This window comes from Ips typographus, linkage group LG1, assembly GCF_016097725.1.
Source record: "Ips typographus isolate SLU linkage group LG1, UJ_Ityp_2.0, whole genome shotgun sequence".
NCBI classification, from domain to species: Eukaryota; Metazoa; Arthropoda; class Insecta; order Coleoptera; family Curculionidae; genus Ips; species Ips typographus.
The window spans coordinates 7136620-8111414 of NC_138422.1; the positions used below are offsets into that span (position 1 = coordinate 7136620).

A 974795-nucleotide genomic window follows, 5' to 3' on the forward strand; every position below is an offset into this window, starting at 1 on the left:
ATACCACGAACTTAGGAAGACCTTCACAAAAGATGGATAGAGTCGTGGTCTTCAACATCTCAAGGAAACTGAAACTTGAAAAATACCGGCATAAGGCCTACAATGTGTGGAAGCTAAAGAATAATCTACTTAAACCATCTTTAAATAAAGAAGCAATTAAAATCAGCAATAAAAAATTTAGAAGTTAGGTTAGGGGCTTTCTTGATCGGCAGGTTTAGGTCAAAACTAATGTTTTAGTAGAGAAAGAACAACTTTCATCTTGCCTTTAGGACTGCGTTGGATTCTGTACACGACATCGTTTATCCTTTTTACCACGTTGTAGAGTCCCTTAAACCGCTATCAATTTGGGTGATTTGTCTTTCTTCCTCTGAAGATTAAACAACCAAACTTTATCATCCTTCTGGAACTCTCCCTAATTCGTCCTAAATCATCGTCACTAGCTACATTGAAACTTTCCCTGACGAGCTCATGTTTGGCCTGTTGGAGATCCAAACACAACATCACATGGAAGTTTTCGACCAAACAGAACTTTGGATAGTGACTGTCCTGTTGAGTTGGGGAGTGCTGCTCTATACGCCATGAAGAAGAGCGGAATATGCTGGTCCCAATCCTTCTGATATTGGTCGACAACTTTTGAGAGATGTTGCTTTATAGTCTTATGGAACCTTTCCAACTGAGGATGTAGTGGTGTTGTTCGGGGGTTTTTCTAATGTCTAGCAGGTCACAGAGCCTGTGAAAGAGCTTAAACTCAAAGTTTCGTCGCTGGTCAGAATGTAACTCCAACGGCACACCAAATCTACTGAAGACATTTTCGATGAGAACATCGAAAGTGCTGGCTTCTTGATTTGAAATAGCAAACACTTCAGACCATTTGCTAAAGTAGTCCATGGCAATAAGAAGGTATTTGTTGCCTCTGTTTGTCTCAAACCTGTATGGCAGTCCTACTTTGTACTGCTTATTGACTACCAAATGAGCACTAGTTTTTTGCATAATGCATTTCCTCAAGTACGAGGACAACCCTTTCTTTAGTCTATTTTCCATTAACACTTTCACATACTCTTCTTAGCAAGCCGTCTTCAAATGCAAGCTTGTCCCACTAAGCCTAAAGTGCCTTGAACGTCACGCCTTTGCTAGATATGTCTTTCCATGCTGGTCTTGGCTCGCTTTGTTCCTTCTTCAACAACAATGAGCCTATATAGCTGTCTATTAGTTGATCCTTTCTAATTTGATCGACATTCCACTTATAATCGGCTTTCAGCTAAACCATTCTGATGAAAACAACTTCTGCGCATTCTTTTCCTGGTAATGTTGCAAGGTCTTCTTGATAGAGCATATGCGTTATTATGCAGCTTTCCGGTTCGATGCTTGATGTTGAAATTATACTGCTGGAGTTCTTCAAACCATCTTGCTACTTGCCCTTCCGGTTGTTTCATTCCGAGAAGCCATTTGAATTCCTGTCCATATAAGTATTTGTGAAGGTGATTTTACTATTGCCAGTTATTTCTCGTTACACAGTAGTTCCATTCTGCTTTAGTAAGTTTCCTTCTGAAGTACTCAATGACATGTTCTTCTCCGTTTTGGATTTGACTGATTTCAGACTGATTTTGGTTGTGGATAACTGAAGATGGGACTCGAGCAAAGTGCTGCTTTTGACCTTCTGAAAGTTGTATCACATTGAGTATTCCAACAGAAGGGTGTTGGTTCTTTCCTCAGTAAGTTGATGTAACGAAGCTGCGATGTTCGCAAATTTTTCTACAAACCGTCGGTAAAATCTTAGAGAACTTCTTAGTTCGTGTTTATCCTTAGTATGGTACTGAGTATTCTCTGATTTCTTGGATTTTGTTGATCCGTTTTCAAGTGATTACTATAGCTAGTAGCTACTAAAAAACCCTTATACAATTTAACAATTCTGAATAGACCTGGCAACGCTGCATCTATAAAAATCTGTTTCAAATATACAAATATCATAGCCTGCTCTAGTTTGAAAAAAAAAATTAAAACGTTATACTTACTTGTTTTCTGGAACTTTTAGTAAAACACTTGACTGTACCTGTTCTTAGGTAAATCTAAAGATATTTCACAATAACTTTGGGATATCTGCTTTGCTCTGTCACGCTAAGTATGACAGAGATAAAACCATAACAATAATTGTTATTTATGATACACTTTATAAAGTTCCAAGTAACGAGACAGGCAACAGTTGCCATGCCGAATAACTGTTAAGCCTCATTAACTTGGACATCTACCCACATCACTTATCCTAAATTTACCAGAAAAATCTAAATTTCCAACAATATTTCTGCAAACGAATAAAATAGGTTAATATGTCCGTTTTAGTTGGTGGTTTATTGTCGGTCCCGTTAATAAACAATCATCAAATTTGCTAAATCCAGAATGGTCACCCACTCAAAAAATATTTTCTGATATTTCTCCGATATCGAATGTTACAGGAATATGTATAGAGTACTGCAGTTTTTACATTACGATAGACAAAATGTTTATTACAAACCAAAAAAATTGAAGAAATTGATTAAAGATTTTGCTATTTTAAGCAAAAAATTTCGTATAAACATAACACGACAGTGGATTGGATTTAATTCCCAAACAAAACATCGAACCATTATAAAAATGTGACTTTACAATTAAAGGAATCATTTTGATTTAAGTACTGGTAACTTTACCTTTATTTGCTTTGTTTGTGCTTTTAGTCAGACGATGTTAGCGGTCAGTGGTAGCAATTCCTTAACTTAAATATTTAAAGTAGCATGCACCATCTCCGTAAGTTTACTTGTACGGTCTAGAAAATCACCGTTTTGCAGTGTTTTGTTAATTAAATAAAAGTGAAAAGGACGACCAGGAATGCTCGCTTCGAGTAATATGAGTGTCAAAAAGAAAATTTAATCCGGATGCCAGACTTTCCTATTTTTAAAAATAGGTGAGGTGACTACAGAGTGAGCTTTGAGTGAACCGTGCAAACTGATATTATAATGAAACGCTCCTACACTCTAGTTTGTTTTAAAAGCAGTAATTATGCTGAGATATAAATAATGCTATGAAGACGAGAACATGCCTTCAGAGAAATTATTTTTAGCAAAAGCTTTGCATTATAGGTATAACGGAAAAAAGCGGTATAAAACGTGAAAAAAGTTGCGTAACTTTAAAGTGTCTAGTAAACAAATCGGGATTTGACAAAAACATCCATCAGAGAGAGTACGACGAACAATTCACAACAGTGACGACATAAGCCAGTTGAAAATGCAATTATTTTCAAAGGAAACAACATTGTGTTTGACAGTTCAGCATTGTACCTTTTTCTACATATTCTCATTTGTTGCGTTCAAGGTAAATTGAGATTGACATTATTGATTTACACAGCGTAAAAATACGACTGTCCTGATTAATTACTTTAATATTGTACCAGTGAACCAAATATAAATATTAATGTCAGGCACTATTCTTGGAAAGTTAAGTATTTGATTCAATTTCTCCAAAGTTGCAACAAGAAAAAAAACTAGCAATACAGTGAAGTATCAAATTTCATATTTTATTCCTGAGATTAGGATGGAACTGGATGTTCTCATATTGAGTTTCTTTATTTATTGCAACTGTTGGAGGTTTTATCAGCTTTCACACTGTTTTCCAATTCGCTAACAGCTATTGGAAAGACAGCACTCACGAATTAATTGAATTTCCGGGATAGAAAAAAACACTATTGTAACTTTGTACTTGAAAAAAAAACACTATTTGAACTATGTAATTGAAAATGTATTTTATTGCTTATCTTACATATTTACTTGCAGCATTTTGGAACCTCTCGTTGCGTATTACGTGGTATGCTGTTTTTCGACGTTTAATGATGTCTAGCAGTTCGCGGTGTTTATTGATTATTCTCAAGACCTCATCGTTGGTTCTTCTTGCAGTCCATGGAATCCTCAGTACATGCCTATAGACCCACATCTCGAATGCTTCCAGCTTGTTCATAGTGCTCACCTTCAGTGTCCATCCCTCCATGCCATAAAGCAACACTGTCAAGACATAGCATTTGACAAATCTAATTCTCAAGCCAAGATCAAAATCAGTATTGGTAAGCACTTTTTTGAATTTCATGAACGCACTACAGGCATTTTCAATCCGCCATCTGATTTCTGTGTCTGATTCCCAGTTTTCACACAACCACGTTCCTAGATATTTAAATTTATTTACTCGCTCTATTGGTTGATTCTCATATGTTAGGCTTGAGTTTTGAAATTCTGGTGGCTTTCGAGTAATTATAGTATCAATTTAGTCTTCTTGGTGTTGATATTGAGGCCCATGTTCTTACTGCATTCCCCGACAGTCCCAAGCATATCCCGCAAATCCTCCATGTTATCTGCAATTAGAACTGTGTCGTCCGCATAACGAATATTATTGACCCATACACCATTCAACTTAACGCCCACATTGCGTTCTTCTAGGGCTTTCTGAAAAATGGCTTCAGAATATAAATTGAAGAGAAATGGGGAGGGAACACACCCTTGTCTGACCCCTCTACAAATTGGTCTTGCTTCTGTGAAATCGTTACCAACTCTAACTTCAGCCATTTGGTTCCAGTATAAGCTTTGAATGCAACGGATGTCTTTTTGGTCTATGTCCAATCTATTTAGGATTTGGATGTTTATGATGTTGGATTCTGTCGAACGCCTTTTCATAATAGATGAAATACAGCATTATATCCTTTCTCTGATCGTTGCAGTTCTGAATCAGTACTTGAGTCGCAGCTAATGCTTCTCTCGTGCCTAAACCTCGTCTGAATCCAAATTATGTGGATTCGATGTTTCTTTCGCATTTTATTTTGATATTCTGTAGTGGATCATCTTAAGGAATATCTTCATTCATCTTAAGGAATTCGATGTTAACCATTTGGCGGTATATTCTCCTGTGTTATAGACTCGATTAAATATCGTCTGAAGAACTGTGATGCTTTTGTCGTCCAATACTTTAAGCAACTCTACAGGTATGCGGTCTGTGCCAATCGCCTTTCTACCTTTGAATGCATTGATCGCTCTTATAATTTCCTCTTTTGTGACGGGAGGTCCCAAGAGGTCTTTGTCGTCTACATTTTCAATAGCAGGTCTTTCATCGGCAAAAAGGTTGCTAATATAGTTTTCCCATATGATTTTACGCTGTTGATCATCGTGCGCTAATTCTCCCTGATCGTTTTCTACATTAGAGAATGGACTCTTCTTATATACTCCTGCCGTTTCTTTTATCTTTCTGCGTAGGTTGAAGTCATCGGGTATTCTTTGTAATTGTTCTAGTTCTTCACACTGTGGTTTCAGCCATTCTCATTCTTAGCGGCTCTTATCTTCGTTCTAATGACTTTCTGTTAGTGTCTTAAAATTAAAACCGCTTTTGATCCAATGGCAAGAAATGTTTCAGAGCCACTTTTTGTTAAATATACCTAATCTGCAATAACCATGGTTCGCACCCTGAATAAAATATAGAAATTTTTTAGACTATCTTTGTTTTTTAAGTAACTCTGTTATTTGACGATTAACGTTAAAAGCATGGTAACAGTTTTAACTTATCTGTGAAATAATTGTTAATAACCAATTTACATAAACTATAATTTATATTTTTTATATGTATTAGTTGCAACTTACTAGAAAGTTATTATTTCCACATATTGGAAAATCTACAATTACAAATAAGGATTTGTTTTTGTTTACGTCTAACTAACAATGGCGTCCAATCGAGCGGATATTCCGACTCTGATTCAATGCCGATGACGTCAATATTCTATTTGAAAACCAATGATGACGTAACAGACAAAGAAAAAAATGAACCTTACAAACAATTTGTTTTTCGTCACAAAATGTTTTGCACTCGACAGCTTGCCCTTATTCCGCTTTGCGTTGTTCAGGTTAACGAAAAGTAATACTTTTCCGCACGCGATTTTAGTCAGCAGTCGAGTATAGAAAAGATGCTGTCCACAAGTGTAAGGAACAAAACATTTTCCTACGATCGATTTTTATAATTATTATGGATTCTCTTCTAATGGATTTCTTATTATAAGAAATTCATTTTTATAGACTTCTATAGGAGCTTTCCTTGGTAAACCCAGAAATGACTTAATGATTTGTGATATACGAACCTAAACGAGAAATAGAAAAAATTAATGGGAAAACATCCCTGGAGATGCAGAAATAAATTTTGCGTAGCGTCGGCTATACTGTTGAAATTTGACTCAGAGTAAAACAGATTCAGCTTTCCAAAAAAACCGCCATAAACTATCAAACCGAGGATCGTACACTACAAATCATTACTTTTTGTATCTTTAACTGTTTTACTCTCATAACAAGAATAATACCTCAGAATTTATTTATTTAGTAGTAAAAGATGTGTAGAAGATACTCAACAACTTTTGTCTTAGCTTTATATTATAAAAACAAAAATTTTTTTGCAATTTTTATGCAAATATTAACTTTTTCTTAAAAAACCTGGTGTATCATATTCCTGAAGATTATGAAAAGCACTGTTGCTGCGCGTAGAGATAATGTTACAGTTTCTCGTCTCGATCTCCTAACGAGTAGTTTTATAGGTTCATTTCAACATTAAACTAGAATTTTAACTCAGAAATTAACATTGACATCATATGGTAATACTTCAGACTGACTCACTAATAACTACTTATAAAACACAACATAAACGGATTTCTCGAGAAAAAGTAAGAATAAAATAACTATGCACAAAATAAAAGAAAAATAGAATAACGCAACTATATAATAGACAGGTAGAGTGTGTTTTGAATGTGACGTTTGCTTCAGTTTTTCTTACTTTTCAAAACATTTACTATTCTATTGTTAGGTACGTCATCCTAATTTTGTTTGAAATTTCGCCTACATTCTTCCAAAACAACGAACGCAGGAAACAAAAATAAGCCTCTTGTTATAATAGGTTTTAATTTTTAAACTTTTGCAATTCTTACAGCTGGGTAGAATTTCTGAAGGTCCAAAAACCAATTTTTTTAATCAATTACAGAAGTTTGTATCCGAATGTCCGTATTATAGGCTCTTTATGGAACAGTTTTACAGCCATAAAGTTGAACATAATAAATTAGTACAATAAAACAGGTAAAATCATCTTTGTTGTAGGTTCAACGGATTTTATTAATTTTATGGTGGTCCCATGTCATTAATCTCATTTCAATCCACAGTGCTTTTTAAACCTGTACACATTGCCAAAACCATGATCATATTTTCTTCTATTTTTATTCTGATTAAAATTTGAAAAATTTTAATCTGACCCATATACATCAGATGGCTTTCAAGTAGATAGAGCTTTTTCAGATTGAAAATTCCCATTAATGGATACGATGTGTATGTGGTCTAAAATTCATTTTCGTAATACTTAAACCATATGCTATTATTACGAGGTCACAACACTGCTTTCTTAGAGATTAATTTATTTACGTATGAACTAGTAGCGTTATTTACCTAACAAGTGCGGGAAGTGGCACTTTTCCGTACGCTGATTGCAGTTCGGTCCGCTATCGAGTGCGGAAAAGACACTTCCGGCACGTATTAGGTACAATGTTTTTCCTACGATCCTGCAGAAAACTACAATGAGAACATTAGCATTTTACAATTAGTGTTTATGTCATGCTATTTGTACATGAAGGGGTTACAATAGAAAACCAGTCAATTAAATTTCTTGCAGGTGGGTTGTCAGTTGAGATTTTAGACGTTGTCAAAATATTTTTTTTAGGTTTACTACCATACCATACTACTCAGGCAAAACAGTTCATTTACATTGTAATACATAAACAAATAGTTATTAAATAGTCACTTAAACTGAACATGTAAAAAAATAACTAAATATAACGTATAATTAATCAAATTATCAATTCAATCAAAATCGTGCGGTAAAGTACTAAAGTGCTACTTCCGCCATGAAAAATCATGCGGCAAAGTACACTTTTCCGCACGATCGTAGGAAATCAAATTTACGCTTTGCATTTGCAAAAGAAAATCACTGCTGGCACGTGTATTCACTAGTGACTTTCCTAATCTAAATGATCCACACCTACACAAACAGTATCCGAATATTAATTTTAAAAACGTAGGTTAATCGCAAGTTAATTACTTTGTAATTCACCTGCCATTGATGATGGATTTGTGCGGATCATATTGGTGTGCAAATATTTCCCGGGAAATTAATGATAAAAGCGTGACCTCATAAACATTGGCTTAAAAGATTAATATTTTTTTTATTTATTAGTCATAAAAGCTATATTAAACGGTGTTGCCATTATTAGAATGGGGCTACATTGAAATAAAAATTACTCACTTTGGGCTTTTATAGCAATATATTATACGAAAAATGTACAATTTCCTGTCACTACCGACTGCTCGTGAATAATAAACAGAGCGGAACAAATTAAATTTAACGGTTAAAGGAAAAATACTACAAATCAATGATTTAAACAAAGATGGAAGAAAATGTTGCATGTGACATGATTCTGTCACATTGTTGGAGCAAAAGTGTAATAGTTCGCTTTTATTTAAATTTGTACTAAGCATTAGATTATGCCCTATTAGCCTGTTTTCTGGAAAAATACAATTTTATAGGATCTTATTTTAAATTGAAGCCACCGAGGAATGTAAAATGACTGATAATTCAATTTTCATTGCGGTCTATTTCTATTTTATCTTAAAATATGCAACCTAATTGTTTTTTTGAGCCAATTTTACAAATAATATCAGAAATGGATTTTTTTTTTGTTTAACAACAACAATAATTTTATCATAACATAAAGCTGATTCAGGGTAGAAATAAAGAAATTTCTTGAAGTTAAGATCTTATCTTCGCATATCTTGAAATATAAAAGCGAACAACAGTTACATATGACAACACAATATTCTTATACAATGTATGTAAATGCTATTTGAAATACACTGTATACAAAGTTTGTTGTTGGGAAACGAATGTGCAGACAGCTCTAATAATTGCAGAAAATTGCTGGGAGCTTTGTTCGAAAAATATTGTTAATTAAACTTCTTTTTCTTCAGCCAGGGACATAGGCTCTTCGTGTTTCTTCCAGTTTTCGGCCCTATACTTTTAGAAGCTTCATTGAATTAATGCAACATTTCTGTTAGTTCGCATAACTTGTTGGAAATGATGACGATGCCATCTGCAGAGCGTAGATTAGGAGAAGTGATCCATCAATCTTTTCGTTAAGTCGTGGGATGAGGAGGGTCTCATTCCACGACTTACCCAACATTTTTATTGAATCAAATGTCTTTTGGAAATCAAGAAATGCAAGGTATATGGGATTGTATTGTGTTGTTTTTTTTGTTAGGGTTATTATTATTAACCAGGCTTGCTCAGCGAACTTTGCTCAGCGAAACCAGGCTTGTTAAATTGTCTGGGCTTCTCCACGTCCATCTGCGTTGAGGTAACTTGTTGAAAAATGTGTGTAAGCAATAAGGGTTTTCATTGCTTAGGAAGTCCACAAACATATTTCCTCTGTCTCCCCTAGTCTATAACTCCCGACAAATGTGTCGTTTTGGTTTCTTTTCCCCACTTTTACATTTAAATCCCCGAAGTATGACTTTTCCATGTTTTTGCGGTAGATATACCTTCAAAGAATTCTTCTGTTTCTACAATCTTCTGAAGTACTTGTCGGGGCATATACATTTATTATTTGCATTGTATACCATTTGCTCAATTTGATTATCATTCATATGACTTCCTCGGAGATGGCATTACGTTTGTCCACCATATAAACTGACATAAATGTAGCAAAATATCCGTTTTTCAATTTTTAACTGCATTTCCGACAGTTTATTTCCACACAGATGTTTGTGGTTTCCACAATACGTGTGAAGCTTTGATGTCCCATTATTGACGGAAATTTCTTGGATATGTGTCTAATTGCCAATTAGCTTATTTGCGGTAGAAACGTAGTGAACTCTCCCAGTTATTATTTACGCCACTTGCCTTTCACCTAGCTGAAAGCACTTTCATCTATCGGCTGCTGCTGTACAATTTTATGTTCAACAACTTTAGATAAGACTGTGTAGTTTTACGTATTAGCATTACTTTTAGATATGTGATACACATTTTGTTTAAACTATCAAACGCGGAGTATTTTCAAAACATGCTTAACGAGTTACACGTGCATTTAGTGAAAATTTCCAGGCAACCCAAGATTCCATTACGATGTTGCATTTAGGAATGTCTGTTTCAGTCTTGCCAAAAATGTAAACAAACTAAATGTGTTTTGGCGTCATTTAAAATAAACTATTTTAAATGACGCCAAAACACGCATGTGTGTAAACATGACAAAATCAATTACAGTATTTTTTGTGAAAGTCATCCATTTCACATGTTTCATATGCGAGAAAGAAAGATGCTAAAAAATGACGTCATTTAACAAAGGTAAAATTTTAACTATTGTTAGTGCATTGTTTTCATATTTTAATTAGGGTCTATTTGAACACTATGAGTGTAAATTTGAGCAAATAATTATACAGGGTGTCCACTAAATTGGTCCAAAAATGGAAATTTTAAAAATGCCTAATAATTTTTTTTACTTTCAGGAATTTTTAAACTTATATCAGTTCAGGGAATCAGACTTTTAGGAAAAAAGAGCATTCCATTTTTTATTTATTTTGTGGTGATTGAAAATAAATGTAAATTTGTATAAAGATGTTTATAAAAAGGAGTGAAAATATTGCACCTTTCTTATATTATTACGTTTACTTAGTATGATTTGGCGATGGTAAAATTAGCCTTTAGTCCCAGATAAACTTACCCAGATTTTGGACCAACAAGATAAAAATTGGTGTGTTTCATTTGAAAAAAACTTAATTTTTTTATTTTATTTTTAAACCACTTTTTTGAACACTGTGTATTGGAATTTGCATGCTTCACTCTACTTAATACAAATTAATGATCCAACCAAGTAACAAATGATTTTTAATAGATGTTGATTACAAGTGTTTTTTGGTCTGCAAAGGCCAATTTAAACCTAAAATTATATAATATTACTTTTATATCGTTAAATACAGGGTGTCAAATTGGTGATGCATATGGGGATTTTGTTATATAGATTTTTTTTGCATATGCATGTTTAGATCTACAGAGTTTGTTAAATGGGGAAAGTTTTAGAGACAGTTTAACACTAAAACCTGGTTTCTAAATTGGATTATATCTTTTCCCGTTTCCTAAAAATGAGAAAATGTGCAACACCCATTTAAATTTTTTAGTTTCTAAAGCACGTTAACAGCAGTTTTGATATGCACAAATAAGGAACGTTTTCAGAAAGGAAGTAACGTAATTTGTTTTTCAGTCGGAAAGAGATCAAAATTTCATATAAACTCCTGAAGATGTGCCCAAAACGTGTTAAGCGTGTTCTCTGTAAATTGAGACTTAATAAACTTATTGTGGAGAAGGTTGTATGTTCCTCCCTCACCTACCACTTTTCTTGTTTGTCCTTATTCGATAATCAGTCAATCAGACTTTAATTTTGGTCACTATGTATATCATCCAGAAATAGTTATGTAACAATTCGTTTGCTATCTAATTAGTTTACATAAAAAATGTTGGTTTAGCAACAATACTCTGATATTAAGCAAAAGCGCAAACAAAAAAGCTGTACAATAAATTATAAGTATTCCAATAACTCTGTTGGAAACGGTAAAACATCCAACATATCTCCAGATTAATGTATTATCCGATGACTGAAACCAGTAATGGATCGGCCATATATCAATCAATGCAAAATCCGTTTTATCGGTGTAATAATCTTTAAATCCTGGTTGAAAAGTTTAAAAAAAACTTTCACGAAAGACATACAAGTATATCAAGCAAAGTTACACTTTAAACTTTCAAGTTTTAACTTTAAAGCAGAGTTAACTGACATCTTCCACGAAGTTGTCCATTAGTTTTGACCAACTCAAACGTCATTTAGGATGTACCTACGTCACATGAAAAGATAACATCAATTTTTTCAACCCACGACGACTTACCCAAAACAGCAGTCTTCTGATTGGCGTACGTCACGGAAAGCGTTCGTCTGATTGGCCGCTCTCGTTATAAAACGGAATCGGGAGTTTGATATGTCTCTATACTGTTGTGCTGTTACGGAAAGCAGCTGCCCAACTCTCCCCGCTTCAGAGAACAGGAAGTCGCTTTACAACTTGGCTGTTTGCGAAAGTTTCGTGCTGAGAAGTGTGCTACGTGCGTCGAAAAGCGGTTTACAGGTAAGTTGTTGATTTTCTTTTAAAACTCGAATTATCCAAAATAATTGTTCTATGCCACTTAAAAACAAACTTAAACAAAATTATTTTAATTTAGAAAATCAGCTTGTACAAGTTGTTTGGATATATCCACGATAACCAATTGAAAAAAACAACCTGTTTGATTAAATAAAACTGATTCCAATTTTTGATTGATGAAAAGTCCTGTAGAACCTTTTTCTAACTAACCTAAATTGGTAATATACTAATGTGCTATATTGGTTTATTCTCAGTTAAATCAAATTTATATCATAAAATTTCGTAGTGTGAATGTTACAGTTACTTAATTAAGAGTTATTTATACAGCAAGTGACTTAAAACATTTTTTATTCATGAAATAAACGAGTGAATAAATATGTCTAAATCACGTGTTTTATAAAATATTTTTTTAAATTTGGACGTCTTACATTAAAAACAAAGAAAATTACAGTCCTATTAATTTGCGCCCCGTATTTGTGACGTAACATTGATGGTTGTTTGTTTACATCTGTAAATAAGCATTTGTAATTCAGAGTGATTTAATAGTATATTACTTGACTAGTGCTGTAAGAAGCATTTTACGCACGATATGGAAAAAGTTAATTCCATGAGTGCGTAAAATGCCTTAGAGCACGTTTGACGTACTATACTTTACCTACGAAGTGTAAAGTCCTGGCTTTCGCAAGTCATATATCCTGGAAAAAATTTTCTTACATAAAAAATATATTTTCAACATATTAACATCATATTTGTACTAATCATAGGAATTATGCTGCTAAAGAAAAAATAATAATGTAATAAAAAACTTTTAAAAAACATATTATCTAATAGTTAGTGTTGTTTTTAAAATGATGATACGTTCTAAGTAATACTTTCGGTAGCATTACTTGATATGTTTGCTATTGCAGATGCTATTCTAGACGTACCAGAATTTAGACTTAAAACTTTAAAACTGTATATTCAATGCACTACGGGATGATTTCCATCTAATATACTTTGATAAAGCAAGAAATAAAAACGAAATCAATTTTCTCCATCATTAGAACAGTTAGTTTTTGGCCGATCTTAAAACTGTGCGCTTTTTTTACAGCTTTATAACATATGTATATCCAATAGCAAACAATAACTGTGCGTAAAGAGGGTACACTTGGTCGTAGGTAAAGTATAGTACTTCACACGTACTCTAAGGCATTTTACGCACTCATGAAATTACACACTTCGTGCTTAACTTTTTCCATATCGTGCGTAAAATGCTTCTTACAGCACTAGTTACGTCATATACTATTATCTACTACTAGCACGGTAACGATCCATTACATAGTTTCCTTTGAGTTACGTAATGATGAATTTTACTACAATTGTACTACCTAAGAGTGCAATAAAACAATTATTATCGCACTAGTGGCTGTAAAATCCCTCATTACGTAACTCAAAGTTAGAGTTAAAAAATTGCTAATTTATGTGTAAATCGTAGATTAAATATTATCACCACTCGTGATTATAAAAATGCTCATACCACACTAGTAATGTAAATAACTATTATAATGCTAACGATTTAATTTAAGAATAATTTCATTCATTATTTGATTGAAGAGTTCAGTGGTGTGGTGTTTTTATTTTCTCTGTCAGGTTTGATTTGCTTATAACTTTCTAGTATTTTTTTTGGTTCTTAAATTGTATCTTGATACTTTCTGTCAATTATTGTCATTCCATTTTTTACTTGGGTGTGAAGTTTTTCAAAATGGTTAGGATCATGGTCATTCTGGTTGCCCAAATTATCAGATTCACCAAGGCTCATAATAAAGTTTAGTGTTGTAGGATAAGTTACTTATTTGTTCAGGATTCATAAGGCGTAGTTTTATACTGCTTCGTAGGTTCAGTAAATACACTGCAGTATTTACCACTTCAGTATCAGTAGTTACTTTACTCCATAAAGTTTTTGGTAAATTGTTACAAATAATAACATACATAATAGTATAGTATGGTTGTCTCTTTGGCAGCGATCAATTTGATCTGGTGTATAAATCACTATGGTTTTCAAAACTGTCCCTTGTGTCCTCTCGTCCAATGTCGATACAAACCATTTGAACTTTGCTCCCAAATTTAGTGCTACATTTAAATGTCCAAGTTTTTCATGCCATTATTTCATGTTCTAGTCCCAGTAGAAACTACATTTACTTCACTAGTTGCATTCTAACACACTTAACTTGGAATTGTTGGTACTTTTTCTTCAAATTTTAATGTTACTCTTACTGTTCAGTCCCCTTTATCCTGGGCCCATAACCTGGTAGGATTTGTGGTTTTGTAACAGTAATATATGAAGATATTAGTAAATATTTTAATAAGGAAATTTAACTCTAAATTTAAATGACAAAAACCATCAAATCGATCAAACGTAGAAAAAAAAAAAGAAAAAATAACGTAACGCTTTTACTTAATGAAAATTAACAATTACAACAGACCATTTTACGTGTTCAATTAACTATAAATCAGAAATATTCAGCATAACATGGCTTTTTGGTAATTTTTGTTAACTTATTGATATAATTAAATCAGTAATTAATGCAGAAAAGTTTAACTAAGTAATATTGAAGAAACTGTTTTTTTAAGGAAACAAAATACCTGTCTATTTACTCTTGTACAATTTAACAAACTGTAACTAAAGTCAACAAAGAAGCGAACAAATTTGATTTTATCGGTATAATTGGGTTAATCAACTTTTGTTTGTATCCTTTACATAAAGTTAGAGACTTACAGAAAGTTGGTTTAAAATTTTGGAAGGTTCTATTGAGAATACTTACTAAGTTTTAAATTCCAAAATGCAATACATTTTGATGTTTTTCATTGATCAGCCAAATGAACAACTCTAAGAATTTTAGACAAATGTTGTTTCTATTCACTTATAGGGTTTTTTATATTTTATAATCTAAAACAAACTGATTTTGAAGCAAAAGGAGCTATGGCTTTTAATTTCTTTTTTTGGAACATGAATAGCTAGATAGATATTTGTTATTAACAGGTACCATTCTTACCACGAAGTCGACGACTACTTAAACTTAAACCATTTAAATTTTAAATTTACCTGTTTAGGTACTTTCAAAAAAAATTGTATGCCAAATTTTCCTAAATTTCTTCAAACCGAAAATGTAAAATTTGAATTCTATTCAGATTGATATGTAACAAATTGAACGCTCTATTTGTCACTCAATTTCCAACTCACTTAAAATTGATCAATCGATTAACAATAATAAATCGGCGCCTTTATATTGGACAATATTATCGAAAACGCTCAATAAAGTATTTAAAATATGTCATTCGCACTCTAATTGCTAATCACGATGATCATTTTAAATTAGAACTCACAATCAGGCTTTATCATCGATTTTCATGGTTTTAGCGACGTTTGTCAGGTACTTATTGAAAGTGCAGAATTATTTTAAATTGAAAATGTATTTCCTTTTCTAGATTCATTTATTTTTCCAGAAATATAATATATTAATGTTGAAATAAATGGATTTTTTTTATTATTTTTTTGGGTGTATAATATTTCCTAAAATTATTTCAAATCCAAGTGTTTATTCCGAAAAAGACTCGTAGATTTTCGTTTTTTTTATTTTGCATTTTTGGAGTCAAAATTTCATTAAATTTATTTAGAACTTTTTTCATTTTAGCTTGATTTCAAGTATGGTGGTTAAACATTTTGTTGCATTTTTATTAAGATGGCTAGAGGCTTTATAGAAACCCACGCACACATTATTCTAATTAATTCAACTCACCACCAGCAAACAAGCTTAAAACATCATTTGACTTCAAATTAGCTTACTTCTAAGCAGTATACAATTATTTGTGTTTACCTTTCAGCATAGAACTGTGGGTCCTTCGAGTGGAACTTAATCAATTCAGTTATTCGATTAAGTTTAATTAACAAGACGCAAACAGAACGAAACTAGAAGTTTGAATTGGCAATAATTTAAAACGTCAACAAACTGCGACAGTTTCGATTAAAAAGGGAGTCATTGAGAATGATTTGGAAACTTGTGGTAAATAGTTTCTGTTCCAGTTTTTATCCTGAATTTTTAGATAAAAGCTTCCATTACGGCCTTTAACCGTCTAACTTAATAGACGGTGAAAAGTTCCGCTTTTAAAGCGACTTCCGTTTATAGCGGATGTTACTAAATTGATGTATTAAAAATATGTTTATAGGGTTAAAAATAAGGAATAGCCTTGGTCGTCTTAAAATCGTCTAAGCCGACAAACGGTAATCAAAAAGTATCTCAGTTGTCTACTTTCTTATATAAAACTTCACCAGAACATGCAATAAGCAGGATTATTTAAATACAAAATAGACCTGTAGGAAAAATAAACTGAATGTCATCTAAAATGCAAATGCGAAAAGATATTTCATTTCATAAACTGAGTGCATTTTGTCAGTTGCATATGATGTCTTATTTGATCATAAATAAAGTAGTTTAAGAATAAGAAAAAATATAAAAAAAACAATAGTCAAAAATATGTATATTTATTTATGGTGTTGTTTCACTCTCAGGTCAATATCATATACTCACGCACACATACTAAGATGTTAATTATATGTCAATATTTTTACCTCAACAATACATTTTCCGATCAGTGTTTCTTGCTAAAAAACCAGGCATATTTATGTATCTGATACAATCAAAGAATAGGCTGACAACAATGTAGGTTGAAGGATGTTTTGAATGTGAAGTTTACTTCTTTAGTTGTCATATTTGGCACATTCAAAACTTTTATCTGTCTATCATACCTATACAAGTTAATATGTACTACAACTAACTGGCAAGCAAAGCTGTCAAAGTATCTTATAAAAAAATACAATTAAAAAATATCTAAATACTAGTATCTTAGATACTTTTTGAAAGTAACTTAGAAAAATAGTTTGTTTTAAAAAGTACCTAGAAACCAGCAAAACTATCTTAGATAATTTTAGTATAGTGAGTTAATTACTTTTGCTATCCTTTCAATTTGTTAACAAAAATTAGTGAGGTTTTCCTTGTGACATCGGAAGAAACGGAAAGTAGCAGTAAAGCTGTTGAGTCTTAAAACTACACAAGAAAAAATATAAAAATTTCAAAATTTGACATAGGAACTAAATGATAAGAAGAAAGAGTTATTGGAAATTAATGCGCCCAACGAAGATTTATAAAAACTTTGTACATGTCAGTGTGTCAAAGTTGATGTGACGCAGATTTGACAGTTGGTCACAATATATCAATCCCATTTCAGATAAAGTGGTCATGTTCTCCTATTTCTATGTACCTTTATATTGAATATACAGATTGTTTGATGATATGGTAGAGCATAAAAGAATAAATAAAACCTTCACATTCGATTAAATTTTCTCTCTTTCATCCATCCAGTTTCTTAGTTATGAAGTAGGAGATAAGTAATTAAGTTGTCTCATTTAAGCCTTCAAAACTACAGGTTGAACTCAGCTTTCTCAAGTTGGGTACAAAATCAATTATTGTCCTTCCTTCCCACCGTTTCGTTGTATGAAAAAATACCTATTTATGGTTTCAGAGGTCTTTGCATCTGAAGTAAGCTTCCAAATCAATATACATCTTTTTACTTTTTCCAATCTTTTCATTAGATATCTAAAGTGGCATATTCTTGGTCTTCAAGTTTTATTCCAGTTCAAAATTTTTGTCTACAAGTTTTATTGGTAATTTATTTTATTTTTACCCTCTACGTTATCTACCGTTTTCTTTTGATCTACTTCCTAATATCATGGCAATGCTGACAATATATAGTGTTACCAAGTTTTCTAAACTTTCCTATTTCGTTCGTCGTGGACATTCTGTTAGTCAGAAAATTGAACTACATATCACAAGAACCTGCAACACCTATACGGTAAACAGTTTGAATAAGAAAATTTCTCCAACTCACTCAAACTACTATGTAAAGTTTATTTTCGAATAACATCCTCTTTAAAGCCGTTGGAATGGATATTGGCTAATGTAAACCACAGGAAAGTGCCTACATTTCCGACCATATTAAACGCAAATTGCTAAGGAGAATGGCTTTGTTTTATGGTGTTTCGTATAGTTTTGCGGGTTAGTTTGTCGCGGATGCCTTAGTAATATATCTTTGAAGGCAGTAGGCTATCAAATTTAAGTTTAATAGTTTTTAATGGAGGAAAGAGTTATTTTTTAAAGACTTTGACTTCTTCAACTACTTTTGAAGTTATAAAACATAGTTCAGAACATATGCCAAAAATAATAAGTAAAGTAGTAGTAATCTTTCTCTGTATTTTTAAAACAAAATTTGCTTTTAAGAACTTCTGAAATGAACAATAAAATGGTTTCTGTAAGAACAACTAAAACTGAAAACAAGTAGTCATTTCTATGATATTGCAACAGGTAAATACAGATCTATGACAAAAATCAATGTAAACTAGGTTGGCGTAGCTCTTTAATAGGAAGGAAATTGTGATGATTGGTTGTTTTTTTAATTTGTCACAATCAAGACAAATGTCTCAAACCTCTCTTTTACATGGTTACTTCATCCCATTTTATTTTGATTCTCATCATATGTTTTAAAATTTAAAACTTTGTATCCGCATCTGAAAAAGGCTTGGCAACACTGTGAATTAATGAATCTTTCTAAGAGACCAGTAGTAGAACAGGTTATTTTGAAACTCTGTATAGATCGAAGTGTTTTTCGTACATTAACACAACTAGATGATAATGAGTTCCTGCGAGTCACAGAGGTCGCCACATTTCAACATTTGTGGTTGTCATATGTCATTTTAACCCCCCTGCTATCATGCACTTCGGCGGAATCTTTGAATTAAATTTTTCAAGATTTTATTTAAAGACTTTTTTAAATAACAAAACGATTTGTCCAAACTTCCTTCTATTCTTTCAATAGGGCATCAGACTGTAAAATCAAAATATTTTAAAAATAAAACTGAGGAAAATTTATATTTATTTTTGAGTTAAACAAAACTGGGGTCATCTCATCATTGATTTTATGTCTAAGCGTGGTTTTATGAAATTTCAAGAAAGCTTTCTGCAGCATTTTCTTTAAAAGCAAGAAAAGCTTTACATTACTTTTGATGAACTAAATTGATGATAAATCTATAGTAAAACACGAGAGAACTTGTCGAAACTTGTAAAACGAAATGTGTCCGAAGTATAATGCTTCATCCTTTATTTCAAAAAGTTTTCTTAGAGAGCTATGACCTATCTAGATTAAGGTAACTTTAATATTATATAAAACGATCATACAGGCAGTATACAAACTGACTCGTTGTCATTACTTACACCTATAAAAGGCATTAAATAAAATGTTTATGACTTGCGGTGAACTGTGAAGGACCTAAAGGTAGCTTTCCTAAGGGATATTAAGTTGCCCAACCCAAGGGAATAATCATCTAATAATGTCCGTGGAGCATACGAACTTTTTGTCCCATTATTGTTGAAACAATACCTTCTAGTTTAGAAATACTAATGGAGCTTCCATTATTTATAACTTTTACAACAAATTTATATACTAGTGGTCTACGTGTAAAAATCAAATACTGGTAAATGTTTTGAATGTAACAAATGTGACAAATAACGCAGCATATGACACATTTAAAACCACCTTTTACTAGAGGTATTACATTGTTGCGTCATCATATATACTCTGTCCTAGGAAAAGTGGCAGTGACGACATTAACTGTGACGTCGTATTGAAATTCACTTTTCTTTTGCCAAATATCATAACTGTCAAAATTCTTCTTATAAAGCTATAAAATACGTTTGGTACTCTATGTATGCATATACTGATTTTACTGGAAGACTATTTTGTGGTTTCATAGAATTATAAAGAGGATTTTGACTGTTGTCATATTTGAAAATAGACAAAATTAAGTTACTACACAACCAAATGTTATAAATGCCAAAAATGCACTGATGAAGGTTACACTTTATACCTGTATCAGTGCATTTTTGGATTTTATAACATTTGGTTCTGTGGTAACTGTATTCAACCTAAGTCAAAGTGATTTCGTTACTTTTCAAAATCGTTGTTGTGTTCATACTTAACTGATGGTAAATGTCATCTGTCAAAATATGACGTAATAATATAATAGGAAGCAAAATCAAAGTTTAGTAATAACACTATGGACTTCTACTTCTTTAATACTATTTTTTAATTTGACAAATAAAGAAGTAAATGTTTACAAATGTTCCACTCAAACCATTTATGTTTCTATTAGCTGTTACGTCACTCCATTTTACTTTGATTTTCGCTATGTATTAGTAATGACGTAATGATTACTCACGGGTAAGGGTGTTATTATCTATTCAAAACTAGTGAGTAATAAGTATATTATTAAACAGTCATAAAAAAATGAACTCCTTTATGTGAGGTAATTTTAATATGTGGTTCAATAATAGATAATGTAACCATCAAATACAATGGTTTGTCCTACATAACAAATCTAAATAATTCAATTAATCAATTATCTTCAAAATTCGCCCCTTATATCAATTTAATTCAACCCGGTTAAAACGTCTTTCTCGTACATTATAAATACTCATAAAACCTCAATTATACGTTTAAACGACACTCTCAGTTGTTCATTCCTTCCTGTAATTAACATCTTCTGATTAACCGTCGCTTTACGTAAGCCCATTACCATATTTCACTTTGATTAGCGGTTTACGAGGGTTGTCGGCAACTTTGCCAAAGTCGAAACTTAACTTACCGATGATAATCAGGTCGTCACAATTTTCAAGAAATCGTTGAACTAATAAAAAGTTTGCTCTCAGGAGAGATTATTAAATTATCTGGGGGGGTTTGCTTGGGAAATTCCCGTTTGCTGGTTTCCCTCCAGAGTTCCAGAACTGTTTGACGTCGGAGACCTGGAAGTTGATATGCAGGACGTTCTGCACGTCACAGTTTCCGCTAATTTCTGTATAAATTTAATTAGGATTTCGCTGAGCGTATTTCACCGTAAAAACGTGCTCTGTTAATATACACACAGTTAATGGTGTTCGTTTTTCAAGTCCCATCATGGAAATCTCGGTTATTTGATGGGAGAGATGCAAGTTAGGTTAAATTTGCACAATTTATAGCTTAATAAAATGACACATTAAAGTTGGAAATATTCCGGGTATTTTTGGTGGCAACTTTTTATTTTATTCTGATTTGCACTGTTTTGCACACTTTTTACAATTAAAAAAAAATATGTATAGTTTTAGTGAAACTAACAGGGACAAAGGCAAAACAAGAAAACTTAATTGAACATAAACTGATGATTTTTTTCTTAACGTAAGTGGCAATTATTATTTGCATGACAATCAACATTTTCAGACTTCTGTGATTTTCAAAGTTATTTTAGAAACCTCTGGGTACTTTTTGAAAAGTTTTTAGTAGTATTTACAGACTTCTGCCATTTCCAAAATAACTGTGGGCTTCTGGCAATTTTACAAAATCTTGGAAGGTTTAGGATATGTGTAGAGATTGTATCTTGGCAATCCAACTAAAATATTTTTAAGATGGTTACACTTACGGTTATAGCGGAAGTTGATCACTAACTTTCTTGTTTTAAATCGAACGGCTATATATTATTATAACTTTTGTTTATAATGTATAGGATATTATTAGACTATCTCTCTACTCTATGTTTTCCCAAAAAACGTCACTTTTATAGACTTATATCAGTTACAACGCCCAACAACTTTTTGTATACTGTCAGAATGGCAACTGATTTTAAAATAAAATTTTGGGTTTTGTATGCAAAAAATCAATGAACTGAAGATGAAATTTGCATGCACGGTCGTGAAACCAAATTATAAACTTGCCACTTAAGAAAATGAAAAATTGTGTAGTTTTTTAAGTAGAAACCCGTATTTTTATGATAATATCGTTCTGAACATTAGAAAAAATTGTATTCCTTGAAAATATTTTAATTGTGAAAGAGCAGTTTTAATTAAATATTTTGATATTCTTACAGTACCTAAAACCCAAAAATAACGACGGGTCACAGAATCGCTATGAAAAAAAAAATTAAAAATTTTCAAAATTTTGGATACAACTTCCAAAGAAAGAAAAAAGTCGAATATCTTGGAAACGGTTAGAGTTAGAACCCACTAGAACCGGATGGTCTAAAATTAAACTATTTTTCTTTCTGTTTCTTGAACACCCTATATATGTTTAATCCTGTTGCGGTTAGCACGAGATAAACCAACAGTTCAAGAGGAACATTTTAAGCTTTTCATAGTCGCATATCAAAAAGTAAAAAATATTTTTATTTTTGCTTTTTTAAACACCCTGTATTGTGGTTCAATCGTATTCCGGTTAGAACGAGGTGAAAGAGCAGTTCAAGACAATCATTTTCAGCATTTTACAGTCGCTGAAGCCCCAAGAATCAAAATTTTGACGCAATTTCCAAAAAAAAGTCGAATATCGTTAAAAATGTTAGAATTACGGAAATTTTGCAAGAGACCAAAACAGTTTAGAATGTTTTTCTTCACCCAATAGACTTGGTTAACAGCAAGGTTTACACCCACTTTCAACCGGATAAAAACGCGATTACAACTGCCAGAGTGTTAGTCTCAAAGTTAACAATTTTGTTTTTATTTTTTGAACACTCTGTACAAACCGGTTGCGGTTACAACAATTTTGAAAGAGCAGGTGAAGACAAACATTTTAAGTTTTTTACAGTCGTTGAAACTTCCAAAATGGTGAAGATGCTAAACTTTCAAAATTTTGATGGAATTTACAAAAAAAGTAAAAAAAGAGTGATGGTACTAAAAAATGGTAGTCTAGAAAAGTTTACGTTACAAAATTTTAATTTTCTATATTTTTTAAAAGAATTTTCCAGAAACAGGTCATTTCTTGAAAAGTATTTTTTTGACATTATTCACTCTGGCTCTTCAATCGATGTCTTTGGTCGTGGAACACCTTGTATACTAGTGCTTTATGTTCTTACCTTTATTCAATAATGAAATAGGTTGTATTTTAAGCGTTACCCTAAGTTACTATGACTTTCCGTATTATAGTCCAGACAAATTCTTTGGTACGAAGTAAACATCTAAAGAGTCTATTAAATTGTCTTTCAAGCGACTGTGAAAAGCTCTATACGCCCAAAAAAGAACCCGCACTAAACAGATATGTTTAAGTCCGGCAGCTTTAACCCTGAACGTAGAATTTTCTTTTTTACGATGGACCGAAACCTCTTTGCCCACCGTTAACGCGATTTCACGGCAAGTTAATTCCGGTGTCCCGGTTAATACGATATAAAGAAAATTAATGTCCACGAGACGAGGACGGATTATATCAAAAGGAAAGCGCAAACCGTAACCGTGAAAGTTTAAATTACCAACAGGATATAATTGTTTTAGTTGAGCTTCTCAAAACCTCCACCGCCGTATGAATAAATTACGGCCGTGCAAGAGCTAAGTTTTGCCTAATGGGATAAGTGACGGTTAATTGCTGTGTTAAGTGGCTGCTAGAAGTTCTGAAAAGTATTAGTTTATTGTTAGTTCGGGGAAAACAATTATTGCCTAACCGGAGACCGAGAAGTTAAATGTTTATTTCTGAATTCGACGATTCCGTCATTTTGAATTCAAATTATGCTTTTGCATAATAAACAATGCGATTAGTGGAATCCAACAGTGCCATTATTATTCCCTCTCGATGTTTGAGGAACAAATCAAAAGTCAACATATTTGAGTAAAAACACAAAGTTTGACACAAACAGGTCACCCAAAAACAAAAGTGCAAATGTACACTAACTTCAGTAATCGTCAATTACAAAATCTTAAGAACGAACATTACTACCGACTTAAAAACTTTTCATGAGTATGCCTTGGTGAGGCAAATAAAATCCATATATTCCCTTAAAGAGTATGGCTCCATATTACAGAATTATAAATGTAAGGATGTTTTAAAGCCATTTGAACCTGTTAATATTTTTAATGATAAAGGCAGCTTATTGTATAGAGTAAGACACGAGTAGGTATATAGTTTCTCTCACAAAGTCAAATGATTTTTAGGGTAACTCTGGTTATATAATTTGTTTCCAGAGTCAAAACCATGTGTTATTTTAAAACGGAAAAACTTTTCAGAATGCATCTTCAAAAAAAACAATACACTCATAAATGTATTCGATATTGTTTTTTTATTTATTATTCTTATTGCCAAATTCTGAATAATAAAGGCTTTATCCAGATTTGTCCCCAATGAATGTGAAAATTATACCATACCGGAAAGCACCGTTGTCTACCAATTTTGAGACATCCAAATGAAGATATTTTGTTATAATTCTCAGACTATAGCAGACATAGTGTTAAGCTTTCTACAGAGACCCTCAACATGAGCTACCCGTTTAAGCGATGAATCAGTGATCAAAGTTCAGAAGACACACTGATCTTATTTTGTAGAGTTCGGAAGAACACACACTGTGATTTTTCCCAATTTAAAATTAAGTCATTACTATCAAACCACCTCTTTATCAAGGTATATTGCTCTTCTACCCTCAATACCAACTTTAATAGGCTGTTTTCTTTTATGATGAAATTGGTATCATCTGCATAGTTTATTAAGCAGTTACTATTGTGAAGAGCTACTAAATAAACTAGATTAAAAAAAATAAAAATTTTTCTAATAGAAAGCTGAATAGCATAGTATCGTAAAATGGTCCCATATGGATAGGAAGGACCAAGAAAAAACTTAGCACGTAAGGTTTTCTTGTTACATTCAACAAACCAGAAGTGGTTTAAATCTGTATAGCGACTGTATCTAATTTATATTAAGTTGAAATCTGATAACAAAGCAAATATTAAAAAAAGATATTTGAAACACCCTATATGTTCTAGTTCTTTATGTGGGATGACTTTTTTCTCTCTTTAAAAACCAGCAAACGTCACCTATCATGGCTGGATTCCATTGCCCTTGTTACCTAGTTTCCATTACTCTGACGTGTAAACCACCCTTAACTTAAACTTGGCTTAAAATATGTCAGTGCGAATGGGGGTTTGTCATATTTGCTCTGCTCGCTCATGCAGGGCTTAAACTAACTCAAACATAGCTACAAGCCAATGTATAAAGGTCTAATGAACCTATTGAAAAAAGTGGACGTTCTGGAGCTCTATGGACATTTTTTCTATTACTAGAAAGGCATATTCACTGTAAAATGAATGGTCTGAATGGTGTTACTACAAAAATTGTGTCGGCCAGTGTTATTAATACAATAATCAGTCAAATATTTCTTACCTGGCAACAGGTTCTAAAATCCTTCACTTTTCATTTTTTTGTTCATTGTTTCATTGATTTTGTACAGTAATTCGGTCTAAAATCTAGTCTTTAAAGTCATATTTTTCATTACTTACTACTACTCCACCCAGTGCATTTGATAGTTGAGATAAGTTTAGGACATTCTTTCTTATGTCATTTCATGGACCTGGTTGATATCTCGGAACATGTTTAGGGATTTTTCCATTTCTGGTAAACAAAAGTCTCTTTTCTATATAAGAAATTTCAATATGGTTCCTTGTTAAGGATATGAAGAAAAAAACCATTTGGTTAATAAGTTCTTGACAATGACGATGGATAATGGACAGTTGTGAAATTTATCTATTTGTATATTTTTCTTCCTTTAAACTTTATACGATTGTGTTTTATAATAGTCTCTTTTCAGTTTATTCTTCTTATAAAGTATTTAAACTTGTAAAGATCTTCAGAATTGACGATATACTAATTATAATGAAAGTTTATCCATTTCCTAGTAATTCTGTGATTTTACTTCCCACTCTATTTTTGTATCTTCATTTAACCGATTAACCGGTTTACCAGTATTGTAATTTCTAGTTACTGGCAACAGAATTATAGTTTGAACTTCAAAGGTTTGATGCTGTAACACACTTATTAGCTCAGTTAAATTGAAATGGTTATTACCTTTTTGCCAAGCTTAATAGAACCAAAAAAATTTGTCAAACGATCATACTTTTGCTTGTGCTAGTTTTTAAACATGTTAATCTGGGTTATTACGCTCAAAACACTCCATTCGGAAATCAAACATTTCCACATACTCAAAAAGCCAGTTGTATAAATTCGAAACGCTACTGCCGGTTTCATTTCCGCAGGTTTACATCAAGGACAAAAACGCGGACGACATTCACTTTTAGAAAAATTAGCAAACATACGCGACCGGACTTTAATCCATTTTCAATTTGCGCAAATGGTGGCACAAAGTTCAGCAGTAAGCTTCGATTGCTATTTAATCTGAGTTGTTGTCGCATTAAACTGATGAGGTGCTTTTATCATTTTCTGTTTAATTGTTCCTTATAATAATAAAGTGCGTTGTGGCATACAAAAAGTCAACTTAAATTAAATTTGACGTTTTATGCAGCTCAGATAAGAGTTTATAAACATTAATCGGATTAAAATAAAGCCTATTTGCATTCAGTTTTGGTTATAGCCGAATAAATCGGTAGAGAGAAAATTTCAAATAACTTTTCTAGTAAAACTGTAATTATTTGAAGCCAATTTTACTAATCAGTAAATTGTGAACTTTAATGCTGTAAATTGATATTTGATTTGTAACAATATATTACATAACAGGTAAGTAAGAGTTACTTCAGATAGTTGTAACTGATTTACAACACAAATAAAAGTATGTACCGGGTGTTCCACTAACAGTGGTCGATGATGCCATATCTCGGAAAATATGAACGTTACAAGTTACAACCATAGCAACTATAACTTATTTAACTAAAGACGTTTTTGGTTGATACATATAAATCTAGTGCATGGCCATCCTTGTTCAACGATATTTGATAGAGCAAGATGGAATTACAGTAGTGTTGCCAATGGAAAACGCTATACTCTAAAAATCAACAAGCTTATGTCAATGTCGCGCAAACCCGTTGATCGTTTGTCAATGATATATTTGATATTTCGTTATTTAAGTTCTCAAAATTTTGAAACTTATCTTTCAGTATCGTAAGTTTGATTATAGAAAGCTTGACTTGTATTTCAGATTAGTCAGATGTATTTTAATTTTAGAATTTTTTATGTTTCTGTGTGGTTATTAGCCCATTTTTTTGATATTATCACATAAAACAAAAAACCAATTTTTATATAAAGTTTATAAGAAGCCAATTGTTCTATAATAAAGTGTTACAAAGCGTCAACAAGAATAACTTGGTGAGAAAGTTATTGATGAATACAAAATTTCTATCCCCTAGCATATATTCAATTGCTAAAAATTACCTTTTACTACAAATGTTTTAATATGAAAATTTCTGAAATACAGGTGATATTTCTGAAATCCAACTAACGCTTTCTAAACTACAATTTTATATGTCTAAATATAAACAAAACGATCAAAAGTAACCTTATTTTATACTGATTTACGAGTACTTACAAAAAGTAACTTTTTCTAAGAATATTAAATGTGATTACCTACTCTTTGATCAATAAACCCCTAAATGTTTATCTTACCTGGGACATTTCTTGATTAAACTGAATTCAATACAGGTTTATTCTGGCAAATACAGTGTTTTTTAGAAGGCTCTGTCATCCCAATATTTGAAAGGCTTTTGACCCAGAATTACCCTACTTTATATTGACTTAATTACGGGATTACCAAACGGTAACAAGATTTTTCTTTGTTAGTTAACAGGATTTGATAAAGAACGAAAGTAACCAGGACTATCAGAGTTGTTGCTGTAACTGTTGTTTTTCGTGATATTTCGATTTAGCAAAGAAACAGAACTTCATAAAAATTGGTTTAGAGAGCAATTTTCAGTCAGTCTAGTCAACTGGCTAAAAAGTTGAAGATTAATCAAATTTTATGAAAGTTTACTTAACCAACCGTTTTCAGTCGATCTAGTCTAGTTTTCAAAGTCAAAACGTTAAAAAAATAATTATTTTTAAAAAATTACACAAAATGTTAAAAAACAGTCAAATTTTATGACAATTGAGTATTTGCAATTCCTCTTGTCAATTTTCAAAGTCAAAACGTTAAAAATAATGAAATATATTGTGAACACTGATTTAACCCGCCTCCTTCCAGTCACTCTAGTCAATTTTCAAGATCAAAATATTGGGAAATACTAAAAATTTAAGAAAGTTAACTTACCGGACGATTTGCACTCATTTTAGACAATTTTCAACTGCTGACGTTCCTGGTCGGCGACAGTCGGTTGGTAAAGCATGGTTTAGCAACGCTGCCTAAAATCGAATGGTTCAACAGTAAAAAAATCAAAAGTATCATTTTGACGGTGAAACTGGCAAAAAATTATCAGAATTGCAGTAAAAGAAATGGATTGAGAACGACAAACGTGTCTAATTTAAAGAAATAAAAATTGATCTTCTGACTGAAAGCTAATTTCGTAATTGTCGTCTTTTTAACATTTTAATAAAGTTGTCAAACCGACGGAGCCAAAATTATTATTTTCTATCAATGAACCTGTCAGTTTTCACAAAAAAACAATAAAAAGCAGTGTTTCAGCAAGTTAGGAATATAGAGTGGAAAACAAAGTGACTAATGCAACCTAAAAAAAAAAATATTTAAAATAAAAAAAAAATATTCTATGATTGAGCAAATAATGCATTTAAAATAATCAAAACGTGTGTCAAGGATTTAATAAGTGATTGACATACGTCCATTTTAACGTATGATTCTGGCAATTCAGGAAAGTAAAGATTGCCTTTTAAGTTTAAAGTTTTTGATTGACATACCGTTTCACCAACCAAACAATTTTTATGGGCTGGCTCTAATAAAGGAGAGAATAGCAGTGACAACGCTGCATTTCTGAAAATTGGCATTCTACATTTTATAACCTGAAATTCACTTTAAAAAAAAACAACAAGGACCATCAAAACCATTGAACTTTTTGAGTCTGATTTACTTTGTGGTGTTCGGTTTTGTTGATTTTCAGTAAATCGAATTTTTTTCTTAAATAAAATTGCGAGTTGATCTCTAAAAAACGTTGTGTTGCTCATTTCTTCAATATAATTTGATCTGTCATATATCTGTGAAAGTTATTTTTAATCAAATCGAATACATTTAAATCGTCGTTGAAAAATTCCATAGATCAGTATGCTATTTTTAAGACTGTTCTGTTCGTAAGGGTAAGAACGTATTAAATTCTCGTGGTGCAACCGCCATTTAGCTTATTAACTGAGTTTAAAAATAACACTTAAAAACCACGACAGTCTAAAAAATTCTTAAAAATTTTGGGCTTATATTACTGTCTTTTATAATACAAAACAGTAATTCTTGACGTTCAAGTTTTCTTAACTGCGTTAGATCCCAAGGGCCTAATTCTTGAAATCAGGGAACAGAATTCTCAAGAGAAGTGTTGATAGAATGTGACAAAAGTAGCTGACAATTCTACACATTCTACAGGTCTTTCTCTTAATAGCTCCCTTCCCTCGTTTCAAGAATACGCACCCAGGTGTGTTTAATAACTCTCAAAATGTCCCGGGGCTAGCAACATCAAACAAAGCTCGTAGTGTATGTATCCTACGAAAAATTATAGCAGACTGAGTGATTCCTTTAACGAAACTAAACGTTCGATACAATAATCAAAAGGCAAAAGGAACACTCCCACACCCAGCAGGGTCTAAGTTTATTTCTCTGTAAATGGTTCATTGTTTTCTTTGCCTCATTTTCGGAACATAACCATAAAATCCAATCTAAAAGCAATACACTTTATTCTTTATGGGTAACGGAGCTCTTTGATATGGTAAAGCACCTCTGATATTGTTTAATCGATATCGAAAATTGAGACACAACTTTTGTAGGTGGAATGAAAACAGTAGTGAACTGTTAATATTATAAAATAGTAGTTGAAACTCGTTTTAAAAAAGTTAGAAAAATCCATTGATAGTCGGGGTTTGTTGACTTAATATAATTTTCACATTTTACCTAAAGAAATTGCATAGTGTGACTTTATACTAATATGTGTACAGGGTGAGTCAACGATACAGTTTATTATCTCATTTGTCTCGAAAAATACAAGAAAATGTTAAATACAAAAGTTACAAACGTAAATTTTAATAGTCTGGCGATTTTTTAACTTTTACTTTTGTTTTTTGTTATATTAACTAAACTAAAATCTGAACATTGTCTTTGACATATTAGTTGAGTAAGAATAAACATTTTAAATTGTTGTAACTCACGTGAAAAATAAAACATTTATAGTTTTTTCTAAAAGAAAAAATATGTCGATTTACTAGACTTCACTTTTATATACGCTTTTAGAAAAAAACAAAAATTAGTAATAATAATTTTTTAACTAACTTACTTACTTACTTTATTTTAAATGTCAAAGTTGTTGACATTGTTGAGTTGAAGCGTTTCATAAAAACTAATAAAAAAAAATAATGCACAGGGTGTTCCATTTAAAAAAATTGGCTTAAAGTATGTTTTAAAAAATTGAACGCCCTGTAGGATCTAACGCAAGTTTTTTTGGATAAATCTTTTTTGTCGTCCCTGTAGAACGTTTGCACCAAATATGAGTATTCTACCTTTAGAAACAATGGCGATACAGACAATTTTCCATCATAGTAATCACTAATATTTTGCTGAAAAATTGAAATATTAGAAAAACTATTAGGTTTATGACATTATTATCAAAAAAGTTTAAAAATTTCATAGAGAATCTAAAAATGTATTAAAAAATAGGAGGTTCCAATAAAAAAACTTCGAACTAATAAGATAATAAACTTTTCTCTATCATTACATACCATTGTTTCTGGAAAACTGTATATAAACAAACAATATTTTACTTTCTGTATTTCGCTTTTGGTAAAACCATTAAAAAACTAATTGACGATGATTGACAGTTTTTTAACCCGTAAGCTTTTGTGTGGTATTGATCAGTTTTATTGAAATATCCTCTAATAGCAATCAGAGTAGCTATTAATAACTTCAGTAGCGTTTGATGTCAAATACGTTGATTAAAATCGTGCTTGCACTCCAAATATTTAACTAAAATTCTTCGTTAATTATGTATAACCCCCTGAAATTTAATAATATTTGAGGTGAAAATAGAATCTAAAATTGAAGATTAACTGTATGAACGAAAATCATAAAAAACTTGAATGGAAGAAAAACTGTGTGGGCTGTGGAAATATCTGATGATGAAATTTTAAAAAGGTATAACCTGGACATTCAATTCACGCCAAGGTGAAAAATGAGCTTTTTATTAAAATTCATCCCACTTTGCTTGTATAAATAGTGCAACAACTAGCCGCTAAAGCAAAGATCGTTTGTCAAAACCTTTTGCAAACCTGAAAAGCAGACACTTTTATATGGAGGCATTTTCCTATTCAGGCGAAAGATATTTAGATAAAAAGTTGTATTTTTTGGCTTGGTAAATTCACATCTCTGCTAATTGAATGGGAGAGGGAATTGCAAGGCATAGTCCGGTCAAGGAGAATTTCAAAAGGGTTTCGAATTTGTCCTCCCACTGGAAATAATTAGAAAGGATGGGGTGTAACTTGATTCGTTTTGTTGAAATGGAGCGTTACCAGTCAAGGAGAGTCATTTGTTGGTAGTTAAGTTGAAAATTGAGAATTTTAATTTCAACATCTAGGGAGCTTTGAAGTAGGTAGTTAAAGTAAAACAATCTCTATATGGAGCGTTTGTAATGAGAGACATCCGAGAAGAAAAACTAAGCAACATCTCGAATGTTGCGCAAATTACGAAAGTAAGCTAATTAGAAGGTACTGACTGCTTTTTAATGAATCTTTATAATTTAAACATGAAGGGTATTGTCATTATATCATGTACCTAATAGAATTGTTAGGTAAAATTGGTCTGTTCATAGATTTCTTAAAAGGTCAGCTCATTTAAAAACCATTAGCAGTCTGTACTTTCAGTTAAAATGTATTAATAATGGTTCAAACTGGAACGTTCTAACGAACTTAATGCATAATGATATCGCTCGCTCACAGTATAATGACAGTCTTTTACAACGATAATGACATATCAGGAGCTAGTCACATAGTACGAAACCTCAAAGAGGGCTTATAATCGCAATTTTACGTTAGAGGGATCGATTGTCACGTATAGGGTAGTCAGTAGCATCATCTGCATAAATTGATTGAGATGAGTGATGTTGTTGACCCTTAGAAAATTAACACTAAATATTAAATTTCGTATTGATGCAGGTGCTAACGATGGCCAAATTTGGTCCATTTGTTCTATCTTGCCTTTCATTATAGTTTTGAAAAGGAAATACTTTTTGTCACACATCAGGGTGTCTATTCTTTAAAGAAGGGAATGTGACAGGAATCTGTCATTGTTAAGTCTTCTGTTACGTTCTATCACCACTTCTTGTGAAACCCGTTCCCTGCTTTCAAGAATTAGCACCCAGGTGTCCTAGATTCGCCACCTTCCTACGTTTCTCTACTATGATGTGCTCACGATTTGGTCGTACTATTCTTAAAACCTCGTCGTTGCTCATTCTTGCAGTCTAGGGAATTTTTAGAATCCGTCCACATCTCAAATGCTTCCAGGCGAGTCAACGTATTGGTCTTCAGGGTTCAGGATTCAACTCCATACATAATAATAGGCCATACGTAGCATTTAATCATCAATCATTGTCGGAGAGTCATGTTTAAGCTATTTAACAAAATAGTGGCTTCATCGCACAAAGTGTACTCTACACTGCTATTTCAATACAGGATCTGGGTTATCTGTTATAAGAGAGCCTATATATTTGAAATTTCTGACTCTTTCTATCTGTTCCACATTCAGCTCCGGTTAGGAGTTTGCATTTTATGTAGGTACGGATGATGACCATGTTTAGCCCCATTTCCCTGCTGGCGTTTGTAATGCTGTTTGTTGGAGCATCTCTATGCTTTCCGCCATAATAACCGTATCATCTGCATATCTCAACTTGTTTATAGGCAGTCCATTGATATTAATATCAATGTCAGTCTCCAATGCTTTCTTAAAAATAATATCCGAATTCAAATTGAATAAAAGTAGACAATATGCAGCACTGGCGTACCTCTCGACATATCTCCACATTGTTGCTCGGTTTTCCGTGGACTCGTATATTTGCTGTCCGATTCCAGTACAAGTTCCTTATGATTTGGAGATCTCTCTGATCAATTGTCGAGGGAGAAAAGTTTTTTTCTCCCTCGACGAGGGATCGAGTCGATTTTCAATAAGAGTCGCAGAAAATAAGTTATTTTCGCTACAAGGAAGAAAAGTGCAATTTTTGCTCCCGCGAACAATTTGAAGCCCGACGCCAAGAGGAGGATTTCAAAGTTTGAAGGTGATAAAGGTAGTTTACTCCAGAGTTTCCTCCAGTATTTTTATTCTCTAGAGAGTAAAAGTGATATTTTCATCCTTCAAATGATTCTTTCTCGGAATCATTTGAAGACAGTTTGAAATCTGGATTTACAAAAACTCAAGTGTGATCCTGATGTGGTGATGATGATGATGTGGTAAAATCATTGTCCAGACTTTTCAGAGCCATTGTGTTATAATTATAAAGCACATTTTTTACACCAAAATCATTTTTGCTGCTTAACAAATGCATATCAAGTTTCTAATGAACTTAAACCGTTTCATAAGTTTACGATCCTCTTTCCGGCAAGGTTATCATTCGTTCTGAAGAAGATCCTCCATTGCACCATCAGTGCAAGGTTCTGAAGTTAATAACTCACTTTATACTGCAACAGACGTTAAAGGTATAACGAGCGTATCCGGTGACTTTAAAGGCTAATAATGATTATAGTTTGCAGCCTTTATAAGCTGAAACCTACTCTGTAACGTGGAATTTCCTGACAGTAACGCAGCTCGTTATTTGTTGTTTCAGGTGAAAATGCAGTGCGAAATTTCACAATCCGTAGTCCGGCTGTTAGTTGTTGTTTTGGTGGTGTCTTTGGCTGCAGTCAGCGCCAAGCCGCCTCATTTCCAGGAAAATGCACAGGTTTGTACGTGTGTGGCATGTAAAAACATGTTTTAGTTTAATTCAATTTGGTCGAATTAAATGTTAATACCCCGTCCTCCAAAGTAAGTAATATGCAAAGTAGGGACTCACTTTTATGAGAATTTCTTATTATTATTAAAACAGTGTCCTGGACTGTTTTGCAATTTAAGTGGTTCAAGTAACGAGAAACCATCTGCAAACTTGTTTACTCGGGAAGTCCCATCAAAGTTTAAATTTAATGCGAAAAGTACTTATTGTCGTTTATTACAATTTTTGTTATTAACTCTTTTGATAGAAACGTTGTTTCAGCAAGTTTTATTGCTTAAAATGCTTCTGTATTTACTTTTAACTTTAGATATTAAAGTTTTAATTTATTTAAATAATTGATTTTTGTTTCCAACAGGGTTTGGTTTCGGATCAAGATCCAGCAATTAACAACTTCGACACAGGACTTAGGCCATGGCAACTGGAACTGATTGCTCAGCGAATGGCTGAATTAAATCAATTGAGGTAAATATTTGTCTTTAATATTTTTTCACAACCTGTTCTCTTGTCAGTGACCTTATTACCTTATTTAGCCAAATTAACTGCTCAATGGAACTTTTTACGTTTGAAATTCCTTCACTTTTTATGAATATGATAATCATTATGAATTATTATTGGTACAAACTTCTTTGAGAGACATTTCAGTATATAAATATTTATTCAAGCGAACGAAACATCAAAATACTCTTATCCAAGTAACTGTCTAAAAAGGCGAAACTTTGAGCTAATTAAAATTAAATATTTTTGCATATTTTATCTAAATTGTTTTGAAGCGTTACGTTTTTTTTTTACTTTGGTGTTGATAATTAGACTTTTTTATCAATTATTTAACATTGCTTGTACAAAAAAATATTGTATGTATTTCCAGTAAAATGTTGCTTTTTTCCTTTCGAGCAACGTCAATCTCAGAGCAGAAAAGCCCTGCTTTTTATTCTCAAATTCACAAATGACCACCAGTAAAGTGTAACACCACAAGTGTAAAGTAGCTCAAAACACAGTGTTAAACAATGTAATGCTCTCGTTATATGTTGCATTTACTTAAAAATTATTGAATATTTATACTGTGACTTTAAAGTATTATTATCTACATTGATTCATTTTTTGACAAGTTGAGAAGTGTGATACATCATTAGTTTCTATTGGATCCGTAGCTACTAAAAAAACAAAAAAAAAATCTTGAACCTTATTGGAAAAATTGATGATGGTATCCAAAAAACCGAACGTCGGAACTGAACACTAAATTTGTTTTTTGGCCTCCAGAAAGTGCCTTTGGTTTTCCAAAATTTTCAATAGTAAAATAGTAAAAAACACGAAATTTTACTTTTTCGTTTTTTTTTTTTCAGTCAAGTAGATTTAGTGGGTAATTTGTGATTGGACAAGAAAACCAGTTTTCAGCTTGTTCTTGACCAATCACAAACCACAAACGGGACAGCGTATTTAATGGCCACATAATTAGGTAAAGTATAGTCATTTACAACATTTTGCATTATTTTATGCTAATATAGTGTTTTTGTAACAAATATGGTAAAATATTAATTTTTATTACTCCCTTTTAGAGCATTAAAATTTTAACTTCAACTCACTAGCGCCTTTAAGTACAGTACAAGTATGATTACTATAGGGAGTGGTCCAATAATTGTTATAGGCCAGAATGGTAGAAGATACATTAAGTTTGATTAACTTATACACAAGTTGTAGAAACTCAACATCAGGATACTCTGGATGTTTTTAGCGACATCTTATACATATTTGTAAGTTGGTCCTTTAAGACTAACCATACATTTTATTTTGTGCTTATCTTAAAACTCTAATATAACAATGTTAAACCCGACCGAAGCTCAATGATCATAGTTGAATGAATTGCTGTTTTAAGTACCTACCAACACCAACCTACCAAATAGGTTGAAAGAACAATTTTGCATGAATTAATTATTTTACAATAACTAAGTTTATCAGTTTCTATTATCTTAAAATTTTTTTTCTCTTCTTTGTCGAAAATTGTTAGCATTATGTTTGTAGAAAACTGAGCCATCCCAAACTTTTAAAACCTTTTTTAAATCCCAAAATGTTTAAAAATTTTCAGAGAAAGCTTTTTTGGAAATAGGAAGTTCAAAAAGCGGCACTCAGAGCACTTTTAGGTTAGGTTAGGTTAAGTTTTGCATCTGCACTTTTAGGTGAAGAATGTGTGGAAAAAAGCTGAGGCTTAAAAACAAAATGACAGTATGGCTGTACAGAGTGGCCTAATTTGCTTGTTTGTATATGGAAACTGTCAGAACCTTTAAAAAATTTAAAAGTCAAAAAGGCGTTGTCGGGGTCTTTTTTCAAGGTGAATTTGATGCCGCACTCAGAATTTCACTATCGTCTTTCGTTTTATTGTAATTGTCAAATTTCAAATTTTCGACATTTTATCGCACATGACCCAGAAACATTATAGGAATCCAATAAATAGAATATCTGCCGAAGAAGAACAGTTTTTTCTATGAATTACCAAGAATAAAACTAATGGTAATGAGCAGAACACCAAACATCTGTACCAACATTCTTGAGCGTTATGATAAACTCATCCAACAGGTTTCCAAATTCAGATACCTGAGAAGCTGGATAATCGGGGATCTTAACCGGATATAAACGTTCTCACCAGTATAAAACAGGCAAAAACGACACTCTTTAATATGCGAAATCTAATAAGTAATCAAAGTCTCTGTTTGAATTTGGGGTATCGTTTTGAAAAAGGGTACGTCTTTCTGTGCTTTTATATGTTGTCAAAACATGGACACTTAAAGCAGACATCATAAGACAGGAACTTCCACAAATCCTTAAGGGCAGAGAATCCGCTTGGACATATATTTTGCAATGTCACCAATGTACCAATTTCTGAAGCTAATACTAGATGGCAAGATAGAGAGGAAAAGCGGTTTAGGCAGGAAAAAAACACTCATGGCTCAAAAAAATAGAGATTGGACTGGCCTAGATGCTCATACACTATTTCGAGCCGCTCAAGATCGGGATGAGTTTGCCAGGATTGTCGCCAACATATGTTACATTGAATGGATTTGCAGTTATGCTTAGGACTGCCCACGAGCATACCAAAGTATAACTTTAAACAAAACTCTACTCACATTCCAACTGCAGAGGACTGGAAGAATGGTCATCCATAGAGGTATACAAACTCAGGACAAGAAAAATAAAACTTGATTTTTATGGCCAAACTGACAACAACTTGTCCAAAACTAATAGTAAAACACGTTGAATATCAAAATCCTTAATTACACATTACAATTTAAAATAAGAACAAACACGGTTCTACAATGATTGGAACTACTTGGATTAACACATTGCAATTGCTACACGAATTCGTTTAGCACTTTAATTAGTTAGTCTTCTTCTTCTTTGTCTCACTAGGATTGCTCCTGTTTGTCTGCCTCTCATTCTGTTTCTGTTGTTGGTGTTGTCAGTAGGTTGTCCTTTCATCTTTTCTTTGGTCTTCCGGTTGGTCTTTTCCTGTAAGGTTTATTATTTTTGCAAATGTTAGCTAATCTGTCAGGTGCCATTCTATCAACATGATTATCCCAGTCTCTTTTCTTTGCTTTTACCCATTTGTTGATGCTCTGGATGTTAGATTGCTCCCGTAAGCACTTATTTGTTGGTTTGTCCCTTTAAGTGTTATACCCCTTATTGTTCTTAGAGTCTTCATTTCTACGTTACCCATTATCTGTGTTCTTCTTTTAATGAGTTACTAAAAATAATAACAATTTTTAGATGTTTTTGTTTCTACTTATCTTAATTCTTTGAAATCTGTATAACGGTGGTATTTTCATTAAAAAAAAAAACATTAAATATTAAGTTAATACTCTTTTTATACTTTGAAAAGTGTCACCATTTCCACACTTCTTGTCAAACCATATTATATTTCTAATGTTTTTTTTTCGTTTCAGTCAGCTGAGCAATCTTAATAACGGCCAAGAGTATGGGGGCTTCGACAGAGCTCTTCGGAGTGGTAACGAAATCAAACGTCAAAGTCGCTACCGACTTTGCTACTTCAACCCAGTCTCGTGCTTCAAGAAATAGACGTCAAACATATAACTATTCTTTGGATTTACTTTTTAAGGCTTTAGCTTTACTCGCATAATCCTGGCTGCTTTAAAAATAGGAAACACTTTTCAAAAAAACTATTTTTTTTTTGGTTCACACTAAAGTATTATTAACTAACACTAAGGTCTAGTTTTAAGGCGGCTCAGGACGTCCTAATTTGTTTAAGTGTAAGAAAAACGGCTATATCTAATTAATAAGCTATTTTGATGTCAGAATAAGAAACAAACATACCCTAAAAGTTTTTAAGTCAGGCTAGTCATGTTATTGAATAAGTGGTTCACTTGTAACTCTAAACCAAAGAATAAAGTAAATAAAAATAAATGTGTTATTTGATTGAGCAGCAAGAAGTCTAATTTTATCCGACAAATTTTTTTTCATATTGTGGAGTATTGAAAGAAATTTGTTCGATTTATTCGTTCAAATATAGATGTGGAACTTCATATACAACAAGTTATGATGTAGTAGTATAATAATAATGAAGAGATAATGTCGAGTTTTTGAGTGGGTAAATAAAGATCAGACATAGCGCCAGAAAATAAATGTTAATATCAAAATCTAGATATATGGCGTTTTATTAGATAATTTCGAATAGAAGTCAAAGTTTGATTTATCATGTTTAATTACAGCTTCAAATCAACGTCATATTAGATTTTTATGAACCTTTTTGATTAGGATCAAATTGCATGTGAATCATGATCCAATCAAGTTCAATTTCGTTATATTATGTGGTATATTCAAAGTTAATAAAACCTACACAACCATGAAAACTATCCAAACATTTCGGTTTTTTATAAAATATAATTAATAATTATAAAATCACACTACAACTAGATCTCTAAAATGACTGATTAGAAAGGTGTAGCATTAAACAAATTAATTAGTAGTTTTATTCCAATTTTAAAATTTTCAGTATTCATATACAAAAAAAAAGTTGTTAATGTAATGTAGAGAGAGTAAAATATGAGAATTTATTAAAAGTTACATTAGGTAGCGCCCTCTATACTCTGGAAACACAACTTTTCCATATATACAATAACATAGGTATTGATTAGGTTAATTCAATAGTAAGATTTCTGTACCTAAGTCGGTAAAATTGGGACAGTTTTAGAAAATTTTTTGAAAACTTATTCCTGGTTTTCAAATTGTATTATCTTTTGCTTTTTTTCTGGAAAATTAGTAAAATGACGGACTATGCATTTTAAAACTGTTTGGTTCTATGATGTGTGAGCTGTTTCTAGACTAGCGAACAAAATTTGTACATTGAGTTAAGTACAGATGTCACCAGATGTTGTACAAATTTTTAACATCTTTGTTTATAGCTTTTGAATTAAGTAAACGACACTTTTATGGTGTTTTTCTTTTATTTTTTAAAGAGATTTAAATTTTTGTTTTACATTGCACTCGTATCATATATGATATATCATCATAGTACATTGTTGACTTTTTTTGCAAACCACAAAGAAAGCCACCGGTTTGTTTTCCTTGACTTTTCATAACTAGCTATGTTAGTAACATGAAAATATTCAAAATTATGGTTTAAAGAGAGTTTTTGGAATTGGTGGAAACCTGGATCACTGTAACTAATTTGTCAGTTTTTATTTGTTTTAAAATTCTTTGAATTATTTTGTATCCATTTTGTCATTTCTTATTAGGTCAGTTCAGTTTTTAGTTTATTCCATTATAATCCAAAGCCAAGCGCTTCTTAATTCTCACTTCTATCTAAAACTCAACACTATTAGATGTGGCTTCTACAGACACTGTTCACTGTAGGAAAGACAGGTGTAGAAAGAGTGAGATGATCCAAGTCGAATCAATCGGATCAGCCTAATGTTTCCAATCTTATTTCGGATCATTTTTCAAACGATTGGATAGTGGATTAGATCGCGAATTTAGACAACCCCTAAAATATAGAACTTTTTGAAAAATAACCCATGCCCCTCTCCCTCAGTGAGACTGTTCACGTTAGGGAGAGAGGCAGAAAGTCATGTCAGCACAGAACAGGGATATTAAAATATTGTTTAATCTTATTGGACAACAGACAGACAGAAAAGAGTTATTTAAAAATGGAATCAGTTTTTATTTGTTTTAAGTGACAAAATATCTTCAATATCCACAATTTTGTTTTTTTTTACCACTAGTGCAAAAAATGTTGTATGCAACCCATGCAAAAAGTCCAATTTTTCATGCAAATGTCAATTTAAAAAAATAAATTAATATACCTCTTTTACAATGCTTAACGATGTAGGTCCTAAACAGAGTTCCAAATCTGAAAAAATTAGAAATAAAAAAGGAAATAAATTCAATAAAGTAAAATGTAATGTGTCATCAGTAAAATGAATTCAATATTATTATTTATTTATACTGTGTTATTTACCCCCGTCTTTACTGACAAAAGAAAATTATTGTTATCACTATTTTCGAAACCAAAACTACAGATTTACAAACATATAACAAATAATAAAAAATAATCAAATACAGTGAGAAATTTGGACATGTTACTGAATTGTTTTTGATCAAGTAATAATGATATTAACTGTCGACGTAGAAAATAGTATATTATATTACAATTTTCTATGAGTAGTGCAGAAAATCGTATGAGTAGGAATCGTAATTCGTAGGAAATAAAAATCAAAAATACTGTTAGGAAAGTAAAAACTTATTGACTATCTGATTGGAAAAATTTATGTTTTACCTATACGTTATAAATACATAATGCCTTGGAAACGGTGTAGGTTATAGTGTTCATAACAACTTGAGGGCATTATAAGCGGGTGTTATCATAACGCTTAGGTTTAAGACATTATGTTCCCTCTAACGCCCTTGGTACATAAATAGTTATTAATACAAGTTCAGAGTCGTTCTAGAAAATTACACGTAAGGTTTCATATATGTTTCAGTGTTGTACATTCGTGCCTCAACAACAAAATGTACTGAATCCGTAAAGTATGTCGGTTATTGGATTTCAGGTGCAGTCTAAAAAAATTCTTCGTCCCTTTCTATTTCAAAGGGAACGTATTCAAATATTGAAATTCAGTCCCCCAGCTTCGTAGAGCGTGTGCTGTTTCATATGTGCCTTTTTGAGGTGCTGAGGGCAATTGTAGGTAAATACGTATATGGTAAATTTAAATAAATTTTGCCCTCCGGGGATTTCTGCTGGCTAAAATATGTTTCCCGTCTGCGCATCACAAAAATTGTTGTACCATATGCACCTCGTTGTTTGTTTCCACCAATATTTCTGACTTGTACAAAGTGCTGAAATTTTAATATAAAATGTTCCGACAGCTTGTCATAAAGCCCTGAACCAACCGAATGGTAAAAATACACAGAAAAACGGCATAAAACCACTTCGAATAATCAATGCGCGTAATTTCCTGCAACTGAAAACGAGATAATTTCTGTCTACACTTCTCTCATTTCCTTTTTACATTTTAGGGACTCTTTTCCCTCAGATGATTTATGATGGGTTAATATGCCTTCTAAGTGTGACAGCAAAAACAACAAATATCTCCCAATGGAAAATCTAATAATACAGTTACATCCAGGGTACAATTTTTCTTCCTTTGGTGCTGTTTTAGCATGCAAAAGACGGCGACAGGTTGCAACACTTTAAAGTTTCAGCGTCTTCTCGATAAGTACATTTTTCACGTCTTTTCCATTTCAAAGCAATCACTTCAAATATTTAAGATCCGGTTTCGATGCACTTTTCTAGCTCCGTTGATGGTTTAGTAATATTACAGACGCTTGGCAAAATTCAAAAGATGGATTGCGAAGTGGATGTGATGAGTGCTTTATTTATTTATTCAGGTTCTGTGAACAAAGATAGCGGAAAATCCGCAAAAATTTTGAAACCATTTACCCATTTTGCTGATGAAAACCATTAGAGTAAATTTACCGAGAAAAGTACTAAATTTTAGTTCTAAAAATAAGTTTGTCATAGATTTTAATTGAATCGTTATATTATGAAAAGGGGTGATTTGCATTTCCGACTACATTCGACGCAAATTATAATCTGTTTTGATGTTCTTGAAATAGCATAATTAATTAGTCCTATAAAGGTTGTCTTGTTATTTGTATACGACCACACAACTGATATAATTGTACCTATCAATGTTCTAGTTGTTCTTTAGGTCCAATTCTATAATGTTTTAATAACTTTGATAACTTTTTGGTTTTTAAAGATATCGTAATAGCAAAAATCACATATTGCACAGTTGAACAGCAAGTTTTTCCGTATTTAAAGAAGAAATAAACAAGAGACCAATGGAGTCGTCTACCATAGTGGAATTTAAGTTCGAAACGCCTGAGAAGCTTTTTGGATTGGCAGACCCCACAGGAACAGGCAGGATTTGTTGACAAGAGAACAAATCTCTAATGCTCGACAAATTAGCGAAAAGGCATGAGAATTTTCATATCCATCATATCTCAAAGCGTTTGACTGTGTTAGCTGGCAAAAGCTCTGGACTAAGACAAGGGTGTATTTTATCTCCCTTGCTTTTCCACATTTATGGTGAACACATTATCAGGAAGGTTTTGGACGGTTGACAAGGTGACATAATCAGTATAGGTGGCAGAAGAATAAACAACCGTTGTTATGCCGATGACACCGCACTTATAACAACGGACAAACAGGAAATGGCTGACCTTATTGAAAAAGTGGAAGGAGTATGTCTGGAGTATGTGTTAAAATTAAATTGACAAAAAACTTAGTTAATGGTAGTAGATCGCACCAAGAGAATAAACATAGCGCCTACCATAAACGATATAGAAATGGTTATCTGGGTGCTAACATAAATAGAGACGGAAATTGATCTATCGAAATCAAAAGGACAATCGCTCTTGCCAAACATGACAAAACTGCATAAAATCTGGAAAGACAAACAAATAACAACTAAAACAAAACGCAAACTTGTCGAATTATATCGGGCAGAAACCTGGATCTTGAAGGCCACAGATATTACTACCCTGGACAGCTTTGAAATGTGAGTCTGGAGAAGCCTTTTAAGAATCCCTTGGACTTGAAATTAGAAGAACTTCAAATTAATATAAGTCTGTCAACCACCGTAAGATAAATTCTCAAGTTTTTTGGACATGTGAGCAGGAGAAAGAATGACAATTTAACATCCAGGGCAAGAACAGATGATATGATAAGCCAACTTTCTAAGAGAAATGCACGTGAAGAAGAAGAAACACATTTAATTTCAATAAATTGCTTTCTTCTTTAATTGACAATTACCACACACTTTTGTCCCCAAATCAACGATCATTTCCTCTGATAGTAATCAGCCAACCACCTAGATTACTTGCGTGTCCTGTAATGATTTCATTGGGATGATTAGTCCTGTTTTTTTCCACTTGGTTTTATCTACTAATGCCCTATCGGTCCCATATATTTATTTATTCAATAATTGGGTTTCCTACTAACTGATAAGAATCGGACAGATATTTTTGTGGTTAGTATTCCGAAAACGATATGGCCGCTCAATAGCATGGACAGTTTTCATGACTTTTTCATCAGAAGAAGAGGAAACTCTGAAACATCCATTTGATAACGAATTAACAACACAGAAAATAACAAATTACTAGAATTTTAAAAGTTAAGTGAAGGTCCGTGACCGTCTGTCATATCTGTTTAGGTTAGCCGTTCATACACGTGCGTCACTATTTGTGGATCAGATATCTGGTCGTTTTAGCTGAGATATCTTTTCCATAACTTATGAAAGCGAAAAATTGGTTCAGAAACTCAAGATCTATTCGTTTAGAAACCGGGCATAAATCCGATAAATTATAAAATGTGTTGGTGTACGTCACTGGTGACTTTTACATTTTAAACTTTAACGAGATTCGTTCTTTTGAAGCTTTAAATTTTAATTTGAACTTTGATTGATTTTAATGTCTAGACTAATTTAAAGTGACTGCTTGCTTTGGTTTATGTGTATTTGCTCTGTTACAATGTAGAGCTTCTTGTTCGAAACCTTTGCTTTTATAGGTCTGAAGGTGGCTTAAGCCAAAACCGGTCAACAAATAAATAAATATTATGGACAACGACTTTGAGTCTTCTGTTACCTTTGCTATGTATTTTAATTTAATACAGATTTTGATAATGATAATTATTAATAAAGTAATAAAACTTATTTTTCTGTTACTTTGTTGCTTACCTATTTAATGTGAGTTTGTGTATAACTTATGCGTTAGGTTTACCACTACTTAACTAAACTAAACTAAATTACCAACATGTTTATGTATGTAATAACTAACTAATAAAAACCCAATAATAAACTGGTCTGCCCCAAACATAACCGCGGACGGCCACATAACTGAACCCAAACATGACGTAAAATACTTAGGCGTAATACTGGACCAAAAACTAAAATTTACAAAACACTTAAAAAAAGCAAGAACTGAAACTATTAAACGGACAAAACACTTTAGATCACTGACATACAAAAACAAAGGTATTAACACGAAAACCGCCACACAAATATACAAATCCATCTGTAGACCAGTTCTAGACTACGGACACTTACTTAGAGCAAACGCTACTGACAAAACTAAAAGATATACTCAGACTACGGAACAGATTGCTCTAAGACTAATAACCAAAATAAGACACCCAGAAAACCCACTACACAACACATCCAACCAACTTCTCTACGGACGTACAAACATGACCAAAATAACAGACAGACTTATACAACTACAGAACAAATGGAAGAATAATCCAAACAACTGGACAATAATAAACCCACTGTGCATAACAAGACAAACCAGAGAATCCCGTTACCTCTTTCCCACTGCCACCCTACTAGAACACTTTAACTAAGTTTTTTTTTTTTTTTTGTAAATAAATTGTAAATAATTAGAAATAAGTTAACATGTATACTAAAACCATAAAAAATCCCACTGTAAACATAGGCAGAAAGACCAAGTGGTCGATAGCCTTTTTTCTATCGAAAATAAAGATTGTTTATATATATACAGGGTGTCCGGAAAATACGTGTACAACGTTTGACGACAGACTCCTGACGTCAAAATATGTCGATCTAAGCCGACTTAGTTATATCCAAAATTGTCTCGTTTAGCCGGTAGAGGGCGTCAAAAATTTGTAAAAATATTGGGTACAATTTCATTTCTTAAAGAGTATTGATAAGTGTATTCAGCAAGATGGCGGTCATTTTACACATTTGCTTAAGTAATGTTTTTGGTTTACTTAGTTTCTTACAATAAATAATTTCAACTTTATTATACCTACTTTGATGTATGCAGGTAATTGTAAATTTTTTTTTTCTGGCGAAACAGCTCATCCACCGGGAAATATTAAAGAGGTAAAATAGCTTCAAAATACTTCCGGTCACTCGACAAAAATATCTGGGTTGTCATAACGCCGTTCATATAAAAAATGAGGAGAACTGTTGACGTATTATATCACTCTTATAACACTTCCACTTATTTACAGCCGGTGACTATACTACTAGAAAACGTCATTTTATAGTATTAGTCTACATACTAAAATTCATTAAAATCCATTAGCAGGTTTTCACGTAATTTAGTAAAAAACCAATATTTTTACAAATTTTTGACGCCCTCTACCGGCTAAACGAGACAATTTTGGATATAACTAAGTCGGCTTAGATCGACATATTTTGACGTCAGGAGTCTGTCGTCAAACGTTGTACACGTATTTTCCGGACACCCTGTATATATAAACTGGTCTGATATAAATATTTAAATTGTTTAAAACATTATTATTAAGATGTTATTAATTACCTTACTTGCAGATGTTCTTGGATTTAGTCGGCAAGTTAATGTCAGGCTTTTCTTAAAGTTTAGAAATTGTTGTCTAAACTTTACCGATGCTGCAGCCCCTAATTTTCCCTGAAAACAAAAATATCTTACGTGTCTAACACAATTTTCGATGGAGTGTTTAACATGCCTGAGGCTTTTCTTTAGCCAGAATTTAATAGTCCTCTAATTTGCATTCTATTTCGCTTCCGTAATACCCCCGTCATTCTCGTTTAGGGAACGTTTTTAGGTAGAATTTTCTTAATAAATTTTATGGTTGCTGACTTGAGTATTTAAGTGATTAATTGTAAAAACATTATTTGAAAAAATTATTAGCTTACCGTGTGCGAAATTCAACTAAGTGAGTTTGAAGCAGTAAACTAGAATTTAAATGTCAAATATATTTTTTAATAATACAGTTTTAAAGCTTTTAAACATTCTTAAACATCAATTTGCTATTATTTCTCTATGGCTGTCAAATAATGTAGGTACTCATTTCAGGTGGTGTTTACATTGATTAATGGTATCAATTTTTCATACCCTAGTGGTTTTTAAATGGAAAATCACTGCTGTTGGCTAATCATATCATTTCCTTTCTTATTATGCAGTCTTTATTGTCATTCTGACAGTAATACTAACTGGACGGGGTATTGTTTATACGACAACAATCATGTAAATTTTATTTTTTTGCATGTTAGAGAAAATATGATACCGAGATTTTAATTATCATTTTTATAGTTTTTACTTTTGTTTGTTTCAAGTTTTTGGCTCATGGATGCATTCAGTTTCATCATTTTTTCCTGTTACATATTTCAATTTTTTTGTGTTTGCTTTATTTCTTCATTCTTCATCTTGCCAGCTTCTGCCCTAGTTTGTCAAGCTTTTTTCAAGTGTATCGTTTTCCAATTTTTGTTTTATGACTTTTCTTCTTTTTCTCAATGCTATATTTTTTAGTCTGTTTTGTTCTCTCTTATTTTGTTGTTTTTCTCTCTTTATCTTTAAGTCCTCCAGGCACCACCGTAAGAGCAGTCCGCAGTCTCAATATGAACAACATGACTAAAGTAAAGGCAGGAGACACTTATACGGAAAAGTTACCGACACCAGGAGGCATCAGACAAGGTGACAGCCTTAGACCATTTCTGTTCAATCTCTTAATGGACAGAATTATAGAGGAAGTATCATCACTAAATATGTGATACCGAATAGAACAGAATAAAAGAATCAGCATGGTATGCTACGCCGATGATACAGCTATTTTCGCTAACGGAGGATCTACAGAGACTACACAAATTCTGCCAGGTCAGCCAACCGATGAACATGACCATATCTATAGAAAAAAGCCCGTAAGATGTAAGCTGGTAGTTCAGGACAAAATCATCGAGCAAGTCTCACAATTCAAATATCTGGGTATGGATCTGTCGAGTTATCACGACCCAGTGAAGGACCTAAGAAGCCAGATCAACAAAGCGACTGCCATGTCGGGCTGCTTAAGGCAGATGATATGGGCGAACGAATACATGCGAAAGGATAGCAAGGTCAGGATCTATAAGACTTGTATCAGGGCAATCATGACATACGGAATAGAAACCAGAGAAGAAAGCAACAAAACGAAAAGAATGCTGCGAGTAGCCGAAATGACAACGGTCAGGACTATAATGGGAAAAACAAGAATAGACCGAATTGGGAACACTGACATTAGGGAACAATGTGGGGTGCAAGACATCGTAAGATGGGGGCGACAAAGAAAAAGATATTGGTACGCTCACGTGACAAGATTAGAAGAGGGAAGACTGCCACGCATCGCACTTGAAGGGAAACCAATAGGGAAAAGAGCACCCGGAAGACCACCTAAGAGATGGAAGGACCTGGCAGTCCAGGAACTAATCTAGAGGAACCTGCAAAACTAACAGATCGCGAGATCTTAAATATGATTAAGAAGAAGAAGAAGATCTTTAAATGCGTCGTTTGTGTTTTGGATCTTTTTTCTTCCATCTCTATATTTTTCTTTCCATAACTTGGTTGTCATTCATCAATTATCTTTCTCTGTCTTCTTTCCACTCATTCATCTAATTTTTTTACAATGGTATTTTTGTGGCGTTTGCTTCTTTATTTGTCACATTCAGCATCTTTTCTATTAAATGTTGACGCATTGCAACGATTTTTATCATTTAGTGAAAAAATATTTGTTACATGTAGGTGGTGAATTATTACAAAAGACACAAAAGAAAGCATTACAACAATTGGAAAAATAATTTTAATTTCTCAAAGTAGTCGAAAAGTCCAGACAGACGTCGAAAGTTCATCCTGAACTCGTAAATTTCACCGGTTCTTCCCGTAAATCACGTGTAGGAAAATTGGGGAAATATGAACGGTTCGTTCCGCGTTTATGAATTTTGCATAATGTGTGCCAAACAATATATTCGCGAGTCACGTGACTTGAAATATAGCGGTCCGATAAAAAATTGCGTAGACGAGGCTCGAAAGTCGAGGGCTGGATTTATAGCCGCTTATTGTTTTTCTTTCTCGCGCCCTCTTACCGGCTGATTTATATTCAAATTTATATGATAGTTTAAACGGTTTTATGTCGTTCCTTTTAATGGAATACAAATCTTTATGCTACGGTGTGCAAACGGTAAAAATCCGATAGAACAAAATCAGCGCTTGTTTTTCCAATTACACGTTTTCAGAGTGAGATCCAGTAAATGACGACATTAATTAATTTGTACAGGATGTCTCAAATTCGATGATCTTACAGGGTATCTCCAAAAGGAATAATATTAGTGACGCAGAAGAAATATAAATGATTTTCTATAGAAAATTTAACGTAGAATCCAAATATCTAATCCATTTTTGTCTGAATCCCATCGTTATTTAACACATAACCCAAATATACTTTTTTCAAACGTGTTTTTCTTTTTTAAATTAAATTGTCTTTTCTGAGTCTTGAAAGTATTACAAAAGGTTTTCAAACGGCTTTTGCAGATCAGAAACACCAAAATGGCATTAGTGGATTCTGATCCTTTAAAATGTCACCAGATGTTCGTCGGCTTTTGTAAATGGTAAATTTTGATCCTTGATTTTCTTTTTAATCGATTTTAAGATGTTTTGTTTCCCATCGGTTCCCGGTTCCTTTTCCCCTGCTCCAGACCCCGACTAACCCCGTAAAGCTCGTTATCGATGTCGTTTCTGATGTTGTTTTTGATCTTCAGGTCCCTAGAGATGCTTTCGATAGCCACGTCCATCTCCACCGCAAACAGTAGTTTTTGGGTTTGTTTTAACGTAAGGAAATGTTGGTTAGGTCAATATCTCGGGACGTTTTTGGCCGTTCCCCAACTAACATCCCGTGACTCAAGAAATATTGATTTATCCGAAAAAAACGACATTACAGTGCTCAAGCTCGAATTAAGTTATGGCAACAGTTTTTTATGTGTCATTTTAGGTGGGTGTAGATCCAATATTATCAAATAATTTTTAAAGCACCCTCATGACCAATAAGACCGTACAGGGTGGCGAGAGAAAATTAAAGTGTGACAAGAACGTGTGCAAAAAAATATTAAACTACAATCACTTTACTATATTATTAACCTTTTCCTTACATAGTGTGTTGTCTAGGGTATTACCTCGGGACGTTTTAAAGCGTTTCTTAATTCACGTCATGTGGCCGAAGAAATATCGATTTTTCTGGAAAATGGATATAACTCTGTTCAATCTTGAATTAAGCCATATTATCAGGTTTGTATCAACCATTCAAATGCCGTTGTATATTATCTGTCACATAATCTGAGTACTTTTCAGGACAAGCCCCATATTTGGTAAGACCTTACAGGGTGTCCAGCGACAGCGTGTACAAGTTGTTCTTCCACTTTAACTGTCTGTAAACACCCTAAAATTATGCAACAGATAATATGTTCACATGGCAGTTCAAAGCTACTGCCTTCAAAATTGAGCACTGCTATGTCGCATTTTTTAGATAAATCGATATTTCTTGAGTCACGGGATGTTAATTGGGGAACGGCCAAAAACGTCCCAAAATATTGCCCTAGGCAACATTTCCTTACGTTAAAACAAACCCAAAAAAATTTATTTATCAATTGGAGACGCTTCTCTTCCACCCTGTATAGTACAGTGGCTATGCCTTTAAATCAGATTTTTTTTCAATTGACCCAAAGCTAATAAACTGAGCTCAATGATAGTCCAAACCACATCAAAATCTGTCGTTTCGTTTATAAATGGCAAGGTATAAAATATTAATAAAAAAAAATCACTGTCCCTGTTGAGGTAGAAAAGAACATAGCGCTGCTTGTCAGTCACTTAAGTTCGGAAACTTAAGTTACGGGTTACTTTTTTCTACCGTTTTTCCTATAAAATGTCCTGTAAATACTACAACTTTACTCAATCATCGATAATAATCAAACGTGCCAAAATCCGGTAGATCAAAATCAGCAGTTTTGACTGGTCTGGGTTGGCAACACGGTGACGTATTTCTCATTTTCCAATCATAAATTTTCAGAGTCAGGTCCGGTAATTGGCAATTTATTCTGATATTGCAACAACGAGAAAAATGCATCAAAACAACAGAGGGAGGACGCGTGGCAATCTGTCTTGCCGCCTGTCGGTGCAAACGCTAAAGAAAAATTAAACAATTTGCTGTCCGTGTTGGAAAATGTATCAGATTTTATTCAACATTGTGGTTGGACAACAGGAAAGGCTAACTTTTCGTTTTTTGGAAAGGGTTTTTTTTTATTTGCGTATAAAACCGGTAGCTTTATTTCCTTTGAAGTTACGCTTTATAAATTAAAATCTATTTGAGCCCAGCTTGATTGACATGGATGTCGTCTATATGAAGCCCCCCGTCCATAATGAAATTTGGCTTAGGGTCCATACTAATTCCGATACGTACGCCTGTCACTCAACTTTTTCTGCTGCTTTTTAATTATTCCAAACCTGTTCGAACCCCGTCAATTTGCATCGTTAATTTGGCAACGAAATATGATTATTTATCACTGATGCCCGCCTAATGATGAAGAGTTCATTTGAATACTTTGTAATTATGCTAGGACAGAACTTTTAAAATCTAATTTAAAAATATATTTACATTATTACAGAGAAAAACAGTATGTATTCAAGGTGCCACAAATTCGTGTCTAAGTATGGAAATCTCGAAACCGGTAAGAGATAGAGAGCTGGTTAAATGGAGGCAAAGGTGCGGAATTTGGAGATCAATCTTAGGCGCTTTTTTTCGACCCATAATTTCTTATCCAAACGCGTTATGTTTCAAAAGTCACATGAAACCATGATTATAAAATCACATGGGACTTTTGAATCATAGCGCGTTTGGATCCGAAATCACAAAACGAAAGAAAACGTCTCATATGCCGTTTTAACATTTAAAAAAATCCGATTACTTCCGAATAAATGCGACATTTTGGAAAAAAACGTTTTTATTTTATTGTAAGCTTATTTGATGAGATAATTTAAATTTATTGACTTTATTATTTATTGACATTGCAACTTTTTTCCTCTAAAACTTGACAAAGTCACATTTGAAATGACAGTTTCGGTTTTTACAGATCTTGGACAACCAAAAACTTGAAACTTGTATGATTTTGTTAGGCTATTTAAGGCCAATGTATAGAAATTTGAACTTTTCAATGAAATAAACTCAATTTTTGTTGACAACGTTGTAAACGTGAGTTGATACTCGTACGTTTACACCCATTAGAGTAATATTAAAATAATACAGTTCAATATTACGATAAATCAAATGCCCTTTATTCAATAAAGTGAATTATAATTTGCTTCATAGGTATATTGAGTAGACTTTTTGTTCCTTTTTCAACTAATTTGTTTCGTTTTAATAAAATGCGATAGAAATCTAGTCACTCATATCTTAAAATTACGTCATCGATGACGTGACTGCAATTTTTGTTGGCGTTTCCTTTATCTCTCTTTTATTTAATGGATTTCTATGAATAATTTGGAAACAGTAAAAGATTAAGAGAAGACATTTTTTTACAATGAATTTGGAATACCCTGTATATTTTTGAAATCAGAAAGTATTATCTTTTTTAGAAATATAATAATATACAATGAATTGTTGTAAACATTTGTAACGTTATTTCCAATAAAAAGTAAAACAACCTTGGTAGAAAATTGATTAAACAGTAAAAAGGAAATTAATTATGATATTTAATTTGAAAATTCCTGGACAAACCCAACAAAACGATTCCGTTAATGAGCACTCTCGAAACTACAAAACAGGGCGACATTGTTTTCTTCGACCGAGGAACATCTCATCAAAACCACTTAAAACCGACCCTCTAAATTAATATTTGGCGAATTAATTTTCGTTCAACACTCGGTGACTGAACCTAAATTACGTTTTAGAGAGAGCCATCGTGGCTTCCTTCAATACTCTTCAATAACCCTTCAGTTTGATTTTAACTGTTTGACGACGAATTTTTAATTAAAAAGTTCGTCTGTTAAGCGCTTCTTGCCGAACTAAGGCGTGTTGAAGTTAGAAGAGTGAGGGTGGGTGTGTATAACGAGTAAATTGTGAGGGGGTTAAATATTTTGAATTTACTCATCGTTTTTGAAAACTTTTACCAAATAGTCTAATAAATTACTTCAAAATATTGAGTTTTAGAATTTAAAGGTTGCTGACCAAAAATAAATTACTTGTACATTCAGGTGATTGCAGGGGGATTCTGTTTCAAAGGTGTCTATAAAAACAACAGTTTTCTTTAGGCCTAAGTTTCGGTTTTATTTTAAGCCACCCTCAGGGCGCTACAATAATTAGGCACTTCAAGAAATCAGGTTTTTTGAGGTTACTTTGATTACGTAGGACATTTCATCATACATTTGCATTGTGTTTGCGCTGAAATAAAGTCATAATCCCAGTTTTTTAAGTAATAGGTTGAAATAAAACGTTTTTCTTGTGTTATTTATGTTTTTTGTAGTTTGTAGTGTGTAAAACAAAAACAAATAACCCTACATAGCGTTGTGAGTTCAACAACTTTAATGTTTTCAACTTCAAACTTTTTTATCGGATATAAGTAAACAGATTTTTTTAAATGTTAAAACGACATAAGATTGTTTTATTTATTATTACGTTATTTTAAGACAAAGTTTTAGTTACATTATACCTAATAAATCATTTTTAGATCAATAAAATTTATGTCCTGTATAAACACAGAAAAATCTAACCAAAATGTCCTACGTCGACAGTAATCAGCTGATGATGACCTGGCAACAAATTAACTGAAACTCTCGCTTAAAAAAATTCACGTTTTTACGAAGGCGTAGAAGGGCCACAAACATTTTATTTCTTAAATTCCGACTTTGAACTCGGAATTTACTTAAATTCTTACTTTGAACTCGGAATTTTGTTAAATTCCGACTTTGAACTCGGAATTTAGTTAAATTCCGACTTCAACTCGGAAATTAACTAAATTCCAACTTCAAACTCGGAATTTAGTTGCAATGTTGTCAAACTGACAAATTCTACTATTTTAGATCTACTAAGTAAGATCAAAGAGTGTTTGCAATGTTGCCAAACTGACTAATTTTACTAATTTGGTTTGAAGAGTATATGCAATGTTATCAAACTGACTAATTCTACAATTTTGGTTTGAAGAGTGTTTCCAATCTGTTCAAACTGACAGGTTCAACTAATTTCTTTGAAGTGTGTTTGCTTGCAATGTTGCCAAATTAACAAACTCTCCTAATTTAGATCGAAGACTGTTTGAAATGTTGCCTAACTGACAAAATTTGGTAATTTGGTTCAAAAGTATCCTTGCAATGTTATCAAACTAACAAATTCTACAATTTTGGTTCGAAGAGTGTTTGTAATGTAACCAAACTGACAAGTCCGACTAATTTCTTTGAAGTGTGTTAGCAATGTTGCCAAAGTTAACAAAATTTACTAATTTGCTTCGAAGAATGTTTGCAATGTTGCCAAACTGAAAAATTTTGTCTAATTTTGTTTGAAGAGCTTTTGCAATGTGACAATGTAAATTCTGAGTTCAAAGTCGGAATTTAGTTAATTTCCGAGTTTGAAGTCGGAATTTAGTTAAATTCCTAGTTTTGTCTGAATTGTAATTTTCCACAAGAAAATCTGATAAATAAGAAAAATATTTGGCAACGTAGTGTGTTAAACGTCAATGACGTGCATCGGCCAATATAGTGCCGAGAACTATATGTTACCTTATAGAATAATAATAATAATAATAATAATGTTTCTTTATTTCAAATAATGTTCGAGACATGAAATGAAATGACGTAGAAGTTGTGTTTTTGACTTCTAGCGAGGGAAACTTTAATTTTAGCAGTTCATTAAGCTCCCTTCCAAGCAACAAAAAGTGCTGACTAGTAAAGTTTTCAGGTTGTAAACTTGTCTTAAGCTATTATGATAGTCTAACTTTACATTCTTTGATATTATTGCACATACTTCATTTTTATTAACCAAATATGGAAATGTTGCAATTGTTTTCGGGTCTCTTTTTGTATTATTAAGTACTCCCTTGAGGTAGACTATAGAAAGTAATAACACCAACCCGCGATCTTTCCATTTTGATCCAATACCCTTGATGGGAGAAGTTTACCCTCGAAGCGCTCGTATATTTTCATTAACGCTAACGTAAATCTCAAAAAGATTGCGTGACACACCGATTAAATCCTCCACTATTTCATGTTCTTGCCGGGCCATTTTCTTCCAAACTTTCTCCTTTATAATATCTACTAAGGATAATGTGAGTTTCCCGCTTGAGGCCACCCGCCATTTTTATTCGAGTGCGTTGCCGTAAATCACGCCTTGAAAAATCGTAAACCGTAAACACCTGTTTAAAGTGCACTGATAAAACTAAAAACAAAGACGTAGCTAACGAATAGGACTTTTCTTTTGACCGCAATCTGTAAAAGTCCAAGTTTGGAATAATTTAAAAATGAAGTTTTCCGCGTTTTGTAAGGCGAGATTAGAGTTACAATTTTTGTTGTAAGCTTCGGTTGTTTAAAGTTTTATCAGTGCACGAAGTTTTCTATTGCTTTTGGTACTTTGAGGTAAAAAGTGTTTACACAGTTTTTGTCAAATTTCAGTTTTTTTTTTAATATAATTTTGGTCCTCTGTAGTTTCGTTAAGGTTGATATTTGGGAAAAGCGCCAAACTTTATTTTTTGCTAATGCGGAAATTGTGCTATCAAAACTTAACACCAAAAAACTCTACCGCATAAATGAGTATGAGAAGTTTCTATAAAACTTTTTCGAAAACCTAATAATGACGGATATACAAAATGTCAAAAATAAGAAATGTGAGTACAAGATTACCAGTATTATAATAGTATTTAATTGTGTATAGTCGTGATCCTGTTTTTTGGGTATATACGCAGTAAGTTAGTTGTATTAAATTATTAGAATTAGAACAGAACAAGGGCCTAAACATATGGGAAAACTATATTAGCAACCTTTTTGCCGATGAAAGACCTGCTGTTGAAAATGTAGACGACCTCTCGGGACCTCCCATCAAAAAAGAGGAAATTATAAGAGCGATCAATACATCCAAAGATAGAAAGGCGATTGGCCCAGACTGCATACCTGTAGAGCTGTTCAAACTATTGGACGACAAAAGCATCACAGTTCTTCAGACGATAATCTATAACACAGGCGAATATCCCGCCAAATGGTTAACATCAAATTTTATCCCCTTGCCGAAAAAGAACAATGCAACAAAATATGAGGACCACAGACTAATCAGCCTCATGAGTGAAAATCACACACTGAAAATATTGCTTAAGATTATCCACTACAGAATATCAATAAAGTGCGAAAGAAACATCGGATCTACACAATTTGGATTCAGACGAGGTTTAGGCACGAGAGAAGCATTAGTTGCGACTCAAGTACTGATTCAGAACTGCAACGATCAGAGAAAGGACATAATGCTGTGTTTCATCGATTATGAAAAGGCGTTCGACAGAGTCCAACATCATAAACTGATCCAAATCCTAAATAGATTGGACATATACCAAAAAGACATCCGCTGGAACCAAATGGCTGAAGTCAGAGTTGGTAACGATCTCACAGAAGCAAGACCAATTTGTAGAGGGGTCAGACAAGGGTGTGTTCTCTTCCCACTTCTCTTCAATTTATATTCTGAAGCTATCTTTCAGGAAGTTCTAGAAGAACGCAACGTGGGCGTTAAGGTGAATGATGTATGGGTCAACAATATTCGTTATGCGGACGACACAGTTCTAATTGCAGATAACAAGGAGGACTTGCGGGATATGCTTGGGACTGTCGGGGAATGCACTAAGAACATGGGCCTCAATATCAACACCAAGAAGACTAAATTCATGATAATTATTCGAAAGCCACAAGAATTTCAAAATATCTAGGAACGTGGTTGTGTGAAAACTGGGAATCAGACACAGAAATCAGGTGCCGGATTGAAAATGCCCGTAGTGCGTTCATAAAATGTCCATCAAAAAAGTGCTCACCAATACTGATTTCGATCTTGGCGTGAGAATTAGATTTGTCAAATGCTATGTCTGGATAGTGTTGCTTTATGGCATGGAGGGGTGGGCACTGAAGGTGAGCACTATGAACAACTGTTAGATACCATTAAACGTCGAAAAACAGCATACCTGGACCACGTAATACGCAACCAATTCCTTCCTACCAATTCCTGCAATTGATAATTGAGGGGAAGATTGAGGAAAAGAGTGGAATCGGCAGGAAAAAGATGTCATGGCTCCGCAACGTTAGGCAGTGGACAGGACTGAGGACAATGCAAGAACTCATGCATACCATACGTAATAAGGAATAGTGGCCAAATGTGATCGCAAACATCCATTAATGGACAAGCAGCAGAAGAAGAAGAAGGGACTAAATATATTTAAAAGACATAACACCCCTAGGAAAGAGATAACAAAAATAAAAGATGCAAAAAAACAACATAGTAGAAGACACAGACAACAGATACATACAGGGTGATTCACGGTGATGGTATATTAGAAGTATCTAGAAAACAACAATACTTTTCACTGAAGTTTGGAGTGTAGCCTAGACCGGGTTCCAAACTCTCTTTCCAAAATATTTTGGAATTAACGGTGTTGCCAGATCAGTCGGAATGAACACCAACTTTTGATTTTCAAATGGAACCCCCGGTTTTTAATCACATTTTTGAATTCTTCGCAAGAAGGCTAGTAATTAATGTTAATAATTATCTTGCACCGTATCTTAGATATTACCTATTCATGACAGTCAAGAAGGAATGGAGATTGATAAGAGGATTAGATTGGGCAGTCTACGGCAAATTAAAGAACATCTTCAGCATGAATATCTCAATGACTTTAAAAACAAACGTATGGTTGCGAGATGTGGGTAATAACCAGAAAGATCAAACATAAACTGAAAGTATATCAGAGAGCCTTAGAAAGACGAATTTTAAGAGTTTAAGTTCAGTACAATAAAAAGGACAGTAAAATACATTAACCTTGGCCAAATTATAACACCGGGCAAACAAAATCAAGAAGGAATGGAGATTGATAAGAGGATTAGACTGGGCGGTCTACGGCAAATTAAAGAACACAGCAAGTCTTACATACAAAACAAACATATTAAAAAGAATAGGTTTCCTAAAAATGGCAATGGGGAGTACACATGGCCAGACATACGGTAAAATGGAGAGGGTATATCACCAGATGGAGACCTTGGAAAAGTGTTGGAAGACCCAGCAAAAATGGTACGACGATATAAAGGAGGTCGCAGGTTTAGATTGGTATCGAGTTGCGCAAAACCGAAACCAATGGTTAAATTTGGAAGAGGCCTATATCCAAAAGAATATAAAACGGTTAAAATAGGGAAATAATTATTTGTAGAAAAAATATTGTATTCATTACGAGCAAAATACCACTTTTTTGCTACTCGAATTATTGCCGCAGTCCGTTTTGGGTAGGAAACTTCATTCTCGAAGCAAAACGACATACTTTTGTCCTATAAAAACTATTAAACTTAATTTGTAATTAAGCACTTTAGCATAAGTCACATGCAACGTTTATAAGCAAATACCTATAAACATAAATTCTGCTAAATAAAGTTTGCTAAATAAAATTGGGATAAACATAACTCGGCAAAGTCGAGGAGAGTTTCTTCTTCTCTATTTATATGGCGGGCGCAAGTTGGAGCGCTCAGTTTGATATTGCCACGTCTAGAGTGCAGAGGGTGCTCTCTTCGGGAACACGATATTTCGTTCGGACACGATCGGGAACTTTAAACACAATTTAAAAATTTTCAAATATCGGACATTTATACAGCATGGTTTGGTTTGGAACTATTACAGTTTAAAATGTTCAAAAACGTGTGGTGGCTGACATGTTTTAGTTTTTTTTTTATTGTGGTGGCCCGAAAGGAAGATTACAACCGAATAGGTACGATTTTCAGACCTATTATCTAACAACGTGATGTAGGACAGGAATTTTATAAATTACCCTTATACATGCAACCAATCAATTATTTTACTAGTCCTTGAGCCGTTGTAGATTACCGCTTAAGCAAAATGCCATCGTCAACTGGATTAGGCCGCCTTGTTTGTACACAAACCGGACCAACCAACTAGTCAGAAATAATTAGCCAGGCCACCCTTAATCGTGCTACTTGAAACTATTACCATGGAATTAGTTCTACGGCTTTAGTGAAGAGCTAAATCGGGTTAGCTAGTTGACGGATAGCGGGATTTAGTTTTTTTCTAAATCTACTTCCTCTTTGGTAGGATTAATTTAATCTCTTTAAAGTTATCATTAGAAGTTTTGCTTTCTTGTGGCTTACAATTTAATTCCATGAAATATGGAATCCGAATACCCCCTTGTAGTTACGATAGGAAAGATAAGAGGTTTTCTATTGTAGTCCAATACACAAGTAATTTTAATTATCTCCACTTTAGAAAGCCACAACGTAAACAGTCCAAATAGGAATAAGAGTTTATAACAAAGACTGCTTTGATGCTTGCTTTCCTTTGAGAAAATTTTCTCAGATATTTTTATATGCTTTGAAGATTTGTTTGATTGTTGGGTTTGTTAATAGTATACCCTTCAACGAGTGCATAATGATGGTTAATACTGTGTTTTGGAAGCATCTGAGTGAATAATACCCATTATACACGCAAAGGAGAATATTTTTTCTCTACGACGTAAAAATTAGCCATTTACACTATAGAGCAAGTTATAGTGCCATGATTTAAGAAGTGTTTCAAGTTTCAGCTAAACCATTTTACTTGATTTCATACTTTTCGATAACATTCAAGCATAAGCAAGCATGGTTCCACTTTGTTAATTAATAAATAACATTTTTAAGGTAAAACTTTTTCTTTAATAGAATTGTAATTTTAAACATTTTGACCACGAATGTTAAATCTTGCTCCGCTGTACAACGATCTAAAACCACTTTACTTCTATGCGAAAACCTGGGTGAAAATTACATTAAACATTACATGATATGGCATGTGTTTGGTCATTAAGCAATAAACTGGTCTTCTGAATGCTGGTACTATTGCCAGATTGGCTGTAAGGAATGCATAATGAACTAGAGATGATTTAATAAGCCAACAGCAGTGATTTCCAATTGAGAATTCACTGAGCTTTGTAATTGATATCATCAATCAATTTAAAAATTACCTGGAATGAGCAAATATTATTTGATAGTTGTAGAGAAAATAATTGTGCGGTTTTCAAAATTTTTAGATTCCCAAAGATTGGCATCATGTCAGGTACTTTTTAAATTCTAGGCTAATTAATACAGTATTACTAATATTAACTAATTACTCAACTATTATAGAATTACTTTCCGCCATCATGAAACACTTACAAAATTGTTAGTAATTTTGTAACAGAAGAGTGAGTTTCTTAACATTTTACAGCTCATTTTAATCAAGTCAAATCTTGTGTTTTTTTTATAGAACATATCTTCAAGCCTTATGCTTGTTCTGTATTTCAAAATTGAAAACAAATATTTATATAATCCACAGATTTCGTAAACTGTTTATTTTATTTTTTTAACATTTTTGTGTAAATGCAAAAACAAAATCATTCCAAAAGTTCTAAGACTAAACTCACCTTATTACAATAACAGAATAGATATGTATTACAGAGATTACTTTATAGAAAAAACGAGCAAATACTTATTAAGAAATAAAATACACTTGCATAGACATCATATATTTCTTTTCAGAAATGATAATAAAGCATTTTTAGGAATGACCTTTAATAAAACCAATTTTAGTTAATGATATAATTATTTGTGGCACTGTATACTGTATAGGTAAGAGATAAATTGTAATAAACAAAAACAAATTCAATTCAATACATTTGATAAATAAAAGATCGAAAAAATCCGTAAAAATAAATGGCAACAATTATGTCAATAATATCCAATAAACAACTGTAATAAAATGTTTCTAGTAAAATTTAATCTGTAGTACCTAACAAACTTCTTCTTTCAAAAAGTTTAAACACATTTCTATAATTGATAATATTTCTTCAATTAAAGAAAAAACACAAAATTTATCAAAAGAACAACATCAAGAATAATTGAGAATTACATTACCAAAGTCATAACTATCTTAATCACAAAATCACAATTTGGTATAAAAAAAAATTGTTGTTTTCTTGGTTGTTCGTTTTGATTGGAATTTTCAGAACTCGAATGGCAAATATGTATTGTAAGTCTGTTAATTGTGTGTTTCTGTTTTTAGGTGGAATTGGTTCAAATTTCAGGACAATTCTTGTGGATTATTACGATTTTTATTATTAAAAGGTTTGATTGGCGATGATAAGAACGTAAAACAATATTCAATACGTTGAAGTTATAAAACGAAAATAAACTGAAAGGTCACCCATTTTTATTGCTTAATAAAAGTGTAAATAAAATATAAATGTCAACTTTTCCTCCAAATTGCTAGTAAAATAGAAGTATTCAAATAAAAGAATGGAATAAATTTTGTATAGATCGATAACCTCCAGAGGGAAAGTTTTAGTGCGATTTTTACGAACAATAACTGTTAAATAAATCAAGCTATTTATTATAATTTATGCAATAAATAATCTTAAACAGTCACCACTGTTTGACATAATGTTTGCCAGAAATCAACTTTTAGTTTTAGTTTCGAGCTTATTATTTAAGAAATTTCCACGCATTTTTTGTTGATAAGGCAGCTGCGGATATTCCTACAAAAAAGTTATATAATTGGAAGATTAAACTAAATTAGAATGACGTCACAAATTTCAGAAGATCATGCCAACATAATTATCAACCAAAAAAAAACATTATTTAATTTAATTGAAATTAAGTTTTTTTGATGTTTTGTTGAGTTGGTAGCGATGAACGTGTCCTCTGGCTTTTGCTAAGTATTTCTAAAAGTTTCTTGGATCGTTTGAAGGATTTTAGAAACTTCTGGCAGATTTTAAAATGATTCTATGAAACTCAGGTATTTCTAAGAAATTATTAAGAGATTTACAAGCTTTTTAGAAGCAAATATTTTTGTCAATACTAAGCTTTTTTGGCAAGATTATAGATACGTTCTTAGCATTTCTAAATTGACTCTAGACTTTGAAACCTCTGGCAATTTTAAAAAATTCCTGGAATATTTAAGATACTAGATTGTTGCGGTACTTTTAGAAGGGTTTTGACAATTTTAGCAAATTATAGATTTAAGACAATTTTTCAGTCCTATTTAAAAGTCTGTCACATTTTGAAAATGATTCTAGAGGAATTTGGTAGTTTTAGAAAAACTGTGAGACACTTGCATAGTCATTTGATAAATCTTAAATTTTTGTAAATGTATCTGTTAGTGTTGGAGAGATTTTCGGTAGTATTTGAAGGTTTGAAAAGTTTTTTTGTAGTATTTAGAAGTACAAAATTAACATTTTTAAAATGAAGTAGAAGTCCATAATCTCTCAGTGGAGGTGTAAAAAATACAAACACAGTCTTCTTTCTCCACAACCAAATTTGGTTGTATTTTCAAAATATCTCTAGAGGCCTCTGGTAATTTCAGATAATTCTTTGAGGCTTTAAGACACTTGTAGAAACCCTTAACAATTTTTGTGATGTTTTCGGTAGTGGCCTTTGACACTTACAACAAAATAATTCTACAAATTTGTGACACTTTGAAAAATTTGTCGAAGCCTTAAGGCACTTGTCTTATAGTATTTGCCCATGGCACATTTAAAGCAATTATAATAACCTCTGGCAGTATTAAAAAAAAAATCAAAAAGTTAAACATTTTTAACATTAATCGACCTATAATATGTAGGATAAATCGTTTCTCCTAATGAGAAAGCTCATATGTTTTTTTTGTGCTTTTTCCCTTTACTTTATAAATTAATTCACAACCTAAAGAGCATGGGTCAAATTGTGGTCAAACTGATGACGTCATTAACTAAATGGACAGACCTACTTTAGTTAATCAGCATCAAAAAATTATTAAGCGAACAAAAAAAATTAATTATAGGTTAGAACAATTAACTAACAACCATTTTGAAACCACTGCAGTATAAACATAATTAGTACTTTTTGTATTACTTTTACTCATAGTTGATAAATTGCAGCATCATAGCAAATTGTTTAGCCTATACTCTGAAATACCTCCTTCTCAAATATAACAGGTTATTATATACTATATAAATAAATATAACATAACTATGGTGTATTTAATATCAAATAATATGCGATTTATATTTAGCTTTTATTGAGCACACATGACAATTACAAAATCAATACCTTCACTCTATAATGACTGTACCTACATAAAACGAACGTATTAAATACAATGTTGAAGCATTTCGATATGTTTGATTCAGTACCAATATTGGACGCTTTTCTATTAAAAGTCGTGCACTTTATTACATATTAGTCGAAGTTTTTAATTATTAAACGTGCTGTAGCCAATATTATCAATATTATTAACCAGATTCTCTCATTCTGAATAAAACATTTCGATAAAACATAAAACATTCATTTTAATTTTTTTATTTAGAAAACTTGACTTATTTTATATAATTCAACAATGAAAATATCTATATATTTTTTGTGAATTCTCTTCCAGCATCTAGCAATGCATCTTACAATTCTTTTCTGTGACCTGAATACCGATATTGCATAACTCTGTCTGCATTGGACTGCATAAAGTAAAATTCTTAAGTTAGGCAATATACTTTTTAGTTTAAAATGCATTTTAATTTTTGAAGAAAAAATGCGTACTTTTATTTTATTTTCTTTTATTTAATCATTGTAAATAGTTGAGCATCTGTTGCCCGAGTGTCGCAATGTTTGAGATTTGAGAGGGAATCGCTAATAAACGAGTTTCTTAACTTTTTCTTAAAGTGCACCTAAAATCGTAATCCATACTAAGCTGAACGGGGACACCTGTCTAATGACTAGTTGTCGATTTTAAAATTCAAGCATTTAAACCTAAACACCTGTTAGTAAGCTCAGAACCTAAGGGATCTAATTTTGTGAAGCCCTGTATCATCCGGAATCAAATGCACCCTGGATTTCTCTCAAAAAACATTTTGTAAGGCATCAATTAACCAACTTCTCAGCAAAAAACCGAATATGTTTTGGGTCTCTAGACAACTAAAACTCTAAAAATATAATTACAACGTTGGAAATAAGTTTATTTTATAGAAAAATAACGATTTGCCGTAATCCGTCTAACGTAGCTGCGAAAAACTTAATTAGAAAACACCAGGACAAGTTATCAGGGCTTCGCCATCTGCAGCTTTCACGACCCGTCAACCAGCTCTCCCGTATCTCCAAACTTTATCTATAAATTGCTATATTGTAAAACTTTCGCAGTAACCGCGTTTTCTTTTAATAATGGCAACCTAGAACTTATTTCCAACTAGCTGAAGTTCCGGCTCGTTTATTAATTTTTAATTTGTCTTGCTGCCGCGAAATTCTACGGTTTCTTGTCTTGTTTCGTTCGGATTTCCATTTTCCGACGAAGATTTATTAAGACTGTTTTTATTGTTAAGGAGGTACGCTCTCTTTTCTAACAGAGGGCATATTTTTGTTGTTTTTATCCTAAAGCGTAATAATAACTTAATTAATTTCAGGGTACTTCTGGCAAATTACGGACATCCATTTTGATCCCCCGTTTACGATCCATTCTGAACATAAACGAGGTAAGTTTAGTGAAATAAAAATCTTTCCAAAGAAGAGCATGTCCAATTAAGTTTGGACATGTTTTTTTTATTGGATTGTACGGCTACAATTTTATTAAGCATTTTTTTTTATTACAATCATATAAGTAGCAGCTTGTAACGTGATGTCACTATACTTATCAAACACCCGCACAGTGGATCAAAATAATTCCGATCAATACCATTTCCGGCAGATTAAAACAAGAAAAGTTAAAAGGACAGAAGAAAGGCTATTAAATTACAAAAAGACCACCAAATTGGATAAAGAAAAAATGAAATGAGAGAAAGAAAAAAGAAGTTCATGTCACCAGATTAAAAGGAAAAGAACTAGAGATATAGTAATAGAGTAGAAAAGAAGAAGCAAAGGGTTTTAGATTAAAAGAAAGCTATAAGAAAAGAAGCCCAAATTAAGAAAAATTGGAATAAATATGAATAAACTGTTATTACGTCAATTTTAGAAAACAATTTTTTTTTAACTGGAGTTGTTCATGGGACGTCAATACAGTGTGCCCCAAATTGGTTCTACATGTATTGGGATCTCGATAACCGTAAGAGCTACAGAGTCGGTTAAGTGGGGAAAGTTTTAGAGAATTTTATGTGAAACTTATTTCCGGTTTTCAAATTAAATTATCTCTCTCCGTTTTCCGGAAAATTGGGAAAACGTCAGAGGCTGCATTTTAAACAATTGCTTACAGCTCTTTAACAAAGCCAAAGAGAGTTTTGAAACTAAGACATTATTAAGGCACCTTTTTACATAGAACACGATGACGTAACTCCGAGATATGGACGACAAATTTGTAAATCCTTATTGTGGCATTTTTGGAAAGCGCTCAAAAAATCCTTTTTAATAATGTAGATGATGGTATTATTTAGTTCTTAAAGGACAGAAAAATGTTTTTTCAATTTTTGTTATAGTTGGTCTTGGCAAATGTCGCCGCCATTATGAAAACCAAATGATAATCAGTGTGCTTTGTGCTACTAATTTTTATAATAATAATAATAATAAACAATCTTTATTTCATTACGAAATGGGCTATCGACCGAAATGGTCTTTCTGCCCTTGTTTGTGTACATTTGTTGGTTTAGGCTTACTTTAAGTTAGTATAATATAATAATCTAAAATAAAGTATTGCAAACATTTATCTTAACCTAAAATTACATTTTGTAACATTTATTATTGTCTTAGTTGTGTTATGTTTGTAAGTGTTCGAGTACTAATTTTTATAATTTACAAAATCGGAAAAAAAAATTATATTTATTAACTCCATTACTTGATTTTTGTGTACAGAATAATGTAAAATTAGGCTGACATTATACAAAAAAAAACTGTGCTATTGCGTTTAGTTTTGACTTAAGTAAAAGTTTTGGCAAGTTTAACTCTATCAAAAGTATGTTATTGTATGCATGTTGTCATATTTTTTCTCTTTATTTAGATAATTTACAACCATTTTGATAGCAACTTCACAAAATCTTACTTAAATCAAAACTAAACGTAATTGCACAGTTTTTTACTTTTTATAATGCCAACCAAATTTTACATCATTCTGTACCAAATAAATTTCACATAAAATTCTCTAAAACTTTCCCCATTTTATCGACTCTGTAGCTCTTACAGTTTCCGAGATTCCAATACATGAAAAACCATTTTGGGACACACTGTGTATTAATTATTAAAATGCAGTAATTATTGACATTCGGACATAAATTAAAAATTAAGTAGACATGAAAATGAACAATGGTGATAGCCAATCTTGGACTCTATTTACTATTGCGCTTTGACAATTTAGTACTAAAAACTGTATATTTAAAAAAAAAACATTATTTGCTGCTAAAATTAACGGTTTTACTTACAAAATATGATGTCTGCAAGGTTAAAAATTACATGTAATGAACTCATCTACGGTGAGAACAAAAAGCTTGGAATAAATTCATTGAAAATTGATGATGTTTCAGAAAAGGGCTCTGACCTGTCAAATTTTGTTTTTGTTCACACACTTTCTTCACAATTCACACTTTGCAAACTGAACTTTTTATAAAAATTGGTTTTTATATTTTTATTTTTATATTTTATGTTACAATTATATGTAAAATTTGGAATATATTTTATATTGTACACTTTTTTAGTTGAGTCAAACTGTTCTATTTAGACTGCATTCAATATTCAAATCTGTACCCTTTGAAATCTCCTTTTGACCATCCTATATAGCACCTATTCTGCAGTTTACAGTTAATTGCGTTATTTGATAATTAAGATTGAATTTGCTAGTTTCCACTGTTATCCAATAATTCGATTAATTTGATAGTTACAGGGTGGTTGAGTTTGTCTATTTGAAGTACGTGAAATCCACTTTTTACCACCTTTTCTAGTGTTCATAGACTGTCAAATATGTATATGTTATTTTATACTTCAAACAGACTGATTTAACTGAATTGAAGTTTACAATTAATAGTTTCTTCTTGACAGTTGATATGGCGTTTTATTTGACAGTTTCAGTTTTTTGCTTTGGACCTCTTTGTTTGTCTATCTTTCTCGCTTTTCTTAATTTCCTCTTCTCTTTCTCGCGCCTAATTTTATTTTCACGTGCAAATTCTCTCTCTCTTTGTCTTGTATATTCTTCAGTATGCATCTTTCTCTTTCTATCTATTCATCTATATCCCTCAATTTTGCTGTTTCTTTCGTATTTTACTAGGTTTTTTCAGTTTTCCACTAGCTTCCTAATAAAGAGAAAGGGAAAAATAAACAAAAGAAACAATCAATAGAGAAAAGAGACAGAAAGATCAAATAAGAAAAAAAATTAAATATCGCAAACCAAATCACGTAACGAATGTCATTGTGCTTTAAATTTGCATGAAGTAAATGCCTGCCCTGTCAAAATCTATTGCCATAAAAACTGAAAGTCGAACAAAGCCAAAATGGACCATAAAACCAAATTAAATTTCCAAGTTTATTAGTTTTGAAATAGTTTAACTTAAATAGAGAACTGTTTTTAATGCATGAAATATGATCTAAATTTTGTTTACGACACGAAAAAAACATAAAAAATGTAGGTTTCATTTCTAAAAACTAACAGAGTTGTCAACATTTTATTTTGAACCATCCTGATCACTAAAGAGCTAGCTAGTACAGAAAACCGTAATCTGATAATGTATCTAAACACCTTTTATTCTACTAAAATTACTATTTTTTACTTACGAAATAGGATAGGCGGCATTAAGACCTATTTTATGCTATTTTTAGACTTTAATAACTTAATGGATTTTGCTGTTACTAGGACAGATTAGGGTCTTTACTTACATTTTTTTTGACAAGTTAGTGTCTTTCTTTATTAAATTGTTCATAAAACCAATTTTTTCTGTTTAAATTAAGGTTTCTTACTAACGAAATTGGTTATCTGTAAGGTTAGAAATGCCACCAAAAAAAATAACATCTTAATAAAATTTGTCGCTACAATTCAGATATATGGTAGTCAGATTTGATTTTTATTTACAAAAATTTGTGGAAAAGAGTTATTTTTAGTAATACCTAATAAAGGCAAGTAGAAACAATAATGTTCCCACTAAAGTGTCTAAATAAAGTGTCCCTTGTAACTTCGCCGCAACCTAAATAACCTGCTACTAGTAATAAACGATTTAATAACCAACTATTACCTCCGTTAATAGTGATACTAAAGGGTTATAATTGTGATTAAAATGATTCACCTCTTAAGACCTCCTCGATACAATCAGAGCTAAACACAGCCCTGCATTAACAACCATAGAGTCTGAGTATCTAGAAGTAGTAACGTTTAAGCTGCAGTATAAACTAGGATGAATGAAGCCGTCCAATAACAGAAAGCGCTAAATTTATTATGAACGATAACGATAAAGCGTTACCGGATGTCGGCTACATAAAATCCGGCAATAACCCCCCAGCGAAATGGTCTTAACTTAGAGTTTAGTACTGTTGTTTAATTACCAGAATATTAAATCCTATTGGGCGAAAGAGCTTAAATCCAATTTACCGAGGCGTCTCGATTAGAAATATCTACAATACCAGAAGTTAACAAACGGACCCTTTGATCATTTTCTCTACAGTGAATCCTTGTTAAACAACTCCGTGTTTACACCAGCTCACACTGAAACCGTTTCTCAAAATCAAAGCTTTGTAGAATTGCAATTACAAGTCAGCCATCTCTCGTGTGAGCACTCGTACCGATTTTAATTAAAACATTCTGACAGATCATAAAAATATTGATTGTACTTGTAGAAATTAGCTCATTAGCACTTATTAGCGAAAATTAAGATTTGAATGACGTCAGAGTCTGAAGTTAATTATCCTCCCTTCAAAAAGAGCTCCTTGAATTGATGGCGGTCTTAATGTGAAAAAATTAATTAAGTGTCGTATTTTTAGCATGCAAACAAAAATTATCGCAAGCATTCAACTTTAAATGGATGAATTCTAATTTGAACCATATTAAAAGCTCAAGTTAATTTAAAAAATGCTGCGAGATATTGCTATTACTGGGCGATTATTTTCCTGGGCATAGGTGAGAATAGGTGAATTTTCATTTTCTCTTACTACAAACCAGTAGAAAGCTAATCACACATTAGTAAGAGTTATACAGGGTGTCCCGCGAGGTAAGGGACAAATTTTTCTACCTGTTCTTTAGGTAAATTTCAGTCAAAAATGTCCTATAAACATGGGTCCGCAAATGCTTCCTTACCAAGATATGATTTTTTTTAATTAATAGTGTTATTGTGCCAAAAAGTACAATTCTATATTAATAATTATCTCTAGTATATTAAGAAGTATAAACTAATAATATCGCTGACGACCATAACCGTCACCGTGTTGGGAAATAATGGGGAAGGTATCAGCCACATCATTAAAAAGGTTAAACTACGCTTACAGTGTGAAGGTGGACATTTTGAACAATTATTGTAAACAGGTTTTTTTACAGTAGTAGTAATTTTTTTTTCAGACCATCACTGAGCCTCCATCATAGGAGACAGTGCGAGTAAAATTAAATTGTTCCTCTTGTTCTCCTCGGCGGCGATATAACCTTTCCCTGCCGTCGATGGAATTAACACAAAATTGACTCTCATCTGTGAACAAAACTTTGGCCCACTGATCATTTTTCTAATTTTCGTGCTCCCGATGGACGTCGATGGAGTAATGGAGCTTTCTTGGTTCTATAGGTCTTCAAACCAACTTCCTTAAGCCTTCTGCTAATGGTCCGAGCACTTATTCTTCTTCGACGTACTTCTTCCAGTTCGCTTCTTAGTTGCGGTACTGTTTTACGCCTATTCAATAATGTTTACAAGCCTATGAATTTGTCATCTCTAGCCGTGGTTGACCGTTTTCTTCCTTGACCTCGTCTCCTCATATACTCTCCCGTTTGTCTCCAACGTCTTACATACCAATTTCTATCAACGATACAGCCTTTGCCACACACAGTAGAAGCCATATCACCCATGTTGGATTTTTAAGAATCAAAATGAATGTTCTTGACTTTCGCTTGACAAGAACCAATGACGTATAGCAAATTTGATTAGGAAACCATGGGAATAGATTACCACTAAAACAGGTGTTGAAAAATAAGATCAATATCCACATTTTCCTCAAAACCTTGTATTTTCTTTAATAATTGAGATATCAGAGGGAATAAAAATAGGAAATGTTCAGAAAATAATGGGCTACGATTTGATGTTATAAACTGTTTTCAATTTTTAGTTGTTCTCTCCACAGGGTGTCTCAAAGAGCACAAAAAATTTCTTAGTTCTTTCTCGTCCCTGTATATGACATAAAGACAAACCATTTAAAAATCATAATAAGGCAGATGTATTCATGAAGAATCAAGCTACAATTCATAAAAAAGATGATCAAAATCGAGCGAAGGATTGAAAAGGAAATTGATAAACTAAGTCTAAATTTTGACCGTTCCTCTAATTTTGCCGGTGTAAGTATATGAAATCAGTTGAAAAAGGTTGATGTTAATGATTTATTACATCCTAATAAAGAAAAATTACGGTTTTCGCAGTTTGATAGATTAGTACCAAAGTATCAGAGTCAATATCAAACTTCACTCACTTCTCTTTCTTTTTTTCACTATCGTACTTAGATGCTGAAAACTGAGATCATGCCTTTTGATTACCATGCAATGTCACAAATGTTGAGTAATTAAGCCGAATTTAAGTTTAAGCTATTTCACAGTCCAAATTTGGCACTCGTATTAAATCGATTAAAATTAAAACTTAGAGGAACAATGTTGGAAATTTACATAGAATAACTATGTCAATCTGAACAATAAAAAAGTCAGTAGCTTTGTTCAGGTTCATGACTTTGAACCGATCAAGAACTGTGCTCGAACTGGTCATCTGCACAGATGATATAAGTATTGTTGTGTATTGATTTACACGACTATATACAAATTATTGTGCAAATGGTCTAAACCCATATTCGAAACAGTTTAGAAGCAATAACCCGAATAAAACTACTCACACCGATTATTATGCTTTTTACTCGACATTTTAGCTTTTTAAGTTCTTAGGTACTCTTTCCTTAATAACAGTCATAATTACTATTTTATCGAAACTGGATTATCGTTAACAAACTTTTTAGATCTCTGTCTGACCCAACATCGACCTATTTTCTAATCCTTTGCAATTTTTCATGTTCTACGTTAATGGACTGATAATTAAAGCTAACAGCTTTTCTCAAGCCGTTATGAGACTTTTAAGTATTTTGCAAGTTTATCAATTAAAAGTTCTTTGAAGTTAGTTATCTGAATGGAGTAACTGATTAACTGACCCCGGTTCATTCTCCAGTTACAAATCGAGATAAAAAAGAAACAAAATCGAATTCAAATTAAAGGGAGTGCAGCTATTTCGGTCCTTAGCAGAAAGAAGTGGACACTTTTTATCCCCCTAAGTGCTTTTAGGGCGAGCTAAGCCTTCTAATTGATTGATTAAACGAACTGTAAATCGAGCTTTAAAAAACCCTTTTATGCAGATAGTCGAATGGTCTTTTTTGTTCCGAGTTCCGGCCGGGAACTACAAGAAGCCGCCTTTACGAGACAAGTAATTCAATCTCTCGCATGCTTTGGGAACACAATGTATCGCCATTAGCTTCAGCCCAAATCCGGTTAAATGGGCCCAAAAGATCAGATAGACGTCCAAAAAGCCATTTTTAAGCAAGTAAATGAAGTAGACATTAGACGGGTAGCAGGTATTTTCGATTGCCTTTCCCCTTTTCACTTAATCTGGCCAAATTACTCTCGAGCGGTTCGGTCGATCGTTAACAACTCCATTTTAAGCTATTGCTCCACTTCAAAGACTAAATAGAGTTTTCTCTCAATTATCCGGGAAACGGGCAATCTGCGAAATACTGGTTTTAAAACCGCAATCTTTAAGAACTTAAATAAACTCATCTACAAACTATGTTTCAACGTTCAAATGGACAATAATGCTAAAATCGGCTGTTTCTACAGAACTATTCATTAGTAGTACGAGAAAAATATTAATAAACTGAAACATATAATATCACTCCTCCTCCCTCTCCCTGTGGTTTACTACGAATAATTTTGCTTCTAGCTTTTTTCTCTTCAACTAAAATCGTGAGAATATTGCAGACTTTGAAAAAAGTAGAATATCTCAAGAACGGCGTACCATAGACACTTTTTGGTAGCGCCATTTTAAAGAGTAATTTCCAACCTACAGAATAGCCTAGAAACAGTAATATTTTGATTTCGCTCTTGTCGGCAGATAATGTTTTTCCAAAATTCACGTTCTTTTCTTAAGTATCTCAAAAATATAAAAATCAAATACAATAGTGTGGTTGTACTTACTTACTTTTCGTGTCCGGGTCACCATTTTCAGATACTTCTAAAATCAACCACAAAGCTTTCTCATTTGCCTTAATGAGGTCTTCTCCTGTGCAAATTTCTCCTATGTTCGGACAGATTGTCAGGTGTTGGTGGTTTTAGGCCGTGTCACATTCACACATGTCATCTTCCCTCTAGCCCCATTTCTTTAGGATAGTATAGCATCTTGAGACGCCCGTTCTCAGTCTGTTTAGCGCCCTCCACATTGGGAATGGTAGATGGTGTCCAGGGCTTAGCTCTCCTTTCAAGTCATTCCTTGTGCGGTTGATGGACTCCTGCCACAAATTTGTTCAACGTATTTCAGGCTTGATTGTTAGAGAAGTTGTCATCCGTAAGAAACTTTTGCCGGACTTGAGTCTGCTTTGTGGCGGTTGATGGTTATAGCCTCCTGATTTTAGGTGTGGCGATACCGACTATTGAGTAGATTTCCTCAGTTGGGGTCGGTTTCAATCAGCCGGATGGAGCACGGGAGCATTTGGAAGGTTTTTGGACATTTGAAAGAGCATATTGAAGGTTGGAATGCTTTAGAGGCATTTGGCAGTTCTTAGACAGTTCTAAAAGCTTTTGGAAGCTTCTAGACTGTTTTGAAAGACTTCCGACTGCTTTAGAAGCATTTTGGAGTTTCTATAGTGTTTTGAAATCTTCTTAGACAACTTTAGGAGCATTGAAGGGTCTGGACTGCTTTTAAGACATTTGAAATCTTGTATACGGTTCTAAGAACTTTTGGAAGCTAAACTGCTTTAAATGCATAAGGAAACTTTTAAATTGTCTCGAAATATTTTAGAGTTTCTAGACTGCTCTAAAAGCTTTTGGAAAGCTTTCGACTGCTTTAGAACCGTTTTGGAGTTTTTATAGTGTTCTGAAATCTTCTTAGACTACTTTAGAAGCATTTTCAAGGATTCTGGAGAGTATAAAAAGCATTGAATCCTTCGGACTACTTTTGAAGCATTTGAAAACTTGAGAAACTTATAGAAGCTTTTAAATTGCTTTAGAAGCATACGGAAGCTTTTAGACTGTCTTGAAAGGTTTTGAGAGCTTCTAGACTAGGTGAGGATCATTTGGAAGGCTTTAGAGTGTTCTAAAAACTTTTTAAAGCTTCTAGACTGCTTTAGAAGCAGCATTTTGGAGTTTCTGTAGTGTTTTAAATCTTTTTAACTACTTTCGGAGCATTTGGAAGATGTTTGGACAGTTTAAAGAGCCTTGAAGGTTCTGCACTGTTTTTAAGGCATTTGAAACCTTGTAGATGGTTCTAGAAGCTTTTGGAAGCGACCCTAATATTAATAAACTATTTATTCCAATTTATTTAAAAAAATTGAAAAGCTTTTTTTGTCAAAAACTAGTAGCACAAAAAACTGAGATAAGCACAAAAAGATCAAAGAAGCAAAAAAGCAGCAGGGTTTTTTGCATAAATCGTTCACATTAAATGTTAAAAGTTGATTGCTTTTATTATTTACCAAAAGATAAATTTCTATAAATCCGGACTCTACTCATCACATAAAAATGCCAGTTTTCAGAACGACGATACTTCCAGATCTCCATAAACGTCTAAAGCTTCATCATCGACTTTTGGACACCCTGTATATGTATTATTCTTTAATAAAAAATTCTTATATACAAAATACACATTATCAATTATTATACAAGTGCAGAGTAATTAAAAAGAAGTATTATCTACATATAATTGGAATGTTTTTTCACTCAGTTTTGTAGTTCATATTCATATACGTTGTCGGTAGAATAACTTGAATACATATGCGAAAAAATCACATATGTCTACAGATGTTTTTGTGCTCATTTCCTACATGATTTATAAACCTTAATACTTATTAAGTACCACGCTGTATGGGCTTGGGGAAGGGAAACGTGCTAGCTTCAACTTTTTCCAATTTTGACCCGTTTCAAAATCACCTTAGTCAAAGCATGTCATCTGTCCCGAAACGCTACTGCGAATAATAGTTTCAAGAGTGCCAAACTGAACCAGGGTTTAATCCTTTTCAGGACTGAGGACCGTTATCCGGCCAATAATCGTTGCCTCCCAATTTCTGGCAGATTTCACCCTCCTGATTACCGGGATGAGATGGAGTTTAGATAAAAGTGGGATTAATAAAAGTAAATGGGGAATTGGATCTTGCCTTTTTCGAGTTAATTTCATCCGTGAGGTCTGGAAATCATCGTTATGACCTGCCGGTTTTAGAAAACGTTTTCTAATGTAACTCGGTTAACGTGTAAAAACCGCATTTTCCAGCCCAACAAATGGCAGTTTTATTACAAGGAAACGAAGTGGTTTGGAGGGTTGATGGCAATTATTGTCAACTTCATCGTTTTTGATAATTTTAATTTGAAATAATTTTTTAATTTAAAAGAGATCTACAAACACATACATTTTAATTAAGTTTATATGTTCGTAAAAAATAGAAAATGAGTAATTTGAGGAGTTAAAAAAAATAGTGTGAGTGTGCCTTTTTTGAGAGTACAACCAGGCCGTCAAGAAATAGAAAAGAAAATATTTTCAATTTTGTGAATGTCCTCAGTGCAAAAGAGCTTATTCCCTTAATTTCTAATACAATGATGATCTGAAAATAACTGTAAGTTTATTATCGTTACAGATGGTGCTTTTTACTTTAAAAATAATTTAATGCAATTTATAATTCTTATTAATATGACAATAAAAAGTACTCAATAATGCAACAGAATGCAAAAATTGCAAGTTTCTAACTTTCTTCCAGTTAGTTACAGAAAATGTTTTAAGTGATTTATCTCGGTCTGCTAGGAACCGAGCATGATATTATAACCTAATGTGTATTAGGCATGTTATTTGACACATGATGACAAAAAATTCTACTAGTAGTCTACTTTTGACAAAAACATATCAAATTAACGTTTAAGCGTTATGTGGAGGTTTTTTTTGGATTATGTATCATTACGCCTAAATATTCTGATGGACATGGTTGTTTCATTAAAACATGAAATATTTAAAAATAATTACTTAAAAACATGTTTATAGGAAATTTCATTAAGATCTATAAAAATAGCATTTTTTTCACATTGAAATTGTTTGGAAGTTTTTTGACTGTTCTAATAGCTTTTGCAAGCTTCTAGACTGAGAGGCATTTGTTGATTCTTAGACGGTTTTAGAAGAGATTTTAGACTGTTTTGAAAGCTTCTAGACTAGTTGAAGGGAATTTGGAAGCTTTTATACTGTCCCTCAAAGCTTTTTGAAGCTTCTAGACATTATTTTGGAAGCATTTAAAAAGTTATTGGACAGTTTAAAGAAGATATTAAAAGCTCTGTACTGCTTTAGATGCTCTTAAAAGAATCTAGAAATTGTTGGAAGCTTTTAAGCAGCTCTAGAAGCATACGGAAGCTTTTAGACTGTTTGGGACTTTTTAGGCTAGTTGAGGAGAATTTGGAATCATCAAAATCTGTTTAGACTTCGAGAGCATTTGGAAGATGTTGGGACAAGAGCATATTGAAGGTTCTGTACTGCTTTGTCTGAGATTTTAATAGACGAAATTAATTAAAGTCTTAATAATTGTCGTTCCTTGTCTATTAGTTGTGAACTAAGCGGGACGGAATTTTGACGTCATTAACGTATGTTCTTTAACCAATCGTTAAAATTCGGGTTTTGATGGTTTGACGTTTGTTAGCAGTTTCTTAGAACTTTTTCCGTTGCAACTTAAATTTATCGATTAGGTTAGTATTTTGTGTGAGTTGTATTTGTGTTTTTTATATTTTGATATTTTCGGTGACAGAAAATGCCTCTAACAAGTGAACAACCCTCAAAAGTGGGTTGGATCAGTCAATTTTATATGAACAATATACTCTGCTCAATCACCATTAAAACCCAACCCAACTTAAAAATTGTCTTGGAAACGAAAAATTGACTTAAGAAGTTTAAAAAATTTTATTGTAGCCAGTTTTCATAGTTTCCAAATAAACTGAAATACTTTAGTTTTGAAAATTGACTTAGAAAAGATAAAAATTTATTTCAGAAGCTTAAAAATTGTTTATAACCAGTTTTAATACAAATCGAGAGACTTTAATATTCAAAATTGACTTGTTTACATAAAAAACCACATTTAAACCTTAAAAATTGACTTGAACATCAAAAAGTGACATCAGAAACGTAAAATTTGCATTTGAAGTAAGTTTTCATAATTTGAAAACAAATTTCAATATTTTAGTCTTGAAAATAGTCTTAGATACAGGACATTGACATTAGATTCATAAAAATTGTCTTGAAAACTAACTTTTCGTATTTTTTACTTTGCCTTTAATTTTCTTAGAATTCTGGACTATTTTTAGTGCTTCAAAACTGCTTTCAGCTTGGAAAATCGAAGTTATTGACATAGCAAACTTAAAAAAACAATTTTTACATTCTCCTTAGACTTAAAATATCATTCTAAGCTTTTTTACTATTAAATCGACTTCTAGACACCTCAGTGCTAAAAATTCAAGTACTTCTTCTAAAGAGATGCTACATGTCAAATCAGCCATAAAGTTGTTCATTAGTGATTTTCAATCTACATTGACACACCTTGTAAATTATTTTTTTTAGTTTTTTGTTTTTTTTTTCGATTTTCTTATCTTACTTTTATTAGTGATATTTATTTATCTGACAAGCTCGAATTGTCTCACTTATTCAAAAGGAGGGATTTTTAGGGATTGATTTTGTGAACTTACCTTATTTCTATACGATGTTTGAATTTGGTCCTCTACCTAATCATTACCTAGTTGGTAAGGATTTCTATCTATAGTAACATACTCGTACATACCAGACATAATCGGAGATCTTTCTTTCCTCAGATGGTAAAATGGCTAGTCTGTTAGTTTCGTCCTTGTGCGATAAGGACATCTTATTCACCCTGTTATACAATATTCCATTTAATCTAAATTATAATAAACTTATTAATATAAACTTTTAAAATAGCCGCTAGTAATAATGTTGTATAATTATTGTTTTAATTGTCAGAATTTAACGTAACCCAAACTGTTTTTTCCAGAATGTTGGAAACACAGAAACAATGGTGGAACAACGTCTACCAGAAATGGAGCAAACGGAATAGAAGCAAATAAACATTTCGGCCAATACAACTGCGACTCAACTTGGGAACTAATAGATTCCGCCGCCAAGTTCATGGCAACATGTCGAAGCGATAATGTAGAGTTCGTTCTATGGACGGGGTAAGATCAACATGCTTTCCGTACTTTTATTAGAATCTCTAAAAGAGGCTTAGGATGCCCAAAACTCTGACGTTGCCAAACTTTAACATCGGGTTTAGGCGCTAACCCAAGCATTTTATTAAGGCCGGCTTATACAATACGCGCCGCCAGATAAAAGTGCAACGCCACCTAAAATACTTCCCATACACATCCAGTCGACGTCCCTTAAAGGTTATAAGGTCTGTCCCACGGGACCTCTTTGCTTTTACGCCGAGCTTCATTTTACGGTGTACGTATTACGGGACAAAAATACCTCGGAGAGGAACGAGACCAGATAAAACTAGAAAGGTAATTTTTCGACAGAGCTTGTAATTGGATGAAACTACCGACCGGATAAGGAGTTTTATTTAATACGATTTCATGTTTCTCTCTGTTTCATTTCTTTTTTGTAAACTTTTTATACTATTTGGCACAGTAAAGTGTTATTATTATCAGACACTTGATACAACCTAACTACACCCATTACAGGGCTACAATTTAATAGTATATTATTCAACAAGCATGTAATGATAGCTATTACTCACGAAGATGTATGCGACAAGAGCGGAAACAGCTAAATCCAAGATTATTTCAGCAACAAAAAACACAATCATGGATGGCTGTTCAAGTCTAAAACGATTGGAGCTACACGTCACACGTGACTCTTCAAATTCATTTTTATTGGTCGGACGTGCTGCCACCAAAAAATAATACGCAACTCTTTAAAATAGTTATTTATGCAACAAGTGCAAAAAATACACCTTGTTGCACCCAAGTGAAAGAAGGGACTTTTCTTACTAGGGTGTGGTAAAGTGCACTTGTTATGTGTAGAGCGAAAATATCCATTTGCACCAAGCTTTTTATGAGATCTTTAAGCAAAGAAAAAATGAGTGCGGAAAACTAACTTAACCGTACTAGTGTGGAAAAGTTACTTTTCCGCACTCATTTTATAAAAAAAAAATATATGTATAATTGATTGTGATGTGATCCGCTTTGCGTCGTTCGAGCAACTACAGTCTCGTGCGGGAAAGTACCACTTTCCGCACTTGTTAGGTAAATAACACTTTTGCATGGGTTGCATACAACATTTTTTATAAAATCAACTTCTTTGATGACAAAAGCTCAGCAAATATAGTCTAGTGCAAAAAAGAAGAACACTTTGCACTAAAAATCATTAAAAGATAAAAACATAGTGCAAATCAGTATATTATTAGCCTAAGGTTTAGACAGAAGCTTTTATTAACCGTATAAAGCTGTCTAAACCGTGGATAATTTAGCGTTTTTTCCACTATTAACCATATTTTGATGGTTCTTTAATTGAAAATTTAAAAACAACAACAAAACAACATGAAGAGACCACCTAATTTATCTGTCTCTGTCTCTGTCAAGTCAAGTATATTTATATATATATATTGTCATATGTCTTAATAGACATTGACATTATTATTTACCTAGGTCAGTAATATTTTCTTTTTTGTTGTGTTTGTCCCAGACTAGATCTAGAGATTAGACTCTATTAGTGACCTAGGTCAAAAAACCATTAAGGTAGAGAAAACTAATTTTTCAAGTTACTAATCGATCAATAATGACATGTTTATCATGTTAGTAGTATAAAATAGTATATTATTAACCAAGGTTTAGACAGAAGCTTTTATTGACCATATGTTAAGACATAAGGTTAATAAAAGCTGTCTAAACCGTGGATAATATAGCGTTTTTTCCACTATTAACAAAATTTAGGATAACAACAAAACAGCAAAATGAAGAAACAACCTAATTTATCTGTCTCCGTTAAGTATATTTCCTATGTCATATCTTAAGAGACATTGACATTATTATTTACCTAGGTCAATAAAATTTTATTTTTGAAGAAAACAATGACCATTAAGGTAGAGAAAACTAATTTCTCTCTCTAAAGTTACTAATTGGTCAATAATGGTATGTTTATTATGACTTTTCAAAAAAGACTTTTTCCACTACTAACATGATAAACATCTCGAATCCCCCCGATTTAAGACATAAGGCTCAACAAGGTTGTGTCTAAACCTTGGTTAATAATATACTATTATTCCACTAGTGCAAAAAAGAAAAACTTTGTGCACTAAAAATCATTAAAAAAGTGTACTTTTATGCACGATTTTATAAAAAAAGAATTTGAACGTTTGTTGGAGTGTAATCAGCACATAAAATCACTCACATCACTCTCTTATTATACTCGACGAGTATAATAACTAAATAACTTATAAATAAGAAAAGCAAAGCAAAAAATCGAAATACGAAACGAAATCATCGGTAAATTATTATATTTTCGTTTACAGAATTTTCTTTTTTGAGCTCAGGAATTAATGTCTAAGATAAACACTATTTACAGCAATTAATAACCTGAAGTTGACTAAACTTTTTAAAGAAGTATTGCTTTAATTAGACTGTTAAATTTTCAAAAAAAAATGATTCAGAGAAGGCTGGAGACGTCGAAAGCAATTCAAAACTTTTGATTATTTAAAAGTCGACCAAAAACTTTGGCAAACTTACAATTTTTTGATTTGTGTTTTATTCGAGAAAGCTGTTAATTTTTTAAGCCGTCTGTTAACTGATTAAGAAACTTTCTAGACTTCTATTAAAAAGAGATTTTTCTTTGGTTTTTTATTTATACTAAGTTATGAAATAAAAGTTAAAACAGGGTAAACAAAAATATACAGGGTATTTTAGGTTTAGTAGGCACGTTTAAGTAAAAAAGCCTTTTTAAATGTATACCAGTTAATTATTCACTCATTTAAACATAACAAATAATGCGTCGCTTACGATATACAAAATGTTTATGCTCAAACCAAATTATATGATGCACGTAATACTCTCATAAAGTAAAAAGAAGAAAACCACAGTAATGTGATACAAAGTAATCAAATTCACATTCTCATTAAACAATTTGACAACGCTTGTATCAAATCTGCCAATAATCCTATGCAATGCAATTGCTACAGATTATTTCGACAAAAGTTATTTTTCTTTTCTTTTGGGACACTTACCGGAAACAGGTCTTTCCAAACTATCATTTTTTCACGTAAATCACTCACTTCAGCAGAGCAAGCAAGCAAAATGTTTATCTTTTTTTAATTAACCTAATTATTCTTTTTAATCAATAATATCAACAATAATCAAAATAAACATTTTCTGGTTTGATATCTGAGGGATGGTTGACTATTGTGTAATTTTCAAAAGTTAAAATTAATTACCAATAGCAAATCTTTTTAGTAATGTTAATTATTGTAAACACTCAAATATTCTCTAATGTTTATTAAACTCAATAATTCAATAATCAAAGCAAATAAAGGATATCAATAGTTTATCAGACCCGAAAGTCGTAAAACACATTATTGTGGCGCGAAGATAAGATTCAATAACAAGGCGCACAGCGTCGAAGGAAATACCTTCGGGGAGTCGTAACAATTTCACTACCGTATACGACGTTCAATATGTTACACAATTTTCTAGACAACTTGTTTAAATGAAATTCCTAACAACTAGGAATAATAGTCTCTGCTCTGTTGTGTATATTCAATAAATATATTATTGTTTACTCTATGAGAGAGATGTTCTGGTTCAGCTAATTGCTTTTCTATTGTTACAACCAGGATGGAGGTTGTAACGCAGACGGACGGAAGTTATAGCAAGAGAGAGAAAGTCATTAAGTTAATTTGTCCTGAAGAGTCAGAATGAGCATTTAAATAAAACCAATACATATACATCTACAGGTATAGTAATGTTAAAATTATACATAGGAACTCAAAGAGAGAGTAATGTTGGAAATCAATGCTTTGGACACAGATGGAGCAAAACTGAAAATATGGAATGGGATGATTTTGTCAAAGCGGCCGTGACGTTATCCGACAGTTGGTAAGATGACAACTTTATCAGAAACTCTGAATGCTATCTTGTGACTAACTCTCAAGTTACACAGTAAATGATGCAAATTTTAAGTTTTTCTCTCTTCTTTGTCAGGAACACTTATTTTCAATGAGTTCCTATAATTAATTGTATAATTCTAAAATTTCTATAACAGAACACTACAAATTTATAATAGTTTACATAGGTTTTTACGAAGATTAATTTAAAGGATTAAATTAAAAAAACAAGATAATTATTTTTTGGAAAAGTGTTTACGCGGATGTAATGAGTTACAGAAAAGTGTTTATTGAACAATTCCTTATAATTTTCCTGTAACTCATTACATCCGCGTAAACACTCTTCCATGTTTTACACTTCCTTGGGTAGGATCACTCGCAACGGTTGGCTTTAGCGTCACCCGTGCAGAAGCGAGATGTTGTCCACGATATTATCTGTATGTCACTTGGTTTTTGAACCTCTTTTCATACAGATGGAGTTACATGCATGATGAAGCCAAAAAGCAGAAACACATGTTGCCGGGTTAGCATCCTTGTTCCTCGCTGCTTCACCTGGTGCCAACTAATCATAAGTCTGCTATCTCCAGGTTTCCTCCTCCAGGAGTCAACAAATAAACTCAATCTAGATGACAGAGTCCAGAAATACAATGGTGACTACCTACGAACAAACAAAACCAGGGAAACCAACAATATTCAAAACAATAATAACTTAAAAAAAGTAAAAATACTAAAGCATTTAATAAAACGGTTAAATCAAGGTGGCTTTATTTAAAAAGAGACTTTACTTTACTGTTTACAAAAAGTTGGATTATCTCCCAAGCTGTGCACCAAGTCAAAAGGCCTGCGTGGCTTAAATTGACCTCTCCGGTGCCTTTTCCAATATTGAAACTTGTGCTTTACCGTGCAAAGTCTCTTCCAGAACCAAAAGTTTACTCTAATTCAAAATATTCGATCAAAGACTGTTGGATTATTTGCTCATAAATCCTAACTTAAATAATATACAATTTACATAGTGTCAGCCCCCGATAAATATAGGTGCAGAAGCAACTGAAATAAACATCAGTGGACTTGCTTTGTCAAGACGTAATCTTCTTAAAAGTTTCAAATAGAAATACCATTAGAAATTTAGAAGATCGAAGTATAAAGGCAGCAGCATCAGTACGAGAAACAAACGTAGAAGACAGCTGACATCTTTAACAGGTCAATGCAATCGCAATACGTGATTAATTTTTACAGGAAACACAGTGATCCCCTTTAGCGAACGATTTTAATATATTATGAAAAAACCTGTAAAGCAAGATTCTTTTTAGACACTTTTGACTGTAAATAATGTCACGAATAGTAATTCGTGTTGTTTAAGATCTCGGTAAAGGCGTTTATTAAAGTAATAAACGCACGTCTCGTTTAACTTGTTGAACCAAAAGCGCTTTACAATGTAAACGTGACAATAAGAACTAAAGAACCCCACAGATTTTTAAAAGCTTTGAATAATTCTTGATTAATAAACATTTATTTCTTTACTCTTTCAAAAAAGTTTGAAACACACAACTAGAAATGTATATACGATACAATCTCATTCTCATCTAATAACTACTTGACTATTTTAATGAAAGAATAACGCAGTAAATGAGCTGCATGCATACAGAAAGTGCAATAAATATTTAAATTAAAATATACTCCGCATTGCTCATTGCACCCAAATCAAACATTCTGAATATTCCATTAGATATATCAAAGCTTTTCATGCTTTCATCATATTTTATTCATTTAATCATAATTAACTCGACCAAAGCTGCTACAAGCAGAACTGGAAATAAATTATCTATATTTGTTTTATGAGTAAACTGTATGATGTTGATAATAATCATTAAAAGCAGTTATACCGGATGTTTTATAAATTTGTGAGAATATTTTTTAGAAAGTTTGTAAGGAGATAAATTAACTAATGGAAAGTTATAGAATAATTATCGTAGGTTGTGAGACATAATTTTATTAATTAATTAATGGTTAATTATTTTGTCGGTTTTTGGAAGTTGAGTCTGTGCTACTGGAACTTCACAATTTCTCCTACGTTTCGTAAAATTTATTTTGGCATTATCAGGGCACTCTGTTTTTTTGATTCATTTTTTTTTTATTTCACTCTTAAGAACACCATGTGTGGAAGCCCAATAATATCAGTCGTCTGTTATTCAAAAATCAAAGTATAGGAAAAAATCCTCGAAATAAAATATGAATAAGAAGAAGAAGATATTTCAAAGCAAAATGTTTATAAAATTAAGCTGAATACCAGATGCTTTAACTTAAATTCAACCAAATCAGAAAATAACATCAGTTGCTAGGGTTGTTGTAGAAAACTCCGATGTTACCACTTATTTCATGTACATGCAGCAACTAAATTTCTAAATACTTGCAGCTGACGTCCTCTCGTTGATCACTCGGTATAACAAGAAAAAGTTATGCAAACAGTATTTTCTTAAGACAGGTACGCTCTTCCAACTGTTGAATCTACAACGCTGGATACAAGTTGGATATAGACACCTGGACATTACAAATGGATTCAATTTGTTTTAATTTAAACAAAATTTTTCTTAATTGGTGGCAACTTGAAAATGTTTTCCTTTTTATACAAACGTATTGATCACTAGTTGCAAAGCATTAAATATCACTCTAAAAATAAAATTGTAATAAAAGTTGTAACTGAGATAAGTCATATTCATTATTTTATTGAAAAACACAATATTGATTGGAATCTCGTTCTATTTAACGTATCTATGTAGGTCAATCTTCAAACCAATGAATAAAAATTGACTTTTTAAAAAGAGAGTTAATGATCATGAGACATAAAAGCTAGTGAGTTATTTCAAAATGCATGTGACAATTTAACTTAGAATATTGAAGACAAATGACACATAAAAATCCAAAATTTAGCTAAAAAATCTACAGTTCCATTAGGCATCATTTAATTACTCGTACTTCTTTTAGCAACTTTGTGTTTAAAAAGCTTCATTGTTTCGTACCAAAAAAGCGTACATATTTGCATGGCAATAGAATTAATGCGACTTTTTACAGTTGGGTTCAAGAATTATAAGAGAATGACAAAAAAAAAGTTTGCGTGTTAGTGAACTGCAAATTACCGCCATTAGAATCGGTTTCATAATATGAGGCACTTTTTATCGGTTTTCATTAAGCGCAGAAACAAAACCCGACCAACTTCCCGCTAGCGATACTCTCCAGTGGGACACATGAAATACAGTTAGCGCTAACTTTAGTTAATGAACGAGATGAGACCAGGAGTTGAAGCTAACCTATATTAATTACCCTTAAGCGTACAACGGCTACGGCCTCCTCGTTCTCTTTTGGGCAATAGTAAATTAGTTATGCATAATAAAGATCCGTTTATGGCCGGGAATGATTAATCTGTTTTGTTGAACGCGAGTTACATGCAGCCCAGAAACCCCCAAAGTCGGTTCTGGCGGAAGACAACTTTGGTTAACTCGACCCACAAATAACTCATTAATTTATTACTATAGACTGTGTGTAAAAAGTCCAGCAACCAAAAAACACCCTATTGACGGATTTGATACGTTTGCAAGTGGACAGACAAAATTGTTTTAAATTTTATTGAAATTTATTGCCGAAAAGAAATTTTGTGGGATTAAGGTGACAAGTAATTTTTTTAAAAGAGTAAAAAGTACTTAACGAAAGAGCATTACTTAAATGTCATTTTGCCCATTGAATTCAAAATCCGATTTTTCGATTGCTAATCGATTTGTGTGTTAATCGAATGAATGTTTGCGATCACATATCTCATCTATGTTCCGTCTCTGACCGTATGTATCATAGGCTTTTCACTGTTTGTAAGCCGGTCCAATGTCGCACAGATTGCCAACAATGAAAAACGTGTCATCCGCATAGCATATGTTATTGTTTTTTGTACCTTAATACCTATTTCAATATTCTCGAGCACAAAGCTCTGTGGGACTCTTCTGCAGATTTCAACTTTATTACTTTGTTCTCCCTTGATCTTTATGTGAACAGACTGATTCAGATAAAAGTTCTCTATCTGAATCAGTTTGCTATCTGTATCTGAGCGAATATCCCTACCGTTCATATACATTTGTCTAAGTATTGTTAGTACTCTGTTAAAAACCTTCTCAAAATCTATGTAGCACACGAATTCCTCATCACTCCTAATTGAATCACGTTTTGTTCACATTTTCTAAATTAAATCTAAATTATTTTGAGGAAAAGTTTGAAGGAGTGACTCATAAAACTATAATCTAAAGTCTGTGAGCTTCGCATTACCTTACGAGTAGTCCTCTTGAAGAACTGCTATGCCTTTTTCATCATGTAGTTTATCGGGGCGTTTTGCTGTTTTTCGATGTGCGGATGGCTCTTTCTGTTACTGTTTTTGCTATTAAAAGACCTATTATTAGTCATCCCTAGTATCTTGGTTAAGAATCGTTTCAGCCTAGAATAGGTTTCTAATATATTTTCAGACATTATCTTCCGTGAGTTGATGATGAATTTTCATTTCTCGGTGTATTCTTGCTGTTTCTTTCAGTCGGTATTATCTCTAGTTTTGTTCATTACGATATTTTGGGTATTTTTCCATATATTACATAGCTTAAATCTTCGTCTGTCTATATTTTTGCTATAACTGTTTCTCTCCTTCTATTCTTTTGTGTTTTGGCATTTTAATTTAAAGCCAAGCCAGACGAAAAACATGGTCCCTCTATAAGTACCCTTTACATCTGCTTCTGGTTATGTGCAGGCTCTGGTCATACAGTTTCCAAAACGTCTATTGATAAGGAGGATATAGCCTATCTGGGTACGCACTAGTTTGGACAGTTCCTTCCATATTCTCTTCTTGACAGAATTATAATAGTCGGTTCCCTCTTTTGATCTCCCAATCCAAAATGTCCTACCAGGTCCTGAGATCTGCCCTTCTCTATTTTGTAGGTAGGTAGGTTAGGATTCTATACTGAATTTATTTAGGTAAAGAAAAGTGACACTTTAAAAGCCCTGTTACGTACCTACTATTAGAGCTGTCAGCTCTAAATAATCTTTCTCTAATATTTGGAATGCATTTTTTAATGGTTTGTTTTTTTTTTCACTTACATTAAAATGAATGAATGATAAGATAAAAAAAATATTTTTATGTTTACAAAAGGATTCTTAACAATGTAATGAAAAGCTTGGGCGCAATTTTGAATACACCCTGTTCTTATTATGACAACAGTTTCATCAGTTTAAAATTTGGACAATTTTAACTCAATGTATATTAATACATCACATATAATTCATATACGCTGTCCCTAATAATAATTGGGTTAAACGAGCAAAAACACACCAAAAGTTTTTGTTCCGTCAACCTAAATAGACCACATCCGATACATCCCTCTGATACAAATTATACAATTTTACCAAACATCGACCCATCCGTAGCATAATCCGCGCCGCAGGCAACTTCGGTCGCACTTTTTGCTGCCTCAAACTCCTCGCCTCAATTTATTTCGAAAGTTGAGTCAATAAAATAGAGTTAAGCAAAAACTTTGGCACTGAAGGAAGAAATCGCTAACAAAAACCTCTGCTTTTATAAAGACCTAGATCCCTAATGTTTTATGTTGTTTAAAAGTTTTCTCGGTCAGACTTTTGCAACTACCTACCACAGTTTTTTTTCACCGGAAGAGGAGGGAGCAATAGCGTAACGAATTAAATATTTAAAACCCATCGAACCGAGGTCTGATCGGAAAATCGTTTTTAGTATTTTGACAGTGCACCGAATATAAATTCTCACACCTCTAAAGTTAAATATTTCAAGACGGTGGGTGCATCAGGGAAATGTTAATATTTGAACAGTAATGCACTATAGACGGTAGGAAAACATCCGGCATCTTAGGAAATTGATAAAATATAGATAAAATAATGGAGGCGGAATTTTTCAGTTTAAACTGGCGTGACTGCTTCCAGCCGATCTGAAAACCATAAAGATTTAACTTTATCGTTCTCACCGAAATTTGTTTCGGAATTTAAACATGTTGTTCGTATGCAGTCTATAAACTTACGGTATATTTTTATTGCTTAGCGCACATTTTGTTGGTCCTACGAACAACGAGATTTGTTTGCATATGTGTCTCTAAAATGTGCGGAAACAATCATACCACAAATTTTTAAGGGTTAATATAACGTTTAAACCCAACACTTAAAACTGTTTTTTCTACTCCTACATATTGGTTAATTCCTTAACAGTTTAGAGAACTGATAAGTAGGCAATTGCCACCGGCTGAACAAATATGGAATCCTAGACTTTCCGGAATTGAGCAATATAAAATAAACCAATCACAGACCAGCGTGAGATATAAAATAGACCAGTTACAGCTAATTTTGAACGTAAACAAAATAATTCTTTTGATTGTCATCCTCACTGACAGTTGGCATCAAAACATTGCATTTTGGATTATGTTTTGTGGCAATGAAAAGCTTTTTAAGTTTCAGTTTGTGTTCAATTAAAATATAAAAGCATCTACTTTATTAAATGAGAAAGAAAATTATGCAAACTTACAATTTACAATGGATCAAATCCATTCAACACCTCCTCCAGTTCCTCCTTTTCCAGGTTACACCTACCGCAGGGGTATCATCCTTGTTCCTTTCTACTTCACCTTTTTGGCCGAATTACCCAATAAACTATTTCCTGTTATTCATTACATCCGCGTCAAACATTCTTTCATGTACTCTGTATGCACATATTGAAAATAATTTTCCAATAAGCCTATATTCTAAAATAAAACATGTCGAATAACATGGATAACCCTGTAGTTTAAAGTAAACAAAATTTTCAATATCGAGCCGTTTTCCAGCTAATTTTTTATGCAATCTCTGTAGGTCAAAAGGTTTAATTAACCGAAAGTGCCAGGACTCCTTCTAGCGTTTGAAATTGCCAGCGGAGCGTTGGGCAAACCACGTGCAACTCCAGAATCGATACGCACATGTTTAAAGTGTGATCCAAATACATAACTTAAAAGCAAACCGACGGTTTTCCTAGTGCATTTTCTTTATATACAACGAACTCCGCCATCCGACATCATCAATTTTGATAAAAGCGTTCGGGTTTTGTCGCGCTGCCAGGACCGGAGTTTTCACTCAGCCGCCCGGAGTTTATGACGAAAAGTTTACGAATAAATCGAGGACCTGGGTCCTCCCAAAGGCCACATTCCATTACGGTGGCTTCCGGTTAATTTGCTAAAATAAAATGTATGTATTCCGGCTAGTCCTTTGAGAGGCATAAGTCATAAAAATATTCGGCGCCTTCGTTCGGGGGATTACTATTGATGAAACCGTCGCCAACTTTCCCGGACTAAATGAATTTTCAATCTTGCCAGTTTACAACGGTTTTGTTTTGTTACTTTTAAATAGACTAGAAAGTTTTCACTTATTATCTCAAGAATTTTTCACAAATCTAATTGGGAAATCTAATTTAGTTACGTAAAAGAATAATGTGGTAATTACATAATACAGTGGCTTAATAGTTTTGTTTTCTCTTAGATTCGGTCGTATAGAGTGTCAGTGTATGTCACTTTTCAAAAATTATTATTAATTTTTTTACATCTTTTAATTTTATCTCCTTCTTTGAGAAATGGTTAACAATGGCGGGTTTCTGTTCCATTCTCATCCCTTCATAGCAAAGAGGCTTTCTTCTTCTTCTGCTGCGAGTCCATTAATGGATGTTTGCGATCACATTTGTCCTCTCTTCCTTATTACGTATGGTATGCATTAGTTCTTGCATTGTCCTCAGTCCTGTCCACTGCTTAACGTTGCGGAGCTATGACATCTTTTTGCTGCCGATTCCACTCTTTCCCTCAATCTTCCCCTGAATTATCAATTGCAGGAATTGGTACTCCCGTTGCGTATTACGTGGCCCAAGTATGCGGTTTTTCGACGTTTAATGGTGTCTAACAGTTCGTGATCTTTATTGATTATTCTCAATACCTCATCGTTAGTTCTTCGTGCAGTCCATGGAATCGTCAGTACACGCCTATAGACCCACATCTCGAATGCTTCCAGCTTGTTCATAGTGCTCATCTTCAGTGTCCATCCCTCCATGCCATAAAGCAACACTGTCCAGACATAGCATTTGACAAATCTAATTCTCAAGCCAAAATCTAAATTAGTATGATTTGTATTACAGTTTTGAAGTCTGAAGTCCCAAGCATATCCCGGAAATCTTTCATATGTTATCTGCAATTAGAACTGTGTCGTCCGCATAACGATTATTGTTGACCCTTACACCATTCACCTTAACGCCCACGTTGCGTTCTTCTAGGGCTTCCTGAAAGATGGCTTCAGAATATAAATTGAAGAGAAGTGGGGAGAGAACACACCCTTGTCTGACCCCTCTACAAATAGGTCTTGCTTCTGTGGGACCGACTCCGACTTCATCCATTTGGTTCCAGTATAGAATTTGAATGCAGCGGATGTCTTTTTGGTCTATGTCCAATCTATTTAGGTTTATGATGTTGGACTCTGTCGAACGCCTTTTCATAATCGATGAAACACAGCATTATGTCCTTTCTCTTTGAAAAAAAATTGGGCGTTTATCAGCGAGTTTAGTCGGGGTTACGGTGCAAACAATCACTAACACTATACTCATACTTACTAACAGAGAATGAGCGTTTGGTATCAAAGACCAGCACCAAATGCTTTAAGCTCTGGTTTACTGTCAGATCGATACACAAAAATAATCAATCGGCCTAGATTCAGCAGTGTATACTATTAGACTTGTAATGACGATAATATGTTTCGTTTTGTTTCAATGAAAGTGCATACTCTTCTCTAACAGTGACAATTTTATTAATAATCGTCCATCGGTTTTCAGAATCTCAAGCTGGTCACCGTTGTATTATTTACCATTTCTTTGTACGTGAAAGTCTTAATTTTTGTCCAGAAATGTTTCTTGATCTGCGTCAATTTTCACAACTGTTATGAATAAAAAAATGTTATTATCACACTTTTCAACTGCTTTGTGATCTTAAAACTTAATATTTGTTTCAGAGATGCTTTGTCTCACTTCGCGATCAACCATTACTCAGAGAATCACAAGCTTGAGCTGATGCAAATCCTCACTGATCTTCTGGGAAAGACGTTTCCAGTGCAGTTTGTATTTCCTGCTTTAGGACACGACGACCTTAAAGAACATCTGAGCAGGATGTGGTCGAGGTGGTTACCTACTGACTCAATTAAAACATTTCAAACTGGTATGTAGTGCATGAATCAAATAATTTCAAACAAATCTTCAAAATTCAACACATTTTATGAAATGCAAATTTCCGGATACGTAAATATTTTAGATTTATTTAGTTATTAACAAAATAGGCCTGAATGATATATTTAGAATTATTGAGTCAAACAGCCCTATTTTGAGAGGCTAAATACTAAGAGTTATAATTATACTGTTTGCGTTGATACACGCAATTAATGAGACTGTGTAGGCTCCGTTATTTAAGCTGGAAAATATTTGTCCAAGTCAAATTCTGTCATTTATAAAAAATACTGTTAAACTAACAACGGTTAAAGTTCAAGTTACAGACAAATGCAAACAACACGATGTGCATTTTTGTATTTTAATCTGTAAAACTTTACGGTGGTAGTATTTTAAAAATGATTAACAAAACAAAAAATTACTTAAAACCTCATTTATGACGAGAATCAAAAGAGTTTAAAATATTGATCTGCTGTTATGTGCTACAAATCTAACACTCTATCAATCTATGTTTAATCTTTGGGCATATTTTTTTTATAAGCTAAAAACTGCTATACATTTAATAACAAACATGAAAACACTAACTAATCCTTAATTCATGATTTGGCTGGAAACACAATATGCAAAATTAGAGCGACGAAACTAATCAGTAAATTAATAATTGTATTAGAGCTTTAATTATGTTACCCCCAACAGGGAATATGCTCGCGTTTGAACAAAACAAACTAAACGATTCTTGCCAGTGTTGCAGAATTTATGAACCAACCGGATAATCCTGCATTTAATTTCAATATTTCCAGGAGGATATTATATAATAGAACGAAAACTTCGTCAACTGCAAATAGTCGTCTTAAATACCAATTTAATGAAGCGAGACGAGAAGGACGAAGACGCTCATAAACAATGGCGTTGGTTGGAACGTGTCCTGTACAAGTTTCAAAAAAACAAAGAAACTGTATACTTGGTGGGTCATGTGGCTCCGGGTCATGACGAAAGACAGATGGGATTCCTACAACCAGCTCATAAAGCTTATACCAACTACCACAATTTGAAGTACTTGGAAATTGTGAGGAACTATTCTTCTATCATCGTAGGACAATTTTTTGGACATTGGCATTCGGATAGTTTCAGGCTTATGTTCGATAAGGATCAGGGTAAGACAGTATTTATAAATATCTTAACAGATCTAGATGATCAATAATAGGGAAACCAATTTCCTGGGCTATGATTGCACCGTCTATTGCCCCAAAAGACCACTTTGGACCGAGAAACCCCGCCCTAAGGCTTTATAAATTCAACAGTGACACTGGACAGGTAATTTTTTTATTGGTGCTAATAATACTATTTAGACAGGGGATAGAGGAACAATTTATAATTTATAAATAATGGGAACAATAGAGTAGGGGATATGTAGTTCGTGCGGTGGATTTAAATTGTGGAGGCGTGTGATCGGAATCGCAAACTATGCAATTTGCAGTGCATGTAAAACATGCATATCAAATTGCTTCCCATTTTGACCTCTTGTTATTAGTAGTGCTTAAAGAGCACTGATAATTTATACTCTTTTAAGAGTTAAAACAACCTTTTGAGAAGTCGAGCAGAATCTCCTCCAATTAGTTGCACTAAACTACCAAATTTACCCAAAATGGGGAGGTATATGGCTAACAACTTTAATATTACAAACACCTGCCGATATCGACATAACTCGGTGACATCATACATCCCGATGACAATGGGTATTATGGCGTTGACATACAGTTATTTATGGTGGACGCGTTACTAATGATAATGACCATTCGATGAATTGCTTGTTAATGACTATAGCCCACGCTGTATGTCAATGCGTATTATTGTTTGATAGGCAAATGCGACATGTTTACTCTAAAGTCAATGTATGGTTAGATTAAACACATGAGAACTTATTACACTGGTACTAAAATTTGAAAACTATTTATTAATTTATTAATGTTATCGACAATAAGCTGTGTTGCCAAATGGATTTCGTTAATGTAGGAAAGGCACTCAAGATCAATGGTCTACAATCATACCATCTTAATACCTAGATCTCTATAACAATAAATTTATACAAATAAGTGTTTTTTTAAAGTTTAATCGTAAGATGATTCATTCTTAATCTACCTCAAATAGATATTTCATAAAAATGTATGTATTTATTTAGTCGGTTGATGAACATGTTTATTGGGCTCTCAATGAAACTAGGAAAACCCATGGGGGATGATACACCCCCACTCTGCAGGTCTCTATAAAGGTCAAAGACTCCATCATGGTTAATAGGACTTTGGAAAAATATGTGATTCAAGTCCTCGATTGCTCCGCATTCACAAAACGGAGAATCTGCCACTCCAATTCTAAATTGATGTTCCTTAGTCAGGCAATGTCCTGTTTGCATTCATAATGGTTGTGATAATTTTTCTTTTTTGAGCCAAGGCACTCGGTTTAAGGCATCCTTCTTTCCCACATAATGTATCCCACTTTGCATCTCATTCCTTTCACTATTCATCAATTCTTGCCTTGTGTAAGGCAAGATATGTGTTATGTCCAGGCCTAGTTGCTTAGGAACATTAAAGTTTCTCCCTAAATTTGCCAATTGATCCACTTTTTCATTCCCTTTTATTTTGGAATGGCTTGGTATCCAAGCCAAAGAAACTCAAATCCTGCATCTCTTGCTTCAATTAAAAGTCTTTTGGTTTTTAAAGTGATATGATCATTTTTAGCGTTTATGGTATTGTCATCCAATTTTTGTATGGCACTCTTGGAGTCGATGAGAATTAAGGCCTTCTGGATATTCTTCTTAAGTGCATAGTTAGCAGCCTCATTTATTGCCACTATCTCTGCTGAACATATATCCAGTTCATTTGGTAAGCGCGAGGTGTAGCTGTAGTTATTTGTGGGACAATATACTGCATATCCAGTGCGACAGTCTTTTTTTGAACCATCTGTGTATACAAAGATGTTGTCCTTCCACAGTTTTTCTGTTCTTTCTCTAAACATTATTAAAGTAATAACCCAACCTAACCTAACCTCAAATTCCTCAAATTAAAAAAAAATACATGGTTTGGTTTCATGTAATTATGCTGGCAATTCGTGGTCTTGCATTTCTTTCAGAACCATTTGTAACTGCTCTGTACAAAAAAAAATATTTTTTAGGTATCAATTATTTCTTCTTTGTTTAGGTTTATGACTATACTCAATACTACCTGGATCTATCCCAAGCAAATTCTCGTGGAGTAGCCGAATGGAAAGTGGAGTACAACTTCACCTCGTACTACGCAATAAACGAAATCAACCCAGAAACTTTGAATCACTTGACTCGAAAGTTCATCAACTCGCAAAGAAATACCACCACCCTGTTTGACAGGTGGGTCACTAACATAAGTCAGTCATCACACTTTTTGTCAACCGGACTGTATTTTAAGGTATCACCGTGCAAATTCAGCGAAAATGCCCACTCATCCTCGAGATATTTGCGACATCAACTGCGCCTACAACCATTATTGTGCCATCACGCAGATAGATCTGAACGAGTTTGATGAGTGCTTAAAACGAACTGCTCTTACATCAGAAGCAAGAAACTGTTACCAGTGCAGTACCAGTCGGTTGATTCTTTTAGTGATGAGCTTATTGTTTAGGGTTGTCTCAGATATTATGCGTCTGGGTACTTGAAGTACCAGAGATTCAATAGTTTGATTTAGTGTGAAATGACTGACCATTGACAGAGTTTTCTATTGTAAATAGTAGAGATACTGGTATGACGCTTCTTGTAAATGTATATATTTTTATTGTAAATAAAAGAAGTACGAGTGTATTTAGTTGTTTTAATTATTCAAATTGAGTAAAATACATCGACAGGAGAAGAAAAAATTTCCAAATAATAGAATTAAGATAACTCACTTGAGTTGATGTCAGAATCCTGCATTTCTGAGTGCAAGCAGAGCTATAATTTACTCTCGTTTTATTATGTACGAGAATAGGATAAAAAGTAACCGGCTTGTTAAAGAATACAATCGAACTATAAGGTCTATTTGCAGAGGCAATCCCTGACTGGTTTCCAACTCAGAAACAATAAATGTCAAGTTCATTGGTTGAATTCTCACGTAACCATGACGTTTACTGACTTGTGGTCAATGGATATATCCCTTTCTCTGATTACTAGTTAAACCAATGGCGATCTCAAGCTTTAATGCCATTTTTCTAGAAAAACCTTTCTTTTTATTATGATATGTCCAATTTTATCTTTCCGAAATTCATCTGGTGAACTGTTCTTAGCTGGTCTACCCAAGTGTGTTGTGGAAGCAGTTCTTGAAAATTCCTCTTCACATTCAGCATTCGCTGAGCATATTCGAAATCATGGTAACAATTGAGTTATCATTCCACCTGACCAGAGCTACTTCAGCCTTCGAATCAAAGACGAAGTCATACGATCCTCTATTTTTTTTACGAATAATGTTGCTAGCCTCCAGCTGACAATTGGCTAATCTGTTTTCTCTAATAGTACCGGTGGCATATATTCTTCTTTCTTTCAAAACTCTGAATAATTTATATAATGAAAAGAAGTTGTCAAAAAATAGTTTATGTCTGGAAGGGTTTTCAATAACACTCATTAGTTTCAGAACCATTACTGCACCTAGCCCTAAATCTGATTTTTCATTACTAGCTCCACCGTAAGGTATAAACTGGAATAGGTATCCATCAGAAGAGCAAAGACACCACAACTTGAAACCAAACCGCACTGGTTTACCCTTCATGAACATTTTTGCTGAGTGCCTTCTAAAGTACGGTACCATTTTTCATCAATTGATAAATTGTAAGCAAAAATACCAAACTGAATACATTTTTGATTCAATAAGTCGGAAAATGGAAGCAATTTTGCAAATTTGACCTTTTTATCCAGCAATGCGTTATCACTTAGGTGAATATATTTTTTACCTCTATATTCTCTTTATCCTATATACCTCTTTATCCTTGTCTTTGCTTCAGTACATACCTATTTGTAGTAATACATGATACCCTGTTAGAATAAATATCCCCAAAAATCTCTTCAATGATGCTTTTGTGAGAACAAAATCGTGACAATTATTGTCCTGAATGAGATTGTACACTTCGTCGTCAAAAAATAGTTGGAAATATTCATACGGAGTTTTTCCGGCTAGAGAACTCTCAATTTTCAAACCCATTTCAATTTGAGCAGTTCTCAGTGTCATACAAGAATTAGTTCAGAAACAATTCACAACTTTTGACATCACATTAAATAATAATTATCAATTAATGGGTTAATTATATTACAATATTCCATTAATATTTTTATTTGGATTAAAAGCTGGCGTTCTATTGCGGTTTTTGCATTTTAATTCAAGATGATTAAGCAATAACAAGCAATAAGGCCCGTAAAAGAGCGAGCGATTTTGCATGGTAACGAGAATTGCGCGGACTGAATTTAAAAATCCTCATTAAATTGGTTGAGATAAAACTTAATATTCCGCATGTTATTGTTTTTGATTTTGACGGCAAAGGCTTGCTTTGACGAGTTTCAGTTTTAACTTTACTAAAGCAATCTGAAGTGGCCACTCTGGGGAATTTTTATGAAACGAAATTATGTACAGCAAAAGCGGAAAATAAATAAAAAAAAACTTTTTAGCATACCAATTAACTGACGGGTGCCGGGAAAGTTTATCAAGAATATGATGGATACTTTTATTTACCTTATATAGAGTTAAAAAATGAATTCCTCCTCTTTCGTGTAGCTTTGAGTAAATATAATTTGAATATTTTGTGAAGAATTTGGAACTGATTGATTAAGTTTGCTTAAGGTGTGGTCTTTGAAATGAGTTAGTAAATAATAAGAAGTAGATTAAACTTAAAAGGAATTCTCGCAGTAATCTCCAGGAAAATGTCCACATTCAGATTTTATGGTAGAATGGTCAAAATGAATGGATAAAATCTTTTACCCGCTTGGTGTCGTTCAGAAAATTTCAATAGCATTATGAAAGCAGAAAAATATCACTTTTTGTACTTACTATACACTACTAAACTATATAACCAAATTTTCGCACATTTACATGTTCTAGTACAAACAATTTTCTCTAAGTGCTTGGTACATCCGTTTGCCGCAATTATTCCGTTTCGCATTTGCAGAAAGCTCATTTTATCAATGTTCCTTAAGAGTTTCCCCACGTAATGCTTATAATATTTCATTGGTTGGGTAGCTGGCTGGGTAAACTGTATAGAGGTGAATACTACCCATATAAGCGTTACGGCAAACACTCTATATAAATTCAGCGATCGTCCATACATCACCTTTCACTTTTCGGGTTCTGGGAATCGATATAAATAGCCCAAGTATTATCCAGGTTGGATGCGACGATCCCACGCAAACAACCGACCTTTCTGCCGAAAATCTGGCTTCGCTTTTCATATTTGGTTTTAGGTTGCTTTTATCTCAGAATGAATAAACGTGCAAAAAAAAATTCCTTTAAGATGATAGGCTCCTTCTAAGAAAATAATGGAAAAAAATTCCAGTATGAATAGACAAATTTTAGTATAAGGTCAGGCTTTGTTGTTTTTTTTAATAATAACAGTTCAGGAATTAAATTATTGTGGTTTTCGTTTATGAATATATGAAAATCAAAAATGCCAAATTCCCTATTAGCAAAAAATTTGGCAATTTTTCATTTAGTAGGCACTAATATATTTATTAAGTGAAATAACGACATTAAAATGTTTATTTTTTCAAAAAATCTAGATAATGAGGGGTTATTAGAGATTTTTTTAGCTACTTTTTGAGGTCCAATAACTCGGAAACGTGAGGAGCTGCAATATCCAAGAATACAAAGTGTTTACTTAACATGTTATGCGTAATACCAAAAATATTATAAAAAAACGCAATTAAGTTGATTTTTTATTTTCTTTATTTGAGAGAAAACTACGAAAACATCTTAAATCTTTAAAACAGTTTTTGTTTTGAGATTTCAGAATGACTACTATCAAAATTACTGACATTCTTACGATCTTCAGATTGAATTTAGCTGTGATTGTTTTGTACTGGATTTAAACAATTTTTATTTTAAATCAAACTTTTAAAGACACATAACTGTATTAAGTACGTTAGAAAACAACGTTTATAACAATGAAATCTAACGAAAATATGATATTACGCATTGCGTGACTGATATGTGAAAAGATTTCTCAAATTTGTATAACTACGAAGAAATAAGTGGGTAAGTTTGCCAATTTCGATGCTTTCCAAACTTTGTCGTTTAAAATAAAATATTTGGATGCTGAATCAAAAATTCAATAAGTTTTAATAGGAAAGAATAAGTTACCTAGCATAGAAAAGATCATCTAAAGCGAATTTAATTTGTTGGAGTTGCTAGCAAATCGGAGACAGATAGGTAAATATTTTTTTTTAGAATTGAAAGAATTTCAAAGGTTTGCTCTAGTTGATGCCTAGGAATAGAATAAAACCAGCAAAATCCCTCATCCACTAAAAAAAATATTATTACTAAAATTTACCCAAAAACATGAACTTGCTATAATGATTACATTCAAAAGTAATGATTCAAGTTTTCAAGGTATAAAGTGGATAGGTGGTCTTTGCAATAATTTTGTTAGTTTAGCAACACTGTAGAAATGGGATTTAGTTTGTTTTTACGAAATGGGCCTGTCCCACAATTTTTTTTTATTTCATAACTACAAAGACGGATTGAAAATATTATACCCGTATTTTTTTGTTTTCAAAAATATTAAGTCTAAATAGAAAAAAAATGATAATAAAAACTACATTAATCTCATGTTTAAAACGCCCGCCGCCGGTGACGTACTACACTATCAACCAATCAGCGACAAGAAGTGAAACAGATGGCGTGCAACAGCCAATAAAATCGCCCAGAATTACGTACGTCACATGCGCGCCAAAACAGATCTTTTAAATTTAATGGACAAATTCAAACTAATGTAGGAACATTTACGACCATAATTTTTTCTTCAAGAATATGAAAAATTAGTTTTTTGATCCTATTCTTTCGATTCCAGTCATTAAAACAAAAATTTATGATATGTGGGATAGGCCCATTGGTCGGTTTGGTAACCGTAAAAACGTATAAACGTATCGTAAAAACAAAACCAGTCAGAAACCAACACTTGTATATCAAATATCTTAAGATTAAAAGGTTGATTGGTTGATATTAACTATTTTTTTGCAACCAATAGTGTCGCTCCTTTTAAGCTGAGTTACTGTCAGTTTTATACAAAATGCATTGATTTCGTCAACTCTTCATAACATAAAGAACATATTTAAAAATAACTTTTAATCGTTGCAATTACTTTATATGTAGCTTAACCTAACTTTAAAAAACGAATTCTTACACAACAAAATGCTTTTTGGACTTACTAATAAAAGTTACTATAAATGTAATATTTACCCACAGCATGGAAAGATGTAGAACAAACCATAAACTTTGTTAGAAGTGGTTGAAAATTTAGCTAGTAAACATTTGTTTGTGGTCAATTTGCATGCTGCTCTAGTCGCTGAAATTAAAATGCAAAATAATAAGCGGTAGAGTTGCATGCAGTAATAACAGTGCAATTAGTTACCAAGACGAAGCTGAGTTAGGACGCTGAAAAGGCAAATAAATGGTCGAGTGGTCAAGCAGCGGAAATGAAGGTTAAAATTTATGAAAAGTTTGAACAAAGTGAGCCAATAATTGTGTTATTAAACTAACTTAATAAAATTAAACTTATCCTGATTTTTACATAATATTCATGTCAATACTTGTCAATACAATATTTTTTTACGACTCTAGGTTAGTCGACAAAAGTACAATATAGCGTATATTGCTGTGGAAAACTCACTTAGCAATATTACCTGATTCTGGCCAAGTCTGTTCTGAACAAAATGAATTTTGGGGAAAATGGGGCAGCAAAAATCGGACGGGAAAAACATTCCTTTGTCTTTATAGTGTTTAGAAAACCAAATCACTGTAGGGGAATATGTTCCATTTATTTGTTACATCTGCTGAATATAATCTAAATCCCTAGTTTTAGTACAAGTTCTATGATTCGGTAACGTTTTATTAAATATGGGTTATGAAACATGGCATATACTCAAAATCGCTGGAAGTATCTAAAAATATAATGAGAAACAGAGTGTTCCATTTAAAATAAACATATTAGTGTCTAATTCCCTTGTAACGGGAAATGTTATAACATTGACAATATCCCTCATCCATTGAAATTACAGTGCAATTTTTACTTGATTACAGCGACAATTGCACTAAGTGAAAATTGCATCCTTCTGGTGGTTAAAAAAGGTTATATTATAGAATTGACAGTATATTTTTATTCGGGATGTAGTTCACCAAATTCGTTTTGAGCATGTAAAATTTTAGAAAGTCTTGCATTCCGACATGTTGCCCTAAAGAAACAGCTTTCATGCATTTTATGGTTATTGCCCTTTCCCTTTGTCAAATAACCATAAAATTCGTTCATGCTGTTTTTAAGGCAACAACCTTTATGCATGATTTTCGACAATTTTACATGCACTTAACGCATTACTATTGAAAATATATTCGTTGCATTGGGCATGCTGACTTTGTTGCCAAGTTTTCTTCAATTTTAGACACTTAGCCTGCCATATCATTTTAACATTATTTATTTTAACATCATTTAACAAATTTCTGGGCAATTAGCCATCTCAATCATTTCTACACATGCTTCCGCTCTCCTTTTGAAAAAGACACTTATATCCAGCTCAATCATTTCATCATTTTTTTGCACTTTTTCTTGAAAATGTTTGGCAAATAGCCATCACAATTATTTCTACAAATTCTTCCGTACATTTTTAGAAAATTTTAAATACTTAGCCAGCTTAATCAATTTGACACATTATTCTACTCTTCTCTTGAATATTTTAGACAATTAGCCAGCACAATAATTTTATCACATTCTTTTGCTCTTCTGTTAAAAGTTTTGACCAATTAACCAAATTTTAGACATTTAGCCAGCTCAATCATTTCTATACCTCCTTATCTACTCTTATCTTTCCTTATCCTTCCTACTCTTATCTTCAACACAATCACACATTCAACACATTCTTCTATTCGTCTCTTAGTTATATAATAATTAGTCAGAGCACCACCTTTTTATCCCATTCCTTTACGTTTCTTTTGAAAATTTTGTAGGGTTTTTTTGATTATTTTTTGACCGATTCTGCCAATTTGATACGAAATATTTGGCAATGTTGTTACACTCACAAATAGTTCCGTGGTTTCTATTTGGTACAAATGTGTGGGCAATGTTGCGAACCTACCAATGTGATTTGGAACATGTTGGCAATGTTGCCACACTGACAAATTATACTAATTTGTTTCAAAATATGTTAGCCAAATTAACAAACCATTTCAATTTAGTTCGAAATGTGTTGACGATGTTGCCAACCTGACAAATTCTACTAACATTGGTGCATTGTGTCGGTCGAATATTTTGACAGATATGTCAAAAGCATACATCAAGTATTCAGAAATGGTACATACATGATTTTACAACTAGAGGACGCGGCTTTGCGCCGTAACTGTCCCATTTGTACGTAAAATGCTTCTTCCAACACTTGTTATGTAATCTAGTAATATAGGGGTATCCCACGACATAGTTTGGAAATGTATTGCTGGGGTGATATACAAGTCAAAAATGTTGAATAAATATACACCCAAAAACCTATCATTTTGAAGTTTTTATAGTCCAATGCAAGTATTAGGTTCAGCAGTTCCTTGTCCAGCAAAATCACTAGATTATTTGTTATGGGGAAGACTGAAAAGTTGCTGTTGAAAATGTTTAAAACAGAGAACAACTAGTAGCCAGAATTATGGATGCCTCAGAAACTATTCGTGCTGATCCTGAGCAGCACTACTACCGCAATTCTAAGAATAGCTAGACTATGTACACAGCAACTGGGTGGACCTTTTGAGCAACTAATTCATAAAGCTGTTTATTTTTAAATGGTTTTATGGAATTTTTACTACTACTTATTTAAAATTTCAAATCCTTCGTAACTCGGTTGCGATACCGTTTTGGGCATATGTTTATTAGACATTTTTGACAGCAACTCACACCCAAACCATGCTAGTCGTAGAACACTTTGTATACTTAGTACCCAAAGAGCATCATCGACTCCTTAATAATTAATTATAATTTTTTTGGCTTATATTCTATTTGAATTACTATAGGTTCTGGCTTTTAAGAGTAAAGAAAATAGAAAAGTCAAAACGTCTGTTTGAAACAATTAAGTCACATTTAGAGCAACCTTGTTTTTTATAAAAATGCTATAAAAACAATTTTTTCGAAATCTGTTCAGAATGTTCAGAAAGAAAATCACAACTTCAAACACTGGCTGAATCAAATTAAAAAGTTTAGCGTTTTGCGATAACAAACCGAAATACCCTTCGTATTTGAATTTAGCGGGCCTATCAACATTGTTAAAAGTTGCCAAACAATGATACCTATGTATAGGATGAATGCTTTGAGCAATACGGATAATTATTGGACGGGTAGTAGAGACAGCGCTGATTCGGAACCAATTAAACATCGATAATTAAGTGAAGTTCGAGTCCTGAAGCAGCCGTGCAGTCAACTGAGAAGTTGCTTAACAAAGGTCCGTTTCGGGATCATGATCGATTGTTCGTCATGTTCGGGGCTGATTTATAGAGCCGTGGTCAAGACAGTTTCTGAGACGGGTCAAAACGTTTCGTGGAAGACGACCCTACGCTTCGAAATTTATTGTTTTACCTGTTCCTCTGATTAATTATTTGCTAATATACCTTCGTTTTCTTGAGATGGGATTCAAAGGTTTCGGTATCGAAAACGAAATAAAAAAAACGACACGTTTTATCAGATTCTGGAGCGGCAAACCGAAAATTCAGATTGCGACACCCACGACACCGCGTACGGCCAATACGTTTTCGCTAGTGTTTTTTTATGTATATATTTTTCACCCGGCGCCCTAAACAAATGACGATCATCTGTTCCCTTCACTCTCCCCCGTATACCGCGGGCAATTTATGGCCGCCCCATTGTTTGTTATTATTTTATTTGGAGGTTTCACTTTGGGTTATAACAATGCATTTGTCAGTGTTTTCCTTCGAATGGCGCCGACGGGGATTGTTTTCGATTTCGAAACGCCGCGAATTCTTTTTCTACTTTTTAAACTTTTTTTAATTCACTAATTGTGCTCGTTTTTGTCTGAAATTGTTTGGTGTTTTAAAGAGTAACGATATTATAATTAAAAAATTCTTTTTCTTCATCAGCCTGGTACATAAGAGACATAAGCCTCTCCATAAAGTTTCCATAAGCTCTTGCTCTGTGCTAGTTAAAACCACTGTCTTCCAGTATGTTTTTTAATGTCATCTAACCAGCGTTGGTGGTCTACCAATTCTTCTCTTTGAATCTCCGAGACGCCAATCTACAATTCTCAACTGCACCTTGTCGTGCTATACAGGGTGTCCCACGACGAAAGACATCGATTGATATTGGAAAAAGTATAAATAGGAGAGTTTTGAAAATTAGGCAGGATACTGATGTGGGCATGTCCAATCTAACTAAAATATTTTCAAGATGGTTGCACTTCCGTTTATACCGGAAGTCGATGACAACTTTCTTATTTTAAATAGAACACCCTATATATTATTACATATTTGGATTCCTCACAAAATTCTGACCAACTTTTGTGTACAATGCCCTATGCCTATCTCTAGCCGTTTTCAAAATATTTGATGTTTTTCCAAAAAAGTGACAGTTGCAACGCTCAACATATTTTTGTACTCTGGCAAAACCGTATTTCATTTTGCAATGAAACTTTGGGTTATTGTAAATAAAGGATCGTTTTATTAAACTGAGGGTGCGTAATGACTCATTTGTATACAGGGTCGTCAAAAAAAAATCATAAAACTGTCACTAAAAAAAATGAAAAATTTCAAGTTTTTTAAATAGAAACCCACATTTTTTATGACGGAATCATTTTGAGCATTAAAAATTACTATACGTTTCAATTTACTTGCCTATACCTAAATCCAACCCATTTCGTTTTATTTGGGAATAAAATTTAAACCTTGCCTCGTGCATTTTATTATTTCGTCATTCGTCATTCGTCAAGTATTTTGGAAGTCAATGAATGCAAATTGCAATGATTTTTTAGAGAGATTAAATGAATACAACTTTCCACTGCAACTTTCCAAATCACGTTAATTGTCAGAAACCACTTCTTGTGAAATTGGGAGTATTTTATATTATTGGAAATGCTTTTCCAATAATATACATGTTTTGTAACCGTAAAAAGTTACATAATAAAGTGGAATATATAAGCAAATCTGACGTCCGCCAGTTTATCGCCTTTATAGTATTTTCTGACGGGTTTTTCGATCTCTTAGATACTACTGTATAGAATATAGATGCTACTGGTAAAACTGAAAAACCCCGTTTTCATTGCAAAACGTACTTTCTCGATAACATTTGGCTTATTCAAACTTTAACACACTGTGTATCCGCAACAAAATCACTTTGAACCTTAGTTTATATAACAAACTTGAGCTATTATCTGATGCACTCTCAAACCCTAAAATTTGACGCAGTTATCGTGAAACACCCTGTAGAAAAGTAAGATAGTAACATGCAAAGTGTTTTGTTCCAACATCAACCGTCGGTCTGCTCCAGCCTTCCAATGTTTGAAAAAATTTCCATTTTTAACGGTAATACCTATCTCAAAATCGATAAAATGTAGAGTAACCTTTTCCAATACAGAAATTGTGGAAATCAAGTAGCAGAATCAGAAAATTCTATCAGTTATCAGGGTTGTCGAACAAAAATCCGTTGTTGCCACTAATTTTATGTACATGTAGCAACGCTGGGATTACAAAAATATTTTAGAGATGACAGTTGCCTCTACAAAGGCCAACCTCTACAACGATTAGTTTTCCAAATATAGTACCTGTATGGGTACTATGTAACTTGATAGAGATAGAAACATGACATACAAGTCAAAGTGAGATACAGAAAGAATTTTTTTTTCTATTCTTTCACACAGTTCTACTGCTGGTATTCTTAGTTGGCCACCCGGTACAATTTGATCAAAATCTACGAAGTCTAATTGACTAAAAAATCTTTTGTTGATTGACACTGTAAAACTTTTACTTTATCGACTTTTATTTAGAACTTTTTAGTTTTTAACTTTTTTTTATCTTACCAGGACCACACTGTAACAGAGGATACGTTTGCTGAATAACCAAATTGTATAATTTCTAGCAAGTTTAGTTCATAAGTTTATTCATTCTTAAAATCGCTCCAAAAAGGCATAAAAAGTTGAATTTCAGTAGTTTTGAACTCATAATGCAACAAAGAAAGTTATTTTTTTAAATTTATAAAGCTCGAAAAATGAAACGTGCAGAACGACTAGATAATTAATTATTGTATTATTTTCGCGTTTGGCTGAACAAAATGCGACAGTTTTACGCTTTCTTTTCTAATCCATTTGACTATTTCGAAAGTCGTTTATCACAAAAAACAAAGATGTATGACACCACGTAATCTATTTCTCTGGCGTAGGGCCAAAACGCGCAATAAGGGACGCTCACGGAGCTTTTAAATTAAAATGTTACGTCACTCTTAAGGAGACGTTTATGGCATTGTAGACGGCGCACGCCGATTAGTCCGGGAAAAAGAAAAATGAACACTTTCTTTCTTCGAGTTTTAGGTGAAGGGAAATAAAGATGTTTTCATTATTTTTCGCGACTTAGCTTCTCTTTTGTCTCTTGATGAACAGTCCTGTTTAAAACTTTAAAGCAGGCACTGCATAGACTGAACAATTTAGAGAAAAAGTAACGAACTTTAAAATATTACTTTTGGTGGTAGTTTCGAATTTTTAGGAATTGGGTCTTCGTTACCTCCTGATACTTGTTCTTTTTTCTCATTGGTTATAACCATTCTACAACTAGTCAAAATTTTCAATTTCAATTTTCAATATAATCCGAAAAGAGTAAGAGTGTCACCTTTTGCATTCTCAATTAGGTCAACAGTTTTTAAAGGAAAAGAAAATCTTCTACTAGTTTTTTAGAAGATTTTCCCACATCTTTAGCTTTTTATTTTATTTAATCTTTCAGCTTATTCAAACCATTATTCCCTTTAGCATCTTTACAGCTTCAATTCTCGTTCATTTCTAATGGCTTCTACAACTTATTCTCCACAGTTAGGCTAACATACATCTTCAGGTAATTTTCTTCCTTTTTTGTGTTAAGTGATGAATTTCTTCAACACTATTAATTTTTTAAAGAAGCGTCACCAGCACTATAAAATTTGATACTAAAAAGAAGCACAATTAAATTCCCTTAAATTGGTTGGTCTTTTTTTCAAATACTTTTTGGTCTGTTGGCTATTTCTTCTGCTTGTCACCACTTTTTGCAAAACTAATCATCATCATGTGCTTCTACAGCTTCTTCAGTGACTTCTCCTCATCTTGCTCTAAAATGCTCAGCTGGCATCTTTCTAACAAAATTGTGGATCGATATCCTGAAAATCCAATTTTATAATCTGAATTATTTATTCCGTCGTCGTCTTAATTTTATTTTTAGTATATCACAGAATTAACATTCAATTGTTCTGACAGTCTAGAGAGTATTTGAAGTCAAAGTTTTGTTATTTCCAGATACAAGAAACACGTAATTTATAAAACAACTTACTTGAAAACAAGGCTAAAATACTCAAAGGAATGCTGATTGAACTTGACAGAACTAGTTAAATGGTCTCCGTTTTATAAAGTATACATTTTTCTTGTCCGTTTCCCTTTTCCCTTTACCGATTGGAAGACTCCAGTTATTAATTAAAAATTATTGCTAACATAAACCAATTTACCATTTTTTTTATTTGCGTAGCTTTCCGATCAATCGTGTAAATAACGCAATATGCGAGTCTAAACCAGTGTGTGCACTGGTTTCGGAAAATATGCAAACATTGGAAAAATGTGCGTCGATTTTCCAGCGTATATTGAACATACTAAATCTAACCAAGTTTGGGGGCACTTAACTGGCAAAATTACAGAAAAAAATATCTAATTTTCTACACAGACTAATTATTATTAACTAACCTTAATAAAAAATCAAAACCTTAAAAAAAAACTTGCAGACATTTGCGTAGGTAGGCCGGAGCTCTTTAAGAGCTCTTACAAGTTTGTACAGCTCAGTTATCTTTTAGGCAGCTAATAATTGATTTTCTTTAATAACTTCTGTCTAACAGACAGCTTTTTCTATAACTAACTTGAAAATGTCAGTCATCGTTTCATTGATTTTTTTCAGTGAAAGACGATTATCATTAGGACACTTTTTGTTAGGACACAAAATGAGCCATCTTTATAAACATGAACGATTGCTTGATGATTTAGCCTTTCAGGGTGTTTAAATATTCTCAAATCTATTTTCAAGTATAGCACATAAATGTATATAAACGGTTGATCACGTTGAATTGCTACAATCCATTGTAGATGAAGGGTAGAGATTTGAAAATTTAGTTACATACTACATAATCATTCTTTATTTTTCTTATAGTTGCTTTCAAAAATTTTAAAGCACTATAATTTGTTTCATTAAATATTGGAAATTGGAGTTATGGATCAATGGCAACATTGCCATGCGTTAGGTGTTAATTTCGCCTATTTGAGAGTTGAAATTGAATATTAGTATACTAGAATCAAGTAAAACAAGTTTGAACTTTTAGTTGGCACATGGTAGACACAAAATCATAATTTTTTCACTTAATTAAATTAGCAGATTTAATTACCTTAATATAGGTTTTGATTTCCAAAAATTTAGTTGAGAACGGAATTCGTTTTCACTAGTTTTGGGATTAAAGAAGACTAATGTGATCCTATAGTTTTGCATTGTAGAAAAAGCCTTCCAAGGGCTTATTGCTGGTTGTCCACTGCTACCTTATCTAATATGACTACTTTCTGACTGACTTTCTTTCTGGTTTCCTAGCTTTTTATAAGTCTAAAGCATACAGTGTGTCTCAAATTGGTTACATGTCTACATGTATTGAGATCGACGTAAACCATAAGAGCTACAGGGTTGGTTCAATGTGTAAAATTTTTGGAGGATTTTATGCGACATTTAATTGTGGTTGTCAAATTTTAGAGACTTTTTAGAACGCCATTTAGAATTTTTATATTTTTGTAAAAAATTATTTTCATTAGTGTACATGTTGATATCATTGTTTAGTTTTTAACGCGCAAATTTAGTAAGTTTTTGTCTTTAAAGTGGGCATAGAGCGTGTAGAGCAAATGTGACTTCATCTAATAGGTCATACAGGACCGTTTTATACTGAAGCTATTTCATCTGACTTGTCCTGTGTCCCATTTGCTCCGTTTCTATTCTCATTCTCATTCTTGGTTTATATTCATTTAAGATTTATGGCGCAAGATTTATCACGTAAGATTTATCATTTATGATTTTTAACTCCGTTTATATTCAACGTAAGAATGTACTACAGAAACACATGGTACCTACTACTTTTATGTTTTTGACACCTTTGACAGTTTTTCGCGTAAGATTCCTTACGTTCTTAAATCTTAAATAAAATATAACGAACTTTTAAGGTCACTCACTCACGTTTAACTTCTTACATCTTACCCGATAAATCTTACGTGATAAACCTTAAATGAATATAAATCCCGCATAACTTTTTACTCAAATTTTGTTATTTTTTCTGTTACGTCTTTTTACATTTTACACCACAGTTTAATGTCCAAAAAACCGATAAATACGTTTATAAAGAAGTTTTAAGAACAAATGTTATCCTTGTAAAAAAGATATATATTTTTAGAAAGTTACCTTCGATATCTCAGAAACAAATATGAGAGAATTTTTCTAAGTGCTTTACCGTATTCTACTTATAAAAGTGCACTAATCTAAAAAGATTAGATACTAAGGAGTATCTTAGTGCTACTTTTCTACTTATATCCTCTTTTAAGTCTTTAAACATTTTTTTGGTCTTCCACACAGAAAATTTGCTTGTGATTTAAGTCTTACTATAAAAAACTTTAAACACTCAGTATAGACCTGTCTGTAACTGTGTTTATGAACGTGGTTTATAATGTATGCATATCGTTTATGCACCGTTTAATGTTATGTACTCATTTCGAAATATTAACTCATACTGACATTCAATTTAATTTTATTTATATCAGCAAGTTAAGTCGACCGTTTAAATTGCAACTAAATTTTTGAATTTTTCGTCAAAATAGATTTCATTCGTTTTATTTTAATCTAAATGAACGTTTGATATAAATTGAATATTTCGAACTACATAAAAGATATTAAAAATTAATTTTCTTTTTTCAATATGATAAAAACCGCAGGGGCGGTCTTTTAAAAGGGTTATGAATAAAATCCAATCAAATATTTAACTAAAAACGACCGAACCCGAAAATGGAAATATCGAAAAGTCCGGTCAAACCGTAAGTTCTGGTGTGGTGTTTAGGAATGTAAAATACGCGCGTAAATCTCGATTTGTGCGGATTCCATCGGTCCTGCTGGGCGCAAATGAAAATGTACAACTCTCCAGAATTAAAGTGAAACATCGTTTTTGTCGTCCCATTTTCTGTCACACTACGTCAAAATGACGACATGTTTATTGGTCATAGTGTTAAAACTGCTATTCATGCAGCAAGATGAACAAAATGTACAAGGTTATTGGTTGAATTTAGACCATCCCAATACAAGGTTTATTTTCAGTTTTAAAAGAAATCTTTCCATACAAAAAAGTCTTAAAATTACGTGCCTAACCAAACTTACCTTTTTTTAAATGCGATGCATTATTCTTTATTGAAAATTGGGATTCTATGGTAAATTCTAGGCCTATTTGAGTAACATGTTCTGTATCGATATTTAATTGTTTTCTGTCTAATAAGCTGTACCTAGATTGAATTTAGACCACCCCAATACAAGTTTTATTTGTAGTTTTAGAAGAACAATTTCCATACGAACGTTATAGATACAAAAGTCTACTATATTTCTAGATAAATTTTATCTATACACAGTGTTTCAGAGTTAGGTAGCTAACCAAACTTACCTTTTTTTAAATGCGATGAAATTATCGGAAGATACGGCGAAGAAACTCTCAACAACAATGGACGCAGACTGATTGAAGTATGCCAACAACATGAATTAAAGATACTGAATGGTTTCTATAAACATAAAAACATTCACAGATATACTTAGCACCAAGATACAAGAGGACTCAGGTCAATTATTGATTATACATGTAATAATAAAACAAGCCGCGAAATGGAAAGTAACAGACACTAGAGCCTATAGAGGGATACAGTGTGGCTCTGACCATTATCTTTTAGCCTCAAAATTTCACATCCCATTTAACACGACCGCTACTACCGTACTAAATCCGGAATGTACTAATCAGCATAAACTGGTTGACAAGAAATATAACATTAATGAACTACACGAACCTAGTATTAGGGGACTTTACCAGAGCCAGTTAAACCAGAAGTTGGAGAACGACTATTTGACACTCGGAACTGAGGAATTTTACTCACATATAATCTGGAAATAAAGTTTTGAGTATGGACGGTACCTCTCCCTTTAAAAAACATGTTGACATAACCTGGAATAAAGAACTACAAAGCAAAAAGCATATCAGAAATGGCTAAACACGAAAGACCTAGATGATAGTACAACATACAAGAGAGAACAGACTAAATTTAAGAACATGATAAAGAAGAACAAAAACGACACCTGGGAAAGAAAATGTATTGAAGCGAACAGCTACCTAGGAGGAACAAGGTCATGGGAAGCCTGGAAATTAATCAGAAACCTAAAATTCAGATGAGCAAATGATACCGTACTGACAACAACTCAAAGAAGATAGAGTGCCATATCTTACAAACTTTTCAAAAGCGTATCAAGCACAGGGCCAACGAGTGGATGTTAGCGAAGCGTCGGTACGAAAAGCAATTGAATCGATGAAAAATAAAAAAGCAGACCAAAAGGAATACCAGCGGAATTACTCAAATTTTGAACAGCAAAACTCATAAAGCATATAAGGGAACTGTTTACCGGATATATTAACGGGGAAAGAATTCCCTCTACATGGGAAGAAGCATGGATTACCCCAATTCACAAAAAGGGAAACAAAGAAGATTGTTCTAACTATAGCTGTATATCTGTTAACAGTACAATGAGCCGTCTCTATGGGAAAGTTCTCAGAAACTTTATAGAGGAAGAGTACAGTCCTCTGGAAATTGAAGAACAAGCTGGTTTTCGAGCCGGTCGCTTTTGTCTGGACCATATATTTAGCCGTGTCCAACTAAATGAAAAAAAAGTCGCCAGAACCTTATACACCCTGCACTTTGCAGATGATCAGGTTGTTATCGCACAAGACAAAGAGGACTTAGAGTATACGACAAGAAAGCTATTAAAAGAGTACGAAGAATGGGGGCTGTCGGTAAACCGTTCCATAACCAAATACATATCTATGTATTGGAGACGACAGAGATGACCTTCATTCTTCTAACAATATACATACATTGGGACAAAAATTGATAACGGAGATCGTACAGAAAAAGAAATAGAAGACCGAATTATAAAAGGGAAAAAGGTGATAGGCTGCGTGAACTTGATCCTGTGGACCAAATGTATCTCTTGAGAAAAGAAACACCTCTTATACCACTCAATATTCAAAAGTATAGTGCTGTGCGGATGTGAAACCTGGCAATTAACAACAAATTTAGAATGCCGGCTACTATCTTTAGAAATGGACTTTTGGCATAGATCAACAGGAAGGTCGAGATTGGAAAAAATAACGAATGACAAAATTAGGGAAATTATGAAGGTAGAGACAACTGTAGTAGAAGAGATCTAACGTAGACGACTAATTGGTATGGAGATGCAGAGAGGATGGAGATACTAGAATGCCTAAGCAGATCCTCAAATGGACGCCGACAGAAAAGAGGAATACCCAAGGTGACATGGATCGGCGGAATAGAGAAAGCTATATCGGAACGAAACCTGCAACCAGGGGACTGAAAAGACAGAAGAGGCTGGAGGCTAGGAACCGGAAGGCGCAGGACGCTATGAAACCATTTATAAAATAATACCAACTTTGCAGGTTCAATTCAAATTATAACTAAATTTAATTAAATTATGCTTACTTGAAAAACAGCATTATTTTATAAAATTTTTATTTACGTCCGTCGACGGTGTGTAATAATATACTTTTTTTAAACGAGGTAAGTTTGGTTAGCCACGTTATTTGGAGACACCCTGTATAAATAAAATATATCTAGAAATATAGTAGACCTTTATATCTATCATTTTCGTATGGAAAGTTGAAAACTTGTATTGGGGGTGGTCTAATTTCAATCAATAACCCTGTACACGCAAGGGTTTGCAAGTTTCTAATAAATATTTATTAAATAAAAAATTACTGAAATTTTACAAAAAGGAGACAAATGTTACAGTAATGTCAGTTTTTAAAGTGTTCTTTTTGCAGAATTTTATAAAAATATGGTTAGAGTTTTTGGTATTTTGTTTCAAAACGAGGTGGCATCATTTAGGACGTAAAATAAAATGACGGAAAGGAAAAAGCGAAATATTCCTTGAAAACAGTTGCTTGTTCCCTTTGTAGTCAAAAGAACGTCATTTGTTTCTGAAGAACAAAAACCTTCCAAAGTGATCCCCGACTTGGCGATTCCGCAAAATTACTTTTTTGCAAAGACAAACGGCCTCACAACTAAACAGAGGAATAACTACCTGTTTTTCACTCGGAACCCCCAATTGAAGATAAGTCTTATTTGAATAGGCCCTTTTGGTCCTTGACGCTGAGATCTTGCTCGTTGTTTTTGATAGCCAGCATTGGCGGACTTAAAAATAATCATTTTAGTAGTAAAAAAAACCAATGACACAGTATAATATTTAGATACTGAAAACATAAAATAAATAAAAGACAAGTCAGGAAGGTGTGACTGATATTTAGCAATTCCTGCAACTTATAATCTAACACACACAAAAAAACTAGACTACGTTCATGATGATAATTTCCGAAAGTAATAAGAAGTGCTTTTGAAAACCTAAAAACAAAAGCTTCCATCTCAAGTTAGGTATTCATTAGAAGGAGGACTGCAAGTTTTTGAGTTGGCATTCGGGAGGATTTTAAAGCGTTTTATTGTTTAAACGCGAACAAGTCCCGATGCTCAAAAGAGGAAAAACAACTTTGTAAAGTATGAAGTAATTTGTTGCGCGCTTTTCAGATTGAAGGAAACTAGCGGATTTATAGGCGAACACAAAAAAGCAATTTCAAACTACCTTTGTGACTGACTTTCAGGTTCGAACTATTTAAAGAAGTTTCAAAATTAGTCGAACCGTTTCGCGAAAAACAGGGCAAAATTGTTTGTTTCAGGTTGATGCTGGAAATGAGTCTTTAAATTTATATTGCGCCAACTTTACTGAATTACCTTATGTCGCTTTTTAGGACCGGATAAAAAATTCATGATATTAAATTGCTTTTTTCGCGACAGCTCTAAAGTAATTGCATTTTGTTTTTACGTATCTACGGAGTGTCTTTTTCAAAATGATTGTCAGACAGTTTTACTCGTACAATTGCAAGCGATTTAATAATGAATTTAGAGTTTTCATGTCGTGACATACAATTTCAAATTTATTACTTAGAAATGCTGGATATACGTTTTAAAAGTTGATACCCAGTGACCTGTGACCCAGTGATATACGAAAATGCCACTTTTCATGTCAAAATAAATGAAGATTTAAAAACAGATAAAGTCAAAGTGAATAGGGGAGTACGACAGGGTGACACCATATCTCCGAAATTATTTACCCTGGCGCTAGAGAACATCTTCAAATCATTACAGTGGGAAACAAAAGGCATTAACATCGACGGGTCCTACCTAAATCATCTCCGATTTGCCGACGACATCGTCCTGATAAGTAATAACAGACATGAATTGAGTGACATGGTAAAACAACTGAATGATGCTTCAAAAAAGGTTGGCTTAAAAATGAACATCTCAAAAACCAAAATAATAAGTAACAACGAAGAACACATACTTATAGATGGGATAGAATTGGAAAACGTGGAAGAGTATATATATTTGGGACACACAATAAAAATAGGCAAAGAAAACCAGTCGGCGGAGATAAGACGAAGAATAAGACTAACTTGGGCAGCGTTCGGAAAAATGAAGCATATACTTAGAAATGGTACCATCCCTATTAACCTTAAAAGAAAAGTTTTCGACACCTGTATAATGCCGGTGGCGACCTATGGCCTCGAGACGATGGCAATGACCAAAAAAACCGCAAATCGGCTCAGAATAATGCAAAGAGCGATGGAGCGGGCGATGCTGGGTATTAGTCTCAGGGACAGAAAGAGAAACGAAGAAATCCGAGAAAGAACCAAGGTCGTAGATATAATAGAACGTATTGCAGAACTGAAATGGCAATGGGTGGGACATGTGGCCCGACAAGACCAAACTAAATGGTCAAATAGATTAACACACTGGCGACCAAGGGAAACAAAGCGCAGCACAGGAAGACCACAGACAAGATGGCTTGATGACATCAAAAAGCAAGCGGGAAATAGGTGGTTCCAGATGGCACAGGACAGGACGGCATGGAAAAACATGAAAGAGGCCTACGTCCAGGAGTGGACAGGAAGTGGCTGAAGAAGAAGAGAAGAAGAAGAAGACCCAGTGACCTAAAACTCAACGAAATCTTTAGAGTGCTATTAGAAAGGGCTTTGTTACTGACCAGAATATTATAATAATGATGTGAATGTAAAATGGTTAAATTTTAATTATGATGCGTTTTAGTGACATACTCCTGAACTAAATTCAACACAAAAAGACAGTTTCAGTATTTTCTGGGTGGCTTATTGAAACCAAACCAGGGAGAATTTTAAGAACCCTGTAGATTATTATGAAAAATCCCCGTATGTGTCAAGTTAATTTTTGAGGGAGACGCTTTTTTTAAAGTCATACAGGGTGTTATTACAGCAAAGTCAAGCTTTTCAGTTGGACATATATTTTTTAGGAATGTCTTTGAAATTGTAAGAATTTTCCATGTAACATGTTCTATCGAGAAAATAAGCTTAAAAAATCGATTACTCTTTATAGCATTTTGAAACGCAATCTACAGTGAACGACAATACTATGGAATAAATTCGTTTTTCCACTACTAACATGATATACATATCATTATTGACAGGTTAGTAACTTGAGAAATTAGTTTTCTCTACCTTAATGGTCATTGTTGACCTAGGTCAATAATCTCTAGTTCTAGTCTGGCACAAACACAACAAAAAATAAAATTTTATTGACCTAGGTAAATAATAACGTCTATTAAGATATGACATATGAAATAAACTTGACAGAGACAGATAAATTAGGTTGTCTCTTCATTTTGCTGTTTTGTTGTTACCCTAAATTTTGTTAATAGTGGAAAAAACGCTATATTATCCACGGTTTAGGCAGCTTTTATTGACCTTATGTCTTAAATCCCTCGTCGCTTCACTACTCGGGATTTAAACTTGACATATGGTCAATAAAAGCTTCTGTCTAAACCTTGGTTAATAATATACTATTTTCCACTACTAACATGATAAACATATCATTATTGACCGATTAGTAACTTGAGAAATTCGTTTTCTCTACTTTAATGGTCATTGTTAACCTAGGTCAAAAGTAGGTTAAAAAGCAACGGTTTTCGAGATATTACAATATGGACACAATGCAAATAATAAAGTAATAATTAATTGAACTGAATGTTCAAACTGATATTTAGGACAAAAAGCAAACCTGTATACTTAAACACATTCTTCTTGTACATATCTACAGGGTGATTGTTTATATTTTATTCAATATAGCTAACTCCGTTAATTATCTGTCTTCATAGTTTAAATTATCAAAGTTGCAGTGCTTTTTCTGAATTGCCAAATTCTTACTCATGTTTTGCTAATTTTAAATAAATTACCCTGTATTTTATTTGCTCAATCGACTTTTTTTTCTGATTTCGAATATCGAGATTATGTTATCAAAATTGTATTATCAAAGTCACGTGGTCTGTCTTTTACAATATGATTTTTAAACTGTCTAAATTTGATGAAAGTGTTTAGTGAAAAGATTATGCATTGTTTTATAAAATATGTTCGAAATTGTGCGAGAAAGAAAAAAGAATTGAAAAACTTTATAATTGTGGGGCATTCTATTTAAAAAAGTCATGTTTGATATGACAATTCTACGAAAAATTATAAATGACGTGTTCAAAATGTGAAAAAATTGTCCTTGATTTTTAAATAATTTTATTCCATAGTATTGCAGCTCACTGTATAGCAAACATGAGTTACTTTTTGATCCACTATCAAAGTTTGGAATATGACGCATTTTCGTAGAACACCCTATATATTAGTGACGTAACTGTATCTCAATCCAAAATATGAATGTTATTTCTATACTACATCGTTCTTTCTTCTACAAAGTTCCACTTTGCTGTCTACTTATCTTCTATTGTAACAAATTTGTGCAGATAGCCCTCAAATTTGCGATAAAAAACTATTGTTATTCTACTAACATACTATACACTTTTGAACGTTAATAATACTGTTGACATTACAGACAACTATTTCGTGAAATGTGAAAGAAAATGGAATTTTTCTTGCTTTGTTCGAAAAGTCGAGTTGTACATCGAATTATTCGCATCTATTATGATAATACGATCTTATTAAATTTCTTAACTTCTCAAATAGCTTTGCGGCTCAATAAATGCGTGAATAATTTTAACTGGAGTACTGGATCCGCATTTCCAATTTATCCCATTTATCGTCAGATGCATGTTTACGACATTTTTACGAGCGATTTTTATTTCGGTTTTCGCTTCCTCACGCTTTTATTATCTTTTTTACGCCTTTCGGTATCTACTTGAAAAACTATGCAGTTCCAAACGCTCTTATCTTTCGTTATTTTCGCGTCCCTGTTTTACATCAATTTCGGCTTCCCATCCATAATAAATAAGGCCATTTAGCTTACGGCCCCGATCCTATGACAGAACTTAATAAAAGGAAAAGGGCTGCTCAGTCGCTCCATCTTCAACGACACGACGCGGACGTTTAACAAATATCGAAATTCCAGGGCGTCCTGCTATTCTTACTACTATTCCTTCGCTGAGCACTTCTTGACCAGTACTCAATAAATCAGGCGAGACAATGATGAACTGTTTCCAGCTAGATCGATCACTATCTCACATTACCCGACACAGCTTGTGATTGACGTGCACGTCTTAAGTGGACGTGCAGGATTCTTCAAAGTTTACCTTAATTAATGGAATTTAATGGAATATGAGTTTCTACTTGAAGGGTCATACTTCTTCCATGAAAAATATAAAGCAGTAGTTTATTATTGTCATAGAGAAAATATTTTTAGAAACTTTTTTTAATGCCTTAAACATCAAACTTGGTAATTCACAAAAAACAATGTAATTTAAATGTAAAATGTAAATTAATTGGTTTCCTACTGTAATAGGTGCAAAACTTATGACCCACGCCCTGATTAATAAATTCGAAAATCCCGAAACACCTGAAGTTGGGATGTAATAACAGAAGGTTGCGATCCATTTATTTGTTGAACAGCTCTTAATAATAGGTAAATTAAGTACCGTTTGAAAAACACAGTAAACGTGCCATGAGATGTCTATAAATTTGCTTAGAAGTTAGAATTTCGCTTTTTTAAAGGCGATGTGATAGTCAAATCTGAACCAGTGATAATAATGACTTATTCTTCTTCTTCAGGTGCCGTCTCCGTTTCGAAGGTTGGCAATCATCAGGGCGATTCTTATTTTTGAGACCGCAGCTCTAAATAGTTCGTTGTTATTGCAACGAAACCATTCTCTAAGGTTCTTCAGCCATGAGTCTTCTCCCCACAGATCTCTTTCCTTCGATCTTTTCTTGCATAATAAGTTGCAATATTCGATACTTTTCCCCCCTCATGACATGTCCCATATATTGCAATTTTCTGGCCTTAATTGTCGTAATAACTTCTCTCTCCTTATTCATACGTCTCATCACTTCCACGTTGGTTATTCTGTCTACCCATGAAATCCTCAGTATTCTTCGGTATACCCACATCTCAAACGCTTCCAGGCTCCTCATTTCGGTTACCTTCAGCGTCCAGGCTTCCATCCCATAATACAGTACGGACAGCACATAGCATCTCATTAGTCGTATTTTCAGTTCCAGGTTTAGATCCCGACAGCAGAAAAGCCTTTTCATTTTTATAAATGTGCTTCTGGCCTGTTCGATTCTGATTCGTATTTCTTGTGAGCTGTCGTTGTTTTCATTAATGGTCGTGCCTAAGTATTTGTATTCTCTTACTCTCTCAATAGGTTGATTGTTTACGTATATCCTACGAATGTCCTGAGTTGTTTTTGTCATCAACATATATTTTGTTTTGTTTATGTTCAGTGATAGTCCATATTCTTCGCTTACCGTGACCATTCTATTAATTAGCGTCTGCAGATCTTCGTATGTTCCAGCCAGAATAACAGTATCGTCAGCATACCTCAGATTATTTATTGTCATGCCGTTGATCTTAATGCCTATGTTCTGATCATCAAGTGCCCTATTTATTATGTCCTCCGAGTACAGATTAAAGAGGATTGATGATAGTATACACCCTTGACGAACACCTACATAATAATGACTACCGACGGAGACAAAGTGAAACCAAATCTCAAAAGCGTCCCTCCTCAATGTAGTAAAAAAGGCGAGTTCAACCCCCCAACAGGAAAAACGGATTTTTAGCCCTCTGCTTCTCAGCTACAAGGATGCGTTTGCCTTATACGAAACAGATTTGGGAAGAACTTATTTGGTGACGGCGGCTATGACATCATTCTACAGTTGGTGACACAAAAATGAACCTGGTGAACACTTTCCCATCAACCAGAGTCCCAGACGAATCCCATTAGCTAATCAAACAGAAGTGAAGAATCTGATACCAGATATAACGAATCAAGGATTCATTTAGCCATCCACCAGCCATTCATGACACAGAAAGGTGGAATTACAAGATTCTGCGTGGCCTAGAGACAACTTTACTAAAAAAGATGACACCAGATGATACTATCGCTAATGCGAGAAGTGATTTTCCTTAGACTTAAAAAGTGGATATTGGCAAGTAGAGATGGAACAACGGGGAAAAAAATTCTTTTCTTGTCTTTTTAACTGAAAATGACTTGTGGCAGTTTAACGTCATGCCTTTTGAATATTGCAATGCCTTTGCAAACTTTGTGAAAGACTCATAGAGACTGTACTCCGAAACTTGATTTAAAAAACCTGTTCTCTTAGATGACATTATCATCATGGGGAAAACATTTGAATAGCATCGCAGAAATTGTCAAGAGATGTTCCGTAAGAAAATTGAATTGAAGTTAAACCCGAAGAAGTTCAGCATTTTCCAAAAAGACGTTTAGTGCCTACGACATGTCATCTTGACCGAAGGCGTGAAAAAAGACTCCTAAGAACAAGCAGGAACTAAGAAGCTTTATGAGATTTCTGATATACCTTTACATAAATTGACAGAGAATACCCAGCCCTTCGAATGAACCCCAACATGCCAGGAAGCCATAGAGAAACTGAAATAAGTTCTGTTTTCCGCCAATTTTGCCATACCCACGACCTGGTGAAAAATGTATTGAGGACGTAGATGGTAGCAACACTGGTGTGGGAGGATTGTTGTCTCAAAAACAAGATGGTAGAGTAATAGCCTATACTTCAGCAAAGCATTATCAAAACCAGAGAGAAATTATTGTGTAACTAGGAAGGAGCTGTGAATACTTTTATAAACACCTCTATGGACAACGGTTCAAGCTGTTATATCATGCTTCTCTGAAATGACTATTTCAAATCAAGATTCCGGAAAGTCTCCAAGAATATGACTTCCCGAGTGAGTTAAAAAAGATTTTAAAAAAGCAAGTTTTTTGCTGCTTTTACTTGATCCATCACAAACAAATAGTACCTACTGTGTAGCACCAATACTGCACATATGAACATCCATTATGATGCATAAAATCAGTTGTGCGCGAAAATTTTATAATGTGGAGTTCTAGCTTTTTACGAAACTCTTTCTTTAGCTTCAAAATAATATAACGTTGTTGGCAATTCCTTACCAAAAACTTCTGCTAAAAGTGTGTCTTAGGAAAATTGTACGAAATAACGTTTTGAATGAATGAAGTAAGGTTTTCACTAAATAATCTCATATAATACTACATTCAAACTCGTTTTAAGATTAGTAGATAAGTTAAATACGAATCCGTTCTGCTACGATAACTGCCCTTGTTTGTGGAGCTCCGGACTCCTAAAATAAATGGAGATCCTGCTCAAGAAAATGGTGTGGTAGAAGACGGTATACAGTGGCGGAGCACTCAAAGTCACGAATATTCCTTCGTAAATTGCTATTTAACGTCATGTAAAACATTTGATTAAAATCGTAAAAATCTGGCACAACGTGGCACACAACAATATTCCAGCAGACGACCTCAAAAGTTTGCGTGTCGCAGCTGCATTTTGAGTCGGTTTAGTGATAACGGTTCCCGTTAAAATTATTGGTATTTGCGCTTATTGCTGAAAATGCGCCTTAACGAAGGCGAATTATTTCGAATGGCTCGCTTTTACAAAAGCAAACTTTCCCGTTTACCGTTATTTATTATTACTGTTATGGGGCGCTAAACGCCAAAATAATGTGACACTTTCAGGCTAGATATTAAAGGAACGAGCGCTTTGCTTTTTTAATTACGAATTATTGCTCTGTAGATAGTACGGCGATTATAAAAATTTTAAAAAGAAAAGATGCGACTGACGTGTTTTATTTTACTATCGGACCTGCCCTGAAGCGTTACGAAGCTCCGGAGGATGCGAAAAAATGGGGTCGATTTATTCTTAAGCCAGGAAATAAGGAATGCCATAAAAAGTTCTAATTAGACAATTGGGAGAACGATACTGAGAGGAAAAAAGCCGGTTTCCTCGCTTTGCGAAGTGACACGAAAAGCCCGATCATTTATCCGCGGCAACGGCGAACCTTAATTCTCCAGATTTATTCACACCGGAAGATGCTCTATCAATGTTGTTTGCCAGGACTGGAATTTCACAGAGTTTCAATTTCAAGAGGTCTTTAAAAGTTTTAAGCACAATAAAAGTGACAATAAATTGTTTTAATTTGAAGACAAAAAAGTTTGTTTTCAAAATGTTCCGTAAAACATATTCCTACATGTATCAGGGAACAGATGAATAAATTGATGTTCTACGTATCGTTTTTCTAGGACCCAGAATCAGTATCCAGGAAGACCTTAAAAATACAGGGGTTCCAACTTCCTGCCCTATTATCCGCGGATCATCAAACCTTTTCTTAAAAATTTAGACAACACATTATATTATTTTGCCCAGAAAGGGCTGTTCCCAACTTGGTTTTCAAAATAAATGTTCAAAATGAAACCGAATAGTCTCAACAGATCGGCTTAAACCAGATTTCATCAACTGTTACACAAAAGAGCATCAAGATGATTCCAGCAAACCTCCTACTTCAACGGTACCAATACGTACCTACTCCCAGAAGAAGAAAATCCATTTCAGTAACCAAAAATGTAAACTGGACCAAGTCACTTGAGGGTGATTACCAAAAACTTGATATTAAAGATTTGTTTTAGCAGGTTACTAACTGACTCTTTAACCCTTTAAACGAATACTTCAAAATCCAGTAAAAGAGTTTTTGTAATGAGTGATCATCAGTCAATTAACGTTTACTAGTTTTCAGCACAAGTTTTTAGTTTATAAAACCAAGCGCTTTTTACTTTTCGAATCAGTTCTCTTTAAAATCTAACTTACTATGAATAAACTGATCTTCATCACTTAAGATTGTTTATGTTCGTTCCGACAACGACGAGGAAGAGGAAAATGTAGTTGAATTCAACTTAGAAACACTTCCTAGAGTTATAAGTTTTGCGTTATCTAACTGAAATTCCATAATTAAAACCGGAAGCAGAACAGAAGATTTCTAACAATTTCTGAATTGCTAGATAAAGGTAAGTTAAACAACGAATATTCTCATCAGCTGGCCACACTAAATCAACTGATCCACCTAAAAGGCGACATGTGTCAGTCTGCTGAAACTAATGTTTGAGGTAACAATCAGTTTGTCATTGGTGTACACTCAGAGTAATCGTGTATTCGATTTACTTACTTAAATGACCTTTACTCTTACTGTCTGACTAAAAGGTCAATATAGACTACCCTGTAGGTCTTTCCCACCTGCAGATGCGATTTTATATAAAATGTTTATATTCTTATCTTATTTTAAATTTAAAATTTATTTCCTTCCCATCTGCATGGAACACCATATATCTGTGACGTAGAAAGAGACATGTGCCCTATCTCTCTTCTGTTTATAGTGAGTTGAATGAGACGGAATGCATGGACGTATGTCTAATAAGAATTTTAACCAAATTGTAGGTTATCTTTTATGTTTATTTTATAATGATTTGCGTTTAGAAAGTTTTCTTGTGCTGAAAAAATGCCGTTTAAGCGTTGTGTTCAATCGTGTTCCAACAATAGTAGGAGCTGTCCCAATAAGATATTTTCACAAGAGAGGCCAAAACCTGTCGAATGAGTAATTCGCGTCCTGTCCGACTTTAGACTTCCACGTACGTTATAAAATTGAAATGTCTCTTAATACGTCACAGGGGATCGTGTCCGGCTCATTGTAACTTCCTTTTTAAGCTTTTCATAAAATTAGTAGCAATACAAAAATGTTTACCTGTTTTACAGTGTTATGTCATCCCATTTTTGTTTGATTTCCTCAATATCTAAAAACAGAAGGTCATTTCAAGCAAACTCTTGAGAACTTGATTATTGTTTAACCTAGTCGTTTCCTGACAAAACTACAATTTGTATTCAATATCTAAGAAACGGTGCGGGACAGATACCAATGGCAATAAATGAGAATCATAACAAAACAGTGGGTAAGACAGAAATGCCAACAACTTTTGAAAGTGACACATCAGTCTACCAAAGCGGATGTAACGTAATTGGAGAGAGTCACAAGATCTCAATCAGTCTATCTGATGAGAGTGGTTCAAACGTCACATTTTTTTGTATCACACATGTTTTCGCAGACTGACACATGTCACTTATGAAGTTTGTTTTCATCTTTTTCTCGCCCATGGATTGCTAATGATTTTTCTTATCACTGGGCTTTTATGTATAATTTTGAGATGTTCATAGCTAAATAAGGAAGGAAATATGATTCTAGATACAAAGGGTGATGATTTTGAAAATCCTGAGGTGGTATTTTTTTGATTTGGTCTAAATTACTAAACACCCGTTGGTTAAATAAATATTGTTAAGTTGTTTTGAACTTGAACTAATATAAAATACACAATTTTCCTAGTTTTAAAAATGCAACTCGCAAATAACGGTTAAAGTTACTAGTTTCTTCTTTTTCTAGTCTACACCATTTCCAGCTGAAATTCAGAAATAATCAAACTTTCTAAATGTGGAGTGTTAGTTAAGTGAATATACAGGGTGGACCACGACAATCCGGCGAGCTCTATTCTGGAAAAACCGATCCGAGGAGAACCATAATTTTGATAATTTGGTACAATGTATACCAAAGTCGAGGCAGTTAAAGTCGAGGCTAAAATAGTTACAAAAATTTCTTTTTGTTTTGACACTTTTGACCTGAAATTCAGTCTATCTCTGATGTATGTATGAGTACGAGGTATAAGTACCATGACATTTAAGTTGGTTTCAGAGGAGGTACCTACTTTTTCTTTTCTGTATGGTTTTGTAAACTAAGGTTCTATTAGCAACTGGAACCGATATGTGGTGTTGTTTGTAATTAATTTAGGATAATGGTTTTGTTCCTCAATTTTTTCCTCTAACCAGATAGTTTGTAATACTGAATAGGTTGAACTCACTTCAATCTGTCAATCAAAGAAATATAAAAAAACTATCTATCTCTTTCTCTAGTGTTCTCTAACTACAACCTGCATTTTACGAGTAGATGGTAATTTTAGAATACAGAATAACAAAAAGGAACTTTCCTAAAATATTTATTTTGCAGCCGAATGTAATTAAAATAAACCCAAACTACTTGCACAAACAAAAAACTGAAACCTGGTATGTACGGAAACAATTGAACATTTTCCGTGCGTTCGCAGAGTAATTTGGCCGGAAAATTCTTTGAACTTTGAAGCCTGGTCCAGTTTTGCAATTTAAAACCAATGAAAATTTAAAAACCAAAAATTAATTTCCGACGGCCGAAGCCTTTGCGGCGCCACATTTCTTTTGGTACGGGCGATGTTTGTTTTCCGCTAAATTAAAATTTTTGTGATGCTAGCAATTTATCGTTTTAGGAAATGGAAAAATGTAGTTAAATAAAGTAATTTAAATTTAAAAAGTGGGGCTTAAAGCAAGGAAACCGCGTCGAGGTTAAATTGAAATAGTGTCTACTTAAATTATTTTATACTTTTACCTTTCGCTTCTCTTGCTGTGTGTGCTTTTTAAAATGCAGAGTGGAATTTCGTTCCTAAAATTACGAATTATTGCAAGATTAAAATGTAACAAAATGAAAATTTATTATAAGTAGTAAGTACCTACTTCTGTTTGTTTACAGCTCATTATGAAGTAAGTTGATTAATTACGTTTATTAATGAATACCGGGTAGTCCAAATGTTACGGAACGGTCTACTTTTCTCATAAGGTGAAAGCTGCAAAGATGCTATTTTGAAGTATCATGTAAGGTTTAAGATCTATTTCTTGATCGAATTTTTAGAACCTAATAGGTCTCGAACCAGCGATATCCACTATACCTTTCTTTTAAATTATTTTTTATGTTCTTTCAAAATACTTACAATCAGCAGTTATTAAGGTTTAACAAAGTTATATCTAGCCAATATCGAAAAATCGGTGTTTAAACTTTGAGCAAATAACAACAGGTTTCATTGTTAACTAAAATAGCTGTTAATATCAAATTACGAGGTGGATTAGGTATGAGAAATGTATACGGTAATTGGAATTATGGATTCCCGATCAAAAAAATGTATTATTGAATATTCCTCGTTCTTAGAGACTTTACCTGTCATCATATCTGACTATCACGAGTAATGTTTTCTTTTGTTTAATTGAATCATTTCTATTCAACTTCCAATGCACCTTGAAAAAAATGAGTGCTACTAATCTCCATATATTTGAACTAATTTAACATTTTGGTTGCATTCAAGAAACAGAAAGGTTATTTAAAGTTATGTAAGCTTCACTTGCACCTAAACAGCCAATTTCCCATATAAAAAACTATATAAAATCAAACATTGGTTGCAAAAGTGCCAAACTGTAAATAGTTTTTACTGTTTTACTCCAAACAACAAAAATTGGAGATTGGCGGTTTTGCTATGAGACCACTCAAATACAATTTTACTATACCACATTTTTCTGCAATAACTTGTCCTATCATTTACAAAATGTCATTTGAATTGGATAAAAAATAACCCAGTGAGCGTTCGAGGAATTTCATATGAAAGACCCTGTAATGTTATACAATTTTGAATCTCTTATCCGCTTTCTAAAAACTTCATCAGGAAAATATAATAAAATTAGAGATTTTATTTGTTTAAAGAAAACTGTTTTCCAATGGCATTTTTAAGCAATATAGGAACATTTTTCATATGGTAAAACTCAAGGTAAAATAAAATTGTTGTAAATGTGTAAAAAGAGAAGAACTTTCTATTACATTGTTACGTTCATGTTATTTTGATTTCATTTTTAGTCAATCAGAAATTCACCAAGTCGTCCGGAATTCAATGTTTATTAAAGTTATATCTGCTTTAAGTATTATATTCTTCATTATGCCTTTGTTTATTCTAGACAGTTTAAATGGTGTACCTACAGGGTGTCCGAATAAGAGGGGTCGTGGGTTTTTTTGAACAAACGGTTTATCGTAGAGGTTCGGGAAATAAACTTTGCACTTTGCAGTACATCAAACATTCTCAAGGAAATATTTTCAGTTTTGTGAAATGTTTGCCTCTTATCAATGTAAACTCAAAAAGGTGCATATCTACTTAATTATGCATCTTCTCTATAGCAATTGATGCGGTTAAAATTTTAATTCAATATCTCAAGACGTTTTGAAGACATCAAATTTGTGCTGCTTTATATGAATATTTTTCTTAATATTGTAATTTCAATAATCAGAAGAGTATCTAGTAATTTATAATAAAACATCCTGTACAGACTGTTGGCTTGTTGCGATTGTAATTTTTTTTTGCACTACACTTACTACTACAAACTTGTCATGAAGAATAAATGTGGAACTTTAGTGTGGATGGAAAAGTTTTACTAGAATTTTTACAATTAATAGTTTTATCTTCTAGTGTTCGTTTCTCCCACACTTACTGTTTATTTTAAGGGCAACTTAAGCTAAGTTGATATTTTAATGTGACAGTCTAAACTACACTTATTTAATAACATTAAATACTCTTTACGTATAGTTGTCAAGAGATTCGGTAACGCTTTTAATATTTAATTTAATTTTAATTCTAAATCTATCGCCAAACTCCTACAATAAAATCTCATCTTGTTTTCAAATAATAAGCTATTTTTAATTATTTCCAACAAGAAAATAGCTAACTCTGTAAGCTGAGCAACGTAACTTCACCAACAAAATAAATTAGTTTAATGTTGTTCAAAATGTCAATCACCATTTTCAATGCATAATCTAGTTTTTCTGTCCATATTGATAGTTCCCACCCTGTATATGGCATTTTTTTATACATGAGTGGAATTGTAATTTAAAAAAACTGTCCTTATACCTAGTGTTCAATCTATTAAAAAAATATTATTTTAAATGAAATTTTGACACTTTGTATATTATAGAATTATAAAATAAAACGGACCTATTATGATTCATATTTTTAAATATGATAACCGTTAAAATCCTCTCCGTAAAGCTGCAAAACCACAAAACAGGTTTAAAATCCAGTAAAATCATTATAAACAGTCCCAAACGATTTTGAGTGGTATTTTGACAATTATGACATTTGGCCGTCAGTTACAGTTTTGTAACTGACGGGTAAACCTGGAAAGTGTCAAATTCGATCCCATGGAGGTAAAAAACAACGAAACATTCTTGAAAAGAAACAAAATCAGTTTGACTTCGGTTGAATGCCTTTTATATCTTCATCAGTGCATTTTTGGCATTTATAACATTTGGTTGTCTGTTTTTGACTCAATTTTAGTCTATTTTTAAATATGACAACCGTCCAAATCCTCTCCATAAAGCTGTAAAACCACAATACACTCTCAAAATCCAGAAAAATCAGTATATGAAAGCAGACAGCAGCACTACCTATTCCTATTTAAGAGAAACTCAGCATAGTGATTATAAGGTAACCAATTCCAATTTATAGCTATTGATAGTGGTTAGCAGAAGTACCTATATCAAGTAAATTGATTTGATTTTTATCACTACCAAGATGCACTTTTTAAATAGTTTCACATTGTAAAAACCTCGTTTAAAAAGTTTAACCCTTTGATAACCCACTGTTTAAGCTAACAATTCCATTTATGGATGCAAAGTACTAATGTATGTTACCTGTCGTATAGGCGATACATTTTTAGGTGAAACATTGTAAGCATTTTACATGTAAGTAGAACTCGTAACCTTTATGCCGCTGATAAGAGTTTAGAGATAAGCCGTGACCTGGACGAAAGATAACACCTAATGTAGAAACATAGGTAGAAGGTACAAAAGTCGATATTGTACCTTTGCGTAGATAAGTATACAATTAATCGGTTTTATACGGTAACATTACGTCTAGTCGTACTTTTTGGAGGTTTTGTGATAAGACTTATATAGTTTGTGGTATATAATATTTAAATTGATAGAGTTAATAGTGATAACCATGTGTTAGTTAAAACAGATTCCGCGAAACTGGCACTTCTGAAAATGAGCCGGCTATTTTGAATCCGAGACATTTTTAGATATGAAAAAGGTCGACGCAGGTCAAACGAGCCAACTTTAACCTATGTACCCGACGTTTGACTTTTTAGTCGTACGGTTTCGTTAGCCCAGTTTTAAGCCTTTTCGCATTCTGAATCTGTAAATATATTAGGTATCCAGTGATGGAAAGTGAAGTTAAAATGGAACAGATTAGTCTGGACGAACAAATTTTAACTAGTTTTAATAACAGTTCCGATGACAGTTGGTTCACCGCAAGTTTTGATGAAACCGATAATCCAGATAATCAGAGTGTCGTAAATAGACGGTCAGGATTATTTTCGATAACGCACATTTTAAAAAACAAAAACAAGAGTCCGGCCAAACCCGGTTTTGATACGAAAGGTAAGTTTCTGTTTGTTTATAACTTATAAATGGGCGAAATAAACGGTGGAATACTGTCCAATGTGACAAATTCGCTACATTTCCTGCAAGGTACTGTACGTCCGCCTTTACGAAGGTGCGAGACTGTAAACAAGGCCGATGAGAAATAGAATTAGCGTCCGAACAACTTCCTACATGGACACGGGCTTACCTGAATGATTGTCTTATTTTACTCGAAACTGGGCGATAGATAGAAATTTCCGTTAGGTTTTGATACTATCCCAAACATTCACTAGGGCATAATTTGTTTATATTTGCCTTTATTTATTTATTCATTTATTTAGGTACACTTTACAAACACCCTAGGGGGAACAGTTGAGCTAATGCAGTCGCTCATAAAATCACAATAGTATATTACATACTCAGGTGGAAAGTATTTGATTTCTGTCGAGAAATTAGGTAGTTAGAAATTAGGTAACTTTATCTCGAGACAGAAATTAAACTTTCTACCGTGGTTTGTATACTATTTTATTTTTAACCATTTATCAAAATCTCATCGATCTTTTAATAAATCATTCAGTTGAAATATTGATTGCTAATAGTCTCTAACAATAAGGTAGTATAGGTGTACGAGTAGTTATGACTTCAACCATAATAAACGACTGGTGATTTGTTTACAATCTTGACAACGTCATTATTGTGCTATTCTGTACTCACTTTCCACACGGTTGGAAAGTAAAAGCAGGTAATTTTCATCTTTCCATCTAGTTTACACATAAGAAATAACGTTATTACATACCTATAATATCAGTTAAGCTAACAAATAGAATATCTGGTCACATTAGTATAGATCAGCTCATTGCACGGTGAAGTCATATTGCTAAGGGGTGAAGCCCCGGACTATTATCAATATGGCTAGGGGATAAAATTCTTAAATTAACTTTACTTTTTTTTTTTTTTAATTCTTAAATTTGAAGTTTATATAGTTTATCAGATCACAGCCAGAATATTTAGTGTTATTTACAATGTGGTAGATGAAGAGAACAGCCTGAGTTTTCCTCCTAGCACCAAGAGCAGTCAAGTCAAAACTGCCAAGCATGAAATTGTACGACACTTTAGGGCTACACATTATTTTCTTTAGTAATCTCCAGTTACCAACATACGTTTCCTGCTGTATGTGACAATAAAACATGTTTTAATATTCAGTGTCATATTATTGTTATAAAACCATCTAGCAAAGTCATCCAAGTCACCCTGGAGAATATTACGATCAGCATATAAGCACCATTGCCTATCTGTCTAAACATCTTAAAGTCGTCAGCAAATAACAAACCGGTAGAGCCTTGCAGGCATTTCGGTAGGTCATTAATAAAAATCAAAAAAAGTAAAGGCCCCAGAATACCCACCTGGGGTACTCCAGAAGTTGCAACATAATAATCGAACAATGAGAAGCCGACTTTAACAGTCGTTTTTAACTCATGAGCCTCCACCAGAGAACCCAGCCTCCTCAAGCTTACGTAACAGTACACTGTGATCGACCTTATCAAAGGCTTTTGCACAATCTGTATAGATGACATCTAATTGCTGTTTATCACGCAAGGCATCTGCCACATGCTCAGAAAAAACGCACAGGTTGGTAATTGTTGATCTGTTAGGCAAAAAACCGTGTTGATACGTCGACATGTCACAGTACACATATGAATATATGAAATTATAGATAATCCTCTCAAATATCTTACTAAGAGTATTTAGTAAGCTGTTAGGTCTGTAATTGCTCACATCCTCTGTGATTCCATTCTTAAAAACTGGTACCACCACGCTTTCCTTAAGTCTACTTGGAAAAATGTTATACTTCAGTGATAGATTAAAGATAGGCTTCAAGGGAGCTAGTACAGCTTCTGCACATCCCTTATAAATGTATATAGGAATGTCATCTGTTCCAGTAGATTTTTTTTATTTCAATGCATTAATACTATTGATAACATCAAGGGAAGTATGAAAAATAAATCAAGATATTTTCTGACCTGTCTTTCGTCTGTTATATCTACAAAATAACTCAATAAAAAAATGTTTTTTTCAGTCTGCAAATAAAATGGTGTTGTAGTGTTTTCTTCTTTACTACGTTTTCAAGTTCAGAGTGGGCGTACTTTGGATTTTCAAATAGAAAGGCATACATAGTTACTTTTTTTAAAAAGCTCGATAAGAAGTAACTTTTATAAAATAAAACAAAATGAATAGACAGACAAGACACATAGTCTGCTCCACAACAAACGCGTTTTGCTTCTACTTCCAATTTTTATTGAAAACATTTTTTTATTTCTTGATAGATAGAGGCAATGGGGTAGGAACAACACCCTGTACAGGGTAGAATTCGTACTTTTCTTCAAAACTGTCTAGCGTTTTCAAGGTGCGTTATTTTTTATTTTTGAAAATACATTTCTACAGCAACATTTTGCGTAGAATCCAGTAGTGCAAATAGTTTTTTTCTATTGAACACGGTTTTTAAGCTACGCACATAAAAATTGTTTTTTTTTATTACATTAAGTTTTGCATCAAATTTCAGCTTTAGACACCGACATCAGTTTTTGCTTATAAGAGAATTTTCCATTTAAATACGTCCAATTTGGCCCACCCTGTACAGTATCAATCAGAGTGCGCTAAAAAAACTAGAGACATTAAATCCGGTGATCTAGTAAGCCTGACAACTGGTTCACTTCTTCCAAAGAAACCGTTTTGGTATTCCCGATTTAAGGATTACGAGCAACTCTTGAATAAATCACTTATGCTGGTTTCCCCGACACTTTAAAGTCGATTTGGAGTACGACTTAAGCTAAGTTGACGTTTGAATGTGACAAATTAGGTACAAAATAACACAGTTTAAACTATACTTATCTAAGCTCACCTTAAACCCAACTTAGCCAATGCTGAAAAAATGGACATAAATCGCTGCAGGTTTTAAGCAGGATTTGAGAACAATATACTATAACAGATTAGGACTTTTTGCAACAATGTTGACAAAGTAGGTACACAGTTATGATTTTATTTTGTGAAGCAAGTTGAGAAGTGTTTTGACGTTGATAGTTATCATTCTGATTATTATTGAGTACTTACCTAATGCTGCTTAATTGTTTTCGTTTAAAGCCAAATTTATGAAAAAAAAACATTAGCTTTAATTTTATGAGTAGTATCTAATCAATTTAGTTTTAGTCTTAAGAGTTAGTCTACAGTTTTGTGAAAACTAATCGAGTTTTTATGTTTTTTCAATTTTTGGGGCTTTTTGCAACATTACTGCATTTGAATTCATGGTAAAAGGATTTATTATTTATTTTTGCTTAAATCTTTTATGAAAAAAATACAATTTCAACCCTAACACAATGCTCAAACATTAAGATTCTCATTAAGTCTTAGCTGTAAGAAAACTTTCAATTATAATATGTTGGGTGTCAGTAGTTACAGCAAAGTTAAATTTTCTTCTATGAATACCATTTAAAATCACTAGGTCCAGCTCTATTTTTAATACTAAAACTAAAATTAAATGATAAAATTATATTTGGTTTTATAAACCAGGTTTAAAACTACTGCCTAATTGCACAATTAAACCAGTGATTTGTTAGTTAAATTTTAAAGTAGTATAAACGTTGTACCGGGTATTCAAGTAAGATAGGACATAGACCATAATCGAAAAAATAGTACAATTTTACTACGATTTCCTAGAAGTCGGACGTTTTCTGACTAATTATTGTAGTTTTAACCTGGTTATACACAGGGTGTCCCTTAATTGGTGTCACAAACTGTAGGAAGAGATACTACATCAAAAAATATTAGAGGAAGTTCCTATAAATAGGTATATCTTCTTAAATGCACTTTTTTTCTGAAAAAGTAATATATTTTATTGTAAATATCTCCGGAACCGTTTGTCACACTGAGAGCAAGTTTTGCAGGAATAGTCTCTTAAAAAAGAAAAGTTTTTTTAAAGTCGATTGATCTTGAATAAAGCAGATGCGGAGATTTTAGGTTAGGAAAAATTGGGTGCGTTTAAAACGTTTTTCTATGACTGTTGAATAATATGTTTATTATTCCCTAGTTTTGAATAGATAATAACACCTATTCTACTATATCTACTCCGTGAGTAATGAGTTATTACCATTACTCACGGTTTTAGTCCACCCGCGAGCATCATTGATATAATATAGGGTGCCTCTTTTACGAGTCTCACCATTTTCACTAATTTATATGATATGACAATTGAAAACAAAAGACACTTTATCATTGTCACTTTTGTTCATCTACAACGGTGCATTATCATTTTTGATATCCGACGTTTCATTTTTTAGTTACCATCATCAACTTTTCATTGAAGCAATTTTGATTGCAGGATTGCAGAAAAATATTATATTTTATAAAAGTTGATTTGCCTCTTAAAAAAAGTACAAAGCTGTATGAAAATATACAAATAGTTACCATTGAATTGTATCAAGCCGCTTTGATGTACTTCACTAAAAAAACTCAATTTTTTCTGAATAATAACTTCATTAAATTTATTTCATGTTCTGAACATTTTTAACGTCAATCGCTAATAGCGAAACCTTTAGTTCACCATAATGTTAAGGTATTACGAGTCGATGAAAACTAAAAATGGAGGACATTTCAACAAGTTTTTCTACAGTATTTTAACAGTATTAAAAACCCATCTTACTTAGAAATGTAATTGCGTTAATTTACTATTTCAATTAAAGTATACTTCCTAGTTATCTTTTATGTTATTTACGGTGGCTCTGCGACAATCATGTAAATTTTTTCTGACCAGGTAAATTTAGGCAGGTTGCAGATATGTGTTCATATACAGGATGTCCCTAAATTGGTCTCACAAACTGTAAGGAAAAATGTACGATAATCAAAAATATGAGAAAAAAGTCCTATAAAAAGACCCTCTTAAATGGTTTATTCCCTCTATATGGTATACTACCCCCTTTTCTTCGAGATACAAGATGCTCTCTCTTTCGTTGAACCAATATTTTGTTTTGTAAATATCTTCCGAACCGTATCACACTGAAAGAAACGTTTGCAAAAACAGGCTCCCAGAAAACGCTGTTTTTTAGTCGCTTAAAGCTGTGACGGAGATTTTAGGTTGACAATTTTTTGTTGTCCTTGCTAAGTTAATATAATATTTAACAAAGAGATCCACGGTTTACCGACGGGACGCAAATTTTTAATTTGGATGAAACTTTCTACTACGACTGTGCAAAAACCTCAAAAAGTTTTGACTCCCAAAGGTATAAGATTTCCAAAGTCACTAGTGGGGAGAAAGGAACTTTAGTTACTACATGTTGTATAATAAGTGCAAGTGGGCAAAGTCTACCGCCAGTTTTAGTATTTTCACGAGTGCATTTCAAAACGCACATGCTGAATGGAACTCCACCAGGCTCTTTAGGCTTGGCCACATCCAGTGGATGGAAGAATTCAGATCTTTTCAGTGAAGTGATGCTTCATTTTGTCAAACATAGTTCGTCTTGAAAAAACAATTCATCCATATTAATTATGATTATAAAACTGTCGATATTGCAAAAAAAATGTGTGTCAATATTTTAAAACTCCCATCCCATAAAACTCAACATTTAGAGGTTGGTATAATGAAACCATTTAAAGAATATTATAACGCTGGAATTGATGGTGGATGCTGAAAAATCCTGGGATTCCCGTGAGAATTTATGAACTGACATCTTTTATTGGAGTAGCTTATCAGAAAGCTATAACACCCTCTACGATATCTAAGGTATTTAAAAAGACTGGCATATTCCCGTTCGACCGAGACATTTTTTCACAAATTGACTTTCTTCCAACCTCTGTCACCGACAGATCTGACCCAGGGAATCAAAACTTATACATTCTAGAGCAAGATGTAGATAACGAAAATCGAGATGACAAAGATAGCAATCCTAATGACGAAAAGGACATTGAAGCAAATCTAAACTCTTCACAGCATGGTAAAAAATAACAAACATGTGCTAACGGCAAAGATATCGACAATAACTTCAATATTGACTCTCCTATTCCATCTACTTCGTTTCAACAAAATGAGTTAAGTTTTAAATCTTCCGAAAAATATGAGAAAAAAACGCAAAGCGGGGAGGAGCCTAACTGCAACTTGCAATTGCAACTGAGAAGGACCTATTGGAAATGGAACAGGAAGGTAAAATACGGACAGTTCCGAACAAGACAAAGAGAGTTTTAATGGAAAGTTCTTCATCAAACTCAGAAACGTTATTGATTTTGGACAGTGATAATGAGCTATCAGAAGATGAACCGTTGTCACCCATTAAGTTTGGTCTTCAGAGATCTCCACTTAAAGAAAAATGTTATCTATTATCTGACTAAGGTTTTAAGCGCAAATAATAATACTTTTTCTGTAACGTTTTTGCGTAAAAAACTCATTCGTAGTATGTTTCAAATTAATTAAAAATAAATTAAATTCCATTGTGTTCAAATGACGGTCAATTTACAATTATTGTAATCGTCTTTTATAGTTTTCCATAATATCTAATAAAGTTTGTTTGGAAATGGTATCAAACCCAATTAAGGTGCTCATATCATTTGATTTGATTATCTGCTATGATGTTTGCTTAATTCAAATTTCTAATTATGACTGACAGTAGTCGAAAGGACTATCATTGGAGATATCAGATACCTAGTACCAGGTAATAGAAACTTCCTATTATTCGAATATCAAGTTTTGGAAATTGTTGATTATTTCGAAAAATTATATTAAAATATTGCAAATTTGATGTTCTTTTTAAATATACGATAAAATATATAGTTAAAAAAACGTTATTTTACCTGGTGTCTCAATTATGAGTCACCCTGTATAAGAGTTTGGTGTTGCAACATACAGAACATATACACACCTAGAATTATTATTTGATTTTTTTTTCAATTTTTTTTCTTGTTTAGGAAATAACAAAGGGGTGTCGCTTCCCAGACTCACCCTGTATAACTTAATTTTTTGTAAAAACTTGTGTTTTTTTTTATTTTGTTTCCTTTTACCATTTGTTTTAATTTATTAAAAACATATACGAGTATAATTACAATTTTTATGATAACAATTTTCTTGATGTTTTTGTTTTTGGTTTACTGTGAACCATCGCGATGGTTCATTGTATGTTGGTACACTCTGAACCACAAAACCCATTTTTAAAAAAAGTTAAATACAAAATTACGTTTTAGTTTTGTTTGTTTTAGTGCTTGTACTTAGTATAGTCGGATTTTTACCTTTTGAGAATGACGTCATCTTTTTACATCTTTGTTTCTCGCATATCAAAATGTGAAATAAACAATTTTAACAAAAAAGGCACGTTATTAATTTTGTCATCCTGTCAAATTAAAAACGTTGACATTTACTGTCACTTTAATATAAACAAATATCAAAGGTATAAAAATGCTGCGCTACAATGAGCAAGCCCAAATGCTAATTCTAAATGAGCTGCTTTTTTTGGAGTACGAAAAGAAACAGTTTCCAGATGTCATCCCAATTGATTATTCCAATATGTATGATAGAGCATCACAGGCTTTAAAAGTGAGTACTGCTACCCTATGCCGAATGAAAAAGGCTGGCATTCCTGCTGACGACTCCTATTTCACCAACATTTCTAAGAACATGTCGGTCAGTGAAACCAAAATAACCGCTTTTTTGAAAAACAAAGAAGTTGGTGATGTTGGTATGTCAAATTACTATTCGCTTTATTGTGCACAGCACAATAACACAACACAAAATCAATGAACATTAATAATATATTATGTTATTAGGAGTAGAAGAGATCTTTAAGTGAGTGCAAGCACACCCATTCACTGAATGAATGATGATTAAACTGAAACTCTCATGATCATGTGATTTTCAAGGCACTTGATCATCAGTCACTTCTGAACGCACTAATTTTTCAAAGCATTTGTAGGTTAAAACTTGTGATCTAATTCCAGACATGCATGTTTTTTCACCTACTTGACGTCATTCTCAAAGGGTAAAAATTTGACTATACACCATACCTTAAAGTAATAAAAGTTTCATTTTACATGTTTTTAAATTAAAATCACTTGTCGGAAAATGAGTAAAAAAATAATGGTTCACTGTGGGACAGTTTACTGTATTTCTGGGTAACTTTCTGTATAAAGTGAATCAACTTTTTGGAGCTTTCCGCAAGCTACTTTTCTACCAGTCCGTAACTTTGGCTTTGCAAGAAAATCTGATATAATATCTGACACAATTCTAAAAATTATTATCAAAAATTGACATCTCTACCTTTACCTGAATTTTCCTGGCATCACTTTCTGGCAAAATGAATCTTAAAAAAAATAGATATTTTTAAGACAGTTGTACCTTATTGTTGATAAACTTGGATCGTCGTGTAAATTGCAACCAGCTCATTTAGTTGTAAACGTATCATTATTGCCAATATGCTTGCTAAATAATAAGTATTTACCAGCAATTAGTCAGCAGTTTGTATTCATTTTGGCACTCTATACTGTTAGCAGCAAAAAGAAACTAAAAAAAATCAAAATTCAATGAATTGATCTGCAAAACCGTATAATTGACATCATCGACATTCATAAAAGAAGCAGGTACGTCAATAATACAATCAATCCGTTGAGCAAGCGATAACGAGCTACTTTCATTAAACTCTCCACTCGATCAGTCGACGATAAATCACTAAGAAGAACCTTCGGTCATCAATGCAACCGCAAAGACGGGACACGGAGGCCACTTCTTTGCTGACCTCGGTGCATGCCACTAGATGTGCTACGTCACTTTTTCTAATTACTGTTTTCTTTAGAATCGACGCAAACAGAAAATACGCACGAGTGGACGCGAAGAGCGCCAATTAAGGTTGAAATCTTTTTAGCACGTTACGCCGTCATTTATTCGTTTTTCTAATAAAATGCATCCGTACCATTCACCGACGTTAAATAACAATAATAGTAATAACGAATGGAATTTACTGAGCTGGCGATGTTGAATGCTTCCAAGATGCTGTTTTCGTTCGCTTGGTAGGAATGTAAATGATATAAATTGTATGCTTTGGATTAGTAAATACGGCCACAACAAGGTGTAGCATCAATGAATATTAGAATTACAAATAGGGCAGAAGGCGATGCTGGCACGAGCGTGACCGTCATGCTTCATGCTTGACCTTTGCTCAGGTGCACGAGCCACACATCCGCCACTTATTATGTACCAGTTCTAAATGCATTTTTAATTGCTAATCTACTACACTTTACGCTTTATACCATGAACAGATGATCATTTTTCCATCACGACTGCAAAAACTAACTAACTAAATAATAAAACATCCTGTACTACCCAACGCAACTAAGAATCAACTTTTATTACCAAACCATCACATCAAACACAACTCCCCAAACATAACTGAACCCATAACTTAACCCAAACATGACGTGAAATATTAAATACTTAGGTGTAATATTGGACCAAAAACTAAAATTCACAAAACTGAAATTATTTTTTCTTTGTTTATTGGGCCTTCTGTCTCACACAAAAAGGTTTGTTAGGAAAAATACTTCCAGCAGACAAAGGTAACGCTACAGTCATAATGGACTCTATTACATACCACAACAAAGTCATGACTCTTTTAAATGAAAACAATTACACAAAACTAAATAAAAACCCAACAGAAAAAATTGAAAGGCAAATTTACACTACTTTAAAAAAACATCGAGATCAATTTTCTGATCTTGAGAGGCGTAATCTTACGCCACATAATAGCAAAACACCACATTTTTATGGTGTTCCTAAAATGTATAAAAATAACATGCCATTAAGGCCAATTGTGAGTAGTATAAATTCGCCTACTCACTCATTAGCTCGCTTCTTGCTAAACATTTTAAATCCTTTAGTAGGTAACACAGATTCTTACATAAAAAACTCTCTTCACTTTCTTGAAAAACTCAACATATCGACATTAATCCAAATCATATTCTGGTAAGTTTTGATGTTGTAAGTTTATTCACGAACGTCCCAGTTGACAAAACTCTTTCAATTCTTAGATCTAAATTGCAAAATGATTCAAGTCTTGGGGAACGTACAAGCTTAAGCGTAAAGACTATTTTAGAACTTTTAACAATTTGTGTTAAAACAACATTCTTCCAATATGGAGATGATTATTACCAACAAAATTCTGAAATGGCAATGGGTTCTTAATTGTCTCCAATATTAAGTAATATTTTTATGGAACATTTCGAAGAAAATAACATTAATAATTTTAATTATAAACCAACAATCTGGTGGAGATATATTGATGATGTTTTCTCAATACATCCATTCGGTAATGATCATCTCAAACAATTTCTAACTCACATAAACTCAATAGAACCCACAATCAAATTTACAACAGAAACTGAACAAAATAACGAACTTCCTTTCTTAGACATTCTAATCAAAAGAGACATAAACAAATTTGAAACAAAAGTATACAGAAAACCAACCCACACAAATAGATACTTAAACTACAAATCCAATCATCCAATAATGGTAAAAAAAGGTATTGTAAAAAGTTTATTTGATAGAGCCAAAATTATTTGCAATAATGAACAATTTAATAAAGAAAAATTATTCATTAAAAATGTTCTAAAAGAAAATGACTATCCTGAAACATTCATTAATAAATGTTTTAGGGATTTAGAACATCCAAAACAATCTGGAAATCAAAATCAAATTTTACCTTTTACTAACCTTTTTATTCCTTACATTCCAGGTATTTCTGACAAAATCAAACGAATAGCTAAAAAATATAACATATAACAATATTTAGAACTCAAAACACATTAAGATCACACTTAACTAAAACAAAACCTCACAATGAAAATGAATCTACAAGAAACGTGATATATAAAATTCCTTGCGAATGCAATAAATTTTATATTGGTGAAACCTCCAGACCTTTAAAAAAACGTACTAAAGAACACCAAAATTATTTAAGAACTGGAGACTTTCACAAATCTAATATATGCCAACACGCGTTTGATAATGATCATAGAGTCAAATGGAATGAATGTAGTATCATAGACAAAGAAACTTTTTCAAAAAGACGTAAAATAAAAGAAAGTGCATATATTAGATTAAACCATGACTCCTGTGTTGCTACATCCTCTATTAATATTGACCAAACTTGGTTAAATATTCTAGAGGAGGAGATAACACTTGGTCATATCAAATGAAACTGAAATTTCTTGTAATTTTGTTTTCAATATAAAACCCACCTTTCACTACAACAATAGATAACCTTTCCTATTGGAATGACTTAATTGGAATTTTTATTGACAAAACCCTTCTCAGAGTTCCAAATTGAACATTATCAGATTTAATATTTATTAAGTTGTTGTTTTCTGTGTTCTGCCGTTGTGTTCTTTCTTTTTTAGATTCTCTGAAGACGGTGGTAGATTTTCCACCGAAACGTCAGCGTTTTTAGGTAACAAGACCCAGCCTAAGTCAGTGGTCTTGTGTTGGGACGACTAGGTTAATGTTATTTTCAACTTAGTTGGAAATAGTGCGAAATTCCATTTTCCCAACAAACCTTTTTTGTGTGAGACAGAAGACCCAATAAACAAAGAAAAAATGAGTAACTCGTCTCAACAAACATATAGAACATATCTCCAACTGAAATTATTAAACGAACGAAGCACTTGACCATTGACATACAAAAACAAAGGTATCAGAATAAGAACCGCAACTAAAAAACACTACAAAATGTAGCATGTCGTGTGATGATCCAGCGATAGACGTCAATATGTCTTGGACAGACATTAAATAACGAACAAATCGTAATATTCCTATAGAAACAACTTTTAATTTTACTGACATTCAGAGAGCACGTGAAAGGAAAATAAACCAAAAGTAAAGTGCTAACAGCAAATTCAATCTTTTTGTTAGGATAACCGACTACCAGTTTCACATGCCTCCTGTTAGAAATCATTTCATCGAAGGAACCTTTTTCAGAAGAACCACACCATTCCTTTTTGAAGCTTAATTACGTCGATTTATTGTAAATTACTAGCAATTCATGGAGCCGTGTGGTATCTTTCGTGATATCTATTTAACTACCGAGTGCTAACGTTTCAAAAAATCAAGACTGATTAATGCACGATGATACACGGTAGATTATCCATAAAGAGAACGCCGGCCAGCAAAAGTCGGCAGTACTGAAGAGCAAACACAAAAGCGAGCCGGTATGGGTACCGCGGTCCGAACCAAAGGACATTATATGGTAATGGGTTCAATTATTTGTATATCTCTCGATTTTTAGCTTCTGTTTCATAATGGGGTTTATTGTGTTGCCGCCGCAGGATTTCACGCATGCAGACTCGCCGATGTGGAATAACTAGGCAAATTACCATCACGGCTAGTTCTCGGCCCACTGCGAATCAAACAATCTATCAGCTAAATGGAAAGTGCCGCCTTTTTACAGTAACACTCGGTACGTACCCTATCATGAAACGTTAGTGATTAAGGCTCCACCGTGAAAAAGCTTCCATTCTGCTCTATGCTCGGTACTAGATGCAATATCGATCTCTATTTGAGATAAGACCCGCTCCTAGTCGATTTTTGAAAAAGAGGCGTTTAATCATCGTTGTCAACAGTCCCGGTCCCACGTACAATTATGCCGAATGGGATCGGCCGATGCGGTCAACGGCGCGAGGCTGATCTAAAAAACCTTCTGCGAACTGGTTTTGCTCGAGATAGATAACACAGGGTCAGTTTCCTGCCAATGCTTTCTTTGGTCTATGCATCATTGACTGGTTACCAATCTGCTTTCTACTACCACAAATTTTATTATAGACAGTTTTTATTATTTGCTTAACTGCCATTAGAGTCACTGGACCATGTACAAATAAACAATATTTATCTAGAAACTGTAGATTAATAGTCTTTGCCTACTAATCTCCCTCTTCTGATGATTTACTTGTCCTTTTTCTTCAGAATGTTATCAATAAGGTCCAACACTTCTTGTAGCATCATCATCATCAGCCTAGACTGTCCACTGCTGGATAAAAGCCTTTCTCATATTTTGCCATTGCCTCCGGTCCTGTGCCATCAGCATCCAGTTTCCAGCAAATTTCACTATGTCATCACTCCATCGGACTATTGGGCGTCCTCTGTTTCTGTATGCTTCCACTCTTGGTCTCCATTGTACCATCGTCCATCGACCATCAGTTACGCTTCTGACCCGCCCAGTTCCACTTCATAATGGTTTCGACAACGTCTCTTACTTCTGTGTTGTGTCTGATGGTTCTATTTGGGATTCTATCCCAGAGGGTTGTTCCTAGTATTAATCTTTCCATCTTACGTTGCATGACTTGTATTTTCTGAATGTTGTTCTTGGTAATTCTTAATGTCTCTGAGTCGTATGTTAACTTCTTTTTCAAACACGCTTGGAAGACTGGATCGGAAAACTGTTCTTAATTTTCCATAAGCTGCTCATGGGCTCTATTTTTGACCATACGTAACATACGTAAATTAACGTATGATGTCAAAAATTGACCCCCAGGTTAAACCTATTCTAGGCTTTATTTCGTATGTTTGATTGTCTCTTCCAATCAAACAAAGACGCTTCTTGTAGAAAATGATCTAAAATTAAGTATTATGGGGTTCTTCAACTCCTGATCTATAAAAAAAATTTCTAAAATTGAAATATATGAACACTATTTTAATAAAGCTGTTAATTTAGCACTAAGCTGTTTGCTTGGCGAATTCTTGCTTCCTCTTTTCAAAAATTTTAATGATGTATTGCACATGTTCCTTCACTCCTCACACTAATAGAACTTTTCCAGTAAATTTGCTAAAAATTTAGTAAATTATGGCTTGTTTTGAAGGAGTATCTCTATCCTCATTCCAATAATATATGCAGTTTACTATTTATTCCAACGTCGACGGAGTCAATGTTTTTGCTGACGAGCAGCTGATGTAGTTGGTCATGTTTCACCTTGTCAAACGCCTTCTCGGTTAGAAGAACAGAAATGTGTTAGGGCACAAGGGCTACACATCTCCACAGAGTATTTATTGCTCCTACAAAGGCAGGCCACCATCAGGAGCTTAAACTACGATGTAAAAAAGAGGGAGATATTGAAACTCACTCACTGGGTAAATGAATTTGGCTACTATTTGTAACTTGCTTCATAACAAATTCAATATTCAAATAATTTCGCGCCAATATTCTTTGTCAGGGAACGCGGCCTCAGATAGATGGGTCAAGAAAGACTACTGCTTTTTACCCTCCCATCCCTGTAGACCAAAAGGATACGTCTGGAAGAGGAAGTCGCTACAAGTCTAGGAATTTGATGATGTTAAGCTTTCGGAAAGTTCCCAGAGTTGCATCGGCGTCCTCAGTCCTGGGAAAAGGATGCCCCCAAAATTCTCGTCACCCGGGGGGAAGGTCTGGGGGAAATTGTGGTCCTCTTCTTGGCTGGTTGGTCCTGATTTGTCGTCTATCTGAAACAGAAAGCAAAATCTATTAATAATTACCCTTTATCCAATAATTGGTATCGGAGGCGTTTGTGGGGTGCTTCTAGCTCCGGGTCGTAGTTCACTGCTTCTCGCAGTATCTGGTTTTCGCTGCTTTTCGTTTTTTGGAATATCTTCACTGCGCTCTGCTTGATCCTTTGCTTTGCGGTGGTGAACTTCAAATCTCGCTGGATGTCCATGTTTCTGACGTACCATTGGCCGTCCATGGCTGTCCAGAGCGCAATGTTTTCCACAGCTTGGAGTTTCTTCAGGCCGCGTACCCCAGGCTCATAATCTCATGAAAAGTTAATAAAAAATGATACAAATTTAAATATTCTATATGGAACTATAGTAATTAAAACAACTGAAACTAACTTAGGATAATAATATAATGCCTATATTCTTAGAATTGTATAGTATATTGTATGTACCTACAGGGTGAATAAGATGTCCTTATCACACAAGGGCGAAGTCGATATGAACAATTTGAAAAAAATAGTTAATTTAATTGGAATTTCAAACAAAATAGATAGTTTAACACAATTGGATTTCTTATCGGTTAAACTGCCTTTTGACCATTGATATAATTTTCTGTCAAAACAATAACCAAATTTCATAGAAACACATGTTCCAGTTTAGACAAGATAGTTTGAAGGTGAATGTTTATGTTGAATAATTTTAAATTTGAAAAAGTCTTTTATGAAACACGTTTTGCAAATGTCTTATTCTGTAACACATTTAAATTGCAGACCCTCGCTAGGCTCGTCCTGCAAACATTCAACTTGTTACACAAAATCGGACATTTTATAACTGTTTCTAATGGTTATAAATCTTGAAATGTAACATGTGTTTGTTTACTTTTGTGCTTAATTAACCACTTTACATGATTATAAATAAATTTGACATGCATCTTATAAGGACTGTAAAGGAGTAGGTATCAATGTTCAACTTAGTCAACTGTTTATTGTCATTCTGTTAACTTGATAAAAGAGATCAACTAACTCAGCGGAATTATTGGTTAACCGGTCGGTCAGAAAAGGTTCGAAATATTTATAGGTCGATGTTGAACGGACGTACATAAAGGGCCGTTTCGTATCGTTGGAGCGGTGCGAAACGCAAGACAGGACAAACGGATGAAGTATAGAGCGGCTACCACATAATGTACTACAAACTAGTTATTTTATTTATGCATGCCATTCACCGGGTAAAAGATAAAATATAGAAAATATTCCAGTTTCTCGTATAGCTCTAAGGGTTTAGCCGCTCTCCGCATTGTCGTTGCCGTAAATTATGTTCTCCGGTTCTTATAACCGTGATAATGCACGATGATTGCTTGAAATATGTGCTCCATTTTGCGCACTCGAATAATATATTGTCTTGCTTAATTTATCGTACCGGTCTGGGTTAAAGTTGCTGTAGCTATTAACAAGATTAAAAGGAGAATTTTGTCTTGGTATGACAACGTTCGTACCTTGTAACTCAACGGGAACAGGAAAAATAAATCTGCGCAAACTGGTGTGTGCTCATTCTGGATTGTTTGACCTCACTTTTATTTTACAGCTACTGGCTAGTTGTTTCATTAATTTTGTAGTTATTAGAGCTGAAAGAAGAAGATTACGCCCAAGGCTGATCTTTTAGTGGAAAAGTTGGAGAAACTAGTAATACTCGTTTTTACTTTACCCCCTCTTGTTAATGACGGCGGGCGTTTTTGTTTCTTTTCCGCCCGTTTGACACTAAATTATGTGGAACCGATGCCACATGGTAAAGTTCATGTGCTACTAAGAACTAACATCAGTTTCTCTTAAAATAGTAGCCAATATTACCTAATATCAGCTGTTTACAAAGTAGGACAAAACTCTCCTATAAAAAAGGTGATCCTAAAAAGCAATCTAACTTTACAACACTGCGAGTACGAACTACAGAACAATTAGTCTAATATTTAAACATTCATCTGTAGATTCCTGATCTGCCTCTTAAACTATACCAAGGTTCCCCAAGAATAATTTAGTTCAGGTTTTCCGTTTGCCAGAAATAAAACTGAGAAAGAAATTTGTGCCATAGTTCGTTTTGTGGAACGGAACATGGAACAAATCGTTTACTCGAGTGGTTTTGGATGGTACATGTAATGAAATCTCTGAGAGTAGATCAGGACTGTTAAGTAATGCCTTTACAATATTATAAAGTAGGTTAAATTGTGCTTAATTCTCCTGTTTGACAATGTTTCAATCCTCAGAACTGACTGAGAACGAGTGAAATCAAAGTAGTGGTAGTTACAATTGGTAGGGAAGTCAGTTGGTCCGCTGAGTTTAAACTTCAAATCAATGAATCTTAAAAATGTTAGTTAACCCGCTCAATATCTCTTACATGACAATAGTAAGTCGGACTCCAGACGCTTGAGCAATACTAATAAATGAGGTCTAACCAGCTAGAAAGTAAAGGAGCTTAACAGAATTTTAACAATTTTATTGTTTGTTATTTATCGGTCAATCTTAACGTATGTTTCGCTATATATTTTAGTACATAAACTAGATCACCATTGATATAGTTGTAAAGCATCTGGTGACATCTGTACTCAACTTGTATCACTTAGAATGTACGAGTAGGTACAGAGTTGTTATGTATTGCAGGATATCAGTTATTACAGTACAATATCAAACATACCTACTGGACATTTTAAAGCTTTTTCCAAAACAGAGAACAATCCTTTCTGTCTGAGAGGATCATTCGGAGCGCAGAAGTGACACTTTTAACAGCTGTTGCACCTTTAATTATGATTTAATACTTGTTCAATTTTTACTAAAATTTTGAGTTTAGCACTTAGATCGGCCAATTTCCACATGTAAAAGAAATTTAGGATTGGAAAGAATTGTTCATCATTTTCGTTGGTTCTTTTATACCAAAATTTTACATCATCTCATCTAATTTTCAAATCGGAATTTGTTTGTCAGGACCGACTTCTGTCCGGACACAGATCTTCAGGGAACGCAACCAATCCAGTGCAGGGGTGTCGCATTAATAATGTCTCTGAATGGTCCCAAGTACTTCCTTAAAGGGCATTTCTGGGCAATATGCTCTAAGGTTTGCTCATCAGCTCCAAAATCGCAGGGTGGGGAGTCTCGAAGTCCCCGCATTCTATTGACACTGCTCCAGGTGCTTCTGTTAAGAGCAAATCTTGTTTGAGCAAGTTTGGGGTCTGTTATGTCATGTTTGTGTTCCATTTATGTCCCCAGAGTTCTTTGATCAGGTCATTATGTTGCACTCAGGGGCCTACAGGATTTGAGGCGGTTTGGTGGAGGGTTGTCAGGATCTCGTGAATTGGGAGGTCCTGTGAATGGTTTGGATGCTGTTAGTTCTGGTGGCAGAATGTTACTGATAGTATGCAGCCAGAGAATGGGTGTAGATTTCAGGGTATCCGTGACGATTCTCATACATTCGTTTAAACAAACATCTATCTTCCTGGTATGGGCACACCGTTGCCACACATTTAGCAACGAAATACACCAAAGTTAGAGGAGCAGTGAGTAGGGTCGATGCGTCGGCTCCCCATGAGGTCCCAGCCAGTTTCCTAATGAGGGACTTAGGATAGAAATTGTGTCTTACACTTTTTTGGTAACAGCTGAGGTTAAGCTGTTGGTTAGCTAATCGGTTATTTAAGTGAAACGCGCATGCCTCTGTCTTAGTTGGATTCGGACTCCACTTTTTTAATATCGTTTTAGTGTTTCCAGGTCTCTAGAAAGGATAGCTTCTTCTTCTTCTTCCAGTGTTTTGGATTGATTAGCTATTGTTAAGTCATCCGCATTACAAAACTTCTTACTGGTTGTATTAGGTAGGTTTTCTGCCAGAAATTATTGTACATTATTAGAAACGGTCTGGCAAAGTTCTGAATCTGCAAAAAGAATTACATGGCTCCTCAAAGTCACTGTAGTCTTTAGACCTGTAGTACTTTAGCTGATACCCTAACGTAAACTGTTTGCTGGATAAAAATGATCAGAATTTTATTAAAAGAAATTCTACATATGTTCGATTCAACGTTTATGTGTTGGTACAAATGTAGCGTGGCAATTTTCAGTTAGCATTAGCAATAATGAGAATTATTAGAAATGTGAGTTCGAAAGCAAACCGGCAATTAGGCCGGTTGCTTAATTGGTGTAAAGGTCGGCGCACGAGCCACTGGATAATTAACGGTTACGATGCGCGATTGTTTTCTCTGATTTTTAATTAAACGCCTTATTCCTTCGGTTAAATGCGGTATAATTAAACCGGCGCGAGGCATAGATCGTAGATAATAAGAGGGAAGGGGGACGACCGGCTCCTTCTTTATTAAGCAAAGTTTAAAGAGACCATATATTTTAGGCAAAGCACGTATTGCGTTGCCACGTAACCGTAACAGTTTCAAATTCAAGACACGCGACCGGTCGTCGGTCATCCTCGACCGGAAGCCGGCGTATTCCTACCGGAACCGTGCACTATGCTCCATGAACATCAGTGGCCGTGACCACTTGGGCTTTTATTTTTTCAGGTAATTGCCCGGCTTTGACCGGATACGCTAATGACGACTTCTGTTTTCGTTATATTCTTGTCGTGCATTATTATTTCTTGACACACTTAATTTTATCTTGCAGGCAACGTATTCTTAAAACTTGATACAAGGGAAACTCGATTTTATGAGAAACGTTCACATATGCACAGAAACCTCCCATTTCTAACTGTTCTGTCATATTTTATAAGCACTTCTTTCAAAAATTTTGGGTTTTATGAACTCTCCAGGAGAACCAATATTGGAGTACTAACATAGTCAAATTGCTATGCTTGTTGTTGCTATTATCATCCTGAAGATGAGATTTACTCAAATCTCCCTCACCTCCTAGTTGCATGATAATATCATCATAACTGGCTTCAGATTCACCCTGACAATTCATTCTAATAATCTAGTAAATAAAGAAAATTTAAATAAATAAGCTTGAATAAAAATTCTATAATAGGGATGCCAAGTTATTTTTAAGGTAAATAACTAAACCTATCTAACTTACTTTCTACCTAAAAACCCTGCTTCTAAATATATCATTGAAACTACAAATGTCTTTAATACAAAAAATTACAAACTACTTACAACTAATACTCTTCGTCAAAGAGTCCAAATTGTCCAAAATAAACCGTCAGTTGACCAATCTTCTTCTTTTCCGTTGAGGTGGATTTTTAACTGCAAAGGCTGTACCTCGGTAACAGCCGGGAGGCCTCCTCGGTTATCGATTTAACCACTTCTGGAATAGGTCCTCTATCACAATCTGCTCCATGTCATAACGTGGACTAGACGGTACAATTGCTGGTAGCACTCGGTATTACACCCACTAACTTCCGTTTCGGAAGGAAAAAGCTTTCTAAGATCCCCTGATCTTCAATAGTCTGATTTTTTGCTCGAATTTCTCTTTTTTAAAAATTGACTTTTTCAGCTCCTTCAAAGTCTCTCTGACAATCAACCACCATAAAAACAAAAAAAACCTTTTTCCCACCTTCTACCTCCACGTACAACCTTTTTCACCTCCTTTGAAGTTCATCAAGTAATACTGTTAATTTTCTTAATAACTACATACAATCCTACTAAAACTAACTATAATGGTAAACACCCCTACAAAAATGTACCTTTTCTATAAATTAAATAAATAAATTTTCTTTATTTTCTTGAAAAAAAATCCTTATTTTCAAGACACTATGTTGTTGTTCTTGGTACTCACCAAAGCACATTTGTATACAGAGTGATCCAGAAACAATGGTTAATATTACTATGGATTCACAAATGTGAAGATGTTAAGCGTCAAGTGTAACGCCATTGACAAAAGTTTTAAACTTGAAATTGTTTATTTGGCTTGGCGTTGCAACAAAAATGTATTCCTAATGCCTGAAGTGTTATTTTGGGAGACACATGATCAACAAAAAATGATTGGGAAACAATTTAACTGCTATCAATTAATGTGGGATTAAATGGGAGAGTTTCAAAGGCAATTGGCAAATGCCACTTTGCTTAGTAAATTAGTGAACATTCATGATAAATAAAAAAAAAAAAAAAAAAAAAAAAATAATAATAAATTTTTATCCTCTCTTACTCTTACCCTTTCTTTGACACGAAATATCCATAAACACTACCATGGCACAATCTTACAAAGAAGTGCTCGGTAGAGAGGATTTATGGGGAATAACATTTAAAAAGGAGTTATAGGGAGAGATAATAAAATTAGGAAGTGAAATGCAACTCTCTTCAAAGTAGGTCTCCAAATCACTGCGATCTAGAAATAGAAATAGCATTGTTATGTAAACCACTCAAAATGAAAAATACTCAAAAACTCTCAAAAGTTAAACGGAATTAAACTCAACTTTGCTATTTAACTTGTATTTCTCTTCATATAAAGTGGGGGGGATGGTTTATAGTTTGCTTTAGAAGAAATGAAATGTCTCGAAAACGATTGATCTTCTATTTTAATCAGCATTTTTTGCCTTGAAATCAAATGCAATAATTGCTATACCCCTGTATAAAATGTTAATTTATGCAGAATTACGTCCATAACCTTAAAAAACAAACAAAAATGCTTCGAAACAAAACGAAGTTGTGTTTAATAATTACTGTCATTATAACCAGCCTATTTGAAATAGGTATAGGTATAGTAATCTCATTTAGTTAATAATAGTGTTTACAACTGTAAAACAGCATCCTTTAACAATTTTTCAAAGATATCTCATGTTACATAAGAGATAGATTATTGCAGTTTTCACACCACTATAGATAATCGGATTCTTTATGGAATAGGTAATAGAAAGCAATACCATTGAATTTGATTTTTTCGAGATATCTAGGATAAAATGAAAAACTTTGAAAAGACGTTCTCTACCGGAGAGACTGACAACTAAATTAAACATGTATTTCGAACGCTTTCCCTTGGTAAAGAAATGATTTTGTTTTATTTCATTCAAATCAAACTTTGGACCACTCTCCAAGTTTATATGAATAGATCGTAAGAAAAGATAAATAGCAAAATTGATAGTCGAGAATTTTCGTTCATCACTCCATTTAAAATTAACGAAACGCCAACTAGCGGTACATTTAGAAGTCTCAAATATATGGACTACTACTTCTTTCTCAAATATATTTCCAGCATTTTCTCGTAGCCACGCGTACCTACTACGTTTCTGATTGGGACATCCTGTACATTATGTTACTAGCAGAAGAAAGAGGCAGTTATTAGGTTAGGTCGTTTTTTATTTTTTCGGTTAGTGCAAAATTAGTGCTTGGCCTTCCTTCTCAGTGAAATTTCATAGAACACGATAGAAATACACTAGTTTTGCACTAAACTTCAACAAACATTCACCATTTGACAAAAGTTACATTATTGACATTATTTCTTTACTAGTACAATAATGAAACTCATTCTTGTACTAGTAAGAAAATGGAATTTTTTGTACGCCGGAAGTACAGGTCAAAAATAAGCTTATTTTATACCGCTTGAAAAAAAACACTTAGTTGGGTTAGGTTAGGTGGTTGTTCACAAAATGAGTTACAAATAAATGGCCTCTCTAACTTCACACGTTTCAGAAAAAAATATTGTTTGTGTTTATTTTAGCTAATATACTTCTCTTTGTAATACATGTAAACATGCTCTTTGCTGTATCATTAGAAAGATCATGAAAAATACTTACAAAATGAGTTAAAAATTGCCTTTGTTTAACGTCACGTTTTCGAGATATTCGATTTCAGAAAGCATTTAAGAATTATTATTTTAAATTGTTTGAATAAAAAGCAACAGTACTATTTAAAGAAAATTTTAAAAGATTAGTTTGTTTCTGATGTACATATTATCATTGTGACTGGTCAGGTAAATTCAACTCTGTTTTACAGACAACCAGCACAATGTGCTCAGCTGATCCTATATTTTCTATTAAACTTTTCCGTTCTTGCAAGGGTTATGTAGTGGTTTTCCAAACCAATAAAATCGTAAAACTCTCAGCAGAACGTTTTAAAATTATACAGGGTGTTCCAAAACATAGCTTCAGTCTTTTTAAATGATAAAATAGAATAATGAAAACCTGGTCGTTTTTCTATACAAACCTTGATTAAAGTATGTTCATAATTTGAGCATCCATTATTCTATTGCTTTGTCAAAGACAAATACAAATTGTATTTTTTTTAAAAAACACTCTGTATATAAATCATTATTTATTCGAAACCATTGTGTGAAAAATACCAAATCGGATTGGGATAAAGTAGTCGCAGTACGTCTTTTACGGTTCGCTTTGTCGGATTTTGGTTCCTGGTGCGGGAGCAGAAAGACGTGGCCTGGGGTACCGCCCACTCGTTTTTGATTTATGTACGAGAACAACCACCCAACAGCAAATTATGATTCGTAGTACCGGTTTATCGGGAGCAATTTTGTATTTTTTGGTCATGGTACGTTGATCTAATAACAGAAAAACAATTACAAGTATGGAAATATTACATATCTGACCTGAATCATTTACATAATAATGGAATTCATAGAAGTGTTACTTTATTTACTTATTTGAGTAGAACAATTTGTTTTATCCAGAACAGTGAAATGACATTACATATACTTTGAAGATATTACATTCAGTAACTATACATTTTTGAAATTATTTGTATAAAACACCGATTGTAAAGATGATTTGTGGTTCTTTCTAAAAAGCTAGTTAAACTGGTTGCTCAGAGCCTCAATACATACCACGTGGACAAAATAACTATAGGAAAGTCAATAATTGAGATTTTATAAAAATTGACATTGAATAACTATATCGCTTTGCGCTATAACTAGACAAAATGTCATTTAGTTTCTTATGTGACATACCTATCAAAACCGCATCTATAAGTTATTCTACGTAACTGTCTCAAAATACCTTTCTATGAAAGAAATTACACTTAGTTACTTATACGGTCTGCAGTAAATCAATAGATAATAATTTATAGGAGTCATTCTATAGTAATTAATAAAATAAATTAATTCTTAAATCGCCTGTAATACTGATCGATTCGGTAATTCGTTACTATTAATCTGGTAAACAGTTACCTGTAAGTACATATTTCAATTCAAACATTTTTATTCTCAGTGTCTTTGCCTTCGTTTATATTTATGAATGCTAGTAGTGGAAGATAAATGTACTCTTAAGAGTCTTAAGGCTCTTGGTTGCAATAATTTTACAACGGAGTAAATTTTAAAAAATCTGGCAAACACCACTTAAATACTTGAAAAAACAGCCGGGAAAGCTACTGAAATAAAGTCTGATACTTTCTGAGAAAAAGTAGTTAAACTACAAAGTAACTAGTTGGTTTTATCTACACCATTTACACATGTAGTTTAGAAAATATCACTTGGAAGTTGAATTTCAGAATCTATAACTTGTATTTCATTATCGTAAATTTGGTTTTAGAAAACCTAAGTTGTATTTCAGATTTGTCACTTGTATTTTAGAACGCGTTATTTCAATTTCAGATTTTTTTGTGTTTCTATGTGGTTATTAGTTCATTGTTTTTTTTTAATATCACTTTAAGCAAAAAAAGCCGCCCATTGGGAGTATTAATTTATATAAAATATACAGGGTGTCTCATAACTAAATGACAATCTCTCGGGGGCATGCAGGGGAGGTCAAAATAATACGATTTATTCATATAATTTTTTTTTTTAAGTCACTCTTAAGGGAAATATCGAGCCCCAAAGAACTGCCTTCCAATTAACGTTTTTGGCCGTAACTTTTGAAACACTTTGTATATTGTAATGATTATTGGGTTTAATGTTTTATCGAAAGAGACCTTCTATTTGACATGAAAACCAGGTATCTCGTCTTCAAAAGGCAGGAACTAACTGGACCTAAGACACAATTTGCTTAAACTTTGACAGCTGTCATTATTTTCTATAACTCTTGACATTTTTATCGAGAAATTGTACTCTTTCTTTATTTCGATAAAATAAACGGTTTTCGAGATAAATCGATTATTTATTGAACTGCTTAAACCACAATGTTATTAAAAATATTCCTTAAACTATTTACTTTTTTTTTATTTACGTTTTTTGCTCAACTTTAATTTTCCAAATTACAAATGACCATGTTTAAAATCCAACTGCTCTTTTCTATAATACAAGTGACTAATCTGAAATTGCAATTTCGAAAATCAAAGTTATTATTCTAAAATTGAAAGTACCTTTTCTGAAATACAAGTGATATTTTTTAAATCCATCTTATGGTTTCTAAAATTCAACTGAGGCTTTCTAAACTACATGTGTAAATGGTGTAGTGACTTGTTACAAATTATAATATAATACAGTGTGACCAGAGATGATCCATAACTATTCTTAGTCATTTTATAGACTTGCAAATTTCACCAACTACAGGGTCACCCTATATGTATAACCAAGTTTTAATGTACTTAATAGTTGTGTGAATTGCATCTTTAAAATCTTTATTATTGTGTTAAATTATACTACTGGAAATGTGGAAATATTGAGTATCGAGTCCACATTTAGATCTATCTTGTAATCTTAATGGAAGAGGATACCAATGCCAAAATGCAGAAACCTACAGCTCTGCCCGGTTCTGCTTAACTTTTATTTTTTAGTTGGTAATGATTTTTAAAATATTTAAGGAAAACAAAAATGTGGGTCCTAACTGAGGTTCCAGCTGTGCTTTATTGAAAATAACAAACTTACATGTCTTCTTCAATATTGATTATAACAATAATTGTTAACATCATACCTTGTGAGTACCTACGGTTTTTAACCAATCAAATAATCTACATATCAAGTGTAACAGTATTTATGAAAGTATTATGTCAAAATGCGTTTTAGTGATAATCGATAGTCAATTAACTTACAGGTTGCAAGCATAAAGGAACCAATATACAGTTAAATTAGCGGTGGTTCAAATGATACATATCTGGAGAACTACAAAGCGTTGCTCATACCCTGACCTTCTTGTCTTAAGAGTGCGAACAGAGAATGAGAAATAATGACCGCCAGTTTCTTTATCTGATACTTTTAATCAATGGGTAACAGTACCATTAAGCTTTTTTACCATATTATTGGAAGTCTGATGCCCTGATGGTAGTACTGTTAGCCATTGACCGCTTTGATGCGTTGATGACTGGTAATAATTAAGTGTACTGGAGTGAACCGAACGCCCACTTTGCCACATTTCTGCCGAGGCATTTCAATTACTCTTACATTGTTAAAACTAGTCACGTAAAACCTAATCCAGCCCGTCGTTATCACAAATTTCAATCAATGATCTGAAACCCATAAAGCTCTCGTACCCGGCGTATACATATAATAGCATTTTTGGGAGTATGCCCATAAAGTAAGATGTCCTGGTCTAGTTCGGCCCTAAGGGAACCGAATAAGCGACACGAAAATGTGGGCGATAAATTAAAAAGAACACAAAAACTTTGTTGGCAGTCACTTAAAAAATACTTTATCAGATTTAAGTCTGGTTTATGAAGGCGGTCGCGGTGTGGTACCCTACTCGAAAATATATGTGACGGATTAAAAGGACATAAGATGGTGTTGCTCGGCTTCCTTGTTGAGATAAATGGAACACGACTGTTATTTATACAGGACGATTCACAAGAAAGCCGAAAAATTGAAAAACATATTCCATATTATCAATCCGATATTTTATTTCAACTTAAAGAAGTGCTGCTACAATTTAGGGTGAGTTTTTTTACAGTGTTAAAGACGTTATCTGATGAGTCGTTTATTTTGCTAACTCCCAGAATGTATTTTTGTAAAAAATAGCTTTGAGAATTACATGAAAAACGTTGCAAAGTATCCAAAATAGTCTTAAACAATTTTTTTTTATAAATTCTGTTTGTCTAGCCATTAATATTTCATTCATCATTATTTCAATGAAACTGAAACAAAATATCGAATAGATTCAATTGATTCAATACACAAATATACAGGATGGTGAAAAAATTCTTGAGGCATTAATATGAAAACATAACCCAACTTACCTCAGTGCAAAAGTCGATAATTTCGGAGATACAAAGTGTCAAAAGTTCAACTTGGTTTTAGTTTTTCCGACAGTTTTTGTCTATCCGACGACAGATTTGAGTGCTGATGATAGCCTAAAGGGTCGAAACCGGTTCACAAAGGATCAATAAACATTTGCACGTAGCATACGCTTTTTATTGAACCACCCTGTGTTTAGTTTTTCCGACATATTTTTTTTAACCTTTAGTATACTGTAACAAAATTCGGCTAAATTTTTTGATTTTTAAACTCTTATAGTTTTTACTAAAACGCCATTAGAAAGAGGATAAAAAATACTACAAAATGAGCCAAAACTGGCCTCTCTAGCTCTTTATGTTACCGAGATATTGAATTTCAAAAAGTGGTAAAAAAATACCCCTGATACCCCCCCATTCTTTCAATTTTTGTGAAAAATTAAAAATTTTAATGTGGATTTTTTGTACTTATTTCACTTAATTTAAGGTCCTTTGGTATAAATATGTTTTTTGCTGTGCATTAGAACCCTCCTGGAGCAAAATAAAAAATTGCCAAAATTGCACTTTAAGCAAAAACGGCATTTTTTCAGTCTTGGAATAATTGTAACTTTTTTATTTAAACTCTTATAGTTTTTACTAAAACGCCATTAGAAAGAGGATAAAAAATACTACAAAATGAGCCAAAACTCGCCTCTCTAGCTCTTTATGTTACCGAGATATTGAATTTCAAAAAGCGGTTAAAAATACCCCTAATACCCCCCCCCCATTCTTTCAATTTTTGTGAAAAATGAAAAATTTTAAAGTGCTTTTTTTGTACTTATTTCACTTAATTTAAGGTCCTTTGGTATAAATATGTTTTTTGATGTGCATTAGAACCCTCCTGGAGCAAAATAAAAAATTGCCAAAATTGCACTTTTAGCAAAAACGGCATTTTTTCAGTTTTGGAATAATTGTAACTTTTTTATTTAAATGTCTTAATGGTTCTGGCAGTTTCCATATAAAAAGAAGCAAATTAGGCCACCTTGTACAAACATTATGTCTCCACTAAACTTCTAGAGTCAATTGAGTGTAGCCAACCCACGCTACCAACTCTCAACAGTTTATAGAATCATACACAAGCATTCTAAATGAAAAGTAAGGAACAATTCAGGAAGTATCAGAAAGTCCGGTTTTATGGACTGACACGGCACGCATCGACGACGACGCCTATCTCTAAACATATCTCTCGATTTATTTCCTTAGGTCGGTCGACCTCTTGTTTCTATATCTGTCATAAAACATGTAACACGTCTGCGGGGTCGCATAGTCATAGCTTGTGACTGTAATAGTACTTTATGGGCACTTTTATCAATGTCTCTACACGGTTCTCCGGTACAGCGCGTTTCGTATGGTTGAAGAAGGTATTATAACAAAAAGTGTTTGGATATCATTTAGCATACCCATTAAAGATAACAGTACGCTATGAAAACAAAATGCGTCTCCGGCCCAAAGATCACGATTTCTGACCTGTATTTATATCCGGATTTGAACCTTTTTAACCTTTTGCTTAAATATTGATAAGGAACAGAAAAGCTAATTAAAAAGTGTGCTGCGTTTCTTCTATTACGGTACTGAATCATTCATTTCCACTATCAACAACTGCAACAAAGAATACTAAAATATGTATAAACATAAATCCCCTCGGAGAGTGGCATCATCAGCGTTTCCCTTCACATCTGACCCGACCTCTACTTTTTTTTGAAGATGATACTCACGTTTTTCCTGGTAAAGGTCGAGGTGAATTTCGCCCGCAGGAAGCACGATATCTTTACGTAAGGTTGTTGCTTAAGTAATCGACGCAAGTACCAACCATAAGGCGGTCGAGAAGTTAAAACCAGTGGAATTTATCTTCACGATTCTTTTTGTCAAATGTTTTTGGTACTGTTTTATCCATTTGTAAATAATTGCTTAAACAAAGCACGAACATTTGTAGTCGTAAAACTAAGGTCAATTCTTGGCACTTGCACCCTATAACTTATTCCTTGACCCTCAGCCGCATCTCGAATTGAATTATTTACTATTTGCGCCAGCGATATTCGCGGTTTACGAGAAGATGAAGAACATGATAAGATGATGAAAATGTTTTGATTAAACGTAACTTTAGATTTTTTTTTTTTTGTAGTTTTGTATTTTATTTCGTTTTATCGTTGTATTTGCGTTGTCTCCTTCTTCTTGTTATTATTCATATTTAAGATCTCGCGATGTATTAGTTTTGCAGGTTCCTGGGAGGTGGACTGCCACCTGTCCTTCCATCTCTTAGGTGGTCTTCCGGGTGCTCTTTTCCCTATTGGTTTTCCTTCAAGTGCGATGCATGGCAGTCTTTTCTTTCCAATATCTTTTTCTTTGTCTCCCCCATCTTACGATGTCTTGCACCCCACATTGTTTCCTAATGTCTTCTTCTAATTCGGTCTATTCTTAGCGTTTTCATTTCGGCTACTGGAAGCATTCTTTTCGTTTTGTTGGTTTCTTCTCTGGTTTCTATTCCGTATGTCATGTTTGGCCTGATACAAGTCTTATAGATCCTAACCATGCTATCCTTTCGCATGTATTCGTTCGGTCATATTATCTGCCTTAAGCAGCCCAACATGGCAGACGCTTTGATTGATCTGGCTTCTTCCAGGTGGTCAATACTATAATATAAACACTTAACAGAACCAACAAGAATTTAAACTTTTTTCTTGAATTAAGCAATGAACACCAGTAGATGGTCGTAAATATAAATTTTCTATTAGAAAAACCGCGTTTTATTTTTTTTTATTTTTTAGAACTTTTTATCCTCACTTGCTTGAAATTATTACTAAGCAGCACAAAAAGCAACATTTTCAGAATAGGTTCTGAAACTGTAATGGAAAAACTGTACTGATGGTAGAAAAAACTTCTTCTTTGCCAAGTTGACCAAACGTTATTATTAGACACTAGAGCGAACGTACAGGGTGGGCCAAATTGAACACTTCTAATTCTAAACATATGGTTCATTTTTTTTCCCGTGGCGGTTACGTCATCAAGTGCTCCGCCATATTGAAATTTACGCACGTTGTTTATTACAAGCTAGGCTATCCATCTTTTTAATAATCTGTTTGGACGTTGCCGTATTGACAAATTCCTCCTTTAAACCTCACAATATGTATCTTTCATTAAGCAATTATAAATGAAAATGAGAAAACTATATTGTTCTGAAAAAAAACATTCTAAGAATCTCACATGTTTTGCATGCAATAAATGCTTTTTTTTTCGAAATCTGTATAATTCATCGGTCCGTTTATTACTGTAACAAACAATACACCAGGTTCACATCTGCTTGTGGAAGATGTGGCAACATAGGGCACAGTCCCAACTGACAGTCGGCTAAACATTCTAAACAACATTTTGAGGTTAGGAATTTTAAAAAGTTGAAAAACACCAAAAACTACAAACAGAAGAAATAAAAACTTAATTTAGGGTTGTTTAAGTTTATTAATTAGTGTTGTTATTGCGAGACCTTCGTAAAATTCAAGATTTTTTTCTTCACCAAACTGGAAAGTTCCAATCAAAGTTTGGCTTGGGAACAACAACCACATTCAATTTAAATTATCTGGAAAGAACATCACAGATAGGTGCATTCAAACGAGTCATTAACAGCCCAATACCAACGTTTCAAGAATTATTCCATAAAATTTGCAAGAAAGGAAAGGCAATGTGTGTATCCTGGGGACTATTAAATCCTAAAGCAGTGTTTTAACTTATAACAGAATTGTTGGTGTTTTTTAAGAATTTGCTTCTTGGTTTTGTGATATAGATTGCTTATTTATTTCCTTTTGTAAATTTACCCAGCATTAAATACATATCAATTTGGTTTTGTTTTGTGATTTATTTAATATGTTTCACCTCACCTCAGTTAAAAAAATTATCTAATTTTATGATTGTTTATGAAGAAAACTAGACTTCTTAGATAAAAAAGAAACTTGAGTGTACTTTTTAAAGATTTTATTTGTATATTTCATAATGTGTAAATAATACAATTAAAATAGTAATTTAACCTACTATCTGATGTAAAAGTGTTTAACAGTAGCACCATCTGTTTCTAGCCTTACAGTCAGAGAAGATATGGCAAAATTTATAAGGGCTAATTCTGCAAAATAATGGTATTTGATCAAATTTACATACTAAGTAACTTGTATCTTTCTAATATTACCTGAAACTTACTAGAAATTTGTTTTTTCAACACTCTGCATATGGATTTTGACAACACCATCATAACCATAGCTTCAAACACCTTTTGTTTAGAGTCTTTTAGAGCAATTGATAATGGGACTTTTTAAATTTGGACCCTTTCAAAGCATGATTAGCAAACTCCAGATTAGGCAAATAAAGGTACCTGAAACATAAGCTATTTAGTATTAGCAGCTCATTAATACCTCTACCAGAGTTGTTTTTATAGTATTAAGTAAGTCAGCTTCTGCTAAATACACTTTTACTCTATATCCATGTTTCTTCGGGAACCCCTGGCTTGAATAAACTTGGTTTTTGTAGAATTCTTGTAAAAACTCTTCTTGGGAGTAAGTAAATATATGGGCTGTTTCATTGTGACAGTGTTGTCTATTAGAAAAGGCATCTCTTTCTGTTCCACAAACTCTAGTTCCTTCAGAATGTTTCACTGGGCCCCTTGATAGTTGTAAAATGTATTAAGAAGGTGGCATTTTCAAAACTGACTACCGAAACACACACATTATCTAGTCTCACACGTAGTATCGCAGTTAAAAACAAGTTAAATGAAAATATTAAAAAAAAAAATATACCTTAAAATATTATAAAATTGACATCAAAAATAAAAATGTCTCTTTGTTTACTTTTTGTCAACAATGGCGGCCGATCTTCCGAGCCTTGTCGTCCTGATTCATTGCCGACGTGACTAAATGACGTCAAAATTCTATCGTGCTCTAGCTTTTTTGGCGTCCCAGTGACGTAGTTTGACAATCGGTCAAATTATGGTTTGCCAAATTTCGTCATCGTGACGTCAAAAACGCTCTGCTCGCTCCATGGAGCTTGAAAATGAATGCGACTATTATGAACGCAATTTAGACAAAACTCTCCAGTAACCGCCATGCCAAAAAATGCCTTTTAATAATTAGCTGATGCTCATTACTTTAGTACGGAAACAGTAAATTATATTTGGCAATAGATCAATGATTAATAGACATTAATATGCATGCTGTCATATAACTAAAAGCACAGAGCGTTCAGATATAATGTAATATATGGTGAGGGATTCCATTAAAAAATCATTCATTCATCATCATTCTAAAATAAGATGTCTATTTGCAGTCACATAAAATCTGGTACTCCCTGTATACTTTACACATTTTCACTAATTATTTAATTTTTTATCTGTTAGCAGAGTGTTCAAAACGAAAGTATCAAATGGCTACGTAATATCAATTATTAATTGCGTTTAATTATGCAACAACAAAGTATTGTGCAGCAAAAACAATCCTAACATGGTTTGAACAATAATACAATGGCTATAACAAATCGGTCTAAGCATTTAAAACAAAAGCGATAAACACAAAATCGTCTGTTTTAAAGGTTATCTAAGCGTGTACTAATTTCTGCCAGCTGTTGTTTGAAAATATAAAACAATATACTAAGGATACCACGTTTTTTCTAAAAATAGGCATATCGCTGGTGCAAATTTATCTTAACCTAAAACCCACGCTGAATAAGTAAAAGTGAGCGGTGTCGGCGGGGTCAAAATGTCAAAGGGGTCATCTGGGGGATAGGTCTCGACCCGGCCCTGACCTGGGGGGCCCTTCTTTGCAGACGTCCCACGTTGTTATTTGTTGCAGTTTGTTAAACAGTGTCGGACGAGCAGGACTGTTTTTTAGATGTGCCTAAAAAATATCCGCATTTGTTTTAGTTAGTGTAAGTAAATAAACAATTCGGAAAATGATGTTCGTGAATCAAGTGAAATTGGAAGTGATCGACGATGAACTCTACTTTAACTGCATTGAAGATACTGACGGTAAGATTAAAAAGAGAAATTTGAACCGATAACAAACGGTGCAGGTTATCGTCTATGGTTAATTAACATGTGTAGCTTGCAGTGGTTTTTCTTGTTTAATTGTTCGTTACAAGTACCACCGGTATTCGCAGTCGCATGGAAAATAAATGATTCCCATTGGTTTTGCTGATTCCAGCATGCGGGGACAATTATACACCGGTAGATGGTATCGTTTTGGTCGCCGTTTACTGTGTTGTCTGATGGCAGTAAAGTAGCTCGAGAACTAAATCCAACTGTAGCTTTTAACGCTAGATTAGCGACAGTAAGCAAAACCTCATTTAAACACGGTGCTAAAACGCACAGGAAAATCTTTTCATTCTTAGTGCAGAGGCGTAGCTGTGTAGACGTCTTTTTCTCTATACGATTTATATTCTTGCAGCCACGAATTACATGTATCCCATTTATTATAGAATCTAGTTGCCAAGTTTGAGCATTTACTTGATTATGACATTTTCAAGAAACAAACTGATAAATAAATTAGCTTCAATGTAACATGACATTAGGGTTGGTAGTTTTACATAAATTCTGTGATATTCAAACATTTCTTTGTTATAAATGACACTTTTGAGTGGCTTCACCATCTACGTCAGTTGAGACTACATTGGATGCTGAATGAACCTTTTTCAATATTAGCAATGGGATTATTATTATTATTCTTCTATGCCACAAAAACTACTTATTTCCTATCCTATAATAAACTTTTGTTAGCTTTTGCTGAATTTTTTTTTATATTTTCTAAAATTTCGTCCAGTTTTTTTAAACAACGCTTAAACGTAAGTCATAGAACCGACGGGTAGATCGCCGAAGTATTCTGGTGTACACACTCGAGGTAATTCGAGGTATTATGAGGCACTTGGTTACTATACTAAATATTTGTGTTTGTTAGAATTTGAAAAAACAGTCACCTGACCTTAGAAAATCAATTTTAAGCTTTCGGTACAAGGTCAAATCAAGTGTCAAAAATGTGGAAAAACCTTAACCTAACCTAACCTAAAAACTGTCACGTGACTTTAAAAAAAAGAATTTTAAGCTTTTAGTTCTTCAAAATTTGGAAAAGCAATCAGGTGATCTGATGAAGTAATTTTTTTTTGAATCATTAATCCTTATGACATTTTGACAAAGGTCAAAATCAAAATGGTGGAGATATTTGAAATTTTCAAAATTTTTATGCAATTTTCAAAAAAGTCAAATGTCTTGGAAACGGTTAGAGTTACGGGCATTTTGCAAGACACCACAAATGTTCAGAATTACAGCTGGTAAATTCGAGCGTTTAATGAAACTGTCTAAATTTTGTAGTCAAAAGACCCAAACGGAATTTCTTAGCGTGCCACAGACATAAAAAGGAAAGAAAGATAAAAGTCACTGGACAGTCATCATGCTAAAATCGGGCAACCCGTTTCTAACCTAACATTGTAAATAATATGACACTGTCCCTTCATATTTATGAAACCAGTCCTAAATTCCTAACCAAAATCAACGTAAACCACCGGAGAAATAACAGCTGGAATGCCCGAAACTTTTTTCAAATCTGATCACCAAAATGAGTATCTCTGTATTGATATAATAGTACTTCCGATTTTCAAAAAAAACCTATTTTGCTCTTAAAAAGGGTTCACATTATAAGGTTTTCATGTTCTCTTATATTTTATTTAAATGAAGTTTCTAGAATTGGGTTTTACAATTCAATTTGGTCTTTTCTTGGAAAGTACTTTTTGGGACATTAATTGTAATTTCCCTGGCTCTTAATTTGCCATTTTTTTGTGAATTATATCAAACATTTTAACCTGGTACAGACATAATAACTCGAAATTATTGAATAATTTGATACTTCACTGTTAGACTAATCTGCATTCAGCAACAGGACAATTCCTAGATGGTCTAACCAAAACTAGATGTAGTTATAAAATAATTGAACAAGTTTGAACAAAAAAAATTGTCTACTAACAGCCCGCTGTAGCTTTAAAAAAAACTACCCTTAACGGAAAAGACAACTTATTTGGAATACATAACATAGTAAAAGAATTCTAAAAAGAACAAAACAAAAATTCTGAACAGAAACAAATCACATAACCTTTAAAAACCAATGTCAATTGTCAAATTGGCACAAAAAGTACAAAACAGATAATAAGTCACGTAGAAATGAAGATGAGATGAGATGAGAGTATAACACTTAGGGACAGACAAACAAATAAGAGCACACGGGAGCAATGTAACATCTAGAGCATCAACAAGTGAATAGAAGAAAGGAAAAGAGACTGGGATAATCATGTTGATATAATGGCACCTGACACATTAGCTACCATCTACAAAAATAATAAACCTTGCAACAAAAGACCAACAGGAAGACCAAAGGAAAGATAGAAGGACGACTGAGAACAACAACAGACACAGACAGGAGCAATTCTAATCAGGCGAAAAAAAAAAAAAAAAATTGTTAAAATATTAACGTGGTTGGCAGAGTTTGAGCTGACTGTCAAATTTTTCATGTTGCAAGGCTATCCATCACAGTTTTATTATTGTTTCATCTCCCTGTACAATATTGCTTAAAGCCGTATTCTAATATCCGTATTTTCTATAATCCGTAATTTAACAAAGCAGTATTTTGAATTCTCAGTATCCGTCTTAATAATTAAATAATTTTTAAGGTTAATTATTAAGCGTTTTGTTCATCCTCGTGTTGACCTATACTTTTTTTCGTCAGAATGATTTCTAAAATCTGGTACACCTTAGAGTCAATATTTTCTACTGGGTTAGCTTAAAAGCAGACATCTCTGTATTTTTGACATATGTGTCATTTTCTAATTTAAACTACATGACCATCGTCATAAAATGTCTTAAAACATTTCTATATTTAATGGTTATTAAAAGAAATAAGAATATTTATCAGAAAATTTTGGTGCACGGCTTTAACGGAGAAAGAAGGTTGGGTTTCCCAATACTGGTTGTAAACGGTGTTTGTTGACCTTTACCTCTTCTTTTTGAAGCTGAAATGACCTTTAGCGATGCAAAAGTTAAATAAACATCATTGCCGTCTAAAAACAGGCAATGTGTATTCAGAGCTTTGACTAACAGGGAAATAATTTATAATGCACACTCACTCGTTTTAAAGTTTTTTTTTTCAATTCATGCATAATCTGCATTCGTGCAGTTGCAAAAAAAAATATTACGGTGATAATAATGACTGTTTGTTTTTACATTTGAGTACAATTTGATTAACATTAACATACCACACTCTCGTAATTGCGTAACGCTTACCAACACTAGACACCAAAAATAGTGGTATACGAGTATAATAATAGTTAAAATAAACACTACCTATCTTCTAATCACCCGATAACACCCTGAAGATTTATGTGAAAATACCTACTGTTGAATTGAATAATGTTAGTTTAGATATTTTTTTCTACAAAATAACTATAAATCAAATACATTTAAAATATAACAAGCTAATTTGTCACGTTTGTTCCCCACTAAATAACCATTTGTATTCCGACCATAAACAATACTACACAACAAAAAATTGTGTAGATTACCTAACTGCACAGTAAATGTCACAGTCAAAACAAGTGTTATTTTAACAAAATTAAACCTTTTTGCTAAATAGATTGTGATGATTAATTAATATATTTGTTCAGGTATAGCCTCAATAGACTCTAAAAGCTGATGCAGAAATCAAACTAATTTCCTTTTTAGCTGCAGTAACTGTAGAAATTTGCTTATCTGTAGGGTTTTTGGTATTTTCTACCTTGCCCTAGATTTTTGAAACGAGAGAAGGGAGTTATCAAGAGAAAGAGATGTCAATGAATGCAATGGAAACCTACCATTGTCAACCAGTTCTGTCACAATCTATCAGCGATTCTACTCCTTGCGTGGAAGAATAAGTTGATAGAATCCTCTCTTCTTTCACCCTAGTTTAAGCTACTGAAGATGGGTACTTCCAATTTCCAACAGTTTTTGATACACCGGAACTTTGTTTATTGACCTAAATTCGGAATATAAAACTATATTTGACTTTTGGTACCGGAACTATTGTTGTTATACAGTTTAAACATTCTTTCAAGCATTAAATTTCATAATAAGCAGCAAAGACTCCATCAAAAAAACATCTCACTACACTTTCATCAATATGTAGTGCCGCTGAGCTGAACTCAAAAGATGATTGCTATAATGATTGGCGTAACCACTGTTATTACAGCAGGACGGTGGTCAGCAGGAGTTCCTTCCTCTCGCTGCCGTCCTGCAGCAGTGACCGGTACCATAATACGCTTCTTCCGGTGACCTGCGAGTAAAGCCGGTGGTACCACCGAAGACGACGATGTCTTTGTTTTATTGCCTGGGAAGCGGAACCTTTACGTTTCTTTAGGTTTCACAGTTTTTGTTGTTATCGAATGTCTTTGGGCAGCTGGGAATCCTCGACGATAAGGAAGTCACTTGTCGTTATTAAAGGAAATTCTGATCAGAAAAACTGTCGTCGATTTGGTGCTAGTTTTGCTCTATTTACTGCGTTTGGTAATAACTACCATAACGCCTCACTTTTTGATGTCCGGTCAGAATAGTGGGAAACCCATTTATTTTCATTGGTTCTCACATAAATTTGCACGCCTAGGTACTTGAAACTTACTGAATTTGGCAATATTGCTTTTACCAGTTTCTATTAATCAGGTTAAAACGATGTTCAAGTTCAACTATTAAAAACCCTCTATATAAACTAGTCAAGAGCAATTAACATATCCCGGTCGCTTACCGCCATCTTGGCAATGGTTCCATGCACAAAAACAATCATTTGCACTTAAGATTCGACGTTATTCAATATAAAGCTTATTGTTATCTCTTGCCGCCATTCCACAAACAGTAATAACGTTTCCATATATGTGGTCGCTTTACAATAAATCTACTCGAGGCACTTGACGGTTGAAATTGCCCTCCAAGTACCGGAGTACTCGAAAGTACCATCCCCGATCACTACATTGTTGGGTTCGGTTAATTTACGGTCTTCGCAGGAGGCGAACGACAGCAGGTTCTCGGCTCCTGCGGACCTCTCGATGACCTTTTTGCTAATTACTGCATTCTTTGGTAGTGCTTGGCCGTACCGAGCAGTAAACGTTCCAATAGACGATTGTCTAGGGTTATTGTGACTCGTTCTGCCGGTGACATCAAATGCGGCAGAAAAAGTCATGCAATTATTTCCACCGTTTTAACTGTATATTGTAGGAAATGTTTGATAAAAACTTCAAACGTAATCAGCTTGATGCAGTGTTTCAATATTAAAATAACTTCAACAAAAGTTGTCCATCGCTTCCTTAGTGGTTTCAATCCAAAAAAGGTAATAATTCAATTTAGAATCCGAGTATAAGTTTTCTGTGCCTTAACCTACACCTAATTCTCTAACCCTAACATAACCATTTTTGTTATGGAATCTTATGATTATGGAACCAGTTTGGGATTCACGGTATGTTTTTGTTATATCCTTCCTCACCATTTAAAACAACACTGTTGCACTACAACCCTGGGTGGGTCTTGGCTGCTTAACCACCTTTCTCCATCGAGTGCAGTATAGGGCAACATTTTCTCGGTTATCAATTCCCATTATGTTGTGTCTGCTGGGTCCTATGCTTTATCTTTTTCCTGTTGGGACCAATCCATTTTAGTCGGTTAGATTTTATTTCTTGTACTATGTCTGGGAAGTCATATAGTTGAAAGCGTTTGTAATTGGTCTGTGTTCTATGTTCGCTGGTTTGCTGGTTATAACCGATCTAAGAGTTCTCTTCAATATTTTTCTCTCAAACCTTCTAAGCAACTGTGTATCGCAATTTGTTATTATTCATCTTTCGCATCCATACATGAAGGCAGGTCCTATTGCCGTCTTGTATATGTTGACATCTCCTACAACAGAGAAGAATCATTGATTTCTCTGGGTTATTCGGTGCTTTAATTCCTCAATCATATTATTGTCCGCTATTATCAGAGAGCCTAATCATTTGAAAGTCGGGACATCTCAAAATTCTTGTCGTTCATAGTCAAATTTTGATCCCCTCGGTCTCTAGTATCCTTTCGTGTTAAATGCATATATTTTGTCTTCGTCTCGTTTACTGTCAGACTCATATTTTCAGCTTCTTTCTCCATTTGTACAAACATTTTTTTTTACTTTAACTGTGCTCTTTCTTACAACATCGATGTCATCGGCATACGCTAGGATCAGCCAGGTCCATTGGGTCCAAATATTTGTGTGTTTGTTTGAGTTACTTTCACTACTTTCTCAACGCTCAGATCGAATAGAACTGCTTCTCCCTGTTTGGGTTCATTTTTTACAGGTAACATTTCGCTATTTTTCCCCTTCACTCTTACGCTATTTGTGACTCTTCCACGCACGTCTTCACCACGCATATTAACTTCTAGGTTTGAAATCCATACATAGATTGTGGAGATCTCCGTTGAATTCCGAGCACTTTTCAAGTATCGAGATCATTTGGTCGGTTAGGGAATCCACGTTGGTATTCGCACACAATTTCATTAGCATATGGTGTTGTTCGGCTCAGAAATATGTTTAACAGTACCATAAAGGCGCAATTGAGAAGGGTGATGTGATGGTAATTTCTACACATCATCTTATCGTTCTTTTTATAGCGATAATAATGTACAAAACAAGTCCAACATTTTTTTTTCCCCTCATTTTTTTATTCTTTTATTAATCTGGCTGAAATACCCTTTTTGACGCGAAAACTATATATTCACTATTTTTAGTAAATTTTCTTCTTCTTCTTCTTTCCTATAAATTCTACTTTATTTAGTATGAACAGTAATATAATTATGGTTCACAAATTATATGCTCTAAGTTATAGCATATCTAAGCATTTGCAGGTTAAGAGTAATGATTTAATTCAAGACATGCGTGTTTTTTCACCTGCTTGATGTTTTCTAATATAGGAAAAAAGGAAGGAAAATATCTTATCGTAGTGTCTGTCGACATATCTATGACTATTGTTACAGAATTTGTTTCTTTTTTATTAATTTTTGTACTTCCGACCCTAAAAGAACTTATACCCCCTAAAGTGTGAACCAAAACTCTAAAGCAGTTTTAGTTGATCAACAAAAGTTGCCTCGTAAGAACGCTTCTTAAGCAAAAATGTCGTGGTTATACCTTAAAGACCTAGAATCAAAATTTTAGGCATAGAATAGATTCAAAAACATGAACATATCGTAAAAGAACTTAAGTAAAGATTACAAATTACGTATTTCAATGAAAGTAGTAGAACTTATATTTTTAAGAATATTCTCGAATCACCAGTCTTTGACCGAAAACTCGATTCAGTTGAAGAAAAAAACAGAACCAAAAGACGTCGAGAACCCGACAATTAGAGAGACACGTCCCCGGGTCAGCAGACTGTGTTCGGTTCAAGGTATGAGCCAAGTGACCCCGCTGTTTTCGAATCTTGAAAATCGAGTTTTTTCTTAATTTACGACCGAAAATGGTCAAGACCAGAATGTGGCAGCGTTTTGGGGGACTTCTCGCCAAGACAGTTTTAGATATGGTTTATACGCGGTGGGCGTTATTTATTGACGTTTCAACTTTAACTACTTGGATAATATTTACACAATCATCAATTTAACTCAAAACGAATGATATTAAAACACGAACGTTAAAAGAAGACCGTATACAAAGTTTCTGTGGGAAAATTTGCTGTCCAGCTTCCTGATGCATAATCTCCCAATTAATTACTTATTTCGCAGTTGCATTGCGGAAGACGAAACTAATCTGGGATTAAGTTAAAATCAACATGTGAGTAGTGCAATTTGCATATTCACGGCTCACTGCTTTTGTCGACGTAATTAAGCGGTATAGCGAATAATATTCGATGTATGGACACTTACAACACTAAAACGACTATTTCCATTTAACGATTCACAGGAGGCAAAACCATTTCATTTTCAACCATGTATGTATGTAATAACGTTATTTTTTATGTGAAAACCATGTGCAAAGATCACTTCACACGGATGGAAAATGATAGCTATAGAGTGGCAAATTTTAATTTTCTTAAATTAAAACTAAAATTTTATTTGCAAAAAACAAAATTGCAGACAATATTATTTCAAACCAGAAACCGATACTACTGAAATTCTAGAGATTACAGATTCAGAGGAAACATTACTTTGATTACAACAATTAATAACGAATCGCAGCAGACAAACACACCACAATACAAACGATAATTTGACAAATTTGCTGATTATTTAGAACAAAAGCAAAAAAGAAGACACCAAAGATCAAAGAAATGAGATTTGTTTAGAAAAGAGTTACCTACCAGAAATAAATGTTTGAAGGCCCATATAGATAATGTATTAAAGTAATTTTTTGATACATAACTGCTAATCTGCAGAAATATTTCCAAATAAGAATCCAAATAAAACTTTTTAATTCGGTTATGGATGTCACCAATGCTCTCCTATTCAACTACAATACAACCCATACTGGAGGAGACAACATAGAGGAAGATCCTCGATGTTAATCAAACTAAAATTCCTCTATTTCATAAATTACAAAATACATTCCGAATATTCAATCTCTTCGTTCTCAGAAACAGAAGGTTTATTTGCAAATACCGAACTTTTCAATAGGAATTCAACAGATACAAATCAAGATCAACAGGACGTTAGAAGCTGTTTTAAATAGTCATAAAATGTACACTTGAAAATCTTTCAACTGGTTATTTTAATAAAAGTTTGCTAGGATTCTGATATGAGATTGAAAATAAAATAGTATACAACCCTTGGAGGAAAGTTTAATTTCTGCTTTGAGTTAAACTTTTTCATTTCTCGACAGAAATGAAACACTTTCCACCTGAGTATGTAATATACTATTAACAAAACTATTATTTAAGAAATTTTAATTTGAAATTTACAGAAAACAACTGGAAACAGGTAACACGTCAAGTGCACTAAACGGCACAAAATACTAATTATAGAACATCATAAATCTATTTTCTTAGCAAACGTTGATGCTAAAGATAATTGGACTAATAACACGTTGTCGAACTGTTAGAACGCCAAGAATCCTGCGCGAGACTCGCGAAATGCCGGTAATTTTGTTTTGCAAAGCAGGAAACGTTCCCGCCATTGAATATCTTGTAAATTATTAATAAGCTTAGTGCTCGAGTTAATGGAAGTACTGTCAAGAAAATAATTGCACAGTTTGCTACTGTACTGCCACTTGTCGAAAAGAGACGGGTGGGAAAAAGTTTGTGAAACCCGAACCAATCACCAGAGTACGTGATGACCAGATAGTTAGTTTATATCTTAAGGCTTCAACTCATATTATTTTATACACAGTGTGTAATTTAGAAAAACAGCAATATAGAGTGTCTCATTTTTGTTAATAGAAAACATTGTCCTGCTTTTGACTTGTCAAAAATGCCAAGAGTAGGACACCCTGGATAACAATTTCCGTTTTACAGGGGATAATTAAAATTAATCTCCGTATCTCAGATATCTTTAAACGTTTTGAAAAGGTTAAAGCAGATTCTTTTAGATATTTTTCTGCAATACTTATTAGTATAGTCAGTTTTTTGTAGCGGATGAGTCTGACTTTGATGTCGATTTTGAGGTTGTTGAGGTTGAAGGCGGCTCTTGCTTTCACATTTTTACACATAATCTTCTGTGTGTGATCCTAATTATCATTGATCATGGTTTCCAGATAGGTAAACTGTGCTACTCTGTCTTTAGGGGTGTTGTTGATCGTTAAGCCGTATTTTCCACCACTTTATCTTTGCGTATCCACATAGTCTCTATGCAGTATGACCGTTCTGACTTTAGCAATAGATTTTTGATCAAACTCCGCAGCACGCTGCTCAAAACGCAGGAAAAGATCAAGATTTTTCAAAACGTTACCGACTTAAGTTACTCCAAAATCATGTTCTTCAGCAAAGAGCTACTAAATTTTACTTGACAATGAAAAAGTTACTTAAACTTGTCAGATCGGAATCTATAGGGAGATATATGGTGTCCCAAATAAGTATAGTTTTCCTGAGGTTTTTTTTTCGCAAAAGAAAAAGGTGTCAAATATTTTTTTGGGTACTTCTAATTAGAGGCAAAAAAAATGTTTGGTAGACAACCCCATTGACAGTTTGGTATAATTAGTCATGCAGATCAGCGGTATACATGCAGAAAAGCAACGAACCCAACACGCTGCTTTGGGAAATTCCTTAAGGGTCATATTATTAATCGTTCCTTGAGAGTTCCTTGAAACTTAAGAGAGCCTCAAGGAGTAATACGATATTAATACTTACATAAGGAAGCCTTAAGCAATTCCTCACTTACAGTGTCCCTTCAACGGCGAATAGCAAAATGGAGTTTGATAATAATTGTCCTTTTGCGAATACCAAAAAATTATAATAGATTTTCAAAATTTCTTCAAAATTTACAGCAGCAGTAAATTTAAAAGAAAATTTTTGTTTTCCAAAATGACTGTAGGGAAATTTTATTACCTTGTTCAAGGATCACTGGAAACCAATAGCAATTACTCCCCAAAATTCCGTATTATCAATGGAGCACTTTTGCATAACAGAATCAATTTATTAATATATACCTGGTTGGTAATTACCAACTATGCTTTTAGTAATCCAACCTTTCTTGAAAAGAAAATAACATAAAAGTACCAAAAATACGAAAATACCTCTTGATGGAATTGGGAAAAGCCAACACTCTAGCTTAAAAAGAGGCTGCTGCTCCTTTTACTGGACCAGAACTCTTGGGTGGCTTGGGGGATCACACCTGTAAACACATGGAGGAATACAAAAGAGTCAAGCTCTGAGAGCAACTCACTAGTTTAGCTCACTCTAAAGAAACTTCTTGAAAGTTACAACCGGAGGTTACAAGGAGTAGAAAATTTGTAAATTTGAGCAAAAGAACTTATTCTCACTCACAAATTTCCTCTGAGGACACTGTCGTTTGAGAGTCCACCAGAAGCGGCTAGGCTGATGATTCTGTGGGGATGGGGAAGAGATCTGGTAGTTGTTACGTTGGTAACACTGAAGGTTATGGTCACCAGGTATTATTGTAGTTCATGTGTGAACGTCATGTTGATTTTGGTAGAAAATAGTAGACGTCATGAAAATCCACTTTATACAGTGTGTTCGTGTTTCCTGTCATAAATGTCGCCCCGAAAACTCTACTCTCTAGATTAATTAAGCTTTAATCATTCGTTTTTTTGATAACCGTGCACATTATTTTGTCTGTGACGTCGTTCAAATTTGATTTGACTTTCCATATACATGTATATGGATGCTGGTCGACCAGTTACACTTCGCTTGGCGTCACCAGCCTACTACAAACGTCACAATAAGTAATAGGAGACACAAAATTACAAATTGCCAGTGTCATTTCAATATCTATATTTGGCCGAGCCATATCCCGTTATCTGACAGTGAAGCGACTTTCGTCCGGACTTTTTCCACCGTTCGACGTTACACTTTCAACGCATCTCTGACCACCAGCGACCTGTGAACGGTACCGCCCCTGCCCCTCGTCATTAATATTATACTATCGCAACAACTTGGTTCTTTGATTGCTTTCGATACCCAGAGAGTCGCGTTTATAACTGTCAATCGATCAAAGGGGTACTTATTACTGGGCCACCTGGTAGCAGGTGCGAGATGTGTTTGCGATTGCTGTATTCTGGTTTTTATCGTGTTTTTTGGTTTTTATTTCTTTAATCGATCGGTTTTGTACTTGAGATTGAGTGTATTAAAAAAAGCAAAATGATTTAAATTTGGCTGTTGGAGTTCGTAAAATGTCTGAAAGCACGTGTTAATTAAGCGTAAAGTGTTTTTGCAACTCACGTAGTTTAAAGTATTTTTCTTTTCATGATAAAAGTATATTTTCGACGTATTGATATTATATTTTTACTAGTCATATGTATTAATTATTTTTACCACTGTGCGTAAAAAGGGTCTTTACGTAACTGAAAACTGTACTATGCGTAATTGGATATTTACGTAGCAACTCACGCAGCAGTAACTTGGTCTTGGACAAACTAGGTAGTCTTACAACTGTCAATGGAAGAATACTGGAGAGAATACATGGGAGTGCTGTTCGAAGAAGAGCAACAGGCAGAAACCATTATCCATGCTGATGCAGGCCCAGAAATAGCACTCGATGAAACAAAGCACGCAGTAACACGACTAAAAGATAACAAAGTAACCAGACCGGACAACGTTCAGGTGGAAACTTTTGGGAGACACCCAACTTAAACTACAGAAAGGATTACTCAATAAAATATATGAAACGGGAGAATTGCCTAGAGATTGGCTGATTTACACGTTCCTTCCTAAGAAAACAAATGCTACTAGCTGCTCTGACTACCGAATTATTAGCTTGATGAGTCATGCACTGAAAATCATACTTAAGGTCATCCACTCTCGTATATGTATAGAATGCTAGAAGAAGATATGAGCAAGATTCAGTTCGGATATTCAGAAGTGGAATAGGAACGCTAGAAGCTCTATTTTGAGAAGACATCTTATAAGGTGCAACACTACAAATGATTTCAAATATTAATGGCATCTGGTATCGATAACAAAAACTTGCGCCTCGATAACTAATTTGTATTTACACCAGAGAGCCACTGTGCGTATGCACTTTCCAAGAATTTACAGTAAATGCATACCATTTGTGATGAAACAGAAGAAGACTTTAAGATCAATAGAAATACCGTCAATAATTTAAGGTATGCTGACGATACAGTTCTCATAGTAGATGGTGCTGAGGGATGATTAGAGGAATTAATAGTGGAGGTATGTGACCTATATGATATGAGGCTTAACTGCAAGAAGACCAAAATTCTTATAAGTAGTAAAAACGATGAGGCGCAGTACCACGAGTTTCGCATGCTCTTACTTTGACGCACTCATATCCGGACAAAAAATTATCAAATTCTGCAAGTAGAAAAACATACTAAAATGTATATACACTACAATCCAATTACTTACTCCAAATATTTCTTTGAAAACGCATCTTAAGGGTAATAGAGATATTTTCACTTCTTTTTCCACCTGAAAATATTTTATAAACCCAAAAATGAGCTGCTATTTGCCTTTACTGTAGACACTTTCAATGACCCTGATCCAATATGAACCTTCACAAATTCAAGGATTCGTTAAGAACATACGTCAATGACGTCAAATTTTCGTCTCACTCACGTTACAAATAATAGAAAAGGAATGGTAATTGTTACGTTACTGCTACTACCTGGGACTGACAGTTAATTCAGTTGGCTACTATATGATTTTGCAGAGAGGAAAACTAAAGTGAAATGAAAACACTTGACGTCCCTACAGGAAAAAAATGAACCGTGACCGATGACCTCGACTAATCGGCCGGTCGTTTCTTCTTCAGTGGTTTTTTTCTGGTCTTAACGGGTCCCATCCGGTGGTCAACGGAGGCGGCCGAATTCCCCAAGAGATGACTTCCCGATAACGTCCGGAGATGCCGACTTGAACCTGAAGAAGGCCGAAAGCGAATTGGAGATGGTTCTCTGGTGATTGAAACTATGTTCATTGTTTCTTCTGAAAAACTTGCAGAATACACAATCTCCGACATTTACAGTAAACGAAAGCATTAATCCACCAGCCAATCGATCTCGTCCGGTGACCTTTCTTTGGATACTTCGATAGCACCGCTAAAGGACAAAAAAACGCTCAGTCAATTAGTCTAATTCGTTCGACAGGGACAGAGTGCCAACCGCGCCTGTCGGGTAAGAAAAGGATAGCAAATTAAAAGTGGATGACTTTAATAAAAGAGAATGGCAAAGGAAAAAACGCGACAGCGGCGTGGATTAACAGTAGCTTATTGGTAGAGCGGCAGTAAGAGGTAGACGGGTTCAAAGAAGAAAAGGTTGTGTCTTATAATTGGGAACAGGATCGGACTGGCTGTCATTCATTCAAATTTGCAATTTTTATCAATTATTTGTTTAATTTAAATATAACTAATACATATTACGTTATTCTTACAGAACTAAGGTTACCACAAAAGAAAATGCATAAATAATGTCTGTCTGAAAAAGGACATCTGTTTTTGCCATTATCATTTGAGTCGAGTCATTAAGAAGACCAAATACATGATTGTTACTAAAACTGAACTGCCAAATGAGGATCTGTATGTGATAGGCGAAAAGCTGGAAAGAGTCTGGACAAGTGTCAACTGTTCTGTGGATTATTGTTCAGAAATAAGGATTCGCATTGAGAAGGCCCGTGCATTCATGGGTATCAAGAAGCTGAACTAAAAAGTCGTATGCTCAAATGCTATGTACTTCCCGTCCTTCTGTATGGTGTGGAAGCTTGGACCCTGAACGTATATTGCGAGCGAAAATGGGAAGCCTTCGAAATGTGGACATACCGCAGGATGTTGAGAATACCATGGACATCCTAAGAAGAACGGAGAAGAAGAAACATGAAGTTAAAAATAGAAAACTGCAATATCTCGGACGCGTTATGAGAGGCCAAAGGCATGAGATTCTGCAACTCATAATCCAGGAAAAGATCATGGGAAAGAGGTCTGGTGGAAGAAGAGGAATATCCTGGCTTGAGAACTTATGGGGATGATTTGGCGTCACGTCCTCCAACCTATTCAAAGCCGCAGTTTCCAAAGTAAGGATAGCAATGATGATAGCCAACCTCAGACATGGAGATGGTACATGGAGAAGAAGATTTAAGTGATTTCCACCGTTAATACAACTTTTTCGAACAGTTTCAACTTTCTTTATTTCTTTAAACTTAACCTTTTTCTTCTAATTCATCATATAGCCCGTTTGAAGGTTGGTTACAGTCATTATTGCTATTTTGCTTTTAGGAAATATGAAATTAATTAGGTCAGATAACGTGACATTAAAGCCAAGATAGACTTTCTCTCCCAATGGAAATTCCCTTCACAATTTTACCCTGATGTGTTTTTATTGCATCTCTTTTCATATAGTTTCTTCTTTATTCTCTAAATTTTCATCAAATATAATCATGAGTTGCTCTGAAAAACAATTTAGTTCTCTTAACCTTATTGATAATGGGTCGGCAGGCTCTATTTAAATTAGTTTAATTTAAGTCTAGTTACATAAACAATACTAGTTTAGTTGTTGTGCAATATTTGGTGACTCATCTCTATGAGTTAGAATGTAAACTTATAGAGTTTTGTTTTTAAAAATACTATTCATACATATTCCCATGAGTGTTTTCAAATAACTTCTTCCAATTTAAACAATGCCTATACATAATATCAAGTGAAGCAACTCTCAACAAACAGCTAAATTTAAAATCAAATGTTCTATAATTAACATTTTGTTCATATTCTAAGTACATTGCTTACATAGATAATGAATACGTGACTTTTCTCTTCTTAGAAGCATTATATTATACTACAACGGAAAGGCAGGATGTTAGTGTGCTAAAGCAGTATGCGTACAGTGGTGGATGAACGCACAACCAACATTTCTGGACACTTTCTGTTTCATTCGATAAATAATAGTAATCGATATTGATAGAAATAATGATAAAGCAATTTATTTTTTATTAGGATTTTATATCAGCGATTAGAAACTAAAGATTATACATATAATTTTGACTAACATTATTTACTTGATTAATTTAAGGAAGAATCAATAGTTATCATACATCTGTACATAAGTATTGTATGATATTGAGGAAAATTGAGTCAGAACTAACCAAGAATTTACTAAATTAGTAGTTGTCAGAGATTACCAGATAGAACTAATTTAAACTTGGCCTAATATGCAAACACTAGATGTTTTCGCAAAAACTTTGTCACCTCTCTCAACTCTGAAAATATTTGTGTGTTTGGCACTACTAAATGTTTTATAATAATCTCCATTGCCCAATTGTAAAAGCATTAAGGTACTACCAATCAGAACAACAACTTTTCCTTTCTCTAAACATTCGTGCTGTTTCGAATTTTTTCAAAGAACTGTTGAGTTAAATCTTCTAGCTGTATCTGTAATTGGTGTTTTTCCTCATTCCGGACATTTAAAACTATTTAGATTTGTTAAATCTGGAAGCCAAACCATCACACAACGTTTTCTACAGTTTACCTCACAGAAAATTTTGATTTAGCTACCATGACAAGTGCAAATTCACCAAATATCATAAAGGTCATTTTTAATATAACATCTCCAAAGAGTTTTTTGAAATCCTTTAGATGACTGGATCCTCGACTGGATCGTTTCGTGACCAAAATTTCTAGTCATCCTTTACAGAATATTTTAGCATGGAAAAACTGAGTTCAATATGTTGATGAGTTCTAGGTTCTGTAAGAGGCAATCCATCAGAAAAAAAAATCAATTCCTCACTCCTATTGAGCATTGAGGCTTATGGTACCTGTTCTTGGTCCGTATTCTTGAAGTGATGGGAGAGAGAATTACCAAGAGAAAAGTATGCAGAATGTGACTGAAACCTGCCATTGTCAGTTTTTTCACTAACATTCTAACAAATTTTATCTTGACAGTCCTGCTCCTTGCTTTTAAGAATTAGGGCACCGATGATGATGATTAATAGGCATTTCCACTTGCTATTCATGTCAATCAGATCTGTTCTCTGTGAGGGATAGATATTGTTATTGAAAACTGGACAACTGTGTTACCAAATTGATTTCAACAAATTTGCTTCAACAACACTTTTTGTAAAATACACAACAGTTTCTTAGGACAAAATAATAAATAATTTTGTTCTCTACATACAATTCTTTCTACAAATCGTTGATTGAAAGAAAATGAGCGGAAGCAGCATTGGGCTGATGTTTTACAATCAGATAAATATTAAGTCATCTATCACAAATAGTTTGGTAACTTTAGTTGATAAAACTTTTTTTATTCCGGTCCTGTATGTACGTTCTACGCTAGCAAGATCCAAGAATGAACCATTGGTACCGTCCCACCCCGTCAGGTGACCCGTGGCATGGTACCGCCTGCCCCACCACCGAAATCAGAGCACACTGCGACCCCAGCGAGGCCTTGGCACCTCGCGCACCTGCCGCCTTTGATAAGTCGCTCAGTACAATTGCGGTACGTCGCGGACGAACAGTCGACGATCGCGATACGCGGACCAATCAGAGATAGGGAAGAAGTCGTACTTTCGTACCGGCCGATGCTCGATTGTTGTCAAAAGGGTGGATTGACTTTTGTTTTGGTGCGATACATTTTTTTTGCGTGCTTCGTGATTGGTTTTTGATTTGACTGGAGAATTTCAGTTTTTTTGATATCTACAAAAAACAACTTGTGAGTTTCAAAACTCTGTACATTCGCATAATAGGTGTTGATGAGTTTGATAGTGTTTTGTATGATTTGAAAGTTTATAATTTAAATTTTAAATGTCTCGAAATGTTGGGCATCGTTTACATTGTTTACCATGATATAACAACACCTGAGGTGCTATTATGTTTTTTTCCGAGAGGAGTAACATTGAAAATGTTTTTAAATGAATTTATAATTGGTATTAAGCAGATTTGAAATTTTTTCTTTCAGTTAATCTGTGTTTTTTCCAGATCACGCAAATCATAAATTAGTGTATTGATTGTGTTTCGCTAATACACCAAACTGGCATAAAGCGGTCGTGCATTTGACTTCCTTTCGATAAGATAACAAATAATCAACCAAAATGTTTAATTATTAAAATTGCATAATTAAATGCTAAACAAAACCGACTTGGTATAACCCCGCCCTGCATACTGTAAATAATAACTGTATTAGTATTTTCCGAAATTGTAATTATACCTTTGTCAAAATTACACTTTAGTGCTAACATTGACCTGTCGTGATTTTCCTCGAGTCTACCACCATAAGTTTGCATTTTGATTTACACACAATTAACAAAACAACGATAAATAAATTTATAAATAAAATTGTATTGAATTGTAAGACAGGCAATGACAATGGAAAATTTAGCAAATACATTAAAATTATCGAAAACTTTACTTTACCATACCAAGTGATGATGATTCTAAAACAGTTCATTTAAAATGTAATAAATGTAGTAATCCTGTGTATATGTTTGAAAGAAAGATTTTTATTTTATTAAATAGAGGATCAATAGCTGAACGTTAACCAACTACCTATACAAACTTTGACAAAGAAAAGATGAGGTAACTTAAAAAAGACATTTCCTATAAACAAATACCTATACAGTTCGAATTGCATAATTTTTTTTAATAAAATGCAGGATTTTACAGTTTCATATTTTTAAATTAGTCAAATGTAAACTAAAGGTAAAAAGCTCGCTCAGTTACTCAAAATGTCCTCTTTCTGTGGATATATGCATCACAACGACAAACTCAACAAATTCTGCGCCAAATTAAGAGAAAACTCTGAAGTCCTCTAATGCGTTAAGTAATTTAATTCAATCATTACTAATAATAAACCCATGAAAAAAAACTAGAATTACATAATTTTTTTTGTTCTTGAAGTAAAGACTAATTTATAAAAACAAATTCTATGCACATGTTCGGTTGATATAGTAAAATTAACAACAAAATACATATGTTTGATGTCTGAGAGCAATTATTAACCAAAAATATATTAGATAATTTCTAGTGATTTTTTACTTAACTGGAATAGAATTTTTCTAAAATTACAACAAGAACCTCAGAAATTTATTTGCTATAAAATTTCCTGTTAAATTTTAACGTTTCCTTACTTCATTTCCTCACTATTTTTGTTCTCGAAATATAGACTTTTCCGCCCTAGTGCGTAAAGAAATCATTTACCCGCGCTAGGATGGGAAAATTAAATTATGTTATTTTATGTATCATATTCAAAATTATTATTCCATATAATAATTGTTTTTTATTATGAATATTAGTAACAAGTAGATTCATCACATCAATAATCCATCTATAGTAATCAAGTTTGTAGGTTATAATCAGTTTTATTTTTGTACTTTTGCCGTTATACTTTAATTACATACATAATAAGAATATGTATGAACTTGTCATCAATTCATACAACTTTATGATTTTCTTTTGTTTCTCATCTTGTCAAAACAGATTTTTGACGTCATTCCAATTTAGTTTGATTTTCCATATGGAGGTATTTAGCCTGTCACATGCATTTTTTCAATTACTTATTTTTGCTTTTTTCAAAAGGTACTCATTTCTGAACGTTTTACTTTCTTAAAGATGTTACATTGTAAACCTGCTTTTATAGCGCCTTTTCTAATTAATTGCACTCAACATTGTCACATGGTTACTAATAATCATTAGGAGACAGGAAAACATACGAGCTGACATCTTAATCTACATAGATATGCACTAATACGTTGATCGAGAAAATATTAGGTACCATGTGTACCTGGTAGCTAGACTTCTGCAAAATACAAATTAAGCTTGAATTATGTACCTACTAGTACTTCTATGTACTTTACGTACCGTAAAGTTCTAGGCTTAAAATTGTCCAAACACTACTTATAGCTTTTCACCAGCATGAATAACTTTTTAATTTTTGAGAATAGCATGTTTAATCAAATTATTTAATGACTTATTCATACATTTTGTCTGTAAAAAAATTGAACAGTAAATAAACAAGTTTTGTGTAACAAACTTCATGCAGTCATTTTTGAAGTGTTTTAAACTAAAATTGATTTTACACAAATGGGGTTCTCCAAGTTTCTGAATTATAAGGCATTATTTGTATATTTCAAGACATCTTGTGGTATATTCTTTGGCATTTTGACAAAAGTAAAGCAATTTACAAGGTAATTTTTCGATACTTTTATGAATATTGTTAGAACTAATTTCCTTACCATAAACTGTTTTTAGATGTCCTTAAGATTGAATTATTTCATTGTAGAGGAAACATAAACTTCTTCATGCAAAATTACATGGATTTTACCATTTTTGTTCATCCCATAAGGTTTGAACTACTTTTTAGAGGAAGCGGATTTTTTATACAAGTTATTAGCATGTACATCACTAGAAAAATAATAGAAGTGATAATAAGCAATTTTGTACGAAAAAGGACTGCTTTATAGACAAAATCATAAAATATTGGTTGTTAGGTCAAGCAACAAATTTTTTATTAAATTTTTAAAACAATCCCTTCTACAATCTCTATATTGACATTTCTGGAAGAAACCAGATGTAATAACTGAAATCAAAAACGTCACAAAATTTGTATTTTTTATAAGAAATATCCATATCTTTTCTAAACTTTATAACATCAATTTAAGATAAGTAATTTCTATTACTCTCTTCAGATTATACCATTGCATTTTTGTACTGATTTTCAATACTGTTTTGTTAGGTTTATTTTTCAAATATTTAATTAGAGTATTTGCTTGGTTTTTGTGTGCATTTTAAAAATATGTACTGAAAAGTTTTCTGCTTTTCAGAAACCTTTTTGATAAACAAAGTAGCTTCCAATAATGACATGTTTTTATAATTGCCATGACAGGACATAATAAACAAGAGGCAGATTGTTGAACTAGTTGCAGCTGATATAATGAATTCATATTTTCAATGTATTTCACTTTATTATGTCAAAAAAATAATCTAATAAAGCAGATATATAACAATCTTTATTGTCTACACGAAAAAAGGCTATCGCGAAGCAAATACCGATATTTGCAAGAATAGCTTGATTAATCAATGTTTTGTGATTTTATTTTGCTGTGATAAGGTATTAAGACTATTATTTCAATTAAATATTTTTAAAAATAAAAAGATGCAAGAATTAAATTATACCTATGTATTTTGGTACATTTGGTGAATTTGAGGTTGTATTTAGACGCCTTATGACACCTTATCAATGCCTCAAATATGTGAAAAATTAAAGGCATGAGGTATTTTGATTTTATTTTGAGGTATTTTAAAGTAATTTGAAGCATTTTAGTCCAGTTTCAGGTATTTTTTGGGACTTTGAACAATAATATATAAAGGTATTATGAGATCTTAAAGTTGTTTAAAGGCATTTAAAGGTATTTTGACTTAAAACTTCTGTGGGTACCCCTGTAAGTGATATCTAACAATATTATCTTCTTCTGTTATTTACTGGTTGGTTCATTCTCATATAACACAAAGCTTAAGTTTACAAGTGAACATTAAATGTGACGTGTTCCTTCAGTAATTACCATACTAAAGGTGATAATAATACGAATCGAGAGCTTTCAAGTAACATGCAACAACATTATCCAGGTACAATAATTCGGATATGCCTATCCAATTAAACTTATAATATAACGTGACTCGACTTGATAAAACACCTTAAATCTTCGTCACGGCTACACGTCTAGCGAGCTATAATTTGGTTCAAATTAACCATAAAAACTTGGCAATTTGAACTCTAGTTCCCATCAAAAGGCAATTAGTACGACCAGAAAAATTAACCTTTAACAGGCCGGGGTCGTCTTTTTTCACGCATAACGATTAACCTTTATCAACAGGTTGTTGGAATTTTTTTAAACGTCGAGCTTGAAATACTAGAGAACATCAACAGCACCTTTTATGTGAATTTACTATTTGAATGTTGGCGTTATGCTGATTTTTGGTTCGTTTTATTTCAGATTTCAGCCGCAAAAGTGTTGTATTTAGGTTTAGTTGGAATGACCGAAAAACCTGAGCATTGTAAAGGACTTAGAGCTTTGTCACTGATGAGTGAATAAGTGTTTAAGAACTTTTGTCATCATCATGGACACCGAAAGCCCAGTTGTGTGGCCGGCTTGGTGCTACTCAGGTAAAATCTTCGATTTTGTTTTGGTTGTTCGGTGTTGGTGGTCGTGGAAATTACGCATGCAACAACAGTTTTAATACTTTATTCAGTGGGGGATCCAAAGAAATAAAAGCCGATATTCCAAAAACAGATAGAAATGTCAAGTTAAGCAATATGGTTAAATTCAAGTGTACAATTTGAGACCTAATTGATCTTCAAATCGATTTCCGGTGTGAAAAAGAACCTCATTGGAAAGCTCAACAAATTTTCTACAAAAGTCCACTAGTCGAAAAACTGAACATCTAATCATTTTTGAGCTATCAAAACAAATGTGTGCATTACGCAACCTGCATTCTACTGAATTCAAATAACCCAAATGGGGTGATTATGGCAATTTTGGAAAATACAGGTTGTCCTTCAGTCAGTGTTATTTTTTTACACAACATATTACTAGTTTTAGAATACTTTTAAAATACTAAACCATTACCAATGGGTACTACTTTACACAAAATTCTTACCATATAGTAATTTCAATCAGAGCAAGTGGAATCCGGTGTGAAAGTAATGCTACCACTTTTTCTGAAATGAAAAATATTGATTTTTACCATTTTCTTAGCAAAAAGCAATTTTTGGAGCGTAACTCCCTTATTAAAGTCAATATTGAATTTTGTTACAGTAGGACAAAATTGTACCATCAACCTAAAGGTATTTGAACAGTAAAGAACAAACTTAAAAATTAAAAAATTTCTCATCTTTCAATTTCAGTCATATAACATAATAATATAAAATTTCAGTTATTTTCACAGACACAGTAGATGTAGTTTTTAAGATTACGTCCCTAGAGGGCGTCAAACCTGGAAACACATTTTGGAGCTTTTTTCTGATATCTGGAAATCGGCTAAAGATATTATTTGCAATCTGTATGTTGAAATTTGTAAAGTATTCAGGATCATGTATCTATCTTAATTGTAATCGTATTCATGCTACCACGTTTGTGGAGTTGCTCTCCATAATTTGTCTCCATTCTTCCCTGTTATCTCTGCCATCTTGTATATGCAGGCTAGACTTTGTGTGATGTTAGTGATGAGGTCCTATGAGGATCTAGTGGGGGATCTCCCTCGACGCTGCCCTCAACGGTTAGGTTTCCTCGTACTACGTGACCAAATAATTTCGCGATGTTTTAGCTACTATCGTTCTTAGTCTCTTTTCTGGGGATTCATCTGAGGTATTGATTCATTGGTTCTTCTTTGTGACAACGAGATGTTGCTTTGAGTGACCAGCATTCTGACCCATAGAGAAAGATTGAGAAGACCAGACTCCTTACCAGTCTCATTTTTGTTGCCAAAGAGATTTCATGACTTGTTTGTTAGTTTAGACATAGCTTCCTTTGCTAAGGAGCTTCTCCTTTTGATCTCTTCACTCAAAACGAGAAGCTCCTTAGAAAAGGAATCTATGACTAAACTAAATTTTATTAATAAAATGATACAAGTCCTAGCAAATGCAGAAATGAACGTTTTTGCTACAAATCAAGGTTGCTATGACGGTCATTAAAGTGTCAATAATGAAATTAATGGTAGTAGATGGTATCTACAAGCCACCTGCAGACTATCAGTTGATAATCTATAGGTCAATAATTGCTCAATTTATAGTACATAGTATTTTACACTACCCTCTGCTATATGCGACATTCAATACAATTATGGCAAAATGCCAAAATTTCAAGTAACATTAGACGATGCAACAATTTAATGAAAAGGTAAATGTTTGAAATAATACCATTCTATTACATTGTCACGTCATTCTATTTGATTTTGATTTGCTGCGTCTGTGAGCATCTTATCATCTTACCATCATCGAACTTAACTTTTGAAGACTGATGTCGTCTGTTGTAAGTACTAAGCAGCACTGTAATTGAAATATCCATTAATTAAACCTTGAGGCCAACTAGTTTAGAAATTTTAAAATTATTCATAGAAAAAGTGGGGAAAAACTGTATGAAAGAAATATCTAGTTTGCTAAAACGAATGTGACGTCATTCGACCTCTTCATCAGAAAGTCTAATATTTCATTTCTTGTGACCAGCTGTCAAGTGACGTCAACTCCTATCATCTGTCTGTCACTTATAAAGCTGTTCTTCATCTGTGTCACAAACATTTGATTTATAATGGTTCTCCGTACCGTTAATTTCTTACTTTTGTTAAGTTTTATATCTGTATACAGTGTGTTTATTACGTACTTCTTTGACCAATTATAAGCACACCACATACAGGGTGTCAAAGTTTTATTTATTTGTCCAGTTTTTTCTATATTGCACCTACAGTTTTTGAGATATTTAGATCAAATTTTGGAGCATAACTACTCTTTAGCAACTACATCGTTAAGCATGATAACCTGTTGTTATTTTTTAATTTATTTTTTTCTGTAGCCGTGGTCTTTTTTGTTTTGCCTCTGATGTTTCATTCCACAAAATCCAAATGTCTTGTTAAATGTAAAATTCTATTTCTCGTTTACTATTTCTATGTCTGTTGTCGTTATTGAGTTATTTGCAAAAGATATGTATAGAAATAATAACGTCCCAATTTTGGCTTTACAGTCATTAACTACAGGCTGCCACAAATTCGTGTCTAAGTATGCGGATCTCGAAAAAGGGTAAGAGATACAGAGTTGGTTAAATGGAGGCAAAGTTGCGGAATTTGGAGTTCAATCTTATGCCGTTTTAACATTTAAAAAAATCCGATCACTTCCGGAAGTACCCGAAAAAGTACGAAATTTCGGAAAAACATTTTTATTTTAATGTAAACTTATTTGATGAGGTAATTTAAATTTATTGGCACTGGGTCATTGCAACTTTTTTCCCTCTCAACCCTGACATCGTCACATTTGAAATCTGACTTTTCGGTTTTTGCCAGCCATCATCAACTTAATTTTTTTAAAGCAGATTTTTTAAAGCAGATTTCAGACAGAAAAATGTTTTCACACTTGGCGCATCACAGAAAGTGCTAGGGGATAAAAGAAAAAATACGCACTGTATAGAAAGCAGTTACCATGTTTGTTTTTCAAATTAGAGCTAAATATCTCAGAAACTGTACAGACTGCTATCTCTGTTCCTTTTCTATTACATGTAAACTGAGCGAAAAGGAAATTTGCTGTCATTAACGTATGTTATTTACACATTTTTAAATTCGTGACTGGTCGTCTGGTTGCAATGTGTCATCAGATCAACTGAATATGTTGATAAACCGGTGTCACGTGACAAACTGTCAAATGGTTTAATAGAAAGGAAGCTTAACTAATCTTAACAGAAGAAAGATAACTAATCTTAAGACATAAGTAAATTTTAATATGACATCACATTTAATGTCGTCACTACCACTTCTTCTGGCAAAGAGAGTATTGAAAACTGTTGGATATACAACATGATTGTAGCAATAAGTGAGATTTTTCATGATTTTCCCTCAACATCAATGGAATGGTACCGAATTAACATTTTGACAGTTTTTTGTCGATGTCGAAGGTGTGAGGTTGCTTATAATCACTTCTTTTACGCTCTAACTTTTTCAAAACTATCAAAACTGTCTTGTGTTCATGTGTTCATCTTTCAAATTGCAGAACCTCGCGATGTTCCAACCAAAAATAAATTGTACACAAAATCGAACGCACAAATGGCTCTGTAATACTCGTATACCTCTAAGCTTTCATGGTAGAAATAAAGCTTTTTACAACCTGGAGCTTTGGATCAATTTGACGTAACGTCTTTCCTGTTCTGAACGCCTTCTCCCCAATATCGGTTATGAGCCACCATTATTTCGTTCAAACGCAAATTATCTGCTTAACATCGTAAATCTTTTGCTTGAAAAAAGTTGAAACAGGAAACGAAAACCTTTTCCAATCTGTCGTTTTTTTTATAGACGCAACGGTCCAGATTAGCTCCAAGCTAATAACAGTATTAGGTGCCTACTTTATGTTACCGGTTAGGAACTAGAACGTAATTACGGGTTTGATATTATTTATATACCAAACAAAGTGATAAAACCGAACTATTGATAATAAATGGCAAACGGATTGAAGCCTTGCAGGTACGAAGCTGTTTACTGCCAGTGTGCAGTCTGTGTGATTTAAATGGGCGCCCATTGCTTAAAGACTTTTCATTTTCAAGACAACGTTATTAATGATTGAGTTGTTTAGGATTAGTTGAATTTAACGTGAATCATGTTTATTCGATTACGCGGAAATGTTAATTTTTCTTACAATGCACCACTGGAGATTTGCTTTCAACAGCAAGAGATAATTCGGTCTTTAATATTCCTTCGTTGAGATGCGATCGTGAATTCCTGTTATCGAGGAAACAAACAACGTACCCCGTCCTATTATCGATCTCGCCTATCGACCGATACGTGTATCCCATGTCAAATCCAATTGGCTACTAAATATTCCGAACGAGACGTCGCTACTTGCAGGAATTTATTGTGAACCCTGTCGAACGCCAGTGTCACGTCAACGATTCTTCTTCGAATGGACAAAGGTTACGTCGATGGTTGTGGACAAACGGATGGGACGACTTTTATTTATGTATATACACTTTATTTTTAAATTTAATTCCAACCGATTATTCTTTCAATATGATTTTGTAGTTACTAAAAATTACTTACTTTTACGTTCATCCACTTTTACCACAAAACACGTGCCCATTTTGGATATTCTCAACGTATACATTTTTTGTGGGATACAAGATATTGGTGATATTGTCAGCCTATTTTGAGGAAAAGTCTGTTTTAATTCTTACAAAACTTACCTAATACCAATACTACTACCTAATACCAATAAGTTGGTTTTTCTGCAAGGCTTTTGAATCCAGAATCTACAGTTTTTCCTTAGTTGCAACAGAAGTGAAATAAGCAGTTTCTCAGATATTTCCAAATGATTCCAGCGAATTAAGTTGGGAGAACGAGTGTCTATCCTATCCGCTATCCGTTTCTCTACCAACCTTTGAAAATGTTATTGAAATGGTGTGTTATACCAAATCTTGTCCGAATCTGTCTTTTCAAATTTTATCCAAATTGGTAATGTACTAATGCAGAATAAAATGAATATAGAAAAAATTTGGTTGGTTTTAGATTAAATGGTCGGTGAAATGGGTACCGCTTTAGCTACGCTTCTCGCGAAGGCAGTTTACCCGTGCGTCATCAATGCTGACGTCAGTAGAACCATATAAATCAAATCAAAATTTTGTAAAAAAACTATTTGCCTTCATAATGGAAAACGGCCTGCAGAAACCAAACTGCGCACAGAGTCTACTACTCAGTATCAATAAATCTAGGGCTATGATAAAGCAATTTCTATTAAAGTAATTTAAGGAATCACAATAAGTCTGTTGAAAACTAAAAATGGGTAATCAGAGCCGAAATAGTAGACTCTCTCACTGTTCTAAAGAGGTTAGAAATTAAATTTGAATAATAGCGGATAGACAATAATAATAGTAATGCTAATATCATAGTATTTACTGATTGTCTGAATCTGAACCAACAGCACAAAATTAAAAAAATACATACAGTGTGACCCATTTAGAATGGAAACACCCCTATAAAATTTTAGGTTATTAACCGATTTCAATGATTTTTTTTTTTTGAAATAATTAGGAATGAAATGTCTATTACGGGAGAAAATTTTAAATATTTATTTCAGTTTTCAGGTCATATTACGATACTTTTTCTTGATAGAAAATGGAGAATTTTTATTAGCGATTTTTTTATTGAAAAAATTACTACGCCACTGGATCTGTAGTGCTTTCAAATAGCTGTGACCAATTTTTTATTTTTTTTAGAAATTAATCAATTAATAATTAATAATAAACAAGTAAATAGTAACACCATTTCTATGGCAACAGTTGATGCAGGGTGTTCTTTTGTGACCGTTAGCTTAGAGGATTTTTGAATTTTAATTTGTCATAACTTTGTTATTAATGAATGGATTTTCATGAAATTTTGGTCACAGCTATTTGAAAGCACTATAGATCCAGTGGCGTAGTATTTTTTTCAATAAAAAAATCGCTAATAAAAATTCTCCATTTTCTATCAAGAAAAAAAAGTATCGTAATATGACCTGAAAACTGAAATAAATATTTAAAATTTTCTCCCGTAATAGACATTTCATTCCTAATTATTTCAAAAAAAAAATCATTGAAATCGGTTAATAACCTAAAATTTTATAGGGGTGTTTCCATACTAAATGGGTCACACTGTATAAATATTTTGATAAAAAATAATCGAAATGATGATGATTACTTTTTGAAAAAGTGTTGTAAAATCGTTCATTGCCATGCTAGTCGTGAATAATAGCTCTTATATTTCACATTACTAGTGTGACTATCTCATCAGATAAATTAGCAAAAAATAAAAACTAATTTCGAAAATTTTGTGCTTGTTCGGATGTCTACAAAAGTACTCGGAATTTTTCATTTTTAAAAGCGGCATTTTATTGAACTCCAAATTGCGCAACTTTTCCCCAATGTAACTTTTCTTGTATCTTTTCAAATAACCGAAATCCCCATGGTAAGACTCGAAAAATGGACATACTGTATAATGAATTACGGTTCTAGTCGTAGATGAAACAATTTATGTGAATCCTTTAAGTGTCAAAACAATTATTTTATGATATACAGGATGTTGCATCACGGAAACCGACCATAGGAAATCCCATGTAGATTTTAATATCTTCTAATATTATTTACAGTAGGTTTACCTGCTAAATTGTATAGTATAATACTTTTATAAAATATAATAAAAGGGACGTACTTGCAAAATATGAAAACATTTATTTAACCCTCCCTTAAGATATTTTGAAATATCGTATAAGCACAGATTAAGTTGTGTGTGACTGTCTGTATAGTATAGGTATAGGTTGTGCTAATGCCAAGAAAGGTTAGGTTAGGTTTGTTTGAGAAAGAGGTTAGGTTATGTCAATGGGGATTAAGGAAATTAGGTTTTGGGGTTGAAAATGGATGGATTGTTAAAAGGAACACGTGTAACAGATTGGAAAAGTTAATTTAGTTAATAAAATTATGTTGCTCCTTTGAAAACTAAGTTTATGAGTTCTTTCAACTGTTTTTTAAAACGACAAATTTTTTAAAAGACTGTTGGAAATTAAAAACTAGTGAAGATATGTATGTATGTATACAAGTCCACTGTAATCACTCAGGGCAGGATTCCAAACTAACAGAAATTAGAAATCAATATTTAGAATTAAAAATTATCTTAGGGATTATAGAAATATTTTCAAATTCTGCGAACAATTTTTAGACCATCTTACAAGTATTATCAAAATTCACAGTCAAACTTACTGAGGAGTTAATATGAGAGAATATAAAAACTGATATGGAATTTTCTATGGAGGGGCCCGTGATACAACACCTTGTATAACACAGTTTGCAAGCAAAACAAGTTTGGCAACTTCAAAATTGTTGAGTTTAATAAATTCTGGTCATATTTTAGGACTAACTCTAATATCTAAGCATGTAGAACAAATTTTCGTTGATTGAGGATTATGTATACATTTTCCCAGACATTTCCATATTTGTTTTACTAATACTTCCATCAAAATGGAAAGAATTGCCAGATTACTTACTACCAGAACTTTAGAAAATAATGCGGACGACACAGGTTAAACTAGCATTTTTTCCGATTTTTTTCTAAATAAAGACACTTTTCCTTCTTTCTTATTGTGGTGCTCTATCTCTCCAACTTCTAATGGTATATTAGAAAAAAAATCAGATAACAATTCTACAAAGCAATTAAAGTTAGTAACGAGTGATAAAGAAAGTAATTTCGAAATTTTGGTACGATTTTACGGTACGTTTGAATACTGTTTTGAGACTGCTGATACTGTCTGCAATATCAATAAGCGTAAGTTATATTGTGAATCAATTGTTCAACGATACCGGAAAACATAATATAACCTCAAATAAAAAATAAAACCGTTATTTTTTGGAGTTTTTTTGTATTTCCGAGCAGTTCAATTCTTTCAACACCTTTCATAACAAAGGCCTCCTAGTAATTTACCGTAAGTTAAGGGCCTTAGGTCGTCTTATATTAGGGGGTAATGTGGTAATATCGAAGTTTTAAAGCTACCTGAGCAGACAGAATAGACGACACAGAATATTTAGGGGTTAAGCACAGCTTAAGATAAATATCCTGTTGAAAAATAATGGGCCCATTGTGAATAACCTAAAAGTTCAAGACAAGGCATCATAAAATTATTGCGATTTTTGACATGTTTTCAACAATTTTAGTAAACCTTGACAAATTTAAATAACGACGGCATAATTTGCTATGTTACGGCCACTCGGTTGTAAACCTTTTTAAAATTTCTATTTCAGCATTGCGTTGTTAACCCTTATTGTCAAAAATTTTAGTCAAATCTAAGGATACCGCGTTTATTACAACTCGTTTGAAAATTTGCAAGGTAACGTTAATTTAACTCAAGGACATGATGCAAATCTGGATGAAATACGAATACATAGTTTTCAGTATTTTTCAATATTAGTAAAATTAAATAAATTCACAATAGTAAAATGACGTTTTTTTATTGACTGGACAGTGTAACATAAATATGTATAAAAAAAGAAGTAGGATGTCGAAGAAAAATCGAAAAAAACGAATTTTTTATTAAATTTCGAGTCAAGCAGTTTTTAACAAAATAAAAAATTGTATGCATTTTACAGCAAATCACATAAAATGTCTCAAAATTAAAACTAATGATAAACTCTATTCAATATCTCCCCTTGCAAAATGGTAATCAGCATAATTGATACCAACAGTTGATTAACAATTAGAACGAACTAAGCCAAAGCAAGTATTTCAATGTATTATGATTCATCACGTTCTTGGAAACATTCCAAGTGGGATCTATATTTAAAATGTGACAACCCATTTACTTAGAAATTGCCGAAACCTGTCAAAAACTAATATTTTGCAAATTATGAGCAGGTAATACCCATTTTACCTTGTCGTCTCAATACTTTGCAAATGCGCTAAGTGGTTGTCCTTCAAGAATATGGGTAAAGTTTTGAAAAATGTGGTTTGTAAAAAAAAAACACTTAAATGTGACAAAATTGATTTTAAAATAATTTGTATTTTGTAATTCCAAGATTTTTTACTTTCTTTAAATATCATAATTAATATATATTTGAAGACTTTCACAATATTGCTATTTTTCATATTTGATTCATTATAAAGTGCTTTTCAGATGAAAAGTTTTTACAAACATATTCTAAACTGCTTAGTTTTCTAAATACAGATTTAAATAAACTTATTATGTTGTCAAAGGAGATTCATTCGAATGTAAAAACTTATTTTTTTACAAATTCAAAGCCAGATATAAGAAAAATATACAATTATCATTTCAAATTAATTAACATTTTAAATTAGAATATTGTGATTTATGAAAATAATCGAAACAGTATAATAATTTTTAGTCATTTTTAACACCCTGTATTTTTCAAAGAATTTTGCATTGCATTTAGCCTTACTTTGTTATAAAAATTACTTTTTGTACTCTGTGTGCTGTAAAGTGCATTCGATTCCGTTCATTCGAGTTCTGAAATGTGGTAAAATTACTTTTTCGCACTGCAAAATCAGTTTACAATAATGACATTAACCACATGCGAAATAGGCAACACTAAATTTATATTTTCTCAATATACAATAATATAGTAATAATACCAATAATTAATATATAAGAACCGTTTCACATATCTGTATATTGAATCTGCCAAATACCTTTAATTGCTACTGACCACCTTCTTAAAAGTCCCAGAGCTATACATATAACGTTATGTTTTACTAGGCATTCTAGTAAAGACTTACAATAATAATATAACCATAATGTAAAATCAACAGCGGAAATAATATTATCAAAATATACCATATAAATCTTAATTTAAGTTTAAAATCCTTTTTTGTTTATTAAATTCAATTAAGGCATTTCAGCGATACAGGGCGTTGAAAATTACCAAAAATATTACTGTTTCGATGTTTTAATTTAAAGAATCACTTATTTTGGTGCACAAATTTTTTATTGCTTTTCAAATTGAATTTAAATTCTACTAATAAATAAACAATACTTGAAATTGTATTGGTCGATCATATTAATATTTTTTTAGGTATTATTGAAATGTGGTAGTATTAAACATAACATTAAACGATTTGATTTATGGATGTAATTATCAAAAGCATTATATCCGCGTTATTTATTACTAACTATGTATTATGTATGTGTATCAAGTAAAAGTAGCATTGAGATAGACAGCTATTAATACTGTAGGTAATTGATCTTAAACTTTTCTTTTTAATATGATGATTACGTATACTCTCTCTCTAAGCTCCAGAATCTCAAGTATCAATTTATTAACATATTATAAAAACAAACAAACGTACTTTAATCGACAAATTGGCTCGTGAAAGCTGTAGAATTGACGCTTAAAAAAAAGCCAGGCTGCTACAGCATTATCGTTACGTAACTTGACTGAAGCAGGAACCCGCAAGAAATAGTACTATTTGAACAAAATCTTCAAAAGAACGGGTTGCCACCAGGTGGTTTCTATATAATAATTTCAGTTCAAATACGGCGTAATTATTTAACAGCTGCGAGACGTCGTAATTCAGTGTGTTTTCGAGGTTTTTTTGCCACTTGAACAAAAATGTGGGATTTTGAGAACGGCATTAGGTATTTGTTTCCGTTTTGAATGGAACCTGTCGTAATATCTCCGTGGTAAATAGATACTCTTTATAGTTAAAATGCTCACTTAACCTTTACCATATTGTGCGCTCTACACGACCTTTGTAATTTACCTCGTAAATCTGAATACATTAGTTTTGGTTAACATTTAACCAAATCTGTTTTACATGTAATGCCACTGGCATGACAAAATAACATTAGTCGAGGCATATTCGTTAATAATCTAGTCTTTTCGTGAGCAACTCAAACTAAATTTAGTTGTTTTTTGGTTGAACAAATTTGGTAAAATCTTTGTTGGAATTTGTTTTTGATTTATCAATTATCATTTTTTGGAATATTATTATATTATTACAGTTATTATTACAGTTTCTGTATTTTTTAATACAGTGGAAGGTCAGAGTATGAAACAAAATTAGTTCCAAAGTGAATTCCAAACTTCAACTGCTTATTCAATCCGATCGATTTGAATTGACTAGTCTATCCTAAATATTAACAGAATTGAAACACTGAATCCGATTAAAACGCCACTTTTGAAATCAGATATACGGGATTGAATAATCCAGCATTTGACAACTGACGTTAACAAAGACAAGTTAATGAAGTAATCAAGACAGTAGTCATTTGGTTTAAGTTTTAAATTCCTGTTCAACGTTTTGTTCTTTTATATGGCTTTTATGAAAAGTTTGTCTGTTTGTGTTTTAAACATTCTGCTTTGTAATTTAGTAAATAACTCTCATGAAGTCATCTCAAATAAAAGAAAAGGTGTTCTATTTTGTGTTTTTTTTATTTTGTTGTTGTCTTGCTTTGGTTCCATCGGCTTGTCTATATCGATTGACCAATCCAATCAAAGCTAAATACGAATAAAACGGGATTCAACTTATGATTGTTCTATCCGCTTTAGTAATCGGATTAAGGTCACACGATATAAGTTTGTCAACTTAGAGTCAATGGGGTTTAACTAAAATATTTTAAAATTAAATTCTAACTTAGCTTTTTATAAGCTATTTGGCGACGATTCAAAACAAAAAAAAAGGATTAGGATAGGTCAAGTTGGAAGTTGCAAGCTATTTTGCTCTAAATTCGATATATCAGGTAGGTCTCTTAAATATGACAAATTTAAATTGTCATTTTTTTGACAACCGGACATGCTTTATTTGTCATTTATTTGACAAAATTTGTTTATAGTAACTGAAAATAGATTACAAAAATGTAAAAATCTACTGTATGTCCAGGATACACTTGAAGATAGATGTCTAAAAAGTAAGCTAGGAACCGTTTTGCTCTATCTTTAACCGTTCGCCTGCTACATCCTTCCAAATATTGAAAATTTAAACTTCTATTTTTTCTTGAATTTTGTCCATCTTTTGCGATTTTCACCGACTGACAGGAATATCACAGTCACATCACTCAACATACCAGTAATGGTATACCTTACTTTTTCAACACCATAAACAGTAAATAATTGCTGAATTAGATGAAACATAAAACATTGTAGATATGCACCACATCCTTCCATCCGTTTTGGCCTCTTCGTGTCTTCCACTTCTGTCGGTCTTGTGCTATTCACAACCAGCTTTGACTTACTTACGCGCCATATTGAACTTTTGCATACTTGAATTAAGCCTCTTCTTCTGATTATGATGATGTACCATATGTTATGGTTCCGTAATAACAAACATTTAGTTTTTACGATGAGCGCCATAAAAATAACATCTCAACAATCTTTCGTTCAGTTAAATGATGCTGGACTTGGTGTTAAAGTTGTTTTTTAACTTTAACATATTTCGAAAACTGAAGATCCAACTGCTTAATTATGTTTACAGAATGTTTTCCTCCAATTTTTGCATTTCATACATGCACTTTAAGTTTGTAATACGTATTTTCTAGCACTCTGTATATTTGGAAATATTATTTGAAGAATATAAACTGCTCGTCAAAAAGGGAACAGCAAAATTTTTGGTCATTTTTGAGCAGCTGTTTCTTGAAATTGATTCACTCGATTTTAATAATTTTTTTGTGGATTAAAAGGTATTTTCTTCCTCTTTCTAATGACTTAAATAACCTTATTAAAAGTTTTCACGGATCCGAGTATACAGGGTGTGACTGAGGTCTAGTCAAAAAATAAAAAATTTGGTAAAACGCCATTTCTCGCAATTTTTATTTATTTTTTTATTTCATTTTCAAAAGATCCTTAATCGCGTCTTGTGGTCAATATCGCTAGAAGTTTTCGCCAGTTTGGTGATTAAGGGCCGTTTACAAATTAGTTCAAAAATTAGCTTATTTTTAGTTTCCTTGTTTTTAATTTAACCATCACTTTTTATCTCTTTATTCAAATTCAACAATTTCTTTACATTTTTTGCTGAAGAAATACGAGATAAGCAAAATTAAAACTACCCAATTTAATTGAAAAGAAGTAGTTCATATTCCCACAGTGGAGTAGTGAGTGTAAGTGAAAGTAAAAACACAATGTCGATCTCCACAAAATTTATTAAAAAACTGTTATCTGGTATCTGCCCTGAAAAATTCTACTGAAATTGTTTACTCAGACCCTTGAAAACTTTCAACAAGATTATTTAGGTCACCAAAAAGAAGAAGAATATACCTTTTAATCCTCAAAAAAAAATTATTAAAATCGAGTGACTAAATTTGAAGATTCAACCGCTGAAAAAAGACGGTTTTAGACGAACAAGTTTATTTGAAAAAATTTGTTAAAATATTTAACAAAAATAAAGCAAGCATTTCATAAAGCAACTGTCGCCGTTGTCTGATTTACACCACAATAAATAAGCGGCTAAAATGTCAATTGGCAATTTGAAAAAGGCAAAATCTCGCCATCTGGGGGCTCCAAAAGCGCTAGCTGGGGGTCATCTTCAAAGAGTCCTTTGTGCCTGCTTCCTCGAAACGAAAAAATAAGGTCAAAGTAATTCTACCTGTTGAAAACCCACAAGACAGAGATTAGCTATTGAGAAAGGATACAACCTGTGTTTTCAGAGAGGTCAGTTTTTCTTATCGACGTTGGAGGGTCAGGTAGCCAGTTGAATGATGGTTATCGAAGTTTGCAGTTCGAAGCTGTCGAAGTCGAATTTATTTAAGCAGTTTAGCCTTAACTTTATATTGCGGGTTTCTAACGATAACAGCTTGCAAAGCAAACTATTTTCATTGCCTTGATTACGTTTAATGTATCTAAACTTCTTCAACACGAAGTCGTACTGACATTTGCACCGTTTGTGAGTTAACCCAAAGGTACCTTATTTTGGACCTTTGGTGTTGTGTTTGTGTTTTATATTACCTGGTAAGTTTTAATCTTCGAAAATAATTACAGTAATAATAACTTACATCTGAACTCATCATAAATAACACCTTTGCCAAGTTAAAGACGTTTAAATTTAGCGCCATAAAATATAATGGCAATCATTTGTGATGTTGTATATTTGGTACTAAGGTTTGAAATTTAAAGCTTCGTCAGCTTTGTTTACTTCTGAAAGTCCATTATTAGAACTGGCATGTCATCATCGCAGGTATACACACTTATTCCTTTTTCTTTCGTATCTTCAGTTTATTCGGTTTACTAATTCATTTTAGTCATTATCAGGTGGTTTGCGAGTTGTCTGCACTTTCCGACCTTTAAGTTAGTTAGCTTAAATATTGAGAGCAATTTATGATAATATTTGAATTGCAACTTACTGGACAATGGAAAACTAAAAAAAGTCAAACAATACAAACAGAAAAATCTCGGGAAACAATAATGATTGACTGTAAAAAAAAACATCATTTTGTGTTAAATTTACTTTGATTAACTGTGTTTTTATATGATTGGATAGATTTTTACAAAATTCTGTTATTTCTTGTAAAATGTAAAATAAAAAACACATAGACGATACAGCTTATATCTTACAGTACGCGGACGACACGGCACTCGTTACACATGATAAAACTACTAAAAAAGCAGTAGAAAGACTCCAGACAATTGCGGATCGCACAATGACGTGGTTTTACAAATGGAGACTAACACCTAACGCTACTAAAAATCAACTCCTACTTTCCAACCATAAAATTACACCGGACTCACCAACTGTTTCAGCAGATGGTCAAAGAACTACCCCTAAAAATGACATTAAATATTTAGGAATGACTATAGACAACAAAATGAAATTTACTAAACATGTAAAAAATACAAGAACTGAACTCATTAAAAGAACAAAACATTTTAGATCACTAACTTACAAAAATAAAGGTATCAGTACCAAAACTGCAACACAAATTTACAAATCCATCTGTAGACCACTTATAGACTATGGAAACATGCTAATGGCAAACTCAACTCCGAAAACTAAACAACACATACAAACAACGGAACAGATTGCTCTAAGACTAATAACCAAAATAAGACACCCAGAAAACCCACTACACAACCCATCCAACCAACTTCTCTATGAACGTACAAACGTGACCAAAATAACTGACAGACTCGTACAACTCCAAAACAAATGGAAAAACAACCCACACAACTGGACTATAATTACTCCACTGTGCTTAACAAGACCAACTAGACAATCCCGTTACCTCTTTCCCGCATCCACCCTGTTGGAGCACTTCCAATAGAATTTTTTTTTTTTTTTTATCTATAATTGTAAATATTGATTAGAAATAAGATTGTAAATAACTAAAAATCTGTAAACATAGGCAGAAAGACCACGTGTGGTCGATAGCCTTTTTTTCGTATGAAAAAATAAAGATTGTGTATCTATCTGTAAATCCCATAAATCTGACCAAATAATAATTTTTTTTTTACAATTCATTCACAATTACTTCAAATGCGGAAAACTTATATGAAGAGTCATAACGATAAATGTCTAAAAAACTACTTCCGAGATATTCGACTTTTTTATATTTTTTTTGTAAATTGTACCAAAATGTTGAAAATTCCGTGTCTCCGACATTTTTGGGATTTGGGCGACAGTCTTGAACTGTGTACTTTTACCTTGTACTAACCGCAAAACGATTAAACATATACAGGGTGTTTAAAAAAATAATTAAATTTAAAACTAACTCTTTGCCAGTTGTGACCGCGTTTACCGTTTGAAGTGGATGGAAACCTAGTTCCCTAAGTGCAGAAAGTGATTTTTAATATGTTTGCTCTTTTTCAAAATTTTTGTAACCCAAAATCATTTCCGAGATATTTGACTCTTTTACTTTTCATGGAAATTGCATCAAAATTTAGAAAATTCAGCGACTGTAAAAAGGTCAAAGTGTTTTTTTGAACATATACAGGGTATTCAAAAAGCAATTAAATTTTAAACCAGCCCACGCTGCCAGATGTGACCGCGTTTACCAGGTTCTAAGTGGGTGTAAACCTAGTCCACTGATGGGTGTAGAAAGTAATTCTGAACATTTTTGGCCTCTTAAAAAATGTACCTAACTCTAATCGTTTTTGAGATATTCGAATTTTTTTCTGTTTTTGGAAATTGCATTAAAATTTAGAAAAATTTTGAATCTCCGCCATTTCAGGGGTTTTAGCGATCAAAGTGTTGAGCCACAACACAACTGAATATATACAGGGTATTCAAAAAACAATTATACCTGCCAGTTTTCACCGCGTGTACCCGGTTTTCAGTAGGTGTAAACCTAATTTACTCGGAACAGAAAATCATTGTAAATATTCCTTTCTCGTGGGAATACGAGAAAATTCCTTTCTAGAGAAGAAGAGAAAATTCCTTTCTCGTATTTGAAATAGTATCCAAAATTTTGAAAATGTACTTAAATTGTTAAATTGTTTGTCATGAAGTGCTCTTTCACCTCCCTTAATACACAACACGATTAAACACTTATAAAACAGAACTATACTTGATTACTTTGTTGTTTTCGTCTAGCAAGTTTAAACAAGTGAGATGTATTTGATAATATCTCTTTTAAAAGTTTCAGTTTTGATAAATTTTGGTATTTTCCGAATGTTTTTGAAAGTAGTTAGAATTATTCAATAAATATTAAATATAGTTTCAATTTAGTTTAAAGCAATAATTCGATTAGAAGCAAATAACACTTTATGGTCCATTCTATTTAGTTAAAAAAGCTTACTATGTAATTATTGAATTAGACCGGAATTTACAGTTCACAGTGTATAAATTATAGTCTATTTTTTACATAAATGAAATGAATTTAAAGTTTGAAAAAACCCACTTTAGCATAACTTTTGTAAGAAAATCACTTCTGGTAAATTCAGATAATTAGATTAATTAAAAACAGACAAATTGCCTGTGTATGATCATTATTTGAGGACCATCCACGAGATCGTTAAATATCATTTTTGAAAAGCACATTAGTGTTATTTTTTTTTAGTTCTGTGAATGATTAAAAGCACTGACTTGCAAATGATTTGTAAATTTTTGGTCTACACCTTTAAGTGTCTTTACCATTAATTGAATTTTTTTTATAATAATACTAATAAATTTCACGATTCACAATTCATGCACACAAATTTTATTTCTAAGGAACACAAATTCGTGTAGAATTTAATTAATGACTATCGAAAAAATTAGATTAATTGTTTCTCGCAAGTGTTGACCGCTTTAAAACCTTAACAGGTCAAGAACGTACAGTATCTTTCACTTGGCCGATGGTACTCGAACAGGTACTTTTACCATTCACTGGCTCATTTCAGAAAGAAGCCGTTTAATAAATTGGATCGGTTGTTTTCGAGTTTGGCGTTTAATCAACGGCCGTGGAACTTTTACTTTAAATACTCCACGACGTAAAAAGTTTTTCGTTCTCAGTCCGAAGATTGTATCTCGAGGAGCCCATCAGCAATCAAGGGTTTTTGTTGCTGGAATTACTGAAAGATGACGTTGCATTTTCCGTTGAAAGTACCACCTTCCGATGGAGATCTACCAACAAAAGCGGTACAGCATTGTTGCATCTTCAGCAGCTTAAGGAGACCGAAAGGGTCAATACGGATTACAGTGAAGGAGTTGATTTTTTAATCAATATTTAAACTTTTCAATCATACATTCTAAATACCAGTGTGGCAAAGTAACCGTATATTTTTTGCCAACACTAAAAAAAATCTACGCCACTGACTAGGTCTCATCAACCGAATGGTGTGAAATTATTATACTCAAGCTTGTTATTACGGTGTAAACTTGACCATATGTTTGTCATTTTAAAGAACGATTGCATCAACATTTTAAACGCACATAATTACTCACAATATTGGTTTCCACAAACCGACTCTGTTGCTAATAGTCTCGTTATGGGCAAAATTCATTTATTTTAGTAGATTTCTCCTAACAAAATGTCAAATCAAAGAACTAATAAGATTGCCATTAAAACGTTTATATGAAATTTATATCAAACGAAGTAATAAATTAATCGCGATTATAATTATATCCGGGATTAATGGCAGTTGGTCGATGATGGTTCAATGAAATGAAATGGACAGCGGTTTATTTTAGTTTATTGTGCATTTAACTTTCTTGCAATAACATTAATCAGTTACGTTTTTTGTGTCAAATTGAGTTCAAATTAAGCGGTTTAGGTAATCATGTGCTGTTTTATTGTAATTAATAATATCCATTGTAGTTTTTATAAATTCATTATTCTCTTTTTCGCACTTTACTTAGATTGAAATAGTTGTTTTAAACAGAATACTACTTTTGCATACTTTTTATTGTTCCATTTTAAAAATAGATAAAATTTGGCTTATTGAAAATAAATGGCTTCAGTCTTTCAGTAAACACTGATTTGACGGTTAGCAACATTATTCAAACATAATTTTAATTACGTAAAAGGAAATAATGTTTGGCATTTGTTCATAAATTGAAAACAAGGTAAAAATTTGGTTCCGCATTATTCGTTAGTTAGAGTACAGCTGAACATCAATTTAATTTTGCATACAAATGTAAATTTTTTAAATATGAAAATGCCAGTTTTGAAGTTGTAGACTAAAAATTTGCCAAATTATTTGCATGTCAGTACTTTTAATCATTTACAAAACTAAATAAAAAATCAACACTAATGTGCTTTTCAAAAATGTTATTTAAAATGGCCTCGTTGATAGTCATCAAGTAGTTATCCTTCACAGAAGATTTGTCAGTTCTAATTAATATAATGATCTGGTTTTACAAGTGACTTTCTTTTCATGAGACCAATTAATTAAACAAACTTTTGCTAAAGTGGGTTTTTTCAAACTTTACATTCATTTCGTCTAAGTAAAAAATAAACTATAATAATTTAGTGTAAACTGTAAATTACTAATGAAAGAATTAAGAATTCGATAATTACAGAGTGTTTTATTAAGAATGTTTTTTTTTTAAGGAATGGATAAAAAAGCAATATTTAGTTTTAATGGAATTATTGCTTTAATTTACTTATTTTAGCAATATTGGAGCCAATTATCTAAATTAAAACTAGTAGTAATTTTTATAGTATTTAATGTCCGACAGAGCTATTAATTCATCAATAATCACACCGATTAATTATCTAGAAATAATGCCCTGAGTTATTTTTATAATGCCCCCTGACAATTTTTTAAATAAAATCATTTAAATCTCAAATTTTTATTTTCAAAGAAAAAAAAAAGAATGAATGTCGGACATTAAACATTGAAGACATCACAAGCATTGGTATCTTAATTACTATTATAATGCAAATGTTAAGTCATTAAAGTCTATCTAACTGCATTTGGAAAGTGGGGATTTACAAAATATCTATAAAAATTAAAATACCTAACCAAAAAGTAGAAATACGACGTTTCGTTCATAAATATGAACCTGATGAAGACCAGAAATAAAATCGAAATTGTTTTCAAAAATTAATTAATCCCTTTTCCGCACTAAATTTAATTTGAAATTGTTGTTTTTCCAGAGTACTACTTTTTGTATACTTTTTATTCTTCAGTTTTAAAAGTACTAAAAAGTTAGGTTAATTTGAGTTACGGATAATTTTATTGGATTAATTTGAACTCATCTTACTATTTTACTCAGTTGTCACTTTAAGCTTATTTAAAATACCTGGTTTCAATCATTAAGTAAGGACTGATTTAACGTGTAGTAGCATTTTTCAAATTTCTTATTGTTTTTGTATTAGCGGAAATAGATTTTAGCATACGAGCACAACTCAAAAATTAGTATAATTATTAATTACAAATTTTGTTCCGCATTCTTGGTTTCGGTTGTTTCGAGTCCAGTTGAATGTGTGTATTTTATGCTTGCTTCAAAGAAAATCTTTGCTTATTTTTCTTTTTTTGACTTTAGTTTTCAAATAAATTACATTTAAAAATAAGGTTCATACTTCCTTCTAGATGTAGATTTTTCAATATAGTTTAGGGCCATAATTTGAAATCAAACGATAAAGACATCTGTAAAAACTGATATTCCCAATTAATCAAGTAGTTTATAACCTTTTTCAACTACTATTAACATCAGTTATTAGGAAAAGGTAGCATAAATCAAAACCCAAATTTTTTAAACCTTTTTTCTTCCACGTAAAAATGGATTTCATTCAAGTCAAATAAAATAGCGATTTGCCGCCTACTTAATCATTATGATGTGGAACACAACACTTTGGAACACCCTGTATAAAAAATATACTATATTTCAACCATTTTGATTTCACGAACTATTACTATGACTGAAAAATTGTCTGAATTCCAAAAAAATATATTCTTATACAACTTATAGCAAGTCGTGACCCTAATCGCTTTCTAAAATCACGCGTATCGTGGTTTAGTGTTTAAATGGATAAGAAAGTCAATAACTTCCGCATTTTTTTTGTCGTGCGTTTAATATACAGGGTAGTCAAGTTAATAACCAGCTTCTATATTGTTAATTTTTATGCATGTCAACAACCTGCAAACATATGCAAAGTGTTAAGTTAACTTGATGCCTGTTTACCGTTCCTAAACCATTTGCAAAACATTCAAAAAGATTTCACTGGGGATACTTTTTGTTCTTGTTTTTTGATAAATTGTACATAAAAAAAACAATTTAAACAAAAAAAAACTCAAAAAACCTTCTCAAGAGCATTTCCTCTCATTTACACTTCATTTAAGATAAAAATAGAATTTTTTTCTCGTTTTAAAGGTTTTACGGAAAAAGGCGATAGATATTAAAACGTTTTCACTAGAAATCAGATATTTCTTTTTACTAATTTCCAACTTTTGCTCGCTATTTAATAATAATAATAATTAATTTAATCGCTGTCTCCATGTTGTTTTACAACGTCACTGGACTCGTAGCCAGAAGCCTCTAAAACTTTTTAAACTCAAGAACTAATTAATATTGTCGGATGCTTCTAAAAACATTGTTGAAACTGTCGGAAATCTCTAAAAGTTTGGAAATTTTCGAGATTTTTTTGACTAGATGCCTCAAAAATCAATTTAGAAATAACATAGGGCTTTTTATAGAATAATGTTGCCAGAGATCCCTAAAATCATTTTCAAAGTTCCAGAGGCTTTTAAGTATCTTGCAAACATCTCATAAATTTGTTATACATGTCAAGTATCTTTCGAATGATTTCAAAATCAATACCAACAGCTTCTAAACTTCTTCAAATTATCCAAGAATATTTTAGTATTGCCAGATGCTTGTAGAATCACTTTGAAAATGTCACAATCATGTTGTGACTTTGATGTCACTCTAAAACTGACATCAAAGATAATTGACTAAATCAAAAAAGACAAAATCTGACAGAGGTTTCGACGCACTTCGCAGTCATCATAAGACATCAAAATTGGTGACCAAAAAACATTGTTTAACAAGCATGACAACTGCAAAAAAGAAGAGTTAAACGACAATGTCAGTTTTACCATTTTCAAGATAATAAATCAAGCATCAGTCGGACTTTTAGATTTTAGACAATCAGCAGTGGAACTATGTACGGGAATAGAAAAGAATTTTCTTTCCTTATCACACTTTGACTTGCCTTTAGAAGGTCCTCAATAGCATTTAGAGGTCTATGGAATTTTCAAAATGGTCTTAGAGGCTCTCCTCTGACAATTTAAAAGAAGTCTGGAAAGATTTAAGACACTTGGGGAAGCCTCTGGCAATTTTTAGATGGTTCTCAATAGCATGTGGAGGCCTGAGATTTTCCAAATGGTCCTAGAAGCTTCTGACAATTTAAAAGAACTCTGGGAAGGTTTATGACACTCGTAGGCGTTTCTGGCACTGTTTAGAAGTTTCTCAGTAGCATTTAAAGGTCTATAGAATTTTCAAAATAGTCTTAGAGGCCTCTGGTAATTGAAAATAGTTCTAGGAAACTTTAAGACAGTTGTAGAGAGCTCTGGAACTTTTCAGACAGTTTTCAGTAGCATTTAGAGGTAGTTGGAACATTCAAAACGGTCCTAGAGACTTTACCCTGACAATTCAAAAGAACTCTGGAAAGATTTAAGACACTTGTAGAAGCCTCTAGCACTTTTTAGATGGTTCTCAATAGCATTTAGAGGTCCTTGGCACATTCAAAACTTTAAGTCTGTCTTGTTTAAATCTGTATTTCTATCTCTATCAAGTTACATAGTACCCCTACTGTACACTACATTATTTGTATGTATAATATTAAGTTTTTCAATACATAAGATTTAAGTTAAGTAAGAAATATTGTCGTAACTTACACGTAATTAAGATACAACCAATAAAAAGTAAAAACCTAAACTCTCAAGTGCAATAGAACAAGATTAACAGTAATCTCGTGACTTTTGCGTTATTATTGCACATTAAAACGCACATAATTAAATGTCAGTAGTTTGATTTATTTTATTGCATCGCTTGCATCAATTATATTGTATTAGATTATTTTATAAAATTACGTTTCCGCTGTAAACGCTTATTAAAATTACAGAGACATCAACAGTCAAGTACGCAAGAAAACACGTTGGGCGTCATTTTATTAAGTTTAATCGTTTGGAAAACTATCAATACAAAATATTAGTATTCATATTATTATAATGGTTTTCCACCGGTCATTACATAACTAAAACTATTTTATTCCCAAAAGGACAAAGTTGACTTCTAAATAATTTTTATCACTGGTAACACTATTTAAATCTGGATTTAAAAACAAATTTAGCATAACTATTACATATTGACCTTAAGTTTGCACTAAATAGGTTTGCATTTTAAGTCACTAATTACCGTGTTCAAGACAAATTTGAATATGAAATTAGCTTTGGAAAAAATCTTTTAATAATCAAAGGTGAAGGTCAAATTAATCGGGAATAAATCTGTGCTAAAATAACTGGTTTTGTAAATTTAGTTTTCACTTTATTTCATAAAAAACCACTCCATTTGGCTTGGCGGTCGTAAATTAAAAAAAATTGCACGTTCTATTTAGTAACGTCCTGAAGTAAAAGGCTAAGACGTCGGAATCTCTTCGCCTTCTGTTTGAGGTAATCTGCAATCGCAAAATTTCACCGCAAATATGAAATATTATATTGCTGCTTTCTTTATAAAGTGCCGCGCCGTAATTCAACTGGGTAAAAGTAAATCTAAACCAATTTATGCAAATTCCGTATTTGAGCTCGTCACGCCCTTTCTGTAGAAAGCAGTTTAAATGCAATTTCACACTTTGCACTAGTAATCTAATGCTTTCAGATCTCACGTTTACAGGTTCGTACTCGAGACCAAAATAGCATTTAAACCTTAATTTGGACTTGGCAGCCGATGCTTGAGTCCAAGCATGGTATTTTTTTCCCACAATGTAAACTTAATGAATATTGACCGAGCATCTGTTGTCACATGCGTCTCACGTCCCACCGCGACTTTGTATGGCGTTCGTGACCTTTTCAGCAGCCTTCCGAGAATCCTCCAATAATAATTATCGAGTGTACACGCAGCACAGGTCAAACCAACACCCGGTATAATCCGCGAGGACTTTGGCTTAGAGATGTCGGGGGAACGTCGAGCGAAACAGTACGTCCAGTTTCGCAGACGCACAATGGCCTTAATTGAAACAGAAAAATTGCCTCGGGCGGTACCATTCGCGGTGAACAAAAGAGCAACAACCAAAAAAAAAAAACAAAAGAATCGCGAGTAGAGACAAAAGAGAATCGGTACCCGCGCACGGAAATGATAAAACGGGCGGCGGTAGCCAATCAGCATTCATCACGGCCGGGTCACAGGTGGTTCGGCTCGAGGCGTCCGATTCGATTTTGTTTTCTCTTGTCCTACGCCTACTGTTACGGTTTTTTTTAATAGCGCAATGGATACGTATATTAATGCATTTAGCCTAAATGTGTTAACAAATTTTTTAAAAAATATATTAAAAAAAAAAACGGTTGATTAGAACAGCGCTTCTTAAACTGTGTCCCATAAAACCCCAAGGTCCGCCAATATTCTTTGGCTGGGAATGCGGCCTCAGATAGATCTGATCTGAATCTGATAGTCTGGAAGAGGAAGCCGCTACAAGTCCAGGAGTTGCATCGGCGTACTCTGTCCTGGGAGAAGAATGCCCCCGCTGACGGAAGGGCTCTTCTGGCGCTCTTCTTGTCCTCCATTTCTTCTTTCTTCATCAGCTCGTCCACCTCTGGTGGTCCTGGCAAACTATAGGATGTCCAAACAGCCGGCTTTTGTCCGTCTGTTTTTACATCTTAAAGCCTTTTGAGGGTCTGGTGAGTGGGGGATGGATTTTACCTTTTTGCGTAGACAAAGCGAGGGAAAGTGCCAGGGGTGCAGTCAGAGCCCAGTTAGCAATGGGATAACTGCGGAAAGGTTCTACCCAGATTTCGAGAATAAAATTCTCGTCACCCGGAGGGAAGGTCTGTGGGAAATTGTGGTCCTCTTCTTGCCTGGTTGGTTTTGAATTGTCGTCTATCTGAAACAGAAAGAAAAACTTATTAATAATTGCCCGTTATCCAATAACTGATATCGGGGGCGTTTGTGGGGTGCTTCTAGCTCCGGGTCGTAGTTCACTGCTTCTCGCAGTAACTGATTTTCGCTGCTTTTTGGAATATATTCACGCTCTTCTTGATCCTTTCCGTTGCGGTGGTGAACTTCAAATCTCGCTGGATGTCAGGGGGTACAGTTTTGCTCTGGTCAACTTTCTGTCTAGCGTATTCTATGTGGCTCTGTTCTCCACGTGAGTTTCTTGTCCATCTTGACCCCAAGGTACGTCGCATCCATGTCCATATCTTTGAACCTGACTTGTTGCCTTCTATCCCCTTTTTAGTCTTCTTTTGAAGACGATGACCTGCGTTTTCTCCGCGTTTAGGTCGATCTTCCATTTGTTGCACCATTTCTCCAAAGCTGTGGTCTCCTCATGCAGGTATCGGGTCAGGAGTCGGCCGCTCCTGCTCCGGGACATGATCGCAGTGTCATCCGCGTAGAGTGCTAAACTGGTTCGATGAGTCCTAGGCGGATTTGAAACATAAATGTTATAGAGAAATGGTGACAGTACTGCACTTTGTGGCACTCCTGCTTCCATTTTCCTATAACTTTAGTAGACGCTGTCGATTTTGACTCGGACGAGCTGAAAAAAAATACATAATTAGTTTTACCAGGCCGACTGAAAAGCCGGCTTCTGATTAGAAGTCTTCTGTGCCAAACCCTATCGAAAGCCTTGGAGACGTCTAGCAGCACGACTCCTGTCGCTTCTTTCCTGTTGAACCCTTCCGTGATGTACTCGGTCATCCTCAGGACTTGGAGTTCCGTTGATAGTGTCCTCCGGAATCCAAATTGCTCGTCGGGGATGACGTGCAGGTCCTCTTTTTGTTCCTTTGGCGTCCTGAGGGTGCAAACTTCTGCCACTGGTTTCAAGGATGGCAGGAGCCTAATGGGGAAACAGCGGGTCCTTTTGGGGTTTTGGAAACAGGATAACATCAGCCCCTCTTCCAGTCAGCAGAAAGGTGCCTCAATCGAAGAATTGCATTAACAACATTCAACACGGCAGCTACCCCGCGTCTCGGAAGTTTTCTGAGCGCAATGTTTCCTATCTTGTCCCATCCTGGTGCCTTTCTGATGTTGAGGTGCCACAAGATCTCCTGTATCTCCTCTGATGTTGCGTGCCGGATTGGTTGGTCGTCCGACAGGGTGTTGATTCGTCTGGCACGTCTGTTTACAATGTTTTCCCAGGCGTCGGTATCATCTTCATCGATGTCGTTCTCTTGAAATTGTCTCTCTAATGTGTCGGCAAATGCTTCTACTTTGCCCCTCTTCTCGTAGACAATCCCGTTGTTGCCCTGAATGGCTGGAATCGGCTTCCTCTTTTGTCGCAGCGCTCTGCATGTTTTCCACATGCTTTTGTCCTCGGGATTTAGGCTTTCTAGGTGTTTCTGCCATTGGTTTGCTCTATAGTCGTCCAGTGCAGCCGATTAAGCTGGTTGAGCCTGTTCTTGTCTACAGGAGCTTCTGTCCTCATGGAAACCCCAAAGTTCCTGGAGGGTTCCGCTAAATTTCCATTTAAATAGGTGCATTTTTCACAACAATCAAGGCATAATATTCTGAAAGATAATTTGCTTTAATAAATAATTCTTAGCTATTTATTATATTACTTATCTATCTTCTTTTTTTTATATACATATTTTTCTTATCTGTCTTCACATCAAAGAGCACATTTTGTCATAATCAACTTTCGTTCATAATTTTTAATATTAAGTGTACAGTGTGTCCAAGATAAAAAGAGTCTGAAAACGGTTAGAGATACATAGTTCTGATGTATCTCTAACCTAACCTAACCTAACCTAACCACATAATGATTTATAAAAAGAAATATTTAGTTTAATCTTGTACATCAAGAAACATATTAAATCTCTTTAAATCCGTTTAAACCTCCTAAAAACCTTCATAATTCTCTTTCCTTTTAAATTGTCTTAAAATCTAATGCCTGTTTCCCCGGCACTCCAAATCGATTTTTAGTACTTAAACTTAAGCTTAAGCTTATCTAAGCAATCCTTAAACTCAACTTAGCCAATGTTGGGAAAACGGACATAAATCTTCTTCACTTTGTTCTAAATCTCCTTAAATCTCAATAAAAGTGAAAAGATTTGAATTCAGTGTACAGGGTGATTTGTTGAATTTTGACCACCCCCTAAGTAGCAGCATCTGTTGCCTATGTGATTAAGGGTTAATTTAGTTAATATTTATTATCATACTCGAAAAAAAGCAGGATATTTAGAATTAACATTTGGAATTGCTCGTTGTAGCGCGACATTTTTATAACTTTGATATTTGTTTAAATCAAAGTGACAGTAAATGACAACGTTTTTAGTTAGACAGGATGACAAAATCAACAACGTGCCTTTTTTGCTAAAATTGTTCATTTCGTATGTTTGATATGCGAGAAACAAAGATGACGTCATTTTCAAAAGGTAAAATTCCAACATAGATCCGCCTTACCAACCAATCCAACGTACAATCGACAATATTTCTACAAGCTAGTTTCTGGTTGATTTTCTACTGAACAGTAGAAACAAAAATTAGTTCAAACAGTGTAGAATTCACTTTTTCCAGTAGTTGAAAAAACAAGCCAAAACAAATAAATGGAAAAGCAAAAATGACAGTATGACACTTAGCAACTTTAAAAGCAGTTAAACTGCTGACATTAAACATAGAGTTCTACATAAAAGATCGTAAAGTGAATGTATAAACTTAAACGTATTGCGACAACTCTTCGATCAAATCCCATTGCTCATTCCCTAATGGCCGGTTAAAATAAATCAAGTTGTCCGCGGGCCACCGGTCGACAGAAGGTATGATTAACTCGGAGCAGCACCGTGGAGTAGCTACGGACCTTATAATGAACCGGTCGCCTCTGTTATTACTCTTATTTACGTAATTACCTCGGTTTACGCTCCACTTCGGGAGATCGTTCGCGTTTTCCCCGATTTTTAATTATCAAACGGCTACCAAGAGGTTAATCGAAAATCGTGATGTCAAAACGGATATATGTCCCGATCTACTGGTTTATAACTCTAATCGATCATGTGCGAAATATGTATGTCATTTAAATAAATTACCTTGTTTTTAAATTTATTTCCCTCAGCTGGGAATCTGATTGAAATATATTATCTAAATCGACCATCATTCTAGATTTGTTACAAAACAAATTGGATATTAAGAGCTACAAAGCCAAAAGGTGTAAACAACAAGGCAGTTTTTTTCTATTTTACTTCAACCGTAATTACTATTACCTTTTTCAAGTAGTAATACGCAAACAAATTTGACGTAGATAATTCATAACCCACATTTTTGAAGAGACTAACGTCACGAGATGCAACAAATTAAGTAAATCTTAAATGTAATCTCTTGACCTTCACTGCTTTACTGGACACTTAAATACAACATTAATTTTGGCTTGTACACTCAATTTTGCATTGCAAAACAATCCTTCAAGAAAATATTCACTTATGTTACACCTGTAAACGCTGATTGAAATTGAAAAGACATCAACGGGCAAGTAAGCAAGGAACTTGTTAGCATGTCATTATTATTATGTTTGATACGTCTATTTTAATTGCTAATTATTTTACATGCATTTCAAAGTGAAATAAATACAAAATAAATAAAATGTTAAAAAATACTTCACGGTTTTTAACTTTCAAACCTCACGTACACTACATTGCCTAACGAGCCACCATACAGAATACCAGCAAGAATCAATGTGAAAAAAATCGAGTGACGAAGTCTTCTACCATAGAGAATTTTTCTACCAATACGTTTTGGGAGACAACCAATCAAGTGTAGCAAAAATTAAGATTTATTTAGTGATAATAAAATAACTGACAATAGGAATAAAAGCTTGTAATAAATCCAATCAGGTATCATTTACTTATATTAATAAATAAAAAAAATAAAGCATTACGACCTATATGGAGCACAGAAGAAAGTCTGGAAGATGCTTAAGAACAGGAAAAAGCCAATAAATGAGTTTGTGCAAACAAAAGGAGTCACCAAAGATGTATGGGAAAAATACTTCAGGAAACTTTATACACCGAAGAAGCCATAAGCATCGAAAACTACGAGACAAACTATCAAATAACACTGAGCGAAGAAGAGGTAATGGCAAAAATCAAAAACTTAAAAAACAGAAAAGCTCCCGGGACAGACCTCATCCCAAACGAACTTCTGAAATATGCCGGACCTGGACTAGGAAAACATCTAAAAATCCTCTACAACAAAATTTTGGAAACATCGGAAATACCTACGGAATGGCACAAAAGTATAACTATCCCTATATTCAAGAAAGGACAGAAGACGCACCCAGACAACTACAGGGGCATAACGCTGCTGAACACAGCATGAAACTCTTTACCGGCATTTTGAAGGAAAGACTTGAAACACAAATAACAAACCGGGAAGAACAACAAGGCTTCAGACGAAACAGATCCCCGACCGACGCCATATTCATTATCAAACAACTAAAAGAAAAATTAATCGAGTTTAATACACCAGCATATGTCGGCTTCATCGATTTGACCAAGGCATATGATAGGATTCGCCTCTCCGACATCATAAATATACTGATAGCGAAAGAAACGCCAGACACCATCGTAAGAGCAGTCCGCAGTCTCAATATGAACAACATGACTAAAGTAGAGGCAGGAGACACTTATACGGAAGAGATACCGACACCAGGAGGCATCAGACAAGGTGATGCCCATTTCTGTTCAATCTCTTAATGGAAGGATTATAGAGGAAGTATCATCACTAAATATGGGATACCGAATGGGACAATAAAAGAATCAGCATGGTATGCTACGCCGATGATACAGCTATTTTCGCGGAAACGGAGGACGATCTACAGAGACAACTATACAAATTCTGGTCAGCCAAGCGATGAATATGACCATAGCTATGGAAAAACCAAAAAGCCTAACCTTTTGTAGTTCAGGACAAAATCGTCGAGCAAGTCTCACAATTCAAATATCTGGGCATGGATCTGTCGAGTTATCACGACCCAGTGAAGGACCTAAGAAGCCAGATCAACAAAGCGACTGCCATGTCGGTCTGCTTAAGGTAGATAATATTGGCGAATGAATACATGCAAAAAGATAGCAAGGTCAGGATCTATAAGACTTGTACCAGGCCAATCATGACATACGGAATAGAAACCAACAAAACGAAAAGAATGCTTCGAGTATCCGAAATGAAAACGCTCAGGACTATAATGGGAAAAACAAGAATAGACCGAATTAGGAACACTGAAATTAGGGAACAATGTGGGGTGCAAGACATCGTAAGATGGGGGAGACAAAGATAAAGATATTGGTGCGCTCACGTGAGAAGAATGGAAGAGGGAACACTGCCACGCATCGCACTTGAAGGGAAACCAATAGGGAAAAGAGCACCCGGAAGACCACCTAATAGATGGAAGGACAGCTGGCAGTCCACCTCCCAGGAACTGATCCAGAGGAACCTCCAAAACTAACAGATCACAAGATCTTAAATATGAATAAGAAGAAGAAGATAAATAAATTACTGAACTGAATGGAAATCTTCATAATAAATTGTTCTTTTTTATATGTTGTCTGTGAAGCACTTTGTCTTCCAACTTACTCTTTAAAAGTTAAAAAACTTTAACTCACAATCAAAAAATACTCTTTTTTTCTTACTGTAGTACTAAATTTAAAGCAAAATAATAACACCTTATAATAATTGAACAATGTGTTTTTGTTACAGCTGAAACGACAGCAGCATCTAATGAAGCTTTGGATAGTCCTTTATCATCCTCAAAAGCAATGCGAAGGAAACGTGTGGATAGAACGTCCAATAGCAATGGACTACTCACCTCAACAGTGGCAGATTACGCTTTACACAATAACAATAATAATGTTAAAAGCGAAAGGTTGGTTTTCTATTATATAAACAATTTTGTTTTAATTTTAATGTTTATTTGTCTGATTAATGCAGGCTTAGTCCGAATACTCCAGATACCTCATCCAGATCTCGCAGCGCTACTCCGAGTGGCACGGCTCTTCCCGAAGTCTCTTCCGCTGACAATCCGCTGTTAGCACCCATTACTGGAAGGAATTATAGTGATTTTATGAGGAGTTTGGCGGCAAAGTACAATCACGCAAACCCTAATGAGTAAGGAATTAGTCTATTAGTATCTTTATAGTGTGATTATTCCGTTCATTTTAATAGTATATTACGTAACTAGTGCTGTAAGAAGCATTTTACGCACGAAATTAAAAAAGTTAATGGTAAAATCTGTGATATTCTGGTCAAGCAAGAAATGGAAACAAACAAAACAAAACCGTCTGTAATTATTCACTATTCAGTTGGACTCGAACCAACGATTTCTACCGGAGATTACTCCGCAAAGGTAGAAGTTGTTGGTTCGAGTCCAGCTGAATGTGGAACAAAATTTTTGCCTAATTTTTAATTTATGTCCGATTGTTAACCATTATTTTCTTGCATTTAATACGTTTTAATAAAATGTTATTTAAGTGTTGTATATTAAACAAAAGAAAATCCTACGTACGAGGATGTCAAATTTGTCAAGTTTAAAGGAAATTAAAAGATAAAACATCTCTGAAACACGTATTAGAGTACTGAGGATGTATCATCAATCATTTTGCAAAACATCGTCTAATCTGTTAAGTTTGATTTCCAATTACGATCTTATCTCTCGCCGAGATAAGAAAAACTGAATTGCACTAAAACTTAAGATACAGCCGTATGATAGATATAAATTTAATACAGGGACATTATCGGGAACATCACAGAGGTGAGCAACACTTACAGGAATTAAAACTAATTGTGACCACAATATTAAACTTGGTCAGAGTATTAACCATTTTTTTTCTGTTTTTCTTATAGTTACTTTAACGCAGCCAGAAATGGTTTCCCACCTCCACTCGACCCCAGATTTAAAGCTTCTCCAACTCCCATGGCATTCCCCTCCACACTGTTGCCAGGTTTGGCGGCCACACCCACGACGAAAGAACCCGAACTGTCAACGAAGAAAGCCGATTTTGCCTCAGTGTTGGGTCCATTTGCCACTGCTGCCGGATCAATGTTTCCCCCTCTCATTGACATGTCAGCGACTCAAACTCTGTTAGCGATGGTGAAAACCGCCAAAGAGGCTGAATTACAGGTGAGACTAATTCTATGCACTACAATGCAAGTTAATTCTTCACTTTGATTGTAGGGGTTACTGAAGAACGTCAAACGTCAGGAAACGTCATCACCGCTGGATCTGTCATCGGGTGCAATACCAGCGAAGCGCGTGCGCATCAAGACTCCTTGTAGTGGCAGTCCGTGCAATACGAGCAGGGGAACTCCGCCCAGTTTACCGAAGAGGTCTGAAAGTGAGAGTCCGAAACTTAATGAAGATATTAGTGGTTGGACGGTGGACGACGTGACAAATTTCGTTAGTGGGATAGATATTTGCGCCGAATATGCCCAGGTAAGAATTTTTGTCTTTTGTTTGATATTCAAAAAAAAAGAAACCAAATCTTGGAAGCGCTTTTGTGCGCGGAAACACTAGCGCAACTAAATCCGCTCAATAATATGGTCAATTTAGTAGTATAGAGTATTTATTAGGTCATCCAGAGGTTCTCAGCTGATATACTACTCGTAAAATCATTAGTATACAGGTTGTTTCTAAATAAATATCGCAATGGAAACCTATAGATTTCTCATACAGGATGTCAAAAATTATTTTTTTTAGCCTATTGCCAATATCTCAGGATTTGAACTACAGAATTGAGCTTATACACTCTTTTAGAGAGAATTCGTTGGTCCTTTAAAAGTTGATGCCAAACTGCTAATTTTTCTTCACGTAAAAGGTGTCACTTCAGAAGGTGTCAATTTCTTCTTTGGTTTTGTTGGCTTCGGAGGCGTAGACGCTGAGAAGATGTATTTTGTCCTTGCCGATATCTAGAACAACTGAGTATTCTCTCATTGACGAATTGAATGTATCTTTTATATTCTGTGTAGATTTGTTACTAATTAGCAGGAATACACCAGCTGTGGCTCTTTTGTATTTCTCGCCTCTACAGTATTTGAGTATATGTGAGATCACCTTTCCCTCTGCGTTTAGCTTTGGCTAAATTTATTCTTAGGATAATTTCTGGAGAAAGGACAGGTGCGTGAATTTAACAATAACGCAACTGAAATCGTTTTCATATGTTTTCTACTTCGTTTTCTACGTAAAAAGGTACACTTTTTTCAAAATGTCATTTTATTAAGGTCGCAGTTACGCAACTTTTCCTGGACACATACGCTCCTGAATTAGATTCCTCTTTTGATATCTTTCATCAGCCAGGAATCACGTCACTGAGGAAATTTTTGCAACATTGTATAGTATACACTTTTAATCTGAAATCTACGAAGGCGTAGAAGGGCCACAGACGTTATTTTTCTTAAATTTCGACTTCAAACTCGGAATTTAGTTGCAATGTTGTCAAACTGACAAATTCTACTATTTTGGTTCGAAGAGTGTTTTTGCAATGTTGACAAATTAACAAATTCTACTAATTAAGATCAAAGAGTGTTTGCAATGTTGCCAAACTGACTAATTTTACTAATTTGGTTTGAAGAGTATATGCAATGTTATCAAACTGACAAATTCTACAATTTTGGTTTGAAGAGTGTTTCCAATCTGTCCAAACTGACAAGTTCAACTAATTTCTTTGAACAAACTCTCCTAATTTAGATCGAAGACTGTTTGCAATGTTGCCTAACTGACAAAATTTGGTAATTTGGTTCAAAAGTGTCCTTGCAATGTTATCAAACTAACAAATTCTACAATTTTGGTTCGAAGAGTGTTTGTAATGTAACCAAGCTGACAAGTCCGACTAATTTCTTTGAAGTGTGTTTGCAATGTTGCCAAAGTTAACAAATTTTACTAATTTGCTTTGAAGAATGTTTGCAGTGTTGCCAAACTGAAAAATTTTGTCTAATTTGGTTTGAAGAGCTTTTGCAATGTGACTATATAAATTCTGAGTTTGAAGTCGGAATTTAACTAAATTCCAAGTTTGAAGTCGGAATTTAACTAAATTCCGAGTACAAAGTCGAAATTTAACTAAATTCCGAGTTCAAAGTCGGAATTTAACTAAATTCCGAGTCTGAAGTCGGAATTGAACTAAATTCCGTGTACAAAGTCGAAATTTAACTAAATTCCGAGTTCAAAGTCGGAATTTAACTAAATTCTGAGTTCAAAGTCAGAATTTAACTAAATTCAGAGTTCGAAGTCGGAATTCACCTAAATTCCAAGGAATTTAAGAAAAAAAATCTTGTGGCCCTTCTACGCCTTCGTAGAAATCTATTTGTAAAAATCTACGCTGTTTGACATCAAAACGCCTTTTTTATGTTAATACCTCGACGGTATCGAAAAAAGCACGGTCGATTTTGGTACCGGTGGCGGTGGTACCGGACACTGAAAATACAGTAATTACGATCGAATCGAACACTTAATCGATAATCTCGGTAACCGGGCGGTATTTCGAACAATGTACCGACCGAGGGGCGACAAAAACGAGCGCATTATCTCGAAAACGGATCGGCTAACGTTTGACCGGAACGCCTTTGCGGTCGCGATATTCAATTGTTTCGGTCGCCGGTTCGCCTCCAGTAGACCATGACGGTTGCCCGATCGAAAACGATTATCGCTTTCTTCTGTTTTGGTAAAAAGGGAAGGAAGAAATTGTCAAAAACTCAACTGTCACATCTGTCAATTCAGTCTGTCATCTGTCAAAGAAAATCAATATTATTTTTTTGCTGTTTGACATTTATGCTTCGGAACGTCTCTAATAAGAATGTTGTAAATGCATTATTTATACAATTCAAATGGCGAGCACTCATTAACATAAAAAGTTGATACGTACACTAAATAATTTGCATTGTTAAGAAGCAGTAGGCAACTAGAAATCAAAATAAATACGAATACATTACTTAATAAAAAAAGTGGATTGGAATATAGTGTACGTTAATGGGTTTCGAGAAGCGATTAATCAAATCTGGGACAGGCCAAATCGGTCTGACCGATCTCGATTCTTGTGAATGCTCTCGCCTTTATTATATTGTCCGAATTAATTTAATAACATGGTTTCGCCGGTATTGTTCCTTTTTGGTGAATGTTGATTCTTCTTGCATGATCAATTTGAATTTTAATTTCATCAACTGTTATTCTAGTAGTAACGTCGGATATACCCAGCCAATAGACGCGATGAGATACGTCTTTTTTAAGATGACAATTTAATTTGTGTGATCAGTTTTTATTAAATACAGCGTGTCCTCTTTAAAATTACATCTAGAATGATGAGGTTAACTGTCAATACCGTCATTGATTGTTTTTTTTTTCTTTTTTTTTGCTCTGTTTAATGGCGTTACCAACTAGGGTATTCTGCCAGCTCGATACGAAAGAGGCTCAGATAGTCGGGCTTGTGCCCCTGAGCCCCAGATAGCTACTAAAAGTTCTAAAAAATCGCTTAAAGGCACGATCCGAGCAAAAGATGTAGTCCTTCCTCGTGGAAACTATAACCGTCACTGTCACATCCACGTGGTCTTCTCCTAGGTTTTCACCCTTTCCGCCTCCTGGAAGTGCACTGCACAAGACAATTCCCCGTAGACTTTTAGGAATCGACATTTCCACTTAGAGCTCCCACCATCTCCACTCGACCGGCTGCGGAGTTCGGTCGTCAACTTCAAATTTCTCTGAACACCGTTTCAAGAAACGAGAAGGCGAACTCCGTAACGATGTAGGAAATAGAAAACGCATAGAAATAGACAAGAAAGAAAATTTCTTTCTATTAACTGTTGGTACTCTCTAAGCTGTTTTCTATCACATTCGGCTGACACCGTCAACAGAAAACGGGAACTTATCGGTCCTAAAAACATTGACTAATTTCTAGTAATAAATCTAGGGCTTTTACTTGTTTCGTCGTCTTCAGGGTTAATGACAAGTATCAATGACAATAATTTGAATAATTCTACGTTTTTTACTTTCTTTTTCAGTAATTAATCATATATTTCAAAGTTTACATTCTAAAATAATCCGTTTTGTTGCCATTTTTGTTGTTGGTTTTATTTATTGTAGTTCTGTCTCTTCAGTTTCTTATTTTCTTGTAAGACCATTAATATTTTTCAGTTGCTTGTAAACATGCTACCAATTTTTATGCATTTTGTGAAGAAAGTAGGATGGGACTTTAGGATGTGTTGATGGAACCCATATAGCCATAACACAACCATTCCATCATGAACAGCTTACACCTCAAAAACAATAACTAATAGATGCATTAACACTTTAACTAAAAACTCAAAAACAAAGAAAGGGGGGTGCAAACACAATCAATTGGTCCCCAACACAACCTTATTGACACAATGTTGACACTGACTGGCATAAAGGTTAAACCAAACATTTGAATTTTAGAAGACGACGGAAAAGAAAGATTGACAAATACAAAATTTCATAGCCGCAAGAGAGATAAAATCATAGCAAGACCTCATTTGGTCTTTCTATTTTACACAACCCGAATAGCTACGTTGAGTGCCGATCTTCGCCAATTGAAACGTAGAGAGTACCATATATTACGATAGAGAAGGGTTTTCTATGATAGCAAAGAAATTTCCTTGCTATTCGTTAGAGAGTTCGCCTTGTGGTTTCTTAGCGACACAAAATGGCGCCCACGAAACAGACGTGCGATACGTTTCAAGTTGAAAACCGGACTGGTCATTGATTGTTGGTTTGGTTTTTTATATGAAGATGTCAATTGGCAGTTGGTCCCAGACCAAGTTTATCAGACAGACTGTTTGTGTTATGTTCAACTGTCAAATTACGTCACATCCGCTTGGCAGACTGACACATGACACTTAAGAAGTTTAAAAAAAAGTTTTATTACACCGCCCTCTGTACAAATGTCACTTTTAATGGCGGCGTTAGCGGTTTTCGTTTTGTACACAAACCTATGCAGATGCAGTAGAAAATATGTTTTTTTTAAATTTTTTCGTGTAGTTGATTAGAAGTTGTGAGTGAAAAATCAAAGAACGCTTTATTCCTGATCCAGATATGTATAGATATAGCTTTTTATACCCAATAAAGTCCAGCCAAAGCAAGTTTGGTTAGAACCCTTTGTCCTGGAAAGTACAACAAACTAATGTGAAAACTGCTCAATCAAAGAAAATTTGGAAATCCTTGAAGCTAGGTAAGCAAAACTGGTAAATGGGTTTTATATTATTACTAAGACCTTTCTTTTAAAATGTAAATGTGCCAATGGAACTTCTAAAAGCTGTCCTGTTTCTTCACAGTAAACCTTTGTTGCTCTCAAAATGCAGGCGGCCTCAAAATGTAACTCACATACCTATGTAAGAGGCAATAAGTTTACTGAATGAGAAAGCATATTGTACTTACCACTGAGTATTGTGTTGGAGTAAAATCATTCCAGTTCAAAGCTTTCAACCACTGTTGGGTTCGAGCAGGGTCTTTTGGAAAGTAAAAGACTGACACTTTTGGGTCTTTCACCAAATTGCTTTTACAATTATTTGGCAAACAACAAGTGGACGGCATATTGTAGAGGCAATAGAATTTAAGTTAAAAAACCAACAACAAATTATAGAACAATGAAGGAACAATAACAAGTGATAACACAATAAAATGAACACAAACTACACTTTCACTAGAACAATAAACATATAAACAACAATATAGAATAGCAAACAAAAATTACTTTGGCAAGTAATCCCAAGTCTTGACTTTAAACCTTAAAAATTAATTTAATCATCGAAAAACTCCTCCACAATACAAACAAATGCAAACTGTCAACCACTATTTCGGCCATATTGGAATTTTTGGCATGCACCTTCTTGGCTTTCTTGTACAGAGGGCGATGGACAGACTGATGTTGTGTTCAACTGTCAAATTACGTCACATCCGCTTGGCAGACTGACGCATGACACTTAAGAAGTCCCAAAAAAAAGTTTTTTTTTATCCTGGTCTAGCCAATGATTGTCTTTTCTTCCCATTGATTTCCGAGGAATATATTTTAAAATTTCTACACGTGTATAAGTAGGTTACGTGGGTTTTTTTCCCATACAAATTATGTACATCGTACATAAAACAAAGTAAGAGTTTTAATAATTTATTGAAAATATCAATATTAATGTAATCATTTTCTCACATTAAATGATCTATTATACCTTATTGTTATAGATAGAGGAATGACAAAAAAGCATCCGTCTTTCATTAGGTATATCCATAGAACAATTTTACGATTCATGGTCGATTATCAATTTATGTATCGGCAAAAAGTATATCAGATGTCCAGGAAAAGCCATCAGAGATTATTTTTATCAATTTTTACTAATGATGTTTTCAGTAAAGCTAGAGAACGTCACAAAAAAACATTTTCTGCCCTACATCATACAAATTTTATCGCAATAACTTTGATTTTGAGTTACAGGGTTTTTGAAATTTAGTGAGCATCATGATCTCGAAAACGGTTAAGGATGTCAAGTTGGCAGTGAAAGACTGGCTAACTCTTTTTACTAATTCCAACTTGGTAAATGTGATAACATGTAGACTTTGACGCCCTCTAACAGCCAAAGGGAAATCCTTGCAGAGTTGGTTATCTACCATTTTGATTTTTATAATTCATGACATTTTTTAAAGCTCAGCACTTAAAAAAAAAGTTTAACTTAAATGTGCAGTCAAAAGCACTCGTTTTTTTAGTGAAATTCTAAAAAATGATTTTTTGGAAAGTGCTCTTTGGAAGTTTTTTTATACGCACTTTTACGCCCCTCTAATTCGGTTCGTTTTACTACAGGATTGTTTGTTTTTGCGATTTTTACAAGTCTGTTGTCTTCCATTCTGTTTATTTCAGTATTTTCTTCTCTGTCTTACCCACCTTCCTATGTCTTGTATCTCGCTCCGTTGTCTAAGGTCTTCTGATTCTGTCATGTAGTATTTTTCAGTGTATACTTCTTATTATTTACATTTCAACCCTTCGCATCTTTTGTAATATGTTTTCGATATGTCTGGTCTTGTTTCGGCTGCACACGTTATGACAGGTCTGATTGTGGATTTATATACTCTTATTTTACTGCTTATGTTGAGGTATTTGTTTTTCCGTATGTCAAATTTAGTTTGAAAATATTGGAGAGAACGGAGATAAAATAAAAGAAATAAACACAAAGGAGAGGTTCTTTTTGGAATCAATGTCCTACTTCAAAAATGCAGAGATCAATGAATCATCGACTAACTTCATCGACTATGAAAACGGTCTTTGACAAGGAATGCTACTCAAAGCAGATGCAAATACCACGGTTCTAGTCTATACTAGTCTCAACGGGACAACAAGATATCAGAATTATAGAGAATATCTACTGGGGTCAGAGGGCCGAAGTTCGGAAGAAATCGCTAGGGATCTCTAGCGTGAAAATCCGAAGAGAAGCCGTCAGTCAGAATACTCAGATAAAATCTTTTTGGAAGCTTTTAGAAGACACAGAATATGGAGTGAAAGTCAACGGCGTCCTTCTGAGCTCATACGCAAATGATACATTGAGTTTCTGTGATAGCATGGAGTGTCCAGTTAATTAATAAAGTTAGTGCAGCTGAAGTGAAGCAGGGACTGAACATTAACGTCAACCAGACTAAATTAATGGTATTCACCCCAAAGGCACATCAACTTGACGTTGAGATTAAAGTACGTATAGAAGTGGCAAGAATGACGTTTGAAAGGATGACATCTCTATTCTGTAACAATGATCTCAATCTCAAGCTGCAACAACGTATGGTGAAGTGCTATATTTGGTCGGTTTTTTTCTATGGGATGGTGAGATGGAAGCTTGGACCTTAATGGCACCGGTATGCTTACCAACGTAGAAGTCTTGCAAAGAGCCAGAACATAACGACAGTTGCTAACAACAATAAATTGTTTAGATGGGCCACGTAAAGCGCACAGGAAAATACCATCTTCTACAACTTATTCAAAAAGGAAAAATAGAGGGAAAAAGAGGTGTTGGTGGGAGGCAGATGTTGTGACTGAGAAACATCAGGCACTGGACAGGGGTTCGTAAAGCTGGTGAGCTTTTCAGATTGGTAGAAGATACAAAAGCACTCTTCACAGTAATCGCCAACGTCCGGAGGACCGGGCAAGGCAAATGAAGAAAAAAAATAAAACATACGGCATCAAAGTTGTTGTGCCACATCTGTACTGAACTCTATGAGTTAGAAAGTACAAATGGCGTTCCCAAATCTATCACAAAGAACTAATTACAAATCTATCTCCAAGAACTTAGACCACTCGCTACGCTCGTGGGCCTAATTGTTCTTTTCGAGAATAAAATACGGTTTTAATCACTTGTGGTATAAAAAACTATAATAACACTGTACGTCTGGTTGCAATGAAATATCAAAGATTTCAGCTATAGGTATAAACTTGTCAATGGCGTACCAACTTGTAGTTTAATGTTGGCACAAACTGTTGTTATTTCTGACTTTAGTTTGATATTACGTTTCTAAACGTTTTGTTAAACTATTTATTAAATAAACTGCTAATATTGAGAGATAAAAATGGTAGTATTAACTATGACCTTTATGTCAGCTAATTAACATAAAACTTATTAAAACTCTCTCGGTTTCAGCTTGATTAAAACTAGGGCAGTCCGGCCAATTAAGACCTACTAAGCAGATTAAAATCTCCGCATGCTTAATTTTTCCAAACAATCTGTTCGACCTGAGCGGCTTACTGCATTAAACATTGTTATAAGAAATGGTACTGTGACCTTTATTTTTTTTTTCGACTTAATCGAGCTGTATTTCATAAACGTAACTAAATATCAACAGGTAGCATTCTAAGATAAGCGGGCTACCAGTCTTTTCTATATAAAACATAAAGGTCGAATCCATGTAATGGAATTGTTCTCACCGTTGACATTTTTCAAAGAATGAAAATTATAATTTACGAGCTGATATTATTATAATCGACGTACCAAACCACTCTAGATTGCGATCGTCACGTTACAAACTTGACGTTTAACGATTATTTATTGCAATACCATTTGCGGCTAGTTATTACGTTACGACACTATTAAATCTATAAAGGACAGAACATCCTGTAAGTTGTGTACAGAAAAAGGTGACAAAAACTTGACTTAGCGTAGAAGCCGTGAACCCAATCCCGTCTTGCGGTCACTTTTTCTAACATTCTGCGGTCAACTGCTGCTATCGAGCTTCGTGTGAACGCGGCGTCATTTTTCTATTCCACGGACATTTTCTATTAATTTGCTTTCGAATAGGTTTTCCCTTTTTTGTTTTTGATTTGCGCGAAACGGACGTTGAAGGTGTCTTTTTCTGTTTCGCGGTACGATGGTAAAAGTGCTATCGATCCATCATGGACTATGTTTTTTTACTGTACATTTTTCAGTTACTGACCACATCTTCAAAGTTTTTCTGCTTGCACACTAACTGCAAAGAGTAGGAAACTTTTATTAGCTATTCTTGATTTTATTTGCTCTTTTCAATGTGGTTTATTGATGATTATTTAACTTTAATATATGCGAAGTATTCAGAAAATCCGCAATGACTTAAAGAGATTTGTTTGTAAAACGCAAACATAAATTAATGAAGACATGTGTTTGATTTAAATTTGCCCAAACCGTCTTCCATGGATCTGAGTCATCATTTCCTTGCAACATCACATTTCTTGAACTCAGATCTTCACCGCAATCTCGTCCCGACTTGTCTTGATGATATTATTTTCCAAATCCAAATGAAGAACCATCAGTTATGTTGACCACAAGAACCCAATGATTGAAGTCATGCTCTTCAAACTTGATTTTAGCTTCATAGATTCCCCAAAGAGACAGTGATTTACCGCCGGCATTCTTCTATATAAACTTTCTTCCGGTAACTCTAATTCTGCAATGCTTCACAATGTCTGTCCTTCATATGGTGAAACAAGTGCAAAAGTCGACAACCATTTGACAATTTCTTCCGCAAACCTTGTCATTTACTATTAAGCTGGTGTTGTTCTGCTGAAGTCGAGCTATCTTAAGAACTGTGGGTGAAGCTTGATAGAAATTTTCGGTCAGATTTTGATAAACTGATGAACATTGGCTTAGTCTTTCTCTTCCCTGATTTACCACTCGTTCACCACCGCATTTTCAGTATTCCAAGAATCGTGTAGAGCGCTTTGTTTGGTAATTTTCATTGTTTTGCCTTCTCCTTTTCCACCGTTCCTGGTTATATTCTTCTGGGTTTAGGGCATTAAGGTTGAATATGCCCTTTCCCTTCACAGTTCCAGCATTCAAAAGAGCAAGAAAACGGCTTTGTTTGCTTACTAGGATTGTTTTGTCCCTACTGTACTAGACACTTGTGCATGTCTTTTTGGCAGTTGTCTTACCACCTTAAACTCCAAGGCGTAGGCAAGGGCATGTTTAGTCTTAAAGCTTGCTCAATGTCACGAACATGCATAGACTCAAAAGTGTCATTTGGGTACGCTAGAACAACACTGGAATCGACCTTTGTTCGGTTTTGACCTTAAACGAGCCTAATTCAGCTTCCCTTGTAGTCCCAAGGAACATAAATAATGTAAAGCCCTAAAAGCCTTCTTACAAACTCTTATGTCCTGGGATGCAGTTGGTAAGCTAGACAAACTAAACGGGCAATGCTTCATACTGCTGCAAAGTTTGCTCAATAGCTGAGCCTCGTACAACTTGCTCCAAATGTTTGTTTCCAAACCTCATTTCCAGATGTTCAACCAAATCCTCGTAATTCTTATAACTACTGCATTCAAGATCTGTAAAACCTCCAGGGTGTCCCTTGAAAGGAGGGAAGGGAATTATCAAGACAAAGGTGTGTAGAATGTGACAGGAACCCTCAATTGTCTGCAGCTTCTGTCACATTCTATCAACATTTCTCTTGAGCATTCCGTTGTCTGTTTTCAAGACCTAAGGCCCTGGGCTTCTTTTCTGAGTGTAGCGGTAGCCTCGAAAGGTTTTCTGTAAATTTCCCAGGAGGTTTTACCATCATAAACTGGAGGCTTAATATTTAAATCAGCATTTGAGCTAGCAAGTTTTGGTGGTTTCGGTAATTTTTCTTGCAGTTTGTCGACTTGCCTTTGTATGTTCTGAACAGCTTCTTACGACTATTCTGCCCGTAACAGTGGTATAGGTCATCTTTTCCTCTTGTTTTCCATTTCACCCTGCATTTCATTTATATCACACAATCTAACTGGTCTTTTTTTAAATTTTTGATTGGTACTTTTATGACCTCCAGCTACCGGATTGACTTGCCTGCATTTTCTTTAGTTATTGTTCTTGACTTAAATGGTTTGCTTTCATCTCCTTCATCTTACTGTCCTAAGTTGCCTTCATCTCTTCTAACTTGCAATTTTGATTAGCTTGCATCCACAATGCGGATGACAACCACTTTTAGACAGTCAAGATTAGGTTGGTCTATTCCATGTCTCATAGTTAGGAGAAGACTGAAAGAGAGAGACACAAAATGATCTACGACTATGTCGAATGATAATATAATTAGGTATTTAAAAACCCTGTAAAAAATAACAGAAAATTGAAAAATTGTTTTATTTTCAAAATATTTTCACTCAATTTTATTCGAAAAATTCTTACGGCACAAAATTCCTACCTAAATATGTTTTATTTTTAATTTTAAATTATGTAAGCTTAATTATTAAAACTATTATCTTTTAACACCTATTTAAATAGCGGGTTTTAATAGAAGTAGGTACTACAAGATTAACTGAAACGGAAAATAAACATCATCTGGTCGATAATGGGGTCCATTCTAACGGCTCCAAACCACTACACAAAATAAATAAATAAAATTAGTAGTGGAATCGAGTATAAATCTAATTAGTTAAGGTCGTCCGGGCCTAGTGAAGGCAACAGATCGTGTCCAATAAAATACGAATTGCATTTTGCACACATGTTGCGTAATCCCGTTCTGGTTTCAGTTTGATTTAATGACTTCTGCCTATTGAATTTACCATTTACGATGCCTGTTCATAAATATTTGGCCTTGACTGTAATGATGCAACTATGTGGTATTGTGATCACCTCGTTTTGTATACAATGTAATCTACCGTAATGATGGAACGGGAGAAAAGACTTGCGTGCAGGTTTTCTAAACGAATTTTTCGTAACATTTTCAGAAACTAAAATCCAACACTCCTTCCTATCTCTTTTTAACCTTGTAATCGTTTTTAATTGCCGTCTACGCATCGAAAGAACGACCCAATCAATTACTGTCGACAAAGACAAATATTTACGACTCCCATTTCCCTTATAGAGACCGATCTGGTTTTGTTACCAAAGTAGTACCGGTCGTACCACCTCTTGGCCTTTTGCCTGATAGCAAAGGTAAAAACGCTTTGGACGAACGAAAGGAGGAATGTCTAGTTTCCATTACTCTAGAGGAATGTACGTACGGGCAGTACCCCCATAATTACCTTACTATTGCATGAAGAATTGAAAAATTACATTCGCTACAATAATTTCGGATTGCTCTACTTTAGGAGACGCACGTATCATTTAATATGACCTAAGTATACCAGGTGGAGCATGAAAACAAGAATCACCAGCTGGGTCGGTGAAATATAAATTGAAGGTGAACGGTTTTTTTCATATTACTTGGTGTAGCAACGCAAAAGATGGATGGATCCGTTTACCGCACGTACAGTTAATTTAGGAGTAAATCGTGTTTTTGATCCAGTGCATTTAATTTTGGAGCGTAAAATTGCCACAATGTCATCCTCTGATTGCGCGGGCCAATTTCACGCGTGTACAACGATTAGAAGGCGGACAGGTTATGGTATCATAATTGCAATTTTTCAAAGATAATGATTTATTCTACTTGCAAAAATTACGTATACGATTATACTTGATATATTTAAAAAATTGCGTAGCGATTCAAATATGCTACCACAAATTCTGGAGGCTTAAATATGACGATATAACCCATAAACTTTTTTTCGGCTCAAAAGGGTTTTGTGGTGTGAAAAAATCAAATCTGCTCTCATTTCCCTTGTAAAATGTGTGTGCCACCTACGACACCTTGTATACATTTAAAACCAAATAACTTTTTTGAGTAACCCTGTATTTCAATTTTCAATTAGGATTTTCATTCTACAACGTTATTTACCTAAAAAAGGTATACGTGGTTAAGACTTCATGACGACCAGGTCGAAATTATTATTGAAAAAAAATTAACACAACACACTTACAGTAGTTTTGTCGAACTTTTTTTTCTGATGTATGTGATGTTCTATAAGATTTAGAGTCGGATAGGTCTAGGAAATCACAAAGACTGCAGATTTGGTTGGGATGATGATAAGCCTCAAAGCCGCAGTGCATTGTCACCCTGACAGCTACAAATCTACAAAAAATATCTAGATCCAGACATTCTGGGAGTTGGTAAAACATTTGAATGCCAACGTCGTTTCATGCAATAGAGAATGTTCGTGCTTTCACAGTTATTTACGTACTAAAGACCGAGAGAAGACAATTTTTCGGCCCATGATAGGGACACCATTTTACGTCCAAATAATCTCCCAAATGATCGAAAACTTTTGGTCGTAAAGTCATTGCTTCCGCCAGAAAGACGTAAGCAAACATTAGAGTCATTTGTGCGTAAAAGAAAATATTCTCTTATAAATGACATGTATAAAGATATTACACATTCGTTTATACAATATTTGTCAGGGTTAATAGAAGTGGTTTGTATAGGCACTATCATTCCTCCTTTATTTAAATTGCACTGAAATTGTATTGAGAGCATCATGGTGGTCCACATCAATAAAAGTACTATTCTGTCAGACTCTTGGACTGTAAGAAAAGAGCACTGGACAAGAACGACCTGTTTCTTATAAAAGATTGTGTATTTGGACCAGGTACCATTTGGTTATTGAACGTCTTGACAAATCAATCGATTTTCGTTCTTCTATGGCTAAGTCTGACAAAATGAATCCTGGAATGGAGACCCAGAGAAGACAGAAGAAGCAGAGGAAGACGCCATTGAAACGTGTGGCGGAAAACTAGATTAGCACCACGCAAAACAGAAAACATCTGGAGGAGGCGTACGTCCAGCAGTCATAGTGATGATGATGATGTGTTTCTGAATTTTTTCTTTTGGAAATTAGGACTTAGTTTTGCCACATTACACTGAAGATGCTTTGGAATGGCTGGACCATTGATATACTAGCAAATAAATTAGACAGAACAGTTTCAATATAGAATGACCATCGAGATACCCAGACTTGATGCCACAAGTTTTTTCTTTAAACAAAACTTGTACGGGAAAAAACAGTATTTAAGATTATTTTTCTTGAAATGAAAACCCGAACTTAAAATCACAACAGTGATGGTATAAACGGATATAAACTCCGTCGTTTACTAGCTTGAACCTATAAACTTTCCAACTTACTTCAGGCAGCTAGATATTGAGTAATTTCCAGCGTAAACTAAATGCAAAGCCGAGAGTAATTCTAAATTGAAAAGTTGAAGATAAGCGAGTCCCGGCACTTAAGCGGAACAAGATAAAACAACAATGCAAGAAAAGTTTTTCAGGTTTTATCTGTTTTGCTTTGGTGCGGTCCTGCAACCCCGACCAGTGACCAGCAGCCGTCGGGATATTATGCTATTAATCTGCGAATACCAGTTTCCTTCTGATGTTAAAAATGTCCCGCCTTCTGGCTACGGACCATAGATAGATAATAACAACTTAATAATAGTCGAGCTTACGCACATACCATTACGGCTGTTTGCATTTTGCTACCAGCGTTTGCCACGGGGGGCCTATAGATTCATGTTATTATCTGACAAGTTGCTCCAGTGTTTCGGTGTTGGACTTTCGTATTAGCTTCATTTGATTCTAGCATAAAGGGCGATTCAAATTATTCGCGTCAGTCATTTACAACCAAATATTTAATTCTATTGTTGTTATCGACAAGTGCCGGAAAGTGATATTTTCCCGCATATTCTTACTTTTTTGCCTACGCAAATTTTTTTTCTTCAAATCCGCTGAATGCGTAACAAAACTTATTTTTTTAACCGAAAGCCAAAAAATATTTTCCTTCTTTTAATAATAACGTGTTGATTAATAAAAACTTCTGTCAAAGTTAAAAAAACGTTTGTCTTTTATTTTCTATTTTCAAAGACACAAACACAAATACTCTATTTTTACACGTTAGAAACGTGATTTTATTCTGATGTTGCAAAGAAAAAGTGCTACTAAATGAAATAATTCTAACGCCTACTGTATGAACCTTATTTTTAAATTAACCATAAGTGCATACCACTTATTATAATGTTCTGAATAATAATTGGCTGTGCCCAGGTGTCACAAAAGGAATCAATTCAGGCTTTAATGTACGACCTCCACAAGGGCGTACCACGGTATGTAGGCGCAGAAATATTTTTCTTCCGCCAGTTTCCTTGTTGAATTTTATTCAAATCTGTGCTTTATAAATTATATTCGACGATAACTGTAAGCCCTAATCATGGCACCATTATCAAACTATCTCCTTCGTTCGTATAATTTAATGGCTCTTAATAACTACCTGGAATATCTAAAATAGAAAATCGCCAGTAACGGTAGGGAATTTACATAAAATTCCGCGATATGTAGAGCCTGCGATTGGCTTTGAGTTATGACAAACTAGATTGCCTATTAAATACGATTAAGCTTTAGAAATAAAAGAATGTTACGATTGAAGTACTTTAATTTTGTTTGCCTCCATGGACTGAAAGAGTAGCGTCTGTCAAAGTAACATCGTTAACGCCTGTTTCTCCCGTCATTCAATGTATCTGATTACACAGTATTTGCGTGGTACAGCTAAACCGTTATTATTATTTTTGTTTTCAATTAGTTATAGTATTAGTTCACATCTTTCAGCAGCACAACTTAAAATTATTTGAAATTTTACTAAGAAGTGTCCCAAAAAAAGTTTCATAACGGATTTAAATTCTAGGTGCATTTAACCTCATTCAAATCTATCTGTTAACATTTTTAATATTTGCAGTTTTATAAAAATGTTTGCGTCTCCTAAAAGAAGAAATTGGTTTACGTTTAGATACCTTTAGTGTCAGTTCTATATTGTACGAGCAGAAACTATCTGACAATTGTCAAAACCTATTTGTCAATGCCAGAAACTATCTCGCATTACCATATGGTATGTGGCATCAGTCAGCAGAAGGAAAAGTGGTAAAGGTGTCATTCTATGAGACCAAAAAAGGGTCGCCCTGTAAAACGTATATAAGTTGATAGTGATTCTACAGGGTGGTCCAGTTTTAAGTGTTAATATTTCACCAATCATAAGTTGACTTGCATTATGTAATTTTTCTGGAAAACGTTTCCTAAGGAAGATACAGTCCTCCAAATTTCAATTTAAAAAATCGTTTTATAGTGTAAAACTGAACATTCAAGACTTGTGAGAGTCCAAATTTGTACTGAATAGTCTAAAAACTTGCTGTTTACTACTAGGAATAGTCTGATAATTCGTTTTCTCAGACTGCCATCCTGGTCGAGTATCTGAAACTGGATTTCAAGAACTAAAAACAGTCCGGAAATCAAGACAATGATTGTATTGTGCATGAAACTCATTTTTTTACTACTAAACGTAATCTAAAAGTTGACTTTTAAGGCTAGAACTGACTTTACTAGGACTAAAGAGAGTCCAACAGTCTATTTTCAGGACTTTAGTTGGTGTACGCCTCAATTTTCTGGACTGGAACAAGCCTAGAAGTAAATTCATTTTTGGACTATTTCATTTCTAAAAATTAGTTCTCAACACTAATATCGTAGCATTTGGTACCAAAATTTTTTACTTTTATTACTGAAGAACCTTAACTTTTAGAAATAGTCTTTTTCAGTCTTAAAAAGCACTAAAAACAGTCTGAATTTCTTAGAGATGCTACAATTTATTGCACCTATGAGTGTAGAAGCCAATTTAATAGTGAAGAAGCTTGAAATGACATTTTCAAGACTATGGACAGTGTACAAACTGGCTTTTAGGCCTGATAAGTCATAAACTTTGTAAAGATAGTTTTGAAACTCGATTTGAGGCACTGAAAACAGCCTTAAAGCACTAAGAACAGACTAGATTTTTAAGAAATACTCGATTTAATAGTGACAAAGCTTGGAATGCCATTTTAAGTCTATGAAGAATGTAAAAATCGTTTTTTAAGTTTGCTATGTCAATAACTTGGTGAAGTCTTGAAACTCGATTTTCCAAGCTGAAAGCTTGAAGCACTAAAAATAGTCCAGAATTCTAAGAAAATTAAAAGCAAAGTAAAAAGGACTAAAAGTTAGTTTTCAAGACATCTTTCATGAATGTAATGTCAATATCCTGTATCTAAGACTATTTTTAAGACTAAAATATTGAAATTTGTCTTCAAATTATGAAAACTTACTTCAAATGCTTTACGCTTTTTAAGCTTCTGATGTCACTTTTCATTAGTTCAGAGTCAATTTTTGGTGTTCAAGTCAATTTTTAAGGTTTAAATGTTTGCATGAAAACTGGTTACAAACATAATTTTTAAGCTTCTGAAATCAATTTTTACCTTTTCTAAGTCAATTTTCAAAACTAACGTCTTTCAGATTGTCTGGAAACTATAAAAACTGGCTACAATAAACATTTTTAAGCTTTTTAAGTGAATTTTCCGTTTCCAAGACAATTTTTTTAAGTTGGGTTAGGTTAGTTTTGGGTCTTTGAACGTAATAACTGAATTATCTCGTAAACGAAGTTTCAAATCGGAATCCTATAAGAGAATTTCTTTTTCATCGTGAACAATGAAATTAAAAGAAACTGTAATTTTTGAAAAATATCTAGAGACGTAGAAAATAAGGCAAAAACATGAAAACCATCTTCCTGTATCTATACGCTACTGGAGAATTTTAGCAAAAGTCATTCATAATTAGTATTAATTTCTTCGGTCTGACCGTTCAGAAAAACCGATTTTTTAAACCGAAATTTGCTGCATTTTCTTTAGGAAGCATTGTTCAGGAAAATGACATAATGCATGTCAACTTATTTTTTGATTGGCTATGGATTGGTGAAATATTGACATTTAAAACTGGACCACCCTGTATATAGACCAAACGTAGAAATGGAAAACTATAAAAAGCTCTAAAAGTTTGATTTTTCTCTAGGTCCATTATAAACGTAACAATAAATCAAACCGTAAAATATGAAATATCGCAAAAACCAAAAAATCATATCTCCATACATACGTTCGTCTTTGTTATGCATTATGCACTTTTTCTTCCATTTAAGCAAATATGAATCTCTCAACGTCTTCAATCAATCAATCCAAAATTCAATAACTGGTGACTAAAACTAAACTATTACTAAAAATGGAGTAAAAAAATCGAAAAAACATGAATATGAACAAGTTCATCGAGATCCTTATTGTGGCCCTCCTTATGTTTGTCACAGTAAATTGTTGTCATACCTGAGTTGAGAGTTCTTGAACAAACATCTGGACAAAATTTAAATTTTTAATATAGTTCATCATCTCGGTGGTTGCCTAGAACTGACATTGATTGAAACTTCTTGAAAAATCACATTTTAAGATCTACAGATTCCGTTATCTTTTTTTTTATCAAAATGTATGTTCCAGATTTAGTAGCCTTTAGCAAAAAATAATTTGATTGCGTCTATGAATGAACAATAATCAGAATATTGTGTGTCGCTATTTATCAGTTAGCTTGCATTATTTGGTCCAAACTTTGATTGGTTCTAAGTTGCTCAATATGAGTTACGAATCTTCATAACTATTGTTACAAGCATGTATTTGCCTAACCCAAAAGATTACTGGTATGGTACTCCTTTAAACTCTATTCAAATAATCCTATTTTCCTTCCTAAAAGTCGATTAGCATAACAAACAATCATAATGAGCTTAGTAAAAAATCAACAAACCATGGTAGGTTGCCTTGGTATTTTCCAAGTGGGTAGAATAACCTTACGCGCCTGAAATTTACTTTGACCAGTTTTTGCTCTTTCCAATTAACCCTTCGCCGATTTGCGTCAAACCTTTTTCCAGTTTTAATATTAAGACACATGTAACTGGTCGTAGTTGTACCTCATCAAGTCTCGAGTAGGCAAGACAAGGTAGTAAATCCAATCAAACCCACGTTCGGCCTGGTACGATGGAATTCCAGCTCGCACTTGCTCTGGTTCGCGTCCGTGTAGTGACCCTGGGGGGGTCGAGGGGGGCTCAGAGGTCACCCGCCGGAAAGCCGCGCCCAAATGCTGTTCGACATGTGCCGGTCTCCCCCATTTGGGTACCAACCACACCTTGCGTTATAAATAATGAAATTGTGCGTTTATTGTTCATCGTCAACGTGTACGTGATAATTACTAATTTAGATACATTGTTTTTTTGTATCATATTACCGGACGTTTCCTTTACAAAATAATTGGAGAAAGTGCATGTTATTTTTCATAAATTGTCGTTTTTTTTTTGTCAAGGACAAACCTGATGGGAGAAGGGTGTTTGAATCTGGGGTGGGGCTATGCTATTAACTAGATTGACATGAAAATATTTGCAGAAAGATACACTTTGAACCTGATTTGTTTATCTAATTTGCAATTTGAAACTGTAACAGGTACAAGGCGACTGAATTTAGTAGGACGCCAAATCACAAGGTTTGTAATTTGAATATTCTTCTTATGTGACTTTCGCCAATTATGTAACTTCTACGTGGTGTGATTTTATATCCAACACTGTACCGGTCAATCAATTGAAAGAAAATGATGGCTGTATTTAGAAAACTAACAATGAGACAGGCTGAAAACAAAAATTGTATTAAACAATATGTATAGTCATATACAGAGTGTTGCACTTACGTAATTTTAACGGTGCATTCTACATCAAAAAATAATTATATTTTTCTATTCAACTATAGTTGAAAAATCCTTCTTTAGGGAAATACAAGATGTTGCTTTGGTTATTGTTTCAAAACGGATAAAGAAACATTGTAAACAAATATTTCTCAAAAAAATAACATTTTAAATTAAATCAGAAACACACAAAAAAAAGTTATAAAAATACCAAAAATGCTCTGATAAAGGTATAAAATGCATTCAACCAAAGTCAAACTAATTTTGTTACTTTTCAAGGATGTTTCGTTTCCATTTTGTACCTCAATGGGATGAATTTGACAGTTTTTAGGTTTAGAACAGAACAATCATCTGGCAAAATATGACATAATAATGTATTAGAAAGTAAAATCAAGGTTTACCCATTTTACTTTGATTTTCGCTATATATTGGTAGTGTCCGCGGGTGTATTGAACCAGTGATTACTAGCCATGAGTAATGACTCATTACTTACGAGTAGGTAATCGGTGTTACTATCTATCCAAAACTAGTGAGTAATAAGTATATTAAACAGTCATTGGAATATTTTTTTTTTATTCAAACTTTAATAACTTGTATTCGTCAATATCTCCAAAACCATTGCAGATAGATTAGGTTATCATACATGAAACATACTTGAAATCGTTAGCAGAATCTAAAAATATAATAATATACAAGGTGTTCCATTTAAAATAAGCAAATATTTTAGATGAACTGCCCCCGTCGACTTTGGTATATTACCAAATTGTCAGAATTATGCTCCTTACGGTTTTTCCACAATGGATCGCGGCGGTTCCTGGGTGACCACCCTGTATAAAATCACCAAAAAACCGATTTTTGGCAAAAAAATTAAATTTGCTTTACATGTTTCAATCTAATAACGAATATTTACTTTAACACTATTTCTATAAAATTGTCGACTTTTTAAAATGCAAGTTCTTTTTTTAACATTTTCTACAATGCATGCTACAATGAATCAAATAAGGAATACACGTTTCCTTATTACCTTATTTCCACTCTTATTTCTATGCATAATAGATCATAGCAATCGTCTACCTGAAAATATTTGAAATATTGAAAACGATTTGATTACCGTGACACAACTTTTTGAGATCCATTTAACCCAAATTGCACACACACACACACAACCCAAATCGCATCATTATACCAAGATACACTTTTGAAAATGAGTAGCTGTAGACTCGCACTCACCACCAAAATACTTAAATCAAAGACTTCTTCATCGATTCAACAGCATGACGCCGCCACTCTATAATTTACAACCATCTTTCGAAATAAATCCCGAGGGCATGATGCCGAACACCACCAATTTTGCAAATCGCCCTGCCTGCCCAAAAGGCGCATTCCAAGCGTGGGCAGCCGATGGTCCGAACTGCACGCGATGGTTGAGCAAAAGGGGGGGAAGAGGGACAGCGTGGGGTATAATTGGGGCCCCGGGGCGCGTGCCGGCTACCTGGGTCTTAGCCCTTGACCTTTCACCTACACCACGACTGCTAGACCAGAAAAAGCTGTTTAATTCCGAAAATGGTTCTAGAGCGATCCGTAACTGGTTGCCAGACGTATGATGGATCCGTCGATAAACACGTCGTGCAGAAACCCGGGTACCATATAATAAGTATAATAACACTATCATAAAGCTAAATGGCTGTAATTTACATCCAAATAGTGATTTTATCGTAATTGGATAGTGAGGTCTAGTTCTCTAGATTTCAGAAGATTGGAATCGTGCCTTTTGTACTGCTTGACGTTTGTTTTCTTTCAAGACAAGCATTACTGATGGAGTACTCTAGTTTGCATTAACCATTTAGAATTGCAACAATCATGCAAAACAGGAAATTGATTTTATTCAACTAACAAGCAGCATATCATGGGTTAAGTAATTATTTGCAGTAGAAAACAAATATTTTTCTGAAGCCACAAACCATTACCTGATGAGAGATGTTTCTTTAGAAACCTCATTTGCGATATTAGTGTCTAGTAATAAGAGTTAATAGACTAATCTACATGGGGTCTAAAGTTTACGGTGCACTGCTCCAACAACAAAAAAAAGGTATTCAAGTGAATATTGAATAATTAATTCTCTAAACTTCCTTACCGTCTTTGCCACTTATTAGTTGGATAATACTAGAATATTTAATTGAATTGTAAAATAGTCTCAAACTTACAAACATCTAAAGAAAACATTTGTTTTATTATACAACAAGTTAAGACTCTCCTTAAAATTGTTTTTATGACATATGTTACATGTGTTTTGTAATATAAGTATAGCATATTTTATAAAGAAAAATACTACGAGAAACTTTCAATTTACACAGTTTTCATATAAGTAGACATAATTTAGTCACTTTAGCGACTTTTGATCTTCAGTTAAACGTTCAAACAAGCGTAGTAGAGAATAAAGTATATGATTCCTAGTTTTTCTTGAAAATCGGAGAGGTGTATCATATTTGAACTGGTAGGAAAACACAATAGAGCCGAGTAACATTACGTGTAGATACTCTCTACTTTCGGTAGAAAGCTCTAAAACTCATTTTGGCAACCAAACGTCACCTTAGGGCGGTTAAAGCTTTCCAGGATTATACCAAAGCATATAACAACTTACAAAAGTGTCAAAAGTTTAAAAATTAGTCAAATTTTACTGAATTACTGCAAATGTGACTGACAAGCGTCAGTTTTAATCGCGATCAAGATGCTTCAGACGTACGGTGCATAGAAAAATTCAACTTTAGTTCTGATTATATTCGATAAAAAAAAATGCTTTAAACCTAAAATTAACGGCTTAACAACGTTGCCAAAAGCATTTTCAAAACTATTCTATCATATAAACATCTAATCTCTACTAAAATACTACATCATCCTAGGGCCTCGGTTATTACAGTAAAACTGTAGTTTAGTAAGACGATTTCTTTCTTATTAACCTTCTAGATTTTTACATGGTTAATTTTACCATTTAAGTATAGGATGCACAAAGCGACAACAGCTACATTCTTCTTGTCTGACAATGCAAACGTCATACTAGCATGCTTTCTTAAACATACCTATCTTTATAAAGAACAGACAGTAATGTATCGCAGACCCTTAAGTTATGCCTGAAGGCATTAAAAATACCTATAAAACTTTTAAAACCAATTTGCAATGACTACAGGGGTTACTTTTTTGAGTCTAGCTTCATAATTATTTGAGATATGATGATATTTTCGTTGGGCTTCTCCAGAAACTACTACATTGAGAGATGGCTTAAGGTTTGTGGAACCTGAACCCAAACAAAGCAACATAAAAGTTTTTACTATTTCTACTAAACCAATGTGGAGTATAATATACATATTCTTCAAAATATAATCAGATATTCCAGCAATTAAAATTCCAAATGTGGCGCAAAAACAGAAGCAGAAAAAATCCTTTGTCTCTACGACTCAATATACTTATCCGGTGTCGTTCCTCATAACCCGCCCACTAACCAATAAACTCAATCCAAAATCAATTAACCCTGAATAATGGTCGGGCAAGACGATAAAAGCCAGTCGAAAAAAACTGTTTCACTTTCCCATGGTCGTAAACCTATCAGCGGATGCTAACGAAGACGCACTTTTTGTCCGGTTGACATTTATACCCAGGTTAACCGGTTAACAAACTGATCATGAAAAACAGCTCTTCGTTCTGTTCTTCTTAAGGCCGCTTTGCGTCGTGTCACTCGGAAGATCGGATCATAAAAATCATTCTTTGTGGGTTGTAATATCTTTTTTTACAATGATGATATTTCATCTGTTATTGGCTCTGATTATATCAGACGCTTCGAGAACTGGTACAGTAACGTATAATAGCAATACTTAGTTATTTAACAATAAATTGTCTATTGTTAGAAAAAAGTCTATTTTAAGAAATATAATAAATGTTTTCAAGTTCTTCATTTTAAGAAAATTAATTTAGATTAAATCACATTTTTTTAATCTATTGTGGTTACAACAAACATAATAAGATTTAGTTTCTTCATTTTAATTGTGTCGCTCTAATAAAAGACTAAAATTTCAACTCAAATTCGACATGACTACAGAGTGCCAGCAAATTTACAGAAACGCTCCAGAACATCACAACAAACATTAATTTGTCTTCAAGAGCACTGTTTTTGAGTTATAGAATATTTCAATTTCTTTTCTTTCCATTCTTTAGTTTGGAATGCATCTGGGTGTCCCAGTCAAAACTGACCCATTTTATACAGTTTCATACTCTGCAATTAATTGCTGTTGAAAAAATCAAACTTTTGGCAGTTCACACTCATTTCTTGTCTTGCTTTGCAATTCAAGTTAAAAAATTCTTGGTGCTTTCGTCTTGCTTTAAAAAATAAATGCTAAGTTTTTGTGAAATAGTACTTTTAAATGCTCCTAACTTTTAAACAAAGTGTGCTAACCACAGATGTCAAAAGTCGCTGAAAAAACTTTACTTACCTACTTTTTCTATTGGCGTGAGGACAAGGCAATTTTTAGAACAAAAAAATAAGACTTGTAGTAGTTTTTTCAATAATAAATCTTTGTTTAGAGAAAGCTATTATAAACAGACATTTTGGTCTTTTTAAAATTTAAAAATCTTGTTCCGTTATCAAGAAAAAAGAATACCTAAACATATATTTTCTGTAAGTTCAGAGTTATTGTATATATTTTGCTATTTTTTTTAATTTTTACATTCTGTAACAGAAACGAAGAACTATTTCTATAAGACAAAAAAATTTTTTATACCCTTTAGCGCTTCTGGAAATTTGTCAGTATATTTATGAAACACCCTGTGTGTGTCTGCTAATGTTATATAAATTACAAACAAAAGTTTGTTGGCTTTTAAAGCACAGATTAGATTCAGATAAGATGGAGATACACCAAATTGTCCCAATAAACAGGCAGTTTGCTTTGTTTCAAAACATTTTTGAAATTACATTTATATAATTCGGGGTAAAATATCACCATACAGGACATATCTAAAACTTTTTCGTGATTCCAGGGTTGTTAACTACATAAAATCATGATAATGTAATGTAATGTCATTTTGACCATTAAATGTTGGAATTTTCACTATTTGAAAAGCTCTACAAGATAAACGGTTGAAGATAGAGCAAAACATTCTCAGCTTGATCTTGTTAATGTTATTTTAAATGACATACATTTTCTAAAAACTGAATGGTCAGTCATGTAATAATTTGTTTTAAAAGTGTTTTTGTTGTGAATTATTAAACAGATTTACATAAATTGAATGATCTGAAAGGTCTTCTTGTAGCACTGTCTTCAATGTTCAAGAAAATTCAGTTAAAAAAAGTGATTTTAGAGAAATATTCCTGTATTAACGTAAATAATTTATTGATATGAATAATTTATATTCAACAAGCATTTATGTTTGATTTAAAAAATTGGAAGCGTTATTTAGCAGTTAAAATAATGACTAATGAAAAATTGATTTAGCTTAGACATCATGTTACAGTACTGGAGCTACATCTCAACAATGTGATAATTATTACATTAATTTCAACTGTACGGTTTCCACACCATGTTTGTAATGAATTTTAAATTCACATGTGTGCATGTCACCACAAAGAAGCGTATTAATCACTACTAAAAGAACTACTTAAAGCAATCATTGTTTCTAGAAGGAAATCTATTCCAGTTGATTCAACTGTTTAAAATTCAACGAATTGAATATATTATGCAAAAAAATAGCGGCAACCTGATATTTCAGAATGCGGACGCGACCTTATCTGACCAATAATTAAGTGTGTGACCTTTAGCTTCTACTATGTAACGAAGCCGCCATTATGGGACCACGTCCGGTACGACCTTTGCCCATGCTCGACTTTTTACGGCTTCGAGCTCCATTGCTGCCGACCAGGACCGGTGACTCGCCCAGTATATTTGCTACAGTTTATTCCCTCAGATTTTCTCCTCACTGTAGTTAAATTATGAATGTTGTTGATCACAATGAATTGACCTGCTGAAAAAAGAACCAAAATGCAGCTTTCGTTTGTCTGTCTGGCTGCATGGATTAATTAGACTTTCAACTAAAAGAACAATTATCAACCACTGAAAAAAGTAAAAGTTTGCAGATAAAACCAGTTCTATCCATATGAAAATTCAACTTCCTACGGAATGGACTCTCGCACATATTGGTTAGCATTGAAAATGTCATAACCAATGAAAAATATGAGACTGCCGGCTGTCAGTGGCACCAACTGACCGTATAAGATAATTATGGGTGCCCCAGGCTCCCGGCTTATCTGCGAAACGAGTTCGATCGTAGATAGTTTCCGCAGAATAATAATAAGCCATCCTGGACTAGGAAACTGATAGGATCAGAACGACCGATGATGGAAAACCGTTGTACTTGTACAAAATTGATCGACTCAATCAACTCCAAGCTATTTCCTTGAACGGATCAATGAGCTTCCAGAAATCAATCGTACTTAGTGAATCTGATTAAAGCAGCAAAACTGACAAATTTACATATCTACATACGAATACGAGCACCGTTTATCAAAGTGAGATTGGAGCGTACATATACAAAACAGGAAATTTATGCGCATAGTGAACAGTCAATAATTAGCACTGCATAATTTGTATTTAATGATCATGAATACATAAAAATTAATTGGATTAATTATGAAAGTATTATAAAAAGAAGATTCTAAAGAAACAGAAGAGCATTCTAAAAGAAAATGAAACAGATTTTTGTTTGCCCACTTCAATAATTGATACCATTGTCCAATTCTGCTAATTGATCTCGATAATTTTTGTTCTAAAAAGTTTTTCTAAATTTTGTAATTTTTGAGATATATACCTTTAATTTTCACTATTTGAGAGGCCGTATCAAGCAAATCGTTACTGTTTTGTCCACATGTTTCATAGTAAATATCTCAAAACCGAAAAAATTTAGAGAGACTTTTCAGAACAAAAATGTGCCAACGCTGTAATCACAAACATATTTTAGTGTTTAGTTATGTGTTTGTCTTGGCTCTTTTAATTATACTCAGATGTCAGAAAGTCTTAACAGGAAATTTCACCATATTGCATGTCGGTGCATTCAAACCACCAAGAGTGTACTATTTTAATTGTGACACCCTGTATATGATTACGTCATTCAATTGATCTTTTGTGATGTAGTAGTTAACCCTGTCATCTGTCAACGTAAAAGGTCAATAGAAACTTGTTTTGTTTACTAAATGTTTACAAACAGCTGCTAACAGAAAAGTTCTTGTCTCTTGTAGCAAATTCACACTTTTGTCAGCATGTCCCAAAAAATTTAAAAAAAAACTTCTTGGAAAATTTCCCCAAGAAGTAGTCTGATTTTGATGAAAACTCAATCCTTAAATTCCTATTCCAGTACCATCAGTACTAGTATTAAGTTTATTCTGGACACTACAATGCTCTTTATGTTATATTGAAACAAAAACGCATCGTCTACAAAAGAAAAAGATCATACACAAATAGGTAATTATTAAAATCTTACTTTTAATTAAGTTTATTAAGGTTCTTACCTGTTTTTGAATGTTTAATTATTTCTGTCCCTTCATTTATTATAAAAACTTCGTCATTAACTAAAACTAAATACTTCTCCATTACGAATTTAATCTTAAATTATTATAAAATTTATCTTGACATTTGATAATAAGAACCAAACAACCAACTTAACAATCCTTAACTATGTGGTCAAACCATGCTCCAAGGCAGGTTAGGTAGTCTGGTTAAGTTTAACATCAGGGTTTAAACTATTAGGGGTTATTACACCGTCGTACTTAAACCAAGCTTATGTTGAACGTAGTTCAGATTGTTACTTTTTTCACTGCACATTCAAAACCAAACTCAGTTGAAACTCGGTTTATAATACAACGGTGCAAATGAGGGTAAGACAAGAAAAATGTTGAAAAAAACTAAGATAGTCATTTTTTAGCATTGTTCCAACAGCTCCAAAATCGCTTATTGTACTAAATACTCACCTAACTAAAGTCATAAGCCTAAAAGTTCTGAAAAACCGTACTAATAACTGGAAATATATCAAAAAGGCTAGAAAATTACTCAGAAACTTCATGACTGTAAGCCAAGTTGTTAACTGCTGGAACTGTTGAGAAGTATTGCAGAAATAGTTCGATCTTCCGGAGGTTGCAAGTTCCAATTGATGGATTTATTCAAACTACAAATATATTATTGTCCTGCCGTTAAATTTTTGTGAATAACGGATGAAGAAGATCCATTTTGCTAATTTTTGAATTGGTCATCTTTTCTCCAACGTAAGCAGCTGTTTTTCCTAGTTTGAGGGCGTTCTGTAACTTATAGAGAGAGAGGCAATTTTAAGGTGAAGTTGAGAATTGAAGGGGTCAAATGTAAGAATTTCACGATATATTACTTGGGTATTTGTAATCCGCCTTCTGTTAGTTCTGTTTGCTCCTTAGGAAGCTTTGTTTCAAAGAAGCTTTAATTATTCCCAGCTAATAAGACAATTGGGTACTAACCAAAACTGTATTTCTTTTACAAGCAATTATTATCCTTCTTTTACCACCTTAACGGATAATATTTCAGATTTTGTTTAAAGACCAACCGCTAAATGGATGTTTATCTAGATCAATAAATGTGCTTTGACCAACGGCTTCATACACATTTTCACTTAAATCAAAGAGAAACTTAAAGAAAGAAATTTGAGCCAAATTGGGGTGAAAAAGGAAATTGACACCTCTGTTTAAGAAAAAGTCGTTATTAATGCTTCATAATGGTCAAAGAAGTTGAAATGTTTGCATGCGTTATGAATTCTGGTTTGGTTATAAGTTATGGTAGGTGCAAGAATGTCAAAGTCCAAGAAGTAGGTACTTATGTTCTTCAAAGGTTTAGTGGAAATCAAAAAATTAAATTTCTCCAAGTCTAGAGTTTTAAAAATTGTTTTTCGTGTGACTAGTTTTCTTTATTGGTAATTTTTAGTTGCGCAAGAAAAAATGCAGCAACTTGAATAAGGTGGTTTGTGCTAATGCACATGCAAAATATTGCAGCACTTTTAATTTGTCGACAAGAAAAATAGTCAACTATAAAGCAAAAAGTTATGAAAGTCGTTATATCTTCTTGTTTTTGCGGATTAACTAAATGAACCACCGGATGGAACTACCGTGATATCTAGACATAAAGTCAATCCAAATCAATATAAGCGTTTCGTGTACAAGCGCCTTAACACTTTAAATTTAATGACCGGAATATATTAATATTACTATACTTTAACGGTTACACATCTATCAGACACTTTCTTCATTAGCAAAACGACACAGAGATCACGAAGAAGATATTATGTAGTCCATAATTTATAAGGTGTCTGGATTCAATTTTAGCCGGAACCTGACACTTTAGACTCACGAAATGATATTTGAGAATAGTGTCATATATTTTTTTACGACTAACGAATACGATAAAATAGAAATTAAGATACCAAGGGCATTATAACGACAATAATGCATGAGGTCTACTGCGACTGAGGGCATTATTTCCTATAATGTCTGTGGTGTGATCAATGTTTAATGTCCGACTTTCATTCTGTAGATATTTATTTAAAAAATGGTCAGAGGGCATTATAAAAAATAAAAAATTTACCTGAAATTGGAGATGTTAACCTGTGATTTTCAATTAAATCAATGAATCTTTTCAATGGCTCAAATAAAAATATATTTTCTTAAGATAAAGTTGTTCCAATCTTCATAGTGGCCCATGTTTTTTACTCAGGAAGAAGAATAAAAAAAAATTAAGTGGTTGCCACAAAATTTTTATTCTGGCTACCGGTTTCAGCTCTTAAGCCATTATCAGACCTTAAAAAGAGGTCAGGTCAGTCAACACAAAGACGAACATTGTATACATTACAAAACACACAGTCAAAACAGTGCTTTTACATTCAAACATAATAAAAATTAAAATAAAAACTGTAAAACTATTGTAATGTCGGCAAATAAAATTTTTTAAAAAACCCATCGGGATTTTGCCTTAAAACGACAATTCAATGTAGAGTGTGAGGCAATCTCAGATCTCACGGACATTACAATAGTTTTACAGTTTTCATCAAAATCTAAATTTTCATAAAATCTACAAAAAAAAATGTTGAAGTACAATATAGAAGTTATATTTAGCTAATTTCAATAAAAAATAACGAAATTAAGTTAAGGGTCGGTTTTACAAGTGTCAATTTAACCGTGGAATAGTTATCGGACGAGTAAATATAAACCTCTGTTAAAAATTTGGTTATAGCAAAAACGTGTTACGTGACACTGTATTGTTTGCAATTTTATTTAACAGACGTTGACCAAGGTTTTCTCAATCGAAATCTTCTGAAAAATTCTGTATTATCTATTAAATCAAAATAATTTATCTTAACACTGAATATGAGCCTTAAGAAGTGCCTCATAATACAAAAAAATATGTTTGTAAAATGAGCATGTGGTACTAAAGCTCGATTTACATTACCTTACAAGGCGTTCCGCTACATAAGTAGGACTGTGCAATATTCTGCATGCATTGCAGTGGCAAGCAGTATACGGTCTAAAAGGCAATCTAAGAGTGGGTCCCCATTAACAAAACCGGAAGCCTTTTATACAATGCGAATTGGCTCGCGTGCCTGGTCGAAACGCATCGTGTCCTAACTTATCCCCCGCGCACGCCAGACTCGAGCTTGTTTCGCTCCATTTACATGCATTTACATTATCTTTAGTTTTAACTCGACATTGTTTCAAATTTTATTATCCTGGATTACTGTTTTATGCTAAAGTTTGTATACGCAAATTATTCTAACAAATTCAATTTTTTTGTTTCAGTATTTTAGAGATCAACGAATAGACGGTGCCGGTTTACCTCTTCTTACCGAAGAGCATCTCACCCAAACGATAGGAATGAAACTAGGACCAGCCTTAAAACTGAGATCAGTGCTAGCAAAAAAATTGGGCAGTAGCAATCTTTGCTTACATTGTTCTCATTGTCACAACAGCGGGGGCAGTCCTGAGACTCCAACGAATAACGGAGGAAACACCTCAGATTCAGGAGGGGCTTCGTGATTTTTTGTGTTTTAAGTACAATATTTATTCTTTAGTTTTTGACCTGTTCAGAGTCGCTCAATTGAAGCAATGTTTAGTGTTCAAATGTTTTTATAACCGTTTTTCTATATAGATTGAAATGCTGTATTTTTGAATGTACTTAAGACTACTTACTTTAGTAGTAAGATTATTGCTCAACAATGTATATAGAAGGTTTTTTAGAAGACGAAACCAATAAGAAATCGAATAGTTCACGATTACCTATAGCCTTTTACCTTTAATCATTGCGTGACAGGCGAATAGATTCCTATCGCAGCAAAGTATACAGGGTGTTTCTTAATAATCAGCCGTAATTCATTGGTTTCTAAATACAGTGGGCCAAAGTTAGATAAAATTAGTTCAGAAGGTAGTTAATATAATATCCCTCTTGCCAAATTTGTTAAAATGTCATTCTGATGTTGATTGGATTAAGACAGTGAAATAAAACATGCTCATAATAACAAAACCCAGTGAAATACTCAATAGTAACAAAGTAACAAAACGTTTTTACTTCTTTTTGATAACTTTATTAATATAGTGTTACACGTTACGGGGTTACGGGGGTTCTTTTTTAAAAAGTGAGATTTGAATAAAATTAACAGACTTTATATTAAACAACACTAGAAATCACTTTTAAACCACTAAAATCACTTAGATCACATTTTACTACTTCGTTTCTTGCTTACTATTGCACCACTGTTTTCACTATTTGATGCTTCCAGAATGTCTAGAATCTTAATCTGGTTATGCGGCGTTTGTAACAATAGCAACCTAGAAAAATTGAATAATGATACGTGTAAAACCTTGTTTTGTCCATAACATTATTCAATATACATTTCAGCGAAAATTTAATGAGCTTCCAGCAAGGAAAACAATATCTTTTAAACATTTCGACATTTTGTAATTTAACATACATAAAATTAGTTTAAAAATGCATTCTTTCGTTTACGACCTATATCATTAAGAAACACCTTGCTATACAAATGCGTAAAACGAATGCAATATAGTTACATATTATTTAATGTTAAATTAATTTGTTTTAACTGAAACATATTGTTATTTTTGTAAAGTATTTGTCCAATAAAATCTCTACCAACTTACAGTTTTGTGTTCTGCTCTGTTATCCTAGTCGTTTTTATTGAAAAATTAATAAGAACTATTAAGAATGATATTGATAACTGGCAAATGTCCAAATAGTTAGTAAAATAATTTTAGTTTTTCCAATATCAACAATCGAAAGCTTAGCAGAAGTTCCCACAAATTTGCGCCATGTTCATCATCAAGAATTAAATTCACGTTCTCTTTACATATTTTGGTATAAGATTCTTATTTCAAGCCACACAGGTTTTTTGGCACTTTCTCAGTGCATTTTGTGTACTTTGTCTACACTCAAGTATATTTTGACAGTTTATTCATACAGTTTGTGAGGTTTTCAGTTTTATAGAATCTAAAGGTGGTAAATGAAATTTTTATCACTCATTATTATTATAATACTATTTTGATCTTGAAAGCGCTGTTAGAGTCTTCTCATATAACCTAATGGTTTTATAAGCACATGAGGGCAACTATCTGTATTACTTCAAACCACTGCAAAAAAAATAATGATGTAGCTTTAATAAATAGAACGATTTTATATACAGATTTATCAATATTGTATCTATTTATTTTGTTCCAATTGCGAAGGGACAAATCCTAATCAATTCTATTAGAAACGCCTGCGTGCGAGAAACTGAATTCGTCGCTTTTCTCCAGTAATCCAGACATTTTCTGTACAAAATACCGAAATGCTGACTCGGAAACTTTGCTGGCTGTTTCCAGAATATTGATTTTCCACGTTCAACCTACGCCACATAAATCCAGAACCTTTTCAGTGTTTTTGGCATCATCATATAACTTAATTCTTTAACAGTGTTTGTTTTTTTTTTAAAACAATGTGATTGGAGATTGTGGAATATCAGTAGTACTAACTAATCTTATCTCGTCTGATAACTGGATTAGCAAGGTAATCAAAACATTAAAAACCAAAACCTCCTAAAAGTTATTTTCTTGCTTAAAGTCCACCTGATCAAAAAACATGCAAGTTTTTCTGAAAATGTGCAATCAGAGACTAAAAGCGTTAATAAACAAATATTAACGCAACTAGTATTTACATTCTAGTGGCGAAACTGTTGTAAACGAGTAATTAACATAAAATTTATATCTCGGTCGTATTTTAGGCAAACAAAATAAATAAATAGTAACAAAGTTGGAACTGCCAGGTTTATTATTGCTGTTGAAGACATTATTCTGAATCATGCCACAAGCAGACACGTATCAAGATGAGAACCAGTTAGCTTTATCACTTTTGTGTATAACGGCTTTAATACTGTCAGCAGTTTACTACGCTAAAATTGTAACACTCAACCAGTACCTGGATAAAGATGCTGCCAAAAATGCTACCAACACAACGGAGGAAAATGCAATGGAGACGGAAAAACAGAAAGAACTAAATAAGGTAAGAATATTAGTTTGTATTCTCGCTATTTCTGGCGATAAAAGTGAAAAAAGACTTTTGCATTGTAACGATGCATTTGGAATTACAATCAAGACTATAACGAAACTACTTTAATTAAATGCTCATTAGTGTAATCCATCCATTGCATCTCAGTAGATCTCAATAATTGTAAACCTAAGGAGTAAGTGTTTAATCCCGTGGCAAAAGATTTGAAAATTGCAAGGGATTAAAAGTCACTTTAGTCACGTGGTTTATATACTATTTTATGCACTTTAGAATATGAGAAACTATAAATAAAAGTCACAAAACTAACAGTAGACTGATATGAAGTTAAATATACTTTAAGTATCTCTTCAATGGTACAATTTTTGTTATAAAGTAGTTGGGTTAAAACAGTTTAGGTTAGCTTAAGTTTAGGCATTTTTTCAAAAGTAACCAACAACTCAATTAAGTATGCATATTTGAATTGAGAGAAATGAAATCTGCCAATTGAGCAAAACATGTGTCAAAAAATTGACGAATGATCGACATATGTTAAATTTGACATCAGGCGATTCAGGAAAAATACTGCAACTTTGCTAGTTTAAACTATGCTGTCTTTTATAAAAATGAAAAACGAAGAAGAAGAATTTTAATATTTGCATTAAGAAAACGACTATTTTACTGTTGTTAATTTTTTTTGGGTTGCTATGGTTTCTACAATAAAGAATCCAATTTATCTCTCTTATATGTTATATGTTGTTAGAAAGAGCACATTTAACGCAAAAAAGGAAATACAGGAAAAGTACCGATAAAATGCAGACTTTTTAAAAACCCTCTGGATCTGCGAAAACAAGATGAGAGTCATCATGTTTGTCATGCCCAAGATTTAAGCTTGATATTTCAAAAATCTAGATTCCAAAATACAATAAAAACTTTTATTTTCTAAGCAAAACATATTTTGAATTCTTATAGTTGGTACAGAAAAGTTCACTTTTTTAAATGCAACACCCTGTATATAGTATTTTTAGATTCTCCTAACGGTTGCAAGTATGTTTCATTTATCATAATTTAGAGTATATCTAAATTCAACTGTTTTCAAGATATTGAAGTTTGAACAATGAAATTTTTACATTTTGGAGTGTCATAGTTTCTAACCAGAATGAGATAGAGCAAAACGGCTTGCATACTGCAAAGTTGACAGGTTTGACATTTTTTTTATTCTTATAAATTTTTGACAACTGTCAAAATTAAAAAATATTACTGGGTGATAGATTTCAAAAAGTTAAGATAGAAGCTTGCAAACGGTTTTGCATGTTCCTATCTTTATCTGACTAAAAGCTATGACAATGTTCAAATTTTGAAAATGTTATTTTTTAAACTTCAGTATCTCGAAAACAGTTGAATATAAATGGTCATACATGAAACATACTTGAAATCGTTAGAAGAATCAATTACTATAATAATATACAGGGTGGTACCGCGAAAACTGAAAATATTTTAGATGTGGAGACCCCAACGAAAACACGAACGAAGAACGAAATTTTCAAAAAGTTATTTTTTAGAGTTTTAGAAATATCGACTGTATTAACGCTGAAAATAACCTTATTTTTGCAAAGCTTTTTTGGAACCATCCTGTATAGTAAAAGATTTTTTTTAAGTGAGCCTAACTAATAATGACCTACTTGTTGTTTGATTATAAATTTCTTTTTCACTTTGACCTAACTTTTACAAATTTTAGGTCAACTTAACGGCAAAATTACCACCAAGTTGCCCTAAGCCGGACAAATCACAGGAACTGTCGCTATTATGTTCTGAATACTTATTTTGGAGACTCAGTTGCGTACCAGAAGACATAACCAACTTAGCCAAACATAAAATTCCAAGATTCTATTTCAAGAACAAAAAGTATTCGGCAAAAAACAACTCTAACGAAACTCAAAGTAAGTAGAAAAACATTCACTAAAATTAACTACACCAATATAAATACAGTGCGTTTTTTTTAACGCGCAACATAGGATTTTACGTGTTAAATTTTTAAGCCCATGTTAGACCATGTTATTTTGGAACTACAAGTATAAAACTTGACGGGTGTGTCTTTAGTACCCTGAAGCTTAAGTAAGTCTACCAATTTGGTCTAAAAAGTGATTTAAAACTGGAAAAAAATCATTTTTTTTCGAAAAGATTTTATCCTTTCATACTCCCTGTATGCATTGTTGTTCCTTGTTGTTTTTGATACTGGCAGGGCAGGTAGCAGGTAAAGTGACTTATTTTGACTGCATCACGACCCGACATCTTTTGAACGTCAAAAGGGCATTTTATGATTGTTTGGAATATACTGTTTGGCTTCAAACGGAGGTCAATTTGAACAATTCACCTATAAAAATACTTCTTTTGTTCTTAACTTTCTTGATATAAAGTTAATGATCACCCTGTTTTACTTTCTACGCCAAATTTTACCTGCTACCTGCCCTGCCAGTATCAAAAACAACAAAGAACAACAATGCATACAGGGAGTATGAAACGATAAAACCTTTTCGAAAAAAGATGATTTTTTGCAAGTTTTTTAACACTTTTTAGGCCGAATTGGTAAATTTACGTAAGCTTCAGGGTACGAAATAGCCACCCGTCAAGTTTTATACTTGTAGTTCCAAAATAACATGGTCTATCATGGGCTTAAAAATTTAACACGTGAAATCCTATGTTGCGCGTTAAAAAAAACGCACTGTATACAGGGTGTTTCACTATAAATACAAAACAAGTAACTATAGATATAGCAAAGTCAAGCACCCTGAATAATAATAATATTAATGATTCTAATTATTATATTTTCTTCAGCTACAATAGTCAACTGTATCATTGCGGCTCTTCTACTAACTTCTTTGGGAGCCGCCTTACTTGAGCTCTATCGAGCTAAAGTTGCGCCCACTACGAATAATGGAAAAAAGGGCACAAAAACACCACCGAACAGGAAATGTTCGCTAGCGGATCTGACTGTACTAAAACACCACCGGAAGGAGTTGGTAAGAAGAGAGAGTGTCCTAGAACAACACTGTGACGAGGAGGGCGAATTTAACCAGCATCATGGTAGGCGGAACTCTATCCGCCCACAATTGCGACTTGACTAAGGTAGTTAGGGACGCGGTTGATGGGTGATTCTGTGACATCTGTGATGTTTAAATGTGTGCGTGTGTATGGTTTTTTTGCAAAATAATGTTGATCTAGATTTTTGAGACCCACCACTTTAAATGAATGAGAAATTTTATATGAGTATATGAGATAGAAAAAAAGTTAAATAGCAAAATGGTTCGTTGAGAACAAGCAATTACATTCATCGCATTTTTACTATACCATTTTATTTAATTTTTTAAAGTTATAACATGAGAAACTTAAATTAGTTCTTGGTTTTGCTCTTAGATGTAGAGGGCGCTAATTAAAATTAATTTTAAACACCCTGTAGCTCGATAAGTAAGGCCTTGCGGACCCACGTCTATATGGACTTTTTACCTTTAAAACACCTGAGGAATCGCCCTGTGAAATGTCGGACACTTATTAAAAAGCAGAATATTAAAATGGGATAGAGGACTAGGTAGCATTATTCTCCTTATGAGAATGAATTACAAGTTTTTCTAAAATTTCTAACATTATTTTGAAAAAAGTCTATATGTGTGATATAGTGTGATACAGTCTAAAAGCCGCTATTTTCAAAAAAATAATGTATCTGATAGAACTTTTCTGATTTGTTCAGGTTCGAAACCGGCACCACTTCATCGTAGATGTTCGTTTCCTGCATCGCTACCATCATCATCAGGAGATGGAGCCGTAGCGGGCTATCAGAGTCGAAGGTTGTCACGAAAACTATCGATGGCTGGCGACTTGGGCAGAAGGGTGTCCCTTGTCAATGAGAGTCGAAGGTTGTCGATGGTGGTCGACGACGAAACGTGGTCGAGGAGAGGTAGTTTTGTTGGAGAAGACTCGTCTCCAGATCGTAGACATCATACTAGATTAGTGCATCGGCACTAAGTTACTTTCTTATTAATAATTTAATTTGTTCTTTCTAGAAAAGTGGATATTTCCAACTATACATAACAACTCTCGATATTTCTATTTTTCCTAGATATTATAGAAAATGTTTGACTTTTAATAGGACTATTCAAAAATGCAGTAACATACAAGCTGTTCCACTTAAAAAATCTAGTCCTTTTTACTTTAGTCCTTTGTGGAACACACTGTAAACTGAAAATTTTGAAAAATCTAAAGTTATAAGACACTGAACTCCTCTATTTAACTTCCTTTTAATCATTCGGTCTTAATTTGTTATACTTAAAACCTTTTCTGACACCTTAAATTAACATTTCGAATCCATCATGGTAATTCATTTGTATATTAATTAATCATAAACATATCAATATCAATTTTCTAGACTTACATAAAATGAAACAAATTATATTTATAACACAAACTGTTTTCATTTCTAAATAAATACATATATATACAGGGTGTTCGAGACAAGAAAACCCAATTTCCTGGCTAGATAGTATACTAGTTTTTTTTCTTATCTGGCCGGGAAATGGGGTTTTCCTGCCAAAACTAACCTGTATAATAATATTTTATCCACTTTTTGGGTATCTATCTACTTAGATTTATTTACTATGTAAATTTCCGGAAATATAAAGACGAGTCTTTCTTCCAACAACATTTTCACCTCTATTATACCTCTATGGTATAACTGGTTTATGAAAATCATCAACACTATTATAATAGAATAATATTAGAAGGTGAAATTACTGCTTGCTTTTATGTTTCAAATACGTGCAAATAAATCATACATTTAATGAGAAAATAAATGGATGTATACTGATCTTGATCTAACTTGTTTTAATATTTTTTACGAAAGCAGCATGGTTACCTCTGAATATTTCCTAAAATTTAAAGAAGAACTGCATCACTTGGTGACATTGCATTGGTGGTGGAGGGTGTACCAAGGTGACCTAAAGTAACTCTCCTATGACGTTATAACCCTCTAGGCACGGAAATAAGCAATATAACCTCAACTAAAAGTACATATGGAAAGTACCCCATATTACCGATATTTGAGAAACGTTTGCTGAACAACTTCCTAGAAGCTTACATAATTCAGGACCCTCACATACCTAAATGAAAAATTCAAATATTTATCATTACTCAATGGGATAGACGAGGATAAAAAATAGTTTTTCTATGTCTAGTATGGTTTATTTTTACTTTACCGCCCATTGCCAATAATTACGACGGGCTTTTTTCTAAGTTTACCGCCCGTTATTTTCAGAGGCGTACAATAAGCCGTAAAAGTGATCGAAAGCTCTAGGGTGTAAAGTTATTTTTTCCACCGGGGAAACATAATGTAAACAAACATTACAAAGCCATGTGCGTAAAATCCCCCTTTAATAACATAACGAAATGCCAACGTTAGAACTTTTCTGTTTTGATGATTAATAGAATAAGTCAATTTTCAGACAGATTTAGGCCATGAGTAGTAAAAAAAAAATTGATTAATGGTCCGAATGAAAATGACATTTTTTATTGGTACATTTGCAATTACAAAGAATTTATCTGGATTTATTTTAAACTTCTAGTATAAGTTAAATGATATTTAAATTTTAATGAACACCAAAACATAATTATCTTTATCTACTGTTTTTTCTAACTTCAACAATGGACATTATTACCATTTTGCATATTTTTCCTGACCGTTCCCCTAACAATAAATAACAATAAACACATTTATTTCGAAGAATAATTAAGAAAAGAAGAATCATTTTTAAATCTAATATATAATACAAATAATAATTATGTTAAACTATACTTAACTAAAATTCTGTTTGTCAACTTTTATCAACACAAATTACATCTGTTTCTTAACAGTATTTCACATTTACTTATCAATTAAAGTACCTCGAACTCTCTTAATTTCATTGGCTTTGTCCTGATCTTGCTTCCTTTTATGTATACCTTTTCGTTCTAGTTGTTTTTCAATAATTCTAGCATTATTTGCATAGCTGTCTGCAACCTCACGCTGAAAAACATTGACATTTATACATAACAGTCAACATACAAATAGTACACTCTGATTAGTTGTACCACTAGGTTTTAGCCAAATATTAAATATAACTTAACCAAACCACTTACTGCTTCAATTTCATCTTCTTCTTCATCAATAGTAGAAACTGTAACAGAACTGAACTTTCCCATGTTTTTTGTGTGTTTAGTAACCATAATTTTCTTTGGTTTTTCAATAGCCACTTGATTATAAATGTCTCCAATAGGACCTTCATTAGATGAAGTAATCACAGATCCTCTCACAATGAAATTAACAGCAGAATGGGGATCATGTTTGTAGTAAAGCAGCAGCCCACATTTCTTGCACTTCATTCTGTACTGCTTTTCTATTCCTTCAGCACGTTTGAGGAATATAATTTCATCACTGTCACAGGTGATTTTGTGAGCATGGTTAGTCCCATCCAAAACTCGAGCTCCATCTCTTTTGCGTAATGGTAGTTTTTCTATTGAACAATCTGCAATGGCATGTAAAAGGTTAAATCTAGTAGGATTAAGAATCTGAAATCTGTGCTTACCTAATATAAGAGTCATTTGGCCACAAAGGCAGTAATAAATATGTAAAGGCTTTTCATCTCCATATTCTTCCTGGTCTTTGGTGTCTGAACAAGCTATACTTCTTGATACCACTTTGGGCATAATTAAAACGAATATTATGTTGACTAACTTTTGATATAAAAGTGAGCTTTAGCCCAAGATCAAGTGAGTTTTTAACAAATTTGTAAAATAACAACAATAAACAATAATTAACCTGTCCTTTTTCTTTTAGGTTAGGTTTCCTTCTTCTTCTTCTTATTATTGGTTTAGCGGCTGTGTGTCTGTAGTGTCTGTCATTTCTGTCTTCTGTCAAGTCTCAGGGTTTTGTTTGTTTATGTTTACCTTATTCCATAACTATTGTTTATTATAAATAAACGTTTTTATATTTGTAAGGCTCATTGGTATAATGTTCAATCATGAACCTAACATTTAACTTTCTCTTGATAGATTTAGAAAAATATGAATATGCTCAAGTATATTCAACCAAAATGGAAGTATCTATCAGAAGTGTTCTATAAATCTAGAGGTAAGTCCTGATTTAAAACACTTTAAATACCTAAATATCATTTTTATTTAAGGAATAGAAATTAGTGGTCAGTTTCTTTGCACAATTTGTCAATGAACGTTATCATACTAACATATCAATGACCCTGCGCCTAGTATCCCAGAATCGAGCAGTGCATTGCTATTTACTTCTGATTATATGGATACTACTAGTCATTGCTGGCATATACAAACTGCTTGATAAAAAAGAAACTAATGCATCTTTTGTACCTGTTACCACTGAATTGTTTCATAATTTAGGATTAGCAAATGTTAAAACCAAAAGGCTATTTAAGCTGTGCAACTTTCCTGAAGAGATTTATCAAGGTGATGAAGGTGAGTATTTTGTTTATTATGTACTAGCAGTACAGAGGAAAGCACCATTATTTGTGTACCTAGTTTTTTTTTTTTTTCTTTACAAATTTCTAAAGATAAGTTGTAATAGGAAAGAAAACAGTGAAAACTGACAAAACCTGCTGTTAACAAATAAATAACATTCCAGTTTTATCTTTTGTGTTATTATTAAAGAACAGTTAGTTTTAGCTACTAAAACAAATCTTTAAATACTGACATTGACATTTAAATTAATAACAATTAAAATACTCTTAAACACTTATTATTACTTCTTTGGACTTGAAACTTTAATGCCATGGGTAATCATAAAAAAGTGTGGCACTCTTTGTACACTGCCTATGATGCTACAAATTTCAAAATAAAGTGGTACAAGCATCCTTTTTCTAAAGCAATTTAGAGTAGGCAATAGTTTGGACTCTTGTACACTATTAAGCTGGGGTATTTGGCATCTTACAGCAAAATCTGCTTTAGAAGGATTGGTATTACTGAAAAATGTCACTTTTTTCACTTTCACACTAGACAAACTCATAGACCAATTTATATACATTAGTTACCCATGTCTCAGGAATTTATGAACACAACTGTACCTATAATTAACTACTGCTGCATCTATTTTATGTGGACATGTTGCCAGAACAATTTCTATCTTTTAAATTTGGAAACAATGAATTCTTCAAACTATGTTTGGAAAATTATAAATTAGAATGGGGTTGGAAGTATGTGTATACAGGGTAGTCTTTTTAATTTGAAACAGCACAATATCTTGAGTAAAATTAAATTAGGTAAACAAATAATTTCTATGGGAATTTATAATATTTTTATTATCCCTGAAGGGTCTCATTTTAGAAAGGTATTTTTTATGTATGCAGGGTGGTCTGGAAAAGTGTGGTTGAATTATGTACTAGTTAAAGCACAAATACTGCTATTTTTTGGAAATTTTTTAAGGGCCTGTGTCTCCAAAAGGCCTCAACTTTTTTGTTTATTAAATTTGGCTAAAACATTTTGGAAATACAGACCATTAAAAATTGCCAAACAATTTGCTGTATCCATATTTTCTGCAAGCAGTTTAGTTCTTATTATTTGGTGAAGTAGGTGCAGATGAATTTAGCAAAACAAAATGTATGAACATTAAGTCTGGTGACCTATAGTCAAAACTTTATCCATCTAAAATGACGTCAAGCAGGTGAAAAATGAAAAAACACACATGTCTTAAATTAGATATTAGATCACAAATTTTAACCTGCAAATGCTTTGAAAAAATTGCGCGTTCAGAAATACCTAAACTTGAATAATCATTAATCAAAAAGTAGGTTCACTCACACTCAAAGTGGAAATTTTTTAAAGTCTCTGAATCTGGTTTTAAAACTAAAAAAAGTACATATCAACATAAATTACAGCTTGGTAATTAACAACATTTTAGCAAACTATTAGCGAAAAAGTAAAATTTCAACTATAGCAATCCACACATTGCAGGACACTTATTCTAAGCAAACATTGTCCAAAATGCAGGTGTTTTCTTTAAAAAATATTAAGTGGAAAGATACTAATTGTCTTTTAAGCTACTCTGTATATCAAGGGAGATGTTGAATTCAATGCCACCTCCTTATGTTACTCACAGAGAATAAAACAAAAATTGAGGTGCCCAGGTTTTTTTAAACTAACCTAGATTAAAGATTAATTTATTTCATACATGTTTTGTCATACTGTAAGTATAATAGATACTTGTGAAACATAATTTTACCAGCGTGTTCAACCTCCAAAACTGAAAATTATGTTTTCTATGCATCTGAAACTTTGAGCAGTTTTTTGAATTATTATTGTATTCCTGTTGTTTTTTTTATATTTCGAAATTTGCTTTAAAACACTTTTTTTCTAGTGGCGTTGACGTTGTGCAAAATATTCAGGCGGAATCGCAAAACTTTCCTACTAAATCTTGAAAGGAATTTTAAACGACTAAACATTTTTTGTATCTAAAAAAACTAAATAAAAAAACCAATATAAAAATTTACATTATTGGATTATTTTTTAGGAATTCTAGATAATAAAAAATGGATACTGAAAGGATTAATAATATTAATTCGGCATGGTGACAGAGGTCCTCTGCAACATGTTAAGAAGATCTCAAATATTAATTGCAATACCGAAGAAACTCCTATTTTAAGTTCTTACAAGGTAGGCCTCCTATAGACAGCTGAGTGTTCATAATATTTAGATTCTTCCATAATGTTTGGGCCCATTTTGTACATACAGTAACGATAATAATGGGGTCGTAAACCAATAAAATATGTTTGCGGAAATCAGAAGTAGTTACGTAGAGAAATACTTGACATCTATTTTTTCATTTTTAAAAACGTTAGTGAAAACCATAGTTATTTGGTACACCATATATCTGTGACGTAGAAAGGGACATGTACCCTATCTCTCTTCTGTTTCTAGTGAGTTGAGTGAGACGCAATGCCCTGGATGTATGTCTATAATAGTCTAATATCAATTTTAATGAAACGTCATCGGTCTAGGAGGACGAAACTGAATTTGTATATGTTTTATGTTTATTTTGTAGTGATTCTATAAAATAAATATAAAACAGAAGATGTTATAGCTCGTTTCAATGCATACATTTTCCAAAGCTTATATTTAAAATTAAAACCTTAAACTCCACTATGGTTTACGACCCTATTGTATACTCTCTTTTGAGAGAGTCAAGAAGACAGTGTTGCTTTGAGTGTTGTAAACTTGTACATAAAGAGTCTTTTATTCGTGATTAATATGGCAATCAGAGCTGAGGACTTAATCCTATTTGTAGCAGAGTGTAGCATCAACCACTTTACAAACTCTTTGATGTCATACATATTTTGTATTTCTTTCTTTCAGTCATATTTAAATAACTTAACCGTAACGGGTAAAATACAATGGACTGGTCCAGGTCCGTTTCACAGTTTTCCAGTATTACCTCGAAGTGCGGATCAATGCCAGCTAGGTCAATTAACAATGCAAGGCGTAAGTCAATTGCTCAATTTGGGAAAAACCTTAAAAGCGAGCTACGGGAACGTGTGGCCGAGTTTACAAACGCTCAAAGCCGAAGAAGTATTGGTCTACAGCACCAGATACAGAAGAACATTTCAGTCAGCGCTGTCGTTTTTATTTGGTCTCATTTCCAATGAAACTCTCGCCAAAGTGGTTATTCTCGAGAGTCAGTCAATGAGTTTTTGTTTTCAGGATTGCGAATGTCCGATAACTGAGAATTTAAGAAAGTACGTAAAGTTTGCTATGAAGTAGTTACGTGAATTTCACTGTTTTTTTGTAGATTTGTACAAAAAAGTGAAGCACATCAACTGAAGTTGCATCCAGCAATTGAAACACTTTCACGCAGCATTGGTCAGTTGTTATTATCTACTGATGCGGAACATAGTTCACTTATGAAAGATCCCAACGTTATTAAGGACTCCCTTTTCTCGTTTGTTTGTCACAGAAGTGTACTGCCTTGTGAAGGACTCGTTAATTGTGTTAGGTAATTTTATACATTGTGATACATTCGGTTAGGCATTTAAGGAAATAGTGTTTACAAATAAATTATTGTCTACGTAGTAGAAACTTCACAAAATTGTTTTGTTGTATAGGAAGCAAAATGTTGCTGGAATTATAGCATATACTGATTGGGTGCACTACCAAAAATGGAAAAACCCTCATTGGCGTCGATTGTGTTTGTTGAAGTCTTATGGTCAAATAAGACATATTGTGCAACAGATGCTTCATATGGTAAGAGTCCAATTGTGTTTTTTTAGTGATTTTTTAGTTAAACAAGTAATGTTCATTTGCACGTTGTTTTTGGGTATCCCTAATAAAAATGCTATCTTAAATTTAATATTGCAGGTTGGTTCCGATGGACCAAAATTAGTTCTGTACTCAGGTCACGATTTTACCCTTCTCCAACTGGCTACTGCTTTAGGTTTACTACACGATCCTCTCCTTTTACGATACGCGTCCCGATTAGTGTTTGAGGTATACCAGGACAATCGCCACCGACAAAACGACGATCGGGACGTTTATTTCAGACTGGTTTCCAATGGGAAAGATGTTACCAAAGAAATTAGTTTTTGTAGGCACTCTGTCACTTTAGACAAGAAGAATAGTGTATGTAAGATAGAAGATATAGTGAGATTTTTGCACGACGACTACTTTAGTACCTTGAATGTAACTAATTTTAAAGATGCTTGTCTTAAAGCTGTCGAAAATGATGCGATGGATGAGCTGTTTCAATTTCGATAATAAATTATTTCGTCGAATATTTTTATTGATGTTTTTTTTTACCTCCTAATTTCAATTCCTCCTCCTAAAGTGAGAGGGGAGGACAATTATTTCATATCTCACAGTTAGGATTGAGACTGTGATTCCATATCCGTTCAACCAGTGACAATTACCTATTTATTCGTCCTCCAAACTGTTAAGGAATTATCCAATATCCCTGGTAGGAGTAGAATAATACATTTTTTCATTTATGGGTTGGTTAGGACTGTTATTTTGGTGCTTACAAATAAGGAGGTATATTAAACGGCATTTTCTTACATTCATCAATGACAGGTTTGTAATCATTTATTTAAGTCAATCGGATTTCGATCGAAAACAGGAACACATTAAAGATATTCAGAATGGTCTGAGACAACTATAAACTCTCTAAATTTGGCAATGGAATCGTCTACAGAACGACACAACACGGTTAAATGGTTAAAACAAAAGTCTATACATCGTTCTATACGATCGACCGCAAATATTCTACCCCCTGCGCCAAAATAACAATCACGTACCAGAAGACTATTCTAAAAATATTTTGACCTAACTCACAATTTCTGCGGAAACCTTAATTCAACCATGTAGCTTTACCGACTGAAACCACGGTCTACATTGGTTGAGGAGGGAATATACTGACTCATGATATTTAGCAGGGTTTGTACACAAGGTGGCGACATAATTAGCGCAAACCTTAAAATTAAACTGGAAAGCACTGAAAATGGTGAACTAGGGAGTTCTAGTAGAAATTGAAATAGTTATTTACCTAACAAGTGCGGAAAATGGTACTTTCCCGCACGAGACTGCAGTTGCACAAACAGTTAAAGGGCGGGAAAGACGCTTTCCGCATGTGTTAGGTACAAATTTTTTCTTACGAGTATCAATTTTTAAATTGAACAAAAACGTATAGTAAAATTACTAAAATGAAAGCTTCTGTTTGCAAAGCTGATTAAAAATGTATTCTTAGTTGAGAAATCAGATAAACAGTTATGATTTTTTGATTTAAATGTCATTTTTTTTGAAATATAAAATAAGTGCGAAAAGTAACTTTTTCACACTAGTGCGGTAAAGTTACTTTTCCATTCAAGTCATTTCTACAGTAGTAAGAGTCATTTTTACATGTTAATTTAAGTGAAAAAGTTTTACATTCATAAGTTTTAGGTTTTTAAGAAATAACCGTTTTCAACTCCTAGAATGCATCCTTATTTTACCCTTTTCAGTGGTTTTATGTTTTTTTTTTCTTAAAGTTGAAACCTCTGGTTATAGTCTGTTTATATCATTTTTTCACAAAAAGCCTATCTTCACTTTTAAATATTCGAATAATTTCAATATTAGTTACATCACTAACTATTTGATATAATAAAATTATGAAAATGATTGCATCAATTCTAGCTCCCCTTCCCAATTAGCAACTCTTCCATATGCTCACAATTTACCAATTACCGAAACATTAACGATCCAGTAAAAAAGTTGGTAAAAAAAGAGATACCAATATCCAGTCCGGAACACGTCATCCCGATAACGTCCCGCGGATGCGTATTAGCCGGAACAAAACAGATGAAAATCGTCAACCTGGTTTCCAGATTTCCAGTTGTTTTCCACCCTTTGGCTGCGATGGAGTCGAAATGGAGTCTCTTATCACTGCTCAGCGCATATCTGATGGCAGTTTCACTAGCTCTGCCTTCCTCCCTGGTCGAGGAAATCAAGAAGAGCGAAACGAAAAGCAACAAGGGTGAGTACTATTAGCCTGTTTTTTATAATTTTTTTTGTTACCCTGGAAAATTAAACGCCACACCGATTTTGGCTCGCCTACTTCGAAGCAACAAGTTTTCCGCATCGTTTTGTGAATGGAAAGAAAGTGGGTGGTTGTGGTTTTGTTAGTTTCGATTTATGCAGGGAGATTGCGTAGGCGTAGGTCGTTGTAATTTTTTTGTGACAAAGGTATAATCTTGAGTGGGAAACGGCGAAAAAGGTCGTAAAAACGTATAGGGGCGTGTCAAAGGTTGAAGGCTTAAATCGTAAAGAAAGAATACGTGATTCTTAATGGTAAGCCTTAAATCCAAGGTGTGCTTCAAATCGAAAAAGGTTATATAAATATAGTACCAGTTTTTGAGATACAGGGTGTTGAAATAAAAGAACTGCTCGTAAAAGAGAATGGGACAGTAAAATGTTTGCTCTTTTTTCAGCAGTTGTTTTTTCAAATCGATTTAAACTTTTTTAACGATTAAAACATATTTTCTTACTCGTTCTGATTCTGAAGTGACATTTTGTTAATCCCACTTTGCTTCGTAAGAAAGAATCTTAAAAGAAGTAGTAATAGTTACTCCAATTTTGAAATTTTGCAAGAAATTTTACTGGCGAAAATGTGCGAAAAAAATGTGGATTGGATTATTAAATAAATAGGGTGCTCCTTTATCTAATACCATACTTTTCTAATTACTAAACATGCTCAGATTTATGATAAAACATATATTTTTGTTTTGTTTTTTGGATCATCCTGTATAACGCAGTTAATACGTTTTTACTTAAATGAGGTAATTTTCAGTGTTATCTTGTTGATGACTGAAAAGAGTCCGAAAGTCTATTTTCAAGACTTAATTGGTGTACAACTCAATTTTCTGGACTGAAACAAGTCTAGAATTCAATTACACATTGGAAACATCCAGATTAAATTTTCGGTCTAATTCTTGTTAAAAAATTATTTTTCAAGAGAAATAGCATATCATTTAGTGCAAAATTTTGTTACTTTCATTTATGAAGAATCTGAAACTTGACTTGGTTGAAGAGTTTTTAAGAAGGCTTCCAGGTAGCGCTTTTGACTATTGAAAGACAGAAAGAAGTCTTCTGGTTTTCACTTGACTACTGAAAGACAGTGAGAACTTTCCTGTTTTCAATCAAAAGCTTTCTAGCCACAATTTGACAATTTTACCCAGTCAAATGCTTACAGTGTTAATATTACAACTCAAGAATTTTTAAGAAGGCTTCCAAGCAGTGCTTTTGACTATTGAAAGACAGAAAGAAGTATTCTGTTTTTCACTTGACTACTGAAAGACAGTGAGAACTTTCCTGTCTTCAATTAAAAGCTTTCTAGCCACAATTTGACAATTTTACCCAGTCAAATGCTTACAGTGTTAATATTACAACTCAAGGGTTTTTAAGAAGGCTTCCAAGCAGTGCTTTTGACTATTGAAAGACAGAAAGAAGTCTTTTGGTTTTCACTTGACTACTGAAAGACAGTTAGAACCTTCCTGCTAGCCTTCCTGTCTTGAACCAAAAGCTTCCTAGCCACAATTTGATAGTTTTACCTATTCAAATGCTTACAGTGTTAATATTACAACTCAAGAGTCTTTAAGAAGGCTTCCAGGCAGCGCTTTTGACTATTGAAAGGCAGAAATAAGTCTTCTGGTTTTTACTTGACTACTGAAAGACAGTGAGAACCTTCCTGCTCGTCTTCCTGTCTTCAATCAAAAGCTTTCTAGCCACAATTTGACAATTTTACCTATTCAGATGCTTATACAGTGTTAGTATGACAACTCAAGAGGTTTTAAGAAGGTTTCGAGGCAGCGCTTTTGACTATTGAAAGACAGAAAGAAGTATTCTGTTTTTCACTTGACTACTGAAAGACAGTGAGAACTTTCCTGTCTTCAATTAAAAGCTTTCTAGCCACAATTTGACAATTTTACCTATTCATGCTTACAGTGTTAATATGACAACTCAAGAGTTTTAAGAAGGCTTCGAGGCAGCGTTTTTGACTATTGAAAGACAGTGAGAACCTTCCTGCTCGCCTTCCTGTCTTCAATCAGAAAATCTAGGACAAACTTATTTAGAGTGTTTTTAACCACATGAATACGACCTTTGACATGATTCAAAAACACAAGTTTGGGCGTTTTCAATTTATGTATGCATTTTTCCTGAAAAAAGTTGGTATATGGAAATTATGGAAATTGGTGTCGTAACACATTTTTATCTTCACCTTCTAAAATATTAGACTAGATTATATACCCCCCTAAATAAGTCAAATTATAGACAATCAATAAAATTAACAAAGAAATTGTTTAAAATCAATCAGAAAGAATGAACGTAAATTGAAAATTAAGTTAATAAAGGTGAAAACGTAGTAATATTAAATTATTAAACGTTAAGGTTGTTTACTACTGGATACATTATTATTTGTATCCTTATTGAAATATTAACATTTCAAATATCTAACTTTCGTTTCTCGTTCATTTATTTATAATTTTCTAAAGCTTTTTACTAACAAAATTTAGGCACAACTTATGCTTGCCCTTATTTGATCTAAACTTCAAACGGTTCTGGTAAAAATAGATTTAATGAAAGTGCTCGACAGATTTATGATCAGGATAGGTATTCATTGAAATATAACATTATTAGTAGGTTGCAAGTGTCTATTTGAAAGTCTTAAGTAACTATTTAGTTAACAAGTTTATTTCTGAAAGACTCTACAGTGTGTCTCAACGATGGAGTAAGAAGTATTTTTTTTTTTGCTCAAAAAAAAAAAATAGGAAAAAAATGTTAAAGACATTGAAATGCATGGTTTCAAAAATTATTTTTGAATATACAGGAGTTATACACAAAGTTTGAGAAATATAAATAAAAAGTTCTGTATTGTAATTGTTTAACAGAACATCCTTCTTTTTTATTATCTATTTTTATATTCTGTAACTTTTTGCTTAATCAATTTGGTAGAGAGAAAATAGTTATTTATGCAACAAGTGCAAAAAAGGACTTTTTGCATGGGTTGCATGCACTAAAAATCATTAAAAAATGAAAACATAGTACAAAAAAGTAAAACTTTTTGAACTAAAAATCATTTAAAAAAGTTTACTTTTTTCTTTGATAATTATACCTAACGAGTAAAACAGGCAATAATGCTTTTTGTTGACTCTTTTACTCCAGTTTTCTGCATATACGATTACAGGCAAAAGCTTTTATAAAAACATACTATTCTCTTATCTTCTGGGAATTAAAGGTTTACCTAGTAATACAGTTTATCAGTGCTCAGTTCCCGTAAAATAAAAAATGATTAGGGTAGATAGTAACAACAAGCTTTATAGAGCAAACAGCAAATTTATACAAAATTGTCTTTCTGTTCAGTACCGTGTCAAGAAAATCGATCTGTTCATTATTTAATAATATATGTATTATAAAACGAGTGTATAATGACAGGACTTCTCACGGGTCACTGTGAGATGAGAAGACACATGCACATTCTGGGTCTGTCACAGGATCCGGAATGTCGCTTGTTTCTGGAAGACGAGGAAATTCCGATACACGTTCTCACGCAGTGCCCGGCACTTGCAACGATCAGAAAAAAGCTTTGGGGTAAGAGTCAACCCCTTAAATATTCAAGGTACCTGGCCAAGGAGGCTTTGCCGCTTTGTCAGAGCCACGGTACTGGAGGGGTACTAGCTTGTGATGGGTCACAATGGGCCTTGCTAGCGGCCTAAGTGTCTTCTCCGAAAGGAGCCCATCTAACAATATCATCAATATCATGCAACCGAATTCTAATGTTAAAGTTTAATAGAGTGTTTACCGTGTCTATCTCATTTTAACTTATTCTGATAAAATACGCTTCTTGTTTTTCTTTTCATTAACATTATTTTGTTAATTTTTTTTCGTTATAACTGAAACCTTTCAAGGTGCGAGAGATTTATCTGTGCCATCGTCCGGGAAAATCCTACGAGGTTTAATAAAACTACCCTGGAGACAATACTTCAAATTAACTCTGGTCAGGCATTAAGCCGTTCAGGTTGTTTGGTCTCTTTATTGGAACTATAAACCTTATTGGGACTTACGAGTCTGGAATAGTTAAGATAAAGGGAACGTGAATTTAATATTTACACCTCAAAGTTTTTACGCCACGGTAAAATAAAAATACAATTTATCATTAAATTTATATTGTTTGTTACAGTGAAACGAGCTCAATCAGATTTGAACGCACCTGAAAATATCGGCAGAATGAGCTACTTTAACGATAAACCAACTTCGGCTATAAAAAGAGGTAAGTTATTAACAAATTAATCATACTGGAACAATCCATATTCAGCTAATTTCCTATCAAAAAATTCGTTGCTAACTGGGTTAAGATTTTGCCACAAATTCCACTTAACTACTTTAGTATGTCTCTTTCTTAATTTAATAGAACTCATATGTTTACTGAAATCTATAGACCTTTTTATCTTTCGTCCTATCCAACTTCGATAAGTTGGGACTTCCGAAATGGTTTCTAAATGAGTTTTTTTGGTATTAAAATTCTTGTTAGTGTAATAGCTAAGTAGTTCCTCGTCACTTAGTCTGTGATTGTTGCTTTGACTCGGTCTAGTCCTCAACCTGCTTTGCATTAAAATCTTATCTTTTGTAGAGTTTGGTGGAACTGCAGTATTGTCGCACTGATTTTCAGAGTTTTCATTATCATCCAAATCGTCTTCACTTAGAAATCCTGTATTAAGTGGAGCAGGAAATAAACCAGAAAGACGTCTTTGACTGCGTCTCTTTCTAACTAAATTAGAACAATCTACTTCAAATAATTTAGTTGAAGTGTCAGTGATCAGAAATGCAGTGTTTAATTGATTTTCCTCTATGACTTTCATGTGAACTGTTTTAGTTTTCTTCCTTCCTCTTCTACCTTTAGTGGGTTGAGTTGCAGCATTTTTACTACAAGAATCAATGTTAAGTGTGTCAAAACACTCTACAAAAGCCACATTTAAATCTTCACATGGTTTTTCATAGATTCTTTTTGTTGATCTTCCTCTAAAAATTTTGCTTTAATTTCCATTTTGTGGAAGTTAACGTACAAACCTTTTACTTGGCGTAGGCGACGTAGACATAACACTTCCCTCGTCACTTACTTTAAAAGAAGCACCGGTTGATTTACTAATTTTGTGTCCTTTGGGCATAATTTGTGATTATATGACAGACAGTTTATTGATAAATTCTGTCAAAAGTCAGTTAAGGTAGTTTAATTGAGATGGAGCAGAATAGTTTATATACCACCTCAAAAGTTGTTATTAGATTAGAAGTCACGTTCTAACACTTTATGCTTTTACGACCAAACTTATTTGTGGGGGTAATAGAAGTTTTAAATCAAAATTGCCGACAATTTGTATGCAGTTTTTTTAACAGTGAAGTTATCTTTAATGAATGTAATGAATGAAAGTCATTTGAAATTTTTGCATTTTCAAAAAGTCCTTAACAATGTACTTGTTAATACCACTATTTTGATTCTAATTTATGTTTCCAAATGAACGTAAACATAAACTTAAATTTCAGAAAAAATCTATTAAATCTTTGCATTAACGTAATAGTTCATTCATTCATCAAAAACCATTAGTAACAAAAGTAAGTTAAATCAAACCGATCATTAGGGACGAATTACAAAGAAGCCGATCTGGGAGACTGGACTGGGGATTTCAACATGGATAACCTTCAATCTGACCTTTTTAACTCGCCCAATCTCCCTCTGGACGACAAGACTATTGCCGACTATGAAAAGGGTTACCGCTACGGAATAAACAGAGATAAATTGAATGAGGATATGGAGAACGCTGTGCTGAAAGGCGATTATTATGCTGATCCCTACAATCAATACAGGTATGTTTAGGATTAGTTCTGTACTATAATGACCTGAGCGGGTTTCAGTTAATTTGGCGCAGTGCAATTTCAATATAATTGGCAAACTGATCGAACGTATTGTGACGCTCTTTTGTTGGGGATGCAAATGAAATACCCCTTTTGACACTAGTCTGATTGTAATTGCCTCGGGCGCCACCTGGTTTCAAATAACCGCGAAGCGTAAACCAGGAAAACGCTCCGTCTACCGGGGTAACTTTTAAGACAGTCGAAGAAGGAAAGCGGGCGCTAAGGTTTTGCAAGGCTGACAGGCCCAATGAAAGACAAAAATTAATTTACAAGCTCACCGGGTCGTGTTTTCAAACAAACTGAACAGAAATTAACACTCTGAAACACTTAACCAAAATTATGACTACGGACCTACGGTGGTTAACGAACAGAACCAATCGGAAAAACAAAAGTCGGAACCCTAACGGTATCTTAAATCTTGAACGGAAACAACAGCAAGTGTAAAAATGAGAGAGAGCGTGTAACTTTGTTTTAAGTGATCAATTTCAACCTAAAGCGTGTAAGTCGGGACGCGGGTGACAAAGCAGTTAAACGTACCAATAAAAACGGTCAAATAAAAGGTGTACACGTTAACGGTGCCCACGGCAGCTGTCCTGGCGGTCAAGAACAGGAGAAATGCGGGTGCTAACTACGGTATACTAATTACTGGGGAAAATCCGTCGGGTCAATACGAGTCCAAACGACGGCTAACTACGGTGTACTAACTACGGGGAAAAATCCGTCGGGTCAATACGAGTCCTAACGACGGCTAACTACGGTGTACTAATTACTGGGAAAATCCGTCGGGTCAATACGAGTCCTAACGACGGCTAACTACGGTGTACTAATTACTGGGGAAAATCCGTCGGGTCAATACGAGTCCTAACGACGGCTAACTACGGTGTACTAATTACTGGGGAAAATCCGTCGGGTCAATACGAGTCCTAACGACGGCTAACTACGGTGTACTAATTACTGGGGAAAATCCGTCGGGTCAATACGAGTCCTAACGACGGCTAACTACGGTGTACTAATTACTGGGAAAATCCGTCGGGTCAATACGAGTCCTAACGACGGCTAACTACGGTGTACTAATTACTGGGGAAAATCCGTCGGGTCAATACGAGTCCTAACGACGGCTAACTACGGTGTACTAATTACTGGGAAAATCCGTCGGGTCAATACGAGTCCTAACGACGGCTAACTACGGCGTACTAATTACTGGGAAAATCCGTCGGGTCAATACGAGTCCTAACGACGGCTAACTACGGTATACTAACTACGGGGAAAATCAAAAGGAACGGTCAGGTATTGCGGTATAGGCCCAGAACAGATGCCGTACCGGTACACGTGGTTGAATGGTACTTACTGCTGGTCGGGTCTCGTGTCGGAGCAGGCTGGCTGGTTCGGTCGCTGACCGCAGGTGGAAGAGGCCGTTTTCCACGTGCAGGCCAGTTTTATTTCCTGCAATCTCCCACTCACCTACGTACCATGTATGGGGGACCGGAACCGCGCGCACTGCCACACACTGGGTGCCGGCAGGACGCCTTTGCAGGTTAACTGCGGTACTATAGCCGCTGAACATTCGGCCGCGCAAAACTTATTAGCCACGTAATTATCAATTAGCGGTTTTCCGCGACACATCGCTATGACCCTAACGAAAAGTAACCGACGTCCCGAACCAAAACTGACAAGAACGGAGAAAATCCGACTGTTGGAACCTTAGCAATTAAAACGAGGATTCCGGTTGATCGATTCAATTAAGAAAACGGTAAAAACTTAGTAACTTCGTTACACACCCCCTCCTCGTACGGAAAAAAAAAAAACGTTTACTCCTTTTTTTTTTAAACAAAACTTTTCAAAACAGACGGCTCTACCTTAAAACTACCCGGCAACTCGAGAAAACAAAAACTTAACGGCTTAACTCTAACGCTACGGTTAACAATAGAATCACAAAAATAAATCACAGACTCGATACAATAAAAAAATAAAAATCACAGATCCTACAACAGTACAAAAATAAATTTTCAACCCGGAGCAAACAACTCCCCTTAACCTAACTTAACCTAAATCGCGGAACCCGCACACCTCTGCCCGCACACCGCATACCCCCCTCACTCACGGTCGGAATCCTCCTGAACGGCCCGCCTACCAACGCTGCCCCATCGATCAGGCGACGCCCGGTGAACTTGCCGGGAACTTCGGACCTGGCTTCTGGAGGTTCGGACTTGGCCCGAGAAACGGGAACGGAATGTTTCCCGACCCAAATCACACTGAACTCCGCGAGAAACCAGACGGTCGCGCTCCGGAACAATCCGCGGCGGCGGAAGCATCTGCCGATCTTCTTCGGTAAACCAGCACGGGCAGTTCTTTGACAATCGGTCTAAGCCTCCACATCGGGAGCAAAATAAAATTGGCGGATGTGTACAGGCATTCCTGTGGTGGCCCTCTCTGCCGCACCTCCAACAGAGTTTTCGAGACCGAACGGGTAAGAACAACGGACCATCCGCTGGATTTTCCGGCGGTACAAACGGTACTGGGATATACGGCCGAGTAACTTCGATCTCGGAATACGGCGCCAACAGATCCTCAAGGGACCTCGAACGACTTTCCATCCCAGGACTAGGAGGTCGTCGACCCGCGGGGGGTGCGGTTACGGCTGCAGGCGCACTCGCTGGCACGTCGATGTCACGCATGGCGTCAAGCAAGTCAACCTCGTCCGTTGCCATTAACTCCAGCACTGGAGAGTCGGTCATTCCTTGCGAAGGAACATTAAGTACCAAAAAAAAACTGCGGAGCGGGATTGTTAGTCGGTAGCGGGGCGCAAGCAGAAGGTGAGCGACGGGCGAATAAACAAACGGACAAAAAAAAAACAAAACCCGGTTAGCGGGGCAGGGTCACGTGTAAGCGACGGCCATCCCGAGTCACGAGATGCCGTCGACAACGGCGTCCGGCCGAGTAACCTGGAGGCCGCAACAGCCGAAGCCTCGCCATCAATGACTCCGACCAATCCCTTGCGTTCGGGGTAGCGGCCACTTCTTCCGCTATGGCCTCCAAGTCCAACAGGGGACTCGATCCAGCGGGATCGAACGGGCCGGCCTCCGGACACTCATCCATCCCCGGTGACGTCGGGCGATTAACCGGAGTAGTTACCCCAGCTGCGGTGACGGCGGACGGCGGTGACTGAGCAAGGTCGACGACCACGTCCTCAATCGGTGAGGTAGTCGGTGCCCCAGGCCCCAGCATCCCAACGGGTGACTCCGCCATAGATAGTGATACTGGCGGAGGGCGGCAGGGTATCGGGACGAGCATGGGCATTGCCCGGTAGGCACGGCGCGGAGGGTCTGGGAATAGCTCGTCAGCATGGGCCGCTGCCCACTCCAACCGAGCGAGGTTATCGCCCAGGTCAGGCCTATTATAATATCCCGTTCTGGCCGGCCTCAGGACTAGATCTGAGATCACGTGGATCCGTCCCCTCGGTCGGGATTCGGTAGCGAGTCTCTCCGCCGTCGGGTTTCGGTCCACGGGTCCCCGAAACGGCGCCCCAAGTGCCCGCGCTTCCTGCCGTATTTGCGACATTCTTTGCAGCGTGGAGCTTCTTTGCGCGTCGCAATGGGTGCGCACGCACACTGCCGCCGAGTCGGGAGGCGCCGCAAATGGAGGCTCTCCCGGCAAACGTTGCCGAGACTTCGGTATCCGTTTTCTTTCAGTCATCTAGAATAACGGCTACGGTCGGTACGGTAACAAGTACGGCTTTCGTTACGGTTGCTAACGGTTGTCACCCGCCCCAACTCACAGCGTGGTTTACACGCGGGCTTCATTAAATTCGGCCCCGTCATGCGCCGCTTTTAAGTCTTTAACATGAATACGGCGCAGAATTTTACCGGTGCAGCTTTTAATGTCATACACCACCGGAGAAAGAACCCTAACCACGGTGTAGGGCCCTGAAAACTTAGGCGCTAGCTTCGAGGCAAAACCTCGGACCGCTGAGGACAAGGGGTTTTCACGCCGATAAACCTGATCTCCCACATGACACCGCCACTCTCTTCTCCGCAAATTATAATGCCGGCTTTGAGTGGTGAACGCCCGACCCAGATTTAAACGGACCAGCTCATAAATATCATTGAGCTGTTTGAGCCGGTTGCTGTGCTCCCCAATATCGGCGTGCTGGGGTTCCCCTAACGGCTCGGCGCCGTCGGGTTCCGGTCTGACAGAACGGAATAAAGCTTTTGGTGGCTCTAACTCCCGACCAAAATTCAAGTAAGCCGGCGTGTATCCGGTAGAGTCATGTTGCGACGTGTTAACGGCGAACAGCAAATCGGGGAGCAGTACGTCCCACTTACGGTGATCCCCTTCGCAAAACTGGGCGATCATGGTTTTGAGGGTCTTATTAGCTCGCTCAACGGGGTTGGCCTGGGGCGTATACGGTGGAGTTAGCCGGTGAGCAATGCCCAACTCCGCAAGCAATTGTTTAAACGGTTGGCCGGTAAACTGCGTGCCATTATCGGACAAAACGGTTCGTGGGCACCCAAATCTCGTTATAACTTCGTCGTACAGAGCTTGGCTTACAGCTCTAGCCGTTGCTTTCCTAATTGCTCGACATTGTACCCACTTAGTAAATCGGTCTTGAAACACTACCAAGTAATTGTTCCCTTTTGCGGAACGGGGGTAACGGGCCAACTAAATCGGTACAGACGGTTTCCCAGGGGCGGTTATTTCGTGACGGTTGCATGTACCCAGGCGGTGCTTGTTGCGATACTTTATACCGCTGACAAGAAGGACAATTGCGGACGTAATTTGCAATATCCCGCATCATTCCCGGCCAATAATAGTGCTGAGCTATACGGACGGTGGTTTTTGCAATCCCAAAATGCCCGGCGGCCGGCTCATCGTGGTTTTGCCGAAGAATGGCCGCCCTAGCGGTCTTAGGGACGCAAAGTTTCCACGAACTGGCAGACTCTGCAGACGTGACTTCGTTTAAATCCCAAAAATGGCGGTAGAGACGGTTTTCTTTAATACAGTAGTCAGGGAAATTTTTGGGATTTGCTTCGACCGCCGCCATTTTAGCGCTATACCAGGAGCACGGTTCAAAATTTTCGATCAGCGCTATGGATTCGGGTGGATCGCCAACCGAGTTGGACGGCACGGGGTCCCGAGATAAAGCGTCAGCTACTTTATTCAGTATCCCCTTTCGGTACTTGATTTCGAAATCAAATTGTTGGAGATAGATACTCCAACGGGCTAATCGGCCAGATGGGCTTTTTAGAGAATGCAACCAACGTAAGGACTGGTGATCCGTCACCACGGTTAAAACGGTAGCCTTCAAGGTACGGTCTCATTTTTTCGACTCCCCATACTATTGCCAAGCATTCTTTCTCGGTCACCGAAAACTTTCGTTCAGTAGCTGTCAACGTTCTGCTAGCATAAGCGATAATGTGATCGCCATTGGAATCATGCTGTATTAATGCAGCACCTAGCCCATGATCCGACGCGTCTGTTTGTAGTACAAACGGCCGGGAAAAATCTGGACAGGCCAAAATGGGGGCTTCGGTTAGGCACTTTTTCAGCTGCTCAAATGCATGCTGCTCGTCCGCTGACCAAGACCACTTCACTCCCTTCTTTAAAAGTCGGTTTAGAGGAGAAGCAATTTTGGAAAAGTCCTTGACAAAACGGCGGTACCAGGACGCAACACCGAGAAAACGGCGAACGCCTCTCACGTTGGTCGGAGCCGGCAGTTCCTGAATAGCCGACACTTTTTCTGGATCGGTACGGATACCACTGGACGTAACCAGGTGGCCCAGGTAACGGAGGGATTTCCGACCAAATTGACATTTATCCGGATTCAGGCGCAAGTTCGCAGCTCGGAGACGACGGAAAACCTCGGACAGATTGTCGAGATGTTGTTCAAAGGTTTCCCCAAGAACAATAATGTCGTCCAGATACGCAAAACAGTACGGATCCATATCGGGGCCGATGACTCTATCCATTAATCGTTGAAACGTGGCGGGAGCTGAGTGTAAACCAAATGGCATGACTTTGAATTGAAACAAGCCCATGCCCGGCACCGTGAATGCGGTAATTGGTTTGCTAGCTTCATCAAGAGCTACTTGCCAGTAACCCTGTTTCAAGTCAATACTGGATATATAACGGGCACGGCGGAGTTTGTCCAAGATTGCATTAATAAAAGGTAACGGGTATGCATCTTTTCGAGTAACGTCATTGACTTTTTGGAAGTCAATACAGAAACGGTGTTTACCATCCTTTTTACGGACAATTACCACAGGGGAACTCCACGGACTGGTTGACGGCTCAATAATACCGTCTTGCAACATCTGCTTTACCTCGGTATTAATAATCTCCTGCATACGAGGATTGCGAGGGTGATAGCGTTGCTTAATCGGCTCGATTTGCTCCAAATGAATGGTATGTGTGGTTAGTGGAGTTACGCCTCTAATTCGGTCAAACTTTGGAAGTTCGGTGTTTAAAAACTGTTGCAGTCTGGCATTTTCGGTTTCGGTTAACGTTAGAGGCTCCGGCGGTTCAATGGTGTTGACTGGACTAATCTTTTTCGGTTTGCGGACTGGTCTGGGGCTAACTATTCGTACAGCCCTTGTCTGCAAATTTACTTGAAAAGGATGTTTTCCTAGTAAGTCCATACCAAGTACGATAAATACGGTTAACCCTGGTAAATAGTGCAACACCTCCGTTACAGTCGGGTAGCCCTCAAAATTCAGTTTGACCCTGAAAGCCTCGGTAATATCCACCTTACTGCCATTTGCAACTTTAGCGTTCTCAACAGTTGGACGGAGAGGTGGGCAATCGTGCCTAAGACATAACTGTCGTACCACGGCCCCTACGTATGAACGGGCGGCACCAGTGTCTACTAATGCCATAAATTCTGTGTCAAACATTTTGACAGAAATGTGGGGTCGATTGTCAGTGGTCAGGAAAGCATTCAGGGCGGTGACTGCTGGTATATCAGCAACAGATGGCACTGGGAAGGTCGGTACGGTAACGTTTGGTGTTGCGGTCGGAAGAACGTAGTCTTTGGTGCCAGAATCGTTAACCAACGTCTCAGTCGGTACAGGGTAACTGGTAGTAACGTTAGGTACTTTAGTAACTGGTGTAACGTCACGCTTATGTCTACTAACAGTCGGTACGGTACTACTAGGCACAGAAACGGTCGGTACGGTAATGTAAACTTTGTCGGCGGCATACTTGGGTACGGTATAACAGGTGACAGGAACAGGTGGTATGGTATAACAGGTGACAGGAACAGGTGGTACGGTATGACAGGTGACAGGAACAGGTGGTACGGTATGACCGGTGCCAGGAACAGGCAGTACGGTATGACAGGTGCCAGGAACAGGCAGTACGTTATGACAGGTGACAGGAACAGGTGGTACGGTATGACAGGTGACAGGAACAGGTGGTACGGTATGACCGGTGCTAGGAACAGGCAGTACGGTACGACAGGTGACAGGAACAGTTGGTACGGTATGACAGGTGACAGGAACAGGTGGTACGGTATGACAGGTGACAGGAACAGGTGGTACGGTATGACCGGTGCCAGGAACAGGCAGTACGGTAGGACAGGTGACAGAAACAGGTGGTACGGTATGACAGGTGACAGGAACAGGTGGTACGGTATGACAGGTAACAGGAACAGGTGGTGCGGGATGACAGGTGACAGGAACAGGTGGTACGGTAAAGTTAACTGGAGTAACGGTCGGTACTGGGTCTAACGGCTGAACGGTATTTACAAGGGACGGCTGACAGGCGGTAACGGTCAAAACAGGGTGGGTCGAGGCGGTCACGTCGGGCGGTTGTGCTTTCCTCGCATTATCACAACGCCCTTTTAGTTTTCCGGCCGTGCACAATCACAATGCCGAGACTGTACACCTGGTTTCCCACATCTGGAGCAGAACAGACGGGACGGACGCGTACATTCTGTACGGAAATGCCCGGTCTCTCCACATCGCCAACACATTCCTCCAGGATTGCCCACGGGAGCACCTTGACGGTTTTCAGTACGGGGTGAGTGTCGAGGTGACCTGTTGTGCGTTGTATTGAGGGACTGGTTGTTGTGAGTCGGTCGATTCCCCTCATTTGGTCGTGGGCGGCCCGGTACGGTAACCCGTGTCTCGGGTACTTGACGTGACTTTATGGTCGGTTCCTGATTACTATTCACTCTAGTAAACTCAGGTTGAGGGCGGTAACTACATGCCTCTGCCTGCCTTACCTCCTCTAAGAGGCGTTCGGTCTCACGGGCTTTCTGTGACAGAGTTAACACGTCGTAAAAGTCGGTCGGCCGCACCATCTGTCTTAATTGTGGTGTCATATTACGGTACAACCAACGTAACTCCTGTTCGGGTGTAATACTCCCATGCCGGCGGATCATAGTTTGTAAGTCTGTAAAGTACAGACTGACAGATTCCCCTTGTTTTTGCAATCTGCGGCTTATCTGCGCCTCAAGATCATCATAGTAATCCAGAGGGTAATAAAAAGTACGGAAATCAGCCTCAAATTGCTGCCACGTCGCCCAACGATGCCGGTTGTTTCGGAACCACAGTAGCGCATTACCACGCAACACCATAGGTAATTGCGGCACTAGTAAGTCTGGGTGGATTTGGTTGGCGGCGCAAATTTCCATTAATTGCTCCAGGAAAGCAACAGGATCATCCCGTTCATCAAAATAGACTTTCCAGTCTTGAGCGCGAAAATACATGGGTGTTTGCCGGTGCAGGGTCGGCGTGGGTTCCAGCAGCCAAGGAAGTGGCTTTGTTAACGCCTCATTGGCCGTGGTCATGGGCGGCACCCAGGGATAAGTTACCGGTAAAGTCAGCGATAAAGGGGGGGCTCGGGAACCGTGAATCGGTCGTGTGGGGTGAGCGGAAGTGAACGTTACGGCGGTATTGCAACTGGGGATTGGGCGTGTAGTACCCCACGTCGATGGTGTTGTAAAAATGGGGGCGGTCGTCGTAAGAGACTCGGTAACTTTAACTACTACGGTAGTCGGGGGTACCGTTACTGTGGTAGCGGTCGGTTCGGTATTTACTGCAGGAAAAGTAAACGGTGCAGTTCTGACTATCGGGGTTGATTCCCCACCCATTAAGCAGGCAATTAAGCGCTTCCTTAATACCTCCGTGGTGCCACTGGTGTCTAATCCAATCTTGGATAGTTCAACGATCAACGCGTCTTTCCTGAGCTGGCAAACGTACGCAATTTTGGAGTCCATCGGTTCGGTGCCGCCTGAGAAGGTGGCTGCACTGGTGGCGGCGGTGACGGTTAACGGTAAACTATCTTTTTGATCGGTATCCATGACAACCCAGGCCACACGGTATAGTTAAACTCGGGTAAAAAAAAAACAAAGCCGGACTGGTTAAAGACAAATTTTTTTTAGTGAATCGCAAAGCGGGGATGAAGCTCGGTTAGTACAGTTATCCTAAGCTATTAACCACAACAAAGTTACACGTTTATATTAACAGGGGAAAAAAAAAAAACAAAACGGTTAATTGAAACACTGTCAGTTCAAAACTCAAAACGTAGTCCCTGCTCGGGCGCCAAATTTGTGACGCTCTTTTGTTGGGGATGCAAATGAAATACCCCTTTTGACACTAGTCTGATTGTAATTGCCTCGGGCGCCACCTGGTTTCAAATAACCGCGAAGCGTAAACCAGGAAAACGCTCCGTCTACCGGGGTAACTTTTAAGACAGTCGAAGAAGGAAAGCGGGCGCTAAGGTTTTGCAAGGCTGACAGGCCCAATGAAAGACAAAAATTAATTTACAAGCTCACCGGGTCGTGTTTTCAAACAAACTGAACAGAAATTAACACTCTGAAACACTTAACCAAAATTATGACTACGGACCTACGGTGGTTAACGAACAGAACCAATCGGAAAAACAAAAGTCGGAACCCTAACGGTATCTTAAATCTTGAACGGAAACAACAGCAAGTGTAAAAATGAGAGAGAGCGTGTAACTTTGTTTTAAGTGATCAATTTCAACCTAAAGCGTGTAAGTCGGGACGCGGGTGACAAAGCAGTTAAACGTACCAATAAAAACGGTCAAATAAAAGGTGTACACGTTAACGGTGCCCACGGCAGCTGTCCTGGCGGTCAAGAACAGGAGAAATGCGGGTGCTAACTACGGTATACTAATTACTGGGGAAAATCCGTCGGGTCAATACGAGTCCAAACGACGGCTAACTACGGTGTACTAACTACGGGGAAAAATCCGTCGGGTCAATACGAGTCCTAACGACGGCTAACTACGGTGTACTAATTACTGGGAAAATCCGTCGGGTCAATACGAGTCCTAACGACGGCTAACTACGGTGTACTAATTACTGGGGAAAATCCGTCGGGTCAATACGAGTCCTAACGACGGCTAACTACGGTGTACTAATTACTGGGGAAAATCCGTCGGGTCAATACGAGTCCTAACGACGGCTAACTACGGTGTACTAATTACTGGGGAAAATCCGTCGGGTCAATACGAGTCCTAACGACGGCTAACTACGGTGTACTAATTACTGGGAAAATCCGTCGGGTCAATACGAGTCCTAACGACGGCTAACTACGGCGTACTAATTACTGGGAAAATCCGTCGGGTCAATACGAGTCCTAACGACGGCTAACTACGGTATACTAACTACGGGGAAAATCAAAAGGAACGGTCAGGTATTGCGGTATAGGCCCAGAACAGATGCCGTACCGGTACACGTGGTTGAATGGTACTTACTGCTGGTCGGGTCTCGTGTCGGAGCAGGCTGGCTGGTTCGGTCGCTGACCGCAGGTGGAAGAGGCCGTTTTCCACGTGCAGGCCAGTTTTATTTCCTGCAATCTCCCACTCACCTACGTACCATGTATGGGGGACCGGAACCGCGCGCACTGCCACACACTGGGTGCCGGCAGGACGCCTTTGCAGGTTAACTGCGGTACTATAGCCGCTGAACATTCGGCCGCGCAAAACTTATTAGCCACGTAATTATCAATTAGCGGTTTTCCGCGACACATCGCTATGACCCTAACGAAAAGTAACCGACGTCCCGAACCAAAACTGACAAGAACGGAGAAAATCCGACTGTTGGAACCTTAGCAATTAAAACGAGGATTCCGGTTGATCGATTCAATTAAGAAAACGGTAAAAACTTAGTAACTTCGTTACAGTATAGTTGGACTACCCACAAATTGAGCTTTTTAAGACATTTCAGTTGAGTGATGTTAAGCCTGGTTCTCATAAACTCTCGCCTCACACTGGAAAGAACTAAAAAATCTAAATTGCAAGTCGAATTTGACGCCCTCTAGCGGCCAACTGATTTACCCTATAAATCAAAGTTTGTCATACTGTTGGAAAGACCATTTTATTAGCTATCCATAGACGTATGCAAGTCTGTACAATGTGCTGCAAATAAGCGTGTTAATTAAGATTGAATGAAAGGGTGTACCAAAAATGTTCAAAATCCAAATTTGACGCCCTCTTGCGCCCGAACGGTTGCCCTACCTTTGGAAATTATTTATGTTTGAATAGTATAAGTTAAGCAAAAATGGATCTCAAACACTCAAACGTGTCATACTTTTGGAAAGCTCATTTCCTTAGCTATTCATAAAGCTATAAAAGTCTATACTTCTTCTTCTTTCAACAGCCTTTCATGATCTACTCCTGGACATAGGACTTCCCTTCCATGTCCCATGCTTTCTTGTTCTGCGCCATCTGATATTCTATCTAATATCATCAGCCAACGGTTTTGCGGTCTACCATCACTTTTTTACGTAGACGCTTTCTCCACCTGGACTTGCCTAGAGCGCTATATATGACCATCCCAGCTCCACTTCATTAGAACTATTCTTGCTATGACAAGACTTATTCCCACCATCATTCGTTCAATGGTGCCCATGTTTGATTTTCTTTACCCAAATTATTAGTGTCTCCCAAACAAACATATTCTTCACATTTTTCTATGACGTGATATTCAAGAAGTTTAGCAGCATTTTCAATTTTAGTCATATTTTTTCTCTTGCTCATGTTTACGGTTAATCTTATTTTGTTTTATTTCATCTTGAAAAATTCCATCATGTCCTGCAATTCTCCAACATTTTAACTTATGAGAACCACATTCTACTACCGTTCTACGAAATCAAACGATTTGTTATATCAACAAAAGCAAGGTGAAGTGGTTCGTTAAATTCATTGCATTCTTCTATCAATGATGAATTCAACAATGATTTATAAAAATAAATTTAGAAAATGTTTCAAATATTATACTATTCAACGAAATTTAAGTGTAAATACAGTTCAGGATCCTCTTGAGTATTTCTCGTTAAATTATTCTAATTCCAATATTTCCATTTTAGATACTATGGAGACCGCAGACGTCGCAGGGATGTTTCCGGGACCAAACCGAGGTAATAAATCCCCTTTATTAGTTACGGACCCCATGGGGTAAAATTATCTTCTGAAATCTTAAAAGCACATAATTTATATTGGCCCTTACAAAACCAATTAAGACCAATTAGCAAACCATGCAGCAAGGCTTTTAACTGCTCCGCAAGGGGCCGTTGGAATGTTTATCGATCACGCAGAAGACAAATTGAACCGGCAACAGGTCTGGAAAGATAAACAACTTTCAGTTCGAGGGTAGTTTTATCCTTTTATTGGACAGAAGTTTTATTACTGTTGAAAGGAGGTCCCAAATTTAAAGATTAATTAATATTTTTATTAAATTCCGAGATTAATTTTGATAATTTTTGTCTCAATACGATCGAGACAATAATGTCGAGGGATAAACTATTTTCTAGAGAGTAATAAAAATTTTAGAGTATATTATACAGTGTTTTTATAAATAAGTGTCACAAAAGATAACTAATGTAGATTTCTTAAGAAAAAATTAATTATTCTCTCTGCGCTTTAATTTTCTAGATACTTACAGGGTGTTCATTTTTTTCAACACTATTGAAAGCTACTTTTTTGCACTTATCTCGAATTTATTAGACGTTTCAGTGGTGAATATTTAAGGTATTATTTCTCCTCACTTTTATGCCACTGGCAAAATTCGCAATTTGGAAACAGAATTTGAACCAGCAATGAATTTTATCAGAAAATTGTACCCAAAAAGAGTCGAGAAGGTTCGAGGAAAATAGCTTGTTAAGAACAGAAACATGAATTTTGCTTACGTTTTGAACATCCTATTTGTACCTACTGCAAAAACTGGTTGAATTTTAACGAACGTTTTAGACACGATAGGATTTTTTGAATAAATGAGATCAGAGTAAAAGAATTATACTTTACTGAACACAAAAAATGCTGTCAAATATCAAAATACTTGTCTCCCTACCAAGAGCAAATCTGCTCATGTTTCAGCATCTTTTAACATAGGGTGCCAAAAACTCCCAACAAATGACTGATCAAAATAATATTAAGGTATTTTCCATCACTCCAGCAAGTATGAATAGAAATAACCCAATAGAAACACTGTAACAAAATGAAAGGACAGCTGGGAAAATAACTGTAACAGGAAAATTTATTTCAATTTCGTATAAAACTGCCAGAAATGTGGCAAATTTGTACACCCAAAAAATTGGCATATTTATTTCGGTAAAAAATACCGATATATATAATATATTATCTATTTAAATTAAAATTTTATTGTATATAAATTTCGTTTGTTCCAACATTCAAAAAAATATGTTTTTTTAGTATGAAAAGGTTGCTAATTATACAGTCTGTCCAAAATTCGATGCTCACCATTGGGATCTCAGTTATTATCGAAGGTACAAAAATGTTTAAATTAAAAAAGTTTTAAAGAATTACATGGCTAAATCAAATCTCTTTTGAAAAATCAAAAAGCATTTTTTGTTTTGGAGATATTTGAACAAAATTGAAAAATGATGATTTTTTCTTTGGCCATTATTGTGCAAATTGTTTAGTCGATAGCTGTCAAACTAAAATAAATATTTGTATACCATGCGATACATAAAAAAATAGTGATTTTTTGGCCTATTAGATGATAATAAAATCAGATATGGCTTCCATAAGTAAAACAAAAGTTAGTGTCCTAACCTCAAAAATAAATAACGATAGAGCATTTTTGGGAAAACCAAATTATTCTTTAGAACAATGTCGAAGTTTACCGGCTCTCCAATAAACAGTTTGTAAAATAATGGCCATGTAATAAATCATCACTGTTCAGTTTTTTCGAAATTGAAAACAAAAAATAATAGAATATTTTTCAAAAAGATTTGAATTAGCCATATAATTCTTTAAAACTTTTCTAATTTAAACATTTCTGTTACTTTAATAATAACTGAGATCCCAATGGTGAGCATCGAATTTGGGACAGACTGTATATTTATGTGATATAATAACTATGTACTTTTTTTTTCAAAATAGAACATTTTCTTTCTGGTACCTATTACTGGTTGTTCCAACATATAATTAGGCTCGTGTTAATAAATATGTATTTCTAGAAAATAATAACATTAGATACTATGACATAGAAAAATTGTGCAGTGAAGATTGTAATTCATCAAAAATTAATTACTCTTCAGATTTAAGCTTGTCAAAATGTTCATTTGATGAAAATCAATCTAAGTGGAAAGTAATCATTTTTCAGAATATTCGGTTCACTGCTTTGCCCTTGTTAAGTCACTCAAAACCAACAATTTATTATATAAGACAAAGACAGACAATTTAATTAGAAACACTTGATAGATTCTTTTGAAAATCAACTGATCGGGAAATTACTTCGAGTTATCAAGCTTCGCGTCAAACCGAATTTATTATAATTTTAATAGGAAAAATCTTTACTGGATTGTGATTACAAATTTGTTAGTTACTTTAATCTTCTACCCATTAAGTAAAAAGGAAATTGGTTTTCAATCTATCCGGCTCTACTGCTCTATACAGGGTCGTCTACTTATAACATAAAACCACGTCTTCTGAGTTGACAAATAAGCTTTATTTTCTATACAGGTGTGGTAAAAGAGAAACAATCATAACGAGTTACTGGCAGAGAAACATTGATAATTGCATGTGTGAGACAAAAACAGTAGTAGGGTTAGGCACGCAAACCGTTCATTAAAAGTTTATTAGGATTCAATATTAATAGAAATTTGAAATTTTGGAATTACAAGAAATTTGATGAGTGCTTTGTTTTAAAAATATTTCTATGTCACTTCCGGAAGTTGATGTCAACTAGCTTGTTTTAATTGGAATACCCTGTATATTAATGTATTTTTGAATAGTCTTATCGAACGGTTTTCGAGATATTGACGTTTGAAAAATGACTCAGGTTTTCAAGTGTCATAACTCTTAACCAGAATGAGATAGAGCAAAACGGCTTCCATTTTCTTATCTGAACTTTTTGAGATTTATCATTTGGTAATATGTTTAATTTTGACAGGTGTCAAAAATTTTATACCATTAAAAAAATTGACACTTTATAGAAAGAACATGCAAGTCGTTTTGCTCTATCTTATTCAGATTAGGATGTATGACACTTCAAAAACTAAATATGCCATTTTTCAAAAGTCAATATTTCAAAAACCGTTCCAGATAGCTATAGGTTATGATACATCAAAAACATTTGAAATCGATAGGACTATTCAAAAATACAATAATATACAGGGTGTTCCGTTAAAAATAAGCAAATTGACATCTACTTCCGGTTAAACCGGAAGTGACAGAAAGATGAACATATTTTTAAAATATAGCACGAATTTATCTTACATCCAAAATTTCATATTTCTAATTATTTCCATAAATGGGTTTTTACTGTTTGGTCTGTTTTCAGCATTTACATATTTTTATTAATAAGCTATTCCTGCTTTTTTTTGTAAGTAATAAATAACGTTGACGTTTATTTAGGAAAAAAGAAAAATATTTTCTAATTATCGTTGAATTAAATCCCAAGTCAATTTAGAAAGAGGGCCATCATTTTCCAGTAAACGTACTAGAGTGTTGGCGTCAGTAAATAAACTCAGTAATTAAATCATCCAGCTGGAAAAAAACATCCCTGTTTATCCTGTCTTTTACGCTGTTTTTAAGTTAAGTGATTAGACGAGCGGTGATTTCTCTGGAGACTTGGAATGGCTTTTTGAAGCTCGTATCGTTTTTCCATGTTTTATAAATAATATATTATTTACTCCTACAGGGATAATTTGTTTATTCATTAGCAGTTTTCAGAACCGATAAGTATAGACAGCTAACTGAACTGATCTAAAAGAGCAATTACAGCTTTGGTTGCACTAGTCAGAAAAGGCGTATTTATCATAAAACGGTTGAAAAGTAATAACAAAGAAAAAACGGACAATTTATTCAAAAATTGTTAGTCAAAACTCAGCAAACTTTATGAACGTCTGATTCCCAATGTCCAATTTTTTGGTCTGCATGCTTCTACTTCGATAAATCCGATGCTATGGAGGTTTTATCGGAAAAATTCTTGGAACAGTCTAACCAATTGATTTTGGTTGAACGTTACTGAAATGACAGTGCGACAGCCAAAAAGTAAAAAGCCTAGACCTGACAGCATGGCCAAAAGGCTTTTCCTTCAAGTCAAACCTGTGTTTCCACAACTTTTACAGGGTGTGCCTCGTTTATTTTGATAGGTATCAAAAGAAAATTCTTTTGCCAAATTGTAGCCCAGAATGTCTTCTTTAAAATGACCTTTAGCTGTTCTAGTAACATCATTAAACCTATTTTGTATCATTTCACCAAAAATCCACAACTAACTACCTTCGTTTGTCAATTCTTAAGTGTAGCATGTTCGTATAATTTAGTTTAGTTTAATTTTTTTAAATCAGGCATAAACATGGAAAAGTTTAATATATTATAATAATTACTATTAAACTTTTTAGTCGTAGTTTTAGATTGGCCAAATTTCGTTCTCAGACTATAAGAATTTCATAGCCATACTATACTATCAACTATCACAGGTCTAAGCGAAGCGTGGACTTAACACCTGACGAAGTTTTGGAACTGTTGAATTTATATGAAAAGAACCAGCGTGCCCTACAAAAGTTGGATGTCTACGACAATATTGATGAGAACGATGATGAGGCTTGGTACTAATACTTCCAACTTCCGGAAACCTCCAGGTTAATAGCTATTTTTTAAGGTTAAATGGTCCAGTGTATCCTTATGGTACCGTGGATCGAATTCCTGACAACTACATGTACAACCACTTTAACCGCCAACCGGATTTCAAACCTCGTTGGGGAAATTTCGACGTTGGATCATCCAAAAAGAAAAGGTTAATAAAATAGTTTAGTTTATGTTTTAAAATATTGTTGCAAATTTTGATGCCTAGATTTGAAGGAGCAAAGAAAAGGACCAGCGATCCAACCAGAATGATCAGGTACATTAATGGACCCAATCAGAACGATTTCAATACGTTGTCCAACATACTGAACAATCAGAAAGACCCTAATCCTTTGGATCTACCCGTTTACCGCCGGTTAGTGTTGTAATTAATCACGCATTCAAATTATGTTATAAAAAATCAGAAACTACAATTTATTCTAATCAAAATAGAAATATAAGTCAATACATGTGTAGTTTATATTAGTAGATTATTTAGTGTAAAGAATGGAGTGGACCTACCAGTCACCAAACCTTTTAAAAATCTCAAAGGTAAAGTTTCTCCAGTCGAAAATTTGCCTTTACTTCAAATTGGAGCAAACTAAAACAATTTTTTTTGCATTTTCTAAAGTCCATTCCACATCTCTATTCCAAACTAATCGTATAATACCCAAAACATCTTCTTTGTAAGGTGTTTTACGTAAAATTTATCAACTTATAAGTGTTTAGAGTACTACTTAATCATATCCGAAAATGATATAGTCCAGTTTAGTCAGTCAGTCAGTGTTTTTCTTTATGATATATTTACACAAGTATCATAATCAGATCTTTAAATATTCCTAGTGATACGTAATATTTGTGCTATTGTATAATATATCTTATTTAATGTTCTTTTTGTTTGATTTGTGGTTTTCATTTTTCAATCGTGTATTCACTCAATAGACTCTTGAATGTAACGTTTTTTGTATTTACATTTGTTTGACACATAAGAATTAAAAGAAATTGAAAGAAAAATAGTCGCGATTGCTATTTAATATAAAAGCTTCTCGAAAAAACTTCTTGTTCGTATATTTTTTAAACTCTATTGGCAGATGGTAATAAAAGAAATTGAAATTAAATGAAAGATCCTTGCCAATTACTGGATATTCAGATTTATAGAATTTATTCTCAACATGTCCGTCATATATTTTTTGGTAACGATTTGGTTCTGAATAGTAAACGGTGATATATCAAGTGTATTTACAAGAAAAAATATTAATTTTTGAAGCTGATTCCCATTCTTGGGAGTTAGATCTACGCCAGCATCAACAAAGGATCGTAAATCACACAATTTTTAAAATACCCTTATCAAAAACTTTTGAATTTTGCATAGAAATGCAATAAATATCACTACAGTGACACCACACAATAATGAGTAATCAAGGTTACTCATACGATTTTTTTGCTCGTAATCTTTATATCGATGCTTAATAAATTTGATAGCAAAATTTTGTCATTATCATTGCAATTTTTTCATTCTGAACATTTACACACCTGGTTATATACTTAAGAGATTTAACCCAGTCATTTAAGACTTTTTAAATTGGTGGAAACAGTACAATGACTATGAAATGCGTTACTATAGGAGATGGGTAAGTACCAAATCAGTTAATTTTAAATCAAAATTAAGTTTAGTCTTGTTTTAGTGTTACACTTTAGATTTGCGGGGGTGGTATCAGTAACAAAACATAAACGTTTTACTTGAGTCTGTGATTATCATTAAGGTGGTGTTATAATCAAAAAACCTATTTGACAATATTTCTGCCTATGCCATATCGACACAAAATCCACTCAAACCACATTTTGTAATGTTTATACATGTTAGAAATGTGTCCCCTTACAAAAATCTTATAGTTTTGCTGCTTTCATTGCAAAACTGGTTTGATCAATTTTTATAAATTTACTAAGGAAACGTCTCGCACAATACAATCACCTTAAATTACAGGGCATACATTTTTTCTTCACAGCATGGTTGGGAAAACCTGCATGTTAATCGCATACTCTCAGGGCTCCTTTCCAAGCGATTATGTACCAACAGTGTTCGACACTTACACAGCTACTGTAATGGTAGATAACACTATATTGGAATTGACATTATGGGACACAGCAGGACAAGAAGCATACGATAGACTAAGGCCGTTGTCTTATCCTGGAAGTAATGTTGTTCTAGTTTGTTTTTCAATAGCTAATCCGAATTCTTACCAGAATGTAAAAAATAAGGTAACTTTTGCAGTGTTTTGCGATTAATTCGATAATTTTTTTTTAACAAAACTGATAGATTTTTTTTTGTAACAGTGGATCCCTGAAATAGTACACCACTGTCCACACACCCCACTTTTAATAGTGGGGACAAAGTCCGACTTACGAGATGACCAGACCACTATCGAGCTTCTGAGACAAAAAGGGTTGACTCCAATAACTGATACCCAGGTAAATTCAATTTTAGTAGGTAGTTAGGTTTATAGGTTCTTCTATAGTATCTTCTTCTTCTTCTTGTGGCTTGTGTTTCGCCGCACGTTGACGATTGTCTGTACTCTTCATACAATGTGCAGAGCGCCGCTTTCAGTTCTTCGAAATATGGAGTCGCTAATGTTACACCAGTCCCGTTTGTTTCTTAGCCAGGAGTGTTGCTTTCTCCCGGGCCACGGCGTCCCTCTATTTTTCCTTGTAGAATCAATTTAGAAATATGATATTTGCCTCCTGTAAAGATATGGCCGAGGTAGGAAACTTTTCTTTCTTTAACGATGTTAAGTAGTTCTCGCTCGCAGCCTGCAGTTCTTAGAATTTCTTCATTCGTGGCATGTGCTGTCCATGGCATTCGCACGAGTCTCCAGAGAGTCCACATTTCGAACGGCTCGATACGGTTCAGGGTTCTAACTTTAAGAGACCACGTTTCTGCGCGGTATAACGAACCTCATGGGGATCATCAGCTGCAACGCTGAGAGCAACAGCCATCGGCTTTGTTTACTCAGTGGCGGAGTACTGTGCGCCGGTTTGGTTGCATTTGCATAGCTGCCATACACACTTAATAGATGTGCAATTAAATAACATGATGCGCATCATATCTGGTACAATATGAAATTCACCCCATCTTACTGGCTACCAGTGCTCAGCCACATACAAGGAATTTAGGATAATAACAGAGAACTCGCAACTCCCAATAAACGCTGACTGTGACGACTTAGAGGCAAGCAGACTCCACTCACGAAACCCTATCATGAAGACAGCCAGAGTGCTCCATGATGAAGATTTTAGCCTGACTGAATCTTGAACGCAATACTGGAGGGACAACTCACCCCTCAGAATCATGATATGCCCTGCATAACCGAAAAACTCCCAGGCTTTGGTCGACCATCAACAGAGTACGAACGAACCATGGCAGATGTGCGGACTCCCTCCACAGATGGGGCAAGATTTCCTAACCGGAATGCGATTGTGGGGCCGCCCGCCAGACTATTTCGCATATCACACAGGAATACCCGACTAGAGCATACCTTGGGGCCCCTGGAGACTTCCTGATGGCACAGACGCCGTAATTGACGTATTTAGCTTTGCTGAGTGTTTGTTTGTGATTACATGTCATTTTCGTCCTGATGTTATATATTCTGTGTTGTAATTGATCATATTATGTACTATGTAACTATGTTTGGAATGTTCGTGAAATTACTTTGTGTAGAAGAGCCATATACGATAAATATATCAGCCGTATAGTAAGATGGGCCATATGCATGGCACTTTATTACCCGTAGTCTAAGTGCTAGAGGGAGACTGCGAGCTAATAGAAGGTAAGTTTGAAAAATGTTGTTTTTGCATAATTTGTTCCTATCGTTCGTTGATCGTGGCACCCAGATATTTAAGCCGTGACACCCACTCTATAATTTTTCCATCGACCGTCAGTGCGGCATTGATTATAGGCTGGCGGCCTATTACCATGAGTTTGGTCTTGGTAACGTTGATTCCTCTAAAGTTGGTGCTAAAATTGCCGTGTCGTCTGCATATCTTATATTGTTAATTGGATATCCGTTAATCTTAATTCCTCTACTTTCTCTTTTCCACGTATATATTAAAAAGTATTGGTGACAATATCCAGCCCTGGCGGACTCCTTTGCATACATTGAAGGTATCGGTTGTTAGGTTTTTGTTAACTCTTATCTCCGCGATTTGGTTCCAATATAGTTCCTGTATGATTCTGATGTCCTTGGCGTCTATTCCTATCGAGCAGTCTATTTAGGAGGATATCGTGTTTAACGTTGTCGAAGGCTTTCTGATAATCTATATACAGTGTGACCCATTTAGAATGGAAACACCCCTATAACATTTTAGGTTATTAACCGATTTCAATGATTTTTTTTTTTGAAATAATTAGGAATGAAATGTCTATTACGGGAGAAAATTTTAAATATTTATTTCAGTTTTCAGGTCATATTACGATACTTTTTTTTGATAGAAAATGGAGAATTTTTATTAGCGATTTTTTTATTGAAAAAATTACTACGGATACTGGATCTATAGTGCTTTCAAATAGCTGTGACCAAAATTAAAAAAATAATTTTTAATTTTATTTTTTTTTTTAATTTTTTTTTTAATTAATTTTTTTTTTTTTTAATTTTTTTTTTATTAAATTAATCAATTAATAATTAATAATAAACAAGTAAATAATAACACCATTTCTATGGCAACAGTTGATGCAGGGTGTTCTTTTGTGACCGTTAGCTTAGAGGATTTTTGAATTTTAATTTGTCATAACTTTGTTATTTAAAATCTTTGTTTAAAAAATCGCTAATAAAAATTCTCCATTTTCTATCAAGAAAAAGTATCGTAATATGACCTGAAAACTGAAATAAATATTTAAAATTTTCTCCCGTAATAGACATTTCATTCCTAATTATTTAAAAAAAAAATCATTGAAATCGGTTAATAACCTAAAATTTTATAGGGGTGTTTCCATTCTAAATGGGTCACACTGTATAAACGTCTATGAGACGTCTTGGCGTTGTTTATAACACTTCTGAATCAATAGGTTGATTGAAAACAAAGCCTCTCTTGTACCCAACCTTTTGATGAAGCCAAACTGTGTTTCTCCGCTCTTTTCTTCACACCTCGTGTATATTTAGTGTATGACTCGAAAAAAAACTTTCAGAGCATGACTCATGAGACTTATAAGTCTGTAATCATTACAATCCTTTGGAGATGTCTTTTTGGGAACAGTTACAAAAGTTGATTTTAGCCAGTCGATTGGAACTTTACCTGAATCGTATATTCGGTTGAACAAATATGTGAGATGTTTTGGGTCAAATATTTTAAGAACTTCAGCATCTACGTTGTCATGACAGGGACTTGAGTGAAATGTGTCAGTCTGCCAAAACGAATGTAATCAAAACAATTAATCTCTTTTTCAGCAAGACTTGTGGATATTTTGTCTCCAACTGTCTGTATGTGTTTTATTTAGTGACTAGTTAACCTAGACTTACAAGATCAAACTAATAATGTAAAATTAAGTCGATATTTACATTTGACCGACTGATTACCAATTGATGTACCTATTTGTTGCAGGGTTTTGAATTAGCAACTAGAGTGAAAGCGGTTGGCTACTACGAATGTTCGGCACTTACCGGAAAAGGACTTAAACACGTGTTTGACGAAGCAATAAGAGCGGCACTTCGATCACAGCGATCAAATAGAAAAATTATTAAATGGTGTACTCTGATTTAACTCTAGGCCATTTTCAAACAAGCGTACTTTAACAAAAATAATAAGCCCAAAAACAATACTTAAAGCGGACAACTTAAAAAAATGCTCAAATTGAGTTGAATTTTGTTGGAGGTGACAAAATCGTTCAAAGCTGTAGTATCAAAGAGCTTAGAGCTTTAAAAATTAATGCAAAAAGTTTTTTTTTTTTAATTTTAACAAGATTTGCTTTTAAAAAATTTCAAGTGAGATATAAGTTAGACTGACTCTGGTCTGAAATTTTGAGTAATCCATTAAATTTTGACATTGGTATGCAGCATCTCTTAACATAAATTGTCAATATTTTGTATGCATAATCACACTATTTTTACCATTTTAAGCAATCATTTATTCACACCTTGTATAGTGCAGATTACAATCATTTTTTTACGCCCAGGATTATCGGTTATTGGGTCTATTTTACATTTTACAGTTAGGATTAGAGTTATTGATACCTTTGATATACTTACGTTCAGCCAATTGCAATTTTCTGTTTTAAGGAAATAGTAAATCCTTGTAAGAATAGACAAAAAAACTCATTTCACACCGTATCTTTTAAGTAACAATAGTAAATACAAATTTAACAAACCACACTAATGACGAGTTTCCATCACAAAAATTAAATACTTAAATCAATACCTGTACAACCCCTCTACTTAATAATTAATAATCACTTGTAAGTATTTTATAAAACACGCATATGTACCTACCAATCACTCATAAATTAATATATGTCGACAAAATACGTATGTATTTTATAACTCTGGTCTTTCACCTCCAGGCGTATATTTACTTTTTTTCTTATCCTTCCATCCAGGCTCGGGAGGACAGTAACAGGCCTCTTTCTGGGCGTCCATATACGATTTACAACCCAAAGTTAGGGTTCCAGTAAACAACACTTTGGCAGCTCCTTTACACGCTGAAAATATGCCAAATATGTATAGTCACTAGTCAGTAATTTCGAGTAAAAAGAACAAGTATCAGAAGGTAACAATATACCCCGTTTTGTGCATTAAGCGACCAAGACGGAAGTCGCAATCTTTGTCCCCCACATTCGCCTACTGCGCAATTGAATTTGAAACTTCCAAGTTAGTCGTAAAACAGTTTTGTTTATGTTTGGTGGTAAGTGAAGTTGGCTAAAAACCGCAAAGGTTTGTTGTTTTTGTTTGTTTTGCTTTTAGTTCCATTAAAGTTAAATTAGTTGAATTATTAATGACGAGTGGAGTCGTGAATAGTGGGCAACAGCAGATTGATTATCGCCACTGATTTTTTGACAGTTTACGGACGCCATACTAAACGATTTTTGTCTCCCACTTTGGATGCTATTGCTGTTTCCTGCTATTTTTTTTTATTCATTGGTCAGTACTATAACTATAACTGCAATAGTATATTTTCCAATAAGTGTGCAAAGTCTTGTTCTCACCATGACACGATGGATATGCACGAACGACGCGAAGAGGAGTTTGGACACCAGACAAGTGTGGACAAGACATTTTGCCAACAAGACAAGTTAGAAACAACATTTTTTTTACAAGTTTTATATCCTAGTTTATCACATGCACAGCTTTAGTGACATATTTAACCTTAGCGTCACTGTAACAAATTTTACGACTGGTGTTTCTCTTCATAAATTACAAACAGAACAAGCAAAACACCATCTTTGTAGGTATGCCCAAAATTCACTTTTGCATGCGCAAATTAGGTACCCTTGCTGTACTATTAGTGGTACTTTATCCACCGTATAGTAACAACTTTGAATAAATTGATGTTGGTTAATGAGCCAAAGATATCGCTACTGACCTTATTCTTTTTAGACTAAACACTTGAACAAAGAATAGCTATTTACCAAGAGACAGTTAAAAAGAAAAAGCGAATTAGAGATAGACTTTGCCTACCAAGTTAAGAGACAATCGGCTTTGATCGTTAATTATCAGGAGTTTCATTGGTTGGTCATTCAGGTTGTTATCAAGAACGTTGCCATATCTCAGACCACATCAAATATTGATTTTAAAACAGCAGTTTAAAGTTAATAATAGTTAATAAGAATTGATATCTTCCAATGATTAAGAGACGAACTTAAAACACTTTGACTCAAAAAAAGTAAATAATGATTATAAGAAATTAGTTTATATTTGATCCTGAAAATTGGATGCAATTTTTATTCCAAAATGAAATAAGATAAGAGACAACCGGCAACATGTTGCCTACCCAAGGCAAACCGAGGTCAGCCTAAAACAGCACCCCAACATTAAAGGAATTATGCCGGCTGTCTCTTCTTGTTAAATAGTTATTCTTTGACTTGAATATAGATTTTCAAGCAATTTACATTCTATGACATCCTTCTGTAATATAAAGTCAGCCACTGTACCTATCTGTAGTAAATCTATCCCTCCACTTTGTTGTAACATTATAGCATCTTTACTGAATGGAATACTAGTGATAGTTAAAGCGACTATAAGGGGTGAGCTGGAATTTAGTGGCATTAAAAAATCCACTTCAATCTCAAACATAATAAAAATTATCGAGAGGTACCGGAAGAGGACTTAGACCATTAGGTCATCGCCTTTGATAATGTCCACCGCAAATGTGGACGAAACCTCACCAAGGCTTATAAGTTCCCATAACTTTCATATTAAAAATCATACCCTTTGTGACTGCGGGTCCACCGACAGATCCGGTATATTCGTCGCATTGTTTATAAAGACATCGTTTGAAATCCAAATCGCACATGTCTTTGTCTTTGTTACATGTGTCGTAACAAATATCATGGGCCTTACAGCAACTTTCCATAGCACCAAATGGTAAGTATTCGCTGTTAATTTTTAATCCAAGGGAACCGCATCCATTGGAGCTAGGTACGTGATTTCTGTTTGGTTTCGGGGCTACACCTAAAATAAATATAAATACTCCAGTAAGTACTCCTCAAAGTCAATGGGGACAGTTCATCTAAAACATTTTCGAAATGGTAAACACTTCCGGTTATACCGGAAGTAGATACCAACTCGCTTATTTTAAATGAAACACCCTGTATATTGTTTCGTTTTTGGATTTTATGGCCAATCCTAGACATATTTTATGTACAATATAATAATACATATCTATTGTTTCTCAGATTTTATAAAAAATTTGACATTAGCAATACCTAAACCAATTGAATTTTTTTAAATAAATTTATTCCCCTAGAAGTAAAATAAAAATAAATATCTACTTAATTAATTAATGGGGTCCTCTACCCTAAGGGTGCCAAAGGTTTTTATGTTTTTTTTTCCTGGGACCCATCTCTAGTTCTTAAGAATGGGGCCTTTGTAACATGCGTTGTTGCCAAAGTTATTAACACTTAATAATAATGGTCGCATTTATAAGAGAGAGAAGACTGAAAAACAAACATTCTGTATTTTAAAGTGAATATGGCAACCTGGATGGCAACATGCCACCTGCAAATTCCCTATAAAAGAAGAGAGATGGGGCAACCTTTTTTGCCTTTTCTATTTCTATTTCACATGACTCACATGTAACTTTTTCCTATATGGTGTACCAAATAAGTGTGGTTTTTACTAAAGCTTTTTTGCAGTTAAATACATCTAGAGCAAAAAAAGAAAAAAACATGTGTCCTATATTTTTCCAAGTACTACTAATTACCACAAAAAAATGTTTTGGTAGAGGACCCCATTATATTTTTCAATTTTTTGCTGGTTTATCACACAACACACAGGAACCATGAACCATCATAAAGTTGTCATATTTCATTGTCACATCAATGATCTTCCAGGCTTTGACCTTGGATTTTTTGTATTATTTTGATTCATTCATCAATCCTTAGTTTGATTTTTTGTGATTTGATTATTTTCCTATTTCGTACTAATAACTCATAGCTAAATGCTCATAGTGACACTTACCTGTAGGGCATTTAAATACACAGTCTTCTTCGACGGCTGCATCAAAAACTTCATGAACGGATTTAAATTTTTGTGCTACTTTTATAACATTTTGGATTACGTCTCCGAAAACCGATTCCGCCGAAAGGATCGCATCTCGTAAATTACCCAATAGACCTGAACCGTAGCCCGAATATATGTAACCCAAAAATGTTAATGCATATATCGCAATTTTGCCGTAGGATATGTTCATTTTAAACAAAAAGTAATGCTCATAGATAAAGGATATTACACTGGACGGTAATGCTTATGTGGATTTCTGTATTTTTAGCATTAGTACATAATTTGCAATTTTGTATTTAAATTTTTTTAGGTTATGGTGATTTGTCGATTAGTCTTCAACTCTACAATACAACTTTCTTAAGGAGCATTATGAATTGGATTGTCATGTGCCATTAGTACCGTGCCTTCCTGATGAGTCATGTGTGTTGTCTGAAATTGTGTCTAACCAATCACAAAGTGAATCGATCAAACTGCTAAAGGTCACATTTACACCATTATGTTCTTTTCATTTTTAGTTTTTTTTGCTTTACCCGTTTTTTCAAGTTAGCTTAGCTAATATAATTACTACAATACTATCTATAATGCCATGATTCAAAATCAGAGGGAATGTTACTTCAGTCAGGATGACATAACCCAACCAACAATCAGTCATCCCTGTATTTTCCTATAAACCATTCCAAGATGACGTGATTTGACTGTATTCCCAACAGCAAACATGGTGGATATCTCTGTCAAAGTCAGGAGTTTTTTGTAGTGGTCTATTTTTTGAGAAATAATTTCTTTACTAATTAAAAACAATAATTAAAATGAACAACCTTTAATTCCTAAAACAAGAATATTTTGTTTACTTAACGTACAGTTTAGTTTGAGTAAAAAGACTATTATTTTTATTGAAAACTTAAAACATTACATGTTCTGTTGATAAAAAGATATAACAGCTAATGGATAAACAAACATTTGGCAATCTTGAAATGTAGGATTTCATATAAAATGCATGACTTGCGGAATTTTTCAGCTCCTACTTGACATCATAATTTTTACCTAGAAATTACCAGAGGTTATTCCAAATTAATACCTATACACAATAAATATAAAGTGGATTGTAGATTAGAGTTGAAATAAAGTGAAAATATCCCAGATTTTTTTTTGTAAGTAGACTGTTTTTGTTGTTGTAAGTGTATCATGTATATTTGGGTTGTATGAATTGAAAACAATCTATGCAGCAACCAGAGTTTGAAGCTCTCCTTTTTCGTATAATGCCTTCACATCAGAGCCACCACCTACACAACTACCTTTGATGAAAACCCTTGGCACCTAAAAAAATAATATATTTTCAGTCATAATTATGTTAGACTGAAGAAAGTCTAGCATTTTGCTTTAAGTTTTTGACTAGTAAAAATAACTTTAAAATTCTTACTGTCCTAGCGCCAGTGATCTCCCCAAGGATGTCCTGTATTTCATCACTGTCATTTCTTAAGTCAAGTTCAATGGCAGTGTAGGTTTCCTTGATCTTATCAAACACCTGCAAAGAAATAATATTCAAAAATGATGAAATGTACTTGGGTAAAGACAACTTGAAACTTAAGTATTACTGTGCTATTACTAATTTTTAAGCTCTGATAGGGCTAATAAATACAGGCCTTTGGGACCGTCTCCACACTTGATTTAAATTTGTCATATGAATACAAATAAGATTATTCTCACCTCTTTTGCCAATTTACAATAAGGACAGTAGGTTTTTGAGAAGATAACCACTTTATCACTGGCAATCAGCTCTTTCACTTCGGAGGCTTTTGTTGCAGACATATCTACTGGTTTAGACCTAAACGATTAAAACTTGCTGGTGAGAAACCCTATGACACTCATAAAACCCCAATGGATCCCATGAGTAAAATATTTCCCAGAATTATGTTTTATATTCAACTTTTGAGAAAAGGTGAGTGCGATGACTAAACAAGAAAAGAAGGACGTTTATTTACCGTGATTACGAAGTTATACTGGTTTATTTCAAGGCAAGACTGCTGACCACTACTAATTTAAAATCGACGGCAATTAACTTTATATTAAAATTATTACTTAAAAAACGTCAAAGTCAAAAATTACTAAAATTTGTCACTTTCATTTTTCACTTAATGACAACGACAACTTGACAAGGAAATGCAAAACCACGATATATGTGCAGTTAGTCACATGACACTGGAATACTATTCTTTAGTAATACCACGTGGCATGCAAGAAATATAACTGTAAATAGTACATACTTGTTAGTTATTTTATAAGTTTTAGAGTACGTTCACATTACAATATGCACTGACAACCTCCAGAATATAGAAAACAAGTTTGAGCTAAGTTTGGAGTTTGGAGGAGCGTAAGCAGAATAACTGGAACATTGTTTTGTTCCGAATAGAGTGAATCATACAGTCTTGTTCCAGTTCTTTGGTCTGTTTAGTTCATCGGGCAGCAGAGCGTGCAAAACGGAACGCGTCTATGGTTCGAGTTTTACCACCCCACTAGTTTCGTGACGTTCCACCAATCACGACCCTCTCCCACGCACTACGCCCTACGTCATTCACAATCAATCAGCTGTTGTGAAATACACAATATGGCCGTTTGACTTTTGTTTGGACATTTGTTTATATCCAATTGATTGTTGCAAAACATTGCAATCGTACAGTAACTGAAACAGTGAAGGTTGTTTAAAGAAAGTGTGTGATTTCGTTTGAGTTTTACTCATTCAGCGGACTTTTGCGCGTACCGTTTTAATATCAGGACTCATGAGTAGCTCAAGTTCAGCAGATACCAATGGGTCAAAACATTATTTTGTGAATTTTAACCAGGATACAACGTAAGTGAATTACGCGCGTTTTTATTATTGTTTATAAATATTGCGCAGTGCGGTCGTTTTGTTACAATGCTATTTCATATTTTCACTTCAGGTTCATTGTTTTCTAATAAAGTTTCACTAGCTCATTGTTTCAAAAAGTTCTTATCTCTAAATCACATTTGTTTTTGGCATTTTTTATCAAGTATTCTTAATATATATGTTTTTAATTTGTAGGTGTAAAAATGTATGTGGTTTGTCACAAATAAAGTGAATGGAAAATGTTTTTCAATGCCAATAGTCAAATAGTTTAACCTTCAGATGTGTAAATGTGGAAACTGATGACAAAAATTTTTGGCATCACTCTTGCATTATTTGCTAGGATTTTTGATTTGTCAATAATAATTACCTTGAAATTGTATGTGTGACAGTAATTCACAGATTAACACAATAGAGAACATAATAGAGCACAGCATATTTTAAACCAAGTTTAAGGGGGGTTCAGACTGTGACAATAGAGATGAACAAAAAAACAATCTGTCATCCATTATGTTTTGATGAGTGTTTTGTTGTTTATATCAACCACATGACATCTAAGATATTCTGGAGCAAAGATTAGTTTAGATTTTTTGGTTGCAGGGTTTTTGTTTTTATAGGATTGGCCACATATTTCTGCCTGCACATCATAAAGGATCATGAAGTCATAGTTAAACAAATTAGCAAAATTGCTCAACATAAGTGAGCTGAAAGATATTCTAGGTTATATGTCAAATAACAGCAGTTATGCTGGCTTAAGACATTTTATCACACATTTCTTTTATTAAGTATTAGCTCCTACATTTACCTTATTTTGCTATTATAACTTTTAAAAAATGTGGCGCATATTTGTTTCATACATTACTACAGATTATATCCTGAAGTACACTAATTATCCACTTGATTAGCATTAGCAATTGGTTTGGACTCTCCAAGTGTTTTTGATCCCAAGTTTGCTCCTCTGTCCTCCCCAAAAGTGTGCTGATAGTAGTAAACAAGTCCCAGACAAACTTTGAATTTTTTGAAAAACAACTGAGCAACTTTGAAAAACAAGAAATTTTGTGTTTGTTCACCATCACAGAGGGTAGTTTGTGATTGGTAAAAACCACCAAGGTAAAATCAATATACCTAAGTAGCTTTAAGCTTGCTGTTTTTTCTTGGCCAATCACATACTAAAAACAAGGCTGTGATCTATGCAAATACTGCACATGTGAACTTACCATTAGGCTGTTTTCATCAATGAACTTGAAATGAGATTTTTGTAGATGACACAAACTGTCAGTTTTAACCAATATAGCGAGCAATATAGAAACACACAGTCTTCTCCACAACAAATTTAGTAAGCCCTCAATCAACAAGGGATCTTGCAACAACATTTTTTGGACCTATAGGAGTGATGCAACACAAGTAATTCACAGAAGTTTCTGTAATTTTTCTGTTTAAATCATTTATGTAACTTTTGTAATATTTCTAAAATATATTTTTATTTCTATTTCTTTTTCTTCTTAAAAGGTATTTTAGCAATTTTATGGGCATTTGTAACAATATCTGTAGGTACTTATCTTATATTCTCTTAGATTCTGTGGTTTAGTAATAGGCAATTTTTCTGTAGCACCTTTTGGGTCACTGTTTAGTCCTAAGTATGCACAATCCAGTGGCCTAAAAATATACAGGGTGTCTCTTTTGAAATTCTTGATTTTTGGCACTTTGAAACTAGTTGTGTGACTTTTCTATAAATTTCTTCACAGAGCTACAGCTTACTTTCATCTCCAAAACAGGACACTTTTTCTGCTTTGTCGTCAATAATTTTCTTTTCAGAAGCATCTTATTTGATATTTCTAATTTGTTCTGCTATGAACTTCATTTGTTAGTTGTTTGGAAACATTTGGTCAATTTAGAAAACATTGGTAGGTCTGTAAATCTGAAAACTTGTTTAACATGTGTTGATTGGAGTCCTTTGTCTAAATATTTTCACTATGTCAGCATTTTTGATAATTTTGTTACCAGAGGAGAAAATCAAACAAAAATGTGTACACACAGGTAGTTTCTTTCTTTCAGTATCAAAAATACACAAAGAATATATTATTTTATTTTTAAAATTTTAAACCTACCTTACCACTCAACAGAGAAGGTGTGAGTAGAATAATAAGAGCAAACTTGTAGAACAATATTTAAAACAATTTTCAAGATAAAAACTCACTCTATACTGATTTTCTCAGTTTTTGTTATTTTTTTATTAAAGTCTTTATCTTTTGTTATGTAGGTTGCCCTAACTAGCTGTATTGGACAGCATAATTAATTATCAGTTGACCCAGTTAAAAATACAGGTAGTAGACCACATTCCACAACCATTTGACTGAGACTTTGAACAAAAGTGTATTTGGTTCTGTAAAGACTTATTGGAAAATGCAACTTATGGAAAGAGTTCATGGAAAGAAAAAAATGGGATTGAAAACTGGCTGACTAACCAAAGGGAAATTTTTACAATTGCTTGGTATACTGGGCAAAGACTAGAGGAATATTTCCTGTTGACTTTACAAAATTTTGAAGTCATGAGTTTACTGTCACTGTGGAAAATGTAGCTGAATATAATTTAAAATCATCAACTTGAGATAGTAATTCTCAAAGATTTGATGAACACTTAAGCTGAAGAATTGTTCAGACATTTGGGTGCCAGAGTATTCAGATTTGCCACAAAAACAGGATGTATCTACCACTAAATTAATATATTTAATTTAAAATCAAGTATCCCATCAACTTCAAAAAAAGGGTTTTTAAACACCTGAACAAAACGTTAGTCATACAAAGGATTCTACCAGTACACCAAAGAGTCATTTGAAGTTTATGGGGCAGTCTTAACGACAGCAGGCCTCTAAAAAGCGGTAAACAAAAAGCTGAAGAAAAAAACCCTAACCAACTTAAAATGAAAATTTCCTAAACTGAAGCTCAGAAAACAAAAATGAAACAAGGTCTTACTGGGTAAAGTGATGACAAAGAAATTTTTGAGTCAGAAAATAGCAAGAAATACTAGATAAATCGTCCTAATACTGCAGACTCGACTCCAGGGGACCAAGTGATTTTATACCTAATGGCACAATAAATAAAATAAATATGCAGAGTAACTGCATTTTTCCTTGACATACAAGAACAAGTGTACCAGTTGGGAAAATAGTAAACAAAGTAACAAAGTGTATTAATATGAATAAAGAGAATATCAGATTGATATAGATAAATTTAGAGTATGACCTAAAAACCAATATCACACTGAATAAATGTTTGAGCAATTTTTGTTGTTTTAAGTTTCTTTGTTTTAGTTGAAAATGTTATACCTATAAAGAGAAAAAAACAAAATGAACGCTAATTTATTAATTCACAACAATTCGTTTTTCTGGCATTGACTTCTCTATATTAATATTTCAATTTTCTCTTTCAGTTCATTAGCAGTTGGAGGCAAATTTGGCTACAAATTATTTTCACTGGGATCTGTTGATAACTTAGAGCAGATCTACAGTAATGCCAATGGCGATTCCCGAATCGTTGAACGACTGTTTAGCAGTAGTCTTGTGGCTATGGTGTCCTTGGCAGCCCCTCGGAAGTTGAAAGTATGCCACTTCAAGAAGGGAAGTGAAATTTGTCATTACTCATATTCCAACACAATTTTGGCTGTCAAACTGAACAGGTATGTTAGTGATTGTAATTAATGGTCATAAAAATACTTCATTTTTGTAAATACATTAATTTGGGGATGATTGAAGCATATAATTTGGTTAGTTATTCACAGCTTTTTGCATCAAATAACACTTTCTTGAACAGATTATCAATGTTGTGACTTTCAATCAGAACATAATTAATAATTAATGTTGGTTAATTTTCAAATAATCTTTGTTTAAAAACGTCACCTGATATATGGTTATCTTTTATGGCAAAGTGAATGACCTCACAAAGGTTAAATTGATTGATTGTTTCTAGCTTGCATTTTTGCTTAGATTGGCTAAATAATAGGATTGTAAAAACAAAGAAAGTCAGGAAACACTAAGAACTATTTATGGCAGTACGCTCAGAGCGATTATTGACGTATGACAGCTACTTCAAAAAACTATTACCTGCCAGCAATCAACTGAAAATGTTTTTTTGTTATAAAGATAATGAATGTTTGTTAGTTTTCAAAAATATAAAAAAATGCCAGTAAAGATATAAATGGATCTGAAAAAGAAGAAATAAAAAAAGCTTTATGTTCAAACTGGCATAAGAGACACTGCAAACTCTTCTGACCTGCCGCTAAAGAACTTGAGCAACCCAGGAACGCTATTGTGGTTTGTTTGAGTAAAGATTTTGTACACTAAGAACTACAAAAGTTACCGAAAATTTAAGCACATACCAACCCTTTTAAGTAAATTTTAAAGTTCCAAACAACTGTGGTACTAAATAGTCTAGTAGTAATGTACTTTCTGAAGTGAAGATTTCAGAATCACAGCTATCAACCTTACAGCAAAACACTTCTTTTCTAGACCTTAAAAACTGTCTCCGTTTTTTTTTACTATATTACATTTTTATATCTTATCATTTTACGTACCGAATTTCTTAGTTTTTACATTTTGTGACGTGCATGGAAAGTTATTAGAATATTTCTATAGTTTCACTTATTAAACAAAACGACATCATCATTTTTTTTTAGAGATAGAGTGGTTGTGTGCCTTGAGGAAAGCCTTTACATTCACAATATTATGGATATGAAAGTTCTGCACACTATACGTGATACTCCTCCTAACCCTAAAGGTTTATGTGCACTGAGTTCGACTAGGGATAATTGTTACTTGGCTTATCCTGGTTCATCCTCTGTAGGTGAAGTACAAATATTTGACGCGTTAAATTTGGTAAGTCTTTTTGTGTTTAATTTACTGCGACATAACACTATGATTTTCTTTCACGTTTAGAATGCTAAAATTATGATTCACGCTCATGACAGTCCACTGGCAGCGCTAGCTTTCAGTCCTAATGGACTGAAAATCGCCACTGCTTCTGAAAAAGGCACTGTCATACGAGTATTTTCCGTCACTGACGGTACCAAAGTGTTCGAATTTCGAAGAGGAGTGAAACGATGCGTCTCGATATCATGCCTTTCATTTAGTATGTGTGGACAATTCTTAGCTTGCAGTAGTAACACTGAGACTGTTCATATTTTTAAATTAGAAGAACTTAAGGATAGGTAAACTTGAAGGTGTAGTCAGTGCTTGTGAGGCTAACAAAGTAGTTTTAGCCCCAAAAAGAGTACGGAGGAAAGTAGTTGGATGGGTTATTTTTCGACATACTTACCCACTCAAGTTACCGATGTTTTTACCCAGGGACGAGCGTTTGCTACCGCTTACTTACCTTTTGCGGGAGTAAAGAATGTTATTTCAATAGTCTAGTAAGTTTCCAAACTTAAGAAATACAGTGAGTTTCAAAAAAGTGGCGCACCTGATATTTTGTTTAAAGTCTTCTAAGTTTTATTTTTAGTGTAACTGTATTTTTTTCATGAGAATTTTAAGTAGTTATCGTTGCATGTGTTGCCTTTTTTTGTTTTAAATGACAGGTAGGGAAGAAAACATTCAGAAAAAGAAAACTTAAAGATTAAGGCAATAGTGGCTAATAATGTAAACATTTTTTCATTTAATTAATTTTTACATTATTAGCCACAATCTTTAAGTTTTCTTTTTCTCCAGATTAATTTTGTTATCCTCTAAAAAGTTCCTTTTGTTTCAAAAATATGTGTTTTGCTGTCTCCCTCATGTAAAAAGACAGCGGGCGCTCCATTTCACCATACTATAAGCCACTGAGGATGGGTATTTCTTTATCCGAAACTAGTTCAACACTCCTTTATTTACCATTTGGGGGTTAATTGAACTTTTGTGACGAAGGCTTTGTGTTACTTTCCCTTTTAAATTTACATTAAATGCTTTTAGGACTCCGTTCTTTGGAGCTATTCAAAATGCTTAAATACCACTATGAAGCTATAACAGTAAAAAATAAAAATAGGCCTGCAAAACTTTAAAAAGTATGGGGAAATGTAGTAAAATTTGGCAACTTTTTAAAACGTTTTTGAGGAACTTATATCATTTAAGGGTTGGCAACACTGTTTTTGTTTATTACAGTCCAGACATCCAGAGAAAACGCGTCTATTTATTAAATATTGTGTTGCTTATTTTTTTTACTTTCAGTATTCGTTTAATGCCTATTACTTTCATATTAACATAATCAGGGTTGGAAGCAAAATCCACATCAGGCAGATTATTTCAATTTGCTTTCTCAAAACTTTGTATCATTTTAAAGCTTTAATAATTCTAAGTACAGTTTTGGAAAGAAAAACAGAAGTAGGGTACAATCAAAGGTATCGAAGTACTTGAAGTGAGTTTAATTTGAGTATAAATCCACATCTTTAAAACAAAAGTTAATAAAATTCGCTTATAGTAGCTATCCTCATTAATCAATGAGATTAAATCCCAATTCGTTCGGTTCAAGCAAATTTTTCATTTTGTTCAGAGGAGACAAACGGGACTAGTGTGACGTTAATCACGAATTGCTTACAAAATAACCCGATTTTATACGGAGGGGCATTCAAATCAAATATCTTCAAATACAGAGGCAGTCTGTCAGTTGGGGAGCAACAGCATGTAGTCATCCCAAATTTCTGCAACCCGCATTAGACATGTAAATTAATCGAATTATAAAATCTAATTATGTTACTTTATGACTTTAGCAGACTGACACTTGTCAGCTTTTTAGCACCTTCATCTGTAGCATTGGTTTGCAATCATACTATTTGATTTCCTATAAAAAATTGTGAAACTTCTATACTTGTATAATAAATAATAAATAAGTCTCTATTTAAGACAAAACTATGATGCTAAAAAGAGACGCAGTTTCTAACGGGTTGTCTTCTTTTTGGTCTCAACTAGAAAAGTAACACACAGGGTGTTTCAAAAAAACTTACTTAAACAAATTAAACTTGATTAATTAATGTAACAGTAATAATACGTTGAACTTTATTACAAAATTAGGTGGTGCCACTTTGTTTGGAACTGAGTATAGCATTACATCTACTGTCCATTTTAGCATACAGGATGGTCTACGACTATTGGTAGCTACAGAAGATGGAGTGTTGTACATTTACAATTTTGACCCAACTGAAGGAGGCGATTTACAGCTGTACAAAAAGTACCTGCTCGACGACTGCGGTGCTGACCAGCCCGATGAGTCGAAAGGTACCGACTCAGACAAATCTGGAGCAGGTAAAAATTTTCCTTGTTACGTAGATTTCGTGTAGACTTTTTTTGGTTTGCCCAGTTTTCGTTTGATTTGCTGTAGTTTGATTTTTCGTATGATAAATTCTTGCTAAAGCATAAGGCGTTTGACTATGGGAGAGTATTCTGACACTTAGATACTCTCCGGTCTGGAATGCCAACAGTTTTTACCTTTGTTTTAATAATTTTTCCTTTCCTTATACTCGTCCATCCCAAAAGTGTATTTGAACTGATTATGAATTATGTAATTTTAAGACATTTTTATTTATAATGGCATGAACTTGAAAAACTCTGGTAGTATATTTACAGTATGTACAAACTAACATTTTTAAAGACTAAAAAATTATTTAATTAGTATCCTACTCATTAATGGCAAAATACTACTTGTAAAACTGATATTTTTTGTACATGATTTATAGAGAGTACAAGTATTATACTAACCTTGAAGTTAGCACGTGTACATTGTTTTGTGTCAACAACATTTAAGTAACAACATCTTTGTTTACTAAATATGTTTACAATACATGCGTAACAGTAAAGGTAAAACCCATTGCGGATCGCTGATAAAACTAATGCATGGTAACAATAATAGTTATTGAATAATTTTTGTCAAGTATTTCATTGTAGTTGACTAATTAATTACTTCTTTTAAATAGTAAATCTGTCATTAAAGACAGAGTCTTGGTTTATGTATTCATGAGGTAATTCAATTTTATTGACTTCACAGCCACAACAGCTAAAAACTTTGAAGTAGTAAAGTTTACAAGTATACAGGGTATTAAATAAATGAAAAGTTACTTCTGATCGAAATGCAACATTGCATTTTTTTTATGTCAGACCAGTTTATTATTGGATTTATATTAACTAAGTATAAACTACTTTATACCCGCGAAGGCATAAAACCAACAAAGTAACAGTGAAATACATACGTACGTAAACAATATAAATATCTACTAAACTTAGTGATATTTAATGGAATTTACATAAAATAAAATTGCTAGCGCTTGCCTCTACCAGAATCGGAGCAGTGACCTGTGTACTTTTCTGAATCGCTCAAATCTAGAAATCTGTTCTTTCCCACTGGCTGCACCGTACTTGGCTTTGTCTGTAGTTCAAGAATAGTCGTTTTTCGGAAAAACTTGCTGCAAAGTGGTGGTGGTTGCAAAGATATATATTTCTGATCGATTTTAAACTAGTAATTTTGTCAATAGTAAAAACACGTTTTTTTATCAGTTTTGGTCTCCGGTTCTTTGCTAAGAGACTCAGACAGCTGAAAAACTGGCTGGGTGAAACTTTGTTAAACTTTATTCAAGCGCCATCAAGGAATAGACAAAACGTCAAGCAGAAAAACACCCGCGAAAGGCTTATTCAATTCCAAATTTATACCCCAGAAATAAACTCATCTATTGATAATAGGTGAATAAAAGTTATTTAAAATTTCCCAACAACACTTTCAAAATCGTAGGTTTTTGTGTATTTTTATTGCGCTTTAATTTTTGACGGGCTTCATATCATTCAATTATTGAATTTCCAGTTATCGCGTTCCAAAAATAAATGCTTTGTGTACAAGTAGTCACACTTGAAAACAAATTAAAATAACAAAACAGAGTGACTTGCTGTACTTGTTGCTTATGTATGAGTAATATGAAGTGAGGAGAAAATTAATAAATAACCAACAAGACTATCTTTTGGAAATTGGTTTTTATTTTTTTTTGCTAACTTGATGACTGAAAAATCATTCTTCGTGGCAATATCACATTTTAGATCCGCCGTTTCGGTTTTTTTAGTTACCATCAACAACTTGGATTTTTTGTATGAGCGTGATTCTGGACTTGTTTGTGTCATATTATATTTGTTTGGTTCAAATTTGCAATTTAGTGAAAATAACAAAAATTAGGGTGTCATGAATATAAAAGTTCAACAATTCTCAGTTGTCACTAGACATTTATTCACGTGACACCATTTCTATTTTCAAATGAGCACGTGACACACTGTAAAATGATGTCACTGAATCTGACTTTCTAATTGGTTGATGATTAATTTTACGGTACTCTTCCGACTTTTTCCTGATTTATTGGATGAGATAAGTAAAAAATAGTCAAAATAAACAGTTTCAGTTTTTGGCAACCATCATCAGCTCTTTTTATTTATATACAGTTGTATAAAATTGTATTTTTACAAAGAGTGCCTTAGCCATGATATTAATAAACCATTGATTAGATAAGAGCGCGTTATGTATCATTTCACATCATCATGATTTTCGTTATGATGGTAACTAAAATTTGAAACGTGAGATACCAATCATGATACTGGCACGAAGTAGAAGAGAAAAAGTGGCATTTCTTTTCAATTACTTTACCAGATAAATTCGCAAAAAAAGTCTCGGAAAGCTCGTAATTTTTCATTTTATAAAGCGGCGTCTTATTGACTCGAAATTGCACAACTTTGCCCCAATTTAACCTTCCTCATGAACCGGGATCTCCATGGTGAGGGTCGGAAAACCGACACCTTATAATATATATAGAATAATCTTTCTGAAAAGTTTATAACTTGAAATAGCTTATGAAAATTTAAGATACTAATGTACAAACCATATTACAACACTTGAGTTTTTAAAATTTAAGAATTCTTGTTTTAAAAAAAGTATCTCAAGAAAGTATTTTAGCTGCAGTAACCACACCCTTTAGTCGGTATATTACCATATCTTTAGTTATTTTTTAAAATTTCTTATTTTATTTTATTTCTCAGCAATGTCAATGCCGTTTCTGGGAGGAGAACACTGATTGACAGAAAACAGGCTAGGTCAACTATAGCGGACTATGTTAGTTAATTCGTTAATCGGGTTGAAAACCGTATTACTTGATTTTCACGTAGTTTCCAGAATAAACTTGGTGGTAATACTATTATTAATTTCAATTTTGTCTGTGTGAGTCATTAGGATTGAATACCCTGAATACGAATGTACAGCCTGTCTGAACGAAGTGCTACGGCATATTCCAGTTCTCCGGTTTTCGTCGAATGAGCCAAGCTTTAACAATAATAATACTTTTACAGCATAAGTCTGATTATGCTGTAACGTTGGCGTTTTTGAAAATTTACTACGGTAAATAACCCGATCACTTTTATTAACTCAGCTTTACTCATCGACAATCCATTTTAAATGACAGATAAGCAATCTTAGAGAATTAACTAGAGTAAGTTTCCGAAAACACCTAGAGATTGTTATTGAGTACCATTCTGTAGGAAGGGAGTATGACACCTTCGTCGAGAACCGAACTAGTGTGGAAACATGATGATTTAATCCATTTTGTTTAATCTAAAAGCGAACGGTTTTCTAATTACCGGACTGTCTTTTTTACATGTTATATACAGAGTGTCTTTTGAAAGATGCATTGAAAACCCCTTTTCAAGCTGTTACTAGGTTAACTTAAGACAGAAAAGTCTTGGGGGACGAGACGATAAACTCTCAAGCTAACAAGCTTTCTTATTGTTTTAAAAACAACACACGTTTTAAAAGTGAATTAAAACTTAAACATTCTGTATTTCGTTAACAAATTATTTTTGGAATATATTTTATACAGTGTGGAACAGCCAAATGGAATAAATTCGATAACGAATAAATGAGAGCGTGTTGGGAAAAACGCTTGGACACGTCGATTTGTATTTTTAGATGCGCATATATTAAAAATTCGCTACATTACACTCAATACTTATTTTCACGAACATTTTGAACATCTCTTCGATCATGTCCAAGCGTTTTTCTCAACACGCTCTCATTTATTCGTTATCGAATTTATTCCATTTGGCTGTTCCACACTGTATAGCAAAAATTATACATATTTTTAGACATAGAATACGCGGGTTAAGTTTGCGTATTATAACCTGAAACACCCGGTATAAATTGTCCTAAGAATAAATTTACTCGGAGATGAAAGTACCGGCTCTTAAATTTCGTTAATAAAAATATATTTCATAAAATAATATGCTGTTTTAAATTTATTTATGCAAATTAAATTTGATTGTGGTAAAATTTATAATAAAAAAAAAAATAAATAATATATTATTTTTTTATTAATTATTTATACATTTTTCTGATTTTCATAAATTCTTCGTGGAAAAAAATTCCTTGGGTTATCTCACCCTTCGATACAATAATTATTGTTTGGACGTTGATATTTGACATCTTGTACTTTAAAAATCGTCCACTCGTAGTTCAGACAAATTATGTTAAATTATCATGTTTTCACCCCACGAATTTGTGGTAGAAATTTGTACAGACGCCTTTCAATTTTGTTAAGAATTTTGACAAGTTTAGAACAATATTTTGAGTGTTAAAAGTAATTAAAATTCCGTTTGTATAGGTCGCTTGCTGTGCCCTTGCCGACAGTTTGACTTTGTTATGAACCGGCATTAATTGGCTACTTATTACGATTACTAGTAAACGTACATAATTCAGTCCGATTAATATTAGTTAAGTTACACATAAGTTACTATTTTTTTTTTTTCATAATGATCTCCTTTTACTATGTTTTTTTTAAGTTGGTGCCATTTTTATGTCAATATTTTTAACAAATACACACTATGTTCCTGTATAAATGTGAACCAAACGCCTGTTTCCTATTAATTCTAATACTGTGAATAAAGTATCCGCTTGTAGAACAAAACAATCCCGTCTCCATTGTAGTTTGCAGTAACCCTTATCCAACAATGATTTTCTTTGTTATGCAAGGCCTTCTAGGTAGCTACGCTGGCATCGTGAAAGGGAACCCCTCAGGCCAAATGTCAGGTACTGGTCAGTATTTATTTCTAACCATTTATTTTTATATCCCTATAATGTTTAGAAAATTTCATTGATTTCGGACAATTATGACAGTTAATATACAGTTTAGCACGGTATTAAGTTAACAAAAATTTAAGGTGGATTTATGCACGACGTTAAAATAAATTAAGCTAACCTAATTTAGTACTAAGAAACATCAAGATTGATGCAACAGAATTTTCTATAAGTTCAATTAAGTTAAAACAAGAAGTTGGTCAACTTTTAACTTTTTTATGGCCAGAATAGGATTTGGACAAATGTTTTGCGACATTTTCCAAAATTCCATTTAAAAAAAACAAATATCTATGTTACAGCATTTTTACTGAGATTAAAATATACTTTTTTTTTATTTATTATTTTCGCAGAAGCATTTTATTTTAACAATTTAAGTACGAAAAACATAATTTACTAAATGCACTTTAAGTTGTTTTATATTGCCGAAGCAGTTTTAAGGTTAATTTATATGAAATTTATTTAGTATCTGTTTGATATTTCAAAAATGACAAACGTAATTAGTTTGCTTAATGAAAGGGCCAAATATAAATTTTTTAGGGCATTAAGAGACATTCAAGATAAGAGCTCAAAGTTAATCATAAATTATTGTTTAAAATTTGAGTAGTAAATAGGTTTACTGTAACAAACACAGCGCTGTAGTGTACAGTGGCGAATTATGGCAGAAGTCGTCCAACCACTTTACAACTACAACCAGGACACTGGTAGTTTAGGTATATTAAACAAAAATAAAACTTTCTAGGTAAATTTAACATTATTTAATGTTTTGCTTCATTTCGGCAAAGACTAGTGGCTCAAGTTCTCAAATTAATATCAATTTTTGATTAAATTTTTTTACCAGAGACAGAAAAACGTTTTTTTAATGTGTGTTAAATATTATAAAATCTACATGTTTTGCTGTTTTGTACCAAATACTTTATTTTTTGATTTTTTAGGCACCATAAGACTTGGTTCAAAACACTTTTATCTCTGTCTCTGTGTGTTAATAACCTATTAAGAAAATTGGTAAGGTATCGAAATTATACCAAGTTGCAAAGTTAATTAAATAATTCTCTTTAGTTGCTAAAGTTAGGATTTTCTCAGTCAAACTTACTCTTTTATAATCTTTTAGCTCCATAATCTGGTTTTTTGCTTTAAATCCGGTTTGAGTATGTTCACTTAATTTTTCCAATCTTTTAACTCTAACTCTTTAACCCGACAATAGTATTTGTAACCTAACTTTGCAAGAATCACCGCAAACTAACTTGCCTTTTGAGCTTGTTTTTTGCTAATATTAGACTTAAAGGTGAACTTTTTTTATATAGTCGTATATGCAAGTTTAAAATGCTATTCTGTAATAATTGTATCGTTTTACTATTTTTCAACACCTTGTTTTTTCTATTACATCACCAGGCGTAAATCAGAATAGTTTTATATTTTGATTTGGGTATGTTTATCTTGAGTCTAGTAGCGTCTTTTAAATAGAGGGATAAATGACTGTTTAACATCCATTAACAGATGTGTACTAAGTGTTTTTAATTGTTACTTTAATTATTTAATTACATGCTTATGCAATGTTTTTAAAAAATACTTAAAAGAAAATGGAGGTAAAGGTTAGGAGAAAAAGAAGTACTACTAAGTTTTGTTTTTTTATCCAAACTTTAACACCCTGTATCTTCATAGCGAAACATCTTTGGACCATGGTTTATATAGAAAACTAGGGTTTATTTTTTGACGTTTAATCAAACCTTAAAATATGACGCATTTATCTTGAAACACCCTGTAAAATGGTATTGCTTGTTTATATAACGCTCTTCAATAGTGTCCATTATTCTGTCGGTAAGTATTCGAGTATTCCAAATTAATACTCTAGACATTGTTGGCAAGTCAAAATATTTAATGGCGGTAGAATAATCAGTCAAAAAACGGTAGATAACGGTAGATGAAAACAAATTCATTCATTTGACATTATTATACAGGATTCTTTAATAGTTGCCAAACATTTTAACCATTGAATCTTGCTATTAAAACCGTACTTCAAAAAATACAGATTTTTCATTAATATTTGTTTATTAAATTTTGACATTAGTGACAGATCACGTGGTTTTAAAGAATAATTTAGCTAGGCAGTCACACGACCATTTACATCAAAAACACTCTTTATAACGAATTCCGCCAAAAAACGTTTATAAACCTTGATTTTTGCAACTTTAGAGTATGGTTTGACAGTTTTGACGTTAGTGACAATTGTCACGTGATTATAGAACACTATTTAGCTAGACGGTCACGTGACAATTGGCAAAATATCTGTCATAATTCTCAGAAACACGTTTTATATCAAATACTGCAAGAAAACGTTTCTAAACCCTGATTTTTGCAATTTTAGAGCATGGTCTGACAGTTTTGACATTAGTGGCAGTTGTTACGTGATTGTAGAACACTATTTAGCTAGACGTCACGTGATAATTGTCAAAATAACTGTCATAATTCTCAGAAACATGTTTTATATCAAATACTGCAAGAAGACGTTTCGAAATCCTGATTTTTGCAATCTTTAAGCATGGTTTGGCATTTTTGACAGTTGTCACGTGATTTCAGAAGACTATTTAGCTAGACTGTTTTCATTTCTGCTACTCGAAGCATTCTTTTAGTTTTGTTGGTTTCTTCTCTGGTTTCTATTCCGTATGTCATGATTGGTCTTATAGATCCTGACCTTGTTATCCTTTCGCATGTATTCGTTCGCCCATATTATCTGCCTTAAGCAGCCCGACATGGCAGTCGTTTTGTTGATCTGGCTTCCTAGGTCCTTGACTGGGTCGTGATAACTCGACAGATCCATACCCAGATATTTGAATTGTGAGACTTGCTCGATGATTGTCCTGAACTACCAGCTTACATCTTCCGGGATCTTTAGCAAAGGTTATGCTTTTCGTTTTTCCTATAGATATGATCATGTTCATCGCTTGGCTGACCTGGCAGAATTTGTGTGGTTGTCTCTGTAGATCGTCTTCCGTTTCCGCGAAAATAGCTGCATCATCGGCGTAGCATACCATGCAGATTCTTTTATTCTGTCCCATTCATGATGAACTGAAAATACTAGCTCTAAAGAGGTATAAAATTTAACCAAACCGACGAATTATCCTTGAGCCAGAGTAAAAGAGGAAATATTAGTTCTTAACTTTTTAGAAGAGTTATTCACATCTGCAAGCTGTGGTTTTTAAACTAATTTGCGTAGGAATAACGTGTAGTAGGAATTGCAACTTATTACTATCTGTCAATAAAATACTTATTAGTAATCTGCTAGTCTTTTTTTCATTATAACTATGGGTAATAAACGAAAAATGTATACGGCATTTAGACTCACGATAAACAATCCCTTAACGTGTAACAAATCCATCAATTTCACAATAATCATCGGAAAAAATGTTACACACACATTTCTAACGAATTTTCCCAACTGCAGAGTCAGAGAAAAAACGCGAGATGGCGCAGGCAACCGAAGTACCACCTAAAGACGCTTTCCACTTATCCGACGACCAGGAGTATCCTCCACTAACTCAAAACAGTGACCTAGATTAATAGCTAAATTTTAAGACGGATTTCGTTCGGTTTTTCTTTTTGTTCATTTTAGTCTAGGGCATTATCAAACTCGAGTGGACTTGCTTATAGGATATATGGATGAACAGTTGAAATCAACGTTTAGAACAATGTACTGGTCATATTTTTAAACAACAGATATTTAATAATTTCTACTTTTAAATAAATACGCGCTTAGAAATAAAAAAGAAATTTGGTTCCAACATTTTTTTGGTAAGTACAGGAAAAAACCGTGTTGTTTATTTATTGTTAAGTTAATTATTTAAGTAGTTTTTCTATTTGTCAAGGTGATAAAGTGCTTGTGGCTGATTGTATCAAAAGAATTTAAGGATGTGTTTTCATGTCACAATCGAAACGCAGCTTAACTTAAGCTGATCTTAAACACCATGTTACAATCAGCCATTAGAATTATTTTCAACAAATTTCATGTTTAAAAAAAAATCAGCATTTAGGGCACTTCCGACACAATGTAGTATAATTTTCAGTTTTGCAAATAATCAAATTAATTAACCAGTCATTGACCAAATCTTTTATAATGTATAGTCACTACTATTACCCATATATGTTGTATGAACAGGATTGGTTATTACTCAATTTTCCTATAAACACCGTAGTATTAGTTGACCAAAAAAAGCTACAAAACATCCAGAAACTGCAAAAAAAAACATATCAAAACAATCTCAAGATAACACATGTTTATGGTATCAATGGTATTTAGACTGGGGTTTAAAAAATGTAATTTCATAATCTGACATAAATTTTTGTAATTATTTGATCTGTAATGATCCAACGACACTTCTTCGCTTTTAGCTTCTTCAGTATTCTTAAACAGCAACGTTTAGTTTCTTGTCCGGAATTCTCGTACGTTCAAATGGAATTACGTTTTAGGTGATGTGATGTTTTTATTGTAAATAATAATAATAAGTAAGATTGTAAATTTAATATTTAGTGTTCGCTGGCAGAAAGTTTTTGTACATGCGCATTTGTAACAAAAGATGACATACATGTGTTGCTTTATTAAAAGCCATATTTGTGTTTTATTGTTTTAATTTGACCTTAATTTTGTTTGTCCACGACCAAATGGTTCATAGTGATGAACCAATAATATTCAGCTTAAAAACTGGACATATTATCAGGAGAGCAAAAACACAAAGAGGTAAATTTTGATTACTCCTAATACTTGGCGTATTCACCATTTGTCAAGAAAACTAAATTCACCTCCTCCTACTTCTGTGCCCCTGATAGAAAAGGTCTGGTAGAAGATTCAATTTTTCCAAATAGTTGAATGTCCACGACCAATGGTTCATAATAATGAACCAGTAATATTCAGCTTAAAAACTGGGCATATTATCAGGAGAGCAAAAACACAAAGAGGTAAATTTTGATTACTCCTAATACTTTGCGTATTCGCCATTTGTCAAGAAAAGTAAATTCACCTCCTCCTACTTCTGTGTCCCTGATAGAAAAGGTCTGGTACAAGATTCCATTTTTCCAAATTAATGGGACTGGAATGAAAATTGGAGGTTTTGATTCAACTGAATTACAATTACTGGGTATCACAACACAGATTTTGTGGTATTCCAACCATTATAGATATTACATATTGATGAATAACTGGATAGAAATCTAAAACGAAGAAGAAGGATTCCAAAAATTATCGACAACATCGGTTGTTTTTACAAATTTATTCACTTCACCATTCAAATATATCAGTTAAAATATACTGTCTTATATCTACAGAAAAGAACAGCAATTTTTGTATAGTAGATATTTACAATAATAAATAAAAACTTATTAGGTTTCGGTATAAGAAATATTTTGATTAAATTTGGAAAAATCAATCCCAAAAGCACGCATTTCCTCTTGTGCTACGCATTTATAGAAAAGCAAGTAATGAAAAGCTAATAACAATCACGTTCGTGTGTTGGACTGTCTTTTGCAAGAAAAATTAGTTGTCTCTCCCTATAAATACGAAATATTTAGAAAATCATAGGCTCAAAATATGTTGGTTCCCCATGTATTAGGATGACGGTAACCGTAAGAGCTACAAAGTCGGTTAAATGGGGAAAGATTTTGATCTAACTTTCGTCAATTTAATTTGGCATATTTGATCTCTTTCCAAAGCCAAATTTAAAATAAAAACATCAAGTAAGGTTAAATTACCAAGAAACAGTTTTTAGGGTGACATGCTTGTCTGGTGTAGAATGTGGCAAATCAAGTCTAGAATAAAATCTATTTAAAATATGAGTTGTGATAAGTTGAGGATTATCCTTAAATAAATTGTTGACAGTGTTAGACACAAGATCAACAAACACAGGAGAATCGGGATAATCCTAACCGGAGAAAAATAAAAAACAGGTTATAAAGCGAATATAAGCCTTTAAAACCCCAAAAAATTAAGGAATTAATGATATGTAAGTTCATGAATAAATTTAAGAAAAATTTCTTGTTTTTTTCGATGTTAAGTTAGTATAAGAATCCGTTTAACCTTCTTCAAAAAAGTGGCGATATCTGTGATACAAATATGTAGCTCACAGGTGATACTTGTCAATTTCCCCCTGTACCATAAAACATGTTTAATTTTCCGAAAAAATAGCACACTGGCACCAACCGCAACCAAAATAAGAGAGAAAAAGTCCCTCCAAAAATGTGTCGAAAGTGAGAACAGCCATTGGCCAGATGTTCAAACACGTCATAGTCACGTGAGCGTTCAACCAATGAAAGCCTATATTTCTACGACTTTCTGTTTGAAGCCAGTTAGGGATTACTTTCGCGAACAAGCCTATAATTGCTTTACAATCCTCACCATGCGCATCAAGATGGCAAACCAGTCAAACATTTCCCTAAGGATCTAAATTCGACGACTAAGGCCCAGTTGTCCAATGGTGGTTCAACCTTTGAATGTGGTTCAAGTCAGAAATGTCATTTTGACAGCAATCCGTATCTTATGGGAAAGTACAACTACCAGTTGCAGTTCAACTGAACCAGTCTTTAAACTGCGATTGTTCAACCGGGCCTAAATTACATGCATATTTTTTGTTATTATTGGAAAAGTCCTAATGTTCCATTCTCTTCGATGATTTGTACCGGGTGACCCAATAAGACTGTTCCTCGGCCATATCTGAGAAACCGTACGTCGTATGACTTTGGGGTTACAAAAATTACTGGGTAAATTGGCCATGAAGAATCGCTGGAAAATATTTTCAAGTTCTTAAAATTACCACCAGAGGTGCCAACTGCAATCTTAAATTTAAAAAAATTGCATTTTCTATAAATTTTGCATAACAAACTATTAAGTTTTTGTTCACATTTTTAAAGAGAATCAATTAATCAAGCATTTTTGTAAAACCAAAATTTCAGTTATTTCAAAAAGAAAGATGGTGGGGGCTGTTCCACGACGAACAGTTCCCGAGATATTGCCGAAGAACAGTCTTATTGGGTCACCCGGTACACTGTATGTTTTCAGGGCAATAACCAGAAAATGACATATTTTGACTACTTTTTTAATAAATGCCCCCATCGATGTTGCCAAATTTTTCTCTTTTAATTTCTTATTTTTTCAATGCATAAAAGGTGTGCAAATAAATTAAATTTTCACGTATAAACACACATATGCCTCTATCTAATGAAAAACGTTTTTCAGCCTATTACCTTTAAATTTTCATATTATTCGTCCGTATCATTTAACAAAATACATATTTGCCTCCAAGAAAAGCAAATTGACATGACATGTGCAAGCTTTTTTTTAGGAAAACTTTTCCTTATGTAAATTTAATGAAAATAAGTATGTAAGTAGTGCGACTTATATGAGAATGTGTGTGATATAGTTTTATCAAATTTCATGTAAAATTGAGTAAAAAATCCGGAAAAATTATGCAACTTTGAATATTTAAGCTACAAACTTCTTGGGGAATTGCCTATTATCGATGTCTGGTAGAATGTTGAACTAAATAATATAATCAAATTATCCAAACACAAAGTCGAATTTATATGCGTAAACTATTCGTTTGCGACCTGATTGACAATATTGTGTTATTTACTTTATCAATAATTGTATTTCGTAAAAAATCTAGATAAAAGTGCGTACTACTAGAAGCTAGCTTAAATCATAAAATTCTTTCCATAAAAAGTAAAAACCAATCTAACCAAGTCCAAACACACGAACGTTTTTTTTTTCAGTTACCAATCACATAAATCGAGAAAAAGTTAATGCAAATAGTAATAATTAAAAGATGAGAACAGTAACCAGCTGTCCCAAACTAAGATCGCGACCTTGGCAAACTGCACATGGCGCACGCTTGAGTTTCCGGCTCGTTGATGAACGTACAGAATGGACAGGGCCATGTTGGACCAGCGCGCGGCGTTGACGAGTTTCCTGACGCAATGTTACCGGAAGCCACACTTCCGGGTCTGAAAAAGAAAATTTGTTTCTAAGTTATTATTAAAAAATAGCTATTTATGTAACCAGTTACGAAAAGTTCGATTTTGTGTAACGAATGAATGTTTGGAGGGCGAGCGCAGCGAGGTCCTACAATTTGAATGAGTTACACAATAAGACATTTTCGAAACGTGTTGCATACATAATTTTTTCTAATTTTGACCAAAAAGCGGTAAAAACCATCTTTTAAAGTGATTTAACACAAATATTCACTTTCATAGCACCTTGTATAAACTGTGACAACGACATGTTATGATGGATGTCGCCCATATGTTTCTACGGAAATGCATAAAAAAAGGGAGTGATGAAATGAACATTTCATAACTAGTTACATAAAGTGATACTTTATGTAACTAGTTACATAAAGTAAAACGTTTTGTCACTCAAATCAGTTTTGAAAAGTGTCACTTTATATGCCAAAATTAGAAAAATGCCATTTATGCTATGTAATACAGGGTGGACCAGTTTTAAGTGTCAATCACCACGTTTACACCGCGAGGGCCAAATTGGTACAAGGATCAAATTGAGTGTGTTTACATCGAAGGTTTTAAGGTCCTTTTTAATCCAAGAGGGAGCAAATTTTGATTGACGTTTTGAACAGAAAACAACATTAATTGTTGATTACCTCGATGGTGGTGGTGAACTGGCAGCAATTAACTGCTCTAAAGTAGCCCACTGCTCCGATCTGGACCATTCAGTTGCTGCAGTTTTATCCTTTTTCTTCAGAGCATCGAGCAATGGACTCAAGTACTCTTTCATCGGCAACATATCCATCGTGGCGATGTAAATCAACAAGTGAAAATCGTCGATCGCTTCATAGAATTCGTCGAAAGCGAACTGTTGAAGGTAGGTAGCTAATGCATTAAAGTCCTATTAAAAAAAAATTAACTGGGATGTAATAGTGCACTAATGAGTAAATTACAAACACGTGCTAAATACCTGAATGTGGCCTTCAACAAATCTGTTTTCAACCGGGAAAGGTTGTTTGGAAGGATCTGGATTGAAAGTATACGTGGGTGTTACTGGTGTAGAAGCTGGAACATCCACCAAGAGATACTCTACAGGCAATGGTCTGGCTAGTCGAGAAACTTCATTGCCGTAGGAATCTTTTTCCTAGAATAAAAATAAAGTTTTAGCGTATAAAACCGATGAATAGAAAAGAAATTTCTTTCTTTATCTCACTTTGACTTGCATGTCCTACTATAAGTCTGCCTTGTTTAAATCTCTGTTTCTATCTTTATCAAGTTACATAGTAACTGGTCTCAAAATTACGTCATCGATGACGTGCACGCAGTTATGTGGCGGGTCCTTTAGTTTAAAATTACTTTGGATATACAAGGCGGTTCATAAAGGCGTGCCGTAAAATTTTAATACTTTTTTGTTAATAATGACATAAACCTAACAGTTTTTCTAATATTTCAAATTTTTCAGCAAAATATTAGTTTTTACTATGATAGAAAATTGTTTTTATCGCCATTGTTTCTAAAAGTAGAATAATACTCATATTTGGTGCACACGTTCTACAGGGACGACAAAAAAGATTTATCCAAGTAAACTTGTGTTAGATACTACAGGACGTTCAATTTATTAAAACATACTTTGACTAATACATCACGACTTTTTTAAATGTAACACCCCGTGCATTATTCAAAACAAATGAGATAATGACCTTTAATCTATCGTTGACACGAGTGCCAGAAGAAAAATGTACAGTTCTTAGGTCAGGCCATATGATCTATCAAAATAATAGACAAACCACCACATTGGAGGAGTAGCATTACTCATACATCAATAAAAGGCTTAAAAATCAAGTAATCAAGATGAAATAAATTTCCGATAGGGTCATCTATATAATCGTCAAATTATCAGAAAGATATAAGCTGCAGATAATCCAAGTGTATGCCCCCACAAGTACAGCAGAAGAACAGCAAATAAATCAACTATGAGGATATAACAACGGAAGAAAATCTAAAAAGCCGCACTTTGCTATAATAATGAGCGACTTTAATTCCAAAATAGGAGATACAAACACAGACAACATTCCGAACAGAAGAAAACTTGGACTAGGCGCCCCAAACGAAAGAGATGAGACGTTAAATAACTATCTCTAAACAGAAAATCTTTTCTGCATGAATTCTTTTTTCAAAAAGCCAGCTAACCGAAGATGGACATGGAGAAGTCCAGACTCAAAAACGAAAAACGTAATTGACTTTATAATAACGAATAAAAGGTACATAATAACCGATGTTTCAGCATTAAATAGATTCAATATAGGCAGTGACCATAGACTAGTAAGGGCAAAAATCAAAATTAACCTTGAAACGCAAAGGAAGAAACTAATCCATCAAAAAAGATTTCCAACAATTCTGGAGCATCAACAAAATGTCGACACCTATAAAAGGAACATTAAAAGCAAACTCCCTTCTATTGTCCAGATGACCGAAATGATGCTGGATGAATTGGAACAAAAAATAAGAAACAGCATGCAGACAGCGACAAAACAGATCTGTTCGGGGAAAAAACCAAAATGCAGTAAGATTAAAAAAGAAACAAGAGACCTGATGAATATAAGAAGAAATACACATAGAAGTGACCCTAACTATAGAGAACTTAACATAAAAGTTAAAAGGGGTATAAGAAGATACATAAGGGATCACAACAACAGCATGATAGAGTGGGTACATTAAAAAACAATAAAAATATGAGAGTGCTGAAATCAGTTGATAAAAATGGACAAGCACGCATTTATCAAATGAAGAACAAAGACGGCGAAGTAAAATACGAAATGACAAGATAGTAAATATAGTCGAGGAATATTATAAAGATACATCAATTGCACCGGAACTAGAGAACGCTAATACTCAATGTAAGATCGTGAACGTCGGCTCAGAAGAACTCCCTGACAAACTCCACAGAAATTGTGGAAGCCCTAAGCCAACTAAAAAATGGTCGAGCTACTGGTGAAGATAAAATCACTAGTGAAGTGATGTTTTCGCAAGGGACATAGCACCATAGAGCATCGTCAAACGATACGGACTCTTATAGAAAAGTCTAACGAGTACAATATGCCGCTCCGTCTCGCTTTTATAGATTTTAACAAGGCTTTGATTCTGTTGAGCTTTCGGCAATAATCCAAGGGCTGAATATTGCTCGAATAGACTCAAGGTACACTAATCTACTTAAAAACATATACAAAGAGGCGATCATCACAGTTAAAGTGCAAGAAGATGTAACAACCAATCGAATACCAATTAACAGAGGCGTCCGACAAGGAGACACAATATCCCCTAAATTATTTACTCTTGCATTGGAGGACGTATTCAGAAGACTAGATTGGGACAAAAAGGGCTTGCGCGTGGATGGTAGATATCTGAGCAATTTACGCTTCGCCGACGACATAGTTTTAATCAGCAGTACGAAGGAAGAACTTATCGAAATGTTGGCAGACTAAAAGAGAGAGTCGGAAAACATCGATAAAACCAAACTGTTGACTCTAGATCCCGGCGACGTATACTTAGGACAACAAATAGAGTCAGTCAAGTCAACGAATACATATGTTTAGGACACACCATAACACTGGGTAAAGAAAATCAAACAGCCGAAATAACAAAGCGTATTCGACTAACATGGACAGCTGTAGGAAAATTGGGAACAACATTAAAAAATCCAACACTTCCGTCTTCCGGCGGACGGACGAAAGCCGGTTGTTTCAACATCCTATAGTTTGCCAGGAGCACCAGAAATGGACCAGCTGACGAAGAAAGAAGAAATGGAGGATAAAAAGAGCCCCTCCGTCTGCAGGGGCATCCTTTTCTCAGGACAGAGGACGCCGATGCAACTCTGGGAACTTCCCGAAAGGGAAAATTCCTGGACTTGTAGCGACTTCCTCTTCCAGACCTATCCTTTTGGACTACAGCGATGGGGGGGTAAAAAGCAGTAGACCCATCTATCTGAGGCCGCATTCCCAGCCAAAGTATATTGGCTCGAAATGGCACCAGCTGGCAATGAACCGATCCGAATGGAAGCAGCAAGGGGAGGCCTATGTCCAGGAGTGGATGCAAAAGGGCTGCTGAAAGAAGAAGAAAACTCTATCGTTGACTCTGTACATTCTAACATAAATTTGACTTCACCATGAGTTTCGCTGTCTCCCCCTTGTAGAAAGACAGTCGGGGCGCTATTTTCAAACTTTAAGGGCTGGAAATTTAAGGGTTCGTTTAGTAGACTGTTTCACATTCCAGCTCCTGAAGATGGGTGCTCATGCACTCGAAACGTGTCTTCTTTAATTGGAGGCTCAATAAAGTTTATTGTGAAGAAGGCTCTGTGTTTTTCACCTTTGCAATAATTACTCTACGGTTAAAGCACCGTGGCAAAGAACGCCCATGAACCATTATCATCTTCAGCGTTTGGCGCCAAACAACAGATTACTTAACAGTTGATTCATAGAAGAAGTAATCGGTAGATTACGGCAGATGTCGCTGCAATATGTACATGTTACGTATTTAGGTACAAATCAATAGTGCGAAAAGGACGAAAATGACGACGCGAACGATCGAAGTGAATCCAGCGGCGCACCGTTTCATACTTAACTGTAAACTTGGCTGGCTCAACGGACCAGTCGTTAACATGATGTGGCACGTCGCGTAGCGGCCACAAAAATATTTTTAAGTTTTTTCGTATTAAATGCCGATATCGTCGGCATCAAACAATTATTATGTAATGTACACGTCGAAACGTACACGCATGTTACGTCGTTTTCGTTCCGGACCGCAAACCAAGTACAAAATACACGTTAAAACGCAACCCGTTTGCCGATCGACAGTTTTTTTATTAGAAACGACCAAATAATTATCGCATCGCTTTTATCGGAAATTTACCAAAGGCTGTGTTACACATCGTATAGATTTAAAACGGTAAGAACATACGATCAAAAAAACAACAACGAAAAAACATGAGCCAATGTTTTGACGTGATGTAAGACGCAAAAGCCACTTGTTTGACTATTTTCTACCTGTTTCAAAACGCGATTTTGGCGCCAACTCCAGTTACTTTATTATTGATTCGTCTAGGTTTATCTGCGGTTTAATTATATCTAATTACATTTTTTATTTACCTTCATTTCAATTAATGTTTAGTTCAGTTATTAATTTCTGCATAAGACCTTGATTCGTTTGCTCCTCGATTAATAAATAAGTCAACTGAAACAAACATTCATAAAAAAAACCACTATAATCGTGATTACCAACACGAAAATGTGCCTTACTGTAATGTTGTTATAAAACATGTAAGTATCTCCTCACACGCTAAAATATTTGATGTCATGAGAGATATCGCCTAAAATTTATTTGTGTGTCAATTATTATTATTATGTAAAACTAACCATATAAAACCTATTTGTGCCCTAACTGTCTACCTATTTTTGACATGTTCCAGAAATCGTGCTTATCACCATTAAAACCCTGTTAATCCAGCCTCTATACGAGTAATGCCAGAGGACAATAATACTTTGAACCCTGAATCATGACGAGCACATTAGATTCAATTCATTTGCAAATCGTTCCTATAGATAACAGTGTAATTTTTTACACCACAGAATGATATAATCCATATTTCAAATATACTGTCTTTTCCTATATTTTGGTAGAATTGTGGTTCACAAATCGTTACTGTGAAATTACCTATCCGGCTTTCAATTTTTTCGTTTCTCCTTTTATAAAATGGAAAAGTGCCTGATGAGTTAAATAAACAGTTTATATGAACTCTGTACAAGGTCGACTGAATTATATAGCTAAATGAGTGTGTGCGAAATTATTCGTTATTTGAAGACAAGCAGATTTGCTTTTTCTGTTGAATTTATTCTGGCTTCAATATTGGCCAAATATGAGCTTAAATGCCCTAGTCTTGTGAATTGCGAAAATGAATTGGTGATATTTTCTGGAAACTTTTCAATACTGTAAGTTGTTTAGAGTACGCCACTGGTTACCAAAAATTATGACAGTTATTACTTGATGATTCTTTTCAGGGATATACTGCTTTTATTATTAAGTTTTTCTAACTAGAAACTTGTAAATTATTAAATTACCGATTTTTTGCTGTTTTCTTCAGTTTCTCCCTGAATTTGTTGACATTTTCAGTTGCTAGATGTTTTTTAATCAAATGTCTCTTCATTTCGTTCAAAGGCAAAAAATTATGTTGTTAACAAATAAGAAATAACCTATTCGGGATGCTCGAGTACTACAGGGTGGAAAAAATCCTGGTGTATATTCCTTTCTGGATTCTACAACAACTTCTACACATCTCTCTTAAATCACCAGAGTTATGTTAATGAAAGTTGATACATTTTTAGTGGAACCCCTGGGTATATTTTCACTTTTTCTTCTGATTCTAAAAATTTGTAATAAATTGACATTGGTTTAACCGTTTCCAAATTATTGCTATTTTAAAATTGTTATTTTATTGTTTTTTTTTAAAGACAGGTGCCAAGACAAATTTTTAGAAAGTGGCAAAAAAGCAAACTTTTTAAATGAAACCTATGTTTCCCATGTAAAATTAGTGTAATAATAATTCGTCTGCATGACTTTCAGAAATAATGTTAATTAGGTAATGATTATTTATTTATGTTATTAATTATCAAATACTAATTTGAATATTTCCTAACCAAAGCAAAAATGGCACTACAATCTTATCATTGTATTAAGTAATTGCAATTATGTATGATAAACACTGACAGATTCCTGATTTCAGTGTTGGCGATTCTACATTAAGAATGCCTTATTATATAAAGATTTGTGAGAAAAAATAGACCATTTTAGTTTAGTTGTTCAACAAAATGGTAGATGCCAATAAAAATAATTAAATCCCGCCCAACATTTTTCGGATGTTGTGGGGAATGATGTTTTTACCACTTTATGTAAAACTTTAACTAGAGGATGTTTCTAAGGTGGACAACGCTATCCCAAGTAGTTGGTAGCAAAATAAGTCAATTTAAACGCATTTATCTTAATGATCATATTACCTATTATACTAATTTTTTTAATTGCAAAATGTTTATAATCACTGCGATAGAAAGGAAAGAGCGTTGCAGATTATTGTCTTTTAAAGTTACAATTTCTGCTTATTGCAACAGGTGCTTTTCTCGATGACAATAAGGTAGAGTCTTGAGGTGACTGACCAATTTAACTAAAAATCCAAAAAACGAAATTTTTTCTAAATTTAAATTTAGCTTCTATTCTTTTCCTCAGTTAATATGAGCAAAAAAGTTTGCTTCCTAATGGATTATGAAGCAGACAATTATATGCGTACACTTTCATCATATCATATTATCCCATACATATTCTTTGTTATTTTGACATTAATAATAATAATTCTAAACATAGCAAAATACCAAAAACTTAATAAATTAGAGGAGAGTTTTTTGTTGAGAAAACCATCTGGTCAACTATAGAATAGACAAAAAATGAATATCATCCAGTTATTGAGATCTGGTCAACAAAACTGAAAATTTAAGAAATGTGCACCATTCTCTGTTTTATATTAAGGCAAATGTATTTATTGTTACTTTCTCTATTTAAATATGTTTTTTATTTAGTCTGCCAAGTACGGCGGTTAGGTTGGTTGTCAACAAAAAGAATTTTTAGCATTTTAAAAACAAAGCTTTCTTCTTTTTTTTGAATATACCTTCCTCGTTCAATCTGAAGAATAAGTTGAAAAGAAAAATTCTCTGTCAGAAAAAAGAAACTGGGTTCATCTCAAATCCTAACAAAAGCAGAAGTAAACTTGTTCATTTAAATAAATACAATTTTTTAAAAAAGAAATCATAAATTTAGCTACAAAACCTAATCTAAAATTATTTTATTAGTGAAACGGATAGAGATTAAATTATCAAGTTTTTTTCTTAATTTTGAGGAACTACTCCTTCCCCCCCCCCCCCTAAGTAAATTATTCTAATTCGCAGTTAAAATAACATGATTTATTGTAATCACTCTTATCATCTTAGGCGACTGATGTAATTGTGGTTAAATAAACTTTTTTTAATTTTGGTACCAGCTAGTTTTATGGTAGAGCGTTGTCTACACTTTTTACACACCCTGTATATTAGTGTTTTTTAAACATAACGCGTTTATATACTATTATAGCAAAGACCCTTTTTTCGATATTGAAATTTGAATAAATAAATTGCAATTTTAATAGCAAAACTACTAAAAAGTTTTAGCGCTTGTTTCTTTTGGTTTTCATTGAGTTTGTACGTTGTCGTTTATTGATTTCTGATCATAGGACGATAAACAACAACAACAACAACCTTTCGGAATGCTGGAGTAATTATCTCTTTTTCCTTCTATTTGTAATTCCTTCATTTTAATTATTGCTTAATTACAGTCTTTAAAATCTTTCACCAAACCAGTTGAACAGGAATAGCTCAGTCAATATCAGAAAAATCTGCTAAATTTATTACTTTTAAGTGATATTGTTCATTTGTTTTACTTTTTCGTAAAATTAGTTAATTGTTTTATCGAAATATTTCTTTATACTCTTACAGAGCTATCTATTATTACAGTTTAGAATATGATACACATGTCCTATCACGACTAGATTTATTTAAAAGATAATCATTCCTTTTATTATTCTTATTATTAACTTTTTAATAACAGGAAAATGCCACCCTCAACAATTACAACAATTACAGGGAAAGACAAGTTAAAATATATTTATTCTTTTTAAACTTAACTATGCAATTTTGGAGATTTCTTTATTTAAATTCGACATGGCCTAAAAGAGCAAAGCTATAAATCTGTGAAATTTAAAAATAACTTTACACTAATTGGTAACAGCTTTGAAAAACATCTTCTGAGAAATGCTGCTGCTTCTAAAAATGCGCTATTCCTAATTAAAGAAAGAGTAGTTATGGTATATTTCAAACATAAAAAAAAACTAGATAGAAAATCTAATTAAGTGGTTCGTCAAGCTCGCAATTAATTGCAACTTTTACATCTACAGGACAATCTTAACATAAAAAATATCAAGATACTTCTTCATTCCATACCTTTATTTGATTGTGCAATTATGTAAATTTCTCGTATTTAATCACTAAAAATCATTAGGAGCATCTGACATTTTAAATATAATTTTTGCAGGCCTCTGCATTATCCATGTAAATCTATGACGAAAATCAAACTAAAATGTGATGAACAATGTAAAAGGTAAACGTCGAAGCCAAACAATTCTTAAAAGGGTATATTTGACAATGCAAAATTTTAGTGGTTTTTTTTCAGTAAATTACAGAAAAACTTAATGTATTTGAAATTTTGTCCGAGAATTTTTAAACTGAACAATAGTTCAAACATTTCAAATTTCGAATTACATTTATTACCATTTACAATGGCTCCTTCACGTTTTCAGCTTTCTGACCATCTCTAAACCTTTTAGTTCAGGTTGTCTGTCAAATTGTCTTAAATTCAAGATTTATTTAATGTTAAAAAAGTACAGTCTTCATATAATAATTAAACAATTTATATGATATTTTTCTGTGACCTGTCTTTATTTATGTTTCAAATCAGTGGCAAATGCATAGAAACTGAGAAAGGCAAGGGATTAAAATATGACAATGTGAACTAACTTATACCAAAATTTACATATGAGAAAATCACTCAAAAATACTGTGGCGAAAGAATGTAATTGACAGGTAAATGTGTTAAATGTAACTAATAAGCACATTCAAAACATTTACCATTCATTGTTTATTGTTATGTCTTACTATTTTTGTTTGATTTTCCGCATAGTAATTTGATATTTGAAGTATATGAGGTCAATGAAGTCACCCTTCTAAAAGTCATTATAAGGATGTGGAGTGATCCTTCATCAATTTTTGTTTGAATTTTTCAATTTGATTCTTCAATTTGCGATAAAACAACTAAACCAACGGACATGTCTAAGCCATCAATTGTCACCATTTTCCTTGTATTTTGGTAGCAAAAATTGATCACTCACACACAATTATTTAAAAAATGGAATTTTTCATTGTCAAAAAATATATAGGGTGACCTATTGAAATCCAAAGTGTAAATACTCACTTAATTTTATCTTCCTTAATATTTTAGCTTTAATAACAAATTTCTAAGTAATGGTCACTGTAAACACAAAAATAAATTTGACCAAAATCAAAGATTTTATGTATCTACGATCGTCCAGCTAATGATTACGCCTATTTGGCCAGATTAATGTTTCTCTGGAGCTTTGGTCTAGAACAAAGACATATAAATTCATGGATCTATGTATGAAATTAGGTCAGGATGCCCCCATTTCGCATCATTTATTTATAATAGATTAACTTAACGACAGACTAGATAATAAAGTTTGATGATGAAAAACCTGTGATTTATTTATTAAGAAAGAGATAGGCAACGGGCTTGGACATAATTTGCACGTAATAAAGTTGTCAGCTGAATTTCAATCAGAGTTGGGTTTATTGCTTTTTTCAGATTTAAATTTTTCACTTTAATATCTTTGAGAATTTTTACTCGTACAGTTTCCAGGAAACCCTAAGTATGTAGATTAATAACGAATTGTCTGGTTCTATGGATTAATTAAAGTTTAAGAACCTATTTATAACTAGTAAACCTTGAAAGTTATGGTTACTATTTAGAACGTTTTCAATTAAATGCTACATTTACAACAAAAATGAAAAATGTAATAATCTACTTATTTTTAATTAAGACATCCAAACACGAGAATTCCACCGTAAAAAATGATTTTTAGGCACGTACTAAAGTACTTAATATAGGAACAATAAGTTTCAATTTTATGAGCTAATTATATTCTGAATGATACTCCAAACCATAAATGTCGATTTTTTGCTATTATCGACAACACATTATTGACGTGCATTAATTATGGAATTAATTATTTAACCGCGTGTATGAGAGATAATTAACCATAAAATTGATGATTTTGCTGCGATGAAAGCGAATGATTTTAGAAGCTAGAAGCTTTCAGGTTCTTAAACCATCTCCAAACGTAAAGAAAAGCTTTCCAAATGATCTATGACAGAACACACTCAAATTATAGTGCAAAGCCTTATGATCACGAAATTTAAATCAAAAAGCTTTAAAATGTATAACTTGCTAGCACTACCAGAAATAACAATTTTTAGCCTTAGATGAGGATTAAACTAAAAGTTTTCCTATTTAATTTGGAATAATAAAAGGGTAAATCATCATAGCAGTATCTAATATCCCTGTTTCCATAAAAACCATTACGCAACTAACTACATTTATACGGAGCTAAAGTTTCATTTTGCATACATTGTTCGTTTCATAACATGGACACTTTACATACAGTGTGTAAACGAGGATTTAAATCAATTAAACGGTTTAAAGTAAGTACAATTGTGATTTAAACATTTCAAATTTTAATAATAATAATATTCATATGTCTTTATTGCAATAGAACAATAATCTATTATAAAGGGCGAAGTTGAAGTACAAGACTTCCTATCTTAACTATGTAATATATGTATGGATTATGTTATTAAATTAGTGACTTTTAAAATGAGAATGAAGCAATCTCCAAATTTGAAGCTAGAGATTTAGTTTTGGCTTAATTTTTTGGGTATATTAACACTACTAAAATATGTGCTTTATTTTTCATGTCTTTTTAATAATTAAAAATAAAACCTTGCAGATACGTTTTCGTTTCTTTTACAATAGTTTTTTCTAATGTTTCTAACAGAGATAAATGTTTATTACTGATTATTTCCTTCATTGTACCAGCAGCCAATCAAATTCCGAGAACCTTTCTAGTTCCACCAATGGAAACCGTTTTATACTGATTAAATCCCTGGCTGCTAAAATTTAACAGTGATTAAACACCTCCTACCTTTTTCGAATACGTTTTTTTGAAGAACATTTGATATTAAACGAAACGGGATTTAGACACATATAAAATTTAAGCTATTTTCTTCAATATTAACAATTAATAAATCACTATAACGTAGTTTCCATTAAAAAATTACATAAATTAAAATATTATGACGTCTGATTGTCAATCTGAAATGTAAACAAAAATATACATGGCTGAACGAAAATCTGTCGTCTGCTGGGGTGAGTTCAATATTATCATTATTTCTATTAATTTCATCACGTTTAGTTTAGTATTTGTGTTCTAACTAAGGTGTTCTCTTGTTAATAAACTAAAATGTGAGTTTTCAGGAAATAATCTTGACATATACCCCTCGGCGTTCACGTTTTATCACGTAAAATGTGCATTGGTAGGTTTTTTGCAAAATTTTTCTTTTAGGCAAATGGTTTCGACTAATTAATTCTTTGGAAAAAATCCTTCGACCTGCGGTCTCAGGATTTTATCGTCGAATTATTTAGTCTCAATCATTTTCCAAGCAAAATTTTGCAAAAAATTACCTATGCACAGTTTACCCGATAAAACTTGAACGTCTCGGGATATGACCTATGAAAAACTACCTATATTTGGTACAAATTTAATTTTTTCATATCCGATAAAATAAATAACTAGAACAGTGACCAAAATTCTTTTCCAACCAGGACAAAAAATACCACTAAAAACCAATGCTGAAAACAACTCTGTCCACGATTAAACCAACCTTTTCGTTTTAAGCATTATACAAAAATAAGTTGGACAAAATGTCATTTTAAAAAAAAAAACTTTAAATATTTCAAAAATGACTAGAGATTAATACGACATGTATAATCAAAATTTGAATTTCTTTTCTTTATGGGACTTTAATTTATTATCTGTAAGACAAAGAAAGTATGCATTCGACAAAATAAAAAAGTATATTCAAAAAAATGTGATTATTGACAACTTTTCTTTTTGCAAACATTTCAAAACTATGATGCTGCTAAGGAAATGCTCTGTATATCATACAATTTTGCAAATTTTCTCAGGATTGTAAATATTTCTTTCTTATTCAGCATACTTTGTAGCAAAATATTGAACAACAAACACAAAACTGGCTGCATGTCACTATTTTAACTTTTTTAAGCCACCCAGTAAAATTTAAGTTTAAACCTTATGTAATAAGTTTAACTACCACTTTTGTCGGCAGAAAAACAACTAAAAATATAATTTCTTGGAACACCCTCGTTGTTACGACATCAAAATTCTATCAATACAGTAGAGCGTAGCTCTATTCGTACACTTATCAATCCCTCAAGTAGTATTTTTGATAACCAATCGATTATGCTTGTCTAATTAAAGATTATAACTTTAAAAAAAATGTCAAAAGTCAATTTGTCTTTTGACGTTAAAGTTGACACGACATAACAGAAGCATAGCATAACAAAATCAAATATATGACAAGCTTACTTATGAATTTTTGAGCGTTTTAAGAGAAGAAGTGCGACATCTGGTGATGATTTTTGTAAATCGTCTTCAGTATATTTGACAGTTTTTTACGTTTATTTTGGTAGAGGGATGATGAATCTATCATGTGGAATAACGAAATAAAACGATGAGTTTCAGTAATGTACCGAAATCAACAAAATTAGTGCTAATTCAGCCGTGATGGCGCTTTTAGTTTTGAAAAAAGTATTTTCAGGGACTTCTCCTATAAATTCTTTAAGATATTACATCCCTTTGTTTTTCACTAACACTGAAATTACAGACATCTAAAAAAGACAGTCAAAATATATAAATAAACTACATTTGGAAATGTCACTGCCCTGTCAATTCTAAGTAAAGATGCAAAAGATTTTAGACAAGTGCCAAAAATACCTAAAAATGTAATAACCAACGCAAAATACTAGTTTTGTGGGTTCATCAACTTTATTTTCCAAGAATTTGCAAATAATCTCGTTCGTAATCAATTCCTAACTAACCTAACATTGCAAAATTGTTCACATGTAATCTGGATTACAGTAAAGAGTTCCTAAAATTCCTAAAGCAATCCAGAAGACACTTTTTGATAAAGCTTGCAAATGGTAAATCCACCAAATTGACCCATATTTCAAGCAGACTAGCGTCTGTTACTGCCGATGATTACAGAAACAAAATTGACTGTTTGAATTTGCAGCTGACAACTGAGCGTCAATCAGAGATGGTAAAAGAATTCCATTTTGCAATTTCCCTTGCCATCGATTATAGCTTCATCCTGGGTTTCGTAATCAAACTGTCTTTTTCGCCGAGAAACTCGATGCCTAGATATTGATTTCAAATTTTTATCTAAATACATTTTTACTGTCTTTTTTTGCCAACATCTCGATTGTTCAGGGCATTACAACTGCAGAATTAAAAAGTCAATTGGTTTACATAATCGTATCACTGCTTGATAGGGAAAATCCACTTGATTCTTATAATTTATGCGTCCACTATCAAAACTGTAACTTTGATAACATATCTCCAAATTACTCTTAAATACAGGAGGACAAGATAACAAAGAAAATATAGGAATTTCTTAATTAACTCCTAGTACTGGTGATTTAGCAAAACAATTCAATTCCCTTTCTACACTAGCCTCAAAGAATATGACCATACAAAACAAAAAGTAATTCCATTACTTCTCTCTCGTATTTCACGAAAGCCATTACCCAAACAAATGGTAATTTAAAGACGAACGTTTCGGCAACTTTTAGGTTTAATCGAAATGACCAGTGTCACATTCCACTGAATAATTTAATTACTTCAATGACTAAAACGAACGGTCATTATATTGGCATTTTATAACTGTGTTAGTTCCTTCAGAGTCACACATTTTATATGACCTTCGAGCAAATAACATGAATGCTAATACAGAATGATAGAAGTAAATTGCGCCCTGGCACGCAATTGGAGTAACTCAATGACATTTCCACTATTTATTTACACTGACAATAATATCGATACAGTTGAAATTTAGGCGTGAAACTGAATGCGCAATAATTTTAGTCCTCTAAATTAAGCAATAAGGAAAATCTAATAAAAGATCCCGAAATAAAGAGAAACCTCGCAGGAAAAGGGAATTCTTGTACGATTTCAACTTGTTGCGTAATACGTGATATCCTGGTTCTGAACTGAACTCTATTATTGATTTTAAAAGCAACTAGTTTCAAAGCTCTGTACCTAGTTTCATGATTTGTAATTGCCACTTAATTCGATTAAACTAGTGTATTCGAATTTGCGGGAATTACCAGAGTGTATTCCCTTTTCACAGATTTACTGTAACTATTATTCCAGTTCATCCAAGTGCTAATCAATAATTAAAAAACGCCTTTAAACTTCACACACTTTAAAAAATTTATCAACAGTTTTGCTTGCTAGTTAAGTGATCCAGACGTGAATAGTTAGCGATACGATCCACAATCGCAAAAATAGAATAAGTGAGAACCATATGGCAGAAATGCTTTTTATGAGACGGTGAACGTAAATATTTAAAGAAACTTAGTCGAAAAGCATGATTTATTTAAAAACTAATCCGTCTCACATTCGATGAAGCATTTTTATGAAGTTATTAATTGGGATTCAGGTGAATAGTTTACATAAAATGGAAATTTAACTTGTATTCTTTAAGAACTTCTTAAAAATCTCGCCATTCAAATCCCTCATCAGGAATGACCAGAAAAATCCTTTTGTAAAATAAGCTCAAAATTGTTCATAGGAAGCAGTATAAAACAATAATAAGTTTTTTATAAACTTCGAAATAATTAAGTGATTCTTATAAACTTAGAAGGTTGTTGTACAACGGTCTGCATAGCCTGGTTTCTGGAAAATCCAGAACTTAGGAAGAAAGAACTCAAGAACTTATTCTCGTCTCAAGTTTCTATAAAAAATTCAACTTTTCTACTATACCTGAACTAGTGCTATCAAATTATAAAAACATTTCCACACTTTCTTTGCTAGCTATTGCTTTTTCTCTTTGATTTAAATTTTGATATTCTTTTACAACTTTCCAGATCGCAAGTAGCCCACACAGAACTGGTATTTGATTATTTATTAGTTCTGCATATTTTAATAACCTCAATAACGATTAATTTGTATTTTTAATTAGTGTTATCAATTTAGGATGCATTATTATATTTTATTTACAACTTTTGTATTTAGAATATTGTTTTTGTAAAATCAAGTAGTAATGACACTCTGTACATTTGCCAATGTTTTTTTATAAGAAAAACTTCATTAGCTGACATTTATTGATAATGGTTTAAATACGTTAGTCAAATCACATTAATTTGTATTATTTTACTTATTTAACAATTAAACAAGTTATACCACCAACGCACTTAAGAAAATACATGTATTTATGCAAATTAAAATCAATTTAAAAACGATTGTCTTGAAATATATAGGCCATTTAGTTTTAAAAGCATTTCTATAATGCGTTAAGCAAATGCAAAATATTTTACCTTTTGTCGTCAGCCTTCTGTTCAGCCAAATTGTATGAGTATTTATTTTCATTTATAATTACAGTCTATTATTTATAAAGTTCAAATATACAGTGTTTGACAAAATAAAGTCACTCCCTGTGTTTTTTGCATTAAGACGCACACACAAAACTGAAAAAATCAATCAGTACCTAAATAATAACCATACAAAGAAATTTCATTTGTCTCAGTTTTATAACAATTTCCGACATCGCTAACACTATATTACACTAAAATAAGACTTTCAGGGACAATTTTCCACATTATTTGACAATGATAAAAATTCATTCGCTTTTCACCAAAAACGAATGTGTCCGAAATCCGTTTCCAGGTTGAAAATAGGTAATACATCATGTCATCTGAACTCAAAATGTCTTGTCATTTGGTAAAATTCCAATGCACAGCAAAAAGCAAATTTATGCCTTAAATTAGGTAAAATAAGCACAAAACCAGCACCATTTTTCAAAAAATTAAAAAATATAATTGTTTTTAGGTAATTTTTTAAATTCAATATCTCAAAAACGTGAGATGCTAGAGAGGCAATTTTTAACTCTTTTTGTAGTATTTTCCATGCTCTTTTCAACGGTGTTCGAATATTTGAATCTGATTGGTTCAAATAAGACAATTACCGCCTTTAAAAAAATTGGAAAAATGCCAAAAGTGAAATTTTAATAATTTCTTATTTGGCTTCAGAAAGGTTTAAAAAAAACAACTTTGGTAAATATTTTCCTAGTTTCTCTTAGAAAATCTAGAGATAGAGAAAGATCTTTTTAAAAACCGCGACTATTTTATAAATCACCCTGTATTTACCTCTAGCTTAAAGAGTTATTTTTGAAACTAATGACTCTAATCGATGCCCCAAACCAGCTGTATTTGGTTTTGCTTCAAACAAAATTTAACTCAAATTTACACACAAAACCAGCAGTTAATTATTTAGTAATAATTTCAAATTTGGTTATTTCCTGTAGAGAAATTAATTTGTAAACTACCAGTGTTTTGAAAGTCTTAAAGTTTTAAGATTTTGTATTGAAAATTGATACAAAAACTCAAAAAATTAGTGTCTAGCAGGTTGAAAATTTGATGTGCTTTTTCATGCTTCTTTATGTTGTCTTGAATATTTCTTGTTGAAAAATTGTTTCGGCAAACACTACTATGTTTCCACGTTAGTTGTGACAATTCCAGCATTGCCATTTGATATTGTAATTTTGCAGGGCAACCACTGAAAATCTTAAAAATGCAATTTTGTTGTGGCAAGTCAATCATCATCACTAATAAAACAGTTTTCCTCTACTGTCAAAAAAAATGTGAAAAATTACCACTCTGTACCTGAAAAGGTAGTTTACTACTGAAAGTTTAAGAAATAAAACTTTAAATATTAGCATGTCTAACTGATTTAAATATTTTCAAAGTTAAGCTAGACAAGAAATGTATATTTCTCAAAAATTTTAGAATTTCTTTAGAAAGTTTTGAATTGTCCGGTAATTCAATTGACTGACTTTTTATTAATGCAATAAAATTGTAGTTTTACACTATCAACTAACATTGTTCACATAGTTCATATATTTACTCTTATTCAGTGAAAACAAAACCCAGATTAAATTTAGCCATACGTGGGTAACGTATACCGTGGCTTTCAAGGTTACCAATAAGTTAGTGTATCAAGCCAGCCTTATTGTTGTTATCTATTGTTTAAATTTTACAGTTACATTATAGGACGGGCACAAAAATCCAATACATACACCATTTCAGTGATAAGCGAGCGGATGCGATATCTGGATTATTTTTAGAAAGGGGCCGAGCCGAGCACGAAATAATTTTACTAATTAACAGTATTAACTTGGAATTTTGCATTTGATTTAAATTACTGAGATTAAAAATTGTTGTTTTCTGGAATTTAATTTTGTTTGAAACCATTTACTTGATTTAAGGGTTTAGTCACCATTTTGTGGTAGGTCTATTAAGGTGATTGTCAAAAATAACCACAAGTAGAAAAAAAACGACCATCCCTTCAGACACACCCAAACAGGCTTAAATATCAAATTACAAGGAGTGCACCAGTCCTCGATACATGCAGAATTACCATGTACTGAACCGGTAACGTGAGGCTAATATTAATATTATCTGCCGACCAAGTTAAAAAGCAAATATTTGTGCTTACTATCTTCCTTATGGCAGTGTGCTAAGAAAATTTTAAAGCCAAGCTTTTCCCCTATTTACACTCTATATAGGACAACCAGCACTAGAAATAAACAGTACAATCTCTGCAAACCGATTTGCGATAAAATACCTACTATACTTATCTAGAGACGTGGTTCAAACATTAACAACATCATGTTGTGTAATTGTTTCGACTGTAAAACTGCACGGTTTATGGTGTTATTTAATCTGGTTTTAGTACTGCTAATGGATATGAGACTACTCTTGTCCGTACATTACGTTAATTCGATATTGATGGGTTGTATTGGATATCATCGATAACCAAAAAAATGCTGAGAATTAGCTAGATAATAAAGTAGAAGTTACTACTAGTCTATTAGGATAATAAGCCTGACGCATATGTCAGATCGACTTTAATTGAATGCCTTCAAACTTTATTGGCCTTGAGTAACTTGGAAAAAAATTGTAGGTAATAGAGCTTTGAAAGTAAAAATAATTGTGAGGTTTGTATGGGGTAGGAATATTTAACATCAGTCATTATTTTTCTATACATAGAAAACATAAAGCAGTAAAAATATGAAAGGTCACTTTAAAAAAAAAAGACAAAAATAGCTTTTCTGATCAATCATAAACTAGGAACAGTGCTGCGATTTACACAAATGCTCCATATACGGATTTACGGATAAATTTGACAGAAGTTAGCCTATTTGAAGACAAGTTCAGATCGAAAACACTGTTGCCTGGTTTTAATTTTCAGAACTACAGAAAAAACAAATTCTGCCCAAAAAAAAAGATGTCGAAAAACGATATGTTACAACATTTTATATTAATTTTTGAAAATTTACATGATGAACTTTAATTTAACAAAATATCGCTTTTACTTTTTGAGATACCAATACTAAATTCAACTTTTAATTAGCTAAATTTATTAGTTTTTGTCATTTTAAATAAAATGGTAACGTAAGTTTTGTCACACTTTTACGAGAAACCCTGTAGCTGTCCGAATAGTTTACTTACTTATGGCGAATTGCACCGACGCATTTAAGGGCAATCTAGGCTCAGTTTGAATTTGACTATGACATTTTGCACATGATCTGTCACAATCAATTTGCAACCTAGCTTAGGTGAAGCTTAGGGTACTCCGTAATACGATAATGCAATCCGCCATTAATCATTTAAAAAAATCTCTTTAAAAACTTTTGCGTTTAGTATGAAATTATGATTTAATTGGAGCACAGTAAAACCAACCACCCTGTACATTTGCCGATGCTGTGTTGAAGAAATGCATCATTAGCTCAATATAGTCATATTATTGCTAATAGGAAAATTAAATGTTGTTCATTGATCACCGCCATTAACTCGATCATTTGACAACTTAAAAGTCAAAAAAGTACTAAAAAGTAAGTAGTAAAGACAAAAGATAGTCAAAACTGTGAGGCTGCGTAGATGGAAATATTTCAGACATTTTTTTTAATAATATCTCCGAAACCTCTTGAGAACGTATTGAAACTTGCAGGATTCTACATTCTGCAATTTTTTTTGTGGAAAATCTAGAATTGTCATTGGAAAAAGTGATAAACTTGGAAAATTGAAAGAGGTTTCACACTTTTAAAACTCGTACAGAGAACTTTCAAAAAAGGGTAGAACTATCCCAAAAACTAAGCAAATAGTTAAAACACTTGAAACTAAAGTGAAATCTGAATTCTACAGTTCTATTATATTCTAGATAGATATATTTTTATCAGTAATCAACTTGGCAACACTGCTCGTAGAGAAATGCTAATAAAAGAATCTGGACAGTGGACATCTTTATCTGGGTTCATACCACAAGAGATTATCTCCTATGATGATGCATAACAAATGTTTGGTTTAGCGTACTTTTATAATGTTGTAAAGTTATCATGAGGTGCAAAGACACAAGAAGGAAAGAGTAAGAGAAAAGTGATAAAAGAGTAAATGAAGAATCCATTAATTTGACTTAGAAGTCCAAACTCGTTTTAAAAACAAACTAACGCATTGTGAGGTATTTCTTAGAGTTTTAAGTGCAAATATTTTCGAACATTGAGTTAAAATACACTATTTACACTACTACGCTTTCTCTCACAAAAAAAATAAATTGTTGTAATTAATACAATGGAATTTTACAAAGTTCTAAAATCAGAAGAAAACAGGTCATAAATTAATAATAATATCCTCCAAAAAATTTTCCCTTAGAAATGGATCTGTTCCGATTTATTTTTCTATAGTTGTCTACTTTATGACATAAGCCAAACTCTTGCAAAATTAAATAATAAAACAAATAATTTATTACCTTATAAATTTTACTAAATTATTATTAATTGCTCGTAACAAATGTATAAGCTTCACACCATAGCGTTGCATGACCAGAAAACAATTCAAATTTAACCTTATGCTGCAATTATTTATGCAAAAATAATAGTATAAATTTAATTAATATTTCGAATATAATAATTAATTCTGTAGAAAAAAATAATTCAATATTGTTAGTAACATGACAATAGCCTCAAATAAATGCCTTCCCATAGTGTTGCTACTTGCTGCCATTACAGTGTGTGCATATTGATTTTATAGGTAACCACCTAACAGTATGCAATAAATTATTTGTACTGTAGTAATTAATAAATACAGGTTTCAAAAAAAAATAATCTAAACAAAATTGTTTGTCCTCACAAATTTTTAATACTTCACACTTATTTTATGGAAAACAATTTTTCTGCCCTATAAAAGTAATGTTTTTTTGCATCTTTTACTGTAAATTTTAAAACGCACCTTTAAGCATTGATTACGAATTGTACAAATTTTCTTTAAATCCAGCTAAAAAAAAAACCATAGCAAATTAAAATTCATCCAAAATTGCAAGCTTTAAAACCTGTAACGAATGTGACTGTTAAATGTGTACATTTAGTTCCACAAGGTGTTAGGTGATGAACGTGCCTGTAACGGAACAACTTAATTAAATCGTTTGCTTTATACCATATAAGACATAAAAACTGTAACATTTGCGACTAAAGTTACATCAATTGACTTGGAATTTGTGTTAGCGCAACTCAAAGCCAATGATAAAGAATGTTTCTAGAAAGCGGTTTCTGTTGTATGTTCAATAAAAAATCAATGAGAAGTAGTCCTTATTGAATTAGTATTTTTTATTATTACACAGTGTTAAATTCAATTTAAAAAATAGGAAATTATGATTCCTATATCAATATAAAAAAGCACATGCACAAACAAGCTAGAATCAGATAAATTTTGAACAAATAATCAAAATTGAGCAATAACAGGAAATACTTTAGTCATATGTTAGTATTTACGAGACACGTTCTATAAAGGTAATGCCTGTATTATGTCAATTTAATTGACATTGCTAAATTTTAGGTAATTTACATTTTCACAAATATAAACAGGGAGGATTGATTATGGAAAGAGCACTAAAAAGACAAAATTTAACAAAAAAAAGTTTAAAATGTATGTATGTTATATTGTAATGGAAATCATAGTGTCTCATAAACTAGTAAAGTTGTTGTAATTGCCTATATCTTCTAAGAACCTCAGCTGACAGATTTAAACTAACGTAGAATGTCAAATTTTGTCATGAAGACAGTTTTATTTAATGAGACACACTGTATTTTATAGCTTCATTTGGTTGAGGTTACTCTCTTGTGAGTCTCAACTTTTTAAAGCAAGAAACGAGAGTATTAAAAGAAAGGTTAATAAAATGTACTAAATGGCAGTACCAGGACTCTGTCAGATATGTCAAAAATATTGTAGTAAAGGACCGTACTAAGGAAAAATTCAGGTTAGTGTTTCATTGACTTCAACCCTCATTAATTCAACAAACTGTTTGAAGGAAATTATGATTTTTTGTGAGTATGAAACCCCCAAATCCTGACCAGTGGGAAAAAGAAGTTTATATAACTAAAAATGGGTAGTACAGTACCGTATTGAGAAAAAATCCAGGTTAGTACTTTAAGGGTTCTAACTTCACTTAGCAACAGTAACTTGTGAACAGAAAAATTGTGTTTTTTGCAGATACAAAACCTAAAGCCTGTCCTGAGAAGACAATACTACAAACGCATATCCTACTTTTTTTACTTACTTTTGTAAAAGAGTTTTCAAACAAATATCACATTTTTCTATCTTTCTCACAGATTGGATTCAGATTATGCATGTTGCAAATAAACTGCACTAACTTTACTAATTTAAAGTTTATGATAGAGTCAATACCAAGTAAAATATCCCTCTAGTGGTTTATACTTTTCCTATTTATACATTTTATAAATGCAGTTTCCAGTGAGCCACTCTGTAATACAGTTGGCTGTAGTAGTAGCTAAATCCACTTGCAAACGATTTGTTTATTATTGATATTTATTATTATAAATAATAATAATTATTATGTTTATAAAATTTATATTCTACGTTCCTTTTTGTACCAAAGTTTATGTAAAATTATTGTCTGTGACTCTAAAAAACAAGCCACCTTAAAAATAAAATACTATAATAAAACTGTCAGTTGTTTGGCCTACTAAAATAATCAAACCAATCATGCAATGAACAATATTAAAGTAAAAAACTAGTAAAATATATTATAAAACCAAGACAGAATTACTTAAAAAAAACTGGGTCAAGATGTGATGATTTCTATCCGGGAAACGCGTGAGAGGAGAAGGAATTTAATTTAACTTCGATTTTCACTTCCTGGCCCACCTCCACGTGTGGAGGATAATCGTTTTGGGTTTTATATCCATCATTCGAAAGTAAAAATGACCTTTTCTGAATTCAACAGAATTCAACCTTCAGCTCTGTTCATCTGTACAAAATGGGTCACAGTTTAATACTTGTTACAATAATTGCAACGTTTCTAAGAAAGCTAGACTATTTTAAAGAACATTGTATTGTATGCAATCCTTGTTAGATGAAAACCACAAACACATTTGACGATTTTCTCTCTATATTTTTCAGATATGGATCCCGTAGTATCAGAATTCGAAGAACTGATGTTATGCGGCTACTGCAGGCAAAAATTTAACGATTCTGAATTGAGCCCGAAATTGCTCTCCTGCAAACACTATTTCTGTTTGCAATGTACACGTACCAGTCTGATAAAAGGCAACGAGCTGTACTGCGTGTATTGCTGGAAGAGGACCGATTTAGGCGAAATGGGACCCGAATCGTTGCCCACGTATAATCCGGTGTTATGTTTGGCAAAAAATTTTTCCCAGCTAAGCCTCGGCATCAAACCGCCCGATAAGGTTTCACCTATTAACACTAAAGTAAGTATTGCGCTTTTTCATGTCCTAATTAACAGCAATAGTACCTGAAGGTTGTGGTTTTCTATACCAATAAAAAAGTGGTTTGCTAGAATAATTAATTCTAGTATGAAATAATACAATGAGTTTTAAAAAGTGAAATGACAAACATACAGTGTCACGTACAACCCGATACTTTTCAATGATTTCCCACAAATTTACAGCCTACATTAATAATTGATATAAATGATACACCATAACACTGCACATTCCATCTAATGAGCTTTTAAACCCTTGTTTACTTGAATGCACCATGAAAAACTCAAAACAATTTAATCGATTTGAAATAAAAATTGAAGACTACACTAGAACATCAAATAAAATAATCACTTTGATTCTCGAAGCAAAATAATCGATATTTCAGTGGCATCATTAATCAGAAAATTATCAATGTAATCACTTAGGCATTGGTTGACCACATTTTGAAAATACATAAAAAATATTGAATTTTTTTAAATTACATATTTAAGAAGAACAACCAAAAAAATAATACTCGTATTTTTCAATTTTGAAAATAATATTGTTTAAAAGACCCGCCAGTATGACGTAGTAAACTATTAACCAATGAGCGATGAAATATGACTTTGTTAGAAATGACAAAGCAATAGTTTGTTCTGTTGTCATTTTCTAGCATAACAATATCCATCACATATAGAAGTTTTAAAACAAAAAAAAATAGCTTAATAAAATAAGCTAACAAAGTTACTTTCAATGAAATAACCGGCAGTTGACGATATATTTGCCTTTAAATTATGGAATACTTTTGACAACCAATAAATAATTACTACTAACACTTTTTTAATACTCATGGCAAAGTTCTAAAGCAGTTATTGTGCACAGCGTAGTTTTTCGTGCTCTTTTCGAACTATTGCAAGTGTATCTTTCTTTAACAAACGTCATTGAAACAGTACAGCAATGCGTTAGTGTTGAACCTATCCCTACAAATACAAAAGTCAACCTAACCTCAATTGGGACGGCAACGTCGTAAACCATGTCAAAATAAAACATGGAGATTATAACATCCAATAGCAACGCTCATAGTTAGCTACGTCATACTGCCCAAGTTAAATCCAATCAGGAAACTTAAAGTGTAAAAATGTGAGCAAAGTTTTTAAAAATATTTTTGCTAACATTTTTGCACTTATACTTTCTTATTTGTGGGATAAGCCCATTAGTTTAACGACTTTCAGCTGTATTAAGAAAACCTTGAATATCTCCTCATCTTGGATAATTTTTAGGTGACGTCAGAAAACTGCCACACTCACGCTATGCCGTTAGTTCTTTGGTGTCATTCTTGTTGCACGTCATTATGTCGAGCGTGTGCGTCTGCGGATCATGCTAGTCACAAAATTAAATCCCAGGGAGAGGCGAAAGAGCAACTGGTGGCCGAAATGCAGGTGGAACTTGCATCGATGAATAAGGTAAAAGATCTAGTACGTTTTGCAACTGTCATTCAAGAAGATGGCTAATGTGGTTTAGAAGACCTAAATAATAGCAAACTATTAATTGGCCTACAGTAGTTAAAAAAACAAAACATTCTCTCTGAGGTAATCAAAATGTATGAATCAAAAGCAGTACAATAACAAACTTGATACGTTGCTTTTAGATTTTTATTTACAAACTTCTATATATTAAAAGGATTTCACGTGTTAAAAGTTATGATATGTGCTGCTGTTATGAATGATAAGTTATTATATTGTCCCAAGGCAATATCTAATTTTACAGCAAAATATTGAGTTGTTTTCAACACAAGCAAGAAGGATACAAAATGTGATTCCACACTTGATTTTAGAGCATAAATTTATATTACAAGTAAACTAGTCTCAATCAGGTAAACAAGAGTACTATCAAAATGAAATAAACTCAAACACCCGCCAAAACAAATTACTTTTTGTGACGTCAGTAATCCATATTATACGATTGCCAAATTTCATACTTATTGAACTAATAATGTCCATTTAAACTAAAATTTAATTTATCTGCAAACTTTTAGCAGTATTTGTTCTTCGTGTAGTTTTTCCTATCCAATATTTATATTATATGGGGATTTGTTTATTGGAAAGAAATCCCAATTCAATGACGCGTTTTGCCATATTATGCTTCATCATAGTACTTGATAACGAACAAAACCTTTCAGTATATCAACTGGAACAAAGTACAGATATTTAACTATGTCCCCTTTGCTGCAACATTATTTTAATAATTAAGCCCTTGTATTCAATAGACATTCCACAAATCTTATAGAGACCATACCAGGAGCTTGGCGATACAAATAAACTTAACAATTAAAAACTACAATCGAATTAGCGCAAAATTTACTTCATTTAGCTCAATATGGGCCCTGTTATTGAAAGTTCCATACATTTTGCTGCTTTTGCTTCAAACTACCAAATTGTATTTTTGTTATGCAGTGTTTCGAAGCCAAATATACTACACTACACGACAACAGATAAAAAAGAGCTGGCAACTAATTACAGTCGTTGGTTTTTTTTTTGAAAGCAGGGAATGGGGTTCTCAAGACTTGATAGAATGTGACAGAAATGCTTGAAAATGGCAGGTAACTGTCACATTCTGTCTGCGTTTCTCTTGATAACCCCTTTCCCTCAATTCAAGAATCGCACCAAGAACCTACGGTATAAATGTTAAAATGTAAAATTTTTACATTGGGATAATAAACATATGAGTTATTTGGTAAAAAAGTTTTTTTTTGGTACCATCACAGGTATCTAGTCTGTATTCTAGTTTCAGATTTTGATATTATGACTAATTACAGGTTCAATCCAAGTATGCAAATTGACTACTTATTTTTGATGTTTCAATGATCACTAATAATAAATAAATATAATAGAAATGATACACCTATAATCAGTCGTATTAAAAATCAAAAACAAGTTGTCAATTTGTATAATTTGATTCATCAAAATCTGAAACTGGGTGGCATATTACCTACGATGGTAGCCAAAAAAAATTTCCCAATTTTTCCAAATAGCCGAGTTGTTATTCACTTCACTATTTCTGACATGTTCTACCTTAAAAAACACGCTGAAAAATTATACAATTTAATTTTTTTACGGAAAATATTTTATTTTCTAGATTAACCACTACCAGAAAATGCAAATTTCATGTTAAGTAGAAACTCCAAAATACTGAGTTCAATTATGAATCGTTAACTGCTATTATTAACTATTAATTGAAGCTCTGAAAATTTTGTTTAATTGCCTTGTTTATTGATAAAACTTAACTTTGTATAAAAAATAATAATAATCCAATAAGTCACTGAAAAGATTAAACATCAAACAATTTACTGAATTCAAATGTGCCTGATTTCTATTAACTAATTAAATTAAAAAAAGCAATATTTTTTAATATGGGCCTGATTATAACCTTTAAAGACCGAAATGTTTATGATTCCTATACAAATTCAATACTTATTAATACAAACTTAAAAAGTGAAATTTATACCAGATTATTTCATTTTAATAAAGGGTTAAGTTGATTAAATAATATGTATTCTCCTGTAAATTCTCAATTAAATTAATAATTAAACTGCAGTATCCTTGGTGTTTTTTTTACTGATTATAATTGTCAGGATAATAATTATGCAGAACACAACAATGTAAGTAACATTATTGAAATTTGAAATTTCCAGAATATTTACAAATTTAGAAACCCCTCAAGAAACATCATTGTCAGGTATTTTGGGAACAAATTAACTTTTAAGCCTAATTTGATGATACAATCTTCTTAAGCACACAGCTGGTTTTCATTATAAGTTGTTTCAAAACGAAATATGTAGTGACATACTGCGAATCATCAGCTCGATGCTATCTAATTGACAAAAAAGTAACCACTTGTTTGCTGTTTTAAAACAAATGCAATTTTAAAGGCACTAACATGTGTGTTGGTTTGTCAAAGGAATGTCAAGTGTTAATGACAGTCAACCGGATTGACAGAGTTGACACACTTACACCAGTTCAATTGTTTATACTACAAATTTACAAAGCTCATATACTTATTAAAACTTATTAATATTAAAATGTTATTTATTTCTATTATTCTGATAACATTATCAGCAAATTGTAGTTGTATCAAACAACTACTCAGTTAAGCATTTATTTCACGACTGTGGTTTTTGTGATAGTTTGACAATCGCAAAAAATGTCATCCTGTAATTAGATAATTGAGTACTTTTACGTGGAATGAAAGTACTACCATTGAGAACTGTCGAGGTTACTGTCACCGTGTACTCTAGACAAATAGAGTGATAGTTTACCCTTTTTTACTTTGTTTGCTTTTGCACTCAAATTAGGTGAATAGTTTGATGTTTTAAAATTTTAGAACAGTATATTAAAGATTTTTATTTCTTTATACGTGTAGACACTCTCTCATGACACGACTATGAAATAGTTGAAAGTAATTTTCTGAAATGACTATTATCGTACAAACGACTTTAAAGAACAAAGAAACAAAAACAGTGAAAGCAAAACTGAAATTCTAGCTAAACTTATATTATTCTAGATGCTTTCCGAGATACAAAGACTGGCAATGCAGCAGCGCGAATTCCTGCTGAAGATTCTCGAAGCGTGCGTTACGTTAAAAACACACGTCGAAGCCGACCTCACCAACAATGCGTCTCACTTCGAAATAGGTGAGTTTCTCTTTGTCATTAAAGGATTTCGTCTAGTAGGAATGTTATTTTCAGGTGAAACCCGTGATCTTTTATCGAAACTTCGACTTAACCTCTCTACGGCAGAGACGCTCTTGGACGTGCACAACGTAAACACAAACATCAACATGGAGAAGCACCGCCTACAACTGCGCTATCACGAAATGTACCTGCAATGTCAACTCGACGACCTTATCCGCAATTCTTCGGTTATTTTCGATTTTCAGTTACTAAAACAAGCGCTCAGTAATATTCATAACGGCGAACCGGTGTTTTTAGGTAGTTCGCGACTGTTAACGTCTTCGCAACAAAATCCCATTTTGTTCTTGGCTAATTACTGTATGTCGCAACTGTATTCGCGCCATCTCGTGTCCAAACAGACCATGAACGGATCTCTAGATTTCCAAAATCACAATCACCAAACGTTGAACCATAATCAAAACTCTGTACCTTCGATCAACTACCTCGCTCACGCTCATAACTCACAAGTAGTAGCTACACCTAAAAATATTTATCAGGAAAACAACTTGATGATGCAGCCTATGATGTCTTCGCCTCAAATTCGACAACCGGCAAACGGGTGCCCATTGTATTATTTCAATATCGAAGTGAACGGTAATCCCATGGGAAGAATTGTTATTGAGGTTAGGGCGGACGTTGCACCGAAAATGGCGAAAAACTTTGGGGCGTTAACGACAGGAGACGTGGGTATGGGCTACAAAGGCTGTCAAATATTTCAGTGTTGGGAAGGGGAGAGCATTATTACCGGGGATTTTGAATTGAATAACGGACGAGGAGGTCGGTCGATATTCGAAGAATCCTATTTCCTTCCGGATGATACTAAATTAGTGGCTGCGCGGGGGACGGTCGGTATGCGTAGAACACAGAAACGTCACGACAATTTGGGTATGGTCGGATCGCAGTTTCGAATTATTTTGCAGGAAATGAGGGGGTTTACCGGAATTTTCGGGCACGTTATAGAAGGAATAGAATTAGTCGAAAAAATTAGCACTTACGGGGATACGGCAGGGAAACCTACGAAAAATATACTAATATTGAAATGCGGCAAACTCTAGTAATTGAGTGCCGAGCCGATTTATGTTTAGAATAGTACGTAGTACGGTAGCTTTATAGGTGTGACAATAACGACACTATGTAATCAAACTAAAACGTTTCGAAATCCAAGCTTGGAACAAGAAACGCAAACGTCGTGCAAAATGTGAATTATTGTGCTGTGCAAAAAATACGTCAAACCTATATCTTAGTAACAACCTATCGCTCGATGGATATCGCTGAACTACTTATAGATTTAAGAAACAAATATTGGGTGTAATTTAAAATCGATGTTTTTATGTGTAGCTTCAAATCATCAAAGCGAACGTGTAATTCTAAGCTTAAACGAATTTCGAAATATATCTATATTTTCGTAATTATATCGAAAGAGCATATGGACGGATATTTTTATTGTTGTCGATTTTTTAGCTTCTGGAGGTTAGGTTTATATATTATATAGTCTTTGTTACGTTAGAACGCGGAGAGATCGATTTAGAGAACGTTAAAGATATCAGAGTCTAAAGGGAGAGTGTGCGAACTGTTCCGGAAACTAAATTAACTATTGTATATTTTTGAACCGTTTATATAAAAGTATAATATTCCATTTAGAAGTTACGTAAGAACAATTATTTTATTTATTAGAACGCTTCCTATTTTGTATTAATTACTATACGATTAAGGTGGTTTTTTTGTTATTGATTGCCTTCGAACGTTAATATTAGTTTATCAACTAAATCAGAGTATCCAAAAGTAAAGTAATTAAACCAACGTAACAAAATTGTGTGGAATCAAAACTTTTGTGATATTCTGACAGTTTCTTTTAATTTAACTTGTTGCTTTGTTTAAAAATGCATTCCTTTAAAAACATTTTCCGAAAAATGAATTAACCCAAGTACAACCAAAGTTTTGTCCAAGAAGGCCTAATAGTAGAAAATTATTGTAAGTCGACATAGTAGCGTAAAATCGATCAACATATATTTTCCTTTACATTTTATAAAAGCGGCTTGCAGAATAAGCATGATTTCCCAAATATGTAAACTTCTTGACACAAAAACTCTAATTAGGTAATTTAGGGACTATTCAATCACTATCACGTGTGCGAATGGTCTTCTAAACAGTTACTGAGCCAACCAGCAACCTGATTGTACCATCAATTTGCTTGTCTATATACTACACCGTTTAATTTTCTTTTAATTTACGTTTTGAGGAGAAGAGTATCAGATTGACTTTGACCAAAAGGACTACAAATCATAAGAAAGTACAAAGGGTATGCGACTGAAAGTAACGTAGAAACGTCTATTGTAGGTTTGGTACTACTTAAAATCGCTAGCAAACGTGTGATCGCATAAATTCTATAAGTAACCAAAACCTTTTTCGCAATCGTGTTAAATAGGAATAGAACTAAAGTTTGTTTGATGGTGATCAAATAAATGCGTGTTTACCCAGTCGAAATGTCGGTTAAAAAGAGGTAAAATATCGAACTAGTATAATAGGTACGATTAAATAATTCGCTCAGTAACAAACAAACTTTGCGATAGCGTATACATCGTTTAAATGTAACTTTTCGCTGTAATATGTAACGAAAAATAAAATGAAATACATACGTGAGGGGGTTCTATTATTGACCGTTAATTCTTCTGAGCTATTTAATTTGATAATAAAGGAAACTTTACTTAAACATCAATCATTATTAATCGATACTATTTTATTCTTTAATCCTTTACTAGTTTATACCAATCTCTACCGGCCAGTCTTTATAAGTTTATTAAGCTTTCAACAGAACCTGGACGTTGATGATGCCAAACAATTTTGATATGTCCATCTACTGTATTATGGTACTACGATCAAGAAGATTATACACCGAAGTGCATGAAAATGATATGAGGAACTGTTTAGGCTAAAAGTGCAGAAAAAGCACGAGTATTTTGTAGTGTCATAAAAATTTAGACAGCGCAAAGCAGAAACAGCATTTTAGTGTCTTAATAAAAAGACAATCGTATCAAATTGCAAGTACGCGTAATCTTCGGAATCCAGTATCCAGTAGTATGTAAAGAAGTCATTAAGGTATATTAAGAAATTATTTAAAAAGAAATGCTACAGAAATGTTCGTACTTCCCACTAAGATGTTTATCCCAAAGAGCCTAAAAAATTGACATTAAAAGCTCTAATAAAGGCAAAGCATGACCTAGACTAGAAATCTTAATAAAATCGCAGTTAACCTTTAAAATATTCTATTCATTCGTAATTTTTGCCTAAAATCTGGATTTATTTCTGATAATATTTAGTATTTTTTGTAAAAACTAATAGAATCACTAATGGTAATGGATTTTATTAGCGCCTTTGTTCTACGTAAGAGAAAATGTCTTGTCAGCACTGTAATTTCCATCTGTTATGACATTACCATAAATACCAAAATAATTAATGCCACCTGGCGTAAACGTTAGCATTTTAACTTCACCATACTCATTAAAGATAAGATAATCTAGAGATCTTTTTCAAAAAAAACCTTTCAACCAGTGGAACACAAAATAATATAAAATATTTTTTTATAAACGTGGTTTTTTAAAAAGATTTGTTTTTCACATAATTTGTTGTCACTAAACCAACAAAATATTTCACTTACCTTATAATAAACATCAGGAACATATTGCTTATCAGTTGATTCGCGGACGTATCCCAATTCGGGAGCATCTTTTGTGGGCACCAAGCAGTTGTCCCGCACTAACGCCATACACTGGTTGGACACTTGGTAACCTTCCATATGGACTTGATTTGCTTTGTCGCCTATAGAAAAAATAATTGAAAGTAAAAGCATATACTGAAAACTCAAGTACCAACCAGAACAAACCAGACACAATTTATTTCACGTTTTCGATGTCATGACCAAATGATTCTAATTATTCAATATAAAATGCTTTAGTTTTGAAATAGTTATTTACATTACTAGTGGGGTATGAGCATTTTTATAGTCACGAGTGGGAGTGTTGCCACGACGAGGTCGTAGACCGAGTTGTGGTGATCACACGAGTACGTTAATTTGCCATACCCCACGGGTGATGTACAACATTTTATCTACGACCATCAGAAGCAGCGTAAAGTAAGAAAAAAATTCATATTTTGTGCAATGTGAACTATTTAGGAACGTCTCGTATATGCTTGCTACGGGTAGTTATTTGTTACCCTTAAATCTTGTCATCTACGCTGTACTGTTTTGGTGTTGTTGCTATGGTGGCCATTTGTTTCCACATATCACTTAAGCGACAATTTAACAGTGTCAGTCACAAATTTTTAAAAGTGCATTTCGTTATGAACATGTCTGAAGAACTTCCGTCAGATATTGAAGAAGCTGCCGCAAACGTGGTATCTGGCTTGTTGCCTGCCAAGTCAAAGGAGAAATATGAAAAAATGTATCAACGTTTTGTCACCTGGTGCGAGACCAAGAACATAAAGAGTCCCTTTCAAGAAAAAGTGTTACTCGTGTACTTTGAAACCTTGGCAGCAACCTATAGTTCATCCAGCCTTTTTTTTTTGTGTAAATTCGATCCAAGAACTTCTTCTTCTTCTTCTCTAATTCAGGAATTCATTTCACTTTTAATATTTATAAAAAGTAAAATATAGTTATTATTTAAGATAGGTCTGTTCATGGTTTTATCAAAGTTATGTTTAAATTCAATAAACAATTACAGCAGAAATTTTCATTTAAAGTTGTTTTATCGCACTAGTGCGATAAAATCGATTATTATCGCACTAGTGCGGTAAAATCGCTCATTACGTAACTCAAAATGAGCTATGTAATGAATGATTACCATGCTAGGAGTAGATAAAATTAATTTCCTATCAAGCTGGTACTTTGTACAGGGTGGGCAAATTTCGATGTCTCTATAGGAGATTTTATTAACTAAGCTGCGCGCCACCTTGTTTAGGTCAATATTTCGGGATATTTTTGGCCGTTTCCCAATTAGCATCCTGTGACTCAAGAAATAGCGATGTATCCAAAAAATGCGACATAGCAGTGCTCAATCTCGAATTATGGCAGTAGCTTTGAACTGTCATTTTAAGTCACGTGTAGGTCCCATATTAAGTGTTGCATAATTTTAAGTCAACTCTTTTAACCGATAGAACCATACAGCGTGTTTAGAGACAGTTAAAGTGGAAAAACAATTTGTGCAAACAATTTCAAGTTTCACTCACTGTCGCTGGACACCCTGTAAGGTCTTACCAAATATGCGGCTTGTCCTGAAAAGTACTCAAATCATGTAACAGATAATGTTGAACATACAACGGCATTTGAATGATAGATACAAGCTAATATGACTTAATTCAAGATTGAACAGTGTTTTATCCATTTTCCGGAAAATCGATATTTCTTTAAATTTAATTAAAAAACGTCCAGAAACGTCCCGAGGTAATACCCTAGACAACAAGAACCTGTGTAAGAAAAAAGTTAAAATTATTTATTAGTAAAGTGGCTGTAAATTAATACTTTTCTTTTTTTGCGCACGTTCTTGTCCCACTTTGATTATCTTTAGCCACCCTGTATGGTCTTATTGGTCATGGAGTTGCTTCAAAAATTATGTAAAAGATAATATTGGATCTACACCCAACTAAAATCACACATAAAAAGCTGCTGCCATAACTTAATTCGAGCTTAAGCACTGTAATGTCATCTTTTTTGGATAAATCAATATTTCTTGAGACATGGGACGTTAATTGGGAAACGCCCAAAAACGTCCCGGGATATTGACCTAAATAACACTTCCTTATGTTAAAACAAAAAATAAACTTGAAAATTTCACTTTTTTGCACGCACTTCTTTCACACCCTGTATAAGGCAGAGTGCGTTAAAACAACGGTTTTTCACATCAGTAAAGAGCCAATAAACCAAGCTCAATCACGGTCCAAACCGCATTAAAATCTGTTGATTCGTTTCAGAATGGCGTAGTTTTAAAAATGACCCAAAAACATCACTGTCCCGGTTGATGTGGCGAGCAGTTTATAAGAGATAGAAAAAAACTGATACTCTACTCGCAATGTTTTTTTTTTAGAGATACGTTTAGTGCGATATTCAAAACTATTCTAAAAAAATAATAATACAATAATTTTTGAATTGAACAACTGAAACAACTTATTTAATTTTGTTATTTTTGATTGTAGCTAAATATAACTCCTACATTGTCAAGACACTTTTTTTAGAAAATTACAATGGCGAGGGTAAAATATATTGTTACGATTTTCCCGTGGGTTCACACAAAGTCAATTTAACTGAACAATTAATAAATTTATTTACACTTCAAAACACTCCGTACAATAATTAACACAGCTACTAAACACTACAACAAATCCACAACTATTCCACTATTTAAAGTTTACCGCGTTCCCAAATTCACTACTACTCTCTACTTAACTACTACGCCGTCGTCAACGCCGCTTCTTTTATATTCGCAAACCACGTTCTAGAATGACCGCGAAACGCTTCGTGATTTGCCTCGATTCTTCCAGGTATGCCGCTTCCTAAGTGTGGCCTACTTTAATACGCGCCCGGCCAGATATTGCGGCGCATCGGTTTCATGGAGTATCGAGCATAGTAGGCCCAAACCGTAACACTGCCCCCCTCTTAAAGCTGATCGTCCCGATCCGCTTCATCTAGTCCCTGGTATTTCTTGAGTCTGTCCAGATGGACAATTTTCATCTTGCCTTTGGGGCTGCGTTGGACTCTGTATGTGACGTCGTTTAACCTTTTTACCACATTGTAAGGTCCCTCCCAGTGTCGTTGCCATCTTTGACTTAATCCTTTGCTCCTCCTGGGTTGAAACATCCACACAGCATCACCTTCCTTATAATTGCCACCAGTTGGTCTGTGGTCCAGTGTCATCTTCATACGGTCGTTGTTTGGTTTCATCTTCTCTCTCTCAAGTTCCCGAATTGTGATGGATCCCTTCTGTAACGAACACTGGTCACACCGTTTACACCATTCCTCAACGTCCTTTCTGAAGTTAATCCAGTAAAATCGATCTCTTATTCTAGCCAAAGTCTGGTTTACTCCAAAGTGTCCTCCTCCGCGACTGTCATGTAGTTCTCGCAGCACATTCTCTTTGCAGGAATTGGGCACTATTGTTTGGTAAACAAAGCGTTTTCCGTCTGGACTTTCCCATTTGCGAGTAATTAAGTCATCTCGCAGTCGAAGCGAATTCCACTGTAACCAGTAACCCCTTACTGTTGGTCCATATCTGGAAATCTGTTGCCAATCCGGTTTCAAATCCTTCTCCAACCATCTTCTGATTACTTCCAAATCAGGGTCTGAGCGCTGCCCTTTTATTATGTCTTCCTTAGAAACGCTGCTCTCCATTCTTCTTGTAGCCTCTTTACCTGTCACCTTCGTGATTTGACCAATCCTCCAACCATTATGAATTTGTCCTTTCCGATACCTTAAATCACTATCAAAAGCTTGACGATCCTCTACATATCGCGGTAAATGTCTTTCTGGATTCTTCATTTCCTGCTCCTGGTTACGCCAGTTCTGCGGGGTCGGTAAACGAGACTGCTGTCTGCAATTCCATTGGTAATGTCCTTTACGTCCACAAATATAACATGTAATGTTTCTTTTAGCAGAGGAATTCCGGTGATTTGTTCTGATGTCCTGATTCCGTCGGCACTGCGGGTTTGGAGAACAAGACCGCTGTCTGCAATTCCTTCTAATGTGTCCCGTACGTCCGCATCGATAACACTCCACTCTCGTGATCGGGCGTGATCGTTCTAACTGTGTGGAAAGACCATTTCCTAATGCTGCCATTTGTTGCACTATTTGGCCGACCATTGATTCAATTTTATCTATTGATGTAGCAACATGATCGGCTGGCAGTTTGGCCTCTTGAATAGTCACGGCCCTGATTTTTGGCTTTAAGTCGTTGCACGCAGCTTCAACTTCCAGCGCTCGAATCAGTAATTCGCTGCTGTTGGTCCCTTTGAACATCTTCAGCATTTTCTTTACCTCCGGATCTCGAATCCCATCTACAAAATACTGTGCCACAAGTTCTTCTTGGATTTCATCCGGGACGGCTGGGTAAGCCAGATGCACAAGGCGACGAATTTCGGCCTCAAACTCTTGCAAATTTTCACCAGTTTTCTGCAGTCTTGCCTTTAATTGTGTTTGGTACACTCCTTTCCTATGCTGATCCCCATAACGTCGTTCTAATGCAGCTACTAATGCGTCATAGTTGCTTTGTTGGGCGATAGGCAGGGTCTGTAACAGCTCCAATGCAGGTCCTCGTAATGCCACCACCAGTGCTACAGCCATTTCCTCGTTACTCCATCGATTTGCATTTGCAGCGGCCTCAAATTGGAGTTGGTACGTTGCCCATGAAGTTTGACCATCGTATGTGGGAGGCTTGATCTTGTTGAGCCCGTTTCCGGTGAACACTGTAGAGCTGACTCCTCTGCTGTCAATTTTCTGCTCTAAGTCGCGTAGCTTTATCTCGTTTCATGGAGTATCGAGCATAGTAGGCCCAAACCGTAACAATATTTAAAGAAATTTTTTTTTGAGTTTTCTCATAACGTTGTATTTTTTTAAATTTTTTAAAAGGTATATTTTCTTTTTGCTATTGAAGTTTTGTTTGAAGCCAAATATAAATTTTACGTTCATATGACACTTTTTTCAACAGATTCCAGTGGCATAGAAACTTTTTTTTAAAGACTTGAGTTTTTTGATGTATTAAATAAAAATGTTTATCAAAACGTGCTGGAACGACGACATCCCAAGTTGAATTTAAAAATTTTATTTCAAAAACCTAAAACTTTAGTTAAACTTACTAAATAATAACATATGAGTATTTGACTGGGTATTTAAAGTGACGTGCAACAAAACAATTGAATAACTTTACTAAGCGCAGAATTATTTGGGATATAATAATTGTAATAAGCAACATAATTTTGATGACGACACAAAAATAATAGGCAATTACTTAAAATTCAAGCCCAAGATTTGTAAAAAACGAGATAGTTGTATCGAATGCCTATATTTTTAAATTATATTATTACGTTTATTTATAGCACCCCACAACTTAAAAACAGACAGAAAAAAAAATACATACCTGTGACACAAACTGTTACGAATTTCGAGCCAAATGAACCAGTAGTAGCATATCTGCAAGGGTTAGGGTTCAAGTTTTGCAAATGGCCAGCCATGATGCATTCCTGTAATAAATATCTAACTATACTTCTGCATTTTGACATACCAAAAAAAAAAGAAAATAAAAAGGTGGAAGAGTAAATGTGACACTCATTTTTACGTAGTTTTGAGCGTTTTTCTATTTCTTGAACCATACACAACAAAAAGCGGAAAACACATTTTTTTTAAGTAGATGACATACAAAGATGAGTTTAACCCCTTGACATTAAAGAATAAATATCAAGTTACAAAGATCTTAGTTGTATATAGGATTTGTCAAACTCATTTTTGATGTAGTATTATCTAGTTAAGTGTTGGTTGCACCATTTCCCGACACCTCGAATAATAGACAAAGAAATAATAATGAAACTACACGAAATTGATAAACATAATGAAAATCATACTAACATCGTGGATATTAGAAAGAAAAACGATCACAAACTTACCTGTGCAGAAAGGAAATGAGAATCAACATTTCTGGTGTGCTTTACGGTTCCCTTCTTGACGTCATCGGGCACTAAGTCAGTAAATATCCAACCGACTTTTCTAATGCCTAAAGCGTTTGCTATTTGGTTAACCACAGCCTCTTTCTCGTCTACCAATAGGCGGATTGAATCTCGGGTACTTTCCTGAGGTGGTTCGTAAATAGCCACTACATTTGCTTTTATTCCTAAAAGATATTGTTTCAATAGTAGTCCATTTTCTCAAAGTGGAGGTGTATGTGTGAAACTGATGCGTGAGAACACTTAGCCTTTTCCACAAGCTGTAGAGAAGGCTGAGTGGTCTTACCCATGATTTTTCTAATTATCTTAATAAACAAGTAAAAATGTTTGGTTTTTATATTAGCACTTACCTAAAGGTACGTCATTATGAACTTCATAACTGCCGTATAAGTACCCAATTCTTTGATGTCCAGAAGCGCGCCAGTAATTCAAAAACTTCTCAACTATTTTGGTATTTTCAAACGTAACATTGTCTATGTGTCGATATGACTGAAAAAAATATACCAATCAATTCCTATTCATCAATATTACTAAATAGGCAATTTTGATTTATAATAAAACATATTTTTATTTTTAGAAAATAAATACCCACATAATTTTATTTTTTGTGTTTTATATAATAATTATTATCACAATAAGACACTTACCTGCATATTTAACGTCAGAGCGTTGGGTTGGCACTTTGAACAGATTCCTTTTGGCCATGGAGGATGATCCTTGCAACCAGTCTTGATGCTGCAGGAAATATCTTCAAGAGCCAAAAACTTTCCGCGGTCCACCCCGGACATCATTTTTCGCAAGTATGAGTGGAAAGAAAGATGTTTTATGTTCTGCTCCTTTAAATAAGCATCATCAAAAGGTTCTAATGAAGAACAGTGAACACATTTTGAGTTGGCATTATGGCGACACCTAAAAAATTATAGTTGAAAGTGTAATAGATTGTGATACTATTTTGTGAAAATTATGTGTTGACCTTATTGACAAATCGTCGTTAATCTTCCAAACTAGCGTATCTCATTTTTCCTCATTGTTCAGGAGAGCAAATTTAAGTTTTATTGATTGTTAGACTGTAAAATTAGGGACTAATAATTTATGTTTTATATTAACATAAAGTAAAAATATGTTTACTTTAAACTGTTAAAGAATTAAGATTAAAATCTTTAAAATTTTTGATGATTGATTTACGTCTGTTTGTGAGAAATAAAATGTAAAATATTTTGATATACGAGAAAATGTCGTGCGAATTGAATTAGGCTACTTTGTGAGATGAAAATTGACTTAGCAAATTGCTGTAAAAATCACATATTTATATGGACCATCAGTTTGGAAGATTAACGACGAAATATGAAATATAAGAGATACGAGAAAGTTTAAATTGGGGCAAAGTTGCGCAATTTAAAGCTCAACCAAATGCAGATTTTCAGTTTTATCTTCGGAAGTACTAAAAAGTTTAAAATAAAATAAATACACGAAATCATAATATTTACAATAAATGTTCAAATTGCTGATCATTAGCTTCCAAACATTTCCAAAATCGATTTGTGACACCGTCATTGTAGCCCTAATGAAAGCAGATTCTCTTGATTTCGAATGATCAGAGATTCACAAAACTGTGCCTTTTGTTGGTGGTCTTAAGGTTTTAAGAACTTGAAGTCTTGTGAAATGATAATTGTAGAAATTATTAGTTATCAATAAATAGGTATGATAAAGAAATGTTGATCTACACATTTTATCGAAGTAAATGGAAATGCCCGGCAATAGACTAATAGACGAGAACAATTAACTTCATTTTGTATAATAGAGATTACTGGTTTTTCTAAACTTTGTGGAACTCTACTCAAACCGAAATGATTACGTTTTCCTGAATTAATTTAAACTTTCTTTTCATCAATCGAAGTTAGGCCTGGATAAGTTGTAATGAATTATCTGCACGTCACCTAGTCATTAGGCAGGAAAAGTCTCTATTCAGCTTCATATGGAAAGGTGTATAAAAGAAAGTAAGTAAACTGCTCACGGAAAAGATCGACAGAGCGTAATTTTTGGCAATTCTTAACGGACTGTATCTCAGAAATGCCTCAGCCAAATTTAGTTAATAAAAAAAGTTTTAAAAATAACGTTTTTGTAGAATTAGAAATTTCTTCACCGATATTCAAGATAAAGAAAAAAGTGCTGCAAATTTCATGAGTTTCAACCCAGTGCATTTAATAGTTAGAGGATAATTTTAGAACATTTTTTTTGTGTCATATATTGGTTTTGGTTGATGTTTTGAGGCATGTTTGGGGGGTTTTTCAATTTTCTGTCTACAAAAGGAATTACAGGGTGTTTTCGAAACAGACATACTATTTTATAAATTACTCTTTTAAGGAATTTAGACGATAGATTTTTTCTAATTACGTCATCGTGTTCTACGTAAAAATGTTCCTTAATAATGTCTTAGTTTCAAAACTCTCTTTGGCTTTGTTAAAGAGTGTTTAAAATGCAGCCTCTGACGTTTTCCCAATTTTCCGGAAAATGGAGAAAGATAATTTGGAAACCAGAAATAAGTTTCACATAAAATTTTCTAAAACTTCCCCATTTAACCGACTCTGTAGCTCTTACGGTTACAGAGATCCCAATACATGTAGAACCAATTTGGGATACACTGTATGTTTTTAGAGAAATTTGGTTTACAAAAAAAAAAACGTCTTTGTAGACTATTTTAAAGAAAACCTTAGCAATCTTATATCAATAATGACTAAGATTTTATTATAGGTTTCATGGAATACTAATATTTTGACATCATCTTCGACCAAAAATGTACAAAACACCTTGTAGGTATGTATTAAGATACCTGCCCTGTTGCAAGAAATTGTTTGAAAACAATTATCTCAAGAACAGTTAAATCTATTGCAAACCGTATATTTAATCTTCTTCAAATGTATTAATCTGTCAAATATGGTCCTGAACTTTGTGTTGTTGTGCTAGAACTGCATAAAAAAATTCTAACATAAAACACCTTTAAGGTACTTAACTTAAACTATAACTTCATTATTTGAATATTTGGCATCCTCCACCAGTAAAAAAAGTGAGTAATTTAATATAATTTCTGATTTCTCACTGTCAAAAATTCCCAATAAATTTTGGTACTTATATTTTCAGTTAAAATAATTGTATTATGAATTAAATCAATTTGTAAAATAATTGAAAACTTCTAAGCAAGAGCCCTAAACATTTTTGACCAACAATATTGGAACATCCTGTACCCTGCCACCCTGTATATTTTATTTAATTTTTGTCAATAAAGATAAAAGGGTGAAACAAATGGTTAAGACAAACTTGACAATATTAGCCCACAGAGTGTTTAAAACTTATCAACCCAACAGTGTAAACAAACCTGAAAAATACCAAATCTGACTAAAAAATACAAAATTAAATAACATTCCAAATAGCTTTTGTGTGTAATAATATTACTATAAACATAAATTGTTCACTGGGTAATCCAATTTTATAAACCTCTTTTAAAAAATACTAAAAATAGATATCTATTGTTTTCCCCACCACCCATTGTTTTTTCACACACCTTATTTATTATAGATGAGATTATAGAAATAGTTACAACAAAGACACATCTAATTACTTCAAAATAAGACAACAATTTGTTCCACTTCTTTCAGCAAGTTACCAAGATCATAATTAATTAAATTATGTATTTGGTTTATTTTAAAATTAAACATATGTCCAAAAATCATTAGGTATTTCAAACAATATAAAACCACAAAAAATATTTTTTGTAACCACAAATATTCTGGGATCTTTAAAATTTTGTTGATGTTTTTTAAAGTATGTTTGTGTAACAAACAATCCAAGGATTTACTTTAGCCAAGTCATATAAATGTACCTTTCTTGGAAACTAAATTCTAAATTTAATACTTTTTCTATAGCATAAAATTGCCTGTCCTAAGGTTATTTACAACTTGTTGCAAAAGTACCTGGCTTTAAAAGCACTTATTAGAATATTTTCTCAGTTTTATCTGTGCAACACAGTTTCAAGAAAGATGTTACTAAAAATTTAATTTTTAGTCTGCTTGACAAAAAAACCTGCTGAAATTAATTTTAATTGAAAAATAGCACTTCAACAGACGGAACTTAAAAAAGTAAAGTACAAAATGTAACTTACAACTTGTCATCCCGCTTTCTTTCAATTCTACCATCCAGCTTGTATAGAATTAGATCTACTTCATCCTCTTTAATATTAGACTTGACTGTTGCCAAGACTTTACTTGATGCACTTGAGACTGTGCTAGTTTTTGGTACTGAACTGCTAGTAGATGGACCAGGATCCGACACTGGTTCACCAGCAGGTGTGTTGTTCTTTAAATAAAAGGAAAATTGAACTAATTTTTTAAATTAATCACAGAAAAAATTACATTACACTCCTCAGTTACTATAAAATTATATAAGACAAAATACACTAGAGATAGAATACTTGTCTGTATTTTACATACTAAACAACACTAACATACAAATAAAAAACTTGGTCTAATATGAATGTACTTACATTGAAAATAATCGAGCCATTTAAAGGTGACAAATAGATCATGTCACCATGCTTGAGACCTAAGCTTTTGAGTGTTTTGGTCTTGCTACTAGCAATTTCCCCCTTTTTATTTGTCTGTTTAAATAAGGCAAAGGCAAAACTGTTCAAATCAAAAGTATCATGTATCGTTTCAAAGAGTTGACAAGTCGTGGACGAAGGGCTGATCTCAACTCGTTTCGTCCCTTCGGGACTTTGTATTCGCAAAATCTAAAAATTACAAAAATAATATCTTTGTCATCCTCAGTGTTTTGAAATCTTTGAGGTTAGATCACTGATATAACCCTTACAAATAAGCAGTACAAACAAGTTATATGGCACAGCAAGAAAGGTACAATACTCGATATAATTAACCACTTACCAATTGCTTCTCCTTGGACATTTTTAGAAAATTATCGAAAATTAAAACTGCCCGTTTTGGAAACTTCCTATTTCTATTTAATGTTCAATGTTCAAATGTCAAAAATCGAAAACCACAATATGTCAAAATAACTGTCAACCATAAATCAAAACACTAGCTGACTAGCTTTTTCAAATATCAACTGGCGTATGTCAACACACAACAGTGAACTGCATAATTCTGTAACTGAATTCGAATCTCTGCCGATCTCTAGTATATGATCAGCTACTGTAATAAATTTTCTTATTGCTTAAGCTACATTTACAATCACTTCCAAGTCCTTTTCAAATTTGACAGTTCTCTATTTAAGCTACATTTATAATCACTTCTAATCTAAGTCCACTTCAAATTTACATCAGCATTTAAAGTGTGATTGTCGTCGTATACGTAAAATCTAGTTAATACTAATCTTAAGTTTAAAAGATAAAAATCCTTGGAAAATTCAAAATGTAGTAAACAAAACATCGATCTAACTTATAAATTGGACATTTTGCTTGCATCTGACAAGCAGCTTGACCCACTTCGAAGTGTACTTTGAAGTCAAATTGGAATTATTTTTTATGTAAATGTCACCATAGAGGTCCATATGTTAAGCTTGCCAATTTCATAACAAAGTTGACTAGTTTTAAGCTTGGTTTAAAGTATGACGGTGCAAATTACGGTTAAAAGCAAAAAATATAAATTAATGTTAAGCAGGAAGTTATTTTAGTAATTCTGCTTAAAGTTGTCGAAGGTCAAACTATGATACGAAAAAATCTTTGGCACTCCAAACAGAATCGATTCCTGTGCGTGTGCGTGTGCGCTGGTGGTCGACCTTTTTGAAGTCACAATAAAATAGTGATAAGTACTTGATCATAGTTCAACTGAGCTTAAAATGAAAGTTGTCTCTTAAAAAGTCTTCAAGCTTCCTTACCGATGAAAAGGAGACAAGGACGTACTGGGGAAGAGATAGGGCACCGACAAATGACAATAAATTATCAAAAAAGTTGGTTTACGGAAGAATCCGTTTACCCAATTCTGAGACCTTAGTTCAACGAAACTATTTATCACATCTATGTATTGGATGCAGTTCATTGAAAAGTGCAATGACGCTGTCAAAATTTAACATGTCAAATGTCATCCAACATTGAAATTCAAGAAAGTCAATTTGAAATTTGGGCCCTTGGCAAAATTGTTTTTTTTTTAAATTTGAATTCTATAAATAAAAGTGACTAGGTCAAATGGATAATTTCTCTCTCTTACTTGGAGGATCTTAAAATAGCTCATGGCAAAACCAGGTTGTCCAGAGCCGACGCGTTTCCGCGGTAATTAAAATTCCACTATTTTAAACTACCTTTCATGTTTTCAAAAATTTATTATGGCGGGAATCCAACTCGCGCAAAATGCTCAATTCATTCCTTCTAGAAAACGCTCGGCATACAGGTGACAGTGCGTTTTGGTTAATGACTGAGCATTAAATATTCAAATTATCATAGATAAGTTTAGTGTCACAAAGTTATAAGTGCATAAAAGGCGATTTATTTCCAAAATTTGTCATATAAATTTAAAATATTCCCCCTTGATTTGTATTAAGGACACAGCTGATTTTGACAGATCGCTAATATTTTTATAGGGCTTTTAACCTTTGTGATTGTGTATCAAGGAAAATCATCATATTTTTCTGTAAGAAATAATCATGGAAACTCATCGGGTAGAACTGTACATTTACGATTTATCCCTGGGAATGGCAGCCCAGTTATCACCACTGCTTTTAGGTAAGAATCTACTGGATTAAAAATTAAAGGGTTAGCATTATTACATGGACTGTTTGTTTAGGTAAGAGAATTGATGGTGTTTGGCACACATCTATAGTGGTGTACAGTCGAGAGTATTTCTTTGGGTCCCATGGGATTGAAAGTTGCAATCCGGTAAGTGCCAATATTAAAATAATACTCCCCTCTAAAACTGCAGTATTTTAAACACATTTTTGGATAAGCAAGTACTTTTAAAATTTACGTTACAACACTCTATATTAAGTATTTGGCACAGGACAGTTTTGTTTTCTTTTGTATTTATAACTTTCCTCAATTTGCTTGGGCTGGCTTCACAATATGTTCTCAAACATGTTTATTTATAGACTGAAATTTTTGGAGTAGGGTGCCTCCTCCAAAAGAGATGGCTCTGCTATCTTAATCTTAGCATTAAAGAATAGTTCAGTGTCGACTTTCTTTTAGAAGTTAAAGTCTAAAATTGGAAACAGTCTATAAATAAAATCAGTGCATTTTAAGGTTTGTTCTCCGCCTTGTGATACTTTCTTACTTTCAGTATGTATTTTTTAAATATTTATTGTATATTAAGATAAGAAATTAATCTGAAAAGCCGGCAAACGTCAAGCCAAAGCTGTATATTTAGTAAACTTCCACATGGTTTTCATGATGTATTAACACCTACTAGGATGACATTTCAGTTATAATTAGATTGCATGTGGTGTTATATCCAGGTTTGTGTAAGTAATATTATACTTTTCAGGGTGGAACAGCACTAGGGGGTCCTAAGGAAGTAAAGTATTTGGGAGACACTCAGGTGCCTTACTCAGTTTTTATTGAATATATTTCTGGTCTATCACATTCAACTTACAGGTATGTACAGAACTATCTAGACTTTTATTACTGTTTAGCTGTAATTTGCGGTACTCAATTCAGTTATTTTTAATACAGAGTGGATATCTGAACTCCACTTAGTGATAACTAACATATTTGCAGAATTACTTTGACACCATTATAAGGGGCTACTTTGATTTAGGCCAAATGAAGTGCTTTTATATCTAGTAGTGTCTAGAGAACTCATTTTTTTAAATTTGTAGTGTAGCCTTAGTTGGGTAAACACTCCTTTTCTAAATCATTTTGCAGTCTGTGGTATTGCCAGATCAGCTGAAAAGAATACCAACTTTTGATTTACAAATGAAACGCAGTTGGTTACAAACATGGTTTCTTAGGTGTTCTTTATGTGGTTGGATTTTAACTTTTCTCTTGGATGTCTATGCTCACTAAAAACTAAGACAAAAGAAGTAGTTTTTATGTCATTTCTTGGTTGATTTATACCTTGTTATACTTAAGTTTAACACATAACACTTATGAATAGCGATGGGTAATTTACCAGTAAAGTAAATATTTTACTTCACCAGGAAAATTTGACCAGTAAATTACCTGTAAACTACGAATACTGTGTTTCTCAAAGTTCAAAATTTGACACCGCTTTTCTCCCTGACTGTACCAAATTTTGTATTGTTTTTTTAGGTTATTGGATAGGAAATTTAATGAGGATTCCAAAAATGTGTTTCAAACAGTAATTTTCTCACTCTAAGTGAGTTTTACAGGTGATTTGGTCCTTAACTGTCCTTTCAAACCGTCTTTCTGACAGTTGATACTTTGACACCAGTTTTCTCCAAGACTTTACCTGATTTTGTAGTGTTTTTTATGTCAGTAGATAGGAAATTTAATGAGAATTCTAAAAATGTGCTTAAAAACACGATTGGGTTACTCCAAGTGAGTTTTAAAGGCGATTTTGTCCCTGACTGTCCTTAAGAGTATTCAATTTTCAGATTACAATTTCACTGCCTGTAAATTTGTTGCATAAACTAGCTTTTCCTAAATAACTCAAAAACGGTGAAAGTTACAAAAAAATTGCAGGAAACCAAAAATGTTCCTAATCAACTCCTTAATCCAACACCGTAAATTTACAGGACCGTTTTTGCTTCCAGTATACAGGGTGTGCATGAAAAATATGTTGATTGACTGTTCTTGGTCACCCTGCACACAAATTTTCAGATAGAATTTTTTTCTCAACACCACTGAAAATAGGAGGCTTAAGACGGTTAATTTGAGTGGTCCAACCTGTCCGAACTCGCAAAAATAACCGAATTACAGGGTATTCAAATTTCAACCAAAACTTCAACTGATTTAAAAATTTGTTTCATTAAACCAGTTTTTGCTAAATAACCCAGAAACGGTGAAAGTTTGGAAAAATTTGATAGAGAGCAAAAATGTTCGTAAAGAACTACTAAACTAATCCCTGGAAGTTTTACAGTTTGTTAGTGTCGCTACTATACAGGGGGTGCATGAAAAGTGTAGTGATTCAGATTTATTACTTTTCAAATTAAAGACAGCCATGAAAGAAAAATAATATCTTTCAAGTAAATTTTAATTATACCCATAAATTTACTGGTCAGATTGGAATTTGCTGGTAAAATTGGTAAATTTTCCTGTCACACTTTTCCAATTTTACTTTACCTTCCGGTAAATAACCGGTCAGGGTAAATTTACGCACATCACTACTTATGAAGTTAAAATTGAGGTTAATACTACATTAAAATATGGCATCCTGTTTTAATTATTTTCTAAAAGTATGTATGTACTTCTTACATGGCGTATAACTGCAGTTAAAATCCTTAAATGATAAATCTTAGATGGTAAATAGGTAAGGGCACTTAATAATCATTCCTTGAAACTTAAGGTAGCCATAATACTTATTATTTTTACTCGTTGAGGCTACCTACCTTAAGTTTCAAGGAATAATTGATGAATTAATATGGCCCGAAATCTTAAATGAGCATAAACCCAAGAATGGAAGGATGAAATTTTTCAATTAGACTTGCCATGTCTTAAAAGTCATTTTGTGTTTATATTTACATGCAATTAATCATAATTATAACAAAATAAAACAAAAAAGACCAGACAAAACTTGCTTGTTTATGGTAAGAAAAGGATTTTTTGAAAGGTCACAATTACATGAAATAAGTAATTTATTAGATTTTTGTTGTACAAAAGAAACATACAAGCAATCTACTTTTGACATAAATACCTATTTGAGTAGAAAATTATTTTTTCATAATTATTCCAAAGTATCAATATAATACTTACAAACTTATTGTAGTTTTGGATAAAAAATAAGATAAAATTAAAGGAATAATAGATAATAGGGGTGTTTTTTTATCTAAAAGACTTGACTTTTGCACTTACTAGATCTTATTTTTAGTGCCATTTTTTGAACACCCCATTTGACTATTTTGATATTATTTCTGACTGAACTGAATGAAAGTTTAGATGTCGAGTGTTATTTTATTTCATAGAAGTCACATAGAGGCCCTTTTACACTCTGAATAAAGCAAAATACTGGATATTTAATTTTCCAACCATCCTGTATACCTAATTAAGAAAATAAATAAATATTTACTGAATAGGTGCTGATAGTCGTTATATTAAGCGGTTATGTGTTATATTAATTTTGTAAGGTGTTTTAAAGATTTTAAACAAGATTCCTACTTTTTATATAACTAATATAATATAAACTAATTTTTCAAGTGTCTTTATTTGTAATATTCCAGTGCCAGTTCGTACCAACTCTTTAGCCATAACTGCAACAATTTCACTGAAGAAATAGCCCAATTCCTCTGCGGTGTGAGTATTCCCAAGTACATACTTGATTTGCCAAACGAGGTGTTGAGCAGTAACCTGAGCGGAGCGATCTCAGCTTTGGTTGGTCAGCTAGAGAAAAGCGCCAGGCCGATTGAGGAAGAGGAACAACGGTTTTCGAGGGAAAACTCTCCGGATCTTTGGAAGCAAATCGAAGAAGCAAGGTCAGCAAATAAAAAGAAATAGGGTTGAGAAGGTTGAGCAGCTGTAAAATAATTATCGGCTTGTTTTGAGGGGTGAATATATTGAATTTTATTCTGCATTGTACTAACAATAATAATGATTAAGTTTTATGTTGTGCTGTTTTAAATAATAAACTAAAATCCGGTTGAACCCGCTTAAAGTCTCAAGTAAACTATTAGGAGTTGTATTTGGTTTTTTTTACATTAAAATCATTGCCAACACTTAACAAAACTATTTCACAGTCTCAATTTTACCATTTAAAAGATAATACAGCAGAATACATATTATAGGACACTCTTCAACAGATCAATTTTTCTTGAAAAGCTAGTAAAATGCTTTTTTATTGTTGTTCCTCACAGTCTTTAGAAATCAATTTGGAATCCGACCTGTATAATTGAATGATGCATGTTGCTATGTTAAGTATTTATTAAAATTTTGTTGAAAGATAATTAAAATGTTCGAATACATATTTGTACGACCAAATCTGTAGTTATAGCATTCAGTACTAACTTGTTTGCTTATGATAAACGTTTAATTCCGACGGCTTTTTAAACTTGTGAGTTAGTGGTGAATAAAAGTTTTTTCCAAAATCAATGTGTTTTTTGTCTGTTTCAATGCCGCTTTTATAGCTTTATTTTTGTCGGTGGATTGCTTAATCCACATGATCTTATAATCGCGATTTTCGTTTTTTGTATTCCAAAATTATTTTAAATTGGTAAGTATACATTAAGTATACAATGAATAGATTAAATTGCGTTAACTAGCTAGTTGAAATCATGTATTGAAATATAACATGTTACTTTCAGAAAAGTAATAATAAAAATACTTAAAAATTTGTTTCATTTTTAAAGGTACAACAACTTTCTGTTGGAACAACGCAGAAAAACTTTAAAGGAAAAAATCGCAAAGTCTGAAAGAAAAAAGAAGAAAAAGCGCAAGAAGATCTTAGCCACTGGTGGTGTTGTACCAGCTGAACTTGAAGTAAGAATTTTTTCTATCAAACCAATTAATAAGGACTCAACTCGTTTATACCACACCCTAGAAGACTGCTTTAATCCATAGATAGCTGTATTCAACTTTAAAACTTTTCTTTCTTTGCCAATTTCTATAAAAGCTTCAGGTTGTTCCATATAAACTGTTTCATCCAAAGTGCCATGTAAAAAGCAGTGGTTATGTCTAAATGTGTTATATCAAGATCCAAATTAACACTTAAAACGATTAACAAACGTAATGCTTGACTACTGGGGAAAAAGTTCCATATTATGTTTTTTTAAGGAAGTTGCTATGGCCGACACAGAAGCCCCTCTAAACGGTACGACAGAAACGTTGCCTTCTGAACAGGCGCTAGCCTTAGAAGAGGAAGAAAAACGAGAGGAGGAAGAGAAGAAAAAGGCTAGAGATCCACCCATTGTATACAAAGACCTAGTCGATGTAAGATGCGTACATTACTTGACTCATTTATCCTACATGTCTCGGTATTTCAGGTAAAACAAGAATTTGATTCATTGTTGAGTCTGATCGACGGAAAACTAAGTCCAGAGGAGCAAAGGTCTACCGAAGAACTGCAACAGTATATAATAGGCGATGAAGGCAGTTGGGCTTTAGGCGAAGGATTTCTGGATTTTATCAGTAGGTTTCTGTAGTAGTGTGTTCAAAAAAGTAATTTATTTTATTTTGTGTTAAAATGGCACAGTAATTAAGTCAAGAGTACTGGATAACCATTAATTACATTTTAGGTAAACTATTAAACGACAAGCAATTTCCCGTTGAAGTTAGAGTTAAAATTCTAAACATATTGGCTGTAGCTGCTTTAAAAGATGACGTAATTTTGCTGTTACATTCTGACAGAAAAGAGCACGTAATAATGAACTACGCCTATGAAATTGACCGGCTTAGTAAGGAGGAACAAGAAGCACTTGCCTTGTTTGTAAGTTAACGTTATTTGGTGGGTGCCTAAATGTTAATGGAAGAGTTTTAGGTTGTCAACATGTTTGAAAATATGAGCTCTTCGGAATGGTTGCTGTACATTACCGAATGGCCGTTAAACAATCAGCAAATCAGTAACATAAGGGGAACCACCAAAGTGGCGGTTCACTGTCTCCTGTCCGATAATCCAGTTTTGCAGGAAAGAGGATCGGCCATTATCTACAATCTGGCATCCAAGGAGGTAAAAACTGTGGTCTGTATCTATTTCTGTAGTAACTTGTTTCCGTCTCGACTAATACTGAAATAGCCACTAGAATTTCGTCTTTTTTTGCCCTCTTACAATTAAACAAAGAGTACCTACTTGGCCGATATAGGGTGTTTCTAAAATGTTCTACAAAACTATCTAGTGCTTTATAATGTTGCTTAATAGTGGCCCAAAACTAAAAAAAAATTGTTAAGAAACCAGTTGGAGTTGTGTATACTGTTAATGCAACCACTCTATTTGTGACCAAAACATAAAGTAAGGTTACTTAGTCGATAATGTAAATTTTACAACAAATGACAGCTTTTTATTAACTTTTCTATTAACATTTCATGTCACAGAAAAGATGACGGTTTGCGCTTTTCACAGAACTGGAGATCATCTAATTCCGCATAAAATAGATAAAATAAATACATACTATTTGCATTCAATTTGATTGTTTCAAGATGTCCAGGAAGAAAGTTTAAATTTTGAGAAAACGTCTCCGGCGAAAGTGAGACAGGAACAAAACTTTTTTCTAAGTCACTATGTACAACAAAAAATGATCTTTAAAATTGCGCAAAGACGATGTCTCTATGATTTGTCGTTTTTGAGATATTGCATTTCTTTCGAAGCAAACTTTAGACCACCCCCACCACTTTATTTAAAGAGATGAGAGGTATTATGAAGCACTTTCCCATTATTACAAAGCATTGTGAGGTATTACAAGGCATTACGAGGCATTTTGAGATATTTATAAGGCATTTGAGAGTATTTTGAGGCATTGTTTGTATATTTCAAAATGTCGTTTATTTTGTACAAAATTGACTGAAAATTGAACAGAACAGCATAGACACATGTAAATATTATGGTAAAATCTTTGTTACATATGATATTGAGTTGAAACAATATTCATTACAAATTATTATAATAATTTACCAATTTTTCAACATTTAAACTACAATTTCAGCTTTTAAAACTGTCTAAATTTAATTTACCAAACGATCAACATTTGAATTAAACTAAATTTTGTTAGGTCTTCGATGATATTGCGGTCGAAATAACCATGGCGCTTCTACAATATTTCAACCAAAAACCATCCGAAGAGCATCTTTTTAGATGCATGAAGGCTCTGGCTCGGTTCACGGAAGTCTCCAGACAAGAGGTTCCGCAACTTATTCAAATGATAGGACCCGACCCGAAAACCTTCAAAGGAACTAGCGAAAGAATTGATGAGCTTATCGATAAAGTAGCTGCTAAAATTCGTTAAGTACTCATTACAAAATAGAATATTATCCATATTCGTAGGTGTGTAAATAATCACTCTTTTCGGAACTTGATGTAGTTTTCCCTGATCTTTAATAATAACTGAATATTTTCCATTTTTGTCTAATAACGAGTAGTATTGCTTTGTAATTATGCATTTTATTTTGTTTTTTTTTTGTTACAACCGTGTAAGTTTTTTTGTATATTAATTTTTTTACGTCATGTTTAGAAAAATTGTCGTTTGTTTTATGGTGTTGATTAAAAACCCTTGTTTTAACTGTTTCAGTGTTTTATTTGCTGGGAACTTTCTTGTTGAACCAATAAAAATGTCATAAAACACTGTATATTTTTTTATATAAATTTTCTATAGATAAAACATTATCGTATAAATAAAATTTTCTATCAAGTCTTAATTGATATTAAAAACAAGTTAAAAAATTGGGCCCTACTTGCTCGGATTATGCAAGATGATAGTAATTTTGTCTCCTTGTGCAACTGAAACAAAAAACAGAACATTTTATTAAATCTATCCATAAATATAACTAGAGTCCGGATTTTTAGGAATTTTGCTTTTTGTAAATAATAAAAGCAACCAACATTTGACATCTAATGTGAACGATTTACACAAAAACACGTCATTTGACAGATTTTTTAAATGCTTTTTTTGCTTTCTTTTTGTGCTTAATTTAGTTTTTTGTGCTTATTTGTTGCTATTTTTTGTATGGTTTTAAGTTGAATAGGCTAATTTACAATTGCAATAGCTATATTGAGATATTGAAGGCTTCTGAGAGACGATTTGTTTGAGTGGTTGAACCACCCTGAACTCCATAAATAACCAAGCTACAGGGTGTTAAAATATTGAAGTAGTTTTTGGAAAATATCTCGAAAACGGTTAGAATTACAAAAAAAACACTACAGGAACTCCAAAATGCTTCTCAAGCAGTCGAAAGTCTTTCAAAACAGTCTAGAATTTTCCAAAAGCTTTTAGAACGCTTTAAAGGCTTCCAAATGATCTTCAACTAGTCTAGAAGCTTTAAAAAAAAATCAAGGCAGTCTAAAAGCTTCCGTATGCTTTTAAAACAGTTTAAACACTTCTAAAAGTTTCTATAACCTTCTACAAGGTTTCAAATGCCTTAAAAAGCAGTCCAGAACCTTCAATGTTCCTAACGTAGTCTAAAAAGATGTCAAAACAGTGCAGCAACACCAAAATGCTTTTAGAATGGTCTAAGATATTCCAAATGCTCTTCAACTAGTCCAGATGCTCCTCAAGCAATGCGTCTAAAGCATTCCAGAACCTTCAATATGCTCTTTAAACTGTCTAAAAACCTTCCAAATGTCTCTATGTCTAAAGATTTTTATGCTTTTTTGGGAAAAATAATTTTGTTTATTAAGCGCTTTTTTTCACGATTTTAGTGCTTTTTAATCCGGACTCTAAATATAACTATGTAAAAATATTTTTAAAATACAGGCTCTTGTTTGAATATTGAATATTTGGTTGCCGCAAGTTAAAAGGACCTTTCTCTATTTGAATATTCCTAAAAAACTAATCTTACCTAGATACTTAGCTATCACATAGGGTTCTCTCTCCAAATTCTTCTCCACGTCTGCAATCACTTTGGTAATTTTATTGTATATATTTTCTAAAGTGGTGGCTTGTAGGTTACCTACAAAGTTATAGTGCTGGTTCCAATAGTAAGGAATGTTCTTCTTTTCCAAATAATACTGATACTTTTTCAGCACCTAATAACACTAGATTATTTAATTTTTAAGGATATTTTAGGTTTATGTACCGTCATAAACACGTAACCTAAAGAACTAGTCTTCCAAAAACTTGGGTCATTTTTCTCTTCCATTGTCCATAATGCTACAGATTTGAGGTAGTAACTTACGATAACATCGTGTTTGAGCGTGTCTCTCATTTTCTACAAGCAATTACAACCATCATAAATCGGTACCTAATACTTTCTATCTACAACAGTGCGGTAAGTGACCTCACGACGTTTGGTAATAATAATAATTTTGATTTGCCAATGTATTACTAATCTGGATACCGCAGTGTTGTAGATAAAGTATTGTAAATAATACGTGTAGTAGGTACTTGGTTATCACAGCCCTCGATTGATTGAAGTTTCACTCGCGTGCGTTAATAACCAACTTACCACACTTATTATGTAATACCACTATTTCTACTATACCAACCTTGAGCAGTTTGACTGTGGGCTTCAACCTGTCCAGTCCTTTAATCATTTCCCGTTCCTGTTCTTGAAAGTTAAGCAACCAGTAATGGTCACGATATCCCTGTACTGTCTTTGGCTGTTTGGGAACAACGTAGAAATCCGGCTGTATGTGTAATATTTTATACAAGTTTCTGCTTTTTATGATAGTAAAACATTTTGCGTTCAAAGTCATACTTTTGCTTGAGGACACGGATTTGGTCTAAACTCTTTCTGCGGCCATTTGTCGTTTGAAAATATGAAACATGGCACTAAATCCACATCCATGTAGATGGAATCTTTTTCAACACCGAGAGTTAATGCAGGACCGGTTTTTCGGACGTTCACCTGAAATTGTGAAGTTGGTTATCTGTTGTACATATCACAGCAAGATCTTGCTTACAATATCTCAAAAACTTTATCTGATTTTTTTTTAAATTTTGTACAGGAAGGATTTTAATAATTGTGGGGTGAATTGCTGAGAGATTTTAGTGTACGCAATCAAATTTTTTGATTTTTTTTAAATACAGTGTGTATTATAACATTAAAATATGGGTTTTAGATTTTGATAAAATGTTGATGTGCCCTTTATTAAATCATTAGTGATCAGAATAATTTATTATTGTATCAGAATCTTGTGGTAATGACAAAAAAAAATTAAATCATGTATTAGCCCGAACGATTAGTAACTTATAATCCGGTGAAAAGTGCACTTTACCGCACCCGAGTGGGAAAATAACTATAATACTTATTTTAATATTTGTGATAATATTGGGATTACTAGTTTGAATAAATTTTTATAAAAAATTTCACATACCATACAAATTCCACGTCTGGTGTTTATTTGATATTTCTTACTATTATCATCTCGTGGAAAGGTGTTTAAAGCCTTTTGGAATGTCTTCTCCATCCATTGACGAACTTGAGATGCTTCTATGAAATGCTTCTCGCTAATAAACTTTTTAAGTCCCCTAAAAACACATCAATTCATTTTACAATTTATAATAATTAGTATTTCTTATTTATTTATTACTATTGATTTTCTTTTATCATAAGTGGTACAAGATATCAAAAAATGTTGCAGTTATACGTTGCTGAACTTGAGATTTAGTCCAAATACTAATTTTAGAATTTTAAGGTGTAATTATATGAACAATTTGTTGGCATATTTAACGTGGGTTATTAGAAATTACAGTGGACGACGGATCTTGTTCTTCCACATATTGTAGAGAGACCATAACTTTCTAACTTTTAGTTCCCTTGAGATGCTGAAGACCACACGACCCTATCCATCACTTTGGAGGTCTTCCTAATTCGTGGTATACTATCTCTAGCGATTTTTGCTAGCTTTTCTCTACACCATTTCCAAAAGTAGTTCAGAAAAGGCCAAGTGACATTCAGAAAAGGTCAAGCGTAATTCAGAATAAGGAACTGCAATTCAAAAACCATCAAGTGCAATTCAGAAAAAATTAATTCGAATTCAGAAATCATCAAATGAAATTCAGAACATTCAAAGGCAATTTCATAAAATACATCCATAAAATGCTGAAACTTCAAGACACTTTAATAAATTAATATTTTATAATACAATGAATGGTATGAAAAAAATATCACAATTTAGGTTAAAAATTAAACTGGTAAGTAAACTTTGACTATTCTGAATTGCACTTGACTCTTTCTGAATTACAGTTAGAAATGGTGTAGTCATCCTATCCACGTGATCATTCCAAACTCTTCTACGTGTACATCTCCACCTGACAGTCTTCTACTGTTAGGTAGGTCGTGGGATGAGGAGGTGTGGCAACAAAAACACCGACCTATCTGTGGTGCGACGTTTCGTGACGAAATAGTCACTTTATCAAGCACTCAGATGTAATATAATTACGCACACGTACATAGTTACTAGTTACTCACAAACGTTGTTGTAACTATTTACGTGTGTGTAATTTTTCGGAATACCTATCACATCTGAGTGCTTGATAAAGTGACAATTTCGTCACGAAACGTCGTACCACAGATAAGTGGGTGTTTTTGTTGCCATACCCCTCCACGACTTACCTAACAGTTTAACAATAAGGATACTAAATTCTAACCAATGTCTTCTACCTCACATTCGTGCCTTATGTATGTGCTTCTTCTTCTGTCTCTTAATGTGTGTACCCTGAGATGTTTCTAAAGTATTTTCATTTCCGTTATTCATATTGGTGTTATTCGAGATGATTTACGAAGTGCGACTGATATTCGGTTGGCTTTGTTGCCTGGTCCATTTACTTCATTCGTTCTATTTTTCCTTAAAGTTATTCTGTTCCAGAGTAAGTTTACATCTGACTGGTTCTTTGGAAATGGATACTTGCATGTTGAATGATTTAGCTTTTTCATAGAATGCGCATAGGCACAGGTATAGGACAGGCCTTTGCAAGTCGTCTTCGTTATCTGCTATAATTAAGGCGTCATCGGCGAAACAGATAATTTTGATTTCACCCCTTGTGAGTGAATATCCTCCTTTTATACTTTTTACTTATTTTATTATTTCATCCATTATTTGATTGAAGAGTTGTTTAAGAGCCTCCTTGACGAATTCTTGTTGGTGTTTTTATTTCCTCTGTCAGGATTTAATTAAAAAGAACAAATTTCCAGTGATGTATAATGACTATTTATCTTCTCTCTTCCACATATAACGCCTAATCGCTGTAACCATCAGAGTAACTGTATTTTCGAAACGTGCTTTTTGTTAACAACAAACAAAACAGGTTTACTATCCTGAACAAGTTGTCTTAAAATCATCCAACAATATTCAGTGAGAACAAAAATTCACAATATGTTTGCTTTAGGTTATACTTTTATGCCCTAGTTTCAACTATATTTGTACTTCAACAATATTTTACAAAAAAAACGTACTTACTCAAACTTTCCATTCAAATGCTCGGAGTAATTATCCAAAAACTTAACGTGAACAAATCCAGGCACGTCGCTTACAATAACTTCGGTTTTAGCAACGGGCGGCATAGTAAGTAGCATATGAATGTCATATTCATCGGGATGAGCAATTTTAAGGCCGTCGTAGAAGCTGCCTCCAAAAAATAGTTTTCTAAATACGTTGGTAAATAGTGCGTCAATGCCTTTCATTTTTTGTATTATCTGATCTAAAACCTATGTTTTTGTTTAGAAGTTATGTGTTTCAGTGCTTTTAGAAAAAAACGAAAACCGACCATAAATACAAACCGTGTAATTGTCAGAGAAAAAATAACTAAAAGGACAAATACTAAATGGACAGTATTTTGGTAAAAGTCTTAAATAAAACGTAATTTTTTTTTTACTCAAACAATAAAATTTTTATTTTCAAACATTTTAGAGATACAACATATTGTACTGACACTATTGAATTAAGTTGTAACATCAAAATCAAACAAAACCGAAAATGGTAAATACGAGAGTAAACACCGTCTAGCTAGAGGATATTTTCTGGTGTTCTGTATTGTACCATTTGTGAGAAAACTTTTTGTTGAGCTGTATTAAATTTTTTTATGTCCTTTTTCTCATTGAATTTCCTACGATAAATTTTGACCACCCTGTATAAGTAATAACTATTGTTTAGTTTAATTTGGATGTAATAAACAGTGCACTTATATCGCAAACAGATTATCAAAATAAATAGAAATGATTAGGAATGTTCCAAAATTAATTATGTAAGGAATCTAGTCGACAAATTTAGCAAAATTTTTTCCTACCTGGATTTTTTTCCTGTTTTTTTATTTTTTCCTGTTTGCTTATCTTTGTCGGTTACACGGTTATTCTTACAGTCGGTTTTTTGTCTTTACGACACAAATATAGCAAAAATTAAAGGAAAATATGATGACGCAATGTATAGATTGCATTTCACTTTGATTTTCGCCACAGTGTCACTTTTTGTAGAACATTTGAATAACCTTATATAATCACTTACCTCACGTAATATCCAATTATTTGTTTTAACTTCTTCCTCAGGTAGTGCAATGATCTGTTTGCTAATTTGTTGCAATACGCTTTCCAACTTTTTATAACGCTTATTGTCGTCAGTCATCTCCGTCACGTTTTTTTCTAAAACTGATATTATATTTTAATAATTTGTTTTTTAGAAACTTGCCAAATATTTTATTGGTCAATTGGGTTCAGGTGGTTCACTCAAACTAAAAAGTTTAATAATTGCACAAGTGACAGGTATTTATTTAGTGATAAATGAACCATATGTAAGCTGTTTATCAGTACTTTTGCACTATGTGATAAGCTGGGATAGGATTCTTAAAATTGATAATGTTTTGATGTCATTTTTGTTTTTTTTTTAACTTTCCTTTTTTTTCAGAGCTAGATATTTACGGATGTTTAAATATCAACATATAACAATAGAAGGGGAATCAAAATTGTTGATCCATACATGTAATATTTTGATATTATACAGCATTTTTTTAACAGTTTTGCAAAAGTGCAGTTTTCAATAATTTTGTCAATTAAAAAGTAAAGGCATATTTTTGATAATACTCAAGTCCTATTATTATTTATTGGAGGACTTATCACTAAGCCTATAGGACTTATTACTAAGACTACTTTTGCCTAGTTTCGTTATTTTTACCAAGCAAAAACGCAAATTTGACAGTTAGCACGTGAGATGGTAATTATACACACTATGCAGTATGATGTGACAACTGTCAAATTCAATCTACTTCTATAGAGATGAACAACTGCATTTTCTATACATATGTTTAGTGTTCTTACAGCTAACTTGATAGCTAATATTGTGTCATATAATGTTTCAATGACATGTGATAAAGCAGGATACAAACAAAAGATATCTTTGCCAGAGGCCTCTAGAACTTTTTTGAAAATGCCAGACACATCTCAAACAAGTATCTATTAAACTCTAGAATCATTTTAAAATTATCAGGTTGTTCTATAATCATTGTAAAGTTGACAGAGGCTCCAAAAATAAAACTGTCTTAGGGTAATAAAAAAGGATATACAGGGTGAATCAAATTGATGATGCAACGTATGGGAACTTCGTTTATCCTTAGAGATACAAGGTCAGTTAAATCGGAAAATTTTTAGAGAATTTAATGAAAAACTCATACTAAGGTTTCCAAATTGGATTAATATCTGTTCCCACTTACAGAAAATGTGCGAAACTGCATTTTAAAGATTGTATTTTAGATTAAAGCAGGTTAATGGCAGTTTTAAAATGAGGACATTATTCTTAATTTGTTTTTGAGTTTTGTTAATAACTTTGGTAAACCTTGTCCTTATGAAGGCCTTTTTATATTTTTGCAACATCACAAAGAGCTTTACAATCCCCTTTTCAACAATGTTATGATTATGTAAAAAACAATATTTTATGTTATACTAGACCTTGAAAAGCTTTCTATTAAAACGATTAACAGTTCAAGCCGCTTTTAAGCTCTAAATTATTATTTAAATCCATTTGTGCTAACAGTAAAAAAAAAGTAAATGTGTTTGTCAGTGTGTCCTTATGCCTACTAACCTATTCACTTCAAAACTCATAGTTTACATCAAAGACATTAAATTGGTGTTGGTAAAGATGTCCAGAATAGTATGTACAAGTCAGGATTGAGCATAATAATTAGCAATGCTTTCTTTCTCTATTATTCAAAATAAGTCCTATATGGGGTACATACTGACATCTTTTATACTCTGCAGTTTGTCGCTAGAGACACGTTTTTAAATAAAATCATTTTTACACTAAACACTACTAATAAGTAAAACCTGTAAAAAAAACACAGAAATCCAAGGAAAATTCTTTTAAAAAAGTTCATTTTTTAATTTTTAACACACTTAAACTTAACCTCAAACTTAAGTTTACCCTGAAAAGAAAACGAAAACATGATAAGAACCATTAGCCATGGCCAATCAATAATCAAGAATCAAACCACAGAAATCGAACCGCATGGCTGGTTGACACTGTTGCCACTTATTTTGTTTGTCAGTGTAAATAAGGCAAATCGATTATCAATCACTCTGCAAAATATTTTTACTGTATGAGTGAATGCACTAAAATTTTTTTTTTCATTATACCACTGCGAAGACTGTCTATTACTGCGGCTGATTCATTGTCGAGGAAATGTATCTTTTCCGTAAAAACGCACGAAAATGTCCATTTTCGGTGCGCTGATTGTAACTAGTGGGTTTAAAACACATTGACTTGTGTATAGCCTCTTTCTAAAAGAATAATTTTTTATCTGACTGATTACTCTTTGATTTTTATTACAGAATACATTCATTTGTAGTTTTTATGTTTTTGTATTGTTTGATTTGGTCTTTGTATTAATTAACGGTTAAAAAAACAACATTTTTTAATTAAAATATCTGCTTTTATTTAAACTAATAAAGAATATCACAAAAAGGAAGCAACCGATTGCTAACAGCTAAGTTACTACTAACTACTTTAGGAACTGAACTTAGGTAAATCAGTCTTACATTTTGTACAGTATTTACAATTATTAAACACAGTCAGATCTTTAAAACTTAAATTACATGTTCAACGTTTAATTCTGGAACTTATTTTTTTAATCCACTTCTTCAATAGTTGGTCCTGACTTGGCACCACTGAAACCTCCTGCTTGCTGGCCGCAACTTCCTCCAGGCATGTTGTTTGCATAGTTATTTTGTTGTCCACCTCCGTACAGCTTAGCCATTATGGGACTGCAAACTGATGTTAGTTGTTTTTGCCTATCTTCAAACTCTTCTTTCTCTGCTAAAGTGTTGCTGTCCAGCCACCTCAAAGCCTCTGAGCACTCCCTCTCCACTGTAGCTTTATCTTCACTGTTGAGTTTATCGCCACATTCCTGCAGGGCTTGCTTAAGTTGGAAGACGTATGCCTCAAATTGGTTACGGGCAGCCACTTTAACTCTTTGTGCTTCGTCCTCTTCTTTGTACCGTTCTGCCTCTGATAACATTCTGTCAATGTCGGCCTGAGATAGTCGTCCTTTGTCGTTCTTGATGGTGATGTTCTTTTCCTTGCCTGAGCTGGTATCTTTTGCGGATACGTTAAGGATACCGTTAGCGTCTAGATCGAAGGTTACGTCAATTTTTGGGACACCACGAGGTGCTGGAGGAATGCCGGTCAAGTCAAAGGTTCCCAGAAGGTTGTTGTCTTTTGTCATTGCACGTTCACCTTCAAAGACTTGGATGGTCACTGCTGGTTGGTTGTCCGCATAGGTGGTGAAGGTTTGCGTTTGTTTGCATGGAATTCTTGCATTTCTTTCAATAATCTTGGTCATTACCCCTCCAGCTGTTTCAATACCCAAAGACAGTGGAGTTACGTCAACGAGAAGAACGTCCTGAATTTTGTTGTCAGTTTCTCCACTTAGAACTGCAGCTTGGACGGCAGCTCCGTAAGCTACAGCTTCATCAGGGTTGATGCTCAGATTCAACTGCTTTCCGTTGAAGAAGTTTTGTAGGAGCTGCAGAATTTTAGGAATTCTCGTGGATCCTCCTACTAGAACAATATCGTGGACAGAACCTTTATCCATTTTAGCATCAGTCAGAGCCTTTTCCACGGGTTGTAGCGTTCCTCTGAACAGGTCGGCGTTCAGTTCTTCAAATCTGGCTCTAGTAACTTTGGTGTAAAAATCAAGGCCTTCAAATAATGCATCAATTTCAATTGAAGCTTCAGTGCTGGATGACAAAGTTCTCTTGGCACGTTCAGCTGCTGTTCGTAGTCTCCTCAAAGCTCTTGGATTTGAGCGGAGGTCTTTTCTAAATTTCCTCTTGAATTCATCGGCCAAATGGTTGACTAGTCGGTTGTCAAAGTCTTCACCTCCCAGATGTGTGTCACCAGCTGTGGCTCTAACTTCAAATAAGGAACCTTCATCGATGGTTAGGATTGAAACATCGAAGGTTCCACCTCCCAAGTCGAAAATAAGGACGTTTCTTTCTCCCTTCAAGTTCTTGTCCAAGCCATAGGCTAAGGCGGCTGCAGTGGGTTCGTTAATAATCCTCATGACGTTTAGTCCAGCTATGACACCGGCATCTTTGGTGGCTTGCCTTTGAGAGTCGTTGAAGTAAGCTGGTACTGTGATGACAGCATCCTTAATGGGCACTCCTAAGTAGGCTTCTGCGGTTTCCTTCATTTTAGTTAAAACCATGGAACTGACTTCTTCAGGGGCAAATTTCTTGATTTCTCCTTTGTATTCGACCTGAATTTTAGGTTTGCCAGCTTCGTTGATCACTTTAAACGGCCAATGTTTGATGTCCTGTTGGATTTTAGGGTCGTCGAATTTGCGTCCAATCAACCTTTTAGCGTCGAAAACGGTGTTGGATGGATTCATGGCGACTTGGTTTTTGGCAGCATCCCCAATGAGTCGTTCAGTGTCCGTAAAGGCAACATAACTGGGTGTTGTTCGGTTACCTTGGTCGTTGGCGATGATTTCCACTTTTCCATGTTGCCAAACACCGACGCAGGAGTAGGTGGTTCCCAAGTCAATACCAATTGCTGGAGCTTTCTTCACCATTTTTATTCTTCTTCGATGTTCACTTGATTACTTGAAAATATCACTATCACTTGTTTTAGTACACTGAGTTATTAAAACTCTCGTTCACTTGTAAAATTGGCTTGCTTTGCTCGCTTTGAACTATTCAAAACTTCTGATTTAGCGCGTCGACCCGAAGTGCTTATATACGCCGGCTGGCGGCGCTCGATCCGTATCGAACAATCTAGCCAACGAGGACTAGAAGGACAAGTAGGACAACGAATAATGAACGGTTGCGTCTAGAACGAGATGGGTCGATACCGCTTTGCTACACAGTGGACCAAACACGTTGCAGTTAAATGATCTAATGAGAATTTAATTTTTTTCCAACTAAATTTAAATTTGTTTATGTTTTGTTTAAACTAGTCACAATACATATGATTTAATATAAGTGCATGTGCCAATTTTTTTCTAATATTTTGTACGTATAACTGGTTTTTTGGGACACTGTATATTACGAAATGTTCCTACTTCGAAAGTTCCAGATGATTTTCGGACTCGCCAATATGTAACTTTACAACGAAAACGTTTTGGTTCCAAATAAACAAAAAAAAGGGTTTTTTGGGTTGCGATTTTTGAACTATTATCTTATTATATTTATAGAAACAGGGCGTTATGCACAAAATCGAAATAGGTATTCTGAAACTAATCATCAGATGAGAAGTATGGGAACCAAAGCAACCCCATGTAAAAAACTATTACGTTAAAAGATAAATTTAAAAAAAAACATATAAAAAAACTTGAAAAAATAGAAATAAAGTGCACTAATATTTTTTAGAAATATGGCTGCGAAAAAGTAAACTTTTTCCACTGAGTGTATAAGATATACGTTTCGACTGCACTTAATTTATTTTCTAATAATACGAAGAGTATCCGAACTAACTATCTCCGCATACATTTCAGAGAAAAAAAAACAATAATACCTACAATAAATAAATAACTACGTAGCCAAACTATTGACTTCCTCAAAATAATTTTTTGTTTTTGCCCTTCTGAAAAATGGGTTAATTATTAAACTTAATATGCGATTAGAAAAAAGCACCAATCATTTGAAATTAGGTATTTTAGTATTTTTTAATATCAAATTTTTAAATGGAAAATTACATGGATAATTTTGTTTTTTTTTTCTTAATTTCTCTCCTAACCTTAATGTAAAATACTGTGTGTAAAAAGTCCGGCAATCCTAAATTATTTCGAAAAACGAAAAATATAAACTAAACTTATGGACTTCTATATAAAAATGGACGCATTTTAAACGTTTTTACCGTTATGTGATACAGGGTGAGCCACAAGATGATGATGAGATGAGACATGAAGTAAGATTATGTTTTTTCTTATGGAATGACTGATTACATTTCATGTAACATGTTGTATGGTTAACTTGAACAGTTTGCTATATTAATTATTAAAGAAAACTACAATTTCGAGTAAATATAAATTATTTTTTATTTGATTAAATGCTGAAAATTTGCATCTTGACCTATCTTACATTCATCAATTATTTTTCTTAAATAACTCTTCTTTAATAATTAATTAAATAGCTGCCAAACTGTTATGAAGTGATGATAGTCATACCTATATGAAACGTGATGAAAATGAAAGGGTAAATTATAAAATTTTAACAAATCAAAAATCAAAAATTAAAACATAATCATTCCATAAGAAAAAAAAATAACCTCAATTCATTGCTAGCTTGTGGTTCACCCTGTATATTCCTGATTATCACATGATGGTAAAACGTTTAGAATGGGTCAATTTTTATATAGGAAGTTTTTCCATAAGTTGTATATTTTTTGAAATAATTTAGGGTTGCCGGACTTTTTACACACAGTGTGTACGTTTTTTAAAAATGGTCAAAAATTATTACATTACAAATATCAACTAATTTTTGCTTTGTTTTGGTTCCTAACTCCACCTAACTTGACGATTTATTTAAGAATATTTCGATTTTTTGCATAACGTTCTGTTTCAGTTTTTCAGATAAATAATATCATTTAACATGGGTTCTAGAAGAGTTCAAGAATTGCGATCCAAAACAACGATTTTTTGTTTATTTGGAACAAAAACGTTGTAAAGCTACAATACATATTGCCAAATACGTGAATCATCTAGAACTTTCAAAGTGGGAACATTCGCAATATACAGTGTCTCAAAAAAAAATAATACGTACAAAATATTAGAAAAAAATTGGCACATGCACTTATATTAAATCATATGTATTGTAACTAATTTAAATAAAACATAAATAAATTTAAATCAATTGAAAAAAAATACATTTTTATTATTAGATCATTCAACGTAACGTGTTTGGTCCACTGTGTAGCGGTATCGATCCATCGCGTTCTAGACACAGCGGTTTAGTATAATTCATTTTCCCTTCTATTTCTGGGTGGCTAGAATGTTCGATACGGTTCGAGCGCCGCCAGCCGGCGTATATAAGCACTTCGGGTCGGCGCGCTATTCAGAAGTTTTGAATAGTTCAAAGCAAGCAAAACAAGCGAACTTACCAAGTGAACGAGAGTTTTAATAACTCAGTGTACTAAAACAAGTGATAGTGATATTTTCAAGTGATCAAGTGAACATCAAAGAAGACATAAAAATGGTGAAGAAAGCTCCAGCAATTGGTATTGACTTGGGAACCACTTACTCCTGCGTCGGTGTTTGGCAACATGGAAAAGTGGAAATCATCGCCAACGACCAAGGTAACCGAACCACACCCAGTTATGTTGCCTTTACGGACACGGAACGACTCATCGGGGATGCTGCCAAAAACCAAGTGGCCATGAATCCATCCAACACCGTCTTCGACGCTAAAAGGTTGATTGGACGCAAATTTGACGACCCTAAAATCCAACAGGACATCAAACATTGGCCATTTAAAGTTATCAACGAAGCTGGCAAACCCAAAATTCAAGTTGAATACAAAGGAGAAATCAAGAAATTTGCCCCTGAAGAAGTTAGTTCCATGGTTCTAACCAAAATGAAAGAAACCGCAGAAGCCTACTTAGGAATGCCCATTAAGGATGCTGTTATCACAGTACCAGCTTACTTCAACGACTCACAGAGGCAAGCCACCAAAGATGCCGGGGTTATAGCTGGACTAAACGTTATGAGGATTATTAACGAACCAACTGCTGCCGCCTTAGCCTATGGCTTGGACAAGAACTTGAAGGGAGAAAGGAACGTCCTTATTTTCGACTTAGGAGGTGGAACCTTCGATGTTTCAATCCTAACCATCGATGAAGGTTCCTTATTTGAAGTTAGAGCCACAGCTGGTGACACACATCTGGGAGGTGAAGACTTTGACAACCGACTAGTCAACCATTTGGCCGATGAATTCAAGAGGAAGTTCAGAAAAGACCTCCGCTCAAATCCAAGAGCTCTAAGGAGATTACGAACGGCAGCTGAACGTGCCAAGAGAACATTGTCATCCAGCACTGAAGCTTCAATTGAAATTGATGCATTATTTGAAGGCCTTGATTTTTACACCAAAGTTACTAGAGCCAGATTTGAAGAACTGAACGCCGACCTGTTCAGAGGAACGCTACAACCCGTGGAAAAGGCTCTGACTGATGCTAAAATGGATAAAGGCTCTATCCACGATATTGTTCTAGTAGGAGGATCCACGAGAATCCCTAAAATCCAACAACTCCTACAAAACTTCTTCAACGGAAAGCAGTTGAATCTGAGCATCAACCCTGATGAAGCTGTAGCTTACGGAGCAGCAGTTCAAGCTGCAGTACTTAGCGGAGAAACTGACAACAAAATTCAGGACGTTCTTCTCGTTGACGTAACTCCACTGTCTTTGGGTATTGAAACAGCTGGAGGGGTAATGACCAAGATCATCGAAAGAAATGCAAGAATTCCATGCAAACAAACGCAAACCTTCACCACCTATGCGGACAACCAACCAGCAGTGACCATCCAAGTCTTTGAAGGTGAACGTGCAATGACAAAAGACAACAACCTTCTGGGAACTTTTGACTTGACCGGCATTCCTCCAGCACCTCGTGGTGTTCCAAAAGTTGACGTTACCTTTGACTTGGACGCTAACGGTATTCTTAACGTATCAGCAAAGGATACCAGCTCAGGCAAGGAAAAGAACATCACCATCAAAAACGACAAAGGACGACTATCTCAGGCTGACATTGACAGAATGTTGTCAGAGGCAGAACGGTACAAAGAAGAGGACGAAGCACAAAGAGTTAAAGTGGCTGCCCGTAACCAATTTGAGGCATACATATTCCAACTTAAGCAAGCTGTGCAGGAATGTGGCGATAAACTGAGCAGTGAAGATAAAGCTACAGTGGAAAGGGAGTGCTCAGAGGCTTTGAGGTGGCTGGACAGCAACACTTTAGCGGAGAAAGAAGAATTCGAAGATAGGCAAAAACAACTAACATCAGTTTGCAGTCCCATAATGGCTAAACTGTACGGAGGAGGACAACAAAATAACAACTATGCTAACAATATGCCTGGAGGAAGTTGCGGCCAACAAGCAGGAGGTTTCAGTGGTGCCAAGTCAGGACCAACTATTGAGGAAGTGGATTAAGCTCTAAAGATCTGTCAGTGTTTATTGTAAATAATGCACAAAATTTAAGACTGATTATTATAAAATTAATTTTGGTTCCTATCTAATAATTAGTACTAACTTAGCTGTTAGCAATTGGTTGCTTCCTTTTTTTTTGTGATATTTTTTATTTGTTTGAATAAAAGCAGTTATTTCAAAAAAATACGTTGTTTTATTTCTTAACCATTAATTAGTACAAAGATCAAATTGAAATAGAAATCAAAAATAAAAAAATAAATATATTCAGTCACATAACAAATAATTCTTTTAAAAGAGGGCTATACAGGCTGTAGGAGACATAAATGTCTAATCAAACAAAGGATGTTCTATTGAAAAAATTAAGTATACTTCAACAAGAACGTTTTTGTTTCACCCTGTGTAATTTTTGCGAGTTCAATACTTTTACCAACATTGTTTACAAATCTCGATCAAAAAAATTTTGTATTTTTGGTATTGCCAAACCAGTACACGCTAATTGTGTCATTCATCTAACAACTTTATAATTAATGGGACTAACCGAAAATACAATTATATATCGATGGTTTTCCGTTATAAAAAATTAGAATTTAGTCTGTCGCAGTTTTATGAGATACCCTGTAACTATAACCAAACAAAGTTAAAGTGAAGAATAACAGAGTTCACTTTAATCCGAAGTTACTGTTGGGATACTGGAAATTGTTAGATATACAAAGTTGGTTAAAATTGAAAGAAAAGTTGCTAACTAATCTGTGTAACAGTAATCGGGGATAATAAGGTACCCTTTTGTGATACAGGGTGAAAAACCAAAAGAGAGCATATGTGAAAAATTCCAAATTTTTGATGACTGATTAGTTGTGTCCGTAAAATTGGCTGCAATTTCCTCCAGAATTACCACCGTTATCTCTAAACGTCTTATATTAATTATCATCCCTAATCTATCGACCTCTGGCTGGACTCCCTTATTGACAGAAAACGTTTAAGGCAAATGTATTTTTTTTTGAATTCCTACAAAATTGGCCAAGCAGTGTGTCCAAATGTGTTGAATCTGTTTTGGTAACTTTTGTCTGGTTTATTTAACTTTGAATCTTTTAGGAAATGTAGCAATATGGCACCAATTATTCAATTCCCTACCATTATCTACTTTTAAAAATTCCTTCTTTTTTGAGTTTCTTGAGTAATCAAATTTTTCCGGCACAAAAGATTCTATTTTTTTCCCTTTAACTGTAATTATGATAAGTCTAACATAATTAACCAAGGAATCGCATAAATTTCCCCTACGTTACTAAAAAAAACATTATAAATATTAGATTCTTTATTAAAACAACCATAAAATTGTACAAAATATTTTACCACAAAAATAGAATAATTCATATTCTATTGAGATCGCACATTCAGTCGGAAAAGGAGATTCACTTCCTAGTTTATCACAGACTTAAGCAGTTCATGTAAAAACACTTATTAGAACGCAATTTTTCAGATCCTATTAATAAATAAATAAAATCAGTAAAAAACTTTCGAGTTTCGGTAATTTGCTTAAGTAATCTGTGGTCGGTCAAGTGGTGGTTATCCCATTTTTCGAGAAGCGCATACAGAGTGTTTCAGATGTTAAAATTGCAAAAATTTTTAGAGGCAAATATTTTATGTGCTCTTTCCATACATATTATAGTTGTGTAGTGTCAAAGTGTTTATTTATTTTAATTTTTACTATACAGGGTCCTGCAGTTGACCTGCCTCGGAAGTTTACGGGTTTATTAGTTGTCCGATTGTAATGAGATTTTGGATCTATGTGTAAGTTTAATGTAAGCACATTTTAAAATTACATAATCAGGACTATACACGGTGTCGCAGAAAATAGTGGCGTGGTGGCAGAAAAAGTGCCTTTTGTGACTATTTAAGAGTAAAAAAAAATTTGAAAATTTGTTTACTAAGTTTTGAAAAAACGATATCTCTACTTTAAAATCAAATTGACATTGGTTGCATAGCTTAGATACGTCATTCATTTAAGAAATCATTCCTACAATCAAATAAACTATCCAAAAATGCACTAAACGGTGTGTGTCAGTGTTTTGTTTCAAATAATATAACTTTACCTGGCCACATTTTTTTACGTCACTGTATAATTTTAAAATGTGACCATTAGACTTACATATATTTCCAAATTTTAATTTAAATCGTGCAACAACTAAGTTTGTAAGCATCCCAGGGAATTCAGATGAAGAGGACCCTGTATAAAGTTCTCAAACAACCAAATTTGAAAAAGATAATTAACTAACTGGTGCTCCAGTTGCCTGGAATACTGCTAAAAAAGAATAATCATAATAAAAACTTTGATATCTACCTGCAAGTAAAATATTCTTTACTAACAATTTCAGATAATGAAAACTCAAACACTCTGTATGAAGACCGCAATACCAATCTACTAGAGATTCGCTTATATTATAGTACTTATACAGTCTGCCAGAAACTTGAATCCTTGTAGGATTGTTTGAACATTCCGATTTGTCTGTACCGTTTTGAACTTACATAATTTTGCTTGCAAAAATGCTTTTTAAAATGCTTATCAAAATAATACTGATTTTGAGCATTTTTTTAACCAAAATAACTGTATATTTTAAACGGTACAGTAAAATAGGATTTTAAAACAATCCTAAAAACGGTTCAAGTTTATGGCACACACTGTATAACACATTTACAAAATGTGCTTACATTTGTGTCCTAAAATATTTAATACTATTTAATACAAATAGGTATTTTGTTTTTCTATAAAATATTATAGATATACCAGTGGATGTTCCGCATACAAAGTAGACTTATATACAGTCAAAATGGGCTAATTTTGCCTTGCTGCCGTTTTATGGCTTTGAAAGGAAAAATGTAGTAATTCATAAAGCAAGTCAAAACTAGCCCCCTTTTTCACCTGTATTACTTCATTTGGAGCGGTAGTTTACATTAAAATTAAGTATTTTTACTAGTCTAAAAACAAGGTAAAATATGGAAAACGTTGCTATTATCAAGACTTAAGAGGTATTAACAATGTTGGAAAAAATGGAATAAAAATGACAGAAGAAAACAGTAATTGCGTAAATCATAATACCGGTTTTAGTTTGTATTTGGTTAACTGCATGTTTTAACCAATCACAAACAAAACTGCTACTCTATGATGGTTGGTCATATGCTCTTAAAAGCTGTAGTTATTTTTTAGGTAGTTAACTTCATGCCGAGTAACTGAAACAAACGTATACAAAATAAGTAAAGGCAGAAAGCTATACAGAAAATCAAATTAAATAAGTATGATGTCACCAATTTCAAAAGTTATTCCAACATATTGTTGGATTGACTTATTTTTCATACTTATCGAACACTGAGCCCCTTTAGCTTAAATCATTACTTAATAAAGTAATTAAAAACTTACTCAAGTACTTGGCAACCACCATGGGATTATTATTCACGTTTTGCTCAATATCATTTATAATTTGGTTGATTTTCTTGAAAATGGTGTTAATAGTACGGGAGTCAACGTGCTTCACCATATTGAAATATTTATTCCAATAATATGGAATTTCTTCATCTTCCAAAAAGTCCCTGTACTTTTTGAGGATCTGCAATAAGAATAGGCATTTAGGTTTAAGTAGTCACTCAAATGACTTGCTTACTGTCATGAACATGAAACTCAACGAATATGACGATGGTAACTCATTAATGTCCTCCAACGCCCATAGTGCAACATTTTTGATGAAGTAGCTGACCATGACATCATGTCCCAATAAATCTCTCATTTTCTACAACAAACAAAAGTTCAACTAATAGGAAATCAAACAACTTTAATATAACCTTTATAAGTTTTATAGCTGGTTTAAGGCAATGTCGTCTTTTAATGAGCTCTCTTTCCTGTTCCTGAAAATTGAGAACCCAATAATGGGTTGCTTTACCTTGTACTTCCTTTGGTTTCTTGGAAACTACATAAAATCTTGGCTAAAAATGTTATTAAAATTTACAAAACAATTTTTACTCTTGTTTGACGAAGACTCACTTTTTTCCAAGGAATTGGGTTCTTAATGAAAGGATGACCTGGCCAGTTTTCTTTGTCAAATATGAAGCAAGGGACCAGATCAACGTCTATGTGGATTTTTCCACGTTCAATGTGTAGAGTGAAAGCTGGTCCACTGCTTTTAGTACTTACCTAAAAACAATAAAGTTGAAATTTTTATCATTAAATTTAACGTTCAGGTTGGAAAAAAATGTGGAAACAATTTGGTTAGAAATTTTTGGCTTGAAATTTAGTCTTTAAAGATGTGTTTCAGTAATATACCGATTTTTAACAAATTAGGTTAGCTTTCGGTAGATTAACTGAATTTTTTAAAATGTTTTTAGAGCATTTTTGAAATGTTCTCAGAAAAGATTCTAGTACATTAGCAGAAGTATGTTGTAAAATCAGTAGACTACTGAAATTCGTGATTTTAAATCAAATTTTAAGTAGAAAAAAGGCCAAATCTTAAGCGGAGCACTTCCGCTATATTCTCAAGAAAGTTAAATTACACCATTATAGATGGAGGCAGACTTTGAACTTTGCAAAGTAAAAGTAAAAGTTCAATAATAAAAATCTCGGACACCCTGTATAAAAGCCAAAACTTCCATATGAGAAACCGTGTGATCGGGACATCATAGTTCTGTTCGCAGAGGGAATCCCTAACTGGTTTCTAATTCAAAAACAGTAAATTTCAAGTTTTATTGTGGCCAATGGATGTATCTATTTTTCTGATTACTAGTTGGAAATTCTTTCTGCGAACAGATCTCATATCCACCCTTATTGTTCCATATGCTATACTCTAGTTAATTTTACATGGACTTACAAAAAAGTTTCCCATCTGTGTTGGTAAAATAAATTTTCCCGACCGAGTCTGAGGAAAGGAATTCAAAGCAGTATGCAAAACTCGCCCTACCCACTCAAGTACATTGGTCGCATCCATGAAGTTGTTGGAGTCGATAAATTTTCTAAAACCCCTAAAATTCACAAGAAAAATTATTGTCAACTCAAAAAAAAAATTGTTAAGTACAGAATGTTTTTGAACAATTAAAGTTAGTTGAACGGAGGCAAAGTTGCGCAATGTGGACTTCAACAATATAGAGATTACCTCCAAAAGTCATCGAAAAACACGAAATTTTCTACTTCTGGGAACAAGAATATTATTATTGACACTTTGGCATTGCAATCGCATATTATTGAACTCTAAATTGCCCAACGTTGTGTGGTTTAAATCCGAATGAAGTTCTTCACCGAATTGGAAACACTCTGTACAGAGTGGGCCAAATTGAATGTATTTAAATGGGAAGTGTTCTTATTAATAGAGATAGCCAAAAACTGATGTCGGAGTCTAAAGTTCAAATTTATTTCATTTTTTGAAAAGATCATAAAATTACCATTCTAATGACATATAATACTTTTCGTCATGAAGTTTTGTATTAAATTTCAACTTCAGGCACCGACATCAGTTTTTGCGTATCTCTATTAATAAGAGCACTTCCCATTTAAATACGTCCAATTTGGCCCACCCTGTACACAAACCGTAAAAGTAATGCTACTTAATTACTTAAAATATTTATACTAAGATGTTTACAAAATATGGAATTATACATATTATTCACAGCCTATTACATCGTTCATTATAAAGGACAGTACACACATCCAGGTGAACTTGAGCACAAACCAGCTGTAGAACTCCATCACAGACTTGGAAATAGATGTGAGGTATTTATATTTTATATTAATACTCTGTCCTTATTCAACTGCCTTGATATTTAATTAGTATGAACTTATTCTTAATGTTACGTTATACTTATTATAATGTGGTTATGCTCTCATCTTAATGAGTCACTTCTACAAGCCATCATCCTTATTTTTTATATACCCTTTTTCTAATACAGGGTTGTAAAAACTCAAAGCCTTTTTTGCAAAAGCTGGTCACTTAATTGATAATTCAAAAAACCAAAATTTTGAGACTTTGTCTTTGAGTTTTAACAACCCTGTATTGTTTACTGAAAGTCTCTCGAACTTTCCTGCGGACTATTTCTACGATTTTACCCTTTTTCTCCAATGAATATTTTAAATCCACTACTTTGACATTCTTACCACTCCTTCGGGACTTGTAAAAGTGATTCGGCAGTCCAAAACACTTAACACGAATGATTTCCAGAGTGAATTAAAAATATTCATACCAACCGAAATTAATACGTTGTAGTGGGGGTTTGTTTGTCCGGTTTAGGCTTCGCAAATGATATGGACGGAATCCATTCCAAGGGCGAAAACTCGTTTGCCAATGCAAATGTTGACGTCTACTAAAATTCAGAAATGGTTGTAATATTGGAACGTTATTAGTTGCTAATTCTAATATCTACAGCCATCTTGCCCCGCAAGACTATCGGAAGGGTTAGCCCATTGCATCTGATGCTTCTCTATTTGACATTAATGTCGCCGTAATGTACAGAAAGAGTCATAAGAATCTGAATACAATGGTATACATACTTAAAGATTACGTTTTCTTGAAAAACTTTTATTAAGAATTTTTGTTTCACTGATAAGTAATAATATTGACTAACTGAAGACAAAATAATAGTTTACAATTGGCTGGTTAATGCATACTATTTGATTTGATAGGATACAATTTCAACACTAGTTTTGCTAACCAAATGAAACGTTATACAAGTACGCCTAACTGGAATATCAACAGTCTAGAATATCATTTATTTAGTCAATGAGTATACTCAAAAAATTAACTGGAATCTGTATAATTCGAAAAAATGGCCATAAGTGAAACTAACAAAACTAGTGTTGTATACAGTACAGATTTCCATGACTCATCCTGTACATTCTCAATCTTCGAGGGCAGCAGGTGGATTCATTGCTAGGAACACTATTTTCAGTTCAATAAAATTCAAATAGTCACTGTACAGGGTGTCCCATTTTCGACACTTTTGTAGGGTATCTCACTTATTTTTAAAGATACGGGGTTGCGGTTTCGCGATGGTGTGTTACTTTTTTGTGATTTTTGATTTCAACAAAAAAGCAACTGGATTCTACGGAAAAATATCTATAAGAATCCGTTTTCACCTCTTCAAAAAGTTTAAAAATATCGGAGATACAGGGGGTACCTCAAAAGTGAGATTTTTCAATTTCCCCCTGTATCTTACCAACGAAATGGATTATGACAATTCTGCTGACGCCATGTTAACGTTCACAAAAAAGTAACACACTATCGCAAAAATCGCAACCCCGTATCTTTAAAAATAAGTGAGATACTCTGCAAAAGTGTCGAAAATGGTACATTCTCAATAGTCTTCGAGGGCAGCAGGTGGAGTCATTGCGAGGAACACTATTGTCAGTTCAATAAAATAGTCACTGTACACTGTACACTATCACTCATGCTCTTAGGAAAATATCGGATAACAAATCGTCGGACTTCCTAGGAATGTGAGTATGTCACTAATGGCACACTCTGTATACGGGATGGGTTAAGTAGTATCGAGTTGTAAACGAACCTCAGCTTCTATAATTTTATCACACGCTGACATTTTATATGTCAACGGTCTTGCTGAATTTCAAATTTTAATTATCTTTTGATAGTTAGTCAGACAGGGTCAATGATTTATCAGCTTAAAAAGTTAGATTCAAGATGACACCCATAAAAAATAAAAAAGGTGATGATGCTGACGGAAAATAGAAATTTTGGTTTTTCTCGAATATTTTCGGTACTAGCCGACGAATTTTACAACGTATCCCTTCAACTAACCAAGATTCCCATGGTTGAGATAGCGTAGCTCAAAACGTCAACGACAAACGGACAAGGAAGAATTACCTTTAAAGGGCGAATTATAAACTTGAAGTTTGATTTGGATTTGGCGTGAAACTGGCATTTAGCTATTTATATTTTCCGTCAAATTGTTGTTGGCGTCCCGTTGATGTTGAAAGTCAAAGTTAAAGCCAACGCCAAATCCAAATTCAACTTCAAGTTTATAATTCGAGCTTAAGTACTATTGACCCATGGGATAATCTGACTAACCATCAAAAGATAATATACATTTGAGGTCACCAACTTTTATTAAGGAATATACAGCGTGTCCCAAATTGCAATAATGGTCCTACACGAATTGGGATCTTGGTAAATATAAGTTAAGTAGGAAATTTTAAAGAATTGTTTGACAAGTTTTGTTTTTTAGTTCGCTTTATAGAACTTTAAAACAAACGAGCCCCATGACCCAATTTAAAAAAATCCTTATTTTGGTTTTTAGAAACTAAAAGATAGTTTTACATAAAACTCTCTAAAACTTTCTCCACTTATCCGACTTTGTTCCGAAGATCCCAATATAACTTAACTTAGAACAAATTTGGGACAAACTGTGTTATAAAAAACATGATATGAGTTATACAGGTGAAAAGTTTCAACATTTTCCATTGTCTTAGCCTATAGATAACAATGACAATGTTTGGACTTTAGAATAGGTTTGCTAATACGTAGAGGGCATTATACCAAGAAATGCTTAATTGCGTAATCTTTCGGAAATACCTCAAATAATCACACAATCTAGATCGTAGGCACAGCATGGAAGAAATGCCTGGTATCTGTGCTAGTATTTAAGATGTCGAGAACGTAGAGGAAATAACGTATCTAAGAAATAAGCCAAGAAATTAGAAGAAGGATAGCTCTTAAGCCAAAACGGTCATGACCAAACTCAACAAAATATGGAAAGATGGGCATATATCAACCACAACAAAATGCAGATTAGTAAACACCCTTAAAAGCCACAGACATCGCCAAGTTGGATGCGTTTGAGATGTGGGTCTGGAGAAGCCCGTAGAACCAACGTATCCATACTCGAAGAACTTAACATCCAAGTCAGATTGTCAACTGATTCTCCAGTATTTTGTACATGTCAACAGGAGGAAAGATGACAATCTCGAAAAACTTATGGTCCAAGAGAAAGTAGAGGGAACACGACCTAGAGGACGTTCTCCAAAACGGTGGCTGGAGCAGGTGAAGCAGTTTACAGGAAAATCTTTACAGGGCAACATTAGAAGCACCTCAGATAGAGAGAAATGGAGGGAAACTGCTAAAAACACAACATGAGACAAACATAAGATCACGACGCTTCTTTAGCTAACGACTAAAACGAGAGAATCGCAAAATCTACTAATTATTATAAATTTCCATAAAAAACAATGCAATTTACATTTTGCAAATAGGCATATCCGCAAATCTCCATTTTGAACCTCTAGTCTAAACATTGTTCAAGAGTATCTTAGGCCGCATTTTGATACGAGAGATAGGAGTTGCCAAGAGAAACGTATACAGAATATGACCAATAGCTGTAAATGTCAACTTGTTCTGTCACATTCTATCGACAATTAATTCTCTTGAGAATCCCTAAAACTTTGAAACTATCATCAAGAGATAGATTTTTTGACTTTACGTGATATTCCAAAATTGCTTTTCAGCTTTCACGTTGTGGCAAAACGTAGATCTTTCCGGAACGTTTGGAATACTAGACAATGGTAGTTTTGAAATGTTTTCACCTGTATATTTAAATTTGAAGGAAAGTGATAATTTTTTCTCTGACTGATGATTATACGTATAGAGGGTGTCCGAAATAACATCAAATTATAAATCATCTTTCATAATTTGTTTTGATGTTACTTCCGGAGTTCCTGCATACTAGAATCTCTTCTGGACTGGTCACCACGTCAACCGAGACAGTGAATTGTTTGGGTCAATTTTAAAACCCATTTCAAAACAAAACAACGAATTTTGATTCGGTTTTTACTGTCATGGAAGTTTCATTTTTCTTTTCTCAAGTAACGTCCTGTGTATCAACATACATAATTTGAAATCAACCCCCATGACCGCTCCTATCATGCAGGGCGTCCAGAAATAGTGAAAGTGACTATGACAGATCAATGCTGCTGCCATATATAGCTTTAATTCGAGATTGGGAACTACAATGTTGCCATTTTTGAATAAAACAAACTTTCTTGAGGATTTTGAGATACGGTACGTTAATTGAAAAATGCCCAAAACCCGAGATATTGACCTAAACAACACTTCCTTGTATTAAAGTCAAAGGATTTCCCGACAGTCAAAAGCTAATAAATTAAACTCAATGACAGTCCAAATCGGATCAAAATCTGTTGATTAGTTTAGAAAAAACGAGGTTATAAAAATGATCTTAAGAATCATGTTCTGGGTTGAGATGGCGCGCAGTATTAGTATAATAGCTAAAAGCGTATGGTTTTTATGTTTCTACTTACTTGTATTTATTCCTCAAAGCATTTGAGTAATTTCTCTCAAACTTCACGTGTACATAACCATGAACGTTGCTAACTTGAATACGAGCATTAACTCTTGGTGGTAATTCCAGTAGCATATGAATATCGTACTCGTCAGCATGAGCCACTCTTAATCCCTCAAAATAACTACCCCCATAAAATAGTTTTTGAAAAATCTCTCCGAACAGCTCATCTTCTCTCATATTGTCAATTATCAAATCCACAATCTGTAATTAATTAATTACTTCACTGATTAATGCTTCAATATTTAATAGGCGATTGCACCAACAAGTTTAAGGGTTAATTGCTTAACTTCAATCCGGGGGTTCAGGTTTTATTTTGACTGTGACATTTTCCACTTGCACTGTCACATTCAAAACTCAACTCAACTTAAGATATACTACTTAAATATATTGGTGCAATCGCCATAAGAAACCAGGCTTTACATCATGCAGAATAATGTTGTTGCGTTTTTTTTCACATGCTGGAATAGCAACAAATCTCCTGTGAATCTTCTGCAAAACGCCTTCCATGGCGTTATATCGGTCGATCTCTTCACACATTGTTGACATTTATTGTTTGTTGTTGTTTATATAAGTATAGCTACAGGTTCAAACTGAAAATAAAAAAAAAGTATTAGATAGAATTGACCAAATAGTACATTTTTTCACGGCTTGTTGTGTTGTGAAACAAACAGAATAAAATATGTTATTCTATATCTTAAACGAGTATGCAAGTTTTTTAAAGTAGTTTCAATCACAGAAAATTGGGCAAAATTGCAATCTGGCAACAATGCACACTAGACGTTAAATGTAGAGACAGAAGGTCACTTAATACACACACACAAACTGTATTAAGTGTGTATAGGAAAATAGGAAAAATAATATATTATGTAAATTATTTTCATGATTCCAGCGTTGTCACAGCTAGATACATGAAATCAGAATCAAACTTAGAATTTATATTGTCACATTGCAAATTGCAAACACTCTTTATTCAAACCAAAATAGTAGAAGTAAGAAGTTGTCAGTTTGACAACATTGCAACTAAATTCCGAGTTTGAAGTAACATAGATCTTAAAAAAAAATTCTAAAATGAACTGTATCTTCAACCGTTTGCCTGTTACAGCCTTCCAAATTTCTCATGTTTAATAGTCAATATCTCGAAAACGACCACATTTACAGAGAAACTGACTAGAGCAAAAGTTGTCCAAGGTAAGTAATAAAAAATAGCATTAGTTGCTAGGGTTGTTGAACAAAAATATCCGTTGTTGCCACTAGTTTCATGTAATTGCGGCAACGCTGGAATTACGAAACTACTTTATACAAAACTGACGGAAAATCAGTAAAACAAGAATATAAAAGTGATATATATAGAAAAACTAACTTTGTGAGGAAAGGTTTCTTATTTTTGAATCCGAAAAATTCGCATTTAATTAGCCTTGACATTTTAAAAAATCGATGCAATATCGAAATCTATATTCTGATTGGCTATGTCCACTTCTATGCGCCCACAGCCAATCAAATGTTACACAAGTCGGCAACGTCGTAGACATTTGACGTTTACGGTTTCAATTTGGATACTTTCGACACCATAACCTAATTTATTCGCTATAAAAACATTTTCAATTGATTTGAACACAATACTTCGAACCTTTTTAATAATTTTTATCTTTGTTTACAAATCACAATTTACAAATCATACTAAAACGTTCTTTAGATACAAGAAGATAGGTTTGCTCCGAATGACATTAGTGACCTCCGATATTCTATAGCCATTCAAAGCGTCATGTGACCGTAATATCGTTTGCGTTTAAATAAATCACGTGTTTGCATGTGCTTTGACTCTGTAAAACACCTGAGAAATACACATTTAAAGAAACAGTCATTGTTGGGAATACTTGTACCAACCACCCAATTTTAACTTTATTTTTAACCAAGTGAAAACATTTTAGATATATTTTATATATTTATTTTACTTAATAAAACTTCTGTTTCAAATATGTATTCTGTATCATTTTTGGTTTCCTAGGTACACTCTACCATAGTAAAATTTAAGGTTTAAAATATAAACTTAATACAGTTAATGCCTTACAATGTGCTATTACGTCTGGTTTCTCAATATTAAATCGGAAGTATTTTTATAAAAGGCTTAAATAAAATGTTAAAATGAGCCTGGCACGATCCCCCGTGACGTAATTAGAGACTTTTCAATTCCGTAAAGTAGGTGGAAGGCTAATTATTGAGTCGGGAGGCAAATTATTCATTCTTTGTAACCAGTGCATTGTTGCACAAGTTATGCTTGCTTAATAATGTCTTATGTTATGTTCTGTTAGAGTATGAACGATTGCAGACTTAAAAGGTAAGAAGCTAAAAAAATATTTTTTTAGTGTGTCTAGGTTTAATTTAAATCGGTGAAACACTGAAACTAAAAAACAAACATTCTGTATTTTAAAGGGAATATGACAACCTTCCAGTATGTCATTTCAGTGAATGACAGTTATCATTTTAAAAGTTGAAACTTTGACGTTTGGTAAAAATTCATATAAGACATACGTCCCCACATTTTGTTTTGCTCAGTTCGCTACTGGCGTTTCAAGTTAAGATTGCAGCGCCAGTTGAACTAAAATCGGACAACACGTTCCTAACCTAACATTATAAATAATGTGACACTGTCACTTCATATTTATGAAACTAGTGCTAAATTCCTAACCAAAATCCCAAAATGTAAACAAAGGGAGAAATGACAGCTGGAATGCCCGAAACTGTTTTCAAAACTGATCACCAGAGAGAGTAAATCTTACCTTGAAACGCCAATAAGCAGAAGAAAGACAACAGACACAGAAGAAGGGCAAACATATTTCTTTTTTGGTCAGACGACTCCATATTGCGCAACTTTTCCTAATTTAACAAAACATCTTTGAATATAATCGAAACGAAAAATTGCTGATTCTCTTATTACCATTACCTAGTAAATATAATTCTATACCTCTTACCGTTTTTGAGATCCCTATATTTACAAACAGCTTTGCGACTTTCATTAATATTAATATAAATTAACAGTAAATTAAATTCACATTGTTTAACTAAATAATTAATCAAAATGAATTTAATCTTCTTATCAGAACGAGTAGAACATTCGAGAGCTGACACCGGTACTTTACAGAATAATGATCATTTTATACAAATCCGCAGTAGAAATAGAAATGATTAAATTACAGATATAATAATAGCAATCCCAAGTTTACAATTTGCTAATGTAGTAAATTAAGTAATATATTTTACCTGTTAAAACTTGATGTAATTAAACACTGATGCACTTTGTTTAGTAATACATTTAGTAATGAAGTAAAATTCCTGGAGATCGACTGCCGGCCTCTTATATAACATGAAGGTCGTCTGATTTGATTACATTGTTGTCACGTTATTCCTATTATCCTGTTATCAACTGATATTATTCGTTTAATAGGCTGCTAACACCTTGAGTAATAATTAGGTTTCAATAGAGCAGTTTTATAAAAAGTTAGACAAGTTAAAAGTATAAAATAAAACTCTAAACTTTTACAAATCAAAATAGAGCAAATTGTACATATTTTTCATCTTTAAATATATTATAGTAAAAACCAAGCAATAGATGGTTAATTGATCTTTTAAGATGATAGATATCATTTTAAGTCTTTAGAAAAAAGTCTGGCAGCACTGCTCAAATACGTCAGTAATAGAAATGATAAATTTCGTGTTGGTACTCCATACGTTTTTACTTTTCAGTCAGCAATATTATAACATGTTATGCAATAAGTTTGTGGGGTTCCCAAAATTTCAATTTCTTTGTAATATGATTTCATTATTCGCGCATTAAAATAATGAAATTTTGGGGCGAACAATCGATAGTTTAGCATATTGACTTAGGAATTTGGTATCAGAAAAAATAGGGTGTCCATTATTGGACCTTGAAACTTTGACATTTGGTAAAAATTCATATAAGACATCTCTTTGTTTTACTCAGTTCGCTATAAGCAGAAGAAAAACGGGGAAATCTTTTCTACGTCACATGAGACTTTTTCGTATAATGATGTACCAAATAAGTGTGGTTTTAATTAACGTTTTTCGAATACTACAAATCACCAGAAACTTATTTCTTTTTTGGTAGACGACCCCATATTGCACAACTTTTCCTAATTTAACAAAACATCCTTGAATATAATCGAAACTGAAAATCGCTGATTCTTTTATTACCTAGTAAATATAATTCTATACCTCTTACCATTTTTGAGATCCCTATATTTACACACAACTTTACAACTTTCATTATTTATAATATAAATTAACAGAACATTAAATTCACATTGTTTAACTAAATAATTAATCAAAATGAATTTAATCTTCTTATCAGAACGAGTAGAACATTCGAGAGCTGACACCGGTACTTTACAGAATAATGATCATTTTATACAATTCCGCAGTAGAAATAGAAATGATTAAATTACAGATATAATAATAGCAATTCCAAGTTTACAATTTGCTAATGTAGTAAATTAAGTAAGATATTTTACCTGTTAAAACTTGATGTAATTAAACACTGATGCACTTTGTTTAGTAATACATTTAGTAATGAAGTAAAATTCCTGGAGATCGACTGCCGGCCTCTTATATAATATGAAGGTCGTCCTGATTTGATTACATTGTTGTCACGTTATTTCTATTATCCTGTTATCAACTGATATTATTCGTTTAATAGGCTGCTAACACGTTGAGTAATAATTAGGTTTCAATAGAGCAGTTTTATAATAAGTTAGACAAGTTAAAAGTATAAAATAAAACTCTAAACTTTTACAAATCAAAATAGAGCAAATTGTACATATTTTTCATCTTTAAATATATTATAGTAAAAACCAAGCAATAGATGGTTAATTGATCTTTTAACATTATAGATATCATTTTAAGTCTTTAGAAAAAAGTCTGGCAGCACTGCCCAAATACGTCAGTAATAGAAATGATAAATTTCGTGTTGGTACTCCATACGTTTTTACTTTTCAGTCAGCAATATTATAACATGTTATGCAATAAGTTTGTGGGGTTCCCAAAATTTCAATTTCTTTGTAATATGATTTAATTATTTGCGCATTAAAATAATGAAATTTTGGGGCGAATAATGGATAGTTTAGCATATTGACTTAGAAATTTGGTATCAGAAAAAATAGGGTGTCCATTATTGGACCTCTATTGTTCTGTATTGTGAGTGTCCTGTAAAATATCCTATAGTTTGATCTTCTTTGGGTTTTTTTATTTTATTTAGTTGAGAACACTTTGTAGATTTTTTTCCTGTATTGCGTTTAAAAAAATAGAGTCAGTATAGAAAAATATAGACTATAGAGACTCAGTGACATTTTTTTATACATCTTCAACCCCAGCTAGCACAAGAACATTCCAAGTATGTTCCTGAGAGATCTGTTTAATATAATATGCTTATTACTCACTAGTTTTGTAAAAGATAATAACATCCATTATCTGCCCCGTGAGTAATGAGTCATTACTCACCCGCGGACACCACCGGTTTAAATAGCAAAAATCAAACCAAAATGGAGTGACGTAACTTTGTAGGTAAATTTCTTCTTCAGAGGCATACCCACAGAGGCATTCTTATCCTCAAATTGATATCAAAGTTCGACCAGGCAAGCATACTTTTAAATCTAAGGAATGCTTGTTCTTGCTTAATACGGCTTTTTATTTCTTTGACCTAAGTCTAGTCTTCGAAAAGCAATGTTCCCAAGTATTTGAATTCAATGGGCGCTTTCCCAAATGTTATTCTGTAGTTTACGAATGCATTTTTGGTATTGATGTTCAGTCCCATGTATTTACTGTGTTTTTCCATCATATTTACCATTTTTTGTAGATCGTCTATATTATTGGCTATCAAGACCGTATCATCGGCATAACGGATGTTGTTGATCAATAAATGCGCATTTCTGCGTCTTCCAAGGCCTCTTGAAAAATTGCCTCTGAATAGAGGTTGAATAAGAGCCTCACTCCTCCTTTAATTTGTATAGTGTTGGACACTCACTTGAGCATTTTGGTTCTAGTACAAGTTCTCGATGCACCGGATGTCTTTCTGGTCTATGGAATGCATCAGGAGTAGTTGCATCAATCTTTTTTGTAGTCTATGAAGCGCATACACACGTCTTTTCTCTGAAAAATGACTCATTAGACTAATGAGTCATTTTCCATCCAGAAGCTTGAGTATCTCTGCTTAAGTTACTGATAGTTTTCTCAATCTCTTCTTTCGTAATTGATGGGCCAGTTAAATAACCACTTTTAGTTTCTCTTAGTGGTCTATTGTCGTAAAAAAGTTCTCCGATGTATTTTTTCCAAATATTAATTTTCTCTTCGTTTTCAAGAACTATCCTGTTGTCCTGATTTACTAGCAAACTTGGTTTCCACTTCTTGTAGATTCCAGCCGTTTCTTTCAGTACTTTGGGCAAATTTTGATAATCTTGTTGTCTTTATTAATTTTATGAATACTTCTATAGGTGGTGTGCATCAGTCATCCATTTCTGCTTTGCACCTCTCGCCCTATATCTCAGTCTGGTCTGAATAGAGTTAGTTACAATCTCTGTCCAAGACTGGATTAGGTCTTCTCCAATATTTGGTGATATTATTTGAATTCCTGTGTTTATTTCATTCTTAATTTCAGTTTTTATTTTTGGTTCCATCAGTCTTTCCAATGCTACTTTTCTTAGTGTTGTGGGCTTGTTTGTGTTTATTAAAGCGATTTTTACAGCGGCCACCAAAAGGACACGGTCAGAAGGTACGTCTGGGCCAGTGTCACAATGGTGAACGTAAAGTTGGGTTTAAACGTAACTCCAAAGGCAAGAAATCTAGTGCTGTTAAGGTTGGCTATCGTGCTGGCCAGGAAACGGAAGTTCCTATCGAACTTTATGAAAACTGTTCAAACAAGTACTCTTGAACTTGTTTACCCTTGTACGCAATAGCTTTGTCTTGTTGGATCCAGCAATTTTGTATATTTTTTAGTGTCAGAACGTCTAAACTATACTAAACTGTCAAGCGCAGGAAACGCCTATTTTCGGTACTGGTAAGGAAATATACTATTTTGATCCATATAGGAAGCACAAACGTTGATAATGGATAAACAAAACGATGTAATACATTTTTTGATGTTAAAAAAAACAAATTTCAAAAAATCTCTTTTTTCTAAATATCTCAAACATTAAAAGCGTACTTTCCAAAGATTTTCCAAAACACCATGTATAAGGTCCCCTAATTGTGCTACTTTTTTCTAATTTAACCTACTTTTTGGAAAAAAATATATGTAAAGCATCCTTCTATTGGACATCTGGTATACCCATTCCTGGAATGGATTTTCTCATAACAATGTGGTATTTTTTTTTCACTATTATTGGAAAAATTTTATACAAACAATTGAATTTTAGTGTACAGTCAATTAAACCTGAAATTTTTCTCAGTATAGACCAATTTATTCAGAATTTTTTTTCTATTCTTTGTATTATAAGCAATGTGTATTTAATCAACTTATTTACAACAAAAATACCCACATTATACCTTCACTTCATCTTTTACACCATATAAATCTAATCCTGAATGATTAAATTATTAATGATTAGAATGTGAAATCTTAAGTGGTAAATAAATACGAAATGACGTGTTTTTTCAATTTCATATTTGCTTTAATATTTTTTTTTTATTTTGATAACAATACAATGTAGTATTTATTTATGGTTATAAACAATAGAATAGATTAATTGGGAGTTAGATAGGGTATGACTCAGAAAATTGGATGGCGCAACCATTCAATATTACTACTAGTTATAGTTTTTAAAACAGTTCAATTAACAGTTAAATATTATTCAAAACTTGTTTTTACTCAGTTATTTTAAATTCATAATGATGTCTAAACTACTAAGTAAACGGTTTTCTTTATAATCTTCCAAATATTTTAATTTTCCTTGGAACAAAAGTTTAAAAAAATAGTTTAAATCCTTAAAAAGTATTCTGACTTATCAGCATTTGATCATCAAAACATGCCTTTCAAACTGCACTTATTTTTCCACACGTAAAATAAATGTCACGCAAAAGTTCACTAAACCTTCATACAAGTTAACTCTTATAGTGTAGGTAGTTGAATATGTCGGAAGGGTTTTCTAACGTAGCCTGTTTTTCCATAACGACCTTATTAGTAGTTTCTTTGGCAAATATGGTTTTATTAATTATGATGATAATGGAAATGCGAAAAAAGTGTAATGGCGACAGCGTTGTCGAAAGTAATGGATCTTTCCAATTTGGAGCGTTACAAGGAACAAGCCGGCTTTCTTCTTTGATCAACCCTACAAGCCAGCAAAAATTTATGGCAGCTTTGGTGATGCTGAAAGGAAGTTCCATTATGTTGATTTGTGGTAAGTTTCTAAAATGTGTTGAAAACGCAAAGATGATAAATTCTAAAAGCTTAAATTTGTTTATAGGCGTGGTAATAATCAGCAAATTCTGGGTTTTGACTGCAGCACACTGTTGTGACTTGGTAAAAACACAGCCGTTTGAAAATTTAAAAATTTCCAGTAACTCAGGAAATTGGAAGAAAGGAAAGAAACACTCTGTAGAGAATTTAGTGATGCACATAAATTTCACCTCTAAAAGTCATTCATTCGATTTGTGCCTGATCAAATCCGGATCACCTTTTAAAGAACTGAACGAACAGCCAGCAGTTCTAGCCAGTACAAAGTAAGTGTTTAGCATTTGTTATACAAGGTGTCCAGTTTTATAGAAGAAAAAATTGTCGCATTTATGTAAATCAGTGTTGTTGGTAGTTTGTGATTGGTCAAGAAAAAACAGCATGCTGAGAGCTGCTTTTTTTGGCCAATCACAAACTCTCCTGTTATTAACGGAAATGCTGCACATGTAGACTTATTTTATAAAACTCAAAGTTGACATCAAGGAATTTAAAAAAATACTATTTCTGGTGCACATCTTTAGGGTCCGTTAGGAGGCACTTCTCAACCATAATTTCTCATTTCACCCTTGAATTATCATACAATCAATTTGGACTAGTATTTGCAATAGTTTACGTTTACGAGTTACTTTACACTTTAATGGAACTCTTGGATTTTTTCAGTTATCGATACGTTACCGACACCTCAGCTATCACACTAGGATGGAGTTCAAAGAAAAACAATCCTAGCAGCAACATTCTCTATTCGATCAACGTTAATTTGATATCATTTCAAAGATGCCAAACTTTGGTGAGGAATGACAGGGTCGACGAAACAATGGTTTGCGCCTACAATATTGAAAACAACGATTGTCGTTTTGATTCCGGTGGTCCTTTAGTGCAGAATAATATTGTTATTGGTGTAGAATCGTTTGAGATTGATTGCACGAAACGAGTAACTCCTAGAGCTTTCACCAGGCTGTCGTTTTTTGAACAGTGGTTTCGAGTAGTCGAGATACAAAATGGCGTTACAATTGGGGCTGTATTTAGACCGTAATATTAGTTTTTGTTAAAAAATCCACCGTGAGTTGATCATAGAACAAGTACACATACCGAGTTCCAAGTCCAATATAACAAGTTTTCAAATTATTAGTCTAAAAATTGTTTAAGTTTAGTTTAAATTAAAATTTCAATACAAATTGGGCTGCATTCCTGATCAAAACATCCAGCGAAGAATGAATTCTTCTGACAACTAGGATATTCTGAAATTTTATAGCAACAAAGAAAAGGGATGATATTGCTTGTCAATCAAAAAATTACTCAGCAACCATTACATTGCTATCATTTGATTAAAATGAACTGCTTTTGGAAAATTGATTGAAATCAACCAAAACCTTAAAACAGATTGCTCCTGTATCGTGTCTTGCTTAGTGAATGGAAGCCTTTAAGTTTCTGACACCTTATTCTTATTATATTTTTGTCATTGAAATATTGTGTTGGTTGGTTTATAAATATGGTTCAGTTATCAACTGGACACAATAGAAGTTGTGGTTTATCTTGCTTTAAACTCAAAGTCTAAGGCAACAACTTTTAATAAAACTTACTACACTATGACCCTAAATAAATCCCTTATTCTCTCATTGATGAGCAATTTGTAGTTCAGAAGGATTTGAACAGTGAACTAACTGCATGAGGGCTGTTCCCTACATTTTGGGTGGGTCACTTCTTATAGTCACTCTTATTTAATTTATTTCTGTGTAAATAGCGCACAATTTTGCTTTTTTGTTAAAACGTTACAACAATACAGGACAGATAGGTCTCCAGAAAACTTAAAAGTCCCCGAAGAAGTCTTAAACCACTGAGTTTAAGAGAGTACCTAGAAGTTTTCTGTCTTTGCCTCGCGCAAGCAATTATCAATGTTTCTCTGTCAGTTACACGGTTTTCCTGTGGTCAATTTTCTTTAATCGCACTTGTATGTTAAAATTAGAAAACTAGTTTAAAAAAAAATATTTAAAGCGCCAATTTCATGTGTGTGGAATTGCTTAACAACAAGAAATATGTTACCTATATGGTACTTTTTACCTACTTGTACTACCGCATAATGTACGTATATTTTTAATTAACATTTAGTTGTACCGGTGGCAGAGCAAAAAAGTTTATTTTTGCACTTAACGCATAAAAAAATTGTCTTTATGATGGGCTATACAAAAATTATAATTGGTATTTAAAAAATTTAGAACTAGGAAAGAATGGAAAAGTAGAAGTAGGAAAACGAACGAAAAACTGCTTTATACACTTTTAGGGCAAGATTTTATAGTTTTTATGATTCTTAGAACAATTTCGATCACAAGATACTAAAATTCTGTTTTGCTCTTTTAAACGAACGATTACACCGTTTTGTAAGGACGAACGTTTTTGCAATCTTTCTATATTTGCATATTCACGGTCAAGAACCCTTTTTAGAAAATTATTAAAATAGTTAGAAAATTATAAAATAGAGTCAGTTCAAAGGTACAGAATTAATCTAACTATCAATTTAGATAGCAAATGTTGGATTGATTAGTCAATTCAAAAAGGTAAAGTGTGACTGATGTTAGTGGGGAAAAAGTGGATCAAATCTTGTCTGATAACTCCTTTACAGCTGTGACTATGGAGTTGGGAGGAGATAGGAGTCTAGAAGATACAGGCAAATTACAGACAAATCAGTCCACTTTCCTGGATTACAGAGGTTACAGGTGATCCAGCTCTTTCCTAGGAGTATGCAACTTTAGATGTATCAATCTTCTCCTAGGAGTATGGAAATTTTAGATGTTTTAGCCCTCTCCTAGGACCCTTTAGTTTAGATGCAGCACAAATTTCTCAGTAGGCCACAGTCCCTGTTGCAAATAAAAGCACTAGAAATCCGTCAAAAGCGCTATTATGCTCAAAAACTCAATAAATCCTCCCTGAATAAGGTAAACAAAGAGTGATTTAAGCAAGTTATCATCCGCAAAAAAGCAAAAAACAGGACCAATTACAGACATGAAATTAAAGAGAGGCATAACTCAAACCAAAATAAATACCAACTAATTATGCTGAAATCAGGTAAGTTACTAAGGAAATTGAACGGTAGCAAAGTGACAAATAAAGATCTTTCTGGTAAATAACATTACTTTACTCTAACAAGGCTTTTTAAAACTCAATTAATTTGCGTTTTTAAGTTGGTGTTCTTCCATCCAATTGTTGACTTTAAGTTCATTCACTTTAACCACATCCAGTAATTTCCGACCGGTCTCTGATTCTTCTTCGTATTTCAAAGCTCTCTTAACTTCATCCAATAACTTAAGAACGTCGATTACATCGTGGGAATGAGATTCTTGATCTTCAGAGTTGAAATCTCTGGTCAGCATTTTGAACTTTGCCATTAGCAGTTCGTTTAAAAGCACCGCCAAATACAACGGAAGCCTAAAAAAACCCTTTTTGTGGTTATCAATAAAAGCTAAGTTTCGAGAACGCACCTAGCATTTCCTGGATCAATCTTTTTTGTAACATCAATCAATCCTTGGCACAATCTTATTTTCTCACTCAAAAAACTATTGGATATTTCTATACCGTCATCAATTCTGTACATTTGCACCAAAGAGTGTTTTATTGTGTAGGCTAGATAATGATTGGGATGTAAAAACACTTCCAGTTTACCAAGGAACTCTTCCAGTTCCTCTAAGACTGGTTTCTTTTCGATAATTTTATTGACTTCCTTATTTAGGTGGTCGACAAATTCGTTAATTTCCTGATTGGGTAGCTTGATGCCGCATTTATTGCACACCCAGTTACAATTTTCGTCTAGAGGATTTGTAGGTAATTGAATGCCTTTGCAAGGATCCTGTTCTGTCCCCAAACAAACCAAAGCACTACAACATATTCATAAGTTTGTGGGTAATTACAATACTAATTTAAACTACTTACCTAAAAAACGTTTCTAATTCTGTAGGGTCTGAACATCTCTTGCAAATACATGACAAGTATTTGGTTTCTTTCAAGTGTTTACGCCTTTCTTGGGTACCCCATAGAATGTTTGTGTATGTGGTTGTAATGTGCTCACCCTTCTTTATTGGTAGGGCAGTCCTACATTAATACAATTTCACTCAACTGAGTTAGAGAATCAAATGTTCTAAATACCTGAAAGTAATCTTGAATCCGTCCTTTTCTTCAATGGTCTGGCAAGTATTAGGAACACAATTGTGCTCCAAAAGACTTGCAACCGGATACAAAACAAATAATTCATGACTGTCGGTTATTTCTGTTGCATTTACGTCCAAGGTTCCGTATATCTTGTGAATGATATCACTGGAAACTTGAGGTAAAATGGTTTGGTTTGTTTGTTCTTCGTATTGTTTTAGTGGTTTTATGTAGTTGTCTTGGATATAAGTGACTTTTTCTTGAATCGTCCTGTGTATTTTTTTAAATTTTCTGTATGTATACACAGATATTCCAACAATAACATACCTGTAAACAGTACTTTCAGGTCCTCTGTCGTCTAAGTGATCTTCAAGATTTAGAAGGGTATCCCACTTTTTCTTGTTGAATTTTTGCAAAAATAAAGCTCGTAAAATAATTAGAGTGTCGTATCTGAAACATAATTACACAGTCTGTAAAAAAGGTATTAGTACATTGCTTACTAATTTAATTGACATTTATTATGCTGATAGTTTCTATGGAAATGACAGAATTGACCAATAGTAGCGTCTGATTTCATAGACTAGTCATTGAATTTGTCTAAAATTTGTGTGTTTAAATTAATATCTAAATAAACAGCATTAATTTCTGTTCTGTTCTTCCTTTCTTTCTTTTGTTCCCCATAATATAAAAAGGTTTAGTTATACATATATTATTTCCTGTAACTTCGAATAGTTAAGTCTCTTTACTTTGCAACTCTTAACAAAATTGTTTTTGAAAAGAGTTTCTGAGGTCGAGTTTACTTAAGTGGCGCAGTCGGTAGGATTGTTGAACGTATCAAAGATGAAAACTAGAGAATAAATGGGAAGATAAGTTAAATCACTAAGTTTACTGGACTGTTCAAAGAACTTGGAAAAACTACTGAAATTGTATAGGCAAAAGCATAAAATTTGGAAAACAACCAATTTCAGAAATAGCTTGCAAGTGACAACACTGACTGATTATTATTAAAGTTAAAGATGTATTTGAGAGATTTTTCACTTTTCGGTAAGCTGGTAGAGAATGCCTCTAGATTCTAGAATTGCGCCATTGAAAGTCATTATTAAGTCACTATTAGTGAAATATTTATTAACCCGTTTAGTGAAGCAAACTTTGTTTGATGTATCCGTGGAAGAGAATATACTGCATTTTTTCAGGTTTGACACAGACAACACAAGTTATAAAGTAATGTACTGAAGTGGTGTTAACACTACTTTTGTTGCGGACACTACTGTATTTTAATAAAGTGGGTTTGAAAACAGTTATAAGAATGGTTTGATTATTTTCCCATCTAAAAATATGAAACCCTTCTTATTAGATTATTTTTCAATCTGATCAGATAAGTGAACAAAGTTTCCTAATGATACTGAAAAATCTGTATAAATACTTTGTTCAGTTTGGTTAACAAAAAGAAAAAAGTGTTAAAAAAGTTTTCAAAACCAAAGGAAGAAGGCAAAGGCGTGCTCGACTAGTTTTGGGCAAAGAAATGCCCATCATCAGAAGCTTATCTGATATTTAAACTTTTGTTTGCTGTGTTCTACACAGGAATAGACAGCAAGATCCTTAGTGTAAAACATTTTATTAAAATTGAAACATGTATGTGTAAAGGCTAAATAAACTTATTTTGGCAAAAAAAAAGAACTAAACTACAAAATAGTGTGTTTAATAATTTATGTAGTGAATTAGTGTTGTAGGTCGTTGGTTCGAATCTAGATGAATGCGGAACAAGTTTTTACTAGATTTAATAATTTATTTTTTCGTTTAGTAAATTAATTTGCCTATTTTCGACTATTAGCATGCTTACCTGAAATATTCATACACCGAATCATTTGGTTTACGACGATTCATTTTCAGTATTTGACATTCAAATCCGTGTAACTGTAGTGTTTTTAGTCCCTCACAATCTGGACTGCACGCTGGCCAGCCACACTCAGGACAAGAACATACTTTTTCTGTTAGAACCCTACAAATGGTCTCTTTTAAGTTGTGTATTGTATTTTAGAAAATAATAAGTTTTTACTTGCAGCATCCTACGCAGGGTAAGGGTCCGTCCTCAATTTTGTGAGGTTTAGGTCCAACAACTAGAGGAGTATCGATAAACACTACATCACCCGGATGTAGATCCCGTTTTGCGACCAGGTATCTTCCTAGTTCTTTACTTGTGCAAACCTAAACAAAATAACTGGTCGTGAATTCCCAGGTTAGTAAGAATATAAGTAATTTAAGACAGACCTCATAAGGAACGCAGATAGATTTGTGACTTGTCCAGTTTTCTTTTTGGTGTTCAGAGGAACAGTAGAACACTAATTTGCATTGGGAACATTTTTGTTTGCTTGGTTGTTGGCAAACTTCACATTGACCTTCAGCTTCAGGCATCACTATAAAGTTCTGAAAAACTGACTACCTAATTAATTGTTTAAATACAGGGTGGTTCCTCGAAAACGATACAGAGACGTTTTTAGAAACCCTGTAGATTTTTTCAAAAAATCCTCGAAAACGTCAACGTTCTTTTCAAGAAGGGCTCTTTCCCAACTATTATAATATGAAAACTGTATAATACAGGATGTCAAGTTTTTGAACTTCAAATGATTTTTTTTATATATTTCTCTACATTTCCTGGTCAATGGTTCCAACCCATTGAGCAGGAAATGTAGAGAAAGAAGGGGTTTCATTAAATGTGACTTGTTTTCCTGATTTATCAATTTTTTGGGAACATCTCAAAGCAAAACTGTATGCTACACCTAACCTAGCCTACCTCATTAGAACAATTACACCAAAGGATCATACAGAAATGTGAGCAAATTATATACCTCACATTCTACAGTATGTTAGAAATCACTTTGTACTGAGACTTGAAGAAAATGAAGTTGACTTGTCCGCCCAAGGGTTTTTCGAAATAATTTACAGAGTTCCTAATAACGACCCTTTTTTGTTTGGGTCAAAAGAGCAACAATACTAGTGTAAAAGATATTATAAACAACAAAGAATGGTCGAAAAGAAGAGGCAAACGGAAAAAAGAATAAGAGAGCAAAGCAGCAAGGCAAAAGTCAAACAACAAACATGTATACGAAGCGAGAACGTGCAAAAGAGAAAATACATTAAGAGGAATGCACTAAAGGAGAAACAGAAAATCAGACAATAAAGAAGATGTAAGTAATATAAAAAAAAAGTGTTAATAAAAAAATACTTTTTTGTTTTATACACCATTTGGTCCATTTGATAACAAAACCTTCTAATGATTCGATTTTTTTCATTTGCGTTGAGGAAACAGAGTTAGGGATTGACTATCACAGTTTTCTCTGTTTTTGGCTCTAACACTTTAAGAAAATTTACAATCAACTAGGGATTTTACGGCTTTTTGCGCCATATCTAGTTAGGAAGCTTTTTAGAGAAATAAAGGGCTAAATTAGCCATATCCTAGAATAGGTACTTACATGATTGCTTAATCAAAAACCCATCACATCTTGCAGATGCAATATTATAACTTTGTGGTGTATTCTGTAAATTTTGAGGTGGCAAAACTTGTATCACACAACTTAACTAAATTAGTTGATAATATACAGTAAAAAACATTTATTTATTTATTTTAATATTTAATAAAACAATGTAATACATATTAGTGAAATAATAACTATAAAATAAATTCGACACAATACTATCACATTTATTAATTCAAGACGAACGAAAGACAACTGACAAAGGAACTTGATTAATAACACAAAAAAAAACACAGAAAACCTTCTTAAACCGCTTTTAGGTAAAACAATATTTACATTTTCGTTTACTCCGTAATTAACTGCACAACTTCTTATAAAAACTGAATTGCTTCTGGATAAAAATAGGATAAGAACGTACATCACATTGTACGTTGCTGTATTGTTGCGCAAGAATACAAAGTCTTAACCCTGAACTTTTCTACTTTTATTTCTGATTAATTACCATCAAATGTGGTACTTTCAAGACAGTAATATAGGTATATAAACTAACCTTCTTAAAGTGAGGTCAAAAGGGTTGGTGTTTTACCAACATGGGTTCCTTAAAATATTATTATCCTAATGACGTAATTAAGAGTCATAAAAAACGTCAGAGCAATCAGTCAGAGCAGAAGACGTCATTAATGACGATAAAAACCGTTTTTTATCGACAAGATAGTATGAACAAAAAAGTGTATTAAATGAGGTTTTTTATGATATATTTTTTTATTTGACCTTATGTAAGCCAACTTACACAAAGATTTGAAAGTCCTGGAAAACTAAGAAAAGTTTGACTAGGTTGAAACCACTAAAAGGATATTCCCAAAATTTTACACCCTTCGACTTTTAGGTTTGGAGTAAATATTGACCACCCTGTAGGTTTTTTTCATTTTTCACGACATTTTTTCGGGGGTAATATCCTTAGTGCATTCCACAGGAAAAATTAAATGCACGAGGAATATTTGGTAAGATTATTTCCTGAGTTAAATAAACATTTTATTTTAATTAAAACAATAAGAACAATAACTTTCAAGCTAGAAAGGGTAACACTATTCTTTATGTTGCTGTGAGGAGTGTGCAATGTTTTCGAATTTTTTTTCCGGAAAAACTGCTGACAGCTAAGTTGACAGTTGTTAAGTGATTTTTCCACTTAAAATTTACATTTGTTATACTAATTCTTGATAGCGATTGGTCAAAATTGATAGGAAGGAAATAATCTTCAATAATTGAAATTGGTATTTGGCAATCAATCAAAATTAACTGAATGTGTCAAAGGCCGCATTTGTTTAGAAGCTCCATGGAGCGTTTTTGACGTCACGATGACGTAGTTTGACAATTGGTCAAATTATGGTGTTGCCAAATTACGTCATTTTGACGTCAAAAAAAGCTCTTGTGCTGCTTTTGTTGCTAATCGTTAAACTCGTAGGAAATGAAAATTAAAAAACACTGTAAGGAAATAGACTATGCCACTTAATCGATTTGGTTAAATATGTGTCAGACGTAGAAAAAATATTTTAATTAAATTTAATTACAAAAACCAAAAATTTGAAACCGTCCACCGCGAGCAATAAACAATTTTGACTTAAGTTCAATCGCAGTACAAATTTTCTGGAAATATTCCAAATAGAACGCAGATTCCTTACGTGTAAACATACACCGATTCCCCTCTACAAGTTCTATTTTCAGACATTTCTCTCCGAGTTATACTTCGTATTTTTTCCTTTTCCAAATTTTTGAGGTTACAATACAGGAAATTTGAAACGTGCTTGACACACATTCTTTAATTTCCGAGGGTGAAATGAGCGATTCAAAATGCGCGGAGTGCGGTGAACCTGCTGATTTGAAATGTTCCGCTTGTAAGTTGGTCGTGTATTGTGGAAAAGAACACCAAAAGAAGCACTGGAAAGAACATAAAGCTCTATGCAGACCATTTGAGGTACCAAAATTTAGTTTGTCAGTTATCAGAATCAGAAAAAATGTTTTTACACTCAAGAACAGTATTTTAATTGTTTAAGGATCTAAAAAACAATATAATTTATAGATTGTGACTGATACAGAAATTGGAAAATGTTTGGTAGCAACCAGAGATTTACAAGTGGGGGATTTAATTCTGTCCGAAAATCCTTTAGTCTATGGACCCAGACCTCATATGGTTGAAGAAGGGCCTGTACCATGTCCTGGTTGTTGCAGGTAAGTGTATTGTAAATTATTTAAAGTATTTTGAAAACGAAAGAAGACAAAACTGTATGGTTTGGGTTATCGATTAGAGTCACATTGAGAAGTGTGTCAGTTTGCAAAAAATTTTTATTTATGTATGATATTTTATTGAAAATAAACAACTTATTAAAATTAAAAATATTATTAGTCTTTAATCTATAATTTTCTAATTCAAACATATCTACAGGTTAATTATTCCTGAAGGAGCTGCTAGATGCGATGGATGCGATTTCCCAATTTGCAATCCTGACTGTCCTGGCTTAAAGGACATGGACCGTCATGGACACGAGTGTATGATACTGGGACTTAGGGATGTAAGAGCTATAAATGGATTGCACGAGTTTTACCGGTAAAAAAATACCCTAAACTATCCAATAAATTATTAAATGAACCAAAATTATTAGGCAAGACGTTCTACTAATTTTACGGAGCATTCTACTACAAAACCGACATCCAAAAAAATTTGCCCAAATATTAGAAATGGAAGGACATCAAGATAAAAGAGGAGAAGACACAGACATTTACAAGTAAGTTCGTTTAAGCGGTGTTTACATTAGTGTGCTGACACGACTTTTGTTCATGCGTATGAAAAACGAGCGTAGGTATTCAAGCAGTGGCGTCTCTAGAAATATGTCAAAAGGGGAGCTTTCTCTTACGTTCAAAATTACAGTCGTAAACTAACATTTACCTGAAAGTTACAATATTGTAGAAGTATAGAAAGTCGAGTTGTGGATTATTTACATGACAACTTTTTCGCGCCAATGAGAATCCTGGAAGGAAAATCCGGCAAACAAGTTTTACCTGACATATCCAAGGAGACCATTCACAAGTTGTGCGGTATTATCGACGTAAACGCTTTAGAAATAAACCAGGACGCGGAAGTTACAGCTTTGTACCCCACTGCTTATCTTATGGAACACAACTGTATCTGTAATACCATGCACAGCTTCGAAAATTCGGACAAAGGGTATAAAACAACTAAATAACTTTGCATCTTATAAATGTGTATATGATTGAGTTAGGTATACCATTACTATACGAGCATGTCTTCCTATATCAAAGGGTGAGCATATAACAACTATGTACACCCATGCTTTATGGGGAACTCAAGCTAGAAGAGAACATTTAAGGGAAACCAAGTACTTTTCGTGTAAATGCACCCGATGTGCTGATCCTACAGAATTGGGAACGTACTTAAGTGGTTTAAGATGTATTGGGACTCAAGATGAGGAAGCTTGTGGAGGTATACAAATTTAATTGAACATCTAAAAAAGTATTTAAGAGTGTTTTTTTTAGGTATCCAGCTACCAATTGATCCTTTGGACGATAATACTGAATGGGCTTGCAACAAGTGCGATGTGAAACTAACTAATCAGGAAGTGTGCTTTTTGATCAATCAAATTGGGGAGGAAGTGGACAATGTGCAATTGTCCAATCCTACTGTACGAGAACTGGACAGTCTTTTAACAAAAATGTTAAATTTTGTACATCCTAACCACTATCATGCCTATTCGGTCAAACATTCCTTGGTTCAACTTTATGGTAAGCTCCCTACTTATCTATTACCTGATTTAAAAATAATAGTGTATTATTCAACGAGCATGTGTAATGATAACTATTACTCACAAAGATGAAGTTTAAATAATAAAATAGCTATTACATATGAATAGAGAATACTATACTTTTTCTACGACTCTCTATGGTAAGTATTTACAATGGTAAGATTTCTATAGTAAGTTACAGAGACAAATTAAAATCGTGTGCTGTATGTTATTGTTCGGTTTGGTACCACACAATTTGTCGGCTATTACAAAAATCAAAGAAATTGAGATAGACGTTTCCGAGATCCCAATAGTAAGAGTCGAATTTGAATTACCCTCGGTATATTGGTGGTCTCCGCGGGTATACTGAACCAATGAGTAATGACTCATTAATTACGGGTAGACAATAATGTTATTATTAAAACCTAGTAAATAATAATCATATTATTTAAGACTTGCAGAAAAAAATATGAACTTTACTACATCTTTGCAGATAATAATAACCGTGTCTATTTTAGGATACCAACAAGGTTACTTGGCAAATCAGCTTAGCGACGACGTGATTGCAAAGAAAGCTACCATGTGTCGGGATTTAATTGACGTAACCAAGAAAATCGATCCAGGAAATGCACGGTATAACCTGCGCCAAAAATAACAAAAGTAAAAACACTTACCAAACTTTTATAGGTTGCCCTTATATTCTGGTGTGCTGCTCCACGAACTTTACTTGGCTAATATGATCCTAATCAAACGAAAATGGGATCTGGGAATTAAAACGAAAGTAAAGTCGATCAACGTGTTGTTGCAGGAATGCAATAACGCACTGGTTCAGGCGATGAAAGTGTTGCAAAATGAGAAGAACTCCCCGGCAGGATCAAAATTGTTGAGTCTAGTTGAGAGTTCTAGAACGGAATTTGATAAATTTATAGCTAGGAATAAGATTGATTTGACTGGGAGTGTGGCTCCTAAAACAACTAGTTAGTTACATTTTTTTAACTTTTGATCAATACTATAATTCAGGTCAGTGTGCTTTTATTTTATGACTTGCAAACTAGCAAATTTAATCCTACCTACATCTAAAATGTTATTATTTATTTAAATACATATAGTAAAGATTTGTCTTGAGATTCTTTATGATTCAATAGCTGCATTCATAAGAACACATCCAATAGCAATCGCTAGAAAATTTTCTTATAAATGCACTCAAATAAATCGATTGTTGACCGAAAAAGCATTACTTAAACGTCATTTTGCCCATCGAATTAAAAATCCGATTTTTCGATTGCTAAAATCGATTTGTTCTTATGAAATCGTGGCTATTGTTTATTTCAAGCAAGTGTCAACTGTCACCAGTATGTCAATTTTGTAGTGTTTTTCAGATTATTGAATAGAAAATTTAATAAGGATTCCAAAAATGTGTCCTGTCCCTTAAAACCATGTTCAAATTTCAGACCACAATTGCAACTGATTTAAATGTGTTGCACCAAACCAGTTTTTCTTAAATAACTCGAAAACGGTAAAAGTTACAAAAAATTGCAAAAGTCTAGAAATGTTCCTAATCACTACTTTTTAACCCAACACCGTAAGTTTGATTTTTTTTCCAGTACACAGGCTGTGCAAGAAAAGTATGGTGGTTCACAATTTTTGTCTCCCTGTACGCAATTCTTAAGATAGAATTTTCTACTCTACGCTACTGGAAAGAGGAGCTTAAAACGGTTATTTTAAGTGGATAAACCACCCGGAACTCCCAAAAATAACTGAGTTACAGAGTGCTCAAATTTAAAACCACAATTTCAACTGATTTAAAAATTTGTTGCATCAAATTGGCTAAATAACTCAGAAACGGAGAAAGTTACGAAAAATTGGAAAGAGAGCAAAAATATTCTTTAAAAACTGCTAACCCAACCCTGGAAGTTTCACAGTCCGTCAGTGCGGCTACTATACAGGGCATGAAAAGTATTTTTTGGCCACCCTGTACGTAATTTTTAAGATAGAATTTTTTGCTTTACACCACTGGAAAGAGGAGCTGAAGACGGTTAATTTAAGTTATTTAACATCCCTGAACTCCCAAAAATAACCGAGTTACAGAGTGCTCAAATTTAAAACCACAATTTCAACTGATTTGAAAATTTGTTGCATCAAACCAGTTTTTGCTAAATAACTCAGAAACGATGAAAGTTACAAAAAGTTCGAAAGAAAGCAAAAATGTTCGTATAGAACTGCTAAACTCATCCCTGAAAGTTTCACAGTCCGTCAGTGTCTCTACTATACAAGAGATGTATGAAAAGTGCAGTGATTCAGATTTATCACTTTTCAAATTAATGGCAGCCATGACAGGAAAATTATATCAATATTTCAAGCAAATTTTAATGAGACCCATAAATTTATTGACAAAATTGGTAAAATTTCCTTTAACCTAAATTTTACTTTTCCAATTTTATTTCACCTTACCGGAAAATAACGGTCACAGTAAATGTACGCCCAACATTAAGAGGTAGAAATTTAAAAATAGACTTAAAAAATTACTTAAATCAAATCTCAAATATTGCAATTTGATAACTTATTTTAGCAGAATGTCTTTCATCTTACAAATGTTAATTTGGCTACATTGCTCATCTATGACGTGCAGGCAGATTTGTGTGGCAAGTTCTATACCCACTTCAATTATATAGAGTAAAAAAAGCGCTCAAAAAGCTAAAAAATTGTCGATGGAGTGTGTCCAAAAGAGACCAAGGCACAACCGGAAAAAAATCCTCATAAGATAAAGAAATAGAAAGTTCAACACCGCAAACCAGCATGCGAGAAACAATTATTTACTATTTATTTTATGATGCAGTCCAAAAATAGTTCATGGAAAAAGTGTTGTTTAATTTGATTTATCAACCTTCTTACCCCCAAACCGCCATAGTATCGCCTCAAACGGTGTAAACATGTTTCCTTCTGAGAAGAAGAGTAGTAATAAAGTGTTTATGTGAGTATTAGACAGTAAGACCCATATGTTATGATGATATTAAATTTGAGCAGTTGGCGTTTAAGGCACCAACACTATACATACTAATTGACTAAACTTAAAATTTAATATTTGTTTCCTGCCTCGATCTCGTAAGGGAAGTAAAATTTAAAATTAAATTTAAATCTCTTTCCTTAAAGACCATCTCCAGCCCATACAAATAATTAAATATTTTTCTAAATAAATTTTAAGTTTAGTCAATTAGTATGTATAGTGTTGGTGTCTTTTTTTCTCCATAATGAACTTAAAATTAGTTTTCTTATAGGACCGTTTAAGTAATACGTCGTGGGGAAAGTACTTATAATCTTCTTATCACAGATATTGTTTGTGGTATTATTCACTCAATGAGCTGAGTAAACAATTAAACTGCAATTTTTTTATATATTTGAGACCGTGACATCTGCTTTTATTGCTTTGTATTGTTTATTAAAAAAAAGGACATATAAAAATAAAAATGCCAAAAAATACTTACCATCTGAAGTGTAAATTGGTTTATTATTTTACAGTCACAATTAGAAGGTACAACGTATTTTCACACCCTCGCAAACCGCCCTCAACCAAATACCCACGGCATGGGCACCAGCATCCGGATACTTACATCCTGCTCGTTTGGTTAATTCGGCGACTTCTTCGGCTTTATGAACACCGGCCTCTAAAGCGTAAATATATTTTCCATCCATTGAGAATTGTCTCACTAAAGTGGCACAGGCCACCAGAGGATCGTATAGAGTGTTGTCACCTACGTCTACGTTACCATACCTAAAATAAAACGTTTTCAGATTGTATTAATCGATTAAATACGAAAATGCAAGAAATTTAATGTTCTAAAGAATCTTTTACCTACTTTTTGACCGCATCACAAGCATTCTCTAAAGCTTTTATCCACATTTCCGCTGATATTTCTTCACCTTCTGAATAGGACCCAAAAGTGTTCGCAGCCGATTCAAACATAATTGAGTAGAGGCATCCCATTACACCTCCTACAGTTTTGTCCAATATTTTGCTCAAAGTCAAAAAGAACGTAAACGGACACGATGCGTTCAGCTTATTGTTGCAAGATCTCTTATTCAGCACTTCGGCCATAATTCTAAGCCTTGTTCCGGTATCACCATCGCCTGAAAACTGACAAATTCAAAACATTGTAAATGTTACAATTAACATTCAGACAAGTAAGTATTCAATATACACCTTTCTCAGCGTCTATCTTGTTCAACATTTTTTCACAGGAAATTAAAGCGTCACATGCAAAAGAGAGGCACACTTGGACGACATTGGAAGCTCGTTCTTTAAGTTTAGGTCCTTTAACTGGCGGTGATAATCTACATTTCTTTTTTAACCCAGCTGGCATAATATTGTCTGTCAATGAAATTGGTGATGATTGAAATACTGGTTTCCAGCCTGAAATGTGAGAAGAAATTTAAAATCATTGTAACTTTTACTTTCTTATGTTAGAAAATAAATTTCTCATTTGTTGTGGTGTGATAAAAGAAAAAACAACTTCAGGGAAACGGTGTAACGGATAGAGAAAGTTAAGTCCAAGCAAGTTAAGTCCACGTCCAAGTACGCAAAATTTTGCTGCAATGTTGTCAAACGTCTCTCTACTAAGATGGGCAGGTGTCCTGCAAAGAGGCCAGAACGATCGCCTAATAAAACGGGTATGGGAGGAGGCACCAATAAGAAAAAGACCACTGGGAAGACCCAGGCTCAGATGCAGAGATAACATCATTAAGGATATGGTTATCCTTGTACTGTAGTTGTAAACATCCCTGAAAACCTTAATCCTGTCACAAGTATAAGAAGACAACGATTGTTTCTTAACTTTAAATGCAAACGCATGAACGCTAAACACAATGTTTTGTTTGAAAAATATTTTCCCAGATTGTTCCTGAATTTTAATACATTTCATCAGTCTCTCTATACCTATATCTCATTCCGTTTTCTTGAAACTGCCACTTGTCTTCTGTTTCTTTAAAGATGACAGGTGTTCTTCCAAAAAAAGAAAGATTTTTTTAACCAAAACAAATCTATGCATACTTGAATTGCATAGAGGATTGGCCTATGTTTGAAGCGCTATTAGATGCAATTTTGTACGTATTTGACTCGTGTGAGCACTAAAACTAGTATTCCACATTGCTAAACTTCTTTCTGTTACTGATTTCTAACTCCTGTCTAACAACTCAAAGTGGTATCCCAGTTTTACCGTTTGAAAACGCGTATTGTAGGGATAAGAACTGAGTGGGAAAGTCGAGGCCTAAAAGTTTGCGAGAACTGTTCATGTGTGGAAGTACTTCGCGGAAAGAGTATAACTTATAAAACACCCACATAAATGTGACAGTGAAGGTTATATTCCCCGAGATGAATAACTACTAGTCCCGGATTGTAAAAAATCATATACAAAAGTAAAACCCTGTCTCTCTTACCCGTTTCTAGATTTAAGTACAATCAAATCTACATACAAAAATAGCAAACCCTATAATGGCTTGGATTAGTGATCTTAATGATCGGATCTATGATATCGCAAATTCCTAGGTAAACACTCCCCTGTAAAGTTTCTAACACAACCTTAGTGTTACTAGGTGAAGTGTTATTGCAGCAAGAGAAAAAACTTACCTATAGTTCTACATGGATCATTGAGCAATTTAACAATATCCTTGTCAAACACCTTCAAAACTGTTACAGTCAAATCGACATCGTAGGGAATTTGCAAGTAAGACCCAATATAAAACGCCTCAATCGTCAAATCCAACTTATTTAAAAATTCTAGACAACAGTTGAAAAAGATATACTGTTCATTTCCACTGAGTGATCCCATATTATTTACGAAGACCACCACACTATCACCAAATCCCATTGTAAAATTTGGACTTGTACTTATATCTGTGAGCAAGTTATGTACAAGATCACTCAAAACATCTGTGAGAGTGAGTTTTTTCAATATCGCCTTTCTACCACTTTGAGTTACATCCGCTACAACAGAACATTTAGCACAATATGTGCACTCCTTCGACTTGCTAAGCATTTCTTTGACATTTGTCGCGGAGCTTGTCATATTACTGATAACTTTAGATGCATAATCATAGATATCCGTTAATGATTTGCCTTGTGACGCTAAAGCTCCAGCTATTTTATTGACTAGTACAATTCCGGATAGTCCTCGTTTTTCGCTCTTGTCATACTGTGAATTTCTACAGTCGTCGAGCACGCCCAAAAAGCGAACTCTCAAATCATCGTTTTCTGCTCGTTTCACAGCCAGTCCAAAGTTTAAAATATCACTAGAATTTCCTTGCACCGTGACTAATATTCCATTCACATGGTTTACGCTTAGTTCTCTTAGGGTTCGGAGAATCAAACTTGAAGTAGGGAGGTCATTTTTCCTTCCTGAAATGAAAGATAACAATGAGGAGTTTTACTGATATTCTCATAATATGTTTGATGAATGATGATTAACTATACATAAGACTCGGAGACAGTTAATTTGCAAATCCTTATAGAGAATTAAAAGTGTTTCATTATGTTTCTGTCCACTTCCTAATAATGAAAAAAAAATCTTCATATGTCGTAAAGTTTAGATAGTCACTTGTCTGCCCACTATTAGCGCTACTGGGTTACAGCAAAATGCACATCAACAAATATGTAGATGATAAATTATAAAAATCTATTTTTTTCTGCAATATGGTGGTACATACCGCGTAATGGTTCCTTGAAGAAAACCTAGGATTTATCGGGTACTGTTTCCTAAATCTTGTTTGTCCTAAATCTTTATTTAAGGACTTCTTGGTGATATGAGGTATATGAACTGTTGGCAATTTTATTTCATTGCTTTTTAACAATATGGCTTTGTTTTGGTTATTGATTCTAACTAAACTATGCGCCACTTCGCCCGGACAGTAATTTTTTTTGGTCATTTTTATAACCTTGCCATTTCGAAGCAAATAATCAACAGATTTTGATGCGGTTCGGACTATCATCAAACTTGAATTTAGTGGCCTTTGACTGATAGGAGAAATTTGATTTTAATGCACTCTAACTGAATTAAACAGGGTGGAAAAGAAGCATGTGCAAAAAAGTTAATTTTTCAAGTAGTCCCCAATTGGGGTTTAGGTTCATATATCTTGTGACATTTTTGGATATTACCCTAATTAACATTGTGTCTAGAAATATCGATTTAACCGAAAAATGCAATATAGCAGTGCTCAATCTCAAATTAAGGTGGTTAGCTTTGAATTGCATAGTTTTAAGTCAACTTCCTTGACTTTTCTTCAGATTAAAAAAGAAGAATTGCAAGGAGAGAAGAAAGGAAAAAGGCTGCAAAACTACAGGACAGTTTTCGCACCAAAAATTGTATTCATCATCAGATTAATGGAAGAAAAACTAAAAGGAGAGAAGAAAAGGTGTCAAAATAAGTGGATATATTATTTTTTGCCATAAAACTTATTCTACCAGAATAAAAGTAGATGAAAAGAAGACAAAAAGTGCTAAATCTTGAGGATGTAATTTTAGTGACAAAAGTAAAGAATTGAAAGGAAAGAAGAGTGATAGTGGCCTTTCCAGGTTGAAAAAAAAAGTCTCCCATAATTAGAAGAAAATAATAATAATAATTTTTGCTCATAAATTGTATACAAAGTTACAAAAATATCTTCTTAAGTAAAGCTCATTCAAACTGTAGGCGTCCAGAAAACTCTTGAGAAATCTTTATGCAGAAGATAAAAATTCTGAAAATCCCTTCCATTAGCTATAATATATTCTTCAATCATATCAATCAAATTAGTACTAACATGTTGAAAAATATCTCTTCTACCACAAATAGAACCATTCATATTTGACTAAATCAAAATAGAATTAGTGATGCAAAATTTCGAAGGGATAGGTACATAAGTTTAACTTAAGGCAAACAGTTTAATCTTGATTTTAGTCACCAAATTGGCTCAACTTTCACTACTTTACTTAGAAAATACAGTATAAATCAAGCAAATCAACTTTGCTCATGTTAAAACCCCCAATGGCTTTATTGAACATGTTTGTCTTATCTATTGCAGAATTTTAAGGCAAAAACTTACCTTGAATTGCAGCAGTTAACATCCCAGAACCCACATATTCAATGTGGCTAACTGAACCTCCAGATACAATCCTCACCTGACTATTTTCTTTATAATTTTTAGCCACAATTACCTCACCAAATTCAAATAAGGCAACATCCTGATTGAATAAGGAATAACTTTTAAGAAAGGAGTCGGAGAGGTTATCCATGGAATTTAATAGGCAATTATTAACAAAAACCGTAATAATTTAGAAAAATAATAAAACCGAAAATCTACTTGACAAAAAATGTCAATAAAAATGTTGTCTTATGTAAACAAACCGTGAATGTCAAAAAAAAGATAAACAAACAATAAAGTGAGGCTCCTGTGAAATTTCTTCTTTGCTTCATTTAGTTCATTATATGATTATTTAATTTTTTTCTGAAAAATGTAAATTATTATTAGTTTTTCAGTAGTGTCCTTTTACCTGGTTATGTTGTTTTTATTTTATTGCTTTTAATTTATTGTAATTTGTTTAATCATTCATTGCTAATGCTAACATGTCCTAAAAGAAATAAGATGACATACACATACGTCATTTGTTGGTTAACTAATGTGGCATCCTTTTTTACCCATGAACTAACATTAACTCACGACAAAGATAGCCACAATAGGATAGTGTATGACGTATGAAATGACTTTTCTATTAAATAAATGATTCGGTTAACTTCGTAAGTTTCCGGTTCTGTGACAAACTCCCTTTGACATTTCCTTATATGGAAAACATAACCGCTAAAACCGCTATTTTTCTACAACAACTGCTGCTTGTTTTCCTGCTAAAATCCGTAACAAATTACGCGCAAGCTGTAAACATAAACTGCAGTTTCGTAATTTAGGTGTTCCGCGATTTGTACGAACGTTTCGGTAGTGCTAGGTCAAGCCCGAAGGTTAGCCGGAAGTGGGCCGATTTAACCCCTTTTTCCATAGTGTCTCCATCTCCAGTTTAGAAAATGTCGTACGCCTGCAGTAAGTATTTTTTTATCTCACTTTTATGGCTTTTTTATGATGTGGCTTGGTTTTATTGAATTTTTGCAGAAAATATTTTTGCCACACTGCCCAAAACTCAAAGAGGTCAACCACTTGTTTTGGGTGGAGATCCTAAAGGCAAAAATTTCCTCTATACCAATGGAAACTCTGTAATAATCCGAAATATTGCGGTAAGTTGTTCACAATTTTTACTGTAGGAAATCAGAAATTGCTTTTTGTTTAGGTTAGGAATTTGATCTTTAGTTTATGACTTCTGTTTGAGGTAAAATATTAACTCAAACAGTGCATGATGTGCAGATTGTTTTCCTCCCAATAAGCTCCCTTTGGTTTTCTTGGTTTGTTAACCTACTTAAATAAAAATATTACACCAATGTTACAAAATCTACAATAAAGTACCTTACAGTTCTTGCCTATAGTCTGTCATTCATTCTACTTTAGTACTTTTGCTTTTAAAAAGCTTAATAATTTTATTTTAAATGTCTTTAAGGTTAAGACTTTTTAACTTACTTTTTAATACTATTAAAGGCTGATTACACCAACATATTCAAGGGTAATCTAGGCTGTTTTAATTTATCTGTTACAATTTGCACATGATCTGTCACAGTCCTAGAGAGCCATAAGAATATTAAGTTTTTCAAGTGTCATAGATCAGCAGTCATATGCATCAATCAAAGGTATTTGAGCATTTTTATAGTAGTCCAAATGTGCAGTATTTGTGTGTAAATCTCAGTACAGTTAATAGTTTGTGATTAATCAAAAATGTCACATTCTGAACCACACAATAAACCAAGACCAGTAAATATGACATTAACTATTTTGAATGTGACTTTGCACATCATTTGTTTTTCACATTCAAACCATTTATCTGCCAATTACATTGTTACCTCACTTTCATTTTAATTCTGTTTGATTTTTCTCACAATATTGACTTTATTTTTCACTTATTTTGAGTGTTGAACTGCATTAAACTATTAACATACAGGGTGTTCCATTTAAATTAAGCAGGTTGGTGCCTATTTTTTCTATAACAGGAGGTCCCGTCATCTGAAAATATTCCCAAGCATGGTGGGTTGCAAACTTTCTTATGTCCTGATTTTTTTATAATAATTGATTCATGGAGTTTCCCAAGGTCTACCTTATAAAGGGTGTCCATTTTATGAGTCTCACCATGGGTATCTTTGTTATTTGAAGAGATACAAGGAAGTTTAAATTAGGAGTTCATTAAAAAGCCCTTTTTCCTGCTCTAACCTAATAAATTGTTGATTGATATCATGTTCAAGACCCTGTTTGTAAAAATACAATTTGGGTTACTTTAAAATTGTTACTTTGAATTTTAACATTTGATGTATCACCCTATTCAGTAAAAAAATATACCTAGACATCTAATATGGCGTCTCCAAAACAAAAAACCTAAAACATGATGATGATTGCCACAAGCTGAAACTTTCTATCTGAATTATGATAACTCCATGTTGTAGAGGAGGAATGGTGGCACAGTAAAATGTTGATTATTTTTAGTTCTCTCATCAAATCCAGAAAGACTCAGAAGAGTGCCATAAAGTAACGTCAATACATTAGAATTTCAGACGTCATTTGACAGTGTCACATGCTAATCGGTTTGAAAATGACAATGATGTCATGTAAATAAGTATCAAGGGAGCTGTTATTTTCAAGGAACCCTTTATAATACACATATTTTTTGTTATTTTCACTACAACTGTCAATGTGAACCATGACATATGACACATTATCATATTTAGAAAAAGTATCCCAATACAAAAATGTAAAAATCGAATATGACGCCCATAAGCAAAATCAAAGTTGAAGATGGTAACTAAATACTGAGGCACTGGATCTAAAATATGATATTGCCCAGTTGTAAAGGAAGAAAAGTGACAATGGTAAAGTGTCATTTGTTTTCAGTTATACCATGAAATTAAATTTATTAAAAAAAATGAAAACTAATTTCCAAAATTTTGGTTTTGTTCAGATATCAGAAGTACAAAAATGTTGAAGTTTTTAAAGCGGTGTTTTATTCAGTTCCAAATTGCGCAACTTTGCCTCAATTTAAACTTTCTTGTAATAGCCGAAATTTCCATGGTGAGGCTCCTTGGAAACTCCATGAATTATGAAAAATCAATTGCTTGGTGTCATGCTAAAAACAAAAAATAACTATCCTACCACTTACTCTAAATTAAAACTCCGTTTTGCAACAATATTATAAAACTATTAAGGTTTACTGCTCTGCAAAGAGAAAGACAGGTTAAGGTGAGAATTAAATTGCTTCACACATGCACAGGAAAAATATTATTTCTAAGCAAATAATTTAGTAATATTTGTGAATTATTTCAGTAGTTAGGATTTCTATACGATTTACGTTTTTCTTTCTTTAGAATCCAGCAATTTCCGATGTGTACACCGAACATTCTTGCCAAGTAAATGTTGCCAAGTACTCACCTAGTGGTTTCTATATTGCCTCTGGAGGTAAGTCAATTACACAATATTTATATTTAATTTTGCTGGATAATAAATAAGTACAGAGCATTTTAAATGTAGTCCTCCTTGACTTAGATATTTCTTGTCTCAATTGCTCCTCAAAAAGAATGGTACACCAAAATGTGTGCTATTTTTTAAGGGGCTATTTCATTAAACTGGTTGATTCAATTTTTATTGAATTTAAAATAGGATAATTAAAAATAACATCATTTTTTAAATTATACAATAAATTTTGTGAAATGTATTGGACTAAGGTTGTTTTGAAGCAAATAAACAAATTTGCAAAATGGCGATTACACTTCATTCATATCTTGTATACTCAGATCAGTGGCAACTTTCTGAAACATCATTTACTACCATTTGCACCGTCATACTTTAACCTAAGTTGTATGTTCCAACTGTGATTTTTTTCACCTCTATTGTCACAGTCTAAACCATTTTTAACGCTTAAACTTACTGTCAGAACCAAAATACACCCTCTAAACATAAAAAAAATTATGAAAATCGAATTAACCCAATTTGACGGAATAGTCCCTAAAAACGAGCAACAATTCTGGTGTTTTATTCTATTTGAGGAGCAGTTTTATTTTAATATAAAACTAAACTTCTTCAATCATAAAATTCGCAGTGTTTTTTCAAGTGAAACATAATAATTCTATAACAAGGCTCATTTAGATGTGTGTGAACTCAACCAAATACATCATGAATCTGTTTCAGTTGAGAGAAGAAAAATAATAAGGCACCCTGGTTGTTAGATGAAAGTTATTTTACATTTGTCGATACCTTTCTCTTGTTTTATTTATAAATTGATCGGAGTATTGGTGATTCACTGCGGAATGTATGAATAATCAATTTTCTGTGCGTGTGTTGTGCTAATAAATGTTGGTTATGATTAGTTTTTTTTTTTTCGAGAAAAAAGCTAAGGTTAACCTTTTATGTATAATTGTAGATCAGTCTGGAAAAGTCCGTATTTGGGACACAGTAAACAAAGAGCACATCTTGAAAAATGAGTTCCATCCATTTGGGGGCCCTATTAAAGATATCGCTTGGTCTCCGGACAATCAGCGTATGGTGGTGGTCGGCGAGGGACGGGAACGTTTCGGACACGTATTTATGTCCGAAACTGGAACCTCCGTAGGGGAAATTTCTGGACAGTCCAAACCCATCAATTCCTGCGATTTTAGACCAACGCGGCCGTTTAGAATAGTTACAGGAAGCGAAGATAACACGATTGCCGTGTTTGAAGGACCTCCATTCAAATTTAAAATGACTAAACAGGTGAGGTTTTTGTTGGGATTTTTCAGGAGGATATTAATTAAATCGTGTAATCTTGTGACTATATTCAAGCCAGCGAATAAACGCTCGTTTCCAGTTTCTCCGATATCGTAATCTAGATAATGATACTGGTTTTACGGAATCTTCCTACGCTTTGTCGTAGTGTTATTTATAGAATTTAGATACTTGGCGATATTTCATCATCATTTGTGATTAAATCCACATATGAATCACACCCACTGAATTTGTTTTATAGCAAAGTAATGCTTTTCCCCTATGTCTTTGAAGCTGCTGTTTTTAGTATTGCTTTTATTAATGAATTACCTAATATTTTAAAGTTTTGAGCTGAAATTAGCCGACAGCTTGATGAGTTTTATATCCTGTCTAAATAGAAAAAAAATACGTTAGGCAAGTTGCCAATGAAGACACCTTTCTAATGTCTATTAGCTGTTAACGTTGTTTATCTGCGAAGTTTGTTTATGTATTAGCTCATTTGAAAATGATTTGTTACATTAACATGATTTTGCAAGTTGATTATTGTTTGGAAGTAGCAAAAAAGTGGTTATCACAATTTTCTGACTTCATAGAATTCAAACGTATAAAAAATGAAAAAATATAATATAGTATTATTTTTTCACATTTGAAGAGTACATAGATCAGTCCACTTTTGACAAAAATTGTGATGAAACGCTATCTTACAGTTTTTTACCTAAATTTTACAGTGGTATAGTTTATTCGAGTCAAAAACGATCACAGTCCGAGCGATATTACATCTGTAGATATGATGATCACAACGACCTTTTCTTCTTAGCAAAACTGACAAATTTTCATAGCAAACTATTATTTTGGTTTGTTCTTAACAAACCACTAAGTATTTTTTGTTTGTATAAAACAGTATTTCTTTAATTGGCATAACTTTTGAGAGCTGAAATTTATATTTTCTGCACGGAAAAACCTAAATAAAATTTAGACACTAATTGCACTATTTAATTAGACAAAATGTTGTATAAAAATATAACAATTTAATGTAAAACATTCAAATAACATTCTTTATCCTTTTTTTCATAGGACCATTCTCGTTTTGTCCAAGCCGTCCGCTATTCTCCGTCAGGAAACCTTTTTGCCTCAGCCGGTTTTGATGGTAAAGTTTTCTTGTACGACGGCACCACCTCCGATTTGGTAGGAGAGGTGGGCAGCCCTGCGCACGCAGGTGGTGTATACGGGGTAGCTTGGAGTCCCGACGGTAAGCAGCTGCTTACCACCAGCGGTGATAAAACGGCCAAACTGTGGGACGTCGAAACCAGACAGGTGGTGTCCGAGTTTAAATTGGGCAACGCAGTAGAGGATCAACAAGTAAGTTGTTACTTTTATGTTTAGTTCATGTTGTGTTATTTTTTTAAAAAATAATTTATTACAAGAATTGACTTAATAAAATATTGGTACTATTAAGTACAAAAATTTAACGATTTTGCGACTACCTTCTAATTTATAATATTAGCCTTTGCTGACACAGTTGATATGTCAGACCAGGTTAGGAAATATTGGGTTTTTATTACTAGTTACTAAATACATAACCAGTACAATAATAAAACACGTTTTTTTATCAGTTTTGACTTTGGTACATTTGTCAGTTCTTGTCATCGACATCCACCAAATACACCAAACTGTAAGGCAACTTTCTACATTAAAAACGTTTAATTCAGTGCCTGGATAATAAATTTAATATAACTATTATTTGAGGTTTCCTGTTTGTGGCAAAACGAGTATCTTCTTTCGGTGTCCCTGAGTGGCTTTATAAACTATCTGGACGTCAACAATCCAGAAAAGCCACTGCGAATAGTCAAGGGTCACAACAAACCAATCACTGTCTTAACTCTGAGTGAAGATCGTGACACTATTTTTACTGCATCCCACGATGGTGTGGTCACCAGATGGAACAATGAAACTGGAGAGAATGATAAGGTACCCGGTTTTCTAACGCAGCACACTAGAATCTAATTAAATGTTGGGTAGGTGGAAGGTGCCGGGCATGGAAATCAAATTAATAGTATGCGAGTCCATGATGGTACTCTTTACACTGCCGGTATTGATGATAGCTTAAAACAAATTGACATCGAAGGTGAGTGAATTCGTATTAATGATAAAAACTATTATTTGTATGGTTTTTATGAAATTGTAGGAAATGCCTACAAACCTCAGGACTTAAAACTGGGATCTCAGCCTCGCGGCATGGATATACTCAAAGAACAAAATATTATAGTGGTAGCTAGCGTCAACGAAATTGCCGTAGTGAAAGATAACCGGAAAATAAGTACGCTTAAAGTTAGTTACGAGCCTACTAGTGTTAGCTGCTCACCACGTGGACACATCGCCATTGGTGGTTCTGTTGACAATAAGGTAAGATTATTAATTTTTTTTTCATGCTGTATCGTGTATTTACAATTGTGTCCATTTTTTTGTTCCTGTCTGTATATAAACTGCTAAGCAATTGAAACGGGCTGCCCAAATTTTTCGGGTCCATTAGAGTTAAATATTTTGAAAACGAAATAAGACTAAATTATGTAGTTTGGGGTATTGATTCATCTAGATCCAGAATCTAGAAGATATTCCCGTTAAAGATACTTTCTATATGTTTGTTAAAACGACTTACCCATTTCTTCAATCAAAACACTTAGCCCAAAATCAGAGTTCCTTATATTAATTATTACATTAATGTCTGTAACTTTTGTTTGATGTTTGGACCTAAATGTTCTAAATATTTACTCATCTGTTAACAAAGTATTCATCCAAAAATATTAAGGAAATGCTCATTTTTTAAAATAAAAACCAAATTTCTGATGGATTGTATTTTTTATAAAATGTGGCCTTTTTCAAAAAGTAGATGCAATAATTGAAAATGATCAAACTTGTATTTTTAGAATTTGTCATCCATTATATTCATTAGGTTAAAACCAATCCAGATAAGTTTTCCTGGATTCTTAGAGAAAATTACATTTTTTTAAAATGTAACACTCTGTATAAGCTAGCTTAAGAGATATTTTGAAAACTGACAAATCCACACATTTTTTACTTGTTTCATTTTCAAAATATTTTAACTGAGACCAAAAAAATCGAACAGTCTATTTCAATTGGTCAGCAATTTATTTAGATTTATCACACACCTAAAAGGAAACTAAGTTAAATTGGACACTCAGGAAAAGGTGTTTTGTTTTTCAAAACAGTTTATAAAAGGAAATATTAAGCAAAGTGGTAAATTTCATAAACTGCGCGCCACCTCAACCGGGACAGTGATTTTTTTGGATCATTTTTAAAACCTTGCCATTTCTAAAGGAAACAACAGATTTTGATGCGGTTTGGACTGTCATTGAGGTTACTTTATTGGATTTTGGTTGATGGAAAAAACTCTGACTTAAATGCACCGCTACTGTACTATACAGGATGGAAAAGTTGCGCATCGCCAAAAAAATAAGAAAATAAACTCATGCAGTTATGAGATAACAAGTTTTCATGCAAAATTATCGGTAATTTTTATGCACTCGTGCAATTACTACCGATAATATTTGACATGGCAAGCAGTTTATTTAATACTGAATACAATTTTTGTTTCAGGTGCATATTTACGAGTTGAGCGGAGACAATTTGAACCTCGTACAAGAACTTACTCACTTGGGTCCAGTCACCGACGTAAGCTATTCACCAGACGACAAGTATTTAGTCGCTTGTGATGCCAACAGGAAAGTTATCCTGTATGAAACCGAGGAATATAAGGTAATCATCATTTTAATATTGGAAAACATTGAAGCTGTTGATATACTGGGTGACCCACGTCGAAAGACATCGATCGATAGAGGAAAAAGTATACATAAAAAATGTTGGAAAATCTAGTAATAGTATGAATGTCCATATGCCCAATCTATTTTTTTTCCTGTTACCTCTGGTTACAACAAACAAACACTCTGTATACTTTTTCATTTTTACTATAAAAATATCTATTACATAAATGTTCAGAATTCTCTGCAGAATACACAGGGATATTTACGTTATTCGACAAGGAAAATTGTAACTGAAGTATTAACTTTCAACACAGTTTTGATTCTGGGAGGGATATAGACCTATTGGAGGTATCTTTTAAAAATATTTTCAAGACGTACCGGTTGTCCCAAATGCAGAAAAAAGTATTAAAATTTTATTTTTTCAAATGAATTATCTAGTATTTTATTTGATTTTCAGAATCTACCTTGAAAATAAAAGGTAATTACATTGTGGTTTGATACGTCTAAACTTTACAGTTTCTCAGATATTCATTATTTTGTAAAAATTTAGAATAAATTTTAAGGTTTAATCACTCAACCTCTGTTTGATTTTTATTAATCAAAATTGGCTTGGGAACTGCTAAATGATCAAGTTTTAGGATCCATGGATGAGAACTTGTCTAGCTCATACAGAATGTCTCGAAATTTTTGCCCAATAATTGGAACCTTTAAACTTTAATAACTTGCCAAAATCAAATTGAACACCACCTATTTTATGGTTAAAGTAGATGCAAAATTTAATTATTTATCGAAAATTGCTAACTGTTGCCTTTTCTTGGAAAGTCAACATTTCTCAAACTCGCAACGATTTTGAGTGATTTTTGATACCCTTGAGAAATTACCACAGATTTAAACTGTTTTAAATGACAGCTTAAATAGCGAAATTTTTAGGAATATATCCAGTAAAACTTCCTATATGAGCTAGACAATTTATCCCTTTTCGATCATGAAACTGAATCTGTTTTCAGTGCCCAAGCCAATTTTGGTCAATAAAACTCAAAGAAAGGTTGAATGTTTAAAGTATATTAGCTTAGGAAAAAATTACATTTAAAAAACCAGTTGACTAATTATTTTTCAAAAAAACATGCTCAAGTGTTTAAAAATTATGAAATAGAATGTTGAATTGAAAAAAATTATTGGTGTTGATCATTAACAAACGTTAGCAACTTCCAGGGTGTTTTATGTTTACCTACTTCAAATTAATGGTCGATTAGAGGGTCGTATTTAAACAAAGTTGAGTTATATACATCCAATTTTGATGTAATTTTCCACGATTTGTGATAGTTTAAGGTTTGTTATTAATGGGCGGTAAAAACGTAAAAATACAGAAACAAACCTGGAATGTTATACCGGTAAAACCGATATAAATGGTAGGAACCGTACCGATATATTTTTTGTGAATACCGGAACCGCTATTTCATTTCGGTCCGGGTCCCTGATTCCGACATTATTGTTGCCAAGTTTTTCACAAATTTTCTATGTATACTTTTTCGTTTATCGATCGATAGTTTTCGCCGCGGTACAACTACTCTATAGCATTTCGTCACAACAATTAGCTTTTCATGACCTTTTTATTATATTTTACGATTCATTTAAATTTAACTCTTGACATATAACTACTTGAAATTCCTTGCTGCTTTGGAACAATACAGATCGTAAGTATGCTTCATGTACTGATCATGTATTTTTTTTTTAATTAACGTTTGTATCATTTAGTAATAATTTAATATGCTAGTATTGATATTCAGTTGCAACTATTAATTTTAAATCAATTTTTCATTTTAAAGCCAGCTACAAAGCAGGAATGGGGCTTCCATAACGCCAGGGTGAACTGCGTAGCTTGGTCACCCGACTCTCTGTTAGTCGCGAGTGGTTCCTTGGACACTAGTATTATTATTTGGTCGGTCGAGAAACCCGCCAAACATATTATTATTAAAAGTAAGTGTTTTTGCCGAATAATAACACATAAAGCGGCCTTCACAGGATCATTATTACTGTCGGTATTTCATTAGTTTATCGAAACTGGAAAAAAGTCAATATTGAAGTATTAAGTTGAGTGTTGCATAGGACTGCGAGTACTGTAGTAGTGATGTATGACAACAACTTATGATTTGCTTTATAAATGACAAACTAATTTGCCTTAGCTGGCTTTGAATACCGTCAAAAAAGCCCTAATTTTAAAGTCAATAACAAAATGGCGGCAGTTACAGCAAAACGGACAGCAGATTCATGTTCTCCATGCCAAAATTAGTTAAAATGGCCCCTTGACAAGGCTAAATCTAATATAGCGGCGGTCAGTATAGTAGGCCAAGAAAACCATTCATTTGAAGAAAATGTCGGTGCATTTTTCCAAAAATGAATTGATTATTTGAAACATTCCGTAGACATGTCATATGATCGTAGGTAGCTAATGAATGGAGCTATCACGTGACGTTTAAGCGCGCACTGTTAAGTTGCCCCGTTTGGTCGCTAGAGGGCGTCAAATTTGATTACCTTTTTACGGACATTTTGCTAAATCTCTCGAAAACGGTTTGAGTTAGCAGTTTGAAATTTTTACTATGTATGCCCCTCAAAGAGACGCTTTTTTACTAAATATAACTTTTTTCCGTACAACTTACCGGTAGAAAAATAAAAAAACAGATTTTTTGACGTTTTTATATGGGGTACCCCATAATTTTTTATGAAAATATTTGAATTTTGAAAATCATTTTCAACTGCCTTTATTAGTTTAGGATAATGGTAAATATGTGAGGTAAAGTGTCATTTGTCGAAATGTCATTTTGAATGGGTGCCATGTCTTGAAAACTGCCAAAAATGCCATAATTTCAAGATCGGTGACAAAACGGCGGCAGTTACAGCAAAACGGACACCGGATTCGTGTTCTTCATGCCAAAGTGAGTAAAAATGGCCACCTTGACAAGTTTAAATCCAACATCAAGTCATGTTCATAAAACTTCTCATAAATTCAAAGCCAACTTATTGAAGTAAAATTAGTTTTTATTGATTTTTTTTTTTCATTTATGAAGCAAATCATAAGTTGTCATACATCACTGAAATCAGAATTAAACGTACTATTTTGAAGTTAAAAAATTTAATATGTTGCCCATAAGAAAAAAGAAAGTTAATGATGACTGCCGACAGATGAAACGTCGGGCGTCAAATACGAAACTGTCATCATATAGCTGATAAAAAGTAGCAATGAAAATATTTTTTCGGTTTTGGGATATCTATTCAAATAAGGTTAGAAATAAATAAAAACAAAAAATCGAAATTTCAGTTTTTTTCGGATATCTTTCGGAAATTTTTAAAACGGTATTTGGTTTAACTTTATGTTGAGCAACTTTGCCCCAATTGTGATGGTCGAATTTGAATTACCCTGAATATCTGATTATATTTTTTTAATACATCATACATATTGAATTAGTTGAATAATGACGTGTGTGTGTGACAAACGTCACACACACACGATGTCGGAATACTGTCAATAATACTGATCGTGTGAGGGCCCCTGAAAACATACATATTTCCGAAAATATGAACTAAACAATTTTTCTTTGAAAAACTAGATGCCCACGCTCAAAGTCAAATTACCAAATTGTCATGGGTAAACAATACAACTGTCGTTTCCGTCGGCCAGGATTGCAACACCAAGTTGTGGACAATAACTCCATTCTAGTCTTGTTTCGCCTATATATTTGCGGCCTGCCAAACTAAGTTAAAAGTATTCAGTTGTCTAACGCGCTTCTGCATTTAATTTCCATTCAGATTTTGTACATTTATACTAATCTTATTTAACATTATTTATTTATTATTATCATATCTATATGTCGCGTTTTTTCCTTTTTTTAGTATTGTAAATATACGTATTTTCACGCTTTAAAATTTCGTTGTTCTGTTTTGCGCTCAGTTTATTTGTGATGGTATTGCTTTTTTTTTGGTTTTTGCATCAATGGGATATTTTAAGGCTATGCGGAAGTTTGGGCCTATTTTGTATTAACAACGTATTATGAGGGTGTAAAACATTTAATCGAATTTTTGTATGGTTATATGGACTGTTTAATGAATATATGAATTTATATTATGATTTTGGTGTACCTATAAAAAGTGTAGTCATTGTCAAAAATAAAATGATATACTTTTAGTTTTCATGTGTTTTTCTTCATAAGCCTGGCAAAATGTTTACTCTTTTGTCTGTACGTCAATGGTAGTGACACAGTCCAACTGTCACTACGGATGATAGATGAGGATAAACTGTAATTGGTCTATTTCATATCTCAGAGTTAGGATAAGGCTGTGATTCCATATCCATTCAGTGAGTGGCAATTGCCTACTTATCTGTCCTATAAACTGTTAAGGAATTAACCAATACCCTTTGTAGGAGCAGATCTAGTAGTAGCCTATCTTAAATAGGCAAGCAAAAAAAATTTAGGATTCTATTTTTTGTTGGTCAATAGAGGGCGTTTATTTAAAAAATTATTTTTAACATGTTTTAGTTTTTCAATTTTTTGCTGAACAACTTTTCTAACTAACAGTAAAAACTGTGTGTTTTAATCATTTTCCAAATTTTAAATATTAAAGAGAAACTTGAGTGACAGTAAAGTAAGAATCCTAATGTTTTTTTAAGATTTCAACTTCCAACTTTCATTTAAAAAAACGCCCTCTGCCGATCAACGTAAAATCAAATCTTTAAATTTCTAGACGCGTCTCTTAGAGTGCATATCGGACGCTAAAACAAGACTCATCCGAATTTTACCAAAAACCAAGGTTTAACCATCCCACATCTCTCTTATTTGAAAAACTAGAAAAAAAGTTGCGTGCGTCCCCTAGCGGTGGATTTAGAAATTCGAAAATAATTTTCCATTTTTCCTTTAGATCACATTTACTAAGGATGTTTTAAAGAGAAACAGCCGCTTGCACTGCCTATTAGCCCACCCTGTACAGAAATCTAAAGTTGATTATCATGATTTGACCTTTTTTTTTCACCTCCCTTTTTGTGGAGTATAAAGCCAAAATTTATTTGTCTGTACGTACATCACTTATTACCGTTATTGTTTTCTGTTGTGATGTATGCTATTAAATTTTTACACCGACCTAAAACAAAAACGAAGCGATAAAAATACACAAATACACTTTCATCTTTGGACAAACAAAATATCAAAAACGTTACGAAATTTTCTGGCACCTGTTTGTTCTCCAGGAACAACTATTTATAGCTCGCCTGGATAATATTCGAATGTTGGCCCAGTACACCGGTTTTTCCCTTATCATGCACACTACTTTTTTCAGATACGCCATGACCGATCAACAATTCGTGCTGAAATGGCACTACCATGAGGCGACGCTCTTACAAAATCTACCGTATTTACTAGAAAACGACATATTGAGTGATGTCACTATATCGGTAGGTGCACAACACGTTAAGGCTCACAGAATCATACTTGCAATGTGCAGCGTATATTTCCTTCAGTTGTTTCAGGTAAGTCGATTGGAAATCTCCAAGAAGTGATTTCGTTGCAATAATAGTCACTTTTTATAGCATGTTTTGGCTATTAATAAAGGTGCTTTGCTGATTATTTTTAGCAAACACTTTTAAACGCATCTGTGATTTTATTGTAGTACATACCGTTCTCATGGTCTCACTTTTCACTTTTGTTTTTCTGAAAATAAGTGGTTTCAAATTATTAATAATTCTTAAGAAATTGCGATATTTGTAATGTGTATAATCATGTAAATGCCTTGGTTAAAGTTTGTTGACCTAGGCAATATTTACTTATAATATTAGATGTGTGGGTAGTAGAATCAAAATCTTCAATAAAACTAAATAATTTCAGAAAGAAAAATAACTACTTTTCTATGAAACCTCGATTTGGTTTATTTTACAACAAATTCAAAAATTGTAACTTTGTTATAATTTTGTACCAATTATTATGACACTTTTTGATCAAGTAAATGTCCAGTTATGTGTACACAAATCGCAAAAAGTTAAGTGGACCTACATCATGTTGAATAATCAATATACAGAGTGTCCAACAGTGGATTAGACGCTTATGGAAATCTGGAAGTACGATTATTCTGAAAATTTGCCGGATTAGGCAAGCAAAAAACGTTTTAGGTATTGCAAATGTGAAAATTCACACAAAATGGTAAAATCTCAGAAACCGATTCAGGCACCGATGCGACATTATTCATGTAATATGTGAAAAATTTGTCGTAGAATCCAAAAAAGTAACAGTATACAGAGTCTTTCATTTAACACCATTTTAAATAAACTGTCCCGATCGACTTATGGTATACTAACAAATTTTCAGAAATTTGATCATTACGGTTACCCCGTAATGGATCGGTGGTTTGTGGTGAACCACCCTGTATAGTAGAGTTTAAATTTTGGGTTTTATACCTACAATATTTTCCTGTTTACTTTTGCGTCACTGGAAAAATTGATGCTTTAAAAACATTTTCTAAAGCCTTGGAGTGTTTTACGTCAAAAACAACTTTTGGTAATTTTTCAAAAAACCAATCGTTTTTTAATAAAATAGCATTTTATAATCAAAACTGATTTTTAAGTTGAAAAGAAAATTACAATGTAGAAAATGTTGAATTTGTTAATTATTTAGTAACAAGTGTTAATAACGACTTAATTGTTAAATTTAATTTAATTTAAACTATTAAAATCTAACTTTTCTTATTCAGTTATCAATCATTAAACCACGCCCACCTAAGCTTTTCTGTATTTTCAATGACTCTCAGTACAGTCTGACTGAAGTTAATGTAATTTATGGAAAACCTTCAGCACGTCCCTGGATTTTAATGGCAATTTCATTGCACCTTAACTGAATTTCCTTCATTTTCAATGGTATTTATCCCAATTTGACTGAAGTAAGGATTGTTTAGGAATTAGGAGGTTAATTTACTGTCAGTAAACCAAATTTCAGGGGCGTAAGATTTCAGAAATACTGCCTGAAATTGTATTTAATTGTACTTTAACTGAATTTCCTTCATTTATAAACTGACAGGGCCGTATTTATGCACAGGCTACAGGACATTCTCTGTAATATTTTCTTAGTTTTCTTGTGGTGAGTGTCCTTAGGTTGCAGACTATGTAACATGTGCGTGAATACGGTCCCTGTTGCATAACACAGATATCTATTCAGCAAAATTATTAAAAGTAACTTTATTTGATTAACGATTCTTCCTAATCTTTCAGGAATTGAAAAATACACAACATCCAGTTGTAGTACTGCACAACGCAAGTATAGAAGACGTAAGAGCGATGCTAGCCTTCATGTACCGCGGTCAGTGTGTCGTATCTGAAGATCAGCTGCCGAATTTGCTATCTGTCGCTAAATTGCTCAAAATCCAAGGACTTTGTGATATGAAAGTAAGTGGAAGCCACACCAGTAACATTTCCGCTGTCACTCTTTGTTAAGGTACCTGAGAAACATGTAACTACTGAAGCCATTCCACGATTAGACACTCCAGAATCGGGACGTCTCGGAGTCCAACAACTAAACCATTCGCCAGAACAAAAAGACTTGACCGAGAACGACAAATGCGAATCTACCTCTTATATACCGAGTAGTATTTCACTGAGACGACACAGTGGCTGCAGTAGTTATAGTACAGCGATAAATTTATCGATAGATAGCACAAGAATTAAAGTTTCTTCGCCTTCTAATTGGGAAAAACCTGTACGAAGTAAGTATGTATAAATTGTACCGTTTTTCTAGTCTGTTCACGATGTTTTTCCTACTCTATTCATAGAATTTCTCTGTCTAATAAAATAACACATTTTTGGTTACAGTTTTGATTTAAAATCACAGTAAACGTTGCCAGGCTTAACAATTTTTATTTGTCACGTTTAATTGTGAACCTTTTTCGGACCAACAAGTTAAACGAGATGTACGTTTATTTATTACTTTAATAAAGGTCTTTCCCAAGATCTTGTTTCAAAGGTAGAATCAAAAACCATGTAGTAGAAAACTAAATAACAAAAGAAAAAAGATAAAATAGTTAGTTTAAAAAAATAATAGATTCGAAAAAATATCAAGAAAAGAAAGGTATCTAGAAGTATTTACACGAGATGGCTAGATGGCGTTTTAGGGCTCTAAGAGGAGATATTTATGATTTAAAAAATGATACTCGTAAGAAAAATGTTGTACTTAAAACATGCGGAAAATTACCACTTTTTGCACTTGTTGGGTAAATAATTATGTTTATTTATATTTATTGTTAGCATCGCAAGAAAACACAAGTCCATGCTCCAACGAGGACACGTCACTGCCACCCTACACCACTTCCAACGTAAGAAAACATTCAAGTCCGAAGGACTCGTCGGAAACTTGTAAATGTTTTTTATGTGGAAAGTATTTAAGCAACCAGTACAATTTGAGGGTGCACATGGAAACGCACGAGGAAGCTTACCACGCGTGTCAGTCGTGTCCTCATGTGTCTCGAAGCCGAGACGCATTACGGAAGCATGTGTCGTATCGACATCCCGAAGAGTACCTTTCGAGAAAACGAAAAAAGATTGACAGTTCCTAAATTAGTCGCGCCAGATTAATAAAAATCGAGGTCAGCGCTGTATTTTTTATTTATTTAGAAAAGAAGTAAATAATCACCGTTTTTTGGTGGCGATATTGACTGAAAATATGCTTGACTAATCGCCAGTATGAGTTTTTTATACGTCAGTTGACGATATCGGATTTTTTTGTATTCAGTCAATTACTTGTATGATATATTGGTACAAATTATGTATTGTTTTTTTTTTCCTGCAAAAAGCAGATCGAAATATGACTGTTGATAAACAAAGCTTAGAAATAAAAGACAAACTAGTCAAATACGAATTTGTAAATAAACGTATTTAAGCCGAAACTTGTTTAAATTCTTTAGAGTTTCCCTAAAAATCGGAAAGTTCTCAAGGAAGCAAAAGTTTAATGTTGTAAAAACGGTGTTTGATTGCCCATTAAATCGTCTAAAACATTCCCCGTTTAACCTTGAGATTGATTGATTCAGATCTCTGTATAGAGAATAGAATCTTGGGACACACTGTATAGGTCTCATATGCAGACTCATACAAATCAAAATTCCCATTTTTGCAATTCGACGCTTTTGATGCTGTACTTTGTCCATTTTTTATCAAAACAAATATATTTCGGTGACCAACGCACAAACCCACGATATGTCCTAAAATCCCTAACCTGACGTTTATGTGCTATAATTAGGAGGAATTTTTATTTTCTTCTAATAAGTTAGTTTTTTTAAAGTTTAGCAATTATTTGCATTTTAAACAATATTATGTTTAAAAAATTAATATTAACTTTCTGTCACAAAGGTAGTATAAGGCTGAGGAAATTCAGGACAGTTCAGATTGTTTAAGTATTAAACAAAATAATACATCAACAACACATTAATAATGTATTATGTATTGTTGTTTAAGTTTATTATACACATTGTTAGGTGTTGCAGCTTTTAACAAATACCATAAATAAAAAAAAAACGTTTTAAGAATAATCATAATTTAAAGCACAATTTGGCATACCAAACACATACAGAAAACAAAATAATGCTCCTATCCATTTACATTGGACATGTTATTGGACATCAATGTGCATATTAGCAGTGCTTAAAGATTTAGGTTACGAGAAGGTTTGTTATCATTTAATTTGCTTATAATTTAATGTACCCATTGAAGAAGTTTTATGAAATTATATACATTTTACTTCCTCGTTTGATTATTAAGTTAATAACGTAATTTTTACGACATAAAAAAGACAAGTCACTTATTAACCTAATAATAAACCCTAAACGATTATTGTAAGAAACTTAATGATTGATGAACTAGTAAATCAACATTTTTAAACATTTTTCTAGTAAATGTTAAGTAGATTTCCTAAATAGAATTATATACAATATATAATTTCACTTTTTAAAATTCATGTCATTTCTAGAATTAGGGAAAAAATATTTGAAATGTTGAACTAATTAGAACCCTTGTACTCACCTGTAATTTATACAAAACTTTTTTAGTTGATACCATATAGAATTAAATAAAACAAAAAACAGTAAAATAAAAGCAAATAGAAAGAAAATAAAAGAACAAAATGCTCACCGAATGCTACACACAAATTGCTGAATGCTGAGCATTGTCAGGAGCTGCCCGTGAAAATACCAGAAGAACGGAATTACTCTAGACGACACAATGTGGCATCAATCTGTTTTAAAGATGGCGCAATCAGCATTAATTTCCTTCTATACATTGAATCATTGGCCACTGGATTACGTTCCAAGTAAACTGTTACCAATTGGGGATGATTAGCAAGGTTGTTTACCGTATTCCACTCGCTCACTTTGTTGTCATTTAACTGCAACATTATTAAATAAATTGAATATTCTAAACTGGTCCTAAGAAAGCCTTACCCAAAACTCTTGAAGGCTTTGCAATTCTTCCAAATTTTCGATTGAAACAATTTTATTTTGCGCCAAGTCTAACGTCTCTAACTTTTTCAGCGTACTTAAATTTTCAATTTTAGTTATGGCATTCTCAGAAAGATATAGTTCAGTTAGTTCGGTCAGCTCGTCCAGGTTCTCAATCTTGGTGAGACGGTTGCTTTGCAAACTTAAGCAATTTAAGTTGACCAACGTATCCAAATTTTTAATTTCGGTTAGTTTGTTTTTACCCAAAAACAGGGATTTGAGCGACGTTAACTCACTCAGGTTTTCAATTTCCTGCAATTTGAAATAAGGAGAAAAGTGTAATGACGTCAATGTCGAAAGTTGTTTTTAATGCAAATGTTTGTATGCGTGTGTAAATACTGAAAAAGTAATTTGTTATTTGGTCTATATCTGTTACTCATTGCAAGTTAACTTCATATTTCAGTTATTTGTAGGAATAACTATAGACATACTTACATCGTAGTAAATGATTAAAAATAGACATTTTTTTAAAGTTATATTCGATTATGGGAAAACACTACTGGAATCACATCGAAAAAGTGCCTTAAGAATGTTTTTGTTTCAATTTGCGGCAAATTTGGTGAAATTTGAAAAACACCCTCTAGCGCCGCAAATTGACAAAATATCAAAATATTGCCGTCTTTTCTCAAAAATCGACCTCTAGACATGTATACTAGTTTTTTCCTATCTAACCGGAAAATGGGGTTTTCTTGTCAAAACACACTAAATCCCGACACACAGTACGTATTAAAAATGATATTGTATTTCAATTACCCTTGTCATACAAAATATATTTGAATACTTCAATTATTGTCAGTAACAAAATAACGCTTTTGTGGTGGTAAAATTATGATTTTCTGAAAAAAAAGAATTCTATACCTCTGCCAATTTTGGATGGCAGATACATCACATAACAATGTTAGAAAGAGAAAAGAGTCAGTTTGATGATGAGTCAGTCAGATTTGATTTAAATAAGTTTATTTTCATATTTTTATTTTTAGTTTTATTTCACTTTGTTAATACAGGTTGAGTAATGAGAAGAACAATATTTTGAACCCACTCCCACTCCATGTAATACCTTATATCAAGTTTTTTTTTCTTTGTGATCACCTTTCATGATGGTTCATGTAGTTTAATTGACGTTTTGGCTTTCTATAAGCCTTTATCAGAATTGGTCTTGGTTTAAAACATGATATTCATTGCCTTGCTTCAAAAGCAGCGTTTTGCAATTTTTAGGGATTTTTGATCAGTTACTGTTTAAGCAGTGGGTAAACATTTAACATTTAAATACGTTCCGACAAATATTAAAAGTAGTAACACATACACATTTAAACATTCATTTGCTTTTACAGTACTGCTAATGATATAAGGTATAAAGGAAAAACATTAAATTTCTAAAACACATGATCACACTTTTAATGTAAAATTTTAGTTGACACTCAAAAACACAAAAAAAACTTACCCTTATTTTGTTATCACCCAACTCCAATAAGGTTAATTTAGTCAAATGGCTCAGATTTTCAATTTTACTGATCTTATTGGAAGACAAAAATAGCTTATCCAGATTGGTAAGATTCTCCAATCCTTCGATTTCACGGATCCTATTGAATGATAAATCCAAAATCCTATAAGAAAAAAAACAATACACACTCAAATAAATCATATTACAGGAATTACTACTTAGTGACTAAAAATTAGCTAAAAACCTTTTTCCTTGATATCGCAATTTTAAAAATAATATTCTTTGACCCCAAAATGAAGTTAATTTTTTTTTAGGAAACTAATAGACTCTGATACAATTTATTGTTATATTGTTGCCTTGTCCCTTACATATCACTTTTTCCTTGATCTAAATGTATATTTTTCAATAATAATTTACCTTTGAAAAAGTACTCCCTGCCAAACTCAAATTAATAATCACTTAACTATCAACTAATATACCCAATCCAGTTTTTTTGAAATGATTAATGGTATCAATTCCACTCAGTTTCCTCATACAAAGACCATTGCCTCTTAGAGAAACATACAATGGGTAATAACACACATTATAAACTTGGTGACTGTATAAAAACCTCATTCAGAGCTACAATTTTCTTAATGTAAAGTGTGATTTTTCATTATCAATATATTGAATTGTTAGTTGATTACTAGTATAAAGTATGCTAACAAACAGTATTAGAATTGGAATCATAATGAATCAATGTTATTTAAAAATATAATGGCATACAAAGTGCTTTACCCAAAAAAAATAATAAAATTGGTCTTTACCTTTCCATTTTGGAAAGTGGAAAAAGATGAAAATACTTTAAACAAAACTTTAATTGTTCAAAACATTATGTAAACCAAAAAAAAATTAGTAAAAAAGGATCTAACAAACAGTATTTTCAATTTTATAAAATATTTTCAGAAAAGTATACTATCATTCTGGATTCAAAAAAATTGGAAAAAATACAAATGGAAGCTGCATTCACAACTAACAACACCACAATTACAACATTCCATCTCTCATCTCTTCTGTTTGTGGTAAACAAAAATCAACTTGGCATTTAGCCCTCAGTTTTTCTCTATTTTTTATCCTAATGTCTACCTATAAAGATTGTGTTAAATGTGTAAACTTCTATAACTAAAATAAAGAATTTCGGTTATCACAGTTGTGTGACACAGACAAACTAGTGATACATAATACATTCTATTGCCAGTGTTCAAGTCTTGTTTACACAACAAAAAAACTTCAGAGCTATAAAGATACCATTTACATTACTATTTATTACCATGGCTTGGCTAAGCAGCCATGTATTTTTATTTTATTTTAGTTTTTTGAGAATGCTTCTGGCTATAAACTATCTGACAGGTTGCAGATGTATGTTTATAACCAAGTTCATACCATTTCTATGTAGGTACTTTCCAGCATAGTTTTCACTTAAATCTTGATTTAGTAAACAGGTTTACTAACAGTAACATTTAGTGCATGTTTAGTAAACTTCATCAAGAGTTATCCATACTAAATATTAAATACATACATACACCATCGGGTGCTTAAAAATATAAAACAATTCTGCCAAAAACAGAAAGATTAAATTACATTTGGACTTGCTTAAGCCAGTATTAGCAGTATTAGCACAGATAGTTACTTTGCACTTTTCTATAGTCAAAATGTGTCCATTTTGTTATACATTTATACTTTTTTAACCATTTTTATTTATTTTTATAATCATTGTTTTCTAAACTTGCTTCAGTTTTATAAAAGACACAAGTTTATTCCTGAAAAACAGTTTTCTTAAATGCTCTAGTGTCTTTTAATTTTTTAAAAATAGTAATATGATACTAGTTTTGTCCAAGTTTTTTTAGTAACTTTTTAAATTAATATTTAACTTTGTGCAGAAATATATTCAGTTTGTGGTTGTTAATAGACCACTAATTGTTGCATTATGCAACATCAATAAAACATGTTTCTCCAGATACTTAATATGCACATTAACTCAGAAAGTATCACCTTGAGTACTAAGAGACAATATTGATATCCTAAATAAACAAAATTAACATGACTCTTAGCCTTTTTACCATATATCTTTGCAACCAGGCTTTAACATTAATAAAATAGTAAAAAATGTAAAATGCATACTCTAAATTTTGTAGAGTCTCCAATCCCTCAATCTTTGTTATCTGATTATCATACAATTCCAATTCCTTTAAAGTGGTAAGTGTACTCAGGTTCTCAATCTTAGTAATCAAATTCCACCTTAGATAAAGCCTCTCGATTTGTGTCAAAGGTTCCAAGTTTTGCAACTTGCCTATTCGTCCATGATTCAAGTCCAATTCAAGAGTATCTGGATCAATGATCATTATATCATTCACTGTTAATTGACCCGAATGGGAATGTCCAGAGGTTTGATGGTCACCTCCAGGCTTGGGTGAAGTAGTTTCTGAAACATCTAGAAACATGTTAATTTACAAGGCAATTGATTGAAGTGGCATTGAATTAAACTATAACAATTTTATTAAACGCATTATTTAATGAAGGGTTATAAAAAGATTGTTTATAAATAATTACCAGACTCTTCAATTTCCTTTTCATCTTTAGAAAGAGGCATTCTGAGACTCAACTAGTTCCAGAAAGTACGTTCAAGATAGTCGCAGTTTTGATTTCTTGCACAATTTTCGGGTCAAAATGTGAGTTTGTTCACTAACTTTGTGAATTTTTAAATTAAAGATGAACTGAATATAGGATAAGAACAGGCAAAGCGGGGCGGGCGGCACTTGTATACACAAAAGTATTTTGATTTTTGACTTTTGTTTGACTCATTGACATTCAGTACGTCAATTGTCAAAAATCGAAAATCAAAATTCCCCGCCGAGTAGTCCGGGGCCTAATTCTTGAAAACAAGGAACGGAATTTTCAAGATAATTGTTGATAGAATGTGACAGAAGAAGCTGACTATGGCGGGTTCCTGTCACTTTCTACTTGTCTTTCTCTTGATTATTCCTTTCCTTCGTTTCAAGTATACGCACCCAGGCAGCTGAAGGCTGAAAGCCGTAAAACCAAAAAAAATAAATTCTTTAATAATTTTCTTGCTTTCCTAAAAACTAAAATCATATACCCGATGCTTCCTTCCTTCCTTTTTGTTCTCCATTTATGATTTGCTAACGGTGAAAAACAATAAAATTGTATGAATAAAATAAGAAATTATTATAATTTCTTATACTAATAATTTGCGATTTTTTTTTTGTATAAGAAACCGATGTTTTTTTCTGTTGCGCCAAGGACGTTTTTTTCTTAAAAATTTAAATTCTTTTTCATTTCTATTCAATTTAGAAACGTTTTTGTTAGTTCTTTCCTAACATAATCGTTTACAAGAAAAATTGGGCTCTTTTTCTGATAAATTTGTAATTTTTCTCGAAAACTGCGACAAACACATTTCTAAATTAAATAAAAATTATGAATTTTTTGTAAAAAAAATCATTGGCGCACCAGAAAAACAGTTTTAGTCAAGTACAGTTTTTCAAAATGTTTTTTAGTTAAAATCGCTTATTTTGTACGGTCATTTTTTACAATTTTTACATTTTTATAAACAAACAATTAACCAACGACTGAAAACGACAGGGACAACCACACGCGACCTAAATCTCATCCGACTCAAAATGGCTGCCGGAGTGTGACGTCAGTCGCTACAGAAGGAAACTGTAAATTGATCTGTTTGTCGACAATATTGCAGCAAAAAAAAACTGTAAACTATTACAGTTTTCTTCTATTATTATTCCACTCTAACTTGATAATGATTGGAAGTTCATTCACTCGTTCATTCATAATCTGATTCGAAAATAATGAATGGAGGTGAAGCTCATTGATAGAATGGGGCTTGCAAGTATGCAATAATATTTGAACCTATTTCGCCTTGGTTTTGTCAAAGTCACAGACTTTTGGCAATGTATGTGGAATATGTGTAATGTGAAATATGCATGTGCTGTGCATTTGGTGTGATTAGTGCGTTAATTAAATAATAACAGAATACTTCCAATTGTGGTTTGGCTCATTCTAACTCATAGAATTTCATTTCTTCATCCATGAGAGTTGAAAACATACTGTAGAAAATTCTCCAGAGACATTATAGTCTTTCTTACCAACCTACACCAGATCAATGTAATAATTTCAACTTGATTTTTCTCTTTATATTCAAGCATTTGCCCTTGATTTATATGGCTTTATTTTCATTACTCATATATCTTTCATAAAATCATTATATTAGACTATGAAGGCTTTCACGGCCGGTCAAAACTGAAATATGAAAGTTATCCGGGCTTATAAGCCGCCAATGGACCACGGGTTATAAGCAAGCCCGGATAACTTTCATATTTCAATCATTATATTTTTTATCTGATTCTCTCATTTGAGAATGTCTGTAAAAAAGTGGTTTCCAATTATTATGTTATTTATTATTTAGTATGCATTATTGACAAAGACAAAATTATATATTATAAGTAGGTATTTATAAGGTCATGGATTTATAAAACTACTGACAAAACAATAATTTTTAAAATAAACTTTTTTTATTATTCCTATTTCTTACCCTATAAAGTAAACAGGAAAGTTCAACCATTCATTAATTTTTATTCTAGTGGTTTTAAAAATCAGCTTAAATTTTTTGTATCCTATGTATAATATTATAATGTAATATAGTTTTATTAACATTTGCAAGCAGGTGATAAATTATTAGTGCAGAATATACATATGTATATACCTATAATAATAATAGGTAACTTGTTAAACACAGACTAACATCACTATTACAAAACCAGTCTTACAGTTTATCATTTTAGCTAGTGGGGATAAATCTACAAAATGTCCTAAGAAAGTAAGTCGCACCATAACCTCAAATCAGTATCCCTTCAATAGATAAATTTGTTTTGCAGCTCATTCCAGCTAGTTTTTCAAGCAAACGTGGTTTCTAGTTGTTGATACAAACCATCAATCATCTTCAGGCCTGGAAGTAAAACTTGAACACATTTGAAGTGTTGATAAGTGAAAAATCATGGAACACAGACCATAGTTGAACCAAGTTGAATTAGCACATAAAACCACCTCCTATATTGTTCTTTTTTTTTTCAGTAGAGTGACATGTTTTCATAAATGGGTAGATATCACTGTTCAAACTTTGTTGGACTTGCCACATCCACAACCTACATCAGAATTTGGACTTTCTAAACAGGTGAATTAGGTAGGTACTTTTAGTATCATAAGTAAACTATAATAACTATTCAAATAGATTTGTAGGAGAATCACAGTTACAGTAGTGGACAAAACCTGTCAGAACATTGAAAATTGGGTTGGTTAATCTCGTGGAATCATCACTTTCAAAGTTATCTGGTTTAGTGACTTTTGTGTTGTGTTTTCTTTTGTTCATGTGTTTAAGTTCAACCACAGGTTCCACACAACATAACTGTTTTGTTTGTTGTACCTATGTTGTATGTAAATAAAAGGGATTTTTTGGAATCACTGATCAGATTATTTTTCCTAGATTTACAAGTTAAGGTATCTTAGATGTCTTAAACATATGATGTGATGATGTCTCTTGAACAAGTATTACAATAAATCTTCCTATAACAGGAATAAAAATGGGGCCCTAAGTAAGAGTGGGACCCTAAGCAGACAGCTTACATTTATTAGTGAATGATTTTAGCCAAACTTGAAGATGGCTTAATCACTTAGTGTTATGAGTCACTAGGTGCTGTTAGCTGTTATGCTAAGTTAGGATTTTATCTCTGAGCTTTCTAGAACTTTTTTCCACTGTTTGTTTTTTGCCATCTGTTCAAAGCTCTTCACCAAACTGGATGTAGGGACTCTGCAAGTTGAAGTGTGAATCAATAATAACATAATAACAAACTTTCAGTGTAAAAATCGTTTTTATTTGCAATAATTGGTTGTGGGGAAAAGTGGGTACAACTAAAAGTTAAGCACATTTTGTCCTTTCTTAATCAAACCACAGACCACTAGTTGACTAGTCCATTATTGTTTACAAACCTGAGAAAATAGAAGGAGTGCAAGACAGCTGGATTTAATAATAGTTTATGTTTTATATCTACCCATTTTTGAAGACTCCTCATTGTACTGAAAAAAATCCATGTGGGAGGTGATTTTTTTTTATCCACTTTGACTATGGTCTGTGTTCCATGATTTTTCACTTATATACACTTCAAATGTGTTCAAGTTTTACCTGCGGGCCTGAAGATGATTCATTGGTGGTTTTTATCAACAACTAGAAACCACGTTTGTTTGAAAAACGTAACCATTCAACCTGGAATGAGCTGCAAAACAAATTTACCTATTGAAGGGATACTGATTTGAGGTTATGGTGCAACTTACTTACGACATTTTGTACATTTATTCCCACTAGCTTCTAATAAAGTATCTTTATCGGCTTTCCGTTTCATTTTCTTTGCTTTATGTATGTAATAGTTAAAATGTATGTAAAAATTAACTCGATTAACAAGTTTGGCAAAGAGATAAAATGACATTTCTTTGTTATGATTGTAAAATGTTGGCAGCGCGGAAATTTGTTTACGGGCCATAGTTACCGTGCGGCGGGACATTCAAATTTTCGGATTTTTAGAGGCGTTTTGCGACTAAACGACTAAACCCACAGTACTGAAAAAATTACAGGTTGATAGCCGAAGTTGCACTCTACAACTTTTATTAAGGAAGTTTTATAATTAAATGAACCGTACAGGCGCAAAAAAATCAAAACCGTTTTCCCACGTTAATCTCCTAATAATATACAACATACATATCAATAAAAAATAAACTTATTGTTTTATTTAACTTCTATCTACGTTAGGTTAGGTTAGTTTAGGTTAGGTTAGGTTAGGTTAGCTTAGGTTAGGTTAGGTTAGGTTAGGTTAGGTTAGGTTAGGTTAGGTTAGGTTAGGTTAGGTTAGGTTAGGTTAGGTTAGGTTTTAAAATCGATGATATTACGAAATAACTATAAATTGGCATGTCTATAAATATAATACATTTTTCTACTTTATACTTGAATTAAAAATGCATGATTATTTATTGTTTGTTGTTTGTAATAAAATTTTGTAAGAATTATGATCAAAAAGTTTTTTTTTGCTCTTAAGTGATTCCCTCTCATAACAAAAAAGGTAGGTACTTTATTCTGTAAACAATTGTGGGTATAAAACTACTTAGTAAATACAGGGTGTCCCGCGAGGTAAGGGACAAAATTTTACTATGAGTTCTTTAGGTAAATTCGAGTCGAAAATTAGTTTTAATAGTGTTATTGTGCCAAAAACTACAATAATCCCGGAAAATAATTTTATTTAAGAAAAAAAATTTTATATTACTGTGAAAATAACTGTTTACAATAATTGCTCAAAGTGTCCACCTTCACATTGTAAGCATAGTCTAGCTCTTTTAATAATGTGGCTGATAGCTTTCCCAATAACACAGGATAATACTTAAATAAATAAAATTAAATTTAAAAAAATCATATCTTGGTAAGGAAGCATTGGCGGACCCATGTTCATAGGACATTTTCGACTAGAATTTACCTAAAGAACTCGTAGTAAAATTTTGTCCCTTACCTCGCGGAACACCCTCTGTATATATCACATGAACACCCTCACTACCTTTTTCAGCAAGCAAAATTACTTGTGACCAAAAAAACACATCAACTTAGATATCGAGGGGGAAGTTTAAAACTATAGTGGATAAAATTTTTAAATGGCATCCCTAGCTTGTAGCACATTATTTTAAAACCCTTAAAAACCCCGATTCATCACCGTTTAAAAAACTGAAATCGGTTAATCCGTTCTCGAAATAGGGTCAAGATGACACAATTTTTACTAAAACACAAAATCAAATCAACTTTGTTAGTTTTTTTCAATTTTGATTTTCAAATTTGTTAAACAGTAATGAATCGGGGTTTTTAAGACCTTTAAAATAATGTTCTACAAGCTAGAAGTGCCATTTAAAAATTTCAAGTGGGGACCACCGGGGGCAAAACCTAAAATACCATGCCCACTGATTTTAAATATCCCCTTCGATAACTAAATTGACGTGTGTTTTTTGGTAAAAACTAATTTTCTTTGCTGAAAAAAATATTTTCAGGGCGTTACACCATTCTGATCTGTGTCGGTTCAAGAACTTCTGTGGAAGCCTTTATAAAATATTGATTTTACCCGAGAGTCCGCCACTACTAGGTCATGGCCAAACGTAATATAATAGTAAATGGTAGTAAATTAATAGTAAAACGTGTCTCTGAGATCGCGTATAGTAAATTTAGTTTATCACTTAAGTTGAAGATGGCGCCCCCATTGCGTAGGTCCCCTGTTGGCCAAGCGCCATCTCCCCGACTAAACGTGTACTTCGAAAATTTTTATGTATATCGATCGCGCTTGGATGTTTGCGACGATGCCACTTTGTCAACTATGTACCTATAACTTGAGAGTGCAAATGATATATTCAAGAAAATGCACTAACATTTTTAAAAAATTTAGACTTAACCCGAACAGCCCAATACCAATATCTACCAATATTGCTCGTAACTAACCTAACCTATAACTTATAAAATCATTTTATTTAATTACTTAGTTAGATACTTCAATAACCGTCATTTGCACCGTCTTACTTTAAGCTAAGCTTAAGTTAAGTGTGGTTCAGAGTGTGACTTTTTTCACCTAAACTGTCACAGTCTGACCCACACTTAACTTAAGCTCGGCTTACAATACGGCGATGCAAATGGGGGTAAGTATCGTTCGGATTCTTGAGAATAAATAACCCATTAATGTTTGTTAATCGATCATTTCAGAAAGTAAATATATACATTGCATATTATCAAATAAATAAAATGAAAATAGAACTTTGAAACATAACTTATGTTACCAAATAATCATAGTAAAGTTGCTAACCAAGTTAGCCTCTCCCATGATCCTTATTGGTTTTAAGTCCCTGCATGTGAATACGTCAATAATATTCAAAGAATGGCTTATTTAAGTCAATATAGTTATTAATAATATTAATAGTTATTGTCAATATAAGTCTAAATATAAGATTAATACTAGATTAATTACACATTATTACAAAAATAACCATCACAAAGACTTTTTATTATTACAATTGGCAACGTTGCATCAAACGAACAGTAGGTTCGATGAGATTTATGCCCAATGCACAGTAGGCTGGTTGAGATTTAGGCTCGTAGCTACCGTCTCAAACGACAAACATAATCCTCATCTAGTACCAAAAGTAATGAATTCATTGATATTATAATCCTATAGGTGACGTGGGCGTCAGATGTCACTGTCCAGCTCCCCAAATGTCATTTTTGATTATGAGTTCTGCCACCACTGTATATTGATTTCTGCATTTTTAACAAATTAATACGTTTTATAAAATTTAATTCCGGTTTAAACGTTTTCCTATTTTAATTTTCTACCCAAGTAACTGGATTTTATTAGCAAATAATCAGCCATATCATAATTAAAATTCATATTTGGCAACGCGATTTAAAATTTGGCGCACAAATTGGCGCTAGCGTCGGCTACCGTTTTACTTCTTCGGACGCATGACGCATGCTCTTTACGGTTTATTCTTTCTTTCAGATTAGTTTCCATCTTGATCACATGTGAGTACACATTTATTGTTGAATTTTAGTTAATTTTGCGGAATTGTTACTAATAGTGTACAAAAAACTTGTAGCAAAACATTGTCCGTTTAAAGGGAAAGTGGGATTAGTTCAAAATTTTGCGATCCGGTAAAGAAATCGTAGTTTTTTCGTGTTTGACAGAGCATGGTGCCCGTCTATTCGCGCCATGTTGCTGCTAGTTGTAGTTTCGGAAAAAGAGCATAATCATTGAAAATACCCAATCAAATCAACTTTGAGAAGCAATTTTCATATTTGCTAGTGTTCCTAATCGTTTATTAATAGTGTATGTTCTCATACCGGCTCGCTCTATTCTGTAGTAGACGATTAGCAGCACTAGCACATGTTTCATATTTGCCGCGTGTACACTGCTAAAAAGAGGCTTTAAATCATCTATAAACCACATTTTAAACCTTACAATTTAATATACAATACAACCATTTCCTAAACAAACTTTTGTTTATTAGTTGGCAAGGACCTGTCACAGAACTAACCTAAATAACCATGGCTGATATTGAAGACACCCATTTCGAGACTGGAGACTCTGGAGCCTCTGCAACATACCCCATGCAATGTTCGGCCCTACGTAAAAACGGATTCGTGATGTTGAAAGGAAGACCTTGCAAAATTGTAGAAATGTCTACTTCCAAGACTGGCAAACATGGACATGCTAAAGTTCACTTGGTGGGAATTGATATTTTTTCAGGTGAGTTTTTAAGTTTTTTAGGATGTTGTTTAGGCAATAAGCTAGTTTTAGAAAAAGAAAAGTTGCTTTGAAAGTATGAGACAAAATGGATCTGTTACAAAAAAATGGTGAAGGCAATGAGTCATTTGAATAAATGTAAGCTTTTACTTATACCTACTTGCAAAATTACAAGTAGATGCTCCAAAGTATGTTCATACAGTAAATTTTAAACATTTACTTGAACTTTTACAAATGTAGCACTAGCACATGCTCTCTTTTATTCAAATGTATCAATGTGTGTTTGAGTAATTTGAAAATTTAATTTATTAAACAAGGAGAACAAAGAGTCAAAGTTGACCAGTCACCTATTAAATTACTGTGACAAGGACTTTGCTTTTCATGTTTTTGAGAACAGGAGCCATTTTGACTATTTGAACAATTGCTTTCTATTTACTTTAATTTTAGCTTTACAGATTGCAGCATCTCAAGGTTTTAGACAACTAATGTCATTTTGTATTCTATCAGGGAAATAGATGAAATGTCTTATGACTTGGCAAATTTAATATTTAAAGGAATCTAATTGGCAACAGTTCACAGTCTCTTAACTTTTTCAAGTAATTTTCCATATAGAGGAGATTACAAAATGTCTGAATGAGGTCAACATTTGTGGTTATTTCTTGAGTTCAATCAAAGCAAATTAACATTTTTTTTATTTTCACATTAATAGGGTAACAATTTCCAAAACTTCACAAAGCTAAATTTATTTTTTGAACATTAAAACATATCTCAAAATGTGTTTAGTCCTGCTGAAATTAACTCACAATGCCTCTATTAGTGCTACCACACTCCTACCACATAATGTCCTTAATTTAAGAAATGCTCCGATTTATCAAAGTTACTAAAACTTACTCACAAAAGTGTGGAAAGTACTAATTAAAAATGTCTGTCTTACTGTTGAAATGTCAGTGAAAATACCTCAAATTACCTCAAAATATACAGGTAATGTCTCTTAATACCCTTAAAATGCTTTATAACAACTTCTCTCAGTTAATTCACTAACATAAACGTCATAAACCAGCAGTTTCTCACTTGTTGACAGCCTACTAAATAAAAGTGATGGCAAAATTTTGTATTTTAAAAAACAGTTGATTGCTATAGTGTTAATTTGGTTTCATTACAGTTTCATAAAATAATGTGAAATAATTATTGAAAGGTTTGATGTTTGATGCAAAACACCTTGTTTTTGTGGTGGTACTATTCATTCTCCTGTTTCATAATTGAATGCTTTAAAAGAGTCAAATTTATGTCCTAAAAGAGGTATTGATTTAATAATAATTATAAGAACAAAGAAGTAATGCTTTAGAAATGATCCCTTTTCTAATGGCAATAACTGATGAGTTTTTTGCATCAAGTTTCACTTTTACCCCTAATATTATAATTATTTATTATTGCATTTTAAAGTTTAAAAAAAACGCATCTGGTATCTCCCGCATCTTCAGCCAATGTATTTGTGGGTCGAAATGATGCAATATTAATTAGGTGTCTTCATCGTTGGATTATGCGAATTTAATAACATTTTCCAAGTAGCCACCATACATTTTGACTACAACTAATTTCTTCATTAATTCTTTTAATTTAGATTTATAAATTTAACTAGTTAGAATCACTTTGAAAGGAGAGAGAAGATAGCATTGAAAACACTTGAAAAGCTGATATATTTTACAAAAAGCATAGCTGAACATACATAATTGTAAACAATTTAGCTGTTTTGTTTGTTTTTTACCTTTTTTCCAGGTATTGGCACCATACATTTTATTTTGAAGTGTTTTTTTTTTTTAATTTGAGTGGTTGCAGCAACATCTAAATTTCCAATACCTTTTCTAATGGACCAATTTTATTTTGCAATTATAATAATTCACATGTCACTGCATTTTGTAAAGTGAATGATGAGGATTTTTAAATGTCATTAAATTTGTACTTTTCAAAAATTTAATTTAAACCATTAACCTTTGTGAAACTATAAAATATTTTTAATAGTATATCCATATTATTTATATCTGATGCAATTATATTCTATTTGACTATTTGAATAAATAATAGGCTTATTTACTTTATCCAAACTATTCTGAAGTTCTGAGTCTTTTTTTTATATTCTCAACTGTTTTCTTTATTATTCATTGAATTAAACTAGTCTTATTTGGAAGCAAATTTGCTTAAACTTTTGTTTGAATTCATAATACAAATGTGCCCATTACAAAAAAAAAAATATTAATGCAAAGCTCTTGAAAGCTGTACAAGCTTAACATAACTTAAATTTAATATAACAAAAAATTGTCACTCTTTGCTATCACTTTTTGCTAATTTAGAAAACTCAGTTAAAAGAAACCCATCCTAAATTTAGATTTGTTATTCGCATTCTCAAGCTAAAATAAATTCCAAAAGGTTGTCATTGAATTAAAGAGCAAATTTCTGTTTGAATTAAAATGGTCCATAGTTCTTTTGTGCTGTGTATTATGTGAAAGAAAGTTGCATTAGGGCATAATTAAGAATCTTTAAATTCACTGATAATGTGTAAACCTTTTTAAAAATAATGGTTTGTCAATTTAGGGGAAAGTGTATCATTTATCAATACTATACTTCAGACCTATTATACTAGAAACAGTGTCAAGGAAATTTTGTATTAAAAAAAGCTTATCTGGGATTTGCCTTTCAAATATATCAATGATGTCAGAACTATAAATCATCTTCTTATAGACCCTAAAGCCAGCTCAATTTTAGATATGAACTTTTTTATTAACTTTTTGTTAAAAAGGTTTTTGAATAATCCAAAAATGTTTGAGTTCTTGCCAACTGAAATGTCTATTAAGGGGAAAGTTGTATTTGATCAGTTGCCATTTTATTTTATACACCATTTGGTGTAAAAAATGGTTTCATTTTTGGTTTTGAAGCTTTTTAGAGAAATAAGGGCTACAATTAAAAAAACTGAGAGTCATATCCTTAAAATAGGTACCTAAAAAATTGCTTAACCAAAAAACCATCCTGCACCAAATCGTAATTCTTTTTTCAAATGATAAAATACACTCAAAACGTTTATGATATGGCAGTGACATTAATTGTCAAATACGTTTTTATTAATGCTGCCAACTTAATGATAATAACAGAGTCTAGTAAAACGCGTATGGTTTTGTTTCTGACACTACTCCAGACTCCACTAATTTCCATTTCCCCAACATTGACTAAGTTGTTTAAAGGCAGGTTAGATAAGTTTAATTTAGACTGTTATTTTGCACCCGATCTGTCACATTTAAACCTCAACTTAGCTTGTGTTGGGGAAACAGGCATAAGAAAGTCTTCATTGGGATGATTACCTGTTGTTCTATAAAAAGAACAATCAATGTTTTTTGTTTGGTTCAAGTTTGTAACTTAGAAGTTGTTGTTCTCTTGTTGAAATAGTGTGATTAGTGTTAACAGGATTTGCACTATTGGATAAATACAGTCTACAGAGACTGTGATTATTTACTATACTGAGTAAATGACTGAGAACTAATGTTGGTTGCTTCTGTTGTAGGTAAAAAGTATGAAGATATTTGCCCATCTACACACAATATGGACGTGCCACATGTAAAGCGTGAAGACTACCAATTAACTGACATTTCCGACGACAATTACCTTTCCTTGATGTCCGACAACGGCGATCTACGTGAGGACCTGAAAGTTCCAGACGGTGAAGTTGGCGCCCAACTACGTGCTGAGCACGAAAATGGCAAAGACATATTATGTACCGTATTGAAGTCATGCGGGGAAGAAGTAAGTTTTATCCTAATACTGTCGTTAGTTAGTTAATCCGTTATTTTGTCCTTTTAATGATTTGAAAGACCGTTTCTATTAGACAGTCACATCACAATCTTCAATTTTTTTAAAAAGAAAGGAAAGCATCTGGTATCTCCCGCATCTTCAGCTAATGTAGTTGTGGGTCGAATTGATGCAATATTAATTAGGTGTCTTCATCGTTGGATTATGCGATTTTAATAACATTATCCAAGTAGCCACCAAACATTTTGACTTCTGCAAACTTTCTCATTTTTTTTAATTAAAATTCTTAAACCTTAGAACACACTTCAAAATGTGATACCTTTCTAATTACAAAAAAAAACGTAACACATCCAAAGTGTCCCATATAAGTAATAGTAAATAATTTAATGGCGAATTTCTGGGATCAAAATAATACGACTTAGCAAAAATACCTTAGAAGAAAAGTCAATGAAAATTAACAAATGTTAATTTCAACTCAGTTTAAGCCAGCGCATAGAGGTCGCTATTTGCAACAACTAATTGTAGATTATACTTAAGATAAAACAGAACAAAGAAATTCAGAAAAATATCAAGCTAAGACTGTTTTATTAGTTATTACCGAAAAAAAAAACCTCTTTTTACCCTGTATCTCGTTAACCATGGGCCAGAGCATAGACTACATGATAAGTATAGACAAAATCAATGTAAATAAACAGAGAAATGACAGCTGGGATGCCCGAAACTGTTTTCAAAACTGATCACCAGAGGGAGTATCTCTTATCTTGAAACGCCAATGGCCAGAGAATTAAAAAACGTGAGTGGTGACTTGACACTTTGAGGTTAACGCTCCTGCTCTGTGTCCATAAGATTGTGATTTACTTATTAATATTATTTTAATATGTAGAATAGTAGAATGAGAAAATTTAATTACTAAGTAATTTTTATTTTTTAGGTTGTAATTGCAGTAAAGACCAATACCGCTCTCGACAAATAATGTCTCGATAAGACGGTGGGGGCCGATTATCCAACTACACCTTACATATTACCCGCATCAAGTCCAAAGGTCCTCCCATCAGTTACAATAAGCTACACATTATATTTGTATTGGACCAGTGTTAACAGCTTACCTTAAAAACAGTTGGCATCGTATCCGGCACAGAGAATGTTAATAAGCCGTTTGATTTTTACACTTCTCTGTACTTTTTATTTGTTGGCAACGTTTTTGCTACAAGTATAATGTTCAATAAAAGTAATTTAATTTTAACTTTATGTAAATTTTTTTAAATCATTTTTTTACCGTCTGCGGAACCGCCCGACTCTGGCCCGTCCTTTAGTTTTATTCCGCTATTACAATTTTTATGGGTACATTAGATCTTTTGAGTTTGGGCCAGAATTGGGCGATCCCCTATCTAATCTTGTTGACATAATAATTTAATTGAATAAAATATAACATTTTTTAAAGACTTGTTTTGATATTGTTTAGGATAAGCCACTATTCAGGTAAATAATAACTTGGGTATGCAATACAATTTAAAGAAAGGTGGGTTAAAAATATAACTTTTACTTTGTTTTGACTTTCATTCCAACTGTAAGTGACGTACATTATGTGTTTTCTATAACTAAAACAAAACTCGAAGTCTACAGTCTCAACTATATTTTTTATATAAAATGGGGGTCTTAATGGTTACATGTTTCCCCTAAAAAGGCATCATCAGGCCTAGAAAGGTAATCGGCAATTGAAGTAACAAAATACACTATAATAAAAACAAAACAAGAAAGTGTACAACGGGGACCGAACAATTAAAATCCAATTCTCATCTAACTCCCCTTACAATCATAAATGGGCAGCTTTTAACTTTCTTACATAGGCTATTTAATTTACCCCTTTCAAGACATGCCTTCAATTAAGAACTTAAAATTTTGGAACGGATGGCAATAGACAACGGTTTTCCCTTAAAGACTTTTAATAAACTTTATTTTAAATTCCTAAATAAATACAAGTTATCTTATAATATTATACATGACCTTTCTAACACTGATAAAAATAAGAATTTTAGGACGTTGTCTTATTTTGGTAACATTTCTACAGGTCTAGTAATAATCATTTGGCGTTGTTTTTAAATTTTTTAAAATAATCACGACAGGTACTAATTTTTTCATTATGGATTAGCGTATAAAAATAACGGTATTTGAAAAACTATGCAAAATAAAAAAAAAATCAGATAAGCTTTACCTAGGAAAAAGTATGGGCTATCACATGTGTGCCCCATCAGAACGCTCTAAAATTACAACTTAAAAGGAATTTAACGATTAAACTTTTTGAACAGCTCCCGTACTTGTCCAGATTATTTTAAAAAATCCTAAATGATCACTTTAAACCTGTAAACATGCATGCCAAATTTCATTTGAGTAACTTTTTTTGTTAAGGAATTAAAAATAAAAAAATGGTTTTGGTAGCTCACCTTTAAGGTGCGCTAACTCCGCTAGGAGGCACTGATCGACTGCAGTTTATATTAGCGAATTCGACTGGCGGCACTAGTGCGCACTATTCTGCACTGAAAGCACACTCGCTCGGTGCTGGTTGTTCGACTGACAAAGTTCTGCACTGGTTTTGAAAATATTTATGTTCGTCTCGGAAATGCACTGATTTAGTGCGGTCTGTGAGAATTCGGCTGGGTTGCATTTGGTGCGGTGTATTAGCACTTAGTGCAAAATTTTAGAACTGTGCTGCTAGTATAGTTCTAGTTCAGTTCTGTCTAGAGACACAAACAAAACAAATAAATAGAAATGGTGTCAACGGCTTTACTTGAAGAATTTTTAATAAACACGTCATCTAGCAGCAAGAGTGATTCCTGAGATGAAGAGTGGTTATTATACATGACAGGAGAGAATGGTCTCAGATAAGCGGGTCAAGCAAGACTACTGCTTTTTACCCTCCCATCGCTGTAGACCAAAAGGAAAGGTCCGGAAGGACTCCGTTAACAGTCACTGGTATTTCCCTTGAAATATTTGCCTTTCGGGAATTACCAATGTTGCAACGGTGTCCCCTGTCCTGGGTGAGAGTGCCCCGGCTGACAACGGGGCTCTTCTGCGCTCTTCTTGTCTTGAATTCTTCTTTCTTCGTCAGCTGGTCATCCTGGTGGAGGTCATGGTGAAGAGTGGTTAGCTTGCTTGGGACAATTTGATAAATTAGATAAATTTTCTGTTAATTGTCAATCCCAGTCGAATCAACCTCGTTTTAATAACTGCACTGGTGTGGCTCGCACTTTCTTAGTGCAGCGTGCTAACTGCACCTAATCGGAGTTAGAGCAACTTTTACATGGCACTGAGAAAATACGAATTGAACTCGGATAGTGCTTCCCAGTCGAATTCGCCATATGACTCTTTGGAGTTTATTTTTTATATACTTTCCAACTTTCCACCCATAAATTATCTCACAATCAATTTGTACCACCCTGTATTGACTACTTTTCGCTGAATCCAACAATATTCAAAAAAAGTCTTAAAGTGGCGTCCTTTACCCAGAAAATTGAATTCTACATTAACAAGAAAATAACAATAATTTTGCTCATATTAAAAAGCCCGTAGTTGATTTCTAATGTCTATTTGTAACTATTTTTAATTAAACCATAAACAAAATCAAGACCGGGTTAATCAAATTTTACTTTCATCTATTCAACTTGTATGTTTCTGTAATCACATGACATTATTCGCTCTCGTTTATACAGTAATCATGTGACAAACTGTCAAAACGCCTTTTTTCTGACACCGTTAACTTCAAGCCTACGATCAACTGTCAAAATGTTGGCATTTATTTATTATTATTTACTTGGTTTATTGATGTATGGAGCATGTATTGTTTAAAATGAAACCTTTGAAAACATCCTAAATTTAAACTGAAATTCCGGTCAAAACAAGGTATGAAAATGTGATGATCGAACTTTTAAAAGCAAGTTTAAATATGGAACTTTAATAAATGTTGTATTTCAATACTAATTTGAAAGCAAATAACAAATAAAACATATTAATCAATTTTCATAAAAATAAAAAAAACCGATGGGTTTATTTGATAAATTGCACGATTTTCACGTTATTTTTCATTTAAATTGCATTTTTTGTACAATTTTTTAGATTTTTTATGATGTTCCAGTCATTAACCCACAATTTGTTTGAAGATATTAAAGTTGAACCATTGAATTATTATGTAAATACTGGCAATGAGAGCTATACCAACCAGAGTAGTTCCATGATGTGTTCAGCATATAAAGATGACATTTCCAAAGTTAACATGTCTTATGATGGACTTCCCATTACTTCAAAGGAGAAAACTGTGTATGAGGTAGATATCAACATTATAACATTTTCATTGAAACTGAAAAAGCAGGTATAACTTAACTTACCATTTCCTGTTGTTTTTAATTATTTTTTAAATTTAAATGTCTCTATCTATAATAAATTGATAATCAGAATTATTCATAGAAAGTACCTATTTAGTTTCAAACTATTTTCTGATAGAAATAGATCTATTGGAGCTTGAAGGTTGTACAAAAAGCAGAAAGGAGAAGAAGAGAAGAATTTTTTAAATGGTATATCTAGTATACAGGGTGTACAAGATAAGGATGCACTGTACTGTAATAGATACAAAGTCAACAGTGAGAGAGTGATTTTTATTTTTTTTGGGTCATTTTTAAAACCTTGCCATTTATAAACAAAACAACAGATTTTGATGCAGTTTGGACTATCATTGAGCTTAATTTTTAAGTAACTAGTCCCCAATTTATCAATAATTTGTTTTGGGGTTGTTTTAACTTAAGGAAGTGTTGTTGAGGTCAATATCTCCGGACATTTTTGGCTGTTTCCCAATTAACATCCTGTGACTCAAGAAATAGTAATGTATCCAAAAAATGTGCCATAGCAGTGCTCAATCTCGAATTAAGGCAGTAGCTTTAGCAGTCCCATATTATGTGTTGCATAATTTTAAGTCAACTTTTTTAACTGATAGAACCATACAGGGTGTTTAGAGACAGTTAAAAGTGGAAGAACAATTTGTGCAAACAATTTGAAATGTCACTCACTCTCTGTGGCTGGACACCCTGTAAGGTCTTACCAAATATGAGGCTTGTCCTGAAAAGTACTCAGATTATATAACAGATAATGTTGAACATACAACGGCATTTGAATGATAGATACAAACCTGCTAATATGGTTTAATTCAAGATTGAATAGTGTTTTATCCATTTTCCAGAAAAATCCATATTTCTTTGGACACATGACGTTAATTAAGAAACAAGTTTCTATGTAAGAAAAAAGTTAAAATTATTTATTATATTAGTAAAGTTGCTGTAATTTAATACTTTTCTTTTTTTGCCCACATTCTTGTCCCACTTTGATTGTCTTTAGCCACCCTGTATGGTCTTATTGGTCATGGGGTTGCTTCAAAAATGATGTAAAAGATAATATTGGATCTACACCCAACTAAAATGACACATAAAAAGCTGTTGCCATTTCACTTCCTTATGTTAAAACAAAAAAAATATGTTGATCAATTGGGGACTACTTAAGAATTTCACTTTTTTTTCATGTTAGACAAGCGCAATTTTTGTCATCACCTATTAATAAAAAGAGGCATAATTTACTAAAAATTGGGTTTTTTAAGGCCAAAACCGGCACATCCTATCATATTGTTTTCTACAATTAAAGGAGCTATGTTTTATGTTTTCCTATGGTCAACTTTTCTTTTACCAAACATGTTTAACTGCAAGGTATTTGATTTAGTTTAGATTTTGATTGGTTATATTATTGTTCCTTCTTTTCTGAATGTCAATGTCAAATTTATAACATATTTATTATAACACCATGTCCCAGGTTTGTATATCTGTGTTGTGTATTGTCTGTCAGAAACAATGTTGCCAAATATTAAGAATATTTGTTTGACCTCACACGTTCAGTTTTTTGTTTATGGCACAAATATGCATTAATAATTGGTTCAAATTTTGGGTACTACAGACTACAGAGACGTTCATATTTAAGATAAAACATTTAACAATTCGGAGATAAAACGTGTGACCGTAAGAAACATGACGGCGTCAAACTTACCATTGGTTTGTTATAGCCTATGGTTATAGCTTTTCTCTTTGTATCATTGATTTGCCAGAGAAAATTTTGAATGTACCATATTACTGTAAATTGGATTAAAATTACCAAGTATTTGTAGTTATTATTTTTGAACGCTAATAATTCCATTGGTTTCAAGGATCACAGCGTACACATGTTGTCTGCTGAAAGACACACAATAAAATCGAGCATAAGGAACAATCCGAACAAGAGAACAAAACGACAGACCTGTAAAATATGCAATAAAACTCTGGCATCACCGTCCAGCTACTACGTGCACATGAAGCAACATTCTGACAATAAACCATACAGTTGCACCAGATGTTTGGCGACTTTTTGTAGAAAACCATATTTAGAGGTTACTTTAAAATTAATTTCGTTTTTGAATTCAGCCAGTATACTGGATTTTGCAGGTGCATATGAGAGTTCATACCGGCGAACGACCGTACGAATGTGACATTTGCAAGAAACGCTTCACTCAAAAATCCAGTTTAAACACGCACAAACGCAGTCATTCCGGTTTGAGGCCGTACTCTTGTCCACTTTGTATGAAGACGTTTACCGTGAAAAGTTATCTGACAGCGCACAGGTGGGCGCACATATCGGATTCGGGGATTGCGTGCAACGATTGCGATCTGACTTTTACTAATAAACAGTTGTACTTGCAGCATCTGCAAGTCCACAACAGAAAAGACTTTCAGTGTAATGAGTGTAAAAGGTTATTTTCTAAAGAATCGTATTTGATAAGGCATACGAATAGGTTTCATAATAAATTTAGTGGTGCTTAAATTATTTATTTGTGTATAGCTATATTTTGTTTGTATAATATATTTATTGTTGTGCCATACACATATTCTATTTCTTGACACATATGCGTGATCATTCGCACAGAGTTGGTTCAGGATTTGAGAATAAGTGACAGATTTTTTACAACTGAACAATATCTGACACTTAAGTAGGTTGCAAGTTATAAAAGTTAAAAACATTGCATGAAATAGAGAAGTTGATTTAACGGTTTTTACTTGTCAGGTTAGTAGCACAGAAATCGTCAATATTTTATTGCCACCAGACGCCATTTTTGTGTTTCTGTCAAACTGATTAAAAAGTTTTACTTTTACCGTGCACAATTTGGCTTTGTACTTTACGTTAGCAACCACATGAATCAGGAAAACGAGTCAAATACAAAAAGTGTTTCAGCAGCTCTTTTTGCTGAAAGAATTTCCAATTAATAATCATCAGAGCAATATGTCCAATTGGCAATTAGCCAGAAAATGTCAATGTCATTGTGAATGTGAGCATTCAAGCAATCAAACATTTTTCGATTTTTAGGTCGAAACCAGTTTGAAACTAAATTCAAAACAATTACTGTCTTTTAAAATTTTTATTTTTTCAAGTTTTTTAATTTATAGGGTGCATACTTAAGAAAAACGTAAAGTTATTTTTTTAACAGAGCAATATGTATATATCAATGAATAAACAAATATAGCAGGAAGGAGCAATGGCAATCAAAGAGGGGGACAAAAATCGTTCAGTATGCCGGCCGTAAACTGTCAGAAAATCAGTGAAGAACCAGAAAGGTATACTAAAAATCTAATAGAAGTAATCCCTTATTATCTACGAAGAATTTTCCTATTAAACTTTTTTTTCTATCTCTTCAAATAAAGTGGTGGGAGTAGTCCAAAGTTTGCTTTGAAAGAAATGAAATATCTCGAAAATGGCTAATCGTAGAGACTTTGTTTTTGCGGGATTTTAAAGAGCATTTTCTGTCTGCATTTTCAAAAATTTTGGAGTCACAAACCAATGGTTTTTTCTGCCTTTAAGTTCTACGCCATTGGAATTTTTTTTTGTCGCGTTTTAAATAATGATGAAAAACAATGTTATAAAACCAATAATTTGGATTAAAATTTTTTATAGTGGCTTGCTTAGGTTTTTAGGCAGTTTAGTTTATAATAAGACGAGATGACCTACCTAACAATGTAACACATTTATGCTTTGTCACATTCAAAACATTTACTCTAATCGCATTGTTACGTCATTTTTATTACATACATTGTAGGTACTCTCAGTAAAACGCTAAAACTTTTAAGTTAAATTATTTATTTACCAAAATAAAATGCAAATAACAAAATACAATTCTATCTTTAGCAAAACATGAATTTACTACAAACTAAAAGAGGTAATTTGTGCATAAAGCATCACATAACAATATCATATCACTATTTTAATGTATAGCTATTAGAAAATTTAATCCACTTCTTCAATGGTCGGTCCTCCTGACTTGGATCCATTATTAGTACCTCCTGCTTGCTGACCACAGTTTCCTCCTGGCATTTGAGCTCCTCCACCATACAGTTTAGCCATTATAGGACTGAAAACCGACTGCAACTGTTTTTGTTTGTCTTCAAACTCCTCTTTTTCAGCTAAAGTGTTGCTGTCCAGCCATCTCAAAGCTTCTGAACATTCCCTTTCTATTGTAGCTTTATCATCACTACTTAGTTTGTCTCCACACTCTTCAGCGGCCTGCTTCACTTGGAAAATGTAACCTTCCAACTGATTACGAGCAGTCACTTTCAATCTCTGTTTTTCATCTTCGTCTTTGTAACGTTCTGCTTCGGACAACATTCTGTCAATGTCTGCTTGTGAGAGTCGTCCTTTGTCGTTCTTAATGGTGATGTTTCTCTCTTTTCCTGAGCTGGTATCTTTTGCAGACACGTTAAGGATGCCGTTTGCGTCCAGATCGAAAGTGACGTCGATTTTCGGGACTCCACGAGGTGCTGGAGGAATGCCAGTCAGATCAAAAGTTCCCAGAAGGTTGTTGTCTTTTGTCATAGCGCGTTCACCTTCGAAAACTTGGATGGTAACTGCAGGTTGGTTGTCTGAATAAGTCGTGAAGGTTTGTGATTGCTTGCAAGGAATTCTTGCGTTTCTTTCTATGATCTTGGTCATGACACCTCCAGCAGTTTCGATTCCAAGTGATAGAGGAGTGACATCCACTAGCAGAACGTCCTGGATTTTGCTGTCGGTTTCTCCACTTAGTACTGCTGCTTGAACTGCTGCTCCATAGGCTACAGCTTCATCAGGATTAATGCTCAAGTTTAGTAGTTTTCCGTTGAAGAAATTTTGCAATAATTGCTGGATTTTAGGGATTCTGGTTGATCCTCCTACTAGAACAATATCCTGGATGGTACCTTTGTCCATTTTTGCATCGGTAAGGGCTTTTTCGACAGGCTGCAAAGTTCCTCTGAACAGGTCGGCGTTCAGTTCTTCAAATCGGGCTCTACTGACTTTGGTGTAGAAGTCAATGCCTTCATATAAAGCGTCAATTTCAATGCAGGCTTCAGTGCTGGAAGACAACGTTCTTTTAGCTCGCTCGGCAGCAGTCCTCAACCTCCTCAATGCTCTTGGACTGGTGCATAGATCTTTCTTGAATTTTCTCTTGAATTCATCAGCAAAGTGGTTGACCAGGCGGTTGTCAAAGTCTTCACCTCCAAGATGGGTGTCACCAGCGGTAGCTTTAACTTCAAATAGAGACCCTTCGTCAATGGTTAGGATGGAGACATCAAAAGTACCACCTCCAAGGTCGAAAATAAGGACATTTCTTTCACCTTTCAAGTTCTTGTCCAAACCGTAAGCCAAAGCAGCAGCTGTAGGTTCATTGATGATCCTTATCACATTTAATCCAGCTATAACACCGGCATCTTTGGTGGCTTGCCTCTGTGAGTCGTTGAAGTAAGCTGGTACTGTGATGACAGCATCCTTAATGGGCACTCCTAAGTAGGCTTCAGCAGTTTCCTTCATTTTAGTTAAAACCATGGAACTGATTTCTTCAGGGGCGAACTTTTTGACTTCACCTTTGTACTCGACTTGGATTTTCGGTTTCCCTCCATCGCTGATCACTTTAAATGGCCAATGTTTGATGTCTTGTTGGATTTTAGGATCGTCAAACTTGCGTCCAATCAACCTTTTGGCGTCGAAAACGGTGTTGGAAGGATTCATGGCCACTTGGTTTTTGGCAGCATCTCCAATAAGGCGTTCCGTGTCCGTAAATGCCACATAACTGGGTGTTGTGCGGTTACCTTGGTCGTTGGCGATGATTTCCACTTTTCCATGCTGCCACACACCAACACAGGAGTATGTTGTTCCCAGGTCAATACCAATAGCTGGAGATTTTTTCACCATGATGTTGTTTTGACTGTTTACTCGACAACAATAACACTAGCAGTGTTTTGACAATGAAAATATAACTCTCGTTCGCTTTTTGAAGTCGCTTGTAGTTTCGCTGTTTCGCTCGTCTCGATTATTTTGAATCGTCTGAAAGTTGCGGCGTCCTGAAGCGCTTTTATACACAGTTGGTCGACCTCACTCGAATAACATCGAATTTTCTAGACATTTTTCCTCATCCAGGTCAGCTATGAACAGAAAGGGATGGAATAAGAAGGAAACGTTTTCGAGAAGGAGATGGCTTATGCCCCTTAGGTTACACATTGGCCAAAACAATAGTTTAACGCAGTAATAATACCAATTCATTTACATATTGTTAACCTGTTTCAATAATGCAATTTAATAAAAACTATATAATCGGAATTGTTTCTTGTTAAAAACCCTGAAAAATATACAACACCAATTTATTGAGTTTACCGGTAATGGTTTCTTATTTATTCGGGACACTGTGTATTACCAGGTAATGCTTCGGGACAGTTCGACAAAGTTCAGGACTGTACGGGACTAGGGCTGTGGTTTTGTTTGTTTTCATCGACAAAAGTTAAAACGTAATTTTTCGTTTTTAAACGTTTTGCAACGACATGTGTGTATTTAGCACCAACAAACGTATGCTATTTTTAGATATTATGATTTTAGTTTACTTTTTCCATTACGTGCCCAGAAAATTTATTGTGTTTGATAAAATCATTGATTTTTAAAATCAACCTAATTGCAGGGTTGGTGAATTTAATTAAACCAATAAATCTTCTTAAATTTTCCAATTCTTAGTTCTTTTTATTTTTTTTCGCAGAGAAAAATACACTTTTGCATTTGCGTTATTATTTTGTTGTTTATACAGGGTGTCCCATAACTATATGACAATCTCTCGGGAGCATACAGGGGAGGTCAAAATAATACGATTTGTTCATATAAAAAATTTTCCTGTCACTCTTAAGGGAGATATGCCTTCCAATTAACGTTTTTGGCCGTAACTTTTGAACCCTTTGATCAAAATACAATTTCAAGGGCTACACATGGGTATATTGAACCACCCTGTAACTGTCAAAATTACAGAGTTATATATGGGCTGTCACAGTAAAAATTGTCAAAATCAAACTTTACAACAAACAACTCAGTTTTAACACTAAATAACCCATTTATTCGACGTTTTAGATAAAAACGCTATACAGGGTGGTCAAAAGTGAATTTCAAGGGCTACAAATTGGTACATTGAACCACCCTATAATTGTCAAAATAACCGAGTTATTGACAATACAATGGAGTCGTTTACAGGGTGATTCTATGAATTTTTAACATCCTTGTAACGAAAAGGTAGTAATAACTTTCCTGGTAGATTTGGAAAAAAAACGCTTGAACACGTCAACATTGATTTATAGGCGGGGGACATCTTGTCCACTAATACCATTATACAGGGTACATAACATACTTATAAAGGGGGTTTTGCCAACCGGTAGGGAGGCTACCCCTTTGCCCCTGATAGGGGGCGCTACCTGCAACTATATCAGGTGCTTAAAAAGACTCAAACTTTTTTTTACGCCACTGAAATGGGAGCACGACTTTACAATAGGATTCTATAATAGTAAACGAGAGACTAAAGAGTAACTAATAAGATTAATACTTATTTAATGAAAAAATAAAATAATAGATACAAAAATAACATTGATCAGCACAAAAAATACAGAGTTGTCCTGTGTACCAACACTTCTGGGTTATCATGAACATTTTGTTCTCCTTAGATACCCAACAATCCAGTATAGTAACAATATCACTTATAGTTAATAATTTATTACAAAATGTTTATTTCTTTCCGGCTATATGGGGATTTACCGGTCATAGTGCGCTGTCGCAATTGAAGATTAATTTAAGATAAGCGAAAAGCAAATTTCGATTGATTTACGGGAATAGTTCGATCAGTTTAAATGCATTACTTCAGCTAAGCAGTACCAATTTGGATTTAGTTAGAAAAACATGCTTCAACTGCTGTTCAGTAGTCTGACCTTCCTGTGTTGCATTAATGCAATATGGACAAGTCCAGATTGTCGTAAGTACTAAATACTAATATTTCATTTAGTTTTCTGGAGAGTAAATAATGTTTTAGCTGAAAATTGTGACGATAAAGTTTACGTTGTGAGTAACAGTCCTACATTATGGTTCGAAGCTAACATTTTGTGTCGACAAGCTGGAATGGAAATGGCTTCAGTAGAGTCGTACAAAGAGGAAGAAAGTTTAGAAAGAGAATTAAATACACTAACTAATCCAAGAAGTGTGTAAATATAAACTGCTCAATTAACAAAATTTAAGTATTTTTTTTACAGACGGCATTGGTAATGGATACTGGTTATCAGGAGTCAGAAGAAAATCATCACCTGAATTGGTTTGGTTTGTTAATGCAAGACCATTAGTATACACCAAATTTTCAAAAGGACAACCAGATAACGCAGGAAATAATGAAGCATGTGTAGAAGTTTTTGTAAACCAACAACATGGAATTTTATGGAACGACTACAATTGCGATCAGAAGATTGGGTATATTTGTCAGACGTATGAACGGAATTACACGTGTGAATCGATTTCCAGATCAACATCATGTTGTGATGAAAAACTGAAAGTATTTGATTTCGGGCAGAACGTAATTCCTACATGATTTTTTTATTATTTTATTATGTTATAAGTACAATTTTACATAATCTTGTGCCATAAAAAAATTAAAATTTGACATATTTTAGAAACAGAAATATTTTATTTTCCTTTGTTGTTTTTCCTTAGTTCTCTAATAAGGAGAAGCTGTTTATGGATTTTATTTCATTTTTGAAATAAGCATCGTTTTTTCCACCTGGCAAAACTTCCTTGTACAGATTTTCAGTAATTTATATCAAAAAGTATTGCTGATATGATAAAAAATCCAGAAATTTTTTTTTATACACTGCATCTTTCTTAATTTTAGCTTTTCCTATCCTTGTCTGAAGTATTTGTTTGTTATACCCGTTCTCTAGCTTTACATCGACTATGGATAAGTATTTCCATCTTTTTATTACACAACTCATTACTTTGTTCTTTATTTTATTTTTTCAATTTCGATTCGTATAATAAACGCTAGAATAGAATAAGTAAATCCAGCTTCAGAAGCTTTTTTGCAATTATGCAATATTATTTCCAATTTGTATTAATTAACGATTAAGGAAAACAACATATTTTTATTAAAACATTTTCTTTATTAAAAAAATTAAAAATATCACAAAAAAAGAAGCAACCAATTGCTAACATCTAAAAAATAAATTAATTTTATGCTAATCAGTCTTACATAAAATTATTTTGAACATTATTTACATCAAACAATGGAAGATCTTTACACAAATTAAATTTCACGTTTAAAGTTTAATTCTGCAACTAATTTTTTAATCCACTTCTTCAATAGTAGGTCCTGACCTGGCACCATGGAAACCTCCTGCTTGCTGGCCACAACTTCCTCCAGGCATATGATTGTTTGCATAGTTGTTATTTTGTTGTCCGCCTCCGTACAGCTTAGCCATTATGGGACTGCAAACTGATGTTAGTTGTTTTTGCCTATCTTCAAATTCTTCTTTTTCCGCTAAAGTGTTGCTGTCCAGCCACCTCAAACTCTCTGAACACTCCCTCTCCACTGTAGCTTTATCTTCACTGCTCAGTTTATCGCCACATTCCTGCACCGCTTGCTTAAGTTGGAAGATGTATGCCTCAAATTGGTTACGGGCAGCCACTTTAACTCTCTGTGCTTCATCCTCTTCTTTGTACCGTTCTGCCTCTGACAACATTCTGTCAATATCAGCCTGCGATAGTCGTCCTTTGTCGTTCTTGATGGTGATGTTCTTTTCTTTGCCTGAGCTGGTATCCTTTGCGGATACGTTAAGGATACCGTTAGCGTCTAGATCGAAGGTTACGTCAATTTTTGGGACACCACGAGGTGCTGGAGGAATGCCGGTCAAGTCAAAGGTTCCCAGAAGGTTGTTGTCTTTTGTCATGGCACGTTCACCTTCGAAGACTTGGATGGTGACTGCTGGTTGGTTGTCCGCGTAGGTGGTGAAGGTTTGTGTTTGTTTGCATGGAATTCTTGCATTTCTCTCGATGATCTTGGTCATGACTCCTCCAGCAGTTTCAATACCCAATGATAGTGGAGTTACATCAACTAGGAGAACGTCCTGAATTTTGTTGTCAGTTTCTCCACTAAGAACTGCAGCTTGGACGGCAGCTCCGTAGGCTACAGCTTCATCAGGGTTGATGCTCAGATTCAACTGCTTTCCGTTGAAGAAGTTTTGTAGGAGCTGCTGGATTTTAGGAATTCTCGTGGATCCTCCTACTAGGACAATATCGTGGATTGAGCCTTTATCCATTTTAGCATCCGTCAGAGCCTTTTCTACAGGTTGTAAAGTTCCTCTGAACAGGTCGGCGTTCAGTTCCTCAAATCTGGCTCTAGTAACTTTGGTGTAAAAATCGATGCCTTCAAATAATGCATCAATTTCAATTGAAGCCTCAGTGCTGGATGACAATGTTCTCTTGGCACGTTCAGCTGCTGTTCGTAGTCTCCTCAAAGCTCTTGGATTTGAGCGGAGGTCTTTTCTGAATTTCCTCTTGAATTCATCGGCCAAATGGTTGACTAGTCGGTTGTCAAAATCTTCACCTCCCAGATGTGTGTCACCAGCTGTGGCTCTAACTTCAAATAAGGAACCTTCATCGATGGTTAGGATTGAAACATCGAAGGTTCCACCTCCCAGATCGAAAATAAGGACGTTTCTTTCTCCCTTCAAGTTCTTGTCCAAGCCATAGGCTAAGGCGGCTGCAGTTGGTTCGTTAATAATCCTCATAACGTTTAGTCCAGCTATAACCCCGGCATCTTTGGTGGCTTGCCTCTGTGAGTCGTTGAAGTAAGCTGGTACTGTAATGACAGCATCCTTGATGGACACTCCTAAGTAGGCTTCTGCGGTTTCTTTCATTTTGGTTAGAACCATAGAACTGACTTCTTCAGGAGCAAATTTCTTGATTTCTCCTTTGTATTCAACCTGAATTTTGGGTTTGCCTGCTTCGTTGATAACTTTAAATGGCCAATGTTTAATGTCCTGTTGGATTTTAGGGTCGTCAAATTTGCGTCCAATCAACCTTTTAGCGTCGAAGACGGTGTTGGATGGATTCATGGCCACTTGGTTTTTGGCAGCATCCCCAATGAGTCGTTCCGTGTCCGTAAAGGCAACATAACTGGGTGTTGTTCGGTTACCTTGGTCGTTGGCGATGATTTCCACTTTTCCATGTTGCCAAACACCGACGCAGGAGTAGGTGGTTCCCAAGTCAATACCAATTGCTGGAGCTTTCTTCACCATTGTTATGTCTTCTCTGTTTTTCACTTGATCACTGGAAAATATCACTATCACTTGTTTTAGTACACTGAGTTATTAAAACTCTCGTTCACTTGGTAAATTCGCTTGTTTCGCTTGCTTTGAACTACCTATTCAAAACTTCTGAATAGCGCGCCGATCCGAAGTGCTTATATACGCCGGCTGGCGGCGCTCGAACCGTATCGAATATTCTAGCTAGCGCCAACTAGAAGGGAAACCAGTAATCATAGAATGTTGAACAGCTGTCTAGAACGAGGTGGGTCGATACCCTTTGTTACACAGTGCGCCAAGCAAGATCATTTAAACCGGAATCTCGTAAATAATTCCAAAAGTTGCATTTGGTTTTATTTGTTAAATTTTATAATAAACACTAGGTTAGTAACCCTGTCTTAATAACCACCATAACTGACCACTTGTGTGAATGTTTGCTTGAGCAGTTTATTTGGGACACTGTATAACTGCGTGTGTTTACATCCAGAATTCGAGATACTTCGCGATTGGACGTTCTAAAACGGGATGCCAACGATTGGAAAAACTATAGCTGATATTTTTAGAATCAATCAGATTATTATATTATCATTAGGTAATCTGAATTACAATAAAAACAAAACAAAGTTTATTTGAATAACATATGAAATGATTATGTATATTACATATTGTGAATTAGATTTTGATTTGATTTTCTATCAAAAAAAAATTATTTTCAGAAAGTTTTGTTTTTACCTTACGAAATAATATAATAGAATAAACAGACCAACAAATTCCCTGGAATACTGCTTACTTTGAAATTTACAGAATACACTACGAAGTTAATATGACATTTGAAAATGGGTTTTTGATGTAATTATGTCTTAGTTGGTCTTAGTCTTTGAATGAGTAGGATTTAAGTTTTTTAAAATTTTGTCCGTTATTTCTCTAAAAAGCTCCATAACCAAAAATGCCGCATACAGCCGTACTTGACGATTATGAATTTGTTTTAAAATGCCAAAAATAAAATTAAGAACGCAAAAAATTGTCTGATAATCATTTCATATAGTTCTAGATTCTTTGAAATTGGATGCAAATTAGAAGGTTGTTTTACCTAATGTTGAATAAAATAGAAAACTCGGCATGTAGTGTCCCAAATTAACATGACAATATAATCGATAAGTGAAACACTCGACTCAAGAAGAAGTGTCTGGTTTGGTTCCACTGCTATTGATGATCAAAGTTTTTGGAAAAAATCATTTTTTTGCCATATCTAGAGAAAGTTTTGAATTTCAATGAAATTTGCTAGAAACATGTGTTTCTATAAGTACAGCTCATGTTTTAATCTTTTTTTGGTGACTTTAGCATAACTTATATTTATTGTCTTTCTGTCGTTTATCATTTTTCACATTCAGTTATTGGCAAACGAAGTCATAGGTTAACTAAGTATAAATTAAATTAAATTTATTTTATTATTAAAGTAGCATTAATAACAATAGATTTGGTAAATCATGATATTTATAAATGAAAATTTATATTTAACTGGCAAATTAACTATTCACCAGCAAAAGTATTTATAATTTTTGGAAAATTTGCACGAATCCAAATAGTTACAAAATTAAAGTGCATTTCACGCAATAGTTTTTCTCAAATTTTTAAATGGTAAAACATACAAGGTGGACAGTAATGATATGTACATAAAGCTAGGACAGTTTCTTGACATCAAACCATATACTTTTAGGTATAAAGTGTTAAAGTTGAAATGTTATTTTCTCTTTATTGTCATATTTTAACAGTTATTTCATGTAAACTAATGAAACTTGGTGTGGTTAATAAGTCGAATAAACCAATTGTAGAACAGTTCAAGGGTCAAAAAGCGCGAACCAAAACAACGCTTTTGTTTATTCCGGTTCAAAGCTTGACGAATCCGCGAATAATCTCGAACTTTCGAAATAAGTGCATTCCCCCATATACAGTGTCCCAAAAAAAAACTATTCCCTACAAAATATTTGGAACAAATTGGCACATGCACTCATTCTAAAACCATATCTGTTGTGACTAATTGAAATAAATCATAAACAAATTTAAATTGGTTAAAAGGGAAAAGAATTCTCATTAGATCATTCAACTATAATGTGTTTGGTCCACTGTGTAGCGAAGCGGTATCGACCCATCTCGTTCTAGACTATCTAGACACAGCTGTTCATTATTGGTTCCCCTTCTAGTCCTCATTGGCTAGATTGTTCGATACGGTTCGAGCGCCGCCAGCCGGCGTATATAAGCACTTCAGATCGGCGCGCTATTCAGAAGTTTTGAATAGTTCAAAGCGAGCAAAACAAGCGAATTTTACAAGTGAACGAGAGTTTTAATAACTCAGTGTACTAAAACAAGTGATAGTGATATTTTCCAGTGATCAAGTGAACATCAAAGAAGACATAAAAATGGTGAAGAAAGCTCCAGCAATTGGTATTGACTTGGGAACCACTTACTCCTGCGTCGGTGTTTGGCAACATGGAAAAGTGGAAATCATCGCCAACGACCAAGGTAACCGAACAACACCCAGTTATGTTGCCTTTACGGACACGGAACGACTCATTGGGGATGCTGCCAAAAACCAAGTGGCCATGAATCCATCCAACACCGTCTTCGACGCTAAAAGGTTGATTGGACGCAAATTTGACGACCCTAAAATCCAACAGGACATCAAACATTGGCCATTTAAAGTGATCAACGAAGCTGGCAAACCCAAAATTCAGGTCGAATACAAAGGAGAAATCAAGAAATTTGCCCCTGAAGAAGTCAGTTCCATGGTTTTAACCAAAATGAAGGAAATCGCAGAAGCTTACTTAGGAGTGCCCATCAAAGATGCTGTCATCACAGTACCAGCTTACTTCAACGACTCTCAAAGGCAAGCCACCAAAGATGCCGGTGCCATAGCTGGACTAAACGTTATGAGGATTATTAACGAACCAACTGCAGCCGCCTTAGCTTATGGTTTGGACAAGAACTTGAAAGGAGAAAGAAACGTTCTGATTTTCGATCTGGGAGGTGGAACCTTCGATGTTTCAATTCTAACGATCGATGAAGGTTCCTTATTTGAAGTTAGAGCCACAGCTGGTGACACACATCTGGGAGGTGAAGACTTTGACAACCGACTAGTCAACCATTTGGCCGATGAATTCAAGAGGAAATTCAGGAAAGACCTCCGTTCAAATCCAAGAGCTTTGAGGAGACTACGAACTGCAGCTGAACGTGCCAAGAGGACTTTGTCATCCAGCACTGAGGCTTCAATTGAAATTGATGCATTATTTGAAGGCGTCGACTTTTACACCAAAGTTACTAGAGCCAGATTTGAGGAATTAAACGCCGACTTGTTCAGAGGAACTCTACAACCTGTGGAAAAGGCTCTAACGGATGCTAAAATGGATAAAGGCTCTATCCACGATATTGTGCTGGTAGGAGGATCAACGAGAATCCCTAAAATCCAGCAGCTCCTACAAAACTTCTTCAACGGAAAGCAGTTGAATCTGAGCATCAACCCTGATGAAGCTGTAGCCTATGGAGCTGCCGTCCAAGCTGCAGTTCTTAGTGGAGAATCTGACAACAAAATTCAAGACGTTCTCCTAGTTGATGTAACTCCACTATCATTGGGTATTGAAACTGCTGGAGGAGTCATGACCAAGATCATCGAGAGAAATGCAAGAATTCCATGCAAACAAACACAAACCTTCACCACCTACGCGGACAACCAACCAGCAGTCACCATCCAAGTCTTCGAAGGTGAACGTGCCATGACAAAAGACAACAACCTTTTGGGAACCTTTGACTTGACTGGTATTCCTCCAGCACCACGTGGAGTCCCTAAAATTGACGTAACCTTCGATCTAGACGCTAACGGTATCCTTAACGTATCCGCAAAGGATACCAGCTCAGGCAAAGAAAAGAACATCACCATCAAGAACGACAAAGGACGACTATCGCAGGCTGACATTGACAGAATGTTGTCAGAGGCAGAACAGTACAAAGAAGAGGATGAAGCACAGAGAGTTAAAGTGGCTGCCCGTAACCAATTTGAAGCTTACATCTTCCAACTTAAACAAGCGGTACAAGAATGCGGAGATAAACTGAGCAGTGAAGATAAAGCTACAGTGGAAAGGGAGTGCTCAGAGGCTTTGAGGTGGCTGGACAGCAACACTTTAGCAGAAAAAGAAGAATTCGAAGACAGGCAGAAGCAGTTGACATCAGTTTGCAGTCCCATAATGGCTAAACTGTACGGAGGACAACAAAATAACAACAATGCAAACAACATGCCTGGAGGAAGTTGTGGCCAACAAGCAGGAGGTTTCAATGGTTCTAGGTCAGGACCAACTATTGAAGAAGTGGATTAGACTTAACAAATAATTGACAGAATGTGGTAGATAATAAATATTTTTTTGTAAGACTGAATATAATGTAATTAATAGGTAATTTATTGATTAGATGTAGAATTTTTCGGAAGCAGCCAATTTGTGTTAATTTTTCTGTGATATTTTATTATTTCAATAAATTTGTTTTTAAAAAATATGCGGTTTTTTGTTATTTTTACAAATCCCTTCATCTCTGTAATCTGATATACAAAAAATTCAAATAGTACAGGGTGATCTAAAGTTGACGCCCAAGGCCAACCACGGCAAAACAAAAACTGGAAATTAATTTCTGAAGTAAACTGCTGACCAATTGAAACGCAACACTCAAATTTGTTGAGTTAAAATATTTTGAAAACAAAAAAATAATATTTGATTGGAGTATACATAAGAGTCATTGAGTCCGAAGACATACTGGTTTGTCAAATTATCAAAGTATCTCTTAAGCTAGTACAGACAGGGTGATTTATAAAATGGTTAGTCTTAAAATAAATAATAAAAAAACAATAAGAGGAAAAAACACGATTATTGTTTCATTACAGCATGTATTCTGATTAACTATTTTAATAAAGTGTAACACAAAAATCCTATTTTTTCGAAATAAACCAAGAGTACTTTTTTAAAAAGAAATGAGCAGGTTATTTAAAAATGTAGTTTTCCACTATGTGAAATGATATCTGTTAAAACTATGGGTCAACGAGTGTGGCAACAAGTCCGTTTCTGAATATTCTTAAAATTGTAGAACGTTATAAACCGCTCGGCCCCCTTTTGTGATTCCATTAGGGGATACTTTGAAAGTTTATTATAAAAGACAAACTAAGGTTATTTTGATATCCCCTATACGTTCACAAAATTGCCATATACTTACCGGACACCCTCTGTATATTGATCCGATATATTTTGACTGTTAGAAAGCCAAAACGTTTTCGGCTTTCATCATCAAAAAATCAAAATATATTCATTACTTTATGGTGTTTTTTTTGGGAGTTGAATCTGTTTTACTCTGGATCAAACTTGAACTGTATAGCCGACGTTTTACAAAATACTGTTGAAGTTTGATTCAGAGTAAAACAGACCCAACTCCCAAAAAAAAACACCATAAACTATCAAACCGAGGATCGTAAACCACAAATCATTATAATTATTACATTAAATATTTATTGCATCTCAATTTACAACTCGAAAGTCTTATAACTCAATCAATCTACAAAACACCACAATAACTGTTGCAAAAATATTACTTCTATTACGTTAAAACTTTATTAAACTTCATGACAAGATAAAAATTCTGCTTAAAGGTACTCGTCATAAATAAATAATATACAAAATCACTGTAATATATATACAAAAGACACTTAAAATAATGTTCAATAATAATACAAATAGGTAATTTATAAATATAAAGTAACTTCTTCCAGTTCACTATGCAAATAAAACACGATTTTTATCTTATCCATTTACGATAAATAATATAAAAAATTTAACTTTAAATTGAAAATAAAAAATCGATAACTATAACTAGTTATCAATATTATTATAGCATAGCAATAACAATGCTTCAGAAACAAAATTAATTGTGTGTTTCTTAATGGTATATAGATTCAAAAGCGCATGCCTAAACTAAATTAAATCAATGTTTTAAAAATTTAATTCAAAACCAGCCAAAAACATAAACGATTCGTTTTCGTGATATAAGATGACAGTTACTAAAAAATGTTTTTTTTTTTAATATTAATTAAATATTGTGTCTACTTTTCCGCATTTGGCTACTCTTTTCTGATCTACCAAAAACAACCATTTTCAATAAGATGCTGTATTTTCGCTAATTTTAAAATTTGGCTTGAATATTGTTTTAGCAACTTTTTAAGGACTATCTTTCTGTGTATTTTGTTTTCAGTTCCGACGTTTCGGTCTCGCGATACCATCATCAAGTTTTTTTTTTCTTACGGACGCCATTTTGTTTTTTTTATATAGTTAAAAAGAGCACGTTTTTTGCATTAAAATGATGTATTACATGTTACAAAAAAAAATGTATTTTTATAAAAAAAAGCTAAAAAACAGTTTGATTCTAAGTTTGCTTTGACTTGGTGGCCATTTGCCGTAAAAATACATGGTGGAATATGACAGGGACATGTATTTTTTAAATTTTTATTCGGTTTTTCAAAACTATTGCACAGATAAGCTTTTGTTCGTGGTTGTAATTAATATTTGTATTAAAATGCCACAAAATAAGTATTGAAATGAAGAGAAATTTGACATGCTGGCACTGTATCTTCAGTCCAACAGAAACGCAGATGTGACTTCAATTAGGAATTTGGAGACGTATCCAGAACGACGCCAACCTCACAAGACCCACTTTAGAAATCCAGTTGTTCATTTATTAGAATACGGTGCTTTTGAAAAACCAAAGGGATCATACCGTCTTCATAATGAAATCCGGATTCGGAATATTTTGCAAGCCGTCAATGAAAACCCAACCGCATCTGTTAGAATGGTAGGACAAGATGTAAACGTACCAAAATCAACTGTTCACCAAGTTCTTAAAACTTCTGGATATCATCCTTATAAGCCAACAGTTGTATGTACAAGGACTTTTGGAGACCGATTATCCCAAAAGACTGCGTTTCTCGAACCCAAAATCTTCTGATTTTGTTGTATGGACTGATGAAAGCAGGATTACTAATTGTGGTGTTTTTAATAAGCACAACAGACATTTTTGGGCTGTAGAGCTCTAACTTGCAAAAAGTTAAAAAGTAAGTAAAAGTAAAGTTGCTCTAGCAACGTTCAAGCCAAATTTTAAAACTTTTAAAATTAGCGAAAATACAGCACTTTTTTGAAAAAGGTCGTTTTTGGTTTTTCGAAAATAATTCAAAAACGAAGCAAAAATTAAATATTTTTAAAATGGTGTTGGATTGCCTATTAAATTCTATAAAACTTTCCCCATTTAACCTTTGAAGTAGATCTTACGAGAAGCGACATCCCTGTATAGAGAATCGAATTTTGGACATACTGTATAGGAGCGTCTATTAAACGATTTTCTGTAGGTATAATAACCGTCCATGCCATACAATCGTAGTATATGGCTTTAAAATACTGCAAGCAACTTTGAAAAAAGAATACACAGGGTGGGGCAGGGTTAAACGGTCAAACCTATACCATGCCTAGAGAATTGGATTTTAAGCAGAAAATACGTTGTTACCGAGATACAGGGTTATAAAGTTTCAGATTTTTTAAAGGTTTTATTACATAACTTCATTCATTCTTTACATAGCAAGATTAATTTTTCTACATACACTATCTCTTTAGAATCTCCACAATTACGGTGTACAGGGTGATACTTTTCAGGGGTCAATCTCAACTTTATCCTCTCAAAAAAACTTAACTAGAACTTTCTGCTTAAAATTCAATTCTCTAGGCATGGTATAGGTTTGGCCATTTAACCCTGACTCACCCTCAATAGTATATTATATTACAAGCACGAAATTGCTAGTTGCAAACCCGCCTTAAAAAAATACTACGGCAATGCCTTTTGGATATACAAATTTTATAAAAAGAATCATCTAAATGTTCTAATCGTTCAATAAAAACGTGTCCAATTTAATTATAGAGGAATATGATTTGTTGTCCATAAAATTAAAAAAACTACACTATTGACACAACAGTTGTAGACAACATGGTTTAAAACTGGCGCTTTTTATAATTTCGAATCTCAGTTCGTTTGCAAGAAAAATAAAGAAAAAAAAAATGTTTAAATCAACTTTTTGATTTGCATTTAGTTCAAAAATGCGCTCTTGCAACTCCTATCATTAAGAAATTTATATGCAAGACTGTAAAATTCTCACAATTAAAAAGGTAAAATAATTTTTTTTTTAACTTACACTACGGGTGAGCGAACAGTTTATGATTTCTTTTAGGCAGCCGCCGAATTCTTCGATGATTTGCCGTTTCGTCAGTTCTTCGTCTTGCATGTTCGAATCTGCCTCGTCTGAAATCGTCAGCAAGCATTGACAGGTTGCTTCGATTACTTCTTCTGTTATAAAAGTGACAGGTTGTTTCCTGAAACAAAAATTGATGATTGATTAGAAACGGTTTATCAAATATCATTGAATGAAATAACGACATTGCCAACTTGAAAAATATTTGAAATCGATAGTAAGTATTCAAAAATATAATAATATACAGTGTGTTCCATTTAAAATAAGCAAGTTGATACCTACTTCCGGTATAACTGAAAGTGTACTAATATTGAAAATATTTTTAAACCGGGAGCTGGTGACGAGTGATGTTTTCCTATTTTATAATGCATGCCTATTTAAGTGTTGGTAATTAACCGTAAAATGTATAGGCGGTTCCTAGCTAGCCGCAAAAGTGCTTTTCTGTTTGTGAAGTATTTTCGTGTTTTTCCGTGATATTGTGCTGCCTCCCGTTGTAAAAAAATAAAGTTTTAGTAATAAAAACCAGAATTATTAGTTTTTCAGACAACGCTTAACGATTTATATGTATTGAATGTTATTAAATAAAAAAAATTATGTTATGCAAGATGAGCCCATTTTCTGACAATTCAGTTAACTGGTTAAACTTGAGTTTAAATGAAACCTGGAAAAGTGGCCTTTAAAATCGATTTTGTCCCTGAATGACCTTTGGTATTTTGAAAATGATCCTAGTGACCTCTGCTAGTTTTAAAAATCGGCGAAAGAGAAACTGTAAATGCTTCTAACAATTCTTCGGATATTTTCAGTAGTATGTGGAAGCTTATGACATTTAAAAAATGATACTAGAGACCTCTAAAAATTTTGGAAGATTTAGAGCACTTGTAGAAGCTCCTGGCAAATTTCGGACGCTTCGCAGTGGTAATTAAAAGCCTCTAACATTTCCAAAATTATTCTAAGAGCCTCTGACAATTTCGGAAAGTTTAGAGCAATTGTAGAGGCTTCTAGCAAATTTTGGGAGCTTTTTAGTGGTATTTAGAAGCCTACAAAATGATTCTGACGGCTTCTGGCAATTTTGGAATGTTTAGAGCAATTTTAGAAGCGTCTGGAAAGTTTTGGGAGATTTTCAGTGGTATTTCAAAGCCTCTAAACATTTTCAAAATGATTCTCAGGGCTTCTGGCAATTTTGAGGGTTTGGAGCACTTGTAGAGGCTTCTGTTAAAGTTTGGCGACTTTTCAGTGGTGGTTGACACCACTTTTCTTCCTGGCATTACCTGATTTTGTAGTGTGTTTTTATGTCATCAGATAGGGAATTTAATGATGATTCCAAAAATGTGCTTAAGTCATTTTCTCACTCCAAGTGGGTTTTACAGTCGATTTTCTTCCTGACCTCCTATCAAACTGGTTTCTGGCAGATCAAAGCTTTTCTTTGTGACTGTACCTGATTTGGTAGTGTTTTTTCAGTTTATTAGATAGGAATTTTAATGAGGATTCCAAAAATGTGTTTAAAACAGTCATTTTCTCACTCCAAGTGGGTTTTACAGGCCTGAATGTCCTTTCAAACTGTGTTTCTGACAGTTCAAACTTTGACACCGCTTTTCTCCCTGATTTTACTTGATTTTGTAGTGTTTTTTATGTCATTAGATAGGAAACTTAATGAGGATTAGAAAAATGTCCTTAAAAAAGTCATTTTTCACTCCAAGTGGGTTAAACGCGATTTTGCCTCTGACTGTTATTACTGGCTTAATGGCACCTATCATTGTAACAATGATGAGAGACAAAATTGAACCTTCATTCCATCCATTTAAGGGCTTCAACGCTAAAAGAACCGTTGTTCTGTATCTGTGTCAGTTTACACAGCCAAACTTGTAATTAAGTCTTATAGAGTTATATGTTAAATTCAGTTCAATCTGGAATTTTAAGTCTAACCACACATAAGTGATATAATCGACCCTAACTAAGTTAAGTGACGTGTTTCTACGTCTAAAAATTAATTTGAAAATCATGCCAATTAGAGTAAAATTTGCTTGTTAAAATCCCGTAAGCGAATGATTTAACCTTATTACCCACAACGGGGATAAGCCAAATTAAACCATTAATCACTAAAAAACGGGTTTATAATGTAATTTCTGACTTAAAAGGGTTTAAAAGTCAGGAGTACACAGTTCAGTTAAACTTGTAGATGTTGAACCACTGAATTCATGTAGATACGGCAATCCTGCAGCCACAAAAATGCTTTAGAAGAAAAAAATTTTGTTTCAGATATGTTTCATTCACCTAACACAAAAGTGGCCCAGAAAAGGGGTTACAAGTAATATATTATAAAACATAATATTAAATAAACCAAATAACGCAGATGATATTAAAAGAAGTCATTGTTACCAGTTAAAACAATATTATTCATGTTTAACATTATAACTTGTAACTTCTATGTTAACATAAACAATTATTAATGTAATTTAAAGTAAAAGTTTAATCTTTCTGAAAGAAAAAATAATACTAATTCTTACCTAAATAAACTAGATTTCCGATGCCTGATTGGTGAATATGTATTCATCTCCTTGTAGTAAGGCAGTATTTTTCTATAAACTGTTTGGGTCAATTCGTCTGAGGTCATTCTTTGAGTGTCACTGGCCATTGAAAATTTTTTCCTATCCAACGAGTCCTCAACATTCCGACAACCTATACATTTACAATTATTCGAACACGCTATTTTAGCCTCGTAACATTCGCAGTAGTTTTTCAAACACCCGGATCGTTTGCAATTGCATCCTTTCGTGTGCTTTCTGAGCACGTCACCGGTTGTGTCTTTTGCTTTTCCAATTTTCGGCCTATAAACACACAAACGAACGGTATTGACAAACAAAGTTTTCACCTTTTTACTGAATTTTAACGGCTTACCTGAAAGCATTCGGATTCCGTTCAAGACAAGCCCTGATTGCCATATTTCTGGTTTCCTCATTTTCCAAGTTATTGAAACAGTTAACGCAGTTGCAAAGGTAACAAAACTCGCCATTTGCAAAGCAATCACAATACAATTTCAAGCACTGAGACTTGGTACAGTTGCAGGGTTTTCGCGGTCGAATTCCGTTTGCGCTGTTCGATTGGTTTTCGGCACTCGGAGCATCATGAGTCCCGGGGGAATTTTCAGAGGGCTCTGGTGAGGCTGTGTAAAATATATCAGTGAAAATGTGCGTCCTTATGTACTTTTTTTTGAACACTTACAGCTGGTTTCTGGTGATGGTGACGGTTGTGGCTGTTTTGGTATACTGGATGATGCGTTTTGCTTTGGTTGAACTGTATGTTTGACTGAGGGCAACGCTATTTTAGGTACCTAAAAATATTGGCTATAACTAGTGTTTTTGTCCCTCACTTTGCCTAATTAAGTACCACCTTTTCTATACCGTACTTGTATTTCATAGTAAAGCAGCTTAACATGCTTTTTAAGAAGAGATATCAATTATTTTTTTCTGTTATACTGACTATTTACTGTCTATTATTTATCAACTAAATTGGGCATACCTGTTGCATTGATGCAGGAATATAACCAGCTGGTACTAACATAACTTGTGTCGGTTTGCCAGATGCACTTATTGGTTTAGTAACTACTTTTGTCGTAGTCACAATAGGCTGAAAATAATTATTGATTACCACAAACTTATTTCCTTACACACATAAATAACTGAAAACACAGTATTTGAAAAAGAAAACCTTTAAAACGTCCGGTTTTCAATGTTACGGAATCACATTTTAGAAAAAAAAAATAAAATCATGGATTTTACAGAATCTGATAGAACCGGACTTTTGGAATCATCAAATCGATAGATTATGTGCGAAGTTGAGCAGTCTTTGTGCACTTCGTCGACGGATAAGATATATTATTTCTACTCAAAGTATAACACTTTTTTACTTTGGGTGCGTACAGTCCGTCTTAATGTACGGCCTGATCTTTTGGGGTTCATCGTCAAATGTACAGAAAACTTTTATGACACAAAAAAGAATAGTCAGATGTATACCCAAATTATCTCCACAAACAGGAATACTTACAGTGTCTCTCTATATTATTTGTCTCTAGTAATGTTTGTTAAAAAATACCCGCATCTTTTTGTGCTCAACATGGACATGTATGACAACAATCTTACTTTAGTCTAAAGAACAAGGAGAGATTTGAGAATTCCCCAACATTAAACCACCTTTTTTCGAAAGGGGCCACAATACAAAGCAATCAAAGCATATCAACTGCTACCATACCAACATGAGAAAATTTACACTGCATCTCTTAAAGATTCCAAGATATGTAGGAGATGCTAATGTTTAGCTGAATTTGAACCTTAGAAATTATCCGATTTTACAGTTTCTATTTTTTTCTTTTTTTAATATGTTGTGGCTATTTATTCTTGCAAATCACGATTAACATTTTTACACTTCAGTAAACAATTAGTTAAAGAATTAGGCTCTTTTGAATAGTATAGGTCTCATTTTACCTTAACATCCGTCATTCCAGATGCTGATGTTGAGGCCGTATTTGAAGTTCTTAGACTATTTACAACCGTAACACTAGAATTACTGCTTTGTTCTGCTGAAGTGGACGTCACAAATTTTATATACTGCACCTGCAAGTGGATGTATATTGTCAATAAAACGAGCAATTATTAAAAAAATTTAAACAAAACATACCCCCGTTCCTGGAACATTAATTTGATGAATTTGTCCATTCGCAAGTCTTTGAGTACCTGCGACTTGGATCAGTTGGCCGGCCGGCAAAACTTGATTTCCATTAGAACTTTTCAAAATAATTCGTTGAGGTCCTTTAACGCTACTAATTCCCGAAACAGCAGCAGGTAAAATTTTTGTGGGTGCCTTAACTTGACTCAAGGCGATTGTTTTAATATTCCCCACAGAATTTTGGGACATTAATTTAATAGTTTTAGGCTGAGCCTTATTGACTAAAACTGTCCGTTTTGACGGTACTTGTTGCACTGAACTTTGTATAATTTTAGCATTGCCCAAAAGTCCCATTTCTTGGGCCTGTTGAAACGTAATGGTTTTGGTTGTACTAGAAGAATTCGAATTTGAAGCCGGTACTAGCTTAATTTGTTGTGGTTGATCGGACGATTTGTGAACAACGACAAACTGTTGACCGGGTTTTGCGTAAGCGACTGGCTTTGTGACTGTTTTTTGACCGCCTGATGTGGTTATAATTTTTTTCATAAATATCTGCTTGGGTGGTGCTTGTTGAGTGACAAGTGAACTATTAGCAACTGACGTTTTTAAAGATTGCTTAATAGAAATTGGCCGGCCAAGAGAATAATTTCCGAGACTTATTTCTTGTCCTTGTTGGTTTACTAATTTAATTGTCTGCCCACCCGAAGAACCTAAATGAAAAATCATGTACTTTTCAACTGAAGGAAGAGCTAAATAAATTTATATTTCGCTTACCTGGAACTAAAAGAACTGGCTGACCAGATACTGACTTAACAATTGGAACCTGTTCAGGTTTTGGAGCTATATTCAAGAGTCGTAAAGGTGGAACGCTGGGAGGAGGTTTATATTTTTTCTCAATAACTTCTTCCACCACTTGTTCATCCGATTGAATTTCAATTTCTTGTGGGTCAATGTCGTCGTCAGTCTGAATAATTTCTTCTTCATGCTCTATTACATCATGCGATTCCACAATTAAAGAATCTGAAACGAAACGTTTTGGGTATTGTAATAGAAGATTTCAGTCAATTATAAAATCATAACAATAATAAGGTTGCTAACTAAATTCTCATAAAAAACACTATTCATTTGTTTTGGACACTTTGAATAAGATATTCTGAAGAAATGGTATTTCTTTTATCATGACAATGGTTCCTTTATCAAGATTTAGTGGCTATGCTCTCAAAAATTCCAAAAACCCAAGACGCCCAAAAAAAATAAAAAAATTTTCCTCATCACAACAACAAATGACGATAGAATTTTTGTAAATACATTAGTGTTAAAATTTGCCTCAGAAAATATTATTTTATTGATTAAAAACGTGCCAACAGCACATCTTCTTGTGTGTGTGAAACACATCTTTTTTAAGAAATTTTGTTTATCTAAAAATGTGGTAGCAAACATCCATTAATGGAGAAGAAAAATATTGATAAATTTTCAAAACTACTTTGGTTTTCGCTAAGAAGCAATAAACAAATGTTTAAAATGCACTATCTGACGTTTTCCCAATTTTCCAATTGGACAAATTCATTCAAGAGAGTTGTTCAATTTTACATAAGATTCTCTAAAACCTTCCCAATTTACATTATTGCCAAGATTTGGGATATACTGTATAAGAAAATGGCAAAATGAGCTGTCCAATAATTTTATTTCTTTTTGGTTATTTTTGAAAAAACATACTTTTTTAATTGTATGTTCTATTTTTAGTGGCGTTAATATTGTATCTAAACTAAAACTGATCCAGTAGGTTTTAATGTCCTTTAAAGTGGCAATGTCAGTTTATTTTATCTCACCTTTTCTAAAACATTATCTACTTATTTTTTATCAATAAAATTGGCATTACATAATAATTTAACCTTTTTAACTGTTTTGACATGAAGTGTTACTCTTCTAACTCCAACGCAATAAATAATTTATTTGTTATGGCATATTCCACACTTAATTAACCTTAATCTTGACTCTAGTCAAACATTAGATGACAAATTTCGTATCCTAATGCAATTTCCATTAAAATAAACTTAAAGATGTATTTGCAGGGTTCCAATTTAATTACAGATTCCTAGAACGTTGTCAATGTTTATTATTTACCTAACCCCACTAAGACCTGTGATTAACTGCTTGAGTCAGCTGCAGCAAAACAAATCATTGGTCCATATTCTTAATTTGAAAGTAATTTAAATATAATGTATCTGTTGTTTTCAAAAAAAGTTGTTCATGCTTGAACATAACCAAAATAATTCATGAATTTCATATTATCTGACTCTTATATTGGTCAAACATTACTTAATGAATTTACATTACATAAAAGTATAAGTATAGTTTATGTTATAACTGTGACTAGCATGGTAATTATTTACTACATAATTTACTAAGTATTATGTATTTTTTCTGTAACAAACTGTATTTCCGAAATTCCGCCGCCGATTTAATGAATAAAATAGGTCTTAAATGACCGTTTTTTTGTAAAATTAGAGCCAGGAATTCATTTTGACACACAGAGATGTCTTGACGGATATACAGGGTAAAGAAACATGTGCTGCAATTTCTTGAATTTCAACCCAGTGCATTTGATAGCTGTGAAATAAAAAAAATATTCTAAAATATATTTTTTTATTTTATGGGCCTTGTTGATATTTCAAGACATGTTTGGGGATTTCTCAATTTTTGGTCTACAAAAGGAAAAGACGTACGTTTTTATAAATTTCGGGAATACCACCACATCAACACTTAAGTGTTTACTGGTTGTAAATCAGTAACGTAGGATGGAGGTTAATACCACATTTTTTAGTATTGTTCAAAATGAGAAAAATTTAATGCAGTTATACAACAATAATTACTGAAAGTTTACACTTCTCATACGTTACTTTGTACTGCAATTTTAATAAGACGATTCATATTTACAATTTTATTAAAAATGAAACTTAGACATAGTCTGTTGATTAATAAAATCATTTTTATTGTAGACGTAACCCATAAAAAACTGCGTCTTTTTCAAAAACACCGCGTAATTACTTTTATAGACCAAAAACTGAAAAACCCCCAAACATGAAATATCAACAAGCCCATGAAATGACATATAAAAGAATATTATAAAATTATCTCAGCTATCAAATGCACTGGGTTGAAATTCAAGAAATGTTCAGTACATTTTTCTTTGCCTCACACAAGAACTCACTTTTGAGGCAATGCTAATGACGGTCCTGGTTGAAGAAGAAACAACCTTTCAAAACCTTTTTTGTTTATTAAATTCCGCTCATACATTACAGCCGAGATACAATAAGCGTTTAAAAATTGCCAAAAATGTAACTGTGTTAAGCTTTGGCTGTATGGATGATTTTCCTGAGTAGTTTGGAAGTCCGTTTAAGCTTTCAGCGGAAAATCAATAAAAATACATAACTTCTTCAAAAGGTCTAGACCACAGAACTACAGTTTAAATAAAGATAATAAAGTTGAAGAGCACATTTGCCAGTCGAACTGTACATTTCTTTAAAGAATTATGTAGATTTGTGTTTAAAAACCTCAGTACGTTATTATTGTAACCTTATTTATATCACTTGACATATTTTTTTTCAGGAAAGTGTAAAGTAACTTGCATAGTGGCAATGTCCAATGTTTCCACTCATAAAACCTCCCCACTATAACTATTAATATCTATCAAAAATGTATTGAAATTGTAATTGTATTCATCAGTTTCAGCTTTATTTTTTATTATTCAAATATAAGTTTGGCCTGCATTTTTGTTAATTTTGATAATTTTTAAACTATCCAAGCAAAAAATAAACTTTTTCCAGTTTTTTGATTCGGTAGTTTAAACATGGAAACAAAAATAACCAAAAAAAAAGGCAACTACACGTGGTGTTCCCAGGCGGTCACCCATCCAAGTACTAACCACGCCCTACGCTGCTTGACTGCGGTGATCGGACGGGAACCGGTATATCCAGCGTGGTATGGCAGTTGCCTATCAATAATACAGCAAAACCGGTATAAAAGTTGATTCAAAACGTCATAAGAAACCAAAACATAGATATAAAAAAATTATTATCCCTAAGAAATCAATGGTATGATTGCAAAACAACTCTATCAACAAAAATAAAAATAAAAAATGATATGACATCCGTCAAAAGTGAAATCCTCCAATACTTAGTCATAAGACTACTTCATCAAAAAAACTGTGAATAACTGGTCAAATTATGTCACATACTCTCTGGCTGACAAACACATTTCTGGTAAGAAATTTTTGATGAATTTCTATTACCAAGTCCACTTCCATTCTTAATTTGCAATCCTGTTTGCAATATAGAAACTAGAAACTATTAAAATCAATAGACAAAAGAATAAGAAAAAATAAAACTACTAAAGGTACAGTTTATTCAACTGGTTGTTCCTTTAAAATTTTATTTGACCAATAAGGCTAATAAAGCCTTAGTCAAAAACCTGATCTGGTCTTTTTAATTATTTAAAACTCTGAATTGCCACATATTTAACAGTGCTAATTGAGTTTTTTTCTGTGAATTGAAGAATAAACAAAATATGGAATATTTTCAAAAAACACACCAAGTGTAACAAATATGATTTTAAATTATAACTAAAAACTTTTTTTCTATCTGAAGAACCTAATTCTCGACTAATACAGTAACTCAACACATCAAGAAGTTGATTGTCTCAATTCATAGTCTGTAAACATTGTTAAGAAAAAGTTCATAGTTTTAAATTGAAATATTTAAGGGTTTCATATAGATCAGTTTTGTTAATTACATGTGTGATACTAAAACTGAGACTAAAACTATATTATAACTTAACCTCCTAATCAGGAACAATATCACTTTAACTTGAAATTTAGATATCAGATAGCACCTACTTTTTGATATCAAATAATAAGATTTTATGAAGTATATTTAATATAATACAAAATGGGTATTACCGTCAATTTCCATTTCGGTAGTGTCCATCACCATATCACTAGAGAACTGATCTAATATAGCCATATTATCAATGTTTTCTGCAGAATTAGGGGTATCTGACAGTGTAGCCTCCTCCAGCTCCACTTCAGACTGTTCTTCCAGTTCTAAAACAAATTATGGGGTTGTAATTAAAATTGAAGCACGTGCAATCATTGTTGTAACTACAATAGTCAAAATTAACTCAAATAAATCCACTTTTACTGCAAAAACTTTTGAATTTTATAACGAAATGAATTAAAATTCGCTATTATGAAAACAAGCAGAGACGCGGACGCGAACAAAAAAATACCGAGAGTACTGATTGAAAACCCCAATGAGGGTACGAAACTTTAGAGGTAGTTTTTGAGTTTAAGTAGTCAATTTAACTTACCCTGTTCGGATAGAGACATATTTTTCAGTATTTTAATTTTACTTTTTCAAAAATACAAAAACATTTCCAAACAAACGTCAATGATTGACGTTCAAGGCGTTGACGCACGAAATGACATTTGATGACGTTACGCGCATGGTGGCCAACTGTCGCGCTACCAGCTGAAAAGTGATTTTGCTACAATGTACCTGTTCCGAATGTCACTTTCACCGGTTTATTTTAAATTATCAGTCATTTTTGCGCTCAGTTGCTTTTTTCCTGGTTTTTGCCTAAACCGCTACTTATTTTGATTTAAATAGTGTTTTCGCGCGATAAGGAAAATAAAAGGTAAGTGCAACCACACACCTAAGCACCAACCAAAGTCTTATTTAAACAATTGACTACCTACTATTGTCAAAATTGAATAAAGATGGATTTGTCACTGATTTAAATCGAGCAAAGACTTTTCTGCAAATATGGAGAACCCATGTAAACCACCCATAGAAGAAAAGATATACACATGCCCCAGGCTATCAGATGCCAATGTGAAAGGTGACACACCGCGTGCAGAGGTTCGTCAGGTGGAATGTGGAAAGGGATTCGGGCTGTTTGGCGGTAAAAAGGCACAGGATGTCCCAAAGCCCCCACCGGTAAGAAATAGCCATTGTTTATGAAATATGTGCTGACAGAAGTGTTATTACCCACGTATACGCTAGTTGCACCATTTTAAACATATATTGGTTCTCAATTGTTGCATTCTACTTCAAAGTGCAACAAATTAAATCTAAAATAGACTAAAATCATCTAAAATAATGTGTTCCTCCGACCAATTGGATTTAAAACTGCAATGTGAAATGTTGTCGACAAAACTTGCTACAATTTTATTTATTAAGAGTATTAAGACGGCAGCAAAATTAAATTTAATGTCAAATAAGCTTATTTTATTACTTTACACGCACGTGATAAGGTATAAAGTTAATGGAACTGGAACGGAAAGAGTAGCCAACTAGACATTACTACTTGGCTACTGCTACTAGATAAAACCAACTCGTCATCCGAGAGTTGGCAACCCTGCTTTAGCTGTCTGCCATTTTTAGATCGCCGGTCTGGGTGGTAAAGAGTGTAATATTAAATAATTTTTTCACGTTTCTCGTGAAAATCCCGTATTTTATTTAACTTAAAGGGTGCATTATTCGCCCTTTGCTATACACTCGTACTAAGTTTATTGAAAAACTAGGTAAGTTCAACGTTTTTACTTAGTAATGTAGATGTGTGCTGCTAGCAAAAATGTCCGGTTCACAGTTAGAATTTACTGCTACTTGATTTTTCTCCGATACGCTTGGTTTCCAGTGCATGGACATAAATTTAGCTTAGTTTCATGTATTATTATCAATATTTGTTGTGTTTGTTGTAGGGACACTCAATTTTTCCCCTTTGGGATTTTTTCCTGATTATGTAAGCCTTGGGAGGTTCAGTCACACTATTGATAAAGTTTGTGTGACATTGAAAGTCATTTTTTTTCACCTGATTGAAAAGACTGACAAATTGCTCATTTTTTTGTGTTAAACTGAATATCAGTTTTCTATTTTCAAAAAAAAAAAATGTTTTATAGAAAATTTGGAAAATAGGGTTATAATGCACTATGCTTTTGTAATGACCTCTACTGTGCAGGAGTGCAGGTCTCTTTAATTTAGAAGCTATTTTGATTGGAGTGGAGATAATGTCACTAGATGGAGCTCTAAAAAATATAGCTACTTTGAATTGAACAGTGACAAATCACATTGTCATAAATAATAGGATATCTCTTAGTTGATTGGTAATAAACAAATGACTAGCAAATTTTTAGTTTACAATTGCTGCTAATAGTGTCAATATTATTACCAAATGACAATATTTTATTATTGCTGTTATGGTTTTTGAGAGTTTGATTAGACACTCCAACAAAATGTCAAAATCAAAAAACTGGGTGGAAATTTTTAGAATAACTAACTACACAAATGTTTGAATAGACCATTCCAGGATGATTAACACTATGTGCCTCCATTCCCCATCAAACATGGTCAATATTTAGTGAAATCAGGTCTGCTGTAATATTCTACTGGATGATTCACAGTGATGGTGTAATGAAAGAATATATTTTTTCTTGAAGTTTGAAGAAAACTGAAAATATTTTTAGTTTGCCCATAAAAGTTTAAAATATATGTTTGAGTTAAACAGAAAGGTTATTTTCAGTCTTTTAACAGTTGTGTTGTATACAGATTCAAACCAGTTTATACCACATCTGATTACTTGCAATGATTCAATTAATCATAATTTAAATAATATGCAAACATAGTTGGAATTGGGTACTTAATGTGTAAAAAAAGATTGTTCATAAATCAACAATAAATGAAAATGACCAAGTTGTGCTGTTTTTATTTTTTGAGACTGCAGTAGACTAGCAATGCTTATTGAACTTAACTTTGCCCTGTCAATGTTCACTGATAAGAATGCAGTGACATTTTTAGTTAGTTTAGTTAGGAAAGAAAATGTCTAAATAAATACTAAATTTTATTGGTTTTCAGTGCATCCCAATTACAATAAATAGCTTATCTAACTTGACCATTATGTCAATATAAAATAATAATTTTGTTGTTTGTGTTTCTTGACTTTACTACAGTTTTATTACCCCAGAAAGAAAAGTGGTGATTTTTAGCTCACTGTGAAACTTTGGCATAGGAAAGGAGTGACCTTTTTTTTAAATAATTATTATACAATTAGTATTTCATGCAGAAAACTCTGAAGTGTGTACTTTTTGAAGATGGGGCTGTAATAAATAAGTGGCAGTACATTTCATGGCAGACACATTTTGTCAGACTTCCGGAGCAGTTCTGACATAATTTGACTGTTTTCAACAAGAAAGCAACTAAGCTTTTTGATAAAGTGGTCATGTGACAATTGTCAAATGACATAAAATTTCTCCGACATACTGACACATGTCCCTTGTTGAGAGTTTGAGAGCGTTGTCATGCAACAGTGATTGGTTGCCTCTTATTTTCAATTTTATATGATTTGTTTGATTTTTGAATTGTTATTTTTTGCTGTGTAAATAAAGCAAAAATATCAAAATAATGACGAGGGTTTTATTTATAAACAAATTATTTTTATTGTTACATGTAAGCATTTTTATCAATTTTACAATAGAAATTGTGTTAGCACATAAAAGTTGAAGTTACACTTATTCTCACACTAATCAACCTTTATCAACAAATTATTCACTAAAAATAAAGCAGGAATGTCTAATAATAATTTTTAGTTTCCTACACAAAATGTACTTTTTGCCAACCAGGATTCAAAACCAGTCTTGTATGATATCTCATTAGAAAATGGACTAATGCCAGGATAAATTAAAAAAATCAGTTTGGGAGAGATTTAGTACAGTTGTTATTGGGATGATGTTGATTAAGTCTCTATGAAGTTGCTTATAATTGCTAAAAATTATATTTAACAATTATTACAAAATAAAAATGTTTGATACTTTTCTACCATCTAAATAAACTGAATTTTGATGGATTTCTGGGCTTGTAAGTAGTGATGGAATTTCTCCCTAAATTTTCATCATTTTTTTATCTCAAATATTTTAGAGGATTCTACTTTTTCTTGATATGACTCAACGATCTATTATTTAATCTATAGCCTTATTGGAAACTTACTGGAATCAAATTGATATAATTTTACTGTTCTTTTACTAAATAACTTCTATACAAAAAAATTACCTGCAAGTAAATTAAAATAAATAGATGCAAGGAAAGTTTACATGTGCATTATCACTGAATTAGCATACAGTTTGAAATAGGTAATATGTCATCATCAGAAAAGCAAATCTTGTCATCATCTAAGTCTTTGACATGAATAATTAATTATAGCCCTACAAGCATAAGCTATTGTTAGTAGTAGTATGGCCAACTTTTTTATTTTTTTTTTGGGTTATTCACATTTCTAGAACTTCAGGAAGATTAGGTATCTTGACGTATCAAACATACAGGCAAAATTGGTTACCATACATGATACACACAAATAATCACATTTGCAAAAATGTTATCAAGTTGATAAAGCTAATTGTAACTATATAACAAATCACTTGACTGATAGGTTTACCCACCATTAAATTAATCATCTTCATTAAATATAGCATTTTTTGATAATTATAAAAATGTACTACTCAAGTTTTCAGGAAATTAATGTTCTGCTATTAACTGATTTTTAACATTAGTGTAACTTGGCTTTTCAAACATTTACCTAATTGTATGTCACAAAACTATAGCTCTGTGTACTGTGTAAATCATCCAAAACTGATTAACATCATTATCTACTTATATCTTCAATTATGAGTTTAACTCTAGGTTTAACTAGGAGTATAAAAATTAATACAGAGCAGCTTTTTAATGATGACGCCCGCCTTCTTCTATTTTATTATGTGATATTGCTGTTATTAAATATAAATTAACTTGTGCAGATTGTTCAAGAAATGTCTCCTCCACCATATTCTGACCTTGGCAAAAAATCAAAAGATGTCTTCAACAAGGGATATCACTTTGGACTAGTCAAACTAGACATTAAGACCAAGTCCGCCACTGGAGTTGAATTTTCGACCGGCGGTACTTCCAACCAGGAATCTGGAAAGGTAAGCAGAAACTGAAATAATCAAAACATATTATACATAAGTAAAGTATACAAAAGTAAAATCAGCAAGGTCCGGCCAGTCCCCGAAACAACCTAAATCAACTACCTTATTATTAATTCTTGGCAAAAAAAACTATACTTTGTCTTTATACCGACAAGAAGAAATAAATTGATAAAATCATTACACAATATGCTAAAGGTTAAATCATTTTGTAACTATTTTTCATATTCAAAATAAACACAAACAACTCTTGAAGTATCAATTCATAATAATTCTGGTACAACAAAGCTACTTTGTTTTACCAGAAAAAAGATGTAGGTACTCTCTGTTCAGTGACTTCTGAGTGTTCATTAGACAAAGATCAAAAAATGTGTGTTTTATAACATCCTACTACCAACAATTGTCAGCTAGATGGATCAATTAATGTAAGGCTAAGACGAACTAGCGAAGTTGCTGTGTTATCCACTGTTTGCTGGTGATTGTGACGAAACAGTCAGAAGTCGCTAAACAGAGAGTGTCATTTTTATTAAAAGGACATTCCCGTAGAATGGCTGTGTCAAATAATAGAAACTTCAGAAGCAGAAGATATGGTCACTGCTTTCTTTTCTGATTAAAATTTAGTTTCAACTTGTTTATTATAGTTTACTTTTATGATTTTAGCTAAACTTAGCATTTTTTATTAGGTTTCCGGTTCTTTGGAAACCAAATACAAAGTGAAAGATTATGGTCTAACGTTCACGGAAAAATGGACCACTGATAATACTCTCAGCACCGAATTCGCTGTACAAGACCAGTTTGTACCCGGTCTTAAACTGTCTTCTGCCTTGAACTTTGCTCCACAAACCGGGTAAGTTGATTTAATTGTTTCGTTTGTTTTTACGTGCAAATTAAAATGCTTTACCACTACAATTGCTGAGTTGAAAAAAATATGACACGTGTGAGATATATTAGTACTTTCTCCTGAAAAATCAATCAATAATTGCAATTTAATTAGTAGCGATACTTATACATATTTGCTCTCTTGGATGACGGAATAGATAAGAACTCACCGTTTACACTTTTTTTTGTTTGTACAGAGATACTACCGCTTTTATCATCAATTTCATTTTTATGTTAGTTTACACATTATTTAAAAAATTTGATTTTTGGGGGTGTTGTAATTTCTAAGAACTACTTAGTATTGATTTTTTTTGGTAAATCTGACAGCTGACTTTTCTCACAGCGGACAGTATCAAGTTCAAGGCTCTATTGTAAACTTGGAATATGTAAGTGACCAACAATGGGGAAAGGTTGAAACTAAAAGCCTTTGGAGACCCCTGTATGTGGTATAGTACAATTTTTTTGTTGTCAATGCTTTAAAGTGTTGTCTATAATAAACATTGGGATTCTAACAATCAGTTTATGTTAACGGTGGTTAATGGTCATCATAAACTCCATTGAGACGTTGGTAGTATCTCTGTTGTACAGCTCGAGTTTTCACATCATTCTTTGTTGTTATGGTCTTGCTTTTGGGATAACGCTTGACTCACCACAGGGTTGCCATTATTTTAAGTCGCTACTTTGTCATCAGTCGAAATACAATTTAAAATGTGTTATTGTTAATATTTTGGGGGGTTTGCAGGCAGAAAACTGGCAACGTCAAGGCCTCGTTTGTCAATAATCAAGTGGCTGTAAACGTTGACTCTGACTTTACTCCTGACGGTCCTCAAGTTGCCGGATCGGCCGTTGTCGGATACCAAGGCTGGCTAGCTGGTTACCTTGCCGGTTATGACGTAAATAACAAGAAGCTGACCAAGAGCAACTTTGCCCTTGGCTTTACTTCCGGTGACTTCACTCTCCACACCAATGTGTAAGTATTTGTGTCGAATTTGATTTTGACTGCTAAACAGGGTTTATTACTTACTATAACTTTGTTACACTTGCACTTAGGTGGCAGGAATATTTTTTTCAGTTTTGAGACTAAGAGTGAGAGTTTCTTAGTTTTAAATTAGGAAGATCAGTTAATTTTTCAGGTCTATTTGGTCTATATTGTTTATAGTGTTTTGTGGGTAGTTACTCAGTTTATAAAGTGTATCTCTAGATATGCAAAATTATCGGAAATATTATTTTTATGAAAACGTTTAAAACAACATTAATTATTATTTATGATTAACATATATTTCCACTGTATGAACAACAATTTTTGGTGAGGATTTCAATCAGTCAATTATTCAATTAATGATTACAATCGCAAAAGGCCACAAATACAAAATAGTATATTCTATATTAAGAGCGGAAAGTATATATTTGCCGCTTGCACATGAAATTTGCAGCTTGAGGCGAAGCCGAACGCTGCAATCATGTAAAAGCGGCAAAAGTACTTTTGGCTCGAAATATAGACGATATTTTTTCGACGACTGCTGTGGGGTGGATTAGAAGGACAACTCACATCATTTTCGTCGCTCGAACTCATTGTCACCGATAAATCACTTTGACGGAATGTGGTTATTTCAAACAGGTATGTCAAGCGTTGTTATGGAAACGCCGAAAAAAGTTGGTGACTAGATTGTTAGTAGAAAGCGAAAACGCTCTAGAGCAGAAAATCTCTCTTTCTGCTCGCGCGCGGCAAATAACCCCTTTCTGCTTCTAAATGGAAGCGTACATGAGGTACTTTCAAAGTAAGTCGTCGAAAAAAGAAGTTTTTATCATTTGGAATAATTTTTCAAATTTTAACCAAAAATAAAACTTGGAAACTTACATTTCCTGATTAGATTTAATTTGATTATTTGGCTGGCAGTATGACGGTTGACTTTTAGTTATTTTCTGGAACTCATCAACATTAAAATTTAATCCTATACTATTTTCTGTGCTGCGTAATCATTTGCGATGCAATAGAGATAAATTACTATTATCAACTAAGTGAATGTTTTAGGACGTTTACTATATATCGAGAAAATTAATCTCACACAGACATTTGGAATAATTTTTCAAATTTTAACCAAAAATAAAACTTGGAAACTTACATTTCCTGATTAGATTTAATTTGATTATTTGGCTGGCAGTATGACGGTTGACTTTTAGTTATTTTCTGGAACTCATCAACATTAAAATTTAATCCTATACTATTTTCTGTGCTGCGTAATCATTTGCGATGCAATAGAGATAAATTACTATTATCAACTAAGTGAATGTTTTAGGACGTTTACTATATATCGAGAAAATTAATCTCACACAGATCGGCTTATTCAGTTTGATTAGGTAAAAATGCCACAAAATCATTAATGTAAACAATGCCGACTGACTGATTTTGACTAATCAATCTTATAAAGTAAAAGAATTTAAATGTTTTATCCGATGGTACCGGTGATGGTTCAGGAATTTTTTTGTAATCTAAACAGAGTTGTCTTTGTCTGTATTTCAATTGTAAACTTTTGAGTTTTGTTGAAGTGATAAGGAAAACTGTTTTGTTAAATGCCTTTAAGGTAAATTTAATAACAGTGATGTGTAATCATCTCTTTCTGCTTGACTTCTTATATTTTGTTGAGTCTTGTGGATCCTTCAAACGCACTTAATAATCAGATATCTGAGTATTGTAATTTGATTTTTCTTTGTATTTAGGTATGAGCAGTTGTGAATGTTGTACAAAATGCAATTTTCTAGATAAACACAGTACACAGGTTCCACACACAATAATACTTTTAAATGTAGTCGTTACATTTTTTTGTGAGCACGTAGCACTCCCTACAGATCACAATGGGCAAAACTTATGGTTTTCGTCGGACTTTTAGCAATATACGTCTTATTTCGTCTCTAGTGATTTGATGGGAGATGACGGACAAAAGTTTGGCGGATCGATATATCAGGCGATCAATCCGAAGTTGGAATACGGCATTATGGCTGAATGGTCGAAAAGCAACGGAGGCGGTGGAGACAGTGGCGGTGACGGCGGCAATGAAGGCGATGGAGGCGGTGAGGGTGGGGATAGTAACGGTACCATTGCCGCCGGTTGTCAATTCCAATTAGACCCTGAGACTTCTGTCAGGGTGAAAGTTGATAGTAACAGACTAGTGGGACTGGGATATTGTCGACGCCTGCGCGAAGGCAAGTATTTTTATTTTTCTTTAACATTTGGATTGTTTAATTATCTACGAGCGTACTTTTAGTACACAAAAATTACCTTATATGCCAAGTTTCTGAACATTGAGCTCTATCAGTTCAATAGTTGTTATACAGGGTGTCATTTCCTTGGCCAAAAATAAGGCGATCTAGGCAGACTTACGTATATCTGAAGTTGCTTAATTTTGCCGCTACAGGGCGCCAAAGTTCTCAAATTAATATCGATTTTTTGAAATAATTTATAAACGCGCTTATCGATTTTCACGAGATTTGGGACCAACAATTTCTGCATAAATTGGCATGTTTCGATCTAAACGAAATATTTTTTCGATGAGGGTAAATAATAAAAACTTTGATAATTTATTTGCTACTAGCTGACTTTATTTAGAATTTTTTTTTGCCTCTTGCAAAATTAAAAGTATATCTCCCCCGATATCTCTTTAGGAAATTTTTTTATATGAACAAATCATATTATTTTGACCTCCCCTGTATGCTCCCAAGAGATTATCATATAGTTATGGGACATCCTGTATTGTACTGACTAAGATATCTTTCTCACAATTTATTAAAATGAAAGATTTGTTCAGAAACTGGGCATTAGTGTTGTAAAATTTCATTACAATCGTATATACTTGTATTTTAAATAAATATATTTCTATTTAACTTAATATATTGATATTTATTTCAGGAATAACATTGTGGCTGTCCGCATTAATCGACGGCAAAAATCTCGACCAGGGCGGTGGACATCAACTCGGCCTCTCCTTAGAATTGGAAGCTTAAAATTCCGACGAAAATTATTTTGCTCTTGCTCTATACCCTCCTTTTTTTATTGTCCGGAACCTCTGTACTTGTGTAGATATGTTGTTTTTTTTGCAGGCCCTTTTGTAGTATTAAACCAGATCAATTTATTTAATGGTTTTATGTGATTTGCAAGTTGCAATGTGATCAAAGTTATTTTTTTCCAATTTTAGGGGGTCAAGTAGTGTTGGCATACATTTGAAGCCATATGTTCTTATTATCATCATTAGGCTCTCAACTTGATAAAGAAAGTTTTTTATTCGAAAAGTGTGCAGTTGGATAATTTAAAATAGGTATTTATTTCTGTAAGTACTTGTTCCAAGACAAACTTTATTTAGGATGAGAGTTGCCACTCTGTTTAAAAACCTTTTGGTGAACATTACTACGCCCATTTTCCCGTGGAAGTGGAGAAGTTAGGGGCAAAACAACTCTGTAAAACACAAAATCTCCGCCACTGCTTTATGTCATCATCACAAAATGTCATTTTTTTTCAGTCAATCAATATTTCTATTTTTTTAATTACCAGAAGTAATTTTTGCTCACATTCCAAGGTTGTAGAAAACGTTTTTAAAGCTCTCATGATGTTCAGGGTTGGTCCCTATACAGGGTGATTCACGGTGATGGTATATTAGAAGTATCTAGAGAACAACACAATATTTTTCACTGCAATTTGGAGTGTAGCCTAGGTTGGGTCCAAACTCTCTTTTCAAAATATTTTGCACTTGGCGGTGTTGCCAGAGCAGTCGGAAAGAACACCAACTTTTGATTTTCAAATGGAACACCCTGTTTTTAATCTCATTTTTGAATTCCTCGCAAGAAGACTAGTAATTAATGTTAATACTTCCCTATACCTATCTTGCACCGTTTCCAAGAAATTTTATAAAAATGGTGAATTTGTCAGCAAAACGGTGGTCTAAACTTTAATTAAATTCTCAAGTCCTGAAAGGTTTGCTGATGTGACCTTTTGTCCTCAGTTAGACAATACTACATGGTTGAAAAGCCCAGAGACAGAAAATGAAAAAACCTACAGAGTGGTTAATATTTACTTTTTTTAGTCGGACAGATAAAAAACTACAAAAAGTCCGTTTTTTTTTAAATAAATCCATCGGTGTTTTATGGTTTGAAAAAAAGAACATTAAATTTAGAACAAATCCATGTATACGACTACATTTCCTTGACTAGTTGTCGATTCTATAACTACAACATATTGTGACAGATATTTGTCAAATTCAACACTGGTTCATAGTCGGAATTTTGTAATTTTTAAAACGACATCTTACAAAGCTCGAAAATGCGCATCTTTGCACTAATTTAACCGACTTTGTATCTCTTCAAATAACCGAGATCCCTATGGTTGAGCTCGTAAAACTGACACCCTGTATGTAGATATACATTTAAAGGAGATTTTTTTTCTGGTTTCTAAAATATAAGATATTTTGACTAGATTTTAAAACGTACAAATGAAAGGAGAAAAGAACAATAAAGAGCCACCAAATTAAAAGGAGCGCGAAAATTAGTAGATATAAATTTTGTGTCAAAAAGGATATTCTTCTTGAAAAGAAGACGAAAAACGCTAAAACAAGAAAAAGAGAAGGCAAAAATTTTCAATTATTTATTATCTTAACAAATTCTTTGAAAGGTGGGGTGAGACCATTGTGGGCCTGGATTCAAAGTATCACCACAACCGTTTTTATTAAAAAAAAAATCGCTTAAATAAATGTTTAATTATTCTTCATGTGCTTTCATTTGGGTTTCAGTGATAACGGCCAAGAATTTGGCGGTTCCATCTATCAGAAGATCAACCCACAATTGGAAACTGGTATTTCTTTGAACTGGTCATCTGGCAGCAGCAACACCAAATTCGGAATCGGAGCTAAGTACGACTTGGACAGCGCCGCATCTCTTCGCGTAAAAGTTAACAATTCCAGCCAGATTGGTTTAGGATATCAACAAAGATTGCGTGACGGTAAGTAGTCAATTTTTATTTTTAGTCATATTTAACGCAGCTTAAGAAGTGATATTCATAAGAGTAACCATTTTAGGTGTCACTCTTACTCTTTCGAGTCTGATCGATGGCAAGAACTTCAACCAGGGCGGACACAAAATAGGTTTGGCTCTCGAATTGGAGGCTTAAAAAAACTACTTTTTGTTTTAATGTTAATCCTGGATAGATTCAGACGCGTATTAAAATCGCTATTATGTAGGTTTACATGAATTTCTGCTGGGACTCTTTAGTATTACGCAAAACACCCACATTTGTGATTATTTCTTCTGTACCGATGATTGTCCGTTGTGTAATTTTCGTTCGGTAGTGTAGCTTTCTGTAACCCATTTGTTCGCGTATTCCATTGTGTTTATATTTGAGGAATAAGGCGACTTATTTCAACTTCTGGTTATATCTAGCTACACAATAAGTTTTAAACGCCTTTTTTTTATTCCAAAAATACTGTATCATTTCGGTCTTATATTGTTAATAAAGAAAATACGTTATAGTCTTTTTAGCGTTTTATTGAATCATTAAAATGACAAGTATAAACTGAAAATTAAGAGACCATTCGTTCTTCCATAACCTTGCTCATCCATTCTGGATGCGCCTTAGAAATCTGCTCAATGATTGAGTTTACCTGATAACAGAGTGACTGGATTTGTTTATCCCATTGCGGTAAAGTTTCTCTAGCTGTAAAGAACATATTTAAATGAGGAACAGGATGTAAATAGTGTACGTACTTTCAAAATGAACAATTGAATCAATTTGGTCAATGTATCCGTGCATTCGGCCTTCAGTGATCATTTGACTGGCAATTTTTTCTGCTTTGGTGGGGTTGATCTCCAACAACGCTCCCAATTCTTCAAACTTAATGTTATTGTACAGTTTACTGGCCGAAAGTAAATTATGCTCGATCACAGCTCTATCGAGGATAGTGGAACCGTCTACGGTTCTTGCTTTTTGATGAGGCTGTAGCAATGCCTCAAAATCTTGAAGTTCTGACCTTCTGATGATTCTTTCCAGGTACATTTTTTCCAAAATGCCTACCGCGGGCAATTGTTGGCAACGTTCGTCTTTGAATAACGTCGCCAACATTCTGGACCTTTGTTGACCTGCTGAAGCTGCAAATTACATAATTTATTAAAGTTATATTACTGCAAGTTACTTGAGTGAAGTCTAGGTTTTTCTACACTGATAGACAATGGAAGTCATTCTTAAACATATGTTAAAATGCATTTCCAATACGTTTTTAAGTTTTAACAAACAAATTAAAATTTTGTTTTGTTCTTGAGTTCTTATTATGAAAAAACCAAAAATGATCATTTTCAAAAAAGCTGTATTATCTTAATTTGAAAAATTTACAAACTTGATTTGATCATTTGCTTTCATAAGGAAAATAGTTCTTAAAAAGTTGCTCTTATAATGTAACTGAACTCTGTACTGTACTGTTAGTTTTTCGGAAATGAAGTAAAAATGTAATGTTAAAAAGGTGTTGGACAAATGGATTGTCCATTAAATTCGCTAAAACATTCCCCTCATTTTACCAGCAGCTTTTAGGAAATCCCTGTAGAGAGTTTCGATTGACGGGCCATACAATTTTTTTAAAGAGTTTGTGACAATGCTAGATAATTTCAAGTAATGCCAGATAGCTTCTGACAGTGCCAGAGATGGCCACAGGCAATGTCAGAAAGTTTCAAGCAATATCAGATAGCTTATGACATTGTCAGGTAGGTCTGACATTACCAGAGAGTTTCAAACAATATCAGATAGTTTAACAATGCTAGATTTTTCAGTTTCAGGCAATGTCAGATAGCTTCTGACAATTCCAGAGGTCGTTTCAGGCAATATCAGCAGGTAGATTCTGACAATAGCTTCAGGCTATGTCAGATACCTTCTGATATTGCCAGGATAGCTTTTGGCCATGCCAGTTAATTTTAGGCAATGTCAAATACCTTCTAACATTGCCAGATAGTTTCAAATTTTACCAGATAGTTTCAGGCTGTGCTATAGATAGCTTCTGACATTGCCAGATGGTTTTCGACAATGTCAAATAGTTTAAGGCAATGTCAGATAGCCTCTCACATTGCCAGGATGGCTTTTGATAATGCCAGATTGTTTCATCCAATGCCAGACATTACCAGATAGTTTCTGACAATATCAGAGATAGATACAGGCAATGGCAGAAAATTTTAAGCTATATCAGATAGCTTATGACATTGTCAGGTATTTTCTGACAATCAAGAGATAGCTTCAGGTAATTTTGGCAAACATTTTGAGTTTTTTGGAAGGTTTCCAAAAGGTTTTTACAACAAAAATTATGTAGACTAAGTAGCTGAATCTAAAAAATAGCATTAGTTGCTTAGGCTGGGTTTTCACTCAAAAACAAACTTTCATAAATAGTGATAAACATGTGGGTTAGTAAGTACATAAATCAAGTGTTATTTTGAAAAATGTGTAGGTATATGAAACTGAGTTGCCAGAAACTCTTAAAAAACAAATTACATGGCCCCTCTGAGCCATTGTATTCATTTATCTTACCCAAATTTCTTTTTTCTTTAGTTTATGAATAAAAACTCAATTTTTAATTTACTAATAAGCCTCTAAGTACCATAAAAAGTATTCTAAACTCAATTGTAACGCATGTAAGTGAAGTAATTTACAATTTTTTTTCTCTTCAAACTCATTTTGAGCTTTATATACTCCAATATAAACCAAATTATAAAGAAATAACTTACCTAAAACCGTACATATTACTGCATTTCGAAGGGCGGTCATGCGTTCCTCTTCATGCACAATATTCCTGAAGGATAACTCATTGTATCTTTGCGCTGCTTCGATAAACTTCCGGCGATAATCCAGTACTCGAGCATAACATACTTTGTAATAAACTTGAAGTTGCTCGTTTTTGGATTCCGCTTGTAACAACGATGCTCGATTGATAAAAGCTTCAGCCTGCACCGGATCGTCATCTTCCAAGTAAAGCCTGGCGATTTTTAAGTAAGTCTCCAGCTTGTAGTCGATGGTGTACTGTTTTTGGCCCGTTTCCAACGGTATTCCCACTAGAACCGCGGCCGCTTCTCTCCATTGTTGATGCCTCTCGTATATGTCTGCCAAATGTTGACGGATGCTCGCTACTTGTTCTTCAAATGATATTACTCTGGGTTGGACTTTCTCTAGCATGTAGTGACATACTGCTCTTGAAATGTCATCGGGTAGTTTGATTAAGTAGCCGGTTATTTCGGTCAAGATTTGACGTGAGATGACCAAGCTGACATTTTCATTAACAACTGAAAATACATTATATAATCAGCATTGGTGTTATTATTGTTAGGGTAGGAGTCCACTGGATACTTTTGTTGCACAACATGCTGGAAACTCATGAATATAAGTACATAAAAAATATATAATAACAAAAATCATGAATGGCAACATTGTTAACCTACAAAAGTATACAATGGATTCATACTTTTATTTAACTCAATCATATAAAAGTCAAGCAAAGTTCTGGCAAACTTATAGGTGAATATCAAAACCTATAGGAACACCTACTCCCAGACATATTAACGTATTTTGCTGATTTTTTTGTTTTTGAATGTTTTCCTTAAAAATATCCAGGAGGTCTCAATTTCCCAACTTGTGTTGGGTATACCTTGGTTTTCGCGATAGTGTGCTAATTTTTATTTGTTAAAAAAAGCATGCTGGCAGCAGATTTTTCAATACCCAATCTATAAATGTGTTGAAATTGGGACAACCTGTCCAGTAACATGCTTGTAGGGTCACCATTGACAAAATTTTATGAACATGGTATTTTGCTTTAGACATTATTTTTATCATAAGTGTATACCTAATTTATGCTTTATTTCCAAAGATATTATTCGTTTAATACGTGTTAACTTTACAGTTTTTCAAATATTCGTTATTTTGTAAAAATGTAGAACAAGTTTTTAGGTTTAATCACTCAACTTCTGTTTAATCTTTATTAATTAAAATCCAATGAAACACCCCGTACTTTATGGTTATAGTAGATGCAAAATGTAATTTTTTATAGAAAATTATTTAAGTAACCTAAAGCTAGCTGTTCGCGTTTTCTTGGTCAAAAGTCAACATTTCTTAAATTTGCACTAATTTTGAGTGATTTTTGATACCCTTGAGAAATTACCACATATTCAAACTGCTTTAAATGACAGCTTTAATAGCGAATTAGAGACAACATTATTAATCATCTTAAAGGTACATATATCCCTTAAGATGCTTAATAATGTTGCTAAAGAATTCAAAAACAGAGTAGGTATGTTTGTGTCTATAGTCAAATGGTCAAATTATTTTTGTTTCTTGTATAGCAAATTTACAAATATTAATCCCTAATAATATTTTATTCTAAGCTTTATTTAGATTAGACTGATAATTATGTAATTGGAAAAGATACCCGGTGACCTTTAAAGGATATCACAAATCAGTCAAAATAAGCTTAAGTTTAAGAAACGTCAATTTTCCAAAAAAACGTTAATAGTGGCATGCAAGCTTAGTAATTTTCGATAGATAATCTGGGCATTAAATTAGTATTATGGAAACTATTAATAAAATTGAAAAGGTCTAAATTATATTGGGTGAATAACAGAATTTAGGCAGAAAGACTAAGGAATGGAAAACTTTGGTAATGTTAATAGACTTTTTAAATAGAGTTCTGAGACAACATGGACCTTGCAAATACCAATAAAAATGTTGGTTGATGTCTGCTGAACAAGGAATAGTAAATTATACCAGCACCAGCAAAGTATGGGCAGTCAATTTTTGAGTTGGTTAGCTTATGGAAACATGAAAGTTAAGAGTAAGTTTGAGAGGAGGACTGCAAAACCCATATGCTTAATTTGATTCATACCTTATTCAGATTGTCACATTAGTAGTTTGATATGCTTGTTACAAAAACCACGGATATACTATTGTTTAACATTGCCATTGTATGGACATGGACAATATATTATACTTCTTAAAGCTAGCATAGTTCTACAGTAAAAACTGAAAACATCCTCCTTTGGCACTTTTATTTTACCACATGAACCACTGATAGTTTAATTTGGTGTTATACCATAAGTACACAATAAACAAACCCCTAAGAGTATTGAGAAGAGGGGTAGACTATTTGAGCATTAAAGATATTTAAATTAATTTTGAGCAACTGATAGGACATGTAGAATAAACACATAAAAACTTACTTGCTTCAATAACAGTTTTCAACCCTTCACTCAGCGCCATACCAGACTCTTTTAGGATTTCTTCCAAAGTACTACGATACCTGAAACAGAACTCAGTAAATAAACGATTATCAGCAAAACTTTACAAAAATAGGTACTTTTCAGCTTGTTCCTTATGAGAACCACCACACTGTATGATATTCTGCAGTATGACTCGAATGTTAGTTCCTTTGGCAGACATGTTAATGCTGAACGTGGAATTCTTAAAATGTATTAAAAAAACTCAAAACTACGAAGTACTTGTGAATGGATAAAGAATAGAAAATTCAGTTTTACCACTTTTTTAGCAATTTTTGGTTTGGTTTTTTTTTGTTTGCTTTGTTTTGATGAACAGCTGATTTTAGTAGATGTAGTTTCCATTAATTTTTAGTGTCGCCATCTATAAGTTGACAGGAAAGTTACATAATTCTTAATTCAATCATAAAAGTATCTGCATTTTGTGCGAATACAGCGCCGTTTATGAAAGAAATAAGTCACACAAAAACGTTTTCGAAAACAACAGTTAAACCCTTAAAGAATTAAATTATAGAAATCAGCTTAAAATTGCTATTGAAAATACTTCAACAACTTCAAAATTATAAAACTTAAGACAAAAAGCGATTACGCCGCGAATCTATGTGAAAACCCTACAAAGTGGCCGTTCCAAAGTATTTCGTTGTTTTTCTTGAATATCTCTGGAACGCCTCAACTCTCAACTCGAAATAAATAGGATGGGAATATGGATTGCTAATCCAGTAAGCTTCTAGCAACACTGCCCCGAGTTTTTGACTTTACTATACTAGATACTAGATATTTTGGTCGGTCATGGAATTATCTATGTTTTTCTGTCAGTTACACGGTCTTACTATGGCCTAGTTAAAACTACTGAATTTATATGGAATAATTTTTGAGATATTTGTGAGACTTATGACTGAAAAATCGAAAAAAATTAAAGTTTGACAACAGTGGATTCTGTGAAAGCGCCTACTACTTGTCAAATATCAACAATCGCACCGCATCCTATTTATATTTATTAACAGATGGCGCTACTAGTGCGAAAATCTGAAAACCGGGATCGCCATTGTTGCGTGTCGGCAGCTCTTGTGGCCGTATCTGAAAATTTGATGTAAATTTGTTATCGTACGTCTTTCAAAGGAGAGAAAAAAGCAATTTTTCCATTTTCTACGTGTATCGCGCGTCCGATGTAGCCGGGCTCCTCGAGCCGGTTTCAGTCCCGTTGTCCGTTACAGACCCGAGCAGTGCCAAAACTTTTCAAACATCGATTTCAGTTTATAATGGCTCACGACGACTCAGTACTTTTAATTTTTATACCACATGTACGCCTGGTATTTTGCCAATTTTAGAGAGTGTTCTTCCGTGGATTTTACGTGGAACATCCTGTTTTGAAGCTGTTAATTACGTTTGCAGACTGAAGAACGTTTTTACAGCGATTTCCTCCCTTTCAATAACAATTTTTGGTATGTGGTTCCTACTTTACTAAATTTTTATGCATAATTTATGTTTTGGTAATTGTTAATAACATTCTAGGTGTTTGGGGGTTAGATTAAGACCTATAGGGCGTAACAAACCATGTTTTTTTCTCTGTTATTTAGTTGTTTTTAGTGTCATTCAGATCAGAAACATTTAAATATGAGTCCCTTTAAATTGAATGACTGTTTAAGTGTAGTGATGGGTGGCACCAATATACTTTACTTATTTGCTGTGCAAATTGACCATCAATTTGAAGAAAAGTAGAATATATTTGAAGGGCTTTAATGTGAAACAATGACAAGTCACACATATGAGTTCAAAAAGAGTTAGTGCCTTACTTATTTGTAAGTAGTAATATACCTACCTATTTAACTTATAAGCAAGTTAAAGCAATCACAAGTCACTTAAAAAAATAATTTGACCCTTCCTATAATGCATTGACATATCTAAACTAAAACAATAAAAGTTATTATTTTTAACAATCAAAGTCAAATATCTCATTTTTACCTTTTTAAGGCTTGTCATTGTTTCACATTAAGCCCTTCATTTGAAGTAGTAAAAGGATGTCAAATACATCTCTACTTTGTATCTGATTTATAATATTTGTTTCTAAGACCTTTTATTTTGAATGGTCTGCAAATTGTAAATAATTTCATTTGCTTCTTGCAAATGAAACTTGCAAAGAACAAGTAGCAGAGTAGGATGAATATCATACAGATCAAAAACTTACCATTATGTTTTTTACCTATTTTTGTATGATTAGTTCCATCTATCTAATCAGCCCTAAACATCTTTGTTTATAGGCATTCTCTTCTTTCCTCCATGTATTGTTAGTTACTATGTCAAATAAAACTACTGAAAGTGCCGCAAAATGTTATTAGAAATTAACTGAGAAATCAATTAAATTGAGTGATCAGACATTGTCAATATTTTACCCATTGAGAATGATGTCAAGCAGGTGAAAAAACATGCATGTCTTGGATTAGATCACAAATTTTAACCTGCAAATGCTTTGAAAAATGGAGTGTTTCAAAATATTGAATATCATTGATCAAGAACTCAAGAAGTAGGTTCACTCATTGTTCATTCACACTCAAAGTGGAAATCTTTTGTCTCTGTATCTAGATCTAGTTTTTAAGCTAAAAAAACTTTATATCAACATTAATCACAGCTAGGTATTTAACAAAATTTTTTACTTTTACTAAGATTACTGACTGATAGCAATTTTCCTGTCTGAGATATAGTTTTCTGTGGCTATTTATAGTTAGTGGTCTATTTCCATTTAAAACCAATAGTTTGCATCATATTTGCAAGGCAGAAATGGCTCTAAAAGTTTATAAATGTTCTCCAATTTGGTCCAATAATTCTTTTTGCAAAATTTCCATTCCTACATAATAATTCTGTTTTAGCATACCTCCATTAATTTGATCTCTCATTGTGTTCTTCATAAATGTAGTTATTTTGGTTCTTTTCTTCTTCATCCTTCTTTTCTTTTCTTCATCTTTCTCCAAATGTTGGTAAAATAGGAGTGGTCAGGTTTTTAATTAGACAGGATGACAAAATCATCAATGTGGCTTTTTTGCTAAAATGGTTCATTTCATATTGATATGCGAGAAACAAAGATGTAACAGGATGACTCATTCTCAAAAGATAAAATTTTAACTATACTGGCCGCATTCCTTTTCAAGCTCCATGGAGCAAGCAGAGCGTTTTTGACGTCACGATGACGTAATTTAGCAAAACCATAATTTGACCCACCATCAACTTCGTCATTGTGACGTCAAAAATGTTCTGCTCACTCCATGGAGGGTGAAAATCAATGAGGCCACTATTGTATGAAAAGCTATGTCAATCTATCAATTACCAGGTGAAGTACCAGGTTCTTGTAGCAAAATTATAATAAATTATGAGTTTTCAATCATAGTTTACCTCCTAGTTTACTTAGCTGTGTAAATTAAATTTTTATAAGTATGTACTGTGTGTTTCAATATCTTTGATAACTTAATCAGCTGTAGGTAGTTACCCTTTTTGTTTTTAATAATATTGCATATTTGGATACTACTCAAAATTCCAAGCATAGGTATTTTAAAAACATATTTAAGTATTCTATAACTCACTTCAGCTGTTTATGAAAAAATGGAGTCATTACTGTATTAAGTTAATACCAAGAGCAATTTTTATGATTTCACATATTTGTATGACCAATTATAGCAATACCACTCAAATTTACTTTGCTTTTTATTTAATTTTGTTAGTTCTATATATCTATTATTGATGATGATTGATTTTTGTTCTATTTAGTACAAATCACTAAAGACCCTTGCAAAGAGTATGGCGCAATGTCAGAAAAAGAAAAAAAAAACAGAAACAATGAGAATGCATGATTCATCAGCAGCCTGTATTAATCCACTCTTGGACATGCCTAGGCATCCTCCATTTCCTTCCATATTGACCTGTTTTGTGCTGGGATCATCCAGTTCCATTCCCCTTCCACAACCTACTGTAATGCATGATTATAGTCACTAAACTAAGGACTGCAAATAAAAGTACAATAGTACAGTAACTCAAACCTGCTGCAAAAAAATAGACTATCAAAAAATTCCCTAACCATTAAATGCTTTTTGTACTAAATACAGCTCTCAATAAAGATTCAGCATGGGCTTCAGCCATTTTCTTAATTTAACTTTATAGGTATAAATAGAGAAGGAAAATTCTCAGAAATTTATTTTTGGAAAAAATGAAAATAAAATTTAAGGAATTTTAGGGGAACTTGTGATGAAAATGTTAGTAAGTGCACATCAAAAGCAACAATTTATTAAAATGCTGTTTGAACTATACATTGTTCTTTGGAGGATTTGACAGTTTTGACGTTAAAAAACCCTTTTATACTTTTTTTACGTCACCTGACAGCTATCAAATTCAAAACCCATTCACCAGTGACGTGCAGCTATAAAATTAGAAATAGTTGCTAATTTGGGGAATTACACTTGAAGATGTGTTTAAAGCAACACCTTGACTGTTGTGTTTCTTTCAAAGTGTTTAATTAAATTTTTTTCGGTAAATGTGAATCGGCTTGAATGCAATACTGCCTGCAACATAAAGTAGGATTATGACGTTATATCTCCTTTCTAGACTGTTTGATGTCATCAATAAAATGAATAATCTATTAGTCATTTATTGGTTACATTAAACATTAAACACAGATAATCGAACAGAGTTAAAATAATTTTCCCTTGCATTTCAGACTAAATTCATTCTAATGTTGCAAACAAGATTCCGGCATTCCCCTTAAGAGCTTAGTGATGCAACCTGATTAGCTTTGTACTATGTGATCTGACTTGTATCTGTCAGAAAAAACTAACATTATGTCAGGAGGAGGACCACCGCACCATCCGCACAACAGACATGGACCTCCTACCAACTCGGCATGGAATCATTTACATGTGAGTAATTTATTATTATGTTTTAACGAAATTCCTCCAATTTGTTGGCAATGCTGAAGGTGCCGGGGTATTTTCCTCGTCAACCGCAAGTGGCCCACATGTCAGGCGAACATTCTTTGCTGCATCAGGCTAGTTGGCACACTCCCACTACCACCGACGCCATGAAAATGATTCCTCATACTCAAATGCTCAATGATATGTTTAAGAATGAGGCTCTTTTTCCAAGGGATTGTGTGGATCTAAGCCTGACTAGAAATGGTAAGACATTTTTTTACTATTGTTTTTACGTGAAAGTACCCATAGTTGTAATGATTTGATAAAGGCTGAGATTAAATGAGTTTTATTCAATTAACTTGGCGAGATATCTACAGTTGTGCAAGTGTATAAACAGTAAACTAGTAAACATGCAGAGATAAAAGATACGAAAGCGTGTGCAGTTTGATCTCAGAGAAATGTATTAAGTAACTTTAAAGAAGAATTATTAGTGTGAAACTAAATTTTGTTTGAATAATTTTAGGATTTGCGCTGTTTGTCTTCAATTTTTGAAATAAAATAACTGTTTTTTGTGCTATTAGTGACGGCTCATGATTGTTAAAAAAAGGAAGCTAACGTTCAGAAAAAAGTAAACTTGGTGTTGTAATGCCTGTTTCCTCTGAACCATCTGGGTTGGGGCAGCTTGGACAAATGTGGTTTTGACTGTGAGATTTTGCACCTGATTTCTTTTGGTTTTTTATTTCAATTTGTCTTGTTTTTTTCTGCAAAACCAATTGGTTTGTATTCCAAATTCTGCCAGTCGAATTATACTGAAATCTCTAAGGCTCCGTTGTTCAATCGCAATTCAATGATGTTGTGTTGTGATGTCACAATTTTTTTCGAGATACTGTATACTTTAAATAAGCTGTGTTCAAATCGTCAGTACAGATGCTATGTACAACTTTTGTATGTAGAAACGATTTTATTCCAAAATCAAAAATAAAAAATTAAAGGAGTTAGGAGTTAGAGGCATTTATATTGAGACACCCTGCACAACTGGACCTACAAGGTTGGTTAAATTACAATGTTGCCCAAATTTAAAACAACAACAAAATGCTGTTTTAAAAATTTAAAAATCTTAATCTTAATATTTTTAATCTTAATAGTTCCGAAACAATGCGGAAAATCTCGATTGTTTAAAAATATTTTGAATAATTATGGAATGTATTTGAAGAGGTACTTAGTTGCAATTTTTTCTCTTTATGTATGATGTTATCAAACTAGATTTTTAGAAATTATTACCTATCAGTGTGATATTGTCAAATGCAGACTTGTCATTCCACGGTGCTATTCTAAATCGTCTTTTTGTAATACAGTGTCCCAAATAAGAATGCATTGCATATTGTTAGGCATGATAGTGCTTCAGAAAATAGTCCAACTTTGCTACATAAAGGGTATCAAAGTGGTTTTGTTACAGGGATGTCTAAGGCATACAGGGTGTTCAAGTTTTAGCTGGACAAGGTGTTAAGTTCACATTCGTTCAGTTCGCGTCTTCAAAGTTTCGTTCAAATATGTCCAGAAGGTTTAAAGCTACAAAAAAAAATAGCGATTTTTTATTCACTTAAGCACCCTGTATGTTTCTCACGAAACAACTTGGACCGCATTTTGCATAGAAAACTCCGGTTATTTTCTGATGCACTGCAGCACTATCAAGTCCTGGAATATGAGGCATTTTTCGTGAAACATCCCTGTAAGTTTTGAGAATCAAGTATCTTAATTTTTTAGATTTTAGAAAAAGTTATTTTTTTGGATTTTTGTTTTTTGACATTTTATATCATCAATAAAAAACTTTATCACGGCATCTTACCTACTACAGGATAGTAGAGAAGTAGGATCTCTACAAGATGTTGTCTACGCAGAATTTGTTACAATGTTTCGTTTCTTAGACACTGTCATCAACTTTTGTTTTTTTATATGGTCTGAAACTTGTTATTATTGTATAACTAAATTATAGTACGATATTGTTTATGGAATAAATTCTCGCCTATTTTGGATGGATACAATCCTACGTCCACAGTTTACAGAAATTAGTCTACTTTTTGCAGGAATACGAGTTTCAATACAGGTTTTTTTAATATCACAGCAACGGATTTTCTATTAGCATTGGTTTTTGAAATCATTGATCCAACTTATTTGATCAACCTTGCCGGTTTGCGTAATGCCAACTGCCAACAGACAAAAACGAAAAAGTGAGAGTGAGAGGTGCAGAATTCAATACATAAACACAGTATTCAGAATGATTACAAAATTTTAAAATATCAAAAATACCAGAAAAATAAGTAGGAATAATCTGTAGTTATTACCACCTAAACACTAAATTTACTTGGTTTGGTTGGTCAAACTGTTTTCATTGACAGCTTTGACATAAAAGTTTGATAAGTGTAAAATCAAATCACTTTATGCCCCAAGAAGTTAACAAATTTATTTGAGGCATAAAATTTGATAAAATAAATGTTTCCAATTTCTTTGCATTAAAACTTTTGTTGTAAAACCTGCTTTAGACAAAAAAATGACAAAATAGCGAGCTTTGCAAAATTTGCAATTTTGCTCTCCATAAAGCGACAAAATGAACTGGGTAGTAGTGTTCATTGTTCAATGCCAAGATTAATAATTAAAAATAGTGAACTGTAAATAAATAGTTGCTTGAATTTACAATTACAAAAACCATCACAACTCGTGCATTTTCGGCAGTTTACTTTGCTTAATAAATGATCTCAAATAGTAGGTTTTTAGAAAAACTAATTCAGTGCATTTAATTTACAAGATTGTTAATATAAATTAATGCTGGATTTTCTTTTCCAGCAAAGAAACCTTTTTTAGGCAACCAAAATGGAGAGCACGCGTCAACACCAGCTGCTATAAGTTTGAGCGTTCGCGATGCTAGCAAAATCAACAGCCTTCCGCCTGGCATGTTGGACATCCAGGCGATGGAGTTGACAAAGTGCGCGAGCCCAAATCTAAAGTCTGCAATTAGTCCTGGCTCAATTAGGGCCTCTTCTATAAGTCCAGGCGTAAAAGACTCTCTAAAGCGTGCAGTTAGTCCCGGGTCGATTCAAGCTACCTCAGCAAGTACAGCACTTAAGTCGTCAAGCCCTAGTCTGTTAATTGCCGCTACGAAATCGTTAAGCCCGGGACGGAAGTCGTTGAGTCCGGGTCCAGTTTCAAGTCCCGGACTGAGTTTAGCTTTGGGATTGAGCGCGGCACCGTTGGGCGAAATAAATAAAAATCAAAAACGGAGCAACATCAGAGTGGATTCAATCCTAGAACGGCTGAACCCTGTTCCAGAAAAGACATTCATTCTTCACGATGGTAAACCGGAGTTACTCGCTGCGGCTAGTAGTGCACCGGGAAGCATTGCTGAGAAGTTGCAAGGCGAAAAACCAATTCCAGCGCATGGGCAGAGCGTGATAGTGCAGGCGGTTGCGAATTTTGATGAAAATAGCAATTCTAGTGGAACGACCAATGTGAGTAATAAACCGATTTACTTATAGTGATTACAATATTTTGATTATGATTGATAAAGATCAGGCAGGATAATGGTTTTTAAATTTACTCGACTTTTTGAATGTCTGAGTATATTAGCAAATCAATAATTTAGGCTCTACAATGTAAGCCCCAACAAGCTGTAGATTGAAAGGTATTAGGTATTCACACAAATAAAATGTTAACAATGTGGAATGCTACTATAATCGAATTTAATTAAAGGTTTGCTTTTATCATAAGAACATATCTATAGAACCCTAATTTGAATAAATCATTAATGCAAATTTGTGCAATAAACCAAAAACTGTGTGTGATGTCACTTGAATAGGTGTTCTTAATAGTTGGCAACGTTGTTTCTGATCAATTTGTGAGAGCAACAGAGACAAACAAACGCGCAAAGATCGACGTGGTTTTATTGCCAATTGCCATTAACAACCAGAAAGGAAAAAACCATTCAACATAACCAAGCATATCAAATTAACTACTAGTAGCTAGAGTAAGCTGTAAAATTATTACAGGCTAATTCTGGAACATACAACAAGGCTTTTTGGGGCTATAATTTGTATAGCAAACTAGGCCAGCAGATCTGACTCAATTTGTATACGAAAGCATAAGTTTTATCTAATCTTGTACAAAAAATAATTAGTTATTGCTTAGTTAATAATAATCAAAGTGGTAAAGCGTTTTTTCATTATGTTACTTGGTGTTTTAATTGTTTACTTTTAATAACTTTCAGTTCCTTGTTCTTGACAGCTATGTCAGAGATTACCTATTAAAAGAAAAACGTTCGGTTTGAATCGATAGAAATATTAGTGTGGTACACTGTAAGTTGAATAGACTTTAGTTATAACAACTTAACATAATGTGAGGTCTGTACCATTTATTTTCCTGGCTTGGCTTAAAATTTGGCAGCTCGCCTTTTATATATATTTAATGATGTTGCCAATTTTGTGGAGTAGGCGTTCGAATGTGCGAATTGTATCGATTTCGACAACAAACACTGTGTAAATAACAAATGCAATAATTAAAACAGATTATTTTTGCGTTTTGTAGGCGCCAACGCCTAAAGAAGAAGACTCGGCTTCAATGCACAGCAATGAAGACAGCCTGGACAGTACGAAGTCGCGACGGAAACGGAAGCCGAGCAAAACCGTGCGATTAAACAAGGAAGATGAGATTAGATCTGATGAAGCCAAAACTGCCGAGGACATCACGGTCAAAGCGACCGCTGATGTCATTGCAAATTCGACCGATCCAGCGTCTATCGCCACTATTTTGGAGGGAACGCCTTCGAAAGCCATTGAAGAGAAGATTTTAGAGCCTAAAGATGAGGTGGATTCCCCTTCGAAAACGAGGCGAAAAAGCGCCGCTGAAACTATTGACGATATTGCCGCAATGGTTCAAGAGGGATTGAAAAATAAGGTCAAAGAGGAGTCTAGAAAGGAGAGTGGTCCTATAGGGGTAAGTTGTTTTTTTTTAATAAACTTGTTTAAATACCTCTACACTAATTGAAGTAATTAAAACGGAAATTATTACTTTTACTGTTTAGCTTGCTTCTGATTTAACTGCAGATAGTTTAGAGATGGTAAGCTATTTCTAATGTTATTAAAACGTAAATTGGTACTCATTTTTGAAATTAATTGTTAGACTGAAAGTACAGAGAGTAACGGAGAAATTAAGTCGGATTTAGAGGTAATTGATACACTTTATTGAGGGAATTTATAATATTAAATTTAAAATTTTTTTGGTTAAGTCTGCTCAAAGTATAACTGGAGGGGAGCCTAACGGAGAATCCGATTCAAGGGTAAAAGTTAATGTTTCAATATATCTGGTGGTTATATAATTTAAAATGTAATTTTCTAACTTGAAGTCTGAATGTGGAAAGACTGAATCACAAAAAGGAGCTGACGATCACAGCGTCGACGCGGAGGTACTATTAGTGATATTTAATTTTATACAATTTGCACATTAAAAAATGTTTTTGTATAGTCAACTTTGGCTGAGATGGATACGACAGCTTCTGATAGTACAGATACTAAGGTAATTGATAAAACTATAAGGACACTTGTTTTTACAATAATAAATACCTAACTGATAAATCTGGTTTACATTTAAGCTTGCCTCAAGTGAGGAAGATAAAACGGAATTGGATAACATAGATATAAAGGTAACCATAAATTTTATTTTGTCTACAAATTGTGAAAGACAATACATTTGAAGTTGACAACAAAAGATCAATACTAGTCGACGTTAAAAAGTCACAGACTTAAACAACTCACGTTATAATCTACCATTTGTAGATGAGAACTATGAACAAACTACATCTATTGAGATATTTTGTAAGTGGGAACACTGGCCGTGAATTATTCATACCATTTTGATCAATTTATGTAAAATTCCACTTTTACATATTGTCAGCGTCATTTTCACATTAGACAATTTGTTTTGACCAAATATCGCTGATTACGCTCCTAATGGTAATCACATGTGCAGCATTTGCGTAATTCCCAGCACTGTTGGTAATTTGTAATTGGTCAGAAGTTCAGCAAATTGAAAGAAGGTTTTTTGACTAATCACAACCTACAAACTATGCTAAGAATTATGTAAATGCTGCACATATGAACTTACATCAAACCAGGTCTACAAGAAAAGTTTCCAGAAATTACCTTGATTTGTCTGTGAACTTAAACTAAATAGCCTAACCTGCACTGAGCGTGGTTTGTACTTTTTGACAGTGAAAAGTACACTATGATGTCACAAGATAACTGTATACTGTGAATGTTACAATCCTAATTTAATCACTATAAAAAAGTTGCTCTTGTTTTCTGAAGAATATACTAAATGTTTGTATTGTTCTTCAAGGGATATTTATACTTTATTTCCATATTTCAAGTCTGTCAGTTTGGATACTGTTGACGGTGTGGATGTAGTAGATCACCCATTACCGTCTGACACAATGGTAAGAAAATAATATAATTGTTTTTTGAATGTTTTCTTAAAATCAAGTAAAGCTGTAACAAGAAATTTTGCCTTATTAGAAAAATAGAACTGTTAAAGTTTTTGAAATATGTTTCTAGTATACCAACCTTTATTAAAGCATTGAACACAGCAAAAATGTTACAGTATTATTATACGTTTACATTTTCCCGTTATTCAGAATAATTTAAATTTTGTGATTTGGATAGGAATGGTAGGATATTTAAGTTCAAAACAGTATACGTTTATGGATTAGATGATCTTATATCGTCTGTGATTCAAAATATTTCAATTTAATTTGAGCTGAATATTGTCTAAACGCGGGGAATTACAATTACACTTTGTTTTGGACTGATTGTTTTAAAATATGTCAATCAAATTCCTAATTATTTATGCTTCTCAGTTAGTCAGGTAAACAAAAATGCTGAAATTACTTTCTAAAAGCGGTACAGTATAACAAAAGACAATAAAGGCAAAGGGTTTTTCACATACATGGTGTTTTTAACCAGTGAAGCTTATTGTTTAATGTGTTTCAAGAATTACTTGAATAGAACAACAGCACATTAATTAGTACTATTTATTATTTCCATTCTTATTCCATTATTTATGCTAAACAAATTTGCAATATGATTTAAATATCCCTAACGTGACAAGGTCGCGTTTTCTCGTCGACATTTGACTATGTTTATTCAGTGTTTGAATTGGCATATTATCGTTTGGGAATATGCACTCAAACACAATTAATTAATAAGCCTTATTTTTTATTTACTTTCTTTATTTGTCTATACTCTTAGTAGAATAAAATTTGTATTCTGGCGCTTTACTGTTGTCACCTTTAATGTGGTCCTGTGAAGAATAGTTATTTTATTAATTATAATTTACTGGACATTAAACTTGTTTATTACTGGAGTGTGTGCACGTTCTACTTGCTCCTGATGGTTTCTAAACCTTAGTCAAATAGAGCCTGTTTTTTTACCGAACTACCTTTATTTAGATAAGATATTGATGAATTGGAAGATGTGATGTGACTATTGGCGTTTCAAGATAAGAGATACTCCCTCTGGTGATCAGTTTTGAAAACAGTTTCGGACATTCCAGCAGTCATTTCTCTGTTTGTTTACGTTGATTTTGGTTAGGAATTGGCGTTTCAAGTGAAGATCGCAGCGCCAGTTGAACTAAAATCGGGCAACCCATTCCTAACCTAACATTATAAATAATATGACACTGTCACTTCATATTTTTAAAACCAGTGCTGAATTCCTAAAATCAACGTAAACAAACGGAGAAATGACAGCTGGAATACCTGAAACTGTTCACTGAGTAGCTGCTAGGTAGCAGCTAGTAGCTTTTTTTTTATAGCTGATCTGTAGTGTTAAATAAAAATACAGAAGCCTCCAGCCAAGCAGCTATTATTAGGAAGTTGAGCTTTTATATCTAAGACAAGCAAAACCTCCCATTTGCAACTGTCAATACTTTTCAACAAACCAATAGTTTATGTCATTAATGGCAACCACAAAACTTTATTTAAACTCTCTTTTATTTAAACTTTCTCATTGATTTTTCAGGACACTCCTTCAACACTTGGAAAACCGGTAACGGTAAGCGTGATAAAAACAAAAGTTCTTGATGACACGCTAACGACTACAAATGCGGTGTCTACACAGTCGTCGCCTCCTCCAATTGCGCTTCCAGTACCGATTATCACAGCGGCTCAGAAGAAGGCCACCATCACTCAGTTTGTCGAGGTGGAGAACAAACTGGAAGAAATGTTTGCCGGTATTGTGGAAGGCCACGCCGACTCGGAGCCGAGTAGAGTGGCGCCAGTGTCGACGAAAACTGACGCTAGTTTGGATCTGATGGACGACAGTTTTTTGAAACTGGAGGATTCCACTGGAGATTCGAACGGATCGAAAAACGTTAGTCAACCAGCAGGTTTACCGGCGGTTTCGGATATTAAAAGCGAAGAGGGTGGCGAGAAAAAACCATCACCTAAAAAAGTAGCACCCCGTAGGAATAGGCCTTCTTCGAAAAGTGATCAAGACGGTGAAATTCCCGTTAAAAAGAAAAAGTGCGTTTGGGATAGTGATTTGAATATTAAATTAATTAAGTCCGGTTTATAGGTTGACTAAAACGAAGAACAGTGGAACTAATCTCAAGAAACCTCCGATAAGTCACAAATCTCCCAAGAAATTACTTCCAGTTACCTCCAGTAAGCCGGCGAAGTCGTTGTGCTCTGATATTGCTAAGGTGACCTTAAATAAAATTGTTTTTTAGATTTTTTACCATTACATTTTTTTTTTCTACATGCAGGACATATACTCATACGATTCAGGTAGTAATGCTAGTTCTAGTAGGTCTCGAGGACCGTTTGTACAGATTAGGGGACCCAGGGATTCACCGTTATCCGTTAGTGTAGTTAATGCACCACTCGGTGGCGACGAGGACGGTGAAAAACGCAGTATAAAAAATAAGAAGTTCCACGACGATAGTGAATATAGGTGGGCGTGTTATTCTAATCAAATTTTGGTTTCATTTGAAAAATGGATTATTTTAGGCACAAGGTGCGATCTAAAGGACTTCATTGTAGTACGCTTAGTAACAAATATGACGCTGAAAGGAAGGATGCGAGTTGGATATGTGCGTTTTGTAAGCGAGGTCCGCATGCCAGTGAACTTACAGGTAAGCATTTTTGTAATGATTAAAAAGATTACTTTTTGACTGAATGTGAAGTAAATAATATACGTAATGTGGTAGTGTATTAATTGCATCATAAACGTGAATAGTTTACGTTTTATTTATTAAACAAAACGTTAGAATAGTAATATACAAGGTAGTGTGGAAGACGATTCAGAAATAAAATGTTGGCTATAAATAGTAAATACATTTTTCTGGACTAGTAACTGTGTTTTTAGGGCCAAGTGTGATAAGTGACGTCCCTCCCCAGGGCGACTTGTTTGGACCTTATTTCATCACAGCTAATTGTCCAGAGTTTGAGAAGCGTTTGGATGATCCATATGACAGGTGAGATAATAGTTTTTGGTGTGCTTTCTAGGGATTTTAGTTTTTTTATGATGAGATGAGATTTGTGTTGAGGTTGGTAATGTTGCAACACATTGAAACGTATACGTGCAAAAAACGGAGAACGTGACGATAACAAAGAAACACTCTCGCCTTCCTAAATTCAAAATTATAACCTTTAAGCTCTCAGGGCATGAGGGTTGATCGAATTTCGACGTCGAGATTACAGTTTCAACCAGTCTCCAGCTGTTGAAATTAATCGCACACACACTCGACTCTGGTTTTAAATCTCTTCACCAGGGGGATTTTGTCACAATTTTGACTGGCAACCCCAGATTTTGACGTCAAAATTGAGTTAGAATAGGCGTCCAAATCCATACTGTTCTCGCGGTCTGAGTTTACTCGTGCGTCATCCCCCTGTGATTTAGAAGTAGACATGCATTATTGACTTCATCCTTGTCTATTGTTCACTTTCAGAAAGGGTAAATATCTAAGTGAATGTCTTCCAAAAAAAAACATTTACTGATTAGCGCTTCTATTTCAGTCATTGTCAGTTTGAAAACCATCGAAATTTATTTGATTTGTTTATTATTAATTCTTTTCCGTTTCTTTGTGTTGTTAATCATTTATAAAGTTTTCTATTTACCACACCACCACAGTTCTTTTAAGAGCTATTGTTTCTACGCTTTCAACATTCTGTAAGTACTTTCATAATATTATTATTAATCTTTTTATTTTTTTTATGTCGGCTGTCACGATCTAACCAAAATTGGCACAATTACTAACCTGTTTTGAAAAAAAAAGAGGGAGTGTCTATTATGGTTTTTATTTAGCCATTTGGTTTTTTCTAAATTCGGAATTTCTTACTATTACAGTATTTTTTTAGAAAATGTCTGGAAAAATTCTCCACAAACAAGCCCAGCAGTTAATTCTTAACCTTTGTGAATATTTTGAATTGGAAAAAACCAATGGAGGACCTTTAGAAGCTTTATCATCTGTTCAGGAAGAAAATAAGACATTTTAAGACCTTACATATTCTTACTGATGTATTTTTTTTGATACTAGAAGGTTGCAGCTGCTTTGAAAATTTCCCGCAAAACTGTTTATTCGATTCGGAAAAAGCAAGCAAGTAATCTTATGATTTCCTCACCTAGAAAACGTAAATCGAGATGTTATCGACGAGCCAAGACCACTGATTTATTTGAAAGCATTAAAATGGATGTTCGAAATACATTATATGATATGCACAACGATAGTATGTTAATAATAGTAAAATATATCTACTTTTGTAGAAACATCTATTAACATTTTATTGTTTCCAGACTGAGATTTTTGGGTTGCATTATAGATTTGCATAACATATTATTAATAAAGTCATAGAAAAAATAAAATAAGTGTCTAAAATGTTTTCCAGGGGGTTAAAATAAAATAAGTGGATTGCAACCTGAAAATGAGATATGAGATACTACAGCATCACTCAGAATGTTTTATTGAATTTTTAATTGGTTGTATTTATTTTAGAGAAACATGTAACCATTCAGAACTTAAATCAAGAGCTTAAAGTTAAAGAAATACTACATATTGGTGGTACATCTCTGCGAATTTTGGTAAATAAATTAGGTTTCAAATTTAGACGGAATTCTATGATCCAAACGGAAATGTTCTTTCGGTCAAGATATTTTTGATTTGCTTTGGTATAAGGTTGTTTTAGTGCAAATTTGCAGCCAAAGATCTCTACTTTCTGACTGACAATACACGCAAAATTTTAAACTTGACGAAGCCTTAGACACGCCCTTTTCTATAATATGAACACAACAGGTTTGTTGACGAAAACTTGATTTGATTCATATGATTATAAATGACGTAGCCTTCGTGACTCACGGGTAAACTCACTCCGCGAGAACAGTAATAATGATGTTTTGCGTTCGTTTGGCATGTGCAACTATTTACACTCAAGATCTACTTTTTGCCAGTGTGTTATATCTAGCACTATTACTATTATAATTTAAGTATACAAAAATATCTATTTCAGACAATTTAAAAGCCGCAAAATCACTAAAGTACTGGACGCCACGGCATCCGGATCGAAATCCAACAAGAAAACGAAACGGAAATCTGAATCCTCTTTGGACCCGACTGATTGCTTTCTGGGCATAACGGACACGGGTAGCGGCACGTACGAGGTGTGGTCCCACGAGGATTGTATGGTGTGGAGCACCGGCGTCTACCTAATCGGCCCAAAGATAGCCGGTTTGGAGGAGGCGGTGTGGAACTGCTCGAACATCACTTGTCTAGGATGCGGCTTGAAGGGCGCCAACATCACGTGCGTCAAACGGGGCTGTCTCAATTCGGCTCACGTGTGTTGTGCGCGCAAAGCTGATTGGCTGTTGGACGAGGCCAGTTTTAAAGCGTATTGTGTTGAACATGCGCGTTGAAAGTTTACGCTTTATTAGGAAGTTACGCAGTGGTTTTGAATGCGTTTACGGTCAAATTCGCAGTTCTTGTAGTTGCCTGCCCTTAATGAACTCGAGTACAGGTAGGTTTGTGACTTTTTGGTTGGGGAAGTACCGCACACTGTCACTTGTTTTATTAAGCGGTGATTCGGCATGGGATTGTTTGCAACACGCTATACTGAAAGGTCGAGTAAAAGGTAAGTACAGGGTGTTTCATTAAAAAATAATAGATACTTGGTTACTAGAAAGTTTACAATAGTTAGTTAGTGTAATTGCCGACAACCTACAGATTCTTTGCTTGAAAAAAAATTAAACCTTTGATAAATGTCAAAATTCGGCAGGTGGACAGTTTTTTATAAAACAAAGTAAGTTAGGATGACCTAACAATGTAGTAGAAAGTTGAAATGGTTTGAATTTAACAAATAATTAACAAATAAACATGCAAATGTCACAATCAAAAATTTTAACGTTGTTAATTTTGTTTTATTGTTACGTCATATCATTTTATTTTGATTTTTGCTCCATATTATTAAAATTGTTTAATTGAACGGGACAGAAGCAAAAGGGTTTAAGAGTTCAATTGATGAATGGAAAAATTTGTACTTAAACTCCTAATCTCTTTATGTATATACCGAGATAAAAATGTAACTTCTAAACACTGCACACAAAGATGTTTTTAGGTTGCAGGGTCTTGAGGGATGCCAAAAGTTTCGGATGCCTAATCCCGCCTTCGGTTAAAGACGGGCAGCCGCGCTGACGTCATGAATTAAACCGTGTTTTAACAGCCTTTTTAATGGACCATATCAAATGCAAAATCGTTCATTAATGAGTCCCATTAATGCATGATTTTTCAGGGCTGTTGTTTTCAAATTTTATTTCTATCAATAGTGACGTCAGACGCAAGTGACAAAACGCGGTTATGAGAACGAATTGTACTGCAGTCATAAGGCATGTTCAAAATCCAATAATATGCTTTGCATGCTATGCTAACCTGAATATTCAATTAGTATGGGAATGGTTGTTTTTCTGAATTTAGCAATCCAAAAATTGCTAATTTGAATTGGATTAACCTAGTGGCCAATTAGTGTGGCTGACATAGGTGTTCTTCTAAATTTAACCAATTAATATAATAATAATACAAAGTTTGGCATTCGATTCATTACAAATATTGAGCTGGATGCTAGATTGTTATTCGTTGTTTGCCCTGTTTGCAAATTATGCCTAAAATTGTCTATTTTTGTCTGATTGATGTTTCATTATATTTTGAGACCTTGTTATCATAGTTTGATAACTATTTTAGGAACATCCTATACATTTGAAATCGGGAAAGTAAATGTCATGAAATGGAGCAATCAGGACAGAATGTCCCATTAAGTAAAGAGAAACACCAAGTTTGTTTAATTTTTTTCTGGAGCTAGGATTTTGGAAGGTTGAAGGCAATTTACTTCTACTGATTCAAAATTATCGTCTGTATTTCATAATGAGACATCTTGTAAATATTGCGAATATTTTTGATAATAATTGGTGGAACTTTAATAAAATATTCAAAATGTAAAACAGAATCTTTGAGAAGGAGCTGTATTTTTTTGAAAAATCAATGTTGTCCCGGCCGTTTATTCTGAAGTTTATTCAAAAATGTTTCAGCCACTGGATTTACAGTTTATTTTCTAGTCGAATCAATGAAAGTTACTTTAGTGGCTTGTATCTCCTATGTGTGACGTTGGAAGTTGTAAGGTTGGGTTGTTTCAAATCCATTAACTTTGAGCTAATTTAGGAAAAACTGGAATTACTTTCTAAAAAGTTTTAAACTGCTAAACAATAATCTAAAGAGACAAAAAAGAACAAAAATCAGTCTTTTTGTTATTATAAATAACTAAATCTTAATGACAAACCTGAATTTCTAGGTAATCAAACGTTTTCTTTTTGTCAGGTTTCTTATTTTAGTAAAAGAAATATTAAAACACATTCCCTCTGTCTATTACGCTATGTAATATAATTACACTTTTTTTGTAACTAGGTAGATTTTATACAAAATTGCTTTGTAATATTGTGTGTATATAATTAAATTGTGACGTTAGAGATTAATAAAACTTTATTAAACTGAATTGACAGTGTGCGTTAGGTATGATTTACATTAATGTACGGTGGTAGTTTTGGCCGTATGTTCATTTGATCTACTGCGAGTCTTGCGTTAATTGAAAGGTCAGTTTCTTAGGCATCACCAGATTGTTGAATCCACAGCTGTATAGGTAATATTTTAAACAAAGTAATCACTGGAGATTCTATTACTGTGAGTAATAAACCTAAATCAGTATTTATTCTTAAATAATTTATACAATATAACAGGTTTTTTTCAATACTTCACACGCGACTATACTGTATGTCTAGGAAACAGGTCCTTTCTATCTAATTTAAACGTTTATTGTGATGATTTTTAAATTATTAAGGTAATTTTACGGCTCTAATTTTTGTATAATTAATTCTCAATCCACTTTTTTTTTGTAAACGTTAACGAGTGTGTCGGATGTTGAATTATATTCTTTTGAATGATATTGTAAATATTTTTAATATAAAACCTATACATAAGAGAGTAGGTTATGTTATTTTAGTTGTAAATTGTACAAATAAATGTATCGCATTTATGGTTCGTTGATTGCCAAAATCGGGATATCTCTGCTTCTACATTATTCTGAAAGTTGTCACAATTTTTTTTATGACTAAACAGATAAAAATTAAATACACTGAGGGACAACAACTTTAAATATTATTAAATACTTAATAATAAGATTATTGGGTCAAACATAATTAAACCCGTCATTCTCATTTTTAACCGTTTTAGTATTGTGTACCCTTCTCTAGCTCTAATAATTTCTTTCAAATGCCCTATTGAAATGCCATGAAAAAGATTAGTGATGAGTTCTTGGGGTTTTCCAGCTCGGCCAAGTGTTGACGATCAGTATTTTGTCGCCGAATACGCTAATCATCAAACATGATCAATGATATATTGAGCTCTGGCCACACTAAACGTTGAATGCCAATCTCATTCAGATATTTGGGCACGACATTATCATCCATTAAAGAAAATGTAGCTAGAGAATCAATATTTTTTGTTTGGAGTGTAGCCCAAGTTGGATCCATAAACTCTCTAAAATATTTAAGAACTTGCGGTATTGCCAGATAAGTACCCAGCTTTTGTAATGTTTTGTTTCTGTTTCTAATTTCATTTTTGAATTCTTTTTAAGAAGGCTAGTAATTTGTTTTTAATACTTTAGTATATCTACTTATGTCAATTTGGTTCAAATTTGCTTGAAATATGTCACTATTTTAAACCCTTTTGCCATAAGAAATGAGACAGTAGCAAGCGAAAATAAATCATAATAATTTTTTTTTTAATAAATAAATTAGGAAACTATGCATTATTTATTATTATTAATGCATTAATGCATATTATTATGCTCTAAAAAAAATCAATATTTTGATATCTCAGCAGATGCTGTCATCTTCAGAAGGTTTTATTTCATGCAGGTAATGCTCAAAAAGCTCTAATAACAACAAAAACATCAGGTCAATGTGGTTCAAATTTGCTTGAAATAAGTCACTGTCGTCATGAGTTTCACCAAAAGAACTAAAAGTAGTAGCAAGCATCAATTGACCGTAATCTCGTATTAAAAAGGCAATTTCCATTTAGAAGCTTCTAGTTTTTCCCACCCTGTACATAAATAAAAAAAATATTCAATTGTAAACCAACTCTATTTCTAGTAAAATGGTGATTAATCTTAACTAGCGTGAAAAAAGAAAACTTTCTGGGATTTTTCGTCTTTGGAAAGTGTCCAAGGTGACGATGACTGCTTGGTTACATCTTTTTTTCCTTTATCTACAGAAATGCGGATTGATGCAGATGCGGTAAGTGGAAAGAATTATTGTTTTTTTTCTACTACCTTACTTGAATGCATATATTACTTAGTAGTTTAAATCACCCATGGCCAGTGACTTGCCAACAGTAACAAATAAATTTTGTGTTTACTGACTGACAAAAAAATAGAATCTCACAATTTTTGGTCAACCTTGTGTAAATACGTTTCGAAAACTTCTTATTGAGTAACTAATTCAAATAGAGGAATCGTTCTGCAAACACTCCTCTTATCCCTTGCACAAAATCGAACTTTTTGTAACTGGTTACATAAATAGCTATTTATTTAACTTTTTGTATAACAGACATTAACAATTAATAGATTTTATTTTAGTTTTTCAGGTTAACCAAACTAATTTTAAACTGGAGAAGAACGATCAAGTAAATTGTGATGGTTCCAATGATCTAAAAATAAAGAGTTAATAAGACTATAAAACAAAAATGTTCAAATTGGCTTACTGAAGTGATGAGCCCTCTGCTGACCACCGTATAACCTCGCAATGATACTTTAGGTGGATTTAACTGTATTGCTCTCAAGAAAAACTGCACCTGAAAGGAAAATTATACATTTTACATGAAAAATTCTGGATTTTTTAATGATGTGATTACTTAATTACATGAAGTACTGTTTAAACGGGGTGAAAAGGGCGTAAAATGTACGACTGTCTTTGGATTACCAACGACATGGTTTGAATTTAGTTTGGTTTTGCTTTTCGTTCAAGGCAGTGAGTAAAGTAATAATTATTTCAACTAGTTTGAACCTACATAATGGAAATGCAAATACTTGGAAATTATATAACTAAGAAAGTTTAGAACTATGAAATCTACTTTTCAATATATCTGAAAGTAGATTGAGTATGTAAATTCTATCCTAAATAAAATGAGTATCTCAGATTTAATAACGCGCTACACAAAATACGTAATAAGAACAGAACTAATTTTGCTTAAATTGAAAATCGTGTATACTAATTTAATAAACGGTATTTTTTTATTCAACATAAAATTCAACTTTTCATGATTTACTTGAAATGTTTGTTCCCAGCAAGATTTAGAAAAGGAAAAACAAATTTGGAAGAGTGTCCGAAGTTTGACAGTGGAAAATGTCTGCTTGTCCAACAGTTCTTCTTCTTTAGGATAGAAAATAAGCTGCAAAATCAAATATCTACGCGGGTAAGTACTGGTGGAATACTTGAGTTATGTAATCATAATACATAACTTAATAACAAAACTTCATATTATTTATGATATTAGCATGTCTAGAAAAATTCTAAAAAAAATTGAATTTCTAGTGAATTAAATGTGTTAAACCTAAAGTCGATTTATAAAACTAACGAAATAACAATGATTTAATAATAAAAATAATAGTTAAGCATTGGTGAACTTTCTTATGTCTTATTTGTATTTTATTGGTTATACTGTGGAGATTTTTTACTTTGGTTTTGGTAGTAAGGCACCCTGTATAACTATTATATATGTGCTAACTTACAATACTAATTTTCTCAAACACTGTATACTTGCTAAAAAGCATAATTTGCAAATATTAATTGCAAAACTCCGGGTGTATAATGAAGCAATTTAATTTCAAATATATGCGAACCTCTCTAACAGTGGCCTCATCAACTTGACGCAAGTTAATTTCCATCAAAGTCCACTGTACTCTTTCGGCGATATTTTCGGAAGCTTTATGGGAACAGTCGCAGAAAATATACAGCAATACCAGGCAATAAACCGCGTCAACTAGAAGACCCATTTCTTTAAATGTAAATTTGACACCGTGATCCACCACCTCAGAAGTAAAACCATACACCTACGTTAAGTTAAGTTAATGTTAAGTTAACTAGCACAAAACTACATACAGAAATAATAATATTAGTCATCATAAGAAGACAATAAGTGGAGTAAGTTCTAGTGTAAGCATTGCCTAATTTCTGCAAAATTTCACTTAGTTCCAACCATAACACTCTGTAGTGTTTCACGATGTAACCCACACAGTAATTGTCAATGTCCTGGAAAATTTTTCATAAATATTAAATTTTTATCTAAACCAGTGGCGTTACTTACGTTTTTAAAACTTTGCGCCACTGCGGAGCTGGCATTTCCAATCGCCCTACAGTTGATGTACCACAGAGCGCAATTCATGTTAATCATAGTGATGATGTGCAGGTAACCAATAGTGTGGTACAGGGCGAAACCTTCTAGAAGGGCGCTGAGGGAGAGGAGGAAACTGACGGCTAAAAAGAGACACCCTAGGCTGATGGTTCCTATTAAGGTGCTCAAGTAGGGGAATTCCAGATCTTTTCCTATGGAATTGTATTCTTCAGTAATAATCTCCAAAAGTCTGGTCTGGGTATGGGATGGGAAGTCAAATGTTATTAAATGTTTTTGGTTCTATTTTAAAGTTGATATACAGAGGGTGTGACAATACAGATGGATAAAGTCACAGTCTGGACTACACTTAACTTAAGAAGGGCTTAAAGTACGACGATGCAAATGAGGCTGAGTGGCGTAGATACAGGGGGATGGTGTTCATTCTCCCACTCTGTTTTCTATGCTGACTGAATATTTCCCAAAAATTAGAGTTTTTTATTAGCCTTGTTCAAATTAAAGAAATATGTATCTTCTGTAAATGCGCTCGTTTGGCTCTTGCCAAAACGGCCATGACCAAACTCAACAAAATTTAGAAATATTGGCATATAACAACCACAACAAAATGCAAATTAGTAAACACCTTCGTTTTTCCAATTGCGCTATACGCAGCAGAATCCTGGACCTTAAAAGCCACAGACATCGCCAAGTTGGATGCGTTTGAGATGTGGGTCTGGAGAAGACTACTGAGGATTCCCTGGACAGACCGCAAAACTAACGTGTCTATACTCGAAGAACTTAGCATCCAAGTCAGATTGTCAACTAAAATCAAACAACTGATTCTCAAGTATTTTGGACATGTCAGCAGGAGTAAAGATGACAATCTCGAAAAACTTATGGTACAAGGGAAGGTAGGAGGAACACGACCTAGAGGACGTTCTCCAAAACGATGTCTGGACCAGGTGAAGCAGTTTACAGGAAAATCTTTCCAAGACAGCATTAGAAGCACGTCAGATAGAAAGGAATGGAGGAAAACTGCTAAAAACACAACATGAGACTAACATAGGATCACGACGCTTCAAACATGAAGCTAACGACTGGAGAGAAGAGAGAGTATCTTCTGTAAAATTTTGATTCAAAATTTCTTTCACGAGATAACCGAGTTATTACATTTTAAAACCCAAAAAAGAAGGATAGCCATACACTGTAAAATGTTATTTTATAAAATTAAATCTGCAAGTAGTGGTTTCTCCTTCAAAAAATAAGTAGACAAGTATGTTGTAATTTTTTAAAAGACCTCATCCTAAGAGCAATACAGCTCTCTAAATTTATGTGATAATCTGAGGCCGTTAAAAGAGAAAACCGATCAAATTTGGTACAAGGACTTGAAACTGATGCTCATTACCGAGTCTTAGCGGCACCTGCAAAAAACCCTTCATTATAATAAATTTTCATCCCTTTGAGCAAAGTCCAGGTGAATAAAAATTAATGTGAAAATAAGTGAATCAATTCTCTTGTATCGGCACGGACAGCTCAGATCAAAGTTACTTTCGTCAAGTAATGAGTATTAATTTCATAAGTACTTGTACCAAAGTTAAACTTTGGAGGGCTGTATCTTCCTGGAAACGAGTTCTTTTAAAAAATGACAACATGCATGTCTACTTAAAGGACTGCAGTTCAATGTTTATAAGATAAACTATCCAAGTTTTTCCCGCTCAAATATCCGTATTTTTTTGGGTTTGTGGGTAATAACTCAATTATCTCGTAGAAGTTTCAAATGAGAACGATTTTGACATTATATGATGAGTATTAATTTCATAAGTCCTTGTTCCAAATTTGATGAAAATTGCTCCAACTGTCTGACATGGCAAAGAAACGATTTTTTAAACTGAAATTTGGGAGACTGCATTTTTCTTACAAAGCATTTTTTTACAAAAATTACATAATGCTTGTCAATTTATTTTTTGATGGGCTATCGATTGATAAATTATTGACATTTAAAATTGGACCACCCTGTATAGAAACAACTCTAAAGAACCCAAAATTTGAACAAATCAGCTGGTTGAGACCACATGGCTGGAGATGACATAGTTTTATTGACATTGATTGTATCTGGGTCTGGGGTAGAGTTGTTAGTTTGGAAATTTCAAATTGAAACAAACAGAAGTTTTATGAAATTTCTGAATCTTTCCGCGATTCCCTCTAAATTTCGGAAATCTCTGAGTTGTATGAAATTTCAAAAATTTTATGGTTTATGAAAGTTTCATGGAAATTTCCTTGAATATTTCAATTGTTTCAGTATAGAAAGAATTATTATTGGCAAATGACAAATGAAATCTCTGTCTTTTGATAAGTCATGTCATAATACTCAACTTCAAACTTCTGATTACCATAAAATAAAAAACATTCTACCCTCAAAACTCAACATAAGTATTTGAATTTTATTAATTTGATTCTCAATCTCCAATTCTCTTGTCACAGAAAAAAGAATTAAAATTGACATAAATCTATTTTTAATGTACATTTCTAATTGCAATATTTATGACTTGTTTTAAAGGCTTTATTAATACAATTACGAATAAAAACTATGCAAATGCAATGGCTTGCCAAAAATCAAGTCTATTAACTATGTGACACCTAGAAATTTCATGAGTAGTATGAAATTATTGAAATTTTATGAATATTTATAAGTTTCATTAATTTCAGGTGTTTGCTTGTTATTCAGAATGGCATCCGAAATTTCATGAGCACTTTAGTAAAATTTCACAAGAATTCTGTATTTTAAAGTTAATATGGCAACCTGCCACAACACCAACGATATTAGAATGTGATCCAGTTGAATGGCAGTTGACACTTTGAAATAAGTTAAAATTTTAATGTTTGGTATATAGTTATTTATGCAACAAGTGCAAAAAGTCCATCTTTTCTGCACGCTAGTGAAAGTTGGTACAACACACACACTGTTTGTACAACAACACGTAAGTGCAAAAATGGACTTTTTGCATGAGTTGCATATAACATTTTACAAAGCACAGCAAATATAACATATAATGCAAAAAAGAAGAACTTTTTGCACTAAAAATCATTTAAAAAAGTGTACTTTTTAGCACCATTTTATAAAAATTGATATAAAACATACGTCCTTATATATATTTTATTTCGCTCATTTCGCTAGGTAAAAGCAGAAGAGAAACTGACCTTTTTTACGACACATGGGACTTTTTCGTATACGATATATCAAATAAGTGTGAAATTTAAGCTTAAATTGATAAAGACTAAAGTATTATCTCAGTTGAGTTAATATTAGCATTTAAAGTACAATCTGACTGGAGCTGTATAATAAAGTTAGCAGTTTGCAGCCGATAGAGCTTAAAATAAACATCGACAAGAAAATCAACATTCATTTCCTTTCCACCCCGAAGCCCTTAATATAGGAAACTTTTCCAACTTCTAATGGAGTAATGCCTTAATAAATAAACAAATCCTGCTACGCAGTTTTCTTTAATTTGGTCGGGTGAATGCTTCTGAACAAACATTGGCTTTAAAACATTTCAAGTTCAACCGCGTTCGTTTTTCCATTCAGTAATTTTAAAACTTACCTGTAATTTTATAATAATTCACTTGGAATCGGCCCCAGCTGTTCTTGTAATCGCACACTTGGTGCGCCACTGACCACCCCACGAAGGGGATGAAAAAGTGCGGCGTCAAAAATACGATGAATATAATCGCGTAGATGTACTCGTCGAATTTTTTGCTCTTGTTCAAAAGAATGTCCACTCGTTCGTACCCGACTGTTGAATGAAAAAGATTTTTTTAGGAAACAGGTTTAATAATGTCAAGTTTCTACTTAAAATTTTATCCAAAAAGAGGAGTTTTGTTCCACAAAAGTAGTAGACATTATGTTTACTTATTTTCCTGCAAATACTGGGAAAAACAGTGAGTAACAAGTAGGTTAAAACCTATCCAAGGAGTTGATGGATACCTATCATTTATTTTTTTATTTTGTGTTCGTGTCGTCAAACTTTAACAGCACGCGTAAAACAGTTTTTTTGTATTATTTGATAATTTTTGAATAGAAATCCTCAATTTTAATAATACAGTAATGAATATAAATAATTAGGTTTACCTAGCATCACCAAAACAGTTGTAATAACGTAAAAAGCATAGGCGTAGAGCATAGGTTTGGAAGTCCAACTGAAAGTAATTTTTCCAATTTCTCCTCTTTCTACCGGCATCACTCCCATCCACTGAAATTTAATTATTATATTAATTTTATTATTCGTTGAGAATAAAATCGTTGCAGTGGTTTCGTGAAGTAAGTAAGTCAGACCTAAAATCCCCAGTTATTCCCTTGGTAAATATTTTTTCCGCAGGAGAAATCCACCAGAAAAAAATATTCTCCAAAAAAAAAATTCATATTTTTTGGGAAAAATTCCTTAATCTGACATCTCTGACCCTCTCCCTCAAACCCCCCTCCAAGCATACTTGACACTTCGCTTACGACAGCGTTGTCATTAGTTAGGAAAAACCTAACAGGAAGAAAGAGTTGAAAGGATTGAGTTGGCTAACAGCCCAGAAATTTTAAAAGAAGACTAACTGATTCATAATAAATGCCAATATATTTTAAAGAAGATTTAAAACGTCAAAAAAACGAGAGCAGAAAAATGTGCTGGAACGATTAAGTAGGCTGATGGGCCAGAAATGTCGAAAGAAGACTAACAAATCAATATCAAATGCCAACAAATTTTGAAGAAGAATTTAGATCGATCTGTCTCATAAGAGAAGAGCGGAAGAATGTGATGGAACAGACACTTTGAAAGATGATTAATTATCTCCAACTATGTTGGCTTTTGAAATACCATAGTTAGTTGGGTTAACTGTCACACCGCACAAAAAAGGTTTGTTGGAAAAATGAAATTTTGCACTTTTTTCAACTAAGTTGAAAATAACATTAACCTAGTCGTTCCAACACAAGACCACTAGGCTCGGTCTTGATACCTAAAAAACGTGACGTTTCGGTGGAAAATTTACCACCGTCAGAAATTTCAGTTTCGTTTGATATAACTAAGTGTTATCTCCTCTTCTTGAATATTTAACCAAGTTTTTTAATATTAGTTTATTTAGCATGTGGTTAAATTCTTGAGCTGGCTAATTGCCAAAAAATTTTGAAAGATGATTGATTAATCCATGTCAAAGCCCAACGTATTTTAAAGAAGAATTAAGTTGCATCAGAAAAGAAGAGTGAACGAATGTAGTAGAACTATTGAGCTGGCTAATAGCCCAAAATGTTTAAGACTTCCTGACCAATATCAAAATCAAAACAGAAAAATAGTGAAAACCCATATTATAGTTAACTTTTGAACAAATTTCTAGTGAATGTTTTAGATCTCGATTTTGATGGACACATTTTGATCCAAATTTTCCGTTTCAACGATAAATCCAAATAAAGTGGACGCACGAGAAATGCTTATTTTAGCATTACACGTGCAGCTAAAATCGTTGCCGGCAGATGCATGTTTACTCAATTATTTCCTTCAATGCATAAATAGATTAGTACCTACACGTAGCTGGTTTCTGCTAACTTTGTTCCATAACAATTCTATTAGTGGATGTGCAACCGAAAGTTTGCATATATTCCAGATTATTTAGGGATAAATAGAGAATTTAATTTTCATACCTTGAATAAAATAAGCAATAACTTATGGTCACGATAAAATTGGTCGTGTTCGTCCATAATTCTTCCATCATTTTCATCGAGCTTAAATCGTTTTTCTATTTCCTGTTCACGTGGACTTCCTTTAATTCTCACCATTGATTTTATATCCAATTCCTCTCCGTACAGATCGGCTAAATCCTTTATTTCCATTTGTCTTACAGGACGATTACTAGTCATACTGATGATTTATTTTTAATGCTGTATCCGTAAAGTGGAACAACTGAAAAATGAACTTTTTGCAGTAATAAATATAAAATATAGTTTATATAGTTTCTGTAAACTTATACTATTAACAGAGAAATTTGGTTTGATTAAATACTCAGCCTAAAACTTCTCTGACTGAAGTAAATTGAGTCGTTGCTGGTGTGATTAAGAATTCTTAACACCCGTTTTAGTACATATGTCGACCTTAATGTGAAATCAATTAAACTTTAAATTATAAAATATTTTCCGTATTTTAGATTATGTTAACGTTGTTCGGTTAGTGGAAGTATATTCCAATATTAATTTTGAGATTTTTTTCATTCTTAATTTTACACTTTATTGAAGTGGAGGTGAGAAGTGATTAGTTAATCATTTGTTAAGCAGAACGTTCATAAAAGAACTTAATACTCCTTAGTGTTTCTTCTTCGGGGAAAATCCGGAAAAATATAAATTCTTATCGCAAGAAAAATGGATAACAAATAAAAGTCTTTTCTATGGAGCTCGTGATAAACTTTTCCAGAAACTAATTGCTGATGATTTTTCTACATTTTTGAGCCAGCTATAGCAAAAACAAAAACATTTGCGAGAAGTGAACTCTTAAAGACTTAAAAACTACAAATATTTCTTTTCAACAAGGTTGTAAATTCTGTTTTGATACATTTTATAAATTCATTATAAATTGTATATTTGTAGTATTTTCTTTCTCATATAACAAAGAAGATGCTTTTAAATATTAATTGGCATGAGTGTGATTGGTCTATTTCAGTTCTTTTTGTTAGTTAGATCAATATCCTATACAGTTTAGGAGAAAAATTATGTTTATTGATATGTTTATCTATTAACAACTAATTCGCAACACTTTTGTTTTATTTCACTTAATCACTCTTTATTTTTGTTTTCTTTGGATTATCACAGATAAATGATTTATGCCCGGTTTATACCTCCAAATTAAAAAAATATATTAAATAAAAATGAATGTGGTTCATACTTTAATGTCCGACAGGGCTATTATTTCATTAATAAGAAAGTTCTCAGCAGTGGAATTATGTAAGGGAGTAGAAAAGACATTTCTTTCTTCATCTCACTTTGACTTGCATGTCCTACTATAAGTCTCCCTTGTTTAAATCCCTGTTTCTATCTCTATCAAGTTACACAGTACCCCTACAGTAGCATTTAGAGATCTCTGGTACATTCAAAATGGTCCTATAGAAGCCTCTGGAAATTTAAAACAATTCTAGAAAGATTTCAAACACTTGTAGAGACTTCTGGTACTTTTAAGAAAGTAGCATTTAGAGGTATCTGGCACATTCAAAATGGTCCTAGAGGCCTCTGACAATTTAAAACAATTCTGGAAAGATTTAAAACACTTGTAGGGACTTCTGGTACTTTTAAGAAGGTTCCCAGTAGCATTTAGAGGTCTCTGACACATTCAAAATGGTCCTAGAGACCTCTGGAAATTTAAAACAACTGTGAGAAGGTTTAAAACACTTGTAGAGTTCTCTGGCACTTTTATACTGGCCCTAGAGGATTCTGACATTTAAATTTAAACTTTCACTTTTTACTTCTGAAACTAGTATATGAAAAGTTTTAATATAATAAGGAATTTTTCCTTTTCAAAGGTTTGAGAAGCAGCTGAATTGTTCTGGAAGCCTCTGAATGTTTTTGGCAACATCTGAACTCTTCGCGTAGTACGTAATACACTAGAGGTATTTTTTTCGGATATCTCCAAATGTAATAAAAATTCTGTATTTTTTTTACCAAATCTTTTAGCAATAAAATGGGCAATTTTGCCTCCATTTAACTAAAGCTCTATCAACTATAGTTTCTGAGATAGCAATGCTAAAATGCATCGAATTTGTAGCACCCTGTATGTCCAACAGTGGACGTATATGGCTGTATGATGATTTTGAAATTTGTTTTGATTAAATATGACCAAAATTCTTATGATTTTATTAGGTTGGTAATACTGTGACCATAGTGACGGTATGGAGCCAAATTTTTATATTCAAAATTTTAGAGCCGTTTTTCTATGTCTAAATAGTCAAACTTAATAAATCATACAGCTTAATAAACATTAGCAGTAAATAAAAAATGACTTTTTGAGTTATTGGGGTTGCATTTGGTCTTGCATTAGGTACAGGGTAGTAAACTCCATTGTACCTTTAAAATCTTCCCCCGTGATATTATATTAATATATTAATAATAATTTTCAGTTGCAGAAAAGAAACTTTAGTACAACACACTAATTTTGGTACTCACTTTTGAGGGAATCAAGGTTATTTATTAGAAGTATTTTTATTTCTTTAACGTTTGTTATAAAAACCCTGGTTCACTCCTGTACACTTAAAATGTGTCAAGGAGAGTGTTGTGTGAAAACGAATAAAAAGAGGATCATATCATTCTTTATTCAGACAGAGTCAGCAGATATATGCTCCATAAAATGCGAGCATACTAAGATGAAAACTTTATTATGGAAATCTAATAGAGTGTTTGAGACTTAAAGTATACGAAGTGTTCGTAATTGCCTTTCTCGACGGTACACAAAACGTCGTGACAACGCCTCAAATGACGAGGTTTGAGAGCAAAGTGTTGTGTCAACATTTTTGGGACTTTTTCTTTGCTAAACCGATCCGGAGAAAATCCACCGAGGCTGCGATAACGGTATTGACAAAACCAACAAACGGCTTAATTTAAGTATTTCTCTGGGATTTATAATGGACAGCTTAAAACTTTGGACAACAAAAGTTTTCCCAACAATTTACAAAACGGTCGTTTTTCAACACCTCCAGGACACTTGTTGATATCATGCGCCAAAGTTTTCTTCCTCGGGAAATTGCAGATTTTCCTTTCAATCCGCAGTGTGATCTCGGGTCGGAAGGACGGAAAAGCTTGTGCGCTTTTCACAACGTTGTGCGCGAATTTATACGACCAGTGAATGACATTGAAATTTTCCGGTAAGTTCACAAATTTTATTTTGTTTTTGTCACTTTTTGTAGACCTTATTCAGTAATCAACTGGTAAAATTAATCCTTTAACGATGCGACAATAATCGATTTTACAAGTGACTAGACCTGACAAAAAATTTCGGAAGGAAACTAAAATTGCTGCTAAAGCTATTTTGAATTAATATAGTTATTCAAATTGTGAGTGAATAGCAAATTGCTCATTTCCATATTATATCCTCTAAGGACGAAGCTTAGGTAGATTTTCGCAAATTTTAAAGTCATTCATGAAGAATTAATAAGCAAATTAAAAAGTTTAGTTCCCTTCGTTAAATATGAAAACTACAATAGTGTTACTAAAGTTTAATGAAGTTTACATAAAACTTTATTCTGTACTAAATGTTTTTAATTGAGTAATAAATTGGATTTACTTGATTACTGCACTAAACTTTTTTGCTCCATTAGTAGAGCAAAATTGAGACTAATCCAATTTTAAACAATAAAGGACATTATTTTCACTAATCGCCTAATTGGTCATTTTTGTATTGATGTTTTTTTTTTTACTGGCTAAATGGAAGTAATAATAATTTTGCGGGGAAAATTAATTAAAAACTGTTGCTGTTGCCTATAGAACAACGAGAATGTTTCTGTTAGAAAATACTATCCAAATAATGCGTAACTTTACAATATTTCCAGTCCAAACTGGAAAATTTGAAATCGAGGAAGACAAAACAAGTTGTTTTCCTGTGATTAAAAGGTTTCACTGATACATAAGGTATTTTTATAAGTAAAAAAGTTACATCAGGTACAGGATTGGATCTATTGTGTCACTTTTGTTTCGGTGTATTTTTTTCCTTTCCACTCACAAGTTCAATTTCTTTTTTGTATCAAAATTTGACTTATGAAAAAAAAAATTAAATACCATAAAGGTCGAAATTTGTTTCAAACAAAATACCAGCTCTTTAATGGGGTGTTGCATATTTAATGAAAGTAAACGTACGTACTGATTTACGTACGTAATATCAGTGGCTTGTAAGTTTAATCAACGGAAAAACCCTATTTTTTTAGGAAGAAAAATCAAAAATTAATAACGTCTAAAATTGCTTCGCACAAATCGGCTCTGAAAATTTGCTTAATTGATGATGACAAAATGCGAAAATAAACCGTAATGACATTAATTGCTTGTGTAATATGATAATTTTTTTTTGGATCGTGTGAATGTTTTTAACTAACTAAAATGTGGACCATATTCAATTAGGCATGTTTAGCTTTTAAATGTAAAAGTTCTTAATTTGTTAAAATAAAAAAAGTTATAAAATACTGACATTTTGTAGCAACTCGGACAAAGAGGTCGCCTTATTAGACAATTTTCATTTTTAAGAAAAGAAACATTAATAATTATTGAAAAAAATTTTTTAAATTACTATTAAGGCATTTTTATGACAAAAAAATATATAAATCTAATACATGCTTTCGAAGTTTCGAAATCGAAGACAAAGTAGTTTTATACTATTTCAAACTAGAAGATTTGTGTTTTAAAAACAATATGTATATAAATTACCTATATAAATTACTGTATACAAGGGCACAAAGACAAACTGGTCGATAGCCTGTTTCCTAAGGAAATAAAGATTTTGTTTATATATCGAGAAAAAGATCACTTTCCGAACTTGTGAGGTAAATAACCAAGTTGTTTCATGTTATTGAAAGGATACTTTTGTCTTGAAAAGTTTCTCTATATCCAGCGTTACCGACACTAACATTTTTCCCGGTATTCCAAAATATCAGGCATGGCAGGCGACAAACTGCTTTTATTTATTTCATACTAGATTTTTAGTATGAACAAAATTGTATTTGTTTGTAAAGCAATCATGACAAGCGTACAAATTTTATAATCGTGTAATATACCTGAAATGTGACACAAAAAACACTGAAAAACGTTAAAATTCTCCGAAAAAAAATAAAAGCCTTTAATCGATTATCCAACCTTTTCTTAATGAGCTTCCAACTTCCAAATCAGGGTCATAAATTAAGCTGTTCCTTGTAACTTGGGGATAAAAAAAAGTTAACGTCCAGATTCCAAATAAGGAATGATAAATTAAGACAAGGCTAATAGAAAAACCGTTTGAGTAAACAAAAGTATCTTTTCTATAATCTAAGAAGGTTTTTTAAGATAGATAACTTTCCTCTATTCTAAGTAATAACTATTTCGTGGAAATTGCTTATTTCAAATTAGTTTACTTGGAAACTGGAGGTAAATATTCTTTGGTTAACGAGTTTCTATTTTAGCTGGCAGTTTTATAACCACAAAGAATAGCACAGCTCGTAGATAATTGTTTATTACTTTGAGTGGTCAGCAATTTTCCATGATAGAACAGTGTGCCTGAATTGTTTGAGAAAATAAAACATTGCGGTTTTTCAGTCTCATCACGTAAATCTGAATAAGATTTTAGTTCATTAAATTTGAGCATGATTTCTTAATTTTATCTGAAAAGGTCTTTGTGCGTAAAGGTTATTTTGTTTCAATCAATTTGCATACTTCCAAAGAAGACGCTCGTTGTTTTTCACAAAGAATTTTTGTATATTCTTCCGAATTTTTTCACTTCTTTCGATATTCTAAATATTTCAATACAAAAAAAATGATTCGCTTTGTTTTATTTGGACCGTTTATTTACAATTTCTATCAACTGTTAAAATGAAGCTACACAAAAAGTTTAATATAAATATTTTTTAATTATTTACTTGTCAATGTGATGAGGGTTAGGAGTGTCGGAACTGTATTAGTGTGTGGAATACGTGACTGTCCGACCCACGTGTACAAAAAGTTTATCGAAATAGAATTTTCGTACAAGTGAGTAAAGTAGCATTTTTCCGCTAGCTAAGTTGAGCTGTTTTAACGACGCGTAGCGTATTTTTCGACACTTCGAAGTTTCAAATACAAGAGAGTTGGAGTTCTAATGGAAATTGGATCTAGGTTTAGTAAAATAAAACTTGTTGACGTTTAGCCAGTTTTATTTAGGCTTCCTCAGGGCACTAATCAAATAAAACAACAACAGTTCCTTTTGAGAAAAAAATAATAAACAGAGGGACAAAACTTATAATTATTTTGTTTTTAAATCTTAATCATTTAGATTGTATCCAATAAGTTTTAATCGAGGGGTAAACCGCTGAGTAAAATTGTGTACACTAATTCCTTGTAATGCCTAATAATTCCCAATAACTAACCTAACCAAACAATTTATATTTTCAGTCTCCAAAAAAAGTTTGTTCTAAGAGTGGGTGCAGAAAAACGTCAAAATATATGATACAGGGTGGTCAAAAAATCAATTCTAAAAAGGACAGAAAGTCTAGTTTTTTAAATGGAACACTCCTTATTCTTATAATTTTGTCTGATCCTCTGTTCAAAAGTAAGTTTGTATTAGGTCACTTATTATTTTAAAAAAATCATTCTTCAAATTGATACATTGAACCACCCTGTAACTGTCAAAATAACCGAGTTATTGAAGGTTAAACTAGTAGCTGTCAAATTCAGCCAAAACTGTCTTTATTAAAATAACTCCCAAACTAAGTAACTCGTTTATTTGCAGCACTTTGTATAGACTTTTATATGTCAATGGATAGAAAATGAAATGGGCTTTCCAAAAATATGGGTGCCTGTGTTTATAAGGTACTTCTTTTGGCTTTCCCAGAGCTCCAAAAGTAAATAAATGTTTTTCTAGACTTTTACCACTTTAATTTTTTTTTAAATCGGACAAATCCGGCCCTGAAATTCGGCACAAACCTAGCACAGTGATTGTCAAATCTAGGACCGCAGAAAAACTGTAGAAATAAAGTCATTAAGGTCAGTTTTCGCTTGCACTAAGTAGCCAACAAAACGCGAAACCCATTAGGATAGTCACGGTGTTTCAGGCTAATTTGACCCTTACAAAAATTGTCATTTGCAAAAACAGTTTTTAAGAAATTTCCAAGCATTACATCGTAGTAGACCTAGTAGGTCACATAACTGTGTTTTCCTAATTTTCCAGGGTCAAACTAGCTCTTGAGTATAAGTATTGTTATGGATAGCCAATGAAATGAGCATTTCCATTGACGTAGAAAAGTTGATTGATTAGTGGTACTGTTTGGCCGCTACAGAGTGTGAAACTTGATCAATTTTGTTGGTGTAATCCTCAAAAACTGGCTTAATTGCACTATTTTTGGTAGAGTTTTATACGTCAATGAATAGCAAATGAACTAAACTTTCCATTCACGTATCACAGTTGATAGGTTAGTAGTAGGGCTTCGCCGCTAGAGAGCGTCAACAATTTTAGAAGTAAAATTACAAAATTCATAGTTTTTCGTTGTTTTCCAAGTTTTTATTTATGTTTAAATTTTAATGGTTGTTGAAATGCCAAAAAATCAAAAGTTGTAATTGAAAGAGCAAACGACAACTTGTTGAGTTGCCGGCTTGTGCATGTTTGATTTGTTCTGGACACGCCGACGCCCAAAACAGAAAATTGGACAATTCCAAATGGTAATTATGACTTTTGCTATATTGAGACATTGAATGAATAATAAATTGATATGATCATAAAAGAATGAATAAATTACATAAATAATATGGCTATAACGCTAGATGAGAGTAACTTAATAGATTTCAGAAGCTGATGTAGCTTCCAATAATTTCTAGAACCGTATAAGATTTACAGTTGCTCTTAAAGCAGTCCAGAACCTTCAATATGCTTTTTAAACTGCCCAAAAATCATCTAAATGCTTCTTAAGTAGTCCAAAAAGATTTGAGAAGCTTCCAAAACAGAGTCTAGAAGCTTTCAACAGATTTCAAAACAGTCTAAAAGCGATTCTAGAACAGTTTAAAAACTAATATGCTCTTTAAACTGCCAAAAAACCATCTAAATGCTCCTCAAGTAGTCGAAAAAGATTTCAGAAGCTTCCAAAAGCTTGTTACTGCAAACTGTTGTATCTGAGCAAAGTTAGTTTTAAAGCTTGAGCCTTGATAAATGATAAGCCTTATGATCAGACTATTAACACAGACAAAACTTAAAAAATAATATAAAACAAAATATTTTCACTCAAATTCAGTTTCAGTTAAAAGGTTTTAATCAAAATTTTGGCTGTTCATTTCAATTGGTCAGCAGTTTCGTTATTCAAGAAAATTTATTTTGTCATTTTTTAGGATTCTGAAATACTTAAGTTTATTTGTCAATACAAGCACGTTGTCCCACCTACATAAAAGAAGGAACCAATCCGCATTTATTTCCAAATCTGATCAATTTTCTTGTATCCGATAATAATACCACGAAATTACCAAACACGTAAACATAGGAAGGGTATTATTGCCAAACTCCCTAAATGTGGATGGTGATAAATACAATAAATTCGTTTTCGCGTTTACCCATATAACCCTTGGGGGAATCTTTGGATAAACAAGTTTTTCATAAAAGCTAAGCTTCCCTAAATCACGAGTGGGAGACGATATTGTTGGGTTAAACACGTGCGTTGTTCGTGTTGTTTGGCTTAGAACTAGCACATAATCAAACTAGACAGCTGCCTACACCCAGATTTATTAATTTTAGTACTTTCAACGACAACACTGGATTTGTCAGGACAACTATTGTAGGAATTAGATTTTGGTTTTGAAATATTGCTGGAAGAAATTCAGCCACAACTAAAACGCCAGTCACATAAAGCGCCAAATGCTCACTATTGGGTAATTTTTAAAGCGTTGTAATTTCAAACCGGATAGATTGTTTTGGCTACGTTTTTCGTTGTTCTAGAGCTTGATTTATTGTAGTTGTTTAGGTGCAGAGAAAAACGATGCAATAATTTAAAATTGTTTTTAGGTTGGTGATGTATTTGTGTTAGAAAAGTGAACGAAACCTATTGTCAAAAACAAGCTACTAACCTTCTTAAAAGTTAGTCAAGCAAAATTAATAATAAGAAAGGTAAAAATTTCAGATAATTTTCTAGTTGTTGTGCTACCGTAGATAATTTATTTAATTGCAAAAAAATCAAGAATTAGCCAATCAATATTTTGACGCTCTAATTGGATGCTGTGAACATATCTGTCAACGTTTCTATGATTTACTTTTGTGTTTCCAGATATTAAATACAAAAGCAAATTTTGTGACACAAATTCATGATTATATAAGATAAGTGAAAACCGTATATCTGTGTTGGCTTTAATTGAAACTTTTTGAAGACTTTTAAGACCTGATAGGTTCAAAGAACGTAAAAAAATTGCATTAATTTTTTAATTAAAAATGATGCCCATATAATCTATTTTTACTTGGTACTACTTTTCCTTCTCATGTTAAAACCTTTTATAGCAAAACAACTCCCTGCTCTCATTTCAAAAATACGCACGCTAATGTCGCGATTTTTCAAATTTTGGTCCAGTTTACGTCTCGGAAATACAACTGATTTTGATTAGATAAACCTTTATTAGAAGTTAATTTTACTTAATGTTGTATAAGGAAGGCAATCTATAATAAGCAACATATGATTTGCGAGTGCATAAAATGTCTACACTGGTCCATATGCGAAATTCCAAGCTAGCAAATATGCATTTGTATTGGAATTACGTTTCTATTCTGTCATTTACTATAAAAGACACAAAGTGTACGACAAAAATTCTTTTTTTTTGCCACAGTGTATAAAGGACTTTTTGTTTCAATTTGTCTAGATATTCAAAATGTTTTTAATGAAGTTCTTGTGATAAGTCTGGCACGATAAAGATATAACTCAACAAAGAGACATCCTATTGCTTCTGCTACGAAAACTTCGGTGAAAGCTTTATAATTAAATTTGTTCTTCACTGTCGGAATAGCTAACTGCTTTGAGTTGAGAATGGGTCTGTCGGTATTTTATTAAGTGGGGCCACTAAAGAAACATTGAGATAATTTCAGTTTTAGCTTGTAAGTAGTTAAGTAAGCCAAGTGTAGTTTTAAGTTTACTTAATTTTTAGACAAATATTTTAAAATATTAATTTGAATTAAGTTTGTACATATTATTATAGTTGTTAACTAAATTATAAGTGTTTATTTCTAAACGTCCCAGCATACAAACTGCTGTAAAATAAAATAAATTTTTTAAGAAAAGAAAAAAGTTTTTGTTTGGTTGTTCAATGGTTAGCAATGATTTTAATTATTCAGAAAATTATGATTATTACGTTTTTTGTTCATACTTACGTTTTATTATATTTTTTAGGTAGTATATCAAGATAAATTAATGTCAAATATTTGATACAATTTACTGAGAACAGTTTTGACTTTTCAAGTTTTCAATTTTTTTATTCGAATATTGTGTTTTTTTATTTTGAAGCAAATTTGTTTAGCGTACAGAAATTAAACGTTTTTAAGAACTATTTTCAGGCATTGTATTATTTCACATTAAATTTACTACATTATCAAATCCTACTTTCAGACCGACGATATTCATAAATCATGATTCATAAGAATATAATGGGGGTAATAATTTCTTATGTACTAATAATACATGACAAATTGCCAAATTTTAGCCCAAATATTAATCATAATGAACTGACTGATGGATGATATTATTATTATTATCAACAAAGGTTTTGATGATTTTGTGTTTTCATGGCTAATGTAACTAATGATCTTTGCTCCATTTAAGAGTAAGTTTGCCTTTACTTTATCTGCACTACTTTACTAATTATGAAGGTAATTAGTATTATTAGTTACTGATTACCTACATACAATCAGAGATGATGTGTGTGAATGTGAAATGTAACAATTTTTTATAATTTCTCTCAGATAATCACTTTTGTAATATAATGCCGTCATCGATTCGTGTCTTTATTTATATTAGCATGCCATTATGTTGTAAACTTGCATGGTAGTTAGTTAGTACAAAAAGCTCTAACACACCAAGCTTGATTGCTGATGATTATGTTTTACAACTTTGATAACACTTCTGAAGTTTTAGAGTAGGTAAGTTATGCAGCAACGAAAACTTTAAGGCGAAATTTGGGAGTTTTCAAACTAATATACAAAATAAGCTTGAAAAAGTTGTTTTGTCAAAAAAATACTTCAAAAAGTCAATTTATTCATTAAGTACCGTAAATACATTATTTGCCTCGCATATTTTCGTTTAATTTGCATACATGGCCGACCTAAATACAGCATGTACGAAGAAATGCCTTGGCCAATAAACCATATTCCTGAAAATTTATTACCCCAGCACTTTTTAACTTTATTAATTTTTCTGGTAAACTGCGCTGGTTGGTCCGTATAAATAAACGAAGTTTGGAAAATCGTTGTACCTAGGGAAGTATGTGTATCTATTTGAAAAATTATCAAAAAGTCATAAACTGTTTGAATAAAATTGGTTTTATAGCAAATAAAAAAAAATCTGCAACAATAATTATATTAGAAAGTTGTTATTACCATCAAAATTTCAATACCTCAATACAGTTATGTTTCGTTTAGTCTGTGCCTTTTGTAACTCAATTCTTTATAATATTTACGAAAAAAAATCTGAATTCCATTACCAGAAATTCCATATATGCGAACTATAAAATCCACTAGATACAATCCACATTCGAGTTATCTAAAAGGGAAAATATGTGACTGATATTTTGATTTTATGTTTCTGGTTTGTTGTTCACTCTCTACTTAGGTGAAATATGGTTAAATCCGAATTGTTGTAAATTACTGTGTTGGTTATAGAAATACTTTATAATTAGTCTGGTATGACCAATGAGTAAAAAGAACAAGTATCAGGAGGTAACAATAATACAAATTATAACCCGTTTGTGCATTAAGCGAGGGGGACGGAAGTTGATTGCGCATTCGCCTACTGCGCAGTTGAATTGACGCAGTCATTGAAAGTTTGGAGTTTCAAACCCGCAAAAATTTGTTGTTTGTATTTGTTGTAGTATAGTGTTAGTTTGTTTTGTTTGTTTGTGGTTCTTTAACAGTTGAGTTTTGCAAATTTAAATTAAGTTGTACAGTGGACAATATTAAATTTAGATCTGATAGTGCCAACCGGAAGTTGACGGCCGCCATATTACTCCCCCCGCCTCCCCCTTGTTTCTGTCCCCCTCTTTGATTGCTATTGCTCCTTCCTGCTATGTTTAGATTTTTTTTTTCATTGGGTATGACAGTGGATAAACATAAAGTTTCCCGTACAAAATACACGTCTACGTATTTGGTTTTACCAGGTAAATTCTCAATGAGTTGGTGAAAGCTTTGTAATTAAATTTATTGCTCAATAGTGTCACGGTAAATGCTTTGTTTCCACTAAGAAATGGTTGTTTTGTAGGTTAAGTAGGGTCAGAGGTCAGTGGGTAAATAGCATTATAGTTCTGTGTTTGCTAAATGCGGTATTTTATTTTTTTAATCATTACAAATTCCTACAATTCCTTTCAAAACATTACCTACTCAGTCATTATGGTATTTCTTGTAAAATTAAAAACCAAATCTTCTTCGTAATAAATAAAAATTAGTTCCGAATAGGTACGTTGATATTCAATTTAGGACCGGTACTTTCACCTCCGGATAAATTTATTGCTAGGATAATTTCCATAGAAATGACTGAATTTACCAAAAGCAGCGTCTGATTTTACGTTTTCCATAGAATAAAGTTATTCTGAACTGAAAGTTACAAAAGCGTAGAGCTGCCATGACAGCACTGAAAATTATTTTCGGGAAAAATTACACTTTTTCTGTAAATTTACACATTTCTGTAAATTCCTAAAACTGCGTGAGAAAATTGCCAACCACAATAAATTACATCACGGTATTGAAGTGTATGAGCGAGTACGTGCTAACAAGGTACATCAAATTATCAGATACTATGGACGAATATATTAAAACTTATTTTCGTCGGATTGAGTCATAAAGAAATCTTGGCATGTCTTCTAGAAGACGGTTATGTTCTAAGTTTACGTCATTTGCGAAGGCATCTAAAGCGACTTCATTTATTGCGAAGAAAGATCTACACGGACACTAATCTTCTAGTACGATTTTTGGAAATACAAATGTCCGTACACAGTCAATTACATGGTTACAGGTGCATGCACCTTAAGTGTCTTCAGCATGGATTTGTTGTAACTCAAAATACTGTCAGAAAACTTTTACGCACTTTGGATCCTGAAGGGGTAACACTACGTCAGCGACGTCGTCTACGAAGGAGACAATACCACAATAAAGAGCCCAATTTTCTCTGGCATACCGATTGTTATGACAAACTAAAACCTTTTGGAATTTATATAACAGCTCGCATAGACGGATTTTCCCGTTACATTATCTGGTTGAAAGCTGGACCAAATACCGATCATCCCTCGGTAATTGCTTATCATTATCTACAAGCAGTCAGATCTATAAGTGGCTGTCCACAAACTTTACGCGCCGATATGGGTACTGAAAATGCCATCATTGATATACAGACAAATTTGAAACTTGATGGACTGGATGCGCTGTCACATCTTCAAGATTTTCTATATGGGACAAGTCATGCAAATCAACGAATAGAAGCATGTTGGTCATGCACAAAACATCACTCGCAAATTTGAAAGATGAAGGTTTATTTTCAGGAAGCCTAATGGATAAATCACTGGATATACAATTTTGCTTCTTGGATATTATAAAGGTAAGTCGGTCTTCGTTCGTATTAAAAGTAATAATTATTGTAAATAAACGTGTACCATCGTTTTTCTAGGAAGAACTTGATACGGTTGTGCTCGAATGGAACACTCATAAAATAACTGGTTCGAGAAACAGCATTGCACCTTCTGGACGACCATTCATGATGTTGACCACACAATGAATTTAAATTGTAGCGTTGCCGCACATACATGGAATCAGTGGAAAAAGTTTTTGTTCTAATCAGTTTCTCTCAAAAGTTTGAGATATTGACTATTAATGTTGTTCATGATATTTGGCTTCTTTGACCAATTCAACGATTCTGACAGTTTTTGGTTGAAGTACTTTCTCATTTGCAAAGAGAAATAAGCTGAGTTTTCATTCTCCAAGAAGATTATGAGTTGCAATCATGTATGGCACCGAATACTTTAATTGCAAATATCTCGAAGACTGTTGATCTTAGGAATACTCGTTTCTTGCTCGTATGTCATATTTTCATGTATACTACTGCACAAAAGTATGACCTGTTGTTGAACGTCAAAGAAATTAGAAAAGAAACATTGTCCTTTACCTTTTATCAATTTTCTTCCGTTTTCATGTATGGAATATTTGAAAAACTTCCAATGAGGGAGCTATGCTGAGTGTGTGTTTATCTCGAATCAAATATCTGTATTTTACTATAAAAAATGCTGCATACTATAATTATGTGTATAGAACGTTTGTTAAGTTTTTTTTAAGTCAATAAAATATTGACTCTTCCATACGTATAAAGTTTTAATCGGGTTAAATTGCTTACCATGTATAAGCTAATAATGACCATAACTCATTAAAATGCAAATGGAAACTTGTCTAGACCGGCCAAAAACTCACTAAGAAAACTCGTAATCATATTAAATGTTTTTTTGTTTTTCGTCTCTCGAAGAGAAAGAAATAAAGTAAGATAATGTTTTGGAGAGTTCACTGCGTAAATAAGTTGGTTAAATTTATTAAATAATGCAGCGCAGCTAACTTATTAAATAACAACGAGCCCAGCAGTGAGGGATTATTAATTTGTCTTTGTTTCATTTTTATACAAAAACAGCACATTTAGTTTGAGAGTGAAAGCTTTTTTAATACAGAAAAAAAATACTGAAAAAAACATAGTTAATTTGATATCTTTTATACAGTACTTAAAAAAATAATAGTAAAAAAAGTGAAATGACCAACTTTTAAGACGGATTTGCTTCAAACTATCTGACTTAATCCGAGGGGTAAACCGCTGAGTTAAATTTTGTACCCTAATTCCTAATATGCCAGTAATGCCCACTAATTTCTTGTAATGCCCAGTAATTCCTAATAATTAACCTAACCTAACCTAGCCTAACAATACCCACTAACTTCCTGAATTATCACAACTGGAGAGTCAAATTAAAAAAAGTAAAAATAAGAAAATATGCGTGCAACGAATTAACCAGAATAGGATACCCTGTATATTTTTTCATTTTTGTATTCTACGTCAAATTCCAGACATATTTCGCGTATTAATGTCATATACCTATCTGTATCCGTTTCTGAGATATTTACCATTTTATGGGAAATTTGATATTTTCGGTCTCCAAAACATTTTTAATTTATACATATCAGGAAAGGTTTTTGTGTTTTGTCATGGACAAAGTTTGTTCTAGGGATGGGTGCAGAAAAACGTCCAAATATATAATACAGTGTGGTCAAAAAATCAGTTCTAAAAAGAGACAGAAAGTCTAGTTTTTCAAACGGAACACTCCTTATTTTTAACATTCTGTCTAATTATCAGTTCAAAATTAAAGTTTCGTGTTTGTATTACGCCACTTATTTAAAAAAATTACCTGATACTGTCAAAATAACCGAATTAATGAAGGTTAAAGTAGTAGTTGTCAAATTTAGTCAAAACTGTCTTTATTGTCACTCACAACACTTTGTATAGACTTTCATATGTCAATGGATAGAAAACTGGGAATCCAAAAAAATATGGTCGTCTGTGTTGATAGGTTGCTTCGTTTGGTCGTCAGAGGGCTCCAAAGTTAACTAAATATTTTCCTTGACTGGGGAAGTTTCCTTAAAGGATTTTTTTTTAAATCGGGCAGCTACGGCCCTGATATTTGGCACAAACCTAGCACAATGATTGCCAAATGTAGAGTAGTAGCAAAACTGTAGAAATACAGTCATTAAGGTCGATTTTCGCTTGCACTAACTGGACAACATAATGCAAAACCCTTTAGGATAGTGGCGGTATTTCAGGCAAATTTGACCCTTGCAAAAATTGTCATTTGCAAACACAGTTTTTTAAAAAATTTCCAAGCATTACGTCGTGGCAGATCTAGTAAGTCACGTGACCGTGTTTCCTAGTTTTCTATAGTCAAATTAGCCTTTAACCAGCCAAAAATGTTTGTCGTGCATCCTGTCACTAAACCGTAAATAACACATGTGTATTTGCAGCACTTTGTATATACTTTTATATGTCGATGAACAGCCAATGAAATGAGCTTCCCATTGACGTATAAAAATCGATTGGTTAGCCGTTTGCCCGCTAGAAGGCGTCAATTTTTTTGGGGTATCTTTTTGTTTAATTCTCAAAAACTCGCGTAATTGCACTATCTTTGGTAGATATGTATACGTCAATGGATAGCCAATGAAATGAGCTTTCTAAAAATATCCCTATTTAGGTTGACAGGTTAAACGGTTTGGCCGCTAGAGGGCGTCAAAGTTGACTAATTTTTTTATGACCTTTTTGGTGCATTTTTTTGTTCAATCGTCAATAACTAGCTTATTTGCTGCACTTTGTATAAGCTTTTATATGTCAATGGATAGCTAATGAAATGAGCTTTTTATTGACGTATAAAAGTTGATTTATTAGTACGGTTTCGCCGCTAGAGACAAAAGAGAGTCGACATTTTTGAAAGTAAAATAACAAAATTCATAATTCTTCCTTGTTTTCCAACGGATTTCATTAAAATTATCAAACTTTATTTATTTTATTTATGTTTATATTTCAATGGTAGATGTACAGAAAAAATTACTTTATGACAATTTTTTTTGTAATATAATTTAGACCTTTTCAATTTTATTAATAGTTTCCATAATACTAATTTAATGCCCAGTAATGCCTACTTATTCTTAGTAATGTTGCCAATTCCCAAGTAATGCTCACTAATTCCTACACTATAATGCCCCAGTGGTTCACTCCTGGACTTTCTCTAAGTAAGTAATTTTCTCTAACGGTCTAAAGCCACTGAATTTGAAGATTTGGTGTCTGACCAACTCTGAAAATGTAATGAAATTTCTGCTCCGCTTTTAAGAAGTGTATGAAATACGCGAAGAGTGGACTTTTCTAGAAAGTCGTTTCTATTCAGTGAAAAATGGATTACGAAGCTTTAAAAGTATGAATGAAAATGCAACTTGGCGTTCTCTGAACTTCTTTATTTGTAAGTGTCGTAATTACATGAAAGTTCGTACAGGATGTCTCAAACTGGTTTTACAGGGTTGCCAGGGTGTTGGTTTTAATGGGGCCAGTTCATAGTTGCTCTTCTTTCTGAACTACAGGGTGATTTTGAAAATGTGTCATTTTGGAACCTCCTTCGAATTTAATTATTTGTTAGATGGAAAAAAGAAAAATGGTTTTCTATAGAGATTTTAACGTAGAGTTCAAATATCTATTCGATTATCTTACTGAAGCTCATCACTTTATGATATGATCCAACCACTTTTATAACATTTTTGTAACACGCACAACAAACTATGACGTAATTAAACGTAACTATTTATTTATCAACTGTAAAAATTCCATTACAAAAAATTGAAAGCAAACCTAATATGCGTTAATATTTATCCTACTTTCTCAATTTAGTACTGTGCCGTAATATTTAGTAATGCAATATTGTCTCTATTCTCAGTTTTATTATCGTTTAATTTTAATTAAAACATTTTTGCTCTTTCAACTATTCCGGCGTTTGAAACAGTTTCAACAACCTTTCTTACTATAATACCCAATTTTATTTACGTCGACAGGTTAAATATAGCCAAAGGGGGACTTCACTTCATCTATCTCGACAATTCGATAATAAAATCCGCGTATATTTCTCTTTGATGATTTTGTTTACATTCGCGTTTCGTAAACCGAGTGTTGTCCCCGGTTTTTCAAATTGTCTCGAGTTGTTTACTTCTATTTAAAATATGTTAAAAGCATTGTTTTATTAAAACAAAGGGTGCAAACAGAAAATAGAATAAATATAATTTGTTTGTTGTTTTCGAACCATAAGAGTAGATTAAAATACTTACATTTGGAATCTAATTCTTATAAGAAGGGAATTGCTCTGTCAAAAATACGTACAATTATGGTAAAAAAGATTTTCTTAAGAACCAAATACTGACATTATTTCAAAGTTAATCAATCTTCGCATTGGAAACTCTTACAGCTAATGTATAATTCATACAGAAGCAAAAGAGAACAAGAGACGGAAAAAAAGTATCGAGGTAATAAATTAGCAGTAAAATGTGTTTTATCTGTAAAGCCTTCGTTCATAACGTGTTCCATTTAGGTCGGGAATACATGCAAATTATGTAGAAAATGTTCCGCTTCTGAGGATAATTTTATTAATTACACTTTCTGGAGTAATTAAATTGTAATATCGGAGCGATGTGGGTGAAGAGTTTTAAAATACTTAATTCCTGGAAGTAGATGCGGTATAGTTTTATTTCAGTACGCTTATGTTATCAAAAAAAAAAGATTAAAAACTATAAAATAAAAGACAATTTTCCGCTTACTGACGGTCTAAAAACAAATTGATCAATAAATCTTTAAAGCAGCAGATTTTAAATCCAGTAAAAATGCATTTTAGATAGCTAGTTCGCATTTCCATTAGGTACTTGCGGAACGATAAAAAAATCAAATTGCTTTTTCAACAAGTTAATACTTTGACAAACTGGAAACTAGATACCATTATATCCGTATTTACTTTGCAAAGCAATTTTCTTTCATCGTTTAGAATATAAATTAAATAGTCATATTTAAATATACGTTCCATTATTCATGAGGTGCTATCTTTTCTATATTGCACTAATAAAACTTGACAAGTGAAATTTTATTAAACAATCTAAATTTACATAATGTTTAGAAATTAGGTCTAATTTATTTTTTTTAAAGTATCATTATATACAGGGTGTCACAAATTCGAGTGTTTGGAAGTTTCGCAAACGGTAAGAGGTTCATAAGTTGATTAAAAGAAGAGTTGATTAAATTATTACAAAAATGATCAATTTTAAAAAGAGTTTTAAAATTTCAAAAATTTTGGTTACTTCCGGTAGTTCCGCAGATTTTTTAAATTTTGAAAATTAGTTTTTATTTTTTTACTGATTTTTTTTCATGAAATATCTGAAAATAAAATACACTTTACCATGCCATTTAACAATAGTACAAAAACAAACATTTTTTCTAATCAAATAAATGTTTTATTTATTATTGTTTCATAATAAACTGTATTTTCGAATCAATACAAATTTGGTTAAAAAATTGTTTGTCTTTTTCCCAATAAAATTTCATCAATCACTGTCAACAACAACGTGCTTAAAGCTATTGCCTCGAAACTGAATACGAAAGTATTTCGATTAGGATTTCTTATCACAACTTTGCATTAAAAACCACTGAAAAACAAACTTAACCTGATATCTGAAAAAAGTTGATGACAATGCGATCCCCGAGTCGTGGGTAATCCAATTAGAAACCGTAATTTCTCGTTAATCAATAACTCCACTCTTTGAAATTCGATCGTCCTGAACCGTGCAAACACTCCATAAAAGCTGATTTTATTGACTTTCTTATGGTAAAAAGAAATTGACTCTCATCTTCAACACTCTAGAAAAACAATTTACCTCAAAGTCGTTAACTTACAATGTCAACGTCCTCTTTAAAGGATACCAGCTGAATTTTTTCATCTCATTTGAAGCCCAGCAGGACGTAGACTGGGAAATTAATGGGGATTACGTTATTGGCAGCCTTTATAATAAAAACTTCCGTATTTAAACATAAAGCTGACAAAACAAAAGAGATAAATCCTACATAAGATGGGAGAATACTAATCGAGTGCTTTCAGCCTGCTGCTAATTAAATCTTTTGTTTCGTTGAAGAACGGTTTTTTTGTTATTTGCTGTTCTGAGTACTTAAAATTCACGTGGCACACAGCTTTGTTCTTAAAAGATGATAACAAGGTTTTTAATGCATTATTTAACAAATTCAATTTAAAATAAGATAAATGTGACAACGATTTTTGCCAGTCATAAAGGGAAAGGAAATAAATTTTATTTTGTAACAGATAATTATTTGTAAATTGGGCGAGGAAAGGAAACACAAAAATATTCTTATTGCAGAAGAGCACCTTGAATAACAGGAAAAAATAAATAAATTTCATCAAATGGGACATTATTGGATTATCCAAAATGCGCCTACCTGGAGGGAAAACTGAGACCTTAAAATCTGGTCACTTACTATATCAGAAAAACATCGATACAAACCACCATATGGGTGGGATTTTTAGGAGAGGAACAACGGAGGAAATATGTGTCTAGACTTACATACATTCTTTGAAATGATTGAAAATGCTGCAGAAACGTCTCATTTTAAATAGTCCAGGAAGCGACCACAAAATGGTACGGGTTTTAACATTGATACCAAAATCGAAGGAAATAAGTTAATCTTAAATTTCCAATAAGTAAAGAACTCGAAGCGAGACAGGAGAAATTCCAAAAAGAACTAGCAAGACATTTACTATCGGATGAATCTCTCGAAAATATTATGGATATAAATCAACTCGATAAAAAATTGATAAAATCTATCTAAAAAAATATCTGTTTAAAAACTAAAAAAACCAGGAAGTCCCAAACTTAGCACAGCCACCATGCAAATGATAAAACGAGAGTTGGGAATAACAAATTTATCTTATCAGTTTGATAACAATTTGCTGAACATGCCCATATTTGAATAAATTGTACCGAATATTTACTACATGGCAGATATTTTGGACAGCAGAACTCTGTGCGTTAATCGGCAGGTGGATGATGAATATATTCGAAATTGCCTTTATGCATTTCCTGTTAGTAAAAATGTTTGGAGTTTTATTTGGGTATGAAATTCAAAGTCATTAAATTACTCTAAAAACAGAAAACACGACATGAACAAAGAGTTAATTTCCTCCTGTTAGGCATATCATTTCACAGTAGTGCACTTCTTTTCAAAGGAATAATTTACGTAGGTTTTGATGCAGGTTGCGTACCAAAAAACGATAAAAAAGCAGAATTTTGCAGCTAGAACAATGCCAATGCCTAGTTGCTTAAACAGAATACATATGAAATGCAAACGAGGTTTGAAAAAACATAATTTAAAGTTGACAGAACTGCCGTTCACATCAATCGAGACAATAATGGATTATTTGCTTTTAAAATATTGTCATTTCAAAAAGAAATAAGCTTTTGAATTTTATTTTTTGAGTAATTGTTGATGTGAAGACCTTTGACTATACAGTGTGTTACAAATTTGATGACGAATTGAATTCGATGAAAACCACCGAAAAACAACGTAAACAGAAAGATATTTCAGAGGATTATCACTATCTTAAAAATGCGTTCTCGCAGTGGATTATCCAATTAGAAACTGTAATTTAGAAACTAATTGCAGTTGGAATACTCCAGTCTTAGGAATCTCAACGTTTTGCGCCGTATAAACACTTCTTAAAAGCTAAGTTTATTACGGAGACCTCTATGGATCGATTCCTTTTAGCAATTTAAAGTGAATGCATCAATCTTAAAAAAATATTTTTTTTTGTACTGACAAATTTATCCTTTAATTAAAATTTTATTTCTTCAATTTGTTATTGTCGCTTTGGTTATGTAAATATTTCATAAAGTTGAAAAGAAGGGAGATCTTGAGTAAGATGAAAGAATACTAATCAAGTGCGTGAAGCTTCAAGGTGCCACTAATTAAATCTTCTGCGTAATTAAATACAATTTTATTTTCTGTTTTTAGGTCACTGTCGTAAATATTAAAAACTTTTTTTCGCTTAAAATGTCACGACAAAAAGTGTTAAAAAATTATTCATTAAATCAAAAGTGTTTTTCTTAAATCAAGTTAGAAAAGTATAGTGCGTATTAAATTGATTTTTTGGAATAAAGAATTTGAGAAACAAGAATATTCTTATTTAGACACCCTGTACATTACCCGTGTGGTATGGCAAATTAATGGTCTCGTCAATATTTTCCACTCGCGACTATAAAAATACTCATACTCATAGTGTGTCTTTAGTACCCTGAAGCTTAAGTAAGTTTACCAATCCGGTCTAAAATGTTATGGTACAAACTAACGAATAATCATCTTTTTTCGAAAAGATTTTATTTTTCCATACTTCCTGTATGCATGGTTGCTTTTGATACTAACAGTGCAGGTAGCAGGTAGAGTGACATATTTATTTATAACGTCAAAAAGGCATTTTATGATGGTTTGGGATACTTTGTAACGACTTTGTTTGGTGTTAAACGAGAGGTCACTTTGAACAATTTATTTAAAAAAATACTTCTTCTGTACTTACTTAATTCTTGATATAAAGTTAATATTCGCATTTTGACCACCCTGTTTTACTTTCTACACCAAATTTTACCTGCTACCTGCCCTGCAAGTATCAAAAACAACAAGCACCTACCATACATAAGGGCAGTATGGAAAAATAAAATCTTTTCGAAAAAAGATGATTTTTTGCGAGTTTTTAATTCGTTTTTAGACCGAATTGGTAAACCTACTTAAGCTTCAGAGTGCAAAATAGCCATCCGCCAAGTTTTACACCTGTAATTCCAAAATAACATGGTCTAACATGGGCTTAAAAATTTAACACGTAAAATCCTATGTTGCGCGTTAAAAAAACGCACTGTGTATTTCTAATGTCTTCTTCTTCTTCTTTTTCTTCTTCTTCTTCCTGAAATAGGCTTTCAGCCTGTTTTTCCAGCTTTAAGAAGTTCCCTGCGACGTCGACATCCAGCTATCCCTCCATCTCTTGGTGGTCTGCCTGGCGGTCTTCTAGAGTGTGGTTTTCCGTCTCCCGCAATTTTAGCAATTCTATTGTCTTCCATTCCAGATTTATATATTCTGGTCTTTGCTTCCATTTTTAGGAACTGGTTTTTCCATATAATGTTTTTCAAACATCCGGCTATTCTAGAAGCCTTATCTATTTGATTCTTTACTTCAGATCTCCTGTCTTGATGGGCGGTTATTTCTACCCCTAAGTATCTGGAGGACATCACTTCTTCTACTATTTCGTCGTTAACAGTTAGTTTGCATCTTCTAGGTTCTTTTGCTACAACTAGTGATTTTGTCTTGTTGATCGCAATCGACGTATTGTAGCGTTTCGCTGTCAGATAGAATTGTTGAAGTAGTCTCTGCAGCTCATCTTCGTTTTCTGATATAATTGCTGCGTCATCCGCGTAGCACAGTATTGTTATTTCTCCTTTGCTAGTTCTGTAACCATGCCCCGCGTTTTTAACGTCTTTTATTATTTCGTTCATGATTAGGTTAAAGAGTACCGGGCTTAGGGAGTCTCCCTGTCTTATTCCTGTTGATATGGGCACTTCTTGGTTCAGGCTGTTGTTCACAAGTAACTAATTACTAACGTAAATAACTATAAATGCATGGTACATATGATACTGAAATTGATTTGACATCTCCTTAGCTTACGCTATCCACTTGGAAACTGTAATTTCTATTTAATCAATTGCTAGGAAACCGAAAGGTTCTAAACTGTGCAAACATTTCGTTAGAGTTAATTTTATTGCCTCTTTTGCGGTAAAAAGCAATTCAATATAATTTTCTTCAATGTCGTGAACTTCAAAAATGTCAACGTCCGCTTGAAAACAAGTGAATAAAATTTTATAGTCCCTTTTCGATGCTAAAGTAATTACGATAATCATTGAAAAATAATTAAGGCAGGGAGTTTATTTGGCCCTATAAAATTTAACCTTAATTTAAATCAATCATTAAGAAAGAAATTGCTTTAATTTTATTTCAGACTATAATACTAACAGTAGCTAGTCTGTGATTGGTCAAATAAGCTGCTTTCAAGTTGCAGCTTTTTCTTGACCAATCACAAACTACAAACTGTACTAGTACAGTATTGTACATTGTTCTATTTATGAATCAGTATCGTAGTGGTAAGCCATCCTGTATAGAGTTTGCGGTTGCAAAATATAGAAAATTGCGTTTATTATAATTCTTTCTAGTTTAAGAAATAATAAAAGGTTGTCTCCTCCTAGGGCTCATCCTGTATGTTTTTACTGTTCTTTCAATCAACCTGTAAGAAAATTCAAAAGCTTTCTTCCGTTAAGGAATCGTTTCATAAATGATACAATCCTGTATAATTCATGTTGAATAAAACGTATAACATTCCTCCGATCCAACCTCTGATCAAAAAGAAAAAAAATATAATACTTACCTTACAATGCTTACAGATTTTATTATGTCTGCGTACACGAAGACGTAACCGCCAACTACTTTGGTTTGCTCTCTAGCAACCTCTTTCAGATATTCAGGATGTTGTTCTGAGCAAAATGAGTATGCTCGACCTACAGGGTGTACAGAATGTCCCAAATTCGACTGGCGCCTGATGGTGATCTTAGAAACTGTAAGAGACACAGGGTAGATTCACAAAAGGCAAAGTAATTATAACGAACAAAAAAAAACAAATTGAAAATCCAACGTATCAATTTTTGAAAACTAAAAAACTACTTTAATATGCAAGTTTGTTCTTTTCAACAATTTTTTTTTCAGAATTTCGTGTAGTCCTTAAATAATCACCTACCAAACTTGAGTATCACAAAAATAAATATGCCAAAGATTTTGATTTAATTTGTCATGAAGTTGACTGACTTGAATGTAGATATTGGATTGCAAGGAAATCTGTTGAAATCAGAATTTTAAATAATTCAAAAACTTTTAGATTTTTAATTTAAATGCAAAACTACTCTAATCAAATTACATTCTATCAGTTCCAGGTAAGCCATAAATATTGAGAAACTTGAGAATTGCATAAATCTAGTTCACTTTTTTGTCTATTAAAAATATCAATTTCATAAATCTTATCGTGTTTGCTTTCAGTATTTCGAGGTAGCTCATCTTTTACTAAAATCTAAGCTTTAGTTGTTATTCCTTGAGGCTACGACTTCCAGACTGCTGGAAAATTTAATTTTGCTATACGCCTTCGGATATGTTTTGTGTTAATTTTTTTTATATCAATTCAATTTACTACAACAAACTTTGCGGTATTAAGTTATCAAGTTGAGGCTAGTCAAATACGGTTTTATTCCGCCAGATTGAACCAAAGCTAACAAGAATCGGATACATTGAATATTCATTTTGCTGTTGAAATGTTGAAAATCCAGTATTTGCTCGGTATTAACAGTACATCAAATCATTTTGTATGCAAATAGCACCTAGTAAATACCCGTATTAAGTAGCAGCTTGAATGCATTGTGCTTATGTGAAATTATGGTTATGGAAACGTTTATTCGGGGTGTGAACATGATATTCCTAATTCATAAAGTTTAGAAAACTTTTTCCAACTAAACTCCATATTAACTAAACTATAAAAATGTTATAAAATAGTATTTTACTGTTTTAGAACTACAAATATGCAATCTTTATGTCAGTTTTTTAGGCAAACTGTCAACATTTATAGTGGAATTTGGGTAAGACAAAACTATAATTTTAACACAGCAAGTGTGATTTTCAAATTCTTACTGTTTAAATGAAGGAATCAAAGTACGATTATCAGTCATTTCGTTTGTGATAAATCAAAAAATCTTAAACTTTGTAAGAGCTAATGTAGTTTAAAAGTAAGGATTTTCAAATTACTGATGAGAAAAGTAGGTATTTATTCCCTAACTAAATTAATAAACCATTTTATTAATCGAAAGGTATTTTCTGACTGCCTAAGGGAAACATAAAAATTTGTTTTAGATTTATCCACAAAACATACCATGTAGATATAAATTATGTTGTAAAGCCATTGGATCTAATGACGTATGGTATGAAAAACTGAAAAAGTTCGTCCTTTCAATGGAGTTTTTTATCATTAAAAACCAGGTAAACACCCCAAAAAGTGGGGATTAATGGAAAAAAGCTGTACTTTTTACCATTTTGGGAGAATATTTATAAACCACTGTCGCTGTTAATAAATCATCAACTTATTATTGCTATTCTCGTCCTACAATATGTGTGAAATACATGAATGTTCTTTTAAAAAGAATTTCACTAGAAAGAGTATTGCGTAATTTTGCAAAGTTTTAAAAAGACGCTATTAAATAAATTGCATACAAATTCACTACAGACGAAACAACTTGAAGAAATGATATGCAAACAAATTACGGACCTGGGAGTCGCATATTGAATTACATATTTATGAGTTGCATGCAAAATTTTCTTTAAAGTAGTGCATTTCTTATACGGATTGCCAAAATAAACTAGAATTGCGTTACAGCTAAAAAATTGCATTGAAAATTGCAAAATAGCTATTTATGTATTAAGCGTGCAAAATATGACTTTTAATAATAATGCTTATTACTCACTAGTTTTAGATAGATAATAACACCCATTATCTACCAGTAATATATCATTACTGACGGCTATTACTCACTTGTTCAGTCCTCACTCACTTCTCAGAATGTAACGTTTAGTAAACTTTTGCTTCTTCATTTAGAAAGTCTAAAATTTAAACTTGCTGTGGCAACGTAGAAGTCCATAGTGTTTTTCCTAAACCTTGGTTTTCCTTTCATTATTACGACATATTTTGGCGGATACAAAACAACAAAACATACTAAAAAAGTAACGAAAACCACCAAACACTCTATTTAGTATTTCTTCTTTTCTAGTGGGGTTTTCTCTTTCATGGCACCAAAAAGGTGTGGACCAGGTTAATGTGATTTTGAACTTGGTTGAAAAGAGTGAGAAATTCTATTTTCCTAACAAATCTTTTTTGGGTGGTGAGACAAAAGACCCAACTAGAAATAAATAAATGAGTAATAACTCGTCTCAACAAACATAAAGAACGTAGTATCAAAGGTATTTTATAGCTTTATGAGTGAAATTTTGAGAGTTACGTAGAACCTAACGTTGTCCTAAACGTAGAAATTAACAAATTCAATCCCATGGAGGTACAAAACAACGAAACATACTTGAAAAATAACAAAATCAGTGTGATTTTGGTTGAATGCATTTTATACCATCGTCAGTACATTTTTGGCACTTATAACATTTGGTGGTGTGCTTCAGACTTAATTTCAGTATGACCTTTTTTGCTCTTTCTCATTCTGGTTAAGAGCTACGATACTCCAAACTGTAAAAATGTCATTTTTCAAACGACAGTTGAATATAATATAGCTTATGATACATGAAACATACTTGAAATCGTTATGGAAATCTAAAAATATAATAATATACTGGGGTGTTCCTTTTAAAATACTGATGTTGGCAGAAACTTTGGATACCTATGGTGATACTTGGTAGAAATATTTTAGATGTGCAGACTCCAACGCATTTACTAAACCTTGAAATTTTCCAAAATTTATCCTTTACAGTTTTCAAAATATCGACCGCGGTATAGTTCCCGATGGGACACCCTGTATCGATACGAAATTTGTGACATCATTCTAATGTAGTTTGATTTTTTCTTATATACATTATTACTATTATACATTATTATTATTATTATATTATGTATACTATTATTACCTGAATTAAGTTCTCACAACGTATTTTATAAAATTGATGATTGGTCACCAAAACGCCCTAATCAAATTAAATTGCTTTTCTCTATCTCTTTGGCACAAAATGTTCAAGGTTTAACTTCTCTCGTAGAATTTAGTTTGTTAATTAGCAATGCAAGTCAATATTTACCCGGCTTATTGCCGTACTTGTTTTGGCAGCAATCAAGGTAGAGCTCGCCAGATTTTAGGCTTAAACGGCACAAATTAAAACGAGGATTACCCACACTTTGCTAAAGTTTTTTTGTTTGTAAAACAGATAAGTTTAAAAATAACTGACAAACAAACCAATTTGATTTATTGTGTCTGCACATGTTGCTAGGCTAATGCCTATTCGAGAGAATCTAATTATTGTCACATCTGAAATGAAGGCAAAACAAATTAGTGGAATCAGGGTCTGGCATATGTGTCTATTTCCAGATGAAATCACTGTAATTATATTTTGATAATTATTATCTAATATGGATTTTTTGTTTGATTCCCCCTTTTCTGTCCTTCCACAAACTTTTTTCTGGTGCGCCAAAGATTTTTTCACGGTTTTCGAACAAAATGTAATGTTAACCTTTATAATTTCTCTCTAAGTGTATTATAAAATTAAGATGGTTTTTCTGAATAAAAATGCAATTTGCTTGAACACCGTTACAGATACGGAAGAAATAAATATAACAAAACTTTCTAAATCGTTTCTAAATCGAATAAATATTTTGATTTTTTTTTGAAAGAACATAATTGGGGCACCAAAAAAAATGGGGGGATTAAAACTGAAAGAAAATTAAATCTTTCAACACTCTTGAATATCTTTAATGAAGCATTTATGTATGCGGTAATTTTCAAGCCAGAAAATTTCCATTTTTGAAAATTTACCGGAAAATTACTTCATGCTTAAATGAAAATTTTCCTTGATAGGGAAAAAAAACTGTCAAACTTGTCATTGTTATTGTCAAATTTATCATGCATTCTAATGAGATAATTTAAACAATCTAAATTTAATGATTAAAACTACATTAAACATTAATTTGGATTGATATTGGATGGTTGGTACAATTAATTAAAAAACGAATTATTTTTGAATTGTCAGATTTTCCAGAAAATTACCGGAAACTTTTTGAAAATATTGTATACCTAACCTCAACACTTTTCAAAATAATATGAATTTAAAAAAAAATATTGTTTATAAATTTATGCAAGAGTATACTAATGTACTGTGTAATGTTCTCTATATTCTCCCTTCTGGACAACACATTTCCGGTATAAGAGCTTCAATCTTTCGGTAGCGTGACATTTCTACTATATATGGTATACAGGGTGATCAAAAGACAATTTCAAGGGCTACACATTGGTATATTGAACCACCCTGTAACTATCAAAATAACAGAGTTCTGGGCTGCCACAGTAAAAATTGTCAAAATCAAACTTTACAACAAACAACTCAGTTTTAACAGTAAATAACTCAGTTATTCGACGTTTTAGTTAAATACGCTATACAGGGTGGTCAAAAGAGAATTTCAACGGCTACAAATTGGTATATTGAATCACCCTATAATTGTCAAAATAACCGAGTTATTGACAATACAATGGAGTAGTTTACAGGGGATTGAATGAATTTTTAACATCCTTGTAACTTGTTTAATTTTCATTTTATAAAAAAATACCAAATGTGAATCTTGCAGATATTTGCATATACTTTATTTCTAGATAATCCGTCAGTATACAGGGTGTCCCAAATTTGAGCAACAAACCAAACTTATTCGATTTTTGGAAGCTAAGCCTTCTTGATGTAAAATGTTTGTATCGATATTCAATTGTTTTTGCTCTAGCAGCCTTACTTGAAATTCCCAATATGAGCGAAATTTTGGTGCTCTTTTCCATAAAATCGTTCATCTCGCTTATTTGAAACACCCTGTATAAACACACCCTATATCAAAAGAAAGCTAATTAATGGAGCTATCACGTGACGTTGAGTGGACACGGCTAAGTTGCCCAGTTTAGCCGCTAGAGGGCGTAAAAGTTGGCTCTCGTTTTTTGTAGTTTTTGATCAATATCTCAGGAACGTTTGAGGTTAGAAATCTGAAGTTTTTACCACAAATGCACCTCGACGGGATGCAACTTTTACCTTCTATACACTTTTTTGGTACCACGCACCGTTTGACTTTGAAAAATTAAAAACTAGAATTGACAAGAAATTTCAACTGAAAATTTTTTATTTTCAAAATTAACCTCAACTGACTAATACCTTCAAGTTAATAGTACAAAAATGAAAAAAACGAATTATTTTAGAATTTTTTAGAAAATTTTCCGGAAATTTTACATCCCTGAATGAGAGTATTTAGTTGTAATGTAAAATGTAAATAACAAACAGTACAGTGTTTGCCCTCTCCTTTATATTTAATTTTAATTATGCTTTCCAAATTGTGGTGTCATGTGACTGTTACAGGACAATTTCATTTTATATCACGTGATCTGCGCGAAGGCATTCTGTCAAATATCAAAACATTGTCCGTGTATTTGATTACCGTCGAACCACGTGATTACTGTAGGGCAATTCTTCTCTGCGTCACGTGACCTACGCGACAACGTTCTGTTAAACGATAAATTTGAATATCTAACCTAAAAAAGTTTACCTTTAAAAAACTGTTTGAAACTTTATTTTTCATTAATTTTGATTTTAATTATTATAATAAATAATATGATGGATTATACTATCGAAGATGTTCTCAACTGTTGCGACTTACTGATAGACGACGGGATATACGGTAAACAATTGGATGATCTAAACGTTTATAATGATTGTCTGGAGACTTTAATAACTACTGCAAAAGATCTGAAGGGTAAGAACAATTTGCATACTCTAAAGCAAAGTTAAATGACCTCAAACACTGGCAAAGATAAATTTAGTGCTTCATACTTCAATTTTTCTAAATTTTAGATTGTAACGATGAGTTAGAAAAGAAGACTAACCAAGATAAAGAGTGGTTTTCAATGTTTAATGCAAACCTAAATAAAATCCAGAATGGCTTGAGAAACGTGGAGGATGAACTGCAAACATTAAAATCCACTGAGGCAGAAAAATTAAGAGAATACGAAAAACTATGTAGAAAAATTGCAAGTTTGAAGGAAATGACCTCAGAAAAGACTAAAATCTTCACGACAGTGTCCAAGGATGTTCAGAACAAGCAGTAAGTTATGTTACTTAAACATTCAAGTTTGTTTGCACTGTTTTATTGTAGGGACACAATTTTAACCTACAGACTGTTAACCGGAACTACATTTTTGTACAATACTAAAAATGTGGAAGGAAGTATCCTTTTTTATGAACAAATTTTTTTGGTATTTATTACTGTGAAAATTTCTTTAACTAGTTTTCCAGTGGTTTCTAAACCTTCAACAACAGTCCCTTTTTCTTTTGATCATACCAAGATTTCTGCAAAAGATATCTCTAAGCAGCTGTGGAAGTTAGTTTTAGAGGATGAGGATGATGATTAAAAGACTAGTAAATAATTAAGTACTTTTTTCTAATTTATATATTTTTTTGTGTTTATGAAACTTTACAATAAATATGCTCCTGCACACAATATAGCATTTAGTATAATAGTTGATAGTACAAATCTTTCAACACAAATTACATAAACCACAGTGGCAATACCTGAAGAGACAAAAATGTGTTTTTTTGCAATAAAACAAAACATTCAAATTAACTTTTGACTCTAAATATTGTAATTATATTATATAATACTCTCAGTACAAAGAAAGTGTGATAAAACTATTTAGAAGGTTACTGTTTGTTCAAGAAATGTACTATACACAATGCCTCAAATTCATGTGTAAGTATGAGGATCTTGGAAACAGTACAAGATAAAAAGTTGGTTAAATAAAAGATTTGGAGTACCAGCTTTTACTATTTTAAAATTTAAAATATTTTGATTACTATTGGAGGTATCTGAAAACCCTGAAATTTTGGTTCTTTTTTTTTTTTGTCAATTTAATTTTACCATTGCCACTTTTCTTCCTTTACAAGTGGCAATATGATATTTGAGATCGGATGTTTTGGTTTTTAGTTACTATCCTCAACTTTTATTTTTCGTATGGATGCCATATTGGATATTGAATAGAGCTTTTTCTCTGGTTACAATGATGTATCAGGTGATAAAGTTTAATCTTGCAATTTCACAGAAAAATCAGAAATTATATTTTTATTGTTGATGAGATAAGTTAACGTAATTGACACTGCAACTTTTTTCTCTTTTAAACATGACTACTTTTAACTAGGACCCTATTTTGCAGATTATTAAAGGACTAGTTGTCTCTATTTAAGATGTTTCAACATTTGTTTGTTTGAATTTAATTTTATTATTATTTCTCAAATTAAGGTGGATTCATATTTCTGTTTCTGTAAAACATACAAACGTGAAACTAAAATATGGAATTGTAATGCTCTCATTCACAATTTGAAACGTAAACAAAAACATAAGAAATAAACCATTTTCATTTCTTATGCTAATGTTCTTACGTTTTTACGAATCGGATACTTTTATTTACTCCAAGTTAGATAGTTCTTTATTTATTGCATCTGGCAAATTGCGTTTTAATAACTTTGGTGTAACTAAAGGTAATAATTTATTAAAAGATGCTAAAGTTAAACTTTTATATTTGAGAAAGTGGGCTTCGTCTTTAGATTTCATTGGCAAGAAATATGTTTTATAAAAACCTAATTTGGACCTTTTGTTATTAATTTTTCTGGTTTTTTCCAGACGAGTTTTTCTCCTTCTTTTCTTTAGTAACGCAATATTCCAACAGCCGCCATTTTTTGTGTTTCTCGTTTTATGTAATTATGTTTTACGTTACGGAAACAGAACTATGAATCCACCTTTCTTGTAACAAAATTAACATTATTAATTGACAACTATAAAATTACAAAATTCAGAATTTTCGCCAAATTGCATATTTACCCGCGAATTTGTGGCACACTGTAGAGAGTTTGCGGTAGTTTTTCCATGGAAGTGGAATGTTTTGTCAAATAATTCAGGGTTGCCAGACTTTTTACACACAGTGTATGGTATAACTGACACTATTCATATTTTTTTTATCCATTCGTAACAAAAATTTTAAGGACGTCTGGAAACGGAAAGACAATAATTAATGATTTTTTGTTTACAGCGTTATAACTCAACAATGCCACTCAGTGAACTCATAAAACTTCTTTTCTGAATGACATATAGACTGTGATGTATGTACATCCCGATAAAGATATAAAGCTTATAAGCTCCTGTATATGGCTTTGTGCACTACACATATTATGTTTGTCATGACAGATGAGATTAAAGGGTTATAACAATGGAATTCAGATTAATATGTACGAAATAATATTCTCTCCTCTGTTGTTAATATGTGTTTGTTGTTATTACTGTAATTGAATTGTTTTTTTCAGAAAAAAACTAAATGACATTGAATTACATTTAAAAAGTTACAGATTTTTTTTATTTCAGGATAAAATGTTGCCATATTTAAACATGTCTAAGAATCGCTCATCCATGTCAACTTATTTTCTACATCAACTTCTAACTTTCTAGAATCAGAATTTATAGGATGACATTTGTTGTTTATTTTTTATTGGTTAGATACCAAATTTGTGTCAAATATTAAACAAATACGTCGCATTTTAAACAGTTACGCTTCTTTCTTTTAAATAAAAAACTTTATTCTTATAGGGTGAAGGTAGAAAGTAAACAGAAACAAGTAGGACTCGTTAAAGTTAATTGAGTAATGTTTGTTTTCGTCTATGGTATTGCCATTTAAAACTTGAGCGAATCCCTTTCACGGTAAACTTTAATGCTATTTACTAGTCTTAAAACTTTATGATGGGTTTTGGTAACTTTCGAATTGTTTAAATACATTGGCGACAGTGTTCCTGTCTGACTTTTCAATTAACAAAAATTGCAATTTTGATGTTTTCGAAAAGTTTTCAATTCCAAAGCTGCAGCGAGTCAAGCTATTGTTATCCTTAAGTTAAGAGACGGCAAATTAAGAAAGTGGTAAATAAGCTACTGCTCAAACTCTTATAAATTAATTAGCCTGGAATAGTTTTTTGTTTTTAATATAGATTGAAACTGTCTTAAACTGATCATACAGTCAGACATTTTCATAAGAGAAGAAAACCCTTTACAAACCAATGCTGCAAAAATGAAGAAAAAAATGACATGTCTGCTGAAGAATTCGCCCTTTCTTGATCTTCTATGAATAATCTTGAAAATTCCATACCTCCATATCAATTAACAGAAGAGCTTTGAAACGATGTTCCTAGCTTAACAATTAAAGCTTCAAGCAGAGGATAAGTCATTAACAATGGGCCTATCCCACATATCATAAATTTTTATTTTATGACTGGAATCGAAAGAATAGGATCAAAAAACTAATTTTTCATATTCTTGAAGAAAAAATTATGGTCGTAAATGTTCCTACATTAGTTTGAATTTGTCCATTAAATTTAAAAGATCTGTTTTGGCGCCCATGTGACGTACGTAATTCTGGGCGATTTTATTGGCTGTTGCACGCCAACTGTTTCACTTCTTGTCGCTGATTGGTTGATAGTGTAGTACGTCACCGGCGGCGGGCGTTTTAAACATGAGATTAATGTAGTTTTTATCATCATTTTTTTTCTATTTAGACTTTTTTTTTTTTGAAACAAAAAAATACGGGTATAGTATTTTCAATCCGTCTTCGTAGTTATGAAATAAAAAAAAATTGTGGGACAGGCCCATTTGCGTGATTATTGGATCCACTGGCTATCGAAGAAACTTCTCTAGCAAGTTTTGCTTTGAAACCAATAATACAACTCAATTATACCTTATCAAGCTTGTTAGGTCCAAAAATCAATAAATGTACTATAGCGTCAAGAGAAGGATTTAAAACTTATAAGCTCGTATCGTATCTGAAATACCACTTCCTGTGTAAGTACTCTGTCGTATTACAGTTCAGTAACGATCGTAAATATTAAACTATTTACAAAATGTTGTTGGAATTTTGATTGGATTGTTAATTTATTTTTTTTTCTGAACAGTGGAAATTAGCAGATTAAATTTGCTAGTAGAGAGGTGTAGATTTATTCCAAAAAATGTTAGCTAAGGATTACCAAAAATATCATCTCTTAAGGTGGTTCAACAGTAATTAGTTCTTAAGATAATTGCATGCAAAATGTATAGAGTTTTTACAAATGTTTTTAGTCAATTTGTGAAAAAAACCTTTTAAGAGACATTTTACATATTTTTTGGCTGGACCTTGTCTCTCTAGGTACTGTATAAAAAATTATTATTACTTAATATTAATATTACTTAATCAGATTATTTGGAATATTATTCAAGAAAATTTGGATGTGGCACATCATTTTTATCGTTTATACAAAAGTTAGTAAAGGTAAATTTTTGTGTACAGGGTGTCTAAAAAGTCTGGAATATTGCAAATATCTCGAAAACTGCTGATTTTATTTTTCTCAAAATTAGCGTCTTGTTATAGTAAATAACAGCGCATGACGTGAGGGTGAAATGAGGTTCGCAAGTATACAGGGTCAGTCACAAAGTATACCAACTTTCTTAATTCAAACCTAACACACTGTATATTACTTCAGATTTTAAGAGTACTTATAAAGGCCAATTCAACGATATACGATTTTTTTTTTTTTTTTTTTTGTACCTACCTATAACAATGATAGGTGTAACAATGACAGCTAACGTCAATATAATGTTAAATTAATTGGCAAATTTTCCTATTACTTAAAATGGTGTTTTTGAGTGAGAAGGATACTTAAGATGTCAGTCTTTTCCTTCTCACTCAAAAACACCATTTTAAGTAATAGGAAAATTTGCCAATTAATTTGACATTATATTGACGTTAGCTGTCATTGTTACACCTATCATTGCTATAGGTAGGTACAAAAAAAAAAAAAAAAATCGTATATCGTTGAATTGGCCTTTATGAGTACTCTTAAAATCTGAAGTAATATACAGTGTGTTAGGTTTGAATTAAGAAAGTTGGTATACTTTGTGACTGACCCTGTATACTTGCGAACCTCATTTCACCCTCACGTCATGCGCTGTTATTTACTATAACAAGACGCAAATTTTGAGAAAAATAAAATCAGCAGTTTTCGAGATATTTGCAATATTCCAGACTTTTTAGACACCCTGTATATTAACTACTATAATCGTAGTAAGTCACAACCTAAGGAAACTAGTAAAAACTTGTGGACTTCTTTCAAATTCAAAAAACTATTTGTTACTCAAAATGATACTTTTAGTAACTGGACATTAATACCTAATGATAATAAGCCAGAAAATTTAAATTTTAGATCTAAAATCACAATTTACACATTGTACTAAATAACGTTTTGGAAAACAGATTATCACGTACTAAACTTATTAGTGATTCAAACAAGGGCTAAAAGGTGCTAAACAAAATGAATTGCCTTTATAGCTGCAGGGGAGTGTTTAAGGAATGAGCTTAGATGTAATGGTTATTTATGCTTATATATCTCTTTGATGCTTCCATCAGTAACAAAGACCACTTCCGGTATAACAAAGCCTGCAAATTTAAATGCAAATTTTGGAATTTGCAACTTCAGCCAAGCCAAGAAAAGCTTGCAGTCCATAGCTGAATGTAATTGTACCAAAATTGTTGACTGATAATTTTATTGTTCGAACAGTTTGGTTTTGGTTTTATTAGAAATGCAAAAACAAGTAATTTAAGTGGATCAAGCTCATTCGTTGTAACGTTATATCCTAGTCAGTTATACTTTATGTAACTGTTTATAGTGCATGTTAATGTAAATGTTAAAAATTGTGATCTGATGATCTCTGATAAATGTACAAAGGGCGAAATTAACCGGGAATCAGATATATTTTTTAATTTAAATGGTGGACCCTATTTAATTTACCGAGACTATTTTACGACGTGTCATCTGCCAAAGAAAATAATGACTTTAATACCAAAAGTTAGGTACCGTCCTCTAACCCTAATATCGTTTTTAACACTCTTCAACTCAAAATTAAATTTTTTGTCAACATTTTTGCTGGAAAAGCTAGATAACAGCTTTACGTGATTAAAATGAGGTATACGAGTATCTTTATGTTTTTAAGAGTATCGTACAGTTTATATCAAATTTATTTTCTTGTTATTGGTGAGAAAATTGTCTTTTTCTTCAGGACTAGCCTCTGGTTCATAGTTTGTTTTTTTGGGTCAAAAAGTGATTTGTGGGTTGATAAGAAAAAAAATGAAGCAGAAAAGAACTATTTTATTAGATATGCCAAATGATAGGAAAAGTGATACAAAGTTTTTTGTGAAATTAAGCTCTAATGGGCGTAATGCACAAATTAATAAGCTTACAGGGTTCTACGAAATATACAAATTACTCACCTGATTAAACTTGATTAAGCTATAAGAAAAATCACAAATAAGCAGTAAAGTTAGTTATCAAATATTTACATCTAAAATGTATTTTTCGTAGTTTATCCATATTTTAAAACACTAATGGTGTAAAACATTAATATTAAACCCTTCAAGAGCTCGACTGTCTTGTAATAGTATGACCTAGAAGATAAACTGCTGGCGAGCGTAGAAAATTTTTTTATAAATGAGTTTACAACGTAAGCTTCTAATCCTGTTTTATGTATTTTTTTAGTGAATTAAACGGTCTAGAAAACCCACACTTATTATGTTAATAATCTGTTTAAAGAAAAAAATATAAATATCACATTTCTGTCCTGTAAGTGATTGATTACCTATTTTGCTAATGGCTAAGTGCACAACATTATTTAAATTTGTTGATTTTTATTGTAAACAGAAAACAACCGTCACAACAAAACACTTAACATAAACAATCCTTGAACATTGTACAGCGTATAACATAAGAAAACTTAACAATATCTCGCAAACCTTTTACGAATTTACTTTGTATGATTTCTAACTTTGAATGTCAGTTAAATGAAATAATTAAAAGAGACTGAAATAATTCTAATTGGAGTATTTCTCATTGAAAACATTACCAACTTCTTTCTCAATATTTAAAAAAATTCGAACAAACAGTTTTCGAGCCATTGTAAGATTTTCCTACTTTTGTCACACATTGTATGCTCTCTTTTAAAATGTACCTATTTAATTGGATGTTTATAGTATGTTAAACTTAATATAATTTTTACTTGTGATTCACACAACAATAATATTATTGCTAGTTAAACGGATTATACTTACTTTATTAATTGCCTTTGACCCGTGTTTGCAATATGGGCTGAATTAATTGGCAAAAATTGAGCTTTCTATTCCCTATATTCAATAAAGTTGAAAACAGGTTTAGTTTCAATTAGTATCGTTCATGAAATATTAAAGTGCGTTAGTCAAGTTTAATTGGGTTACCGGATAGTATTAATTATATTTTTTTACTATAACCTATTATACGTTAACATTAAATTTATTAATTTTAATATGATCGATAGTTTAGGGTTTAGTCATTGCAAACCAATATTCTTCAAAAAAATATGTGTAAATGAAAATACTATGCCCACCACATCACACCATCCCCTGCATTAGTTACATAATATTGGCACCAAGTTTTTAGACAAAGGTACACATAAACCGAAATGAACAGAGGACACTTATCGCACATACATTCTCAAATAAACGGAAATGATTAGGAATGTTTAAGTCTATCGATTTCCGTGAAAACTCAACTTAAAACTTTATAGAAGAAGAATTTTAAGAGAAGAGAAAATAAAAATCTGCTTGAAAACGTAGCAATACGTAAGATAATGTTAAAATATGCAAAATATATGAAAAATATGCAGGACGCCAAGCGGAGCGCAGCAATCATTCGAGCACCTTGCTGCACTCCTGCTTCCATTTCCCTATAACTTGAGTAGACGCTGTCGATTTTGACTCGGAAGCGACGAGCTGAAAGAAAATATCGAATTAGTTTTACCAGGACGACTGAAAAGCCGGCATCCAGCATCTTGATTAGAAGTCCTCTGTGCCAAACCCTGTCGAAGGCCTTGAAGACGTCTAGCAGCACGGCCCCTGTCGCTTCTTTCCTGTGGAACCCTTCTGTGATGTATGAGTTCCGTTAATAGTGTCCTCCGGAATCCAAATTGCTCGTCGGGGATGACGTGCAGGTCCTCTTCTTGTTCGTTTAGCCTCCTGAGGTTGATACCTTCTGCCACTTTTACCAAGGATGGCAGGAGGCTGATGGGCCGGTAATTCTGGGGGAACAGCGGGTCCTTTTGTGGTATCGGGAACAGGATAACATCGGCTCTCTTCCAATCAGCAGGAAAGTGCCTCAGTCGAAGTATTTTGCGTTAACAATATTCAACAGGGCAGCTATCCCGCGTCTCGTAAATTTTCTGATGTTTCCTATCTTGTCCCATCCTGGTGCTTTTCTGATGTTGAGGTTCCGCATTATTTCCTGTAGCTCCTCTGATATCGCGTGCCGGATTGGTTGGTCGTCCGGCAGGGTGTTACTACCACGTACATTATAAAATTGAAATGTCTCTTATTACGTCACAGTTGACTGTTCCCAGTTATTTTAACTTTCTTTTAAAACTTTTTATAAAATTACTAATGATGTAACATTGAAACGTAGGACGTGATAGCTCGGTTAATGCCTAAATATTAAAACGTTTTTATTTAAAACCTTCATTTTGACGATGGTTTACGAGCCCATTTACCCCCACACACATTTACTCCACGTGTCCCGGATATAAGTAACTGATGTACTTATTATAGCAGATACGGCCAATTGTTGATCAACTATAAATATTTTGAAAACTGTTGCAATTAGGTATACGATATGAAACATAAAATACACTTAATTAAGATTAGATTTAGTTTTTTCGAGTAGGAAAAATAGTGTTCGAAACAAATATTTTAATTTAGATCAAAGACAATGCGAGTAATTTTGTTTGCCAAGTATAGGTAAAAGTAATTTAAACTTTCTCAACCCAGTTTGGCATGGCCTTGCTCTGGATTGAACTGTTCAAAATTCATCAGATTCACTTAATTTTATCTTTTTTACGGTTGATAAGGTAGCAATGGAATGGATGGATGGATGCCAAAGAAAACGATCGTGTTAAAGTCAAATCATCCTGAGTTCCTAAGTTACAGGCGTGTTTGTGACATCGGATACACACAGGAAGTGAATTGAAAAGTTTAAATTAGATTGGATAAAACAAATCGAAATTCTTGCTTTTTGAGGAAATCAAAGTTTTGATGGTAGCGAAAATGATAAAAAACTTTAATAGTCTTAATTTTTATATTTATGTTTTATTTACGACTATCAAATAATATACTCTTTTGAAAGTGATTTTTAATTCAATTAATGATATCAATTGCACCCTCAGTGGGTTTCAAATTGGAAATCACTGTTGTAGGTCAATCAAATTATCCTTATTCCATTATCAACTCCCCATAACAATTGTTAACACCTTACATGTATGGGGCAATATTCGTGACAATGAAAAAATCTGAGTGAATAATACTCACTGTATGATCATTATACGCTTGGTGAAGAATGTACTATTCTTTACTATTATCACTCACACATAAAACTTTTCTTTCTTTCCTTTCTTTTAACTTTGCAGAAAATTAAAATAGTATATTTTACAACTAAGTTGGATTAATAATATTCATTGACATACAAAAGTCGAAACCATGACAGCGAATTAAGAGAGTTATTCAGGTTCAATTGATAAGCATGAAAATTTTTGAGAAAACTCTGGTCAAAGTAGATGACTGTAGTCTTTAGAATATAAATGAGATACACAATACGTATTATCAACTTTTCAAGGTTTTTACTAAAAAATTGCACGTGTGGACATCAATTTATAAACATATCAATTTCAAAAAGTCTTGAACTCCTTTAAAGATTTATTGATGTTACAAAAGTTAAAACTGGTTGAAGTTCGAAATAGAGCAAGAGACACATTTTGCCCTCTTACCTGTCATTGGCCTTTCTTTGTGAATTTCCAAAAGGGAAAACATTTATTTTTCTAGGCACGTGCAATCTTTTACTTCATGGCCTTAGAAAACCACGCCAGGTCTTAATATAAAAACGTATTTTTCAATTCGACGTAGTGAATCTCTTGGGATAAAACACTTGCATCAGGAATTTGCACACGATTTGTTTAACCTTTTTCTTCATGTTGTAAGAGAAGTTATTGTCGCCGTTGGTTTTGTAGAAAACACAGGACAAAGGCTTAATATAAATTGGATAAGTATTTTACTCGAGTTTTGCCTAACAAAGGCATCATCAGACTAAACATGAAGTTTTTGTGTTGGACAATAAATAATGTAATAATTAAGATTAGTGACAACTAAAAAAAATCTGAAAATTTCTTAAAGAAAATCAGAAACAACTGTCCAACTACGGTCATCAATTTTGCTGCGCCTATCTGGAAAATGTTCGACGCCAATCCAGCTGATTCATCCTTGGCATCAGTGAAAAAGCTTTATAGTCGCATTCTGTATGTATTTAGATTATGCTGTAACCCAGTTTTCGACGTTCCTAAATCATCGATTTAGCTGGAAAATGTCCAACTAGCGTTGCTGTTTTCTCCCTGAACAACATGCATAAAAACTCTAAAGCACTAAAGACTTTGTACAACTTTTAATACTTCATAGCGGTTAATTAGGAATTCATCATACATTTGAAAACGTAAATACTTGAGAAATAGGTGCTTGACTTTACTTTTTTATTGCAAAGTTTGACTTAATATCAAGTTTTTTTAAACTACTTAATACTTGACGGAAAAAGGTGCTGTAAGATAAAAGCTAAGAAACAAAGACGCATCCTCGTGAGTAATTAGCCCTTTCTCATATTTTTCTCCACAATATTTACTTAGTATTTTTTCTGTTTGAACTGTCTTTATTAACAGTTCAGGAAACACTTATGGATATGAAATTACCATAATTATATGGTATTTTACCTTGACATTATTTAATCTTAACATTATTTTTGTGTTCTAAGAGAGAAAAGAGTTTCTTTAACTAAATTGAGTATACACAGCATATTAACCAAAAAGTGTAATTGAAAACGGGCTATTTCGTTGCACTTTGCTCAAATTGTTGTACCTACATACCAAAAAATGTTTTTTTTATGCCAAACTTTGTTTATTTATCTATTTCTGCAATTTTGCAAAAATATTATTATTTATTTAGTACGTAAATGATGTGATCAAGTATAGTTTTCAAATTTGATTTTCAAGTACTTTTGACAGAAAACTACTAGACTTTAGACTAGATAACTTAAGTACCTCAAGTTAAGAGTAAATTAAGTCAAGCCATGAATCCCTACTGTTAATTATTGCTAATTGCATCAATTTGCATTTGCTTTTAAGTGAAGTTGACATGTAACACTGTTCATTTGACAATTAACTTCTCTTCTTTTTTATCTTTTATAAATAATTGTTAAAGTGAGTTTTACAAATGCTAACTAAATCTTATTTTTTATTTATTTGTTGCTAATTGTTCAATCTAGTTGCCTTTCTCAGAACTTCATATCGCAAACTACTATAATTAGTTTATAATCATTTTATAAGTTGCCTAAGAAAAATTGGAAATAATTTTTCCCTAGCATAGCTTGGCTAATAGAAAGTTTCAAACTTTGATGAAAAAGAAAAAGTTAGCTTAAATCGGAATTAAAGTGCTTAATAACTGCAATGTTGACTGCGAAAAGTTACTTCGTGGCGTCGAAGGTTTTTACTGATGATTAGATATACAGGGTGGTCTAATTGGGCTTGTAATTGCTAGTTTATAAACTGTAAAAGTTAGGTAAGTAAGAAAGTTCTGTAAAATTAATCAAAAGTTGTCAAGATAACTTTTCGGGATACTGTTGCCAAATTTGGTTTGGTTACTAAAACAGCGTTTTTTTTCTCAAAGAAAAAATCAAATTTATTAAAGAACGGCTTTATTCATAACTTTTTATTAGTTTTTAAAGTTGTATACAATGAACATAGATTTAAGAAAATCGCTAATTATATTTCAAAAATATAGCAGAAAAACTGTAGAAATTACCCTTAATAGAATAGCACCATTTAGAATTTAAACGGTGAATGCTCCCATTACTTAGAAGTGTTTAAACTTTTGACATATTTATAGGTTAATTAATGCCTGTGGAATAGCGTTATAAAGTGATTGTGGAACTGGCTTTAGAACAATCATTGTAGATTTTGCCTCTAAATTTGCTGTTCATTTAAAAAGGTTTGTAAAGGTATATTTTTTGTATTTTCCAGTTTCTGGGATAGTTCTTCCATGATTAGAAAGAAGCCTGGTAAACGAGATGAAAAAAATTAAAAATGCCTGGGTCATGCTTGTCATCTATGTCATTGACCTTATCTAAATGGGTTGACCACCTGTATCCAAGCCAATCTCATCCAAGCATATTTTTGGAGACATCTGAGTCCTGACTATCTCTTGTCCATGGTGGTCAAATAACCGAATTATTCGGCGTCAAAAAACATAGTGTCAAAAAATTATCTAATATTGCCATTCTAGTGTTCAGAATAAGGAGAGTGAGTCCATGGGGATCTTTAAAACGGTTAGATACAATTTTGGTCAAATGGGAGAAATGTTGCATAAGCATGGCCTTAATAAAATGCCATTTAAAACACGTTTGAATTTTTCTCAAAAAAAAATTATTTTCAAAAAACTCAATTATTTTCCAGGTTACCATAGTACTAAAAATTATGGAGATGTGGACTTTTTTAAAATTGCACATTTCGGTTCCTTTTTTACGAATAATGATTTCTTCAACAAAGCTCAAAAAGGCTATTATTTAGATACCCCGTACATTGGTTATGTTTACTCCACTTTATAACAGAATATAATTATCCTCAATTACTATTAATATTAACGTAGTCTTCTTCGTACAATCACAGTCAACACAGAACCACAATTGATATGAATAAACACAAAAAAACTATGACGCAATCTAAAAATCACTGACTAATCTAAATTATTCATGAATTAGTCTTCTTCTTCTTCTTATCAGCGTGTCCATAGCAGTTCTCATCCAGTTTTTCCCAGCAATTTTCTGGATGTCGTCACGCCATCTTTTTTGAGATCTGACAACACTTCTTTTGCACTCTCTTGGCCGCCAAGCTGTTAATTTGTTGCCACATCATTAAAAAATTAAATTCTTCAGCTTTATTTTTATTTTCAGCTTGTAAACTAAGTCGTCAATAGACATTGAAAATCGGGATAATCGAGACTAGACGACCTTCGGTAAGTACATTTATCATCCTTGATTTAAGCCGTAAACTCGAATAAAATTCGTATTTGCGTAACCTTAAAATCAGAGAATTGTTCGTGCTTGTGAAATCTAAATCGTTTTACTCGAGTTTCAAATAAAATACGTTCAACAAAGTGAAAAACTTCTTCATTATTATTTGTGGAAATTTTAAAGGGCCTGTTGAAGCGTACAGCTTACGATATGATTTCCATTGTATTCAGGGTCAGAAAAACATGTTTTTACTGCACCATTTAATAAAGTTTTCACTAGACCATCTGCTGTAATATTGATTCTCAAAGTTTGAAATTAATGTACAGGAACAAAAAAATATTCCTGTTTTATAGAAAAATCTAAGTTCTTACAAAACGCCACCCATGCAAATTTATTATTAGTGAAATTTCTAAAGATGTGTATGATATTCTCGTTAAGAATCTTCTCAATATATTGGCAAGGTAATCGTGGGAAGCAGTTAGAATGGGTGAATACTTCCTACGATATGTGGAAAACGTGAATGCGATGGCAGTTCTAATTAAGTTGTACTATTATTACTATTAAAACTGAATTTTCAACATGAGTGGCTGAGACTTTTTAACAACCAATTTATTTGAGTGTATTGCAATACCCTGTTTATAATGTAGTAATAGAAACAATATTGAAATCAAAATTTTATATACGACTATCACACAGTGTATATTTTATTAAAGCGATTAATAACCTAATGAAGGAAAACCGGAAATATAACTTAACCGAAAATCTGTCTGTCTGTGAAATTATATGTGATTTATGGTCGTTGATGGAAAAGCCATTCTGTTTACGATCCATTAAGGCAGAGGCAGGAAAATCAATTTTGGCTATTAAAATTGCAATCATAAATCTTGCTATATGAAAATGTTAATACCAACTAATTTACACTATTCATTGATATTGGTTCAGCTGTAACTGTTTTGTAAAAGAATAACATAATTACTGATGGACATAGTTACGTAAAATTTTAGATCGGTAAATGTAATTGGCATTGATTTGACAAACAATAATGAATAGTAATTTATTGATTGTGAAATCGGTGTCTAACTTGGATTAAAATTAATGTCATGTTTTGGAAAGTATACATTTTAGAATTATGCAGTTTAAAGTAAGTTACATTTGTTGATTACCCAACTGACAACAATTAACAATAATTATTATTTTATGGTAAGGAAAAAAATTGGTATAGAAAGAGTTGTTCTATTATTTTACATATTTTATTTTTTTATTACTACTCTTATTTTCTTTTTAAGATCAAACTCAACGAGCAACATGAATTGTGCACTGCAGTATTCAATTTTTATATGTATATTTTGCAAATGACTCTTATAGTTGGTTTAAGCAAGTTTTTAAATTATTTTTGGTTTTAGGTTATCTTGGATATTAGAATCCTAGAATTCAACCTACATTTACAAATGTGAAACTAAAAATAATAGGACTTAACACAAACACGATTTTCAATAACTTCGTATCGACATTTCGATGTTTTACAAAAAACAAAGCTAAAACAGTAACATAGTTTATTTAATCAAAAAATAGTGGTGCTTGATTAATAAAGAAAACTATTATTTAGATCTGAATTCGCGTCAACAAAATCGCCTTTGTAATGGATTTTTCGTAGCAGTTATTATGTTTAAAAGCAAAAATAAACCTTGCTAATATTCAAAATAAAAATTAAAACGATTTTTGATATCTGCATGAATATTTTGCAGAGCCGTAGTTAATAAATAATCTAAAGTAGATATATAGAATAATAACTAAAAATGAACGTCACTTTTGGCAATCAAACTTGCTTGACACAAATCACAATTGCAACGGTATTTGCTGTCACAATTTCAAAGGTTAGAAAAAATAGGCAAAATTATACTTTATTAACATTTAAATTACAATCTAAAATTTCTGCATTCTGAGTGTAATATTGGTTTGTCAAAAACACTTCAAGTGAACTGGGCCATACCATAATAGTAATTTTACATCTTATTCATATGTTTTGCAATTACTCACCGGTAATAAGCCATTACTCACTACTGACCATATTATTTAACACTCATTGAAAAATTATTTTATTTCTTACCAATTACATTTTTAAAAGGCACGTCGTAAGTCAACGTACTGATATTGCTCCTGAAGCAGATCACGTATTCAAAAACAGATTTAAAATTTGCATAACGTTGCAAATATTACAGCTCTGTCGTCTCAATCTTTACTCAAATAATCGGATTACACTAACATCGTATGAAGCTGAATTGGAATATTCAATGGGTTTTTTTTTGTGCTTTTTACAGTAGGAATGTAAGAAACAAAGTTCTTTTAGTGAAATGTAAGGTTTACTGGTTATAAGGTAAAAATGATTCGCCCTTTAATCGCCCATCAATAAGTTTAGCGATTTGTAGTTTTTTTTTAAAGTTTTTCAATACCATATTTGACTTTCAAATTAGTATATTTCTGAAATTTGTTTTCAACTATTTTCAGAAAACATTTTTTTGCAAAGACATACATAAAAAGTCAAAGTTGACTTAACAATGTAATGGAAAAAAAAAGCCATATTAATTGTATATATGTATTTAATAACAATTAGATAGAAAGATTGATAAAAATAACATAAAAATTGTCAGAAATTGATAGGCTGAATTGGAGGATGAAAAGCTGAACGATTATACTGATTATGGTATGTTTTTTGATCGATTTATAATTTTAAACACATAAATGCAACTTTAGGATGAGGTTAATCTATGAGAAGCAGTCATCTTTGCATAATAAACACTTGATTGCATGAATGCAATACATTCTTATAGTTTGATGAAATTCATTTCTTCTTATATTTGAAGGCATCTGCAACGTTCCTTAAAATTACAAATTGGACACACTCTGCCAATATGTCGATGTTTAGGATACTTATCCCACTTATTTCTTATACCACTTCCTTCAAAAAGGCTCTTGAAACGGGCTTTTTTCGGTCTGGCGTTTTTGTATCTGTGCCACTTTGTCGGGGCTATTTTATCGGAAAACTCTTATCTAGAGCTATTTGGAGCGGCTACAATTTCTGGCCGAATATAGAGAATTTTATTAGAAAACATTAATATAGAGTTTCTTTTTGTTAAACACAGTACACAAGTATTTTTTATTTAGTCAAATTAAGAAAACAAAAATCTAGGTTGTTTTAAAGATAGTTTGTTTATAGACTTCCTGATCCCAAGGATTTCAGTATACCTACATAATACATACAGGAATGACATACTTATTGCATTAAATTAATCATTGTTGTATACTATAGTAAAGTAATGGCAACAATTCTAAAATAGTAATAAGTCGTTTAATGATTCCCAGGACATTTAAGGAAAATGTAGATTTTTTCAAACCATTTGATAGTTCCGTACCATTTACAATTTTATTTACCTGAACTGTTCAAGGTTTATTCCTTAAAACTAGAGGAAAACGATATCGCATTTCCTAAATAAAACAACTTCATGCATGAAGGTCCTCGAGTTGCAAATATTCTTACTCGAGAGCTTCAAATAGATAAATTCCTTATCAAAATAAAAATGAATTATATTAGTACGTCGACGTGAAGAAATGCAATTTCTTTAAAAGCTTCTAAAAGTTATTCAATTCTTTTCTTTGACACATTTTTTTATTGGTATGAAAGAATTTATTATCTTAAAAATCAATGTAATATAGAATGACGTAAAGATGTAATATAAAAGCAAATGTTCTGAATGACATGTTTGCTTCTTTATTTGTGAAATTCAAATCATTTCTCTTTTTGTTACAATGTTACAAACTCTTATTTTTTGCCATATTTTTCTACTAAACAATCAAAAAGTTTACTGTAACCTTACTTAATTTAAATTACAATAGCAAAAGACTTTAAAATGTTTTGCTTCAAGTTTGTACTGCCTTAATTAATTTGAAGTAACTTTAACCTAAACTTGTTTGTTTAATGATCTTAATTAGAACTTTCCTTACAAGATCCTTGTTGAAGTTAAGTTCCCCAGAGGTGATGGACCTAACAACCAAAATCACTTTATATTCGGTTTGAATTCTTAAGAACTCTGTTGCAACAGTTAGAAACAAGGTTTTTAGCTTTGGTTCAATACTGTTTAGAATACTATGTGATTGATTGCTTCTGTTGTTAGAGCAGTGTGGGTAGTAAAGGAGTTATAATGCTGTAAATTATCTGACGGTTTTCGGACCAAACTAGAATAATTAATCGACAAGCTGTGATTACTAATTAGCTAAAGTATTAAGAACACTCAGAAAATTGCATTTAAGGTTCAAATTTTAAGTGTAAAATCACGATAACTTTTAGCTGTTATTCTTCTTTTTTTTGCTAATTTAAACATCATGAAACTACTAGATTTAAAATTGTCAGGTACTTAGCATCTCTATTGACTACGGAACATTATCAAGCAGCACAATAAAGTGTCCTTTCCATGGTAAATCACAAAGTGACCTAAAATATGTAAATAAAGTACACTAAAGTTTAATAAAAACATAAAAATATTAACATCGTTTTGAGTGGAGATACTTAAAACTTAAAAAAAATTACCTGTTTTCTACCAAAATACTGTACTTCAAAAGATTCAAATTTTAATCATAGTTGGTTACGGAGATAACAAGACACACAAGAACAAATACAGTTTGGTCATTTAAGAAAAATGTATCATCAATCAATGCAATGAAAATGTCATATCAAATAAATTCAATGAAGAATTGATGACATGTCACCATGAAATTTATAATCCAAAAAAAACATTTGAATTCTACGACTAAATGATTAATTTACTGGACAGATATGTTGTAAACAAAGAGTGATGTGGTGAGTAAGGTATGAAAGGTTAAATGGTCAGAATTGTCGTTATTGTGCAGACCAGAATCCACACTGGATGACTGGGAGATCAAACTCAGGGTCCAAAAAATAATTATTGAGCAAGAATGAAGAATTGTTGGTGACTGAGTAGCGTAGTAAAACCAATTTTCTTTCTTCTTCAATATTTTTTTATTTTTCAGAAAAAAGTAGTTCTGGGCTTGCTACTCTGATGTATTTCCAGGCAGATGGATTGGAAGAGGAGAACTCGTTGAATGGCCTCTCAGATCTCCAAATCTAACATTTATTGATTTTTTTATGGGGGTACTTGAAGAAACATTTTTTAATTGAATTATATTTTTTTTTTATAAAATCGTGCAAAAAAGTACACTTTTTTAAATAATTGTTGTAGAATCCGCAATGATATCTGATACCCAAAGTCGTATTACAATTTTTTACTCATAGTCGTAATCATAAACTTAATTATTGTTCATAACAACACATTGTGAACAAAAGTAAACTATGTGTGTTTATGGACAAAATTTAAGTTTATGATTACGACTACGACTAAAAATTTGGGTAAACCCAGCGTTAGTAATTATGTAAGTACCTCTATTATAAAATGACTATCTCAATTTTTTGTATTTTGCCAGTTACATCTTTAAAAAGCTCCATAACCAGAAGTACAGCGTCTAATCGAAAAGTCAATTATGAATTTTTTTCAACTGTTTTTGAGCCAAAAACAGAGAAAACTAAGATAGATAATGAAACAACTCAAACCAACATGAGGTTGGGTTGCCAAATAATGTATAAAATAAAAAAACCTCTGCAATTCGCAAAATTAGCATGGCAACCGATCAAGTAAAACCTCCTCTTAAAAATACTAACCAGTTTCAATTGGTAAGCTAAAACTTGTTAACCTAATTTAAGCTTTTCAAATTAAATGTCCACAAACGGTTTAATTGAAGGGATCTGTTTACATTCGCAAATTTGATGTTGGTTTAAAATTTTTAAATAACCTAGTAACAGTCCACAATATTTCCTCTAACAAACATTGTAAATAATTGGTCGTTTTCTATTAACCCCTTTAAAAATAGTACATATTGTTATTATAACAATTCCATTATAAATCTTCCATTTCCAATCCTAAATTAAACAGAATAAATCTAAATGTTTATGACATACAAAACATAAAACTCTAAGATATTGTTGGCTTTTCTTAGTTCACTTGCTCTTCTTTGCCAAGTTTACGATAAGGAAATTTGTGGTTTCCCATTGGTACGATTTATTATATTGCATTCCTTGACTTTTCAAGGTTTATTTTCGTTTATACCAACTGAGAGGGACTAGAGCAATTTTGATTTAAAACGGATCAATGAATTAACCTTTTGCAGCGGGAATTCAACTGCACTGGAACATAATATCTAACTTTGTACGTTTCAAACACTTTGAACCTAAAATTCAGTCGGAAAAGCCGGTGTAATAGGTGGGTAAAATTCGCCGAATCCCAGAGAAATGAACGAAACATTTAATTTGATTCTTTGATCTGTGTCTTCTGAAGTTATATGTTGAACTGTGCTGAAACGGGTCCATTTTGTGTCGTAATAAATTAAACATTTCTAGACTAGCGAATTGCTCTCTTTTTATAAATATTTTATCTAGTAATCCATCAACGTGTCTCGTATTAGGTGAGAGTAGCACACGTGCAGGTTGTTAACAATGCTACTGGAACTGTTTTCAAACTTTTGAAACAGTTACTGTACCTGGGGGATAATAAGCAGCTTTCCGGCAGTGAATTTAGTTGTGGTTATTGTGTAATAGAAGTAACCAAAAAATTCTTGACATTATAACTAAAAACAATAAACTTTTAACAATGTTTCAACCAATAATAAAATGTGGAGGTTTGTCTACATGCTTATTTGCACAATGCCGTTTATATTATTTTGAACTCCTTTTTCTTTGTATTTTAAATTCAGAATAAAACCAGTAGCGTTGGAGTGCCTTGTTAAAAATTAAATTGGACTAAAATCTGTTTTGAATGTCATGGAAACGGTAATTTCAAGTGTACATGCGTTAAAAGATAATTGGAATTTTCTCGGGAAGAAAATTTAAACTTTTTAACAGCCCTTCATTCAGAGAGGCAACATTTCGCGCTTTAGTGCAAAAATATGTATGTATTATTAAGTAATAATATACAGGGTATTTTACGATAATAGCGTCATAATTCTAGACTTGATAGAGAATCAGAATATAACCCAAGTTTGCTGTCTTGCTCTTCTTACGTTACGGATATACAGGGTAGTCAAGTTCAAATAAAAAAAATTTAAAAAAATAAGAGAAAAAGCTTTCTTGTCACTTTTAGGTACAGCGTTTCATTTTCGAGTAATAATGTCTGAAACTCAATAATCTGCTTATTATTCGATAAAATGTGAAATGATGAAGCAACTTTTGACCATAGTTCATATAGCAAACTTATTTCTGATTAAGTTCTAAAATATGACCCATCTAACGTGAAACACACTGTAGATATAACGATTTAGGCTTATTTTGCTAACTTCTCTGAGAAATATCTATTTTATTTTGCAGGTGCAAACTTTAACTAATATACTATACAATAAAGCTCTTGTAACTAGTTTAGGAAGTAAACAAGAACTGTAGTTAGGATGTAATGTGTATCTAAAAAACCTCAAAACTCTTTTCCTATAAAAGAAAGAAAAAGTTTCTAGTTTAAAATTGAATTTTAATTGATTTTTCTTTTCATTTGTGGAGTGAGTTAGATGTTAAAAGCAAAATAACTTTTGGTAACTGTAAGTACACTTTAGAGTATAATTGTAAAAGACTGATTTTGTGAGAGAATTCACAAGCATAAAAACATCAATATTCTAATTTGTGAATTAGAAGCAGTATAGTTTTCTGAATTTTTTCTTTGTTTCTAGTTGGGTTTTCTGTCTGACTTGTTGGGAAAATAGAATTTTGCATTATTTGCATAATTAGTCGTTTTGTAGGTTTTTATCTGTTTTTATTTTATTGGATTTACTAAAACTTTTCACCAAAATTTACAATCAATATCAGAAGAATTAACTAATTATTTTCATAACTGGTTAGGTTATGATACACACTTTTATATAAAGCCATAATAACGTCATTTGACACTGTGTCAAGTAAAGATGACGGATATCAGTCAAAGTCACGTGTTTCTCGATTGATTTATTGCCAATATGGTTAATGTTACAACTGACGACTGATATTTGTTGATTTACTATTTGATACGTATTGCAGCGTTTTCAATTAAATTTATTACTGAAATCTTCATATTATAAATATATATAATAAGCTATTTTTTATTTGTGAGCAACTAAAAAAGTAAAAAATAAAAAATGTTTTTAGTAAACATTTTCAATATTTAGTTAAATGAATTGATGTCTATTTATTTCGAGTTATTAAACTATGTTCTTTTATTCGTAAAATAGTTTCTCTGATGAAAACTTACTAAAATATTTAACTGAATGTCAGATTATCATCATTCTGATTTTGACTACATAAATTTAAATTTTCTTTAAAAGTCAATATTTACCTCAAAACTGAATTAGCTCCACAGTTTATTGTCACACTGTATACCAAAAGATAAGAGAGATTAATCCAGAAGGAAAGCATCTCACTCTTTGCAGACGTGTTGCAAATCGCTTATGGATTAAACGGCGCTTTCCTCTCGAGATATATTATATCTACGCTATTGTTTGCTATTCAAAAGGTGACACTAGTGTATTTATCATATAAAATATTATATTCATTATCGTCGAGAAAGGCGACAAAAGCATACGAGTTTGAGATTCCTTTAAAAAAAAAAGAGGTTGAGTTTCAAGCAAAGAAAAGCTAAGTTATTGATTTGATCCAAATAACCGTCTTGTTGAGGATGTAAATATTCCCTTTATTTGTATTCAATAGGATTAGTCTAATTCTAACTCTATTTTCATTTTGCAATGTTGCCTGATTAACTGAAAATACATACCAACTTTTGATATTCATATCAAACAACCTGTATGTAATTTCGTTCTAAGATTCTTCGCAAGTCTCTTAATACCAGACATCTTTACACATTTTATTTTGTTAAAAAAGCGTTAGCCTAAATATTAATTAAATTCTTGTCCTGAAAGGACGTTATGTACAAATTTATTTATAGAGAAAAAAGTCTTTCTTTAATAAGAGTGAAAACCAAATAAAATATTGGAAAATTATAAATATATACTTTAAATTTTAGACATGTGCAATGTTGATCATTTAAAATGTCCAACTTGATGAAAACTGTAAGGTTTCAGTATATTTTTCTCATGCAACTAACAATAATTTTTCATACTATTAAAATTTATTTTACCAACTACACGTTGAGCACAGATTTTATCGTTACCTGTTAGAAAGTACTTTTGTGAAAAAAAATTTTGTTTATTAAACTTAAACCTAAATAATTATTACAATGCATCTCTTCAGTATAAAAAACCCGTATACCTACTAAGTATTTCAGTCAAGGATCGTTTCGAGTTTCGAGAGAACCCTTTTAATAATTAATTTCCGAGACTATTACAAAACGTGGTTTTCGACGGGCTGTAGAACGTTGTCGAACATTTGGCTTTCAAATTCGAACAATGGTGTCTGGTGGTTTTAGGTCAGTTTTACGCTAGTTATTAACGATCATTCCAGTCGCGACATGAATTAAACTGGGGCAGCTACAGCGGCATTGTGGTTTGAGCTGAAATTTGATTGTCCTAAATTTGAGTGTAATGGAAAAATGTTTTATAATTAAATCACTGCTTTAGAATTATTTCGGAAATGCCAGAAGTTTCTAAATACTACTGAAAAGTTAAACTTCCAGAGGTTAATGCAAGTATCGTATACCTTCAAAAATTTTTTGAAAATTGCCAGAACGTTGTAGAATTTCTTTAGAAACGCCAGAGTCTTTTAGTATCATTTTGGAAATGCCAAAAGTATCAATTGTTCTAATTGTGACAGAATAGTAATAGAACGCCATATTAAATATGAAATAAAACGTTTTTTTTTTATAAAGTTGTTTGATTTATCTCACTGGTCAAGCTAAATAAAAAAGAACTTTTATTGTTATTAATGCTGTGTGTAAAAAGAATATTATACCAGAAACACAAAATTATAATAAAATAAAAAATATGAAACAAATGATTTTCTTAATAAATACTGTGTACTGGGTGACTAAAAAACATGTTACTGTCAAATATATTTTTGAAAACGTCTCTTTTATCTTTTATTTATTTGTATACCTCAATGCCGAATTAAGAAACACAAAACGAAATAAAATACAAAGATCTCAAGCTTCCAAAACAAATATTGATGGTTCACGCAGTCGAATGCCTTGGACAAGTCGTAGAATACTAAAGCAACAATATTGCTAGATTTTAGTCGATCGTAGAAATACTCTAGACAAGAAAAAGAAAATCAATTATTTGTAAATAATGACTATGCTGCCTTTCTGATATTCAATTGAAAAATTCCGGTAGAGAAAAAGAAGTTGGTTGTATCGACAAAAACACACAAACATATTGTTTATAAAAGATATGCCACCAAATCCGGACAAATTTGATCTTTTGAAATATCAAACTACTTCGTCAAGCCCCTAATAAGTCACAGGACTGAAGGAAAATGACTTCTCCACCGAGAGACGCTAGAATCTCTGAGACGTTTGAAATACGAGAAAGGAGCTGTGGCCTGTATCTTGTTTTTGATGAAACAAAACACAAACCGCCATTTTGATTCAGCAAAGCAACAAAATGATGGCAAGAAAAACAATTTTGATTTCTTCCCCTTTACGATACAAACAATTTTATTTTCAACTATGCATGTAATAACATTATTTCTTACGTGTAAGCCAGGTGGAAAGATGAAAATTACCTGCTTTTACTTTCCACCAGATGGAAAGTGAGTATTCCAAAATGTGAAAAACGCCCTCTAGCGCCTCAAACTGACAAGATATTGAAAAACCGTATTTTCGAATCGATTCAAAAATCGACATCTATCTAGCCGGAAAATGGGGTTTTCCTGTCAAAACACACGAAATCCGGACACCCTGTATTTAAATTGAGTACGTTTTGTAAAGTAGTAGTTAATTAGATTTTATGGCCCCAACATGTTTTCGTCAAATTTAAATGAAAAATAAAATCAAGCCTCAACATTAAATTTGATAACTTTTAATTCACAATAACCACAAACTTGTTTACATAAAACTTTACGTAATTAACATGCATGTCTGGTCTGGGAAACTGAATTTATTTGGTTTTCTGGCTGGAGAGTAACTTTATTGCTCTGCAAAATTTAATAATATTATTATTTGTTGAGCTTTTGCCTCAGCTTTCAGGGTTGAACTGTATAGTGCCCCACCAAGGGAATATAATAACATTATTTTGAGTAGTTCACTCATGATGGTTATTATGAAGAGAGCAAGGCAAAAGTGAAATTACAATTTTGAGCTTAGTATAGTAGAGGTAAAAGGAAAGGTCATGGAACATGGAATATACTCAAAGTTTAATTAAAACCGCTACAAAAGTGGTTATTTTGTTAATTGTATGTCACCTGCAAATGTTTGTTGCGTATAATATAGAAAAGGTTAAATCAAAATAGAAATATATTGTTGTTAGCTTTTGTTATTGTTATAAAATATTTTGTTAAAACTGGAATTCCATTTTATGGATTCATATTACGACAATGTTTTTATATAGATTTTTCGATGTAGATTAATTGTTAAACTTTATTATTCTATAAAATATATAAAAAAAATTTTTAAATATCCAGGCAATGTACTTATTAAATGAATTACAAGTTTTAATGGCTGTATTCATAAAAATAAATCGATTAGCAGTCAGTTTCTTCACAATCTTTATATCAATAAAATACTAGGTTTTCATACATACAGATTTTGATTTATATTTATATAAATACATTTCTTATTTTGCTTATTTTAGTAAATGTAATTTTAGTAACAAGTATGAATGTGTTACTAATCATTACCAAATCCTTTAGGTGTATAAGTAATTTAGCCTGGCTTCGGCAAATTATATTGCACTACGACAGCTTTTGGAGAGACCATTAATTAATCAATCTTTGAGGCTAGTGTATCAGGTGGTTTTCGAACTACTGCAGAACGTTGCCTTTCAATTTGGTATAATTGCGTGGTGTTTTCCATGACTTTATTTCTATAGCAGCGTCAATTAAACTAGACCAAAGCTTGATTCAATTAACTTGAAATTTAACCTTTTTTTATTGATTTTGTCAACAAGTCAAATTTTTGGTTTAGTTAATCAATATTTGAATTTCACTGGTTACTATTCACTAATTAATGTAAATACTAAAGTAACCTAACCATTTTGATAAATACAATTTTAAAGAATGAAAGTACTTATGAGTACTCTAAGTTACTTTATTTTAATAAAATAATGTTGTTCAGTATGGAAAGTTAATTTAATTATTTTGAATTACAGTTAGTAATAGACACCGTTTACAAAAGTTATCGGGTGCTTTTAAATCACCAGAAAATGTTACAGAAAAATCTGTCATATTAGAGAACAAACACAAAGTTAGTAAATTTTCAGTGATGGGAGCGTAATCTACATGGTGTAGAATACATCATTATCTACGCGTAGACAATAATTACATTTTTCTACGGCTGTTTAATAATATACCTATTACTCACTATACCTTTTTGTGGCGACAGAAATTCATACTGTTATTCCTAAACCTTGATTTTCCTTTCTATTACATTAGTACGTCTTATTTTGACGAATGAGATTTGGCGGTCAGTTACAGCTCTGTCCTTTGTTCTATTCTAAACCTGGAAACTGTGAAATTCAATCCCATGGAGGTACAAAACAACGAAACACACTTGAAAAGTAACAAAATCAGTGTGACTTTGGTTGAATCCATTTTATACCTTCATCAGTGCATTTTTGGCATTTGTAAAATTTGGTGGACTTACTTTTAGTCCATTTTGAAATATGACCACCGTCAAAATCCTTTCCATAAAGCTGTAAAACCACAAAACACTCTTAAATTCCAGTAAAATCAGTATTAGTAATACCAAACGTATTTTATAGCTTTGTGAGTAGAATTTTGACAGTTATGACATTTGACCGTCAGTTACAGTTTTGTCCTAAACCTAAAAACTCTCAAATTCAATCCCATGGAAGTACAAAACTTACTTGAAAGGTAATCAAATCATTTTGACTCAATTAACATTGTTTATACTGTCGCAAACTTTTCCTCGTGAGTAATAGCTATTATTACATGCTCGTTGAACAATATACTATTACTATGACTATTACCTGCATTGTTACGTCACCTTATTTTTGCTTGATTTTCTTCATACTAAACCACAAATTTTCTAATAATAATTTATCTCGACCTATAAAGAGAGATGCGGCTAGTCCGCTGGGTTATTAAAAATACTATAGAAAGGTGATTTCAAAGTTAATTACATTTTAAAAATACTCCGGTACAAATATACAAATTTATTTGTAACGAAAAATAAATGAATTCATAATAATATGCGTAAATCAAAATATTTGATAAATCCAAGTTTCAAATAGTTAGGACATGTTTACACCCAACTTAACATGTCTGACCTGGAAACTGAATTAATTTACAAAAACTTTTTTACTTCCTTTTCTTGTGGAAAAGTAGTTTTATTGCTTCGGAAAATTCAATAACCGGATTTCTTGAGCTTGGTGCCCCTTTTCGTCAGACTAGTATAATAACCGCAACTTGAATAGCTCTCACATGCCTGTCATTTTAAGATGAAATAGTGATTGTGAGACAAAATTGAAATTATAATTATGCTTTTAGTCAGTCACAGCGGAGCCTAAGAGGAAAAAGTCATCCCAACGAAAACCGAATTTAATTAAAACGAAAAGCGATTATTAAACGCTTTTTGTAGTAAGTTAAATATTGAAAATGTCACTACTAAATTGAGTTTTGATATTATTTAATGCAGTGTTTATAATTGAAACTGAAATGAGTTGTTATTGTGTATAAAATGATGATAAATTCTACTGTTGGCATTACAGTGTTGAAGATAAAACTTAAAGAGATTGATAAGGCTAAAGTTACTTAGAAAAAAGTCCATAGAAAGTTTTTACAAACTATTTCTAAATTTTTTTTTTCTAAAACGTTTTCCACCAACAGCAGTGGAAGCAGATACTTTTTCCTAATAAAAATTACGTCAGATCGTCATCTTTTGATCTAAAGAATGTCACAGTACCCTTTTGGTCATGTGCTTACTGGACAACTTGTATGACGCGACAATGTCCATACAGACTTAAAATTACAAATTACAAATTAATTATTGTAAATAATTGTTGACAGGTGTTAAAGCTAAATTCTGTATAAACCCCAACTCTACTCGTGATTTTACTTTTATTAATATTTTTAAGCGTTTTACGAAAATGAGTTTAGTGACCCAAATTCAGGTTTACCGACTCGGAAAGCTACTAATTCGGTTTTATTGTGACTATAAATTGTTTACGCACTATTACCCCTTATTAAACCTAAACTGTTCTAAAAACAATAAAAACAAGTTATGGGATACATAACTGAGTAACTTGATAAATCTGTTTTGCGATTTTACTACTCTTAGGGCAAAATAAATGTTATACTTTTTCTGTAAAAATATTCGTCCAGAAAAGGACGAAATAACAGTAAAACTTCTGCCAATCACGTGTCATAAAGTAATTTACTGTTTCTACAACTTCGTCTTTATTTACAATCTTTTATATTTGTTTAGGGTCACTGTTTGTTTAACGTCTTTATCATCCAAAACAATTTTTTGTTTTGGAATTAAACCTCGTATCTTAATTAATACTGTTTATTCAAACCCAACAAATAGGTTTTTAAGAACCGGTTAAGCTAATTTCATTGTCCCAAATAAATACCTCACTCTGTTATCTGGGCTTTTGTGTAACCCTAACCCTTTAGGGCAAATATGGATAACCATAATCCTTACTTTCAACATTACAATCGAATTCAGGTTACCCTTCACGCACGTAGAATTACTGGAATTAAGGGGAACTTGATTCGGAGTAATGTATTAACATACGTGGAAATTTGGATTTACCGATTATAATTTGTATGGTTACCAGTAAATGTACAACTAATTTTACGAGTAATGAAATGGTCTCATTCCACATAACATAAAACTGAGTTGAGCAATAGATATAAATCGGGAAGCTTAATCTAAAATGTACGAATTTGTAGTACATTTACAACAAAAAATCTCTTGGTACTTTACAGGAGTTTGAAAAATGCGTAAATAAATTAAAATCGACGGTTTTGCCGCTTGTATGACGTAGACGACTTTCAGTAGTTTTATTGGCTATGGCTGTCTAACGGTTGAAAGCATCTTCCAATCAGCTGATTACTAATAGTGGGAGTAGTGTTTAGGTTATATTTTAGAGAAAATTGAAGAATTTTTGAGAAAAGCACCGGATCTGGAATATTTACGTTAAGGTAGAAAGTTCACTATGTTAATATTTCAATTTACATATAAAATGTTTTATTTTTAACCTTATACAGGTTGCAACGATCATGGGAGTCGCAGGTGCTTGTCGATGAAACGAATTAACCTTTTTGGATATCAGCCAACTCCAAGTCAAAGGCAGTTACTTCCATGTGCTCATTCCGAATACAAAAACAAACATTTCAAGAACATTCACTAATATTGAAAAAGCCTTTTCAGTCAATGCTGTAAAAATGTTTAAAACACATAAATTTGTGACCTAAAACTGCTGATGAGAGATTCTTCTTGCGATATGTGGATGGAAAATGACGGAAGTTGGAAGTCGAGTACGGTAGCGGAAAGTTAAATTGATTCATTGTGCAGCAAAATGGCAAATGCTGAAAAACGCAAGTTGTTGGCCTCTTTCAGAAGGTCCAAATCAAGTGGGTTCGAACACTGCTGACCAAAATAAGTTTGTTTTTGATGTTAATAATAATTCGAAATAAAATACTATAAAATCGAAGGGTGTTATTGTGATTCCGACTACAGCCAAGACAAGCGGAGTGAGAATAGGAGGAAAAAAAATTGATAAAAATAGGTACTGACTTTGCAGGCCTTTAATACATTGTCGTGTAATAGAATATCTTTAATCCACGCCAAACAGACGTATTAAACTTTCATGTGGTGTGGACTTTTTCTGTGTTTCAATTTAACAGCATACACACTGGCTGTAACATTTGTTGCTTGCTACTTGTTACACAATCACGTACCCACTCTACATAAATTTAACTAAATTCGTGTTGGCAACATTTGGCTGAATGATATTCACGTCGTACGTGGCTCTCCAACCACGTCTTAGTTCGGAACAAGCATTGTCACGTTCAAACCTTTAACCAACGTTCACAAACTCATGAATGGCCGTTAGAAAGTGTAAACTTATGAATGAAGCTTTTAATTCAACAAGGAAAATCAATTTCCTTCCATGTTCGCCACCTGTGGCGCCTTAAAATTTATCATCAATCATCTTAAAATTTAATTACTTTATGTCATATTTCGCTTATCTGAGACGGAATAGTTTATTTCGTATTTCGCTTAATGGTTTGTCCTGTTTTGTCATTTGCTGATGAGACAAACGTGCGGAAGCTGTTTGCTAGGTTATTTACTTTGTAAATGGGCATGGGCGTGAAACGCGGGTATGAAAGCCTTTAGGTAGATTTACTAATTCAACTACGTTTTGCTTATAGTTGAAATGTGAAGGTTAAACCGGATAAGAAAGGATTGCTTTAGTTGTGATAATAGTTTTTTTATATAAATAGTTAATGCGACTCACTTAACTCTATAAATTAATCAAGGGTGTGAATTTTCTAACATTGTACAGGGTATCTCAAAGTTGATCTTCGAAACTAGCAAAAATGGAGGAGCAGTCGTTCCTTCCACGGGGTACAGGGTGGTTTTGAAAATATGACAGTTTGAAACCCCCCTTGTATTTGAGACACTTTATAATCAAGTACTTTTCACGTAAAATGCAAAACTATATTTTTTGACTTCTGATGGTGAATTTAATTGAAAACAAAAATTTAAATAGATATAATAAAAGTCTAGACACATTCGATTTGAAACACGTTTAATTTCTTTTTAGAAAGCTGTCTTATAAATAAACTTTTCATTTCAGATAACGTCATCATGTTTATGACGATCTCATTCATTAACCTGCTCTTACCATTGGTCTGCCTAGTGAATCACATAAGAACAAATTCTCTAAACTACGAAAAAGTGAACAGCACTTGTGAACAGTTGGCTGCCGAAAACACCAGTCCCTCTAATCTGTACTACAACAAGCTTGAAGATGTTTATTTAGATAACGAAACGTCTGACACGAACGAGGTGGTAACTATAGGATTTTTGGGTGCATATGGACAGGCTCAAGTGCTTTTAGGAGCTCTGCCATTGGCTGTTGAAGCTGTCAATAGTGAGAAGAGTAAGTTTTATTTTTTTAAATAATTTAAAAGCTAAATTTTTTACCTGTAAAGTTTTCTTCATCAATTGATGGTTTAAGACTATATCGATATTGAAGGTTTTAATCCACCTACCAAATTGAACTTTTAATATTATTATGTCTTAATGAAAAATTAAGGAGTTTTATGGCCCCTAAAATGTTACAAAGACTTTTTTTATACCTGTAAGAAGATGTATAAAACTCTAATCCTGTGATATTGAGGAAATAACTTTCTTTATAAATCATGATTTTTAAGTTAGGTAATTCCAATTTATTTCCAATTATTTAAATTTGTTGCGTTTCAGTTCAACAATTCAAAAAACAAATAATTTGAAACAAATCAATGGTATTTACAATAATATCTGCATGGTGATGATTGATTGAGTAGTGGTTCCCAAAAAAATCGTTAAATGTGAAATTTGCAGACATTTAGTTTGAACTGACGTAGTTCGTTATCTGGCAAGGTGATTCAAATTTGCGTAACAAACCAAAATTTGCTTCTCTTTCTTTGTAAATACGCTGTTAAAGGTTATTGTTTATATTTACCTTAATAGCTAACTCCGTTAATTTTGAACTAACAACATATAGTTTAAAGTAGCAAAGTTACAGTATTTTTCCTGAATCGCCAGATACTAGGTCTGTTCGTAAAGGCAATTTCAAACTGGTTTCCAACTGAAAATCGAAAATTGTTGGCTTTTATTGGTTGAATGTAATGGCCAATAACTGGACATATTCCTCTGATTATTAGTTGGATTTTCGTTCTGCCTGTAGACGTCTAATTTATGTCAATCACTTGTCAAATTTTTGACACATGTTTTGGTTACTTTAAAATGAAACACTCTTTATTTTATTTGCTCAATCGAAAGATCTTTATTTTCTGATTTCAAATATACAGGGTGGTCCAGTTTTAAGTGTCAATAATTCGCCATTCGATAGCCCATTAAAAAATAAGTTGACAGGCAGGCATTTTCCTGAAAAACGCTTCCTAAAGAAAAAATAGTCAATAGAAATTCAGTATAAAAAATCTTTTTTTTTTTTGCTATAACTGTCAGAAAAATAGTAATATTTTATGAAAATTTACTTACTGGAGTATTTGCTGTGATTTTAGCCTATTTTCAACTGTTGTCAAAAATCGCCTGGTTTGACAATAAAAAAAATCTGTCACTCGTCTGTTAAAAATGTGATTTTAACGCTGAAATTGTCAAAAGTTGTTAAAATCACAATGCAAGAAAATAGCAATAAATAAAAATTGATATTTTGTCTAAAAGACAAATAGCGATTTTAACTGTAACTAAAACTATCAGATTTCATTAAAAGTGTAAATAATAAAAAACGACTATTTTTTATCACTGGAACTGTAAGTTTTCATAAAAAGCAATAAAAATTAACCTTTTTGTCACAATTATAGAACGAAAAAAAAGCTGACTTTTTGAAAAGCGACTAAACGTAACTGATGAATAGGCGATTCAGAAAAAATACTATAAATACAACTATAATATACTATAGTCAATTTAATTCAAATAACTAAATAAATGTAGTTGAAACAATGATTAGTAGTAGTTCAGATTCAACAGATTCAACATTAATATTAAAATTTGGAAGCTTCCATTACTAGACTTCAAATGTCTTTGTAAAAAAACCAAGTTGGGCGGCAAAACTTTGAGAAAAACCCACGATACTTGAATTAATTAGGTTTTTTAAGATCATTATTTAAATGTATCCTTCAGAGAGAAATAGAACACACTGTATTGATATTCCTTTTCATAAACGTTCGTTTTTCTATTAATAGCGTAAGCCCACATGAAAATTTTTTTTTTCCAGACTAACCAAAATTTTTCAGGTATAAAAGAACTCTCTGGAAAACATAAGAACTTTAGTTTTTTTCCTGGCTTTAAGAAAAGTTAGCAAATTGTTTTTTGTTTGGTAAAATTGTGTCAACCCTTATTAGGCTTCAAACAACTCTAAATAACATTTGAATCGTTTTCCCAGGTTTATTGCCTGGTAAACGACTAACCTACGTGGCAGCTAACATAGGAAAGGCGTCTTCGACGTCTGGTTTTCCCAGGAGCAAATCGTCCCCCACGCAGGCTATTAGAATGATGACCGAAATGCGAGACATTGGAGCCATCGCTTTTATAGGTCCTGACGATACCTGTTTTCCAGAAGGTTTAGTCGCCAGTGCATGGAATTTGCCTATGATCTCTTACGTAAGTGTAAAGTAACAGTTGTGTGTTTGTGCAAGTTTAAAAAGAAAATTTATTTCAATTTAGCTTAGCATAAATATGATGATTTGAACTATTTTTTACTTTAATTTGAATAATGACGCTCCCAAGACAACTATAGCTTTAGCGCATTCTAAGAAGACTTGTGAAATACGTAATATTTTTATATTAAACATCATCCCACGAAAGGCTTTAAGTATAAAAAAATTCGCAATGTCTCTGGCTTGAAATAAATATAGGCTTTGACATGGACAAGAGTAGAAAGTATATGGGGGAATCTTTCTAAAAATATCATGTATGTGTGACGAGTTTGTATGGTTTGAATACATAATGGTTTTTTTTTGTGAAGACATTTTCTTATTTTATATTAGATATTGTCACAAAGACATGATTATCATTGCACCAAAAATAAATTCATCATAAAGAACACCTTTCAATATACACTGCATGTTTACCAGAAAAGTTTGTTCTTTTCATACATCAAAGCATCAAAAAGAAATAGTTAGCTTTTGTTGTGTTGTATCAATGAACATTACGTTGTAGCTACGTCATCTTCCAAGAAATTTATTTTTAGAATAATCTTTGCGGGAAAAACAAATTTCCTAATAGCAGGGCCTGATTTCAGGATTTCCATAGAAATTATTTTTCAGATTAATTCATTCGGCGGTGGTAAACTAACTAACTTCTTGAATAAGTTGTTAATGCATGCTACAACAGTACACTGAATTAATCACTAATTATTGTAATAAAGATGAGAAGGCTCAGAATAAGAAAACGTTAACAGAATAGCTAATAATGGACCAACCAAAATTGCAAAAGAGGCAAAAATCAACCGTAGACCTCCAGAAAGATCCTCCAAACGATGGTTTGAAAGCTGGACATCGGAGTCACAACTTATAAACTATACAGTTTTGAATAGAACGAGACGTTGTCCTAAAACAAGTAGAAGAAGAATACTATGGACTTAATGTTAACTAACCTCAGTTTTCTTTACTGTTGCCAAGAGGCTGGATTTCCTCTTAAGCTGTGGACCAAATCAGATCATCAATCAGGTTGGCTTAAATAGACTTCTCCAGTGCCCTTTCAAGAAGTGATATTTTTCCTGTTGAACTGGTGCTAGACATCTCCGTTACTATACGCCATACTCCATCCACTTCTGTCTGTACGAGGTCTTTTGTAGAACTGAGGTTTTACAAAATAATGTTTATAATAATGTTGTAATGTTTTAAATTATTCTTCTAGTATAATACATTTATTTTGGTAAGTGTTACTTTAGCGGTTATGTCCATCATAGCAAAGAAATATAATTTCTTCTTTATAAACGTAAAACTGGATGGACAAATAAAATGACCTACAAAAAGTTTTGGTTGTAATTCAAATTTTACAGTTTTTGAAAGAGGAAACTTGCTAGTTATTAAAGCTTCGTTTAACGTTAACTGCTGATAATACGGATTTTCGGTAAATATCTGTATGTCATGATAAATGTATTTTGTTTTATAATAGGTTTGTTAATTAGTGCATATATTGAAACATAATAAGATAGAATTTTTATTACCTGAGTAGAGCAAAACGAAACAAGTAAAGGTCAGAATCTAGTTACTAAATGTATGTGTCTTATTATTCATATACTTTATACATACGAGTATGTAAATATTTCTCGTACATTAACCACATTACGGCATTTATAGTATTTGTTCTTATACGAGTAAACAAGGTATTTCCTGATGTTAATAAACCGAAAATAACTTTTCAACCTTCTTGTTTACAAGAGAAATCAAAAGTAGTTTTGTTATGTCCGAGAAGATGCTAATCATACTAAAAACGATTAATTTTTTTTAGTTTAATGCCCATTTCTCCGATACTACTTGAGTTAAGTGAAGTAATAAGAAAACTTTCAATCAAGTTGAGATTTGAAAGTAAAAAATCATGTACTACATATCACAGTCAAAACCACACTAAACCTGAGCTGTCGGGGAGACTAAAGTATCTTGCTGAATGCTTTTCCATACATTGGGACAGATTTTTTGCTTTGTATTAAGTTTTTTTTCTGCTTGAATATTTTAAAATTTTACGAGCATTTTGCTTCAAAGGTACTTTAGTATGCTGATGTAAAAACAAATAGCCTTCCAGAGAATTGACCCAATTGCATCAATACTAAAAAGCTGATGTATTATTCATGCACTTTTATAACGGATTTCAAGATAACGGGATCCTTGTCTGAATAACATATGCTTCGTATGAACATTTTCATATTCTTCTTAAAATCTTACATGAAATATTATTTTTAACTAGAAAAACAATTTTTCTTATTATAAAAAAACTCATAAAGTTATGATAATGTTTGTTTTACGAGAAAGCCATTACTTATCTTGTCAGCTATAAAATTAAGTTAAAGTATTCACCACGTTGCATATTTTATATATTCTAGGTTTTAATTTGCGTACAGTTTTATCATAATCATCAATCTTACTTGTTACATAAATGAAAGAAAATTTTCAGTAAATAATCCTATTTAGAAACCAATGAATAAAAAAAATGTAAATATAGCAGGAAGGAGCAAAAGGGACAAAAGTAGGAGACAAAAGTGGTTGGTTGGTTGGTTCCGGTTGGCACTGTCATAGGGAGGTCAAAAACATCATGGTTTTTTTGGTTGTACTTCCATATAATGTTTCATGAGTATGACTTTCGTGTAAACTTAAGTTCTATTGGTGAGTTGGCTCAGAAAGTACCTGACCTGAAAGTGGTTGACCAATATGACCACTTCCGTCGTCTGCCGCTTGATATTTGTTTTTTCTACTCAAATTAGCAACACACATCTTTTAGCTAAAACAAAAATATTTGACTTTTATGTTTATAATGGGACAAATGTTCAAAATTAACTAGCCTCAGCTACGTGGTATTAACTTGCATTACTTGCCATAGAATTAATTAATCTTCCTCGTGGAAAGGCAGTGTACTAAACAACGATAGTCAACAATATTCTGTCACCGTCAAAACTTGATCCTCGCTTCATGTGGCAAGCATATCTAATAATTCTACAAGCAGAAAAACAAATAGCTTTGCATGGTAATGCAAAGCGTTGGCGTATAATAATACAACCCTGACTATAAATCCGTTTTATATTATGCGATCAAACACAGCAACGTACAGATATTTGGAATTGGTATGCATAGGCATATATGATGATATGTTTTTTGGGCATTTCTGTTTCTGGCCATAAACCGATTTATTCACTACGCCTTGAAAGCTTTCAACATTGATATGGAGTTTAAGTTTAACGGTAAAGTTATTGGTTAAGTTTCGACGAAATTCTTTTTGATAACAAATATTGAACTTCTTTTTAAATTATGGAAATTTGGCAATAATATGATATTAAGGCTATAACAGCTCGATCATAATGATAATCGTGCAAACAATTTGGTTTTTAACTTCAAACGGAGCATATATCTGTTTTTCTAGGCACATAGCATACTTTGTAGGTAGATCCCACATGTTCAATGAAGTATAAAGTCGACCCTCGAACTTTATGTCAGTAGGAGGGATAAATGGAAGTTCTGAGTAGGGAAAGTAGAGATTTTCGTGTGTTGGAGCACTTCCTGGAAACGGAAACGGTATAGCTCCATAGAAGAACACGTTGAAGTCACAGTGAAGGATATTCAAAGCTCTTCATTTCTTTGAAAAGAACAATTTATTGGACATTTTGGAAGTACCTACTCCATATCAATAAGGCCTCTGCTAATGTCGAGCTCATTTGTCTCAATAACCAATTCGCTTTTCTATCCCATGTCTCCTGATCAGCTTTCTATCTAAAGAGGGATAATTTCCTTCTCAGCTCTCTCCCAATCCTAAAACACAAAATTTAGTTGTAACTTTTGTTAATGGTGAATTAACTTGATTTTGTTTTCTGTTATTAATTTATTTTTAATTACTTGATACTTATCATAGCGGTGACCTTACACTTATACTCAACGTCATTTGTCACTCTTGTTATTACTCCATATTTTTTGGCATTCCTGAATTAGTTTTCAGAAAGATATTCAAAAAAGTGGGAAACTATAGAGAATTATAATGATTAATTTTAATTGTTATTTCTATGAATTCTCTTAAATTTCAAACATACTTGAAATTTTTGAATTTGAAATTTATCAAACTTTTCACGATTTTACATCAAAATGTTGAGTTCTTTGTATAACGTTTTAAACTCTACTATTCTTAACTTTGTATAATCAATTTCAAACCGTATACAAAGTAATACAAGTCAGTAAGTTTTGTTGTACAAAAATGATGAACATATATGATACATCTGATAGTATTGAACATCTTAAAAAAGAAAAGGAAAAACCTACTGACCTTATTCATTCTTTATCTTCCAAATGACAGTTTGGCCATCTGAAGTTCCTAACGAAACAACATTCTTCTGGCACTCGAGCAGTTATTCATCAAAATAGCTTAATTTCTTCTTCACCCTGTATATTGCTTCGGTCATTCATTTTAAAAACGTAAAATTTCAAGGTATTTTATAGTATTCGAAAGATGTAAAAACTATACTCACTTTCCATAACTTATTTTCATACGATACTCTTGTGTTTACATAAAATACTGAACTGTGTAGCAGCAAAACCGAAAGCTCTGTTCTTTTTAAGTTATCAACAACATTCTTTACGAAAAGCGCAATAGCGCTTTGTTCTCAGCTAAATCCTATCTTGGCGTATAAATCCCCGTATGCGACTTGAGAATAAATATAGGATGGGAATTTATTCCTGAAGGACTCTCAGCCTGGAAGGAGTTTGTTATTAGTTTAACGGTGTAAACACATTTTCTGCGCGTGATTGAGTTGATGGGAAAAATATTGCGTATAATACTATTTTTATTACCATAGAGTTGTGATTTTATTATGTGTAAATTAAATATAGCCAATTTTGGTCGCTCTTGATGCTAGGTTATGCTTCATTCGTTAAGGAAATCATTAATGAAAACAGTTGTATATTTTATTGCATCAGAGTGGTAACCATTGAATAACCATATTTGTATTCAGGGATAGGCATTTACGCTATTTAGAAGGTTTTTTACATTTTTCTAGTTAAAACATATTTTTACGCGTAAACAGTGTATAAAATGTAAAAATAATTGACAGATGCCACTGACAATGTTGACAATTAAAGCAGCTTTTAACCGTCACTTTTCACTTCCAAAATTGTCATATGTCACTATTTTCAGTTTTATAATAAAATTATACAATCTGTCTGGTTTGCAGTAATTTATTTATTGTCTTTATTTATCAATAATAATTTTATATTTTTTTATTTAATTTTCATGAGCAAGTTTAAATTTAATCTCGTTTCAAAACTTGAGTAGGTAGGTATAGATTTGCAAGGACATGCAGCAGTAAACTGGAGAGGATACGTTGCACATATTAAATTTGTGGACTTCTGGGTCACACCATAAAAGAAAGGTCGTGTCTCAATAGCTGCCTTTGGAAAAATATTTATCGAGGTCATTTAAAACAAATATGGCTTTTAAATATATTATACAGGATGTATCTAAGTAATGTAATTTGTGTCGTTCATTCAACAGATTTAAGTAAAACGTTATGCGTGATAAAGCACTCATTTTCTCTATATCGACTCGAGTTGGTTTGTGATGAATACTTTCATAAACAAAATAATTCACATTTCATGCCTTATTTTGTGATATATGCTGAAAAGCAAACAAACAGTCAAAACATAATTTAACACAGATTCAATTCTTTTTGGATGTTGCTATTCTTGGTCATCCTGTATCGCAGAAAGATGAAATTGAGTACAATTTTAGTTAAGGCATTAATGTGATTGTAATCATGAATTCTGTTTAATAGGTTTTTCTAAAAATTTGACCCAAAAAGTCTACATAAACTTGCCACTATAACGCTTGGAAAAAAAAAGTTTTTAATTTGCATGCTAATTTTCAATAAGCTGACTAAAAAACCAAAAATATATTAAAATCGGTCAAAAAATTTACTTCTTTCACTTGATTTTATATGGGTGGTTGATTTCTGGACACACTGTATACAGGGTGCTACAAATTTGTGTGTAAGTATGGTGATCTGGAAAGAAGAAAGAGTTGGTTAAAACAGCAGAGTTGCGCAGTTGGGAGTTTTAAAATATGCGCATTAATATTTAAAAAGTTCGAATTACTTCCAGAAATAATTTGTATTTTTTTGTTGACTTGTTGGTTACCACCATTAGCTTTAATTTTTTTTTTAAATTTTACTATTTTGATTTTTGAAAACAGCTGTATTTTGACTGATTTTCAGCGATATAATATCATAACAATGCTCTATCCTCTTGTAATTTTTCAAAAATCACAAAAAAAACATAATTTTTATTGTTGATGTAATATAATTTAGATAATTGGCACATTGTCATTGCAACTTTCCTTTCTTTTCCCACTAAAACTAAAACATGACAATGTCACATTTAAAATTCGACGTTTCTTCTTTTTTGCTAACCATCATTTTATCTTGAAATTTGACATAAAAGAATTCTACCAATTTTACAAATGTCAATCATGTTAGCTTAAATTTGCTAGAATATCTAAAATAAGTTTTTTACTGAAAATTTTACATTAAAAACTAATTTCAGATTAGAAAGAGAGAGAAATTAACCTTTTAAGAATTTTAAGCCTTTAACCCATTTTTTCCAAATTTCTAGAGAAACACATTTGGTATAATAAATAATAGCCAGATTGTAAAAGTACCATTGTAAAAAGAATAAAAGATGTAATTGATGTTCAAAATTTGTTTGTTAAAAAACATTTCTTAAAATTGAAGTTAAGTTTCGAAAAACTGTGACTTTTTCTCCAATTAATTATTAAGTATGAACAATTTGTAGTAACATTTCGTTCGCCCATTTCCAAACCAAAACATTATGTCTTTATTTGAAAGTAAAGTTGTAAGCTGATTGTAGTGTGTGTACAAATAACTTACAAAACTAATACGAAACAAAGTTGGAAACTGGAATTTTCCACACTAATGGACACTAATGTTTCCTAGTTTTCCAGTAAATGCTAAACCGAGGATAGTCATTTTCATTTCCTGACGAAACATCGTTAGCAAAGCGTTCAGTAAATCGGTTCGGTATTTAGTAGATAACAATAAAAGATTAGATAGAGAACACAGTTAAATTTCAGAGTTTTTGGTTTCTCTTGAAAATGGAAGAAATTTAGTATATACGTGACACATCGGATCGAATATTCTGTATAGGTAACAACACAGCTTAACCCTTGCATATACATTATTAAAATGTAGGGTAAGTTGGGGCAAGTAGGCACCGAATTTAGATTAGTTAAGGTATAGCAAACTCGTTTCAATCTTTGAAATAATTACTTGCTTTAATTACTAACAAAAATTCTGCAGTGAAAAAAATTTTGTTCAGGCACATAAATAAATAGATTGTTACTTGATTTGACCTTGCCCCTTGATATGGAAAAATATCATAGATTAATCAATAAAAATTGCATTTTTTGTTAATAACGAAGTTATTTAAGTTTAACTTGAATAGCGGTTTTGCTGATGTAGTATTTAGTTCTCTTCATTTTGATTAACGCTATGGATTGTCTTTGATTTTTTGTTATTAGGCGATGTAGTTTTCTTTTGCAAGTATTTTCAAATTGTATTCGATATTTTTGAGATATACACCTTTTTGAACTACAGTTTTAATGATGTTATAAAATAACATAAATGCAACTTGATAATACTTTGCTCACTATTTGTTAACAGTTCTAAATATTCGTAAAACATAACATGCTAATGAACACAGTAACTCTGTTTCGATCAAAAGATCTTTGAGCAAATATAAACAGCGGAAGCTCACTTAAAATGGTATCAGTTACAAAATAAATAAATTGAAACCTCCATTAAGTTTTCAGTAAAATTGCAATCATTCAAAGAAAATGTGTTTACTACGTTTAAAACAACTATCAACGAGCTTTTAGGATTAAGTTGTCAAAGGAATGTAAGCTTTCCGGGTTGTAAAATCCCATGTATATGTCGGATGGAGGATTTAGCCGATGTATTACCTTGTTTGTAAAACTCAACATTAATTGGACATCTCAGAAGGAAAACGAAAGCTGGTGGATTCAATCTGTATAAAAACTGCCCAATTTTAGTAAGAAAATTGAAAATGTTTTCTTTCCTTTTTGTACATAGGATTATAGAAAAATTATTTGATTAGACTCTGCTAGAAAAATACACTTAAGACAACATCGTTTGCCACAATTATCATATTTTACATCCTCATAGCTTTAGTACACCATTAAGACAACACGGCACTACCTACATAGTAAGTAATAGCATTAAAATTTAAACAGTCCATTTTCCTCTAGTTTACGAAATTCGAATTCAATTTCCTTTTGCTGTGGAAAGGTTAATTTAATGTGAAACTAGTGGTTAAGCATATACAATGTGTGGAAACTCTCTCTCTTTAGATAATTTAGTGTTGATTTCCAATCCGGCTTTGCAATTATTGATAAAACTTTTTGTTTTTGGAATATCGAAGAAAATAGAGATATGGGACTTAGAAGTGAACAGAGGTTGGTTGTGTGACATTATTAGAACCATTTTTTAAGACAAAATGACTTGACATTAAATTATCTTGAGATTAGTTAAATTTCTGGTCAATTTTTGGCAAATGACTTTTTTTTATTAAATTTAATATTCTTACATTGGTTCAGTGAGTACTAGTGAACTACTGTACTGCATTAATTTTAATCAAATATAAGCTTTACAACTTTCATTTATTTCTTTAGATCAAATCAACCGTACATGCGCCTTTAAAATGAAAAATTGGCCATCCTGCTAAAAAACTTATTGCCCATGTTACATAAAAGTACTAGTAAGTAGGTAATATATCGTATTTACTAGAAAAATAATTTAGTAATTAATTAAAAAAAAAACAAACATCAATGATATTGTTGATGTGTCCAGGCCAATGGGCGTAAGAGTATAAACTTAGAACCATTTGGAACTTTGTTGGTCGCTTATCGATAAAACAATAAGTTATTATTACATGCATAATACACTTTCTTTTGACGCAATTTATAATCTTTCTTTCGTAATATTGAATGATTTTAGGTTTTTGCTTCCTTAAATCGCAAAAAAAAAACGTACTGTATGTTTCGAGTGAAATGGAGCGAAAAATAAAACCATGAATGATCGCTTGGATAAGAGCACATAAATCTTCATATGTCATTTTACGATTGCATATGCAGAGAAATCATTTTCTCTCAAGAATAATCTTATAAGCTGATTTTTCAATATTTGGAAGCTTTCAAAATGATTAAAATTTTTATGACTATAAAGCTACTATTTTTCTTAAAAAAAACACTGTTTTATGGAGAATCTAAATTGGAATGAAATTCTTGGATAAACCATGAGAAACTTAAAATTTTATGTAAAGTCTATTTCGTAGTGATTTGAAGTGTTTTCACTTCATTTCTGTTCAGTTTTGCTATCCGGAACTTTTGCACTTAGCATATTGAGCAATAACATGGTTGGGTAACTATGAAATGTTTGAGTTTAGCTTTACTGGTAAGAGTCTAAAAATATTTAATTTATTAATAAATTAGGTTTTTATAATTTTCAAAAAGGTTTATTAAATGATCCACAGGCATGTGGAATTGCTCTGGTGAAAAATTATGTAAATTTTGCCCCTATAGAGGGACCGGCTGAATATGAAGTCTCACAACATACAATAAAAGAAAGTTCAACGTGAATAAATTTAGTGTGAGGCCCAATGAGTGCCATTTATATTCAAGGGATGAATGAGAGGCCTATCATTAAGGGCAGTGGGCAATTCAATACCTTAAATAACTCGAGTTGTCTGGAGGTTGTGAGTTTTGCTTATACAGGGTGATTTCAAAGCTGGTGCTTTCCTTTCACCTGCGAATAGGGCTTCAAAAAATAAGTTTTTTTTTTCTTTGACGCTTTTTCGAAATATGAACAATAACGAAGATACCGGGTGTCAAAGTTTTGCTGAGAAAATAAAAATTTAATGATTTTGGCCAAACCACTTGAAGTAATTAGACAAAATTTTGTAGGTGTCAGTAGCTACGTGGAAAGGAAATTTTCCAAGAAACAAAAATTTAATTAAAATAATTTTTTTTAAAAATTTTCGAAAAAAATGTGTCCCTACTGGTTTTTTTCCAATATAAAATTTATTATCGAATTCCTTGTTCAATTCTAAAAATAAAACCCCTTTTATTATTTTTTGCTACGACCCACCGCTTTCGAGTAAAAAATTTTTTGTTTGTCTGTTGATAAGGAATAACCTGTAGTTAGTTAAAATTAAATTTAAGTTATTTTTTATTTTGTTATTTTTCAGTAAAACTTGGACACCCTGTATCTTCGTTATTGTTCATATTTCGAAAAAGCGTCAAAGGAAAAAAAACCTTATTTTTTGAAGCCCTATTCGCAGGTGAAAGGAAAGCACCAACTTTGGGATCACCCTGTATACATACAGGGTGGTTTGGGTTGAAAATGTTTTTTGCTCTTAACTTATTCGCTACTAAAAAAATGTGTGCCTACAATTTTAATTCAATTTTCTGGTTAAGAAGCTACGTTTTGGCAATTTTGAATTGAAACAATACTAACTAATTTTTCAAGGTAATTTCTAGAATACCGTCAAACTATTCTATGACCTGACTTTAAAAAAATATTACGTTGAACCAAAAATCATAAATCATTTAAAACAGAATCTAAAATGCGAACTTACAGCAGGTAATTTTTTGGTGGTGAGCTATAAAAGTAACAAAATGAATCAAATATCAAGAATTCTGCTCAAAACACCAGTTTTATGGAATTATCTAAACCGTATTGAAAATAGATATTTAATTATATACAAATTTACCATAGGCCTTTAGCGCGAAACAGAAGCATTTCTACGTAACCTACTCAAATCTATTTTAAAGGGTGTAATTTGCTTTTTGAAAAAGGAAGTTTGCTAATCAGGTAACTTTTTACTGTCATAATTTTTGTTTTAGTTTGCAAATGAAAGATGTGCATAACAAGGTTCAATGAGTAATGAAAATATGAAGCCTCCTGTGCAATTTAGCGATCAAGAGAGAGAAAACTTGAGAAATCATATTTTAAACAGCAAAAAGGGAGGTTTAGCCAGTTTTCTGTATTTGTGGTAACGCAGGTTTTCAAAGTTTTTTCGTATCATTAAAAGTTTCAAAATTATTTTATTTTTTATAGGTGTTAAGCAAAACTCTACTGCCACTTTATATTTACAGGTTTTTTGTATTTTTTTTTAAATTGTTTTTTTCTATCTCATACGAGCATCAAAGCAAAGCAAGACAGACAACGTAATAAATAAAAACTTCTTTATTGAATCATGACGCCGAAATGGAGTAGTGGATAAGCCAAGGTAGGCTCCACGTAACGTATTCAACAAACTTCGGGAAAGATGGATTGTAGAGGCAATAATCCTGAAAAAACTGTTGCGAGTCTCAATTCCAAAGATGTGAGCCAAAAGCAATTTGACGTATATTACAGAAAAAATAACTTATACGTTTGAACGGTTAGAAATGAAGCTTCCATTACCGCACAAAATATGGTATGTGGGATTAAAGTTATCTGTAGGGGTACTATGTAACTTGATAGAGATAGAAACAGAGATTTAAACAAGGCAGACTTATAGTAGGACATGCAAGTCAAAGTGAGATAAAGAAAGAAATTTCTTTTCTATGCCCTTACATAGTTCCACTGCTGATAACATAAAAAATACAGTCTTTGAAGTTAAGATAATGGGGAACCAGTAAAAATATAAAAATCCGCCTTAAAGCGTTTTAACAATCAAATCCAAGTTAGATTCTATTTGGCACTAATCTTCAAAAAATTTGATTTCTCGTATTCTATCCATAGCATCAATAAAGTTGTTAAAACGGCCAAGGCGAAGCGCAAGTTGTAGATCAGATTTGACCAGCAATCTGGTTCAGACACTCTTCCGGTGCTTGTAGATATGCCAGTCAAGTTAGCCGTCTAACTTCACTCCCCAATTCTTGTAGGGTTTCTGATGGTTCTTGCAATCTACTCTTCAGTTGGCTTTGCTACACCGTCTTGTCGTCAACGTGTTTTCAGTCTTATTGGAAATAGCAGCAATCCCCAACTGCTTTCTGTATAAATCCCACGAAGATTCTCCATCAAACTTTGGCACCTTATAATATTTCAGTGTCGCTTCCGGTCGAACTTTGGGATTGTTTTCTGGTAGAGTTAGTTTCTTCAATCCATCGCGAGTACTCATGATCTCCTTACGCAAGATTTTTACCTGGCTACTAATTCATCCAAATTTATAGTCCACCTGTCCTAATTTATGGTCTACCAATCTTTTAATTTGGGAATCAATATAGCTTTTCATCTATGACCGATTCATTTCCAGAGCTTTAAGTATCTTCTTCTTCTTCTGCTGCGTGTCCATTAATGGATGTTTGCGATCACATTTGTCCACTCTTCCTTATTACGTATGCATTAGTTCTTGCATTGTCCTCAATCCTGTCCACTGCCTAACGTTGCGGAGCCATTACATCTTTTTCCTGTCGATTCTTCTCGTTCCCTCAATTATCAATTGCTTTAACGTATAGCTTGTTTTATGTGACGGCTTTTTTCTTCGTATTATTTCATCTTCATCCTGTTGTTGTCGCCTCTCTTCGCTTTCTGTCGTCGCTTTTGTTCTTCTTCCTCTTGTTTTTCCCTCTGCCTTCGATCTTCTCGCTCTTGCTAGCGTATATTTTCTCTATTTGAGGACCGTTGTAACGTGCGACCTCTATAACAATATAAAAACTTTCTCTAAGCTAAACTTATGTTTTGGCCGGGTTTCTATATTACCGAAATAATTAGAAGACTTTCCTAAATTGCTTCATAATACTTTTGTTTACTAACTTCAGATTGATTTATATCAGAATCTCTCTTGAAAGTTAAGAGAATTGCTCGTTTGGAAGCTTTCAAATCTCACATCAATAACCGGATATACTGATGAAATCAAATGAATATAGATTGACCAATAAAAAGTTCCTGTTACCAATAAACCACCGGGAAAAGCATAATTAACGACTGTGAAATTAGAGCAATAAAATTATGCAACTGATGAGACTTTCCGAGCATTAGTGTCGTTATATTCCTTGTTTTATTGTCGTGAAATGGCTACTTACTCTACCTTTTTTGTCGTAATGTTAATAATAATGGCCAAGCTGCGAATGTCCAGGATCCAATTAATCCCATATAACTCCCGGGAAATAAATTAAACTGTAAAACATGTGTATTTTGTTGGTTTAGGAGTACATATTATGTATAATAAACTTTATAGTGGAATTACTATGAAATATGTTCAGGTATTCTTCTTTTTACGTAAGCTCCTAACGCCTACTATAAATAATGTCTGGAAACTGGATTTTAGATAGCCACCTTTTCTGTGTGGACACTACCTCCTATACTAGAAAGCTTATAGAAGGTGCTTGACAAAAATTCCAATAATCGAAATAGTAGTAAAAATTGCGTTTTTTTAAGGATTACATGAATTTGAAATTGCTTAATTATTTTTCTTTTCTTGAAAAAAATTTTCAAAAAATGTCCGCATATTTCCAGAAACGTGTAAGACACCATCAATCAGCCATTGTAATCATGACAAACCTTCTCAGATAGTTATTGGCACACCATTTAACGAAATCCTCAAAATGATGTTCAGGGTATTTATTAATAGCTTTTTTTTACAGTTTCTGAGATATTTAGCGCAAGTTTGGAACACAGCTGGCAGATCATCGCGAGTTAAATATCGTTTAAATCTAGTTTTATCTGATTCTTGTGATATGCATTGGAAAACCACTAAAGCTTACTCCCACGTTCATTATCCAGGTGATAGTTTCCTTCCTGTTTAAATTTACGCAGATTACGTAAAATCAATAAAAGGCCTGAAGGGTATCCGTTTTTCGATCCACGGGAGACTATTAAACACTACAATAGATTATTGAGGCGTCCAGATTAAGGCGGATCCTCAGGAGGGAGTCGTGCTTGCGCCTGGGCTCTGTGGCCCGGCCGGAGGGGGGCTTTACCGAGACACCGGAGGAGACCCTAGGCATCATGCTTGGGACTCACTTCCCGGGGTCGAGTCAGGTGGGGCCAATACTCACGGAAAGCGGGAATTGTGACGTACGGGCAGACCGTGCGTTTGCAGACCGTATCGTTACTTTTGAAAGGGTGAAATGGGCTATATGCTCGTTTGCCCCGTTTAAGTCCCCGGGGACTGACGGTATCTTTCCGGCACTTCTCCAGAGGAGCCCGGAGGAGATGACCCTGGTCCTGCTGGGGATATTTAGGCGATCACTCACTCTGGGGTACATCCCTGAGGCCTGGAGAAGAGTGAGAGTCGTGTTCATTCCTAAGCCGGGAAAGGCGGATTACTCTAATCCGAAATCGTTTCGTCCCATCAGCCTCTCGAGCTTCATGTTGAAGACTCTTGAGCGCATTGTGGACCGTCATATTAAGGAGGAGCTGCTCACTGTGGCCCCTCTACACGAGAAGCAATACGCTTACAGGGCGGGTAGGTCTACGGAGGCCGCCCTTCATCACCTCGTACAGAGGCTGGAGAAGGGCAGAGCGCCCGGATGCGCCACCCTGGCGGCGTTTGTGGATATAGAGGGGGCGTTTGACAACACCTTCTTTGCATCGATATGCCAAGCCCTTGAGCGGCGTGGGGCCCATCCGGTGGTTGCCGGGTGGGTGAAAACCATGTTGTCCAACCGTTTGGTTTTTGCGGAGCTCAACGCAGTCACGTCGGAGGCGTGGGTCGCCAGGGGATGCCCCCAAGGGGGCGTTCTCTCGCCCACTCTTTGGTGCCTAGTTGTTGATACTCTGCTGTGGAGACTCAACTCCGCAGATGTCTACGCCCAGGCCTACGCGGACGATGTGGCCATTCTTTCGAGTGGTCGTGCCGTCGGGGGCCTGGCGAGGAATATCCAGGCTGCCCTTCAATCAACACAGGCTTGGTGTGAGGGGGAGGGGCTTTCTGTGAACCCGGAAAAAGTGGAAGTCGTCATCTTTACGAGACGACGAAAACTCGGGCCGTTGCCGGACTTAAATCTGTTTGGCCGCATTCTGGGGTACAAATCCCAGGTCAAATACCTAGGGGTCATTCTAGATTCCAGGCTGACCTGGAACGAGCACCTTGCAGTCAAAATCGGGAAGGCCCGCAATGCTCTCTGGGCGTGCAAAAGGGCCTTTGATACCACGTGGGGACTCCAGCCGAGAATCCTTCGATGGATATACTGCGCTGTTGTTCGCCCAATGATAACATACGGAGCGATTGTTTGGTCCGGAGCTATGGATACGGCCAAGTCACGAGCCTTGTTGGACAGGGTTCAAAGACTTGTCTGTGTCTGTATTACAGGTGCAATGAAAACTGCCCCAACAAGGGCACTGGAGCGGCTATGTGGGCTCGAGCCGCTGCACCTGTTTATACAAAAAGAAGCCGCCAGGGCAGCCCACAGACTGGCAGGTCTCAATATGCTGATTACAGACTCAGCTGAACCGTGGGGTCATCTCGGGGGCTGGGGGGAGGCGTTGAGGGAGTGCCCGGAACTGTTGATGAAGCAGGATCGGGTGCCTCCGACGCTTCTGTCAAGCGGACCTCTAAAGTTTGTAGTACCCGAGAGGGAGGACTGGAATTTCTCTCAAAACTCTATCCTCCCGTCGCATGGAGACGTCTGGTTTACAGATGGATCCAAAACCGTGACGGGGGCAGGGGCAGGTGTGTATGGTGCAACTTCGGGGACGAGGCTTAGCTTCCCTCTAGGCTGCCACTGTACCATCTTCCAGGCCGAGATCTTTGCGATCATCCGATGCGGGGAGTTTATTTTAAACTCACCGCTATACCGGAAGGATATATTTATCTGTACGGACAGCAAGGCAGCAATGGCTGCCTTAAAAGCTGATTCAACGACGTCTGCGCTGGTGCTGGATTGCAAGAAAACACTCTTGTCGCTCGCGCGGATGGCCAAGGTACGCCTAACTTGGGTCCCGGGGCACTCCGGTGTTAGGGGAAACGAGGAGGCGGACAGGTTGGCCCTATGTGGCTCCAAAGAGAGCCCCGTAGGGCCCGAACCTATTGTAGGACTTGCCGGTGTGGTCGGATCCGCCATTGTGGACCGTATCTTCTGGCAAAGATCCGATATTGCTTGGGAGGAGGCCGGAGGCATGCGGCAGTCGCGATGTCTCATGGGCTTCTTTTCAAAGAACAAGTCGAAGTCACTGATGGAATTATCCAGAAAGGACCTCAGATGTGTGACAGGACTTCTCACGGGTCACTGTCAGATGAGAAGACACATGCACATTCTGGGTCTGTCACAGGATCCGATATGTCGCTTGTGTCAGGAAGACGAGGAAACTCCGACACATGTTCTCACACAGTGCCCGGCACTTGCGACGATCAGAAAAGAGCTTTGGGGTAAGAGTGTGATCAACCCCTTAGATATTCAAGGTACCCGGCCAAGGAGGCTCTGCAGCTTTGTCAGGGCCACCGAATTGGAGGGGTACTAGCTTGTGATGGGTCACAATGGGCCCGGCTAGCGGCCTAAGTGTCTTCTCCGTAGGGAGCCCATCAAACTACATTCATTCATTCATTCAATAGATTATTGCTGGGTTTTTGTGTTGGGGAACATCATTTGAGTGGCTAAAGCCTATAGCATTGTCAAAAACTAGTAAACAACCGAATTTTTTTGATGTTCAAATCATCAAGTTGATTAATCTTTTATATTGCTACTGTCAGTAAAAGAGATGAATGCCCCCGGAATTCAATAACAACGAAATCCCATTTTGAGTTCTCTTTATTACATTGTATGGTAGTATGTATGTTGTGTAGGTAATACCATGTTTTTTCCAGAGATGCAGTGACACGAAAGTTTCTGACAAAACCACTTTTACCACATTTGCTCGCACCCTTCCGCCATCAAGTAAAGTTTCCAAGAGTGTCGTAGCTTTGCTTGTCGCTTTCAATTGGAATAAGTTTGTCGTAGTATGCGGAACCGATCCAGCTTCGGGAAGTGAGGTTCAAGAAGCTATAGAAGTAAGTTTTGTAATTGTAATTTACTTAACGAGTGTGACTTAATACCAAATTGATTTATGATATTAGATTATCGATTGTTAGCTAATTTAATCATTCGAATTTTACTATTCATTCTTAATCACGGCTATTCTGCTACCTCACTAGTACGGAAAAGTGCTACTTTCTGCACTAAATTCGCGTTTCTGTTGATCGTAGGAAAAAAATAGAAAAATGTCGCGTCCTTATTATTTTATAATAATGGTTATCGACAAGACTGTTTGCTATTACTTTTCTTTAAAGCACTTTACTCAAAGTTCTCTCAACAGCTGGCATTTTACGACGAATAGTGAAAAAGTTTTCTTTATTAACAAGCACTTGCCGTAAAAAAGGTACCTGAAAGGCATATTATGTAAGGACATTTTTAGCGTTTAACAGTTTCTGATTTAACGGGTATTTTATTGTTGCGTATTTTAGTGAAATCATTTATTTTAATGGCTTGTCGTTTATATACCGGGTGTATTTTTTAAATTACGTCAACAATAATGAAAAAATCGGAAAAATTGCGTAACATAAAATCATGGGGGAATATTATTAGGGTACAATGGAATTCATCTTATCCCAGTTTCCCCTAGTAATATTTTTCTTAAACGGCATATTTTTTAAAAAAATTATTACATATTGTTATTGGTTGTTGTGTTTTTGAACGAATTAACTTTTAGATCATCGATATCTTAGATCTTAAAATCGTTGTGTTTGGACATATGCAATGTTTTATAAAATATGATAAAAATTTCGTGAAGAAATCTATTTGAAAAAGTCATGTTTGACATCATAATTATTATATTGATCACCATTGTATATGCAGAGTCTACGCCAAAAAATCAACAACGAAAAACAATAAATGACGTGTTCAAGCAAATTATTGAAACAAAACAAGTTATTGAATTAACTAACTAGGCCTTTCTGGGATACAGATCTAGATATGAAAACGAAAATGGACCCATGAAATTCTACTACCTAAATCGTAGAAATAGTCTATTCCAACTCAAAGAGACTTTCAGCAAACAATACAGGGTCTGTCAAGAACTTGAAGTCAACAAAGTTTCAAAATATTTTGATTTCGAGTTTTTGACAGACCCTCTATTGATTTAAACCAGTACAAAAAACTGCAAAAACGGTTAAGATCGGAAATAATAAAGTTCTTGTGCTATGAAACTAATAAACTAATGTTACGAATATGGTAGACGTATTTTTTGGATATTTTTATTGTCGATATTATTTTCAAAATTGTTCAAGACAAATAACAATACCTACTATGCTTGCAGTAAACTTTAATCGACAACGAACGAACTAGTTTCAACGACGAATCAACTAGTTTTGCATTCAAAACAGCAAGATTACAAATGCAAGCTGAATTACTTAGTTATACAAAGCTCTACGGTTTAATTAAAATTTTAATTTAGCAAACATACACATTTGTATCTGAACTATGACAAAGAGTGAAAGACGAAAAGTTCATAACAGAAAGTTATGTCTGTTGTTACCATCATACGTTTATTAAAACTGCCTCTTAATTAATGTTTTTCCTTAAGTTCCAACTTAATCAAGTTTTTTCAGCTTATGATGAAAAACAAAATTACTTTCGCACAACCAACTTTTAACTTTGCTGTTTTTACAGATTTCTTCATTAATCATAAAGATTAGAAACCTACACCGAAATAATCAATACTGCTTCAGCTTTAACAAACAAAAATATTTATTTGAACTATTTGGGTAACCTAAAAATTTTATTTTACACTATACCTAGTAATACTGAATTTTTTTTGTATTTGTCTCCTTTTGTAACTTATTGTAGGTGTAAATCAACATTTTTATTTATTATTCATTAAACTAATTAAATTAACAATATTTTAATAAGTTTGAAATCTACATTTTGTAATAACATATTAATTTAGAAAATAATTTCTCCCATAGAAACACAGATTTATTAGACTTGGAGGTCCTCCTCACTCAAATAAAATTGAAAAATTCCTTTTCTAGTTTTATCGATACTCAATAAATTAGTTTCTCTTGAATGAACCACGTGCGGTATAATATTTTATACCAGGGACTCTTCAATGACTTACACGGATACACCATTTGTCAAGTCACATTAAAGAAGGTATTTTCCTAGAAATATATAGTTTATGACTTACAAGAAACTTTTTCGAATGAGTACTTTTTACCCAAACTTTCACATATTTTTACCATTGTTCCTTTAGGAATTGTCCGTAACCCATGGTTTGACGTTAACGGCCACAAAGAGATATAGAGATTACATTCCACGATACATCGAACAAATGGAGAAAATTGTAGCGGAGACTTACCAAAATACAAGAGGTAAGGAACTAAAATCATATTTATTAATTGCTACTTTTAGTTAGATAGATTTATTTGAATTCATTTTAATTTAAATTTAATTAATCGATTAATTTAAAATTCATTTAAAAATGGGCTTTCCAACGATATACATATAAACTTTGATTGGTTGGTTACTATGGTTTTTGCAGAGTTTAAACTTAAACGTTTCACGAATTGATTTAAATTACCAGAAACCTCTAAGGCCATTTTGAGTGTCAGAAACTTTATGTGTCTTAAACTTTCTTAGAGTTGTTTTAAATTGTCAGAGACCTCTACGACCTAAATGCTACTGAGAACTTTCTGAAAAGTTCCAGAACCCTCTACAACTGTCTTAAACTTTCCAAGAACTGTTTTAAATTACTAGAGGTCTGTAGGACCATTTTAAAAGTTCCATAGACCTCTAAATGCTATTGAGAACCTTCTAAAAAGTGCCAAAAGTTTTACAAGTGTCTTAAACCTTCCCAGAGTTGTTTTAAATTGTCAGAGGCCTCTAGAACCGTTTTGAACGTGCCAAAGCTACTGAGAACTTTCTGAAAAGATCCAGAGCGCTCTAAAACTGTCTTAAACTTTCCCAGAACTGTTTTAAATTGTCAGAGGTCTCCAGGATTATTTTGAAACTTCCAGAGACATCCCAATTCTATGGGAACCTTCTAAAAAGTGCCAAGGGCCTTTAGAAGTGTCTTAAACCTGTCCAGAGTTGTTTTAAATTGTCAGAGGCCTGTACGACCGTTTTGAATGTGCCAAAGAACTTTATGAAAAGAGCCCTTTACTACTGTCTTAAATTTTCCCAAATTGCCAGAGGCCTCTAGGACCATTTTGAAACTACCAAAGAACACTAAATGCTATTGAGAGACTTCTAAAAAGTACCAGTACAAGTGTCCTAAACCTTCCCAAAGTTGTTTTAAATTGTCAGAGGCCTTTATTCAGTTTTGAATGTGCCAAAGAACTCTGAATGCTATTGAGAACTTTCTGAAAAGTTCCAGAACCCTCTACAACTATTTTAAACTTCCTCAGAACTGTTTTAAATAGATTTAATAGACTCCTAAATGCTATCCAGAACTTTCTAAAAAATGCCATAGGATTCTACAAGTGTTTTAAAACTTCCCAGACTTGTTTTAAATTGTCAAAGGTCTCTAGAATTATTTTGAATCTGCCAGAGACCTCTAACTGCTGACAACTTTCTAAAAAGCGCCAAAGATATGTAATAAGTGTCTTAAACCTTCCAATCAGTGTCAGAGCTCTCTAAATAATACTGCAAATCTTCTAGATGTTGCCAAAGGTTGTTACAAGTGTCTTAAATCTTCCAATAATTGTCAAAAGCTTCTAAATCCATTAAGAAGGTGCCAGTGACCTCTAAATACTACTGACAACCTTATAACAATTGGTTAAAATTGCCAAAGGCCCCTAAATACGACTGAAAGCCTTCTAAAAATTGGCAGAAACCTCTAGAGTCATGTTGAAAGTTGCCAGAAGCATCTGAAAGTGTTCTACACCTTCTAAGATTGTTTAATTGTTGGTTTATAATATATATGGTATGATATAATCTTTGATTGGAAAAATCAAACAAATTTAGAATGACGTCGATCAGAACCTCTAAAATTTACAATCTGTGGTTCTATACATACAAAAATAAAATTTTGAACAGAAAGATGTCTCTAGAACTCTTGTCTCCAGACTGAAGAGAGAAATTTGTTAATTCTTTCACGAGAAACATTCGATTCTGCAAGAGTTTCTTTAGAATCAATTTAGCAATGCCACATGTCTCATAAATTATTTGCAAAATTCCATAAATTTATTATCACCTGGTACCAGCGCCTCTCGCTACCAATTCGAAGACAACTTTACTGATTTAAATTTTAAGTTCAACGTATTTTTCTGTCCATCAAAACAATAATTAATTTGGTTCTTAGTATACGTGTTTCTTGGCGAACACATAGCCCTACTGGACTTCAAAAATGTCTCATCAAATCATTTGCAAAATTCCAGAAATGTATTATCAGCTGGTACCAGCGCCTCTCGCTACCAATTCAAAGACAACTTTACTGATTTAAATTTTAAGTTCAACGTATTTTTCTGTCCCATTAAAACAATAATTAATTTGGTTCCTAGTATACGTGTTTCTTGGCGAACACATAGCCCTACTGGACTTCATAAAATGCATGCAAAATCGAAAACTTCTGGACACCGGAAACTACGTCATTATTTCCGTGGATGATGAAATCTACGATCCAAGCAGGAGAGGTGACATTATTAGCACAGGTAAAACTGAAAACCTTTCTGGAGCTCAAATTTGACTTACCTAAATTATTATAAAAGAATATTTAAACCGCTGGTTGGATGGCAGCAACGTGAGCAACTTTAAATCAGTCCTCAAGTTGACGCAGTCTTTTCCAAGGGGCACTAGTTACTCGTAAGCATCATATTTTTTACCCTTGAAAAGTATCGCTTATTGAGTATTTTTTACATAATTTTTCAGAGAGTTTAGGCAGAAAATCAAAGGTTTTTCCACCGAGCCACCGTTTTGCGTACCATATCACGAAAAAATATTTGAGAGCATTTCAGTAAGTGCTTCGATCATTAATCATAACTTAATTCACTTACACGTTAACCTTTAGGTACCCATTGAAGCAACTTATCTCTATGACGCAGTAATGATCTACGCCAGAGCTTTAACAGAAATATTTCAGAGTAATGAGGATCCAAAAAACGGCACCGCAATCCTTACTAGGATACTCAATAGGTCTTACCACTCCATCAAAGGATATGACGTAAATTTGATTAATTGTAGATCAGCTTTTTGTTTACTGATGCCAGTTTTTTTAAAGGTTTTTATAGATCAAAACGGAGACGCTGAAGGAAACTTCACTATTGTATCTCTGCTTAAAGATAAGGAAGGTCAAGCAAATATGAGCATGCAACCTGTAGGATACTTTCAGTTCACTTCAAATGGTAGTGTTGTGTCTGGTTTGCCAGTAAGATCCTGTATAACCTACAACTAATTCGGTTCTATACACATTTTTTATTGTAACAGAAATTTAGGTATATAGACGATAATAGACCTATTCAATGGATGAAAGGCAGAGTACCAGCTGCGGAACCAAAATGTGGTTTCCATGGAGAAAAATGCGTCTACAAAGTTGATTGGAGGATGATAGCTGGGATTATTACAGCAGTGTCGGTGATGTTTGTTGGGGGTCTTTTTGTTTTTAAGTGAGTACGTATCTGTATGTATTTAATGTTAAAACCTGTCTCAATAATAAAACGGTTTGTTAAAAGTGTTTGACTTTTTCAGGCATTATCGATACGAGCAAAAGCTGGCTTGCTTACTATGGAAAATCGACATGAGAGATGTTACAATAATCCCGATTGATATTCCAGACTCGCCAACTAAGAGCATGGTAATTATTAGTGGCATATTTGTTTAACCATCATCCAGGCTAAAGGTCTAGAGCCTGAGTGTATATTCTAATTTAACTTTGTAATAATTTTGTCTGAAGTGTGTGTTCTCTCTACACCATCAGGTTACGGTTTGCAAGCACAACGTATTCAAATCGGGAACAAGCAGGGGCATGAACGAGGTTTCAGATATTTCTCCAAAGAGAGCTTACACAAATATTGGTTTATATAGAGGGAACATTGTCGCGATTAAGTATCTTCATAAACGGACGCTGGATCTTACTAGGTCGATTAGGAAGGAGTTGATGCAGGTTAGTTAACTAGATTAATGGTAATGACGTTTTAATTTTTGTGATATCAAGTGAATAAAAAATAAAAGTGTGACAAAAATTGATCCCAAGGAAGTCCAGTACGAAATATGAACAACAATTTGATGGCTTTACCAATAGTATAAATTAAATAAGGTACCATTTAATAGCTATTTTTCTAATAAGTGCGGAAAGCAATACTGTAAAATAACCAGTTACTTGCCCAATCCATAACTATATCCAGAGCATTGCTTACGTAGCTCTGCAACGGTACTAGATGACATTGAACTAGCAATAACTAATATACAGCGTTACCGTGGATGAAAATTCACCAGCTGTCGCTGAAGGATATTTGGAGGAATCATTAAAAAATAAAAGGAAGATGTCCAATAAAAATTAAATTCAACTCCCTCTACAAGCACTGAAGACACTTCTGGTTCAGGCTAATGAGATTATCTGAACCAACTAAGCAAATGTCCAGATTCTTTATTCTTAACACAAAATAATGCAACACATTTTTATTTTGGTTAAGACGTTTTGTTAATAATTATTTGAAAACCTACGTTGGATTGATCACTTTTTATTTGTTTTGTTGTTCTGTATAAACTTGTTTCTTGACTAAAAGGTATCACAGTAAATGGCAAGATAATTAATAACTTGCGCTATGCAGACGATACTGTCCTTCTTGCTGGAAATATGCGTGACCTACTGCCGCTGCTGAACAGGATCGTCACTGCCAGTCGACATTTTGGCTTGAGACTTAACACAAAAAAGACCAAATATATGATTATAACAAAGAAGAACGCTCTGCAATAACACCTCTATGTAGACGAAGAACAATTAGAGAGGATTACAAGATATAACTATCTGGGTACCAACATCACCTACACCGCTGATTATTGCTCCGAAATCAAGTTGTATTACGATTAATTATTATTTTTTAAGATGCGTGAGATTCGACACGAAAACCTCATAGCCTTTGTGGGTGCTAGTGTGGATCACGGCCAAGTAGCCATCCTAACAGCATACGCAGCCAGAGGAAGTTTAGAGGACGTTCTAGCTAATGAAGACCTGCATTTGGACACCATGTTCGTGTCTTCTTTAGTAACGGATATTTTAAAGGTACTTTCTGATGCCACTGGAGTAAAAGCAAAATAATAACAAAACACACAATAAATAATCATACAACTTCTTTAGGGGATGATATATCTGCACGACAGTGAAATCGTCTCTCACGGTGATTTACGGTCAGCCAATTGCCTGATTGACAGTCGTTGGGTGCTGCAAATCTCTGACTTTGGATTATGCGAGTTTAAAAGTTAGTGCACATTAACTCAAAGGTGTTTATAAAAGTATTACATAAATTAATTTAAATGAAGGTGGGCAAGATGATCCAAACTACGCCGTCAAGGAACTGAAACGTAGTCTATGGAGAGCGCCGGAATTGCTCCGTATGGAAAACCGCCTTCCAAGAGGAACTCAAAAAGGAGACGTTTATTCTTTTGGAATAGTCTTATATGAGATGATTGGTCGATCAGGGCCTTGGGGAAATGTTGCCATGCCACCTTCAGGTAAATCACTTTTTAATATCGCGGAAAAAATTGATACCAGTCTTGTGCATTTAGCCATCATCAGCCAGTTGAAGAAAGAAAACCTTGACGTTCCTTTTCGGCCATCGTTAGAAGGTCTGAGAATACCCAAATACATTGTGAACACTTTCAAAGCTTGTTGGCAGGAGAATCCAGATCAACGTCCCGACATCCGGTATGTTCGAGTAAGATTAAAAGAAATGCAAGTAAGTGATTTTTAAATTCAAAATGGCACTTGGACTTTTATTTTTTGATGTATACAGGCAGGCCTTAAGCCAAATATTTTCGACAATATGCTCTCCATTATGGAAAAATACGCCTATAATTTAGAAGGACTAGTGCAAGAGAGGACCAATCAACTTACTGAAGAGAAAAAGAAGACTGACGCATTGTTGTATCGCATGTTGCCTAGGTTGGTTTAGAAAACACGGCAAATTTAGATCAAAACTATTTAAGTTATTTGTAGATCGGTGGCAGACGCTTTAAAAAAAGGTGAAAAAGTTGAAGCCGAATCTTTTGAATGCGTCACAATTTACTTCAGTGACATTGTTGGTTTTACTGAGTTGTCCGCTGACAGTACTCCACTACAAGTTATCGACTTGCTCAACGATTTGTATACTTTATTTGACTCTATAATATCCCATTACGACGTTTATAAGGTAAATCGTTTTCTTTATAATCCTGACTTTGTGTAACAAATAATTTGGTAAAGGTTGAAACCATTGGAGATGCCTACATGGTGGTGAGTGGTTTACCCATCAAGAATGGCACCAGGCATGCAGGAGAAATTGCTTCTATGGCTTTGCATTTGCTCAAGAGAATACAAAAATTCGAGATTAAGTACAGGCCTGGAGAAACGTTCAAATTGAGGATAGGAATACATTCAGGTTTGTTAGTTAATAGGGTGTCTTTAAAATGTGCCGAAAAATGCTTTCACAAATTATTGAGGCTTTAAATGACAATCTAACACAACAAAAGTACAATTTAGTTTTAGTTTTTCTTGAATATGTTTTCTTTATAAATAGCGTATTGCTTCAAAATTTGGTTAGGGGAGATTCGGTAGGGTGAAAAAATTACAATAAAAATTAAATCAGATTTTAAGATTTAGAAAGCGCCACCTGTGGTACTTTTTTGAGTCACTCTGTATTTAACGCTAAATTGGAAGATTTTTTCTCTAACGTATTTGACCTAAAGGTAAGCCTGATGAGATTTGCAAAGTGGCAGGAAGACGTAATACGTAACGTTTATGTTAAAATTGGTTTATCATACGTTTAGTAAAGTTACGTAACTTAATTTAAAGTCTTAATTAAGCTTTACAAGTACCTTTCTGTAACATTACCAGGTCCATAAAAGAAACCAAATGCCATAAAGGACCCATCAGACTCACCCGGCACTAAAAACTAAATTAGGGAAGACACTCATCACGTGTTAACTTAGTTGTTTTGTGAAATTAGGTCAACGCTAATTAAAGGAAAGTTTGAGAGATGCTGAATAATTGGAACAAAGGAAATGGCTTCACTTTGTTACGTTTATGGTATATCAAATAGGCAAGCATGCTTTGAAGGTCCTTTTTTCGTAAAACTCTCAATTTTACTGCTTTACTTTTATCCACTTTGATCTAGTTTCTAAGGTGAAAATTCCAAAAAAAAAACTACACGGATAATAGTTAACTATTTTTTAAATCTTGTATCTATTCTTATTGTTTCTGTAGAGAAAATGACAGAATATTTTGGATTACAAAAGGAAACTAATAACGGGGTTTTGCAAATGGATTATTGGCGTCATTTGAAATTCCATACATTAATATTAGGACGTCATAGTATTATCCTTATGTTGCTATTTGCACTCTTCTATTTCTTAATGAATGCCAAGCATGAAAAGAATATGATTCTACATACAATATTTCTTGTCGTTTAGAAGTATAATGAATTGGTTGCCCCATTGTAGTGAGTCAGAAGTCCAATCAGTAGAAACCAAAAATTCTTGGCAAGTAATCACAATATTTCAGACACCCCATAAATGCAAAAAATGTTACTTTAACTACCTCAGTGTAAATAGCCAATTATGCATAGTTTTTCGTTACGTAATCACCTTCTTTGCGTGCAGTTGGTTACTATTGCGCATAGTTTTAAGATCGGCCAAAAACTAATTGTTTTAATGCTGGAGAAAATTGATTTTGTTTCCATTTCTTGATTGATCAAAGTGTATTAGATGGAGATCATCGCGTAGTGCATTGTTTGTACAGTTTTAAGTATAAATTCCGGTTCGCCTAGAATATCATCTGCAATAGCAAACAGATCAAGTATTACTTCTAATACCAATAATAATTCAACTGAAGTGTATCATAGCCATAATGTAACATTGCCTAAGTCTCAGCAAGCAATAAAACATATACACCATTTGTTCTTAATAACTGTAATATCACCATAAATCATTATTTTAAGAACAACACCAACAATTAGATATCATGTTTTTGCGAAATATTTTTATTACATTATTATTTTTTCTTTAGTAGCATAATTCCTATGATTAGTACAAATATGATGTTAATATGTTAAAAATATATTTTTTTATGAAAAAATAATTCTAAATTTTATGAGTTGCGAAAGCCAGGATTTTACACTTGGTCGTAGGTAAAGTATAGTAAGTCACACGTGCTCTAAGGTCTCTTACAGCACTAGTTACGTAATATACTATTACCTAACCTAACCTACCCATAGCTACTTTTTAGGTGACACCAAAAAACGAATTTTTATTGAAATGTGATTTTTAATTGATATAGTATTAAAATTCTTAACGATTACTACTAGTTATTAAGAAAATAATGTTATTTTTTCAAACTTATATTCCATTTTTTTTGCTGTTATTACAGAGTTTCTAATTTACATTGCAATTAGATTTGACAACCGTCATGTTAATAATATAACTCACAGTCTCTATTGAATACATTTTAATGTAATAATGTAAAATTTAAATATTTGCTTTATTATGAAATCAAAGGTTGGACCCACTATTTTCTCTCGTTTTTTGGTAAATAAAAGTGGATAGTATGATTTCTTTGCTTAATTATTTTATTCCACTGAACAACAATGTAATCAACGGGCTCAATGGACAACATATTACCAAAAATATCTTAAATTAGGATTACTATGGTTTTGGTAAAACCACAAGCTAAAAATAAGATTGTCATTTTTTACTTTTTTTTTATGAACAATAATTAATTACAGGAAACGTGGTGGCTGGAGTAGTAGGTCTAAAAATGCCACGTTACTGCCTTTTCGGCGACACAGTTAACACTGCCTCAAGAATGGAGAGCTCCGGAGAAGCTTCCAAAGTACACATATCCCATGCCACTTACAAACTCTTACAGCAATTAGGAGGTTACATCTGCGAGGATCGTGGAATGGTCAATATTAAGGTCAGATTTTCAAAGTTTGTAAGTAATAAAGTTGCTAAACTGCATCCAACAGGGCAAAGGCGAAATGTACACATACTGGCTTCTTGGAGAAGACCCAGCTCAAAGATTAACTCGACTGAGAAGAGAACTAATTGGTTCAACCCTCTTTTCCAGTATTAGTTCTGAAAGTACATTTGAATTTCTATTAATCTTGATTAGATAGCAAAGATTGTTTACTTCTAGGACTATGTGAACCTCCAGACTTGCTGCAAAGGCCATTTTTCAATCGAGATTGTTTGTATAGCAACAGAAGGGCAGTGCCGTTCTCAGTTTCTATGTTGCACCAAAGAGCCAGGAAGTCGTACTATTCCAGTGACGTACGTTCGAGTTGCGTCTCTACACCGCTAAAAAATAACACTTTTGTACTTTTAGGAAACAGTGGCCAATAGGAAGTGCTCCTACGGTTCCACTGGTAGTCACAGACGTACGCGATTGCCAATTCACAATTTACTGGAGGAATATCCCAGGTCAGCACCAACTATAACCTTTACCACCTCCAGTAACGAATTTCATTACAAATATTAATTGAACGTCTAAATGACTAAGTAAGACACAAAATGTAACATATTTTTGTCAATTTGTTGTTTGATACGTTTATTGTTTGTTACTCAAAAATATTGGATTAATATAGTGTGTTATTTCGTAATTTTTGTTATTTATTTTCAAACAGTAGCAAAATATCTAAAAGCAATAGCCAAGAGGCAAGACTTTGGATCAGTCAAAACGATGCAGCTATGAAAAAGTGTTAATTGTGATGATTTGACAATGTGTGAGTTAATTATATGGTGATAATTAACTTATTTATCCACGACCTGTATACTATGAAGGTTTAATACGTCTGTTTGGCGTGGATTAAAGACCTAATACACGACAGTGTATTAAAGGCCTTCTAATACACTGTCGTGTATTAAACTCATAACACTACGCTTACCTGCAAAGTTAGTACCTATTTTTATCAACAATTATGTCAAAAACAAACTTATTTCAATCTGTTTCCTTGTTTTTGTAAATTTAAATTATGGAAAGCTGCTTGGCAAATATGTTGATCGCAGGCAATCCATGATTGTATAAAACAAGCATGTTCTCTAACTTTTTATATTAAACTTTCATTCATTTTTTCATTAAAATTTCATTCATTAATAAGAACACCACACTTTGTCACCTAAACTGATAACATGATGATGACATTTTTATTTATTTATTCTTCCATGCCATAAAAACTTCCCTATCTTAGGATGCTCTTGACTTTTCAGGTAATTAAAATTAAATTTAATAATAGTTTAATTGAATTTTACTTTCCTTAATATTTTTCAAAATTTCGTTTTCACAGTCACATCATTCAGGTAAAAAAATTACTAAACAACATACCGGCAAAAGTATACCTTACTTTTCAATGCCAGAAACCGTAAATAATTGCTACAGTCTTACCAGTTGTATTATCAATTGATTTTACTTTTTGTCTATAATTGCATGCTCAAATCAGCTATACATGCAGCATAATAAAAAAATCTTGCATATGTAGTGTGGTATTAGTAAACCTTTTTTCATTTAATGACAATTTTGTGAATGAATCAACAAAAAGTTAGACATATCTGTGCATCTCCTTTAATATTATACAATTAGCACATCAAAAATCATCAGTAAAAAGTGAAAAGCAGCTCTAGCTTATACAGGCGATGACCATTTATATCAATTTTTTAAATAAATTATCATAAACCACAACGCACAAATAAATCAGTGAAATGTTTAATACATATTCATACGTATGATCGATATTTAAACTACTTAAAAATTCATTGAAGAACATCTGCATTTTGACAACTTTAAATTAAGCCGGTTCGAACGATGTTGTTTCAAATTGTATCAGTCAATTAGGCAACATATTTAACTAACTGAATTTATCAAACATCACATCATATTAAATGGTATTTTTAAGTTGTTTATATCAGTTTGTTAACTTAACAAAGGTGAAAACATAAAATGCACAAATTAAAGTTGTGATCGCGTTCGAACGCTCTTAATAGAGAGAGGGTTTAACATCTTCAAGAATTCGCATATCTTGAATAAAGTTCAACCTAGTCTCGCGGAAGAAACAGTCTCTTCAAGAAGATTACCGGTGCAACAAGTGAAATGAAGACCCTTTACGTAATTCTGGTGAGTTTTTCACAATTTTTGTACTTTTCTGGTTCAGTGATGTTTCACAAACAGTTTCTTCAAGAATATAATCTAATTGTGTGTACAGTGCGTTTTAATTGTTTTTTTTCTACAAATTAGAAAAAATGTGTTAGTTAACTATCAATATTGATTTTGATTCATTATGATATGATGTTTAAAAACCAAAAGGTTACACACTTGATCAAAATGTTATTGAAATGCACTGAAAAAATTTTACTTGCTTTCTTAAAATCAATTCAATTTAGTTCAATAGAAAATCTGATTAATTTTGCATGACAATGCTCTACTAATCGTATTACAAAATTTTAGTGTGTAAACCATTTTTAATTTCATAATAAGTCACTTTGTTTTAATCCCGTACGAGTTAAGAAACATCTTGTAATTTACGAAGGACATTCTCATTTGCTGCATGTTATGTCCTAGTGTCGAAATGAAATTGCCTCTATAGTGGAAATTACTTTTCATATACAGCAAAGAAGTAAATGAAGCAACCAATTAACTGAGGGATTACGATTGAAAATTGGTTACGATCGTAAAATAATGGTGATTATTGAACAATAGTGCAATCTTGTTTAGTGCTAGTTTTATGATCCAAAATATGTGCATTTTAGTTTATGCAGAGATAGTGAGTTAAAGAAATACAACTAAAAATAGAAAAACTCGATACTCAGTCCAAAAGAAGAACTAAAGGTTAAACAAATCTAAAGTTCCACTAACATGTATAAACAACATTGTGAATTTTAATTTAATCCTCTAAATCAGAGAACACTGTTAATAATGCATTAAAAAGTCAAAACTTCTAGTTGATAAGATGTGTAAACCACACTAGGAGAAAACAAAATAGATACATATCATTTAATTTAAAATTGGTTAAAATTTTGTGATTTGTGTCATTATATAGTCTATTTATATCTAGATCATACATTTATAATTGTTTTTAATTCTTAGAAACGCAATTTTGGGCTCTTCCAAGGATTTTTAAGGTTCTGATACATGACATACCTAAGTCAGGTAATCAGTAGAATAGGACTAATTAAGAATATTAAAAAATAGAAAAAAGTAATACAAAAGTTACTGACCATATAGACATCATGTGAAACTAGAAAAAGATAAGAGCTGATCTGAAGAACAAGACAGTCAGATAGAGTATTCCGAAGAGTATCCATACTCCATATTCTTGTATTCTTTTGATTATTTTGTTTGAAATATTTTTAAAAGTGGCTAAAATAATGTAAAACTGGTAAACGTCCTATTCTTGTAGGTTAAACAGAACTTAATCCGGAATGGTTTTCAAACTTAAACAGGGCTTGTTTGAGTTTTTTTTTCGATATTTGGATTTTACGAAATTCTACTCTTATTTGAAGTAAAATGTCGGTATCGATATTCAACTTTCTGAATAAAGATTTGGTTATCCGGTTTAAAGAAATCATTCAATAAGTAAGTTCTTTCACAGACTATCTATAGTTTCTGAGATAGCACATGTACAAAATTTGTATTTTACAATTTTTTGCTAAAACCAAAACATAAGGAGTTTAAGGGGTATGGTCAAAAATCAATCAATTAAGGTTGCTAGAGCAAAAGCAGTTCAATATCGATACAGACATTTTACATCAAGTAAAGCTTAATTTGACGTAGACTTCAAAAATACCAAATAATTTTTTTTGATTTGGGACGCCTTGGATACTAATATGGATTTTCTAGAAATAAAACAATGTTAAACTGAAATAGGTATACTGACCCCTAGTACTGTAAATTACATTTTCCAAGAAAATACTGATTAATTGTTTCATAAACCAAAATAGTAAGCGAAAAACCTCTTTTTGTCAAATACGCAAAAAACCGAGGTCAAAACGCATCCTCATTAACTTTATAAATTTAAAATTTCTTCGGAGATATAACGAATTCTGAAACGTACTCTAAAACGTTACTTAAAACTGCAAAAATGGTTAATTAGTACCAAAAGTTGATTTATCGAAAACACAATGGTTCAGTGAAATATCAGGGTCGGTTTAAGTTGCCTTTTTTAACCATCGATGAAATTAACGTTCAATTAGGTTTTTATCTGTCATTCAGATGTCTCCAAAACAATTCTTCGGTACTGTGAATCGATGGTTCCAAACATGTCTTTGCAGTATCCTCAAAGATAGTCAGCGAAGGCCAAGCTACCGGCAATGTTGATTCAAGAACCGAATAATAAAGCGATGTAATAATACCATAGTTGTTAAAATTTATAGACGGTCGGTTTCATAAGCCAATTGACCAGTTTATTGATTGCATGGCGTCCATGAGAATCTTTTGAAATCGCCAAACTGTACGTAATTTTGTCTTTTGAAGGACTGAAATTTTTTAAATGATTGTCTTTTACTTTTAAAGCAATCTAGAATTTAGAGAATTTTCTGTGCTTCTCTCTGTGCTTGTGTTAGGATTCAATTACTATTTATTTTTAATTCCTCCTCCTTTATTCTTTCCTCTAAATTATTCTGGAATCAGGGACGCTAAATAATTTGCAACTTTTTTTTTATTATCAACTTTAGCGACATGGAACCATTGCAAAATAGTGCTTCCAACGAAAAACTTAAAAACAATCCACATGTTCTAAATAATAATTTTACAAATAAAACCTACGTAGTTATCAAAAAAAAAATTAAATGGCGAGTGAACATTCGTGATGATTAGAAGGATTAATAAAATATGATTTTTGGTTTATTGTCTATTTCAATTCAAGTTCAAGTTCAAAATAAATGAAAAAGCAGTTCAGAGGCTCCTATAACAGGTAAGTTGATTTTCAACTGGATTGTCCCCAACTAATTTGGATTTAAGTCCCCAACTAATTCCATTTTCTGCTGCTATCGTCAGGGGGTTTAGTTTTTTCCCAAGCACGACCTATGAGTAGGACTTCAATACTTAAAGTGAGCTCTTTGTGTTCCTTTTGGAAACATGTATCAAAAAAATTCAGGTGCTGCCAGCTTGCAGGGTCAATCAGGAAAAAGTGTTACAAAAATCACTAACCACACACAAAGATGATATGTCAAATCCTTCCGTTTTCACAGACGAAACATATATCAAATCATCGTTGACTCAATCTTAAACAACATCTATCATGTGACCATATCCTTCTTCTTCTTCTTTTAGCTATACAACCCAGGGTTGGTCTTGCCTGACTGCATTACTTGCCTTCATTTTGCACTGTGATGATGCTGCTTCGATGTTGCAGAAGCAGCATACATAACCTAGCCTTCTTCTTCTTCTTCTTCTTCTTCTTCTTCTTATTCATATTTAAGATCCCGCGATCTGTTAGTTTTGCAGGTTCCTCTGGATCAGTTCCTGGGAGGTGGACTGCCAGCTGTCATTCTATCTCTTAGGTGGTCTTCCGGGTGCTCTTTTCTCTATTGGTTTCCCTTCAAGTGCGATGCGTGGCAGGCTTCCTTCTTCCATTCTTCTCACGTGACCGTACCAATATCTTTTTCTTTGTCTCTCTGAGCATTCTTTTCGTTTTGTTGGTGTCTTCTCTGGTTTCTATTCCGTATGTCATGATTGGCCTGATACAAATCTTATAGATCCTGGCCTTGCTATCCTTTCGCATGTATTTGTTCGCCCATATTATCTGCCTTAAGCAGCCCGACATGGCAGACGCTTTATTGATCTGGCTTCTTAGGTCCTTCACTGGGTCGTGATAACTCGACAGATCCATACCCAGATATTTGAGTTGTGAGGCTTGCTCGATGATTTTGTCCTGAACCAGCTTACATCTTACGGGATCTTTGGCAAAGGTTGTGCTTTTCGTTTTTTCTACAGATATGGTTTTAGCTGACCTGGCAGAATTTGTGTAGTTGTCTCTGTAGATCGTCCTCCGTTTCCGCGAAAATAGCTGCATCATCGGCGTAGCATACCATGTTGCTTCTTTTATTCTGTCCCATGCGGTATCCCGCATTTAGTGATGATACTTCCTCTATAATTCTGCCCATTAAGAGATTGAACAGAAATGGGATAAAGCTGTCACCTTGTCTGATGCCTCCTGGTGTCGGTATCTCTTCCGTATAAGTGTCTCCTGCCTTTACTTTAGTCATGTTGTTCATATTGAGACTGCAGACTGCTCTTACGATGGTATCTGGCGTTTCTTTCGCTATCAGTATATTCATGATGTCGGATAGGCGCACCCTATCAAATGCCTTGGTCAAATCGATGAAGCAGACATATGCTGGTGTATTAAATTCCATTGATTTTTCTTTTAGTTGTTTGATAATGAATATGGCGTCGGTCGTGGATCTGTTTCATCTGATGCCTTGTTGTTCTTCCCTGTTTGTTATTTGTGTTTCAAGACTTTCCTTCAAAATGCCGGTAAAGAGTTTCATGCTTGTGTTCAGCAGCGTTATGCCCCTGTAGTTGTCTGGGTGCGTCTTCTGTCCTTTCTTGAATATAGGGATTGTTATACTTTTGTGCCATTTCGTAGGTATTTCCGATGTTTCAAAAATTTTATATGTCATATGTCTTAATATACATTGACATTATTATTTACCTAGGTCAATAATATTTCTTGTTTTGTTGCATTTCTACCTACCAGACTAGAACTAGAGATTAGGCTCTATTTTTACTAATCGGTCAATAATGATATGTTTATTATGTTAGTAGTAGAAACATTATTTGTAGTTTCCCATCAAAATCTAAAAACCTAATTTTTTGATTAAAATAGTTTACAAAAAGAAATATGTCAAGAGAGCAATTTTAATCTTCTCTCTTAAAAAAATGGAATAACAAAATCATGGAAATGCTCCATTAAATTGTTTGATTGACATTTATTTTTATTACAGTTATTGCTAGATATGACAGACGCGGTATTATTATTCAACAGTGTAAAAATTGTTTTGACAGTTTTGTTTGTTTTTTAATGAACTAATTTTGATTTGTAGTAATATATTATAACATAGCAAAAAATGCACACAAAGAGTTAAAAGAACTATAGAAATCTTGAATTGCATTATACATTTTATAAACATCGTAAAAAGCTGTTTTTATACAAAAATTATTCCTTATACGTGTCTCTAATTTTAACAAGTTTAACTTTCTCTAAACTACTTGGACAACATTAAATAGGTTTCAAAATTCAAGTTTATTGCTCATGTTTCTGTCAATCTTATGAATCTGTTTAACTAAGTCAGTTTCAACTAAAACTCTGTACCGTATTTAAAGAAAAATACTTTAAGTACTTTATTAATCAAAAGTGCAAATGTTTAATTATCTCTTAAATTATATTACCCATCAGAAGTGTTGCACAAACAATCAAATCAGCTTAATTAATTGGAAATGTTAATTTTCTGTGACAATGTTAAGTGCATAAAACCGTTAATTGGATGTTGGTAATTGTGATGCTACTTAAGTTTCATGAGCTTTATGGTTATTCTTTTAAGCTTATATACAAACAGTTAAAGAAGTAAAACCCTCGAGACTTCCGGTTTTTTTAGATGGTACTCTCGTGATGCTGAAGTACCGCATTTTAGTGGTTTCTTGGTGAATTAGCCTATTAAAACTGATTAGCATAATGAAAGTTTCATCTGCCACTCTCCAACATCCTGTGCTATACCAAATACTAATCTGAAATAATTTCTTGTGTGGTTTTTGCCTCTTCACGGTCACTTTTCCTCTGACCCGTAACGACCCTTAAAACTAACTTATTACGGCATCTTGTCGGCCATGCGAGACATCCGTCTATAAGTGAAAGTATAACGTAAGATTTAGCATTACCGAGGTAAGTATCCGCAAAAACCATATAACCTAACCTGAAGTAGGTTGATAATGACGATGCGTGAGAAGATGTAATCTGTTCCATTGACATAATCTTATTTTTATTGTTTACATCTGTCCGGTAATTTCGAATTCTTATGCAACTTTAATGATTGATGTATAAATAATTAATAATTAAAACCTCGATTGTTTAACAAATGAATAGGTGTAATTGAGTGATAGTAACAGTAATTAGATTTGAAGAGTGTGATTTTCATTTAGACTATTTCTATTGTTTGCTATTGCGTTATAAGAAAGCCTAATTACGAATTGTTCTACACGAAATTTAATATTTCAATTAAACTGTTGAGAAATTGAATTTGAACTAAAGAGTCGACATCAAATTGCATTTGATAAGAGTGAAAGTGGCTTGAAACACGAGAATCTATGATTCCTATTACGTATACAACTGTGTAAAAAAAACCATAAAGAAGACAGTCACTTTCCTTCGGTGATGATATTGTTACAAACAATGCGGCTAACAGATTGGATCCGTGGCCAAGACGACTAATTTATATCATAAGTTGAATTTAGCAGATAATTAAGAACTAGAGATTTATGAGATTCGTAAAAATAGCACTTTTGCAATATCCTGCCTGATTACAATAAAATTCCCATTATCGATGAAAGTTCTCATCCAATTTAATTAAAAACATTTCTTTTAATTAGAAGACATAATAAAAAAATTAATGGTTTCAGTGTTTGATGGTGGTCTTGCCTCAGCAGTTTCAATCAGCTAAAATCAGCAAGAAAGCAGCCAAGCCACAAACTGAAAGGGCTGCATCTCAACGAGCTATCATTGCTATTGAAATTGTTGATCCCAATGAAAATTCTACGAGCTCCAAACAATCCAAAAGGACAATTGATGGAGCTTTGGGATATGGTTTCAGTAAGTACATTAGTAGCTAAAAATTCTTTGAGTAGGGACTTAAGTAATTTAAGTTTACAGGGTTGATTAATTATTAATTTAAGTATTCCGGCATTCGATAGAACAGCTTATCTTAATATTTAAGAATCCTAAGAAAAGTTATTTGTCTGGTTTTTAACCACATTAAAACCGTTTATTTATTAAAACAGTTTGGAAGTCGTGTGGCATTATCACAACCAGTTTTCGAGAAAGTCTATATTTTATTGTAAAAAATGACTAAAGTGACCTTTAACTTACGTACGATTAAGAGAATCCTGTACATTTTGAAGTGGTTTTTAACATTTGTTTTCTTTTTAAGTCATTTTTTCCTGAAATTTAGTGCTTTTTATTACATACTCTAATTATCATTATTTAGAACCTGCTATACACAAAATAATTTTTCTTACTTTGAACTGGTATCTAAAATTTGGCTGTTCAAATCAACTTTTAACACGTGTCTTGTTTTTGAATACAAGACGATAGAAAATAGTTATTGAGTTTTTAGCACTTTCTATGCAGCAACTTTGAGAAACGCTTTGTATAGTTATTCGTATTAAAAATTTTACATAATTTTACATAAAATCGGTTTTAATTTTACAGTTTGAAAATTATTTTGTGGTACGTATCCTTACAGGGAAATCAAAAAAGAAATAAAGTTTATCCAATTTATAAAAAGACTACTAAATTCAGATTCCAAAGGGGATGAAGCCTCGAGCTATTCGGGCTCAAATCCAAATAGAGTCAAAATAGCTAGAGTTTTTATCCCTTGTGGAATGTTAATTGATTTTAACCCAATTGGACGTGAATCCAACATCATGTCATTTTTTAAATATTTGATCAGTATAACGGTTATGGAAGGTAAAACGTGTTCGAAATCAATGATCTTTAAGGGAAACAAAGCTTCTTGAGAACGGTTTTTTCATAATTTTGGAATCGCACTTGTCCTCAAAATGTGACAAATCACAAAGCAAGAAAAATAAATAAAACTTTTAAGCAGGTTTCCCTTAATCTTTTTATTACCTGAAACTAGATTCGTGGAAATAGAGGTCGAGTTTAATAGATGACTGAAGTTAAAAATAACAAAATGTGAAGGATACAACCTTTCCCTAGTTTAAAGGTATTAATTTTTTGTCTATATCGAATGAATTTCGTATTTATGACCTGAAAACGATTATCCATTTAAAAATATTATGAGCTTGTTTAGGTACATTGTATTATAATTTTTTTATAATATTATTTTTTGACCTACAGAACATACAGTAAACGCGAACGTATAGCAGGCTAGTTTTATCACAGCTTGTATTTTAATAATCAAAATTTCAGAACACTCCGTATATTTGTCCGTATATATTGCAAAAAATCGTTATTTTCCTAAAAGTAAACTCTGTTGACTTTACTCCTGCCAAATTGGAAACCTTCGTTAAAAGAATATTTTATGCACTCATGTTAATTCCTCCTTGACATTTCAGTTATTTAAATCTGCATCCGATTTATTAATATTCGGCAAAGAGAATATTGAAAACGCTGCATTATAATAACAATAAACTATAACTTTCACTGTCCGCATCTTCACAGACTTATCCCATTACCATACTATTACACTTCCTCGTTTAAACTTATGGTTAATGACATTACACGAGTTATTCCTCTCCTTATTGGGCTATCTTCTTTATGCAGACAATTACGACAAGCCACGCTACGAAGTCTACAAGTACTCCCAGCATGACATACCACCGTACAAAGGAAATACTGCCAACGTTTTTACTGGATCTCAGGATTCTGTGAAAATTGAAAAGTCAGTGCAGTACACTCTGCCTTCCGTGACAGAGCAAGTTCAGGAAACTGCGGCCTTAAAACCAGGCACCACGCTGTATTCCAGTTTAGGTTCGCAAGGACAAATTGGTGGTTTAACCTCGAGTTTGTCGAGCATTTCTGAGTTAGAACAGAATCAAAGTCCAGTTCCAGTTATAGTGCTGCGAATCTACCCAGATCAGTTGAAGGACTCGACAATTCAAGCTAATTTGCCCAAAAGCCATCCGTTTGCAAAAACTATCAACTCAATTAACATTCAATCGTTACTGCTACATTATATTAAGGCCTTTCAAGCTCCTGTTGGAACAACAGACCAGCAACATTATACAGCACCAGTCCAATCAACATACTCAGCTCCTGCTTCTGGTTATAGTTCATATCCAAGTCAAGATTACTCAAGTCCTAGTCAAGGATACACATATCAAACTCAATACCAGCAGCCAGAACCTAGTCCCCAGTATTACCAACCACCAAGTTACTATCAAAAACCTTCGTCACAATACTCAGACTATAACAATGGAAGAAACGTGCAGGTACAAGAAGCACCAGTCAAATACCAGTTCAGGTTGGTTTCCTACTTCTAAATTAATTGCTAATTGTAATAAATTTGGATCTTTTAGGTATGAAACACCTTCAGTGGCTTCGAAACCAAGCACCAAAAAATCACGACCGGTTAAACAGCCTCAACTTTTCTACGTGCAGCCAAACACCCAAGCCGGTTACACTACAGAATCTGCACATAAGTACTATCCAGCCAGTCAGGCACTAGAGTACAGTCAACAGGAATTGCATCAACCTGCAGCACCTCAAGCGCAACAGTACTATAATACAAACCAAGTAGAACCGCAACAGTATCCCGATTATTATCAACAGCCATACGATTCCAATGAGAAGCTTTTGACTGCTGAGAATTATCCTAGTGATACTCATACAAGAGTGGTGTTCAAGACTGAAGATGGTAAGTAGAAGACTTACTGTAGACTGTAGATTATTAGCTTTAAATCTCTCTCATTTAAAAAAAAAAATTAAGAAAGTTGACAATATAACAGGTTGTTCTCAAAAGTATTCAAGAAATTTTTAAACGCTAAGTCAGATATTTTTGGTTAATTATTCAAAGGAAAACTGAATGTTGTCACATTTAAGTAAACAATTATCATTATTTGACTGATGCATGAAAGAAACAGTTTTAAGAATAAATTTAGTACGGATTGATTAAAAAATACTATTTAGTATTTTGATATATCTAATTTAACCTTTGTTAGTACTCTAGCTAACACAGAAACGTTTTACAATGGTCAAAGTCGTTTGGTCAGTAAAACCTCGGAATAGCGTTCCGTTCTGGTTCTCTCTTATTTTTCATAACAAATTAACATTGTTATAACATTGATGTTGAAGACAAATTACTATTAAAAGCTCTTCAGTCCACTCACAATTATTATTTACATTAAGAAATTTCAAGAGTGTTAATTACTAATATTATTAATAATAACATTTCTCCAGCATTGTTTCCAATATTTTGATTCACAACTCATTGATTGCCTCATTTTCACTGCCATCTTCCATGGTACTAGACAGTCTTCCGGTAATTCTATTTTATCACTTATGGCAATGTTATTCGAGTATTACCGTAGCAACGATAAAGTTTTATGATTTTTGAGGGGAAACCCGCATATCCGCTTATATGACTTTTATTGTATAAGTTTTCGGCGTCATTTTTCACTTTTGGTAAGGGAGTTAACAAGAAATTGCTATTGGCAAATCCACCGTCACCCAGTAAAACAGCATTTTCCAGAATGTTAACATCTTTTCGTGCTTCAATAGCACTGGTATTAAAAATATGAGAATTATGGCCATCTAACTACGATATCTCGAAAACTTGCACATTCCATGAAAAACAGCCTTTTCTGTTTCTAAATACTTCAGCGTCTTCTCCGTCAGGGGTTTTATGCGTGTATCATCTATAGTTCCTATTACACATGAAAATTCATTACAAAATAGTCATTACTTTTTCCCATTCTTCTAGGGTTGTGTGGCATATCAATACTAGGTCTTAATGTGGCATTGGCTTGAGTTACATCTTTCACTAGAACGTATGCTGTTGTACTACCTCCAACAAAATCTTGGTTTTTACATAATTAACATTATGTTGATCCAGTTGCATAAAACCTTAATGTTAATAACATATTTATTGGCTCTATAATTTCATTTGGTTCAAAAATTTCTTTGTCATCAAGTGACTCAATAATTGGAACATATTTATTGCCAGAAAGAGATACGTAAAGCTAAACCATAAATGCAGTATTATTAAGTAGTACAATATTAATAAGTAGAGTTTGCAATAGGTATAAACAGACCACGTTTTTAAGTAACTTATTTAATGTGTTTATTATTGTTCTGTTTCTTTCATGATACTAATGGACTTTTCTTACAGGAAATGTAAAAACTCCAGAAAATCCAAGTTCTTCTGGCAAGGAAATCAAAACAATTAAGATCCAAGTACCAGAAAACGTCGCAAAAGTGGAAGTACAGGAATCAGAGAGGCCATACTACTCTTCGTATCAGTCAGAAGCAGCCTATTCAGACTCAGAACAAAATTACCCCCAATCCAGTTACCAAAATCCCGAATCATCTCATCTAGCTGAAGAGAATCCTTACTTAGGACAAGATTCGGTTCGACAAGACTATTATAACACCGCCGATATTCCTTCCGACGATGGTTTCAACTATCAAAACGTCGATTTCGAGAAAATGGCCAAATATTTTGTTAGACGAGGTGCAATGCCCAGTCATTTCTTCCAAAATCTTGATGATGTTAATACCAGTCAGCAGAAAGGAAGAGCTAAAGATGACGTAGTGGCTGCTTATGAAGAAGCTGCCTTTCCAACGTCTACGCAGTCTACAGAAAAGAAGAAAGTGAAAAGCAAAAAGCGAACAAGGGATGTTTAGAGATAATATAACTGTATTATGTAGACTTGTGTGCTTAAGTTTGTATCTGAGCTGAATCAGTTTTTGAATTACTTCAGAGTAAAGTGTAGTTCTGTAACAGAGGGCTATGTGCAATATTACAGTTCAGTGGTGTATTTATCGTTGTTTATTGAGTAATATAATATTGTAAAATATGAAATGTATATATAGTATGTAATAAAAAATGTCCAATACCATAGACAAATAAAAAATAGTTAAAAATCAATCACTTTATGACCACATTTCAGGAAGTTATTTTATATAAACCGTAGCGTTAAATTTAAAATTTATTAAATAATTGTATTATTAAATTTACATTGAAAACTTGACTTGTTTCTCTTAAATGCCTTCAAGACAATTGATTTTCTCTTCTCGGATAACTTTTTTACATTTAAATGCGCAATACCCATAATTTTTGATCACTTTGCCTTAAAAATGTATGTTGTTTAATTATTGACGACTGAATAAATACACCATAAAAACTCCTTCTGCTTGGGAGCTATGACATTCCAAAATGAGAAAATGTCATTTTTTATATGTCAATATCTCGAAAACCGTTGCAAATAGATATAGATTATCATACATGAAACATACTTGAAATCGTTAGTAGAATCTAAAAATATATAGGGTGCTCCATCGGTGCTGCATGCTCCTTCTGGTTTTCCCATAATGAATCGCGGCGGTTCCTGGTGGACCACCCTGTATACGTGTATCATTTTCAATAATGAAATATAAATATAAGAAAGTTGTTTTGTACACAAGTTGCGTAATTGCGTGTTTATTGCTTTACAACTCAATTGAGAAGTTGGTACGTAAATCACTCATTTTATAGCAATTTGTAACTTATTGTTAAGTTGGTAAACTTGTGGGTTGGTAAAATATTAATATTTGACTTTGAGTTTTAGATATCAGCCTCTATAATTGTAGTCACAAAAAAGGACAGAAGCATGAAATTTAAAATATACAGAGTGTGCCAATAAAAATATGCCAGTTGACTTAAGTTTGAATATGACAGTGACCACTAAGAAATAAATGTCCCATTCAAAACATACATACAACATACAAACATTGGGTGTTTTTATTTAGTACATTTTTGCGTCATCTTATTATTGATCATTTTCCGCATAGACACTTATCTTTTGTACATAATTTTCTCAATTAATTTTTTATTCGTTTTTTTTTCCTTCAATCAACTGGTTTGAATAGGGTAATTCTTAAATCACAGGGCAATTTTTCAAAGTTAGTAAACTTGGTAAAAGAGTGCGTGGAATTATTTAAAACTTTATGGTACGTAAGTTTATATTACTGACAACGCAACTTTAGATTAACATAGATATTGTAACTGCCATGGTAAGTAGAAGTATCTCTAATTATAAATAAGTCCTTAACAATTGTTTTTATTGCAGAGCTTGCCAAATAATCGATTTTTAAAAATTTCAATGTACTTATCAAGTACAGTGGGAGTATGGCCATTTATTTTTGAAGAAAATAAACATTTGAAACGATTCTATAATATTTGGTCTGCAATTCTCTATTACTACTACCTGGAGTATGTTTGCAGATCTTATTATGAACTTACAATAATACTACTAAGGGCGGAAAAGCCTAATGTAGGAGAAATTCTTGACAACTTGTGCATCACATTGCTCTATACAGTATCCATATTCTGGCGAAATACTTTCAACACTAAGGAAATAAGGAATCTATTTTCCAATATAATTTCGACTGAAGACCAAATTCTTCAAGATGCTGACGTTGAAGTCCGACAAATTTACTTGAAAGGAGTTAAACTAAACAGGATTTATGGCATTTTATTTATTACAAATGGATATGCAGTATACTTTATGTATATTTGTCGTCCTTTCATCATGGAATTGCCTACTATGATAGTTAATAATCAAACAATTACCTTAAAAACTTTGCCTTTGTCTACCTGGTGGCCTATGGATGTTCAAAAGTATTATTGGGTATTTAAAACACAACCAATAAAACTACCGTTTCAATTACAAAAAAAAATATGTTTTAGATTGCTTATTTTTGTAATTTATTTGATGGTACTTTAGGTTGTACTTTTACTGTTGTTACGAATATGTTGACTGTAAGCTTGATAGTATTTGCTGTTAATCAGTTAGACATACTAAGTTATAAACTTCAACAGTTAAAACCATCTACAGGAAGTGACTTGGATGATTACAGGAAACGTTTCATTAGTCTTATTAAACGTCATCAAGATATCATAAAATATATCGATACATTTAATGCAGGAATGAAATATGTCATGTTGATTGATTTTCTTCAATGTTCAGTACAGTTGGCTACCATAACTTTACAATTTGTAGTGGTAAGTTTTGAAATATGTAAATTGAATTTAGTTGAGTGTGATTTTAGATGAAAACAAATGTTCAAAATGTTATCTTTGTGGGTGAATTTTTGATGACAATGTTGATGCGATTGGTAATTTATTATTATAACGGAAATGAAGTAATTTACAAGGTACGAACAAATGTGATTTAATCAAGTTGGAATAATTTAGATTTTTTTATTGCAGAGTCAAAAACTTGCTATGGATATTTGGACTACCGATTGGTACTTGAGTAGCAACAAGCTTATTCTAATTTTTATAATAAGGGCTCAGAGACCTTTAAAATTTAATATAGGACCATTTGGAGTATTGTCACTACCTACTTTATTAACGGTTTAATGTCTTGTTTAGTCTGTTACATGGATGTAGATCACTAATTTTATTAATTTTAGGTTATGAGAACTACTTACTCTTATTTGATGCTATATATTAACACCAATGGATAAGTGTTAGGTTATAGTGATAGAAGAGCAATAAAAAATCACTCACTTTAGTAAAGTTAACAATAATTTTGTTTCACACATAATATTGTACACAACATCAGTATTGCAATAATACAATTTGTAAAAATTATACATGATTGTTTATGTCTACCAATATTCGAATTAACTAAGCAGTGAAAGCATACATATACCAGGTGTCCGTGTTCTTTAGGTGAATTCGAGTTAAAAATATCCTATAATTCCTATACACATATGTCCGCAAATGCTTCCTTACCGAGATATGATTTTTTTAAATTTTATATTGTGCCGAAAACTACAATGGCTCTCATCCACATCATTAAAAGGGCTAGACTATGCTTACAATGGGAATATGGACATTTTGAACAATTATTATAAACAGTTATTTTCCAAGTAGTATTAATTTTTTTTGTAAAAAAATATTTTTCTGAGGTTATTTAGGTTTAGGTTTTCAAAACAATAACACTATTAAATTTAACAAAATCATATCTTGGTAAAGAAGCATTTGTGAACCCATGTTCATAGAACATTTTTGACTCGAATTTACCTAAAGAAAACGTAGTGAAATTTTGTCCCTTACCTCGCGGGACACCCTGTATTCAGAGGTTAGCCACCCAAACCGTTCATTAAAAGTTTATCAGGATCAAATGTTTATAGAAATTTGAAATTTTTGAATTAAGATAAATTCGATGTGTGCTATATTTTAAAAATATTTTCATCTTTCTGTCACTTCTAATTTAACCGGAAGTAGATGTCAACTTGGAACCTTCTGTATGTTGTTGTAATTTTAATTTTGAATAGTCCTATCGTCTATTTCAAATATTTTTGATGTATCTATCTATATCTGCAAAGCTTTTCAAAATATTGACGTTTGAAAATTGACATTTTTAGTTTTCGGAGTGTCATACCACCTAATCTGAATAAGATAGAGCAAAATGGTTTGCATGTTCTTATCTTAGCTTTTTGAGATCTATTGCGTGGTCATATTAGAAAATCCGGCAGGTGTACATTTTTTTACTGATATAGAATTTTTGACACCTGTCAAAATTAAAAATATTACCAAATGATAGATCTCAAAAAGTTAAGATAAGAACAAGCAAGCCGTTTCGCTCTATCTCATTCTGATTAGGAGTTATGACACTTGAACGCCTGAAAGTGATCATTTTTCAAACGTTAATATCTTGAAAACCGTTGTATCGTTAATCTTTTAATTCCAAAAATTTCAATTTTTTTTTAATATTGGATCCTAATAAACTCTTAATGAACGGTTTGGGTGGCTATATAGGAGTACAAGGTATCTTATCTCATTATAAATGAACAATCAACCAATTTGTACCAATATAACCATACTATGTCGGTGTAAAACCGAAGAGCAAAAGGAACCTAAATATATGTATTGAAAAAATACAACAACAACCAAAAACATCCTAGTATAGGTACCGTTAAACAACATAAACTCTAATAATGTTGGTTAGGAAAACCAAAATAGCTACATTTACGAAGAACACATTAAGAGCAAATTAATTCAATGAATGTATGCTAAATCACAATTATTATGTAGGAATGGAAATTGCAAAAATAAAATATTAGACCAAACTAAAATTGCAGGGTTATTCCTGCATTGCAAATATATGACGAAATGATGTTGGTTTTAAATGCAAATAAACCAGTAACCGCAGAAAACTACCTCTAACTGGAAAATCAGTTAGCAATTGTAGTAAAATGTTGAAAAATTGTGAATGCTATGTTTTTTCAAAACATTAGTAGGGGTAATGTGCTACTTGACGTCATTTAAAAAAGGTTAAGTTTTGACCATAATGACATGACGAGTTGATCTCTATGTTAATTGTCTAGAAGTTGTTTAAAGAAGGATAACAGCATTTTCTATTGTGTCTATAGTTGCCCACCGAGCCATGTTTTAAGAAACCCAGCAAGATGTTTGAATGACAATCATATAAGAATAAGGACCCCCATTCACTAAGCAATACACGAACAACCAGACCTTAATCAGATTAAAGGTTTGTTTCACATTTATACAAAAATGTATTTTTTAGAAAAACTGCTGTCTCTGGCTGGAGATTCGAAATCGTAACTTTACAAACAATAAACTATTTACAGTTACAACAACCACAATTTTCACAAAACTTTTTAAACCTTGAGGCGTTCCCTTAAATTTATAATTTTCAATCTTTCTTCAGAGTTTCTTTTTACACAAATTGCTCAATTAAATATTTACTATTTGTTTCACTTAATAAAATGGTTTTGAGAAGTGCAGTTTTTAAATCACAGGTCAGTTTTATAAAGTTGCGAAACTTTGTAAAACACAGTCACTGTAATTATTTCAGACTTTGTGATGCAAATCTTCAATTATAGAAAAGCAACCCTAGAACGGTGCAATCGTTTTTTACAGTTGGTATTCTACCATGGCAAGTAGCAGTAGTAGCCATATTTCGGTTCAGTTTTTAATACAATTTTTGTTGCAGATTTTGCCAAATAATCAACTTTTAAAAATTCCAATGTACTTATCAAGTACTGTGGGTATATGGCCGTTTATTTTTGAAGAAAACACTTATTTGAAAAGGCTTTATGATATTTTTTCAACAATTCTTTACTACTACTATTTCGAGTTTATTTGCAGGGCTTATTACCAACTTACAGTACTACTAAGAGCGGACAAGCTTAATATTGAGGAAATTCTTGGCAACTTGTGCATTACTCTGATCTATACATGTTCCATGTTCAGGATAAAGGCTTTCAACACTGACGAAATAAAGACATTGTTCTCCAATATCATTTCAAATGAAGACCAAATCCTTCAGGATGCTGATCCACAAGTTCGACAAATTTACTTGAAAGGAGTTAAAGTAAACAGGATGTATCATATTTTGTTTTTTGTTAATGGTTGGGTGGTTTCGCTCTTGTACTTTTTGCACCCCTTCTTCATGGAATTACCTACCATGGTGGCGAATAATGAAACAATTACCTTAAAGACCTTACCTTTGTCTACTTGGTGGCCTATTGATGTTCAAAAACATTTTTGGGTACTAGAAATACACAACCCATGAAACTTCTTTGTAACAAAACTGTTTTAGACTGCGTATTGGTGGAACGTCTTTGATGGTACTTTAGGTAGTTCATTTGTGATTAACTCGGATATGCTGTCTTTCAGTCTTGTTGCGTTTGCTGTTAATCAGTTGGACATACTCAGCTACAGACTACTGCAATTAAAAGCACCTACAGGAAATGACTGGAAGGATAACAGGGAATGTTTTATCAAACTTATTAAACATCATCAGACAATCATAAAATATATGGACACTTTTAATGCAGGCTTGAAATATGTTATTTTGTTTGACTTTCTTCAGTGTTCAGTACAGTTGGCTACCATAACTCTACAATTGCTGGTTGTAAGTTGTTTTGAAATATTTTAAAATTCAGTTTAGTAAAGTGAGTTTTTAGATGAAAATTAATGTCCAAAATGTGATTTTTGTTTCCGAATTTTTTATAACAATGTTAATGCGGTTGGTAATTTATTATTACAACGGAAATGAAGTTATTTACAAGGTGCAGGTTACAATTTTGATTAATTCGAGTTGACGTGTCTTACTTTTTTTTTTTATTGCAGAGTGAAAAACTTGCTATGGATATTTGGAATACTGACTGGTACTTACGAAGTAATGAGGATAAAAAACTAATTATAATCTTTTTAGTACGAGCTCAAAAACCTTTAAAATTTGATATAGGACCTTTTGGAGCTTTGTCTCTGCCAGCTTTCTTATCGGTTCATTTCATGTTTTTCTTAGTAGATGTAAATCACTATTATATTAATTTCAGGTCATCAGGGCTACATACTCTTACATGATGCTGTTTATCAACACTAATAAATAAACTTTGCGTTGTTATGCGATAATTAAAACAACTGAAATATCACAAAATCAGCGATCTGAACTGCTGTTGTGTGTTCAAAACAGGAAAAAAATAGTTAAAAGCTTGCTAATAGTATAGTTTAACTAAGTTTAGATTTACCGTAGTACAAATTATGAAATGTAAGTAGAATAGTAATAATACATAACAAGGTCTTTGACACCTTTGTTAAAATGATAATTTAAATGCACTATAGTTAGAAAATAGAATAAAGTAAAAAGTATACTTAGCTTCTGCTGTTATATTATTTTACGTAATTTTTTTTCAGACAAATACCTCAGTTAAATGACCACTTTATGTTTATTGAAATGATCAATTTATAAATAATTTTATCTACGACTAGCATGGTAATGATCCATTACATAGCTTCTTGTGAGTTACGTAATGAGCGATTTTACCCCACTAGTGATGATGATAATAATTGATTTTATTAAATTTCGTCCTATTATAGTCAATTATTCAACGCTTAGCAACGATTTAAACAATTTTTTATTCACTAGAGGATTAAAAGTTTTTTAAATCACTCTAAATGACATTCGCTTATTTACAAATGTAAACAAACATCCATGTCACATCTACAGGGCGTGGTGTAAATTTAATAGAAATGTGATTTTACTTTTTGATTAAGACGTTGAAATTTAATAAAATATTGTATAAAACACGTGATTTAAACCGGTTTATTCACTCCATGAACTTAACCAAGAATAAAAAATGATTTGAGTCACTGGTTGTATAAATAACTATTATCGCACTAGTGGTTGTAAAATCTAACATTACGTAACGCCAAGTTGGAGTTAAAAATGACTAATTTCTGTGTAGATCGTAGATAAAATTGTACATTACCTGTATGGTATGGCAAATTAATAGACTCGTGTCACTCCCACTTGTGACTATAAGAATGCTCATAACCACACTAGTAATGTTAATAACTATTACAACACACTTTATATACGTTTGTAAAACAAAATGTTCTTGGAAGGTATTGAACTCCAAATTGCTGCTATTTAGTCTTGCTTGTATCTCTTCAAATGACCGAAATTCCCATGATAGGGCTCCTGTAAAGGTTGTAGGAATATGAGTGAAAAAATGCTTTGCTCGTTTTTAAATAAACTTACTTATAAATTGTAGAAACGCTGAAAAAATAGCAATAGCTTATAGTTATTTACGGAACAAGTGTATTATGAGGCAAATAAGTCACGATAGAAAAAGATTAAACCATGAGGTTTTCTGGAGTGACTTATTTGCCATAACACAAGCGTATCATACATAATTTTATCCAACAAGTGGAAAATTTATGATATATGAATTAATAAACTCTGATCAATCAAAGCTTCTTGCATCTCAGTAACTTATAAATGTCAGAATGATTTGGCAGGGACTTTTTTACATATTGGTCAAAGTTGGTTGTTTGTTAGCAAATGTTTAAATAAATTTTGACAGTTGTTAGTTTTCCCTGCAAAAAAAGGAAAGCTTTTTTGAAGAAGAAAAACGAAAAGAAAGCGATGAAAATTACGTTTGAGGATATCTTTACGGAAGAGGAAGAAGCATCCAAGACTCAAAATATTTGAAAGAAGTCTAATACATAGTAGTTTAGTGGTGGTTTCTGAAAGATAATTTAGATGGAAAGTCACGTGACCACCGTCAAAATAACTGTCATAAATCTCAGAAACACGTTTTGTATCGAAAACTGCAAAAAAAAATTCTAAACCCTGATTGACAAAATTGCCTGTCAAACCCACTTGGAGTGAGAAAATGACTGATTTAAGAACATTTTTAAAATATCTATTAAATTTCCTATACAATAACCTGAAAAAAAAAACTACAAAATTTGTTACAAGTCAACGAAAAACTCAAAATTTTAACTGAAAGAAACACAGTTTGAAAGGACAGAGACAAAATCGCCTGTAAAACCCATTTGTAGTAACATAATGACTGTTTTAAGCACATTTTTGGAATCCTTATTAGATGTTCTATCCAATAACCGAAATAAGTACTATAAAATTTGGAACAGTTAGGGAGAACAGCTGTGCCATAGTTTGAAATGACAGAAACACAGATTAAAATGACAGTCCGAAACAAAATCGCCTGTAAAATCTACTTGTAGTAAGAAAATAATGGTTCTAAGCACATACTTGAAATCCCCATTAAATTTCCTATCCAATAACCTAAAAAAACACTACAGGATTTGGTATAGCCAAAGAGGAAAGCCGTGTCAAAATTTTAACTGATAAAACACAGTTTAAAAGGACAGTCAGAGACAAAATCGCCTGTAAAACCCATTTGTAGTAAGATAATGACTGTTTTTAGCACATTTTTGGAATCCTTATTAAATTTCCTATCCAATGACCTAAAAAAGCACTACAAAATTTGGAACAATCAGGGAGAAAAGCTGTGCCAAAATTTGAAATGACAGAAAGATAGTTTGAAAGGACAGCTTGATAAATTCTGCTTGTAATAGTAATAAATAAATAGAAAACTACTTTAAATATGAACGTGAGTTATGGATTATAACACGCTAGTGTGTTATTTGATAGTTTACTTTTCTAAAATGACATTCATAATGATAGTGATAACTGTCTGTGTTTTAAAGCAATGGTTTAGCTAAATTCTTTGCCTCAAAGTAGTTGATAAATTTTATATTTTTGTTGTTATTTTTACATATTCTATACTATATCACGCTCCAAAAACACATGACCATTACACAACTTGAAACAATAATATTGATAATATTTCTTTAATTGACATCGATATCAAACCGACGTATACTATCTCGTGTTTACGTATCGCTAAACATTTCTTATTTTTTATCATCAGTCGTTTTGTTACATTTTAATATATTCATCTCGATATCAAGCATACCTCTCTAGGCGAGATCACTTATCGTATTAGCTCGACAGACGTAACCTTAAGTAGATAGCAAGGAAAGAAGCATTAATAATAATATAAACCAAGACAGTCGGTCGCTGTGTGGTGTGCTTGTCATAGCACGCGCACTTTTTGAATGTAACGTATGTGCGACTACGTGTGTATTTTATTTAATAATAAATGATAATGCCGGCAATTTAGCGAATCCTGCTGTGATTTTTTATAGAAAGTACACTAAATTATTTGGACGCCATGATTTACCGAAAAGACTGAGGTGTTGTGTAGGTTTGTTAGTGCGGTAGTAGAAGAAGAATACTCATCAATAAATATGGTAAATATTCATTTTTGTTTTTCATTTAACAACTGTGTAAATAATCTTATAATCGTTGCTACTGATTTGGTTTTTTCTCGGTAAATATGTAAATAACCAACAATTAATTATTCTAACAACACTGAATACATAATAACCACAACCATTTGTACCAAACCCAAACTTGATTCACATCCTATTTAAGTCACGTCATGTGATGGGAAGTCTTTCAATAGTAGCTTAATTTGTTAATGTTGAAAAACCTGTAAATTGGCGCTAATTTTGTGTTCACAGCCGGTTGGAGTTTGCTCGTTGGCGTTTAGGTGAAACTAATCCCGCAGTACCAATTTTACTAGCGGTAACGAGCAATAAAATTACATGTATGAGCGACTTTTATTATAGATTTATTTGTACTGAAGGTTCCACATTAGGTTATTACATTTTGGATAAAAGAAGGTAAAATAACAAACAGTCGCATAAATGAAATGTTTCGTTTTGTTTAACACTACATGCAGCTTGATTATTCATGAATACATCAGCCTTATTACAATTTTTAAATGGTTTGTCTTTATGTCATATACAGGGACGTAAAGGAAGTAAGAAATTTTCGGTGTTTTTTGAGACACCCTGAGGATTGAATAATTGACAAATGACTTTATAACATCAAATTGTGACCGTTCATTTTTGAACATTTTCCTTTTTTATTCGCTCTGATATCTCAATTATTAGAAAAAATACAGGGTTTCGAAGAAAAGGTGAATATTTACCATAATTTCACCAACGTCGACACTCACACAGATTGGATATGAATGTCATGTCCTTTCTCTGAGAAAAAAAAGAAAGTTAAATATTGGTAACATTTTTTGGTCACATTTTTACCTATCAGCTTATTGTGTAAAGAATGCTTAAAAGTATACAGGGGTAATTAAAAAGTCCCTTTTTTGCATTTGGTTAAATGTAATTTTTAATGCTTCCTTCACACTGTATTCAGGCTTAGGACTGGTCCAATTTGTGCTTTGTAATAAACCGTAGGGTGTTTTAAGGTCAACTGGTCAAATAAATCACAACAATAAATTAACGAACAATATGTATGAAGGTAAAGATTCAAAACACCAAGAATATAAGAACCTGTAGAGCAAAAACATTATCAAAATTGTTTTAGTAACGCGTGTGCCCTCCACGCGCCCTTATCAAGGCAGTCATCCGTCTCCTCCTTCTGATGACATTATCAATCATGTCTTGAGGCAGATTGTCCCAAATCTCAACCAGAGCAGCTGCTACTTGTTCGGGATTTAGAACTACAAGAGTTATGGACCTTAATCGTCTACCTAACATGTCCCAGACATGTTCAATCGGATTAATGTCTGGAGAACATGCCGGCCACTCCATTGCTCTTATTCTGACGACATTCAAAAAGTCGGAAACACAACGAGTCTTGTGAGGGCGGGCATTGTCGTGCATTAGCAAAAATTTTTCTCCGATATGGGGGGCGAATGGTACGACATTATCTTGCAGAACATCGCGAATGTATCCATCTGCATTTAAAGCTCCATTAACAACCACCAACTCTGTTCGTGCCCCTAAGCATATTCCACCCCAGACTATCCCTGAACCTCCACCAAAGGAGACAGTGGGAGTAAAATTAAATTGTTCATCTTGTTCTCCTCGACGTCGATATAACCTTTCCCTGCCGTCGATGGAATTAACACAAAATCGACTCTCATCTGTGAACAAAACATTGGCCCACTGATCATTTTCCCAATTTTTGTGCTCCCTAGCAAAGCCTAGTCTAGCCACCCGATGTCGTCGCTGGAGTAATGGAGCTTTCTTGGTTCTATAGGCCTTCAAACCAACTTCCTTAAGCCTTCTGCTAATGGTCCGAGCACTTGTTCTTCTTTCACGTACTTCTACCAGTTCGCTTCTTAGTTGCAATAATGTTTGCAAGACTATGAATCTGTCATCCTGACCTCGTCTCCTCACATACTCTCCCATTTGTCTCCAACGTCTTACATTACGATATATCGTAGATTTTGATTTTCCTAACATGTCAGCAACATCGCTGTAACTTGTACCAATTTCAATCAACGCTACAGCCTTCGCCACATCAGTAGAAGGATTTTTAAGAATCAAAATGATGAATGTTCTTGACTTTCGCTTGACAAGAACCAATGACGTATAACAAATTTGATTAGGAAACCATGGTCATAGATTACCTCTAAAACAGGTGTGGAAAAATAAGATCAATATCCACATTTTCTTCGAAACCCTGTATTTTCTTTAATAATTGAGATATCAGAAGGAATAGAAAAGGAGAATGTTCAGAAAATAACGGGCTACAATTTGATGTTAAATACTATTTTCAATTCTGAGTTGTTCTCTCCACAGGGTGTCTCAAAGAGCACAGAAAATTCTCTACTTCCTTTTCGTGCCTGTATATGACATAAAGACAAACCATTTAAAAATCGTAATAAGACAGATGTAATCATGAAGAATCAAACTATAATTCAAAAAAAGGTGATCAAAATCTAGAGAAGGATTGAAAAGGAAATTGATGTTAAACTAAGTCTAAATTTTGGCGTGTCCCATCTTTGACAATATAATTCTTATTTTATTGTATCTTGGTATTGTTAAAAATGTAATTGTTTCTGGCAAATTACCAGAAATCACTTTTACATGAATAATTATTAAATCTCGCAATTTCGCTCAAAAGTAATTTCTTCACAGATATACAAGGTAAAGATAAATGTGCTAAAAAACAAAGGCAAATAGATGAGCAACAAAAAACTAATTAAATGTTAGACAAATTAGGATATAAATTTGACAACACTGTTTATAAATCTAAAAACGTATTACCACTTTGTTCTGACGTATTTCCACTTTGTTGTTCTTAAACGTCACATTTAGGGGTTTTGGAAGATGACTGGTATTTGGGTCATCCTGTGTATGAAAAACCAAAAATGTACTTTTTCCTATTTAAATTAATTTTTATTTCTCATTATGCATTAAGTTTTTGTGTTGGTATATTGTTCTTCAACAGTATTAAATCTCTAAATAGTACAAATTTTTTGTATGCAATTTTTAAAGTGGATGCACTCCTAATAACGGTTTTTCTAGTGCAAAAGCAATTGTGATGTCAAGCACGTACCTAAAAGATTTTGTTACTTAATGATCTCAATTATTACGAATTCACGTGAGAATGAGCAATACTTCATTAAGTACTTATCTTGAATTATTAGACGGTAGTCCGATAAGAATAAAATGTGTTTTAACCTGATATCGGTATTTTTATCCCAATTGGGGGGGTAAACAATAATTACACACACAACCGGTCTTAATAAAACTATTTCAATTAAGTGCTATTGTTTTCCTCATGCCATACTAGCTACATATAATTTAATTATTATGGGTTATGACTTTAACTTTTGTCATTGTAAAGTTTACTCAGCCAACCAAGTGTTTATTTCTGAATTATATTTAAACAATATTTTGCCTTGATTAACATTTCAACTTTTCCATTCAAGATAACGTCCAAATGTAAATTAGAGCAAAATCATTTCTACCTACACTAAAACTGAGGGGATTAAACCCGGATGAATTTCCAAGCAGAACAATATGCAATTCCCCGATAAATAATAATAAAACAACCATTAAAAACAATTAAACAGTCTCAACAGGGTCCTCAACCAACGAAAGGAACGACTGGATTAAAGAAAATTGTCGTCGTTAGACGTTTATGACGTGGGCTTCCGGTTAATCCACAGTAATTGTCCTATTATTTATAACGAACACTAATTTACTGTGTATGTTTACTCTATTTAGTTTGTATATGTGCATACATACACAGGGTCACAAACTAATATTACAGCGGTGTCACTGGTAATATATGATCTGTTAATTTATTTCGTTATTTTTTTTTTGACAGCCTTGTATAGAAGAAGCTATGTTTGTTAAAATATTATTGTGTGCATTATTAGCCAGTAAATTTTTTATACCTAATGCTCATAGTTTTTATTCATGGTGCATTTATCCTTGAAATGATATTTGCTATATCTATTGGGTTTAGCTTAATAAGTTTGATTAATATATTGGGGATTTTGTACTAATCTTATTATGTATTTGAACTTCTACCGAAACTAAAACTTTAACCCATTAGCGCCCAGATTTTTTTTTTTTTGAATATGTATTTTTTGATACACTTTTACGGAAGATTGGTGTTGTCAAGACAAGAAATCGTGATTTCCTAATTTTTTTTTGTTTTAGTATTCGAAAAAAACACTGATACCATTTGGTATCCGTGGGCGTTTGAGAACATTTTTATTGACAAATAATAAAAAGATACATATAAATGTAAACATGCAATAATATGTAAAAAAAAAATCTATTTGGTGTGATAAGGGGCAAAGCACTTGATACAAAGACCCACGTCACACTTTTGACACATTGTTCTGCCAAAAGATTTACATCCTATTCCGGCACATCTACGTCGGTTACACGAGATGACAAAATGGTCCATTCGATCTAATCTTATGTCTGGAATTAAATTCCTTGAAAGGCTGATCCGTCCAGCAGCTTTTGCTGGAGTTTTATATTTTGTTAAATATATTTGGACTATCTCCCTTCTGAAATTCAATGCTGAAATTGGTTTATTTTTTCTGCAAATATACCAAGCATTGTGCAACGCGGCATCAATAAGCCATGTAAAAATTGGCCAGTACCACTTCTTGCCTCGGATTCCAATTCTATAGGCAGCAACTGCCTGGTCCATAAGGTCGGTACCCCCCATGTTTTGGTTGTAAGCAGCTACACAGTTAGGGCGAGGAACCAACACATGTTTTTTTTCTTTTTGGCAATACCTTTTTACCGTTCCCTCTGGCTGAACACCGGCATTTGTAGAGGCTATAGTGACAACTGAATTGTCCATCCATCGTACTAACAATATACCGTCATTTTTTTCGATGATATGTTCATACTCTCCACGTTTCTTTTTTTGAAACTGGTTTTTTCCGGTAATTGGACATGATTTAGATATTCGATTTTCTCGAATTGTGCCAACTGCCCCATATCCTAAATTTTTAGGTAAGCTAACAAATTGAAGCCGGTAAATAGATTATCGATATAAATATTATACGGCAAACGTGGTTGTGGTAGCTCTTTTAGCATCAATACCATTGGTGCTGCGCATTTTCCTACTAATTTGCTTATGTCGATGTCTGCTTTAGGGTCATTGCCCTGGTATAAATCAAAATTAACCAGATATCCATCTTTAGAATTGAGGGACCACATCTTATATCCGAAGCGAATAGGTTTGCCACGGATGAACTGCTTACATCCGTGGCGTCCATAATACTTTATCATCGTTTCGTCGTAGGATAAATCCTGAACTGGTTGAAAATTGGCCAAACACTTCTCTTTTATTGCATTCATAAGAGGTCGCAATTTCCAGGCTTTGTCAGCTTCATTTATATCAGTATTATCTGCCATATGAATAAACCTCTGAATTTGTAAAAATCTATTTCTTCTCATCGCATCAGATACCATTTTATTGTGAACATCGTCTTTCATATCCCAGAATGATCGCTTTGATGGTAGATTGTTGTACCCACTAAGAATAAGGATACCGATAAAACAGCGAATTTCTGAATCACTAATTCCAGGATCTGCTTCATTTTTAAATAGGGCATATTTTCGTGTTTCTTCCGTAAGGAACTGAAAAACGCCATCATCGAAAAAAAGTTGAAATAGCTGAACGGGTGACATATCCTTATACATCGAATAATCTGACTCAAGAAATTGCCGATTCATTGGTTGTATATCACCAGAAATCCACTTTGGAATGGGTTTTTGAGATAGGCGATCTGTAATCCACTCCCGATTTCCAGGATGTAACAAAACATTATCTGTTGTTGCTGAAGTTGAAGGCATTACATTTACTGGGTCTCTCAATCTTTCCTGAAAACAAAAGAAATTACTTGAGTATTAAATTTATGTTATGTAAATTTTACCTACATTTTCGGGTTCGTCATTTACACTGGTTCCACCTACTCTGTCATTGTTCAGTAATTTTATTTCAGCAGGAGCTCGCAATTGACGACCTGAAATATGCGAAATGTGAAAAAGAATAATTATAAAAAGTAATAAATTTATATTACCACTGAGATTATAAAGCATGCCCCCTTCGTCTTCGTCCGCAGAATCCTGGTCTGTGTCGACAGTAGGCTCTGGCGGTTCCAGAAATATTTCGTCGACTTCCTGAAGCAAGTCATCATCTTCATTTATCATATCCAAAGCTTGCGAGAGTGAAAAACCTTTTCTAAAATAAAAAAATAATAACAGTTTTACAATTATGAAACATGTCACTATTTATACCCAAAACGCCCACAGATACCATATGGTATCAGTGATCTTTAGGACCCTATAGTTCACAATATGTTGCGGAAATTTATTTAATTCCAATCCAGAAGTATTGTGTCATTGATAAGCAATAACATAATGTATTACATGCAATATAAAATAAAACAGGGAACATAAAAAAGTACTTACGCCCATCGAATGTCCATATTTACGCGCACAATAAAATCAGCCGATGCAAAACACGTGCACACCAATACCAGAACTGTTTCCAAGGGCTCTGCCTGCAGCTGAGAGGTGAAACAGACTGTGTACGAAACGAAAAAAACGCGGCCACACGAGGTACTTACTTCAAACGACACTACGGCGCGCTGTAGAAGAGGGAGATGATTTGTGATACCATATGGTATCCGTGGGCGCTAATGGGTTAAGTAGTAGTTAGTCTTAGTTATGATAATTACAACGAGGTATAGGAAAATAAGAGTATTATATGGACGAGTGGATGATTTCGGTCATTTTAAACAAGATAGGGTTAATAAGATATATTCCTTATCATAAACAAACAAAATTAAATAATTTTAAAAAAACGACCTCTAGTTTTGCTTTCCAGGGTGTTCCGCTTTTAGGCTTGTTTTTTTTTCTTCTTATGATTTACGAAAATACTACACATGTGTATTAATGGACATACCATACCTTCTTTATGGAGTGGAACCTACTACACATGCGTCTGACAATTTTTTTGGTACAGTCTGGTTTCCTGGAAAAAAATTTCCCAGCCATGTTCCAACCAAATCAGCAACACAAAACTATACCAAAACTTCACAAAATTTTGATATTCCAGTTTAACTTAGTGTCTTTCTTATTAATGGGCTATAGAAATTACTAAAAATTTGGATTACAGTAATAATTAAACATCGAAATTCGATAATATACTGATAAAATGATTTTTGATTTCAGACCTCCAGATACTTTTTCATCCTTACAATTCTGTTAGTACCAATAGCAGCCCGTCCTGAGCAAAGCCATGGAGAAGCTTGTCCCGGTAATTCAGATAAAGGACCTTGTAACCGAAATATATTTAAATGGACATTCGATCATGAAAAAAAACATTGCACCACCTTTATATGGGGTGGATGTGGCGGAAACGACAAAAACCGCTTCGACAGTGAAAGACTCTGCATCGAAAAATGCTTTGTGCATACCGCTGTTCACAACATCACCGACTCAGAATCTGAGCCTACAAACGCATCTGTGATAGTCAAAGAGAAACGTGGTCCCAAGTTAACCTTCCAGGAAAACGGGGATGAAAATACGTTTATGTTCGCGCAGTCTAATACATTTATACAAATTGACGGGGATGTGATACAAACTTTTCAGTTGAGATTGTGCCGGCAGATTTCGTTTCAGTTTCGTACTAGACTACCGCACGGTTTGTTAGTGTACCACAATGTCCAAGTACCGAATGGTGTGTCACTTCAACCCTACGCACTGTATATTATAGTGCAACAAGGTCAATTGAAGGTGGTGCATGTGTATGGGAAGCATTCTACCGCTTTGACAGTTGGCAGGGGATTGAACAACGACCAATGGCATGCAGTTACCGTAAGTTTAAAAAAGTTAATTAAACTGGTTCAAGATGAATTTTGTCAATATACAGGAACTACTCAAGAAAAAGTGTATGCTTCTTCATATAACCTCCACACATTATTATTACTCCACACAGTGTTTTTAAAAACTATTATATTAAAATGTTGCTACAATCCTCTCGTCAATGAGCTCCGTCTACTTGTTTTTTTGCGATAACATGGAGGTAACAATTAATATATAATTGTCCTGAGCATGATCACAAATTGATCAAAACGTCAACCAAATACAGTGCGTTTTTTTTAACGCGCAACATAGGATTTCACGTGTTACATTTTTAAGCCCATGTTAGACCATGTTATTTTGGAACTACAAGTATAAAACTTGACGGGTGGCTGTTTCGCACCCTGAAGCTTAAGTAAATTTACCAATTCGGTCTAAAAAGTGTTAAAAAGCTTGCAAAAAATCATCTTTTTTCGAAAAAGTTTTATCGTTTCATATTCCCTGTATGCATTGTTGTTCTTTGTTGTTTTTGATACTGGCACGGCAGGTAGCAGGTAAAATTTGTCGTAGAAAGTAAAACAGGGTGATCATTAACTTTATATCAAGAAAGTTAAGAACAAAAGAAGTATTTTTATAAGTGAATTGTTCAAAGTGACCTCCGTTTGAAGCCAAACAGTATTCCAAACAATCATAAAATGCCCTTTTGACGTTCAAAAGATGTCGGGTCGTGATGCAGTCAAAATATGTCACTTTACCTGCTACCTGCCCTGCCAGTATAAAAACAACAAGGAACAACAATGCATACAGGGAGTATGGAACGATAAAATCTTTTCGAAACAAAATGATTTTTTTCCAGTTTTTAATCACTTTTTAGACCAAATTGGTAGACTTACTTAAGCTTCAGGGTATTAAAGACACACCCGTCAAGTTATAGACTTGCAGTTCCCAAATAAAATGGTCTAACATGGACTTAAAAATTTAACACGTAAAATCCTATGTTGCGCGTTAAAAAAAACGCACTGTATATGATAGATACCTCTAAGAAGCATATTTTCATCTAAACCAACAAACCACCAATTCTTCAATAAAATTACTGTTCAGTTGGTTTATAACATACGTCGCAGTTTCTAAGATATTGCCAGTTAAAAATTCTCTTTATGCAATTTTAAATTAGCTGCTTAATTAGGACCGCAGACCCATAGATTGGCCAGCCAGGTCTCCCGACCTAAGTTTGTTAGATTATTTTCTACGAGGATACTTAAAACCTAGTCAAGTCTTTGAATCTCCCATCAGTGTGTTCAAAGCATCTTATCACACTTCAAATTCTTAAACACTGACTACGTTTATATCGTGTAACCTTAATCTTAACTTAATAGTAAAATTTGAGTTTTATTCGTATTTAGCTTGGTTTGGATTGGTCAATCGATAGAGACAAGCCGATAGAACCAGAGCAAGACAGCAACAAAATAAAAAAAGGTTCAAAATAGAAATAGAACTGACACTGGACACTGATGACAACATTCCTATTTTGTCATAGTCAGCTGACAGCTTTGGGGTTTTCGGTTTTTCCTCCAACAAATCAAAACGAATAAATTGAGCGCTTTAAAATTTAAAATAAAAGTCAAAGCAGAAAATAAAAACAAAAAATAGGAGTAAGTGACATGTGTCAGTGTGCGAAACCGGATATGACGTTATTTGGTAATTGGCCACAATATCAGACTTCCTGACAAAGTGGTCACGTGACCAACTGAATGATGCATGTTGGCGCACCGACACATGTCAAAAAGTCCATCTCTATCTATGTCTAGAGCATTGATTTACAATAGTTCTCCCTTCTTATCATGCGATTCCTATGTAAGTTTTTATACCTGTGTAGAGTTTCTTAGTAAAATTAATAGCGATGTTACCATTGTAAATTTTTGGATCATCCGGTATATTTCACATACGCATCAGCAAAAAGATAATTAAAGATAAAGTTGCACGTGTTTTTGAATTTGGCACCTCAAAATTTACTTAATATAAAAATACTTTTCAGGACATTCCAATAGATAATTTAGGATATAGAGGACATTGTTTAGATTAGGATTAGAAGATTAGGGTTTATTTTCATGTTTTTTTCCGTCATTGTAACAGTTATTCATTATTTAAACTATTTTCAAAACTAAATATTGAAAAATTGAAACCATGCCTATCTATTTAATTAAAATAGCGTTGAAACGTATAATTCAACTTTGATATTCACGCAAATATGGTCACTTGTGTCATCTTGTAAACTGTTATGCAATCACTGTATAGAGGAATTGGAAGAAGACCCAAAACAAAAATCGTATTTTGGCGGAAGTGTTACCCTGAATTTAAACATAGACCATAGACCAAGGTTTTGAATGTGATAAATAAATAAAGAAGCATCACTTTCAAAACACTTGCTATTACATTGTTATGTCACCTTATTTTTATCTGATGTTAACCATAGACATAATTTTAAATTACAAAAAATAACAGGCTTATTTTGAATTAGATGTTAACCTCCAAAAAATGTTAAGTTAAAACTCCAAAAAATCCTCCACAGTCTCACTCTTGAACTCAACTATATTTTAATAAGTCTACAATATGCAGGTTTTACAATTTGCAACCAATTTAAGTATCATTCTAGATTATTTGTTTACAATAAAATCCTTGTAGTATTTTGTAAGCATAATTCTGTGACAGGCTGAATAATTTAAAAATGTATATTAGGTGAGAATCGACGTGCACGCTGCCAAGCTTCTAGCAATAGTTGATGAGTTAAAAGACGAAACCGATTTGAAAGGATTGGATACCGAAAACAATTATGGAGTGTCTGCGAACGTAACATCTGTAATACTTATTGGAGGTAAATAGTTCTACAAATTACGTATATAAAATAATAAAGTTTTTGTAGTGTTGTTTTGGTAGATTTAGATGTCCGTGTGTGTTTATTTGTGTATTAAAATACTTAATTTTTTTTAGTTGGTCAAATCCAAGTCAAATCAAACTACACAAAATATCAACATTTGATTGTATTCCAAAGGAAGTGTTATCTTGCATGGTTAACTCTTGCCTATTCTTGCAAAATAAGGCAAAATTTGTATTGTACTTATCTTGCATTGAAAAATCTAGTTCGTTTCTTCTTTACATCAGGAATAATTGTATTTTTTGCTTCTTATTTACGTGTTAGTAGTTTTTTTTTTAATATAAGTACAGGGTGATCACGCGAAGGCCGAACAGAGCCTTGTTTTGGCGATTTTCTTGTATAAATGACAAGATAGTTATCTATTAGTTTTATCTATGTTCTATCTGCATATTTCAAAAGTTAATACAAAAAATTGTACAAAAAAGCATATGTACGACATAAACATATGTTTTAATTTTAAAGAAAATATATAAATACTTGTTTTTGGTAAATTTGGTCCACATATTTATATATATAAATATATAAATAATCTTTATTATCATCAAGAAAAAGAGGCTATTGACCAATTGGTCTTTCTGCCTTTTTTTGGTTTCATTTTTGTGAAAATCGTATTTTGTTCGGTATATTGTGAATGAATAAATTGCTAATAATAAAAATATCCTTTTCTAAAAAAATAAAAGAAAATTTTCAAATTCTTCTTTCTCAGTTGTTCATTTTTATAGAGAAAACTGATCTACATGGCTACGTTGAACTTTGTGATTTATACAAGGAAATCCAAAAATATGACATTTTTTTATTTTTGCTGGATCTAAATTTGCACTGTATCTAAATTTGCTAGGTAAAACATTATAAAAAATGGGGTTATTTTAACGTCGTGCATAAATCCACCTTAAATGGATACACAGTGATCCAAAAACTTAATAACGTACTCATAATTTGTTTATTTTTTTTTAAATTGCAAAACTGTTTTTTATATGCATTTTTAGATTCGACAGACCAATCATCATAAACATATTTCATGTAACATACTCTATGTTGATAGTAAGTCATTATCTAACTTCCTGACATATTCCTGATATAAAAATATGTGTTTGAAGGAGGGTTGTGCTATACTTTACTTGTAAAGTAATTTTTACTATACCTTTATTGACTTGATTATAATTTTATCGTTTGATTTTTAAATTAATAATAAAATATTATTTCAGGTCTTAGTTCAGAGGAAAGACTACACGGTGTAAAATATATTATCGAATCATTTGTGGGTTGTATAAAAGATGTGGTACTCAGCACCGGCAAATCGGCTTCAGATTTGCTACAGATTTCCCCTTTGATAGCCACCAAGCACGAAAACGTGCAGGAAGGATGCAAAAACAAATGTATGACCTCTGAGAATCTGTGCTTCAAAGGATCCAGATGTGTCAATCACTACTACACTAGGACTTGTGATTGTTTCGGCACCAAATACGAAGGAGAATTTTGCGATATTTACAGTAATTGTGTTAACGTTGGTTTTAAAAAATTTTAAAAAATGGGTTTTAGCTGCTACCGTACTAACTTTACGTGGATCATCCTACGTTTCTTACAGAGTATATGATTGGAAAGACAGGGTGCATTCTTCAGTGACTAGGTTTTCTATGTTGTTCAAAACCCGATTTGATAATTCGGCATTGCTTTACGCTGCTGGAGGTATTTTTTTTGCCATTATTACGACTTTCTATGTTAATTGGTATAACGTTTTTAGGGGAACATGGAATAGACCACTACATTGCAGCATCAATATTCAACGAAACTGTGCACGTAGTCATGGATTTTGGACTAAATAGTCCTGTAACCATAATACTGGGGACAACACCAGACTTCAAACTGCACGAGTGGAATAACTTGACCATTTTCCACGAGCATGAAAAAGTTCATGTAATTTTAAACGATGAAATCCACACAATCAATATTACGGGTAGCCCTTTATTGTATATTGATCCAGAAATTTACATAGGTTTGTGTGTTTATAGTAATGGTAATAAGCAAGTGTGAAATGTAATTTTGTAGGAGGAGGTCCAGAACTACAAAAGAAAACTGGGCTAAAATCCACCAACAACTTTGTTGGATCCTTAAAATATGTTTTCTACAACGATATCTCCATTATCTACGAACTGAATAAGAATAATCCGAAAGTGCATTATATTGGTATATTGAGACCGGAATTCTATGAAAGTGACGTGCATGAGATTCCTATTACTTTTCCGTTCTCAGCCAGTCATATTTGGTGGCATAATGACCAAGTCGACTCTTTAAGTCTTAGCTTTTATTTCAAGGTAAGTGTAATATATTATTATGTTAAGGTCAATAAATGCGAAAATAATTAAATTAGAAAAATACTACTTTCCATTGGAATATCGACCAGTGCAAATAATGAAGTTTTGAGAACATCACGATTTATTATACTTTTTTTCTACGACTCCTATAGAAAATAAAATTTTCTTTCCTCATTGACAGGAGAGATGAAAGTATCACTTTCATTACCTAGGGAATCTCTATTAACAACACCTCCTTTTTCAGTCAGGTATTAACATAGTATTTAACTTCCGCTTTTTTTCATAAAAAATAACATTGGTCGTAAAAAAATTAGATGCGCAACTCTGGAGTAAACTGCTTTTTGCACTCTTGAACTTTAAAACCCTCCGCTTTGTTTCGGGTCTCAAATTGTTGACAAGTCTAAAAGTGCACTTTTAATCCCTTATTTAAGGGATAAAAGAGACACAAGACCGTTAAAAAATACGCGAGATACGACTTACGATTCACTGGACATTTTAGTACTTTTTAAGCTTATTCTTAAAAAATATACATTTGTCTATTATTGTTATAAAAACCTTGCTAATAAAACCTGTATAATTACATTTTAAAATTCTAGGCAAGCAGCAATTTGAGTGTAATAGCATCCAGCGAGGCTCAGACAGGTCTGTACTGGGAAGTTAGAGTGGTAAACGACGAAGTACGTTTCGAACTTTTGGACAGCGCCAAGAATGCAACAGACTTGATTAGCGTTAAGAAAACGCCTGGAGTGTGGCATTTTCTAAATGTCACATACGGTGATGGTGAAATTACCGTCAGCATTGACAAGAAAGGGAAAACTGAAAAAATTGGAGACCTTAAGTTTGCGGTGGGTGATAAAATTAAAATTGCTGCTGGATCACGAAGTAACTCAGGATTAGTTGGGTATGATATGATAATGATCTGAAAAACTAGATTTATAAGAAGTAAAAGTTTTCTTAAACCACATTTTTAACATAAACCGCATGATATATTTTTTTTTTTTAATTTTTAGATGTATGAGGGATATTGAAGTGAATGGAGTGCGTCTTGAACCTCGAACTGTCTTACAAACCGAAAGAGTTGTGGGCGAAGTCACTTTAGATGACTGCAGGTTTGTAGATGCTTGTCAGAGACCAAACACTTGTGAACATGGTGGTAAATGTTCTGTCAAAGAAAATCGACTGACATGTGATTGCACCAACACCGGATACATTGGAACAAACTGCCATTTTGCTGTATATCGAAAAACCTGCGAAGAATTAGCATTGTTAGGTTAGTGAGAAATATGTCTCAACTTTTTGGAAGAAGTGCATAATTTTCGAAACCGTGGCAAAAGTGTACAAGACGTTTATACAACGTGTTCTTTCCTTGTTTTCAATTTCCAGGTCACACAAAACCGGATGTTTACTTAATCGACATTGATGGTAATGGAAGGTTTCCACCAGCTCACGTGAGATGCGAATTTCCAAGCATTGAGGAATCCACTAAAACCATTGTAGAACACAATTTGCCCAGTCAAATGGACGTTCGTTCTCCTTCTGAACAAGACTTCAGGTATGTAACTTTTAATTTCTTTTGTTTTTATACGGGAAAGTCAAAAGTTAGTTTTTTTTAAGTGTTGTTTTTTTAAATACCTGATATTTTCATCAAATTCATTACTTAATTATTGTATTTTTGCCTGTTCAGTCAATATTTAAAATTTAGTGCTTGAAACTGACTAGAACAGTTAATATTGACAAAACGCTTAATAGGATGAAGAAGAATTGAAAAAAAAGCTTGAGAACTGGAAACTTAGATGAAATGTATGAAAACTTGCATGATAATTGGAATTGTGCCTGACAACTTCATTTTTAGTGTTTGAAACTAGATAATTGACATTTTGAGAAGTGGAAATTAACATCAAATTCATGAAAACTAACTTGAACATTAAAATTTTGCCAGTCAAGTCAATTTTATTTTTTTTACAAATCTTGGTGCTGCAAACTTTATAATTAATTTGAAAATTGGAAATTGTCATTAAAATCAAGAAAATTGATTTGCCGACTGGAAATTGATATCAAAATCATTAAAATTGCCTAACTTTGTCTGGTATTGAGATTAAATTCATAAAAACTAACTTGATAATTGATATTAGCAGTCAAAACTAAATATGTTGAACAAATTTTAGAGCTTGAAATTTGCTAATTGACTTGAAAACTGGAAATTGACATCAAAATGATGAAAATTGACATGAGAACTGGAAATTTGTAACAAATTCTTGATAATTGACTTATAAAACGCAAATTGGCGTTAAATTCATAAAACTGGAATTTTGCCTATCAAGTCCCTTTTAAAAATATTTTAAACAATTAAGTCATTTGGATTTTTACCTGTCCTGAATATTCAACATTTTTCAAACAAATTTCAATGCTTGAAAACTAACTTAAAAATTGAAATGTTGACAGTTAAGTCAATTTTCAAACTGTTTCATACAAATTTTAGTGTGTGAAACTTGATAATTGACTTAAAAACTGGCAGTTGACCATGAATACTCCACAGCACTGTCTGACTTAAAGAGGTTTTAATTTTAGTTTTAGCATCAAATACAGAGAATTTAATGCTGAGATGCTTCAAGAACTGGTATCTCATTCATTAAACTGTAGTCAGTACATTAAGTACGACTGCCTTAAAGCTCCTTTGGATCTGCATTCATCCACTTGGTTCATATCATCCGACAATCAAACTGTCGACTTTATAGGAAACGTGAAACGGTAAGTTAGTTCATAGCTTTAACCAACTAAATTTATGTTAAAATTGATTTAACAGAGGTACTTGCCCATGTTCTGAGGGTCGTCAATGCGAGAATGCCAGTCAGTGGTGTAACTGCGATGATGTCACGGATGATAAGTGGAATACTGATGATGGATATTATACAACAGGTAATAAGGTTCTGGTACTTGAAACGTTCGCATTGAAAATGAGGCTTTGTTGTAGCTGAGAGTTTAGGAATAACGGAAATGTACTTCTTGCAACAGCCAGGTTTGCCTGAAGATGCCTTAGGAAGGATAACTTTAGGGCCTCTGGAGTGTGTTGAAACTAGTATGAGAATAGTGTTAGCGTATTTAGGTGTTTCATTAATAGGAAAAGTTTTTTCAATGTTTTCCCGTCGTATATGTAAAACGTCTACCAAAGTTAAAATCTATATTTTACTTTTTGAAAAAATAATAGTTTAAAAACAACTAAATTCTCTTAAAATAACAAACCATTGGTATATTTTAAGGATATCTTGTATTTGTAATCTTATAAAAATAAAATTAAGACCGACTTTTCCTATTAATGACATTCCCAGTAGATTTTAGTTATTAAAAAAATATTGCAGATACTCAAAGGTATGTGGTAACATTCACCACCAGTCAGTCTTACATTGAGGTTCCAGGCTGGAGAAAAGGAGACTTGGCTTTCTCTTTCAGAACCACCGGAAAAAAGGCTATTCTGCTCTACCAACCACCTATACGACCTAACTATCCTAGTTTTATGATCGCCCTGACTAGCGGTAGTTTCAACGAGTTTAATGTTAGGAGTAGTGGTCAAAACTGTTCATTTTTTAGATCACCAACTAACATTCAACTTCACCTTAAACACTGGTGTTTCAAAGGAATTGGTTATAGATTCAGGGAAGCGAAGATTGAATGGAGGAGAATGGCATAAAGTGTGGATTGATTACAATCAATATCATGTCCGACTTATGATCAACCAGAAATACCAAATGGTTGACTTGAAACCCGAGGAAGAGTTTGGTCCTTTTGAAGGTTCGATGTTTATTGGTGGAGCTCCAATGTATGCTTTTGATTTATCTTAAAATTAGCAGTACTAAACAAGTGCTACTTTTAGGGATCTTCCAGATCCTAGATCATCAGTACAGCAAGGCTTAATAGGGTGTTTCCGTGGTTTAGTTGTCAACGACGAGGTTTTGGACATTTATAGCTATATGAGCGTTCATTTGAGTGAAATTATTAAAGACTGCAAACCTTCTTGTGTGCCAAATCCATGCGAGAATGGAGCTCAATGCAAAGAGTTATGGAGCACTTTTGAGTGCGTTTGTCCTAATCCTTGGGCTTTTAAAGGAACTCACTGTGAGACAAGTAAGTCAGTTTTATTACTTTTTTTTTTAACGTATGAATGCCAGACTATATAACTTACCCCTTTCCTTGATCCCTATAATTTAAGGATTAAGAAGGGGTTTTTATTTTTTTATTACTTAGTACTGGTTTATACAACTTTATACATAAACGTTCTAGTAATACTAAGAAATAATGAATTAAAAACTGCAAACAAAGCAAATTAAAAGAATATGCACATGAAATGTGAAGACAACTGGTAAAATTCAGAATGCGCTGGTGGAGATGAGAAAATTGAATATAAGGATCATGGGAGTGAGTGCAACATAGAAAGTTGGAACAACTAATGGAAAGTACGAGCACGGAACGTAACACCTTCTATGCGTTGCCAGACTGATGACTATACACCTAGTCTTCTCCTTGGGACCACGGAAAAATCCATATCATTCGAAACCAGATAGATCATATCTTAATAAATCGAAGATATTGAAACAGCTTCACAAGCTTGAAAATAGGTATATCCTGGTGCAAACATACAGTCGGACCACAATTCACTTGTCGGAAAGTAGGTGTAGGATAAAATTTAAGATTATACATAAAACAAAACAGCCAAAATGTAATATTAGAAAACTGTAGAACGAAACAATACGGAATCAAGTAAAGAAGGATATCAATGATAAATGAAGACTGGTTGGGTAGGAGACTGATAACACTGAAGAACAATTAATGATATTTGCTGAAACAACAAATAATCTCAAAGATTTATACAATTTGCTGAAATACAAATAATCTCAAAGATTAACCTAAAGAATGATAAATTATGGATGACAGAAGAAATTTTGTTACTCTTGGAAGAACGGAGAAAACAGAAGAACAGTTCTTCAACATACCAAAGCATATAAAAAATACATACAACGGAAAATTCCTGAGGCCCAACAAAAAGAATTGGATGAGAAATGCCAAGAAATAGAACTTTTGCAAAGCAGAGTTCAATGTACATACACAGGAAAGTGAAAAAAGTTATAGAAAAGTTCAAAAGGAAAAATGTGAGAAAATTTGTAAGTGTTTCAGGAGAGCTGATTGTGGATAGAGAAGATATTAGAGAAACTTGGAAGAAATATATTGAACAGTTGTTTTTTGATCAGAGAGGATCCCCAGCTCCCATTAAGGCTGAGTCTCCATCTTCCTCAGTTTTTTTTTGCATTAACTTTACTTTATAGTTGTCATGAGTTTCTATTTAATTTTTTTCCAGATATAAACACTAACGCAGTCACATTCACTCAAAGCGAGTCCTACATACACAAAAACTACTTCACCAATGACACAGAAGAAGAAAAAACAATATTAACTGACATATTTAAAAAGAGGATTCTGGTAAATCTCAGGACATATGACAATTACTCTCTGGTGTTTTACGCCAATGACCACTTGAACAACTTCGTTCATTTATACATCATCAATGGTAGGAAACTCATACATTTTAACAGATCAGCAGTGATTAACTGTACTTAAAAATCGCAACAGGAACTACTGTGGAGTACTTATTCAATCATGAAAACCAAATCTACAACATCACAGTACCTTACAGCGATTTAAACACAAGTAAACCGGTTCAAATTGCGATTACTCGAGAAGAAAACCGAACGACCATGTTTGTAAACTACAAAAACAGTTCAGTGCCAGTTGGAGTAAAACTTCTTGAGGTTTACTCTAATAAACCTTGGATTAATCCTGAAAAAGGTATGTAATATTGAATGTTTTGTAAATTTTTTTGGTTACACAAGGGATGTGCGTAGAGGTTTTGGCTCCGCAGAGGCCACCAGCTCCTCCTACCGAGTATTTCCAACTTAACATCGGAGGCTACGATCCTGAAACCCTTTTGAAAGTTACTGATGATGTAGCAGACTTACCAGGTAAAACGTCACAAATTTAAGTATCCGTTTAGTAATCAAGAGACGTTCTAGGATATGTTGGATGTTTTAGAGGGTTTCAAATAGGCGACACTTTGATTGACTTACCTTCAAAAATTAATCATACAATAAATGGTATAGGTGCTTACCAACTAAAAGTTTATCGGAAAATTTTAAATATTTTTGTTAATTTGTAGGGGTTATAGCACATTGTAATATGAAATGTGATGAGGAACCGTGCAAAAATGGAGGCATTTGCATTGAAGATTTTAGACATCAAGAACACACATGCGATTGTGAGCATACTAGTTATTATGGAGAATTCTGCAACGAAGAAAAAGGTTGGTAAAGTTTTTGATAATGGACATTTTAAATAAGAAAAATATTTCATTAATGATGTTGTAACACTCCAGATTAATTAAAATGAAATTATCGATAATTGATAACACAGAACTCTGTCAAAAGTTATGCAGTTTAACTACTTCTAAATTTAAAAAAATCAGTCTCTAAATTTCTGGATATCTTCAAGTGGTCACACAGTTTTCGTAACAACATTTAATCGTTACGACCCCCTGTAATTGCTGGCTTTGTTTTTTCTATTGATTTTTATTGAAACATAATTTTAGGTGCTGATTTCAATGGAGAAGCCATTTTGAGTAGAGTATTCGTTCTTAATGGCACAGTAGACCATGTAAAAATTCAGGCTGCCTTTTCCAGTCAGGACGTCCGACAGAAACACACAGTTTTGCTATTACTTCAAACAGAAAATAAGTAAGGTTTGCCACTTATCCATCATCACACATATTACAGCAACATTTCCATTTCTATAGTCGAAGTTATTACCTGCTAGTGGGGCTAACTCCCGAGGGTTTCTTAATAGTCCAAGAAGACAGGGAAGGAGCTGTTTTTTCAGCCACAGTAAAAAAGAAGAGCTTTATTAACGGTGCTCGACACTCTGTTTACTATAAAAGGGATTTCAACGATTCGGAGCTTCTGGTGGACAAAGAACTGACGGAAATGGAACAAATACCCCCACAAACATTTACCAACATCCCTGAGTTAGGTGCTAATGAAGTACAAATAGGGGGAGAAGAAACCAACGATCCTAGATTTGCAATTTACAAAAAGTTTAGCGGATGCTTGTCAAGTACGTGGTGTTTATTTCTGTAAACGTTACACAAACTAATGATAATTGCAGATATTTTAATTGAAGTCAACGAACATGTGATGAAGCCCCTTGAAGAATACATGCTTTTTACCAAAAATGGTGCCGAGAAAGTGAACGTATCCAATTCTCATGGAGTTAGAAGCGCTCAGTGTAGTGCAGACTTTGACGTTTTCCATGAAAAGACTCCTGGAACTCCAAACCAAAATATCAGCCAGGTTTTTATAACAAAAATGTTTCTTAACAAATCAAAACATATTAAACACAGGGAAAAGACAAGACTTGGGTGCAAGACGCTCCTCAAAGAATTCTCTACACTTCGTTTTATGCCACTGATTCAGTTGAAGAGGACAACATGGAACACATCATCATAATTGCTCTTGCGTCGTTTTTCGTTTTAGTGTTGATTTGTATCTGCTACGATGTTTACCGAGTTAATAAGAAGTACAAGGAGAGGAAAGAGTTTGAAACTGATGCTAGCATTTTGTTATCGAAGCAGCAAGCGGCAATTATGTTGCAAGAGAACAACAAACCAGTAAGTCTATTTCATTGTCATAGATACTATACATTTAACTACATGTGATTGTTGAACTGTGTTTTACGATCTTGGTACAAAAATATTACAGCCTATAGAGATAATGAAAAAACCACAAACCAATGGAAAGCTGCATTTAGATAATGGTAATGGAGGTGTAAAAGCCGGCAAAGACGATGCGGATGCGGAAGAAGTACTAATTCCCGAAGAAGTACCTTTAAATCCCTTGAAAAGATCAGACAGCAGGAAAGATCGGCAGAAACGAATTAGTTTTAGAGGTTTGTACTTTTTTCTGCCTAACAGCTTTTCCAACCGAATTTTTTAGATAGTGCAAGTGAATTAACTTGGGATACGCCAGACGTAACTTCTGAAATACTCAGCCCCATGTTAGAGGAAGATGAAGACACTTTAAATGAAAACCTAGATAAAAAGTATGAAGGTGATGATGAGGAAGATGATGATGTGGCTAGCGTTGTAAGTAAACCGAGCAATCTAAAAAGCATGGCTCCAATTAGCTCTATTAGTGAAGTATCACTGGCTGATCGAAGATCATTGGTAAGCTTTTCTCGAAAATCATTGTTTTGTTCAGAGTCTTTGTCTAGTTAATGTTTTCATTAATACTGAAATACTGATCATTACTCACGCTTTCCACCTTCCCAATTCATCATAGTGGCTTGATTTGAGCATGAATTAACTCACTAACCGACTAATGGACTGAAACACAGAAGAAAGAAAAAGACAGAAGTCACTGCAAATTTAAATTTTATTTAGGAAATGCCACCTCCAACTCCTCCATCACGTCGAGGATCAAAACTGCCTCCGCCAAACATTCATCCATTAGCTACAACTTTACCATTTATGATAGAGGAATCAAATGGTGTTTAACTTTGGGTGGTTTATCATCTGGTTAAGGACATATCGTTTACATTATCAGTTATTTGTGGCCATTATTGCTTTGGGATTGCGGGAAACTATGCCTAGTTTATATTCTTTGATATTGATTATTTCAGAAAATTTCTGATTACTATCAAAGTATAAACTAGGCGTAGTTGCAGTACCATCTACCTAAAATTATTCCTGTGTTGTGATATACGTTTGATTAAACCAATTTGGTAAACGTTATTAAAAATATGAGATAATTTTATTCAAACCCTACCTAGATTCTTAAGAACGGCGTTCCAAACAGTGAACAACCATCTCAATCAAATGGAAGCACTCCAAGCGAATCTGGTAAGGGATTTCACCCTCACACTACACAAAATTATTTTTTAATTATTGAACTAAATTGTTTTGTGTTTTAGCGCCAGAGGCTTCACAAAAACCAGGACCCAACATTTATAGACCATCAAAAATAGTTACAAACACTAGACCCTTATTGGTGGGAGAGCATCATAGAAAATTTGATAATCCCATAAGCTATTTAGGGGGACCCAAATTGCCTAATAGGAACAGATGGAGCGTAGAAAGTGTTGTGTCAATAGATTAGCAACACGTCTTGAGATTGAAGATGAAAGTAAAAAGTTGTTCAATGATGTACGAAGAAATGTTCATGTTGTAGATAGTCGTTATTAGATATTGTTAAATTAATGATTAAGAGTAAACTAATTTTTAATTGTAACTATTTACTCTCTCCACAGATTTTTTGAATGACACCAATTTTTTGAAAAAACTCTTGATGGTTGCGATTGGACGTGTTTTGGCGTTCACTTATCATCTGTCAAAATTAACAGTTTTGTATTTTATAACGGCTTGCTTTTAAAGAAGTGTCAATGACATGCATTATTGACTTTTCCCATTAAGTCTGCCTTATTGCCAAACCACTAAATACTTGATGATTTTAAAAATAAACACATAAATGCCATATGCAATGAAATACAGTAAGGAACCTAAAGAACTGTTCAATAAAGTAAAATATCTAACTAGCAAATTTAGGCCACGAACACCGGTAATTAAAGATGTAAACGTGTATCATAACTAATCTCAAAGGGATAGCGGAAACATGGAAAAACTACTGCAAACGTCTATACTGGGATACTAACCCTGAAGACGAAAAAAGAGGAAATCACAGATTGGGAGAAGGAACCAAAAATTCTGCTAACCCAAATTTCGGAAGAACAATCTGGGTTTGTCCCTGGAAGAGGAACCCATGAACAAATGTCAAATGCCCGTCAAATTGTCGAGAAAACCACATGAATTTAACGTGGAAACTTGATTATGCTTTATAGACTATTCTAAAGCATTCGACTGCGTAAGTTGACACAAAATATGGGAAATACATCTGATTTGGATCTTAAACAACTGTATGGAAACAATATGACTACAGTACGAATAACTAATATCTACTCTGATGATAGGTTTGTTGGGTGCAGGAGTTCGTGAAGGATGTGTATTATTGTCATTACTACTATTTAATACATAAAGCGAGCATATCATGAGAACAATGACTGGGCTGGAGGAATAGCAGTGGGAGAACGTAAAATTAATAACATATAATACGCAGACGACATCTTGATATTAGCTGAATCCCCTAGAGAACTAGAAGAGATAATCTAGAAACTCAACAATGTAGTTCTGATAATTGATCGAGCTAGAAATAACCAAGCAGAAGTCACACTAAATTAAACATACTTTAATAATAAATGTTTATTACACACATCCACTAATGTCTAACAACTCTTGGGGACATTCAATTTCAACAAAATCTACAGTGGGATTGTCAGCTCCTTCAAACCATTCAAATCTCCATTGGCAACCAGGACGTAGTTTTTCAGGAAGGTTGTCACATTCCTAGTAATTCCAATTATTTGAATTTGAGTTGGGTTGTAAAAATTTACATATACACACTAACCTCAATGGTGTGAACTCCACCGTAACGGTCACCCCAACCATCAACGGAAGCATTCCATTGGGCAGAGCATCCGTTGAAAAGTCCAACACCACCTCCGGGCATGGCAATGTCAAAGTGGTTCTTGCCCAAATCGCTGCCGGTATTGGTTACTTGTACTATCATGTGTTTGGATTGGATAGTTTCGTGGAACGACAAGTACAAACAGGAACAACATCTGGAGTAATCAGCGCCAGCTGGAAAGCAAAATTATGAATATGAATTTTAAATTAGCTTCAACTTAAAAAATCAAATTGAAGTAATAGTAATATCTTTGCTGTCTTTGAGAAAACTGTAAATTCACTAAAAAATTAAGATTTGGTTTCTCCAGATTTTCCAGCTTCTTTGTAAATAACATTATTTAACAGAAACGCTAAGAATGACATGAATCTAACAGCTAAGCAAATACGTCTAATACCTGTGAATGATGCAGCAACAAATCCTAGAGTAAGAGTTTCGTTGTAAACTAAAGGTTGTTGATCAGTGCACATGAATGCAGTGCCATCAGTTGCACATCCGGACTGGGCATTTTCGTCAATGGTAGTGTCACCATCAATAGCGCAAGAACGACAAGCTTTGGTGGCTTTGGTACCATTCAGATTGCCCACCCATGAGCATGATGGTTTGCAGCAATCCCAATAACGGGTGGTTGTGCCGTTGCCTTTAAGACCATCATCAAGTGGTACGATGTCAAGGCCTGCAGCTACGTAGGTCGCAACTAGAAATTGTTATTAGTAACTTATAATTAAAGGATTGACAGTTATAAATATTGTGTTTTCTCCTAAATGTTTCATTTTATGTAACTCAAAATCGTTCAAGAAACGTTTACTGAAATAGTTATCTAATCTAATAATAAGGCCACTAATGTTTTTGTGTGAATAGACATGGCATATTAGATGAAGCTGATTTAGAAGGGACCCAAAAACTGTTTGTTAATTGTTAACCTCAGGTTTTATAAAAAAAAACAAATGGAAACGTTTGTTGCTAACAACAATTTAGTAAGTAAGGACCAAAAACGTATTTAAAGGATGTAACAGAAAACAAGGTTTTTGAAAACTAAAAAAACAATAACTATTAAACGTTACCTGCCACAAAAAGTGTTACTGCGATAAACTTCATGATGATCTAAACTAAATTTTATTGATATTCCGGGGCAAATTTATAGAATTTGAATATTAAATTCAAGTATTTTGTAAACAAACGTGGTTTGAGCAATGTGTGTAAGTAGGCACTTTAGATTTGTGGGCAATTCAGGCTGGATTGCGTCACTTAAATATTTGAGAGAAAAATGCTATATTAAATAATGGCGTTTTATTGATTATTATTGAACGTATGACAATGTTATCTAGAAAGCGATATCAAAATTGACATTATAGATTATTACGTTTTAACAAAAAAAAAACTGGTTTGCTAGTTTCGTATAGAAAGTCAAAATTAGAGCCCTTCAGTATCTTTTTCTTCTTATTCCTCTTGTAACTCCATTACAAGAGGAATAATATACTTTCAACTCTCGTACCATACGACGTCTAACTGTCGTACCATCTTATTGGTGTTGGGTTTTGGTTTTTGTTCCTCTTTTATAGTATAGTTCTGCATTCTATATTCTAGAGTTACTCCTCGTATTGCTACGCTATGTTACTCCTCTTAGTACTTTCATTTCCGTTGTTTGGATTATTGACTTTGTCTTTGTAGGGTTTGCTGATGGTTCTCTAGCGTAGGTAAGTCTGGACCTGAGACATGTTTTGTATATTCGGACTTCACACCTCTGAGAGACCCAGATACTTGTACGACTTTTGCTTGTGCCCTTGCTGCTTCTGGTAGGTTTCTATCTCTTAGAGAAATTGACGCCTAAGTATTTAAATTGTGATATTTTTACGATAGTGTGATTGCGATTTTTCTACTAAAATCTGCATATTGAAACTATTCGCTCTGATTTCTAACGCTCCAGTCGCTGCATCAATACTGTATCGTCCGCTTAGCCTAGAATTTCAAAGGGCCGGCGAGGAGGTAATTTGTGGATTTCGTGAAAAACTTATTTATTTTCTAGTCTATTAGTTTATTTAATTTCATGATGTTGAGAATATTATTCTTTAAGTATAGTCCGATTCTCAAAAGTTGACCATCAGGTGACCTCAAATAGTATTAGTACTCCTTTAGTACCAGCCACCAGTCTCAGAAAAACGAATGTGTTCTAATTTGTAGTATTTGCGTTTGTCACGCGATGGTCAACTTCAGAATCGGACTGTATGTGTTCTTTGAGAAGACATACAGTTTGGGAGTACACTTGCACTTATTGAAAAGCCGATACTGGTCAGATACTTTCTAGAATTTTTTGATATACCTTAGTTGTTTAACAATAATCGAACATAACATCTAAATAAAGTTCAGGTGTAGTGCCACTTTTAAAACGCAATATCAATTTTTTTACTCTGTTTCTTTCAGTAACCATCATTTAAGTAGTGTACATCTTATCAAAACCTTTATCAACGAAAAACATAGCACTCCAAACCAGCAAAATAATTCACTTCATTTACTTAAATTAGAAATTAAAATCGAGGTTATATAAGTACACCGATTAAAGGATATCTGATTCGTATTATTTGAAAGCATTAAACTGACAACAATGATATTGTCCGGTATTGCTCTCTTTTTTGTGGCTGGTTAGTACATTAAACATATTTTTGCTATCAAATTGTATTAACTATTTTTGTATCTCAGCGGCCTTAACGTCTACTAGAGCCGATCTTAACCTGGTGAAAGTAGAAAATGGACTCAGTGGATCTGGAGTGACCACCAGATATTGGGATTGTTGCAAACCCAGCTGTTCATGGCAAGTAAGCGTTGACGAATCCGGTTTCTCAACTCCTGTCCGATCTTGCGCGGCTGATGGTGTTCAAACTATGGATATCAACACTCAATCTGGATGCACTGATACTGGGGATGTCGCTTACATGTGCAATGACCAACAACCCTGGGTTTACAATTCTACACTCAGTTTTGGATGGGTAGCTGCTTCTTTCAATGGTACGTAATTAGATCAGATGCATGGTGTGAGGTTTTGTTTTTTGTAAAACAATCACAATCTACTGTAGAGTAGCTATACATCTAGAAATTGCTCCATAGATGTTGCATACTATTACAATAGATATGCGGTCTAACTTTTAGAGTTCAATACACATGTTACAAAGATGTCTCATTTCAACAATCAAGCCAGAGTATTTTTTTAATATTGCTATCATCGTAAAAATGCGACTACTATACACGTATTAAAAGTGTGAAGAAAGAAGAACTTCTAGTTTTTTGTTGTGTGTTTCAGGTGGTGCAGAAACTAACAATTGCTGTCGTTGTTTGGTTTTGCAACTGAAAGGAGCCTTGGAGGGAAAATCTTTGGTGGCCCAAATCACAAACACTGGCTCCGATTTAGGAGAGAACCACTTTGACATTGCAATGCCCGGAGGAGGAGCTGGATTGTACTCTACTGGATGTACCAATGAATGGGGTGCTCCTGAGGGCGGTTGGGGTGACCCAATCAGTGGAGTATCCTCTGTAGATGTATGAATTGAAAGAGAAATACCAATTACCGAAAAGTTTTATACGGTATGTTTGCAGGAATGTTCTGAATTGCCCGAAGCCTTGCAATCGGGTTGTCAGTGGAGATTTGGATGGTTCGAAGGTATCAACAACCCTGACGTAGAATTCTATGAAGTTGAATGTCCAAGTGAACTAACCAGCGTTAGTGGCTGCGTCTAAATGACCGACTACTTCAGATAATAATTAACAAGGAAAAATCTAGCAAAAGCAATTTTTTATTTGTTCCTTTTCTCTTTCAGTGTAAAAATATCACAGACAGTTGTCAGCATATCACAGGCACTATTTTCTTCTGTATACTATTTTCTTGTACGAGCTAGTTTTACGTACTAGACGTCTAGGATCGCGTTCTGGTTCGGCGTTACTTCTTGAAGCCTGGGTTTGCGAGGATGTTCTTGAGGAATCTTGAGATCCTATCCAACTTTGAGAGGATGAACCTTGTAGCCGAGATCTGCTTGAAGATGGTCCTGGACAAGTTCCTCCTCTAGCCTGAAAGTTAAATAAGACTTTTGTAGCACAAAATAACTTTACTGGTTGAACGTACCTGAGAGCCTGCTGGACGTTGACCTTGTTGTCTTTGCATTGGTGGCCGTAGACTTCTTTGTCCTACTGCTCCATATGATGTTGGAGGCCTTAAGGCTCTAGGCTATTGAAATTAATTGACTTTTTGATGAAAACTGATACACATTTTTGTTGATACATACTGCTTGAGAACCTCCACATGGACCTCCACTTCCACATGATGCTGGTGCCCTTGTTGGTCCTGGTCGGCCAATCATTGTAGGTATTCCAGCAGGCCTGAGAAAATGTACTCGCTTGTTTATATTATACACATCAAAAGTGTTTACAACTAATATAAGTGTAAACAAATAATAGGATTTTGTTGAACATTATCTTCAAAAGATGAGACAATCCTTCTACAGAGGTATACTAAAAATCAAACAAAATTAGGATAACGTTACCAAACTCAAACTCGTGTGAACATACTAATTAAAAGTCCAAGTAATCCAAATCCAGTAATTCTTGATGCTAAAGTTACCTGGCAAGTCTGCTTTGTTGAGGCCGTCTAGGCTCCGGTTCTTGAATAGTTTCCATACCAGTTGGCGGATATTTACGGGGCAACACCATAGTGAAATCTCTTGACCCTACTTGGTCCCTTACTCTGAATCTATACGCAAAACAACTTTTAGGAGCAATATGGATATAAACGATTTAGCATACTTTGGTCGACCGCCTCGTTTAAATCTTTCAGGCACTTGGTGACTACCAACAGCGGTTCTAAAGCTTTCATCCGGACCTGGTGAAATAGGACTACAAGAGGGTCCAAACATTTGTCTTAATTCCTGTTTCTCCTGTTGGAAGTATGACTCGGTCATGGCTCTTTGTCTTTCTGCTCTAGAAAGAGGATGAAACCAGTATTAGTTATTTTTCCTGCTAAAAATGAATTATAAAGTAGGTACGCTTCTAGCTGTTCTCTATTAGGTGGGGTACAAGGGACACACTCAGGAGAAAGGGGTGGAGGACTGTAATAACCGTCAAATTGTTCTTCATCTGCAGCATATAAAGCAAATAAATGTTAGAGACTTAAGCATAAAAAGGTTGTCACCAACAAACAGGTTGTTTTCAAGTAAAAAGTGTCAACCTACCAAGTACGTCGACATCAGAATAATCCATATGAAATTGCATATCTTCTCTCAATTGCCTGTTCATTTCTTCTTGTTGTTGTCTTTGGTAGTCGAAAATTTCAGAACCAACTAATTAAACAACCAAATGTTAATTTAGTTTTCTAATAAAATATTTGAAAGGTATCTTACATCCTTCTGGAATACGGTAAGGAGACAACTGTTCCGGTGACTGATACCCAGCTATTTCTGCTTGCATATCTTCATCTCCTTCTATATTATAAAATAATTTCTTTAATGTAAAGTTGACATTATTTTAACTTGGCAGGTACCGAATAGTCCGGGGTGTGGTGTTTGCATAGCTTCAAAAAAGTGACCGTCTTCTACGGGGTAGCAAGGCACGCATTCACCACCATCAGGTCTTGGCGGAGTTGTGGGCGAATATGCCATTAACGGAGAAGGAGGCTAAAATTGAGAAACAAATTATCACGGGTCAAAATTAAGAATATATTCAGTTCCAGTATCAGAATTATTAACGTTTTGTTGCTTTTTTATGAATAACCAATTTATCCCAAATTAGGAGAGAACGTATCGAAATAAGTTGTTCTTAGTTATGATTAGAAAGTATTTGAAACAATTGCCCTTTGCAATAATAAAAATTAGAATACAGGGTGTGCGGAACCCGAATAATCTAACTTAACCCCACCTAAGCGACGAAAACGACAATCTAGAAATTGACGCATTGAAAGGTATTCCTGAGACGTTTTTCTGCCATTTAAAATATGACGTCTTTTTCAAACAAATGACTGTTATTATTAACGTTAGAACTGTCATTTGTGTAACCTTCAAGCAATAAATTAGACAGATTCTTGCATCATTTGCAGCAAACTGTCATTTTGAAATTTCCTATATTGATTTTGCTGGATGTTTCATGTATTCATAGGTTCATGGCACTTAATTTTGACAACTCGTTTTAAGACTTTTTCTTAAATTAATAAAAATTAAATTAAATTATGGCAATCTTTAATTAACCGCCGATCTACACTATATTTATAACAGAAATTTTGACAGATATCACTTTGCTGAGTGGCAGGGATATCTAGACTGTAAATGTCTGATGAAGATGAAGTTCTGTCCATAAAACTGTAAATATGAATTACCCTACTGGAAACATATTACATTGCTTTTTAGTGTGTCTTATAACTTGGAAAATGGTGCTAGTAGCACGTGACAACTGTCAAATGTGTCAAAAATTTCAATTTGCTCTATAAACCTCAATGAGTCAAAGTATAGTGTTTTTACTTGCGTTGTAACAGACAAAATTTACATGTTTACGGATGGTTCTCTGAATTTGATAGTGACCACGTGACTGTCACACAGTGTAAAAGATGTTGTGGGGTCATGTGACAACAGTCTTATGCGTCAAAGCTGCTCTGAAGAGCTCAGAGTCTTTATCACAGTCTATTCACTGTAATTATTTTGACAGTTGTCACGTGACCATCAGCTAGGTAAATGCTGCTTCTCTACTGCACTGCAAGTGCATCTAAATATTTACTCCCAGATGACAGAAATGACAAGTAAAGTTTTAGTCAGTCTCTACAAATAAAAATAAACATAATAATAAAATTTACTTTTTTGGAACTTTTTCCTAATTTACCTTCTCGTGACAAATAAGGATAGGACTTATACCACATTCTTTCAGTATGTAGTAAAACTATTATTTTGGTGCGACAAAACTGACACTTGACATCAAAATTGAAGTTCTGTCTAGTTACACTACATCAGAGAATAATTTAAAAAAGTATGTAAAAGAGACATACTCTATCATATTCCGCTTGTACCCGTTCCGCTTCTAGGGCAGCCTCCTGCTCTGCTACTCTTCTTTGTATTTCATCAAAATTCTGACGACTTTTTTTCTTCTTTGCCCTTCTTTCTTCTCGGGCAATATGCCGATCCAGCCTTTCCATGTGTCTGTCAGCGGAAGGCGGAGCCATCCTTCCTCCCGCTGCCATTCCCATAGCACCCATTGTCTCTTGTCTTTGTTGCTCCATTTGCGTTAAAAATTCTTCTGGGAGAAATCGTTCCTCGTGCCGTTGCATTTCTTCCATCTCCCTCTCGGTCCGTTCAAACTCGTCGAGTGGGGGTGAGCAAGGTACGCAAGGAGGAGGTGGCTATCAAAAAAGCATTTAGTAATTACGTCATTGATTATTTAAGGCCAGAAGTCAACCTGACGCATTGGGCTAGCAGCAATGTGTTCAGGTGATGGAGGTCCTAAAACGCAAAATTTTGTTTTACCACAATTGATGTATTAAGACAAACGCGAAATAACTTCTAGGTGGAGTCATCAGCAACGCTTCATCATCGCGTTCCAAAAAACTGGGATCAAGAAAATCATCCATTGGAGGTGTATCCTCAAACTGTTGAGTGAAAAGCATTTCTTCAAAATTAGGAGTTCTGGGAGGAGTGAAGTCAAAATCTTCTGGTGGCTGTTCGTCGACAAAATCTGGAGCGTACGGATAATCCTCCTACATAACATACAAGGAACTTTGAAATACCAAAGAAACTAAAAGACAAAACTTACCAAATATCCTTCATCTTCAATTTTTCAGGAGTCAAAATGGAAATTATTATTATTATTCATAACTAAATAGCGATTACTCTCACCTTCTGGCTCTTCTTCTTCCCGAGGATGCTCTTCGAAACCTGCAAACTGTCTTCGTGACACTCTGCTTAACTTTTTCATTTTTTGTCCGACCATTAAACTTCGTTGGAAGCTATAAAATGTAACATATTACAACTCTAAAAAACTGTAAGGTAATAATTGAAAGCGACACATCACGCACAATAGTGACTTATTTCAAGTAACTCATTCCGCCAATTTGATGGTTTTAGAGAGAGCCGAAGAGTTTTAGAAGAAATATGTATTATAATGCAGAACAAATACATATTATGTCATACAATAAAAATAAATTTAAGTCTGAATGACAATTTTCATCAGACAATATGATCAGAAAACTTTTTTGTCTTGTTAGTAGAATCATACGTTACGTTGTTACGAAACATCTAATTCAAAAAATTCTTTTGTAAAGGAATCATGAACAGATCCACCCAAGATCTTTTTATATCAAATATGTTTGTATAATATATAATATTTGTTTTTATTGTAGATTGTAGAAATGTGGATGACGAGATGACAATACACAGCAACATTGAGGCATATTGTGTTTTTTGTCTCTAAGATCTGAGCTGATTCCAATCTCATCCCAACATCTTCTCTAGCTTTAAGGCCATTAATAAGGGTCATTAGCTTTAGAGAAATCTCCTCATCATTGATGAAGCTGCTACGAAACAAGACAGGTTTTCCTCATCAAAGCAGAAGTTTTCCTAATCCCTACAAAATCTGCGACAGTTTTTTTTCCTAGTTTTTTTTTAACCAGATTGGGTAATATTGAAATCAAGAGAAAGATATACAGAACGTGACAAGAAACTGCAACTGTAAACTGCTTCTGTCACATTCTATGAACACTTCCCGTGAAAACTCCTGGTTTCCTGGTTTCAAGAATTAGAGCCCAGAGCTCTTTCGTTCTCCTCCTTCAATTCAAGTTTGTTTGTATTAGTGGGTGTGGAAATTGCAAGTAGTGGCTCACAAATGATGTCATGTTTGTTCGATTAAAAACAAAAATATCAAACAAAAAAACTTTGACAAAAACAACTTTTTTTGAAATTGTCAATATTGAGAAAGTACACCGAATGTAGTGCAGAAAAGGCCAAGTGACAATTAGAAAAGGTCAAGGGTAATTCAGAATAAGGAACTGCAATTCAGAAACTATCAAGTGCAATTCGGAAAAAATCAATTTAAATTCGGAAACCATCAAATGAAATTCAGAACATGTAACATAAAAAAAAATAACACAATTTAGGTTAAAAAATAATCTGAATTACACTTGATATACTTTCTGAATTGCAAATAAAAATTTCTGAATTACACTTTAACATTTCTGAATTACAGTTGCCTATTCTAAATTACTCTTGACATTTTCTGAATTACAATTAAATATTTTAAACTACCCTTAGTTTACTATGGCGCATTTCTGTCTTTCTTTCACCTGTATTGTTTAATTATTGTGTTGAGTTTTGCTCACCCCGGAAATTGTACTTCATGCTGCTGAAGTTCCTCCATAAATTCAGAACCTGAAATTTAATAAAACATTTTATATTATTTTCCTAAATCTATGGGTTTTATCATTCAGAATTAAATGTATGAAAGCTGAACCTAGTTGATAACGCTGTAAACATGAGTTTTTCTTGTTTACACCCTTAAGAGTAATATCAAAATATTTGATGCTATTCAATAATACGATCAGCCAACTGTCAATATTTTACAAAGAAACGAAAACTTCAAAATTTTATTGAGTAGACTAAACTTTCAGAATCTTATAATAGACTTATTTTGGCGCCAATGTTTACTAGAGTGTGTAATCTCAATTTTAATTAATTTTCGATATAAACATTACTATTTGCTTTTTCGATAGTTATTAATCAAAAGTCCGGATGAGTTTCAAAGTCCTGTATTTTTTTTGGAAAATTGTTCAGTATCTACAAAGCAAAAACGGTGGCGACCGTTCTCAACCACAAAAGTCAAGCACAGTATTGCAAAAACCGTATGACTATAACATCTATACTAACTGGGATATCCGGCAATCCCAACAAAAACTAGACACCCTGTATATTTTAACAATGCTACTACACAAAATTTACCTGGCAAAAGCGATTCCTCCATAGCGGCCTGTTGTGCTGTGGCTCTTTGAGCCTCAGCTGCAGCCCGTTGTGTTTGAGCCGCTCTTCTCTTAGCTTGAGCCTTTTCCTTCTTGGCTGCGGCAGCTCTTTCTTTTTTCATTTGAGCCTGCATAAAGTGCGCGCGTTAAGGCCATCCCAAAATTACCGTTTACATTGCGACTCACCTCCTTCTCGACCTGTTGTTGTTTAGCTATTTTTTCTTTCCTTAGTTGCGATGACCGAGTTTCTTTCAGTGCTTTTTTACCCGCAGGTTTTTTCTTCGTAGCTTCTGCAGTCGCAGCTGTAAGAAATCGAAGATGAAAATTGATGAAAATTTCGATTATTTAATGAATTTGCCTCCAGGACACGTAAAAACAGGAGCTTCACTGGTGCTTCTAGGACAAGGGCTTTCCTCTCGTACAGGCGATCTTGCGGGTGGTGGACGAGTTTTTGGAAGGTATTCGGGAGAACCATAAAGATCTGCTATTTGTTTCGGTGCCGCAAACTTGGTGTCATAATATTGCGTAAGATTATGCGTTTCGTAATCCTAAGGATTCACTTAACACAATTATTGTATAATTATCAGTACCATAAAACAACCTCTAAAGATTGAAGTAATTTATCCGTAGCTGCTGCAATTTCGGGAAAATAGTTCTGACCAGCTTCGTAGTCTTGCGGAGGGCTGACATCCAGCAAACCTCCCTCATAGTCGAATACCAGATCAGCCTAAAATAGTTATTGTACAATTTATACAAGGTCGATAACGATTAAATAATAAGCGAGGTTTGTTTTTTGTAACAGTTTTATCCTGTTTGTCAGAAAGAACCAAGGAATTAAAAGTATTTTCGTTTGTGAACATGATGGTACTTTGTTATTATAAAGCTGCTGGACAAGACAAAACATTCCTCCAGATATTCTCAAGGCATGCCATAACCAACTTGATAAAGCCGATTCTACAAAATGTGTGGAACACAGATCAGTTTCCTGATGAATGGAAAGAGAGATCATGATCCATACCCGTCTCTCAGGAGCAATAAATCCTCTCTATACCTAACTTTCGTTGACTTCCAAACAGAGTTCCACACTCTGGTACACCCAGGAACACGCTACTGGAGAAAGCGTAATGCATAAAGGAAAGCAGTGAATGAAGTAAAACAGGGATGTGTGTTATCTTCTGTAGGATCGTAGATGCAACAGCAATAACCATGATGACGAGTAGTGATAATGAGTACATAGTCACTAACATGTAACTAAGATGTATGTCAAGACCTAAATAACGATAAGACGTACATTTGTTCCCGAGTTTGTTCCTTTAAGTTCTTACATGTTATGGTATATTTGGCTTTTTGTGTTATTAAACGAAATATCCAGTAAAGAAGTGTCAGTCATGCCAGTAAATTCAGTCCAGAATCCAGTAGATTCCCACATTTCTCTACTATTCAACATCGTTCTAGACTCCGTCCTAGCAAAAACATAGCTGAAGGAGGTATCTAAACTCTAGCAACGCGCATGGACGACATTAAATAGGCGGATGATATCTGCCTTCTATCTCACACCTTCCACGACATGAGAGTACCTGGGCAGCGTAATAGATCACACGGGTGGTACAAAGAAAGATGTGACAAAGATAATCCTAATAGCACGCAGACCTTTTAGATTATTTACTCCAAAATGGAACTAGAGGGTATACATAGATTCTACTAAACTAAAAATATTTATCTCGAACGTAAAAGCTGTGCTATATGGATGTAAATCATGGAAAGTCAGTAGTAAGTCGATAAGGAAAAACACTTGGAAAAAAGGTTTGCAAACAAATGCTTACGCAAAGTGCTGCCGGTTTCCTGGCCACATACAATTGCAAATGAACCGCTGTGAAGAAATTGGGCACAGAAAGAGAAGTTGGTTGGGTCACATAATCCGTAGGCAAAACAATATTGCAGCAAAGACACTCAAACCAAACAGTCGAGGCAGAGAAACCTTGAAGACCACGTGAAAAAGGTCACTATTGGATGAAGCAGAGATGATGAGCAAAACATGGAGGAAAGTGAGGCAACTGGCTCATAATCGGCCATCATAATTACCTAAGTAATAATAATGACCTTCCAAGGACAATATCGGTTGGCGCAGGTTGAAAAAAGTTTACAGGGTTAAAGCTTCATGTGCGGAAAATTGTTAATTTCCGCACCTCTTAAGTCAATAACTATTACAAAATCATTTAATATTACTTAGGAAGGAGTACCTGATCAGCGATGTCTTTAAATTGTTGATCCTCTTCGAATTCGGTTAGATTTCCTTCTTGAGCAGCGCCGACAAGTTGTCGATGTCTTTGCGTTGTATCCCCTAATTGACTGCGTGGTTCAATACGCTTTCTAGCTGATGGACAAACTTTTGGGGTTCGGTGCCTTTCAGCTGGTAGATCCACATTGTATTTGAAAGCCTGTAATTTTACATAGAAGCACCCAAGTTTCACTAAACAAAATAGAGTGTGAAATCCAAAACCTGTTGTTTTATAGGAGAATAATTTATGCAGTAAATGTACATGTTTCAAAGTTCATTGGATCTAATACTTACAAGATGTCAATGAAGATATTGACGTAACGATGTAATAAACAGAAAAATGTGAATATTACAGTGACAGGTAAAAAGTCAAACGCCACATTCAAAACATTTACTACAGATATTACATAGATGCTTCATCTAATTTATTGTTTATTTTTCGCATATTTGAAATTATAAAAAAGTATCATCATAAACCTACCAATTATGAAAACTCTTCAATTCTAACTATCTGAGTCTCACCGTTTAATATTTTATTGTGATTTCTGGTAATTGATGTAATTTGATATATGACCGATATTTTTTTTATCTTATTTCAGTTATTTACTACCTGAGACCTTTACTTAAGGTTATTGTCTGCCATGAGCCGACGTTTTGATCAGTTTTAGGCGTAATTTTAAAAAGTTTACTGTGGTCTTAAGTATTTATAGCTATGTCAAAAACGATTTATACTACGCATATCAAGTATAACCACCAAAATACGTAACTTGTGTATTTGAACAGCGTAAAGTTGAATAAATTATAGTTACCTCTCCAAATAGTTGGGACTCAGTTGGTGGTGAAAGTTCTGGTTTAACTCGAGGAGACCGGAATTCCTGCAAATTACATGATTTAACACAATTAGTCTTTGAAGTTTTGCAAAACTACAAGAGCAAAGAAATTTAATAAGTAGGTACTTACTCGCGGAGCCATTGCATCGTGTCTAGGTCGTTTTGGAGTATAGTCCATCCTATGCCCTTGCTCACCTTCTGATATTTGTGGCATCTGCTGAAAAGCGCCTGCGCTTTCCCGGTGTTGAACTCGACCCGGCCCTAAAATTATTAACTTCACAATATCTACCATTCATATAAAACAGGATCTCAAAAGCATCGCAGTCAATTTTTCAACCAACCTCTTCCAAACGGAGTCCTCTGAGAAATACGAGCATGAGTCCTGTCGGGAACGAATCGATGTTCTCTCAATTCAGCCCTACTTGGAAACTGCTCAGGAGATCCGCAAGGCATACATTCACCAGGAAAGTACATTTGGTCCGGTTGCAATAAGTTTGGAAGGGGCGATGCAAAGTCTAATGGAGGGGTTTCCTCCGCTGTTGTCAAAACAATGAAATTTGTAAATTGGTTATTGTAATTAGTGTGTATTACTAGTAGTAGTAGTTAAATCCTGTACAAACCCTACCTAACGGTGAACCGTATCCTGGTGGAATATCCTGAAAGATATTGTCAAATTAGTACCAATATTAATAGAAAACGAATCATTTAAAGTGAAGTAAAAGCTCATGATCTCTCAGTGGAGTTGTATGAATACCAAGGCGAAACGAGAGAAAAGAATTATCAAAAGAAGGATATAGAAAGTGACAAAAACTTGCTATTGTAAGCTACTTTTGTCACATTCTATTAACACTTCTCTAGAGAGTTCCGTTCGCTGCGTTCAAGAAGTCCCTATCTCTGCTAGAGATACTTAAGTTAAGGATACAAAAATATAAATTAAGTTACAGCAACATACAAAATCGTCCATCATCTGCTGCTGAGGTTGTGGTGGAGGTGTTTTTCTAAACACTCTTCTTTTAGCCTTCGGAAATTGTTGAACTGGAGTAGGAGGTTGGTCTGGAGTTGCATCAAAATCTGAATTATAATCATCTTGAGGTGGAGTATGTCCAGTTCGTCTATTAAAACCACAAAACCAAAATGTTTTCTACGATATGATACGCATATTCTACGATATGTGGGTTACAAACCGACCTTCTGGATGGTCCTGGTGCACCTTCTGGAGTCTAAAATTAATCTTATTATTTTTTTTAATAACTGAAGATACCAACTTACAACTAGAGGTTCCTGACCAAGCAAGTGGTACTGCGCTAATGCTCTCTCTAAAAAGTATTACTTAAGGAAGCTTTTTTTCTAAATTAGTAAGTCACTTACGCCTAATCCTTTGAGCTTCTCCGGGACTTTCATGAAACTGTGGCATTGGAGGTCCTGCACAAGGTGCTGGAGATTCATCCATTTGAGCAAGCCGCTCCATTTCCTCAAACTCATCTGAAAGTACCTTAAATAAATTACAGAGCATTCGGCTGTGATACATAAAACATTGTCACCTGAACCAACTGGAGAAGGTGATCTGCTAACAGGCCATTTGCCCTTTCTTCTTGAACGCGATCTTTTCGGTGTTCTTACCTGCAAATTTTTTAGGATTATACTTGTAGGAAACGTTACCTCTATTACCTACTGAATAGTAGAATATTTGCTAAATAGTACAATATGTCTTACCTCAGAATCACAAGGTCCACAAGGTGGTGGTGGAGCTGGTTCGGTAACGCATACATTACAAGGCTGTTTCCCTGAAAATAGTTTTCTGGCTTCCCTTCTGATTAAATCCTCAGGACTTTCAGGCTGCAGATATTCAAAGTGCCAATTAAAAAAATATAGGACTTGAGATAAAAGCTTACGAAAGGTGGAGGACTCATTGGAAACTCGGGAGTTAGCTCTTCATCAATACCTACAAATCCAACTTCATTAAAGTTGTGTATTTTCGGCTGTTAAAGTTCTATAGATACAGTGAAGTCAAAAATGCCATTTATACAAGGTGGTTCAAACAAAGTTAATTAAGTATGGTTGTAGAACACTTTTTAAGACCAGAATGCCCATTAGAGAATGGACCATAGAAAAATGCCGAAATTCAATACTAAGTACGAAGTTGACAACTTGTATTACATTGTTAAGTCTTCATATTTTTTTTGGTTTTCCGAATAAACGATATATGAATCTAATTATTAAATTCACCTGTATCATATTGAACACCGGGAATCATGCGAGGTGGAGAAGTCATAAACTGACTTCTCTTCTGAGCCTCTTGTGGTTGAGGTGGAGAAGCATAGCCCTGCGGACGTTCTTCCGGTCCATACATTGGGGAATCTGGTGGACTGACATATCCTTTTGGTCTTCGAATTGGCCTTTGTGGTATAGGAGTATGAGGAGAAGAATACTGTGGAAAAATATAGGGTGGAGAAGGAGGTGGTGTAGGTCTTGGTCTTGGTGGTGGTCGTTTTCTTTTTTCTTAAATTCAATGGAGTTGGTTTAATATGCTCGAGGTTAATTTGTAGCGGTTACCTCTAGGTGAAGGACCAAAAGGGTATATTAGGTCGGGTGAGGGTGAGAGAGGCCCTCTAAAGCTTAGTTCAGCTTCCTGAATTATTTCCTTGGCTTGGGGAGAACCTAATCGCAGCATCATCTCCTGTTGCCTGGCTCGTTCTTCTACGGCACTCGGTCCTTTATTAATTTAAAAAATTACAAAAGTTAAGGTTATATCTTAAAATGTTACCAGCAGGTGGTTGTTCTTGAACAGTGACATGACGACCGCCTTCAGGAGACTCTTGCTTGAACATTCTGAAAATATTAAGGAGAATAGTCATCATGTCAAGATTTAAGAAAATGGGAAAAAATCGATTTCATACCTTTCGTACATTTCAAATTCTTCATCTTCAGTCATAGGAGAAGGGGAACCACGACCAGCAGTTCCTACATGTTTTATACAGTTATAAGTTATGTTAAATAGTGTAATACACTTTACAAACTAGTAAGCAATTTTGTTGAAGTTAGAGTGGTTTTTAATTGTTAGCCGCCTGAAAAATATAGTTTGATATTAGGAATCATAAACACAATGTTTTCATATAGTTCATTTACATGAGCGAGCTATGCAATTGCCCAAATTGCATTTTTTTAATACTTATGATGTGAGTGTTTTGCTAAAGCAAGTCCACAAAACTTCGATCTACAGGTATGGAAAACGTAAATCTATTCATACGGTTTAGGCCCGTATGAAATACGTAAACATTTTCAAGAGAAGAGTAAAAGAATACAGTGCGTTTTTTTTAACGCGCAACATAGGATTTCACGTGTTAAATTTTTAAGCCCATGTTAGACCATGTTATTTTGGAACTACAGGTGTAAAACTTGACAAATGTGTCTTTAGTACCCTGAAGCTTAAGTACAACCACCAATTCGGTCTAAAAAGTGTTCACAAACTAGCAAAAAGTCATCTTCTTTCGAAAAGATTTATACTCCCTGTATGTATGGTAGGTGTTGTTTTTGATACTGACAGGGCAGATAGCAGGTAAACATACATACAGGGAATATGGAAAGATAAAATATGTTCCAAAAAAGATGACTTTTTGCTAATTTGTAAACACTTTTTAGAGCGAATTGGTGGTCTTACTTAAGCTTCATGGTACTGAAGACACATCTTCCAAGTTTTATACCTGTAGTTCCAAAATAACATGGTCCAACATAAGCTTAAAAATTTAACACGTAAAATCCTATGTTGCGCGTTAAAAAAAACGCACTGTATGTTATAATAGTTGTGTTGGCTAATTGCCTAAAATTTTCACTAGCAGAGATTGAGCTGGCTAGGTGCCCAATATTTTTAAGAGAAGAGAAGAATGTGTTGAAATGGTTGTGCTGACTAATTGCATAAAACTTTTAAGAGAAGAGTAGAAAACTTCTCTTCTTTTGTTAAGTACCTAAAATTTTCAAGGAAAGGGTAGTATGTGTTAAAATACTTAAGCTGGCTAAGAGTCTAGAAACAGTATAGGATGATGATGATAAAGAGTATAGAATTTTCAAAAGAAAAGGGGACGAATCTGTTAAAATTATTGAGCTGGCTAACTGCCAAGAAATTTCAAAAAATAGGAACTGATTAAAGAAGAGCGAATAAATGTGTTGAAACGATTGAGCTGACTTATAGCCCAAAATTTTCAAGAGAAGATTAGAAGAATGTGTTCAAATGATTGTGCTTACTAACTGACTCAAATTTTCACAAGAATGAAAAGAGTAGAAGCATTAACTAAAGAAGTTTCTGTTATGATGAGTCAATATTTCTTTGGTTTTGGACAAAAGAATTAGAATTTCTTACGCTTATATGACTTACGTTTAGCTGCTTCAGAAGCCTGAGGTGAAGGTGGGCACCTTCCTGGACTCACTCGCTTGCCAGCACGTTCCTAAAAATTTGATTCATCTCAGATTAATTTCTAGGCTTGAAAACTTACGTACCTCTGGACTTGGAATAACTTTTTGAGCTTTCTCAAACACCATAGAAACGTTAGGATCTTTATCCGAGGGTGGTTTAGGTTTAGGTAACTGTCTTTTCGGTATTTCTCTCTTCTGAGGTTTGGGAGGTTGTAATGGTGATCGTCGGTGTTTCAATAGAAAGTCATCATCTTCCGCGTACACTTTCTCCGGAGATTTAACACGTTTCGGGCTTGCGCTTCTCTGAGGTGTTGTTACCGGAATTCCCTTTGTGATCGCTGGAGAAGCTGTCCGAACGTTTTCAACCTCATGCGAAATGTTCAAGCGGTTTTCCATTTCTGTCAAAATAAGGGTGTATAGTTGTGAAATTGCTGATTGCAATGTTTACCTTCAATTTCGTCCTGAAAAAGTTCTACTACTGGTTCGTCTTCTTCGACGCCAGCTCCGTATACCTCTTGAAATTGGGCCAAGTCAGCTTCAGCTTCACGAAGTAAAGCATCGTAGTCGGTCGCTATGTCCTAAAAACCACTAAATCAAATTTTGCTGTACAGTTTAGTAAAACCACAAAAAACCTCTAAGTGTAAACTGTCATCGTAAACCTCGCCACCACTTAAATCCTTCATTTCTTCATCTTCTATGCGTTGCAACTCGTCGTCAATATTTTCATCAATCGGCATCAAATCTTGCCAAGTCAGGCCGGCTTCTTGTAAATCTTTCTCAGTCCAGTCAGCAAATTCTTCAGGGAGATTATCAGGGCGTGGTCCTATGCGTCCTTTAGCTTTCTTCTTCATTCCTTTCACCTCTATTTTAGGTGCTTTACTGCTTTTGGGAGCTTTCAAACCGGAACGGTCTCCCAACTTAGCAAGTCTGCTTGGAGGCTTCTTTTTAGGTTTGTCCATTTTGCTGCGCTGAAACTCGTCCAACACGTTTGACATTTCGTTAGCTACTGATGCTATAGTGTCCTCACTTGGACGAGCACTGGCTTCTTCATCATCATCATCTGATTGTTCTTGTAGCATTCTTGCTACTTCTTTTTCTAAATCTTTTTCAGCCTCAGTGGGCTCCTCGATATGACCCACGTCAGTGCGTTCTCGCACTTCTACTAAGTTGGTACCCCAAGTGGGTGTTGGACGTTCTTCAGACGGTTTTCTGACTTCTCCTAATGGGTGCGTTGGTGGAGATGCTCCCAATTTCTTAGGACGTCGTTTTTTCCTCTCTGGAGAGGGGGGTTTTGGAGGGGAATCTTCGTCTTCTGCTGCAGGTTGTTCCACTTCCGGTGCAGAAGATGTTACTTTTGGAGTTGGTGGTGCTGCCGTAGGTGGTGTGGTTGTTTGGGTTGTGTCTATAGCACTTTTGGTCCCTGTGAGCGAGTGTATAAGTGTGGTAAGAAGATTATTATGGAAGAAAATTTGCAAACAGAGTAATTATTTGTACAATCTAGCGTTTCACAGGAGTCTTGCATTATTTTGAAGACATTTACACGATATCTCTGGCATTGGAATTAAACTGTCATTCCAATCATTTTTTGTCTCTTGCAAAGTTTTTGTAACTTTAACCGTTTCCGAGATGTTGACTTACTTTTTTTAATTACAACAAAATTTTTAAAATTCCTTATCTCCTCCATTTTTGGGATTTCAGCATCCGTAAAAAGCTCAAAATGTTTGTCTTGAACTGCTCTGATTCTCCTGAGAAGCTAACGCGTTTGAACAAGTTTTAAGTTATATTTTTAAGACAAGAAAAGGTAAGAATTTTATATGCAAGAATAATGTCAGACGAGAGTTGCAAAACAACAAGACAATTGATCCAGACAAGATAAAAAATATGTCAAGTAACCTTTAGGAAAGATGGCTAATTCAGAGCGTTGCCATTTGTTGATGGGTTGTTTGGAGATAGCATAGTAAGCATGGACTCCAAAGTTAGGTATATCTTGAGCAGCCACATATTCCGTTAAGTCTGGTGAGCAATCAGTGGTAAAAGCTGGAAAAACTGGCATGTCACCCATAACCTCAGCTAGTATAAGCTCCCGACGCTCTACCCGTTCTTGTTCCAGAAGATTTCTTGCAAACTCATTTAACTGTTTAACAAACAAAATGTTATAAGATAATCAGTTAAAAAAAATGCGTAGTTTACATCAATATCTTGGGGAAGCTCTTCCAAAACTTCATAGTTGGAGGGGTCATCAGCAAAAATTCCAGAAAGGCTTCTACGTTGAAGGCAAAAGAGCAGTAGTTTCAAGTAGGTTGTGCGTAGTTTTTCATCTCCAGAGTTCTCATCCGCAAACTTCTTCAGCCAGGCAGCTGACAACACTCGATCTACAAAAATCACAAAATGTGTTATCCTGTGTATGTGTAATTTTTGTCTTACCTCTAGATTTTGGTAGGTTTAATATCAAAGGTTTGGCCAATTTCGAATAGAAAAGAAGCTCATTTTTGACAAGCTCCTCCATTTTACACTGTTAATTTTGCCCCAATCCTCATAATTTACACTATATTACTCAAAAAATTTTGCTCCGCAAAGTCCGGAAAAAGTGACTTTTAATAAAAATATTGACATTGTCAATTAAATTAGTCAATATCGATTTTAAATGCTTAGGTATTCTAGGCTAATACGTGCTTGAATTTTCAGGTTAAATTAATGAACAACCAACTTATTTCAACCCCCATTTTGTTTGGCCTGGGATGACAAAAACATACGTAACTGAACTAACTTCTGTGTTACTGATTTACAGCCTTACTTACAACATTTAATTTTTTTATATTCTGATGTTATTACAGAAAATTAATTAATAAAAATATACTTAAAATCAATTTTCAGGCTAATCCAGTAAATCATCTATAGTACTTTCATGGATGGTACAATATGGTCAGTTCGTCGCCCTACTGAAAATCAAAGAGAATATTACTCTAGACCCAAAGGAACTTCTTGTAAACCATGTCGAACCCACTGTGTGAAATATCAGTCAATTTCTTGCCCAGATGGAGAACTGGAGCAGCATTCTGTCTTTGGGCATAAGCAATGTTATACAGGGTGTCAAAAATAAGGATGTACAGCAAAATTACAAAAAAGTTGCAGATTTAAGCCATTGCGTGTTTGACAATAAAGTATTTGTTTTCGCAGGAATAAGTATTTTTCGACGACTTACTTTGAAAGTACCTCATGTACGCTTCCATTTAGAAGCAGAAAGGGGTTATTTGCCGCGCGCGAGCAGAAAGAGAGATTTTCTGCTCTAGAGCGTTTTCGCTTTCTACTAACAATCTAGTCACCAACTTTTTTCGGCGTTTCCATAACAACGCTTGACATACCTGTTTGAAATAACCACATTCCGTCAAAGTGATTTATCGGTGACAATGAGTTCGAGCGACGAAAATGATGTGAGTTGTCCTTCTAATCCACCCCACAGCAGTCGTCGAAAAAATATCGTCTATATTTCGAGCCAAAAGTACTTTTGCCGCTTTTACATGATTGCAGCGTTCGGCTTCGCCTCAAGCTGCAAATTTCATGTGCAAGCGGCAAATACCAGGTGTCCAAGAGCACCCTGGACATAGGAGATTAACATGTGAAAACGGTTTTGATTTTTTTGCGCCTGTACGGTTGATTTGATTGAAAAATCGTAATAATGAAAGTTGTAGTACCTATCACGGACTAGTTTTCTGGATTTTTTTCAGATCTCTAACTTGAACCCTTTCGTCGTAAAACACGAACAAAAATGAGAAAATTTAAACTTTTGGCCTGCACTGTATAGGCGGTTGTCGGGCAACGGGTAAACAGATCATTGTTGCTGGTACGGTTGCTTGACAACCGCTTATACAGTGCAGGTAAAAAGTTAAAATTTTCTCATTTATGTTCGTGTTTTACGACTAAAAGGCTCAAGTTACAGATCTGAAAAAAATACAGAAAACTAGTCCGTGATAGGTACTACAACTTTCATTATTACGATTTTTCAATCAAATCAACCGTACAGGCGCAAAAAAATCAAAACCGTTTTCCCATGTTAATCTCCTATGTCCAGGGTGCTCTTGGACACCTGGTATATACTTTCCGCTCTTAATATAGAATATACTATTAATGTATTGAATAATTAGCCCTATTAATTGTGACTTTACTCTGTCAGGATGGTGTGAGGATGCCTCCAGTTTCAGTGGAATAGAGATTTAATAAAATTCTCGATAAAATTATTAAAGAGTTTTTATTTCTAGATTTAAAAAAACAAAGTATAGTTTTAAAGGAACTATTTATTTAATAGCTTTACTACTTACAAATTATTGTTACACCTATGTGGTAGTCAACAAAGTAGTTATTTTAAATGTTGAACCTCCCACTCTTGGGAAAAATCTATTAAATATTTAAATATTATCATTACAGCAGTTATTTACTTAAGTAAAACCACAAATTTGATATAATTTATGGTTCTATTGCACAAATTTGAATTTGGGTAACTTTCCCACCAAAAAACTAATACAATTTTTTTGGAACTGTGGCAAGTTTCAAAAATTGCATTAAGGTCATCAGAAAGAGGAAAAAAATACCTTTTAATCCTCAAAAAAATTATTAAAATCGAGTGAATCAATTTGAAGAAACTCTTGAAAACATTTTTCTGTCCCATTATTTTTGACGAGCAGTTTAGTATAGTCGCAGAAAAAAAATATTTGAAGAGTGTTTAAACTACTACAGTTTGAGTAATTGTCCACGCTAATATTATAAATAAATAAAATTTATTTTAGAAATAGTTCCCCTTTATTAACGTTCAATGTTCTGTCTTTTCACCGGTTCAAAAACCAACTTTATCAATTTGCATTTATTTAAGTATTATGTAAGAATGTGTTTACGGAAAAGCATCATTAGTATTTAACACAAACTAAACATCCCGATACTCATTTCTATTTTTTGATAACCCGTCCTTGTGTAGGTCCCATTCAAGAATCGTTAGACTAGCGCAAGCGTATCTGGTGTTCAAATAAGGCTCACTGGAAACGTTCAACAGTTTTCCTGGGACGTTCCACTGTTTCCACTATGCTGCCGAAAAATTTCATGTAATTTTCAGTGGCCGAATAAAACGAACACTCAGGATTGTGCAGAATTTGGTGTTGTAGAGTGTTTGTTTCTCTTCAGTTTCAAATTTTGTTTTTCTTTTGGTTTTATTTTTGGGCGGATTCAGGAACTAAAATCAACAGGTAAGTTTTAGTATTGTTATTACTACATGTGAATGAGTCGTAAAATAAGTCAAAATGAATTAAACAAATGTACGGCGTAGTGTAAACGTATGAAAACATGGGTGGACGCTACTCCCACACACTCAAAGCAATATGTACCTACTAATTAAGTAATTTCTTTGCAATTAAATAGTTAGTAAAGTTACTACCAAATATATTATTAAAATTTATGATTTTATTAATAGCTTTTACCAAATTAAATAATAACTAAATTACCCAAACTATTTATTACTATTTAAGCTACAAAAACTAAAAAAATACTAGTATAAATGTTTATTAGTTTAGATACCTACCTATTTATTATCACATCGTTCTATATAAAGTTAAAAACAAAAGTTAGATCATATGTAACATGGTAATTCATCAAGAACCAGATTGATCAAACGTAATTAATTCTAATTAATTTAAAAAATGAGTTATACTTAGGACCGATACTTTAATCCACAGATAATTCCTATGGAAACGCTGAAAGGAGATGATGAAAAATGGCACAGTAATTTATTTTCAGATACCTCATCAAATAAATCAGGAAAGGCCCGGAAGAGTGCGATAAAATAACATCAATCAACAATTGATTAGAAAGTCAGAGGAGATTCCCTGACGTCATTTATCAGTATCCCATGCTCATCGGTTTGAAAATGTAAAAGATGTCACGTGAAGAAGTGTCAAGTGACTTAACAAAAAATTGTTGAGCTGTTATTTTCAAGGGGACCTTTATTAAAACATAATTTTCGTTATTTTCAATAAACTGACAATTTGAACCATATCATATGACATATCGTCGTAATCAGAAAAAATAGCCCATTTTAAAAATGTAAAAATTTATTATGGCGCCCATAAGAAAAATCAAAGTTGATGATGGTAATCAAAAACCGAAACGTCGGAACTGAAATTTGATATTGTCACCTTGTAGAGGAGGAAATGGGGCAATGGTAAAGAATCTTTTGTTTTCAGTTATCTTATCAAATAAAATAGTAAAATAATAAAAATACATTTTTAAATTTTTTTTTTCAGATATTAAAAGTACTGAGTTTTAAAATTTTTAAAGCAGCATTTTAATCGACTCCTAATTTCTCAAATTTGTCCCAATTTAAACTTCCCCCTTTAAATAACCGAGTTTTCCATGGTGAGGCTCATAACACGGGCACCCTGTATATTATTTTAGGTATTTCTCCGGCTTTTGTACCGGTTTTCACTATTTACGAGTTTTTTTTAACTAGTTTTTAGTTTAATTAACACACAGTTTCTGAAAAATAAACAAAATATGAGGTGAGACAGATTTTTTCAAAATTGCAGCTGTTGGCAGAATTATTGATAAATGTCAAATATAACTTATAACTTCACGAAGGCAAAGTAGGGATAACAGCAATGTAATATAATAGCTAATAATTAATAAATTCGTAAAGAAATTTACGAAAAAGTTGTCAGTTTAATGTAAAACTAGCTTTGGAGATCTGAAGGTTGATGGAAACTCTCTGAAGTGGTTAACTAACCCAGAACTAGTATAACTTAAACTTTAAATAGTAAAAACTTTGTTAAGATTTTGCGACAAAATACAGGGTGACCACCATAGTTAAAACCAAAAATATGAAGTACCTCTTTTTCGAGATACTGGGTGTCAAAGTTAAAATAATACCGTTTTCTTGTAAATACGTATCTCCGATGTCGCACTGAGAGCCACTTTTGCAAATATAGTTGCCTAGGAAGAGCGTTCTCTTTAGTGTAAATCGGCTACATCCTTTTCATGGACACCCTGTATTTATAATAACTTTTGCAAAGTGTCTTTGATGCCGGCTCAGAGATCATCTGCAGTGTCATTAAATGTCCGGAAGAAAGTTCAATCAATGGAATAAATTCATTAATTCTGAATCTTTTGAGAAACAAGAGTAATGAAGAAGCCTATTTTTGCAACAAAACAGAAGTTTTATAATAATTTAATGTTAGACATAATATACCTACTCGTACTTTACTAAGAATTTTATAAAATCTGAAAAATCCTTGTTTTGAAAATGAGACTCGTAGGAAAAAACAACTTGTATTGCCTTTGGATATGTAAATCGTTTACAAAATCAAAAATTCTTGATTTGTGTGCCATTCAGTAGCTACACACTTTAGTTGTTATTCGTTTGGTTTTCAGATGCCGGAAAGCGTGTTGTTACCCGCAAATTACATCATCATGGCTGAGGCCGAGCCTGACCTCAGCACTTTCGAAAACAAGTCGGGATTGGCCGAGGACATGAAATTTCTGGCATCAATGCCCGAACTATGCGACGTCACCTTTCTAGTTGGAGAGACCAGGGAACCAGTCTGTGCTGTCAAAGCTGTTTTAGCTGCTCGATCTCGAGTATTCCACAAAATGCTTTATCAGGTTTGACAGTTACGGTACTTTTACATGTACTGTCCCCACTAAAATATGTTACTTTCGCAGGCACCAAGCCCTCAGCGAAAAAAAGAACCACCACAAAGAGAAAATAAGTTACGGCTATTCCTGAAACGATCTTCAGAACCATTGCTAAACTTGCAAAACTCATCCCAACAGGTACTTTTTCCTATAATATTTCAGCATCGTGTAATGCTTTTAGAGAATAACAACAATACCCAAAAAGTTCAAATAGAGAACGGGCTTTATAATGACTTTAGCTGATAATTTTCATGGCGTGTAACCACTGTATAATAAGCATTTAGCGAGCATTTTAACAGCCTAAAATTAGTTAAGTAGGGCTTTGGTAAAGTGGAGAGTGAATAATCCTTGTTATATATTATACATTTAGAGAGGCTACACCCAGCAGCTGGCCCCTATCCAAGAGGTAAAATATCCAGTCCCTCCAATGAAAACAAAAAAACTGCTTTTTTAGAAAAAAAATATTAGATCACCTTCCTAGTGCAAAGTAGATAGATTGTAGCAAATATTTTATTTTCTTTATAATTTTAGGTTAAACTGCCCTTTACTTTCCTTCAGAATGTGACTTTCTTTCACAAAAAAATTTGAATCTACTATATGTTCATCCATAGAGTAGTTTTAGATAGGTTTTAAAGAATGTATTCAACCCTATAATAGTAAAAAAAAAACTTCGTCTAAGACTACAGATTGCATGGGTAAATTCTAATCGATTCTTTAAAATCTCTAAGCACAAATCTAGTTCACCTACGATATTTAGTTTGCAAGCCACTGGAATACTTTACTGAAATTTGAACTATAAATTTTGCATGCCAGGTTCAAGATTAAATTAGAAATAATATACGAGTTAATTAAGCAATATTTATACAGGGTGACAATTAATTTTAATTAATAGATTAGATACTACTTTTTTAATTGAATTTGTATAAAAAAAGAGAAGTTATGTTTGTAATGGTTACACTAAAAATGAAATTAAACTCACGAACTCAAACTCAAAAAAATTTGTATTGTCGCCACATCTAATCTAGTAGAGGTTTCAAGAAACAAAATTTAATAAAAAAAAATAAGTTAAAGGCGACAGATAAAAGTAGTAGAATAATATAAAAATGAACAAAAATACATAAAAAACAAGATTTTTTTTAATATAATATAATAACAGTCACAAATGCTGCTAAAACTAAGTGAACTCATTTAAAATTAATTTTCTTTCAACATAGTTGTGACCCTGTATATTATTTCCTGACATTTCCTGACACGTTCTATAGAGTTGACTGCATGTAGTTTGACATAAATATCTTCAAAATAAAGGGTTCGGACCCCTGTATCAGCCATTTCAACAGTTAGTCATAATAAAAATTAGTAATAAGTGACAAAAATTTTGTACGTAGCCTCAATCTCAACAGCACCAAACTCTCATCATCGAAGAGTTCGAACCGGACGTCTTTAGGCAGTTGATCGAGTACATTCACACCGGATGCGTCACTTTACAGCCCAGAACTTTACTAGGTAAGTAAGAAAATATCCTCAAAAATTCAGTTTTATACAGAGTAACTAACGAACTAAGTGTCATAACTTTAGCAGCCTGTTCGTTCATAGAATCAAAACTTTCTGACATGACTATAAATGCAAAGTTCTGAGAAATTAATATTTTTGGAGAAAATGTCAATAAAATTTAAGGAATTTTAGGAGAATTCAAGCGAATGATAATGAAAAGGCTAATAAATGCATATCAAAAGCACGGATTCAAGCAATAGAACTTTGTTTTGCTTTGGAACGCCAAGTAGATATGTTTCTTGGAAGAACCACACTGTAAGTAGGCTTTACAACTCCATGGAGTCAAATTTTACAGTCCGGTGTTAAGTGAGAGATATTTTGAGGTCACGTGACAGGTGTCATAACTGTCGAAAGCCGTTCACCAATAACCTGAAACTATAAAATTAGAAAGAGTTTGAGGAATTACACTAGAAGTTGTGTTTAAAGCTTCATGGAGCCAATTTTGCCAGTTGGAACGTTACGGAACACTTAATAATTTGCTTTTTGTTTGAAATTTGGTTTGTTTACTAACAGAACAGCAACAGCTACTAAGAGAAAAGTTTTTATATTTTGTAACAAATTACAATTTTACAAAAAAAATCAGCAGGTCATAAAATAATAAAAAAATAAAACTCTTGGCTAGGGTACTTCTCAAAAATTAAACTCATCATCTACAAACGAAAAAGATCACACAAATGAGTAATTACATAAACTGACTGAAAACTGAACAATCCATTACAAATTTAAATTATTAATAATACCAATACTAATACTAATCGATACAAACAACTTAATATGTTTAATCTTTCTGTGAACATAACAATCCTAATTATGCTGGCAAACCATCCTCCAATGCAGATTAGCTCGTCTGGTTAAGTTTGACGTCATGGTTTAAATCATAACTCAAGGAAAATTCAGTGGTTAAATTTAATCTTAATCTGGTTTGAGTGGTTTAGTCAAGGAAATTCGCCTAATGCTTATTTACTTACAGGAGTAATGAATGCCGCAGACTATTACGGTTTGGATGAACTGCGTAAAGCTTGCGCTGGTTTTGTCCAATGTTGCATCAACGTTGACACAGTGTGCGCTCTTTTGGCTTCTGCAGAGCGGTACATCCAGTATAAATGCACTAAGTCTTTAGTCCAAAAAGTACTGGAGTTTGTCGACGAGCACGGCAATGAAGTACTGAACCTGGGGTCTTTTACGCTTCTACCCCAGCACGTGGTGCGATTGATATTAGTTAGAGAAGAATTACAGGCGGACGAGTTTACTAAGTTCCAGGCGGCGTTAATGTGGGGTAATTAGTAATTACAGTAAAATGTAGTAAGCAAGACTATTAACAGATAGGACACTAGAGTATTTTATGCGGGGTACCAGCACTTTTGTTGAAAAAAATACCTATAATTTGATATGGTTACCTGGAGTGAACTCCTGATTATGGAAAAATGGGTTGATAGTGCTTAACTCTTAATAGTCTCTAGCAGTTTGAACACTATCCTACCATTCACCTAGTCTACGTATTTAGTATAGAGCGAGTAAATATTTGTAGGTAAAAAGTATTGCGACAACAACCCGACAACAAGTCTGAAAGACGTAATAGGGAACTTTTTGGAATTCATACAATTTCATAAAATCCCGGCCAACGTTCTGATGAGAGAAATCCACCCGCTAGGGTTAGTGCCCTACAGCATAATAATGAACGCCCTGGCTTATCAGGTGGAGTAGCTTACTAAGTAATTAACAACTGCCATTTGCTTTATTTATAGACAAAGCTTTAGTTGCAACACTCGTTAAATCCGATCCTCCATCACTAAAATTTGCAGGCAGACCCGAACAGCGTCGACCCCGGAAAACTCTCACCCAATAGGGTAAGACGTCAGGATCAAGGTCGATCGATGAGCGTACAAAGTAGCCTGGATCCTTACGGCTCTAACACCACCTTGAGCTCTTCTGGATCCTCCGAACTGGCTTCTTCAGATGGCAAGCATAACTCCAACTAACATAAGGCCACTGGTGTGCCCGTACCTTCCGCCCCGCCCCCCGGGACATCCTCGAATCCCTTTCACACTTTTAGTGCCCCTGTAGTTACCTCTAGTGGTCCTTCCAGTGCTCCTAGTAGAACTACTTCAGTGAATTCGAGTCCCTCTCACCAAGTGCAAGCAGTGTATCATTCACCACCGACAGTGATGATATCTGCAGCATCGCCTGGAGCGCAAAGCACTGAAAACTTTTTACCTCCTTCATCACCTGCGCACACGTTTACTTTTACGATTATTATGAAGAAGATTACTTACAAAGAAGAGTTAACGGAATTGTAGGGACGGCGAATGGGACCGTTGGATCGTATGTTAGGGTCAACTGAAATTCTAATTTAACTCAGTTATTTTTGAAATGAATAATTCGTTTAGAAGGCGCTAGTGTGACTTGTTGGAAAGAAATTGCACAACTTTTGTTTAGAACAATTTACTTTTTGAGTGCGATCAGCATTAAGAGGCTAATAATATGATAAATTAATCTTTATGTAAAACCGACTCTATTAAAGATAGATTTTTGTCAATAACTTGAAATTGAAGAAAGAAAGAAGGTTTTCGCTCTGATGCAGTATTTAAATTTTCAGTCTCTTCATTTTGATATGAAATTAATGCTATGGATTGCATTTCATTTTTTTTTAGACAGCACAATAGTAGGTTTTTGTAATAGCGCCACCTGTCGACGAAACAACCATTTTTTTGAATTAAACTTGTCAGTACGCTCTCTTGTGGATTTTTGAAAGAGTTTAAAAAAATCATTTTACATATGTACCTGTTGATACTCATATTTTGTTTAAGTAAAAATAAAGCATATTTTATTTTTGTCATACTTGGCATGGGAAAATTTTGAAGCTTTGCTGTCATACTGAAAAACAATTTAAAAAAAAAACAAAAATTACAGTGCTCATTTATTGTGAAGCTTCATAAAGCGACCAGAGCTCAACTGACATAATCTAAGTGTCACATGACCGTTTTTTCTCAGCACAGATCAACTGTCAAATTATGTCCTATTTGCACCGCTTGCTCTTTAACTTTTCAAATTATCAGCATTATTTAGGTAAGTCAAAGTTTTTTAGTTTGTTATAGGAAGATTTAGCAAGAATGGCAACAAATTATTCAAACACAAGAAAAACTGACAAAACAGAATGCATACATACAGGGTGTTACAAATGCTATCTCAGAAGCTATAGTTGATAGAGCTTCAGTTAAATGGAGGTTGCAAAATGATAAATAATAAAGTGGTAAAAAAATAAAATAGAAGTTTGACTTTTTCGGTTTTTTTGTTGATTATCTCCGAATCCAATAAAAATTTCTTTTTACCAAATTATTTAGCAATAAAATGCACAACTTTGCCTCAATTTAACTAAAGCTCTATCAACTATAGTTTCTGAGATGGCAATGCTAATGCATCGAATTTGTAACCATGTATGCCCTGATAATATAATTTCGTTTACCATTTACTGCAAATTTTTATCTTCAAAATATTTTTATTAGGTTTTGCAAACAATCCGTGACTTAGTAACTTTCTTGGAAAATGTATAACCAATAAGTTCATTCAATAATTAATCGATTTCCTTTTTTGTGGGGTGTCTGTGTGTGAATAGTTTGTGTTTTAGCGAGAGAAAAACAGTTTTACGTACGCTGCAGTCCTCTAGTTCTCTTTCTTTTCTTTTTTACCAAGTTTTTAATTGGTTTGACAGTTATAATATGTGTACTTTTTTGTTTCAATAATTTGGTGCATTTTAAGCTCAATTTTTCAATTTTTTCCAAAAGCAGAAAAACGTTGTGGTTGATAGCCTTTTTTCGTGTAGAAAATAAAGATTGTTTCCATTGTCAATTGACCTCTTTATTACATTGGGTTTTATATCAAAATTTACATTTGCAGACTGAATAATAGTTGCCTTCTGCAAACCTTCAATAAAAATAATTATGAAAACTTCGTCATTTAGTAAAGTACCTTATTTTCGAACAAACTGCCTCATACGAGTTTAATCATATTTTTGACGGGTAATAAGACACAAACTTTGAATCTTGAAAAGAAATGTTTAGCTGACAAATCTTTGGAACACTCTGTATAAGCATCTCCAAAACTACTGTTCAATTGGCCAATTAGACTCTCGAATTAGGTTTGTTGAGAAAAAATAAGTAATCCACAAAAAAATCTATATGCTTCTAAAAATGGAACTAAAACTTTTATTCAGTTGCAGTCTTGTCATTGTTCATATAAAATTTAAATTATAGTCGGAATGTTTTATGAATGAACACAGGTAACAGCTGAATATTCATATAATAAAGCAAAACATGTGTATGTTCTCAGATTATAGACTTTGAAATGCGTTTTATAGATATCACTAGATATCACAAACTTTAAGTCCGAAATTAAACCTTTTTTGATGAAAGATTGGATTTTATCAGACTTCTTTGCTTCTTAACTAATTAGTTTCACACCCAAATAGATCAGTCCTTCTAAATGTATTTGTTCCACAAATAACTAAAATATTGTTGACCTAAGATACGATCGTTCGGTTCCATTTACGCACTAGACAAAAAAAAAAATTGGGAAGCCTGGAAAATGAAACGCATATTGCATTTTCATGGTCTTGTAATGGTACTAGTAGAAAAAAAATTTTAAAACAGACATACTAAAAAGTACGTTTTTTGATAAAAGATTATTATTATTTTAAATAAACATTTAACTTACATCCTACATGGAAAAACAATGTTGTTTTTTGTCTCAAAAAAAGTTTTGAAATTAAGTTACGCAAACTAATCGATTGTTAAAACATATTTTGAAAAATGTATTTAAGTTTAAAATAACTTAAAACGATTACAAAATTTTGAAATAATTACTATTGAGTCTACCGATTGGTAGGATATTTTGATGGCCGCGTCCGTTTTCACGTTCCATGTAGCAAGCAGAGCTAATGTGACATCACAATGAAATAATCTGACAGTTAGTCAATTTATGGTTTACGCTCTGTTCGCTTTATGAAGCGTAAAAACAAATGCGGCCAAAATTAGATGTTAATGAGAAACAAAGATGGTATGATGTACTGATTTAAATGGTAAAGTAAAAATTAAACACAAATACATTGATTTTTTCCAAATTTATTGTTGTTGTTTAGTAAATGTGTACAATAATAATAATAGAGAAGTGAATTTGTTTAGGCCCCTTCGAATTTGACAACCGCAGAAACTACATAGTCACCTTCGAAAAATGAGTCAATATTTTGATCCATTTGTAAAAAATGTATTATCCTATAAGCACTACTCAAATGCCAATCAACTATACTCAAAATAGTAAATATTAAGTTTGTCTACCTCCTATACTATAAGTGGCACATATCACACCCATGTGTTGGTCCCTTTGGTGGTCTCCTATTATCATAATATCTTATCCCACCCGCCACATTTCCATAATTTTACAGCCAAACACCTTTTTTCCCATTTGATGCTCTTATAATCCCTTATTTCCACACCAAAAGGCATACCAGTGGCCAAATTCTATTAATTAAGATTAATGTCCATTTATTACGTAAATATCTACTCATACATGTACTTAAAGTCAGGTGTTACTTAGATTATTATTATGTTATTTTAATTTAGTAATTTCACTATTTGTTGATTGATACTCGTTAACACACATTTTATTAATTTTTGCAAATAATGCCTTTGGGCCATGTTAAATATTTTTTTTTAGTTTTAAGGTAAACAATATTAATTGCTGTCTATTATAATTGTGTACTCTGTAAACACCACTATGTAGTCAAACTTACTAAAGTAACGCCTATAGAATTATACTGACAAATTTAAAAAGCCAATTTATGATGATAAAACTGTGCTAAATAAGGTGTGTATCTATACTCAAGTTTGTGAAAATTTGTCAATTCTAAATCTACCAGATACAGAAATATACTCTAAATTTATTATTTTTAGTTTATGAACACTATTGCGGACTCAAACCATACTGATAATGTTTTTGAGTTCAAATACTGAATGACTATTTCTATATTAGTGAAATCCTGCTTTCTATATGGGTGTATAGTGTGGGCTAAGATGTTATAAAATATAACTCTATTTATGTATTAAAACCGAATTTTATTTCAGTTCAACCATAACATTTTTGAAAATTATTATTACTTTGTTTTACCACATTAATTTAATACTAAAACATGTTTAAAAGAAGTGAGAGGTTCGATGGCTTCAAATATCTTTAAAATACAATGCTTCTATTATTAATTGATTTAAGATTCAAATTGACTGAAATACTGCGAAATGCCTCAAAATCCTTTACCAACTGAATGAATGAATCCAACCCTGAATCTCTAACAGTTTTCGAAATCCCTGTACCCAACCAATAATAATAATAAACACCCCTTACTGTGAATGTGAAACCCTGTTAAGTCAATAGTCTTCTATACAACGCCAGGTTAATTCAATTTTATCGTAGCAACAGCAGGACATAACTACCCTAAATCTGATATTTTTAATTCTTTTAACGCCGAACACTTTAGTGGTTTCTTTTCTGCTTATTTTTATTATCAACATGGCAGGTAAGAAGAAGAAAACTTTGGCCAACAAACTGGCAAGAATGTCGGATGAAGAACGCGCCAGATATCTTCAGCACAAAGCTGAAATGGAAGAAGAGGCAAGACGAAGAAAAGAGCAGTTGATTAGCACGTTTATGAAGGTTATTAACAAGCACATGATGGGTTAACATTTTGTTCAAGCAAGTATGGCAATTTCAGAAAAAAATCAAAAAGGAAGATGCCTTTACGCGACTGAATATGGCGAAAATCAACCAAAATTGGCACCAAATAATGCGTAAAATAAAGGTGAAAGAAATGAAAGACGAGGTGGAACATTTGAAACAATTAATAGAACGCTTGGTTGAAACGAAGAATAGGCGAATTGAAAATTTAGTCATTGAACTTGAAGAAGCAGAAGAACAATACATGCATAACTTCAACTCTCATTCTACTCATCTTGATAACATTATTGGTACGTATTAAACAATTTAGTTATATGAACAATTACAGTAACCCACTGATTATACTATTATCAGAAAATCAACATCACCACATTGACCAGCTTCAGTCAAAATATCAGAAAGAACTTGAAGATATTTTAAACCAAGCTGCAACTGAAACAATAGAAATTGAAACTCAGGCGGACCAAGAAATGTGCTATTTAAAGACTATAACATTTGGCCAAGAAAGTAGGGCGGCTAATGTCCTAAAAGACAATTGGGAAGACTATACCAGACGTCTTTACGAAGTGGAGTACAATGTAAGTTAAATTAATAGTCAAAATGAGGAAGTAATAGTTATTTGCGCTACAAGGGAGGAAAGTTTAACTTTTGCTCCCCCATGTTTGTTTATGCATAGGTTTTTATTTCTTCACTTTATTCCGTGATAAGAACGTGAAGTGACTACTTTTTGATATTTAAAAAAAAAAACCTTTTTCAACATGCATTTTCTATATGTATTTACACTAATTAAATAACAAACCTAGTCAATGTTAATGGCAATAGTCAACAAAAATTGGTAATACATACATGTTTAGAATGGAAGATTTCCGGCTGGCCAATCCTCGCAATTCGACCGGCCCTTTTCTGCCAAGCACATAAACAGTTTGGAAGACAATTCGCACGTATTTGTGGTATTACCTATGAAACAATTAAACAATTTTACAATCAAGTAAGTTGCCTAATACTGACTTTGTTCACTTTCTTGGAAACATTCATCAACGCTTTCTTGCATAAAATCTCTGACTTCTCTTCCTGAAGCTGAACTGGTCAAAACTGAAGAGATTTTTGTATGATCGGGTGATCCGTTTGAATCAGTCTATACACAAAATTTAACTTAGTATTTAACTTAGTTTCTACGTTTTACAAACTTACCAGCTCTAATTTTTCAAAAATACACTTTAGGGTACACATTTCGTCATCAGGATCATCTCCAACGTTGTTTCCTCTCACATTGGCTTCTTCCTGATCTTCCATTGAAGTGCTTCGGTCAGTACTTGTACTAATTCCTGTTCCAAATTTCGGTTGTTGGTTATCTTGATTAGAATTAGTGATACTTTTGCTGGATCCTTTCGATCTGGTGCTTCGCCCATTTCTCACTAACTTGACGTTCCTATTGTTGGATTGGTTGTTTGTAGGTCCTGATGAGTTTGCTGAAACTGTGAATAAAAATATTTGTTTTGTAGTTAGAGGACTCGTTGAAAATCGAAACCTCGAGTGGGTGATGGAGCTGGAAGGTCTTCATCTGAAGACATAGAAGTTTCATCATCTTCTTCAGTGGAAACTGAAGAGCTTAGATCGAAAATTTTAGTCAAAGTATCGTTATCTTTGATGCATTCAGTGATCACAGATTTGAACTGTTCACTATTTAGTTTGGACATTCCGCACTGAATGCCCTAAAATTTTAAATTAGTCTTTTACTTGCTCATAGGAAAAAAACAATCAAACTCACCTGGCAGACACCTACATAACTCAAAGCTACCGCCAGTAACACAAAATTCATGTTTACAGTAAACGGTTGACATTCAATATTGTTGTGTGGTTCAGTTATAATTGGATCAAATCGACTAGCACAATGTATTTTATATTGTTTCCTAGCGTAGCAACGTTTTAATTGGTAAATTGTTGAAGTTAGTAGGATCTATGGCAAATTAGAGCGACCATTTTGATGGCGAGTTGTCAGATTCAATATCCTGTTTTTGTATGGCAAATTAATAATTGACATCCTGAAATTAGTGGAGGATGCATGGCTAATATTCGTTAAATTTGTTTAATAAAGAGATCATAATAACCGAATCAAATTAAATAATTGATATGTCTTATTAGATGTATTCTACATTGAATTAATAACTGTATTTGTTATGACATCATTATAATTTGCAGTGATTTAGGTCTACAGAGTGGCCCATTTACAGAGTGCGTCAGATGTATATTTACCATTCTTGTAGATAAAGCTTTGGACAAACAAAATTATATTATATAACTTTTAAAAAATTTTCATTTTAATGGGGAGGATTTTTTTTTTTTTCGTTTTAAGCTGGACTTTTTAACTTGAAACAGTAAAATATCTGTAGTACCGATACTATGTAAAAAATTTCGTTTCAATGGAAACCGATATTACACAAATGTGTTTATTTGAGGTATACTGGATGACCCAGAAAGGTGTGACATCATAATGTAGTAAATGGAACCTTGTATTTTGTATTAAGTACTTTACTTTTTGTATTGAATAGATTTTAGTGCCTTACTTGTTTCCAAAAATTTGACATTTCCACCTGCAGTAATTTTTAGAGAAATTAATTAAGAAACAAAATGTTTCGTTAGGTATCATGGTCATGAATATACAGGGGGTTGCATTTTCGATGGTTTTGGAGGAAAAAAGGCAATGCATAGAAACAAATCACGTGTTTAAAATAAAGCTCAGATGATCGAGGAAAAGTAAGCTTCAGAAGGTTGTTTTTTTAGGGATACAACAGCTTTTTGCAATTTTTTGAACTTCCTCTCTGAATTGACAGATTAAAGTGATGAAAAAAGAAAAAAAAAGTGTCAAACAGAAGATTATAATAAGTTAAATCTAATGGAGTAGTCAGTTTAGGAAGTCATATTAGTAGCGTTCAAGTATAAAGAATTTGCTTCATTTTTGAAGTAATAAAAAAAAATTTTTGAAGTTAATTCAGATCATATGGAAAAACTAAAAATACTTTCTCATTGTACCTTTTCAAGGTCTACGAAAAAATTATTTTATTTTATATTATTTCGGTTATGATTTCACTTACACTGCAAAATGTGTTCTTTTAATGCTTGCTTGCTTTTAATGCTCTTTTAATGCGCTTTAGTGTTACTATAAGCGAAATACTGACGTCTTTGAAACATTTTTGCAAATATACAAAAACAGAACATGTTTACGAATACTGATCACATGGTGAACGAGGAATTCACTTTAAACTTTAAGTTCAGCTATTTCTGTTAAAAGTAATAGCATACATATTACTCTCAGATATTAAATATAGAAATTTGTGACTGTAAGTAAATTCTTTTTAATATTAGCAACATTTATTTTTCAACATTAACGAAAAAAATGATTTGTGAAAGAGGTGTTAGGCCAGGTTTTCCCAATTTTTTAATTTCTTATTGTTAATTCTCTATTAAAAGATGGTTAATACATATTCTTAATTATCTAAGTCAAAGTAAGAAGAGTCACGTGAATTTCAAGATTTCATTGAATTGTACGAAAGCGGACACTCTGTATAAATAATGTTATACTATTCTAGAACAATATGGTTCTGAAAAATCTACGAAAAACAAGAGGCGAAACCGAATCTGCACTTTGGAAACAAATTTTGGAAGTTATTCGGCAATACGTCCAAAAAACGGACGTCCGTAGAAGTCACTTGCAGGAATTACGCCGGATTGACGCCGAAAGTGCCGAAGAAATACGAAATAACGAGGAGAAAATGATTAAGGAAGAGGTAAATTACGCAATGATGAAACTTTTATAGCGTTCTAACAGTTTAATGTAAGCCGTTCTGTTTATTATCGTAAATCTCTGTATCCGGGACTAATCAGTTAAGAGTTTCACTAATAAATAAGACAATTTTTCACAATGTTACATCACAAACAAATTAAGGTGTATTTAAAATAATAAATTTTCAGAATCGGATGCTTTACAAACTTTACTAAAATGTACTTAAACTCTTATTGTGTCGACGAGCTACAAATTTATTTACGGAAGATGGTCGATGACAGTTTTAACGCTTTAGAAAGCCATTTTCAACGATTTACGACACGGAAATATCAAATTAACACATCTATTTGGGCCGTATAAACTTACGAGCCACCTGTTTTTATAAAATCAGGCACATTTGGGAAAAACTAATTTGATTACAGGAACTTGTGAAAATTTTGACGGTCAATTACGAGGATCTGGTCAAGTTAAAGTCAGATAAGGTCAAGTCACTGGAAGCTGAGGAAGCTATTCTGAAAGAAAAATATCTAAAAATAAAAAAAACTTTGAAAACTGATATGGAAAAAGACGAAAGAAAGCTGCGTTTTCTAACAGCCACTGCAAGTGAAGTTTTGCGATATCTCACACAGTTAGCTGGAAGTGGAAAGCATTTGCTGTCCTTGTCCCAGACGTGCCAAAAGTATGTGACTGAGAGAGAGAAAGTTGCCAACTGGTTGCCCATTATTGTTTATCCGGAAGATGTCCAAGAGTCTGGACTAACTGATGATGAAAAGCTGTTTCAAAAAACGTTGCATATCGAGGATAAAGAAGGTAAAGTTTGTTACGATGTTTCTGAATGCATAGAATAGAAATTACAAAGTAAAATAAAAAATCACGTTTTCTAAATGTCATTTTATTAACGCCATAATTACACAACTTTTCTCACATATAACTAAATCGATCTGTATCTCTAAACGTTTTCAAGATTACCATAGTGGCTTTTCTTATCATTGACAGAGAGAATACCACAAACAGGGGGAACTATAACGAAAACAAAATTTCGTTTTTTGAGCCAGTTCTCATATTTTTCTTCAGCATTTAACTAAAATATAAAATCACAGGCGTAAATGGGGGGGTAATGGTGGGTGTAATGTTGAAACGTCTTGAAACCTGATAAGCACATGATAATGATGTGTAAATAGTGGTTTTTAGACTCTTGATTATACTCACAGATTCTTGAAAAAATAAAAACTAGCAAAATATATCCCAAAACACATGTGCTCATAACGGCAATTTGGTAACTAGAAGTAAAAGTACTTAAATATGCTAATAAATCCAAAATTGGTGTTCCAGCTTCTGATTTTCTTTCACCAAATTTTGAAAAAATCATGTAAAGTAGCAAGATAAACTAAGAAACATAACTTTCACAAAAATTTTTCTTTACTTTGAGAGCAAATAGTAGTTAATTTCAAATTGTAGTAATTTTAAAATTGCAATTTTCAAAATTTTAGTCTAAATGTTAAAGCATCACCATCCAACAAAATAAATGTTGAGTTTTGACTTTCTGTTGGATTATTTAAATTTACAGATTCATTTTTCAAGCCACGATTTTTGGTAAAGATAACTAATATCCTTAAGCTACATTCAAACATTTACATATTTCTAGTTCTCATAATTGTTGACTAGTCTCATTAGTAAATTCGATTTTTTTATGGGAATGAAAACATAGTTTGTCTCTACACCACTGTGCCCAACTGTCACTGCTACTGTTGTTAGAGTTTTTTAATACTTTTTTTAATTTAGCCTTCCCTGTGTATAAATTTTTCTACAGCATTTTGACATAAACAATATTAATTTACAGAAATTGATAAGCCCAAGCCTCGACCCAAAACCAGTATTCCTCATAAATCTACATCACCAGCCCCTATCGAGGAAATCAAGATTGAAAGCAAAAAAGTCGACTCACACAGTGCAGCTTCTCAAACTCCGGATCTCAAAAAAAACATCATGAATGAGTGTTTCGAAAGTCTGGAAAAACTGGAGGGTTTTTGGACGATCTGCAATAAAGCACAAATTGATGTGATGGAATTAAAGCGAGAGAAAACTTATCTGGAAAAAGAAAATAAACAACTGGCTGGGATGATAAAAGCTGTTTTAGAGGCGGCTGCTTTGTCTCAAAGTATTCCTAGTAGTACTATTGTGTCGACTAGGGCACCTTCAAGAAAACGTGGAAGTCTTTCGGCTCCACTGCATAGAATAATGCTTTAACAGTAGATTTGCTTTAAATATGTCAGAAGAAAACATTCCAAATTGCTTCATTTAAGGCAATAATAAAGTTTGAAGATGGAAAATTTAGTATATTGAAACAATTTCCAGATGATTCTTTGGAAAGCCCAAAACGTCAACGATTTTCTCAAACAGACGTCTAAAAATAAGTTTATCTTTCAAATGAAACGTTTAAACGATTTTAAACATGATTTTTAGGTCTTAAAAGTGATATTTGTGAAATCATTTTCAGGGATTGTCAAGTGTGGTTACTTTGAAAGGTTTTATAAAATTATTAATATCTGATATCTATTTTATTTTCATGGTTTTTAGGATGTTCCAATGGCTATTTAAGTTGATTTTGAAAAAGTTAGTACAATAGTGATTTTTTTATTATTATTTGCAATAAGTATACTGTTCTTAAGTTAAGCCTTTTAGGTAATCTTTATTTTATACAATTGCTTTTCATAAAGATTGGTTAGGTTTTAGGGTTTTAGATTACCTCCGTAAGCTAAGATGTTTTCAAGAGTTTTATTTTTGTTATAATCAAATAATTAACAGATAAACACATATGTATTGCAAACTTTAGCTTTAGCTGATCTAAAAATTTGAAAAGCATCTAACAGCCAAAGGTAAAAATGAACATCAATTTTTACTCCCTAAGAATAATTTAATTATTAAGTATATTAATAATAATTGTAAGTTGTAAAACGCATACTCTGACCAATTATATGTAATTTTAAAAGGCAAATTAACCAGCTGCAAGTACTTGATCTCTCAGAGGCCAACAACTGGTAAGTTGCTCTATATCTGTGATTGAATGTTCGCTAATAAATATCAGTCATTGACTTGACATCTCAGTGACTTTAATACAATAAGCGTATTAGATCGAGTCAATGACATCACACCAATAGCTTGATTTACTCAATTGGTGCGAACGCAATTTCATTTAAATCAATATTTTCTATACTTATTATGCAACAAAACATTTAATTAACAGCATTGTTGTCGATACTTAAAATTGTATCGTATATTTTATTTATGCGGAAAATCAAACAAAAGTCCGTTTCCACAGCATTATCAATAAGTAGCCCTTTAAAGATTTCTTTAATTTTTAGGTGGTTCTAATTAAAAACTTGATTACACATTGTTTATTTCAACCCAGCAAAGGAACTAAAACTTGATGGTAACATTACATGTTAGGTGCTCATCTAGGAATAGTTTGGATTTACACTGTCAATGAGAATAAGAAAATGACCAGTTTCCTGTTTTTCTTTCTTCGAATTTTTAAATTTAAATAAATAAGTTTTGCCTTTTTCTTGTGTGTTTTAGATTAAATAGTTTTTTTGTTGAGGAAACCATTTGGTCATAAGATAGCAAATTTAATGTTATCCAGTTACTGATCTCGCCAAAACTAGAAATTTCACATTTCACACAGAGCACATCTAAAATAGTGACAAAACAGACAAGAAAAACCTATTAAAGACATGCACAAAAGAAAACTTTTTTAAATGAAGAACTTGTATGAAAAATTGTTAAAGAAATCATAAATGAAGACCTCACCAGCTGGTGCTCCTTAAAAGTATTATATTGTTGAAAATGCTTCAGGTATTCCTATCATAAATTAGTAACTTATATGATTTAAGATTTCTTAAAGATATCAACAAACGGGGTTGATACTGGGACAACAAAAAAATAATATTCTTATGGTTAAATCAAGCTCAGAAAAGAAAAACATCGGTATCCTACTTGAAATTTCATCTGATGGTCAGTTTTTTTCCATGTTAGTTTATACATATTTTTATTATTATTTTGTTTAAAAATATTGATAATAGTCTACTGATATCCACATAGAAAATTAAGAAAGTGTGTTTTATCACTTCTTTAATAGTCACTTACTGGCACAACGATTGCCACATCATGGTTGATGAATTGCGAGTAGTGATTCAATAGAATGACCGGCAATATCACTAGATCTACCATCCTCCGGCTTTTTCTATGGGGTCACTTAAAAACTGTTGTACCTAAAACACAGTCAGCTTCACTTGATAATCTGAATATGGATCAATTCCGAGAGAAACTGTGAATGTAAGAAATGAGTTTAACATTACGTTATAACTTTGTTTAGCCCAACATGGAATGAGTTTTGAGCATCTGATTAAATAAAAAAGCATATCATATTATCAAACTTTGGCTTCGATCTTGAGTCGTTTTCAAAAATACTAAAGACGAGCATTTTTTAAAAAAAGTACTGTATTTTCTCTGATTTTAAAAGTTTCTATGTTTAGCTTGAACATTATTAGAGCAACTTTTTTGGAGATCTTGAAAACGGTTAGGGATACAGATTTGGTTAAATAGGAGGAAAGTTGCGTAATCATGGTCTTAATAAAATGATATTTAGAAAACGTCGAATTTTTGTTTGACTTTTGAAGTATTTTGGAAAAATTCTCATTTTAAATGCGGTACTTGTTCTTTAATATCAGATTGTAAAATACCTATTTATTCCAAATTCAATGTACGTTTTACTATGTTTTACCAAGGTTTTACCTATTACGGATCCGATTGTTTTAATTAAAAATTGCCTATGCTAATAAACAGTTTAGCTTATTTAGATAGTTATTGTTACTTGAAATTTAAAAATAAGACAAACAAAAGAGTTTTTACTACCAAAAATAAAAAAGTAAAATATCATACATTATTGAATTCGGAAGAAAAAGGGCTTCAGAAACTAACATAAAAACATCAGGACCGTATTTAAAAAAAATTAAGTTAATAATGGTTCTGCAAAAACTTTGCCAAAATGATTTTAAAAATTTTCTATACCGTGAATGTTGATATCATATTCTAAAATATGAAGATTTTATTCATAGGAGAAACAGAACTGATAAAATTATAGGGTCTAAATAATAAAATACATACAAAGGAAACTTTTCTTTAAAAAACTGCTCTAATTTCGTTCAATTTGTAACTTTTTCAAATTGGAGATAATACAGTCCTTTTTCGAAAATACAACTCAAGAGCAAAACTAAAGTTTAATGCTGTTAAAGCGGTATTTCATTAATTTCTTTAAAACACTCTCTAAACTAGTTTAATAATGTGAGGTTCCTGTACATAGGATCGAATCGTAGTCTCTCTGTATATAGGGTATACAAGTCTGTATTCAGAATAGTGAACTCAGGAAGTTGTTTATAGTTATGGTCAGTTATAATTAATATACTAACTATTACGCTTGTCTATAACAATTAGGAAGTACTTAGATTTTATTAGTAACCACCTAAAATATGTATAGTGGCACCCAATGTAATTTGGGGATCAAAATTCAGATGAAGCAACAGAAACTAGCTAACTTATTCTTACCCTAAGTCTTAGAAGAAGTTGTAAATACCGCTTGTGCAAACAACCAGAAAAATTATTGAAAACAATTGTACTCTTTTAGAAGCAATATACCAATACATACAAACCGGAAAGTAGCCGTGTAAACAAACAGCAAAAAACAGGTTTTTTGCTTTTATAAAGATGCTGAACTGCTTTTTCGGCCACTTCTCTAGGAACGTATTTAACTGCAACCCAAATGCGCTGCTACAGCAAAATGTAAGCCGAATACCACCAGCAATTTTCTTCTGACATGGCAGAATATAATTATTATTCAAGCTGATTGTTAGGTATACAATGACATAAAATGACCGACAGAAAATATTGTAGGTTGTGTTTAAAATCAGTGCAAGCTGGCCTTGTACTGGAAGAATATCAGTCTACAAGAGCAAAATTAATTAAACTTTTTCCGGGAATGGTAAGTAAAAGCAATTTTTAATGTAGTTTAAAAGGTTATAAAAATGTTGTTTGTAGAATTTGAATTTAACTTACACTCTAACACTTTGCTTGGAATGTTTAAAAAGCGTAAAATTTATTAGTGACGTTGTGGATAAAGGAATTAAAATGCAACAGCTTGGTTTATCAAAACCCTACCTAAAAAATGACTTTGAATTGTGCAACGTGTGCTTTAATCTGCAAGACCTCAAACTCACTTCAGTTACCAGATCTTCTCAAGTTGCGGATTTACAGAAAATCATAGCTGTAGCACTTTTTCCTCTTGTAAGTATCTTTATTTTCCAACAATCCACAATTTTATGTAGTGTTAATTAAAAACCAGAATTCAAGTGAAAGGTCTGAAGTGATAGTGTGCAATCAGTGCTGGTATTGGATACAAAAAATGTACAACTACAAGAAGCAATGTTTTGAAGTAGAACAATCACTGACTTTATATCGTCAACAACACAATCTTGCAGTTTTGAATGATACAGATGTGGAAGATTTTGTTAAAAATAAAATGCATACAAACACCAACCTTCTACGACAGGGCAACAAAAAAATAAGTGGAATTACCACTCATGATAATAACACAGAACAAAACAAAAGTACCGAGATAATTTCAGAATGTTGCTCTGAAGATACAGTGTCAGTAATCGAGGAACCTGATATCGAATGTTTAAAATTTGAAGCTGATGAAACTGTAATTTTAAATACTATCTACAACGATGATAACTTGGTGCCTTCCGAGTCGAGCGGGCTTGAAATTACTGAAGATGATGTTTTTGTAGAAGATTGTACTGTGGCAAACGCTGATTCAGACCACATTTCCATTGACAGTTACACTGATAACGAGTCAACCGAAGAAGTGTTAATTGAAAACGACGTTGCCGATTTTCCACCGGGGCAAAGATTTGGTCCATCACATCAAAGACGTTTTCCAAGGTACTAACTACTACACCTAAAAATGTTATGCTATTGGTAATTGAGCATTTTAAGTTTGACTGAGTTTTTATGTTTTTTTTTAATATGTTACCAAAAAGATGACATTAAATACCATGAAAATGACGGTAGTTTGGAGCAAGAGAAATTCGTTAAGAATAAAGAAAAATTGATTGAATTGAAAGAAAAACCGTGTAACGGAGAGAGAAACAGAGAGAAACATAGTAGAAAGAGAAAATATTGTTGCGATATTGCCAAACACCTCTTTGAACGCGAATTACTCATTCCACAAGTCTTTCTCGTAAAAATACCTTATTAGGATAGCTCTGACTATAGTTTGAACACGATTGAACAACTTTCTAATACAAATCACTATAAAGTAAACATAAAACTTAAACGTAACCTACAATATCGGTTCATTAGGCATACGTCCACCGTCTAGAGTGACGACTCATGTCCTTTTCTACGTCGCAGATATATGGTGTATCAGATAAGTGTGATTTTTACAGACATTTCTTTCACAGCAAAATGTTGCGTTTTTAAGAAAAAAATAGTCAAATATTTTTCTGCGTACTTCTAAACATTTTTTTTATAGACGACTCCATTATGATAATAATAATTGACGTAATTCAACTGGTCCTTCGTCCGTTTGAATACATTTTTTGGTTATTTTCAGCTACACGTCTGTAGGCTTCTTTTTAGATAGGTTTGTCTTATTCTAGTACAAAATTAATCTTGACTCTGTGTCCTTGCTTAATACACTTTATTTTCACAATTCTCCGCAATTGAAAATCGAGGGGTGTAATCTCGGTAGATTTCGGAGGCCACAGTTTAAAAGGTCTGTTACTTCCTATCCAGAGCATATGAATTACTTGTTCCAACCACTGCTGAAGAATTCTTGAATTATGGATAGATATCCTTCTATAGCTGCAAATACCTGTTGTGGTATTAGATATGAAACAATTAATCAATTTTGCAATCAAATCAAAGTTAGTAATACTGTGGTAATACTGTTCACTTTGTTGGAAACATTCGTCCGCGGTTTTTTGGATAAAATCTCTGACTTCTCTTCCTGCAGCTGAACTGGTTACTATAATCACACACTGGTCTATATAAACAATTTTAAACAAATATTTCGTTTAGTCGACAGATTTCAAACTTTACCAGCTCTAATTTTTCAAAATTACACTTCAGTGTAGACATTTCGTTATCAGGATCATCTCCAACGTTGTTTCCTCTCACTTTGGCTTCTTCCATTGAGCTGCTTCGATCGTTACTTGTACTAAATTTCGATTGTTGATACTTTTGTTGCATCTTATTGATCTGGTGCTTCTCCCATTTCTCACTAACTTTACGTCCCTGTTGGATAGGGTTGTTTGTAGGTCCTGATAAGTTTGCTGAACTCGTTGAAAATCATAATGTCGAGTGGGTGATGAAGCTGGAAGGTCTTCAACGGAAGACTTAGAAGTTTCATCACTTTTTTCAGTGAAAACTAGTCTCATTATCTTTGAAACATTAAGTCATCACAGTTTACTGTTTAATTTGGACATTCCATTATTGGTATTGAATTCTCTAAAATTTGAAATTAGTCTTTTCCTTGTGTACAAGAAAAACAGGCAAATTCACCTGGCAGTCAACTGCATAACTCAAATCTACCCGACTTGTGTGGTCCAGTTGGAGCAAAAGGTTAAATACCACACGAGGATATAATACACGAATCATATTATCATACTACAATATTATAACCATTATCTTTGTTGATTTAGATGGCTTATCTTGGTTCAATTTATTGATAAAAAGCAAAATAAATGCCTTTTCACTATAAACTAAGAAAAATATCAAAATTCCGTCAAACTTAAAAAAACCACCAATAACAACACGAATCGTATAATTTCAGCGAGTCCTTATGTTATGGTTGTTACGTTTGCGAAACAAAATTTTTTCATAAGCGAAGTGTGGTAACTCACATATTAACCCACGAAACTCCTAAAAACAAATTGGGCAAATTCAAATGCCCCTTCTGCCCTTTTAGAAGTAGCTCGAAAGGGTTTGTTAGAATATGCCTGTAATAACTGATTTTTCATTACTAACTCATTTTGATTGCAGATCTGTTACCGTCCACAAGTCTACCCACAAAAAGTGTAATAAAGAAAAATTTGCCAACTGTTTGGTATACTATTATTGTGCTTTTTGCAATACAACGTTTGAATCAAAAACGGAAACCCAATTGCATATAGGCGAGCACGTAAAGAATTTCAGGGATTTTTGGTGTACAGAGTGTATATTTTCTACTGACAGTCCGCAACGATTGAGAGTTCATTTTATGGTAAGTTTTCTAAATTAATATTCAATCTAAACTGTTGTATTTAGTCCAAATTTGTATACCAAATGCACGCATTGCCACTTTTTTTCCTCCTTTTTAACACTAAATAATGTTGGCAACAGAAAAAAACAGCAAGTAAGTTTGGCATAAAATTTTGTTTAACACTGATAAAGTTAGGGAAAAAGAACCTGCTTCAGAAACCTATCTAGTATTCCTAAATAATGTAATTTTTTTCCAGGGCAGTCACAACAGATTCAAAGACCGAAGTTTTTCACTAAAACAGAAATACAATTAACCGGTGGATGATTCAACAATTCATTTAATATTATACTATTAGCAAAAGCAGCATTCTCTTGTATTAATATTTACAATGCATTAAACTAGATTCGTTTCCTGTAAAATTCCTCATTATCATTTTTTATTCAGTTGACTCTTTTAATTACTCTACACATTCCAACATTTGTAATGGCATCAAAACTTTTATTTCTGAGATCAATCAAGAAATAATAATTAATTGAGTTGTTAATTTATGGAATAGTAAGTAGTTATAAGATACTTAAACTTGATCTGTCTGTATGAAAACATATTTAAATAGAGATATTTATTTTCTTGGATTTGTTTCAGTTCCCTGCAAGGTTCGAGGAAAAAATTAAACAATTTAGTTCTAAATCACATGTTATATTACCTACATACTCTTAATTACTCGTTAACATTAATAACTTTCTACATTTTTACAAAAAGTTTGATTGTTATTTTGCACAATGTGTGCCCTAAAATGGCCTATTATCCTTAATGTGAGCTTGTTTCACCATCTTGTACTTCAAGCAGTTGCCCCACCAGGATGTCCTGATGCATTTCTTCTTGGGTTTTAGCAGGAAACATTGAGTTTGGACGATGTTGAAGAACAACTTTCCGACCAGGTTTGCGTCACTAGTTCCGACCGTTTTTAAACAGGCTCGAAAACTGAAATTAAAAAAAATATGTCAGTGATTGATGCAATTTACAAGGTTGATTTGATTTTTAATATTGTTATGTCATAAATTTGTCAAATATAATCAAATCAATCAATACATGCTTTAATGTCCGAAGAAATAATTCTCGTTGACAAAGCTGATCAAAAAACGAATAATACAAATGCATATATAAAATAAATAGAACATAAAAGATACAACTATACAATTACAGTGTACTATAGCAATTGTAAAAATAATTGTTTGAACATTTGTTTTTTTACATTGTACTTCTTCAGGTGACCTAAATTGTTTACAAGAATCTTCTTTTAAATGACAGAAGTTAAATGTAATCCTTGATATTTGGAAAATGACACACTAATGATACAATTGACGTTGCTAATCTACTACCCTTCCAATCGAGTTCGGTATTCTGTAGCACAGGTATGTTGAAAGTTATTCTTTTATAAACATAAAATTAATAAATCTACTTGATGTTGTGTTAAAATGTAGATATTATACATATTGTTGAAAGAATAAAGACAGTTTCAGTTGAAAATCTATTGTACAATTAGCCAGTTTAAAAGATTTAGATAAAAAAGGAAAGTAGTCGCAATAACATCGAAAATCAATATTAAAAGGATTGATGCTACAAATCGGTGTGTAAGTGGATCAGTAATGGGGAACAGTAAGAGATACAGAACGACGACAGGAAATTAGTTTTTAGTTAAATTATTTAATTATTTAACAGAAAATAAATTACACTACCATTGCCACTTTTCCTCCTCTACAACGTGACAAATTCATATTTAAAATTTGACGTTTCAGTTTTTGATTACCATCATCAACTTTCATTTTTCTTATGGGTGCAATATTGGATTTTTACGTTTTTGAATAAAGCTTATTTTACGATTTTGGAGATGTTCATGTGATATGGTTCAGTCTTGCAATTTTTCCAAAAATACTAACAAATTTGTTTTTATTGTTTATTATATTATATTAACTTTAAAAAAAAAAAAAAAACACGACAACGTCGCGTTTTTTGGTAACCATCATTAGATTGTAAATATGATCCTTCTTTTTGTGCAGGTTATGTAAAATGGTCTGGATTTAAACAATGTTTAACACTTTTTGTCAATTTTAGGTTAGAATTCGATAAAAACTGTGATCGTTACTGAAATTATGGTAACAAAATTAGCATTATTAATTGACAACTATAATATTACAAATTTGTCATTTTCACCCTTTTTTTGAGTTTAACATTTTTTTTTCAAAAGTGCTGTTATAGAAATTTATTATTTTATTTGTTTTTTTAGAGTCATCTAAGATCAATTCGTAATTTTTGACTTGCAATTTTCATCTTGTTCATCCACTTTAAAAATTTTCATAAAGTGTGTTTTTCATGGAAATCGATTTTTTAGAATTTTTATAGTTCAGTTAGTCAATTTTTACAAATTCGATTATCTGCGTGTATTTTTACAAATATCCTATTAGCATCTCTTCATTTAAAAAACCCGTTTATTAAACATAAAATTAAAAAACACGTTTCACTATTTTATTACTACTTTTGACAATCTACAGGATACATATGTATGTACTACTAATGTATTGATATAACAGACGTTTCGCCCTAAAGCAATCCCCATTATTAATTAATAATTCATAAAATTTTAACAAAACAGAAACGTGAATGAAGAGAAAATAAAAAATGTCAATTATAATAAATATAATAAATCTAATCCTCTTAGGGTGCCCATAAGAAAAATGAAACTTGATAATGGTAACCAAAAACCGAAACGTCGAATCTCACATATGATACTGCCACGTTGCAGAGGAGGAAGAGTTGCACAATGGTGCAAAGTGTCATTTATTTTCAGTTATCAAATAAGTCAACAAAAAAATAAAAACTAATTTCCAAAATTTCGTTTTTTTTTCGGATATCTCGGGAAGAAATTGACATTTTTGCCATAATTTACCCAACCTTGAGTCTGTTCCCGTTTTTGCGATCACCATACTTACACACGACTTTGTGGTCCCTTGTATACTACTAAACGAAAGGAACTAATTTTTGGCATAATTAGGTAAACAGTTTGTTCCGTATTCAGCTGGACTCAAACCAACTTTTACTTCTACCTTTCCGGGTTACCCGAGGTAACACAAAATTTTATTTTTTTTACTTTAAGCACCTTGGTAGCTACAGTCATCTTTAGAAGAAAGATTTTCAAAATCCAGTAGGTACACGTGGATTAGAGAAATAACCCTTTAAAACCCTTTTTAAAAACACCCTCGTTCAAATTTTTGGGATGCAATAATAAATCGCTAAACGTCTCACTAAAAAAAAGAGTTATTATAATTAAGCTCCTATAATCTTGAATAGTACTTGAAAATTGATTAGGAGATAATCAATAAAAAACACATTTTCAAAACCTTTAGCAGGTAATTAAATCACTTGGTTTTCATCACAAAAACAAATTTTTTTAAAAATGTCCATTTTATAGGCCAAAACTTTTCGAAACCAGGAGATATCTTTTACTTTAGCTTATTTAAAGAACTTCTTTTGTGGTAAAAGATTGCGAAAACTCCAGATTTTTCAAAAATATTACAGTAATTCACCGTTTTGCTGAGTAACTGTTTGTCAGACCAAAACTGAGGGCTCCTGAGAAAACTCAGTTCTCTGAGTACACCTAAAAAAGAACACTGAGAAATAAAGTTACTCTACTTTTGGGTTTCCAAATAACTACTAAGTCAAGGGAGGTTTTTAGATTAAAACCCTACTTTTGCTTCACTAGTAAACCATTTTAAAACCAAAAACTTGTAAAAAGCTTAGTGATTAAACTATTATACACCCACTTACAGTTTTAAGTGGTCTTTTTTCAACTATTATTTGGACTTATTACGCTTTATGTCACTTTCAAGTCATGACAACATAATTTTTAATTTTTGTCCCAATGCCAAAAATTATTTCCTTTCATAAGTAATAAATACAAACTTTAAAGTCCAATATAATTTTATTAGATCATAGTATTTAGGGCATTATCAGGTAGTTAGTAAAAGACTAGCGTGAAAGTTTGAGTAGGCTTCCATAAAATGCCACTCAGAAATCTCCAAGTCACCACTTTTCTTACAGCTATTTGAAGTGTGTAATAAAATGCGAATCCAATTGCCACTAGACGCCCGGATTTTCTTGAATCCGATAGCTTTATTGCAATGAAATATTGCTGTCTATGGTCAGTGCACCGGACATTTATGTATTTTATAGGCCCTTGTTTGCCATATTATATAGGTTAGGTCTTTATCAGACATTCCAAGTGGACGAAAGTTAATAAACTTATCCCGTCAAAACCCATAAACCAAAAATTAATTTTCGAAGTGGAGTCGTTTATTTTCAGCCGTGTTCAATGTTATCTTCCCAATTTAATATTCAACCCATAAAACAGACTTAACAAACCAAATTGGGTTGTTGTAAATAAAATAATAATCGCGAAACCCAAACTGGATAAAAGAAACAATCAAAATCTGAAGTATGATTTATTAAAACGCGACTTCTTGTAACCAGCCAATCGATTTAAGCAAAAGCAGTGCCGTACTAATTATTTTACACATAACTCATCTTAATGAAATGTAATTAGTTTTGCAAACAACATGGGTGGAAAAATTTAAAACGAACAATTATGACATCAATTGCATCAATTATAAAGTAAATGATAATATGTTCTTGTAAGAACTTTGTGGCTGGTGGATGGCGTAATCAGACTAAACGTTCGAAAAGACCAAAGGCGGAACAACCGAATATTAATGATGGCTAAAATTACGATCCGCAGTACAATCGAAAGAAAATTTAACGGCATGTTAACGAGAACGTTAATAAATCTTTTGATGTCCGATCCGTTTGTCTGCCCGCAGTTTATTAATCTCTTAATAAATAACATAGGCGCACGTCTCTGTTATTGATCTCACCGCAAATATGTACGTCGCATGATATTCTGATATTCTTATAGAGTAAAGTGCAGTTAGAGACATTTCTACAAAAAAAATAGAAGGGTAGTTCCAGACACAGGGAAACATTCTACTTCAGCGGTAGCTCAGATCAGAAAAATAAGATAATACATCTCAGCTACAGGGTGGCAAAGCTGAAACAAATAATTATTAGTTATTTACCTATCAAGTGCGGAAAAGACAGTTCCCGCACGTATTAGGTACAATATTTTTCCTACGATCCAGCAGACAACTACAATGCGAACATTAGCATTTAATAGTATTTATGTCATGCTATATGTAGATGAAGGAGTTACAATAAAAAACCAGTCGTTAATTTCTTAAAAGTGGGTTGTCAGTTTAGATTTTAGACGTTGTCAAAAAATTTTAATTACTTAAGGAGCATTTGGAATGTTTTTGAACTGTTTAAAGAGCATATTGAAGGTTCTGGAATGCTTTAGAGGCATTTGGAAAGTCTTACACGGTTCTAGGAATTTTCGGAAGCTTCTAGACTGTTTTGATATCTTCTGGAAGCTTCTAGACTAGTTGAAAAGCGTTTGGAATCTTTTCGATTACTGTTCTAAATGCTTTTGGAAGCTTCTAGACTGTTTTGAAAGACTTCCGACTGCTTTGGAAGCAGTTTGGAGTTTCTGTAGTGTTTTGAAATCGTTTTAGACTACTTTAGGAGCATTGAAGTTTCTGGACTGCTTTTAAGACATTTTACTTTGAACTTTTGGAAGCTTTTAGACTGCCTTGAATTTTTTTGAGAGCTTCTAGACTAGTTAAAGATTATTTGGAAAGGTTTATACTGCTTGAGAAGCATTTTGGAGTTTCTCCAGTGTTTTAAAACATTTTTAGACTAACTTAGGAGCATTTGGAAGGTGTTTGGACAGTTTAAAGCGCCTTGAAGATTCTGGACTGCCTTTAAGGCATTTGAGACCTTGTAGACGGTTTTAGAAACTTTTGGAAGCTGTTTAAACTGCTCTAGAAGCATACGGAAGCTTTTACTGTATTGAAATTTTTTGAGAGCTTTTAGATAAATTGAAAAGCATTTGGAGGCTTTTAGAGTGTTCTAAAAGCTTTTGCAAGCTTCTAGGCTGCTTTGTCAGCTTTTGCAAGGTATTTTAGAGCTACTATATTGTTTTGGAATGTTTTTAAATTTTTTTAGACTACTTCAGGAGCATTTGGAAATTTTTTGGTCAGTTTAAATGTGTAAATTGATACTTATACATTTTGCAGCATGTTTTTATCGTTTAGAAGCCTTCAATATTTCAATATAGCAAAAGTCGTTATTACCACTTAGGGCCCAATGGCCTACTGTGCATTAGTGCATTAATTGTGCATTATCGCACTAGTGCGGTAAAGCACCCTAAGATTACAATAAAACAATCATTATCGCACTAGTGGCTGTAAATCCTTCATTACGTAACTCAAAGTTAGAGTTAGAAAATTGCTAATTTATGTAATATTATTTATATAACCTCTTTATGAAATGTTCAAGAGAAGAAAAAATGAGTGCGGAAAAGTAACTTTACCGCATTAGTATGGAAAAATTACTTTTCCGCACTCATTTTGTTAAAAAAAAACATTATAAAGACACATAAGAATACACTTTTAGTCATCTTTGCAGAAGCTTTTAATTTAGTAATTTTACTATACATTTTTGTTCAATTTAATGAAAATTAATACTGGTACGAAAAATGTTGTACCCAACACATGCGGAAAGCGTCTTTTCCGCCCAACTAAAAAGAAAGAGTACCACTTTCCCCACTTGTTAGGTAAATAACTATTTCCGGTTGAGGTGTGAAGTTTAGTTCTTTTGTTCAGATTATAAATTGATTTTGATGAAATGATGAAAAAATGCCTTGCCTGAATTTTGAATGGTTTCTTATTTTTTTGCAATTGCAAACTGATATTGACTTTGATTACGCCACCCTGTATGCGCAACAGCAGGCTGGGCTAATCGTCAAATCAAGTGCAAATCGTGTTTCCGTTTCCTCCTCCTCATCAGTGGGGCTTTCGCCGCATCGCAGGATCGCGGTGTCGGATCCTGCTGTGGCTCCACCTACAAACACCGCAAAATTGCGCGATCCTTGTAGCAGGAGAACAGAAAAGCCACGAAGGAGACCAGCAGCAAAATTCGATGTGAACAGGCAGTTGTTGCATTCCTTATCAATTTCCTGCAAGGGAATTTTCGGACGGCTCCACGTTGCCGGCGTTGAGCAATTCCAGACCGAGAATTTGGGTTTTTTCTTTTTTAGTGCGAACGATTACTTTCTATAATACCAACCGTGTCGTATTTGCAAAAGGTCCAGTTTTTGTGATGCGATTTTAATTTGTCGCGGTCTGTAAAGCGGCCAACAAATAAATCAACTTTATTTTATCGTCTGGTCAAGAAATGGTCAACCTTAATTAATTCAGTTTTACCCGTTGGGTGATTTAACACCAATATGTCCAATGCCTGAACCCTTTTAAGGCATCGTCAAAACGTTACTTCTTAATTTACCGAACTGTCGATTTAATTTTTCGCTCAATTAACTTTGATGGTATCCATCGTAAAGTCCGATTTAATCCTATTAGCGGTTTAAATCTCAATAATTCATATTCCTTGATGATTGAGCGAACGTTTCACAGAGATGGTGTAAAAATGATTTTCTAGCGCCATTAGCGGAATGTTACTGTTTATCTTCTTAAGCAGGTTAATTGGCGAAATTAAGTTTTGCCAATTAACTCTTAAGAGTTAAGAGAATTCATCGTGATATAGACAGTTAATGTAAAATAAAATAAAGTTTAATGCTTTTAATTATGTTTCTAACTGTACAGAACTCAAAAGACTGGGTTACTCAGTAATTACAGAAAATAGCCGCATGTTATACAGGATGATGGATTCGAAATCATACTGGTTCATCAGGCTTTGGAACGAGGAAGTACGAATACCTGTAGGAAGAAAGGTACTAGGAAATATTACTAGTATTGAGCATAATCGATACATTTTTATAATGGATTAAATCAAAGTAATCGAATGATCATTCGATTGATCGATTATGAATGAGGGTGCAAAGTGTATTATCAATAGTTATATTCATAATCGAGTGAATCCAAAAAATAATTAAAACAAATTTTGATCAATTATGAAATAATAAAATATCAACAACAACCTAAAATTGAAAAATAGATAAAGCAATAAAAAAATGAAAATAAGGGTCATAAATTAAAACTTTTGCAGGGCAATATGTAGAAATTGTTAATTAAAAAAGTAGTTTTATACGGCCTAAAATTACTTCCAAATTGTATGTGAAATTTTCATACTGTAAAACCTGCTTTATACAGGGTATTTCTAAAAGCCGGGTACAAAATCCTATGACATATTCCGGACATCAAAATAACCCGATTTAAAGCAACTTACCTTTGTCCGAAATTTCTCCGTTTTCGAGATACTGGGTGGGAAAGTTAAAAAATAAAAATTGATTTTTTTAAATATAATGTTTCTAACGTATACTCTAACGTATTACTTTCAAATATATTTTCTAACGTATTACTTTCAAATCTGGTACTCAGGGGTTTTTTGAGATACAAAAATACTTCTGATGGTTTTAAGTGACCGTAAATTTTTCGCGGTATAATTTTCTTATTTATTTTTTAAGAAAATGATGTAAACATTTTAAAGCAAAAAATGTACTCCTGCTAAGAACCGCTAATGTAAACTGTTAATAATCGAGAAATAATCGAGTTATTTCGGTTTTTAGTGTTCGATACTGTACCGAAACTCCGTCACCTGAAATTTGTTCAAATTGCAGGGGTCCAAATTCGGGTATCGCATCGCAAAAAACCTCTGGCTACCAGATTTGAAAGTAATATGCTACAAAATGTACAATAAATTAAGAAAAACAGATTTTAATTTTTAACTTTACCGCCCTGTCTCTAAAAAACGAACAATTTCGGACTAAGGTAAGTTGCTTTAAAGCGGCTTATTTGTATGTCAGGAATATTTCATAGAATATTTTACAGACACCCTGTATTTTTTAAGAGAATTAGCGCAAATTCTATTTTTGCTAATATTAGACAAGATAACTCAACATTTTCCTATATAGGGTGATCCACCAAGAAACACCATAACTGTCAGAATTTTATTCATAGACCTATAAACAATCATTAAATATGATTTGTACTGCCTTTAAGCAATGTTTTATAATCTGATAGCTTCATGGAGTTGTATTTGACAGTTATCATCATTATGACAAATCGAAATATATCCAGAATAGAGAGTTACACATCACAATGGCCAAAAAACAACTCATAAAACTATAAAATGCATAATAATATGATTTACCCTTGTTTGTATTGCTTTTAAACCAGTTTTATAATTTTATTGCTGCATAGAATGGTATTTGACAGTTACCATCATTGTGACAGATTTAAATATGTCCAAAATGGACACGTTAACTATGAAATTTGTTTCATGTCAGACAGCTGTTTGACCGGTCTTCAATATGATACAAATTTTTTGCTAAAATTTGGATAACTAATAATCGTCGAATGCTTATATTTGATCTTTGATTTGTATCTGTATTCAGTTAATTAATAAAACGTTTCAACTATTTCCTAATAGTAAAATTTCGATTACTATCAAATATCGACCATAATCAAATAATTCGATTATATCATTCATAATCGCCCATAATCTAGACTATGCTGTAAGTGCAAAATGAACGTAACGTTTTGAGTAAAATATAAACAGTCAGCCTGTACATAGGAGACAACCTGTATATTTTAATTGAAAAAACTGAAAATGAAATAGATATACAAATCTTCCATTTTTACCACAACTTTTATAGTCTTTATGGTCTATTTTTGGTTGGAACACTTTTAGTTCTGATGGTAAAACCCAATTTAGACTTACTTTAAGCAAATTTTATCACAATGATATTTTGGTTTTATTTAATGCTTTTTGAGCATTTTTAAGACCTAGAGAAAATAAAATATTTAAACCGTCTAAAGCTGTCTTTTACAAGAGTCTGTAGCAGTATCAAAATTGTAAAAAAAATTTAAAAAAAATCGTTTTCTTAATTTATTTATTTAAAAAAATGCCATTATGATATACCTATTTGCTTGCTCTTTGGTTGCTATATTTGCTGCAGGCGTCAATTTCAACCAAAACGACATTTGTTTTCTTTATTTCAGGTTCCGATGTGAAGATAATTGAAAGAATAAAGTATTTATGGCCAGCAGAAGAAAAAGAAGATTTTGATTTGACTGTGATATTTTGCATCTAAACTATCCAAGACAAATTACAACTAAACCTAAAGGAAGTACTCTTAAATACGTTGGTGTATAGATTGTAGTTAAACGTCAAGTTATTAAATTATACTGTGAGTACAATGTAATATTCCATTGTGTTAATACACTAATTATTATTATTTAATGTCATTAATTTTTTTTATTGATTTACTCCATATTACATACTTAATTATGTAACAAAATTACAGCGCTATTTTAAGTAAAATTACAAATATTTATTAATAGTGTTAAGCTTATCAGAAAATAGTAATATTCAAATTTTTAAAATTGTGTATAATTAAAGTACAAGTGTATAATTGAAATTGCCGTAAAATTTCGCACATACCTTGTGCAAAGTAGACAATACAAAATTATTAATTACTTGCCACATGATTATATAAAAACATAAAACAGGTTCGAAAGGAAGGAAATGACAAACAGTCTTCTCCACAATACTTTATTATGACCTTAGATGGTAAGGTCTGCTCAACAAGTTTCGGTCACATAAATGACCATCTTCAGGAGCTACAAGAATAACCTACTTTACATGGTGTACCATAAGTTTAATGTTAAAAAACGAGATGTTAAAAAACGAGAAAACGTACCTTAAATCGATCGATCAATGTGACTACTGTCTTTTTACAAGGGGAGAGACAGAGAGACCCATGTTATAACGAATTAGTGACTATAACATAGTTAAGTAGGTGAACAATGCTGTAAAATTTAACACATGTAACAATTGATTAAAGGGATTATAGGGAAATTTAATAGTTACCTCATTATGGAGAAAAAACTAACTATAGCACATTAAATTAAAATTAAACAAAAAACTTAAACTAGACCCATTTAGGGCTGGGTGAGACCCTAGGGGGAAAAAAAGATCTTAAAACTCGTGCACCATCCACTGAAGAGGCGATCAAACAGGAAACAAAATGGAGGTGCAAAAATTTTTTTAAAAAATTTCACATTGATAAGCCGTTAATTTGAAGGCAGAGGGGGAACCGTTAAGAGGGGGTTACAATAAAATAAGATAAAATCAATAATTTAGCTGACAACAGGTGGATAGTTCTGCAACCCACAAAACAAGTGAAGATCAACAATAGAAAGGTTAAAACCCGCAACCATTCATACCGCAGGTGGTGGAGTTGAAAGTAAACAATGCACCAAACCAGCAAACAGGTGGACAACGTATTAAGCCAGATGAGGGTGGCTAATAGGGGTTCAAAAATGGTGGCAAAACTGCAAGAAATGCCGACACCGACACACGCCACGGTGAGGGAGGGGAAAGTGAAAAAGGAGGTGTTAGGGTTGTGTAAAAGGGGTATGTGAAGCATTAAAAGGTTAAGGACCTAAAAAAGGAGGTTGATGTATGGTTAAGCTGGTCATTCAGGCAGGTGCACCCACCATCATCAGAAGCCTTGTTAATCTCAAGCACCTCAAGGTGGTTAAGTAGGCTGCCCTTACCACAGACATGCAGAATCTTGAAACCCTGTTCGGTGTTGAAGGTATGATTATTCTGACGAAGATGTCGAGAGAAATTAGATTTCATGTAAGAAGTATTTAGGTTAGGGTTGTTGGTGAACTTCAAGTACTCCCGAGTGTGTTCATGAATGCGAGTGGAGAACTTCCTGCCCGTCTGACCAACATAGAGAGCATTACATCCTGGGGTACAACAGGACAGTTGGTAAACGCCTGATTTATGGAGTTGGGGAGTAGGGTCTTTGGAATGGGAAAGGAATTGTCTAGAGGTGTTGGAGACTTTGAAGCAAATATTTATGTTATTTAACCTGAAAATGTTTTTAACCTGAAGTGACAGTGGGCCCATAAAAGGGATGGAAAAGAATTTGGGGTTTTCAGGTTTGTCTGAATGTATTAAGTTCTTATTGACAAATTTTTTTTAAAATGGTTAAAATAAATTTTATTAACTAATGTGTTTGGAAAATTATTATTGGTTGCTACTGTTCTGATCCAGGAAAGTTCTAAGTTAAAGTTTGTTTCAGACATTGGTATGTTAAATAGACGGTTAAAGAAACAGTTTAATGACGCAACCTTTTGATTAATTGGATGATTGGATTGGAAGGGGATTATGCAGTCAGTGCTTGTGGGTTTGTGATAGATGGAAAACTCAATGTGGTTACAAGACCTGTAAAGCAAAATATCAAGGAAAGGTAGTTTATGGGATGACTCTAGTTCCATGGTGAATGAGATTGAATGGTGTAAATCATTAAGAAACAAGAATAATTGTTGAAGGTCATCTAGAGACCCATCAAAAATACAGAAAATGTCATCCACATATCTTTTGAAGAAGAGTATTTTATTGAAGGAGTGGTAGGATTCTAGGGAATGTTCAATGTTGGACATTTGTGTGTGACATGGGTAGTAACAAATTTGAGGTTTTACAACGTAAACTATCAAGATTGAACCCCTTAACAGTGCCGACTCTTAACTACGTCAATCAAGCCACTTCCAACATAACTCCCAACGTAACCCTTACACCGTCCTCTACCCCACATCTAGCCTCCAATAACTCCCCACATAGTCCGACAGATGGAGCCACTTTTGTTAATAACATCTTCATTGGTGATTTTGGTGTTAAACCCATTCATAGCTCAGATTTTTCTTTCCACCCTCGAACTCTAAACCTGTCAAACTGTGCCCTATCCCAAAACGATTTAAGTATTTTAAATTTAGGACTTAAATACAATTTCACTTTTTCACCTAGAGTAAATGATTTACAAGTTTTCTCTGCCCATTTGGAGAACGTAATCTCTAGAAGTCTCCCTGAAGCTTCACAAGGTGCAGTTCGATCTGCTTGCGCTGTCCATCTTAACAGGTTTCACGCAGGAGGTCTCTCTTCAGTGGTTCCTGCAGTAAGCAAGACAGAAAACAGGAACTTGTCCTCACTTAAGAAAAAAGTCAAAGACAACGATTTGATAGTAACAAAAGCTGACAAAGGCAATTGCGTAGTGGTTCTTGACAGAACTCAGTATATGGACAAGGTCCTGGATTTTCTGAATTCGGACTCTTTTGAAATTTTAAACTCCTCCCCTCTGGACAAATTCCTGGTGAAATTTAAGTCATTTATTAATAGAGTCCAGACTACTTTAACACCTTTGGGATTTAATAAATACAAAATCATACCTATCAACCCCTCCGTTCCCAAACTCTATGGCCTTCCCAAAATCCACAAACCCAATATCCCCATCAGACCAGTGGTTTCCTTTTGCGGTTCTCCCTGCCACCATCTTTCTGCCTGGTTAAATGATATTATCCTTAAAACCACCGGATTTAAAAGTAAATATTCCATAAAAAATTCATTTGAACTTTGCTCCCAACTCAAAGACTTAATCATCCCAGACACAGCAATCATGGTCTCCTTCGATGTTTCCAACCTCTTTCCCAGCATCCCACCACCTGATTGTTTAAACTTGGTCCAGGATTTGTTGTCCTCTTCGGAAGGTCTTGACCCTTTCCAGGTGGAAGACTTATTAACCCTGGTGGCTCTGGTACTGGACCAAAACTTTTTCCAGTTCAACAACACTTTCTATTCACAGTCCGGAGGCCTGGCTATGGGTTCATGCCTTTCCCCTCTGCTAGCAGAGATTTTTATGTCCAACATTGAACATTCCCTAGAATCCTACCACTCCTTCAATAAAATACTCTTCTTCAAAAGATATGTGGATGACATTTTCTGTATTTTTGATGGGTCTCTAGATGACCTTCAACAATTATTCTTGTTTCTTAATGATTTACACCATTCAATCTCATTCACCATGGAACTAGAGTCATCCCATAAACTACCTTTCCTTGATATTTTGCTTTACAGGTCTTGTAACCACATTGAGTTTTCCATCTATCACAAACCCACAAGCACTGACTGCATAATCCCCTTCCAATCCAATCATCCAATTAATCAAAAGGTTGCGTCATTAAACTGTTTCTTTAACCGTCTATTTAACATACCAATGTCTGAAACAAACTTTAACTTAGAACTTTCCTGGATCAGAACAGTAGCAACCAATAATAATTTTCCAAACACATTAGTTAATAAAATTTATTTTAACCATTTTAAAAAATTTGTCAATAAGAACTTAATACATTCAGACAAACCTGAAAACCCCAAATTCTTTTCCATCCCTTTTATGGGCCCACTGTCACTTCAGGTTAAAAACATTTTCAGGTTAAATAACATAAATATTTGCTTCAAAGTCTCCAACACCTCTAGACAATTCCTTTCCCATTCCAAAGACCCTACTCCCCAACTCCATAAATCAGGCGTTTACCAACTGTCCTGTTGTACCCCAGGATGTAATGCTCTCTATGTTGGTCAGACGGGCAGGAAGTTCTCCACTCGCATTCATGAACACACTCGGGAGTACTTGAAGTTCACCAACAACCCTAACCTAAATACTTCTTACATGAAATCTAATTTCTCTCGACATCTTCGTCAGAATAATCATACCTTCAACACCGAACAGGGTTTCAAGATTCTGCATGTCTGTGGTAAGGGCAGCCTACTTAACCACCTTGAGGTGCTTGAGATTAACAAGGCTTCTGATGATGGTGGGTGCACCTGCCTGAATGACCAGCTTAACCATACATCAACCTCCTTTTTTAGGTCCTTAACCTTTTAATGCTTCACATACCCCTTTTACACAACCCTAACACCTCCTTTTTCACTTTCCCCTCCCTCACCGTGGCGTGTGTCGGTGTCGGCATTTCTTGCAGTTTTGCCACCATTTTTGAACCCCTATTAGCCACCCTCATCTGGCTTAATACGTTGTCCACCTGTTTGCTGGTTTGGTGCATTGTTTACTTTCAACTCCACCACCTGCGGTATGAATGGTTGCGGGTTTTAACCTTTCTATTGTTGATCTTCACTTGTTTTGTGGGTTGCAGAACTATCCACCTGTTGTCAGCTAAATTATTGATTTTATCTTATTTTATTGTAACCCCCTCTTAACGGTTCCCCCTCTGCCTTCAAATTAACGGCTTATCAATGTGAAATTTTTTAAAAAAATTTTTGCACCTCCATTTTGTTTCCTGTTTGATCGCCTCTTCAGTGGATGGTGCACGAGTTTTAAGATCTTTTTTTCCCCCTAGGGTCTCACCCAGCCCTAAATGGGTCTAGTTTAAGTTTTTTGTTTAATTTTAATTTAATGTGCTATAGTTAGTTTTTTCTCCATAATGAGGTAACTATTAAATTTCCCTATAATCCCTTTAATCAATTGTTACATGTGTTAAATTTTACAGCATTGTTCACCTACTTAACTATGTTATAGTCACTAATTCGTTATAACATGGGTCTCTCTGTCTCTCCCCTTGTAAAAAGACAGTAGTCACATTGATCGATCGATTTAAGGTACGTTTTCTCGTTTTTTAACATCTCGTTTTTTAACATTAAACTTATGGTACACCATGTAAAGTAGGTTATTCTTGTAGCTCCTGAAGATGGTCATTTATGTGACCGAAACTTGTTGAGCAGACCTTACCATCTAAGGTCATAATAAAGTATTGTGGAGAAGACTGTTTGTCATTTCCTTCCTTTCGTACTCTTGCGACTCCACTGAAAGAATATGGACTACTACTTCTTTCATAAAACAGGTTGTTCAGAATAAAATGGTAAGCTGGACAAAATTAACAACGTAAAATATAATAAAAAAATAAATAAATAAGCAACCCTGTATTTTTGAGTAAAAAACGATTGTCACAGTTGGTTATGTAGCCCCAAGATTTTACGATTTTTACTCAACTTTCATCTAATTTGTAAATTATTTGAATATAGTATTTGTAAATTAGATGAAAGCTGTCTAATGCATTTATTCATTTACTTCTTCCGGGTTAAAAGTCTAAATATAAAACCATATAATTTGCCAACGCGTAAACATTTTTCAAAAACTATTTTTCGATTCAAGCTTTTAATGTACACTATTAGGTTGACTGACAAGAACGAACAAAAATTAAATGTAATGTGCTATGTGTTATGAAAATGATTTGCACTTAGCTAATTTTAGGTAATTACTTATTTAGTAATTGACTGAAATACAGCGTGGTCCAAGTTGATTGTAAGATCGTTAAGAACTATTTAATGATTAAAATATAATTGAGAAGTGGCTCTTAGCAAAGCTATAGTGGGACCTAAATATAAGCGCCAAAAAACATTAAATAGATCCTCAAAATCATCATCAAATATAAGCTCCAAAAGTCATTTGGAATTTTTTTACAAAAAGTCTAGATAGATACAAATTATTTTGAAAAGGTTTGTTTCTCCTTCGGTTCGGGCACTTTTTGTCACAGACCTGGCACTAATATGTACTTTCTATTCAAAATCATAAAAAACTATTTTTTTTTAAATTTGTGAGATTACATATTTGGTTTACAAAAATAATTAAGTATTTTGGTGGACGCTAAGCAAGACTTCAAACGCAGAAGAAAGACATTCCCTAAACCAAAAAAAAGTCTTTGACCCTAAATTTTTATTAAAGCCGCCCTTTAGTGAAACAGAACTAATTTTCATCACGTCAAAAATTATCTTTCTCCTTCGTTTCTTTGATTTTTGCCGGTCCACCGAGCATAAAAAAAATTGCTCAACCCTCAAACTGGAAGAAGCTTGAAAAGGAAAAAATGTCAATTACAATTTACCGATCATTCAAGTTGGTTTTTGTAAAGACTTAATAAAACAATGCAATTTCTTTGAGAACCATTTCTTTTCGATGAATAGTGCTGTTATTGCTAAGCCAGATTAAAAATTAGGACAAAAATTGGCCACTAAAGTGACTAAACAGATGTCAAGTCTGTGGGTCGCATACCAAGCAGAAATTTTTTTGGGCTACTAATTACAATGGGAGAGTTAAAACCAATAATTAAGGAGACTAAAGTTCGCTTTGGCTCGGTCGTGTCAAAGTAAATTGGCATTTAAAAGCCGACGGCGAAAAACCGCTCGTTAAGCCTCTGATCTTACAAGTAACGAACAGAACAAAACACTGACGTTCGACTGGACTTTTCGGTCAACTTAGCACGATTTGGTGTCAATTACTTGACTATAACAATTGCTTTCTTGTAGTGTTTTTTTTTCTTTGCGAGAAAAAGGACCTTAATCGGAGATTTTCCAATTTAATGGACGTTAAAGTCCTGCTAAATCAACATCGTTAACGCCGTCACCAGGGGAACAGCAAAAAAACTGTTTTTGCTTCTTAAAGTCGACTCATAAACAAAGTCTTTAAAGAAACTGTAGAAAACGCAGTCTAAAAACCATAAATAAACTCGCAAGACAAAAAGTAGACTTCTTCAGTGAAGAAAAACTTGTAGAATTTTTCATATTTCTCACTTAACTTTTTGCTAATAGATAATGTGCTACTTAAGTTCCTCAAGCACTGATGGTTGGGTTTAACATGACAAATGAGGCGTTTACCCTTAAGCTTCCAGCACTGTAGTGGAATCACTAGCGAGTGCACTGCTAATGGACTAGCATTTATAATTCCATTGCAGAAAATCGGCTTAACCTGTCTAGTGTTACAAGATTGGTGGAGGTATGAAAAGCCTATAGTTGAACGCATTCCACTTTAGGTTTAAGGAAATGTCAGTTTTATAAAGGGATAGTATATTAAATGCAATTATACTTCGTATAACGGCTTATCTTACAAAAATGTTGGGGTTTTCAGCAAAGTGACACAATAAAACTAGAAATTAAATGGCAAAGAAAAAACTTTACCAGTCATTTAAGTGGCGCCCAGACCCCCTAGTAAACGTCATTATTGTCACGCGTTTTAAACCCGCTAATCGTATAATTAAATCGTGTTTAATACCATCCTTTTACAACACTATGACGGTAGTTATGTAGTTATGCGGGAATCGTAATTATAATTCACGCAGCTATAAATCAGTGCTACGGGAACGGAGGATTTAAAAAAGTGGTTTTTACAAGGTATGTTTGATAGTATAATATTAGTACGATAATTGACTTCTGAGTGAATTTTACAAGAGAAAGGTAGTGAGGAAATATGAGATTGTAATTATAACTGGACTGTTACCTATAAGTAACATAAGCCCATGTTAAAAAAATCATCGATTGAACGCTAAGAAGTGGTGGTTGTTCCAAAAGCAAGTCGAATTTCTTTCAGAGACGGATGAATAAAAGTTCCAAGCAATCAGAGAATGAGTTACATCAACTTACTGAAGAAAACCTACTGTTTGAATGCTCCATGTGATCATGCTTTCAAAAGGTTAAAAGCATCAATTTGCTTGCTCCAGTCTCATCCTCAGTTATCCACAATCAAAAAGAAAGTTTATTTTGATCACAGATGCCAGCAATGTTGGTATTGGAGCTCTGCTATATCAAAGCCAAAACGGAGAAGAACATGTCATAGAGTATTTCAGTAGAAGAAATCAGAAATCAATTGATCACTTTCACAAAACCTTGAGTCAAGTTCTGGGAATGAAACAACCGGAAGGGCTAGTAACAGATGGCTTGAAAAACTCCAGCAGTTTAATTTCAACATCAAGCAAAGCAGGAAAGTTGCATAATAACCAGATGCTGAAGTGAAGACTGAAGAATGCAAACATTGCCAAAAAGCGGAATAACGTGAAGGTATTGTGTCAGCTGAAAGCCGATGATAAATTTGGTCAGGATCAAGGTAGGAAAGATCAACTAGAAGACAGCGACATAGGCCCATTGCTGTTGCAGAAGCCAAGACCAGCCTGGTAAGAAATCTCTAACAAGGTCTGACGTTCAAAGCATTTTGAGCTCAGTGGGACTCGCTTGTGGTTGAAAACAGCTTACTAAAAAGAGCATGGGAGAGTTCCCATGATAAAGAGATAACAAAGCAGCTGGTACTTCCCAGAGGAAGCGTCGTCCACGCGTACTCAAGGAAATGGACTATGGAAAGACTGGTGCTCATTTGGGCGTCATTAAGATTTTGGACAAAATTCGGCAATGAACTAATGCCAAGACGTGAAATCATGAAACCGACAATGTTCTACTTGTGCAGCAAGCCAAGGACCATAGACACGATTCCGGAGATTTATGAAGCAGTACAACGTAGGACTGCTAGACCTTTTTCTGAGAACAGAGGCAACAAGTACATTCTTGTGGTCATGGACTTTTTTTTTTCTTTCTCCATGGGTCTGTCGGCTGTCAGCTCCAGATAGCACGTAAGCCTAATGGCTTATTGTACTGTCCCCATGTTTGTGGTACTTTAGTTACACCAGTCCATTATCCCTGTTTGCCGTACGAGGTGAAGAAGGTCCTTGCTTGGTGCTCTTTGTATCTCTTTCAGTACTAACTTAGTTTTCCCGAAGATTGTTTGTCGCCTTTGACCAAGTGCTTCACATTCACATATGATGGTCATGGACTACTTTAATAAATTGCTTGAAGTGTCTTCTATTCTAAATCATGAAGCCAGCACAGTTTCTGATGTTCTCGTCGAAAATGTTTTCAGTAGAACTTTTAGCAGAATTAAGAAACCCGAACAATACCACTGCATCCTCAGTCGGATGGTTTGGTCGAGAGTGAAGTAGTCAACCAACATCAGAAGGATTGGAACCAGCATATTCCGGTCTCCTTGATGCCGTATAGAGCAGCAGGACAGTCACCATCCAAAGTTCTGTTTGGTCGAGAACTTCCATGTGATGTTGTGTTTGGATCTCCAACAGGCCAAAGCAAGGACATTGAGGACTACGTTAACAAGTTGCAAAAAACATTGCTTGACATTGAGCTTGTCAGGGAAAGTTCGAATGTAACTAGTGACAAGATGAAAGTTCATTAGGGCCAATGCGGGAAGGTTCCAGAAGAATGTAAATATTTTCTTTTGTTTGAACTGTTAACACACTCGTATACATCTTGGACTTTAATTGTCCACAGAATAGATTTAATTCCGTTTTGCGTCCAGAAGGATTTAAACCTAAGTGCCAGAATTGAAACTTGTTTTAAGACACTTAGAACTCTTTGCTACATGCGGACTGCTGTCATCCCATTGAGTTTAACGAAAAAGGCAAAATCTGTTCATGACGGTCCTATCGGCCACATATCACCTTTATGCACCGAATAAAGATGTCGACGGGAGCAATTTTTACATAGACGCACACAAACAATAAAGACCCGACTCCACCTACACGAGCGCCACTTTATTAATGGCGATACGGCGTTAAGATACGCGGGACCGTAAACAAGTGTGTGACGCTCTGGACCGGAAATATGCGATAAAACGACAATGCGAATATTCGATTAGTTTTTTTCGAACAATCCCCGATAAGTCACCCTGGGGCATTGCTCATTGTCAGAAGTGAAATCGGGGAAAAGTCGACCTTTGCCCAAACCACCAAAAAAAAAATAACCCTGGATAATTAAAATTCCTCACGCACATTTTGGTTTGTTTTCGTTCGCCGAGCATATTAAGAACGTCATTATTTCCAACGCCTTTTAAATTCGATGATGGCATCTTCTTCTTTATCTAATTAAATTAAGTTAATATGCGGGACGTGGTCGATGATGAAGACGAAAGGGTGAAACCGGAGAAGGATCCATGATGCCGCCGTCTTCAGGTAAATCGGGTCCCATGTCCGTTTTCAAGATTCCGATTCCGAGATAAGAAAGGGATAAATTATTGGACGTGTCAGTAATGCTAATAGTTGCGGTCACGGGGCTAATTAATTGTTTTTCGTTGTTATGGTGAAGTTGGCAACATTTGCTCATAAAACGCAGATGATCGGTTTACCAAAAAATGCTTTTTAACTGTCAGTTAAGAGTTTAAACTGTCAGTAATTAATTGTTTCCTTAAATTAGTTTGCAAATCACCGATGAAAAATTGATTGAATGAGTATTAGTCTATTAAACACATCGTAACAGTCGTGGCCTTTTACCATCTCTACATTTATTCACTTCCAACCTTAACATTCTAACGAGTATAAGATATATTAGAAAATGCTTAATTAGAATGTGTTGCAGTAATTATAGCACACATTCGATTTGCAGCTAAGTCGATTGTATCCTTAAAAACATATGTTGAATCGCAGCAGTTGCTATATGGATAAGATGAGAAAACTATTGCAAATCAATGCTTTGGACAGAGGTGAAGTAACTTTGTACGTGACACAGTGTGCCAAAACGGATGTGACGTCTGTCTGTAAAATATTGTGATTAACTGGACACACTGAAACATATGCCACTTACAAAGTTTATTATATTATTATCTTTTTCTAGAGCGTTGAAATGTAATAGTTATCTCTTCTTATTATGGGATTACTGTGTATAATTTTGAATTATTAATTTTTGTGGTCACCGACCTTGAAATTATGGTATTTTTGACAGTTTTCAATACATGGCAGCCATAAAAAATGACATTTTGACAAATGACACTTTACCTCACATATCTACCATTATCGTAAACTAATAAAAGCAGTTGAAGAAGATTTTCAAAGTTCAAACGTTTTCCAAAAAAAATATGGGGCACTCCCTATAAAAACAAATACAAAGTCAAAAATTCTGTTTGAAAAATGTTGTATAGAAAAATGATTTATTTAATAATAAAAACGTCTCTTTGAGGGGTGACATAGTGAAAATTTCACACTGTTTACTCAAACCAAAAGTTAATCAAATTTGACTCCCTCTAGCGGCCAAACTGTGTCATTTTGCAATGATGTAGAAAAAAATGCTTAAGATGTGACTTACTTTCATATGTTCAGTAGAATAAATGGTATTATGGTTTTGTCTCAAGCCGCAATTTTAATGAGCAAAGGACTTTATGTTAATGCCAAAGAAGAAGTTGTATCCTGCTAGATTAATTGAAGTAGCATTGAACAAAGAGAAGAAAAAAAACTGGAAAGTTTTCAAAATAAGAAAATACAATTTTTACGGTTAAAATTGTATTCTATTAGGCTAAAAGTAGAATACTTGAAAAAACAGAAGGAAAGCCGCTAAATAGTTAATATAGTTATTTTGGCGCCTTAAAAACTGTGTTCTACTATATTAAAAGAAAAAGAATTGAAAAAAAAACTGATATGAAGAAGTCCCCAAAACTAGTGTATACAATTTTCGAGGCAAACATGATATTTTTACCAAATGAAAAGAAAAAACTTAAAGGAGAAAAATAATAATTGTCGGACAACAAAAAAGAAAGCCACCTGACTAAAGCGACAAATAGCGAGAAAAGAAAAAAAGATGCCACAATTAGAGAGTATAATTTTTGTTCCAAAAATGGGTTTTTCTACCAAAATGAAAGTAGAATAATTGAAAGAAGAGAAGAAAAAAAAATGAAAATGTACCTAAATTGGAGGATATCATTTTGCACTAAAAATCGTATCCTGTTAGATTAATAGAAGGAGAATTGAACGGAGAAAAATTAGAAAAGAAGAAGAGAAAGTCTCCAAAATCAGAAAATATAACTTTTACGGTAAAAATAATTGTATTCGGCCAGGTTAAAATAAAAAACAAATAAAAGAGAAAAAAAGCGCAGAGAAATTTTGGCTCCAAAAATTGCATTTTACCAGATCAAAAGAAGAAAAATTGAAAGTACAGAAAAACTAAAATAGAAAAAACCACTAGATTAAAAAAAAAGAAATATAAGGCAACAAAAACAGTATGTGAAGTGAGTACTTTTACGTTTAAACAAAAAATAATTGAACATCTAATCCTCTTATATCGTTTCTATGATACATTTTTTTAATGATAACATTCCTTATAAGCAATTTTTTGAGTTTGTAAATGTAATTTTTTTGTGTCCTCTGTACGTACCTGTTACGAATGATTCTGTATATAAACGCTTTTTTATTCTTCCTGGCCAACAAATCTCTTATTGCATAAACTCATGCAAATTGTGCTCATCCGGAAAATATTAATTAGGTATAATTTTCTTCCGACTCCAGAGTTTATAAATCCAGCTTTATCTCAGTTTCAATTATTAACACTTACAAATTCTTTGGTAACAATGATACTAATCGAAAGCGACACTCTTCTGCATATGAATAAAAAGGTTAAGTCTTCGAACACACTTCGATTATGCCGAATTTCTTCTTTTCGAACCGCATTGTATATCGTTGTCAGCTGTCGGGCCAAAGAGGATTTTTCGGCTTGTCACCAAAAGCCCCCGGGGTCTAGCCCCCTAACCGCTAAACAAAAAAGTATAGACGACGCGCATTTATAATCCACAAATTTACCACCACACCTTTAATTTACGGTTTTACACGTTGTTTCAGGTCCTATTGTTTGCCTTTTCCAGTATTTTCGTACCTACCGGACGGTCATACGTTTCTACGTGGTCACCGAAGGCAGGTATAATAACAGGGATGCCAACCTTTTGTCGGTAAGAAGGTTTGCAACTCCGATGAAACGGCAGCTGAAATGACCTATAAACGTCTACTTTACGAGACCAGACTCAGAAATGATACGCGAGATTGTTATTAACCTAATTAAAACGGCAAAGTTAATCTGGGTTTATGGCTGTAGACGCGCCGAGTTTAACCGACTGAAAAAAATCGTACCGACTTATCGTAGTACCGCTCTTTATTAAGATTTTTTACGTCAAGCCTGGTTTGCAAAGAGATTAGTAATAAGAAATATCAAGAGAACGCGTTAAGGTCTCGATCCATTTTAATATTACCAACATCTCCTTTTATGACACTCAATATGATGGAAAAACCGCCTTTGAGGAAAATATGCGTTCGTTTAGATTAATCATGTTTGATAATTTTCTAGTTATGACTTTAATAGCTATTTATGATATGAGTGTTAAAAGTGCATTTTTAAGGCACGCTGCGAAAGTAATTTGCATGAGGGCCTTAAAACCACTTTTAACACGAATACTATACAATATTTTTTCTTGACAAAACCGTTAAAAATTTTAATGATTGTTAATATTTGAGAATTTCTTTTTCTGCGAACAGTCAAACCAGTTCCATTTGTCAATAATTCCATAAAGATCATTGTTGCCCTCAAAAATAAATTTGTTTGAAAGCTGTTACAATTTTAAAATATTTTCGTGCATATAGTTCTCAATACGAGTTAATAACGGCATAAGTAGCATAAATCAATGAAGAAAGTGCTATAGAACAAATTGATGAGACTGCAAGAAAGGCCTTACCAAAGAATTATACCAAAAAATCCCGACAATAGTACGAAATAGCATTTAACTATTGGTTTACTTTTAACAGTAATGCACTAGTGCCTTAAAACGCTATTTTTAATAGTTCAGTTGCGTGTTAAAAGTTGAATTTTAACCTTAGGTTAGTTGGAAAATTTGTACTCAGTATATTAAAAAAAAAACATCTAATTTTGAATGATTTTTAAACCAACCATTTACTTGAAAGAGCTTTCAGTCCGCGGTATAGGTATCGGTATAGGTATAACCACACCACCAATATAAGTACAGTAATGGAGAGATATATTAGAGTAATGGAGTAAAAAACATAAATGTTTTGAATGTAAAGTTTATAAACGTTTGCTTCTTCATCAGTGAAGTTTAAAATATTTACTTTCCTGTGGCGACGTAGAAGTTTATAGTAGTATTCCTAAACTTTGATTTTCCTTTCTATTACATTATTACGACATTTTTTGACAGATGACTTTTGGCTGTCTTTAATTCTATTCTAAACTTTGATGGAAACTGTCAAATTGCCGAATTTGTCAGTTTCAAGTGTCAGTCACAAGCCAAATTATTTAATGGTGGTAGAATAATATGGTAAAAAACGGTAGATGAAAAAATAAACAATTTATACATATAATAAAACAAATTTCATTATTATTATACAAGATGTTTTTTTAATAATTGCAAAAAAAATGTAATCATCGATTCTACATCAAAAAATAATGACAGTTTGCTAACCATACTTAAAAATATAAATTTTTATTTTTTCATTATTGGTTTTCTAAGTTTTGACATAACACAAATGTTACCTGGTTTTAGAGGATAATTTAGCTACACAGTCACGTGACTAATGTCAAAATAAATGTCATACATGTCAGAAACACGTTTTATATCAAATACTGCAGGAAAACTTTTCTAAACCCTGATTTTTGCAGTGTTTGATTAGTGACAGTTGCCATGTGGTTCTAGAAAACTATTTAGCTAGACGGTCACGTGACAATTATTGTCAAAATAACTGTCATACATTTCAGAAAAGCAAGGGAGAAAAGTGGTGTCACGGTTTGAACTGCCAGAAATCCAGTTTGACAGTCAGGGACAAAATTATTTGTATAATCTCACTTGGAGTGAGAAAATGACTGTTTTAAGCACATTTTTAGAATCCTCATTAAATTTTTTACCCAATAACCTAGAAAAACACTACAAAATTTAGTACAGTCAGTTTTAGTTCTGACATATTTGGCCATCAGTTACAGTTTTGTTTCAAACCTGGAAACTGCCAAATTCAATCCTAAAGAGGTACAAAACAACGAAACATACTTGAAAAGTAACAAAATCAGTTTGACTTTAGGCGTATTTTGGCGAAAATGTTAACCTGAACCTAAATATTAACAACACGACACTCGCACGAGCAATCTTCATCTGCGTGAGTAATAGCTCACTCACAATCATTATACTAATATCGCACTAGTGCGGTAAAATATCTCATTACGTAACTCAAAGTTAGAGTTGCAAAATAACCAATTTCTGTGTTAAGAGCAGAATATTATTACTCGTACGGTTTGGCAAATTAATGCGCTTGTGTGTTCACCAATACTTTCCTCTAGTAACTATAAAAATGCTCATACCACTCTAGTAATGTAAAAAACTATTTTTTCTCAAGTGGGATGATCCGAATTTGGCTTTGAAAGAAATGAAATATATCTAAAACGGTTAGTCGTAGAGACTTCGTTTTAGTGGTATTTTAAAGAGCTTTTTCTGTCCTGTAGAGTGTCCCAAAACGATATTCCATTTAGTTTTTGATATTTTTGGTAGAATTACGCTATCAACCTGGATATCTCGAAAAAATCACATACAATGATATTTTTAAATTACCAATTCCTTAAAGAATCTGATTATCAATTGCAAAAACTTTGCCTTTACAAATATAAATTATTATTTGAGCAGAAAGCTTTTTTTTTGATACATGCTTTTATAAGGCTTATTCCAGTAAAAAAATATTTTAGAGTTTTGACCACATTTAATTAGTTAGCTCGTGTGTGCATTGTGACAAATCTGAATATTGAAATGAGTTATGGCCATTATAAAATTTAAGTACCCACACCTAGCGCTACATCCTAAACACAATCACACACAAAGCAGTAATAAAAATCCTTTAACAACTGCCTAATAGCTTCGAAGATAACTATGAGACATTTTCTAACACATTAATAAAATTATAGTAACACACACGATTCACCTGTTTTTTTAACCCTAATCTGCTGGCCAGTAGAGCGTTATCAATATTATTCCTTTCCACAGTCAAGTAGGGCACTTAAGTTAATTACCGAAACAGTCCTGCAAATCTCCAATGACGTTCTCACATAATTCGCAATTAATTTTATCAGTGTTGCCACCTAATGAACTAGTGCAGGAATCCTGTTAACTGCCACTTACCAGCGACACTTGCAGATAATTTTTTTTGCCATTAGTCCCGGTGCCGTTAAGTCGTACCCGTTGGTCACCACGGGATGAACTTATTCTGTCTGTTCTTCGTAATCTGTTTCACGGTTATCGACGGTATAGTGACGTCGAGTTTGTTGCATTTGAATAGGAAATCCATTAGCAATGCGAAATTTGCTGGTAAGCATTTTGTGATTAATTGGATGGCATTTGAGTAAAGATAATATCCACAATAGTCATAATTGCATCTTCATTAGTGTGACCTTTGTGTTAATGAAAGCTTTCTGTTGTCTCACAATATTTTTAATAGTTTTTTAAGAAATACTGAAAATTGGAAAGTCAAGCTATCTTACATTAAGCCTAAAACTAAAACTGGCCATACCGAGATTCATAGTTAGTTGATCGAGGCAAAAGGTAGATTCTAAAAAAAGTCGGTTTCCTTAGCTTGTTCCGGAAACAAAGCTCCAAATTCTAGATTTGTGAAGCCAAATTTAAATACTTTAAAACTTCTCCAGGTCATGTTTCTGTATTCCTGTTAGCATCGCGAATAAAATTCCGCCGGTGGAGGCGTTCGGTTATTACTATAAAACATATTAAAATACTGCAGAAACAGGTTTCAATACAATTTTAAACGTATATTAATTAGAATTTAATCCCTTTTGCCCTCTCGCCGAGACCGATCTAAAAATATGCGGTGCACCATGACCAGGAGAACATCGGTTCCTGCAAGCGATCAACATCAGGTAAGTTTTAAAACCGATTTTACCGACTCCAAAAATAAAAAATAAAACAATTTTCATTCGAAACCAGAGACACTCTAAAATTTCAACGATTAAAACTCGTAAAATTAAAATATTAAAATGATTTATTAAAATGTTAAAATTTTTAATTCGGCACAGCAGGAGAGCAGAGCAACTGGAAGCTGGATCTGGACCAGTTGCACCGGCCCTAATTTGAATATTGCCCGGAACGCCCTTTGGGGATGTTTCCCGAAAAGGGCCACAGTTGCCAAATATGGAAATTTTCCGGACATGACTGTTCCCCGATGTTAAATCTCTCTCTTCCCTTCTCTCGTTTTTATAAAATCAAGATGCAGGCTAAAATATTTATATTTACTCTTTCAAACTACATGGAAAATAATAAATTAATTGACAAACGATAATTACTACCAAAATAATAAGATCCCTGAAGGGGACTCTGACATTAGCAAATAAATTTAATGATTACTTCATGATATGCTCAAATATGGCACAGTTCAAAACTTTCCTATTTATTGCCGCTGATTTTTGCAATATTATCAATTTCTTGCTTCAGGTAACTATTAGAGAAATACTTACAATTGTAAAAGAATTCAAAAATAAGAAAAACCTCTGCTGTTTAGAAAGATCATGTTTTCTAGTATAATTCTCCAGCAATAACTTAAGTTGTCTAATCACCATGAAAGCATAACTTTTAATGAAATATATCAATAATTAATAATGCCAGACTGTTGGGGCTACAGGTAGCTGCTGGCTTTACCTACAGCCTACAGTTACCATGTTGACGAATTGGGCACCAAGCTGGCAACTGCATATTATGCTTTGAGAGATTTAGCTCAACATTGCACCTGGGAAACTTTGAGGATTGCTCGAATTCACTCTCAGATTCTGGAGAAACTAACAAATCAGAAAGTTGTACTGAGAATAATAGTGAATTACTCACATATCACAAGGGGCAATCAGAATCAGTACAACCTTCCTCAACACCAGGTAACTTTATTTGAAAAACAGTGTATGTACATATTTTTTAATAAAATGTAATGGTTTACTCAGAGAACTTCGTAAAACACAAGTTTGGAATAGGATTTAAAAACAATTATTGGTTTAAATCTTCGTTTTAATAGAACTTTATAGCTTTGAAGAATTATTTCAGAAAGTACAAACGTTTTTGACTTGTTTAAACATTTGTAATTATTTGTTTTAAATAAGAGCTACAATATTCACTTGATAAGAATTTCAGTCTTAAATTTTATTGTTATTATTAACCTCAGGCCACAACAATAATAATATACGACCAAATGTCTTATGTAGGTGTGAACGATCGCCATCGCGTATAAAAAGACATCAAAGCTACATTAATTTTGATTGACGATCAATGCTTACAAATGCCTAGGATTGCAAAATGATGGCTAGCAATACAATTTATTACGATTTTAATGGTCTTGCTTTTAATTGCGATACCATATAAGAATTTAAATTTTAGTTTTATGAAGTGTGATAATTCGATACTGTGTGGTTCACGGTAATGGCATATTAGAAGTAGAACAGCTCTATCATTGGAGATACAGTGATTCAGAAAAAATACTGTATTTTTGCTAGTTGAAACTATTATATAAAAATTGATAGAGTTAGTAAAATTTAAACAATGATCCTAGAGTTGTTTTGTAATCTGATGAAATAAAAGTTTTGTTGTTATCTTTCTTGTTATCCTTTAATTTTGGCGTCTTTTCTTATTTTATTATCTTCTTGCAATTCTTCTAGAGCCGAAACATGTTAAAAATCATTGGAAAGCACATTTTAAGACTATTTTAAAAATGAATAAATTTAAATTTGCTTTCTTCTTTTACCTACGAAAAGCCAATCCACTTTCATTTTTCTTACTTCTTTTCTTCAACTATCAACCTTGATTCTCCAAAGATTTTCAATATCCCCATACAAACCATCTTAAATTAGATACCCTTTATAATAAACTAGGCATATTTTTGGACGATTGCTACAAAAATCTCAGACACTCTGTAAAGTACAGCTATTTTGAATTGAATTTACAGTTAATTATTACTCAATTACATTTATACTTACTGACATGTGAGGGGTAAACTACAATAATTATTACGAAAAGCACTAAATTTTCTTTGATTACTTATAAAGTACCAAAGTATGTAAAATAAATTAAGCATAAAATTCCGATCCTAAGCGTAAAACCGCGTTGCAACTAAACTTGAACTTAATTTTCGTCCTGTATATTTTCTCTCTAGTCCAGATTATTTATGTTCTAAACGTTAGTTTTGCTCTGAAAAGGTCAGTGCACGTTTAACTTGATGCGTACTATTGACTACTATACTCGTTTAATACTTATAAAATCTTCCTTCCTTGACTGCTGATAAACAGAACCTAATTATTCTCCTGAACTTGTCAAAAATAGTCCATTTAAGATTACAAGTATAACGGACTCGCTGCACCTGTTATTTATATGTATACGACATACTGTAATATGTTATTTCATACAAGAAAGATATTTTTAACATCACTGAAATTACTTGATTGGAAAATGTGTCATAAATTCTCATCAAAAAGTGGGTTAATTAAAAATGAAATGTAGGCCAATACTGTAAAGTTTATACAATGATCATAAAAATCAAAAGGGGGAGAGAAACGTTACAAATAATTAATCAACTTGGATAAAAATAGTTTAATAATGGTACTAAAGAAAATAAAGTAAAATTTCTGTTAGATTTTGCTAAAATATCATGATTCAAAAAGACAAAAAAGCTTAAATACTGGATAAATGTTGATCAGTTTTTGGGATAACATTGATAGAACGAAAAGTACGTTACTCGTATAGGCGACGTTTTGCAATGAATTTTTTACATCATCAGGGTTCTGGCGGTGTGCCAAAATGGAGGTTCTTAAAGGGTATTCGAAAAAGTTTCAAAAAACGATTTGTGGAGAAAAAAATATCAGGGGAGTACAATCACATCACACTTACGAAAAAGTCAAATTTTTAAAATATACAACTGAAAATTTTGACAAGATAAAACCAAATTTGAAAAATTGTTTTATAAAGAAATCCAGGGCAGTAGTGGCAAAAATGTCACTGAATGTCTGTTGACGACTAATCACACTTGCGACAAAATTAAACTTTGAAAGTTTATAACTTAGAACTTTGACAAGATAAAAACTATAATCTCTCTCTCTTTAAAAAATATATCAGTGGCAATACAAAGTCACCCAAAGGCGTAGTAGGAGAAAATTTCACTTTGTGTTTGATGACGACCAAACTCAGTGCAAGCACAATCAAACTTTGAAAATTCATAACTCACAGTTTGGATAAGATAAATCCATATGTTCAAGGAAGATTTCTACTATAAGTAAAAATACAGGTATTCTAGGTAAATACAGAGGCGTAGTGTAATGAAATGACTATAGCCAGTGAAAGCATAACCAAACTTTGAAAATTGGTTTGAAAGTTTTTTAAAAGTTATCTATGTCTTGTCAATTTTTTTACGACTTTTTGTGAAGAAAAAGAGTTAGAGTTACAATACCCAGCTTTTAATAAAGGTAATTTTCACTTTCTTTGCTTGGTACCTAGTTCCCTTAAACACACAGTGTATATAATGCTTTATAAAAAGATTCCAAGAATGATAAAACTGCATTTAATCATAACACAAGCAAAGGTAACTGAATAAACTTTTTTAAAGAAAAAGAACTGTTTTTGATGTTAATAACCTTACTCCTCATTTCTCAGAATATGTGTATATTTTATTTTATGTGGAAACCTTTATGGAAAACTTAAACAAACGCATTGTTTATTCTGAAAATTCTGTTGTACGTGGTTTTTGTTTATTTACATCAAAGGAAAATTTCCGATCATTGATGAGATATTAGTGTAAATTGTTTAAATTTTTATCTGCATCTGATTGAAGAACAGTTTTTTGATAAATTGCCAAATTTTCACTGGTTTACTGGTTTAAAAGAAAGAATGCAGCAATAAATTGTGTGTTTAACATAATAAAATATATTATATTATATTATATGTATAGGTATATTTTACGCAGATTACGCGACATAACTCATGGACGGTTTTAGTTGTTCCATAACTTCACCAGAAATTAATTATGGTTAAACATATTGCCCAAATGTGTTTTTATTATTAATCCCTGTATTTTACACAAATGTATAAAAATATGTAGATTTTTAAAAATGGAAGTATTTTCTAGTAAGTTTATCATAAAAACCACTGCAATACGATCTCGCATTAATTATTAACATCTCATTGACATTTTGAGAAGAAAAATAAATAATGTAAAGAATTGTAAAAAAAATATGAATTTAAAAAGAAAATTAAATATTGTTTAAAACAATAAACGCTCTCAATGCAAGCTCTCAAAAGAAAGGGGTAAAAGAAGATATTACTTACTTTAAAGAAAGCAAAAAAAGAAATGTCTTTTAAAGAAAGTTAAATAAATAGAACATGAAAATGATAAAAACTAACAGTAAAGAGACATTTCCTTCAGTTTGCTATACAAATAGTCGCTTTAGCCATTCACTGAGTTACCAGTAATACTACATGGTGAATCTAGATGTTTATTTTTTTTGGTTTCCTTATACAAATGACAAAAACTAATTTTTGTAAATAACTCTCTTAAAGTCTTAAAGTTTATCAAAGGACGGATGATTACTGTGTCCACTCTTCATCAGATCTAAAAAATGTATTATTTTTTTTTACATTTTCTCAACGAGATTTCCTTTGAAACCTGACGTGTTTTAGGCGCCGAAGATGGTTTACTGAAGTCGAAACTGGTTTGCAAAAGACGAATAAAATTACCTAGCATAGAGCACTCAATATATTACCCTTAAAATTAACAGTATTAATATTTAGTTTCAAAACTAAACTGCTTTTTTTCAGCGGCTGTTTTTTAAATTTTCACGATTAAAAGATTTTTTTTTTCTTTTTCTGATGACTTAAACCATCTTTTTGAAAGTTGCCACTGATTCGAAAATATAGGGTGTGACTGAGGTGTAGTCAAAAAATGAGAAATTTGGTCTTTGATTTATTACAAAATTTCATAAATTTGGATATTTTTACTTGTCTTTTTTAACAATTTCTTTAGATCTTTTGTAGGCTCAACAAGATTACACTTACAACTACCCAATTTAAGCAAAAACTTATTAATTGCGTTTAAGAGGGTTAGCCAAAAAAGCAATGACAAAATCAAATCATAAGTTTTGATGATAAATCTTACTATGTTCTAATAGAAAATTTTGATAATAAAGCACACTTACTTTAATTACTTTAATAATACAATTCATTTCTTTAGTAGACATTTCCGCCAGTTTAGCGATTTTGGAAGGTGGAAAAACCGTTATAAATAAAAAATTAAATTATTTTTCCTCTTCTTGTCTCAAATTTCATAGTTTCTCTAGATTGTTTTCGAATGCAAAGTGGGATTAACAAAATTTGCATACATTTTGTAAATGATCCTTAATCTCCAAACTGGCGAAAACGTCTAGAGATATGGATTAGATTATTTTTACTTAAATTGGGTAGTTTTATGTAATCGTTCTAATCCCGGATTTCCTCGGTAAGAAATTTCAAAAATGGGGTTAAAATAACCCCAACCTTAACCATAAGGAAATGACTATATGTATTGCTAATATTTTCTGTGCCTCCTTGTTAGCAAATTTGAATTGCAATTTTTAAAGTGCATTATTTATTAGTCTTGTTGACCAAACCAGTTTTAGAAGTTTGCACTGCTAAGTGGCGGAACAACCACTTATTCACATATTTGTTCTTTTTTTGAGTCTGGTTACATCCGAGTAAGCTAATTATGCAAAAATTGCTGCACTTCATTCATTAAAATTAAATCAAAGTAACCTTAACCTGTTTAAACATCTGATTGATAAAGTACTAACACGCTAAACTTAGGAATTTTGAGGTGTGACAAAGTACCTATGTGACCTAAAAATAGTAGGTAGCAGTGTAAACAAGAAAGGTGTTAAACGTGCCGTGAACTTTACTAAAACGTTCAATTAATATTAGAACACTACCTTCATTCCTTTCTTCGTGTAAATATTTACAGTACGGGAAAGGCCGCATTACCATATTGTCTTTCTCCTTGGTGTAACATGATTGGTTTATATGCAACAGTTGCAACCGAATATCGCGTTGCATAATCAGTTGTTGAGCTACATGTTACACATTATGAGTTAATGTATGGAGCGTATTATTCGCTACAACTTTCTATGAACGACTCGCATATAGATTATTGAAGCAGAAAACTGCCAAAAGTAATTCCAATAAACCGTGTTGACTTTCGTACATTTGAACAACTGAGCCAACATAAAAATGGGCTACTTAACAGTTCCAAAAACTGTTTGAACACAAACTTTACGAGGTTTTAATACTGTTATTGTAGCGTGATGATGAATATTACAGAATTAGGATTTAAATCATCATTTTTAACAAGGTTTGTATAACAATGTGTTACAAAGTAGTAGATTATTAAAATATTATATCTAAAAACTAGTTTTATGATAAATAATAATAATTATGGTAAATTATTTTAAACCAAAACATTAAATTTGGAACACGTGCTATAATGTTTTCTCGTTTTCTAATGTTTAAAAATAAAGAATACATTTAAGTGAACGCATGTTTATCATAAACGGTATTCTAATTTCATATGTGTATACAATTGGGAAACAAAGTAACTATCACGACTTACGAGAATTGAAGAAAACGATTGATTATAAGATGTAGTTATAGTTATATAGGGAAAATCAAAGTAAACTAGCATAACGTAATAGCCGAAAAATTTGCATTGCTGGCATAGTTTAGAAAAAAAGAAGAGGAAAGTTAAAAAAAGAAAAGGTAAATGTGCCTTTATCATTTCTTCTTTTTTGATCGTAGTTTTGAAATTTGGCATTATCAAAAAAATATGGCATATAGCAAAAAATAGTTCGACGTAGACAAAATATTACTTTTCCAAGATATTAGATTCATAAGCACAAAACCTCACGTGTGGGCCAAAATCACAGATTTCAAGTTTAAAGAGCTTGCTTAAGAGAGCTCAAAGAGCACAGATTTTCGATAAAAATTGGTAAATCCGAATTGAGAAATGACGTTGCCAAACTTTCAGTTTTTCCTGCTAAACTAAAAAATAAACATAAACATGAGTGGTCAAAAAATCAAGGCTATAACCTTAAATTTACATTTTTGGTGATATTCTGAGTGCAGCGTTGTTCAGTTAAGGGCACCATTTTGTTTCAAAATGTCAGTAAATTAAAAATTTTGAAAAAAAACTGACACAAAAATTACCAAAACCTCCAAAAATTAAGGTTTCTAATACACTTTACTCGCACTAAACGTTCCTATCAAATTATATCTTTTCTGAAGCTTTTAAAGGCAAAAAGGTTCTTCAAACTTAGAAAATCACATTACTTATAACTTTTCCTTTTGCTGAATTCTATCAAGAAAAAACAACCAGAATGTTGAAATTGTTTTTCAGATACTCACAAGCCTTATCAGTTCAGTATAAAAGTATGTACAATTTTTGAAAAATAACTATCTTCTGAGACGGTTTAGTGAAACAACTTTTGTTTCTCAACATTTCCTTGAATTTTGCCAGAGAAGGAATTTTTGTAAATGGATATCAAGACTCTTTTTCCCAATAAACCTTCTCTTGAAAACATCATTCTTTTAAGTTATTTAAAGAAAAATAGTACTTTTGTTTTTGCAAAACTTCTCTTCTGTGCAGTTTTTGCAACACTTAATACAATATTAATAAATTGCATTGGCAAATAAAATACAATATTAGAGGAAATAGAGTGTTGAGAGAATTGAATTTAACTAGTAATTGTTTTAAAATCTTGAAAAAGTAATTAAATTAATTAAATGACAATTTTAATAAATACTACCTACTTCCTACTATACAGAATGTTTATAAAAACAGGATAAACAGTTTTGTCAAACAACAAAATATAATATTAATTTTTACTTTACGCTGAATCTAAAATCAAACAATTCCGCATTAAGTGAACACGCTGTATATGTGGGTCTGTATAATTTCTTAAACGCTTCTAAATCATTTGGAACATAACCACTTTTTTTATTTTATTTGTTAGAGAACATCATACGGTGAATCGGAAAGTGAGTTTTTTTAAGAGAGAACTAATCGGTATTCCAAGATAATAAAATTATGACAACTTCATTTTTTTGTAGATGAAACTTCCATTTTTTATTTTATTTTTGGTTTTTACGCAAGTTTTCATTATATTTCATGGTGGTACACACAACCTTACCTAAATTAGGAAATAATACGTGCAAAAAGTATCGTATCACCCTAATGTTTCAAAAGCCATGTTTTAAAGTTTATTGGAATGGTAAAAGGTTAACTGATTGAACTTAAACTGATACAAATTTAACTCCAATTCTCTATTTAAGTTTTATGAGAAAGGTTGTGTTCTCATTTTATTTTATTTTCATAATTTGTTAAATAAAAATTTTCATTGGAATCCAGCATAGAAAAGTGAATGTCCGGGCAGGAATTATTCAAAATCAGATAAAATCGTTCATTTTTCATAATAGGGAATTTAAATCTTGAAAAATATCTGCTCATATTAGATAACGTGAAATTCTTCCCAAAATTATAGAAATGGGAATTATTGTGGCTTCAGCACATTTTTGTATAAACGTAAGAAGATTTCACTTTTCTCCACCGATACATAGATAGGTAAAATAGAGGGGCCACCTAGGTTACGATTCTAAAACTTTTTTTTGTATTTTTGGATTACTATTTCTCCTTACAGTTTGTGACACCAATTCAGGGACATCCTGTATTACTACTGCAGTTAGTCGGTATTTTAAAAGTAATCTTTCAAACAGAACACTTACCGTTCATCGCAGTTGCAATGCATCAAAGTGTTCAACCTCCAATTGAACAACCCGTACTTGGTTTCGAAGCCTCCAATCCAGAATGGACAGTGCAGGTCATGTTTTCTGCAACACCTGCAGCATATACCCCACAACACTTTAAATAACCCAAAATATTACTAAATGGTTGAAGATTTAACCTGTCAGTTTTCGAAAATCCTCCCAGTCTAGTGTATTTATCTGCTGAGTAACCTTTGCCGCACCATTTAGTACCAGGAACCCTTAACAGGTCTGATATGTCTCTCTTAGGTCTGCAAAGAAAACAATGATCGCATCAATAACATTAATTCAGTTTGGATTGCATCTAAATGTTAAAGGTTAAATAAACACTTAAGAAATGAAGAGGCTACTAACCTAATAATACTAAAACGTAAATTTAACTGAATTAAACTAAATGACCCTCTTCATTTCCAAAACAAACGATTTCAATGCTATATTTTGTCTAGGCCAAAGCCTATGAGGAAATATATTCTCCCAAAGTCTAAACAATATACAAAACCTGTTTCGGAACTCCGGATTTAGCCCAGCATCAATATTTCTTGAAAATTTCATAATATTGAGAGACCGAGCGGCGCAAAGAAAGTAACATAAACGATACGTCTTTCTCTGTAGTTTAGACTAGAACAAATTTACAAAGGGAATCTAATTTTAACATTTTTCGCTTGAAAGTCGTTTGGTTACCTAAATTAACGCTTTGATTTCGTGTTATCTTTATCTGGATTCTGGATAGTATCTTTTGGTAATTCCTCTGCAATTGCCTGGCATTTTTTTGAGCTAATGTGGTTTTAATGCTTTTCTAGGAGATCTTTGACTACACCAGGTATATACAATTTACGGGTGTAACATCTAGTTGTTTGTTAGGTCATAAAATAACAAAATTGTAACCAATCCAAGTCAATTTTTAAATTGAGAACTCATAGTAAATAAAGAAGTGTTCTATCACGTTACATGTTAGTAATATAATGCATAGTGTTGAAAATGGTATATTACGTATTCGTTTACCTGAAAGGTAAGTGACTTACTTCCCGATTTGTTAGTCCTAGTAACCAGGGGCCTAATTCTTGAAGGCAGGGATCGGAATTCTCAAGAGAATTGTCGATATAATGTGACAGAAGAAGCTGACAATGGCGGGTTGCTGTCACATTCTTCAGGTCTTTCTCTTGATTCCCTTCCCTAGTTTCAAGCATACTCATCCAGGAGCCTAATTCTTGAAAGCAGGGAACGGAATTCTCAAGAGAATTGTCGATAGAATATGATGGAAAAGCTAACAATGGCAGGTTTCTGTCACATTCTGCATACTTTTCCCTTGGTAACTCACTTCCCTTGTTTTAAGAATACTGTCTTTCCCGTTTTCAAAACAGGTGCTATAATCACTAAAATTTAGATATGTATGTAAAAAAACTATTTTATCTACTCCTAGCATGGTAATCATTCATTACATAGCTCATTTTGAGTTACGTAATGAGCGATTTTACCGCACTAGTGCGATAAAACAACTTCAAATGAAAATTTCTGCTGTAATTGTTTATTGAATTTAAACATAACTTTGATAAAACCATGAACAGACCTATCTTAAATAATAACTATATTTTACTTTTTATAAATATTAAAAGTGAAATGAATTCCTGAATTAGAAAGTTCTTGGATCGAATTTACACAAAAAAAAAAAAAAAGGCTGGATGAATAGGTTGCTGCCAAGGTTTCAAAGTACACGAGTAACACTTTTTCTTGAAAGGGACTCTTTATGTTCTTGGTCTCGCACCAGGTGACAAAACGTTAATACATTTTTTCATATTTCTCCTTTGACTTGGCAGGCAACAAGCCAGATACCACGTTTGCGGCAGCTTCTTCAATATCTGACGGAAGTTCAGACATGTTCATAACGAAATGCACTTTTAAAAATTTGTGACTGACACTGTTAAATTGTCGCTTAAGTGATATGTGGAAACAAATGGCCACCATAGCAACAACACCAAAACAGTACAGCGTAGATGACAAGATTTAAGGGTAACAAATAACTACCCGTAGCAAGCATATACAAGACGTTCCTAAATAGTTCACATTGCACAAAATATGAATTTTCAATCAAAAAGATCATTTGGAGATCCCTCAATCACCTAAAGTTTTGAGGGCATAATCTCTTCCTTTTAGCCCTTGATACGTAGGTAACTATTATCTCATTTTATTTAGTTTTGGCGTTAATTAAAATAAAAGTGGTGAAAAAAATGGTGTGGTGGTTAATTAAAGTTATTTAAATTTTGGCACCCAACGTAGGTTTTTCACAAATCCACTTTAATTTTGTGTTAAACGTAAGCTTTTCAGTAAATTATTTAATTTTTTTACATTCAAAGTCGGCTTTTAACGATGTCATTTAAATTTTGGCGCACAACTTAGGGTTCTTATAAAGTCGTTTAAATTTTGACGTCCAACCTTGGTATTTTACAAAGGTCATTTTATTACAATGTCCAACGTAAGTTTCTTGTAAGTAATTTAAACTGGGATTAAACTTAATTCAAAGGTTTGTCACAAAGAAACTTTAATTTTACTACACAACATCGATTTTAAAAATGTGATTTTGGCGCCCAACGTCTCTCCAAGGTGAGGTTTTCCAGTAGGTTATTTGAAATTTGGTGTCCAAGTTGGTTTTTTCAGAAAATTGTTTTAAACATCTTGACGGCCAGCGTCGGTTTTAGCCAGTAATTTTACTATCCAACTTCATTCTTCGCCATTTTTATTTCGGTACCCAAGTCGAATTTACAAAAGTTTATTAAGTCCATTTTTGTACTACAACAATTAGCTACAGAATCTTGGGGTTGAATATAAATTATGCACTTTTGCAATACAATCCTGTTCTAAAAACGCAGGAATAATATAAATAAAAATTTAGCAATATTTTTTCTTGTATCTATACTAAAACATGCTAATCTGTTGCCATTGAAATATTTTAAACGAAAATGACACAGCATTTTTTCAACCTGCAGCCCCATTAATAACAATTAATTTTTCGAAACCCAAAACCGTTTTTGACAGGTAGTAACAGAATACTTCTTTACACACTTATAACTCGATTTATTGTTCTTGTAATTGCTGCAGTTGAAGTGGACCCTATAATTACATTCTAACAGTAGGTGCAACAACCTCACAATGGCTCCTACAATACGAGCAGAAACACACTGTTCTAGTGGTATGAATATCAATAATGAATCCTGATGAGCATTCGTCGAATCAGTAGTAAAAAATTTACACTTACCGTTCAAACCACAAATCATCTTTCCTGGTTTTGTTTATCATCTCCTGATCGAGCGACAATGTGTTCTTCATTTGCAAATGTCGTTTATGGCACTGTCTGCGCAGCAAAGTATAATTGAGCCATCCATATTCCTTCGGTAATGGTTTACCGTCGAGAGATTCAACACTAACATTCGAGTTAACAATTAACTTTTTTAAATCGTCTCTAAAACTACTTAGGAACGTTTTTACTCGGCCTTTTTGGTGGCCGAATTCGCAGTCTATCAGTTTGCCCTTGGCACCGTAAACTAGCTGAATTAAGTGTTTGCCATCGCTGAGTTGTCTGATGGTAAGTCGATCGCCAGAACTGAAATAAAAAAAAAAACCTGTTTTATATATTGTGTTTCCAAAAATATATAGCATTTTATTTTCAAACCTATTATGATCTATTTTAGTAGCAGTTTTATATAGGTCAAGCTTAGTTAAGTCTGGGTCAGACTGTGACAATACATGTGAAAAAAGTGATAGTCTGATGCTAAAAAATGTAGCAGGTTTAGAATAGTGAGCTTGATGAGCCATCTACTAAAGATATTCCCGAAGATCATTCACAGTAGAATATTTATATGAGGTACAGATATCTGAGACCCAATTCGGCTTTAGAAGTGCTGTATGTACTGGAAAGGCTCTATTTTTGATTCACGTGCTGTTTCAGTGTTCATGTTTCGTATATTATAGGTTTGATCAAGTGCAGCAAATGATGGAAGTCCTGCAAAAAGCTGTCCTGGATGGGAAATACCTCAAAGTTATCACAAATGGTTGTGTCAGGGTAGACAGAGAGACAACAGAGGAAGTATAAATATAACGTGGAATAAGGCAGGAATTCATACTATCTTCTGTAATTTTCAATCTGTTCTCGGAATACATCTTCAGAGAGTCCCTGCAGGGTATTGAAGCTGAAATACTGCTAAATGGAGATAGATAGAGAATAACATAACGTATGCAGATGATACCAGACAATCTAGCTTGTACAAATATGTATAATTGGCCACGAACATATATGAGAACTGGGACCATTCTGTGAAAATCAGAACGCGTATTGAAAAAGCCAGAACAGCATTTATCAGGAAGAAAGGAGTCTTCATTTACAACCATATATGCAATGCTGTCATTACTAAGGTCATTGAAAGTTAGAAAGTGTTATATTACACGCTATCATTTCCTGCCCTGATGAATATTTTTTTTTTATTTAAAAATATAAACAATAAAAAACAACAATGAATTAAAATACAACAAACTACAGCTTCAGAAGACATGGCACGTTGGGACAGCATAGTGGCAGGTTTTTGTATTGTGCCCAATTTGGTTTTGGTTGATTTCTTGCTATTCCTCATCTAAGCTGAACCAAAAGTCTATCGATTTCTCTGTTTTTTCTCAAATTTATTTAGTCTTTACCCATACTGTATCAGTAATGAGAAATGATCTACTTGTATGTGTTTTGAAATTTGGAAACTCACATGAAATTTTGTCTTCAAAAAAAGCAACATTTTCATTTTTACTGAGGATAGAAAAGGAAAAGGAAATTTCTGAATACAGTTAAGACTCGAAAGCTACAATATCTGGGACATGTGCAGAAAATCCTTCAAGGTAAGGTATATGGAGTTAGAGGAGTGGTTAGAAAGAAAATATCGTGGTTAAAACATTTAAGAACGTGGTTCAACCAATCAAGCACTCAGCTATTCCACGGTGCTGTTAATAAAGTTTGAATAGCCAACATCCGGAACGGATAGCTACTCTAAGAAGATGATATCAAGAAAATACATTGTGAAGACCAGTAGAAATAAACCACTTTGTTTTAAAGAAGCAGGGCTGTAATATCCCACACCTAACACAGAAAACGACAATCAATAAATTTACAATATGGAAACAATTATCTTTTGAACAAATTTTTGAAGCTCAAGAACAGTACTGGGAAACGTGTATAAGGTAATCAATAATGATGTTAAGGCACAGGACATTGTTTAAAAAAAAGTCTATAAATAAATAAAAGAATATATTCATACTGAAATATTGGATTGGCATCCAAATAGTGTATGGAGATCTATGTTCGACATACTTGAAACAAACCTAAAATTTAAAGCAATTTTTGTGTTTGGTTGACATCAGTTAATAATTTTTTAGACAATATCTCTCCATGATCATTGCCGACTAACCATTTCAAGTACAAAAAAGGGATGATTGAAGTACCATAAAACAAATAAAAGGAAAGGTACAAAGTTTCTTTTAATTTATACATTTTTTAGAATACAAATAAAGCGAGCTGTTATTGTATGCAAATTGAAAATAAACCTGAGCAGGGATGAAGATGACACCCTGTTTGTTTAGTGCGTTTTAATTTCGTGACGGGGATATCAATGCTGACAAGGCGGATTTGTAAAACGACGACCAAATGCAGGTGGTTGTGTGTTGTTACCATCCTTTCTGCTGTATTGCCAACCTTTTTTTTTTCAATTATGGCATATCCACTGATATGCCGACAAAAAGTGCAAATTCATGTGTGCAATGTTTTCCATAATGAAATAACCAGTGTTACAGAACAAATTCCATTAGAGTTCTTGCTCAATATTAATTGTTATTTATTGTAGTCAATACGAATGCACATAAATATAATATTGATTCTAGTGTTGTTTGGAATCGATGATCCGTACTCTCGATTTATGATAGGGAAAATTGAATTGTGTTCTCTTTTGATACGCTTAAGTTCGTTCTCGGTTTAATGATCAACTACCCTTACTCAGTTTATGCATTCGTTCCATAGAGTTTACAATTACTCATTTAAACTACTTAATAACAATAATTGAATAGTAATTTTCCTAACTCGGTTTATTATCATTTTGCAAGTTTATTTTAACTTGACGTGAAAATATAAAACACCCTATTTAATGATCTAAGGTAAGCTTTGTTGGTTTTCCTTTTAAAATAGCACGTAATTTGGTATCCATTTCAGTTTCAACTGGTTGTTTTGAGACTCCCAGTTTATTTGAATTTTATGTTCGTTTGTAAATGTGCCATGCGGGTACAAGAAGAACTTTTGCATTATAAAGTAATTGTGATTTTTTATCTCTCGACTTTTGATGATGTTATGTGATTCATTAACCTCGATTTACGGTTAACGTTTATTCAAATCTGTGTTTTTGATTTCCACTACTGCAATTAGTTAAAACAGGAACATAAATGTTTGGTAATATTATGCAGTAGGTCCATGTTGACTGTCAGTCGTATCGTGCAAAGATCTTTGGTTTGGTCAGTTTTTATGACTTAAAACCCATAAGCTGGACTTAACATGAATGTTACCGGCAGCCATCTTTATTGTTTAAGTCTCTAATTTGCATTTAAAGGAAGTTTAAAAAAAGTTTTTTAAACGCTTTTAACACTTTTTACTTTACCCTGATTTTAGTATAAAGAATTATTCTAATATGTCGTTTTCTCCTTATTTTTTTATCTAGTTATTGTTTGTTTTTAGTTCGGTTATTTGTGTTTTTTTTTTGTAATTTTACTTACTCGTATGTATGTAATAAACAGTAATATACCCTGCTGGAAATGTGAATATAGTTTACCCCATCACAAAAGGCAGAGCATAAAAGACCAGAAACTGAACAAAGCAGAAAACCAAGTAAAAAAAAGAGTGAAGAAGACAAGCAGTCAGCAAACTGAAGAGGAACAAACAAAACGAAAATAGCAGAAAGAGTAAAAGGCAAGTTAAGTAAAAAAATTAAATTGTTGGATGTCGCACAGCAAGAAGAAGAAAAGAACTGAAAAAAGTGAAATGCAGAAATGTTGAAAACGACAAGGCGAGAAGAACGAAAAAAAAAACAATTTAGGAGCAAATAAGTGATATAACAATAACATAAATCGTAAATAATACGAGAACAGTAGAAGAATTAGGAAAAATCAATAACGTTAAAAATAATGAAAAAAATGACCAGAACAAGAATATATGAAAACAAGGCAACACATATTAAAGATAAAGAACATGATGGCAAAAATATGACCAATAAAAACGACTTAAAGGAAAAGAAAAAGAAATTAAATAAAGATCGTAGAGCGCAAGAGCAAAGACGTACATCAAAAAGAAAAAATACAGAGGTTAACAAAGATAAAGTAGATTAGAACATGAATAAATGACGAATAGCGACTGGAAGATATCAAGACAAATAAATAGAAGAATTTAAACGATAATAAGAATTGTAAATAATATGAGCAAAGTATACGATTACATATAAAAAAAACGAACCCAAAAATATAAGAGAACAGTGGAAAGAGAAAAATAAAGATATAAAAATGAACTAAAATGGCAAAAGAAAGAAAAATCTGTCTGATGAGAGTGGAATAAAATAAAAAGAAAATCTAGTAATAGAAAAGCACTGAAGACTAGCGAAGAGAGATAGGATCAGAACAAAAAAAATGGCAGGAAAGAGAAACGAGAAACGCAAAGCAGAGAGAGGAAATAATAGAAATCAGAGAAAAACCCCAAAAAAATGACTAAAATTGATTAAATTAAAATTACAACTTATACATTTTACTTAAAAATAATTTGCGCAAAAACCACTACATTATACATTGTTGAAAAAGTTTTAGTTTAGACTAAAACTGAGAAAAAGCACTGCAAATAGTCTCTTAAGTAATAGAGTACCTAATTGAAAACTACCTACAAAGCTTACTATTATGGTAACTTCCGTATAGCCGATAGGTATTTAAATCCCATTGAAACAAATACCGGCTTTTATTACATCAAGGCAATGGTAAGTAAGATGTCACATGGTGGTTTCACCCACACTGTCACTAAATCGTTTACTGAAATGGTGCTTACTACCACTTTTATAGCCCATTACAGTTATAGGAGCGTTCACGCCTTTTCTTAAAACACATCATCCGGGAAATAAAACCGAATAGGCTGTGATGGAGAAAATTAAATTTCTCTAAAGTTATTATAAAATTCCGAGCAAGTTCACGACCAGAAACATATTAAAAAACTGAAATATATGTCAGATGGAATTGATTGACTGAATTGATCAATAATAATTTAGACATCGATCGTGATTCTCGACCCCGCCCATTTACGAACGTACGTTTCTTGAATTTTTAATATACCGTAATGATACAAAGAGTTATGTGAGATCGTACCATCTGAAGAAATTGTTGCAATTAGGTCACAGATGAGAAGCTTAAAACTTTTTGATTTAACAAGAACTGATTTGTTACCGTAAGTAAAATGTACGATAATCTACGTAGGTGGTTGCTAATGTAAGGATATTAAGTCAAGTTAACATCTAGTGAGACCCACAATAGGCTTTAGAGTATGATAATTAGGTTGGTAATGGGGTATCATTACAAATTAGAGAGTACGCATGTGATTATAATGAAGTATGAATAGTGTTTGTTTTAGTAAGTATCGAGAGTTATTTCAATGTGGGACGTCATTGTGTGCTTAAGACTGCTCTCTCTTCATTTTTGCATCTTAACACATAAGAATTTGGAATTGTAATATGTCAGTGAAACATTTCACATATGACGAAACCGGTTTCTACTAGACGATCTTAAATTTAGCTTTACCAGACGACGATCAACAGTTTTTACCAATTTGTTTTAATAAAACCAGAAAGGCGTTTAAAAGTTAATTTTTATATCTAGACATGTTTCTGATACCTGTTAATGATTATTGCACAATGTTCAGTATGATTGGTTTTATCCAAAAAATGTTTACACATGCCGGCTAGCTCCGCTAGATGGCATTTCAACCATAGTTTATATAACATTTTAGCGTCTATTTTTTATGTAGCTTTCACTCTTTAAGCATCCTATACAATCAATTTGGACCACCCTGGGTCTCTATATTAGTGTAGAGGACAAGTGGAAGCAAATACAAAGAGAGTTAGAAACAATAGCTTAAAAACATCTAAGAAGCAAAAGAACCAGAAAAAAGCCCTGGATGACCATAGAAATTATTTTTGTTATAAACGAAAGGAGAAAGAGCAAAGGCAACAATGATGAGGACACTAAATAAAGCAGTACAGTGAAGAGTTAAGAAAGCAATAGAGGAATATCTAGCAGCAGAAATACTAGAAAATAAATTTGAAAGCTTTCACATGCACAAAAAGATAAAGAAAATCAAGGATACAAATGGGCGTATAATAACTGACGTGGGGGACAAACCCAAAGACAGAAGACAAAAAAAGGTGGAAAGCGTACCTGTCGGAACTGTTCGATTAGAATCAAGCACTGTGCACTTAAAAATATTAAGATCATAAATAGTATACGCTTTGGAAACTGTGAAACCCGGTAAAGCTGCTGGTCCTGAACAGATACCCATAGAGCTTATCAAACTCTTTGATTATGATGTAATTGATATTCTTGTGGACCTTTTTAATCACATTTATGATACGGGAGTAGTTTCTGGCTATTATCCACTTTTGTGCTCATACTCAAGAAGAAAGAAGAAGACTGGAGGAAGACATAAGCAATTGACATTGACACATAAGGACTTGCAAAACGAGAGGCGTTTTTTGGGATTAACGTTCTTTTGCAGTGCTTTGATATAAACCAAGAGGTACAAACCGATATACATGATACATCGATTTTAAATAGGAGTTTGACACGGTGAAAGATAAACTACATCAGCTGCTCGTCAGCAAAAACGTTGCTTCCGACGATGTTAGAAGAATTAGTAATCTATACTGGAGCCAAAAAGCTAATGCAAAGGTAGAAAACCAACCAACAGAAAAATGGAAATTTGTCGTGGTGTGCGACAAGGTTGCATTTGCTATTTTTAGGGAAACCCTAGAACATGAGTTAGTGGGAATAGTTAAAAATGGAGAAGTAATTTATAATATGAGGTATACTGATGACAACGTCTTTTTAAAGAGTAGTCCTGAAGACACACAACATCTTAAAAAAAAATTTAACGACTGTTGTAGTAGGTATTAAAAATTAACTTTAAAAATCCAAGTTAATGGTAGTTACAAAATTCCCACAAGAGCTGAACCATGTTCGTTCTGGCTCTGTTGTTAGGAGTTGAAGAATCACCTCGACAAGGTACAAGCATTCGAAATGTGGTGCTACCTTGGAATGTAGCGTATTCCTTGGACATATAGAATTACCAATTCCGAAGTGCTGAACCGGATGCAGAAGAAGTGTGTAGGCATTAACACCATAAAGAAAAGAAAGCTTTCAATACCTGGGTCATATAATGAGAGGACAGAAATTCACACTCCTCCAATTGATAGTCCAAGGAAATACTAAAAAGCAGGGCATTGGCAAACGACATGTGTCCTGGTTAACTAAGGGATTGGTTTAACTGCAGCAATATGCAACTACTCAGAGCTATTGCTGTGCAGATAGCAAACCTTCGATAGGCTATAAGAAGACGTATATCTGCGACACTATCCACTTTTGGACTAAGATAAGTTCAGTATGATCGTCATAATTAAAATCTTCAAAATATTCTGGTAGCATTTAGCTTTTATTTGCATATTTTAGGGACCCCCCATATAAGATGATCTCGAGCAAAATTGCACCCTGTCGGAGTCACCTTTCTCAAGCACTGGGCCAACGTGCATGTCTTCCATATCATAAGAAAGTAACAGACAAATTGTACAAACTACATCTTCCACTATTCCACTATTACGTCGATAAGAGCGACGCTAAAATCGTTTGACAATTTGAAAAGCAAAACAATCAGAAGCATTCATAACGCCACCCTAAAAATTCCTTTGAAATCCTCCACTGTCACATTACGACGATTGAAACTGATTAATTATCCTTTATTATTCCACCCCTCTTGAACCAAAAAAGGGTATCGAATGACTTGACTCGTATCCGGTCCTGTGTGTACGGACCCTTTTAAACAACTTAATTCGAGATACACTTGTTTTATGAATGCGGGGTGGAAACCCCCGGGAGTGAATAAGAGGCACTTGTACAATTGTCTTTTTTTCTGTACAGTAAGAGATTAAAATGCTCTGGGCAGAAAAATTTACTTTTATAGTACAGTCACCTAACAACAGGTCACTATGAGGACAAACGTGCAATTTGAATACAAAAGCAACTTAGACGATTTTGATGTGAAAAATTTACATCTAAGTCTAATTTGTGTAAAGAATGTGTGGGTTTGACAACACCGATGTAAGTGGAATTTAGATCAGGATTGCAAAATATTTCTTTATGGGCATTCCTTTGTTTCGTACTAAACTTGTAACGGATCAATGTCAAGAAATTGCTCGTTTAAGTGAGACCATTATAAAGTATTGCATGTCTGACAGTATGACACTCTAATCGCAGCTTTCGATAATATCTACTTCTTAAGTAGGGTCATCATGATCTTCAGACAGATGTTATCCCTGGGGATGCACATTTACATAGCTGGATACTATGTAATACGTCGGTCACGATTTTATTCTGTTTAATTCTTACGGAAGTGAGGTTAATAAATCACCTAGACGAAGTGACCTACAATTTAAAAGAACTATTAATCCTTTTATGTAGTTCGGAATCGGATTGGTGTAAAGTAAACTTTTTGTAAGATTAAGATTAAAGTTGATTAACTAAAGGAAGTCATTTATAACAAAAATGAATAATTTCTGGAGTCTTTCTTCCCAATCTCCTGGCTGTAGGTCACGTTCCGACATGACCTTTTGTATTCCTCCCATACATGTCGCTTTAAGTCTTCCCCTTTTCCTTCTTTCGTCCAGGGTCCCATAGGTGTCCATTTGAGATTTTGTTTGGGTATTCGTGTGTCATCCATTCGATGAACGTGTCCGTACCATAAAAGTTTTCTTCGTTGAATTTATTCTATTATATTTATTTGGACGATCATAATATCTCTAATATTTTTGTACGTTATTCTTTGCTTTAGTGATTTTCCTGTTGCCGCCAGAAATCCATCTCCAGAGAAAGCAGGCGTCGCTCTAGACTTGCTGTAAGTTGCCAAGCTTCACATCCATAAAGAAGAGAGTTGTATAGCAGGTGTTTTGGTTTTCTAGAAATGCATTTTGACCATAAGATATAAGATAGAGTTTAGGCATCCTATCACTCATGAATGCAAACTCCTATTTGTCTTGGGCAACAACAACTTCATCATCATGACGAAATGCAGAGCATAGTGGTTGTATTTTCATTTATGTGCATGTCCTTTCTACTGCATGCTCTTCTTCATTTCCTTAGGACTTCATTGAGATCTTAAATAGGGTGGGAGATCAGGAGCAGCCTTTGGTGACTGGAAACCTGCCATTCACCCTTCAGCTTAACACTGGAGGTTGATTGATCGTAAAGTTGCCTTATGGCTGTTATTAGGGTATTACTTTTCGAGTTTTTGCATTGGGACACTATCATATGCTTGCATCATAAGTCCACAAATAGAAGATACACCTTTCAATTTCTGCCGACTTTCTTTTCGTTCAACTGGGTAAGGATAAAAACTGTGCAAGAGCGACTCGCTCGAAAACCTGCCTGTTCTTCGATTTCTTCATGTCCGTATTCTTCTTCTAAGATAATTTGGAGAACTTTTCTATACAGATAACTCATGATACTGGTAACAGATATACACTTATAGTTAAAGCAGTCACCTCTACGCTCTTTTTTGGGCATGGGGGTTATCCAGGCTTCCTTCTTCACCAAACGTAGAATAGTTCTTGTACGTTGGTACTCCATATTTAATTAGTTCCGCAGGTATTCCTTCTAATGCACTAGCTTTGTTATTCTTCATTCATCTAACCACTTTCCATATTGTACGTGGTACATTGTTGAGAGGATGCTAGTTGGTTGCTCTCTCTTTCTCGGTCTTCTTTGGGTTGCTAGAAGTAGTATTGTGCCATAATATGCTTATTATTCACTAGTTTTGAATAAATAATAACACTCACTACCTACCAGTGAGTAATGAGTCATTACTCCCTTTCCTTTCTCAGAAGCCTTTTGATTAAAAGCTATTTTCTTTTCTAAGATCTGTGTTAATGAAAAGAGATGGTCAATTGTGGATTTTCCTGTTTTAAAGCTTAAGAAACAAGATCAGATCAGCGTATTTCTTTCAATTATGTTTTCAGTATTTTTCTGTATATCCTAATTATTAAACCTGTAACCGCTATTGTTGCAGTTCTTCTTGTCTCCTTTATGGAGGTTCTATGTAGCAAACTTGCTAAATAAAGGTTACATACTTACTTAATGGAAGAATAATTCATGAATGTGGCATTATTATCATTTATTACCTACGGTGTTATTAAAATGAATAGCCTTTCTTCAGCTATTTAGATTGAAAAAAGAGCAACATTCTCGATTAAGTATTCGACACTTCCCCTTCAGTGGAAGCACATTTATCACTTTGCCTTGCCATGTTCTTTACACCGCTAACCGAATTAGTTACATTGCATTGCACACAGATTAAGTGTTTGTGTAGGGAATGTCCCGCAAGGGCAAGGGAGTCCCTATCGGCAGGGGTGTCAGGGTTGAAGGATCAAAACTCGGAATTTATAAGTGAACCGCTATACGAACTTTTACGAAACAACGCAAAGTTGCAGCGTCCCTAATTAAATGTGACAAGCTTTGATTTAAGTGAGAGATAATATCAGGACGTGATATACTGAACTACATTTAGAAAAATGTTGAAAAACTGAAATTTGATTTAAATGCTTAAATGTTGGAATTTATATCAGGAGAAGTTGGTAACGTTTTCCTGTCTACATAAAGTATAAAGTAGGTAAGGAGAAACACCTGACAAAATGTACAGGGTGATTGTTTATATTTTACTCAATAGCTAACAGTTAATTTTAATCTGACAGCATAGTGTAAATTAGCAAAGTTGCAGTATTTTTTTTGAATCTCTATAGAATCTGATGCCAAAAATTGTCATATCACAATCACGTCACATTTTTGACACATGGTTGGATTATTTTAAAGGGAACACGCCAGCTATATTTAATTTGCTTAATAGAAAAATCTCATTTTTCTGATTTCAAATATATGGTTTTTTTTTTGAGGTTTTGCTAGTCATTTTTCAAAATCTTCTAAACGGTTTCAATTTTTATTCTTTATATTCCTTACTCGCAAACTGTGATTATTATTGTTTCATATGAAAAATGACAGTTTTAGTGTTAAAAAATAGTCGTTTTTAGTCAAACCACCAAGTTTTCAAGTTCTCAACCAATTTCGTCACACATTACGACGTCATTTACCGTCAGAAGTTTTGACAGACGGAATAATAGATTTTTAATTTTTTTAAATTAAAAATTGGCTAAAATGTTAAAAATAGTCCTGTAAATATCCATTATATTTGACTGTTTTTTAATATTTTGGTGTTAGAAATTGCCTATAATGACTGGAAATAGTCAAGTAAGTAAATTTTTATAAAATCTTACTATTTTCCAACATTCTGACCTTGAAAATTGACTACAATGATCCCAAATGGTCCAGTTAGTCAATTTTCATAAAGTTTAACTGTTTTTAAACTATTTTAATAATTAAAAATGGTCCTGAATGTCTGTAAATAGCCGGCTAAATCAGTTTTTATTAGATTTAATCCTTTTTAGCATTTTGACCATAAAAATCGACTAGAACTCTAAAACGATTGATAACAGTTGGTTAAGCCAATTGTCATGAATCTTAGCTGATTTTCACCATTTTAGCCATAAAAATTGACTAGAATACTTGAAAATTGCTCGCTAAATCAATTTTCATTTTATTTTTTCTAAACTATCATAATCGTTAAGCATTTAATATGAGGGACATTGAGTTCAAATCTAGCTATTACAACAAACATTTTAATTATTGTTTTTCGAAAAAACATTTGAAATGAGAAGAAAGATAGTTTCCGATTGAGCAGATAAAATACAGGGTGTTCCATTTAAAATAATCATGTGTCAAAAATTTGACGAGTGATTGACATATGTCAATTGTGACATCAGATTTAGGGGACTTAAGAAAAATACTTTGCTGATTTAAACAATCCTGTCAGATCCAAATTAAGGGAGTTAGCAATTGAGTAAAATATAATCACCCTGTAGATACATACAGTACATTCACTGACAGACATATTTAATGTTGGGCGTCTATTTAATTTTTTTATTGAATAATTATTATTCGATATATTGGCTATAAGACCAGAAGGTTTCTATTTTTTAGTCTTTATGTTAAAAAAGTAAAAAGTTACAACTGAAAAAATTAAGACGGTCTAAAATGTAGAAAAATCAAAATTTGCTAGTTAGACAGTCCTTTGGCAACGCTTTTATGATTTTTGAATTTGTTAATAGTTTTGGGAGTTTTCATATAAAAACAAGCAAATTACGCAGGCCACTCTGTACAGACCCGTGGAATAATTACTTTCTACAGGCATACGTAATTCTTATAAAACTGTACATTATTTTTACAAACGTTTGGCATCGTGTACTTCCTAGCTGTCCCATGTTAATCCTATTAGACTGTGCGATTTTTCACAGATGCCGAGCAATGCTTTTGCAGCACGTAACGGGAACTTATTGCTTATAAACAGTGTGTTTTTGGATGCCTACTATAAGACTCGTAAGTAAAACATTTATATACACCCCTTTTTGAAACCCTATACATTTTACGATTAACTTCAAGTTAAAAAGCACACCACAGACCATGTAACCAATTTCATATCATATTCCCTTCTCATCTCATCTCAAATCACCAACAATATATTTGCTTATCCCTCCGTAATAAAAGCTCGGACACGTCGATTTTTATTTTTATATTTTAATGATAAATTGATACAGGGTGAAGTTACAAATGTCAACTTAATTTTTTCAAAGGGAAACCTCTATTTTTTATGTCATTTTTAGATTCTGCTTGAAATTCCAAGTATATGTTGCATGTATAAAAATAAAATAAAAAATTGAGGTTTTTATTTAAATAAATGAAGTTCACTGGGGTGAACTGTCTTTTGGGATTCCCTGTATACATTAATTTATTATCCAAAGAATCGCAATATAAAAATAAAACAAACTTTTGAACCACTTTTTTGGTGGTTTCATAGCGGTATTAAATTATAGTCTTTAAGAGTATGTTTAACAGTTAATATCTCAGGAAGCATGCATGATTTAAAACCACGTAAATGACCTACATACGCAGATAAAATATATGCAGGAATGAATTATGTTACAGTTGTTCTCCGTCCTTTTTTACGATTCTGTTAAAAAATGTCATGTTAAATGTGAGTAATCAAAATTGTACACCGACATTATTACGTACATAAAAGAAAACCCTAAATGGGTTCATTATCCATGGCGCAGATAATTCTTGGCTCATTTTTATTTAACACAAAGCAGGTCTAACTGTCCGTCTTAATAAAGGCATTTAACCGGATTTGCGTTAAAACCCGTGCGAGTGAGAGGGTGCGTTTGTTCGAGTGTTTCAGGGGGGTAAGTTTGTCGTTGAGTGCCAGTTACCACAAGAGCCTTTCAGGTCGGCTTTACGGGGAAAGACACCCTTTTGTTCTTTTGTTGCTGCATTTTAAAGGACTACTCCTGGAAAAGTCTAGTGGTTTTTGCGTTGGGAAGGTCGGGGACACTGTCTTTTAAAACTCACTGCGAAACTTAGCATTTTTAACGTAGAAGAAAAACGATTATTTGCCAAAATATACTTTAGTAACAAAAATGTTGTTTTGAGTTATGTTTTGTTACAGCTAATTACAAGTGTTTTAAGAAGCCTATGCACGGTACGACAGTTGCAGAAGTAAATCCATGAGTGCGTTACAGCACGTATCTGTAATAGTATAAGTATGTACTTTACCTACGACCTCAGGGTAAATAGCTAATTACGCATAGTTTTCCGTTACGTAATGACTCTCTTTAAGCACAGTTTTAATATCAGCCATAAACTAACTGCTCTAATCCTAAAAAATTGATTTTGTTTCCTTTTCTTGATTTATGAGAGTAGGACTAGATGGAAATCATTGCATTATTTAAGTTTTAAGTAAATACCGCGTCGTCTAGATACAATTAGATAACATGTTTTTGTGAAACTTTTTTATTACATTATTATTTTTTCTTTAGTAGCATAATTTCTATGATTAGTACAAATATGATGTTAATATGTTGTTATGAAAAAAAAAAAAAGATTCCAAATATATGAGTTGCAAAAGCAGGACTTTACACTTGGTCGTAGGTAAAGTATAGTACGTCACAAGTGCTCTAAGGCATTTTACGCACTGATGGAATTAACTTTTTTCATATCGTGTGTAAAATGCTTCTTACAGCACTAGTTACGTAATATACTATCACAGCATGCAACGGAGCTTTCTTGCTTATCAATAGTATGTTTTCAGCTATTTACCATGATGGTCGTAGGTAATAGTATATTATATAACACATTTCGTAAGAAGCATGTTTACGCACCTAAGGTATATCCTAAATGCTTTCGAAGCCATAGGTTGGACGTAAAGTCATTCTTTCTGCAATGTAACCTAGACGTAAACAGACATTACAGAACCACTTGTGCGTAAAGACTATTATTTCCTATCCAATCAGGACTCAGAGCATCATTTTCAAACGGATTTTTTTTAGGCTGGGCTTTAGTAAAATTGAGAGCAAATATTACCCGTAGTATTTTATTATAAAGTACCTGACCAAATGAAGAGTCTAAATAATGCTTAAAGCGTAAAATTGAAGTTGATATTCTATGTATAATGATTTATTGAACCATAACTTTGGTGGGAACTTGACACTATAACAATATGTCTTTTAACGGTTGAGTTTAACTCCTGGGAATCTGGTTTTGTCTAAACTGTAACGAAATATATGATTTTTATTGTAATGTTCTAATTTTGGATTTGTCAGTGCTGCAGTTGTTACAAAATTTAATACAAATTTACAAGGCTCTGTCAAAGTGATTTTTTTTTTAAATTATAAGTTGCCAAGCTGACTATTCTCACAAATGTTCTTGACTAGTCTATTCGAATTAAAATTGCATTTAAAAGTATGTTTTTATGTGAAATGTCTAATTCCTTAATTTAAATTTTGATGCCATACCTTGCTACTTAAACTTAATATTCCTGTTATCAGTGAACTTTTTAAATAGCACAAAAATTCCAAAATTTAATCGAATTTAAAACATAGACAACTACTTTCATTACCTTAAAAATTGAATGACAACGATCTTGTCTCTAATAGTCTTGTTTTGGTCATGTTCTTTATGAGATTTGGTTGATCATTAAATAGCTCAAATCGCTTTGAAATGGATATAAACAAGACCTCAATTTTCTGATACTCAAATTTTTAGTGCAATAGTGGCTACATTCTATTCAAGGTATATTTTTAGGGTGGTTCTATTTCAGTTTATTTTACCCTCTACTAACTATAACTTACGTAAAAAAGAACTAAGTTTTTTCTTCTAGAAAACGATTTTTTTTATCTCGTATTACACATGTGGGTTTGATCAACAAAGCTCACCTTAAAACACTAACAGTTTTGAGCATTACAGTATTAGTCTCTGCTTATTCAGGGCTCCATAATTGAGCTTCATCAACTGTAGTACTGTTAAAGCCATAAGTGGGATATTCAATAATTAACCTAATTACCATGCATAAGTGTGATTTTCTGAAGGTCCCCTTGAATGGTAGCAAAACTTAAGATATCTCCAGATAGTGTGGTAATATTTAAATATTTTGCTATCTACCTTTTTCAAAAATTTTAACTTAAATTTCTTCAAAAAATTTAGGTTGTTCGTTTCGTGTTCAGTTTATTTACTGTAACTAAACCAATTTGCAAGGTTAAGTGAATAAGTCAGTAAGTCAATCACCCTGTATATAATTTTCAATTCAAGACCAGGTAGCAAAAGTAGATACTGCCCTACTTTACAAGTACAAATAAATAGTTTATATGCAATACTCGTACCAAGAGTTATTATATTTTCTTCCTCGTTTCAACACCAAACTACGAGTAAAATTTATGGGCACTTATAGAAATCTCTACTGGTGTCAATAAAATATAATATGTTTTCTCTCTTTGAGTGGCCTATAAGCACATTTTCTGAATTTTATTATCCTCACCACGCCATTTTTGCACCTCATTTAATGTATTATCAATACTGCGAAATAATCTTTGAGCCTTATAAGGAATATTGTTGTTGTGTTGAAGCTGTAGCAAAATTAAAAATTCCATATCGGTAAAGTACAATGGAAATATGCAATCAATAAGGCGATGCAACAGCTGTATTGTATCGGCAATAATCAGTTGAATGAATTAAATGATAATGCCGTTTTATGACTGTGATTAAGTGTACTAATTAGAATTTTACAGCTTGTTAAGTTGAATGTAAACTGCCAATTGTAATGACGGGCAATAAAATTTCAGCGTTAACTGATACTGCACCATTAAAGAGAAATTGAAACTTCGTAGATAGAAAACTGCAATGTTTAGTGACGTCACTGCGAGACGTAGGCCTAAAGACTGAATTTATTTCCCATACAAATTAGATAAGGTATGTTAGCAAAAACATGCTTCATACCAGTCTAGAGCAAATAATGCCGTGTAGGTGTTATAGTTTTGTTTAACGAGCTTCCAAAGGGCTATTAAATCAACTTTGCAAACGCCTTTATTGGAGGTTGCCTGAGAATGTCTACATAGTTGAATTATGTCTTTAGTATGCTGCACATTTAAGGTCATTTGTAAAATTAATATTACAAATTTTGTTAACAAAATAATGGTAATATTAGCAGACACAACAAAATCTGAACTTAAAGTTAATAAGCATAACAATTCTGAAACTGTTTTTAAAATATCAGTTGGTATTTTTTGTATCTTACATGAAAAGAGTTCCATCTCAATTAATTCATGTTTTTCTTTTAATTACAACAGTCTAGGGAGAACTAGTATGCTCGTGATAGGAAAAGAAACCTAAATCACTCGAGGCCGGTCATTTTGTGGTCAAAACTTTCCAAACCTCTCTACGTGTTGTTTTGCGAGACGGTTATCCGAAAACAATTTTTCCTTTTACCTATAATACAATAACTAAAAATTTAACTTATTAACAAACATATCCGAAACGCAGTTTTTGTAGCGCTCTAGGTACAAGGGAAGCGATCTTCAGCTTGCAGGTTCTCATCCAGAGGTGCAGAGATATGAACAAAGACATACACTTGTGCCTTATCGATTTCTCCAAGGCTTTTGACAATGTCAAGCACGAAAAGCTTAGGAACACTGGCATTGACGGAAAAGATATTCGTATTATCGCTAATATGTATTGGAGTCAAACCTAAATAGGCAATTCGCTCAGCGACGAAATTGCTGTCAGAAAGAGAGTGTAACAGGGGTGCATTCTGTCACCTCTCTTATTCAACATATACTCTGAAGAAATCTCTGGAAAAGCACTGGCGGTATTATCAGATGGCATCAAAATCAACGGACAAGCAATCAACAACATTAGATATGCCGACGACGCAGTAATTATAGCAATAAATAACAATGAAGAGCTACAAAACATTATGCAAAACATATACATAGCAAGTGAAGAATATGGGCTCTCCCTGAATATATCAAAAGTCAGCATCCTCCAGTGCGTCTAACGATAAACGGTCAGGACATAGATCAGGTGGAAACGTACACATATCTTGGAACCACAGTTAACGCAAAATAGGACCAGGCATCAGAAATACGATCACGGATAGAAATGGCTCGGGCTGCGTTTAATAACATGAAGAAACTATTTACCAGCAAATATATTTCTCTACAACTAAAATTAAGACTAGTCAGGTGCCACATATTTTCTGTTTTGCTGTGTGGTGTAGAGGCTTGGACCACAACTGAGGTCACTTTAAAAAGACTGGAATCCTTCTAAATGTGGACATCTCGGCGTATTTTGAAAAAATCCTGGACGGAACACATCACCAACATGGAAGTCATGCAGAGATTAGGGAAAGAGAAGGAAGTCGCCTTTACAGTAAAAAAACGGAAGCTGGAGTATTTTGGCCACATACTAAGACATGAGAAATACCGCTTTCTACAGTTGGTTGTCCAGGGCAAGGTGAAGAGCAAGAGAGGACCAGGGAGGAGACGACATTCTTGGTTGGACAAAATACGCCAGTGGTTTGGATTGTCATCTGTTGGCCTGTTTCGAAGCGCAGTAAACAAGATGAGGCAATGAAAGAAGAAGAAGAAAAAAAATGTAGGTACTTTTCAAGTCTTTTTACATTGTCAACTAAGCCTGCCTAATAAGCGTTTGGGTTGTTGCTTTGTATTTTTGCGACAGAACCAGCAAAAGTACAAAGAATGCTTTTGTGTTTACAACAACCGTTATAACGAGAAAAAGGTTTGATGTTATATTAGGTTTGGTTGTGTGTGTCAGAAACTTAATACTTGATCATCAATGTTGTAAGTCAACTAAACTGAAAAATACGTAGCAGGAACCATTTTTTTGTACTTATCAAATGCCACAATTTTCAAGAGTGATAACGACATGACCGAGAACATGACCATGCCTTACTTTTCTGTACTGTGCATTAAAATTCACCCAATTGTATAATACTAAAGAAACATATTATGTAAACTTGCTGCTAATTTTTAATGTTAAATCAACGCAAAAACTCGTTTCTATAACCTAATCTCATATAGATATTTAAGAGACTAGTAATTACATACTAGCAGAAATTAATATTTATATCATTTATGGTTGTGGCGTTTTTCATATATTGCGCAATAGAGGCTAAGCAAGACTTGCTTTTTGCGTGATGGGACTAACCTATTGGTAAATATCAATTCCACAATAATTAGCAACTATGTTTGGTCATTTGATTAAGCAACTGTTAATAACTATGAAAAGATTTTTTTACATTCTTGCAAGAATATACTGTCGAACTAAACAAAGAAAAGTGATTCATAGTTTATTCTGCAATACAAAAAAAGGTGAAGCAGAAACGGCATCTCATTTGTATCATATAATTTGATTTGAAGCGCTGTAATACAGTGTAATTGACAGCAGTGTGAACACAATTCAAAAAATTAGTAGAATTTGTCAGATTGGCAACAAATTTCGTAACAAACAGATAGAATTTGTGAGTTCGGCATTATTGCAAATATTTTGGACCAAATTGGTAGGATTTGTCAGTATGACAACATTGCTAATACATTTTGAACCAAATTGATAACATTTTTCAGTTTGGCAACATTCCTAACACAATTCGAACCAAATTAGTAGAATTTGTCAGTTTAGCAATAAAATTGCGGACCCAGTTCCTACCAAATTACTAGAATTAGTCAGTTAGACACAATTCTTATCAAATTGCTCACATTTTGTAATAAACTGGTGGAACATTGTGAACACAATTCAAAAAATTAGTAGGATTGGTCAGTTCCGCAACATTGCCACACCATTTTCAACTAAATTTGAAAATTTGTCAGTTTTACAACATTGCGAACACATTTCGAACCAAGTTCCTACCAAATTGTTAGAATTTTCTCAGGTTGGCAACATTACAAACATATTCTGTACCAAACTAACAATTTACGTAGTTTTAATACCAAGGTAGTACAAAACTTGTAAAAAATTGATTTTTTTGTTTGCATTTAAACTTTTTTACTTATTTGAACGAAACTTTATAGCTGTCATGGATGAGACAATGAAAATGTTTTTAATTTTACCAGTGGTGTCCATACATTTTAGGATAGCTTTACTGAGAAACATAGTACACCACTGCAAGTCACAAATCAGTCTTAAATTCCTCATCCATTTTAGAAAGTACTAATATAACATCATGTTGATGTACCTGGAATACACGAATAAAATATCAATTTTGTCTTTAGTCGATGAAAAAAACAATATATCATATGATGATAAAAAATCAAGACTTGAAGATTTCCACATTGCACGTTGAAATAAAATATAGAACACAGTGAGCAATACAGATAAATTGTAAAGTTCTATCTAAACACGAATCAACTATAAAAATTCAGGGCAATGCGTACATGAATCAGCCCGAAAGTAAAATAAAAATTAATCACATTCTTATTAAGCAAATAAATCGTTCGGGTGCCAAGAAATAGAGAGAAAGGCTACAAGTAGCGATAGGAATCGACAATTTTTTTCAACACTTTCCCGGGACAAATTCATTCCGATTATCTGATCAGCGGCGGACGATCAATCAATTTAACCAAGATTTATTCGGTCTCAGATAGTACTGAACGTTGGGAAAAACTGGTCGTTCATCGTCTTTACCCGACCTATTAGTTTCAATTTTATCGATTAAATAATAATTAATTATGACAGAGGACTAATAGAAAAGAAGCCGGTATATTCGTGTAGTAAATATTGGCCCGATTAGACCATCCAAAGGGTACTTTTTTTGTAAAACCGTCCTGAACAGTGACGGCGTAGCTTTAACGCTTATCAGATCTTCCCTTTGAAATACTACAAGGTATGTCCCTTTTAATAGGGATCAATTTAAATCCCGCAGACCAATAAAATTATTTTAATTAGACAGTGTTAACCGGAAGGTTGTCCTTTAACTTAATGAACTCAATATATTCAAACAAAACTGGATTTTTTCCCATACAGCTTGCCAGTATTTTACGAAACATTCAAGGTGGGACAACATAAAACTATGTACAGAAAAACCATTAAAAATATCTCGAACAAACAGTTCTGGCCGTTACATAAACAAGTAAGATTTTAATCAAGATTAACACGAAACTGATCAGTAAAACAGAGTTAGTAATCATTTCATATGTAAATCGGCCTAGTATAGACACTTCTTGTTAAAATTCTGTATCCATAAACGACCATTCGAAGAACAAAAAAATAGTACCGTTTATAGACTAGTCCGATTGCCATCTTAAATTCAGAACATTGAATTTGCATATCAAAGTTGTATAACATTTTGGTATGTTGGTGATTGTGTAACGGTGATCGCATATGTATAGGGAGTACCATCAGAATCTGCAACATATTGTTTGGCTCACAGTAGGATTATCGAACTTTGTTGAAGAAAGAAATTGATGGTCAAAGTTTTTGTGGGTTTTATTCAGAAATCTGGCGTACAAAATATCACAGATTAGATACTATCAATCGTACAGTAAAATAATATAATATAGCAATTCCACCATTCTTATTATCAGTCATACGTGTTCAGGGAATATTATCACTTGATTTTAACATAACGAAATATTTAAGTTGACTTACACCATATGAGGCTGAAACTTTTTCCTTAACCAGTCGAAAATTGGTTGCATTTTGCTAAACCACAACTGAAAGGACACCCAATAGTTTTACTTGCTAATAAACTGATTTTATTCTGCGAATTCAAATCTTTCGAACTTAAAAAATAATATAATTATAATATACATCTATTAAAATAATTGTGGTTGACAATTTTTTATCAGACCCGGTTCCCACACTTTTTTCCAGTTTAAGCCCCAATTTAATATTTCTTTCTCCCACCATTCAGTTTTTTTATGCTTTGCCTCAGTTTTAATTTCGGCCACTTCACTCCCTCACTCATTTTTTTTAAATTCTGACCCTCCCCTTCCTAAGACACCATTCTCTCCATAACATGCATGTTCCACAACTTCTTTTTCTCCCCAGAGTCACACTAACTATTACACCTCACGGTAAACGTACATAACAAACATATGTCGCTAGATTTCCATGTTTTATCAAAAGCTGACAGTAATTGAAGAACTTTTTTGCAAACTTAGTATACCTACACCCTCCCTTTAATCGATATCTCGCACTCTCTTTGTTACTCTTTCATTGATCATTGATATATCTTTCCTTTAACTGTCTTCTTTTTCATTTTAGATGTCGCTGATCTACCTTTCACCTTTCTAATCTTGCATTGTTGTGCATTCTGTCAGCTTTATTCGATTCTGAATTCAGAGCATTTGTATACCAGTTTAGCCACAAAGTTTCTTACATCCTGTGCTCTCCTAAGCAGAATAAACTAACAAAAATTCTTGCTATCGCAGAACAAGATGTATTGTCTTTTAAAATTTTAGCAGGATCTCCAAGAAATTAGCGCTGAGGCTGTTCTTCCTCTCTTATCTTCATACTTTCACCATCCGCAATTCTGGCCCCCATTACTGTCCCCCAATCATTCACACTAGCATCCAGCCATATAATTTTCCATTTTTATCCTTCTTTAATATTCTCTAAACATCTGTCTTCTTTGCAGTTCATTTTTTTACTTAAGTGTCTTTTATTTTTAAGTCTGAAAGAGGGAGAGGTCATATCTCACTCTATTTACATGCTCATTGAACGATTTCAATCCAATCTCCAAAACTTCTATTCGCTCACTACATTTCATTCTCCCTTCCCGGACTCTAACTACCCGAAGTCTTGTTCTTTTGGTTTTTTGTTTAGTAGCCTTAGTTTTACTTCCGTTATAAAATAATTAAATTTAAATTTTGCATCTTTCCCAAATGTCCAGCTATCTTCATCTCATTTCCAGATACCAAAACCACAAACAATTGGTGAGTCGGAGACGGTTAGGTTAAGCTCTTTCTTTCTCTATCATCCTCCTCATACATTATATCCAACCATTAATTCATGCCGGTGAACCACAGTGATCTTTCTATAATAAAACCTTTTGTAGTTAAACAATTCCAGTAAGATCGAAAGAAAGTCTTAAAATTTAAGAAAAAAAGAGGGTTTTAGGCACATTTTAATTACTTTTTATTTAGGTGAAATATTTTTAATAGGTGAAAAACGCTTCAGTACATTTTAATTAAATTATGACAGTTTATACCTATGTAATTTAAATGTTCTTCATTTTATACAGCAAAAGAACTGGGAAATCTAATGCTAGTTATGATGGTATTATTGTGCTGTTGAAGGAAACGGAGATTTGGGTGGATCTCATTTTCAACTTCGTAAAACAAATAATAAGAATCAAATTCTTAGGACAAAATAAAGATTTCTGCTATCTATTTAATTCAGCAAATTCCATACGTACCCATAAAACTGAATTAAATAATTCAAATTTTCTTGACACACAGGGTGTCTCAGGGTTTGACATTACATAACAAACCACTTGTACACCAGAAAAATAGTTTGCGAAGATAACACAGGAAAACTTTAACACCCAGTATTAATTTAACGAAGCATTTTTAAAATGTAATTAGCAAACTATAGTTAATTTTAGACGTAGAATACGCGGTAACGCTTGCTTATCAAAACCTAAAACATGATTTCAGTAATTTAGCCACAAATATAGCCAAACGAGCTTTTTAAATTATTGAGGTTAGGTCTCACTCGGTTTTTTAACAGGTCACTGTAATTTTTGGATTATATGGTACACCATGTGTAAACCAACATCCATAAAGAGACAAATAATATTCTCATAGTCATAAACCAAATTGGAATTTATTTTAAGAACGTATAACTAGAAATAAATATGAGACACTATAAACTTGTGTTTATTTTAAAACCACCTAACTCCTTTTAGTATAAACAACAATTCACCAATAAATCTATTCAATTGTATGTTTGTGTCCTATTTTTGAATTGGGTACGAGACGTCTTTTATAGTTTAAGCATGGCGCCCTTACTCAATAATGTTTACTCTTACCTCTCCTGGAGTTTAAGTAGGAATGTGCTTGAGCCAGTAGTTTCACACATGAATTCTGTACTGTAACACGCCTGACTCATGCCTAGGTCATAGTCAAAGCGACCATAAAAACCCCCAAAAAAAAAGAAGTCTTGACATATGTTTATTTACATGACAGCTTTTATTGATACCTAAACAAGCATAAATTTGGCTTCTGTAATTGTATCTGCCAGCCAGACTGGGTCGTCATGAATGAACTTTTTACGACCCTCATTTTTTTCTCAAGTCGGCATGCAAACCCTCATTTTAAAAGATGATCGTAAACTTACCGATTTCCATCTGTGGTGTCCTTGGCCGCAATGCCCTTGTAAAATATTCTGGTCTCGATTTCGCCATCTTTCAAAGTGTTAACGGAAACAAAATCCCGGATTTCGGTAGCCACCACGACCTCGGCCAGAAGGACTAAAGTGAGGATTGCCACCAGGAGGTGGCCGCTACACCTGGGGCACCTCTTCTTGGCTCGCCACATTCACCGGTATTTGGATGGAATAACACGTGTAGTATTCATCAAGAGTTTTGTCTGCAATAATTATAAAAAAGGGCTTTCAGAATTTAACATTGAAAGATCAGGAAATCTTTTTAAAAAGTTAATGATGGTTTTGCGAAGTGTCGGAATTGAAAACTGCCAACGCCAGTTTAAAGAGAATTAAATGTGACTATATAAAAGTTTCATTAGTTTTGATTTAGGTCCAATATTAACGTCGCAAAAAATTAAAACGTAAAATAATAAAATTCATTTTCTTTTCAAAATATCTCAAAAACTGAATCTGTATCTCTAACCGTTTTCAAGGTAAATAATTCTGGTGATGGGCAAACTATCGATAAAGTAAATATTTTACTTTTCCAGGAAAATTTAACCGATAAATTACCAGTACATCACTGGTAAATTACAAATATTGTGTTTCTGCTGGTTCAAATTTTGACACAATTTTTCTTCTTGACTGTACCAAACCTTGAAGTATTTTTTCAGAATATTGGATAGGAAATTGTATGAGGATTTCAAAAATGTGCTTAAAACAGTCATTTTTTCACTCGAAGTGGGTTTTACTGGCAATTATTTTACTGACAGTCCTTTCAAACTGTGTTTCTGTCAGTTCAAATTTGGACACCTCTTTTCTTCTTGACTGTGCCAAACCTTACAGTGTTTTTTCAGAATATTGGAAAGGAAATCTAATGAGGATTACAAAAATGCGCTTAAAACAGTCATTTTCTCACTCGAAGTGGGTTTTACAGTCGATTTTGTTCCTGACAGTCTGTTCAAACTGTGTTTCTGTCAGTTCAAATTTTGACACCGCTTTTCTCCTTGACTGTACCAAATCTTGTAGTGTTTTTTCAGGTTATTGGATAGGAAATTTAATAACGATTTCAAAAATGTGCTTAAAACAGTCATTTTCTCACTCGAAGTGGGTTTTACAGGCGATTTTGTTCCTGACAGTCCTTTCAAACTGTGTTTCTGTCAGTTCAAATTTGAACACCGCTTTTCTCCTGAGTGTAACAAACCTTGAAGTGTTTTTTCAGAATATTGGATAGGAAATTTAATAGGGATTTCAAAAACGTGCTTAAAATACTCATTTTCTCACTCAAAGTGGGTTTTACAGGCAATTTTTTTCCTTTCAGTCCTTTCAAACTGTGTTTCCGTCAGTTCAAATTTGGACACCGCTTTTCTCCTTGACTGTACCAAATTTTGTAATATTTTTTCAGGTTATTGGATCGGAAATTTAATGAGGATTCCAAAAATGTGCTTAAAACAGTCATTTTCTCACTCCAAGTGGGTTTCACAAACCATTTTGTCTCTGACTGTGCTTAAAAGTTGCAAAAATCAGGGTTTAGAAAAGTGTTTTGCAGTATTCAATACAAAACGTCTTTCTGAGATTTGTGTACAATTATTTTGACAGTGGTCACGTGACTGCCTAACTAAATTATCCTCCAAAAACCACGTGATATGTATCACTAATGTCAAAACTGTCAAAATTTGACTAGAATATGCAAGAATTTTACACTGTTTTCGAAGATGTGTTTCTGAGAATTATAACAGTTATTTTGACAATTGTCAGTTTGTAAATGTAAATAACAAATTGTTTACATTGTAATTTAAACATAAGGAAATATAGAAAAAATACAAAAAACTGAAAATGCTGAAAAACTACTTGTTCATAAAAAAGTTATAATAAGATCGGTTAACTCATTTGGTATAAGAATCACTTTGTCAGCAAAGTTTTACTTCATTTATTTTATTATTGATTTTATAATAAATAACAAATCAAATCAGTCTTTTATTCCGTCATTTTTGAGGATTTCATTTTTTATAATATTGAATGAAAATTACTTTAATGAAATTAATGACAACCTTGACAGGAAAATGATATTTTTCAGGCAAATTTCAATTAGACCCACAAATAACCCATAATGGGTTTTAAATCTTTATGGCTACAACCAGTTTTTTCATACTATTTTATAAACCTAATAAATGTATAATTGTTATTCAACATAAATTCCGAAACAAATAAGCACCATATCTCTAAGAAAGCTATAATAGTTATCAAAGTAACATATCCCATATCATTATTGCTTTGTAATTCTTGTCAAAACTAGAACGTATTCAAATTACAGGTAGTTAAAAGTAATTGCTTGCTACCTCAGTAAATTTGCTTGTCAATTTCTTGGAAATTTACAACTTTATCAATAGTTAAAACATCAATTTGTAATACAAATGCCAGTAGTAAAAACGTTTCAGGAATTAAATACCGTAAACAGACTGCACACATTGAAATACTTACGACCGTGTATATGACTGTAACTATTTTAATGTGACTCTGAAAATGGTTGAAGAACGCTTCCAACTAATAAATATCGATGATTACTTAATTATGGGTTAGTACACTATTCTAGTAATGAATTATGTAAGTAGTTCATCAATTCCTGGTACGAACAAGAAAAGTATCAAGTGCATCAAGATAAATCTGATTTGAGTTATGTTTTAATTATTTATATCAGTTTTGGTTAAATCAGTTTTTTGGTGTGAAGTTAATTTTAAATTTAAAAAACTTAAAAATTCCAAGACAAGTCTTGTTGAGATACAGCAAATTTTATCCCACACTTAACTCATTTAGGGCCGGTATTTTCACCACCGGAAAAATATTATTATTATGAAAAATTCTATAGAAATGACAAAATGTACTAAGAGTAGCGTCTTATTTCACGGTCATCTTTGGAATAAAATTATTCTGAAGTGAAAGTACTGGCCCTTAGTGTTTGAAGTAATGAGTTGAAAATTTGTATAAACATACCAAAAAAGTGCAATAAAATACAATTTAACATACGAGATGTTTTATGTATTTTTAGTGAATTCACATTTAAACAATTTAACAGGAAAGCTCATCTTATTAATTAGTCTTCTGACATGTTAACTTTCATTGGTGAAGGGAATTAGGTACAAATTTAGATCGTAACCCATTCACCGGAACAAGATTGGTTAGATGGTGAAAAGGTGAAGAAAACATAAATCAAAATCAGATTCAAAACGATTTCCAAGACAAGTCAATAATACTGTTTACGGTTGTTTTACTATCAATTCAATTATTTTCATAATGAGCTTCTAACACGAGATTTTATAAAATATTCAGTTAAGTTTAAATTGTACACACTTATGGTACACCCAAAAATTCACGAAAAATTAAATAAACCAATGGAAATACAGAAACTGCATACAGTTTGTGTTAGTATATCATGGCACGCCATTGGCAAATGTGGCTCGACCAAATAACAGATGACATCAAATGACATTAGTTAACTAATAGGAAAGTTAAATTTTAACATGTAAAGTAATTATTGTAAGAAGCAAACATCAATTTGCGTCAAATTTGCTACAAATAAGTCACTGCAGCTTTTGCCATATTATGAACCAGAAGGAATTTTCCATAATAGCAGCAATTTTTGATGATCATTTTATTGTCAGATATTGAAAAACTTTGGATGAGATCTAAAAACATTTCCTGTTCTTGTATATCCGTCTCGTCAAAATTCAAATTTAATCAAAAACGAAGTTAAATAACTAAGGTTTGTTTAAGGTTGTGTAACGAGAGATAATACATCTAAAATATGAGAAAAAGTTCCTATAAACAGAATATAAAAGTTACAAAAATAATATCATTTTTTGTAAATATTTCGGGAACCTTTTATCGTACCGCCAACAACTTTTGTAAGTTTAGTTTCCTAGGAAGCGCAGTTTTTTTAGTATAAATTTACATATGATTGATTTTACTTAAACCAGTGGCGGACATTCTGGGTGCGAAAACGGGGTGCTAAGAAACATTTTTTTCTAATTTTGGCATATAAAGTGACACTTTTCAAAACTGATTAGAGTGACAAAACGTTTTACTTTATGTAACTAGTTACATAAAGTATCACTTTATGTAACTAGTTATGAAAAGTTCATTTCATCACTCCCTGTTTTTATGCATTTCCGTAGAAACATATGGGCGACATCCATCATAACATGTCGTTGTTACTGTTTATACAAGGTGCTATGAAAGTGAATATTTGTGTTAAATCACTTTAAAAGATGGTTTTTACCGCTTTTTGGTCAAAATTAGAAAAAATTATGTATGCAACACGTTTCGAAAATGTCTTATTGTGTAACTCGTTCAAATTGTAGGACCTCGCTGCGCTCGCCCTACAAACATTCATTCGTTACACAAAATCGATCTTTTCGTAACTGGTTACATAAATAGCTATTTAAAGGTTTTTTAATTTTTTTTCGAACGAAAGTTTAAAAGTAAACATTAAACAATGTTGAAAATTTTTAAATTGCTAATTATTTAGTAATTGTTAATAACTAGTTAATTCTTAAACTTAAAGTTAAATCTTTCTTAAAGTTTATTAAAATTAACTTTTCTTAAGGTCTGAATGTTTCTTATTCATTAAAGTTACATGTTTTTTGATCATAAAATCTCATTATCTTCAAAAACGGTCAGTTTTTTGAAAAAAACTTAAAAAAAATTTTCTATTAGAAATTTTCGTGCATTTTTTCAAAAAATGTTCCATAACTTGCTTATTTGACAGTTGACGACCAAAAGTGATTGAAGTGAAAAGATGGCTCAGGTCGTAAGCTTTCCAAAAATATGTTTATTTAAGTTAGTCGGTTGCACCGTTTGGCCGCTAGTAGGCGTCAAAGTCAAGCTTCACAAACCTTCAAACCAAGTGATTTAACCACTTTTGCTTTAACCTAAAATAATTCAGTTATTTGAACAGTTACGACAAAAGGTCACTGAAGGGTAAAATATAGTCTAGACCAAAGGCTTATCAACGGTGTAATCAAAAAGGTTATTGGTATGATAGTTTGACTGCTAGAGGGCGTTAAAGTTAAGCTTTTTGACAATTTTTGCTTTTTACATAGTTTTTCAGATATTTACCGGAAACTAAAAATTGTTTTTTACTTATTTGGGACACCCTATACTCAGCCGCTAATTTGAGACACTCTGACATCCATTTTGCCCCAACTGTCACGGTTTTGGGGATGACCTGGAAATTATGTCAATTTTGACGGTTTCCAGTGCGTGGTACCCTTAAAAAATGGCATTTTTACAAATTAAGTCATTTTTGTATCATTAACCTGACGGAATGTACGCAGTGGAAGTTTATTAAAAAAATTCAAAATTTTTCTCTAAATAAATTCATAAACCACCCTTAAATTTTTTGACAATTTTTGTTTTTAATTTTTCATGGATAAACGGCGCCTGGTACAAAAAAAGAGCTTTAAAGGTAAATGTTGCATTTCCTCAAGGTACGTTTGTAGTAAAAATTTCAGACCTCTAACTTGAAGCGTTCCTAAGATATTTAGCAAAAACTACAAAAAAGCAAGGTTAACTTTGACGCCCTCTGGCGGCCGAACCGGGAAACTTAGCCCTGTTCGCTCAACGTCACATAAAAGCTCGATTTATTATCTTTCTTTTGTTATATAGCTCGTATATACAGGATGGTTTAAATAAGCGAGTTATCCACGATTTTCTGGATAAGTGCACGAAAATTTTGCTCAAATTAGGAATTTCTGCTCGATTGCCAATCAAGACTCCTAGAGCAAAAACAGTTGAGGACCGATATAAACATTTTACATCAAGTAGGCCTAGAATTTGACGTAGATTCCGAAAATCAAAAAATGGATCATCCCATTTAATTTTTAATTACAAATTTAGTTTCTTGCTTGAACTTGGGACACCCTGTATACTAATGAACTAGGAGAAAAACAATTTTTGCGACAATAAACCAAACACCAGCTTGATGTGAACGGTTTTTTTTTAAATCTATTTTTTTATTAAGCTGAAAACAGCTGAATATTGTCAGATGATATGTGACATGAAAAATACCCAGAAATTTATGTATGACAATCCATAAATTCAACAAAAAATAAAGGTTCTTATTTGAAAATGTCAACTGGAAGGTCGTACCTCAATTTTGGGACACCCTGTATATCTAATTTTTTTCCCAAAAAATTATAACATACGTGTTCGAGAATTTTTTTGAAAGATAATTCCCTGAACTTTATTCGAATTTATTTCATACTTTATGGACACACTGTATATAACTCTTTTATGTACCGCTCATTTAATTTTCCTACCGTTTTTAAAGATTAAAAGATCGTTTTAAATACATCACAAAAGGTTGAGAACCCCTCTGAAGTCAGTAGTAGATTACCTTTACATATTTCTTTATAATTAACCTCAACCTGGTAGATAAAAGGTGTCTAGTCATAAATTAAAGCTAGTCAGATGATATATTTAGCATCAGTGGCACTTTTTGTTTTCTTTTCTAACTCTCGGCTACCAGAAGCACCTTCCTAGCAAAACCAGAATCGTCCTTGCTAAAAACAAAACACTTTCTCACCAGTACCAATAAATCAGCAATGTCAAGAGGCTACCTGTTGATTTGTCATTGACCACTGGCATCGAGCACAGGAAGGCATAAAAGACGTTTAGAATGGAATCCGTGTTAAGGTGGCTCCACTACACGCTTATTTGCATTCATCTTACTACTTGAGCAGCCGTTAGTGTATTTGAAGAAGTAATGCCATATTACGTCTCTAATGGTTTTCTTTTTAGCAGATGATGCGGTGAATTGATGGTGCTGTGAACCAGTAAATGTTATCTCAGACAGTTAGAGCATAAAAATTTATTATTTGACCAACCGTTTACTAGTGAACAGTGACCATCTCGGCCTTTAAGTAAAAATAGATTGTAGTGAACGAAACTTTACTGATGCCTAGTTCAACTGAAAACATGTTGGCTATTCTTATAGGTTGCATGTTAGGATGTGACTGTTCAAGGTTCGGAGAACATTAAAATAGCTGGGATCGGTTAATTTACAGATTTATTAGCTTGCAAAATTGCCAAAGAAAATCATGAGATTCCTTGACATAGTCCAGTTTATGTTGTAAGGTGTTTATGCTTTCTTGTTTTATAGCATTAAGCAAAAATTTGAATTTTATAACTATTATCATTAAATATTACTTTGTCACAGTTAATTTATTAGTAGTTCTTATTTATGAATTGAATGGTTCTGTAATTGGACTTCTTATTTTCTTTGCTTCCCAAAATTAACTACATCAGTTTTAGTTAATTGTAAGAACGACTGTTAAACTTAGTAGGATTGAGCATGTTGCCACTCATATTTGATTTGATATAGGCCAAGCAAAAGGCAGAGTAATATCCTAAAATTCATCACCATAAACGAATTTATACAGGGTGCAACAAGTTCGTGTCTAAGTATGGAGTTCTCGAAAACTGTAAGAGATACAGACAGTTGGTTAAATGGATGCAAAGTTGCCCAATTTGGAGTTCAATGTTATGCCATTTTAACGTTTAAAAAAATCCGATTACATCAGAAAAATCCGAAAAAATACGATATTTCGGAAAAAAGGTTTTTATTTTATTGTAAGCTTATTTGATGAGACAATTTAAATTTATTGACACTGTCATTGCAACTTTTTTTCCTCTAAAACCTGACATCGTCACATTTGCAACCGGCGTTTCGGTTTTTGCCAGCCATCATCAAATTTATTTTTTAAAATTGGACCTGTTTTTAGTGCAGATTTAAATGACGTGCAATAGTTGATTAATTGTTCGAATTTTAGGTAAGAATTTACTGAAAAAAAAATTCAGTGTTGCACGTAATTTAAATCAGAAAACAGAACTTCCAAAATCTACCTTAAAAAAGACAGGATCGCATTTAAAATAATAAAGTTGATGATGGCTGGCAAAAACCGAAACGTCGGATTTCAAATATGACGATTTCAGGTTTTAGAGGGAAAAAAGTTGCATCAACAAGTGTCAATAAATTTAAATTATCTCATCAAATAAGCTTACAATGAAATAAAAACTTATTCTGAATAATCGAATTTTTTTAAATGTTAAAACAGCATAAGATTGAACTCCAAATTGGGCAACTTTGCCTCCATTTAACCAACTCTGTATCTCTTACCGTTTGCGAGATCCCGATACTTAGACAAGAATTTGTGGCACCCTGTATTGGGCAGAATAGAAGAATAATGTTCATTTCTGTTTAAGTTTTAAAATAGGTAATCAAATGGATGAAAAAACAACTCTGAACTTTCAAAGGATCATTATACAATATAAACTTTACACTTTTTCATTAGAGAACAACGGGAAACATTTAACAATAATACTGAAGAATAGATAATTTTCTAGGCTAATCAATCTTGTCTGAGTTAAGTAAACATATCCATAAATCTAAAAAAAAATTAACAAAAACTAACATAAAAAAATATACGAAAACAATACAGACATTAATATTATCATGAAAACGTAAGAGAGAAAATTTTTTGAAAAAAAAATAGTACGTAAATACGATGCAAAAAATAGAGAAAAAACAAAACATAAATCAATTTTAATTAAACTTTTTAACATAGATATGGTAGAACGTGTATCAGTAAAGCTTGAAATAATTAAACATAAAAATATAAAATATGTTAAAAATTGATTTTAAATTTTTAATGCAAAACAATGTAAAAAATTATGAGAAAACTTGTTATTATCAAAAAATACAAAAAAAAATAAATATAAATGAATTGAATAAACTGGTTGGAAATCATAATTAGCAAGCACATAAATGCTAATTAATCAACTTTTTAAATGTTAAAGAATATTTTTATACTACTTTATACTTAACGTACAAGAACACTGCTTAATTAATAAACTACTAATTTGACTTAAGTATCAATTTTATTAAATTTCAGAAAAAAACCTTGATGAGGGGCTTCGGCACAATGCATACTGTATTAGCATTAGATGCAAATTTAAAACAGCAAAACATTAAATGAATAAACAAGTAAAATTTAAATTTATTCGCTGACTTCATCTGACCATCATAGTTTTTTCCGGCAGTATTTGTTCATATTAGCATAATGTCGTTTGGCGCAAATCAACAAGTTTACCAAGCAGAATATCGAGTTGATGCCCATTTTACTGGTTTTTATTTACCAGAACTTGTGGTGGAATTCAATAGCTTAACTACCAGTGAAATGATGGTAGGAAGACATTAATTTAATTAAGCTAATTGACGAAAGTCGTAACTTTATCTGTTATAATGGTACTATAACTGGATTCATGACAACTTCATTAAAGAGTTCTTCCTGATTGGAATCGGGCTGTGTCAAAACATATCACAACTTAATTAGCGTTTCGGATTGATTTATACGAATGGATTAATTTTTTTGTTTGTGTAGGATTGAAATGCAATTCTGTAAGCAGTTATTTTTACCTAAAGTAATTGCAAGGTATCTCAGTTTTATGTGATCAAACTATAACTGTGCTATAAAAAGTGCTTAAAATTCTAGTAGAATCGGAAAATGTGTTGTAGAATTAAAAAAAATTAAAAAAAATAAATATTAAATTTAAAATTTTTAACACAAAAAACTCTAATAAAGTTATCCGACAAAACATCGTAAAAAACACAGATGTGATAATATGTGAGGGAATTTCGAAGCAAGACTGAAATTCAGACTGCACATGTACCTACTTTGGCAACCATGCAAATTTTTGCTTCTATGACGTTTTTACATTCCGACTGAATGAGATTTTTCGGTAAAATGGAGTAAGAAACTTTTACTCCTTAGCTCTGGCACAATTCGAAAAAAATTACTACGTATAGGCCATACATACTATCGGGGCCTTTGCAAAAGTCCCAAACTTTAGAAAAATTATTCAAAATGGGCAGAAGCCTCTAAATAACATTGAAAACGTCCTAAAAATTCTCAGACTCTACGTCCTAAACTTTAGAAAAAAACGTTAAAAATAGCCAGAAGCCTCTAGAAGTGTCCAAACCCTTAAAAAATCGTTTCTATCAGCCAGAAGCCTCTAAATACTATCGAGGCCTTTGCAAAAGTCATAAAACTTACAAAAATTATTCAAAATGGGCAAAAGCCTCTAAATACTATTGAAAACGTCCTTAAAATTGTGAGAGGTCTCTACGTCCTAAACCTTAGAAAAATCGTTTAAAATAGCCAGAAGCCTCTACAAGTGTCCAAACCCTTAAAAAATCGTTTCTATCAGCCAGAAGCTTCTAAATACTATCGAGACTTTTGCAAATATCCTAAACTTTAGAAAAATTATTCAAAATGGGCAGAAACCTTTAAATACTATTGAAAACGCCCTAAAAATTGTCAGACTTCACGTCCTAAACCTTAGAAAAATCGTTTAAAACAGCCAGAGAATCCTCTACAAGTGTCCAAACCTTTAAAAAAATCGTTTATAACAAATAACAGCCAGGCGCTTCTAAATACTATCGAGGCTTTTGCAAAAGTCCTAAATTTACGAAAAATTATTCAAAATGGGCAGAAACCTTTAAATACTTCCTTCACATCACGTAGGTACATACATAAATCCTAAAAAGGTGAGTATACTGTACGTTAAAAAATTGAGTTACTTACATATTAATATTTCATCTGAAAAACCTTTCTCTGTTTAAAGCACTTTAATTAATGTGTTCTAGTGTAGACTTAGTGAAACTTGTGCACTCTGACACCACTATCTATTGACAACCCATTTTCCCTTCAATTGAGAGACAAGCAAAAGGAGAATTAATAATCACACTAAAACAGACCACATCACAAGCTCGAAACGCGGCCGAACTGAAACGTGCCTCGTGACGTCACACGACACTTAGACCGAAATTCGTCATTCTAGTGCGCTTTGTTTGCCTTTAAACTTTTGATTAATTTGTTATGAGTTGTCAGAAATAGAAAATACTCTGCAAAACCGTTTTTATCTGTAATTAATTTAACGAAATAAAAACAGTGTGTAAAGGCCCTCTTGTCTACCTACCCACCGAATCTTAGATATATTTAAAAAATTCTGAATAGATTAAATCTCATTCTTATAAATATTTTTCCGTAGAATTTAGTGACGTCGTCAATTTTTCTCTCGTCGTAAAATGAGTGAGATAACAAACAACTACAAAAGTGACGAAAATAGGGCACCTTGTACAGTCAAAATTCATTGCAGAATATTACGCAGCTTCCGTAGCAATGTAAAACCATACCTCCAGAAAAAAGTCTAGAAACGTTATTAACAAATTAATAATAAAACAGTTCACACAACTGACGCAAACTCCAATAACAGTCACCACAGTTGAAAGTAATATTTTTATGACAACTGTGTGAATTAAAAATGTTGCAACAGATAATAAATAACGTAATAAGTATAGTTTGCCTAGTGGCAAATATAAAAATCAAGTCATTTGCACAGTAGGTATCAAAACTACGAATGTTAATTTTGAAAAAATAAAATAAAAATAAAATTTGTTCATTTTGGCGCCTTTTATTGGCAAAACTAAACAAACAAAAAATAAGTCAAGAGGTACGTTATATAATTTGACGCATGAGAATGAAATTGATAAATTTTGAAAAAAAATGGGAAAATGTTAAAAACAAACAAAAAAAAATGTTCTTACTTTCAAGCAAACTCACCTAGAGGAAAATCAATCAATCCACTTTAAACCCACTAGCACAAATTTTACAGTCAAAATCAACGTATCACCAAAACGTAACCAATCATAGTCAATCACTGATCCGCAAAAAACTTGACTATCGATATCGGTGAATCTCAAAGCCGGTCAGGCGCACGTTTCGCGACCGATAAACTAATAATCGAAAACAATCCCGGATCGCCGCAGCCGGGGATCTTGACTTTTCTCACGTGCCGGCGTGATACTGAACGTGAAGAAAATCCGGGTCTCCTCTCGTGCTGAAGAGAGGCGAAAATCTCTAACGGCCCAACCATTAGCGCTGCTCGAGTGTTGATTCTTGGGCCCTCCTACTCGAAACAAAATTTCGGTATAGGGCAAACGGAAAGGGCCCGACCAAAGGGCAATACGAGGGTGGTGCCCAATTTTCAAGAGGGCAGGAATTGCTAGTTTGCAGCTATTGCGAAATTCCTAATAAATTTGTGTGTCAAATGGGGGTTTTCTTATATCAAAAATTCCCTTAAACTTGACAATGTCGTTGATGTAACCACAAAGATGTAAGTAACTGTTCCTTTTCCAGAAGATCAAAGCTGCAAAGATGAAATTTTGGAATATCACGTAGGTCTAAAAAATCTGTCTTTTTTAGGTCAGTTTCGAGAAAATAGAGTTTAATTATTAGAAGGTGGATTAGGGAAGAGAAATGTATAGGGTAGATCGAGAATAAGTTTTCGATCGGTGAATGTATTAAGTATTGAATATTTCTCGTGTTGAAGAGAAGTGAACGTCTGCTGTCACCATATCTGACCATAACCAGTAAAGTTACTCGTTTTCTTTTATTTAATAACACTAGTCGACAAACAGCTGAATAGCAACACAAATCTGAATAGCATAGTATCGTAAAATGGACCCTTGGAAAGTACCAAGAAAAAACTTTATGTGGGGCATTTCTCTCTTTAAAACCCAGCAAACGTCACCTATCATGGCTGGATTCCATCGCCCTTGGTACCTAGTTTGTTTTGTCCTGATGTGTGAACCACCCTTAACTTAAACTTGGCTTAAATAATGGCCACACCAATTTGGCTCACCCTGAATAACAAAAATGATAGTTAAACCAAAGATGTAATTGTACTTTGAAAGAATGAAATTTTTTTTAGATTTTAAATTAAGTCTAAGGAAAATTACGATTAAAGTCCATTTTGGTGTCCAAAAATAGTTAACCAAACAACATATTTACAAAGTGAAGTATGATGTACAGAAGAGATATGGATATTCCAAAATGGGATCATAGGCCATTCCTGGCAGGATGAAAGCAAACATAGTGTGAAGAGCACCAGGGTAGATGGTAAAAGGTTAGCTACAAGCAAAACCCTTTAAGACAAAATTTAACTATATTTTTTTTAGAAAATGCTTATTATTTTGTTTTTAATAATGCATTATACTAATCTTGATGCTTTTTGTCAGAATTCGATTTGGAAATTAAGATTTATGCATTAGATGTTGAAACTAATGCTACTGGAACACTTAGATTGATTATTCTTCATGCGTGTAATGAAAATAGATTTATTCCAGGTGCTGAGCTCATATTTGCTTCAAAGAGCCAGTCTGGGGATTATCATAGTGAGATGAACTTGTAAAATTTTCTAAAATGGTTTCAATAACAATTGATGCCAAGTTACGCTATTGTTTCGGATAATGCACCCTACCACAATCAATAATAAAGCAAGTATTAAGGAATGGTGAAGAAGTGAGAAGGTCAACTTTAACCCAGATGCCTTTAAAAATGAATTATTAGGACTGGTAAAGCGGTGAGATGTTGATAACCATTCATTCACCTGTTCAGTTGCTTAAATTAAGTATTTATAGGAACAAACCTTAGAAGCTATACCTTATTGGCCAGATAGCAGAGCAACATGACCATACGATTCTTTCTTCGTGCTTTCTTGACCATACGATTTTCAATGCAATTGAGCTGATATGGGGAGTGTCCAAAAACTACTATAATATGCATATTGGCAAGGATGGCAGGTAAAATTTGTCTAAAGTCTATATCAGTAGTTCTACCAGCTCTGATCTATTGATAACTCTTTTGATATGTGGAAGGAAGCATTTACAACCGTGACACCAGCCGAATGGAAAAATAGTACTCGTCATTCAGCGATTATCAAAAAACCAAACAGCGAGGTTACAGTCCCTATATTAGTAACAATCCAAAACATCAAGTACTTAAAAATAATATGTTAATAATAATCAGTATCTTGTGGTTATTTTACACTACGTTGAGCGTTAAGTTCAGTACGCATTTTGCTCATAAATTAGTTCAGTAAAGTAACAACTTTGTTCATTAATGAAAAAAGTTATGACTGAATTATGATTTAGTTTACGACCGATATTAGCAATTATTGTCTATTAGCAGAAACGAGGAAGTGTAGTTTGACTAATTTAGCAAATGAGATATTATAATAGCTCTAACGACTTGCAGTTAAACATCATCATCTTTCAAACGGCTTTTTTACCATTCATCTGCCCAGGCATAATCAAACAGAAACTACCTTCTTAACTGTTGGAGTGTATTTAAAGTTAATGATAGGACATAACTATTTTTCTTTACTAATGTGCTCATAGCTTTAGTTACTATTAAAGTGTAAAATGTTTTATATGTTTAATTTATCGCAGTATACTTACTTACGATTTGGCATATCTAATAATTATACTTTTATCGAAATAGGTATATTAACTTTTTTCAACCAGTTTATATCAACACTATTTTTTTGAAAAAACAACATTATTCTGGATATTCCACTCAGTAGATATTACTAAACTATTCACTTCCATGAAAGATTTGGTCAAGAGAAGAAATCCAGGAAGTCAAATCAGGTGACCGAGATGGCCAATTTTGAAAACACCAAATAGTAATAAATAATAAATAGTACTAGTGTTATGTTCTAACGGTTATTTCATTTATTTTTATAGGCATGTAGCCATCTTTATTTTTATACTAAATCAGCTTTTGAAGTAAGAGTCTATCTCTGTATGTATTTGAGGTTCACCTTTCCTTTACTTTTTAACGTAAGGCAGTTCACGTTAACACTTTTGCTCTCAACCAGTCAAGTTGTTATCTGAGAACAAATCTAAAGAGTATAGTTATACGAATTAAATAACTTAGGTAGGTCGGGTGGGTGTACTTTCTACAATTAACAATATCAAATCTAACAAGTTGCGCAGTCAGTAGGATAATCTTTGACCAAATTATTAGTGTTCAGAAGGAATTTGTTCTTCAAGGAATAATAAGGAACTTCAACAAATAGACAGAATCAATAAAATCCTTACATTGTTCTTGCATCAACTAGAAACTGCCTCTGCAAAAAAAAGTAGAAAAGTATTTTACACAAAGTATTATCTGGTTGTGTTTTCATCATGACTGCTACTCCACTTCCTCTCCAGCCAATTTATCATTCATCCTAGATGAACGTGTCTCAATTCATAATATGTCTGATAATTTCGATGGAGACCTTTCTAAATTTTTTGGTTTCTTACAAGATTGTGATCAATCATCAATGATGTGGCATCTATGGAGCAGTTCCTAGGCTTAATGTCACTACATTAAGCACAACAACCATCCTGTATATCTTTAATAGCTGAATTCCAATAAGAACTTATTGGATTAGTGGTGAATTGTACCTGTAAATTTGCAGACATCAACCCAGTTTCTACACTTGGAAACCTAATCTAAGTTAAGTTAGGTTAGGTTTAGGTTTTAAAACTGTTATTCTATTTTTTCGTTATTGTCATAATATAGACGAAAAAAACAGCCACAAATAGATCATAGCAATTAAACTGACTTTATTAACGAATTCATTTTAATAAATTACTTAAAACTCACTGATCAAACACTTGTAAAGTTACTCAAAATCTACTGATCAAACACTTGTAAAGTATGGGCATGTATCAAACGTAATTTGTTTGGACCCCCTAGAGAACTTAACAATCTATCACAGTCCTATACGGCTATTAAAATTCAATTAACTGAAGTAATAACAACAAATAACACATGAAGCGAACCATACAATTCACCTTACGTCGCAAGTAAAAAACGATGTTTCCTGCAAACAAAAAGCTCCATAACGGTACCATCACGCTTTTCTGGTGCATAGATCTAGTATAATGGAATCAATTTTCCCCATTTTTCTGGGCAGCACCCACTCGACGACCAGACAAGAGGCCACTTTTTAAATAAACGATCCATATATTCCGGCGTCATGACAACGCGTTTGTGCTCCAATCACTTTTTGAGTTAAAGCGGCAATTTAAATTACGACAGCCAAAGTGTTTTATGGTGTCGGCTTTTGCTGCGCCCAGTAGAATATTCTACGAGGAGGTCTCGATGAATCGGATTTTCATTTGCTTGATTTCCGTCTTTCTGATTTACACATTCTGGTGTAGTACCGAGAATGGTTAAGTATAAAACCGGTGAGAAATACGGTATGACAGATAGATTAGTCGATTTAGTGCCACTTTCACTTAGATTTTAGTTCAAGTTAAAAACCCTACACTTAGAGCTTGGTAACCGACCCAACACTTGCAATCAATAGCAACAGATGTAAAAATGTATGTATCATTGTTATTATGCCATAAAAAAACATTTTTCTGGGACTGTTTATTAAGATTATTATTTATTATTAACTAGCGAGTTAACTAGTTTTTAATAGAAAATAACACTAATTATCTACCCGTGAGTAAGGTTATTACTCACAAGTTCAGTGCACCACCATCACGGCATCACGGATATACAGGGTTAGCCACCCAAATCGTTTATCAGAATCAAATATTTATAGAAGTTTGAGATTTAGGAAGTAAGATAATTTCGAAGCGTGCTATATTTTAAAAATATTTTCATCTTACTGTTACTTCCGGTTTAACCGGAAGTAGATGTCAACTTGCTTATTTTAAATGGAACACCCTGTAAATTATTGTATTTTTGAATAGTCCTATCGATTTCAAATATTTTTGATGCACCATAACCTACAGCTATCTGCAACGGTTTTCGAAATATTGACGTTTGAAAAATGCCTTTTTTAGTTTTTGGAGTGTCATACATTCTAATTTGAATAAGATAGAACAAAACGGCTTGCACGTACTTATCTTAACTTTTTGAGATTTATTGCGTGGTCATATCAGGAAATATGACAGGTGTCAATTTTTTTGACACCTGTCAAAATTAAAATTATTACCAAACGATAGATCTCAAAAAGCTAAGATAAAAACATGCAAGTCGTTTTGCTCTATCAAAAAGTGTCATTTTTCAAACATCAATATCTCGAAAACCGTTGTAGATATTTATAGGTTATGATACATAAAAAATATTTGAAATTCAAAAATATAATAAAATACAGGGTGCTCCAATTAAAATAAGCAAGTTGACATCAACTTCCGGTTAAACCGGAAGTGACAAAAAGTTGAAAATATTTTTTGAAACCTATAAAAAAAAACCTATAGGACCTATCAAATTTTTTTTAATTCCAAAATTTCAAATTTCTATTAATATTAAATCCTACGTCTAGCAAAAAGTAAAATAAAAATAACTCAAAATTAGAAAAAAATTTGTACCCAACGTCTCTTACTCAAAATCTTACTCTTCCTAACTGGTTACGTAAATAGTTATTTCACTATAAAGTCCGATAGTACAATAGCAGCTTAGCTTTTAAACTCGGTTTAAATAAGAAACGTCACGCAGGCATTAGTAACCAATCATGTTTAAAAATCCTGGCCTTCATCAGTCTGTAAATTGTAAGATCTGATTACCTCACCAGATACAAAATTAAACGACCATCAAAATGTAGTAAGTAAATGTTTTGAATGTGACGTTAGTTTTGTTTATTTCTCGCCTTGTCATATACGATCATTACGCCATAGATAAACAATGCCGCAAAATTTCTCAGTATTTGTGAGATGAAAGACATTTTGCTTAAATAGGTTATTTGTGAAATCATAGTATTTCAGCAGGGGAACTATGTAAGGGAACAGAAAAGAAATTTCGCTCCTTATCTCACTTTGACTTTCATGTAATTGCTATAAGTTTGGCTTGTTTAAATCTCTGCTTCTATCTCTATCAAGTTAGAATTGTGATGACAGGACGTAAACAGATCTTGGACAACCAAAAACTTGAAACTTGCATGATTTTGTTAGGCTACTTAAGCCCAAAGTATAGAAATTTTAACTTTGAAATGGAATGACTGTAGATGACACATACTGGCACTTTTGAATTTCCTGCAATAGCACTTGCTATGAAAACAAATTCACACACAAATTTTTGTTGACAACGTTGTAAACATGAGATGGTACGTTTACACCCATTAGAGTAACATAGAAATAATACTATTTAATAATACAATAAAAGTGAAGTATTATTTCCTTCATAGTTACATTAAGTAGACTTTTTGTTCTTTTTTCTACTCGCGTGTGCAAAGTATCTATTTCTTATTCTGTTACAAAATAAATTAAGTCTGGGGTTCCTCGTAAAAAAATATTGTTCCTAACTCTTGTGCAAAGTGTCTTGTCCGCACTTGTCTGATGCCCTCTGTGTTCATATTCAGCCATCGTGCGTACAAGACAAACTTGTTAGGAAAACTACTATTTTGCATATTATACGGTCAAAGTAATTTGTTTCGTTTTAATAAAATGCGAGAGAAACCTAGTCGCTAAAATCTTAAAATTACGTCATCGATGACGTGAATGCAGTTTTTGCTGGCGTTTTCTTTACCTTTACATTCTCACGTCATCGTATTTTTGTTTGATTTTCTGTATACCAGTAAACTAAAAAATTTTAATTCATGTATTATGTATGATTCTATTTCTGACTATAAAAACAGATATAGACTGATATTTTAAGATCATTTTCCGTTGGTTTTGTTACCGCCGCCCTTTCTTGCCTAAAAGTAACAGTTAATGCACTTTTTTTAACTTTGTTGATTTCTCTTTTCATTACCTTTCTTTCCTTTACGTTTAGACTTTTTTCTTTCTCTAAAAGCCCTCCAGGCCCTCTGTATAATTTTTGCGGAACGATTCATCAGCAACTTAAGTGCTAATTCTTGATACAACTGTTCTTCCTCTGCTTCTTTTTCTGCCATCAGCGTATTGTATATTAGTTCTTGATCGCTCATTTTGTCTTCCAGGTCATCCATGATCTCTTTTTCTTGGTCATATCTGATAAGATTCCAATCATATCAAATAGTTAATGAGTAATAAAAATACTTACTGTTCTTTTAAAGTTTCATATTCGGACTGTTTTTCTCCTACATCTTGGTCGTATTTGGTTATCCAGTTCTGAAGCTCTGTATGGGTTTTCATCGTCTTGTTCCTCATTCTGTTTTCTTCGTCTAAGTGATCTTCTAACAGTTTTTCGTATTTATTTGTAATGGCTTCGGCTTCTTCAGCTAGTTTAGCTTGTTTTTCTTCGCTTTCCAAACATTGTTGCATCATTTTCTTTTCTGATTCGTGACTATATGAATTTCGCATGTACTATACCAAAATCAAGCTTCATCATTAAACTTACATATTTTTTTCAATTGTAATTTGAAATTCCTCTTTCATACTAGCAATTTTTTTGTTGTAAGTTTCAAATATCTGCATTTTCCGGTTTAGTTCGCTTCCAAGCTGTTCACGTTGCGCTTTTAATTGCTGATCCAAATCTGTAATAGTAATGGATTATACGCTAAAAAAGTGTTATTAAGAAATACGAAAACCTTTAATGGCACTATTCAAGATAATGTTAGACTTAAAAGCCTCTCTCAGTCGTCTATCTCGTGCTTCTTCTTCAGTTCCAGTTACGTACAGCTTAATTTTGGCTAGAGATTTCAATTTTTCAAAGTGTCTTATAAATTCGCTAAGAAATGGTATTACTGTAGGGTTTTGAGCTTGACTGATTTCTTGGCGAATACATTTGTTACCAAATATCATATTAATCACTTGCATTAGATTTCCATCTACGGAGATGCTATCAACTGTTCGACTTTTCTAAAAAATGTACACTATAACTTCGTAAAGGCTTTCTAGGTAGTAGACTTACGTGCTTTCTTAATTTAATTTTATTGATAACATCGAATAACTCAACTGCTTCAGATGGAGCCTCTTTAAATTCCTCGTTATTGGAGTTCTTGTAGAGTTTTAAGACATAGAAAATGAATGACAGTTCTTCATTAGTGAAATTCTCACGAAGAATCGTTGCGTTGTTTTCTAGTAGAAAGGGTAAGTGAGCCTGAAATCAAAAAAAAATGTCGTTATTAAACAAAAGACTTGTCTTACGGATCACAATAGGATCATGACACTGACCAATGTTACTGTAATTATTATCTCATAAATGTGTGTCACTATCAATGTCAATGTAATAAACAAAATAGCATGTTTTGTGATGTAAACGTTTTCAGAGTTTGATAATGAAAAATATCGTTTATCACACGTCTAAAATAAAAAAATATGCTATTGCCGGACTGGTCAATCACTAGATGTGAGTATGTTAGGTTACAGGCTGAAATAAAATTATATGAAACTCGCACATGATCCTGCCATATGTAAAGTAACAAAATTTAACGGTAAAAAATATAACAATAAGTTAAAGCAAATTTTTAAAACATCGCAAAACCTAATATATCTACTCAATGAAAAACAATTAGCATTACTAAGCTTATCGCATTTGTCGTACTAAACGTGTGCATTGCAATCATTTAAAATTAATTACTGAGTCGAATAACAAACATACAGATACCGGGTTAATGGGGTTGTGTGTCTTTCAAGCCAACCGTAAAATTTAAAAAGCAAATTTTTATGTTTTTTTATTGGCAAAGCAGTACATACCAACTTGGCGAATTAACATCAAACACCCATTAGTTTATCAATTATATTTAGGTTATTGGTGGTTGTTTTAACAGACGTTATCCAATCGCAAGTTAGGTAAATACAGACACTAATGTTTTGTTAAACCAGATCTGACGTGGCTGACATAATTTGCAGTAACAATTGAATTACAACAGCGATATTGCCGCATTATGTTCTTGTTTTAGCCGAGATAAAAATATTCCAAGCAATAATCAATCAACAATTTACCAGTTATCCGCCGTACCGCTCGATATAAACAACGTCTTAAAAAAAAACATGAAGTTTTGTTGTGTATAATTTTTGTGTTATTTTCACTAGCAAAATGCATAATTACTATTCTATCGGCATTTAAACGACAGATAAGTTTTCCTTATAAATTGGAATAGTATGGAAGATAAGTAAGCTTAAATAGCGCGAGTCCTATTATAAAGCCTATAGTTAGTTAAGCTCGTTCAGTGGCACGAGCAGGAATCATGAACAGACATGTTTCTTTTTCCTGCTACTTGTTTTTGCAAGTTTGGTTTCTTCCTGCGGATCTCAGGCCTAATGACCATTTAGTGCGCACTAGACGACAAATTGTGGTAAGCGACCCACGACAGTCATGCGACAGTGAAGTGTATTGTCAAGGACCGTTGCTCGACACAATCCAAAGAGCTAGACTGTACTCGGATTCAAAAACTTTCGTTGACATGAGCCAAGTTAATAGCGAGAAAGTCACTTTGGCAAATTTCAAACAGTTAATGGCAAATACAAGCAATAATCCTTCAAAACAAGATTTAGAAAAGTTTATAAGCACAAACTTTGAAGACAGTTCAGAATTGGAGGAATGGACTCCAGAAGATTACAATTCCAGCCCAGAATTTTTAGACAGAATCAAAAATAAAGAAGTACGACAGTTTGCTTCTGAAATTGTAGCCATTTGGCCTACCTTAGGGAGAAAAGTAGCTGACGTGGTGTTTGCACGACCCGACCAACATTCCCTTATTGGTGTCCCTAACGGTTTTATTATACCAGGAGGTCGGTTTAGGGAACTTTACTACTGGGACACTTACTGGATTATTGAAGGGCTACTAATAAGTGACATGACCAACACTGCAAAAGGCATATTAGAAAACTTTCTTTACATTGTCAAACAGTACGGATTCATCCCTAATGGAGGAAGGATTTATTATTTAAACAGGTGATTCAGTGACGCAATTTATTAGCAGGTGTTTGTATACAGACATCTGGTATATTACGTTTGAATGTGACTTACCATTTAACATTGTAGATCGCAGCCTCCATTGTTGACGTTGATGGTGGGATTATTGTTTGAGAAAACTAATGACCTTGATTGGATACGAAGTAACATTGGTTTGCTAGATCAGGAGCTGACTTATTGGTTGACAAACAAAACTATTGAAGTCAGAGTGGATCAACAAACTTACAGGATGGCTCATTATATATCAGAGAGCACCACCCCACGACCTGAATCGTACAGAGAAGACATTAAAACATGTAATTATTTCACTGATAAAGCAGATAAGGTACTATAATTCGGTTAGATCAGTAAAGTGAAGCTAACTAGATTTTATAGGAACATTGCTATAGAGGACTGAAAAGTGGTGCTGAAAGTGGATGGGACTTTTCAAGTAGATGGTTTTTTGATGAAGATGGTGGAATACAAACCAATCTTACCCATATTGATACACAAAGAGTAATTCCAGTTGAACTCAATTCATTTTTAGCTGCTTCTTTTAAGCAGTTATCTAGTTTTTATAAGCTTCTGGATGATCGACAAAAATCGGCCGAATGGGAAGTTCACAACAAAAAATTCGAACTGGCTATTCAAAATGTTCTCTACAACGAAGAGGACGGAATATGGTATGACTTTGATCCAGTAAGTGCCTCTATTGTGTTTTATGATGATTTTATTTTATAATGGATAAGCAGTGTAAAGCTATTTGTTAACATTTCAGGTTCTTTCTAGACAGAGAACCATGTTCTTTGCCAGTAATTTTGCACCACTTTGGACGAATTCCTACCCACACCACAACATCAGCTTAAGAAGAGAATATGGTAAAAGAGCTGCTCAATATTTCCATAAGAACAACATAGATCAGTTTAAGGGAGGAATTCCAACTTCTCTCGAGGATGATAATGAACAGTGGGATTTTCCAAATGCTTGGCCTCCGCTACAAGAAATCGTAATTATCGGTAAGTATTGTTTTTTTTTTTCGTTTCGAACTGCAGAAATGCAATCGTCAACCAATAATAATAGTCGTATAGTATTCGTAAAGTACCAAAACAACAAAAATTTGTGTATTAAATATTCTGATAATTCCAATTTATTTAAAAAGGTTGTGGATTAAGTAGTGTGTTTACAGAAAATAACAAAGTATTAACAAAACAAAAAAAATGTAAAGATAACATTGTTGTTTGCAAGAAATAAATATACAATCGCGCCCACGCTCTGCAGTACGTGAATCGAAGTTTATCTTTCACAGAAAATGTTTAAAAAAACAGAAGAAATAAAAGTATTTGGATCACCTGCAACTATACATTCAACAATAAGATGAACTTGGCAATAACGTAAAAAACCAACAAATCTTGTGATTGTGTCCTTTTAGTTTTATAATTAAGATTTTTCACGTTTTTTATAAAAACTTTTTTATCTTAATGTCAGTGACGATGAATAACAAACTATTAAACAATATTCTAATCGCGAATAAGTGGATAACGCACAGGATCCTAATTTTAGGAGAATGTCTCAGTAATTCTCTTGAAGCTTCTCAAATGTATGGGGTGATCAAATAAGAGAGAATTCTACTGTATTTCAGAAAATACAGTGTGTAAGGAGGACCACTATGATGATCTTAAACACACGGTTAAAAATACAGATTTTCTTAAATGAGAGGAAAGTTGCATAACCATCATCTTAAAAGAAATATTTTGAAAAATAGCTATTTATATAACCAGTTACGAAAAGTGCGATTTTGTGTAACGAATGAATGTTTGCAGGACGAGCAAAGCGAGATTGATATGAATTGTACTTATTTTTGATTTTCTCAGTTTAAATGAATAAAAAAGAAGTTAGAAAAGCTAATAAATTGTCGTATTCATTTATTAACTAGTTAAGAAATAGCCATTTTATCACTAGTTACAAAAAGTGTTACTTTTCGTAACTAGTTACGAAAGGTAGAACGTTACGTCACTGTTGTCAGTTTTGAAAAGTGCCACTTTATATATCAAAATTAGAAAAAGATATTTATAATTGGTCTATTTTTCTGCTAATTTTATGCTGATTAGAAACAAAATTCTAAATTTGACACTGTATTTTCTAGGTCTGTGGAATACAGAACACCATCTTGCCAAAAAATACGCCCGACAATCAGCGGAAAACTGGATTGAAGCAAATTTAATAGGATTCAATGAACAACAGGCTTTGTTCGAAAAGTACGACTCTACTCGAGTAGGTCAATACGGTGGTGGTGGGGAGTATGAAGTGCAAAAAGGATTTGGCTGGACCAATGGCGTGGCCTTAAACTTAATCCAAAAATTTTTTAGTCACAATGAAAAAGACATCAATCAAATTAACGAATAAATAACCATTAAAGCTTATTTCTAGTGATTTTCATTCACTTACCATTACACTCAATACTGATACGGCTTTGTTAAGGGAAAACATGACCCGGTCTGCTTGGATTCGTAACTCAGTGTCCATGGGAGATACAGTTTCGGGTTTTTCAATGTTAAGTCCTTGGAAATAGTCGGCTCGATCGCCATTTTCTATGATGGAATTGAACGGTTTAGGGGCACGTTTAAAGCAGCTTTCAAATATATGTTTTGAGCTCATTTTGCTTGATTTTAACCTGTTTAGACTTTGACAGAGGATTGAATCAGGTAAAGCTGTATTGTTTGGTCGATAAATTGATGTCATGTGCAAACAGATGAAGGAAAAATAATCAATTTTTACCACCGTAATTGCCGGTTATATGTATAATATTTCGAATTTGAAAATACTTAAATGTATATCGCTTTTTTCAAATTTTAGGAAGAAATTAAAAGAAAAATAGGTAAATTGCTGTCGAATTGAAATAAACCGCTCGAATTTAGTGAATAATTTTGAGTTAAAATATTTTGAAAACAAAAGAAGGTACTAATTTTTGGTTTGGGGTATCGATTAGAGTCATTCATCGAGAAGTTACTCCGGTTTGTCTCTCTCTCTCGGTAGCACTGCAACCCTTGGTGGGTGGTACAGGTGGTAACGACTTGACTCCATTGGTCCCGGACCATCAGCCATATCCTCCTTCCAGCCATACACCTGAATAGTCTGTAAGCCTTTCGCCAATATTCTTTGGCAGGGAATGCGGCCTCAGATAGATGGATCAAGCAAGACTACTGCTTTTTACCCTCCCATCGCTGTAGACCAAAAGGGTAGGTCTGGAAGGGGAAATCGCTACATGTCCAGGAAATTTCTCTTTCGGAAAGTTCCCAGAGTTGCATAGGAGTCCTCTGTCCTGGGAAAAGGGCGGTTCTTGTCCTCCATTTCTTCTTTCTTCGTCAGCTCGTCCATCTCTGGTGGTCCTGGCAAACTATAGAATGTTCAAACAGCCGGCTTTCGTTCGTCTGTTTTTACATCCTAAAGTTTTGGGGAGTTAGGGTCTGGTGAGTGGGGAATGGTTATCCCTCTTTTGCGTAGGCGAAGCGGGGGAAAGTGCCAGGAGTGCAGTCAGAGCCCAGTTAGCACCAGGATAACTGCGGAAAAGTTCTACCCAGATATTGAGAATAAAATTCTCTACAGCCGGGAGAACGTCTGGGGGAAATTGTGGTCCTCTTCTTGGCTGGTTGGTCCTGAATTGTCGTCTATCTCATCCAATAACTGGTATCGGGGACGTTTGTGAGGTGCTTCTAGCTCCCCAACTCCCTTGACCGATAGAACCATATAGGGTGTTTAAAGAAAGTTAAAGTGAAAGAATAACTTGTGCAAACAATTTCAAGTTTTACTCAATGTCGCTGGACACCCTGTAAGGTCTTACCAAATATGGGGCTTGTCCTGAAAAATACTCAGATTATGTAATGGATAATGTTGCATATACAACGGCATTTGAATGATAGATTGAAACTTGCTAATATGGCTTGATTTTACGATTGAACACTGTTATATCCATTTTCCGTAAAAATCGAGAAAGTCCCGAGGTAATACCCTAGACAATAAGTTAGAAAAAAGTTAAAAATATTCATTAGTAATGTGACTGTAATTTAATACTTTTCTTTTTTTTGCACACATTCTTGTCCCACTTTGATTGTCTCTAGCCACTGCACTAAAAATCATTCAAAAAAGTATACTTTTTTGCACTCCTGAAATCTTTCCCTGAATAGTTTTTCTCGAAAAGTGGATGCGATAATTGAAAAGGTCCACAACCAAAACGTTTTCTCAGCAGATTAGAAAAGACTGTTTCAAATCAAACACAATGAACGTCATTAATTATTGATAAAGACTTCAAGTAGTGTACCTACTTCAAACATTTCTCATTAAGTGTCATTTCTAAACAAAGCATGGAACGAACATCGTTATTAGCATTTTTCTTTATTTGTGTGGCATCTGCCACTTCCACACTGCTGAAAGACCAAGAACAATGGCTAACATTCAAGGTATGTTTTTTTCAGTTTTGGATTTTATTACATTCTAATAATTTTAACAGGAAAAACATGCAAAAACTTACACAGACCCTACAGAAGAATCCGAACGTTTTGCAGTTTTCCAAGAAAACTTACGAACCATAGAAGCTCACAATCTTTTGTACGAATCCGGACAGGCTACTTACCAGATGGGAGTAACAAAGTTTGCTGATTGGACCTCTGAAGAGTTTCAGGCTCTTCTTAAAAAGCAAAGCGGAACCAAACCCATTGTAAATAAGGCTGAATATTTCCATATTTTAGGTAAGCCTGACTTACCTAACGCTACTGATTGGAGAGATGTTGATGCTGTCACTAGGGTCAAGGACCAAGGATCTTGTGGTTCTTGCTGGGCTTTCTCTGTGGTATTATTTTTTATTTAATTTTTTGAACCATAAGTTTAACTTTTAATTTTTAGACTGGTTCATTGGAAAGCTTTTATTACTTGAGGTACAACGAAAAAGTGGAATTTAGTGAACAGCAGCTGATTGACTGTGATTCTTCCAACACGGGTTGCATAGATGGGGAAGAAGCACCAGCTATGGAATATCTGGTGGAAAACGGTGCATTTACTATTATTATGGAATTTTAAATATCCTAATACAATTTGTTGTTTGTTATATATTAGGCATCATATCCGAAGACGCTTACCCGTATGTAGGTAAGCAGCAGACCTGCAAATACAATCAATCAGACGTAAAGGCCTACTTGGAAGATTACATCCCCATTGAACCAGGAGATGAAGACACTCTACTACTTGTGGTAGGCTTTCTAGGTCCTACTTCCGTAGCTTTGGATGGTACTAGATTACCTTTCTACACATCAGGTGCCAAAATTCAATTATTTAATTAATTTTGTACTTATACTTTTAACATTTTAAGGAATATTTACGGATAACACATGTTTACAAAACAAAACCAATCATGCTGTGCTAGCTGTGGGCTACGGTCATGACAACTCTACAGACATGGATTATTGGATAATCAAAAATTCTTGGGGTACACTCTGGGGTGAATCAGGTTACTTTAAGATCCGAAGAGGAACAAATGAATGTGCCATCGCTATGGATAGCGTTTACCCATCATTTGGCATACAACCAAACACAACAGAAGATACTTCAAACTGATTTTGGGATTATGTCGTTGTTTACTATGTAACACTGTTGGATTATGATAAAAAAGATTTGAAACAAAATAAAAACATTTTATTAAAAAAGATTATTAACAGAAACCTGGTGAACTCATTAGACGTACTACTTTTAAATCGATACAAATACTTCTAATGATAATCTTTTCTTCTTTTTCTGCCTTTCCTAATTTTTTGCACTGCTTCCTGACTTGAGCCTTCTGATACCAATTTCCACTTGCTGTTTTCCTTATATCATCCGTCTGCGTTTTGTCTCTTTCGGTCTTCATTTAACGATCTTTGATGACCATCTCCCGTCATTCAGCTTTGCTATACGTGGCCCACCCATTGCCATTCCATTTCTTCAATTATGTCTTTAAACTTAGTTCTTCTCCGATTTCCTTGTTTTTCCACCAGTCATTCTTGAAGACGTCTCCAATGGTTAATGTAAATAACTTTTTAAGGGATGCATTTTTGAAGATGCTTTCAATTATGTAGTATATCTGGAGTCGATACGTGCGTTGTCCATAGAATTTAGTATACAGCAGAGATCAATCGATTTAATTAATAAGTGATCAATTTTAGAGAAACCCATTCGAAAACTTCATACTGCCATTCTGTTCAATAGTATTCTATATTAGTTTGGTGTTTTTGGTTCTTATGTCTTTCTGTATGTGTTTCTTGGTATTTTTATTTAACTCTTTGTATTGCTCTGGTGTTTTTGCAACTTTCTTCTGTTATTTATAAGATTTATACGCTGGTATGAATACGTAATTCTATTTTCTATGCGATTTGGTCTATGCTTAGGTTGGTATCAGAGTTAACGGATTATAGTCTGGTTTCTAATTCTTTTTCGTATTTATCTTTGATGCTTTCAAGTTCCTGTGCGGTAGCAAACAAGAGTCTTTGAGCCATTTTATTTCTTTCTTCTTTTATTCGATAATATAAAGTCTATTTCATTCTTTGTAGTATTATCTGGGCTTCTGCAGGTCCATTTTCTTTGTACTGGTTTATGAGAGAAGGTGTTCAGGCAGTGGAGATTTTACTTTGCTAGAAAGTAAGCTAGCACAAGTACATCAGTAACATAAGCAACGTCACAAAACAAATACAGGATGGTCCTCCGAAAACTGCATCGATCGATTATGGATAAAGTAATAATAAAAAATCTGAATTACCTAATCTGAGCAAAGATGTTTGCAAACATATAGCACCAACTTTGACTATAAAAGTTAAGAAAAACACACCTTAAATGTTCACTCACACGTTCTATGCAGAATCTTACCTTACTCAAACATTCTAAACCTGGTAGGATGATTCCTAAAAACCGGTTTGGTAAACCTGACTTACATTAATGTAATTAATAGTTGATTGTAACCCATTTGCTGTAAAGGACATATTATGCAGTAAACCGCTATTCCAGTAACATCGATAAAATCTTAATTAAATTGATGTCAATTTCCCATAATTATACAAAATAATTAATGTGAATAAATATCACGCTTCATCGAAAACTTTTCCTCAATTATTGTTTACGTGACAAAAATGAAGTATAGTAGAATATCAATATTATTTTTCAAATCGATTACAATCGTATCTGGTTTTTTTGGTTTGGTGCCTCCTTATAACTTTACAGAAAGACAGATAATTTATTTAAATATCTACACAACATACACTATCATTCTCAAAACCGTGTAGTTGTGCTTTTGGTTGATTTTGTTGGTAAACCAATACCAAAATGTATCTAACAATACAAGGATCATGTTTTTTGTCTTTAATTTAACCATTACGTCACTGGGATATTGTGTGATGCTGTTAGTGATGACGTATTCGTATAAAAGGTCAAGTAAATGGAAGAAAATTTTTGATGGAATGACTTCTATGGAAAGCAACTCGGTTCTAAACATTCGGTATCAGTTTGAAGAAAACTTAATTAAAAATCCTGTATTCCAATTTTTTACTTTAGTAGTAGTGTTAATTGCACTAATTGTTTGTTATTTTATACTTTACCACGACTCTATGGAAGTCCATGATACTTTTAGAATTGTTTCGTTTGTTTATAACTTTATGATATCTTTGGTGGCTACTAACTTTTGCATTGCAGTTAAAAACAAGTTTACTGATATTAACCAAAAATTACAACAAAGCAAAAATGAGCAATTTTATAACGCTATTCAAACTGTCAGAACGTGCAGAATATTATACGAGCAAACTGGTTGTATTGTAAATCTTCTGAATGATTTGTTTGGGTTGCCAATAATCCTGATGTACTTTGTTAATGGTATCCAAACCCTAGAGATTTCTTCCACACTTTTTGTCAATATGAAGAAAGACCTTGATGTGGAAATTGATGTTAATTTAGTAGTAGTTCTGACGTTGAATATAGTTTTTTTGGTAAGTAATTCAATCTTTTGTTCATGTGCAAATTAACTACTTTTTAGTTATCTCCCCTCACATTAACGATGTCTTGCGACAAAGCCAAACGAGAATCCAGAAAACTACTGCATACTTGTAAAAGCTTACAAAAGTCTCTGGATATTTATACTAAAAGATATCAAGAGCTGGAAGGGTTTATTGAGCAAATAACATGTAAACGAGTAAATTTTAATGCTTTTAGGTGCTTCGAAGTGGACAGGAAAGCTATTGTTATGCTTATTACTATAACGTCTAATTATTTTATTGTAATTGTGCAATTTCTAAATACAAAGTAATGTTTTTTACCTGCTACAAATGTGTTGTTGTTTTGGAATGTATTACATGTAGGTCCTTTTGCAACCTGAGGCAGGATATTTCTTCTTCTTCATGTGCCGTCTCCTCTGAGAAGGTTGGCAATCATCACAGAAATTGGAACCTTCGATGGCGCTGTTCTAAATAAATCCACAAACTGCAGTTGAACCACATTCTTAGGTTGTTCAACCAAAAAATGCCTCTTCTTTCTAGGCGTTTCCGCCCCTGAATCTTTCCCTACATGTAACGTTTGTAATCTTATCCACCCAGCTTATCCTCAACATTCTTCTGTACGCCCACAACTCGAAAGCGTCCAATCTATCACTAGTATTTTTTTTTTCAGCCTCCATCCCTTATAAAAGAACAGAAAACACGTAACACCTCAAAAGTCTGGTCTTCAAGCCAATAGTCAGATCTCTACTGCACTCGTCTTGTTAAATGCGCTTCTTGCTTGTCCGATCCTTGATTTGATCTTCTCAGTATAATCGTTGTATTCGTTAATTATTGCTCCCAAGTATTTGTATTTTCTCACTTTCTTTATTTGTTCTCCATAGGTCATTAGGCTTTCTTGACACTGTTGTGATTTTGTTATCACCAGGACACTTATTTGATAATATTTGAAGACACTTACATGAAAAACGAATGAAAAACATCCGGTGCGCAGATGATACAGAGGTTTTCCCTGACAAAATAAACGACTTACTAATGAACAAAATAAAAAACGTCAGCAGTAAATATGGCTTAAAAATTAAAATTGCGAAAACTAAATGATTGGTAATCAGTAAAACACAGGTTACCTATCTGGGAACCATGGTCAATAATAATTGGGACCACTCACAGAAGACATAACCTCAATATCGACCTCAAAATCGGACTCCTCTGATGCTATGATTTTCTAGGTTCTTTTCTATGAGATGGAGACATGGACCTTAACTGAGGCAACACAGAGAAAACCTTAAGTCTTCGAAATGTGGCTTTATAGGACGATGCTGAGAATATCATGGGTGGACAGGGCAGTGATGGAGAGAATGAAGAACGACTTGGAAGTAATGAACATCATCAACAGAAGAAGCTTGAGTACCCGGGACATATTGTGAAGAACGAAAGTAAATATCACCTTTTCTCCAAGAGAAAGTTTATGACAGAAAACCACCAGGAAGAAGGAGAATATCTTGGCTTAAAAACTACCACTAACGATACACTAATAAAACTAATTTTGAGACTAAAAATACAAATATTTTTCTTAACAATACTGTTTAAATAAATAGGAAATTGCAAAATTGCAATACAGTCAGATAATCGTGTAAAATTAAGCGGAGCATGCCTCAACATTAGTTTCAGGAATAACTAAAAATAGTAATGAGTGACCAGGCATCGTGTATGAATCCTTAAGCTCGACTGCTTTTGGTGCAAATGCTGGTAGTTCATAGTCCTCAGATAAGCTCTGAACTTCACCGTTTACTTTAATAATCCTGAGAAGAAGATTAAAAGTAATTTCAGAAATGTTACTCCTCAACAATTAAAACTTACTGAGAGGATAAGTCAGTTTCTGGGGTGAACTCAAACGAGTAAGCTGATTCAGATCTGCTTTCAAATCCGGCCAAACTGAAGCTTCCCTCTTCCGAATCCAAATTTACTCCAAAAACTAAAACTTTTAAATTACATAAAATTTCTAAACAAATAATGTGAACTTTACCAACTATGGCGTTATCACCCCACAACGAATTTGATTTAGCACAATGAGCGTAAAGGCGGATTGTTCTTAACTCCTCACCGTCATGACTGTTATCAAGTACTTTAGTGCCGACTAATGCCTTGTAGTAAATGGCAATCCACCAATCCTAAAGTTGGAAAATTTAATTAGAAATAGCAGGAAAATTAATAGGAAAAAGAGTCTCACTGGATTAGGAAGATACGATTCATTTAACAAAGGGTAATTGTACCCCCAAATGGTTTGTCTGACAATAACATCCAAACCCAATTTAGCTCCCAAACCAAGTTTATCCAACCAAAGGAAGGTAGCAAGGAATCTGTCAGTCATTCCTACAGCTCCCTTACTAGAGCATGAGGAGGTCTCTCCTAAATTAGTAATCAAGTTTTTTAGTTCCAAAAATTAGTTACTTGTTTAAATTCCCTACCTAACCAGACTTTCCGATCAGGCCCAGCAATACCAGTCACAATCTTCGTTTTCTCTTCAAATAAGTTAAAAGTTGAAGAATTTATGAACAAGTCTTCCGTAGCTATCTCGCCGTTAAAGTAGTATCTAAATACAAATTGATAACCTCGATTCAATTATAAAAGTATAAAACAAGTTCTTACTGATGGTAAGTGACAGCGTCTATAGCTGTTCCAACGTCAGACACGAAATTAGCTAAATATTCTTGAGTATCCTGTGAATTGCCTACATCAAACATGCTAGGGCCGACCAAATAAGAAGAATCGTATCCGTATTGGTTCAATATGGCGCGTAGGTTTATGTAGTCTTGTGCAAGTTGATCAGGTGTTACTGTTGTTTGGAAGAGATAGTCATATAGATCCGGCTCTGGAAATAAGACCAATATCAAAATGTTCTTTTTGTATACTTTCTGGTTCAATTATTCTGCTTTAAATTAATTCCTTTGATAGAGTGTGTACTTTTTTAAATAGTAAGAAATAATGAAAAAAGTATGATGAATCCAAAAATTATGTCAAAATGCATAATCACCTACTATAAAATTCCATAAAAAAAAAATCAATATAGCGTTTAAAAAAACGTTTGAAAATTTTGCAATAAATAAAATATTATATCTAATAAGACTTACCATAATTATCTAGTAAAATATACACTTACCATTTCCAAGTTCAAAGTTCAATTGAATATTATGTTGGCTGGCAAAACTGATCAACTCCTCAGCGTTTGATGAATCCCAAGACCCATCGCTGTTTCTCAACAAAGAATTCAGATCTAGTAAAATGTTTACATCAGACTGTTTCGTAAAGGCAGAAAGTTGCTCTAAGAAGGAACCTGTAAAGCAACTGTTAAAAGAGTAAGTTTTCATGTTGTTCCACTTACTATCAAGAATAATTTCTCCAATTGAGCTACGAATACGTGGTTCAGAAGAATCTACAAACAAAACCGTGTCTGCTGTAGTACCTCCTACTCGAAAGTACATGGGAGCAAGATGTTTTACCAAAGGTAAAAAGTTTGGATTGCTAAAAAGTATTATTGGAATACAAACATTTAACACATCGTATAACTTACGAAAAATTGACTAGAGAAATCAAACCAGTGTCTAAAGCTACACTTACAAATGATTCGCTCACAGTGTGCAACGGTTCTTTACCATTGTCAATTGTGTAAGTTAAACTATTGGCCAGTCCAAACAGGACAACTAAAATGGTCACAAAAAAAATGAATCTCACTACTAAAAATCTAATCAGTGTTTAAACTTACCTTCAATCAGAAGCACAACTTTCCTCATGACGATACCTAGTTTATTAGTTGTACTTGCATAAATAAAACAAAAAAGACAGTCGATTGATTTTATACCTAGAAACCTTTAAAGTGGAACTTCTTCAATTTATTTATTGACATATTGCAGATAATATTAAGAGGTGAGATAAAAAGGAAAAAAATAAAATTGCTAATTACTTCTATTAGGTAATTATTCTCAAAATGCATGATAAAAAAATCATCAAAATAAAAAAATGTTGATAAACGTTATCACTAAAGATCATATTATGAATATTTAAGGGTAGCACATATATGCATTAATAAGTAGGTACTACCTATATGTAATCTCAATATATGTATATCTACTTATGTCAATCAAATTAAGATGAGTGGTGTTTGCGACTTCAGATGATCCAAAATCAATATATGAATGGTGGTATAATTGTGATAGGAATTAAAATATTAAGTTATTTATTTGTTTTATGTAAAATAGGGTCTTGATTTGCATAAGTGTATACAGAAAATATTAACTACTACGTAATAACCACACGAGTAAGATAACATGTCAGGTGAATGTTATTGAAAAATTTCCAAACCAAAAAGAAGACATTTTTTCAAAAATACTAATGTAGTTAGTTATGAACAATCTGATTTTGTGTAGCGATTGAATTCAATTTTGAATTGAATTTTAGGATGAACGTATTTTTGCTAGGACTTTAATAATATGCTTTTTATTCATTATATAGTTTTAAATAGGTAATTACCTACCCGAGAGTAATCAGTCATTATTACTCACTAGTTTAGTTCACCAGCCAACACCACCAATATATAGCAAAAATCTAAATAAAATGGTATAACTTAATAGTCCAGCAGTGGACTCAACGGGCTGATTGAACGGAACAGTATAATAGAAACATAATTGTTTTGAATGTTACTTTCGTGAACATTTGCCTATTTATTTGTCAAAATTCAAAATACTTACCTAAAAAACATTCATATTTGTTTGAATGTGAGTGCATTTTTTTTAAATGCTAAAGCAGTTCAGCTAATGATCCGCAAACATTCTTAAAAACTACCGATGTTACATGTCCCCACAACAAATAATCAAGAGATGTGAGGTTCGGCGAGCGAGCTGGCCACCCTGTTGGACTTCGACGTCCTAAAAATTGTCAGAGCACTCTTCAAGTGTCTCAAATCTTAGAAAAATCGTTTATAATGGCCAGACGTGCTTCTATCGAAAATTTCCTTACACTTAGGAAGATCCCAAAAAGGTGGGTCTTTCCTACGTTCAAAATTTGAGTTACTTATGTACTATTCTATCTGAAAAGCTTTTCGGTGTCGTGCCTGTCTTCAAACGTGGGCTATTTCCATGACTATTTGGTTGAATTGGTATCTCGCTATTGGAATAGTTGTTCTACTCCCAGTCCGGTCCAATTTCTAATATTTCGTAGCCACGAAAGCTTTTGCAATCTATCCATCTTCTGCCCTCGACCTGAATGATTAGGCGAGGGATGTGATATTTGTAACCTCGCATTATATGCCCAAAATAACAGGTCTTACTTGCTTTATGGTGTTCAGGAGTTCTCGATCCGTATTCAGCTGCCTGAGTACCTCTTCATTACTGAATGTGCATTCCATGGGATCTTGAGCAGGATTCTCCGATAGCACCCAAATGCTTCTATTTTATTCATGATTTCAACTTTAAGCGTTCAAGTCTCACATCCGCACAGAAAGATGCTCTATACGTAACAGAAGAGTGTTCTTAACCGGGTCTGAACTGTGAGGTTTCCATTTACCGAATGTCCAACGTGCTATTTCAGTCCTCGCTCTTACCTCTTTGTCGCACTAAAATGTGATTCCAGTTCAATGTTGTTATTGTAATCAGAATTGATTCTAAGTTTATTCTACCTACAGTCATGTATTTCGTTTTTTTAGGTTTATTGCTTTCCACGACCAGCCTCATGCACTCTATCCATCAGCATTTGCAAGACTTCTATGTTTTCTTTGTTTAATAGCACTTTAGTTAATGTTTCCTGGAGTGGACTTAGTGAAACTTGTGCACTCTGACACAATTTAGTAATAACAAATCATTTTTCCAACAAAATAAGAAAACAGAACCGTGTGCAGTTATTTTCTATTATTTAGATGTTTTGTATTCCTTAAAAATGAATGGATACTGGGCTGACAACCAAATTTCTGGAACTCCAAAACCATAATAAGTGTATTGTATTTATGAGTATTAATGTTAGTACCTATATGGATTATCCACATAAGTATAAATGTTTCTATCAAGTGTTTATTCCAGATAAGATACTTTGTTGAGAGATCGCTAAACCAGATACTATATCTCATAAAGTACCCGGTCTATATTTTAGAGTATTTTGTTTGTAATTATTTACTGTTTTTAACAAAGTATAGGTACCTACCACAGAGTTTAAGTATTATTTAATGACAAGGTTTTTAAGAGATATACCTACAGAATATTGGCATAAACATGTTCTTCTACGATTGAATAATATGCTTATTTTTACCGGTGAGTAACTCACCGCATAATACACACGGGTTTTGTCCACCTGCGAGCACCACCGTGATATATCGCATTAACAGTGTAATAGAAACATCAAAATTACAAAATATGTAGATTGTGACACACACTCACTCGATGATTTACAACACTTGCCTTCGGCTCGTGTCGCTAACTTCAACTTCGTGAGTAATAGCTATCATTACATATGCCCATTGAATACTATTTCTCACTCTCAAATTATTCTTGACTGAGAAAAACGAGTCACTAAAAAAAAATAAAACAAAACATCAATAAGAAAAAGATAGTTTAATTATATTAACTTTCATTGGTATAAATTTGAGTGTCAATTAGTTACACATTGGTTACTCAGAATTTTAATTAAATAAAGAACAAAAACGAATCCAAACTACTAGTGGAATTAGCAAAATATAGTAACACTTGTTTGCTTCTATAATACAAAACGTTTCAAAAAGCAGCAGCTATGAAATTTACTTAACCAGTTTGCTGCAAAAGTGGTGAGTCTAGTTTTATAACTTCCCTTATAAAAAAACATCTTTCTATCATTTCTTATGAAACCTTTCCTGTGTGTTCTTTTTATTATTTACATACATCATAGTTAAACCGTAATACCTACCCAAATATACAAGTAATAATTTAGTTTGCTACTGCTACACTAGAATTATTAATCAAGATCGGTATTTTCAAAAAGCTGCTGTCTAGATGTGGATGCTGTTTGATTATTAGATGGATCATCATCACTTTCGTCATCCATACCACCTACAAAATTGTATTATTATACATGTATTACAAAACTATTTGAAAAGCAAAAAGTAAGTTATATGAAAAAAATTAATAATTACCTAGAAAGCTTTCTAATATGTTGCCAAATAGTCCCCCCCGTTTCTTCTTTTCTTCCGGCGGTTTAACGCCAAAGAATAGTTGACCTATTTTATCTAAGTATTGAACATAGCAAGGGTCCCGGGATATACTCTTCTGGTATTGTTCACAGAGGACGGCAAATGTTTGCAATTTTTTACTGCAACAATGACAAAAATTAAGTATACATGGTGGATCTATGGAAAGCCTATTTTTTAGGAAATTCAACACAACAATCAACGTGATAAATCAGTTGGCACACATAAATATGATGGTAATTAGTTAACCTTAACTTGTTCTGTAATTATGTAAGTCAGATTTTTTTTTGGGGGCTTCTAAAATGGAAAAATCTTTTGTCCATAACTAATTTTCATATAATGACTTTTCAAATAAATTACAACTTGTTGCAAAAAAAACTTGCTTGATTCAAATTACCAGAATACTCTAGAGCTATTTTGAAAGTGCCAGAGATCTCAAAATGCTAAAGAAAATCTTCTTAAAAGTGCTAGAGAGTTCTATAAAGGTTTTGAACCTTTCTAGCGTTGTTTTATATTGCCAGAGGCCTCTAGAACCATTCTGAAAGTGTCAGAAACCTCTAAATGCTACTGAGAACCTTCTTAAAAGTGTCAGAGGGTTCTACAAGTGATTTAAACCTTCCTAGAATTGTTTTAAATTTCCAGAGACCTCTAGAACCATTTTTAAAGTGTCAGAGACCTCTAAATGCTAAAGAAAATCTTCTTAAAAGTGCCAGAGAGTTCTCTAAGTGTTTTAAACCTTCCTAGAGTTGTTTTAAACTGCCAAATTTCTGTTTGGACTATTTTGAATGTGCCAGAGACCTCTAAATGCTACTGAAAACCTTCTCAAAAGTGCCAGAGGCATCTACAAGTGTTTTGAACCTTCCTAGAATTGTTTTAAATTGCCAGAGGCCTCTAGAACCATTTTAAAAGTGCCAGAGACCTCTAAATGCTACTGAGAACCTTCTTAAAAGTGTCAGAGAGTTCTACAAGTGTTTTAAATCTTCCTAAAATTGATTGAAATTGACAGATTCCTCTAGAACCATTTTGAATGTGCCAGACACTTCTAAATGTTACTGTAAACCTTCTTAAAAGTGCCAGAGGGTTCTACAAGTGTTTTAAACCTTCTTAAAATTGTTTTAAATTGCCAGATTCCTCTAGAACCATTTTGAATGTGCCAGAGACCTCTAAATTCTACTTAAAACCTTATCAAAAGGGCCAGAGGCCTCTACAAGTGTTTAAAACTTTCCTAGAAATGTTTTAAATTGCCAGAGGCCTCTAGAACCATTTTGAAAGTGACAGATTAACCAGCAAAATAGATTTTTTACTGGTAATTGTCATCAGTCATAAATCACTGAACAGACTATTAGCAATAAACTTACTTTACTTAATTTATTTTAAGCAAAGGAAATAAAAACTCTGTTTTAATTTATGATTTTTCCTTACTTGAACAGACAGTGTTACCTCAGTATATTTATATTAAACAAAAACTACAAAAAACAAAGTCATACTTACGTTTCTATAGCTTTCAACAAGAACCAAATAAAGTTCAACAAAGGCAGCAAGTATGGTGGTTCTGTTTTCCGAATTCTAGGGTGATTTTTAGTGTAAGTGCTAAATGTTTGACTGGCTGTACACAAATTACGAAGGCACAAGAACTGCAGCACAGCTTGGGCTATAAACAAATCCACTTCGTTCTTAAATCCTTGGGCCATTTGAAATTCTATTAAGAGTTCCCCACAACTTTTGCCATCTTGAGAATGTATGTAATGGTGTCTAGCTTGAACATAGTTCAGCTCTTCCCAGTATACCTTGGCTATGCACTAAATAAAACAAAAAAGTAAGTGAAACAAGTTAAAATAAAAATTATGGATGTCTCACCTGGTGCAACTTAGGATTACCCACAGAAGTACCCTGAGCAGACCATTTAATTGCTTGTACTAAAAATGCATCTCTTTCAGTCGAATGTGTAGTACCTATTTTGGCGAAAATGGATGACAGTTTTGGTGACCACTCATCAGCATCTTTATCCTGTGATACATTCAGTACATGTATTAATAACTGTGCCAAGTCTGCTCCTGAACCTTTCTGTAATTATAAAGTTTGTATATTTCAATTCCTCCTTGGATGTAGTTTATGGTTGAAATATTTATTGACTGATGATTTTAAAGTTTACATTTGATCTGGTCAGTATGTTTAAAAGTTGAGAAGTGTATTAGCAGTCAGTCAAGGCTGATTAGTTATATTTTATAATAAGAAATGATTTAAATACTGTATTGCTACTGCTTAAACAACTCCAAAGTCCAATATGTACAAATGTGTATTTCTTTACATAGCACTTTTTTCTTTTTACTTGTACAGTAAATATAAATATTAGAACCTTACTTGGTCTGCGTCCAAAAACAGTACTGCACCCTGATACAACAGGCGTTTTAAATCATTGTATTTTTCTTGGGCTAGGTACCTAAAAATTCAAAAAAATCTAACCTTATCACAAATTTATGGATTCATAGTTCTTTCAACGTTTACCTGTAATGTAAAGTCCTGTACATTTGATGAGCTTCGTAATATTGCCCATTTTTCACAGAATTTTCCAATTTTTCCAAAACTCTAGATATTCCGCGGCTCCCTGGTGCAGCCATTTTTAGTTTATTTACTTTCAAAAGTCAACACTGTCAAATGCATGTCGCGTGAATTCTGTCAGTCATCATAACTAAAAGAATTTTTTCAGTTTGACGTCGTCATTGACATTAAAATAGCTGGATGGGTAATGCCATGAAATCAGAAAAAAAAGAGAGAAAGAAACAGAAATGCGAATTTGATTCTAACAAATGGTCTATAAAATGTAATTTAAAAAGTTGCTTTACTGATACGAAAGATTATATTATAAACAATAATAAAGCGTTATACCAATATGGTACTTAAAATCTCGATTGCTCCTGTCGTATAGAAACCGGTGTTCACCAAATCGTGTAGAAGTATATTTATTAATCGAATGGTTCTGAAATACTTTACTTATACGACTCTGAATCTGATGGAGTAAACTGCTTTTTGCACCTTTGAACATTGAAACCCGCCACTTTGCGTCGGGACTCAAATTGTTTGCGGGAGCGAAAGTTGCACTTTCCTTCCTAGTTGCGCAAATAACTATTCCCGTTCTCGCACGACTTCCCGTGTCTAGAAACCTTTTTAATACTACTAAGACTAATGAAATATACTATTCAGAGTCTGATATTAAAAAATATCGTTTATTAAACGTCCGAAATAGTTTTTCCCGTTCTCGCATGACTTTCCGTGTCCAATAGTTATTTAGTTAGATAGTTCAACGGTGCAAAAACCAGTTTAAGTTAAATAATTAAAATTAGATGCTGCATTATTTTTTATAATGCCCTCTGACCACTTTTTAAGTACATATCTACAGAATGAAAGTCGGGCATTAAACATTGAAGACACCACAGGCATTATAGGAAATAATGCCCACGGTCGGCCACCCTATCGACCTCATGCATTATTGTCCTTATAATGCCCTTGGTATCTTAATTAATTAATTACTATTATATATTTAACCAAAGTTCATTTACCAGAAGTACGAATGACTGCAAGTCAATATTTATATAATTTCCAGTGTTCTGGCTTTCTAGTAATATCCATTGAATGGTAAAATAATATAATAATACCACACTTATTTACAAACCGTAAAATACTTGAGTTAAACTAAGGATCAACATAAATAATTAATTGGTTATGAAAATCGTTGGCAAATATTGAAAGTGACGCTCAAAACAAAAAAACAATGTTGCTGTTAATTTTGCGTAATCCACCTTTGACATTGCCTGTTAGAAATGATAAATATGTATTTTCCAACACGCACTAAATGAAAAAATATTTTTCATAAAAAATACAGATTTAAGTGCAAAATTGTTTAATTTTGACAATAGAAATTTGCAGTTTATTGCCATTTTCCAAGATTGTAGTTTTAGGAATCATGTTACTATATGTAGAAAGAGACGATTGTTGTGCTGAGCTTGGTAAATTATTAACCGAAGCAAAGCTGAGGTCATGTTCTACTCACAGATAACATGATAACAGGTGACGCAATTTTTCAAAAAAATTTTGATATGAAAAATTTGAATTTGAGAACTTTTGTACGTTTAACTACTATTTTCATATAGGTACATAACTTAGAGGGACAAAGACGGGGTGTAATAATGATCAAAAGCTCTATGTTGTAAAGTCATTATTTTCACCATTTTTGCGTAAGAGACTTTATTAACCATCAACATAGATTTTTACATACAATACAAGGTACTACTGTACAAGGTGTCTCAAACTGGGTGCGTATTCTTAAAACGAGGGAAGGGAGTTATCAAGTGAGAGACTTGTAGAATGTGACAGGAATCACAGTTATTGTCAGCTTTTGTCACATTCTATCAACACTTCCCCTGAGATTTCCGTTCCCTGCTTTCAAGAATTAGGCCCCTAGATGCTTTTACGAAGTATCTCCAAAAGATGGAGCAATGCAGTTTTTGCAAACATGTGTTCAATTTTTGTGAAAAAAACGATGGAGTAGTATCTTTCACAACTGCCTCCGGTTCTGAGCTACATGGTGTTTTTGAAAATGTGACAATTTAGAACTCCACTCGTATTTTCTTTATTATGAGCGATGCAGAAGAACTGCAAATGGTTTTCCAAAAAAATTTTACGTAGAATCCAAATATTTAATCCGTTTTGCACATCTTTATTAAGATATGAACCAAACATACTTTTTTCTAAATGGGATACTCTACAGGGTGCCACAAATTCGTGTCTCAATGGGGGGGTGTGGCATGTCATGTCAAGTATGGATATCTCAAAAACGGTAAGAGATACAGAGTTGGTTAAATAAATAATAAGATGCGGAATTTGGAGTTCAATCTTATGCCGTTTTTAAATTTAACAAAATCCGGAAATATCCGAAAAAAAACGAAATTTCGGAAAAATGTTTTTATTTTATTGTTAGCTTATTTAATGAGATAATTTACATTTATTGACACTTTTATTGGGGTGGTTGGATCTTGGACAGTAAAACACGTTTATTTAACTAACTAATAAACTTGTATTAATACTAAAAGGGAGGTGAACATTATTGTAATACAACCGACCGACCGACACACGTATTCTAGAACATTCGAACGTCAACTATTTTAGGTGGCGTTGCTTGTCAACCTGTACAATGTTGCCACTGTTACAACAGGTTATTTTATAAACCCAACACTCCCACGTAAAATAAACAGTTGTAACATACTACTTAATTTTTAGTAAATCTAAGAAGCACTTAATACCTAACTGACTTACAAATCTCTTAAATTTGATTACTGACAATGCTTTGGTGAAACCATCTGCTGTTTGATCATTGGTAGAAACATATTGAAAATTAATTAAACCTAAAACATATTGATCCCGAACAAAATGAAATTTTATGTCGATATGTTTTGTGCGTGGATGAAACACTGGATTTTTAATAAGTTTTAGAGCACTTTGATTGTCGACGTACATATTAACGGGCAAAATTATGTTTTCACCGAGGGCTTCTAGTAGATTTTTCAACCATATGGCTTCTCTGGAGGCTGTTGAGGCTGCCACATACTCAGCTTCTGTAGTGGACAAGCTCACACACTTCTGCTTCTGGCTTTTCCATGTTACAGCACTGTTGTTGATTAAGAAAACATAGCCTGTTGTAGAACGTCTTGTGTCTATATCACCTGCAAAATCAGAATCACAGTAGCCACTTAGATTAATGCCACAAGGGTCACTTTTATAGTGAATGCCAATGTTTAAGGTGCCCTTTAAGTACTTGAAAATTCGTTTAACAGCATTCCAATGAGCTGTGGTGGGATTTTGCAGATAACGACTTACTAGTCCAATCGAATACATAATGTCTGGCCGACTTACAATTGCCAAAAACATCAGTGATCCTACTGCTTCTCTATAAGGAATATTTTCTATTGGTTTGCCAAGATCCTTGCTTAAACTGGAATTAGGATCTGCAGGTACCGAGACAGGATTTGAATCTTCTTGTCCAAATTTATGAACAATTTGATGAATGTACTTTGACTGATGGATGAATATTGAGTCATCTTTAAGTCGCTCAATTTGCAAGCCCACAAAGTACTTTGGATCTTCAATTATGGTAATTTGAAACCTCTTCTGTAACTGAACAAGCACTAAGTCCAATTCTTCATCACTGTCAGATAGTAGAAGACCATCATCAACATATAATGCTAGAAAAACTTTTCTGTCAGTCTTAATGTAGACACAATTGTCAGAAGTACATTGATAAAAACCAATGCTTTGACAAAATTCCTTGAAAGTCTCATTCCATACTCGAGGAGCTTGTTTTAGGCCATAAAGGGCTTTATTTAGTTTGCACACTTTTTGTTTATTATTGTTTAATCCCTCAGGTAAGTCTATATACAATTCTTCACTTAGTATGCCGTAAAGGAAAGCAGTTTTGATATCGAACTGCCTCATTTTCATTTTCTGTTGTGCTGAAAGGGCTAAAAGTACTCTTAGTGTGTCATACCTTGTCGTGGGGGAAAAAGTCTCCTGAAAATCTACACCCTTTACTTGACTAAACCCTTTTGCACATAGGCGAGCCTTAAAACGAGGTTTGTGACCATTTTCAGCTTCCTTAACTCGGAAAACCCATTTCGTCCCAATTGTACTTCTGTTTGGTGGCAAATTAACTAACTCCCACGTTTTGTTGACTTCCAAAGCTTGTAGTTCTTCTTGTATGGCTGCCTTCCATTCCTGCTTATTTGGACAACTAATGGCTTCTTGGTAACTGGAAGGAACACTTATTTCTGTAAAATTAATCTCAGAAAAGTCAAGATCAAAGTTTTGACACAAATATTCAGGTGGATGTATATCTTTTCTAGCTCTTAAGTTGTAAGGTGATACTTGTTCATTGTCAGTGTCATTTTGTCCTTGTATATCAGGTTCCTCAAAATAGTTTGGGTCAAGGTCATCTTGAGCATCTAAATTGTCAGATCTGTTATTTTCTATTGGAAGTAGAACACAGTTTTGTCTTGGGGTTTTAAATTCACTATCTTCATTAAAAATAACATGACGAGAAACTTTTATTTTATGTGTCACAGGATCATACAACCTGTAATTCGTTGAATCCCCTTCATAACCTACAAAAACATACCTCTCGCTTTTCTTATCCAGTTTGGTTCTTAAAGTGCCTGGTGTTAACAAATAGGCTTCACAACCAAAAACTTTGGTGTGTTGTAAGTTAGGCCTTTTACCAGTCCAGTGTTCATAAGGAGTGGTTTCAGACTGCTTTGTAGGTGTCCGGTTCAGCAGATACACAGAAGTATTTACTGCTTCTGCCCATAAAGTTTTAGGCAAATCCTTGTCAAATAACAGAGCTCTTGCAGACTCCATTATGGTCCTGTTGTCTCTCTCACAGCGACCATTTTGCTCCGGTGTATAAATACCTGTAGTTTCTAAAACTATACCACTTTCAGATAAATACTGTTTTAGTGACTCATTTACATATTCTCGCCCATTGTCTACACGCACTCTTTGAACTTTGTGCCCAAATTTAGTGTTGCACAAGGAAATAAAGTTCTTAAAACATTGGGTTACATCACTTTTATGTCTAATAAAATTTACTGACCTGTAGCCTGTATAATTGTCTTTAAAAAGAACATAGTATTTGGATCCTCCAATACTATCTTCACTCATCGGTCCACAGACATCGCTGGAAATTAACTCACCTGGTTTTGATACATGTTTTTCAGTGTTTTGGAATTTAAGTTTGTGTTGCTTGGCATATACACAGCTTTCACAAAAGAAATTGTCATTTATGTCTGTTATACTTATTCCACTTACAAGATTCTTTGTGAATAGTTCCTTAATGTACTTGATATTTAAATGTCCGAGTCTTTCATGCCATTGTTTTAAAGTCCCTGTAGAAACTACATTTACCTCAGTAATTGCATTTTTGTTCTGTAGGCGAATCAACACTCTATAAAGGTTGTTTTCGTAAGGTACTGCAGTAGCCACCACTTGGCCACTTTCAAAAATTTCGGCCTTCTGGTTGTCCTTAAAAATAGTAAAACCTTTATTTGTTACTGCACCTTCTGAAAACAGATTTCTCCTTAAGCCGGGTACAAGCCATACGTCTGTCATAACGCCCTTACACCAAGTCCCATTTACAAACTTCTCTATCAAAATTTCTCCGATTCCTTGAACTGGAAGTTCTTTATTATCGCCGAGTTTTACGAATAAGTTTTGAACTTTTCGAACTGATGTAAACATACTTTCCGAGTGACACATGTGTCTACTAGCGCCACTGTCTAAAATCCAAATGTCACTACAGTCAATGTCAACTTCAGGCACACTGTCATCACTGTCTTCAATGTTGAAAGCTCTTCCATTTGCAGTGTTGCCAGAGTTACCACTTCCACTTTGATGTCTAGCTCGACCACTTTCATGTCCACTATATCCAGATCCAGGAAAAACTGTCCCGCGCTCTCGTTCATTGTCATTTTGTCCACCGCTGCTGCTTCTATGAGTGTTACCTCCTAATTGTTGCCTTTTCGGACATCGGCAATCCTTTGCAAAATGTCCCCTTTTTCCACAATTATAACACTTCACATTTGTTGACGGTTTTCTTTGTGGAGGCCCTGTGTTTCTAAAATTTCTATTGCCAAACTTGTTCATTTGTGTGGCAGCTAAAGCATAATCTTCATTATGTTCGCTTGTACTTAAATTTCTTTCTTCATCAAGTAATCTCGAGGTCAAGTTTTCAATAGTCTGTCTAGCTTCATCCATAGACAACCAAGCTTGTCGGAATGGACCATATTTTGGTGGAAGAGTGCTCATTATTTTTGTAATAACAGCAGTGTCACTCAACTGGTCTCCTGAATTTTTAATTTGCATTGCTAGATTTTCAACCTTTGAAATATGCTGAGCCATTGAATCTGTGGGTAGCATTTTGTACTGATAAAATTGTTCGTGTACCAACATTTTATTTGTCTCCGTTTTTACGTCATAGATTGAGTTTAACTTGTCTAAAACTTGTTTACTGGTCTCACAGTTTTCTATTAGTGAAATTTGATTTAGCCCCATTGCTGCAGTTATTATACACATTGCCTGAGCATCTTTTTTATTCCACAACTCACCCTCTGCAAATACTTCTGGTTTCGGGGTACTGCCATCTGCAATTCCATACAGGCCTTTAGCTCGTAGGGCGCACTTAACTTGGAATTTCCACTGTTGATAATTTTTGCCTTCAAATTTAGCTATTTGAGCAATATTTCCCAGATCGACGTTACTCATCTTAATGGATTCTTCTTCAGAAAATCAGGTCCAACTAGTTTTAACCTCGACTTCTCTTCTCGATCCGTTCAGTTGATTCACGATCCTTTGCTGCCTCAAGCTTTTATTGACGCCTTTTTTTATTTTATCGATCGATACGTCCGACACACGGGTTGCTTCACTTTTTCTTTTACTTCACTGTCCAAACCACTCTGGGCCCATAACCTATTGGGGTGGTTGGATCTTGGACAGTAAAACACGTTTATTTAACTAACTAATAAACTTGTATTAATACTAAAAGGGAGGTGAACATTATTGTAATACAACCGACCGACCGACACACGTATTCTAGAACATTCGAACGTCAACTATTTTAGGTGGCGTTGCTTGTCAACCTGTACAATGTTGCCACTGTTACAACAGGTTATTTTATAAACCCAACAACTTTGTCATTGGAAATTTTTTCCCTCTAAAACCTGACATCGTCACATTTGAAATCCGACGTTTCGGTTTTTGCCAGCCACATCAACTTTTTGTGCTTTGCTTTCGGATTGTAATGACGTGCAACACTCGATAACATAATCATTTGAATTTTGGGTTAGAATTTGCTGAATTATTAATTAGTGATGATGTTTGCTCTTACACAAAACGCATGTTGTTAAATTTAATACATTAGTAGGTTTGATGTAAAATCTTAAAAGTAATAAAATAGGTAACACCTACTTTTTAATTTTATGTCCAATAAAAGGGTTTCTTAAATCGAAAAGTGCCAAGGCGGTATTTCCGAAGATTGAAGCAGAAAACCTACTTTGAGTAACAATCACAGTTTTTTTCACTCTTCAGATGTTACATACACCTTCCGAAGTTTTCATGGAAATCATAATGGATTTCATTAAATTTGAAATTTACACAGACTTTCTTTTTAAAACATCTACTAATTTTGTATTAATAGCCGGAAAAGGACACTTATTAAACTTTTCTAACATAAAATTCAATAGATTAATCAAGTGTTTCACGTCATTTGAATTAGAAAGCACGGCACTTTCAAAATCTGCCATAAAAAAACAGGGCCGCATTTAAAAAGAGAAGATGGTTGGCAAAAATCGAAACGTCGTTGAAGTCCAAATGTGACGATGTCAGGTTTTAGAGGGAAAAAAGTTGCCATGACAAAGTGTCAATAAATTTAAATTATCTCATCAAATAAGCTTACAATAAAATCAAAACGTTTTTCCGAAATTTTGTATTTTTTCGGATTTCCGGAAGTAATCAGATTTTTTTAAATGTTTAAAAGGCATAAGATTGAGCTCCAAATTGGGCAACTTCATTTAACCAACTCTATAAATCTTACCGTTTTCGAGATCCCCATACTTTTTGTATACCTATAAGAGTATAATATAATCCAACACGAATTCTTAGCACCCTGTATATATTTTTGAAGATTTCGAATAGGCAAAATATTACTTTTCAAAAATCTGTAACACTAGAGATAAAGATCAACCTGCAAAGTTGCTCTCAGTGTGATAAACGGTTTTTGAAATTGACAAAAAACGACATTATTTTTCAACTTTGACTTTGTATTTCGAAAAAGGGGCGAAGATTAGGGTTCATAAAGGAAACTCCAACGAAAACTGCATACACGCCATCGATGATTAATTTTAAGATTGGTTTTGTTTGTCATCTACACTCATTTCATTTCAAAATTCAAATTTCTATAAATTGGTCTTAAGAAGCCTAACAAAATCATACAACTTTCAAGTTTTTGGTTGTCCAAGATCTGTTTACGTCCTGTCAGCACAATTTTAAGGAAAAGAGAGAAGCAAACGCACTTGTAGAGGCCAAGCCATTCACTAATGCTGATCAACTCGATACTTACTGCAATTCGGGATATATTCTATAAAAATAAATGGAACAAGTATGTACAAAGAGGCACATTTTTTAAAAGTTATGAGGAAACAAAGGTAGTCCTTAACTAGCTAATAAACGAAATCCCTGATGAAAGACAAGTAACCTATTTTAGCACATTGTCTGTCATTTACAAATGTTGACAAGTTTGGCGTCAGTTTATCTATGACGCAATGATCGTATATATCGTGAATGCAGTTTCCTATGGTATATAACTACTACTCTTACAGTTTGTGACCCAAGTTCAGGGAAACCCTATATATACTAGTGTATTTTTCCCTTTAATTTTAATTACTACGTACACAACACACACCAATTAAGATTAATTTTTGTTAATTTTAATTATATCTATTTAGGAAATTTTATTTCATTATTGTTTTTTACCTTTTTTTGACATATCTGAGATGACTTTAGGGAGAAATGCCAGCTGGCATGAGAAATCATTGGGAAAAATAAGTGGTTTTAAGATAGTTTTAGTGAAAAAAGGGTCGATTTTGGCAAAAAATTACAATGTTTTCTGTGTTTGTGTATATTACCACTTTTTGAAATTTATTTACTTGTACGGACGCCACTGGTATATTTAAAAATGTGGTGTTTTTGTGTATAGTTGTGAACCATTTTTGGGTATCTACGCCGTTAGTTGTATTATTATTTAGCGTTGTTTGTACGAAAAATATTGCATGCATGAAGAACACTTAATTACTTTTTTGCTCTCGAATCATCAGTTATGATAATACTTCATCTCGTGCAAAAAAGTCATATTTTGTGCGTTTAATGTATAAAATAACTATTTTATTTCCAGCTGCAACTCTATTAGTTATATTGAAATCTTGCATTTCTAATTTCTAGCAAGGTTTTAATTTTTATAAAAATTACAAAACAAATATATTCTTTTTCAAATATTTTTTTTAATTATACTCATATTTTAGTCAAATCAGTTGGAACTTATTTAAAATATATTTCTGTATTTTTTTAATTAACAGCGTTCATTTCCAATAAAAATAAAATCTTTATTAGAATTTTTTTTTAGAAGAAAGCGAAATTAGTACGTACGCATTTCGACGCAATTACACATAATTATGTTTTTTTTATGTTAAAACAAAATGATATGGTTATTCGATTTAATTACTAAAATGTTGAAGTGCGTAGTATATTGAAACTTAGCTGATTAGTTGATGTTTTGGCGTAAAATAAAACAAAATAATTGAAATAAAAACTTTCTTTTAATTGAAAAATTATTAATATACATAATATAATAAGCTAAAATAAAAAAAATCATATTCTTATTGCAGCAAACCGAATTTAGTCCATTTACTTAAAAGCTACAAACAAATTATTATCTGATTTATTTTAAAAGTACCTACATGAAATGAAATTTTGTATTTGTTTAAATATTATTATCACAGTTTTAAAGCTGAAAATAAAAAAAAACCCTACAAACAATACTACTCTATACACTCTAAAATAACATATTTTTATACAGTAATTTTTAATAATACAAAAAAAACAACCAGTTCTATAAAACTACATTAAAGCTTTCAGCACTCCCAAACCTCCTAATGTCTACCAAGGTCTCCACATAGGTCCTGTACCACTGTTTTCCTTATTCTCCTTCAGAAATGAACCAGCATCTCTTCCAGGTGAAAGTGGAGGTGTTAAACTACCATGCCTAAGATGATGTTGTGCCATCCTAGGTTGGTCCTGTTGAATTTGGATGTTTTGGGCCACGTTATCCAATTGCCTGACGCAGGAACTTAGATGTTGGAGGAGTTTCCTTCCGGTTACTGGATCCACCATTTCACTAGGAGCTGGTGAGGTGATGAAATGGGTAACTTCTTGAGCACACTGAGAGAAACCAGCCCGAAACCGATCCGCGTAGGATTGTTCTTGTGGGAGGATGAGTTGGTGTTGCCTTTTCAAGTTGTGTAAATGCCTTACAGTCAACTCCAAAATATCGGCTTTCTCCAGTTTGGACACGTTTTCTCCCTCGCTTTGTAAAGCGGTGACCATTAACTCTTTGAGTTCATCCAGGCACCGGTTAATACGTGCCCTCCTCTTGCGTTCTAACATGGGTTTCATCACTTTTCGGTACTGGTACGTTCGAGATATTGGTTCTTCGCCGCACTCACTACTACCGTTAACCATATAAGGCGTGGGAGCCATTTTTCACCAAACTTTAAAAAAAAAAACGTAAAAATATTAAAGCGCGCCACCGACAGTGTTTCGTGTAAACTTAACGAGCTACCAGTACTACGATCGGAAGCAGAATGAAGAATGAGTACGTTGGTACGCCAGTATATAGATTTAAATAGCGATACTAGAGTGGGGCTGTGAGAACCTTTGAATGGGTCCTCTGTTTCACTTCAACACACCGCTTTCGGTCATAATCGTTGTCCTTGTCGCACTTGGTGGTATTTTTCATTTGTGTTGCTTTTAGGGTGGTTTTTTATTGGGGTGTGCGACGCCAAGGGTCGGTCGTGTGACGGTATTTGTGACGTAGCATGGGAAAGAAATTTCTTTGAAATGCTGAAAAGAAGGTCAGCGGGGGTTAGTTATAGGAACGTGTTGAAACTTTAAAAAGGGTCTTTAATGCTTGGAAGAAAGATTATGAGGTATACAGTTACATGATTTAGTTTTGTTGGTTACAGAAAAAATATGTGGTTAGGACGGGTGCATGCACGCAAGTATCAAAAGGCATAAAATGCTGGAAACAGATTTAATTTTATTAGTTTTGTTTTTGTATGAGAAGAAATAAAGTATCTATACTAATGTAATGTCCAAAAACGTAGGATTTCTAAGACAATTTTTGAATCTTTCCTTTTTTTACCTTATTGTATTTCATAAATTCTTTCTGTGCTTAATATCATTTCTTTGTAAATACATTTTTAGACTTTTGGTCTTCTTCCTGATCAGTGTTGAGGATTTCGAATTAAAGCTTGGTGCACAATGGTCATTTCGAGAAATCATAATCAGCAACCATAACAATAAACGTCACAGTTTACAGTTACTGTTAATTTACTTTTTCCTTGTATTTTTCTTTTTCGGCCTTTGCTGTTGACACCGGCCGTAAAGGTGGATTTTACGGCCGCAAAACAGTACGTAAAATGTCGTTTGAACAAAAAATTTATTGTGACATAGTGCTTTTAACTTAAAATAGAAAATATGAAGATAGTCATAAAAACTGGAAAAACCTTGGACTTTTCAAAATTTTAAAACTTATTTTACTGCTCTACTCAGCCAGAACACAAACTAGTCTGAAATTAACTCGATTGAACCCCAACCCTTCCAAGAAGGGTTTACTTGTGAATTTGCATTCTGAAAACTTAGACCGTAATCTTCTAACAGATATTTTACAAAGTTTGAAGGGTTTAAACCGCTTTCAAACCCTCATAAAACATCAGAAATGTTATTTGTTAAAGAGAGAAATTATGCTCAACTATTTGTTAGTTGTCAAAGTCATTCTATTATAACCAAACAAAAAGTTAGAATTTTCGAAAAATACTATATAATTCAAGTAAAACGACAAATAGTAAGTTTTCAAAATTTGACAATATTGAAACTAAAAATTCTTCAATGGTATGGCGTTTAACAAGTAGCTATCAACTTGCATATTTTCATTGGAACACCTTGTATATTATTACATTTTTTAATACTTCTGACGATTCTATAAGTATGGTTTCTGTGTCATAACTTATATTCAATTGTTTTTGTGATATTGATGTTCAAAAAACGATGTTTTTACAATTTGGAGTGAAAACCAAGCAACTACCTTGCAAGTGAGTTAACTAGCAAAAATAAAGTTTGAGTGACGTTAAAAATAGTAGCAGTTTTTGTAAAAGCAGACTCCAAACGTTACTATTAGAGCTTCCAAAGTATCAAAGTCTTAGATTTTTTGTTCAAGGTAACCATAAGACATTTTCCTGTCTAAGAATAATATTCAATACATCAAGCAAACCGTCACGTACTGAGCATTGCAAATGCAAAAAAATTAATTATGAAAAACTGAAAACCTGAGTAAAATTTAAGAGAATATTGATTTTTTAGTGAATCAAAAATGAACGTAGGTACATTGAAAAGAAAGCTTTTCCAAAAAACTAAATAAGTTACTCTTGAACTATTAGAGCTTACTTATTAGAGATTACTCTACTATGTTCTATATTCTTTATGTATAATTTGATGTATCAGTGTTCCCTGAGAATATCACCAGCTGCCACTGTCTAACAGTAATTTTTTATTGCAATTTAGTTGTTTCCAAGCCTAGACCAATCTCTTTCGAAGTAGATAGTAGCTTCGTCCGGATTATACTTTTTGCAATTTTAAGAGTTCATTTACCTACAAGAAAATTGGCTCAGTAGACTTTTATATCCTCAATCAAGTGCTGATACCACAATTTAAATTACATTCAGACCGTAAAATAGGAGACCACATTAGAAATGACCATAACTTAACTATTCATATTTAAAAAAACCGCACTAAATGAGAAGATAGTTTGAAAACTGTTTGATAAAAGCTTTATTTAAGCAGAGTTCAATAACACATAAAGAAAAGTAGGTTTAATTTCGAACAAGAAGGTTTTTTTTTCTAAACAAAGAAAAATGTAGTCAATATATCGCTTTATGACATACAACTGACATGGATTAAAATGATGAAAAGAGTATTGCTTTTTGCTTTTCTTATTGATATTTTAATTTTAACATGGACGTAATTGATGTTTCAGTGAAAATTTAGACTCGTAATAATAGCAAACGATTGTTTTATTGTTAACCATTGTTATTTGAATCAAAAATAACTAAATTATTTTTAAATTTTTGTTTTGTGTAATTACAACACTATAATTAAATTTAAGTTCATATTCTCATAATAAAGATTATTCTTCTTCTTCTAGTGCCTATTTGTTTCGAATATTGGCGACCATCCTGGCTATGATGATCTTGTTGACTGCTGCTTTAAACAGTTATGTGGTTGTTTTTGAATATCATGTCCTTAGGTTCTTGAGCCATGATATCCTTCTTCCGGGCCCTCTCTTTCCAAATACTTTTCCTTGGAGGATGGATTTTAAGAGTTTGTATTTGTTGTCATTTCTCATTATATGTCAGAGATATTCCAGTTTCCTTCTCTTAATCGTTTTCATCACCTCTTTTTCCTTCCCCATTCCTTCCAGTATTGTTTCATTGGTCACTCTATCTACCCATGATATTCTAAGGATCCTTCTGTATAGCCACATCTCGAAGGCTTCGAGCTTCTTTTGTGTAGCTTCGGTCAATGTCCAGGATTCCATGCCATAGTACAATATGGAGAAGACATAGCAGTGCAGGAGGTTTACTTTTGATATCTAATTTTTGATATCCCAATTTTAAGGTTCCCAGGTAGACAAGTTTGGATACCCGTTCTATTGGTATATTTTTAATAAATAGTTGACAATTTTCTTTCTTTTCTTTACTTATGACCATGAATTTCGTTTTGTTGATGTTCATTTTTAGCCCATATCTTTCACTTACTTCATTTACTCTGTTCATTAGCTGTTGTAGACCTTCTATATCTGCCAATATGACGGTATCATCTGCATATCGGATATTATTCAGCAGTTCACCGTTTTCCAGAACCTTTCTAAATATCTCTTCTGAATACAGATTGAATTTGAAATTTTGTCAGGACTAAACAGGGTGTTGAAGCAAATACTGACATGGTGAAATTGTATTTTTTTAAATATTCTGTATTTTTGGATAGTTCTATTGACTATAAAAAAGTGTTTTAAATGAACTGAACGTAGAGAAAAATGACATTTCTTTCGTTGCTTTCATAATTCTTTTGATAATGCTAACTTTAGTATAAATTGGGCATTTTTGGATAATGTTTCCAAACTAAATAAAAATTTTGTAAATAATCAATGTCAATTTCAAATTGAGAGCTTTCCCCAGACCTGGCCACACTGACTGAATATTTTTAAAAATTTAAATATTATGTAACTGATTTAAATATTTGCATAACTCCTTAAGCTCATTTTACAGAAATCTTTTCGTTACATAACACCGCATTTGTTTTAATACTAAAAAGTAACTCGAAAAAACAAATATACATTTTGAATAAAGAGACAACTTTATTCATTCACAGAGCTGTGCACACTCCATAGCTAGCTCAAAAAGCAATGTAAATTGACGTGTTGTAAAATATCTATATGTCACTAGCCAACAGCATAGATAATTGAAATATACCAGTAAATTTGTGCAAAAAGTCCATACTTCCCAATTAATCATTCGTCCTCAAAGGATCGAAACCAGTAATTTTTATGCGATTTTTATTACATAAAATTGCGGTTCATCCGATCGTATCTACCGGCACAAATGAAAGACGAAACCATAATACATTTTTTTTAAATCATTCTAGCAACTGGTAGCTTATTAGTGTGATTACTGTCGGCTACTTTTTCTGACACGAAACATTGGTTGACCGCAACTGAAGCTTATAGGCGAGAAGATTTTACTGATCCTTCCGTCGTTCATTTATTCTCACTGATTTAGGAATATGAAGTGAGTGTTAAAAATCAGCACTTTACTAGCATTTATTGCACAAGACTGTGAGTGTAAAAGTAATTTTACAAAATGGTTTTCAAAGATAAATGAGTACTTCACGTGTTGCGTTCAAACTAGCCTAAACAAAAGACTACCGCATCTTCAATTTTCTCAACCTGACTATTCCTTCTTCTTGCATGGTTTATTGTTTTAATGGTACTTTTTCCATCATGAGAAGAGTATGGATTTTTTTCAATATTCCCACGGTGCTCGGGTTGCGTGAAGAAGCTCGTCAAAAATCGACAACCCAGCACTCTGACTAGTCACGAAATTTTCAAAATAATAATTAGGAATTAACCTGAAACGACGGTACTTAGTATGCATAAACCGGCGATGGAACGCATGTTATTTTATTAAGCGTAGAACCTAAAAATAATCATAATTTGCATCCATTTTATAGCAATTACGAATCATTTCTGAACTATTATAGTACTTTTTTTCTATGGTATCATGTGTACGAGGTAAGTTATTACTTGTAAACATTAAAACGTATACCTAAAAGTTATAAATGGGCAGACGTTCTTCACTGTGGTTAAAAATATTATAAAATAATAACAATCTAAAATTTTATTTTAATAAAGTGCGTTGCACGTTGGACCAACAAATTTGACTACCAAAATTAACTCAAGTTAAGAGTTTGATAAAAGAAGTTAAATCTTAGTACTAAATCACTTATAAGTTGCCTATCAAGACAAATGCAACTTTCCACGTTATTATAACTAAGCATTTGCCTTGGACGTCAAATTTGGTGAATTACAACTTTTATTTATTTCAATTTCAATGGGTTTTTGATTCCTTAAGACGCGTATCCACCGGCAAATTTATTGCGAACAGCTCGCGAACATATTACAGTCTTGTTCGCGAGCAGTTCACAATCAGAATGCAAGCAGTTCGTGCACAGTTCGCGAGCTGTTAGACGACCACGTCCACACGAAACCTATTTTTTGTTTGCTCCTGTTCGTCAAAGTGTTCAATCAGTGTTCCGCGTTTACTTGTATCAATCAGTATGTCGTCTGAAGCAGAAGATCTACTTCTAGCTTGCGCTGCATATGTTCTAATCAAGACATCAGATGATATGACAACGACAAAGACGTCGCCCATTATACTAGCAAAAGCAACTTTTCCAAAGCAGAGCACAATACAATGGCAGCAGCTTACTGGCAGATTTAAAACTAGAAGATGCAGTTGGTTTTAGAAATTTTTGTCGTGTATCAGTGACTGCCTGATTATTTTCTAAACGTACTTGGACCTAAAATTTCAAAACAAAATACTAATTATAGAGAAGCAATTCCCTCACATGAAAGGCTTCTACTTACTTTACGGTTCTTAGCTACTGGGGATTCTTATACTAGTTTAAAATGTACACTTTCAGAATATCAAAACAGCTAACATCCAGAATAGTCCCAGAGGTGGGCAGTGCACTAATAACAATATTAAATGAATATATTCAGGTAAGAAATCAATTGTTTTTATTAATAACACAAAAATAGCTGAAGACACACTGTACATCGTGTGTTTGAGTGAAGTTGCTGATACCCTGTGACAGTTGTGTCGGTTGCTCAGAACGGGATCCCACAACTGAGGAGTCGCAATACGTTGAAAAGCCAGAATGTGGTTTATCTACTTCAATATATGACGGGCTCTGTATGAAATATTGCTGATCAGAACAGGGGGATACAAGTGGCGTACTGCAAACTGTAGAATTACTGGTACTTCCAGTACTTGGCTGTTGAGTTTCAATATTTCTTGGGTGAATATACGAATGGGTTGTCTGATTTTGAGCCTGTAGCACATTCATTTAGGTTTCAAAAACCAACAGGTTAATTTTGTGTTGCAACATTAACCGATTACGCTGATCCAGCTTTCGCAATTTGAAAGCAAGTTGTTCCCCAAAAACAGAGCACTCATCTCGTTCAGCTACTTTTTGCTTGAGAGGTTGCATTATGTCGTATGCTTCAGCAACTCGAGGATCAGCAACAGTTTTGCTTCGCTTGTATGAAGATTTCCCCGACTGGGTTTCCTTCCTTTTGTGGAGTTACTTGCAGGCTTTTCTACAAGAGTTTTCTCTTCCTCATCATCACCGTTCACTTCACTTTCACTGTGATTTTCGTCGTTCTGAAAATCACTTTTTCATCCGTCCATTGCATTATTGAAAATATTTTATGTTTATGCGGCAGTAAGCAAAAGTAAACTGTAAGTAAAAGTAAGCGATGATACACCACACTGTGTGCAAAATGTTTCGGACCATCCTAATTTGTATTTCAGTAACCACGCTTCCAATAACAAAATGTTCCTGTATAAGAGATGTAGAGGAATCTATGTTTAAAAATTTATTTGAATGATACAGAATTCCACAAATTACACTGGTCGACAAAAAAAATATTTTTTTTTGTAACAAAAAGCTGAATAGCATAGAATGGTAAAACAAACAACAGCAAAAAAAAAACTTGTAGCACGTAAGGTTTTCTTGTTACGTTAAACAAACCACAAGCGTAGAACGGTATTATAATGCATATGTTATTTATCACAAAATATATTTTACAAGTAATTTAAATCTCTATAGCGACTGTATCTACTTAATAATAAGTTGAAATCTAATAACAATACAAATATTCAAAAAAGTTATTTGAAACACACCAAATAGTTCTATTTTTTTCTTTTGTGTGGGGTGACGTCTTCTCTCTTCAAAAACCAGCAATAGTCACCCATCATGGCTTCATCCCATCGTCCTTGGTACCTTGTTTCCATTGTCCTGATGTCCTGATGGAACCTTTCACCTTGCTCGTCGCTAACAGCGCCCAAATTCTCCGGAAAAAATGATAGACGGGAATGAAGAAAGTGAATTTTTAAAGACATTCGACAACCAAGCAAATTGTAAGATTCCAAAAGTTCCTCAACTATTTGTTCATAATTTTGATCCTTATTGTTACCTAAAAATCCCTTCACCACTCTTACAAATGAGTTCCACGCTCGCAATTCTTCTAAGGTGAGATTTTCCGTGAAATGAACATCTCCCATCAATTTTCTAGTTTGCGGTCCAATAAAAATACCTTCTTTTAATTTGGCGTCACTTAACTGAGGAAACACTTGTCTCAGGTACTTAAATCCTTTACCATCTTTATTCATAGCCTTCACAAAGTTTTTTATCAGTCCGAGTTTTATATGCAGAGGAGGCAAAAGACCATTTTTTGGATCTACAAGAGGCTCATACTTAACATTTTGAGATCCAGGTTGAAATGCACTCCTCTCCGGCCGACCATCAGTGATTTTAGATTAATAGATACCAATACAAGGGAAAAACTCTTTTTCTACCTATCTTTTTTTTTATCTTTTCTACCGTTTGTTCATCTAGAATTACAAAGTCGTATATATAACTCCTTTTGGAAGAACGCTCTTATGAATTTACGAATATTTCCTCTTGGTAAATAAGTAATATCCGTTGTGTTAATCCCAAAAAAGCAATTCTTTTTTACAGTTTCATTTTGGCAGTTACGACTTTGTAATTCTAGATGAACGCGTTGTGCCGACTCTGCCGAACACGCCTACCGTCGTATTTTAAGCCGCGCCTAAGTTAAGTTTGATTCAGGCTGTCATTTTTTCACCTGTACTGTCACAGTGTGAACCACCCTTAACTTAATCTTGGCTTAAAGTATGACTGTGCAAATGGGGGTTCGTCATATTTGCTCTGCTCCTTCATGCGGGGCTTCAACTCAAACACGGCTATTACTGGCCAACATCAAAAGGTTTAATGAAGCTATTGAAAAAAGTGGACGTTCTAGGACTTTATGGGATTTTTTTCTATTACTAGAAAGGCATAAGCATTGTGAAATTAATGGTCTGACTGGTGTTACAAAAATTGTGTCGGCCAGTGTTATTTACATATCAAAGTTGCATTTTTTAAATAGGAAAGTGATTTTTAATTATTTTCTTAAACTGCAGTAAATACCCAGTATTTCCGATAAATACCTACAAGGAAAAATTGATGTATTTCTGAACAGGAATTCGATATTTAGACCTTCAAATAATAAAATAAGGGAAGAAATTAATAGCGGCCTTCAAAAAATTAAAAACTGTAATAATATACAGATTGTTCTTCATACAAACAAAACCCAACAAAAATAAAACAAGATCTGGAAAAACTGGATCTGACATAGAATATTGAGCTATTGATAAAATTAACGAAGGAACAATTAGGTCAATAAAAAAAGCTGATAAAACTTTTTTACTCAGTACAAAATTCTAATTAGTTCGCTGAAATATATTTTTTGTCGCTGTTCGTGACTGGGAAATAATTTCTTGACCAACTTTAGTAAAAAATTCCTTGATGCAAGTTATTTCTAAAACTGTGAAGTGTTTTAATGGTTTAAAGGAAGTAAGCTACAGTTTTTTTAGTTGTTTTTTGATGGTTTGACTGCTGCAAGCAGTCTTTTTCAAGGCTAAAGCTAGAATAGGAAGACATTTTCTAATTTGTAGGAAATTGTTTTGCCACGTATGAATTATAATTTTTTTCCCTATTTTGAATTTCTGTTGTTTTATACACTAAAAATATAAAAAAAATACACACAGAAAAATTAAAATTATTACACAAATCTGCTTGGAATGTATTTTAAATTTTTAATTAGGATGTAACTCATTCAGAGGGCGGTAGACGGTGCTGTACGCAGGTGTATTTACATCCTACCTTTGGGGTTGAAGAAAACAAAACCTTGTAAACAAATCTACTGTAAGTGATGTCTTAAAATTTCGTGTATGTCGTGGTTTTTCGTACTAGTTTTTAAAGAATTTGCATTCGTTTGTGTTTCATGGTCGAAAAACTAAAGGAATTGGAGATAAACATGTCTCCTGTAGAGATATAGTGCATTTTGATCTGACACTCCTAAGAACGACTAGATAAGTTCCAATACATGAGTTTTAAAATAGAATGTTTTATTGTGTTATTAGTATGTGTTTTTGTGTGTTATTATTTATTATTGTAACCTTTTTTGAGGTCTTGTGTTGTGCACCAACTTGCTGACCCAAAACCATATTAGTTTTGTAGAAAATTATGCATTGTCCTTTCAGATGTATTAGTATATACGTAATAACCGAAGTAATACATTTGTCCAACTTTTATTATACAATATATTATTTTATTTTGTATAGAATTTAATATTGGGTTTGCAGTCAATATTGCAATATTTAATAATAAAATTGAAAACTGCGCTACCGCGTGTAAACTGGCTTATTATAGCAAATACCAGAGAATTTTTTCAGAAACTTATATCAAGCTTTATAAAGTGCAGGGTGTCCTAATTTTAAGTACCTAAATTTGTCTCGTCTTTTATTGGATTTTTTTTATTTTAAAAGGGTATTATACCTACTTATGACCATTTTTATAAGGTGCCCATTCTAATTGATATGGCAGCTGAACCAAAATTTCTTTGCGCTTGTCGGTTATCCCGGTGATCGTCCGTCCGGCCCGTGCCGTACGCGTGAGAAGTCGTGATGGAGTCGTTCCCACGGTGCCCTTATCCTAGCAGATGCCCCAACTTCGCGAGGAACACCTGGTGCTCTCCTGGACAACGCGGGGACTGTTTTCCGTGCACCGCCTTGTTGACAGCAAAGACGAAGGGTGGAGTAGCTGTCTTTACCATATACGCGCCCATATTTACATTCTTTCGTACTTGAACTGATGGACGTGTAGATCTTAGTGTTTTCAAGCTGGTACAATGGATGGTTTGCAAATAAATGAATGAGTTGCTGAATGAACGGTATTGGCGAGCAGTTTATGTACCTAGTCCGTGGCGGTCAATGGCGAAGAACGAGCTTTAAAATTCTGGTCGGCAGCGGGGAAAATCCATTAAAGCCGCACGCAACAACCTTCATAAATGCTACAATTAGTTATTAACTGCTTGGCCCCGAATCTAATCTGGTTCCCATCATCTGAATCACGGCATCTTCGGCGGTAAGTGAGATAAAAAAGTGGCCCGAAAGGAGAAGAAAGCGGGATCGCGGTTTCGATTAGTTAATCGTGATGGGCGTTGGGCTCGTGCACCGTGAGAATCTGGAAAGAAATAGACTCTGCTTTGTTAATAATGACATAAAGTTAGACCTAAATACAAGAGTTTTTTGTCTTAATTCTTAAAAACACAATTTGGAAATTTTAAAATTGATTGATTGAATTGGTATTGGAGTTTTTAACTCTTACTTAATTAACTTGACAATTTACTGAATAAAACTCTGAACTGAATATTTTTGAATATTCATGCTCTTTTTTTACTTTGGATAAGAATTTTTGATATTTGCAATTGTATCCTGGGACGTGAATAAAAAGTTATAAGAAGTCTATATGATGGACATAACTACCAGTTGAAAAACTATGTTTAATATAGAAAAAAGAATACCTATTAGTATAAACTAAATTTTCTACTAGAAATCTCATGGAGGTATGAATTGTGGTACAAATTAATCATCATCATTATAAAAACATAAATTAAAGTCAATTTAGATACAGTTTAATTATTACCAAGATTGTTTTCGGATAATGCTGACGATAGTGCTATTAACGGTAACAAAAAAATCTGTACTAAAATTTTAATTCAGCTTCCGGCGATGTTAAAGGAGGAAGACAAAGACAGATTAATTCGAGTCCTACTTCGCGAATGACGACGGTACTCTCTCACAATTATTAACCAAGCCGACAATTTACAATCACTGCCGGCATAGTACCGGATCACCAATGTGCAACCGCAAAACGTAGTGTCAATTAAGGGGCTCCGGAACCAAGGGGGCCCCGGTAACAATAAAATAATCACGGCAGAAGGATTAATTTCCTCCTGGCTGGGATCGTGACGTTCTACATTGGATGATGCTTTTGATTTCCGTTTCGATTTTAATACGTTTGTCGTTACTCGTCAACGTAACGGTCATCCTGTTGTCGAGCTACAAAAATTTTATAAGAAATATCTTTAAGCATACAGGGTGGTTTATCGTGATGATTTATTAGTATGGTCCAGCATTTTGAAGGCAAGACTTGAAACACAAATAACAAACAGGGAAGAACAACAAGGCTTCAGACGAAACAGATCCACGATCGACGCCATATTCATTATCAAACAACTAAAAGAAAAACCGATCGAATTTAATACACCAGCATGTCTGCTTCATCGATTTGACCAAGGCATTTGATAGGGTTTGCCTCTCCGACATCATAAATATACTGATAGAGAAAGAAACGCCAGATACTCAATATGAACAACATGATTAAAGTAAAGGCAGGAGACACTTATACGGAAGAGATACCGACACAAGGTGACAGTCTTAGCCCATTTCTGTTCAATCACTTAATGGACAGAATTATAGAGGAAGTATCATCACTAAATATGGAATACCGAATGGGACAGAATAAAAGAATCAGCATGGTATGCTGCGCCGATGATGCAGTTATTTTCGAAGAATCGGAGGACGATCTGTAGAGACAACTACACAAATTCTGCCAGGTCAGCCAAGCGATGAACATGACCATATCCATAGAAAAAACGAAAAGCATAACCTTTGCCTGTAAGATGTAAGCATGTAGTTCAGGACAAAATCATCGAGCAAATCTCACAATTCATATATCTGGGTATGGATCTGTCGAGTTATCACGACCCAGTGAAGGACCTAAGAAGCCAGATCAACAAAGCGACTGCCATGTCGGGCTGCTTAAGGTAGATAATATGGGCGAACGCATACATGCGAAAGGATAACAAGTCAGGATCTATAAGACTTGTATCAGGCCAATCATGACATACGGAATAGAAATCAGAGAAGAAACCAACAAAACGAAAAGAATGCTTCGAGTAGCCGAAATGAAAACGCTCAGGACTATAATGGGAAAAACAAGAATAGACTGAATTAGGAGCACTGACTCTAGGGAACAATGTGGGGTGCAAGATATCGTAAGGTGGGGGAGACAAAGAATATGATATTGGTACGCTCACGTGAGAAGAATGGAAGACGGAAGACTGCCACGCATCGCACTTGAAGGAAAACCAATAGGGAAAAGTGCACCCGAAAGACCACCTAAGAGATGGAAGGACAGCTGGTAGTCACCTCCCAGGAACTGATCCAGACCAACCTGCAAAACTAACAGATCGCGAGATCTTAAATATGAATAAGAAGAAGAAGAACTGGTGTGCATTGCTTAATTCAAAAAAAAAGTTTAAAAAAGGTTTAAATCCTTGTAGCTCCAGTTCACAACTAATAGACAAGGAACGACAATTATTAGCTCAATGCCGCTAGCCCTGTGCTAGACCACTATTCGGTTGATATCTGACATACATCGCAAAATCATTAATATTCAGGAAGAGCGGTTCTAGAGGTTACATTTCAAGTTTTCAAAAACTAATAAATAAATTATTAAGTCGTTCTCTAGAGAGATGCCTTCAATATACCAACATTGTGAATCACTCTGTATATGCTTTTAAATAACGACTAAAATACGTCAGACCGGTAATCTCCTAGATCATAATTATAGGTGTTCCAGCACAGTCATAACACACGACCAACAGGCGTCCGAAGAAGCATAAGCCCACAGATAGACCGAATACGAAACGGCGATTAAATAAGCGGAACAGGTATATACGGAGAAGATGAAGCACACGAAGAGCACCTGCTTGGTTTTCCCACGGTGTAGCGGAAGTCCAATTATCTTCAGCCACCTCTTCGCAGATTGAAGAAGCTAGGAAAACGTTATCGAACAAATGGCAACTCGTGATTTAAGGTTTATGCCCTTTGGTGGGCAAGGTGCTCGCTTATGAGGCTGTCGCTCGAAGGTGGGTACGTCCTTAAGACGTCAAGTGGTTGGAAATTAATTTCTGAGGACTGCCACAAAGGGATAAAAAATAGCGGTTTTTATTCAGCGGACTGTAATTAAAACGGTATAGTCCCCTTTCATGCTAAGTAAGTTTATTATTATCGAGTTTTACACCTGTTATTTACTATTATGTTAATTCCAATCGATTTGAGTTTTATCTGTATTTTATTGATGTCTCAAAGATATTGAGTCAAGTAAATTATAGATGTTTCACCACAGTAGTGTACAGTGGTGTTCCACCACGAAAACCGTTGATCGATATAAGGAAAACGATACAAATAGGAGTGTTATCGCTAATTGGTTAATGCTACATAATTGAGCCTCATGAAAATTGTTATTACTTCTCTTTTCGTTGTTTTTCTAGAGAAAAACTGTATATTACTGCCCCTACTCCACTCATTTAGCTTGATTGCGAACCCTTTCCCATAATTTGATTTCTATAAAATGAAATATTATTGATCATTTATAGATTAGCAAAGTGCATTTTTAGATAACAATTAAATAGAATTCTATGCGTTTTATGAATTGTTATTATATTGATTAGCTGAAACAATAACAGGTGGCATTTTCTAGTTTTTTGTAATTATTATCTTGCTATTATGCTCCAACAAAATTTAAGTATATAGCTAGGAACGGGTAGATTATCTACTGAATAGTAAATCTCGAGTTGCATTGTAGTTGTTTAATTGAACTGTATTACGTTAGGTTACCACTAATTAAATCTGGCTTCAGTATAGTGGTATTAAACAAAAACAATGCGACTTGAGGTTTACCATTCATTTTGTGTATGGCAGAATTCAAAGTACAATGCGATGACGTAGCAATGCAATATGTGACAGTTGCTTCTTTATTTGACCAAAATATGATTTCAAGAATGGCACAGAATTGCATAAAAAGTATTTTCATTGTTTTTACTAAGTTTTTTTCTGACGTTTATATTTTTTTTGTTGTTTAATGTTTATATTTTAATACCCCAACATCTTTTTTCATTACCGACATACATTTTCTAGAAATTTTGTTCTTTGTAATTCCATTGTGTTACTTTTGACCAACTTTTTAATAATCAACTTAATTTTAAGCTATAATTATTGGACAAAATTGAAATGATTGCAGATTATTCCAAAAAACCATCAAAAAACTAATTTTAGAAATTTAGTCCATTACTTCCAAAGAAATAGTTTAGGATCTCCTACTACATAGAGCACCATTTACTAATTATCGATGAATTTAATATTGTTTTATTTGATTTTTGAATGTAACTATTGATGGGATATCAATTTTATACAAAAGTTATTATATTAACTGCAGTTTCAATTGTTTTATAAGATACTTTATTTGCTATTAAGAACAAAGACTTGCTATAAAATGCGATAAGATTGTTATACTAGAAATATTAACATGGTTTTATATACCACCTGGTTATATGTGTATGATTTACTGAAGTAATAAGACACGTACCGGGTGACCCAATAAAACTGTTCCTCGACCATATCTCATAATCTCATTTTCTCAATATTTCAGGTTAGGAACGAGAATTTGAAAGACGGTTTTCACTGGCCTATTTGGATGTTATTTGGCTACTTTTTCATAAAGAAAAAGTCATATCATTCCATTTGTTTTTTTTTTATTTTTTTTGGAATTAGAGTCATGGTGTCAAAAGTAGCCCCCTGGGGCAGAAAGATTCAACTAAATTAACTATATTTTGGTTGATTCTTATTGCCCAAGACATGCTCTTTTCAACAATACCGGATTTGTTAAATTTGGTCAAACCGTTAAGATGTTAAAGCAGGTTATTGCAAAAACAATTGAACACCTCACACCATCTCTGTCTTTGAAATAACAGAAATTTGTTTTTTACGAAAATGATAGATAAATTGGTTCGCTTTAAAAATGAGGAAAAAAACTCTAATTTATTGTGCAAAATTTATAGAAAATGCAATTTAAAAATTTAAGATGGCAGTTACGGCCTCTGTTGGTCATTTTTAGAACTTCAAAATATTTTAAATCATTAAAATCATTATTGGGTCACCCGGTACATTAAGGAACTATATTTCAACCTTCATTTGTTTTAGTTCGCAGGGGAAAAAATATTAATGTATTTCTACAAATGATTAAGTAATACAAAATGTGATTAACATACTTATTTGTTGTATAAATATCTCAAAATGGAAAAAGGGACTAAAATCACTGAATCAAGTCAAATCCTTCCTGTTTCCCATTCATTAAAAAACACGTTGCGGGCTCTTCGATTCGCATTTACATTGATGTAACAAAATGAGAATAAATCAAGTTGATCATCCGAGATGGAATACATTATTTGTTAAACGCAGGGAAACGAGACGGAACTTGTGTATCCATTTTTTTTTAAGAGAGTATCCTGAATTATGAACCGAAGCGTGGGAAGGATGTTTAGTCAATCTTTACGAGAGGAAACAGCTTAAAGATTGGTTAATTTTAATTCCCAATCAAGCGGGAGAATGTTAATGAATTCACTGGAATCGGCTCATTGGACACTTCCCATGTTCAGTGATTAAAACAAGTTGGCAGGTAACTACAGTTATACAGGGTGCTCATACATCATCCGATTTGATAGCATGCATGCACAGAATTTTTTTAGTTGCAAAAATTGCAACTAATTGCGAACATGGTCAATAAACGAATCAATGACGATTGTTTTTATTAGATATTAGTAGAACAGACATAGATAGGTACCTGGTACCTACAGGGCGTTTCATAATATATGCCCAGGACTTTCGGATATGGTGAAAAAAAAGTTTCTTTCAACTTACCCTCTAAGTTTGTTAATTTTAGAGATACAGGGTATTTAAACAAGAAATGTTAAAAAGTGACTATGTTTTTCAACATAAAAGTTGGCTTTTCTCGAAAACGATTGACTTTACAGCTTATGACCAGGAGTACAGTTAAAAGGTAGAAAACGTTGGCGGTTCAAATGGGCGTCTCAAAACTGTATTTTCTACAGTAGCGTTGAAGTTGGAGAGAAAAAAACATACACAACCCCTTCAAAGTCTTCACTAATTATGACTAAATTAAAAAACACAAAAAACATAGCTTTTTATGAGTAGAAAATGCTTACTAAAACTGTTTTTTGTACAATTAAAGGTTTTGGAAATATTTGCAAAAAACGGATTTTTTTTGTCAATTTCAAAACCCAATGCGCCATTTTAGAGGGTATAGAAACTTTTTTCATATTTTTGGACGATTTGTCAAATCTTGAAATTTTGCGCATATATTATGAAACACTCTGTATACAATGCGAGTTTTCAACTTGGAATAAATTAAGTATTTGCTCGGATCATCATAGTCATCTACTATTTTTTTTTAAACGGCAATCCTATATTTTCTCGGGTGTAATATCCCTAGTGCATTTAATTTTTCCGGAAAAATTCGGAAAAACGAGTTTCTAAGTAATTTTTTTAACAAATAACATGAGCGAGAGTGGTTTTAAAAATCATCCGAGTCGAAGACGAGTTGAAGAAATCGTTTTAGCAGTAATATAGCTATTTTTTCTATAAATTTTCTTCTTTCTTAAAAAAAAAAATGTTTTGAATAACAGAAGAACGACAAATAGCTTATGAATTTATGGTTCAAACCCATATTTTTTTTTATTTGTTTAGTTAGTAGATTTATTAATGATCGATGCTGAACAAACAGTTGAATTTGAAACTATTGAATTTGTTTCGTACTCTGTATATTCATAAATACAGGATGAACAACTAAGAATGCCATGTACTGTAGCAGGAAACAAAAAATTATACATGTTTGAAATAAAATTTTATTTGGTAATAGGGCCATAAGGAATACATCTAAAATATTTTCGTAATTCCAGCTTTGCCGCATCTACATGAAGTCAGTGGCAACAACAGATTTTGGTTATACAACCCCAGTAACTGATGCTATTTGTATCAAGCTAGTTTTTGTTCTAATCAGTTTCTTCCTAAATTTTATCGTTTTTGAGATATTGGCTACCTATTAAACATTGGAATTTTCAATATTTGGAAGGTTGTAGCTGGCGATTTTAAAAATTTTCAAAAAACTTTAAATTTTGAGTATTTTTTGGTTTCCTTGAATATTTTTAAAATACCATCATAACCTCGTTCTCAAAAAAGTAGGATGACGTAACATGTAAACCGTTTTGCTCTATCTTCAACCGTTCGCCTGCTATAGCCTTCCAAATAGTGAATATCTCAAAAACTGAGGAAACATGACTAGGGCAAGATTAAGCAACAGAATCAAAGCAAAATAGCAATCAGTTACTGAGTTGTCCAACAAAAATCCGTTGTTGTCACTGATTTTGTGTAAATGCGGCAACACTGAAATTTACTTCTTCTTCCACATATTGTAGGCCTTAGGCCTGTATTTTTCAACTTTCAGTTCTTTTGAGATGTTGAAGACCACGACTCTAACGCTGGAATCACAAGTATTTGAAGTGCATTCCTTATGGTCATATTAGTTACAATTTTGTAAAATGGTCAAAAACGACGATTAAACTTCAATTAACAATATTTCAATGACATTCATTGAACAGAGAGACGAACAGAAAGCAACAGATCTGCACACTATAAGCAAAAAAATACAAACAGCTGAATTGTTAACAAATGAACAATCAAAAAAGTAAAAGAAAATATGCAGTAAATACCAAAACTAAAGTTGAATCATGTATAAAGAGAGAAGTTGATATCTTCATCTACTAATAATAAACCCTTTGAATTATAATTTTGTACCACAATTCTGCGTAAATCCCCCTAACTTGACTAAACAGCTTATCTCCAATTTTTGTTGATAATTTTTCAGTTAATCGTTAATAAACGGTTGAATTGCATTAATCAGAACTACCACAATATCCTTGTGGTTTTTCAAGAAATGTTGGATTTTCTGATACAATAGTGCAACGGTAATATACATTTTTACACAATATATACTTTTTGTTTCACTTTTTATCAATACAAGTTTCAGTATTCGGTTACGTAAACTAAACGTCATCTAAAACTATATGCCGATATTGCAGAAAAAGCCGACAAACAGATAACATCATTACAGTTGAAATATGATGATGACAGCAGTTACATTTAGTAAAGCACTGTTTAAAGACCATTTAACGCTTTTTGGGCACAACTAAACGATTGAAGCAAAATTGGAAAAAGTTAAAAAACCATTAACGCAGGAACTACGCTACCGCCCCCCGATGAGAAGCTCCATTAAGCGTACAATTAACACAAATTGCCCAGAGTGTTATTAATAACTTGTAAACAGAACGCAAAAATCCATTACTTCCTTTCTTGCAGCAATTTTTGACAGCTATTATGTTTCATAATGACTCAGAAAAAGAAAGAAATACGAAACGGAAAGGATGCCCAATCCGGAGCATAATTGCGCGCTCAATGGCAAAGAAGAAGCCAATGTAACCTTTTAAATTGGTCTGACCCACTATGTGCAGTACCACGGCCGGTCATAAGCATCAATCACCAAGTACTCTTCTATGTGACCAAACCATTTTTGGCTGACGTTTATTAGAAAATGAAATTTCTCGGAAGCTGTAACAGAAGTGTTAGAAAAGGATAAAATACCAAAGTGTGGTACTAGTGGTACCGCGACACGCTCAGGCCTGCGACATGCTATAGTGGTCGTACCAATCGCGTGCAGGGGTCGCGGGGCTAAGAAGGGGCCGTACAGACGTAGCGCTGGCGTGGCGCTGTTTTGGGAAGCTAGTCGCAACGTGGTTCCCACGCTTCTGGTGATGGCAAGGGGTACCAGGGGGGGCCAGGGGCACCGAAGGCCGACATGCTACCGCGTGCGATCGGCACCTGCCTAAAGAAACACGTGCTCGCACTGTTCTAGGGGCGGAGTTTTGCTCTACGTGTCTAGGCAGAGTCGAACTAGATTATTTTGCTTTAGTGGGGTTCTTAAGAAAAATAATGTAATTTACGTGGAGTTGACGTAATTCAATCAATTATCCTAAGAAACCTAGAAGGTATAAAGGCATAAAACGACTAAAGATGGCAAAGTACCGACAGCCATATTACTAATTGGTGGTACCTTGAGCCTGAATCATAATTATGTATCGTTTATTCTAAAAATAAACTTTGTTGCCTTAGTCCAAATTAGATATCAACTTTGTGGCACCCACTTTCAAACACTCAAGTGTTTTAAAAAGTGACAATTACATCACGAAACGTCGCACCACAATTGGATGTTTCTGTTAAGCTAGCGAAAATTACCTAAGTCGTTTTTAAAAATCTTATTTGGTGGCTTTGGTATGATTATCGTTATTATAAGCATCTTTTACTTCAGCACAATAACAATCGCAAGTGAAAAGTCCTAACCAATTTTTGGTATTTTTATATTTCTTTGTGTTAAAAAAACAAAGCGTAATATAATAATTAAACAAAAGATATAACATTTTATTGCTAATTTCATTTTTTTTACAAATAGTTATCGAAGTAATGTGTACTCTAATTTACAAATAACGAGCTACCAATTGTCACTCTTCTGTCAGTATGCTTTATATATTGAATTGTTATTCAAGTAATGTTGGATTTATAGAATGAAGCAACATAATACAAGTCAAAATCGTTTACTCATCTCGACGTCGACATTTACTAATAAAAAAACACAAATTTAATTGTTACATTCAATCAAAGTCGATTAGAGTTACCAAAAATATACTTGGTTCACTAAGCAATTTTTGACAAATTATTGATAAAACGTATTGATAAAATCTCCATCAATCATCAATCACAATTGTTGTTGAATACATAAATTATTATTAATCTTAAAGAACTGCTTTGATTTGAATACTAACGTGTCAAAAGTAGAAAAACCATAATTCCATAGTTCTGTAAAATAAATAAGTCGATGAGGGCAGTTGAAATAAAATATTTTCAAAATGCACTTTTGGTGAACTGGAAGTAGATACCGACTCGCTTATTTTCAATAAAACACCCTGTATATAATTTCTACTTTAGATTCTACAACAAATTCTAGACATATTTGATGTATAATGTCATATACCTAAATGTGAAATTTGCAATACATAAAACAATTATTGTAATTTTCGGTTCAGAAAACATTTTTTTCTTGGTTTTTGTGTTTTTTTTTGTGTTATAGAAGGTTGGTTTTAAGAGTGAATGCACAAAACGGTCAAAAATATGATACGGGGTGGTCAAAACATAGGCCTCAAAAAATAAAAAAGTGCGAAAAGTCAAGTTTTTAATGGAACACACCTATTTTAAAATATCAACTTCTTTTCCGTCTAAAAGCAAAAAAAAACATTGAAAAAATGCTTAATGCGACAAAACGCAAAAACCAAGATACAAACGTTTCCAGAAATGTGAAAATTACAATTGTTTTAGGTATTGCAAATGCCAAATTTCACATAAAATGATAAATATCTCAGATACGGATAAGATAAGAATAATATGACATTATTCATGAAATATCGGGAATTTCTCGTAGAATCCAAACATAAAACAATATTTAGGATATTTGGTTTAAAATTAGTGAGTATCTACTTGCGGTATAACCGAAATTGCCACCATTTTGATAATATTTGAGGTAATCTGCCATTAACTTCTGTATACTACTAAATTTTGAGAATTATGATCGTTACGGTTTTTCCATAATGGATAGCGGCATTTCGTGGTGGACTACCCTTTTAAATGAGACAAATAAAGAAGCCAAAGTCACATTTATTTTTCTATTAAATAATTTTGTCATAGGTACCATTTTACTTTGATTTTTGTCCTGTAGTATTTTTATTGTGCAAAGTTAAGTTGTTACCAGAATTCTGGGTAATTTTTTGTGTGACAAACTATCTTTAGACAGTGTGACTTTTACTGGTGGCACATTAATAAAATGGAAAAAGATAATCCGATAATTTTCGAAAAAGCGATAATTTCACGTCGTCATGGAATCATAATAATGCCATTGTACGATTGGTTTATTTTAGTGATGGGTAAATTAGGTACTAGTAAAGAAAATATTTTACTTTACCAGGAAAATTTGACTGGTAAATTGCAAATACTACGTTTCTGGCAGTTCAAACTTTGACACCGTTTTGCTCCCTGACTGTACCAAATTCTGTAGTGTTTTTTCAGGATATTGGATAGAAAATTTAATGAGGATTCTAAAAATGTGCTTAAAAAAGTAATTTTCCCACTACAAGTGAGTTTTACAGTCGATTTTGTCCTTGACTGTCCTTTCAAACTGTGTTCTGCCAGTTCAAACTTTGACACTGCTCTTCTCGCTGGCTGTTCAAAATGTTTTAATGTTTTTTTAGGTTATTGGATAGGAAATTTAATGAGGATTCTAAGAATGTGCTTAAAAAAAGTCATTTTCTCACTCCAAGTGGGTTTTACAGGTGATTGTCCTTAACTGTCCTTTCAAACCATCTTTCTAACAGTTTCTACTTTGACATCAATTTTCTCCCTGATTTTACCTGATTTTGTAGTGTTTATTTATGTCATTAGATAGGAAATTTAATTAGGATTCCAAGTGAGTTTTACAGGCGGTTTTGTCCCTGACTGTACTTTAAACTGTATTCAAATTTTAGATCTCAATTTCAATGATTTGTAAATTTTATTTTTTTTTCCAGAGACGGTAAAAGTTACAAAAAAAATTGCAAAAGACCAAAAATGTTCCTAATCAACTCCTCAATTCAACACCGTAAATTTGCAGGACCGTTTTTGCTTCCAGTGTACAGGATGTGCATGAAAAGTATGGTGATGGACTGTTTTTGGTCACCCTGCAGGCAATTTTTCAGATATAATTTTTTGCTCCACACCACTGGAAAGAGGAGCTCAAGGCGGTTAATTTGAGTGATAGAACCACCCTAAACTCACAAAACAACCGAGTTACATGTTGCTTAAATTTCAAACCACAATTTCACCTTATTTGAAAATTTGTTGCATCAACCCAGTTTTTCCGAAATCACTAGAAAACGGTGAAAGTTACAAAAAAATTGCAAAATAGCAAAAATGTTCATAAAGAACTGCTGAATTAATCTCTGGAAGTTTCAAGCAAATTTCAATTAGACCCATAAATTTACTAGTAAAGTTGGTAAATTTTCCTTTTATTACAAATTTCCCTTAGAAATCCAAAATAATGCAGTAAATCTAACTGGCAACAATTTTCGTGGCAAAATATGTTATCTGGGTCTGAATCCGGACCTGGTAAACCCATATACTTTACAAGCCGCTATTAGGCCAGATTGTGTTATATTATCGGGTTTTTATGGCTGTCTAGGACATAAAAGAACCGTCTGAAGACATTTGACCCTTTTGCTGGCACACTGTGTTTATTTTAGAAGTGATTTGGCTGAGGTTGTAGCTATTTAACGACTAGAAGAAGGCAACGGAGGCTGGTTGGATCATAAAAATGGAATAATTGGAAAGAAACGTCTCAAACTGACTTTCATAAAACTGTCATAATGAGTAGCAAAAACTTCACAGATTTTAGAGTGGGATAGTAACAGACACTAAACAGTTACTAAACATATCAAGCGCTTGGGTGTTAATTAAACCATTAAAGTACAATAGAAACATCTACACCTTCTTGTTCACTGCAAGATCATTAGAAAAACCTTAAAAACTTTCTCACCATAAGCCCATTATCTGTATAACTTATCAAGATTCATCGCGTCATCGTAGGAACTCCATTAGATTGTGGCAAACAATGCAACATTCCTAAGCATATTTATTAAGTAAACAGAGAAGGTCCTTGGAAAGGACGTACATTCTGTCACACACGCATTGTCTATAACAGTTATAGGAAATTATACGGGTTCTTAATTTGTAAACAATACTTTTACCGAACCGGAATATCAATGGCGTAACTTGGAAAGGCATTATTGTTTTCTTCGCATTTCGAATTCCGACTGGGCTCGTTGATGGATTTGGATGGATGCCCGTGGATTGTCCGATGAATTTTCCATTGAAAATGTACCTTCTTTTATGGATGCCACACTGCCTTATTCAGCTATTGAAAGAGGGTTTTTAATTGGGAGCACATTCTTGTGTCAACTTTCAGTGACATAAGCATAACTATTTGCTCTATGCGCGGCTAACTTCCTCTGCGGCAAGAATTCTAAGATTTGCCGCCGTCAATTAATTAGTAGAAATTTTAATTAAGCGAACATGATAAAAGTACGTTATGTGGAAAATAAATGCAGTGTGGTGGGTTTGGTGAATGCGCCAGGTCACGAAAGAAACTCCAGTATTAGTGAAAGTTAATTTAATTGCTTCACTATAATTTGTAATTATGTTATTTTTTAAAGGACTCTAGTGACAATGAACAAATGTGATCTTCGATCGTGACACCAAAAAGTATTAATGGAAATTATAGAGTCGAGCTAATTTCCTAAGAGTTTTCACTTTGGTCACGTGCATTCTTTTAGGTATTTAAAAAATGTTGTAGTCAACCAGTTCTGTGTGTTGTTGTTGTCAAGATACAAATGACAGTATTGCTGTCATGTGCAGCGTTGTATGGGGCCAGCTAGCGGGTAAATGTTGTAAAAATGCTACAGAATCGATTAATTTTGGAAATAGGAAGATTAATATACCGTATTTCTTAAAAAAGATAATTGTGGATAAGTTGTCATAACCAGTGAGATGGATATAAGGGTAAATCGGCCTTATATTGATAATGATTTTTAATAACTTATTTACGGTTATTAATTAGCATTGAAAAAGTAAGATTGGTTAGATTTTGTTTAAAAATTAGATTTACTATCAGGAGCATAGAAGTAAGCAGGAGGTAAATAATTTTTTCTTGACAATTCGTGAATACATTTGAACAACTTCTTGCGGTTCTGATCTCCTATTACAAAATTAAATTTTTTGCAAAAATTGCGATTTTCTGTAAAAATTGGATTTACTACCAGGAGCCTAGCAGGAGGTGAACAAATTTTTCTTGACAATTCGTGGATGCGTTTCTGCTCTCTTAATGCAAAATTCGATTTTGCAGCAAAAATTGGATTTACTATCAGGAGCGCAGAAGTAATCAGGAGATTTTTTTAAAGAAATTTAAGTGTTTGCGTTCCTGCTGTACTATTTTTCGAGAAAAATTGTCAATTTTGTGTAAAAATCCGATTTACTACCAGGAGTGCAGAAGATAAATAAACTTTTCTTGACAATTGGCAAATGCGCCATTTGTGAAGAAAATTAAAACGCTCCTACGCCATTTGTCAAGAATACATATAAATAAAACTACAATATTGACGTCTAAAAATGACATTTTCAAGTTTGCATGTTTCTATCGGTAAGTTTTTTTCTGGTCTATTGCAGAGTCATATCGTAATTTTTGGCAGGTGTCAATCTTTTTACCATTATAAAATAATGGTAAAAAGATTAACACCGAATACAGTGGAATATATGATAATGACACTTGAAGTTGTTACTAGAGGACCATTTAAAAATAATATAATATTCACAGTGTTCCATTTAAAATAAGCCAGCCTACTTCAATTAAACAAATTAATAGCTGCACTGTTTGTAGTTGGTAAAGAAAACCATAATGTTAAGTCTACATAAGCAACATTTGCAAAAATCCCTGCACAGTAGGTAGTTTGTGATTGGTCAAAAAAAGCAGCTTTCAGCTTGTTGCTTTTTCTTGACCAATCATAAACTATAAACAGGGCTGTGATTTACGTGTAAATACTACTTACATGGACATGAGAAATCGTCCCAAACAACAGGTAAAACCTAAAATAATGTGAGGAAACCACACTGTACCTTAAACATCACTGTCACAAACAAGTAAAGTTTCCAAAGTTTATTACAACAAAACGACACGAATTGCACCAAAGTTCCAAATATTATAAATTTCACCACCCCAACCTTGAAACTGGGTAACATTTTTTGACACTTTTATGCAAGTAATCTGTGATTTTTAACTAAAATTGATTTAGATGTTTCTGTCAGTAAGTCATTGATTCCAAAAAATGAATAAAACTCCTCTAAATACAAGAAAAATAGACAAACGCTATACAGGATGAGTCAGTTTATTCTTTTCCACACGATCCATAAAACTACTAAAACATTGGTTAGAATGCCAGTAATGAAATGTATTAAAAACGAAAGGGATAATTAAGATTAAGAATTTTCGTGTACTTGTTCATAAACGTCTACAAACATAAACGAGAAAATTAACTGATATATTTGTCATCTTATCAGTTTTTTTAATACATCCTGTCACAGGTAGCTTGGCTAACATTGCTTTTAAAGGCAAAGAAATATTGTTCCATAGGTTAAGATGCACTCTAACCTAAAATATAATATTCTGATCAGAAAAATGTAATCGATTGTTTAGAAGAAAAACTGCATTTTTTCAATATTCGTTAATTACTTTTGACAAAGGAGAAAAGAACAGAAAATAATTAATTATGTGATAACACATGCCTTCTTGAAACTTAATAGGTAAGCAGAGCGATTTGGAGGTTATTTTTAAAGTTTATAGTTTTTACTGATACTGAAAATACGTTTGTTAATATTGTAAAAACTATACACGGTTAAACAGAAAGGAAAAAATAAGAAAAGAGAGTAAAAACGTGATGTCTAAACAGAACATATTCTAGTATCTATTAATATCTCTTTGATATGAAGACACTAGTGACTTTTCAAATTCCTATATCTAAATAACAAATATTTTATTTTCTAAATATTCCTGTTTTGTTGCTTCATTTGTTATATTGTTGATTATGACCAGTTTTCGAGTTTTTGATACTTTTCTATTTTAAAGTATTTAATAATTATTATTTTTTTACCTTTTTAAGAAATTATCATTTTCTGCACAAAGGTTCAGGAATCATTTATATGCATTTTGAGTGAGATGCTCCTGGGCGTTAGCATAAATGGTTACATTTTGACTAATTTTGTATTAATAAAAACATGTCGCCCTCAATTCAATCATCTGCTGCACAGTTAATCTCGGATTGCTCTTGATGTTCATAATTCACATCCAGCTCCCATGTTTTAAGACATTTTTGTGGCTTAATTGCGTTACAGTTAAAACACCGCAATCAGTTTTCCGCTCGTAAATTAGGTCAGGTTTGCACCTGTGAATTGCCAAGTTGACTTGCAAAATTTTCTGCCCACCGACCAAAAAGCCGGAAACGCTAAACTGATTAAAAATCCCTTTTAACGGTATTCACTGACGTTGCAATTCGGGTATCTCACTTTTCGGCCCCATTTAGTGTGGAAGCCTCAGCACCTTGATATGTTGATCCCAATTAAAAATTTAAATATTTCGAATCGTTTTTTTTTCTTGAGATAGCAAGTGTGAGCTTTAAAGTTAATGAGGTTTATGCATTCTAAATACGATTTGCTTTTAACATGAACTTAACGGATTAATAATGTTTACTGATTTTAATCAGTTTAAAATCTTTATTATAAAAAATTTAGTACCAACCCCACTTTTGAGTAGATTCTGAAAGTACTATGTCTCCTGATTTAACTGATGTGCAACAATCGTTAGTTTAAATTTTAGTTTTTACTTAATTTACAAATCTAATATAATTAATTAGTTAGCTAAACAATGAATTAATAATGGTGATTGCTCCAAGTAATCAGCATTATTAAATGTATTCTGTGTGTAGAATGACAAAAGTTGCATAAAGAATGAAATACTAATAGCTACTTTTTAATTTTATGTCCAATAAAGGTTTTTTCTAAATTAAACAATATTTTTTTTAGAATTCTAACCTAAAATTCATACCAACAAGAGTTGAACATCATTTAAATTCTGACAAGGAGTACTTTCATTCAAAAGGTGTGTTAAAACTAAAAGTGGCCATAGAAAAACGGTGTAACTGACAGAGAAACACTTATCACAAATACATTATCAAAATTAATGGAAATGATGTTCTATTTACAAAATTAATTTTGCAAGTAATATAGTCGACGAATTCAGAGAGACGTTTGACAACATCGCAGCAAAATTCCGCTTACTTGGACTTTTTTTAGGTTTTCTGTCTTTGTCTTGCGCATGCAATTATCTATGTTTCTCTGTCAGTTACATAGTTTTCCTAAGACCAGTTTTACCACATAAAATTGAAAGATGGCTGCCAAAAACCGAAACGTCGGATTTCAAATGTGACATTTTTTTATAGGAAATAACAAAATGTTAGTTTGAATTGAAAAAATTGTAATTTGTTTTTTATTATACTTAACAGAAAATACTACATTTTCAACTGTTTATAAAATACAGTAAATATGACATTTTCGGAACAGCGCACGGAAATTTTTTCCCGATCCCTCTTTCCGTGCGCTTAATAATAAACATAGATATCCATGATACTAGATATCCTATGGCAACCCGAAGAAAAAAAAGAAACGAGTAATGTGTCTATAGCAACGATTTATTTATTAATGACAAATTTTACTTTCTGTCAGTGAAAATTAAGTATTTATGTTTATATTACATTTTGCAAAAGTGAATTCAGATTGTGAAGAAAATCGGGATATTCCCGAAAATATCTTACAACGAGCGGCAGAAGTGAGTGCAGATTTATTACCAGTGAAATCCAGGTTGAGATATGAACAAGAATATAACAGTTTTACCGAATGGCGGACTCAGAAACGAATCAAAATTGTGAGTGACGATATTCTTTTAGTATATTTTTCTGAAAAAGCCAACACTATGAAATCCTCCACTTTAGGGAGTCGATTCTCTATGTTAAAGAGTTGTTTGGCAATAAAAGAAAATACTCACCATCAATATCCAAAAACGATTGCTTTTTTGAAACGACAAGCTGTAGGATATATACCAAAGAAATCCAAGATTCTTACAGCAGAACAAGTAACCAAATTTTTATGTGAAGCTCCAGATGGAGAATATCTACTAGCAAAAGTAATTTTAGTGTTTGGCATCTTCGGTGCATGCCGCAGAGATGATTTAATACGTTGGAGTTTAGATGATGTGGAAGATAATGGGCGTTTCCTTGTCGTGTTCTTACGAGATGGAAAAACTCACAGGTCAAGAAGTTTTACCATTACCAATGAAAATTGCAAATTCGATCCCTGTACAATTTACCGTAAATACGCAGATCTCCACCCTAAACATATGGAGAGTAGAAGATTATTTGTTGCATACCGAAACCAAAGATGTTACGCTCAACATGTTGGGTGCCATACTATCAGTGGTATTCCAAAACTTGTTGCAAAATACCTAAAACTAGAAAATCCCGAAGAATATACCGGACATGGGCTAAGGCGCTCTTCGGCAACCATGTTGGTGGAAAACGGCGGTGATTTGCTCACTTTGAAAAGACACGGAGGATGCCTTTCTTCCAATGTAGCAGAAGGATATATAGAAGAGTCCATACAAAGAAAAATTGAAGTATCACGGAAGTTGTTTAGCCCTTGTAACTTGGAAACTACAACATCTGTAACAGTCAATCAAGAGAACCAAAGCACACACGAACACTCCGCTTCAACATCTTTAGCAGAGTCTTTAGTTCAACAAAAAGAAATGCAAAAGGGATTGAGCTTCAACAATAATACGAATTGTACAATAAATATTACTATTAATAATAACGGTTCTGTCCAAAATTAATTTTCTTAGAATTACCTACTTGTATTTTTTTTGTTAATTTGAGTTGTATGTACTTACATTTTTACTGTTTTAAAAATAAAAATAAATATTCCCGATTTTCTTAATAATTTTTTGCGATATTTTTTGTTTATGTTGATTTCAGGTACCTAAGTATACTAAAAAATATCGTTCATTACTCGTCCAGAAATGGATTTTCCGTTCTTGCATGACTTTTTTGTCACGCGCGCACGGAAAAATCCTCATTTCTGTACTGGTAATGAAATATACTATTTCAGATATCTCCAGAAGTAGGTACTCTTTTTATGTTAACAAGGCATATTATTAAACTTCAAACTGCACGATTTTTTCATAATTTAAGCAACTCTTACTTTTTTCAAGATTTCCATACTTACAGAGACACTATAGTGCAATTACCCGATAATTTGCACTGTGTTTGGAGCAGAGGAATAATGAAATACCAGGTTTTTATTGTTAAAACTTACTGTCTAATCTATCTGTATATCTAATAATTATTGTCTCTAAAAGGTTATGTTAATGCATGAAGCACTATTATCAGAAATTGATAAACTAAATACGTTAAAATATAAATTATCCTTGTAACAACCAATAAACTAACGTAGAAACAATTAATTTAATCATTCATAATAAAATTCCAGGTGAGTTCAAACATTTTCTCACGCTCATCCCCTATCACCACAATGAAGCTATATGAAATGGGGGATTTGTTTCCCCCTTAAGATAAGGAGTACATTCCCGGCTCATGATTGGTGGATTTCCCAACTAGGACAATAGGCACGTGCCCTATGACGTCATGAAACTTTTTGTCACCTCATCGGACTTCCTAGTTCCGGTTCCTCATTGGTTGCTGAATAATGCCTAATGAGGGGTTGAATTTTTGAGTCTGTATATATAACGGGTGGTTTTTCTGTTGTAGTTTACAGTTAAAAGTTCGCGAGTGAAGTTAGTTTGTACGTGCTGAAGTGTTGTTGTGAATTTATGTGGATGTGTACTTCAACAAACATGTGTTCAGTGTACGTGGTGAAAAATCAAGGAAGTTCTCACGGATTTTAAGCCTGAATCGGATGATTTACGTTATTCGGTCACCCTCATCGAAGACGTTAGTTACCCCAAGTGGTCGTACACCCTCCTGGTTCCTTGTAAGACGTCGTGTCCGTGACGTAACCACCTTCGGGGGTCCCAACGGTTCGGCGAGAAGAACCGTGAGAAAATCGGGCAGGTGTTAGGTAATCGCTTTTTCTTCGGGCCCGCACAATTAAGCTACCGTATTACGATGTTTCACTGCTTTTATTATCGTCTAAATCTCACAGATTGTAATATTTAAAAAGGCCATTTTTTTAAATTTGTCCTTTTCGGGATGCCGGTCATTATTTTTCGGGTCGGAGACGAGTTTTTTTTCGGTCATCCTGCTGGTCGAATTATGGCGAGTGAGTCACGGTTGGTTTTTCGAAAACTCTGCGGTTATTAACGTCATTAGGTTGTAATGAACGATAATCGGTTTAAATTATCGTTCGGTCGTGTTATTTTGTTGGGTTGGTTTTTGTGCCCGGTTCCTTCGCTTCAGGGAGGCGTTTTTTTCAGGTGGTTTCAAGAATCTTTCATCTCATGATTTTCCACCAGAGTTTTGCCAATTTCACTTTGCGTTTTTACGTTAAAGCGTAGAATGACTTTAAAATTAACAATAATTGTAGTAAAATGCTTTTTTCATGGACAGGATGCTTTAAAATGTATTATTTCTCAGCGCACAAACCTCTTCGACCAAAAATAAGTTGAGAACTTTTATCCTAAATAAATCCTAAAAAAAGTTAACTAAGAACCCCTCAAATTATCTAAAATGTTTCAGGAGAGAATTGCATTAATTTGTAAATCCAAAAAATTATAACAAACAATATTCTGCAAACGTTTCGAACTAGATTTCTTCAAGACACAATGAGATATAGGGTTAGTTTTACTTTGGAATACAAAAGGGAGTTTAACAACGTTGCAGCAATGTGATTTGTAGTAGTAGTTTTAGAAAAAGTGACAGTTTGACATTATTACAATAATTTGGTATTAAATTAGGAAAACGGTTTGGTGATGCTCCAGAGTAAAAATAATTTTACGATATAAATGACAATTTGGCAACATTAAATAATTTTGTACTTGATTAACTTTGCAGAAATGTGAGTTTCTAAGTAAATTCGTTAAACATCACAAGTTGGCAACAATGCTTTGGTATTCGGAAATTGGTTTGTTTGACAACATTCCACAATTGTGGTTGTCGATCATTCCTAAATTATTTCAGAAAATATGACAATTTTGATAAATTCTACTTAATAGCAAACATGGTTTCTTTAGCAACGTTGCTGAAATATAAATGTGATTTTTAAAAAAGTGGTTTTTCGGCAACCAAAATATTATACTAGACTAGAAAATGATTGGTTTGGCAAAGTTGCTGAAATGTAGTTATCAATAATTTTTAAGTAATTTCAGTAAACCAGATAATTTTTAAGTAATTTTATGAAAATATGACAATTTAAAATCTTGAACTAAATTGCGAAAATGGCCCTTTTGGCAACGTTGCAGCAACGGGAATTTCAAACTAATTATAAGGAAAGTGATAAGTTGACAACATTACAACAATTTAGTATTAAATAAAAAAAAAACAGTTTGGTAATGTTGCAGAGATGTAATTGTTGATCATTTCTAAGTAATTAAAAAAAATTGAATTTGACATCAGTGTTAAATTTAGTAGTAAATTGCAAAAATGGTCTTTTTGGCCATATCACGAAATGTCGCAAATTTTACCAGTAAATTAGTGGAAAATGGTTTGTTTGACGACGTTACAAAAACATAAATTTCTAAATAATTTTAGGAGTGATTCAACAATTTTCAACTATGTTGGAATAACATACTATTTCAAGAAAGCATAACAATGTGACAACTTTTGTACTAAATTAGAAAAATGGTTTGTTTGGCAACGTTGCAAAATGTAAACTAAGTTATTGTTAGGAAAAGTGACAACAAAATTGGTACTAAATGAGCAAAATAATTTTTTAGTGACGTTGCAGAAATGTGATTGTAGATTAATTTGAGGAAAAAAACAATTTGGCACTACTGAAGAAACTTATGGCGACGTTTGAAAAATGAGGATTTCAAAAGAAAAAATGCAATTTTAAATTAGGAAAATGATCTACTTTGGCAATGTCGATTAAGCTTTAAGTTAGGAAGAAAGACAATTTGGCCAAATTGCTAAAGTTTGGTTTGAAACTAGGAAAATGGTCTGTTTGGCAATATCATAAAAAGCTATTCGAACAATGTAGACCAATATCTTTTGTTTTAAAGTTCAGTATTTTTCTATATAAAAACTGACAATTTGTGTTAATAATAGTAACGTTGTTGACACCCCTAAAAATCATTTTATGTCATGATTTCTCAACAAAAATTATCTATTTCTCTTAATCGCATCGCAAATAAAAAACATTTTGGGAGAAAAGTTATTTTAATAAGAGTGCTTATCAAAATTTCTGATCACATCTTGCCAATAAAAATATTAAATTACGTCGTTATCCATAAAACCATCACTTTTTGCATACGTATAATAAAAAAACGCTAAATCCAAAATTAAAACATACAGTTATCTATTTTTGGCATTTTACTAAATGACCCCACGTCTCGAATATTTGCTCATGAAATATGGCACGCTCGTTAAGTAAATGAATCTCTGCTTTCTAAAGTGATTAAACCAACAAATTAAAAAAATAACCATTTTCCCATTCAACGACAATTTAATCGTCGTGAGCGCATTTTTCCTGTCGCTGATAACTCATACAGATGTCGCTTAATTGAAATTCATAAGCAATATCACGATAATTTTTGTAATAATGGGTGGCGATTTTGATCCTTTCCCCACTGGTCGCATGTCGATAAAGTTCTTAAAGTGCAGGTGCTCAGCGCCACAACAATCTTAACTATTCGTACAGTGTACCTTAATCATCGACGTGAATCAATCTAAACAGAAAAAAATAATGAAGAAAGGTGATAATAAAAACTTTACATTGTGGAACAGTTAACGATCGAAAAACATAAAACCAGTTAGTCTAGGAAAAAAACACTCTATAGGGAAGAAAAAAAGCTAATAAAAAATAATTACGGGTGTTTTTTTATAGGAACCTCCCTTATAATATATGACCACTATTTTATCCCGTAGATAATTGCTTGTATGTATACGATGTGGCAACCAAATCCTAATAAGGGGAACATCAGGTCATAGTGAACGTTGATGCTTTTTAAAGTTTACCTACTAAGACTACGAGTATTATGATTGTGAAGATTCAAGGAACATAAAGGAACAGTGATGAGGCAACTTTAGTCAACCTTCCCCTACAAATCTAACTTCCCTATGTCAGTTTATCTATACACAGGTGTCAGGGTACCAATATCAGAGAGAGAAAAAAAAAGTGAAACCCACGACAGGTTAATATCTTTTGTGATTATGTGGGAACCACTCTCGCTGAAGAAACGGTTTTACTTTTTATGCCCCCGTAAATTCAAATCGGGCTGGGAAAAAAATCACCCCCGTTTTCGTGACGGGACCAGTTTTTGTGGACGGGTCGTTGCCTTTGAATAGCCTGAATAGATCAAGGGGGAAAAGTGATTGAATAAATATGTTGCATAGCATGTATGGGCCAGAAATGGGTTCCTTTAATGAGGGTGCTGTCCTATTGTGGTGTTTGTAGGGGTAAATTGGATAAGTTTACGATGACTGGGGTGACTAGCTAGTTATTTGTTTATTTTACGGTTCACCCTACGTAATAAAATGCGAGATGAAAGTGTGAAAAGTCGTTAAATCCAATTAGATTTTGGTTTAAATGTCTCAGCTAATTTTTTTTCTTTTACAAAACGTACAATTTTTATATTTTATTCATATTTTAAAACACGAAAAAATAAGATTTGAGAGCACATTTTAAAAAATAAAGAAATAAGTTGAATTGCTTCACGAAGGGTGCACAGTAAATGGCCTATTTACGCTAAAGAACCATATATTAGGTGAAATAACCACAAAAAGCACTTCGAGACGTTGAATTTTTCATAAAAAGTAAAAGAATTAGTAGTAGTAGGAGTAATACTTTTTGAAATTGAATATCTAGGAAACGTAAGGAGCAAATTTTTAACCCATTTTTACTATTTTCTATGCTCTTTCCAATAGAGTTTGAACGAAACTGAGAGGAGTTTAAGTAAAAATATTCCGGACTGAGGTGCTCTTAGGTACTTTTTGAAAATCAATATCCCGGAAACGTGAAGAGCTAGATTTAATTCATTTTGTAGTAATTTTCATGCTCTTTCCAACAACGTAGCATTTGAACGAAATCGAGAAAAGAAGTACGAACGTTTCGGACTGTCAAAAGTTGGATACATGTTATTTTGGCAATTTTTTATTAAGCTACAAAGGGCTCCAACAAAGGACACATTTATGCCAAAGGTCCATTTATAAGATAAAATAAGAAAAAAAACGATTTAAAATATTTCATATTTCAAATAAAGCAACTGTCAAAAATTAGAAACATGCGATTTTTGTCAAAAGTGTAATTTTGAAATTTTTGGGGTAGTAATAGCATTTTTTGAAATATAATGAATATCTAGGAATCGTGAGAAATTAGAGAGGCCGTTTTTAACTCATTTTGTACTATTTTCCATGCTCCTTCCAATAGAGTTTGAAAGAAATAGAGAGCAATTTAAGTAAGTTTGTCATAAGTTCAATTTTGGAAATGCTTTATTTAGCTCTTAAAAGGCTCGAATAAACTGCAAAGGGCATATTTATGCCAAAGGGTCATATATTAGATAAAATAAGCACAAAAAAAAAATTATTTTTACTTTTTTTTACTTTAACACTTTTTATCATCATCATTTAAACTAAAGACGTTAAAAAGACATATTATCTTTGACAGCTAAGCAGACTTGTTGAATAGTGACATAAAGTGCTAAAAAAAGAAATCAATTTGGAACATTTCGGATTCAATAAGTTTTTCGTTAATCCGTAATGTTTGTTGTAGGAAATGTGTACCAAATTTAATGTCCAAAAGTCATGTATTTGATGAATTCTCAGTTGATCCAATCACCAATCACGGATTATGCTAAAGCGTATTAATTTAAAACTCTTTCTTTAAAAATCCTTTCCTGTCACAGGATTGGCTAATAGTTTCGAAATTCGATGACGTTAGTTATTATACCATGTGGTATCAAGTTGATTGATGATCAACTGATGACTTAATCACAATCAGTCAATCATAATGTCATTGAAAAGTGTGCAAGTTTGTTGCATTCAATCAAGTACTACTTATTTATTTATTTTTGCTAGTTGGATTTTTTTTCAACTCGGCCTAACCACCTTCTAGAACATATTTCCACTATTTATTTACTGTTAATTTTAGTAGCAGAATAATTCTTGGCTAATCTCAAAATTTAATACACAAAAATGTTTAATTATTATTTGCCTTAGAACATTATAAATTCTATAAGGTAAATTAAACTAGGATGCAACCAAACCGCTGAACAAATGCTTCTATAAGTCACTAGCGTTTTTACTGATATTCTTAGATGTGGAAGAAATAGAACACTCTATATTGTTGTCTATTATATATCCATAGATATAAACACCCAATTTTCCAGGAAAGCAACAAAAAAAATTATCTGGTGGCAATAAAATCAGTAGATGGAAAAATAATCTGTGTTGTAAAGAAAGAAGAGACTTTGTTTTGGATTACCATTCTATTATTACGTTTTTTTTATTTCAATTAAATCGAACTCTTGCTTGGTGTTTCAGATTTTCCAATAATTTCTACCAAAATGTCAAGCAACTCTAACTGTGATTGAACTTATTAAATCTGACTCTAAAATTAATCAAACTTTCTCATGAAAATTAATTTTTAGTTATCAGTGAGGAATAAAGATTGCGAAGATTCCTTCTGTCGTAGGGACTATTAATTGTACGTACCCACATAAGGATTCAATCTTCAGGTTCATAATTCAGTAGAACTCCAATTATCTGAATCAATTGGAATCTGGCTTTTTTTCGAAAAAAGTTTGTTTTTATTAATTTGTTCACGTGGTTTTTTTTCTATGTACTTCCCCATTTCCAAAAAATTTACTGATCAGCAATCCTTACACATGTAATCAAAGCAAATCCAAAATTACGCACTTTCAAGAAAATCACTCCATCTAAACCTTTAAAAAGTGATTATTGAAGAAAAATTAACTATCGACTATAAAACTGGATGATTTTTTAATAATCAGTTAACTGCAACTTTCAACTTTAAGTTTACTAAAACATCAACAGGAAGTTATAAATCTTGGTATATGACCTAAAATATAAAAATAACATCATATAAAATTGACGTTACGTAACTTTTTAAATTTGTTGTTGTGTAATAACCTTAAAAAAAGCTCACCAATAATGACTTTCGAAAACACACAATGTCTTTTATGTATGTATATGCATTACATCATGCCAAATCATATATTGGAGGCGTTCCAGTATGAGTTCGATTTTATGTAGATTGCGACGAGACTAAAATCTTCGAGTGGCACCTGTTCGATTTTCCCACGGCGCCTCGCGCAAATAACTGACATTCGCCCGAATACTAATGAAGGTACCTGATTACTTGACTAATTTGCTAATTAATTTCGAATTTTTTGGCGGGGCCGATGTGCCCATAAAATATACGTAAGCTGGACGAGGAGGAATTAGAGGACATCGCAAAGTCAGTAGGAGGTGATTTAGGGCGCACCATAATTTATGGGCTTACGTAAAAAAATAATTAAGTCTAGCACGTCTTTGATGATGTAAGGGTATTTTGTATGGCGTAGCCTGAGTAAATCTCAGCAATTTTGGAAAATTGGTATTTCGCCATGAGCGTTGTTAAAACACATGTTTCGAATGCTGGTAATTATTCCTGACAAAAACACTTTTTCTGAGGCGAAGAATCGGTAATTGCAGGTTGAGGCTAATTGGCTTTCATTGTGGTTTAAGCGAAAATTTCCTATATTTCCAAAGTGAATGTAAACAGAGAAGAATTTAATTTTTTATTGATCACTGTAAGAGCTCAATTCTAATCGGATGTATACGAAAGTTGATTATCCAAAAATTAAGAGAGGAATTTTTTTTATTTTTAATGTTTTTTGGAAAATTAAACTTTATGAAATTACTTAAGCTACTAACATAAAAGCTTAAGTTACCTTAATTAATGAACTTAAATATTTTTTAAAGACTTGTGTCCTACATGTTAATGTCTCAAAAATTGCTTTAGTAGTAGCTATTGTCGAAGATGAGATTCACCCAAATCCACCTCTTTTCCAATCTGCGTGATAATACCATGATAACTGGCATCAGATTCACCCTGGCTATTCATTCTGATGCAGTAAATAAAGAAAATTTAAATAAATGAAAAAAATATATATTTGAATAAAAACTAAATATAATAATTTGATAATACAATTGTTTTTTTATAAACAAATTACAAACTACTTACACCTAATACTCTTTGCCAAAACCAGTCCATAACACCCCGTCAGTTTACCAAACTTCAAACTTTTCGGCTGAGATGGATGCTCTGCTAACTGCAGAGTGCTGCTCCTCGATAACAGCCCGGAGGCCTCCTTGGTTACAAATTCAACCACTTCTGGAACCGACCCTCTCCAAAATCGGCTTCACTGGACAACGTGAAATAATTTTGGTACAGGAGCTGGTAGCACTTGATATCACTCCCAGTAACTGAGGCTGGTAGCACTTGATATTACTCTCAGTAACTCCGGATCCGGAAGGAAATAGCTTTCTAAGATCTCCTGATCTTCAATACTGTGAATGTCCTCGAACTTTTAGAAAATTAACTTTCCAGCTCTCATTAAAAGTCTCTCTTGACAATCAACAACCAACAACACAATAAAGTTCGTTTATACACTGTATGAAAAAAGTCTGACAACCCTAAATTCTTTTTATGCACAGTGTATTTTGAGATTAAGCCAATAAATAAAACTATTTTATTACGTCATACTCTTTAAGATATCAGAACAATCGTTTTGTCACTTGTCAAAATTTGAGATTAAAGGGAACAAAAAAAAGATTTCCTTAATAATACTTTCTCCAATAAAATTATTCCAAGTCACTTCCAACATAGTACCTACATTCTTCCGCCAAATAACTAAACAATGCATAATCAAACATTGTTCATCTGAGTAATTTTCTCAAAAACTCTGTTGCTTTTTTCGTTGATTAGCCTATTTTTAAATATACTTTGCCTTCTTTTTTATATCCTAAGCAAACAGCAGTAGCTACATCAATCAACAACAATATAAATCTCCACAGTTCCCACTGTTCCATCTGAAAATACGTTAATAAACTAAAATTTAACTAAGATTTTTACCCAGGTAACAAAAACAATGAATACCATAGTGAAAGTAAATAAAAATTGACTCAAATCTGTTTGGTATTTGAATTTTCAACCAAATTAATATTTGAAAGTTTGTTTATACGCATTTTCTTTTCCAAGGAAGAAATAATATACAAAAACGTATAAACGCTAATATAGGTATTGACGAAACCAACTGTTATTTTTTATATTTTATTCGTTATTTTATTTTATTTGCTGGAATCAAATGGTCAAGCAACATTTTATTAAATAGTTTTCAGCTATTTATTCTATGTGACTATTAATATTATTACACCAGTTTTGGTCGTTTAATTGCAATTATTTAATAAAAATCTCTATTCGTGATAATAATTTCCTTTTTAGTAGAATTCGGACGTGGATTGTGGACAGTCCAAAAAAAGACTAGTAATCCAATGGGCCTATCCCACAAATCATAAATTTTTGTTTTAATGACTGGAATCGAAAGAATAGGATCAAAAAACTAATTTTTCATATTCTTGAAGAAAAAATTATGGTCGTAAATGTTTTTACATTAGTTTGAATTTGTCCATTAAATTTAAAAGATCGGTTTTGGCGCGCATGTGACGTACGTAATTCTGGGCGATTTTATTGGCTGTTGCACGCCAACTGTTTCACTTCTTGTCGCTGATTGGTTGATAGTGTAGTACACGTCACCGGCGGCGGGCGTTTTAAACATGAGATTAATGTAGTTTTTATCATAATTTTTTTTCTATTTAGACTTAATATTTTTGAAAATAAAAAAATACGGGTATAATATTTTCAATCCGTCTTTGTAGTTATGAAATAAAAAAAAATTGTGGGACAGGCCCATTAGTCCTTTTGATGTAACGTTGGTTTTTCCAACTGTCACCTGCCTGAACTATAATTCTCATAAAAGAACCGGTTAATAATATACTATTAACATAACAAACACAATCTTATAATTAAAAAATTAAGTGTCCTGAACATAATGTAAACATGATAATGTCCTACACAAACTATACATTGATTCATTTGTCCTTGGGGCATATATGCGCAAAAAAGGAAAGTTAGTAATCATTAATTAACGAAAATTTATGGTACAGAAAATGTAAATCCGCAATATTGGCAAATCATCGTTCTGATTACGGTGATTAAGACGCCATCAATTTTATTGCCTGTCCTTTTTTGTAACCGATAATCAAATTGAAAATTTCAATGTACGAGTGCTGATTTCGAGCAGGTTTATAACGCAGTATGGGGATATTTAATCACTTTGGAACGGTACAGGCCTAAATTTGGGAGATTTAATAAAGGTAAAAAAAAACAATTTTCGAGATAATAACAAACTGAACTGTCAGCCAGTATGTCTTAAACTCGTCACATACACAGGAAGTACGCTCAAATAATAATTTAATGCCAATGTACGGTTATTGCAATAAAGCCTAAAATTAAGTAATAATTTGATGAATAAAGTAATAAGTAAGTAAAAGCTAGGTAAGAAATAGTATATTGTACAACAAGGGTGACAAAATACAGATCTGCTAGCCAGTCTACCGTGAGAAAACGAAAAAAATTTAGAGGGAAAGGACAATTGTAGCATTTTGTTGACGATTGAAAAGTAGTGAAAAAGTAAAAAACACTGACGCAAATAACTTTTTGCCTAATTTTACTCCAGAGCATATCTGCAAAACTTTCTGTCAAATTAATAACAAAATAATAATAAAAAAAAACATTACTGCTGCTGCAAGATCTTATGTAATATGTTTTTTATAATTTGTCAAAAACACATAAATACATAACCATTTGAATTTAGTAAGGTAGTAAAGTAAGATTTAACTGAGGTTCTATCTCAGGTAAACTCACTGCAAACTAAGTAATTGATTAAGAAAATATGATTAAACACTTGAACTTTTTTTCGTTGATTATAAAGCATTATATCAACAAAACTACTACAGATAATAAATGCCATTTATCATAAAATACTCGTATACATCAATGATTATGTAAACAAAAAACAGTGAATGGTAATTTATAAACCATCTTTGAAATACCGGAATCATTTCCTTGTAGAGAAAATCTTGTACTGATTTTTGCATTGCTAATTGAGCAGATTTAAGAGAAAATTTGATATATTCTGAGTTTAATGTGCTACTTGGAAGGTTTACTAATAGTGTTTACTAAAATAACATACCTTTTTTGTTTAATTTTATAAACTCTTGTCTGGTGAAAAATCAAATTTTTGCATGCATGAACATTTTCTTGTTTTGTGTTTGTCAAAACTTTGGCCAACAATTGTTCGTAATGGCATAATGTTTTTATAAATTTTAGAAAAACCGTAAAAACTTAGGTCTGAAACCCTCAGAATGATTGTCCTGTGTGTAGTGTACCTAAAAGGACTGTTGATTACAGATCCGATTTACATTGTTTTTAACGCTTAATTAAGATTGTGATCTACCAATCACCAATACTTGCCTTAAAAAAGACTGTAAACTGGTATTCACAACCAACCCGCATACTCCCTGCATTTTTCGAAACTAAAGCTTTTTTCCCATCAGTAGTAAATAATTAAACTTACCTAAACTACCTTGAAAGCAGGGCAAAAAGCTGCTAGTGCCAGAAGTATTTTTCATTTTGTGCTGAAACTTAATGATCATTTTACAGTTATTTTCAATTCTTTGTCATTTTTCGGAATTTTTTAAGTAAATGGATAAAAAATGTTAATTCAATAAATATTCGATTAAAAAGTAAAGCGCCAATCACTGGCGTTGATTACGTGTGGCAGTTAATTATGAATATATCTTATGATTACAGTCTCGACTGAATTTAATCAATCGGCACCATTAAGCCGAGTCATTCATTATTAAAACCCATTTCGATAAGGCGTCAATGGAGAAAACCGCAAACAGTTACGGGAGACCGAAAACATGAAAATTTTTTCGATAACGCCATCTGTACGCCATAAGCATTGTTCATGTTTATGTCTACTTTTTTTTTTCAATGCAATGCAATGCAATTTCGAAGTGGCCGACATTGCGCCGTTAAATGCGTATCAGATCGATCATTTTTTTGATTAAATTTGCATTTACAGAATGTATTTGGATCAACGCAGTGTGCTGTTGAAAGTTTAATAAGCAGTACCGGTCGACTGAAAATGGCGTTATTCAATTTTTATGCAAAACGATTTTTCGTCTGAATGAGTGCGAAATCCTAATTTGGTCAATCGTACTTATACAGATTTTACACCACCGGAAGGTTGAAACAGTTAACAGCTAAAAAAATATATTAGAGGCTTCGTAAAGTTTAAAATAGTAAATTTAGATCAAGAAAGAACAATTCGTATTATTTTATTTATAAATAATAAAATTCAGCAGCAATACCAATATTTCCAATTTTAATTTGTTGCTGGTATCTTTGAAGTGCATATTTCTACATACTACACGCAATGACAAGAAGTGAAATTAGACAAAACACAAAAAAATTGAGTAATAAATAAATCGAAGGGAGAACAAGAAATCTCCCTAAAGATTAGTTATGTAGTTTTCTATCCTTTTTGCTAGGCTTCTTCCTGGTATGCACCTCCTTAGCATTCACTGTTCCTTCCGGTCTCAAGTACATTTCTTGGCAACTCACTTAATGTGACACAATTTGAGAGTTAAAAGAAATCCATCGAGTTAGGAGAAAATAAGTCATGTGACCAATTGTGAAAACTGGAAAGTCATCTCTCCTAACTTTATGATATGGTAGGGCACAGGATTATTGACTTCATCCTTGTCTATTTTAACTTTCAGGAAAGGTAAATATCTAAGTGAATGTCATTCTAAAACATTACATTGATTTCTATAAAAATGCCAGAAGAAATATTCCACATAAACGTCAAAAGTTAATTATTAACCTTTTTTGGAAAACGGATTTTGGAATTGGAAACAATAAAGAACCACAGTTCAAAGGCCAGTTTGGTTGAACGTTGCCATATGAGATGTATTGCTGTCAAAGTGACGTTTTTGACTTGAAACAGATTCAAATATTGGGCCACTATTGTACAACAGTGGGCCTTAGAAGCTTTATTATCAAAAATTGAGCGAAAATTTAGATGATTTCTAATTTTTTAGGAAATAACACTACGTAACCAAATTTGGGTCGTTTTTGGTCCCATCGACAAAAAGTGTTGTCCCGGGTTTCTTGGGTCCCAAATAGTCGGAAACGATTTTTGAGAGCTCTCGAAAAATTGACAGCTAAGCTCAAAGAAATAGGAATATCTTGTTTTTTGAGTTTTTACCAAAATTTGGAATATATGTAAGCAGGGGGAAGAAATTTCTACTGTTTTTGTCAAGGCGAGGTTGTAAGATGGTCAGGAGACCTCAAATGAAACCAACCCAAGATTTTTATTGAGTTACCCAACCCTTAAAATCGGCCAATTTAGGCCAATTTTTACCAATTTTAAGCCCTTTTTCGAGATTTTTTAAAGTTAATTTAAAATTATTATTTTTTGACAGGGTTTGAACAAAAGGGCGTAGGAAGGTCCAAATTAAACAGAAAAAAAATGCCCGACACCAATTGGCTTGTATCGTAAATTTATTTTTGCGATTTTTGCACTAACAAAATTCGAAAACCGCTAATCTCACATTTACAGACAATATATAAAGTTGCCGCAATTAAAAGTATTGCCAAATACCCTTTTGTAATACTTTTAATTGTAAATTTGCAGTTTCTTTGTTTTTTTATTTATTTTCTTCTTGATATAAACGAATAGTTCAAAATAGCCAGCCAGTTCAAAATAGCAGATCGCAAAATCAAACAATATTTCTCGTAAAAATTGTAAAACTGTAAGTACGTGTTCCGTAGGTATGTTTTTAGCTAAATTTACGATAGTTTTTGATATTATTGCTGTCGGGCAGTGTTTTTCTGTTTATTTTGGACTTTCCTACGTCCTTTTCTACAAGCCTGATGAATAAATAATACTTTTAAAGAAATATTAATAATCTTAATAATGTAAAAATTATTTTGCCCAAACTCTCATAGAAACGAGGTTACAGAAACTTTTGCCAGTCAAATTTTGCCACTTACAAGAAAACGAAAGATAAAAGAGAATTTATGTATGCAATATCGACCTTACCATGAAAAACTATCTCGGCAACGTATTTTTATTTTTTAATTTTTTATTGGTTTTGAAGGTGTTGATATATTAAAAACAAGCAAATTAGGCCATCCTGTACAAAAAATTTTGGGACGAATATTTCAAACGGTCTTTGTCACCGTCTACAATTATGAAAGTTGCCGTAGAACTTGTTTTAAAATACTCAGTAGTGGTAAATACTAAATAGCGTGTCAAAATCTCATTTACATTTTTATAAGGGCATACAAAAATTTATGGGCCTAATAATTATCTCCGATTAAGAACAACTCTAAATAATGACTCATTGATGCTACCACGAAAGGAGCACACGCCGTGCAGTTTCCGTTTGCCAGTATCAACAATGTGGCGTATCCGTGAGCAAAGCAGATCGAATTATCAAAAAACCGACATTCAACGGTCATTCTCACCCAATTCCGTCCGGGCAAAAAAATTAACGGTTAAGAAGGTACCACTTCACTCCCCCACGTACGTCATTGAATTCGATATATCTGCCAGTCACCCTCCCAATCAAGGAGCGTCGTCGTTGCATCTTTCTCGGTCGTACGCCAGGTGCGTGCTCGCTGTGGGAACCGAGTTCGTACTCGGGTTCCCAGGCTCAACACAACGGCCACCTGCCAGTGGCGGGGGAGCGAGGATCGAGGGGGCAGCACGAACGGGGTGCGATCTCGGTACCGCCACGCCGCCTAGCGTATGACGTACGTACGCTCGACGTGTGTACGGCGGAACGCGGTACTGTAAATAATGGGATGCAGGAATGCCAAAGATCGAAATGGGTTTTACCTGTTTCGTTCCGGGCACCTTTGGGGGTTCGATTATCGAAATGGGATGTTGGACATAATAAACTTGAAATTAGCTTTATATTTGACATGGGTAAATCTTAGCAATAGAACAGTTTTGTGTTATTCCTGTTTCAGCACCGTAGTACCACTTTACTGATTTTTTTGTTAGAATTGCTGCCTGTAGAAAACTAGGGGATGACCTAACAGCAACATTGTTAATAAAGTCCCGAAAAAACGTAAGGAGTTTGCTTCAACTCTACAACTCTTAACTAATTAACTAACTCTAAATCAAAACATAAACTATGTAAAACTGTAAACTAACAAAAAAAATATAGAATTGGTTGCGCACTTAATCTCTTCTTCTTCTTCGGCCTCTCTCGGTCCACAACTGGACGTCCCTACGACTTTCTGTCCTATGCCACTCAGAACCATTGTCTTCCTGCGCATCTCTTGACATCCAACCATCTTTTCTGTGGTCTTCCCACACTCCTTTCTGTTTCCTTACGTCTTCAATATACCAGTCTTATTGTTCATCTGTCTCCTGGGTGTATTCTGCCATACGACCCATTGCCATTTGACTGTCATTATTCCTTTGATAATATCTGTTAGGCCTGTTCTTTTACTAATGATTTTGTCGTGGATTTTCTGTCTTATAAGCTAACACCGAGTATTCTTCTTTCCATGGTTTTTTGGGTAAACCTTAGTCTTTCCGCACTTTTTTCTGTAATCTTGACAGTTTAAAATAGCCTTTGACAGACTCTAAAGATATTAGAATTCAAGTATATCTTGGGATCAATCTGCAAAGAAAAAATCGCTGTGGAATTATCGGAAGACATTCAAATCAAAAAACGAGTCCGGCAAGAATGCGTACTATTGCCTACACTTTTCAATTTATACTCACAACCGATCTTTGATGAGGTGCTTCTAGATGCCACAGAGAGAACATTAGATACGCGGACGACACTGTCAGCATAGCCAGAATTCTTGAAGATCTTCAGAGTCTATTACAGAAGGTGAACATACGAGGAATTCGAACTAAAACTAACTTCTTCCTTCTGAGCTACCCCTTAACATGACAATATCTCAAAAACAAAGTGCATTAGCAAACAACGAATAGCAATACGAAGACTTACTAAACCAAACACCCATAGAAGACGTTGAATAATAAATACATAACTTAGGAACAATTGTTCACAGTCAATGGGACATGACCATAGAAATCAAATCCAGTAATGAAAAGGCAAGATCAACTTTTGTTAGAATGAAAAACATATTTACAGAAAGAAACATCTCACAACCACTACAAATCAGAATGATAAAATGCTACATATTTACAGTCTTGCTATACGAAGCAGTAGGGGTACTATGTAACTTGATAGAGATTAAAACAGAGATTTAAACAAGGCAGACTTATAGTAGAACATGCATGTCAAAGTGAGATAAAGAAAGAAATTTCTTTTCTATTCCCTTACATAGTTCTCCTGCAGAAGCATGGACCATGACAGAACAACTGAAAAATATGGGAATGTAGTTTATATACGTGTTCTCCGAATATTCTGGAAGGATTACGACAAAAAAGAAAGACGTATTAATCTTGAGAAGAAAATCGAAGTAACCATGATTTTTAACTATAATGTTATATTTGGAATCATTGTTTAAAACATATTTTTTACAAATATTATCAAAAATTTGCATTATAAAACAAACATATTTTGGTATGATTCCGAAACAACCGAATTTCAGTGAAGCCTGTCCAGTCCACTGATTTTCCAGTAATGTATTGTAAAGTCTATCCAGATTTAATATTTATTTTTTTTAAATGAGTATTTCTTTTAGCAGAAGTATTTTTTTCTACGACCCCTATAGAAAATAAAATTTTTCTCCCTCATTTGAGAGATGAAAATATCACTTTCAGTACCTAGGGAGTGAAAGTGCTACCAGGGTGCGTATTCTTGAAACGAGGGAAGGGAATTATCAAGAGAAAGACCTGTAGAATGTAACAGGAACCCGCCATTGTCAGCTTCTTCTATCAACACTTCTCTTGAGAATTCCGTTCCCTGCTTTCAAGAATAGGCCCCCAGAGAGACTGAAAGTATTTTCCTCCCTAGGGAGGAAAAGTGCCACCAGTAAAAGTCACACTGTCTGAAGACAGTTTGGCACTTTGTTGACAAATTGACAAACATATCTTTCCTTCCTTTTGAGCCATGTATTAATGTATTTAACTGCTACTTTTTTCAATAAAACATAACATTGGTCGTAGAAAAAATTAGATGCGTAACTCTGGAGTAAACTGCTTTTTGCACTCTTAAACTTTATAACCCTCCGGTTCGCGTCGGATCTCAAATTGTTACCGGTAGCAAAAGTTGCACTTCTCCCTAGTTGCGCAATTGACGCAAAAAATATGACAGTTTAGTTGTAAAATGTCACACACCTGCAAAACAGAGAGTTTTTTGGTTATATCGACAAACATTTATTTATTTTCGCACCATGTTTCAAAAATACCCTGTATAATTTGTTCACAGATCTTTTGCCATTACATTTTAAATGCAAATAACCTGCAGGATTATATACAGTTTTATAAATGTAAACAAACAAGCAAAACTTTTTTCCGAACAAAACTAACACGAACTCGAAAATGTCTTCTCTGAATACGAACAATGGCAAAAGAATAAAAAAAACAAAGTATGAATAAAATATGACTCAAATGAAATATTTATTTGGCCAACGACCAGTTTTTTTTAACTCAACCAGCATCATTCAATTGACATAATTTTTTTCGGTAAAAGTACCGTAAACATTCAATAGACTGAACGGACAAGGGTAGAATCTTAATCACTGATATACCTACTTAGAGTACCTGTATGCCTTATTTTGGTCGAGAATAAAAAACCACAAAACAAACCAAAAAAAAGTCGTACTTGGTTTTTGCAGTTCTGAAAAGAAAGCAAAGTACCGTGATAATCTTTAAAAAAACCGTTTTCTCATGCATTTACTGAATTTTGCCATTGGCCTAATGGCTTTTTAATCTTTTGCTAGCATCATTTCCAACCAATCAGATGAAACGTTCAAAGACCGGTAGCTTGGAGCTTAACTACCCTATCTCGCTTAATTGAGTTTGTGATTTGGATTGGTTGTATCATTATAATTGTGTTGAAATAACGGTTGCTGCACTTACGAGAAGGTCTTGAAATGACAAACGTGGTCTTACACTGTCTTACAGCAATAATATGAAATTAATTACATGATTATGACTTGAGATTGACAGTAGTATTTTATAAAAGGTGGAATTTGTTGGATAAATGGGTTAGACCCATATCTTCTGATTTTTCCCAAATGCTATGAAAGTATTGTTTCCATTTTCATCACCCTTTTAACTGTATTATTATTGATTTTGGTAAAAAATTGCCAAATACGAATCTTGTAGATTTAGTTTACCCATTTTAAGTCTTGTTCTACCACTCCATTCAACCATAGTAAAAATATTTGTTCTTTTACTTCTACGTTACTTGGTTACTTTGGAAAATTGAAAATGTAAAATTCATAGCAGCAAATAGATACATTATTACATTAGTAATCTCTTATATTAGTAATTTTATTTTATTATTACTGTAATTGGATACTAAGTTACACCTATGTTTTCTAGCAGACTTTAAGCTACTTAGCCGCAAATTTTGGTGGAATTTAGGAATGTTACAATGACAATGCATAATTATTAAATAATTATCAAAAATTACTTATTTATAGTACCACCTTATTAAAAAGAAAATCTGTATTTTTAAATACTTCTGTACGTAAAAAGCTACTCCATTAAATATAACATTCAAGAAACACTTATGTGCATTTGTAATATTTATATGGTAATGATACTCTGAGCCAAAGAAATTGTCTTGACTTCAATTAGAAGTTAAAATAACAATGTCTAGAAGCTCAAGCATTTACAAGCACATGCTTATAAAAACTTTTTTACCATCGTAACGAGATACTTTAATTGTACTATGCGTTTTCTGTTTGAAACTCATAATAATGACAAGTTCCATACCAATGCAAGGTGTTGTCTTTATATGGCATCCCTATTAGCATTCTTGTAATTGGTAAAAGAGCTCAATTAAAAAGAGAGGTAATTATTGACCATTTTTGGCAAACCGATGGTATAATTATCATATTTCTTCTTTATTAGAAATCACTTTTTTCCTTTAATGACCCTTATTATTTAAAAATCGGTATAGTGGTTATTTATGTAAATGAATGAAACCACTGTGCAATAACATATCCACTAAACGTTTTATAGAAATTTCTCTTAGTGTTAATCATTATCGGATCTGGTTATTACTAAATCGACTGTGGTACCTGAAGCTAAAACGGCACCAACGATAACATCAAAGATAAAGACAGAACGAACGACGTAACGGTAGTACCACGATCGAATTTTATTGTTTTAAATTCGATTGCTTGCAGTTAACCTCCGGTACCAACGCAATAATTCACCAATTGCAAATCGCGATACCGTTCGATACATATTCAAGCTTTTAATTGCCGAACCTTTTAAAGTGGAACAGAGATAACGTCCATACATTTTTGGGACAGTTGCAGCACCCCATGTAGTGATTTAATGAAACCAAAAACTATCTGAGGGGACTATTGCACCTGTGCAAGCTTGAAAAGGACCCTAAATATTTTGAAAAAAAGCTTTGCAGTCCCCTTTCTACCCAGATATTACATTGCATTGTTTCCTCTTTGTGTATATTCATTTCTAACAGGTGAACTACCTGCTCGCATATATGAGGGTCAAATTCGTTGCCACCCCTTTATAATACAAATTGGGGAAGGGCTGAAAAAACAGGTAAAAGTAAAGTTGACCTGTTGTTTGACGTTCAAGTTAAACTGATTCATTTTATACACTCAAATTTGAAAAACCGTCACTGAACCAAATAAACCACTACACCCACAAAAAAGTAAATTTTCCCACACTTAAAAAAAGTCACCACGCCTAAAATTTTCACGCTCTAAACCTAATAACTATACCAAACAGAAATTATTGTGCGTGGTTAGCTAGTTACCACCACCTACCACTCAATTATCAAGTCCAAACAGAAGGGTTCGCCCTACAATTAGTTTGCTTCCCCTTTTGACACCGGAAGTACGGGGACCTTCGGTGTTTTGTCAAACAATTAGTACCCAGCCCAAAAAAACTAAACGTTAGATCAAACAAGGTGAGCATGAATGAAACTTGTTAAGTAGTTGTTTTTGTTATCGTATTTTATCCAATAGACAGTGGTTCCTGTTTACAAATGCTAATAATAGATATGTTAATGATTTTGGTACATATTTACATTTGTAGTGATACTAGAGTGGTTACAGGGTGATATAATTCCAAAATGAGACATGCTAATATAATCAAACTTTATCAAATATTTGGTTTTTTCTTAAAATAAAAGAAATTATTAAGACATTTGTGTAATATACTAACAATTCCCAAAACATATTTGGCAACATTTCAGTTTCTGATCAATTTGTGAGTGCAACAAAGGAAATAAACAAACTATCACCAGCATGGTTTTAGTAACATTAACATTTAAGGAAAAAACTATTTAAAATAATAACCAATCATATTGTATCATTTGTTTGATGAGTGCTCTTTGTTCAATTTTACAATTGTTCAATCAGATTTAATCTATTTTATTGTTTGTATTTTGGTAGTGTTATTTTTAACAATTTTTATTGTTATATTTAACTTTTTATTAATGCATATTTGTGGTATTTATAGCATTTTTTTGCTTAATAAAGAAATATTATTATAATTATTATTATTATTATTATATCTAAATTAACCTGGTTTTGAGTAGTTTGACACGCTATTACTCGTTTTTCTTTCCAAATGATTGTTCAAAAAATTATCGAACTATCGAGTACGCAATATTTATTCTTTGAAATATTTATTTACCCGGTACGACATATCGAAATATTCATTGTTTATCGAACTGAAAATATTATATCAATATTTTTTGTTTGTTAAATGTTATTCATGTCAACGTCAATCATCAGGAGTCAATTTAATAACAATGTCAACCGTCAAAAAATCTATTCTAACCTAATCTAAGCTTGCCCAAGACATCTCAGTGACCGGAATTAAAATATTCTGACTATAATAGTAATTTGGCAATTTTTTGACACAAGAACTTATAATAATAGGTTAGTTTGGCTTGTCCCTTACAATTTTTTCTTAATTCAAACACATTATATACTACATTTTGAAGTATTATAATTTGATATCTGATTATGCGTGCATTTCGCTTCTTGAATCAGTTGATCAGATTCGACAAAATGTTAAGCCGATTTTATGACAAAAATTATGGACTTTTGGCTTTTGGCAATAATACATTTTTCTAAAGATAACTTACTCAAAAAATTTGCATTTCAATTAGACACTTATTTATATGCATATTTTTGAGATTTCAGCTGGGGGGGACAGCAACTATGGATTTTCAATCTTGACAGACCCAAATATGTATTTTAATGTATTACACAAAGCGATAACTTTTTAGAACTAATTAGAAGTTGGCAAATTGCTATCCTAAATTTTATAATTCAGAGCATGGGGTTAAAAATGCCTAAAATCAAAATTGCCTAGTTAGTAGCTAAACACTTCGATGCTAAACTTACTTACCATAATAACTTAAATATGTAGGACTTATTAGTATTCAAGTATTATTGAGTTGGCAACAAGGCAAAAGTAAAACTTTGTCTTCTTATTTAATTACGGTTTTTATTATACTTTTATTAAGCAACCAAAGAATAAATGTAAATAGAAAACTTAAATTTTCACAGTTTTGTGTCAATTTAATAAAATTATGAAACCAATGACAAGAGCTTATAAAAAAATAAATCAAGATGAATTTATTAAAATTAAAATGTAAAAGAATCAGTTGGTCAGAATTTTACTACATGCTGATCACAACTTGAAAAATGAAATGAAGTTAATTCGAGTAATCAGTTCTTAATAGTAATGAAAGTTTACTCAAGAAGAAAATATTTTTTTTTCTTTAGTCAAACACACAAGTGAATTTTTTGTTACCATGTATGATTTTTATGAGACTATGTATTATCATTTGAATTAATTTACTTCAAGACTCTAAAATTAGTTTGCTACATTCTACTAATTTATGTGGCCATGGATATTCTACGATAAATGGCATACTTTTTGATACCACTATAACTTTTTTCCTAATTTACTAAACACAAAACTAGAAAAACATATTGAGATATCAACACGGGCTCATTAAAACAACCCAAGTGAAGTAATGTAACTTATATACCAACAGGAAGACCAAAAAAAAAGATGGAAAAACAACCACTAACCACAACAACAACAGAAACAAAATGAGCGGCAGAAAAACAGAAGCAATCCTCTTCAGACAAAGAAGAAGAAAATTCTTGAGTCCAGATTTTGTCTTATCTTGTAATTTTAATGTAAAGCCATCTCCTTTGTTTAGTCGGAGGTTTTGAGACTTCCGTTACCCAAAAAACTGATAAAATATTTATGTTGCTAAAGCTAATTTTAGTAGCTTAAATTACTGTAATATTTCAGATACTTCTCTGTTCTCAAGATGTAGTTTTACGATTACCAATACAAAATTGCAAGAAGCTTTAGCTATAGTTATAGATACTTATTTGAAAATGCAACTAGAATACATATAATTATTAACTAGACAAATTGTAGGCTCAGTTAGAAGCTTAACTACTTAGCAGCTAGTTATTTGCCAGGATCTGAGTGCGTTTCTTAATCTATAGAACAACATGAGAACAACTGAGAAGATCGGTTAACGCCTTCTCGTAATATGAACGTTTAAATAAATCTTGAAGAAACCTGAATATTTTGATAAGTATGTACGTATATTTTTCTTTCTTTATTGGACGTAAAAAATAAATTGTTTCTTAAAGAAAAAAAAATGTGTTGTAGGTTCGGTTTCTTATTTACAAATGACAGAGAAAAGTTCAAATGTTATTGCAAGCATCCTCAATCCTGTTGATAAATTTATAGCTTCCATACACATAGACAAAATTACCTGCTCAATTTGGTAGCAATAATCTAAATAGATCAGATACGGTTAGCTTCACAAGCTAATCAAGCCCAACACACCGCGGCCTAATCAAAATTATATTTAATGTATGACGCCTTTTACAACTAAGAACCTGATATCGTCATAATGCCTTTAATCTTCTAATTAACTATCCGTACCCACAGTACCCATTAATAGCACGGCAATTATACGGTACTAACATATTGGGTACTAAATTAAACCGCCTTATCTACCACTGGTCTGGTCAAATTATACACCGAAGAACTGCGTGGTACGACCAGAAAAAAAGAAGACGACATGAGAGTTCGTTACAGAGACAGCAGCATCCCGGAAAAAAGGAAAAAAACTTAAGCGCACGTCGGACAGGTAAGTGCGGTAGCCAATAGGAACGCAGCAAGACAATCGCGCATCGCACCTCACGAGCTAGTCGCGTGTAGAGCTCGCGCTAAAACCCTCGCAACGTTGCCAAGTTTCGGCACAAACACCAAAAATCCATGCTCAATCTAAGCTAAAACCCAAGTATTCCAACTTGAAACAGCAAACCACAAAAGGCACTATAACCCTATAAGCAGGTACTAGTGGGAGTTCCGTGTTTACGCCTACTTCGGTACGACCATACTTGGCAACATTGCATACGAGCTTGCGCCTAGCCAGGTAAAGCAGGTAAAGCTCTTCGACTGTATAAATAGCTTTAACTGGAAGAGTTTCGTCACATTTTTCGACCTGCTGTTGTGGAGCGTGGTAGTACTGTGTCGGTACGAGTCAGAGCACGCTTCGTTCGTCAGCTGTTTACTTAACGTCAACAATCAGCTGAGTTGCGTCATTAGCATGTGTTGTAAACAAATGATGCCCGAGTTGGGCGCCAAAATCAAATCACCTTACAGGAGGACCCGGACAGTTAGAGAGGTACTTTAATTTTTCTTTTTAAAAACTAAAATTCAACAATACTCTAGTTAGTTACAACATACATAAGTTACTTTGAAAGTTGTTTTAACAGTACTTTGTTGTTATTACAGTTATCCAAGCCAAGACTATCCAGGAGGATAACTTTAACGGCCAGAGTTAACCTCAACAGTCATTGGTCCAGTTTTGAGGAGTTATCCAATGAAAGTAGTGGGAGGCAACTTCCTTCAACTCATCAATACGATGAAATACAACATGACAATCTGATCAAGGAGTTGGCAGAATTGTACAGAAAATAACATGGTTTTAAATTGTTTGGTATGTAGTTTGTAATTTTTTTAGTTTTAGTTTTTTTTTTATTAGGTTTTAGACTGTTTTCAAGTTAGTTAATAGGTGTGTTTTGTGATGGATGAATTGTTTGCTAAGCTGAGCTGCATCGTGCAATTCTTAAATTTTGATTTTTTTAAAGTGCAATATTATTTTTTGGCATCTTTACTGTAAAACTAGTGTATTGATGTACTGTTACAGTAGCATTAATACAGTAGTTTTGCAATGTGTTTACACTGCCTGCAATCGTTACTGTGCAATTTCAGAGTTTTATATTTTTCGTGCAATCATGATTTTTTGTTTAGTTCCGATTAATTTTCATTTGGCTTTTGACATCAAATTTTTTTTCAATTCATCTGCTGAAGGTTACTAATTACATTAGTTTTGCACTAAACTGATGTGTTTCTACTGCAATCGTTACTGTGATGCAATTTCAGAATTTTATTTCTTTCGTGCAATCATAATTTTGTTTAGTTCCGATTACTTTCATTTCTTCATGCTTTTGACAATAATCTTTTCAACTAATTTTGCTTTTTGTGGAATTACACAAATACAGCAGTTTTGGACTAGACAACGCAATAATGTGATTACATTGCAATCTTTACTGTGCAATATCAGAGTTTTATATTTTTCGTGCAATCATAATTTTATTTAGTTCCGATTATTTTTCATTTCCCTCATATTTTCTCTTCAATTAATTTGCTGAAGCTTCTTGTGCAATTAAAATAGCTTTATATACTGTGATAGGTACTTTCTGTGATAATCATGTGATATTTTTTTGAACTTCAGTGAATGTTTTACATACGACGGAACTTTGTGATACTACTTTTAGTTAAGACTATTACTGTGATAAAAAGCTTTAAGTTTAATATTACTAGAATGTATATTATGAGGCACCTTCTAATTTGCTCAAGCTTTAATAATGTTTTCTTCAATTAAAAAATTTTCTTTGACAACAAAAATGCTTTAACTAGATTTAAAAACATGCAAAATATAAAACTTGGTTTTTGTTTCATTCAACAAAAGCCAAGTTTTTAAAAATTTTTGTAGTACAAGCTTTACTAGATGTAAGAACAAATTTTTATCCATTTTTAAAAGTGTTTAGTGTTTAATTAAATCGTTCCTTAGGAACAACTTTATAGGCCGAACAGTGTCAATCAAATTGTACATAGACCATGCTTTAATTTTAGCTCTAGTTGATAAGTTTGCACACTTACAAAAATGCACAGTTTTTTTTTAAACTAGACATTAAGTTTCATATAGCACTTTTGTAGCACCTTTTTCCTTGAATATAGCTCCTGAGGTAGTTTTTAAAAGTGCTCATAAAGCTATGTGATAGGCTTATGTAGATCTCCATTTTTTTGTATGTAGTGTTAGCTTTAGGTTTAAGGTTTTCTATCTGTGATATCAGCTTAACAACATTTGTGTGATTTTTGTACATTATGTTTGAAATTTGTCTCACTCTCGTGTTCTTTCATTATTATGTTTAGCGTTTTTATGCTTAGTGTTAAGTGTAGTGTTAATTTTTTTGTAAACTTGTGTGGTTCTGACGAAATCAAAATAAACGTTTTTAACTTAATTTGAACGAGTTTTCTTGTCTTTAAAATTTGATGTTTACCCTATTTATTAATTTTAATCTTGAGGGTAAAAAGTAAACCAAAAGGCAACGTTGGAAACAAAATAAAATGAAAATTTAATGGTATTAAAAAGATAATCGATTTAATTGGCGTCGAAACTGGTTTGACTTTATTATTAATTGGTTGTCGTCGGATAGTCAACAGTCACATAGACGAGTAACCCAGATTTTAAAATGGTTGGGTTAATCCAATTTACTGACAGATTTCAGGTACAGGCTAATTAAAATCCTTTTTGTGTTCAATAAAAAGATTTATTAAAAACTAAGATTGCAGCAGTGCAAAATCGGAAAATCAAATTATTACCTTCTTAGCACTTCTGAATGAATTAGAAACAGAGCGGTTTTGATTTAAACTGTCCACTCATTTTTGGTCACTTTCAATACTGTAATACTGTAAGTGCAAAATGCCTTAGCCGAATTAAATAAACAAAAAAGGCTTTGAAAGCCCTTTCTTATAAAATCAGGGCCGAAATGGGTGTTTGACTAAAAGCAGTTTCTACATTCTAGTAAAAAGAGTTTAGAGAAATGCCTAAGAAATTTGTTGCATTTCAAACCACTGCATTTAGTAGATAGAATAGTTTTAGAACACTCCTTAACCGTAAGTTTGGTTGATATTTCGAGACATGTTTGGCGGTTTTTGGGTATTTGACCTTTCACACAGAGTGGTTCTTTACGTGTCAAGGGCTGAAAGAAGAAGATTACGCCCGGGGCCAAAGTTTGAGACCTGCCACAAAGCCGAAGGTTTTAATTTGGTCAAGGGTGTAGACCTTTTTCGAACATATAGTACGGTTCATTTTTACTTAATTTTTCGGTTCAATGACGGCGGACTTTTTGTAACTTTACCGCCCGCTGACCTAAGAGACCGTAAAAATTACCAAAAGCCTAATAGGGCTAAAGTAAGTAATAGTTATTTACATTACTAGTGTGGTATGAGAATTTTTATAGTCACGAGTGGGAAGCATGCGTCGACATCGTAGATCCATTAATTTGCCATACCACACGAATATTGTACAATTTTATTATATTATTTTATATAATATTTTCTCTACGATTATTTCCCTCATTGTACTAGCAGCCAATAAAATTCAATGAACCTTTCTAGTTCAACCAATAAGAGCAGTTATATACTGAATAAATCCCTAGTTGCTAAAATTTTACACTGAATAAACACCTCCTACCTTTTTCGAATACGTTTTTTTGAAGAACATTTGATATTAAACGAAACGGGATTTAGACACATATAAAATTTAAGCTATTTTCTTCAATATTAACAATTAATAAATCACTACAACGTAGTTTCCATTAAAAAATTACATAAATTAAAATATTATGACGTCTGATTGTCAATCTGAAATGTAACCAAAAATATACATGGCTGAACGAAAATCTGTCGTCTGCTGGGGTGAGTTCAATATTATCATTAATTTCATCACGTTTAGTTTAGTATTTGTGTTCTAACTAAGGTGTTTTCTTGTTAATAAACTAAAATGTGAGTTTTCAGGAGAAAATCTTGACATATACCCCTCGGCGTTCACGTTTTATCACGTAAAATGTGCATTGGTAGGTTTTTTGCAAAATTTTTCTTTTAGGCAAATGGTTTCGACTAAATAATTCTTTGGAAAAAATCCTTCGACCTGCGGTCTCAGGATTTTATCGTCGAATTATTTAGTCTCAATCATTTTCCAAGCAAAATTTTGCAAAAAATCACCTATGCACAGTTTACCCCATAAAACTTGAACGTCTCGGGATATAACCTATGATTAACACAGAAATTATCAATTTTTAACTCTAACTTGAGTTACTTAATGAGGGATTTTAAAGTCACTAGTGCGATAATGATGGTTTTATTGTACTCTTAGGCTACTTTCCAGCACTAGTGCAATAAAATCAATTATTATCGCACTAGTTACCGTAAAATCCCTCATTATCTAACTGAGAAGAAGCTATGTAATAGATCATTACCGTGCTAGTAGCAGATAAACGAAATTACATGTTAGTTTCTGTTTTTGAGTGTTGTCGCACATTTTGTGTGTTTTGTTTTCAACTCGAGTGATGAGCGAAACGTCACTCTTAGAGCAAAAAAGCCGTACTTTTCACTCTTTTCTACATAAACATGGTATTAAGTAACGGTTTAAAGCATAAACTTTCTACTTCTCGTTCGTTCTAATTATAATAATAATTAAAATAAATGTAAAACGAAATTAAAAAACCAAACCGAAAGTCAATGAAACAACTGGTCAGATTCAATCCACGATACAAATTAAAATGATATCATTCTGGATTTGGTTGCTGCAAAATCTCTTAAAATATCCATAAAGTAATTTCTATTCTTACTTTATTGCTAATACTGTTAAACCTAATAATCTTTCTTGTAACATAGTACCCTGCAAATAATTTTTAATTATTTTCAAGTTCAAAAATTTCAACACCATCTCTCAACAAAAATTACAAACACAGTTAAGTGAAGAGAATTTTTAAGAAAATAATTATATTTGGTAGAGATACAGCTACATTGTTTTTAAAATATCGTATTTTGTCTATAGGATTAGACTTTTCAGGGAATAAAATAATCTAAGGATTTTTATCTTCAGTCATCACGTCAGCCTTCTTCTTTTCCTGATCATCAGTTAGCGTTCGTTGTGTAGCATGACAATAATTGTTTAGAAGGTTCATTTATCATTTAACTTAAAAACTTCAAAGAAACAAAAACATTGCCATAGTCAGATAACAAATCAAATAAATTATTTTATATCCGGTTTTTGGATCGGTATCTTAAAAAAGAACATGGTAGTTGAGGATTTCATTTCATGTCATTTTACGTTTTTTGTCAGTTGTATCGGTCTTATTTGTACAAATATGTTACTGTAGACAATTTTTCGGATTTCAAAGATTTAAGTTAAGACTCAGGTGTCGATATGGAAGTCAAAGTTAACAAAAATTCAAAATGTTATAAATAAATAATAATGTGTATTTTAGTACAAGAATATTTAACTCGCTTTGCATGGTTAAGCGAAGTTTTTAGTGAGTATTTGGAGAAACAAGATCAGATTGAAATGCTAAATCCTTTAATAAAAATGAGAAAAAGTGGAGAATGCTTTTTATTCAGTATTTTTAAAATTGACAACTTTAGTAGTTTCGGAAAGAACTTAAAAAAATTAAGTACCTTTCAGTAATGAACAAAATAAAACCAATGGTATACCATCTTCTCTGTCAGTTCATTTATCGAATATTATATTGGGCATTATTTTAGTACTTTAATAACGAATAACTCCTGCTTCAAAATTTTAAATTGTATTTTCGATTAATAGTGTTAATGGAGAAAAAACTTGCTTTATCTCAAGTGCAACTGCAAAATGTACAGCTTTTCCTGGACCATTATCATCTAATTTGTAAAATGCTCTACTAAGTTCTTTAAATAATTGTGAAACACTTTAATGTCAATTTCCACACGAGTTTGAAGAAGAAACTAATTAACATCGTGGAGAAGACTAGGTATTACTTTCAAAAACTTATTTTTGCACACCTCTACTGTGAAATTTTGAACTTTTACTTCACTTTCTATTATATTGGTTTTAATCGTCCTACATAATTATTGAAACTTAGTTTTGTTTCAGTTCTTAAACCTTCTTTCAAAGTGTCATAATATTGTAAGGAATCCGCAACCAAATAAAACGAAAAATAACTGAACTCTTTTATGATTTTTACCAAACTCCACCACTGGACCAAAGAAAAACAAAACTGCCTGAAATCACAACACGTGGGTGTCGTTAAGGACCCAACCAAAATATTTATTTAAAAGGCAACGATATAGCCAGTCGGAGTCATTAAGTCAAAAAATGCGCACCCGAAGAATGGTACCGTCTGATTGATCGCTGTTTTCCCAACTTGGTCGAGTGTTTTCGTTCGGTCCACCTAAGTCAACAAAAATATTATTTTTGTCTGCATTTTTAACCTTAGAAAGGTGACAAAAATGCTATTTCATTGGAGCTAATAGCGGTCGGTAAATATGATAAATAGAGAGGTAACAGTTTCTTGAGTAGAACGTATAAAACACGTGGGGTTTAGGCCACGTAGTGTTAAAAACATCAAATGGTAATAACTAAAATTAGATCACAAATTGTTTTTATTTTAATATTTGTGATATTGACCTATTAGCAAAAAGGTGCTGGTACTATGATGGCTGTTAGAATCATTTCGATATGATTTACCAATCAACAATGTTTATTCTTGTATGCTACTCTACTGCAAACTAAAGACGAAAAAAGATGTCAATGTATGATAAAATACTTTACACCTAAGTATATCACATGGTTGGTTATTAATATAAAAGGCAACAAAACTACTTGGAAAAAAGACGAAATTTTTTCCTGTTATATCAACACTAACTTTAATATACTCTTGCTTTTTTTAAATAGCCACTGTCAATTTAATAGTTTAGGCTTCAAACTGGTGTAAAACTGAACTTCTTTTGTAACTCAAATAACCATTAAATATCATAATGTTTTACAAATCTAGAATGACATGTTTCTGGCTCTTATACTGGTAGTTATAATAGTTTCCGTGATGTAAGACACCATGTCGAGTTGTGACAATTAAATGGGAAACGTGGATTCACAGGACAACTTCGATGTAGGTCTCCATTTAGACTAGCCATTCTTGAAATTAGAGGACAGCTGGCAGTCGTCTCTTTATTGCAATTGTATTGAACTCGTACAATGTTTTTATTTATTTGCCCATGTTTGACACGTTTGGTCTCTATTTTCTTTTTACAGCAATCCTAACAATTATCTGCTCCGGGTAGATTACAATGCAGTCTAATAACGACATTCGCTACAGGATATTTTTTCTGTTAGTGACTTTAGTTCAAGCACAAATTATTAGGTCGTTTTCTTGTCCATCTGCACAAAAGTGATACATTGTAAATAAGAACGTTGTAGAGATTATGAGTAGATGAAGTATTTATGTGTATATTATGTAAATAATTTAAATTTTGCTAATCAAATTTATAGTAATTAATACTGAAACAGGTGGCAAGCCTTTGTGCAAATAAATAGAATTTACCAAGCAAATGCTATTTAACTCATTATCCCAATTTATTTATACAAGGTGATCGGACGAGAATAGTTGGTTAGACGTTTACAGAGAACGTCTCATAGGATACTACTCAAAATTTGGTAGCATAAGTATTGTTCCTTCTAAAATAACTATTGTAATGCCGCTTCCTCAAGATAAATATGGCAACTTTTTAACTTGATTTTTCTCATAATATGTTTTAAGTACATTTTTGAAATTCTTATAAATTTCACATAATATTTGCTCAATATTTTCCATTGGTTACTAATTTACTTTCATACCGAGTTACAATAAATGTAGTACGTAACGAGAAATTTGGAGCAGTGGTTTGGAAGGTTTTAATAAATGACTTCGACATTAAAATGTTCATTTTTTTATTGTATACTAGATGAATAAAATATAACGAAATTTAATCTCTTGTCAGATGGAGATCCAAATTTTTGCTCTTCTGCAGCTTCAGCGAGCTAAATGATTTAGTGCTGGTCCTGATTTATCTCTGCAGAGCTTAACATTAAAGTCAACAATGAATAGCTCTTGGAATTACTAACAATAGATAAATTCAACAACGTTCCCTAACTAACCTAATGATAATGATGATGATGCTCATCTGGGTAAAGAAACTATGTTTCTCCAGCAACGAATATCAACCACTTGAACAATAGTGTTACGGTTTGGGCCTACTATACTCGAGTCAGGATGAAACCGATGCGCCGCAATATCTGGCCGGGCGCGTGTTAAAGTAGGCCACAGTTAGGAGGCGCCACCTGGAAGATTCTTGAATGGTCAAGGCAAATCGCGAAGCGTTTCGCGGTCATTCTAGAACGTGGTTTGCGAATATAAAAGAAGCGGCGTCGCCGGGAGAAAAAAAGTAGTGTAGTAGTGAATTTGGGAACGCGGTTAAGTTTAAATAGCGAAGTAATTGTGGAATTGTAGTAGTGTTTTTAGTAGCTGTGTTAATTATTGTACGGAGTGTTTTAACGTGTTAATAAATTTATTAATTGTTCAGTTAAATTGACTTTGTGTGAACCCACGGGAAAATCGTAACAATTGGTGTCAGAAGTGGGATCAGACGTTAGTGCGACGTGAATTGGAACTAAACTTCGGGTTAGAGACTTGTGTTCAGAACCGGACTAGAGATTTTCGGAACAGTGGTGTGTTAAATTTATTTTATGCCAATAACAAGACGTCAAAGTGCAAACATGGAGGCCCAACTTGCAGCTATTATGGCAATGCTTGGAAAACAAGAAGAGATTCGACAGCAAGACAAAGAAGAACAAGAAAGGATTCGACAACAAGACAAAGAAGAAAAAGAAAGAATGAGACAACAAGATATAGAAATGCAAGAAAAACGTAACGTAGAAATATTGAACGGTCTAGCGGGGACCAAAACAGAAATCCAAGAGTATGTAACCCATAGTCTTAAAAAGATGGAGTGTGATGTTGAGGAAAAATTAAAGGATGTTCGGGAAGACATTAATGATGTTCGGGACGACATTAGTAAAATTCAGATTGATGTTCGGGAGGACATTAATAAAATTCAGAATGATGTTGAGATAAAGCTACGCGACTTAGAGCAGAAAATTGACAGCAGAGGAGCCAGCTCTACAGTAATCACCGGAAACGGGCTCAACAAGATCAAGCCTCCCACATACGACGGTCAAACTTCATGGGCAACGTACCAACTCCAATTTGAGGCCGCTGCAAATGCAAATAGATGGAGTAACGAGGAAAAGGCTGTAGCACTGGTGGTGGCATTACGAGGACCTGCATTGGAGCTGTTACAGACTCTGCCTATCGCCCAACAAAGCAACTATGACGCATTAGTAGCTGCATTAGAACGACGTTATGGGGATCAGCATAGGAAAGGAGTGTACCAAACACAATTAAAGGCAAGACTGCAGAAAACTGGTGAAAATTTACAAGAGTTTGAGGCCGAAATTCGTCGCCTTGTGCATCTGGCTTACCCAGCCGTCCCGGATGAAATCCAAGAAGAACTTGTGGCACAGTATTTTGTAGATGGGATTCGAGATCCGGAGGTAAAGAAATGGCTGAAGATGTTCAAAGGGAGCAACAACAGCGAATTACTGATTCGAGCGCTGGAAATTGAAGCTGCGTGCAATGATTTAAAGCCAGAGCCTATTCAAGAGGAAGGAGTACCGCCAGCCGATCATGTTGCTACATCAATAAATAAAATTGAATCAATGTTTGGCCAATTAGTGCAACAAATGGCAGCATTAGGAAATGGTCAGTCCAGACAGTTAGAACGGTCACGTCCGATCACGAGAGTGGAGTGTTATCGATGCGGACGTACGGGACACATTAGAAGGAATTGCAGACAGCGGTCTTGTTCTCCAAACCCACAGTGTCGACGAAATCAGGACATCAGAACAAATCACCGGAACTCCTCTGCTAAAAGAAACATTACATGTTATAATTGTGGACGTAAAGGACATTACCAATGGAATTGCAGAAAGCAGTCTCGTTTACCGATCCCGCAGAATTGGCGTAACCAGGAGCAGGAAATTAAGAACCCGGAAGGACATTTACCGCGATATGTAGAGGATCGTCAAGCTTTTGATAGTGATTTAAGGTACCGGAAAGGACAAATTCATAATGGTTGGAGGATTGGTCAAATCACGAAGGTGACAGGTAAAGAGGCTACAAGAAGAATGGAGAGCAGCGTTTCTAAGGAGGACATAATAAAAGGACAGCGCTCAGACTCTGATTTGAAAGTAATCAGAAGATGGTTGGAGAAGGATTTGAAACCGGATTGGCAACAGATTTCCAGATATGGACCAACAGTAAGGGGTTACTGGTTGCAGTGGAATTCGCTTCGACTGCGAGATAACTTAATTACTCGCAAATGGGAAAGTCCAGACGGAAAACGCTTTGTTTACCAAACAATAGTGCCCAATTCCTGCAAAGAGAATGTGCTGCGAGAACTACATGACAGTCGCAGAGGAGGACACTTTGGAGTAAACCAGACTTTGGCTAGAATAAGAGATCGATTTTACTGGATTAACTTCAGAAAGGACGTTGAGGAATGGTGTAAACGGTGTGACCAGTGTTCGTTACAGAAGGGATCCAGCACAATTCGGGAACTTGAGAGAGAGAAGATGAAACCAAACAACGACCGTATGAAGATGACACTGGACCACAGACCAACTGGTGGCAATTATAAGGAAGGTGATGCTGTGTGGATGTTTCAACCCAGGAGGAGCAAAGAATTAAGTCAAAGATGGCAACGACACTGGGAGGGACCTTACCATGTGGTAAAAAGGTTAAATGACGTCGCGTACAGAGTCCAACGCAGCCCCAAAGGCAAGATGAAAATTGTCCATCTGGACAGACTCAAGAAATACCAGGGACTAGATGAAGCGGATCGGGACGATCAGCTTTAAGAGGGGGGCAGTGTTACGGTTTGGGCCTACTATACTCGAGTCAGGATGAAACCGATGCGCCGCAATATCTGGCCGGGCGCGTGTTAAAGTAGGCCACAGTTAGGAGGCGCCACCTGGAAGATTCTTGAATGGTCAAGGCAAATCGCGAAGCGTTTCGCGGTCATTCTAGAACGTGGTTTGCGAATATAAAAGAAGCGGCGTCGCCGGGAGAAAAAAAGTAGTGTAGTAGTGAATTTGGGAACGCGGTTAAGTTTAAATAGCGAAGTAATTGTGGAATTGTAGTAGTGTTTTTAGTAGCTGTGTTAATTATTGTACGGAGTGTTTTAACGTGTTAATAAATTTATTAATTGTTCAGTTAAATTGACTTTGTGTGAACCCACGGGAAAATCGTAACAATACTAAAGGCAACATATTAGTTAAAGAGTGTAGGAAAGAAAAGCAATAGCAATTCTTGAAAGGGTGTGGTGGGTGAAAAATTACCTCCTACTGAAGGATGTTAGCCAGTAGACTGCATAGTTCTGCTGTTAATGAGAATTTTCTGATTCTTTGTTTAGAAACTCAGAGACGGATAAAATATTTTTCCTTTTCGGAAAATTTCAGCATATGGAACTTGTTGGAGATGATGCAACCAATGATTTAAACTGAGCTCTTCGAGATATCTAGAGATACTTCTAGATACCTAGAATTCAGTTCATTCACTGACTGGATTTAAGGATAAACATGACATTAAATCAAGTTATTATGCCTTAAAACTTGATACTGAGAGAGCATAGACAATTCTAATACCGCAAATGAGTATTTCATACATTCTAAACATGAGAAGTGCTCAATCCACTGATATTTTGGAATACTTGTTCAATGGATCAGATAAACTTAGCAAAATGTACCAATACATTAGTCTTGATACAGCTTGAAATGGTTTTCTCAGGATCAAATACAAAAATATTGTTTTTTGCAAAAATTAAATGTGGCAACATAACACAACATCTGTCAAGGCTGTCATTTTTAATCCTGTCAATTTTGTAACCTAATCTAATATAAATAAATAATCGTAAAATTACTTGTTGGCAGTTTTTTAAATTTTTTGTTATTCTGTATCATGTAGATTACCCATCATTGTTGCAAAGCCATTTAACTTTGTACGATCTGGTAGAGTTGTCTTTCAGTCGCTTACAATCAGTATTCAATCACGCAGAGTCCTTGGCCTTGAATCAGTGGCGCCAGTACAAGATAAATCAATTCGAAGCCAATTAAAGCAAAAGACAATTAACTACAGTAGGGGAGCATTAATCGGCCCGTGGTCGAGGCAACATACCGTATATCATTTCATGCACAGCGAGATGCCTATCGTGAATAATAACGAGTGTTATCTGAGATTAAGTGGTCATTTTTTAAAGCTCTTTGTGTCGAACAGGTTAGTCAAAATGCGACTCGTGTTACGAGAAACCTTGCCTGAATAGAGATCCCTTACTGACCAGGGGTCGTCGAGATAATTACGAATTTACACCCTCAAATAAGTTTTAAATCGAGAGTGTAACTGTCCCGAAATCTATCCACGAAAATCACTTCAGAAAAATCAAATCTGCGTGAATTTGCAAATCCTCGGCACACAATGAGCGACGCCTAAAAGCAGTTGTAAAAATCCCAATAAATCCTAAAATTCGTACACAGACAGCCATCCGAGCGTGCGAAGCCCTTAAGACTTTTTATATATGGGTACGCACTCCTTTATTATTTGTCCCCCGAATGTGATTTCTGAAAAGAAGCGAAATATCCTTTAAAGGCCCGCCGGAATGTGTTATATTATATTATTATAAAGAAATAATTTCTTCACGGCTAAATGGCCTCGACCAAAGAAAAACCTTAAATAAAACAGTCTAAATTGTAAGAGATTGTATCTTGATGTTCTAACAATGGCAAGCCCGAGCCAAAAATCTATTCAATGCTTTGAAAAGAGAGGCCAATGTTTGGTTAGCTGTCGACCATATAACAGTTTTTCTGTCCAACAATAGTACCTTTTTAGGTCCTTGGAGAAAACCTTTGATCAGATGAATACTGATAACGTTCTAGATCTCTCTGATTAAAATCTACATCAGCAGATGTTGTACTGATAGACAAAAAGCCCTTTGAACAGCGCAGATTCAAGATTTTGATAACAATTTGTTGCTCTTGTATTGTCGAGAAAAGAGCCTATCAGGTAACACAATCTTCAATGGTTGCTATCTTCATTTAATGAAGTTCCATATCAGATTGCGATGATAATCTTAGTTGATGATACTCAAAAAGGCTATAATATTGTCGGAGACGTTTAAACTCCGGATGCAATTAAAATGTGTAGGATAAAAAGATTGCTGTCTTTGCTCGCAACTTTGATGTATATTGACGGGTGGCAGTTCATAATTTTAGTTGGGAAAAATTTTATAAACCATTTCCGTTGCTTTTATACCTACCGCAATTATGATAATAGTTTAAGCATCAAAATACCGCAGTCTAATTCTAATTTACCATCATAATGCAAATTTGGCTTCATATGAATTTTAAACAGGATTTAAGCGCAAGCAGCTGCTCTTTACCTATACTTCCATAAAATATGCAATCAGGAAACTAATAAAAAAAAGAAGACAATATGACTGGATACCATCTAAAATTGATGTCAAGCATGGTTGGTTGCATTTAATTTGTCAGTTTTAGTTTTGACAGTAGACTGTCAAACACATTACTGTCCCATTAGTTGGTAAGCTTCTAGCGGCTGTTTTTTGGGGTTCAAAAGGCTTTGAAAGTCCTAGGATAATTTTAGAAAATTGCAAAAAAGAAAATTCATCAGGACATTGCACCTTGTCACAAGTCTCGCTCTGTTACAAAATTAATGAGTTAAAATTTCAGTTGCTGCCATATGCACATTCATCAGATTTAGCTCCGCGTGACTTCTGCCTTTTCCTAATTTGAAAAAACTTCTTGCCGGTGAAAAGTACGGTTTTACGGTGGCTCTGAGGAGACATGCAATATTTTTTAAGAGTTTCTGGCAATGTCACAGGGTTCCTGAAATTGTCAGATAGCCAGATAACTTCTGGCATTACCAGATAGTTTCTGGTAATTGTCAGATACTTCCTGACAATACCAGATAGTTTTTGGCAATGCCAGATAGCTTCTCACATTGCGAGATAGTTTCTGGCAATTGTCAGGTAGTTTTTGGGCAACTTCTGACATTTACAGATAATTTTTAGCAATGCCATATAGATTATGGCAATGTTTCATAGTTTCTAGCAATTGCTTGATTTTTTTGGAAATTTTGAAAATACCAACATCGTTTTCAATGAAGTAAGATAAAACCTGCAAACAGTTTTTACTCTATCTACCGTTTACCTGCTCATATTGAAAATTACAATGTTTCTTAGTCTTTACTATTCTCAAAAACGACTATATTTAGAAAGAAACTGATAAGAAACAAAAATTATCTAGACTTAGTAGCAGAATCTAAAGATAGCATCAGTTTCTTAGGCTGTGTGACTTTCTGACAAATGACAGAAGCTTTTTGGCGATGTTAAAAAAGGAGATAATGTCTAAAAATTAAGAAATAATAAATTACTGGTCAATTGAAATAAACAGCCAGGATTTTTTGGTTAAATTTATGTTAAAATTTGAATATGAAACAAGATAAAAATGTTGAGTTTGTGCTATCGATAAAAGATAAAATATAAGATATTCCTGCTTGTCAGTTCGCAAAATATCTCTTAAGCTGTGACATACAGTGTGTGTGTGTATACAGCGTGATTTATAAAATAGTTATATTAAAAAAAATGTCTGAGAATCTAGAAAAAACTTATTTGGAATGTGAAACCTTTTGACATTTTTCAAAAAAACAAGTGTGTTCTGAATATTTAACACTCTGTATAATATTTTGAGTAAAATGTCATAACTCCTCCACTAACAAAGTATTCATCAAAACATTACTTATTTTTCCGGAAACCAAGCTAAATTTCTGATAAAAATCATTTTTCATAAATCATGATTTTTCTCGAAAAGTAGTTGCAATAATTAAAAACGACCAAACGTGTTCTTCTAAAACAGGATTTAGGCATTATAGCAAGCAGCTGTGCTTTACCTACTTCCATTAAAATATAATCAGGAAACTCATAAAAAGAAGACAATATGACTGGCTAGAGATACCATCTGAAATCGAGAAGCGACAAGGCACAAAATGTCTTGGTTTGTTGCATTTAATTTATCATTTCTAATTTTGACACGTGTTTGTACAATAACACGTGTTGCATTCCATTTCTGGTTGGAAATTTAATACTTTTAAGGGGCAATCAGTCAGGGCTCCAATGGGGCTGGTTTACGTCCTAATGACGCCCAAGTTTTTAGCAAAGCCGTACGTTAATTTAATCTAATTAGGTTGCGACCCATGTTCAGCTCGATAAAGACATTTATCAAGACGTTACGGGAAAGGTTATTAGTATTCGACCAAATTAACGCTTAATTTAATTGTAATAATTTTTTGAGGTTACCTAAGGTCAATTTTTAATACAATTTACGTTAATTGGTTCAATTCACAATTAGCACAAATCAACAGTTAGCTGCCAAATAATAATTATACGTTTTTTGTTATAATCATTACTTTCTTTGTTATTGGGAATGTCTAATAATGCTTTTTCTGGTCGTCAAATAATTTGTATAAAAGTTCTATGGTTCCAGCTGAATTTTTTTAGAATGCAGAATTACAGTTGCTTTCGTAGTTTACACGGTGAAAAAACATAAATTCTTGAATTAAATTATTAACTGTAGAAAAACACAGTTACTGCAATTAAAATATTGTTAGCATTTCCAAAATAAAACAAAAATATTTTTCTTTGTTGCTGTATAACATTTTGATGACTTAAATTAATAAAATGTTATCAAACACAATATTGCCATTTTTTTATTATCATACCTTATCTTGCAATGCTTGCAGCCTTGATTAATTAAATAAAAACATTTATCACATTGATTTAAACCAATTACAATTTAGCGTTTAAAATGCCGACCAAAATCTGGTTCAAATCTGTTATCGCAAAGCAAAACCCTTAAGTGGATCCTAAACACCTAAACAGTACCACCCCCACAGTAATCACCACGTGTCCGCCATAAACAACAAAAAAATGGCGTCTGGCGATGCTTTGCAAGGGCGTCTCTAATCTGGCGCCACCAAGTGGTCCTCGTGCCCCCGAGTACCTACGGCGCGTCCTTATCTGGTACCATTTCGTCGGTAAAAGAACCTTTATCTATCATCGTAACGAGTGTCCCGAACCCATTACTGGTTAGTGTTTATTGGCCATGGAGTATTTGTAAAAAGAGAACCGCGTCACCGCAAAATACAGACTCTTGAACTCGATGATGATAGATGAGGTTAACCAGTTATTTTTAGCAGAAACTCAAGTTCAATAGTTAGATTTTATTTAAAATATGGAAAAATTATACCTCAAAAATGTTAAGAACCAATTTTTAAATGAAATTTTTTGAGTAAATGTTTGTTGATACATTTTCTGTGAGGAAATCTTGACAAATGAGTAATCAGCTTTCTGCTGTACCATATTCTGTACAAGATTATCAGATTCATCTTTCGCAGTAGTTTAGTGCTAAAATTTAAATTTTTATTTAAAAATTTAAATAAATGTATTTAATAATTGCGATAGTGATTTTAACGATGTATTAAAGTTTACAATTTTGGAAGTGGATAAAATAAGTTTGAGAATCTTTGTCTTAGACCCATGATGAGATAAAGTTGATAAGACTTTGTTTACATAAAATTTGAGTTCTTAATTATGATGATAATGAATACTTGTAATGAAAAATTGGTTGTCAGACAAAAATGGTCGATGGGTAAATTACCGGTAAAGTTAATATTTTGCTTTACCAGGAAAATTTTACCGATAAATTACAAACACTGTGTTTCTGGCAGTTCAAATATTGATCCCGTTTTTTTCCCTGACTGTATTAAATTTTTTAGTGTTGTTTTATGTTATCAGATAGGAACTTTAATGAAGATTTCAAAAAATTTTCTTAAAACCGTCATTTTCTCATTCCAAGTGGGTTTTGCAGGCGATTTTGTCCCTGACTTTTCAAACTGTGTCTCTGGCAGTTTATATTTTGACACCACCTCCTAACTTTACCTGATTTTTTTATGTTATTAGATATAAAATTTAATGAGGATTAGAAAAATGTGCTTAAAAATATGATTGGGTCACTTCAAGTAGGTTTTACAGGCAAATTTGTCCTTTAAACCGTGTTCAAATTTTAGATCATAAATTTACTGACTTAACAAACCAGTTTTTCCTTAATTACTCAAAAACGGTGAAGGTTACAAAAAAATTAGCAGGAGAACAAAAATGTTCCTAATCAACTCCTTAACTTAGCACCGTAAGGTTGCAAGACCGTTTTAGCTTGCAGTATACAGGGTGTGCATGAAAAGTATAGTGATTAAATCTTTTCGGTCACCCTGTACACAATTTTTCAGATAGAATTTTTTGCTCAACACAACTGGAAAGAGGAGCTCAAGACGGTTAATTTGAGCGTTAATTAAACCTCCATGAACTCTCAAAAATAACCGAGTTAACTTCAACTGATTTGAAAATTTGTTGCACCAAACCAGTTTTTCCTAAATAACTCGAAAACGGTGAAAGTTACGAAAAATTTGAAAGAGATCAGAAATTTTTGTAAAAAACTGCTAAACTCATCCCTAGAGTTTCACAGTCCGTCCGAGTGCATGAAAAATGATTCAGATTTATGACTTCAAATTAATGACAGTCATGACAGGAAAATGATATTTTTCAAACAAATTTCAATTAGACCCATAAATTCAGGGATAAAATTGGAAAATTTTCCTGTCACATTGAATTTTACTTTATCTTACCTGTAAATAACCGGTAAAAACGCCCATCACTATTATTTATTTAACTTTCATAAATGTAGTTGGTTGCTTGCCAAGACATTTGGTAGATCTATATGAAGCAATTTTACTAAATAAAGTATTGTTTATTGATTCGTGTGACCTTATAAAAAGATTCAAATGGTACTTGGCAACCTAAGCATATGGAAAAGTATCGTAATCTGCACTTGTTAGGACAATATAAATTATTTAAAAGACGTTATTTGTTTTACGAGTTCATTCATAACAATTTTCAGTACTACGTTTGCGGTTGTCGATGCATCTAATATAAGAGGCTTATTCATTAAGTTAAGTGGTCCATTAGGCTGCGGAAACTTGACTAATAATCGTTGACAAAAGGATGTTAACACTTCAGAATTATCGTCCGCTAAAAAGGATATGTTCTTTTTAAGGACCTAACACTCCACTTAGGTTAAAGTAATTTTCTGTTAATGTACATCCTGTCTTGAGGTAGAGACTTCACGTACAATCTGCGTCTTCAGCTCGAAGATAATTGTTAAGTGGTCATATCCACTTTAAAGTGTTTTAACACATGCCAAGTAGTACCGGATTCGGTAGATTTAATTTGTTTGTCGCTTATGAATGCAAATTACCTTTTTGGGGTACCACTGACAATTTGGAGATTTGTTTTGATAGCTGTTGCAACTACCTTAGGCGCTATTGTTGGGGTTGTAAATTTCAACACAAAGAAAAGTACCACACACACAGTCAGTGTGAAGTATTTGTTTGAGACTATTTCCTTAGAAAATCGTTTACTTGTCAAACATAATCCTCAATAAATAGATCTATTCAATTTCTATTCAGACAGATGCGTTAACTTGATGTGTGCTGACTAACTTCTTTAATTGTCCACCAGGCTAGACACTTTTTCGTTTGAACAGTCTCGAAGAAGACGTTGGCTACCTTAAGGGGCCGCCACCAAAAAAAAGCAATCAAACTAACGAAATGAATAACCCACGCCTCTGAAAACCATTAATTACAATGTTGGTAGCCAGAAAGTATACGGGTTATGGTCTTTTTGGCCGAAGGCCACTTTTTTCGTTGATCATGCTTTATTGAAATGTTAGTTAATGCAGGAGTACCTCGAGCTGCAGTTTCCTGCGTAACTGATTTGCCTCGGGTGGGCCATTTGTCTTGGTACTGCCGATGCCTCGCGGTAGTACCATGTCAAGTAATACGGTGGTCTTGGTGGTACGATTGAAATCTGTTGTTAAGATTTACGATGACGTTAAAATTGCTAATAGATGCTGTGAGTAGAATTCACATATGCTAACTACAGAGTTATTACATATGTTTCTTTAAGTAGTATTTATGACAATATTTATCTTACTATTATACAGGTAGTAGGAAATGTGAAGATGGACGTGTTTTATAGAGAAATGTGGTTGAAGCTGTAGTTTTTAAGATACAAGTTGTTTGAACAAAGTATTATGTCGATTTCGATCTCGACACAAAACGACAGAATTGAAATATAGTGTAGTTCTTGACATAATTCGAATTTTTATTTGTCTATCTTGAGAAATTTCCATTTGACAATTATCTCTTAAGGTACTATTAGCCATAAATCACTATAAGTCACTTTCAAAATTAGGTTACAACTGTTAGAATGTTACTGTTTACTGACACAATTTTGCATTAAATTTCCTTGAGTTTGAAATATTTTGTTTTTTTGTGTATTTACACAGGGAGTCTAACGACCTGACTGTCATAGCTTGGGATTGTGTTGCCTTGACACGAAATCTAGTATAATCCTGACATGGTTACTCTCATTCTTTTTCTGCTGGCCATATTTTGCTCACTCATCCAAACCAAATAAAGTAGGGTAATACTTGCGTGAAAATGATCTAACAAACTTACTTATACCAATTCCGAATTGTTTTATTATTGAGGATTTTATTTGTGAACAAAATAAAATTCAATTCTTATAGGAAAATGGAGTTATAGTAATTAAGATACCAAGGGCATTATAGGGACAATAATGCATGAGGTCGATAGGGTATCGGCCCAAGAGGTCTAATTGCGACCGAGGGCATTTAATTTTTTATTTCTTTTGAAAATAAAAATTCGAGATTTAAACGATTTATTTAAAAAATGGTATACAAAATAATGCCCTCACCTGAGAATGTGTAATGAAAAATAACGCCCTAGGGCATTATTTCTTAGATAATTGACCTTAATAGGTGTCATTATTGATGAAATAATAGCCCTGTCGGACATTAACCTAGTCGTTACACAATATACACAAAGACCGAAAAATCAAATAATCGATGAGCTAGAAAAGAAAAGAAAATTGAAATAAAAAACTTTGAACTGCCAGAAACACAGTTTGAAAGGACAGTCAGTCAGGGACATAATTACCTGTAAAACCCACTTGCAGTGAGAAAATGACGGTTTTAAGCACATTTCGGGAATTATCATTAAATTTCTTATCCAAGAAACTGAAAAACACTACAAAGTTTAATACAGTCAGAGAGAAAACCGGTGTCCAAGTTTGATCTGCCAGAAACACAGTTTGAAAGAACAGTCAGGGACAAAATCGCCTGTAAATCCCACTTGTAGCGAGAAAATAACTGTTTTAGGCACATTTGTGGAACCCTCATTAAAGTTCCTATTTAATGACGTAAAAAAACAGCACAAAATCAGGCAAAGTGAGGCGGAAAATTGGTGTCAAAATTTGATCTGTCAGAAACACAGTTTGAAAGGACACTCAGGGATAAAATTGCCTGTAAAACCCACTTGTAGTGGGAAATGACTATTTAAAACACATTTCTTGAATCCTCACTAAATTTCCTATCCAATAAACCGAAAAAACAATACAAAATCAAGTCAAGTCAGGCAGAAAAGAGGTGTCAAAACTTGATCTGCCAGAAACACAGTTTGAAAAAACAGTCAGGGACAAAATCGCCTGTAAAACTCACTTGGAGTGAAAAAATAACTGTTTTAGGCACAATTGTGGAATCCTTATTAAATTTCCTATTTAATGACGTAAAAAAACACTACAATATCAGGTAAAGTGAGGGAGAAAATTGGTGTCAAAATTTGAACTGCCAGAAAAACAGCTTGAAAAGACAGTCAGGAACAAAATTGTCGGTAAAACCCACTTGGAGTGAGAAAATTACTGTTACATTTTTGGAATCCTCATTATATTTCCTATCCAATAAACAGTCAAGATGAAAATCGAGTAAATAATGAAATCATTTCAGCAGACAAGTTTATCTGGAAATAATGTCGATCGATGCTTATGGAAGTATCAAAAACATTCCGATTCAAAGTAGTCAAGATATTGCAGGGTGCACCTATCAGATTTGGTAGTTTTGGTAGCAAAATCAAAGAATCCATGAGTTCTTGGCTTATTTACTTCCAAGAAGATCAGCCATTGATGACCGTAGTACATAATAGAATTTTGGTTTCTATCATTTTTTGTGTCCTATCCACGATATAATCACACTCCTATTTAAATCTTTCTGTAATATTTTATAAATCCTAGCGACTATCAAGTTATTAAAAACAAAAACACCTTTTAACAGTATTTTAATTAAAAATAACAAATTACACTTCACAGTAAATGCAATTACATTTACAGTGTTCTTAAATCAACGATTTGAATATATTTTAGTTAAAATGATGCAAATTGATTTTTTACTTGTGCAAAATAAGCTTTAAAAAACACCTTTCTGAAATTAACTGTCGTAATCAATTTATAACAAAACTTGTTCAGCATGTACAAAAAGCAAAAAGTTCATACCATTGCGATTCAATCAAGACAACACATTCCAAAATAAGAAGATAGCCATGAATGAAAATCAACCGATAACAATCTCCACGTCCATTCAGAGACTTTTTAGGTATCAGCTACAACATCTGTAGATGTAGATTCCAATCTAAAGATAATTGACGTCCCAGCCGACAAGGGTTCTTAAACGCAAAAGATTTCAAAAACACTGTCAATAACCTTGCGACAAATTGAACCCGTTTCGGTAGTACCACTTCCTCTTCACTGTTCGTTTATCAAAATAAGAGACCACACAAAGCTTCCGCAAAACCGTCGTTGTTTATCTCGAAAACTGTCGGAAAGGACCTTCAGAGAGCTGGATGGCGCCACCCAACACGATGGTAAAGTCAGGGACAAAGTATTTCCGTTTGGTTTAATGTAACTTTCGGTTTATTAGACTTTGTTCAGATAACTAGTTCGTTTTTTTGCACCGCCCTGTCCATAAAACTGATAAAACTACCATTATTATAGGCAACCAACTTAGGCAACCATAACAAAACCTAAAAGTGTGTCTAGTAGGTAGATTGTAAACTTTGTGTTTTTGTTTTATTTGAGAAGTTGGCAAAATTACGATTATGGAATTTTTTTCCTACTTACACGCCACAATTTAAATACTATTATGGATTTTGTACGAGTTAATTTTTGTGTTAAGTATTTTAGATTATAACAATGTTTACTTAAATTAATATGTCAAGGTTAGAGTACTTGAACAATTTTTTGTTTTTATGAATTTTACAAGAATATTGTACTGGATATGGTTTTTCTTACCTTATAATTGATACCCCCCTAACTTTATATTTTTCACTAAAGAAGCAGGACTTTACCATAAATATTACCATCTTGTTTTGTGTCCAGGGTTGGTCCGTATATTTAGACAGCTTGTGGCGACTTTATTTTTCCAGATAGAAGACAACTGTTAATACAAAAGTGATAGAGCTTTTCCTAAATTACCAAACAATGATAATGAATAAAACAAGAGACCATGACAAAAGTGAAAAAAAAAAACAGAAAATTGATAAATTTTTAACGGAACACCCTGTATATTTTCTGATAAGTTGATAAATCTGTTTCTTCTTATTCCAAAAATATATTATAATAAGTTCATATTTAGTTTAGCCGTTTTCGAATTATTGACATTTAAAGAATCTGATTTCATATAGTAATTTAAAATCACAGTTGTCATGGATTTGGATGATTTCAAGGTGAAAAACGATATTTCCCTGGTCACGTGACTGTTCTTGAGAAGCTTCAATTTAACTTTATTTTTGTGTGGTCTGCTGTAAACTTAAATTGCCACGATCACGTGACGCGCTTTTACAATTTTAGCTTTCCCAGCTGTTTAAATGTAATTTACAGACTTTTTAAGGTCAAATATGACCTTTCTTTGGTCACGTGACCGAGCACGTGACTGTTCTTGACAAGCTTCAATTTAACTTTACAGTGTTGCCCGCTGCAAATTTAAATTGCCGCAATCACGTGACGTGCTTTTACAATTTTAGTTTTCTCAACTGTTTAAATGTGATTTACAAACTTTTTAAGGTCAAATGTGACATTTCTCTGGTCACGTGACTGTTGTTGACAAGCTTCAACTTAACTTTACAGTGTACTGTAACTTCTTGCGAATTTAAGCTGTCACTATCACGTGACGTAAACAGTTTTTTCCTGTCAACCAAAGTCACCACAAGCTGTCTAGATAAACGGACCAACTCTGTGCAAAAACTCAAATATAATTATGGTTTTTATTAGCTTGCAACAAACCGTTTCTTTAAACTGATTTACCATAATAATTTAAAAGGTTTAGCAAGCAAAAATGTGCCATAATCAATCATTTTTCAATAGGAAAATTTTGTTTATTTTCATTAGTTGACAGAATTCATATGATGAAGAAAACTGGTCTGAAAAACAAGAAAGATAGAATGGATTGTCATTGGCTAACATACATCAATTTCGTATAATCAATACATCTTTTTAGATTTAGACGATACTTTTTTCAGAACGAAATCTGGTGAGTTTAATATTTGTAGTTCTTCACTAAAACAGTTTTTGTACTTTCAGACGTAAAATAACACATTTTTGATAACTCAAGCTTTTGACATGTTTCTAGACTCGCCACTCTCAATCAAAATTTAAAAACGTTTGAAAATGTCAACTATTAAAAAATATCAAGTTAAAAGTAACTATTAGGTGTTAATTGGTAATTGTTTATCAGATTTTTATAAATGACACTGAAAAATAGCACTATTTCAAACTCTTAATTTTTTAGTAGTTCAACAGTTATTTTTTTTATAAACCTAGCACCACTCACTATTCACAATAACAGTTTAATTGCGAGTTGTATTCTTCTTTGACTAAATGCCCCTAAGCAAAATACCTGATTCAGAAAAAATTGTTACACCTGTCCTTTTTGTTAACACTTCTTGCATCCATAAATATAGATTATATCGATCCCAAGAAGTTAATTACCCATTCCGTCTATGATGAGTTGATTTAATCTGCCATTATGCAAACAAAAAATACACTTAACATTCTAACTCTACAACTATGTATTGTAGAAGAATGGCTCATATTAATATTGTAAACACAGTTATTGACAATGCTGTTTGTAGAAGGTAACATATTTTTGAAATTTTGACTTGTTAAAATTTATATTTCACTATAAATATAAATCATTTAAACCTTAAACGGACATAATGAAAATCGATACAAGGATGCTGGTTAAAAGCCATTCCTTGTTGTGTAAAATGATACATTTTTAACGGGGACTCAATAAATTTACACCAACACATGTTTCCTTATTTTGCTCTTTTTCTGTCAATTTACCACAAAATGTTTTGCATCTCAACCAACGAGGATATAATAACTGGAAAGGAGTGTTCGAAGCTTACGAACCGGACCAGGTTTTAATGCAGTTAAAACTGGACTTGATGTGTCAATCTGCTGTCTACTGTCTATAGTCATTCTGGATTCTATAGAAAATTTACAAGTTTTGTAGCAAGCAGAATATACAAATTTTTATCAATAGTTATTTGCGCAACAAGACAGGAAAGTGCAACTTTTGCTCCTGCGAACAATCAGTTTTCAAAGTTTCAAACAGTTTGAGGGTACAAAAAGCAATTTACTCCAAACTTCTCTTGGGATTTTAACATGCTGAGGCCGCAAACTTCGAAAATTTTCTTAACTATCCTAGAAGCTGTTGCAACATCCATTCCCCATCAATAGATATTATATGTACTACAACTTATTGATCATGTGGGTCTAATTGTTCTTCAATTGTATCTAATATTTTGAAGAAGTGTCGGTTTAGTGAGACCAAAACGACGAAAAATCGTCAAATTGTTCAGTTATGCGAAATAGTTCCTTTCATGCACTTTCTTTGGAAAACCGCTTTCAAAAAAATCGAATATTTCTAAATGATCGTCGAACGGATTCATTATATTTAAAAAATAGTAAAATACCAATTTTACTGTTAATTTGAGAAATAATTGCCCAACAAACAAAAATTTCTGTCATTCTGCTGACAGTTAATTTTAGGGAGTCGTTAGGGGCTCAGAAACGACCACCTAAAATAGGTGACACCTAAAGTTAGATTTCAGAAGACGAATTCAAAAATCTTCAAGTACTGAAGCAAATATATTTTGAGTTTATTACTACTTATCACCTGTATCAAATTTCCTATTATAAGACAAATTATCTATCCATCCCTCCCTACTTACCCACTAGCAAAATCAGACCGCATGAAAATTTCTTTGAGAGCTATTTACCCAAGCGATTTTCTGGCTCGAATTCGAATTTCTCGTATTTCCATGCATCATACAAGCAAATAAAAACCGTGCGACAAAGAATTTTTCGCGGTTTTTACGTCGGAAATTTACGATCCGAAAAATCAAAAACGCAGCTGCTCCTTTTACTGGCAAAAAGACGTACCGACCGATTCGACGCGCAACAGTACCGCTTTTCATTCGAAAAGTCCCAGAAAATGACACTGAATACCTTTTTCAATCCGGTTCTATTTATTATTTTTTTTCCATAAGGAAGTTCGTTTTGTTGCTCGACGTCGGATTATCAATCGGCCAGAACGAATCGCGAGGTCTAGTTATAACAGAGCGCGTGATTCTTAAGCCGGACCAGAGATTAAAACCTTTTCAAGAAGCTGACTTTGGACCAGAGGAAATTCGGTATGGTTGCTGGCTTTGAATGGGGTTCGTTAACGATAACAATTTTTTTCTGTAGACACTCGTTCATTATTATTCGTTAAGTTGACCTACTGTATGTCCAAAGCTCTTCCTGAAGCAATTTACCGTTTGAAATTTAACAATCAACTTCAGGTGGACCCCTACTGATAATGTTTTTGAGACCAGAAAACAAGAAGACATATCAGGGAGACTGTCTAAGACGTTGAGTTCAACGAGTATTAAATAACTAAAAAAGTGATTTGAAGAAGAGATTATAAACTATTCAACTATTATAACTCTGGAGTCATAGCAAAACCATAATCAAAAAGTAATCCCCATTTTATCTTCCCAAACTTTTTGTAGCACAAAAAAACAGTATCACCCTGTACATCTTTACCACAATGTGTACACTGTAATTGTGGATGTCCTAAAGATGTAGAAAAATTAATCTTGCTTTGTCCAGAATGAATGAAGTTATGTAATAGAACCTTTAAAAAATCTGATGTTCTCTCGCTAACAACGCATTTTCGGACACAACTTTCTGCTTAAAATCCAATTCTCTAGGCATCGTAAATGTTGTATGTGTTGTATTATTAAAAATAATAGTAATATTTTCCAGATCCGAAGTTAGTATATTAACAAATATTTATTTCTATAAAACCTGACAAAATGATTTTTTAGTGAAAGCTACCATCATAAAGGAGGATATTTTTAGACTTTCCAGGATCTGGACTATTTATCAACTTCATGCTCTTTGGACACTTTCAAATAGTTATGCTATTAAACGTCAAAGTAAAAAATGGGTTAGAATAGTTTAAGAAGTTTAATTGGAAAACGTTACTAGAGAAAACACTGTGGTTTTCGGACATAAATTTGTACATCTTTTGTTGGAAATCAGTTTAAAATTGCTTTTCCAAAGAGACCTTTTATGAGGCTTAATTTTTTCTATTTTTTAGTTTTTTGGCCGAGACAGGTTCGCCAAGTTTCAAAATCTTTTGGACAAGTTTCAAATTTAAATTTTTTCAAATTTGACGTCTTCTAGGGGCAAACTACAACTTCAATAACTATATTTGTGTAAATCTCAGATTCTGAACCAACTAAAGTTTTAAATTTTAGCATTATCAAATATGACTAAACAAGGACATAAAAACCGGAAAGTTAGGTTTTGGAAGACATCGAAAGGCCTCGATAGCATCGGCTCGGTTTGTTAAAATGTTACTTTTTCAGCATATTAAAAGAAAATTTATAATTGAATCATATGATTCAAGTTTTTAAGTTAAATTGGATAGTCCTGCGACTTCGCCAAACGTTCAGTTTTTTTAAGCAAACAAGGAAATATACATTCATTTTACGAAATCCTGTTAAATTTTAATTTGAAACGCTATTTTAAATACAGTGTCGCTCAGTAAGCTGACCAAATTGTGGGTTTTGTATCAAAGTACACGTAATTCAAAAAAAAATCATTTATAGTGATGTGATAATGATGTGAGTAGTGAAATGACACTTTCTCTCCACCACACTTTTCTAAAGTAATAATATCTTTTCTGAGACTGTTAACTGTTGTAATAAGTTCCTTTGGTTAAAACTAAACTAAATATCTTTTTCCTTTTTGCACTGTGTTCCTCCTAAAATGTTCCTCATTTTTGCACTAGTGTAACAAAGTCTTTTTTACACTATACTATTTTTGCTGTGCTTTTGTCATCAAACAAGTCGATTTTATGTTGTATACAACCCATGCAAAAAGTCCTTTTTGCACTTTGGTTTCGTATAACAACTTTAACGTTGCGTGCAAAAAAAATTTACTTTTTGCACTTGTTGCATAAATAACTATTGTTTTCTGGGCCTATAGATACTTGAAACGAAGGAAGGGAGCTATCAAGAAAAAGGGATACATAATTTGACAGAAATCTGCCATTACCAACCAGGCCCCTAATTCTTGAAAGCAGGAAACGGAATTTTCAAGAGAAGGGTTTATAGAATGTGATAGAACAAGTTGATAATGGCGGGACCCTGTCACATTCAACAAAATTTTTTCTTGATAACTCAGGCAGCCAGTTCTGTCACATACTATCAACACTTACTATGATCAGAAAATCATCAAATCAAATCAAATCAAATATTATGATCGGAGATCAACAAACAAAGGACACAATCACCTACAATATCCACAAATTATCTAAATATCTATACTACCATCCACAAACACTACAAACCTTAATCAATGGGATAAACTACAAAAGAGAAAGCCATGCTCAGGTAATATAGGTATAATTATTTAACGCAATTATATTATGTGTTGATGAAATATTAATTTATTACTTAGGTTAGATTAGTTAGTTCGAGGGTTAGTTAAGCAATTTAACTAATTAAACTTTTTGTCTCAAGTGTTTTGTGAAGAAAATACGAACACTAATTTTTCAAACCGTTTTCAAAATGAGTTTGGTTTATTAAAGTTTGTGGTTATTACTCAAAAAACTTTAAAGCACAATAGCACACCTGCATGTTTTTCTTTATTTTACATTTTTAGTTTCATTACTTTTACAATTTTTTTTATTTTTATTATTAACTAACCAAATAGTAAATTATAGAACATGATAATAAATAAATGAAAGGAAAAAAAGTAAATATTTAAAAAATAATCTTAAACTAGTGAACAAAAGTTTTTGTGATTTTTTACTTTCACAATGTTTTTTTAAACATTCAAATCAAAACAACAAAATAAAAATAAATAAATCTGGTGGACAAAATAAACTACTAACTACTAAGCAAATAATGAAGGAATAGGAAAATTTAAAAGAATGTCAATACAACAATACAAAGATGGGGGGGGTTAAAGTTCATGTCAGTCAGGAGCGGATGTGACGTCACTTCATGGACCCCTTTATCAAAAAGCCTGCTTTTTAGTGGTCAACTGTTAAATTACGTCACATCCTTTCTTGCCACCCACCTTCGCCAAAGTTATAGTCTTTTAAATTTTCCAAACCTGCATATAAAAAAAGGCATTAGTCACGTTAAAATTAGTAAAAAAATATTACAAAATATCACAACCATTCTCGTTAAAATAAAAAACTAACACTTCAATTCCTCCAATACTAGAACTAAAAATTGCTACTACTTGCTTTGCCATCTTCCTCCTCCTTATTATCAGTTATATCTTCTAGACTGTTAGTTCTAGTTTCTCGTAATAACAGTTTTCCTAAAGCTTCTTCGCCTTTCCAAATCTTGACTTGTTTTTGATTGGTATTTATATAACAATTTTCCAAAAAATCAAAAACTTTGTCTTGAATTTTTGTTTTCAATAACACTATTCTCAGATTTTTTTCTGTTATTGGTTGGGTGGCTTTTTTTATTATTCTCTGTCCTAATTTTCGGTAACATTTATTTATAGCGTATTTGGTACCGCTTATTAATGTTTTTGAAGACATTTTCCTTAAGATTGTTTATATTTGCAGTGTTGAACTTACCGGTTTGTTTCAGTTTGTGGAAACACTCCCAGGGGTAGCCTATTTATAGGAGAATTTGTTTTTTCCTGAATTTGCGCAGTTTATTACATAACTTGTCCCTACCCAATTTAAAAACTTGAAAATTGGCTACCTAAAATGTACCTACCTCAATAAAAATATCTCAATTGTATACTAATACGTTTATTGGTCATTTATACAGGGTGCCACAGATTCGTGTGTAAGTATGAGTATCTCATAAACAATAAAATTTATAGAGTTTGTAATATGCCGTTTAAATAAATAAATAAAAAAGTAATAAAAAAAGTAGTAAATTTTGAATACTATTTATTTTTTGTTGATTTATTTGCTGAGCTTAATGAAAATAAATGTCACTTTAATATTCCAACATTCCCTCCTCTACAACGTAACAATATCATATTTGTTATCCGACGTTTCTGTTTTTGGTAATCATCATCAACTTTACATTCTCGATATTAGCTTTTTTTCTGATTACGGTGATGTTTCATATGATTTTTTTTTGCAAAATGGAATTCTATCAATTTTGAACATTGTTATCTAAAAGGTTTATTGTTTTTTTTAAATCAAATTTGTGTAAATTTTTACAAAACTTGCGTAGTCGAAGATAATTTCCAGTAAGACAACAAGAACCCTTTTAGAGGTATAAATGCACTTTTTTATGTTTTAGCAAATATTGTCTGCACATTCTGTATTTAAAACAGTAAGCTTCCAAAATTAAGTCTTAAAATTTGTTGAATTTGCTTGTACCACGATAAACCAATAGTTTTTGTTTGGAAAACTGTTCATAAGCTCTTTGTTTTGAAAGGAATTAGCGCAACTCATGGGCTAATAAATGTTACGTCCTGTTTACAGCATAGAATTCTTATCAGTATAGTAAAACTAATATATTTTCTATATGCCTGTCCTTTTATGAAAGGAAGCATAACGGACCAAGGTAATATAATTTTATTGCCAAGATTTGGTAACTATTTCTTTCTTGGAGACGTTTATTTTTTACAGTATAGACAGTATTTTATGTGACTCGCCTAAATGCGGAACTCAATACGCACGTCTTGCAGAAATTTGTTTGTTACGTAAAATCCGAGGTAAAATCAATCTTTTTTTACTTTACTTATATAAATAGCTATTTTAAATGGATGGTTGTTTTTGCATTGTATCCTTTGGTTTTGTATAAATAAGCGTGTTTTAAAATTTCTGTTCGCAAGTCGATTGACTTATTAGTAGTCCGGATTTCTAGAAATTTTGCTTTTTGTAAATAATAAACATCTAATGTGAACGATTTTTGCAAAAACACGTCATTTGACAGATTTTGTTGATACTTTTTTTGCTTTTTTATTCATTTTGTGCTTATTTTAGTTTTTTGTGCTTATTTACTGCTATTTTTGGGTTTTTTTTACAAAACAAGCATTTCAAGTTTTTAAAAATAAACTAAACTAATAACAGCTTTGACAAAAAATTGCTATATTGACATATTGAAGGCTTCTGAACGGCAAAAACATGTTGCAACATGTATAAGTATCAATTTACAAATACTCCTGAAGTAGTCTTAAAAAAAGTAAAAACATTCCAAAACACTTTAAAACCTGTAAAATGCCTTGCAAAGCTTACAAAGCAGTCTAGAAGCTTCTAAAAGGTTTTAGAACACTCTAAAGGTTCCAAATAATCTTCAGCGTCTAGAAGCTCTCAAAAAATGTCAAGGCAGTCTAAAAGCTTCGGTATGCTTCCAAAGCCGTTTAAAAGCTTCCAAAACTTCAAATTCACATGTCTTAAAAGCAGTCCAGAACCATCAATGCTACTAAAGTAGTCTAAAAAGATTTCCAAACACTACAGAAACTCCAAAATGCCTCTAAAGCAGCCTGAAGTCTTTCAAAACAGTTTAAAAGCTCTTAGAACACTCTAAAGGCTTCCAAATAATTTTCAGCTAGTCTAGAAACTCTCAAAAAATTTCAAGGCAGTCTAAAAGCTTCCGTATGCCTCTAAAGCAGTTTAAAAGCTTCCAAAAATTCAAATTCACATGTCTTAAAAGCAGTCCATAACCATCAATGCTCCTAAAGTAGTCTAAAAAGATTTCAAAACACTACAGAAACTCCAAAATGCTTCTAAAGCAGTCGAAAGTCTTTCAAAACAGTGTAGAAGCTTCCAAAAGTTTTTAAAACACGCTAAAGGCTCCCAAATAATCTTCAACTAGTCTAGAAGCTCTCAAAAAATTTCAAGGCAGTCTAAAAGCTTCCGTATGCTTCTAAAGCACTTTCAAAGCTTTAAAAAGTTCCAATTCAAAATGTCTTAAAAGCAGTTCAGTATGTTCAATGCTCCTAAAGTAGTCTAAAAATATTTCAAAACACTACAGAAACTCCAAAATGCCTCTAAAGCAGTCTGAAGTCTTTCAAAATAGTCTAGAAGCTTCCAAAAGCTTTTAAAACACGCTAAAGGCTTCCATATAATATTTAGCTAGTCTAGAAGCTCTCAAAAAATTTCAAGGCAGTCTAAACGCTTCCGTATGCTTCTAAAGCAGTTTAAAAGCTTCCAAAAGTTTAAATTCGCATGTCTTAAAAGCAGTCCAGAACCATCAATGCTCCTAAAGTAGTCTAAAAAGATTTCAAAACACTACAAAAACTCCAAAATGCTTCTAAAGCAGACTAAAGCCTTTCAAAATAGTCTAGAAGCTTCCAAAAGCATTTAGAACAGTCTAAAAGATTCCAAACGCTTTTCAACTAGTCTAGAAGCTCCCAGAAGATATTAAAGCAGTTTAGAAGCTTCCAAAGAATGGTGTAAACCGTGTAAGAGATTCCAAATGCCTCTAAAGCATTCCGAAACCTTCAATATGATGTTTAAACAGTTCAAAAACCTTCCAAATGCTCTCGAGTAGTTCAAAAACCTTTTGAAAGTTTTCAATCTTCCGTATGCTTCTCAAGCAATTTGAAATCATCAAAAAATTTCTAGATGTTGAACTCAAAAACATGTTGCACATCTGAAAGAGTTTTGTGCTTTTTTAAAGATTTTTATGCTTTTTTGAGGAAAATAATTTTGCTTGTTAAGCGCTTTTTTCACGATTTTAGTGCTTTTTAATCCGGACTCTACTTATTAGTAAAATAAGTCATATTTTGTATGGTGTAATATTTTGTTTTTGCTTTTTATTGATTCTGGAATTATTTATTTTATATTTTTTCTATGCAAATTGTTATACTGTTTTACAGGGATTTTTTAATTGCATGTACAAGCTTTAAAGAAAAGAATCTATGACAAATTTTGATAGACAAAGTCCTAATTAACATAAATCCATGACAAGAACTTTCCAAAGAAACAGAATGAAAATCGATCACCTATCGCCATTATGTAAAAAACACTTCGAAAAAGTTCAGTGCAATACAGATTACAGAGTGACTCAAATAAGTTTCGGCGTTTTAAAAAGTCTAAGATACCACAGAATGGCGCCCTCTAAATCATACAATAAAAATTAAATCAGATTTTGATTATTTATCCTAAATTATTAACGAAGAACACTAAATTGTACTTGTGACACACTGTATCTCCGACATTATTCACTTTTGAACTAAAGCAAGTTGGGTAAAATTGTCATATTTAGGCCTCAAGAACATTGTGGTATATTTTTTCCGCACATTTTTAGTACACATTGTATATTCAAAGAAAAGTGAAAAGATCAAAACTTACAATTTTTGGTTTTTCTAATACTAAGCAATTCAATACTAATTGTCTAATTAACAAGTTTCTAGGACCAGAAACAAGATCGCAAATCTACCACTACAAAAGTTAATCAACAAATAAAAAAGGTTTTATGCAGATAATGATCGTTCATAACTTATCGAGTGTTAAAACAATAAGTAGATTTCAACAAAGAACAGCTGCAGCTCAACATAGAAATCAATTACAGAACTAAAGCGGTCTATTATGGCGTTAAAAGCAAATTTAATGCCATAAATACCCGTGCATTAAGGGTGCCTTGTTTGCCAAATCATTCAGGTAACAAAGCCCTTTCTGGACAATAAACCTTTCCACTTTATCTGATCGGAATGGCATCGATTTGCAAACATTTGCACAACAATTTTCCTTTTTTATCTAAGAGAAAAATCTTGATCTACGATCTTAAGCACCCAGAAGCAAATGTTTATTTTAGAGTGCTTGGTTGAGAATTGAATTAAATTTACAATTTAAAGCTTTTATTATGTGGCGTTTTAAATTGATGAAACTGAATTTAATATGAGAAACCATCTAGTTTCTACCTGGTTTAAGCACATTCTTAGGACTGCTTAATATGAAGAAAGGGGACTCTCTATAATCTCGACGAGCACGGTCGAGTGCGTCTTATCGAAATTTTTGACATTTTCTAAACTAGCAGATGACACATGTTTATCTAAAAATCGTACAAAGGCCCCCCGTAACTGTGTATTTTTGTGTAACATAATATTTTGTGTAATATTCTCTGGGGCCTGGGTAATACGGGGACCCAATATGAGATTAGGCGATATGTTTGTGGAGGAATTATTTTTAAAACACTTATCCAAGCGAAAGAAATTGGATACGATACGTTTTCGGGACATCATAATAGGGAGAATATTTTTCTATTTTGGGTTTGTTATTTCCGAGTGCGTCTTTATTTTTTTGCTTGGTCGCACTCGTAATTTTAATATCGGATCGGATTTCTGTTATGTGTTTGACAATATCGAAAGAACCATCCGATGAAAGGAACCTTAGTGTCCTTTGTCAATATTTACGCAAATTCTTTTCATTTTATTTTCTGTGTTTGGTGTATTTTTTATAAATAGCCCTAGTAAGACAACATTTTAACTGCCTATTTATCAATTAACCAGAGTTTTGCTTCATTTATGCTAGAATATTAAAAAGTGTACCTAGAAAGTAGTAACTGGTTAACGTGGAAGAAGTAAGCCAGTATTTTTATTGTAAAAGATTTAGTATTTGCTCAGAAGAATTTGGTAATATTTAGCTTTGGTTTGGTATTTTTCTCTTAGTATTTATACAATTTTTTCGTTTTTTTCCTAAATTTTTCTTAACATTTTTATTTTATGTTACAGTTTGCAACTTTGTTAGTCGGTTTCCAATTGTTGCATATTTTACAACTTCAGTCCGTTTAATAGTCTTCTTTCATTTTATTGACTTGTTTTGGTGTTAATTGGTTGGAAATTCGAACAAAGGATTGTGTGGTTGTTAAATAGAAGTCTCTTGAGTTTAACCAAGAGTCTCACTTATCAAAATTACATAGGAAAAGTGTTATATTGGTGTCATATTATGAGGGATAAATGAGTGAAGAATATTACTCTACGTAAATGGTGAATACTAGATCAACCGATTACGAGGCAGTAGATGAAATGATGAGATGTTTAAAACAGTAGAGGAAGAAGAACGTCTACAGTCTACACGGAGAACTACAAGTTGTACTTCAAACTAATTTTGTTGTTGGTTGTAAAAATTTTAAATTGATACTTAACCATTTTGAATGATATTATTAGGAACATAATCATTTTTCTAACTGTATGTAATAGAAATACAGTTTAAAAATGTAGATTGGCTTATAATACATTTTTTGCCATTTTTGCCAATCATCACGAATTTAAATCTTTTCAGGTTTTCTATTTCTTTAGGCATATTTGCAAATAAGAGGACCAGTATAGAAAAGACAGAAGTAGGTAGTTCACAGTTTCAAATTTTAATTGGGAAATATGATATAGACCAACCACAGGCAAGATTTAAAAGTTCCAAAAGAAATTGACAACTGCATTGAAAATATCAATTGTCAATTTTATGTCCGTTTCGTTGCATTTCAATTTTGAAATCAATGTGAATGGGCTATAGCATAAAGGCTGAATATCTGAAATATTCAGCCTCACACATCACAAACAATCACACAAGTTTATTAATTTGCTTTATCACAAGTGTAATGTACAATAGTTAACCTAAGATCAAAAGAGACATTTTGTAAATATGACTTTGATTGCCGTGTTTTACCACACTAGCGTAAAAACACACAAATTTTTTGATTAAAAAATAACAAAATTTTCACAAATAAACATTCAATAGAGCATAAACATTTCTAGGCTGTCAACTGGATCACAATTAAAAAAGTAGCTCTCTGGTTTTCAACTTTCAAACCATTGAGATTTGACACTTTGAATCTCAAAAAAGAAGCCACAAACGACATATATTTAAAAAAAACTTTCGAAGAAGCTACTCTATCAAATAGTGCAGCATTAACTAACTCACCCTGTGGACAGTAAAACCCAGCTAGATTTCCCATATCGTCCCTTGTCTGCTTCATCCTCGTGCAATAAGGCCATTATATCCAACCTTGCTTTACAATATACTATAGTACATTTTGTACTGTTTTAATTAAGAAAGTCGTGTAAATAACTGTTATTCTTTGTCTATACGACTTGAGGAAGTAATAGAATAATTGCGAAATGTCAGAAGAACCTTTTCAGCTAACATTTTCATATGGAAACTATAAATTGTATGTAATCGTTACAATATTACTAAATGTTTTCCTGTCCTATGAACTCTGCTCATTATCACCTAAATAAATCTATCAAGTGCTAATTTACTTAAGCAAAAGGTCTATCGTCGATCTAACTTACGACATCCAGATTTGGTCTTAACGAGCCCCAATATAGGAATCGTAGTGGCATTGACAACAAGGCTGAAAATCAATGTCACCCTTGTATATCATGGTTTAATGGCCGCGGTTTGGAAAGAATTCGAAGAAAAAATATCGTTATCCTATACGTAACTTCCCCAATACGTCAGAAATTTGCTTCGATCCGCCCACTTCCCCTAAAGTCGCTTCCTTTGCAATTTAATGACCTAAGACTAACGAAAAATGCCAGTCACTTTTCGACTTTGAATACTCTTCGGTAGATGAAAAGACTGGAGGAAGAAAAAGGTTTGACAAAGGCTGGTCGAAGGCAGAACGATTGATAATAATACTTTTGCGTTTCGTATAGGGTCGGTGTGGTTTTCAAAAAGTTTCGAATGTGTTTTCTTTCCCACTACAGCTTTTGGGTGTTAAAATATATGTAAAGAAATCTATTCAGTTTTGCTTATAATGGAAATAAATTATGGCTTTTAGGGATTGGTTTTGTCAACACGTGTGTGACGGTTAAGGAATTAAGGAGACGTGTTCTTCTTCCTCGATCTTGGCTCCTCCAATAACTTGACTGCCTATAGAATCGACCATTCTGCCTTTATTGACGTTCTATTTAGAATTGTTAACGGTCTCCCCAGGTATACAATAAGCAGTTTAATAGTTGCACAAACACTCGTCCCATTTCAGTGTTGGTTAAAAAAATAAACCTGAAATAAAACCATAATCAATAACTCAATATTTACACATCATTCTAAAGCTCAGCTTGCGCCAAACGACATAAAAAGACCTTTACCTTAAAACTCCAAACTAATCCTAGTCTTCATTATCCGTGTGAAGAACCCCATGAAATTATTTGCCTATTAAGCCGCATACAAGTTTCTTATTTCTTTGCCTCTAAGGCACAATAGAGGCAAAAGATTCAAAGATACTATCGCGGATTAAGAACCATTATTCGGTTCACGGTTAACCGGAGTCTGGCAACCGATGATGCTTCCAGCGTTTTCAGGGATTAAAAAGCGTTGATAATGGTGTTTCATGCCTGTTTGTTTTCGTTGCCTGTTTGCCTTTTTCTCCTCTATAATCTAAGTTTACGGACCGGCTGAATCGTGCTGAAGAAGACATCATGTTGTTTAGTGTTTTATATGTTATTTCCTTTCAGTCTGAGCTTTATGTATTGCCTCACATTAGATTTGGCTGCAGAAAGTAGCCCTCACACGATCAGTATTACTGTCAGTGATGTCACTATTTCATCAGTTTATCGAAATGGTCCTAAAACGGTCAATACTAAATTAAGCTTTGTCAGTATTGTCTGTATACTGCTAGTACTGTATTTGTTTTTTTTATGGACAGTAAAAGAAAATTGAAATCTTGAAATTTTTAATCTACTGCACATCCTTAATGTATTAATGAGTATTTCGAAATACTGTCAGTTATACTGATCGTGTGAGGGCGCTTTATGATTTAAACTCTAAATTTGTATTAATAGTTAACACTGTTAACAGAACACAAAAAATAACTAAATGTTAGTTTAAAATTATGGTAAAACTCTAATTTATTGTGTGTTTGTCGAAAATTAGATACATTTTACAAATAAATGACGATTCAAAGTTTAAAAAGAAGCAACACTCTAACTATTCTAAACAGGAATTCTACATGACAATTTCTCAACGAGCAAATTGGGACAAAAAAGGGTTATTTAATAAAGAAAACTAGGACAAATTGTAATCATGCCATCAAAATATCATAAGAAGTAATAAAAAAATACTTTGACACTCATTTTCATTTATTCATTTTCAGAACTAGAGATTCTACTTTGTTAGGCATAATGCAATACAAATTATTGACAGAAAATTATTTATTTTTGCAGTTATCAAGATTACTGCTATTTCATTTTATACATGCTTAATAAATTGGAGAGGCTTAAGTTACTGTTTTAAAAATGAGTCCAGTTGCTAATTTGGAAGAGTATTAATAATGGAGTACTTATGTTGGCATTGAATCCACCCAATTTGCTGTTTTTGAAAGTTTCGGAAATCATCGACATTATTGGACTTCTTACGGAACTTTTTTTTCTTTTCCATCAGCCCTACAAGTTAATCTAGAATAATAAACATTTATATTGGGACAAAAAAGAATTCCTCAATAAATGAAAAAATACTGTTAGACTGTTATTAGAGTGTAGGTTTAACACTTACTTTACACCAAAAAATCAAACTTATTCGAAGTTTTTATTTGAGATGACTTCCTCATTTCTATTGACTTCTTTCCTGCTTAAATTTTTAATTTATGTGAAATTCATAAAATAATTAACAGCAGAGAGACAAACTGTCAACCTAACCAAGGACAATAACTGTTCTAAATTTGACAGCTGTCGCTTGCTTAAAACTCTGTCATAAATTAAAACAAAAAGACTAACTGCTTCTGTAGTAGAATCTTGGAGGTAATCACCAAGCACTTTTGTCACGCGATATCTGAAAAACTGCTGTATTAAATGTACTGAGGTTTTTGACAGACGTCAACCCAACCTAAGACAATAACTGTACTAAATTTGACAACTGTTTCACTTTACAACAACTCTGTCAGAAAAATAATCAATCACTTTTAACTGTTTGTGTAGTAGAATTTTAAAGGAAATCTTTAAGTAATTTTGTCATCCCAGAAACAACTGCAATAGTTGCGTCGTAAATTTTGACAGCTGTCAACCAAACCTAGGACAATAACTGTACTAAAATTGACAGTTGTTAGTTGTACGCAAGCGTAACAAACATTTTTTAGATCAATGAATGTTATTTATTGGGTAATTGTCAGTTTGCTCATTCCAATTAAATAAAATCTGATATTTCAGAAACTATGGCATAAACTGGGTTCAATATTTTGACAGAATTCAGTCTAACCTAGCATAACAAATAAACTAACTTTTTCAGCTGTCACTTTGCTAAGAATCCAAAAATTTTGTCAGTTTGATCTGTTTCCACAAAAATTTTAACAATTTGGAGACTATACGGGTGTTTACGTTATCTCAGAAGCTACCCCATGGATTGAGAAGAAATTTTTGACAACTGTCACTAAGATACAACCAGAAAATTTCATATTTCAAAGCTCGTTCAAAGAGATTAATAATCTACAGGTGTAAATATACGATAGCTCAGAAGCTCCATCAATTAAGGTAAAATCTTTGTCAACCGTCAACCAAAACAATAATAGTTGCAGTGAATTTGACAACTGTCACTTTGGTACAACCAGAAAACTTGACATTTCAAAACGCTTTAAAAAAAAAAATTTAGGAGACAATAAGGAGAATGAAATATTGGATATCTCGAAAACTACATCATAAATGGAGGTGATTGATTTTGACAGGTCTCAATCTAACTAAATACAATAACTGTGCCAAATTTGACAGCTGTTATTTTTTTCATCAGATTGAAGAAAATAAATTTATTCCTAAGACGAAATAAATAGTTCTGGCAATTTTTGAACCAAGACACTGAAGAATTTACCACTTGCCAAAAGCAGATGGACAAGTTCAAAGCAAGCTTCATTAAAATCCATCAAATCGTTCTCTAAATGTTTTCGAAAATAGTTTTTTTTTTCAAGAACCTTGACACTCAATATAGCAGCGCATCTTTCGATCTGAAGAATGGTGACGAATGGACTTAACGCATATTATTTTTGTGACATCTTTTTTAGGAGACTGTGTCGTGTTCTCTGATCTAGAGTAGGTTTTACTTTTTCTTTATTTTCAAAATGTTTAATACTAGCTAAAATAATTTCTATAGCATAATAAAAAGATAAAGTTACGGTTTCTAATCGGAACTGGTAAGTATTTTACACAATAGGGGTACAAATCAGATTCAACAAAATGCTTTTTTTCCATTGAGATGTAAACTAAAAAATTGCTGTACTTGCTAGTTAATCACTACACGTGCTGATAATTTTTTCGAACCTGATGAATATACAATTTCTTCTGATATCAAATGCTAATTTATGAAAAATAAACGATTGATAAAATAGTACACACGCCGGATGAAAACTGCGTAAACTACAATTACAACCCATTAAAATTCATGCCCAGGAGCAAAAATCTCATAGAAATGACTGCAACCTTACAGGATGTTTCTTTTTAAAGTCCCTTTAAACCGACTCGACGGTCCACCTGCTGTCCATTCTTCTTCTTCTGCAAGTGCGTACCGGATTTAATTAAAGTCCGAGATTGAAGAGAAAAAAACGCCTTCGCTTGGGGTAATAAAGCAAGGGAATTGTTGTGTAGTAGTTTCATTAAGTTGAAAGGTACTACGCATTATCTCAACGATGCCGAGAGGAGCAGATGCCCTACATAACGAATGGTAATTGTCGTAACCAAGGTTACATGTTCGCCTTATTATCGCAATTTTTAACTTTTATAATGGACTCTAAAAAAATTCAACGTAGGCAGTCGTAATTTTTTCGATCAAGTTTAAACGTAGGAGGGGAAAGGGGTGAGTAAGAAATACGAGGCGGTCCAAGCTCCACCTTCACGCTTATAGTGGTTTGTTAGGGATTATACATGTACTATAATGATAGTTATTAAATAAAGGCAATAAGTAAAGCTGGATTTTCGTAACCACTGGGCGGAAATCGGTTACATCGATCTTGGTAAACTTCAGAAGAATAATTACAACCCAATAATGATTCCTTTCACTATTTTAATGCTTGTTACATTCGAGTACACTACTACTACTACTAATTTGAATATTTTTTTACACCTTTTATATTTGAGTATTTATTCTTTTTTGCACCGATGTTAGTAAATACTATACTAACATGTGCAAAATTTGAGTCACAATTTATTTGTCCACCTTGTATGTTTATAAAATAAGGCATGCTATATTAGACTAATGGAAATAGCTTATCTGTACACAGAATGTTCCACATAGTTGGTGCTATGTGACTAATGGGAAGATCGTGTGAGATTAATTGAAAAAAGGCTTTGCAGATGGTTTTCATTCATTACCCTTTCTTTAGCATCGTTTTGTATAGAAATTTTTTCTTTAAACTCCGAGAGATGTTACATGGATAAAATATTACTTTACTTTGTAAAGTTCTTTCAAATTATATAAAAAATGTTGTTTCTTATTATACTTTGAAATAACTATTAGCTAATACTGAAGAGTATATCAAAATTAAAATATTCACTTTGTTCTTTGTTCAACGACCGTCAGTAAATAATATATTTCATTAAGAGGCCAGAAATAAGGGTTTGTTCTGCATGCATTACAAATTTCCAATAAGTAAGAATCCATGAGGAAGCACACATATTTCTGGACGAGTATAGAAAGATATTTTTTATTATATGTTTTTGACAAACGAAAGAATAAAAGCATTCGCCAAAGAATCAGAAAACCAAACAAACATTTGAATTTACAGAAAAAACAGAGTAAATCAAGAAATGGACAACATCTAGAGAGAACACTGCGAGATATTCAACAAAGATATGGAGCACGACTTATATGGATCCAAGAAGAAAGTGTGGGAAATGATACGGAAACAAAGAAAGGACATGAATAAATTTATACGTATCGAAGATATTACCAAAGAACAATGAACCAAACCAATTGACCAATCTATAAGAAGGAGTAGAAGAAAATTACAGAGAAAGCAATGTTGTGGAAAATTACACAGGAAAACATAATAAGCTTATAAAACATAGGGGACCAACATTACACACTTGGTTACTACAATAATTTAAGAACGTGATAACAACGGGGAAAATTCCAGAAGAACGGAAGGACAGCTTTCTACTGTCGATTCTTATGTCGAGGGCAACAGAAAATACCTAGAAAACTATAGAGACATAAGCTTAATAAATTGCCAGGAAGACCAACAAGAAGACGAAAGAAAACATGGAAGGACAACCTACTGACAACAACAACAACAGAAACAGAATGAGAGGCAGACAAACAGGAGCAGTTAGTTATAATGATTACTGGATATGTTCATTGGGCAATTCGTATTATTGGAGCAGAGCATATTCCTCGCAAGTGTTTTGACAAAGGAAAAATACTGCAACTTTGCTAGTTTAATCATACTGTCAGATCAAAATGTTGTGTGTCTTTTGCTCAATTAATTGCGCCTATTCGACCATATACTTTTTGTAGTTTTTAAGTGGGGTGAATCGTGGGGTCATCTCGGGGGCTGGTGGGAGGCGTTGAGGGAGTGCCCGGAACTGTTGATGAAGCAGGATCGGGTGCCTCCGACGCTTCTGTCCAGCGGACCTCTAAAGTTTGTAGTACCGGAGAGGGGGGAATAGGAATTCTGTCGAAACTTTATCCTCCCGTCGCATGGTGACGTCTGATTTACAGGGGCAGGTGTGTATGGCGCGACTGCGGGGACGAGGCTTAGCTTCCCACTAGGCTGCCACTGTACCATCTTCCAAGCCGAGATCTTCGCGATCATCCGATGCGGGGAGTTCATTTTAAACTCACCGCTACGCCGGAAGGATATGGTTATCTGTATGGACAGCAAGGCAGCAATGGCTGCCTTAAAAGCTGGTTCAACGACGTCTGCGCTGATGCTGGAGTGTAAGAAGACACTCCTGTCGCTCACGCGGATAGCCACGGTACGTCTAACTTGAGTTCCAGGACACTCCGGTGTTAGGGGAAACGAGGAGGCGAACAGATTGGCCCTTCGTGGCTCCAAAGAGAGACCCGTAGGACCCGAACCTATTGTAGGACTAGCCGGCGCGGTCGGATTCGCCATTGTGGACAGTATCTTCTGGCAAAGATCCGATATTGCTTGGGAGGAGGCTGGAGGTATGCGGCAGTCGCGATGTCTCATGGGCTTCTTTCCAAGAAACAAGCCGAAGTCCCTGATGGATTTATCCAGAAAAGACCTCAGATGTGTGACAGGACTTCTCACGGGTTACTGTCAGATGAGAAGACACATGCACATTCTGGGTCTGTCACAGGATCCGGAATGTCGCTTGTGTTTGGATGACGAGGAAACTCCGATACACGTTCTCACACAGTGCCCGGCACTTGCGACGATCAGAAAAGTGCTTTGGGGTAAGAATGTAATCAACCCCTTATATATTCAAGGTATCCGGCCAAGGAGGCTTTGCGGCTTTGTCAGTGCCACCGAACTGGAGGGATGACTGAGGACTAGCTTGTGATAGGTCACAATGGGCCCGGCTAGCGGTCTAAGTGTCTTCTCCGAAGGGAGTCCATCTAACAATACTCGTATCATCATCAATATCATCCAGGTTTTGTTTTTTAAGGCCTGAGGTGATGAATTTTGTTGTTATTATCAGAATCATTCTAGATAAATCAAAAACAGCATACGCTTGAAAAGCTACACTGCAAAGCAAATATGAATCACTCAACCCATTGACACGAAATTTGAGGTTATACTTCTATTAGTCTGGATCAAACTAGTCTTATAATAAAGTTTCTATATCATATCTTTGCTCTATTATCTTACCATATTGTATTGACACTTTAATTGAAAGACTGATTTCATCTAGGTCTTCTAATAGACATTTTCTTACTTGTTCTATTTTTGAAACATACATTTTTAGATTCTCTCTGATGTCAAACTATTTTTATTGCTAGCCTGTGAGGGCATTGTCTCTTTCAGGGTTAATTTTGTGCAGATTTCACCATTCGGTAAAAAGTTTAAATTTATTTCGAAAACTGTTTTGTCAAGGATTTTGTGACAAGACGTTTTGTATAAACCATGTTATGACATGGTCAAAGTCAAATTCAAATGACAGAATCCTGCTGCGCTTATCTCAACATTAATTTGTTATACAAAATCAGACTTTTTCTAACAAGTTAGATACGTAAAAAGCAAACTTTCCAAAAAATAGTTTTTAAAATAACCAGTTATTGTTGAATTTGTCTACTTGTAACAAATTCTATTCAATACTCGCACCTGTAGTACTTATAAACAGTAAACGGCCTTGCACTGGTTAGCTTTTAGGCCCATTGAGGAATGCAGGTCAAATCCAAATTAGTTGTATTCAATTGGACCTTAAAATTACCTTCAGCAATACGAACACAATTTTGACAATGACAAGCCTTTCTTGTGGACGCTTAACTATGTTGCCGAAAAGGCTTTTTTCAGAATACGTGCCGCCGAACAATTGCTTTAAATTTGTTAGTATATTGTCGGCAAAAATCAATTCTGAATGCGGCCCTTTTGAGGCTGGGTCCGACAAAAGTGCCGCCGCGAAAAGAAGCAGTCGGTTAATTAGTTGTTTGTAGAAATGGTGAATCACGATCACCTCTGACTAATCATCTAAATTTTGTCTTTGTCTTCTTAATCTGCCTCATTCGGGTATGCTGCGGTGTTTTTAATTATACGAAAGAGAGGAAAAAGTAAAAGGTAAAAGTACGAATTTACCAGATGGGCACTGTTCGTTTTTTTTTTTACTTATCAATTTTACTACCTCTTAGTTGGGATGCTGAAAAAAACCAGATTACCCGAATTATTGGTTGTTTATGATGAATTTTTTCGATGACTTTTCACTCATTAAATTTAATGGCAGCTACGACTGATTTCTGATTGGGCGGATCAATTTCACTCATAATAATCGGGATTGCCATGCAGTCGATTAAAGAATGAGATGGTGGCCTGATTCTGCCAGTCCAATCTCTAATTAAGCGGTTTTTATTATTTGAAGGAAGCATCTGTTGGCCCCACTAAAAACTAAGCAAACATGCAATTAAATCAATATCGACATTTTTTTAAGTACTATTTTACATGATGAATTCCGAAAATGACCCGGACCTGCATAATCATCACCAGAGCTGTCACAATCACTCAAAAAAATTCATTGAATTACCATTTAGTAATTATTTTTGTAAAGTAGTTGAACTATTCGAATTAGTTCAACTATTCACGAATTGATAAACTAGGTACTTGAAAATAAGTGAATATACATAATTAATGGAAAATAATGATAATAATAAATGGGATTTCAGTTTGTACAGAAAGACTTTTATGTGCATTGCCAAATACATAGTAATAATAAAAATAAAAATGTTCTCTTGGTATCGATTAATTGACAGAGACTAGTGATGGGTAAATTACCGGTAAAGTGAATGTTTTACTTAACCAGGAAAATTTGACCGGTAAAATACAAATACTGTGTTTCTGGCAGTTCAAATTTTAACACCGCTTTTCTCCCTGACTGTACCAAATTTTGTGGTTTTTTTTAATATTATTGGATAGGAAATTTAATAGGAATTCCAAAAATGTACTTAAAACAGTAATTTTCTCAATCCAAATAAGTTTTACCGGCGGGTTTGTCCCTGACTGTCCTTTCAAACTGTGTTTCTGGCAGATCCAACTTTGACACCGTTTTTGTCCTTGACTGTACCAAATTTTGTAGGTTTTCTAGGTTATTGAATAGGAAATCTAATGAGGATTAAAAAAATGTGCTTAAAACAGTCATTTTCTAACTTCAAGTGGGTTTTACAGGCAATTATGTCTCTAACTGTCCTTTCAAACTGTATTTCTGGCAGTTCAAGCTTTGACACCGCTTTTCACCCTGACAATACCAAATTTTGTAGGTTTTTAGGTTATTGGGTAGGAAATCTAATAAGAATTTCAAAAATGTGCTTGAAACAGTCATTTTTTCACCTTAAGTGGGTTTTGCAGTCGATTTTGTTGTCCCTGACTGTCCTTTCAAACTGTGTTTCTGGCAGTTCAAACTTGACTCTTTTTTCTCCCTAACTGTATCAAATTTTGTAGGATTTTTTAGTTGATTTCAAAAATGTGCTTAAAACTGTAATTTTCTCCATCGCAAAAATCAGTTTAGAAAAGTTTTCTTGCAGTATTCGATACAAGGGAGATTTATTAGTTAGTAAATTAATGGTAACTAACAAATTATTTAAGGTAAAATGTGTTATATGCTTTATTTACGTATATTTTTACATATGTATGAAAAATATGCAGTTTGTCCAGGATAAGGAGGGCCACTATGCGGATCTTGGTAACGGTTAGAGATCGATAAGCTGCGTAATCATGACCTTAATAAAATGACATTTAGAAAACATGTATTGTGTATTTAGAATATTTTTTGGCTTTTGAGATATTTTAAAAAAACTGAATTTTTTTATTTTGAATTTTATTTTTTTGTGACAATATTGGACTTAGACCAAAAATAATGACACTTCACACACAGCACCTTGTAAAACTCTGTAAAGTGGCATTATCAGCTTTTTATTCCGACGTTTCGCCTTTGTGAACCATCATCAAGCTCATTCTTTTAAATGCGGTTATTGGTTTTTAATGTCAGATTCTGAAAGCCAATTTTATTTCAAATTCAATGATGTATGACACTTTATGGTTTAAATGCGTTTTACTCTGTTTTTTGAGCTTAATAAACAAATGTCCTATTACGGATCTGAAAATTATTTTTTAAGTTAAAATTTGCTTATGCCAATAAATTGTTTAGATGGTTATTATTAATTTATACTTAAAAATTAGAAGAAAAAAACAGTTTTCTCCAATTCCAAAAGTAACAAAAGTAAAAATAAAAGAGTTAAGTTTCATACATTATTGAATTCGGAATAAAAAGAGCATAAAAAAACATCAGGATCGTATTTAAAAAATGAAGTTGATGATGGTTTCGCAAAAACAAAACGTCGGAATGAAAAACTGATGCCACTTAAAAGAGCTTTAAAAGTTGCTGTGGAGAAGTGTCATTAGTTTTGGTTCAGGTCCAATATTAACGTCACAAACAAATAAAACCAAAAAATTCACTTTTTTCAAAATATCTCAAAAACCGAAAGAATAGTCGATGTTTTCTGAATGTCACTTTATTAAGGCCATGATTACGCAACTTTACTCCCATTTAACCAAATCTGTATCTCTAACCGTTTTCAAGATCCCCATAGTGGTTCTCCTTATCCTGGACACACTGTATACTTTTAAAAAGATTATTGAAGTTCTGTAAATGGACATTTAAAACCCTTTGACTCTGAGCCTTTATATCTCCTTTCTGAGGCCGTTAAAGACATAATGTCTGTCTTAGGTTTTGGTAGAGAATTAAACTAACATTTTTTCCCTCTAGACTTTTGAAAAATGCTGTCAAGTAAAAGAAAATATAAAAGATTGAAATGGTTTTTCAGGGACATACAGATCTTTTCTCCTATTATTGATACTAGCAAATATAATAATAATAATTTAAGGAACAAGAAACAAGAAACTTTATAATTATTAACTTTACAATAATTAGAACAAAAATAAAAAGTATACATTTTAGTTATTTAATTGCAACTAATTTCAAATATTACTTTTGAAAAATATTAAGTAGTTCAATTACTTGAACTACATTTTTCAATTAAAGTAATCCAACTATCGACAGATCTGATCACTAATTTTTGATATAAATTGTTCCAAAGTCCAGCTGCCTTTGGTAACTTAACCTCAGGGACATCTCTCACCAATAAATTGCTATTAATTTTTTAGGGTGGTGTGTCACATTCTAACATTAATAATCATAATTGGTTGAGGAAGTCGAAACGTACATTTCGCCATCAATCTTCAAATATTACGGCTGGTCGACCGTTTGGGTTCTTGGGACGCACGTGTTAAATCTCAAAACACGTTTCTTTTAAAAAAATCTCGGAACCCAACAGAGTGATTTCTAACGGAAGACCGTTTTGTAACTTGACACTTTCTGAGGGCAGAATCTGGCCATTCCTTTAACCGAATCGGGCCGAAAAATCACTGAAGCGTTTTACGTTTGTTATTTTTAAATTGGTGATTTAGAGCCGGCTTAAGGAGGGCTTTGTGTCGTGTTGAAAGCCCTTCATGGATTTCCTTTTTGCCGGTGGCTCCGATTAACAATTACTTATTCACTGATCCTAATGGATTCCTAAGCGTCCGATTCTTTTATGAGTTACATAAGTTGTATAAAGATGGGTAAAGCACATCAGCAAGTTTGGTTAAAAATATTAAAAATGTACATGCACATCAAAATCTAGAAGACAAGCCAATCTGGGAGTTAACTTTATCTGATTTTGTAGTTTGTAGTTGTAAGTAACTCACATACAGGGTGGCCCATCAAACACAAAGGAAACCAGGAACGTTTTCAGGAAATCTGTAAATTATTTCGAAAAACCCTCGGACACGTCAACATTTTTTCTATTCTATTCTATAAAGGGTGTTCCAAAAAGTTATTACATGACTAGCTTTCCAAACGGAAATGTATTTGTTTATATTTTTTTAGGGTTGTTCTTGAAATTCTAAGCATATTTTCGATAATAATAAAAATCGAATACTTATACTGTAATTTATTTTATGGTTATAAAACACACTCTTTAGACATTACTGATACATTTTTACATTTCCTCGTCAATTGATTAGAAAAAAAGGGCCCATTGAATGGCCGGCACGTTCTCCTGATTTGTCACTGTTAGATTTATGCTTCTAGAGACATCTCAAAAGAAAAATGTATACTAAACCTAACCAAACCTATCTCACTAGAAGACTTGCACCAAATGATTGTACATACAGGGATGTGATCAAATTTGCAAGATTCTACAAAATGTTGGTATCCAACTTAGACCGTTGCAGATAAGTATAGGTTATGCTATATGAAAAATATTTTAAATTGATAAGAGTTCAAAAAGTCTCATTTAAAATTAGCAAGTTGGTACATACTTTCGGTATAAGCAGAGATGTCATACCATTGAAAATATTTTAGTTGGATTGGGTATAATGACTGTAGTAAAAATAGATTGTAAATAGCACTTCAATTGAATTTGATACAGTTTGACATTTACCCAAAAGCAAATCTTCAAAAATTGTAATTAAAAAAAAATTTACGGTTTTACTTATTACTAGGTCAGGCGTATATGAACATACTAAAATTAAAGTTTGCACCAAAAAACTCCCAAAAATTGCAGGTTTTGTGTTAAAAAATCAAACACATAAACGATCTCAATGCGATCTGTTAACCAACGGACCAACTATTTTAAAAATTAGTTACGCCGTTCAATTAAAGAGGACGCCACCCTAACCCACTATTTTGTACATAATTAGTAGATTTTTTTGATTTAGGCCACTATACACCGAAAGTTATTTTGCTCGCTTAAGTCTAAGTTAGTAGTGATAAGGGCGTAAATTTACCGTGACCGGTTATTTACCGGTAAGGTAAAGTAAAATTCAGTGTGACAGGTAAATTTACCAATTTTACCACTAAATTCCCATTCGACCAGTAAATTTATGAGTATAATTGAAATTTGCTTGAAAGATATCATTTTTCTGTCATGGCTGTCATTAATTTAAAAAGTCATAAATCATGAAATGAATGAATTATTACACTTCTCATGCACCCCCTGTATAGCCGCACTGTGAAACTTCCAGGGATTTTTCGTAACTCTCACCGTTTCTGCCTTATTTAGCAACAACTGGTTTGATGCAATAAAATTGTGGTTTGAAAGTGAAACACCCTGTAACTCGGTTATTTTTGGGAGTTCAAGAAGGTTGAACCACTCAAATGAACCGTCTTGAGCTCCTCTTTCCAGTGGTGTTTAGAAAATATCTATATAAAAAATTGCGGTTAGGGTGACAAAAAATAGTCAATCACCATACTTTTCATACACACACTGTATATTGGAAGCAAAAACGGTTCTTCAAATTTACGGTGTTGGGTTAAGGAGTTGATTAGCACCAGTTTTGTTCTCTTTAACTTTTCTTATAAGGGTCACCGTTTTTGAGTTAATTACGAAAAACTGGTTTAATGCATCAAATTTTCATATCAATTGAAGTTGTGGTTTGAAATTTGAATACCCTTTAACTCGGTTATTTTTGGGACTTCAGGAAATTTTAACCACTCAAATAAACCGTTTTGAGCTCCTCTTTCCAGTGGTGTTAAGCAAAAAAATCTATCTGAAAAATTGCGTATAGGGTGACAAAAAATAGTCAATTACCATGTTTTTGCATACCCTGTATGCTGGAAGCAAAATGGTTCTTCAAATTTACAAAATTTGGTACAGTCAGGAAGAAAAGCGGTGTCAAAGTTTGAACTGCCAGAAACACAGTATTTGTAATTTACCAGTATTTTCCTGGTAAAGTAAAGCATTCACTTTACTGGTAATTTACCCATCACTAGATTGAAGTTTAGACTGTGAATCTTTTTAAATAGAACGCTGTAAATGGAAAACCAGATTCTAAACTTGGTTGTGATTTAGAATATAGTGAGTGATTTCTTGTTCGGTTTGCCTGAATCTGATGACCAAAAAAACAATTTTTTAAAATATTGATCTCAAAATTTACAGAATACCACACGAAGTTAATATTGCAGATTTCTGCAAGAGCTGTTTTTAAATTATATACCGTTTACAGATTTTTAAAAAAAGCTGAAAAATATGGAAAACATAATAAAGAGAAAAGTGACAACTTGGAGTTCTTCCAAAATAGAAAAATGTTTATTATTTAAAAGTAAATCTTTTTTGAGTAAATTTTGTTTTTAGTGTTTCTTATGATAAAATTATTTTATTGTTTATGTTTTATATGTAGTTTTATGGGTCTGTTTCCCAATAATTCAAATGACAGAATCTGTTTTACGTTTTTTGGTTCTCTTAAAAAACATGCAGACAAACAAAAAACTTGAACAATAGGACCTTGTTCTTTTTCATGTGATTTAGGTACTCTTTCATTTGACAAAAACCTTACAGACCCTAAATCTTCCCCTTTTAGTAATACAAAAACCCCACAATTAAGCGAAATTATTCTGATTTGCCTGACCCCCATACCTGAAAACGTGACAAATTAACCTAGTACCTCTCATCCCTTTGTAATCGAATTCTACTCATATCAGCCCTCAAAATCGAAAGCTTCGCCCCTAACCACCCCCCGGTGCCATCGAACCCTCGTTTCGGCCATTATCTCGTAATAAGTCGGTGTGTAGCAAGTGAAGCAGAAACTACGAGCTCTATATCTACCTGTCAGACCCTGTATAAGCTAAAGGGAAACTATTCTTAAATAAAGGTTTTATATATCTCTTTCTACCTGTCTCGCCTCCCTATGGGCATTAGTCATCTGGTAGAGTGTGTGTCATTAGTAGACTCAATTTTTTTTGTTCAATGCCTATTTAAGAACTCAAAATTCAAGCTGCCAATAACGATTAAAAAAAAATTAAATCAAAGCAATGGAAATGTAAAAAAAAAACGTTTCACAGGAACAAGATGAAAGTAGTTTAAAATCTGAGAACGAAAGTTCACATGGAACAAACTCTATCCAACCTAATTTGCACGTGTTCAGATGGATTTTTAGGCAATCTGAGGATGGTGTATAATATATACGCTATAAAAGGAATTATTTCGGGATTTTTTTTTTGGGAAGCCATAATAAAGAAAACCAGTAGGTGGCAGAAGAAAAAAAAGCACGGCCACCGCAAGCCCATTTTTAATTAAGGCCCCAAAGGCGATTTAAGACTAACCCAGGGAAGAATTATCACGTCATCTCGCCGAGTTGATGCATGGTATTTTTTTGGGTATTTTGACACTTAAACAAAAGAAGTCCTTCATTTTCTAGATAGCGATAGCACGTGAATTTTAAATAAAGACACTGGGCTTTTACCTTAATTGGATTGGGTGCTCAAAAGAAACAAAGGAGCGTGTTTGCATAAATTATTATGTGAAATGTTTGCTCGTCTGTGGTAAAAGGTACGGACGTCTTATTTATTTTAGAGATTTTTGATAATATTTTGTGTCATAACATAAATCTGACGGTGGTTTTAAGTCGGTAGATTAACTAAATTATTAAAATTTAATACATATACAAATTGTTACAATGTTTGAACAAGCGTTTTTTAAATAAAATTAGTATAAACAACAACAATTTTATAATGACAGATCATATCTGTGGCAATTTTGTAATTTTTGTGTGTCCAAATTCTGTTCACTTTTTATCTTGATTGGACATTAGAAACCGAGGGGTATTAAATTTTAGCCAGGAATTATAGAAATTAGTGGAAATTAAGAGAATTAACAACCAATTTTAGAGCAATTTGGGGAATTACGTCAGAAATTTGGGTAATTACTCCGAACATTTGAGGAATTTCTAAACATTAAATCAGCAATCGCGCTTGCCTCGGCACTGGCATTATGAATATTGTTCCTCAACCGAGTTGAGGAGGTTAAGAGAATTAAGGCAACAATTGAAACCATAAATAATCTTAGAGAGACATTTGCACTTCCAATTGAAGACAAAAGATTAAAAAACAGTTTTAATTTGGGCATCAAAACTGCATTTGAAGAAGCTCTACAAAATGTCAACTTTTATTTTATTTTGCTCTTAGTCAACTACGTCGCTCATTAGTGGCTACAATATCATAAACTTCTAGAATTAAACATAAATATTATTTATCTCTTTTATTATTTGTTGATTTTAATGGTATAGGCTTCGTTGATTATGATTATAGGTAATTTGTGATCTTTCTCCACTGAAGGGTCAAATTGGGAATGTAAATTAAACTCTTTATTTTATTATTTTTTTAATTTTAATTTGCAGTATAAACCATGTACTCCTGTATGTAACCATGTATGTCATTTTTCAAACACAATATCTCTAAAACATGATACATCAAACATACTTGAAATCGTTGGGAGAATCGAAAATTATGGTACTCAGTTTTGACCATTGCTACTGTATATTGTTTTGATTGATTGTACTCTTGACATTCTCTTTTATTTGTGTTGAAATATCTTTATTGATGAAGTTCAGACTTTTCTATGGAAGGCCTACTTACCAAGCTCATTGAGGTGTCGCAACTATTCTATTAGTGTTTATCTAGCAATTCTTGTGACTTCCCTACAATTGTGGTTATAATATCCCAATTGTCCTAACTAGTAGTTGCCATTACGTCTTTATAATGTGTTAAATCAATAGTTTATCCGAGAGTTTAAAAATACGTCTTATATTATAATGTAAGTATCGGTTTCAAACTAGACCAATGCTCATTCTCTAGGAAGACACTACACTACAAGAACTACATATTATTATAATATGTACATATTATGTTAAAAATCAAATTATTACTTTTTTGGGTCTATTTTACATAATAGATTTAGTGAATCATCAAGGAGTTACCAAACTTACGGGCAATAATGAAATTTCTATATTATTTTTGAACTTGAAAGGGAATTATATGATATAAGGGAAATAGTGAAGAATTAGAGGAATTAGTAAACGTTTAGGGAAACTAAGTTGTATAGGACCTTTGGTGGGTTGGGTATGGCTCTTTCATAAATAAGTTATGATTAATTTGAATCTGTCAGAAAAAGCAGCATTTAGTAAAATATACCTATTTCTTCATAATTAAAGTTATCATATTCATTTACGTTTATATATTTATGTGATTAGTATTACGTTTACGTTCATTGCGAAAGAGGCTTTAACGAAGTGGTGTAGGGATGGCCAGAATCGATTCTAGCAGTAATCGATTCCTTTCTGCTAATAATTGGTTTAGTTTTAGTAATTTCGAGAAGAATCAACACAGCTTTGATGACTTCACGCCATCTATGATAACTAGACAGAATAAATATGATATGACAATTTACTTAGAACTAGGCAATAAAATGACTGAAATGAAGATGACAGAGGTTAAATTTAGACTTTAATTTGACATTTGATATTAGCAGGAATGTTTTTAATTATATCAGCTTCCGCAGCAGGTATCCCAGATAAACACAACTCCGTGTAGAATTCTTCAATGAGTTGTGTAATTAGCAGAGGATCTGATACAATTATACTGTGTTAGTGTAGCGGAGAAAACCAAAATCTTTTAAACCGCCAGACTTGTAAGATTATTTCCATTTCAGATGAAGAATGAACCAAGAACGAAAAGTGTGAGCATAGGACTGACCGTCATAAATAACATAAGGTTTGCAGACGATACAGCAATAATGGTAGTAATCTCAAAAACTTCAATTGAAAACATAAAACTTACTTGTAAGCAGTTGGAGAGAGTTGGAAACAACCAGAAGTTCCCAATTGGACCACAATGAGGAGATAAAGATCAGAACAGAAATAGCCCGGAAAGGATTATAAGTTTGGTCATTAGATTAAGATTTCTAGAATATTTGGATGGTTTCAGGTATTATATGAAGTAGAACCTTAAACGTTAAAAACGCAATCATTTAAAAAATTGGACGCATTTGAAATGTAGCTCTACAGACGTATACGCCACCCATGAAGAAGACTAAGAAGTAATCGTGAGAGAGAAAAAAGCATAGGAAGAAGAAAGAAATCTTAGCTAAGGAATATCAGTGAGTGGGATAGCCTCAGTGTTGATCAGTTGTTTCTTGTTGTAAAGGATAGGAAAGCGTTTGGAGAAGTGATTACCAACTTTTATTAATAAGGACCGCTATAAAGAAAAAAATCCTCCCTCCTCTTATCGTGTTTCTTATAGAAAACTCTCTTATAGTCCAATCTACGTATAATCAATCAGAACTCCATCAAAGGTAATAAAAGGGTAATCTCTACTACCCAAAAAATCCCGTTCTTTAAATAGTTTAACAAGTGGCTCCGAACACCCTTCCAATGATAATTCATCCATGTTCTTTGAATCGCTTTTAAGTATTGGCAAACTAGGGGTAAGATCGGTTAACCCTTTTGTCGACATCAAAACCCTTTTGTGCACGCAAACAGGAGGAATATCGTGAAAGGGTGCACGTACCAACAAAGCCCGTGTGTGTTAAACACCGCCATGGTGTTACACAACAAGCCGAAATTCGAGAAGCCATTATCCGGAAGAAAAAATTCCAAGGAAAAGGCTAAACGGCCCATAAAAAAGTGGTTTCTATTATGAGTTGCTTTTTTATAATAGAACGCTATTAGGGGCATGTGTCGGGGCATTTTGGTAAGAAAATATGCTTTCGAATGGGTATTAAAGGTAGTTAGGGCATATTAGGTTTCTGTGGATTTATAAGCTGTCAAAGCGATGCCGATTTTCGGCAGTGAAATACGATTCGTCACGAGTACGGCCCATTAAACTGTTGAAACAGCTATGAAATGTAAAACTAAACATAACAAACAAGCTTTCGGTAGTATTCATTTTTCATTCTAGATGGCAATAAAAGATACTATTTTAAATGTTTGCGTATAATTATTAAACAAATGATCCAAACAAAACAGAGACAGAAAAACAGTCATATCTCACCACAAAATGACGACAAATACAATACATTTGTGCCAACATTTCATTATTTTCCTGAAGTTCTCTTTCAAAAGTGTGCAGCAAAAATTATTTGTCTAACCTGGAATTATAAACTTTGATGAGAGAAAGTGAGTGAGTTAAATTAATTTAATTTTGGAACAAAAACTGTGTTCTACCAGACAAAACCAGAAAGAGTTGAACGAAAAGAAAAAAGCGCGAAAATTAGAGGATACAATTTTTACATCAAAATTTGTTTTCTACCGCACTGAAAGAAGAAGAAATAATGTCACCAAATTGAGACAAAATATTTATAGAACAATTGTAGGAAAAGGAGACAAGAAGAAAAAAGGTGACAAAATGAGGAGGATATAATTACTGCGCAAAAAATTATGTTCTACGAGACTAAGAAGAAACTGGACGGTATGAATGTATTAAGCAAATAAAAGAGAATTAGAAGTATTCCATTCAAAACAGCCAAACACCTTAGGACCATCATGATTGTATAATCTCTATCTACTGAACCAATAAGTATTCTATTTAGTTGTTTGAAAACCTGTAGGAAAGCTGGAAATACTATTTAGTCATACAGTAGAAATAGCGTTTCGTATTTGTTAATTAATCGTTCAGTTGAGGGTTACAAAGTATGTATTTAAAATGAACGTTCATACTGCACCAAAGCTGAATGCAAAAAGTATAGAGCACTGAAAAGGTTAGTTTAAACAAAAAACTGTAAAAATTATTAAAATCAAATCTGAATAGTGAACAAACTTGGTTGGTAAGAAGCATTTTATTGGAAAATGCAGAAAAATGTCACATATCTGCATTTTCAGTTATGCGGTTGTTAACCTATCGTCAAACTTGTCGAATCCTGTTCAGAACCCAAGAAATTTTTACACGTGATTATACAATAGCGTGTCACCCACACTTTTTCCAGCATAATTGTAACAGTGCCATTATTATGTGGCCCCAAATATATCATTGGCTTAAGTCAACATTCAAAATAGGTCGGGACAAAGGTTCCTTGTGTGAATCACCTATTGTTCAGGCTGAACCCAAGAAAGCGCTAAATTTAATAATAGGAAAAAATTGAAAAGGAGTCGCCTAAATCTTTTTAGCTAAAAAGGTCACTTTCTTGAGGGTTATGGGAATGGTGTTGTACAATACGATGAGAAACTTGTTAGGACTTGTTGGCGTATCTGGGTTAAGATCACACTGAACACGTGTCCTTTTCCCAGCACGTGTTGATTTAAAGTGTTTACTAATGAAATTTATGATGATAGAGAACCGTTAATAGCGACTTATTTAATTCAAAAGGGTTCAATCGCCAGTTGGCGTGTAATTTGCAAGAAATCGTGGCAACAAAAAATCAACCGACCTGTCATCCGCAACCCAAATACGGATTGAAATCTTTTAACGACCTAACGTATAATCATAACGTGTTTAATCGAAAAAACTGCATACAAATAATCACGCCACAGCCCGATTTCGACCCATTAACGGCAGGTGGTGCCTTCCAAATAAACTAAAACACGTGGGAACCAAGACGAACCATCTCAACCAGTCTCGACTTGCCAGCAGCAGTTGTGCAAATTGCAGATTATCACACCGAACAAAATGTACAAAGTAAAAAGGTCATTTAATTGATTTAGGGCTTTGTGGTTCCTAATTGGAATATTCTCAATTCCATTTCGCAAAAGTACATGTTAACGTCAAGAATGAAGCACAATTTTAAATTCGAAAAATCCAAGTACTGTAAATAATTCGGACACAAAACAGAATTACTGTCAAGTGTACTAAATGTTGATCGTTTCGTTCAGTTTTCATGGATGTTTAAATCTTCAATTTTTTTAAAACAAATTTTTCAATTAAGGGTACTAAAGGAGCTTAATCACCATATGGAAATATATTCGTTGCTGAATACAAAGTTTATTATATTTTTATTAAGTACCTATTATCTATCTGTTATATTCAACTCAATAATCTTCTAGGTCAGGGAGTTTGACCAAATCTTACTGACAAAAAATATTTAATAAGTAACTTAATTTAAAATTAAGTCTTGTTGCCAAAAATGGTATACAATATTTTCTATCTGAAGTATGTCATTGATTTGATGGAACACCAGTTTAGTTGCAGATCAAAGACAATCACTAAAAAACAAACTTTCTTCTTGGATTCAACTGCTTAGATGAATAAGGTCTAATGCGTTCTGAAAAATCATCAACAACCCACAGCTAGTTTATCTGATGATAAATGTAGGGAACCATTCAATCTGATTTATCTTTAAAGTACGTGACTCCACATAGAGCCAAATATTTATCACACATTATGTTGCCGGTCAATATTTACCCAGATTACTTACAGAAAAGCCTGTATAATTTCCAAATTTAAGTTTTATCACATTTTTTCATGGTTGTTGCCACAACAATGTTGTTTTTGCCACTGAACAGCTGGACGATTCAAAGATATTCTATAGTTGGAATCCCTGTAAAGTTATTCGTTTAACTTACAGTAATAACGTCCAGGAATCACATTTTGCAATAAATTTTATTTTAGTTCAGTTTACATGCGGGTTAATAAAACACTAAATTTTTTAAGTTTTTATTAGTACAAACACCCATATCTTCAATGGATTCCTGTAGCATGTAGTACTGTGACATACACAAGTAATAATTACTCGTTTTTGTGGCGAATACTTAATTATGGAGTCTTAAAAGACAAGAACAAGAACCTGAGTGGCTCGAGATAATTGGAAACAATTAAAGGTCCCCTTTAATTTATTACTTCAGTTTTGCTGCATCACTTAATTATTACCGAGACTTGTGCAATGCTGCTGCATTATAAAAAGCTTTTTTGTTTGGTTTTTAGTTCAAACCTTCATTTAAAATCAATGAGTTCTAGGTCTAAAAAGTAAGATGCGACGTAAACCATGTAAATATGTGTTAGTTTTTTTAGTTGAAAGAGACGTAAAGAGGTTGGTATTGTCATTAGGTGAGTTGAAAAACGTAAGTGGGTAATTATTTTTTCAGATCTAAGTTTGTCCTATCCAAAGATGTTTATGATACTCCACTAAAGTTTTCTTCATGATCAGTTCATTTACATGACAAATTACAGACTAAAGATCACACATTTCGTGATGTGTTTTAATTTTTTTGCTTCTGTTTTTTCTCCAAAATACAGGAAAAACAAGGTTTTATGGCATGAAGTTTATTCCAGAAGTTTGTGATAAAAACACTCAGCTTTTGAAAAATTTGAAATAAATTAGAAAACACCTTACATTTTATTAATAGATTATGCTTAAAATCCTTTAACTTTACAGATTGAAAGACAAGGACGTTTAAATATATTAGTATTATAGAAAATAGACTAAACTAGACTAAAATATCGAAAATAGCTTATGTGAAACTTACCCACAATGGTGATTTTTTGCAATATATTTTTTAAAATAAATATTCAAGTCGAGATATTCATTCATAATCAAATCATCTTTGACAAAGACGTAAAACGACATTTTGTCTATCAAAAAACATTTACAAAATTCTAAGAAATCTGCTTTTTGATTTAATCTCCTTACTGCTTAATTCCCAATTAAACATAATTAGTTTTAAATCGCAATGTCATGTTATGAACTGAATTTGTTACGTAGATTTAGTTATGTTAATTATGTGTAGAACAATAATTAAAATTGTCATTGGATTTATATCAATAAACTAATATTACATCAAAATTTGAAAACTTTGCTATGGTAATAATGGCCATAGTTTTATAAAGATGAGCAGTTCAAAGCGTTCACATGAATGTTTGTCAACTTACTAATTTACAGATCATTACAGAATTTTTATACTGCTTAGTTTTGTATTGTCATAATTTTTCCCATATTAAAAATGAGTAAAACTAGTAAAACTCATATTGTTTTAGGTTGAAGAGAATTACTCTATTTACTACTGTGTGGTAGTCATGTCACATGTCATTGTTGTCATTTTAATCCGGATTGGTTTTCAAAACTGTACACATCTCTAAAACATGATCCTCAATCCGCTCCGTTGGTCCAATCCACTTGAAAAAATCTTCTGTATTCTCTATCGGATCAAAGTTTCAATTTGGCGTGTAATATCGATATTATTCAAGTAGATAGAGCTTTATCCGATCCAAGAATCCGTTCAATATTCAGTCAGTAATAAGAAGTTTCTAATTGTACAAGCGTTCTGTCTAATAATAAGGAATGCTACTAAATGGAGTAATTTGGCTTGAAACAAACATTCTAATTCAAATTGTTTTCAAATGTTTGGTTGTTTGTTTCGTTTGGCCAAAAGTTTAGTTTAAACTAGGAAAGTTAACTCATTTTACTACTTTTAGTACAATATTTTAAAACTTTTCTGAAATGCATCAGATGGCCCACTTTTGTGAGGGCAAGAAGCAAAAACAATTGAACAAAAGAACCTGTCTTTCTCCTAACGCACCCCAGTGCACCTGTATTTAGCAAAAAATGGCTCTGTTTAAAATTGAGGGGTTGTAAAACTATTAAAGGGCGCTGAGCAGGGACAATAAGTGCAATAAATATCTCGAGGGGAAACAAGTGTTAAAATTTAGTAGGGTGATTTCAGCAACGTGCCATGTAATTTTCAAGTGTACTCTATGTAAATCGAGATGTTTTAAGGGAATTTTTTGCAAACACACCATCTGTTTTGCTGCTTTTAACGTTCACATTTCTAGAACTTTATCAAAAATTCTTTTATAAGGCATCAAAAGCAATCTGATACAAGTTTGCAAGGCAAAACGGGTTCTTTTTATCCCTTTTCTTGCACAAAACCTTTCTACCTATAACTGGAAACCCTTCAGGTAAACAAAATTTCTTGATGGCACATGCATGATCCGCGACTTACAAAACAAACTTCTTAAAACCTGACAAGGGTCCGTCTTCCCCCTAACTGACCATACATACGTTTAACCTGTAAATACCTCAAGTTTGCACGTGCAACAAGGGACTGTAAAAATCATAATAACCAAAACGGGGTAGAAAAGATTATATATGTGCATAGAGAAGGAGGTAAAAAGGGTCAAGGCAAACACAATAATGTATGAGGGAGTATAAGCGAAATCTTTTAAAAACACCCCTACGTATGCCATCTGCCTTCGTTTTCGTGGGAACCAAGACTTAGTTGCGATTCTCACGGATCTCATCCGAATGAAACACCCTATATCCACATACAAACACATGCTGTCTTTGTTGTATTAAAGCGAATTGAAATGAGGGCGTCTCGCTCGGTACGTTTCACTCCGCTTGGCTCGACCAAATTCGAACACCTGTCCCTATACAGCGTTTCTATAGGTCGAGGGTAGTTCCCTTAGGGTCTGCAGTGACGTCAGCCATCTGATTGCATATAAAAGTGCGCCAGTTTGTACAGGATTCATTCGATTTCGAACTTTCGTTCAGCGTTCTTGCTCAACTCTTGAAAAATTATTAACTAAAAATGGATTTCGTCAACATCAGCAACGACTACGTAGTGTCGTCGAACAACAGTATCAACGACAACAAAGTCAACGCTAAAAAAGTGGCGCGCAGTCCCCTTTACCAAGTAAAGAAGCTAATCAAGTGCTTCCTGAAGAAGAACCCGAAGAACAGCTACAAGAAAAACCCCCAGCCAACGTACTTCCTCGACGACGAGATTGAAGATAACATCGCCAATGAAATATTGGAAAACGAGATCTTCGAGGAGATTGACAGTTGCGAAGAGTTTGCCGGAGTTCCGGTTTACAACGGCTCTTCAGTGGAAATCCTCCCGGTAGTACGTGGTCAAAGGTATGTCCCAGTGCATTTTGCTCGAACTGAAGCCGGCACTTTCTTCTGGACCGCCATGACTTCTCCTGACAGTGACATCGTCAAATGCGGTGACCATAACGCCATTTGCAATTATCAAACTCCTGAGCTGCAAGTGCCTGCCGATCGATGGGCGCAAGCCTGATGATGTTTTTTAGCCGAAACATATTGTGATCGACAGTGCCTTAGGAAGCGTTTTGTGATCTGCCTGATTTGCTCAAGTTTATATTTACCTCGATTTTTCACGCCAATTGTGATATCAAGTTTTAATTTTTACTATTCATAGTTTATATTTTGTAGGAAACTAGGATAAATTTATTTTTTATTAATTAAGACTAGCAAGTAAGACAACATTGTGATGAGAGCTTTAACTAGTTTATAAGAATGTTTTTATGTTTGTCTATACATTTAGGTTAAAAAATATTATTAAAACAAAGATAACACAAAAAAAATCGTTTTACTCAACTTCACTCAAATAAGCTAACGGACTATACATCAATGAAACCTTAAAAAGAAATCACGTGCTAAGGCACACTTTATAGGCGGGAAGGTACCTTCAGGTAGACGTTACAGCAAACCCGCTTAGCATTGGTGGTGCTTTAAAGACCTTGTCACAGTTTAGTAATGACGACAAAAAGAAGAACTGAACTGGGCCGCAGTACTATTAAATCACCTACCTGCATATGGGTGCGGGTACCATCGAAGAGCGGTTCTGGTTTCTTTCTTGGTTTTTAAATTAAACACGTATATAAAGCAGACCAAAACGTTTCTTTCGATAAAATGTTTTAATGAGTTTGTTTTTCGTGTTTAGGCTAGTAAGATTACGATATGTAAATATGACACTTATTAGACGCGTGAGCAGGTCGTTTACGGGTATAGAGTCATATTACTATTTTATTCAAAGGTAAAAATGTTTGTTTTTGAGAATTCCAAATTGTATAAACTTATTGTTTCATCATTGTGTGTGTTGTTTCGAAACAGCCCTGGGCTTCATCGTTTTACCTGAAACCATAATGTAATTACTTTTATTAAAATTACCTTTCTTTCTGAATTATTTCGTTTTATAATTATTGTTTTACCTTACAAATTAACAAAGTTACAGCATTCTTTGTGTAAAGTTGGTTTAAAGTTCCTTTCTTGTTTTTGGATCTGTTTTATGCATGAAATTTTGACATTTTTGTTCCCTGTATATTTTTTCCAAAAATATTTTTTAAGGTTATTTAATGTTTTTCTTTCAAGTTGGTTTGAATGTGTTGCTAACCTTCGAAAATACTAAAATAGTTTCAGTGTGTGTGTGTTCAGGTGGTTTTTAAGGGAAAAGTCGAATGTATAGTGATTTCTCTCACTACGATAAACGATTCCGGAAAAATTAAGAAAAAATATCATTGTTTCAACTTTGACACCTTGCATCTCATTGAAGGCACATTTAAGTTATTTTTGTCACCAAAAAAGTTTTGCAGGTAGGAAAAACATGGACTTGAAAATTATGGTAAATTTACCATTTTTTTAAAATGCTTCTAAAATTTTTAGTTGACGTATTACTAAAATTATATTGACTTTTGCACATTCTGGCAAGTTTTTTTTTATATATCTAGCCTAGTTTTTTTTTTTGGGTTAAAAGATCGTCATAAAATGCATTGAATCTCCTATAAGACGTTTTGCTTTACCGATGCCCTGGTTTTTAATTCCAAATTAAGCAAGCTGTTACATTATTCTCTTTTAAATATCTGGGTAAACGCAAATGATTGTACCATTTTTTTTTGTTTATGTAAAATTTTTAAATTGAGACTATAGATTTAGAATGAAGAGTTAATTTTGAAACTAAAATTTAAAAATAATTATTAGATAACTTGCACTGAAGTAAATTTAGTCAATAGTTTTCAATCTTGTTTTTGAACATTTATTTTTTTTCCTACCAGACACTATTGGTGTTTTATTAAAAAAAAAAAAAATTACCGTTCCGAACGAAATTTAATCAGACTTGTTTCATTTTGTCCCTAAATAAATTAGAAAATATTGGTTAGGAAATAAGCTAAATAACAACATTTATAAAGAATACAATGAGAAATCAAAATAATCCAATGTATGCCAAAATAGAATTATTATTGGAGAACATTTTAAGACTTTTCTGTTTTGCAAATAGGATGCGAAATGTTGGTTTTAAATGCAAATAGACCAGTAACTGTAAATTACCGCAAAAAACTCCATCTCCAACTGTTGTCAAATCTTTGTAACTATCAAGCCGTGATTTATGTTGGTATGTAGTTTTTTTTAACTGTAAACTGAAGACAGAGGAAACAACGGCGTTAATATTCTTTTAATTAAGTAACAATGTCTATTATTGTCTACATAACCAAATAAAACAATACTGGTACTTTTACTTTATGAGTTTGTTAATAATTTAGTTATCTGAAGTGACAATGACTTTAAAAAGATTTTACATAGCAATAAAATTCCTTTCAGTAAGTATTAGTATTATGATATACATAACTGCTACTGAAAAGAACGCTTGAACGGAAGAAGAATGTCAAATAAAGTGTAAACTAATTACATTTTGTCATAATAAAAGTGTGAATCTACCAGCGTGTGCGAAAGATAACATTTCCACACTATTTTGGTTCTCGAAATATAGACTTTTTAGGAATCATTTTCCCAACGCACTAGGGTGGGAAAATAAAATTATATCAGTTTTTGTTTCTTATTCTAAATTATTATTCGATATAATAATTGTTTACTTATTATTAATATTAGTAACAAGTAGGTTGGAGGCAATTCATCACATAAATAACCCATTTATGGTAATTAAGTTTGTAGGTTGTAATCAAGTTTTATTTTTGTACTGAATATTTTTAAGTTCTGTTATATGCTTTAGTTACATACATATGAATATGTATAAAGGAACAATATTGTTATTTCACTATTATTAAAATTTTTATTTTCAATTTCAATTTATCATTTATTTTCAATAGTTGTTGTTTCCAATTATTGGAAACGCTTATAGAAAAAAGCTAAGCGAAAGTATCACTTTCCGCACTTAAAATTTCCGCGTTCATTTTTTGCAAACATTTTTCAATGTATTATTTTATGTAAAACATGTTTTCATCATACTTAAAAATTGAGTATCACTGTGATATTTCACACTACTTCGATAGAAATTAATTACAAATTTAGCGAAATATCTAGCAAATGAAATCTCACACGAACAATAATAATAATAATAACTAAATAGTGATATTTTTAAATTCTTCATTAATTTCATTATTTTTAATTTAATGCAACCCAATTAAAACGATCTTTACTCAGCTTCAGAGAGGTTTTCATTAAGTGTTAAACCAATGAGTAAAAAGAACAGGTATCAGGAGGTAACAATAATACAAATTATAACCCGTTTGTTCATTAAGCGAGGGGGACGGAAGTCCACCATCTTTTATTGCGCATTCGCCTACTGCGCAGTTGAATTGACGCAGTCATTGAAAGTTTGGAGTTTCAAACCCGCAAAAATTTGTTGTTTGTATTTGTTGTAGTATAGTGTTAGTTTGTTTTGTTTGTTTGTGGTTCTTTAACAGTTGAGTTTTGCAAATTTAAATTAAGTTGTACAGTGGACAAGATTAAATTTAGATCTGATAGTGCCAACCGGAAGTTGACGGCCGCCATATTACTCCCCCCGCTGCCCCTTGTTTCTGTCACCCACTTTGTTTGCTATTGCTCCTTCCTGCTATGTTTACATTTTTTTTATTCATTGTGTTAAACCCTGCTGAGCAATTATTTTTAAAACTAGTTGGCAACGTGGCTAAAAAATTGATAGAAAAATCGTTAAATTACGTTAATAAAAAAAATAATTGTCTAAAATCAAATCATCTTCTAATAAATGTTTTGCTTAAAGTTTTAAATCAATTTCAAAAATTTCAATATATCCTTATTATTTTCATGTCTTAAAATAATATCTAATATCTAAGAAATATCTTGAAAACAAAAGATAATAGAATATTTTTCAAAAAAGATTTTGAATTAGCCATATAATTCTATAAAACTTTTCTAATTTAAACATTTTTGTTACTTCAATAATAACTGAGATTCCAATACTGAGCATCGAATTTGGGACAGACTGTATAGCTTTAAATCTCATCACTTATGGTCCACCCTGTATTTTTTAATTGCTTTGTGTGTTCTGTCTGTTGTGTTTATCTGCCTTTTTTTTGTCACATTTTAATTTTCCTTTACATTGTGATGTCTTACTTTGTTTTTCCATATAGTTGTTTTTTTCCAAAATTTTGCTTTGAAAGTACTTGAATCTAAATAATTTCAGAGTTTATTTTTGTATTGTGTTAAGTTTCACTCTGACAATCATGCAAAGTGTCAATTGTTTGAAAAGAATAACTTGCATTTTTTCTGCTTAAATCATGTTTATAATCAAGTTTACTAAAAAAAACCGCCCTCGAAAAAATTGGGTGGTCTTAATCGCTGTTAAATTTTTACCAAAAACTGGAAGGGGGTCATCCAGTATTAAACTGCTGTTATTGGTCAAATTTGAAGTGTTTCTCACACCTGAAAAAAAATCTATAATAAGTTTTTGAATTGTATTATATTTTTTTTAGGTAAAAATGTCTACCTTCCTTAATTCATACTCAATTTTGAGACTGATGTCTTTGTAAATAAAGCTTTTTGTTTTTTTCGCATATAAATTAGCACGTAAAAGTTTGATAACCTTGATAAGACGTATGATTGTACTTACAAAACTGCGAATTTTAATGTAATCACGTAATCTAACAAAATACTAGCTACAATACAAGTGTGTACTTAAGACTTGCAAAACAACGTGAAGTATTTGCTTAATGTCGGCGAAATTAGTTTATGCGTAGGTACACTTTTTTTAAGTTGTGGTATTACCCTGAAATACTCGAGTACACAAAGTACTCGTGACTTTAATTACGTGAACCGATAAAAAGAAAGTGTAAAAATCAAGTTAAAGTGTACGACAAATACAGGGTGATTCAAATAACAAACAACCGTAATAAGTTCGGTTAATTTAGACGAAAGTTGTAAAATTTGGTGACAAGTTCACGATCTCACTGTTTTTTAAATGAGTGTTAGTTTAGATTTTAGAGCAAATGAGGCCTTTCACCATAAAGTAGAAAAAGAACAAAAAATTCTTATTATTTTCTAAAGAGCAGACATTTCCTATTTTTTCTAATTTAGTAGTTTATTATTTATCTTCAATTATAAATTTATTTTTTTCTTTGTTATTGTGATTAAGGTTTCCATTTTATTCAGTAAATTTTAGTTTTTCTAATTCATTATTATTTGTTTTAAGAATTAGAGAAGTTTTTTGAACGTTTTTTGTTTTTTTTAGTTGAATTTACGTGGAACAAAAAAACGTCACCATAAAACGACAAAACAACGACAGTTAGGTACTCATATGTCGGATTTTTACGTGACTGCAACGTTTCTTAATCAAAGTTCATTCCACGTTACACATTTACCATTTTTATAACACGTTTGTATTTAACTCAAATTCAACGTTGATTTGTATGTTACTTTTAAACGCAAATATATTAACAAAACATTTAATTACATTTGCACACCAACGTAGATAATCATCTTTTAAGACGATTCAAGAAAACAATTAATTTGGTGTTTACGTAGGACAATCTGTCATTATAACGCATTTTATGCATTCTGCAACTAACAAAATCAACCAGAGAGCTTTCTCAATGAAGATCTCATCTAAATTACACTTACCAACTAATTTTTTATTAAAAAACCACAAAAAAAAACTGTTAAAATGAACAAACAAATGGTAGTTTTATAACCTAATTTTGTCCTACCAACAGCTGACGGTGACAGTTTTTTAAATTCTTTACTACAACGTTTCTTTGACGTAGTTGTGCTTATTGGTTAATAACGTTAACTAGTTGTTGATGATTTGTTGCAAACGTTAAATTACATCAACGTTGCGGTTGCAGGTTAATTCAGGCGACATTTTTACTTTATTTTAACGTTTCCCAATATTCTAAATTCAATGTTCGGTTGCGTTTCATTGCAACGTTTCTCCAACATGGTTGTGTTTACTGGGCACTATTTTTCAGGATCTATACATAATTACAGGTACTGTACAAAAAATCAAACCAAATTAGGGCATTATTTAATAGAAGAACCATTTTACATTCCTACATTAGTTTTTACATTTAAACATATAATTTTAAATAGCAAAGCATCAAAGCCTTTAATAGTTTTACATATACAATAATATACACTCAAAATTAAGTAAATAACGTATAATATAGTTTCACCATAGTATTCAGTGCCATCTTATACTGTTATTATACTGTTATCTTCTTATACCTATGCTATGGGTAGGCTAAATTAGTTTGCAGCATTGCTCGTTTATCTGTTTAATTTCTCCTTTTTGTAATAGTCAAGGAATTTATTACAATAAATTTTATTATTATTATTATCATTGTATTTGAGAAATCAGGAGAATATATTTATTTTATGAATTCAAAGCGATACTACGAGTTCTACCAAACGGTTACTCATCATAACTACTTCTCTTATTTAGACACCCTGTATAAAAAATTTGATAGCCTAAAACGGTCTCAAAAAACTGACAAAAAACGTTTTGGAAAAACAATTTTTATTTAATATTTCTGACTGAAACCGAACAAAATTTGGCCACAGAACTTGTCAAATTTTACATCAACTTTTGTCCAACTTATCCAAATTTTTACAGTTTTTACTAGATCACAAACAATTGAACCACTGTTCTGTGTACCTCCAGAACACATTTTCATTACCAAAGTTCATGTTATGGGAACAGATTGTTGAGAAAAATAAATCCTGAAAGAGAAAATAACGTAAATGACGAAAACATCCACATGTGGTTGATGAGTACGTTTACTACCGGTAATCATTTCTTGGTTTAAATTTCCTTACAAAGTGTCATACCCACTACACTAGTTAACCTTGCTTGTATTGCTGTAGTGGATACCTAATTGCTTAGAAAAGACACATTTCGAAAAAGTGGATAATTAATTTGAACTACACGTAAGCTGCTGATGTAAACGTAGTCAACGTCTGACGTTTTCTCACGCCAGTTTTTGGATGGCAGATTTTTTCCCGGCTTTTTTCGACACACTTGTGCAACGAACATTTCACCGATCCCACGGGTGTGCACATGTGTTCCTCAAACCATTCCAATTATATTTATTTTTAGTTAAACTTTCAGGAACATCAACTTCTGGGGTTAAGAGCGGTCTTTTTGAAGCTTTTAACTTCCAAATTCATTTTAACTGTAACCATAACGTACAATAGTACTATAACGCACTCCTCCAGGTGCAATGGGCATAGTAAATTAACAAAAGTTGCCGTTTAGCTTCTTCAAGGAGTTAGGAATAATGGCGAAACTACGTTAGATACGCTACATCCGCATTTTTTTACAACACTAACCTTCTAAAGTACTTTTCAATGGGACTGAAACCATTCAGCGTGTGGGTACTTTTAGGAAATCCAACTATAAGGTTTCAAAAGCTTTATAGGAGATACGCATTGTCGCATTGTTGGGTTGAAGAAGTTTTGTAAAACGATTTCTTAAAATGTTAAGAATGTGTGTTGGGTCATTCATTGAAGGAGTGTGCTTTGTAGAGTAGTATTGGTTTTTACTACAAATACGTCTTGGAAGGTTTCTAAGAAACACACATTAATATGAAACGGAGAGCACTTGGCACAGTAATTTATTGACAAGTGAATAATTGGGTTCGGAAAGTATAAATTTACTTCAAGTACGTATGTAATTTTTGCAACCGATTTTTAGTTCAACTTTACGCAAGTTTCCAAGACAGTATTAATAATCCAACTAATGCTGTAATACTGGCACAGTTTGGTTTAATGTTGGAAAAAGGATTTTTAAAGGTATAATTTATTGTTGTTCAAAAATTTTATAGATCGGTTATTTTAATAAGAACTAAATGCCGTAAAATTTTTTTAGGGTGTGTTTGTATACTGTAATAAGGACATTATCAAAAAAGAATTTCTAGTTGTATTCACATTCACATTCAAGACATTTTCCTGTCTATTACATTGTTATGTCAGTCTTCCTTTGGTTGAGTTTCCATATACACATTATGTATTATTTTCTAACAATGGCCAGTTTGATAGGCCATTCCAAAATAGCGTCATTGACAGTTAAACAGGACGCCGCCATATTTGTTAAGGAGTACACTAGTAACGTAGTAAATTGTTTTTTTTTAGATAGATTTTACTCGATATTTAAATATTATTGAAATGTTCTGAGAAAAGCTTTTAGTGCTTACCAGTAAACCAGCAAGGATAAACTAATTGTGTGATAGTACCTAATATACAATTGTATGTGCTGCTTGCTTGAGGGAAAAAAAGTATAGAAATCTCCATGAAGGAAGGAACGCTAGTAAACTTATAAAATATAAAAGATCTTAGCTTTTGTAGTATTGTTAATAGTAAAACAGGCGAAAACGACAGGAATGGAGATTAGTTGCAATGCATTCAAAAGACAAAATACTAATCGACAAACACAAAAAACAATCTCAAATTATAATTTTTCAGTTAATTGAGCGCGAGTTTGATTAGGTTAGGTTTTATGTAAGACATTGAAATTAAGTAACAAGGTGAATGATGAACACCTAATTATTATAATTGTTGTATTGAATAATTATAATTATTTTTATCAGTATATGTATAGGGTGTTACAGGATACGTAATATAAACTTATAGAGCAAGTAGGGATTGCTAAAATAAGAGGGAAATATTCTGTCGAATGTAGATATATGATGTTTGTGCTTTACTTATTGAGATATAATGAAGCATTAAATTTTAAAACCTATTTAGATTTTTTGTTTTACTTTATGCACATTCTGATATTTTTTTTAATTTGGTTATGTCTACAGGCTTGCATCGTTTTTAACGTGTCTAACAGTTGTAAGAATATACGGGCACAGATTCGAGGAAATGTTTTTCTAGAGGCCTATTTTTGCTCAATTCTATGTTCAATTTTGAAACTAGTTTATCCTTTTCATTTTATCGTATTTGCCATCGTTTTAGAATTATATACTAAAGAATTAGAAACAAATCAATTTTGGCTTAATTCCAAAGCCAAAATCCATGTTCAGCCAATTCCAAAACGTACCTACGTATGAAAAATTTATAAGTCATGTAGGAACTACAAAAACAAGCGAGAAATGGCTGTAGACATATGCAGTTTAAGTTGTAGTATTTGTTTTACATATTCGGTAACACCCTGTAAATACTCAAACGAAAGAAAAGGTGCTCTATTGCAGTTATAAGTTAATAAGTATTCAATTTTCAAGACAAATCTGTTTAAAGTATTGTTTTACTTGAAACCTATAAGAATAAGAAGCATGAATGAAGCACATGATAGTGTCTTTATATACTTTCATAAAGTTCATAGTACTTGAACTTCACAACAACAATACAGCAATTGCGGTAATATTTTTGTGTCAAGTTTTCTTATTTTTATCCGACGATTTTTTCAAAACTCACTGAATTGTTCAAATTCATCTAACATAAATTATATGCAGATTATCAAAATTATGTACTTTGCTTCAAAACATCTTCCATTTAATCGATGGTTAATCTCTGGTAGGAATATTCTCCCATCTAAATCATTTGTGATGATTTGCTACTGAGATATTCATTGTAAAACTAGCCCTAAAGGAATAAAAAAAATGGTATAATATGACTCAGAGACCACTTTATTCCCCTAGAAATTAAAATCTCCGATAGGTATTCTTAAAAAGGAAAATAACAAAAAGGGATTCATCTACCTGTACGTTACGTGGACCGTATCTAATCATTACATCCTGTCCGGTCACCGCCCACCTCACTTAGAGACTTTTAGGGGCCTTTTTTACACCCCAACCGATATTCACGTGCACGTGATTTGCCCCAGGCTATCTATAAAACGACCTTAACCAAAGGACCCATAGAGAGATTAGCCAAGTTCAGGGTAGGACTCCATAATCTTCAACTTTTACCACTTTTACTGTCTTATTCCTTTTGTAGTAAACGACTACTCTAATTTAAGTAGTAATAAAATCATTGGTATAATCACAGTATAAGAAATGTTTTAAACACTTAAAAAAATTTAATAGTGATAGAGGAAAGTGTATTTTAATAATTGAAGTACGGGTCTGGTTCTGATGGTTGTAATTAATAACCGAAGGAGGCAAGAAATAAAAAAGGTTTTTCGACTTGATTTTTGCCAAAGAATTGATGACCAGGCCGATTAGATGGAATGATGGTTATAAATGGGGGTTTTCGATTATTTTAATCACCGGGTTTTTTTGTGTAGGTATAATGTTTATTTCCTACCTGTTGAGGTGTCTGAAGTTAATCACACACAATAGCAACCTTCAGTTTGATGAAACTTAGATAATCCACATGAGTTATAGGAAAATAATGGCCATTAAAATATATCATTCCTACGCCAAGTCATTAGCGCCCCCGTTGTCTTTAATGTCATGTCACGCGGGTTAAAAAAATCATGAATAAAAAACCTTCCAAGATATAGAATTTCACAAAAGATGGGACTAGAAAAGCACCCCCATATATTCCATATTGATTAATGAACGATCTAATGAACAGGGTGTAACCGAAAGACACGCATACTTAGGGAACAATATCTCGCAGAAACCTGATCCCCCCTCTGATGGTACGTCTAGACAAGGCTATGTCACAAGATGTCGTTTGTGCACTTGCCGGTGTCAATTACTGTTTATGTCTCCATGTCTGAGATTTATTTTTAGACGGTGGTTGTTTGGAACACATGGAGTTACTTTTAAATCTTTACCTTACATACATATTCTTGGGTATTGTTTGTGGTGTAATTTAAGATATAGTGAAACTCTTCTAATAATTTTGACTGCCCTAACCTAAATTTGACCAAAAATTAATTCATATTATTGTTTTTGGCCTAAAGTCATTACTATCATTTGATTTGTTTTCTACTGCGACGTATTTTCTATTATTATTACTGCTACTACTATTTTCTGCAACATCATTCAGATACCAACATTAAATTACCTTAGAAAAGACTCTAATGAAATACGGCCTAATTCAGGGAGTTTCGTAAAAGTTGAGCAGAAAATAGCAATGTCTTAAATTTTGATTATAAACATTTGTCAAAATACCCTTTTTAAGGCCCAGTTGTACAACAATAGTTCAACTCTTGAACCTGGTTCAAGTTAAAAACGTCATTTTGACAGCAATGATGTCTTTGAACGTCATGACGTCATGATGTCTTTGAACTGCATTTGTACAACCGGACCTAAGAGTGCTACGTCATTAAAAAAATATTTAATTATTATTAATTTAAATTCTGTGCAATTAGTCAGCTCAATCTTTTTAAAACAATTGTTCCGCTCTTTCTTTATCAGTTCGTCTTTTTTTTAAATTCCTAAGCCATTAGCCATCTCAATCATTTCAAGACATTCTTCCTCTCTTCTTTTATCAGTTTGTCTTCTTTGAAAACTTTGGGCAATTAGTCAGTTTCCACTTTTCTCTAGAAAATTCTCGACAACTTGCCAGAACACACATTCTTTCATTCTTCTTTTGGATATATTCATATAGCCAGCACAATCTTTGTATCACATATTATTCAAAAAATTCTGGGAAATTAGCCTGGGTAACACATTCTTCTAATCTTCTTTTATTTTAAGCTAGTAATCAGCACAACATTTTTTTCATTTTTAAGCTTAGTCAGCACCATCTTATCAACACATTCTTCTACTCTTCTGTTGAAAGTTTTGGGCAATTGGCAAACTCAATCATTTCAACACATTCATCCGTCGCGTCGGTCTGTTGAAAACTTTAGACAATTACGCAAATTATTAATTTTGACACATTCTCCTACTCTTCTTATAAAAATTTAAAGCGATTAGCCAGCTCAATTATTTTAAAACATCCTTTCGCTTTTTCTTTATCAGCGTCTTCTTTGGAAATTTGTTTTTTAATTTCTGAGCAATTAGCCTTCTTAATCATTTCAACTCATTCCTACGCTTTTCATAGCAATGTATATGTATAGTAACAAGTATATACAAATTGTTGAAGAAAAAATAATTGCTTTTTGATCATTTCAAACTGTTTTTATAGTAATTAAAAATATGCCGGCATTATATCTAAGTCAGTGTAAGTATAACAAAAATTCTCATAAAAGAACCCAGAATTTCTCCAATTTATCCAAAGAAAAAAAAGAATAACAATTTTACAAAATCCTTTTCTTTTTCAAACCGTTGAAGCTTTACTTACTGTAAAACTTTAGGACAAAATTTGTTAATAGTGTTCGGAGCATGAGGATATTCAAATTTTAAAAGTTATAAGGTGGGTGAAGTAAACTGTATTTAGCTACAAGAGCAGTTTTACTTTAACCATCTCTCTATCCCTTGCAAAGTCCGAGACACCCACACTTTCACTACATTCAGTCGAATTTTCGACTTGTTCGGGTATAATTTTATCATAATCAGATACACTAATGAGAATCTGGTGTAAAAATGAGTGAATGTAGCTTGATATCATCACCATTTTATCAACAATTTAAAACTAGCTGGCTAAATTTAGCATTATTTTTTCCAGTAATTAATTATACAACCAATCTCTGATCTTTGTCAACGCATCCTTATTAAGATACCCCCATCGTCATCCCACGCTTCTCGTTTTTCTCAGACCGTTAATTACCCGCCAACAAACAACACGTGGTAAGCGACATTCTTTGCTGAAACTTAATCGCCTTGTTCGACAAAACGGTATGGCAAATTTGTATTTATAGGTAAGTATCGTTTGATAAAAGAAATACGGATGAGCAATATAAAGCCACAATTATATGCCTATAACCAGCTAAGCTATTTTTCGTATCATTGAATCTACGTATCCTTCCATACACAAGCAAACGAAGTCTCGGAAACGTGGGGCGTCATTTTAACACGCTCCAAACCGGTCCTGCCGCTGAGAAATAAGAAGAAGAAGAAGCGTGTTCCATTCTTTGTTGTTGTCGTTCGGCAGCAGGTCTACCTGAAGATGCCATCAGCAGGACAAAGCAACAGCGTCTTCTTCGACTGATTTAATGGACAGCTCGAACATAAAAGGATTTTAAATCTGGATGGTTGATTGTCAGACAACGGTGATGGATGCTTGTATGCGTTGTCAGATATTGAATAATAGTACGAGACGTTCAATCTTTTAAAAGATGTGTCGCCTGCAATTTCATATACAGTACAGTTCATTTCACTACTTTTACTATTATTTTCTTGACTATGTTTTGGGTTTTTTAACTTTAATCCAAAAAAAGTTTTAATTGTATTAAGAGCAACAGTTTAGTCTGCTGGTCCAATCAGAATTGGCATGTTTTCATTTGTTTCGGATATACAGAAGATTTTTGGAAATTGGCCATATTCGATATTTCAACTGTAATTTAAGTTAACAAAAAACTGAAAAGTCAAGAAGGTACATTTTGAAGATTACATCTAAAATTTTCGATATTTGCCAGCTTGATTTGACCTGAAGATAACTGTCCACACTTTTAAGATAAGTTTTACGTGCTCTTTGACTCTTTATTGCTGGTTTTGGTTTTTGAAAGGAATAGTCAACATTTCCAAAACAACATGACGTGACAATTTCTCTGTTTATTAATATTACTTTTTGCCTGATTTAGGATAAAACAGAAATTTAGAGATATTTGTTGCAATTTTTGATAATATTGGAAGGAGTATTGACTGTGAAAACAGTTCTAAATGTCTGTAGTAATTATTCAGCAAGTGACAGGTTTTGGTATTTTTCAGTAGTAAGTAATTGCAAGTATTTTATGTTTATTATAGTCCAGTTTTGTGTCTATTATGACATTTGTTAAATTAATTATTGTTGTAAATAATTCCCAATATTCGTAACTGCAACTTGTGCAAATAAACGTTTCAAAGAACACGAGACCTGTTTTGACTTTGTATTTTTGCGGTTTTTGACATTTAGACACTCGTATGTGGTAAGTACCCCTTTATATTCATATAGAGAAATTAAAAATTCAAAATGCCAAAAGTCAAGAGTCTTAAAATGTTAACTGGTTTATCAATAGAAATAAAAATGGTATATTTGTATATTAGATAGAAATGCAAACAAATGATGAGAATGAGTTAATCTTTTAGAGCTCTATTTGAGTATTGTTTTCCTATTTGGCAGTGATTAAACAATGTATTTTCTAGCAATTGGAGAGGGCGAAGATTATCTATGAAGTGGCCCATTAGGTCTACAGGTTTGACGCCATGTGACTTTTTATATGATGATAATTTAATTAAATTATAAAGAAGTATCAGAATATCAACCAAACAATTTTGCAAATCTTAATTATTGAGTGGAAACATTCAATTAAGTTTTCCAAAAGTAAGTTGATTGTACTGGTGACTGTCACTTTTTTTTTCCTTCACTGTCATATTTGACGTAAGTGACAGAAAGAAAATGGTTGCTTGTGCGCTAGCAAATTGAGAGGTTTCTGGCAGCCTTGGACATTGTCAGATGCTTCTGACTCTTTTCAATGGCCTTTTAGTAGTCTCTGACGCTATTAGAGGCTTTTGGCACTTACAATGACTTTTTAGGAGCTTCTGGTGTTGTCACGGGCTTCTGGCAAGGTCACGTGGCTTTTCAAAAAACTTCTGCTACTTTCTAATGACATTTTAGTGGTCACTAATACTTCTAGAAGCTTCTGGCCTTTAAAAATGATTTTTTTAGGAGCCTCTGGCATTTTTAGAGGCTTCTGACACTTAAATTTACTTTTTGGGAGCCTCTGGCGCTTTTAGACGTTTCTTGAACTGTCAGGTGACATTTTAAAGGCTTCTGGTACTTTCTATTGACATTTTGGTGGTCTCTGATACTTCTGGCACTGTCACATGATCTTTCAGAGGCGTCTGACACTTAAATTTACTTTTTAGGTGCCTCTGGCGCTTTTAGACGTTTCTGGAACTGTCACGTGACACTTTAAAGGCTTCTTTCTGGTACTTTCTAACAACATTTTAGTGGTTTCTGATATTCTTAGAGGCTTCAGAGTCTTCTGACACTTTGTAGTTACATTTTAGTGGTCTCTGATACTTCTGACACTGTCACGTCATCTTTCAGAAACTTTATGCACAATGTATAATATTATTAGTCTGTTCTTGAATACAAAGTAAATTCCAATTGTCCAACAAACCCATTCAATAGCTTATTGTTGAAATTAACTTTTTCAAGGAAAAATGCATATGTACTTAATTTGTATATAGGACAGATGACTTAAATTGAGCTGTTGAAAATTATACATACATATGACGACCAATTTCTTAATTTTAATATTTGTCGAAAGGTACAACAGCTTAACATGTGTGGTCCCTTATGCCGTTTGTGGTTTGCCATCAACACCGATAACAATCAAAACCAAACAGTAACTATACCGAGAACACTAAATACCGCAGCATTTTAATTTTTCACTGCATGTCTGCCAAACCAATTTTAGCGCTCAACAAGTACGATAATGACACCTTTTTTACGAGAAACACAAATGCATATTTAGTACAGATGTTTATATTATTTTCGGAAAACATTCACGTGTTTAGTATTCATTCCGCAAATAGCTTGAAGATGTTTTATTATTGTAATTTCTTATTTTGTAGACGCATATAATAATTTGCACTTTTTTGACTTAACAATGCAGATTGTATGATTTGCACAAAACGCCAAACCTCAAAATGTTAAATCCCCATGAAAAAAACCACTTATTTAAGTAAACTTGCAGGCAATTTGACAATTGAACTTAATAAATAAATTTGTGAATATTACGTTGTGGTTAAAAGATACAGGTGATATGAATGGTAAATGCTTTTTGTTTGGTTTTATAGGGTTGAGTAAAACCAGAACAAATTTAAACTGCAATATAATCTTCATAACTTCTAAAGGGTGTGTTAACGGGAATTGCTTTATTAAACAGAGTGGTAGTCGGAAACTCATGAATTATTATTAATTGAATTAAATTCTCTTTTCGTAGTATTACATTTTTAAATGTCGCTTGAAAGACTACATTAGAAATTAGCGGATTTTATGTCAAAAATTTCATTTTATCTGCAACCAACATGTAATAACAATCTTATCCATCCTTGTTGTGCATGTTTTGTTAACTTTGTTATTTTGCATATTTTACTAAAAGATAATCTGCATACTGCAATACGCAGACAAAATTGCATTGTATTTTTCATTTTCGAATATATATACGTTATAAATATAATGTATAATTTTATTATTCTTTTTTTAAATTTTATTATTTTATATAATTGTGTATAGTTTCGTTGTGTAATTGTGTAAGTGTCGTAACCATAGTGTAACGCTTTAAATTGTTTTTTGTTCCTTTTTAAACATTTTATTTCAAGCTTTTGCTTATTTTATATCATTATTTTCTACAACTCTTTAAATGTATTGTTGCTCTTTCTAAGTGGTTAGTGGTCAGTTTTTTTACATTTGGTATGATATTTTTGCTATTCTTACCTTTTTACTAAAAATATTATTGGCTAAAAATATTTTTTTTACAATAATAAGTAAGGAATAGACAGATGATGTGCTAGTTTTGTTTCTCAGCGTATAATACATTGTTTTGGTTCATATTTTTATAGCAAACCAATAAAATTTTTTTTTTACTCATACAGGAATATTGGTTAATTTTTCAACAGTTTCGAGAACAGATAAATGAAATAGTCCAATTATAGGCAGTATTTGCCGTATTATATGAAATACCTAAACCAATCACAGGCAATTTTCAGCGTGCGATATGAAGTAGACCAATAATTAGAGCTAATTTTGACTTTTAAAATCACTTCTTTTGTCTGTTGACATCAAAACATTGCATTTTGGCTAAGCTTTTGGAAAAAAAAAACAAACTTTTTTAAGTTTTAAATAACTGTTCAAATAATATACTGTGTGTTCGTAAATTGGTGTCACAAACTGTAAAAAAGATCCAAATATATGAGAAAAAGGAACTATAAACATAACTTCTGGAATGCCTTTTCTTTGAAATACACAATAAATAATATCGTTTTTTGTACATATTTCCGGAACCGTTTGTCGTACTGAGAGCACCTTTTGCAGAAATAGTCTCCTAGAAAACGCAGTTTTTTAGTATAAATCGTTATGTAATCGTCTAGTATAAAAGATTTTGGTTTAAAAACTTCTCCGTCACTGAAAACACACTGCTCTACAATAATCCCCTCCTACAACGGATTCAATGACCGCATTGATTGTTCGTTACCGGTAAAGAAGCTCACCTACTCCTGGTGCATTAACATTTTTCCCAAATTTTCCATTCAACCAAACTCCATCCATTCAAACAAACTCTTTCTTTTCTTCTTAATTACAACACCAGCAGTTAAAATAGCACCAATTGAGTGAACATTGGTAGTGGGTGGTAGTTTTTGAAATTTGTTTGCTTTCTTGAATAAACCTGTTTAGTTGTCGAACGTATTCTGCTCTTTTTCCCTTATACTCAATAGAGTTCAAAGTAAAAGGTTCATAATAAACTTCTTTCACTGCAAATGACTTCCCTTCCAAATAACTGGCAATAGTGGATATGGATACCTCTTTCTTTAAATTTACGCGTACTTTTTCTTGAACTTTCTTTAATGTGATATCATATTCGTCTTCAAACTATGATATGAAAAGCAAAATTTTCTCCTCCTGTAGAAGTTTGGGTTTTACTACGCCTTTTTTAATGCTTCTTTTCTGCCCAATCTCACCCAATGAAAAGCGGTTTTATTTCCCAGTCTTCACCTTTATTTGCGCATTCTGTGATTCGTCTTCTGTCTTAATTATTGTTGTAATTTCCCTGTTGCAGCACGACATAGCGAATACTGGACCAAAGAATTCGTAGCATGACATTTTTGGTGAAGTTGCTGTCCAGAGGAAAATATTTAAACTAATGCTGGAACATTGAAACCCGGCAAATGGCACAATTGTCTTTAAATTCCATTTGGAAAGTACGTATAGAAATATATGACCTAACTTTGGCAATAGATATCAAACTTTGTCTTAGAATAGTATTTGACTTTACAGAGTGCACCTATCAAATACCTGTATGACAGTGAACGTTTATCAGAAAGCACAGTTTTCAATAGTTGGAGCTAACTAAGTTTAGTCGAATTTTATCCCTGTAAAAAAATGTATTTCAAAATATATTAGAATAGACGTGCATCCTGTTTATACCAAAATTATAGTTTAGAAAACTTAATTAGACTTGATATTCTTTCTGAATTACAATTAACAATTTTTGAATTATAGTTGGTGGTTTCTGAATTATATACTGTTTTGTTTATGATATTACACCCTTAAAGCAATCTTTTCAACAAAATTGAATAAAACAAACAATGCAAAGGGGAAAATCAAGAATCGTTCGACCCTCCTTTGACCTACTAACCCAGAATAATTAGACCGTTGGCCTCCCAAAATCGGCACAAGGGCAACACGTGAATTCGGGACACGCACTTGTTCACGTGCCCTTTCCTTCCGGGGTCTTTTGTTTCCTTCCGGCCGCGATTTGAAACGAGCGGGAATGTCAAGGTAGGGTCGTGGTGATGTGCCCTTCATCAAGGACTCGTGCTATTGACCCTCACAGTTCAGGGGTCCGCCGCCCTTCCGATTTAATTTGTGCGTGGTCGGAAAATGTTTCGATTGCTGTTTGTTGTTGAAAGGCGGACACGTGCGTTGACGTCAATACAATCAACCGTGTACGTGCCAAACCGTAATTTTAGGGCAAAAAACAACATTCAAAATACATTTTGCCTTTAATGAAACGAACGTGACAAATATCGTTTAGTCGAGTTGATACAAGCGAGAAATTAATGAGACCATTAGCTTTATCAACGTTTGTCGTTTTTCAGGAAATCCTTGCACGTGGTAGTTTTAGTAAATGATTAATTTGTGTTATACAATACGGTGTAAGTATGGGAATCTCGCAAACGGTGAGAGAAGGACGGTTAAATTAAGGCAAAATTTAAGTGGAAAACTCTTGGAATATTCCCAAAAAGGTTAAATTACAATAAATAAGCAAATTTTGAAAATGCTATTGTCATTGTTCCTCACCGTTCCTCAAATTATTGTAAGAAAATTAAGATTATTCAAAAATTCAGTTTTCTGCGTCGATCTTCGGAAAGGTCATCAATCTTCTCTTCTATCCTTTTTGCGACATTGCAAAACTGAATTTTATCACATGATAATCACATGACGATGCAAAAATTGAATAGGGCATCAAATATGATATTGTCACGTTGTAGAGGAGGAAAAGTGGCAATATTAAAATGTAATTATTTTCACTTATCAAATAAAACAAAATTAAAGCGAATTTTCAAAATATTTGTTCTGATACCTCTGAAACTATTCTTTTGAACTCCAAAATGAGCAATTTTGCCATTATCTAACCAACTCTGTATCTCTTACCGTTTTCGAGCTCCTCCCTGTATATTATGTTTGACGCACTTGCACAATTATTATAGTAAAAGTTTTGTAAAGAAATAAAAAAAAAGGTAATTCCAGTATTTTTTGTTTGAAGGACATAGTTATTATTGGGAGTTAAAACGGATAATCATAAGGAGCTTTCAAGAAAAACTACCAGTAAAGTATTTAAGCATCTCTAATAAGGCAAAGAAGCTTTTCGATTGTAAAATGTCGATTATTAAGCAATTAAAGTGATTATATGATTAAGAAAATTCATGTTATTAGTATCAATTTTTTTGTCTAGCTTCGTGATTAGTGTTAATCATACCGGTCCTATTACACCCTTTTTTTTCTTTGTTACAAATCCAAGGCGAGTTCTAGGGATTAAAAGCGATTTATCTAAAGCACACAAAATTGTTGCGGGTTTGCAGTTTTATTCTCACGTTCTATTTAATGATCAAGACACTACACTTTGCATGATATACATTATTTCTATTACATCTTCTTAATTTGGAGGCCATGTTAACTGGAAATTTAACACTTTTTATAAAGGAAAAGCAATAAATTCATGAGTGTTCCGTTACTAATGTTGGCAATTTTCACTTTGTTCACAAAGTTGTAGGTATTTTTAAGCCGCATTATTTGTTGTCCTTAAAATTGTTTCTTGTATAATTATGTATAATTAAACATACTTTGTTTAGGAAAATATGATTATGATATTCTAGTTTATCAATTTCAACCCTTGTTTTATTATCTCCAAAAAGTTAGATGTTTGTCATTTTTGCTATCCAAAGTCAGTCTTACTTCATGATACACGAAATAAACATAATAACTGTCATGGATGAAGTTAAGATTTAAAAAAAAAAAAACATTCATACAGTTAAAAAGGTGGTATTATGTGTAATCTTTCGGAGTTCTCGTACTGCTATTCCAGTCTTCATTAATGATGGTTTTAATAGGCCTACGTGGTTTTACTGACACTGTTTTCATTACATTTTTTATAATGCTTCTACTTTAAAGTTAGAAACCTGATTTCAATTTTTAATACAGGTGAACAGTTACTCAAAGCTTTGGAGTTTATAGCTGTTTTTCTCACTGTTGGATAATAATTTTAATGTTTTGTTCTGGCAACGCCTTTCTAGTAGTTATAAGCTGGATTCTTCTTGTTCCGTAAGAAGTAAGAAGTAATCAGTAAGCTGCAGTAAAAATAAACAATATACTTGTAACACATCATTTTAATTTCTTACCTTGCTCCTTACTGCTTCCTGCACAGACAACTGGCCTTTACCCCCATTCATGGGTTTTTGGAATATCATTTAACAAATATGTTTTTTGTTTTCGCATTGAAATGGTATCCGACAAGGTAGAAAATAATTTTTATTTTCAACCAGGTATGTAATAACGTTATTTCTTATGTGTAAACCAGGTGGAAAGATGAAAATTACCTGCTTTTACTTTCCACCCTGTGTCTTCATGTCACTTTGTCATGTCACTTCAATGTCACTTTCCACCCGGGTGAATGTCAATATGCGTTTTGTCATATCTGGGCTTACTTTTTATAGTTAAGAGACTGTGCCGCCACCTCTGCAACAGCTCCCAGCTCAGGTGATGATGAGTAACATCTGCGTCTTCAGAAATCTCCATGTTAAAAGCACTTTAAGAAACGTTTCAGCTTAAAATATTAAAGACAGAATGGCACAATAATGACGTTGTCAAGATTGTAAACAAAGGCGATTATTTTTCCAGGACGATTATTTTTATGGATACATGGAAAAGTACATAAACCCTGAAGTTGTGTAATTCGGATTGCCTAAAACCAATGAAAATTAATTCGACAGGCGATTAAAAATAATAGTATATTACGTACTCAGGTGGAAAGTGTTTGATTTCTGTCGAGAAATTAGATAGTTCGCCGAGACAGAAATTAAACTTTCCACCGTGGTTTGTAGGTATATTTTATATTTTATTTTCACCACCTGAGTTGCAAGCTGTTGCAGAGGTTGCGGAAGAAAGCTTCTTAACTGTAAAAACTAATACCAGATATGGCAAAAAACAGGTAATTTTCAGCTTTCCACCTGGTTTACACATAAGAAATAACGTTGTTACATACCATGTATGTACCTACATACATGGTTGAAAATAAATATTATTCCTAGTGTAAAATTTTTGATGTGTTTTGATTTTGACTATACAGGGTAATTTAAAATTGATTTAGAATTGATTTGATGTTTCTTAGTACTAAATTAGTTTAGCTTAATTTTATTTTAACGTCGTGCATAAATCCACCTTTAATCATTGTTATCCTTCTGTCAAATTAAAAAGTGTCAAAACATAGACACGTTTGAGTTGCAATTTTAGAGAAAAGTACCGAATCAAACCCTATACATATAGTAAGAGTAACTATAACTATACATACCTGCAAAAAATGTTTTTTGCTTTTATTTGCTTAACATAAAATTTTCATACATTGGCTTGGAATAAATATAGCAACAAACATTTTTCTGTATTACTGCGTTTTAAACAAAAACAAACAAGCATTCATTGTTATTCATCTTAATCACGGTTGTTGTTTATGCATTTACACTGATTGGCATGCATAATCAGTACCGAAATTCGGTATTAATTTTTATTGTCCCCAGACACGAATAGTAAATTTAGCTGTCGGTTATTAGCCAATCCGAAATTTTGAGAATAAAAACGCTATTATCATTCAAATATAAACAATAAATGAACAGTTTTAAAACAAGAGGGTCATAAAGTACGAAACGTTTAATCAACGATCCGTTGATAGCATGGAGGTTAGACGTGATACGGACGAAACAAACAAAATTTTTTAGGTTAAAGGTGAACAAGAAAGAGAATCAAAAACCCAAACATTTCCCATGACGTTGTTGACCCGTGCTGGTCTGGAATGAATCGTGCAGGGTCAAAGGGCGTCACGCGTCGCTGCCATTCACTGCCGGAACCTATTGTCGGCTTAATATTGACTGCACCAATATGCTATTCTCGGAACCTTTATTTACCTTTATAAATCCTGTATTACATTAGTTACAGTATAATTGTATTAATTTCAGAATGAGATCCGCGTCATCCATAAATGAGGACGCAACAGTAGAGCACGTGCACCAAGTGCGGTTGACTCTGACGTGCCGACAACGTTGCACTCGACCTTCTGGAGCGTGGCAATTTCGCGCCTTCCCATGACGGACGCCACTGAACCGTGGTGGCGTGATCGGCGCACATATCTTCTATTTGTTAATGTTGTTGCCGTGATGGTATCTGCATGCTGTGAAGATTCGTTAAAATTATATGTTGTGCAATTAACGTCGCTGGAGATGAGTGACAGCTTTTGATAACCCTCGCAATCCTTCTTCTTTCATTTTATCCACCTGAAATAAACATACCTGCCTGAACGATCAACTTAACCATACCTCCACTACTTTGTTTATGACGGATTGCACTGACGTAAGCACATTCTAGAGTTCACCTAGGCTAAGTTGTAATTTGACTCTGACAGATCATGTGCAAAATGTCACAGTTAAATTAAAACCTAGCCGAGGGTGCCCTTACATATGTTAGTGCAATAGGCCCTTAAATCCCTAATCTTCTAATATTTTCTAATTCACTTCACTTTCTCTTGATTTCCTCCCTGTACTCCTACCATTTTAATGTGCTGCAGGACTGCAGGAGCGTATCAAAAAATGTTACACCCCAATAGTCGGGCCCCATCTGACACCCCTCAAGACGCCAGTAGACGTCTAATATTATCCCTTTGACGGATGCTGTAGGAATGTACATCCCCTTGCAAGGTGAATACATCGCGACTTTCTTTAACAAACACTAGATTCTGGTATATGTATTCCGATGGAAGAGTGAGTGAGTTGCCCAGCCGCACGAAGCCATCCCTACAATCATCCCGAAAACCAAACCCACACATCAGTCTTATGGCCCTACGCTGGAATTTAAAAAGGCGACTCATGCCAGAGGAATGTCCCCAAGCAGGGCGCGCCTATGCAAAGAACGAATGGAACACTGCAAAATAGGCGTCTCAGAAACCCAGCCGAAATATTTTCCCCAAGTTGACGCAGCAAGTAAAGTACTCCAGATAGCTGAGCAGCAATAGAATCAATATGATCATCCCACTGATTCTTTAAAGTAGGGAACGAAATTTTCATTAGAACTGTTGGTAGAATGTGACAGAAGAAGTTGACACATGGCGGGTTCTGGTCACATTCTACAGGTCTTTCTCTTGATAATTTTCTTCCCTCGTTTCAAGAATACGCACCCTAGTCTCTAGTAGAGAGAGTCAGTCGAGCCGTTTTGCTTTTGTTCAGCAGGAGTTGGTTTGTGCCAAACTACTTCTCTAACTCACGTTCTGTCGCATCGGACCTATGCATAACCTCCTCCAATGCACAGTCCCTGACCGACATTGTTGTGTCATCGGCAAACAGTGTACATCTAGATAATTTATTGTGATTCCTTAAATTACTTTAATAGAAATTGCCTCATCATAGTCCTAGAAGCCCTACAATTATTGATACTAAGTAGTGTGTAGACTCTGGGAGTTTTGTTTCGGCGAACCTCTAGACACGACGTTTTCCAATATATGATTGCAAAAGGTTTTTTGACAACATTTTGATTTGATTCATATGGGTTTATTAGGACCGCTAGTAAAGAGTACTAGAAAAATGCGCACACATGACAACTGACATTTGACATTAGTCATGAACAGAGAATTCCAATGGTCGACTTACGAGAATCAGACGATACACAGTCGTATTGAACCATTTTTCTAAGTTTTATGATAATACAAAATCCTATCTAGTTGAATGCATTTACTCATTATAATATTTCAAACTTGTCGATTCACACACTTTGACATAGGACGAATTCATGCTGTCCATTAAAGCGGATAAGGCAAAATTCCACTGGAATTGCAAAGGATAACGAATTGAACCAATTAATAAGATTGACTGGTCCGTCCCAAAAATTGACAGTACTGAAGCACTGGCTCCGACTAAAGTATTATCGTACAACCGAAATTGAATGGACATTTAACGTCTGTAATATAATAAGACAGGTGACATTTCTATATATGTTCGTATTTGCATTATCACATTCTTTACAAGTTACATTACAGCCTAAACATTGTGTTGTCAGCAATTTGAAACGTCGGTCAAATTCAATAACAGATATACTTCTACTCATTATTATAGTATACGCTCGCAAATTATAGCCTAATACTAACTAAATAAATTCTACTTATTATACAATACTATAACAGTTACAGGCAAAACTGCTTGCACTTGATACATATTTATTTATTTGATAATGTAAGGAAGGATAGTTGTACATCCAATCTAATGTTAAAATTGTATTCATATCTTTTGAAAGTATTGTTTTAAAATTTCAATATTTTAATTAGTGTGTTCTAATTAAATAATAAAACTGCAAAGTAATTTTACAAGTGGTTTTTATAATTGAGTAAACCTTCTAAGTAAATGTAAACAATTTGTCACTGATGCTTGTTTCATTGCTGGAGAGATGGCGCTATTTGCATTAGAAATATTTTAATGTTTATGAGAGTGAATAAGCAGCGAAGTTTGAAATTGAATGACGTTTTCTGAAAACCCATTACTCACAGTGAGTTCTTCTATATATAAAAATAAACATTCAACAGTTTTTATTTCTGTCCGATACACAGGTAAATATAGGCCATCCTGTAGGTTTTTGCCACCTTCAGCTTATAGGCTCTTCAAAAGACGTACTAAAACCCATTTCAAAATTCCCATGTTTTTGAAGACTCAGAGCGATCTGAAATCCCAAAAACTATCTGGACTATCCGGAAACATTTTGAATTAGTAACCATGGACATACTAAACTTTAATTAGGTATCATACCCAAAATAACAACACTGAGCAGATTCAAAACCTATTACAAATTTTTATGAAGTGTCTTGAAGAGTCAGAAATCACCTGCATTGTAAAATAGTTCAGTATAGGCAGTAATTTATAATCCTAAAGGACTTTAGTTTTTTTTTATCATAGTTCAGAGGAACCTAGAGGTTTGAAACTCTCTAATGTAGAACTGAGCATTAAATGAACTGAACTTTGTAAAGGTTTTGGAGCAAAATAGAGGTAGTTTGTAGTTAGCTTTAGAGACCACCATGAAGTAGATTGGATAAATTATACTCACTGAACATCCTACAAGTAGGTACTTAATAATTTCCACCAAGCATTTTTGGTGAAGAATCAGGAAC

General features: G+C 33.4%; 53 protein-coding genes, 12 long non-coding RNA genes, 1 other non-coding gene and 6 pseudogenes across 130 annotated transcripts; 40 read left to right on the forward strand and 32 right to left on the reverse strand.

Moving 5' to 3' along the window:
* Positions 1-4871: 4871 nt before the first annotated feature.
* On the reverse strand, positions 4872-5322 carry LOC145738062 (uncharacterized). The gene is made up of 2 exons (XM_081992916.1): positions 5306-5322; positions 4872-5253 (listed from the first exon to the last, which is right to left on the reverse strand). The coding sequence occupies exons 1-2, from the start codon at positions 5320-5322 to the stop codon at positions 4872-4874; spliced, it is 399 nt and encodes a 132-aa protein (XP_081849042.1).
* A 6767-nt stretch (positions 5323-12089) lies between these two features.
* Positions 12090-38653, forward strand: AstC (Allatostatin C). Its single transcript, XM_081979639.1, has 4 exons — positions 12090-12248; positions 34082-34195; positions 34599-34705; positions 38176-38653. Exons 1-4 carry the CDS (start codon positions 12105-12107, stop codon positions 38306-38308), a joined length of 498 nt encoding a protein of 165 aa, XP_081835765.1. The 5' UTR covers positions 12090-12104; the 3' UTR covers positions 38309-38653.
* Positions 38654-58319: 19666 nt separating this feature from the next.
* Positions 58320-94353, forward strand: LOC145725830 (cyclic GMP-AMP phosphodiesterase SMPDL3A-like). Its single transcript, XM_081974728.1, has 8 exons — positions 58320-58533; positions 64213-64281; positions 77165-77345; positions 90320-90522; positions 91328-91681; positions 91732-91841; positions 93722-93906; positions 93965-94353. Exons 1-8 carry the CDS (start codon positions 58452-58454, stop codon positions 94209-94211), a joined length of 1431 nt encoding a protein of 476 aa, XP_081830854.1. The 5' UTR covers positions 58320-58451; the 3' UTR covers positions 94212-94353.
* Positions 94354-127405: 33052 nt separating this feature from the next.
* Samuel (SAM-motif ubiquitously expressed punctatedly localized protein) lies at positions 127406-245887 on the forward strand. Of its 3 annotated transcripts, XM_081979541.1 has the most exons (7): positions 177542-177805; positions 182082-182251; positions 212560-212725; positions 212791-212967; positions 213703-213979; positions 214034-214291; positions 244533-245887. In XM_081979541.1, exons 2-7 carry the CDS (start codon positions 182206-182208, stop codon positions 244767-244769), a joined length of 1161 nt encoding a protein of 386 aa, XP_081835667.1. In that variant the 5' UTR covers positions 177542-177805; positions 182082-182205; the 3' UTR covers positions 244770-245887. The 3 variants fall into 3 exon arrangements, with proteins under 3 accessions (XP_081835653.1, XP_081835660.1, XP_081835667.1); XM_081979527.1 differs by lacking the exons at positions 177542-177805; positions 182082-182251 and adding an exon at positions 127406-127980; XM_081979534.1 differs by lacking the exons at positions 177542-177805; positions 182082-182251 and adding an exon at positions 160345-160497.
* On the forward strand, positions 138606-140563 carry LOC145731456 (uncharacterized). Its single transcript, XR_014178806.1, has 2 exons — positions 138606-140228; positions 140308-140563. It is a non-coding gene; the product is annotated as an uncharacterized LOC145731456 (long non-coding RNA).
* Positions 245888-246548: 661 nt separating the features above from the next.
* LOC145728977 (uncharacterized) lies at positions 246549-252127 on the forward strand. 2 transcript variants are annotated; one of them, XM_081979574.1, is made up of 5 exons: positions 246549-246789; positions 247046-247281; positions 249002-249203; positions 250099-250347; positions 251009-252127. In XM_081979574.1, the coding sequence occupies exons 2-5, from the start codon at positions 247081-247083 to the stop codon at positions 251281-251283; spliced, it is 927 nt and encodes a 308-aa protein (XP_081835700.1). In that variant the 5' UTR covers positions 246549-246789; positions 247046-247080; the 3' UTR covers positions 251284-252127. The 2 variants fall into 2 exon arrangements, with proteins under 2 accessions (XP_081835700.1, XP_081835691.1); XM_081979565.1 differs by having other exon boundaries at positions 246550-246789; positions 247004-247281.
* A 671-nt stretch (positions 252128-252798) lies between these two features.
* LOC145728988 (STING ER exit protein) lies at positions 252799-254139 on the reverse strand. The gene is made up of 3 exons (XM_081979588.1): positions 253875-254139; positions 253429-253814; positions 252799-253315 (listed from the first exon to the last, which is right to left on the reverse strand). Exons 1-3 carry the CDS (start codon positions 253993-253995, stop codon positions 253175-253177), a joined length of 648 nt encoding a protein of 215 aa, XP_081835714.1. The 5' UTR covers positions 253996-254139; the 3' UTR covers positions 252799-253174.
* A 74-nt stretch (positions 254140-254213) lies between these two features.
* On the forward strand, positions 254214-259077 carry LOC145728911 (2-phosphoxylose phosphatase 1). Its single transcript, XM_081979460.1, has 7 exons — positions 254214-254419; positions 254472-254772; positions 256820-256962; positions 257662-258041; positions 258095-258298; positions 258408-258546; positions 258661-259077. The coding sequence occupies exons 2-7, from the start codon at positions 254538-254540 to the stop codon at positions 259054-259056; spliced, it is 1497 nt and encodes a 498-aa protein (XP_081835586.1). The 5' UTR covers positions 254214-254419; positions 254472-254537; the 3' UTR covers positions 259057-259077.
* A 1539-nt stretch (positions 259078-260616) lies between these two features.
* On the forward strand, positions 260617-284681 carry LOC145728970 (uncharacterized). Its single transcript, XM_081979552.1, has 7 exons — positions 260617-260806; positions 265007-265096; positions 266460-266685; positions 279069-279119; positions 283647-283775; positions 283829-283963; positions 284021-284681. The coding sequence occupies exons 1-7, from the start codon at positions 260632-260634 to the stop codon at positions 284178-284180; spliced, it is 966 nt and encodes a 321-aa protein (XP_081835678.1). The 5' UTR covers positions 260617-260631; the 3' UTR covers positions 284181-284681.
* On the reverse strand, positions 264976-266399 carry LOC145729047 (uncharacterized). Its single transcript, XR_014178244.1, has 2 exons — positions 265894-266399; positions 264976-265845 (listed from the first exon to the last, which is right to left on the reverse strand). It is a non-coding gene; the product is annotated as an uncharacterized LOC145729047 (long non-coding RNA).
* Positions 266806-277876, reverse strand: LOC145728998 (uncharacterized). The gene is made up of 2 exons (XM_081979599.1): positions 277456-277876; positions 266806-269470 (listed from the first exon to the last, which is right to left on the reverse strand). The coding sequence occupies exon 2, from the start codon at positions 269466-269468 to the stop codon at positions 268827-268829; it is 642 nt and encodes a 213-aa protein (XP_081835725.1). The 5' UTR covers positions 269469-269470; positions 277456-277876; the 3' UTR covers positions 266806-268826.
* A 601-nt stretch (positions 284682-285282) lies between the features above and the next one.
* On the forward strand, positions 285283-290302 carry LOC145729014 (ras-related protein ced-10-like). Of its 2 annotated transcripts, XM_081979628.1 has the most exons (5): positions 285307-285422; positions 285477-285554; positions 285798-286050; positions 286126-286260; positions 289384-290302. In XM_081979628.1, exons 3-5 carry the CDS (start codon positions 285799-285801, stop codon positions 289540-289542), a joined length of 546 nt encoding a protein of 181 aa, XP_081835754.1. In that variant the 5' UTR covers positions 285307-285422; positions 285477-285554; position 285798; the 3' UTR covers positions 289543-290302. The 2 variants fall into 2 exon arrangements, with proteins under 2 accessions (XP_081835748.1, XP_081835754.1); XM_081979622.1 differs by lacking the exon at positions 285477-285554 and having other exon boundaries at positions 285283-285422.
* Positions 290093-294140, reverse strand: GXIVsPLA2 (phospholipase A2 group XII). The gene is made up of 3 exons (XM_081979610.1): positions 293454-294140; positions 292203-292445; positions 290093-290476 (listed from the first exon to the last, which is right to left on the reverse strand). Exons 1-3 carry the CDS (start codon positions 293683-293685, stop codon positions 290313-290315), a joined length of 639 nt encoding a protein of 212 aa, XP_081835736.1. The 5' UTR covers positions 293686-294140; the 3' UTR covers positions 290093-290312.
* Positions 294141-294296: 156 nt separating this feature from the next.
* Positions 294297-295631, reverse strand: LOC145729040 (uncharacterized). The gene is made up of 4 exons (XM_081979652.1): positions 295475-295631; positions 295200-295317; positions 294913-295017; positions 294297-294809 (listed from the first exon to the last, which is right to left on the reverse strand). The coding sequence occupies exons 2-4, from the start codon at positions 295299-295301 to the stop codon at positions 294711-294713; spliced, it is 306 nt and encodes a 101-aa protein (XP_081835778.1). The 5' UTR covers positions 295302-295317; positions 295475-295631; the 3' UTR covers positions 294297-294710.
* Positions 295632-295955: 324 nt separating this feature from the next.
* On the forward strand, positions 295956-313074 carry LOC145728919 (WD repeat domain phosphoinositide-interacting protein 2-like). 7 transcript variants are annotated; one of them, XM_081979471.1, is made up of 8 exons: positions 295956-296340; positions 299786-300031; positions 301028-301226; positions 301287-301558; positions 301610-301759; positions 303445-303620; positions 308290-308424; positions 311906-313074. In XM_081979471.1, the coding sequence occupies exons 1-8, from the start codon at positions 296270-296272 to the stop codon at positions 312019-312021; spliced, it is 1365 nt and encodes a 454-aa protein (XP_081835597.1). In that variant the 5' UTR covers positions 295956-296269; the 3' UTR covers positions 312022-313074. The 7 variants fall into 7 exon arrangements, with proteins under 7 accessions (XP_081835597.1, XP_081835606.1, XP_081835615.1 ...); XM_081979480.1 differs by having other exon boundaries at positions 295957-296340; positions 308290-308418; XM_081979489.1 differs by having other exon boundaries at positions 295960-296340; positions 308317-308424.
* A 635-nt stretch (positions 313075-313709) lies between these two features.
* Positions 313710-359797, reverse strand: Npl4 (nuclear protein localization 4). Its single transcript, XM_081979434.1, has 11 exons — positions 359640-359797; positions 359243-359488; positions 358862-359055; positions 355353-355614; positions 355056-355194; positions 354649-354872; positions 354126-354228; positions 348662-348822; positions 317417-317590; positions 317103-317347; positions 313710-316449 (listed from the first exon to the last, which is right to left on the reverse strand). The coding sequence occupies exons 1-11, from the start codon at positions 359658-359660 to the stop codon at positions 316299-316301; spliced, it is 1920 nt and encodes a 639-aa protein (XP_081835560.1). The 5' UTR covers positions 359661-359797; the 3' UTR covers positions 313710-316298.
* LOC145728904 (uncharacterized) lies at positions 321075-347646 on the forward strand. Its single transcript, XM_081979446.1, has 5 exons — positions 321075-321387; positions 339973-340283; positions 341558-341740; positions 344838-344967; positions 345022-347646. The coding sequence occupies exons 2-5, from the start codon at positions 339975-339977 to the stop codon at positions 346059-346061; spliced, it is 1662 nt and encodes a 553-aa protein (XP_081835572.1). The 5' UTR covers positions 321075-321387; positions 339973-339974; the 3' UTR covers positions 346062-347646.
* Positions 359798-360857: 1060 nt separating the features above from the next.
* On the forward strand, positions 360858-369024 carry LOC145738095 (uncharacterized). 3 transcript variants are annotated; one of them, XM_081993190.1, is made up of 11 exons: positions 360858-360982; positions 361291-361432; positions 361494-361585; positions 362187-362296; positions 365041-365292; positions 366163-366292; positions 366587-366742; positions 366796-366940; positions 367048-367238; positions 367290-367490; positions 368515-369024. In XM_081993190.1, exons 2-11 carry the CDS (start codon positions 361354-361356, stop codon positions 368746-368748), a joined length of 1590 nt encoding a protein of 529 aa, XP_081849316.1. In that variant the 5' UTR covers positions 360858-360982; positions 361291-361353; the 3' UTR covers positions 368749-369024. The 3 variants fall into 3 exon arrangements, with proteins under 3 accessions (XP_081849316.1, XP_081850019.1, XP_081850859.1); XM_081993893.1 differs by lacking the exon at positions 360858-360982 and having other exon boundaries at positions 361056-361432; positions 367290-367478; XM_081994733.1 differs by lacking the exons at positions 360858-360982; positions 361291-361432; positions 361494-361585; positions 362187-362296; positions 366163-366292 and having other exon boundaries at positions 365153-365292.
* Positions 369013-376983, reverse strand: LOC145739825 (cyclic GMP-AMP synthase-like receptor). 3 transcript variants are annotated; one of them, XM_081995339.1, is made up of 9 exons: positions 376467-376983; positions 374901-375040; positions 373860-374107; positions 371775-371928; positions 371156-371305; positions 370944-371084; positions 370535-370666; positions 370298-370484; positions 369013-369239 (listed from the first exon to the last, which is right to left on the reverse strand). In XM_081995339.1, the coding sequence occupies exons 2-9, from the start codon at positions 375015-375017 to the stop codon at positions 369190-369192; spliced, it is 1179 nt and encodes a 392-aa protein (XP_081851465.1). In that variant the 5' UTR covers positions 375018-375040; positions 376467-376983; the 3' UTR covers positions 369013-369189. The 3 variants fall into 3 exon arrangements, with proteins under 3 accessions (XP_081851465.1, XP_081851613.1, XP_081851538.1); XM_081995487.1 differs by lacking the exon at positions 376467-376983 and having other exon boundaries at positions 373860-374024; positions 374901-375046; XM_081995412.1 differs by lacking the exon at positions 376467-376983 and having other exon boundaries at positions 373860-374045; positions 374901-375026.
* Positions 376984-377291: 308 nt separating this feature from the next.
* LOC145737312 (heat shock protein 68 pseudogene) lies at positions 377292-379601 on the reverse strand (annotated as a pseudogene).
* A 2320-nt stretch (positions 379602-381921) lies between these two features.
* On the forward strand, positions 381922-384203 carry LOC145726840 (heat shock protein 70 A1 pseudogene; annotated as a pseudogene).
* Positions 384204-385313: 1110 nt separating this feature from the next.
* On the reverse strand, positions 385314-398705 carry LOC145725760 (cyclic GMP-AMP synthase-like receptor). Of its 4 annotated transcripts, none has more exons than XM_081974611.1 (10): positions 398598-398705; positions 394781-394950; positions 394317-394561; positions 390233-390352; positions 388870-389020; positions 388050-388199; positions 387851-387991; positions 387673-387798; positions 387432-387618; positions 385314-387244 (listed from the first exon to the last, which is right to left on the reverse strand). In XM_081974611.1, exons 2-10 carry the CDS (start codon positions 394904-394906, stop codon positions 387198-387200), a joined length of 1293 nt encoding a protein of 430 aa, XP_081830737.1. In that variant the 5' UTR covers positions 394907-394950; positions 398598-398705; the 3' UTR covers positions 385314-387197. The 4 variants fall into 4 exon arrangements, with proteins under 4 accessions (XP_081830737.1, XP_081830730.1, XP_081830747.1 ...); XM_081974604.1 differs by lacking the exon at positions 398598-398705 and adding an exon at positions 397619-397751; XM_081974621.1 differs by lacking the exon at positions 398598-398705 and adding an exon at positions 397330-397352.
* Positions 398706-402025: 3320 nt separating this feature from the next.
* On the forward strand, positions 402026-403990 carry LOC145740104 (hypodermin-A-like). Its single transcript, XM_081995463.1, has 3 exons — positions 402026-402762; positions 402829-403084; positions 403476-403990. Exons 1-3 carry the CDS (start codon positions 402495-402497, stop codon positions 403846-403848), a joined length of 897 nt encoding a protein of 298 aa, XP_081851589.1. The 5' UTR covers positions 402026-402494; the 3' UTR covers positions 403849-403990.
* Positions 403991-405923: 1933 nt separating this feature from the next.
* Positions 405924-415029, reverse strand: LOC145740098 (SET domain-containing protein SmydA-8-like). 6 transcript variants are annotated; one of them, XM_081995453.1, is made up of 9 exons: positions 414891-415029; positions 409218-409373; positions 409006-409154; positions 408790-408948; positions 407277-407399; positions 406950-407219; positions 406737-406895; positions 406289-406681; positions 405924-406235 (listed from the first exon to the last, which is right to left on the reverse strand). In XM_081995453.1, the coding sequence occupies exons 2-9, from the start codon at positions 409359-409361 to the stop codon at positions 405974-405976; spliced, it is 1659 nt and encodes a 552-aa protein (XP_081851579.1). In that variant the 5' UTR covers positions 409362-409373; positions 414891-415029; the 3' UTR covers positions 405924-405973. The 6 variants fall into 6 exon arrangements, with proteins under 6 accessions (XP_081851579.1, XP_081851577.1, XP_081851575.1 ...); XM_081995451.1 differs by having other exon boundaries at positions 409218-409381; positions 414891-415026; XM_081995449.1 differs by lacking the exon at positions 414891-415029 and adding an exon at positions 410759-411698.
* On the forward strand, positions 412197-415334 carry LOC145740099 (SET domain-containing protein SmydA-8-like). The gene is made up of 9 exons (XM_081995454.1): positions 412197-412394; positions 412500-412648; positions 412863-413024; positions 413080-413202; positions 413385-413642; positions 413698-413918; positions 413972-414217; positions 414735-414849; positions 414904-415334. Exons 1-9 carry the CDS (start codon positions 412257-412259, stop codon positions 415196-415198), a joined length of 1707 nt encoding a protein of 568 aa, XP_081851580.1. The 5' UTR covers positions 412197-412256; the 3' UTR covers positions 415199-415334.
* Positions 415335-417702: 2368 nt separating this feature from the next.
* Positions 417703-422658, reverse strand: LOC145740101 (PTS-dependent dihydroxyacetone kinase 1, dihydroxyacetone-binding subunit DhaK-like). 2 transcript variants are annotated; one of them, XM_081995455.1, is made up of 5 exons: positions 422284-422647; positions 419837-420604; positions 418415-418624; positions 418071-418341; positions 417703-417985 (listed from the first exon to the last, which is right to left on the reverse strand). In XM_081995455.1, the coding sequence occupies exons 1-5, from the start codon at positions 422471-422473 to the stop codon at positions 417739-417741; spliced, it is 1686 nt and encodes a 561-aa protein (XP_081851581.1). In that variant the 5' UTR covers positions 422474-422647; the 3' UTR covers positions 417703-417738. The 2 variants fall into 2 exon arrangements, with proteins under 2 accessions (XP_081851581.1, XP_081851582.1); XM_081995456.1 differs by having other exon boundaries at positions 417848-417985; positions 418067-418341; positions 422284-422658.
* A 349-nt stretch (positions 422659-423007) lies between these two features.
* flr (actin-interacting protein 1 flr) lies at positions 423008-435015 on the forward strand. The gene is made up of 11 exons (XM_081995447.1): positions 423008-423270; positions 423340-423461; positions 425685-425775; positions 426737-427065; positions 428131-428415; positions 428803-429024; positions 429076-429181; positions 429242-429459; positions 430672-430830; positions 432662-432812; positions 434441-435015. The coding sequence occupies exons 1-11, from the start codon at positions 423255-423257 to the stop codon at positions 434548-434550; spliced, it is 1809 nt and encodes a 602-aa protein (XP_081851573.1). The 5' UTR covers positions 423008-423254; the 3' UTR covers positions 434551-435015.
* Positions 434907-436193, reverse strand: LOC145740105 (uncharacterized). Its single transcript, XR_014181340.1, has 2 exons — positions 436057-436193; positions 434907-435965 (listed from the first exon to the last, which is right to left on the reverse strand). It is a non-coding gene; the product is annotated as an uncharacterized LOC145740105 (long non-coding RNA).
* On the forward strand, positions 436108-439745 carry LOC145740103 (uncharacterized). 3 transcript variants are annotated; one of them, XM_081995461.1, is made up of 5 exons: positions 436130-436350; positions 438079-438252; positions 438302-438569; positions 439108-439175; positions 439239-439745. In XM_081995461.1, the coding sequence occupies exons 1-5, from the start codon at positions 436141-436143 to the stop codon at positions 439413-439415; spliced, it is 897 nt and encodes a 298-aa protein (XP_081851587.1). In that variant the 5' UTR covers positions 436130-436140; the 3' UTR covers positions 439416-439745. The 3 variants fall into 3 exon arrangements, with proteins under 3 accessions (XP_081851586.1, XP_081851587.1, XP_081851588.1); XM_081995460.1 differs by having other exon boundaries at positions 436108-436350; positions 439108-439745; XM_081995462.1 differs by having other exon boundaries at positions 436130-436275; positions 439108-439745.
* A 530-nt stretch (positions 439746-440275) lies between these two features.
* On the reverse strand, positions 440276-445604 carry LOC145740102 (uncharacterized). Of its 2 annotated transcripts, none has more exons than XM_081995459.1 (5): positions 445378-445604; positions 444949-445249; positions 442789-442951; positions 441291-441599; positions 440276-441235 (listed from the first exon to the last, which is right to left on the reverse strand). In XM_081995459.1, exons 1-5 carry the CDS (start codon positions 445415-445417, stop codon positions 441056-441058), a joined length of 993 nt encoding a protein of 330 aa, XP_081851585.1. In that variant the 5' UTR covers positions 445418-445604; the 3' UTR covers positions 440276-441055. The 2 variants fall into 2 exon arrangements, with proteins under 2 accessions (XP_081851585.1, XP_081851583.1); XM_081995457.1 differs by having other exon boundaries at positions 444949-445258; positions 445378-445603.
* Positions 445605-446424: 820 nt separating this feature from the next.
* On the forward strand, positions 446425-448314 carry LOC145728314 (uncharacterized). Of its 4 annotated transcripts, XR_014178050.1 has the most exons (4): positions 446911-447577; positions 447642-447676; positions 447735-448039; positions 448088-448314. It is a non-coding gene; the product is annotated as an uncharacterized LOC145728314 (long non-coding RNA). The 4 variants fall into 4 exon arrangements; XR_014178045.1 differs by having other exon boundaries at positions 446910-447577; positions 447642-448039; XR_014178044.1 differs by having other exon boundaries at positions 446915-447676.
* Positions 448315-448705: 391 nt separating this feature from the next.
* LOC145728329 (uncharacterized) lies at positions 448706-450058 on the reverse strand. Of its 3 annotated transcripts, none has more exons than XR_014178059.1 (3): positions 449189-450058; positions 448905-449126; positions 448706-448842 (listed from the first exon to the last, which is right to left on the reverse strand). It is a non-coding gene; the product is annotated as an uncharacterized LOC145728329 (long non-coding RNA). The 3 variants fall into 3 exon arrangements; XR_014178058.1 differs by having other exon boundaries at positions 449185-450058; XR_014178057.1 differs by lacking the exon at positions 449189-450058 and having other exon boundaries at positions 448905-449175.
* A 2232-nt stretch (positions 450059-452290) lies between these two features.
* eEF5 (eukaryotic translation elongation factor 5) lies at positions 452291-458509 on the forward strand. 2 transcript variants are annotated; one of them, XM_081995345.1, is made up of 4 exons: positions 452291-452446; positions 452932-453170; positions 456718-456956; positions 457894-458509. In XM_081995345.1, the coding sequence occupies exons 2-4, from the start codon at positions 452969-452971 to the stop codon at positions 457933-457935; spliced, it is 483 nt and encodes a 160-aa protein (XP_081851471.1). In that variant the 5' UTR covers positions 452291-452446; positions 452932-452968; the 3' UTR covers positions 457936-458509. The 2 variants fall into 2 exon arrangements, with proteins under 2 accessions (XP_081851471.1, XP_081851472.1); XM_081995346.1 differs by lacking the exon at positions 452291-452446 and adding an exon at positions 452447-452575.
* Positions 458510-460708: 2199 nt separating this feature from the next.
* Positions 460709-463902, forward strand: LOC145740026 (uncharacterized). 2 transcript variants are annotated; one of them, XM_081995341.1, is made up of 4 exons: positions 460709-460859; positions 461073-461280; positions 463195-463413; positions 463469-463902. In XM_081995341.1, exons 2-4 carry the CDS (start codon positions 461080-461082, stop codon positions 463841-463843), a joined length of 795 nt encoding a protein of 264 aa, XP_081851467.1. In that variant the 5' UTR covers positions 460709-460859; positions 461073-461079; the 3' UTR covers positions 463844-463902. The 2 variants fall into 2 exon arrangements, with proteins under 2 accessions (XP_081851467.1, XP_081851468.1); XM_081995342.1 differs by having other exon boundaries at positions 460720-460859; positions 461092-461280.
* A 1233-nt stretch (positions 463903-465135) lies between these two features.
* On the reverse strand, positions 465136-467389 carry LOC145740025 (heat shock protein 68 pseudogene; annotated as a pseudogene).
* A 1768-nt stretch (positions 467390-469157) lies between these two features.
* LOC145740027 (perlucin-like) lies at positions 469158-470011 on the forward strand. The gene is made up of 3 exons (XM_081995343.1): positions 469158-469317; positions 469375-469539; positions 469592-470011. Exons 1-3 carry the CDS (start codon positions 469245-469247, stop codon positions 469918-469920), a joined length of 567 nt encoding a protein of 188 aa, XP_081851469.1. The 5' UTR covers positions 469158-469244; the 3' UTR covers positions 469921-470011.
* Positions 470012-470467: 456 nt separating this feature from the next.
* On the reverse strand, positions 470468-472766 carry LOC145740023 (heat shock protein 70 A1 pseudogene; annotated as a pseudogene).
* A 2127-nt stretch (positions 472767-474893) lies between these two features.
* On the forward strand, positions 474894-477111 carry LOC145740024 (heat shock protein 68 pseudogene; annotated as a pseudogene).
* A 1033-nt stretch (positions 477112-478144) lies between these two features.
* On the reverse strand, positions 478145-491141 carry LOC145740430 (protein lin-54 homolog). Of its 2 annotated transcripts, none has more exons than XM_081996000.1 (10): positions 490971-491141; positions 490561-490704; positions 486378-486623; positions 485616-486313; positions 485429-485551; positions 484461-484568; positions 484164-484272; positions 483840-484104; positions 483449-483769; positions 478145-481065 (listed from the first exon to the last, which is right to left on the reverse strand). In XM_081996000.1, exons 1-10 carry the CDS (start codon positions 490987-490989, stop codon positions 480879-480881), a joined length of 2220 nt encoding a protein of 739 aa, XP_081852126.1. In that variant the 5' UTR covers positions 490990-491141; the 3' UTR covers positions 478145-480878. The 2 variants fall into 2 exon arrangements, with proteins under 2 accessions (XP_081852126.1, XP_081852125.1); XM_081995999.1 differs by having other exon boundaries at positions 485423-485551.
* Positions 489480-489598, reverse strand: LOC145740510 (5S ribosomal RNA). The gene has a single exon (XR_014181448.1). It is a non-coding gene; the product is annotated as a 5S ribosomal RNA (ribosomal RNA).
* A 16-nt stretch (positions 491142-491157) lies between the features above and the next one.
* Positions 491158-503003, forward strand: LOC145740432 (voltage-dependent anion-selective channel-like). 6 transcript variants are annotated; one of them, XM_081996003.1, is made up of 8 exons: positions 491158-491297; positions 491380-491599; positions 495445-495612; positions 496296-496459; positions 496835-496930; positions 497234-497461; positions 499406-499692; positions 500396-500618. In XM_081996003.1, the coding sequence occupies exons 2-8, from the start codon at positions 491426-491428 to the stop codon at positions 500488-500490; spliced, it is 1212 nt and encodes a 403-aa protein (XP_081852129.1). In that variant the 5' UTR covers positions 491158-491297; positions 491380-491425; the 3' UTR covers positions 500491-500618. The 6 variants fall into 6 exon arrangements, with proteins under 6 accessions (XP_081852129.1, XP_081852130.1, XP_081852128.1 ...); XM_081996004.1 differs by lacking the exons at positions 499406-499692; positions 500396-500618 and adding exons at positions 502266-502474; positions 502551-503003 and having other exon boundaries at positions 491282-491599; XM_081996002.1 differs by having other exon boundaries at positions 491282-491599.
* On the reverse strand, positions 502996-508084 carry CSN4 (COP9 signalosome subunit 4). Its single transcript, XM_081996001.1, has 5 exons — positions 507846-508084; positions 507709-507788; positions 505231-505782; positions 503236-503616; positions 502996-503185 (listed from the first exon to the last, which is right to left on the reverse strand). The coding sequence occupies exons 1-5, from the start codon at positions 507926-507928 to the stop codon at positions 503052-503054; spliced, it is 1230 nt and encodes a 409-aa protein (XP_081852127.1). The 5' UTR covers positions 507929-508084; the 3' UTR covers positions 502996-503051.
* Positions 508085-508777: 693 nt separating this feature from the next.
* On the forward strand, positions 508778-527265 carry LOC145740638 (uncharacterized). Of its 6 annotated transcripts, XM_081996258.1 has the most exons (19): positions 508778-509204; positions 512462-512660; positions 512720-512918; positions 515496-516157; positions 517230-517637; positions 517726-517761; positions 517824-517868; positions 517930-517980; positions 518047-518106; positions 518166-518216; positions 518293-518343; positions 519070-519135; positions 520718-520750; positions 520817-521220; positions 521273-521399; positions 521463-521650; positions 521707-521831; positions 522065-522173; positions 524203-527265. In XM_081996258.1, exons 2-19 carry the CDS (start codon positions 512583-512585, stop codon positions 524603-524605), a joined length of 3096 nt encoding a protein of 1031 aa, XP_081852384.1. In that variant the 5' UTR covers positions 508778-509204; positions 512462-512582; the 3' UTR covers positions 524606-527265. The 6 variants fall into 6 exon arrangements, with proteins under 6 accessions (XP_081852384.1, XP_081852381.1, XP_081828089.1 ...); XM_081996255.1 differs by having other exon boundaries at positions 520718-521220; XM_081971963.1 differs by lacking the exons at positions 518293-518343; positions 519070-519135.
* Positions 527266-528354: 1089 nt separating this feature from the next.
* Positions 528355-574329, reverse strand: LOC145738445 (gustatory and odorant receptor 22-like). Its single transcript, XM_081993306.1, has 10 exons — positions 573293-574329; positions 560566-560752; positions 536296-536554; positions 534745-534865; positions 534218-534409; positions 530595-530833; positions 530390-530539; positions 530131-530340; positions 528993-529082; positions 528355-528938 (listed from the first exon to the last, which is right to left on the reverse strand). The coding sequence occupies exons 3-10, from the start codon at positions 536509-536511 to the stop codon at positions 528864-528866; spliced, it is 1293 nt and encodes a 430-aa protein (XP_081849432.1). The 5' UTR covers positions 536512-536554; positions 560566-560752; positions 573293-574329; the 3' UTR covers positions 528355-528863.
* Gyc32E (Guanylyl cyclase at 32E) lies at positions 539324-628564 on the forward strand. Of its 2 annotated transcripts, XM_081993151.1 has the most exons (25): positions 539386-539492; positions 580083-580144; positions 597159-597464; positions 599472-599689; positions 616609-616791; positions 619032-619149; positions 621280-621429; positions 621487-621580; positions 621647-621731; positions 621786-621938; positions 621996-622142; positions 622202-622380; positions 622463-622568; positions 622692-622877; positions 623820-623996; positions 624072-624192; positions 624254-624445; positions 624500-624669; positions 624727-624875; positions 624930-625122; positions 625176-625350; positions 627691-627881; positions 627934-628048; positions 628104-628237; positions 628293-628564. In XM_081993151.1, the coding sequence occupies exons 3-25, from the start codon at positions 597170-597172 to the stop codon at positions 628443-628445; spliced, it is 3684 nt and encodes a 1227-aa protein (XP_081849277.1). In that variant the 5' UTR covers positions 539386-539492; positions 580083-580144; positions 597159-597169; the 3' UTR covers positions 628446-628564. The 2 variants fall into 2 exon arrangements, with proteins under 2 accessions (XP_081849232.1, XP_081849277.1); XM_081993106.1 differs by lacking the exon at positions 580083-580144 and having other exon boundaries at positions 539324-539492.
* LOC145738525 (uncharacterized) lies at positions 566493-567462 on the forward strand. The gene is made up of 4 exons (XM_081993395.1): positions 566493-566718; positions 566817-567066; positions 567118-567188; positions 567258-567462. The coding sequence occupies exons 1-4, from the start codon at positions 566577-566579 to the stop codon at positions 567371-567373; spliced, it is 579 nt and encodes a 192-aa protein (XP_081849521.1). The 5' UTR covers positions 566493-566576; the 3' UTR covers positions 567374-567462.
* A 1424-nt stretch (positions 628565-629988) lies between the features above and the next one.
* On the forward strand, positions 629989-641880 carry LOC145738386 (uncharacterized). Its single transcript, XM_081993223.1, has 5 exons — positions 629989-630074; positions 636573-636762; positions 638458-639157; positions 639213-639550; positions 641024-641880. Exons 1-5 carry the CDS (start codon positions 630051-630053, stop codon positions 641536-641538), a joined length of 1767 nt encoding a protein of 588 aa, XP_081849349.1. The 5' UTR covers positions 629989-630050; the 3' UTR covers positions 641539-641880.
* Positions 641881-642956: 1076 nt separating this feature from the next.
* On the forward strand, positions 642957-648635 carry LOC145738200 (uncharacterized; the record flags this gene model as incomplete). The annotated part of the gene is made up of 10 exons (XM_081993055.1): positions 642957-643523; positions 643583-643897; positions 643945-644049; positions 644105-644251; positions 644311-644361; positions 646869-647420; positions 647472-647786; positions 647839-647943; positions 648005-648160; positions 648214-648635. Coding segments are annotated over 10 exons (2367 nt in total), but the record flags the coding sequence as incomplete, so codon positions are not given.
* A 2570-nt stretch (positions 648636-651205) lies between these two features.
* On the forward strand, positions 651206-673980 carry axo (axotactin). Of its 3 annotated transcripts, none has more exons than XM_081995919.1 (29): positions 651209-651499; positions 658784-659428; positions 662150-662285; positions 663551-663835; positions 663885-664031; positions 664087-664338; positions 664392-664657; positions 665254-665558; positions 665668-665927; positions 666041-666209; positions 667226-667405; positions 667461-667573; positions 667629-667733; positions 668014-668187; positions 668243-668471; positions 668526-668776; positions 670005-670214; positions 670277-670492; positions 670549-670665; positions 670717-670797; positions 670860-671003; positions 671289-671433; positions 671493-671809; positions 671861-672045; positions 672096-672362; positions 672454-672640; positions 672688-672836; positions 673523-673592; positions 673664-673980. In XM_081995919.1, exons 1-29 carry the CDS (start codon positions 651497-651499, stop codon positions 673846-673848), a joined length of 5793 nt encoding a protein of 1930 aa, XP_081852045.1. In that variant the 5' UTR covers positions 651209-651496; the 3' UTR covers positions 673849-673980. The 3 variants fall into 3 exon arrangements, with proteins under 3 accessions (XP_081852046.1, XP_081852045.1, XP_081852044.1); XM_081995918.1 differs by having other exon boundaries at positions 651213-651499; positions 672688-672917; XM_081995920.1 differs by lacking the exons at positions 673523-673592; positions 673664-673980 and adding an exon at positions 673134-673491 and having other exon boundaries at positions 651206-651499.
* A 990-nt stretch (positions 673981-674970) lies between these two features.
* On the reverse strand, positions 674971-676491 carry LOC145740388 (endoglucanase-like). The gene is made up of 4 exons (XM_081995922.1): positions 676332-676491; positions 675665-675964; positions 675211-675443; positions 674971-675149 (listed from the first exon to the last, which is right to left on the reverse strand). The coding sequence occupies exons 1-4, from the start codon at positions 676363-676365 to the stop codon at positions 675009-675011; spliced, it is 708 nt and encodes a 235-aa protein (XP_081852048.1). The 5' UTR covers positions 676366-676491; the 3' UTR covers positions 674971-675008.
* Positions 676492-677746: 1255 nt separating this feature from the next.
* LOC145740387 (endoglucanase-like) lies at positions 677747-679044 on the forward strand. The gene is made up of 4 exons (XM_081995921.1): positions 677747-677906; positions 677965-678270; positions 678563-678798; positions 678856-679044. The coding sequence occupies exons 1-4, from the start codon at positions 677870-677872 to the stop codon at positions 678994-678996; spliced, it is 720 nt and encodes a 239-aa protein (XP_081852047.1). The 5' UTR covers positions 677747-677869; the 3' UTR covers positions 678997-679044.
* LOC145740385 (uncharacterized) lies at positions 679035-695359 on the reverse strand. Its single transcript, XM_081995917.1, has 42 exons — positions 695171-695359; positions 694937-695118; positions 694640-694880; positions 693379-694166; positions 693195-693324; positions 692831-693144; positions 692709-692778; positions 691237-691300; positions 691104-691168; positions 690893-691051; positions 690566-690838; positions 690232-690281; positions 690053-690175; positions 689881-689959; positions 689708-689821; positions 689609-689655; positions 689528-689559; positions 689292-689451; positions 688965-688995; positions 688681-688875; positions 688470-688600; positions 688319-688384; positions 687472-687669; positions 685833-685958; positions 685590-685779; positions 685418-685533; positions 685215-685359; positions 684599-684647; positions 683121-683230; positions 683038-683051; positions 682786-682981; positions 682684-682727; positions 682277-682627; positions 680789-680921; positions 680649-680729; positions 680481-680588; positions 680295-680385; positions 680056-680229; positions 679874-680002; positions 679539-679632; positions 679379-679480; positions 679035-679323 (listed from the first exon to the last, which is right to left on the reverse strand). Exons 1-42 carry the CDS (start codon positions 695250-695252, stop codon positions 679117-679119), a joined length of 6054 nt encoding a protein of 2017 aa, XP_081852043.1. The 5' UTR covers positions 695253-695359; the 3' UTR covers positions 679035-679116.
* A 2422-nt stretch (positions 695360-697781) lies between these two features.
* On the forward strand, positions 697782-708068 carry gprs (speckle type BTB/POZ protein). Of its 6 annotated transcripts, none has more exons than XM_081995929.1 (8): positions 697782-697977; positions 700154-700384; positions 700445-700555; positions 700788-700823; positions 701803-701920; positions 702939-703244; positions 703497-703663; positions 703771-708068. In XM_081995929.1, exons 2-8 carry the CDS (start codon positions 700154-700156, stop codon positions 703945-703947), a joined length of 1146 nt encoding a protein of 381 aa, XP_081852055.1. In that variant the 5' UTR covers positions 697782-697977; the 3' UTR covers positions 703948-708068. The 6 variants fall into 6 exon arrangements, with proteins under 6 accessions (XP_081852055.1, XP_081852058.1, XP_081852060.1 ...); XM_081995932.1 differs by having other exon boundaries at positions 703775-708068; XM_081995934.1 differs by having other exon boundaries at positions 703497-703680; positions 703771-703911.
* A 448-nt stretch (positions 708069-708516) lies between these two features.
* On the forward strand, positions 708517-716029 carry LOC145740391 (dynein regulatory complex subunit 2). The gene is made up of 6 exons (XM_081995925.1): positions 708517-708667; positions 708726-708978; positions 709043-709266; positions 712276-712473; positions 712892-713279; positions 714310-716029. Exons 1-6 carry the CDS (start codon positions 708524-708526, stop codon positions 714714-714716), a joined length of 1614 nt encoding a protein of 537 aa, XP_081852051.1. The 5' UTR covers positions 708517-708523; the 3' UTR covers positions 714717-716029.
* On the reverse strand, positions 709438-710677 carry Obp59a (Odorant-binding protein 59a). 3 transcript variants are annotated; one of them, XM_081995938.1, is made up of 5 exons: positions 710457-710677; positions 710217-710400; positions 709880-710157; positions 709697-709823; positions 709438-709645 (listed from the first exon to the last, which is right to left on the reverse strand). In XM_081995938.1, the coding sequence occupies exons 1-5, from the start codon at positions 710505-710507 to the stop codon at positions 709539-709541; spliced, it is 747 nt and encodes a 248-aa protein (XP_081852064.1). In that variant the 5' UTR covers positions 710508-710677; the 3' UTR covers positions 709438-709538. The 3 variants fall into 3 exon arrangements, with proteins under 3 accessions (XP_081852064.1, XP_081852065.1, XP_081852063.1); XM_081995939.1 differs by having other exon boundaries at positions 709706-709823; positions 709880-710163; positions 710457-710674; XM_081995937.1 differs by having other exon boundaries at positions 709880-710163; positions 710457-710646.
* LOC145740400 (uncharacterized) lies at positions 713396-718156 on the reverse strand. Its single transcript, XR_014181420.1, has 3 exons — positions 718071-718156; positions 714415-714505; positions 713396-713550 (listed from the first exon to the last, which is right to left on the reverse strand). It is a non-coding gene; the product is annotated as an uncharacterized LOC145740400 (long non-coding RNA).
* Positions 718157-718246: 90 nt separating this feature from the next.
* LOC145740392 (uncharacterized) lies at positions 718247-722394 on the forward strand. 3 transcript variants are annotated; one of them, XM_081995926.1, is made up of 6 exons: positions 718247-718503; positions 718560-718805; positions 718864-719465; positions 721360-721509; positions 721569-721788; positions 722029-722394. In XM_081995926.1, exons 1-6 carry the CDS (start codon positions 718393-718395, stop codon positions 722089-722091), a joined length of 1392 nt encoding a protein of 463 aa, XP_081852052.1. In that variant the 5' UTR covers positions 718247-718392; the 3' UTR covers positions 722092-722394. The 3 variants fall into 3 exon arrangements, with proteins under 3 accessions (XP_081852052.1, XP_081852053.1, XP_081852054.1); XM_081995927.1 differs by having other exon boundaries at positions 718248-718503; positions 722024-722394; XM_081995928.1 differs by having other exon boundaries at positions 718368-718503; positions 718625-718805.
* A 48-nt stretch (positions 722395-722442) lies between these two features.
* GIIIspla2 (Phospholipase A2 group III) lies at positions 722443-797247 on the reverse strand. 2 transcript variants are annotated; one of them, XM_081995935.1, is made up of 6 exons: positions 796993-797247; positions 785285-785535; positions 761442-761786; positions 758332-758442; positions 758153-758266; positions 722443-722748 (listed from the first exon to the last, which is right to left on the reverse strand). In XM_081995935.1, exons 2-6 carry the CDS (start codon positions 785482-785484, stop codon positions 722556-722558), a joined length of 963 nt encoding a protein of 320 aa, XP_081852061.1. In that variant the 5' UTR covers positions 785485-785535; positions 796993-797247; the 3' UTR covers positions 722443-722555. The 2 variants fall into 2 exon arrangements, with proteins under 2 accessions (XP_081852061.1, XP_081852062.1); XM_081995936.1 differs by having other exon boundaries at positions 796977-797247.
* On the reverse strand, positions 732431-736796 carry LOC145740398 (uncharacterized). 6 transcript variants are annotated; one of them, XR_014181412.1, is made up of 7 exons: positions 736634-736796; positions 736450-736564; positions 736098-736390; positions 735129-735956; positions 734706-735049; positions 732763-734644; positions 732431-732701 (listed from the first exon to the last, which is right to left on the reverse strand). It is a non-coding gene; the product is annotated as an uncharacterized LOC145740398 (long non-coding RNA). The 6 variants fall into 6 exon arrangements; XR_014181411.1 differs by having other exon boundaries at positions 736450-736576; XR_014181415.1 differs by having other exon boundaries at positions 736615-736746.
* LOC145740389 (uncharacterized) lies at positions 734360-737511 on the forward strand. 2 transcript variants are annotated; one of them, XM_081995924.1, is made up of 3 exons: positions 734360-737179; positions 737241-737349; positions 737430-737511. In XM_081995924.1, exon 1 carries the CDS (start codon positions 734360-734362, stop codon positions 736619-736621), a length of 2262 nt encoding a protein of 753 aa, XP_081852050.1. In that variant the 3' UTR covers positions 736622-737179; positions 737241-737349; positions 737430-737511. The 2 variants fall into 2 exon arrangements, with proteins under 2 accessions (XP_081852050.1, XP_081852049.1); XM_081995923.1 differs by having other exon boundaries at positions 737241-737511.
* Positions 773874-799117, forward strand: LOC145740399 (uncharacterized). 2 transcript variants are annotated; one of them, XR_014181418.1, is made up of 3 exons: positions 773874-773977; positions 798558-798793; positions 798852-799117. It is a non-coding gene; the product is annotated as an uncharacterized LOC145740399 (long non-coding RNA). The 2 variants fall into 2 exon arrangements; XR_014181419.1 differs by lacking the exon at positions 773874-773977 and adding an exon at positions 797720-797736 and having other exon boundaries at positions 798709-798793.
* A 4686-nt stretch (positions 799118-803803) lies between these two features.
* On the reverse strand, positions 803804-811184 carry LOC145740456 (dynein regulatory complex subunit 10-like). Its single transcript, XM_081996041.1, has 7 exons — positions 809482-811184; positions 805051-805239; positions 804728-804998; positions 804538-804673; positions 804241-804483; positions 803971-804188; positions 803804-803914 (listed from the first exon to the last, which is right to left on the reverse strand). The coding sequence occupies exons 1-7, from the start codon at positions 809773-809775 to the stop codon at positions 803895-803897; spliced, it is 1371 nt and encodes a 456-aa protein (XP_081852167.1). The 5' UTR covers positions 809776-811184; the 3' UTR covers positions 803804-803894.
* On the forward strand, positions 806125-809456 carry LOC145740454 (trehalase-like). Its single transcript, XM_081996039.1, has 5 exons — positions 806125-807036; positions 807127-807382; positions 807433-807735; positions 807815-808052; positions 809180-809456. Exons 1-5 carry the CDS (start codon positions 806330-806332, stop codon positions 809437-809439), a joined length of 1764 nt encoding a protein of 587 aa, XP_081852165.1. The 5' UTR covers positions 806125-806329; the 3' UTR covers positions 809440-809456.
* A 148-nt stretch (positions 811185-811332) lies between the features above and the next one.
* Positions 811333-812787, forward strand: LOC145740457 (digestive cysteine proteinase 1-like). Its single transcript, XM_081996043.1, has 5 exons — positions 811333-811490; positions 811541-811879; positions 811933-812077; positions 812143-812340; positions 812396-812787. The coding sequence occupies exons 1-5, from the start codon at positions 811395-811397 to the stop codon at positions 812638-812640; spliced, it is 1023 nt and encodes a 340-aa protein (XP_081852169.1). The 5' UTR covers positions 811333-811394; the 3' UTR covers positions 812641-812787.
* Positions 812788-816577: 3790 nt separating this feature from the next.
* Positions 816578-818954, reverse strand: LOC145740455 (heparanase-like). The gene is made up of 10 exons (XM_081996040.1): positions 818797-818954; positions 818605-818734; positions 818416-818555; positions 818194-818367; positions 817683-817905; positions 817502-817626; positions 817264-817442; positions 817060-817204; positions 816894-817008; positions 816578-816835 (listed from the first exon to the last, which is right to left on the reverse strand). The coding sequence occupies exons 1-10, from the start codon at positions 818822-818824 to the stop codon at positions 816673-816675; spliced, it is 1422 nt and encodes a 473-aa protein (XP_081852166.1). The 5' UTR covers positions 818825-818954; the 3' UTR covers positions 816578-816672.
* Positions 818955-821612: 2658 nt separating this feature from the next.
* LOC145740458 (Golgi to ER traffic protein 4 homolog) lies at positions 821613-824900 on the reverse strand. Its single transcript, XM_081996044.1, has 6 exons — positions 824743-824900; positions 824599-824677; positions 824095-824301; positions 823729-824036; positions 822184-822359; positions 821613-822100 (listed from the first exon to the last, which is right to left on the reverse strand). Exons 1-6 carry the CDS (start codon positions 824853-824855, stop codon positions 822006-822008), a joined length of 978 nt encoding a protein of 325 aa, XP_081852170.1. The 5' UTR covers positions 824856-824900; the 3' UTR covers positions 821613-822005.
* A 9930-nt stretch (positions 824901-834830) lies between these two features.
* On the reverse strand, positions 834831-835707 carry LOC145731223 (enhancer of split mbeta protein pseudogene; annotated as a pseudogene).
* A 52788-nt stretch (positions 835708-888495) lies between these two features.
* Positions 888496-890600, forward strand: LOC145725888 (uncharacterized). The gene is made up of 2 exons (XR_014177427.1): positions 888496-888697; positions 888808-890600. It is a non-coding gene; the product is annotated as an uncharacterized LOC145725888 (long non-coding RNA).
* Positions 890601-925932: 35332 nt separating this feature from the next.
* On the reverse strand, positions 925933-926453 carry LOC145733824 (uncharacterized). The gene is made up of 2 exons (XR_014179290.1): positions 926291-926453; positions 925933-926181 (listed from the first exon to the last, which is right to left on the reverse strand). It is a non-coding gene; the product is annotated as an uncharacterized LOC145733824 (long non-coding RNA).
* Positions 926454-947122: 20669 nt separating this feature from the next.
* Positions 947123-950114, forward strand: LOC145732742 (enhancer of split m4 protein-like). Its single transcript, XM_081985224.1, has one exon. It carries the CDS (start codon positions 948717-948719, stop codon positions 949206-949208), a length of 492 nt encoding a protein of 163 aa, XP_081841350.1. The 5' UTR covers positions 947123-948716; the 3' UTR covers positions 949209-950114.
* A 10191-nt stretch (positions 950115-960305) lies between these two features.
* LOC145733059 (uncharacterized) lies at positions 960306-963023 on the forward strand. The gene is made up of 2 exons (XR_014179114.1): positions 960306-961877; positions 961946-963023. It is a non-coding gene; the product is annotated as an uncharacterized LOC145733059 (long non-coding RNA).
* A 6558-nt stretch (positions 963024-969581) lies between these two features.
* LOC145730951 (uncharacterized) lies at positions 969582-974003 on the forward strand. Its single transcript, XR_014178717.1, has 2 exons — positions 969582-970592; positions 971611-974003. It is a non-coding gene; the product is annotated as an uncharacterized LOC145730951 (long non-coding RNA).
* Positions 974004-974795: the final 792 nt, after the last annotated feature.

Bases quoted from the DNA above. Each gene is read 5' to 3' on its own strand.
- AstC (XM_081979639.1), top strand. From the start codon at position 12,105: ATGTCTCTATACTGTTGTGCTGTTACGGAAAGCAGCTGCCCAACTCTC. The intron at 12,249-34,081 runs GTAAGTTGTTGA...TTGTTGTTTCAG, and splicing joins CGTCGAAAAGCGGTTTACAG to GTGAAAATGCAGTGCGAAAT. The intron at 34,706-38,175 runs GTAAATATTTGT...TTTTCGTTTCAG, and splicing joins GCTGAATTAAATCAATTGAG to TCAGCTGAGCAATCTTAATA.
- LOC145725830 (XM_081974728.1), top strand. From the start codon at position 58,452: ATGTTCAAAAACGTGTGGTGGCTGACATGTTTTAGTTTTTTTTTTATT. The intron at 90,523-91,327 runs GTATGTAGTGCA...CAATATTTCCAG, and splicing joins AATTAAAACATTTCAAACTG to GAGGATATTATATAATAGAA. The intron at 93,907-93,964 runs GTGGGTCACTAA...CTGTATTTTAAG, and splicing joins ACCACCACCCTGTTTGACAG to GTATCACCGTGCAAATTCAG.
- Samuel (XM_081979527.1), top strand. From the start codon at position 127,761: ATGGAAAGTGAAGTTAAAATGGAACAGATTAGTCTGGACGAACAAATT. The intron at 212,968-213,702 runs GTAAGGAATTAG...TTTTTCTTATAG, and splicing joins AATCACGCAAACCCTAATGA to TTACTTTAACGCAGCCAGAA. The intron at 213,980-214,033 runs GTGAGACTAATT...CTTTGATTGTAG, and splicing joins CCAAAGAGGCTGAATTACAG to GGGTTACTGAAGAACGTCAA.
- LOC145728977 (XM_081979574.1), top strand. From the start codon at position 247,081: ATGCCACAAGCAGACACGTATCAAGATGAGAACCAGTTAGCTTTATCA. The intron at 247,282-249,001 runs GTAAGAATATTA...TACAAATTTTAG, and splicing joins AACAGAAAGAACTAAATAAG to GTCAACTTAACGGCAAAATT. The intron at 250,348-251,008 runs GTAGGCGGAACT...TGATTTGTTCAG, and splicing joins CGAATTTAACCAGCATCATG to GTTCGAAACCGGCACCACTT.
- LOC145728988 (XM_081979588.1), bottom strand. From the start codon at position 253,995: ATGCCCAAAGTGGTATCAAGAAGTATAGCTTGTTCAGACACCAAAGAC. The intron at 253,815-253,874 runs GTAAGCACAGAT...ATGCCATTGCAG, and splicing joins CCAAATGACTCTTATATTAG to ATTGTTCAATAGAAAAACTA. The intron at 253,316-253,428 runs GTAAGTGGTTTG...AATGTTTTTCAG, and splicing joins AAGAAGATGAAATTGAAGCA to CGTGAGGTTGCAGACAGCTA.
- LOC145728911 (XM_081979460.1), top strand. From the start codon at position 254,538: ATGACCCTGCGCCTAGTATCCCAGAATCGAGCAGTGCATTGCTATTTA. The intron at 254,773-256,819 runs GTGAGTATTTTG...ATTATTTTTTAG, and splicing joins GATTTATCAAGGTGATGAAG to GAATTCTAGATAATAAAAAA. The intron at 256,963-257,661 runs GTAGGCCTCCTA...TCTTTCTTTCAG, and splicing joins CTATTTTAAGTTCTTACAAG to TCATATTTAAATAACTTAAC.
- LOC145728970 (XM_081979552.1), top strand. From the start codon at position 260,632: ATGAAAATCGTCAACCTGGTTTCCAGATTTCCAGTTGTTTTCCACCCT. The intron at 260,807-265,006 runs GTGAGTACTATT...TGTTTGTTACAG, and splicing joins CGAAACGAAAAGCAACAAGG to TGAAACGAGCTCAATCAGAT. The intron at 266,686-279,068 runs GTATGTTTAGGA...TTTCCATTTTAG, and splicing joins GATCCCTACAATCAATACAG to ATACTATGGAGACCGCAGAC.
- LOC145728998 (XM_081979599.1), bottom strand. From the start codon at position 269,468: ATGACCGACTCTCCAGTGCTGGAGTTAATGGCAACGGACGAGGTTGAC.
- LOC145729014 (XM_081979622.1), top strand. From the start codon at position 285,391: ATGACTATGAAATGCGTTACTATAGGAGATGG. The intron at 285,423-285,797 runs GTAAGTACCAAA...TTTTCTTCACAG, and splicing joins TGCGTTACTATAGGAGATGG to CATGGTTGGGAAAACCTGCA. The intron at 286,051-286,125 runs GTAACTTTTGCA...TTTTTGTAACAG, and splicing joins ACCAGAATGTAAAAAATAAG to TGGATCCCTGAAATAGTACA.
- GXIVsPLA2 (XM_081979610.1), bottom strand. From the start codon at position 293,685: ATGAACATATCCTACGGCAAAATTGCGATATATGCATTAACATTTTTG. The intron at 292,446-293,453 runs GTAAGTGTCACT...TATTTATTTTAG, and splicing joins TGTATTTAAATGCCCTACAG to GTGTAGCCCCGAAACCAAAC. The intron at 290,477-292,202 runs GTATGATTTTTA...GCATATTTTCAG, and splicing joins TGGACCCGCAGTCACAAAGG to CGTGTAAAGGAGCTGCCAAA.
- LOC145729040 (XM_081979652.1), bottom strand. From the start codon at position 295,301: ATGTCTGCAACAAAAGCCTCCGAAGTGAAAGAGCTGATTGCCAGTGAT. The intron at 295,018-295,199 runs GTGAGAATAATC...ATTTCTTTGCAG, and splicing joins ATTGTAAATTGGCAAAAGAG to GTGTTTGATAAGATCAAGGA. The intron at 294,810-294,912 runs GTAAGAATTTTA...TTATTTTTTTAG, and splicing joins AGATCACTGGCGCTAGGACA to GTGCCAAGGGTTTTCATCAA.
- LOC145728919 (XM_081979471.1), top strand. From the start codon at position 296,270: ATGAGTAGCTCAAGTTCAGCAGATACCAATGGGTCAAAACATTATTTT. The intron at 296,341-299,785 runs GTAAGTGAATTA...TTTCTCTTTCAG, and splicing joins AATTTTAACCAGGATACAAC to TTCATTAGCAGTTGGAGGCA. The intron at 300,032-301,027 runs GTATGTTAGTGA...ATTTTTTTTTAG, and splicing joins TTGGCTGTCAAACTGAACAG to AGATAGAGTGGTTGTGTGCC.
- LOC145728904 (XM_081979446.1), top strand. From the start codon at position 339,975: ATGGATCCCGTAGTATCAGAATTCGAAGAACTGATGTTATGCGGCTAC. The intron at 340,284-341,557 runs GTAAGTATTGCG...GATAATTTTTAG, and splicing joins TTTCACCTATTAACACTAAA to GTGACGTCAGAAAACTGCCA. The intron at 344,968-345,021 runs GTGAGTTTCTCT...TGTTATTTTCAG, and splicing joins TGCGTCTCACTTCGAAATAG to GTGAAACCCGTGATCTTTTA.
- Npl4 (XM_081979434.1), bottom strand. From the start codon at position 359,660: ATGTCCAAGGAGAAGCAATTG. The intron at 359,056-359,242 runs GTAAGTACATTC...TTTTATTTAAAG, and splicing joins ATGGCTCGATTATTTTCAAT to AACAACACACCTGCTGGTGA. The intron at 355,195-355,352 runs GTAAGTGTCTTA...TATTTTTTTCAG, and splicing joins CTCTGACGTTAAATATGCAG to TCATATCGACACATAGACAA.
- LOC145738095 (XM_081993190.1), top strand. From the start codon at position 361,354: ATGGAAACTCATCGGGTAGAACTGTACATTTACGATTTATCCCTGGGA. The intron at 362,297-365,040 runs GTATGTACAGAA...GTAATATTCCAG, and splicing joins CTATCACATTCAACTTACAG to TGCCAGTTCGTACCAACTCT. The intron at 365,293-366,162 runs GTCAGCAAATAA...TCATTTTTAAAG, and splicing joins AAGCAAATCGAAGAAGCAAG to GTACAACAACTTTCTGTTGG.
- LOC145739825 (XM_081995339.1), bottom strand. From the start codon at position 375,017: ATGACTGACGACAATAAGCGTTATAAAAAGTTGGAAAGCGTATTGCAA. The intron at 374,108-374,900 runs GTAAGTGATTAT...ACAAAAACATAG, and splicing joins ATAATTGGATATTACGTGAG to GTTTTAGATCAGATAATACA. The intron at 371,085-371,155 runs GTATGACTTTGA...TTACACATACAG, and splicing joins ATCCGTGTCCTCAAGCAAAA to CCGGATTTCTACGTTGTTCC.
- LOC145725760 (XM_081974611.1), bottom strand. From the start codon at position 394,906: ATGTCAACAATGTGTGAAGAGATCGACCGATATAACGCCATGGAAGGC. The intron at 387,992-388,049 runs GTGAGTCTTCGT...TAACATTTTTAG, and splicing joins ACCCAATTCCTTGGAAAAAA to CCAAGATTTTATGTAGTTTC. The intron at 387,619-387,672 runs GTAAGCAAGTCA...TTCTTATTGCAG, and splicing joins TGAGTTTCATGTTCATGACA to ATCCTCAAAAAGTACAGGGA.
- LOC145740104 (XM_081995463.1), top strand. From the start codon at position 402,495: ATGTCGGAAGGGTTTTCTAACGTAGCCTGTTTTTCCATAACGACCTTA. The intron at 402,763-402,828 runs GTAAGTTTCTAA...ATTTGTTTATAG, and splicing joins TTCCATTATGTTGATTTGTG to GCGTGGTAATAATCAGCAAA. The intron at 403,085-403,475 runs GTAAGTGTTTAG...GGATTTTTTCAG, and splicing joins GCAGTTCTAGCCAGTACAAA to TTATCGATACGTTACCGACA.
- LOC145740098 (XM_081995449.1), bottom strand. From the start codon at position 410,842: ATGTACGTTCTTATCCTATTTTTATCCAGAAGCAATTCAGTTTTTATA. The intron at 408,949-409,005 runs GTAAAAACTTAT...GACCATTTGTAG, and splicing joins CCCTGCGTAGGATGCTGCAA to GGTTCTAACAGAAAAAGTAT. The intron at 406,896-406,949 runs GTATTTAGAACA...GTATTAATGTAG, and splicing joins GGATTCAAGATTACTTTCAG to GACTGCCCTACCAATAAAGA.
- LOC145740099 (XM_081995454.1), top strand. From the start codon at position 412,257: ATGAGCGATTCAAAATGCGCGGAGTGCGGTGAACCTGCTGATTTGAAA. The intron at 412,649-412,862 runs GTAAGTGTATTG...ACATATCTACAG, and splicing joins CCATGTCCTGGTTGTTGCAG to GTTAATTATTCCTGAAGGAG. The intron at 413,203-413,384 runs GTAAGTTCGTTT...ACAATATTGTAG, and splicing joins GAAGACACAGACATTTACAA to AAGTATAGAAAGTCGAGTTG.
- LOC145740101 (XM_081995455.1), bottom strand. From the start codon at position 422,473: ATGGATAACCTCTCCGACTCCTTTCTTAAAAGTTATTCCTTATTCAAT. The intron at 420,605-422,283 runs GTAAGTTTTTGC...CTTTCATTTCAG, and splicing joins GTTAACTGCTGCAATTCAAG to GAAGGAAAAATGACCTCCCT. The intron at 418,625-419,836 runs GTAAGTTTTTTC...CTCACATTTCAG, and splicing joins TGATCCATGTAGAACTATAG to GCTGGAAACCAGTATTTCAA.
- flr (XM_081995447.1), top strand. The intron at 423,462-425,684 runs GTAAGTTGTTCA...TTCTTTCTTTAG, and splicing joins TAATAATCCGAAATATTGCG to AATCCAGCAATTTCCGATGT. The intron at 430,831-432,661 runs GTAATCATCATT...TTCATTTTAAAG, and splicing joins ATGAAACCGAGGAATATAAG to CCAGCTACAAAGCAGGAATG.
- LOC145740103 (XM_081995460.1), top strand. From the start codon at position 436,108: ATGTTGGCCCAGTACACCGGTTTTTCCCTTATCATGCACACTACTTTT. The intron at 436,351-438,078 runs GTAAGTCGATTG...CTAATCTTTCAG, and splicing joins ATTTCCTTCAGTTGTTTCAG to GAATTGAAAAATACACAACA. The intron at 438,253-438,301 runs GTAAGTGGAAGC...CTCTTTGTTAAG, and splicing joins AAGGACTTTGTGATATGAAA to GTACCTGAGAAACATGTAAC.
- LOC145740102 (XM_081995457.1), bottom strand. From the start codon at position 445,417: ATGCCTCTTTCTAAAGATGAAAAGGAAATTGAAGAGTCTG. The intron at 445,259-445,377 runs GTAATTATTTAT...ACATGTTTCTAG, and splicing joins AAAGGAAATTGAAGAGTCTG to ATGTTTCAGAAACTACTTCA. The intron at 442,952-444,948 runs GTATGCATTTTA...TTTTTCTTATAG, and splicing joins GAGACTCTACAAAATTTAGA to GATTTTGGATTTATCATTCA.
- eEF5 (XM_081995345.1), top strand. From the start codon at position 452,969: ATGGCTGATATTGAAGACACCCATTTCGAGACTGGAGACTCTGGAGCC. The intron at 453,171-456,717 runs GTGAGTTTTTAA...CTTCTGTTGTAG, and splicing joins GGGAATTGATATTTTTTCAG to GTAAAAAGTATGAAGATATT. The intron at 456,957-457,893 runs GTAAGTTTTATC...TTTATTTTTTAG, and splicing joins TGAAGTCATGCGGGGAAGAA to GTTGTAATTGCAGTAAAGAC.
- LOC145740026 (XM_081995341.1), top strand. From the start codon at position 461,080: ATGATGTTCCAGTCATTAACCCACAATTTGTTTGAAGATATTAAAGTT. The intron at 461,281-463,194 runs GTAGATATCAAC...ATTGGTTTCAAG, and splicing joins AGGAGAAAACTGTGTATGAG to GATCACAGCGTACACATGTT. The intron at 463,414-463,468 runs GTTACTTTAAAA...TGGATTTTGCAG, and splicing joins GTAGAAAACCATATTTAGAG to GTGCATATGAGAGTTCATAC.
- LOC145740027 (XM_081995343.1), top strand. From the start codon at position 469,245: ATGCTTCAACTGCTGTTCAGTAGTCTGACCTTCCTGTGTTGCATTAAT. The intron at 469,318-469,374 runs GTAAGTACTAAA...ATAATGTTTTAG, and splicing joins ATGGACAAGTCCAGATTGTC to CTGAAAATTGTGACGATAAA. The intron at 469,540-469,591 runs GTGTGTAAATAT...TTTTTTTTACAG, and splicing joins TACACTAACTAATCCAAGAA to ACGGCATTGGTAATGGATAC.
- LOC145740430 (XM_081995999.1), bottom strand. The intron at 484,569-485,422 runs GTAAAATGAGAC...AATTATTTTCAG, and splicing joins CTGGAATGACGGATGTTAAG to CCTATTGTGACTACGACAAA. The intron at 484,105-484,163 runs GTAAGTGTTCAA...TATTTTACACAG, and splicing joins ACCATCACCAGAAACCAGCT to CCTCACCAGAGCCCTCTGAA.
- LOC145740432 (XM_081996003.1), top strand. From the start codon at position 491,426: ATGGAGAACCCATGTAAACCACCCATAGAAGAAAAGATATACACATGC. The intron at 496,460-496,834 runs GTAAGTTGATTT...CTTTTCTCACAG, and splicing joins AACTTTGCTCCACAAACCGG to CGGACAGTATCAAGTTCAAG. The intron at 497,462-499,405 runs GTAAGTATTTGT...TTTCGTCTCTAG, and splicing joins TTCACTCTCCACACCAATGT to TGATTTGATGGGAGATGACG.
- CSN4 (XM_081996001.1), bottom strand. From the start codon at position 507,928: ATGTCTGCCAAAGGAACTAACATTCGAGTCATACTGCAGAATATCATA. The intron at 505,783-507,708 runs GTAAGTTTTTAT...ATGTATTTTCAG, and splicing joins GAAAACTGTTATTGAAGCAA to TTGTTAATGAAAATGTCAGC. The intron at 503,617-505,230 runs GTAAGTTATTTC...TGTAATTTGCAG, and splicing joins AGTAATATGTACGGTTTTAG to CTTCAGCAGGTCAACAAAGG.
- LOC145740638 (XM_081996255.1), top strand. From the start codon at position 512,583: ATGTCAGGAGGAGGACCACCGCACCATCCGCACAACAGACATGGACCT. The intron at 518,344-519,069 runs GTAACCATAAAT...CCATATTTCAAG, and splicing joins TGGATAACATAGATATAAAG to TCTGTCAGTTTGGATACTGT. The intron at 521,651-521,706 runs GTGGGCGTGTTA...GGATTATTTTAG, and splicing joins CACGACGATAGTGAATATAG to GCACAAGGTGCGATCTAAAG.
- LOC145738445 (XM_081993306.1), bottom strand. From the start codon at position 536,511: ATGACTAGTAATCGTCCTGTAAGACAAATGGAAATAAAGGATTTAGCC. The intron at 530,540-530,594 runs GTAAGTAACGCC...AAAATTTTCCAG, and splicing joins TGGCGCAAAGTTTTAAAAAC to GACATTGACAATTACTGTGT. The intron at 529,083-530,130 runs GTTCGCATATAT...TTTTCCTTTCAG, and splicing joins ATGAGGCCACTGTTAGAGAG to GTGCAGTTTTTCTTGAGAGC.
- Gyc32E (XM_081993106.1), top strand. The intron at 621,581-621,646 runs GTAAGCATCATA...ATAATTTTTCAG, and splicing joins CCAAGGGGCACTAGTTACTC to AGAGTTTAGGCAGAAAATCA. The intron at 624,876-624,929 runs GTTGGTTTAGAA...AGTTATTTGTAG, and splicing joins TTGTATCGCATGTTGCCTAG to ATCGGTGGCAGACGCTTTAA.
- LOC145738525 (XM_081993395.1), top strand. From the start codon at position 566,577: ATGATGGATTATACTATCGAAGATGTTCTCAACTGTTGCGACTTACTG. The intron at 567,067-567,117 runs GTAAGTTATGTT...GTTTTATTGTAG, and splicing joins AAGGATGTTCAGAACAAGCA to GGACACAATTTTAACCTACA. The intron at 567,189-567,257 runs GTATCCTTTTTT...CTAGTTTTCCAG, and splicing joins TACTAAAAATGTGGAAGGAA to TGGTTTCTAAACCTTCAACA.
- LOC145738386 (XM_081993223.1), top strand. From the start codon at position 630,051: ATGAAGACCCTTTACGTAATTCTG. The intron at 630,075-636,572 runs GTGAGTTTTTCA...TAATGGTTTCAG, and splicing joins AGACCCTTTACGTAATTCTG to TGTTTGATGGTGGTCTTGCC. The intron at 639,158-639,212 runs GTTGGTTTCCTA...TGGATCTTTTAG, and splicing joins CCAGTCAAATACCAGTTCAG to GTATGAAACACCTTCAGTGG.
- axo (XM_081995918.1), top strand. The intron at 668,472-668,525 runs GTATGCTTTTGA...TGCTACTTTTAG, and splicing joins TTTATTGGTGGAGCTCCAAT to GGATCTTCCAGATCCTAGAT. The intron at 672,641-672,687 runs GTTTGTACTTTT...CGAATTTTTTAG, and splicing joins GAAACGAATTAGTTTTAGAG to ATAGTGCAAGTGAATTAACT.
- LOC145740388 (XM_081995922.1), bottom strand. From the start codon at position 676,365: ATGAAGTTTATCGCAGTAACACTTTTTGTGGCAG. The intron at 675,965-676,331 runs GTAACGTTTAAT...AACAATTTCTAG, and splicing joins AGTAACACTTTTTGTGGCAG to TTGCGACCTACGTAGCTGCA. The intron at 675,444-675,664 runs GTATTAGACGTA...TTTGCTTTCCAG, and splicing joins TGTTGCTGCATCATTCACAG to CTGGCGCTGATTACTCCAGA.
- LOC145740387 (XM_081995921.1), top strand. From the start codon at position 677,870: ATGATATTGTCCGGTATTGCTCTCTTTTTTGTGGCTG. The intron at 677,907-677,964 runs GTTAGTACATTA...TTTGTATCTCAG, and splicing joins TGCTCTCTTTTTTGTGGCTG to CGGCCTTAACGTCTACTAGA. The intron at 678,271-678,562 runs GTACGTAATTAG...TGTGTGTTTCAG, and splicing joins GGTAGCTGCTTCTTTCAATG to GTGGTGCAGAAACTAACAAT.
- LOC145740385 (XM_081995917.1), bottom strand. From the start codon at position 695,252: ATGGAGGAGCTTGTCAAAAATGAGCTTCTTTTCTATTCGAAATTGGCC. The intron at 680,922-682,276 runs GTATGTCTCTTT...TCTCAATTTTAG, and splicing joins TACAAGCGGAATATGATAGA to CCTCCTTCTCCGTTAATGGC. The intron at 679,633-679,873 runs GTAACTTTAGCA...ACATTTTCTCAG, and splicing joins CAACAAAGCAGACTTGCCAG to GCCTGCTGGAATACCTACAA.
- gprs (XM_081995929.1), top strand. From the start codon at position 700,154: ATGCCGGAAAGCGTGTTGTTACCCGCAAATTACATCATCATGGCTGAG. The intron at 700,824-701,802 runs GTAAAATATCCA...TTTTGTACGTAG, and splicing joins AGCTGGCCCCTATCCAAGAG to CCTCAATCTCAACAGCACCA. The intron at 703,664-703,770 runs GTGGAGTAGCTT...TAAAATTTGCAG, and splicing joins TGAACGCCCTGGCTTATCAG to GCAGACCCGAACAGCGTCGA.
- LOC145740391 (XM_081995925.1), top strand. From the start codon at position 708,524: ATGGCAGGTAAGAAGAAGAAAACTTTGGCCAACAAACTGGCAAGAATG. The intron at 708,979-709,042 runs GTACGTATTAAA...TACTATTATCAG, and splicing joins TCATCTTGATAACATTATTG to AAAATCAACATCACCACATT. The intron at 713,280-714,309 runs GTAAAGTTTGTT...ATTAATTTACAG, and splicing joins GCATATCGAGGATAAAGAAG to AAATTGATAAGCCCAAGCCT.
- Obp59a (XM_081995937.1), bottom strand. From the start codon at position 710,507: ATGAATTTTGTGTTACTGGCGGTAGCTTTGAGTTATGTAGGTGTCTGC. The intron at 710,401-710,456 runs GTGAGTTTGATT...TTAAAATTTTAG, and splicing joins GTTATGTAGGTGTCTGCCAG to GGCATTCAGTGCGGAATGTC. The intron at 710,164-710,216 runs GTTTCGATTTTC...TTTTATTCACAG, and splicing joins AGCTCCATCACCCACTCGAG to TTTCAGCAAACTCATCAGGA.
- LOC145740392 (XM_081995926.1), top strand. From the start codon at position 718,393: ATGACCGACAGAAAATATTGTAGGTTGTGTTTAAAATCAGTGCAAGCT. The intron at 719,466-721,359 runs GTACTAACTACT...GTATAATTTCAG, and splicing joins CATCAAAGACGTTTTCCAAG to CGAGTCCTTATGTTATGGTT. The intron at 721,510-721,568 runs GTTTGTTAGAAT...TTTTGATTGCAG, and splicing joins TTTAGAAGTAGCTCGAAAGG to ATCTGTTACCGTCCACAAGT.
- LOC145740389 (XM_081995923.1), top strand. From the start codon at position 734,360: ATGGGTAGTAACAAATTTGAGGTTTTACAACGTAAACTATCAAGATTG.
- GIIIspla2 (XM_081995935.1), bottom strand. From the start codon at position 785,484: ATGTGGCGAGCCAAGAAGAGGTGCCCCAGGTGTAGCGGCCACCTCCTG. The intron at 761,787-785,284 runs GTAAGTTTACGA...TTTTTATTTCAG, and splicing joins GACACCACAGATGGAAATCG to TTCTGGCGATCGACTTACCA. The intron at 722,749-758,152 runs GTAAGTGTTCTG...TTTTAATTTCAG, and splicing joins CATTGCAACTGCGATGAACG to TTTTCGAGCCTGTTTAAAAA.
- LOC145740454 (XM_081996039.1), top strand. From the start codon at position 806,330: ATGAACAGACATGTTTCTTTTTCCTGCTACTTGTTTTTGCAAGTTTGG. The intron at 807,383-807,432 runs GTACTATAATTC...TAGATTTTATAG, and splicing joins TCACTGATAAAGCAGATAAG to GAACATTGCTATAGAGGACT. The intron at 808,053-809,179 runs GTAAGTATTGTT...TGTATTTTCTAG, and splicing joins ACAAGAAATCGTAATTATCG to GTCTGTGGAATACAGAACAC.
- LOC145740456 (XM_081996041.1), bottom strand. From the start codon at position 809,775: ATGACATCAATTTATCGACCAAACAATACAGCTTTACCTGATTCAATC. The intron at 805,240-809,481 runs GTAAGTGAATGA...TTTTGATTTCAG, and splicing joins TATCAGTATTGAGTGTAATG to GCTCACTTACCCTTTCTACT. The intron at 804,484-804,537 runs GTAAGTTTAATG...AAATTCATATAG, and splicing joins ATTACAATTGAAAAAAATAT to TCACGAATCAGAAAAGAAAA.
- LOC145740457 (XM_081996043.1), top strand. From the start codon at position 811,395: ATGGAACGAACATCGTTATTAGCATTTTTCTTTATTTGTGTGGCATCT. The intron at 811,491-811,540 runs GTATGTTTTTTT...TAATTTTAACAG, and splicing joins AACAATGGCTAACATTCAAG to GAAAAACATGCAAAAACTTA. The intron at 811,880-811,932 runs GTATTATTTTTT...TTTAATTTTTAG, and splicing joins CTTGCTGGGCTTTCTCTGTG to ACTGGTTCATTGGAAAGCTT.
- LOC145740455 (XM_081996040.1), bottom strand. From the start codon at position 818,824: ATGAGGAAAGTTGTGCTTCTGATTGAAG. The intron at 818,368-818,415 runs GTAAGTGGAACA...GTTGCTTTACAG, and splicing joins TGGAGAAATTATTCTTGATA to GTTCCTTCTTAGAGCAACTT. The intron at 817,443-817,501 runs GTAGGGAATTTA...TTACTAATTTAG, and splicing joins TGATCGGAAAGTCTGGTTAG to GAGAGACCTCCTCATGCTCT.
- LOC145740458 (XM_081996044.1), bottom strand. From the start codon at position 824,855: ATGGCTGCACCAGGGAGCCGCGGAATATCTAGAGTTTTGGAAAAATTG. The intron at 824,302-824,598 runs GTAAGGTTCTAA...TTATAATTACAG, and splicing joins TGTTTTTGGACGCAGACCAA to AAAGGTTCAGGAGCAGACTT. The intron at 822,360-823,728 runs GTAAGTATGACT...TCATTGTTGCAG, and splicing joins TTGTTGAAAGCTATAGAAAC to TAAAAAATTGCAAACATTTG.
- LOC145732742 (XM_081985224.1), top strand. From the start codon at position 948,717: ATGGATTTCGTCAACATCAGCAACGACTACGTAGTGTCGTCGAACAAC.